This window comes from Puma concolor, chromosome B1 (genome assembly GCF_028749965.1).
Source record: "Puma concolor isolate L17-30 chromosome B1, mPumCon1.1.hap2, whole genome shotgun sequence".
NCBI lineage: Eukaryota > Metazoa > Chordata > Mammalia > Carnivora > Felidae > Puma > Puma concolor.
In genome coordinates this window covers 175,677,042-176,830,474 of record NC_141670.1, presented here as the reverse complement: position 1 = coordinate 176,830,474, position 1,153,433 = coordinate 175,677,042, and the positions used below count along the sequence as shown (strand labels likewise).

At 41.4% G+C, this 1,153,433-nt stretch overlaps 5 protein-coding genes, 2 long non-coding RNA genes, 1 other non-coding gene and 3 pseudogenes across 18 annotated transcripts; 6 read left to right on the top strand and 5 right to left on the bottom strand.

Moving 5' to 3' along the window:
* Window positions 1-171,547: 171,547 nt before the first annotated feature.
* On the top strand, window positions 171,548-175,834 carry LOC147582051 (small ribosomal subunit protein uS11 pseudogene; annotated as a pseudogene).
* Window positions 175,835-262,839: 87,005 nt separating this feature from the next.
* Window positions 262,840-295,911, bottom strand: LOC147582050 (uncharacterized). The gene is made up of 4 exons (XR_015249830.1): window positions 295,681-295,911; window positions 289,808-289,872; window positions 268,618-268,767; window positions 262,840-262,928 (listed from the first exon to the last, which is right to left on the bottom strand). It is a non-coding gene; the product is annotated as an uncharacterized LOC147582050 (long non-coding RNA).
* A 4,045-nt stretch (window positions 295,912-299,956) lies between these two features.
* LOC147582049 (uncharacterized) lies at window positions 299,957-387,583 on the bottom strand. The gene is made up of 3 exons (XR_015250523.1): window positions 386,823-387,583; window positions 309,759-309,786; window positions 299,957-300,071 (listed from the first exon to the last, which is right to left on the bottom strand). It is a non-coding gene; the product is annotated as an uncharacterized LOC147582049 (long non-coding RNA).
* Window positions 386,202-571,091, top strand: NWD2 (NACHT and WD repeat domain containing 2). Of its 2 annotated transcripts, XM_025922342.2 has the most exons (7): window positions 386,202-386,874; window positions 461,076-461,164; window positions 477,730-477,846; window positions 546,714-546,917; window positions 555,871-556,015; window positions 559,604-560,193; window positions 564,874-571,091. In XM_025922342.2, the coding sequence occupies exons 1-7, from the start codon at window positions 386,724-386,726 to the stop codon at window positions 568,804-568,806; spliced, it is 5,229 nt and encodes a 1,742-aa protein (XP_025778127.1). In that variant the 5' UTR covers window positions 386,202-386,723; the 3' UTR covers window positions 568,807-571,091. The 2 variants fall into 2 exon arrangements, with proteins under 2 accessions (XP_025778127.1, XP_086561381.1); XM_086705255.1 differs by lacking the exons at window positions 386,202-386,874; window positions 461,076-461,164 and having other exon boundaries at window positions 477,732-477,832.
* On the bottom strand, window positions 406,386-406,492 carry LOC112859109 (U6 spliceosomal RNA). The gene has a single exon (XR_003223429.1). It is a non-coding gene; the product is annotated as a U6 spliceosomal RNA (small nuclear RNA).
* LOC147582048 (heterogeneous nuclear ribonucleoprotein A1-like) lies at window positions 531,921-533,510 on the top strand (annotated as a pseudogene).
* Window positions 571,092-575,784: 4,693 nt separating the features above from the next.
* On the top strand, window positions 575,785-664,616 carry PGCKA1 (PDCD10 and GCKIII kinases associated 1). Of its 3 annotated transcripts, XM_086705254.1 has the most exons (6): window positions 575,789-575,911; window positions 618,650-618,703; window positions 621,449-621,500; window positions 647,620-647,669; window positions 661,015-661,068; window positions 662,096-664,616. In XM_086705254.1, exons 5-6 carry the CDS (start codon window positions 661,037-661,039, stop codon window positions 663,039-663,041), a joined length of 978 nt encoding a protein of 325 aa, XP_086561380.1. In that variant the 5' UTR covers window positions 575,789-575,911; window positions 618,650-618,703; window positions 621,449-621,500; window positions 647,620-647,669; window positions 661,015-661,036; the 3' UTR covers window positions 663,042-664,616. The 3 variants fall into 3 exon arrangements, with proteins under 3 accessions (XP_086561379.1, XP_086561380.1, XP_086561377.1); XM_086705251.1 differs by lacking the exon at window positions 621,449-621,500; XM_086705253.1 differs by lacking the exons at window positions 618,650-618,703; window positions 621,449-621,500 and having other exon boundaries at window positions 575,785-575,911.
* On the bottom strand, window positions 607,195-607,556 carry LOC112858012 (small ribosomal subunit protein eS27 pseudogene; annotated as a pseudogene).
* Window positions 664,617-676,865: 12,249 nt separating the features above from the next.
* Window positions 676,866-746,414, bottom strand: RELL1 (RELT like 1). Of its 2 annotated transcripts, none has more exons than XM_025921698.2 (7): window positions 746,218-746,413; window positions 713,831-714,055; window positions 711,399-711,470; window positions 703,919-703,976; window positions 701,092-701,328; window positions 696,020-696,158; window positions 676,866-678,928 (listed from the first exon to the last, which is right to left on the bottom strand). In XM_025921698.2, the coding sequence occupies exons 1-6, from the start codon at window positions 746,303-746,305 to the stop codon at window positions 696,023-696,025; spliced, it is 816 nt and encodes a 271-aa protein (XP_025777483.1). In that variant the 5' UTR covers window positions 746,306-746,413; the 3' UTR covers window positions 676,866-678,928; window positions 696,020-696,022. The 2 variants fall into 2 exon arrangements, with proteins under 2 accessions (XP_025777483.1, XP_086561376.1); XM_086705250.1 differs by lacking the exon at window positions 676,866-678,928 and adding an exon at window positions 695,142-695,550 and having other exon boundaries at window positions 746,218-746,414.
* Window positions 746,415-854,006: 107,592 nt separating this feature from the next.
* Window positions 854,007-892,746, top strand: PGM2 (phosphoglucomutase 2). The gene is made up of 14 exons (XM_086705249.1): window positions 854,007-854,163; window positions 859,175-859,342; window positions 863,778-863,884; window positions 867,607-867,691; window positions 869,684-869,767; window positions 869,907-870,100; window positions 874,020-874,209; window positions 875,412-875,509; window positions 876,608-876,788; window positions 876,877-876,970; window positions 878,416-878,545; window positions 879,631-879,820; window positions 885,435-885,568; window positions 891,363-892,746. The coding sequence occupies exons 1-14, from the start codon at window positions 854,113-854,115 to the stop codon at window positions 891,463-891,465; spliced, it is 1,809 nt and encodes a 602-aa protein (XP_086561375.1). The 5' UTR covers window positions 854,007-854,112; the 3' UTR covers window positions 891,466-892,746.
* Window positions 892,747-928,095: 35,349 nt separating this feature from the next.
* Window positions 928,096-1,153,167, top strand: TBC1D1 (TBC1 domain family member 1). Of its 7 annotated transcripts, none has more exons than XM_086705242.1 (22): window positions 928,100-928,551; window positions 938,076-938,583; window positions 1,032,900-1,033,418; window positions 1,036,272-1,036,361; window positions 1,039,696-1,039,800; window positions 1,041,020-1,041,152; window positions 1,046,724-1,046,815; window positions 1,053,098-1,053,208; window positions 1,059,065-1,059,193; window positions 1,060,642-1,060,728; window positions 1,064,372-1,064,613; window positions 1,066,599-1,066,760; window positions 1,067,578-1,067,697; window positions 1,068,643-1,068,782; window positions 1,106,174-1,106,359; window positions 1,112,530-1,112,691; window positions 1,118,339-1,118,497; window positions 1,132,819-1,133,063; window positions 1,135,060-1,135,219; window positions 1,141,903-1,142,072; window positions 1,148,608-1,148,781; window positions 1,152,666-1,153,167. In XM_086705242.1, exons 2-22 carry the CDS (start codon window positions 938,167-938,169, stop codon window positions 1,152,867-1,152,869), a joined length of 3,807 nt encoding a protein of 1,268 aa, XP_086561368.1. In that variant the 5' UTR covers window positions 928,100-928,551; window positions 938,076-938,166; the 3' UTR covers window positions 1,152,870-1,153,167. The 7 variants fall into 7 exon arrangements, with proteins under 7 accessions (XP_086561374.1, XP_086561368.1, XP_086561367.1 ...); XM_086705241.1 differs by having other exon boundaries at window positions 928,103-928,551; window positions 1,064,372-1,064,652; XM_086705243.1 differs by lacking the exon at window positions 1,067,578-1,067,697 and having other exon boundaries at window positions 928,103-928,551; window positions 1,064,372-1,064,652.
* Window positions 1,153,168-1,153,433: the final 266 nt, after the last annotated feature.

Below are 1,153,433 nucleotides of genomic sequence, written 5' to 3'. Positions count from 1 at the left end.
AATTTTCTGATTTGAATTAATTGTTCTCTCTCCATTTTCCAAGAGCCAACACATAACACTGAAGGAAAAATTCACCCTACTATGTAAAAGTGCTTCCATTGTGAGGTTTCATGTATCATGACAAGTAGTAAATTTGCATACCCAGGCCTAATTTTAGCTTAACAAGTTCTGCCTTGGTCAAGGAAACTGAGCAAAGGTGTGCTCCTGATCTATATAGGAACAAAGAGGGTTTAGGATAAAAGAATATGACATTAAACCTGTCTTTAGGGAGCTTCTGGGCTTATCTGTGGTGCCTGACAGAATGTTCACATAAAAGAGATGTGGTCTCAAGGTGAGCATGTAATAAGGAAGACTCAGGACACTTGTTCTAATATAAAATCAGCCATGGGAAGTATTCATTTGACAGCTCACCCCAAGAGACTAATTCACAAGATGCAGAGTGCATGATACATGAAAACTAACTTTACTACATAATTAAGGCTGACAAAAGAACCAAGAGAGAACATTGTATGGATATATATTAAGTGAGGCCAAGAGCAAAGTGAAAACAATCACACTGAGAGAGTTTGTGTGTTTATATACGCATGCACACCCATGTGTACATACACTTTTGTATATGTATACACATGCATGTACTATTTGGCGGGTGTACACATATATATTATTAAGTATATATAACCATATAATGATATAATGTTATACATTCAATGACTTTACTAAAATCCATAAGGCTGAAGAGCTAAATTCCAATAAAGCAATCTCTCAATAAAGGATGGCTAAAGGAGTAGATAATTCACAATAAATAAATAAATAACGACTGAATCGTTAATAAATAGATGCTGAAGTTCATCAGTAATCAAAAATGGGAATTTCAATTTCATCAAAAATTCAATTAAGAATGAGATTCAGGGGCGCCTGGGTGGCGCAGTCGGTTGAGCGTCCGACTTCAGCCAGGTCACGATTTCACGGTCCGTGAGTTCGAGCCCCGCGTTAGGCTCTGGGCTGATGGCTCGGAGCCTGGAGCCTGTTTCCGATTCTGTGTCTCCCTCTCTCTCTGCCCCTCCCCCGTTCATGCTCTGTCTCTGTCTGTCCCATAAATAAATAAAAACGTTGAAAAAAAAAAAAAAGAATGAGATTCATTTTACTGATAACATTGGTAAGAAGAAAAAGATTGCCGAGCGATTGGAATTCCCGCATAAGCTGCTGGGAGTAATAATGGACCGAACACTATGGGAAGCAGTTTGGAAGAACTAGTAGTAATTATACCCTCAGCCTAGAATTTGTATTTCTAAACCCCCCCAGAGAAACCTTATTGGAAGTTATATAGAAGGATGTTTACTGCAGAATTACGCTTAATAGTTAAAGTTGTAAATATTCTAAATTCCATCCACAGGGGGACGAACAAATATAAATATTTTTATGCTAGACTTCTGACTCAGGTCCATTTAAATGTCTATATTAGATGTCAAAAACATAATGTAAAATGAACAAAACTCGTTGCAGGATACGTACACTATACACAATTATATGTAGATTTAAAAAACTATACAAAGCAGTATTTTCTGTGTGTGTATGTGTGTGTATGATGAAGACATAGATTTAGTACATATCTAAACATCTACTAAATTCATAGTAGTGGAGGGCTCTAGGTTGATGGAAAAAGGGGACAGGAATGTAACTGGGATAAGAGACGTCATCTTTATTTGCCAGGCTTTGATTCTTTTATTTTGAGAATGACGAATATTAACGAGAATATTCATAAGAGTTAACTCTGAAGAGTGATTACATGGGCTTTGATTATTTTATATGTTATACGCTGTCTTTTTAAATGTCTTTTCAGAAGAAGTAAGTTATATTTGGGGAAATATAAGCACCAATGATGGTAGATGAATGAAGTCATGGGCTCATCCAGGGATCTATGTATCTTATAATTATCTTGATTATTTGAATAATTATCTCAAAAAATTGAATGTTTGATCAGAACTATAAATACAGAGAACAAACTGATGGTTGCCAGAGGGGAGGGGTGTTGGGGGGAGGTAGGGCAAAATAGGAGAAGGAGAGAGGGAGATACAGGCTTTTAGTTATGGGATGAGTAAGTCATGGGAATAAAAAGCAGAGCATAAGGAATATATAATCAATGACATTGTAATAGTGATGTAGTGGGACAGATGGCAATTTACTTTCAGTGAACATAGTGTAATGTATAAACTTGTCAAGTCAGTAAGTTGTACACCTGAAACTAATTTAACATTGTTTGTCAACTATGCTCAAATAAAAACAAATTGATTTTTGTCTCAAAATATGAATTTCCATATCAGTGCTATGGATAATTCTCATTAATTTTCTTGGAAGAAGGCATCATGCATATTAGTAAATTTACATTACTGAAACTGCTAATATGAGACTATAGGTATAGTCTTTGTATTAATTGGGAAAAATTGTGTCCGGCCCTGTGAAGCATATAATTACAAAAAAAAAAAAAAGGACGCGGTGGGGGGGGGGGGGGTGCTAATCTAATAGGGCATAAAATCAAAGAACTACTACCCAGATTCAATTTAGGGAATTACAGAATAAGATTTTAATCCCATCGCCACTCTCCTATGTTATTAATTAAGGCAATCATTTTTTTTTTTAACCTGTGCATCTAATCAGTTAAAAAGTAAACTAAAAAGAATGCACTACCAGGGGCTTAATCTGTTTGGGCTGATATAACAAAATACCATAGTTTTTGAGTAGCTTGTAAAGAATAGAAATGTATTTCTCACCATCCTGGAGACTGGGAAGTCCGAACCAAAATGCCACCAGTTTCAGTCTCTGGGGAGAGCCTACTTTCTGGTTCATAGATGGGATCTTTTTACTGTGTCTTCACATGGCAGAAAGGATTTAGGATCTCTCTAGCGTCTTCTTTAATAAGGGCACTAATTCCATTCATAAGGGGTTCACCCTCATGATCTAATGGCTTCCCAAAGGCCCCCACCTCCTAATACCATCACCGTAGGGATTAGAATTTCAACAAATGAATTTGGGGGTAGGAAGACATAAACCTGCACTTCATTGTACCCATTTATTTATTTATTACTTGTTTATTTATACATGTATTTATTTATAATTTATATACCTGAACTGTCATATTAGATGCATTAATTTTTATTAATACAAATTGTATTAAATGTCAGGAAAAGATTAATTTCTCTATTACCTTTATACATAGGAAGTTAATCTTATCTTGAACCCGCCAATGAAACATCTCTCACTCTACTTCGAAGACAACAGGACTACAGAAGCATGGAATGAAATATAAATCTATTTTGGTCTGTTACGCTCTCCAATCTGTGTCTATGAAAATTCTTAAACTGTATTTCTTTACTTGTCTTATTTCTATTGCTACTTAGTTGCCACTTCCTGCTCTGCACCAAAGATGGTGCTTTTAGCCACTAGTCAGTCCAGCCTCATGTAATCCCCAACATGAACCTATGCCATAACCAAACCTTCTCTGGTGCCAAACAGTTCATCCCACCTAACGTATTGAGACCCTGCTAAATCTTCATCCATCTGTGAGCTGACTTCCTTGATCCCCCTTTTTATAAGAATTCTTGTCATGGTGTTTAATTAAATAATGAATGTAATCCATGTTACTTTGTGTTGACTCCTACTTCTCCGTGGTATCTGGAAGTTGTGGTTTGTACAGTTTTGAAAAGCTGCTTTCAGTGGTCCTACCTCAGTGTAATCCCCCAGCATATGGGCATGTCAGTTCTATGCAGTATTGAACCGAGAGCGTGCAATACAGGGGTTAGGTGATCCTTAAAAGATTCTTGGAAGAATGAATGAACCAAAAATTCTATGTTTACAGGGAACATTTTAAAAGTATGGAAGGATGAGGTTTTTATTTTTTTACTTAAAAAAATTTTTTTTAACGTTTTATTTTTGAGAGAGAGGGAGCACGAGCAGGGGAGGGACAGAGAGAGAGAGGAAGAATCCAAAGCGGGCTCCAGGCTCTGAGCTGTCAGCACAAAGTCTGACGCGGGGCTCAGACCCACAAACTGTGAGATCATGACCTGAGCTGAAGTCAGACGCTCAACTGACAAGCCACTCAGGTGCCCCTGGAAGGATTAGTTTTCTAAAAATGGACTTTCGGATTTACTACACATGAGTTTTATCCTTTGAACATCTCATGCCCTTCTAGGTTACCTTTGGACTCATTTAAGCTGAAGATAGCAATAATAGGAAAAGTAGTAGGATATTTAGTCTAGTGAATAATGGCTGGCCCCCCAGGCAAATTCAATCCCAAAGACTGAAATCTTTTTTTTTTTTTTTTTTTTTTTTTAATTTTTCAACATTTATTTATTTTTGGGACAGAGAGAGACAGAGCATGAATGGGGGAGGGGCAGAGAGAGAGGGAGACACAGAATCGGAAACAGGCTCCAGGCTCTGAGCCATCAGCCCAGAGCCTGACGCGGGGCTCGAACTCACAGACCGCGAGATCGTGACCTGGCTGAAGTCGGACGCTTAACCGACTGCGCCACCCAGGCGCCCCCAAAGACTGAAATCTTGAGGTCCAGGTGAAACAAACTGATTCTTCACAACTTCTCAAACCCTGAATTCCTGAGTCCAGACCACAGATGACTCAAAGCTATTCCAGGACCCTTCTGACCCTCTTTGTTGACATTTGTATGCTTATAACTGTGCCAAGGTCAAAGTTAGATGAACAGAAGTATGTTCTGTGATGTAGGGTTTCAGGATAGTCACTCCTACAAGAAATATGGCAGGAAAGGTGCACTCAAGACTGACATTTGAGTTTGTTTTACAGTGTAGATGGAGTAAATAAATAGTGAACTCAATTGCCTCTATAAAAAACAAAAAAAAGAGTAAATGGAATGAAAAACCACTATAAAGGCTGCTATGACCAAATCTTCAATTTAATTTCAGAAGAAGAACCCAAGGATGAGGTTTATAGGCTTTTTAATGGATTAGAGTATAGATTTTTAGAAAATTTGTGTTTTTTTATCCTCTAGAATCAGTTTCTTTGGTTTTAGTCAATAATTACTTTCTTCAAGACATGGTAAATTCATTTGATGTGACCTTTAGTCCCTAAGTACCTATAAGAAGGAAATAACATTTCTGAATAAACTGATCGTAATTATATGTAGTCTGTTGAACAAGAAGAAAAGTATATCATCTTGACGATGTATATCATCTTGACAAAAAACAATGATTTTTCAATTATGATTAACATATTTTTAAAGTTTATTTGTTTATTTGTGGGGGGAGGGGCAGAGAGAGGGAGAGAGAAAGAATCCCAAGCAGGCTTTGCACTGTCAGCCCAGAGCCCAAAGCAGGGCTCAAACTCACGAACCATGAGATCATAACCTGAGCCGAAATCAAGAGTCAGGACGCTTAACTGACTGAGCCACCCAGGTGCCCCTGACCAACACAATTTTATTCTTCTTTTTATGACGACTACAGGTAATAAAGAAAACAGTGTATTCTTATTTTTATTTCTACCAGTTATTTACATTTTTGCCATCATTTAGTTGGTACTTTCAATATAGATGATCTAATTCCTGTTTACTCCTGAAGTAACTGTAAAGTGAAATATTCAGGCAGGATGGGATGGTGGTTAGATGGAAAGATACATGATATGGGTGTATAGTCCAATGAAATACTATTTTGACTCTAACTTAGAGATTGTATGATGGAAAACAGGAGCCAAGCAATGTACAGACAAAGCTAAGAACCTTGTCACACAGTATCCACTTTCTATATTTCATCCTCCTGAATCTCTTTATTCATGTATTTATTTTACACACACACACACACACACACACACACACACACACGCACACACACATCACTGGGAAGTCAAACCCAAAACTTTCACTATCACAGCTCTGTGTCTCCTGCCTCAGAAAATACTTCCCCTCCTTAGGCAGGATTACTGTACTCAATAGCAATACTGGAATCTATCTCACCCCTTACTGTCTCCAGATAGTCGGTGGTAACACATAAAAACAGCAAGTGAGTAAACATGTCATTTTCTCAATCAGCCTTCTTCCCCTGAGGCAGTTCTGAGCTTGGCAACACACGGGAAATTTACTAGATTTACAGATTTTTTTTTGCCTAAATGTCATCAAGGTGAGAGGTACTTTTTCTTTTTTGTGCTCTGAACTTTGTCCAACAGAACGCAGGCATGAATCCATATGTGCGAGGAATTCTGAAAATTCTTGTGTCAAAAATATAATTGTACATATTTTGAATGCCCTTATATTTTTATGATCATTCAAAACTCTAGTTGGAACATTTGATCCTACAGTTTATGCTTTTCTGCTTCTAGCCTCAAATTCTTATATGAGCATCAAACAGATTTGGGGCTTGTGTATTGGATAGAACCACCAGCACCTACATATTTGGCTACTCATGCCTTCCATGCTATTTATTGATCCATAAGAATAAGCTTTATTACACCAAATTTGGCTTATCAGCTGATATCAGCTATCAGATAGCTAGTGATGAATTGAAGATCTTACATGGTAAAGCTTTCTGCCAACCCTTGTCCCTGGGGCTTCTCTTAGGAGAGAGTATTTATGTGTGAGCATTTTCTTAGAGGATAGGCATCTTGGGGCGCCTGGGTGGCTCAGTTGGTTAAGCATCAGACTTCAGCTCAGGTCAGGATCTCACAGTCCATGGGTTTGAGCCCCGCGTTGGGCTCTGTGCTGACACCTCAGAGCCTGGAGCCTGCTTCAGATTCTGTGTCTCCCTCTCTCTCTGCTCCTCCCCTGCTCACACTGTCTCTCTCTCAAAAATAAATAAACATTAAAAACAATTTTTGTAATGCTCTTAGAGGATAGGTATCTTGAAGAAGAGAAGCAGGGCATTACTGGTATTCCCGGATAGCTGTTGTAGTTGCCTGCTCTCAACCCAAACTAATCATCTAGAATGTTTTCTTGCTCGCCACAGTAAACAGCTCAAGGATAGAGTACTGACTTCAGCCAGGCAAGGAAGATGCAATCACAGCCTGGCACTCTGGCCAGATCTTCTGGGAAATAGACGCTGCCCACTAAGAGATAGACCTGGAGTTCTGGTGGCTTCTCTTCACCACCTGAGGAAGAATGTAACTTAGAGCAAAGGACACAGGAAGGAAAATCAGAGCCAAAAGTTAAAAAGGGTCAGGTTTCTGACTTCACTTAAGCATCTGGTCCACTTGCCAGAAGTGAAATAGACCACTGGAGCTTTCAGTTACATTATCTAATAAATCCCTTTTTGGGGATTTAAAATCCCTTTTTGTAAAAATCCCTTTTTTGCTTAAGCTATTTTGAGTTGGGCTTCTGTCACTTGTCACCAAGACCAGAAATATACACCAGCTACTGTCTCTAGATATTAAAGGGGGCCACTTAAAGATTCCCAACTGCCAGGAAGCCTAGAGTTTGGCCACTAACTCAAGACCATCTCAAAGTTTTCCCAGGAATAGCCTCCTTCTATCCGTCTCTCTCAAGGTTCCTCCCACTGGGGTAGTTAGAGGGAGGGGGGAAGTTTCCAGAAATGATCACATGTGAGGAATTAGTGAAATATTTGAACTTCTCCTGAATCATCATGGGTAGAAAAGACAGAAGAATAAAGTATGCATATGCATATTAATAGTGAAAAAAATGGCTTGAGGACACTCAACTCCAAATGAGTCTTGTCTTCTTGTCAGATAGTTTGGGAAAAGGTGAATGCCTTTCTTATTTATGACTATAACTAACACTTATGGAGAGCGAATCATTTGTCAAACATTGTTTGAATTTGGTTAATCCTGTTAAATTAATCAAACAAGGAGACCATCTGATTGATGTAGCTCTAATGTTTCAGCAGCCTATGCTGGCAAACTGAAATCTAAGCCTGTGAACGCCTCAGAATTATGCAATCAAAACACTGAAGACAACCAGTCGTAAACAACCAACTGAGCTTTAAGCTATGGCCAATCAAATATTTTTCTTTCTTTGCTTCCAAACTTTCTGTATTGTAGTCTTTCCCCTGGTTCCTTTGTGCTGCCTGATTCAAATTGATTTTCACTCAAATAAACTCTTGAAAATTTTAATATGGCTCACTTTATCTTTTAACAATCCTCATACAAATCCTTTGAGGTGGGTACTATTATTATCCTCATTTTGCTTATGAGCAAGTTAAGGGCTTAAGTCTCATGCTGTTAGTGAATTTGCAAAGCCTTGAATTGAATCCACTATTGCTCCTGAGTATGAATGTGCTCTTGCCTTGTCTCCTAGGAATTAATTGTTAAAGACATAGGAGAGGCACAACCCTTATTATCAATTGAAAGAAAGGAATGGACCTAAGTATCTGCACACACACAAAAGAAATTCTAAAATAATCATTAACAAACCTATGTCAATGAGCTAATATATGCAGAAAAAGTACCCATTGAATGACATTATTTTGCATTATAATGGAAGGATTCACCTTTTCCAAAGGATTCACCTTTTCCAAAGGCCCCTGCAAAATGATACCTGCAAATTCAGTAACTTTTAAGTTTAAATTGGACATACTTACTGGCCTTAGTTCACCTCTCTTTTTCTCCTCCTGCCAGCCAGAACTTGGAAATTACAGATAAGACAGCCCTGATCGCATGCATGGTGAAAATGAAACAGCCGAGAAGGAATCTGGTCCTTAAAGGACCTCAGGAGGCAAAATAACCTTCTCTGGACCACCAGGCATCCTTGCATTTGGGGACCCCTTTTCACCAAATCTTAGCTAGTATCCTAATATAGAGCCTAAACTGAGACGACTTCATTTGGCATAGAGAAGAGTGATTTTATGGTTTTTAAGGAAATCGAAATAACAAGAATGAGTGACTGATGGCTTCTGTCAGTAAAGGGAGATAAGGGAATGGAAAATGACCCTGAGGATTTTAACTTAGAGGATAGGGATGGGGATAATGTCATTAATCAAGTGAGAGATGTTTTTGTCAGGAAGGAAGGAAGGGTGGAATAATGAATCATGTTATGAATATGTTAAGATGGGGCTGCCTCTGACATCAGGGTGAAGATTTCCAATAAATGTGCCATCCCCTGCTTCAACCAGAATAGGTACAAGTAGATCTGTGATTTATACATTGGCCTTCAATGTAAGATTTCATGGTTCTGTACCTCAATATAAATGTTTAGTTCACGGTGGAAAGCTTTCTCATGCAATCAGAAAGAGAAGATCATAGACAGATAGATCAATCGATAGATAGATGATAAATATAGACAGATAAACAGATATATCTTACATTTATACACAAATAAGCAATTAATATAGCTACACTATTTTCAATATGTGTCATGCCTTTTCCTTAGAGTAGGTATTCATACTAATTACCATGTAATTTGAATAAAGAATGCACATTTTAGGAGCTACAACCATTTTGAAATGTGACTTAATATCCATCACTGTAATTATAGGGAACACATATGTTTCCCAAGGAGTTTCTAAAAATCAGTATCTCTTCTCTTTAAACCTTGCCATGGAAACATCTTAACACATCTTTAGTTGTTAGACTATGTCTACATAAATTTTTAAAAAGTAGAGAAGTTTGTCCTTAAGATACCCTTTTATAATACAAAACTAGTGAAATATTTTTTGCTCCACAAATTTTACCTCTAAATGTATGCACTTCCAGACATTTGCATATGCACACACCCCAAGGCACCCATGATATCCCTTGAATTAAGATCTCTAGTATCAGAAACTTCAGCCTGAAAGTATCATTAGCAAGAGAATAAATGTCTTTGGGAAAACTTGCTTTATAGTTCTCAAAAGTGTTGTAATTCAGCCTAAGTTAGCTGAGTTGATTGTGGCCCACCCGGCAAGGAACTTACTGAGCCAACTTTGTGGGTTAATGGCCGTCTTTTCTCTGCTATTCTTCTTTTAGGGGCAAGAGGAATGAAATAGCAAGAGAAGAGAGGCAAGTAATATCGAGAAAGGAAAGTCAGAGCAGAGTAGATTTCTCCAGACTCCCAAGATAATCACAGTCGGAAAATAGAATCTCTATATCCCATCCGGGAAATAGGTCCTCAACAACTGAAGTCCCACTGTATTCTCTGTGAAGAGGGGGTTACTTTTCATCTTTACAATGGAGCACAAGGGGGCGCCTGGGTGGCTCAGTTGGTTAGGTTTCCTACTTCAGCTGAGGTCACCATCTCGAGTTCGTGAGTTTGAGCGCCGTGTCAGGCTCTGCGCTGATGCCTAGGAGCCTGGAGCCTGCTTCGGATTCTGTGTCTCCCTCTCTCTTTGCCCCTCCCCTGCTCATGCTCTGTCTCTCTCTGTCTCTAAAAAATAAATAAATGCTAAAAAAATTTTTTTTTTAAATGCAGCACAGGAATGCTATAAAGCATTTAGGATTCCTAGAACTGGAATTCGCTTTCAGTGTTGCAAAGGGTGGAGAGATTTTGAAAGAGATTGTGGCAATCTTTTATTGTTCTTGTTATACTTTACGATAAAAATGAAAATGAGATAAGGGTGAGGAAGCTTCACTGTTTTAAGGTGATTTTTCAAAAACATTTGAAAGTGGCACTCAAACATGGGTCGTTATTCTTAAGACCTAGAGCTTGATTTTGGAAATTGTTTCAATAAAGCATAAATGAATTTTTGATGCCTGACCTATCACAAGCAATGCTCACAAGAGAAATTTTCTTTCCTGTCATTTTATTCCATCAATAAATTGCTTTGTTCACTCTTTATTTTGTTTTTTATAAATTGTTTTTAAGTTTTGATATATTTTTGAGAGAGGGAGAAAGACAGAGAATAAGCGGGGGAGGGGCAGAGACAGAGAGGAAGACACAGAATCCGAAGCAGGCTGCAGGCTCCAGGCTCTGAGCTGTCAGCACAGAGCCCAATGTGGGGCTCAAACCCACGAACCATGAGATCATGACTTGAGTAGAAGTCGGACACTTAACCAACTGAGCCACCCAGGTGTTCTGTTTTATTCACTCTTTTAAATGTAGAAATCTTTTATTGAAAAGATTTATTAAAAAAAAGAAATCTGTTTATTCATTATTTCTTTATCATAGACTACATGACTGCCTCTCCTATATTATATTCTCCTGAAAATTAGTTTATTGAAGCATGCTGGGTTTGAGATTTCAAATATAAAAATAATCCATTTTAAACAGGACAAGTAGTTTCCCCCTTTAAAGTATAATTATGAAGTATTTAAATGTATGTGAAATTATGAATACACAAGAAGTACCCTTATGATGATACCATTAGTTATGTAAGAGAACACATACGTATACATATGAGCATCCTTTATGTTGTAGGGAATCCAATTGCTCAAGTTGCAAATGAATCTTCGTTGTAAAACAAAATAGATAGGAAATAAGGATGAGTAAAAGATCTCTTATTCCTTATCAGGCTTATTTCAATACTTAGCAATAATCAGTCAGTACTTATTCATTGAGAATTTCACAACCATGATGTGGACAAATGTCAATGGTATGTTGAGACTGACAATGAGACCAGACAGAGATTCCAGCCAAGTGACTGGATCAAATGTTGGTTACTTGACAGTTATGTACAGAGGTCAACACAATCAGTATACGTGGTAGATATTTTCCATCCTCAGGTGGAATATAAGCACTCAGGTTCCTCCCAAAAGGATTATACAACAGTGGACACACATATTTGTGAGTGAAGAGTGATCTCAGAACTGCTGGTTGCTCAGTGGTCGTTCTGAGTCCACAGCTGCATATGTAAGGTGGGTCCTTTTCATCTACTTTAGGAGTATGCAATATACAATTTGAATTCCGAGGTGGGTACATACATTCTGATATACAGTCTGTTCTCTTTTATCATCCTCAGTCTTCCCAGGCTAATAAATTTCCTACAAGCACCTACCTGAGCTAAAAGCTACAGCATAAAGCATAGGTCACTTATGGGATTCTTTAGAAGCTGCAAAGCCCTTTGATCAGTTTGAGGAACAATCGTGTAAGTATTCCGGGTACTGCACATAAGATACTACTTGGGCAGTTTTGTACAATGAGAAAAGCATAAATTTAGGAGCCAGGGCCAAATCTTGGGCCCACCACTTATTTACTTGTATGACTTAGGGAAACCTTCTTAAGTTTATGAGGTTCAGTTTTAAAGTTCGCTAAGGGTTTTAATGGTATTTACTACCCAGTGACGTGGGAATGAAATAACCTATGTAGAAAGCCTGGCCAGGAATAAAGTAAGTATACCAAAAACATTTGTTCCTTTCTTTTCTCCATTTCCTAACGTAAATTAAGGTGCACTCACCACCTTTGTCCTCCAAATGCTTAGTGTCTTAATTGTGGGAAAAAAAGAGCTTTCTTCTAATAATGTTAACTTTAGTGATATCACAGGTAGGAGGTTGCTATTTGCCAAGCACTGACCCAAATGTGACATATGGAATCTCTCATTTAATCTTCACAAAATGTAAGGAGTAGGTACTTTTGTTGTCTTGGTGTTTATTTAAAAAAAATAAAATTTAGGAGCACCTGGGTGGCTCAGTCAGTTGAACATCCAACTTTGCCTCAGGTCATGATCTCACAGCTCATGAGTTCAAGCCCCACATCAGGCTGTATGCTGACAGCTCAGGGCCTGGAACCTGCTTCAGTTTCTGTGTCCCCTCTCTCTGTCTTTCCCCACTTGTACTCTGTCTCTGTCTCTCTCTTTCAAAAATGTCTCTGTGTCTCTCTTTAAAATTTTTTTTAATAAAATTTGTGTCTTATTTAGCTCTGCTACAATAACAACACCTGGATTTTAGTGACTTCCAATAATAAACAACAAAGGGATTTTTTTGTTTAAAATAGCTGGTGAAGTTTCATACAGTGTGCTTTCGCCTAATAAAAACGTTGAAGCTCAGAACCTGTTAGGGACACGCCATTCTCATGGCAAAAGGGAAGAGCCTGAGAAAGAAGGAATGGAAGGAAAAGGGACTGAGAAAGAGAGAGAGACTTGAACTCTTAGACTTCTGTTTGAACTCTCATGTTATTGGCAAAACAAATCTTATGATCAATACTGACAATAAGGCAGAGAAATATACTCCAAATACAGGGGAAACATGACAGTCACACTGTTATGGGCAGAGAAATTTATAGTCTACACAAGGTTAAAAATAACAAGTCCAGAGCTGCATTCTAATAAGTGGGAGTGTCAATGTAGAGTCTTAACTAATAATTCTAAGCATCGCATGACCGGTGAGAAGTTGCTCCTGGAGACAAGAATTGAGAAAGAGAGAGAAAAGCAATTGGACAAAAGCTTTGCTAATTACTTGACTTCCTTCTTGTAAATAGAGGGATAGGAATAGGCAATTTTATTTGGACAAGAATATAGTGAAAGGGACTAATGGGGCATATATACAGAAAGAAAGGCTGTATCCTGACTTGCAAAGATTAGAAATATAACCTGAGTGGTTATTCTATGTCGTATAGTCCAGGATAAGTGTTTGAAGATGGTTTCATATTAGAGGGGTTTTATTAGCATCAGTCTGTATATGTTTGTCAGCGGATATGCTCAAATGACAGTAGCTGGAGGGAAGGCATTGTGGTAATTCTAAGTGACACACGGAAGAAAGAAAATTTTTGTAGTGGAGAAATGCCTTAATTAGGGTTACTGAGAGATGCTGAATTTCAGCCATTCAGTTGACTTATACAAGAATAACCTCTCTTAAAGTTCCTTTGTTGATCTATGTATTCATTCCCCTAATTTTTTGAGAGAAACATCAGTTATTTTAATCAACAAAGTTAGTGTTCCTTCTAATTTCAAAAGCCTTAAGGACAAATTCCAATTCTTCAACTCTGGTATGCAGCCGCAAAATTCACGTGTGCTATTTTATTTAAATAAATCATTTTAATTAACTGGGGCTAAGGAGAAAGGCCAACCTAAACAGAAACTTACATTTAAGAGACAACTGAGGGGGAGAACACCTGAGGTTTTACATATAGAACCATCCCTTCAACCTTAACATAGGTAAGGTGTAGACACTATAGTTACATCTCCAGTCCCTCTCAGAAAATAATTTAAAATTACAGTACTCCTGCCTTCTCCATGAGGATAAAGACCCCCAGAGGATGCCTGTAATGCAGATAGCATCAAACCCTATATGCTCTTGGTGTTTTCCTATGCATACACACCTATGATAGAGTTTAATTTATAAATTAGGCACCATAAGAGTTTAACAACAATAACATCAAATAGAACAATTATAACAAAAGACTGTAATAAAAGTACGTGAGTGTGGTTTCTATTTTTCAAACTATCTTACTGTACTGTACTTACCCTTTTTCTTGTGATGATGGGAGACAATAAAATGACTATATGATGAAGCGAGGTGAGTGATGTAGGCACTGTGTCGTATAGCTAGGCTACTATGGACCTGCCAGTTAGTCAGAAGGAGGATTTTCTGTTTCCAGACCATGGTTGACTGTGAATAACTGACTATGGAAAGCAAAACTGCAAATAAAGGGAGCTGGGGGTTACTATAAATATGACTATAAATATATGTTCATGTTGATTCAGGAAACAATTCATATGTAAAGGGCTGAAACTCAAAATCTGTGATGACTGTGCTATTCCCCTAATAAATACCACAATTCCAAACTGCAGTTAGTAGTCAGTCACCTTTATTTGGATAAAGTCTGCACTATTGCTCTGTGCGCCACACAAATTTTGTATCCAGAATATTCTGTATCCTTACAACAAATAGGAAATAGATTGTTATAGTGAGAGCTTGAGACTTTTGGTTATAGAATCGGGCCAATTGGGGTTTCAGCAGGAGCTCCTTAATTTTGTAGTTCAGTGGGTATCTAAGCCCCAGTGTCTCATTTATAATATGGAATATTAAGAGTATCTATTTCATAGAATTTTACAGCTTTAAATAAAGTAATGCATTTTTCCATGGCAACAATTTCTAATAAAAGCCTCTCTAACCATATATTTTTAAATAACTACATATCTTATTCCTACTGAGTAAATTTATAATTTGGATTCTTTTCCCAAAGATAAGAATCATTTTCCACCTTCACTCAAAAACCATGGAGTGAGGCCAAGCATGTTTGAGACAGCTGCCATGGAGAAGGGGCTGAAGCACATTTGATCCCTGACCTTATGGATTTTCAACAACGTGGAACTTCCAGGCAGAACTCTGCCCCAGTATATTGGAAGGTGCATTCATGAGCCATTACTAAGTTTCTTTATTTAGTTTCTTCATTTGGGAAAGTGCCTTTTCTATAGGGAGTCTATACTTCACAGCTCAGCTCTTGGTTATACACTTTCATAACTAAATCCCAAAGTTTTCATGGACTCTGCTATTTTTTTTTGAAGTTTTCACACAACTCAAATGGTGCCAAAGTAATTAGTACATACTCCAAAACCTTCCATACTTATCTATACACATAAGACTGATCTGGAGAATCTGGCCCCATTGCTCTTGCTATATCATTATCAGTACTTCTAAGATTTTACCTCTTCTTTTTTTTTTTTTTTATTTTCTTCAAGTTTTATTTATTTATTTTGAGAGACAGAGAGAGAGAGCGGAAGGGCAGAGAGAGAGAATCCCAAGCAGGCTCCACACTATCAACACAGAGCCCAACACAGAGCCTCACCAACTGTGAGGTCGTGACCTGAGCCAAAGTCAAGAGTAGGATACTTAATGACTGAGCCACACAGGCACTTCAGGTTTTACCTCTTCTAAGCTTGACACACACAACATTTAATCCATTAGATACGCTTATTAATTTTCTCATGTATATGTTGAACGAATAGGTATTGAGTGCCTCTTTTACGTCAGGCCCTGTTCCAGACACTGGAAATAAAATAGTGTGGAATACAGATACTTTCTAACCTTAGGAAGTTGATATTCTACTGAGAAAGATACAATAAAAACTAAAGCAAAAAGAAAAGATTACCTTAAGGACTTAGAAGAAAACAAAGAATTATACGATAGATGACAGAACATGGCAGGGTGGCGCAACGATTACATAGGATGGGGGGAAGAAGGCATTTTTCAGTTGAGACCCAGAAATGAGAAGGAATCATTCATGTAAAGAACCTTCCAAGTGAGCAGATTGACAGATATAGGACTCTGAGATGGGAGATAACTTAGCATGTCTGGAAATATGAAGACAGCTGGAGTTATTGATCAGAAGTTAAGGAAAGTAGCATGAGATGAGTTGAGGGTAATCAGGGGCTAGGTGATGTAGGGCCATATGAGGCATGTAAGGAATTGGGATGGTATATTCTAAGGGTATTAGGAAATCACTGAAATGTTCGAAGCACTGAAGCACATGATTACTTTTACAATTGCATAAATAATAGCTAACATGGCACTTACCAAGTATTATTCCAAATCCTTTTGCATCCATTATTAACTCATTTAATTTTCATAACAACCCTTGAAATAGGTACTATTATCATTCCATTTTATAGACGGAATAGTTATTGTGAGATGAAATATCTTGCCCAAGATTGCAAAGCTAATAAGTAGCAGAACTGAGATTCAAACCTAGTCGGTTTAGCTCCAGAATCTGTATTCTGTATCTTACCATGTTGCATTAGTTTGTGGGTTTTGTCCAAACACCAAATCAGAGATATTCAGCAAACATCCTGTGCCTTGGGATCAACAGAAATGGCATACTTATTTGTACTCTGTGGCAACATAGTATAGCTACTAAAAATCATAGAATTGTAGAATTTCAGGAGACATGAAAGATTGTTATGTAATATTTATAATGAGACTCTAAGAAGATAACTAACTCGTCTTAGATTGCAGAGCTACTTACATAGCCATCATAAAAACTATTAGGAGTTCTGTTGGGGTAGACACAAATAGTTAAGCAACGAATACTTGACTTTATTTCAACATTTTTATGAAAATCAGTTTGGGGTTATGTAAAGTAATCAGAATCTCATGAGATCTTTTTAATAAGAGATCATTTAAATGGTTTCATAATAAAGCATGGCTTTAAACTGTGGAAAACGGACAGAATTCTCTTGAATACTATACTGTGTAAACTTGCAAACTGATGAAAATTCTGAAATTGATTAAATAGATTAAATAGATGTTAGAGAAAATGCAAACAAAGATAAATTTTCCCTCATTTCTTCTAAGATCTACACATTTATATTAGGAAAAAGGGTTGCAATAGTAGCAAAGGTACTGTGACATCTAAGAAGACAAGTCTAATAAAGTTCAACTGTCAAGATATTGTGAGGCATTTAATACATAGTGGAAGATAATTTTTAATCATAAAAATACAATAATAGGTAAAGCATTGGTTACATAGAGCATGCATTTATGAATCCCAAACATTAACTGAGCACTCACTCTGAACCAAGTGGCCTTGCAAAATGTATATAAAGTTCCTATCCTATGGAGCTTATGTCTTAGCCAGGGGAACCGTCCAAGCAAAATATCAAATAAACAACAAAACATCAACTACCAAGATAAATAAAAGTTGTGAATCCATAAGTACAAAAACTCACAAGCTTTGCTGGTAAAGAAACTAAATCAGTCCTACTCAGGCATCTTAGCAATAAATAATGTCATGGCTGCTAATCTACAGCAGCTAAACAGGAGTCAATGGAAACAGTTTGTCTGCAATGGACTTCAGGAAGCATGCGGTACACCAAAGTTGCATTCATCTGTCATATTTCAAAACCCATCTTCATTATCATTCACTGTCTAGTGGGGACCTCTCTCAATATGAGGACAGGTGGGGTCTTCTTCAGAGTCCTCAAGAGACTTACATAAGTGACAGGAAAAACAAAGAAAATTAAGTTATGTGAAAGATGCGACAGAAAATTAACCAAGTAGAAAAAAAAAAAAAAAAGAACATGCTTGACACAGGCACTCACAAAATAGGCTAAAGAAAGTGGTGTCATTTTGGAAGGGAGTGTTGAGGGGAAATGATGTGCGTGCTTGGCAGTTTGTTCTCACATCCATTTTTCATGCCTTTGCCTCTTCTTTGTATCATAGTGCCACTGAGCCATCTAGGCTGTGTTTTCCTTCGTTTGTTTGTTTGTTTGTTTGTTTTGTTTTAGGCAGCTTCCACTGGTTTTAACCAATAGGAGGAAACAGCAGAAGAAAGCCCATGGGAGGAAAGGGAGAGCCAGAGTATGTCTCCCCTGTCCTTCCTTTGTTTATGTTGGTGTCTTTTCAGTTGCTGGGATGCTTCCCTTGTTCCAGCTCCTTCTAGACAGTCCTATTGCAATTCCAGCTCTTACCAGATGACTCCAAGCTCCTAGGTGCCAGTAACACTATCCCTTCACTTAGATCTTCTAGTCTAAAAATAGTAGCCCCTTCCTGATGTGACTCTGTGTTGCCTCAATGGCCCTGGTTAGCTCTCCAGCTTTTCCATGACTGTACTCAATGCCCTATAATAAATCCATCTGTTTTAAAGACATATAGGTTTCCTTTTTTATTTGTTGGGTACTGATACAGAAATGATGCAGAGTAATGTAGAAGCATCCACATATATTTCAAGCCCTTAGTTAGAATCCTATTCTGTGATTTAGGCTATCTAAACTTGAGAGAGACAGAGAGAGAGAGAGAGAGAGAAACATTATATGCCTCCAGTTCCCATTAATTCCTCCCTCCCTTCATTCACCAATCTACAAAGTGAAAATTCTAACATCTACATTCTAGGATTATTGTGAAGATAAGATAAAGTCATGCAGAGGAATTTCTTAGCATTGTCCCTGTCTCATGGTCAGTCTTCATTAATAATACTCTACTTCCCTCCATGACTTCCTCTTGCCTCCAGCCATTGACATCACACTTATACTCTCCACACAGTGGTCTTACTATGTGTAGTGCCTTGGCTAAAACCTTTGTGTGTGTGTGTACATGTATATGTATATGTATATGTATATCAATGTGCGATATATATGTATATGTATATATATATGTATTTTTAAATGTATACATATGTATATATATGTATTTTTAAAATGTAATCATTATAAAGGTCCTAAGAGTTAGTTGCCATTATTATATCATTTTTTCAGATAAGGCAACTGACACTTAAAATGCTAATTGACATGTTTGAAGTCATATAGTTAGCAAGTGGTAGAGCCAGTATTCAAATTTATGTCTGCCTGACTCCAAAGTCTGGGGCCTTTACTCTTCTAAATGACCTTCCATCACTATAATGATGGGTCATATCTGGTCCTCAGATACTCTGAAAACAGGGAAAACACATATCCCCCAATAGTCCCAATATTCCTTCCCATTTTGAACCTAAGCTTTTGCTTAGGGTCACCTATGGATTTGGAAATGAGGCTTTTACCATTACTGAATAATTTTAGAGTGGTGGATAATGTAGCATATGAAATTGAAGTGGTAATATTCAGATCAATCAGAATGTCATAAAACATCCATATAGTACATAATACTTAAGAAAAATAAAGCACCTAAATATGGAAGTGTATTAAAGTGTTTTGTAATAGTATATGAAGATGTAGCACAAAGGTATATACAATTTTTTAAAAGGACAGGCAAAAAAATACATTTGTTTTTGAAATTATAAGATTATAGACATTTCTTGAGTAGTGATCAAGTAATAATGTCTGAACTATGTATTTGTGGAAAAAAATGTGATTAGAACCATGAGAGAGGAATATTCTGTGTATATAGCTTTGTATCATTGTACATATATATTTGATAATTAAAGGAAAGATCACCAGAATCAGTTACTAAGGACGGTAATAGTGTATAATTCAAGAAGACCCCATAACACATTTAACATTATTCTATGAAATTTTTATTTTAAAAAGAGTGTTGACCATAAACATTGCTAAGAATTATATCAGCTTTTATTTATGTCTAACAACAAAAAAGGAATTTTAGAATTGAAAAGATATTCAAAAGCATGTCATGACAAATTAATGGCATCTATTTAAAATGTATCCTACCTCAGTGTTTAAGTCTTGAGTAACCACCATACCAAAACTCAGCGTGGAAAAAATCATTTTTTAATCACACTTTTAGTATTTTTTCTTATAACTGACACAAAAAGATAAGCACAGTGAATCATTCCTCATCTGCTGTATCTAAAGGAAGTCGTGACTTATTACGATAGAAAATTACTACTAAAAAAAAAACCCTCCTTAAGAAGTTGTTCATGAAAGACTTAAGAAAGTTTAATCAGCAGTATTGATCAGAGGAGGAATCTATTGTAATGCAGGAGGGGGAAATACCAAAAAAGCAAATTGAAACAGATGGAAGACTATCTGTGAAGAAACAGTTAAAAGGAGAAACGTGCAGAATACCTTCAAGCACAGAAATGAAGTGAATTAAGAATATACTGGGTTTCTCTCTTCTGCTTTGGATGTAGATAGTGTGAAAGAATGTCACTACAAATTTACAACAAGAAAAATTGGAAAGCCTATAAATTCACAACTTTTCTTGAACCTATAAAATGGTGAAAGTTGCAGAGGAACCAACTAACGAAAATCTAAGTAAAGACAGATGTTCCCAAGAAGAGAAAGATGTGATTACCTGCTGACCTAGGGCAAACACTGAGTGACACACAAGCAGGTAAGAAAAACTCACTAAAATTTCTTTTTAATGAATTGCCAACAGCCAAGCATTGGCTAGCGTGAGAGTGTAGAAAGACTAGGATTCGCAGATACAGGGAAATAAGCAACTCATAGGAGCTTCTTCAGTGAGCCTCACTGAGTGCTTACAGAAAAGATCAGGGCTGGCAAGAGACCTAAAAGAGCTTCTAGCCTGGTACATGCAGGGGAGGACAGCAGAGGATGTGAACAAGGCATGAAGTCCAACTGAGGATCCTTCTCCCCGATCCCTGCTCTAGACCAAAAGCAGAGCAGCAAACTGTTGCCTTCCGGGTGTAGTAAAGAGCCAGTATAGCTAGAGGAAGGTAGGAGACAATACTATCCTCCCCTGGGAGAGAGCCAGGAAACTGCACTGGGTCTAGACCCTCAGAAATCCCCTACCACTGAGGAGGGGGAGAATCATTAAGAAGTTCCCAAGCCCAGTATCTGCCAAGATTCAGGATCCAGGAAAACAATCAATACCCCCCACCTCACCCCTCCCACACCCACCAGGACTCTACTACTGGGGAAAAAAAGAGAATGTGGAAAGAAAACTTTGAAGCACAGACTCAGTGTGGTTTTGCTACAGTATTTCCCTCTCTGATTTAAGCATCAATCAGATATACCAAAATAATGCCTTATGATATTTTTTAAGTTTTTATTTATTTATTTTGAGACAGGGAGAGGGCCAATAGAGAGGGTGAGAGAGAATCCCATACAGGTCCCACACTGCCAGCGCAAAGCCTGACTGGGGCTCCATCCCAGGAACCCTGAGATCATGACCTGAGCTAAAACTAAGTCAGACATTCAACCGACTGAGCCACCCAGGTGCCCCATGCCTTGTGGGGCACTGTATTTAATTAAAAGTCATATTTATCAATTGTGTGATTGAATCATAACCTCAGTGAGATTCTAGGATAACTTTTACTCAACTAAATCTTGTTTTAAAAATAGGGCCAAAATTCCATCTTGACTCTCAGTTGATTTCATGCTGAGTCGCATCCCAATCTTCAACTGCGTTGAGGAGGTGATTTAGTGGTGTCTTAGTCCCATGCCCACTCTTCTATACTCTACTCTGCACCAGGGGATGGGTATCTGCCAAGTACATTCACTATGAACTGCTGCTAGCTGATTTCCTATTGGCTGGTGAGAGATCAAAAGATTGAGAGAAAGTAAAGCTTTCTGCTTCCAGCTACAATACGATGGCACTTGGTGACAGTTGATGGGAATTATGGTGTCTACAGCAAAGGTAAGATCATTTTTGGTTCAGCGACATGGACAGAGGTAGTATCTCTTCAGAAGTTCTAGCCTGGTCAAAGTAATCCCTGTTTACCAGATCCAGAACAGCAGGGATGGTGTATTCACCCACTCAGCAGCAGGAGTTGCAGGACACTAGTCCACAGTTGTTATCTGCTTCGGCCTTTACATTATCAAGTTTTTTCTCTGCAGCCGCCTTCCTTTTCTCTTTTATAATTTCAGCCCTTCAAATATCTTTGTAACCAATTCCTTTCTTTTAATTCCCTCTGATTGACATTCCTGGAGTGGTTTTACTATTCCTAATCCATGTGTGTCTGAACTTCTAGACATTCAAGAGAAGTAGTGGAGTAGCTGGGACATCGTGCTGGGATTCACCTGCCAGTGGAGGCAAAGAGCCTTGAGGCTGATATATATTATCTGACAAAGAGAAGTTCTCATTGCACTTATGCAAGGTGAAATTTGAAGTGAAAATCTGAGTGTTGATTTCGTGATGCCATTTACTAGACTGTTGACCTTCCCTTATCGATCTGCCATCAATAAAGTGGAATTAATTTGGCTACTTCTTTTTTTTTCAAGTTTAATTTTTTTAATGTTTTTTATTATCTATTTTTGAGAAGGAGAGGCAGAGCATGAGTGGGGGAGGGACGGAGAGAGAGGGAGACACAGAATCTGAAGCAGCTCCAGGCTCCGAGCTGTCAGCACAGAGCCTGATGTGGGGCCCGAACTCATGAACCCTGAGATCATGACGTGAGCCGAAATGGGACACTTAACTGACTGAGCCACCCAGGTGCCCCTAATTTGACTACTTCTTAACAAAATGAACATTTTCCCCACATATTTGTGGGAATATCTACTCTCACTTGTATCCAGGCCTTTGGACATGGGACTTCAATCTCTTCCTTCTTCCCCTATGCTTTGAAGATCAAAAGACACTTCATCTGTGAAGCCATCTTTGACATACGTCTCCCCGTCGTGAGCTTTCCTAGTACACTCTACTTTCCTTCCAGAACAATTATGATCTTTGCTTAAGTGTTTTTCAGGTAAGTTCCATGAAAGAAAAAAACAAAACAAACAAACAAAAAAAACCTTCCTTCAACTTCCTACCATGCTACAGTAATATTCCCCATTGCTTCTCTGGAACAATGCCCATCTAAGTGGCGCAAGAATAATTGTTGAACAATAGGATTACTCCGAATATTCATCAAGCTACAATGCCTCCTATCTTGGACAGTATAGAAAACACAAAAAGCATAAAAGATACATTTCTAAGCCCTAAAGAGCTGAGAACTGCTGGTGAGGTTGAGGCATAGAGAAGGGAAACTGAGGAACAGCTGTCATGAGCTGCAGGAGGACTGTGCCCCAAACCACAGTCCTTCCTGACCCCAGACACTTCTGTCATGAGTAAGCCTTCTGGACTTTTTCTCTTCACAGAGAGAGATGTGAACATAGGATGCCAGGTCCCATATGGAGCGACTTATCTGCAGCTTTTTCTTTATTCTTTTAAATGCATAATGTCCCCAAGAGGAGTTTATGCAAATATGCCAGAGGTATTTTGTCACCATTGACAGTTGCATGACAATCTCCCAAGTGGTAAATTTCTACTTTCACTTACAGAAGGACTAATTACATGTTTTCCTTTACCGTTAATTTGTTCTTTCCCAACGTAATACATGCTGTCACAACAGCACTTTGGTCTGGCTACGACTTACAGAAGCTTGTAACGTTTGACTTGTTTTTTTAAAAATATGGAACAATGGTTGGGAAGCTTTCTAACCACAAAGCAAGAGTGCAGATTGTCTTTCTCTTACAATCTTTATGTCTAGTGACAAGAACATTTGCCAGAAGCTGTTCCAAAAAAGCCAACTCCCACTAGATGTAGTAAAAGTATAAATATAGGCTGATTTTATTTGGAAATTGACTCATGCTTTTTACATAATTGCAAGTAGATGAAATTGAAGCTTCAGAGATTTGAAATTCCAATCAAACAATCTGATGTGAAATAAATGTAAATCCTGTAATAAGTGAATAAATTGCACATTTGCAAAATGATAAATGTCAGTTATCGAGTCCAACTAAGCAATGTTAACCAATAAACTTTAAACACATTTAGAAAGGTGAAAATTACATTTGATTACCTATCAGCAAATCCTAAGTGGGGAAACTTTTTTTTTAAGGTTATGGAAGTTACACAGCAGGCATATTAAGTTATCATGGATGGGAATGTATTTCTTACTTGAGTACTTGGTTACTTGGTTACTCTGCCTTCTTGTTCATGTCAAACGAAAATTCCAGCTTCGAGTTGTAAAGTACTAAATTCCATCTCCACAAAATTTATATGACAGGCTTGTCACTTCTGATGACAGTTGTCTTCAGAAATGAGCCTTTCTACCAGTATTTGACATGTGACTGTAAAAATTTCCATGAAATTTGGGTCTTTGTGCTGTGGGTTTTTTTTAACAGGCTTCTATTCACTGGAGAAGTCTACTTTGACACAACAAAAAATAAACACTTGGAAATTCTTTAAGTGAGAATGTTCCTTCTTGATGCAAATACTGCTTGCTTGCAAATATTGGTCAATAACACAGTGGATTCATCTGCAACAGTTTTACCACACGTTATCCTGGCCAAAGTCATGCTTTTGGACTGTATGTTTTATGAACAAAAAGATTTGGAATTATAGCTCTCGTAGGACTACCCTAATAAATACAAATGATAATTCAACATATTTGGTTACAAGCATTTTTTCAATGAGTATTTGCAGACACTCCTTCCTGTAAGTCTGTTTCAGACTTTAACTGGATAAAGATGAATCAAACACAATCCTTAAAGAATTTATCATTTATTAGGAAAATCAGACAGATTTGCAAATAATTTCAACTCAGGACAGAACTTGACAATCACTTAAGTAAAATAAAGATGAGGCCATAGGAAAATTACAGTTATAAAAATAAAACTTTTGGCTGAAGAATGAAAGAAAACACCTCCAACAGGTTGAATTCTGCCCCTGAGAAAGATATGTCCAAGTCCTCACTTTCAGTACCTGCAAATGAGGCCTGATTTGGGAATTTTGACTTTTTAGATGTGATTAAGTAAAAGATCTCTAGATTAGATAATTTTGAAGCTAAAGTGGTCCCTAATCCAATGACTGCTATTTTTATACAAGAAAAGAGAGATTTGAGACACAGAGACACAAGGGAGAAGGCCATGGGAAGACAAAGGCAGAGATTAAAATTATGCAGCCATAAACCAGGAAAGCCTGGAGCCCCAGAAAGTGGAAGAGGCAAATGAAGATTCTCCCATAGAAACTTTAGAGAGAGTGGGGCCCTACTAACATTCTGATTGTGTATTTTGTCCTCCAAATTTGTGACAGACGATTTCTGTTATTTTAAGCTACAAAGCTTGAAGTAATTTGTTATAAAAGCCTTAGGAAATGAATATAACACTATGACAGAGGTGACATTTGAGTGGGATCATGAAGGATGGATTGTATTTCGACATTTAGAGCCTATCTTGCAACAGGATGCATGGCGTCCTTGCAGAGGGAATATTTGAATAAAGACTTAGAATTGGGAACGCTTAAAGGAAAGAGGAAGTAAGGGGTTTTTTTTAACATACTAGAATAATAAGTGAATGATGTGGAGAAGTAGAAGAAAGCAAAAGAGATCGGAGGCTGGGGCATGGGAAGGGAAAGAGAAGGTATTGTGAGAAGGAACAAAAAGATTGAAAGCAGCATGGAAGCCATTGGAGAAGAAAATGGACCAGAATGATGAAAAATACTACTCCAGTGGCCAAGGAGCATGAGACCTAGAGAATGAGATTCCTGATCACTATTGTCCCTCCCAATTACAGACATGTGAGAGAGAATATTTCTGAGAATAGCCAGTTACTATATTTGCATGCATAGGTACTCTAATAACATAAGAAATAAATTAATCTTATTTCAAATTTTTATGTGCTTTATTATTTTTTTAATTTTTTAATGTTTATTTTTGAGAGAGAGACAGAGACAGAGCACAAGCAGGGGAGGGGCAGAGAGAGAGGGAGACACAGAATCCAAAGCAGGGTCTAGGCTCTTAGCTGTCAGTACAGAGCCAGATGTGGGGCTTGAGCCCACAAACCATGAGATCATGACCTGAGCCGAAGTCATATGCTTAACCAACTGAGACACCCAGGTGCCCCAAGTTTTTATGCACTATAAAATCAGAAAGTGTGATGCCTCCAGCTTTATTCTTCTAGCTCAAGATTGCTTTGGTTATTTGAGGCTTTGTGGTTCCATATGAATTTCCAGGTTATTTATTCTATTTCTTTAAAGAATGCCATTGGGATTTTGATAGAGATTGCATTGACTCTGTAGATCACTTTAAGTAATATGGAGATTTTATAACATTAAATCTTCTAATCCATGAACACAGATGTCTTTCTATTTATCTGTGTCTTCTTTAATTTCCTCTATCAATGTTTTATCATTTTCAGTGTACAGGCTTTTGTCACTTTACTCCTAAGTATTTTATTATTTTGTTGCCATTGTAAATGGGATTGTTTTCCCTCTCTTTTTTTTAATGTTTATTTGTCTATTTTGACAGAGAGAGAAAAAGCACAAGCAGGGGAGAAGCAGAAAGAGGAGAGAAAAAGGGGGAGAACCCCAAGCAGGCTTTGTGCTGTCAGGAGAGCCTGACATGGGGCTAGATCTCATAACCCTTAGATCATGACCTGAGCTGAGATCAAGAGTGGGAAGCTTAACTGACTGAGCCACTCAGGCATTCCAGAGTGGGATTGTTTTCTTAATTTCATTTTCAAATAGTTTGTTGTTTGTGTAATGAAATGTACACAAATGTAAATGTTTGTCAACAGATGAATGGTAAGGAAAATGTGAATATATATTCTATATATAATTCAATCTTAAAAAATAAGGAAATTTTACATGAATGACCCTGGAGGACACTATGTTAAGTGAAATAAGCCAGACATAGAAAGACAAATACTGCATGATCTCATTTATAAGCAGAATCTAAAATAGTCAAACGGATAGAAGCAGAGAGTAGAATTATGGTTGCCAGGAGCTGGGGGAGGGGAACTGGAAAGCTATTAATTAAAGGGTACAAAGTTTCAGTGATGTAAGATCAATAGTTTTGGAGATCTAATGGACAGCAATGTGACTATAGTTAAGAATGCCATATTGTATATATTTGAAATTTGCTAAGAGGATAGATCTTGACTATTCTCATCCTACACACATACACACGTGAAAATATAACTGTGAGATGAAGGACATGTTAATTAGCTTAATTATAGTGATTATTTTATAATATACATCAAAACCTCAAGTTGTACACTTTAAACATATGTAATTTGTATCTGTCAGTTATACCTCAATAAAAGCTAGGAAAAAATGTCTTTATATGATTTAAAATTTCTGTAAATGGAACTGTGTTTGCAGTGATTAGTTTCCCGATCAACTTCCATTCTGTTTAGGAGTTACTACTTTATGCTTTCTTCTCTATTAACCTGAATTCATTTACCTTTTTTATCCCATGTGGATTTGTTTGAATTGTTTCATATCTTCCAAGAGATAAAAATCTATTACTTTATTTTCTTATCTTTCCAAAGATATTATTTCAGAGATAAACGTTTTAAATTTCAAATTGTCTTTCATAAGACTTTTTAAAAATAAAAGCAGACATTTTGAATTTATGGATTAAGTAATAATTAAGAAACATTTGACACAATTCAATGATAAGTCTCTTCGCCTCACTACTTTAATTTTTAAGCATAGATTTTTGAAGATTACAAAACACTTTCACATACATTATCTTATTTGCTCATTTGCTCTATATAATAGCAAGCAGTGGTATACCAATAAACTGGACCTTAAAAAAAAAAAAAAAAGCCCTGATTTATAGTGTATAACAATTCATGTGGCATAAATACTCCCACTATGGCCAATTTCAACCTACCAATGATTTAAAAGTGGGCTTATAAAATTCACGAATATTTAGCAATCTGCTCTTTCCAGTCAACCAGCTCCAGCATACTACTGAATGTTGGGATTTGTGTCCCCATTCTATCAAAGAAAAACAGGAGCCAAGACAGACCGAGTAACTTTCTTAAAATCACACAGCTAGCATGGCGCTCAGGCCATCCCATTCTATGCAATATGTTTTTTATTCCATGACTCTAACTCATTCATGACAAGGCAAGTTTTCATCAACTGCATTATCGTAGGGCTCTTGCCTATTCATAAAATAAGCTGAGGTATATACAGATTAAAACATATCTTAATAAAAAAGACATTTATAGATAAAACTAAATGATAATTTCTAAATGAAGCAAGAGAACCAACAGCAAATAGTATAGGTATTCATGTATGCCATTTTTCCCCCAAAATTTGTCATGAGGACTATTGTTTGGAGAACTTTTAATGAGAGCAAAGTATAGTCCTTTAGCAGCTTACATTATAAAATATGCAAGCCAAATAGTTTTCTCATAGATATTCAAAGGCATATCATCTTACATTTGTACAAAACTCGCGGAGGCAGTTGTGTTGAGACTGAGATATAGGAGATTAATAGGAGAAAACCCAACAACCTAGAGAAGAAATCCTTCTCTTAGACTGGCCTCAAATAGGACATGTCTCACAAGCAATTTTTATCCAAAACAAATTGACAATCTAACCCTTTTACAGGACCATGAGGTCACTAGTATAAATTTCTCAATAAAATGATAAGGAAAAGCTTTAATACAAGACATAAAAAGCAGGGGTTATTTCATATTTGGAAAGTTGAACAGCAGGAATATATGTTCAGAAGATGGTCAGAGTACTTTAGCTAAGAAATACGTAACAGATTTTCTCATAAGGAAAAACTATTATTTTCTACAATTCTGAAATAAGCCTGGAGGCTTCTTCTTTCCTACCCACCTCCCCAAACAAATCATCATTCCATTTGTCATTCACTCATTTATTCATTTGTCAACAAACACTAAGGGACCACCTACTATATTATGAGGTATCCTGTTGGCAGCTGATGAGAAAGTTCACAGTCTAATCATAACAACCCTGTAAGAAAGAAATATTTTCCAATCAAAAGAGGAATATGTTGTTTTAAAAACTGTGGTGAGATACTTATCTGATTGGATTACAATTTAAATAAATGTTTCAAATCAATGTTTACCAAATAAATTTAGCACCAGTGTTGCCCATATGCTGCTCTCCTCATGCAGTCATTCCTGTCAACCTAGCTGTCCCAGAGGAGGACAATGTCCTACCATCTACCAGATCTACAGTTACTGTCAGGGTGGATATTTTGGACCCTACCACTTACACAAATCAGAATGGAAATGAGAACACCTCCTTGGCCATGGTGCTCAGTCTGTCTGGCTTTTCTCTCTGGAGCTACACTAACAAGGTCAGTTTCCTCCATCAGCCACCCCATCTTAAGAATGTGAAGCTTAATACTCATTGCCTGGGAATCGGAATACTTTGCACTCAAGCCAGCCTGAACTATGCCTGCCTCTACTTGAGTGTCTCCTTCTCTTTTGTAATTAAGTTTGGTCTTTGGGGGTGCTATCGAATCCCTGTTGCTTTGGGTTCCAGCTACTTTTGATTAATAACACATCCGGATTGTATTATGATAACCTGCTGTGATCAGGATTACTTTGTAAGTGCACCAAAACTGATAGAAAATTCATCAACTAATTGCATAGCACCTAGAAAAAGTTAAATGTGGTTTTACTTTTAAAAAATAGATCAAATGTATACAGAATCATTACAAATAATATCAAAGAAAGCCAAATTAACTCTGTCCATAGAAGGTCCATTGAAACAATCACAATATGATTCAGTGCTTTATAAAATTAATGGTATACATAAAACACTTTTTAAATGCTGGTTCTAATGACCTACAAACAAATTATGATATGGCAAAACAACTTCTCTGAGCACAAACTGCCAGTATGGGGAGTTATCAGTCGAGACTTGGAAATACTTCTATGTGCTAAATCTTTTGCGAGAAGTAATATATTTATTTGACAGTATTTTCTTTAAAAAAGGTTTTTATCTTAAAGGAAACAAAATAGCTAGTAGTTAAAAATATGGATTTGAAATAAAATGCCAGGATTTTACTGCTGTAGCACAAAAGTTGTGCAACTTTGGGCAAGTTACTGTAATGTTTCTATGCCTCAGTTTTTTAATATTTATTTTTTTTAAGTTTACTTATTTATTTTTGAGAGAGAGAGAGTGAGCAGGGGAGGGGCAGAGAGAGAGAGAGAGAGAGAGAGAGAGAATCCCAAGCAGGCTCCTCAGTGTCAGTATGGAGTCTGATGTGGGCTTGAACTCAAAAACCATGAGATCATGACCTGAGCTGAAACCAAGAGTCAGATGCTTAACCAACTAAGCCACCCAGGTGCCCCAAATACTTAAATGTATATACATATAGACCATGCTTCATAGATTATGTGAGGACTAATGAGTTTTATATATATATATATATATATATATATATATATATATATATATTTATATTTGCAGTGTTCATTGTGTTCTAAGAAAAGAAGAAATGTTAGCTATCATTATTATTGTCTGAGGATTATTCCCAGGGCCAGTTTCACAGGTGTGTGAACTGTACCCATGCTCTGAAGGGCCCATGCTTAGTTTAATGCTCTGCTATTTGTCTTAAAATTCTTTTTTTTTAATTTTTTCAACGTTTATTTATTTTTGAGAGACAGAGACAGAGCATGAGTAGGGGAGGGGCAGAGAGAGAGGGAAACACAGAATCTGAAGCAGGCTCCAGGCTCTGAGCTGTTGGCACAGAGCCTGACGCAGGGCTCAAACCCACGAACTGTGAGATCAGGACCTGAGCTGAAGTTGGACGCCTAACTGACTGAGCCACCCAGGCACCCCTGTCTTAAAATTCTTAATATTTAAACAGAGTACTTCACATTGTCATTTGGCCTGGACTGCCCAAATCCTGATCCCTACCCTCAGGATCTTGATAATTATCAAAGTGATCTTATCTTGGGCCCCAATTGTTTTCTTTCCTATCACTAATCTCTCAGTATCTAGAATCCAAGGTAGGAATATTAAATGAACTTTTGCAGATTATAGAATGATACATACATAAGGCCAACCTCATTGCTTCCTGCCCCCTCCTCTTATATTCTTATCTTTCCCTGCAGTTAGGCATAATTCAAGCCATTCTGGTAGACACATTTGATTGCACAACTTTACTTTATCACCCCACCCCAAAAAAAGAACATCCAGGCAAAAAGCATTTTTAACATAAGTTGTTTAAAGAGCAGATGTATTTTTTCACATTTTACTTAAACGAAGAAATAGATTTCAATGTTAACCAGTCGTTCTGTTTGGAAAATCTAAATATGGTTCTAATATACTTCTAATTATGCAGTATTATGCATTGGTGAATTCTGAGCCATGACAGCAATAGGTAACCAATGTTCTTTTTCAATGCCATTCAGGTTGTGTGTGTGTGTGTATGTGTGTGTGTCTGGTGTGGGAAGGTGTTAAAGTCTATGTATGTGAGAAGTGGTAGGGGAGAAAGGCACAACTAAATACCAGAGGGGGGAAAAAAAGACCATTAGCTGTTCATCCTCTAAACTTGGAATGTTCTTTTTAGTGCACGAGCATTCAACATGAGATGTTTGTTGTCAAGCCATCTGGAGTGATATTGTCACCATACATGGTCAGTTGTTAAGGCTTTCTGTCCACATATATCTATCAGGAATACAAAATATCAGGAGTCTATTTCCATTAAAATAAGCTTTTGTGTAAAATATCAACAAATGTTAATCAACTATCTACAAGAAAACTGTAAGAAATTAAATTATAAAATACAAATAAGAGGAAAAACTTTCTTTCATGAAGCTACCAGTAATCGAATAAAAGCACCGGTTTAAGAGTGACTATAACCTGTCAATCACTGTATTCTGTAGAAGAGACCCTCTTGTTATGTTCCTATTTGGTTGGTATTATTGTAGCTCTTGAACATTAACCATACTCCAGGCACTATGTTATACAGGACTGTAGATTAAATAGATGATAGATAGATAGATAGATAGATAGATAGATAGATAGATAGATGATAGATAGATTAGTTTGCCTTAACAAAGTACCACAAATTGAGTGGCTTTAACAACAGAAATTTATTGTCTCACAGTGCTGGAAGCTACAAGTGTATAATCAAGGTTCAGTAGGAATGGTTCCTCCTAAGGGCTGTGACAGAAGACTCTATTCCAGACCTCTTTCTTTGGCTTGTAGATGGAAGTCTTGCCCTTGTGTCTTTTCTCACTGCCCTTTCTCTATGCAGGTCTAAGTTGGTTTTTCTTTCTGTAATGCAAGTTCCTCAATTCCTGTTTGATTTTTGATGCATCCACTTCAAAGATGGCTCTCTCCAATAAACACATTACCAGCCATACACTAGAGAGTCAGACTGCCCCTGCCCCCAGACTCCTTCCTTTTAGAGATCTGGTTGATTTTGATAACTGGCCACTTGGGTTGCTTGGTTTTTATTTCCTGTGCTTTAAATTCCTGCTTTAATGTTTTAAATTCACCAACAAAAAGTGGCCTCAAACCTAAGTCTCCACACTTGGACCTAATAAAAGCAGAACCCCAGTAAGTAAGTAAACTTTTCTTTCTAAGAAGTTTTCTGGTGGTTATTGCAGAAGATGCCTTGCAGTCATAATAAGAACCACAGGGCCAGTTCAGCCACAACATTGGTCACCAATAGGCTGAGACTGGCACAAAATAATGCCTGTGTCCAAATTTCCCCTATTTTATAAAAATATTAGTTATATTGGATTAGGGACCCACTTTATTCCAGTATGACCTCATCTTAACTAATTACATCTGCAATATATTTCCAAACAAGACCACATTCTGAGGTCCTAGGGATTAGGATTTCAATGTATTAATTATGGGGACATAATTAAACTGAAAGGAGGAAGGAAGGAAGGAAGGAAGGAAGGAAGGAAGGAAGGAAGGAAGGGGAAAGAACTTTATTTAATTCTCAACAAGCCTATGAGTTTTAAGGAGGTTAAGTGGCATGCCTTAATAGTGTGCAGCTATTAAAGGTAGATCAGAGGAAGCCTCATGTTTAAGCCTTGTGCTATAATCCATTAATTCATTTAACAATTATTTAATGGGCACCCATAGGTGTCAAGCACATTATTATTCATATGTTTTCCAAGCTACGTTTCATAATAATGGAGCTTTGGACACTATTAACCCAACTAGCCCAAATGACAGATATAGAGATTGAGTCTAGGTCCCCACTGGGGAAGTATCTCACTCCAGGCCATTAAACAAGTGACAGAATCATAGATTGCTTTTTCCTGAACTTCCTTTTATTTTTCAATTTAAGAAGGGAGAGGCAAAATAATTATGTTTTCTAAATCTAAATTATTTGTCTGTTACTTTTCCAGGCATTCAAATGCCTTCTGGCCTTCTTTGAATGAATAAGCTACCATTTCAACAAAGTAGGTTTAGAGGGAACATACCTCAACATAATAATAAACATTATGAAAAACCCACAGCTAATGTCATACTCAATGGTGAAACACTGAGAGCTTTACCTCTAAGATCAGGAATAAGACAAGGATGTCCATTCTCATCACTATTATTCAACATAATACTAGAAGTCCTAAGCACAGCAATCAGACAAGAAAAAGAAATAAAAAGCATCCAAATAAATAAGAAACAAAATTTTCACTTGCAAATGGCATGATAGTATTACAGAAAATCCTAAAGATTCCACCAAAAAACTACTAGAAATGATAAATGAATTCAGTAAATTAATAGGATAAAATTTAATATACAGTAATCTGTTGCCTTTATATTTACTAATAATGAAGTAACAGCAAGAGAAATTAAGAAAACAGTCCCATTTACAGGGGCACCTTACTTGCTCAGTCAGTAGAGTATGCAACTTTTGATCTTAGGGTCATGGTTCAAGCCTCATTTTGGGGGTAGATACTACTTAATGAGAGAAAGAAAGAAAGAAAGAAAGAAAGAAAGAAAGAAAGAAAGAAAGAAAGAAAGAAAGAAAGAAAGAAAGAAAGAAAGAAAACAATTCCATTTATAACTGCACCAAAAAAGAAAAAAATACCCAGGTATCAACTTAACCAAAAAAGTGAAAGATCTGTACTCCAAAAACTATAAAACATTGATGAAAAAAATTGAAGATGACACAAACAAATGAAACAGATGTTGGTGTGGATGTGGAGAAAGAGAAACCCTGTTAAACTGTTGGTAGGAACACAAACTGGTACAACTACTCTGGAAAACGGTATGGAGTTTCCTCAAAAAGTTAAAAATAGACCTACCCTACAACCCAGCAATTTTATTACTAGGTCTTTACCCAAAGGATGCAAAAATGCTGATTAAAAGAGGCACAGGCAACCCAATGTTTATAGCAGCACTATCAACAAAGATCAAACTATGGAAAGAGCCCAAATGTCCATCAGCTGATGATCGGATAAAGAAGATGTAGTATATATATGAAATGAAATATTACTCATCCATCAAAAAGAATGAAATCTTGCCATTTGCAACATGAATGGAACAGAGTATATTATGCTAAGTGAAATAAGTCTGCCAGAGAAAGGCAAATACCATATGATTTCACTCATATATGGAATTTAAGAAACAAAACAGATGAGCACAGGGAAAGGGAAGGAAAAATAAAATAAGAAAAAACTGAGGGAGGCAAACCATAAGAGGCTCTCAACTACAGAGAACAAACAGGGTTGCTGGGGTGGAGGGGGAGGTGGGTGAGGCAACGGGTTAAATGGGTGATGAGCATTAAGTAGGGCTTTTGTGATGAGCATGGATGTTATATGTAAGTGATGAATCACTAAATTGTACTCCTGAAACCAATACTATACTATATGTTAATCATCTTTAATTTAAATAATAACTTGGAAGAATTTTTTTAAAAAAGATATTCCATGCTCATGGGTTGGAAGAACCAATATTGTTAAAATGCCCATACTCCCCAAAACAATTTGCAGATGTAATGTAATCCCTATCAAAATACCAACAACGTTTTTCAGAGAACTAGAATAAATAATCTTAAAATTTGTATGAAACCACAAAGGACCTGGAAGAGCCAAAACAATCTTGAAAAAGAACAAAGCTGGAGGTATCGTAATTCCAGATTTCAAGATATACTACAAAGATATTACTACAAAGTAGTAATCAAAGAAGTATGCTACTTGCACAAAAATAGACACAGATCAATGGAACAGAATAGAGAGTTCAGAAATAATGCCATGCTTACATGGTCAATTAATCTGTAACAAAGGAGGCAAAAATAGACAATGGGAAAAAGACCCTCTCTTCAACAAATGGTGTTGAGAAAACTGGACAGCTACATGCAAAAGAATGAAAATGGACCACTTTCTTACACCATACACAAAGGTAAACTCAAAATGTATTAAAGACCTAAATGCCAGATCCATAAAACTCCTAGGCAAACATAGGCAGTAATTTCTTTGACATTGGCCATAAAAACATTTTTCTTGGGGCTCCGGGGTGGCTCAGTTCGTTAAGTGTCTGACTCTTGATTTTGGCTCAAGTCATGATCTCACAGTTCTTGAGTTTGAGCCCCGCATCGGGCTCTGTGCTAACAACGAGGAATCTGCTTTAGTTTCTCTTTCTCTCTGCCCCTCCCCTTCTCACTCTCTTTCTCTCTCTCAAAAATAAACATTAAAAAAAAATTGTCTTGATACATTCTTAAGGCAAGGGAAATGAAAGCAGAATTAAACTACGGGAACTACACAAAAATAAAAAGCTTTTGCTCCATAAAGGAAACCATCAACAAAATAAAAACGCAACTGATTGCATGGAAGAAGATATTCACAAATGATTTATCTAATGGAGGGTTAATATCCAAAATATATATAGAACTTACATAATTAACACTAAGAAAACAAATAATCCAATTAAAAATGGGCAGATGAGCTGAACAGACATTTTCCAAAAGATACAAATGGCCAACAGACACATGAAAAGATGCTCAACATTACTATTCATCATCATGGAAATACAAATTAAAAAAACATAATGAGGTATCACATTACACTTGTCAGAATGGCTGAAATCAAAAACATTAGAAGCAATAGTTTTGGTAAGGATGCAGAGAAAAAGAAACCCTCATACCTTATTGATGGGAATGCAAATCGGTACAGCTATTATGAAAAACAGTATGGAAGTTTCTCAAAAAAATTAAAAATAGAATTACCACAGTAATTCCACAGCTTGCTATTTATTTACCCAAAGAATAAAAAACATTAATTCAAAAGGATACATGCACCCCGATGTTTATTGCAGCATTATTTACAATAGTCAAGAGAGAAAAGCAACCCAAGAATCCACGAATAGATGGATTCCGTTTATATAATGTGTATAATCCATTTATACACACACACACACACACACACACACACACACACACACACACACACACTAGAATATTATTCAGTCATAAAAAAGCATGAGATCCTGGGGCACCTGGGTGGCTTTGTCGGTCAAGCGTCTGACTTGGCTCAGGTCATGATCTAGTGGTTGTGACTTTGATCCCTGTGTCAGGCTCTGTGCTGACAGCTCAGAGCCTGGAGCCTGCTTCAGCTTCTGTGTCTCCCTCTCTCTCTCTACCCCTCCCCCGCTTGCTCTCTGTCTCTCACAAAAAATAACTAAATATTAAAAAAAAATTTTAGGGGCGCCTGGGTGGCGCAGTCGGTTAAGCGTCCGACTTCAGCCAGGTCACGATCTCGCGGTCCGTGAGTTCGAGCCCCGCGTCAGGCTCTGGGCTGATGGCTCAGAGCCTGGAGCCTGTTTCCGATTCTGTGTCTCCCTCTCTCTCTGCCCCTCCCCCGTTCATGCTCTGTCTCTCTCTGTCCCAAAAATAAATAAAAACGTTGAAAAAAAAATTTAAAAAAAAAAAAAAAAAATTTTAAAAAAAGCATGAAATCCTGCCATTTGCAACAAAACGATGGACCTAGAGGGAATAATACTAAGTGAAAAAAGTCAGTCAGAGAAAGGCAAATACCAACTGATTTCATTCATATGTGAAATTTAAGAAACAAAACCAAAGATCAAAGACAGAAAAAAAAAGAGAGGAAAAAAAAAAAAAAAAAAAGCCAGACTCTTAAATACAAAGAACAAGCTGGTGGTTGCCAGAGGGGAGGTGGGTGGGGAATCGGTGAAACAGATAAAGGGGATAAAAATACACTTATTTTGATGAGCATTGAGAAATGTATAGAATTGTTAAATAACTGTATTGTACACCTGAAACTAATATAACACTGTATGTTAATTATACTTCAATAAAAAAGAAATAAAAAATAAAAAAGATACAGTTTCTGCCTAGAAAGAATGCTTATCTGAGATATGATCAAAGTAGTGCAGGGTTATGGAAGACTGAGCAATCAACTGTCCTTGGAAGATGTAGAAAAGGGTTGTTCACAGGAAAAGTGACATGTGAGGTGGGTCTTGGAGAATGAGTAGGAGTTTGCCCACAGCAGAATGCAGGGAACAGCATTCCAGGCAAGCCTAGAGCATGAGCAAATGCAGCCAACCATGAGGGTACATCTCTCCTGGATAACACTTAATTACATTGGCTTTTGTTAACTCAGTGGGTGATGTGAAGAGGTGTGAGGGAATGTCACTGTCTCTTCTGAGACTACCTCCCCAGACTCCAAAGCACAAAGCCATTATTGTTTTTAAATGTTTTGTTTTATTGGGGCACCTGGGTGGCTCAGTTGGGTAAGCGTCTGACTTCGGCTCAGGTCATGATCTCACAGCTTGTGAGTTTGAGCCCCACGTCCAGCTCTGTGCTGACAGCTCAGAGCCTGGAGACTGCTTCAGATTCTGTGTCTCCTTCTCTCTCTGTTCCTCTCCCATGCACTCTCTCTTTCTTAAAAATAAACATTATAAAAAAAATTTTTAATGTTTTATTTTTGAGAGAGAGAGCACATACAAGCCGGGGAGGGGCAGAGAGAGGGAGAAAGGGAGACAGAGGATCCAAAGCTGGCTCCAAGCTAACACCAGAGAGTCGAATGAGGGCCTTGAACTCAAGGACAGTGAGATCATGACCTGAGCGGAAGTCAGACATTCAACCTACTGAGCCACCCGAGTGCTCCAGCACAAAGCCATTATTAAACAGATTTTTCCCTATATCCCCTTTGGGAAATATTCCCTTTTGGGAAAAAAATTGTGAAAACTCTGTAAATTAGATTATTGACTATTAGTTTTGAATTAGTTCTCTCTGCTCTCTGTGTGACGCATTCACTTCAAATAGAGAAGTCTAACTGTGATCTCTGTTAAGTCTCCAATTCTGTGGAGATTGTCTTTAATTTATTGTCAGATCATCTTGAAGCAGTAACTTCACCATACGAACATGTGACACTGCTTTCAAAATTGTATGAACCAAGAGGGCAGAATCTCTTAATACTCAGTGGATGTTGCTGGTGCCACACCAAAATATCTGCTACAAACCCAAGCCCAGCCCAAGTAAATGCTGGCTCACAGCTGCCCCCCTACAGATGACCTTATGCAAAGGAAATCCTCTACGCCCACATAGAGCTGACCTCAGTCCATTACTGACTGGCACAGGGGTTCAAACACTGGGGGTGTGGTGGACAAAGTCTATGCTACAAGTGGTACTTGAGAGCTTCCCTAGGATCAGACCAAAGCTAATGCCTTTTGAAACTACTTCCTGCCTTAACTTTGCTCTATCCTCATACCTCATTTCCTTCCCCTGAGAACACTTGAACCCTGAACCCTGTCTCAGGCTCTGCTCCTAAATAATAACTTGGCACATGGAATGTTTTGCGGGTTTGTTGAGAAATATTTTTGGGACTGAAATCCAAAACATAGTCATTATCAAAATTACTAGTCTTACCAAAATCCATCTATACAACCAGGCATATATATCCTTATGGTTCTCGTATGGTTATTTTATAAATAATCTACTTTGCACTATAATCAACTGTGGTTAATGATCTTGCCACACTTAATTGAAACAATTTGTCTAAACACAATGAGAAAAGTAATATACTGGTTTTTTTTTTCAACAGTGTACTATGCATTGCCAGGAAGTATAGTTTGACTCATGTTTAAGCATACTCTTTCTACCTTCTAAAACATTTACTAAAATTATTTAGTATTTATCACTAAATAATTTATAATGAAATGAAATGAATTTTTTGTATTAAAAATAATCATTTTAATCAACTGAAACAAGTAAAAAAGGAATAAAAAACAGTTGGATTCTTTGCAAATCTTCTTGTCAGCAAATGAAATAGAGTTCAATTTTATTATTGGACTTTATTATGGAAAAGATTTCAGAAGAATAACATATTCTGAAATTTAATCATACCAAAATCCTCAGTAACTTTTGCAAAAGACAATGGTAAAAACAGCCGTGAAAAATCAAGATTGATTTCTCTAATATGACTACCTATTGTTTAATTATATTCCTGGATGAAAGTTATTAGTACAATATCAGCATCATCTTCAGCAATTTTCATTGTACAGAACTATGTCAAGGACAAAAGTAGGAAAGGTGAGAAAGAATTGTTCTTTTTTTTTTTTCTTTGAACATCCTTTCAGGACTTAACCTGAATATAACATTTAGCCCTGGAATATGTATATCAATCTTTGTGTAAGTGAATAAAATAAGAAGCTCTTCATACACACACACAAGGTGCCTCACACCAAAGATTTTTCCTATGCCTCTGGGTCATTCATTGTCTAGATGTTCTTTTATAAAAAAAAAAAAAAAAAGAGGTAAGTAAATGAGCCATCTTGTTCTAGATGCTTACATTCCATAAGTTTCCTCATTCTCATCATGATACAAGCCATGTCTAGATCCAGAGTTATTGTGTGGGTGATATACATAAAAACTCACTGTGAATTGTAAAGTACAAGACAAATATGAGTTACTACTTCTCATCACTTGCTCTTCTCCATTATCAGATAGCCTCTCTTTTTAATCTGGAAGGAGCTTTATATTTTATTGCATTTTCTATCTTTTTGTTGCTGACACATTCCAGGCCAGAGTCTTTCCAAAGAGCTTCCTAAAGAATCACATGCTTTTTAAAAAAGAAAAAAAAAAAAAAGAAAGTAAAAAGAAAGAATCGCATGCTTTTTGGAGCCAATACTTAATTCGCATTATGATGTCTAAATCACTATGACTTTTTCATTTTAACTCCAAGAAAAAAAAATAGAGGTGTTCAACTTCAAAACCTGAATAACCACTGAAGATTCTCCCCAAATGCTGACATCATTAGAACACATCTGTGTGGGTGACTTTACCAATTGGTTTACCAAAAGTCTAGATTTATTATATACTCTCTAAGGCATTAATTAACACCATGAAAGTGACCTACATTTGGATAATTTCCGTCTTGATCATCTTGTATAGAACCACAATAGAAACATTGGAGTGAATATCACAACTGATTTCTCATATCCTTAGAATATCCCTTTATATCAAGTCAATATGAATGAGGTGTGACTATAAAATGAAGCTTCATTTTTTTATTGAACATAATAGAATTTATATGTGTAGATGAATATCATCCTACTTAGTAAAGTTTGTGACCATCTTTTCTTATCATATGACAATAGCTTTAATATTATTATTATTTTACTTTTTTCTAGATATAACTTCAGTGATTTGCTCAAACATTTAAAAAATATACCTGTTAGAACTGCCTTTTTAAAACATGTGCTACTCCTTTATTATTAGACATTTTTGCATTTTTAAAAATATAACATTAAAAAAACATTTTTGGAAATGTTTAGCTTAATAATATAAAGCTAACACTCATATACCACAATTACATGAAAATTATATTTTCATCAGCAAAATGATGATAACATAATCCAGATTAAGAAATAAAATATTACCAACCCTTCCCAAGGTCCTACATGTGCCTGTACAAGATCTCAAGATCCTACAATCCCCTTAAAAGCAACTACTCCCTAGAATATTGTGATAATTGATTCCTCACCTTTAAATTAATAGTTTTGGATATGAGCAGTGGAAGAAAAGCCCTGAGGCAGAGTCCCAAGTCCTTGAGGAGGAATGATAAAGTAGGCAGTTAGTTAGACTTGAGCTGGAGGCAAGGACAATGATAAGTAAGTTACACATTAGAAGCCTGAGGGGAGCTCAACCTCCGGACCTTGTGGCTTGCAAGACCTTGGGGCTAACAGACCAGGAGCCACAGGTACAGAGCCAAGAGTTCTCCACTTCCACCTCTGCCCCAAGGTAACCCCCATACTCATTATAATACATTTGCTTTGGGGTTATAGCCCACCTGCCTAGGGAAAAAGTCTGTGAGAAGGGTTCTGTTACACATCTCATAGGGTCAAAAACTCCCCCTCCCAGCCTGTGGGAGGAGTCCCCCAAATGATTGGAAGCAGCCCCCATTAGAGACCACCCCACTGTATGTGTCTGAGTCTAAAGAAGCCCGACAAATATCTAACTCCCAGACAAGCTAGCGGCAAGTTCCAGCTCACAGAACCTGCCTGCTCTCCCAACTTGAGAGTATACCCTGCTTTGGTCTTGCTACTTTCCCTCTAGCTGTCTTTACCCCAGCATGGATCCTGGTAAATCTTCTTGTGGAGAATCCGAGAATCTATACCTCTATTCACACAAGGGCAGACTCTCCCTCTGGTAACAGTCTCACCATCTCTTTACCCATCCCAAAGTAATAGGATTTATTTTAAAACCTGTAAGCGATTATGCATTGCATATATTCTCTAGGGTTTTGATTCCTTGGCTCATCCTAATATTTGTGAGATTTATCTGTGTGCTCTGGTTTTGTTTTGGTTTTCTCGTTTTCACTGAAGCGTAACCACACCACAATTTGTTTATTCATTTTCGTGTTAATGGAAATTTGGATTATTCCCAGTATTTAGATACTATATGCAAGAATTCTATAAACATTCTGTTTTTATCCTGGTACACATATGCAAGAGTTTCTTTAGGGTATATATGTAGGAGTTGTAATTGCTGGTGTCATAGAAAATGTATTTCTTTAATTCACTAGAAAATGACAAACTGGTTTCTAAATTGGTTGTTCCAATGTATAAAACCATTAGCACATTTCTTCACACCAGCACTTGGAATAGTTATTGCAATTAACACTTGCAATTGTCACTGCAACTTTTTCATTGTTGCCAATCTGGTGTATATGGAATATCATCTCATTTTGTTCTTAATTTACACAAACTCAAAGAACTCATAAGATGTGAAATCTAATAGGGATATCTCCCCCGATTGAAAAATCCACACCGAGATACATCTTTTTTGCCTGTTGCATTGTATAGTAGTTACTCAATGTTGAATAGAAGGGGCTAGAGTGGATATCCTTGCCTTGTTCCCCGTCTTAGGGGGAAAGAACTCATTTTTTCACCATTAGGTATGATGCTAGCTGTGTCTGATTGTTTTCTTGTTTTGATTTGGTTCTGATTTCATTTTTGGTAGATAATTTTTTATCAGGTCCTAGTTTGGTCAGAGTTTCATGGGAAATGGGTGTTGAATTTTATCAAATACTTGCATTTTATCTATTGACCTAATTATGTGGTTTGGGTCTTTATTTAGTTCTTTAATCTATTAAGGTGATCTATTCCATCCACTGATTTTTATATATTAAAGCAATCTTGCAATCCTGGGATAAATTCTGCTGTTTAATTCTTTTCTAGATTTGACTTCCTAACATTTTGTTAAGGATATTTGCATCTATGCTCATGACGGATATTCATATTGGTTTATAGTTTTCTTTTCTTATACTGTCTTTGGCTTTGTTACCAGTGCATTACTGGCATTATAAAATGAGTTGAAAAATATCCCCCCGCCCCCACCCACTATATTTCCTGAAACAGTTTGTAAAGGAATAATGTTATTTCTTCAAATATTTTCTAGAATTCACCATAAATGTCAACGAGACTGGGCTTTCTTCGGGAGAAGAATTTGAATTTTAGTTATTTTACTTATTTCAAGTCTATTCAAATTTCTATTTATTCTTGAGTCAATTTTTGTAATTTGCATCTTTCTAGAAATTTTTCCATTTTACCTGAGATGCCTAATTTGTTGATTTAAAATTGTTTATAATAAACCCTTATAATCCTTTTCATTTCAGTAGGATGGTAGTAACGTTTCCTCTTTCACTTAATCAATTTGGTATTTTGTGACTTCTTTCTTTTTTTCTTTGTCAATATGATTGAAGATTTGTCAATTTTGTTGATCTTTCTGAAGAATTAACTCTAAGTTTTGTTGATTTTTTTGGTTTTATGTTTTCTCTTTCACCGATGTCTTCTGTAATCATTACTATATCATTCCTCTTTATTACTTTGGATTTTGTTTTCTCTTTATTTCTGGTTTCTTAAGATGGACGTTTAGGTTATTGACTTGAGACTTCTTTTCTGATATAGGTGTTGAAATCTATAAATTTCCCTCTAATTGATATTCTAGCCACATCCCATAAAGAGAGAAAGAGAGATAGAGTGTGAGTGGGGGAGAGGCAGAGAGAGAGGGAGACACAGAATCCGAAGCAGGCTCCAGGCTCTGAGCTGTCAGCACAGAGCCCAATGCAGGGCTTGAACCCACGAACTTCAGCTCATGACCTGAGCTGAAGTCAGATGCTTAACCAACTGAGCCAGCCAGGTGCCCCCATGGTGCTTTCACTTTCATTGAGTTCAAATTATTTTCTAATTCACTTATGCTTTCTTCTTTAACTCATCTACTGATATATTTTGTCTGAAAGTCTATTTTGTCAGGTATTAATATCGCCACTCCAGCTCTTTTTTGGTTATCATTTATGTGTGTGTGTGTGTGTATATATATATATATATATATATATGTATATATATATATATATATATATATATTTTGCATTCTTTTCCTTTAATCTATTTATGTCTTTGACCTAGGGTATGTATCTTGTAGACATCATAGAGTTGGATTTTGCTTTTTATATCTCTTTTGACAATCTCTGTTTTGTTGGGATATTGAAAAAATGTATATTTTTAATTATCAGTATAGTCAGCTTTATATTTGCCATTTTACTATTTTCTATATGACTTCAGTCTTTTCTCATCCTCTTTCTCTCTTTCCTCCATTCTCTGATGTTAGACATTCTTTAGTGTACCATTTAAATTCACTTTTCTAAAACTGTATTTTATGAGTCGTCTTCTAAGTGTTTACCCTAGGGATTGCCCTATGAAACTTGACCATCACAATCCACTTCAAATTAATTAGTGTCAGCAAAATGTAAAACTTTGCTCCGATGTAGCTTTCTCCTACTCCCTTGCGCTATTACTATTGTCTATATATTACATTTATATGTACATTATAAATCCAACAAGATAATCTTATTGCTTTAAACAACTTTATGCCTTTTGAGGAACTTAAGAGATAATGCAAAGTATTTCATAGTCTTTTAGGTCAGCACACATAGTCCCCACTTCTGGCATTCTTTATTTCTTCCTCTGGAATTGAGTCACAATCTAGAATCGTTTCTCATCAGCCTGAAGGATTTCCTGTAGTATTTCCTATAAGGCGGTCTGCTAGCCATAAATTTTTTCACGCTTTATTTGAGGTTCTAAGTGCTTTTTTAAAATCTGTGGCTTAGTGTCCATCATCAGTGTAATGATATTTGCATGCACTTTATAATTCCTAAAACGATATTTTAAAAAGTGCAACGCAGTACATATGCCGGGTCAATGTATTCTTTCTTCTCCAGAATTTTGGCAACATAGTTTTATTTACTGTGTTGGAAATTTCTTGTCCAATTAAGGAAACATATATGGTGTATAATATAGTTCTTTATCCTCTGTGGTCAATTGAGCTACTACACACAGAGTTTAGAAAAGTATAGCAAACTGAAACCTCAAAATAGAGAAAACTATATATCCTCGGAGAGCTGAAAAAGCCCTCAAATTGGAAAGTTTATCTAAAGAAAGAAACATATTAAATAAGGATGTACTATAACAAGGACGAGGTATGATATATGAAATAATAAACACAAACTCTTTAAACATTTCTTAAACAGGAGTAAAGGGGCTTTATTTTTGACCTTGTTTAAATAACTTTAAAATGCTAATCTTTCCTTTTATGTTTCATAGAGCATAGCAAAATCCATCATCAAACAGCTTTTATCTATCCTTTCCTTGGTCTCACTAATAAAGAATGGTTTGTTAAAGGCCAAGTTCTATAGCTTTTCGGTAAGCAGAATTCCCACTGACCTCTACTGTGGGCTGTGTAGGCATTTATCTCTATAAAGTGTGCAGGGCCAAGTGCATCAATATTCATTAGGGAAATTACTTCCAGCGTAGAGAGGTCAGCACAATTTTAATGGTCATTTACGTGCATCATGACTCTAAGTCACAAAGGAAAGTAATCATGATTTTAAGGAAGAGTCCAGAAAATGATTTCTTGGACGCTCTTGAACCTGGCCTGGTTGACCTAGCCACTGTATTTTTTTGCAAATACAGTATACATTGCAGCACATGCACCTTCCTGTGTGTTTAATCATGTCATTCCGCCTGCCTGGAATGCCCTCTCTACTTGCTACCAGTTATCAAAATGCTTTCTGCTCTTCCAGTCCCATTCAAGTCCCATCCCTTTCATGGAGCCTCCTACAATCCATCCCACACCAATTAACAGGATTTCTCCCCAGCCCTGACTCCAACTGCACTTGCTATCATATCAGTATCATTTGGTTTGAGATACTTTGTTTCCTAGTTGTTTTATGATTTGTTTTGTCTCCCTTAAATTGCAATAGTCTATTATGTTTGCATAAATACTTTATAGGTTATAAAGTATTTTATGTCCCTTTCTTCATTTAATTCTCAGAATGGAGTGGGGGACAACAGAAAGCTTTCGTTTAATATTTTGATTCTTGAAATAAGAGCTTTGGAACTTAAGGAAATGTATTTAGTCCATTTTAGTCCTAGCGTTCTTATCTGTGAAGTGGGGAGATAAGATGCATTTTTAACTGTGTTGTAAAGAGTACATGCGAATATGTAGCTAAATGACCTAGACAATGCCTGGCTCACAGAAAACACTCATTCAATATACATTCATTTCTGTGCTCTCAAAAAGTCTATGCTAATGGTATTATCAAAATGTATTATCATACGCTATGTCTATAGCATTCCAAGGCAATTTCTATATCCATGTTAGCTATTTGTAGTCAGATTTTACAGATGAAGAAATTGAGACTCAGAGGATTGAAGCGGCCACACAAGCTCTGAAAGTCTGATTAACTCCAAACCTGGTGTCGTCCCATCTCCACGTACTGACCAATCTCTACTGAACATAACTTGATGACCAAATGCAGCACAGTAATGGGCACATAATACACAAAAGCAATAATTGATGTAGACACATGTCAATGTTAGACTGAGCCCCACTGGCTGCCAGGGCTTCCAGAGAATCTGAGGGAATCCCAGGGTGGTTCCTTACCTGGAGTTGCAGCCCCATCCAGGAAAAAAAAGGTCACCAGGGCAAGTGAATGGACCATGATCATGTTATATAACACCAGTTATCAACGTCATGCTCTTATTATCTTATCCTGTTATTTTCTATGTAATCCACCTCCTTGCCTTTTCTCATTCCATCTTCATATCTCCTCCCTCTACACTCTCCTGGCTCAATAACGTCAACATTTACTCATTTGTTCAGTCCTTCAATACAACTAAAATACTTTCAGAATGGCTTTACCACACCACTACAACAAAACAAATCCACTCAAAAGAGTTCAGGTTTGTTTGCTCTTTTTATCCCCGAGTAGGGGACTGAGAGTAGGTAGTCAAATTCCATGTAAAAAGCTATTTGGATCAGTCCATTTATAACTTTTCCTTCTTTTAGTATGACTTATGTAATTCACTTTTAAAAAGTGGGGTTTATTTTTTTAATTTAGTTTCTCAATGTTTTTGCCTATCCTTACACTTTCAAGTGCTTTTCTGAGTATGTGGAACATAAACAACCTTCCTAAGTCAAGAGTATGCAAAAGCTACATTCAGAAAATATGTCCTTTCCTTGCCTCTCTCTCTACCTTGCCCCTCCTTCATTGTTTTCTTATCTATCTTCTTGGGTTAATTTTTGTAGAGACATCATTTCATATTTGTGCATCTTTCTTAAACAAAAAATAGCATATTATATTTACTTCTTTGAAACTTGCATTTTTCCCTTTAACAATTGATCTTGGGTATCTCCTAAAAGTCACTCTGAATCGGTACACAGAGAAAGCCCTTTTTTATTTCTATGGCTGTATAGTGCTCCATTGTGCATAAGTACCCTAGTTTATCCAAACATCTCCTACGCTTGGAAATTTGGGAAGCAACGAATATTTTGTAGTTATAAGTAAATAAAAAAATACTCGTATATATGCATTTTCATATTTTTGATACAGATCTCTAGGATAAATTCCCAGAAGGAGAACTTCTGAGACAAAGAGTAGTGCATATAAGGGCTGTTAGCTATTGTCAAATATCCCTGGGTAGACTTCTTGGACCTTTTATTCTCACCTCCATGTGTACCCATGCTTATTTTCCTATAGCTTCCAAAACAAAAGCTGGTTTTGAGTTTAGAATCTCTACCAATCTGTTGAGTAGTAAATAGTGCTCAGTGTAATGTTAACTTGTGTTTCTCTTATTATGATCACTAGATATGTTTCAATATGTTTAAGGACCATTTTAGATCCTTTTTTGCTCGGTATTCTATAAAATTTGGTGTCTTCCCCTATATTTTTATAAGTTCTTTGTCAAATGGTTTGTAATGTATGTTGCAAATATTTTCTCCCAACTTGTCATTCCTTTTAGACATTTTTCAATATTTTTTTTTCATACAGAAGTTCTTTGTAAGTTAAACAGTCAAACTTACATGACTTTTCTTTTATTGTCTCTGGATTTTGAATCATATAGAGCCATTCTTAATCCCCATTCTTAATCCCCATGTTTTCTCATAGCATTTTTATAGTTCCATTTTCTTAACATTTAGCTTTATCTATTTATCTATTTATTTATCTATTTATTTATTTATCTATTTATCTATTTATTTATCTATTTATTTATTTATCTTTATCTATTTATCTATCTATCTATTTATTTATTTGAGAGAGTGCATGGTGCCCATGCAAGAAGGTGAGGGGCAGAGTGAGAGAGAGAATCTCAAGCAGGCTCTATACACAGCACAGAGCCCAACGTGGGGCTCGATCTCACAACCATGAGATCAGGACCTGAGCTGAAATCAAGAGTTTGGATGCTTTACTGACTGAGCCACCAGCTGCCCTGACATTTAGTTCTTTCAGATAAATTTTATATTTACATTGTATGTTTTCACATTTAGGTCTCTTTGGACTCTATTCTTTCTGATGGTGTAGGAAATGGATTTAATTTTGTCTTTTTCAAAATAATGCTACAGTTTTCCCAACATCATTTATTAAAAAGCCCATTTTTTCCCGAGTGGTCTGATGTTCTCATTTTCCAAATATAGTTGGGTTAATTTGTGCCCTTTCTGTTCTGTTTCATTGGTCAATCTGTCTATTCTTATATAAGTACATATTGTTTCAACCGGAGAGGTTTTGTAGATTGTTTTTGTATCTGCAGAGTTCATTTCTAACCATTTCTAATCATTACACGCTGTGTGAGATGGCATGCACAGGTAGAAAGCTCAATTCTTGGGAAGGAAGAATATTATAATTTTTCATCTTTTATCAATAAGATATTTGGGGTGCTTTGTACTCATCAAACTTTATCTTTTGACCTGGATTATTATCAACACTCTAAAATAGAATTTGAGAGAGTACCACTTGCCACTTATGATTTTAAAAAGTGGCAAGTAGTTTAAAAGGTTAAAAAGCATTTTGAAAAAAAAGGAGGTTAAATATTATAGACATAACAAGTAGCCTTTTCACAATTTGCTATCATCTGTCCACATTGCAAATAAGAGTCCAAAGGTAGGTATGAGGCTCTTAGTATGAAACGTGCTCCTAGTTAATGCAGCTAGTGTAGGTCCACAAATAGTCAGAGCTTTGGGATGGCAATCCAGTTGGAAAGAACAGTTAGGGGGCTGGCATTGCAGGTATAGTTATCATACTGTTTTGGTTAACTATGAATTTTCACCTAGGCCATATGTTAGTGTGCGGTAAGGGAGACTAATAGAGATCACGGGGTGGTTGAGGTTGCTGGGAAGAAGGCTTCAACTTCACTCTCCTCGTCCCACACACATAACTTGAGCACCACCACTAAAACTGGAAGGTTCCCTTGAAACTTTGGAACACAGGAATCAAGGTGAAACAAGGCGATGCGACAGGTAATAATACACCATTGGAATACTGCTATTGTTTTCAGTCACGAGTGAAAACACTTGTACTGTTCAACCTGGTCTCCTCAGGACAATTTGCCATTCTAACTGTATTTTTTTATTAGACCACAAACTGTTGGAAGGCCTTATTCATTCAGACACTTTGGATTGCCAGTGACAGAAAGCCAATTCAAATGAGCTTAAACTAAAAGGAAATTTATTTCCAAATATTCCTGGGAATTCTGGGAGTGGACACTTTAACAAAGAAATTCTCAACTTTCTTTTTGAATTCATTTTGCACAAAGTCAAGTTAGCAGGCAGGATGGCTGTCGGCAGCTGCAGGCTCACATAATCTTGGTTTAACAGCTATAGCAGAAAATGCTTCCTTGTTTTTCTTTCCATGTGAATCACTGGGACTCTGACCTTACTTGGCTCCAATGCCTATCCTCGGCTGTAGTCATGGTCATATGTTCACCCTGTAGCCTGAAAGAGGATTTCCCCAAGGAGAAGAGGCTGACAGACACAAACAATAGGTCTACTTCAAAAACTGAATCAAAATCTAAGTCATCTTTGTATCCTCCACAGGTCTTTGACCTACCGGATTTTCAATCATTAGATGCCAGAGGAGCAAGGTACTTTGCTAAGAAGAAAGAGGCAAAGTGGAGGCAGAGCGGATTGGCAGGTAAGAAAGTGGACAGAAATAGAAGAGAAAAATATACAAAAAGTTGAAGGTAAGATGAAATTTGTCTCTGCTTTATGTATTTGCAGAGAGTTAAGAAAAGCTATGGTAGCCTTCTTTATGAGAGAAAGATTTTTTTTAAAAACATGAATAATTATTGGGATCATTTTTAGAGAGCCTTTATAAAATGCCAGGGAGTCTATCCAATTCTTCTCTGGATTTGGTTGTTGTTACCAGTGTCATGTCTGTTACATTGTTAAACAACCAGAGATGCTTTGATGGGAAAGCCCATTGGGTTTTGGGAGCATCTGCTAACCGTAATCACTGGTGTTTTACATATGAAGGTCCTGAAGATAATTAAATTGAAATCCCAAGTTATTTAACAAATTTGGGCAAGAATGGTAGTCTACTCTGTCACCACCAGTTTTATCACCGAGTGCCAAAATTCTATCATTCCTGTCAAAGAAAACATGAATCAACACTAAGGATATAACTTAGAGATGGCATCCATACACTTCTCTACCTAAATCCACCATTTGGAGTCTCGTATCTTTCAGGAGATGGAATACAGGCTACATGCAAACACATGCACTCACACACATTCATCCACCAAAACAAAGCACCAGCAAGCAATAGAGAGTTTACTGCTGATTTGGAAATTAAAAGGGATGTCACATTGCACAGTATATAACTATATATGTATATATGTATTCATATTCTCCCCATATGTTTGCTCCCTCCTCTATCTGTGTCTTTTTCTCCCTTTTCCTTCTCTTACCTCACAAATTGTTGTATCTATGTTGCTAAAGAGTTCTCCTTCCCGAAAGTCTGGGCACTATCCCTTACATGCCCTGCAGCTCGGGTCAGCCACCCAAGAGGCTTGTCAAAAATATTTCAGCAAAGGTGAGACTTTTGCTACAAGAGATTCTAGTACTCAAGTCAATGGAATACAACTTTTACAAATAATAATGATAAGCAATAATAATCTCCTATATTTCCTGAACCAACCACATTTATGGCCACCCATTGCGCTAAGTACTTTACAGGCCTATTACATTTGATTCTTAGACTGCTGTTTTGATGTTGGTATTGTTATCTTTGTTTCTCAGTTGCCTAAGTTCACACATTAAATAACAGAACTGCAATTTCACCTATTGTGTGATATAAATCCAATGCCCTGTGTTTGTTTTGTTTTGTTTTGTTTTGTTTTGTTTTGTTTTTCCAAAGCAGAGTGCTTTGGGGTATACTGACATTTAGTATTTGCCATTTAGAAATCTTAATTTTAGGGGTGCCTGGGTGGCTCAGTTGGTTAAGTGTCTGACTTTTGATTTCAGCTCAAGTCATGATCTCATGGCTCCTAAGATCAAGACTTGTGTCAGGCTCTGCACTGACAGCACAGAGCCTGCTCAGGATTCTCTCTTTCCCTCTCTCTGCCCCTCCCCGGCTCATGTGCACATGCTCTTTCTCTCTCTCAAAATAAATAAATAAACATTAAAAAAAGTAAATCTTCATTTTATATGAAAAATCAGTTTCCCTGTGCAGTTCATTTGAATCCCTGGAATATTTTGGTTAAAGTAAATAAATGGTGAGAGACCTAATTTCTTAATGTCTAAATAACAAAGATAAATTTGGTCATGATACTTCTTACATATTATTAGTTTATTTAATTATCACCAAGGGGTGCCCAGATGGCTTAGTGAGTTAAGCGTCTGAGTCTTGATCTCAGGGTTTGTGAGTTCGAGCCCTGGGTCAGGCTCTGTGCTGACAGCATGGAGTCTGCTTAAGATTCTCTCTCCCTCTGTCTCTGCCCCTCCCCTACTCATGCTTTCTCTCTCTCAAAATAAATAAACTTTAAAAAAATATCACCACAGACTGTAAAGAAGAAAATTTGTAGTGCATTTTACTGGACAGGAAGCTAGAGAGCAAGATCCTCTGACTTCCAAACCCAAGCTTATCTTATTCTTCCATAGAAGCTAAAGCACCTGAAGATATCCACTGAAACTGAGAGATGGGTACAAAAAGTCACCTGGAGTTTGCACTCACAGTTACCTGTTAAGTCATCTAGAAGACTTCTACATCTGGCTCAACTGGATCAAAAGAACCTAGAAGAGAAAGGAGTGGAGGATGAATCAACACAAAGAAGCAATTCTCAAGAACCATGCAGGACAGAAAAAACAATCTCTATTTTTTTTTAGCATATTTAAACCTTCCATTTCAAATCCCTGTCTCTTCGGTACAGTTTATGTGGGTGAGGAGATACACATTTACCAAAGCAACCCACTACTTTTCCAATCTCTTTTCCTACTGTGGGTTACTCTTCCTTCTCAGAGTCAGAAATTCATTCTTTTTGACTAAAGAAACAAAACCCAAAAGGATTAAATTGTTCAATTTCCTTTCAACTATTTGTTAATATTATTATGTTAACTTGTGCCCTTTCCTTTGCTTTTTTGCCCCAGCAAAAGCCAGCATGGTCCCCATTGCTATTATAATTGCTCCAGAGTTCAGATCTTTGAGACCTTAGGATTTTTGATACTGTTATTAACAGTTCTGGGCAACTCTATTTGTGTTTTGTTTTGTTTTGTTCTGTTTTGTTTTGTTTTGCTGGTTATGAAATTTATTGTTTTTTTTTAATATGAAATTTATTGTCAAATTGCTTTCCATACAACACCCAGTGCTCATCCCAACAGGTGCCCTCCTCAAAGGGCAACTCTATTTGTTGTAAAACCAGTAAGAGACATGCCCATGTCCCCTTTTGCCCATGTCCTTTTTAAATTTTGGGCACGTCTTAGAGTTTCCTGTGCAACACTAATTGTTTAATGTAATTCAAATCCTTCTTCTTTGCCTAGATCATTGTCAAATAGAAATTAAAGTCTCTGAGGACTAAAAATATTTGGTGAAGCTTCAGCCAGTTATTTGTAGTGCTATAGGCTATAGAGATTGAGATCAAATATGGGTAGATTTCAAACTTTATTTAAGGAAAAACAGTATAAAGATAAAACAAGTAATATTGAGCAGTAAAGTAAATATTATTGCTGTCCATTAGGAATCAAAAGCCTGAGTTCAAATTCAGATTTCACACTTAATATCTATCTGATTTTTCTTAAGTGGCTAAATTTCTCTCATCCTCAGTTTTTTGATCTCTACAATGGAACTAACAGTAGCACCTATCTTCAGAAGTCTTATGAGGATAAAATAAACTAATATATATGAGACATTCAGAACAATACCTAACACATACTAGGAGCACAATAAAAAAATCAGGTATGTGACTAAATATTTGTAGCTGATTGGACCAGAATCATAAGGATAAGGGATCTCTACCAAGAAGGTATCCACGTGTCACTCAACCCAAGGGGATAGTTACTGGGAAGGTCTCCTGGCAACTGGGTTAGACATTAAGTGCTAAAGTCTGGATCCTATATGTATTTGGTTTACTCTCATGATCTCTCATTGCATTATAAAGCTTTCCATTTTCTCATGAGGAAGACAAAATTCTTGTGTAGAACTGGAGCATAAGAGAGATAGGGAATAAATCCCCCCCCTGCAAATAGAGAATGTAAAGGGACCTGTTATGAAGAAGCAGAGACAAGAACAGAAGTGGTTATTTGGAAACCTTCCTCAAGATAACCAAATTCAGACCTACAAGCGCACTGCTTCTCGGGATCCCAGGAGAGCGTTGCATCAAACTGCACATAAAGATTCTGTTTTAAAACCTCTCTAGATGGAGGTAAATTATTAATTCTGACTTTTCCTTAAAGGTAGCTAGCTAGCATAAAAGGTGTACTTATAACATTCCTTCTCTAAAATAAGGTCTGAGGAACTGAGTTGAAGCTCCTCCCTTCAGGGCTTGAGTGCCCTGACACAGTACTTCTCACAGTGGTAACATCACGCTTTGTTCACGAACATTTCACCACTGCCTGTATCCCCACTCAACCAAAGTACCACGAGAGCACAGAACCCCATCTGGTTTTGTTTACCATTTTATCTCCAGTACCTAGCATGGCTGCCTGACACATACTAGATATTCAGTAAATATTTGCTGAATGAATTAATGAACTAATGAAAGAAGAGAATATCATATTCTTTCTCATCTATGATCCCCAGAGGAAATTAGTCTGACAATTGTGTATATCCAAAAATGTGGATTTTAGGTGACCATTGCTGAAATGTGCCAGAAATAAAATAATCATATGATGATATCATATCAAAATCTTAACTTCGTAAGAAATTGGAATATCGTGTTACCCTTCCTGGCATGGCAACCATCTACTCAAGCAGAGTCACTGCCATCGTTTTTTCAACAGGTCACATGTTCTCTAGTGTCCCCGAAGTCCCCTCCACTTATTAGCTCATCTACACCAACACTAACTTTCAGTTGCAATATGAAAAACTAAAACAAAAACAATAATACAATTGAAATATCAGAACCATTATACTTGATGAATTCATTCATTTACCCCCACATTCTCTATTGGCATTTGAATTTATGACCTTGAGTTATGTAAAAAAAAAAAAAAAAAATTAGTGAGTCAGACATATTCTCATCAAACTACATAAGATTCAACATAGAAAATGTGGGGAAACTTTCAGGTTAAGACTTTAGGCATACCTTCAAGGAGTTGAAAACACATAAATTTCACCACTATGGGACAATACCCATCCAAAGAAACAGGTGGTTATACCTCCCACAGCAAACACCTAGCCTCCTGCCTGTCCTCTGCCAGGCTTTGAGCAGTTCACCTGGCCTTTCCAGATGTAAAACATGAGCATATAGTGGCTGTACATTTTTTTATAGGAAGAGGATTGGAAAGAATGGAGTAAAATCATCCTGGCTATTTAAAGAGTCATGATTTTATTATCAGAAGAAATTTTAGAAAGGTTTTAGTAAAGCTGTCTTTCCTTTTTCATTTTTTGTCCATCTTCTTTGTTTTTACTCTTCACTTCTTTCTTTCTCATCCCAGAGAGCATGAAGTGTCTTATCCAATGTGATTCAAAGGTATGACTAAAAGAATGGCTTTAAGATGTCCCAAGAAAGAGTAATGGAGCTCTGTCAGTGGCTGTTGAGTATCAGTCAGGAGAGAATAACCATGCATTTCAGCATATATTAGGAAATAAAAATGTTTTAAAATCAGTGATCAAAGTTTCCATCTAGAAAGCCAAGAAAATAAAAGCAATTTAAGTTCCCTGACAGTAAAATGAAAAAAATAATAACTATTTGGCCAGAAGTCAGTGAAATACCTTCTAAATGTATGAACAACAACAAAATGGCAGAAGTTTGGTTTTTGAAAGTGATAAACTTATGGAAAAACTAATGAAAATAAATGAGGAAAAACACATTGCTAAATCCAGAAGGGAAAATGGGACATCAATCCAGATATCATAGATATTAAAAAGTTAATAATAGAATATTATTTTAAAAGTTATGCCAACAAATTATATAACTAAAGTGAAACGTTTTAGATGTTTTGAAAATTATTAAAACTAACAAAAAAAATTAGGTTATCTGAATACTCATATACATGGTTTTTAAAATTTTTTTTAACGTTTATTCATTTTTTGATAGAGACAGAGCGTGAGTGGGGGAGGGGCAGAGAGAGAGACACACACACAGAATCTGAAGCAGGCTCTAGGCTCTGAGCTGTCAGCACAGAGCCCGAGTGGGGCTCGAACTCACAGACCGTGAGATCATGACCTGAGCTGAAGTCAGATGCCCAACAGACTGAGCCACCCAGGAGCCCCAAATACTCATATACCTGTTAAAGGAACTGAATCTATAATAAAAATAAACCTCTTAAAAACAGAATACACCAATTAAGAAATTATTACTAATGAATTCTGCTGAATATGTAAGGAAAATATAAAACAAAATATTTTGTAGAACCCTGAATATGACACCAAAACCGAGGAAAGATATTAGAAATGATTACAGAGTAATATGCCTCGTAAGCATGGGTGCAAAACTTATAAGCAAGTATTTATATATTGAATCTCATGTTTACCTCAGGAAGATAAGTCTAAATTAACATGTGAAAATCAAATCACGTAATTTACTATGCTGACAAAAGAAAGGAGAAAAAATGATATGATTATCTCAATAGATACAAAACAAGAATTTCATTAAAAAAAAGTTCATGAAAAACTGGGAATTGGAAGAAACACAAAACCTATACTAACACCATACTTAATGTAAAATTCTAAAGACTCCTTTTTGAAATCAGGCACAGAATATAATGTCACTATTGATACTTCTCTCAACATTGTTCTGGAAGTCCGGTCAGTGCAATAATGCAAGAAAAAGAAATACGAGGCACAAATACTGGAAAGGGAAAAATAAAGCAGTCTTTATTCTCAGACGGCATGATTACATACACAGAAAATACAAAGTTCTCTAATATTTGATTTGGCAAGATGGTATGACGGTCAGTAGATGCAAAATTAAATGGTATTTCTGTATTCTAGGAAGAAAGAATCAGAAAATGAAAGTGAGACAAATACTATCTAGAAGGGCATCCAAAAAAAATGAAGACACAGATTTTTAAAAAACGTGTGAAAGATTTCCATACAGAAAACTGTAAGACACTGCTGAGTGAGATAAAAGGGGACTTCGTTAAATGGAGAGCTGCATCGTGTTTATGGATTGGAAAACTCGATATTAAGGTGCCTATTGTTCTGATATTGATCACTACATTATCCGTGTCAAGATGCAAAGCAATCAAAACAAAATCACAGCAAGCCATTTGGTAACAATTCATATCCTAACTCCAAAGATGCATATAAAAGTGCAGAGAACCTAGAGTGGATGGTATGATCATGAAGAACAATCAGAGGACATCTATTACTTCAAGACTTTAAGACACACTCTAAAATGTCAGTACTTAAGACAGGAGAATAGTGATATAAAAATTAACAGAGAATGCAGACTAGACTTCATGGAGAGCACAGGAAAATCTGAAGGTTCTATTGTACTAAAGTTTATAGATATTATACTGTATGGAGGCCACTGAATTGCCATAAATTCAATGAGGAAAGAAGTCAAGTGTACATTTATTGAACATCTGCTATGTATAATGTGGAATAAATGTATAAGGAAGTTGAATAAGTCATAGTCCCTGATCTCAAGGAATTTATATTTTAGATAGATTTGAAATTATCTATGACATAATAGAGTAACATAGCAAGGCATATGGAAGATACACCAGTTTTACCTAATGGGCACCCTGGAAGGCTTAAGAGAGGTAATTTTGAAAAAATGAATAATATTTTATCAACAGAGAAGCTAATAGAAATCAAATCTGCTGTTACCTGGTATTGGTCCTGAATAATATTCACTTTAGGGGCATGTGTTTTAGAAAATGTGATTTAGAAATCAAACACTAGAGTATGTAAACAGTGAAAACATAGACTGCCAAGGCTAGGCAACTTAATTTGTTAAAATTAAAATACGAAGTTCACAGTAATACTTACTATAGTAAATAATTTCCATTTAATAAGCTGCTTTACCTTTTTCATTCAGGCCCAAGATTGATATGCTCTGCTTGGGTTCATATTACATTGGGGGGAAATACAACGTTGGATGACTTTACCAGAAAAGACTGACAGATGGTATCAGTGGTATTGAAAGCTATTTGCCAAATTCATAGTTGTATATTAGCAAGATCTGGAAGGTAGATTAATGAGTCATTACTCTGCTCTTTGAAAAGTTCCCAGATGCTGGTTTGAAATTGGTTTGCCTAAGTAGTCCCAGGGAAAATTAAATTTCCCAGGGAAATTTTACCAAAACATTCTTCCTATTTCTAAGTAAAAATAAACTGAACACATTTTATTCAGCACGGCTTGAGGCCAAATTTTGTTTGATGAATGCCAAAAAAACCAAAAGGAGCATCATGCGTCCTTAAGGATTCAGGATTCAAAAGAACCTCTCTTAACAATGTATCCTTATCTGTAAAATAGAGCAACCTAGCTACATGACCCCTAAAAATGTAACGTAGTTTGTAGTTTCTAAGTTTCTTCCATCCCTAGCCTCACTTTCAAATGTTTATATTTCAGTGAAAGAAAAAGAGAATAACACAAATCAATTTTTAATCAGATACGTAAGATAATGCAAGGTATCAGAAGAGGAGGTCATTTTATTTATGATAAACATGGTTCGACGTCTAGACTCCAGCAAGTCATAGAAACTTGGATAGAAAAGGAGGGGAATGAACTTGGATGTGGACAAAGAGGGGGGAAAAATAACTGTCTCAATTCTGTGGAGGATCTGTGCTGGAGATATTTTGAGAATTTTGGTTAAGTAAAATAGAGGCATTAAGAAAAGATTTTAGATACAGTGCTGTGAAATTAAGCATAAAACTAATAGACAATGAATTCTTCAGAAAGAGTGTGACATCCAGAAAATTGTGTTTGAGAAAATTAGCGCTCCAGAACGTATTGATCTACTAGTTGTAGGTTTATGCCCTTAAACAACATTTCTTCAATTTCCCAGCCCACGCCCAGTAACTAGTAACCATAATTTGACTCTGGTATTATGAGTTCAGCTTTTTAAAATTCTGCACATAAGCTCAAATATCATACAGTATTTGCCTTTTTCTGTCTGACTTATCTTAGACTTGAAGACCATAATGCCTTCAAGGGCCATCCATGTTGTCACAAAAGGCAGGATATCTTTCTTTCTCATTGCTGAATTATATTCCACTGTATACGCATACTGCAGTATAGTGATTATAGTCCACAATACTGTATTTACAAATTTCCAAGTTGCTGAGAGGCTAGATCTTAATTATTTTCACCACAAAGAAGAAATTATAATTACGTGACATGATAGAGGTATTTTGCAATACATAAATATACCAAATTAACACATTGTACGTTTTAAACTTATACAATGTTATGTGTCAAATATATTTCAATAAAAAGTAACAAAGTTAAATTTTAAAAAGCACAGCCCTTTAATATTGTGGGTTGCAAGGAAAGTAAATAAACTAAATGTGAGCTTCTTGCCTTAGGCTTGGGCTAGCAAGTTCTTAGGCCATGTGGAGACAGTAAAGAATTAAAAGAATTATCACAGCAAAAACTGTGGGGACTATAGTGGCATATTTTACATACTAAGAGAGAATGCATAAAAGAGAAGGGCATTCTGTAAATGGACATCAAAATCAAGCAAGGACAAATTTGTTACATTTAAAGTGACTGTAGATTATCCCAGTGGAGGGGTCCTGTAAGTCAGACTGGAAATGGATGAAATAAAGTTTAAGACCATAGATTGAGAAGGCAGAGAGCAAGGAGTTCAGTTCTCATCTGTGCCATTCTAGCTGTGTGTCCTTGGGCAACTTTTATTATAAACATAACTGAGCTACAATGATGGCTGAAGATATTTACTGGTGAGGAAACAGTGAGAGAGACAGAGGAGACCAGGAGAGCGAGCTGGCAGGGGAGCAGGGGTATAGGTCCAATGAACGAACTTTTAAGGACGTTTAGGAAATGAAAGCACAAGAAACAAATACATAAATAGATGAGAGGAGCGCTGAATGAGCAAAAAGATTTGAGAGTATATGGATGTAGGGAAGGGAAGGAATCTAAAAGGAAGAACGAAAATGGTACCATGTCATTGAGGAAGACAGAACCCGCTCAATGGGACTAAAATATTATCAGTCAATGTATTTGTAGGAGACGAGGCTATATAATTTTTGGTTCAAATGTAGTGAATGATAGAGAAATGGAAACTAAAGTCAATAGTGTAGATTTGAGGAAGTCAGGCCAACAGTGTAGACTTAGAATCTTGGAAATTTTAAGCATTTGAAACTGCACTGTGGTCACGTTGCTTGTATCATAATCTAGGTTTAAGAAAGTGGATGGTACTTCAAGCTTGCTCAATTTATAACAAATGGTATATTTGATAATTATAAAACTTTATCCTAAAGGAGACAAAAGAATAAAGAAAACACAGTTTTTGCATGTTACTTTATCTGTTGTATGATACTCATGTCACTTTAGTGTAAGAAACACCATTGCTCATGACTGGTAAGATGAGCAATGAGCCAGATGGCCAAATTTCAGGATTTGAAGCCTGGCTCTGACACCTTCCAGATGCATGAACTAGAAAACATCAGGGCAGTGCCTCAGTTTTCTCATCTATAGAATGGGAGTAATAACACTGCCTACTTTACAGGATGCCCTGAGCATCCTAAATTTTTTTCAATGTTTATTTATTTTTGAGAGACAGAGAAAGACAAAGAATGAGCAGGGGAGGGCAGAAAGGGAGAGAGACACAGAATCTGAAGCAGGCTGCAGGTTCTGAACTGTCAGCACAGAGCCCGATGCAGGGCTGGAACCCACAAGCCATGAGATCATGACCTGAGCCAAAGTCGGATGCTGAACGAGCTGAGCCACCCAGGTGCCCCTATCCTGAACATCCTAGAAGCTAGTTAATACATGTTGAGCACTTAGAAATGTATATTGTATACACTAAGCTCTTAATCAATGTTAGCTATTATTATCAGATACTTTATTTCTTACAGTAATTTTTAGGCTATAAATGTCTTCTGACTTTTCTCAATATGGCTTATTTAAAATTTTGAGTCCATATATCATGTAAAAAAAAACACTTGTTTGTAGATTTGCAAATCACTCTCTGAAATTGAAGTCCCTGAATTGGTTTGTCTGAATTTTGGCTAAAATACACCTAAATAACACCATAATAACCATTATATATACTATAACTTTGAATGACATTATTTATATAACGATGATGCCAGGCCTGTGGCCAGGTGTTTCTACCACCACTAACAAAGTAGATAAATTCTCCACTGTCTCCACTTCTTTGGGGAGCTCCAGGGGAAGACACAACTAACTGGGCAAACTGTCCTTTATGCTGCCCACACTTTAGCTCCCCCAAATGCTAGAAAAACTAGTAGAGTGGAATCAAGCTCTTTATCAACAAAGGAAAGAGGTCATATCCTGGACAACATATAAAAATGTCCATTAGACCTCTCTGACATGGAATTAATTTTGTTGAAGACATGTGGAAAGGGAATGTTGAGGTAAGTGAAAAGGAGTTTTCCAGAGACAAATGTGGCCATGAGAATATACATCCTCCTGGGAATCTGTGGAGATCTGGGATAGGACTTTGTAGACACCCGGGTAACAGAATTGAGGCTTCAAAGTAATTCCCTCAATAACAAGTTGCAGAGAGGTCCTTACTTACATTTGGTAGGCATGTAGGGGGAAGCCACAGATTTCAGAAACAAGCTGGAATCTGTAAGGTATAAGCAAAGGGTAACTTTATTCATTTGACTATCCTGCTATGTGAATCTGTCCCCCTCTGTCTTTTGTATGAATTTCAAGGTTTCCATGGCTTTCCCACTAATTTCCAAGTAATAAAGCATCCAGTCCTATCTGATAGCAAATTTTCCCACTCTCATCCAATATGAAATGTCTCTAGTTATTCAGCTTAGACCTGCCTTGTAGGAAGAGTAAAGGAGACGTGCAGTAAGGGAAAAGGGTTGTAGAGAATTTCTTCCCTACTTCTTTCTCTACCTCTTCCCCTTGGTAGCTACTGACATAAGTCCATCTAGCATTGGAGCAGACATGATGGAGAAAGAACAACTATAAAATAAATCTTGCCATTGAGTAACGGTGTCACAGTAGTGGGAGTAGTGCCACATGGGTTTTCGAGCCTGGTTCTTTCTCACAAGAGATGTCACTGGGGGTCTCTTAGGGATATTTATCCCCACTGACTATGTGAGACCACATGTATCTGATCCCATTGATACCTTCTCTTCTTGGACACTGGAGAGTCCCTACAGAGGTGGTCTCACTCCTTTAAAAAGACCTGCTCAGGCAAGGTGTTTTCCAACACAATGTGTAGTTGGTCTGCTTACGACTCATTTCCCTGCTGTCCAAGCCACAGCCTCACCACTTGGACTTATCTCGGTGTGAATCAGGTACCAGACCTGATGTCCCATATGCTTATTAGGCTAGTTCCTTAAACCAAAGCTTCAAGTGGATTTGAGAAACATTTAATTTATTCAGGGAGACTCTCAGAAGAAAGGGAGTAAGTAAAGCAGGATAGTGTAAGAAAGGACATATTTATAACTGAAGTATCATTTCAGCTGATCCCATGAGGGCCTCTGGAGCAAGAACAGAACTGGTATCAATGTAAAGCAAAGGAGTACACACACCCTTTGTATCAGTTATCCTCAGCTGCAGGCAGCCTCAGCTGGGGGCTGAGTCTTGTACACCCAGTTACTGGACCCTGGGCAGGATGCGAACACACCTACTACATTGGTCAAGCTTTTGCTAAGTGTCTGTTTCTAGACTCAAAGTGGTAGGAAAGCACTCTCATCCTCTTTCCTCACATGGAGGGGCTAAGAATTAACAGTATTCTATTCTCCAAAGAAATTAATATTCTTGTCTTTTTTGAACTTTCTAATGAATCTCTAGTCTTCTCTTAGAGTAGTCTTGAGTGGCTGATGAGTCAATACTGGTAGAACTCATTTCACACCGTCTAGCATGGTCCACTTTGATATGCAAGCAGCTTACCATGAGATCTAGAATATTTGAAACCTTTTGTATTGTTCTTGGCTTTCATTGAAACTCTGAAAAATAGATAAACTTACATTTATTCTCCTAACACAAATCTCTCAGAAATAAGGAACAGTAAAATCCACTGCTCTGGGCATTCGGATGGCAAAGGGAAGTGCAGATAATGATCTATGGTTCAAGAAATTCCAGATGTTTCCAGTAGACCTCCTCTGCTACATAAACCAGAGAGCCTTGTGTTCCAATACTGATGTCTGCATCTTTTGGGTATTTCTAGAGCTATGTAGAGCAGTGAGATTTGGTTAGAATTAACTGAGACCATTCTGTAACAATTAAGGAATTTCTTCTGAAAGACTTATCATTTCTTCGTGCTTTCTGTGGAATTGAACTGAATAGCCTTCTCTTCTCAGGGGCAAATGACCACAACATTATGACCTTAGAACAGACACGGGCATAATCAGCACTCAATATCAACATTTGGCACCAAAGAATTTCTTCTCGTCCTACCTCTGTCTTCTCTGAACAACTTCTCTGACCATAATAGTAAATCTTACTTAAGGAGTGCCTGAGTGGCTCAGTTGGTTAAGTATCTGACTCTTGATTTCTGCTCAGGTCATGATCACAGTTCATGGGTTTGAGCCCCATGTTGAGCTCTGTACTGACAGCATGGAGCCTGCTTGAGATTCTCTCTCTTTCTCTCTCTCTGCCCCTCCCCTGCTCATGCTCTTTCTCTCTCTCTCAAAAAAAAAAAAATAATAATAATCTTTAAAAAAAAAGAAATTGTTCTTAAATTTTTCTTTACAGTTGTTGGTTAGGAATGACAAAGGACACTTTTGCGCCATGCAATTTAGTCACCCTTAGGAACCTTTGTGCCAGGGTTAGAACTAAAACTGACCATGGCTTGTTACAGAAGAAAGACACAGCAGTCTTTTTGTAAGAGAGAAAGTCATTTGAGGCAATTTTCACTTTAAAGGCACCTATTGAAGAATAATTTGCTGATGCATTTTTAATAGCGTTAATCTATTTTTACTCTTAGATGTTTGCTGTTAGCGGCCAATAGCTAATGCATTTCAGAACATTCTCAGTTTGTGAAACACGTATATTGGTTTTCGATGAAACCATGACAGGCAGAAAGATTGCTTGAACATTGAAATCATTTATAACTGACTAGATCTCTACAGAAAGTGGAGTATGATTTGTTGAACATGTGGATAAGTACAATCAAATTTGCAACTAGGAGATGGATAAATTCTGAAGATCTAATGCACAGCATTGTGATTAGAGTCACCAACACAGTAATACACACTTCAAAGTTGCTAAGAGACGAGATCTTAAATGTTCTCACCACAAAAAAGAAATAATAATTATATGACATGATAGAGGTGCTAGCTAATGCCAGGGCGGTAATCATGTGGCAATATATCAATTTATTCAATCACCACTTTGTACACCTTAAACTCACACAATTATAGGTCAATTGTATCTTGATTATATATAGTATAATATTTACACATAATATATTATAATATATATATTCAAAGAAGAATCATTGCCAAACTCTGAGATTTTCAAACCTATATGTTATTGTATTTACCAATAAAAATAAGATATTCTTGAAAATAATTAACTTTGGGACGCCTGGGTAGCTCAGTCGATTAAGTGTCTGACTTCTGCTCAGGTCATGATCTCACAGCTTGTGAGTTTGAGCCCCACATCGGGCTGTGTGCTGACAGCTCGGAGCCTGGAGACTGCTTCGGATTCTGTGTCTCCCTCTCTCTCTCTGCCCCTCCCCCCCCTTCTCAAAAAACAAATAAGCATTAAAAATTTTTTTTGAAAAAGAAAGAAAATAATTAACTTTTATATTTTCATTTTTTTAAAGAACTGATTTTTTACCAGTTTTTAAATGACTGAATGATAGAGACAATCTGGAATTGAAATTCCCATGTGACTGTACAAATATAAATTCTAGTTAGGAGAAAAGTTACTATCCTAAAAGGATTTCTAATTAAGAGCTAGCTGAATGAAAAAGTTCTCCTCAAGTTTTCTTTCTATTCTATAAGCAAGCAAAGAGGCATTTAGACAACTGTTCTTTTCTTCCAGGACATACAGGAAACTTATAGAAGCAGGATATTGGCAATGAAATATCATGTAATGAAGGAGAACTGGGAAGGACTGCATAGACAGCAATGGAGTTATCTTATATTGTGAAGAAATTTAACCAAGGCAACATATTGTCTTCCAGATAACAGTAATAAAATAAATCCTTCATTTCTCTCTCATGGCTGAGAATATTGTTGAGGGGAGTGCTGACAAATAGAGGAAATAAAGAGGGTTTCCAAGTAAAATTTCATTATAATAAATCAATTGTATCACACAAGTTAAAAACTACCTTTGCCAAAAGTTAGACCTAATACACAGAGCCTCGGAAAGACCTTGAGTTTATATTTAAAATCTTTGAGTTAGCACTGAGATTGAGCACTAAGACTGACACCATAGCAGGTGTCATTGAAGTTAAGCAATAGACATTCATGCAATCTTTCTAACTTTCATTGGCTCTTCCGTAGACAAGATAAAATACAGTATTTTTCAATACCAGATGTCAGTTAACAGGCCCAGCAAGGAACAAGAAGTGATAAGCAAGAAATTTAGAATTGGGTCACCGATTTGTATTTCTGTTTTCTGGAGGAGGATGACCCCCTAGCTGACTAAAAAAATGGTTGATAATTCCTAGCACACAGCAGGTATGCAAGGGGCTATGAGGGCATTTGAGTGGGGGCAGCATGGCGAAAGAGAATGATATGTCAACAGGCTGCAAATAAGAATTGCTACGAGTGTCTTCTTGATCAGGAGCTCCAGGACTAAGGTACAACAAAAAGACCACTTACCTAGCAGCTTACAGGGAAAATGTTCATGGTGAGAGGCAAAGGGAGGTAGACCAACCTGGGATCTAAGACCTTTAAAGACACTAATATAATCAATAAGTTGCATTTGCTTTCCTACTTGAGCCTCGGACAAATTATGTTTGCTCTAAAAATGGTTACTCTCTTTGCTTGAGAGGAAGAGAAAGACCTTGAGCAAATTATGAAGCAAGAATAAGTCCTCAAGGAAGGATAAAAATAAAGGACGTCATACCAACAACAACAAAAATAATTGCTTTGGAGCAAAATAAAATTAGAATTGGTAACAGAACATGACATGTGACAAAGGGAAGGAACTAGATGCCACTGGAGATTTAAATAACAGAAGAGACCTCTATCCTGACCTTACTATGTCAGACTTGATCTCCTGCAGAAGTTCCCACAGAATTTAAAAGAAGGATTCACAGGAAGAATTCTGGGGCCAGTCTTTGGAGTAATAAATCTGTGGTGATGGTTTCTGACAGCTTGCTGAGCACATGTTTTGCACCCAAGGAAAGTCTTAGGTTCTAACTGGGATACAGGGTCTTCCTAGAGCAATAAATAAAGTTAAATTTACTTAAAGTAAATAAATTAAATAAATTTACCATGAGATACACATGCAATTTAAAATTTTTGAACAGCCACATTAAAAAGAAACAGGCCAAACTAATTTTAATGAAACAATTTTTTTAACCCAGTCTATCTAAAACGATTCCGTTTCAATATGTATTCAGTAAAAATGATGAAAGATTTTTTTTTAATTGTGCATTTTATAATTTCAGCACATTTCGATTGGGATCAGCCATTTCTCAAGTGCTCAAGAGCCACATGTGGCCAATAGCTACCATATGGGACAGTTCATTCTTAGAGTGTGAATTTAAAATATGGCAGTAGGCCAAATGTGTCTTGTCAGGCTGGATAATGACTTTCTAAGTCATAGCCTCTCGTTCTCAACTCATTCTTCCTCCTCAGCAACCTCACTCAATCAAATGTTTCCTCTCTCATCTTTATATACAACCATCTCCCCTCTGCTAGCTCTTCTTTCTTGGGCCAGAAAAGCACTCAAGCCTCTCTTGTACTTAAATGCAAAGCAAACACTTAAACTATTCATTCTCTTCTCTTTGCTTTCCTCCAAGGGACAATCCTTATTACCCTTTCCATTTCCTCAAACCTCACTCATGTCCTAAACCTGAGCTGGGACATTGCACAAGGTAGGGTCTTTGTCCCCAGAGAATGCGTTAGAGGAGATTTTCCCACTGGTTGTTGCTCACACCATTGAAATTTTCCTTCTGTTTCCAACAACTTCATAGAACCTGCTTTTACCACAATAGCAACTTACCTCTTCATTGCACAAGATAGTGACACAATTTAGTCCTCTCTTGCCCTAACCAGTAATCAGTAGCAATATCTGTCCTCCTGTCTAGGTTTTCCTACCGTCAACATGGCTTGTTCTAAGTCCTCCCTCTCATTGCTTCTTCTTGATCTCTTTTCAGACTTCAGTTTTGGACCCATACTTTACATGCTGGTGTTTCTTGGGGCCCATGTTTATCTCTTTCCTATCCTCACACTGAAAACTACATGAGTGCTTTAATTCACTTTTGTGTTATCAGCCAGGACCTATTCTTCCAAATCTGCATCTTTACTCTGGATTTCCATTCCTGGGCAACAAATCATATAGCCAACTTCTTAATTTACATCTGCCTAGATATCCCTCAAGGATTTAAGACTTGGCATATCTAAAACATAGTCTATCATCTCCATCACTAATTTCTGAATTCTCTGGCTAATCAAGAGCATGCCTCTTTAGTCACTGGAATCAGTCACTTAGCACCACTGCTTATTCTTCTAGCTCCTTGAAATCCACAGTTATTCAGCCATAGTACCCTATTATTTTACTGACTTTATATTTCCATTCCTCTTGTTGCCACTTTATTTTGACCGCTGTCAAAGAGACACAATGGAAGAAGCTTCTGGTTTTGAAACAAGTTTCCTAACCTTGCTGAATATCAGTTCCTTCATATCATGCATGTAAAAAACTATGTAAAATAACATATTATGGATATTCAGTATTCCACTACTAACCTTCCCAATAAATACTAGTCTTCACCATAAATACAGTTCTATAGTATGGCCCACAAAAGCACTTATGATCTGGTTCCCAGTTTCATAACTTTCATAACAAATTTTTATTTGTCGATACAAGCCAACTTATTTTTTTTTTCTAGGTGCACCTGTGTGTCTTTCTCATCTTTCCCCCTCTATATTGGACATGTTTCATTGCACTCATTCCTACCTGATAGTTGGCCTTAATCGTTATCTATTTCCAGACTTTGCTGAGATATGAACTCCTATAAGATTCTTTCCTTGACACCACTCATACTCTGTCTTTACATATTTAATCATAGCACTCAGTTAATAGAAGTATAATTATATGTTCAATTATTTGACTCAGAGGCCTTATCTTAGTGGATACTAAGCCTCTCCCATGAGCAGACTTGAGAATATAAGAAAAAGTGAATGAATGAATGAAGGTAAATATCCTATCCGTGACACAAAACAGTTTGGGAATACAATGGAAAGTCATGGCATTAAAAGTGAAGAAAGAATGAAAAGAAAACAGATGGTTCTATTGATGACGTGAAAAGACAGGATTTTGGTTTCTTAGCCAAGATACATTACTGTACAATGATAAGCAGTCTCTTGGCAAGAATCTAAGAGGTCCTCTGGAGAGTTGGAAGTACATATTTGACATGTACTTATACACAGAAGTTCAAACCAAAATTTAAAGGAAAGGCTGACTTGGGGAAAATTGAGAAAACAGCAAAAATCAACAGACTAATCGCCATTGTTGGCAAAGCTATGTAATAATTATCTGGAGAAAATAATAGGCATAATGTTACTTACATGTGGTTATGGGCTCAAAAAAAATCAATGTAATAAAATGATTAAGTCTGAAATTAATTCTTGGCATTTCATTTGGAGGTTCTAGTCATTCATCAAATTAGATTAGACTTAGAAATTTCTATTAAAGCAAGAGAGGACTAGTATGGCAGATAATCTGAAAATGTAGTTCTTCAAATATAAAAGAATATAGATTTGTAAGCATTCATAAATATCAAGATATCACACACTACATAAAAAAATGTATAACTAAAGACAGAATAAAGACATAAAGAACAGAAATGTTTTGGGTCTGCTGAAGAAATTTGGGGAATGCAGACATAGGGACCGTTATCCCTCTTTATTTGAGTTCAAGTCCAGAAAGGAGGCAAGATTCCAAAATGTTCCAGATGTCTGCATAGTTCAAGAATAAAAGATATATACTAGAGATTCTAAGAAAATGGATGTAGGTCAGCATCATAAAGGGCCTGTCGTATGAACAGGACTCATGGAAAACTGAAACATTTTCTTCTACAGAGTGCCGATGCTCCAGAGATCTAGCACACTTGAAGGCCACTAGGAGTTGAGATCAAGAGGACGTAACATTGACATTCATGAACCAAACACCCTATAGGAATACAAGGGTATCTTTGGGCATCGGTGGGGGCTCCCCGACTCCCAAAGCCTTCACAATACTTATGTCCCTCAGAACACAGAAAAACCAGTGACGGTGCCGAATTGATTGAGATAAAGTTTCTGCCATTCGACATCATAAGAGTTTGTGGTAGAAATTTACTGCAGTTAAAAATAAAGAGAAAAATAAAGGAAGCTACCTTTTTTACCTACCACGGTTCTCCAGTGACAGATTCTTGGCAAATTAAAAAAAAAAAAAAAAAGTTATATCAATGAGAGTCTTTTAACAATGGAATAAATTCTTTTTTTTTTTTTTTTTTTTTTTTTTTAATTTTTTTTTCAACGTTTATTTATTTTTGGGACAGAGAGAGACAGAGCATGAACGGGGGAGGGGCAGAGAGAGAGGGAGACACAGAATCGGAAACAGGCTCCAGGCTCCGAGCCATCAGCCCAGAGCCTGACGCGGGGCTCGAACTCACGGACCGCGAGATCGTGACCTGGCTGAAGTCGGACGCTTAACCGACTGCGCCACCCAGGCGCCCCAACAATGGAATAAATTCTTTATTGATGTACTAAGCTCTGGCATTGGGAGCTGGAAAAGCACCAATATGGAGTGCTACTGAGGCAAATCGTCAGTTTAACAAGACAACACTCCACATGCTTTCTAATATGCTGTGATGATGACATCAATTTCGACAGTACATCACCGCTTCAGCACATCAGGTAGGGACAGTGACTCTGAATGGGAAAGGAAAAGGGTGTCAAAGCAGCAAGGGTTTAAACCTGCACCTTAACAAAAATTCAACCATAAAAGGACTTGCAAAAGTATGTAGAAACACTTACAAGCTTACCAAGTGTTGTCTGAATGGTTGTGTCTCTTACACATTGTCGCAGCTTTTATCCAACTCTGAGACTAATCAATGATGATAAGACGCTGCCGAGGATAATGAGATTTGAAATTATGTGAATGCTCCTTGTGGGGAAAATAACGGCAAGAGGAATTCAGTGTTTGCATTGGAAGAAAGTTTCGTGAAAGGAAAAATTGTCATTCTCACCATGCTTTTCTAACCGTGCTGAAGACATGCAGGTGACAGAGTTGTGACTGAAAACCTTACTTGTTTGCATCTTATCAGCTTTTGACGGATGATTAAGTGCTTGGCTAATCGCGAGTTATGTAATGAGAGAGTTTCCATATGTTTTTTTTTTCACTTAAAAGATGTTAATTAGGCGGCGCCTAGGTGGCTCAGTCGGTTAAGTGCCCAACTTCGGCTCAGGTCATGATCTCACGGTTCGCGGGTTCGAGCCCCGCGTCGGGCTCTGTGCTGACAGCTCAGAGCCTGAAGCCTCCTTGGAATTCTGTGTCTCCCTCTCTCTCTGCCCCTTCCCTGCTCAGTCTCTATCTCTGTTTCTCTCAAAAATCAATTTAAATTAAAAAAAAAAAAAACTGTTAATTCGGTAGTTGTGGGATCATTTTATGGGGTAGTTGATTTAAAAATGCTTTAAAACCGCTGAGACATTCACAAGTAACAATTATCCATAACTTTGTGTCTGCAGGCATTATCCTACCCTCTATCCTATGGACACTGGGCTGGGTAATTCTGGAAATAATTAGTTCTATAGTATTGGATGGTAGGCTCCATTAACTGAAATTGTTAATGTGGAACAGCATCACTATTAGATCTACCAGTAGGAAATCTAATATACTCAAGCAAATAATTAATAACCACAAACACAAACTAACAAGTATAAATAGGGAGAGAGATACTAACAATCTTTGTTTATCACATTTTAGTTTATTAAAATTCCTGACCACAAAGTTGATTTTTTTTATATATAATTTACTTTGGTAGGGGAAAACAAGATATAACAGAAAATTTAAAGATTAATGGTAGAGGTTTTCAGTCAGTCATTTGCAGAATTTAGAACCATGACTCAGAGCCTCAAGCTTGGTGTAACTGATGGAATTATATTTCAAGTGACATCAATAGTTTGTTATGAATTTCACTATGTTCGTTATTTGATATTTTATATTAAGTGATTCTTAAGCCATACACTATCATAGATATCCAATGTTGCTAATTACTGCAAATGGAAATATCATAGTAGCTATGTAGAATTACATAGAATTCTACAGCTACATGGAACTATACAGTAATTCCAGAAAGCTGAGTCTTTCAATATCTTTTTAGTGCTCCCTTGTCATATTCTCCACTGTGCTATATTATACGATACCATATTTGCCATATACTATGTTTACTGTGCTACTCTATACTATAGTATACACTTTACTAATGATACGTAGTATTCATTGAGTGCATTTGCTAATCCAAACACTGTTTTAAGTGTTTTAGATACTATATCTCATTTGATCCACACAACACATGAAATAGGTACAATTTTATTCCCATTTTACCATAGGGAAACTGAGGATCAGAGAAGTTAAATAACTTGCCTGGCTATCTAATAAGTGGGGTATCCTGTTTCTAACTTACTGGGACTAGGACTTTGAAGTTATATATGTTACCACTAATTCTATGCCACCTCTTATAGGAGTGTACCTGTCATGATGAGCACCAGGTGATTAAAATAAAAACTTAAAATAAATAAACTGATTATTGATAAAAAAAAAAAACAAAAAACAAAACTAACAATCATTGATTTAGCCCACAATTTTCCAGTTAAACTATTGGGACTGCACTCAGGTGGGCAGTCTTCTGGTCTTGGCTGGGCTCATGCTTCCGCATTCAACTGTCCCATCCGAGGCAGACGGCTGATCTAGATCAGAAGTGGGACTTCAGCCAAGATGGCTCATCTAGATTCCATGTGGCCTCTCATCCTCTGGCAGCTTAGCCCATGTTTGCTCACATGACAGCGAGGAGAGGGCTCCCATGTAGTCGAGTACAAATGTGCAAGGTCTTTTGAGTTAGAGCCTTGCAACAGCCCCAATTTTGCCTTTCCCAACCCAGGTTAAGTTTGCAAGTAAGAGTGGAAAGGTAGACCCCACCCACTGATGGGAGGAGCTACAAAATCACGTTGCAAGTAGGTAGGTACAGGAATAAATGGAGAATCTGGGGCATTTTGCATTTGACCCCATCAAGTGAAGCATACTCTGAGAGAACCACCTGAAGAGTGTAGCCTATATCTTTTGAAATGTTGTCAATTCAGAGCCTGGCACATGATTTACGGATGACAAGAATAAAATCAAGTCTACAGAAAGAGGAAGAGAGAGGGCTATAGAGGAAGAAAACTGTACTATAATACATGTGGGAAAAATATTCATGTTCCCTGAGGGATATGTGTAAACCTTGCAGAGATGCTGAGTTATGCTGAAATGTCTCTATCCAGAAGACTTCCTTCAGGTAAGTCTGTTGTGGAGTGGATTGCTGGAAAACAGGAGCAGAGGGGAAAATATAAGTAGCCAGATAGCAGAAGTTTTGGGATCCCACTAGAAAACTATAGTTGGAGGAATCTGATAGTTTGGTCTTGGAAGAATAACAACCAAAAGAATAAAAATTGCCCATATAGAATCTGAGCATTGATATCTATGGAGCACGGTATGCCAGATTACGTTTCCAGGAGTCAAGCACCATTTTTCTGACTTTTATGTATCTTTTCTCCTTTAACTTAAACACTTGAGGATCTGAAGCAGGGAAATGATTGAGGATGAGGAACAGAATAGACGAGCATAGGTAAGTATTGAAGAATCCAGAGACATCACTGAGTGGATATATGACATTTTGCATCCAGAATATGACCGTTTCTTGCCACCTCTACCACACTGCCCTGGTCCAGGTGTCCATTAACAGATATGGATTATTTCATTAATCTCCTCCTTGCTTCTGTCTTTGCCCACCACAGTCTATTCTCAATACCACCGGAGTGACTCCTTTTTAAATTAAGTCAAATCATATATTCCTCTGCTTAGACCTCCTTTCTCTTACACTTAAAGTCAAAAGGAAACAATGACCTATAAGCCTAGAGGAGACATGAGGGTGTGCTGCTCAGATCTTCAGTAAGTAAGTAGACATCCAGGTGCTCAGATTACAGTTAGCTGGTAGATTCTAGTCACACTATCCTAGTGTCGCTGCAGGATTTGTGGACGCACCCTTTCCAGACAGCCCCCAGCCAATGACTTAAGTAGTGTGAGGGTCCTAGACCCAGCTATTCCTGCCAGTGCAAGACTCGTCTTATAGGAAATCTTTGCTCTGAACCATTGGTTTGGCAAGACGATGTCAAATAAGAATCAGTGTTAAGATAGTCCCTGCCCAATTCTGTCTCTTTTCTTCTTGCCTTCCACAGATAATAGATCTGCTTTGCAGTGTAAAGGTTTTCCCTAACCAATTTTCCCTCTCCTCACCTCCTTTTGCTTTTATAGGATGCTGCCCCCCACCCTGACAAGCTTTTTGCACTCATAACTTTATCTCAGTATCTGCTTACTGGAAGACTCAGACTGGATGTGATCTGGCTGTTTGTACTTCTCTGACCTTATCGCTCCTACTCTCTACCTCACTCACCCTGCCTTACCCTCCCTGACCTCCTCACCATGCCTTGAATATGCCAGCTCATTCTCTTCCCTCTGTCTAGAATGCTCTTACCCCAGATATGAGCACAACAAACTCCTTAACATTACTCAAAACTTTTATCAAATATCAGTGTCTTTACAAGGCCTGCCAAGACCACCCTATTTAACGCTGCAATTTGATATTCACTCACCACCATGCTGAGTACTTATGCTCTTTCTTACTCTACTCAGCTATTTCTGTTTTCCATGACATGTGAACTGCACATAAACTCTCCATAGGCAAGATCTCTGTTTAGATCACTGCAATATCTCTAACACTTAGTATGTGCCTGCTGTGTAACTAGTTTTGTTTATGTTAAATTGCCTCTTCTGTGCTATAACTTTAGCCTTCTTATTTGAGACAGGCACAGGGTAGGGAAGAGAAAAGCTTTGAACTGATTAAAAGATAGGAACTTTGATGATAGGTTGTAATGGATTTTTAATTTTTTTTTCAAGTTTATTTATTTATTTTGAGAGAGAGAGAGAGAGAGAGAGAAAGAGAAAGAGTACAAGCAGGGGAGGGGCAGAAAGACAGAGAGGGAGAAACAGAATCCCAAGCAGGGTCCACACTGTCAGAACAGAGCCCAACTTAGGTTTCAGTCTCACAAACCGTGAGGTATGACCTGAGCCAAAATCAAGAGTTGGACGCTTAACTGACTGAGCCACCCAGGCACCCCTATAATGGGTTTTTAAACCTGGAGTTGAAGCCTAATTTACATGAATGTGACAGAAAAGACTGTACAATTACCAAGGTATTGCCAGGGCTGGATGAGGAAGAATCAATAGGACAATGGCTGTGGGCGTGGTGGTGTCCAGAAGGGATGGGTAATTTTCTGCTTGCACCCTGCTGAGTCCAGTTAATCTAATAAAACATTTCATACCCAAAGCAATTACATTCTAATGAAGATCTGTGGCACACCAAGGAAATAAAACAGAACACAAAAACCAAAAAGACTAGACAAAAAACTTAGATTCAAGTTCTGTCAGAGATGACTGGTTGGGTGATCTAAACTGAGTCTCTTTTTCTCTGACAGTCAGATTTCTCATCTGTAAAATGGGGATAGTTATACTTAACTCATAGAGATTTTGTGTGACCCTGATTTGCTCAAAGTAGGTAAGTGTAAAAGTGATCTGGAAACTATGAAAATTGCTATGTGGTTATAACTGGAACCTAGAATGAAATGCTGATCTTTCCATGATCATTGCCTGGCAAACATTTTGGTTAATTCAGGTCAAGAGCATGACAATTCATTAAAAATTCTGGTCAGTAGATAGAAAAGAAAAAGGGATAGAAATAGAAATAGTCTCCTTTTTTGGAAATCTGTTTTCTTCCTCTATCACCCTCTGTATTCCTTGCAAGTGGTCCCAATCTGCCTTAAAGATAACAGTGGAAAATGAAGGGGAAAAAAAATCTCACAGTCCTAGAAGGGATCAACTCAAAACCTTGTATATTCATTCAAGCAGAGCTTTTGAAGGGCATGAGATTTTTTTTTTTTATTAATAGAGAAAGAATCTAAAGACTAATTGATTAGTGTTATGTTATTTAGAAGACAGTAATAAGAAAGGTGAGTGTCCCAAAACACACAACTTATCACCACTGTTTACAAAATATTTTAACTAAAAGGTAAACTCCAAATTTAGGTCCTATGTAGGTTAAGCCAATGATAATCATTTGAAGAGGAATGAACACTTTGATAAGTTTCAAGGGTGGCTATAACTCTTCTTTTCTTACTTACTTACCCTTTGAAGATTGGATGGGTCTGAGTTGATGATAAAATAGTATGAAAAAGCACAAAGTGAAAAGAAATGACTACATTAGTTTGCAGCAATCTATTTTGGGCTCTTCTGTTACCTTAGTAATAATCTTGAAAGGTGTTTAAATCCTATTCTTTGCCAAACACAATTTTCTACTCATTATAAAACAGATACATTATTTCACACATGAATTCTTTTCATTGTTTGACATTTTACTAATATTCACATTCCTAAACCCAAGTGCAAATGATGAAATGGCAAAGAGATGAAAGAAAAAAAAATTATCCATTGATGTCAGTTGATTCACCTAGTGACAGTCGTCAGTATGATTGACTGATTCTTTTCCTGAATTAACCAGTTGTTAATAGACAAAATACAAGTCTTGATAAATAACCTACTGTGATGAATTACCTGACTCATCTTGCACCACGCCATTTTTAAACCAATATATGATTCATCATTAACATTAACACCACAGTGGACAGGCCTAACAGCATTTTTATCCGTCCTGGAAAACAACCAAATGGTTAGGAGTGTCAAAATAGTCTGAGTTCAACCAAATTCTTTGAGCACACTATTTACAGTAACTTTTTTAACAAAACAAATGAGGTCAAGGCCCCATAAGTATCATCCCCAATAAGGACAAGTAACAGAAAGTCATGAGTACTCAATATATCTTCAGAGGAGTTCTTATGAATATATATTCAATGATAGTCATCAATGTTTCTCCACAGAACAGAATGTATATGCTTCAGTAGTTCTGCTTGAATGATCTTATGCAGTGTTTTGATTTGATTCATTTTTATAGTCCTAAGAGCAAGTGAGCGAGATCCATGAGAGCACACAGTAAATTTCCCACTACTTCCCTCTCTGAGGTTTGTCTCAAGTCCCACATCCAAAAAGTCATTCCTATTCATTCCAGCCAATTGAAGACCTCCTACTACATAGTAGATATGACTATCTACTTTCAGGATAAATGAATTGTGAGATAAATTGCCTGCCTCCAGAGAACATCTGTAACTTGGGCCTCAACCGTCTTGCAGGGTATACAAACGTGAAACTTTGAAAGGGCATCTAACTCGGCAGTGAAGAGAACGTGTCGAGGAAGACAGTCAAGAGGAAATGACTGTAGTGATGTGTAATCATGAGTAAGGTGGGCACAGAGGTTGGTATCAAGGTGGAAGGAAAGGATGGAAGGAGGGAGGTGATTTACATTGTGCTCTACCTTATTACTGATGTACAACTCTCCCTTCACTGGATTTCTGCTTTTTCCCTTAAATTGACACAAACAGTTATAGCTTCACAGTGTTATAAAACTGTCCCATGCTCTTTCACAAACCATATTGTCAATTCTTGATTTCTCCATCACTCTTACCCCACGCCCAGCACAGTGTTGTGCAAAGAGCATGATAACCAATGTGTTAAATGAAAATGGAAATTTCAGGATAGGACTTTCTTTTTGTTAATGTATTTATTTAAATTCAAGTTAGTTAACATACAGTGTAGCGTTGGTTTCAGGAATAAAACCCAGTGATCCGTCACTTATATATAACACCCAGTGGTCATCCCAACAAGTGCCTTCTTTAATACCCATCACCCATTTAACCAAACCCCCCCACCCACCTCCCATCCAGCAACCCTCAATTTGTTCTCTCTCTTTTTTTTTTTTTTTTTAATTTTTTTTTTCAACGTTTATTTATTTTTGGGACAGAGAGAGACAGAGCATGAATGGGGGAGGGGCAGAGAGAGAGGGAGACACAGAATCCGAAACAGGCTCCAGGCTCTGAGCCATCAGCCCAGAGCCTGACGCGGGGCTCGAACTCACGGACCGCGAGATCGTGACCTGGCTGAAGTCGGACGCTCAACCGACTGCGCCACCCAGGCGCCCCTGTTCTCTCTCTTTAAGAGTCTCTTATGGTTTGCCTCCCTCTCTGTTTTTATCGTATTTTTCCTTCTCTTCCCCTATATTCATCTGTTATATTTCTTGAACTCCACACATGAGCGAAATCATATATTTCTTTCTCTGATTAATTTAAAAAAAATTTTTTAACATTTATTTATTTTTGAGAGAGAAAGAGAAACAGAGCATGAGCAAGGGAGGGGCAGAGAGAGAGGGAGACACAGAATCCAAAGCAGGCGCGAGGCTCTGAGCTGTCAACACAGAACCTGATGCGGGGCTCAAACACACGAACTGCAAGATCATGACCTGAGTCGAAGTTGGATGCTTAACTGACTGAGTCACCCAGGCACCGCTCTGATTGATTTTTTTGCTTAGCATAATACACTCTAGTTCCAAGTTGTTTCAAATGGCAAGATTTCATTCATTCATTATATATATATATACACACACACACACACAATGGAATACTACTTATGTATATATACACATATATATCACATCTTCTTTATCCATCCATCAGTCGATGGACATTTGGACTCTTTCCATAATTTGGCTATTGTTAATAGTACTGCTATAAACATTGGGGTGCATGTGCCTCTTTGAATCAGCATTTTTGTATCCTTTGGATAAATACCTAGTAGTGCAATTGCTGGGTCATAGTATAGTTCAATTTTTAACTTTTTGAGGATCCTCCATACTGTTTTCCAGACTGGCTGCACCAGTTCGCATTCCCACCAACAGTACCAGAGGGCTCCCCTTTCTCCACATCCTTAGCAACATCTGTTGTTTCCTGAGTTGTTAATTTTAACCACAGAATAGGAATTTCTTGATGATCTTACAGTATCACCTTTAAATGACCATTATGAAGATACACTTAATCTCTGTCTTTATACAGATTTATCCCAGTAGGTATTTGACTGAGTTCTCCATTTCCCTTCCTTTCTTGTGGTCACTATAGCGTGTGGACGTTGTGGATACTGACAGAATTGAGTCCATGAGGCTGATTTCTTAAATAAAGTTTAACAGAAGGCAGTGCTAAAAACTGCCTTTGCTGCCTCCTCACAAAGGGAAAGGGCAATATGGCTTAGAGATGAAACTGACCATTTTTCACCCCAAAATTGTTCTGTCATTCCATGCTGAATTCAGTAATTCCGTTTTATGAAAAGTTATTTATAGAAGCTTTTAAGAGAAAAGGTGCTGCCAAAGTATGTTAACATCGATCATATATATATATATATATATATATATATATATATATATATATAGGCATAAATCCTGAAACTGGAAAGGTAGATATTAAAAAAATAGACATTCTTCAGATTTGATTTCTGACTTTTTTTTTTGAGGCTCTCTGACATTCAGCTTTTTTCAAAGCAATTATAGAAATAAAATAATGTGCTTACTAAGAATACGTTCCTTTTAAAAAGATGGATGTTTTTGTAATTTGAAGAAGGAAAATATTTAAAACAGCAAATCCAGTGCATAATATTTTAAATTAGAATAAACACTTAAAAAGAGAGGTGGCCACATTAGCAGTTTTTGAAATTATGCCAAAACATGAGAGTATGTTGTAGTTCTAAAAAGTCAGGAATCACAGGCTTAAGGATATGTAAATAGGTTTACCATTAAGGTATTGCCTTAAATAACACTTACTTCTCTGAAACTCATCATTAGGTCAAGTATACCATTATAATTCACCTTGAGGTTGGTTAAGAAAGTACAACTTTAGAGAAAAAATTAACATAGGAAGTTACTCTTGGAGCAAAAAATGGGAGAAAAATCCCTTACATTTATATTGAAAATAAATGTATCCACCTGTTATGAGAAATTCTCCTTTTCCAGGCAATCTCCTCAGGGCCAGATTCATCATTGGTAAAATCAGGTCACTTTTAGCTTTTCAGAATTTTAAAATTCTAAGAGTAATGAGTCTATGCCCTTTCTCATCCTATGACTTTGTATTAAGACCCAGGCTTGGTTAATAATGAAGGGAAAGAAGCACATAGCACTTTCTTAACTTCTCTCACTCTTTGCTTCCCTAAAGCGGGGCTCTGCCCACAGGCTGGTTGATGGCTGTCTTTGGTAGCAGTCTTAGAACCAATTCTCTGCTTATTCAAATGTGGACGGTTGTATTGGCAGAATAGACTCTATTCTGTATATGACATGACTGCATATGATGGGACTGCCTTACTCACCAAACACAGAGAAGCTGAAATAGAGCACTTAGGGATGATAGAGCTCCCTTGAAAAGGCCATCCATACCCAGGTTGTGCTTAAAATGAAATTGACCTCTATGTGTAAGACATGCTTACCCAGCCTGATGATATAATGAGATCCAGGGACTAGACCAGCAACTTTTGCTTCCTTGGAGGAAGAGTTAGAAAGGTAGATGAGCAGAGGGGTAAAGACTTCTCAAAAAATAGAAAAGCAGGACAAAGAGGTATGTTTCCTACCTAATATTCAAATGTTAGTTTAATTCAGCATTTCCCAGTATGTGTTCCACGTATAGTAAATATATTTCTGATAATATTGATTCATGGATTTTTAAATTTCACTTCAATTGGTGGTATTAAGATTTTAAATCGATGTTTTTCTAGATTTCAGGAGAACAGTAAATATTAGGTAGAACAACAAAGCTGTTGGTCATTTTTGACTCTCAATTTAGATAGTTTGTTGTTATTGCTGTGGTTTTTCCAAAGCAAGACAACAGCCTGGAGAGCTGGGCCAACCTGTCATAGCAGTTTGCTGTAAGAAGTGATTAGAAACAATTTCAAATATGAAGTTGCATCTTTGTACAAATAGAAACAGTAGGCTCTGGCCAGAAAAAGGGAGACTCATAACATCAATAGATAGCTTTGATTGAGCAGCTCCATGCACAGGTGCTTTTCAAGTACTTAATACACATTATCTATTCAATCTTTACAGCAACTTTCTGGCATTATCTTCTTTCTGCAGATATGGACATATGGAAACTAAGAGGGTTTGAGTAACTTGTCCAAGTTGACATAGTCTTCAGTGGTGGAGGGTGGTTTCAACTTAAGAATGCTAGGTGCAGAGCTGATGCTTTTGAAACTATACTCTACTGCCTCTGTTATTCTACAGAGAGTTCAGTTTTCCTCATTTCCAACAACCTCACCTCCACAGGGTCAAAGTTTAGGTGAAGAGTTAGGAAATGGGGGTGGGGAGGGGTTGGTGGTGAAAGGAGAGAAGGTGATACAATAGAGGTCTCGGAGAGAGTAAAGAAGCTGCCAAAAGCTGCTGAAGCCATACACCTGGTTTCATGTTTGGAAATCTGGAAGATCAGCTGAAACAAGAGCCCCTGTGCCTTCACGGGCAGCCACAGTGTTGTGTGAATGGTATCATCAGTGTTTAGGCATAGAGACGGCTTGTGTTACAATTCTCGGTGGTGTTAAATCAGTCCAGGAAACCCTGCATGTGCTGGAGAGGAAGATAAGGTCAGCCAAGTTGAAAGTTCAGAAGAAAGCCACAGGATTGCTCTGGCATGAGGGTTGGGAAACCAATTGCTGGCTGAGAGCCAGAGACCCAGAGAAGAGTTCAGAAAAAGACCATAGGACTGCTCTGATACACGGATTGGCAAACCAAATGCTGCCTGAGACCCAGACCTCTGCAATGTCACTGAAAACCAAAGTAAGGCCAAGTCATCAAGGATTTTCACCACACCAGTAGGACAGACCATGGGTACGCCAGTGCAGATGACAACAGTAAATTCTAGCAGACAATTCCCTGGAGAAGCTTCAAAGGAAACAGCCAAGACAACTGCTCAAGTCCACTGATGGGTCTGAGGTCACAATCCCCATCCCTAGGCACCATGGGTAACAGTAAATTTCCAGTTGATTCCAGATTCATCTAGGATTGCAACTGGAGGCAAGAAGAGTTCTGAGCTTCTAAGCATTTACCAAAAACAGTCTATGTCTGCCAGAAGTTTCTTTAAACTGGAAAGGGCTAAGGTACAGTGAATTGGCACTTTTAAATTGGTTTCTCACCCTTACCCCATCATACCCCACCATCCAGCAAAACACAAAGATTATGGTGATTAAAACAGTTGTTTAAGGGGCACCTGGGTGGCTCAGTCCTTGCTTGGGATTCTCTGCCTGCCTCTCTCTCTGTCCCTTCCCCACTTGTGCTATCTTTGTCTTAAATAAATAAATTTTTAAAAAATGTTAAAATGGTTGTTTATAAAAAAAGAAAATGGAAAATGTTTTCCCACTCCAATTTATAGAGTGTTCCGTTGCAAGCAGCAGTTACACAGAACACAAGTTCTATGTGAAGTTAATAAATATTATTCAAAAATATTTCCTTGGGGGGCGCCTGGGTGGCGCAGTCGGTTAAGCGTCCGACTTCAGCCAGGTCACGATCTCGCGGTCCGTGAGTTCGAGCCCCGCGTCGGGCTCTGGGCTGATGGCTCAGAGCCTGGAGCCTGTTTCCGATTCTGTGTCTCCCTCTCTCTCTGCCCCTCCCCCGTTCATGCTCTGTCTCTCTCTGTCCCAAAAATAAATAAACGTTTGAAAAAAAAAATTAAAAAAAAAAATATTTCCTTGCAATATATGATTGGAAATATGAGTTTGAAAATTAAACCTGTGTCTGTGGTGTACAAAATCTCAGAAACTTCAATTAGGGTCATTAGCTTTGGGAGCATAGGAGAGCAGGTTATACAATGCCAAGTATTAAAATGTACTATTCCCCCCAATTTTTACATGTTAAATTCCCCATATTAAATCCTCCATTTAATATAATTAGTATTTCACAAAGCACTCTTTGAGAAACAATGATTAGGCTCAATATAAGGGATCACTGTGATTATTAAACAAAAACACGAGATCCAGATCTGGGATATGTGTTGTTAGTTATTCACACATAGTCTCTTTCACACACACACACACACACACACACACACACACACACACGTGTGCAGAGACAGACCGTAAGAGAGATCTATATCTCCTTGGATGTATTATAAAATTACTTACTAATATTTTAGTGAAAATTATCAGCTGGAAATCTTATTCCACTAATCTGCATCATATATTCATTTTGTGCTAGATAGTGAGATAGTGAGATTGTATTTTCCCCTTGGAAAGTTGTCTCACACATGGCATCTGAGGGCTATTGATTATAGTAAGATGTTCTGAATTTTGTGTTAACATTAGGTGAGAAAAGGAAGTAAGCTTTCCTCCCTGCTCAAGCTCAATGTTCACTTTAGTACAGAGAAACAAAGGCTGTGGTATCCTTTTCCCAGTGTAGACTATCATTTATTAATTTGTACTACAGTTTTATCTGAGTAAATATTTGCTAGAAATATCTAGATAACCAAAGTAGGAGCTATTGCCAAACCCATATATTTTAATTCTTTGTTTTTTAATCTGAGTTAATTGCACCTGAAAAACTATAATTTATTTTTTAAAAATTTTTTTTTCAACGTTTATTTATTTTTGGGACAGAGAGAGACAGAGCATGAACGGGGGAGGGGCAGAGAGAGAGGGAGACACAGAATCCAAAACAGGCTCCAGGCTCTGAGCCATCAGCCCAGAGCCTGACGCGGGGCTCGAACTCACGGACCGCGAGATCGTGACCTGAGCTGAAGTCGGACGCTTAACCGACTGCGCCAGCCAGGCGCCCCTGAAAAACTATAATTTATATAAAATAATGAACATTGTTCTTTCTTGACTGTGTTTGAAGACTTTTGAGGTTGTTCCATTGTACCTAATCAATCAGGGATATCACATTTTTTTAAGATTTATTTATTTTTGAGAGAGAGAGAGAGTGGGGGAGAGGCAGAGAGAGAGAGGGACAGAAGATCTGAAGCAAGCCCTTGCTGAGAGCAGCAAGCACGATGTGGGGCTCGAACTCACCAACCATGAGATCATGACCTAAGCCTAAGTTAAAGCTCAACCTACTGAGCCACCCAGGTGCCCCTCACTTCTAACTCTCACGACAGCTGTTGTAATACAACAGGTAGAAAATCTAAAGCACGTCATAATCAGTTATTCTGAAATGATCCTAATGTTGTACCAACAGAAATAAGCTGTTTAAATTCATGTTTTAGCAGCATCTGTTGCTGGCAGATTTAATACCTGATTGTCAGATAAGGATTTCTAAATCCTTTCATCCAGAAAATATTAGAAGCATAGTTTAGCTAAAACTGTGTCTGATAAATCTTTACCCTAAGAGTCCAGGTTTAGTTTGGGGAAGTCATTTTTCTCCCCTTTGTTAGCTTGTCTCTTTCCAGGTAAATGAGGCAGAAGCACATTCTGGTTACTTTCAGTCAGGGAGAGATATTAAAAGTAAACATAGAGGAACAAGGAAAATCACACCCTAGAAGCAAGTTTACTGCTTGGGAATTAGCAGTTTCCCCAGGTGTCCAAGAGCAGCTGTGGTGTCCTTGTGGAAGAAAGTGGCTATTAAAGATGCATGACTGTGCCTCCCCATCCTAATGCTTATCCAGTGCATCTGTTAGCCTATGCACCACGCCAACGTTGGTGTTCTTTCTCTGTCTCACAGTCATGTCTCCAAAAGAGAGGATTATACTAGGTCAGATGGACGCTGACAGCTGGGCAGCCTTCCCATATTAGGCCATGTCATAACTTGTGGCAGTCCATGGGTGTTTACATATGGCTGTTCATGGGCATAAATCCATTCCTGCTTCAAGCAACCAGTGTCAGGAAGGGAGGGTCACATCATTAGCTTTCCTTAGAGATAGGGGAGTTATAGGCATTATGAACCCAGTAAGTCCCCCTTTAATGCCTCTCAAGAACTATAAAGGATCTACTTCTAACTAATATGTTAGCCTGCCACGGTTTCATGGTTGCCAGCAGAACATAAGAGATTCCTGAGTCAAAGACAATGGACAGTTTATTACGTACAGTAGTAGTAGTAGCCAGAGCATTATTTTGTACCACTGTGCCAAGCCACAGTTCCCACAGGGCAACAGGAAGAGCACAAGAGGAGTCCAAAGCTTAGGGAGCCTGAATCTCTTTAAATGGACTGTAAACTTGCCTGAACTTTTCTCCAGAGGGAGAAATATGATCTTTATTATACCTGCTATGGTCTGAATGTATGTGCCCCCCCCCTCATTCATATGTTGAAATCCTAATGCCTAATATGATGGTAACAAGAAGTGGGCCTTTGGGAGATGCTTAGGTCATGAGGGTAGAGAGACCATTATAAAAGAGATCCCACAGAAGTCCCTCACCCCTTCCACCATGTGAGGAGACAAGATGGCCAGAGGGCCATCACCAGACCACAACAGCACCCTGATCTTGGACTAGCCTCCAACACTGTGTTCTGCTATTTATAAGCCACCCAGTCTGTAGTCATCTTATTATAGAAGCTTGAACAGACTAAGACCACACTGGAGAGCAGATGAAGGTGAACTTTGCTCCACAGAGAAAGAGTACCTCTGTCTTCCGAAGTTGCTCACCAAACAAACATCTTCAAAGGACAGTCCAGCAAAAAAGTCAAGCGGTGCCTTTCATTGCAAGACATACAGAAATATAGGAGAGTTGTCTCCTAGAAGACTCCAGCTGAAAAAATGCTAAGCATGATTTATATGAATAGATATAATTTTAAAAAATAATATTGCAAACATGAAATATTTGAGTTGCACATGAAAATTGTAAACATCAAGTGTGAACCGTTCTCATCACTTACAGTCACCTCTCCCCATTCCAAGACCTCTACCAGACTCTGTCTTAAACTCACTTCTTCTTTTCTTAGTGACTTCATGATAAAACACTGAGAAAATTGACAGCTTGTCTTTCAATCTTCCAAAATCTCCATAGACAGAAAGCATTTCTGGTCCATCCTAGTACTGTAATTTCCTTCCTCATCTTGTTTTCCTAAAACATGAAGAGATATGAACAAAAACTTTACCGCTCTCAAAAACAGAGAAGTCACTACCAGATCGCACTGTCCCAAGTATTAGCTACTATTTTCCTTCTTGAAAAACATGTTTTCATGGCTCATAATGGATGCCTGAAAAAAAAATAATTTCCAGAAAGTAGTGAATATCATGAGGGTGTTTTGCCTTGCTTTGCTTTTTCTTTTTTTTCTTTTCTTTTTCTTTTTTAAGTGTTTATTTATTTTTGAGAGAGAGAGAGACAGAGAGAGAGAGAGAGAGGATGAGCAGGGGAGGGGCAGGAAGAGAATCAAGAGCAGGGTCCAGGCTCTGGGCTGACACCACAGAGCCCACATGGGGCTCAAACCCATGAACCATGAGATCATGACCTGAGCAGAAGTCGGACACTTAACTGACTGAGCCACCCAGGTGCCACTTTTTTATTTTATTTTTTTAATGTTTATTTATTTTTGAGAGACAGATGATTTTTCTTACATAAACATGCATATCATATATTTCTGATTGAAAAACAATAATTGATTATGACAGAGACTCTATGCTTCTCAAACACCTACTTTTCCTTTCTTTCACTGTAATCATATCAGACTTATTCAGACCACTAATATGACAATTCACAAGAGTACGTTACTAACCGTTTTTTGTCTAGATATAGTTATGAGACTAATGTCTGCCAGAAAATGACAATGATATAAACAGATGTTTTGGAGGTAAATTGGGGAACACTCCATGCAGGTTCAAGCTGATTCTTCACGGAGATGTGCCCTTTTTGTCTTTTCCCCCTACTTCACTACCACTGCCTGAAATGTGGATGTGATGGGCTGGAGCTTTAGCAGCCCCTACTAAGGACTGTGGACTAGGTTAGAAGCATCCTGAGTCCCTAAAGACTTCCTGAAACCATTATACCAGCCTCCGTACCCTCTATGTCCAAATTTCTATTACATGAGACCAAAACAAACAACAAACAAACAAACATCCCTAATGTGTTTCAGCCATTATGCTTTTTTTGCTTATTTTGGGGGATGAAGTATGCTTTATTCTTTGCATCCCTAAGTAATTGCAAACTGTGTAATGATTTTTACAGAAAATTTGAAGAGTACCTTTAAAAATCCAAGAAAAGCAAAACCATCTCATAGTTTTGCTTTAGTGGCAAAATTTATCCAGATTATCAACACGTTATTAATAGTGAATCTAAACTGTCTCTAGTATGAAGAAACAAGTATTTATATTTAGGATTCTATCTCCAATATTTATTTTTAGTCTACTCTTTAAATCTATCACATTCTTGGCTTTAAAAATTTAGGATCTAATTTCTGCCCTTGAAGTCTTCAACAACGTCGATGGGTTAGATACAGCACACCTGAGATTTTCACTAGGTCTCAGGGTTTTGGTGGTGTGTCTAATGTATTTCATTCATGTCTATTTTATCATTAATATAATGCAGGCACAAGATAAATTCCAATGGTACAAAGGATAAAAAATGAAAAGCTCCCTTCTTTTTCATTAAGCCTCTTTTCTTTTTCATCAAACTCTAAATGGTAAACAACTTTTACATATTGTTTCTAAAAATCATCATGTCTCAAAATGAATATATACACACAATGAACATCTGTTTTATGCAAAGCACTACAGTAAAACCTTGGATTGCTAGTAACTTGTTCTGTGAGTGTTCTGCAAGACAAGAAAACATTTCTAATAAATTTTAACGTGATAAATGAGCAATGTCTTGCAATACGAGTAGTACATGAAACCGAATGTCACATGATCACAACCAAGCCAATGGTTCTTGAAATTCACTTTGATATACAAGTGCTTTGGATTACAAGCGTGTTTCCAGAAAGAATTATGCTCACAATTCAAGGTTTTACTCTGTTCTTAAATCCTAGGAATTCAGCAGTGAACAAAGCAAATATTCTAGCCTCTTGGAATTTATTTTTTTCATAAGAAACTTATTTTTCATGGAAAGGAAGAAATAAAGAAAAAGGCAAATAAATGTTTAATATGCCATCAAGTGGTATGGTATTCACTGTGAAGGAAAAGACCAGGATTGGTGGTAGAAAGTGACTTGCACAAAGGGTTTGGAATATTTGTATTTAATATAGTGTGAAAGGGCGGGCCTACGCCAGCCGACTCCATCTTGTTCTGTGTCCTTCACCTTGACCACACCTCCTCCCCTTGAGTAACCCCCCCCTCACCTGCCTAACAGGACTCGGACCCTTCCCCAGGACCCTTCCCCAGCCAATCGGTTGAGGCCATAGCCATTACCTCACCAACTGCCCCAGGCCCCAATAAAACCTTTGTCCTTTTGAAACTCGCTCTCTTTCCCTGGTATCTCACCGCTGCGTCGGTGCAGGTAGGGGATTGAGCTCGAGCTAGCTCGAATAAAGGCTCTTTGCTTTTGCATCGGACTCGGCTCCCTAGTGGTCTTTGGGGATCACGAATTCTGGGCATAACATTTGGGGGCTCGGCCCGGGATCCCCAAGAACCCCGAGGGACCCCCGACCCGGAGAGCCTGACTGGCCACGGTTAGTGTCTGTTTGTTCTGTCTTTTCTGTGTGAGCTCATTTCTGGAATTCTGGTAGTGCCCGACGCGGTCTAAGTGGACGCACTGGAGGACCACGGGCCGGGAGTTTCGGAAGACGTTCCGATTCTCCCTTCTGGAGGGACGTGGAATCCCCTCAAAGGTCTGAGACGAGGCGGGTCGCTCCCGCTGGTCGGCGTGAGGCCGTCGTCTTTGGAGGGACGTGGAATCCCCTCATCGGTTTTGGAGGGACGTGGAATCCCCTCAAAGGTCTAAGCTAGCTTGCAGTTTTGCTTCCATGGAGTTGGAAGACTTTCTAGGGGCCCTCTGTTTGTCTGTTTTTGTGTTTCTCTGTTTTGTTCTGTGGACTTACTGGACGGACGTTATGGGACAGACTCAGACTACTCCTCTAAGTATTATGATTGATCACTTTAAGGATGTGAGGGGAAGAGCTAACAACCTCAGTGTGGAAGTCCGAAAGGGTCGGATGCAGTTTTTTTGTTCTAGCGAGTGGCCAACTTTCAATGTCGGATGGCCACCAGAGGGGACCTTCGACCTCCCTACCATCCACCGAGCCAGGAGTATCATCTCTCAGCCTAAGGCGGGCCATCTTGATCAGCTCCCTTACATTATCACTTGGCAGGACCTTGTAGAAGACCCACCCTCTTGGCTTAAGCCCTTCCTAACCCTGCTCCCTCCGGAGCCAAAACCCATTCTTGCTTTGCAGGAGACAGAGAAGAGGAAAAGTCTTACCTAGCCTTCAGCACCCCTCTTCCCTGTCCTACAGGGGGGTACTGAAGAAGAATTAATTTTTCCTCCCCCGTATAACCCCTCTAGGATGCCGGAAGAACACCATCCTCCCCCTCCGGGGGAGGCAGACGCTGTTACGAGAGCGGGAGGCGGAAACGCTCCAGGGGGAAGCCCGCCCTTTACCAGACAAAGGGCTCAGAGGGGGCAATCCGCCTCCGCCGCCGACTCCACTATTCTGCCCCTGCGAGCCACCGGACCCCCAGACGCGGAGGGGAATCAGCCCCATCACTACTGGCCTTTCGCCACTAGTGACCTCTACAACTGGAAAGCTCAGAATCCTAAGTTTTCCGAGAAACCGGCAGGGCTTATTGATCTATTAGACTCTGTTCTTTTTACCCATCAGCCCACGTGGGATGATTGCCAGCAGCTTTTGCAGGTCCTGTTCACGACTGAAGAAAGAGAAAGAATCCTCAGTGGGGCCCGGAAACTAGTTCCAGGCGCAGACGGGAATCCCACCACCAACCAGGCTCAGATAGATGCCTCCTTCTCCTTAACTCGGCCCCAGTGGGATTTCAACATGGCAGAAGGTAAGGAGAGGCTCCGGGTCTACCGCCAGACTCTAATGGGGGGTCTCCGAATGGCTGCTAGAAAGCCAACCAATTTGGCCAAGGTAGGAAATGTACAACAGGGAAAAGATGAATCTCCAGCTGCCTTTTTAGAACGGATCATGGAGGCATTCCGTACCTATACCCCCATGGATCCAGAGGCTCCGGAAAGCAAGGCAGCTGTTATCATGGCCTTTGTAAACCAATCGGCCAAAGACATTAGGAGAAAATTACAGAAAATAGATAGACTAGGAGAAAAAAGTCTGCAGGACTTACTGGTGGTAGCCGAAAAGGTATATAATAACCGGGAGCCTCCTGAGGACAAGCAGGCTCGCGCCATGGCGGCTGCCAGCAGTAAGCAGACTCGAGACCTGGCCAGAATACTACTAGCTACCACTGCTGACTTCCCCGAGGAACGAGACCGCCGTCTCCGGCAGCTGGCAGACGACGCAAGAAAAGGTAAAGGAACCACCAAGGGGGGGAAGCAGAGGCTGCAGAAGGATCAGTGTGCATACTGCAAGGAGATAGGGCATTGGGCCCGAGAGTGTCCGAAAAAGGCCGGCGGGAAGGGAAGCAAGACTGATCGAGTAAAAGTCCTAGAGCTAGATGAACTAAGTGATTAGGGGAGTCGGGGTTCGGACCCTCTCCCCGAACCCAGGGTAACTCTTAAAGTGGAGGGGACCCCTATTGACTTCCTTGTCGACACCGGAGCACAACATTCGGTCCTCCGCACCCCACAAGGAAAACTAGCCAGCAAGAAGTCCTGGGTACAAGGGGCAACTGGTATGAGCCAGTATTCATGGACTACCCGAAGAACAGTAGATTTGGGAACGGGCCGGGTATCCCACTCCTTTATGGTAATACCAGAATGGCCCTACCCGCTGTTAGGACGGGACTTACTGACCAAGATTGGAGCTCAGATAACTTTCAGACAAGGGGGGCCTCAGGTCACCGATGGCAAGGGCCACCCCATCCAGGTCCTGACCATGAAACTGGAGGATAATATAGACAGATGGCTACGAGAATTCCCCTCGGTTTGGGCAGAGACAGGGGGGATGGGACTAGCCGCTCACAGGACCCCAGTCCTGGTAGAGCTCAAGCCAGGAGAGAGTCCGGTAAGGATCAAACAATACCCCATGTCTCAGGAGGCCCGGAAGGGGATCCAGCCACACATCCGGAGACTACGAAGCCTAGGGGTACTAGTTCCTTGCCAGTCTGCCTGGAACACCCCCTTACTGCCGGTCAAAAAGCCTCACACAAATGACTACCGACCGGTACAAGACCTCCGGGAAGTAAATAAGAGGGTCGCGGACATACACCCAACTGTTCCCAACCCATATACTCTCTTGAGCTCCTTAGCGCCCTCCAGGGTCTGGTATACTGTACTAGATTTAAAGGACGCCTTCTTCAGTCTGCCGTTGGCACCCCAGAGCCAACCCTTGTTCGCCTTCGAGTGGCATGATCCGGAGGAGGGCTCCAGTGGGCAACTCACCTGGACACGGCTACCTCAGGGATTCAAAAATTCACCCACCATCTTCGACGAGGCACTACACGAGGACCTGGTATTTACAGACACCTTCTCTGGCTGGGTGGAGGCATACCCAACCAAGCATGAAACGGCTCAGACGGTGGCTAAGAAGCTACTAGAAGACATCTTACTCAGGTATGGTTTTCCTGCCATGGTAGGATCAGACAATGGACCAGCTTTTATCTCGCAGGTAACACAGGCGGTAGCCAAGGCGGTGGGGGCAAACTGGAAATTACATTGTGCTTATAGGCCCCAGAGCTCAGGACAGGTAGAAAGAATGAATAGAACCCTAAAAGAGACCCTTACCAAATTAACCATGGAGACTGGCGGGGACTGGGTGACTCTCCTACCGTACGCCCTTTACCGGGTTAGAAACACTCCTTACACTCTGGGTTTTACTCCCTACGAGATTATGTTTGGCAGGCCACCCCCTGTTATTCCCAGCCTTCGAGCTGAACTTATTGCTGAGTTTAAAGATCAAGAACTTTTTCTTTCCTTGAGCGGGCTCCAGAGGGCGCACGAGGACATTTGGCCGCGCCTCCGTGCCATCTACGAGGCTGGCCCGATCGCGACACCTCATCAGTACAGGCCGGGAGACTGGGTCTACGTCAAGAGGCACCACCGAGAGACTCTCGAGCCGCGCTGGAAGGGACCCTACATCGTGGTGTTGACAACCCCCACTGCTCTCAAGGTAGACGGCATCGCGACCTGGGTCCATCACACCCATGCTCAGCCAGCGGACCCCTCCTCGATCCGGAAGGACGTTGTCACGCGATGGGCCATCAGTCGGGACCAACACAACCCGCTCAACCTCAAGCTACAGCGCATTTGACCTACCTAATATTGGTAACTCTGTTAACTGCTTGTCATTGCTCATGCTGCCGGGAGTCCCCACGCCCCCCAAAACATCACCTGGCAGATCATAGACACCAGCTTGGGGACAATACTTAATCAGACGTCCCAGAGCCACCCCAGGGACACTTGGTTCCCAGAACTTTGCATAAACCTCCAAACTCTGTTCCCCTTGTCACCATAAATGCAGCCGGTCCCATGATTGGGTCCCTAAGCTACATGACAAGGGGGGAATGAAAGGGCGGGCCTACGCCAGCCGACTCCATCTTGTTCTGTGTCCTTCACCTTGACCACACCTCCTCCCCTTGAGTAACCCCCCCCTCACCTGCCTAACAGGACTCGGACCCTTCCCCAGGACCCTTCCCCAGCCAATCGGTTGAGGCCATAGCCATTACCTCACCAACTGCCCCAGGCCCCAATAAAACCTTTGTCCTTTTGAAACTCGCTCTCTTTCCCTGGTATCTCACCGCTGCGTCGGTGCAGGTAGGGGATTGAGCTCGAGCTAGCTCGAATAAAGGCTCTTTGCTTTTGCATCGGACTCGGCTCCCTAGTGGTCTTTGGGGATCACGAATTCTGGGCATAACAAGTGGAGTCAGAGACAATTGCTCTGATGGGGTGACATTTGAGGAAGTACATAAAAATGTGGAATCTAACAAGTAGGTAATGATTTTTTCATTTAATGAATATCTTGAAGATACTCTCATTTGCCTTGCTTGTTCATTTCAAACATAACACAGTTTATCATTTCATAGTATAAAGCCCAATATTTCAGATATTCCTAAATTTATTTATTTATTTATTTATTTATTTATTTATTTATTTGGAAAGAGGAGAGCATGTGAGCAGGACAGGGGCAGAAAGAGAGGGAGAGAGAAAATCCCAAGCCGGCTCCTCACTGTCAAAGCAGAGCCCAACACTGGGCTTGATCTCATGAGCCATGAGATCATGACCTGAGCCCAAATCAAGAGTCAGACACTTAACTGACAGAGCTACCCAGGTGCCCCGGACATTCCTAAATTTAGCAAGTGCCATGTAAGATTAGAAAGGTGTAAGATTAGAAAAAAACTTATATAATTTCCTTATTTTAAGATTAAAAATACTGAAACACAAATATGTTCAGCGACTTTGCTGAGGACAAACAGGTAGAAGATATAGGATGGGTCTCAAATGTGGGGCCTGGCATAATTTCACACATTATTAGCATTTTCAAAACTAAAAACTAAAACTCAGATGTCTCAACTCCAAAATACCACACTTCCTGTTTAAGTAAATAAGTAATACAGTTCATCATCATTTGGAGTACCTGTTCAGAGCTGTGTTTGGCATCATCTTTACTCAAACATAAATGATCTGATAACTAAGTTATGAAATTAATTGCTAGCTCCATCAAAAATAAATCCCAGTAATGGTCAGAATCCAAAAATTCTATTGTCAATGCTACATCGTTTGAATATTTATATTTATGGATTGTGTATATGTGTGTGTATGCCTGTGTATGTGTATGTAAATATATATTACTTACTTATATGTGTACAATGTAACTCAGTTTAAAAAATCTGTGTTCACATCTCAGTTCCAGTGGGCTAGTTGGCTGAGTTGATGTTTTGGGCATCTTCATTAATCTTCCAGATAGACGGGCTGAACCTTTAATCTCATACTGGCTAAAATGAATTTTGTAGTCAGGGACTTAATTCTTGATTATTAGGCCTAGGTTCTTTACAAACATTTAAGGATATTTTCAGTTGCCTTGTGACGGGACCACAATACTTTGAAACCCATAACTTTATTAAGTGAATAACTGGATATTTCTTTTGGAAAACATAAAAAAAAAAAAAAAGAAAAGTGATATGATGTGACCAGACTAAGCAATATCAAGGCAGAAAGAATTCTCTAGTCTTCTAAAGGAATGCATAAAATTTGGTGTCTTGCTTAGAAGAAACGTGAAAGACCTGGAGATTGTCTAGAGAGCAGCAACCAAGATTTCCAAAGCACAGTGATTTGGAAGCCTGGGAAAATGCACGTAAAAGTTTTAAATTAATCTGAGAGTGACTACATTTTGTTTCTCTAGCTCCCCAAGTTGAATGGGAGAGAAATAATGTTAGTTTCTAGTGCACAAAACGAGAGTAAGAGCAAGTTGATTTTTGCTCCAACATGGATGTCCTCACCAGCAGCATGCTTAAGATCTCACCTTGGCTGGAAGACTGTGAGGACACAAAGGTTGAAGTTCAACATTGATCTGGGTGATTTAGGGGTTTGCTTAAATCGAGGCTAAATAGTCTAGCCATTTGAGTCCATCCAGCTTCATCCTTCTCTCATATTTTACCCTCTTAAATACATTTCCTCTTCTGGTATTTTGTCCCCTGTGGTGGTAATCCCAGAAATGAAATGGCATGCTATAAATAGTTTCAAAATACAAACGGCTATTCAGAACAAAATTTAACCACGGTAGGTGTTTGAGATTTAAATTACCTGCAACAAAGGCAGCTTGTGTTGTAGCTTCTTGTCAGCACCAAAAGTGAAGAGAAACTGCTCACATTTCTTTCTGAGCTTTTGAAATCTCGACATTCCACTCCCACCCCTCCAGTGATTAATATAGTTTGCAATTGAATAGAGTGACAGAAAAGCACAAGTCAAAATGTTCAGGTCATTTTCCAAGATATAAATTTCTTCATGATGATGTAGAAGTTTTTTTATTATCATTGAAAAGCTGAAAATGTTTAGGTAAATTGGATAAAGAGGAAAATAAAGTGTAGGGGAAGAAAAACAGAAGTGCCATGTCAAAAAGCAGACATGAGGGCATAAAATGGATCAGAAATACATAATGAAGGAAGATAGCACTTTTCATACGACAGAACTTGTAAAATGAGTCTTTATAAATAAGAACAAAAAGGGTCAAGTTAATGTTCTATGCTCAGTAATAATTCAGTGTTCTAGATATTTTCCGTTCAAAATCAAAACTTAAATAAATGATACAGATTTATTTTTTAAAAAGAATATTGGGTGTCTACTAGTTTTAGTCCTATCTTGAGTACCATGGAGGATTCAAAGATTAAACTAGTATTTATTCAGAAATCTAGTGTGGTTAAGATCATAGTGACAAGTCATTATAGTAACAAATGTGAGAAGAAGAAAGTTAAGGACAGTAATTAAAGGGAGCTACTCTTTCAGAAATTTGCTTCATCATGTACCATGTACACGTACCCCAATCCTCCAGGTTTGAATATAAATGTAAATGGTGTATTTCTGTTCTCAAGAAGTTTTGAGGAATTGAGCATATGTGGAAAAAGAAGTAAGTTCCTTATACAACAGAACAAAAGTAGAATTTTAAATCCTATTATAAAATGTGATTGGTGAGATTTACTAACATAGTAGATGTGACTGATGAAGTTTGGGGGTGATGGTAGGGTAGTCTGGAGCCAACGGCCAAGAAAGAATTCTTGAAGACATCTTTGGTGCAGAAAGATGATTTTATTAAAGCAGGGGGACAGGACCCATGGGCAGGAAGAGCTGCACTGAGGTCATGATGGTATTTCATTATGTACCCTCAGGTTGGGAGGGAGTCAGGAATAAAGTAAGTCTTCTCCAAGGAATTTTGGAAGCAAGGTTTCCAGGACCTTAAGGGGTTAGCTGTTGCTAGGGAAACGCCATTTATTACCCTTTAGTAAAACCTCAGTCATGAGATCCATCAGATGTATATTAGGGGCCATAAACTTGGACTATGATTGCCAGCACGTATCTTGGGGGAGTTGAGATAAAGGAAGTTTCCAAAGGAATCTTTCTATGATAAAGCAGATTTACAGGTTCCTGAGGGGTCAGGATAATGATAAGCTAAGATTCTCTTTTGCCCCCAGCAAAGTGTCATCATCCAGACAGCTGAGCTCCTAGAGGGAGGTCACTCTGCCTATTTTAAGGACTTGTCAATGGGCTGTAGGCAGTAAGGGAATTTATCTTTTCATCTGCCTTTGTTTCCCATATCACCATGGCAAGCACTTAAAACCCTTTCCTTTGTTCTTGGGTAGCCATGGGTGTCCAAGGAATGTCACACATATCCCACCTGGGGCGGGAGTAGGGGTGGGGTGGGAGTGCTGTAGCATGTACTTTGCTCTCAACTTGCCCCATGCTCCCTCATCACATTTCACTCTTAAAAAAAAAAAAATATATATATATATATATATATATATATATATATTTAGCAGCTAGCATTATTGAAATATGAGTGTGAGTGTGATAAGTGAGTGTGCTAGGGGGTGTGTGTAAGGTATGGGATATATATATATATATATATATATATATATATATAATATATATATATATGACATAAGGCAATAGAACATATGCAATGTACATATAAATTAGGAAGGGTAATTATAACATGAACAACCATAGTCCCATAATCAACTTCTGAATAGGAACATCCACAATATTTTTTAACTCTCTGTGTGAACCTGTTGAGGAAAAAAAGACACTCAATAATTTTTTCAGAAATTTTTATCCTTACTAGGATTTTGCACATCCTATTTCCTCTACCTGGTTTTGTCTTTCCCTATATATCTATACAAGTGACTGCCTCACCCGTTTGAAGTCCTACTTATATTTTACCTTTTAGTGTGGCCTTCCCCTGGCTATGATTTTTAAATTTCACATATAACTCCTCCAACAAACCTCTGTTATTATTATTTCCTTTTTATTTTTTCTTTTTCTTCTATTTTTTATTTTTATTTATGGCACTTATTACCTTCTTAGTCATAATTTTTTTATTTTATTTTATTTATTGTCTTTCACTACTAGAATAATAGATCCATGAATGCAGAGGACTACATCTGTTTTGTATGCTTTTGTACACATAATACATAAAGCAATACCTGAAGTTACTCATATGCATTAATTGAATGAATGAATGAATGAATGAATGAGTGAATGAATAGTTAGAAGACTGTGCCATCAACTCAGCCCAGTAAACTGTGCTATTTGCTAGGACTCAATTCAGAGAGCCAGCTTTTGAAAAGGTGATCATTCTTTTATGAGCATACTCTACATTTTGTATTTTGTGAACTGGCTCTAGTTTGTATATATCTAAATTTAACTCTAACCAAAGAAACTTCTGCTCATATTCAGATATTTCTTTCTAGTCAAAGATAATGTTCTCTTCCTTATGCCTTCTTTAACTGAATCTTAGGAAAAGCATGCACACTCAGAACATGGGTATTCCCTGTACATCACAGTCTTTAGTTGGAAACTCATTCTCAAAGGGCAAGATTCCCTTGAGAGGATAAATAACCACTCTTGGAGTATGGATTATCCCTTAGAGCCTGAAGATTTTCCTTTCTACCTTGGTTCATAGGCTTTATACCTCAACCCACTCGGTAACAAAAGACTTTCTATACTCCCACTGAATCAATCAGACAAAATCTTTTGACTCAACAATGCTTGACTTATAGAAAGGAAAATAGACACACTGGGAGGATGGACCAATTTTTTTTTCCATTAAGTTAAAAAAATACAGTATTTGTAAGCCATTTCAAGAGGCAGTATTTCTCTGTCATTTCCAAGGCAGAAGCATATTCTTTTCTTGACTGATTTAAGGAGTAAAAAGGATTCCCAAAGAGAAAGTGGTCTCACACTGATATGATGCCCAACAGGAGATGCATAAGAGATTAGAACCTTTCTCACTAAAGGCTATATGTGGCTTTGGATGTCTCCTTACCTTGTGAATGTATATTTCAACTGAAGAAGTTCTGATCCTGACTCCCATCTGCTGAGACTTTAGAAATCCATGATCAAAGGAACCACTTTCAGAAACACTTCTCATGCTTCTACTGCTTTATGTTAAAGGACATGCCATATTATTATAATAACCCTGGAAGCATTCTTAGATAGAGTTTCTATTTTCCACCCAATAAAAGAATTGAAATTGCTCATGTATATGAAATTGGAGCTCATTGGTCAAGTGCAGATTTTATTTCAATACAACCATTTAGTGCATATTGATATTCACAGAAAATAACATTCAACTTATAAATTCCAGATGTTTCAATTGGACTTCTTAAAAATTATCTAGCACACTTTTTTGATTACAAGATACAGAACAGGTATATGTTTGATATGAAGAGATCTTTAATACCAGGAAAAGCATGTGCAGTCTTAACATCTAAATCAAAGAGCTTTAAGAATTCATCCTTTATTTTTATCAACTATCTGTTAATGCTTCTTTATCTCAAAATCCTGTCTCCTCCCAGTAGCTGAATCAACAACTCTTTATTTCCCCCCATGTCTTTGTGAAGAACTACTTATTTAAGGTTGCAGTCTCTGGGATCAGCAGAACTTTTACTAGGTAGGGCTAAACCAAAGAAAATAGGGCTTATAGTTTTCTGTTTCAATGCAAAAAATATGCGATGTGAGTTTTAATGACTTTTGCAAGAGGAAAATACATATTTTTAGTGTCATAGGGAAACAATATAGATTTCAGATTTAAGCTGATAGCTGAAAAATAAGCAGGAATTCATCAATGAAGAGTAAATAAATGGTCATTCCCTAGCAGTAAGATTCATGTGTGCAGAGACCCTGTAGCAAGAAAGAGTTTCAAGTGATCAAGAAACTAAATGTTAAAAGATATTGTAATGGAAGATTATTGAATTTAGAATAAAAAATCCAAATGCTCCAATAAATAGCATAAAGTCTCAGCAACTTAACCTAATGAAAGTTTATTCTTTGCTTAAGGAATCTCACCTCCAGGTGGTGATTCAAACATACAGACTCTTCACCTTGGGTGTGTTTATCATTTCAGAATTGTCTTCCAAGGGACAAAGCAGATCAAATGGAAAAAGTTAGTATTGCAAGTGGGGTACATCCCTCCCAGTCACATTCTGTTGATGAAAACTGTTCATTTTTTCCCAACTTAGCTGAAAAGTGAATGAGAAACATAATCTTCCTTTTATGCTTAGAAAAGGTACACGTCTACACAGTCTTTGCTACAAAAGGAGAAGAGAGATAAAAGCTAAGGCCAGAGACAGCTAAGCAGGTATCACATGATATAAAGTCTCATAGTCTGCTAATATATTGTATTATACCCCCAAAATAGGAAATCAATGGATGACTTTAAATGATGTAATTTAATTTGTACTTTTGCAAGATCACTCTAATTATAATATGGCTATCAGGAAAAGACTTGGACGTATTGGTCTGCAACTCAAAAAGAGAGGACAATTTTGCAACAAAATTTGGAATCCATTGCCCTATAAGAAGTCACTGAAATGAATGGGAATGGATGAGTTTGTTACAGAGGGAAAAAAACAAAAGCCAGCTCAAAGTAATATTTTTTTAATTAAAAAAAAACTTTTAATGTTTATTTATTTTTCAGAGAAAGAGACAGAGCATGAGGGACAGAGGGACTGAGAGAGAGGGAGACACAGAATCAGAAGCAGGCTCCAGGCTCTGAGCTGTCAGCACAGAGCCTGATGCAAGGCTTGAACTCACAAACCATGAGATCATGACCTGAGCTGAAGTGGGACGCTTCACCAACTGAGCCACCCAGGCGCCCCTCAAAGTAATATTATTTTTTATTCAATTCTTGTTTTCAGAATGGCTAAAGGTGAATGAAATATTGTTGACTTTCAGATCAATAACCATCATTATACTGTATATTCAGAAAAGGGAGAAGAAGGGGGGAATGTGGATCTGGCACTTTATTTTCCTTTTACCATCTGGAGAATGCTGATACATGCAGCTTTATTGTACCTACTTCTCGGACTAATTTTGGAAAGAACACAAATAGCCTACATTTTTATTTCCAGAACATTTTTTTTTAATGTGTGAAAAGATTTAAGTGTATGGATGAGTCAAAGGATAAGTTTCTGTGAGTCACTGGGGAGTAAAGAATAGAAATGCCAATTTCAATCTCTAGTATCTGACAGTTTTGATAAACATTTATAAAACAAGACTATCTGTACCATAACATGCAGCAAGATGAAAATGCAATGTAGAGTTTGCCCTTCATTAAAAGTTCCTGAATATGAGAATTTAAATGACTGATGAAGGGTCATCCCTAAGGCATTATGAGTAGGAAGGAGAAGGGCCCAGAGCCAAGTTATTCTAGGTCAGTTACATTTTCCAGAGGAAGCATTTGCTTACAGGCAAGATCTGGTTTCAATGACCACCAGGGCTCATTTTACACATTCCCATCTATGGGTCATTTGGTAACACAATAAAGAGAAGGTGTGGGGCGCCTGGGTGGCGCAGTCGGTTAAGCGTCCGACTTCAGCCAGGTCACGATCTCGCGGTCCGTGAGTTCGAGCCCTGCGTCGGGCTCTGGGCTGATGGCTCAGAGCCTGGAGCCTGTTTCTGATTCTGTGTCTCCCTCTCTCTCTGCCCCTCCCCCGTTCATGCTCTGTCTCTCTCTGTCCCAAAAATAAATAAACGTTGAAAAAAAAAATTTTTAAAAAAAGAGAAGGTGTAAACAAATATGAAGTGCTCTTTGCCTTCTGTAATTACCAGTGAACACCAGAGCAAGGGAATGGCTTAGGAGGTACATAGACAGTAGAAGACTCTTAGAAGTTTTGGATGAGAGTACCTGCAAAATCAGTTGCATATAGATAATAATTTCATTTCTTACCCAAAGTCAAATTGTGTCGAATCTAATCGCTCCACCGCCGGTATGCCTTAGTTGACATGCCCCTTCGAGACTGGAGTAATAGAAGTTCTATCCCTGAAGTAATTTGTCTTTAAGCAATAGGAGAGTTGTACTGAAACCAGTATTTCCTAAATCTCAAGATATTTTCTAAATTCCACAGAATTTTAAAAGTATATGTATCTATAGTCTCAAATAGACTTCAAACCTTTTTTACATCACAACAATTCTTTGAGAATCTGATAACGGCTATAGACCTCTGCTCCAAAAAATAAAATATCACACATATACTGACACAATATCTGGCTGCTTTTTTGACCTCTAAACTCAACCATGTACGAGCAATTTGTGGTTTAGAGGGAGGATTTACATTTTCAAACCTGGAACTTGTACTTGTTCTTTCCACTCTTGGTTCACTCATTTAGCCACATTTAAATACTCCTATCTCAATTCCATTTTTATGAGCATGCATTCATTCTGTAGATTTTTACTGACAGGAGGGCTTGCTGATTTTGCAATGCACTCAGTAATCAAATTCACATAGAACTTGTCATCTGGTTTTAAATTCCCTCTTTAATAGTGTAACCACAGCATTCCTGAGACCCTCTCAAATGGAGATGTGTCTTTCCAAAAGTTTTATCTTCTCTACTTTTTATAATTATGCACAGTTCCATTTCCTTAATGTGACACTCCATTCCAAGACATTATTTCGGCTGGGTTTTCACCATACTTATTAACAAATTCTAGAGTCAGCTCTTTTGATTTATGAACTTTCTTTCTAATAATACATCCTTATTTGGCATGGTCACAATGACTGCATCTGGACCAAAGACAGAGAGAAAGAAACCAGTGCACAGCTGATACCACTTTAGTATATTTTCTCAATCCAAAAAGGGACAGGTTTTTTTGTTTTTGTTGTTGTTGTTTTTTAATGATGAGGTTTAGGATGGGCTTAAGTGACAAAGGCTGTTGTTAGAGATTTTCTTCTAACCTACTTTATAATCTCTCTCATCATTCCTAATGGTTTGCCTACACATGAATTATTTTTAAGCTTATTCTATTCTGGAAAGTTAGTTACAATGAACAAATGCAAGAGTTTTGTCTAATCACTTGGCATGTGTTTTAGAGAACTGTTAGAAAAATAACTAATAATCTTTTATTCTATGCACATAATACACAAGCCCCAATCCAAACTTTGTAGTTAAAGCCTTATCCCAAATCTAAACCCTCATCATTGGAGCCTAAACATTTTTAACTATAGAGATTTCATTGGGCTTTCTTTCTTTCCTGAACTTTCAGAATGTTTTCTCCTTGAGTGGGAGGAAACAGAATGAGTGTAGAATAAATTGACAATGAAAGAAACCAAGAGTCAGCTGTTTCAAAAGGAAAAATACACCACCACCACCTCCCTCCAGCCAAAAAAAAAAAAAATTGCCTATCACGAGAGGGTCCAGGGCGAATTCTAAGAATACAAAGGAAAGGAATTAAATTAAGTTGCTTCCAGACAATGGCTTTAGCCTTAGTCTTTGGATTAGGCAGCACCGCATGAGGAAATGGCAGACAATAGCCAACAATGAGAATCACAGGATGGAATGAAACAGTGAAAAGGCCACACAATTATCTCTATGTCCTGTTGCGGAAGGTTAGACCTTTACTATGGGCATGGATGCTCTTCTCTCCAAGGGTTCCTTATCGTTATGGGACAAGAAGTAACAGGAATACTTCTTGCAATAAGTAAAGGATCCAGCTTCACAAAGAATATAGTTTGATATCAATGTGCTTAAAGACATCTCTGCTTTAAGTATAAATTTGACATTTTTAATGTCTCCTCTAACTTTTGTGTAGCCCAGAGCTGATGCTATAAGGACATTCAATAGGCAGCAAACTCTCCAGTAGAAATAATGAAGCCTGAGTAGGCCTGGTTGCTCAAAATTATCTTCTATCCTTTTCAATTCCTGAATGTTTCACAATGAATCATACCCTGCGTTAAGTGCATTGCCTATGAATGTCCTCTTTACAATACAAATTTTGTTATTGTTTTTAAAAAAGAAATACATTAACCAATTAGTAACCACAGATTAGGATAGATTTGGGTATAAACTCTTTGATTTATAAAATTTAGAAAAGAGACATAGGTAATGGGTCAAAGTGGTCAAAAGGTAGAAAATTCCAGTTAAAAATGAATAAGTCATGAAGATGGAATGTACAGCATGGTTCCTATAGTTAGTAATAATGTATTATATGTTTGAAAGTTCTAAGAGTAGACCTTAAAAATTCTTATCACAAGAAAAGAAATTCTGTACTATGTATGGTGACAGATGTTAACTAAACTTATTGTGGTGATCATTTTACAATATGTACAAATATTGAATCATTATGTTGTACACCTGAAACTAATATATGTCAATTACATCTCAACACACACACACACACACACACACACACACACACACACACACACACACAGAGGAGATGTTCAAGGCACAATTATTCTTCTAAAACAGCTTTCCATAGTCCAGAAGAAGAAAACTAAACTCTCAGAGTTTAGTGTAGCACCCTAAGAAGAACCAAAATGTGGAAAAGTAAGTGAGGAGAGCACTACAGACAACAAATACCCAATGTGAATACGGCCAAAGATATGTATGGGCACGTGTTCAGGTTTGTCCAGGACAGTCCAGGTTTGCACCTGTGTTAATTATCATTAATTCCCATTTCACTCTCAGAAGGGTCCTAATTTGGTCCATAAATTTTATGGTCAGCCTATCAAAGCCTTTCCCTTCTAGATTTCTCTTCTCAAGAGAAAAGGAAGACTTGGAAAGGAAAAGTTTTACATGTGGACATGAAAAGAAATGTCTTAGACTGTTTGCCAAGCTAAAGCTTTAGAAAGTTATTCTTTGAGGCCCAAATCTGTGGTTCAGAGTGAATTTGTCTTTCCCTGTGTCTTCTCTGTAAATACAGTAACTTTCCAGCTGCCCACGAGTTTACTCTCTTAAAGGAATGTGTTTGAACACACCAGACTACCTTCCTTTTCCTACACCATCCATGTCATCTCCATTGCTAGTTTATCACTCTAAAACCAAACTTTTAATGTTCTGGTTCCTCAGGGCTCCATCACAGGTGTTGTCTTACCTGTTTACTCTCTTGACTATCTCTACCAGCCCATAGCTTTACATACAGATTAATGGGACATCTACCACATTTAAATCTTCAGTCTGATCTTCTCCTTGGAATTCCTAATAGAAACACGCAACTATTTGACTTCAATACTTAGAAGCTTCACAGACATCTTAAAATGGAAATTTTGAATGCTGCTCATTATAATTTCCATTTAAGTAATTGACAAATCTGAAACCCATGAGGCATACTCTCTTTCTCTCTCTTTCACCCTTGATAAACAAATCCATCAATGGCTTCCATCAGATCTCCCTCTGAAACATACCTGGAATCCATGTCTCTTCTATTCCATTTTACTCCTTAATCTGGTCACCATCCCCTACCATCCACCCTTCTAACTGGCCTCGCCATTTTCATTCTTGACCCACCAATACAATATCCACACAGTGGCCAAAATATCTTAAAACACATAGCAATTATGTTACTATCCAACCTTTAAAAAAATTTTTTTAATGTTTTTATTTATTTTTGAGAGAGAGAGAGCACGCATGCACATGAGTGGGTGAGGGGCAGAGAAAGAGGGAGACACAGATTCCTAAACAGGCTCCAGGCTCTGAGCTGTCAGCACAGAGCCCAAAGCAGGGCTGGAATTCACAAGCCGTGAGATCATGACCTGAGCCGAAGTTGGACACTTAGACTGAGCCACGCCTGGCGCCCCATCCAACCTTTTAAAGGCTGTCTATTACACATTGAATAAAACTCCTTACCATGGCCTATGGGATTTTGTTTGTCCTAGCCCCCAGTTATTACTCCCACCTTAATCCCACCACTTTCCTCCTTGGGCCCCAGTCATCATTCTCCTTGCTTTTCCTTGGAGACATCATGCTTTCCCCCACTTTCTGCTGAAATGCTCTGCCCTCCAATATGCACATAGAGTTCCTTTCTCTAATGTCAGAATTTCACCTTTTCAGGGACGACTTTTTTGGCTCATTGTAATCCCTTATTTCTATAAAACATTGCAATTTATAATCATTTCACATATTTACTCTTTTACTAATGCATTGGTTTTTTAAATATAAGCTTCAGGATAGCAAAGACCACTTCTGTGTTTTTTACCTGGTGATTCCAGGGCCTGTAACATTATAAATACTAAATAAAAATGTGTTCAGTCTGTTAATTCATTATTCACAAGTAAGTTAATATTAATTAATATTTCATGAGTGTCAAAAAAAAAAAGAAGCTCATAGGGGAAAAATTAATTAAAGGGCTTTATTTCTGGTCCGCTGAAAACTTGATGTCCAAAGTTTGTTTTCCAAAGCAGTCCTTTCCAGGGATGATTTAAGGGAAAAAAATGATGTGGGGAGAAGTGTTTTCTCTGTAGGCCACAAAAACACCCCTCTTTAGGACTGCTTCTGGGATCTATAAGCTAGTTACTAACATACAAAAAACTAGTCCCACTGTTAACTATGCAGTAGCCACTTTACTGACTTAAAGTAGATATCTGGACTTTATTTGATGGGCACCCTTACCATTTAAACACTCAATCCCACATTTCAAACATCCAATTAAAATGCATGGGGGAAGTTCACACCTTGGTATCTGCCTACATAGCTATCTATTTATGTAGCAAAAGCTGTCAACATGACAAGAAGAGATAAAATTTTTTCCTCCTGTTCAGGAAGTACACTAACAACATTAACAAAAGAAGTCAGAGCAGACTGAATCTGTGTACTTCTCCTCATTCCAAGGTACACAAAGATGAGGACCGTTTTCAGTTGCTCGAAGTGTAACTACAAGTGTATTCCCCGGTTTACAATTTTAAAACTTTTTACTTCATAATTCCTTGTACCTTTTTGTTCTTCTTCCCCATCCACCCCTAGAGTTGCACAAATGGAGAGATGCAGTGGTAACAATATTTAGGTGGCCAAAATTCTATCTCTTCCTCTCCTTCTCCCTCTCCTTCCCTCTCCCTTTCCATCTCATATACATGCATATATGTATCATATATATATATATATATATAGAGAGAGAGAGAGAGACACATACATATTTATATATATATATACATACACATTTATACACACACACACACATACACACACACACACACACACACACACACACACATTTTTTTTAACCCTTTCAGAGTTGGTCACATACATCAAGACCCTTTACTCCTATATACTTAATACATATAGGGGAGTAATGATAAATAATGTTCAGGATAAATGAACAATGGTTTATCATTTTGAATCTATGTGTAAAATATTAAGCATTAATTAAGTATTCAGGTGACTGGTTGTTCCAATTAGGACATGGGCCAGAATACGAATAAACAAGAATGTAATCAAGGAATTTAAGCAAGCATGGTGTTGGGTAGCTTTTTCTGATAACAAACCACCCCCAAATTCAGTGGCAAACAACAACATTCATTCTTAACACTTACAAGTCTGCTCTGCTTCATGTATATTTGTTCTGGCCCTAGGCTGAAGGAACAACAGCCTCTCAGGGCCATCTTCCTCTTATTGGAAAGTTCTGGAGCTCCACAAGGGACTAGCAGAAACATCTGGTGCCTCCTAAAGTCTAGGTCTATAACTCATACACTGCCACCTCTGCTTACATTCTTTTGGCCAGGTTGAGTTACAACGCCAACTCCAACAGTGGTAGAGCAGGGAAATACACTTTTCTGAAGAAAGTGGGGTGAAAAGAAGTGAATATTTACTAAATAATCTAATTCGCTGTACTCCACTTTCTTGTTCAAAAATATTTATGTGCTTTCCCCATGCAAAATACCACTGTAGAGCAAAAAAGAAAAGAAAATAAAAGAAAGAAAAGAAAAGAAAAGAAAAGAAAAGAAAAGAAAAGAAAAGAAAAGAAAAAGACACCTTGAATGTCACAATCCAATTATGGCATCAGACCTCAAGTCCAGAATGCTGTAAGACACACGCACACAAATACACACAAGCATTTTTTTGAATATATATATATATATATATATATATATATATATATATATTTAAAATCCAAATTCAGTTTTTCTTGATCCAGAAGCACAGAAACTAAAGGGGCAAGTGATATGTCTCCATAATCCCAACATCCAGTATGGAAGACGGACAGCATAATTATGATCATATTTGCCATTCAAAAAGCGGAAGACTCCCTTGTTAGCAATCTCCACTCCCCAAGACTTCTAAAGTACTGCCGGAAAATGTGAGGAAAATTTCCTCTACTCTTAGCTGGGTAATTTTCCTCCATTAGGTGCCAGTTATTCTACCCGGGATAGCTCCCGGGTCCATTGTTCCCATAGTTCATGGCTCTGCTCTCCTTTTTCCCCACTTTGGACATCTGCTTCTGAAGAGCTCATGGGAGAACATTTGTTTTTTGGTGGGAACAAGAAATCCTTTTGTATCTCAAATACACCTCTGCTTCTCTTGGTGTAAGCTCACAAAGGTTTTACCACAACAGCTCTCTCCAACATTTGTGTCTCAAACACAGCCCTCTACATATTTGAATCTAGTCAATGATATGCAACAAAATATTCCCCACAGTGGTTTTTCAGGCATGCCTCTTTCTGTAGATTTAATTAAGGGTACTTTGGACACTTTTCTCTTTTGTGTGACTATATCCTTAGTTTTTCTGGAAGTTTTAATTTTCTCCAATTAAAAGATTCTACTAATTCTTTAAAAGAATCTACAAATCTAGCCTCAAACTCTTCCCAGATCCTATAAAAAGCTATTTCAGCTACACCTTTGATTTGGTCTTTAAACTGAGACTGTCATAAGGGCCACATTTTGGATTTGTTGAGAGGTAGTGTCATTTACAATACTGCGATTTCTGAAATATTTATGTTTCCTCTAAATTTTTTCTCTGATCTTATTTTTTTGCTTGAATACCTTGTCTAATGCAGTTAGTTGCAACCAGCTATCACTTTCATTATTTTGCCTCAATAGCACCTAGATCAAAGTTACAAGATTATTCACTATATATACTGTCTTTCAAATAAGAGCAGGCCCAGTTTTACCAAATATTTTGCCACTTACTAAAATAGCTCACCGTTTGTCCATAACCAGTGAAAATCCCTTCCTGCACACTTGCCCCACTTGCCCACTAGCATGGCTATAGGCAATATTCATTTCCTTATATCTGTAGGATTCATAGCAGCGGGCCTCTGCAAAGACAATGATGGAGAAAGAGAATCCAGCAAGACAGGTACACAACCTCATGAATCATGTAAGTGTAATCACATATATTCAGCACATTTTACATTCTACTCCACATCTGTCTTCTGCTTTAGCTTTAAGCTACACCTAGGGCAGAATTCTGTATTTGCTTACCTACCAGCCGAGAGTACAATTTTGTTGACTTGTTTGTTCAAAGTCGAGAATTCCTGCGTGTGTTGTAGCTTTCTCTAAAATCAACAATTTAGTGTTTATATGCACCAGAGGAGATACTTCAAATAAATTGGTTTCTTGATAGTATAGAAATTTAGGTGTTAAAGATAATATAATAACTTATAGGAGACACCAACGGAAGTGTGTTCATACGACATTCTATTTTCTAGGCCCACCAAAATGATAACTTTGTGTAAGAGACTAAATAAGAGACTTTAATCACTTATTTATCCTTAAACCATTTCCCTGGGGCTACCACTAGCTATTTTAGAAGAATTTTCATAAGATCTCTTGTCCTTGTAAAAATATGGGTAATCAAAATTTGACTTTCAGGATTTAATGCTTCTTTTCAAATTCAGGATCTTGGTCTAGTGTATTCCTTACATACCCCATGTCGATCTTTAAGGCAATTTATGAATTTATTTTTTTTTCCATTTATCAAACCTACATTATCTACTACATACCAAATATTTCTTTTCTGTACATTTTAATAAAAATTATTTCCGCATGATGAAAATGCACGTATTAACTTTAGAATTTCCATATGTAGGTCATCTAAAAATGAATTCCTCATTTCATGAAGGAGAAATTAAACCACTATAACTTCCAAGAATGAACATCAATCAGCTGTCCGTTTTATTGCATTTTATTACCTGAAATTTTTGTGGTACCTCATTAATTGTATATATAACAAATGATAGAAGAAATGAGGATAAAATTTAAAAACCTCTTCTTATTCTAAAACAAAGGAAATGAATGCTTTATGCTGTCAATCAATTAAGATCTATTGAATTCTAAAGAATTCTAAAATTCTCTGTCTTTTACCAATTTCCTGGCTTTTGTTTTCTTATGACCTCCTCTGTCTTTAATATAATCGAGATGGTTAGTCTATTCAATGGAAATTTTCTTTCAGGGGAAGGTCTGTTCTGTGACTCCACTCCACTTTTCTGAGTTTACAAAATATCCTTTATATCTTCATTGCCACAGATGTTGGCTTTGTTGTACTGCAATTAAACATGAAACAATTAAATGATGCATAAAGAACATCAATGTCAGATTAGGCTCTCAGACTCATTAGCAGACAGCCCAATGATTACCCCAAGAGAGTATATTTTTGAGGAAGCAAAATAGTCAATGTACTTTCCACTTATTTCCTATCTCTTTTTAGAAGCAAATAGGATAGTACTTTATTTGCTTCAGTAGTCATGTTTCTAAAAACTAATGGAAAAGGATCTCATCAACACCAAGTTATGGTCAAACTCATTTTCTAAATTGAGAAGAAACTTGAAATTGACGGCACATCAAGCTGTGAAAACTAGTCAGGTGATAAAGGAAAGCATACAATGAAGCTTGTTTCTGGACACTGGGGAATAAAGAGACAATCACTGATCTTGAACAGATAAGGATGTACCATACAGGTAAACAACATCTTTGCATTCTGTTTAAGGTTATATCAAGCAAAGAAGTAAAAAACAAACAGACAAACAAAAACAATAATTAAGATTAAGTAAAAACAAGACAGGATTTCGGAATATGAAACTTCTAGTTAGCTGAAATTTCTCCTTTGGGATACATATTTAGTATCAGTTAAAATGGGCATTGAAAGAATCCAGCTTGATTTGCATCTTAACTTCTGTACAATGAGGCACCACAATGAAATTCTGGTTTTCTAAGCACCTGCTGAGCCCCATTACTTCATCTGTTGATTAGAGAATCCTCCCAAAGGCCAATGTACTATATGATTCCTCACTTTGTAATGCCCGAAGTTCCAAAACCTCCCACAAAAGTCCACCAGAGTCGTAAGTCAAAGCCAAGCGGCAAGGGTCGTTTATTGCAGGTTCGAACCTGGTCCCCTGCGCACTCGTCGCCGGTGACGCAAGAGGCCTCGATCAGGGTTGGTACAGCGTTTTTATAGACAGAGACAAACAGCACAGGGGAGGTTTCAAATTATGAGGGGCCTGATTGATTGATTTTAAAGTAAGGACATTTGTTGTTCTCTGATTGGGCGTCCTTTGTCTGTCCTTTGGCGGGAAGGCTTTGTCCCTTACTTGTGGCGGGAGGAAAAAGGGGGAAGGGGGAAGAGGGTAGGGTAGGTGAGGAATGTGCTAAGCAAGCAAGTTTACAGAAGCGAGAAATGCCAGTTAGTTTATGTACAATTACTCATTCCATTACTTATCAGACTACATTCCATTACTTATCAGACTACATTTAGGAAGGTTTACAACCCATTCTACTACACAGCGGGTTACATTCAGGAAGGGCTTCACAATGCTCGTAGCAAACAGCAAGCAAAACAGACTTCTCAGCAATTGTATTTCTTATCAAAGATCCATAATAAGCAGAAAAGAGAACCTAGCTTTAAACTAAGGCAGGGCTGTCATTTGGATTGTTCCTTTCAACTTATTGTTGTTAAAGTACACGTTATTGAACCTTTAAACAGTGTATCTTACTTCTGGATCAGTGGTTTGATGAATCATTCTCACACTGAGATTTAAGTTTATAAGACTTTTTGTCAAATTTCCAAATTCTATAACAAAAATTAGATACATTTTAATATTCTATTTATTTTTGAGAGAGAGCACAAGCTGGAGAGGGGCAGAGAGAGAAGGGGACAGAGGATCCGAAGTGGGCTCTGAGCTGAGAGCAGTGAGCCCAATGTGGGGCTCAAACTCACGAACTGAGAAATCATGACCTGAGCTAAGTTGGACTCTCAACCAATTAAGCCACCCAGGTGCCCCCCAAATTAGATACACTTTATTTTTTTTTTTAATTTTTTTTTCAACGTTTTTATTTATTTTTGGGACAGAGAGAGACAGAGCATGAACGGGGGAGGGGCAGAGAGAGAGGGAGACACAGAATCAGAAACAGGCTCCAGGCTCTGAGCCATCAGCCCAGAGCCCGATGCAGGGCTCGAACTCACGGACCGCGAGATCGTGACCTGGCTGAAGTCGGACGCTTAACCGACTGCGCCACCCAGGCGCCCCTAGATACACTTTAAAATAACACTTGTAATATATATAGCATCTGAGATTACAAATTCAGGTGTTCTCTTGGTCAAAAAAAAAAATCTAGGGCATGTTTTGAAAGTCTGAAACATCGACATTTGCTTTAATATCAGTGCTTAGAATGTAGTCATTTGGTTACTTTTAAGCACAAGGGAGGCTAGGAAATGCAGTATTTTAGTTGCGCATTGACACTATTAAGTTAAAATGATGAAAATTTTACCATATGTACAAGCTATCAAATTATCTTGCCCAAGCTTTATATATAAGTACTGATAGGAGCTTCAAGATTTCTGTATTATAATTTCAGACTGTTAATTACTCACACACTGTCTCAATTCCCCAGGACCCAATCCCTTACAAGACAATATGATTAAGAATTAAGATAACATCTGAATATGCAGAGCATTTACATCACAGGAGAAGAACACCAAAATCATGAGGCTCAGAGTTTATGTAAAGAATTCTGGAAAATTTCCAATCTTCTCCTTCAAAGAGAAATAGACTTTTACTCTAGAATATAAACAAATATTCTCTGGGGAGGGGAGAGATAGGGTAAATCTCTCTAGGTTTCTTACCCTGGAATGTAAGGGTAATCTTATCTCTGAAAAGATATATCTGTAAATCTCTCCTAGGAGATAAACTATTGCTAGCTTTCAAGACTTACAAGCTCTTTGATCATCCTTTAACAAACCTTGTCAGTTATTACTCAGAAGTCTCTAATCATGCAGACATATAAAAATATTCATGGACAATTGTCTTCCAACAGTTGAGCACAGACAAAAATCAGAGTCCTTTTAGGATGAAGATTGGAATGGATATTTTGGTAAACAAATAATGGTTTCTGTGACAACTAGGACTTGAATTAAAATTTTAAATATCCTTTTTATATTGCATTATTTTCAATAGTTACAAAAATTACTTTTTTAAAAATATTGCTTTTTACGATGAAATACTTTTAGATAAGTCACACAAGTTTTTCTCGACTCCAGTGTCATCACTGATACAGTGAGAAGGTTTAATTGCATAACAACTAAGACTACTTCCAAATTGGATAATTTCTATTTCAAAAAAACCACAAATGAAACATATCTAGTTTAGGAACAGAAGGCCTTTCATAACGCATTTTTGGAAAAATAGATACTGAATGTGCCAAACTACAAATATGCATTGTATTATCTAAAAATGTTTATTATGGTATGTCTAGAAATGTTTTCTTAAATATTTACCCTGCTTCCAATTTATAGTATGTCTCAATTCTGTGAATTGGGATTTTACTTAATTAAAACAAATTTTGGGTCATCATATAAAATATGCCTCTATCACTTTTCTCTCTTGTTCTTCTTGGACTCCAGTTATACATAGCTAAGACATTTTTACCATGTCTCATTTGTCTCCTATTCGCTAGTCTGAATTTTCTTCCTTTATTTTTAGTTCATGCTTCAGACTAATATTTTTTTCTATATATCTTGTAGGTAGGTTACTAGTCCTGTCTTTAGTTCCTCTGATCTGTTGTAAAACTTCTCCTAAGGTATTATTACATTTTTGAATTCTAGAACTTACATTTGATATTTTCATAGATTTTGTTCTCTCTTGAAATTCTTCATCTAGACATTTATTTTATTGCATAGGTTAATCCCTATATGTAGTTTTGTGTGTGTGTGTGTGTGTGTGTGTGTGTGTGTGTGTGTGTGTATATATATATATCTGTGAGTCTCTTCCTAGTGTCTGTTCGTTCTCTTGGTCCTGTCTCCTGTCATGTAATTTTGTACTATCTGATAGACATATGAAAAACTTTTAAGGATTTGGGTGGCATTATTTTCCTTTAATGAGGATTTAGTGTTGCTTCCGGAGAACATTAAAGGTAGGAGCAGACCCTTTCAACCTCAAAATGAAATGTGGTTTTAGTCTTTATGAGGACTTATTTTTGGTTTGTTTGTAGTCATATAATTTAGTTATTCAGTATCTCAGTTGAAAGTTTAGGATGTTTACAAGTGTCTGTTTTCCTTAGTGCATATTAAACTATAAATTTAGTCTCTCCAACCCTTGTAAGACTTCTAACATTTTAGTTCAGCTTCTCACCTGATTAGATTCTGCTTTCTTTTTTTAAGTTTATTTATTTATTTTGAGAGACAGAGAGGGAGGCAGGGAAGGGGGAAGAGAGAGAGAAGGAGGGAAAGAGGAGGAAGGGAGAGAGAGAGAGAGAGAGAGAGAGAATATCCCAAGCAGGCTCTACACCATCAGCGCAGAGACCAATGTGGGGCTCTGATTCATAAACCATGAGACCATGACCTGAGCCAAAACCATGTTAGATGCTTAACCCACTGAGCCACCCAGGTGCCCCTAGATTCTGCTTTCTGGTTAAGTTCTTGACTTTTGATCTGCTCTACTTAAGAATTAAAAAATACCTCCACGGAAAAAGCAGTCCAAATGTGGGGCTCACTTCTCATTATATTCTTTCTCTTTGCAGTTTTCTCCTGCTATAAGTACTGGTTGCCTTTTCAGTCCTGAATTGAATTTTGTTTTTTAAGCCTTGTAGAAATGCTGAAAACTCTGCTCAGATTCTTAGACCTCTACCTGCCCCTTTCTGCTTATTCTCTCATTCTCTCAGACTTGACACTTCAAAATAGGCAAAATCCTTACAGAGCAAATTAATGTAAAATGTCAGACTCATTTCATTGCTTTTCTCTTCTCTCTGAAATCTTATGTTCTTTAGCACTGGACTCTACTGTCTTGATAGCACTCTAATTTCTTCAAATATGTATTTTTTTAATTTATTCAGCTTTTCTAGTTGTTCTTTTCAGAAAAACTGTTCTGATTTAAGTTAATGAGTTATAGATGGAAATCCATTATTTTACATAAATACTTTTAAAAATAACCTTTAAAAAGTAGTTTTACTATACTATATGTGTTTGTTTATTTTATTTATTATTCTTATTTGTACAAAGTGCTATTTCATTCTCATTTTATAGGAAAATTACTTGTCTTGATAGTATGTTATACTACATATAAATGGAAAGGCAAATGTAGAATGAGTAATTATTTTCTCCCTGAGCATTTTGAGGTCAATGATAGTGATCACTTGTAAATAAAAGTACTAATTATTTATTGCTTACTGTAGATCGGGCACTGTCCTAAAATTTTATACGCTTTCATTGAATTTTCACAACAACACTATAAAGTGCTTTAATTATACCAATTAAATAGATGAGAAAACAGGCATAATTTACCAAATGTTCTGTACCAGTACTAGGATAGAATAAGAAGCAGGTATGAGGTATGCTTTGTGGGTAGGAATGGTAAATTAAAATAACAACATACTAAGGTTGTTTACTTTTGCCGGGAAGGCTATTAAAAACTAATAAACCCTAAATCACACAGGAATGAGTTTGTAACAGTGACATTTCAAGGCTTGATAGACAAACACAGGAAGATATTTGGGCAATTTGACAAACAATTACCGAATTTCTACTTTGTTTCAGGACATAAAAAAGAAGTGAATCACAGTCTGGCCTGGAGGAGATCCTGAAAATGGATTTGCATTGTATGAAATCAACAAAGACTTAGCATTCAGAATATATAAAGCTATAATATCAGTGATGAAAATATTTCTATAAAAATGGGCAAAGAGAAATGAACAGTTCACAGATGAACAAAATTAATATTCAATAAATATTTGAAAAAATGCTAAAATTCATTACTGAAAATACAAATTTAGACTATGTGATACTCATTGGATTGGCAACACTCTCAAAGTTTGTTATAAGACATAGGATATAGGACTAGAGAGATAGATGACAAATACAGAGAGAGATAGACACATACATATACACTTAATCCTATGTTTATATGCATATACACGTGCATATACAGACATATACAAAGACACACACCCATATATTTAATCCTATGTCCTGTAACACACTTTTTATTTTTTTTAATTTTTTTATGTTTATTTTTATTTTTGAGAGAGACAGACAGACCATAATTAGGGGAGGGACACACACACACACAGAATCTGAGGCTGGTTCCAGGCTCTGAGCTATCAGCACAAAGAGATCAATGTGGGGCTTGAACTCACGAACCGTGAGGTATGACCTGAGCCAAAGTCAGAAGCTCAACTGACTCAGCCACCCAGGTCCTATAACAGACTTTTAAATGCATATATAAAGCTAGTGTGGGGGCCCCTGGGTGGCTCAGTCGGTTAAGCGTCCGACTTCAGCTCAAGTCACCATCTCACGGTCTGTGAGTTCGAGCCCCGCGTCGGGCTCTGTGCTGAGAGCTCAGAGCCTGGAGCCCGTTTCAGATTCTGTGTCTCCCTCTCTCTCTGCCCCTCCCCTGCTCATGCTCTGTCTCTCTCTGTCTCAAAAATAAATAAAAACATTAAAAAAATAATAATAATAAAAAAATAAAGCTAGTGTGTAATATGAGTACCTGTTAGAGTCAAATATGTGAAAACCTAACAGTTGTACATATCAATTAGAAAGAATGTGTAAAAAGTTTGTAAAAATAATGTGCACCAACTTCAGATACTGAAATCTCTAGAAAAAGAGAGAAAAGAAGTAGAGAAAGAATGAAGACTACTTTTAACTGTATCGTTAAATATTATTATTTTAATGTTTATTTATCTTTGAGAGAGATAGAGCACAAGGTGGGGAGGGGCAGAGAGAGAGGGAGACAGAGAATCTAAAGCAGGTTCCAGGCTCTGAGCTGTCAGCAAAGAGGCCCACACAGGCTCAAACCAATGAACTGTGAGATCATGACCTGAGCAGAAGTCAGAGCTTAACCAACTGAGCCCCCCAGACCCCCTATTTTTATTATTTTTAAATGAAGGTTAGAAGTAGAAAGATAAAAATGTTTATATCTGTTAAATCTAAATGAGACACACATATTATCTGTTATCCTATTCTCTGGATTTTATCATCTGTTTAAAATACTCTGTACATGAAAATATATTACAACCATAAATTACAAACCACTTTTAAGGAACTAAAGAAATATTGCATACCTTCTTTTGGCAAAAATACAGACATGGCTGAAAAAATTATTATATAAGAGTGCCTATGTTAGTGAATACAATTTAAAAATAAATTCACATTTTTTATTTTATACAATGTAACTCAAATAGTTTAATATTAACTTTTCTGTATCAGAGCACAAAAATTTCCCAAGGCATAAAAATCTTCCCATGCTTAATATTACACACCTTGCAATTAAACTAGAAATGTGAGTATCTTTGATTTAATCCAGGGCAGCCAAGAAAATATTCTGAATTGTGGAGACCTGGAAAGGATTTGGACAGTGTTTAGGAATAATATATCTTTGGGAATGAGAAAATATAGCCTCCTGGACAGTGTGGCTGGTTCTGATTTTACCTCCTGTCTGTTTCCTTTTAAAGCCCAGCCTTACTTTTTCCAACAGGGAGGCGAATAGACCTGTGTTAATTTGCATGGCTGATGTAGACTCTAATCAATGTCTGCCAAACAATATGTGAAACTTATTAACATAGAAACCAGGAAATTAATTACCATAGTCTAATTCTGGAAATGGCCTTTAATTCGGTCAATACTTTCCATTTGTGATAGAATTAATTGCCTGAAAACGTATTAATGAGAAGATTCAGCAGGTAGTAATTACCATCAAAGTAAAAATTTTTAACTGCTATGAAAATTATTTAGGTACATGGGAAAAAGTCCAGGTAAACAGCCGACAGAAACTATAGCTCTCCTTAAAAGTTATCATTTACTGATTTAGCCTAGCATGTAGGTTTTATATCATAATGAAAGAAATATTCAGTGATGGTGATTTTGCTATAAATGATGTCACAGGGACATAATTAATATCTTTTATTTGATTCTGTATAACTCAAGTTTAGATGCCAATTAATTTGTAATCAGTAGCAAAACTTTTAAAGAGCTTCAGATCATTAAAGTTCCTTGGAAATAAGCCATTCTTGTACATTAATTATTTTAAATCATAGTTTACTGCAAAATTTGGGGGATGATTCTTGCATTAGTCAGTTTAATTGATCACAGAAAATTAAACTTACCATTGACCCAGCAACTAAGTTGGTCAAAATATTAATGACTCTCAGAGGCTGAGCATCCTATTAACTTATTTATAAGTATTCTAACACTCGTGTTGATTTTAGGAATGCCTTTAAATAAGTATGATCATGGTTAACAATAGCATGGAATTTCTACAACTAAGGGGTTAGGAGTGGCAATTCCTTTTGGAATAGGGGCTAGAAAACTTGTTCTGAGGCTTCATTTGTATAAGAAGTACATACAGGATGTGTATGTGTCACACACGTGTGTATGCGTGCATGTACAAGAATGGTATGTGTTATTGAAGTGGCTTGGGGGAGGCCAACGGAGGCAATGGAGGAGATTAATCACTTTCACCCTTTCTTCCAATCCCCCACACACCTGTCTTTGAATCTACTACATTGGATTCATAATATTTCTTTCGCTTTAGGTCACAAAAATATATTTACCCACCATATATCCTTTCCGTTTCATTTTGAGTTGTTCAAAGACATCAAAACTTATTTGCAGTATTATTTGATAATATGTCCATTAGGAATTGGGACAAAGAAGGCTGGAAGGAATGATATAGACTTGAGTCAGAAGAGAGAAGAGAAGAGAGTGGAAAGTCACGGGAATTAGCAGGGTAGCCTTAGGGGAGAACAGACTAGCCAGTCAACTTTATGATGCGCTTCGAGGACTCACTGATTCTCCAGTCTGAGAATTTTCTTTTCATTACCCGTTTTTACAGAGCGTGCCACAGCTAAAAAGCAAATTATTCCTAGGATTCAAGATAGAGTCACTTTCTATTAGAACCCTTGTATATAATTTTTTATCTGATATTTTATTAAAACCATTGAAATCTGTATTACTCATCTATTGCCACGTAAGAAATTACTTCAGATTTTGTGGCTTAAATAATGGGCATATTGTGAGCTGGAGATTTGAGAGAGTTTTTGCAAGGTGGTTCAGGCTCAGGGTCACTCATGAGGTTGTAGTCAAGATGTCAGCTAGGGCTGCAGTTAATGAAGGCTTGACTGGGGCTGAAAAATCCACTTCCGAGTTGGCTGACCCACATGGCTGTTGGCAGGAAGTCTCTGTTCCTTGCCATATGAACCTTTCCACAGGACATTTAGAGTTTCTTCGTGACATGGCAGTTGGACTCCCTTAGAGCGAATGACCTCAGAAAGAAAGAAAAAGACTATAATACTAGCGAATTTTGATGAAGAAGCAGAAGAGGGGATAGGCTTAAAAAAACATTTTCCAAATTTTGATCACCGGCACCACACTGTCACTCAAGATGTAAATAGACATTTACTGAGGAAAAAAAGAAAACTGTGCTAAAATAAGTTTTGAAAGAAAAATTTAACCAAGAAACAAATTTAAACAATTTTTTTTAACTGAGACAGTCTCGTATACATTATGAATTCCCAAAGGAGGGATGTATTTTGCAACTATTGTTAACCAATATATGTGACTCTGGCTGTTTAAAATTTTTTAGGGTTCTTTTGATAAAATTCAGTTATGAGAGGTAAGTAGGAGATGCACATTCCTTCTTCACTACCTTAATACCAAGAGGAACATTATAAGAAATGCAAGTCTGACACAAAATTCTGCCAAACACACAGACATTTATTTGCAAGCTGACCAAATGAGCTATCATCATGGCTTCAGCAACCATCACATCAGATCTGTCGGCAGAGATCTTTACGAAGCGGGAGTGCACAGAGCTAAGTCTCTTCATTTTGAGCACTGTTGTAAAGGGTTAGTTGAGCTTGGAAGATTTGTAAATGCATGAATGAAAACGTATTTCTAGTACAGTTTTGTTTTTTAATGTTTATTTCTGAGAGAGAGACAGAGCATGAGCAGGGGAGGGGCAGAGAGAGAGAGGGAGACACAGAATCCAAAGCAGGCTCAAGGCTCTGGGCTGTCAGCACAGAGCCCGATGTGGGGCTCAAACCCATGAACCATAAGATCATGACCTGAGTCGAAGTCAGACGCTTAGCCTACTGAGCCACCCAGGCACCCCTAGTACATCTTATGCTAATGTGTCAAACCTCCACTGGAGTGTGGGTTCCTGACCAGAGTAGGCTGTGCTCACTAACCCCCTCTAGACGTTGGATTAAAATCAGTTTACACACATCTACGCCATACTGTTTCTGTTACAACAAAGTTTCAGAAGGATAACATAGAAATAACATTTTCCAAACATTTTACGACATCAGCTGTTTTCCTCAGGGCCTTTGTAGGACTAATGTTTTTAGAAAAGATAGGGGCGAAAAATCAGTCTTTTGTTTTTTAATGTTTATTTATTTTTGAGAGAGAGAGAGATACAGAGCAGGAGCAGGGGAGGGGCAGGGAGAGGGGGAGACACAGAATCCGGAGCAGGTTCTACGTTCTGAGCTATCAGCACAGAGCCCAACATGGGGCTCAAACTCACGGATCACGAGATCATGACCTAAGCCCAGAGCGGATGCGTAACTGACTGAGCCACCCAGACACCTTGAAAAATCAGTCTTTAGTAAGGAAGACAATCAGGAAGTAAGAGGACAGATGACCTAGAAGGAATTGGTTTCCAAAAAGAGGGCAATAAAATTAATAAACAATTGATGATGGCAGATGCTGGCAAGAGACTGTATCTTCATCTCACTCTCCCATTGAAGGAGCTCTAAGGGTCAGTTTCCAGTAGACAAGAAGATGTTATTCATCAGAGCACATTACTGAAGTAAGGCTAATTAAAAGTCTTACCACCTAAACGTTAAAAAAAAAAAAATTTAAAGGGGCGCCTGGGTGGCGCAGTCGGTTAAGCGTCCGACTTCAGCCAGGTCACGATCTCGCGGTCCGTGAGTTCGAGCCCCGCGTCGGGCTCTGGGCTGATGGCTCAGAGCCTGGAGCCTGTTTCTGATTCTGTGTCTCCCTCTCTCTCTGCCCCTCCCCCGTTCATGCTCTGTCTCTCTCTGTCCCAAAAAAATAAATAAACGTTAAAAAAAAAAAAAAAAAAAAAAAAAAAGTCTTACCACCCAATGCCTGGGGAAGGGGCACAACAATGTCTTGCCATACATGGAAAATGTGTGAATTAAGTCAAACCGACATTTTTAATTATAAAAAGACAGGTAACAGACACTCTAGTAATTTTGCTACCACGCTGATCCTAGATTCAAACTGGCCAAATACCCAGGACCAAGTTTATATTTAAGCAAAATTAATGCAATAAAATACGTTGATGGCAAGACAGGACAGAAAGCAAATTGACTGCAAACAGTGCCATCTATAATAGGAAAGTAATGGAACTGCAGGGTGTCTGGAGTGTTTCCTATAAGCTGGGTGTTTTACATGAGTAATCTGCTGCTACTTTACACGTGTAACCTACTAACCCTCACACCAACCCCATGAGGATGAAACTGTTACCCTTCCCATTTTATAGATGACCATGGGAGGTGGGTGATTCGTTCAAGCACCAAATGCTGGAACTCTAACCCAAGTGAGCCTTATTGCATAGCCCCTGCTATCTATATTGCCCTCAGCAGTTGGAAATTGTTCCAGAGAATGCAACTTCCAGCAGGAAACCGAAAAGCAAAAATGCAGAATATTGCTTGGGAGAGCTTACTCAATATCTGTTTTTTACAAGAAGACAATAAAGAGCACAGGATTTCATCTCCCAGAATCAAGAAGAATTAGAGCCACATTAGACAAAGAAATGTGAAATTATGTAATGGAATAAATGTCTCTATTCTGCGCTCCTTGTAACCCCTCACCAGTATGAAACATTTTGTATTATGGATTTTTGGAATATGAAAAATGCTCTTAATTAATTCTCAAGCTCTTTGTGTTTTATTTAAATCCTGAATGTCAATCCTTTATTATAAAAAAGAAAAGTCTGTTTCCTAGAATTAATTTCAACCAGCAATTCTAAGACCACATTGCTTTCTTTCACAGAGAAAAAACATTTATAAGAACAGAAAGAATTCTGAATTAGCAACTCACACCAATAACTATTTTTTCACTATTACTGTGAATTTCAATTCTATAAACTTTTATTGAGTACCTTCTATGGGTTTAATATACTAAGTGTTGGAACACAGAAAGCACGTAAGTGATCATCAGTGCCTTCAAAGAAACTATACTTTCATGAGAGACACAAAACATCTAAATGTTAAGCTGTTAAATCAGAATTCTGGGCAGCACACGAATAAGTGCCCAGATGAAGACTATAGACCAGAATCTCCCAGACTGTGATGCAAGAAATATTTAAAAAGAGTTGATTTTTTTAATGTTCTGGTTTTAAAGAAATTGGAAAGCCATGCAATATCTCCTGCTCAAATACTATCTTGACAAACTATTTCACTATCAGCAATATTATCAAACATTTATGGTACCCAGGCAGAACACCAAGTGTCTGATGCATTATCTCATTTAATTCTCCAAATAATTCCATGAAACAATTATTACTATTATCTTCATTTTAGAGTGGAGAAAGGTGATATTGGTAGAGCTAGAATCATGACTGCAGATGATGCTGTATGTGATATATTAACAAACTGCTACACCCAAAAATATGGGCTCTAACCTGAAAAAAGGCCATGCCTCTGAGTTCCCAGAATATGTTTTGCAAAGTAGGCCCGCCTCTCATTTTCACACCACAAACTTGGTTTCCTTTTATAAAGGAAATTTACATTCTAAAATTTGCATTTATTTGTTGTTTACTCATTGTCTTATTTTCTCATTTTACTTATTTTCTGTCTACCCTCAGGAACATGACTACAACTATCTTTCCCACCAACATACCTTGTGCTAACCTCATTCCTGGCACACAGCTGGCACCCAAAACTATTTAGTGGAAGGAAAGAAGGGATGGAAGAAAGGAAGGAAGGAACTGCCATAGCAGAAGCTGAGCCAAAGTTAAACACACAAGGAAAACTCTATTCAAGGCTACTGCAGACAGGACCAAGAGAAACCACAGCTCAGTGTGACCTCAGTGAAGGTGACAAGGGCTGGAGCAGTTTTAAGAGCTGGCATGAGGGAAGAATGGTTTTCTAATTGGCTTTACCCAAAAGAAAAATACACAGTCTCCTATCTTTATAATAGGAGGTACTCGTACAGTTTGGAGCAAGATGCCCACTGAAGGTTGGCCCCTACCTTCTCACAGAGACAGAGAGATAGGGGCAGGATTGCATTTCAAAGGAATGGTCCCAAGGTCTTTGCAAAAGGCATTCCTGGCTTGTAAAACTAGAAAGTAGCTTAAAAAAATATATATCTCATAGGAGCAGAGAACTAATTTACCATTATAAGTTTTCTAAAGCAAGTGCTCTAAGAAAAGAGAGGTCAGGGGCCTAGAGTCAGGAAGAAACCTGCCTACAGTTTAATCAAGGGGACAAGGTCAGGAGAGAGGAAGAGGGAGGGAAGCAGGGAGGGAGGGAGGATGGCATCGTAGTCAGGACACTGTGCTGTTCAGGTGTCCTTTCCTCCTCCGCTGCAAAGGGGCCCCTGGGTGGCTTAGTCTGTTAAGCATCCAACTCTTTATTTCAGCTCAGGTCATGATCTCACGGGTTCGTGAGTTCAAGCCCCATGCCAGGCCCTGTGCTAACAGGACAGAGCCTGTTTGAGATTCTCTGTCTCACTCTCTCTGCCCCTCCCCCACTCACTCCTCAAAAATAACCTTTTTTTTTTTTTTTTTTTTTTTTTTTTTTTTTTAAAGAGAGAGAACTGCTGCAAAGAGGGCAGTTGGCTAATTGCCTCCAACCGCTTCATTTCTGGATGTGCTGCATCGTCCACACCGGCTGGCCAAGCTCTCTTAGCCACTCCCAGCCAGTGATTAAGTAAGCTGGGGATATGACAGCCGGGCCATTACCACCCCACCTAAGCCTCCTCTACTGGGGAGATCTTGTTCTGGGCTCTCCGTTAGCCTGGCCAAGATTTTCCCAGACACCTGCTGTAGTCTGTGGTTTCTACCTCTCATCCGCTCCTCCTCCTTTCCCTCTATCCTGGCGCAGCTTTCTCAAGGTTTTTCTACTAATTCTGCTTCTTTTTGGCTTTATTCGTCCCAAGTGTTTCTCCTAATACATTTCTTGCACATCTAATTTTGTCTTCTGAGAAGACCCAGACACAGGAGGAAGGGGGATGGGAGGGAGGGGAAGGAAGTAAAGGAAAAGAAAACAATAGAAAGAGGAAAGTGAACCGTGCAAAAGGAAAGGAGGCAAAAAGAGAGACATGCAAGAGAGCAAAACAGGAAAAAAGCAAATGAGGCCACGTATTCTGCACACGCTCACTGATCTTGGTGGAATTGGAATTTGAAGGTTGGATTTTTGCTTTGACCCTGTCATCACTAGCAGAGGTACTTCAAAGAAAACCAACTCCATACACAGGAAGACTTTTTTGCTGTCTGGGTAATGGTCCCCCAGATGCCCCTTTATGGCAACCATGTGGCTAATAAAAGTTTGACACAGAGGGTGGCTCATTTGCACTAAAAGAAATGGCTATTCTTAACAGCCCCTCCATGATGGTCTAACTCAATGTCAAAGATAGATAGATAGATAGATAGAGAAAGCAATAGATAGAAATCGATAAAATAGATGGATAGACAGACTTATAAGGTATTTCTATACTTCAGAATCCTGATCCCACAACTGTGTTTTGGTCTCTGAGAGAAGATAAAAGTTTCAATCTCCCAGTGTAAGGTTCCCCTCAGTCTTCAACCCAGTAACTGTTGGTAGAAGTAAAAGTTTATTCACCTGCACATCGGTGTGGACTGACCTACCTACCTTAAACCAGATCATCACAAGACTGCATTGGCCAAAGAATGGTTTATGTACGCTGATATAAGGCCATGGACGGGACAGTAGCATTGCAGACCAAGGTGCCTGTGTAAGCCCTATCTGTTTCTTTCACAGTTTTTTTCTACAGGAGAGGACACAAAGCACATCAGGCATATGTATCTTTCCTGGGGAAATGTGGCCATATAATCACTTCTGAGAAAATCGTTGCATAAAAAGATAAATGCCTCTCCAAAATACAAAGAATTGTTTCCCGGGAGAATTCAGTCAAAATCAATATTTAGAAGAAATAAGTAATATTTTATCTTGCTGCAAACACACAAATCTGCTAAAGGTCACCCAATTTACACTACGTTACTGCTATGCTTACGGCAGGACACTTTGCTCATTCGTTTTGATCAGTTTCTCCAAAAACAATAGATTTTTGTTCTTGAAACTTAAGGGAAACTTCGATTTTTTTTTTCAACGTAAAAGTTGCGTATTTCAAAGGGCAAAGGATGCCTTCAACTCTAGAGTCAGAACACGGTTAGCAACTTTCAAATACCATCTCCCAGATTCAGAAATATTACTTTAATTGGGATTCCTGATACAAAAAGAAGATCAGACTGGGGTCCCACGCTGAGAACTGAGGATCTGGTACCACGAACAAACACAGACTCCGATGGTACTTTAAGAAACCAGGACATAGTTTGACAAGCAGCAGCAGCAGCCTCCTGTGAAGGCTGGCAAAGCCCTAGAAGCTCTGTGCGGGCTAAGAACATAAAACTACAAAGCAGCACAGGCAGAAACCAAGACAACTGAAACATAACACTGTGCAAAGAAAGAGAAAACTCTCAGGAAAGAACCATGAAATATTTGGCAGAAAATAATGGAAAAGGATAAGAAGAAACAAGGAAGGGAATTTGTAATGTAACACAAGCATTTGAGATATAAAAGTAAACATCGAGAGTGGCTGCCCCAGTCTGCATCCCCACCAACAGTGCAAGAGGGTTCCCCTTTCTCTGCATCCTCGCCATCACCTGCTGTTTCTGGGGTCGTTGATTTTAGCCATTCTGACAGGTGTGAGGTGATATCTCATTGTAGTTTTGATTTGTATTTCCCTGTTGGTAAGTGAAGTTGAGCATCTTTTCATGTGTCTGTTGACCATCTGGATGTCTTCTTTGGAAAAATGTCTATTCACGTCTTCTGCCCGTTTTTAATTAGATTATTTGTTTCTTGGGTGTTGAGTTTTATAAGTTCTTTGTATATTTTGGATCCTAACCCTGTCAGTTGCAAATATCGTCAACTGATGAATGAATAAAAAAGATGTGATACACACAATGCAAGATTACTCAGCCATAAAAAAGAGTGAAATCTTGCCATTTGCAACAACATGAATAGAGCTAGAGAGTATAAGGCTAAGTGAAATAAATCAGAGAAAGACAAATACCAGATGATTTCATTCATGCGTGGAATTTAAGAAACAACAAATGAACAAAGAGGAAAGAAGGAGAGAGAGAGGCAAACCAAGAAATGGACTCTTAACTATAGAGAACACACTTGTTACCAGAAGGGAGGTGGGTGAGGGAATGGGTTAAATAGGTGATGGGGATTAAGGAGTGTGTTTGTTATGATGAGCACCGGGTGTGGTATGGAAGTGTTGAAGCACTTTATTCTATACCTGAAACTAATATTACCCTGTATGTTAACTAACTGGAATTTAAATAAAAACTTAAAAAAAATAAAAGTAAAACTTTGAGATTTATTTATGCATTCTACAAATATTTTTTAAGATCCACTGTATTCCAGGCACTATTCTAGGTAGTTGGAATAGATCTGCAAACAAAAAGACAAAGAATGAACCCTGCCATCAAGTAGATTAAATGGGGGAGCCATGGAGCACCTGGGTGGCTCAGTCGTTTGAGCGTCCGACTTCGGCTCAGGTCATGATCTCACAGCTCGTGAGTTCAAGCCCCGCATCGGGCTCTGTGCTGACAGCTCAGAGCCTGGAGCCTGCTTCTGTGTCTCCCTCTCTCTCTGCCCCTAACCCACTCACATTCTGTCTCTGTCTCTCTCGAAAATAAATAAACATTAAAAAAAATTTTTTTTAAATGGGGGAGCCAGGCCAAGGAGGCAAACAGTTGAAAAAAAAAAAAAAAGAGAAGAAAAGGCTCCAGCCCACATAAAGGGCCTGAAATCTACATTTCTGATAATAAGGTCTATACATACAAAAGAAGGAATCAGGAACTTTTTCCAAAACACTGAAGACTGAAGTTTCCATGCTTCACAACACCTTGTGATTTTACCAAGTTTACAATATGGCACAGGTCCTACCTACATAGTGAAATATTTGAATTAATCATTAAGAGTGTGATTATTTTTCAAATATGTATCCAACTCACAGCCCTTTGAAGTAGGATAAATTAACTGACATTGAGCAAACAGATGTTTTATTAACAATCTTTGTAATTTGGGAAAAGTATCATGTTGTCCCTGTTTCCAGATGGTCGTAACTGTCATTTCCTTCAAATTCTCTTGTCATCCCCAAATCCTGAGATCAATCTTCCAGGTAGCTAAGCATCATTAGCAGTAGGTACCCAGACTGGAAATCTTGACTATTTGATTTAGGAATTATTGCCTAATATGAAGTGCACAGGCACACATGCAAACACACACACATGTACACACACACACACAATGGACACACACACTGAACAGGCCACTTTTCAGAATTCTGTCTTAGGCAGTGTTATTCCTGCTCTACTATATCTCACGCTCCAAGATGTTGCCCCATCCTTCCACTTAGAGAGTCATGTCCAAGGGTCTCCTTACAGATCATGGACAGTCTATCACTTAGAGCACAGAGATAAAGCAGTGATACTTCTGATGTTGGGTCACCTTAGAAGGTAATTAAATTGCTTGCTCTGCTTTGTAATAATTTTTGAAGTGAAATGCTGCCACAAATCATTTTTGCAGCTGCCATTAACTCGGGTTGTGAATTGGACATTACATAGACTTATCTGTCAGTCATCATAATGCCAGTCAAGGAAAATTTATAAGACAGGAGATCCATTTGGGAAGAAAAAAATAGTCCACATGTGCTCAATGACTACCTCACTATTATTGCTGCTGGTTTCCAGTTCTTATATAATTTTTTTTTTACTTTTATCCCTTCTCTCCATCTCACCATCCTTTCCTCATCTAAATGAGACAAATATGGGTCCTAATTCTAATGCCATAATATTTTAGCTGTGTTGTCCAGGGCCACTGGCCTTAACCTCTCTCAGCCTCAATTTTCTCATCTCTAAAATGGGCATCATGATACTACTGTCTACCTAGAATAGTTTTGGTTTTTTATTTGTTTTGTTTGTTTTTATGAGGATTTACTGATGGAATGCAAATAAAGACTTGTATTCATTCCATCATTTATTCAATAATGGCTTCTTTGCTATGTATGTTCAAGACATTGCATAGAGTCAATGTGTATTAAATTACAGTTACTTTTATTATCACTAATTAGTATTCATGTTTTAATAATACCAGAAACTCTGCTAGTAGTGAAAAGGAACCAAAATTTAGCAGAACAATGTTTTAACTTTCCTTCAAAAGCAGCAGGCATGTATGTAGGTATACATACATACAAATATGTACATATATACACATACATATGTATGTATGTGTTTATATGTGTATGTATATATGTGTGTGCATATATATATATATATACATGTTTGCATGTGTGTGTATGTATATGTTATATATATTAAGAATCTAAGGCAAGAAGATGAGAAATATGCCCAAGTTTCTATAGCAAATAGCAAAGATTTTATTAAAAGCCAGCTCAGTGCTATTTCTTTTGGACTTAAGCAAATAGTGTTCTGTAATATTACAAGGAAAAAAAACGTGAACAATTCTAAATTAAAGTTTCCCGAATGACTTTTCAAAACCCACACCACATTAGGGCTATATGAGAGAAACCACCATATAGGAAAATGTCAGTCTAAAATACAATATGTCTTCCAGAGTCTGATAAATTGTTCTCATTACAAACCCAAGCTACTCCCAATGGATTTGTGAGTCATTAAAAATGATAAGAGAGATACTCAATCAGTTACCAGATTCTGCTCCCCATCCATATCCGATTTTGCCGCCAGACATTTGCCCATACAGGAAACAGTACTATTCTCCATAGCAAAAGAAAGGAACGTTGCCAAAACTTGGCATCTATGTCTCTTTATTATAATCTGTATCTGTGTAAGTTAAGAAATCACTTGGTGTACATTTTGAAATAATACTCTCATCCCTGTTACCTCTCATTTCTGCTCCTCCTCAAATGTTATTCTTTTCAAAAAACAAAAAACAAAACACCTTTCATCTCTGTATCTCTTTCATAAAAGGGCACGGTGAATCACTAATGCAATACATCTGCAATACATGCACAGAAGAGAAATTTAATGTGCAAAATTCAACCAAATCCCTTAGGATAAAAATTTGTCAAAAGCTATGGAATTGTTTCTGAGACAAACAACAGACAGTACATAGTTCACCACCCCATCGGATGGGGATTGCATATATGGTGACTTTTGTTTGCTTAGGGATGAGGAAAGGTGCCATTACATTTCAGCAGAAGAGCAGAGAGAAGTGTTGGAGAAAGGTGAAGCTAACTTTTCTCCTGAAATCAAAATTTGTCTCCTTTTTCCACCCTACTTGGGCATTCAGTAGCCCAAGACTACACAGCAGAGATATTCTAAGGAGGTAAAAGTGTGTCAGAGACCCACTGTGCAGAGTTCATTCCATCCACACAGACCACGGCTTTGGAGAAATCCATATCCTCAACAATGTGCATATAGCCTAAGTTCCCGTTGGACAACCAAATTTATCCTCAGTAGAAGAGGGGAAATTCAATTAGAGAGAAATGTGGTCCAAATACATTTTATTCTCTCTCCAACAGCCTTCAGAATGACTTTGCCAGGTATCTGTAATTGGCCACATTTTTATGACAATTTCTTTCATTAAATTGCAATTCCTATGCTTACAAGTCTTTGTGGTATTTCCTTTTTTTTTTTTTTGCTTCAACTCAGACAACTTTCTAGGCTACCTGTACCTCGGACAAAACTGTTTATAAATAGCTCTTTGACTTCAGCACCTTCTGCTTCAGAGTGTACTGCTGGAAAAAAAGAGTAAATTAACTATGACCCCAGACAACCCCAACTCAAATCATCTTTCACCCAACTGGAAGGAAACCAGGGCATAGTGTGTAAACTACACATGTTTTATTTTATTTACCATGAAAATATACCCTTTCTAAATAAAATACTATTTACCTGTGTATTAGCATTACATAGAATTTATTTTGCCCTGGTTCAAAGTTCTTTTATCCTTTGGGAGATTGTAAAGGCAATATGGCTCCTCTGTTCTAAACAATTCAGAGAAGTTTGAAGCTGACTGGATATTGACTGGTTGGGAATATCCAAGACCTACCTTCTTCAGCTAGAGAAAAAGAAAGGAATCTCTGAAAGGAATAATGTGGGTACTATGGCCCATAGATGTATAAACATCACTGAGATTTAGGTGCATGGCTCATACTGTCTTCTTTTCTGTCTGAGAGTTAACAAATTAAAACTTTGTCCTCTTGGGGCACCTGGGTGGCTCAGTCGGTTGAGCATCCGACTTCGGCTCAGGTCATGATCTCACTGTCCGTGAGTTGGAGCCCCGCGTCGGGCTCTGTGCTGACTGCTCAGAGCCTGGAGCTTGTTTCAGATTCTGTGTCTCCCTCTCTCTCTGCCCCTCCCCTGTTCATGCTCTGTCTCTCTCTGTCTCAAAAATAAATAAACGTTTAAAAAAAAAAACCAACTTTGTCCTCTTTTCCAAAGATTGAAGTTCAAAGATTGAAATTAACCCAACCAATAAAAATGACACAAACCCACAATGATAACAATAATATGAAACATGTCTCCAAAAAGACCCATGCTTAGCAATATTCTTTTTCAAAACTAGGCAAATTCATCTGCCCACGGTGGATATGTCCAAAGTCTAGAGAAGCCATTAGAGACATTCAAAGCCATTAGAAGTTTAATTTAAACTAACATCTATTCAATAGCAAATTATTCTGCCAACTTTCTCAGCTTTTTTTTAATGTTTATTTATTTTGAGGGAGAGAGAGTGAGCAGGGGAGGGGCAGAGAGAAAGGAGGGAGAGAATCCCAGGCAGGGTCCATGCTGTCAACTCAGAGCCAGATGTGGGCTCAATCTCACAACCCTGAGATCAGGACTTGAGCTGAAATCAAGAGTCAGATGCTTAAGTGACTGAGCCCCCCAGACACCTCCTCTCTCAGCTTTTAAAATAATCTCAAGAATGCAATAGTCCACAGTTATAAAAATAATGTACAGAACTTCCCTATTCCACACTCTTGTTTTCTAGCCAGTTGGGTCAGCTGTAGGTTAGTCTTTGTTATGTAGACAAGTGATCAGGAGAAGTAGAGCTGAAGACCAACCCACATTCCCTTGGGATTAAGCACAGGGAGGTGGGTTCTGTTTTGATACACAGTGTATGGTGGTTAGGTTGGAGGTGACAGGACCAGGGACCAGCAATGGGACTTCATGGATAAGACAAAGGGAATGTTTTTGTTTTTGCCATAGTGTAAGTGCGAAAGTTTAGGAAAAACACACAGTACCTTATCTATACTTTGGAGAGAACTCTTGGTTAGAAATAGAATGTTTGATGTGGAAGAAATTTTAAGACATTTGCTAAACATTAAGAGTGTATTATAGCTACCCAAACCCCACTCTGTCTCCTCTGGTATTTTCTTGAGATACCTAGTAGAGATTCAAATATCTCTTAATCATATTTTTTCTGTCTGATTACTGTTTCTATGAATAAGAACTCTTACTACATGAACCATCCATTATATCTGGTTATACTGGTAACTTCTAAAGCAATGGTTTCCAACAGTCTCTTCAGCCATTTCTTCCCCTCCAAAAGCAAAAAATGATTAATAACAGGTTCTACCTTTTAAAAGTATTTACAGGGGCACCTGGATGGCTCAGTCAGTTAAGCATCCAATTCTTGGTTTCAGCTCAGGTCATGATTTCACAGTTCATGGGATCAAGCCCCATGTCAGGCTCTGTGCCGAGTGCAGAGCCTGCTTGGGATTCTCTCTCCCCGGCCCCCCCGCCCCTTCCCTACTTGCTCTCACATGTGCACTCTTTCTATAAATACATAAATACATAAATACATATATGAGTATTTACATACAACTAGTTCTTTTTTTCACACTCAAAAGTTTAATGACTTATTATATAAAGAACTAATGGCAAGTGATAGTAAAACCACTGAAGTTTAGGAGGTAAATAGGGAAAATGTAAACATTTCACAAAAGATGAACTAACATTCTAAATAAATAGGAAAAATTAATTTGAGTATTGAATTTCTAAAATATTTATTTATAAGATATAAGATTACTTGATATACATTATATATTTACATTTATACATATATGTTTATATGTTTAAACACACACATGCACACGCGCACACACACACACACACATATGATTCAGAGAGTTATGTTTATATCAATATTTGGCTTCTCAACATCAATAGTCCCTTCCCTTGGAAGCAGCCCGATTTCCCACATTCTCCTCTTGGCAGGACACCAGATGCTTCCCTTGCCTTCTACAGTACACCAGGAAGTAAGCACATGACCTAAGCTGGCCAACCAAATGTTCATTCTTGTGAGTCTGGCTCTTGACTTTAATGACAGAAGAAGAAATGGCTGCAGTTTATTCATTGTAACAATGACTACTGAGTATCTTATGCTTTTAAAACCTCCTGCAGCTGCCAGTCTGTCTTCAGCCTAACTTAGAATCCCCATATATATGTAACAAATTTTCTTTTCAGTTAAATTAGCCAGCCTATTTTTACTGTCCTCATGCAAACAACTATAATCACACCTATATGTTTTCATGGCATTTTAAAACTCACTTTTCTTCTAAATCCTCTGAATCATTGTGCAAATAGCTCTCACGCTTAAATGTCATGAACTGCTGCTTCACATATATGCTATCATAGCAAACAGCTAATTAAGATACAGGAGTCATAATAGAGTCATTCTGAAAATGAATATATACAGAAGGTGGGTGTGTTTGCAACTTCCTCACTGTCAGCCCAAGCTAGAATCATAAATTTTGTTTATTGCTTCATTGAACATTTTGCCAGGGTAGAATTCCTAAAAGATCGAGTAGGCTGAGAGCTTCTTCAATGGGCATGCAAGGGCATGACCCTCGTCTTCTAGCCCTTTGCCAAGCAAAGATTAGTCCATAGACCAACATCATCTTTACCTTGGCACGTACGAGAAATGTACACCCTCTGGCCCTACTCTTGAACTGTTGACACAGAATTTGCATTTAGAGATTCCACAGGACATTTGTTTGCGCATTAAAGTTTAAGAAATTCTATTCTACCTCACTTTGCATTTATCATTTTAGTATTTGCTATTTTAGTCTCCACTCCAAATATAATAGTAGACTGCCTCTATTTGGGTCCTTTCAGAAATACTTTAGTATCACTTTTCTCATTTAATTTTATAATAACCTTGTGAGGCAAGGAGCAGTAACATTGCTTCCCATTCTAGATGTAAGAACTGAAGCCTAGAGAAGCTGAAGGGTAAGGTCGCCAGGCTTCAGTGGTGTAGTCGGGGTCAGTACACAGGAATCTTCACTTGAAGAAACAGTTGGGTCTTGAGCGATCATCCTGCTCAGTATTATTTTAAGCAGAATCACTTCAGCAATATCTCCTTTAAAAGGTTTGTTCAGGCGGCACCTCAGTGGCTCAGTCAGGTAAGCATCCGACTCTGAATTTTGGTTCAGGTCGTGATCTCACAGTTCGTGAGTTCAAGCCCCATGTTGGCTTCCATGCTGATAGTATGGAGCTTGCTTGGGATTCTCTCCTCCCTTTCTCTCTGCCCCTTCCCCACTCACTCTCTCTCTCTTTCTCTCGAAATAAATAAATAAATAGGGGCTTCTGGGTGGCTCTATCAGTTAAGCATCTGATTTCGGCTCAGGGCATGATCTCACGGTCTGCGAGTTTGAGCTCCGTGTCAGGCTCTGTGCTAACAGATTGGATTCTGTGTCTCCCTCTCTTTCTGCCCCTCCCATGCTCAGGCTCTGTCTCTCTCCCTCTCAATAAATAAATAAATTAATTAATTAATTAATTAAATTAAACATAAATAGATAAATAAAAGGTTTGCTCAGCCTTTGCTTATACCCACCCATGGGTCAGGATCTTATTACTTCAAAAATCAGCTGTTCCATTTTTAGACTGTTCTAACTTTTATAAAATGTTCTAATTTGAAATATGCTACTTAAATCTTTGAGTCTAGGGAAAAAAAGAGAATGTTTTAATCTTTTCCCACAATAGCCCTTCGAATGTTAAAGAAGAGTTAGCTAGTCCTTCTATAAGTCTTTTCTTGTACAGGGTAAATAACTTCAACTATTCACCAATGGCAGATTATCAAATCCTTTATCTTGATCATTCCTATTAAGAACATTCAAGGCATGTGGAGCTCTTATAAAAAATATTGCAAATAACTTAATATAATCTAACCAGCATAAAATACTTTGGGATAATTATGTCCTTTAATTCACACATTCTACTATTATCAAGGCTGGCTGAGGTTTAGTCAGCCTTGGTAACATTAATATGATATTCTTGTCCTATATTGAGTTTGCATCTTTATTTTCATATTAACTTTTCTCATGCCTGCTAGTATTTTTTGTTGTTATTGTTTATGGTGGCTTAATTTTCATGCCTAAAACACAACATTAATTCTTGTTCAGTGATGTCTTATTGGTGGTAGATCATCAATCCAGACTCAGAAGTTCATTTGAAATCTTGGTTATATTGTGAAGACCAGCCATTAGGGGAAGATTCTTCTGTGAGACAATCAGAGCCAACCCTTTCCTTGCCTCAGCCTTGTAAACAAGCAGTTCAGGACCAAATAAATCTCTACAAATCTACATAAAACCAGCCATCATCATTCAACTACAACCTTACAGCCTTACGAAAAGGTGTTGAGGATTTGAGAGGCCAATTCATGAAGCTTCTCTTTGAATTCAAAAGCATTTGAGTGATAGTTGATTCAGATAAGTATCATAATATAAGCTTTATTGCTCGCAAAACTAGTTGCGGACTATAATTTAAGGCAGAGGCAAAAACTGACTTTTGACTCTCATACCCTTCTCTCCTTGTACCTCATGGAATGCTTCTCTGTGCTTAATTCACGGCGGGGGCGGGGGGCAGGCAGGACAGAGAGAACCTATTCATCCTACAGATAGGTGGTTTGGAAACAGAAACAATGGGAGGCAAGAATGGACAGTTCAGTTGGACACAGCAGCCCCTTTCCCAAATCTCAGTCATCAGAACAATCCCTTCACCTCCTGGGGGAGAATTTCTGAGGAAGGGAGGGACAGTAATGTTCCCTCAATATGTTCTCTGCTGAGGAGGGGAATGGAAATCATTTTCCCTCCAGAAATGGAAAAAACAAAATAGCATGCCCCTCAACCTAGAAGCCCTGGAGCAGGGGGTTGATCCTGTCCAGCTGGCTGTTTGCTGTCTCTTGCATGAGATTTGTTCATTTCTCCCTCTAATCCTTTGCAAATAACACTGCTTGATTAGAATCCTTCCCCTTCTCCATGAAAACAAATCTCCCTGTCTCTCTATTTACTTACACGGATTGCATTATTTGAGTCATCAAATGTTGAATCACCTAAAAATCACTACTTTAAATTAGATTGGTTTCAAAGGCAGATAATACCAAATTCAAATAGCTGCTGCCCATCCAATGAAATAGGCCTTTTAGTTATCCAGTGATCAAGGCTTTCATTTCACACACATGACATGCATATTTAGAGGCTGTTGTAACTCCCTCTTCAGTCTCCTTGGAAGAAACTAACACTCCCCTGAGACATCAATGTAGGTATTAATCAAGGTATATACTTAGAAAAAATATGTAGGTAGTAACATGTTACTTTAAAATTTTCAGGAATAAAATTCTAGTAGATGTATATTATTGACTATACTGAACTTTAAAAAGGTGTTCCTTCCCTCTGCACTGACAGTGTGGAGCCTTCTTTAGATTCTCTCTCTTCCCCTCTCTCTCTGGGCCTCTTCCACTCAATCTATTCCCCTCTCTCTCTCTCTCTCTCTCTCTCAAAATTAAAAAAATAACCATTGAAAAATAAATTAATTTTTTCAAAAGATACAGTTTTAAAGTAACTTAACCCTGAGTTTTTGTTCTACTTACATTGCTCTCAAAAACTGAAAATCCACTCAATTTTAGAATACAAGTCAGCAAACTTCTTGTATAAAAACCCAGATCGTAACCACTTAGGCTTTGAGATTCACTTAGCTCTTGTCGGGACCGCTCAACTCTGTCCGGCTGGAGTGTAACAGCAGCCATGAACAATACAATTTTGAGATTGTATGCCCCTTAAGTGGCCATCTTTGTTAGCTTTTATCCAGAATGGTTTACCAAACCTTGCCTCTTAAATGTGTTCCAATATTTCTACTAAAGATCGTTTCAGCTTCTGGCAGCTTTCCATCATTTATGCTTAGCAAAAAAAATATGTGTATTTTTTTTCATAAGACAAACTTTCTTTTCCCCTGGACTGTTAATAAGATTTGATTATTTGGGACATATGAAACAGAATGAAATGTATAAAGCAAGTTTTGTTTATTCCACAGTCTGACAGCTTGCACATTTAAACAATGAAGAGACTATTAGATTTTGATAAAGGACTTATCAGATGGAAATTCTTTGGTGAATTAGTTCCATAGGAAGAGCATGAAATTGTGAAGATGCTTTCTATCAAATAAAAGAACCCTGTGGTTTCCACTTTAGATCCTTACAAAATATCTGTTTTATATGCTGTTTTTATTTTGAGGAAACTCTTCTATAAATCTCTTTAACAAGATAACAGATGAAACAAGTAAAATGGGAAGAAAATTAATAATATATTCATTAATATGTTAAAATATTACCAATGCTGGGGCGCCTGGGTGGCGCAGTCGGTTAAGCGTCCGACTTCAGCCAGGTCACGATCTCGCGGTCCGTGAGTTCGAGCCCCGCGTCGGGCTCTGGGCTGATGGCTCAGAGCCTGGAGCCTGTTTCCGATTCTGTGTCTCCCTCTCTCTCTGCCCCTCCCCCGTTCATGCTCTGTCTCTGTCTGTCCCAAAAATAAATAAACGTTGAAAAAAAAAAATTAAAAAAAAAAAAATATATTACCAATGCATTCATAATGCATTAATGTTTATAATACTATAATACTACATAATGTAATACTGCATTTTTATTTTTATATTTTTATATATGTTAGAGTAATAGTTAATGTAATAATCATGAATATATTATTATTGCTATTATTATTATTATTATTTAAAAGACTGGCCTAAGGACATATGCATACTCTCTTGGGGCCAGAAAACTAATTGAGATCTAATTATTGGAAAGAAACTTTTGTTGGAAGATAGAAATTCTAATTTGTATTTGAAGGTAAAATGAAAATTAGCTATAGACTTCTCACCATATTTAAAAAAAAAATTTTAATGTTTATTTTTGAGACAGAGAGAGACAGAATCCAAGTGGAGGAGGGGAAGAGAGAGAGGGAGACACAGAATCTGAAGCAGACTCCAGGCTCTGAACTGTCAGCACAGAGCCTGTTGCGGGGCTCGAACTCACGACCCACGAGATCATGACCTGAGCTGAAGTCAGATGCTCAACCAGCTGAGCTACCCAGGCTCCCCTCTCACCATATTTAAATATTAATATATTTTTCCATTTTCACAATTCATACCCCCAAAGATACATGTGGAAAAGGGAAGAAACAGTAATGTAGGGGAAGGACTGGATTCATCTTTACATGTCTCCCCTAGAGGTTTTGTCATCCTGCTCATTACTTGGTGCCATCTAGTGTTTTCAAACATTGATGAAAGCTCTTCCAGTGATTGATAGCTAATTAAGAAACTTATCAGGATGATCAGGAATGATTTCCTCTGCAATTGACAATGGCAGGCTGAGTTAGTTCAGCCAGACAGTTAGCTATTTCAAGAGGCTATTCCAAATGAGACATTATATTTTGTTCACTGTGGAAGAGTGAAAAACAAAATTATATTTTGCTCAGCGTGGAAGTGCTCAGCCCAAGTGAGCTCTCACTGGAAAGCGGGACACACAGGAGCTCCAAGGGTGGTGGGCTGAGAGATAGATGCCTTGGTGGCCAGTGGTTTGAAGAAATTCCAAGTGAAGCTTAGACAGTGTTTCTCAAGATGTGGCCCACATGCAATCTACATGAGAAACACTAAATTTCAAATGCAGATTCCTAGTTTCATTCAGAATGACTGTCAAAATCTCTACTGATTCCTCCTCCACCGGGGATTTCAAATAAAGACCCACTGGTTCTCAGGAAGGTCTTGTTTTTATTTCAAAGACAGTTCTCCGGGCACCTGGGTGGCTCAGCCAGTTAAGTGAACTCGGTTTCGACTCAGGTCATGATCTCTCTTGGTTTGTGGGTTCGAGCCCCATGTCGGGCTCTGTGCTGGCAGATTGTGGCTGCTTGGGATTCTCTCTTTCTTTCTCTCTCTCTCTCTCTACCCCTCCCCCACTTGCACTGTCTCTGTCACTCTCAAAATAAATAAATAAATTTTAAAGGACAGTTCTCCAAATCTATCTGTAAAAAAGCAGTAATTCTTAGAGCTGTTGGGCTTGGAAGACCAAGAATCCCCTAAATTATACATGAAATGTGGAGTGTTTTGCTATTTTTCTGGGATGGAGAGCTGTAGCTTATCAGATTCTCACATAGCTCCCTAACACCCTCCCAAATTTAAGGACCAATGGACTAAAGGAATCAAACGATCCATCTAATTGTAATTGATTAATTCTACTGGAGCCTTCATTTACCATGATCAGGATAGCCGGTCATTTGCTTGATGAGAAGAATTAGTCCTTAAAATATCTGTGCAGCTCTTTAATCATAAGTTTTTCATTTCTTAAATTATTCGCTGTTTCTGAAGTAAAATGCCATGCACATTCATCATCAACCTGATATCAGAAGTCTGGTTCTAAATGTTCCATCAACTGAATGTAAAAATCATACCAACGATAGGAAATAGCTAAACTTCTGATTATTAAATGCACCCTCTGTTCCGTACCTATTATTTGCTTACCCCAGCTTCTGCCTTGATAAAAAGAAGAGGCTTTTATGAGTGAATAACCCATGATATTTCTGCTGGCACCATCTCACTGAAAATACTATAGGTCTCCAGTGTTATGTGGTAGTCTTTGCACAAAGAGGTTATACCAAGAGAAGAAATGAAGCTAAATGAAAATGAATAAGGAGAGACATGACAGCGATTTATAACTCTCTGATTCTGGGTTACTTATAAAAAGTTTTACTTATGTCTGGTTAAAATATTGTGCAAGGAAAGACAACCTCTAGGACAACAAAAGACTTCTCTACATTGTGAATTTTACAAAAGGCAACACCTTCAGTTAATATGTACCTAAGCTGAAAACAAATAACTGCTATAGGTCAATATTCTTTGACTACAAGAGAGCCAGAACTTGCCAATCTGGGCATATATCAATAGTAAAAATAGTAAATCTAGGTAGGAAAAAAAAGTATTCAACTCTCTTCAAATCCAGAGGAAACAAAGCATTTGGCCTATCAAAACTGTCTCAGAACAAAAGCCTGCATCCTGGAGACATTGCAGAAATGCCTAAGCTCTAATGTTAGTTTCCTACCTCCACTTGCCATCTTCTGGTTGATAATTCTAGTTGCTAGCAATGTCTGTGACACGTAGAATATACTCAATAAAAACCTCTTCAATGCATGTGTGAATGAGAGATAAGCAAAGGAGATACTAGAGATTCTAGTTACAGGGTAAATGTATCATCTATATGAAAAAAAGTTTCGATGGCCTAATATAGTCTACTTTTTTTTTTTTTTTTAGCTCGTAGAAAGCTCAATGCATGTTCTATTAAGAGAGCAAATCTAATGTAAATTCCATCATCTTCTTTCCTCAGAGTCCACATCTAGCCAGGAGGCAGAAGACAGAGAATGGTGGAAAAACGTGAGAGGTTTGAATGGGTCACACCTGGATATACCGTGATAATTGCACCTACATTTCATTGGTCTGTCCTTCATCACATGGTTCCGCTTATCACAAAGGAGGCCAGGAAAAGTGGGTGGGCTATATACCAAAGAGGAAATAATAGTGGGTTTCAATTAGCAATTAGCTTGTCTCTGCCATGCCAGAGTTAGGGCCAACTCTTTTCTTAGGTAGTGAGAACCTATATAAATAATACCCACCAACTTATAGCCAGCTCTAAGATTACTTACATACATGGTGGTCTCTGCAATGGGATTTTTCTCACTGCCATGTTATCCTGAGTAGTAAACTCAATTCAGTTGCAATCTTGAGAAGTGAGATGCCTGTTAGTCTAACAGCACAAGAGGGACTATTCCAAGATTTCATTTTTACTGCTTACTAAATGACTCAGCACTTTTAATCGCTTAACCAACAAACTGTTATTGAATTGTTCTTGAGTAAGACTGCCGTTGTAGTTCTAAAGCTCTTCCTAATCCTAAATTTTCTAATACAAGCCATCATAATTCCCTTCCCCTCCCTGTAAGTATTAATTAGGCAATAGACCCACTTATTCACACTGTTTTGACAGCATATTAAAAAAGCATAGTGAACTAATGGAGTAATCTGCTTCAATCTCATATATTCACCTCTTGGACCCTATGAGACCATTTCTTAATGAGATTATCAGCTGTACATACGAATAAAATTGGGATTTATACAGTTACTTCTCAAATCTTAGCTACTCATTAGCAAACTGCCTCTTCAGCAGTTAAATGAATTAATCATTTAGCTCAGGAGGGCTTCAGTGCTTATCCTTTCTTATCTCTAACTGAAGTGTATTGTAATAATACGCCTCATGTTCGCTATATTGCTGATTTGTTATGAGCAAAGTTTGCTATATTTAAAAAGATATACTAAAATTCACTTTTTGATTAGTTATAAAGTCTTTCCGATGTGCCTCCTTCCCCCCTCCTTCCATTCTATTTTTTCTGTATTTCTCCAGTACATGTGCTCTGTGATAGTCAAAAAGCAGTTAATCCCAATGCTTGCTAACAAACCTAAAGACATACTATATTTCTTTATACAAGGAAGTCATCTCTGGCAAGTCACATGCATTAGCTCATAAATTTATTCTCGGGGAAAAAAGTATCTTGAGCTAAAATATTCATGTGTTTTAGAATATGTATATCAACATTACTCAGAAAAAAAAATGAGCAGGAGAGGCTAGCATATTCTATCATAGAAAAGTGCTGTGCTTATATAGTCAGCAATATTGCAATAATTTTTTATAGTGACAGATGGTAGCTACACTTATCATGAACATTTCATAATGTATATAATTTTGAATCATTGTTGGACACCTGAAACTAATATAATATTATATGCCAACTACATTTCAATTAAAAAATAAAGCATCAGGGGCGCCTGGGTGGCTCAGTCGGTTGGGCGGCCGACTTCGGCTCAGGTCATGATCTCGCGGTCCGTGAGTTCAAGCCCCGCGTGGGGCTCTGTGCTGACAGCTCAGCCCCACATCGGGCTCTGTGCTGACAGCTCAGAGCCTGGAGCCTGCTTCGGTTTCTGTGTCTCCCTCTCTCTGACCCTCCCCCATTCATGCTCTGTCTCTCTCTGTCTCAAAAATAAATAAACGTTAAAAAAAAAATTTTTTTTAAATAAATAAATAAATAAAAAATAAAGCATCATAAAATGAGCTTGTCATTGAAAGGTTTTATGTATAAGAATCTCATTATAAGGTATTGTACTTCTGAAATATGCTATCCATGTAAAACAGTTTTTAAAATGCTTAGACTCTTTCATTCCTGCCTGCTTACACCAATCTCTTTTTTTATTCTTTTTACTCCTCTATGATATCTAGCTCCTGGGAACATTCTGGGTTTCTTACATTATTGGGTCAAAAAGGCTGATAATAGGATATTTCCGTTATTCCACAAAACCCATACCTTGACAAATGCCTTGTATATTAATATTTAAAAAGGTGTGGATTGTAATGGCAACCTTCTAAGGGCTTTTTTTTTAATTGCAACAGGACAGAGATTTTGTATCTCTCACCTCATTTCCTTTCTCCTAACCCCTGATGAAAGTGGAGAGTTTGTACAAAATTTTATTGATGGTATCCTATGATACCATCATAGGATGGTATCATGAGACATGGTATCATGAGAGATGGTATCATGAGACAAATGACAATTTGTCTCACAGATGTTCCATTCTAAAGAATCTACTGTTACATAAGATTATGATCATTATTATCCAAAGAGATCCACTGTTACCATACCAAGATAAAGCCCACAGGAAAGACAATCTTCAGGATGCAGCTGAGACTCCAGGGAACAGAGACATACAGAGGGGAATTAGAAAAGGAAATATTATGGGAGGCCAGACAATAAAGAAATTCCAAAGAACCGAGCATCCAACCAAAGTGACTCTGTGTTGACTGAAATATTACCACCAAAAGAGCAAAAACTTATTTTATACTGATAACTAAAACTTTTCATATTTTTATACTTGACTTCTAATACAATTTTATTTTTATTTTTTGGCAATAAACTGTACTTGCCTACCCTTCCAGAAACTGTGCACTAGGTAAATCAATAATGTCATTTCCAAGACCATTGACAAAATCTATCAGTGGTAAATGTAAATTGGACAGAATATAGTCATGTATTTGACAAAATCAATTAGTCTAGAGAGTATTCAGACATTTTCTGCACAAGGTTGTACTTCCTAATAGGATAATCAGTTTTGATCTTCTAGTGGCCCTGTGAACAAACAGATTTAAGATGTTTTTTATACATCTGCTACATGTGTTTCTTATTAGAAGCAACTTTCCCAAAGAAGGATACTTTAATCACACATGCTCACAAAATCTTGCAGGAAACAACAGTGTAAATTCAAGAGGGCAGCTGCTACTTATTCCATTAATATTCCCCATGAGCCTTCTCAAGTTTGTGCCCCTCAGATTCAGAGGATGACGTACTTAGTGGCTTCTTGTATCAGCCTTTCCAACATGTCTTATTTTCCAGCTTACTCTTACCATGCTAACTTCGTAATCAACGCGCTGGGCCCAGGAAAATCAGGGAGGATTTTGGTTCATTCTGTACCTGCGACTTGCCATTAAATCAACACTGGAAAAGTGATCAACTGAGCCTGATCTTAGAACCAAATTATAAGGAAATTATCTCATGAGACCCTTTCCTTAAGTAAATGTATCTCTCACTCTTAATAGAATGAAGAATTAATTCCCAAGAAATTTCACCTAAGAAGAAAAATAATGTAACTAATAAACTTTCTTTACATTTTTTTCAAGAAGTATATTTCAATGAATTGTTATATTGAAAGAATCTTAGTTGAAAGATACATACCACTGGCAATAAAGGAAGAAAATGTCCCTGTGCTAAATGGTTTACCAACATTAACATTATGTAGTAGGTCAAAATCACACATACATACACTACTCACATGTGTGCACACATGCAGCACTAGGTAAAAATAACATATTATTTTGAATTATATAATTTCAATAATAGCATTTGATAAGTGTCAGGTTATTTAGAGTCATACCCTAAACCAAAGATTAGCAATGTGAATTGCAATCTCAAAGAAAATTTATGATTTTTACATTTACTTCAATTGTACAAAGGTAAGAATAGTCAGTAGCTATAAATCAAAATTTGTTATAGAATCCTATCATACTGGAAGGCTACAGGTCATAAATCAAAAATATAAAAGGAAGAGGAAAAGAAAGGCAGTGAGTTCCACATCATCCACACCATCACAGAAGTACCAACAAGGCAGTTAAACCAAAGCAATAAAGCAAATCAGATATCAGAATATGGTAAGAATCTGACCTAAACCCTTCAAAATCCTAGGGCTATCTATGCAGTAGATGCAATATCTTAAGGTGAAAACAGATCTCTGCAATTAATGTTAGGGTCAGATGCTATACAACTGTATACAAAACAGTTCATCCAAGTTAGTCAAATGGCATAAACGTGTCATTCTTTGGTTTACTGTTCATTGAATACACATATTTCAAAAGAAGAAAATATAAAATCAATAATCTAAGCATCCTCATTAGGAAACTAGAAAAAGAGGAGCAATACAAGCTTAAAGCAAGCAAAATAAAAGAAATAATAAAAATTAATAGCAGAAATCAATGAAATTGAAAACAGAAAAACAATAAAATCAATGAAGCCAAATCTTCTTCTTTGAAAAGAACAGTAAAATTTATAAACTTCAAACAAAGCTAAAAAGAAAAAATAGAAAAGACACAATTTATTAATACCAGAAATGGAATAGAGGTCATAACTATTGATCCCATGGACATTAAAAAGATAATATTAACTGTCTGATCTTGATTTCAGCCCAGGTCATGATGTCAAGGTTTGTGAGATCGAACCTCACATCAGGCTCTGTGCTGCCAACACACAGAGCCCTCTTGAGATTCTCTCTCTGCCCTTCTCCTGCTCTTTCTCTCTGTCTCATAAACAAACAAACAAACAAGCAAACAAACAAGATAATAAAATAATATTATGAACAACTCTATACCACAAATTTGATAACTTGGATGAAATTGACCAACTCCTTAAGAAACGTATTATCAATACTCATAAAGGATAAAAAGTATAATCTGAACAGGCCTATATCTTTCAAAGAAATTGAATCAATGAATAATCTTCTAAAGAAGAAATCACCATGTGCAGATGATTTCATTAATTCTACCAAATATTTAAACAATAAATGATACAACTTCTCTACAAACTCTTTCAGAAAATGGAAGCAGAGGGAAGACGTGGAAAAAAAGGGAAACTCAAGACCAAAATTTCTCATGAATATAGGTGCAAAAATTCTCAATGAAATTCTAGCAAATCTAATCCAATTATATATTAAAATATTGTACACTATGGCCAACTAAAATTTATTCCAAGTATGTAACCCTGGTTAAACAGTTGAAAATTAATTAATGTAATCTATCACCTCAACACATTAATGAAGAAAAACTACATGATCATATCATTGATGCAGAAAAACAATTGACAAAATCCAATACCTGTTCATGATAAAAACTCTCAGCAAACCAGGATTAGAAAGGAATGTTGTAAACTTGATAAGAAACATCTACAAAAAACCTACAGATAAAAATCACATCTTCTACTGAAAAACTTCCTCCTTTCTCCCTATGATTGGGAACAAGGCAAGAATCCTGCTGCCCCCACCCCAATTGCTATTCAATATGGTACTGGAAGTCCCACCTAATGCAAGAATACCAGAAAAGAAAATAAATGTGTACAAATTTGAAAGGAAGGAATAAAACTATCTTTGTTCAGAGATGATATGATTGTCTGTGTAGAAGATCCCAAAGAATCAACAATAGCAACAATGACAACAAAACCTACTGGAACTAATAAGCAATTTTGGCAAGGATGCAAGATACAAGGTAAATATAAGAGAGTCAATTACTTTCCTACATACCAGCAATGAGCAATTGAAATTGATATTAAATACAAAATACTATTTACATTAACACAAAAAAAGTGAAATGGATATAAATTATATTAGCTTCAGGTATACAATATAATGATTTGATATATACTACAAAATGATCACCACAATAAGTCTAGTTATCATTTGTCACCATATATAGTTACAACAAAATTTTTAAAAGATCTTAATAATGGGTAGATATCCATGTTCATGGATAAGAAGACTCAATACTGTTAAGATGCCAATTTTTCCCCACTTTAAGCTACACATTCAGTTCAATAAAAATACCAGCAAGTTATTGTGTGGATACTGACAAACTGAATTTAAACACTATAGGGGAAAGTAAAAGACTATAAATTGTAAAGATAAAGTAAATGGTATTGGCTAAAGAATAAACACATAGATCACTGGAACAGAACAGAGATTCCAGAAATTGACCTACATAAGTATAGTCAAATGATCCCTAGCAAAGGAATAAAATCATTTCAATGAAGGTAGAATTGTCTTTTTAACAAATGGTGTTGGAACAATTATATAACCATATGAAAAAAAAAAAACACATAGAATTTACATGTTTTTCAAAAATTAACTCAAATGGGTCATAGACCTAAATGTAAACTGCAAAACTACAAACTTTCTAGAAGATAGAATAGAAAAAAATGCAGATAACCTTGGTTTTAGTGATGACTTTTTAGATACATCAAAAGTATGATTCATAAAAGAAAAAATGATAAATTGGACTGTATAAAATTAAAAATGTTTGCTATGGAAAGATACTCATACATGAATGAAAAGACAAGACACGGGCCTGGAGAAAATATTTGCCAAACACATACTTTATAAAGGACTTGTATCCAAATATATAAAAAACACAACTCAACAATAAGAAACAACCCAACACAAAAATGGTCAAGATTCTGAATAGATTTTCTACAAAAAAAGATATATAGATGACAAATAAGTATATGAAAGGACAATTATATGTAATTGGGAAATTACAAATGAAAAGAACAATGAAATGATATTGTCTGCCTATTAGAATGGTTACACCTAAAAAACTGACAATCTCAAATATTGGTGAGCATGTAGAACAACACGAAATCTTATTCATTGCTGATAGGAATACAAAATGGTATGTCTTACCATGGAAGATGGTTTGGAATATCTCACAAAATTAAACATAGTCTTACCATATCATCCAGCAATCATGCTCTTAGGTATTTCACAATTGAGCTAAAAACTCATGTACACACAGAAACTTGCACACAAACATGTATAGCAGCTGTATTTATAACCTCGCAAAACTGGACCCAACCAAGATGTTCTTCAACAGGTAAACGGATAAACAAATTGTTTCTATATCCAGAAATGGGCTACCAAGCCATCAAAAGACAGTAACATTGAATGCATATTGCTAAGTGAAAAAATCTACATACTATATCATTCCAACTATACGACATTCTAGAAAAGACAAAACTGTGGAAATAGTAAAACAATCAGTGGTTGCCAGGGGTTCAATGGGTGAGGTGGAGGGAAGAAAAGATGAAGTACAAGGGATTTTTAGAACAGTGAAATTATTCTGTTTGGTATTATAAGGGTATCAAATGACATATGCATTTGTCAAAAACTGTAGAACTCTACAACACACAGTGAAATTTAAAGGTACACTATGGACTTTATAACAATGTTTCAATATTGATTCATTAATTGTAACAAAGAACTACTATAATGCAAGATGTTAGCAACAGGGGAAACTGTATACAGAGAGGGGGAGGGGGTAAATGGGAATTACCTGTATCATCTGCTCAACTTTTCTGTAAGTCAAATATAAGATAAATGTGACCTCTAAAATTGAGGGGGAAAAAGTTGCATTGATTATATAAGGAATTCCCAAAAATAAAGATGAAAAAATCAGAAAAATATAATAGAAAAAAACAGGCAAATGTTACCAACTGGCAATTCATTGATCAAGGTGTGCAATGGTAGAGACAATGCCAGAGGGCTAGAATTACCACAGAAAATGAGATAAAAGGAAAAGAATAAAAGTTGGAGTTTAAATGAGGCATAAAAGTATAATGGAAAACATATAAATATCTTGATCCTATTTTACAATGGAAATGTCAAGTGCTAGAGAATAAGGCTAAGGATAAACTATACGAGGATCTGAAGGAAATATACAGACTAGCAAAAGTACGTTAAAAAAGATCAAGATAGAAAATAGAGGAATCATCCACATTATTGAAATATAAGATATTCTACTAAACACAGAAGAGAGCTCTTCCTATGAATTGCAATATCACAATACCAAATAGTTCAGCAGTTTTGAAGTGATTCCAAACATTTTGTATGTCCCAATTAAATATGAAAATTAACCTTTTAGTGCCAATGTGTGTCAAGCACAATCTTATAATGTGAACAGCATTATCTTGAGTTTATATATAAGAAAATTGAGGCCTAAAAAAGAATTTAAGTTTATTTACTTTGGAGGAAGGCAGAGAGAGAAAGAGCATGGGAGGGGCAGAGTGAGAGTGAGACAGAGAATCCCAAGCAAGCTCCGCGCTGTCAGCACAGAGCCCAATGTGGGGCTCAAACCCATGAAACCATGAGATCACGACCTGAGCCAAAACCAAGAGTAAGACATTTAACTGAGCCACCCAGATACCCCAAGAATTTAAAATTTACCTAAAGGTCACAGAGCTTTCTAACAGATCAAGAGTTATCCAATTTCAAGTTGACAGCTCCCCCAACTACATAATATACCTTTCACCATGAAATGCTAGTGTTTGACTATGTTCTTTGTGAACATTTTGCAGGATGCAGTCTTTGCCAGTGCTAGAAGAGTAATGCTATGTGAAGTAGAAGTTTGCCAGGAGCACCAAGATTATTCGCATTTGGATGCGTGGGTGGGAGAATTCAAGCAACATCTGCTGCCCCTCCATGGTCCAGCACACAGAACTATAAAAATGCAAAATGTTCTTTTTTTTTAAAAAAATGAACAACCAGTCCCAAAGGAATCACTGAAGGGGGAAGGCAGACTTTAAACGGAATCACAGAATCATTTCAAAGCTAATTAGAAGCTACAAATGTGGAAAAGAAAATTTCAATGCAGTGCATTTAGAGCAAGAAAAGAATGAATTGGCAGGCTGTGTTCTAGCCACAGCCAAACTAGATTATCTAGCCCAGCACTACTCACCCTTTTGTTCAACTGTTCGTTTGACTAGCATGACCTTTACCGCACTCATGAAGTAGTGCAGTAGTGACCTTTCCTTCACTCATGTGAAGAAAAGAGAGTAACACTCCCGTGTAATCATTGCAAAATGCCCTATTGGTATAGGCAGTCATTACATGAAGAACTGTGTTAAAAAAGCTGACAGGTGAAGAAGCCAGAGCTGAGTCCTTGTCTATGGACCATAGGAACTCATGAAGTTAGGGGAGTCTCAGACAAAATCACATGCAGGTCTCTTTTCAGTCCATCCGCTACTGCCCCAGAAGGTGGACCCACACAAAGTTATGAGAGAAAAAGGCTGAAGAGAAGGAGGATGGATAAGTGAAAAGGGGATGTAGAAATACAACAGTGGGAGATGTCTGTGGGGTTACAGCCTTGCACACAACCCAGTTTTCTATCCCATCTGTGAGAGCCGATTGCTGACCACCACACTGCTTGAGTTAAAGATCAGAGCCACCTTTAGCATCTACAGAAACATCAATGGAGTTCTGAGGACTCGAGAAACCACAGGGCCGACAACAGTGAGACATCTTCCTACCCTTCAGTAATATTGCTTCCACTATGGATTAAAGAAAACAATCATTAGCTAGTCCTTTCTCTCACTTCTGCATGCCTAACACAGAAACATTACCTTTGCTAAATTCACCCCACATCACCAACTTAGAGGAGAAAAGAAGAGAGCTTCTCTTGGAAGCAAATGAGTAATTATGTTAAATTTTGTGCCATTAAATTATAGACTACTGGCTGAAATATACAATTTTAAATAAGTAAAGTCACTAGCAAAAATAATGTACCCTATAAAAAGGCAAACTGAAGCTCTGGGGCAACTGAAACTTCTTTTTTCAGGGCTGCCACAATACACTTATCCAGAGATCAACCTTTTGGCAATTTGGTTTCCTGTAGCATAAGCCAGAAGTCACTAACTTGAGCACTGGAAACAAGATTCATCACAAATTTATTGAGTACTTATTAGGTACTTGATGCCAACGAGAAAATATTTAATGAGATCATAGCAGAGACTATCATTGCTTCCTACACCATCTTTCCAATCCTTCCTCCTAACCAACATTTAATGAACGCAATGCTGTCCACAAGAAAAGACTACATTTCCCAGATTCCCTTGCTGCTTGGGATGACTATGTATCTGAATTCTGGCCAATGAGATAGGAGGGAACCGTTGCAGGGAACTGCTGAGAAATGTTTTAAAAAGGGAGAGGCCAGGCATTTCTCCATTTCCTTCTTCCTGCTTTCAATTATATAAAAGAGTGGCTGGAGTAAGAGCAGCCACTTTGGATATGAAGAGACATTAAGACCAATGAAACCATTCTTTAAGATACTACAAGGAAGCCAATCAATAGCATTAGGCTTTATGGGCCACAAGGTCTCTATTATAACTACCCAATTCTGCCATCATATCAAGAAAGCGGCCACAGACAATGCCTAATAGAATGGACACGTTCCAATAAAACTTTATTTATAAAACAGGCAGCCACCCAGTGGGCACTAGTTTGCCAACCCATGAAAAAGAGAGCAAAGTGAGAATATGGAAGTTTACATCCTGACAATGGAAAGGATAGTGTATAACCCTAAGACTTCCTAACCTCCACATTTCTTTTAGATGAAAAGAAATCTATGTCTTTCTTTTTTAAAGCCACTTTTATTTGGGGGTGTTTCTCTATTACATACAGTGAGAACAAAATTTAAGTATTCTAAAATTAGGATTTCCACATCAAAGTGTTAAATTCTGTGGGTCAGTCAGTAAAATTCCTATATAATACAGAAATTCTTATAACAATGAAATACAAAAATACAGAGAAGAGATGTCTAATCTAGCCAATGTTAGGGAAGACTTTTTAGAACAATAGACATTGAAGACGAGTTTAAAGATGATTGGAAGCTATCTAAATGAAGAACTTGGAACAGAGTTTCCGGAAAGCAGAAGCAGCATGCGCAAATGTCCCCAAGTGGTAGGGCATGAGAGCTTGATCATATGCTAAATAAAGGGATCCTACCTTTACTTTAAAGGTATTGATTCATTGAGGAGTGGTTAAGAGGAAGTGATTCTATCACTTGCATTTTAGAAAGATCAGTTTGGTCATAGATATGAGGCAAATAGGAAGTAGGGAAGGTAGAAGGTGGCAAGAACAGGTGTAAAGCTTTTGTAATAATCCACAGAAAGGAGGGTTTAGTTAAGGTAGGTAATGTATCTGAAAAGACGGGTTTGACTTGAGAGAGATTTAGAGGGTAGAATTTCTGATATACAAGGATGGATTGGATTGAGGAAGGTGGTAAGCGACAGAAAGTTCAAAATGAGACTGAGGTTAGTGGCATGAACAACTGGAAGCACTGGTACTATTCATGGAGGTCACAATGAATGGTAAAGCAAGAGACAGATAAGGAGTTGAAACATTGGGATTAAAGTTCCAACCTTGACACATATAAGCTCTTAGGACATAAGCAAGCCTCTCAACTTTCTGAGCCTTATCTGAATATACATATAATAACAACCGAATCTCGGGGCTAGTATAAGGCTTAGGTGAAATAACAAGGTATTTGTGTTCCCCCCCAAATTCATGTTGAAGCCCCTACCTGTAATGTGACCATATTTGGAGACAAGACCTTTATAGAGGTAATTAACGTACATGATAAATAAGTAAGCAAATAAATAAATAAATACCCATCTAAATTTGTTTCTAATTAAATGAAATCATAAGGATGGGGCCTTGATCCAATAGGATCAGTGTCCTCATAGAAAAAGACACCAGAGGCCCCATTCTCTCTCTACAATGTTAGGACACAACAATAAGGAGGCCATCTGCAAGCCAGAAAGAGAACTCTCACCATAAACTGACCCTGTGGGAACTTGACCTGGGATTTGTACCCTCCAGAACTGTAAGAAATACATTTCTGTTGTTTGAGCCACCCGTTCTGTGGCATTTTTTTATGGCAGCCTGAACAGATTAAGACACAAGTACAATAAAACCTTGGTTTGTGAGCATAATTCATTCCAAAGCACTTGTATAATCAAAGTGAATTTCCTTATAAGAAATAATGGAAACTCAGATGATTTGTTCCACAATCTAAATGTATTCATATAAAAATGATTACAATACTGCAATATAATACAAAATAATAAAGAAAATACAAAATATAAAGAAAAATAAACAAATTCACCTGCACTTGCCTTTGAAAACTTTTTTGGCTGGGGTGAGGGAGACAAGAGAGGAGGGTTACTGTGTAGGACAACTTTCACTATCACTATGGAGTTATAGTTATATCACTATGGAGTCTACTGGCTCAATGGAATATTTTTCTTTTCATTCTAATTTAACAAGGTACCTATCCAATGACACTTGATTTGGCCTCCTTTTGAGGATTTTGTGGAAATGTGGTATTGCATTGATGATCATCCACAATCCTGCAGTGAGAGCAAGAGAGAGAGAGAGAGAGAGAAGAACCACTGACTCAGTTGTGATCATGTGACTTTCGGTATCACGTACTACTCATATTGCAAGACATCGCTTGTTTATCAAGTTAAAGTTTATCAGAAATGTTTCCTCGTCTTGCGGAACACTCACAGAACAGGTTACTTGCAATCCAAGGTTTTACTGTACAAAGCATGAGGCCTGGCGTATATTAGACACCCAATAAACACTTGTGTCAGTGCTCCTTTCCTCCTCATTCTTCGAAATGTTAGGTCTTCTTACCAAAAATTATAAACTTAAAATTAATGCTTTGGCCAGTGTTGCAACTCTATACCAGATCAGAAGCAGCAAACTGGGAAGGGTGTTGGGAGAGTGTTTAAAGCCTGCTAACCCAATAGAAATAGAGATGGTGTTCTGCTGCTGAGAGAAGGGACAAAGCTGTGTCCACACTAGGAAACTGGCAGGAGTCCATAACTATGATCCTGGGACATCCACAAAGCCAAAAATGCCTTCAATTACCTTCCACGTAAGTGGGTAAGAAATCAAGCTATACGTTTTCAAAATATATCCTAATAAATGTATTTAAATGTTAAAAGTGCTGATATTTCAAGAGAAGTGTTCATTTAATTGGAAATTTTCATTTGTCAGTCTATGTTATTCTCCAAAGAAGTTAGCTAAATGAGGCATACATCTATTAATACTCTTGCTAATTTAGTTTTTCAGTTCTCTAGCTGTTAATTGATTGTTTTAAAAATTCTTCCTACTTTTCTTATTAAACAGTAGGACTTTGGGGAATAGTGAAATGAATTAATTATGTTGATGTGCTTAGAAGTGCAGGGCCAGAAAGGACCTTTGGAGGTCAAAGAGTCTGGAAGGTCCTCCCTCCTGCTGCCATTATTCTCCTTAGGTTGGATATTTACCTGCTACTTATTCTTTTAGTCACAGTTCTGGTATTACCTCCCTCAACCCACCTAAACCTTTTGTGATAAGGTCTCACATTGCATTTCCCACTTCACTTGTCTCTGAGACCATTTCTCCCACTAAACTAGGAATCCTTTGAGGGAAGAAGAGTGCTTAATCGTCCTTATAAGCCCGAGGTAGCACATGCGTGGCACGAACATTCTCTATAAATGTGTATTAAATAAAGACATGAATAAACCTGGCTTTTCCTTCAGCTGCAATTTTCTTTCAAACTATCAATGAAAAATTAGAACGCGGACTATTTTGAATAAATGGGGTATCTTCATGTTTATGCTTTGTTGTATCCACCACCAAAAGTCAACTACATGAACGATTAAAACATAAACCACAGTTGCCTCCTCAAAACCTTTCAGGCACCTCCAAGTGTCTGGTCTCACAGTAATATCCTGTTGGAAAATTTGTGGAAACCTTTGTGACTTGTGAACTACGAAGAGATGAAGCATATTGTAGTTTTTTCCCCCCGTTTTTGTTCTGTGTCTTTGTTTTTTGTTTAACTTCAAAAAGAAGAATGGGGTATTCAAATCTTATTACCTCACATTGTGTCCTTGGTGAGGAAATAATCTCAGCAATGTTTATAAAGATACTAACTCATTGGTCCTTCCATTATTAAGATATTTCTGGGGCGCCTGGGTGGCTCAGTTGGTTAAGCCTCTGACTTCTGCTCAGGTCATGCCCTCACAGTGTGAGATCGAGCATGGCTCTGTACTGACAGCAAAGAGCTTGCTTGGGATTCTCTCTCTCTCTCTCTCTCTTTCTGCCTGTCCCCACTTGAAAAGAAATAAACATTGAAAACTTCCAAACACTTTCTATGAAGCCAGCATTACCTTGATTCCAAAACCAGACACAGACCCCACTAAAAAAGAGAACTATAGACCAATTTCTCTGATGAACATGGATGCAAAAATCTTCAACAAGATATTAGCCAACCGGATCCAACAATACATTAAAAAAAAAATTATTCACCACGACCAAGTGAGATTTATACCTGGGATTCAGGGCTGGTTCAATATCTGCAAAACAATTAACGTGATTCATCACATCAATAAAAGAAAGGACAAGAACCATAGGATCCTCTCAATAGATGCAGAAAAAGCATTTGACAAAATACAGCATCCTTTCTTGGTAAAAACCCTCAAGAAAGTAGGGATAGAAGGAGCATACCTCGAGATCATAAAAGCCATATATGAACGACCCAATGCTAATATCATCCTCAATGGGGAAAAACTGAGAGCCTTCCCCCTAAGGTCAGGAATAAGACAGGGACATCCACTCTCACCATTGTTGTTCAACATAGTATTGGAAGTCTTAGCCTCTGCCATCAGACAACACAAAGAAATAAAAAGCATCCAAATCAGCCAGGAGGAGGTCAAACTTTCACTCTTTGCAGATGACATGATACTCTATATGGAAAACCCAAAATATTCCACCAAAAAACTGCTAGAACTGATTCATGAATTCCACAAAGTTGCAGAATATAAAATCAATGCACAGAAATCAGTTGCATTCCTATACACCAACAATGAAGTGACAGAGAAATCAAGAAATCAATCCCATTTACAGTTGCACAAAAAAAAAAAAAAAAAAAACATAAAATACCTAGGAATAAATTTAACCAAAAAGGTGGAAAATCTATACTCTGAAAACTATAGAAAGCTTATGAAAGGAATTGAAGAAGACACCAAAATATGGAAAAACATTCCATGCTCCTGGATAGGAAGAACAAATATTGTTAAAATGTCAATACTACCAAAAGCAATCTACATATTCAATGCAATCCCTATCAAAGTAACACCAGCATTCTTCACAGAGTTACAACAAATAATTCTAAAATTTGTATGGAAGCAGAAAAGACCCCGAATAGCCAAAGCAATGTTGAAAAAGAAAACCAAAGCAGGAGTCATCACAATCCCGGACTTCAAGCTATACCACAAAGCTGTAATCATCAAGACAGTATGGTACTGGCACAAGAACAGACACTCAGATCAATGAAACAGAATAGAGAATCCAGAAATGGACCCACAAACGTATGGCCAACTAATCTTTGACAAAGCAGGAAAGAATATCCAATGGAATAAAGACAGTCTCTTCAGCAAGTGGTGCTGGGAAAACTGGATAACGACATGCAGAAGAATGAACCTGGACCACTTTCTTACACCAGACACAAAAATAAACTCAAAATGGATGAAAGACCTCAATGTAAGACAGGAAGCCATCAAAATCCTCGAGGAGAGAGCAGGCAAAAACCTCTTTGATCTTGCCCACAGCAACTTCGTACTCAACATGTCTCCGGAGGCAAGGAAAACAAAAGCAAAAATGAACTACTGGGACCTCATCAAAATAAAACCTTCTGCACAGTGAAGGAAACAATCAGGAAACTAAAAGGCAACCTACAGAATGGGAGAAGAGATTTGCAAATGACATATCACATAAACGGTTAGTATCCAAAATCTATAAAGATCTTATTAAACTCAACATCCAAAAAACAACTAATCCGGTGAAGAAATGGGCAAAAGACATGAATAGACACTTCTCCAAGGAAGACATCCAGATGGCCCAACAACACATGAAAAAATGCTCCACATCACTCATCATCAGGGAAATACAAATCGAAACCACAATGAGATACCACCTTACACCTGTCAGATGGCTAATATTAACAACTCAGACAACAACGGATGTTGGTGAGGATGCGGAGAAGGAGGATCTCTTTTGCATTGTTGGTGGCAATGAAAGCTGGTGCAGCCACTCGCAAAAACAGTATGGAGGCTCCTCAAAAGACTAAAAATAGAACTACCCTACGACCCAGCAATTGCACTACTAGGCATTTATCCACGGGATACAGCTGTGCTGTTTCGAAGGGACACATGCACCCCCATGTTTATAGCAGCACTATCGACAATAGCCAAAGTATGGAAAGAGCCCAAATGTCCATCAATGGATGAATGGATAAAGAAGATGTAGTATATATATACAATGGAGTATTACTCGGCAATCAAAAGAATGAAATCTTGCCATTGCAACTACGTGGATGGAACTGGAGGGTATTATACTAAGTGAAATTAGTCAGAGAAAGACAGAAATCATATGACTTCACTCATATGAGGACTTTAAGAGACAAAACAGACGAACATAAGAGAAGGGAATCAAAAATAATATAAAAACAGGGAGGGGAACAAAACAGAAGACACTCATAAATATGGAGAACAAACTGAGGCTTGCTGGAGGGTTGTGGGAGGGAGGATTAGCTAAATGTCTAATTGGCTAATGCTTAAGGGGCATTAAGGAATCTACTCCTGAAATCATTGTTTCACTATATGCTAACTAATTTGGATGTACATTTTAAAAAATAAAATTTAAAAAAAAAAAAAAAGAAAGAAATGTTAAAAAAAAGATATTTCTTGGGGCACCTGGGTGGCTCAGTCGGTTAAGTATCCGACTTCAGCTCAGGTCATGATCTAGTGGTTTGTGAGTTTGAGCCCCACATCAGGCTATGTGCATACAGCTCAGAGCCTCCTGGAGCCTGCTTCGGATTCTGTGTCTCCTTTTCTCTCTGCTCCTCCCCCACTCACACTCTCAAAAATAAACATAAAAAAAAAGAAAAAAAGATACTTCTTCTCAGAAATATTCAAGTAATATAATTAACTAGCTTTTCCTTGAAAACATTTCCAGTATTCCACAAACTACTCCTTTTGTTTCTTTGTTTTGATGAGAACACCAAACAAAAAATTCATCTGCTCACCTTAATTCTTTCTTCACCTTCCAAAGAGTCCCTTCAGAAGTATACATTAATTGCATAGCTGAGCTGACCCTGCAGGTCTAGTTAGCAATTCCATTTGTTCTTTCTGAAATCGACACTGACAGAATTACACCTTGGAAGGATGAAAGGCAACACTTCATAGAGGTGATTGTTAAAATGCAAGTGTCTTAGTAGGAAGATGCAGGTGATTCCTCCCTGAACACTGGATACTAAGGATGGCTGGTAAATGACGCATAACAACAATGTTCCTAATTTCCCCTAATATAATATCTTCTATCTCAGTTTTACTCAGGGCTTGCTCTAGCCATGCTTCAGCCTTTCTTCAATAGGTTCTAATCTTAATTCCTCAATTGTTTCTTCTTTTCTCTGGACCTGACAAGAGACCAGGTTAAGTAGTATCTGTGCAGCCCCCATTTAATAGTATTACATGCTGAAAATATAAGGGGGGGGGGGGAGATCTTTCTGACCCCTCCTCCAGGTAAATTGCTCACTGTCAAGAAGCATTAAATTGACATTTTGGAGCAATTTCTCATTTTCATTAGCTATTAAAAAAATTGTTGACGATTCAATGGAGTCAACTCAGAGAGACCTAAACTTAGCCAATGTCTGTTAACATTATTTTTTTTTTAAGAGAAAACACAATTTAATTGACAGGTTAGATGGCATGAATGTAACAGTCTCTTGCACAAAGAAAGGTCATTTTCACAAGTGCTAAGCATTCATTTTTTGCATGTTGTTAGGTCACCTGGTTCTAGTAACATTTAGGAATCAGTGTTGTATTCACAAAAAATACACATGGCAGCTATAGTTGGGTCTAGCACTAATACAAAGGATGCTTAATACTGCTTATAGCCATTAATGGATGAATCTGATTAATGCTTTAAAAGGTGATAGAACTGGGGTGCCTGGGTGGGCCAGTCAGCTAAATGTCCAACTCTTGGTTTCTGCTCAGATCATGATATTGCTTTTCACGAGTTCAAGCCCCCCATCGGGCTCTGCAGTGACAGTGTGAAACCTGCTTGGGATTCTCTCTCCTGTCTCCCACTCTCTCTGCCCCTCCCCTGCTTACACTCTCTGTCTTCCTCAAAAATAAATAGACACTTAATAAATAAATAAATAAATAAATAAATAAATAAGTGATAACATTTTCATGTAAACCATTAACTCCTCAAATATTTCTTTTAGAACAGTCTCTTCTATGCTTCCAGAAATCAGAGTAACTGTATATTTCACACACTCATTCTCTTATCCTTATGTCAACTTCTTATAATCAATCTCCTCAGTCTCCCTGACCTGAATTCTGGAAAACTTCTTGAGTTATGTTCTTTCTTCAGCTTTGACTCATATGCTATGAAACGCACTCATAAAATATAAAGTTCTTAACCTCAGTAATCACTTTTTTTTTCTAAAAGTACTTATCTTTACTTCTAAAAGAAGTCTGCCTTCTTCTTTTTGGTGCCTCTTTATTTCCTCTTTATTTTGTTCTTTTCTTTTTTTTTTTAAATATTATCTATGTGTATTTCAATCTGTACCTGGTGTAATTGGTTTTATTTGAGATACCAAAACAGTTGTTAATTTTTGCACTGAATTTCATTCACATATACTTTTTCATTTGCTTCACTCCCTCATTTGTTTCTAATTTTTTGTAGATGTTTGTATTTAGAACAATTTAAGATTTACAAAAATATCATGAAAATAATAAAGAGTTCCCTTACGTCCCACACCAGTTTCCCCCAGTATTAACACCTGATCTTAGTATGATACATTTATCATAACTAATAAACCAATACATTATTATTAAGTCAAGTCCATACCTTATTTAGATTTTCTTGGTATTTCCCTAATGCCCCTTTTCTGTCCTGGCCATTTAGTGGTCATGATTCCTCGGGTTCCCCTTAGTTAGGTTAGTTTCTTAGAATCTCCTGAGATTTGATGACCTTAATAGATTTTAGGAGTACTGGTCAGGTGTTTGACGTTTGTCAGATGTTTTTGTCATGATAAGACCAAGGTTATGGGTTTGGGGGAAGAACCACAAAAGTAAGGTGACATTCTCATCACATTATATCAAAATTACATGCTATCAACATGATTTAACATTGTCCATGTCAATCTTGATCACCTGGCTGAGGTAGGGTTTGTTGGATTTCTCCACTATAAAGTAGTTCTTTTTTCCCCTCTCATATTGAAGTCTTTGATCTCAATTTTATGTCCAAGAAAAGTCATTGGTTTTCAGTATGTACAGATTTTTCTTCTTGTAAAAGAGAGAGTGATGACTCCCAAGCTCTTTATATGTTGGAGCTGAAAGTATAGTTTGTTTTTCATTTCCATCTGTAATGCTATCCTATTCTGTAGTGAGAACAGAATTAAGTTCAATGACTCTCGTGCCAGCATCTGATCCAGGTGGGCATAACTGCTATCTGATCTATGCCTGCTGTCACCAAGTTCTGCCACTGAAGTCCTTGCTCATCATTTCAGAACAGTGTAGTCTCCAACATAAATTCTGTGCACTGCTTATGCATGAAGAACACACCCGTGATGTGGTTAAGAATAACTCAGGAAAAGAAGGTCAGATGCCATTAGGTATAAGAATCACATGCAGTGCTTGAGATTGAATCAAAGTGGTAACTATTATGAAAATTAGGAACTCCTTTGTACAAACTGAGCACGCAGTTATAAACACTGATAATACAGGGCCTTGACCTGGAAATCCATACTCTAGCAAAATTTAAATCAAAAGCCATGCTGTAAATTTGCTTTTGCTCATCTATGCCTATTTATTTTATCAAAGCCACTAAACCAATTTTTATTAAAACTAACCATCTAGCTAGAAAATAAACTGATCATTAATTTGTGGGCAGGTAACCATATCTGACAAAGCAAATAGGATAGAAATTTCTGTTCTCCAACTCTTACTTTCTCAACCAGCAAGTGAAAATCTGCACTGATGAACTTGAACTACTGACCTGATATGATCTGTTTCTACTGAGAACAGAAAGAAACATTTAACATAATCCGTCTCTCTTTTGGTGGAGTAGGATTGCCTTGTCCTAAAGTTTTTATGAGATCCAACTATAGTCTCTCCCCCCACCCAATCCACACCCTCAAAAACATTTGAAAATTAGAAACACAGAAGTTATGGTCTGTGGGATGGCTTCTGTGATGGCCATGAGCCAGACATTCAATAATACTGTGTAGTGTCCACTAAAGTCATATTATGCTAAAAGTTTTACACAAATTGGCAAATGAACTCCCAATACTCATTTTTTTATCTTCATTTTACAGATCACAGTGAAGCATAGGAAAAGAATGTGCTCGGTGTCACAGAACTAACTAAAGGAAAAGCACGGTACGTTAAGTGTACAACACTAATTATATTATAATATCATTGTTTATAGCATTATTGTACATTATTATATACATTGTTTATTACATGATTGTTTACAGAGTCGTCAGATTTAGCAAATTAAAATATAAAACATCCAGTGAAATTTGCATTTCACATAAACAACATATACTTTTTGTCGTGTAAGTCCCATGTAATATTTGTGGTAGTTATACTAAAAAAAAAGTATTTGTTGTCTATATGAAATTCACATTTCACTGGACATCCTGTAATTTACCTGGCAGCCCTATTTGTTGATGTTGTTGGAGATGATGTTATCATCTCCATGTTGCAGATGAGAAAATCGGAAAAAATAAAAAAGTGTCACAGAACCATTAGCACTGTGCATTACAGGTCCAACATTGATTGTTTCCCAGACAGTTGAGACCAGAGCTGTGGAGTGCATACTTTAGGAGAATGGCTGAAACTTCATAGCCCCTCCCCCCGCCTGAGTTCTCTCAGGGTAGCAGATATTTCCTGGGTCAATGATGATTTCCCACAATGAGGGCCTGTTCTCTCTGCCTGAGAGTTCTCTCCAGCACCTCATGAGTGTCCAGCCTGCACTCAGATGCAACCTGGAAGGGCCAGAAAGGTAATGCCTCTATAGGCAACGTTCAAAAAACAAGAGAAAGGAGAAAAAAAAAAAAAGGAGATGCCTAGGTTCCCATTGTTCTAGAAGGTCACCTGTTCTAGAAGGTCACCTGAGCCATGGGATCCATCGTGATTACCTGCACACTAATACCCTCCACCTTCTCCTCCCTGCTTCAGCACCCGCCCCCCCCCATTCTCAGTTCTGCCTTCTCCGCACACTAGCTTCAACCTGTGTTAAATCCTGTCCCAAGCACTGCTTTTACAGGAACCCAAACCAAGACATGTGTCTGGTAAAAAAAAAAATTGCTAAGAGAGAATCAGGACAGCCATATCCCCACCGACAATCCTACTTCATCGAGACCTTGAAGAATTGAAAGAAAGTCATTGCTCGCTTCATAAGGAAGTATGGTTTATAGCAAACCAGCTTCAGATGGAGCAGAGAAAGCAATAAAGCTGGCCTTCCCTATATAGAATATTGGAGGCTTAGGTTCAAAGCAGAGGCAATTGATAGAAAATATGGGTCATGCCTAGCAGTCTTCTTAACCCTCATCTTTTGTTTTCATTACCACGCTCTCCCCCCAGGCCACAGATACGTGCTTCCCTGTCTCCTGCTCCGGTGTTCCTTTATAACAACAGATTCAATCTTTAGTTTCAATGAAATATTGATGTGGTCTCCTACAAGGGCAGCCCAAACTTTCATACTTTCTTTGAATTATGTGCAGGCCACGGTAGGGCTGCTGTTCCCCCAGGATGACCTCTTATATGCCTCCTCCAGGAAATCAGTTAATGTGCCTTCCAATTTCATGGGGCTGTTACTTTTATTGACATTTATCCTGGAAGCCAAAGAAAGTTACATGATCTCACTAATGACATAGTCACCCCATGAGATTGTGTAGGACATAAATATTCATTAGAACTAAGCCTTGTGTCTTCCTAAAAGTTGACTGGATAAGGTCAGTAAGAATTCATGTTGGAAATGTGTTCATCTGAACCAAATAATGAATCCATTTGTCATAATGATTAACATGGAGAGAGAGCAATTGTAAAGGAAAATATTTTCTTTTTATCGAAGTTTTATTTGCTTACAGTTTTTCTTACCAATCAGCCACTGAATTCATCTGTATGATAATTGCCAGAAATTCAGAAGGAATTTGATACCTTCTCATAATTTATAGACTTTTAAGTTTTTTGATGAACCCTATTTATCACTTGTTAGTCCCATCCTTGAAACATGGTGAAGGGGGATGTTGTGTTTTTATTGAAAATTGTCTACTTTTCCAAAGATTCTAAAAAATCATTTTTATAGTCTTTAGCAGTGTTTTATGAGGGAGAAAGGTGATACCAAAATGCCATGTTGAGAACACTTCAGCAGCGTTACAAAATCTAATTAATAAACCAATGTTGAAACTGTATGCTTTTTAACAAAAGAAATGTCTTTCTACTTGAGTCATTTATACATTTCTGCTGTGACATTTTTAAAGTTTTTAAAGTCTAAAGGTTTTAAAGTTTCTTAAATATCTCTAGCCACATGCTTAAATAGCTTGCTCACTGTCATGCACATTCTCTCTCTTGCTTTCTATCTCCCTGAAAAAGCAAAATATGCATCTGACAATAATCAACACTATATCATGCCATTTCGAAATGATCCTATATTTTTGCTATGAAGTGCATATCTATTATTCATAACCAGTTTTGAGACTCTGAAATATGTGCTAAAGCTTTTTGAGCCAAGCTTAACCCTGTTTCAAGAAAAAATATGCACTCGGGAGAAGTAAATATGTTCAGCTGATTTTTAAGAGGGCTATGATTTCCAAGCTTAGAATATATAGAATCAAGACTTAATGTTATCATATGCAGAATCAAATGGAGATTGTGGAGAGAAACAGGAAGGCTTCCTAAATGATGGATATTCATTATCTATATTATGATCCCAAGATTCTCCTTTTTCTCTACATTACAGCATTTGAATTCCGCCATCCCTCAAGGGAATTCTTCCCTCTGAAATATGTGACTAATTGTCTGGAAGTGAACAGACAAGTCTGATTTCAACCTCTATTTACCTTAAACTGTATCCATTACCTATTGTTCAAACGCTGCCACAACTATTGGAAGGTAGAAACCTGAATTTGTAATGTCATAAAAATCCGTTACTTTTTCCGCACTGGATAGTATACATGATGGATATTAACATGTTAATATGGATATTAATTATCCCATTCCACGTGGTGTCCATGACACTATAAAAGTTGTTTTTCTCCCATCTGATTCAACGAATTAGTGAAATATTCTTAGATGACAGTGTAGACACCACCAGTGCACCAGGGAATGTTGCCCTTTTTCCAAGTCATTACTGATCTGCCTTCTGCTCAGTGTTACATGTACAGCACAGCCACGATTAGACTGGCTCCATTTAGCCACCTTACAGCTAAATTACACACTGGAACTAGCAGAGGACATAAAATTATGCAGGTCACTGCATTCGGGGGAGAGAGGGGCACCAAGGGAGAGTAGTATGTGGAATTCCTAGGAAGACTCACTTCAAGGAGTAATAACAAAAAATTTGATTTTTTTAAACCAATGAAGAATTTGCAGTCTATGAAGGAGAAAGGAGATGGTCTCCACAAAACAGAATAAGGATTACCCCCTTCCTATTTGTGGAGCTGAGAAAGAGGATCCTCTTGACCAGTGCTATGCTGGAACCAGGTTGGACTTGCTCAGCGAAGTCAACTGTGTGCCTCTCTTCCCAACTCTATGTTCAGTATCATCACACTGGTAGCTGCAAATTAGCATGGTGGGAGTAGAGTTGTCCCCCGAACCTGGGGATATGTTCTGAGACCCCTTAGTGGATGCCTGAAGCCACAGATAGCACAGAACCCTACACACGCTAAATCCTTCCCTATGCAGATGCACCTATGATAAAGTTCAGTTCATAAATCAGGTGTAATAAGAGATTAACAACAATAAATCATAATGAAATGCAGCCATTACAATGATATACTGAGATAAAAGTTATGTGAATGTGGTCTCTCTTTCAAAATATCTTATACCGTACTCACCCTTCTTGTGATGATATGAGATGAAAAAAGGCCTACGTGATGCGATGAAGCAAGGTGAGTGACGTAGGTACTGTGACTATTGACTTTCTGCCAATTTGTCAGAAGGAGGATCATCTGCTTTCAGATAGCGATTGACCTCTGGTATTTGAAACTGTAGAAAGCAAAACTGTGGGTAAGGGGAGACTATTGTATTTCTACCACGGAAATTGCGAAATGCTACACATCAAGGCATTATCTCCAGGGAGCTGGTTGTTACACACTTACCAGCACACCTTTGCTTTCATTCAAGGGTTTAGTTGATGAGTTAACTACCTGGCAAGTGTTGGCAGGATGCCCTGGCACAGGTGTTCGAGATACGGTTGTCTGGCACCTGATAGCTTTCAAGTAGCTTTCACATGGGCTACTTATCCATGATGAGGCAGTCATCAAGTAAAAGCACTAAGTCCACCATTATTTTACCCATTCAGAAATTTTATTATGTTTATCAGAACACAACCTCTTTGAGTTCGGTTACTTATGTTTAAAAATGGCAAAGCAGCCATTTGAAATGTATGGTGTCAACAAAATTTGATCCTTTCCCCTGAATTTACAGATAACCATTTGTTTTGGCAAAATATAGACCAGGGTAGAACGTATCTGCTCACACTCGTGGATGAAGTTTTTTATCGTTAAAGGATGTGCATTGCTTTTCTCTTACGAATCCGATATGCTTGTGAGTGGTAATTGTAGGTGGCAGATTTAATGAACTCAAATGCATTTGAGAAGGTTTGAGAAATGCCCATACATAGTCATACATAGACTGTCTAAAGAACATCATTAGATAACTTCAGCATTAACCGGTGCAAACATCCACCCAGTTCACTCCAGGTGCGACCTACAGAAACAGGAAACATTTGTCCAGAGCAACACTCATGGAACATGATCTAACTTTTATAATTATGAGGAAAAATAAACAGATTTAAAAAGAAATACACTGTTATAACTGTTATAACAGTTTTGGTTCACTGCCAAAGTGAGGGAAGGTACACATACCCCCTGCCCACCCTACCACACGGCCTCCCCCACCCCCATCAACATCCCCCACCAGAGTGGTACATTTGTGACCTTACATGGACACACTATTATCACCTGGGGTCCATAGCTTACATTAGGATTCACTCTGGGGGTTGTACATTCTTTGGGTTTGGACAAATGATATAATGACATGCATCCACCATTACAGTATCATATAGAAGAGTTTCACTGAACTCCAAATCCTCTGTGCTTCACCTACTCATACCCCCTGACCCCTGGCAAACACTAATCTCTTTACTGACCCTGTAGTTTTGCCTTCTCCAGAGTGTCATACAGTACGTAGCTTTCTTAGGCTTCTTCTTTCATTTGGTAATAACCACTTAAGGTTCTTTCATGTCTGTTCATGGTTTGCTAGCTCATTTCTTTTCCGTGCTGAGTAACGTTCCATTATCTGGATGTACCACAGCTTATTTATCCCTTCACGTATTGAAGGATATATTGGTTGCTATCAAGTTCTGACAATTATGAATAAAGCTGGTATAAATACCCACGTGTTGGTTTTGGGGTGACATAAATTTTCAACTTATTAATATATTTTAAATCAGAGATGGAGCACCTGGGTAGCTCAGTGGGTTTAGTGTCTGACTCTTGATTTTGTCTCAGGTCATGATCTCACAGTTCCGTGAGTTCAAGCCCTGCATCAGGCTCTGCACTGACATTGCAGAGCCTGCTTGGGATTCTCACTCTTTCTTTCTCTACCCCTCCCCGCTCAAAATAAATCTCTGATTTTTTAAAACTGGAGATATTTGGCAACTATACCCTGCTGAGCACGTTATGCGCCTTATAAAAGATTCTCCTTGAATATATTTGATCCAGATTGTGCAAATACACTCTGAAGAGTTCTATATGTGACACTATTGCTGCACAGAACTCTGATCTTGAAAATTTCATTCCCCATATTCAGTCTTTGTATCAATTCTTAGAAAATACCAAACTCTTTGCTGTCAGAGAGACCTGGAATTTGCCATTTCCTCTGCCTGGAACACTATTCCCTTGACTCTTCCCAGAACTTCAGCCCTTGACTTCTATGTCTCAGCCTTAATGTCTCATTTCTAGCAGAACCTGCCCAGGCAGCTCTAGGAGGTGGTCTGCCCTCACATACTCTGTTATTATTGATCACTCTGCCCTATTTTCCTCATAGCATTCAATTGGACTTAACAAAAAAAAGGAATAAACTACACACTTTTTAAAAATAGAGATTTAAAATTTGCCCAAAGACTTATTTCTAATGAGGCTTGAGCTAACAAACCACAAAAGCAACTAGTCCAAGATCAATACACTGGTGTCCTATGGGTGATGTTCATCCTGTATACATGAGGACAACTGTAAAGTTCATTAAAGTATTGAGATCTGTTTCTACTGGTTAGTAAACAACTTCTGTCCTTAGCCCCACCCTCTCACACACCTACCACCCTGGGTGCTCCACCTTGCCAGGGACCCCTTTGGCTCTCCCTATGATCCTGCAACTACAGAGTTAATGCCCACAGTCTCAGCAACCTTGAACCATACTTAAAGGACACTGTTCATTTTATTGATGGGTTCCGGTACCTTTCAACTCCCCAGAGTCTCTCCTCCTGGGCTCCATCGTTGATTTCCTCTCTTCAGGGCTACCAAAGGCCATCCTTTGACCCAGCCACACCTCTAACTCACTCGTAAGACACTTCTGCAAAATACCTCAGGCTGGAAACACACAAGTTTGCTTATCAGCCCTTTCCAGTGACAAATACCAATCCCCCCATCAACAGGACAGCCCTCCTCCCGTGTAATCTTCTAAACTTTGCAGCACATTAAAATCAGCTGGGCAGCTTTTATTAATTCCAATACCCAAGCCACACCCCAGATGGATTGATTCAGAATGTTTGAGGACTAGAGTCAGCCATGGGTATTTTTGTTTCTTCATTTCAAGTTTTTATTTAAATTCTAGTTGGTTAACATACAGTGTCATATTCGTTTCATGAGTAGAATTTAGTGATTGAATTTACATGTAACACCCAGTGCTCATCACAACAGGTGTTTTCCTCAATACCCATCACCCATTTACCCATCCCCCACCCACCTCCCTTCCACCAAACCTTAGCTTGTTTTAATAGTTAAGAGTCTCTTATGGTTCCCCTCCCTCTCTTTTTTTCCCTTCCCCTATGTTCATCTGTTTTGTTCCTTAAATTCCACCTTTGAGTGAAATCACATGGTATTTCTTTCTCTGAGTCATGGGTATTTTTTAAAGATCTACAGGTGGGGCACCTGGGCGGCTCAGTCGTTTAAGCGTCCGACTTCAGCTCAGGTCACGATCTTGCTGTCTATGAGTTCAAGCCCCACATCAGCACTGTGCTGACAGCTCAGAGCCCAGAGCCTGTTTCAGAGTCTGTGTCTCCCTCTCTCTGACCCTCCCCCATTCATGCTCTGCCTCTCCCTGTCCCAAAAATAAATAAACATTAAAAAGAATTAAAAAAAAAGATCTACAGGTAATTTCACTCTTCAGGCACATCAAATATGCCTTCTTAACCCAATTAACCTTTAAATCAGTTCATCTGTTTCTACATACTTGCTGGTTCACTCATGCTTTTTCACTTCATTATGCTTTGCAGATATTGTCTTCACAAATCTAAGGTTTATGGCAGCCCTGCATCAAGCAAGTCTCTCAGTGCCATTTTTCCAATAGCATTGACTCAGATTCTTTTTTGGTAATTCTCACAATATTTCAGACATTTTCATTATTATTGTATTTGTTATGGTGATCTGTGATCTGGGGCCTGTGATGTTACTATTGTAATTGTTTTGGGGTGTCATGAGTAGTGCCCATGTAAGACAGTGAATTTAATTGATGAATGTTGCATGTGTTCTGACTGCCCCACCACTTGGCCTGTCCCCTTCCCCTGTCTCTCCTCTCCTCGGGCCTCCCTATTCCCTGAGACACAAAAATATTGAAATTAGGCTGATGGATAGCACTATGACCTCTAGATGTTCAAGTGAAACAAAGAGCTGCATGTCTCTCACTTAATGTTTTTTCTTTTTTTTAATATGAAATTTGTCAAATTGGTTTCCATACAACACCCAGTGCTCATCTCAATCACTTTAAATCAAAAGCTAAGAATGATTAAGCTTAGCAAGAAAGTCATGTCAAAGGCTGAGATAGGCTGAAAGCTAGACAGTGCCAGTCAGCCAAGCTGTGAATGCAAAGGAAAAATTCTTAAAGGAAATTAAAAGTACTACTCCAGTGAACACATGAATGATAAGATAGTGAAACAGACTTAATGCCAACATGGAGAAAGTTTGAGTAGTCTGTATAGATCAAATCAGCCACAACTTTCCATTAAACTAAAGTCTGTTCCAGAGCATGGCCCAAATTCTCTTCAATTCTTTGAAGTCTGAGAGAGGTGAGGAAGAAAACGTTTTGAAGCTAGCAGAGGTGGGTTCAAGAGGCTCAAGGAGAGAAGCTGTCTCTACAGTATAAAATGCATTGTGAAGCATTAGGTGCTGACATAGAAACTGCAGCAAGTAATCCAGGAGATCTAGCTAAGACAATGAATGAAGGTGGCTGCACTAGACAACAGGTTTCCACTGTAGACAAAACAGCCTTCTATTAGAAGATGTCATTTAGGACTTTCATAGCTAGAGAGGAGAAGTCAATGCCTGGCTTCAAAACTGTAAAGGACAGGCTGACTCTCTTGTTAGGGGCTAAGGCAGCTGGTGACTTGAAGTTGAAGCCAATGTGCATTTATCGCTCTGAAAATCCTAGGGCCCTTAAGAAGTATGCAGCATCTACTCTGCTGTGCTCTGTAAATGGAACAACAAAGCCTGTTTACTAAATTTTAAGGCTACTTATGAGAAATAGTGCTCAGGAAAAAAAAAATTTTTTTTCCTTTCAAACTATGAGTCTTCACTGATAGTCACCCAAAGGTTCTAATGTATGTGATTTATGTTGTTTTCATGCCGACTAATACAGCATCCAATTTACAGCCCATGGATCAAGAAGTCATTTCTGCTTGTAAGTTCTATGATTTAGGAAATACATTTTGTAATGCTATAGCTGCCATAGATAGTTATTCCTCTGATGGATCTGGGCAAAGTAAATTAAAAACCTTCTGGAAAGAATTCACCATTCTAGAGACCATTAAGAGCATCCATAATTTATGGGAAGGGGGCAAAATATCAACATGAACAGGAGTTTGGAAGAAGTTGATTCCAACCCTCATGGATGATTTTGAAAAATTTAAGACTTCCGTGAGGATGTGGCAGAAATAGCAAGAGAACTGGAATTAGAAGTGAAGCCCAAAGATGGGACTGAACTCTAAAAGTGATAAATATAGAAGCACTGTTACCGGTTTATTATTTAGAAATACATAAAGGGATAGATATAAGACATTAAGGAAAGGACTTCGTTGATAGAAAGGAATATGGCAGGCAGTGTCTCTCTTTCCTTATAAGTCTTGTAATACTCTATTAGATCATATGAATTATCAATTGCTTGATACTTTTCTCATTAAAAGAATTACATTGTTTTTTAATATATGCTTGTCATGTAAATTTTGGCTACTAACCAAAGTTTCCCAGTTTTGGTTATCCTCAGAAATGCCTAATACTAAAGTTTTGGATGTCCTAGAAAGTTAAAGATCAAATCATTGAGCGTGGTAATGGGCTACTAAGAGGTAGCAAAGAAATAACTTTGCCGACAAGTATCTCACACTCATGTTCATCTACTTAAATATAATTGTACTTTCTTAAATGAAGACTGAAATGAGGTACCTAATAAGTATAAATGTATTGATGAGGGAAAGAGAACAAAATGTTTGAAATGGCAATTCTGGCAAAGATTCAAAATGATACCTCCAAGAGTGCCTGACAAAAGAAACTATCGATTGGCTCCTCCTGGGGGTGGTCAATGAATATGAAATGGATAACTGAATAACAGGATGTGAGTCAAAATTTGAATTTGAGGCTCAGCCTTCACAGATGTAAATTATTAAGATCTTGTTTTAGAACAGTGGCCGTGATGAGGTCCAAAAACAAATAATATCTAACACTTGTCTAGCACCTACTATGGATGTTGTAAATTATTAACGCATTTAGTCTTCACAACAAATACATATGGTAGACATGGTTATTATTGGCATTTTACAGCCAAGAAAACTAAGGACCTGAAAGTGTAAGTAGCTTTGCCCAAATCACATAACCAGTAAGGGGAAGAGCTGGGGAAGGAAAGGGGTAGTCTAGCACTAATGTCTGTGCTCATAATACTTCAACTACACTGGCTCTTGAATAACCAGACCTTTACCATTCAAGGTTTGTGGTTAACAGGGAAATAAAAAGAGAAATGCCTCCACCACCCAACAATCACCACACAAAAGAGAAATCCATGGTACTTAGGTGGGAGACAGAGGACAGAAAAAGAAAATGTTCAATAGAAGCAGAATATCAGAAAGAGTTATGACTCTCAGGTAGTCCACGGAAGGAAATTCAAATAAATGCTCTAAGAATACAAATCTCTGGATTTGGGGCAAATATAGAGCTTAGACAAGGAACAGACTAATAGAGGACGGCTAAATACAGAAATCCAAGTAAAAATATGATAATTCACACATGTTCTAAATTGAAGAAAGCTACAGTCTCTGTGTACTTTGTAACTGCCAACCACGCTTGTTTACAAAATAGGCCATACAGTGATAATTTCTCATAACCAGTAAAAAAATGAATGCCTTTACGAAACCTGATCTAGGAATATTTTATTGACTTGATAATGTGTTAGAACTGTGGGTTAGGGGTATCAGAAGAAAGTTATTCTACTGAAAAACTTGCAAATATAAGCACAAGTGATGTTTTAACATAGTGGAAATTTGGGCTACACAATAGTTGTAATTCACTTCTGCCAGTGTGAACTGACTTGATTACCAGTGTTAAAGTGGTAATCCATCATTTTTTAAATAAATAAAAAGACAGTTATTAACAGTAATTTTGAACATTTTTCCCTACTTTATCTTTTACCAAAGCATCCCCATAAGTAAACCAAATAATACATGTTTTAAATTTTTTTCTTCCCCTACACTTACTCTTGATGCTAACAGAGAAATAGTTGAGGAATTGATGGTTTGGGGGAAAGGATGGCAGTTACCACTGTGCCTATTAAATGGCAGACACATTACAATCCTCACACATATCCCTGGGGGGTCAACATTAGGATCTCTGTTTTATCATGATCAAGAGGTATAGCCAACTTGAGTTAAATCAGCATAGGGTCACCACCCAGTGTGGCATAAGAAATGACAAAAGGTCTTCCAGGAAGTGGTTCCATTCAGTTGTTCTGGAGATTATACTGTGCTAGAAGTCTCTGTGATTTATGATACGTGAGTGCCTTCTGTGCGAACCCTGCAAATTCAGAAGGGAAACAAATTTCTTCCCTCTCCCGTTGAAGCCTGCATCCTTCAGATTCTCAGCCTGTGATTAGATTTGGGGAGCAGAGTCCAGTACTTGGGGAGAGAGTACTATTAGGAGCAGGGAGGCTGAACTTCAGAGACCAGCTTTAGACCCAGCAGATGAATCACTATACACATTCAGTAAAAAAAGAAAAATGATTTCTGAGCCTGACTGTGCTTTCATCCCCTTCTTCCTCAGGTAGAGGAAAGGTAAATCCTGGATCCCACATACCAAGGGTTTTTCCTAGCACATCAAGCTTATGCCACAAAGAGTCTATTTATAAAAGTCAGGTCTAAGTTCCCAGCCCTTATTTTCCTTCTATGGCACCTCATTTGTACCATATTGTGTTTTAATTTTATGTTGACAAGTAAATTTGCATTTCCCTTACCAGACAATAAATAAAGGTATGAACCAAGTCCCATTTTCTGTATTCCCAGCATTTGGTACAATGTCTGATAAAGAGTGAGAGCTCATTATGTGTTTGGGGAATGAGTGAATGAATATTGCCAGCTTTGGTAAAAATGAGCTGCAAATTTTGGAAGATTCAGACTTCAAATCATAAGACCTCAGAACTATACCTGTGCACGTTAGAGGAGACAAGGTGACTGATAAATATTTTCAACACTTATTACACTAGACCCATACCAAGAGGAAAACAGTCTCAGTTACTTCAGTCTACATGTAGAATGGTCTAGGATAATGGTGAAGGCCATGAAATGAATGTTTGTGTCTCCTCAAAATTCATATGTTGAAATTCCTAGCCCCCTGTGTGATGGTTTTAAGAGGTAGGGCCTTTGGTAGGTAATTATTTCATGAAGATCCAGCCCTCATGAATGTGATTAGTGCCCTCATAAAGGGGCTCCAAACCACTCTCTCCCTCTTCTGAACAATGAGATGTTGGCAGTCTGCAAGTCAAAAATGGGATCTCACCAGAACCTAATCGTGTAATATCCTAATCTTGGACTTACAGCCTCCAGAACTGAGAGAAATAAATTTCTGTTGTGTATAAGCCACCCAGTCTATGGTACTTTGTTATAGCATCCTTAATTGACTATGACAATGATCGATAACAATACCCGTACCTTTGACCTAATACTTATATCTGTACCTATCTACATCTGTATTATCATCTATATCAATACAGATATAGATATCAGCATATATCAATGTAGACAGAGATACAAATATATACTAATATAGAAATATAGAGGTAGAGATAGAGATAGAGATTGGCATGAGGACCATTAAAAAACATAAGTATTTTATGTACCACATTTTTTACCTGTAATTATTTGCATTCTACAAAATACTATGACCCCAAAGTAAATCAGTAATGTATCATACATTTTTTGCTGGTAACCTGAATACTGTGATTGCTCAAATATTGATTGTGGAATATTTATTAAATAATAAAAATTAAAAATATATAAAACTAAAAATGATAAATATGGACTATTTGTTAAACCATGATAGTTTTTCTTCTTTTGCAGGATGATTGATTATTCACAAATGGTTTTAAACCACCTGTCAATAGAAATAGCTATCATTACAAATTAGCCAAAATTACAGAAACCCATTATGTTAAAAACAATAATTCACACGTACAACAACAAACCACCCCCAAATAACCTTTTGACCTACTTTCTAACTTTTCTCAAGGTGTGGCACCGAACTCTCATAAGGTAAGATGTTCGTTCCATTTTTTAGCTGTTTTAGGCACAAAATAAGAGTGAGTCACCTGAATTTCTAAATATGTTAAGACGAAAGGTGAGTGGCAAATTTTGCAATTATATTTTTAAAGGTGAGTAAATACATTTTGCTTCTTGGAAAGTTTTCCATTCTGTGTATGTACATTGTGAACCACATATTAAGTGTTTATAATGGAGAAGTTTCAAGGTCAAAACTACATATTAAAACAAAAGGGAGATGGATTAGGCAGTACACTCGGACACTGGAAAATGATGAAATAGCTGGGAAGTGCCTTTGAAACCCTCCCATGGCCCATCTCCAGCTCCTGGAGCCTCCTTCTCCCCACTCTGCAAATGTCCACGGTGCTCTCCAGCTCCCCAGTTCAATTCCATGCACAGTGTCCAGTGACCCCACGTGCCTAGCCCACTCTGAATCTCATTTCAGATTGAACAATAAGACCACTCCTCGAGTTTACAACTTCTCAAATGTGCCCAAAGATGCTGATATATTGATGGCTAGAAAACGGTATCAAGTTTCTCATTGGCATTCTTCTATTCAATAAGATAAACCATTATATTCTACAAAATGATGTCTAATTTTTAAAATATCCATTTTTCCCTACAGGACTCAGTACAGCTATTTTTATCTCGAATGGAAAAAAATGTGGCCCATAAAAACATTCACATTTTTTTTTTTAATTTTTAACGCTTATTTATTTTTGAGAGACAGAGACAGAGTGCGAGCAGGGGAGGGGCAGAGAGAGAGAGAGACACAGAATCTGAAACAGACTCCAGGCTCTGAGATGTCAGCACAGAGCCTGACACAGGGTTCAAACCCACAACCCGAGAGACCGTGACCTGAACCGAAATCAAGAGTCAGTCGCTCGACAGACTGAGCCATTCAGGTGTCCCAAAATGTTCACATTTTTTAATTGGCTTTCATTCAAATATAGATACAGATGAAGGTACAGAAGCAGACAGGTACAGGAATGGGTATATACGCATAGGCCTGGGTATAGGTATGGGCATGGACATAAGTACGGGTATAGATATAGCCATGGCCAAAGGCATGGGCTCTGGCATGGGCATAGGCATGCACATAGGTCTAGGCATGAATATAGGCATAGGCATGGGCATGGGCATAGGAATGTGTATAGGCACAGGCATAGACAATGGTATAGGCATAAGCAAAAGCATAGGCATGGGCACAGGCATATGCACAAACATGGACATAGGCGTACACATGAGTACGGGCATAGACATGGGTATAGGCATAAGCATAGGCTTGGGAATGGGTGGTAGGCATAGGCATAGGCATGAGTATAGGCATGGGAATAGCCATGGGCATATATGTAGGTCACTAGTACTCTACACTATTTTATTTTATTTATTTTTTTCAATATATGAAGTTTATTGTCAAACTGGTTTCCATACAACACCCAGTGCTCATCCCAAAAGGTGCCCTCCTCAATACCCATCACCCACCCTCCCCTCCCTCCCACCCCTCATCACCCCTCAGTTTGTTCTCAGTTTTTAAGAGTCTCTTATGCTTTGGCTCTCTCCCGCTCTAACCTCATTTTTTTTTCCCTTCCCCTCCCCCATGGGTTTCTGTTAAGTTTCTCAGGATCCACATAAGGGTTAAACCATATGGTATCTGTCTTTCTCTGCCTGACTTATTTCACTTAGCATAATATCCTCCAGTTCCATCCACGTTGCTACAAAGGGCCATATTTCATTCTTTCTCATTGCCACGTAGTACTCCATTGTGTATATAAACCACAATTTCTGTATCCATTCATCAGTTGATGGACATTTAGGCTCTTTCCATAATTTGGCTATTGTTGAGAGTGCTGCTATAAACATTGGGGTCCAAGTGCCCCTATTCATCAGCACTCCTGTATCCCTTGGGTAAATTCCTAGCAGTGCTATTGCTGGGTCATAGGGTAGATCTGTTTTTAATTTTTTGAGGAACCTCCACACTGTTTTCCAGAGTGGCTGCACCAGTTTGCATTCCCACCAACAGTGCAAGAGGGTTCCCGTTTCTCCACATCCTCTCCAGCAACTATAGTCTCCTGATTTGTTCATTTTGGCCACTCTGACTGGCGTGAGGTGATACCTGAGTGTGGTTTTGATTTGTATTTCCCTGATGAGGAGCGACGTTGAGCATCTTTTCATGACACTATTTTATATAAGGACTTCTCTTCTCCTCTCTATTCTCTTCTCAATTAAACCTCTCCTTTTCCTGGGTATCTGCTGTCAGCTAGTAGTATCAGAAAATGCTGTCAGAGATGTTCATTCTAAAAGCAACTCTAGTGAGAAATGGATATTTGATTTTGAAACAGCAAGACAAAATAAAGTCAGTCCCTTAGATTGATAGGTAGTGGGAAGCAGATACAGTAATGGGGCAGGTATCTTGCTGTTTAAATCAAACCTCACGATGTAAGTGGGAGCATTGGTGTATTACATAAATCCTCAACCAAGGGCCAGAATTACATCATTCTTAGCTGTCTATTCATTAAGAGCAAGGCCAGCCCCCTAGATTTTAAAAGATTGAAAATGAGGGGCACCTGGGTGGCGCAGTCGGTTAAGCGTCCGACTTTAGCCAGGTCACGATCTCACGGTCCGTGAGTTTGAGCCCCGCGTCAGGCTCTGGGCTGATGGCTCGGAGCCTGGAGCCTGTTTCCGATTCTGTGTCTCCCTCTCTCTCTGCCCCTCCCCCGTTCATGCTCTGTCTCTGTCTGTCCCATAAATAAATAAAAACGTTGAAAAAAAAAATTAAAAAAAAAAAAAAAGATTGAAAATGATAGGACATTAATAACCACACCTTAAGGAGAAAACATTATTCCTGCATATCAAATACATCAAGTCACCCACTAGCTTAGACAGGAGATTGCATTTGCAAAAAAAAAAAAAAAAAAATGTAGTTGGAATTGAGATTTTCATTTTGTACCTCTTTGTGAAAATGCAGATGGATTAACATTCATGGTCACTGAGTCCCGTTTCCATAGATATAGTTTGAGTTGTACCAACCAGGGACAGATTGTGTATTTTATTACTTTGTTTAAAATATCACTCAAACATTTTAAAAATATCCCAGCACTACAGAACATCCCATAAGAACATAATGACAATATTTCATCTATTTTAAACCATTTTAAGGTCCCTGTGGCATTAAAAAAAAAAAATGTGTACCTAGATTGTGATGCTGAAAGTCTATTAGTTGAGCTCAGCATGCTGGCCTGGCCTCCAGGGAACTCCTTAAAAAGCCAAATTTTTTTTTTTTTAATTTTTTTTTTTCAACGTTTATTTATTTTTGGGACAGAGAGAGACAGAGCATGAACGGGCGAGGGGCAGAGAGAGAGGGAGACACAGAATCGGAAACAGGCTCCAGGCTCTGAGCCATCAGCCCAGAGCCCGACGCGGGGCTCGAACTCACGGACCGTGAGATCGTGACCTGGTTGAAGTCGGACGCTTAACCGACTGCGCCACCCAGGCGCCCCTAAAAAGCCAAATTTAAATTAATGTGTAATCCCATTAGCATCCAGGGAAGAGTTAACCAGGTAACCAGACGTTTCATTTACTACAATTCTAAAGAGCCTTGGAAAAGATAGGGAGAATAAATGTTTTTGTCTGAGCTCCTGAAAAAAAGATACTGTTTTATTTGGTTTTACAATAGAGGATTATAGCTGAGAAGAAATTCAGTGGTCAGATAAATATGAAATTTCTGTTTTTCTTCCCTTCTGACTAGTAAATTTCTAGGGATGATGTTTTTATATTATTGTACTTCTCAGAACACAGAGTTTTGAATACTAAATACTTAATATATTATTGCAAATGTAATGGCATATATAAGTTGTTGATCTTTTATTTGGAATCTAGCACTGAGTGAATCTTAAATAATGACAGTGGTGCGCCTTTAACCCATATTGAGTATGCATGTTATTTGGAGGATGTTTTGAGGCATCCCCAATGGTCTTAAAAAATACATGTACATAGATTATAACCCTGAAAGTTCAGTGTATGAAGATAAGCTCATTTGGTTCAGCTAGTAATTCAATCCAGTGCGCTTTGGATATGTTAGGGAATAATACAGTCAAAACCCTCTGCTCTCACTCTTACTGGTGATGGGGTCTGAGAAGATGCACAGAAATAGCACCTTGCAAGGAGAAGGAAAAGGAGAAAGAACAGTCTCAGACCTCAGGTGGCCGAAGAAGAAAAAGTGTTTAGTGTCCACCATATCTTTATACTTTCAACAACATTTTCATCTATGGCACCACCCACCTTTCTGGCAAAGAAGCCACCTCCCCATGTGATTGGTAGGATGAAGGTGAAGGCTGGCAAAGATGAGTCTTCTCCATATGCAGTCATGTGGGCCACCCAGGATATGGAACAGAGGTTCAAGAGGCTGGGCATCACTGCCCTCCACATAGAACCCCAGTACACAGGAGGAAAGAAAATCAAAACCCCTGGGCCTGGATCATAGTCAGCCCTCAGAGACCTTGCCTGTTCAGGGATGAAGATCAAGGAGGACTGAGGATGTCACTCCCAAGCCCTCCAATAGCACCAGCAGGAAGGGAGATGGTCACCCTCTGTGAACAAGACTCCTCAAATTACTGTTTTCTGTAAATAAAGTGACTTCCTGTAGGCTTAAAAAAAATCCAAACCTTTTCTCTCTTATATCGCAGCAGAAGGATACAACCAATAAATAATAGATTTAATAAATGATTGTGTGGCATGTTCGAAAGTTGTAAATACTATGGAACAAAATCAAAAGCAGAACAAAGTAAGGCGATTTGAAATTTTGAATGGTAGGAGTATGGGCTGTTGTCAACTTGAAATATTAAAAGGAGTGGTCAAGGTAAGCCTCACTCATCAAGGTGAAATTTGAGCAAAGATTTGAGGAGTTAAAAAAGTTGGCCAAGCAAGTGGCTAAGGGCAGAATATTCCAGGCTGAGACAACATCCAGAGCAAAGCCTCCAAGGTAAGAGCATATCTCATGTGTTTGGTGAAAAGCAAGGGGATAACTGTGGCTCTGAGTTAATGGCAGCGGAGTAGGGTCATAGAAATGAAGGTTGGAAGGGTCACGGGGGAGCAGGCTAGATCATATAGAGCCTGACAAATGCTTGCATGAGCTTTTGCTTCGCTGAGTTTAGTGAAGAGCCATTGCAGAATTCCAAGCAGAGAAACAATCTACTAGGATGTAGGTTTCTGATGATTCCACTGGCGTATATAGGACAGACTACAGGAAGATGAAGATAAACACGGAGTGACCAATTAGGAGGCCGTTTCCATAATGTCATGACAGCTGATGGTGGCTCAGATTGGGGTGGAAATGGTTGGGAGGTGCTTAAAATTGGCCAAATTCTGAATATAGTTTGAAGTTAGAACAAAAGGACTTCTCAGTGGATTTAAAAAGGGTATGTGCTAGAAAGGAGGATTGACAATGACTCCAAAAGATTTGGCCTAGGCACTTCCAAGAATGAAATGTTCCACAATTCCATGGGTAATTGAGGAAAAGTACATGAAGGAAGTTAGAGGAGGAAGATCAGGAGTTTGGCTTTGGACATTAAGTCTATCTAGGATGAACGCAAATGAATTATTGGATCTGTGAGTCTGGAGCTCATGTGAAAGGTCTAGGCTGGAGGTTATCAGCATGCAGATAGTCTGAAAGCCACCAGCCTGGAGAAAATCAAGAGCTAGTGTGTGGACCAAGGACCAAGCTTGGTCCTCTTAACCATTAAGAGGTCAGAATGAAAAAGAACATCAACAAAGTTGCCTGGGAAGAAGCAACCAGAGAGCTAGGAGAGAAGCCATGTGTGGTGGGTATTCTTAGAATCCAAGTGAGGAAAGTGCATCAAGGAAGAATGATCAACTTTGTTAAAACCTATGATGGGTCAAGTGAAATGAGCTTGGAAAACTGGCCACTAAATCAAGTGACATGGTGCTCATTGGTTAATTAAAATGTTCATTCTGACAATGTTCACTATTTTCTTTATATTGCCATTTTGCCTTATAAGTGAAATTTACCTCCACCCAAGAGCTCTGTCCCTGACCTCAGCAGTTTCTTTCTTTCCTTTTTTTTTCTAATTGTGCTTCTCTTGTGGACAAGAGAATATTGGCTCTTAAATCTCTTATTTAATTCCCTATATTTGTGTTATATGCTCTCTCTGAATGTGCTTTTTAATGCTCACAATTTTTTAGATTTAATTTTCTCCACATTTTAATATAGATCTATGTTTGAAATTCACCTATGCTTTTATTTCTTAGTCTATCTTGATTTTTGTTACTTTTCCAGATTACCTCATATTTGTGCTTTATTTCAGCTGCTAAATTTAAAAATTATCTAGCAGTAATCAACTTTGATATTTATTTATTCATTTTATTTATTTTAAATTTTATTTACTACTCTTGAGAGAGAGAGCACCCCCATGAGCAGGGGAGGGGCAGAGGAAGGCAAAGACAGAATCCCAACCAGGCTCCAAGCTGTTAGCACAAAGCCCAAAGCTCGGCTCAATCTCCCAAACCCTGAGATCATGACCAGAGCCTAAACCAAAAGTCGGATACTCAACTGACTAAGCCCCCCAGGTGCCCCTCAACTTTGATATTTATTAAGCATCATAGACAGTGAATTATAACTGTTTCTGACAACAAAAATCTGTCTCTCCCCAGTCACCATCCTGTTAGTTTGACAACATAGCTCGATTCTTCCTCAGGCATTCATTTAGTCTTCCTGAGAAAATAGATAAATTTATGGCTGAATTTTATTTCTAACTCCTTCTCATCAAAGCCTCTACTTTATATGCATTTCCTGCTCCATTCATTTGTGTGGAATGTAATTGCATTCTGATTTTTATTTTTATTTCTGGGACTTATTGTATTTTTATTTACCAGCTCTGACTTTTATTCTAACTGACCTTTGTAATTTCTTATTTATTCAGATTCATATCATCCTGCTGTTGTAGGTACCTTTATGTATAGTGGAATTGCATTCCAATTTAGTCGGTGTTCCCAAACCAATAAATGTCATATCCCACTGTGAAAATAGAACTGATACAAAATGAGTCTGCATTAGAGAATGCAAAAGGTGGCAGGATAGAGGTTATATGTGAATTGAAAGTCAGGAATATTAAAAATAGAGTTAAAAGGGCAATTGTAACTGGAACAGCCAGTGCAAAGCCCTTCTACACATGCAAGTTCAAGGCACTATGTATCTAAGTCGTATTCCTACAGAGTTCTCCAACCCTTCCCATTTGAATGTGTGTGCAACACACGCAGGTACACTTAAGCATCATGAAACAATGATGAGGCACAGCAGCCTCATCATTAATGGTAAATTAATAGATGGTCCTCTTGCTCTGACCATTTCATACTGATTATGTTTATGTGCACAAACATTTTGACTTTCAATAGACCATTTACTTTAACAAGTTGAATTATCAAGCTGCTCAGGGTAGTCACACTGATTTCAAAAAGTTTTTAAATGTCCTCGAGCGCTTTGCTGAACAAATTGTCTTGGATTGTTTTTATTCCCCACCCCACCCCCAAATAACAACCTATGCGGTATAGTCCATGGTAGTACATATTGTGTTCTAAAATATCAATAAAAGGGAAAATATTTCTCAGAAATTATTAATGCTCCAGAGATCCTTCTAAGGATTTAAAACATCTTAAGAAGTCCCTCTCCTTTTAAGCAAACAAAGCAACAATATTACATTTTGTCTGAATAATGACAAGAAATTCAAAAGTATTCTAACAATAGTAGAAACTCAGAAGAGAGAGCATCTGGCCACTTTGTATGTGGTGACTTTCTGCTAACATCACATTCTTTTTTTTTATTATTATTATTTTTAAAAATTTTTTTAATGTTTATTCATTTTTTTGATAGAGAGAGACAGTGTGAGTGGGTGAGGGGCAGAGATGGAGGGAGACACAGAATCTGAAGCAGGCTCCAGGCTCTGAGCTGTCAGCACAGAGCCCGACGCGGGGCTCGAACTCACGGACCATGAGATCATGACCTGAGCTGAAGTCGGACACTCAACCGACTGAGCCACCCAGAAGCCCCTAACATCACATTCTTGAAGAATTTTCTGGAGGCCCAAAATGATGCCAGATCCCACCAAATAACAATTTAGTTGTGAAATGTTTTCAAGTATTTTCATAAGATGCTCTAATTTCTTCAGGGTTTATAGAATTTTCTCTGTAGTAGCAGGGTAACAAAGTGCTGTGAGCATTAAATCAAGTTCTGAGACATACATTCTGTCCCTCATTCAACTGCTGATTTTCCCTACTGTCGCTTTGCTCCTGTATTATCCATTTACCCATTTTCTGGTAGCCACTCCCTGATCTCTCTGTGGAGAAAACCCACTCCAGACTGAATCTTATAATAAATAGGATTCTTTATGTTGCAAATGAATGCCTATCCAAACTTCCTTCCCCTCTGTTGCTGTCAGGTACCATCAGGGACTTGCTAGCTTAGAAGGAATGTTCTGTATCTTTGGCCAGGTTACTATTGGGAAAGGTCATCAAAAAGATGTGACTGCCAGTTGACCTGTGAGCTGAATGAAGCAAGGTGATCAGAGGCTCCTCACATCCTCCCCTGTTTTTGGGGTGTGGGTTCCACTTGGCTTTCCTGATCTCAGAGGCTGCTATAAGAAGTCTTGAGATAGTGATGTGGTGTTGAAAACACTTGCATGGTAGACATGACTGAACCCAGTTAACTTTTAAGATTTGGCGGGCAGACGCAGGGATAAGTCTTGCTGCTGCGCAAGACAAGCCTCTTATGGAAGTTCCTTTTCTTTATTAAAACTGCCACTTACAACCTGGAGTGGCTTGCCCCTTTCTTTGGTCTCTCCAGCCCCCCTCTTATGGGATCTGGTTTCAGATTACACCTGAGAAGCTCTCTGGAGAGAGTCAAACCAACACTTACTAAGATTCACTGCACTAAATTCACGTCTCTAGAAATTAATACATTTGTTTTCTTTGCACACTGTTACTTGTGCCTAATTTCCCTCTAGAGACTTGTCAGAAAGTGTGGCTTGGTCAGATACAGGATTTGGGTGTTTCTCGATCCCTGGGTATAATAGCATCCTAATGCCAAAACAAAAATTTCATCTTGTTTTCTAAAAGTTGGAGGTAAGGCTGATTTCCAACTTTTGGATACTGAAATATACAGTTTTCACCAAAAACAAAACAAAACATTTATCCAGGGATTGATTTCTCACCCAAATAGGTGAGAAATATTTTTGAGAATTCAGTTCTGAAACTAGAATATCACTTATTTGTGTCACACTCCCTCTGAAGAGACTGCATAAATGCATAAAGCACTAACACGATGCGGGAACAACGTTGGAATATGTTTGTAGAAAATAGCTTTGACATTGAAACTTGTTCTTGAAAGCCAGAAAAGTCACATTTAGAACATCACGGATGGATACAAGGACAGGCAGATGGAACACACTAGCAAGTGTTTTATGGAAAGCAGAAAGCATGTTTGAGAAATGCGAGTCACTTCCAAAAAAATTAAAAACCAAATGTCCACCATTTTTTCAACTTCAGTCTGTGGGTAATTCATAAGCCTGTACATTATCCCAAGGCTTCTTTACTTTGTGGTGTCTCACCCTCCATTTACTATCCCAAACAGAATGGTGAATTGTTTAAATCAACGATATGAGTTGTATTTTTGTGAAAATAAAAGTCTTTGTTATAGATGACTAACTCAGATAAGAAAAACTTTTTTCTTTGATGATAGAATTCATTAATTACATAATGAGAATGAAATTCAGTCATTCTGTAGAGAGGAGAAATATTTCTGGATGTTAGAGAAACTCACTTTTAAAAAAATTTATACTATTGGAGCACCTGGGTGGCTCAGTCGGTTGAGCATTCGACTTCAGCTCAGGTCAAGATCTCATGGTTTGTGAGGTCGAGCCCTGCATCGGGCTCTGTGCAGACAGCTCAGAGCCTGGAGCCTGCTTTGAGTACTGTGTCTCCCTCTCTCTCTGCCCGTCCCCACTCACACTCTGTGTCTCTCTCTCTCTCAAAAATGAATAAACGTTAAAAAAAATTTAAATAAAAAAACCTTATACTTATATTTTACTCCCCACAATATAGCAAATATTATGGTTTCCCATTTAAAAAATAAAAATAAGTTTTAGTTGAAAACCAAGCTTATACACAGCCTTCAAAAATCAATTAACTCTATGAATTTTTTCAGAGGTGATGTATTAGGATTTTTGTTTCCCAATGGTATGAATCAAATGGCTTCTATTTCAAAATCACCGTTTTGATCTAGGAATACTAGGAATGTTTATCTGACTCTAAAAATACTTTATCTCAGCAAAGGCCTTGGAATAAATCCTCCAGTCTCAGTATATACTGAAAATTTGAGTGTGATTTAAGCCTGCTAAAATAATGATAGTTACCAGGTTATAACATTCTGAAAAGTTGATTACTCTGCTATAAGGAGAAAGCTTTAAAGGCTGATATGTTCTAAGCTGTAAAAAGTCTCCTAAAAAATATTGTGAATAAATCTAAGATCCATCAAGTTTCTTTGAGTTTTCTTAAGGAACATTTTAGGCATATATATCAAACATTTCTCTGGATTAGGTCAGGTCACCTGAAAATGGCTTTCCTCTACCAAAGGTATCGCCCTTTCATATAATGATGCTCGCCTAAATTAAGAAGTCGTATGAGGAAATGGCATGTGAAAATTATTTTATTTGCTCTGGATATATTGTTGAGGGTACTTCTGACTTCATTAAACAGTCTTGTGGGGCGCCTGGGTGGCGCAGTCGGTTAAGCGTCTGGCTTCAGCCAGGTCACGATCTCGCGGTCCGTGAGTTCGAGCCCCGCGTCAGGCTCTGGGCTGATGGCTCGGAGCCTGGAGCCTGTTTCCGATTTTGTGTCTCCCTCTCTCTCTGCCCCTCCCCCGTTAATGCTCTGTCTCTCTCTGTCCCAAAAATAAATAAAAACGTTGAAAAGAAAAAAAAAAAAAAAAAAAAGTCTTGTATTTTTGACACCTGCTAAAACTCACTCATCAAATGATACCAAGAGAACACCTGTACTCACAAAAATGTACAAAGCACTTTTGTAAAAGTACAAATTACACAGTTGTTTCATTTAACCTGTTATAGCAAGGGAGAAGGCACCCAGGGGACCATTAGGAGAATCTCAGTTAAGGGAAAATGGGAGGGGCTCCTTAAAGAGTTTGAGCAAAGCTGGGCAATTCTGAGGACAGATTAGGAAAGTGGGTTGGATGCTATTCAGTGATTGGGTATTGCAATGATTTTTCTTTCTTGTTTTTCTTTTCTCTTCTTTTCTCTTCTTTTCTTTTCTTTTCTTTTCTTTTCTCTTCTCTTCTCTTCTTTTCTTTTCTTTTCTTTTCTTTTCCTTTCTTTTCTTTTCTCTTCTTTTTTTTTTTTTTTTTTTTCCTGAGGCAGGACAACGAGAACTGGAGGAACAAGAACTATCCTGTCGTTGTAAGGAAGCAGACATAACACAAGAATGGGATATAATTCATTTCATGGTTGTAGTACAGTCTTGTGTATGTTTGCTTAGAAATTTTCCTCTGGCCTTGTCTGCAAGAGTGCTTGGTTCTGGTTAGGACCATCACTGATTGCAAATATGGCATATTCTTATTTCCACTGGGAAATTATTTGTTTTGTTTTATTTTTCCTACTAGAGATATTTTGTGTTTCTCCTTGACCACTGGTTTATTTTTCATCTTATGAGTACTGAAAATTGCATAGCGGACTATGGCTTGATCCTCTCAGTGATTGCTAGAAAGCTTAGAGATTGATTTTCAACCCCTACTCTGTCAATTTCATGAGCTAGCACAGCGTTAACACATGCATTTTACACCAATGTAAAACCTTATTTTTTTTACTCCTCCTTTCTTTTTATCCAATTTTCCAGAGTAAATTTTTATCCAATTTTACTTCATACACATTGACCATCGTGTCATTTTTTTTTTAAGGTAGAGGCAAGGAGTAAATAAAAAATAACCTTTAAGTTTATATTGTCTTTAGTTTACTAACCCAGTTGTGGCAGGGAGAAGTCAGGAAGGTGCTAGGGGTATAAACGGGGTCAGTGAAGAATGCTCTAAGACAAAAGCCAGTATCCTGAACTGCACCCAACTCTAGCGTAGACTCCGTTGTTAACTGGCCTTGTGATCCAGCATCATGGAACTTCGTGGAACATTATTTTCCTCAACTGTTTTTTAAATTTTTTTAAACATTTATTCATTTTTGGGAGACAGAGACAAAGAGTGAGTGGGGGAGGGGGAGAGAGAGAGAGAGAGAGAGAGAGAGAGAGAGAGATTGAGAGACAGGATCTGAAGCAGGCTCCAGGCTCTGAGCTGTCGGCACAGAGCCCGATGCAGGTCTCGAACCCAAACTGCCAGATCAGGACTTTAGCCGAAGTTGGACGTTTAACCGACTGAGCCACCCAAGCGCCCCTCTTCAACTTTTAATGTAGAGATTATAGTGCCAATATAAAGATAAAATGAGAAAAGTCATCTGAAAGACTTCAGGTAATTTTACGCAACTTTATATGAATATTTTGTTAATGATTGAGAGCCAAATGCTTTGTGCACAGAGGCATATTTTTAACAAACTTATATTTACTTATTTTAAATATTTCTGTTATTAACAACTTAAAAAATATTAAGCTTATTTGTTTTGAGAGAGAGAGAGTGCAAGTGAGTGCGAGCAGGGGAGTGGCAGAGAGAGGGGGAGAGAAAATCCTAAGCAGGCTCCATGCTGTCAGCACCAAGCCCAATGTGGGGCTTGAACCCACAAACTGTGAGGTGACCTGAGCTGAAATCAAGAGCCCGACGCTCAACTGACTGAGCCGCCCAGGTGCCCCTATTATTAATAACCTTAAAACCATTTAACATAATATGTGAAAGTAGAAACAGAAAGAGTTTCTGAATTTTCTAAAAGTAGTAATAGCCAGGAGTTCTTAAGACAAATGAAAAGCAATTAAGTTTTATGATGGACTTAAAACAGTCACAAAAGAAGGAATAAGAAAATGTACTTTTCCTTGAAGTTGACTATAATAATATCTTTTACATTTCCTTCAACTTAGAAAGCAAAAATCATAATTTTGCAGTTATGTAAAATCTCCCATGCTCATACATGCTAATTTAATGAGCCCTAATTCCTATTCTAAATCAATTATATGTTACTTTACTTAGTCTCTTAAAAAAGACTTTATACTATTCTATTCATTTCTTGATCTTTGGACATATGGAATATAGGTTGATAAAAAGGACTACTGCTAAATTGTGTGCATGATTCTAATGAGAAAGCAAGCAAGCAGGTAAGCTAACACAGAACACTACACCCAACACATAGCATAAAAGTATCTGTAAAGTAATGGAATATACTTTTAGCATATACATCTAAATTATACTTTAAGTGTTGTCTCCTCGAAAGAGTAGGGACATATTGTGCTCATTTCTACGCTGCTATCAGTGATCAAAATTTACATGCACTTCATCTTTGGTATTTGCCTTCAGTGACAGTTCAGAAGCAAAATACGATAATCAGTTTTATATCAAACTTATTTCCATATCAGTCACACATAGTGTTCTTTTCCATGGTCACCTATCTTATTTAATTAAAATGGCTCTGAATGAATGACCTTTGGTTGTTTACAGATACCAAATCCCCCTTTATGATATTAAGCTTTTGTAACATTGGAGACATGCGGAACTAGGCTCTGAAATATATTTCATCCAATGGCAGTATCGCTAGGGATGGCTATCCCACATGAGGCAACGGTCATCAGGAGGTACATGTGCTCCTCTGGTTGGTAAATCGCCACCTTGTTTTAGAGTTACTGAGCAGCCACACGCCAGCAGACTCTAAGCCAAGAGTAGATGATGGTCCAGTGAGACTAAAGAAAAGACCCAGGGACAGTAATCAAGATACAGGTTTCTTGGCGGGGGGACTTACACTCAAGGAGTCCAGGAGCAGCCAAATGGACAGAGCATCTGCTGCTGAGATCTATATGCAGCAAACTCTTATCATGTAGCAACTTAGCCTCGCAACTATCTGTAACCCTTCCAGCGTTGCAAGGAGATCAAGCCCTGCCAAGTGGACATTCTTCCTTATGAGGGAGATGCTCCTGGTTGGCCACGCCCACACCCCTAAACTTGACTGCCAAAAACATGTTTTTCCACACATTCTGCTTGGTGGGAATAGCGGGAGGACAGGATCTCTGCATCCTCAAGACAGTGATTAATAGGGACATTCAGGTGTGCTTGAACAAACCATCCTTCAGCACATACCACACAGGCACCCTTTAAATATACTGTGTACGTTGTATACATAAAACTAAGGTGAAACATTTACAAAGACAACAGGCATTTTCTATCTTTTGACTCAAAAATGTGACCCATTTTATGTTATTAAAAAATATTAAAATGTTGAGTTTGCAAAAGCCTGGCATTTCAATAGACTAATCTTCAACAGAAGCAAAGCGAAACAAGATGAGAAAAAGTAGTTTCCATTCCCATTCTCTGTTAAGCCAAGAGACTGCCGGCCTACCTAGAGGATTTCATTTTTTCCTAGTTAACCACTTTAGAAGGTGATTTAGACTAGTGTTTAGGTCTGTGTTTAACTTTTTGTTCAACCAGCTTCAGCTTCTGTGAACATGATAAAGATGAGGAAAAGGGAAGATTGCTTCACCAATCTGGCATATAAGGGCAAGGTCATTTAGATTGCATGATATCGACATGGAGTAGTTTGGAGTCTGGATATGGCCTGTCTAGTTGTAGCACAGGATGAAATAGGGATCCCAAGGCAAGATAAATTATAAAAGTCTTTCTTTGGGCCCATTTTTTTTTAAAGGTATTATGTTGGTGATGGAAAGAGGAAGAATTGGGAGCAGACTAGAACATAATAAGATGATGGGCTTATGACATTCTTGTGAGATTCTCCCAGTCTGAGTCAGACCTTGTCAGGGACCTTGACAGACTCTCATGGCACTGTGGATGCTAGGTGGTTAGTAAAACTAAAAACCTAGGAATAAAACTAAAAAAGTACCTGTAAGCCACAGCAGATTGCATCCTCCTGTAAGAAACATGGATTCTTTTTTTTTTTTTTTAATATTTATTTATTTTTGAGACAGGAAGAGACAGCATGAATGGGGGAGGGTCAGAGAGAGAGGGAGACACAGAATCTGAAACAGGCTCCAGGCTCTGAGCTGTCAGCACAGAGCCTGACGCGGGGCTCGAACTCACGGACCGCGAGATCATGACCTGAACCGAAGTCGGATGCTTAACCAACTGAGCCACCCAGGCTCCCCAAGAAACATGGATTCTTGATGGGCTCTGGAGTCCTGCTACCACTGATACATCTTATGGCCAAGGCCATTTGGGGTATGTGCCTATAGGTGTGTGCATATGTGGGTTCATTTTATCCCCTACAAAATGCTCAGTGAACATGAAAGTGATTTTTAGAATGTGAACCCAGAGTGTTAGCTAGGTTTATCAAAAATGTAATTAGAAAATAAAACATATATATTTATATATATACATATGTATGTGTATATATATATATATACACACACACATATCCCTGTTACCCTGTTATGTGTTATGTGTTATATATGTATATATATACATGTATATAAAACATATGTATATACATATGTATAAAACATATGTACATAACATATATATATATATATATATATATATATATATATATATCCATCCCTGTTTAATCTGTCTAGCAAAAAGAGACTAAGGTTTTTTGGTAGATTTGGTCTTTGTTGTCACTGTTGTTTTCTTTGTTTTACTTTTATTGTTAATTTCTATTCAATGTTAAACAATGTGCATGGACTGAAATGCTACACAGCTCTGTAGGCAATCTATGCGGAAACAAAGAACTGTCAGACCCCAGCCACCCAGTCCTGTGTTTCTCCCCCCTGCTACAAGAATATGTCTTAAAGACAGATCTGAGCTCATGACACAGTGCTGACACTTGATCCTACCTACCATCCAAAGTCCGTCCTTAGCATGACAAGCACATCATGTCAACTGACTTCTCTAACTGCGTCTCTTGCCTCTTTCCTATACAAGGTCTATGTTCCAACAATACTGAACTGTTGGATACCCTGAATTTGAATACTACATAACACTTTCTTGCCTCACAGTACCCTCTGCCCAGAATCTTTTTTCTGGTTTCCTTCTTTGCCTAGGTAATATTATTTGTCTTCCCCACTCCTTCCTCATATATCATTTTCTTTGGGAAGACTTCTCTGACTGACTTAGCCCTATCCTGAGTTAGATGTCCCTTCTGGTGGACACCTATTATTTGCTGACCAGCGTCCCTTATGCCTCCATTCTAAAAACAGTGTAATAATGGGGCGCCAGAGTGGCTTGGTCAGTTGAACATCCAGCTTTGGCTCAGGTCATGACCTCATGGTACATGGATTCAAGCCTTGCGTTGGGCTCCATGCTGATAGCTCAGAGCCTGGATCCTGCTTTGGATTCTGTGTCTCCTGCTTTCTCTCTGCCTCTCCCCTGCTTGTGGGCTCTCTCAAAAATAAAGATTTCAAAAATAAATAAATAAATAAATTTTTTAAAAAAATAAAAACAGAACATTGTTCATCTTAAATACATGGCTCCTGCCTCAAGCCTCAAGTTTACTGGGACCAAAGGGTTGCTGGATGTTCAATGTTAAAACCAGGACAGGGTAAATCAAGGTGGTTGGTCAGCCTACCAGAATGGGCTCTGACTCCCTACCTAGGCAGTTTTTAAAATTTGTCTGTTTCCCTCATTAAACTCTTAAATTCTTTGAAGGCAGCATTTTGCTTCTGGTCCCTGGCATATAATACTTTTCCTGATGCTTAATACATATTCAATCAATGAATTCCTATTTTCACAGAGTTCATAAAAAGGAAAGTGATACAATTTTGAGGTCCGAACACACATTCATTTAATGCATTGTTTCCTTGCTGTTAATAACAGCATTGTTAATAAGGTAAAAAAAAAAAAAATCTGGAAACAATCCAAATGCCCACTGAGCAGAGAATACATAAGCATATTGTGAATGGATAAATATACAATAGTATACTCACATGATGAAATATTCTACAAATGCAACAATTAAGGCATTATAGATGCACACAACAAATAAATCTTAGAATTATAATTTATATCATATTTGTTACATACAAACGAATAAATATAAAATATGTATCAAATAGATTTTAACACATTCCAAAGGGGAAAGAAAAAAAAGACTTCTATTATCAATTCATCAATAGGTGAAGGGCTTTTAAGTCTTTTCACCACCAATACAAGTATTACTATCATTACTATCATGAGAAGCTATTGTTGTTGAACATTCATTTCATACTATATACTACATTAAACACTTTACATAAGTGATCTCATTTTATTTTAATTTTTCAATACTTCTCCCCACTTCATTGGTGAAGAAACCAAGATACAGAGAGAGTAAATGCCTTACTCAAAAGCACACAGCCAGTTAGTACTAAAGCCAAGTTTAAATCCTGGTCCTACCTAGTTGCAAAGCCATATATTTTTTTTTAATGGACAATATTGGTAGTCCATCTAGTGGTCTAAGTTGTTTATTAATAGCAGTGGACAGAATCTAGTTTGGTCCCTCATGATCCTCGCTTCCTATAGTTTGCACTTTTGTGTAATCCTCTTACCCTTGAATGTGGACAGGATCCGTGACTAACCAATAGAATGTGGCAAAGGTGATAGGTGCCATTTCTGTGATTGCATTGCATCGTATAAATTCTAACTCATGAACAGGATTGCTCTAGAGACTTTCTGTCTGGATTTCAGGTCCCTGTAACACCCTCTAGGAGTGGAGAATAGCCTCCAGCTGACTGCCAGTAAGAAGCCGGGGGCCTCAATCCTATGGATACAAGGAAATTAATTCTGTCAACAACCAAAGTGAGCTTGGAAGAGGTTCTTCCCAGTTGAGCTTCCAGATGAAAAACGAGCCCAGCCAACAGCTTACTTACAGCCTGGTAAGACCCTAACCAGAGGTGCCAGCTAAGCTGTGCCTGGACTCTTGACCAGCAAGTAATAAACACGTGTTGTTCTCAACTGCTATACTTGTGGTAATTTCCTAGGCAGCAATAGAACATTAACACACTATTCTTTTTTAGTTGTTTCTTTCCTTGAAGATAAGTTATGTAGCTCATTGCTGAAGATTTACTCTGTAAGTTTACAGAAAACTTGACAGTTTGGAACTGAACTGTCTGACTGATTATGCGATTATACCGATAACATCTAAAAAATAATTAAGAATCTTTTGAAATGTCTGAGAGCAAAGGAAACATGATTAAGAAAGCAAAATACCATCTTTCTACCTGGTGACCGTCTTGAAGCTCAGTTTGTGGTACTTTGACTAGGCATGGTGTTATTGAAACATGGTGTTGTTGAAATGTCATAGCCATACTGGAAAAGATGCATTTATGGGTCCTCATTAGAAACATAGCTGCATTAAACCTTGCTCTCTTCAAAAGCCAAGACATATGCATTCCTACATGAATAGCTTTTAAAGGTTAATTAAAAGCAGTGAGTCATAAAAATTTATAAGCTTCTGCTTATAATTTTTTAATGGTATCATTTCCAACCTTTTGATTGTGACGCCGCGTTGTGCCATCCAGACCCCAGCTGTTTACCACACCCATCCACTTAGAAACTCAAGAGACTGAACTATCTTTGCCTTTTCCAGGAAAGATTTTTACAAGATTTGTTCTGGTAAGCACAACTTTCTTGAGCTGTTAGTAAATTTTCTGTTGTCAATAAAATGTCCTCCTCTCAAAGATTTACAATCTACATGAGCATTTCATAAACACCTAAAAGTTCCACAGCTAAGAAAAATAATTAGCTTTTTTTTTAAAGCTACATTACTTATATTCATTTGCCCTCAGAACCTTTCCCATTCTCCACACATTTTTCAATCTAAATAATTCCTTCTGGAGAAAGAGGGTATGAGAATGACCATCAATTTGCAATCTTTCTTCAAAGCAATACTTCCAGTAGCCTTGGTAATTGAACTTGAAGCAGCAAATCTATTAAATAATACATAATGTCAGACAAGTAAAACTAAATGTTCACATGGGAAATTTTCATAATAAAACATTACTAGAGGTAAAATAGTGACGGATGACCAAGACTGGTCCAGATATAAACTTGGATACATTAATGTTGTTACATTTTGCTTCTTAAATCTCAACTTTAGACTAAGGAAGTAGGAGATCAAAGTAAGGAAGAAGCAGTAAATACATGCCAATATATTAGTATCAACAACTTGAATATTTCTGTGCAATTTCAGTAAATGGTATCACTTTGAATTTTGAATCTAGTTGAATTGCCTTCTATCTTCAACTTTTACTTGAATGTATTAACACTGATAAGGGATGGGTTATGTCTCCACAGACTTAGCAGCAACAGTGATCTCTTTGTAGTTTTACAGACACGACAAACGCCTCCCACCTTAGCACTTACTGTTACTTCTGACTGAACTTCCCTTCCTCCAGATGTCCGAATGACTTGCTGTCTCACTTTCTGCTGATATTTGCTCAAATGTCACATTATAGGAGGGGTCTTTCCTCATTCCTACTATAAAAAGAGCACACCAGCAGCCTCACTGCCGATATACTCATTCATGTATTCTTCTGTATTTTTCTTTTCTTCTTTTTTTTTCAATTTGCATACAGCTGACACACACTGTTACATTTGTTTCAGGTGCACGGCTTAGTGATCTGAGAAGTTTATACGTTATGCTATGTTCACCACAAGTATAGCCACTATCTGTCCCATTACCTTGTTATTACAGTTTCATTGACTGTGTTCCTCATGCTGTGCTTTTTATTCTCATGACTTACTCATTGCATAACTGAAGGCCTATATCTCCCTCTTCCCTTCACCCATTTTTTCCCTATTCACTACCCCCATCCTCTCTGGCAACCATCAGTTGTCAGGCATGACTGTATTCATAGTTCTGATTCTGCTTTTTGTTTATTCATTTTTTTATATTCCATTTATGAGTGGAGTGTTTGTATTTGTTTTTCTCAGTCTGACTTATTTCACTTAGCATAATACCCTCTAGGTCCATGCATGTCATATCAAATAGCATGATGATCTTATCCTTTTTATGGCTATGTAATATTCCAGTGTGTGTGTGTGTGTGTGTGTGTGTGTGTGTGTGTGATCACATTTTCCTTATTCATTCATCTATTGATGGACACTTAGTTTGCTTCCATGCCTTGGCTATTGTAAATAATGTTGCAACAAACACAGGGGTGCATATGTCTTTTCAAGTTAGTGTTTTTGTTTTTCCTAGTGAATGAGAGAAGATATTTACAAATGACATATCTGATAAGAGGTTAATATCCAAAATATATAGAAAATGTACACAAAAAATTAACATTCTGATTTAAAAAATGGACAGAGGGCCTAAGTAGACATTTTCCAAAGAAGACATACAGATGGCCAACAGGCACATGAAAAGATGATCAACATCACTCATCATCAGGGAAATGCAAATCAAAACCACAATGAGATATCAACTCACACCTGTCAAAATGGCTAGACTCAAGAAGAAACAAGAGTTGGGGAGGATGCAGAGAAAAAGGAACGCTCATGCACTGTTGGTGGGAATGTAAATTGGTACAGTCACTATGGAAAACAGTATGGTAGTTCTATTTTTTCTTAATAAAACTTACTAATACTTTACATAGTGTATATCTGTTTATTTGCTTGTCGACTATTTACCCAACTAGCATATGGGCTCCCTTACAGCAGAGACTTTGTTCTATTCTATTTATTGTCCACCCGAGCAACTAAAATGGTACATGATTCTCAAGGATGAACTAAATAGTATGTGAATTTTTTAAAAATATTTGTCATGTTTATTTATTTTTGAGAGAGGGGGAGTGGGGGAAGGGTCAGAGAGAGAGGGAGACACAGAATCTGAAGCAGTCTCCAGGCTCTGAGCTGTCAGCACAGAGCCCAATGCAGGGCTCGAACTCACAAACTGTGAGATCATGACCTGAGCTGAAGTCGGATGCTTAACCGACTGAGCCACCCAGGTGCCCCAATAGTATGTGAATTAATGAAATAACAGATGTTCGCTCTTCAGCACAGAACTGCAAGCAATTTTTTAAGGCAAGTTTAACCTATGAGGATCCATGTAATTCAGCATGCTAAAAGACTACCAAAGAAACCAAATATGATTATCTCAGTGGATGCAGAAAAACATTTGAAAAAAATCCAATATCCATTCCTAATGAAAACCCTCAGCAAACAAAAAATAGAAAGGAACTTTTTCAACCTGATATTTGTATCTATAAAAAACCTACAGCTAATCTTCCCTTAATGGTTAAAAAAAACAAAAACAAAAAACCTGGATGCTTTTCCCTAAGATTGAAAGCAAGACAAAGATCTCCACTGCCAACACTTATATTCCACACACTAAAGGTTCTAGCCAGCACTGCAAGGTCAGAAAAAAATAAATAAAAAGTATCCAGACTGGAAAAAGAACAGATAAAGCAGGTCTTTATTCAGAGATGACATGATTGTTTCTATAAGCATTCTATAGAATCTATTAAAATTCCATAGAACTAATATGTACGATTAGCAAGTTTGCAGGGTAAAAAATTAAATATACAAAATCAGCTGCATTTCTATAAACTAACAATGAACAGTTGGAAACTTTTGAGGCTGATGAATATATTCATTTTTTATCATGACGGTGGCTTAACAAGTATGTGACATATGCTAAAACTTATCAAATTTTGCCCTTTAAATATGTACAGTTAATTGTGTATCTGTTATACTTCCACGAGGCTTCTAAAAGAGAAAAGCAGCAAATTTGAGGAGACGAGAGAAAGAATAAAATTGCTTTCGGCCTGCCGCTACCAAGTTGACCTCATTCAATATGCTGGTTATATTTCCTCATGGGTTTGTGTGGGATAGAATGAAAATATATATAAAGCGGTTAGCACATGTCTCCTTTTTCTTACTGCCTTGGCTGATTCACAATTATGCCTCTTGCTTTAAATGGTTCCTAGCCTGAAATCATTTATGGTTTTAGGATTTCTCAACCTTAACTATCTCCTCCTCAAAGAAACTCATTTGCAAATTTAGTTGGATTATTAAAAGTAATCTCAAAGGAGAGTTGCCTAGTAATGTCAATCACGATTCCTGTTTCTAGGCGACTAGTCACTAGATTCAAGGAACAGAGCTAGATGTTTCCAAGTTTCGGTTCATCTTAATCACTTAACAGGCATAAAGTCTATTTATAGTGCTGTTGCTTCCAACATATATTTCACAATGGATTAAACTCCAATTATGCCTTCTATAATGATCTTTAAGTGCTAACAAGCAATGAAACCAGTATATTGGGATTCTCATTTTCAACAGCCTTCTAAACATATGCACTTAGATGTCTTCTGAAATTGAAGATGCTTAAAAAATAATTATTGTATTTCCTCTCTAAAATTGTGTTCTCCTCTGACTTCCTTGTTTTTAAGTGTTTAATTACAAACCCAGAAGCATATACCAGGTACACTGTAGCAGAACAGAGAAATGATCAAATTGTTTTCAGGGCATCAAAGAAAGCCTCAATGAAGATGTTTGAACTTCATCTTGCATCAAGAGGAGGAGTTCTCCAGGTAGACAGGAAGATTCATGCAAAAACAGAGAAAACTACATGAACCAACGCCTAAAATAGATGCAATGGCATGATGGCTTGGGGAACTGCAAGGATTTCAGTATGGCTATTACAAAGCATAGCATAGGATCTGTGTGTAGATGGAAGGCACAAAATCATGGGGAGGGATGGTGATATATTAGCCTACTTTAAAATAATTTATTATAGGGGCTCCGGGGTGGCTCAGGGGGTTAAGTGTCTGACTTCAGCTCAGGTTCGCCGTTCATGGGTTTGAGCCCCACAGCAGTCTCTCTGCTCTCAGCAAGGAGCCTGCTTCAGATCCTCTGTCCCCTCTCTCTCTGCCCCTCCCTCGCTCATTCTTTCCCTCCTCTCTCTCTCTCTCAAAATAAATAAATAAATAAATAAACAAATAAATAAATAAATAAATAAAATAATTCATTATAGATATTGGGATATATGTTTATCTACAATTTACTGCATATCTACCCTCTTGAGTAGTTTGTTAACATTGGAAAGCATTACTAATATTGTGGTTCCCCAAGAAAGAGATTCTGAGACTCTGAGATTTCCTGCAAGAGGTTACTGTGGAATGTTCTTAACAACCACAGCTGAGAGAGGTGAGGAAATCACCCCTGTGATGTAGTTGCAACAGAGGCCTTATTCTATCCTACAGGGAACTCTGGATGTGGGATGATGCTTCAAAGTGACATTAATTGAGGCAAGCAGTCTGGACCAGGCTTTTGTGCTGCCCACATGGAGCAGTCATTGGATGCCAGCTACCTCTAGGGGACAGGTTTGGTCTTCTGTCATATGGTATTATTATACTCTGTTGCAGCTTGGATTCTCCAGGAAGAAAACACTGAAACTGAGTGAAGAGGGCAGATTGATTTCTCCAAAAGGCAGGCCCTGAGGCCTTGTTAGAAGTACACAAAGTTCATTAGGGAGTAACCCCAGTAGAAGGAAAGAGAGAGAAGCCAGCTTGGGCAAGAGGAGCCAGCAGATGGCCATGCAGGCTTATTTGGTCTCTGCCAGCCCAGTGGGGAGTTCCAGGGTGAAGATTATTCATTCCAGGAGTCCCATGATGGGTGGAAATGCCTTTGTACCACCACCTTGCTCAGTCATTGTCCCAAAGCCACCATAAGAAAGTGGAACTTTGGTCCAAAAACTAAAGCAAGAACAAACTAAGACTCAACAGCTGGAGACAGTCTGCAAACCACACTCCTTGCAAATGGACACCAGGGGCTTTCTTGAAGAAAGATCTGAGCTTCACACCTCCTAGTCTGCTACATCTTTCTATAGACATTTACCACATGTACCTCATTATCTCCTAAGATCCATGGTTTGCTTACAGAGCCTCACCTTTCTGTGTTTATCTCTGTGACTGGTTCATGGTGATATATACAAACACCTGTCATTTGACTAATCATTCCCTGAAGTTTCTTTCATGGATGGGATTCCTTTCTTTTGTTTAGGTTTTGCTGATATATTACTAATGCAAATGCCAAATGATCATATAATAAAGTCACTATTTTACATTTTTTACATTTATTTTTTTTATTTGAGAGAGAGAGAGAGAGAGTAGGGGAGAGGGGCAGAGGAAGAGAGAGAATCTTAAGCAGGCTCCACACTCATGAGGTCATGACCTGAGCCAAAATCAAGAGTCAGATGCTTAACCAACTGAGCCACCCAGACGCCCCTTAGACATTTAAATACACACATCAGCATCTCTGATGCTTTTGAACTGCTAACTAAAACCAACTTTTATGTTTCCAATTCTTGCTAATAAGGAAAAATAATTATCTCTATATTACTGTTGGATTCTAAACTATATACTTGTTTTTAGACACTATTAAGTACATTTTAAGTTTTAAATTATATTTTATTTATCTTTTCCATTATGACCAAAAAAGGTATATTATAAGGAAATAAGTCTCAAATTTTTCCTTTACAGTTCAGTTTCATTAAAAAGAAATAACTACATCAGTGAGAAGAAAAAGAAGCCCCATATGGACTCAGCACCATTTATGAAGTACCTTTTAAGTATCAAGCACAGCAGACTGCATCCCACTCTTAGGAACCCCATCCAATGAGGAATAGAGGCCATGTAAACCAATCCCCATAATTTAAGGTGAGATGCTGGGGTAGCAATATGAACAAGGTGCTATGGGAATGGAGAAAGGAAGAATTTAACTGGAGCTGGGGAGTGCTGGAGTGTTCTAGGTTAGAGGAACAAATCAAAAAGACTGCGAACAGGCCATTTTGAAACACAGGCAGCCAGATAGGATGTAATCATCTTAAGACCTGCTCTGAAAGGGCACAGGTTCATTAAACGTGCAACTCACATGTTCTATTGCAGAACGCCAAAGATGGCATGGTTTACCTTTCTTTAACTCCTCTTTGTCAGGTGCTTGATATCTCAGGAATCATTTAGGAGGTGAGATTCACATGTATATGACTCAGTAAGAGTTGGAGGCCTGTTCACAGATGTCAAATCTCTGTTATCTAATGTTAGCATTAATGAATCATGCTTAATCTAAGATGGTTGCTGAAAATAATGCTGCAGATAAATACATGTATTAAACTCCTGAAACAAGTTGAGGACCCAAGAACCAGCTCCAGGAACATGAGGTCAGGGGAGCTTGGACAATGTGCTCTAGTCGGGAGACATCCAGCCAAGCTTCTTGTGGACAAGGACAATTATGAAAGCTCATAAGCTCCTTAAAATTAGCTCAATTCTAATACCTTCAGGAGAGACATAAAATAATGTATTCCTACTGATGGTTATTTGAGAATTTTCCCCAGGTTGAAAAAAGTGCTGGCTAAATTACTGGTTCTAACTACCTTAAAGCAGCCAGAGATTCAATCTTAAGATTCCATCTCTAGGATGCAAAAGGAAGTAACTTATTTCTAGGTGCCACCAGGAAGCAAAATGGTGCACATCAAAAACGAGCCATTTGATGTATCTCAGAGTTTCCAGGCACTTCATACTTGGGAAAAAAAGATGTGGTATATCTTATACAATGGAATGGTATACAATGGAATACTACCCAGTGATGAAAAAGAATGAAATCTTGCCATTTGCACCAGTGTGGATGGAACTTTAGGGTATTATGCTAAGTGAAGTAAGTCAGTCAGAGAAAGACAGATATCATATGATTTCACTCATATGTGGAATTTCAGAAACAAAACATGAACATAGGGGAAGGGAAGGAAAAGTAAGATTAAAAACACAGAAAGAAGCAAACCATAAGAGACTCTTAAATACAGAGAACAAACTGAGGGTTGCTAGAGAGGAGGTGGGTGGGGAGATGGGCTAAATCGGTGATGGACACTAAGGAGGGCACTTGTTGGGATGAGCACTGGGCGTTATATGTAAGTGATGAATCACTGGGCTCTACTCCTGAAGCCAAGACTACGCTGTATGTTAACTAACTTATATTTAAATTAAAAAAAAAAAAGCCATTTGATTTCTCTCCAAGTTTCCAAGCACTTCATACAATACACAGTCATAAAACTGTGTTCTTATTGCACTTGAGAAACTATTAAAATGCTAGGAAATTTTGTTTGTATAATTCCAACTCCAATATGAAATATACCTGCTGTTAAAAATCAAACCAGTAGAGACAGAAAGAATAGCCAATTATTAAGTTTTCCTTCTATTAGCCTTAGAGAATGGGAACATATTTGTTCAACTGTTTTTCTAAAATTTGTAACAGTTAGAAAATTCTGAATTTATATAGAAGAGGTTCACAGGAGTGATGTTAACTGTCCTGACATAAGAAGGAGATTTAAGCCTTTGGATTACAGAAGGTTTAAGATGTTGCTCTTGTGGTAATGCAGTGTTTTAACTTAAGGGCCATTGTGAACATCAGTTTTCCCTTACGAAACAAATCACCTGCCAACCAAAACGTCTATTTCTTCTATATTTCCCGAAGGGCTCTTCCATTCCCAAATTGAATCGATGAATTGCAGCCTCATAAAGGACTACAGAAGTGTGACAGTCTCATTTGGAGACACACTTTACAAAAGAAACAGGTCTCTGGACAGTGACTCAGAGCAATAGATTATTGAGATGAAGAAATGAAAGAGATATTGGAAATCATTCATTCCAAAGTCAATTAGGAAAAGCAGTTAATTGTCAATAGCCTGTACAGGAAAGCAGTAAAATTTCAAAAACTAAGAATGACTATCAGATTTTAGTAACAGTGTGAAATTCTGGGGACCCTGGGTTGGTTAAGCATCTGACTTCAGCTCAGGTCATGATCACACAGTTCATGAGTTCAAGCCCCACATCGGGCTCTCTGCTGTCAGCACGGAGCCCACTTCAGATCCTCTGTCCCCCCTCTCTCTGCCCCTCCCCTGCTCATTCTCTTTATCTCTCTCTCTCTCTCTCAAAAATAAATAAACATAAAAAAATAGTGAGAATTTTATGATGCCCAAAAAACTAGTGGAAAATTTACTATTTACTCCTTTAGTTTCTCTTTTTTGCATATTTGTTTGTTTGCTCTACTGAGTTGAATGTGTTAACTAGCATTTAAAAGTATGCTCTTTAATGCGTCAAAAGTTATGTTCCCATTGGAAGGGAAATCACCAACCAGACATAGGTAATATAGAATACAGTTGAGCAAATAATACAATTGTATCAAATTTATAACAAATTTAACTAACATATTAGCTAAAATGCATGCCCATCCTGCAGTATCATATTAATCTTTGCCCCTCCAGTGTCTATCTAGTACCATACTTAGTGTGCAGCAATATTTGAGCGAAACATAAGTGAACACCCTGGGAGCTGACAGAGAGCTAGTTAACATTATCATCAGATCCCAGGATATGACTATGACCTGTATTGGAGCAAAGGTTGAGTACTATTTTGCCATACACTATTGCAACCTATCCACTATCTATTTCCTCATCCTACTTATTAATAAAACCTAGATTTTGATTGGATAAGGCATTCCAAATTGGGACAGCAGGACGTCCAGATGGAAAACTCGCTTTTCTAACCAACTTGCATTGAGATACAACACAAGTCAGTAAAGAGGGCATCCTTTCCAAATAAAAAGGCAAAGACCCTTTTGCCTTTTGTTTCTCCCCTTCTTCCTGCCCAAAATGCAGATACAATACCTGGTGATGGGCAGCCATATTGCAACCATGAGCGTGAAAGCTTCGTGCTTAGGATAGTGGAGCAAGAAGTTAGAAAGAGGCTAAATATTTGATAACATAGCAGAGCTACAACTCCAGTCACTGACAGCTTACTTCTAGACTTCTCATTGGGTAGGATAAACAGACTCATTGTAAGCTGTGGTTTTCATTTGTCAAATGTATTCTTTCTCTGTGTATCCTTTTGACAATGCCTTTAAACTAACAAATTACATAAAATATGACTCTTCACCTTTATTCTTTTGTAAATATCAAATTGGTACCAGAATGTTGAATTGAAGTAAATGAATGATTAATGTTTGAAACTTCCCTGAAGTTTCTTGCTTCTAACAAACACCAGAAGGAAGAATTATTTGCATATTATTTATATCTTTCTAAAAATTCTTCATATTTATTTTAAGAAATGACTTAAGGTAACTATGAGCACTATTAGCCTTGTTTAAATTATTTACCCATTTGTGTGAAATGTATTTATGATTTTGCAACACTGCCTAGAAGTCTGTTCTCTTGAGATCATTACCTATTATAATCACAGAAAAGAGCTGTTCAGAAGGGCATCCTGAACATTTTGGTAAACAACACACAAAATTAAATACAAACAAAGCATCACTTTTATTATTGGAATAACACATAAAATTATCATGCTGACTCACAGCTCCCTAAATGGAAGATACCCTATTTGTTTTTTTTAATTTAAGGTGTGAGAGAATACATCATGCTCCTTAACTTATGCAAATTATGTGAATCAAAGATGTCTAGAATAATTTCAAATTGGGTGTATTTGGCAGAAAATTTTTTTAATAATAATGTTTGAAAAATTGAAATTATTTGCCATATCCTTCTGTTAATTGAAGTGTAATTGACATACATTAGTTTCAGGTGTACATCATAGTGATTGGATATTTGCACACATTGCAAAATGATTACCACAATAAGTCTAGTTACCACCTGTCACCAAAGTTAATACAATATTGTTGACTATGTTCCCCATTCCACATTACCTCACCATGACTTATTTATTTTATAAATGGAAGTTTGTAATTCTTGATGGCTTTCATCCATTTTGTCCTCCTGAACCCCATTCCCACTGGCAGTAGGCAATCTGTTCTCTGTATCTATGAGTGTAGTTTTTGTTTTGTTTTGGTTTGGTTTTTTAGATTTCATGTATAAGTGAAATCACACATTATTTGTCGTTATCTGTTTGACATTTCACTTAGCATAATACCCTCAAGATCCATCCATATGGTCACAAATGGCAAGATTTCATTCCTTTTTATGGCTGAGTAATATTCCATTACATACACACTCAATTGTGATATATAAATACATATATATATCATATACATATACACATATACATATCATACATATATATATGTGTGTGTGTGTATATATATATCACAATCTTTTTATTCATTCATCCATCAATGTATTCTTAGGTTGTTTCCATATCTTGGTGTTTATAAATAATGCTGCAATGAAAATGGAGGGCATATATCTTTTCCAAGTTATTGCTTTTATTTTCTTCAGATAAATATCCAGAAGTGGAATTACTGTATCACATGGTAGTTATATTTTTAATTTTTTGAAGAATCTTCGTAGTGTTCTCCATGGTAGCTGTGCTAATTTACACTCCTACCAACAGTGAACAAGGGTTTCCTTTTATATCCACATCCTTGTCAACACTCATTATTTCTATTTGATAATAGCCATTTTATAGGTGTAAGACAATTTGTAATTTCCTCATAATTAATTATGTAGAGCATCTTTTCACGTACCTGTTGGCCATTTTTGAGAAAAATGTCTATTCAAATCTTCTACCCATTTTTAATCAGATTACTTGTATTTTTGCTATTTAGTTGTATGAGTTCTTTATATATATTTTTAATATTAGCTCTTTATCAGGTATGTGATTTGAAGGTATTTTTACCATTCTGTAGTTGTCTTTTCATTTTGTTGATGATTTCCTTTGCTGTTCAGAAGGTTTTTGGTTTGATGTAGTCCCACTTATTTATTTTTACCTTTGTTGCTTTTGCTTTTGGTGTCAAATAAATAAATAAATAAATAAATAAAACAAAAACACATTGCCAAGACCTATGTCAAAGAGCTTACCACCTATGTGATTTTCTTCTAGGAGTTTTATGGCCTCAGATCCAACATTCAAGTCTTTAATTTTGAGTTAATTTTTGAGTCCATTTTGAGTTCATATTTGTTTAGGGTGAAAGATTCTGATCCAGTTTCATTGTTTTGCATGTGGCTGTTCAGTTTTCCCAACATCATTTATTGAGGAGACTCTCCTTTCCAATTGTATATTCTTGGCTTCTTTGTAATAAGTTAATTGACCACAGATGTGTGGGTTTATTACTGAACTCTCCATTCTGTTCCACTGATCTTGGTGTCTATTTTTATGCCAATACCATACTATTTTAATTACTATAGCTTTATAATATATTTTGAAGTCAGGGAGCATATGCCTTCAGCTTTGTTCTTTTTTCTTAAAAATTCTTTCTCTATTCAGGGTCTTTTGTGATTCCATAAAAATTTTAGGATAATTTACTCTATTTCTGTGAAAACTAACATTGGAATTTTTAAAGGAATTGCACTGAATCTGTAGATTGTTTTGAATCTGTAGTTGTTGGGTAGTAGGGATATTTTAACAATATCAATTCTTCCAATCTGTGAGCACAAAAAAAATCTTTCCATTTATTTCTGTCTTCTTTATTTCATTAATATTATTAGTTTTGATATACAGATCTTTCACCTCATTGATTAAACTTATTCCTAGGTATTTTATTCTTTTTGATGCAATTATAAACTGGATTTTTTAAAATTTATGTTTTGATAGCTTGTTATTAGTGTACAGAAATGCAACAGACTTTTGTGTGTTGATTTTATATTCTGTAACTTTAAGGAATTCATTTATTAGTTCTAACAGTTTTCCTATGTAGTCTTTAGGGTTTTCTGTATATAATTCATGCCATCCACAAATAGTGCCAGTTTTACTCTTCCTTCCCAATTTGGGTGCCTTTTATTTCTTTTTCTTGTCTAATTGCTCTGGCTAGGAGTTCCAATTCTATGTTGTATAAATGTAGCAAAAGTAGGCATGCTTCTCTTGTTTCTGATCTTAGAGGAAAAGCTTTTAGTTCTTCAGAGAAAAAGATTTGCACAGCAAAGAAAACCATCAACAAAACAAAAAAACAACCTACAAATGGGAGAAGATATTTGCAAATAATATATCCCATGAGGGGTTAATCAAAATATATAAAGAACTTATATAACTCAACACCAAAAAAAAAAAATCTGATTAAAAAATAACAGAGAACCTGAATAGACATTTTCCAAGAAGACATACAGATGGCCAACAGGCACATGAAAAGATGCTCAACACCACTCATCATCAGGAAAATGCAAATCAAAACCACATGAGATAGCACCTCACACCTGTTAGAATGGCTAAAGTGAAAATAACAAGAAATAACAAGTATTGGTGGGAATGTAGAGAAAGGAGAGCCGTCTTGCACTGTTAGTGGAAATGTAAATTGATACAGCCACTGTAGAAAACAGCGTGGAGGTTCCTCGAAGCATTAAAAATAGAAATGCCATATGATCCAATAATTCTAGTATTGGGTATTTACCCCCCAAAATAAAAACACGATTTGAAATGGTAAATGAACCCCCATGTTTATGGCAGCATTATTTACAACAACCAAGATATGCGAACAACCTCAGAATCCATTGATGGATGAATGAATAAAAAAAATTGTAAGATATATATATGTTATATGTACATATAATATTACTCAGCCATAAAAATATAATGAAATTTTGCTATTCGTGACAACACGGATGGATCCTGAGGGTATTAAGCTAAGTGAAATAAGTCAGACTGAGAAAGACAAATAGCGTATGATTCCACTCTTAAGTGAAATCTAATAAAAAATGAATAAACGAAGGGCAGAATCATACCTATTAATACAGAGAACAAACTGGTAGTTTCCAGCAGGGTTAGGGGTGGGTGGTTGGACAAAATAGGAGATGGGGAGAGAGAGATACAGGCCTCCAATTATGGGATGAGCAGGTCATGGGAATAAAAGGCACAACATGAGGAATACATTCAGTGATATTATAATAGGAACATAACAGGACAGATAGTAGCTACTCTTGTGGTAAACATAGCATACTGTATAAACTTGTCAAATCACCAAATCGTACACCTGAAACAAATGTAATTTTGTGTGTCAGCTAGACTGGAATAAAAATAAATAAAATTTAAATATTTAATTTAATGTAATTTAATATAATTTAATTTTAAACGATATGAGAATTTAACCAGAAAAGAAGATGTAAGATCATTTTTAGAATGTTTATGATGAGGAAGGAAAAAATCCAATATTGAGTTAGAAGATTGTGATTTTAGGATGGGCTGTGTTGAATTAGTGGATACCTAACATTCCTGAGCCTCAAATTTCTTATTTGGAAAACGGGGATGAGAATGATTACCTCACTGCATTATAGTCAGGATTAAAGGAGACTGTATGAAAGTAGTTTGTGAAGCACAAGGATTACAAAAATGACTCAGAGTTCTTGAGTTCTTATTATGTCAGGCACTGGAATAATCATTTCATACAGATGATCCCTTTTAATCCTCAGAACAACCCAGAGGAAAAGGCATTAACCAGGTTTTAACATCAAAGGCAGAGAGCCCAGAGGGGGCTTGGGCTGGGGGCGGGTGGGAGGAGGGGAAGGAACAAATCTCACTAAAGCATTGCCTTTCTTTCACAACCTGCTCTAACAATCGCCCTGACATTCACCTCTACCTGGGTTTATTTCACATTTGAACCAGGAGGATGACATCAAAACGTGTGGTCACCTGGTAAGACTCACACTAAGCACCTACTGCCGCGCTCTGGCAAAAAATACACATTCAAGACCTGGGGAGATTCCCTGATCTCCTTGGGAAGGAAAACGCATCCCTTAGAATTCATTTTTGAGGGTTAGGTGCTAAACTGTTAGTAATCCAAGTATATATTTTTTTTTAATTTTTTTTCAACGTTTATTTATTTTTGGGACAGAGAGAGACAGAGCATGAACGGGGGAGGGGCAGAGAGAGAGGGAGACACAGAATCGGAAACAGGCTCCAGGCTCCGAGCCATCAGCCCAGAGCCCGACGCGGGGCTCGAACTCACGGACCGGGAGATCGTGACCTGGCTGAAGTCGGACGCTTAACCGACTGCGCCACCCAGGCGCCCCAATCCAAGTATATTTTAAAGGATAGATTTCTTCACCTGCCATCACATGCAAATTTCTAAGCAAGTTAGAATGCTGTCAAACATCTTCCAGAGACTTGGGGAACTCTTGCACAGAAAGAACATATACCATAAATTAGAAAACGCTAATAGAATTCTAAATATGCCAATCAGGATGTACCCAAGCGGTGTACTTTGCCTCATATAAGTTATAGGAACTTAGGGATGTTGATTCACTACATAGAGCCTCATTTTTTTCACGTGTAAAATGGAAGTATAAACATGTCACTCGAGTGTTACTGTGCCAGTTAAATGAGATGATATGTATGAATCAAAGCATAGTGTGCTGCTCTGGGAAAGTACTGAGAATGGTAATTTTTTTCTTTTTACTAATTTGTTAAGTTCTTTAATATTAAATGTTCATACTTGCTACTGAGAGTAAGTTCATGATATAACTTTAATACCAGAATATTAGCCCTTCAATAACGGTCTTTGCAGCATGAGTTGTCATTCAGTCCAAACCAAAATTAACAAAAATGCCGAATACTAGAATAAGTTTCCTTAAAAATTAGTTTTCTGGGGACTATGTGATGTGTCTTATGGTTTGGTATCAACTCCCAAAATAGAGATATTACATGTGATCTCCTTTCCCAGAAAATCCCAGCAAAACCAACCATTTAATCCTAAATAGTAAATGTATGCATTCAGTACATTTACATAAGTTCTAATCACATGGAATCATTAAGCCTCCATGCTCTCTTATTCTATGTGTAGATTTTGTTTCAGTTCTCAAGAAGGATTACTTCAAAATCATCTGAGGATTCATTTCCTCATTTTCTTGAATCAATATATGCCAAAGGAGTTTCTCTCTTTACCAGAAAATTTGCATAATATATTATTCTTCTAATTTAGTGCCTGTGGGGAAATATCTTAAAAATTTAATATAATTGTTCTAAGGAAAAGACATTTCATGTTCATTACTCTTGCTTTCCTGTGGGTAATTTTAAGAGTGGAATTAGTCCCTTACTTAAGCTCTGAGATTTATTTACTCTCTCTTAAAGAGGGAGATGACTACTAATTGAAAATTAAAATTGCAACCTAGTGACTCACTCAACTACTTAGTAGTATCTGCAGTGTTCATTTTGAAACTTCCCTCCTCCATTGACAGAGTGAATTATAATCATATCTGTGTTATTATATTTTTAGTAGTTGTACTCATGGCTGTTTCCCCAACTTAGATTGCAAACACTTAGAGCATGGGCCATTTAGTTGATCTTGGGAACATCCACCTCTGCTCCAGGTCATCTGTAATAGCAGATCCCCTCACACACTTAAAGCAGGTGAATGAACTTCATGATATGTAAATTATGCCCCAATGAAGCCATTTGAAAGCAAGTGTTCAGTTTAATTCAGCTGTTCTCCAAAGTATGTTCCCTGGTGTTGTCTGGATGGAATGAGTGTAGTGATGTGTCACCTAGTGAGTCCCTGGTCTGTGACGGGGAGGTATTGTCTAGACTACTAGGAATCTCCTCCACAGAAATCTCTTCACAGACAGCACAGCATACAACAAGTGTTAGGGTTTTTCCTATTTACAAAAGTATTTATTATTAATGCATTCTATATCTGCCTTTAACCTTGGTGGGGGGGATGAGAAAGAAAGTGAGCTTTGATCAGATAAAATTCTATTATGCTAAAATATTACCATTACGGAGAGTGTTATTTTGACTTTAATTACAAGAATACATCATTTTATCATCCTTTTGTAACCATAGTAAGAAATCCATACAGCAAAAAAATAAATAAATAAATAAAAATAAAAAATTCAAGTGGAAGAGTTTACAATCTATGGAGTAAATCTAATATGTTTAAATATCCAGCTCTTCTGAGGAAACCAAATTTACTGCCAAACAGAAAATTTGCTTTTTCTTGTTTTATCCAATTTAGGTGATATCTACCAACGCTCCATTATGAAAGATGAGGGATTAGTTTATTTATAGCAGCCCCACCCCACTAGCCTCGTTGCGTTCCTCTGAAGCTCAGGGTGGTGATGGTGGTGGAGAGTGGATGATCTTAGCTCCCACTTCAGATGACTTACCGTATTCTTGTGGCTCCACTGACTGCAACTTTCCTGGTCATATTCTGTGTCTTTACTCCATACCACGGGAGTTGAGGAATACTGAATGAACATCTAATTGGTAAAATTAGGAAGAATAAACTTAGCATGGTTCTCTCCTGATGCTTTGCTTCTGTTTCTGGACTGCTCCAGAAGTTCTCTGCTGTTCTCTACTGTGAGGAAGGACCTGCCCCAGCCCTACACTGCAGGATGGTTAGTCTGTCCATCACTCAGGTTCGCTTAGCAAGCCTATTTAGACTATCCATTTTGTACCAGGAACCAAAGTGGCATTTTTCCTTCTCCCTGCCACTCCTTATTTTTTTCTTCAGTCACTTAGGAACCCGGGTAAGGATGAAGAGTGTTATTGATCAAGCCCCCTTGAAAACAACAAGTAATGCTATAATTTTTATTTTTCATTTTGGTAAATTTTCTGAATTAAAAAATACATTAACCCTTTATTTAATTCTGAGATTTTAATTAATTACTTGCCCCTTTCTATTGAGCCCTCACCTATACATCCCCTTTACCTTCTTACCTTCCATCAGGAAACATCATTATATAAGAATTATTAACACTAAGGTTTGGTTCTATAACCGTAATTAAATCTTCATGCCTTGTCTATAGAGGTGTTCTGAGAGTTGAACACTAACAGCCATTACAACATAATGACTACATAAATATTCAGTGGAGAGCCAACTAATATGCAAAGATTCTATTTCCTTCACTGTAGGTCCAATATCATCACCCCTGTACTACTAATCAATGTGTAATGATCCTAAGCATTCAGGTCAAATGGACTCTCCATAATTATACTTTACTATTTGCTCAAAACCATGCCTTATGTAGTTTATCCCACATTTGGACAATGACTTTCTCAGACACATTTAGCTGTTATTTTTCCTGGACTTTCTATTTGTCTCATTTCTTATTTTTGAGAGAAGCAGCATATGCTTTCTTCACTGTGTCACCACTATCATCCAGCTCATTTGTCATTGTGTTTATTGCTTGGATTCCCCATTCATCTTTTTGAGGGCACCCTTGAAGCTTACTTCATTCCAGTTCCAATTTGGCATTGATTTCTTTCTGGACCTGTTCCCCACCTGTTAAGCTGGGATTGCTTTCTACTGAATTCCTGGGTTAGTTCAGCTGGTTTGAGTATCCTGTAATTCTCTGCCACCTGAGGACAAATTCTCAGGCATTTGTTCAGCACCTATGTGTTTGTCAAATTCAAAGCAAATCAAAAATTTATCCTGCATCAAAAGAATTTACAAGCTAGGACTTGGACACACATATAAATAATCACAATGTAAAATGAAAACTGCACTGGGAGAGTAAAGTAGTAAAAGAAATGGAGATATACCGTGAGAGAAAAGAATAAAAATGAATCAGATGGGAAGACATGGAGGAGAGAGGGGGCACAGTTGGAGATGGCCAAGGGAGGTCAGAGAAAGGAAGAGGATGTACCATGTGAAGTAATAACAACGCAAAAACATGGACACGCTTGTAGAAAAAATGGTAATCCAAATTGTGGAACTTTTTTTTTTTCTTGAAGTATAGTTGACACACAATGTTACATTAGTTTCAGGTGTACATCATAGGGATTCAACAGGTCCGTATGATATGGTACGTTCACCAAAAATGCAGCTGGATCTGTCGCTATACAATGCTATTACAATAACATTGACTATATTTTCCATGCTATAACTTTCATCCTCATGACTTATTCATTTCATAACTGGAAACCTGTATCTCCCACTCCCCTTCACCCATTTTCCCCATTTCTCACCCCTCCTCTCTGGCAACCATCAATCTTTTCTCTGTATTTATGGGTCTGCTTCAGAGATTATTTTCTCAACTGGAAATTACCAAACATTTCCACTTGCATTCCACAGCCTTTTCCATTGGTTGAGCAGTGTCTTTACTTTGGTAGTCATGAACCCAGTGAAAAATCAGGGGTTTTACTACTGTGGAAGAATAGTTATATAGGGATGAATAGTATTCTCTGCACACAGTAGTATAGAGAATTATCAAAAACATTCTAACTTTTCATTATCTCTGGAAAAATTATTAGCTACTTGATTCCCTTAGGCATTGAAAAACCTGTTAATATAGTTTCTCAAGGCTTATTCTGACTGAGGTTTATATAATGTATACTCTTATTCAAATTACTGAATTCCTTTTCATTTCAGACATATCTCTGGCTACCCAATAACTCATGCTATCATGAATGAGAAGGTATGTATGCCTGTAATTTCAATGTTGTATCCAGTTCACAATCTTTGTTCTCACACGTCTCATCCAGTAACAGTTTCTTCTTATTTTTGGCAACTGGTCTGTTCCAGGCTACAGAAACAACCTGTGGGGACCAAAGAAGTTCCCAGGTGCATACTGGTGCTAAATATATCACTGACATCCATGAGTGTCTGTACCATTTTCTCCCTCAATAGTCCAAGGTACAAAACTATGGATAATTTAGTTACCTGTGATTTGCCCAGTCCCACACATAGTTAATAGCAAACAAAGACCTAGAACCCAAGTTGAATAATTTTCATTGTTTGTTACTAATATTCCAAGACAATAAGGAATGCAATTTTCGCAATCGTACATAAGGGAAATGCAATATATTTGTAAATGTTTTACGCTCTTCCCAAAAACTCTCATGAAAGAAAAACACATACCAAAGCAGAGTGAGAGCATATTCCTACCTCTTAAGTTTGTAAGTATAGCTATCACCAATTCCATTTGTCCTCTTTTGTCAGGCCACCTCAAAACTATTTGTTCTTCATTGCATCTCAGAGGGAGCAAATAGCATGCTGAAAGTTACACATCTAATAGGCAGCAAGGTTGTAATTGCAAATTTGTGTTTTCTTAATTAAAAAACACATTTTTCACTACAAGGAGACCTGGATTTTTCCCCCCTGTTTTCTTTAGTATATAGAAATTAAGAGTATTGTCATTGATTTCAGGCATACTTAATTAATTAATTAAATTCCATCTTATTTACATTTAACTAAATTAGATGCCAAGGTATTGGGTTCAGGTTTGTATTTTTAAAAAAATACTGCTCGGGGCGCCTGGGTGGCGCAGTCGGTTAAGCGTCCGACTTCAGCCAGGTCACGATCTCGCGGTCCGGGAGTTCGAGCCCCGCGTCAGGCTCTGGGCTGATGGCTCAGAGCCTGGAGCCTGTTTCTGATTCTGTGTCTCCCTCTCTCTCTGCCCCTCCCCCGTTCATGCTCTGTCTCTCTCTGTCCCAAAAATAAATAAACGTTGAAAAAAAAAAAAATACTGCTCTTGTCACTTACTTATTCTTAATGTAGTTTACATCACAGAATATTTAAAAATGGGCAATATCTTATCAAAAATTGGAATGCACATGACATGATACGCACATGTCCTAATCTATAACTGCTCTCAATTACAAAAAAGAAAGGGAATTAAGGGGACTGAATTATTCTGTCTATCTGACTGTGTGTCCCTGAGTGACTCCTAATTTTCTATATCATTGCACTTGGCAATGTTAGCAAGGAAGGATTAATACATTTTAATCCTCTAAGATTTAGTCCTATTTTTCTTCTTGTTCTTGTGGTTTGACTGTATTTTTTCAGTCTTCAATACTTTCTTTTGCCTTTGGTTAATTTAAACAAACCATGTATTCACAGAGCCTATACGTCTTTTCAGAGACTTTTTAAATCTCTTAATGCTATTCTTTTAAGATGTATTTTGACATGATGATAGTTTCTATGCTTATCTTTCCCTTCAATTGTATTTGCTTCTACACTAATCTGGTGAAGTGCAATTTGATCATGTTTTCTGATATAAAGTTGAAGGGGAAAGAGATATAAGAGAAGTCATATAAGACCTTTTAGTAATCTTTATGATTCCAGAATCATTTAAACAGATCAGTCAGGAAAAATATATTCAGTTCAATATTTATGTTACATTATGGCTCTATGAGAACTTCTAAAACAAGAAAATGTCATTTTTTAATCCAAAACTCTCAATTTTTTTTCTCATAGATAATTTTCGATTTATTTTAATTGCAGTTCTACAGTTTTATTATTTTCATAGACATTTTAGGAACACTGTAAAACACACTTACATTCCTGACTTCATTTTACAAGTGTAATTACTGAGACTTAGGTTCTGTGAATGGCCAAAGTCCCATAAATAATAAATAGTAAACAAGGCCCTAAAATCAATGACAAACAAGGACCCAGAGAGCCCAATTCCCATTTATAGACTTTCTTTATAGTTTCTGACCTCCTTGTGTACATTAAGGCAAAAGGAAATGCTAAGATTGCTGAATACAGAGTACCTTCCCGGTCTAAATAATTCTTAGATAGACCTGGAGAGAATTTAAGCAGTTCAGATCCTATCCACTCTCCCTACTTCCAACCACCACCATTTCAAAGGCATCTACTTCCTTTGAATCTCTGGGAGTAAGACTTAAAAATTAGTAACTTCACAAACCTATCTAGATGATTACAAAACAGCTGTAACTATCCTAGAAAACCATCTCCACCCACAGAATCATTGTCAAGATGAACAGTCCTATAGCATTACCTGCAATATACTAGCCATCCTTCCCAATCCCACATCCCAAGGCCAGGGGTCACATTTCTTTTTTTTTTTCTTTTTTTTTTTTTTTTAATTTTTTTCAACGTTTTTTATTTATTTTTGGGACAGAGAGAGACAGAGCATGAACGGGGGAGGGGCAGAGAGAGAGGGAGACACAGAATCGGAAACAGGCTCCAGGCTCCGAGCCATCAGCCCAGAGCCCGACGCGGGGCTCGAACTCACGGACTGCGAGATCGTGACCTGGCTGAAGTCGGACGCCCAACCGACTGCGCCACCCAGGCGCCCCATAGGGGTCACATTTCTAAGTGCTCACACAAGATCAGGTGAAGGAACATGTGAATACATTTATGAGTTGTTTAAAATGGGGCCAACAGGAAAGTTTCAATAACAAACAGCCCTGCTAAGCTGTATGTTACTGATTTCCAAGATAGCCTTGAATCAAGATTTTTGTGTTTAAAAATCCTGATTTTTAACATTGGTCAAAATTTCAACGGCATGAATGACTAATTATATGTCTTTATGGATATAGAATCCCATCAACTGCAGCTTATGATATATGCTTTTAATCTGAGAGACACCATCTTCTTTCTGATTTTGTTTGGACCTGAACCATGTCTTCAGTTGCTCTAAACCTGAGTTAGTCTAAGTGATCCCAAAGCACACCCTATGTAGCCAGGGTACTGGGTTCTAACTGATGAATTTAGAGTTCTGTGGAGGAGGGATCTGCTTGATTTATACATAATCATGGTAATATTTTGTTTATGCCAGATCTGAAATTGACAGTTTGGTATACATTCATTAAGACCAAGTGAACCCCATGTGAAAGACTTATTAATAGCAAAGCCTCAAAAAGAGGCATAATTAATCCACACTAGTGTTTCTGAATTGTTTTATTCTGAAATAAGGTATATTAGTTTGGTTGAACACGTTGTCTTGGAGATTTTTTTTCCCCCTTTCAAATGCATAAGAAAATTTGATGTTGGCTCAGTAATAGCACAGATACTTAGAAAGTTCAGTTTTTATTATTCCTTTTGTGAGATGGAAATGAGAGATCCCCAATCCAAAAAATGGACATCATTCTTTTTCCGTCAAGTATGAGCTAGTTGATAAAGTGAAGAATGACAGATCAACACACAAAAAATCAGTCTCTTTTCTAAATTTGTCAGAGGTCGAGCTAAAATATCTCCCTCTGCTAGTTGACGGATGTCAGCACAAATGGAGTTTTAAACAAAATCAGAGCCCCAAAACTCATTGCCACTATGTACCATGGGTTCAGCAATATGTATGTCTCCAAAGATATTACAAAACAGGTTTTGGGGGTAAACTAGTCTCTAACTTAGATACACACTGCTCTCTACACTAATAAAGACAAAGACACAGTAGCAGATGGCAAACCCCAATACAAATAGCTCAGTCTGTCCTGGTCTTCATAATACTCCCAAACACTGATGAAAGTAAGATCATATCTTTCTGCGTTATTCAGACAAAAAAAAGCAAAAGACATTTTTAAATGAGGTTAAATATTTTAATTTTTCAAATTTCCACTTGATTTTCTTTCTCAACAGCTAGTATACAAATTTCCTAAGTTTTTGTTTTTATTTGTTATGGAATCCTCTAAAGTCCCTAGCCTACAGCAGAAGTTACAACAAATATTTGCGGGCTAATCAGTTATTAGAAATGAAAGAAATGCCTCTAACTTAAAACTAATATAGGCCCTAAAGCAATATGCTTTTTGATTCACTTCTAAAGCTTTTCAACATATGCATGCAAGATCTTTTTAGAAATTTGTCCAATGCAGCAAAACTAGAAGGACACTGTCCTTGCTAAGTTAATGATATTTGTAACTAAAATAAAGAACAGAATATTATAAAATCATGGCCGCATGCAGACCCTCTATTGAAAATAATTAATATGTATTTTAGGCTAGCAAGAATCCAGCACTTATAATTTAACCATGGATTTTATTCCATGTGTCTTTCCTGAAGTGGGCAATGAATTTTACTTCAAATATTTATAAGTTTTCAAGTGGTTATATCCTCAAGCACAAGGTCTGAAAAAAGAATACAACAAGCAAAAATGGTCAAAATTTAGAAGATAAAATGAAAGCTGCAGGGGATAAAAACATCAAAAGTAGGAAAGGTAAGTGGCTTATGGTTGAACCATGAAAGAAAAAGAACTTTTAAGAAGTGCATTACACAGAGGCCACCATAACGATTAGCTGGATGTCAGAGTCAAGGGGGAATAACAAACACGTCCACTAGTACAGTCCTCATGTGAGGCATAAAATCCTTCTCCAACAGCTTCTATGTAATTACCTACATTAATACATAAACACAATTTTACAAACATCACAATTTCTTGAGGTCCCATTCCATGTTGACAGCTTAGAATATGAGAAAAATCTTAATTATAATGAATTAATATTTGCTTCTTTGAAATTACTACCTATCGGTCTTTGTTATGTCTTTGACAATCACACAGGCATAGTTTTCCTCCCACACATGGCAACTCCTCAAATATTGAAAGCTTGATACCACATCCATTACTAATTCTGGTCATTAGTCTATTCTACCTTCAGAACACACTATCTCACAGAAATAAAATGACCCAAGGAAAGTTTGGCGGGACTTCTGGGAAAGAACCTCCTTGTCTTGGAAGACTACCAAGAAATGACTCCCACCAACTAGATGTGAAAGAGAAATGTTATAACCTAGGACTTATTGGAAACCATCTTGCAACTCGGCATGAAGAACCTATCTGAGGAAGAAAAGTCAAGAAATAAGAAGCTATCCTGGCACCCCTGTAGTTCTGCGTACTCATCATGCACTCTTCCCAAAACACACACACGTATTCACACAATAATTTGTCATGTCATTGCACCCATCTGCAATACTCTTCTCTCCTCTTCCCAGAATTTACTTCTATCCTGCAATGTCTCAGTTCTAGTATGGCTTCTCCAGAAAAACTTTTCCTAACCTCCCTGACCAGGTCAAATCAGCACATTATCCTCCTTGTTGCCATGTGTGTGAGGAAAACTGTTCCTGTGTGATTGTCAAAGACATAACAAAGGCCAATAGGTAGTAATTTCAAAGAAACAAATTTTGACTCATTACAATAAAGATTCCTCCCTTACCAGGCCTATTTCCTATCTTCCCTGACCAGGTCAAATGGGCACACCTACTTTGTGTGTTTATCACAATAGCAATATTACATTTCTTTGTATGATGATTTGATGATTATCTTCTCCACTAGAATGTAAGCTCTTTGAGGTTGAATATTTTATCCATCTTCTATATTACAGTACCCTCAGGGCTTATCAGTACATACTTTTTGAATAAATAATGAATGACTGACACGTTAAAGACCACATGTCAAGGGAGATTTCCATATGGATGATGAGCTCATCCAGGATGGTGGCAACATGCAACTTGGTGGTACAGTTTGTTCTGAGCCATGTTCTCCCATCAATCAAAAGAAGTTGACAGATGGTATCTAATGAAGGCACAGAAGCAAGTCAGAGGTTTTGAGTGCCAAATGCCATAAGACTCAAGGGAAGAGGGGTTTTAAATGAATGAAAGACTAATGGTTTAGAAATAGAATTAGGAAGTAAGGAGGCCTCTCCTCTCCAGACTCCATCTTCTTGGGGAAATGGTATTCCCTGACTGCTAGTTTAAGGCTGGAATATCTGGTGAGCATTCAAGGAATAGATTGATAATACAGGGGAATTTACTTCAGAGGGTGCACAAATTAGAAGGTGGAGGGAGAGACGGATGCAGGGGTTATATGGAATCTTAAAAAGGAAGCATAAGGGGCTATGAGGAATGAGATGGAAATCACCTGAAAACTCAGAAAATGAAGTGACATTGTACACCATGAAGCTAATTCAGAGTAGAATCCATACTAAAATGCATGTCGTCTGCCTTCTTAGTCACCACCCCCCCTTTTTGGCTAACTATATAGCAAAGCTGGTGATAGAAAAACAGTGGTCTCAAAAATTAAGCTAATAATCACCTTGTCGTGGTGGTTGGTTTTTAATGTGAGATTAGAACAAAATCCAAAATACATGTAAGTGTTGCAGTTATATATCATAGCTGCAAATATTGCTTTCTCTCTGGTAATCTAAACTTTTAAACTCTTCCAACTTTCTACCATAGCCTCAATAAATACCAACTGAACATGAATAAATTAACAGAAAGTAATTGAAAATGTCAACATTTCCAGAAGCTGATAGTCAGGCTAATGATGCCAATTAAGAAAAATGATCTTGAAAATAAGACAGTTGCCCTAATACATAGTCAGAGTATAACTCATGAAGCCTCGGGGCCCCAGAATAGAGAGAGAGGGGTTGGTACGATTAAGCAAATGTTTGATGAGTACAGCCAGGGACACATGTATTACCATAGATAGAGTATAATGTGCTAGGACTAGAAAAGAAACGTATATAAAGTATTAACAGAACATAGAAAAAAGAGCTGCAAACTTTCACTAATGAGATAGGTGAAGAATTTATTCATTCATTCTACAGATATTTACTAAGTGCCCATGAGGTACCAGGTACTGTTCATGGGCACTGGGGATACAATGGTGAGCAGCACAGTAGAACATTTCTGCCCTTTTAGCTGACATTCTAGTAGGGAGAAATAGAAAATATATATAATATGTCAAGTGGCAACAAGTGCTGTGTAAAATAAAAAATTTGAGTAAGGAAATAAAAAACAGTATGGTTAAAGACCCCCTTGATAAGGTAATATTTAAGTAGGCTCTGATATTTGACTTGGTTTTAAAAGGATATATATATAGAGAGAGGAAGTCATCAGAAAAAGAAGCAGAGAAGTAATTTCTAAATGTAGAAAATAAGGAATGAAAAGTCCCAGAGACACAAAAGAAATAAGTTTTGTTTCTTTGATTGTTTGCTTGCTTGTTTGTCTTACCACCTAATGCCCATTCTTTCTTCTGATGATACCTGAAATTCCTTTAGAAAAACCTTTCTTCCCATTCTTCACCCATGTATGTCAGACTAGAAATGGAACATGTACCCTAAGCCTGACCAATTAAAGGTTCCTATTTCCGTATAGTAATAAGTAAATAACTCAAAATTATCCAATCATGGTATTTCCCTGGACTTGTGTAAAAATTATCAAAAAGAGATAGTCTCCTTTCTTCAGTGGGATTGCCAGTACTATGATAATGTGAGCCTAGAACTCCCGGAAGCCATTATGCAGAGCCTGGGTATGAAAACAATATAACACAAACAGAGCCAAAGACAAAGAAAAGTAGAAAGCTGGTCTTTATTTTGAACTCTTAGATAAAACCCTGTCTGAAGCTGACCTTAGTCAGGTACTTATAAGCTACATGAGTCAATAAATTTCTCTTTGGCATTGAACTTGATATTCTATCACTTGCCAGCCAAAAAGTCTTTTTTATAAAGAATATATCATGTTCAAGGAAAGAACTATCAGATATTATATTATAAATTATAGTGGTACTTGGCAAGTGTCCCAAAAAGACTTCTACAAACTATATTCCAAAGCCACAGTAATCAAAACAGCCTAATACAGCCATAAACCCAGAACAATAAATTAATGGAACAGAATACATAGCCCAGAAATACTCACACATATATTGTGAATTAATTTATGACAAAGGAAGTAAAAATATACAATGACAAAAGGATAGTTAATTTTCAACTAATTGATGTTAGGAAAACTGGACATCCAAATGCAAAAGAATGAAAACAAACCACTATTTTATCCCATATGCAAAAATCAACTCAAAATTAATTAAAGAAATGAACATAAGACCTGAAACCATAAAACTTCAAGAAGAAAGCATAGGGGGTAACCTTCTTGATATAAACCTTGGCAATGATTATTTTAATTTGACACCAAGAGAAAAGACTAGAAAAGCTAAAAATAGATAAACAATCAAGTAGGCAAATAAGTGGGACTATATCAAACTAAAAAGGTTTTTGCACAGCAAAGGAAACCGTCAACAAAATGAAGACATCATGTAGAATGGGAAAAAAATATTTGCAAACCCGACATCTGATAAGGAGTTAATCTCCAAAATATATAAAGAACTCATACAACTCATTTTCCAAAACAAGCAAACAAGCAACCCTGACTAAAAATAGGCAGAGTAACTATATATACACTTCTACAAAGACATACGATAGCAAAGGTACACGGAAAAGGTGCTCAACATCACTAATCATCAGGGAAATGAAAATCAAAATCACACTTGTTAGAATGGCTATCATCAAAAAGACAAGAGACGTCAAGTGTTGGCAAAAATACAGACAAAAGGGAACCCTTGTGCACTGTTGGTAGGAATGTAAATTGGTACATCCACTATGGAAAACAGTATGGAAGTTCCTCAAAATGGTAAAACTGTAACTATCGTATGATCCGGCAATCTTACTTCTGGGTATGTATCTAAAGGAAATGAAAACAGGATATCAAAGAGATACCTACATCATCATGTTTATTGCAACATTATTCAAAATAGCCAAGATATGGAAGTAAGGTAAGTGTCAGTCAAACAGATGAATGGATAAAGAAGTTGTGGAATACACACACACACACACACACACACACACACACACACACACACACACTGGAATATTATTCAGCCCTGAAAAAGAAGGAAATCCTGTCATTTGCAACAACATAGATAGACCTAGAGAGCATTATGCTAAGTGAAATAAGTCAAACATAGAAACACAAATAATGCATGGTATCAATTGTATGTGGAAACTAAAAAGTCAAATTCAGGAGCAGGCAGTAGAAAAGTGGTTGCCAAGGGATGTGGAGTGAGGGACGCAGGGGAATGCGTTAAGAAAAAAAAAAAAAAGACTTCTAGGAAAACTTTATTCTTGCCATTCAGAAGTGCTGAGATCACGGGGGAGGCAGTTTCAAAAAATAGAATTAAATGTTTTGAGGTGTTTTAAAATGCCCACACAGAATTCTGGAGAAGTCACCTTCTCTGGATTACTTACTCATAAAAATGTACACATGTGTTAAGCACAGTAGGTACTGTGGTGAGCAGCATTCTGTGGGTACAAAAATAGATTTAACATTTATATATTGTTAAAGAGAACCAGAGCTGAACAGTAGTTAAAGCAGTAAAAAAAAAAAAAAAAAAGAAAAGAAAGAAAAGAAAAGAAAGGAAAGGAAAGAAAGAAAAAAAACAGATTAGGAGAAAAGACACCTCAGTATAGAACCGAGCCCAGTTCTAAATACAAGGAAAAATAAGGATTTACAGCCAAGGAAAAGAGTGAGAGGTCAGCGGATAAAAAATTACCAAGAGGAGACATCAAGAACAGGGGAAATACTTGCTAAACAGGATTCTTGCTAAAGGCAGGCCAGGGTAACTAGGTTAGCTAGTATGGCTGTGTTTATATAACATGAGAGCTGGGGGAACACTTGTCACAGTAAAAATGACTGCACTTTAGAATCTTGAAAAACTGTCTATTGTTTTGAACTCAGCTAAACCCATACTTCTCCCTTTTTGCTACAGACTTATAACACTGTCACTGAACTGTAATCTACATAAAGTTAGTAATGCATTGCACCCTACACTACACATCCACCAGTCTGCCTAAATGGCTCTTGGGTAATGCCTTGTTTAAAGTGTGGTCCAAGTGCACCCGCATCAGAGTCACCCAGCAGACTCGTGAAACCAGAAAGCTGGGCCGTATAAACCATGCATCAAGAATATGCATTTTAGAAGAATTCAAGCCTACTCTTATGCACACTGAAGGTGAGAACTATTCAGTTATGGAGTAAATATTGGTTACATTTTAGATAAAACACGGAGACTAAAATTTATTGACACCTACTGTGTTCTTTATATGCTGTATATACCTGTCTCATTTAATAATCAAAACAGAACGCTGAAACAAATATTTTCCCTATTTCACAGATGCTAAGATTAATCATGCACTCAAATCCACATGTCTGGGAAATGTCCACACTGAGAGAGAATCTGACACTAAAACCCATGACCTGTCCTAACTTCGCCAGGCTAGCTCCTTCTCCTGGCTCTTATTTCTTGAATTATTCCATGAGAATCTTCTATCCATAAAAACACTTGCTAAAATGTTGACAGTACTACTTTTGATTGGAAATACCAAACTACATACAACTGTATTGATTCCTAACCTCAAGAAAATGTCAGAAATGTTTCCCAGATTACCATTCCTTTATAAAAGCTAGCTAATATTATATATCTTCGGCCCATACCAGTCTCTCTCCCTGTGATTTCTGGAAGTCCTAAATCTCAATATCTGAGTCAGCTGACCATGTCCACCCTTGCCTTATTCTGACAGGTGGACTAAAAGACATTACAGTAAAGAATATCTAATTTCTTCAACATCTAATTTTACCCACATCCTTTTACCACTTGAAGAAAGTATCCTGTCTTGGCTCTTTAATGTGTTGAATTAAGTAACCATTCTAATGATAATAAGCCTTTTATTATGAATCTAGCTTTTCTAGTACTGAACCAGACACAAAGGACTCCTGAGAAACCTCACTCTCCAGATGGCCTGAGAAACATTAAATAATTACAGTACAATGGATTACATATGCATATATATGAAAAGGTGTGTGCAAGAGGATGAATTGGTCCAGGGAAGTGAATGAATGAATACTTCACAGAGTTTTGTGCCAAGAGATCACAGAGCTGGGAAACAAAGTCCATCACAAGAATAGCATTATTCAGAGACCTGTAGCTCTACCGTGCTTGCCCCTTAAATACCTGCCCGGGTCTTTTCCATCTTTTTCACTCAGCTCATCAGGGACCCAGATAAATGACTTCATTTGCTGACTTTTTGGGGACCAAGAGGCAAACTCAACATTTTTTGCTTAGTTTATTGAATCAGTACCATGAGTTACGCAGATTTTAAAGACTAGTCCCATAGTAAGCACTAAATCCGTCTAACTCCTTCCATATCCTGAAATGACACCAGAAAACTTTGAAACAGAATGGGAGAAGAACTTCTTATGAGGAAACAGGAAAATATTTGATAAATACTTGGGAATTTCCTAATAAAACTTTGAGAAAAAAATCTAAAGTGCTAAGCCCAGAAACAGGAACATAAAAGTATATGATCTCTTGAGGGTTTATTAATCCATAAAGGAAGCTATGGACTTTATGTGAAACTGCCTTTGTTAAAAAGAACATTAGGGTAAGGACTCAAACATTTTTGGGTCAGTATGCTTAGTTTACTCTGGACATTTACCCATTATCTCCGAATTACCATATTTCCATTTTGTATGGATACTCACTCCTATTCTTTCAACTACAATTGTAATTGCCTCCTCAAGACAGTATTTCCTGAATAAATACTGATGTTACTATTTAAATTAGAAAATGTTCTCAGTTTTAGCACTTCAACATGTTAATTTGTGGCTACATCACAAAACGAAATTGCTATCTCCATAACTTATAAATACTTGCACTACTATTCCATAAAACAATGGAAAATGATTTCAAGTAAGTTAGAGCAGAAAATGGAAAAATATGTATTCAAAAGTTAATAATTCATCAGACAATCCATTCACCCTTGTTTCTGAAAGACTGTTGTTATAGCATATTACAAATTCAGAAACATTAAACTTCAATCTTGAAAAAGCATGTTTATTGGGGTGCCTGGGTAGCTCAGTCAGTTAAGCATCCCACTCTTGGTTTCGGCTCGGGTCATGAACTCACAGTTCGTGAGTTCCAGCCCCGCATTGGGCTCTACGCTGGCATTGCAGAGCCTGCTTGAGATTCTCTCTTTTTCTCTCTCTCTCTGCCCCTCTCCTGCACTCTCTCAAAATAAATACTTAAAAAAAAAGAAAAAGCATATTTATTTATAAAATATCTGACCATCAAGATTCACATTATATTTCTCCCATTTTTCCCATTAATATAACCTTAATGATATAAATAAGTGAGGAACTAGACATTGAGACCCATCTTCAGGAAAGCTATGAGTCCAGGACATAGTCTTAAACAACTGAAATCTAATCTGTAAAAACATAGTGAGATAGGATGCAACAGTAATGATGCATATTTCTTAGTTCACATGTCTGTTTCATTTCAGTTTTCTCCTCATGACATCCTAAAAGATGTTGGGAATCCACATGTCAGTCATCCAAAGTCCCACCCTCTCTGTTTTTCGCTATGCTAGACACTGTGAACTTCTCCTTCATGCCATTCCATTAAGTCATTCTTTACATCCTAGAACTTATCATCAACCAGGGTTACTATGCACCTTAAATACTAGCACTCCAGCCCCTCGGGCTCAGGCCATGCATGGTCATTTTCCCATCCGTGTACCCCCTATTTTTACTATGGCCACATAGAAATCTCAAGTCCCTTGATTCCACATTTGTTTTCAAATCAAAGAGCCCCTGTCTGACTCTACTTCTCTCCGAAAACGTCATTTCAACAACTCCCTGGACAACACCCTCAACCTGCTCACTCATTTTCCCTTCTCATGCAGAAGCCCTGGAAATCTCAAGCATTTTCCAATTTACAAAGCCTCAACTTAGGGCAGTATTTCTGGAAAATAATCGGGTCATCAGTGAAGAGTTGCCTATTGTGGTACTTTACAGATTCCTTTCAAATCAGATTGCTTTTCAGTTAACCAAAACATCTGAATCAGTTAATATCTGTTGGTGGCAACAGGAGTCAGTGTCAACATATTCAACAACTAGCCAATTGAAACAGATCAGATAAAAAAAAATATATTGGCTGTTAAAACCAGCCGATAGCAATTCTAATAGCAAGCAATAGGAAACAACTCCAGAAAAAGAGGAGAGGGAAGAGAAAAAAAAAAATAAAATTAAGAGAAAATAAGGTAGCTCACAGCCAAGAAAACAAAACAAGTATTGAATGAGAAAGCCTTTGGAGAACCAGAACAAGGGCAGGTGTAGGAGTCATACCAGCAAAAGATCAAACTTCTCTCTGGGAACTGCCATAAGATGACTTCATTCTAACTGCTTTCTGCCTCTGTATATCATCTCTCAAGATTAAATTTTCCCAGGGCATATACCATATACCATGAACTACTCACTACAGCCAGCAAGATGGATTTCTGTGATTGACTCAGTCTAGGACATAACTCCACCGATGCAGCCAGGCAGGCTGGCTTCCCAGAAAGAAAAGGGATGGGCAGACAAAAGCAAGAACCAGTATAGCATCCTTTGCCATCACTGAAAATTTCTTCTTCTGTTGACTTAAGGAACCTTCATATTATAAAGAGAGAGAATACTTTTTTGCTTTAGTCATAGAGTTCAAGTAAAACGCCAACCAAATTCCTTTAAATTCTCCTTCGATTACTTTTAGAGATATCACTTTCTCCCGGTTTTTCTTCCCGGTTCTCTGGCCTTCCCATTCAGCTTGGGATGGAAATATTGGTACTTTCCAGTGCTCTGTCCTTATTCCTCTTTTATTATTACTCTACAACCTCTCCTGACCATCCCATCCACACGTGTGGCTGCAGCTTCCACACGTGTGCTGGCTGACCCTTCCCGCCATGGCACAGACTGACCCCGAGAGTTTCAGACTCATCAACCCAGCGACCTACATGGCCATTCCCCTTGTTGTAACAGGGGAAATCTTCCACACACAAAAAGCTTTAAATTAAATGTCTCCAAATAAAATCCATCATCTCTGTCCCCCCCCCCCCCCCCCATGTCATTCTGTCTTCCCCTATGTCATTCTGGCCTCCTGCGTGGCATCACCATGTGCTAGGAAATCCAGTTCTGAAATCTTGGAATCTCCCTGGACTCAAGCTTTCTCCCAACCTTCCATCCGTAATCCACCAGTGGGTCACGGCAGTTCTCATTTCTCTTGCCCCAGTAAAAGCCTTCATCACTTCTCTTAACACAATTTCCTGCTCATGCCTTAACCACCTCAACATAGCTTTCAGAAGGCTGCTAGAATAAACTGAAATGTTCATCTGTTCATGTCCCTTTAAAAGTTGCCTGTGGAATAACATCCAAACATAATGGCCTGCGAGGCAAGATCCTCCAAAGTCTATCAACTCACTTTGTGTTTAGCCTTCATCTTGCCACCAACACCCTGGAACAACAGCTGTAGCAAACGGTGGTGTTCACAGAACGTGGCATGCTATGCGATCCCCTACAGAGAGACAAACCGTCCTCATGGTGCCCTGTCTGAATATCTGCCCAATTGAATCTATGAGTATAATAAAGCATATGCAGTTTTACACTACTCAGTTTGGAGTTACATATTACACAGCAATATATAACTGGAAGAGGCCCTTTTCTGATTTGTGATTTTTCAATGATGACCATCTCCAGCATTAGCTGGAGAACAAATTTTATCTTTTAACTGAATCTTTAATTTTTCTTTTAGCGGCTATTCTGTAAAATAGTAGAAAATATATGAAATTTGAGAACAAACCTGGGTTCAAAAAATATTTGCTCCCTTATTTACTTTTGTGACCTTAGGCAATTTTTTCTTCATGAAATACAGATAATACCCACCTTGCAAGTAGTTGTGGGGCCTAATTCAGCAAACGAGGGTGAAGCTCCTAACATCTCAGATGGAGTCAGAGGTTGGAAACCAGGAACTCCCTTTCCCCATGATACTTAGCAGTAAATTTATAAAACAAAATAGGTACGATAATAAAATATGGGACATTAATCTTTGAAGACCATGCCGTTGTGTATCTGGAAAACCCAAGAGAACCAAGTGAAAAAAATCACTGAAAACAGTAAGCAAGTGTATATGAGATAGCTAGCCACAAAATTAATATATAAAAGTCAATAGCTGTCTTATGTTCCAGGAATAATCAAGTGTAAAATACAATGGAAAAAAGACTTGAATGACAACTAATCATAAAATACCCAAGAATATGAATCACAAGAAATGCGTATGAGTGTTTCAGAAAATAATTCAGCTCATGTATATCAAATAAAAATTTAATATATGGTGTCCAGCAATGAATAATTGTTTCAATGAATATTAGATCCCTCCCTGTAGACTTCAGGGGTTATAGGTGCAAAGAAGACAGCTCTCCAGCTCCCCTTACACAGCCACCTTAGATCTTTTTTCCCAAAGCAGGTGGGGCAGATATCATCAATTGAGAGGTTAGAAAATGCCTGCAACTTCAGTGAATGAAAATTTCACATGGAAACCAATTAAAAGTCCTCTGGAGGCCATTTCTTACTGAAGACGATCAAAGGAAATCTAGAGATCAACCTCCTCAAATTGACTAGAGCCAACAATTAGAAGAGACATATATGAAGCCCTCGCTTATAACAGATTATTCTGCCCATGTTTAAAGACAGATAAGTAATTTACTTTTCTGAAAATGTAGTACGGGGAAAAAACAACCCAAACAAACAGAAAGGTGTAGTGTTCTTTAGACTTACAGAAGAAAAACATGCACCTGTTGAGGGAGTGTTGGGTTCATTTTTAATTGTTTCCAAAGATTTATATTTGGTTTAATGATATGATCTTGATATTATTATGGTAATAAGATGCATTTGCTAAGTGTGCTGCACAAGATAATTATTGGTTGTTTTGAATCTAAAGTCTTAGAGAAAAATGTTTAATCATATGCTAACTTGATCATAATTGTGCATATTTTAGGAGGAGTTGTAATAACATAGATTTGGATTTACATTGAGTTTTAGATCGTAGAGATAATGATAAGGTGGCAGGACATTTGTCCAATTTTCAGGCCAATCACATTTTTACACTTTAATGGAAATTTTGTTTTTGTTCAGAGACTTTTGTGACATAGCCTGATATTCCTCTTCCAATATATGTTATCTCTTTCTTTCCCTAAAATCTGATTTTTAGCTAGTCATAACCAATTGAAAAAAGACAACATCTGCCAGCATCCCTTGAGTTAAGTATGTTTATATGACTAAGTTCTAGCTGATGCCGTTTATATAAACTTCTTGTGTTTGACTTTCTAGAAGAGGGTTTGCCTTCCTTTTCTTCTTCCCTCTTTCCTGCTAACCAGACTTATTTCACACACATGACAAAGAAATAAACTTTTACTTTATTTAGGCCACTGTCATTTTGAGTAGTTACCATCAGTCAGGCTAACTTAGTTCCAACTAAAACAAAATTGAAGAAATAGATGGAAAAAAATTATAAGGCCACCTTCCCATTAGGTAAGAGAAATTACATAGAAGCAAAATTGTTTTAAATCTTGTTAAAAGGGTATTTTTTTGGATCTTATAATTCTCCCTTTTCTGGCTTATTATCTAAGTTGCTTAAACTTGTTAGTCACTGCTGCTATGACTCAGTTAATAATTACAATAACATGATCAGAAACCTCATTTTTAATAACTACTGCAATGTGTGTTTGTTGCATTATTTAATTATTGCAGTTTTGACATAGAGGGTAAGGAAAACAAATGGGACAGATAAAACCCATAAGATATGCTAAGCACAATTAATGTAGGTTAATAGTACCTTGTAATGACGGGAAACATTCATAAAATGTGTTATGGATAATACACAGGTTTGAACTGTGCAGGTCCACTCATATGCAGATTTTTTTCAATAAATGTTTTCTCTTCCTTATAATTTTCTTAATAACACTTTCTTTTCCTAGCTTTCTTTACTGTCAGAATACAGTATGCAACACATACATCACACATAATATGCTTTAATTGACTATTTATGTTATTGGTAAGGCTTCCAGTCAACAGTAGGCTGTTAGTAGTTAAGTTGTGGGGGAGTCAAAAGTTACATTCAGGGGCGTCAGGGTGGCTCAGTCAGTTGGTTGGCCGACTACTGCTCAGGTCATGATCTCGCAGTCTGTGAGTTCGAGCCCCACATCAGGCTCTGTGCTGACAGTTCAGAGCCTGGAGCCTGCTTCCGATTCTGTGTCTCCCTCTCTTTCTGTCCCTTCCCTGCTTGCTCTTTGTCTCTCTCTCTCTCTCTCAAAAATAATAAACATTAAAAAAATTTAAAAAATAGTTACATGCAGATTTTTGACTGTGTGGAGTCGATGCCCTTAACCACTGTATTGTTCAAGAGTCGACTGTATAAACAAGTTAATAAACTAAGATGCACGTAGGACATAAATTTAGTGTTAAACTTCGAAAGGAGCAACAGGCACTTAGTATTCAAAATAACTGAAGAAAAGTCTTGAAAGTAATTATTTGGATATTTTTTAACCCTCTGGTTACTCCTCATTTGTTAGTATTGAGACTTGATAGTTTAGTTGAACATTTTTTTTCCTACTTTTCAGAGAGAAAATGGTAAAAGCTTCACTACAGACAACAGTAGGCATCCTGAGATCATTATCATGCATTGACTAGTCAGATGTTCATCACTACCTTTGGAATTTGCTTACCGTCCATTTTGGAAAGTCTCTGTCCTCCCCTCACATCATGCCTAGGTTCCTTAGTCGGTTTATACACTGTCACTGCCTAATAATATACTGGGCGGTGTGTCCCAGTTCTATTTGCTTGCTCTGAATTCTGTTACAAAAATAGTCAAATTTTCAACTGATGCATCTGTGTTCCCATTTAACATGGCTGCTTGCTACAAACGTCAGGCTTCCAGAATGGTGTCTGATGAACTTACTGATCCTTGAGCTGAAGGAAGCATTGTAGGATTACTGGCTGCTTATAATGAATGTGGCTGTCACCATCAACAGAACAATGAAATATTATAGCTATAGATCCACTACTTCACAGCAAATAACAAAATGGATTAACTCTTCAGAAGAAAATAACAGCCACAGCCTGATATTTCATCATTTTATCATGCCATCAATTGAAATGGAAAAGGATCTAAAACCAAATTTATCAGTAGCTTGGTAGAAGAGATTAGTATCATAGACATTAGTAAATTAAAAATAAACTTGGCTATTTTAATGATCCATGGATAGAAACAAAAAAATTTCTAAATGAACCCAACAGACAGAGATATTAACATTACTGATTTTTTTAAAACGTGTATGTGTTTTTCCACTTAGAGAAAAATCTGTATTTGGTTATCTTTTCTATAATTTCTTTTTTAATTCAGAAAACTCAGTCATGTGTATACAAAAGGGCTGCCATGGTTAAAATACCTTAGATTTTTATCAATAGCCTGGTTTCCCTGCCTCTGGTCTTCCTTTTCTCCAAACTGTTCTCCGTCCTGCCACCAGATAGCTTCCCCCCACCCCACTTCCGATCCAGCTTTATTGAGATATACTTGAAAAATAAAAATTGCCTATTTTTAAGGCATACAATTTGCTATTTTGATCTTCACACACATTGTGAAGTAATTACCACAGTCAAGCTAATGAACATATCCGTCTCCCCTGATAACTGTTTGATGGGTCATCAGCTGGTGAGGACCCCCAACCAACGCAGCTCTCCCTTCTTTAGGCGCTTCTGCCCAGCACTTCCCAGACAACAGCCTCACTCTCTGTCCACACTTGGAGCTTTGAGGCCTCTTGTGTTCCTGTTCCCCTTCCTCCTTATCTTGTTCTTTCTCACATCCCTCTATGGTCCTGTTTCACCAGCCACAAAACAAACAAAACAAAACAAAACAAAACATCAACAACAAAATGCACTTTAAACAAATCATTAGAATCAGAGGGATGAGACCTGGGTGGGGAGCTTTTCTAGAAAATAAATAGATAAGTACAATAATAACACACGTACAGACACAGTTCTTCAATCTCCACGCCCTCGAGGGTAAGGATGAGGAGATAGGCAATACCTGCATTGTAAATCAGCAAAGACTGAAATACACATAGACAAATATGTGTGTATACGCATATGTGTGCATAAGTCCATTAAATATTTATATCTTGTTACAGAGGTAAAAATTGTGATACAATGGGAAATTTTACTTTGGTTCTTAAATAAAAAGACAAGAATGAATTTATGGCAACATACAACTTTTTTTCTGTCTCTGTTTCTGTCTCTCTCTGTCTCCCTCTATATATGTCTCTCCCCCTCCCATTCACATATTTGCAAAACATTTAGCAGTAAGCAGAAGACAGGCAAAATTCTTGCTGAATTTATGAACATAGAATTTATGTTTCAGAGGAAGACAGACAATACACAAAAATAAATGTAAAAAGTTGGTGACAAATTTCAAGCCATTAAATAAAGCAGGATAAAATGAGACAGGATGACCATAGTAGGGGGGAGTAGGGAAGGACACAGCTATTTGAGGTATATCCCTCAGATTTCAGCATTTGAGTCAAATCTGAAAGTTGCCTTTAACCTCCAGAGGACAGGCCTAATTAGTGCTTTTTTTTTTTTAATTTCAGCATAGTGTTTCCATTTGTGTATTTATAATGTGGTTATTTCAACATTTTGATGCAGTTTACCATTTAACTACCAAAACGTCACTCAAAAAGTTGAATCCCAGGGGCGTCTGGGTGGCTCAGTCAGTTGAACATCTGACTCTTGATTTCAGCTCAGGTCATGATCCCAGGGTCATGGGATTGAGCCCTGCATCGGGCTCTGCACTGGGCAGGGAGCTTGCTTGAGATTCATTCTCTCTCTCTTTCTCTCTCTCTCTGCCCCTCTTCCTACTCCTGCTCTCTGTCTCTCTAAAAAAAAAAAATTTTTTTTTTTAAAGTTGAAGCCCATTAGTATAAACCCTAACATAAAAAAGAGATAAGAAGAAAGGAGGTGGGGCTTGGAAAAAAGGTACTACCTCTTCTACCAGCCAAGCTGGGCTGAAGGGAAGTTTTGCAGTCTAACAAAGCTGACTGTAAATTGTCAAGGCAAAGAACACCAAAGGGCCACGAGGCTCTTCATGATGAAGTAAAGGAAGTCTAACAAATTTATTAGGTTTTTCGTTAGTAAAGCTAACCAAGCTCTTCCCTTGTTCTACAGTCTTGGGGAAATGCGTACATTTTTTAAATTAAACAGAATAAATGATATTCAGAAATCATCTCCTTAATCCATCCTCTGTTAGGGCTAAGAGTATAATATTTAGTTGCAGCCAGGTAAAGATCATGTGATAACTTGCTTTATGGAATTATTGGTTTTCTTGTTACATAAACATGCATTTAATAAAAAAATGACATATTTTAAACTTTTCATTTGAAAATAATTGTGAACGTGCAGAAAAGTTACAAGAACACTTGTTCTATTTTTCACAGCTTCATCCATTGTTAGTATTTTACCCCATTTGCTTTACCTTTATTATTTGCTATCTACATTTTTTGAGAACCACTTGAGTATGTTACATACAGTATGACCATTTACCCCTCAATGTTCAATGTGTATTTTCTAAATATTAGAACATTCTCTGACATAATCATAATTTATATTAATTTATTAATTATCTTAATAAATTATCTAATGGGGTTTATCTTATCTGTGATTAGATTAACATTCTTAGTATAAAGATTATGCAAGTAATTTTCTGTCTTTCTAAGGGTGTTACATGTAAAGGCACATTATGTCCATCTGTCCTTCATTCCTGATGTTAACTTCGGTCACCTGGCAAAGATATGGTCCAGTTTCTCTATTGTGTACTTTTTTTTCCTCTTGTAATTAACAAGCAATCTATAAGGAGACACTTTAAGACTATGCATCTATCCTGCTCTGCATCAAAATTTCCCCCTTGATTTATCATTCATTGATGACTCTTCTAATTTTTACTGTGATGGTTGCAAAATGATGATTTTTAAATTCCACAATTCTTTGCACAGTGGCCAATCATCACTCAGCCTTCTTCAGTAATCAAGAGCCTTCCTAATCCTCCCTAATTATTTACTCACTTATTTACAATCGGTGTGTACTCATAGATTTCCATTTTGTTCAGTATTTCTGAACTTATTATTATACTTGGTTATTTTGTGGTCAAATGTCTAAGATTTGGCCTTTGCAAATGCTTGAAGCTGGCATCTGGCTCCCGAGATGGTACATTCCTTAATGTTTTGTATGGTAGGACTATGGGCACAATGTTTTTCAGTATCTGGTCTCTCTATATCCTGCTCATATCATCTAGGTGCTTACAACTACAAATTCTTTGTTCAGTAAACCTACTAGATTAGCAAAGGTAGATGATGCTTATGAACAATAAAGATAGAAATCAGTGACAGATAATGTAAAAGAAGAAAACAGGCAAGGAAGACTTTATTCAAGACTATTGTAGTAGGGGTCAGGAGTAATATTTTAGGGGATAGAAAAGGAACTCAGCTCCACTGAAGCAAAAGGCAGAGGTGAGCTCATGAAAAAGTACTCTGGAAGATTAAGAAGGAGATTGGTTAACGTGATCAAGGCATCTGTGTTTGCTAATTGGCACTTATCCAAGTTAGGCGCTACCCTCCCACAGAAACTGGGAGAGAGAATTCTTTCTTGATGATTACGTTTCAATGGGATGGCCCCCAGCAACTTGAGAAAGATATTTCAAGACTAGGTTTCATCTCAAAGGGGCAGAAAAAAATTTACTACTGCAAATTTTCTGAAATAAATGCTCTAATAAGGAAGGTCAGGAGCCTGTAGTTATAAAGCAATGTATCTAAAGTTTAGTCTGGCTGAGGACATGTTGGGGCCACCTTGGTAGATAATAATCTCCATGAAGGCAGGGACCAGACCTATTTTGTTCATGTCTGAATTGCCTCTGGCTAGCTCAATTTTTGCCCTGCGGTAGGCTTTCAATAAATATATGTAAAATGTGTGAATAAATTAATCACTCAATTGATGACCAGAGTCATCAGAAAATTTTATTTTATTTATAGAAATTAGTTTGAGGGGCGCCTGGGTGGCGCAGTCGGTTAAGCGTCCGACTTCAGCCAGGTCACGATCTCGCGGTCCGTGAGTTCAAGCCCCGCATCAGGCTCTGGGCTGATGGCTCGGAGCCTGGAGCCTGTTTCTGATTCTGTGTCTCCCTCTCTCTCTGCCCCTCCCCCGTTCGTGCTCTGTCTCTCTCTGTCCCAAAAATAAAATAAAAAACGTTGAAAAAAAAATTTAAAAGAAATTAGTTTGAGTTCTACAGGCATTCCTCTGTTTCTTTAGGCAGTGTCTTCTGAATCTGTTTGAAAAAAATCTGACAATCACCTAGAGAGCTTCATAAAAATCTAATTCCAGAGCTGTACCTTAGATATTACTGAATCAAATGTCAGAGAGTGGAGGCTAAGTATCTATATTTCAATGCAATTTATAATGTGATCAAAAGAGATAATTTAAGTATCTGTGTCCTTAACATAGGATCCTACTTTTTTTTTTAGTCCCAACCCGTGTTTATCTTCATAAGATATCAGGTGACTCTTCTGAGCTCCAATTTAAAGAAAGGGTTCCGTTGCCACAGTACGCAGTGTTATTGAGCACTGATCTTAATCATACCTTCTTCTATAATAGCCTTCAGGTTTTATGGGAAGCCTGAAAGCAAGCCCTGCTGAGATTTTAAATGCAGCCTCATCTACTGCTGTGTTTTGAAATCTAGAGGAGTTGAGCTATTAGCATTTGTATCAATTACTGTTAAAGTAAAAGTTTGGCCCACAAGACCTTCTTGAGGATGCCTGTGATTAAAAAGAAAAAATTAAATGCTTTCCTGTAATGCAATCTGTATACTATCCTCAGGGTGGCGGGCAATATATCATCCTAGGGAGGCTTATGGCATGTGTCCCTTTCTGAAAATTAGTTAGAGAAAGTAATTGCCTATGTAATTATTTTAACTGGTATTAAAAAGAAAAAATATCCACTAATTAGTACCAATTATGTAACTTTCAGAGTTGGTGAGAAAACCTTTGCGTCTTGTATTACTGTAAAAATTAAAGTTTTATTCAAAGGCTCTAGGGATTGGAATAAAAATAATCTCCGACGATGGTTAAGGGCTTGCTATGTTCCAGGCACTCTTCTAAGTGGTTCTTGTGCATCATCTCATTTAATCCTGATAATGGTCTCATGAGGTAGGTCATTATTATCCTTATTTTCACATGAAGACAGCGAGGCTCAGAGAAGTCAATTAACCTGGTCGGTAAGTGTAGGAGCACGGTTTCAAATTTGGGAAGGGGGAGGTGTAGATTCACAGCCCTCTCTGGAACTTTCCTGTTGTAATCTGAAACCACCCTCCCTCTCCAGCCCACCCTTACATAGAGGGTAGGAAGGGAATAAAAGAGCCCACTCCAGATTGTTTAAGTGGCAGTTCTAATAATAGAAAAGAGAATTTACGTTTGAGGCACATCTTGGGCAGCAGCAAAACAAATGGACCCCCACAGCAGCTCTCCAAATCTTAAAAGCTTGTAGAAGCCCTAACTGGGCCCAGTCACATATATATACCATGCGGATGTTTTCAAGATCACATCACTATTTCAAGGTTATGTCCTTGGAGCAGACTCTGAGTGTGGGAAAGGCAAGTGGAACCCACATTCCAAGGATGGGGAGGGGACAAGGAGCCAACAAGTGCCTGGGTCCAGGTCACTGGTCAGTCGGTTGTCACATCATTTTTATCACACTTCCCAACAGAGGAGACTTCAAATTCTTATATGTGTGAATACTCTGTCTTCAGAATTAGCACTACTGTAAATACTTTAAAAATGGTAGTTCTCAACGAGGGATAATTTTGCCTCCACCCTTCAGGGGACATTAACAATGTCTGGAGACATTTTTGTTTGTCACAGTGAGGGGCAAAGGGATGTGTGCTATTGGCCTCTCGAGGGCAGAGGGCCAGGATGCTGCTAAACTATTTACAAAGATACAGAGAATAGACCCTATAGCAAAGAAGATATCAAATATATATATATATATATATATATATATATATATATATATATATATCAGTGGTATCAAGGTTGAGAGAACCTTTAACATAAACCTGAAATTCATTCAATAGCAAATCAGAGTGGAATGTTTGACATTACCAAGAATCCCTCAGGCCAGATGAGAGAAGATTTCTTCCCTGCAAGCTAAAATATAGAGAGCTGTAAAATCTTTTGGAAGACTAGTGGCAAGGTGGGCAGGGAACTGAGCATACCAGTAGCAACCATTCTCTTTGAGAAGGACTTTTTCATGTAAGCTAAAGAAACAAACTTAGCTCATTAGAAAACAAAACCTTGTGAGGCTGGTATTTTATGGAAAAAATAGATATAGATATAGATACAGATACAGATACAGATACAGATACAGATACAGATACAGATACAGATATAGATATAGATAGATGCCTTAAGTCATTAAAGAGGAAAATCCATACTATCAATTTCTTGTAATTCATTTTGCAGTAATAGTAGCTTGGAGAGAACACTGAAAAAAAAACAAGAAAAAAAACCCTCTATGGCCTATTGAAAATCTTTATTTTAGTCAGTGTTTCATCAAAACTGCTCGCCAGAACTGTTGATTATAAAGGTGTCTGTTTCCACAGAGAATCTCTGAGTCAGCTCCACCAGATGTTTTATTTCATCAATAATTGTTTTCTCCAAAGATATTTTCATTTCAGAGCACGACACACTGAAATGTTAATTTCCGTGAAAATGAAGTAATTTAGGTAACATATCTTCAATGTTATATTCATTAAGAGCTAAGATTCTATTTAATTGCAATTAAAGTTACTTCTCTGATTTAGAATTAAATTTGTATAAAAGTAAGCAATTCAAATATGGCGAAGTCTTAAAATGTTATTAAAAAATCAACATAATTTTACATTTCCTCACTTGATTTTTTGAACACATGAACTAAAATATATTCCAATTGGAAAAGATTAAAAAAAAGTTAGTGAGAGTCTATCAGAAATTAAATTTAATCCTTCTTTTTAAGGACACAGCTGACAAACTTTGGGAAAATATCAAAGGAATATTTTATACTTCTTTAAGTTAATGGGCTAGATGAGTACTTCTTTCTTCAGTCATATTTCAAAGTCACTAAACCTAACCAATAGGCATTTAATATAGATTTTAAGTGTTTGGATGATTCTTTCCTAAACCAGCATCTTTGAGGTCTTTGGAACAGATGACAATAAAATGAAATTTTCCTGATACTTCTGATAATTCAATCATTTTATAAGGAATCCAAATATTTTTAATTTTTTAATGTTTATTATATTTTTATTTTTGAGAGAGAGAGAGAGAAAGAGAGAGTACTAGGGAGAGGCAGAGAGAGAGGGAGGCAGAGAATCAAAGCAGGCTCCAGGCTCCAAGCTGTCAGCACAGCCCAATGCGGGGCTCGAACCCATGAATCATGAGATCATAACCTGAGCTGAAGTCACGATGCTTAACCAACTGAGTCACCCAGGTGCCCCAGGAATCCAAATATTTTTAAATATATCTTCCTAGTATAGTTGTTTTCAGTTGCTAGCAATAATTTCTTGTCAAATGAAAAATGATACATGCAAAATATTTTTCAAATTTAAAACTGTTATGGATGAACAATCAAAGTGCATTTTCATTTGTAAAGAGTAATCAGAAGTTATTACCAAGCAAAGCAATTTTAGAGGAAGAAGAGTCTTGAGAGTTTACCAAGTACATCCCATTCCTTTCACAGCTGAGAACAGGGACATCAGAGAAGGTGACGTTTCCAAAGAGTAGAGCCAGAACTGGAAGTGGACCCTCGATTCCATGCAACCTCTTTCACTGCTTATGTCTCTATTCTTAGGAAATAAAATCTAGGTTTATTCCCATTCAACACCTAGAATGCCATGCCTGGTGTAAAATACCCAACTAGCTTTTGTTGCCCACAGATGCAAAACAGGTAAATATCTAATTGGAGGGGAGCCTAGTTGGCTCAGTCGGTTAAGCATCCAACTTTGGCTCAGGTCATGATCTCACAGCTCGTGAGTTCGAGCCCCCCATTGAGCTCTGTGCTGACAACTCAGAGCCTGGAGCCTGCTTTGGATTCTTCCTCCCTCTCTCTCTGCCCCTCCCCCACTCACACGGGGGCAATCGCTCTCTCAAAAATAAATAAACGTTAAAAAATAATAAAATCTAATTGGAAAGGGAACAAATGGAATAGACAGTGAATGGTAAGTAATACATAGCACATATAATAATAGAGGAGGATCATTTCCAGTTGGGAAGAACAGGGACATCTTTAAGGAAAATGGTTATTTTCAGCTCTTCAAGTGGGCATAGATTTCAGGAGAGGCCATCTGGCTGAAAGACCTATGTGAACAAACACAGAGGTAGGAAATCACAGGCATCGTTGGGAAAAAATGAAAAGACTAGTTTTCTAGTTTTGTCAGGGCATATGATTTGCTTAGAGGATGTGGTGATAAAAGTTAAGAAAAATGCTGGAACCAAATGGATGTGGTTCATTACAACTTCTTAAAGGTAGTAGAAAGATTGTATAGCACCAACTAGAAGCAAATGATGAACCGAATTCACAAGAATGGCTCTTTAAGTGACCCTGTCTAAGGCTGCTTTGTCACTAGAACACAAGCAAATAACAAAATATGAAGGAAATTTTTATAATATAAAGGAAATTTTAGTTTTTCTATATCTAGGATTTTCAAATTTTTTTAATGTTTGTTTATTTAGAGAGAGAGAGAGTGCACACATGCCAGGAAGGGGCAGAGAGAAGGAGAGACAGAATCCCAAGCAGGTTCCACACCATTAGTGCAGAGCCCAACGCAGGGCTCAAACTCACTAAATGCATGATCATAATCTAAGCCAAGATCAAGAGTCAGACGCTTAACCGCCTAAGCCACCCAGATGCCCCTAGGATTTTTTTTTTTTTGGTCAGATATTGTGGCTCCTAGGTGTGGCTCCAAGATGTAACTTTATGAACCTACTAAAATGGGTCCCCATAAACGTTTGAAGTCGAAATTTAAAAAATTTCCAGTGATTTTTTATATTAATTTTACTGTAGCAGTATTTTGATACTTTTAAATAACTTTTGGAAAACTATAGAATTAATGAATTATGGTTATAGTTCCACTGAAAGTTGTTAAGTATTTTGAGTTCAACAGTGAAGCTTTTTGTGGTAAAAGAAAATAGATAATTAAATGGCCAAGAAAATAAGTAATTAAAATAGAATTTTAATAAAGACCTGAGAGAGTATATTTGTTATTGCTATTTTTTATTAACATTTTTGTAAGAATCCAGGGGTACTATTACTGTGCAGCTTGGATGCCCTCTTATAAAAAGTTTAGGATTCTTTTCTCTTGTTAGACAACTATTCTTTGAATGTGATGCTGACAAAGGAAATCATCTAGGTCAGTACATTTTTTAGTCAATTTCAGGATGCCAAGGGTATGAGCATAAAAAATGAAATGAATATTTTCAAGTTTGGAGGCAATATTTCAGTTTGAAGCCATGATTTCCTATCATAATATAAAACATGTAGTTCCAAAATTAATGACAACTACTGTTTATTTAGCACTTAGAACTAAATATGACTCTGAGAGGTTTATATGCACTAAGCAACAATCCTATGAGGTACTTAATAGGGAAATGAAGTACACATTGATAACTTGCCCAACAACGAAGCTGAAAAACAAATAGACTACTGTCCCATGTTGTTTTTTTTTGGGGGGAGGGGCGGTGAGGAGTGTGAAGGAAATTCTGGATCAAAGAGAAAAATGGGAAGAGAGCAGGAAGGACTATTAGATTAATAAAGCCTCATATTAAAGCAAGACCAGAAGAAATTAAACCTAGTAAAGATAGGAGTAGATTAGAAATCATTATGTGAATGTACATTTTTATCATTCCCCCCCTAAGAGGAATCAGGACTCCTTGCAGAATAGCTGACTCAATTCAGGGCAGAAAATCTTGAGGTTAGTCTATCACATTTTGTTATTGCAAAGAAACATGGATTCTTCCAAAGCTTTCTATGGCTAAACTAAGAATCTAGATCCAACGGGCTTCCATTGCTATACGATCACAACTAGAACACAGGGCAGTACCATGAGAAAACCTAACAAAGAGTTCAATTATTGGAACAAACTGAAGTGGAGAACAACTATAAATTCATGATGAAGCTCAAAATGAATAAACAGTATAAACTATGCCAGAAAGTATGGGTTATTTTATGTTAAAAATTTTCAACAACATAAATATATGACCAATGATGGCTGCAGAGATGACCACATGACCTCTCCGTCCAGGTTTGAGTGTGATCTACAGTGAAATGGCTTGATGAGTGGGGTCCCAGGATTCAGTATCAGAAACCTCCCTAATAAAAGGGCATTAAATCAGAGTGAGGTGATTTGCTACAGAGAAAAAGTTTTTCTGCAAGGACACAACCTTATTGATCTGTATAGAAAGCAAGGACCAAAAAGTTCTTGGATGATATGTGTAAATATAGATGGTCAGAGGTATAGGTTGTTCTAAGTTCTCTCTGAATGGTAATGTATGTCCTGATGATACAAGGTCTGGGCACAGCAAGAAAAAGATTTCTCATATCCCAATGTCTCCCTCCTTACTGATATAGTATTCACAGATACTGTGTCCCCAGTACAGATTTTGCCAGCCAAAAAAGGCTTTGCTGTGACACAGTGTATCATTTCCTTCTCTGAGTGGTCAACCCATTTCCAGTACTTTTTTTTTTTTTTTTTTTTTTTTTTTTTTGCATCTCTGGCTAATCAAATAAAAAATGTGATCAAATACTACAATGAGTGTGTTTATGGTAACTTCTCTCCAACTTGCATGGTTATCTAAAATAACATGATATTTAATACACCTTAGTTCCTTAAGACCTGGTAGTCTTTTTACATTGGTCATGTTACTTAACCTTCTGTATCTCCATTTCTTCATTTGGTAGATAGATACTTACATTCTGATTATATGTTTATAATAATACCAAATTCATAGGATTGTTGGAGACAATGCCTGGCACATGGTAAGTTCTCAGAAAAATGTTATGTATTACTACTACTACCATTGTCGTTATTGATTGTATCCTAAATAAGTGTTATATCAGATTTCACATGCCTGAAATGATAGTGTTTTCTTCTATGGTTATTCCTAGCCTTTCAGTACTTCTTTACTACCTAAGATTAGCTTGTGTGACACAAAGCTGTCTTCTAGCTAACAATTAAGGTTTTTAGGTATTTTTTGGCCATAGATGTGGCTAAATTTGAATAATATGAAGGCATGTTTAGGGAGTAACATTTTTCTATTAGATTCCATTACTTCTGAAATGTAGGCAGTTTTTAGCATGTATGCTATCTGTGTTTTCTGAAAGTAGTAGAGTTAGTTGTTTTGAATTTTTAATACATCTTCCTCTAGCATTGAGGCAATAAATGAGAGATTCTCACCTTAGTATATTAGGGGGACAACAAAGAGGGTCAACTGCATACTTCTCCAGCCCCTTAAGAATGTAATTGATGTGAGTGTTGTAGGAAGAGTATCCCTAGCCCATGGTACTAGAAAATCCTTGTGCCCTAAGGTGCTGGAGTTTCTCCCAGCCTTAAAAAGCTGTTGCCCCCATTCAATCTCTCTCAGCAATTTCAAAGCTCATGAAGGAAAAGTCAAATGGCAGGAGAGAAGGAATAAATAAAAAAGAGAGGACATTTGAGCAGAGACTATAGGCAAGATGTAACCACTGAAAGATGGTCAAAGAAAACAAATTTAATTATTTGGAAATCATATTTAAATAATTGCAATGACCCAGAACTTTTCCTTCGGGTTTGAGGCCTGGAAAAGGAAGGATAATATATTCTGCATTTTCATATGTCACTCCCCTTGATGTTCATTTGTACTACCTGTCATTCAAGAGAGCCTCCCCCTGGTATCCAGGCCAGCCTGATTAAGTGTAATTTACTTAATTCATAACATATATATACTAAAAGTCCTGAGCTGCTCTGAAGACTGAACTCTTTCTCTCTCCAAGTTCTGAGAGGACAATGAGTAAAGAAGAACCACTTTGCAAGTTACCATCACCTAACACGTCAAGGTAAGAGAGACGAGACAAGAAGCAGAAGCTCTCTGTATACCCATGGTGAAGGAAATCAGGGAGAGCACATGGCAGCCGTTATTCATATTTGCAGGGTGTTTGGAAATCAAGAAATAGCACAGTTAGCTACACTAATAAACTCCAAAATTTACAGTGATTCAATAGGATAAAAGTTTATTCTTACACGTTAAAATTTTAAATGGATATTATCTCTAATCAGTGAGTCAGGAATTTGGGCTCTTTACCTCATGTATCTCTATTGTCTTTAAGTTCTAATTTCTAAGGGCACTGTGCTGTCTGCCTCAATCCTGAAAGAGAAAGAAATCCTAAAAGATCAATCACCCATATAGGTTTTCGATATTCAGCACTGAATGTGGAGAATTAGGTCACATGACCACACCGAACTGCAAAGGAAACTGGGAAATGTAGTCTTGCTGTGTGCCTAGGAAGAAGGGAATGTACACTTGGTCAACTGTAAGCCACATACCTCTTAAGAAAATCATACTTTAAAATTCTAACTGTATGTTTGAGAAGCATTCTGCTTTTTTTTAATTATATAAAGCGTAAATGTATTTTTATATCTATATATACATATACATGCATATTTATGCATTTTTAACTTTCATAAATCGGGCTTTCTGCTGTCAGCATAAAAGCAGCTTCGAATCCTCTGTCGCCCTCTCTCTGCCCCTCCCCTGTTCATGCTCTCGCTTTCTCTCTCAGAAATAAAGAAAACATTAAAAAATAAGAACAGACATCAGCAGGGCCCCCATTAGAGACTGTTTTCATATGTATTTATATTGACCCTAAAGCTATGGGAGTGGCTAACTTGGGCAGAATTCTAGGTGTTCAGAAATGTAAAGTGAATTGCTACTTCAATTAATGCTTAAGAATAAATTGCCTTAAGAGAATATACAAGACAAGATCATCTGTCATAATAAAAAAAGGTTTCCCATATTTGCACAGTACGTGCAATCTAAACAAATTCCTTCAGCAGATTTTAATTTTGTATTCATTTGTACCACTCAATAAACTTTCATGTAGGTGTTACGAGACCACGCATGCATGTACTACTTACTGGAAAAATGTGAATGATTTGTTGATCCGCTGTTATTACAACCTGCCTCATGAAGTGACTTTGGAAATACTATGTCATCCTGCCATCTCCGATTTTATAGCCCTGGTGCCCTTCCTTAATAAATTTATGGCTGAAGGGGACTGCAGAATAGGAAAACTACCTCAGAGTCTGGCTTTGGTGAAAAGCTAAGTAGAGGAGGGAAGCTATTACCGAAAGTGGCCCCTTGCCAGCTGGGAAACATTTCAAATTTAAAGATAAAAGGCAGTCTCAACAACCCAAATCACATATCAGATGAGTGTGTTAAGGACCTGTCAACAATTACTCTAAAATTCCACTTCATCTGTTCTACAGGGAAAGAAATAAGTTGGGACACTGTTTCTTAATCGGCACGTTCATTAGGTATCTCTTCATGAAAGCCATTCAAATGGCTCCTGTGAAGCAAAGATCAGTAAGAGCTGGCCCCTCCCTTAACAAACCAACCACCTGTTGAGAGCCACAGGAAAGCAGCATCAGGGAGAAAGACAACATCTCAAGTGCGAACGCCAGGAGAGATGGGCTGACTTGTTTTCTTATGTTGTAGAATAAGATGGGCAAGAGTGTGGACACATAGTAAGTAGAGATGTATTTGCATATACTGTGCTGGAAATTAGCTTCACTGATACGTGCTTAAAAGCAGAAGGGCAGAGGCGTCTGGGTGGCTCAGTCGGTTGAGCCTCTGACTCTTGATTTCAGCTCAGGCCATGATCTCAACAGTTCATGGAACCAGCCTGCTTGGGATTCTCTCTTTCTCTCTCTCTCTGCTCTTCCCCTGCTTGTGCACGCTCTCTCTCTCTCTCTCTCAAAAATAAATAAGCTTTAACAAAAAAAAAAAAGCAGGAGTGCAATTCAAAATATTTACCAACTAGTACATTTTGGGTACAAACTCATTAAGTTCTGAGTCTAAGCAACTGATCTGGCTTTAACAACGAGAGCCAGCAGCAGGCACCCTGCCCTCTTGTTAACACTGTGTAGCAAGAGAAAGTTGTTCTGGAACAGAAGCTACTGGAGGCTACCCAGGCCGACTGTTGGAGGAGAACTCACCAAACCCTTGAAGACAATTTTTGTCTTTGCTGTGCAAGACCACCCCTGTTGTTACATCAGAAGATGGGGGCCGGATAAAATAAAACCACTCACAGCAGTGGAGACTGCCACATTGCGATTTCTCCAGGCCCATCCAGAGGCTCCGTGTCATCTCATGGTGGTTGATAGGTTTCTAAGACACTGGTGCTGGAATTGTAACCAAACTATTGCATGTATCCAACATGGTTGTAATGGCTTCTTTGAAAAGAAAACGAAACTGGGGCAATGAGAAAAATGCTGGGTTATGCCTGTTGAAATATGTGCACGTGGAACATGAGGTGTTCTTTAGCACTGTCATCACCCAGTTGTTCTGTTCAAGTCAAACAACATGACTGGGGACCCCCCACACTCCCACACACACCCCCTTCTGCTTCACGCACACATGAAAATTTGCCTCAAATAAATAACGCCCTAACCTCTCCAATCTAATTGTCTCTTTTTTTTTTCCTACAGCGTGAATCATTATCTGAAATCACATTATTTTTCTCCTCCCCCACTAGATTATCAGCTTCATGAGATCGGGGTTTTACCAATATTGTTGTTCATCACTGTACCCTCCATGCCTAGAACAGTGTTTGGCACCTAATAGACTCTCAAAAAATACTATGGTATTTGTGAATGATTAATAACCATAACGATCATCCAGGAAGCAGTGAATCTGTTTCAGTAGCAGGCACTTTATACGCATTATCTCATTTAATTTTTTGCAGCCTGAAATGTCCTTATGAGGTTTTGGACAGAAATGGGGTGAGGTCAGCAATAGTAACTTAAATCCCGACACTCCTCCACCCCCCAAAGCTGGTATTTTCCACAAGGTGCCTCCCATTTGCTCACAAACTGGTCCTAATCTCAAACCATCTTCCAGCAAGCTTCTCTGGCATTTTTGTTCCTCATGCCCCATCTCCATCCGATGGCCATCCACTGAGCCATGGGACAGTGCCTCCGACAACCACAGCAGCCGTTCACCATGAAAACACTCACCATTGCTTCTCTCAGAGCCGACAGTCCTCAAGGGGTGATAGTAGTTCTGTGGTCCATGCAGGAGGAGGAGAACGCCCTTTCTCTCTAATAGTGTCTCGCTGTAACAAGCACTCCGAGAGCGAATTTTTGTAGATGTCTGGCTCCCATCTCCGTCCACTGTGACCAAGATCAAACCAAGGGACTGAGAGGGTGACAAATGGCCTGACTCCCTCTCCATCTGCCTCTTCCAACTCATCTTCCTCTGCTTATGAAGCACCCCTGAAAATTTCTTTTTTCTGCTTTAAAAGAAAATCAAGCCCCGTGTGCATGAGTCACTAATTTACCAGCTCCGCAATCAACAATATTCTGGATCCCACTTGGAGTTCTATTCAGATATTTTAATACCCTACAATAACACTGTCACGTAGGCATTATTCTCATTTTACAGATGAAGAAATTGGCGTTTGTCCAGTTACAGTAACTTGCTTAGAAATCACAAAACTAGGGGGCACCTGGGTGGCTCAGTCGGTTAAGTGTCCGACTTTGGCTCAGGTCATGACCTCATGGTTTGTGAGTTTGAGCCCTGTGTGAGGCTCGTTGCTGTCAGTGGGGAGCCCACTTCAGATCCTCTGTCTCCCACTTTCTCCCTGCCCTTCCCCCATGCTCTCTCTCTCTCTCTAAAATAAAAAAAAAAAAATACATAAAAAAAATCACAAAACTAGGAAGTGATAAAAGCTAAAAATGGAAATCCATCTCAGAATTTGTCTTTATTCTCAGGTCTACGCTCTGAAGAACTAAACCATGGTTGGTTAAAATAAACATTCTGAGAAACTTAACAGAAGAAGACCATGGGGGCAGGGAAGGGGAAAAAATAGTTTCAAACAGAAAGTGAGGCAAACCCATAAGAGACTCTTGAATACAGAGAACAAACCAAGGGTTGATGGGCAGGGGAGCAGGGGAGAGGGGGAAATGAGTGATGAGCGTTGAGGAGGGCCCTTGGGATGAGCATTGGGTGTTGTCCTTAAGCGATGAATCACCGGGATCTTCCCCCAAAACCAAGAGCACACTGTATACACTGTATGTTAGCTAACTTGACAATGAATTATATTTAAAAACTAAGCAAATAAACATTCTGAGCAGCATCACTGTTTTCATGAAACATACCAATAGGGAAAGAAGGAAGCAAACTTACTGGCTGCCAGAGTGAGGGGCTAAGGAAGCAGGAGATCGAGGCTCATAATGGCTATGGGCGGAGCTGTAATCATCTCAATTGGGAGGAGGTAGATTCTGATTTCAGCTTCCACCCCATCCCTTCCTCAGTCTGCGGGGCAGTTAGCAAGGCCAGGGAACAGACAAGGCAGTGGTTCAGAAGGGGCCCACCAACTGGACCCTCCTCCTCCAGCCCCCTCCCTAGTTAAAACATTTGGTCTCATTGTCAAACCAACTAAAAGCGATTTCGCTTCATTATGTTGAGGATCTGAGAATAAAGCCTGAATGATTTCCTAAATTGTTGTTAACTCAATTCTATAAATTGTGTGATGGCTCCTCTGAAAGTGTAAAACTGATTAGTAATTAGGGAATGCAAGGGGCTAACGTAAAATTTGTGAAGCTATTAACCTAATCAGGATAAACAGTTAGACTTCACATCCCAGAGAGCCAATTCCTCTCCATCCCTATGAAGTGGAGAGGACTTCGAGGTGTTACATCTATTTACACAATGGACATCTTTACTTTGGAGTCTGAGCACAGTACTATCAGCAGTTACAAATGTTTTTAATTAATTTCAAAGCAAACTTTAATCATCTCCTCCATCTTTCGGCCAGTAAAAGGTGGTCTCTGGGGCTATAATTCTTTTTGTCTTATAACTTTAAATTTCTCAAATTATGGGTAGCTTCACAATTTCCTTAGAAATTAAATTAGATGAAGGAAAAAAAAAGAGAAAGTCTATAAAATAATAATGAAGCTTAACTCCAGCCCAGTTCTTCATAAGTCTCCCAAAATACCTTGCAAATGCTATATTTCAGGCAAATTTAGAAAGCTACTTGTACCAGTGTCAAGGGAAAATGCAAATTTGCATGCCTGAGGCAGAGACTGTGCCAGAATGCACGGGGGCTACGGAGAAATGTTAAGCGTTAACAGATGCTAGATTGAGCACATTAGCATAGAGATTCTTCCCCCTGCGTGGAGAGGAGAGGGAGGAATGGGGCCTGGGAGTTTTCCTAGTTACCATTCAGTGAGTACATCTTCCTCTGCCATCCTCTTCCCCTGTCAACCCCTTCTCTGCCCTCTGACTCACCTCCATTCACTTCTCTCCCTCCCGTGGCTGGCTGCTTGCCCCTCTCAATCCACAAAGTATTACAAGGGCAGCAAGCACGGGGAGATGGTAAAGGTCTTCAAGTGCCCTGCCTCAAACACCTGAGCAGGGCTCAGGACTGCCGACCCAGTTCGGGTAAGGCTGAGCCTTAAAACTGGAAGATGTAGATGGAAATGAGAAACGCTATCTGGGCAATATTTATGTGATTTGTTCTTCTAAATATGTTTTAGCCCTCTCGTTTAAAGTATAGCCTTTCATTTTTGTTTCCAAAGATGGTCAATGAGAAGTCAGTCTCAGGCTTTCTGATTCGCTTACAATGACGTTCATTAAAAAATCGAACATTTTTGGAGACAGGATCTGTGATAAAATGTAAGTGTCATGTCAAATGTTGTTGCTCAAAGTTTAGGATTATCAAAGAAGATCCATGTCTCCATTAGCAACCCACCAATAGGCTCAAAACGTGGCACTGAGAACAATGAGAGGGCCAGGCACTGGGTGTTGTTTATGTTATCTTATTTAGTCCGCACCGCAAAGATAGCCTCTTTTATTGGGGCAGAAGTTGGAGCCTAAAAAAGACTAAGCATTTGCTTAAGCCAGATAATCAGGTCCAGGACTAAACTCATTAGAGCTAAGCCATATATATTATCAACAATCATCTGAAATTTCCTCTTCTCAACATCTTCAAATGGTTTTCCTATCGTCTTGTATACGTCTAACACCCCAGAGTGACCAGGCACTCGATTCCGCGTGGACCTCTCTCTCCTTTCTCCTCTTTTATCTAAGGTTGCTATTGTCTAGTCCGTTTAGATGACCTGCTGTGAGAGAGACCGAGATAGCCATCAAGCACCCTGCCCCAGACAAGTGCCTCATGAGACTAATCTCTAAGGTAGAGATCCAGAGCAGGATCCAGGGTTCCAAATGGAAGGCAAGTCCTTTATTGTAAACCAATCGCCAAGCAAAAAAAAAAAAAAAAAAAAAAAAAAAAATTGTAACTAGATTAACCACATGTAATCAAAGGACCAATGGGAAGAATGATCATCCAAACAGTTGGAGACATATCTTGATTAGTCCAGTGGCCATTCAACAGGAACAAGAAATAGATGAGCTATGAGACTAGAGGACAAAATAACATTTGACTAATGACCTCTGCACCAGAGGCATGGAACTGACTTCGAGGAATTACAGTGGTGAAGGTAGATGACCCCGGCTCCATGTGCACAAGGAACCCTGGACCAGCTTCCTATGTAGGAGCAACTGTAGAGGATGCTGTAGCCCCAATTTACAGAGATCCCATTGTATTTATACCCACTCCACCAGGTGTAAACAAGGAAAACAGGGGTCATGCATGCTATGGACTGAATGTGTGTGTCCCCCTCAAATTCATACATTGAAGCCCTACACCCCAATGGGGTGGTATTTGGATGTAGGGCCTTTGGAGGGCAATTAAGTTTAGATGAGGTCATGGGGCTGGATCCCCCACAATGGGATTAGTATTCTTATAAGAAAAGGAAGAGACCAGTACTCCACCATGTGAGAACACAGCAAAATGCTATCTCCAAACCAGTAAGAGAGCTCTCACCAGACACCGAATCTACCAGCACCTTGATCTTGGATTTCCCAGCCTCAAGAACTAGGAGAAAGAAATTTCTGTTGTTTAAGCCACCAAGTCTGAGGTATTTTGTTATAGCAGCTGAGTGGCCTGAGACAATGCCCGAAGTCTTTGGTAAAGACCAGCTCCAAGCACTGAACATTGTGGATATTTACAGACCTACTGACCCAGAAATCCTGGTATGATAGGTTAACATCAGCAAATGCCTTAAGTATAGGGAAGAAGATGAACAGAGTTGGAGGGAGGCCCCGTTCGGGAGAAACTCTGAGAGAATTTCGTTCCTGGTATCCCTGGATGGTAATAAGACAAATTAATTATAATACCGGAGGAGCAGAAATTCTTGCAACTGATAACGCTTCCTAGCCTGGTGCCCTTGGCCCCCAGCAGACAGGGTGGCACCAGACTGCAGTGTCACCAATGAATCTGCAAACACAACAGCGGACAGACTCTCCAGTGTTGTTTCTCCCTGATGATAGGAACCAAAAATGTCACCTTAGATTGAGAATCACTAAGGTTCACGGAGTTACCAAAGGAGCAAAGACTTCGCTGAGGGAAGGAAAACTATTTTTGCAGTTGCCTTTTGCAACTGGAGAGACAGCATCGTTTAAATTGGCTATGAATAATGATTCGTGTTGTGCTCCAGACTACAGAAGCTCACACACACCTACCCAAGACTATCTTAGAGTTTCCAGGCTAGCATTCTAGGGTCCCATCTGCAAATTTATCTTCATTTATGGCAGACAAAACATTACAGAGACAGCAGGGTGCAATTCAGAGGTGCCTTGCTGGTAAGTGTACTCTATTTCTTTTCCTCCAACTTCTGACAAGGCATTCACAGGCAGAAAGTCTGTCCTTTACTGACCATGATGTCAATTTTTTTTTTTTTTTACCTTCCTGGAAGTCAAGAGATTGAGCCAGTCCTTTTCCCACTGGATGAATTCCCTGAGACCCTCAACTGGGCTTTCCCAAAGCCCCCGTTGCCCCCAAGGCACTTACAACAGAAGGGCAACCTTGGAGCTGACAATGCCACCCGCATCTGGGGGTGCTCTAGTTGGCCACACTGTATACACAGAATGTCTCACAAAATATAAGGTTGAACAAGTGCCATATTTACATACTTTATTTAAACCCCCTCAAGATAAAGCATTGTTGCACTGGTTAATAGTAAGTCACTTGATTTGTTAGCTTAGACCTTGTAGAACGAAAGGTCTGAAGTACCAAGAGAGCCCTGGGAACACAGGCCTCTTTCCTGGAAATGGTCAAGGCCCACTTTTCAGATGAAGCTCTGAAACTTAATCACTGCATTTCTTTGAGCAAGTTACCTCACTGCCCTCTTCTGTAAAAATGGGAATAATAAGCTAAATAGTTTAAAAGCTAATCGTTTTTTAGGATTGTTCTGAAGAACGTATGAAAGGCTACCCCTGGCCACGGTGTCCAGCACATGGTGGAAATTCCACCAAAGCCATTGAGGAAGACAGGGGAGGGGCCGCCCAAGATCCCACGACAATTACCCAGGTGGACAAAGAGAGGAGGCCCCCCCCCCCACCGGGAGCAAGATGTCTAGCCTCCCGGTGAGACGCGGGCCTTCAGTGATGCTGGGTCACAGGCGGGGAGGGTGCAAATAAATGAGGATAAGGAGGCAGAGCCAGATCAAAGAAACCCAGCCCTTGGATCGTCTCCTCTTCTCCCTCCCCTGAGAAGAAGAAGGATGGCCCCTGAAACTACTGCAAGTGACACAGGCAGCGGTCTCTTTCTTTAAAAGTTAACAAAAGGGGAAAGATCCCTTTCTGCATTTTGCTTATTAGCCAAAATAAAAATAACCCAACTATGCCACAGCTAAATTTGGATTTCATTCTCTATCCTGCCTCTCTCTCTTGTTTACCCAGTCCCCATCCATCCTTCAGCTCCACCTTCAAAACTCCATGATTAACTGAACTTTGCCATTGCTTGGAAGGACAAAAAGAGCCTGTGCGAGCCCCTGCAGACACAGAAGGGCAGGACCACCCTGGATGGAGACAGGGCTGCGCAGGGCTCTGGGACCAGCTCTGACTTGGTCCTTCTTGGCCAGGCCACTGGCATGCTGCCTTATTTGAGTTCCTTCACTTAGGATTCGTTTCTTCTTTTTTAATTTTTTTTAATGTTTATTTATTTTTGAGAGATAGAGAGCACGAGCAGGGCAGGGGCAGAGAGAGAGACACACACAGAATCCCAAGCAGGCTCCAGGCTGTCAGCACAGAGCCCGACACGCCCGGAGCTCACTAACCGTGAGATCATGACCTGAGCTGAAGTCAGGAGGACGCTTAACCAACTGGGCCACCCAGGCGCCCCTCTTAGGATTCTTTATATGTGATCCTTCTATTATCGCTCATAATGCGCAGATCAATGACCGCGTGCATACGTAACAGGCAGGCAGGAGGAGGAGGGCCTACCACTGATAAGGTGCTTTTGTGCAAATCCCGGGAAAGCACTCACCGAGGCTGATGCAGCCTCACGCCAGGGCCCATGGATTAGTTTGCAGAGCGAAAGTTGGAGTTTCAGCTCCCACCTGCTCTCACCGTCCCAGGCACCTTTGTGCAAACCAAAAAGTGCATCACCCTACCTGTCAGTCCTCCTACTCAGTAAATATTTCTAGATGCGATGTGCCTCCTCGCTGATGTCTTTTAACTGTTTATGTGACAAGTAGTCTATGACTTATAGTAAGCATTTCAATGACCTCAAGAGTGGGGGTGACAACTTTATAATTACATTTCTAAGCTCAGGAAGGTCCGGCGGCAATAGAGTGCAGAAAACATAACGGTAACAGTTAATTTTTCCCGAAGATTTACTCATGCTGGTTAAAAGCTTTCTGTTTGCTATCACGCGAATATTCACCATTCAAATGAGGTACATTTCAGTTTACAAGTGAAAAAACTTTAATAGAAAAAGTTTATTAACTTGAGACTGTCGGAGCAAGGACATGAACTCATGTTGATTTATTTCCCAAATTTGTAGGCCAGAAGAATATGACGTATTTCAGGCTTTACTCGCTCACAGGTACAGCATTAAACACCACGGAATCGTCTGGTGAGATTAGCATTCTCTTTCAACCTTCTCTCGATCCTTGCGATTGTGCCTCATTCTAGTGCTGGCATGCCTTTAACACGCACCCTTGCTGTCTTCCTCTTCCAACCAATAGAAAACAGGTCTCAGGCTCAGAGCCTTCCACACACAATAGTATCCAGAAGAACAGTATACAGTTTTAATTATATTATCTTATGTCTATGGCAAGGGTTATGTGTTCTCCGTTTCCCAGCTATCGTACAAAATTTCCGTTCTAAATAAAATCAAGAACGTTGTAAAAGCAAAATCCTAAGCAAGTAACAATGTGGTATATTCACCATGAGAAAAATCATTACAGGGGTAGTTATAGGTGCGCAAATATAGCAAAACTCAGGGAGGTGTTGAACCAACAGCTAAGGAATCAGAAATGTGCTGATCTATAACCTCCATATACAACTGGAGGGAGAATGCCAGGTAATTAAATATATCACTCTAGGCCTGAGGGTAGTGAATTAGACTAATAAGCATTTCATTCCACTATTTCTTCTTTGTCTGCCTAACCTTCTTAAGGGCTTCATTTTCTTTTCAATAGTCTGCTCTCTGTTTTTAAGTCCCATGAGTGTACTTTGTTAAAATTCAGAAATTGGGGGTGCCTAGGTGGCACAGTCAGTTAAGTGTCTGACTCTTGATTTCATCCCAAGGTTATGAGATGGGGCCCTGCATTGGTCTCTGCACTGAGCATGGAGCCTGCTTGGGATTCTCTCTCTTCCTCTCCCTTTGCCTCTCTCCAACTTGCATGTGCTCTCCTTCTCAAAAATAAAAATTAAAATTAAAAAAAAATTTTTTTAAAGAATTCAGGTATTGTTTTGGAATTTTTACTTAATTCACATTGGACTAGAATATTGTCAAGTACCCTGGTGCTTATGATGCATTTGGTTTTTTGTTTGTTTGTTTGTTTCGGGTTTTTTTCCTAATATACCCTTTGCAGTACAACTTAATAGTAAGTCCACTAGGAAAAAAAAAATTATTTGCAGATAACATTTTAGTAATTCCTTATGTGAAACTATCAGGGCTTTTTATTTGTTTCTGCTTCCATTGTTAGTAAAATGAGTTGGAGATAACTTTCTAGGCAAAATGTTTGTCCATGACTAATGATGAAATTATTTTATAAATCGAATGAATGTCATTACTGATACTAATGAGGGAGAGCATCTACATGAATTGATTGAAATGTTAAAGTGTTATCAAAATATTATGATCATAGCTATTCGTACTTAGCGCGTGAGTTACCTAGAAGAGTAAGGAAGGTTAGACAAAATCGATCCCAATTATCACTAACCTATCCACATGAACTGATCACATTATTCTACTGCTGGATTATAACAGTGAATGAAACACTATTGAGCAAGATCACTGGTTAGCCTCTCTGGTCGATTGGATCCTCCAGCTGTACCCCACAGTTGTATGGGGCTAGAGACTATGTTCTGAGTTGGGGTGGGATGGTCACTGTCTGGGATACCAGGTCTGGTAGGGCTTCAAGCTACATTCTGTGACTGGGCTTGGTCATTGACTCAGCTCCTGCCTGGGCATATCCACAGTCTCTGTTCACCAACTGGGCATGACTATATGCTGGGCTCTGCTGGTGGGTAGGGTAGTTGACTGGTCTCTGAGACTGCTCAGGGTCACTGGTCAAGCATCCTGGTTATCTGGGGCCAGAAGCTATGCTGAATAGTTGGGTGGGACTGTTGACTTGGCTCTCTTCCCAGGTGGGACATAGGATATGATCCTCAGCTGCTGGGCATCTGTGGCCATGCCTTCCAGTGGGGCAGAACTAAAGGCCATGATGAACAGTTGTGTTGGACTATAAGTTTGCTTCCCTACTTGGGTAGGCCATAGGATGTGCTCCACAGCCAGCATGGCTCATTGGGTGGGGATCCAAATCAGGCAAAACTACTGAGTCTCTGGCCAGACAAGGCCACCAGCTCAGCTCTATAGAATGGCTGCTGTCTGAGATCTCTGCTTGGGCACTGCTATAAATAGGAACATAGTCCACCAAGATCTCAGCACTGGTTGCTCTAAGCCCTGCTCCCCTTTTCCATCTCTATCTGGTCTGCAACATTGGAGCTCTGAAGTTTCCCCCAATGATCCCATAAAGTGAGAGCTTAATAAGCTTAACAAGCCTCCCAGGAAGCATCACCCAGTGCTGGGGATGCTGGATGACCACCCTGGGTTCTCTTTTACCAACTGGAGAAACTGTGGGCCCATGAAGGGCTTCTTACTTTGGCCTCTTACTGCTCTGTGGCAAGGGTAATGCAGTCAAAGTGGTTGTTACCCTTCTAATACAGTCCTTTTTAGTCTCTGTGGTCCAGGGGATGCCTCACTTCCACTCTCACATTCTGGGATTAACACAATAGTGTCTTGGCTCTGGATCATTGCTAGTTGATTTTCTTGTGATGGGGACTGAGCCATGAACAGCCTATGTCACCCTCTTGATAATGTCAACCCACTCAAATTTGATTTTTTTTTAAATATTAATACATACATTAAAGAAACTTAATGAACTCCATGAAGGATAAACTTAAAGAGATCCACACCTAGACAAATCATAATCGAACTTTCAAAAGACAAGAATCTTACAAGCAGCAAGAGAGAAGTGACTCATCCTATACAAGGAATTCTCGCTAAGATTAACAGCTAATTTGTCATCAGAAACTATGGAGACAAAAGTTGGTAGGATGACTTATTCAAAATGCTGAAAGAAACAAATTCTCCATCGATAATTCTGTATCCAGCAAAATTAATTTTTTTCATGAAGAAGAAATTAAGGCCTTCCTAGATAAACAAAAACTGAGATAATTTTTCTCTAGCAGGTCAGCCCTGTAAAAATATTAAAGTCTCTCAAGTGGAGTTGAAAAGATACTAGAATAAAGAAAAAATAAAATAAAGAAAAAATAAAGAGCATTGGTAAAGGGAAATTACAGGTAAATGTGAGACAGGTTAAATGTATGTTTTTGTCAGCTCTTCTTTATTTCCTCTCCATAAGATTTATTATTTGTTGGTTGGTTAGTTGGTTGGTTTACTGAGAGTGAGAGTACTTGAGCAGGGAAGAGAGGCAGAAGGAGAGAGAGAGAGAATCTCAAGCAGGCTCCAAAATGCTCTACACTCAGCATGGAGCTCAACACAGGGCTTGATCTCACAACCACAAGATCATGACTTGAGCTGAAGTTCAGAGTTGGCCATTTAACCGACTGAGCCACCCAGGTGCTCCTCCCTCCATATAATTTAAAAGACAACGGCATAGAGCAATAATTATATATTTGTGTTGCTAGGCATTTGATGTATAAAGATGTAACATGTACACCAGTAATAGCACAAAGGAGGGGGAAAGGTTGGAGCTATATAGGAGCAAAGTTTTTATACACTGTTAAATTAAGTTGCTGAAAATCTGAACGATGGTTCAGAATTGAAACTGACAGTTTCAATTATAATCATCAGGGAAGGGCTAAGAAAATGATTTTTAAAATATAGTAAAAGAAATGACAAAAGAATTAAAATGACACAATAGAAAATATCTATTTAATACAAAAGAACTCAGTAATAGAGCAACAGAGGTTGGGGAAAGGCATGACATAGAAAACGAATGGATTAGAATTAGACAGATATGAGTTACATGTCACCTCTGCATCAGCTAGAAATTTCCTTGGAAAAATTTCCTTATTCTATGTTCCTCAGTTCCCCATGTCCTATATATAGCATGGAAACAATAATGTCTACATTACTGCCTTGCTGTGAGAAATAAGGCAAGTGAAATACATAAAATACTGAATTTGACATTTGGTAGATTCTCAGTAATTATTAACAATAATCATTGTAATAGATACCATATAAATTCTGAGAGGTCTTAACTTTCGAAAAGTAAAACGTGTGCTCAAATATATTTAAAAAGCAATGGATGCAATATATAGAATATACACAGAAGTACTCTTTACATTTTAAGTACCGAAATACTAACTTAATCTTGGAAGATTTTATTTTAATAAAGCAGCATAAAAGACCATGCAAAGAAGCATTACCTATATTTCTAAGGTGTCAGTTTATTAGAAGTGGACTTTTGTTAGATAAGAATATATTGAGACTAAATGTGTAAAGGTGTGTACCACGTGCATTCAATATTTTTAGAAAACAAGCACGATATGCTTCAAACGATTTTGAGTTGAGTGAAAAACAATACTGAAAAAATCACTCTGCTATTTAAAGCATATGAAACCAAACAACCATTTTTGGGGACTTGATCTTGCTGGTTTACATGCTAAAAAGAAGTACTTCTCATGGTTCTTTCACGTGAGATAAAGTTAGCGAAAAATCTGGCGAAGCAAGGATACGCATAAGTTGAGATATTTGAACAGTTTTGCTGGCATATGTCAGAATCTTAAAAAAAAATGTTGGGGAGGCTAGAGTTGTCTTGGAATTAAAGGCAACCATGAAATAGGAAAAGAGTACTGGGTTGGGCATCAAGGAACAAACAGGGACCACATCCTGGACCCTGTACACTCTCGAGCCAGAAGATCTTGACAAGTTAACTCTTCTGTTTCTTAATTTCTTTCTTTCTAAAGAGTGAGGGTTTTTTTGGTGGGCTGTGTGATCCTTCTCCATTCTAATATTGTATGGTTCTGTGTAATATTTCCTCTTCTGGAAGAAAAATGCCAAGGCTCTACACAGGCTTTTTCTCTTTGAGTATTATTAACAAGGTAGACATGAATTCCAGAGTTTGGGTCAATTTTTCCTTAATGAGTGACTAGCAATTCTATGGTGCTTCTCTCTCCAGCTTGTTTTTTTCTTCTTTGCTGTTACGATTCTTTCTGTTATTTAAAAAAATGCAACTAGAATTCATGCTATGATCCTCTTATTATACCTAAAGTCAGAGGGCTATTCCAAACATATGGCAACTAGCATAGCACAGGCATGAAACAATCAACAGCTACGGATGCTGGCCATACAGACATGTATTTTTAGCCCTGCATAAAACTAGGAGAGGAACTTGATCAATTTATTTTTTTGCTCTTCTCAAATTTTTATTTAAATTCTAGTTAGTAAACATACAGTGCAATATTGGCTTCAGGAGTAGAATTCAGTGATTTATCACTTAAAAACTCTACCCAGTGCTCATCATAAAAAGTGCCCTCCTTAGTACCCATCACCCATCTAACCTATCTCCCACCCACCTCTCTCCATCAACCCTTAAAACTTGATCAATTTAGATAAGGTTTACAAATATTTGTGTTCTTCAATCTGTGTGTATATATACACATGTATTAATGTGGGATCATATTCACTTCAAAATGCATTTAGTTTATAAATTGAATTATCCTTAGTTATGTCTAAGATGCTTAAAGAGATAAATAAAGGAATAATATTCACTAACACTGAACAAAAAGGTATTCACTAGAAAAGGAGATAGATGAAATAAAAAGAAGTAAATATGGGAAAATTAGAAAATTTGGGAATTGAAAAATCATCATTGAAAAAAATTTAAATATGTATTAGATAAGATAAACTCTAAACGGGAAACAAAAAGTGAATTGGCGTTCATAAGAATTTCACCTATAATGCATCAAAAAGAGATGACAGGTGCAAAAGGTGCAAAAAGGTGCACCTATAATGCATGAAAAAATATGACAGGAGTTAGGAGTGAAGGAGGATAGGCAAGAAACTCTAACCTAAACCTAATGGCAGATCCAGAAGAGAATGTAGAGAGTAGAAAAAAACCACAATGTTTAGCAAGACAAAAGACATTTTCACAGCTAAAGGGAGACATGAGTCCCCAAATCAAAAGTACAGTAGGATTACAGAGCAAGAATAATAATTAAAAAAAAGACAAATAAAAATATACCTAATCTTAGATTTTTCTTACCAAAGCTACAGAACATCAAGGGAACAGGGGTGGAGGAAGGGAAGACAGAAATTTTAAAAAGTGCCAGAGGGGAAAGCAAGATTAATTACAAAAATTTGACAGGCAGATTGACAACAGACTTTTCATGAACAACTATAGATCCTGGAAGGCAAAGAAGAAATATCTTCAACATGATGAAGAGAAAATTACTTTCAATATTGAATTTTATATCTAACCTCATAGTATTCAACAGCAAGAGCAAAATAAGGACATATTCAGACACACAAAGAGAATTTACTGGCCAAGTACCTTTATAAAAGGAAATAATGAAGGAGACGATCTATTAAAAAAAATAAATCTGACCCAGAACAGGGATCAAAATTGAACCAGGGAAGACTGAGTTCATAAAATAGGCCAGTGAATTTAATTTTTGAATTCCCACTTTTTGTATTAAAAAGAAAAACAATAGAAAACAATATCACATGTTAGCAAGTGTTAAACGAACAGTTAAAGTGTCCTCATAGATATACAAAAATGCAAAATTATTTTTAGTATGTGTTTTTGAAATGGAAGACATTCACCAAAAGAATAGAAATGCAATCTATGATTTACAAACCATAAAAGGGAAAGACAAATATATAAAAGTATTTATTATGCAACAGAAAACAATAAAGGAAATGAAAAAGAAGAGAAGGGATGATAACAGAAAATTTGAAGATGGTAGAAAATATCCCAATAGAAACATTTTTCTCCTAAAGTCAGTATCAGTCCTTAAAAGCAGATATTCTATGTAAAACCCTAACCAGAAGCCTATCCTCCTTTGTTTTAAGGGCTAAAAAAATATGAATAGTACAGTTCAATTAAAAATTCTCAGGGGCGCCTGGGTGGCTCAGTCGGTTAAGCGTCCGACTTCAGCTCAGGTCATCATCTCGCTGTTTGTGGGTTTGAGCCCCGCGTCGGGCTCTGTGCTGACAGCTCAGAGCCTGGAGCCTGTTTCGGATTCTGTGTCTCCCTCTCCCTCTGCTCCTCCCCCACTCGTGCTCTGTCACTCTCTCTCTCAAAAATAAATAAACATTAAAAAAAGTTAAAAAAAAATTCTCACCCAGTTTCAATTTTCTAAAATGAAACTATGACAAAGTAAAAAAAGCTTATTTGTATAAGTAACAAATTATAATGATAGGTGATGAAATGCTTAAAACATTGCTTCCTGATGATCAGTTAATATGATTGTTAGCACACAGTTGCTTTATATCCAATGGCATGATCTCCCTCATTGCCAGGAACTCTGAGTCACATTTCCTCTTTGTGGACATTGGTGCACTTATCAAAATGTCCCCAAATAATTCTGAAATTCTATTCATTGCATTTGGAATATAACACAAGAGTTTTCTCATACGTCAATTTGTTGAAAATGTTAGTATTGGACTGGATGTAAACATAATTTCTTCATACGTAAACAGCAGCCAGAAGGCATAGTATTGCAAAATAGGAATGGTTTAAGAAGGCATTGTTAAGGAAATTGTTCTAGAAAAACATTGATAGGAAAGATGTTCTGTGGAGTATAATTAAAACAAATTATAATCATTAAACATACCAATTAAAAGACAGAGACTATCAGAATGGATAAATAAAACAAAATCTAGTTATATAATGCAGAAAAGACACACCTAAAACAACCACACAGATGGTTGGAAGTAACAGGATAGAGAAGACTTACGTATTAGATAGGATTCTGCTGTGAGTGACAGAAAAGCCAAAACGATAGTGACCAACCAAGTTCGAAGTTTGTCTCTCCCATAAATGGAGTCTGGAAGCCAGTTTTTAGGGCTGGCAAGACAGCTTCACTCCATGGAATTTCAGGAACCCAAACTCCTTGGTCTTCACAACTCTACCATCGTTAGGCCAGAGCCCTTGATTTTTGGTTCAATATGGTAGGAACTACATTCTAGGTGGCAGGACTGAATTAGGGATGAAAAAATAAAAGGAATGTGCCAGCCATCTTGAAGAATGCTCTTCGTTCATTTCACCTTCAAACTGAAAATTACCGCCATCAACACAGTGCAGAAGAGGCAACTGAGGCGCAGAAAGATGAAGTGAGTTGCCCAAGTTATCACATGACCAGTAAGTGGTGCAGGCAGAACTGGACCCTAGAGCGTCTGTTCTTATACACCACACCATATTGATAAATAGCTTAACTTCTCTAGACCTGTATTTCTCCATCTGTAATATCAAAAAGATGGTCTGGATCTTTGTGGGCCAAATAAGGTCTACAAGTGGGTTTTGTTTGATGTAATTGCTTTTTTATTGTTGGTGGTGGTTTTTTGTTTTTGTCTTTTGTTTTTTGGGTCTTTTTGCAATTAGAATGTCTTTAGGTAGATTACACATCACCCAGTCATCCAAGACCCTACCACCTCCCCCTTGTTTTTCTCTTATATTAGCTTTTCACTTTATTTCCCTTCTGGCACCAGAAGACGTTTAGGCTGGGAACCCCTAGATAAGATGCTTCTCCTTTCAGCTCTGCAGGGCTACTGTCAAAGGAAGGAAAACAATCTTCTGAGGGATGTTCACCAAAATTATCCAGGGTTCATTTGATTCAGAGGTACGTCATTGAAATAACTCAAATAACCAGAAACTTCATTAAAATGGAACAAGATAAGCAAGGTGTAAGCAGTTTGAATATCCTTTGCTAAATTTATGTATACTAAATATGTATGGCAAACTCCAAACTCCAGAGATTAATGCAACACACTAATCCTAGTTTTCGAGTCCTACTCATCACAATATAGGAGATCCAGGACAGAACTATTTAGTAAATAGTCCATCTAGTTGGGGGTTCTTTTTTCAAATTTTTATTGAAAGTCAATAAATTTTTAAAAGCAGTTTTAGGTTCACAGCAACATTGAGGGGAAGGTAGAGATTTCCAAGACACCCTCTGCCCCCACACAAGTAAAGCTTCCCCATTACCCACATTCCCCACCAGAGTGGTACATTTGTGACAACTGATGAACTCACATTGACATCATTATCACCCGAAGTCCATACTTTACATTACGGTTCACTCTTGACTCCACTTAGTTCTATATCCATCTCCTGTTTCATCGCCTCAATTTCCTGTCCCTGACCTAACCCATCTGAATCTGCTCCCCAGTCAAGGTTACGCTGGCCCAGTTGGTTACATGTTTCAGTATCAATAGGCTAACTGAGGGGAATTCTCAGTATCTCTCGCTGAGATAGTTGCAGTTGAGTGGGGCTTTAAAATCTAAACCCACTGCTTCATGTACCAGATCATGGTTCATGTTTCATTGTTTTCATACTGGCTGCTTTTCTCTTTTCCAGTGGCTATGGCACTCTGCTTCAGGAGCTGTTTGAGTGTCGCTTTGGTATGTCTGTGTGGTGGCTTAGCTATCAAGCGTGACAAAAGGAAAAAGGAGCAAAGGAGTGAGAGCATCTTTATAGTGACAAATGTTAAGTCTACACTGGCGAAGGGGGAAGTGAAAATGAAAGAAGGCCGCTGGAAAAGAACATATTGGGAACACATGCTCTGGGAAGTACATGTTACTTCCCAAAAAACCATTCAAATATTTGTGTTCTGTGTCTTGGAAATTCGGTTATGGGTGAGAGCATTGGAAACTAAGCTCCCACAAGAAAAAATTATTTTAATTGATGCTTCATTTGCTTTCAATAGGAATGTTGCAGTTGATTAATCCATGAATCAATAAAATGCTAAGAAGGATGAAACTCACATTGGAAAGAAATTAATTAGCAGACTTCAGATAGTTTAAAAATTAAACCATGATAAGGAAGGAGGTTGTCACTTCTCATTAAGCCTTTTCACAATTAAAAAAAAAAGCCTCTGTTTTTGGAGACAAGAATGTGCTGCTAGAATTCATTGCTTCATCAAGAGATGGGGACATGAAAGAAAGCAGGCAAAAAGATAAAAGAAATGAATGTTTTGTCTTGTTTAATCTTCCCCAAGTAGAGTCATATAATGATAGATGGTTCAATTTATTTAGCATGCTGCAAAACAGCAGAAGGCAGGTGACCTCGATGGATATTTGCATATTTAGAAACCTTTGGTCCATTACTTAAATAACTCATCATCAAACATTTATTTCTTGTAAGAAAATGTGAATTGTGTATATGATATGAAAGAGAGAATACAAACATAGAAGGAAGTATAACATGTTCTAAGACTTTCCATGATAAAAACTTCTATATATAAGGTACATGTGTAATCAAAGCACATGTATCTGGATAATAGTCTACGATATGAATAAGTGTATCCCATACATCCCCAATCTGTTCTTAAGGCACCGTCTTGGGGTACCTGATCCTTCCCCATTCAAACTAGATTGATATTTCCCTCGCCACAGGGTAGATTCTACCAGCTGAACAAAGATCACAAGGGAGTCATTTCTGTGATTTTTGAATAATCTACAGTCTCTTGAAATTTACGGCAGAGGCACTAGTTTGAAAGAAAAGATGTTTTGAGAATCAAAGTGAAGCCCTGAAGGATTCAAGACATAAAGTTTATGTCATAAAAAAATGCATTTGGGAGAATAGATAAAGGCCAGGGTAACCTTGTCCTCTGAATTCTATAAACTAGTGGGGGAGGAGTTGCCAGGGGAAAGAGGAAAGCTACTTCAATGTGTCCCTGTTAAGGATCTTGTGTCTTACCTCTCACCTGAGGTCCAGAAGCAAGTGAGCCTCTCAAAAATTTATGCAAATCGCAGGTCTGTAATTCCAATTACACACAATATGCACTGGGAGTCTCAGATTCATTAAATCCTCATTTTTATGAGGATGCAGCTTTGGAGAATTGAAAGCAAAGGTTTGGAATCTGTACCTGGCCTTGCAGGTAAAGAAAAGACACCTTTGCTCCCCATCACTGGGGAACAGGCCAATGAAAATGGCCACAAAACACAGTCGGGCAGAGACACCTAAAGCAGTCTGATAGAGTCCTCCTGCTTTCCACTGTGGCACAGGAAGACACAGAAGTTTTCCTCGTGTAGTCAAGAGCGATAAGGGCATGGCCTTGACTGATAAAGGCCCTGAACCCCTGGAGACGTGACGGGTGAGACAGCAAGGGTACTGAAGTAATCCACAGAGACCGCCAACCATAAGCTGCTCAGGGCATCACCTATGAACTTGGATTCTCTTTCCCAAGGTGTAATAGGTGTCTGCAAAGAAAGGTTCCATAATCATCTCATTCCTTTGGGTCACAAATGGGGTTAGAGGAGGAGTATGGAACAGAATGGAATGTGGCATGTAAGAGGATTTCTTTTTCCCATAATTCTAGGCATGCAAGCTTACAACATTCATTCAGGACACCTACGACCTCCAGAAAGTACAGGACAACAAAACAAGCAATTCAAGGTACCTGCTAGTTTTGTGGGGGGAAAAATGCATTTATACGTGTAGTTGATTCTTTTTTTTTTAATTTTTTTTAACATTTATTTATTTTTGAGACAGAGAGAGACAGAGCATGAATGGGGGAGGGTTGGAGAGAGGGAGACACAGAATCTGAAACAGGCTCCAGGCTCTGAGCTGTCAGCACAGAGCCCGACGCGGTGCTCGAACTCACGGACCATGAGATCATGACCTGAGCTGAATTCGGCCGCTTAACCAACTGAGCCACCCAGGCGCCCCTGATTATTATTATTCATGGTGATTATGTTCTATAAAGTCACCATGAACACTGAATTAGCAAATACTGAACCATTACTTCTTGGGGAAATACGGGCTAAGTTCCTATATGCCTCTGGTCATAACACTTTCATCAGTCGATTAACACATAAACTTGCTTTATGTATGTTTCTGTTTAAAGACATTATTCATTATATGTTGTTACTTCAATAATCACAGCCAATAGCACTATAACTCTGCCTGAGGGAAGCTCATCTAACACAAGTATTTTCTCCAAGAGGCACATCACAGGCTTCTCCGTAGCATAGGAACACTAGACAGTATTTCAGCACTGTGCTTGGGGGCCACTTTAAACAGCAAATCACCAACAAAAAGAAAAGACAAAATGTGCAAAAAAAAACAAAAACAAAAACAAAAAACAACTAAACTAAATACACCATGAAAAGGACAGTTGTTTTCAGTGCGAGAGCTGGAACACGAAGGCAGAATGTCACCTTGTTCAACCTCAGCTGGGAATGTCTGTGTCAGGCAACTCAAAGTTTTCATCACTCTGCACATATCTGGAAAGCCTGAAAGTGCTGGGAGCCCTGGCTTGGAGGTTACAAACAAATTTCAGGGAGATGACAAGTGTGCAAGCAGTGTTTCTGCAAATAATGAGGATTGACCGCATTTAAGATGCATGGGTATTAAGATGTTAGTGGGTGCAAACCCGGGAGGCAATCTTCAATTCATTGATGAGAGTGCACTGTTGAAAGCTCTTTTCATTCCTATTTGTATTCAGATTTAGGAAAGCTCCAAATGCTTGCAGGAATCCACACATCTTCTATCAGGGTATATTGCAGATGGTTCCCAGGAAACCAGCTCTGAACGGGTGATTTGCAGCCGGTTTACTGGGAAGTGTTCCTGGGATCAACCCCTGTAGGGAAATGAAGGCAGTGGATTTGGGTACAAGGGGACACTGAACTGAAATGAAGTCACAGTGAATCACGGCAGGGGTGGGGCTGAAGCTCGAATGACCTCAGAGTTGCCCCCACATTAAGGCCGAGGAGCTGGGCTTTCGTAACACCCCCAATGGCAAGTCACTAGATGCAGGCTGTCCCTGAGAAGGCACAGTGACTTTTCGTGTGATGATGATCTTCAACAGATGACAATTCCCAAAAAAGACCAAGCTGCATGAAGTCACCATGATCATTCCCAGGAGCTGGAGGGATGGGTTCCCCGTCATGGAAAGAGAATATAGGCAGCACGTACCTCCCTATCACCCCCTAAACTGTGCCAAGCACAAGAGGGTGTTTCCAATGATGTATCTGGGGACAGCCTCAATGAGGTTTTAAAAAGGCATGGAACTAACTGTAGTGGTAGAATGACGGACCCCCCCATCCTCAGAACTTGGGACTGTGTTGCTTTACATGGCAAAAGAAACTGTGCACACAGGATTACAGTTAAGGACCTTGAGATGAAGTGGTTTTCTTGAATTATGCAGGTATATCCAATGCATCCATATGAATTCTTAAGAGCAGAGAAACTTCACAGGCTGCACATATGCAGAGATATAACAATATGAGAAGCACTCCATCTGTTCTTGCTGACATTGAGGATGGAAGAAGGGGGCCACGAGCCAAGGAACGTGGGCAGGCTTCTAGAAGGTGGAAAAGCCAAAGAAATGGATTTCCATCTAGAGCCTCTAGACAGGGCTCAGCCCCGAATTTTAGCCTAGAAGACGCACGTTGGACTTTTGACCTATAGAACTATGAGAGAGTGTATGTGCATTGTTTAAGCCACCAAGTATGCGGTGATTTGTTACAGCAGCAATAGAAAGCTAATTCACTACCTATCAATATAGTGACAGTGGCTCCACATGCTGAGAGAAAAGGGAGGCATCTGAGTGTTCCAAGCAACTGACTGAATCTGCAAGGATTTCCCAGCCAGCGGCGAAAGCCATTACAACAGCTTCAACTACTGTTGATCACTTTCCAGGTGATGTCTTCTTTTTTTCTTCACTGTTTTATCTCAGTGTATGCCTCTGGAGCCATTTGTTTCCTTTATGTTTTCACTCCTTGAACTGCTCACTACTGAACCTCACAACTGCACAATTGTACACAATTATAAAATTAATCCTGTAGCCCCAAAATTCTGTGTGATTCACAACCAGGCAGCTTGTCCCAGCCTAACAGCTGTGCCTTCAGGAAGGTGAGAAAACCAAAACATCTTTTCTGTCACTCTTCATGCCCGTTCATCTCCCCTGAGAGGGAACATTTACCCAAGTCCACTGGTAAAATACAAGCAAGCATGCAATTCCATTACTTACCCAAGAATATGCCTACCTACTCTGGGTCTGACCTTGAACTTGGTGAAGGAGGGAAAATGGTGAACAAGAAAGATTCAGTCCTCACCTCAGAGAACTTGGAGTTTGGTGAGGAGTATAGCAAGAGTTCATTTTAATGCAGTGTATTTATGTTCATTGATAGAGAAATACAGGCTCCTGTAGGACTATATGGAAGAAACAGTGTTAGACGGTCAGGGAACGCTTCTCTGGAGAATTGGCTCTGAAACTGAGACCTGAAGAATGTATAGAAATTAGCTAGACAAATGGATTTAAGAACGAAGCATGCTCCAGATCAACAGAACGTGGATACTGCAGAGGCAACAGTGAAAATCACTGCCATTTACTGTACGTTTGCAATATGTGAGGTCTTACACTGAAGTGCTTTACATACATGATTTCATTTCATCATCAGAACAACCCAGTGAGGTATTATCAATCGCATTTTCCAGATAGAAAAACTAAGGAACATTGAGTTTATAGATCTTGCCCGAAACAATGTTGGTAGTAAGTAGTTGAAAATAGACTTGCATCCAAAAAGTCTGGCCCTAGAATTCCTACAATTCCCTTAGAATCCTGTACTGTCTCTTGCTCAGTCCCAAGCAAGAGATCCAGTGACTCATTCCAGGAACTGAAAGAAGTTCCATATGCTTGGAGCTAAGGTGACAGGGGCAGGCATTTAGATTTAGGAGCAGCAGAAAATGAAGTAGAACTTAGTATTTACCACCAGATCATAATGTATATGCCCAATATGCAAGATTTCATCAGTTTTGGATAAGGGTTCAGAAGCTGTGGGATTCAGTGAAAAGGGCATAGTCTTTGGTGTCGAACAGACCAAGTCCCAATTCTCCCACTTCTACTTCTACGCTGAGCAATTTAGGTTCCTTAAACTCCCTGTACATTTCCCCCTATGCTCCCATCTGTGACTTGGAGCTTATAATAGATACATGAAGGAGTTGTGAGGACTGCATGTTGTAAAGTACATAAGTGTCTGGCATATAGTGAGGAGGTACTTAAATGTTCAGTATTTCCCCTTCCTCATCCCTACGGGAGGGAGCAGAGCAGACTGTCTAAATACCTCTGTACAGTTCAGCCAACAAAGAGCAAGAAGTTGAACAAAAATGGATCCTGACCCACAAATTTTAAATTGCACTTGATTTGGGTCCAAACCTCATATTTTGTTGAACCAAACTGTAAACACCAAGGACAGTGTGGTATAGAGGCAGGCCAGTGGAGCAGAAATCAGAAATGTCAGTGTTTGTGTTCTCTCCACCACAAGTGACTATGGTGCCCCCTTCTCTGAGCCTCAGCCTCCTCAGCTGAAACAAGAGCAGGTGGCTCTTGGTGGCCTCTGTGTACCATTCAGCCTGAGCTTCGAGCTCCCTCAGTGCTTTGAGCATCTGAGCAGGAACAGGACTAGAAAGTCAAATTGATCTCTGAAGTAGGCCAGGATTCCCAGGTTAAACAAACAAAAGATGTGTATGGATGGATGGATGGATGGATGGATAGATGATAGATAGAAAGATAGATAGATTATGATAGATAGATAGATAGATAGATAGATAGATAGATAGATAGATAGATGATAGATAGATGATAGATAGATGATAGAGATAGAGATCTTAAATACCGTAACAAAAAAGGGGTATATAACAAATATCTTCTTGGGAGATGCAGAGAAGCAATGTAGGAAGGATATAAAATGCTGGGGTTCTGATATAAGACAGACATACATTCTAATTTTCTCTCTGTTGTTTGCTGAATCTGTCACCCAAAGTAAATAATTACCTCTTTAACTTTGTCTCTTCATCTGCAAAATGGAAATGATAACCTTCTTTCATAGACTTGTATTCAAATTAAAGGGTGTTTACAACTTCAGTTCACTTTTCATCCTCCATGAGAAAAATAAAAATCGACTCAGCCCATCGCTCCACGGAAAGTTAAATACCCCTTCGTTTTTGCTCCCACTACATGGGGTGTACACAATGCCTCATCAAAGCATTTATTTTTCGAGCCACCTCCTATGTGAGCGCTGTCCTCCGTATTGGGCTTCTTGAGGACAGAGACTGTCATATTCACATGTATGTCTAAAGAGGGGCACTCAGATTGGCACTCAGCACGTGGTAATTTTTCAATGAATGTTGGTTATTCAAATAAATAAAATGAAAATTAAAACAATGAAATTGCACGTTTTGTCCACACTAGATGCTGAAGATTTTTAAGAGATATATACACTTAATGCAGGCAAGTGCACATGAGCTGAATCAACCTTTCTTGAAATCAACTAAGTAATACATCTCAAGAGTCTTAAACCTCTGTACCCTTTGATCCAGTAATTCTACTCTGAGGGCTCCAACCAGTGGAGATACTAGGCTATTGGCCAGGTAGAAGGCAATGGATGGGGAAAAGAGACTAAGTAAATACATCAAAGTATGAATAGCACCATTTCTGAGTGGTAGAGGGATTAAAAGTGATTTTAATTCTCCATTTGATACATTGCTGTATTTTCTAAGGCTTAATGGTCATGTAAAACTTTTATAGGAGGATTATAATGTACTTTTATAGTTCTAAGAGACATTTTTACAAATTTAAATATATAACCCTAAATATATTAAAAAGATGTTCATCTTCCTCAAATACATAAGCTGCTTTTATTTACCCTGATACTCAACATAGCGCCTTGCATCTTGTAGATACCCTACAAGTTCATTACACATATTTATGATTTTACATGAGTGTATCTACTTGGGGCCTTAATTAATCTATCTTCACTCTCTAAATTTAGAAGTGTCACTTGTATTTTTCTTCTGGTCATTTAATTGCCAGAGACATGCAAGTGTCAGCAGATCTATTGTTCTCCAAAACAGGTTAATGCTCCAGTTAAATGCTGTCCAGATAGTTTTTATTAAAAAGTAGCACAGTTCTCCCCATGAGGTTTCAGCATCACATGCCAGGAGGAACAGAAAAGCTAACTAGGTTGCAAGGATTTGTTGGAGGGTCTGATCATTGCTGTGTTATTGCTGAGGTAGACACAAATGAAGTGCTTAAGTAAAACGTCATTATTGTGGCCCTTCTCTCTTAATGGAGTTCTTTGAGACCAAAACATCTGGCTACAGTTCTTTTCTTTGTTAAAAAAAAAAAAAAAAAAAAAAGGCCAGCGTTGGGGTGCCTGGGTGGCTCATTCGGTTGAGGGGCCAACTCTTGTTTTCTGCTCAGGTCATGATCTCACAGTTTGTGAGTTCAAGCCCCACGTTGAGCTCCACGCTGACAGTGCAAAGCCTGTTTAGGATTCTCTCCCTCTCTCTCTGTCCCTCCCCCACTCGTACTCTCTTTCTCCCTCTCTCTCAAAATAAATAAACTTAAAAAAAAAAAGACCAGTGTTTACTTGGCCAAAATTTTTACTGGGTAAAGATGCCAGTCTCTCAATAGAATTGGCCATCATTGCATATTTTTTTTTTAATTTTTTTTTTTCAACGTTTATTTATTTTTGGGACAGAGAGAGACAGAGCATGAACGGGGGAGGGGCAGAGAGAGAGGGAGACACAGAATCGGAAACAGGCTCCAGGCTCTGAGCCATCAGCCCAGAGCCCGACGCGGGGCTCAAACTCACGGACCGCAAGATCGTGACCTGGCTGAAGTCGGACGCTTAACCGACTGCGCCACCCAGGCGCCCCTTGCATATTTTTATATAGTCATGTTGTAAAACTTTTCCTGTGTCATCTCAAGACCTCCTCCTGGAGTTTATTACATCAAATACCCAAATTCTTATATTTCCATAAGACTTTGACTATATTCTTATCCCCCTCAGACCCCAATACGATAAAAATCATTCCTGCTCCATTATTCTTTTGGGCTGATTCTGCTTCTCTCATTTCCTAAAGTATCAATGTCTTAAAACAGGTAGCTCACACTTGGCTGGAAAAATTTCGCACACTTCCTCCAGTCCCCCAGCTTACTCCAACTTCTGATTTCTACTCTTGCTTTCTACTCTGCTGAAATTATGCTCTTGAAAATCTCCCATGAATTCTTGCTACCAAAGCCACGGCTCCTTTCCATTCTTCAACTTCCTCACCTTCTCTGTTTTCTGTTGTTTGTTCTATCTTATTAAAAATCACTTCTTTTCACTTCGATGCTTGGCAGGGTAGGATGTCAATGACCAAGGAACTGGGATTTTGCCCATGCCCCCAGTTCTTTATCAGTATCAAGCAATAGTTTGAAAGTGCATTTAACTTTGTAAAATGTTCACACAAGTTAAACGTAAGTATGTTTTTACTGAAATATGGAAAATGAAACACGTGCGGGAAAGTCTGTCTTTATACCCTGTCCTCCACACCAACTCATCCCATTCCTCCTCATGTAAATAACCTGGTGAGTCTCTTCCAGTGCTTTTTCTGTGTATCCAAATCGATATATGGGTATGTAAACAGAAATAGACATCGTATAAACATAAACGATACACACATAGTTTTTGCCAACAAATGAGCTCATGTGTGTATTTTTTCTGAAACCCGTCTGTTGCTTTAAAACTAAAAGGAAGAGATACTAAGGGTGGGAAGGAGAGTAGCATGAAGAGTAGGGAGACACAAAGGTGGACAGATGGCTTGCCTTTAGGCTTAAAATATCTCATGAATACATAGGCATATTTCATGTCCATGACACATAAAGCTTCTTAAATTTAGCAATGCAAGATTAAGAGCAGAATCTTGGATTTTGATTTCGTTTTTAATAGTCGTCTTGTTGCTAATGTTGAGAATGAAACCACAGAGAGCTTAATTTGAGGGCCATCAATAAAATTCAATTTCAGTTTTTATTAGGAACTTGGGAAAGAAGGAATTATTTCTATATGACTTAATTTTAATAATTGGTTTTGGTTTTCAAAAGGTATGAGGTTAAAGTAGTTACACAGTCAAGGAATAGAAAGAGAGCAGCTTAATTTGAGTGTTTTTTTTTTTTTTTTTTTCCACATTCTGGCTACACTGAGCAAGGTGATTGGATTACACGGTCTGCTCAGATGCTGTAAATATCTTTACATGAGGTAAGCCTTTCCCTAGCACAGTGGTAACATGCCTTAAACAAAGTATTAAAAGCTTTGAACAAGATGGCATCTGAGTATAATGAGGTTTACTAGTTTTCTAGAAAAATGAAACACCTTTTGAAGTGACTTTTAGAAGGTGAAGAAAGATTTGTACTACACAGAAGAGGCTTTCAGTGTTTGGGTTAAAAAGAACTCCAGTTCAAAAGACTTCAGGGGATTTTTCTATGAACTAAATGGTTAGAGACTGGTATCTCGTCACGCACCCTGTTGAAAAAGGAAAAGGTTATAGAAGGGCAGATATTAGAAAGGGCAAGGGAATTTCAAACAAGAATAAGCAGCATTCTATTATTGCAGATATAGTCATTGCCAAAGAACTGGAGGTATCATTAATCATGTTACATTGAAAGAAATGAGCAATTGATTTGGAGATGATTGGTAGCTATCACCTGTAAAGACTCGAAAAGAGAGATTTAAATAAAACACTTTACAATGAAGATCCAAAAGTGAAAAATACCTTAGAATTGAGGGACACTCAAGGAAGAGATAAAGAATGCATTAATACATGTTTATTGAGAGGTTGAGGACTTTGGTAAGGGCTTGAAGACTTTCGACAGCCTAACCTTCAGATGCATGCAGTGAAAAGATTACTTAAGAAAGATAGCATTGATTGATATTTTTCTCAAACTTATTCCTATTAATGGGGCTAAAAGACATTAGTAATTAATAACCTCAAGATTGATAATTCTCATTTTAATCATTGATGTTGATCATCACACATACTGGGAGCATTAAAGAAACGTGGCAAACATTTACTTTAAGTTTTAATGATGGGTTGTTGGCAAGGTTTTACAAGGCAAATGCTTGGGGGCTATTTATCTCTTCCCAGGTAAGGCCCCAGCTGCTGCATGAATACTAACACGAATTCTCAAAATGAACCGGTGGACTTTCCACAGGTGCGGTTACCTAAAGAAGAAATATGACACATACTCATTTTCTTTGAAATAAAAAGACAACATTTTTAAAACCAAGAAGCCTTACGCTACCTAATCACTTACCACTGTGCAATTAAAATGCAATTCGGAAAACATTTTGAATAAATTAAAATACCTAAGTGCAAATAGACACCTCTTGAAACCTGGGATCCTACACGTATATTGTCCCACCCACTCTCATCCAAGATTCTTACTATATCAGTCTAGGGCTTTATGCTGGTGAGCGTGCGCTTACATATTCTTCCAGGAGATTTCAATATGGATGCATCTCATCACCACAACCAAATGGAAACTACTCTTTCAATGCTTCAGTAAAGGGTAATTGAAAAGAAATCAAAAGGCCTCAGTGTATGATCATGGTGCAGTTCACACACTTACCATCTATACTGATTTTTGTTTAGCCTTCTACAACCAGAAGCTCTCTTTCCAGGGGCAACCTCTTCCTCCCACTTTGTACGCCCTGGATCCTATTATTTCTTTATTCCTCTCCTCTTGGCCACAGGAGTGGTCACATGACCCAGCCCTGTCCAAGCGTTTATCCTATTCCTCTGGCCAAAGTGACTCAAAATGGGGCAGAGAAAGTACTCTCCAGGATTTTCTGCCCCAGCCGCTAAGACGGGCAAGTGTTCCTTTTTCCACTGCGGATGTTAAGCTGGTAGAATGTGTCCAACCTGCTATGTGATTGCTTAAATTCTTTGGCTTATTTTCTTCACCTATAGAATTGAAATAATGGCATCCACCATGCCTGTACACGAAAGCATTGAGACATAACATTTAAGCTCACGTACATCCCTCCAAAATAAATATTTAATTCAGACAGTAAGTCATCCGAACTAATTATTTAGTATTATATAAAAATGTCTTAATTTCTTAATCCTTAAGGAGTTATTCCATTGTCATGTAAATAGTGCTCATCAGCAAACAAAGCAAAAACCTCAATCTATTTATAAACCAATAATTAATAACAATGAATAATTCATTCTTCAGCCACTGAATAGTTTAATCACGTTATTAGTTATATCTTAATAGCCCTTTCCTCCAATATTAAAATTATATTTTAAAACTTCTAATTTTTTTTTTTAATTTTTTTTTTCAACGTTTATTTATTTTGGGGACAGAGAGAGACAGAGCATGAACGGGGGAGGGGCAGAGAGAGAGGGAGACACAGAATCGGAAACAGGCTCCAGGCTCTGAGCCATCAGCCCAGAGCCTGACGCGGGGCTCGAACTCACGGACCGCGAGATCGTGACCTGGCTGAAGTCGGACGCTTAACCGACTGCGCCACCCAGGCGCCCCTAAAACTTCTAATTTCCTGGTACAATGTGTATCAGTCACTCTCAAATTTATCAATCACCTGGTAATCATATAAAATGCAGATTAGGATTCAACAGGTCAGGGTGGGGCCTGAGATATGGTATCTCTTTTTTTTTTCTGGCTTTATTGAGCTATAATTCATATATAACATTGTGTAACTTTAAGGTGAACAATGTAATATGATACACGTATATACTGTGGAATGATTACCACAACAGGGTTAGTTAACATCTTCATCACTTCACATAATTACCTTTGTGTGTAATTGTGTGTATGTGTGTGCATGTGTGTGGTGGTTAGAACACCCAGGGCACCTGGGTGGCTCAGTCAGTTAAGCTTCCAGCTTCAGCTCAGGTCATGATCTCGCAGTTCACGAGTTCGAACTCCTGCATCGGGCTCCCTGCTGTCAGTGTGGAGCCTGCTTCAAATCCTCGGTCCCCCTCTCTCTCTGCCCCTTCTCCACATGTGCTCTCTTTTTCTCTCTCTCAAAAAATAAATAGACATTAAAAAAATAAGATTTACTCTTTTCAAGGGAGGCAACCCATAAAAGACTCTTAAATACAGAGAACAAACTGAGGGTTGCTGGAGGGGAGGCGGCAGGGGGGATGGGCTAGATGGGTGATGACCATCAAGAAGGGTATTTGTTGGGATGAACACTGGGTGTTACATGTAAGTGATGAATCACTAAGTTGTAGTCCTGAAACTGATACTACATATATGTTAACTAACTTGAATTTAAATAAATTAAATAAATAAATAAATAATTGATTTACTCTCTTAACACTTCTTTTTTTTTGGTTAATATACAGTGTAATATTAGTTTCAGGTGTATAATATAGTGATTCAGCACGTCCATGCAACACCCGGTGCTCATCACAAGTGCCCTCCTTAACCCACATCACTGATTTCACCCATCCCCCCACCCACTTCCCCTCTGATAACCATCAGTTTGTTCCCTCTAGTTAAAAGTCTGTTTCTTAGTTTGTACCCCCCTCTCTTTTCTTCCCCTTTGCTCATTTGTTTCGTTTCTTAAATTCCACACCTGAGTGAAATCAGATGGTATTTGTCTTGTCATTAGTTTTGAGCAATTTGATTATGATGTGCTTTGATGTGGTTTTCTTTGTTTCTTCTGCTTGGGGTTTTTGAGATTCTTAGATCTGTGCTTCTATAATTTTCATCAAATATGGAAAGTTTTCATCCACAGTTTATTCAAATGATTTTTTTCTTATTTTTTTTCTGTTTTCTTTTTTTTAAATTTAAATCCAAGTTAGTTAACAATACTTTTTGAGTATATAATAGCATTTTTAACTGTTGTCACCATGCAGTACATTAGATTCCTAGAACTTATTCATCTTCTAATTGGAAGTCTGTGCCCTTTGATCAACATCTCCCCATTACCCCCACCCCCCAGCCCCAGCAATCAGTGTTCCGCTCTCTCTCCCCTTCTATGAATTTGACATTTTTAGGTTCTACATGAAAGCGAGATCACACAGTACTTGTCCTTCTCTGTCTGACTTATTTCATATATGCATATAACACAACTTCTTTATCCATTCACCCATTGATAGACACGTAGGTCGTTTCCGTGTCTTGGCTATTGTGAGTGACGCTGCAGTGACTATGGGGTTGCAGACATCTCTTCAAGATAGTGATTTCCTTTCCTTCAGGTATATTGTCAGATGTGCGATTGCTAGATCATGTGGTGGGCCTCTTTTTACATTTTTGAGGAACCTCCATACTAATTTCCATAGTAGCTATAGCAATTTACACTCTCATCAATAGTGCACAAGGGCTCCCTATTCTCCACATTCGCCCCCAGTTCTTGTTATCTCTTGTCTTTTTGATGATAGATATCCAAACAGGTAGGAGGGGATGTCTCATTTTGATTTGCACTTCCCTCATGATTAGTGATGTCACCTTTTCATGTACCCGTTGGTGATTTTCATGTCTCCTTTGGAAAAATGTCTATTCAGGCCCTCTTCCCATTTTTCAGTCAGATTGTTTTGGGTTTTTGCTATTGAGTTATATAAGCTCATTATATATTTTGTACATTAACTTCTCATCAGATAGGTGGTTTACAAGTATTTCCAACAAACTCTAGATGACAGGTGTATATCTGGGCTGCAGACCAGCTTCGAGCGTCAAGGAGCTAGAACAAAACCCTCAGATCAATATAAATACAAATTAAATTAGTTTAGTTGGGAGTTGAAGATTGAAGACATAGCCTTATTTTTCTTATTAAAAAAATGTGATTATGACAAATGGTTCTCTGGGCTTTTGTCTCCTCATCTTAGATGAAAATATTGAAATTTGTTATACAAAAAAACATAAGCATACAGTGGGTACTTAAGAAATTATTGATTGATTGACATTGGAAAATACCATAGAATCACATCTTGGGATTTTTAAGGACTTACTATTCTAAGTGAAAAGGCTGGGCATTTTTTATTAGGTAATTATTGTAGAGCTTCCAGATTTATATTCAATCTTCATTTTCACATAATAGTCAACTTGACAAATATATATATATAAGATCCTGTCATTTTCAATGAAGAATTGAGCCTATAATTAAATGTTGTTCACAGTTCAGTGACCTAGGGTTCATACTGAAAAGACAAGTTAAAATGGTAGGTAAACGATGAAACACATTTCTGACCAAGCGACTTCATGAAAATATACACTGGAATATGATTGTCAGTTAAGGTGGCTTCTTAAAGGCAGCCTGCATTAGAATAGTGTGTGCATTTCCTTCCCATGCCTTGCAGTGCTGGTGCAGAATAGTAAACATATCATTTTAATATAAAACAGACATCCTGGTTCAAAAGTTGCAGCATAGAGTTGACTCTTTAAGCCAGAAGACATTGAAATATACTGAGAGGCAACATTTCACCAAGAAATGCACAAAGTTCATCAAATTTCAGTCATGAAATTTCAGCTAAGAATATTCCTTCTTAGCATAAAAGATTTTGACATTCTCTGTTTAACAGATTTTAAAATGAGAGTAATTTAGTGTATCTCAGATAATATTAGAGTAATCGATGGATCGGGTTTCCTTGTTCCAAGGTAGAATACCAAGTATTCAGTTGAGTTGATGATGGATTGATTTGACCCAGACTTAAGGATATCCCTAAAAAAGCAAAATAATAAGATCAACGTTTCCCAGGGTGGTTTCTTTTTTTGTTGTTTTTTGTTGTTGTTGGTTATTTTTTGGTCGTTCCTTGATCAACTAAGTCGATTTTGGCTTTTAGTTACTAATCAATATTCCACTAATGCCTGTTATAACAATTCAAAAAGACTTAACAGAACCTCATAAGAGTCAATTTGGTTAATCCCCCCCCACCCCCACATAGGTAAATGTGACAAATGTATTTTTATTTAGTGACACCTGAGGTGGGTTAGGAGTTTTTAAGTTTATGGGAAGGCTTTTTTAAGAGACCTGAGTGAGAATTTCAAGCTAATGGCAACATTTCCATGAAGTATATCTCTAAACAAAAGAAAAATCTGACAGTTGTTTTGAAATCAGCATACTATGTTAAGTTTAACACACATTTCAGCACAAAACTGGTCATTACATGACCAGTCTAGAAAGAATTACCCACATGGTATAGATGAACATTTGTCCATTCAGCTTCAAGATAGCTCTTAACGTCTGTAGAAATCATTTTTTTTTTCACTGAAAAAAAAAAAAAAAGACCATCAGGAGTTACACGGCACTATTATTTGTGACATTGTCGGGGATCCTTTTATTTTTGCTATATATTGCCTCATAATTGCAATTTTGAAAGTGGATTACTGAGTTGAAAGGGCAGAAAAGTTGAAGGAGTGAGTTTATGAGTTGAGCTCTGTATGGAAACTTCCCTTGGGTAGCTCAGCATCCAGCAGTATATAGCATACATAGATTAATGATTTGAGTTAGAATAATATGACTTGTTATTTAAGTACAAGGATAAATAATGAACACTACCATGTTTCCCAATCCATAAAAAAACCTAACCCTTTAAATTTTTTAAAGTAGCTATATAGCAGATAAAAACTTTTTTTTTTCTGTTCTTTTCTCAATCCTTTTACTGTTACGTTGTTGTCTAAAGGTTGGAAGTAGATTTCTGAATCTTTTGGAAATTTCTTGGTTGAGGTTATCCCATGTAGAGTTTCATTATCTTGGCAGGAAAACAAACATAAGGCAGATAACATTTGAGGCATTTAGCACTACACCTGGCACATAGCATCCACTTAGCATTTGTAAAATTATGTATGGTATGCTACATAATTTCTTCATTTGATATTATACTAATCAGAGACATTTTTCATGTAAAATAAAATGTTTTTAATCACCAACACAGAAAAATGGGTCTTTAGGCCAAACTTCATGGTGATTGCAAAATATTTAGATTATTTAAAGTACTGATGAAGAAGCTCAATCTTTTCCCCTTTTAGCAGATGTGAGATTTTCAAGATAGCTCTAGTGGTAAGAACTGGGGGCCTACTTCAACGCACATGTGCTGAAATGTTCTGTTTCCCAGCTTTATAATTAGAGATTATTTCACAGTGATTTTCAGCATAGATAAAATTTAGCTCACTTAAGATATGACAGCCATCATCTCTTATTTTCATTAAACATGCTCTAGAGCGGGTGGTTATAGAAATAAGATAGGAATTAGCATCTGAAAGTTTAAAGATGATTGCAAAATCTCTTCCTTAGAAAATTATGGGTTTCCCTTGGCTTAGCTTTCCTAAAATAAATCAGGATTGCTCCAAGTGGCAGCCTCTGCTGCCTGATGTATCACATTTGAGTGTTCATCTACATCCACAAAATAGAAGTCTGACTTCAGTTGTTCCAAAATATAAGCTGTGTCTCGCTCTTGAGATGTAGGGACAAATGGCTGAGTGTGTCACCAAAGCCCATATGCCCCTGCATAATTTGCCCACTTTTCCTCTTCGAATGTGTCTTGGCATAAATGCATCTGCTCCACCATACATGCTCTTCAATGACATACAATTTTCCTATGCCTGGGAGCAAACCTTTAAAGTGAAATTTAAAAAAAAATAATAATTAAGAAACTATTTCTAGTTCTGTTTAAAAAACGAATAAAACTTTGTCTATGGAGGGCCATCAAACAAATCAACTTAGCTCTTCCACTGATGATCATTTCCTGTGGTGTCCATTTATCAAGGGAAAGAGTTCATGTTGGCTGGCTTCCACATTCAATGGTGGTTCTGTCAGCATTCAGGGACTATGAGAGTTGTTGCTCTATTTTTTTGGAACCAAACTCTGATGCTCTGGGAAAGACAGTCTGTGAAGTGCTTAGGATAGGAAAATTTTCTAAGTCCTCTGTCTCCCACTTTCTACGTGAATTATTTTCATCTCTTCATTGCTGTGATATTCAAGGACATTCTTATTAGGAAGATGTTGCTGATGGGAGTGATCCTCAAAGGGACCTTAAGACAAAAACGACCTTGGATATTTCATCTGAGTGTCCCAGGTCCTTCAAATGCTTCTGAAAAAAACCTAAGGAGGAGTCATAGAAATAAGGGCATACATCTCACTGTTCTTCTTCTTCACTAATTTCAGAATACAGGGCCAACAATTTATCCACTAATGTTTCTTTCTCACTACAGAAAACATAGGATTTAGTAAGCACTTATTACTTGGTACTGGACCAATCAGTATGGAGGTCTTGTGGACTTAGGGCTTATTTGACACAGGTAAGACGAGAGAGTAAAGGGCAGAGAAAAAACACATAAAGCAAGTGTGCAAAAGCAGACAGAAGACAATTTGGCCACCGCAAATGAAAGATGTGACCTGGGTTCTTGACTTTATAGTTTCTACTTCTGGTAGTGAGCGAGACTTTCTGTATTTCCTATGTAGATAGTCTGTGAGATACCACGGCTTTCTTCCAATAGATTCTCCAAAGCATTCAATCAACAAATATATATTGAGTTTGTACTATGTGCCCAGCATTGTAGAAAGTTCTAATTAAACAACAGAGTATGAGATAGACATGGAAACTATCTTCAGAGATTGTATGGTTTGATAGGAAAATGAAACACTGAATAGATAATTCCACCAAAAAACATATTGTGAGAGGGGAAATACAATCTGATATGAAAGCATGTAGTTTGGGTAGCATGAGTCATTATGCAGCATTAGTCTACCAGTCATTAGTCGGGTAGAGAGGGATACTGACACTGGTTAAACAGGGCCTCTTTGAGGAAGTAGCATGTCAAAAGAGACCTAAAGGATTATGGACAATTGACTAGGTGAATGGAGAGGGAAAAGTGAAAACATTCCAAGCAAAAGAAAAGCTCTGTGAAGCCTCAGGATAGATAATTGGTATTCTGGGAAATGCCAGTATGAAGAAATCCAATACAGCCCCCAAAAATTGAAGAGGTAAGTAAAGGTTAAAACTTAGGAATGCTTTTATAATTAGGGTAGATTTATTATATATTTTAAAGTCAGAAAATTTAATGCCTCTAGCTTTGTTTTTCTTTCTCAAGATTGTTTGGGCTATTTGAGGTCTTTTGTAATTCCAATGAATTTTAGGATTATAAAATTTTTATGTTAAAAAATGCCTTTGTATTTTGATGGGCATAGCATTAAATCTTTGTATCTCTTTAGCTAATTAAAACAAAGTGGTATTAACATAAAGACAGACATATAAACAATGGAACAGAATAGAGAGCCCAGAAATAGATTCACATGTATACACTCAATTGATCTTCAACAAAAGTGCCAAGAATATAAAATGGGGAGAGGATGGTCTCTTCAATAATGGGTGTTGAGAAAACTGGATACCCACATAAAAAAGAATTTAAATTGGACTCATACTATACAAAAAAACAATTCAATATACATTAAAAACTTAAAGGTAAGACCTGAAAATATAAAACTTCTAGAAGGAAACATATGAGAAAATCTTTTTTTTTTATGTTTATTTATTTTTGAGAAAGAGAGAGACAGAACATGAGCAGGGGAGTGGCAGAGAGAGAGGGAGACACAGAATCCAAATCAGGCTTTGGGCTCTAAGCTGTCAGCACAGAGCCCGACACAGCACTCAAACTCACGGACCATGAGATCATGACCTGAGCTGAAGTTGGATGCCTAACTGACTGAGCCACCCAGGTGCCCCAATAAAATCTTCTTGACAGGAATGTTTGCAATGATTTCTTAGATATGACACCAAAAGAACAAGCAACAAAAGCAAAAATAAACAGGTGAGACTCTATCAAACTAAAACTCTTCTGCACAGCAAAGAAAACAATCACCAGAATGAGAATGCAGCCTATGGAATGGGAGAAAATATTTGCAAGGAGTTAATATTCAAAGTATATAAGGAACTCCTACAACTCAATAGCAAAAACTAAAAAAACCAACAACCATAAGAAACATGTGACTCAACTTAAAAATGGGCAAAGGGCTTGAACAGACATTTCTCCAAGGACACAAATGGCCAACAGATACTTGGAAAGCTGCTAAACATCTCTAATCATGAGGAAAATGAAAATCGGAACTACAATGAGATATCACCTCATACCAGGTTATTCTCAAAAAAAAACAAGACCAAAAAAAAAAAAAAAGTAAACAGGTTGTGGAAAAATGGGAATCCTTGTACACTATCAATGAGAATGAAAATGGTGCAGCCAAGATGTAAAACAGTATGGAGTTTCCTGGAGAAATTAAAAGTAGATCTACCATATGATCCACTAACCTACTTCTGGGTATTTATCCAAAGGAAATAAAAATCACTATCTCTAGGTGATATCTGTATTCCCATGTTCATTGCAGCATTATTCACAATAGCCAAAATACGGAAACAACCTAAATGTCCATCAACAGATGAATAGATAAAGAAAATGTGATATTATTCAACCTTAAAAAAAAGGAATAAATCCCATCATATGTGACTACATGGATAAACGTGAAGGACATTATGCTAAGTAAAATACCAGTTGCTGAAGGATAACCACTGCATAACTCCACATATATAAGGTACCTAAGATAGTCAAACTAACAAAAGCAGAGACTAGAATGGTGGTTGTCAGAGGCTAGCAGGGGAGCTGTTGTTCAACGGATGTAAAGTTCCAGTCATGCAAGGTGAAGAAGTTCTAGAGATCTACTGTACAACATAGTGCCTATATTGCATACTCTTAAAAAAATTTAGTAAATCTCATGTTAAGTGTTCTTATCACAAAAGAAGAAAAAGGGGGGAGGCATAAGGAACTTTTGGAGCTGATAGGTTTATTATCTTGATTATGGTAATGGTTTCACAGGTATGCCTGTCATACTCATCAAATTGTATATATTACATATGTGCAGTCTTTTGTATATAAATTATGCCTCAATAAAGCTGTTAAAAAAGCACTTGAGAATGCTTTTAAGAACCCTGAATTTTATTCTAAAGTCATGGAAAAGCAAAATAAAGTTTTTTAAGAAGTTATGATAACATAATCAGATTTGCATCTCTCACCATTTCGGGCTGTTGCATTAAATAAGGAGGGAAATGATATTAACTGGGACTAAAGTCATGGTTCTCAACTGGAAGCATTATTGCTTCCCAGTGAACATTTTATAATGCATGGAGACATTTCTTATCATCAGGACCTAGGGGGAAGGAGGAAGAGTTGCTATTGGCATCTAGCTGGTAGAGGACAGGGATGCTGTTAAACACCCTACAATGCACAAGATGATCTAACACAACAAAGAATGATCTGGTCCAAGATGACATTGGTGTTGAGGTTGAGAAACCCTGGAGTAGGCTGAAGGCAATGGAAATGAAGAGAAGTTGTGTATTAGATACTTAAGAGGTAAAATTAATACAATTTAGTGATTAGACAGAGGGGTCAGGCATAAAGAGCAAAAAGTTTAACCCTCTGGTCAACCACACCAAATGCTGCTTTGACTTCAAGTAGATCGACAATCAACTTTTTTTCCAGATAAGTTGGGAGATGAGAAAGTCACCAGTGACTTGGGAAGCGCTGGTTTGGTAAAGCAGTGGGGAGAGTTCAGAGTGGTTTGGGGAGTGAAGAGAAGAAATACAACCTTTTAACAATTCTTTTGAAAAGCTTGACTGCAAAGAGCAAGAGAACAGAGCCATAGCTAAAACAATACACGGTTGATTTATTATTATTACCCATTACTGCTTAAGAAGGGAGAGATCTGGTATGTTTAAATATTAATATCAGGGTTAAATGTCAACAGAAGAACACTAAAGATACAGGATACAAAGAGAGTAATTGTTGGGGCAAGACCTCCAAGAAGGAAGAAAGGGAGCATGACAAATAAATAAGACGACTGATGGAGCCCACATAACAAACAACAGCTTACTGATGTAGTCATTTTCTTTCCATAGGTGGAGAGAGTTGATGCAAACTACGGAGTGAAATCCCTAGGAAACTGAAGCAAGGGCATTGCCAAAGGAGTTCTTGTTTGTTTGCTTTTCTCACTTTGGTGGTATTTTGAATATTAAGGGAAAATAAAAGTCTCCTTTTAGGACTCTCTTCACAGGCAATGTTTATTTAAATTCACTTTATGAGCTGAAGGGATAATAATGTGTTCTAAATCAGTATCTTGTCTGTGGCCGTCAGAAAGAGAAATGACTCCTGCTCATAATTGCTAATATATTCCCAAATGTATTTGGACATGAAGAGAAGCATCACTTTGAAACTTTTCTTAGTGTGCCAAAGGGCTTTACAAGGTATATGAGAAGGTGTTAGTGGAGAGGATCGAGAAATCATGGATAAATACCTTCACAGTCCCTTGTAACCTGTAGATTAGCTGTCAGGGAGGGAGAAGGTGGGGTAAAGGACAGGAAGTATGCCACCGACCAGCTACGTGAACCTGAGCAAGTTGTATAATACCTCTTTGTCTCAATTTCCTCATCTGAATAAGGGGAATTATAATACCACTTTCATATGGGTTACTTGGAGGATTAAATGAGATAATGCCTGTAATAATCGTCAAGAAATATTATCATCATTAGAGTGGACAATTTGCCCTTGCCAGTTCAGTGATGTAACCATTGTGTCAGTTTTATATTCACAACCGCATGGAGCTTTAATTCATTCTCTTAAACATCTAACGTTAATTCAAAATCCTGACAATGGGCTTTGATACCTAGAATAACTGAGCAATAGAGCATTCTCACTTTTGTTCCATAGGGCATTGTCTATCTAAAAGCATCTGCTTAAATCCTAAAGATGAGAGAGAAATCATGCAGAAAGAGATAGAAACTGCCTTTGCCTGTTTGGAGGCCTTCCATTGACTGCCCTGATGCTCTGACCTCTCATTTATTATCTCTCTTTCAAGAAGACAGCATGGAGAGGGAAAAACAAAATGCTCTCGATGAAAATATCTGACAAAATGAAAACCTTAGCTTGGAAGTCATCGTCATACACTGAATAGCCACTGTCTTTTGATTACTCAGCTTGGCATTTTATGCCTTTGGGGGGAAAAATGGAGAAAAAGGCTCAGAAGCAGTAATGACAGAATTGGGGTGATCTCTGTTCAGAAGGACACGGACAGGGCAAATGCCATGATCCTTCATTGCTCCAGAACCAAAAACTAATGAGTCTGATTCACCTCTTTGCCTCAAACATGCCTTGGCTGAAGGTTAATCACATTAATTCCTGTGAGTCAACATTCTGCCATGTCATGGGGAAAAAAAAAAAAAAAAACAACAAAAACCTGTCAACCATTCCAATAGTTAAAGCCCCATGTGATGATTTTCAAACTTTTCCTGAACCATAAGAATCCTGCCATCTTTATATGTCCTTTAGGTTAACTCTTTTCTATCAACAAATATTTGGCTACTGAGAGTCTAGAAACTAGTGTTTTTGCAAACCATGGGTTTTTAAACTGAGGGGCATGAGCAATTGTAAAAGGAAAGAGGAGAGCCAGAGGGGAGAAAGACTGGAGAAAATGGATATCAGAATTGTGAATGGATGCTTTTGCAGACCAGTCATATGAAGTCTAGAATAAAATAAAGCCCACATCTTCCTCCCTGTTTTCCTCTCAAACTAGCCTTTTACCTAAAAAACATCAGGGCTTACAGGTGATGAGCTCATCTTTAGACCAAAACCATAAAAACCAATGGGTGTTTTATGTGAGTTAGCATCGCAAGCCATCACAATACTTAATTACTACAATGCTGACCTAGACCAGTGCTTTCTCAAATTGCGGTGTGCATACAAATTCCCTGAAGTTCTTATCAAAATGCAGATTCTGATTCAGTCACTTTGGAATGGGGCACAAGATTCTGTATCTCTAACAACGAATTCTATTGCATTCTATTGACTTTGAATGCCTACAAATTGCATTGATAGGTTCAAAATAAAATCACTTCTAATGATCCATCTCATTATTGCTTAATCTATGCCAGATTTTTGTGATTCAGAATCCATTCCACTATTTCAGGGCATCAGAATCATCCTAAAAGTAAGTTTTTCACAGTGTATTGATGACCAGCTTATGTCCAACCAACCATGAAGATTATTCAGCGCTCTCCAATAACCCAAGTCTTAATTATGAAAGGTTTGTTGAAATGGGTCATTATGATGTATACAGAATTTTTTTTTTAATTGGACTCTTGATTTTTTTTCTCAGATGTGAATCTTAACTTCTTAAATTATACAATAAAATTTAAGGTGTAAATTTAGGGTCTATTCACGTGAGTATAACATTATTTTTTAGTATGGAGTGACATAAGTGACGTAAAAGAAATCTGAAAGTAATCAATGATGTGCCCTTGTGACCAAAATGGAATAAATGGGTAGGCTAGAGCAAAGGCATTTAAGTATCTTATGCACTGCTTTTAGACAAAATCTCTGGCACCGACGGCATTAATAGTATATAAACAGCAAAGTCCTAGTTTAAAATACCTAGCACACATCAGAGAGGCTAACAGATACTGAAGTTGCTGTTAACAGTGTGTTGAATTAACTGAATTGCAAGGCTATGATCTATTCACCAAAGTCTTTGCCAGAAAAGACCAGTGAGAGGAAAAATACTACCATAGTAGAAAGACTTTTGAATGAGAGGGATGTATTCCCAAAAGCCTCTTTCCTTATAGAATATTGCAGCCACCCTCACTCTCCATTGTCTTTTTGTCACTCTGCCACACCCAGTTAAGTCCTAACCTTAGGTAAACCCGACTGTCTGTCTTCCCAGTACCTGCATTCAAATAGCTGAAATGTTCTGGAACAAATCACATCACCAGGTTGATTGACGGCACTTTCAATTTGTAATTCCCAGTCTCAACGTAGCTCTCAACATCCCTTATGATCTTATCACATTATTCCAATCAGTTTCTGCAGATTCTTTTTGCCCTTCACACTCCTCAGATGACCAACCCCTCCCGTATCCCCTTCACCATCTCTGGATGGCCTTAACAAAACATGGCTTGTTGTTCGGCCAGCTGTCTAAAAGCGAACTGTCCAGGCTTTTATTCAGCTTCCGGCAATTTATCTAAATGCAACTTTAGATATTAACTTCTTATCTGATGCATCATTTGCAAATACCTTCTCCCATTCAGTAGGCTGTCTTCTTGTTTTGCTGATGGTTTCCTTTGCTGTGCAAAAAGCTTTTCATCTTAGGGTAGTCTCAATAGCTTAATTTTATATGTTAATTATACTTGAGCAAATAAATAAATAAATAAATGTTAAAAATTAATGTAACTTTAGGCATATATGTCCTAACAGTTCTGGGCCTCAGGTTTGTAGTAGTAAAATAGAGATAGTAATAGTTCCTCCCTCATAAGGTTATTGTAAGTAGTAAGTGAGTCAGTACATGTAAATGTTTTACACAGTATCGGCTGTCAATAAACCATCAGTAAAAGTTTTCCTATGATTCTAATTATATTTTCACAGGAAAGATGAAGCCACTGGATAGAAATTCCCTTAACTTCCCAACCTCATATCAACAAATCCATCTGCACTTTCATGGCCTCATCTAAACCTTATGTCTTCCAAAAGGCCCCACCTTCTGATGCCATTGCATTGGGGTTAGGATTTCAACATAGGTATTTGGGGGAGAACATAAGAATTTAGTCTATAACAGTAACCTACAACTAAATGACTCCTATTCCCTCCACCAAAAGCCCTCTAGGTAAAAGTTACAATAATTCCTATATTCCTAATTTCTTTTTTTTAATGTTTATTTATGTTTGAGAGAGAGAGAGAGAGAGAAAACGGAGGAGGGTCAGAGAGAGAGGGGGACAGAGGACCTGAAGCAGGCTCTGTGCTGACAGCAGCACAGAATAGTGAGATCATGACGCTCAGCCGACTGAACCACCCAGGTGCCCCTGTGTTCCTAATTTCAATGATCATTTCACTTGCGATCTTCTCGGCATTCAAACATTGACTACCTTTCTCTTTGACTTCCAAGACATTATACCCTCCTGATTTTGTTCCTCTTATGCAGTAGCTCATGCCAGAAATGTCACAATATCCAATCACCAAGTCTGATGATTCTCCACCCTAAATATTTTTAAATGCATCCACTTTTGCTCGTGGTTATTGAATAGACAAAATAATATTCCTCTACCTAACCATCTGAACTATCCTTTTTATTCTCCACATAGCATCTTAAAAATCGCATAGCTCTCCTTAAAGTCTTTCAATCACTATTCATTGTTTTCAGGTTGAAAAGAATACTTATTACATTTATTTTAACTGTATCATAAAAAAAACTCAAATATACTTCAAGGTAGGGAAAATACTATGATACATTCCCATATATCCATCACCTAGCCTTACTAATTGCAATTTTATCATATTTCCTTCCTCTATTTTCTCATTCGTTCAGTTGTTTTTTGATTGTGGTAAAAGACACTTAACATGAAATTTACCATTTTAACTATTTTTAAGTGTACAATTCTATGGCATTGAGTACCATCAGCACTACCCATCTCCTAAAGATTATATTTTTACTACACAACAAGGTTGACAAGCATGAACTGCTCTCCATCCTAGGTCACTAGAGTCAAGTCACTTTGGCCTTTATATAGTTTCTTGTAAGTGCCAAACTTGTTCCTTACTCAACACCTTCACACATGCTTTTCACCTTGCTTAAAATGCTTTTTCCCACCCATGTTGCTGGCCAAATCCTACTCACTATTGAATATTCAGTTTATTTTTTTTAATGTTTGTTTATTTTTGAGAGAGAGAGAGAGAGAGTGCAAGTAGGGGAGGGACAGGCAGAGAGGGAGACACAGAATCTGAAGCAGACTCCAGGCTCTGAGCTGTCAGCACAGAGCCTGATGTGAAGCCCGAACTCGCAAACCAGGAGATCATAACCTGAACCAAACTCGGACATTCACCCAACTGAGCCACCCAGGAGCCCCTGGAATATGCAGTTTAAACATTAGCTCTTTCCATGAAAATGCACACTAGGCAAGGTCTCCAGCTTGCTATACTCCCTTACTTCTATAGATGGAGGTAATACAACATAGGTCAAGCTCTACAGCCAGACTGCCTCAGTTTTAATCTTGGCTCCGTATGACCTTGGGCAAGTCACTGTGTCTCTGTGTCTCAATTTCTATCTGCAGAATGGAGATAATAGGACCTTGTCTCTAGGTCATTTTGAGAATTATTTAAGTGTTTAGAAAATGGCTTGGACTTAGGGTTGCATAAGTATTAGCAATTACTACTCTTCTTCAAAATACCTAAGGATTTTGTGAAAGTTTCATTAAATGTCTGTCTGCCGCTATGAAGTCTCTCTTGGTTACCTCTGTATTTGAGAAGCTAGTTCAGGGCCTGTTACATATTCCTCAATCAATACTGGTTGAATATTGGTCTTCTCAAATATTTGTGGCTCAGAATATTGTTGTTAATATCAAATTAAAGGATTAAGAAAGAAAAGAAAAGAAAAGAAAAGAAAAGAAAAGAAAAGAAAAGAAAAAGAAAGAAAGAAAGAAAGAAAGAAAGAAAGAAAGAAAGAAAGAAACTAACTCATGAAAACTTTCTAAGCTTTAAGTCCCAATGTGCATCACGATGCTGCTATTGGGAAGTTTAGGCATAAACAAATGATAGTAAAGTGTATTTGAGATGTTAAGGATGCACATATTAAATTGCCATGGTTCATAATATATATTAGTGTATCCTAAAATGAGTTCTTTGAAATGCTAGTTTATGAAGTAGTTAAAAGAAAAAATAGGAACTTTTTACCCTGATTGATAAATTTGGGAAATGCTGCAAATAATTGTCCCCCTCCCCCTTTGTAGTTTCACAATATACATTTCCCTGTGAAGCACTGGAAAATAAAATAATTCAACTTCTTTAACTCTGAATTTCATCAGCTTACTTTTTTTCTGTCATAGACCTTTTTTTTTTTTTTTCAAGAAAACCTATTAATTAGCCATAGGAACCAAATTTCATTCATAGAATCCAGCTTGATAGAAACTGGGGAAGATGTGATATGATTGTAGCAAGAGCAAGGTGATTGCAGACTCAAGCAATCTAACAATGTTTCAGACACAAGTTGGAATATGAGCCTGGCAATATGGAAAATAGAATTTAGATAGATAAAGAGAGGATAAAAGGATTTCACAGATAACAAAATGTTAGCCATAGAAAACGAATTAATCTGGTAAATATGGGGCTGAACTATGTCTTGATATCAAATCTCAACGATCTTGCCAATTTTTCTTTAGGATGTTTAGTAAGAACTGCAGAAGTATTTTTCTTTAAAGTTTCATAGAGAAGTTGAGAATTTAACTAGCATTTGAGGAGGAGTTGGTTGGGTAGGTGGTGTGGAAAAGAGAAGGAAAAATGTAAAGGTTTCCGAGCCTTAGTGGGGGTGAGGGCGGGAGGGGTGGGGGATTGGACAGGCAGATTTGCATTCATTGAGAGTTCTCCACTCAGGCTTTTCTGTATATTTATTGTTAAATTCTCAATTCAGCAATCCTCTAAAGTGGTTATTACTATATCTCTTTTGCAAACAAGTTAATCTGGGGTTCACAGAGCTTATGTAATGTATCCAATAACACACAGCAGAGTTTCAACTGTAATCTAAATTACACACACTCTTCCCATTATACCACACTGCCTCTTAAATTCAATTGGAAATTAAGCACACACACACTTCTCTCTCTTTTGTTGTTTCCAGTCCTATCACCTCATTACATTCTCAATAAAGTCTCTCTCTCTCTCTCTCTCTCTCTATCTCTCTCTCTCTCTCTCTCTCTCTCTCTCTCTCTCTCTCTCACACACACACACACACACACACACCACTCCCCTCCCATGCCTCATCTCCACACAGACACACAGAAAATGTGCTCTTAATTTATCTGAATGTAATCATGCTGTCCTGTATGGTAGCCACAAGCCACATGTGGCTGTTGAGCACTTGAAAGGTGGCTAGTCCAAACTGAGATGTGAGTGTAAAATACAAATCAGATCTCAAAACCTTAGAACAAAAATAAAGTAATAATAATAATTAATAAATTTCATACAGATTATATTTTTAAGGATAATATTTTGAATATATTGGGTTAAATATATGATTCTTAAAGTTAACTTCACTTGTTCCTCTTTCCTTTCTCGAGAAACTGCTAGAAAATTTTGAATTACATGTGCAGGTTATATTTATGGCTTAAGTTATATTTCTGTTGTACAGTCTGGTATATAATATCAACATTTTTTTTGTCCTTTTGAAATTCTCAAGATTCCTCCCACGATTAGGATTAATCCCCTGAAATGCAAGTCCTCGTAAATGTCTGACACATTAAGCCATTAACTTTTCTGAATGAATTTATCGGAAATTAGCCCAATCATCTGGAAAGGCCCTGAATGAATGGGCTGAGGCAGGAGGGGAAAAAAAAAAAAAAAAAAGATTCAGATAAAATCAAGTCCAGGTAGAGAAGGTGGGGGAAATGAACGGCCTGCTGCATTTGGTGATACAGGAAGTTGGGCAGGTTACCAGAGAAGAAGGGGCTCAGGAAGTTGGAAAGACACTGCAAAATAAAAGAACTGCCAATGTGACAGTGTACCCAGGATGGGCTCTAAACATCCATCTTCATGAGTTCTCTTTTAAAAACTAAAGTTTGGAGGGGCACGTGGGTGGCTCAGTCAATTGAGCATCCAACTCTTGGCTTCGGCTCAGGTCACGATCCCAGGGTCTTGGGATCGAGCCCTGCGTCCAATTCTCTCTCTCCCTTTGTCCCTCTGCCCAACTCTTGCTCTCTCTCTGAAACCTAAATTTTGCTCTGTAAAAATTATGATCTTTTTTTTAAAGAAACTTTCTTTTTTAATGTTTATTTATTGATTTTGAGAGAACGACAATCCCAAGAGGGCTCCACGCTGTCAGCACAGAGCCCCGTGCAGGGCTCAAACTCACGAACCATGAGATCATGACCTGAGCTGAAATCGAATGGGATTCTTAACCATCTCAGCCACCCAGGCACCCCTCTAAAACTTATTAACTTAATGCCAAAGATAGGCTCTGATCCCATAATTCCAAGGAAGATCTCAGTGCTGCAATCCAGCCAGGGCTTTCTGGTGCCCCTCAGACTCATCAAGTGCCATTGATGTTGTTGGGGTTGGACTGGAAGGAGAGTTGTCATGCTTGTGCCCTTAACAAATTACCGGCCCAGTGAGGCTGGCTCAGAGTCTCAGGGCTTGGAAGAGAAAGGATGAATAACGAACAGCAAATAGTGGGGTTTTATTTACCTCAGTTATTTTGAAGAAAATGATCACTATTTCTGATAATAGAGCCTCCCTTGCCATCAGTTTTCAATTAGTTGTTTCATTACACCTATATGTTTATCCCTGATGTGGAAATAGTCTTTGAGGACATATTACAAGCACATACTTATTTAGGCAATTTGAATACTCTTCTGACTGAAGGTGAGAAATCGTGTGTGTGCTTCAATCACAGTTTTAAAATGTTAAAATGTGTAGCAAGTAGTGAAGAAAATGGCACTATTTTAGATTCTTTTGTTTTATGTAACTTAGCATTTAGATGTCACTGTACGTGACCTCTCAAGTCAGGACGATTTAGAAGACAAAATGCGATTTTTAAAAGCAGGTGAGGGTGGAATCTTATCTTTTGAAATACTGTGTTTATATAAGTGACCGTATGTTTTGTATGTTGTAAAAATACAAAACTCCATTAAGTGGTGGGAAAATACTGGGAAAAGGGCCTCAGCCCAGTAATTATTAACTGTGTCACCTTGGGTCAATTACTTCATGAAATTTGTTTCTGTCCTCTAAATCGAGGATAATTAAATCTCCCTCTGGAGGTTGGGGTGAAAAAAGCAAATTCAATGGACTATAAGTTACAACTACCACTCTGGAACAGAACAGATGCTAACACCCTCAGTGTACTGCTGCCATTTTTTTTTTAATGTTTATTTATTTATTTTGAGAAAGAGGGGGAGAAAGAGAGAGAGAGCGAGAGAGCAGGGGAGGGACAGAGAGAAAGAGAGAGAGAGAATACCAACCAGCCTCCATGCTGTCAGTGCAGAGCCCGACATGGGGCTCCATCTCACAAATCGTGAGATCATGACCGGAACTGAAATCAAGTCAGATGCTTAACCAACGGAGTCACTCAGGCACTCTGCACTCCTTCCATTTTTAAAGGAAAGGCACTATCTCCTTCACTCAAGGGGCTTCGATCATGAATCAGGACATCTGAGAATGATTCAAGCTTTCTTTGTAAATTCCTAAGTCTATGGTCACAGCCACAGAGCACCTGTCTCTGGGAGGCCAGTCCATCCCTGTTGCCCAGAGGTACTCCTTCCCCCTCTCCTGCTTGTGTGGTAAGAAAACAACAATGTTCTCTGTCTCAGACGAGTGATCCGCTTGACTCCTACAACATTTCTATCTCTATCCAGTAGCCCTTCCTTAAAAACGCCATCTTCATTTTGCGCTTGAATCTTAACTGGAGAGCCTTTCCAAGACCGTAAGATGATGACAGGACTCGAGATTTTATCTCAGCCTCCAAGACTGTGGAAACTTTCCAGCTCTCCTGGAAAGTTATAGGACCACTGATTTCTATTCATTCATCGGGAGAAGCTTTCAAACGGGCAGATCCTTCCAAAAATGGATCCAGGAGCCTCAGGGGGTAATAAGTTTCCCATCATTGGAAGTGCTCTGGCAGGTGTTAAAAGACAACATGTTTATTCACTGAGTAATTATTTAATGAGTCTCTACCTTGTGCCTGTGATGGGGTCCTGTGGGTAGAAAGTGAGTAAGAAAGGTAAGCTCCCTGAGTCAGGGTGCTTTTGATCTAGTAGAGGAGACAAATACAAAGGCAAATAATGTTATATTTTGCTAAACGTGTAATAGCAATAATTGTTAGGTTTTAGAAACATGGAGGAGGGCAACTAATACCTAATGAAGACTTCCCATAGGAAAGAACATCCAAGTAAGATCTACAGGAAATATGAAGGTAGAAAGAACAGAAGAAAACATGCTTAGACAAAGAAATAGCATTAGAAAATCCCAGAGTGGAGAAAAAATAAGGCTCCAATAAACAAACTGTAAGTATGAAGAGGACCGAGGAGGTGGGGGGGTGGCTGCAGAGGCACCTATAAAGATAAACAGGAACCAGAACAAGGACATTTAAAGGGTCATATACACACATGGAAGAGCTTGGACTTTATTTCCAGGGAAGCCAGGATGCACAGGTGTTTTTCCACAGATCCTGTGCCTGGGGGGTCTGGCTGCAGCCCTGACATCAGAGGGCTGGAATGGAGACCTACCTGGCTCATGTCCTTATACCTCCAGTCCAGGGGAGGGCTCTCTCTGAGGTGTGGGCATCTCTGACCTGGGAGTGTGGAGGGAAAAAGGAAGTTGTTTCAAACTTTCTGAGTTTTGCTTCTTCCATTATCATCTCTCTTAAAAAGCCAGAGGAAAGGAAATTTTCCAAGGAGCCCTGACAGGACCCATAGGAAAATGAATGACTCACCAACCAGAGATCTATTTAGTGATTATCAATGTGCAAGGAATTCCTTTACAAAGAATCCATTGGCACTCCAATAAATAAATTGTATTTATTTAAATACTGGCAAAAGAAAAATAAGAAAAGAAATAAGAAAAGAAAAATAAAAAAGAACATTTGAAATAAGTACTACAGAAGAAAAAACTCCTATATTATGCACCTTTCCAGGAACAGGTACATTCCTCCCCAGCCCCCCATCTTCATAGGCACAAAGACATAAAAAATTTCTAGTGGAAAGAATGACTCAATCTTTTTTCTGTAAATGACTAACTTCTCATTAGTATAAAAATAGCTAACATTAGTTGAACATTTACTTTGTACCAGAAAGACATTAACTGTTTTACATACATTGCTTTATTTAATCCTCCCATGACTGACAGGTAGGTAGGTATCATCATTATTCCCACTTCATAGATAGTAAAACTGAGGCTAAGAGGTTAAATGACTCACTCACATCACAGAGCTCACAGTGATGGTACCAGGGATCCAGACTCAGAATCTCAACCACTACACAAGGGTTTCAACAGGCAAAAATTCACACCTGCATCAATAACATCTAGGGTACTTGTTAAAAATACAAATTTCTTCAGGTCCACTCCAGGCCTATGGAATCAGAAATTCTCCATAGGGGTCAGGTCTAGGAACCATATTTTAATCAGGTACCCAGGGCGATTCTTAGGGACACTGAAGTTGGAGAAACACTCCACTCTCTACGCCATTCAGAAGGACTTTAATTGATAAAAGTAACTGTCCCAACCTCCCAGGGGGGAAAAGTGATCTAAGGGAGGAACATTAGCTTTTGATATCTTTGAGTATGAATGCTCCCAGTAGTAAAACTGTCAGATTGGTAAAGTGAAATCTAGCTACCATCTGCCTCAGGGCTCTTGCTCTAATAAAAGTTGGGGCTGCTCCCCACAGTCGGCACCCTCTGGTACCCCTGCTCTTGAGCCTGGAGCAGCCTTTCCTGACTGCCATAACTGATGGCACTCAGATGAAGTAGAAGGAGAGGCATCCATTGGCCTCCACTCCCAGCTCTGTCCCTTACTAACTGTAAAAACAGAAGAGTTCCTTAAATTCTCTGGACCTGTTTTGTTATCTGTGAAATGGGAATAATAACTCTTGGGAAACAGCTTTGCAACAAAGAGTAGGTTAAATTTTATCTGATACTTTATGTAAGATTTATCTAGTCTAAAGACCTGATGTCTAAGAGGTCCTCAATAAATGGTGGTGGTGATTTCTATAAATAGCCACTCTGGGATGGTCCTTCGATTTTGTGTCCAATTTCAGGACAATGGGCAAAGAGCCTTGGTCTTTTAATTGGACAGATGTGGGCTACGTCCGGGCTTGGTCAGTCCCTGGGAGACCCTGGGCAAGTTAATTAAACTCTCCAATGTTCATCTTCTCACTCCTTACACAGGAAGAGAGGTCTGCTTCCTAGTTCTTTAAAGAATTAAAAGAAAGTATGCAAAGTTCTCATACAAAGCAAGCCCTCAACATCTATTGTTTTCCCTCCCACTTCATAGCCAATGCACCTTGGTTTCTCAACAACCTCAAAACACGGTTTATTATCATTTTAGCTTTGCGTATTTTATTGAATTCTAATTCCTTTTAAGTCAGCAAGATAGAACTTCTGTAATTTCTCATTAGTTTATTGACTGGGACCCAAACATTATCCGAATATTAGATATGGACCATTTCCTAGCCCTTCCTTATCAGCCCAAAGGATTTGGCCAGACTTTGCTCCCTTAGAGACCATGTAGCTCAAGCTGTGTCTCTTCCAGGCAAGATATTGGCAGCCAACAGAGGGGAAGGGACAGAAAATCCAGGTCAGCTGCAAAGATGATCAAATAGTTGGAAAAAGGATTCATGAAAAAATTGATTTTAACAAATAGAAATTGTTTCTTCTGGAGATATTGAGGACAATTCAGTGTGGGTCATCAGCACACCAATGTTTATGCTCCAAGGAAAGGTGCTACTGGGTTACCTCCCATTGCCACAAAAGATGAGGGGCTCTGGGCCCAATCACAGCAGGAGAGATTTAAAGTAAACGTGAGAAAGATGATGGCAACAACAAAGCTGACAGTTCCTCTGATTTGTCTTCTATTATCCTTTGTAAATCTCCCAGAATCATGATTCAAACGTCAGGCTTTGGCCACAGATGATTACTTCTCTAAGCCTCATTCATTCACTCAACACACAACTGGGGAGATACACAACACTGTGTCTGCAGCAAGCACTGTACTAGCCTCATGTTCCCCGACTGTGTGGCATTACAGTCCGGCTGGAGTACATGTTACATACAGGGTCTGTAGAAAGGCATCTCTAGAGTGTAATGATCATTTATTTCCTTGTTCAGGAACTTTGGAAATTCCTACGCCACCCTATTGGTAAAGATACTAAGTTGCAAATTCCTTGGTATGCCATTCAAGTCCTTTCAAGGATCTCACCCTCCTTTCTAGTCTCATCTCTCAAGATTCCTATAAGATGTCTCAACTACACACAGTTCCCTAAATCTACTTTGGTGAAGACATGCTCTTCTACCTTAGGGGTTTTGCCCATGCTATTTCTTCTGTTTGGCATCCTCTGCTCCCCACCATCACTGAGCCCCTGGAAGTAGAGGCCCTTGTAGTAAGTAATTGACACATTGTGAGTTCTGTGTATCAGCACCCCTGATAGATTGGGAGCCTCCAGAAACCAGGAATCATGGAACATCATTATGATCTAGTGGTTAGCTAAGTAACTCACATTATGTCATCAATATGTGGATGATAGGTATAGTAAGGAAGGAAGGGATAGAGAGAGGGAGGTGGAAGGAAGGAAGGAAGGAAGGAAGGAAGGAAGGAAGGAAGGAAAGAAGGAAGGAAGGAAGGAAGGAAGGAAGGAAGGAAGGAAGGAAGGAAGGAAGGGAAGAAGGAAGGAAGGGAAGAAGGAAGGAAGGAAGGAAGGAAGGGAAGAAGGAAGGAAGGGAAGAAGGAAGGAAGGAAGGAAGGAAGGAAGGAAGGAAGGAAGGAAGGAAGGAAGGAAGGAAGGAAGGAACTTGATCCATATAATGGGATAATACTTCTGAATCTTAATTATAGTTCTCTCCAAAGGCCTCTTTTCACTTCCTCCACCATCCCTCCACCCCCACCTCTGCCTTGAACTTGTAACCCACTATAGAAACTGAAGCAAAAACAAAATCAGCTTGAGTCAGAACTCAGGCACACATCTACAGAGTGAGTTTTTATGCTAGCAGGTATTAGCTAGATGACCCTGACTGAGAAAGAAGGGGAAAAGAAGGAGTAGCTCTCAGATCAGAGAGGAAGACACAGAATAATCTCAAGGTCAGTAGGACTAAGGTTTAGACCGGGAGGGTGAGGAAAGACCTTCCTTTGAGAGCACCTGGGAGTTACGTCAAGACAGACTTAGTTCTAAGTTGTCATGCTTCCTCCCATCCAAGGAAGACTAATTGCCCGGAGTCTACCTCCTGCCCAGGGAGCATCCCTCTGGAGATAACTGGTCAGGGCACTGGAGATGCTGCCCTAGCTTCTGCCCACCATGAGAACCCTGGACTTCTACAACCCAGAGATCTTGTATGAGAGACATGGATGCTTGTGGCCTGAGAGTGGTATGAAACAATCCAACATGGTCCCTCCTGGGTTGAACTCAAGACACGATGAACAGGAACACGATTACTGAGACTGTCTGAAGGGCCACCACAGTCCCCTTTAGTGATTTCCTGCAACAGATTTTATGAAAAGTGGGAGTTCTGACCTATGGCCACCAGGACGGGCATCCGGAAAGTTCATTTGGAACCTGTGTTAGTTTCCTAGGGCTGCTCTAACAAATTACCACAAACTGGGTGGCTTAAAACAACAGTAAGAACTGCTATGAAATCTACTATCTCACCATTCCAGAGGGTAGAAATCTGAAACCAAGGTGCCAGCAGGGCCACGCTCTAGAGGCTCCAGGAAGAATGCTTCCTTGCCTCTTTGAGCTTTTTATCGTTGCTGGCAATTTCTAGGGTTTCATGGTAGCGGCAACATAACTCCCATCTCAGCCTCCCTGTTACATGTGCTTCCCTCTCTGTGTTGACCTGTGTCTCCCTACACTAGTGATTGGATTTAGGGTCAATCCTAATCGATTATGACCTCAGCTTAATTTGCATCTTAATTACACGTGCAAAGCCCTATATCCAAGGTCACATTCACAGGTACCAGGAGTTCAGACTAGACTATAACTTTGGGGGAACATAATTCAACCTACAACAGAATCTTGTTATTTCTTACCACAGCCTTCAGTGAAGTGGCAAATTAGATGCTATGTGATAACTTGCTCTATACATGTTTTTACTCAACTATTGGGAAAATCACATCCAAAAAATTACCCAACTACATTAGAATTTCCTAATTAGTGGGGGCGCCTGGGTGGCTCAGTCGGTTAAGCGGCCGACTTCGGCTCAGGTCACGATCTCGTGGTCCGTGAGTTTGAGCCCCGCATCGGGCTCTGTGCTGACAGCTCAGAGCCTGGAGCCTGTTTCAAATTCTGTGTCTCCCTCTCTCTGACCCTCCCCTGTTCATGCTCTGTCTCTCTCTGTCTCAAAAATAAATAAACGTTAAAAAAAAAAAAATTCCTAATTAGTGTTTTGCAGAATACCGTATATGAAGATGTAATTAACTGTGCCAGGACTCAAGGGTTATGTGTCTATTAGGGCCCCAATCAGAAGCAAAACCAAAAAATGATATATATTATATGTTATGTATCATAGACAAAGTATCTATGATATATAGCATATATAATATCACATATATATTGTCAAAAATTAAGAGATGGCTAAAGTAAAGTGCAATTAGTAACAGTTTATTGTGCACACACCAAAAAGGCACTTTGCAAACTGGGAGCATTCAAACCAAAACATGGAGTGAGGCTCAAGGGTACCTTGTTACAGAGCAGCTACTATAGTGAGAAAGTAGTGACTGTTTTTTTCTTCCCAGTGATCGGTTATAATAGTAAATTTTCTTCAATGATAGGGAATCAGTCAGTGGTTATTTCATATCAACCTTGGGAAATAGTTCAAGTTTTCCTCATGATTTCCAGAGGCATAAACAAGAAATGACCCTGGTTGAGTTAGACTTGCAAAATAAGCTAAATTAAGCTTTGTATGAATAAACTGGTTTTGTCTGCTCAGGGAATTTTCAAGATTAGTCTCCATTTGTTTCTGCTTTTAAAAATATCACATATCCATATGGGGCGCCTGGGTGGCTCTGTCCGTTGAGCGACCGACTTCGGCTCAGGTCATGCTCTCACAGCTTGTGAGTTCCAGCCCCGCGTCAGCTCAGAGCCTGGAGCCTGCTTCAGATTCTGTGTCTCCCTCTCTCTCTGCCCCTAACCCACTCGCATTCTGTCTCTGTCTCTCTCAAAAATAAATAAACATTTAAAAAAATTTTTTAATTTAAAAATATCATATAAATACACAAATTTTATATTATATAATTTGGGAACTTTTAAAGAAATCTCAGTAAAGCCGTTGTCTTTCTGTCTGTTGTTGGAGCTTGAAGTCCAATGAAGAAGGAAAGATGAATGTAAAGTGGGGGGGAATAAAGGTACGCTAAAATCCAACGGCACAGCTAGCACCCAGGTCTCACTGCCTCTTACCACACTGGCATGGGCATCCTCCTGTAGGAGAAGCTGGTGCTCTGCACGTGGGAGTTAAACATAACGCCTGGCTTCAGGGTTGGAGAAGCTGAGAGAGGATTCTTGGAAAGGTAGAGAAGTTGCCGGGGCAGCTGTAAGGTGGCTCCACATCATTAAGGTGGGTCAGCAGATAAGCAACCACGTGAGAGCTACAAACCGCTGTGCTCCATTTCCTCCATTTCCGCCTTGTAACTTGCGCCTACCCTAACTGGAAACACAGAGAGAAGGGAATTCTGGGAAATGTAGTTCAGCCTAGCCAAGCTGACACATTACAAAGCTACCATATATCCCATAGCCAACCGTTGAAAACCACAACATGCCCTATCTCTCGGAAAGACTCACAAGCACATTACTGTGTTAAAGGCTCAGCCAGGTCCTCAAGTTTAAAAATAAATATTTAACTCTGATCTAGGATTTCCCACACTTAGAATCACTGCTTTTGGAGATTATTAACTCATCATAGAAACTCAATGGTTACTTATTACTGTGATGTCTGTCGGGGGGCGGGGGATAGTTCTACGAGTGAATTTCAGAAAAAAACTTTGTACTGAGGTGCTGTGTCTTTCAGAATGTCAGTAAAAGTGCAGGGTACTAAGTGGAGAAGAGCTTCCTCAATTTACTCCTCAACGTATTCAGCCATTCTCAATTTCAAAGACAAATATATTGAATTTAGGCAGCAGTCTGAAGAAATGTAGAACTTTTCAAATAATACTAAGTAACCTATTTTTAATGTGGTAGCTCTATTTTATTTTCATTAAAGGCCTAATAAGGAAAGCTCAGTTGATTTCCTATTTGCAAGTAATATAACTTCCTACAGAAGCAACATGTCCACACACATCTGGTAACTTATAGTCATTGTATTAAACATTTCAAAAGTAGATTGAAAAATTGAGGCATATGCTACCATTTGAGGCAGCATACTAACAGTAAAGAACACAGACTCCAAAACCAGACTGCTTAAACTTGTAACTCAGGTCTACCACTTATTAGCTGTGTGACATAGGCTAAGTTACTCAACTACCCTGAGCCTGTTTTCCTATATATAAAATGGGGATAGTAGTAATATTTCCCCCTCCATAAGTTATAACGAGTATTAAAGTATGTAATATTTGCAAAGTGCAAACATTACAATGTGCTTGGCACGTTGTGAATGGTGTGTGTGTGTGTGTGTGTGTGTGTGTGTGTGTGTGTACAGTTCCTCACAGCAATCCCTGAAGGGTTTATACTATTATACCAATTTGATAGATGAGGAAATCAAGTCCTCTTGAGGTGAAGCCATTCTCTCTCAGGTCACATGGCATGAGTCAGAGCCAGGACAAAACCCGAAATGACTCTGACTCTAAAACATGGTCTCATTCCACAAGGCCATGGCACCTCCCAAGCAAAGCTTAATGGCTCTCTGAGACTTCTTCCTGAAAGTCTCAAAAGACAAAATCAAATTGACTAGGTCCAGAAATGGAATTAGTCCCTCTCCCCAGGGGTACTAAAGTTGTTGCTGTCACTCATTCTTGACCTAGACTAGATATGAATGCAGAGCTTAGAATGCAAGGCTCCATGGGTTTATTTTGCCCTGAGCTTACATGGTCCCTAGAAAGTTCTCTAAATACTTTCAATCAAGGGCTCAGAAAAATTTTTAAAAATAACCTTGCACATACAATTAGAAACTGGCATGTGGGGAATTAAATATAAGATGAAATTGTCTGTGATTTTCAGGGACTACTTGAAGGGAGGTGCTTTGGAGAAAATACCTCAGACTCTCAAAACCCACACAAGGGGTCCGACATGACTGTCCACAGCAGGGCTCACGTGAGCTCGAGGGCAGAGACTCTGAGCCAAGCAAGACCCTCCTCTCGCCGCCAGTCAGAGACAGAGAGAGACCAGGCTGGAAGGGTCTGAGGCAGGTGTAGCTGTGTTGTTATGATTTTAATGACTATTACAGGAATGTGAGTCAGGAGAATATTTTAAAAGCAAGTCTGAAAGAATCCCTTTCACATAAAAATCATGTACCTGTATGAGCATGGTTGAGAAACAGATCAAAAATAAATTTCCACACATGTCTATAGTTGTTCAAGTAATTTGAAGGATGGATGCCTTCCGGACACCAGATCACGGTTTCTCTACAGGCTGTGAAATAGTGAAAAGGAGAAAAGAGGTTTGTTCGCAGTTCTCCAGGAAGCTTCTCTGATGCCTGCCGCCTGCACTGATTTCGCACATCCCTGGACCCCTCCTGCCAATATAGTCAGCGCAACATGTTTTGAGTCTGTGATTTTTCTACTTATTCGCTGACTGACCTAAAGTAAACTTCCTAACTTCTCTCATCCTGTTTCCTCAATGTCAAAATGAGAAAACTAATCCCAGTCTCACAGGTTGCAATGAGAATGAACTTAGCCAACTACAAGGGCAGTTTCAGCAGTGTTTGGCACAGAGTAAGTAGTCGATAAATGGTAGTGTTTCTTGGGCTCTCCACGTCGCTGCCTCCTGCCTCGCAGGCCCTGGTCCTGGATATTAGCCATGGGAACTATCGTGAGACTCACGAGAACTTGAAAATATCTGTTTCTGAGATTTCAGCTCTAAAATCATCACAACGTTGGATCCAATCACGGAGTTAGCCTAAAGTTATAAAATGACCCTCAAGGCAGAATAAGGCCTGATTTAGATATTAATTTTGTAAAAGAATGAATGTGTGAGTATCTGTGAAAGGCACATTGGTGGCTTCCTCAGAACTCCTTTGGATACAAGTGACAGAAGCCCAATTCAAATAACAATGATAATAATAATGGTAATTTATCACATCATTTAGCCGGAAATTCAGGAGAGCTCTTATTCCCAGTGCTAAAAAAAAAAAAAAAAAGACAAGTGCTCAAACAGCGTCATCAAAAGTGTTTCTCCATTTCTCAGGGTGCCTGGGTAGCTCAGTTGGTTAAGCGTCTGACTTCAGCTCAGGTCGTGATCTCACAGTTTGTGAGTTTGAGCCCCCTATGGGGCTCCAGGCTGATGGTTCAGAGCCTGCTTGGGATATACTCTCTCTTCCCTCTCTCTTTCTGCTCCTCCCCCACTCACACTTTCTCTCTTTCTCAAAACAAAAAACAAAAAACAAAACTTTTTAAAGGAGTGTTTCTCCCTTTCTCTGTTTTGTTCTCCTCTGTGTTGGCTTCATTCTTAGGCAACCCCTCAAGTGAGGTGGACGTAGCTAACACTATTACTAGCCAAGGACTCTCAAAGTATTCGATTTGCTGACATGGAATCCCATACAATATGTCCAAGGAACCCATTTTACAGTTAAGCAGGCAATGCTGTGGGCACGTAATAATGGGACACACTGGTCCTAGCACATACCACTGATAATTAGCAGCAGGGGTCCGATAAGCAGTGATATGGCCATTTGAAGGCACTGCTGGGGCACTGGCTTGAGATGATACCTTGCTAAGACAAGAGGCCACCTTATGTACACTCCAAGACATCTCATATACATGATATTGGTGACCATTATGGGTGCTGGTGCTATATTCCTTGTTGGTAGAATATACATACGTGGGAACCAGAGGGTGAAACTAGAAATGACCTCACTGACCATCGCTCTCAAGGATCCATGAGAACACCTGAAGGATCTGGTTCCCGGGGACTTACATGCTTCCCATTTCCATACCTTTGTGCTGCATGAGCCTAAATGTCCTGGTTTCTAGACGGCACAGAGCAAAGGTCCCATTAAACTTTAAGCTATAGCTTCTGCCAAGTTATTTCAAGGTGTTCATGCCAAGAGAACAGTGGAAAGGAGTCACCATTTTGGCAGAGCTGGTATTGTGATCACCCGGAGAAAGCTGTCACACACAGGAGGCAGAGAAAAACAGATTCAGCACCCCGATGGCCACAGGGGTGTTTCCTGGCACTCCCCTGCACCATTTTGATGGCTAACGGAAAAAGACAACAGCCTTGGCCTGACATGGGCATGGAGACTAGAAATGAAGATCCGGGTTGCCCACCAGCTATGCCACCTAGACCAAGTATGAGAGGGCTCTGGACATGTGGTAGAGGAGGGAGATGAGGAGTATGGCTCTGGCCTTGAGACAGCCACAGCAATGAGCACTGGAGTTTATTCCACCAATGTTCCTCTCATATGTTTACTATCGGAAGACTCCTGGATGAATCCTGGAGGCACTCATCCCAGACGGGACACATCCTCTGTGTGAAGTGGATATCCTCACCTCAATCCAGGACAATCTGAATGGTCATCCCGGCACCAGATAACCCATGGGCCTCTGTGGCAACCCCACTTTCGACGTCCTCCTCTGCCCAGCTGTGCCTTCCTCATTTGTTTGTAGTGATGTTCCTGAGATCAAGCCTCAGAGCAGCTCCTGCACAAAAACCTTCACCTAGAGTCTGTTTCTCCAGGCCCCTTACCTGGGACAATAGCTGACATCTATGGAATGTTTACTGCGTGCCAAATACTTTGCAGATGTTGACTCATTCAATGCTCACTGAAAATAATATTATCCCCATATGACAGGTGAAAACTTTAGGTTTGAAAGAGGCTAAATGACATACGTGAAGCCTGATATGATGATTTGAATATTAAACTTGGGACAACTATGTACTTTGATCGGGTCGGTCTCATTGAAATTTGGAAGGCCACCAATGTCTTCATTATCGGCAAATGTCTCCGATGATCCGTGACATGTAGTACACTGTACCCACAAAGGTTCCATTTACATCACACACATTCTGAGACAACTAGTGACAGTGCTTTGGAGTCTACCCAGTGGCCACGTCTCAATGGGGTTTTATTGTACCCTCACCAATTCCAAAGATCAATTTTATTTATTATGACCAAATCCCAGTAAACAAGGCTGGCAAAAAAGTAAAATAAAAAAGGAAAAGAAAGGAGCACCTGGGTGGTTCAGTCAGTTGAGCAGCCAACTTCAGCTCAGGTCATGATCTTATGGTCAGTGAGTTCAAGCCCCATGTCAGGCTCTGTGCTGACAGCTCAGAGCCTGGAGCCTGCTTCAGATTCTGTGTCTCCCTCTTTCTCTGCCCCTCCTCTGCTCATGCTCTGTCTGTCTCTTTCTCAAAAATAAATAAACATTAAGAAAATTTAATAAAAAAAGGAAAAGAAAGATGTTAATATGTATTGACTGCTTTGCCCTATACTAGTGCTTTTCAAACTTGTTTTACCTCAACTTGTAGTAAGAAATGCAGTTTTCATGGTAACTTGGTGTGTGTGTGTGTGTGTGTGTGTGTGTGTGTGTGTGTGTATGCATGAAACTGAAGCAAGAAAATGTCACTATCCAATACATACCTTCATTAATGTGACACACTCTGATATTTTCTATTCTACTTGAATGTTTTTAAGCCAGTCACTGTACACTATATTGATTTCATACTTAATGATCTTGAAGTACACTTTAAAAAACACCACCCAGTGCTAAGACTCTTCACATGTATTTACGAATTTAGCACCTCCCAAAGAAATTATTGTCATCCCCTTTTTTAATCAAGTACATGATTTAACAACTCTCCATTCTACAATTCATAAATGACAGAGCTGGACTTTAAACAGATTAAACTACTAAATTATTGTTTTTCAACTTCTTAGTTGAAATAAATGCCAAATGTAAAAGGAGAGAGAGAGACACACAGAGACAGAGAGAAAGAACAGAAGAAAAAATAAAGAAATATAGGTGTTCTCTGCATTCATTTTCTTTTGTCTCTTACAGCAGTTCCCTCTGTTCTCAGAAAGAGGTCAGAGCTAGCAAGATTCCCGGACTCCATGCAGATGGAGTAACTGAAGGCAAATGGTGACCACCTTGCCATTCCTCATGAGATTTCATGGAATTGAGCGTGTAGCTCAAGAAAACATGTCTTCCTATCGAGGCGATGTGCTCTCCCACTCCCTGTACAGCAAGACATCCAAGTAAGGATGATGTTGTTTCTCATCATCCTAGTTTTAAGCACCATTTTTTTTTTTTTTTTTTTTTTTTTTTTTAGTTCTTGAGGAGTAAGGGAACTGTCAAGTCAATCAATGCTCCTATGGACTTTTTTCTGGAAGCAAAAAGTGAGAAAATTTGCCCTGTTGCAGCTTAAGCACGTTATTCACTCTGGACTCTTATGGGTAAATGAAAGTGAATTGTGATATATTTCCTGAGCTGCCCAAGTTTTAGTGTTTGTTAGCATTTGAGGAAAAGATGAATTTGAGGGATGAAATTCTCTTAATCTCTCCCCAGCTTCTTTAGCAGCACTGTCCTCACAACCAATACATTGATGTGAGGTACACAGAGCATCTTCCTCTCCATGCAATTTATTTTTGGTTTTCTACTGTTCCTCAAATACGTGTATACTACAATGAGAAATGTAGACCCTGGTGGTCAACAAGAGCTATAAATTTATGTCTTTTCTAGTGAAGTGGCGGGTCAGAAACCTATTTACGTGGATCATGTGAGGAAGAAGAAAGAGCAATTTCAGACAAGTATTTACAAAACGATCTTCAGATTTAATGTTTTCCTCGTCTAAATCCCAACAGCAATCATATAAAACTAGCAAACAGACTTTAAAAATTAATTAAAAGTGAGAAGGGCAAAAATAGCTAAATCATTTCCCAAAAAAGAAAACATGTCTGCATGTTTTTAGTGAGTGGACAATTGTTCTTGAACATTTGGTGTGTATTTGATTATAAAGAACATAGAGGCCTTGGTGTGTTGAAGCAAGACCCAGGCCTCAGTATTTTTACCAAGATTCCCAGGTGATTTTGATATCCCCCAAGGTGTGATAACCACTTTCCCAGTAGGCAACAAGACAAATTACAAGACTATAGCAATTAAACAGAGTGGTACTCATGTAGGAAAAGATAAAGAGACCAATGGAACAGAAGAGAGAGCCTAGAAACTCATAGGGCTAGATGCATGAGTGATATATAACGGTGGCGGCTTACAGATACTGGAAAAGAAGAATACTCAAAAATAATGGTAACAAAGTGGTTTCCATAGTAAAATAAGGTTAGATTCCGAAAGTCAACAAAATCAAAGGTAATTAAAGATAAATATTAAAAAGCCAAAACTTTAGAACTTTTAAAGAAAAGCAAAGGAGAATAACTTTACCACCTATAGGACATAATGAAAAGGATTTTATTTAGAATAAAAAGGATTTCTCAAGGAAAGCTTTATAAAGCACACATGATAAGGAAAACATTGGTAAAATGTTTTCTTAAACGTCTTCCATTTAACTGTTTATCTATAAGAAATCACAAGTTTCTAGATTATTGCTTAACAAAAAACAAAAATATTGGAGGCTAAGGAATATAGTTGTCATTCCTAACAAGGGTTTAAAATGTTTATTTTTTAATTGTATAAATAAATGTCCCAAAGTTCAATATATATGATACATTTATACTAATATGACACTGGTTGAATTTCTTTTCCATGTTTATGTTTCATATTAGATTTTATTTAAACAAAATGTCTTCCCTTAATTTAAGCCTCCTGCTTAACAGACAGCAAACCCAAGTCCAAAGAGGTTACTCAGCTTGCCCAACATGATGGATTTAATTAGTCAAAATCAACTTTTCAGATGGAATGAAAACACTAAATAACTTTCTAGGATATTAGTTTTCCTTAAAGCCTTCTCTTTTATCATCTTAAAGTTGTTATTAATAACCTCAGCACTAAAAGCTTGAAAGTAAAATGACAAAGTCTTAAGTGGCAAATTTGGATTGTGAACATAGGTTTCATGGATAGGTACAGCCATTTAATTGCCAACGAAATAGATTAGTAGAAGTCATTAAGGTTTTGTGGCAAGAAATAAACCACCAATGTCTCCTTCCTTATTTACTTTCCTATATAAAATTTGATTATTATTAGGATTTAAAATGAGTGAAATCAATTACCTTTTCTTTCCCTCTAGATTCTGAACAAATTGATAACTATACACAGGCAACACTGAGCTCAAAATATCAACCTGATTGGTAGTAAAGCTGGACCAAAAAAGGCAACTTGGATATAAGCTCCAAAACTGTGCCCCCCAAAATTGACCTTTCCCCAGTCACAGACATCCGTAGGTCATAAAAACACTATTCCAGGGAGCTTCTCCACGGAAGGAAGAAGAGAGAACACACAGATTGCTGGAAGGCAGGCTGATCCCAGAGCAAAGGCAAGATGCAAAACTACGATCCTGCACTGATATTTTCCCCACTCTTCCTTTTGTGGGGAGATAGAATACCCATGGGCCCCCAAATATTTATCCACCACTTCTTTGAGGAATAAAATTGAAGACCCTTCATGGAAGCACAAGGCTGATAAAATAAGGTGCCTTTTATCAGTTGGGGCCATAGCAAAAATCCAATGACATAATTCAAATGGAGGATTGATGGTTTGAATCGATGGGCTGCTCACAACACTATGAGTAGTGCTTCAGGAAAATGACAAAGGAGAGTGACGCTCTCCAAAGCTAGAAGCTCCTTGTTGCAGACTCTTCTTTAAAACCTGAAGGACAAAGGGAAGAGGGAAAAGAAGTGTCTACCAGAATATGGCAAAAGGTATGGCTATAGGAGAGAGGAACAAAGCAACTGCCAGACCATGGCCAAGCAGAGAGGGAACCAGAAAAACAAATACCCCAACCTCTCCTTCTCTACTCACCCTCAGGTCTCCTCCAGATGCCACTCCTTCTCCCTAGGAAAGCATGGTTGATGCAGTCCAGAGAAGTCAGTCTTCCAGGATACAGGGAAGAGTGGACAGTGGTGGAAGGTACATCTGGAGTGTCAGAGAATATCAACTCAGCCCCTAACATGTGCAACTACTACCCACTACAGGGGACTGAAGCTGTAACACCTACATAACATTATAGCAACCTGTCTTCAGTACCTCAGTACTTGACCTGTCTTAAGTACTTCGGTGCTTCAGTGCTTTAGTACTCGACCTGTCTTCAGTGTGTCAGTGCTCAACCTGTCTGTAGTAGTTATTAAGGGAAAATGTTTATTGATTCTTTAATCTCCAATGAGGAGAGTGATCAGATTAATCACAAAAAAAGCACTTTATTAAAAGGTTTTTTTAATTCTCAAAATACAAATATGATCAAGATTTCTGATAAATTTTTAACTTCATCATACATAAGATATCTTCTTGTATATATACCTGAGCATTTCTAAAATTCATGATACAGTCATGGAGGTATTTCAATGCAAATGAAACTAAATAAAAGTAGTACAGGAAACACTTTGTATCACACATATAAGTGTGTAAAAACAGAGCTTCTTCCTGCAGAAGAAGATGATGGGGGTAGTGTTCAGGGATAACCCTCAAACCATGGCATTGCCTTCCAAAGTTGAGGTCACTTTGACCCAGCTCAGTTTTCTTCTCCAAGAATGTCAAGATCACTTGGAAATACCACTACTTAGGCTTGGATTCCACCTTTTCATTCCACCACTTCAGAACTATTTAGCTAAAAGCTACACCTCTGCCAATATTTTACCAGCATTTGTCAATAGTTAAAATTTCCCTTTTAGGTGATTCACCCTTTAGAAAATATCAGCTGAAGAAAACAAAATTTCCCCTAACATATCAGGAATAATAAAGGATCCAATTTTTCTCTCTTTTACGTGAAGTCTACACAAACCTAAATTCCCAAGGAAGCACAGATCATTCCCATCATTTACCCTAGCAGCCATAGTCTATCTCATGAATCGCCAAAATGTCAACTGAAGCAGCAGCTGAATGGTCCACTATCCTTCTTTCTGTGATTCCCCAGCTGTTTCACCCTGTGGGCCATTTGTTCTCTTTGTGGCCCTGTCTAAAAGAACAATGCAGAATGTATTCGTTTTGGAACAATGTCTGAGTTGTGCTTCTGAAAGTTCCTAATTCAGTGATCATATAATTTTTTCAGGCACTGTGCATTTTTTCAGTCTCCAAAAGGACATCAAGTATTGTATAAAGTGATTTCCAGGTAAATTTGAGCTGAGAATTTCAAAACCCAGCTTGAGATAAAAACAACAATAAATGCCTACGGTCTTAAAGCCAAAGGCAAGAATCACTGTGGTTCATTCATTAAATGTTTGCTGTTTCTGCAATATGCCAGGCAGAGTTCTGGTCGCAGTGTGTCAGGAGGAAGGATGGACAGGTAGGAAAAGACCCAATCTACCAGGAAAGACAAACTTGTATAAATAATTAGAATACACTGGGTTGAACTCCATGTGTAGACCTCCCTATTTAAAATACCTCTTTTCTTTTTTAATAAGAGACTCTTGATTTTCATTGCAATAGTAATGTGACCAACTAAAAAGGTTTGATTTCCTGGACTCCCCTGCACACAATATAGTTCTGCCAATGAGATTAAGGCAGAAGTCCATGAAGAGGTTATTGCTTCCTGAATAAGAAGTCAAAAATCTCTCTAAAAATACAACTTAGCTCCTTTCCCCTTTGTTCATCCCTTTTCTTCTCAAGAACAGAAGATACCAGAAAGTGCAGCAGTCACCGTGCAACTGTGAGGCAACAAGCATGAGGACAAAATCCTACATCCAAGGATGTAGAGTAGAAATATAGCAAATCCTTGAGTAACCCTGTGAGGCCTTCCCCTAGAATGTCTGTCACATAAGACAAACTAAACCTGTTTAAATCATGTGGGTTTTTTAAATGTTTATTTGTGTTGGAAAGAGAAAGGGGGCATGAGCAGGGAAGGGCAGAGAGAGAGGGAGACAGAGAATCCCAAGCAGGCTCTATGCTGTCGTGCAGAGCCGACTTCTGGCTCGATCTCATGAACTGTGAGATCATGACCTGAGCCAAAATCAAGAGTCAGACTCTTAACCAACTGAGCCCTCCAGGTGCCCCTAAACCATGTTTAACTGTGGTAGATGACGATAGAAGAATGCCTCATCCTATAAAATACAAAAGAAGGAGCAAAGAAAAGTTTTCACAAGACACACTGGCATTTGAAACGTGAGGTGTAAGGAAGGCAGAGGCAGTAAAGTCTAGGGGTTAAGGGGAACTGGACTCAGAATGCTTCAGTTTATAACAAGTTTCTGCAACATACCTACACTTGTGTATATTTCATCTCTCTGTACCTCAGTTTCCTCATTTGTGGGAGAAGGGGTAATTTACTTCTTAGCACAGTTTTAAGTATAAAACAGTTATCACTGGTGACGCTGCTAAACAATACTGGGCACACTGGCAGCAAACACATGAAAAGATGCTCAACATCACTCATCAGCAGGGAAATGCAAATCAAAATTTCAATGAGATATCACCTCGCACCTGTCAGAATGGCTGAAACCAAAAACGCAATTAATAAGTGTTGGTGCAGATGTGGAGAGAAAGGAACCCTCTTGCACTATTGGTGGGAATGCAAACTGGTGTGGCCACTGTGGAAAACAGTATGGAGGTTTCCTGAAAAAGTTAAAAATAGAACTACCCTGTGATCCAGTAATGACAGTACTGGGTATTTATCCCAAAAATACAAAAACACTAATTCAAAGGGATACATGCACCCCTATGTTTATTCCAGCATTATTTACAACAGCCAAATTATGGAAGCAGCCCAGGTGCCTACTGGTTGATGAATGGATAAAGAAGATATATATATAGTGGAATATTATTCAGCCATAGAAAGAATGAAATCTTGCCATTTGCAACACCACAGGTGGAGCTAGAGAAAAACAAATACCATACACTTTTGCTACTGTGTGGAATTTGAGAAATGAAACAAACAAGCAAAGAAAAAAAGAGACAGAGAGGCAACCAAGAAACACTCTTAACTATAGAGAACAAACTGATAGTTGCCAAGGGGGAGGTGGGTGGGGAGATGGGTGAAATAGGTGATGGGGATTAAAGAGTACACTTATCATGATGAGCATTGGGTAATGTACAGAATTGCTGAAACACTATATTGTACACCTGACACTAACATACCTCTGTATGTTAACTATACTGGAATTAAAATTAAAAACTTAATTAAAAAAATACTGAACACATCATATGGCAGGTGCATGTAGATGTACAGGGGACTGACCTGCTATCCTAATAGCTGAACACCCAAAAGCAGTTGTGCATTCTGCATACTGGCTGTCTGTTATCAAATATTTCCTAGATAGATCTGTATTATCAGTTAATTCACTTGGATTAAGAAAGGCTGATCAAAATACGTCCCTTTCTTGGGATGGGACTGAGCAATATGCAGGTTGAAAATTTTTACAGCTATCAGATATGGGCCCTAGATGGATGCCTGAATAGACCTGCTTTTCAGTTTGACAATTATTTATCATCTACATGGAGCGTTCCTCTCTGTCACCTCTATTTTGCCATCAGACTGTTCCTATTAGATTGTTCACTCCATATTCAATTATGTCCTCCACCTAACCAAAGGCGTTTCTAACTCACCCTAACTTCTGATTTCTTCCTGAAAATACTCCCAAGTTCCTGTGACTTTGTTTTACACAGGATTTTGTTTTTATCCAGATATAGTGAAGCCAACAGATCAGGAGACAACTGCCATTGAAAAGTGTTTTTCACAATTTCTAACAGAAAGGGACACACCACGCCATGCAGGGCTGCTTGGGGAAGCACCAGGGTCACTCAGGAAGTGGAAGGAGTGAGGCAAAAACATGGGCAAAAGCCTTTATTGTGGTTTTGTGGGAAGGAGTGGGTGAGGCAGAGTAAATAGTTTAGGATTGCGTCGTTTGAATATTTTCTATGGGTTCTGAGCTCTAGGGGTTGTCCCTAATGGTCAGGTACTGGGCCTTGGGATGAAAAGGGCATGGGAATATTGCCTCCTGGAGTATAGGAGGTAGAGAAGCTTGTTCAGAGTGTGGGTTCTGGAATTGGTTGGTTTGCATATCAAGGGTGTGCTCATAGACAAGTCATTTCCTATCTCTAGGAGTTAGCTAGGCCTGAGAGGGGCATCCTTTTCCTGGTCTAGCTAATGTATTCATTATCTACATTAATTTGGTCAGTGAGGTCCCCAAGACATCAAGGTCTCATAAGATACAGAAAATAAAAACATGACTGATACAGTCTTGGGCTCTAGTTTTGTGTTTTTGATTTACAGTATTTCAATCGTATGTTAAATTTTCTTCTGTGCCATGTAAATGTTAAATTCTAGTAATCTTACAAATAAGTAAGCTACTCACGGTTAATAACATATTTTTTTTTCAAAATGAAATTATACAAGTATTCAGATTGTTTTGGCTGGACTGTTCTGGTGTCTTTATTTTCCAGGTCATTGCTATGACTTTGGACTGTGAAGAGGCAGGCATAGTCAGTTAAGTCTCTGAATAAAGAGATACTTTCCAGTTTGCACTCAAACAAGATTAAATGTAGTGCCTCCACAATTACTACAATTAGTCTAATATATGTAATTATTCTGTATCATACACATACCCAAATAGCTATCATCTCAACATCTTGCTCCAAATAATTGCATCTTCTTTTAGAAACCATATTTGATTTTTGGAGGTTGGGGGAAGAGTACAGCAAATGCTAATAGGCAATACAAGGTTTTTTTGCAATAAAAGTCATAATTTTTTTTTTCAAATGTCCTTTTGTCTTCATGTTCTCTAGATCTGTAAACACCCTGTGTATAGGAACATGTCTGACTTATGCTCGTCCATAGTATATAACCCTAGGCTGGCACATAACAGAAGCTCAATAAATATTTGTCATAACAATGAATAGTGAAGAAATTAATGTAGACAGTGAATACATTAGTGTACTGTAAAGTAATGTAAATGACAAACATGAGCGTATTTTCAGTCTGTGTGAAGAAATCTCTCTGGAATTCTACCGAACTAAATTGTTAAAGTTCACTTCTCCATTTCCTGAAGGCACAGGAAGATATGTCAAGAACAGTCACATTAACCAATATAGTACTATACAAATCACTGCCCTTAAAGTTTTCATACCCAAACTCAAAAAACTCCCAAATCACAAACTCTTATTGATTTGACCTTGCATTTGAAGAACTCAGTAGAGTTTGCAAAGCTCTGTTAATACATGATCTCATTTACCCTTCATAACCACCTTGAGAGGAAATTAGGACGGGCCCATACTCCCATCAGCCCAGGTACTTACACAATCATGAGCTCCAGAGATTTTGAACCTAAAAAAAAAAAAAAAAAAAAAAAAAAAAAAAAAAAAATCATCTTAGAGTGCGTGGGAATTGGGTACTTCATTAGGCTACTGCACTCAGAAATCTCAAAAACAGAAGAGGCAGATCAAATTATTGTGTCCACCACATCTTATATAAAAAAGAAGATGTCAGCTTTAAAGTTTAAATTATATACCCAAACAGCCAGTGAGCACCAGACCAGTGACTGAAGTTCAAATTATCTTTTTGTTCAACCTGCCTGGTTGAAAGTGATCTGCTAGAATTATTTAATCCAGTAATGAAATTGCTGACCTTCAGTTCTTTGAAGTCATTGATATAAGTTTTCATCTACTTTGTGTCCTCTCTCTATTTATCTCTCTCACATTAGGGGATTCCTTACAGGCCCATGCCTTCAGTTTTTCTCTACTTCCCATAACTTTTGAAAAGCAATCTAATAAACTCACTCACTGGCTCTCCAGGGATAAAAGCCTTCTTTTGTAGTATTTGCCAGTTTCTGTGATGTAAACACTCCCTCCATTGTCAATTTCAAGGATGGCGGTTTTTAACAAGAAGATTACGAAATTCCTGAAAATGTAACAGTTAGTGACGAAATCAAGGATGAAGATTATTTACTGCCCTTCTGAAAGGCATTCGCAAAGCAATGCTACTTCCCAAAGTATACCCCAGCTCCCCAAAGTATGGAGCATCACCTCACCTGGAAGATGGTTGGAAATGTAAATTCTTGGGCCCCCCTCAAACTCGGATTGTAAACTCTGATTGTGGGGCTTCAGAATCTCTATTTTAATAAACACTGTGCACACTAAAGTTTGAGAAGCACTTTATTAGTTTGCTAGGCTGCCATAACAAGGTATACCATAGATTAGGCAGCTTAAAATATGGAAATTTATGTTCTCAGATCTGGAAGCTAGAAGGTCATGATGAGGGTATCAGCCGGTTTGGTTCCATTCTGATGTCTCTTTCCTTGGCTTGTACATGGCTGCCTTCTCCCTTTGTCTTCACAGTGTCTTTTCTCAGATTATGTCTGTGTCCTCACCTCTTCTTATGAGGACAATAGTTGTTTTGTATTAAGGCTTACACCAATGAACTCATTTAACTTTAATTACTTCCCACGTTCAGAGGCACGGGGGCTTAGAAATTCACCATACAAAACTGGAGGACAAAATTCAAACGTTAAGAGTGTCCAATAAATATTCGTTAAAATATTTGATTCCATTAATGAATGAATGAAGAACAATAATTCAGGAGGGAGATACAGAACCAATTTATTGAAAGGCTAGGATCTACAATGCTAATCTAATTACTCCCGAATATTGACTCCGTCTATTTAGTTAGCAGGCAGAGAATGGTAGTTATTAGCAAAAGCACTCAGTAGTTACATGAAAAAAGTTGCATCATCAAGTGGCCTTGGTTTTTATTAACTAGTCTGTTGGCTACTCTTACAAAGTCTAGAGTGGGATATATTGCTTAGGACGCTTGGGCTGGGCAGGTCTAACTGATACTTGTCATTATTTTAGCACTCCAATTCAGTAAGACAAGGTAATCTGGCTCCATTACAAAATGGAGGCTAAAAAGGGTCTCTTTCTGTTGCTGTCCTTCCTTTTATACAATCAGGCATTAACTACAGTTTCCCAAGACCCATATGTACCCACTCACACAAATACATAAAATAAAAGTGGGACAATAATAATTCTTTCTTTTCTGATATAATGGAGTCTGCTATTTAGGGTTACTCAATTATTAAACTCCAATTTTGGAATATTTACTAATTCTACTTTGTCAGATTCATTAAATTGTGTCCATAGGGGCATTTGGGGTACTTTATATTAAAAGAAACGGTGTTGTAACAATGCTTAGAGATAGTGTCACATTAGCAATCTCACATTCTAAAATGGTTCGTGATAAAATTATAGTCTTAAACTTTTCTAACATATTCTTTAAAATTTTTGTTGTGAACATATATTGAATTCTTGCACATAGAGAATCATTCTGAGTCTTGCTGCCATTAATATCATGAATATTTTCTGTTTTATACGTGAGAAGGGCAAATATAAAAGGAACCATTTATTTTTAAAAATTAAGGTGAAAGTAGCAAATATCACTCTATGCTCCCAAAATTTGTCAGATGGCTTCAAAGAGAAAAAAAATAACACATCATCATTAGCAAACTCCCCAGGCAGAAGCTCTGACATATCGCCTTTGATTAAATCTAAAGTATCACATGTTTTTTGTAACTAGGTCTGACAGATAGTTCCCATGGCATATCAACCCAAAACTATTCAAATACTGCTTGCAGTGCAACTTGCTTTTCTGTATTTAGGGCACCAGTTTTCTCAAACAAGAAAGAAAAAAGGTTTTCTGATTCTTCCTAGGAATTCCTGAAAAAAAGGACCATAGAATCCCAGAGGTAGGAGGGACATTGGTGTTCACATAGTTCAATTTTCCATATAATTGGGAAATCCCTCTACACTAGTCCTAACAAACTGCCACCAGCCTTTGCTTGTACACTTCCCATGACAATGAGCCTGCTTCTTTTGCAGGATCCCACTGGCCCGATTCTGCACTATAGGGTATCACTAAGTTGTTGACTTTCACAAATTATCAGTCAGATATTTGAACTTTACTCTCAGAACCTTTTAATTCTTCTCTACTGAGTTAGAAAAGAAATCACCAAATACTCTCCAAATAACTTTTTAATGCCTCTTTACCCTCAATATGGATACATATTTATGATGCAGCAATTAAAACATTAAACTAAAAAATAACCAAAAAAATCCTTGCCTTGAACCTATGCTTTGTCAGGCTGTTGCCTTAGCTCTCTTCTTCCATAATATTAAGTTTCTAGAAAAGAATATTGTACACACTGTTTTACTTTCCTACTTTCCATGAACTTCAGAGGCAACTGGGCTTTCGCCCTTACTACATCACTGGAATCATTATTCTCAGTCTTTATCAGTGAACATTTCTAAAATACTTCAACACTCCTGATTGCACATTTCTTTGAAAAATTCCCTCTCTCTTGTTTTCTCTGACACAATTCTTTATTTATCCTCACCTATGTCTCCGGTCAATCCATTGTGGTATTCTTCTTGGACTTATCTTACTTGCTCACTCCTTTATATTTACTTGAGTTTATCTTTTCTGTTTCTTTATTTTTACTCAAAAAAGAAAAAAGACAAATGTCCTTCTGGATATCTATGAATCCCAAAAAATTATATCCAAAATTTTGTATCTACATGTGTGTGCATACTTCTAGGACTTAAGAGTACTTATTGAGAGCCCAAAGGATTCTTTTACTTTTGTTTGTTTTTAATTTTATTTATTTTGAAAGAGAGAGCACACACACAAGTGGGGGAGGGGCACAGAGAGAGGGAGAGAGAGACTCCTAAGCAGGCTCCGTGATGTCAGAGCAGAGCCCCATGTGGGGCTGGGTCCTACAAACCGTAAGATTGTGACCTGAGCCAAAATCGAGTTGGACACTTAACTGACAGAGCCATGCATGTGCCCCAAGGGCTCAAAAGATTCTTTTTTTTTATTTGTTTTTTAACGTTTATTTATTTTTGAGACAGAGAGAGACAGAGCATGAACGAGGGAGGGGCAGAGAGAGGGAGACACAGAATCTGAAACAGGCTCCAGGCTCTGAGCTGTCAGCACAGAGCCCGACGCGGGGCTTGAACTCACGGACCGTGAGATCATGACCTGAGCCGAAGTCAGATGCTTAACCGACCAAGCCACCTAGGCACCCCCAAAAGATTCTTGAAATGAAGTTCTACAATGTTCCCTGTGTAAGCACATCCACTCCTAAGACATCATCTGCCTCCTGTATACACCACTAGGCAGCTCCCCTGATACTTCACAAATGCCTCAAACACAACAATACAAAAGCAAATCACTAATTTACCACCACCACTAAATTTGTCTTTCATACATTATCTTCTGTCTTTATAAATTCCAACACTTTGGGGCACCTGGGTAGCTCCGTCGGTTAAGTTCGAGCCCCGCGTCAGGCTCTGTGCTGCCAGCTCAGAGCCTGGAGCCTGCTTCGGATTCTGTGTCTCCCTCTCTCTACCCCTCCCCCACTTGGGCTGTCTCTCTCTGTCTCTCAAAAATAAATAAATAAATGTAAAAAAAATTATAAATTCCAACACTATTCAGCCAGTTGTCCAAACCATAAATCAATAACGAATTCATAGCACCCCCTCCCACACTCCAAATCCAGTCAATGATGAAGTCCTCTCAGTGACAGCTCTCTGACATCTTCAGAATTCATCCTCTCTCCTCTACACTGCTGCCTTAGTTCAGGGTGCCATCATTTCTCAACTCAATTAGTCTAACAGATTCCTACCTGGTCTTCCTTTTCCAAAAAGTTCTTCTCTCTAGGACATTTCCATACTTCTGCTAAGTATATATGCCAAAGTCCAAATCTGATCCAGGCACTTAACTATTTAAATACCTTTTGTACTTTACATGTGTCTTCAAAGTCCATAGGTCTTAGAATAGTGAGCAATGTTTTTCATTGCTTCTGCCTGAATGTCCAGCTCATCTCTTGACTATCTCATCTTCCTACCTCTTGCATTCCTCCTTCTGGTGCCCCCTTCCCTCCAGCATTCCCTGCTACCCTCTCCATCCCCACTCGTATAGCTAACTGATACCCGTTCTTCAAAACTCAGCTCAGACATCATATCATCAAATGTTTTATTCATTCATTCAGCCAATGTTTCTTAGGAGCAATCTCTTTGCTCAACACCAGGTAGATGCGGAAGACGTAATATTGGTAAGACAAACATAATCCCTGCCTCCTAGAATTTACCTTCTCTTTACAAAAATTCATACCAATGAAGTTAAACCAATAAGTATATAACTAACTGTTTTATTAGAACTACAATAAGTGGTTTTAGAAGTAAATATAAATTACGCTGAGAACATGAATATGGTTTGGACCTAGATTGTGAGATCAGGGGAAACCTCCCATAGAAATCACATTTAAGCCAAAGCCTGGAAGATTTATGGGTGTTCCTGGGTGATGGAGGGGAAAGATTCCAGATGAAGGGAACAGCAGGTGCACTGTGCAGAGGGCTTAAAGCAAAAATGCTTGTGTTGTATTAGAGGAATTGAAGGAGGACCAGTATGGCTGTAAGCCAGGGTGCAAGATAGAGCAATGCAGATTGAACCTAGAGACATAGGAGTGACCAGACCATACTGAGATCTTTGGCATCTTAGTAATGATTTAAGTCTAATTGTAAGAATAACAGGTAGCCCCCAAAGATTTTTTAATAGGCAAGTGATTTGATTAGATATGACTTTTTATCACTCTGACTACTGTATGCAGAACAAAGGGGCTAAGTGGAAAGAGTAGATACAAAGGGAGCGTTTACGAAATTAGTACAATAGTTTAGGCAAGGTGTGATGGGGCCTTATACTAGCGTAGTGATGCTGTGATTAGAAAATAGAAAAATATGAGCATTTTTAGGAAAGTAAAACCAATAGGACTTGACAAAGGATTTGTATGGCAGTTAAAGAAGAAAGATATTAAGGGTGACACCTATGTTTCTACCTTGTACAACTAGGAGGATGATTATGCTATTCATGAATACAAGCCACACTGAAAAAGGAGAAAATTTCAGGGTACAGTCCTTAGTACAGTTTCTACTATGTTAAGCTTGGAGGTCACATTAAGTCTGGAGGTGACATTAAGTAAGCAAACCTGGAGGGCAAAAGTAGTAATCTCAAAGTTGAAGACATTAACATGAGTCAGTATATGAGTGGTAATTGAATTTGGAGATGTCATCATCCCAGAATATTAAAATGATAATAATAAAACTAATAATAATAGCTAGCATTTATCAAGATTTTACTCCATGCCTATCACTTTCTTAATGGCTTATCAGATACCAATTCATTAAACCTTCACAAAAGCCTATTGGTAAGTGTGACTATCATCCACATTTTACAGATAAGAAATGCGAGGCTCAGACAGATGAGGTGAATTATTCAAGTCACACAATGAGTCAAGTGACAAACTATGGACTCAAACACAGGCAATGTCAGCTCTTTAGGTCCGCAAGGTGGTGGAATAGAAAATCCAACACCTCCTTCCCTGACAAAAACGTTGACTTGACAATCATATATGGGCCCTCATACCTTTACAAGAAGCCCAGAATCCAGTGAAGTTTCAGTAGCTTAGACAAGATCAAAGCCAAGAACAGCAGCACTGAAATGAGTAAGAAGGGCCATTTCACTTTAGTCGCATTTGCCCCTTCCACAAGCCAGCACATCTCAGAGCTAAAAGGAATTGCTGCGACTGGCAAGGTTCTGATCAACTGGGAGAAGGTACCGAAGCTCGGGCTTCTCCCCCAGGAGGAAGAGAGGGGAGTGGAGCAGGCTTGCAAAGTCCCAACCTTTTGGTGCACCACCTGGGGGGCCAACTTCTGTCCCACCTCACTCAGAGTGCTGACACGATTGGCAGCAAAGTTGCAGGATACAAAACTCAATGTCCAAAAATCACTTGTTTTTCTGTATATAAAAAACAAACTACCTGAGAAGGAAATTAAGAAAATAATACCACTCACAGTAGCACCGAAAAGAATCGAGTACTTGGGAATAGATTTAACTGAAAATGCGAAAGCCTTGCACACTGAAAACTATAAAATATTGATGAAAGAAGTTAGAGAAAACATAATAAAAGGGGAGACACACCCTGTTCATGAATTGGAAGACTTAATATTGTTAAAAAGTCCATACTACCCAAAGTAATATAATCCTTATCAAATCCCAAATGCATTTTTCACAGGAATAGAAAAAACAATCCTAAAATTCATATGGAGGCACAAATGACCCAAAATAGCCAAAGCAGCCTTAAGCACGAAGAGCAAAGATGGAGGCATCACGCTTCCTGATTTCAAAATATATTACAAACTTACCGTGGTTAAAACAGTATGATATACTGGCATAAAAGTAGAAACATAGACCAATGGAATCGAAGAGAGTTTAGAAATAAGCCCACACATATACAGCATATACAGTATACTGATCTTCAACAAGAGTACCAAGCACACACAATAGGGAAAAGATAGTCTCTTCATCATATCATGTTGAGAAAGCTAGATATCCATAAACCAAAAGAAGGAAATCGGACTCTTAACCTGACACCATACACCGTAGACTAAAACTGGATTCAGGGGGCACCTGGGTGCCTCAGTCAGTTGAGCATCTGACTCTTGGTTTCAGCTCAGGTCATGATCTCATGGTTCACGGGATTGAGCCCCGCACTGGGCTCTGTGCTGACGGCACAGAGGCTGCTTGGGATTCTCCCCTCTTTCTGTGCGTCCCCCCACCCTCTCAAAATAAATAAATAAACTTTTAAAAAATGGACTCAAGACTCAAACATAAGAACAGAAAACGGTAAAACTCCTGAAAGAAAATGTAGGGGAAAATCTTCATGCCACTGGTCTTAGCAATGATTTCTTGGATACCTAAAGCCTATGGGAAAAAAAGCAAACGTAGAAAAGCGGGCCTATAGAAAACGAAAAAGCCTCTACAAAGCAAAGGAAATAATCGATAGAGTAAAAAGGCAATCTGTGGAATGAAAAAATATTTTAAAACCATATATTTCACAAAGATTTAATATTTTAATGTTGTTTCTTCTTAGAGAGAGAGAGAGAGAGAGAGACAGAGCATGAGCACAAGCATGAACATGAGCAGGGGAGGGGCAGAGAGAGAGGGAGACACAGATTCTGAAGTAGGCTCCAGGCTCCGAGCTGTCAGCACAGAGCTGGTACCAGAACAGAGCTACCAGCCCAAATTCACAAGCCACGAGATCATGACCTGGGCCCAAGTCGGACATTTAACCGACTGAGCCACCCAGGCACCCCAAGTGTTAATATTTTAAATACTTAAAGGACTCCTATAACGTAATAGCAAAAATAAGAATGATAACCCGATTAAAAAGTGGACAAAGGACTTTAATAGATATTTCTGCAAAGAAGACATAAAATGGCCAACAAGCGCATGAAAAGATGCTGAAGACATGACCAGTCATCAGGGAAATGCAAATCATAACCACGAAGAGGTATGACCTCACGCCTGTAGGGGTGGCTATTATCAGACAAAAAAAAAATAGTAATCACTAGTTAAGTGTTGGCAAGGATATAAAGAAAGGACCACCCTTGTACAATGTTGGTAGGGATATAAAATATGGTGTGGCTACTATTAAAAGCAGTATGGAAGCTCCTCAAAAAATTGCACCTACCATATGATCCAGCAATCCCACCCCTGAGTAGACAGGCAAAAGGATTGAAATCAAGATCTCAAAGAAGTATCTGCACTCCCCCGTTCATTGCATTATTACTCACAATAGGCAAGATACGGCAACAGACAGCCTAAATACCCATATGTCTAGATATGGGTAGATACATACAGCAGAATACTGTTAAGTCATAAAAAAGAAGTAACCCCTGTCATGGGTAGAACACAGATAAACCTGGAGGACATTATGCTAAGTGAAATAAGCCCGTCACCAGGGGAAAAGTACTGCATGATTTACTTATATAAGGTATCTAAAATAGTCAGACTCATAGAAAAAGAATAGCATGGTCGTTGTTAGCAACTGGAGGAGAGAGAAATGGGGTGTTGCTGTTCAATGTGTATAGAGTTCCAGTCATGCAAGAGAAGTTTGAGAGAGCTGCTGTATAGCTACTATTTTGTGTAGTAGTTTCCAATCACTGAATTTGTGATAAAATTAAACTTCTAAGTCTTTTTCACACGAACACTTAGTTTTTGAACACGCCAGCGTTTCACCCTCCTGTATTTATCTAATTACAGATTTAACCCTTGAAGGCAATGTTAGGATTACAACCATCAAGTTTCTTGGCCCTGCTTCTGTCCCGATGCCACATTACCAAGTCACTTTGAATCTTTGTGACTGGTGGCATTAAAGAAGACCCAACCCATGCACCCCTATTTACTCTTCCTCCATTCTGATCCAATGGAGGAGTTAAATTTGGAAAACTAACACAGAGGGTAAATTAAGATAGTACTTTGATTTATGAGAAATTATAGTCAATGTGACTTAAGTATAGAGAAACAATGGCATCCTGATATTGTACCCCAGAATGACACAGTCAGCCACCCCATCCTAGGCAGCTCTCTGTAAAGGCGTCTGCCCTTGTAAAACTTCCAACACAGAGAAGCAGAGTTGAATACATCCTTCCAGAGGCATCTGAGTTGCTAACAGCAGAGGGAAGATCAGCAGTCTTCACAGAGAGGAATAAGGGGTGAACAAAAAAGAAAGCACAGAGTGCTACAAAATCTGCAAAAAATCCCTTTACAAAGAAGAGAAGACCTGTAAATGTAAAAATAGACAATAATTGCCCATAAGTGGATAAATGATCATATTGGCTTAGTTTATCTTACAGGTTTGCTGTGACAATTAAATGAGAGAATGAAAGTAAAAATTCTTTGGAAAAGATAGGACATCGTTAGCTCGTAAGATAGATTTATCCTATTTATGCCCAGGCAATCCTGAGTTTGGGTCCCACCTCCACAAGCCAATAACCATGACCTTGGGCAAGTTGCTTCACTTCTCAAGTCACTCATCTATAAAATAATAGTCTTCTCAGAGAGTTTTTGAGACTTAAAAAAGTGGTACGTGTGAAATTTGACACGATGCTCATCATACAGAAAGCCAAAAAATTTTGTAGTAGTAGCAACCCCCGGTCGTAGTAGTTTCTATTACTATAAAGAAAAGGTATTCATCATATCAGAGTGAAGTCTTCAAAGATTACAGAAACATTAGCAAAGGTTTCGCGCTCTTTAATGTCCAGCTATTTTCATTCAATACATCGAGGTGAGGATCTGTGCTATCTTTTCTGACCACTGCCTAATATTCTAATTGAGTGATAACATCATAATTTAATTATTATAGCCTCATTTAAATGAATATAAATAAAGATATCACAAACCCACATGTACACACATCAATTATGTTTTTAATCAATTCCTAGGGGAAAAAAACATCCATTTTTAAAGAAGTATTAAGGTAAGTGTTACAAGTCTTGTATTTTTGATACTTCCCATTGTTATACATAGATATGGAAAATATCCTGTATTTTTTCAAAGCCCAAACTGGGATCTCTCCCTTTTCATGAAGCTTTCTCTGATTGTAAGTCTTACAACCCTCCTTCCCTACAGTGTGGCATTCTCTCCTTTATTATTCTGTGTTTTGTATCCTAACAGGTATAACATTCCAACTCTTTTACAAACTCCTGGAAGTTATATACATATTTTTCCTTTACATGATTCAAACACACTAAGGATATTAAACCAACATTAGTTTCAATTAGTCTAAAACCATTTCCCCAAACTGGTGCTATTTACCTCCCTGCCCTTTTACCTTGCTTATTCGTGCCTTGTCTAAAAAAGAAAAGGTAAAGAAATTTTAAAACCTCTAAGACAAAAGGTTATTTTAAAGGTTAGCCAATCAATAACAGGCTGAAGTGCATTTACTGCAAGTTTATTCTCAGCTCTTTGGGGGAGAGATCTGTCCACACACCCACAGCAGATGTAAAGAGAACCAGATCACCCATGTAACCCTCAGGGGCGGCTGCTGGCCATTGTTGGCCAGATTAGCGGCCAGATAAATGTGCTCATGGCAGACTTGTGGGACCATGATGAGAGTGTCCTTCACTGTCAGCAGTATACACTTCCATAAGGACAATTTTCAACATTGTACAGGAGCACAGGTTCTCAAATTTGACCAAAGTGCAAGATCATGATCCAAATTTACCCTGTTCTCCCGAATATGACATCGAGCTACAATTAATTTACAGGTGGGGTCAATGCTACAGATTAAAATATCATGTCATAAGCTTTCAAAGATAACATTTTAAAACAGTTTTGCTGAAAGCAATGCTATGATGTAGGCAAAATAAATGAAATTTAAATATTATGCCTAAACTAGATTATTCGCTATTTTAAGAGTTTCATGTGCAAGACCTTCGTTTGTATCGAAAACGCAGGAATCTAAATTATAGAATATCTTACTGGACCTATTTTTCAGTGTAAGAAGACCATGAGATGTCTTTATTTTGGCCTACAGTATAGTTTAAATAAGGTTTGTGGGCTTTTCAGTGGTACAAGTACCCTAGCTGATTGCTTCTATATTCAGGAAATCGTGTATTTAAAGCTGGTCCTTCTGTGGAGACAACTGCTGATAAGCAAAGCTGTTTCCTTGGAAACATCTAAGCAGCATCTGACAGCTTGCTGAACATTCGAAATTCACAACAATTGATCTTGGTAGCCTCTCCTTAGACAAACTGACTTATGAGGAGGGAGTGGAGGGCTGGGGCGAGGAGCCAAATTTGAATATTAATTGGACAGCGAATTTCTCACTGTCAATCTTCTTCAAAGACTCTATTCGGGCTCATTTTATTATCTTAGAATTCATTCAGTGACCGCAGCATTGTATTTAAAATTCAACATGCAATAAAATTTTAATTTGGGATATGATATTTTCTGGTTTATACTTTGAAAACATAAATTGCTAAAATGCCTATTGAGGGCCTCGTATCCCTTAAATGCAAAAGCCAACTAGAGGTCAGTCAGGGCAGACCTTGGGCATCATTAAAAGAGACAGTGTTTACCACTGTCACTTGTCTACCTTGTCTGAGAATAAAACCTGAGGAATTGTTGGAGCATAGAAAGAATCATAACAGCAAAGCAAGTTTTATGCATCAACATACTGCAAAAAGTGTATATTTAAACACGTTTAGGTGTGCCTGGGTGGCTCAGTAGGTTAAGCATCTGACTCCTGATTTCAGCTCCGGTCGTGATCCCAGAGTCATGGGATCAGGCCCCACCTTGGGCCTCGTGCTGAGTATGGAGCCTCCTTAAGATTTTCTCTCTCTCTCTCTCTCTCTCTCTCTCTCTTTCTCTCTCTCTCTCTCTCTCACACACACACACACACACACACACACACACACACGCACACACACACAAATAAAAAAAAACACGTTCATCATATGTTTATATATATATAAAACTCTGGGATAGTGTCCAGCCGTTTGTGTTCTAACAAGCCCTTCAGGGAATTCTGATGTAAACTAAATTTTGAAAACCACTGTTCTAGCATATGAATTGTGGGATGGTTACATCCACCTGAAGATGGTCTTCGTATGCTTCTGATGATGACCTACAGTAAACATTATGAAGGTGCCAGAATTGCCTTGACAGAGGATTGAAAAAGGGGTCAGTAGGTTCACAGCGGTGGACAAACAGTGTGTTATTATGTAAGACCAGAGAACTACAGTCTGCATGATCCCAAGAGAGTGAGGAAAAAAACAACAAGTTACTTCACTAAATCAATAGGGAATTAATGAGGGAGCACTGGCACTGCTGAGAATCTGTCGAATGTCTATTCTCTGTAGCCAAGGTCGATGGGAGGATATGTTGCTATGGAGCCAGGCTCCCTCCTGTTGATGGGGTGATACAGATGATGGTATTCTGAAACATCAGAGGCCAAGTATTGCACACAATCATCAGAGGCAAAATGGATATAATTACTACAACAGGCAGAAGTTAGGATGGCAACAAGGGGTTAATAGACCATTGGGTCACTAAAAGAAAGATAAGCTAAGGAGGCAAGGAGGACATAGCTTGACGTAAACAAATGAAAATGGTCAAGAGCTGATGAGCAGCTGCTACATGGAAAAGCCATGATCCCCCTTTCACCTCCCAGACCTGAGGCTGATTTTTCAGTTCCAGAGCCCATCCACTGAATTTGGAACATTAAAGAAGAATCTTGCGGGGCACCTGGGTGGCTCAGTCGGTTGAGTGTCCGACTTCGGCTCAGGTCATGATCTCACGGTCCGTGAGTTTGAGCCCCGCGTCGGGCTCTGTGCTGACAGCTCAGAGCCTGGAGCCTGCTTCAGATTCTGTGTCTCCCTCTCTCTCTGCCCCTCCCCTGCTCATGCTCTGTCTCTCTCTGTCTCAAAAAAAAAAAAAAAAAAAAAAACAAACATTAAAAAAAAAAGAATCTTGCAATACCACAGAAGGTATATATGATTAGGATTCCCAAAAATCTTTCTCCAAACAACATACAGTTACGTACTAGATGAACCAAGACAGGGAAAGGAAAATAGCCAGTTCCTTCAAGGCCTGCTGGATAGAGGGCCTGAGTGGTGACAACAAGAGAACAAAAAGTACATTGTGACCCATCTGTTGAAATGGAAACATACAGAGGGAGGCTATACATGGAATCTCAGCCCATGCCCACATCACAGTAGGTGCAATAGTTCCAAGGATGCATACTGTTGTCATATCCCTAGTCCCTGAGTGCATACCTGAAATGGATAATTGTAGTTGCTATACAACTTCCTGTAGATCTCTGACCAGCAGAGTAAGATTCATCACGGTAGCAATGGCCAAAGCCTACAATAGTCCCCTTTTATAGGCCAAGATAGTAAATCTGAAGCAATACCAAATACCAGGTGTATTATCAAGGATTAGTACCACTCAAATATTTAAAAGACACACAGTGAAGCCCCTGCATAAACCAAGGAGATCAAGCAAATGATCAGAGACTGCCATAAACTTAACCATGTGGTAGTCCTGATTGCAGCTGGTGTGCCGATGTGATATCTTCACTAGAACAGACCATTGGCCTTAATTAATCTGGTAAATGCATTTTTTTTAAATATAATGCACTATTTTCAAATACTATCAGGAAGAAGAATCAAGAGAAGTTCTCATTAGCATCAGTCCATAGCAGTTCACATTCATTCTCTTGCCTCAATTACATTCGCTCTTCACTGTCAAAATATAATCTGAAGAGAACTCCATCATCTCAACCCTATGCAAAACATCACACTGGTCCACTGTAATGCACCATTATACCTTTTCAGAGCATCGTACTCAGGCCCTAAGTTCTTGGGACAATGACGAACTGATTCAAGAGAAGTAAATGAGTGAGGATATTGCAAAGAGACATTTGTGATTGACTCAACAATATTGGCTGCCCTTCCCTATGTGAGGATTCTCACTCTAGTAACCTTAGATGAGAACATTTGAGCTACGACTCTTCCACTGGAAACTTCAAGAGCCAGTAGGTGCTTCCCTATGTATTCTTTTCCCCCTGCCACAACAACTGGCACTGTTCCAGATAGAAGCTGATCCGTCTTCTCGGATCCCAGAGTGAAGGTGATATGGAACAGAGTCGTAATGAACATTATCCATAATGAACATTGTTGATGCAAGCCAGAGAGATTTTCTATATTGTCTTTTATACTGCATAACCTAGCCTATCTTAGCCAAGCCAACATCCTTCTGTGATGAAGTTGACCAAGACCAACGCTGCTCCCCAACAGGAATGAAATGAGATGCCTACAAGAAAACTTCCCAACTCTAACTACTATATTATGCGATTAGTTCTGAAAAAAATGAAGGACTTACCTGTATGCTAACTGAAGAGGTGATCAGTATAAAATGAATTATAATGTGCCAAGAAAGTCTGTTGAAATGATAGATGAGGTTGCAAAGTCATCACAAACAAAAAGGAGCAACACCCCCAGAATCTACAAAAAGTAGAGTTGAGAGGAGATATTGTTAGGTCTCCCTAACACATGACTGGGAGGAAAAAGTTGCTTTATGTGGCTGACAAAGAACTTATGTCAATACTTTAAAGATTTTCCATTTAATAGGAAACTGATTCACTGGGCTCCTATACTCTGGTAAAAACAACACTTAAGACCATCTTATTTTTGTCTCTCATTTTATATTTCCAACATTGTTTTCAAAATTAATACCTATGGTTTCTGTTGATTATTAGAGACAGAATACACTGATGAACCAACAAGAACATTCTGATCACTTGGCAGTCACATCTCATTACTAATTAATGATCAGCATTCTGACCAAAGTGGAGGCAAAGCTTCTTAAAAAATAATAAAACACATTACATATTTGTCTTTTACTCTTTCATTATCTCCAGCTTTGGCAATCTCATTGCAAACAATTTATCATACAATGAAAACACTCAAATTTGTGTCTCCAACATTGACAACTTGTCAATACCCTAGTTCTGGTTGATGTCTTGTCAAAACCTCAAATACATATAAGCAAATTTCATGAGCTAAATAGAATCATTTATCTCCCTACCCAAAACCAATCCTATTCATCTTTCTTTATCTGTCATTGGCACTAACCAAATAGTAATCTTCTCTCTTCTTCCTCCCTATTTTGTCGTATCCAAAATGGTAATTACCTCTTTTCCCACGTTGATTGCCCATTTGGTTTGGCCTAGATTTTCACTCCCAAATCCCCAGATGTCCTCACCAATTCTATCATCAGTCTCAAAAGAGTTCAGAAATATGGTAATAGTCTCTAGCTACCTCTCCTTTTATAATATATTGGGTATTAAAATTAATACCGAGGGCCACTACCCAGGCATAACTGCTGAGTGTTTAGATTTCTTTACTGCCAGTCAGACCTAGGACTCAAATATACAATACCAAGCAAGCCCTGAACATATATGTGACCTGCAGGTCAAGTCAAAGCATTTCTACTCTTCTCAGTGGTCTCACCATATAGGACTGGAGCCCATCCTAACCTCAGTTCCAGTGAAATGGGTCCTAATACATCACTTGGGTCTTCTCTTCTCACTTCCCTTTCATGGGCCTCAGTTCCTTCCCCATTCCTCTACTATGTATTTGTAGATCTGCCAGAATCTCATCATTGCCCCTGCTATTTCTGGATTTCATAATGTTAGACCCAGTCCACATGCTCAGATGTTCTGACAATAGACACTACTCCTAACATCATTTTTAAGACTATTGTTTCACCAAAATGATATGTCTCAAACGTCTCCAGTTTTTTACTACGTTGATTTCTATGGCTGCTATAAGAAGTTACCATAAACTTAGCAGTTTAAAACAACTGCTCAGTTTGGACAACCAACCTCACAGTTCTGTTGGTTTCAAGTCCAGGTTGGCTCAACTGGTTGCTCTGCTCTGAATTTCACAGGCCAAAATCAAAGTTTTGACTGGCTAGACTCATCAGAAAATTCTGGGCAAAATCCACTACCTGGCTCATTCAGGATATTGGTACAACTCAGTTTCTTGAGGTTGTAGGGGCGAAGTCCCCATCTCCTTGCTGGCTGTTACCTGGGAGCCACCCTTAAATCAGAAGCTCCATGCATTCTTCCTCATGTTTCCCTCTCTGTTTTACCAGCAGTGGAACAGTGAGTACTTCTCACATCTCAGATCCCTCTGACCTCCCTTCTACCATATCTCTTGCGTCTCATTTTCTGCCTTCCTCTTGTGTATTCCTCTTCTGTTGATGCACCTGGAAAATCCAGAATAATTTCCTTACCTTAAAGTCAGCTATTAAGTATTCTTTTTTTGTTTATTTATTTTAGAGAGAGAGAGAGAGAGAGTGAGAGAGTGAGGGCAGGGGAGGGACAGAGAGAGTGGGGAAAAGAGGATCTGAAGTGGGCTCTGTGCTGACAGCAACAAGTCCGATGCAGGGCTCGAACTCGTGAACCATGATGAGATCATCATGACCCGAGCAGAAGTCAAACGCTCAACTGACTGAGCCACCCAGGTGTCCCAGCTAATAAGTATACTTAATTTAATCTATAAAGTCCCCTCACAGAAGTACCTAAACTAGGTACCAAACAGTGCATAGATTACCATATAATGGGATAGCCAAGCTGGGAATCCTGGGAGGACACCTCTAGAATTCTGCCTACCACCAATACTCTCCAGACACATGAACCAGAGAGACTCAGGAGCCTGTAAGTAAGCACAGCAATGGCAGGGAGAAAGCAGGAGACTGAAAAGAAGGGGATTGTAAAGGTCTTCTCCTGAATGACCCAAGGCACCTCCGTCCACTCAGCTCCTAGAACACCGGAAGTTAAGCTTTGATACCCCAGGCAAAGGACTGGAGAATTTCTCCCTGGAGAAACTAATGGGCACAACAGAAAAGACCTGCTGAGGTTTGATGGGTGGGTCCCCAGTGAATTAGTTATTCCCCACCAATCACTCTACAGGGAGGCTCAACAGGGAACAGCCCTGGCCATGCATCCACAGTACCCAAACAACTTGGTAAGTCTCTCTGTCAAATATGATCCCAAGGAAAATTAAATTAAAAAATAAATTTTAAAAATAATATAACCGTTACAACCTAACTCAAATCTCTCTTTTCTTATAACAACCTTCCTGCCCTCTTTAGGTGCAAAGAATATCTCCCTGAATGCCACTAGCACTTTGTCTGTAATTCTCTTATGATTTCTATCACGTCCTTTCTACCATTGCCATACCGCTCATTTTCATTTACTAAGCTATAAGCTTCTAAATATCCATTTAACTTATATAATTCAGAAATTTCTCATCCTGTTCTCTGAACAGTAACATCAAGAAATATTTCTAGAATCATATACTGTAAAAAAAAAAAAAATTCAACAATGTTTCTTTTATCCTGCATTAGATTGTGAGTTCTTTGGGTGCAAGCACTATCTTGCATGCATTTTCTCCCCAGCTTATGCTCAGTGGTTAGCACTCATGGAGTATCTGTAAATGAGTGAATTCATAAAAAAAACATGTGTCTAGTGCTCTGTTGTTTCCCGGAGATTCACATTCAATCTCATTTGATCCTGACACCTCCATATGTGGGCAGTTCAGTTGTCATAATATCTGCTAACACTTATTGAACCCTGTTTTAAGCCCTCACAAAACACTATGATAGACACAAATTCATTACCATCCCATTTATAGTTAGGAACTCAGGCACAGAAAGGTTACGGCTAGGAAGAAGTAAATCGAGGCTTGAATATTGGCAGCCTGAACCCTGAGCTTTTGCTATTTACCAATATCCTCCACTGATTCACTATTCAAAAAACAAAACAGGGGCGCCTGGGTGGCGCAGTCGGTTAAGCATCCGACTTCAGCCAGGTCACGATCTCGCAGTCCCCGAGTTCGAGCCCTGCGTCAGGCTCTGGGCTGACGGCTCAGAGCCTGGAGCCTGTTTCCGATTCTGTGTCTCCCTCTCTCTCTGCCCCTCCCCTGTTCATGCTCTGTCTCTCTCTGTCCCAAAAATAAATAAACGTTGAAAAAAAAAATTAAAACAAAACAAACCATTCCATTTTATGGGAAACTGAGATCAGTTGACAACTATTCTAACTCGAGATCTTGAGTCACCTCTATTGTCTTATTGTTTTCCATAGATACTTAGTGTATTAATGAGAAAATAAAGATGAGATCCACGAAGACAGGGATTTCATCTGTTGTGTTCATTGCTACAATCCACCACCTAAACCAGCACACTTTTTGGATATTTGTCAATGATTTGAATAAATGGTCATTTGATAGTGAATAAAATTGGTAAATATCTCTTGGATCAAATCAACTCTGGACAAATTGGCCATCAAGTTTCTAGATCTTGTAAGGTGTGAAATATACTCAAAGCCCATAAAATTACAGCAATCCAGGATTCTTGGAATAAATAATTTCTTACCAATTCAGTGCAGTTTTCTGGGAAGAGGGTGAGCATAAAACCACTGAATCATCATCTTGCTGTAGTTATGATAAACGTTATACAAAGGAGGAAAAATTACATGCACGTATGTATATTACAAAGTGGGAAATAAGGTAATTATCTGGAAATTTAGAGGAAATGAAAAATCATTTGCCTTGAATATAGTGATTTTCTAGGGAAAAGCCCTTTCATTACTTTTTAAAATTGTTTGATTGGGAGCACCTGGGGAGCTCAGTCAGTTGAACATCTTACTCTCTGTTTCCACTCAGATGGTGATTCCAGGGCAGTGGGATCAACCCCACTCGGGCTCCATGCTGAGCATGGAACTGCTTAAGATTCTTCCTCTCTCTCTCTCTCTCTCTCTCTCTCTCTGTCTCCCTATGCCCTCTCCCTCCCCAGACACTCTAAAATTGAAAAAAAAAAAAATCTGTTTGGTTTATCATTCCTTTTCTGTGTGTGTAGAAGAGTTCAGCTGTAGGTTTACTCTCCCTCGGGGTTCTTTCCTTCTCTGTGTCACCCCCTCCCATGCAAATGATAACTGACTTCAACACATTCTATTCTCCTTACAGCTTCTACAACGGGTCTTCTCTCATTGTTCCTATGGAAAGGATCTGACCTGTACCTGATGCCCACATACTATTGGCATCGTCTCCCTCTACATCCTATTTCTGATTTTTGAGTCCTACAGTAGTAGAATCTGATTCTTTTGCAGCACTAAATCATACCTAATCAGATAGGGGATCTGTTTTACAACACAAATAGTAAGTGTATGAAATAGCTTCACCCTTCAAGGTGAGCTGACTTTTATACAATGCTTCCCAGCTTCTCCATCAAGACAGAAATCTCTATTCAGCAACTTATTGAGAGAGAATGGCCACCATGCTTCATACTGTTAAAGTTACTGAAGCTTCTTATGTTCTCTCTTACCTAGAGCACATTCTTTAAAGGTCTGTGCTAACCAATTGCCAGGCTGTCAGCAGGCTGCCGGGCTAAGATGAATTTTGTAGGCTTAGCCACTAACCTGAATCTCTTTCTCTTATCAGCCAGCCCTACTACAAAATTCTTTTTAACTGATAAACAATATATATCTAAATTTTTCAAAAAGGCTTCTATTTCATTATCTTTATGTTGAAGAAATATATGGAAATATACAAATACAAACATTTTTAAAATCATGGCCAATTAAATAATTTCCCAACGACACATGGCCTTTACCTGCCAGAATATTTTTGTTTTTATTTATTCTATTGTTGGAGGGAATACATAACTGCATTGATGCCCTTTACTCCCCCTAAGAGAAATGCGATGCCCAAGTAAGAAAAAAAAAATTCTGTGAGAAGAGAAATTCTGTATCAGAAGCTCAGATGTAATTTAAGGTTCACCAAAATGCTCACATATTTTTGAAACCTTATTGATAAAAGTGGGGACTAAATCTAACAAAGAAACTCCCACATACTTTTAAATCTTTATCCTTATTTTGTTCAGCTTAATCATTTCTGGGTTTTGCAAGGGGCATTTGTTATTTCTAGTTTATATTTAAATATTTAGAGGGAATAGAATGCAAACTGCAAAGCTCTTGGATATTTTTTTCTTCCATTTCTCAAGTTCTCCCACAAGTGAGAAAACAGGGAGGATCTAAATTTTTTGAAAGGCATTACATCACCAGAAAAACAGAAGTTCACCATTCATGAAAGACCAGCTTTGTGCCAGACTCTGGGTTGAGCTCTGGGTTGGGATATAAAACTGAGGGCAACATGGTCCCTCTGAATGATCTAGTAGAAAATATGCAACTAGGCTCTGACACTGTGCAAGGAATACCCTAGCATCATTTCCAAAGTCTTGTAGGAACACGGAAAGAACAGCTTTTATTCTTTCCAGATGGTCGAGAGGCAAAGAAGCAGTGTGGCTCTTGCCCTGGAGAAGGAGTATAATTTTACCAAGCAGTGGACAGTCCTCCCCAAACCCAAATCCAAAAAGAAAAGAAGTTAAGAAGGAATGAATGAAAGGAAGGAAGAATGGAGAGAGGGGGAAGGGAATAGTTTGATTTCATCTAAATTGCCTACTCATCGAAGGCTGATTTTCTCATAAGAAAATGACATGATTAGAATTTGGAAAATATTTTGTCACACTGAGCATTTAGTATCACCTAATCAACAGAAAATGATACTGAAGAAAAAAATCTTAAAGTCTTATTTTTATCTCCAGCGAATGCAATCAACCTACCATTTGATATATTTTTGATAAAGCTGCCCTCACAGAACGATCTGGCCAGATATTCTAATGATGTCACAAGATGAGTGGTCCCAGTGAAACAAGATGATGGCCGGGGTTCATCTCCCCACTCCAGAGGTTCTCATGATTCTCTGACAACTCTTCTGACTCATATGACCAAAATAATTCAAGCTTCAATATTTATTTATAACCTCAAAAATACCTTGAAGACTCATAACCCAGACTACCTCATTATTCTAATGATTATGGCAATCAAAATCAACCTTAAATGCCCAGGATAGCACAGCATCTCAAAACTTTGCTATCTACAAGACAAGAGGAAAGTCATAAAGGGGGAAAAAATGGACAAGTTTGGCTTTTTACCAACTCTGATTATGCTACTGCCTCCGTCAGATCTTCTGACATCAGGGATTGCAAAAGTAGAAAAGTCAGTCATACAGTGACCTAGTTAACAACCTCACTAGACCAGGTTAAATGAGAAGGTTGTGTTATGACGGTGACTTCCACGTTCCCACAAACTTTCCAGGGTTATCACTTGGATAAATACAAACAATAGCCCTCACAGAAGCTACTGGACATTAATTATTTACATAAACATTTTGGTCATTGTGAAAATAATATACGATCATTGAAGAAAATTTGAAATGTATATATAGTAAACAAAAAAAAAAAATCCCAAGATACTAAAGGAAACTGCAGAAAGGTTGGTATCCTGTTGTTTTATGACAAGGAAATATTATTTGAAAATGTAATTTTAATGATTATTACGTGTCATTCCATAATCTACATTAATATTCTCTTAATTTTAAAAATTAAGATGATTTCCAACTTTCTCTATAATTTGTGCTAAAATGAATGTCCTAACTGTAACCTATATATTGATCTTTGTCCGCATCTCTACTTAGTTCTTTGTGATAGATTCCTAGAAGTAAAATTACTAAGTAAAACAACAGAAAACGTTTTCTTAATACATATGGCCAAATTGCTTTTCAAATACCATGTACCAGTTAATGCTTCAACTAACATAACATAATACAGTGTCCACAAACCCTCACCAGCATTAAGTAATACCATTTTGTTGTTGTTGTTGATTTGATAAATGAAAATTTGTAACTTTTTACATATTCATTGCCACGATGAAGAGGGAATTGAAAATTTTCTTGGGGCACCTGGGTGGCTCAGTCGGTGAAGTGGCTGACTTCCACTCAGGTCACGATCTGGCGGTTTGTGGGTTTGAGCTCTGAGTAGGGCTCTGTCTGATAGCTCGGAGCCTGGAGCCTGCTTCGGATTCTCCCTCTCTCTACGCCCCTTCCCTGCACATGCTCTGTTTCTCTCTGTCTCTCAAAAAATGAATAAGAACACTTAACAATTTTTTGTTAATGAAAAATTTATTGTAGTTATTCAACATTAGCATTTCTATCATATTTTTTTGCCCATATTTTAGGACCTTTGTATTTTAATCATTGATTTGTAAAAATTCCAAAAATTAGGAATTGTAACATTCATATTTGTTATAGGTATCTCACTTCATAATTTGTCTTTCATTTTGGCTACTATGAAATGTGAAGTGTAGGATAATTTTATGTAAAAAATCAAAATGTTGATTTTTTAAAATCAATTTTTCCAATGCTTTTATGAATGGAAAGTCTTTCCCTATCTTGAAATCAGGCTAACAAATTAGGGGGGAAAAACCATAAATAAAAATCTTCTTTACAATTAATTCTTTTATCTAGTGAGACTGAGAATCTTAGCCATTTAATAGGATTTTAATACATAACCCTTATCATAATTTAAATATTTGGTCTTCAGATATCTCATTTTATGCTCTCATTTTCTATGCTTTATTGCTACTCTTTTGTTTCTATAGAATGTTTTTCTACTTCAATCATTTGAAAGTTACAAATTGTGCTTATTTTTTGCTTACAGACTTTTCCCACTAAGGTATTCCCAAACTTTCTTTGGCCGTTATTCCAAAGTTAACACCATCAAGAATGAAATAGCACTTTTTACTATCCACTCTAAAAACTAGGGATTTTAACCTACTAAAACTTCCCTTCCCACCCCATCTAAATTTCCAGTATACTTTAAAACAACTTGACGGGGGCACCTGGGTGGCTCAGTAGGTTAAGCATCCAACTTTGGCTCAGGTCCTGATCTCATGTTTCCTGAGTTCAAACCCCGCATCGGGCTCTATGTTGACAGCTTGGAGCCTAGAGCCTGCTTTCAAGTCTGTCTCCCTCTTTCTCTGCCATTCCCCCACTTGCACTCTTTCTCTCTCTCCCTCAAAATAAATAAACATTAAACAATTTTAAAAGAAAACACTTGACATTGAAATTGTTTTTTTTTTAATATTATATAACTTTTGTTTCAGTTTGCATTCAATTTTGCAACCTTAATCTAAAGTATGAGAATTCACGGAATGATTATGACAAGAAGTTTTGCTGATTAGAGAGACTTTGCCGTATTGATTAGATTTTCCATGTATTTTTAAGTATCATTTATTCAGATTGACTACATATTCTTTCTTAAATCTTTTTTTTTTTTATGTTTTCTCTCATTGATTCACAAGCACTTCTCAATAGGCAATGAAGCGTAGACAGGCCAGCTGTGCTGCTGATGGTTTAGGATATGTTCCTTGTGTCATCTGAATGTGAGACATGAAGGGGGGAAGCCTGGAACCAAGATGGGCACAGTTAGAATGTTATGTCTCTCCATTCAGGTGTGAAACTCTCAATGTCCACAACAACATAATCCCTTCCTAAGATTTAACACTTGCTATTTTTAGAAATTATTTAAAATTATGTTTTCATTGTACTATTTCTGAATTCTCTTAGCTCTGTATATCTTTGCTTCTCAATAAAAGGTGCTAGCAATCTGCAAGTCATAAAATTTATTGCATTGGTTCCTCAAGGGGAAAATCAGTTTTGTGTCATTAAATAAAAAGCAAGCTATGGAAAGAGTGACTCTGTGTTCAAATATAATTTCAGATGTATCATGCTTTACTTAATAGATTCACTTCTAGCCAGTAGTTTCTTAATAAATCAAGTTACGTATTAAACGTACTGAAGACGTTTGCTATTTTATCACACAATGAATCCTTTTGTATAAGTATGGTCAATCCCTTTGTAACCTGTTTTTATGTATGTGAACTCTCTAATGTCAAGATAATTTGGTTAAAAATTTGTTTAATGTTTATGTATTATTGAGAGAGAGTTCAAGTGGGGGAGCAAGCAGGGGAGGGGCATGGAGAGAAGGGGATTGCACTGACAGCAGAGAGCCCAATGTGGGGCTCAAACTCATGAACCCTGGGGTCACGACCTGAGCTGAAGTCTTATGTTTAACCAACTGAGCCACCTAGGTGCCCCAAGAAAACTTAGCTTTAAACCAGTATGTTCTTCTTCATATATATATATATATATATATATATATATATATATTACATATTATAAATGAAAAGCATAGTAATTCCCCTAAACCAGAGGAAGAAACAATTGCATCATATCCTCAAGTCTTCTCTTGGCAAAATAAGTCTTTAACTGTCAAGGTGGGAATAAAGTGAGTATTACCTTAAATACATGAGATAAAAAGAATCCGGAAGGTAGGCTCTTGGAGTAACGGGCAAGATGAGAGATGGGGTAGAACATCTTACCCAAGCAATGCATGAGACAAATACAACAAGTCTTGAAGAGGTACCAAAGGCACAGCTATGAACCGTATTTCAAATCAGAGGTCATACATATCAAACAAGGAGGTAGAGAAGTATAGAAGATAAAATATAGAGCCAAAATGACATTAGGACCAAGAAACAAGCAAAAACGAACATGAAGAGAGATAAACAATGGGAGAAGAGAGAGGTGTATTTTGGGTTAGTCAAACAGTGCAGCAAATGAACTACAGCTATGCAAATGGAAATGAGGGAATCACAAAATAATGTTCAATGAGAAAAGCCTATAAGTAGTATAGCTCCATTGATATATGCAAAATATACAAAATTAAGAATATACATGGCAAGAGTATTTACACCATGGAAATAAACAAATGCTACCCCCCAAGAAAGAAATTTTTTTCTTCATTGTTTGAAAGTCAGATGTTAAACATTTGCTAACATATCAGTGCATTCATCCACACGGAGATGGAATGTTCATCAGTTGGAATGGCATCTCAATCTCCACATGTCTAAAACCAAACTTATTATCTCCTCTCCTCAAGTTTGTGTATGCAGTATCCATTTTCCAGTTAATGGCATCACCAACCATCTGCTTGCACAACTCCAGAATGGTTACACTTCCTTTTCTTCATTTACACACTTAATCAGTCACCAAATCCTGTACATTTACCTTCAAAATGTGTCTCACATTTGTTCTCTCATATCCTTTCCTCATGCTGTTTCTATAGGCAAAATAATCTGTGATCTGTACATATGTTTCCAGGGTTGCTATTCAAAATATTTAAAAATGAATTATGAGATTTGACCAATCAGAACAGAAGTCAGCTGTAATGCAGGACAGGCCCTGGAAATGTGCTAGCTGCTAAATCAGAGAAGGTCCTGAGTCCCTAGAGGTGCAGCAGGTGGCCAGAGCTCTAGGCAGGTGGGGGGGGGGGACACTCAGGAGCTCAGGGCAGTCACTGTTTAACAACTGGTAAGGTGGCATTTCAATATTTTAACAACTTAAAAGCCACATCAGTGTATGCCAGCTGAATTTTTGTCATGAGTATGGCATGTGTATTGTGAAGATACACAGGATAAAGAGGTGCATATACAAACTTTTTAAAAATAAAAGATGTATTTTTATTACACTTTAAAAAATATAATACACTAAGGCCAAATTTTGAAATATACTTAGTATAAACTAGATAGATAAGACTGATAGATGATAGAGATAGACGATAGATAAATAGATAGATGATAGATAGATAGATAGATAGATAGATAGATAGAACACTTAATAAAATTTAGATGGGTAACAGGATCAGTTTCTTTATTTGTCTTTCTGTTGCTTCATTGTTAGTGAATAAGAATGCAACTGATTTCTGTACATTGATTTTGTATCCTGCAACTTTGCTGAATTCATGTATCAGTTCCATTCACAATTGCACCAAGAAGCATAAAATACCTAGGAATAAATCTAACCAAAGATGTAAAAGATCTGTATGCTGAAAACTATAGAAAATTTATGAAGGTAATTGAAGAAGATTTAAAGAAATGGAAAGACATTCCCTGCTCATGGATTGGAAGAATAAATATTGTTAAAATGTCAATACTACCCAAAGCTATCTACACATTCAATGCAATCCCAATCAAAATTGCACCCACATTCTTCTCGAAACTAGAACAAGCAATCCTAAAATTCATATGGAACCACAAAAGGCCCCGAATAGCCAAAGTAATTTTGAAGAAGAAGACCAAAGCAGGAGGCATCACAATCCCAGACTTTAGCCTCTACTACAAAGCTGTCATCATCAAGACAGCATGGTATTGGCACAAAAACAGACACATAGACCAATGGAATAGAATAGAAACCCCAGAACTAGACCCACAAACGTATGGCCAACTCATCTTTGACAAAGCAGGAAAGAACATCCAATGGAAAAAAGACAGTCTCTTTAACAAATGGTGCTGGGAGAACTGGACAGCAACATGCAGAAGGTTGAAACTAGACCACTTTCTCACACCATTCACAAAAATAAACTCAAAATGGATAAAGGACCTGAATGTGAGACAGGAAACCATCAAAACCTTAGAGGAGAAAGCAGGAAAAGACCTCTCTGACCTCAGCCGTAGCAATCTCTTACTCGACACATCCCCAAAGGCAAGGGAATTAAAAGCAAAAGTGAATTACTGGGACCTTATGAAGATCAAAAGCTTCTGCACAGCAAAGGAAACAACCAACAAAACTAAAAGGCAACCAACGGAATGGGAAAAGATATTTGCAAATGACATATCGGACAAAGGGCTAGTATCCAAAATCTATAAAGAGCTCACCAAACTCCACACCCGAAAAACAAATAACCCAGTGAAGAAATGGGCAGAAAACATGAATAGACACTTCTCTAAAGAAGACATCCAGATGGCCAACAGGCACATGAAAAGATGCTCAACGTCGCTCCTTATCAGGGAAATACAAATCAAAACCACACTCAGATATCACCTCATGCCAGTCAGTGGCCCAAATGAACAAATCAGGAGACTATAGATGCTGGAGAGGATGTGGAGAAACGGGAACCCTCTTGCACTATTGGTGGGAATGCAAATTGGTGCAGCCATCTGGAAAGCAGTGTGGAGGTTCCTCAGAAAATTAAAAATAGACCTACCCTATGACCCAGCAATAGCACTGCTAGGAATTTATCCAAGGGATACAGGAGTACTGATGCATAGGGGCACTTGTACCCCAATGTTTATAGCAGCACTCTCAACAATAGCCAAATTATGGAAAGAGCCTAAATGTCCATCAACTGATGAATGGATAAAGAAATTGTGGTTTATATACACAATGGAATACTACGTGGCAATGAGAAAAAATGAAATATGGCCTTTTGTAGCAACGTGGATGGAACTGGAGAGTGTGATGCTAAGTGAAATAAGCCATACAGAGAAAGACAGATACCATATGGTTTCACTCTTATGTGGATCCTGAGAAACTTAACAGAAACCCATGGGGGAGGGGAAGGAAAAAAAAAAAAAAAAAGAGGTTAGAGTGGGAGAGAGCCAAAGCATAAGAGACTGTTAAAAACTGAGAACAAACTGAGGGTTGATGGGTGGTGGGAGGGAGGGGAGGGTGGGTGATGGGTATTGAGGAGGGCACCTTTTGGGATGAGCACTGGGTGTTGTATGGAAACCAATTTGACAATAAATTTCATATATTAAAAAAAAAATAGATGGGTAACAGGAATTTGGAAATTTTAAAAAAAATTTGTTAATGTTTATTCATTTTTGGGAGACAGAGAGAGACAGAGTGTGAGCAGAAGAGGGGCAGAAAGAGGGGGAGACACAGAATCTGAAGGAGGCTCCAAGCTCTGAGCTGTCAGCACAGAGCCTGTTGAGTATGCAGGGCTTGACCCCACAAGCTGTGAGATCATGACCTGAGCCAAAGTTGGGATGTTCAACATACTGAGCCACCCAGGTGCCCCAGGAATTTGGAAACTATGATGCCTTGCCTCCACTTTCTCCGCACTTCAGCTTTTCTCTTTCAGAGCTTCCAGAGTATTTTTTCTCAACAAAGATTTGATCCTTTCAACTCCATAATTTAAGTTGACACTTTTTGTTTAATCTAACAAAGACCAAATTCCTTAAAGCATATGATAGTCTTGCAAATATGGCTTCATAAAGTTACTTTAGGCATCTCACCAGAACCTTTACATACTTAGCCACATTTGTCCAAGTTTTGCTTCAGATTTTCCCAGCTGGTAAACCCCAAATGATCATTCAAACTTCAGTGTAATGCCATTTTTTTTCCGTGAGGCTTTCCCCAATGGTTTAAATAGAAGTAATCGCATCGTTTCCTTCCTTCCAACATGTTCATTCACATCACCATTTAGAAGGGACTGTACACTACCTCTTCCAGTTGCCAGTTGAGAACATTTGATTGCTCATTGACAACTCTCTCGCAAAGAATGGGCGCAAAATAATAGAATTCTATGTTAATTGTGGCACACCCTAAGCTCTTAAAGCAAAGAGAGTTCAGCAAAATAGAAGTTTATTTCTTTCTCTTGCAATAGCCCAGGAATGGTAGACAAAGTGTGGGAGGGTGGATCCATGGTTCTCAACCTCCAGTCTCCATCCCTGTTTCCAAAGTGTCTGCTCCACTCCCAACATCATGCATGTAAGTAGCAAGCAGGAGAGGCCATGTTCAAGCCTGCTTCTTCACTCATAGGGCATTTAGTAGAAGTTGCACATATCACATCTGTTCACACTTCCTTGACCAAAACTTAGCCAAATGGTCCCATCAAATCACACCAGAGGCTCTCTGGTATCTCCCAGTATAACTCCCAGTATCCTACTGGGGGGTAGTCATTACCTGGTCAGCAATGTGCCCAGTCAAAATCTGAGAGGTTCTATTACTAAAGGGAAACGGGGAGAAATTGAGACAGAACATAAATTAACAGTTGGTACCTCGAACATGAAACACAAATTTCTCCATTTTACTTACATATGAAGCATGAAGATAAAAGGTTTTATGGGAAAACTGTCAGATTATTGGTCACAGCCAGGTTCCTGGTTACTCTGGCATTTTAGTCATTTATGGTCTCCTTTATTACTGTTATTATTGCTTCAGCTTCCTCCATAAAACCAAGCATATATATGATCACAATCCCTCAGCCCATGTATAAATTTTGTTATTTTATGGGACCACTAAATTCTGGGCCAGCTTGTGTACATCCCTTATTTACAGAGATGGTAAAGTAAATTAAGTCAACCTTATTTTCCTTATTTTCTACTTCAATAGTATAAATCTTGCTTCCTAAAAATAAACCTTCTTCCAAAAATACAGTTATCGTATTTTTTTTCAAATTGCATACCTAACTCTAGAATTATCTAGCAGTTCTTATCTTGAATTTTTTAGCTGACTCAAAGTTTTTGCAACTTGACCACAGTTCAGAAAATAATGCACTAAACCTGAGTAGGAAAGTACCGCACTCAAAGTCTGCATACAATTTGCTAGGCACCAATTATATTTTTCAAACAGTGCTCTTTTGGGCATAATAGTAAAATCTATGAAGCTTTTCATCTGCCCTCGAATTAATAAACATTTGCCTTCTTCACTGAGCAAGACTGTAGTGAAGTGAGGGTTAAGGAACCATAATGAGATATAATTATCAACTGTAGGTGTTTGGCTTGAAGCAGTAATACATTTTGTTTTTGCATGGTAGAAAGATACTCTCATTTATCCTACTGGGGGTTCTTCTTTCTGGACTACTGAGTATGAATTACTTCTAGAGGCCAAACATGTCCCTCATTGAATATTTCAGCATAATTGAGAGCTGCCTCGGTGAGAGTGCCCACATTAACAGTGTTCTCCAGTGCCAAATTAAATTTAAACTAATAGCTTTTCATGACCCTCTGGATAATCCGAAACCAAGGGCCTGCATGTCAAAGACGGCAAACTGGTCTACCTAGTACCACCACAATACTTTCTATGCCATATGTGAAAACAGCTGCCCTACCCACCCTCTCCCCCTACCTCAAGAGTTGGTGGTCAGCAAATGCTTGCACTATGGGACAAAAGTTAACTAATGTAAGAGTGTCTGTCTCCAGGCTTCCTCCTCAGACAGCCTACTGCTGAGGATTTGATCTTGACCCTCTTACTATTTGGGTCTTCCACCATGAGAAGAGGAGCTTTATGATGCAGGAAAACAGTTAAGAGAGAAGGAACAAGAGCTTGTAGACATAGACTAGAAGGGAACTCTCAGAGGGAATTTTGAAGCAAGACATATGGGGACAGCTGCAGTGTTTGAATGCAGTGGATAGAACAGAAAATTGGAAATACTTAGAATTGAGTGGATAATCTAAGAATCATGGTGCTTAGGAAATATAAGAATACATATGAAACACTTGGGTTGCTTTGAAATTACGTTTGGTTGCTGGAATTTTGTCCATCAACTATGAGATTGCCCTGGGATTGAATAGAGTGGGTACTAGTTTTAAGACATTACCCTTATATTCCTTCAACACCCTCTATTGCAAGAAGAAAGGAAGAAACCAGTTCTGATATTATATTTCTCAAATACTGTCCACTCCTGATCTCGGCTTTCATCACTTTTAAAATCACATTTATGAGCAACTAAAGGAGGAGTCTCTGTTGGTTATATTGAGTGTAGGGGAGGCATCTGTGCTCAACCAAAGTAGACAAACAGGGAGCAAAAAAGACAGGACCAAAGAAGAGCTCGAGATGTCTCCATGTTGATGACTTAAACTGTCAGCTACAAGGCAATTTCATCTTCCTCACATAATCTACTAAAACTCTCCAATAACTACTCCCTCTCATAACTATTTTACTTCATTTCTTTGCCGTCTCATGTCTGAACTCTGCAGCATTTTTAAGCAGCAGATGAGTCCTTGCAACCTCATTGATATGGAGACAGTATAGCAAAGCAGGGGAGAAGAAACAGAATTCACAATCAAGCAGCACCGAGTTCAAATTGTGATTTGACCATTTACTTCCTTGGCAAAGATACTTGAAATTGGTAAGCTGTAGTTTTCTTGTCTATAAAGTAGGGGTAATGATATAAATCATTATATGGGGTTATTTTGAGGATTAGATGAGATAGAAATTATAAAGTACTAAGCCTGACACCCAGCCAATAAGTTCTAAGTAAACACCAGCCATTATTTGTTATCATTAACACATAACCATGCTGTAGGTCACTATTTATTAGCTATAATTGTCACTATTGCCATCTATATCACCTTCTTTCTCTCTGCACACTTGTGTTCCTCAAGGCCATATACTGAACCTAATCTGCCTGGTTATATGTATGTTATTGCAGTTAGGAGTGGTCAGAACCCATTACAACCACCATCTGAGGATTTCAAGATGTTATCCTATCTAGTATCCATCCTGAGCAGCCAACAGTGCCTCACCTGCATCTCCCTGGTGTCTGCATCTGGCCTGAACTCATCCCTCTTCCCTGACACCAGTGAATCTAGCCTCCAATAGACAAAGCAAGGCCAGAGTTTAATCAAAACATTTCCCCCTGTATTCTAACCTTGCATTGGGACACCTCCACTCAAAAACAAAAAAAAAAAAACAAAAAACAAAAAAAAAGCAAAAAACAAAAAACAAAAAAAAAACAACAAAACTAATTTGAGGCGTGCCTGGGTGATTCAGTTGGTTAAGCATATGACTCTTGATTTCAGCTCAGGTCATGATCTCATGAGATCAGGTCCTCTGTCGGGCTCCACACTAGGCATGGCACCTGCTTGAGATTCTCTCTTTCCCTCTCTTCCTTTCTGCCCCTCCCCTGCTCACGCTCATGGTCACTCTCTGAGAGAAAGAAAGAAAGAAAGAAAGAAAGAAAGAAAGAAAGAAGAAGAAGAAGAAGAAGAAGAAGAAGAAGAAGAAGAAGAAGAAGGAAGAAAAAAAGAAAGGTAATTTGAATGCTAATTTTTATCACATAATATTCTAAGGACTTCTGAGAAGAAAGGAACTGGATTTTTCCTATTACGTTTGAAGTATTTTAATGAAATATAATACTTCAAAAAGAGAACTTTTAGGTGAGAACTTTAAAAGATCTATTCTGATCTTAAAAAAATATAAATCATGGGTGCCTGGATTGCTCAGTCAGTTGAGCTTCCAACTCTAGATTTGGGCTCAGGTCATGATCTCACAGTTAATGCGATCCAGCCCCACATCGGGCTCTGCACTGCTTGTAATTCTCTCTCTCCTTTTCTCTCTACCCTTCCCCTACAAGCACTCTCACTCTCTCTCAAAATAAATAAATCAACTCAAAACAATTTAAACCAACTAACCCATAATTATTTTCTCTCTACTGAGAAAAAAGAAACCCACAGGGGACAGGAGAAAGCAATAAAACAGTAAATCAAATAAATCTCAATTTCCTTACAATTGTCTATCTTCCCAGATATTCTGTGAGATAGGTGGTATCATCTCCATTATACAGATGAGCAAACTAAGGTTTAAAGAGAGGATGTGACTAAGGCACTCAAACCAGAAAGAGTCAAGGCTGGCATAGAAGCCCCAAGTATCTGACTTCAAAGATCATCACAGTGTGAAACATTGTACCCAGGAGCAGACCCAACCCTGTGAGAGAGACCTTCCCCCCACACACTTCCTCATTCCCTTTCCACTCCCCAAATGTCCATGATAACACAACAGGGCACTATTTTAAAAAGGCACATTTTATTGGCTGATGCTTGCACAGTTTGAGCCATTTATCCTGTCTACAGCGTGCGGACGACTTCCGCATTGAGTCCACGTGAGAGCCTGGTGCTCTGAATCATGATTCAACTCAATTCTGTTACCAAACTCCCAGACACTTTTAAAAATCACTTTACTGGAGTTACCATGATGAGAAAACAAGCTACCCAGAAGCACCTGCTGAGAGGGCAGCTGGAAAGTGTCCTGAGCAATTACAGGTCAGCAGCATTTCTTCCTATTTCATCTTTACAATCACAACAGATTCAACATTTGGAGGAGAAAAATAAGAAAGCTCTCAGAAAATCGCCAGTGAGTGAATGAGAATATTTCTGAGTTCTACTGCATTGTGTTTGTACTGTGAGCATCACACCTCCTTCCATGCCAGTTACTAGCAAAGGCCCACTAGGAAACAACACCATGGAGGAAAGATAAGAGGGTTGTATTATTTTCTATACTAGACCTGAGGGATCTTGCTCTCAACACTTATTTTATCAAGCCATCTTTACATCTTTGCCCTGTTATTGTTTTCAACATCACTGCCTCAGTTTGCAACTGATAATGAAATGTAGACATTTGATGTGTGTGGAAGACATCAGGGCTGCTCACCCATAGTTATAGGTTCTTCTTTCCAGGTATGCAAGGATATCTTGTTCTCTACACTCTTGAGGTTAGTCCTGGCCGGGTGATTTGGTTTGGCCAGGGAAATATGGGCAGATATGAAGTGTGTCACTTTTGGCCAGAGTAATTAACTGTACTTGACTGAATCAATCTTTCCCCTGCTGCGGTGTTCATGGTAGCATGTGTTGACATGGAATTGCCATAATACCTGCAATGCTGAGCTAACTCATGGATACCACCTAAACCACAGCAAGCATACCAGAAGCAGGAAATAAACTCTTTTTGTAGGAAGCCACTGAAATTTCCAGGTTGTTCATATATTGTAGCATAAACCAGCCTAACCGATTGCAACATGTATCAGTTGTGTTTGTCTTTGGTTGACAGAAGCAGAAAACTCCATTGCAATGGCTAGACCAAACAAGGGTAATTAGCTCACAGCATTAGAATGCCCAAGAAAGTAATGCAGGGCTTGTTGGGTGGTTCAATAGTATATTCCATGCCAAATCTGTTTCCATCTTCCTACCCTATTATCTCTGGTTGTGGCATTAGTCCTCATGGTATCATATGGCTCCTGCTCCTATAGGCATCATGTCCGGGTTGCAAGCAGGAAGAAGAGGTGAGCCCTTGTCTTTTACTTTGGGGAAGGAAGGCATCCTTGGAGATTTCTGCCTTTGTCTCATTGGCTAGATATGCATGCTATGATCAGTGCTAGCTGCAGGGAGATCTCGGAAGATGTTTCAGCTTCGTACTCTCCAAAGTAGAGGAAGATAAGGGAAAGGAGGTTTGGGGGTAGCTAATTCACAGTTTCTGTTACTATGTGATTTTTAAGAATATCAGGTTTTTGCAAATAGTTTGTTTTGTCTTTTATGCATCATAGAATGACTATCACATCCATTCTCTTTTTCCCCCCTTTTTTAAAATTGAGGAAGAATTGACATGTAACATTAAAGTGTACAATGTGTTGATTGGATACATTTGTATACTGCAATGATTACTATCATAGTGTTAGCCAATACCTCTACCATATCACATAATTCCCATCTTTTTTTTTTTGTGTGTGGTAAGAACAATTAAGATCTCATCTCTTAGCAACTCTGAAGTTTATTATTTTTTTTTAATGTTTATTTATTTTTGACAGAGAGAGAGAGGCAGAGCATGAGTGGGGGTGGGGCAGAGACAGAGGGAGACACAGAATCTGAAACAGGCTCCAGGCTCTGGGCTGTCAGCACAGAGCCTGACACGGGGCTCAAACTCACAGACAGCGAGATCGTGACCTGAGCTGAAGTTGGACGCTCAACCAACTGAGCCACCCAGGTGCCCCTTTGAAGTTTATAATACAGTATTATTGACTATAATCACTATGTTGTTCATTAGATCTCCAGAACCTATTTATCTATCAGTTGCAAGTTTATACCCTTAACATTTCCCCAGTTCCTTCACCCTCCAACCCCTGGTAACCACCATTCTACTCTGTTTCTATGAGTTCAGCTTCTTTAGATTCCACATAAAAGTAAATAACATACAGTGTTTGCTTTTCACTGTCTGACTTGTGTCACTTAGCACAATGACTTCAACGTTCATCCATGTTGTCTCCAATGACAGGTTTATTTCTTTCTCATGGCTGAATACTATTCTATTAATATAATGATGGACACTTAGGTTGTTTCCTTATCTTAGCTATTGTGAGTAATGCTGCAATGAACGTGGGCATGCAGACAGGCAAATTGTTTTCAAAAATCTAATAGTTCACCAAAGGTAGTATTAAGGAGGATACTATATAATAATAAATGTTATTTTATAGCAAAGTATATGTATTTCCTCCACTTTTGTATGGCTTACTATCCATTGACCTAGACTCATGGACAGTATCACAGAATTACAGATTTCCCCAAAAGGATTAGCAGGATTGGGCGTTCCACCAAACCAATAATTGCAGTCTCTATAATCTGAGTCTTTAACATCCCGAGCCTCCAGAGATACACCATCTAATTTCCATGTAAACCCAAAGCCTGATCAGTCACAGAATGGGAGATGCTTGTTCATTCATTCCACAGATGTTTACTGAGCCACTACTCTGGAATAGGCAACTTGCTATGTCCAAGATCTATAATTATGATAAGTGAGGCACCAACTCCACCTTCCAGAAACTCACACCATAGAAAGAAATCTGTACTGATCAACAAGTATCTAAGTGCAATGGGACAAGAGCAATGACAGTGATACTTACAAACTATAGTTATTGCTCTGAGGAGGAAACACTCAGAGTGTGGAATGCAGAGAGGATGGGAGATTGGAGAACATGATATTTGAACTGGGTATTGCAGGATTGAGTAGGAGCTTGCCAGGATAAACGGGTTGGGAGAGAAATCCTTATAATCAAATGAAAGAAATATCCATAGTATTTAAGATCTGAAGATTTTCCAAGCTTTATATGTTTTATCAACCCTTATTTAATGCATTTAAAGATATATATTGCATCAATATCATGGGGGCATTATATAAGCCTACTATCACTAGATTTTTCCCCAATAAATTTCCCCCAGAGAAATGGGGCATAAGGGGGGATAATTAGGGCATAAGAATAGATTCAACCTTCACTTGTAAGACATATTGAGTTCAAACGCCTGCCGTCTAAAACATGCTGCTATTGTTAGGAAAGACAAATGTACTATTTTTATATGTGATTCCATAAAACAGAATAAAAAATGACAGATTTTCCCACAGGGGCCAAGGAGGGCTTTTGCGAGAGCATCCAATGTTACTGAAAATATATTTGGTGGTCTTTATGTGCCTCAGTTTAAAAGTATCCCAAGCAACTGAATCCATATATCAGACCTCCCTTCTATTTCCTCTTACCTTTTTTGTACATGAGACACTGGAATATAGGGGGAAAACCTTACATAATGTAAGACTTATCAAATTGCCTACTTACATCCAATTAAATCATGAATGGGTAAAAATGGGCCTTTTTCCCACTGCAACTATACACATTTTATTCATTTGTACCAAGTATGATAGAAAGTCTTGGCTTCAGACTCCTTGGGTGACTGAAAATTCTGAATAAGACAAGTGTCTTGTGAGCTCCATGAAAACATAAACCATGTTGGCTTTGTTTTTATATGCCACTGTAATAATATAATGTAATAATATAGTACATGTACCAGCCGCATCATAAAAACTGTTTGGCTACTTGGTTGAATGAGTTCATAAAAAAGAAGAGAGGCTGTGAAGTTTAATATAAAATAGCAGAATGTCATTTATCCCAATGATTTGTATTACTGCAAGATCTTGTAGCAATTACTTACAAACAAAGAAAATATTGGCCCGTGTCACAACAAAATTTATTAAGGACCAGGAAGGCGTTGTTCTAAGTGCTTTGCATATGCTAACTCACTTAGCTTTCCCAACACCCTATGCAAGTATCCCTGATGCTGGCAGAGATTAATCAACCCAAATCACGTGTCTGAGAGCAAGAGAACTTCGAATTTCACAAAGAGAAATTAGGGCTCTGAGTAATAGATGCTTGGGTGGAATCCAGAAGTGCCCACCACGGTCCCAGGATGAGTAACATCACCAAGACTGAGCCCACATCTTCTGCCTCAGACTAATGAGCCCTCACTACACCCTGCAATCCACTTCCCAGAACAAAAACATATATGATGACTCACTAATATATGAATATTCTTTCTTATTCATACAATAAATATTTCATTCATTCAACCAACATTTATTGAGCAGGATTTGTATTGCTTTCTTTATGTACGTAAGGAAACTGTGTCTCAGAGACGTTTCTGACTAAGGTTACCCCATTCAGCAGAGAGTCTTTTGGAAGAAATTCTTCAACTTGCCAGAAGCTTCATCTTCTCTCCATGCAATACTTTGAAGCTAATCTAGTTTCACCTCAAAAGGCATGTGGCACATGTTTACAAATGTGGGATCGATGTTTGTGAAAGAAATTATTAGAAAAGGCCCACCACAGCTGAGGATTCGTAATCATCTCCTACATTAAGCTGCATTCAGCTTAGAGGATAGGAACCTCCTGAAGGCTACCTCAAAATAAAGGAGCTGTGCAGACTTCCTCTTACTATTCCATGGAAAGCAGCCCTTCCTGGGAACCCCTATGAGCTATTTTAACTCACCACATCATCTGCAGGGGGGACTCCAAGTTTCAAGCCATGAGCTCAAAGGAGTGGTCCTATGCTCTCTCCTCTTCTTTATACACATTTTACAATTCTATTTCCAGGTAAAGAAAAGTGCAGTGAGACAATAATAAATGAGAGTGGAATAAACAGCCCGTTAAAGAAGGCTCACATCTTTCTCTCTTATTTTTAGATCCTGTCCCTTCAACAATTATTCATCACATGCTTAACATGGGGTAAGCCCTGTTTGGCACAGGTAAAAAAAAAACAAAAAAAAACAAAAAAAAAAAAAACGCATAGGCAAATTTTTGCCCCTGGGAAACCTGTGTTCTAGTGGACTTTATATTCTAACACTATTTGAGGAAAACTGGCTAGGGCACAGAAAATAATTGAAAAGTTTAAGTCTTTTGTGAAGTCAAACCTAAATTGTCAACTATGAGTCTTCAGTCTCAAAGTACTGTGAACAAGACCCTTCCCCCACCCACACCAGCATCCGAATGATAATCTCAGAGAATGGCAACGGTCATCAATGCTGACATAAAGATGTGCCTTAAGTGTTAGGAACTTTAAACTTAGGTGAAAGTAAACTTGGGAAGGAGTCAGCTTTTTAGTCAACACTATGTCACCTCGAGAATTAGGCAAAAAAAGAAAAAAATCTGAAGTCAGCAAGTCAAACTTGAAGTGGTTTAGAGGAGAAAAAGATGGGGTCAGAGACCCCCATAGAAAGATATCATCCAATACAGGAAAACTGGGTAGTGCCTTATATTATGTAAAAATAACATTTGATGAATTAGATTTCAGGGAAGTTTTTGGCTCGCTGTCTGTTAATGCTCCCTAACAGCCTCTGTCTAGACATGGAGAGCTGGTCAATTGTCCAGACCCTGTCAGAATCTTATTGTTATTCTGAACAGATACTTCAGCATGCAGGGTAATTTGGCATCATCAATGAAGGAATTAACCAGATGACTCACAGAATTTATAATGAGCTCAGGAGCTCTCACCTGTTACACCTACAAACAAGACCTCAAGTTGGGGTTCAGGTTTACTAATGACCACATATTAATTAATCACAGGAGACATATTTTCCTGGCTTTAGACCTGAAAGATTAAAAAGTAATAATAATAATTATAATAATTTTTTAAAAAAAGCTTTGTAATTTCTGTGAAACCAAAGGGTAATATCTACTGTGATTCATTAAATACGGTCTCAAAGTAACAGCAGCAATTGAGTAGTGCACCATCTGCTGAAAAGTTATTGTCATTTGAATATAGTGAATCTCTGGTGCTGTATATCCAGGAACATGTAAATCCAAATAAATAGAAGTTGTTAGGTGTTTCAGTTTTCCCAACAAGTTTCCAAAAAGTAAGAAGGAGAAGACTTCTAACATTTACGAAGTGACTCTCATCTGATACGTCTCTTATCACACTTAATCTTGCAGAAATCCTGAGTTCTATATTATTACAAATCTACTTTGTAGATAAGGAAACTGAGACTCAGAGAGGTATGGTAACTCGAGTAACTTTCCCTTGGTCACACAGTGAAAAAAAAAGCAGAAAAACCAAGTCTGAGCTTTCCAGGTGCTTATAGCTGTGCATAAAACTGCTCAGCACTATGAGGGTTCCCCTATGGGTAGCAGCCATAATCCCTACCTTTGTGGATTTATGGTTCAGTTAAGAAGATGAAGCACATAGATATAGAAGTTAAAGAACAAGATCATACAACACATCAGCACAAAAGTGTAATGATGCCTTACACCCACACAGGGCTTTACACTTTCCAAGATGCATCCATTTACGTTCAAAAAGCTCCTGACACATATGTTTCAAGCAAAAAAGTATTCCCATGTCTTTGTTTAGGATTTGTATTTGAAGGAAATTGGGACTAATCTTCACACTTGTAAAATTTAATCTTTCTAAATATACTGTACGTGAATATATTCATGAATATCATGCTGAATACACCGGCCTAGACCGTTAGTTTTCACGTAAGTTCAGGAGGCAGAGCATCCAGGAGCCATAGAGACCACTTTGAAGAGGGCTATCAAATATGGTTCCATAAAGCCAAAATATTAAAAATAAAATACATTGTGTGTGACACTGGATATCATATTACATTGGTATAGTCAAGTGACAGCCAGTGCTGAAGGTCTAAGGAAAATGCAGAGAGGTAGGCAAACTTAACACTAGGAATGACTCTTCCATATACACTAACTAATTTGGATGTAAATTTAAAAAAATAAAATTAATTTAAAAAAAAAGAAAAAGAATGGCTCTTCCAATGCTTTTGGTTGACATTTCAGTAAACTGTAAAAGTTTCTTCTGCAATAATGGATTACCATGATCCCCTTCCTGGAACTCCAAAGGGGAACCCTGAGAACATCCAAGATGGTGGGCCAGGACTTCTGGTCCATAAACTTCCCAATGAATGCTGTATATGCATTCATGAGACTATAATAACACATTTTATATCCAACGTGTTTGGTCAATGGCCTCTTTAGGGTCATACTTCCATTTAAAGAATAGGAATCAATATATGTTGAGTGCCACCTATCAGTAGGATTAATACCAGGTACTTTACCTTAAATATTCAAAATGCTGGCAGACTATTGTCTTCATCTTTGGATGCGGACAGTGATATCCCCAGAGCCTATAGCCACACAGTCAATAAATAATAACACCTCACTTTGTAATAGCAGTCCTGCCAACCTCATAGAATTCTATTAAGGATCAAATGAGGGGGCATCTGGGTGGTTCAGTCAGTTAAGTGTCCAACCCTTGCCTTAGGCTTGGATCATGTTCTCATGGTTCATGGGCTCGAGCCCTGTGTCAGGCTCTGTGCTGACAGCGTGGAGCCTGCTGGGGATTCTGTCTCCTTCTCTCTCTGCCCTCCCCCTTTTGCTCTTTATCTCTCTCTCAAAATAGATAAAAATAAACTTAAAAAAATGAAACAAAAGACAATAGCCTTTCAATTAAAAAAAAAGGATCAAATGAGGTAACACACAAAAGAATAACTTTGAAAATTTTAAACTTTCACCTAACTTCACTGTATGATCATCGCTATCATCATAATGATCATCAACATCACCATCAGTCATTATCATCAGTGGGTCACTTTTTTAACGAGTGGCAGTAAATCTGTTATGTGATAACAAGTATTAGCATCGGAATTATTTTTCTTGACTTATGGATAATTTTCATCAAGATGGTTTTAAAACTAAAACAGCATATCCATTGAAGACTGAACAGTATGGTTTCGTTTTGCCTGAAAAGAGAAAAATAAATGAAGACCTAATAACTATTCAGTGATTCAGTTCCAAAAGCAACCTAATGAGAAAGCAAGAATGGTAGCCAATAGAAGAAATATCACACTTAGCCCAAGCATGCTAACACATCATTGCTCTCTCCAGATTTTAATATTCATTTTCTACATAGCTACATTCAGAGGACATATAGGTATAGACCCTGTTTTTAATTCACAAACATATCTCATAGTCATTTTAAAGGGTTATTACATGATCTTTATAAACCCTTATTTACAACAGCTTCATAATAGGCCACATTGTATATTATTTAACAACAGCTTTACTGGTGATTTCTAATCTTTTCATGACTACTTATGATCCTGTGATTTAACAAAAATACTTTGTACACATATTTTATCATTTGGATTTTTTTAGGAGACACTAGCAAAACTTTCTATAAGAACAATCTGTAGTTCCAGATTCATTCTAATAAATATGTTTCCCTGAAGTCTTAACCAATATGCACATGTCAACAACAATTAGGACTGGCCTCACCAGATACTTGTTAGAACTGTTTTATTATTATTTAAATTTATTTTTTTTTGCTGATTAATGAGAGGAAATTTTCACCTTTTTATTCTAAAATATGCTTCTTTGCTAGTAGTGAAAATAAATGCTTTCCAACATGCTTGCTAGTTGTATTTAATCCTTTTTTAATTGAGATATAATTGACATATAATATTGTTTAAGATGTACAGTGCATTGATTTGATACATTTGTATATCGCAATATGATTACCACCTTACCATTAGCTAACACCTCCACCAGGTCCAATAATTATTATATTTTATGCTGAGGACATTTTATGAATTCTCCCATGAAGGCCTTTACACACTGAGCTATTACATTCTTAATGGTATTTCCTTAATTTATATAAAGACTTTTTCTAAAGACGCTATTTCCCTGACCATCAGTATTTGCAAACATTTTTCTCAATTTGATGTTTGCCTTTTTGTTTTGTCTTTTGTATTTTTTTTAATGTTTATCTACTTTTGAGAGAGAGGGACTAAGCGTGAGTAGGGCAGGGGCAGAGAGAGAGAGACAGAATCTGAAGCAGGCTCCAGGCCAGATGCGGGGCTCAAACTCACAAACCATGAGATCATGACCTGAGCTGAAGTCGGTCACTTAACTGACTGAGCCACCCAGGGGCCCCTGCCTTTTTGTTTTGATTGCTAACATTCAAAAGTGGTAGCTCTGTGTTCACGTAAACCTCTTTATTTCAATGTGAATGTTTTTATTTTCTTTTTTTTCTTTTTTCTTTCTTTTTTTTTTCTTTTTGCCACTTCTACGCTTAGAAATTTAGTGCATCTGCAGAGGTTTAACAAATATTTATTTCTTGTTTCTTCAAGTTTTGATAAATTTTAAAATACCACTCATTGGTCCAGTACAGCTTAGAGTTCAGTGGCACAGGCCTCCCTCGGGTCTTATCACTGACTTGGCTCACATTCTCTGTATTAGGCCTTGATCTCAAGTTTCTTTACACTCCTCTTGCTCTACCCAACCCTTAAATGCTGGTACTTCTCAGACATCTGCGCTGGCCCTCTCCTCTTTTTCCTCTGTACGGTACAGCTCCCTGGCCACCCTACCCATGCTTTCAGCTACTCCCAGTATGGCTTTGACCTCCAGATCTGTATCTCCAGACCCAATTGTCTGAGTCAGAAACCGAGCCATTATCCTTGACTCTTTCCTCCCTCACATCCTGGGCAATCAGATTCTGTAGGTTCTGCCTCCTGATGTAGCTCCTCTCCCCCTGCCTCCACTCCATCTGCACAGCCATTCTCTTAGTACTGGCCTTCCTCTGGAAGGCTGTAACTGCCTCCTTACCAGCATTCTCGCCTCCATTCTTGTCCCTTCCGACGCTGCCTCTTCACAGATCCAGGGGATCTCGTTACCAAGCACATACCACACTCTCACCTCCCTGTCCAACATGATCTGTTCATCCACAGACCAGTAAACAATTACCGACCAGGAATTATAGTGAAGTTACACGAAGGAAATCCGGAAAGAGGGGTGTTAACCAAGACTGAGATCAGGGGTCAAACACAGGTGAAAGAGTTGATGGTGACTATGGATTTAAAACAAAACAAAACAACAACAAAAAACAAGCAGAAGGAGAGAAGGCAATTCTTCACAGAGGAAGCTATGGGGGTGGATTCTGCCATCTAACATGTATGGAAAGCCTGACTCTGTGCAGGCATTTCACCTGTAATTCCCTATTCAGTCTTCCAACACCCATCTGAAGTAAGTACTATCATTAACCCCATCTTATAGATGAGGATCTGTAGCAACAGGATGGCAAAGATACTGTCCTTAGTCACAGTGCCAGAGAGTAGAAGAGCCAGGCATTTGAATCTCTAGGCCAATGCTCTTAGCTATTATGCAAAACTGCCTTTTATGGGGGGAGCAGGGAGGAAGGGACGGAGGGAGGGAGACAGAAATGGTTGAAAATTGACAGAAGTATGGCATTAGGGATCCTGGTTAGGTAGGCCATGAGTCTATTGTGTTCACTTCAGAATAGTAATTAAAATGTATGCACCTTAATTTCAGTATTTATAAAATTCAGTTATTGGTACTTCCCCTTCTAGTTTCTCACCATCAAAAATCATTTTACATATACCCTTGGAGTATTACTAAAATTAAGTGTTACCAGATCTATTACATGAGAAAAACTCCTCATCTTGACAAACATTCCCAACATTGTTCTATCTCAAAATGGGTGAAGGAAGCTTAATTTTCAATGCCCGTGACCTCTGCATTTCTTGGAATCTTATGCGACGTCACTCAGGTCTGAAGTGTGCTTGCCTTCTTCCCCCAGCTTTTAGACCTAGTGAAGAACTTCTTAGAGCTTGTGAACCTCATTGTCAAGTACTCTATACAACTTAAAAAAGAAGTATCTTTGGGGAGTACAGGTTCCTAAAAGCAAGACAGGCATCTCAAAGAGAAGGTGTTCCTAATTGGCCTCCTTGCCTGTCACCTTAGTTCTTCCAGTGTAAGGCTTGGATCTGGACTTTACTGGAGACAAACACTGCTCATAAATTATTCTGGGGATGAACTTCTATATGACCTTTGCCTCCAAGAGCATCAATTTAATCCACGTTGTCTCCCAAGCATTAAACTTGTTCTCTTAATGGAAAGAGAAGTTTGTTGAGGAACTTTGCCTCAGTGGCAAAGTTAATCTAAAGGTGTGAGGATTTTCTTTCCTTCTTCAGGAAGGTATCTTTTAACTAAATTGACACTCAGCCACCTACACTGTTTCTATAGTAATCGCTTACAAACCAGGGTCTCAATTCCAGAAAATAAAAAGCCTAGACCATTAGCCACAGGAAACATTGAAAATTATTATATTATATGTAAAGCCTTATTTTTTTTTCTTGTTCCCTTGCCCTCATAATTTAAAATTATTGCACAGTGACTCAGTGTTTCTCCTTCTAAACCTATTTTCCAGAAAGAACTACAATATCTACTGTGGCTAAGGATAATATGTCAACATTTGGGAAGAAAGAAAGTACAGATTTGGCAATTTCTGTGCATATTTTGGGAACCCATGTGTAGCTCTAAGGAATGTTAATATAACCTATCCCTGTATCCTTTTAGATTTTTGTTTTCCATTGATTGCTACACACAAAAGAGGCCTAAGCAATTTGCAGAAAGTCAGTGTCAATAATCCAAAGACAAAATGTCCTACTAAACACTTGAATGACAGCTGAAAATTAGCTGCATTATGTAATGGATCAATATGGATTATAAAAGCAAAATAAGTCTGACATTTAGACAACAAGTCAAAAACATTTGCGGCACCTGGGTGACTCAGTTGGTTAAGCCTCCAACTCTTGGTTTCAGCTCAGGTCATGATCTCATGGTTCATGGGATCAAGTCCTGCATCAGGCTCTGCTTGGAATTCTCTCTCTCCCTATCTCCTCTGCCCTTCCCCAGCTTGTTCTCTCCCTCTCCATCTCTCTCTCTCTTTCTCTTAAAATAAATAAATAAATAAACATCTTTAAAAAAAAAAAAGAGTCTGTAAAAACAAAGCATTTAAGAGATGAGAACGTAATTTTTCACCGTAAAACTGTTATGTAATTCAGTTCTTAAAAATGTAAGGGACTCCTGAAATCATTGTTGCACTATATGCTAACTACTTTGGATGTAAATTTAAAAGTAAAATAAAATAAAATAATAAAATAATAAAAAGAAAGAAAGAAAGAAAGAAAGAAAGAAAGAAAGAAAGAAAGAAAGAAAGAAAAAGAAAGAAAGAAAAAGAAAGAAAGAAAGAAAGAAAGAAAGAAAGAAAGAAAGAAAGAAAGAAAGAAAGAAAGAAAGAAAAATACAACAAGCAAGTGTTAATGAAATGAGCCTCATCTCAGGATGAGATTTTATACAAAGAAAGAGGAAATAAGCAGTTAGAAATCTGTTTTTTCATTACCTCCTTTCCAAACCAAACCATTTGGAATAAGCTGCAAGTGCTGTAGACTCAGTCCTAATGCCTCTAATTTTCCTAAAGCCAGGAAGGCAGAAGAGTCATCTTAAGATTCCAACTGAGTGGCAGTGTCACCTGTGGAGCTGGATTGCAAAGAACGGTGACGGGGCACCTGGGTGGTTCCATCGGTTGAGCCTAGAACTTAGGCTCAGCTCATGATCTCATAGTTAGTGAGTTCCAGCCTCAGATCAGGCTTGCTGCTGTCAGTGCAGAGCCTGCCTCGGGTCCCCTGTCCACCCCGCCTCTCTGCTCCTCCCCTGCTAATGCACATGCACAAGCTTTCTCTCAAAAATAAATAAACATTTAAAAAAAAAAAAAAAAAGAACTGTGAGGTTAAGACTTGACTCAGCAGGAAAGATATCTGACATGGATTAGTGATGTCTGCCATAGACACTGAAGGATGGGGGAGGAGGTGATAAAAAAGGTGCTAACTATGAACCCACCTTAACTCTCACGGCATTTTTGTGGGACACGAGTGACATATATGAACATTCTTTGTCATGCCCCTTAGTATACATCAGTAAGCTATCACTGGGTTGTGGAGAAAGCAAATATTCAGCTTTACAAGCTAACACCAAATTGCTTTTCCAGAGTGGTTGTACTAGTTCACATTTCCACTAAAAATGAGGAATCTACACTACGGAGAAATTTTCCCATGGTTTCACATCTATAAGTGATGGACACAGATTTGGATACAGACATATTACCTCCAGAATCTTCTCTGTTTGCAACTGCATTAACCACAGAGGTATATATGAAGGCCTAAGGAAAAGAAACCTGCTGAGGAAGTGTTGAGTAGAATTCAGGATATACTGGATTTCCAAGTAAAGTTCTGGCGGCAATAGACAGAGCAATTTTGATCAATATGGAGATTTTGGTCATAGAAAGAATGACACAACAAAATGGAGATTCCTGTCTGACACATGTCACAGAAAGAATCACCATTCTGGATTTGAGGGAAAAAAAAAAAAAAAACTGAGCTCGAAATCCAGTTAGAGTGGAATGAATCCAGTTTTGCAGAGCAAATTATACTCCTTGACCATTAATTACCAGTTTCCACCTTAAAGATTATTTGCCTTGAATAAAAGGGGCTTTGCATGCTTCGGTATTTTGTGGGCAGGCTGAAATTAAGTAGTCCTCAGAAGAGAAAGGTAAAACATGTTTCCAAAATCCTGCTCCAGAAGGACATTTCTGATTTGTGGCTCGGTAGAGAGTTTCCTCTATTTGGGAATATACTGGTTGATGTGGTCATAGTTATAAGTCACATCATTTTAGATGTATTAGATATGGTGTTTAGCTAGGTCTGCAACAAAGAAGTGAGGTAAGAACATCTAAAAATGTTTGAACTTGAAGCATATTAATAAACAAAAATGGGAAGGTTATAAGTTAAATTAATTGCCTCTCATTTATACCTTATATTTATAAATGTCTGTTTTTAAGCTGAATCAGGACTTCACCATCACTTGACACGGGAATAAAAATAAAAGCAAACTCTTTCCAAGCCATGCTGTATGTGCAGCATTTTCTAAGTTGCTCCTTTTGTGTTGGCTTGACTTTTTTTTTTTTTTTTTTTTTTTTTTGAGACAGGGAGAGACAGAGCATGAACGGGGGAGGGTCAGAGACAGAGCGGGAGACACAGAATCTGAAACAGGCTCCAGGCTCTGAGCTGTCAGCCCAGAGCCCGACGAGGGGCTTGTACTCACGGACTGCGAGACCATGACCCGAGCCGAAGTCAGACGCCCAACCGACTGAGCCACCCAGGTGCCCCTGGCTTGACTTTTTAAATATTGTAACATAAAGAATTAGAAGTAAACCTAAGGTTTATTCACTTCTCAAACACATAAATTGAGTTCTGGGTTTTGAAAGGAAATCTCCAGACTCTTTCTAATTCTCAGCTTCAGAACAACTTTTTAAAATCTGTTCTTTCACTGAATTTATTTCTTTTTTTAATATTCAGTGCAATTCAAGTTTATATTAGAATTTGATATTTATGAAATACCTTACTTTTTATGAAGAATTCTTGACCCTCTTGTATAGTTTCTATTTTTTCAAGTTTTATATAGTTTCTATTTTTAATTAATATATACAGGATAATTTCCCATAGGTTATTAAGCACTGAATGTAAATTTTTAGGTTACAAAAATAACAAAATTCCCTTGATCATTGCTCCTTAAAAGGTAATGTCAGGCTGAGGGTCACAATTTGAAGATCTGTTTCAAAAGAATCTATGGTTTTGCTGACCTTTATGGTATCACATTCCCTTTACGTTCAGCCAGTAACTTACTATTTGGTCCAGGGTTGCTTTTGTTTTGCTTTAAATGTCATCATGGGTTTCATCTTGTTTTAACCCAGCATCAACAACTTCTATATCCCCTTGACAGCTCCTTCTATTCTTAGGGTTCATGTGTGGGTATATGTGTATGAATGGCTATAAGGCATCTCTTTCAGATTTCAAGTTACTGTTGAGGACAGGGTCATTAGCCACGCACCCAAGTAGCTAACAAGACCCAAAACGTGGAGACAGGCATGCATGTGGACCCTTGTCAAGCAAGTCCTGCATTGCAGGCTGCCTGATGTCCACCGCTCACCATGTGGGTCATTACAGAGATGCCTCTTCCTCTCGCACTGCCATTGCTTGGATTAATCTGCCCCCAGTGGTTTGAGGCTGCGGTTGAATTCAGTTTTGGCTTCATACAATTGCATAAATAGGTTCTGTTCAGGCGCGTTAGTCAGTGAAGTGCTTTTTTCTCACATATCCCTTCACACGGCCCCAATTCCCTTAGCCATACAATACAGTCTTTTCTGTTGTAAAGAAAACACAAAACAAAAGGAGATGAGAAGAAATCCCAAGTAAATGCAAAGTAGAGACCTTTTCAATAGTTTTGATTCTGATTCTAGTGGCACTCCACTCCAGAGCTGGTGATAAATGAGATAAGGTGCCCATCTGGAATGTGGTCATTTATCACCCATTAGGTAAAACGTCTGTTGGAAGTGTTATCACGAAAGGTTGCAGTAATCAGGAGGATGTGTAATGCTGCCCAGCCTCCCTTTCTAACTTTACGAGGAGCCTTGTGCTGCGATTCTGAGCGGTAAGGGTTGCTTACCAATTAGCAAAGCAAACCACACTCTGAAATGTGTAAACGATCCTTTAAGCTGGGCAGAAAGCCCAGGAATAAAGCTTCTCTGACCTGTTATAACTAATGTTACCACCGTTACCTCTTGCCTTCAATTATTCAGGCTTCCCCCATGCCCGGACTGGATTCCTGCTGACAGTAACGTGGAGTGCATTCATTAATCATTTTCTTGTCATTGTACTCTGGCAGGGGGGAAGGGAGGGATGCTCACAACCAAAAATAGAATGCCTTCTCTCTCTGATAAATAGGGGGAAACTGTAATGAACATGTTATCTTGTCAGGAGCAATTCCTTCTTCAATTGTTTTGAGAAGCATATAATGATGGTGCTGTATATCTATAATCATAGGCACCCAACACTGAAGATGTAAATAGATACTAAATTCAAGTAACTGCCTTAAAAAATAACTATGTAAACATAAACTCTCAGTTATGCTAATCATTTCCAAGTCATGGAACACTGAAGTTTCTCAGCAATAAATGTCAGTGCGTGAAGACTGACGTTTGAGTTTTTTATCATTCATATACATGAAAAAGCCCCATTCGTGTGTGTGTTTATGCGTAAAAAAATATTTTCATCACCCGACATGTGTTTGCAAAACCTCTCATGCTGGGTCACTGCTTTCAAGGGTTTCTAGAAGATTGCCATTGCACACAAATCCAATGTCATGATGATGTCATAAAGTCTAACATTTGTTAGAACTAGAATTGCTGTTAAGAGCCATTGTGTTCCGTCTCTTCACTTTATTTTTTTTTAATTTTTTTAAAAGTTTAGTTATTTTTTTTTTAATTTTTTTTTCAACGTTTTTTATTTATTTTTGGGACAGAGAGAGACAGAGCATGAATGGGGGAGGGGCAGAGAGAGAGGGAGACACAGAATCGGAAACAGGCTCCAGGCTCCGAGCCATCAGCCCAGAGCCCGACGCGGGGCTCGAACTCACGGACCGCGAGATCGTGACCTGGTTGAAGTCGGACGCTTAACCGACTGCGCCACCCAGGCGCCCCAAGTTTAGTTATTTTTTAGAGAGACAGAGTGTGAGTGGGGCAGGAGCAGAGAGAGAGGGAGACACAGAATCCGAAGCAGACTCCAGGCTGCAAGTTGTAAGCACAGAGCCCCATGTGGGGCTCGAACTCACAAACCATGAGATCATGACCCGAGCTGAAGTCAGACGCTTACCAACTGAGCCACCCAGGCACCCTCCGTCTCTTCACTTTATAAATCAGGAGATGGAAGCTCAGAAAATTCTTTTTTATATATAATTTTTTTTAACATGTATTCATTTTTGAGAGAGAGCATGAGCAGGGGAGGGGCAGAGAGAGAAGGAAACACAGAATTAGAAGCAGGCTCCAGGCTCTGAGCTGTCAGCACAGAGCCCGATGTGGGGCTTGAACCCACAGACCATGAGATCATAACCTGAGACAAAGTCAGACGCTTAACCGACTGAGCCACCCAGGTGCCCCATGACAATTCTTATTCAAGAGGCTGGAGGTCCTCTCTGACCCTTGCTCCCAGTGTGAATTTTCCTTAACCCTTTGTATCAGTTCATCCATGTTCCCATTCTGGCTTAATGTGAGGTCTCATGAGGCAAGCAGAGGAGAGACTCAGTGCTCCCTGATCACCCTTTCAAAGGCCGCTCTATAATACTTTGACTTTAATTTAAAAAGGGTTGCCCCATTTTTCAGTTGAGAAAGCAGAGTTAAAAAAGTCAAGTTGAGCAAATTAGTGACAGAAGGACTAGTTAGTTGGAGCTAGGCAGAGTAGGGATTAGTATCCAGGTTGCCTAATACCTAACATCCAAATGCGAGCAGTATTCTTGTCATCAAGTCCCTGGTATCTAACTACATTTTTCTTCTTTTACTCAGAAAAAAAAGTACTTTCTTCTTTCTTTCTTTCTTTCTTTCTTTCTTTTCTTTCTTTCTTTCTTTCTTTCTGGTGTATCTGTAAAAATGACTATGTTTGCCTTCATACAGGTATAAAATTAGGGCTGTGAGGGCATTGGAGAGGCATGACTCCAAACACGCCACTTGGAACACTCTCCCAGACGTCACGCCAACAGTGTCCCAGGAAGTCCTTGAGAGACATTCTTGGGCTGGAAGCTTCGAAGGATGGTTCTAGAACCACTGCAATTAACTTTGAGTTTCATCCATCACCATCTCTCATCTCTACAAAATAACCTAATGAAAGTAAATAACACTTATGGTTTTCAACATATTGGCCTGTGGAGGAAAAATGTCAGCTAATCAGTTTAGCTGATATATTGTAGAGGAAATTGGCCCCACCCACTGTCATATAGCAAAGTCAAGCGGGAGAGATGAGTTGATTACCCGCTGTTTAAAAGGCACCATCTGTTTCACAAGTTGTTTTTTTCCTTTTGTCTTTCCTTCATCCACGACTTTTCTTCATCCGTGACTTTTCTTTTCTCCTACTCAATATTATCTTTCACAAAGCAGAGAAACCAAAACCTATTTGTTCTATCATGATGCCTAAAAGCATCATTTCCCATTGATGAGATGAGCTACAGGTTGACAAACATGGAAATATCATCAGCTAGAGTAATGGCAGGGTATTAAGGAGACTATATGTGACTGTTCTTAGTAAATTAATTTCCATGTAAATATTATTTTTAGCCCCCTCACATTTTAATTAGGTTCCCATCTTGTTTCACCTGACAAGGTAAAATCAGTGACTATTGCTATAGATTGCACCATCAGGTTTGTACTTCCAAATTTCTACAACATAATTTGAGACAGGAAATTCTAGCCAATGTAACTTGAGAGAGCATTTGATACCTAAGCCAAATGTTAATAAAATAAATCACTGTAGCATGTAACTCAATTCCCATCTCAGCTGAATAGTTTGATCCAGAGCTGCTGTTTGTATGGAAGCAAGACCTGCCAGCAGAATCAAAGTGAAGATTAGAGGGCAAAATGGGCCCAAGTGTAAATTGTATTTATAAAGTTTATCTGCCATCCAAACCATCAAAACTTCAACTAAAATTTATAGCACTCAGGGTTATACCATCTCATCAGCGCTCCCAGCCACATGGGGTATTCTTATCTTTGTGTGTCTTATCTGATTGACCGGAGAGGAAACAGAAATTCTGTCCTACTTCCTGCTGTCCTATCTTTCTGAGCTAAGAATGTCTGGCCCAGGATTGCCACCAAAAGTGAGCCCAGACATTTGTCAAAGACATTAGAGTGCCTTTACTGTGCAGAGGTATCCTCAAGAGTTTCCCCTGAATCCATCTTCAATGAGTTTACAATTTTTGATAGAGAATATTCTGGAATAGCAGGATGTCAACAAAAGTCAATGATAGCACACCCTTGTACAGGAATAACAGTGCAATGTCAAACATCACTGAAAAGCAGATTACAAATTCGGCAGTAAGAGCAGTATTTGAAAAGGTAGGTTAAGGGAGGTAGTGAAAATGAAGTTTGTGAAGAGGAAAAGGAAACACTTTGAATATTGTTCATGTAAAATAGAGCTTCCAAAATGTTTTTCATAACTTTCAGTGACTCCCTCCTTACCCTCACAGTAAATTTCAAACCCCTACACAAAGCATGATTCATTCAAGTAGTTATGGAATATTTATTCTCAGCCAAGTAGGAGGGAGAACACAGCAAACACTAAGCTTCGGGGATCAGTTCTCTACACCTTTCCCACAGACTGACCTACAAACTCCATACATCTATACAAGTCCACAACTGTCCACTAATCTTTCTGCTTCTTTACCTTTGCTCATCAAAGAAGAGTCTTCCCCTTCCTTTGCAACTTTTTTCATCATTCAAGGTTCAGCTCAAAGTCACTGCCTTTAGAAAGCCTTGGATAATCCATGAGGCCAACTTTCAAAGCACTCAATTATACCTCTGTCTCAGTCCATTCAAGCAGCTACAACACAAATACCATAGACTGGGTCTTCTCAGCAACAAAAATTGATTTATCACAGTTTCAGAGGCTGAGAAATTGAAGATCAGGACACGAGCAGATTCAGTGTCTGGCGAGATCCCACTTCCTGGTTCACAGATGGCCATGTTCTTCCTGTGTCATCACAAGGCAGAAGGGGCAAGGGAACTCTCTAGAGCCTCTTTCACAAGGACGCAAATTTATTCATGAAGGCACCACCCTCATGACTTAATCACATCCCAAAGGCCCCATTCTTAAAACTGTCACATTAAAGGTTAGGTTTCAAGATCTGAATTGTAGAGTATACAAACATTCGGTCTATAGCAACCGCTATGGTCGATTAATAATGAACTAATTAATGAACTAATCCAGGGAGTGTGTCATACGTGAAGGGAAAGTACACTTTGGACACAGGTACACAGAAGATCCCACACGAAGCTGTTCACAAGCGTATAAAGCACCTCCTCACTCCTGGCCCTGAATCCTCCCAAGGAGATTGTATCACAGGTTTGCTCCATGGCAGTTATCAGTAAGGCTGGCATCCACTGCACTGTTGAGAAGTGAGGTGGAGGAGTAAGGAAAATGAAGACAAAATCATAAGACTTCAGTTCTGTTCACAATCTAGTTATAAAGCCAAGTGTGTAAAATAAGTGTTTGTCATTGATAAATGGATGTGAGTTCCTGAAACACTTTACACGGAAGGCAACCTGACTCCGTTGGATACTACTTCTTAAAAATGGCTCCAAGAGGAAGACTTTGTTCAGCGGTAATCTGATCGGGGAGGTGGAGGCAGTTCCTTTCTTCTTTTGTGGCCTAAGGGAAATCCAGTCCCAAGGCCTTGGCTAATCATCAGAGTGAAGTTAGACCCCTGGAGGAGGGAGCAACCGACTGAAACGATACAACCAGCATCTGAAATTCAGATTTATCGTACCTTTTCGATTTTCTGAGAAAAATCTATTTAGAAGTCATGAATAATTAAGGTTAATATTAAAAAGCACACTCATAAATCTTGTTAAAGTCTTTCTCAACTTTTTCTCTATTATTTCCTTGTAATTTGTAAGGAACAACCATCCCAGACCCTGGAAGTTGGGAGCTCGGGGTATATTTTAAGCTTATTATTCACTAGAATTCTTCACAAGGCGTCATTGGTAGGATTTTCCTCACTTGTGTGTGTGTGTGTGTGTGTGTGTGTGTGTGTGTGTGTGTGTGATTTCCAATTGTAGTGGGAAAATTGCCTACAAATATTTCTGATGATTCAGAAACTACACATTCTCTGGTAATATCGACGAGGAGCCAAGTATTAAGTGAATACTACCATTTGCAAAATGATTTCTGTGAAAAAGTCCAAAACTAAGGCTACTGGTTTTCATTTGCCCTGTCCATTTCATGGGAAATTGCTTTTACTAACAGGTAGGGCTTATCTGCCCAGTTTGTAGCCCACTGACAAATTTCACTTTGCCTTGTCTTATATATAGTCAGTACATTAGGCATGTTAAACAGCTCTCAGGTTTTATTTTGTAACGGGAAGGGGGAAATGTGGCGGAACCTGTAGGCAAGCTGGGTCAGGAGAGTCTTTTGAAACTATAGCCTTTAACCTTGATGAGGAGTCTCTCTCCTTTGACTTGCAGCACGAAATTGCATTCTATCAGAAAATGGAGGTACCGGTCATGGTTCCTAAGTAGTCAAAAGAAAGAACCAATTGATTTAAGCAGAAAAGAAATGAATTGAGGATAATGGGTAGATTTGGCATCTCTGGGAGGATGGAGAACTAGGCTTGAGGCTCTGTGGCCAAATATAATGTTAACTCTCCACAGCATGGCTCCAACAGAGATGCAGCACTATATCCGGCATCAGCAACACGAGGGCCCGCATACATTTTCAGAGGCTTCTGTTCCACTGGCCCTAGAAACTGCACATCTCTCTAGGGCTGTCTTCACCACAGATTCTTCCCAGGGCCTGCTTCCCTCCATCATTCCCTTCCGAATCTATGACCTACACACAGATCTCTGGATGGGAGCACCTAGATCACATGCTTATGCATAACTGCAGAAAGTCTGGAAAAATTAGTTTCTAATACCTTCCACAGGGACGTGCTGACACAGTAGGGAACTCCCTAACGTAGATATGTTCAAAGGTGCCAGACTCCCATGGAGAATGACAAACGTCCATTGTCTTGATTTCTTGGCCAAGCTGGAATATCAGCCAACATTCCAGGTCAGGGTGAACGTAAGCATAAGCAGGAAATGGTGTGTTTCCATTCAACTCCTCTATTCTGGCTAACCCCATCTCACTTGGCCCTGATTTACCAGCTGAGTGTCTTTGAGTAAATTACTCAACATTTCTAATCCAAGCCATCCATCCATTTGGAGTCCCTCTGGTTCCACTCTTACTGTCCAATAGCTCATTTTTATATCCAGTTGAGCTTTTTACAACATATATGTGATGATGTTATTTCCAGCCTTTAGATCCTCAAATGGTTTCCACAGCCTGCAAGACCCTAAAAGAACTGATTGCTGCTTATATTCGCTTCAAGGCATCTAGAACCATCCTTCCTCTCATTAATTGTTCCTCTATCCCACTTTCTTCTAACACAGGCAAGCTTGTTTTGACTCAGGGCACCTGCACTCGTGGTTTTCCCCACCTGTAATATTCTTCCCCCAAATCAGTGCATAGATGGATCCTTTTGATCATTCAGGTCATAGTTCAAATACCATTTTCTCAGAGACCTTCCCTGACCACCCTATCTAAACTGGACACCCCTCCCAAACCCTTTCTACCATACCCTCTTTTAAAAACATATTTCTGGGGCACCTGGGTGGCGCAGTCGGTTAAGCGTCCGACTTCAGCCAGGTCACGATCTCGCGGTCCGTGAGTTCGAGCCCCGCGTCAGGCTCTGGGCTGATGGCTCAGAGCCTGGAGCCTGTTTCCGATTTTGTGTCTCCCTCTCTCTCTCTGCCCCTCCCCCATCCATGCTCTGTCTCTCTCTGTCCCAAAAAAAAATAAACGTTGAAAAAAAAATTTTTTTTTAAATAAAAACATATTTCTTGGGGCACCTGGGTAGCTCAGTGGCTGAGCCTGTGGCTCAGGTCCTGATCTCACAGTTCCTGGGTTTGAGTCCCACGTTGGGCTCTGTGCTGTCAGTTTGGAGCCTGGAGCCTACTTTGGATTCTGTGTCTCCCTCTCTCTCTGCCCCTCCCCTGCTCACACTCTCTCTCCATCTCTCCAAAATAAACATTAAAAAAATTAAAAATCATATTTCTTTAAAAAATGAATTTAAACTTAAAAATAAAATAAAAATAAAAATCAATTCTTATCCATGCCTAGATTATCTTTGATCTGTTTATTAAACTATTTTCTATTTGCTCTACTAACAGATGAGGTTCATGTTTATCTAGATCTCTAGTGCCTAAAACCATTCCTAGACAATTAACAAGTGTCGAATTCCTGAGCCTCTGGCTTAATTCTTTCCACACTCTGCTTCACTCCAGGCTTCCCTTTGCCCCACTTCCTCGCACCCTAACTGAGTTCCCTGTCATGTGTTTGAGCAGATGGGACCTCCCACTTCCCTCGAAACAGATGGCACCCTCTGTGGCTAGTGTAGGCAGGGTATCAGTAGCCTGGGAGTTGAGCACGTGATCAGAGTGTGCAAGGCTGTGGAATTTGGAAGAAATTGAGTGGGAGGGTGAGGAAGAAGGATTGGAGATGTCAGGCGGGCCGGAAGTTAAGTGGGCAAATATGTGACAAAGGTGGCTATGGATACAGGGTTGATATCCAACGTCAGTTGACTTGCTGTCTGGCCAGGGCCTAGCCTCAGTCATCATTTCTTCCTGGATGAGCACAGCAGAGAGAAGCGGACGACACATACAAACCATGTGTCTCATCAAAGATCTGTTTCTTAGAGACACAAAGACGACAGGATTAGCTCAAACATCCATATGCTTGTTAATGCCTCTTGTTAATACAAAGTCCCAAGACCCAGAGTATTCCAAATGGAAGAGGAGTACATTTGGGTTTGAATTGTCCCAGTGATGTGTGAGTTATCTGTGCTTTCTCAGCTACAGGTTCGAAGGAAGGATGGCACTTTTTCCCTTCAAATAAAGTCCTATGTTAATTATGTTTCCTCTTAACATTGAGCTAAACTGATTTCAGGTATAGCTGCAAACAAACATGTCCTCAAATGGAAAACAGGCATCCACTGAGAATCTCTCCATCATAGACCTTGACCTGAATGTTGTGATGAGTTGATTAATACTTTTCAGTCATAACTACTTTCCTTTTAAGTATCTGAAATATTGAGATAATCGTTCACGCTAATGGAGAAACAGCCATGACGTGGTGAACTGCAATTTGTATGAGGTACAACCTTTCACAGTTGTGAAATTTTTCACAGTCGTGATAACATAATGCAATCCAAAATGCAATCCAAACTCCGACAAAGGTCCAAATCTCCTCCTCTTTCATCAGAGGACTTACCAGGGCCCAGGACTATTGGATGGTAGGTGATGAGTGAGCAGGCAGGAATGTGTTCATTCTCTTGGTTCTTCCATTCTGCTCTTGATTCTCCTGACTGAAGGTTTTCACTTTGTTCCTCTAAACCATCCTTCCTCTTCCACTGATTGTTAGACGGGTTTCTGTCCCCTCTCTCCCTTCCCCATGGGCAGTGACATCTAATCTCTTCAAGTGGGAGTGGAGAAATAGACCATCAGGCAGCTTCTTAACAGTCACTTCAATAGAAGATTGTTTGAATCCTTGTTTCTACTTTGCTGTGAGGTGGTAGAGGGAGAAAGTTTCTTCTGGATCAAGTGAGAGGCTAGAGGGCAAATAAATGCCCAGAAACAACTACATTATTGCTTGGAGATACAGTAAAATCTTGGTTTGCTTGAACATATTTCATTTAGGAAACATGCTTGTAATCCAAAGCACTTGTATATCAAAGTGAATTTCCCCATAAGAAATAATGGAAACTCAGATAATTTGTTCTACACCCCCAAAATATGCATATAAAAATGATTACAATACTGTAATATAATACAAAATAATAAAGAAAATACAAAATATAAAGAAAAATAAACAAACTAACCTGCACTTACCTTTGAAAACCTTCCTGGCTGGTTTGAGAGAGACAAGAGAGAGGAGGGTTATCGTGTAGCACAACCTTCACTATCACTGCTGTCTACAGGCTCAATGGAATCTTTTTCTCTTCATGCAGCTTTAACAAGAAACCTATCCAATGACACTTGCTTTTGCCTCCTTTTGAAGAGTTCATGGAAATGACATTGCCTTGTCGTTAAACAGATCCATCACTCACACTGCTACAGCTTTCTTTGGGTGGTGCTTTTCTACAAAATTTTGCACTGCTTCCCACATTTTAGACACCTCCCTCATCTCCTTTGAAGTCAGGAATTCCTCTGCCTTTTTCTCCCCCTCTGCAGACGAGATGCAGACGTAGATGTCTTATAAAATCTTGAAGTTTTGGCCACTCACATACCCTGTTCATACTTCTCAACGATTTCCTTCTTAACTTCCACCCTAATCATCTCCTTCTTCTTAGCGCCTTTGTTTTCAGCCTTTTTCTGCATGGGGGCCATTGTATATGCTCACACAGATATTGGCCACAGTATTAATAAACTCTTGTCATATACTGTATTTAATGTAACTGGCAATAAGGCAGCAGAGGAAGGGGTTTATATCTGCAGGCAGCCTGACCTAGAATGAAGCAAAGCATTCCTAAGCTTACTCACATATGGAAAAGCAAAGAACTGTCCATAGATGCTCTGAAGTGCCAGTTGTAGGCACCTTCCAACGTTATGAAAAATCATTGATTTCTGCCAAACACCACAGCCTGAGACTGAGCATCTGAGCATAGAAGACAATCACCCACAGTCCAGCAGCGAGAGAGAGAGAGAGAGAGAGAGAGAGAGAGAGAGAGAGAGAGAGAAAAGAACCATTGGCTCAGCTGTGATCATGTGACATTTGGGGTCATGCACTACTCTTATTGCAAGACATTGCTCATTTGTCAAGTTAAAATTCATTAGAAATATTTGTGTCTTGCAGAACAAATTTCTTGCAATCCAAGGTTTTTCTAAATAACAGGGACAAGGTTGCAAATGGAAACCATTTGAGGAACTCAGAAAGGGGGACTTTATTGTAGAGGAGGTGTTTCCCACGAAGCCGTATCTGGACCCATTTTCTGCCTGTTGTCTCCGTGTCTGTTGCCTCTCACTCCCTCTCACTCTTCTCTCTTTCCAGGTCTTTCTCTCCTTCTGGTGCTTATTACAGCTCCCCTTACCCTACTCTAAATTTCTGACTAGACCAGCTTCCTCTGCTTCTCTAGTGCACGTGGAAAAGAAACATGCCTCTTGGATTTACCTGTTACAGATCCAGCCACTGAAATTCTCAGGGAAAGTCACCCAAGTTTTGACAGGTCTACCCTTGGAGTATCAATAGGAGAGGTGCTAAGTCAATGTCACATGAACATGGCAGAGTCCTGTAACCATGTGACAGGAAGTCGTGGAGTGGGAGAGCAAGGAACAAAAAATAAACACACATAATGGATATCTACTATACAGTTTACTTATAATGCATGGCAAATTGTCTTCCTGATTTATGAGTATCATACCAGTTGCCTAGTGTATTTCATCTCACTTGAGAACAAAGAAAAGCACTCAGCCCTTAGAAACATTTGCAAACATGTCTATCCATATAGTAGAGATCTTTGAGAAATCTGCATGAGCTATCCTTAACCGGAAATGGGATTCGGCTCTTATCATTTCAGTTGTGAGAAATTTCTTGGTGTTCTGTGTGGTTGCCCACAAGATCAAGTGCTTTATGCTACATTTTTAACAGATGGAGAGCTTTCTTTCCTTACTATAATTTTCATGTCATTGAGGCAGATGGGAGTAAGGGAATTGGAAAATAACAATAGATACAACAAATATCAGTTGCTGCTCCTTCTTTTTTTAAGACAAAAATTTTAATGTCATTTTCTTCCTTCCTCTGTCTTTCCTCAAGATCCTACTTCAATACTCTATATCCTGTGGTGACATATATCCCCTTCACGGTACAAAAAAGGTAATAGGTGCTCCATAAGTTCTTTCTGAAATAAACTGGGTTTATCCAAAATGTGCGCGGTCACATGACTGACTTCGCCATCTCCCCTCTGATGGACCCAGCAAATAGGGAGGAGATCAATGTTTAAGCATTCATCAGTACACATCAGAAGTCCTTTATGGATATTTCAGAAGTATTATTCTTTATTGTCTTTGCAGTGTTAGGCTGTGAAGGTTTTTTTTTTTTTTCTCTTTTTTCAGAATTAGCAGTAGGTGTGGTTCCCTTAGGGAGGGACTAAAAATATTCTGCTCCACATATGGCTTTCTTGGTGTTACTGCAGGTATTTGTGCTTTGCTAGATGCAACCGACTGTCTGCTACTTTGAATATATTCCAAGATCATTTGCCAGGGTGTGGGCAATTCATTGCAGAAGCCTTTATTAAGCACCTCCTCTGTGCTAAGTGCTGTGTAATTCCAATAAATAAAAAGCTAACATAATTGGTGATGGTAAGGAAATGGTTTATTCACTTTTTCTGTTGTTAAATGATTCACAATCCCTTATTCTTCCTATAATCATAAGAGTAGTTTTCAAAAACTGAGATCTGCTCCCATATTCGTATTTATTTTCTCTCATTTTAAAATAGTTTACACAAAGATATACATGTGCTAGTGCTCAGTGCCTTTTTTTTTCTTTCCTGGCGTTTTAACTGAAATTTTTATTGTTCCCTTCTCTTGGCAGAAGGAAAGAAATATTTTTAACTGAAATTAAAAAAAAAAAAAACAATAAGGACTATTCGTAAGAATAGAGTAAGTGTTCCCTCTGTTCAGAGTTGTCTGCCAGCCATAAAGTAGAGTGTGGCCGCTATCAGGTTATTTGGTCCCTATAACAACCAATACTGATAATGGACACATTAAAAAGGCTTCTTAAGGGAAAAGTCTCTTTCCCAAAGAACCGAAATTAATGAAGATACATGTTTAATAGGAATGTGAAGGAAGTAGAGATTTTGACTTCTGCCAGCTAATACAGTGCTCAACTTTTCGTTAAGAGTCCATATATAATGACAGAATTAGCAATGCCTTGAAACCACACTCAGGATTCCTTTTCATTTAACAGCCTCTTCATAATGTAAAAATGACTCAAGTTATGTATAACTGCAGCGCCTAATGAATTTCTGGAAAGAAGGGGGTCTTCGTTAAAGCACTGCTGTGAAAACTCTGAATTCAGCAGCATACAGAGTTGACCTCCACACTGACCAGTCAGGCTCTGACATAGTCAACATTCCAGATCTATGAAGTACCATTTGCTCTCTGATAGATTTTGCACACAATACTCACAGCATCTTTTATCACAGGGCTTTCAAGTGTTCTATGGCCGCAGTTTACAGCCTTGATTTGCAAATGGAGATTCAGAAAGGTGAAGTGATTCCAGATCCTATTCTTTGCTGCCCTCATTAAGCTCATAGGGCTCTGTCCAAGCCGTATCTGAGAAGAAAACAGTGACACAGATAACACCGTCCATCTGGGTCACTGCGGCAGCCCCCAGTGATCCATCTGTACTGATACAGGAGACACGGGGTTGGGAACACGGATGGCCATGCTGCTGCCACCTCAACTCACCTTGAGCTCCTCTCTTCTGAACTCCTGCTACACTCATTCTTAATTCACACATCGGGCTCTTAATCATTCACGACTCTGCACTGTGCTTAATCATTTCATGTTCATTGATTCATCTGGCACACAATGATGAAACATTTGCAGTAAAGAAAGCACTATTCTCGATGTGCATGTACGTGTGTTTTCTTTTTAATCTTACTCAGGCAAATACCTCCATGTTATTCAAAAATTAAAAAAAGAATTGCAGGAGACTTAGTTTTCCATTGCAGTGAGGAAATACAGAGTCACTGTTCTCTGGAATTCAAACCTAGAAAAAGAAGTTAGGCCTTACATGTTGTTCATTAGGACGCTCCATAAATATCCTAGCTCTTCTTTTCTCCTAGATATATGGTTGAGTTGAAATGACTCACCTCTCAAGTGGAATGTGACCATAAGACTTCTTTGGGCCAGTGACACATGAGTTGAACTGATGTGTATAACTTCCAGGTGAAAATTTAAGGGCCAATGGGCGATTCACCATATTCCTTTGGTCCTACCTAGTGATCATAGAAGTATATGATAATGCAAAGCCTCCATCAGCCAGGTTCTTAAGAGTGTCCACTCTGATCAGAGCCCCTCTCCCAGCCCTCATTGAGTGTGTAGCATGAGTGAGAAAAATACATTTTCATTGTATTCAATTACTATGATTTCGTAACAGCTTCATTAAGATATAATTTATACACTGCAAAATTCTCCCATTTAAAGTGTGTGGTTTGATGTTTTTTAGTACATTTATAAAACTACACAACCATCACCATAACCTAATTTTAGAATGCTTTCATCAAAACAACACCATTTCGATTTCATCAACAAGAAATCCTAAACCCATTAGCAATCACTTGCCATTTCACTCTCATCTTCACAGCCCTAGGCAATCACTAATCTCCCCCTGTCCCTATAAATGTACCTATTCTGGACATTTTCAGTAAATTCACTTGTACAAAATGCAGTTGTTTATGACTGTTTACTTTCACTACACATAAAGTTTTGGAGGTTCATCTAGGTTGTGGTATCCCAGTGACATGTTCCCTTTTAGTGCTGAATACATTCTATGTGGTTACCACATTTTGTGTGTCCATTCGTTGTGCGGTAGACATTTGGGTTTTTCCCACTTTTCGGTGTTTATGAATAATGCTGCTACAAACATTTCTCTAGGAGTGAAATTGCTGGATCATACGATAACGTGTTCACCAGTTTAAGGTATCACCAAAGTATTTGCCAAAGTGAATACACCATTTTGCATTCACGTCAGCAATGTGTAAAACTTTTTATCTCTTCACCTCCTTACCAACAATTCTTATCGTCTGATATTTTTATTAGAGTCAATTCAAGTGGGTGTGCAATGGTACCTTGCGTGGTTTTGATTTGCATTTCCCTATTAAGTGATGATGTTGTACATCCTTCCATGTACCTACTCATCATTTGTAAATCTTTTTTGGAGAAAATGCCTACTAAATACTTTGATCACTTTATAATAGGTGTATATTGTCTTATTATTGAGTTTAAAGAGTTCACTGTATAATCTATATACAAATCCCTTGTTAGATATATAGTTTATGGATATTTTACCCATTCTGTGGGTTGTCTTTTTGCTTTCCTGATAATAGGTTTGCAAGACAAAGCTTTTTTTAATTTTTGTAAGGTTTAATTTTTTCTTTTATCACTTATGATTTTTGTGTTATGTCTATGAAAGCATTGCCTAAGCCAAGGTTCCAGAGATTTACTCCTATGACTTCTTGCTAAGAATTTGATAGTATTAGCTCTTACCTTTAGAGCTATGATCCATTTCAAGCACATTTTTTAAGTCTGTTTTTTTTTTTTTTTTGAAAGAAAGAGTGAGTAGGGGCGGACCAGAGGGAGAGGGAGGGACAGAATCTTAAGCAGGCTCCACACCCAACAGGGAGACGGAGCCTGACATGGGGCTCAGTCTCATGACCGTGAAATTATGACCTGAGCCGAAATCAAGAGTAGGACATTTAACTGACTGAGCCACCCAGATGCCCCTCAAGTACATTTTTATGCATGGTGTGAGGTAATGGTCCAAATTCATTCTTCTGTGTGTTTATATCCAATTGTCTCAGAACCACTTGTTGAAAGGATTCCTATTTCTCCTGCTGAGTTATCTTGGCACCTCTGTTAAGAAGCAACCGACCATAAACATAAGAGCTGATTTCTGGTCTCTTAATTCTATTCTTCCAATTCTGTTCTACATGTGTCTATCCTATGCCAATACCACACTGTACGAGTTACTGTAGCTTTGTAATAGGTTTTAAAATCTGGTAGTGTAAGTCCTTCAACCTTATCATTCTTATTTCAAAATTTCTTTGGGTAATCTAGATTATTGCATTTCCATGAGTTTTAGGATCAACTTGTCAATTTCTTAAAAACAGGAGAGAAAAAAAAAATCCCAGTTGGAATTTCAGTGGGGATTGCATTACATTTGTAGATCAATTTGGGAAGTTTTGCCATTGTGATGATATTGAGTCTTCTGATCCATGAACATAGGGTGTCTTTTCATTTATTTAGATCTTTAAATTTTTTAACAAGTTTTATAGTTTTTGGTATACAAGTCTTACACTTTTTGGCCAAGTGTATTTTTAATAAGTTTTAATATTTGAATGCTATTGTAAATGAAATTGTTTCCTTAATTTCTTTTTTTGCATTGTTCATTTCTAGTATATAGAAATGCAGTTGATTTTTTAATATCGGTCTTGTGTCCTGCAAATTCGATTAATTCATTCATTAGTTCTAGTATTTTTATAGTGGATTCCTAGGGCTTATCTACATAGAAGTTCATATTGTTTGCAAATAAAGATAGTTTTGTTTCTCCCTTTCCAATTTCATGCCTTTTGTTTCTTTCTGCCTTGTCTAATTGCCCTATCTAGAACCTCCAGTATGATGCTGAAGAAAAGAATCCCTGGGATTTTGACATTGGTTGTTAGGAAAGACTTCTAAGAATGACTTGGAGAGGCTAAGCCTTGAAGGACTGAAGTGAAACCATTCGATATGAAAAAATACAATATTGAGTTCTCTGCCTTTACTTAGAGTAAATCTGTACTGGAAGAGAGAAGACAGGAAATATAAGTTGGGAACAGAATCTTTGCGAAAAGCTGTACTGGAGAACTGAGAATGAAGATAGAAAGATCAATTGGGAGATTCCTGCAAAAACCTAGAGAGGAAATAGCAAGTGTCATAGCTAGTTAGCGCTGCCTGTTCCAAGATCTCTCCAGTGCTCACACTTAGAGCTCCAACAGTAGCTAGACTCCACCTCCTCAGGCTTCCAGAACCCCCCAGCTCCAAACTAGAGGATATTTACTAGCTACTGAGTATGAATCTAATGGTGAACCTTGTCCCTGACTCTATCTTCTATTCTGGACCCCTATATCAGGAACAGCATGGGTTTTCCACTTTCAAATTGCAAGAATGCCTTTCCCATTTTGCGATCTTTCTGCTTTACCAGAGGCCTAGGAATCAATGTGCTTTCACCTGTGTTTTTCACATTGCTCTAGCTCATTCCTCACCTAGGTTTTCTCATCTAGCTAGACTGCCTGTGGAGTAAAACCCAATGTCCTCAGCTGCTACTGATAGCCCTGCAACCCTTGTCCCCATCCACACAAAAACAAGACACAAAAGGGCCAAAATTCCTCAAATGAAGTTTTGTTAATTGGTTGGTTTGATTTTGTTTTTACTCCAACCTATGGATATAAACAAGAAATAACAAACTATAAAGTTTTAGAAATCTGGCAGAGTTTTGCTGTCATGATCTTCTTTTGAATTAAAAAAAAATTTTTTTTAAGTTAACTTATTTAGAGAGAGAGAGCACAAGGGGAGGGGCAACAGAGAGAGAATCCAAGCGGGTCCACACTGTCAGCCCAGAGCTCATCATAGGGCTAGATCTCAGGAACGGCAAGATCATGACCTGAGCAGAAGTCAGACTCCCAATCGAGCCACCCACATGCCCCACGATCTTCTTTTAAAGCAATAACTGTGAGTCAAAGCAGGCCTCTCTTCTAACAATAATTACCACCAGTGAGTACCAGGCAATGTGCTGGTCCTTTAACATGCTTACCATTCACCATTGCAAAGTAGGCATCTTACTGCCTTTTCACAGAGGATGCTAAGGCTTAGAGAAGAAGATTTACTACTACAGCCACAATTAGTAAGTGTCGGAGCCAGTACTGGAACCCACATTAACTAATTTGTCTCCAAAACTCACATCCTAATATTATAGCCTACTGCCTTTTTGAGCAGAGTTCATCAAACCCCTTTTAGATTCCTGTTCTTGCATTGTCGTGACACTCTTTCATTGTGACCCTCCTTTTCCCTTCAATCCTGTTTTCTAGAGTGTTAACCAATGTCTTTTCAGGGATGTACTTGTCTTCATGGTTTTATTTGTATTTGAGAAACCTCTAAACTGATTGATGGTCATTTCATTAGAGTCTTGCCCCACACAGGCACAATCATTTTTAGAGTCCCATATTAGATTCAATTTCCTGAGGACAAGGCTGAGCTCAGAGCAAAGAAGTGCTTAACAAATGATGAATAAATAAAAAAATAAATGAAATAGATGAATTTATGAATGCACAAATTTAATAGATCATTCTTGCAACTGGCATTTGCACTGTTTAGAGGCAATGTCACCCTTTAGCAAAAAAAGGCAGAGTCCATCATGGAAACTGAATCCCAGCTTCATCACTTACAAGCTCTGTAAAGATGGATGTATTACTTAACCTTTCTAAGCCTCAGATTGTTCATTTGTAAAATGAATAATAATCATACAGCATATGGAAGGCCATATGAACACAACACAGAGTAAACATTCATTGAGCATTATTTCCCTTCCCTTCCCTTCTCTTTCCTTTAAGACAGATGTTGCAACCTGAGTTTCCTTGTCTTAAGCTAGTTTTCTTTTGCCTGGTATGCTACCTAGCATCTACAGATGGGAGTATATCAATGTTTGAAACTCAGATTCTGGAGCCTGACTACCTGCATTAAAGTCTACGCCCCACCACACCCCACCTGTGTGATTTAGGCACGTACCTTCACATTACTTTGCCTCCGTCTCTTCATCTGGAAAATGGGAATAATAGCTCCTCCTTCTCAGAGATTCCAACTTAGAATTAAGTAACATCTATAATTCCCATAAAAGTCATATTATTATCGTTACTGATAATAAGAATAATAATACCACTACTTTAGGCACTTAAGTAAAAGACACCTACAATGTTCTTCTTGGAGGTACAGTTCTAACTGAATCTCTGCCTACTTCATTTGCTGTTTACCTTCACCTCCTTGATGTTTACTACTGGATATCATGAATGCTAATTATCGTAGGTTATCTGCTGCTGAAAATTGCCCCTAAGTACTTGCAGCACTTTAAAGTTAGTCTGTCTCAACTTCAGGATTCATTGATTTTTTTTTTCTGTCCCATTTGGGATATATAGAATTCTACTGTTCCGAAATTAAGTGGCCTCTGGATCATGATGTACTGTGTGTGTTTGAATACCTGTCTCCTCTGCTGTCATATGTTTTCTGACTCTTCACTGTGAGCAGTCATTTCTTCCAGATAGCAGCTGTTCATTGTCTCTAATCTGCTGTGGTTTTGCCAACCAGGAAAAGCCACCTTGTTTGAATTTTGTACATAGTAAGTGTGAAAAGACCCTGACAGAGAGCCTCTGGGGATTTCCCACTGAGTCCAGTAAGTGAGGGTCAGTGTGTATTAACATTGTAACATGCTGTCTAGCTGCTTAGGGAATTCTTTTTAGCTCACTTTCTTATTTTTGGTTGTGGTCCAAGAGAGGTGAGCTTTGCCAGGCATCTGAGTCTTAGAGAGGTGGAGCATGATTATTCTAATTTTCTTACAAGAAATGCAAAAAGCATTCAATTCACCTCTTATCCATAGCATCCAAAGTTCTGGGCCACTTACGAGCACAGGAAGTGTATTCTGCTGGTTTGAGCTGTGTAATGGTCTGACAATCTAACCTCTAAACCTCTTTCTAGTGTTTAGAGAATTCTACACAGCCTAAGTCTAGATACAGGGCAGACAGTATCTCTTCCTAGGTTCCCAGTCCCAGAAGCCAGAGTAAAGAACTGTACAGGACAATAGTGATGGCAATGGAGCCATGGTGGGATCCAGTAAATGGTACTCGTGGTGACAATGGCGTAAATGCTCTCCTGGATGTCTGTTCCTGTAGCACTTTGAGTGTGGATCCAATGGGCTGACCTCTTCAATCTGCTCCCATTTTACAAGCCTGGTTCTCCAGCCCTCCCACAATAATGCAATAATTTTCCAGTAAATTGCTTGTATGCTTAAACCAATCAGCACTAGTTCTGGTATTTTTTTTTCAGCCAAGAACCCTGTGTAGGACATGTGGGTAATTTCTTGTATTTCTATCTAAATCATAATATAAGGCAATCACTTAATTTCAAACCATAGTTTAGCTATATATTTGATGACAGTCAGTAAATTTAACTGTTCACATTCTTATTAACACACTCAGAGAAAGTGTCAAAATTCTGTTTTGACTTACCACTTCCTTTAGTTTTACTCTTCTCAGTACCTGAGAAACTAGCAAGTAGCATTTAGATCATTTTTAGAAAAAAATCACTTTTTCCAGGGTTCCTGGGTGGTTCAGGCTGTTAACATCAGACTCTTGATTTTGGCTGAAGTCATGATCCCAGGGTCATGGGATCAAGCTCTGTGTCCAGCTCCACACTGAGCATGGAGCCTGCTTAAGACTCTCTCTCCCAGGGCTCAGTTGGTTAAGTGTCCAACTCCGGCTCAGGTCATGATCTCACTGCTTGTGAGTTCGAGTCCCTCATCAGGCTCTGTGCTGATAGCTTGAAGCCTGGAGCCTGCTTTGGATTCTGTGTCTCTGGCTCTCTCTGCCCCTGCCCTGCTTGCACTCTGTCTCTCTCAAAAATAAATAAACATTAAAAAAAAAAAAACTTTCTCTCCCTCTCCCTCTGCCCGCCCCCCCCCCCCCCCCCCGGCCCACACTCACATGCTCTCTCTCTCCCTCTCAAAATAAAATTAAAAATTAAAAATCATTTTCCTCCCATATTTTCTTCTACAATTTTTATGGTTTCACATCTTACATTTAAGTCTTTAATCCATTTTGAGTTGGTTTTTGTGTATAACGCAAGGTAAGTTACAACTTTCCTTTTTTTTTTTTGCATGATATCTAGTTTTTCTAACAACATTTATTGAAGAGACTATCTTTCCCCCTTTTTGTCTCCTTGGTACCCTTGTTAAAGATTAGTTGACTGTATATGCATGGGTCTATTTCTGGGCTCTCTATTCTGTTCTATTGCTCTGTTTTTATGCCAGGACCATACTATTTGATTACTGTAGCTTTGCAACATAATTTGAAATCAAGAAGTGTGATACTTCCATCTTTGTTCTTGCTCAAGACTACTTTGGCCATTTGGAGTTTTTGTGAATTTCACGATTCTTTTTTCTATTAGTTTTGGCAATCATGTTTTGGATATGACTCCAAAAGCACAGGCAATAACTGAGTGAGATTACATCAAACTAAAGAGCTTCTGTAAAGCAAAGGAAACCAACAAACCTACAGAATGGAAGAAAATGCTTGTAAAACATGTATCTGATAAGGGGTTAACATCAAAATAGGGGCACCTGGGTAGCTCAGTCGGTTAAGCATCTGACTTTGGCTCAGGTCATGATCTAGTGGTTCGTAAGTTTCAGCCCTGTGTCCGGCTCTGTGCTGACAGCTCAGAGCCTGGAGCCTGCTTTGGATTCTGTGTCTCCCTCTCTCTCTGCCCCTCCCCTGGTAGTGTTCTGTCTGTTTCTCTCTCAAAAATAAATAAATATTAAAAAAAATTTTAACAATCAAAATACATAAGGAACTCATACAACTTAAAAGCAAAAACAAAACAAAAAGAAAAAATCCACAAATAATCTGACTAAAACATGGGTAAAAGAACTGAATAGATAGTTCTCCAAAGAAGACACACAAATGGCCAACAGATATACGAAAAAATGCTCAACAGCACTAATCATCAGGGAAACACAAATCAAAACTACAATGAGATATCACCTCACACCTATTAGGAAGGTTGTTCTCTAAAAAACAAAAGATAACAAGTGTTGGCAAAGATGTAAAGAGAATCTTTGTACACTGTTGGTGGGAAGGTATATTGGTATAGCTTTTATGGAAAACAATTTGGAAGTTTCTCAAAAAATTAAAAATAGAACTACCATATGATCCAACAATCTTACTTCTGGGTAGATATCCAAAGAATTGACATCAGGATCTCAAAGAAATAGCTGTACTCCCATGTTTATTACAGCACTGTTCACAATAGCCAAGATAGGTAAACAACTTAAATGTGCATTAATGGATGACTGAAGAAAGTGTGGTCCTTACACATACTGGAATATGATATTCTGTCTTAAAAAAAAACAAAAAAACAAAAAAACAAAAAAACAAATCCTACCGTTTGCAACAACATGGATGGACCTGGAAAACATTATACTGAGTTAGATAAGCCAGACACAGAAAGACAAATGAAAGCATGATTTCACTTAAATATGGAACCTAAAATAGTCAAACTTATAGAGTAGGATGGTAGGTTTCCAGGGGCTAGAAGAAGGGGGAAACGGGGAGAGAATGATGAAAGGGCACAAAATTTCAGTTACGCAAGAGAAATAAGTTTGGAGATCTCCCATACAGCATAGTGCCTACGGTTAACAATACTGTATTGTATGCTTAAAATTTGCTTGGTAGACAATCTACCACAATTTGACATTAGTATTTGTGTTGAGGTATGGTAACTTCTTAAAAGAATGGGAAGATCTACACTTAAATATCAACTCAAAATGAGTACAATCACTTTGTGTCCATTAACTTCTAAAAAGATTTCAAAAAAGATTTGGTTACTCTTTCCATGACCTAAGGCCTGAGATGTGGCTTGACCATACCCAGAATGAGTATTAGATGCCAAAAAAATGTGGGAGGGGGGAGGGGACAGAGGGGGAGAGAGAGAATATTCATGATGCTAAGCAAGAACCAGAGATGAAATGTGGAAAAATAATATCTTTTTTCCTAAGCACATTTCCAATTCTAGGTTCCAGTTTTTCTTGAGATTCATTTACATTTCTGCCCGTGCAGTCTGTATAAGATCCTATATTCTTAAACACAAACAAACAAAAAACAAAACAAATCCTCCTATATATATATATATTTTTAATTTTAAATATTTATTTTTGAGAGATAGGGAGAGACAGAGCCTGAGTGGAGGAGGGGCAGAGAAAGGAGACACAGAATCCCAAGCAGGCTCCAGGCTCCCAGCTGTCAGCACAGAGCCAAACACAGGGCTGGAACCTACAAGCCGTGAGATCATGACCTGAGCACAAGTTGAACCCTCAACTGACTGAGCCACCCAGGCCCCCTAAACCTCCTATTTTTAAAAGAAATTCCTCCTTAGTTTCAGTTATTTACCACTAAAAAAAAAATTTGTCTAATGCAGAATTAGATTTGTATTCACTGTCTTTTAAAAATGTCACATATACATGGGGCGCCTGGGTGGCGCAGTCGGTTAAGCGTCCGACTTCAGCCAGGTCACGATCTCGCGGTCCGTGAGTTCGAGCCCTGCGTCAGGCTCTGGGCTGATGGCTCAGAGCCTGGAGCCTGTTTCCGATTCTGTGTCTCCCTCTCTCTCTGCTCCTCCCCCGTTCATGCTCTGTCTCTCTCTGTCCCAAAAATAAATAAACGTTGAAAAAAAAAATTTTTAAAAATGTCACATATACTTATATTTTTACAATAAAATATATATTATAGTTATAAATATATAAATATAATAGATATTATATTTCTACACCATATTTATTTTGAGAGGAAGAAAATAAGTCCCCTAAATTTTAAATCTGTTCCAAAGACTCCAAATGATGGCCAAATGATCTTCCCATACTTTCCAAGAAGTGATAGGAGTACAGAATTTAAACCTGTTTGTGAATCATTTGATTTGTAAATGTTTCTCAAAACCTCAAAGCAATGGTAAATAACTGCCTACTCTTTACCCTGACTAAATGTAAATAACCTGTCAATTTCTGCCTATTGTTTTCTAAATTTAGTCAGTAGGATCATTTACATTATGTGACCCAAGCAGACACATGGTGTAACTGTCACTAATTCAGGCTAAAGGACTGTGATGGGGACCATTATTTTGTGAAGAAGTAATTTCAATCAAATAACAAATATAAAGCAGAACTGCAAGAGTATTTTTTTAGAAAATAGAATCCATAGAATTATGTTTAGAGAGACTGTGATAGAATTATCATCTATGCTTAATTTTTACAGGAAAAATACCCAGGAAAAGAACACTTGGTCCCATTAAAACTTTGGGGGACCAAAAGTAAAATTAGCATACATTCAAGTTTAATACTCTTCTAGTTAAGTACAAGCATTTAAACAATGAGATGATTGACCCGGGCAGTACATTTAAGATACTGGGGCCATGTCAGTATGGAATACTATAAAGAGAATATTTTTTGTATCTTATTCATGTGGATTCAGTCTTCTGTGGTAGAAAGATCTCATTTAATAACATAGGGAGAGAAATCTGGCTCACATTCTAGCTTTGCTATTTACTAGCTACCTGAATTTGGACAAATTATTTAAACTCTCGGAACCTCTTGTTACTTGTTACTATAAAACTGAGCTGTTAATAGAATTAAAGGATATGGAACCTAGCTTTTGCTCAATAAAAAATACGGAAACCAATGTAAATAAGCCATGTAGGTAACATTGCAATCCAGGTGGAGTGTTTTATACCCTGTATGATTTGGCTTGCCTAACAACCCATATAAATTTCATAGAGAGGTACAAATGATGTCCATCAATTTGGCCAGATGGATCTTGTTATATATTGGTAGTCATGTGATACATTGTAATTAAATCCATGGTTTGGTGGTCAGAGATTTAGTTTTAATACTGGCTCTGCCAACCACTGACTGAATGAACTTGGACATGCCACTTAAATCTCTTGATCTACTTTTTCATATTAAAAAAAAGGGGGGAGGGGGGAAGGGTAGTATAGTTAATGCAGAAACTACCTCTCAGGGTTAGAATCAAAATGAGTTAACATGTGTGAAAGAGCTTTGTAAAAAGCAATTCTCCAAACCAGTATCAGATAAAGGGACAAGAGAGGAGAGGGTACTGTGTTTAAGATTAATGGCATGAGGGGGAAAATATTTGGCAATCATATAATGAAAATGAAATATCTGACTGAGAAATATGAAATAAACTACAAATTTTTAAACAACTCACCTTGCTTTCTTCTACTTTGTGTGGTATGCCCAGTGCTTACAAAACAATGTGAGTATTTAGAAGGTTGTAAGAGGCAGACTGATCAAAAAATACATTAAACAGATTTGGAAGGGGGTGGATATAAAGTTAGAATTTCTGAGTCATGAAAACATCAGATAGCAATTTCAGAAAGGTGTAACTTTATTTAAAACCAAGCTGCTGTGAATTCTATTATGTCACAGACACCTCTGAATCAACCCTCTCTGTTGGCAAATTGTTATGCTGACAAATTCTCACATACACCGAAAATTTCCACTTTGTAAACAAGTAAGTGGGTTCCTGATGGCCCAGCTTTTTTCCTGAGCTAGAACCTTGGAAAGCAGACTCCTCATCTGAGTGGACCTGCATAATCTACTGCTCACATCCCCAAAGCAGATTCAAACCTTTATCACTCACATCCAAGGGCCACCATGAACATTAATGTAATATTAAATTTGACATTCTTGTTCAAGTCTAGGAAACACAAAAACACATCATTGGCTTCATTGGCTAGATTTCCTGAGATAGTTAGAATAGGGTGTGATAATTTGGTCATTTTTATAACACCAGGGGCTCTATTTCCACTTCTGTCCATGTGGACAAATACAGAACACTGGTCCAGAAGAACCCAGGATATTTGACATGCAGAAAAGTGAGTGTACATATAGGTAAATACAGCTTGAGGGGTGGCCCTTCCTTCTGCAGGGTCAGAGTCAGCGGCAGGGGCTCTGGTTGTCTGCTTTATGATCACCAGCCCTGTCATCTCAGCAGGATGACCTGGTCAAGGGATAGAGCCATGCAGATGGGTGAAAAACCACTACCAGGGCAGGGAAGGGGAGTAGGTGAGGTATATTTCCATAACATGGACCTTAGACAGGGGAACCTGCACATACATCGCCAAAGATGATGTGTGCACATCATAAAAGGTATTCAAGGGACAGCTGTGTCCAAAATAGGATATCAAGTGGGGATATTAGAGGTGTTGGGCCCTGGCCCCAGATACAGTGCGATTTAAAGAATCTATCACAGTGTCTAGCTTACAAGTGCTCAGTATATCAATATATTAGTTTAGGTTTAGGTTTCCTTCCTCCTGTTTTATAAAACTACCTTGTGAGAGGGGCATTATCATATATCAAGGGGAGTTGGAGTCCATGAGCACAACGTTCCTCCTAGCTCTATGAGTAGGAAGAACCTAGCAGTAATTGAACCTTTGAACAGTCCTGTTTTTATCAAGGGCTGCGACCATTGTTGCCTAAAGACCATGCCTCTCTGTGGCGCTCTGTCCTGTTAACCGGGGTGTGTGGGAGGATGAAGAGGGGCATACCTGTCCTTGGTCACAAGCGAGGTTCCCAACCCATTTTTCCTGTACTTTTATCTTCCAATTTCTAGACGCTTTACACTTTCCAGCCAGCTGCAAGGATGATATAGGTTTACCTGTGGTCTTATCAGGAAACAACAGGAATACAAGGCATTCTGCAATTACGTTGGGAGAGTCTAGTCCAGTGTGATCTTGTAGACATAGACCTTCTCTGCCACACGGAAGCAGAGGTGATAACCAGCCTTCCACACCTGTGAACGCAGACCTGAACATCTATCTTCCAGGTTACTAAAGATGTCAGCCAGGGCCAGACCCAGGCAAAATTAGAAAATAGAAGAGGTTTGTTGCAAAGAGTGCTAAGACTGGGGCCACAATACCTGGATCCCATAGTTATATGACCTTGGACAAGCCCTTCTCTTTTTTGAACGTTGGTTTTCTCATGTGTAAAATGAAAGGAATAATAACATGTTCAATATTTGATGAAGAGGAGAAAATGTTTGTAAAGTGTTTTAAACGGATATAAAAACAAAACAGTCTCCCAGCTAGAAGTCAGGGCCTGCCTTCCACATTCAAACCAGCTCCTTCCCTTCCGTTTTCAGTTCTTTTCTCTTTTCTTTCTCTCTCCACTGGTATAGTCACAAGTGCCTTGGGGTGGGAAATAAATCTAGTTAATTCCTAACAGTGTTAGTGCCAAGGGTGACATTTCCCTTATGCCATTTCCACACTAATGAATGGATCTCTGGTTTTAGGAGATCAGATATTAGCAAGAGACAGAAAACTTCGAAGAAGATAGGAGAGAGATGTATGTGTATATGTGTATGGAGGAGGGAGGTGGTTGATTGGGTAGTGTCCTTAGGAGGTGTCCTAAGGTAGACAGCTCCCTGATAACCCAAAGACAGCGCTGGCTCTACCTATGTGAAGCTGGCTGTGCAGGGAGCCCTTTAAAACACCGCCGCACAAAAAATGTGAAAGTCTCTCTCCTCTGCATCCTTGGTCTGCAGTGACACTGGCAGATGCTAAACTTCGGCCTGTCTAGAACAGTTAATTAGGTTATAGAGGCTGCCAAAAATCCCAAAGTCATCTTAAGAAAGTGCAACACTTTGAGATGTGAAGCAAAGGTCAGAAGACACAAACACTAATCTGATTTTTAAGAGAGAAACCACCAAATAAGTAGGGGGAAACGAAAGAAAGGAAGGCAGGTCCCTGACAATCCGGCAACTTCTTATCAGTTTCTTATAAACAGCATTGAGATTAGGCATAAAGTGATCCTGGCTCTTTTCTCCAGTAATAAATACTGTATATTCATAAAGGCTGGTACTGTAACGGACACTGTATATTCATGACCTGTTCCAGAACTCTCAGTCCATACCTCCTGGGATATCAGGAAATCTTTCAGAGACCTCCTTCCTGCCGGACAATGTTCCCACCTGGGAGTAATAAAGCTGGAGAGGGAAGGAGATAATTTGCTAAATGGAATCAGTTGAACAAATGCCTGGGTATGTTCATCGTTTCTTTACTGGTTGCATCAAATTATTACAGAGTACGAACGGTTGACTGCCCCCTGGTTCCCAGTAGTGGAGAGGCAGCCTTAAAAACCCAGAGACCCAATTCTTCCGAAAGGTTACCCCAGAAAGCATGTTTTGGGAACGGGGTGGGGTCAGAAAATAAACAGCAGTGCATAGGACTTCACTGCCACCAGCAGGACCTAGGAGAAGTGCAGGCCAGGAGGAGGCCAGGAGAAGCCCCAGGTGAGAAGATAAAATTTGCAGCTGAGCTGCCCGCACCCTGTGCCCAAGCACCCCCTTTCCAATCCCAAAGGTTTGGAAAAGCCGTTCTTCCTCTCTAAGAGCCAGGAGTTCCTGCCCCAAAGCTCACAATGAGAGGTTTGGACGCCAAACTCCAATTAAGGCTCCAAACACACCTCCTCCCTTCCCCCACCCCAAGTACAATCACACTTTTAATTCTACGAGGTCTTCTTCCTGTCCTGGAATTTGCAGTACTTGGCAAGGGCAGTGAGCGGGCACCGGAGACGGTGATTTTACGTTGGGGTCCCTCGGCATCTTACGTCACCCCGCCGTAGACCAGACCCCTAGAGCTACGACTCCCAACCCCGGGGTAGCAGAGTTCCGCGACCGCTCTGGCCCCGTCGGATCAGCATCAGGCGAAGCCTGCAGGGACTTGGAAAAGCTGCCAAAAGCCAACTCTGATCTCTCGCACCCCGCCCCAATCCGTGGCCACCTGCACTTTGCGGGCTCTTGCGCCAAACAGCGCTCCCCGGAGCCCCCAAAGGCCTGCCGGGCCCAGGCGCGCACTGGCCGGCACGGGGCTCCTGGAGCCGCCCAGCTCGCGGAGTGGCCCGGGAATGCGCCAGGGCGGGGGCAGGAAGGACCCCTCTGGAGCCTTCCAGACCTCGGGAAGGCTTCCCGCGGAGACCCACTCTTGGAAAGGTTCCGCGACCACGCGGCGAGGAGCACGTGAGCGGCGCGGCTTCTCTATAAAAACCCCCGGCTCTGCCGAGCGTGAGGCCAGCGGAGCGGCAAGACAGTCACCTGCGCCACCTGAGGCCAGGCGACGGTGACAGCCCCTCCAGGACGCTCAAAAGGGTCCCGAGTTTTGATGCTTTGCACCCTCGGGGGCCGGGCTCAGTGCGTGAGTCTAACTTTGAGGCCGGAATTGGCGGCACGTAGGCAAAGAGGCGCCGGCGCCGGTAGGCGTGCGTTCCCCAAAATGCTGAGGGCTTGTTTGACCTTTAGGAGAGTTGGAGGAGTCAGAGGGATCTCGGGCTAGTTTCTTTCATGTTCTCCACCAAGGAGACAGCCACGAGTGCTCGGGATCGTCCTCAGAGAAGCCCGGGAGGCCCACGGGCAGCCCGCGGCCCCCGCCCCTGCCGCCCATTAAGCCGCGGGTGAGTTCACCGCCCCGCGGAAGGACGTTCCCATAAAGTCGGACGCCTTTAGCAGATAAAGTTCGAGCAGCTCTCCTCCGCTCGGTACCCGTCACCTCGGCGACCCCTCTTCCCGCGGCAGGCGCGGACGGGGAGATGGCCGCGGGCTGGGCGGCCGGCGCGGGCGCTTCCCGGCGCAAAGAGGCGCCGCGCGCGTAGCCGCCGCCGCCGCCGCCACCGCCACGCTGACCTCCCGCCGGCTGCTGTGCTGAGCCCCCGGCGGCGGGCGAAGGCTGACGCCCAGAGGGCTGGGAGGCGGCGGCGTCAGCGGCCCGAGGGTCCGTATGGCCGCCCCGCGCCTGCCGGTGGTGTGCGCCGCGGAGCTCGCCGGCGACGCCTCGGGCTCGGGGCGGCTCTGAGCCGCGCCGCCTGCGGGGATCGACCTAGCTGCTCCGCGGAACCGCGGGCAGGAACTGAGGACCAGGAGGCGGCGGCGGCTATTCCTCCCAGAGGGCGATGTGGCCGGCCGGCGCGGGCACCAGGCTGCCCTGTCCCCGGGACTCTGCGCTCCGGCGGGCGGCTTTCTCCGGGAACCTCAACGCCCTGCCTTCTCACCTCGTGCCCGCCGGGCGAAGCGTGCGGGTCTTCATCAGCGCCAACCCTGAAGGTAAGTCCTTCGCCCGGATTTGCCCGTCAGTCCTTCCGTCCGTGCGCCGGGAGCCAGAGAGTTTCCGCAGCACAGCCGGGCGCGCCGTGCGTGCCCCAATCTCCCTTCCTCCAGCTGAAAACGTGGATGGCCTGAGCGCGTGGGAATTTCATTTGAATCACTTTTATTCTCCCTTCGCTCATCCCCTCTGCCCGCTGGCTTCCCCTGGGACCCCCATTCTAGCGCCCCTCGCCCGGGTTACTAATTCAGATGGAGCTAAGAAACGTCCGAGGCATTAGACGCTTCTGGAAGCGCCAACCTGCTTCCACTACCACCTTTTCTTTTAGCGGTGTCTTCTCCGGGGTTGTCGCGAACGCAAATAGTTCGTCTCGCTCCCGGCTCAGCTGCGGGGTCCTGAAGGTGGGCTTCCTCCCTTGATACTTGTTCGCGCCGAGCGGGGTGAGCATATGGGGTTCCCTGAGACTAGCCTCTTGTGAGTGCGACGGTGCCCTTCGCTTTGGAGGGCAGAAGAATCCTCTGTGAATCGAAGGCCCACGGCGATTGCAGAGGAAACGCGCTGTGGGGCCCCGGGATAGATGGGCGTTCATCCCGGCGCTGGTTTCGTGGCGAGCGCTCAGGAGTTCATCTCCACAGCTGGACCCCGGGCTTGATTTCCCGGTTTGGAACCTGACCTACTCAGGCCTGTTTCTGCTCAAGGCTGGGCACCTGGTAGGCGCCAGACGCAAACTTGTTGATTTCTCGCATTCGCAAATCACAGTGGCCGAGCGCTGGATGGTTCATTTCTTTTTTTGCTCAACACTGCCTTTGAGTTTTAGGACCTGAATATTAACTTTCCTTACTAGTAAGTGAAGAAGTAGGAAGCATTTGACTTAAGCTGGATAAAACTGCAGGAATTGCTCTTTTCTAGAAAAAGTAAATGTGTGGCCATAAGATAAGTTTTGCAGGAGCCTTTTTTTTTTTATGCACTCTAACAAGCTTTGAGTCTGACAAAAAGTAAGTGTTAACAATCATTAGATATAATCTTTTTAACCCAAGAGTCTGGTTGCTTTTGAAAAGCATTTTGAGAGACTAACAAAAATCACTTTCCAAAGAAGTTGTAAAAAACAAAACAAAAATCTCAGGGAAACTTTACATTATGTCAGGGCATTGGGGAAAGACTCAAATAGGTAACTCACAGTTACCTATATAATAATAGAAAGACTGTATACTTTTTGAGACAGGCACAACTGTGCTAATAAAGTTTGCAGCTCATTTTCACAAAATTTAATAATTGAGGCATTTAGGAAATTACTGTCCACCCTTTTAAAACCTTTTAAAATCTCAGATATGTCTTCCAGGATTTTTACTTAAGTCTGAATAAAGGAAAACATGGAGATATGCAGCCAGTTTAAAGACTACTGGTAATCTGCAATTTAAGTATTCAAGGTGTTTTTTTTTTTTTTTTTTTTTTTTTTTTTTTTTTTTTTAATGCTAAAACATTCTTTTAAGTGGTTGGGAGAATTGTGTTAGAAAATGTTGTCTTAAAATTTTCACTTCTCCTAAGCTTGAAAGAAATTTCATGAGAAGTGTTTAAGTCTGCTGATGTAGAACCAGCAAAATTACTGTTTTTCTTTAAACATGTTCCTTCAAAAATACTGTGAAAATGTTAATATCAGTAGTTTGTTTTTCCTTTAAATTTGTAATTTCTAAAATAAAAATCAATGATCATGAATGTGTGTTAAGTCAGGTTAATAATGAATTAATATTTAAGATTAATGTCATTTTTTTCATAAGCTTGTCCATATGATTCTTCAAATTTTCTAGTTTCTTAAAAGCTTTGCCATATGTTACTCTTAGGAAAGCAAACAGAAGGGAGGCTTTCGTGTCTCCTGCTTACTGTTTGAGCTAAGCTTGTACATTGATCTTGAAGGACCAGAAATGTGACTTCTACGTGAGAAGTTGTAACAGGGTTAGCACCCAGATTTGATCAAATTGGAGAGTCGAGGGTATATTAAATAGAAGAGACAGAGACGGGTATTTTTGGGGGGACTGTGCGTGAAACCTTGCAATCTTGGTAAATGCTCTATCAGAGGCAGCACTCCACCACGAAATTTTTGTGGATGCAATTCAGGAAGCAAATGGTTGTGTTTTGGTTCCATCCAATATTAGATTCTTGGCCAATACTCAAGAGCTTCTCCACTGTCCAATTAAGACAAAGAACATTATCTCATGCTTTTCTCTACAAGTGGAAATCAATTCATGCTCTAGATAAAAGCTGCTTTGTGTTGAACTCCTAGCAGTATGTTTAAGAATTCAGCTAGGGTCTCCCTTAGGTTATTGTGTTAATATGTATTGCTTTAAAAGGCTTGTATGGACTTTACTTATCAATAATAAAGGTAATACATAAAAATTACTTTCCCATGTGTTAGCTCATTCAGTATTTTAATTTTGATTTCCATCCCCAAATCCTGTCAGGATGGTGGACCAGGGGCTGTTCTTCCTGTTTCACAGATAAGGAAACTAAGGCTGTGCCAGGTTAAGCTACTTGCCTGAACCTGGATAGCAAAATAACGTGGAGCTTTCAGGGGACTCAAAACATCTCTCTTGGTACTCTGTGGCCCAGCCTAGGTTTATGCCAGATTTCTGTGAAATCTCTTCCACCCACATGGACAAGACAATCAGCTGGATATATAGTGGATAAGTGTTATCCTTACTCTTGAATCCTGACAGCCAGCCAGAAGCTGACTAACAGAGAGGGAACATGGCTGCTCTGACCTACTTCATTTACACCAGAGGGGTAGCCTCAAGGGCATTCAAGGAAATTTCAGAATGTTCTGGACTCTAATGGACCTGTTTTGGTCCAAAAGTATATCTGCATACGACCAGTCCACGCCACATTAAGGACACTGGAGAAGAACCAGTGTGGGGGAGACAATAGCGTTGTCCCAGATTCTCTTACATGAATAAGCCTTGGACTTCATCTAGTCCCACCTTCCACCCAAGGTAGAAATTCCATCTGTGGCTTCTGTATTAATCCTTGGGAGTCTTCTAGTTATTTAGCCATGCTTCTCTGCCAGAATGGCACATATACCTTTTTGGAACAGTGATTCTAAAACGTGTATAAAAGCTTCCACTGTGATGAGCCTGAATTGTCCACGAATATGTGGAGAAGAGCCAGCATAATTCTCTCCCTGTATTGAAATTCATGGGAGCCTAATAAATAATCCTCTTTGCCTCAATTCCTGTTGGTTTGTGGTTTTTTTTTGTTTGTTTGTTTGTTTTTGTTTTTGTTTTGAGAGAGAGGGAGAGGAAGGGAGGGGAGAGGCAGAGAGAGAGAGGAGAGAATCCCAGGCAGGTTCCATGCTGTCAGTGCAGAGCCTGATGTCAGGCTTGATTCCATGAGTTGAGAGATTGTGACCTGAGCTGAAACCAAGAGTCGAATACTTAATGAACTGAGCCACCCAGGCACCCCTGCCTTAACTCTTAATCAGTTTAGAGCACAGTAATGTCTTACTTAGCTCAGGCTGCTGCTGCAACAAAATACCATAGACTGAGTGGCTTTGACAACAGACCTTTTATTTCTCACAGTTCTGGGGGCTGGCAAGTCCAAGATCAGGGTGCTGGCAAGTGTGATTCCTGGTGCAGGACCTCCTTGTGATTTTCCAATGACCATCTTCTCACTGTGTCCTTACATGACAGAGAGCACAAGCTCTGGTCTTTCTTCTTTTTCTTTAATAAGGATGCTGATCCCATCCTTCATCTAAATCTTCTAATAACTTCATCTAAATCTGATTACCTCCCAAAGGGTCTACCTCTAAATACCCTGACATTAGGGGTGCCCGAGTGACTTAGCAGTAAGCATGCTTAACTCTTGATATCCATTCAGGTCATGACCTCACCATTCTAGAGATTGAGTCCCTATGTCAGGTTCTGCGCTGACAGCTCAGAACCTGCTTGGGATTCTCTCTCTCTCTCTGTCTGCCCATCCCCTGTGCAGTGTTTGTGTCTCAAAATAAAATACCATCACATTAGCTGTTAGGGCTTCAACATATGAATGGGGGAGGGGCAGAAATATTAAGGCCATAACATTCTGTCCCTGCACCTCCCCAAATTCATGTCCTTGTTGCATACAAATGATATTCATTCCATACCAACAACTCCAGAAGTCTCGACCTGCTCTAGCATCAGTTCTAAAGTCTACAGCCCAAAGTGTCGTCTAAATACAATCTAAATCAGATATGGGTGAAACTCCAGATATGACTTATCCAGAGGCAGAAATCCTTTCCTGCTGTGAGCGTGTGAAACCAGAAAAGTTGTGTGCTTACAAAATGGAATGGTGGGAGAGGCATAGGATTGACTGTCATTCTAAAAGGAAGAAATTGGAATGAAAAAAGGGATGAAGGGTCCCAAGGAAGTTCAAAAACTAGCAAGGCAAATAGCATTAGGTCTTGAAGCGCTAGAATAATGGTCTTTGGTTTGATGCTCTGCTTTCCATACCCCCTGGGGGTGGCAGTGCCAAATCTGTAACTCTGTGGAAGGGAGTTACCCACCAAGACTCCAGGAGGCGCTGCCCTCAAGGTTTTGGATGACGCCATCTGACCTGTTGAAGTCCAGGTGATGCCTTCCCCTACCTTTGAACCAAGATGCAACCCTGATGATCTCCAAATCTCCTTTGAGGTCATTCTCCCTTTGTGTTGAAGAACCACAGCTGAATGGCCTTATGGCTCAATCCTGCAGGATCTCAGTCCACCTATCTTCCTTGCAACCCCTGTCTTCCTCAGTTCCAGCTGAACCTTGCCCCTGCTGGGGTGGTCCGTGATTTACACCCATATCAAAGGGTTGCTCGACCACACTCTTGGTTTTCAGAGCAAAAAACTCTCAGTTTGTCCTTTTGTGTGATACGGATAAGCTGAGACTTTTCCAGATCCTAAAGTTCTGGTTCCTTTTTGTTTTAACAATTCCTTTCTCGGTTCCTCCTTTTTTTTTCCCCCCTCCGCACGCAAGAGGAACCAAGCCACCCCTTTGTCCAGTTTCCTGGCTTACCAGTGCTACCTTCCACAAAACACTAGAACACAGTTCAGTGACATCGTTGACCACTTTATGGCACTTGCCTCTGCTCTGTTGGGCGATAACATGTTCCTGGTTTCAGTCTTAGGTGTCGCCCGGATGGCCAGTTCAGCAGAATGGCCATATTCTGTTCACAATTTCTGGATTCTCTAAGAATCTTTTTCCACAGCTCTCTTCTTTCCTTTCTGAGCTCTCCCCAGAATTGCCAGTAACCGTCTCTTTGTGGCAGTTGTGGCTTTTTCTAGCATGTACCTCCCAACTCTTCTAGTCTCTACCCATTACCTAGTTCCAAAGCTGTTTTCCCATGTTTTAGGTGTTTGTTACAGCAGCACCTGCCTCTTGGTAGCAAACTCTGTCTTCATTTCCTAGAGTTGCCATGACATTGGCCCCAAACTGGGTTTTAAAGTACAGGAACTTACAGTCTCATGATTCTGGAGGCCGGAAGTCCCAAATCAAGGTGTCAGCAGGACTGTGCTCCCACTGAAGGCTCTAGGCAAGGGTCCTTCCTTGACTCTTCCTGGCTTCAGGTGGCTCCTGGTGGTCCATGCTGTGTGGACCTTGGCTTGCAGCTTTGTCCCTCCAGCCTCTGCCTCCATGGTCACCGGCAAGAAGGTCATGTCCTCGTGGTGGAGAGAGAACTATTGTGTCTCTTCCTCCTCTTATAAATAGGACAGTAATCCCATCATAGGGCACCTTCGTGACCTCGTCTATACCTAATTACCTCCCAAAGGTCTCACCCCACAATACCATCACTTTTGGGCTTGGGGCTTCAACATATGAATTTGGGGGAACACAACCATTTAGTCCGTAACTGGTAATGTCTAAAGCAAATAGAAGGTCAAGATATTGCTTTTATTACTGGTAAAAACTGATGTGGGCCCATGCTCCTTTATCATTTTTTGGGCCAGATACGATTTTGGAATTTCATATTTTTTAGGTTTAGGAAGAAAATGGTACATATGCTATTTATTACGTAGGGTCTGGGTCATATCCCGTAAGCAAATATGAATGTGTGTATAAGGAAACATGCCTTCACTCTAAGCTGTACTTTCTGCTGTGCTGGAAGGTTTTCATCTGCCTTGTCCTGTGTGGTAGTACTAGTTAAATATAGCTGCTATTGAGCTTTTGAAATGTGGCTGGTAGGACTGAGAATCTATTGTAACTTAGTTTAAATTTAAATAGGCACATGGGGCTGTTGGCTACGACATGCAACACAATGCTCTAAGGGGAAAAATGAGGATTTAAGTAGTTTCATGTCTGTTAGGGTCACGTTTTGCCACTGGTGACTCAGGTCACTTAAGGTTTTGCTGCCAGATGAATCGGGGAAAAATTTTTTGTTTTCATTACTTTGTGGATTCTGGAAGTGCAGGTAAGGACTGTGGACCTTTTGGGGGAAATATGGCTTTGGACTCGAGCCAAGTAGGGTTTTCCAGTGCTGAACCTCAGAACTGCATAAACTTATCCTCCCAGGCAGTGTCAGCAATGGACCAGCGCATAAACCTGCCCCTTCCCCCAGCTGGTGGACAGAGTTGGCCCTTTGAAAATTTAAGACCTGGAAGAACAGAGAAGAATGACAGGTTCACTTATAAGAGAGAACAAAGGGGCCGGACTGTTTGTGCTCAGATTTTCCTTCCAAATGCATCCATCTGATTAAGACACTTCTGACCTGAATAGTAAGTAATGGCCCTGTCCAGGGCTACTCTGCTAGTGGATCTCCCTATGTGTGTTGGGAGACATCAGGATTGGAGAAAAAGCTTGTCCAACACCTATTTTTGTCCCTTTTCACGCCCGCTCCGATTTATCCATTGGTCGACTTTGAGAGTCGTGCACGTTTGTCCATAGTATTCGTGATCAGCTGCTTTGTCCTTTTCCACGTGGACTTTGTATGTCTTTACATGTTCCCGTGCTCTCTCTTCCATGTCTTTGAGTAGAAACGTTTGTTCTCCGTTTTGGCAGAAGCCACAGTAAAGAGAGAAATATTTTCCCTACAGTTGTTGCAACCAGTGTTTATTTGACTTTTACTTTATCTTGTGCTGCCAGGCAAGAGGTAGAAAGATGTGCATCAAGAAATTCAAATGAAAGCTACGAATATTCTTCACTGTGGTTCTTCTTACCTTCCCTGAAATGTCAATTATTTCTGAGGCTCCCTGGTTTTTCTTTTTTTCTTTTTAATGTTTTTAATTTTTGAGAGAGAGAGAGAGAGAGAGAGAGAGAGAGCGTAAGTGGGGGAGGGGCAGAGAGAAAGGGAGACACAGAATCTGAAGCAGGCTCCAGGCTCTGAGCTGTCAGCACAGATCCCAACATGGGACTTGAACTCCTGAACCATGAGACCATGACCTGAGCCAGTCAGACGCTTAACCAACTGGGCCACCCAGGCGCCCCATCTAAGGCTTCCTGTTTTTTATTGTTTTTGCGAGTAATCAGAAAAAATAAAGTTAAGGGGCGCCTGGGTGGCTCAGTTGGTTAAGCGGCCAACTTCGGCTCAGGTCATGATCTTGTGGTCTGTGAGTTCGAGCCCCGCATCAGGCTCTGTGCTGACGACAGCTCAGAGCCTGGAGCCTGCTTCAGATTCTGCGTCTCCCTCTCTCTCTGCCCCTCCCCCATTTGTGCTCTGTCTCTCTCTGCCTTTCAAAAATGAATACATGCTTAAAAAGAAGAAAAAGAAAAAATAAAGTTAACACGGCAAAAAAAACTGTGTGTGCACGCGTGTATACACACAGCTATTTGAACCACAAAGTTAATAGTCTTAAAGGAGAATATACTGAACTGCTACTTTATGGTAAATACACATAGAGCATTTATACTGCATTCTCAACTTCTAGTGGTTGTATCTTCACGTCCTGGAGCAAATATCATTCAGGCAGGGGAAGATGTTAGATGCAGGTACAAGACCAGAGAGCCGGACTGCCCGGGCTTGCCTCCACAGTCCGCCTTTTGATGCTGTGATTCTTTTTTTTTTTTTTTTTTTTTTAATTTTTTTTTCAACGTTTTTATTTATTTTTGGGACAGAGAGAGACAGAGCATGAACGGGGGAGGGGCAGAGAGAGAGGGAGACACAGAATCGGAAACAGGCTCCAGGCTCTGAGCCAACAGCCCAGAGCCCGATGCGGGGCTTGAACTCACGGACCGCGAGATCGTGACCTGGTTGAAGTCGGACGCTTAACCGACTGCGCCACCCAAGCGCCCCTGATGCTGTGATTCTTAAGCACGTTGCTTAACTACTTTGTTCTCAGTTTCCTAATCTGTAGAAAGAGGACAGTAATAGTGCCTGCCTTGCAGGGTTACTGAATAAATAAAGAACTTACAACAGGGCTGGGCCCATAGTAAACATGAAATACATGTTTGCCATGGTCACCCTTATTCTCTTTATCACTATTAGTTTCCGCTGTGATCCAGATCCTGTGCAGGCCTGGGTATGGAAGGATAACCCTCCCCTCCTTATAGAAATGGAGTCTATGGAAGCATATCAGTTAGAATTCCACAGGAAAACAAGAAGCACTCCAGATACTTCTGGGAACTCAGCAGTCCCAAAAGTCATTGTTAAGAGTCTGAGGAGTGAAAGGGATACCACTAGGCAGTTTCCAAAAGCCGTCACCTAGAGGGCAGGAAACCGTAGAAGCCACTGCCAGTTGTCCTAGCTGCGAGCCGTGTAGCTGGCCAGTTTGTACAAACACGCCTGTCTGCTGAAGCTGCGTATCAGCCACCACAACTCAAGGCAGAACTTATCCTGTTCCCTTGTCCTCCATATCTCATGCAGGCGCACCCCCCCCCCCCGCCCCCCGGCAGAGTCAGAATTGCACTTGGACCCTCGAAGTGAGTAAGTCTAGGCCCTTCCACGCTTCCAGCACAAGAGAGAGAATGAAAGGAAGCGGTGATGGACACTCACCACCAACACACAGGGTCTAGTCCAGGGGGGAAGCAGGCGCATTGACTTATTCAACCAGGAGACATTCATGGAACACTTACTCCACATGGAGGGCTGTTCTGGTGCCTAGAATACAGAAGTAACAAAACAGGCAGGTCTCTGTTCTCATGCAGTTTACGTAAATAATATATGCGATGAGCACCGTGCTAAAGATATGAGCAGAGCAGTAGAGAGACGCTGAGGAGGAGTAAGCCAGCCTAGAGCTCAGAATGAGGGTTAGGAGGGCTCCCCAGAGGAGCCAACGGAGCCGGGGTGTAAACACTATCCTACATGGTAATCAAATACGAGGCAATGCGATGATGAGCTCTCTGGAGGGAATAGAAAGAGATTATTATTCAATGAAGAGCTTTTATCCTTTGAACAAGAGAATGGAGCTGATGTCTTGAGGTGATAACTATGGTTTGTCCCTTAAAGGTGGCCCATTTAGAAAGCCACTTAAAAGAGTGCGACTTGAGTATATAGGGCCGGCTACAAAGACATTGTGACTTTATGGTTTAGTCAATCATCTACAGCTCTTTTAAGATTCTTGTCACACCGTAGCAATGACACCACTTACTGTTTTAAAGGGTGTGTGTATATATGCGTTTTGTTTTTTTCAGTTGTCTGCTGCCGTGTGTCATGATGCCCACGCTGAAATTTAGTGGCTTAAAACAATGATTTATGGTTTCCCACAGTTCTGTGCCTGCTGGGGAATCCAGGTAGGGCTTGGCCTGAAGAAGACAGGTAGGTACCTTCTGCCGAGCGTTGGGTGGAGTCACTCACTTGACTGCACTCAGCTAAGCCTGGGCGGAACTGGGCTGTGGAAGGTCCAGGAAGGCCTCACTCCTGTGCCTGGCTCCTCAGTGCTCCTCCACGAGGGCCTGCTCTCCAGCTTTTCTCCTCACTCGGAGGTCTAGCCCAGGATTCATTGTAGGGGATTGGCTACCCGAGAGAAGGGAAATGGCAGCCACCAGGCCTCTTAAGGCCCTGGAAGTCCCAGGATGTCATTTTCACTGTGTTCTGTCCATTGCAAGTCCTAGGCTAGCCTAAATTCAGAGGGAGAGGAAATAGACCCTCTCTCTCAGATGAGCAGAGGTAGATGCACGTGGGGGGGGGAGGGGTAGGAGTTAATGGTGGCCAACTTCAAAAGCTACCCAAACCCCAGTTGTATTGTGAAGTTTCTTTGGCCTGTTGTTGTCCTAGTTAGGTTAAGTGAGTAAATGCTTGCAAAGTGAGTAAACTGGTGGCCTGGCACGTAGCACGTGCCCGACAGGTGTTCACAGTTGTGCTGATCAGTGGGTTGTTGAGCACTGATGGGGACTCCGTGCACAGTGTCCTTGTAGAACCTTCCAAATTCTAAACTGAGAAAAACCGGAGCCTGCAAATAGATGAAAATACCACCATTGTTACTGAAAAGGTAATAACGGAGAATGCTTTTGTGATTCTTGATATTAAACTCCAGAATTAGACATTCTTCTACCCACACACTGGCAGTGATTGGCCACTGGAGGGTCTGCCCCACAAAACACTGAGCCTGGAGAAGAGGGCATGACCTCTGTGTGGACAGGTCAATTCCTGGGGGAAGGAGTGAGCGAGTGGACTGAGCTTGCCTGGTTTATTTTTTCCCACATTTTCAGTCAAATGAGTCACCCCTTAAACCTTCCGACCCCTGTTCCAGGAAGTAAGGAAGGAGGTAAAAGGAACCCAGGAGTCCCATGCTCCAGAAGAAGCCTCCAGTTAGGGGAAGAAGGGCTTCTCCCCTAACCCAGATACTTACCTCTTTCAGTTTTAACATTTGTACACAGGATCACTTATGTCGGATGTCTAGTTTGAAACAGCCCAAATTCTATCCGGGCCGGTATCTAACACAAGATGCTAAGCTATAAGGTATGACATGCTTTGTATGTAATAGCAATAACTATATCAGCTGTCTGTATCAGATACTTTCATAAGGTAAGTGCTTCAAGTGGCTCAGGTGGCCTTGGGGTCACTTCATCTCTCTAGAAACCACTACATTTTGGGGTAGATTGATAGGCAGCAATAGACAACCAAAAAAAACCAAAAAACAAAAAACAAAAACAAACTCACAAACACCTTTTAAAATGGCAAATGATACAGTTCCTGTAGTGTGACAGGAATTCATCTACAGGGTAATTGGGTTTGATAAAGGCTTAGAGTTCTTTGCAACTCAAAAAAATTCTTACAAGTTTTGCCCTTACTGGTCATGTGATTTAAATCAATGTAAAACCCCTAGGAGGTGGTTCAAAAGTATACATATATGCTGAGTTATGGACAATCTAAAAGAAAGTCTGGTGCTACTAACTTAAAGACCGATTCCTTCCTGTTGCTGTTTCAAAGCTTTATCTTTCATATTTTTTACTGAAATCAAACAGGATTCCTTCTGCAAATTAAAGTAAGTAGGCTAATGTATAATTAGGAAAAGGATACGTGATAGAAAGTTAATAAAGAGATTGAATGGCATCCAAAGCTGTAGTTTCTAAGAGAATAATACCCACTTCTAATGAAATGCTTCCTTGAAATCTCATTTTCAATCCAAAATATTTGCTAGGCTTTGACATGAGTACAATCAAAACAAAGAGCAAAGCCCAGATGTCAGGTGTCTTATTCCAAGAGTGATTACAGAATCTAACTCAGAAATGAAACCACAAAATTAAAAAGCTATCTTTCATAAAGTTTAATCTGATCCATTATGGATAGTGTCAGATTCTTGCCACTGAATAGATTTCCTTCAGAGTTTAAGTGTCACCTGCAGTATTTATTAGATACCCATTGTGTACAGTCAAACTCCTAACTGGTTGGTGTGGAGAGTTACAGAGTAAGTAAGAGATACATACTGTCTTCATTCTTGAGACTCCTGCAGCTAGGAGGAAATACAGGCATAACTACCAAAAGTATACTGTGCTTAGGGCGCCCTGATGGCTCAGTAGGTTAAGTGTCCGACTCGACTCTTGGTTTCAGCTCAGGTCATGATCTCATGGTTCATGGGTTCGAGCTACACGTCGGGCTCTGTGCTGATGGCATGGAGCCTGCTTGGCATTCTCTCTCTCTCTCTCTCTCTCTCTCTCTCTCTCTCTCTCTCCCCCTCTCTCCCCCTCTCTCCCCCTCCCCCTCTCTCTCTCTCCCTCCCCCTTTCACACACACACACACACATTCTCTCTCTCTCTCTCTCCCCCCCCCCCAAAATAAACAAACAAAACACCATGCTTGTGAGGTATTTCACACAAAGGGCACTTGGAAAAATTGGGATCAACCCGTGGTGTCTGATATCCCAGTCAGGCATGAGCTCATCAAATTTAGTCAAAAGGAAAAGACCAGGATGTGTCAAATCTAAGAAATGGACTTCTCTGCTGTAGAGGAGTGGCCATTGGGGAACTGGGTCAGTTGTAGGTGATGAGAGTAAGTCTAGATCCAAGAGAAAGGCACTGTTTTTGAAGAGAAAGCATTTGTTACCAAAGAGGCATAGTGAGCACATATATGTTGAAATTTGTTTCATTTCCTTGAGTGTCAGAATAACTTCAGAGTTTACTCAGATAATAATTGGAGGGGTTCGGGCACAAGATAGGGACTCTGGGGAAGACAGAGGGGATAGTAAGAAACATCTGGCAAAATCAAGGCAGGATCCCAGCCCCTCATCTTTAGGTGGGACCCAGGTCCTGAGAAAGGTGCCGGCTGCTGTCAGGACTGAAATCCAAGGCCAGGGCCACAGCTGCTGTCTGAGTGATCTGACCCTGAGTCTCAGGAGAGTTGGGAAAACAGGAACTAGGAAAGTAATAGGAAACATTTCCTGGCTGAGAATAGCCAGCACTGCAGGTGGCAGGAAGTGTGGTTCTGGATATTTCACAGAGTACATGCTGGGGCTGGGCAGCAGGAAGCCTTATTCAATACAAACAAGGAATTCAGAGCACTGAGAGATTAGAAAGACTTGATTGGCCTAGTTGAAGATGACGAAGCATTACAGAGACACGGAATAGTATATACCCTGGAAGGCAAGCTATTCTCATTGCTTAATCATTAGTGGTTGACTGAAATGTTTTGCAGCCACAAATGCGTTGGGGCCACATCCCCTGCTCAGGGATTGATTAGTAATGTCTCCTGTGGGTAAGAAATGGGGTGTATCCTTCTTTGTGCAGTGAATTTGCAACTGTGAACCCTGAGTGGGGAAGGGGTAAGCAACAAACAGAAGGGTTTCTGTTTTGGTTCATTTGGCCAAAGCAAGGAGAACAAGCCAGAGTGAAATAGGAAAAAAAAATGCCCAAGAAGTAACAGGTGAGAAATGTTCTTGCCCAAGTGACAGAACTGGTAGAATCACCACTTTTTAAAGGAGGAAAAATGTGTTAGCTGTAAAAGAGACTGAAAACCTACTTGCATGTGGTAGGACCTGCATGCTCGTTAGTTGCTAAGCAAAGGGTGTAGCTTCAAGCAGAAGACCGTGCTCGGTTGACAGTGTTCTAGAAAATTCTCTAATTAAAATAGAATTCAGAAACTACTGAGGTCAGTGATTAAAAAGCAACAGAGTTAATCAAAGATATTACATATTAAAGGAAAAAAGAAAATCTGAGAACACTAAAAAGAAGATGTGAAAATTAAAGTTCCCTTTTAAGCCTAGGGTCACTATTCAGAAGCCTTGAATAATCTACATAGAGAGAATATGTAAAAAAAAAAAAAAAAAGTGGGAAAAGACCCAGACCTTCCCACCTTGGAGGAGTTGCCTTTGGGGGCATTCATCTGCAAAGTCATGCGGGATGAAAGCATTCATAAAAGAGGAATCTCACAATTTAACAAAATCACCATTGAACCTGAAGTCTTAGAAGGTGTGGGGGTTTTGTTACACGGCCCCCAATTTTTTTTTTGGCATGCATCCCACTGAGAGATGGAATCTATGACTTTTCTCCTTGAATCTGGGCTCTCCCAACTGGTTTTGGCCAATAGAATATGGAACAAATGGCAACGCACCAGTTTCTGGGCCCAGGCTTCTGGAAATCGGCCACCTTGCGGTCAAGGAAAATGCGCCCCCTTGAAAGTGCATCTCCGCTTTCGCAGTTAAGCTGAAGCCATGTGGGCACTGAGCTTTCCCAGTTCAGCTGAAGCCATGTGAGGCAAACGGCAGCCTTCCTTGCTGAACCCTGCTGAAATTGCAGATGTAAGGGGAAGATAAATGTTGTCTTAAGCCAGTGATTTGGATATGTTTTGCAGCAATAGAGAAATTAGTAAAATAAAATAAATGCATTATAGTACGTACTGGGTAAGATGAAAGAACTTGGAGGTTACAGTTGGTTTTGAATCCCAAGATTTGTTGTAAATTTGTGTATTTAGTTTCCTCAGACTTCATTGTCCCTTCTGAAGGTTGGTCACAATAATAACTACCTGGCAAGATCATTGTGGGAAAGAAGTGAAATACGCAAGCACCTAACACAATGCCTGAAAGATATAAAGGACTCAAAAGTTCTAGATCCAAATTTGCTAAAAGCCCTAGGAGATTGGAGAAAAGAACGAGGGATAAAGGTTTCAAAGGAATGACAGTTGCTTGAGTAACTTACTTTTTTGTAAATTGCAACATGAAATGGTCCCTTTTCCCAGATTATGCCACCCATGTAATCACGTATGCTTTTAGCTAGAGACAACTACATAAAAACACCGTTTTTAAATGATGGTTTTAACACATAAATATGAATTCAGCCCAAATTATAAGGTATTAAGTTACTAAGTTCCATCTCTAAATAATAGAGCAGATCTACTTAAAACCTGCTTTTAAAAATTAGCCCCAACTCTCTTTTTAAAGCCACGGATAACAAGCAGATTTCAATAAAATGACATTCAGAAAGAATAAAAAGATAGCACTTCCACCTTTTAATGTAGGGTGTGCTATAATCTTAAACTAAAAACCATAATTTCTTTCACACATAAAGAATCCCTTTAATGTTGCTTTAATCTACATAAAGTCTTGTTCTTTTTTCTAACCCCTGTTAATCTTTTAGACCTTGATGCACAGTTTGCTACGATGTTTCAAAGCGTATTTGGTGCCCACATTCATGTGAGAAGGACCACTCTTCACAAAAAGGAACATCCCTCTTTAGGGAGGATTTCAATACAGACCTCACATATGTTTGAAAACTATTTCATTCTGTGTGGCCATTATGGTAGAATGACCCCATGGTTACGTCAGTTGATAATTCTTAAAAAAAAAATTTTTTAACGTTTATTTTATTTTTGAGAGAGAGAGAGAGAGTGAGAGTGAGAGTGGTGGAGGGGCAGAGAGAGAGGGAGACACAGAATCCAAAGCAGGCTCCAGGCTCTGAGCTGTCAGCACAGAGCCATACATGGGGCTCAGACCCATGAACCATGAGATCGTGACCTGAGCCAAAGTCAGAAACTTAAATCACTGAGCCACCCAGGGGCCCCACATCAGTTGATAATTCTTATTGTATGCGTGTAATGGTCATTGTAAGCCCGAGTTATACTAAGCAAATGATCTAGATATTCCTGTGTGTTGGTGTTTGGGGTGGAGGAGGGGAGAGAGGAGATGGGAAGGGGAGGGAGGAGATGGGTCTCTTGACTGAGTCAGTGCAAGGTCCAGGAACAGGCGGATGCTAACTTCAATCTGGAGAGTGCTTATCATTCATTTCTTTGTTGATTCTGCTCTGCAGATTTCAGACTAGAATGAAATGAAGGAGAAGGCTCCAGAATCTAGAAGTCTTGAAACCAAAACAGTTTTGTTTCTCAAGTTTGGAGTTGGGTTATACTAGAAAAGGGCTAGCTATTTAATCTGGTCCCTCTCGGGATAGGGGAGCCAGAGTGCTTGATGGAGGAAGGCTAGGAGCCTGCCACCCTTTATGTGCCCCATAGGATTATCTGAAGAAAATGAAATTTAGGGCTTAGCCAAGTGCTTTCATTCTGTTACTGAGATTTTTAAAAACTGTTTGAAACTCCTTTTTTTTTGGATTCAGTACTTGCTGTATAATGTTTTGTTTCTCCTTCTTTTTATCCTTTCAGAAATTAGTCTGTGTCAACCTTGTCAGGGAGGAAAAAACAGGTTTCACTTTTGCAAATCCCATGAGCAGTATCAAAGCAGACCTCTGCTCTGGGGGGCAGCCCCAGCGGGTATGTAAGCAGGTGGGTGTATAAGCTGACCTCACATGGGTATGCAGATTTCTCTCTGCCAGCACCTGCGTCTGCCAGGGGGACAGCCGTGCAAACTGGTAGGCTGTGAGTTTCATGTGAGTCCGGGGCATCCAGGAATCATAACCCCAGAGTTCTTGATTCAGTACTGCCCACTATCTACCAGCGCTGTGACCTGAGGCGGTTTCTAGAACCATGAGTCCCCATCTTCCTTCCTTTTTTTTTTTTTAACTTGTTTTATTTTTTATTTTTTTAAATTCACATCCAAATTAGTTAGCATATAGTGCAACAATGATTTCAGGAGTAGATTCCTTTGTGCCCCTTACCCATTTGGCCCATCCCCCCTCCCACAACCCCTCCAGCAACCCTCAGTTTGTTCTCCATATTTATGAGTCTCTTCTGTTTTGTCTCCCTCCATGTTTTTATATTATTTTTATATTATATATATATTTATATAAATTATATATATTATATATTATATATAATTATATATATTCTATATATTTATATTATATAGCTTTATATTATTTTCATTTCCCTTCCCTTATGTTCATCTGTTTTGTCTCTTAAAGTCCTCATATGAGTGAAGTCATATGGTTGTCTTTCTCTGACTAATTTCACTTAGCATAATACCCTCCAGTTTCATCCACATAGTTGCAAATGGCAAGATTTCATTCTTTTTGATTGCTGAGTAATACTCCATTGTATATATATATACCACATCTTCTTTATCCATTCATCCATCGAGGGACATTTGGGCTCTTTCCATACTTTGGCTGTCGTTAGTAGTGCTGCTATAAACATGGGGGTGTGTGTATGTGTCCCTTTGAAACAGCACACCTGTATCCCATGGATAAATGCCTAGTAGTGCAATTGCTGGTTCGTAGGGTAGTTCTGTTTTTAGTTTTATGAGGAACCTCCATACTGTTTTCCAGAGTGGCTGCACCAGCTTGCATTGCCGCCCCATCTTCTTTTCTACAGAAACAAAACCCCTCCATTGTCTCTTTTATGGAGTTCTGAGCACTAAATTCTGTTGTAGTATATAAACAGTGAGCCCGATGCAGAAACAAAGAATCATCCTTTTTTAAAAAAAAAAAAAAAAAAAAAAACAAACAACTCTTTCAAATACATGAGTTGGAAACTGACTCTTAAGTGACTGTGTTAACAGTAGTGCTCACACAGTATTTACTCAAGAAATGCTTGTTGAATTTAAAAACCCCTGAAGAGAAATGGAAGTGGAGAGGGCAGTGAGGTGGGGGCAGTCTTCCTCATGCCCCGGCCATGCTGGGTGTTTCTGCAGGTCCGGCTGTTGCCAGGACCACCTCTGGTTCCCAAATCCCATACCTCCTGTGGTGGTTCTGTCCCTGTTGCCTCCAGTCCCTCCTCAGTGAAGTAACCCTCCGTCACTATACCCAAACTCCTCATGCCTGTATGGCTCCCCTACTCCTTCATCCCAGGGCTGATAGGGCCTCACCCACAGGCCAGCTAGGTGCCCACTGGGCTGGCCATGGAGGCCCAGCCCTAGGGTCCCCAAGCCCTGAGGCCCAAGTTCCCAGTAAGCCACATTCCACACATATAGCTCCCCGTCTCCTGCTGTAGCCACTGAGGAGGAAGTGGGGGGAGACGGGTGCCTTCCCACCGGGAAATCAGGGACTGGGGGTGAGGTGAAGAGAGGTCCGTCGTGAACCCGCACTGTGGCCGTGCAGCTTTACGTGCCCATGCATTTCTCACAAGAACAGTGAGAAGGCGATTGTGCCAGTGGTATGGGCTAGCGACATTGTGTCTTTGAGGACCAGTTAGGCACCTTGCCGCTTCCTGAAACATCCTTTTTATGGCAAATTTCATTTTATGTTCCATTTAAATCATGTGCCATCAGGCTTGCGTAACAGCCCTTTAGAAGTTGGAGAGCTGTGTTTTCACCAGAGACCTTCTCCTCGCCTTCTGATGGCCTTGTGTGCGCATATGGGAGAATGTTCTTGTCCTGGAGACATTGTGAGATGGTAAGGGGTGGGGGGCAGAACATGGACTGAAATGTCTGGTTTGGACGGTATAGCTCTGTGACCTTGGGCATCTTCTCTGGGACACTTGCCTCATCTGCAGAATGAAGTGGCTGAGAAACAGGACCTTCTGGGACATCTTCCAGCTCCAGTATTACATTATCCCACTTCTATGAAACTCCTCGGCAGTTCCGTCTTGTTTTATTTCTGTGCAGGAAGAGGGAGTGTGGGGTCTAATAGCCCTTTTTCCTGACTCGGTGACCATGTCCATTCCATCTCCTGAAGAAGAGGGATAATAGTGCCTGTCCTCCTTCTGAACCTACTGCATGAATGTGCACTGTTGATTTGAATGTGGAAAGTAAAACAAAGGGCACAAGTCAGTGGACGACATGGGCGGGATTTAGGAACTCTGACCAAAGTTTCAGTAGGAAGATGGGGAGCATGAGCAAGATGAAATACGCAGAAAGGGCCCCTTCCTTAGGCCAACAGATGAGACTTTAGGATGATAAAATCATTGGGCTTTGGGGTCAGATGGTTGTGTGTGAACTCCTGGGTGGAAGGGATTGGCTCTCTACCCTGAATTTTGTGGTGGAATACATTGTGTGTGTGCACGTACAGCACACAACGCTTACGGGGGCTAGTAATAGAGGGTAAAGGGTCGGACTCAGGAGTCGGAAACACTTGGGTTGGAGCACTTGCGGTGTGCCATTTTCTGACTGCCGTTTTCCGACTCCGTGACCTTAAAGCAGTCCGTTCCTCTAATCCTAGATTTGCCTATCTCTAAAATTGAAAATATGCTGGGATTTTTATGAGGCTCAAATGAGGTAAAGCTTGTGATAATGCTTATCACATGCCTGGAACCTCATAAGCTTTCATTGAATGTTAACTAGGATTGTTACCGTTATTAGCTCCATTATCTGTTTACCTGGGGGTTGCTGACACCTCAGCAGGTAAAGAAGTGACATCAAGCCTGGCTCAACTAGCTGGCAGTCATTCAAAAAAAAAAAAAAAAAACCAACTCATCCACCACAGTATCTTTGTTGCCCACTAAGTAGGAGAAGGAAGATGTGTGCCATGATGACACAATTAGGAAGCATTTATATTCTGTTTGTATTAAGCCAGAATGTTTATTTCCAGCTGCCTATCAAGGTTGACATCTTAACGAGGCCATAGCTATTATAAACGTTTTATTTTTTTTAATATGAGATTTATTGTCAAATTGGTTTCCATACAACACCCAGTGCTCATCCTAACAGGTGCCCTCCTCAATGCCCATCGCCCGCTTTCCCCTCCACCCCACCCCACCCCACCCCCATCAACCCTCAGTTTATTCTCAGTTTTTAAGAGCCTCTTATGTTTTGGCTCCCTGCTTCTCTAACCTTTTTTTTTTTCCTTCCCCTCCCCCATGGTCTTCTGTTAAGTTTCTCAAAAATATGGAACGCTTCATGAATTTGCATGTCATCCTTGTGCAGGGGCCATGCTAATCTTCTCTGTATCATTCCAATTTTAGTATATGTGGTGCCAAAGCCAGCACTATTATAAACGTTTTAAAAAGTGCTTTCCTAGAATTATCACCAGAAGGAAGTTTAGAGCCACCAGAATCAGCATGCCTTCTTCCTTTTACTCTCAGACCCCATTTTTAATCGGTGACAATAGTCATTTAACAAGTGTTTGTTGGTGGCTTTCTGCATACAAACCACCGTTCTAAGCCTTGAGGATAGAATTTAGCAATGCTAAATAACTACACTTTACCCCTACCCCTTGTGGTTGTCACGTTCAGATGGAGGGACCATGACATAAAAAGGCAAATACATTTGTTTGTAAAGTTTGTGGAGGTGATGGTATGTATTATGAGGAAAAGTAGAGTGAGATAAAGAGGAAGCATTTGGGCAGGTACTGTCTCCCAGTAATGAGTGGTCAGAGAAAGTCTGTCTGAGGAGATAATATTTGAACAGAGACATGAATGGCGGAAGGGAGCCAAGCACTTCTGCCAAGAAGTAAGTGGAAGGAGGAAGCAGTAAGTGGAAGGAGGAAGCAGTAAGTGCAAAGGTCCTGTGGCAAGGCATGCCTTTGGAGACCCAAGGAGCAGCAAGATCAGTGTGGTGGGGAATAGATGGAGGCAGTGCAGTTTTCACAAAAGTGTGTACCCCCATATTGCCAGGTACCAACCAACCAGGACAGATGCCATTTATAAGCAACCAGTAAGCTGTGCTTAGTGCGTCTCTGTTGAACATCAGTCTTTGGAGGGAACTTAGGGAGGCCAGATCACATGGGGCCACCATGTTCTTTTAGCATAATTTCTAGGCTTAGCTCCAGAAACCAACTTTATCCATAAAAGATAAGGATTACTGTTTATTTGTGGGGGAGTACATTTATTATTGACTCGGGTTATTTTTAAGAGTGAGTGTAAGAAAATTTCAAGGCAGATTTGTTACAAATCTGATCTGTACTTGTTTGTTTTTCATTCGGCAGTTCCTTCAGCATCCTATTAGAGTAAAAAGATGTGGAACCTAACTTTCATCCCCTGCCTACTCTGGCTTCTAGGAATTAAAAGAGAACGGGATAAGAGACACAGTTACTGGATCTTTTGACTTAGCAGGTGACAGCGTGCCCTAAACCATGGGAATAAGACTTAAAAGAAGAAGCCACCTTCTCATATGTGACCTGGGCAGATCGGAAGTCCTCTGTGAGGTGGCAGAGGGTGGGGTCCGTCTTAGTCTCTGGGTGCTGGAAAGCGTCCCAGGCTGCTTTGCTTCTCGGTATATCTCCAGGTGGACCCCTGTCATGTGCTTGAACTAAAGCCCTGAGGAACCCTGTTGAAAATTCTTTGAGAGTAGAAACCAGGGCAGTCATTCAGGAGCCCATGGTAAAGTTGATGGGGCAAGGACCATCAACACTACCACGTCGGCCTCGGTGAGGGCAGTAGCAGCCATGAGAGTGATGGCTGTCAACATTAGAGGCCTGAGTGAGTGTCGCCTAGGGCCTCTGGCAGCCCAGCAGCAGCAGCTGTGATGTGACCCCCCATCAGGGACAACCAGGGGCTACATGGTGCAGCTTTCACAGCTACTAGGATCCCAGGGCATTTTTGTATCTACTAGACCTATACCTGAGGCCGGAAAACGGAACAGTCCGCAAAGGAGAACACATAAGCCACATGTTTTCATAGCAGATCCCCAAGGTGGCCAAGAGTCTCATTCGTGGATTCATTCATTAGAGAAATCCTGCGTGGCTGGAGCTGTCTGCCCCTTTCCCTTCCCCAGTCTGGTATGGAGGCTGAGGGAGCGCGGGTTGTGAAAGCTTTCAAGATGTTAACCATGACAGAGAATTGTGTGGCTTCAGGTTCTGGAATCCGAAAGCGCTAGGTCTGGTATCTGGGCTCCGCCACTTTGTGGCAGTGCGTCTTCCTCCTCAACCTTCCCGAGCATTGGTTTCCTCATCACTGAACCGGGCTGAAAATAGCATTTGACTTAAAGTTCCTGTGAGGTTTAATGAGATAATGTATGGAAAGCACTTAGCACTGTGCCTGGTGTAGTGGACACACTAATGGTAGTTGTTGGTTTGATAATTCAGAACGGAAGTAGAATGAGTGTGTGTGTGTGTGTGTGTGTGTGTACATGTACGTGGTGGGGGGGGCATCAGGGGTGGGAAAGAAGGGGAAAAGAGGAAAAAGCAGAGAAGGAAGGAGGAGGGGAGAATATTCAGGAAGAATACAGCAGGGGGAAAAAATCAGAGGTGTGCCAAGGTGTGTGAAGATAAAATATTTGAGACCCTTGAATGATAGGCTGGAATGGGCCCTAAATTATTTAAAATAAAAAAAGAAGAAATGATTTTACCAGTAGGGCTTTGGATGATCATCGGAATTAATTAAAGATTGCTTTTATTCCTGAGTGTTTACGGAGTTCCTGTACACAGTGAGATGACGAACAACCACTTTCTGAGCATTCCCGAAACAAGATAGCAATTAAAGAGAGTGCTAGGGGTGTATCTGATCGTTATTATGATGGAGATTCCAGACTATGGCAGCAGGGCAGTTAACAGCCATTCTATTCGTTTCTGATGGAAATAACACCAACAGACCCGGGGAGGTTTTAGACAGTGGACTCCTTCAATCTGTCTATCCAGTCCCAAAGCTAACAGATAACTGTCAATTTTAATTTAGTGCCTGGCTGAATTCAGATGGGATAGGTGATGATTTTTTATCAGCCCCTTCCTATGATATAGGAAGACCTGGAGAATTTGAGTGGCTCACTGAAGGTGAAATCGCTGGCTTAAACCTTGTATCTTCCCAGAACTTCAGAAGAGTTTGCTTTGCTTTTGGTGGATGTGTGGTCTGTATCGTTTCTTTCCCTTAGGTAAAATGAGGTTTCTCTATCCTCCCCCATCCTGGAGTTGCGTTGTTCATCATTTCGATTTTTTATAATCAGCTGACCTTTTTCCTAAATAGGTCATTTTGCTGTACAGTCAGTAAACTCAGCGTTCTGGAGATTTTTGCCCAAGGAGGCTGCATATATTTATATCTGGATGTGTCCATACGTCAAGCAGATATTTCAGTCTATATTTGAAAGCTGGTGAGGTGGTAGCATTTAAAATTCCCTGCCCTAACAGAACAAAATGAAAACAAATACCCTTAACATATAATCAGACATTTTCAAATGTTCAAAAGATGAAAAATGAGACTTCATTAAATAAGAAATAAAATCAGAAGCAAAATATGCAGGATCTAGCCCTGTATCATTGATGCAACTATATTCTATGCACACATAAAAATGTTTAATTCCCGTTTAAGTTCTAAAGACGAATCACATTTAGATGTGTATAGTATATGTTTTTTTAATGTTTGCTTATCTTCAGAGAGAAAGTGTGAGTGGGGGATGGTGCAGAGATAGGGGAAGTGGGGGAGGGTGAGAGGATCCCAAGCAGACTCCATGCTGTCAGCACAGAGCCTGATGCAGGGCTTGATCCCATGAACCGTGAGATCGTGACCTGAACCAAAACCAGGAGTTGGACACTTAACCAACTGAGCTACTCAGGCACCTCTGGATGTGTATAGTATATTTTAAAATACTATAGTCCTCTAATACCATATTTCAATCATCAAGAGTTAAAAAAAAATACATTTGTTTTGGGCACAATATTTCTGCCATAAGGATTATACTATCCAAATATGCAGGAGTGTTTACTGCAGAATCTGTAGGGTAGAGTGAATCTCAAAATAGGTCTCCCTGCCATTAAATACTCAAAATAATACAAATTTCAAGAATATTAAAATCCAATCCAAGCAAGTTATTACCTCTCAAGCCCAGTCCAGCCTCTTCCGTGACTTGATTGTAAGCTTTTCTACCTTCCAAAAAAAGTGAAGCTGTGGAAGGGAAAAAAAAAAAAAAAAAGGAATACTTTGTGATAATCAAGTATTGAATAATTCTTTTCCAAAAGGAGAGTAATGGGGTGCCTGGGTGGCTCAGTCAGCTAGGTGTCTGACTCTTGATTTCAGCTCAGGTCATGTGCTCCTGATTTGTGAGATTGAACCATACATCAAGTTCTGTGCTAACAACACAGAGAGCCTGCTTGAGATTCATTCTCTCTCTCCCTCTCTCCCTCTCTCCCTCCCCGGCACACACACGCATCCTCTCTCTCTCAAAATAAATATTTTAAAAAAGAGAGTAAGTCCTCAAGATCCAGATTATCAAATGCTATAGTTCAAACAGGGTCAGCTGCCGTGAATTATACAAACTCCTAAGATTTAATTGACCCAGCTCTGAACAGTCTCTGTGTAAAGACACACAGAAGTATGTGACATGGGATTTATATCCAGGAGCTTACAGTGTAGTTACTGACAATGACCTCTGAAGTTAGAAAGTATCTAACAAACATAAAAGATTGGAATTCATTTTCTGTTGCTTTCTTAACAAGTTACTACAAATTTAGTGGCTTATAACGGTACAAATATATTATCTTAAAGTTCTGGAGATCAGAAATCTGAACTCAGATTTTCTGGGCTAAAGTCAAGGTGTTGAAAAGGTCTGCATTCTTTCTAGAAGTTGTAGGGGAGAGTCTCTTTCCTTGTCTTTTCCAGCTTCTGGAGTCTGCCTGTATTTGTTGCCTCGTGGCCCCTTCCAGCTTCAAAGCTAGTGGTGTAGCACCTTCAGGTCTCTGTTTCTGACCTCTGCTCCCATTGTCACATCTCTACCTCTGACTCTGTTTTTATGGTCACACTTCCTCCTCTCACCAGATCTTTCTGTCTGCCTCTTATAAGGACACTTGTGATTATTGGGTCCTCTCAGATAACCCAAAATAATCTCCCCATTTCAAGTTCTTGCGTTTATTCACATCTGCAAAGTCCCCTTTGTCATGTCAGGTAATGGTTACAGGTTCTAGGGATTAAAATCTGAATGTTCTGGGGGAGGGGCCTTACTTAGCCTACCACAACTTTAAGCCACCAAAAAACCACCCTTGCGGCCAAGATTTGAAGATGCTATAACAACAGTCTTTGCCTTCAGCTTCATTTCCCACCAAACTCCCTAAGTGCATTGTTTCTGGCTACAGCCCTGCCCTTTCTCTCCTCTCTGCCTTTGTTTGTGAATCCTCCTGTCTCTTGTTCACCTTTTGGAGTCCTACCCATCCTTCAAGAGTGGTCTTGAATGCAGTGTTCTCCCTTCAGTACTTGTGACTTTCCCAGGTTAGCCAGCACACTTTGTCTGCAGGGGACAGAAGCCTATCTCAAACTAATTTAAGCAAGAACTGGAGTTGTATTAATGCCAGCAATTTAATGGTGTAGGGGCAAGTCAGGGCTGAATCTGACCTCGGAAATAGGTAGGATCGGTGTCTTAGTTTGGGCAGCTGCAACAGAATACCATAGGCGTGGGTGGTTTAAACCAACAAACATTCATTTCTCAAAGTTCTGGAGGCTGGGAAATCCAAGATCAATGTGCCAGTACATTCAGTTTTTAGTGAGAGCCCTCATCTTGGCTTGCAGAAGGATGCCTTGTTCTATCCTCACATGGCTGGGAAAGAGGGCTGTGGTCTCCCTTTCCCTTCTTAGAAGAGCACTAATCCCAATATGGGTTCCACCTTCTTGACCTTATGATTACCTCACAGAGACCCTACCTCCAGCACATTTAGGGATTAGGATTTTAACATGGATTTCGGGGGACACAGGTATTCAGTTTGTAACAGTCAGGAGCTTGAACGTGATTAGGACTGTGTGCTGCTGCTTTTTGCTTCTCTCCACACGCCTACCAAATTATCTCAGACCAACACTTCTGACTTTGGTGGAAATAGATGTGGCCACAGGCTACTTCGGTCTCACAGTTTTACAACTTTTAACTAGGAAAAAAAAAAAAGAAGAAGCAGTCTCCTTCAGCTAGAGTTTGAAAACACTTGGGTGGGAAGGACTTCAATTGGCTTGGCTTTGGTCACATGTTCAGCCTTTAGACCAATCACTGTGTCCAGATGGTCACGTATTGAAGCTGGAGAATGGAAATGGGGAAAAGATTCTCACAAGAGGTGAAAGAAGGAAAAAGGTGTTGGAAAAAAAATACTTGCTGTAGCCTCCAACCTGGTGTTACTTCTCAAACCCCACTTTATATATCTTAATTTATATTGCTGTTACTTACACCACCTCTATCTTCTTTTTCATGACATTGATCATATATTACTCTGGATCGTTATACCAACACACTGAATCCTTAGAGGAAGTGCATATGTCTTTCTCATTGTCACCCCACCCCTCCCACCTGGCACCTACTACTGTGCAATACTGATAGTAAATGTATAGTCAGTGTGTTAAATGCAGTTGAAGATAACATGGTAAAAGAAGAGATATCTTGAGGCAGCTCCAGGTTAATTAAAATAAGTGCTAAAAATTCAGAGAAATTAAGTATACAAAAGAGCTTGATGACTTGAAAAATGTCATCGCTTGAGCTGGAACTTGGAAGATGAGTAGAATTCAGGGTAGAAAAAGACCTATAGCAAAGAGTATGAATTGTTACAGAATGCATGTGACCATAAAGGAAACACAGAGAAACAGAAAACTAAATTTTAGGTGGAGACTGTCTCCTGATTCCAAGACCACTTCTTATGACTGTGTTGGTATAAATCATAAATATTTCATGTTCACATTAATTAGAAATTGTCATTGCAGAATAGGAGTTTTTCCATAACTTGCTATGATTCATACAAGCAGTCATCCAATTAATTACTTACTGAGGGTTTACTATGATTATGTATGCATAGTAGGAGCTGTCACTCATGTTAAGGAACCTATTGCCGTTTCACCGCGGGAGGTAAGGAGCTGCAGGAAAAATGCTGAGGAAAAGGAGAAAAGCATTGCAGCCCTTGACAGTATCAACTCCATCAGAGCCTGTGGCTTTTAAGAATTCTTATGCATCTATTAATCAGAACAAAAGGAGGGTCTTACCCTCTAGTGTAGACATCAAGGGGTCCTGTCCATTTTTTTTTTTTTTTTGATATGCCTTATTCTCTAGAAAATGTAGATGACAAGACCCTTCCTTTGAATTGAGCACCTCACCTAGGGATGCATCTAGCCACAATCTATAGACCTACAAAAGTTAAAGACTTTAAGTTTGGAGTGATAAAGATCTTGCAACCAGAGTCCTGCAATCATACCTCTCGCTCTTAATGTGTTCTTTATAAATTTGTTTAAAGTTTATTCTGACAGAAAGCAAGCAAAGGGGGGAGGGACAGAGAGTGAGGGAGGGAGAGAAAGAGAGAGAATCCCAAGCAGGTTCCACCCTGTCAGTGCAGAGCCCCACATAGGGCTCAAACTCACAAACCATGAGGTCATAACCTTAGCCGAAGTCAAGAACAGACCCTTAACCAACTGAGCCACCCAGGCACCCCAATGTGTTCTTTAAAACAAGAGTTGAGGGGCGCCTGGGTGGCGCAGTCGGTTAAGCGTCCGACTTCAGCCAGGTCACGATCTCGCGGTCCGTGAGTTCGAGCCCCGCGTCGGGCTCTGGGCTGATGGCTCAGAGCCTGGAGCCTGTTTCCGATTCTGTGTCTCCCTCTCTCTCTGCCCCTCCCCCGTTCATGCTCTGTCTCTCTCTGTCCCAAAAATAAATAAAAAACGTTGAAAAAAAATTAAAAAAAAAAAAAAAAACAAGAGTTGAGTCCCTACTATATGCCAGGAATTAATATTGTAACAATAATGGAAAGCATTATAACAAGTAATATAAAATTGATTCTGCCTCCAAGGATTTTGTGTCTAATGAGGGAGAGAAACAAAGAAATAGAAAGTAATAATTGCATGTAATAAGAACTGTGAAAGCCATTTGACCCCAGTGTCATAGGTTGTCTACTCTTCTTTATCAGCTTTTACCCTTACCTGTTCCTATGACCTGTCTTACTTCCTGTAGGAGTCCTCTGTAGAAAGACTATAGCTTTGTATTCAAGAAACTATTTCCATATGTTTGCCCCTTCTCAACTTGGAAACCTCTAAATTACCCCTCACCACCTCTGGAATAAAGTCTGAACTTAAGAGTCTGAGTTGCTAGGCTTTCATATTTTGGCATCATCCTACCAGCTAGTTGATTTCTTCCTGTATTCTACCCTCACATATTCCCCCAAATGAAGCATTTGTGTTTCAGTTTTAAGGTCTACTTGCAGGAAACCATTCTGAATGAACTCCTGGGAAAATTATTGCTTAAATGCTGATTTTTAAATCATAGACCTTTCACATTATTGCTTCACTTTATCTAGTGTCTATGCCTTGTTTCCCAAATTCATTGTTAACTTCTAAAGAACTGGGATTGTTCTATGCATGTGTTGATTCTTAGCACCTTGGACAGTACCTTGCCAGAAAGTCATCCAATGAATATGCAGTATTACAAAACGTAGCTTGAATGTTGATAAGACAATTACAAAACTAGGTTGACATGATATTTTTATGCAGTAAGGTCACTCATCAGCATTAGTGATGTGTCCTATAATTGGTAAGAGCTTGTAAAAGGCTATTTGGTAATATTTAAAGGAGAAGGCAGACTGTTGGTATGAGGAAATCCATTTTTAAGAAAATTATTCTGGTAGCAATATGAATGGTGAGTTGAGGTGAGAGAGACTGGAGGCAAATAGAGGAGCCACAAAACAGGTGTACTATGCAATATATTAAGCATAAGAGGCAAGTTAGGGGGCTCCTGGATGGCTCAGTGGGTTGAGCTTTTGACTTCTGCTCAGGTCATGATCTCACGATTTGTGAGTTGAAGCCCGCATCAGGCTTTGTGCTGGCAGTGCACAGCCTGTTTGGGATGCTCTCTCCCTCTCTACCTGCCCCTCCCCCACTTATGCATGCACATGTTCTCTTTTTCTCTCTTTTTCTTTCTCTGTCAGTAAATAAACTTAAAAAAAATTTTTTTTAAAGTAGCAAATTAGTATCTGCGCCAGGATTCTCCCAAAAACCCAGTATAACCAATTGCATCCATAATTATTTAAATATTGTTAAAGCATAAATCCTCAGGATTTATTTCCATTAATTGTTCAGAGAGAGAGAGAGAAAGAGAGAAAGTCTGTTTTTAGCCAAGTAAGATCAGTTAGAGTACATTCCAGATTTATTAGTATTACATAGATGTGAGCATGGATGATTTCATAGGAATTAAATATAATAGCCTGTATCTGGGGCTAGAATAAATAACATGTGTTTTACAATCACAAGTAAGTTTTAAAAAAAGGAGTATACTGAAATTGATGATGCCAGTCCCAATTTGGTTTGATCCTGGACATCCAGATGCTGTCTCCTCTTGTGCTGCTCTTAATGGTTGATTGTACTTTTTAATTAAGGAGAATCTGAGCTACACAAGACTGAGGTCTAGAATATTAAACTAAAAAGTGGAAGTTTAATCTACAGTCTTATCTATGAATGATCCAGTAATCCTTTGTGAAACTTATATGCATTAAGATATGTAGATCTTAAGGGTACAATTTAATGAGTTTTAACAATGTATTGCCTTGTGTATCCACACCCTAATGGAGCTGTACATATCCCTTGCCCCCAGAAGCTCTTCATGGACTCCTCATCCGTCAGTTTCCACCCTTCATGAGCACTACTCTTCTTAATCCCTTTGCCAGTGATTAGTTTTGTTTATTTTTGAGCTTCATTCAAGTGGAATCATACAATAGGTACTCTTTCATCTGCGTTCTGTCACTCAGCATAAGGTTTTGGAGATTCATCATTGTGTGGTATAGTTCACTCAGCTAAGTACTATTCTGTCTTATAAACATATTATTGTTATTCTTTTGATGACATTGAGGTTTCCAGTGTTTTTTTTCTCCTATGAATTGAGATGTTAGCATTTTTTGAGAATCTTTCATTGTATATATTTTCATTTGTTGATTAAATACCCAAGAGTGGAATTGCTGACTCAAAGGCTGTCAATTTGTAAAAACTGGTTGTGATTTAGGTACTTTACATCAGTCAATATTGTCAGTCTTCAAGTGAGTGTGATGTGGTATCACATTGAGGCTTTAATTTGTATCCCTCTGAGGAATACTAATATTCACATTTTCCTACGCATATTGGCCATTCGTACATATTTTTTTGTGAGGTGTATTCCAAGTCTTTAACAGCTTGGGTTTTTGTCTTTTTATTAATTGGTAAAATTGTTTATATATTCTGGATACAAGTCCTTTGTCAGATATATATATGTATTATATATATATCTCAAATATATATATCTCAAACATGTATATATATAGCAAATATTTATTCACAGTCTATAACATGTACCTTTCATTTTCCAAATATCTTTTGATGAGCAGATGTTTTTAATTTTGGTGAAAAATTACCAATTATATATTTAGTGCTTTTTTTGTCCAAATAAACCTTTTCCTATTCCAGGATAGCAATTATTCTCTTATATTTTTTTTTTCTGAAAACTGTAATTTTTGCTTTTAGGTTTCAGTCTCTGATGCAGGTTGAATCAATTTTTATATAAGGTATGGGACCAGGGTTAGGATTCATTTTCTATACATTATCCAGTGATCCTGTGCCATTTGTCTAAAACATGTTCTTTACCCCCACTGAAATGCTTTAACAGCTTTGTTGAAAATCAGTTGACCCCGTGTGTGTGGATATGTTTCTAGACCATGTTCTGGTTTGTTGGTCACTTTGTCCTTATTTCAGTATCACTATGTGTTCATATTGTCTTGAAATAAGGTAATGTAAGTTTTCTAACATGGTTTTCTATTTTGGGATTCTTTTGGCCATTTCAGATCTTTCTAATTTCCATGTATATATTAAAATGAGTCCATTTTTATAAGACAGCCCACTGAGATTTTGATTGGGTTTCCATTGAATCTACAGATGAATTTAAAGATAATTGATATCCTAACAATATTAAGTCTACCAATCTATGAACATGGATATTTCAACAGTGCGTTATAGATTTCAGTGAACAGGTCTTACACATTTTTATTTCTTTTTTTTTTTTTTTAATGTTTATTTTAAGAAAGAGTGTGAGCAGGGAGCCACAAAGAGAAGGGGAGAGAGAGAATCCCAGGAAGGCTCCATGCTGTCAGCACAGAGCCTGACTTGGGGCTCAATTTCACAAAATGAGATCATGACCTGAGCTAAAATCAAGAGCCAGAGGCTTAACTAACTGAGCCACCCAGGTGCCCCTAGGTCTTACACATTTTTAAAAATTCTTTCCTAAGTACTTAAAAACTTTAATATGTCATTTTAAGTGGAACTATTTTATATAATTTTCTAATTGCTGCTAGTATACAAAAATACAGTTGATTTTTATGTTAACCTTATATGCCCTATGATTATGCCGAGTTCATTTATGAGTTCAAATAATTCTTTTGTAAATTCCTTAGCATTCTCTAGATACGTAATCATGTCATTTGGAAATAAAAAGTTACAATTCTGCCTTTCAGGTCTTTACACATTTTATTTCTATTTCTTGCTTTATTGCACTAGCCTATTATACTTCAGAGTAACTTCTTGAACAGAAATGGTAAGAGAAGATATTTTTTCCTTGTTCCCAATTTTACGAGAAAATGCTCAATATTTCACTATAAAGTGTGATGTTAGATATAGGTTTTTGGCGGTTGCTCTTTTTCATATTTAAAATTTTCTAATCAATTCCTAATTTTCTGAGGGTTTTTATTATGAATGGGTTTGCATTTTATTAAAGACTTTTCTGCATCATTCAAAATCTTATGGGTTCTCGGTCCTTAATTCTGTTGTTGTGGTTAATTGCATGTTTATTTTCAAATGTTAAATTAGTCTTTTCCTTTCTGGGATAAACCTAACTTGGTCATCATATATTACCTTTTAATATTTATGGCTGAGTTTGATTTGCTGATATTTTCAGGACCTTTAGTCTGTGCTCATGAAGGATAGTGATCTGTAGCTTTCTTTTCCTGCATTGTATTTGTTTGATTTGAATATCAGTACTGTTGGCCTCAAAAAGAATTGAGAATTATTCTCGTCACCTCTATTTATTTATAATAGTTATATAAGATTGATACTATTTCTTCATTAAGTGGGTGTGACGGAATATGTTACTGAAGTCATGTGAGCCAGTGTTTTCTTTGTGAGAATATTTTATAATTCAACTCTTGAAAAGATACAGGACAATTTAGGTTTTCTGTCTTTTGTCAGTCCTGGTAGACTGAGGTTTGCAAGGAATTTGTTTTACTGAAGTTGTTGAATTTATTAGCATAGGGTGCCTAGTGGTATGACCTTTATTTTTATACTAATAATTTGAGTTTCCTTTCTTTTTATCCTTAATCAGTTTTGCTAATATAATCATTATAGTATTATTTATTTATCTTACTAATCTTTTTAGACATCCATCTTTTGGCTATGTTAATTTCTCTGTTTGCTTTCTATTTTATTCCTTTCTGTTCTTATATTCTATACTCTATTTACTTGGGATTTAATTTACCCTTTATATATCTGCTTACAGTGAAACTGAAGTTATTGATTTTAAACCACTTTTCTAATCCGAGCATTTATGGCATAATGTATGGTCTGTTTCAGAGAATGTTCCATGTAAGCTCAAAAAGAATGTATATTTTGTATACATCGGGTAAAGCGTTCTATCGGTTGACTTGCTGTTCTTCCCACTTGTCTTATCAATTACTGAAATCTACTGGTTTTCCCTTTAATTCTGTTAATTTTTGCCCTGCTTTAGGTACACATTTATCATTGTTAAGTCCTCTAGATGTATTGACCCTTTTATTCAAAGTATCTCTTTGTATCTAGTAAAAGTTCTAGAGCTGATTTTGCCTGATGTTACTACAACCATTCCAGGCCAGTCATGGCATTCATATCTGTTTTCATGCTTCCACGTTCAACGTAGTTGTATCCTTGAATCTAGAGTATGTCTCTTGTAGACGGCATGCAGTTGGTTGAGTCTTGTTTTTTTAATCAAGTCTGACAACTGCCTTTTAATTAGAGTTTTTGGACCGTTGATATATAATAATAATAATAGTAAATGTAGTTGAATTAACATAATTCAGATTTCCATTTTGCTACTTGTTTTCTATGTGCCTTCTGTCTTTTTATTCCTCTGTTCCTCCTTGACTGCCTTTTTCTGTCTTAAGTAAATATTGTAGTATGCCATTTTAATTCCTCCATTGATTTTTAAACTATATTTTAAAAATTGTTTACTTTGCATTTGTTCTAGGGATCATAAGATAAATCTATTTTTTCACAATCTCTTTAGATTACGATTGACTTTGTTCCACTAAAATGTAGAAAATGTACTTGAAAATAATTCTGTTCCCTCCCCTTTTGCATTAATATTGCCATATGTAGTTATAGTTCTATAAGTAATAAGCTCAATAAAAGTTTTTTGATTCTTGCTTTATATAACATATCTTTTAACGTAGGTAGATACAAAATGAAAAAATACACCTATAGAGTATTTTCTATTAACACACGTTTACCATTTCTAGTGTTTTCCATTTTATTCAGTGGATTCTAGTCACCTTCTAGACTCATTTCATTTTTTTTACTTTAAAATTTTTTAATCTATTTTTAAAATTTCAGCATAATTAGCATGCAGTGTTATATTAATTCCAAGTGTACAATAAGTGATTCAACAATTTTATACAGTACTCAGTGCTCATCCCTTATTTCACCCATTCTTCACCTCTCCTCTGGCAATCACCAGTTCTCTATATTTGAGTGTGGTTTTTTCTTTTTTTAATTTTATTTAAAAAAATTTTTTTTAACGTTTATTCATTTTTGAGACAGAGGGAGACAGAGCATGAATGGGGGAAGGTCAGAGAGAGAGGGAGACACAGAATCTGAAACAGGCTCCAGGCTCTGAGCTGTCAGCAGAAAGCCCGACACGGGACTTGAACTCACAGACCACAAGATCATGACCTGAGCCAAAGTCGGACGCCCAACCAACTGAGCCACCCAGGCGCCCCTTGAGTGTGGTTTTTTTGCTGGTCTCTTCTTTATTTATTTTTGTTTCTGAAATTCCACACATGAGTGAAATTGTACAGTATTTGTCAATCTCTGGTTATTTCACTTACAACATTACACCTTCTAGATCCATCCATGTTGTTTCAAAGAGCAATATTTTTTTTATGGTTGTGTTATTCCATTGGATATATATGTTACAGTTTCTTTATCCATTTATCTATGAATGTATGGATGAACACTTGATGACTTCCATATCTTGGCTATTATAAATAATGCTGCAGTAAACATAAGAGTACATAATATCTTTTTGAATTAGTATTTTCATTTGCTTTTGGTAAATACCCAGTAGTGGAATTACTGGAACATATGGTAATTCTATTTTAATTTTCGAGGAAACTTCATACTGTTTTCCACATTGGCTGCACCAGTTTTCAGTCCCATCAGCAATACATGAGGGTTCCTTTTTTTCCACATCCTCACCAACACTTGTTGTTTCTTATGGTTTTGATTTTAGCTATTCTGACAGTTGTGAGGTAATACCTCATTGTGGTTTTGATTTGAATTTCTCTGATGAGTAATGTTGAGCCTCTCTTCATGTGTCTGTTGGCCATCTGCATGTATTCTTTGGAAAAATGTCTATTCATGTCTTCTACCCATTTTTAATTGCATTTTTTTTTTTTTTGGTTTTGTTTTTTGGAGTTGAGTTGTATAAGGACTTTATATATATTGGGTATTAACTCCTTATTGGATATATCATTTATAAATATCTTTTCCATCAGGTAGATTGTCTTTTTGATGGTGGTTTCCTTTGTTTTGCAAAAGCTTTGTATTTTCATGTAATCCAAATAGTTTAATTTTGCTTTTGTTTCCCTTACCAAAGTAGATATATTTAGGAAAATTTTTCTACGGCTGATGTCAAAGAGATTACTGCCTTTGTTTTCTTCTGGGAGTTTTATGGATTCAGGTCTCACATTTAGGTATCTAATCCATTTTGAGTTTATTTTTGTGTATTGTGTTAGAAAGTGGTCCAGTTTGATTCTTTTCCAGGTAGCTGTCCAGTTTTCCCAACACCATTGGTTGAAGAGACTGTCTTCAACTGATACCTGTCTTCAGTTTATACCTCCTTTGTTGTAGATTAATTGACTGCATACACATGGGTTTATTTCTAGTCTCTCTGTTCTGTTGATGCGTGTCTTTTTTAGCACCACTACCATTCTGTTTCTATCACTACAGCTTTGTAGTGTATCTTGAAATCTGGAATTGGGATACCCTCAGTTTTGTTCTTTTTCAAGATCACTTTGGTTATTCTGGGTCTTCTTTGGTTCCACATAAATGTTAGGATTGTTCTAGTTCTCTGAAAAATATTGTTGGTATTTTGGTAGGGATGGCATTGAATATATAGGTTGCTTTGGGTAGGATGGATATTTCAGCAATATTCATCTAATCCATGAGTATAGTGTATCTTCTTATTTGTGTGCTCTTCAGTTTCTTTTATCACCATCTTATAGTTTTCACAGTACAGGTCTCTTTTACCTCCTTGGTTGAATTTATTCCTAGGTATTCTTTTTGATGTAATTAATTGTAAGTGGGATTGTTTCCACCATTGTCTGAAAACTCTTTATCTCTCCTTAAATTTTTATAAATTTTTTTTTAATGTTTATTTATTTTTGAGACAGAGAGAGACAAGAGCATGAACGGGGGAGGGGCAGAGAGAGAGGGAGACACAGAATCGGAAACAGGCTCCAGGCTCTGAGCCATCAGCCCAGAGCCTGATGCGGGGCTCGAACTCACGGACCGCGAGATCGTGACCTGGCTGAAGTCGGACGCTTAACCGACTGCGCCACCCAGGCGCCCCTCTCCTTAAATTTTTAAATGGTAACCTTCCCAGGTGGAGTGTTCTTGGTTGTAGAGTTTTGTTTTTTTTTTTCTTTCAGAAGTTTGATTATATTCCCACTACCTTATGGCCTGCAAAAGTTTCTGTTGAAAAATTACCTGATAGCCTTATGGAGTTTCCCTTGTACATAACTAGTTGCTTCTCCTCTGCCTTTAAGATTCTCTCTTTATCTTTAATCTTGGGACATTTTAGTTATTATGTGTCTTGGTGTGGACATCCTTGAATTCATCTTGTTTTGGACTCCCTTTGCTTCCTGGACCTGGATGGTAGTTTTCTTCCTCAGGTTAGGGAAGTTTTAATTATTCTTCAAATAATTTTTCTGCTCCTTGTTTTTTCTCTTTCTGGGATTTCTATAGTGTGAATGTTCACATGCTTGATATTGTCTCACAGGTCCCTTAACCTATCCTAATTTTTTTTTTAATTATTTTTTCTTTCTTCTGCTCAGCTTGAGTGCTTTCCATTACCCTGTCTTCTAAATCACTGATCCATTCTGCATCCTCCAATCTGCTCTTGATTCACTGTTGTGTATTTTTTAGTTCAGTTATTGTATTTTTCCAACTCTGATTGGTTCTCTTTTGTATTCTATATCTTTTTGTGGAAGTTCTCAGTGAGTTCATCACTTTTAAGTCTTATGAGCACCTTTCTAGCCATTACTTTGAGCTCTTTATCAGGAAGACTTTTTCTGTGTTTCATTTAGTTATTTTGCCTGGTTCTTTCATTTGGGACACAATCCTCTGTTCCTCATTTTGTTGGTCTTCCTGTTTCTATGAATTGGGCAAAACAGTTATCTCTCCTGGTCTTAAAGGGAGTGGCCTTGTGTGGTAATGTCCCTTGTATAGACTGTGTATACCTGACAGCTTTAGTTGGCTGGCTTGAGTTATAGTGGGCACAGGCTGGGCTTTCAGGGCAGTCTGCCCCAGAACCACCCTGGCAAGATGGCTGAGACTAAAGCAGGCACAGACTTAGAGGGCTCCAGGGTGTTCTATGCAGGGCATGCCTGGCAGGATGGCAAAAACTGAGGCAGTGCAGACTGGGGGGTTCTGGGCACTCCACACAGGAGCCACTGTGGCAAGATGGATGAAGCTGAGGCAGGCACAGGCCAAGGGATCTCAGGAAGCTCTACATAGGGGTGAGGGGGTACCTACTGGGACAACTGGAGCTGAAGCAGGTGCAGGCTAGAAGGTCCTGGAATTGCTTTGTACCTGTGCTGCCTTGATGAGATTACTTAAGCTATAGTGGGCTCTGTCCTGGAATGTCCCAGTCAGTGCCATACTAGGGCCACCTTGGTGAGAGAGGTGGAACTTGGGTGGCACAGGTTGGGGGCGGCCTTGAGGAGCAGCTAGGGCTGGTGTGGGCTATGGACCCAGCGTTCACTGGGACAGTAGGCAGATTGGGGCACCCAGACTCTGCTTCCATCTATTATCAAGGCACAGAGGGAATGTAAACAATGGTGTTCACCAGCACCACTGACCCCTGGAAAGTGTTCTAGCAGCTCCTCTGCTGTTTGGCAGACTCTCTAAGGTTAGTTCACTTTTCTGTGGCCCAGGACGGTGAATCTACTGATGGTCCCTTAGTCTTATCCCTCCCTACTGCAGGTCACAGTGCTAGGTGTGAGTTTACCCATCATTCCCTTGTGTCATCTCTTCTGTTATTTTCTGTGTGGTCACTCCTTTGTTGTGCAGAAGCTGTTCAGTCATCTCTCTGTTCTTCAGCAGCTATTGCTTTATTTGTGCATGTAGATTTAGTCACCCAGTGGAGGATGTAAGTCCATGGTGTTCCTGTGTCACCATTTTGGACCCCGCCCCCCCATCATGCATTTCTGTAATTCATTAACTATGGTTTCCTTTACTACTTGGGACTTCTTTCTAAGAGCTTCTTTGAAGCTTTTATCTGCTCTAGTATTAGGGGATGTTCAAACTTTTCTAATGACTACTTTTTTTTCCTGAGTACAAGTCACACTTTCCAGTTTCTTTGCATGTCTCACAATATTTTTGTTGAAGACTGGACATTTAGATAATATTAGCAACTCTGTATTTAGATATTTCCACTGATAATAATAACAATAATAATCTGAAGATTGTTATTGTCACTGGGTTTTATTTCATTGTGTAGTAACTTACTGGATCTAATTTTGTGAAATTTGTCTCCTCTGTCAAACGCTTCAATGTATACCACTGCTCAGTTTGTATGTATACATAGACCATAGATATTCTCTTGTTTTAATTTTTAGGTCTGCTTTTCTGGGGGTTTACCATGTATCTCTGTAGCTTGGTGGTGCGAAGTTATGCTCAACCACCTTGCCAGTAAGTCCTCTGTCCATGATCTGTGCATCTATGTGTGGTGTAAGTAATGCATTCAAAGCTCAGGCTATTTTAAATTCTGCTCTGACCTTTACTTTTTCTAGGCCCTTTGAGGTTTTTTATGTACATTTGCTTAACCTTAGGTTTGGTTAGGAGTATGTGAATAGCTTGGGTCCTGTCTGGTATTCCCTGGATGCACACGTAGCTGTAGCCATAATTTTGCTTTCTTCAGCCATGACTTTCCCTACCCGTTGACCCTTCCCACTTGTCTGTTGTTGAGATGATCATTTCCATCAAACATGCCACTGGGAATGAGCCATACCCATCCATCACTCAGTATTCCAAAACAAGCGATCCCCTTTACCTGCAGCAGATAAAATGTCACCCCCACGGCCTGCCCTGCCCTGGCACAACCTCCATGGCCACCTTGCTGGTCAACAGCAATTGTGAGACACCAGTAATTTTAAGTGACGTTTTTCATCAAATGTGCGACTTAAAATTGATGAAACGTGGCCATACGAGTTGGGAAAAGTGCACTTAAGTGAATCGTCATATGCATTGCTGCCTTTGTGAGGGTTTCGATCATTCTGACATCCTCTGAATCTTTGTGGAAACTAGCACTCACTTCCTTGACCATTTATAAGTATAGTGAAATTGACCCAGCCATGGCACAAGAGAAATGGGCTATTTTCCAAAACACATACACCTACAAGATGAATAGCCCATTTTCTGATTTAACTGGCATCCTCACCCATCCCATTATGTACAATTGGCTTTATAGCCCTCTCACCCAAAATAGAAGGGCACGTTCTTGGTAAATTAAGTGCAGCTTATTATTAAGATTTCAGCTTCCTGAATCTTCTGTTGTTGTCAATTCTGTCCAAACATTAGGACAAACCAGACTAATTTAGTATAGGCACTTGTTTCCATTGCATTTGGCTCTTTTATATGATATCAAGAATAACAGTCAAAAAAAGGAAGACAGAATGCGAAGCAAGATGAAAATAATGAGAAATACACATGGTTAATATCAGACTATATGTTTAAATAGAGAAGATGTAGAATTCACTGCTAGACTTTTCTGGGTTTTAGATCTATTTGTGCAAGGAACTTCATTATGATTTGTTTTACAGATTTCCAGCTCCATGTTTCTCTGCTTTCCTTTTGAATATCCATCCCTTTGGAAGCCAAAATAAATAGAAATAGGACAAAACCTTTGCTGGAAAATGATCCTCACCAAATGGGAGGGTTGATTTACCAACAACAAAAAAAGAATTCTGTAATACTAAGACTGTACCTGCAGAAGGAAAAAGTTAACATAGTAATTAGCTGTTCATTTCACAATTCAGCAGTAGAACTTCCCAAAATGATATGTAGAGACAGAATTTTATTGTAAATAAATATGTTGATTATTCTCAAATACGTTTTAAACTTGCTGTAATATCTGGACTAGATTGAAAAAAAAATGAAGTGAAAAGTAGAAGCATCTCTGTTGTATCTGAATTATCTCAAAAATAGTTTATTTTATATTACATTTCTTGTTAATGGAATGTTTGTAAGTTTATTTAAAACTCTTCCTATTCACTGAAAAAATTCAGCTATTAAGAGCAGAATTTATCTTGAAAAATTTACCGCTTTCCATTCAGATTATATTATCACCCGTAGCTAAATTTAAACACAGACAGCAGAGTATAATCATCAAGTGAAATGATGCCTCTAAAAAGTACACAACAAAACTAAAACTAAAACTAAGATACGGAAAATTATTCCGAAGTTATAGCAAAGATTGTTTCTCTCAAAAGAATTTCCTAAAGGAAGAAAAAGAATGGAGAAGTCTTGATCATTTTAGAATTCACGGAAGTATTTGTAGGAATAGGTGGTAAGCAGCAAGGGGGAAGTACCTGGGTCCTAAATAGGAATTAAGAGAGGAAACATTGCTGTCTAGCTGCCTAGTGGGAGGAAAGAAGATGGTTGTTTTGTGGCTCTCTGTGTGTATACCTAGAGTACTGTATCAGTCAGGGCTCCAGCAGAAAACAGATGGCACACACTAGATCCTTTCTTGGGGGGCTTACAAAAGGCACTTTTAACAAAGCTTTTGGAGGAGTGGAGAGAAATTACAAGGGGTGGTGCAGCCCCCTGGGGCCAATGATAATAGAGCTGTACCCACCCCTTGTCCAAAGGATCCTGGAGAAGCATGTTTACAGGATCATGCAAAGAGAAGGCCCCCTCCTGAGGGGACTTTACAGGGCAGGACCCTGCGAAATAAAGACATGACTTCTCTCTCTCCTTTCTCCCCCTGGCCTCTTGCTGTGGCTCCCAGGGTCCACAAATCACAGGAAGCTGACACTCTCTACAGATCGACCTCCTGGCTTGGGAAAAAATGAGGGGGGACATTGGAGGACGGTGGAGGAAAGCTGACCCACATGCTATTTCAGAACGCTGCTCCTGTGGAGCTTCCAGGCCAGTGAAAGGATGTGGGTAAAAACAACCTCAGCGTAGTTAAATATGAACGCAAAAGAGAAAAGCAGAAATGCCTATTGCAGGACTCTGATTAAACGTTTTTACGAAGGATTTCCTTCCTGTTTACCTGGGACGGTGGATGTCCCATGGGGCAGTCTTGGCCTCCTCTCTTCTGCACCACACCAAGTATTTCTGGGACCAGTTGAGGGGGTTGGTAGATTTTATCTTTTTTTTCTTTTAAAGCTGCTCTGTTCCAGACATTTTGTTAAAAGTTGATAATATAAAGTTGGCAAAATAAAGACTCCCTCAAAGTCCTGATGGGAGGAGAAGAAAGAAAGGCATCTGTAAGCCATGTCTGGATGACCCTCAAGGGAGACTAGAGCAGCCATGCAGGGGTTTGGGGGCGGGGGGGGGGGAGGACAGAGACCCATTTCTCCTCTTAAGCTCTTTATTTATTAAAGTACTATTGTATTAAATCATGATTTCTTTGCCTGCACCTATGGGATTCATTCTGTTATCCCCAGAGTTAAGTAACACAGAAGGTCACACAGTAAACAAGGAAGGTGCGATTTGAGCTGGGTGGTGCTGCCCCAGCCCCTCCCCACATTCTGACCTTGACAGGGCACTCCCGCCCACTCAAGGCTGAAAGGTCACAGAGGAAAAGAGAAAGAGTGGTAGGAGTGTCCTTAATGATGATGATAGCTCCCAGGATGTAAGGAGGAACCCAAGGTGACTTCTTGAATAACATGGGCTTGAACAGTGCAGGTCTACTTGTATGTGGATTTTTTTTTTTTCAATAAATACAGGGCCAGTACTGTAAATATACTTTGTTTTCCTTCTGATTTTCCTAACATTTTCTTTTCACTACCTTACTTTAAGAATACAGTATATGATACGTGTATAAAATTCTGTGTTAATCATCTTGTTTCTTTTCAGTAAGGTTCCCCCCAGTCAACACTAGGATAAGAGCAAAGTTTGGGGGAAGTCAAAAGTTAAATGCAGATTTTTTACAGTGCAGGGAAGGTGGGGGCACAGCATCCCTAACCTCCAAGTTGATCAAAGGTCAGCTGTGGTATGCCCCCAGCATTGTGGTAACCACTTTTACACTTTGTAACTCAACAAGAACTTTCAGTGCCAAATAATCAATGTTTGTTTAATCTTGTCAAACCACCTATGTAATAAAAAGGTTAAAAGCATGAAGTAATGATTCACTCATCTTCCCCTAAATCTCTGTGAATACTTTGCATTGGGTACCTTTTATCCATCATATTTGATGATACAAGGAGATTCATCACTGCTTAACAATAGAAACACTAGTAATAAAATACTAAGGTTAATATAAAAACTGTCAACTTTTTAAAAACTTTTTTAATATTTATTTGTGAGAGAGACACAGTGTGAGTTAGAGAGGGGCAGAGAGAGGGAGACACAGAATCCAAAGCAGGCTCCAGGCTCTGACCTGTCAGCACAGAGCCCAAAGCGGGGCTCAAACCCATGAGACATGGGATCATGACCTGAGCCAAAGTCAGACACTTAACCGACTGAGCCACCCGGGTGCCCCAAAACCGCCAACTTCTTACACAGTTTTGGTCTGTTCTGTTATCTCCTATGTAATCATCACAGTTCATGTGAGAAAGAAACCCACTGACCCAGTCAAAGGGACGCGGAGGCTCAGAGCACAGTGAAGCGAGGCTTTAATCAACTTTCTTGGAAGACTGGGTGTCTGAAGGACCGACATACTCAGGACAGTTACAGCAGGCAGTTTATCTCCTTGCATGCAGGGCCTTCCCCTGGTTCCTCATTGGCTGGGTCCTACAGAGGTTCCAGCCTTTTCCGGACATCACCTATGCCCACGTAAGGCAAAAAGTAGTCTAATTGGAACAAATGTACATTCCCTGAGGTGACACAGAGACTTTCAGTCCCTCCTCCCTTTATTCCATGGCACATGCTCATTGCAAAGCCCATGAAAACAAGCCCATGAAACAGAGAGGGGAAGAAGAACCAGAAAGTGAAGTGTCTAAAGGTTTGGGACTCCATCATGTGGGTGGGGTGCGGGGGGTTGTACGTATTTCTAGTGGGCTGGGGACTACTGTGAACTGGACAGCACAATTTTTTTTTATTTACTATTTCTGAAAATCCTCTCCCTTCTCAGAGTTTATATGAAGATATTTTTATTAATTTTTAAAGTTTATTTATTTCGAGAGAGAGAAAGCATGGGAGGGGCAGAGAGGGAGAGGCAGAGAATCCCAAGCAAGCTCTGTGCTGTCAGCACAGAGCCCAATGCAGGGCTCAAACTCAAGGAACCCGCAAGATCATGATCTGAGTGGAAATCAAGTCAGACGCCTAAATGACTGAGCTACCCAGGCACCCCTGAAGATATTTTTATTTTAAGGGGATTTATGGATGTAAAAATAATAACAGAAATTACTTCCTTTACACACACACACACAGTAGTATTCCAGTAGCTAAATCAAAGTAGTTGACTAAATGTAGCTTCCTAAAGTCTCCACAATGCTTCTAATTCCCTAGGGAGAAATAGAAAGATCTGTCTTCATATGTACGCTGTCTTCAGGGTTTCTCTGCATTACAGTGAGTATAATATTTCTCGGGCAAGATTTTAGAGCAGCTGTGTATAGACCTTTAGTGGTCAATAACATAAGTTAATCGTCTCTCAATTTAAAATCATTAGCACGTCTCTTGTAGAAATCACAGTTCTTTCAGTGGAAGACTGTTAAAAATGAAAAGCAAAACAAAAACCCCAAACATTCCCAAGACCCCAAGTATAGGGTATGCAATCTATTGCCTAGACTGAAAAAAAAAAAAAATCACTGCTTACAAACTGCATACAGTGTAGCCATATTTTATTTCTAAGGTAGGAAGAAAATTATAGAATAACAATGTTTTTTCTCCACTGAGCTTGCTTTATTTCCTGGACTTGAAGTAATTTAGGTGCTTAGGAAGGCACATTAAGACTTTAGTCTACTTGGATACTGTTTGCTGCACAGCGAATGCAGTTTGGGGCTGTAAAAACAGTAAGCCCTCTCCCTGTTAAGCATTGGTAATTCAGTAAGTCAGACCCACTGACCTTCCAGTCAGTCTAAATCCTTGTACAATCTGAGTTGTAAAAATATTCAAGTGCCATTCCATCATTCATACTCACCACTTACTGGACTTGTATTTGGCTCCAGCTATCGTGCTAGGCATGTTCCCATAACTTATCTCTCTTTTCGGTTTTGAGGCACAAGCTTTTCTTTCCCTGAGTCTCCTTATTTAGCATTTACTAAACATTGTGGGTAAAGTTACACCATGAGCATCCTTGGAGAAATCACTTAATCTCTCAACATTCCCATTGTCATAACTTTCAATGTTGTATTACAGTTTCTCTCTTAGGGTTGTGAGAAATTAATTGACAAATGTCAGTAATGTCATTACAGTGGGTACTGTTCAATTAAATCCCAGGACATTACATGATTACTAAGTTATTCACGGAGTATTAGAAAGACACTACTGTTAACCCTGTTAACTCTGAAAGCTCAGAGAGGTTCAGTAACTTGCCCAAAGTCACACAGTTAAGGTGTGGTGAAAGTAGGACTCACATACTCCGTATGTATTCATAGCAGGACTCTGAAGCTCCAGGCTCCTTGTTGGACTGGGACATTGTAGAATCATCTGCTGATCTTGCCTCAGATCCAGCCTTCTGCAATCAGTGAGGAGGCTTCCCTTACCTAAAATGTGTTTTCGGAATTCTTATTGGTAACATTGTACTAGGCAGAAATCTGTTTTACACCATTCTGGAGGAATATTTGGCTCAGTACATAATGGATTTAGGAAAAAATTCTCTGTGAGGACCAATCCACTTTTTTGACAAAATAATTTCTGAAATATGGCACTTACGTTCTCTTGAATGTGTTCGCTTAATTTTTTACTAATTCAGTGTGCTTGTATACGTCATCTAAGAGCTCTTAATGATACTGGAAGATTTGAGTTCTGTCTTCTGGTAATTGTGGCAGTCAGTGTTTTAATCAATTACAAATGTAGAGTTGTATCATTAGTGCGGTTTATTGAAATCCTAAGCTTCCTGAGCCGAGGATATCCCATGTTTCTAAGAAACCTTGCATGTTTAGCAGAGTGACTTTACACTTAACAGAATGAGACTCGGTAACGCACAGGTCTTACAATTTGGATAATACTTATAAAGAATTGGAACTTAAATCTCATTAATGTGAATCATATGGAAATTTACATGTAGTGGGGCAAGTCAGATAATTTGACCAAGATTTCTCTTGATATATCTCAAGAGCGTCTGAGAGGTATAAAGTGATGAAGAGAACTGTCATCTCTGGAAAGTATATTTAGCACCCTTCTGTGTGCTTTATTGGTATGTGCTCAGGAGATCAAGATTCTGGAGAATGCCCCCAAAGCTCTTGGGTTTCAGTGTTTTCACTTAAACTAAGTGGTTGGCTCTTGGTTAGTTTACTGTATATACAGTATAAAAGTGAAGGAACAATTGAAGTGTTTTATTTAAATTCCTTCAAGAAACATTTTGGCATTCTCCCCTGGAAGGTCATTAGCATTGAGTTACCGTGAATCAGTAGAGCGCCTGTATTGCAGGAGCCAAGAGCCCACAGCCCATCTTGAGGAGCTCTCCACTTCTTCACTCCTCCAGTTCCCATTGGACTCCCTTAGAGGGCCCCAGACCTCCAGATTCTCCTTTGGCCTGAGTAACCCTGTGCATCCGATGGCCCTATCTCTACAGCCCATTTTCAGGAAACTTTCTCTTAGCATGAATCCTGTAAAATTAGGGAATAAAGGAAGACATTCAGTTGGAAACACAGGATGTAGATGTGGTACACGTACCTCTGTGCCCAGCCCCGATGAGTATCGGGTCCCCAGGATGCTGTGATAGCCCTTGTGTTGACTTGGCTCCAGAAACGAGGCTGCAAGTATGTGTCTTTGCAGCTGTGGACTCGCCTCATGTCCCTTCAGTGACTGGAGACCGGCTGGCTGGGATATCAGAGAGGGATGTGGAGGAAATGCTGGTAGCCTGTTTGCCTTCAGGAATGATATTCTTAGTAGTTGTGTCACTAATGAAGTACCTCTCTTTCAGCCAGTTCTACAGTTAGACGTTTACTTCAGTATCTACAGATGGATAGGACTGATTTAAAAAAATCTTGGAATGGTATACGACCTTGGATACCATATTAATTTAACATTCCTTCTTGCATGTACTACCCTCAACCCCCCCCCCCCCCCCACCCTGTGCCAATGCTCTCCCTTTACCAGTGGGGAACAGAAGCCTGATCAAGCTACAGTAATTATTGGCAGAACTTGAACTGTGTCTCCCTTTCTGGCCAACTTTATAGCACACTATGTAACTTTTAAGAAGGTAGACTTTTTGTGTGTCTTTTTAATGATCTCAGATATGTGTTCCCTGTAATTAAAAAACCTTTGATTATTTTTCTAAATCTCTGGAATGTTAGGAAAAAAAAAAAAAACCACTGGGCTTGCTAAAACAATTTGTAAATAATTATCCTAAAAGTGTCTCCTGTATTTTGAAATACGGTTTCATTGGCTGATCTCCAGGACTTTCTGGTAATGAGCAATGCACAATATAATAATATCTTTATAGTAACATACAAGAGTATAGGACCATCCTGATTTATAATTTTTATAAGTGCCCAAAAATTAAATGAAAAATAGGCATTGTTTTCACACATTCATCTTCATTAACACATGAAGGATGCTATTTCCTAACGGTTTTCTTTGAGAAAATGTATAGGTCTTGGTTTCATTTGGACTGGACAGTGTTTTCTAAAATATCTTTTGTTAACAATACATTATCACTTTACTTGGCATTCTGATTTCTAATATATGTGTATGTGTCTATCTTTATTCTGTTGGAAGTTATATGCAGAAGTTTACAGTAAGCTGATTTTTCTCATCCAAAATTTTATGTGCAGAAAATTCTCTTTAATGCTCAGAATACAGGGTATAATTCTGTTCAGTGGTGTCACTGTCTATGTTATTCAAGTGATAGCAATTTTTTTAAATTAGTTTTTAGTATCAAACTGATCTGGAAAAGAATTTCACTCCAATTTTTTGAAAGCTCATCAGATGCATGTGAGGATTTTGGAGCTGCTTGGTGTTAGGATCATGTCACCCACTGGCCTTAGGCCATATGTGTGGAAGCAAGTCATTTAAAGGTATTGCCAACAGAAATCTACAGAGAACAATTTTCTGCATATAGTGACTGAACAAATAGGATATAGCATCACAGAGTATCATTTAATGCATAATGGTTATTTTCAAATAAAACTTTTATTGCCATCTGTGAAAAAAATTAACTTTCTAATATGATTGGACAAGTTAATCATTTTTATGTAGTGTTGTCTTATCTAGCATCCGCTTTAGAGGGTTTTCTTCACGTAGCACTTTTGTTAACAATAACAGCTGTGATGATGAAATCCCCAAGATAGTCTAGTGTTGAAATATCATCCAAATTAGACTGTGCTTATTGGGTCAGGCTTCCCCACTGTCTGAAATGGAGAAGGGCCTTAACTCTTCCTTATTGTGAATGGGTCCTCGCGCCCTAGAATGTGAAATTACCTACGTAAGATTCTAACGTAGGGATTAATCAGATAGAAGCCCAGTTCACACTGTAGTACGCATGTGCCAAGACAATTACGTGGGGTAGAAAGGATAAAGAATTCGAATCCATTTGTGGGCAGTAGAAAGAACATGGACTCTGGAGTTGAGACCCTGGATAAAAACCACAAATTGACCAACACTGAATTGACCAACACAACTAGTGTGTGTTTGGTCAAGTTGATGAGCAACTTTGAGTCTCTTCGTTGTGAAATACAGATCATGATACATCTTTCATATGATTACTGTGAGGTTTATGTCCTAGAACCTGGAACAGTCACCGAGGAGGTCTTAATAAATACTGGTTGAATCGTGACTGCTCGTATTCTCACACAGCTTAACTTAAATGACACTGAAAGAAAAAAAAAATCAGTACAAAGAAGGTAGGATATTTTCTAGTATGTACTGTGTTATGTGGATCCTTTATGTCAATAAAGGAATAAAGCCACTGCGAGGAAAATTAATTTCACACACTAGCCTTCTGCAAATGCCTCGTGTTCCAGGATCATTTAAGCCAGTATCACTTAACCCCAAGGTGAAAGTGAATATACCAAGAGGGAGAAACAGTTGTCCAATTTATTACAATAGCTGAGCTATCAAATTAAACATGTTATTTATAGCATTTCTAATTGTCACCCTGATTTATGTAACAGTTTTTCAAGATCACATGTGCAGAAATTTAATCAGCAACCTGTTATTTCCATGGAGGTTTAGTGGTTATATTCTGGAATAGAGTTCAGGCATTGTAGTCTCTTCTGCTGCCTCTGGCAGAGTCTGGAGGCATAGCCATGGAATGTGTAGAAAAGTAGAAATCTCTGTGAGCTGGCCATTTGTTACACAAGGCTTAACAATAGAAGTAAATTAGTGGTTGGTTTTTATGGGATTAATGGAACCCAATTGCTATAGGAACATACAGGAATGGGCCTGATGATACTGGATGAATCGTTTGTTATTTAAATAAAACAGCTTTAGGGGAAAAAAAAGGTTATAAATTTGTGCTGAATTATTAATAATGATCTTTTATATTGTGTTTATGTTAATTCCATATGTGGTTTACATCAGGATTTTAGCCTCACCTGATTTTCTTTTTTCATCGCTAAAGTTTCCCGTGATTTTTCATGATAAATCTCTTAACCTAGAATTCAAATGTTGATGGATATTTGGACAAATACCTCCAACATGGTTGCAGTGTTCCAGTTTTACTACTCCAGAGAATAATCTAGTTTGGGATGATATAAATTGGAAATTTCCACATGACTTCTGTATTTTTTCATGAGTCCCCTGCAGTCTCCGTTGTAATGTGCTTATACCCCATATCTGCGCAGAAGCCCTATTTTTCAAAAATAAGCATTTTACTGACAAATTAATATTTTGATTTAATTCACTTAGTAATTTCAGAAAGTACAATACTAGTGATTATAGTTTCCTAACTAAATAGGGTCACTTCACCCATTTCCCCCCCAATATATTGTTCTGTATGAAGGAATACTTTTTTGTAAATGAATCCTTAAAGAAAAAAAAAACCTTTATTTACAATGTTATTTTGACAGTTGCATATTCCTTTTTTTCACCTCTCTTACCCCTAAAGTGCCTTCCAGAAAACCCCATATAGTGTTGTTAGTTGATATCATTGGTGCTCCCATTTTAATTTATCAACTTTTTTTCTTTAATTATGACATTTTAAATTCTGAGACATTTTAAACATAAAGAAAATGTACCACCCAGATTTAATAAATGTCTTGCCACATAAGCTTCAGATGTTTTTTAAAGAAATAAATCATCAATGTGGCTAAAATACTGACCACTACTCTCTGCCTCCTTCTCTTGAGGGAGCAGAACGTGAGTCTGTATAATATGCAGTTATGTCTAGATTTAGAAGGTTGCAACACATAGCTTTCTCTATATTGTACATGATACGTTCTTCCAGGGCCAACTATAACAGGAGTTAAGAAAATGAAAGACCCTGATTCTTTCTACTTTGGAAGGCATGGTAATTTACCACTGAACGAAAAGGTGGTCTCACCTGGAAGTGTTATTACCCTCAGTGGATTGCCAGTACATTCCAGATCACAATGCCTCTATCCATTTAATGTCCTTGTGTGGTAGTATTCCCTGCAGAGGGTAGTCAGGACTGAAACAGGAACAGAACTGCCCCCTTGTCTGCAGCTAAGCCCCTGCCCCTCCCCCAGTTTTCTCCCCATCTTTGGAGGGGATCCCCTTGAAATCATGATGAAAATCGCAACTCCCAAGAAGATCCAAATTTTTGTCTCTTCAGTGTGTCTAAAACAGTTTCTGGTGCATCCTAGGAGTCCCATAAATATTTATTGAATGAATCAATGAGTCCATCGGTCACAGATAATGAGAACTTTTCCTATTTTCCTGAGACTTTTAGAATTTCTTCATTATCCATCTTAACCTTTCATGCATGACCTTAATTTCTGAGTACATAGCTGAAGGGCTCCGTGAAGACAACTCAGTACTTTTGGGTGCTAATGTACCTGCATCTAAATGAGGCCAAAGAACCATTTTCCCAAGCATTTTTTAATGAAAATTTTCAAACGTACAGGGATGTTGAATTATATACTAAAAATACAATATACCTACCATCCGGTTCCTACAATTACAGTTTTACATACTCGCTTTCTCATATGTTTCCCTGTCCATCTTTCCTGTTACACACATTTCAAAGTAAATTGCCATCATGCGGGTACTCCACCCTTAGTGTATCACATCTGGTGTGCCATTAAATGGAGTTCAATATGAGGCACCTGGGTGGCTCAGAAAGTTGGGCACCGACTTCAGCTCAGGTCATGATCTCATGGTTTGTGAGTTTGAGCCCCGGGTCGGGCTCTAGATGCTGACAGCTCAGAGCATGGAGCCTCCTTCAGATCCTATGTCTCCCTCTTTCTCTCTCTGCTCTTTCTCTGCCTTATGCTCTCTGTCTCTCAAAATAAAAATCTTAAAAAAATAGAGTTCAATATTTATTGACCTTATGTTTGTTTTTTTGAGGTAAAATTAACACACAGTGGAATGTACACATCCTAAGTGCACCACTTAATGAGTTTTGACAAATGGCTGCCATCAGTATGGGAGAAATCCATTGCCAACCCCTGGAAGTGCTCTCGTACGCCTTCCCAGTTAGTCCCCATACTCACCCCCAGAGGCCACCACTGTTCTGATTTATTCCGCTGCAGATTAACTTCAAGCAACCAGTTAGTAACAAATGCTTTTTCCCTCATTAAAAAAAAAACAAAAACAAAAACTTTGGTTAGATTTGGCCAGCATACACAGGTACCCTGGCTGAAGTTTGAATGAACAATCCATTTTCCATTTTCACATTGGTCTAATTTTTGAGTCTCTTATTTCCACTCTCCTGATGTCTCACTTGCCCTTCTCCCTAATAATCCAACTGTCTTCCAGTTCCTTCCTCCTAGTTCACGGGTAAGCGAAGGGAAGAGGAAAGTTCTTAGGAAGTCCAAGACGCCATTTCACCTTTTATTTATTTATTTATTTATTTATTAAATGTTTATTTTTGAGAGAGAGTGATAGTGGGGGAGGGGCAGAGAGAGACACACACACGGAATCCGAAGCAGGCTCCAGGCTCTGAGCTGTCAGCACAGAGCCCAGAGCCTGACACAGGGCTCGAACCCACAAACTATGAGATCATGACCTGAGCCGAAGTCAGATGCTCAACCGACTGAGCCACCCAGGTGCCCCTCTCAAGACACCATTTCAGAAATAAATTCAACCGGTATATACTAAGGGCTTGCTTTGTGCCAGGTACAGGCTAGACAGAGCAGATACCAAGATAAATAAAACATGAAGAACTCACAGTACAGGGAAACTATTATTCATTTACTGTGTTCACAAGATACTTACTGAATCTCTCCTGTGTGTCAGGCAATGGGGATACCACCCTAGACAAGATAGACTTAGTTCTGCTCTCCAGAGCTTTAGGCTGGAGTCAAAGGCAATCCTTAGTGATTCCAAGTGTGCCGAGTGTCAAAATCAGAAGTGCAGCGTGTTGCAGGAGCTTACTGTAGGCAGAGATAGCCTCTTAGGCCCTCTGGGAGGATGCAGACAGTCAGAAAAGGCTTTCTGGAAGAAATTGACTCTAAGCTGATCTTTAAAGGACAAGCACGAATAAACTAGGGGAAAGGGCTGTGCAGAAGTTTGATCACAGACATGTGGAAACAGCATTGGCATGTTGGAAAAGTGGAAGTCGAGGGTAAGAGCAAGGAGAAAAGGGACAGAAAGTAGAGGCTGGAGAAGGAGATGGGGCAAATCCAGTAGATTCTTATGATGTTCATCACGAGAAGGTGTGAGTTGAGTTGAGCCATCATCATTTTCACTGTTCATACCCCAGATCAATTACCGAGATATTGGATTAGCTTCTGAACATCATCTACAACTGGTTGTACGGTTTGAGAAAGAAGCAACGCTTAGGATTGCTAAAGAGTTCTGGAACTAAGGAATGATAGGACAAGATTTTGGTTTAATCAGACTTCTTAAAATAAGCTGCTGTGTGTTGAGTCCGGAACCCTGAGAGCAAAGTAAGGGACAGCAGGAATCCTTCAACCAAAGCCCTTGAGTTTAGCCTTCTCCTTCCAAGGCCCAGAATCCGCCCAGGGCATAGGGCAGTGATCCCCACTTTGTTAGCAGGTCTTCCCTGGGGAGTTAGTTCAGCAGTTTGAAAATAACATGGCCAAGTTCTTACCTTCGGATCACTTTGATTTTCTTGTGTTATTTAATACCTTATAATAAAATTAAGTTCCCATAACAAAAATAATAGTCCAGTATAAGGATTGTCGTGAGGCTTTAAAAAAATACCGTAAATGCGATGTTTTGTTCATACGGTGAGATTCTGTAGGAAAAACTCCACAGTGATTGAGCTGCTGCATTGAATTGTGTGCCATTCCTGATAAAATCTCCATTACCTTTTTGTGAATTTAATGTTAATTACATCAGCCTAGTGGGCTCCATGAAGATATTTACTTTTAGTATAATGGATTTTTAAGGGAAAATGCTCCATGAAAGCATTGAGTGTTGAATATTTTATTTGAAAGCAAATGGCAAAAATATTTTTGTAACATTCAATATTGATACTCTGGAGAAAAGTAAAGTGAAAACATCCTTTAATGGATTACAAGGAAACCTTTGCAACCTCTAGCTGTGAGGAGTAGTTTGAAGTTCACACTAATAATAATATATTATTTATAAATGCATTGGAGTGAGGGGGTAACTTTACAAAGATGTTGTTTTGCTGTTTCCTTCCATGTAAACGTTTATTAATGTGCTTCGTGTGGTGTGATAGGACCAAGAAAGCGCACCCTTTTAGTGATGAGACCAGATAAACACATCCGTAAATAAGTAACGATCAAGGTAATTTAAACTTACCAAGGAGAACCTGGGTGGCTCAGTTGGCTGAGCATCTGACTCTTGATGTCAGCTCAGGTTGTGATCTCAGGGTCATGGGATCGAGCCCTGCACTGGGCTCTGCACTGAGCAGAACCTTCTTGGGATTCTCTCTCCCCGTCTCTGTCTGCTTCTCCCCCCACATCTGCACATGCTCTTTCTCTCAAAATAAGTAAACTTAAGAAAAAATAAACTTACAATCCTTTAACTGCTTTTGATAGTTTAGAATGGAGAAGAATTTCACTGACAGGCTTCCTCCAGGTTTTCTGAAGTCCAGATCTTTTTTAATGACCTTGTAGGACTCATTTCATGGTTGGAAGGATGTGGCCCAGGCCCCAGATGTCCACCTCACCACTTGCCCATTCATAAGATAGCAAACTGAGGGACAAGGTGGACAGCTTGGTTAAGATGTGGCTTGTGCCTTTTTCTCTGTGTTCCAGATATTCCAGTGAGATGGATTATGGTTTTGTCTGTGATAAAAAATTGTTTTGCTTAACTTGATAGGCTTGGCTATTTTTAAGGATGTCAGACCTGCTTCATGATTGATCAAGTATGGGAATCCTTTGTATAAAAACCAGAGGGTCAGCAAAAAAAATTAGTCATTGAAAGCTAGAATTACACAGGTCTTAATGATGATCCCAAGTACTACATAGATGCTTCGACTGCAGTCAGTGATCCTGAACCCTGTGAATACTGCCAGTAGGAACAAGTCCACCTTCTAAAGCAGCCTGGGTGGCTCATTCAGTTAAGCATCTGACTCCTGATTTCGGCTCAGGTCATGCCCTCACAGTTTGTGGGATTGAGCCCCATGTTGTGCTCTGTGCTGACAGGGAAGAGCCTGTTTGGGATATTCATTCTCTCTCTCTCTCTCTCTCTCTCTCTTCCCCCTACCCCTTCCCCTTCCTTTCTTGGGCACACACACTTTCACTTTCTTAAACTTAAAATGAATAAAGCAGCCCATTTGGCCTGGAAAGCTCTAGTCAAATTTTTCTCTCTCTTTGGATTGGAACACTCTCACTGAAACCTGTCTGCCATTCCTTATTCAGTGTGCATATTTTAATAACTTACGTACAACAAAGGCAGGCATCACTGTGTGCCCCATTCCTGATACGTTAGCCTTGATTCTGCCTGCCTTATTATATAATCCTCATCTGTGTTACTGGTTAGGCACATAATCTGGCTTTTCCTTTGCTCATGGCATCAATTATCTCTACTCTGACCAATAATTCCCATAAACTTCATCTCCTACCCTTTCTCGGCCTTCCTCAATTGCTGGATTTCCAAATGTCCCTAAGGCATTGTGGGTCAACCTTCCAGACCTATCCTATCCTGAATTAAATAGTATCTTCCCTCCCAGAACAACTCCCCAGCCCAGTGGTCATAAATTCATTTTATTATACCACCGTGTTTCTAGTTTTCCAGGTTGAAAGTATATATTCTGAACTTTTTATTTTGATATGTAGGTAGTCTCCATTATTGAAAGATTCCACATTGGCAAATTCATTCACTTATTAAAATTTATTTGTAACCCCAGAACCAATACTTGCAGGGCTTTGGTGACCATTATAGACCCGTGTGGAGCAGTGAAGGATCTGCGTCCCCCAGTGTGCCCCATTCCCCGCTGAGGTTGACCAAGGCGATGACGTACTTTCCTGTTTCAGCGCTCCTGTAAGCAAGGATTCCTTCCACAGTTCATTTAGTGCCACAGTTCCACATTTTTGTGTTTTTTTCTCGCTGGCATCGCTATGTAAAAGGGCCCCAAATTACAGTGCTGATGGCTATATAGTGTTACTAAGCACAGGAGCGCTGTGAAGTGCCTTAGGGAGAACACTTATGAGCCAGATAAGCTTCTTTCAGACATGAGTTCTAGTGCTGTTGGCCAGCATGAATGAATCAACAATAGATATTAAATAAAGTGTCTTTAAAGAGAACACCCATAAAACAAGGTTTTGTATTGATTGGTTGCTGAAAATACTGTGACCAGCAGCTCCCAGGAACCTGACCCCGTGTTTCTCTTAGGGGCGGTGCTTTGGTATTCGCTAATTTTGGGTTCATAGCAACACCACAGAACATATAAAACTACTGCAAATAATGAGAATCAGCTAAAATTTCAGACTTTAAGAAGAGTAAAAAGAATTTCTGTATACCCTTCACCTATATGCCCCAGATGCTAATATTTTACAACATTCACTTTATACATCTCTTTGTGTGTGTGTATATGTGTGTATATATACACATAAAATTACAACATAGATGTATATCCTTCACACCAAAATGCTTCAGTGTGTATTTTCTAAAAATAAGCACATTGTCTTATATAGCCACTATATCAAAATCAGAAAATGAACATGAATTCACTATTATCTAATCTACAGATCTTAGTAGGATTTACCAGTTGTCCCAGTAATACCAGATCATGTGTTGCATTCAACTGTTATGTCTCTCCAGCCATCATTGATTTAGTCCAGTTCCTTAGCCCTTTATGTGAGTATATCATCAGTCGTTTTGTAGACTGTCTTCAGTGTGATTTGATGTTTCTTCGTGATTAAATTTATATTGTGCTTTTTTGGCAGAAATGTTACAAAAGTGAGTGTTCTCCTCAGTACGCCATATCAGGAGGAATATGACGTTGATTGGTTCCATTTCTGGTAATGCCAATTGATTGCTTGGTTAAGGTGGTGTCTTCCAGGTGTCTCTACTACAGAATTATTGCTGATGCCCTCCAGCCAAACACCCCCAGGAATACAGCTGTGTTTGAACACACCTGGGTCTATTGGCTTCAAACCAACCTCCCAGTAAGAGGGAGAGCCCATACCATGAGGAACTTTGGGACATCTCAGTAAAAGGGTCTCAAGGAGTGCTTATTATCAGGTTTAGACTTACAATTGATTATTGGGAGGGGTTTCAGGGAAGTGAGGTCTTACTCTAGAATGGATGCTTTCAGAAAAAGATGGTTTCTAGCCAAAGTATGGAGAGAACCCAGATGTCCATGGACTGATGAATGGATAAATAAGATGTGGGGTGTGTGTGTGTGTGTACACACATATAAATAGTGGAATACTACTAACCCATCAAAAAGAATGAAATCTTGCCATTTGCAACAATGTCAATGGAGCTAGAATGTATTGTGTTAAAGCAAACAACAAATACACATGATTGCACTCATATATGGAATTTAAGAAACAAAACCGATGAACATATGGGAAGGGAGAAGGGAAGAGAAGAGAAGGAAACAAACAGCAAGTGACTCTTTACTATAGAGAACAAACTGAAGGTTGATGGAGGGAAGTGAGTAGGAGGATGGGCTAGATGGATGCCGGGTATTAAGGAGAGCACTTGGGCACTTGTGATGAGCACTGGGTGTTGTATGTAAGTGACGAATCATGAATTCTCCTGAAACCAATATTGCACTATATGTTAACTGAAATTTAAATAAAAATTTTTAAAAATTAAAAAAAAACTAAGAAAAGAAACAGGTAGTTTCATTCTTGGTTAATCATCTGTATCTAGAAGGCAAGAGAAATAGAGCAAAGCTAAACCTGTATTTGATAAGCAACAGTCACTCATGTCAGTGGCAGAGGATGGATATTGGTCATTTTTTGCAATTTGCACAGTATTGTTTTTCTTCTCCTGTGTCCATCTATGTTTATAGACTGGTTTTATTTCTCTTTTATTCCATCATGGTCACAGAGTAACCGTGTCTAATACTGCTGTTAGGTGAAATTATTTACATTCACCAATTGAACACCATCATCTAGCTGTGAGAACTAGGTCAGCTCCTATTTGATAACAGTTTCAGGGATAGTTTTTTTTTTCTTGTTACTATTGTTCTCTCTTTGTGATTAATGTAAGTATCCCTTCTGAAGTGGGTAGATAGATGGGTAGATGGAGTGGGTGTCACAGACTTTGAGTCTGGAGTTCTCTCTTGTCCAGCAAGAGAGCAAATGCAGAATTGAATACGAGAGAGGCTAATGTCCGGGAGGAGACAAGAGCCCCAAGTAAGGGTTCTTGCTCCATATTTATTAGGATCAGAGGTTTACAAACGTGATGGACATGCAGAAAAAGACAATGAAACAGTGATCATTAACTCGTGTGTGAGAGAAAGGGAGTTTCTAGCATATGTGGGTCAACACAAAACAAAATCCCAGCCCCCAGCAGATGTCTCTTTATGGCAGGCACCAGGCACCTGTCTGTTTATCTTAACTTGCCTAGGGAATAAGAGCATGCTACCTCAGGGTCAACAAGGCACCTTTCTTTTGCTAATTAGCTCCACTCCAGACAATTTCCAGGTGGTGGTCTATCATCCTGTTTACCTGTTTACCTATTCTGGATGCTTCCATCTTGTGAAAGCAGCTTCCCACTCTTATGCTTTTATTCTATGCTGGGGGCGCTTATGCCCTGTTAACCTATTCTGGATGCTTTCTTCCTAAGCCTTGTTCACCCACTGATGCAAGCTCAGGGAATTCTTAAACTTATTCCTCACAGATGGGTGAATGAAAGGATGGATGGATGGGAAGGGGGAGAGTTCTTCCTTACAATATAAGGGTAAATGTGAAAGATGATGGAAATAGAAAATCATTATTTACCAACTATAACAATTTATTCAGGCAGGGATCTTCATTGGATGCTCTGGTGGGTGAAAGGTTGAGGAGCGAATAGGACAGTTATATAGTCTCAAAGTATTGCCCCCACAAGATACTTGTCAATTACAAGAAAAATGTTTAATCACTCTAGTATGATGAAGATGGTGGTGGTGCAGCCAACTTTTACTGAGAAGTTAAACACTGATTGAATCCTAATGCAGTAGACAGTGTGGACATTCTCTGAGGTTTTGTAAGGGCTTATGAACTAGCCCTTAGACATGCACCTTATGTTTAACCAAGCCAGTACTCAAACCCAGGATTTTTCTTAAAGAACAGCCATATTATGCCATCTCCTTTTTATTTATCTAATCTATCTTGCACTCCTTCTTTTCCTCCTGAAATCAAGGTATAAACTCTCTTCACCTCATGCATGGATTACTGTACCTGTTTCCAGTAGTCCCCCCAACTCCAATTTCTTCCTTGTCACATCTGCTACACGATTGTTTCCTTTTGTACCTTTCCATGAGATCACATTTACCGCATCCTCGCCCTGCCCCTTCATCGAATCCAGGCCCATCAGTAACTTGGTCCCAATGCCATAACTTCTTCCTATTCCGTTCGGAAGTTTTGTTCACTCACTCCCCCCTTCCTATAATAAGCTCTAGGTCTTTTTCTCCATTAGTAAAGCTGTCTTTTCTACCCTACTTATTCTGAATTCTACTCATTTTCAAGTCATAGCTACCCTAAAGGCTTCACTAACTTGGGCTTCAGTGTCAGTCTTGGGTCTAGAATACATTCTATTTGGTTTAATGTGGAGTCATTTTTTTGGTTTTCTACGGGTACCTTAGTTGTAACTCTGTCTAAAATACAAGTTCCTTTGCACTGGGGACTACATGGTGTTCCTGTTGATTCCTTGACACCCGGTAGAGTGCTGGGTACAGGATGGAGTCTGGGCAGATGGAGGACTGCTGATTGATAAATTACTCTCAGCAGACAGATCTGCCAGGTGTAGGTGGGCCCCTTTCAGAAATGGAACAGCTGCGTTTTGGACATGGTATGAAAGACGTTTTTCTCATAGTTGACTGGAATATGTAATAAATTGCTTTTTTTTCCTTTATGTTCCTCTGCATGTATTACTTTCTTTCCCATTTGATTATGAGAAAGAATAGCTGTCACATTCCCAAATCTCCAGCACACAGAAGAACCTCAAAAGATTCGTAACTAATAGACTAATATAATGCCTGTACCTTGTACTACAGGAAACTGTGCTGCCTGACGTTCCTCAGACACACGTGCTTTTTAAGCCTTCCTCATTTGCTCCTGCTGCCGCCTCTTCTAGAAGATATTTCTCCTTTCTGCCTGGGAAAATCTTGTCCATATTTCAAGGCCTAATATAATGGTTGTCTGCTCTGGTAAACGGACTCTGATAATCTGAAAAAAATTCTTCTGCCCTTCAGCATTTTGCTTATATGTCGAATCTAGAACTTCCTGTACATTATTAGGAATCCCATTCTAGCGGGCTGTCTGCCTTCAATATGTGAGTGCTGAGAGCAAGGCTGTGCCTTCCCTCTTTTATTTTGAAAGAAACAACATAGCAGTAAATTTCAATGTGGCAAGCCCTTGTCGAGAACTACATTTGAGTGAAGTCTAGTGGAGTATGAAATTCAAATTATGTATTATTTGAGTAGATCTGAGATGCCACATATAGTTCTTACTGAATATTCTTTAAATAGACTTTGGCACGAAAGGAAGAGAATAATTAGAGATGAATTATGCCAATTTGAGGAATTTTTTTTTTTAATTACAAAGAAACTGACAATTCCGAGTCACCAATTTTGCAGTAACTCTGTTTACTACGGAGATACTAGGGAATCATTTTGTAATAAATATGAACTATTTTTGAAAAGAAAAAAAAAATCTTACTTTGTTATAATAAACCACAAAGAGGTATTTAAGCTTCTTCAACAACATGCATGGTTTTAACTTTAATATTCAGTTTAATGACTCTCCTGGAAATTTTAACAAACAGACTAAACAAAGTATAGAGACACTCAGAAAACATGGGGAGGGAATGAAGAAGGTTTTAATTTTCACCATGTCTGATTTACATGCTAGCTTAAGATCGTAATTCTTTTTAACTCCATAAATTAAACATTATTATTTTATGCAACAAATTTTTTAGGCTTAGTTATACATTTACCACTTTCTTTGTACACCAACATTTTTTGCATCTCAGACTGAACATTTGGGACAGTTTTGGTTTGTTTGGTTTTTTTCTACCTGAAATATATTCTTTTTAATTTCCTTCTAAAGGAAGATGGCAGAAACTCCCTTTCTGTTATTCTAAAAGCATTCCCCTTTTGCCCTTTTTCTTGAAAGATAGTATTGTTGGTTACTTCATTCCAGGCGGACAGTTGGTTTTTCTCTCTACAGAGTGAAGAAAATATTCCACAGTCTTTTGGCTTCAGTACTGTTGCTGGTGTCATGTCAGCTACAAATATAATTGTCATTATGTTGTATGTAATCGATCTGTTTTCCTCTGGCTGTTTTTCAGATCTTCTCTTGTTGTTGGTGTTCTGAATTTTCACTATGATATGGAATTCTTTATACTTATGATGCCTGGGATTTGTTCGCCTTCCTGAGGACTGGTACCTTTCAACAAATCTGGCAAATACCTAACCATGATCTCTGCAAGGACTGCTTGATCTCTCTTGTCTGTCCTTCTGGGACTTGAGAGATGCCTGTTAGATTTCAGTATTTCACCCCTATCTGCTAATCTCCCATATTTTTCTTTTCTTTATATCTCTGTACTGCATTCTGGATGATTTATTCATACTTTTCTGCTCACTTACCTTTCTTCAGTTGTTTAACTATTCTATTAAATTTTAAATTTAAATATTTTTTATTTTTATTTATTTTTAATTTTTTTTAGTTAATTTTTTGAAAGAGAGAGAAGCAGGGGAGGGGCGGAGAGAGGGAATTCCAAGCAGACCCTGCACTGTCAGCATAGAGCCCGATGCAAGGCTCAGACTCTCAAACTATGAGATCATGACCTGAGCCGAAATCAACAATCGGATGCTTAACCAACTGAGCCACCCAGGCGCCCCAAATATTTTTCATTTTTAGAGATTCTTTCTTCAATATTAGTGTTTTTCTTGGTTTCGTACTCTTATTTTATTCATCACCTACTTTTCTTTCTTTAAATACATTAAGTACTTATTTTGTGTTCCAGATAGTTTTGTAGTGCTGTGTGGATCTGATTCACCTGGGTTGTTTGTTTCAATTCATGGTGCGTTATTTCTTTGTGTTTTTATTGATTTTTGTTTGCATATGTGTTGATAGGAAATGGATAAGGCTTAATATTCCTTAGAACATTTAATTTTCTGGATTTCATTAAGACATTGTTAAAAAGTATGCTTTTCAGGCACCAGGGGTCAATATCAGAATGGGACTATTTAAAAATAAATTACAGACTTAAGATTTATTAGACCGTAAATAAGATGAATTTGCACTACTAACCTGTAGGAAGCTCAGCTTGTGATTACATGCATCAGGGAGATTGCTTTTTCTTTCACCTTATGCAGATATGATGGTCACAGTTTTTCTTGCTGATTTATTTTTGAGTCATCCTCACATTCAAGATACAGGTCTGTGGGGTCATAGCCTTTTCCATAGTTATCCTGTTATACCCATCACTTTGGGGCTCTGTGCTTTGACCAAATACCCAACAGTAGAGATGACTGATTTAACAGCAAATAACTAAAAGCTGGCCTCAGGGATCTCCTAATTTCTGAGATTCACTATGCCTTGGACCTCTGTGCATTGCTTAGTTTTTTCCATCTGTGTGACACATATAAAAATATTTTTTAAATATTTTATGCTGCATTTAGTTGTGTTTAGTGTGATACTTGTACAGGTTTCTTTTATTCAACATTATCAGAAACAAGTCCATTATTAACTTTTATGATTTCTTTTTTCCTAAAATGTATTTAGGTATAGAAATAATACTGAATTCCTACTGGAAGTTTTTAAGAGTATTTTCATAAACTGATAATTAGAAGAATAAGTTTATATATTTTTAAAACTAAATTTGTATTTTTAAAAAAATCTTAGATTTAAAAAAATTTTAATGGTTTTCTCTAAGGCTTTAAAAAAATATCTAGATAATTTAATCTTTTTTTTTTTTTTTTTTTTTGAGAGAGAGGGAGGGAGCACACATGAGCAAGGTAGAGGCAGAGGAAGGGGGAGAGAGAGAATCTCAAGCAGGCTCCATGCTCCGTGCAGAGCCCAACCCAGGGCTGGATCTCGCGACTGCAAGATCATGACTTGAGCCGAAATCAAGAGACGGATGCTCAACCAGATGAACCCTGCAGGAATCATGATCTGAGCCAAAATTAATAGATGCTTGGGCGACTGGGTGGCTCAGTCGGTTGGACATCCGATTTCAGCTCAGGTCATGATCTCGCAGTCTGTGGGTTCGACTCCCACATCGGGCCTGCTTCAGATTGTGTGTGTGTGTGTGTGTGTGTGTGTGTGTGTGTGTGTGTGTGTGTGTGTGTGTCTGCGCCTCCCCAGCTCATGCTCTGTCTCTCTCAAAAATAAATAAACATTAAAAAAATTAAAAAAAAAGAGTTAGATGCTTAACTGACTAAGCCACCCAGGCACCCTGAAAATTCAATCATTTTGAGTAATATGATGTGGGACAAGATACGATTGTTGTGGCTACTTTACCATTACTCTTTCAGTACTGAAAATTGTCGTAAGTTTAAAAAAAATGCTTTAATAAATATTTGACCCTCAAATTGTGTGATAAAGTAATTGCAAACATTTATTGAGCATTTATCATACACCAGGTGTGTTTAAGTACTCCCAACACCTCATAAGGCTGATATTAGTAATGTTGATTGCATGTGACAAGTGAAAAATAAACGGAAACCCAGAAAGATTTAGTAATTTGGCAGAGATCATACAGCTGGTGCATGAAGGAGCTGGAATTCAGACCTAGGAAGTTTGGTTCCAGAACCACACTCAGTCAGTCCACTGTCCTCTCTGATACCAGTCGGTGTACCTTACAGAGCAGGTAATGGGCAAGATCGACTAAGGTGTACCTTTTATTTCATGTTAATGATGGTACTCAAAAAATAGTTGCAAAATGTGCTGGGATTTTGATAGGGATTGTGTAGGATCTGTAGATGATTTTAGAGAATCTCAGGCCAGTATTTGGTAAGGATTGTCATTCTGACAATTTTGAGTCTTCCAACTCTTGAAGATGAAATGTCTATTTAGATCTTTCTCTCAGCAAGGTTTTATAGTTTGTAAACGCGATATGTCTTGCATTTCTTTTGTTATATTTATTTTTCAGTGTTTTATTATTTTAATGCTACTGTAAGTGCAGTTTTTATATTTCATTTCTGGATTGGGGTGAGTATAAAAAAATATGATTGATTTTGTATGGAATATCCAGCAACTTTGCTGAACTCGTTTATCAGTTACTGAAATTTTTCCTCTGGATTCCTGACTTTCCATATAGAAGATCTTGTCATTTGAGAATAAAAATGGTTATATTTGCTTATTTCCAATGTTATTGCCTTTCTTTTTTATTATTATTATTTTATTTTTTATTTTTTATTTTTTATTGTTTTTCACTGCACTGACTGGAACCAGTAAAATGCTGAATAGATGTGACAAGGAAGTGTTCCTGATCACAGGTAGAAGCCATTCAGTTTTTACACCATGAAGCATGGTGCTAGCTGTAGAGTTTTGTGCAGATGCCCTTTACCAGAATGCGGAAGATTCCTCTCTGTTCCTGTAGCCAAGTTTTTGTCCTGAATGGGTATTCGATTTTGTCAAATGATTTTTTTTTTTTTCTGCATCTGTGGAGTGATCATATGGTCATGTCCTCGTGTAATGTAATGGCATGTTCCATTAATGATTTTCAAATATTAAAACTAACCTCTCCTTCTTGTAACAAACCCCTGTTGGACATGATATATAGGTTGCTGAACTAAGGTTGCTAGTATTTTGAAAAGGATTTTTGCATTTATGTTCATGAGGGTTATATTAGTCTGTAATTTTTGTTTTGTGTTTTTTTTCTTTCGATATCTTTGGCTTTGGGTTTAGGATTATACAGCAGACTTAAAGAAGGAATTGAAAACTATTTTCCTTACTCTGTTTTCTGAAAGTGTTTGTAAATGATTATTTCTTCTTTATTGATATAATTTACCAATTAAACACTCCAGAATGGTGATTTTCTTCATGAGACGATTTTTAAGAGTTCAGTAGTGTCAGTATGCCATATGGTTTCTCCTTCATTCCTATTTTGATCATTTGTCTTTTTTTTGTCTTAGTCAACCTAGCCAAAAGTTCATAAATGTTACTGATCTTTTAAAGAACCAGCTTTTGACTTTACTGATTCTCTGGTGGGGAGAGGGGGGTGTTTTGTTTTCCTGATTTCTATTTCATTGATTTTCATGCTTAATTTTTTCCCCTGTTCTTTGCTTTGGGTTGAGTTTGCTCTTCTTTTACTGGGAAGGTGGACTCTTGAGTTATTGATTTGAGACCTTTCATTTTTGTTATAGGTATTTAAAGATAGAGATTTCTTTCTCACCACTACATTTCATGGCTTTTAACATGGGTTTTTATTCACTTCAAAACATTTGTTTCTCTTGTTGCATTGATCTTTGGTACATGAGTATTTTAGAAGTGTGCTGTTCAATTTCCAAATATCTGGAGGTTTCCAGGGGTGCCTGTGTGGCTCACTCCATTAAGGATCTGACTCAGTTTTGGCTCAGGTCATGATCTCTAAGATCAAGCCCCACATCAAACCCCACATCAGGCTCAGTGCTGACAGCACAGAGCCTGCTTGAGATTCTCTCTTTCCTCTCTCTCTACCCCTAAACCCCACCTCTCTCTCAGAATAAATAAACTTAAAAAAAAAACCTGAGAGTTTCCCAAAAATCTTTATGTTATTGATTTTTTATTCTATTATAGATCATATTTGTTACAATTTTAGTACTGTTAAATTTACAAGACTTGTTTGTGGTTTAGCATATGACCTATCATCAGAGCACTAGAAAAAAGGTGTTTTGCTGTCTTTTGGGGGGGATAGTTCTACAAATGTCAGTTAGGTCAAGTTGTTTGATAGTGTTGTTGAAATCTTCTGTATCCTTGTTGATTTTCTGTTTTGTAGTTTTATCCATTATTAAGAATAGACCATAGAAATCATTAGCTGTTGTTGAAATGTCTATTTCTCTTTTTACTTCTGTCAATTTTTGCTTTATATATTTTTCATCTCTGTTTATAATTGTTATATCATGGCTCTTTTTTTTTCTCTAGTATTGTTTCTTAAAATCTGTCTTGTCTGATTTTATATATTCAGTCTGCTTTTGGTTCCTGTTTTCATGTTATTTTTTTCTATCCTTCTACTTTCAACTTCTTGGTTTTTTTTTTTCTTTTAAAAAAATTCTTACTTATTTTGAAAGAGAGAGAGGAAGTGATCAGGGGAGAGGGGCAGAGGGAGAAAGAGAGAGAGAATCTTAAGCAGGCTCCAGGCTAAGCTGGAGCCTGACACAGGGCTTGATCCCATGAATTGTGAGGTCATGATCTGAGCTGAAATCAAGAGTTGGGCATTTAACCAACTGAGCCGCCCAGGTGTCCCTCAACCTATTGGTGTTTTTAAACCTAGTGTGTCACTTGTAGATAGCATACAATTGAATATGGTTTCATTATCCTTAGATAATATCCATATCCAGGAGACAGTCTTTTTCCATTTGAGCGTTTATTCTTACTTAAAGTAATCATTGATGTGTTTGGGTTTATTTCTCCTTTTGCTCTTTGTTTTCTACATAACTCATGTCATTCTTCTTCATCTGTTCTCACTCTACACTCTTCTTTGTAAAATATTTGAATGTATCTTTTTAATTTTTTTAAATTTACTTATTTTGAGTGAGAGCACATAGGGGAGGGACAGAAAGAGAGGAAGAGAGAGAATCCCAAGCAGGCTTCATGCTGTCAGTGTAGAGCCCAACGCAGGGCTCGGTCTCACAAGCCAGGAGTCATATCCTGAGCCGAAATCAAGAGTTTGATGCTTAACCAACTGAGCTACAGGCACCCCTTTTAGTGTATCATTTTAATTCCTTTGTTATATTGTTTTTATTTACTTTTTTAATGCTCTAGGGATTATAAAATCTATCTTATTACACTTTAGGTGAATACTAACTTAATTCTGGTAAAACATACTTTGTGCCACTATGGCTCCATTTTCTCCTCCCTGTTTTTGTTACTATTGGCATGTGTTATATATATATGTATGTTTGTTAAAACCAAACAGTGCAGTGTTATAGTCTTTTTTTTCAAGAAGCATGTAAAAGAGGTAACCAACTAAATAGATATTTGCAAATGACATATCAGATAAAGAGTTTGATTCCAAAATATATAAAGAGCTGTTACAACTCAATACCCAAAAAACAAATAATTCAATTAAAAATGGTCAGAAGACATGAACAGATATTTCTCCAAAGAAGACATCCACATGGCCAACAGACACATGAAAAGATGTTCAACATCACTCATCATCAGGGAAATACAAATCAAAACCACAATAAGATACTACCTCACATCCTTCAGAATGGCTAAAATCAAAACCACAGGAAACAACAAGTGTTGGCAATGACGTGGAGAAAAAGGAATCCTCTTGCACCATTGGTGGGAATGCAAACTGATGCAGCCATTCTGGAAAACGGTATGGAAGTTCCTTTAAAAATTAACAGAACTACTTTACAATCCGGTAATTACATCACCGAGTATTTACCCAAAATATACAAAAACACTAATTCAGAGGGATACATGCACTCCTATGTGTATTGCTGCATTTTTTACAATGGCCGAACTATGGAAGCAGCCCAGATGTTCATTGATTGATGAATGGATAAAGGAACTGTGATATATATTCACAATGGAATATTATTCATCCACAAAAAAGAATGAAATCTTGCCATTTGCAACAATATGGATGGAGCTAAAGAATATAATGCTAAGCAAAATAAGTCAGAGAAAGACATGCACCATATGATCTCACTCATATGTAGAATTTACAAACAAATTCTACAAATTCTACAAAACAAAGGAAAGAGAGACAAACCAAGAAACAGACTCTTAACTATGAAGAACAAACCAATGTTTACCAGGGGGAGATGGATGGGAGGATGGGGGAAATGGGGGATAGGGATTAAAGAGTACACTTATCGTGATTAAAGAAGATAAAATGACAGGCGCCTGGGTGGCTCAGTCGGTTAAGCGTCCAACTTCGGCTCAGGTCATGATCTTGAGGGCCGTGAGTTTGAGCCCCGTGTCGGGCTCTGTGCTGACAGCTCAGAGCCTGGAGCTTGCTTCGGATTCTGTGTCTCCCTCTCTCTCTGACCCTCCCACGTTCATGCTCTGTTTCTCCCTGCCTCAAAAATAAATAAACATTAAAAAAAATTTTTTTTAAAAGAAGATAAAATGATTTAAAATTTGTAAAAAGTATATAAAGGAATACAGAAAAAAATACATAATTATGTAATCTTTTTTTTACATACTTTTCACAGTGCTTTTCATTCTTTGTATGGATTTGTTAACGTCTGATGCCATTTCTTTTCAGTTTGGAGGACTTTCTTTATTTTTAATATTTTTAATATTAAATTAATATTTTAAAATTTTTAATGTTGGGGCGCCTGGGTGGCGCAGTCGGTTAAGCGTCCGACTTCAGCCAGGTCACGATCTCGCGGTCCGTGAGTTCGAGCCCCGCATCAGGCTCTGGGCTGATGGCTCAGAGCCTGGAGCCTGTTTCCGATTCTGTGTCTCCCTCTCTCTCTGCCCCTCCCCTGTTCATGCTCTGTCTCTCTCTGTCCCAAAAATAAATAAACGTTGAAAAAAAAAAAATTTAAAATTTTTAATGTTTACTTATTTGAGAGAGAGAGAGAGTGCAAGCAGGGGAGGGACAGAGAGAGAAACATAGAATCTGAAGCAGGCTCCAGGCTCTGAGCTGTCAGCACAGAGCCTGATACGGGGCTTGAGCTGACAAACTGCATGATCGTGACCTGAGCCGAAGTTGGACACTTAACCGACTGAGCCACTTGGCTGCCCCTCTTTTGTAAATTCTTAATGCAGATCTGCTAGCCGCAGCGTTTCTCAATCTTTTTAAATTTGTTAATGTTCTTATTTCACTTTCTTTTCTCAAGTTTATGGAGGTACAATTGACAAGTTGTAAATATTTAAGATGTACAACTTGATGTTTTGTTACACACTGTGAATTAATCACAATCAAGCCAATTAATATATTCATCACTTCACATAGTCTTTTTTCCTTTTTTTTTTTTTTTTTTTTTTTTTGGTGATCATGCTTAGGATCTTGGCAAATTTAAAGCCTAAAATACAGTATTGTTAACTATATTCACATTTCTCTCTCTATTTTAGATCTACTTTTTCATCTTGCCTAAATGCAACTTTACACCCTTTGACCAACCCCTTCCCATGTCTCCCTTCAGCCCCTGGCACCGATCATTCTATTCTCTGCTGCTGTGAGTTTGACTATTTTAGATTCTACCTGTAAGTGGAATCGTGCAGTAATTTTCTGTGTCTTATTCCATTAACATCATGTCCTCCAGGTCTTTTTTTCTTTATACATAGTTTTATTAGATATGGAACTCTTGGTTGACCTTTTTTCCCCATTATTTGAGTATGTCATTCCATTGCCTTCTGGTTTCCATGCCTTCTCATGAGAAGTCAACCCTTATTGTATTGTTTCCCTTAGTGTGATGAGTCATTTTTTGCTTGCTGTTTTCAAGATTTGCTCTTTATCTTTGGTTTCAACTGTTTGACTAGGTGTCTAACTGTGGATCTCTTAGTCATTACATATTTGGGTTCTTTCATCTTCACGGATGTGTAGATTAATGTTGTCCATTAAGTTTGGGACATTTGCACAATTATTTCTTCAAAATTATTTTCCTCCTTTCTCTTGAACTCCTGTCCTTCTGGGACTCCCTTTACCTATGTACCACTCCAGCAGATGCTGCCCACAGGTTTCTGGGAACTTGTTTATTTTTCTTTCTTCCTTAAACACGGTGACCTGAAGTTCTCTGAATACATCTTTAATAGCTGTTTTGCAGTCTTTGTTCTCTAAATCTCATATAGGAACCACCCACAGCTCATTTCTGTTGACTGCTTTTTTATCCTGAATAGGTGTTACATTTTTCTGTTTCTTTATATATCTCAAGATTTTTTGTTAAAAAGTAGACGTTTTAGGTAATACACTGTAACAAATCTGGATTCTGATTTTTACTTCTGAGTGGTGTTTTTTTAATTTGTTGGCATATTTTGTTTGTTTGTTTAGTTACTTGCCTGGACTAAATCCATGGCATCGGTTCCCCACAGTTCAGGCTGCTGCTGTCTCTGCCCAGTTATTTGATGGTGATGGTGGTGATGATGAAGATATGCCTGACTTCCCAGGGATCACCCACTTTTCTCTGTAGCTTAATGTCTGTCAATGACTTCAAGAGTTTCTTCTCAAATGCCTCAAGCCAGTAGGGCTTCTGTTCTCTGCCAGTTTCTATGGGCTGGGGAACACCTGCAAAGCTTAGCCAGTGTTTAAGTCTATCCTAACTTTTACTTTCCACCCAGTCTTATGTTTACACTGCCTATGTACACAGGCTCAAAGTCAGCCACAAATACGAGGGTAGCTTTCAGTCTCTCTTGTGTTTGTGGGTAGCCTTCCCATCAGCTAGGAATTTGCAGAGAACTTAACAAGGCCTTCCATGACTGTTTATTTCCTTTGTCTCCTTTTTACATTTGGGTGAAACTATAGGTTGGCTGAGCCACAGAGGTCTCTCTACCTCTGAGACCACTGCTGCTGCCAACAACACGGATGGCCATGGAGTGTTCCCATGCTCCGCTCCAGATCAAGCAAGTGCTCTCTAGCAATGAAGTTGTTGATACTCACAGCTTGACCTTGTCTGACATGGGAAGGGGTGTGGCAGTTAAAGAGGAATGGGACAGTCCCATAGATTCTCACTGTTCTCACCCAGAGTTGAGTAGTTTTTCATTAAAGTCATTTCCCAGTTTGCTTTATGCCTTTGGTCTTCGGTGAATTTACAGAGAATTAAAATGCTTATTTTGACAGTTTTAGTGAATTTTATTGAGGATCTAATAAATTCCCCACTATACCAAACTCTGTCATATGTTTTGTAACATCACCCCACATTCACACACGACTATTAATGCTGCAGACACAGTCAGTTATTACTTGAAAACGGTATTGCATTTTGATTTGTGTTAGCTTTGTGGAGACACATTCTTTAGTTGGGATTAATCAATGTTTTCATTGTAGATAGCATCTATTTGCCCATTCACTTATTGACTGTGTACTGGGGTCTGCTTTAATTTCCACATTGCAGAGGTGAATGAGAAAGTCCCAGCATGTCATGAACTCACAAGTCTATTAGGGGAGACAAATTAAAAATTATAATATAGTATATGATGATACATAGGAGTGAGCACAGTGCTCACTGGGATGAGCTAGACAGAGCATGCCTGCCTCTGAGTAGTAAGAAATCACTAAGTATACTACCTTTGATTGGGCCTAAGAAAGGTCAAAGTCTGCCAGGCAAAGGGGATGCAAGGATAAAGAATTCTGAGCATGGAAAGCAGTATGTATTAAGGACAAGGGTTGGGTTCAAGTAATAGCTGAAAATGTACCCAGGAGGGTACATGGTAGAGAGCAGTAGAACATGGAACTTAGCTAGAAAACACATTTACGTCTACTGAACTTCACAGCCTTTATCTTCTGGGCCACCAGATTCCAGCCAAGACCTGCATTGATCAAACTAGTTATTGCTTTTCTTTTGTCTTGGATTTCTCTCCATCTGTTCTCTGGAGTATAAGACTGCAATGAGGAGGGACAGATAACAGGTCAATCAAATAGGAGACTTGGGGACCCTTCGGGTTGAGAGATGGTGAGTACAAAACTAGAGAGTGGCCAGATTCAAAAGATGTTTGTGATCAAATTGACAGGATTTGGTGATACATATAAGGGTAAGCGTGGCTGGTTGGGCACAGAGAGCTTAGAGGGTGTAGAGAGGAGCCAACCTCTGGAAGCCATCAGACAAGAAATCAACCCAAACAAAAACAACAGAAGCCAGGTAGGGTGTCCAGAGGAATCACTGGCTGACAGGCCAGGGGAAGAAAGAGAACCCAGGCAAGAGCAAATGTACAGAAATCTGGGAGGCTGGGCTGGAACAACAGTTGTAGCAGAGGGTGTGGGCTGGATCCTAAATGAATTTTCTGAGCTGCCCGGATGGAAGCGACTTAATCAAATGCCCCTGGCCTTAAGTTTGGGTGAGGCAGGGACAGTAAGAAGTCCCCGTGCAACATGGTCGTGTTGGCATTTTTACTTATTTCTTTTTAATGTTTATTTTTGAGAGACAGAGAATGAGTTGGGGAGGGGCAGAGAGAGAGGGAGACAGAGAATCCGAGGCAGGCTCCTTGCTGTCACGGCAAAGCCCGGTGCAGGGTCAAACTCACGAGCTGGGAGATCGTGACCTGAGCTGAAGTCGGACGCTCGACCGACTGAGCCACCCAGGGCATGGCCCTTGGCACTTTTATTTTTGATAGAAATTTGGAATTAATCTAAATCCCTCATGAAGTGGGATAAATGGTATTGATTAATAATACTCCCTCAACTAAGGCTTTTCCTGTGGGTAACTCAGACACGGCATTAGAAACGATCATTAACTCTGAGATCATTGAGGAATTATAGAAAACAACTTCTTAAAAACCTAGTAATGCTGCCCAAGTGTTAATGTATCTTTTCAAAGCGCTAAGGAGCTGGGCAGATACAAATGGATGCAGTGACTATGTAGAAAGAGTAAATGATGACATACCTTGTGTCTGACCTACACTTTTTAAAGAGGTCTCTTTTTATGTGTGACATTTTGTAACTTAATTTTTCCTGTTTATGACATTCTAATGTTTTTTTAATTGCCAACCATCCGGATTTGCTGTTAGTATGAATTAGGTTTTTTAATATAATTAAGCCAGCTTATCTGCCACCCATTATAACTAATCCATTCTATCTTAATTACTTTTCCATTTCCAGAGCCACTCATCACCTATTAATACAAATATAGGAAAATCTGAGACTTTTTTGTAACATAAGTAATAACACAAAACGTCTGTCAGATATGTGCATATGTTTTCTTCATATTTTTAGGAAAGGTCAACATGACTTGGTAAAATGTATTCTGCCAGAAACACAGAAACCAAAAAAGAAACCAGTATTTCAGCCCATTCACTTACCTCATGAAACCAACTTTATAAGCCACATCGTTTATTTCCCAGAATTTCCCCTAGTCTTGATTCTGGGTCCATCCAGTGACAAATTGTGATGTAGGAAGCCCTTCTGTTTCCGGAGGTAATTACAAGGAAGCATTGCCTGTCAGCTCATTTTGGTCACTGGTGCATGTGTGGGTTTTTTTTTTTTTTCATTCACTCATTTCTTAATCGAGCATAACTCTGATCACTGGCGATGTCGCAATAAACGAGACAACAGAAGGGTTCTGACTCTTTGAGCTCACATTGCAGTAGGGGAGACAAATAGTAACTGAATAGCAACAGTAAAGTGATGAGTAATGTGCAAAAGACTTGAGAGGTGATGTGACAGAGAGTGGTTCATAGATGGAGGGCTCAAAGAGGCCTCTCTGAGGAGGTGGCTCTAAAACTGACACTTGAATGACAGGAGATGCTTTGAGATGACCACAGGACTAACCATTACAGGAGGAAGTCACAGCTAGCGTGAAGGCCGTGAGTAGGTGTGTAATCCAGTAGTGGTAAGAGATCCCTTTGGGGGAGGGAGAACATTCAAGGTAAGAGGCATGGATGTCATTGCAAGTGCCTTGCAAAGCCCCTGGAGGGCTTTCTGTGATCTGATTGGCATTTGTAAAAGAGGAGTCTGGCTCCTCTGTGGAGAATGGTTTGAAGGGGGCAAGAATGAGAACAGAGAGGCAGAGTCCAGATGAGAGGTGAGTTCAGCATTCCTTAACCATTCTATGAAGTTAGTCTATGTGTCATTTTCAAAGATTGTTTCTTTGCACCGTTGCATATTTCCTCTAGTGAGAGTGAACTATAGCATACGGCTCTCTAGATTCAAATCCAGCTTCTCTAACTTAGTGGTCATATGACTCAGGCAAGTCTCATAACTTCTGTGTATTTCAGTTTCCTCTTATTAAAAAAATGGAATAATAATTTTACCCATTTCAGAGAGTTGTTGTCAGAGGGACTAAGAAATACTTAGAATAAATAGAAATACTTAATACATGACTACAGTAAGCATTTGGTAAATATTAGAGATTAGAGACTATATTTCTGTCTTATCCTCATAATATGGCACATTCAGATGGCTGTACCTAGTAATGAGTTACAATAACATATTAAATAATTTCTGCTCCTTCCATCATTTCATAGTTTCTCATGTTATTTTGATACTACGTTAGTATACCTTAATAGCCCTTGTTTACTTAATTATGTAATAATATAATCATTATATCATGCATGTTATTTCCAGCTTCCACATCTGGTAGTAGTTGTTTAATTTTAATGTTAATTTTTAAATGTTTGTTTATTTTGGGAGAGAGAGACCACGTGCACATGTGCGCACTAGTAGGGGAAGGGCAGAAAGAGAGGAGGAGAGAATCCCAAGCAGGCTCCACACTGTCAGTGCAGAGCACAGGACTTGATCTCATAAACCATGAGATCATAATCTGAGCTGAAACCAAGAGTTGGACACTCAACTGACTGAGCCACCCAGGCACCCCAATATTTGTTTATTTTTAAAGTGACTTTTGTTACTTGTGTTTTAAACATGTACAGCCTTTTAGAGAGATTGGTTGAATATTAATCAGCTTTATTGCAAAGTTAGTGTTTTCAGCCCTTAAAATGGGGTGAAGGGGGATGGGGCTCTGATCCTGAGATGATAAAACCCTGTAAAAGCTTAGCATACTGCCTCCACTAGTGCCTTAACAGCACGTGGGCACTGCTCAAATGTACCACTCGGTCCTCCAGCTTTCCTTTTAAACTGAGGGTCCATGCTGGATCTATGGTTAGAAAAGACTCGGACCATATGGTGATTTAGAAGCCTTGTATTGAGTTTCTGGTTTCCCTGTAAATACGGGTTTCTGTCACTTTGTCAGCCTCCAGCTGCATTTCAGACTCTTGAGATTGGTTATTTACATCTCAAAATAGTCTTGAGAATAGTAGGAAAGTAGAGTAGGTCAGCACAGCATATGGTTGAATTTGCATGGACAGACAAACGAGAATAATAAGGCAAGTCTTTTAAACTGGCTCTTAGTTATAAATGCGGTATGCAAATGTTTTATAGTTATGGCTGGGATTGAGGTACATTTGGCAAATGGTAATTTTTATGAGATAAGACATTAACCTAATTTTTAAAATCTCTGTTCTCCTCTTTCACTGAAGTTAGTTGGGCAGGGAACAGCCTGTCTTTGCTGTAAGCATTTTACGGCGACATCATCGATGCAGATAATCTCCCAGCACAGGTGGCTTTGGAAAGCCCTTTCTGTGCAAAACACTTGCCATTAAATACATACATACTCTGTGGTTCTTCCGGTTTCAAGTTCTCTCTTTCTTCTTGTATGTTTTTTTTTTTTTTAATGACGTAAATTGTAACATGATTTTGAAGTTTTTACGTGGTGTGGAACATGTGACACAATTCCCCTCTCTGATAAACAGGCAGTCCCTGTGCCCAGGGTGGCAGGCGTTACTCTGCTAACCCATTGGCCAGTGGAATCTACCAAGTTTGGATGTTGGCTCCCACAATTTGTCCCTCCTCACTGTTGCATTGATTGCATGGATGCCGTACTGAATTTTGTAAAAGTCTAATTAGTCCTAAGTACTCTAGGCATGATGATAGAGATTGAATTTTTTTGGAAATTGGTAACTGAATTAATGTGTGTGTGCATGTGTGTGTGATTTTGTAACTTTTACACTTAATGGGGCTAAAACACCTCATAGCCAATAGCCCTATGATTTTTTTCTTCTGTCTCTTCCAAAGACAGCACGTCTGGCTATTTAAGAGATTCATGTGTGGGCATAAAGGCTCAAATATGAATTTCCAGCCCTGTCACATACACGGAACTGACCAGTGAGACTCCCATCCATTCCTCAGGCTTCCTGTGCGTGTCTGGAAGAGGGGTCACTACTCCCCGTCCCCTATTAGGAACAGGGCTCCCCAGCTTGTCAGATATCCCATCATTTCACAGTTGGCACCCAATCTGGTTATATTAATGTTAATATTAATTGTAAGTTTACCTTGTTTTTCCAGAAATACATACGTGTGGACATAACTCCCTCTCTATGTGTTTGTTTTTCTACCACAGACACAGGAGCAGAAAGACAGGCACTAAGAGAAAATGTGTATCCTAAATTGAGAGAATTCTGCAGAGAAAACTATGGATTAGAATTTCAGGTAACTCTGACATTAATTTCATTTTTAATAATGTTAGCTAAATAATGTTTGTGTTTATTGTCACAGCTTCGGTGTTACAAACCAAGTTTTAAGCTCCCCCCAAAAATTTTACTTCTTTAAGCATGGGTAAAAAGGAACAGTGGAAAATGGAAATAAAATATTTAGTTATTTTTGATGCTTTGCACTTTTATGCTGTTTCTTGGACCCTGCCTGGTATTGGCTCACCTTTTCCCTGTAACCATGTTTATTTGCCTCTTGGCAATCTCCACTATTTTCAAAAAGGTGAAGGTTGCTGAGCACCTGTCTTAGGCTGTGGTCTCTGGAAAGGTTTTACATCTAAAAATTGGGACCAGCTTTCTCACAGGTGTTTTTTTTGTTTGTTTGGTTTTGTTTTGTTTTGAGCAACTGGCCAGTCCTTGCTTTCTATCTTGCCTTTTAGTTGCTGTTCGCATTGTAGAATGTCCTTTTTCCTATTTCAGGGATTTGCCATTTACAAAAAAAAAAAAAAAAAAATTTACATCAACCTTTCAAGAGACAGTAACTCTTCATGTCATTGCTAAAGTTCATGAACACCCTGGCATTTATAGATACCACGGATTTTGCCACCTAATAGCAAAGTATTAGAAAACATTGGGCATATCTTGAATATCCAGAAATTTAAAAAGTAAATGCCTCCTGCAACAGATAATTTTTCAACCTCATTTACAATGGACATCTTACTTCTCCAGTGCTATCTTAACTACATGTTTCCACTGTTAAGTGAGGAATAAGATGTACCAGAGGTTTGTGGTATAAGAGTGCAAAATGCATCTTTGTTAGTGGAAGAAAACTTCATCCTTCATTTATTTCCTCCTGAATATTTTATCTTGGTACACTTAATGATGCTTTCTCATCTGATGGATAAAGTAGTTGGTCTCAAAATGACTCCATTCTCTGTGCATACTGTAAGTCAGCAACAGGCCATTATGACACACATATTGAACAGTTACTCATAAGTCACGAATTGCTAGATAAATTGTGAGCCTAAATTAAATCCCTTGTTGTGAATTCAGCACTGCCTTCCCTGGGGAATCTGGTTCTACTGATAACAGGATCTCAACTGCTACAAAAATTCTGATCTGTCAAGATTCCCAAAGACTTAGACACTCCTTGGGGACTCAGTTACTATAGAGAAAAAGATGTGGCCAAGCACGTTAATCCCATATTTGAGTTTGTTTGGATTTGCATTATTTTTTTTTTTTTTTTTTTAGTAGAGGGAGGGAGTTGTTGAGCTACAGACCAGCCTGCATACAACATGGTATTAAGATTAGCTGAGAGGAAAAAGAAGAAAAATATATTTTCTAAATTATAAGTAGTCCCAGGAAAAGAGAAATAAAGCCAAAGGAAAACTGTAGAAGGCAGGGTCCATAGAATAAATTGACAGCAAGGATCATTGAACGAGGCAGGTGCATTGAACGAGTCTTTGAGATGCCAGGAAGCAGTGGAAACCACACTGGGCAAAAAAGAGCTGGAACTGAAGCCCGGCTTTCCACTGTGACTCCTTTAGTCCGGTGTCTGAAACACGGGGGTGGTGACCACTTCTGCGTCTGAGGCTGTGTTTGGAATGAAAGTTTGCTAGTTCGCATTTGCTTCCCACCTTCTGAGCCTAGCAGGAATTCAAATATGTAATACCTGAATCTTCTAAAAATATACGTCTTAGTATAGTCTCTTCTAGTAAGTTGTTTATAGATCTCCCTAAGGATATGTTTTCTAGTGAGATGGTTTTCTTCCCTCAAGTGCAACAAAATATGATGCTGGAAGATTCGTGAAAAAAAAGAAACAAAAAACAAAAACAACTTCTCTATATATTACTCTGGATTTCATCATTGGCTGTGCATTGAACCCAGAAGAAGTGAATTTCCTAGATTTACTTAAATATGCACCGATCTGTTTTATGCCCCCTTGCCTTTGTTTATGCTGTCCTTTCCACCTGCAGTGCTCTGCAGCCTGCTTCCTTCCCTGAATAAGTCCTACTTATTCAGTTATATACATTAAAAAATGTTTAATGTATATTTATTTTTGAGAGAGGGAGACACAGAGTGCAAGTGGGGGAGGGGCAGAGAGAGAGAGGGAGACACAAAATCTGAAGTGAGTGCCAAGCTCTGAGCTGTCATCACAGAGCCCGATGCGGGTCTCAAACGGTGAGATCAGACCAGAGACAGAGTCGGACACTTAACCGACGGAGCCACCAGGTGCCCCTAAGTCCTACTCATTCTTAAGACTCCTCACCACCGCCCAGTAGCTGTGTGTCCTCCCTGTGGTTCCTTGAATACTTCAAGCCTGTTCCCGTTTCAGGGTTTTGCCCTGGCTGTGCTTTCTCTGTAAGAATGTTCACCCCCCTCATCTTCACATGGGAGTTTCCTTATTATTCTCCAGGTCTCCACAAAAATGCCACTTCCTAGAGATACTTCCCTAGCGACCCAGTCTAAAGTAAGCACCTAGGAGACTTCTTTTACGTCACCCTATTTTAGTTATTTGCATAGCATGTCTCAACACTGGATATTTGCCTTTTTTCACAAAATGGCTTGCTTATTATCTCTCTCCCACTAGATTGTAAGTTTCACAAGAATAAGGACTTCTCTGCCTTCTTGACAGCTCCCCTCCGAGTTCTAGAATAGTGCCTGACACATAGTAAAACTCTGTAGGAATGTGTTGAACAAGTGAAAGCCTTACTGACCATATGAATGAATGAAGTCTAAGTCCAACATTACTTGCTTAAGGAAGTTTTCTCTGATCCTCTGGCCCCTCCTGGGATACGCCATGTACCCTCCTCTTTGCTCCCCTATAATCCTAGGCATAACTCAACAGTGCATCCAGTTTGTTCAAGAAGTGTTTGTTAACCAATGAACACATGCCAGCCAAGTGCTGGGAACACAAAAACAAACCAATCAGACCCTCTTCTTGTGGAGCTTCCAGTATTGTTGGGGGTGGCAGACAATAAACAATATATCCCAGTGGTTATGGATGCATTTTCTTGAGTAAATGCTTTTAAGAAAAGACAGGATAAGGGGGTCAGGGAATGCCAGGTAGTCAGAGAAGGACTCCTTAATAAGACCTTTGGACAGAGGTCTGTAGAAAATGAAGGAGCAAGTCTTACAGATGCCTTGGTAGGAGAATTCCAGGCATAGGCAACAAGGAAAAGGGTCTGAGGACCCTTGTGGGAGAGGACATCAGGGTCAGATCATATGGGACTTTGTGGGCCAAGATTAAGGACTTTGTACGGTTAAGAAGGGAAAGGAGGATGTTATAGGATTTACATTTAAGAGAGTCATTCAAGGGGCTCCTGGGTGGCTCAGGTGGTTAAGCGTCCATCTTCGGCTCAGTTCATGATCTCACAGTTCATGCGTTCGAGCCCCACGTTGGGCTCTGTGCTGACAGCTCAGAGCCTGGAGCCTGCTTCAAATTCTGTCCCTCCCTCTCTCTCTCTCTGCCCCTCCCCTTCTCATTCTCTGTCTCTCTCTGTTTCTTAAAAATGAATTAATGTTGGGGCGCCTGGGTGGCGCAGTCGGTTAAGCATCCGACTTCAGCCAGGTCACGATCTCGCGGTCCGTGAGTTCGAGCCCCGCGTCAGGCTCTGGGCTGATGGCTCAGAGCCTGGAGCCTGTTTCCGATTCTGTGTCTCCCTCTCTCTCTGCCCCTCCCCCGTTCATGCTCTGTCTCTCTCTGTCCCAAAAATAAATAAATGTTAAAAAAAAAAATGAATTAATGTTAAAAAAAAAAAAGACATGTAAGAGAGTCACTCAGGCTCTGTGAGGAGACTGGAATAGGGGTGCAGGAAAAGGTAGAAGCAGGAGAACAGTGCAAGTTAAGAAATGATCACGGCATGGACTAGAATGAGCGATGGAGAGAATGAGACATCTGGTGAGGTCAAGTTTTCATCACCTGTCTCTAAGGTCTGCAAGTTCTCAGGATTGGAATTGTCTTACTCATCTTATCCCAGTGATAAGTCAGGTGTCTGGCACATAGTAGGCTGTTGAGTTAAATATTTATTAAATTGGTAGAATATACAGTTACATTTTACACAAGGCCTTAAAACTCTCTCTCTCTCTCTCTCATATATATATGCCTGTTGGTCAGGCTTTTTTCTCTGTTTACTTAATTTTTTCATTTAAACTAAGATATTCATTCATTCATTCTTAGTATGCACTAAGAATATATAAATCTGCCCCGCCCAGCGCCCACTGTTACTCTGAACTGGGAGTAAGCCAGGTTAGGGCAGGAACCTCTAGAGGGGGTGCTCGACTCATGGGCACTTAGGACACCTCCATTTTGAAAGTGATTTTCGTGTGAGTCCAGCCACTCAACTCGGTATCATTCCTTAAGAATATCTTCTCTCCTGGGTGGCTCGGTCAGTTAAGCATCCGACTTAGGCTCAGGCCAGGATCTCACTGTTTACGAGTTCAAGCCCTGCCTCGGGGTCTCTGTTGTCAGCACAGAGCCTGCTTCAGATTCTCTGTTCCCCTCTCTCTCTGCCCCTCCCCCACTTGTGTGCATGCTTGTCAAAAATAAAATTTAAAAAAGAAAAAAAACTCTGATAACCAGCTTCTTCAGTGGCATCTAGTATTGATCTCACTTCATCTTATTCCCCAATGTTCATAAACCTGTTCCTTTTCTTCGCCTTTAACATCCAGTACACCCTGGGTGTTTTTAATCCTTAGACCCCCAGTAAGAGTGCTGTCTTCCCCCTAAGCTGGTGCCTCTGAGTGATCCCCATGTCCTCATATCTGGCTCTCTTCCCTCCAGAGTTACATGAAGATAAGTCTCTATTTTTGGAATGTTAATATATGTGAAATGGAAGCCATCCCTCTCCTTTTGTCCAGTTTCTCAATTGCTATTGTTTTCTAGTCTTCAAAACTTCAAGATCTTAGCTTCCAGCACATTCTTCACCTTTTATAACTGCCCCTATTCTTGTTGATTCACCTGCGACAGCATTTCTTAGAAATTCACCTTTTTCTTCCCATTTCACAAGGCTCTGTCTTTATTCAGCCTTCTGTTTCTTAGATGCTGAATGACTATGGCATTTTCCAATTCTCTCCCAGCACTGGACATTTTGTCTTCTGGTCCAGACTGTCCACAGCTGCTCAGATCATCTTCCTTAAACAGTATTTATCAGATTTAATTCATTGTAAGATGTTTCTTTTCACATTTTTACTTCTCAGAAATCAGAATTCATCTTACAAATAGCACATCCTGATGTAATTGGCAGTGCGTTTGTGTTTTTAGTGGAACATACAGTATTGGAGCAGCCTACAAGTCCTGATGTTTTGGATTCAGTAGAATACAGTGAATGATGTCATTTATGGAGTGTAGTAGAAACAGCATGAATTTTTCTGTTAGAAAGACTAGGATTCAAATGCTGGGTCTGCAATTACCAGTTCTGTGAGTCTGAACAAATTGCTTGATTTCTTTGACATTAGTTGACCGTTCTGTAAAATGAATGGGGGGTAGTGTTTATCTTCCCAGATTGTTTTGCGAAGGCATGAGATGACACGAAGACCCTGGCACGTGGAAGGCACTCTGCCAATGTTCATTTGTTACTGCCTCTCGCCTTTTTAAGTCTCTTCTCCTGATTAAGAACCCGGTGTAATGAAATGATTTATGTGCATTTTCTTTTGCCTTTCTAAGTACAGCAGGAGACTTCTGACCAGAGGCATCTATCTGTCTGAGGGGTGCTCAATGTCTGGTACAGAAGGAATACAAACGGGAAGAATGGTTAGGAAATACTGTGCCGCATACAAGAAAGACCAGAACCTTAAAGGTCAGGCTGTTGGCTTGAGAGAAGATTTTGCTAAATTCGTTTAATCCTTTAGCACATCGACCAGTACTGTAGGACTCTGAGCCTGGAGGTCTAAAGTGTAGAGAAAAGGGCTGAGTTTGTCCATAAGGCAGAACCAGAACCCTCCCCCTGTAGCCTGCTGGAAAGTGATAGGAGGAGAGAGAAAGGCAGAGTCAGCATGTATACCTTTCCTTTCCTTGAGTTCTGCTTCAGAGAAGGGGCCATGGGTTAGATAAGTGAAAATGAGCGGGAAGATAGGTAGCACTAAGGGCACCTTGCCTGTGCTCTCTACTTGGGACTCTGGAAAGAGATGGCCAGACAGTAACCACCCTTCCCCGACCCCACCCCAACCCTGCAAACAGACCTGGGCTTGGCCACATCATGGCCGTGGCAGCAAGTGACGATCAGGCTGAACTTTCCCAGGCTGCTCTCAGTTATTGTGTGTCATATATTCTGAGTTAAGAGTCAGTGCTAGTCTCCACGACCGGAAGAGGTGGCTGCACAAAAGGCCGTGGTGAAGAAACTGGATGGAGCATGGGCCCATGGCTTGGGGCAGCTCATCCACAGCAGGGGAAGCTGGCCTGGCTTGGCTGGAGAGCAACACGAGGCTCTGACCCAGCTGAGAGGGAAAGACCAGTCCCTGGGTGATGTGATGCCAGCAGCCAGTGGGCATCACCTGGGGGCCATGCCCAAGCACTCTCATGTTTTCCCTTCAGGATATGAGGTTACCTGGATATCATCTTAGGGAAAAGAAGCAGGGGAACAGGGAAGCCATGTCTTTTAAGAAACTCGGCATTTTGATCCAAGAGAGAATAAGCACCTAACAGAGTCCTGGAAAACATCAGTTTACACTAAGGTTTAAATTGGATAAAACTGAAAGTTCACGGTCTCGCACTAGCCAGAGGGTGGAGACTTGGACAGGAGGCACAAACTGGTCTTAGAATTAAGAAGCTGCGCTCTCTGTATGTATCCGAGTTGTAGGCTGAGTGAAATTCCATGTGTCTTACACTACCTTCACCTTGCTAACGATTACCAAGTTGAGCAATCGCTTGGTCTCACACTGAAGGTCCATCCGCGGTTGCCCCCACCCACTCTTCCTCCGCCACAGCCCTCCTGCTCTGTCGAGCCCAGCCTCCTGCTCTATGCTGATTTTTTTTCCTTGCAGCCGTCTGCCTGCTCACAAATCTCAAAATGTCTTTGCCTCCTGAGTTGCCAGAATACATCATTGGCTTTATAATTGACAGGCTGTGTTGTGATGCCCTTGGTTTTTTCTCCACATTGTCAACTGATGGACTTTTCCATTTGCTGTTAATCAAATGCGTGCTTCTTAAGTGAAATGTATATCCTCTTATGGAATCACAGGTTGTTTCACTCAGGCAAGCACTTCAATTTGTCTAGCTCACTTCACATTTCAGTTCTGCCCATCAGTGCCTGCACAGGTCTTAACCAACTTGATATTCCGTAGAAGTATTATAAGTGTGTGACATCATCTTTCTCCCATCCATGAGCCCATTGGTTACAAGAGGGAAGGAAGATTAATAGAGATGAGAAAGAGAAGGAAAGCAGTATGTCATAACTGACCTACTGTTCTAGTGTGTTTTGTAAGTGTTGGCTCACCATTTCTGCAGCACGGAGCGGCTCTTCTGGAATTCTCCTGCCTGACTTCCCAAGACAGTATTCTTGTTCCTCCTTTACCTGGTGTGCACAGACAATCTTCTGCCTAATATTTCTCCTAAATATAGAGCAGTGGCACTGTGGGGAGCTCCAGAATTTACTGGAGGAGCTATATACTTTGCTGAACATTTAATTCTGCTAAATTGTGGCTGGCTGATTACCCCAACGCTGAAAATCACCCAAGAAGATTAGTCCTCCAGTAAGCAGAATGAGAGATCCTCATTTGCAGGTGACATTTACGTGTCCCAGTTGGGTACAATCACCGTGAAGCCTTTCTCAGATTCTTAACACAAGGCACCTATTTCTTCCTATCCTCATTTTTTATTTCTTACAGTAGAGAGAGGATACCTTTTAACAAGACTGCGCCGTAGAAAGAGCACTCTTATTTAAGAGATCTGATTTGTCAATAATTAGTTGTAAACCATCGAAAAAGTAACTTCAGCTCAGTTTTCTTGTTTCTTCTACTTGATCTGTATTTTCTTTTGGCTCCCACAGTTAATTATGCTGTGACCTCATCATCTCTTTATGGACAGGCTGTCACATTTCTGTCTTTGGGGAGCTTCTATCTAGAAGTCCCTCTTCTCCGAAGAACAGCCTCCTGTACATTTAACCTTCAAGTCCAGACTTCCTCACTAGTGTCTGACCCTCAAGTCCTCAGGGCAGATTTAGGTCATTGGTCCCATGGGCCTCATGTATTTATTCACAGACATTGACTGAGCTCTTGCTCTGCACGAGGCAGAGTTGTGGGAGCAGCAGATACCACAGTATTGAAAACGAACCTAGTCCCTGCCTTCGTGGAGTCGTGAATGGTGGTGACCAGAGTGATTCTGGCTGCAAAGGGAACACAGGGTGCTCTGGGCATGCACAGTGGGAGGCTTCCTCAAACTTTGAGGCCTCAGGACAGCTGCTGAGGAACTGATGTCTAAGCTGAATCCTGAAGGATGGGTAGATGCAGATGCCCACATTGAAAAGAAGAAAAGTTCAGGCAGAAAAAACATATTTGCATAGGCAAGTTTGGAAAAGAACTTGAACATTATGCTGTACTCACTGCCTACCAGGCACTTACCCTGAGTGCTGTGTGTACTTTAACGTGTTTAATCATTGCTGTGAGCCTGGCTGGTAAATTCCATCTTCTCCATTTTATTGCCTGGGGATGCTTAGAAATACAGAAGTAAATAACTGCTAGAGATCTCATAGCTAGTAAACCGCAGAGTCAGATTTGACCCAAGGCAGTTTGGCCCCAGTGTCCATGCTCTTCAATCATCGCACCAAAAAGCCTCTTATGTTCACATGTTCACAAAAATGTGTATGGCTAGGTACAGGTATGTAAATATAAACATCTATGTAAATGTATGTGTACATTTCAATATATATTTATACACTTGTACAAACACATGTGTGAAGGGCATATACATAACTAGAACATGAACAGTGAGGGGGGAACGTGATAGGAAATGAGGGTAGGGAGTTGGGTAGGGACTAGATCATGGAGGATCTCATAGAGCAAGTCAGGGATTCTAGATCCGATCTTCAGGCTGATAGGAAGCATGGGAAGTACCGTAAAGTAAACAGCCCAGGTTCAAATCCCACCTCCATACTTGCGACCTCCGGGGCTTTGCACAGGTTACTTCTTTCTGCCTCAGCTTTTTCATTTACAGAAGAGAGACAATATTCTTGTCTGTCTCGTAAGTTTAAGGAGTAAATAAGTTACTCTGTGTAGTATCTGGTAGAGTAGGAGGAAATCTTAGTTCTGGTGATCACATCTGCATTCTAAAAAGCTCCCTCTGCCCGCCATGTTGTGAATAGATTAGAAGGAGCAAGGATGAAGGTAACGCAGGGAGTCGGAGTAGCAAGACAGGCACAGGTGCACTCCGATGCGGTGCTTGCTGAAATCCCAGCGACGAGAACAGAGCCAACTTTGGGTCTTTCACTCGGACACCTGCTCTGTGGACCTGCCACCAAAGGAAGCCGGTCCCTGGTTGCTGCCTAGCTGCTGTTCCTTCATGGAGTGGGCTTCTCCAGCTTCTACTCCATGGCCATTGGCTTCTAGCTTGTGGTTCTTTTTTCTGCCTCCAACAACAACTGCTCCCTTCCCTCTGCCTCCACATTCATTAGGCCTGAAAAGTCCAAGGTGCTGCCTTACTCCGTGGTTTAGTTTTCTTCACTGTCACATCATAATTGTTAGGGCTGTCCAGAGGCTAAATCTCCAAGACATAGAGGCCTCAGGTGTGAGCAGTTCGTCATCCTCATGAGGCTTTGGCTGAGGCATCACCCACCCTATGTCATACTCTTGGAGCCTTCTGGTGATTGTGTATGACCACTTGTCTCAGCCAGTCCTCCCTGGACTTGATTTAGCACCTGACTTTCCCAGAAAAGTCCCATCTTAGTCATGTCCCCATATATCTTTGTCCTATATGTCATGACCAAGAGAATAATTGCGAGGTGACCTAAAGTCAAGACTTGCTATAGTTCTAGTAAAAGGGTGGCCATGGATGAGGCGGAGCTGAAGAGGGTTGTTTTTCTTATATCCTATGCATCTTAGGGAAGTCATTCTAACCAGAGCGAGAATTACCATACCTGTAAACCGTACCTCCCCAGTTTCTGGCGAACCTAGTCTGAGGTTTAAGACTCCTCCCTGTTTACATTCTCCTGCAAGGTGAACATTCTAGTAACAAGACACAACTAAATCAAAATCAAATGAGTGCTGTATTGACCTTGGAGGTTATGTCCATATCACCATAATGTTGCCCTTGTTCAAAACTTTCTGACCTGCTGTGTGTTCTTTTGAATATTTTTAGTGGTGGCAGATTTTAATCCCTTTAAGGATAGGTCTGATTTTTTTGAAAGAGCTTAAGGCCTTTTCAAAGCCATGTCTTACAATGTAAAGGCCAATAAGGCTTGGAAAATACCATTTTTAATAAAAACAAATCTAACAGTAGAGTGACAAGAGGTTTTTTCAATACAAAATAAGATAATTCCTGCAGAGGAAATGCCCTGGGCAGTGGCAGAATCGTTGGCATGAACAGGTAGCCTCCCATTATAATAACTTTGAGAAACAGCCTTCGTTTCAGTACTGTGTCTATTCGAAACCAAAATTGGCCGTACTGTCTCTGTAGTTACACTTTTGTCTTGCATTCAGGTAGCGTCATATGATAGCATGGGAAAATCGAGAAGGAACCTATTTTGGAAAATATTTCAATTCAAAGGCTGTTTCTGAAGAAATGATAGTGTGAAGCCATGGTAAATGCCAATTTGACCTTTTTTCTGGTAAATCATAAGGTTATGTTTGGTTTCTTACAGGCTGCTTTGTGTTTGCTGGGCAGTCTTGGTATTTAAATGGTTATGTCTGATTCGAGTGGCCAAATTTGTTAGGGCCTTTATTTGCTGGCTTTTTGTTTTCAGACCAATTCAGCACATTAGAATCATGATAAATTAGCTTTCCTAAGAATATTTTAAAGCAAGTTAGATGGCTTTAAGTACAAAAAGATAAAATCAAGTTACTTTCCTGAGTGTTTATATTTCATGATGAAATAAGTAAAGGCACATAAAATGTGCTGTCAACAAGTTAGTATTCCAATAAATAGTAAATTAGATTCAGTGTCTGCAGTGCTTGGGCATTAGGCTAAAAGCTAAACTAATTTTTGTAAGTATATAATAAATCTTGTCTTGTTGGGCACTTTGGATTCCAACCACTTTTTGCCAGTTATTGATCATGCGAATAGACGGCAGATTTGCCTGCCTAAAATGGTGTTTTGTGTTGCATAAGTTGGATGTTTCCTTTATTTATTTCCTCTCTGCCTTCATGGTTGCTTGATTTTATCTTTTTTCATCATTTTCTGCCCATAAAGACGTTTGAGAAAGAATAACTTAAGGGAGAAAAGCTGGAAGCAGGAGAACATTTAAACAAAGTGACCAAAGTAAGGAGACGTGGCATTAGACAGCCCTGGATGAGGGCCATGGTGGCCAAACTTGAAGAAAGTCAAAAGCAAAACTTACTACAAAAGACTTCCATTGGTGGCAGATAAATCATGTGTCCCTTAGGCTTCTATTTGAAAATATAAATGAAATCCTTGTTTTGACTCATACCCTGGTCATTTGTTCCACATATATTTATTTAGATTTTATTGTTAACTCTTAAAATCGTAGGCGCTTGATTTAAACATCTACTGTTATTGCTCTCGGTTCTACTGTGAGTAGGAGACGGAAGACCTGTAGAAAATCACAGTACTAAATGGATGCACAAAGTGTCATTGAGATGACAACCACAAAATCGTCCCCCTTAAAGTGTGTGATTCAGTACTTTTTAGTATAGTCAAAGTTGTGTAAGCGTTACAATTTTACAACCTTGTCATCACCTCAAACAAAAGTCCTGTGCCCTTTAGCTGTCACTCTCAAATTTGCCTGTTCCCCTTCCTCCCTGCTCTAGCCAACCATTAAACTGTTTTTTGTCTCTGTAGATTTGCATGTGCTAGACATTTCATATACATGGAATCATATAGCGGATTCCTTTGTGACTGACTTTTTACTTAGAATAATGTTTTCAAGTCTCATCCATATTGTAGCATCAGTATCTCACTACTTTTTATTGCCAAATAATATTCCATTTACAGATATACCACATTATATTTCCACATTGATCGCTTGATGGACATTTGGACTGTTTCCACATTTTAGCTATTATGAATAATGTTGCTACGAATATCAGTTTTTGTGTGAACGTATGTTTTCATTTCTCTGGGAGAACTGCTCGATCGTGTGGTAACTCTGTGTAACTCGATCGTGTGGTAACTCTGTGGCAGTTTGAGGAAGTGCCAGGCTCTTTTCCAAAGTGGCGGCACCATTTTACATTCCCACTAGCAACGTGTGACACTGCTTCACATTTTCATTAACACTTGTTGTTATCAGTCTTTTTAACGGCAGCCACCCTAGTGGGTGTGAGGCGTTATCTCATTGTGGTTTTGATTTGTGTTTCCCTGATGACTGATGATGTTGAGTATCTTTTCATGTGCTTATTGACAATCTATAAATTCCGTGAAGAAACGTGTACTCAGATCTTTCGTCCATTTTCGATCAGCTTGTCATCTGATGGAGCTGTTGGAGTTCCTTATGTATTCTAACTGCAATTCCATTATCATATAGGGTCCTCTTTCTCTTTTTTTAATGTTTAATTTTGAGAGAGAGAGAGAGAGAGAGAGAGAGCGCACACGAGCAGGGGAGGGCAGAGAGAGAGAGGGAGAGAGAATCGCAAGAAGGCTGCATGCTGAGTGGAGCCCCACACAGGGCTCGATCCCACAACTGCAAGATCACGACCTGAGCCCATATCAAGAGTTGGACACTTCACTGAGAGACCCATGTACCCCTCTTTTTACTTTCTTGACAGCATCTTTTGAAGCACAAAACTTTGATTTTGAGGAAGTCCAACTTCTCACCTTTTTTCTTTGGTTACTTGTACTTTGCTATCATATCTAAGAAACCATTGTCAAATCCCAGTTCACAAAAATATACTCCTGTGTTTTCTATAAAATTAGTTTTCATTCTTAATGTCTGTGATCTATTTCAAGTTAATTGTTGTATATGATGTGAGGTAGGGTGTCAAACTTCATTCTTTTGTATGTGGATCTCCAGTTGTCCCAGTACCTTTTGTTGAAAATATGATACATCCCTCATTGGATTATTTTGGCACCCATGTTGAAATCTGTTGACCAGAAGTGTGAGGATTTATTTTATTCCATTGAATATCCTTATGCCAGTATCACACTGTCTTAATTATTGCACCTTTGTAGTAAGTTTGAATCTGGAAGTGAGAATCCTCTAACTTTGTTCTTCCTTTACAAGTTGTTTTAGCTATTCTCGAATAGCTAAATAGCTCTTGAATAGCTAAATTGCTAATAGCTCTTGAATTCCCATATTCTGGGTTTTAGGATCAACATGTCAACTTCTGTAGGTAAGCCAGCTTGGGTTTTATAGTGATTGCTGTGAATCTAAATATTAATTTGGGGAGTATTGCCATCTTAAGTCTCCCAGTTCATTTACTTGGGATGTCTTCCAGTTTGTTCAGATCATCTTTCATTTCTTTCAGTCGTGTTTTATAATTTTGAGAGTGTAAATTTCACATTTCTTTTGTTAAATCTATCCCCTAAGTTTTTTATTCTTTCTGTTGCTGTTTTGTTTTCTCATTGCTGGTGTACAGAAGTACATTTGGTTTTTGTATGTTGATCTTGTATCCTACAACCTTGCTCAACTCGACGGTTCCAACACTTTTAGTGGTTTTCTTAGGATTTTAATATATAAGATCGTGTTATCAATGAATAAAGATAGATCTACTTCTTCCTTTCCTATCTGGATGCATTTTATTTCCTTTTCTTGCCTAATTGCCCTGACTGGAACATCCAGGAAAGTGTTGAATAGAAGTGGTGAGAATGGATATCCTTCCCTTGTTCCTAATCTTAAGGGCAGGGTTTTCATTATTAAGTATGCTATTATTATATGCCATTTATTCGGGTTAAGGTAATTTCTATTCCTAGTTTTTTGTGTGTTTTATCATAATGGGGTGTTAGGTTTTGTCAAATGTTTTTTCTGTATCTGTTAAGATTAATCATTTGATTTTTTTCCCTTTATTCTATTGGTATAAAGTGCATCACCTTAGTTAATTTACTGGTGCTCAGCCAACTTTGCATTCCTGGGATAAATACCACCTAGTTGTATCGTGTAATACTTTTTACATGCTGCCAGATTAGGTTTTCAGGTGTTCTTGAATATATTTGAGTATTCTAGAATCTTCTCCTTTTGTTTTATATTCATGAGATACTGCCCTGTCATTTTCTTGTATGTTTGTCTGCCTTTAGTACAAGCATCACACTGGTCTCATAGAATAAGTTGGGAAGTGTTCTCTCTTCTAATTTTTGGAAGACTGTGAAGAATTGATAGAGTTCACAACAGTGCATCCATCTGAACCTATGCTTTTCTTTCAAATTCCTACTTAATCTCTTTTCACATTTCTATTCATATTTTCTGTTTTGTCTTGAGTCTGTGTGACTTGTCTCTCTCTAGGTATTTGTCCATTTAAGTAATCCAATTCATTGGCATATAGTTGTTCGTCGTATTCTCTAATAATCCTTTTTTTATTTCTATAAGGTCAGTAGTAATGCCTCTCTTTCACTTGTGATTTTGGTAATTTTGAGTATTTTTTTTAATGCAGCTAAAGTTTTGTTCCACTGTGTTCAGAGAACAAACTTTTGGTTTCACTGATTTTCTCTATTGGTTTAATATTTTCTTTAATAATTTTTTTCACTATATTTGTTACTCATAGTTATTTTAAGACCCATCTTCTCAGAATCTATGTATGATTTATACCAACTTAATTTCATTGAGCTAGCATACTTCTTTATAACTCTATTCCCTTTTTGGACTTTTTATATAGGTTACATATCCAATTATATTTTATATAATTTTATGTCATTTAAAGATGAGAGGAGAGCAGGTATATATTGATAGCATTTGTTATATCAACCTTTATATTTACCATTTCTTTTTCTATTCATTTGTTCTAAATCAGACCTTTCCTCACATATGTCCAAACAGTGTCAGCCAAAAGGATGGAAAGCAGGCTCTCTGAATGACTGTTAATCTGTGCGTGATACAACTAAGTGTCAGCATTCACATTGCAGATCTGTGTGTTTGACAAATTATTGGTAGATGGCCAAAAATGTCTTGTTCTAATAATCTCAGTAACTTACAGTTATGCCAAATTAAAGTTTCTGTTATGGTGAAGTAGTCTGTATCTGTGCTTTCCAACATGAGAGTCGGTAGCCACATGTGGCTATTGAGTATTCAGACTGAACTAATTTTAATTTATATTTAATTTTAAATAGCCAAAGTTATAGGTTCTCATACAGGACACCAAAGTTATCATCTCAGATGACTCCTTCCTTAATACTGTGATTAAACTTTGTAAGGTAGATTAAAGGGAAGAACCCCCAAAATATATGATAGTTTCATTTATCATAAAACAGAATATTTTTTAAGAAGTTGTTATATCTTTGTCAGCCATCTAAAAACTCATATGCACATAGACAAAGAACTGGTGCAGACACACCCATGCAGGGCCATGGCCAGGAGACGGGAGGTACGCGAGCCCTTGAGGTCCGCTTGGGGCACCATGGAGGACACACGCTCTGTGCCTGCGTCTCCGTGAATGCCGTACAAACAGCCAGTAAGGAGGGGAGGTTCTTTTTCTGCTTGTGGGAAACAAGAAAAAGGAAATCTTCAAAGCTACAATTGGAAACATTTACCTTATGTATGCAGAACATCAGTTGAGTAAAGGGAAGGAAACCCATAATGCTCTTCATAGATTTTTCAAAGAGTGTGCTTGCGGAAGTTTTCACAGACTCTCAGCATCTTCCCTCATACTCTTTGAAGTAAGGAAATAGAGGATCCTATTATCCTCACTTCTCATTAAGGCATACCGCCTTTCATTGTTTCCAATACATGTTTCTCAGACATATATTGATGAAAGGCAAACTGCTCTCAGATGAAACAGACATAAACAAAATGTCTATTCCCGTGGGATAAAGCATGATAAAAATAAATACATAAAACCTAAAAACACGTGTTAAGAAATGTAGATGTTTCCCTCTAGGTCAGTATATATTAATGTCCATTATGGTTTTCCCTTCTCATATTAAGATGCACAGCACCATTATACACTATTGTTTAATTGTCTCAATGTGGTTGCCATATCCCAGTTGCTTCCACACATGTTTTTGAACTCCTGTTACCATTTCACTATAAGGAAAAGCTGGTTCCACAAAACCTCTGCTGACAGTTAACATTTCATACTTCTCTGGGCCTATGTCAACAGTATAATAAAGAACAAAAGACATTACAGTGTGCACACCTATCATGGGGTAAAACAGTATATCTGTTTGGATCTTAAATATAATTTTCCCTCTTAAGGGAAAACGTGCTGCAAAGAGGAAAGTTAAAAGTCACGTTAGCTTAACACTGTAAGTAAGAATAAAGGGAAATTAAGTTTTCCTGCAGGTAAACTAATGTTGCCTCGTCCATTGGTTCCCAGGTCATAGATCTCTACTGGGGCATCGATGAGGACGAGTGGGACAGCCCCGAGCTCCAGAAGACGCGCATGAAGCAGCTGGAGGAGTGTTTGAAAACTTCCGCAGGTCCATGTTTTGTTGTGGGTATAAAAACACTAATGCTTTATATTAAATTGTAGATGACTGTGAGAATTGTTGTTGGTTTGTGATTCTTAAGGGACTTTTAGTTATTTTGAATGAGGAACAAATCCTGGCTTTTCTCTACCTATTGAAAAACTATAAACTGTCTCCTTGCCCTAAATGTGTGAGAACAAAACCTTCAGCTTCTCCATAAGCAGCACTGCAAATTCACGGTGAATAATTTGCAGTGGTAATCGAAGGGGTGACTTGGGTCTGACAGCAGTTTCCCCCACACCTTGTGATTAGCAGTAAGGATTACTGTGTCCGTGTACAGTAAGTAGCCCGATTTTCCTTACAGGGTATAATGTATTACATCAGTGTCTCCCTTTCTTGACACCGGAATTGTTGGCAGGTTGTTTCTTTTTTTTTGTTTGTTTTTTTAACACACTGACTGAAACATTTGTTAAAGTAAACCAATGTAGGACATCAAATCCACCAATAGAAAGTGATGCCCTATGGGAGGAAAAAATTCTTCAGAGTGATTTTCAGCTAGATGCTCATTAAAGGCTACAAATGCACAGGTTTTTCAAGTGAGACATATTTTCCAAAGAATACATACTCTTCTATGTACACACAGTGGTAGTATGATATGCGGGTCACTCTCTGGCAGGTGATTGTGTCAAATCACTGCCTTAATTTAGCTTAAGAAAGAATTAGCTTATCCTGAATCCAGACAGATTTTAGCAATTGATATGGAAGTTACCCCTCTCAACACAGAGATGTTGAGGCTGATAGATGAATCTGAAACTAGTGAATGCTTCAAAGAAAATATCACACAGTTAAAAGCCTAGAGTTAGTGTGTCAGCAAGAGTTTTTAATATTTATTTGCATTTCTATTTATATTCAGTTCCACAAAGGATTAGGAAGACAGAGATGATATCAGATATCCAGCCACGCGATAGTGAAGTTCTTCCTGAGGATAATAAAGTGCATAAAGGTTCTACAGTATTTTTAGTATCAGTATATAAATTACTTATTTGCCAACTACTTAATGCTTCTGTGCCAGGCCTTGCTCTTAAGTGCTGGGGATATGGTGGGTTGATCCATATGAAATGGTTATTTTGTCTGCCACTTATGATTTAACCTTAGTTTTGAACTAAGAAGGTAAAACTCCCTGCCCTTAAGCAAAAACAATATAAAAACAGAGAGGGGGACAAAATAGAGGAGACTCTTAACTATGGAGCACAAACTAAGGGTTGCTGGAGGGGTTGTGGGTGTAGGGATGGGCTAAATAGGAAGGGACATTAAGGAAGACACTTGTTGGGATGAACACCAGGTGTTCGCAGAAGACTGATAAAACTAACCACTTTCAAAAGTTTTAATAATTATTGGGCACATACAAATAAAATAAAGAATAAATTGCCAAAATAAATAAATAAATCAGACAAAAAAACCCCAAAAAACTCCTTGCCCTTTCGAGAGCTTAATATTCTTAAGTGGGCCCAAAGGGAGAGGGTAGGCAAAAATGAAGAAAATAAGGAAAATAATAAGTGCTATGGAGAAGAATACAAAAAGGAAGGAGAAGAGGGAAGACCCATGAGGGGAGAGATTTGTTATTTTCGGTAGAGTGGTTGGAGACAGGCCTTACTGCTAAGGTGTGGGTAGTGCCTGTGAGGGGAGATAGGAGGAAGGATGGGAAAGAACCAGGTATATTTCCAGAGCAGAGTGTTCCAGGGAAAGGACTTGGGACCATGCTTGGCATGTTCAGGGAACAGTATGAGCAAGAGGGGGGAGGACAGGATGATCTTGGGCTTGCTCATCTTGAACTTGGCTGCAGAGATTTTGCTTCCAATGACCTGAGAAGCCACAGAGTATTTTGAGAAGACTGAAGTGACCTAACCTCTCTTAAGGCCCACCACGGCTGCCAGGTGTAACAGAGAGGGCAGAGCGGGGAGCCCCCTTAGAGCGCTAATGCAGGAAGCCAAACGAAAATACATGACTTAAGGGGTTGAAGAGTGGACATCTAACAACAGTGTCCTGTGGTCTGAACAGAACAAGACAGTCCTGAAAGCCATGTAAGATATCTGAAGATTTAGTAGGGGAAGAGGAATTAAGACCTTTTCCATGGGTCTTCAGAGGACAAAATTAGGACCGGCAGCTGGAAGGAACAAGAAGACAGGCTTCAGCTCCAGGTGAAGAAGTTGGAAGATACAGCACTCACTGGTTTGGGGCGGTCGCATATCCCTGGGCTCTGACATTTCATAGCTGCCTGACAGTGGAGGAGTTTCTTTACTACCCTCAGCCTCAGTTTCTTTATCTGTGAAATGGGGATGATGCTGATAACAGTTCTCTGTCTCCTGGGGTCCCTCTGAGGATGAAATGACATTCCAGAGCACTTTGTAGTGTCTCATATCCGCAATCCGCAGTAAGTGTTGTATCACTGTTACCTCTCAAACTGTCTAAAGATGAAATCATCCGGCCCAGAGTGCAACGAGTGCATCATTAAGAAAGTTGTCATCAAAGGAGAGGTAGGGGTGCTGTACAGGAGACTCCGTGGAAGACAAGTTAGACCAGGTTCCGTGATGCTTGGAAAGCCCAACTGGGGAGGTCCGCCCTGGGGAATCACGGTTGTTATGCTGTCCTGATTCAGCCTCAGAAAAGTCAGGAATGAGAGGGACATTCTCCACAACCCCCCCCTTTTTTGTCTCCCTGTAGAGCATCATACCCAAACTACTAAAATTAGCCACGGCCATTAATTCTCACAATTTGCTGGTAGGGAAGTGAATAAAGACTGCCAGCTTCAGCAGGTTCTGAGAATAAAGGTTAAATGAGAGAACATAGGAACAGCTTCATTGAATGTAAACAATTGATTTATCCCTTCTCCTGTTCCATGTTGAAACTCAGGGGAACCAGGATGAAACCCTGTGGATACAGCCAGGATTACTCACCCCAGTGATCCTAAACCAGGCAAGACTTCTCTCCCTGCTTATAAGAAATATAGTACGTCTCTTATGGCCTTTCTTGTTGTAACTATGGTAACAGCAGGCGTGCATGTGTCGCCTTTGAGCTCCAGTTTCCTTGCCCAATGCTTCCTTGCGTTACTTCTAGAAGTCATCATGACCCCTGTGGCTTGCAGCCCATGGCATATTATTCCCCCTAGTGCTAAAGTCTTTGGCAGGAAAATTCGCTATTGCTGAATGACAAAGTTTGTGTATTTTCAGAGGCTTCACAAATACTAGCCTTATGTTAGATGCAGATAAATTCTGCAACCAAACAAAGCTCGTTTTAAGTACCCGGGGAACTGAGACCCAAAGGGAACTTGGACCTAAACGTTCTATGTGCTTGGCTCTTTCCAGCATCCTTTCCCAAAAGCAGTCCTTTGGGATATGGCCTGAGGTCGTACAGTCAAGAAGGCTAATCCTCCACACCTGTCTGTGCACATGTTTGATCACAGGATGGGATGGCATCAGGTGCCTACACACGTGTCCAGTTTCTCAGAGGATCCACTCAGGAGACCTGTCATACTGAGAATACATCATTTTCTTGTAGGAAAGCACACACAGTGGGAAAAAGCCACACTTTGTATTTCGCAACCTGAGTTAGAGCCCTGGTTCTGACAGAGCGGTTAACTAACCTCACCCTGCCTTAATTACCACATCCATAAAATGGGGAAATAACCGTGAACTACAGCAAACGTAGAACAAATATCAAAGGTTTGCTGTAGGAACCAAATGTGATAGTTCTTGATAAAGGGATGCACAACCATTAGTTATTATTAAAGTGGGATTTATTTTCCAGTGAGAATAAAACGCTTTTACCCGTAATGGACATTTATGCAATATTGGACATTTTTCCCTTTGAAAATGGTGATGATAGTCTAAATGTAGAAAAGCACTAAGACTCGATTCACACCGTCAGATAATAGAGAGCAGATAATAGAGTCAAATGTTATAGGGGTTTTGAGTTCATTCTTAACAAACGTTGTAAAATGTAGAGTATATATTCATTTGCTGGATAGGAATTTGCTGGAATTTACTTAGACCTTGACCTGCTCCCAAGGAGGGGTGTTGACCAGGACCTCACTGTTTACAGGAAGACAGCTTACACCGGAGTCCAGAGTCCTCATCTTCAGAGAGTTGCCTCAGCACCCACCAAGTGTGGGAAGCTTAGCAGAATCTTCCCCACAACTTGTCCCACCCACTTAGTCCAGAAAAACCTCTTATGAAGGTGAGGGGGGGAATGCCCTTGAGCAGAGTTCCCATATCCGTGGCCCTCTTCATGATGCGTGTTTATGGAGAGGAAGCATTTTCTTGTCATCCTTCCAAATTTGGAGTACCCCAAAAGAATTGCTTGTGACATTTCAGCATTGACCCTGGACCTTAGGTGAAGGCCTATGTCTTGGCCAAAGTTCATTAAAGCAACTGTTGGCTTGAGGAACTGGGAGTTTGAGAAGCTTCCTTACAGGATTAGAAGAGCTTCCGCCAAAGGTGTCAGAGCTGTGGGAGATGCAGACAGCGTCTCGCTACATTCCCTCGGTCCAGAGTGGGTGATGTGGAGATTTACTGAGGGAGAGGCATTGGCAGTCTACCCTAGGGGATTCGAGCCAGGCCTGTGCAGCCAATACGGGCAGCTCCAGTTACCACGGACTGAGACAGGTAAGAGGTGATTCCATGACTTCACATTCAGAGGGCCATTCCCCGTATCTTAAAGAGTCGGGACAAAGAGAATGCGGCGTGCTTTGTCAATTTCCAGAAGTCTCAGGGAGCCATAGTCCATATAGCATCCTCACTGGGGTACCAGACGTAAACAGACTTAATCTGTCAGCATTGGACAGAGAAGCATTCCAAAAGAACGGAACTACTGCCATCATTCTGACCTGAGCATAAGTGGATGCACACCCATCTTCCACCCCACCCCACCCACCCCTACACACACACACACACACACACACACACACACTACCGTCACTGGCACCAGTGGTACTTGCAGAGAGCACTCTTGCCGACCACAGACGGCTCCTGGCAGCTGCACTTGAGACTATGCACAAAGTGGGAAGAAGGAAGCTCGGAAATAGACATTTTCAACTGGGCTAAATTTCAAAACAGAAATATGAAAACAGAAAGAAAGGGTTGGACCAAGAAATCGATCACTATTGAGCAATTTAAAGTTTTTCCACTAGGCAGAAGAATAAAGATGAGACAGAGCAAGGTCCATAGTTGTTACTGGTAAAAATGAAACCTTTCCATATTTGCACATCACAGAGGGACACTACTGAATTGAGCCTACAGCACACAGATCCGTTCCTTGTCACCTGCCCCCACTCTCCTCCAGCTGCCATGATGCTTCAGATTTGGGATCGTTTTGGTTTTTTAATAATTTTCAGTGAAGGAAAACTATACAGTGAGAGTTCTGAAATCACTGAATTTGAAAGATGTGTTCTCACAACAGTTTAGCTTTACAAACTATTTTATCCACATTCCGTTATATGATTGATTTACCGTTTTAGGTATACTAAATTAAATAGAAACATGAAAAAAGAATACAAGTGCTTAGTCTCAGTTTGTACTTTAAAAAAATATGCAGGGGTTGTGTATGATTTAGTTCTCACATTTATAGGTACAGGTTTACTAGTCAAAACATATGAAAAATAGAAAAATAGTCATTGATCAGAGCTGGAAAACATTTAATCAATCTAGATTTTTTTTTAAGTCCTTCCCTAAAAAAATTAAATAAAACTTAATCTGAAGCCTTAGATTTTCAACATGAAGTCTTATAGGGGCACCTGGGTGGCTCAGTTGGTTGAATGTCTGATTTTGGTTTCGGCTCAGGTCATGATCCCAGGGTCATGGGATTGAGCCCCGTGTGGGGCTCTGCACTGAGCGTGGAGCCTGCTTGAGCTCTGTTCTCTCTCTCTCCCTCACCCCTCTGCTCCTCACCCTGAATTGCATACTCCCTCTAGAAAAAAATTTTTAAGACATTTTTATAAAATTAAGTTTGTCCAGTTGAAACCAACTAGTTACTGTAGCTCTAGAATAGGTTCCAGTTGGGTTCCAATAAGTTACCTGGTTATCACCCAAGTAATGATAGAATGAGAAAACACTGAAAATTATTGAAAAGGAAGCTAGTTATCTTGTTTATAGAATCCAAGAGATTCCTTTAGTTCATTTTTCTAATATATATAGTTTAAGCACGGTTTCACAGTAAGAAGAATTACGGACTGAAGAGAGAACAGGAGAGCAGTCAACCTCTGTATAACTTAATTGGTAAGAAAAAGTGTTCATTGGAAACTGTAGTCCAAAGGACTTATGTTTCCGAGTGGAATTTCAACCACTTAAAAAATTATAAATATCCTGTTTTTACAGAGATAATAGAGCTTTGAAGATATCAATGATTAGACAAGTTCCATGTCCAGAGAGAAAAGTCCTTTCTTGGTGAGCTGGCATTACATTTGGAGGAGGGCGAAAAGTAAACACAGTTTTCTCCATGAGACATGTGCTGCTCAGTGGGCAACATGGAATAATGGAAAGCTGGGATGGAAAAGCAGAGTGGTCTTCTTCCACAATCTCTTACTGTTTAGAAAAACAAAGTCCACTGAAACCTAACATGAATATTCAAGTCTTGCCATTGACACATTTGAATTCAAAGTCAACTGAATCCAACTAAACCTACAACCTAGTTGCACCCAGTTCAAATACTGCAACTGACATGATCAGCCTCTTCTGCCTAACAGAGAGGAAAAGGAACCCATAAATAACAGCTCTTCTAAATACAATACCCAGACAAAAATAGACACATAAATAAATGGAACAGAGTAGGGAGCCCAAAAATAAACCCACACTTATATGGTCAATTAATCTATGACATAGGAGCCAAGAATATACGATGAGGAAAAGATAGTCTTTTCAAAAAACGGTGCCCAGAAAACTGGACCACTTTCTTTACACCATATGCAAAAAATCAAAATGGATTAAAGAACTAAATGTGAGACCTGGAACCCTAAAACTCCTATTAAAAAACAACAACAACAAACATAGGCAGTAATTTCTTGGATATCAGCTTAGCAACATTTTTCTAGATATGTGCCCCAGGCAAGGGAAACAAAAGCAAAAATAAACTATTGGGACTACACCGAAATAAGGTTTTGCACAGCAAAGGAAACCATCAACAAAGTAGACAACCCACTGGGAGAAGATTTATGCATATGATATATCTGATAAAGCATTAATATCCAAAATATATGAAGATTTTACACAACACCAAAAAGCAATAGGATTTAAAAATGGGCAGAGGAGGGGCACCTGGGTGGCCTAGTTGGTTGAGCGGCCGACTTCAGCTCAGGTCATGACCTTGTGGTTCATGAGTTTGAGCCCCACATCAGGCTTACTGTTGTAAGCACAGAACCCACTACATATCTCGTGTCCCCCTCTCTCTGCCCCTCTCCTGCTTGTACTCTGTCAAAAATAAATAAACATTAAAAATGGGCAGAAGATGTGTAGCAGCAGAAGAACCGTATAATCCAGTAATCCCACTGGGTAGTTAGCCAAAGAAAACAAAAACAAATTCAAAAAGTTACATGTATCCCTGTATTTTATTGCAGCATTATTTACAGCAGCCAAGATATACAGTCATCACAAGTGTCCATTAATGAATGGATAAAGACTCTGTGAAATATATATATAGATATATAGATATCACAATGGAATATGAACCATAAAAAATGATATCTTGCCATTTGCAACAACATAGATGTACCTAGAGGGCATCATGCCAAGTGAAATAGGGAAAACAAATACTATATGATTTTCCTTTTTTTGTAGTTCCAGATTTTTACTTAAATTCCAGTTAACATACAGTGTAATATTAGTTTCAGGTGTAGAATTTAATGATTCATCACTTACATACAATACCCAGTGCTCATCACAACGTGTGCCCTCCTTAATACCCACCACCCACTTAACCCATCCCCTCACCAACATCTCCCCCAACCCAGCAACCCTCAGTGTGTTCTTTTTAGTTGAGTCTGTTTTATGGTTTGCCTCTTTTATCCCCCCTTGTTCATCTGTTACATTTCCTAAATTCCACTTATGAGTGAAATCATGTTGTCATTCTTGGACATTTCATTTAGCATAATAACTCTCTAGCTCCATCCACATCATTGCAAATGGCAAGATTTCATTGTTTTTGATGGCTGATATTTCATTGCGTGTGTGTGTGTGTGTATCCATCCCACATCTTCTTTATCCATTCATCAGTCAGTGGACATTTGGGACCTTTCCATAATTTGACTATTATTGATAATGCTGTCATAAACATCAGGGTGCATGTTTCCTTTGAATAGGTATTTTTGTATCCCTTGGGTAAATACCTAGCAGTGCAATTTCTGAATCCTAGGGTAGTTCTATTTTTAACTTTTTGAGGAACCTCCATACTGTTTTCCAAAGTGGCTACACCAGTTTGCATTTCCACCAACAGTGTGAGAGGGTTCCCCTTTCTTTAGCCATTCTGACAGGCGTGAGGTGATATCTCATCATGGTTTTGATTTGTATTTCCCTGGTGATGAGAGATGCTGAGCCTCTTTTCACATGTCAGTTAGCCATCTGGATATCTTCTTTGGAAAAATGTCTGTTCATGTCTTCGGCCCATTTTTTAACTGGATACTTGTTTTTGTGTGTTCCATTTTATAAGTTCTTTATAAATTTTGGATACTAACTCTTTGTCATAGGTGTCATTTGAAAATATCTTCTCTATATGATTTCAATTATATGTGGAATCTAAAATAAATTTGGACAGGCATCTGGGTAGCTCAATTGGTTCAGCATCTGACTTCAGCTCAGGTCATGATCTTACAGCTCGTGAGTTCAAGCCCCGTGTTGGGCTCTGTGCTGACAGCTCGGAGCCTGGAGCCTGCTTCAGATTCTGTGTCTCCCTCTCTCTGCCTGTAACCCACTCACATTCTGTCTCTGTCTCTCTCAAAAATAAATAAAGGTTAAAAAAATTTTAAATAGATTTGAACAAGCAAATCAGCAAAACAAAACAAAAAACCCAAAAAACAAAAACAAACAAAACAGACTCTTAAATACCGAGAACTGGTAGTTTCCAGAGGGGAGGTAGGTGAGGGAGTGGGTGAAATAGATAAAGGGGATTAAGAGGTATAAAATTCCAGTTATAAAATAAATAAGTCACAGAGATGAAAAGTACAGCACAGGGAATACAGTTGACAAAATTTTAAGAGCATTTGGTGACAAATAGTGAATACACTTACTGTGGGAGCACCAAGTATAGAATTGTTGAATCTGTATGTTGTACACCCAAAAATCCTATAATATTGTATATTAATTATGCTTCAGTAAGAAAATAATAAATGTAATGCGCAGAATACAATGAAAATTACAAGCCATGCAAAGAATCAAGAAAATATGATTAATAAGCAAGAAAAAGTAGATAATAGTCGTCAGACCCCAGATGACTAGATAGAGTTGACAGGCAAAAGCTGTTGGATAACTATTTTTAAATGTTAATGAAAATAGATGAAAAGTAAGGTAAAATGAATGAGAAGATGGATAATTTCAACAAAGACATGGAATCTATAAAAAATATGAAAGAATCAAATGAATATTTTAGAATTAAAATATATACAGTGTCTAAAAGTTGAAACTTACTTGATGGGCTTAATAGTAGACTCAACACAGTAGAAGGCAAGATTAGTGAACTCAGAGAAGTCAGTTAAAATATATGTAAATTGAAGCATAGATTTTCTTTAATAGAGTAAAAGAAACAGAATAAAATAGACAAGACATGTGAGGTACAAATCGTCTCACAGAAGTATAACTGGTGTCTCAGAAAAAGACACCGAGAAAAAAGATGTGAAGTAACAAGTGAGAATTTTCCAAAACTATTTGAAGACATCAACCCACACAGATTCAAGAAGCTCAGTAAACTCCAAGGAAATTGCACCTGATCACATTTTAGTAAACTGCTGAAAAGCAAAAATAAAGAGGAAGAAAAAAAACACCTTAAAATCCATCAGAGAGGAAAAAATTATTACCTTCAGAAAAACAACAGAGAGCCTATCAGTTGACTTTTTAATTGAGAAATTCTTGAAGTCAAAAGACAATGAAATAATATCTTTAAAGAGCTAAAGGAAAAAAACAAACAAACAGCCAAGCTAGAGGGCTATACCTAGTGAAAGTATCCTGCAAACACGATAAATAAAGAGGTTTTCAGACAAAAACAGAAAGACCTTGTCATCCACATTCAAAGGAAAACTAAAAGATGGTTTTCTGCCTTAGAGAAAATGACCACAAGGAGAAGTTCAAATCCATAAAAAGGAATTAAGAGCACTGAAAAGGATAATGTCAAAGAGTATTGACTGTATTAAGCAACTAATAATGCTGTATAGGAATGGTAACATGAAAGGCAGATACAAGCCCATTATAGCTCAAAGGGCAAAAGGGACAAATGTGGTTAACCTCTTTTAAAGGTAGTCTTGCATTACTTGGGAAGTGATAAAGTAAAACTTAGAGCTTATCTGTATTTAGTGAAGGATGAATATTATAATATACCTATATAGGTTCTCCTATACATAGGTATAATATTCATTCATTATAATGAATGATATAAAAATTTCATGTAAGAGATTAAATAGAATAACTCCTCTGAAAGAGGGCTAGAAAAGAATAAAGCATGGATGCAATAAATAGAAAGGTGGAAGCCTTAACCCCAACTATTTCATTAAATTTAAAATAGACTAAACACTCCAACTAAGATACAGATACAACTATGTGCTGTCCACTAACAAAAACAAAGTTTTGTCAGGCTTTAAGCTAAGGCTTTAAGCTAAGAAGACATAGGGACATTTCATAAGATAAAAAGTTCAATTCAGTGGGAAGATGTAATATTCCTTTAAGCACCTAATAATACGGCTTCAAAATACAGGCACACCTCGAGATATTGCAGGTTCGGTTCCAGGCCACCACAATAAAGTGAATATCAAAATAAGGTGAATCAAATGAATTTTCTGGTTTCCACTGCATGTAAAAGTTATGTTTACACTGTATTGTAGTCTATTCATAATAGCATTAGGTCTTAAAAATAAAACAGCGCATAATTGTATAAATGTAAATTGTCAATTTAAAAATACTTTATTTGGTTAAAAAATGCTAACCATCATCTGAACTTTCACGGTCATAATCTTTCTGCTGATAGAGGGTCCTGCCTCAATGTGGATGGCTGCTGACCCATCAGGAAGGTGGTTGCTGAAGGTTAGGGTGGCTGTGGCAATTTCTTAAAAGAAGACAATGAAGTTTGCCGTATCAAGTGACCCTTCTGTGTAGCATCAGGTGCTGTTTGGTAGCATTCTAACCCCAGTAGAACTTTTTTCAAAATTGGAGTCCCTCCTCTCAAACCCTGCCAGTGTTTCATCAACTTAGTTTATGTCATATGCTAAACCCTTTGTTGTCATTTCAGTAACCTTCACAGCATCTTCAGGAGTAGATTCCATTTCACTCCATTTGCTCATCCGTAAGAAGGAACTCATCATCTGTTCAAGTTTGATCATGAGATTGCAGCAATCCAGTCACGTCTTCAGGCTGCACTTCTAATTCTGGTTCTCTAGTTATTTCCACCACACCTGCAGTGACTTCCTCCACCGAAGTCTTGAACCCCTCAAAGTTTTCCATGAGGGGTGGAATCAATTTCTGCCAAACTCCTGTTAGTGTTATTTATATACTTATGCTTAATTTCCCCATGAGTCATAAATGTTCTTAATGGCACCTCAGACCATGAATCCTTTCCAAAAAGCTTTCAGTTTACTTTGCCCAGATTCATCAGAAGAATCACTATCTATGGCACTATGGCTTTACAAAATGTATTTCTTTAATAAGACTGCAAGTTGAAAAGACCCCTTGATCCAGGGGCTGCAGAATGGTTGTGTTATCAGGCATAAAGAGGACATTAATCTCGTTGTCCATCTCCATCAGAGCTGTTGGGTGACCAGGTACATGGTCAACATGCAGTCATATCTTCAAAGGAATCTTTTTGAGCAGTAGGTCCCAACAGTTAGCCTAAAACACTCAGTAGAACATTCAGTAAAACATTCAGTAAACATTCATGTAAACAGATGTGCTGTCATCCAGGCTTTGTTGTTCCCTTTACAGAGCAAAAGCAGAGTAGATTTAGCATCATTCTTAAGGGCCCAAGGATTTTTGAAATGGTAAATGAGCAATGGCTTCAACGTGAAGTCACCAGCTGCCTTAGCTCCTAACAAGAGAGCCAGCCTGCCCTTTGAAGCCAGCCATTGGCTTGTCCTCTTTAGCTATGAAAGTCCCAGATGGCCTCTTTTTCCAATAGAAGACTGTTTTGTCTGCATCGAAGATACGTTTTGTGTAGCCACCTTTGTTAGTTATCTTACCTAAATCTTCCGGATAACGTGATGCAGCTTCTACATTAGCACTTGCTCCTTCCTCTTGCGCTCTCATGTTCTAGAGACAGCTTCCTTCCCTAAACCTCTTGAGCCAGACTCTGTTAGCTTCAGACTTTTCTTCTGCAGCTTCCTCTCCTCTCTCAGCCCTCACAGAATTGAAGAGAATTAGGGGCTTTCTCTGGGCTAGGCTTTGGGTTAAGGGAATGTTGTAGCTGGTTTGATCTTCTATCCAGACCCCTCAAACGTTCTCCGTCAGCAGTAAGGCTGTCTTATCATTCATGTGTTCATTCAAGTAGCGCCTTTAATTTCCTTCAAGAACTTTTCCTTCGCATTCACAATTTGGCTAACTGGTGCAAGGGCCCTAGCTTTTAGCCTGTCTCGACTTTTGACACGCCTTCCTCACTAAGCTGAGAGAACCTTCCTCACCAAGCTGAATCATTTCTAGCTTTTGATTTAAAGTGAGAGACATGTGACTCTTTAACTTGAACACCTAGAAGCCATTGTAAAGTTATTAATCAGCCTAATTTCAATATTTTTTCTGTCACAGGGAATAGGGAGAGACAGGGAAAGGCCTGTTAGTGGAACAGTCTGGAACACACAGCATGTATCAATTAGGTTCAGTCTTCTTTGGATAGGGTTTGTGGCACCCCAAAACAATTACAATAGTAACATCAAACATCACAGATCACCGTAACAAATATAATAATGAAAAAGTTTGAAATATTTCAAGAATCACAAAAATGTGACTGAGAGACACAAAAAATGAGCAAATGCCATTGGTGAAAGGGCACCAGTAGGTTTGCTGCCATGAATCTTCAATTTGTAAAAAAACAGTTATCTGCAATAAAGTGAGGTACGCAGGACTTGACAGAACTAAAAGAGAAATAGTTGGAAATTTTTATAAACTTCTTTTAAAAAAAAAAAAAATTTTTAATGTTTACTTATTTTTGAGACAGAGACACAACATGAACAGGGGAGGGTCAGAGAGAGAGGGAGACACAGAATCCAAAGCAGGCTCCAGGCTCTGAGCTGTCAGCACAGAGCCCGATGCAGGGCTTGAACTCAACGGGCCATGAGATCACGATCTGAGCCCATAAACTTCTTCTAGTATCGGAATTAATAAGTAGAAAACAAAAATCAGTAAGTATATACATTTGAATAACGTGACCAGCAGTGACCTAATTAACATTTATATCCTAGCTGTTATAACCAATAATGACAGAATGTACCTTTTTTCAGTGACACTTCAGTTTGCTGAAGTGGAAAGTGTGATTCATCCATATGATGGGTAATAACACAAGTCAACAAATTTCAAAGGACTGAAATTCCACTAAATGTGTGCACTCACCTCAGTGGAATTAAAAACTAAGAAAAAAAATCACTGAAAGAGAACTGCAAAATCTCTAAATACACAGAAGTTAAGCAGCATAGTTCTAAGTGAACCAGGGATAAAAGATGAAATATCACAAGGGAAATTTTGTAATATTCTTAACCAATTAAAATGAAAACACAACATAACTAAACGTGTGGGGTTCAGCTAAAGCAGTGCTTGCAGGAACAAAGGAGGAAATGCACAGAAATGGGTTTATTAGAAGAGAGTTTGGCAATTAATGATTTAATTGTCCATCTCAAAGAAGCTCAAAGAAGAGAAAATTAAACCTAAGGAAATCCAAAGACAGCAGCACATTCATCAGAATGTGTCAGCTTTCGGGTGCCTGGGGGGCTCAGTTGGTTAAGTGTCCAACTCTTGATTTAGGCTCAGGTCATGATTTCATGGTTTGTGAGTTCAAGCCCCACATCAGGCTCTGCACTGACCTTGCAGAGCCTGCTTGGGATTTGCTCTCTCCCCCCTCTCTCTCTGCCCTTACCCCATTTGCTCTCTCCCTCAAAATAAATAAGCTTTAAAAAATTTGTTTAAAGAATTCATCAGCTTTGAAACCACTTTCAAAGGTTCTCAGTACTGCTCACACCTCTAAAGATAAAAGGGTGATGTGACTTTAGAACTGGAAAGAGCCTGGAGATCATCAAGTAACTAAGTGGTTAAAAAAAAAAAAATCCCACGTTTTACACACAGGTAAAAATTGAGACCCAAAGAAATGAAGGAATCCAATATTTCCTGCATGCCTAAAATACGCCAGGTTCTATTCTGAGCACGTTTCATCTACTAGTTCTTACACTAACCCATTGCAACCGTTATTTTTCCAGTTCTGTCCATGAGGATGCTGAGACACAGGCAGTTTCTTTAATTTGCCTGAAGTCTTCCAGCTAGTTAAGAGATGGGTCCAGGATTCCAGCCAGGTCTGCAACTCCAAAGGCCATACTCTCCCTACAAGCCCCTAGGTGGCTTACTTGGAGAATATAGTGAGCTCTAGAAATGACATCCCTTCCTCTCGGTCTCTTCTCACGCTATAAAAGCACAGAAATTGTACCATAGTACTCTGTTTCCATTGTGTGGAATTGTTTCACACACCGTTGAGCGGGTCAGGTACAGTAATCACTGATCTAGTGTGCAATATACTTTCCAGTGTGCAATAGAATGTCCAGTGGGGAATGTAGCTGTTTTGCCCAAGGCTTTATTAAAATTGCTTAAGCTAACCATGATTCTGTAATAAACTTTGACTTGTTAACCGAATTTCCCTGGACAGAGGACCTGGAAGCTGCCAAAGTCTGTGCTTGGAAATGCCATACATGCACATTGTCAGAACAACACAATGATTTCTTAGATTTCTTTTCCCCTTACACTTACCCAGTGTCTATCTACTCACAGTACAAGGTCCAGGTCGGCTATACCAAACCAGCCTAAAGTCCCCATGTGGTTCTAGAAATGCACAGTGTTGCTCAATAAAAGCAATTCCTGGAGTGTCTATCATATATAAGACTCTGTGCTTTGTTCTCTGAATAACATATTAATAGCTAAATATTCTGTGCTCAGAGATAGAAAAATAAGGAATATACTATCTCTGTCCTAAGCATTCGCCTAAACAGAAAGAGATGTGTATGCAGTTACATATGATCCAGTTTGACAAACACGTCAATATGGTGTTAGACAAGTGTTATGAGAGCCAAAGGGAAAATGGGGCTTGTTCTGACTCTCTGGGTCGGAAGAGGTCTACAGAGGAAGGGATGTTTGCAAAGAAGCTAGAAGGACTTTCCATCTCTAGATCTAGCACAGCGAATGGGAGGGTGCCTTGATTGTCCAGAGAGCAACAGTTCCTGAATGCAGTTAGAATACAGGCAGCGTGACAGAGCCGTGGGGAACACGAGGCAAGAAATGTCATTTGAGGCCAGATCTTATAAATAAGTTGCAGCTTACACTTGTTAGCAGTGAGGGGGGACATTCTCTGCAGATATGTAGCTCTGAAGGTAGTGTTGGGAAAAAGCTAGAGACACTGGAGCCCAGCTAATGTCATGCAGCTGACGTGATCGAGGTGGAGGATTATCTGGTGTGGTGAGAGGTGAAATAGAGGGGTGGGTATAGACTAGAGACATTAAAGAAATAGAATGGGGGGAGGAGTTGCTGAAGAAGGATGAAGAGTCAAAGGTGCTTATGCTAATACCCAGGGTATTGCCTCTTCCATCCATTCCACTGTCACAGACACTGAAATGACACAAGTTATAGAATAACCTATAATCCAGCTTTACAAAAGCTAATTATCTGCTGAATATAAAACCTAAGACCATCAAGAGTGTATAATATTTATTCCAATCTGTTTTCTTCCTGATTCTTCCCTATCTTGGGCCATGTTGGGGGCAGGGGGCGGTAAAACCAGTAACCAAGAGTGAATAAGGAGCAAATGGAATCACAAAATCAGTGTGGACCATCAGAGTTCTATGAACACTTCTCATACTGGTTTTTACTTCTTTAAAGCATCAAGAAAGGAGCAGTTTTTTAAACATCTGTTATGGGTCAAATGCGAAGAAAACTCTGCGGTTGGAGGTCAAAGTAGGTGCTCTCCTAGCTTGGAAATCTGTACAAACATGGGACAGCCTTGTGGGCCTTCTCTGTTTTATGGCCCCTTTATTCTCAGCTGTCTATAGCAGCCCCTGAAATATCAGGACGTCCTTCCCTTTTTCCTGTTTTGTCTTCATTCTTTAGCACCTGAGATGCTAGAAAAAATACAGATCTAGTCATAGGATCATCATTGCTCTCCTCCCCTCCCTGCTTCGCTATGACAAGTTGACAAACCATCTTCCCAGCCATCCTGCAGAACTGAACTGAATGGTTTGAGGCAATTTAAATATTTTAACATTTTCATTTATTTACATATAACGTCTCTGATTATGGAAGAGGTGATGGCTTTAACTTTTTAACTTGGAGAGAATCTCCGCTTATTTTTACTTAGTTCAGCATTTACACTGAATTGTCTACTATTAAAAAAAAAAAAGGCATAAACGAATGCTCCAAGTTTTCCAACTCTGTCATTAAGATTAGTGTTTCTGAACTAGAATCAAATACTCATATACCACTCTCATTATTACACATAATTTTAAAGGTATCTTTTCAGGCTGTGGATGAACCATGGTACTTTTTTTTAACTTATAATTTATTTTCTTGTCCAAACATGGGTGTGGACTTGGGGATTTTTACCTGGCTTTGTAAGAGGCAGCTGAGTAAGCATTTGGATGAGTCTTTGAATTGAATTGAAAATGGATATTAATTGATCTCCAACTTGAACCAGTTATAAATATAGAGGTGACCCCGATTAACCAACTGGGAAGCAGTTGTATTTTAATTGCCTACACCAGTCTCATGAAATGCTGGACTCAACTTTTTCCAAAATGGAGCAGAGAAGTATAAAAAAGAATCTATCGCAGTCATTACATCCATCTCTCTACCTCATTTCTTCAAGACCAGAATCATAATGAGACTAGAGCTTAATTATAAAATGTTCAGCCCAGCCTTAGTTTTTACTAGATTTGTAACTGTTACCTACAGTCACCTACAGATGTGAACACACCTACCAATTAGAGGGCTTGGTTTTTAGTTTGTCTGTAGGACCTCTACAGTGTGAGCTGGGGGTCTTGCTACCCACATGGAACCACCTATGTTCCTTTACTTTCTTATTAATCACAATCACTGTGTTTTTGAATTTCATCTTAATACACGGCCAAAATGGTTTTTTAATAAAGTTTAGGACGGAAGGCTTTCCTTGTTAATTTTTATCAATGATGTGATCATGATTTCTGCTTTTATTCTAGTTAAATATGTTGACGTTTCTCAGGAAGTGAGGCAAGAGGCTTCCCTTTCCTCACTTTATCGTGTACAAGCAATAATTGTAGCTGACACACACTGGCTCTTGTTTACTTGAGGGCACCAGGTATGTCGCCTAATTCTCTTTCTTTGACATTACAAACCAATCAACTGAATAGACGTTCCACTTTGTTGTTCCCCTGGAGAAAACGTTGAAATATGTATTCCTGTTCTATCTCCTTTCACCCTGTAGTGCAGGATAATTGTTCCTTTCTTAGAAGTCTTTCTAATGCACAGAAATGAATTCTTACAATGGAAAACTTTCTGTATTTTAACAGTGTCCTTCTAGAATGAAGCAGAACTGTGTTCACGGTAATAACATTCATAAAGTGTGAAGAAAAAAATGCACTAAATTTTAGGGAATCAAAAAATCCCCGAATACTGTGTTTTTAATAAGAAAACTGGTATTATACTCCTGTAGCATACTGAAAAGCTGGAGCAAGGAAGTCCTTTCAAATCATTGTTCGGTGAAATTATAAGTTTTATATGAATCATAATTGTACGTTTAATAACTATTTGTATCTTCTTTTACTTACTACTTAATTATCTCTACCTCAACACTATTATTTAAAACTAAGCACACACTTGTTTGACTCATATTCTTCATTTTTTAAAAATGTCCAGATTATATTTACAGATTTATGAATCACATAAACATGTAAAACATTAGTGGGACACTTTTTCCGGGCTGTACTATGAGTAAATTTGTGGGTTAGTTCATTTACTCTTCCCAATAATTTATGAGGAAATTGCTCTTGTTACAACCATTGTACAGATGAGGTAACCCCAGGGGGAGTAGAGGGTTCCTGATCCACTAGCACACCTGCTGGTGAAGGAACAACGCAGGGCACAAACTCAGTTGGTCTGATCTAACCATCCCACAGTCTTGCTCCTCAGTCTTTGCTCAGCTTGTGTTTCCCCTGAATTAAGGTGTGTTTTTAGTCTAAGGAACCAAGTCCGTCTTTATCAATGGGTCTTAATCTCCCCTTGGAGCACAGTTATCTACTAGTAACACCTTTTCAGTATGCTCCAGTTCACATAGACCCAGGTTAAAGAAAAGCATTCCTGACTTCACCCTTCTCAAAGTTCCAGTCCATAGTTTTCATTCTGTTTTAAGACACATCCATCCATGTGCCATTGTGCTGTGCAGCACAGAAAACTGCTCATTTCTAAATGTGATTAGTTCACATTTCCTTATCTCCCACAGAAGCCATCATCCCTCTAATCCTTGGCAAGAAAGGGAGTGAAAGAATGCAGACTTACATCATAAATACCTCCTGACTGTCCCAGCTTTACAGCGAACTTTGAGGATCCAAGGCAAAGATAAAAATCTACAATGCTAAAACCAAGACCAAATCAAGGAGGAAATTCAACTAGTTATAAGACCTGGAGAGCTAAATTAAGAGGCACAAAATGTGGGTAATAAATAATGATAGCAGCAAACATTTACTTGGCATTATTTATGTAGTTACATATAGTAATTTGTGTAACCTCACAACAGCAGTAATGATGTAGGTACTGTTATCCCCATTTTACAGATAAGGAAATGGGCACACAGAGTTGGGATTTGAAGCCAGACAGATGGACTCTGAGGTTCATAGTCTAAACATTTCTCCTGCCACTTGGTCTGAGATACTTCATTCATTCTGACCTCACTATCTACCCTTTGCCTCAAAATCCGGGTCAGTTACATGAAATGCACTGAGCAGCCATTCATGGCTATGTATATATACTTTCCAGAAAGGTTGTCAAAGTTTGATCAGCAAAAATTCAGGAACTGCAAATCATTATCAACAAGGAACATGATAGAGATTTGGTAGCTTACTGTAATTTGGCATAGATATTCCCAATAGACCAGTTGCTGCTTGGAAACACCTTAGCAGCACTGCATTCTGAGAATTCTAAATACCTATATACCCCATCACTTAAGACACTGAGAGAATAAGCAACAGTGGTAGATAGAAGATCCAGCTCATTCTACTAAATGCCTATTAGACACTGGTTTCTGAATTAGGAGAAAGGGCATCAATTTGTCCTCCCACAACAGATGAAGAGGAAGAGTTGACCAACACCCAGATGGACAGAGATCAGGACAAGAGAACAAGCCAGACATTCTGTATATTCATCAAGTTTCCGAAAAAGCTTTCGAAAATGATTTTATGGATAAAGGGAAATAGACTAAGAAGAAGGGTAATATATCTGTAAATAATTTTCCCCAGGAAACCAAACACTTTAAAAAACATGTTGGCATCTCATGCAAAGGACTCTCTTGAGGCTGAAAGTTGTATGATATGAACAGAGTAATGTAAAAACAACAACCAACCAGCTAAATGGTAGGAATGGGTGATTTGCGAGGAAAACAAAGAATGGAATTAACACAGTAAAAATCAAGTCGGTGATGCAAAACATCAATATAATTTCTTGATAAAAGAAAAAAAACAAGAAGTAAAAAGAAAAAAAGCAGAGAATGGACTCCTCCCCCCCCCGAAATAAGTAGTACAGGCATTTTCAGGGAAAAACACAAGGGTCAGAAAGCCATAATCAGAGACAAAATTGAAGAAAAAAATAGGCACAAATGATTGTGAGTAGCAGTAAAAACAGACCTTTGGCAAATCTAATAAAATAGAGCAAATACATACAAGCAAAATTAGAAATAAAAAAGGTAATTTAGCCACATGTATAGAAATAACAGAATAAATACTAATAGAGTGCTAAGTGCCATAAGTCTAAGAATTATATATACAAGGTTTTAAACATATCACAAGAAAACTTTTAAAATTGAAATACTGTGTAAAACTCAATGCTGAGAAAGTTTCAAAGCTGAATGATATGAACACTTTTCTGGAAAGTGTAAATTACCAAAATAGATTCAAGACTTGGACAAACTGGTAGTTGTAAAAGAAATTGAAAGCTGATCAAAGCAGAAGTTCCAAAAATAAGCTTCCTTTTGCTTCCAAAAACTCAGAAAAGAAAGTGGTTTTACCTGTATGTTCTTACAGGCTTTCGAGGAACATGTTCCCCTGCTAATTGTTCCACTGTGAAGGCAGGATGCAAAGCCATCCTGTTCACTTTCTAACTTGCCCAGCCCTGACCCCAAACCTGAAAGACCACAAAAATTAATGTCCCTCATTAATTTTAATGTAGATCCAAGAATTCTTTATAAATTACTAAATTCAAAAGTAAGTTTAGGAAAGTATATCTACCTAGTTATCCAAGAAATTTAAGATTATGAGAAAGCCCATCAATAAGTAAATCAATGCAAAAATGTTAATTTATGCCAAATAAAGCATTTAATAAAATTCAAGACCCATTTCTAACAAGTAATGAATTCTATAAATCTATCGATAGGAAGATTCTTTTTTTATATTTTAACAGTATCATCTATTAATAACCAGCTTTGTGATGACTATAGGAATACCTATTACATAAAAAAATTTAATATTTATTTTATATTAAAATATAATTTATTGTCAAATTGGTTTCTATACAACACCCAGTGCTCATCTTAACAGGTGCCCTCCTCAATGCCCATCACCAACTTTCCCCTCTCCCCCACCCCCAATGTTTATTTATTTTTGAGAGAAAGAGCATGAGCTGGGGAGGGGCAGAGAGACAGGGAGACACAGAATCCGAAGCAGGCTCCAGGCTCTGAGCTGTCAGCACAGAGCCCAGCATGGGCCTTCAACCCACGAACCATGAGATCATGACCTGAGCTGAAGTCGGACACTTAACCAATGGAGCCACCCAGGCGCCCCCAGGAATGCCTATTATAAACTCAATGCTTATTGACAGGAATTTGCAGATGATTAGAAAGAAAGACAATATAAGTCACCCGTAATCTCACCATCCAGAGATACTCACCATTAATATTTTAACTAATATTTTTAATATGTACCAGGCCCTATTCTAAGTGCTGGCATGTTTCCATTTAATTCTACCAGTCTTCTGCCAGAGGTATTATTTTTGTAGTCCCCATTCTCCTGATCATGAGACTGATGATTACAACAGTTGTATAGTTTGTCAAGGTTGCCGATCAAGCAGTAACACAGTGAAGGTATGACCTCTGGGAATGTTACTGTAGAATTCACTCCCTCAATCCATTGCCTTATACCGTCTCTTTGGAGAAATTTTTTCCAATATTTTAGCATAAGCCTTTTTCAATGCTAGGTTTTAAAATTAGGATTTTAATAATTGTATAATATTCTAGCATATGAATGAACTGTTACGTATTTTTAAATTGCCTATTTTTAAATATATAGGTCATTTCTATTATTATAAATATTAATGCATTTAACATTTTCATATCAATTCAGGCTACCAAATTTCTTCTTTGAGGATAAACCCCAAGATGCAGAATTACTAGGTGAAAAGTATTAATATTTATGAACTGTCCTGAGTTTTTGCTTGTTTTCCAAAAAGAATGTGCCATTTGTGTTTCTACCCAGAGAAGCTGAGAATGTCCATCTCTGAATAGTACCACCGTGTTTAAAACTTTTGCAAATTCAATAAGTGAAAAGGGGGAATCTTACTTTATTCCACATCTTTGGCAACTAGTAAGCATGCTTTCATACGTTAATTGGCCACTGGAATATTGTTTTCTAATTTACCTGTTTATTCCTGCCCCTGAAAAAAGCAGCATAGCTCATGGTTAAGAATGGTCGTTTTTGTCAACCTGTAGATCAAGATGCTTTCAACTTTTAAGAAACAGAACATCACTAGACTAGATAAATTGTTCTCACACAAAGGCTGGCATGAAAAATTCATACAGGTATTCCTGGAAATCTAACTTAATCCTGATCCCACAAACCTTAATCTCACTGAACCTCATTTCCTCCTCTTTAAAGTGGGGATAATACTTCATTTCGTTTATTATCAATATTAAATAATACAAAGTTCTAAGTGTACAAAGTGTTTAGTGTTTAGTGTAGAGCAGCCTACAAATGGTAACTATTTTAAAACATTGTTCTGTGCTTTCATATCACTTACTTGAAGCTCTATTTAGACTTGAATTACAGTTTTATATATACTTATCAACAGATTATGGAATTTCAGGAATTACCTTTGTCCTGTGTCTCCAGTACTGACATGAAGTGGGGTATATTTGAAATACGTATCTACTATATTGAGCTGAATATGAAATTACTGTGTCTCCAAAGGACAACTTGTGAACAAATGTCATGATTCCGTCTAGCTAGCCTCTAAAACATTTTATCGTTTTCCTATTGCAGAATTTTTAAAAATAGAAGCAATCAAGTTTAAGTTCTTAAAGGCAGCTTTTATAGTTTCAACTACTTGCTAACTACTTTCCTTAGGGCAAACTCAATGACAGGCCAGTGCCATACGGGCCATACTCTAGGGCATAGTGACCACCATAGTGTAATTTGATGAACAGAGGTGTGGTGGTCACAGTGTGGACCGCAGCAAATGGAGAAGTGCTCACCTCACCCCCTTCTTCCTCTTTCCATTCAAAGTGAAATGTTTTCAAAAATAGCTCACAATGTTTGGCATAGTAAAGCAGACACACACACGACGAATCTCACTGCTAAGTTTTCATAAAGACCTGCAAAAGTCAACATGGTTTTTAAAATTATTTTCACTGACATACCAAAGTCATTAGAAAAGTTCAGAGGGAAACTTTTCAGAATAAAATAACTTAAAGCCTATCTTAGCTTAGGCGGCCATCTTTTTCATAATAAATATAAATTCATAAGGCTAATTTTGGTTATGATAATTAAGAAAACAAATGTTGGCTCTCTGTGCCCCTTATCCATCCCCAACCCACCCTCCTCAACTTAAGGGCCCATTTGCTTAACATCCCTGTTAATAATCATCTTTTTTTAAAAATTTTTTTGGGGCGCCTGGGTGGCTCAGTCGGTTAAGCGGCCAACTTCAGCTCAGGTCATGATCTCGCGGTCTGTGAGTTCGAGCCCCGCGTCGGGCTCTGTGCTGACAGCTCAGAGCCTGGAGCCTGTTTCAGATTCTGTGTCTCCCTCTCTCTCTGACCCTCCCCCGTTCATGCTCTGTCTCTGTCTGAAAAATAAATAAATGTTTAAAAAAAAATTTTTTTTAATGTTTATTTGAGACAGAGACACAGCATGAACCGGGGGAGGGTCAGAGAGAGAGGGAGACACAGAATCCCAAGCAGGCTCCAGGCTCTGAGCTGTCAGCACAGAGCCCGACGTGGAGCTCGAACTCATGAACCATGAGATCATGACCTGAGCCAAAGTTGGACACTCAACTAACTGACTGAGCCATCCAGGCGCCCCCCTGTTAATAACCATCTTACAAAATACTAACAACAGCTTTGGTTTGGAGAACTTCAAATGTTCTATCATTATGTGCTTCTATACTGATGTCTGAATTGAAACAAAGGACATACACAACAATCATCGTTATAGACAGGTTTAAGTTCAATTTTATTATCCAAGCTTTCTCAAACAGAAAAGTGAAACACAAGCCAAAAAATAATGATGATGATGATGATGAGGCTCTTGGTTAAGAAGTGAGCAGTGTGACAGGGTGTCATTTAGTTCATCATCTAGCTGTCATTCGTCTTGGATGACAGCCCACAATTTCAGGAAAGTTAGGAGGGGACTCCATTTTCCCTTGGAACCATGGCTGATGCTAGCCAGACTCTAGCCTGGTTTTGCCAGGATCTTGGGACAATTCCTTGGCCTGGTATGCAATTGCCTTCCTCCTGCTGACTCTTACGTTTTGCCTTATTTTCCTGATTTTTTTTTTTTTTTTTTTTTTTTTTTTTAGTGACCTTTGAGTCAGAGGGACTTATAATTTGGTGGCTGTTATAAAAGTGTTTCTTTCAATATACCCCCCATGTGTCCTCTCTAAATGTAATTCTGTAAATCATTTTTTTTTAAACTGCTTTCTCTGTAATGCTGGGCTCAACAGCAGATTTCTTTAAAAAATAAGAAGTTTAAAGAATTGGGCATTTTGCTGAAATTCACAAGGACTTGTGTGTTGTGTTGTTTTAAAGCTGCTGAGGGAATGAACATTTGTTTTTATAGGTTTTCAATTAGAAACTCTAATGCTAGTGGAATAGTTTTATTTCCTTTGTACCGAGGCTATAAAACTGGCTACAATTTCAATTCCCATTTTATAACTCAACTTTCAGATTAATTGTATAAAGGAAAGCCAAAGCTTAGCAAACGCTTACTAATATGCGTTCCTCTGTGTGCCCGGGCCCAAAGCTTCTTTTACTGCAGTTATCTGATCCTTCGGTGGAAAACCATGACCGTTCATGAATCCGCCCAATGTTTTGTTATATTTGAGGTTCAGAAAAGGGTGGCATTTTAGGATGTGTTTTGCAGGGTGTTCACAGGAATTGTGATGGATGGAGCTACTACAGTTAGTCAACCTCGAAGGATAAGAAGGATAGCGATCACTACATTGTACACCTGAAACTAATAGAACACCCTGTGTCAGCTGCACTCAAAAAAATACCCCCCCCCAAAAAAGAATAAATAATAACAAAATACTTATGGAGTAGGTTTCTGTACTTTCAATCATTTAGTCCTTCCAACAGCATGAGGAGGAAGGTACTCTTGTTACCTTCACTTCACAGAACAAACCAAGGCACAGAGAAGTTGAATGGATGCCCAAGGTCACACAGTAAGAAAGGGAGCCGGAATTCAAAACCTGACAGTCCAGCTCCAGGGTCCGTTTATTCCTGTGCCATGCACTTGTGTTTTACAAAGCAAGTATGATGTTTTTTTCACTGACTCTTCTTAATAGCTCCAGGAGATATTAAGGGTTTTTTTATTCTGCTTCTTCACTTGAATAAACTGAGACCTAGAATCGTGAAGCAGGACTGACCAAGGCCACACCCGAGCAAATGTGAAGCCGTCTCAATCCCAGGCATCCTGACCACAAGCCTCCTACTCTTCTCTCATTTTGTTTTTGTTTTCCTAAGGAACAATTTCATTCAATGAAAAGTTAAGCTATCTCTTTATAGAAGACCAATAAAGGCAGAACTGTCCTGTTGAAGCAGAATGACCAGGTGCTTAGACTTCTCTCCTACCTCTACCTGTTTCCATGCCAACCCCAGAAACCCCTAGAAGGGCTCTATAGAAGAGAGCTGGGAACCCATGGTCTTGTTCTGTGTTATCTTTCAAACCGGTAAGGACCGGTTTTGTTCTGACGGACTGAAAGGTATAAGGAGAAATTCGTTCTGGAGAGGCCAGAAATTACTGGCAACAGGAATAACATCTAGGAAAAAGCAAGCTGATTCCGTTGGAGAAGTCAGGACTTGAACTTAGCACTTGTAAGCTTCGGTCTGTTCATCGGTAAAGTGAGAAGAAGAATTTCTGCCTTCCATTCAGTGATCCTAGCAGGCCAAGTGCTAAACACTCTTTCATTTAATCCTTCCAGCAAATCTGTGAGGCGTAGGTATTGTTATCCTCCATTTACAGATGAAAACTTGAGGTTCAAAGAGATTAGCTATCTTCCCCCAGGTTACTAAGGCAGAAAATGGCAGAATAGGAGTTCAAAACTACATTTTTTTACTATAAAGTCTGTGTTCTTAACCTACATAGGATTGTGGACATTATGAGATAAAGATCCTGGTATATGCCACGCACATTTCAGGCAACCAGTAAATGGCAGGTATTATTTTAGAGAGACAGTGTGTTAGTGAACAGTATAGACTCTGAACTCAGAATGTCAGGGTTCAAATATCTCCTCTACTATTCACATAATGTGCGACCTCGGACAAATTTCTCAATCTTTCTAGGCTCCAAGTTACCTCGTGTATAAAATTGGGATAATATTAGCGCCTACTACAGTTTTTGTGACAATCAGACGAAACCCTGTGTTTACTTAGCACAGGGTGTTACCCATATCATGTGTTAAATAAATGCTAGCTGTGATTATTAGTTGGAACTGCATGCTAAGGAATCAGGGATAGGAGACCAAAAAAAGCAGATTTTATAAGTAACCTAAATATCTCACTTTGTTTTCACCAAAACGTATATGAAGTGGGTGCTACATTATTTCCATTTTGCAAATGTTAATTTTTTTTTCCTCAAGTGTTCATAGCCAGTAAGCACTGGAGCCAGAATGTGAGCCCAGGCAGAGGGGAGTCCGAGGCCTCATAGCCAATCTTTGATTCTGACAAACCAGTGAGATCGACTTCTCTTAGTCTAGATGGAGCCCAAGCGTTAGAGCTGTAGCAGGTTAGGAAAAATGCCCTATTTTCCTGCTTAACCAGTACTAGTTACGAGGTGGTTGCAGGAATCAGGCAGATCACCTTTTACCGGATAAAGCTGTTAAGGAACATGACTTCAATTTGATGCCAGTGGTTAAATCTTTCATGAGACAGAATGACCTCCCTCCTGGCCATCCTAACACCTCAAGCCCCACATCCACCCCATGGAGCCCACCCTGGGGAGGACTGGAGCTGGGTGAGGATTTGCTGCAGGCAGATCCCAGAGAGAGAAGGCCAGGTCAGTCGAATTCCATCCTTTCTCCCACGTGACCAATCAGATAAGTGTAAGTGACATCTCTCCTGGATGGAGTGGGTGAGGGTGGAGACAGGCCAGGGGCGTCAACACTCATGGAGCTCCTCCAAATAGAAACACGTGGAATGGGGGCATGGGAATCACACTTAACATTCCCGGATTTGTGTTCTCTCAGCTTCTCTGGGTTCAACCTTTAAGGCTGTGGGTCATCCAGGCCTGTGACTACACCTCTCAGGTGAGAAGATTAACGTCTGTCTGGGCAGGACTGCTCCCGGGCATCGTGAGGCCACTCACCTAGATCAGCTGCTGCTGCTTTGGGTTTTCTCCCTGGACCATAGCCAGACAGTGTTCTTTTCCCTCGAAAGTCCCAAAACAGGTCCAAAACATGTAATTATTAAATTAATGCCAAGGCTACTCTGTACCTAAATCCAGAATTCGGTCTATATTCTATTTCCCTTCCCAAATTCTGTGCAGCCACATCATCCAACATAGCCCTTGGGCTGTGATGGCATTAAAAGGTGGCAAATAGCCACTCCAGTGATGAAATGCTAACAGACACTTGTATTTATTAACATAAATCTCATGCCATTATGAATTATAAAGGGAGAAATTAAAGGTAAAAGATGAGCGCCCAAAAAATTAAAGTGCAAAATAGTTAAGTCAAATATCAAAATAATTGGAAATGCTCTTGCTTTTGTAGGATAAAATTTTTTAAAGTTTAGAACTGATCTCCTTTAACGTCCTATTCTGCTCAGTCTCGTTCATAGACAGTCTTGATGCCTGGGACAAGCTTGGGCTGTCCTCCTCTGGATGGGTGTTATTACTTCAGCATCTCAGAAATGAACTATTATTCTGTGTTTCCAAGGAGATGATAAAACATAACCAGCCGTTTTAGTACTGTCCCCACGCCCATGACATTTAGAAAACAAGCCAACCCCAGGCTCTGAAGAAGTTAGCGTGGGAACCCTGATGTTGCCAGAAACCATAGCAGGGATTTAGTGGTTGCCAGCGAAAGAGACACAATAGGAAAGTCCTGTTTTCCACCTCGCCAGGATGCCAGCTGGTCCGTGCATGCACTCCAGTGACTATGACCTGCATTCATTTGGGAGAAAATTCCCATCCAGAGACTAATTTTGGCACTCTGTCTACTATAGTCAGAAAAACATTTCTCCTTGCACATACCGTCTCCCCTCACGGGACGTAACATTGACGGGCTCCTCCCTTGCCAATCGACATTGCCAATGGTGGCAAGCCCCGGACGTCAAGCTCTGTGTGAGGGGTGTCATTCTTCCCCAGTGGCACTATAAATGGGGAAAATGGTGCTCTTCCCCACCTCTCCCTCCCCTGCTCCCCTTTGAGCTCCATGTTTCTGACATGCCAGTGATGCACTAAGGGTATGGAGTCAGTGACATAACCAAAGCCTCTGTGAAACTCTATTGACAAATGTCTATTACGATCTCTTACCATGGCATCACCTCCACCTATGAAGCATGCTGCCTGAAGAGGATTTTCACTGCATCCACACATCTGTTTCAACTGGAGAACTACCCTAAGAAGATTCCTGAGCTAGAGAGGTTATGGAGGTCTTAGGAACCTATTGAGAACCATTTCTTCCATCATATTCTCCTTAAAGTACTCCCCTCAGATTTTGACTATTTGAAGCATCAGGAGCATTTCTCTCTGTAATCTTTCTCTGCAGTAACATCATCTAGTATTGTAGAAAGGCTCAGGGTGGCGTCTGGGTGGCTCAGTCAGTTAAGCTTCCAACTTCAGCTCAGGTCATGATCTCACAGCTCGTGGGTTTGAGCCCTGCATCAGGCTCTGTGCTGACAGCTCAGAGCCTAGAGCCGCTTCAGATTCCGTATCTCCCTCTCACTCTCTCTCTCTTCCCCTCCCCCACTTGTGCATGCAGGTATGCATGCTCTCTCTCTCACTTGCTCTAAAATAAAAACTTCAAAAAAAAAAAAAAAAGCTCAGGGAAGTTTCTAACAGTTCAACCTAATCCTTGGCTTCCCTCCCTGTCCTAACATGCTTAGGACTAGCCTTGTTTACTGAATTTGACAGCCTCCCCCCCACCTTTAATTTATAGCCAAAACAACTGATTTTCTAAGATCTTTCTTTAGATTCATGTGAGAAATATGAAATTATGAGTTCTCGATAACCAGAGGCTTCTGCTTCTCAAATCATGCCTATCTGGCCCTCGCTGAGTTGGACAGTTCCACATGGGTGATTTTCTCCCATCAGATCAGCATGGAGTCTGACGTGGACTTGTTCTGTTGCTGCACTGGCTGTTCACACATAGTGGGTCTCGTCTCTGTCTCTGAGTTCTGATCTCACAAGCTTCTCAAGCAAGTCCCTAGAGCACATGAAACACCCACATGCCTCCCACAGTGGCTCTATCACCTGAAAATTCACCCAGGCATTCTTTTCTGCATTCCCCAGACTTCATATCCAATCTGTCCACATATGTAACCACTTTCCACACCAACCCCGTAACCAGAATGTGGGTCCTCAATGACTTTTAACTTTGGACTTTGCAGGGCTCTTAAGGTGTTTGCAAAAGTGTTCTGGATTCCAGCGCCCTCAAGGGGAGTAATTTCAAGTTGTTTGTTTTAGTTTATTTTGAGGGAGAGAGAGAATCCCAAGCAGACTCCACACTGTCAGCCCAGAGCCCAACGCGGGGCTTGAACTCACTAACCATGAGATCATAACCTCCGCTGAAATCAAGAGTTGGACGCTTAACCGACTGAGCCAGCCAGGTGCCCTGATTTCAGGTTGTTTTCTGGGATCTCCCCTTCTGTTCTCTTCATTGGGCTTGAGTCACTCTTTCTGATCAGCTTAAAGGTATCTCCTGTTTTAGAAGCAGACAGACTTAGGCCCATCTCATGTTTGAGAGCTGTCTTTTCAGGCCTTCAAAGATTTTCATACCTATTTAGTTTTAGATGTCAGACTTTCCTTCAAGAAAATCTTTTTGTCCTTCAACTTTTAATCAGCTTGTCTTATTTTTTCAATCTTCCATTGATCCTGAAGGGATTGTCAACCTGGAGCACGTTTTCCAAAGCACTTGAGTTCTTCCTGCATTCCCTGATTCCTGGTGATGGGACTCTGGGTTTGCAGTAATATTGAGTTCTCTACCTCAACCCAAGAAGATGGCATATTCTGTTTATTATGAATATACTGCCTTTCACAGGTGACCTTTGAGAGCCTTTGGCAAGCGCATAATCACCAGACATTAGCCATATTAATTCCCTCTTTGGGTCCTGAATGTAGTTCATGGATTCTGAGACCGCCAGAATAATGCCGCCTCCCTGGGCCTGACACTAATAATTTAAAGCTAGAACTTAGCAGTCTTCTTAGTGCACACGGAGCTCAGCTAGCTCTACTCTTACAAGTCCTGGCCAGTAGGCACAGCTGAGAAATAGCAGCAAAAAGCCATTTAGCTCATGAATATCTAAAAGGCCTGTACCTGTTCGCACACTTTCCCCATCTCGACTCCATCGTGACTGCTTTTCAAGGTGAGCAACTACACTCCTGCCAACATAAAATTATTTTCTTACCCCTACAAAAATAGCCACTCACCTGCAGATAAAGCCATCCTAAGCCACTGCAGGAATCCCACAAGACCCACATTTGCCAAAGCCTGAAGCCTTCTGGCTCAGCTGCACCAGTTAAAAACCAACAGTGAGGGGTGCCTGGGTGGCTCATGATCCCGACTCAGGTCATGATCTCACAGTTTGTGAGTTTGAGCCCTGCATCAGGCTCTGTGCTGATGATGCAGAGCCTGCTTGGGATTCTGTCTCTCCTCTCTGACCACCCCCCCACACTTGTGCTCCCTCTCTCTAAATAAAATAAGTAAATAAATAAATAAGATTTAAAGAAAATGGTGAAAAACAGCTGCATGTCACAATATAGATACCAAGTCCCAACATTAACATGCGTGATCCCTCCCTGCCCACCCTAGAGGCCTGAAGCCATGTGCCTTGGCTCCACAAAAACCCTCTCTACTCTTGGTCGATTTCTCCAAGTTCCCAGCTGAAGGTACCAGACACTGGGGATTTAGGGAGATAAGTGACAGTCCCATTACCCATGCTTAAATTCTGAACCGACTGAGACAGACACAGGAATCACGTATCATTTTAAAACCTCACCTTTTCTGTGAATCCATCCGTTTGGGATTTCCAGGTAGGCGGGCTTGTCAGATTTCACAATCATTACCTTCCACGCACCACCGGACAGCCTCAGGCCTCCCTCAGGGGCCCCTGTCCTCATGCTACTAGCTGCTCAGAGGAGCAGAGCCGAACGTGGTCTCTTCCAACAGGTGGGTTCCAAAAAGAGATGCCCGGCTGTATCCCCCAAAGCCTCCAGAGAGTCCTTCCCCCACCCTGGGAGGCATGATTGGAGGAGGGCGAGAAAGGAGGGTCCCTCCGCATGGAAACAACAGCAGCACAAAGTCCTACCTTAACACCAAGTGGAGGCACACACCCACCAAGAAAGCACACGCTATATCTCAGAACAAGGGTGGGAAACCCATAAACTGCTTTGATATATGTGATATATTTATTTTATAGGACCTATGTACACATACAATCTTCTTAACAGGATAGGAATTAACAGGGGGCAATGCAGAAGCATTTCCGGTCTTAGGAACAAGAACGATAATGATAACATTTACCTAAGTGTTCACTGCAGGCCAGGAATTCAGCTGAGGGTGTTCACGAACTCAGATGGGCCCGAGCACAAAGCTGGGTCTCTTAACTGCACAATCATTAGTTATCTAAAACGAAGTTCTCTAAAGAACTGCTTTGGAGATTAACTGGTTTTTAAAATCTCCAAAAACGTGTTCCTCTCTCAACAAGCACACCAACCACCCTACCAAGGTGCTCACCAGAAAGCAGTTGTCATTCAAGAGTTCAGGGAGTTTCTTCCTTTGATGTTGGATATTTAGGGATTTTGTGAGATTTCTCTATGGCACTTGTTCATCATACTGAGTTTTGTTATTTCTGTATAAAGAAAGCTTTCCAAGGATTTTTCTGCTACACTGTACTAATGTAGTCTAAAAAATAAAAAGCACTCCTAGTGTGTGCATTGAAATAAACTGCTGTTCACACACACAAAAAAACATGAATTCTAGACAAAAGTACATGACATTAACATTGAAACCTATGGTTTCATGTAGGTATTTTTTTATTTTATTTTATTAGTGTTTATTGAGAGAGTGCAAGGGAGGCAGGGCGGTAGAGAGAGAGGGGGAGACAGAATCTGAGGCAGGCTCTGAGTTGTCAGCACAAACCTCGACACGGGGCTCAAACCCACAAACCGTGAGATCATGACCTGAGTCGAAGTCAGACGCTCAACCTACGGAGCCACCCAGGTGCCCCAAATTTGTAGGTATTTTCTTAGGCTAGAAAATTGAACATAGAAATGTGGTATCATTTCTGCAATACCTAGTGAGGTATTTCTGCCCAACCCCTAAATGTTGAAGTGTCTCAGGGTTTGGTCCTGGGTCCTTACTGGGCGCTCTCCTACATACAGGCTTTCCAGAAGGGGTCCCCTACTCTCACTCGGCTCTCCATGTTGGCTCTGTCCTACTCTTACTTGGCTCTCAGTGTTATCTACAGGCTGGTGACATCCAAATGTGCAGTGCCAGCTTTGACCTCTGCTTCAAGCCCCAGGCACCCCATCTCCACCTGGATATCTCGCAAACTTTGCAAACTTTCTATGTCCCGAACATAATGTATTTCCACTCTTAAGCCCCTTCTCCATCTTTTCCAATTGAGTAAATGGATCACCATTAATTACATTATTCAAGCAAGAAACTAGGGCATTATCCTAAACCGGCACCTTCAAGAGAAATACAATGTGAGCCACATAAGTCATTTTATGTTTTCTAGTAATTCCATTTTAAGACAATTAAATTAGTAATATAATGTATCTGTCAATATATCAAAAATATTGCCACTGCTACCTCAATATAAAAATCGTTAAGATCTCACAGGAACGTAAACCCTCTGGAATCCCAAATGTATTCTGTGCCCATCAGTACACTTCATTTGATTTTTTTAATATAAATATTTTTAATAGATGGCTTCATTGAACATAAGAAGGATTAATTATCATTAACACTCACCAGAGACCCTGAAATTAGATCAGTTATCTGCATCTCTCTTTTTTAAGTTTATTTACTTTGAGAGAGAAAGAGAGCAGGAGCTGGGGAGAGGCAGAGAGAGAGAATCCCAAGCAGGCTCTGCACTTCCAGCACAGGGTCCGATGCAGGGTCAAACCCACGAACTAGAAGATCATGACCTGAGCCGAAGTCAAGAGTTGGAAGCTTAACTGACTGAGCCACCCAGACACCCCTCTGCATTTTTTTTTTTAATTAAGTTGTTTAATTCCAGTAAACATAATGACACCTCATGTCTTACCAGCCACATTTCAAGTGCTCAGTAGGTACATGGGGCTGATGGCTGCCATATTGGACAGTGCAATCTTGATCTCAGCTTCATGTTTACATTAGCATATCCTGTTTTCTCTGTCTTAAAATATATGTAAACTGTCCACCTGTCTGTACCTCTGGGGCCTTCACATCTTTCACCTACAGACTTCCTACCGTCACCACCCCCACCCCCACCGCCAAGTTCTTCACCCCTCCACTCCTCTTCTCCACCGAGCAACCAAAGAAAGCGTTTGGAAGTATTTGCTCTTGAAGTGAATATTTATTAAATGATTACAGGCCAGACTCTATTCTAGGTATTAGATACAGCAGCAGTGTAATTGTTAAGAGCAACCTATCAAGCGTAAATCCTGCCTCTAGACCCGCTGAGTGACCCTGGGCAAATTGCTAAACCAGTCTGTGCCTTAGTTTCCTCATCTGTAAATGGGAACAATAATAGTATCTACCTTATGGGGTTGCTGCAAGGATCCACTTAGCTAACACATGTAAAGTGCCTGATACACAGAATGCAAGCACTCCATAAGTGATAGCGAGATTTTTTTAAGTCACCCTGCAGGTTTCAATTTGGGGTTACTAGTGATTTTGGTTTTTTTATTGTGGTAAGATATAAACAACATTAAATTTGCCATTTTAACCGTTGCACGATTCTGCGGCAGTAACTGATTTACTGTGCTGTGCAACCGTCACCCCAGTTAGAAACTCTAGACGCAGGAAGCAACAGCTCCCCATTTCCCCAACGTCTGAGTTCTCCACTTTCCATCTTCCATCACGGAGCCCACCTCTACCTGAGGAGAGGCAGCAAGAAGATATTTAACCTGATGTCTGCTAAAGCTAAAGGCTAGTGAGAACAAGAAAGCCTCATGAGGGGGTGGAGGACAGGAATGCTTTGGTGATCAGGAAAAGCCCGAGGAAAAGGCGTGTGCCCAGAGAGAGGAATGATCCCACCAAGTTCTTCTCCTGCCAGAACCCTGCAGTGGGATTTCCGTGCACTTTGAATAAAACCATTAAGTGCTGCCTGAACCTGAGCCTGTGCCTCAGGCCACTCTGCTGCCCCCTGTGGTGCTTGCTGTTTTTTCCCCTTTTCTGGAAATGTGTGTGCTTTGAAGCCTAGATGCCCAGGAAAGAATCCAGTGTGCTCCCATTTTGTGCGAATTTAATCTATGTATTGTTATCAGCCTTAACTCTCTTACCTTTTATCACAGAAGCCCAACACGTTTGGACTTAAATTCTGCTTCTCTCTGTAACTTTGTGACTAGATTTCAAACCCTTCTCTCCCCTCTGCTCATTCCTCATCCACAAGGGCTGCCATTTGTCGAGTGCTGATCATGTTAGTTAAGCCTTCTGGTTCTCAGTGCCCTCGACTGAGAAAGGGACAGAATCTTGACCTCGTCAGGTGGTTGTGGGTAAAAACAGCCAGAAAGCACTCCACACAGGGTCTCATTATTCATCAGTGTTACCTGTTAACATAACTCATTTTCCAACAGCAATGCTCCTTTTAGTACAAAATATATTTTTGTCTGGATGTGAAATATTCAATCATAGGGATGTTTGTTTTCACTTTGCAGAGTTCAGAGTGTGGATTTGTGCTTTCCTTTCTTTAAATGTGAGGGTTCCATCTAGTGGCTAAATTGTAGGACCTAGCCTGTGGGTAGGGCAGCGTTTTTCAATTTGCAGGTCATGAAAATTTTTTAATTGCTTAATTTATACAATAAGAAACGTCAGAGGGCATGGAAATGGCTTTATAGAATTTGACACATTCCACAAAATTTTGTTAATCTTAAAACATATTCATGTGGGTACTTAGGCACAACATGAAATGCTTTTTCTGACAATGGGCCATTTTTAAAACGTTCAGACAGGGTGCCTGGGTGGCTCAGTTGGTTAGGTGATCGACTTCGGCTCAGGTCATGGTCTTGCAGTTTGTGGGTTTGAGCCCCACATCAGACCTGTGCTGACAGCTCAGAGCCTGGAGCCTGCTTCAGATTCTGTGTATCCCCCTCCCTCTACCCCTCCCCTCCTCACGCTCTGTGTTTCTATTTCAATAATAAATAAACGTTAAAAAAAATTTAAAAAAAAACAACGTCCAGAACGTCACCAATCTAAGAGATTTGGTTTGTCATAAGTCAGGGATGAACATTGGCCCTACTTGGACAGAACATTCGGAATTACCTGGGGAGTTTTAAAAATACCGTTGCTTTGGGGCACCTGGGTGGCTCAAGTCGGTTGATCGTCCAACACTTGGTTTCGGCTCAGGTCATGATCTCATGGTTCGTGGGTTCAAGCCCCACGTCCAACACTTGGTTTTGGCTCAGGTCATGATCTCATGGTTCGTGGGTTCAAGCCCCACGTTCAAGCCTCTGTCAGCACAGAGCCCGCTTGGGATTCTCCGCCTCCCTCTCTCTTTGCCCCTCCCCCTCTTACACATGCACAGTCTCTCAACGATAAACTTTAAAAATACATAAAATAGAAATACTGTTGCTTTGTTCTACCCTCCAGAGATGGATTTATTTGGTCTGGGGGGGGGGGGGGTCTCACCTGGGCGTCGGGATTTTTTTTTTTTAAGCGATTCAGGTGATTCCCTGTGCAGCCAGGGTTGACACCTGTAGTCTTTAGAACCATCAAAAATTTGTTCTGCCTGTGAGAGAACTGCAGTGTGCAGAGTTTCAATGACTTGCCAAAAGTCACACTTGTAACTGGTAGAGAAACTTTAGGAAGGACCTTGATATCTTGGAATCTGGCAGAAGTTCAGGAAAGGTTTCATTTTGGGGAGGGCTTTTAGAAAAAGAGATGGAAATAAAATGGAGAATGGTTGTAATTTGTTTTCCAAGTTTTAAACTGATTTGTATATTTCAATACATTTGTGGGATTCATCTGTAAATTTTCATTTACAGAGTTAATTCAAATTAGAGTTGTGTGTTAATACCATCTACATTACTGATGCTTTGGTTTCAGTACATTGGTTTCACAACATCCAACTTGAGGTCATTTGCCACCTACAGCCCTGAATTCAGTAAGATAGCTTCACATTTCTGTTGCTTTTCTCTCAGAAACTGTTGGTGTTGGTGATGCCTTGTCTCTTACTAATAAGTAGGAAAGCACTTGGGAAAATCATCAAGAAAACTTCACACCCTATAAATTACAATGATTAAATGTGGTAGCGCTCGTATTCCAGAGTTCTGTGATGTGTAGAAAGAGAAGACAGATTTTTTAGAATTAAAAGGATGTGGAAAACAGCGTTAGACCATAACCCGAGCATGCTTGTTATATGTTAAAGGTGCTCACAGCCAGCAGATAGGACATAATATGCACATATCGGAGCAATGGGGGTGGTGTGGGGGGCAGAGGAGGCTTCAAGAAGAAGAATTTTGAGTGGGGAGGAAGTGAGGGGTTTAGACTTAAGTCTTCAAATAGCAAATAATTGTCTTAAGTTGGAGTAAGAAAAATATTTTCTAATAGAAAAGGAGAGTATTTGGGAAGGTGTTTTGGTAGGTGGGGGAGATGGAAAGAGAAATATGTATGAAGACATACAAAGAAGGGAAATGGGTGTACAGGTTTCAGTCACCAGGAGGTGTTTGTTTTTTTGTTTTTTTTTGAAAGCACACACACACACACACACATGAGCAGAGGGGGAGAGAGAGAGAATCTTAGCGAGACTCGGATCATGACCCGAGCAGAAATCAAGAGTCGGAGGCTCAACCGACTGAGCCACCCAGATGCCACATCATCACCAGGAGTTTTTAGTGGTAGAATGCTAGAGCCCTAACAGAACGTGGAGCTAAAGCTCATCCTTATCATCCACAGGAGGAAGCGGAAATATGAAGACCTCAACAATGTGGCCCCACCTCCCCCAACCCCAAGTTCTTCCTCCTGCTCCAGTGTCTTCCCTCAGCTACAGTACATGACCTCACCTCACCAAATTTGAACAATAATTAAGAATCTGTATGTTCTGAGGCAGCTGAGTGGCTCAGTCAGTTAAGGGTCTGACTCTTGATTTCGGCTCAGGTCAGGATCTCACAGTTGAGGAGATTAAGCCCTGCATCAGGCTCTGCACTGACAGCTGCGGAGCCTGCCTGGGATTCTCTCTCTCCCTCTGCCCCTCCCCGGCTCTCTCTCTCTCTCTCTCTCTCTCTCTCTCTCTCTCTCAAAATAAATAAACTTAAAAGAATCTGTATGTCCTGTGCCTATCTTCATCAAAAATACTCATTTGATAAAGTATGAATACATAAAGATTTGATAAAGTATGAATACATAAAGGCAAGAACAAGCTCTTAAATCCATATGCCCATTAAAAGTTTTTAAAACGTCAAGAGTTTATTTGAGCCAAAATAAAATTCAATTGGGCAACATCCAGTCTAGCAGACTGGAGCTCCAAGTAGCTATACACAACAAAGGCTTTTAAAGCAAAAGGAAACAGGAGCAAGAAAGTCTAGTGAGCAAAAAATCAGGTTGGCTGCTTTCCTTCAGGGGATGGCAGGAGTCTGTCAGGCAGATTCCCTAAGTAAAGCTGATCAGACAAGTCCTGACCAGTTTAAGATTCCATTTCTGGGACAGCTGAAACTGTGTCAGTTTGGTGAGGCGGGGCTTAGCATAAGCAACTCCATTTTGGGTCTGTCATTTTTAACATGCCTGAGAATGCATTACACAGGCTTGAACCTAATCATCTCCCATAAAAAAAATAAAGACTAAAGGATTGATAATAAAACAATCATGAACAGTTAGACCAGACCATTGAGATCAGGGTTTCTGAACCTCAGTTCTATTGACATTTTAGGTCAAGGGTCGATCGGGTATATTGTAGGATGTTTAGCAGTGTTCTTGACCATTCCTGATTAGATACCAGTAACAACCCTCCACCACCACCACCCCCAGGTTGTAACAACCAAAAGTGTCTCCTGGGGGCAGAATCCCTACCCACCCCCATTAAGAACTATTGATATAGATGTGAGAGATATCTAGATATCTGAGGGCACAGTTCTATCAGCATTCCTGATTAGAAGTGGGCAGAGAGTAGCCAGCAGGGTGCCTCGCTGAACGATGATGTCTCAGTTTTGGACAGCTTGAGCTCTCGCCACTGCTCCTACAGAGCTCTGCACTCTGCAGGGTCCTCCATAACCCTCTCTGTGAATGAAGAGAGACTCAGCGGTTGGCAATTTATTCACCTTAACATGGTATCCACCAGTGGGAGTCGTCTGACCCTTCTAGAGTCTCCCCCTTACAGAATTTCCAAGCACCACGGAATTCTCTCGTTCACTGAGATGTCTATGAATGTTGTGGATGCTTCAGAATTCTGCTGGCCCCAATCTCGGTCGGTCATAAAATCATTTCTGGTCACGGTCAAGTGAGTGGCAGACCTGGAGCAGGCAGTCTTTCGGTTCCCCTCTCTGGGAACCACTGGCTCCACACCACTGAGCCACAGAAAGTGGGAAGCAGTGGGAAGTAAGGCCAAACTGTGAATGTTAGGCCTTTTACTTAGAAGGCAGAGACTGGCTTTAGGCTAGCAAGAAACCTTCTGGAGGGTGGGGATGTGGGGGTGGGGATTGACCTTGATTATAATCAAAGATGGGATTCAGGAAAAACTTTCATGCCAGGAGTAATTGTCATTTTGTTGGGCCTTTTAATCCTATCATTTCTGTTAGAACCATCAACGTTACTGAATTTACAAGAGAAGCAATTGACCCTTTTCAAAGCAAATTTTTGGAAGAGGTTCTCCAGGAACTTTAGTAGTTTTTATATTTTTAATCAAGACTCTTTATTATTTCCTGGGCTCTGTGTTATAAGAAATGCCTAAGCATCATAAAGAGTAGAGAAAATTGGGGCACCTGGGTGGCCCAGTTAAGTGTCCAGCTCAGGTCATGATCACATGGTTCATGGGATCAAGTCCCCCATCAGGTTCCATGCTGACAACGTGGAGCCTGCTTGGGATTCTCTCTCCCCTTGGGATTCTCTCTCCCCTTCTCTCTCTGCCTCTTCCGCTGCTTGTAGGTACACCCCCCCCCCCCCCCCACATGCTCTCGTTCTCTCTCAAAATACACTTTAAGAGTACAGAAAATTCATAAAAACCCAGTACAACTTGGAAATGTCCAGAGAAGATAGCCCCGGCATATTTTAAAAATGCAAAGGGATGCTATTACTACCCTAGACACGTTAATGGACCACAGTGTCTTAGTAGAAACCACTATTTTAGTCTCTTTTTTTTAATACATTGGAAAGCTGAACCCTGCACAGCAGCTAGCACTCTGTTGGTTTGAACTTGGAGTTACTGGATTCCTAACTTCCCTTCTGTCTACACACCTCCCAGCTCCTGATGTAACATGAGGTTTATCAAGTCCTACCTCTGTGGTTTTCCTCTTAACCAACATCCCTCTGTCCTATCACAACTTTCTCCTCCTTAAGGCTTAAAGCCATGCCTTGGGCTACTTGAGTTGGTCTGATTACTTTGGTCCCTAGGCTGGGAATATGAGGTTAACCTTTGAAAAATAATTCCTTACTTCATTAAAGAATTGCAAAATGAATTATCCTCCAATTACAAAGAAAATCCTCCAAATAAGAGTATTCGTTATTTTAGACATCTTCTAAGAAAAATAGAGGAAGAGAAACATTTCAGGTGAATATGGAAGTCTTTACTTCTCTAATCTGCCTAGTACTTTTCATCCCCTAACATAACCCACCCTAAACCCTGCAGTATATGTATCATCTCACCTCACTGTTCCCTGGTTAGCCTTTGTTTTTATTCTGAGATCTTTGCCAGTGTTTTCCTTCTGCATTTGTCTATTACTGTCACATAATTAAACAAGAAGCCTCAAGAGGGGTAGGAGCAGGAGACCAAGGTTTTGCAGGGGAGATAGTAAAATCTGTTAACACCAGATGGCTCAGAACAGAAGTTGGACATAAATAAGTTATTGATTCACATAAGCTAAAAAAAAAAAAAAAAAAAAAAAAAAAATCAACCTATTGTTTTGAATAGGGTCTAGCACAGCCCGTGACAGAGTGATCCCCATAAATAGGCATTTAAGTACTTGATGACAGTACTCCTCAATGAGGGGCAGACCCCTCCCGTTTAATTAAAAGAGGGGTGGGGCACCTCGTTGGCTCAGTCAGTTAACCAAACAACTCTGGACTTCAGCTCAGGTCATGATCTCATAGTTCGTGGCTTTGAGCCCATGTTAGGCTCTGTGCAGACAGTATGCAGCCTGCTTGAGATTCTCTCTCTCCACCCCACCCCTGGTCATACTCTGTCTCTCTCAAAATAAATATTGGGGGGGGGGGGAGAAGAGGGACTACAGATAAGCCATGGCACTAGTAATCTATGTGTCCTGCAGTCACATCTAATTCCTTCTTCTCTCTCGCCGACCTGAAAGCTAGCCCAGCCCTACAGGAACAGGAAGCTTATAAGTTAGTGTTTGCAGTGGAGACACATGGGAACTTTGTCCCTGATCGGCTCATGTAGCTGAAACAGCGTACAAATTGGCCCGTGTTCCTCTCGTGGGAGCCTTTCATTCTTGACCCGGACCTCACCCTCCTCCTAGTCCTCAGTTGGCAGAGATGTAGTGCCCAGACACGTGGAGGGTTAAAAAGCATTCCAAAGCGTGTGCTAAACCAGGACAGTGGCGGCACCTACTAAGCCCAGGTGGGGCCGAGTCTTTTTAAGTTTGTACAACCGGTGTCTTCAGAGGGCTGAACGCAATTAAGGACACATGAGAGAATTTTCTTGCATCACTGCCTCCAAACGTACTTTGCAGGATTCCTTCCCTGCCCTGGAAGCTTTCTCAGCCAGACACTATCAAGACTCACATTCAAGTACTAAAAAGTCCAGGTCAATCTAACTAAAAGTGTCTACTTCTCTACTAGATTAGTGTTTTCTTCTCTTCGGGTCAGCTTCTCAGGTCGGGAAAAGAGAAGGGGCTGGGTCGGTTCTTACACCAATCCTCCTCAGCCTTCATTCCACACCAGCCTTGTGGCGCTCAGAATATGGCTTCTGGGTCCTTCAGGTCGAAGGAAGGGGGAAGGGAGAAAAAGGAGCAAAAACTAAAACTTCTTCAACCCTGCCTGCCATCTTGCACCCCCTCATGTCTAGTGTCTACCAGCTGGCTCTTCCCTGGAGCTCATTGTGAGGAAGCCTTCAGTGGGACCTCCACACTGACATGAGTGGTATTATCTGATTGCCCTCTTAGGACTTCAGCCCAGTTCCCACCATTGCCGTCCACCTCATTGTCTCTTACTCGTGGTTTCCTCACCTTGGCATATAGCCCTCTTGGATGAAGTTTTATCAAAATGGCTAGAGCCCAGCTATTTGCTATGATTCCACTTCGTTTATGGGAAACTCACACATCCCTACCCCTCACCTGCCAGTCTCTGGGGGCCCAGGCTGCCCTGTGTGTGCTCTGCTGTCATGGACAGCTCCCATCAGGCTGTGTTCACTTGTCTTAGATGGAAGGAGCCCATCTTGATACTCGTGAATCTTCAAAAGCTTCTGGGGCCACATCTTGGGTTCTCTCAAGAAATATTTGTGTTGCATTCCCCAATGTTCACTGGAGAGGATTTTATGGCTGCTTTAGCTCAGCAGGTCTGAGAGAGGAGAATGTGGTCTCCCCAGTCTATAGATAGAACTTTCCTCACTTTGTGGGGATGTGGATAGGGGAAACAGCATTCAGTCTGAAAATAGAAAAAAAGCAGAGAAGACTCTACTCCAGTTTTCTCCAAAGAATCTTTCTAGTCTCCTGTTCTCAGTTATGTAGACTGGAGGTGGGTGATTGAAACAAGGGTCATAGGAACAAGATGACCACTTTCCAGTCAGCCCAGAGGTATGTCCAGTAACTCCTTTTTACATTGTTGGCAATGGCCTACTGCTCTTGCTTTGGGTTTCAGTGAAAATTCTGAGTTTCAGGCAGAGACCTTGTGATGGTTCATTTTGTGTGTCAAATTGACTCTAGAATCCAGATATTTGGCCAAACACCAGTCTAGAGGTCACTGTGAGGGTATTTTTAGTTACATTGAAATCAGCACATTGAGTAAAGCAGATTACCCTTCATATCGTTGGGTGGGTTGAAGGCCTTAATAGAGAAAGACTGAGGCCCGCCAAGGAAGGAGGAATTCTGCCTACAGACTGTAACGTTGACTTTTCTCTGAGTCTCCAGCTTGCCCTACAGATCTCAGACTGTGTGCTAGCCCACACATCATATAAGCCAATTCCTAAAAATGGAGATACACACACTCATATACCCTGTTTGTCTGTTTCTCTAGAGAACCCTAATCAATACAGCCCTAGTCAACATTTTATCACAGCTCTGCAAAGACTTACAACTTGTTTTGCTCACTCTGGACACCATAACCTTACTCTCCTCTCCAGTAGTCTGTGGATTCTATTCTGTCAGCATCTGTTTACCAGTACCTGGAAGCGTTTTTCAACTCGGAACTTTATGAAGATATCACAAGGAGATATCTAGATATCTTAGAAGGGGGACAACCCATATGATAAAGTGAGAATAGTACTTAATTGTCTGGCATATAACTTGGTACAGCCACATATACTAACCATCTAATTGGGACATTTGGTTCCAAATTGTTCTCTCAGAAACAGGGAATTAAACCTATCATGCTCAGTTCCAGATTTTCTCTGGTGCCACCCAGACCCTCACTGTCTTCTCGTGTGCCCACATTGTTCTTGCCATAAAGTAGCCCGTGCCGAAGTGAGGGTGATTTCAGACCCTTATTTCTAATTCCCCAACATTCTCTGGTTCGCTTGCTTAAGGTTCACTGTAAGTACAGAGCATTTTCATTAGACGTGGTTCAAAGAAACTGCATTTCTCTGGTGCCCTTTGCCAAATGCTTACCCCTAGCAACCTGTTTCCCTGGGAACGGTCTCCCCCTCTCTGCTGAGCTGCATCTTTCTGTGGCTCTCTGTCCACTGCCTGTGGGTTTGGCACTCGCCACACCACGGCCATAGACATTTCTCATAATAAGCGCTCACTGAGTGGAAGCGGATCTTTCAAATTAAGTCCAAATTAAAACCACAGCTCCTGTTGCCCAGAAACATGAACCCGTGATTGAAATGATACCATTTAACTCCACAATTGAGGGAGTTACACAATCTCATCACCACTGTTTCTAATTGAAATAGCTAACGTTTACTAAATATTTAACTATCCTCCGGGCACTGTTCAAAGCACTTTATTCAAAGCACTAAATCATCCTTGCAAGAATCTATGGTGGTTGGTACTGTAACTGAGGCTATTTTACAGATGAGAGACCTGAGGCCCCCAAAGGTTAAACAGCATATCTAGGGTCACACAGCTAATGGGGCAGGGACAGATTTCAAATCCCAGAGATAGGGCTTCAAAGCCTATGTTTTTTATTACAACGCTGTGGCCCCCAAAAGAATATCCTACTGCAGGGTCAGCCTGGTCTTTTTAAACAAAGACTTTTATATATTTTATAAGTATTTATGACTAAATTGGATCATATATTTTTAAGTTCATTATGTGTAACCATATCAACACCAAGAAGGTTTTGATAAGAATTTACATTCAGAGAACAGTAAGTTTTTCTTTCCTAATGTGAAAGAAAGAAAGAAGAGAGAAAAAGGAAAGAAAAGAAAGAAAAAGAAATTACTTGCTAAGAAAGAAGAAGCTAGGGAAAGGCAACAATATCAGAAAAGCATTTCGGGGGAGCTACCAGACTTGAACAGAAAACTTAGCTCTGAGGTTCCTGGCTGCTGTGACCAAAAGAGGAACAGTAAATTTCGCATCTTTCCTCATGTGATAAAGCAAGCATGGAAGTTCATGGGAAAAGGTATACATCTGAGAACACTGAATTGTGAAAGAAACTTATCCTAGGTCTTTTTTTGTTTTTGTGGGGCTTTTTTCCCCAGCAATAGCTGTGTTGTCACTTGAAATTTTAAGACAAAGCAGAAGATGTCCACATATGAAGGTCAATGAAAAGTTTAAGTGTCTGTAATTTCCCTACCCGACCCCTCAAGAAAACTTCAGGCAGACTTTCTCTCACAGGTCAGGCCAATCACATTTTCAGCTAATAAGGGGCTCAGGCCAATGGATTCACCGTTTAAGCCTCTCTGGCGGGCTGTCATCTGGCTCTAGGAAGACACTAGGAAAAGACTTGGATTCAGCCAACACAAACTTCTTGTGCCAAATTCTATTTTTTTTTTAATTCCAAATGTCTTGGCTAAAATAATTTTTATTTTTTTGCCTTTTTGAATGCATTTGTTTCATGAGCTACAAGTCTTAAAGTTGGTAGTTTTGGATTAAAATGATGGTTTCCCTTTTAGATCACTCATTTGAAGAATCCATCATGTAACTTTGGTGGCCCAATATTTCCCATATACCCAACCTTATAATAGATCTCCTTGCCCCTTAGACCACTTCCTCCTATTCTGGCTGTTGTTGACATGAACTGAATTTCTGACCTGGTCCTTCCAGTTGGTAACCTGGTTTTCCTCTTCATCCTCTTTTTCCAAAATAAAGTTAAATTTCTTTAGCCTTTCAGTCAAGTCCAGTCTTCATGCTTACAGTCAGGACTAACTTTACTGCTGCTTCTTCGGGTATGATCTCATACCAGCTGCAACCAACTCTCACCTGAGAGTTGTTTCGAAATAGATTCTCTGGACCCACCCCAGACCTACAGAATCAGAAACTTGTGGGGGGTGGGGCAGTGATCGGTGTTTGAACAACCTCTCCAGGTGATTCTGAAGCAGGCTCAAGTTGAACACCACAGCACCCCGTTTTCCTTACTCAAGGTTTTAAGCCTTTCCTTTTTGTCCCCTATTTTCTAAATCAGTAAGTAGCAGGTAACAAGAGCTAATGCAGACTGTAGACTCTTCACCCCCCAACGATCTTGAGACTTGAGAGCTTCAACAACCTTGGAAATTGACTGAATCTAAACAGATACCCATGGGTAAATTGCTACTTTTAAAATCCCTTATTTGTTTGCCTTTCCAACTGATCTAATATTCCTCGTATAGTCTCCAAATGAGTTCCGTCTGTCCTATTTAACTTAAGAAATGAAGATGTGCAGAGGGAACAGCTCAATTCCCCCCCATCAAATCTTCCATTGGGAAAATAAACAGAAATTGCCTTCCTGAATTGTGTTTTAGGGTATCAGGCTTGCTATTCGGCATGGATTTTTTTCCATCTGTCTGTGGCTGTTAGCCAAACTGAAGTAGGGAGCAATTTCCCATCCTTAATCAGAAAGTTGGGAGTGATGGCATGCATTCCCTCCTCACATGAGGCAGAATTCCTAGCCATCATCAATCAATTCACCTAGAATGGAGTGCCATTTTTCACATAGAAATTGTCTTGATTCTTGCCAAGGTTTGGAAAGCTGATGAACAATTCTCAGACACTTCATTTCAACTTTGTGACTAATTGCCTTATACACTTTCTCTTGAGGAGTGGCTGGCAGATGGCCATTCTATGGAAGCCACGATGGAGTGCTTTGTTTTGTTTTGTTTTAGTGTTTATTGTCAGAACGTGCACGAGTGGGGGAGGGGCAGAGAGAGAGAGAGGAAAGAGAGAAGCCCAAGCAGGCTCTGCACTGTCAGCACAGAATCTGACAGGGGGCTCAATCGCATGAACCATAGGATCATGACCTGAGCAGAAATCAAGAGTAAGAGGCTCAACTGACTGAGCCACCCGAGTGTCCCTAGAATGCTTTGCTTTTATTGTTACTGATGCATTATAAACAAAATGCAAAGTGTATACATTTTAATCTCAATTTTCATTTCTTGAAATGAAGTTTGGAGAAGCCAGATAGCCTTTCCTTAAAGGAATGATAGCTGTATAAATTTTTTGTTGTTACAGTTGCAACAGTTATGCTTAAAAGGGAACTTCAACAGGATTTATTTAGCAAAGTGGAACATTAAGGATTCAGTGACCTGTGCTGTCATTAATGGATATCGTGTAGTCCTTTTGTACGAGGCACTGACAATTGCCAAGCAGAACAAGTGAGAAGAACGCTCATGTAAAATGCACATATATAAGTAAATAGCAGTAAACCACTTCCTAAACTAGGGATCATGTCTCCTGGAAGAGCCCATAATGTTTATTTTGTGTAGTAGCTCTTTCACTTACCAGTTACAAAACCTACCTCTTCAACTTAGCTCATTTCCCTCTTCGCTGAGAAACACAGGAGATCACCGTGAACCCCCTGAAGGCCCAACTCCCTCCACCTCAGAATCTCTCTCCTCCATTGGGCCCGGTTGGCAGACTGAGTCTGCAAGAAAAGCTGGTCTCCAAAGATTCACCTGAATCTGCCTCAGCTGCCCCCAGATCCCCTCTGCCAGTTTGCTCTTGCTGTCCGCTGGAACCTCAGCATGGCTCACGTACTCCCTTTCTCCCCATTCCAGTACTTTGGACACCGCCCTGCTTTAGACCTTCATCTTCTCTCACCTGGACCCTTAACTAGTCCCTCCAGTGGTGGCTTCTTTTTCTCAGCATTTTACACCATAATTACTTGATTGTTACAAGGTGGATGTGATTATGTTAGTCCCCTCTTCAAAAACTCCATGGTATCCAAAAAAAAAAAAAAAAAAATTCTTAAGGAATCTCCAGGTTCTCCACAATCCACCTCCGAGTGCTTGGTTTTCCATTCCAGAACAACTGTCTTCCACACCTCCTTTTCCAGCCTCATAAGGCAACCTGCAGTTCTCCGAGCTGCCCACCTTCAGACCCCTTGCCTTTTCCCCATCTGCAGTGTCTTCTCTGTGCTTGTTGAAATTCTTCTCCTTGGTGTGCTTCTAGTGCAAACCTAGGACACCCACCTCCGTACACATTTTATACTTCTGTTACAACACAGCCTTCCATTGGGGTTGTCTATGCCCGAGATCAGGAACAAGGTCCTTTGCATTTTTTTTTTAACTTCCCCATTGAGAAACGTGGGGTTTTACCATAATTTAGATGTTTAAGCGCTGAATTCAATTGTGTGCTGTTAATCACAGGGACGTAATACGGAAGTATTATAGAGAAGAATGTCAGCTTATTTTGAATCAGACATTTTCTTCCTTTGCAATATTACTTCAAAGTAATGCAATGTATTCCACCCCTATCTAGAATATGCATCTATTGTAATCAGTTAAATTCTCATTTCAAGAAAGCGTTAGGGAAGTTCTGTGTAAAGTGGAAGGAAGGTAAGGCCGGGATTGGAGATTCTAAGCTCTGCTCTCAGCTCTGTCTGCTAATCCGGCTGCCTAGGTTCTGGCATGTCATTTCAACTTTTGGAAAGATTCAGTTTCCTTATCTGTAAAGTGAAGAGTTGGAACTACACTCTCCCTAAGGTTTCTACCAAGTCTAAGATTATTAGCCATTACCATTACCTTTTGTCAGCTGCTGTTATACAAAACCTACTGGTTATTAACTTTGATGAACCATTTTCACAGCATAAGCAAATCCACTTTAAACGCCATGAGGATTTTTTTTTTTTTAATGTTTATTTTTGAGAGAGCCAGAGTGTGAGCAGGGGAGGGGCAGAGAGAGATGGAGACACAGAATCCGAAGCAGGATCCAGGCTCCGAGCTGTCAGCACAGAGCCCGACACGGAGCTCGAACCCACGAACCATGAGATCGTGACCTGAGCTGAAATCGGACACTCAACCAGCTGAGCCACCCAGGTGCCCCAAGGAGGATTTCTTGATGGTAAAAGGTCTCAACCCAAGTCAGTTAGCCCCCTGGGAGAAAGGATTAGGCTGTTGACTTCTTCCTGATCTTTCCGTGGAATCACCAACAACAAAGTCTACTGGAAAAAAAGCACTAGGAAGACTGCAAAACCACAGCGCACTACTCTCAGGAGCTGCCTTCTAATCACCCACCGAGATTTCCTGAACTTCTGTTATATGCCAGACCCTATTCTAGGCATGAGAATATGGTAATGAGCAAGACAGATAAGGATGCTGCGTTCTCGGAGCTTATAACAGAGAAACTATAATGAACAAGAAACTAAAGGCGTTTTCAAAAGGTAAGGCACCATGAGAAATGATATGGCAAGGTGTAGTGGGTACTTGAAAGGCTAATGTAACACAAATGGATAGAGCAGCTTTAGCTGAGGGAGTGACATCTGAGCAGAGACTAGAATGACTCCCATCAGTCTACTCCTGCAGAATCTGGGGCACCAGGCAATCTACCCAACTGTAAGAGTTTCAGTGGGTCTGGTCCACGAGGAAACTCCTGGGAGTCAGATCCATTTTGCCCAGTGGAGAAGACCTCCCTTAGGTTGAGGCACCTTCAGACCCAATGCAAAGCTCACATCCTCTCTAAGGCAAAGCTAAAATGCATAGATCTTTGACACCCTACAACAGCAACTCTCCACTTGTTTTTCTAATATATACACTTCAAGATGGGGTTTACGTCTATGCAGCCCTCCCGGGAGCAGACCCAGGTATGGTTATGACCTGTGGTGTAAAAGACATTGGCTTCAGGTCATGGGCAATTTGTGGTACTCTGCCCCTCTAGTCCCATTCAGGAATGTACACCAGATTGGAAATCAGTAAGAACGTTTCTGTTAGTAGACCAAATGATATTTCATTCACCAACTTTAGTAATTCCTTTTCAGTGATATTTGACCTCTCATAGCTGATCAAGTCATAGTAATCAGAGACCTGTAGAATTAGGCCCACATTCCGCAGCCAATCCACACTTGAACTACCCATCCCTTAAATGTCATCACATCCCACCATGTGCTGGCTCTTAATGGGAGTTCTGTCCCAGTCATACTACAGAACACAAGGACAGGACTGTGAACTTGAGAGTTCTGTAGACCTGAGCTCAGATCCTTATTCTGTCCCACACTTGCTCTGTGACCACGTTCATCAGACTTTCTCAACCTTGAGAATAATAATACCGAACTCATAACTTCATAGTAATTGCTGTTCTTATTGATAGAAATAAAAGCTTTGCTGTTATTGTTGCCAGGCTTCTAGTTGTCTCATTTATAGCTGCAAGCATCTAGAAGGTATTTCCCCACCCTCACCCCAATTTGGCCTTTTTTGTCTAGCAGGGACTCGTTCAAGTTCTGCTTCCTTCCTCATCCACAGTCAACCTCTCATTAGTTCAATCTTCTCTGAGGTCTGTGAGTCCTGACCGACCCAACCATGCTGTCCCTTCCTGTCTCCTGTCTTGTTTTCTTTCCCATCTGGCCTATAACCAGGGAAAGAATCTTGTCCTTCACTCATTGTGCCTTCCTGTTCATTTATGAATAAATGAATAAAGTTTTATCCTCGGCATAAAACCTTCCCTTGTGACTCTAGTTCAAATAAATGGCACCCACCTGTGAATTCATTTTTTGCTTTTCTCTTTTATTAGCAGCACCACCTTACTGTGTGTGCCTGAGATCAGGGACACTTCTATTCAATAGACAACCAAAGAAGAATGAAGCAATCTTGGGGAAGAGGAGTTTAGAACTATGGAGGAGAAGAGGTTTTTCTTTAAAGGATTACACATTTTCTTTTTAAATGTGGGTTATTATCTAAGAGTGGGCCAGGAAATCATTCTAATCTAGTTTCTAATATAGCAGGTTACCACCAGCAATCTTTCATAGAGTGGGATAAAATAGAACTGGAATGAAATAGAAAGCGTCGGGATGCATTGCATGTAATGTAATTATTTGATGAAACAGATTACCGGAGATGTTCTCCGTTTCTGATTCCATAGGTCTGGGGTGGACACAGATGGTTCCACTTCCAAAGTATGTGTGTAAGAGAGAGGGAGAGAACAGGGTCGTAATATAAAACTGTTTCTTTCTGTAGGTCTCTGTCAAAAACGGTTTGAGAAATGTTGCTCTGTCTCATAGGTTAAATGAGTCAGATCTAAGAGTCACATATTTATGATTTCACCCAAAGTACTCTGGCATTACCTCAGGAGATCTTAAAATTCTTATCAGGCAGGTAGGAACAGGTGATATTGGCATCACGGCGTACAGGGTACTGAGGCATCCAAACACTGGTCTCAGTACCACATTTTGCTTGAGCAGCACATGTGGCTGTGCACAGATACGCAGACTGTAACTGACTCAAAACCAGAGCCCATGTTCAAAACTGTTACGTTGTCATCATTTCTTCACTAATTGAGTGGTTTCTGAGCAAATGCAAATCAGGGGTCTGCGATGGATTGTCCTAAGAGTCATCCAAAAAGTCATGATTTTTTTTAAATCTGCAAACAACAAGTTACGTTAATTCCTGATGCTTTTAAACTGTAACTGAGCCATGGAGGTGGTCATAGTCCCAAGTAAGCAACAACAACAAAGGGCTGAAAGTGATTCATAAACACAGGACAGACACTAGACATCATCTCACCATCCCAAAGGAAATAGTAAGTCTAGACGACACTTCTCAATGGTTGATACGATTATTCAGGAAAGCAGGCATCAGGCAGGCGCCACACAGGCTCTGGTAGTCTCAGTGCTACTCTACTCACGCTGGGTCAGAGGTCTTGCGAGCCTCATGATTGATGCAGCAGGAAAGCACAGCATGATCAGTGGAAAAAAAAAAAAAAGATTGAACCTGACTATAATCAAGGTTCTAAATCTAATTGCCAGCTGATTGGAAATATGAAGGCTAATTAGAGATAAATGGCAACAAGAGGTGGCAATCAGCCAAATCTCCTACCAACCACTGTTGTTGACTAGCCCACATCAAGATCCCGGAGGGCTTGTTAAAGCAAACGGCTAAGCTGCATTCCCGGAGTTTCTGCCTCGGGATGGATGGGGCCTGGGAACAGAATTAGCATTGCTACCGCGTTCCCAGGGGTTGCTGAAGCCACTTGTCCAGGGCCCGCACTTCGAAAACCGGTCTATGGGACAAATAACCTGCTACTCAACCAACCAATGACCTGCCTGAGAGAGGGCAGCTATTACAGAATTAGATAAATTTAAAAGGCATGCAAACCCAATGCAATATATGGGCTGTATTCAGATCTCGATTTTCAAAACCTGCGACTACAAAAAGGTTTTGAAACAACTGGGGAAATCTAAATATGGGCTGGAGGAGGCATTAATAAATTATACTTCATTCTTTGGAGGATAATAACAGCACCATGATGACATTTAAAACTTTCTGCAAGTTAAAAATACATGCTGAGGGTTTTTTGTTTTGTTTCCGTTTGATAAAATGATGGGATTGCCAAGATGGATAAAACAAGATTATCAAAGTGTTGGTAATGATTGAACCTTGAAATAGGTTTGTGGGCTCATCTTATTGGCCTCTCTACTTTGGGGGATGTGTCAAAGTCTTTATAAGGTTTATTTGTAAATGACCGGTGCCCGCACTGTACTTCTTCACATTATAGAGAATTACATTTTTCTCATCTGGAGATCAGTCTTTCAGTGGCCTCAACACTTCAAAAAATAAAAATCTGACACTCCAAAATAAAGATAAATTAGCTTTATGCTCCAGAAGTAGCTGTAATGAAACTATACCAAAGCCACCAATAATCTGTCTTCTTCAAATGTCATTCAGACGCACTTTAATATACAGTTCTATAAAAGGTTGGCTGGTACAGTTTCTCATTCCCCATTAGATCGAGTAAAGGAAGTCTGCTGGAAATGGGTATTGTGACAGCTGGAAAAATGACAGCTCACAGCCTGACATTTACAGAATAAAAATGTATAAAAGAATTTGATCAACGTAGTACACAGTGATAGGTTATTGACTGGTTCATCAATTAAAATGTAGCCTTGACTGAGCATTTATGCTTATGATCAGTTACCCTTCTAATTCCCTTAAATTAATACTCTTGGGGCGCCTGGGTGGCGCAGTCGGTTAAGCGTCCGACTTCAGCCAGGTCACGATCTCGCGGTCCGTGAGTTCGAGCCCCGCGTCAGGCTCTGGGCTGATGGCTCAGAGCCTGGAGCCTGTTTCCGATTCTGTGTCTCCCTCTCTCTCTGCCCCTCCCCCGTTCATGCTCTGTCTCTCACTGTCGCAAAAATAAATAAATGTTGAAAAAAAAATTAAAAAAAAAATTAATACTCTTTTTTAAATTTTTTTTTTTTTTCAACGTTTATTTATTTTTTTTTTGGGACAGAGAGAGACAGAGCATGAACGGGGGAGGGGCAGAGAGAGAGGGAGACACAGAATTGGAAACAGGCTCCAGGCTCCGAGCCATCAGCCCAGAGCCTGATGCGGGGCTCGAACCCACGGACCGCGAGATCGTGACCTGGCTGAAGTCGGATGCTTAACCGACTGCGCCACCCAGGCGCCCCAAAAAAAATTAATACTCTTAATCCACATGGCAACCCATGGAGATTGGCACTGTTGTCATCTACAGTTTACAGATAAAGAAACTGGAGCACAGAGAGGCTAAGTAACTTCCCTGAGGTCACACAGCAGGAGACTGTGTTCTTAACCACTCTCAGTACCACCTCATCAATAAAAGTTAAATTGCACCCATTGTCTTCTGTTTAAGATCTACATCAAGGTGAAATAAAAGTATAAAATACAGCTGAGACTTTTTTTTTCCTATTGAAATTTATTTTAAAGAGTTTTTAAGATGCCTAAGGGATAAACTAGCCATTTGGAAGTCTCCCTGAAGAAAGCATGATACGGTAGAAAGATTACGGACTTGCATTAGGAAGACGTGGGCTCAGAGTTGAACTCCATCTTTAACCAGCTGTGGGATCTTAGGCAAGTTACTTGACCTTTCTGGTTTTCCAGTTTCTCAGCTTCAACATGGAAGAATTCACAGTGGTGTTACAAGGATCAGATGAGTTAATGGCATGTGATTGGTTCGTATTTCTCCCTCTCATGTGGAAGAGCTAGTGGTGCTGGATGAATCAGTTACTGTACAATTGGCACAATCACTGACATTACTGGAAGACGAACCCTAGAATGAGTCTAAGAAACTGCCTTGACTCGAGAATTCAAACAAGTTAGCAGCGATGAGAGGAATGGTGGAGGGTCCCTTCAAAAATGGTTACATCGAAAAGCTTCCAGATATTTCTCATCCAGGAAGGTAAAACCAGACGTAGGAGTTTGGTCCCAGGGAAAAAGGCCATCATGGAAAGGAGGGGTGGGTCTAAGTACAGCCCACGTCCTAAGATTGGGAAAGGAGAAAAGAGGATGGTCAGAGCAAATGGAGCTGTGGACAGCGAAGAACTCAGGATGGCAGGAGCTCAGGCATCTGCAGTGACCACAGACAGCAACACTGGCATCTGTGGGGGATGGGAGGAGAGAGGGACACCTGCTCTTTAACACCTGCTTTGACATCAGTCACCAGTACCCTTGGCATGAAGGTCTTCAGGCATCGGCTCTAGCATTATGGTCCATGGTGGGTACTGGCTGCCATAGCAGTGTTGATTCGGCCCCCACAACCCAGCTGTTGCTCTTTCCCACTGCTTCTGGAGACACTGGAAGGCTTTGCAAAGGCAAAATGGCAGAGTAGCATGACCACTAAACCCCAGGGCAAATCTGAAATCCCCCCTGCCCGAGTCTCCCAGATCTCTTGTGGAGGAACTAAGGATTCTGAGCTCCACGGAGGGTAGATAGAAAGCCAGGTCAGAGATTACTCCTTTCTGCCCGTGGACGCCGCCGAGTAAGCATCGTGAAAGTCTCCCCTCCCACCGCCGTCATGTCTAAGTCAGAGTCTCCCAAAGAGCCTGAACAGCTGCGGAAGCTTTTCATTGGAGGTTTGAGCTTTGAAACAACCGATGAGAGTCTGAGGAGCCATTTTGAGCAATGGGGAACGCTTACGGACTGTGTGGTAATGAGAGATCCAAACACCAAGCGCTCCAGAGGCTTTGGGTTTGTCACCTATGCCACTGTGGAAGAGGTGGATGCAGCCATGAATGCAAGGCCACACAAGGTGGATGGAAGAGTTGTGGAACCAAAGAGGGCTGTCTCGAGAGAAGATTCTCAAAGACCTGGTGCCCACTTAACTGTGAAAAAGATTTTTGTCGGTGACATTAAAGAAGACACTGAAGAACATCATCTAAGAGATTATTTTGAACAGTATGGGAAAATTGAAGTGATTGAAATCATGACTGACCGAGGCAGTGGCAAAAAGAGAGGCTTTGCTTTTGTGACCTTTGATGACCATGACTCTGTAGACAAGATTGTCATTCAAAAATACCATACTGTGATGGGGCGCCTGGGTGGCGCAGTCGGTTAAGCGTCCAACTTCAGCCAGGTCACGATCTTGCGGTCCGTGAGTTCGAGCCCCGCGTCGGGCTCTGGGCTGATGGCTCAGAGCCTGGAGCCTGTTTCCAATTCTGTGTCTCCCTCTCTCTCTGCCCCTCCCCCGTTCATGCTCTGTCTCTCTCTGTCCCAAAAAATAAATAAACGTTGAAAAAAAAAAAATTAAAAAAAAAAAAAATACCATACTGTGAACGGCCACAACTGTGAAGTAAGGAAAGCTTTATCTAAGCAAGAGATGGCTAGTGCTTCTTCCAGCCAAAGAGGTCGAAGTGGTTCTGGGAACTTCGGTGGTGGTCGTGGAGGTGGTTTTGGTGGGAATGACAACTTTGGCCGTGGAGGAAACTTCAGTGGGCGAGGTGGCTTTGGCGGCAGTCGAGGTGGTGGTGGATATGGTGGCAGTGGGGATGGCTATAACGGATTTGGTAACCATGGAAGCAACTTTGGAGGTGGTGGAAGCTATAATGATTTTGGCAATTACAACAATCAATCTTCAAATTTTGGACCCATGAAAGGAGGAAATTTTGGAGGCAGAAGCTCTGGCCCCTATGGTGGTGGAGGCCAATATTTTGCCAAACCACGAAACCAAGGTGGCTATGGCGGTTCCAGCAGCAGCAGTAGCTATGGCAGTGGCAGAAGGTTTTAATTACTGCCAGGAAACAAAGCTTAGCAGGAGAGGAGAGCCAGAGAAGTGACAGGGAAGCTACAGGTTACAACAGAGTTGTGAACTCAGCCAAGCACAGTGGTGGCAGGGCCTAGCTGCTACAAAGAAGACATGTTTTAGACAATACTCATGTGTATGGGCAAAAAACTCGAGGACTGTATTTGTGACTAATTGTATAACAGGTTATTTTAGTTTCTGTTCTGTGGAAAGTGTAAAGCATTCCAACAAAGGGTTTTAATGTAGATTTTTTTTTTTTTGCACCCATGCTGTTGATTGCTAAATGTAATAGTCTGATCATGACGCTGAATAAATGTGTCTTTTTAAAAAAAAAAAAAAAAAAAAAAAGAAAGCCAGGTCAATCCTATTTTGTGGCAATAATTTTGACTCTAGTTTATCACCAGTTGCTAGAGCCTAGGAAATATGGATGGCCATAAATAATTCCATGTTTAACTCCATATTTTCCATCAGGAAAGAAAGAGGATAATATTCAAATGTGCATTCCTTGTACTGAAAACCACTTAAATGCATTTGAAAATACCGGGTCAACAAAAAGAGAATACTGGCTCAATTTACTACCATCTAAGAGGAGAGATTATTATGCAAGATATTACAAGAACCTCGAAATGTAAAACACCAGTTACGAATTAGGCAAATACTGAGGGGGACACTTGTAAGTCGCCATAGACCTTCATGAGCCCAGGCCTTCTTTATTAATGGGTACCCGTTAATAATGCTGCCATTTAGACAGTTAACACTCAAGCCAGCTTTCCTTCTGTCCAGCCCTCAGGCCCATGGTGCAGATGCCAGGCTTCCTTCTAGGCCTCTCTTCTCTAACCCCAGTTCAAAAGAAGAAACTTTGCTTGGAACTGTGGACCAGAGGCATGCATCGGCAATTCAGCTCTTTTGGGAAGGCTTTCAAAGCGGTGCTGAAAAGCCTCACAGGATCTGCACACGGATGGGCAGTTCTGAAAGAACCTTAGACACATTGACCGGGGCTGACCCTTGCAGGGCAGCAGGAAGAGAAGGGAGAGCCCCCTGTGGACGAGGCGCTGTGCGATGTATCCAAGCCGGGATACAGACCCAGCCAGCTGGACAATGGCTGCAAGAACCAGGCTCCACAGGCACTAAAACATGACTGGACTCCATTCATTCATCTATCTATGTAACTATATTTAGAGAGGGCAGAGGCAAGTGCAAGCAGGGGAGGGGCAGAGAGAGAGGGAGACCAAGGATCCCAAGCAGGTTCTGCTCTGTCAGCACAAAGCCCAACACGGAGCTTCATCCCACAAACCGTGAGATCACGACCTGAGCCAAGATCAAGAATCAGACACTTGACCGACTGAGCCACCCAGGCACCCCTGGAATCCACATTTTTAAGGATGAAGGTAGCAATCTGGTCTGAGTGTGGGACTTTCGATATGTTAAATATAAACGGATGTCATTTCCATGAACATAATGCCCTCAGTATCTACTAACTTAATGGTAGGATATTTAGTATGGTATTATTTGTATTTAAAAAAAATGGAAGAGTCTATTCATCAGTAGGAAAAGCCTATTTTTATTTTTTTTAATTTTTTTTTTCAACGTTTTTTATTTATTTTTGGGACAGAGAGAGACAGAGCATGAACGGGGGAGGGGCAGAGAGAGAGGGAGACACAGAATCGGAAACAGGCTCCAGGCTCCGAGCCATCAGCCCAGAGCCTGACGCGGGGCTCGAACTCACGGACCGCGAGATCGTGACCTGGCTGAAGTCGGACGCTTAACCGACTGCGCCACCCAGGCGCCCCGGAAAAGCCTATTTTTAAAAGTCGCTTGAAAATATGACCAAATGTTGAGTGGCCAAGCTAGGCTGTGGAGGCATAGTTGTTTATTTTATGTTTTGTGTTTCTCTAGTTTTTAAATTCTCAGAGTTAGAAAAATAGAAACTCAAGCAGAATTCTGTCCCACACCTTAGGTGAATTGATTTTGATGGGCAATTGGTTTCTGTTTTCTTGTTTACACAATCACTGGTATATTTAATATTTCTAGAATAAAACCAAAATAGAAGCTAAAAATTGCTGAACATCTTAGTAAACAAATCTTTATGCAGAGTAGAATGGATTTCTAAAAGTAGAATCTTCTACCTACTGCCAGATTACATTCTCAGCAGGGTTATACCCGTTTGTACTGGTTCTCTGTGTCAGAGTGCCTGTTTCCTTCTGCCTCTGCACTATTAGGTATTAGTTTGATTAGCAAAAAGCCTTAATCATGTGTGTTCGCGTTTACAGTTCTGTGATCATTAATGAAGCTAGAGTTGAGCACTGTTCTCTCTCATGCTCACTGGCCCTTGCTTTTCTGCCTCTATGAATTACCAGTTCATGTCCTTTATGCATTTTCCCATGGCTTTATGAGAACTCTGTATGAATGTTTTCAGCAGCATCATTCCCTTCCCTCTGGACTTCTGTGACGCTGTTCCACTCTTCCTCCTCCTGCCCTGTGCCCACACTCAAACGTGGTGGTCCTCAGCCCTGTTCTCTTTCCACTCTGTAATTCGCCCTTAAAGTACCTAATTCATAGAGATAGCAGAGTGCTCTCTTTAAAAGCTCAAAGGAGCAAGGACCATGAGCGCCTACGTGTCACCAATGGTCTCAGCTTGCCTGGGACTTTCACTTCTCAAACTGGGACAGTCATGAGCAAACCGAAATGGTTGGTCACCCTGCAAGTTAGATGCTTGATATTTGCTGAATGAATACATGATGACTTCCAGGACTACTTTTCCAGCCAGGTTAGTCCTGGGACTTACAGATCCTTGTTTGTGACTGCTTCATGGATAGCACCACTGAAATAACAGCATCTCACTTCTGTGTCCAGAACGCTCTCCCCACTCCTTTTTACCGCCACCCCCCCCCCCCCCACCAAACACCCTGGCTCTTTTGTATCCACGTTTTCAATGAATTACTCCTTTAGCATTTTAGAATTTCAGTAATCCTTACACAGTTCTTAGTTCTGTTTTGTGAGGCAACGGGCCACAGTTAGGGTTACGATCTGTACTTTGAAACTGATGCGAATTAACCACCAGCTCCAGGATGGTTGTGTTTCCTGTGGTTCTATTACCCAATCCCCTCACACTTAACACTTGCTTCCCTTGCTTGGGTGTTTCTAAAGAGCAAGAGTTGTGTCCAGTATTTTCTAGGTAATGGAACTTCCTACGCACAGAAGCACATCATAATAAGTAAAAGGTAGCAGATTTATTATTGATATGTTATTATTAATATGAGTTCAGCAGTGGGTTTCAGTATGTAAATAGCCATAGTTAAACCATAAAAAAGGTAAAATTATAATATGATTATGAGCTGAGACTCTCAAACTAGATGGAAGCATTGACTTAGTTATTCTGTTGCATACTTTATGCAAATGGTAAGTCATTTAATCTATGAATTTACCCCCTCAGGACATTTAGTGATGAATTGCCAGAAATACCAGATCTTACACTGACAAAATCTGCTTCGTTTTGTTAATTAGGTTTGTATTAATCAGCTCGGGCTAGCATAACAAAATACCATAGAATGGGAGGCTTCAGAAAAAATAAGATAAAAACAGAGAGGGAGGCAAACCACAAGACTCTTCAATACAGAGAACTGACGGTTGCTGGCTGGAGGGGTGTTGGGTGGGGGGATGGGCTAGATGGCTAATGGGTGTTAAGGACGGCACTTTTGTGATGAGCGCTGGGTGTTATATGTAAGTGATGACTCACTCAACTCTACTCCTAAAACCATTATTACACTATATGCTAACTAAGTTGGATTTAAATAAAATTTTTTAAAAAAGGAAAAAAAAGGTCTTTTCTCACAGTTCTGGAGTTTACAAGTCCAAGTTCAGGGTGCCAAGATGGTCAGATTCTGTTGAAACCGCTTCCTGGCTCAAAGACAGCTTCCTTCTGGCTGTGTCCCTGTAAGGCAAAGAGAATGCTTGTGTCTTTTCCTCTCTTAGAAGGGCACCGGTTCCGTTGGAACAAAACTCCACCCTGATGACCTTATTCAACCTTAATCACCTCCTTAAGGCCCTACCTGAATCACATGGGGGAGTTAGGGCTTCAACATATGAATTTCAGGGGACACAGTTCAGTCCAAAGCAATGCTGGACTTCTTTGGTAGAATGATTGAATCTAAGTAACTCTCAATTCCTCCAAACATAGTGAGAAACACACTGATGACACAAACTGCTCCATTGTTTTTACAACTTATGTGACGCGAGGGTTGTCAGCTGTCCCTAAAGCACTGCTTGAATTCTCCACAAAGGTTAACTCCGTGCATCTGTGTACTCTGACTAGCTAATATGGTGAACCCCGCATAGTTTACTGAAACGTCTTTTCCTCCCCTGCTCAAGAACAGAGGAGTTTGTCCTTACCGGACTACGTATTTTCTTCTTTTCAATTCTTTTAATGTTTATTTTTGAGATCGGGGAGGGCAGAGAGAGAGGGAAACACAGGATCTGAAGCGGGCTCTGCACTGACAGCAGTGAGCCGATGCGGAGTTTGAACTTGCAAACAGTGAGATCATGACCTGAGCTGAAGTCAGATGCTTAACCGACTGAACCACCCAGGTGCCCCAGGGCTATATATTTTCTTACCATCTTACACCTGTAAGCAACTAGCTACCCCGTCTTTTCCTCCTTGCTATCTTCTGTTTTCCTTTTTGCAATCAAGAGGTATTTTATTCCTTTATCTACCTATCCAGTAGTACTTCTCAGGATTTATTCCCGTTACATGTATGTTTGAGTGTATTGCGTACGTATGTTTCTCTATAAACTACGAGTAAAGTAGTGGTGCCTTACATATATTGCTAAGTGTGCCAAGCATTCTGTGAAATGTAAAGCATTTCATCTGTAGTAGCCGTTTGATTCTCACGATAAACCAGAGTGGATGTGCTGCTTGACAAATACACAAAGCCTCAAGTATTATCTCCGTTTACAGATGTGAAAGCTGAGACTCAGAGAAAGAAGGTCATTCTTAACATCTGCCTTTCCTAATTTCAAAATATTCTTTATTGACATGCAGGTTATTTGTGTGCAAGAGTGTATCTTTTTGTCGGTCGTATTTCAGAAATTCATTTTTGTGGTATGTGAAACACGGGCTCACTGTGTACAAATGGTGGGAGGTGGGTAGATCCTTTTGCCCATAGACAGATGCCAGTAAATGTCTAATGAGAATATACTGTTAATTCCCACATGGGTATCTGGATAATTGAGTGCTTTATGTGCTAAACATATCTGCTAACATCCACTTTTGGCAACCCCGTATGCAAGAGTGCATCTTTAATGACCAAGAGAAGCCCAGTTTTCTGAAGATATTACCTTTCTGTCTTTTGGCGCCAAAAGATAAACCTTTCTTGCAGATCTTATCCAGATCGTCTTTAGTGTGGACATAATTTAATTGTAGCAGATAAGTTAGAAGTCTCACAATCTGCCGTCGGCAAGCTGGAGACCCAGCACTACCGCTGATGGAAGTCCCAGGCAGAGGGCGGAAGACCAATGTCCCCGCTCAGATAGGCAGGGAGAGTAAATTCTCTCCTCCTCCACCTTTTTGTTTTATTCAGTCTGCTGATTCGAATGCTAATCTCATCCAGAAATACCCTTAAGGACACACCCAGAAATAACATTTGGTCAAACACCTGGGCACCTCACGGTCCAGTCAAGTTGACACATAAAATTAACCGTCACATTCTCTTCTCTGCATTTACTCTTGCCTCTTATGACATATGAAATGTCATGCTTGAGTAATTAGAGTTGCAATTCACTTCTAAATAAAGTACTTTATATTACGTTTATGTTAAAAAATGTAAAAGTCAGTTGTAAAGTTGCCTGTTGACGTCAAAAAAGCATTGAGAAAATAAAATACTATTAAGTATGGAAAGCAGGTACTGACCCTTTGGTTTTGGGGCCCCACTCAACAGCAGAGCTCTCTGAAGGTTGGCTATGAGCTCCTGGGAATACATCGTGACCGTGCTTGTCCCCCCACCCAACAATACATCCGATAAAAAGAATACCAACAGCCAGGGCCATAACACTGAACATGCTGCAGTCCTTGTGAACAGTGCCCCCTGGGGGTGTGCTGCACACAGACTGCGTGGCCGTGGATGGTGGCCCTGCCAAGGGCACTGGCCGGAAGAGCCATCACGGGCAAATCGGCCACTGGGAGGCGCTGTTAGGGAGCATAGCACGGTAACCTGATGAAGTAGAAAGACTGAAAAGCCCCATGTTCGACTGCCGGTACTTGAACGTCTTCTTAGAGAGGTAGTCGTGGGCAAGCCAGTGGAGGTCTGTGAGATGGGGTTTTCTTCTGCGATTCTACCTACCTCACAGAATCCTGAGGGGAAGTTGTGTATATGAATGTGGGTTTTATTTTAAGAAATAAAAGGGAATCTTACAGAAGGAAGGAAGAGTTGCACCTGCCTTACATTAGTGACTGGGTTAGTCACAGGGCATTTATGGAGTATTGCTTCCGCCTGTGATAGCGCCAGTGTGGGGAAGATCTCTCCTTTCCCTTCCAGTTGCCCCCGTGAGTTTTGGCTCATAAATAGCAGCCCAGAGCAGTCGTCCACCTGCCTACAAGGCATCTCACCCATAACCCCAAAAAGACTGCCTTCACATGCCTTTCCTGGCACCCCACAACAGAGTAAAAGACACACTGAGCTTACTGACACCTTTAACAATATTTCAGTCCCTCTGTTCTTTCCATTACAATATAAGCTGCATACCATCAGACTCAGAGCCCAAGGATTCTCAGTTGCAAGCCCAGGGAGAACCAAGTGCACCTGAAGAGCAGAGGGAGGTGGGGGTGGGGATCAGTGTTTGCCCAGTAGAAAAGAAACATCAACGAAAAGGAAAGAAAATGTTCTAAGCCTTTAAACGCAATGGGATTAGATGTATCTATATCAGCGCATAAAGAAAGGGAGCTACAAAAAGTAGAGTCCTTTTACATTCAAGTTCCTGGTTGCAAAGAACTGAAAAATTCAGAAAACATTCCTTTTTTCACTTGAGGTGAAATTCACAGAACATAAAATTAACCACTTTAATGTGAACGATTCAGTGGAACGATTTAGTACATTTACAGTGTTGTGCAGCCATCACCTCTATCTAGTTCTAAAGCATCTGTTTTGAAGTATTTCTTATGCTAGGATTTTACATGCAGAAACTACCTTGAAAATAGTAGAAGATTATCTTAGGCTGTTCAGACAAATGAACTCAACTCCCAGATTCTATTTGACAATTCAACTGGATTGTTTCCACCTACCTATCTTCAGTGTTGAACAATGGGCAATTTAAATGTATTCACATTTGATTAGGGGGTGGGAGAGGTGATTATGGTGATTCTGCAGACAGGAGAAATTCCATAGATTTATGTTCATATGTATATTGACAGTGTGTTAAGCAATTCAATAAAAGGTTAAAAATTATTTCAGACATGATGCGTTTCTTCCATACAGGGTCACACAGGTAGATTGATCTATATAGTGTAGTTTAAAAAAATGGACCTCGGGGCGCCTGGGTGGCTCAGTTGGCTAAGCGTCTGACTTCGGCTCAGGTCACGATCTCACAGCCCGTGAATTCGAGCCCCGCGTCAGGCTCTGGGCTGATGGCTCAGAGCCTGGAGCCTGCTTCCGATTCTGTGTCTCCCTCTCTCTCTGCCCCTCCCCCGTTCATGCTCTGTCTCTGTCTCAAAAATAAATAAACGTTAAAAAAAATAATAAAAAATAAAAAAAAATGGACCTCAACGCAAAACCCAATGTAGTCCCTCAACTTGCCACCAAATTTCTCCCACACATGGGCAAATTTGATTTAACTAAGCAAAAAATGAGCTTTTGAGCACTGGGGCCAGAAGGATATGGACGGGTTAGTGAATATTCTATTGCCGGTGGACTCTTGCTCATAGTTTCTGAAGTCATTCATGGATACTGCCTGTGACTACAGAGCTAAGGAATCATCGGATTAGAAAACCAAGATGGACTCCATCTTGCCACCTCAAATCTGACTGCTAGCCTCCTAAGTATGGTCCTGTATCTCTACCCCCACTCTGAGCCATCAACCATATGTACTGGACTTTGCAACCAGATTAACCGACTCCAAATTGATTGTGTCCATCCCTGGTAGATATAGGCATGCTTTGTGAGTTACCTTGAAACTATAGCCACATAGAACCCCATAAAGTCTTCCTGAAAAATGTGGTGGCAAAATTCTCTTTTGCTATTTCTCTTTTTGCTATTTCTGAAATAGCAAGATAAGACTAAGACAGAATCCTGTCCTGGACTCCTGAAAAGTAACTGCTTCATGATTTATGAGCATTCCACCTAAAGGAAGAATCAATAGAAGGAAAAGACTTGGGGAGAACAATCCAATAAGAAACTCTAAGCCTGTAGCACATCATTACTTTTCTGAAGTTCTGTATTACCATTTTATATATAGTAGGTGCTCGATATACATTTGCTATTTGAATTGGATGAGGATATTTTTTCTTCTTCAGTATCTCTCCTCTAAAAAACATTTTGCCTTACTATATCGATCCAGTAATTGTAGTATTTGGTGCCAGCTATTCCACTCAAATAATTATTTTTGAATAGCCTTCGATTTTTCTGTTGACCTGCCGTGTTCCCCATCCTGCCCCTTCAGTGCTTGCTAACCATTACTCATATGCATTGCCCATAGAAGTGGTTCTCAAATTCTAGATTCATTTGCGATCTCATTTGAAAATGCATATTCCTGGGCTGCCAACCACAGTGTTCTTCAGGTCTGAGAAGTGATCTTGAAATGTACATTTTAACAAGCACCCTGAGTGATCCAGGTGTGGGTAATCCATGGCACACATTTTAGAAACCGATCCATAGATGTGACCCGGCCCTAGGCTCTGGAACCAGCCTTAGTTAGGGCAGAAAGATAAAGAGCCAGGAGTTAGTTCATGGCTAGTGCAGTGATGATGGTCATGTGCTAGGACACCATCTTGCTTTGCTAAGCCATTATTTGTCCTCTTTCTGACTCCATATCCCAGATCCAGCCAGTCCTGCCCTGGACCTTGATAGCTGGGTCCATGTTATTCTTGGACTTCATCGACCGCTAGCTGGAGAAGTGTCAATTAACCCCATATTTAATTTTCTGGCTGTCCTCCATACCCTCCACCCATGGCCAGACTCCACTGAATGTCTTTTTGGATTCCTCCAGTGGCTACTGCTTAGAAGTCTGTGTATTCTCTATTTTGCCCATATGGGTTTTCTAGGTAGCTCATCCCAGCACTAAAACCTCACTCCTCATGACAGAGAGCCCTGACTAAAGATGTTGACTACCCTTATCCAGACTAGCCAACAGGAATAGGATAATCCTCAGGCTGGTTAGCCTTAAAAATGTCATCTCCTTCTGTATCTGTGGCAGAATGAGAAGTCATACCTGCTCATTTATCCAAGTTTAACATCAGGGATTTTAGAAGAGGAACGCTGAAAGTGAGAATAAAATGATGGTTGCCAGAGGGGAGGGAGGTGAGGGGGTAGATGAAATGGGTGAAGGGGATTGAGACTTACAAGCTACCAGGTATAAAATAAATAAGATACGGGGATATAACGTACAACATAGGGAACACAGTCAATAATATTCTAACAACTTTGTATGGTGGCAGATGGTAACCAGACTTATTGTGGTGACCATTTTGTAATGTGTACAAATATTGAATCACTATGCTGTACAGCCGAAACTACTGCAACATTGTATGTCAATTATTCCTTCACAAAATAGAAAGTGAGAAGCAACTCAAAATAACATTATTTTTGTTGCCTACAGCCTGTTGTCAAGAATAGCCCAAAACAAATGCAGATTATAATGAAAGTGTTCCCATGTGGCCTTCAAGCTGATACAGTGAGTCGAAGTTAGAACACCCTTATGTCAACAGAACCCTCCCAAGACCCTTGTTTACCATGCTAAAATAATAAAGTGGTGGTGTCCCTCCATTCAAGGCCCTTCCAAAGGACCTTTATGCAGCCAAAGAGGACGAGCGGGTTGTGTCTTCCTCCTCTCTGGCCTTTGAGGCTAGTACTGAGAAAACCTGAGCTTGAAAAGGTGAGTTCAGTTAGCCACAATCAGCTTGAGTAAGCCAATTAGATGAGACAGATTATGTCCCAAGGAGACAGGGCATGGCCCAACCAGGAATGCGGGTAGACAGGAATTATTAAAAGATCACAGGCTGAAACGAAGGTTGCAGACAAGACTGGTACCTTCCCAAATTGTTAGTCCCCCTGTTGAGAGCTGAAATATTACCTCTGAACACAAGAAGAAGCTTCAGCTGAGAAGAGAGCGAAGTCTAAAGATTTCTTTCTCTACCTTGGTTCATTCATTTATTCAATAAATAGGGTTTTAAAAATACATATGTTTTCTATGTGCTAGGAAGCAACACCTCGGGCCTCAGTCCTTATGGGGCTTACCATCTTGTAACAGAGTTTAGGTTAGGAATTTAGTTGGGACTTTGATGTACCAGGACTTTAATTCTCTCACCTGCCTGTATGAGATGACACTCTGGATACTGCAGTGATAAGCAGTAGAGGTAGTTCAGAAGTGGACCAAGGTCAGAAGCCAAACCACAATTCACATTCCAATGGGTAAACGAGGCTTGAAGTTTAGGGTTAAGGTACTAGTCAACAGGAGGAAAGGATGAAGGTGCCCACGGATTAAGGAGAAATCTTTCCATGGATTCTATAAAGCAGACAAACTTGTCTTGGATAGCATAGATTTGTCGTGGAGTTTCATTATGTTCCTTCCTTGTTGCTACTAGATAAGACTGAAAAGTAATTGGAACACCAGATGCTAGAGAAGCTAACATTTTTACTAGCTTAAGCCAGTGGTTCATGCACCTGGAGGGCCTGCGAAAACACAGACTGCTCGGCCCTACCCCCAGAGTTTCTGACGAGTAGGTCTGGGATGGGACGTGAGAATTTGCAGGCCTAGTCAGTCCCCAGGTGTTGCCAAGGCTACTTGTCTGAGGACCACACTGCAAGAACCGCAAGCTTAAGCAGACATTTAGAGGAGCTTGGAAGTATGGTTCCACAAAGCAGGATAGACCGCATCACTAGGTTTAAGAACTTTTTAAAATTTTTTTAATGTTTATTATTCATTTTTGAGAGACAGAGAGAGCATGAGAAGGGGAGAGGCAGAGAGAGAGAGAGAGAGGGAGTGACAGAATTTGAAGCAGGCTCCAGGCTCTGAGCTGTCAGCATAGAGCACGACACAGGACTCGAACTCACGAACTGTGAGATCATGACCTGAGCCGGAGTCGGACGTTGAACCGACTGAGGCCCTTCCAAAGGACCCAGGCGCCTCAAGAATTTTTAATCCTTGTTGTTTTTCTCATTACAAAGTAATAATGTGCACACAAATTCTTAATAAAAAAGCGGTAAGTTCAGGGGTGCCTGGATGGCTCAGTTGGTAGAGCATGCAACTCTTGATCTCAAGGTTGTGAGTTCGAGCCCCATGTTGGGTGTAGAGATCACTACAAAATATAAATAAACTTTAAAAAAAACCCAAGAAGTTCATAAAACAATCTAAGTAAATTTAAAGTCACCCAAAGGTAATAATTGATAATACTTCTGTGCATTCTTATAAAACCTTTCTTACATGTATATGTATGTTTGTATATACATATACACAATCTTCTCTTGTATATATATGTAATATATATATAAAACATTAGAATCATCTTATACATACTGTTTTGTAACTTCCCTTTTCACTTAATATTATAAACATCTTCTACAATTCAGCGATTGCACTACTAGGTATTTACCCAAAGGATACAAAAGTACTGATTCGAAGGGATACATGCACCCCAACGTTTATAGCAGCACCATCAACAATAGCCGAATTATGGAAGAGCCCAAGTGTCCATCGACCGATGAATGGATAAAGAATACGTGGTACATATACACCATGGAATATTGCTCAGTCATAAAAAAGAATGAAATCTTCCCATTTGCAATGATGTGGATGGAGCTAGAAAGTATTATGCTAAGTGAAATAAGTCAGTCAGAGAAAGACAAATACCATATGATTTCACTCAAAAGTGGAACTGAAGAAACAAAACAGATGAACATAGGGGAAAAAAGAAAAAAGAGAGGCAAATCAGAAAACAGACTCTTAACTGTAGAGAACAAACCGGGGGTTATGGGAGGGGAGGGGGGACGGGGGGATGCATTAAATGGGTGATGGGCATTAAGGAGGGCTCTTGTGATAAGCACTGGGTGTTATGTAAGTGATGAATCACTAAATTCTACACATGAAACTAACATTACCCTATATGTTAACTAACTGGAATTTAAACAAAAACTTGAAAAAGAAAAAAATAACCTTTTTACATCAATACAGTTCTAGAATATGACTTGCTGCATCCTTTGAACAGAGGTCCCAGAGTTTATTTAAATGTTCCCATGGGCAGGACACTTAGGTTGTTATGCCAATTCTTTCCTTTTAAAACAGTATCGGCATAAATATTCTGGGAAGTCTTTATATGTACAACCTTAATTATCTTCTAAAGACAATTTTGCAGAAGAAAAATTGCCAAGATGAAAGTTATATAGATTTTTAAGGCTTTTAATACATTCTGCCTGAATCAAATATTTCAGTGAAATGTTGTATCAATTTATACCCCTGTCAAGGCTATGTGGGTATCTTCTCACACCTTTTTTTTTTTAATGTTTATTATTTATTTTTGAGAGAGAGAGACAGAGTGAAAGCAGGGAAGGGCAGAGAGAGAGACATAGAATCTGAAGCAGGCTCCAAGCTCTGAGCTATCAGCACAGAACTCAAAGCCAGCCTCAAACTCATGAACCGAACTGTGAGATCATGACCTGAGCCAAAGTTGGACACTTAACCAACTGAGCCACCCAGGCTCCCCTCACACCTTCACATAACACTGAGCATGTTTTTCTTTGGGAATTTCGTAAGAAGAAAATTGTGTCCTGTTTACATTTTGAATTGTTTTTAGTTATAGTGGGGTCCACAGTAGCATTGCATTCAATGATTTCCTACTTGCATTTGTAGCTGTGTTAATCTGGGGCTTAGAATCATATACTGTTTACTCTTCACAAGGCAATTTTTTGTTTGGGAGTTTACATGTTTGATATTTCATAGAGTGCAGCATGTCATTTTTCTTTGTCATGAACAAACAAAAAACGTCAGAATAGAACAACTTTTGCTGTATCATGTAAACTTTGGGAAAATAAATTTGCGACAAAATTCTGTATGTTAAATTTGCCTAATATGATATGCAATCTCAATTCTCAGTATATGAATTTATTATGATTACAATATAAACGATCTGATTTTACTTATTAAATAATCCATGGGGAAAAAAGTATCTGCCGTGATTAAAAGAAAACAACTGATGGAACAATGTACCTGGTGTCTATTTATTATTTATCAAGTAGCTACAGGATGTGAATACGACAGAATAAATTTTCTTGGTGATACACTAACCTGAACTTTTTTGTGGATACACAGGGACTATTAGGAGAAAAATATGGGAACATCCGAATCCCCGGAGAAGTCGAAGCCTCGGAGTTTGAAATGATCTTGGATGCTGCCATAGAGGCGAAGCTGGAGACGAAACTCCTGGAAGAGTGGTACTGTCGTGATGAGAACTCGGTGCCAGCGGCTTATTACCTCAGACCTAAGTCAGAAATGCTGCAAAGCAATAAAAATGCAGTGAGTTATCTTTCTCTCCAAGGTATACATGTGTCCATTACTCTCCACTGTTCATCATCCAGAGATGCTTCCCTCCACAGAAAAGGCACAGTAGACAGAAAATTATTCTGCCCTGGACCCTACATTTCTTTTGAACAACACAATCCAAAGCTAAGAAACTTTCCCATTTTTTTAAGTTTATTTTATTTGAGAGAGAGAGAGAGAGAGAGAAAGAGAGAATCCCAAGCAGGCTCCATACTGTCAGTGCAGAGCCTGACACAGGGATCGAACCCACAAACTGTGAGATCATAACCGAGCTGAAAGCAACAGTTGGATGCTTAATGGACTGAGCCACTCAGGCACCCTGAAACTTTCCAATTTTTACTTACCTTTCTTTTTTGGCCTCTCAGACTTTCCTCCTGGGGTTCTTTCTCAAGTATACCTTCAGAAGTTCCATTAATGGAGGTCTCTTAGTGATAAACTCTGTTCATCTGAAAATATTTTTATTTTTCCCATTTTGCCATAACGTGCCTATGTTATTCTGAATGATATATGTCATACATCCTCTATGTGTGAATTTATGTATTCTATCTGTTCTGGAAAATTCTCAGCTATCATCTTATCAAATAATGTTTTTCCTCTATGTCCTCTGTTCTTTCTGTTTTACTCTATAATTGGATTTACACTGGACCACTTCAGTCTAGCTTCCATGTCTCCTGATTCTCTTTTATATTATCAATTCCCTTAGCTCTCCATGCTGCTTTCCAGATTATTTTAGGTCTTTTCCAACTCAGTAGTTTTTTTCTTCAGCTGTGTCCACTCTGTTCATGCATAAAATTTTCAAGTTCACAGTTGTATTTTCGATTTGTGGAAGTTTCTTTGGGGGGGTGTCTTTTTAAAGTTCGCACAGCTATTATAGTCTCTCATTAATTCAGTAACTGTCCTGAAACATTTCATACGTAACTTATATTCTTGTATATCGTGTAGAATCTTCAAGTGAGGTTGATTCATGATGCAAACAGTTATCATTGTCTCCTCTCCAGTTTGGCTCCTAAATGTATCTACTATGTGTCCCCTGAAACAGAATAAAGGAGGAAGAGAAAATGGATGGGCCTATTCCTTATTAAGGATTCCTAGACAGATTGAAAAGAAGGCATGGTGGTGCCCAGCTGGCTCAGTCAGTAAAGCATGCAACTCTTGATCTCAGGGTCACGAGTTCAAGCCCCGCATTAGGTGTGGGGCCTACGTAATTAAAAAAAACACATTGTTTTCAACTTAAAGAAGGCATAGATATCCATCCCTCTTCCGAAGAGAACATCCTTGATATATTTGGTGCTCAGGCATCTCTGAGAGGACGACAGCCCTGGCTTAGCGACAATTCTTCATTCAAGAACTGTATGTATTTGTCATCCTGGTATTTAACATAAAGCATTTTCTCCACGCGATATGGAATCATGTCAGGATCCTTCATTTTCTTCGTCCCCCTCCATGCACTATTCAAAGTAATTAGCTGCAAGATTCTTGCTTCTGTGGATGGGAGTATTAGGGCATATCCAAGCCATTCCTCAGTTAAATATATATGCCAGGAGGAAATGTAGTTGCTGGTAAATGTAGATATCAAAAGACATAATACCTCAGGACACCAGGTTTACATAGTGGTTTGGGAGCACTTGCTCATATGTTACTATTTAATTGGCTTTAGATGCTCCTTTGTCATTTGATTTTAAGATCCTCCAGGGGAACTTAAGTTATTCTCTAAACCCCACCCATGCAGGTATTTCTGCATAAATTTTTGTTAAATTAAAATTTAACAAAATTTTAATGTGTGAATAAGATTATCACCAAGACTCTATAAATGTTACTTGTTTGGTAGGCAGTCCTCCCATTCGATTGCCTAGAGAATCATAAAAACAAACGAAGAAGAAACAACTAAAGACGAATGGAAACATATGAGCACCTCTCTTTTAACTTTCGGTTCTCTTTAGAGGATATTGAAGAGATCAGTTTTTTATGAAATTTGTATCAAAACCCAAGAGACACTTGCTGCCTAATCTGCTAGCAGTGCACCATACCCATGAGTTCTCCTGAGGACTGGCCCACTAGCCTCACCTTGAGCTCAGGGAAAATTTTGTTAAAACCAAGTTCTGCACACCCTGCCGCTGCCTGGCCCACAGCTGCCACCATGCCATGCCCAGCCATGTGCCCTCAGCCACCCTCTAGCACCAGACCCAGATGTGCCTCGCCGTCACCACACCCCCCACCTAGCCTCCCATCCCTGGCCACCCTGCGGCACAGCCCCCGACTGCCTTAGCACGTCAAGGATCTGACGTAAGCCCAGGGGCCCAGCACAAATTTTGCTAACACTGACGCCCCATCCCAAGTTCCCTGGCGGGCACACCCCCTCAGAGATGGCCTATTTGGTTTCCACTAACACCACAGAGAGAAAGAACAACCCACAACAGGCAGAGAGTCAGTACAGATGACTGCACTGAAAGAAAAAGTGACTCAGACACCACAACAGGGCATAAGCAACACACACAGGATACTCTTCTGAAGGTCCAGGTTCTGGTAAACAGGAGACACTGCACTGCAGGGCACTCCAGGACCTCTTCTTGTGGTCACTACTTTCAAGAATAGAAGACACAGGTGACTTGCTTAATACAGAGAAACAGACACAAAGAGACAGACAAAATGAGGAGGCAGAGAAATTTATCCCAAGTGAAAGAAGAGAACAAGGCCACAGCCAGAGATCTAAGTGAAATAGACATAAGTAATCTGACTAATAGAGAATTTAAAGCGATGATCATAAGGATACTCACTGGACTTGAGAGAAGAGTGGAGGACATGAGTGAAACCCATAACACAGAGATAAAGAATAACATAGCAGAGATAAAGGGCTCAATGAACAAAATAAGAAACACACTTGATGGAATGAACAGCAGGCTGGAAGAAACAGAGGAATGAATTAGTGACCTGGATGACAGAGCAATGGAAAGTAATCAAGCTGAACAAAAGAAAAGAAAAAAAAGAATTATGCAAAACAAGAAGAGACTTAGGGAACTAGTCCCAGAAGAAGAAGAGAGAAAGGGGATAGAAACTTTATTTGCAGGAATAATAGCTGAAAACTCCCCTATTCTGGAGAAGAAAATAGATCCAGATCCAGTAGGCACAGAGAACTCCCATCAAAATCAACAACAGCAGACCCACGCCAAGATATATTGTAATTAAATTGATAAAATCTAGTGATAAAAAAAAAATTTTTTTAGCAGCAAGACCAAAGAAGTCAGTTACTTACAAGGGAAAACCCGTAAGTCTAGCAGGAGGTTTTTCAATAGGAACTTTGCAAGCCAGAAGGGAGTGGCATGATATATTCAAAGTGCTGAATGGGAAAAACCTGCAGCCAAGAATACTCTATCCAGAAAGGTTATCATTCAGAATGAGAGAAGAGACAATTTCCCAGACAAATAAAAATTAAGGACTTCATAACCACTAACCCAGGTCTGTAAGAAATAGTAAAGGGGTCTCTTTAAGTGGGAAGGAAAGACTAAAAGTGACAGAGCAGTAAAAGTGAATATTTCTGTAAAAAAATCAATCAAGAATTCACAAAAAAATGGGTATAAAATATAATAACATATACCTAAAACATGGGGAAGAGAAGAGAAAAGAATGTGTTCAAACTTAAATGATGATCAACTTAATATAGACTGCTATATGCAGAAGAGGTTATATACAAACCTAATGGTAACCACAAATCAAAAATTACTAATAAATATGCAAGGAATAAAGAGAAAGGAATCCAAATTGGCAAACATAATAGAAGAAAGGATCATAGAAAATCTTCAGAAACAACCATAAAACAAGTAATAAAATTGCAATAAATATATACTGTCAGTAATTGCTTTGAATGTAAATGGACTAAATTCTCCAATCAAAAGACATAGAGTGACAGAATGGATAAAAAGACAAGACACATCTGTATGTTGCCTACAAGAGATTCACTTTAGACCTAAATCACCTGCAGACTCAAAGTGAGAGAATGGAGAAATGCTTATCATGCAAACAAATGTCAAAAGAAAGCCAGACTAGCAATACTTCCATTGGACAAAACAGACTTTAAAAAAAAGACTGTAGGGGCGCCTGGGTGGCGCAGTCGGTTAAGCGTCCGACTTCAGCCAGGTCACAATCTCGCGGTCCGTGAGTTCGAGCCCCGCGTCAGGCTCTGGGCTGATGGCTCAGGGCCTGGAGCCTGTTTCTGATTCTGTGTCTCCCTCTCTCTCTGCCCCTCCCCCATTCATGCTCTGTCTCTCTCTGTCCCAAAAATAAATAAATGTTGAAAAAAAATTAAAAAAAAAAAAAAAAAGACTGTAACAAGAGTCAAAGGTCACCATGTAATAATAAAGAGGACAATCCAACGAGAAGATATAACAATTGTAAATACTTATGCACCCAACATAGAGGCACCCAAATACACAAAACAGTTAATAACAAACATAAAGGAACTAACAAATAATACAATAATAGTAGGGGACTTTAATAACCCATTTACATCAATAGATCATCTAAACAGAAAATCAAAAAGGAAACAATGGCTTTGAATGGATTTAACAGATATATTAAGAACATCCCATTCTAAAACAGCAGAATACACATGTTTTCAAGTGCACATGGAACATTCTCCAGAATAGATCATATATTAGCCCACAAAACAAACCTCAAAAAATACAAGAAGATCAAAGTCATACCATGCAACTTTTCTGACCACAATGCTATAAAACTAGAAGTCAACCACAAGAAAAAATTTGGAAAGACCACAAATACATGGAGGTTAAATAACATGCTAGTAAATAATGAATGGTTCAGTCAAGAAATCAAAGAGGAAATAAAAAAATATATGGAGACAAATGAAAATGAAAACATAATGATCCAAAACCTTTGGTATGCAGTAAAGGCAGTTCTAAGAGGGAAGTTTATAGCAATACAGGCATACCTCAAGAAGCAAAAAAAAAAATCTCAAATAAACAACCTAATCTTACACCTGAAGGAACTAGAAAAAGAACAACAAATGAAACCTAAAACCAGCATAAGGAAGGAAATAATAAAGATTAGAGCAGAAATAAATGATATAAAAACCAAAACAAATAAATACACACACACACACACACACACACACACACAAGAAGCTGGTTCTTTGAAAAAAAATCAATAAAATTGATAAACCTGCATCCAAACTTATCAAGGAAAAAGAAAAAGGACTCAAATAAATAAAATCACAAATGAGAGAGAAATAACTGACACTACAGAAATACAATTATAAGAGAATATTATGAAAAAATAGATGCCAACAAATCGAACAACCTAAAAGAAATGGATAAATTCCTAGAAGCATATAAACTATGAAAACTGAAACAAGAACTAGAAAATTTGAAGAGACTGATAACCAGAAAATAAATTAAATCAATAATCAAAAATCTCCCAACAAACAAAAGTCCAGGGCCAGAAGTCTTCACAAAGGATTTCTACCAAACATATAAAAGAAGAGGTTAATACCTATTCTTCTCAAACTATCCCAAAAAATAGAAATCGAAGGAAAACTTCCAAATTCATCCTATCAGGCCAGCATTATCCTGATACCAAAAGCAGATAAAGACACCATTTAAAACTGTAAGCCAATATCCCTGATGAATAAAGATGCAAAAATCCTCAATAAAATATTAGCAAAGTGAATTCAATAATACATTTAAAAAATCATTCACCACATTCAAGTGGGATTTATTCCTGGGTTGCAACGGTGGTTCAATACTCATAAATCAATCAGTATAATATATCACATTAACAAGAGAAAGGATAAGAACTACATGATCATTTCAATAAACACAGAAAAAGCATTTGACAAAGTGCAACATCCATTCATGATAACAAAGTAGGCTTAGAGGGAAAATACCTCAACATAATAAAGTCTATGTATGAAAAACCCACAGCTAATATCCTCAGTGAGGGACAAACTGAGATCCTTTCCCCTAAGATCAGGAACAAGACAAGGATATCCACTCCCACTACTTTTATTCAACATAGTACTGGAAGTCCTAGCCATACGAATCAGAGAACAAAAAGAAATAAAAGGCATCCAAATCTGTAAGGAAGAAGTAAGACTTTCACTATTTGCAGATGACATGATACTATATTTGGAAAACTTGAAAGACTCCACCAAAACCCTGCTAGAACTGATACACAAATTCAGTAAAGTTACAGGATACAAAATCAATGTAGGAAAATCTGTTGCATTTCTATATACCAATTATGGGACAGCAGAAAGAGAAATTAAGAAAACAATCGCATTTACAACTGCATCAAAAATAATAAGATACCTAAAAATAAACCTAACCAAAGAGGTGAAAGACCTGTACTCTGAAAACTATAAATAACCAATGAAAGAAACTGAATATGACACAAAGAAAAGGAAAGACATTCCATACTCATGGATTAGAAGAACAAATATTGTTAAAATGTCTACACTACCCAAAGCAATCTACACATTTAATGCAATCCCTATCAAAATGCCAACAGCATTTTTCACAAAACTAGAACAAACAATTCTAAAATTTGTATGGAACCACAAAAGACCCCCAATAACCAAATCAACCTTGAAAAAGAAAAGCAAAGCTAGAGGCATCACAATTCTGGACTTCAAGTTATATTACAAAGCTGTAGTGATCAAAACAGTATGGTACTGGCACAAAAACAGACCCATGGATCAATTGAACAGAACAGAAACCCCAGATATAAACCTACAACTATATGGTTAATTTTCAACTATATGGTTAATTTTCAACAAAGCAGGAAAGAATATCCAGTGGGAAAAGGACAGTCTCTTCAACAAATAATGTTGGGAAAACTGGACAGCAACATGCAAAAGAAAGAAACTGGACCACTTTTTTTTGCACCATACACAAAAATAAATTCAAAATGGATTAAAGACCTAACTTGAGGGGCGCCTGGGTGGCGCAGTCGGTTAAGCGTCCGACTTCAGCCAGGTCACGATCTCACGGTCTGTGAGTTCGAGCCCCGCGTCAGGCTCTGGGCTGATGGCTCGGAGCCTGGAGCCTGTTTCCGATTCTGTGTCTCCCTCTCTCTCTGCCCCTCCCCTGTTCATGCTCTGTCTCTCTCTGTCCCAAAAATAAATAAACGTTGAAAAAAAAATTTTTTTAAAGACCTAACTTGAGAACTGAAACCATAAAAATCCTAGAACATAGCACAGAGAGTAATTTCTCTGACACTGGCTATACCAAATTTTCTAGATAGGTCCCCTGAGGTGAGATAAACAAAAGGAAAAACAAACTATTGGGACTCTATCAAAACAAAAAGCTTCTACACAGGGAAGGAAACAATCAACAAAACTAATAGGTGACCTACTGAATGGGAGAAGATATTTGCAAATGACTTATCCAATAAAGGGCTGGTATCCAAAGTATATAAAGAACTTATAAAACTCAACCCCCAGAAAACAAGTAATCTAGTTAAGTAATGGGCAGAAGACCTGCACAGACATTTTTCTGAAGAAGACATCCAGATGGCTAATAGACACATGAAAAGATGCTCGACATCATGGATCATCAGGGAAATACAAATCAAAACCAATATGAGATATTCACACCTGTTAGTGTTAATGGTTAAAATCACCAACACAAGAAACAGCAGGTGTTGTCGGTTAAAACAGAAGGGAAACTTCGTATGCTGTTGGTGGGAATGCAAACTGGTGCAGCCACTGTGGAATACAGTATGGAGGTTCCTCATAAAGTTAAAAATAGAACCACTCTACTATCCAGCAATCGCATTACTGGGTATTTACCCAAGAATACAGAAACATGAATTTGGAGGGATACATGCATCCCTATGTTTACTGAAGCATTATTTATAATAGCCAAACTATGGAAGTAGCCCAAGTGTCTATTGACTGATGAATGGATAAAGAAGTTGGACAGTGGAATACTACTCAGCCATAAAAATGGAATATACACAATGGAATATTACTCAGCCATAAAAATGAAATCTTGCCTCTAGCAACAACATGGCTAGAGGTAGAGAGTATAATGTTAAGTGAAGTCAGAGAAATACAAAATACCATAATATTTTACTCATGTGGAATTTAGGAAGAAAAACAAATGAGCAAAGGGAAAAAGAGAGGGTGGGAAGGAGGGGGAAAGACAGGGAGGGAGGGAAGGTGGGAGAGAGAGGAAGAGTGAGAGAGAGAGAGATAGAGAGAAACCAAGAAACAGACTCTTAACTATAGAGAACAAACTGATGATTACCAGAAGGGAGGTGGGTGGGGGGATGGGTTAAATAGATGATGGGGATTAAGGAATGCACTTGTGATGAGCACCAGGTGATGTATGGAAGTGTTGAATCACTCTACCATACGTGTAAAACTAATATAACACTGTGTTAACTCAATATAATTAAAATAAATATGTAAAAAAGAAAAAAGGAAATACCTGTTATTTTTTTTTAACTTTTTTTTTTAACGTTTTTATTTTTATTTTTGGGACAGAGAGAGACAGAGCATGAACGGGGGAGGGGCAGAGAGAGAGGGAGACACAGAATCAGAAACAGGCTCCAGGCTCCAAGCCATCAGCCCGGAGCCTGACGCGGGGCTCGAACTCACGGACCACGAGATCGTGACCTGGCTGAAGTCGGACGCTTACCCGACTGAGCCACCCAGGCACCCCAGGAAATACCTGTTATAATAAGAAAGCACAACAAACAAATTCTGTGTAATTCGGGTAAATTCACACATAACATGGACATCATTTCTAACTTTCAGGGTTATAGGGGGATTCAATGAGATATGGCCCATTAGGCACCTATCATAATATCGGCACATAAAGGGCCTTCAAATAATAGTGCTTTTCTTGCACTTAAATAGTGACTTATCTTTTGATGATTTTAAGACTAATATCTCCCTTTTACAATTCCATAGATGCAGCCTTCTGCCAAAGCCAACAATGAGAAGACCTGGCAAGAGATATCAGATGAGATCAAGAAGATATTCAAGGCTGCTGTAAAACTGTTACATGAAAAGGGGAAAATGAAATATAGCCAAGCTAAGAGGTACCTGTTCTCAGGTAACTGTCACACATCTTTGGTAAAGAAGAGATCAGTAAGAGATGTGTTCATGGCTTCCCTTTTATGGGTCTACGAATTTCATTTCATTTACTGCCTGATGAAATCTAACTTTTCTAAATGTTTCCTTCTCCTGGAGAGGCAAGTGTTCTTTTCTTTTAACCCACAGATGGGCCTTTACTTAATTTGATGACTTCTCCAGAAAATGTGATTTTAAAAGAAGTCAGAGGAGGCTGCAGAGAATAGAGCAAACTCTGCCAGTGTTCTCAGTTCATTCATTCATTCTGTTCATTGATTCATGCACTCACTCACTCACTCACTCAGCAAACATTGAGAGCCTACTATGTGCCAGGCACTGAGGATACAACAATGAATAAGAAGGCAGATCCGTTTCTCCTGGAACTTATTTTTTTTAGTGTGGGAAAATAAACGACAGGCAAGTTATCAAATAAATGAACAGGATCATTTTGGAAAGGATACATAGGATGAATAAACAAGACACAGTAACGGGGTCTGGTTAAGGAAGTCGCCTTTTAGTTTTGTTGAACGATGTGGGGGTTCAGATGTCGATAGAGTGGGCAGTAAGGAAGGGACTTTGAGCTGAATGATGGGATTCAGAGCCAGCTGTACTCTAAGAGAATTCCGGGCAGGGGGATTACCAGATTCAAGATCCCTGAGAGAGGAATGTGCTTAGTAAGTTCCGGGAGCAGGAAGAAGGTAAAGGTAGCCAGGCCTGGGGAGGCAGAGGTGAAGCATAATAAGAACCTTATGCTTTCTTCTGGGTAAGCGGGTAAGCCATTAGAGGTTGAGAAATAAAGAAGGCGGTGGCAGGATCTCATTTAACTTTAAAATAAAATAAAAATCTAAAACAAAAACCTTAAAATAAAAATGAGCAGAGACCCACTTGTCAGCCTTTCTCAGCCACAGAAAGGAGGCTTTATTTTTTTAAAAAATTTTTTAACATTTATTTATTATTAACGGACAGAGACAGAGCATGAGCAGGGGAGGGGCAGAGAAAGAGGGAGACACAGAATCCGAAGCAGGCCCCAGGCTCCGAGCTGTCAGCACAGAGCCCGACGTGGGGCTTGAACATGCGAACCGTGAGATCATGACCTGAGCCGAAGTTGGACGCTTAACTGACTGAGCCACCCAGGCGCCCCAGGAGACTTTATTTTTAAAGGATGTGCAGGAAGCCACAGATCTGAAGGAATATGTCAGCTGTAGTTTCCAGGGGACAAACACAACTGGGTAAAAATAATCAGATATAGAACATTTATTTTTAAAACTGATAATGAAGAATTATTGAGGAAAAAGCAACGGCAGATGCATTTGCAGGTTGGTTTTGTGAATGACGTGACAAAGAATCTATGAAAACCTAAAAGGCACTTGAAACCATTCTCTCTGTATACGTGTATTTCAAGCTTAGGGAAATTATAAGTATTTTTGAGAAATGCATTCTCTGGAAGCTATCAAAAATTAGGTCTGATTTTAGGTCTCTCTGAAAATATTTAAATTGGCCAGAATAAGTACTATCTTTAGAATACACAGATTGACAAATATCCTTGTTCCTCTGGGATCTTTTTGATCCAATTTTGAGGCTCCAGTTCTTCATGTTTATCAAGAACAAAACCTGGTCCTAAAAATGTGCTGTAACGGGAGAAAATGCCCAGAGCAAAAGCCTTCCTATTCGTGATGTAAGAGATGCCAATTTGGGGAAGGCTTCCTCTTATTTAGGATCATACAGTTCAAGTATTTCACCAGCAAAAACTGTCCCCTAATTTTCTCTAGAGAACTCTGTCCATGTGGCCAACCATAGGAAGATGAATAACTTCATATTCATACTATGTAGTACTCCTTGTGGACTGTTCTCTGCTTGGAGTACATCTCTTAAAGATATGCATGCTTCTAACAATTTTATTTATTTTACATTTCAAGCTCATTTTAAGACCATGTCTACACAAGTAAGAATGGCCGGGGAAGTGTCGGTGTGTTGAAGGGGATATAGTAGATTAATATTTTCAGAAATGTTGGAATATGAATACTTGGTAGCATCTGGGAAGGTGAACTCTTTATATCTGATATACATTTATATCTGAATGTAATTTTTCACACTCCCACTTTCTCCTTCATAAAATAACAGCAGAGGAAGAGAGGTAAACTAGACCCCAACACAGTGTCCAACTATGAACATTAAAACTGAGTGGTCTCAGGGACAGTAGTTTTGGGGATTTATATCTCGTGAATGACAGTTGCCAGGGCTGGAACTCTCCTAACGTTATCTTCATCAGGTGCTGTGGCCAGTTAAACTTTAGGATATTTAGAAAAATGCAAAGACAGAAAACAAATATGGTGCTCCGGGAAGAATTTTCTGGGGAAATTTATAATATTTATAGGCAAATAAATATCAATAATTATTAATAAAAGTCCCCCCAAATCACAAGAATACACTTGGTTTCTAGAAATATATCTATGGAGTTTTCTTTGTCTCATGTGACTCACTTATTCAGGTATATTTAGTAAGTCTATACCATCAACCAGGCATTCTTATGTACAGCCTCTTTTTTCCCCCCTGAGCCAAGCTTAGATGGGTTCTACCAACTTGGTTTGTCTCTATCTCTTCTTACAATCCCTTTATAATCAACACTCCTGATTGAAACATTCTTTCCATAGGAATGATACCAATGTCAGGTTACAGTTGATTTGTTTTCTGGGCCTCAGAGGTAACAGTGCATATCTCTGGTTATCATCTGTTAGGTATACGTGCTATAGGTTGACATCTCCTTCCTCCTCATGACGCACAGAAGGTAGCACCTGGTTGATCCAGGGTGCCCCCCGGCATGTTACACAGATGGCCGGAAAAGAGGAGCCAAAGGCTCCTTCTCTAGGTTTCTTACAGCCTCCCTCATCTACATTACAGTAAGTTCTTACTCCCATAAAAAGAAGAGTAGATGTAGATTGTATAAGGTCCAGGCCTCATTAACCAACTTGCTTGATCAAAACCCTTTGTATTATGTACTGAGGACCATAGCACAGCTCACTCCACACTGCTGGCTAGAAACGTATCTTTTTTACTTGAGTCATCGCTTCTGACTGATTGCTATCATTACTGAAAAAAGTATCAAGAGAGTTCCACAAAAAGGCACCACTTAAAAATACAGTTCCCGACTTCCTTCATAGTTACTGTATAGACTACATGTATGTTCTGGGTTTTGTTTGATGTTGGAGTTGTGGCCAGCAAGCACATTGAAATGTTTTGTTTCTTTTTTTTTTTTTTTAAGTTTCTCTATTTATTTTGAAAGAGAGAGAAAGCATGAGTGGGAGAGGGACAGAGGGAGAATCCCAAGCAGTCTCCACACTGCCAGCGCAGAACCCGATGCAGGGCTTGAACTCCCTCGGCGCCCCTAGGTTCCCAGCTGTTTAGGAAAAGGCAGATAGGAAATTAAGGAGTCAAGAGAGTAATCTACAGACAACTCTGCTCCACACTGCAAGCTAAATAGTCTCCCCCAGCGACTAGAGAGATAGGTACTGGGAGTGCAGGCCCACCGCTCCTTTGCTCTAGACAATAAACCCCGTGCCATGTTTTCTTTCAGCGATAGAGGACGAGTTTGACTTTGCTCTAGGAAAGCAAACTCCAGCATTCCTAAAGAAGTGTGTCTGCTACATTCGGAAAATTGCTAACATTGAACGTTTTGTGAAAATCCCAGAGATGGGAAAGTACATGGATATAACTGGAGCAGAACCAAGGATTATGCGGGACGCAGAAGCCCAAGAGAAGCTGATAAAACTCAGGGATGAATTTATTCCTACTATTGTTGCGTCATCTAATCTGAGAGTGTACACGTCGGTTACTCATTGCGACATGAAACTGGGATATTCCCAAGAAATAGAAAATCATTACATAGAAGGACTCGGTAAGCAATTTTATGAGGACATGATCGATATAATTCAGGCAACCGTTCAACAGAATTTTGACACCGAAACTGACACGCTCTACGATGAAATCCTCCAGCATTCGTCATTATGTAAGACATACGCCTCCTTCTATGAGTACAAATGTGAGTCTCTCAACATAGTGCATAAATATGTTCTTCCGAGCAAAACTGGGCACATCAACCCCCTCGTCATTTACGGCGGACCATGTACCGGGAAGACCCTCCTGCTGGCTGAGGTGGCAAAGAAGGTAAAAGCCTATTCTTTCACCTGCTTGTTTGTAACAATCTTTTACTTTGCAGAGAAGATAAGTTGATCACGGTCATTTCCATTTTCTGTGAATTTTTATTCGTCTTTGTGGAATGGATACTTCAGTGTCTCTCTTATGCTGGTGTAACAGTCAGAGTGAAAGAATAAGGCACATCGGGTGCAGTTAGACAACAGCTTCATTTTTTTCTCTCTTTGGTCAAACTCATGTTGTGGGGCTCATTCCCATTTGGATGGAAACCAGGGCAGATCTCACAGCTCCCGTCACCCCTATCACCACAGACAAGCCCTCCAGTCACTCTGGACACTGAGTCATTCTCAGTTCAGAAATTAAATATGTCCAGTCTAAGGTGATAATTAAAACTTGAGTTTATATTTCTCTCCCGCAGCTGGGGCTCACTGTAAGCATGGCACCTGCTGTGGGAAGTGGGGATGTGATTGTCTTCTCCTTCTTTCACCACATAGTACTTCTTCCCCTCCATCCCTAACCTCAAGCACTAGACCCTTGTAGGGCTGTGACTCCTATAGGGTTGTGGCTTCGGGGATACAGGAAAGGTAAGGTGGCCAGAAAGTTCTTACGTGACCAGTACTGTTCTGAATATTGGGTTCCACCCTCTCCAGTCTTGGCAGGTGCTTACAAAGCTCCCTCCTATTTCTTCTGAGGCCTTCTTCTAGTTTCCTGGATGTCCTTTCCCTCCCACATCCCTTGACCTGTACTCGCTGAGCATCTTACCTACAGTTCCCTAAACACAGGATGATGCCTTTTTTTTTCCAGCTGGTCACTTCCATGGCTCCTGGACATGCAGCCACACTTCTAATACCTTTCTGCCAAGGTCCATGGCCCAGCAAGCTCCCTTGGACAGGACCTGGGGCAAACAGAACCAACCAAAACTCTGTCAGCTCAGTCTTGCCAGTGGCCCATATCTGACCCATGGGGGACATGCAGGTACTTTTCGCCCTGTGAAACTCCAGTTGCAATACAGCAGCTCTCCATCACTCCTCCATCCCAGCAGCTAGCCAGTCTTGTCGGTCAACCTCCATATTTCTCAGGCGTCTGATGACATCTGTCTCCCCAGCTCTGGGGGACACCCCATAAGTGGTTCATCACTGCCCCTTTCCCTGGGCGAGAAGTGGGGACATCTCTCAGCCCTCCCCTTTGGGAGTGAGTGGTCATAGGTATGCCCCCCGGCACCCTAACCTCCAGTGTTTTTCTTGGCCTCTTGAAACGCGTCTTTAGGCTGAAGGTGAGTAGTCCACTAAAGGCAGCAAAACTGGTTTTCACAAGTCCCTTACAAATTTTGCATGATGGTCTGGAACCTCACTCTGGAATGTGGTGTCTACTGTCTTGGCATGTCAGTCTGAACTGGATGAAACTAGTTCCATTTTGAGCTCCTGTGCACTTGCTCTCCAAGCCTGATGGTCTACGTTATCCTGGCATTACTTCAGCGTCTCTATACTGTCGTTCCTGTGGTTACTCTCCCGAGAACACAGCTTCCTTCACCTTCACAAAACACCCTTGTCATCTGTCACATGCTACACAATCTCAGGCAGGTCATCTTGAGGACAAGAGCGGGGACGGTTGTGTTCCAACTTATATTGAGATTAGGTTCCTGAGAAAGCACGCCGGCAAAAATCAGGTGCATAAGCTTACTGTTAAAAAGTCCTCAGGAGGAGCACCTGGGTGGCTCAGTGGTTTAAGTGTCCAACTCTTGACTTGGGCTCAGGACATGATCTCAGATGAGATCGAGCCCTGAGTCAGGCTCCCACTGACAGCGTGGCACCTGCTAAGGGTTCTCTTTCTCCCTCTCCCAGCTCATCCACACGCACCCTCCCTCTCAATCTCTCTCTCTCAAAATAAATGAACATTTTTTTTAAAAGCCCTTAGGAAAGTTAATTTGCCATTTCTTAATATGCCAAGCCCAGCTGCTGGTTTTTTCTCTAGTGTTAAATGACATAGCTCTTTTCTAATTGAACACCGAAAGCAGTGGCAGGCTTGCATTTAAGACACATGCTGTGTCAAAGTAAGTTTTGTGTGCGTGTATGTTTGAATACTAATTTGTATGTGAACCTTCAAACTTTAGAGTTGTTCCAAGTAAGCAAGACAGCAACGCTACAAGGAGCACATAGCAGCTGAAATCCAAGGAGAAAACAACCATGTACACTATTTCACGTTCACTTGAGGGCTCTTTTACTCTGGAAGAGGGAAGGGTGAGGTGGTTGAAGGGACAAATGTTGTTGGACTCGACTATATTAAATGTGCATGGGATGCAACTGTGCGTGCTGTAGCCCAGGAGGTAAAGAACTGTGAAGCATGTGCTGATGCGCCTGTAGAGATAAACAGTCTCCCCAGGAGCAGAGTGTGGTGACAGTTGAGTTGGTCAACTTGAGAAATGTTTTGTTTTGTTTTTAATGTTTATTTATTTTTGAGAGAGAGAGAGAGAGAGAGCAAGTAGGGGAGGGGCAGAAAGAGAGGAGACACAGAATCCAAAGCAGGCTCCAGGCTCTGAGCTGTCAGCACAGAGCACGATGCAAGACTTGAACCCACGAACCACAAGACCATGACCTGAGCCAAAGTTGGACACTAAACCAACTGCACCACCCAGGTGCCCCGAGAAATGGTTTTCTGAGCTCTCATTCTTCTGGACGTTTTGTTCAGCCACCAGTGTGTCTACTCACAGTCCAGGACCCTGGTGCCACAAGAAGCCTTACCTGTTTCTACGTCCACTGCCTCTGCTCCACTCGCCTCTCTCCTGGGGAATGTCTGTCCCGCCGATGACAACCTGTGCTCTATTTGTGACTTCATGTCCCTTGTCAGGATGCAGACAGACATCTTGTGTTTATCTCGAGATTATCTCCTACATGCCTAACATTTCCATGGACACAAGCTCATGATCAGAGAGGCACTCTCTACAGATATCATACTCTCAACAACGCATGACTAGCAGGAGAGAGGACAATGCACATAATCATCATAAGCAATCCACGGAGGGACAAAATACTGCATTCTCTGATTTGCCACTGAAGGACAGTTGTAGTAGGACGGCAGGATTATCTTCCTCCATGTCAACCTCAAAGGTTGGGGCTAGACAATAAACTGCTTCTTTTCCTGAATAGCTCATGCTGAAACTGACATCCATACTTTTTTCCAAACTTACTCATACCTTAACCTGAACTAGATCTTTTTCCCCCCCTAAATTTATTTATTTTGAGACAGAGAAAGAGAGCGCAAGTAGGGGAGGGGCAGAGAGAGAGGGAGAGGGAGAGAATCCCAAGCAGGCTCCGCACTATCACTGCACAGCCCACAGAGCTGGGTGTGGGGCTCAAACTCATGAGATCATGACCTGGAGCTGAAGTTGGACGCTTAACTGACTGAACCACCCAGGTGCCTTGAACTATATATCTTGAGGAACCAAGTTTCATAAACTTACTTACTCATTTATAAAATATGTTTCCTAAGGAGTATCCTTGGTAAATTCCAAGGGTTACTAAAAGACATTATTTCCCTAAAAATAGACTTTGGAATCTGTTTTACACTTTGATCATATCCCTTCTTGTCCTTGCCTTTCCAGACAGAGAAATGCTAAACTTAGCAGCCCCTTTATATATGTTATCTCCTTAACTCTACAATTTCAAGAGAAAAAAATAAATAACTCCAGCTTTGTCTCTTGGTAACCATTTAACTCTGAGCAAGTCATTTCTACAGTCTGGGCCTCAGTTTACTCTGCTGTAAAATGATACTATAATCCATCTATCCTACAGAGACATAATGCTAGGGCTGATAACTGACTGTTTATATATGGTAAGCTGTCTGTTATAAAAATGCAAAATTTAACAAAATTTTAGCCAGCATTATATAGGTTTGTTTTAACGTTTATTATTTGAGAAAGAGACAGAGAGCAAGCAAGGGAGGGGCAGAGAGGGAGGGAGACACAGAATCGGAAGCAGGCTCCAGGCTCTGAGCTGCCAGCACAGAGCCTGACACGGGGCTCAAACCCACAGACCGCGAGATCATGACCTGAGCTGAAGCCGGCAGCCCAACTGACTGAGCCACCCCGGCGCCCCTATATAGATTTTTATGACAGTGATAAATAATCATAAAGATGACCCTGTATCTCTGAATCATATAAGGTTTTATTCAGTATCTTAGTATTATTTTTACTGCATTCTAATTAACTAGGAATTTGATCAGCCATACGTGATCTCAATTAATGAAAATATCTGATGCAATATAATGTGTAAATCACTACTTAATCTATTCATTGAACAAATACTAAGCACCTACTGTGTGCCAACAACCATTCCAGGAAATAGGATTCAGTGATGAAAAACGGACTATACTGGATATGCAGATTTTGTTTGTGAAATACTTTGTAACTTTTAGAATACAAGCTAAGTGCTGCCTTGTGATTGAATAATACTTTTATCACTATTTTATTACCTTCAGTACAGTGATCCTGAGGGTCTCACTGATAGATTTTAGTGCATGAGCTTTGTGACAGCTCTTTGATCTTCTCAGAAGGTTTCCTGGTTCTAAGCCACTCTCTGCATGGTCAGGGTTACCAGTAGTCTGACCTCTAGAGAGAGGAAATGCTGTTGTACGTGTTATATGTGTACATATATGTGAATATATATTACCATTCTAAACACTACCTTTACGTTTTAGGCTTATGGCTGGCTACATGAAGACACAGGACCAGAATCTGACCCAGTAGTCGTCGTGAGATTTCTAGGAACCACAGACATGAGTACTGACCTTAAGACTCTCCTTCTAAGCGTTTGTGAACAATTGGCAGTTAACTACCGGTGTCTGGTTCAAAGCTATCCTAAGAAAATCCATGACCTTCGTGACTTATTTATAAACCTTTTGAATGAGTCTTCATTGCAGAGACCTCTAGTAATAATATTCGATGCCCTAGAGCAGCTCTCAGAGGGTGATGAGGCCAGGAAGCTTTGGTGGCTCCCAGCTCACCTTCCCCGCTTTGTTCGAATAGTCCTGTCCACACTGCCCAATAGACATGGAATCTTACAGAAACTGAGGTGCCTTATCCATGAAGAAGCCAACTACATCGAGCTAATTCCCCAGGACAGGAAGATGTGCAGCCAGGTCCTCAAACACCAGCTGCTGCGGGTCAAAAGGAAGGTCACATCAGGCCAGCAGATTTATGTGAACAACGCATTCTCCAAGTGCACGCTGCCCATGTTTGTGAACCTGACCTTCAGGGAGGTGAGGCATTGGAGATCTCATAAAGACGTCGATGAATCCTCCCTCTGTGTCACCGTTCATGAAAGTATTGAGCAGCTATTCTGGTCCTTGGAAAAGAAGTGTGGTCAGAAACTGGTCTCTAGGGCTCTTGGTTACATCACCATGGCCAAAATGGGTTTGAGTGAAATGGAACTGGAGGATGTGTTGGCCCTAGACAACAGTGTCATGAATGAGCTCAATGAGAACGCTAGGCCCAGCAATCCCCTGAGAGTACCTTATCTGTACATCGCAAGGCTCAAGGAGGGTCTCAGCGGATACTTGATAGAAAGACACGTGAAGAACGTCACACTCCTGGTCTGGGCCAACAGACACCTGCAGCTCATAGCCCAGAAGTTGTATCTGCAGGAAGACAGTGACCTGCGTGAAATGCACACCATCCTGGCAGACTACTTCCTGGGAGTCTGGTCAGGGGGCAGGAGGAAAGCTTTCTGCCTCGAAGACCCCTACTTGAATGGCTGCCTTGACTTGGACAGCAGAAGCCTGCTGGAGGAAGAAAAGCACTTCATGGAACAGGCCTCCTTTGACAGACAGGCTCCAGACCAGCCCTGGGTTTTCCAGTGTAATCCCCTGGAACCGGACATCTTTTTCGTCAATCATCGGAAAATGTCTGAGCTCTTGCACCACCTGACAAGGTGTGGAAAAACCGAAGACCTGCTTTACGGAATCATCATGAACTTCAGCTGGCTTTACACCATGATCAAAATCGGCCAGTTCGACAAAGTGCTTTCAGACATCGAGCTGGCTTACACCTACTCTCAAGAGAAGGAGCTGAAGTTCCTGGCGAGCACTCTCCGTGGCATCAAAAACAAGGTCACTGCATTTCCGGGCTCCCTTTCAGCAGAGCTTCAGCAAAGACTGCTGCCTGTCGTGAGTTCCCTGCCCAAACTTCGACACCTCCTTTTAGAATGTGACAAAGACGGGCCCAAATATTGCTCCATTGTGCCGTTACATTCATCCATGGACGTGACATATAGCCCGGAGCGTCTTCCTTTGTCATCTAGTCACCTGCATGTCACCGAGATTCTGCCCACCTGTAACCCGAGTACTGTCCTTGCAGCTTTAGAAAATGGTTCCATCAGCACGTGGGATGTGGAAACTCGTCAGCTGCTCAGGCAAATCACCACAGCCCAGTCTGTCATCCTGGGCATGAAACTCACCAGTGACGAGAAGTATCTTGTGGTGGCTACGACAAATAACACCTTGTTGGTTTATGACAATGTGAATTCTTGTCTTCTGTCTGAAGTGGAAATCAAAGGGACCAAGCACGGAAGCGGCTCCACCTACATCAATGGATTTACCCTGTCGGTCAACCACGCCCTTGCGTGGCTTGAAGCCAGCAAAGATGTCACTGTCATCGATCTGCTCTACGGATGGCCCCTTTATCAGTTCCACTGCTGGTACGAAGTGACCTGTGTCCAGTGCTCTCTGGATGGCATGTATGCTTTCTGTGGACAGTACCTGAACACCACTACCATATTTCATTTAGGGAGTGGAGAAAAGTTATGTACAGTGACATCTGAATTTTCGGGTGGGTTTGTGAAGTTTCTTCTTATCTTGGACACAGCTCAAGAAATGGTAATGGTAGATAGTGAGGGAAGCCTTTCTGTTTGGAATACTGAGGACATTTCCAGTCCCCAGCTGACTGACGACTTTGACTGCAGAAGAGAAGACAGCGAGGTGGTCAGCATAGAACTTTCAGAGGACCAAAACGCAATTCTGATCTGTAAAGCCCTCAGCATCGAGCTCTTAGATACTGGCATGTGGAAGGTGGCTGAAAAGTTCAGAGCTAAGCACAATGAACGCTTTATATCTGCTGTGCTGTCCAAGAATGGAGACTGCATCATCGCGACCATGGAAAATACCTCAGCTGTGTTTTTTTGGAGGCGGGACACAGGACAATGTATGGCAAGCTTACAGGAAATCTCAGGGACCATCGTCAAGTTGGTGAAATCTAGTCACCACAACATGCTGCTATCTTTATCAACCAGTGGTGTTCTTTCCATCTGGGATATAGATATAATCACGGCTATGTCCAACATAGATAAGACTGGGAAGCCCATCCAAAGCCTGGTGTTACCTGCTAGAGGGGAAATCATTTATTCCCTCGATGGCTCTGATTGTGTCCATAAGTGGAATTTCAGCAGTGGGTTCCTTGAAGCAGTGTTTAAGCATGAAGGAATAGTCGAACACTGCGTGTTGACATCCTCTGGAGATGTAATGGTGACCTCAGATGACAAAAGCAGCCAGTATGTCTGGCACACCAGCAGTGGCGAAAATCTCTTCCGAATTAACGGGCAGAGAATATCTCAGCTGCTAATTACACACAATGACCAGTTTGTGGTCTCTCTGTGTGAGGAAAATGCCTCCAGGGTTTGGAGACTGGCCACAGGCCACAGGGTCTGCAACATTTTGACCACTTTGCAGAATGCCTTTATCACCTCAGCGAATACCTTCGTGGTGGGAATGACGAAAAGCAAAGTGCTGGCGGTCAGTCTCTGGACCGGAAGCATCACCAAGAAATTTTGTTGTGAAGACGGCACGACCATTGTAAGTTTTAAATTGATCCCTGACTGTCCTGACATCATTGTGTTTATCACATCGGCCGAGACCGTGAATATCTGGAGTCTGACCGATGAGGTGATCTGTCGCCGTGTGCAGCTTCCCAACAACTTCTTGAAAAATCTGGAGGATTTCGAAATTTCTCCCAACGGAAAGCTAGGCATTATATCCAGGGGAGACGACAATATCAACGTACTGGATTTACACAGCGGTAAGTTACGGGTGGTTCACGCCTCTGGGGTCATCTGGCGGCAAAGGCTGTCTCGAGATGGTCGCTACCTGGTATACATTTGTTTCCGAAACGGGGAGGAAGAGGACGAGAACGGCGTGATATCCAGTTTGATTGTAATGAGGCTGGCTGACGGCAAAATTATCGGTGCTTGTTCCCTTTACAAAACACCAACTTTTCTCGCCCTCTCACAGAGGCACCTGAACATCATAGTGGGTTTTGATGATGGCAGTATAGGGATATACACAGTGGTCGACCGTGTGGATGCTGCACTGAAAATCAAGATCGCCACGTCAAATAGCAGGCAGATTTTCAACAACGCGACACAGGCCTCCCGGCCGAAGTGTAGCAGTTACTGTTTCAAAGTGTCTGTGGATTGCTTATGGAGAGAGTCTACTGAGGTCTTTGCCAGAGACAGTCCCATCACGGTGAGCGACTCCACTGAGCCCAATGAGGCGACACCCTCCAAGAAACACAATCCCTGCTGTGACCGCGGGTGCTCCGCCCTGGAATCCAGGGGCCACAGCTATGCCCCCGACAACTGACACAACGCTTTTCCTGCTCAGCAGACATGAACGATACACATACAAAAGGGGGGAAAAAGTATCTTCTGTATCCCAAATGATAAACTACTCATTTCTTGAAAGACAGGACAGATACTGAAGTGCTGGTGTTGACGTGCTTGACAAAGGCACAGAAATGTGGAACTGGTTTGGAATTTGCTCTTCTTTTTTTTTGGGGGGGGGGGTGTCAAAATTAATCCGGGAATGAAGTCTTGACCGAGAATGTCTCAAAATGGTGTTTAATCGGCTACATCAACTGAAAGTCAGGGGAATATTTTTTAAATCAGCTGTGTGGGAAGCAGCCGCAGAACCCACACCACGGGTTCAAATGGCAGAGGCTAGAACTATAAACAGACTGCTCAGACTGGGGTTCGTTCTACAGAAATCGTTGGGAGCTGTGAACGTCAACGATTGTGTGGCCGTAAGTAAACAGAGCCTTAATCTCTCCTTACATTTTACCAGCCTGACAACTGTGTAAACCCAGTCTGCGGATGGGAGGTCAGAGGTGCAAAATAACGTAACAAAACGCCCCCAGTGTACTCCCAGTGTCCCAAGGGAAAGGCCGTGAAACGTGGGGGCCACAGATTGTACTGAGCACGAGCACTAAGTTAACCACTATCCTAGGGCTACCCAACACGCAGAGTCGGTCTTCGTTGAGACACAGCTGGGACAGTTGCACGCAAGGGCTTCCCTGTCACGGAACATAACGATTTTTAAACGACTTCCTGGGCTGCAAGAGAACACATTGAATAAGGACGTGCCATCTTCTCGTGTCTTTTTGGAATGCCTATTTGTGCCAGATGTAAAGAGGAATTACAGAGAGGGCATCACAGATTGGGTCAAGACATCTGTTCATTTCCATCCTCGTACTAACACAAGCCTGTGCTGCTTGGTTAGTCCTATGGAAGCATACACTAGTTCCTAAATCCCTGCAGTAAATCCTACCAGAAAGAAAGCTTTCTCGACACGCCGTCTTATGAAACACTGATGACATTTGCCTTATTCTTACTCCTCCTCTTTCCTGTGTAAAACGCAGATAGATGACCAAATACTCGGGGACAACTGAATATGCCTGTCTTTGTGCTAAAATAGTCCATAAATCTTAAGGGTGTCCAAAAGTTCCTGATTGTCCCTGTTTGTAATCACTTTCTTACTTCCCCACACTCTATGTATGCTTCTCCCTCTGTCAGCCTTTTTCTGCTCAAGGGCTCTTTGGGGCTCTTTTATAATCGCACCCATTCAAAGCAGAAGCTGTGAAATGGTATCAAATACTTTTTAAACACGACTTCACTTATTTAAAAGAAAATAATCACGTCTCCAAAGAGGGAAAGTGATTTTCTTCCTTCCATATCCTCCACGTGGCATGTCCTCGGACGACTGTGCGAAGGGTGTCTGTCAGTAGCGGGGGTCTGGTTTGGCTCGTAAGTGACAGCAGTGACGCGTGTCAGCAGGATAATGGCCAAGGAAACGATGCGCTGTCAGCCCAGCTCTACCAGGAACTCGCCGAGTATGCCTAGACAGATCTTTAGCCTCTCTGCTATACTGTTTTTGTAAACGGCAAAACAAAGGTAGTGATAGCTTCTGCTCTAGTCGTTATATAAGGAATGGTGAGGACCAGTGTGAGAAAAAAAGGTAGGGACGTCTTGACTGTTTTTGCTAGTGGGAGAAGCAGTGATCTAATCCACAGGGAATCCAAGCTCATTGCATTTCACTTTGGAAAGCAGTTTGACACATAAGCATACAGAGATGGGATTCAAATATAAACACCCTACTCCATGGTGAAAGACTTTTTTTCAGTATATTCCTCCCGGTCTAGCTAGCAGCCAGAAAGGGGGTAGCCCAGAGAAGGCCCAGTCCACGTAGAAATCACCTGAAGTTGATTATATGAGTCAATTGCCTTCTGAGGCAACACATTCCTATTCCTGTCATGATCAGTTGGACCGCCATGCCACACATTTCTAAGAATTAAATGCCTAGATGGATTAAATGTAGTGTGTGAATATTCTATGTAACAGCCAATAGAGTTTAACAAGTGACTTGAATGATTTTTCCTACCTTGTTTGCAACTGATAGCTCATATTGAATGTTTTTATGTAAACTTTGTATTGTTGGGAAGAATTACCCAATCAGAGATTTATATTTTCATAAATGTTACATTTAGTTAAATTTTATTACAGAGTTGTTACACTAGAAAATTACTGCGGTCTTCAAACAATGTACAGTCTTGTGTATGTATTGTTTGTATGAATAAAAAGAGAAACTACTTAGATTTGTGTGGAGTTTTTCTTCCCCAACTTTGGCAAGGGTAGAGACTGTCAATAATTTTTTTAAACTTTTTTTTATGTTTATTTTTGAGAGTGAGAGAGAGAGCAAGAGAGAGAGTGCAGGTGGGGGGGGGGGCAGAGAGAGAGGGAGACACAGAATCTGAAGCAGGCTCCAGGCTCTAAGCTGTCAGCACAGACTTGGGGCTCGACTCTGAGCCCGACTTGGGGCTCGAACTCACGACCCGCGAGATCATGACCTGAGCCAAAGTCAGACGCTTAACCGACTGAGGCACCCAGGCGCCCCCAGTAGTAATTTTTCATGGTTACTGTATACCAGATGCTATTTTTGGAGCTTGGTATGTACTAAGCCATCTCCACAATGGTCTTATGATGCAGGTAGAGTTACTGTTCTAAATTCACAGATGTAAAAACCTAGAAACAGAGATCCAGGGGGAATAGCTGAATAGGATGTCAATATAACATCAATGTTTACTTTTCCAAAGCACACAAAGTATAGCATTGAGTATCCAGTAGGCACTTACGGATTATGACCTATAACATATTTTCTGACCTGCAGATTAGAGACCAGGCTAGGCTCTGAAGGTCACTGGAAGTTTCTGAAAACTCCCAGGACTTTCAGGTATACCACAATTGTTGATGTACTCATTCAGCAAATAGTTATTTGGTCATGGCATTTTGCAAAGGTTAGTAAAGTAGCCTGTGCCTTCTAAGATTTCACAGTCTTAACAGAAAAACAAAAAGATTCTATGGGCAAGTGCAAGGACAGTGTGCTTCCTCCTGGGGCCTGGGGCAGAGGTGGGAAGAAGGATAACTAAGGAGTTGTCCCACTCATAAACTGCCTCCAGGTGAGAGGGCGGGACCAAGGGGGAGCCTTCCCAAATGCACCTTTTTCCGTTTCTTGCCTCTTGGAACTGAGAATCCCCTCTCGCACACACACAGACATACACAAAAATTTTTCAAACAAGTTAGCAATGATGAGCTTAAGTGGTGATAAGTAGGGAATAATCAGATGAAACTCTGTGTCTAGTTTCACGAAACAATCATTCTTAGAGAAACTTAAAATCAAGGCATTAGGGAAAAAACTGAAGAAATTACCTATTGGGTTTCATCTTCATGTAGCTTAGACATTTCTGTTTAGATTTTAGCCGCCTCGAGGGGCACCTGGGTGGCTCAGTCAGTTAAGCATCCCACTCTTGATTTCTGCTCAGGTGGTGGTCTTGTGGTTTGTGAGATCGAGCCCCACGTCAGGCTCCGTGCGGAGCATGGAGCCCACTTGGGATTCTCTCTCTCACTCTCTCTCTCTGCCTCTCCCCTGCTTGTGGTCTCTCTCTCTCAAAATAAATAAGTAAACATTAAAAAAAATTGCCCCCTTCAAAAACTCTCCCTAATTCCACTACCCATGGTGGGAATTCCTTCTTGGATTCTGATCTAAATCCTTTAGGTTGAAGATTACACCTGTTCTTTCAGTTTTGAGAAAATGTACAGGAGTTGGCTATCGTTTTCATAAAAGCATTTCATGCAGTTTGCTGTTCAACAAACTTAAGCGTCTTCTTTCCCAGGGTCAAGGACACAACAAATATTGTGTGTTTGCTTTGTCCAAGACATTATGCTTATGCCCCAGGATGATTTGAAAATGAGTCCTGCACAACCCCTGCCCTCCAGAATCCTACAATCTAAAGGAGACACAACTAAATTAGATGTAAGACAGACTGTGATAAAGTGAATGGCAGGTGTTGAGAACACACTGCAGAGGAGCAATGAACTTGAACTGGGATTCAAAAAGGATGGCTGAAAGGAGGTGACAGCGGAGGCTTGAAGGATAAACAGGACTTAGCTGTCAGAATGTTGAAAAGACATTTCAGGGGAGGGAATCTGTGTGAGCCACAAAAGGAAGACAGGAAGAGTCAACATATACTGTGGGTGACTTCAGATGCTACGTTGGCTTTTTAAACTTTACTCTGGAGGTGCCTGGCTGGCTCATTGGGTAGGGCATGCAACTTTTAATCTTGGGGTTGGGAGTTCAAGCCCCATGTTGGGCACAGAGCTTATTTAAATAAAAACATACATCCATGAAATTGAACTTTATTCTGTAGCTCATAGGGAATTGTGGAAAAGGTTCTGAGACAGGGATAGGCCTGGATGAAATGGTATTTTAGAATGACTCAGGCAGTACGATGTCAGGTGTATCAGAGATGGAAGAGACCAGAAACTGGGGACCAATAAAGAAACTACTGCAATAATCTGGCAGAAAGTAGAAGATCTCGATCTTAGGATAGCAGCAGTGAGGACGCTAAGAGGAGGCATGATTTCAGGGCTTAACTGACAGAGCTATGTGACAGACAACGGAGAACACACATAATTCCAGCTCCAACTGAAACTGGGTGGACAGTAGAATTACAGATGTAAAATGAATAGGTTAGGAGATGAAAATGAAGGAAATACTAAAATAAAGGTGGACCTAGAGAGTTCAAAAGTAAGGACATCCATGCAAGCAACTGGAAAAGTGCTCTCCACCCAGTGGAGACACCAGAGCTAAAGGGAAAGAATCCAACCGTGACCACTTTCCCAAAAGTCTAAAATGCATAATATGGTGCTGTTCTGGGTTATAATGTAAGCCAATACCATAAACTTTTTTAAATTCTGGCTTTTTTTTAGAACAATGCTGACAAATTTAGAACTATATTGACAAATCCACTCAAATCAGTTTTTCCTTCTTTTTCTTTAAATTTTTTTTCCAACTCTTTAAAATTTTTTGAATGTTTTTTATTTTTGAGAGAGAGAGGGAGAGAGTCAGAGCGTGAACAGGGGAGGGGCAGAGAGAGACAGAGACAGAATCCGAAGCAGGCTCCAGGCTCTGTGCTGAGCTCTGAGCTGTCAGTACAGAGCCTGACGCAGCCTATGAACCATGAGATCATGACCTGATCCACAGTCGGACACTTAGCTGACCGAGCCAGCCAGGCACCCCTGGTTTTTCTATTTTTCGCGACTCATTGGTTGGGAAGGATTTTTATGCCAGCGGAAACATGAACACACCTAAAATACTAACTGAATCATGGTATTCCACTTCCACAGACACCAAGAAACCAGAGGTTTTTTGCCTGTGTTTTTCACACGGATCCCCTCAGGCCTCGTCCACGAGGCATTCTACATGATCTGCATGGAGTACAGACGACTCGTGTATAGGCACATGGGAGGGCTTTGTCTCAGTGTATCAATAGGACAAATTATGTAACACTGAATTAAGACAACCAATAACACCACCACTTCTGACTGTATAGAATCCCAGCCTGATAGATGAAGGTACCTGAGTCCCTTGCTTGACCACACTCAGTGCAGTGGTTCTCAAACTAGAACGGCCATCATTTGTTAAAAGAAGATTTGTTTAAAAAAAAAAAAAGTTACTTCTTCACCCTTCCTATCCCCACCTATTTCAGAATCAGTATGTCTGGGGTGGAGCCCCAAAATTTGCATTTTTACTAGATTCCTCCAGATGAAGCTGATTCTGCTAGTCTGGGAGCCAATCACATTCTAAAACCGAAGATACATACCAATGGCTTTTTGGTCAGAACAAATTAACTGAGAAATGTACTAATATTCTGTGGACAGTAAAGCGTCCACTAGACGTTGGGCATGAGGGGCCTCTATTATGACAACGCGTCTTATCAGAAAATAATGCAAAAGCGCATAGAACTTCTTCCTACATCTATCATTTTAAAGCATGTAGGTACTAGACCACTGGCAAGATTTTAAAAAATGAGTTTTCTCCCACAAATCCTGACATACGTGTAAATGGGGCAGGAATCACTGCAGTGGACACATTAACAACTAAGGACAGCATGTCCATCTTTAAATAGTATTCCGTCCCGCTGCTTCTCCAGCATCCTATTGTATCCTGGCTCTCCCTGGACGGTTGGAAGAGGAGACAAGAGGGTGAGCTAGGTGGCGCAGTTGCTTAACGCATTTTCCTGTCAAACCCAACTCCACTTGGGAGCACACGTGAAAAGAATCTCCAAAACCTAAGTAGTTAGTATTTTAAGGAAGAGCCCCCAGCTCTCCACCCACCTTAGGTGCACGCACTGCAACAAAGTACCGCGTGGAGCTCAGCAGGTGTGCACGCAGGGCTGCAGCCGCGGTGCCAAGAGCCCAGGAAAAGAGAGGGAAAGCGTGGCCTCGCCGAACTCCCACTTTGGTGTCCAGGGTGCAGGCGAGTGTGTGCAGCTTCCCTGGGAGTTACGTCGTGGCAGCGTCCGCGCTGTGTGTCAGCCCATCATCTCTGATGGTGCAGGCAGGCGATAGTGCACACAGCGGGTCTCAGCGGATGAACCAGAACTGAGAAGCAAACAAACACACAAAAACACGGGGGTGAGGGGTACAGGTCTGTTTGCCAGGGGGTGCGCTTACGTGCACGTACGGATTCACGGGGGGCTCCCTTCTCTGTCCAGCGCGACAGAAAAGTAGGCACCGAGACGTTTCCCGGCACCGTGCCCGGGTCGCGCGAGCGCCCGGGTTTGCTGCTTCCGCGCGCGCGGAGGGAGGGCCAGCCCGGCCCCGGGGGTCGGGGGGTCGAGCCGCCGGGGCTCCGCGCGGTCCGGGGCGCGCAGGTAAAGGGTTACGCGTGCCGGGGAGGCTCGCCCGCCGGCCGCGCCACGTGACGCGCCGGCCCAATGACGGCGCCGGGGCGGCCGCTGCGAGCGCGGCGGGCTCCGGGCGGCGCTGAGCCGCTGGCGTTTCCCGGCGCCGCCGCCCGAGGCCGGCGAAGCCATGGGCGCCCCGACCCCGACCCCGCCGCCGCCCGGCCCCAGGTAGGGACGGTCCCCCGCCCCGCGTGTCGGGCCCCGCCGCGGGCTTGCCTCCTGCCGACCTCGGCTTGGGGGCATTATTTCCCCGACTTCTCTCGCAGGTCGTTTTTATTTCTTTACTTCCTTCTGCCAGGGTGGAAAAAAAAAATGGGGTGAGGCAATGCTCAGTTCGATTACTTCGGAAAAGTCACGGAATTCAACAAAGGCACGGGGAGGGAGGCGAAATCCAGCCCCGGGGGTCGGGGAGGGGAGGGGGAGGGGGCGGGAGCCGGAGCCGGCGGGACTTGAAAAAGTCCCCAAACTAAAGACCAGGACAGTTTGGAAAGCTTGGCATCTCGGCGGTGTATGAAACACTTTTGTTTTTAAATCCCTAATTAATGAACTTTCTACGGCGCCTGAGAACTTGAGTTGGAAAAACTGCAAGCGATTTTCCCCTTATTTCTAAGTGTCCCCTTCCCCCATTTTTAAGCATCGGAGCGTTTTCGAATAAAACGGAAATGGAGTGTTGGCCGCCGCTGTTTCTTTGAAACGTCCTTGGGTCCCAGGATTTGCTCCGGTTGGGGTGCTGGCGCCCTGGGCGGCGGTGAGAAGGGGTGGAGCGGGGAGGGTGCAGCTCTAGGAAGCCGCACGCTGTAAGAGCGTGCCAGGTGCAAACTGTTAAATGGTCACAAACTGTTTGCTGAATATTTAATAATTAGGCAGGCATCTCCCAGGGCGATGGCTTGGGTCTCACTTGACCTTGGCAGCCCTGATGAGGTGAGATTTTCACAAACCACCACTGAATAAGTTTTTTCAGTGATAGAAGACAAATTTCAAAATCAGTGGGACTTTATTTTTTACAGTCCCTCCAGGACTGTAATTAACCTTAAAAATAAAACAAAAACTCTCCTTAGTCCATTTTATTTTCTCCTCAGTAACTTAGTACATTTTATTTTCCACTGTGGTGTAGACTTCTGCCCAGTAGATTTGGAAGAAGTCAGTGTTCCATGAGGTGGTTCAGATCATTAAAGAAGGTGTTTTAATTATCTGCCTGTCACTGTGAGAGAATTACGTCGCTTCTCACCCTGGCTTAGGAAAGTCCTGAGTGGTTGTACCCAAGCTGTTATGGTAATTGCTGTAGAAAAGATGAGAAACCTTTGAGAGTTGAACTAGAAAGAAATGGAAAGTGATCGCTGCTTTTAAACACAATAAATTCTATTTATTCTCTCTCTCTCTCTCTCTCACACACACACACACACACACACACACACACACACACACACAAAATTCCACTTATTCCCACATCTAATCCTCCAGTTAATACTATTTTTAGGAGACATGTTAAAGGTTCTGAGGCTAAACAGCAGTGTCTCTAGAATACCCCAGCATTCGTAAGGCAGGTCATTGAAACTGTTTTTGAAGCTCTAAAGGGTCAGTATAATTCTGGGGTTATTTGTATTTTCCTAACGTGTAAAGAATCAGTTACAAGAAGCTGCCTTGATCACAGAACAGGAATGGAGCAGACATGAATACAGGAAGGCGGGGTTGGGTTTATGTCTCTTCTCTGCTCACTCTGTCCATCCTGGTACTGTTCTTTCTGTTCAGCAAGTATGTGATGAGTGCATGTCTAGTGGCATCTGGCCCCACGGCTGGTCCTTAATGGTTCTGAAGATTTCGATATCCAATAACATCTAAAGATAAATATGACCAATCTTAGCTGTGTTCTAAGAGCTTTTGCATATCTGGATTTAGAACAGGGGCGCCTGGGTGGCTCAGTGGGTTAAGCATCTGATTCTTGATTTCAGCTTAGGTCATGCTCTCACAGTTGTGAAATTGAGCTCTGCATCCAGCTCTGTGCTGAGTGTGGAGCCTGCTTGGGATTCTCTCTCTCTCCCTCTCTCTCTCCTCCCCCGTCCTTTCAAAATAAATAAACATTTAAAAATAACAAAAACAAAAACTTGCATGTCAACTAAATATGTTCCATAGCCTGAAGCTGGAATGATCCCCCTGACTTCCCACCTACCATCTCTCTAAGCCTGGAAACACAACCTAGCTGAGTTCTGGCCAGAATTGAGTCCGGCCCAAGGGCGGAGCAGGTACTGCTGTCCGTGCTCCTGGAACTGCCCTGCCTTTGGTGCAAAAGCCCACTCGCTGTGCTTCTTGGAACGGACTCCTGTTTCCAAAGACAGGAATTGAATACCAACCTCCCAGTACCTGGGTTTCTTCACCAGGACTTGCAAATTCCCCTAGTTTAACAATGTTTCCAAAAATCCTGAATCTTGGGCTCTTTTGGGATCTTCGTTAAATGTACCTAGCTGCTGCCTGCCCCGCCCCCCTTTTTTGTCATTATCTGGTTTGCAGGTAGACTTTCTATCTAGACAAGTCAGAAGACGCGGTAGCCTCTGCTAGGGGAGGGTAGATCTCAGTCTTCACCTGTCTGCGGGTGAGATGGGTCACCAAGGTGTAGCCTTTCTTAGTGTGTTTACCACCTGAGTGGTGTTTTAAGAGAATAACGTGACAGTGAAATCTGTTATCTGCTCACCTTTTTCACCTGAGAATATTCTGATCCCACAGAAATTGGAATCTTCAGAAGGATTATATATCATCAAAATAACCCTATCCTCAAACACAACATAGCCATCAGATGAATGTGTGTCCTGAAGTAGATACTTAATAGAACTGAAGGGACACCTGGTGGCTTATTCAGTTGAGTGTCTGACTCTTGATTTGAGTTGCAGTCAGGTCATGATCCCAGAATCCTGGGATGTGGCTCCCCACTGGGTGTGGAACCAGCTTGGGGTTGGTTCCTTCTCTCTCTCTCTCTCTCTCTCTCTCTCTCTCTCTCTCTCTCTCTCTCTCTCTCTCCCCCTCCTTCCCCTTCCCAGGCTTGTACTCCCTCTTTCTCTCTCTCTCAAAAACAAAACAAAACAAAAAAACCTCAAAATACGGAATCAGTGTCATCAAGCATCTTAGGATGATCCTGAGCTACAGTGAATATTAAAAGACAAAAGGAAGGAGCACCTGGGCGGCTCAGTCAGTTGAGGGTCCAACTTCAGCTCAGGTCATGATCTTGCAGCTTGTGAGTTCAAGCCCCAAGTCAGTCTGTGCTGACAGCTCAGAGCCTAGAGCCTACTTTGGATTCTGTGTCTCCCTCACTCTTGGCCCCTCCCCCACTCGTGCTCTGTCTCTCTCTCTCTCTCTCTCTCTCTCTCTCTCAACAATTAATAAACATTAAAACTTCTTAAATAAAAAAGAAAAGGGGTATGTCTCAAATTTTACCGTGAGCAGCAAATTCTGTTCTATTCTGTGTACAAGTGGCTCTCTAAAATTAAATGAAACCTTTCTTCGACCTTGGAGACAGCACGCTTGTAAACCTAGAGATATCAGGCACTACACTGAGCAAAGTGCCCGGGACACAGTCCTAGCCTTAGGGGATCTTACAGCCTTCAGAGAAGCCACTGAAGGATTTTAAGCAGATCTGTGTTTTAGAAAGTTCTCTCTGGCTATAAGAAGAAGAATGAAATGGGAAAGATACCAGCAAGGTAGCTGCTATAAAAATCCACATGAGAAGAGTGAGAGGTGAATTGATTCTAAAGATACGTAGCAGGACAAAGGTATTTAGGCTATTAAGTCAGAGAAAATACTGGATGACTCGTCTCTAAAGTTCATTTCCATGTCATTTCAAACTGCATTTGTTCCAGGCAGGTAGCTGTGAGCCGTGTTTCATTGCGGTGTTTTCCCTACTGACTACTGCTACTCTCCAGCTGCACATCATGTGTTTCCATCACGGAGAAAGGTTTTGATAAAGAATGAGCCAAATAGATTTCACACTTTCCACAACCCAGTGCTTCTTCGTGTACACTTGTATATGTAGATCTGAAGGCTAAGTTAGAATAGACTATTGCCCTTGTAGTGTATGCACTCTGATTTAGCTTAACTCCTTCTGGGAATAAAAATACCCTGACTTGAGAGGCAGCTGGGTTGGCTCAATGGGTTAAGTGTCTGACTTCCGTTCAGGTCATGATTTCACAGTTTGTGAGTTCGAGTCCCGGATCAGACCCTCGGTGCTCAGTACAAAGCCCACACACGATCACTCTCTCTCAAAAATAAGTAAACAAACACCCTAACTTGATCGCATGGCAGTTGTAGAAGTGGACAGTAGAACAGCCTTTTTTTGTTTTGTTTTGTTTTAATTTGGCCGCTGTGTCTGCAGAGGAGGCTCTGTTGCATTTGCAGAAGTACGGTGTCCGAGCATACGCGAGCAATATGCGGGTGGAGCCCCGTACTTGGGAGGAGGTCTCCTTGGCCTCTGCTACATGCATAGCTTTGTCATACAACATGTATTTGGGTGCATTTATGATTCACGTGTTTCTTAGGCCCATAGTCGGCCTCTACACCCAAGAGTTTTGACATTTCTTCTGATTTGGGTGTTAAATCTTCCTTCCATTTGATAATTGAGTACATACCTTGGGTCATTTATGTGTGATGAAGATTGGATCTGTACTTCATGGCTTTGAAGCATTATCCCCCTTCTTCGGTGGTCAGATAGCCAACAGCATCAGTCCTCCAGACTAGTGCAACCGAGAAATGAATTAAAGAAGTCTTCCTGCACCCATGAAGAATTGTCAAGAGCCACATACTTAGATTGCCACCAGAACGTACATGGCATTATTTCTCTTTAGACTCCTAACGAGCTTGGCCGTGTGGCCTCCTGGTCCACGGCAAGGAGGCCCACCTCACAGATTCAGCACAACGCTATTACGATAAGTGTGAAATGTCACAACCAACTGCTGTAAACAGCAAAGCCGATACCATCAAGGTTGTCTGTGATTACGTTCCGAGTCTACAAGACAAGAAAAACTGAGTTCAGAACTATCTCGTAGCAAGGAAATGAGTATGGCATTCTGGAAAAATGCACCCTCAGACCTTTTTAGAACCAGAAAAGAACCTTAAAAATTATTGGTTCTAAGTACCTTAATTTACAGTTGAGGAAACTGAGGCTTAAAGAGGTTAAATGATGTGCCTCAGGTCATATGGCTGTCCAGTGGAAAAGCTGCTGGGACTACAATCTGAGCATCCCAATTCCCAGCCTGGTCACCTTCCTACTACTACTATTGGCCAAAAAGTACAAATTTTGGTGCTATGGGAAATTCATCTTCTGTTAAGTACCTTCTTCCCCAACCATTACATATGGAGAAATTACTTCTGTAGACTATTAATTATCCATTGCTGCGTAACAAGCCACCCCAAAATGTAATGGCTTAAAATGACTACTGTTTAGTTTATGACTTTGTGGACCAGCAGTTTGGACCTGGTGAATCCACTGGTCTTGTCCAGGCTCCCTTATGGCTACTGTGTGGTCACCAAGGCAACCCTGCCCTTGAATATTGGCTGACCATTAGCTAAAGCAACCGGGGAGTAGCTGGGCTGCACAGCTCTAATGAGTCGTTGGGCTTGATCACATGTTGGCTCAGCATGATTGTAAGAGGAGGCCTAGTTACTTCTCCAGTCCCCTTTATTTTTTTTTAACTTTATTTATTTATTTTAAGAGAGAGTCAGGGAGGGAGGGAGAGTCAGTGAGAGAGATTCCGGAGCAGGCTCTGCACATGTCAGCACAGAGCCTGACGTGGGACTTGAACCCCCAAACCGAACCCTGAGAATCTTGACCTGAGCCAAAGTCAGAAGCTCCTGACTGAGCCACCCAGGCGCCGCCTCCTCCAGTCCCCGTTAAAAGCCAGTGAAGAGGCCAGCCCAGATTCAAAGGGTGGAGAAGTAGACTCTGCCTTTCAATGGGAGGAGCTTCAGGGTCGCCTTAGAAAACGGGAAGGATTCTGGGAGGCGTGGGGAAATGGGGTCATTTTTGTAATCAGTCACATTAGCTAAGCATTTTGCATAACTTAACCAAGTTAATTCTCCCAACAACATTTGAGTTTAAGGCAGAAATCTATTTTACAGGTGAAGACACCGGACCCCAGGCATGTCAGTCTGAGTTAGGCAGGAAGTGCAACTGGCACTCAGATCTGACCCAAAGCACATTTTTGTAACCACAAAAAAAATACAGCTTTGCCTCCCTGCCCCTACATGATGCAGCAGGAAACAATAGTATTACTGTACAACTCGGAATTTTGTATGAACAAAATTTAACTTTAAGAATGCTTTTTCTTGATTTCTGTACTAAAAGAAATAAAATCAGATATGATCATGCCCTCAAAGAATGTATGGTGTGTGTGCATGTGCACACAAGCTACTTAAACAATAAGATTCAGAGTAAAGAGAAATAAGCCAACTGGTTCATCAGAGTGATGGGGGACAAGATAATGAGCTTAGGAGAGCCAAGGGAAAGACTAATTTGAAAAGAACTGTGTCTGTTTATTAATATCTCAAAGGATCCTCCAATCACTTATAGAATAGATACTAATCCCACTATACAGATAAAGTTATTCACCCAAGATCACACAGCTAAGACCTGATAAAGATGACATTCGAACCCGTGTCTTCATGTCTCCAAAAACAACCATCCACCATTTTTTTTTCCCACTAAGCCAATAGCTTTGCTACTCAAGGTGGTGTCCATGGACCAGCAGCATAGCGGTCACCTGGGAGATGGTTAGAAATGCAGGCTAGATTCTACTTAAAGATCTGTTGAATCAGAATCTGCATTTTAACAAGATCCCCAGATGATTCGTAAGTACAGTAGTCTGAGAAGCAAAGCACATCCCTCAAGACTTGATGCCAACCTGCTGCTGGATTCTGAGGAAAGAAAAAAAAAGGAAGTGAAGATGGTTCTGGACGGCCAAGTTCTGAACTGTTTCCCAACCTTTAGGCTGGGATGTTCCCTTTGCATTCTTTACTGCTGAAAAAGAATATACTTTTTGGCGGTAATGAATGATAGTTTGGATTTTCTGTTTGCTTGCTTTCAGGCTGCGTCTACCATTCCTTAGAGAATTTTATTGTGTTTTTAATTTTCTTTTTCTTTTAGAGCGAGAGCAGGGGAGAGGGGCAGAGGGAGAGAGCAAGCGAATCTTAAGCAGACTCCAGGCTCAATCCCACGACCCTGGGATCATGACCGTAGCCGAAATCAAGAGTCAGACGCTCATTGGACTGAGCTACTGAGGCGCCCCTCCCATTCCTTTGAATTGTAGCAGTGTTTCAACTTTTGCTAAGAAGCAGTTCAAACAGAGTTCCAAATCTGAATGCCCTTGTCAATTTCCTGTATCTCGTGAAAGAATTTTTTTGAAAGGGAGTTAGTTCTAATGAAACAGTTCTTCATATAAAGTAGTTCTTCAGTTTATTAGATCTTCCCTGGGACATCTGTAGAGACAGGATTATTATGTCCCTTTCATAGTTCAGGACAGTGAGAGGTTGTAATGTCAGCCAAAACTTAAACTCAGGTCTCCTAACTCCAAACTCAGTCTTCTGACCTACCAGTGAAGCACTCTGCAGGTTTTGTAATTAATTGGGCTTTGAAGGAAATTATTAATCAATAGATTTTTGCTTGGGGTTTTTTGATGGGCTTTTTTTTTTTTTTTTTCATATATACCGTGCCACACTCAGAAAGATGCTTGAAAGTTTAAATTGGTGATTTTGAAGTAATTATTTCATGGAAACTTAAAAATGCCTCATAAAAATATTCCCTCCCTTACCTGGTTTTCTTATCGCATTGAACCCCTATGTTGGTTCCAGTGGCAACAAACCACACTTTATACTTCAAATTATGTAATTTTACAACCTTTTCCTTGGGATTCTTTGAATGATAAAAGATTTTTATTTTTTCCAAATAAATTTTTAAGCCCATTTCTTAAGCAACTAAACTAAGGCTCTGAAAATACCTGTAGTTTACAGAATCATGACCTGGAAAGGGGCCTCACTGATCCACACACCTGGCTTTATGGTTAAGAAAACCGAGGCTGGGGAGAGAAAGCAACTTGTTCAAAAATACTCCGGCAAGTCCCAGGCAAAATGAGGGTGGGAACCCTTGTCTCCACCCCCAAGCCCTGTACTCTTTGACTAAAAGACTTCAAAGCAATTCCTTTGCCTGTTGTGTTTCCCAGCCTCTGCTAGGCATTGTGGGGAAATTGAGAGAGCTCCCGTTTTAAAGTCAAGTTGACCTGGGTTTGAATTGTGGTTTGCTGTCCATCTACCATGTGACAAGATGCATTTACTGCTGCAGTCGTTTCTAAAAAGAATCATAAAACAGAGTTTATTGGCTAGACAGTCAAGATTTAGTTTACAAAGTCCAATTTATCTGCATTCTCTTTTGAACTTGACAGGACAGGTTTTATATCCTCACTGGGACTTGGTTTTGGTGAAGGAAGCCAAATGTTCTAGAAGTGGACATAGTGAAAGCTTCAGTGACACACTGTAACCGAGGCAGAGGTCCAGCTTCAGATGATCACTGCCTGAGGCCTGATCCCTCCTGCCCTTCAGTTAGTTCAGTCTCCATTGACGCTTTCTCTTTTCAAAGCTAAGTGTTTCCTGGTGCTCTAGTACTGGGCTAAGCAGTGGTTCTGGGGAGGTGAGCCCGAAAACAAAGGCAGATGTAGAAAAGTCACAGCCCGCTGGTGTGGAGAAGCCTAGAGGGTTGTTTTTTTTAATACCCTGCCTAAATTCAGAGATTTAATGGAGCAAAAGGAGTGTGCCTTCTTTGTAATCAAAAAAAAAAAAAAAAAGCTAAAGTATCTTTAGAGAAAGTCAAATTACTGAAATTGCACCCTTGACAGACAGTTGCCCTGTAAGAGTTAATTAGACGAACAGAAAGTAGAACAAGCAAACAAACAAAAACTCAGGAATTTGCCACCCTAGCACTTTGCAGGGCCCCTAATGGCAGGTGTGACCCATTTAGGCACACGTACACGCATGCCTGTAAGTCAGAAATCCTCAGAATCATCCTCTCAGACACAGATGACAGCATCATGTGCGTGATTTGGTCCCATTAAACGTCTTTACTTACTTCTGTTTACAAGTGCTTACCATCTACTTAGTGTATGCGAGCCCTTTAAGAAACTGGGAGCGGGGTTGTATTTTCTTCCATCACTGAGTCATTTGACCCACTCTCCCAGGAGAGACTAGAATGAGGGCTGGACTGTCATCAGCCTCAAATCCCCACTCGGCCATCTGATGTGGAACCTCAGGAATTTCACTTCATCTCCCTGGATTTCAGCTTCCTTCTCCGTAACACGGGGAAACTGAGCATTTCCCCCAGCATGTGTCTGCACGTAGTGAATGTTTGATAAATCTGAGTCTCAGCTTGTGGCCTTCAGTTTTCTCAAATGCAGAATGAGAAGTTTGGACCAGAGCAGCAGCAGCATGGGGTGTGGAATGGAAGGAAAGGATGGGGCTAGGGGCGGCGACCAGGCGACCCACTTCTCCCCAAAGCTCACTCCACCTTTACCTTCCATGAGAGCCACATGAAGTAACAGCAGGCATCAGACTTAAACACATGGCGTTTCCGCTGAATTTCTGACCAGATATATAATTTTCCTTATTATACAATCATCTACTAAAATGTCTGTCCAGGGTCTGTTTTAAATCCTCTCTGTACCTCAAGCATAGAAAGAACCTTGGGGGGCAGGGAATGTAGTTACAATCCCATATTTGTATTAGTGGGAAGTAGGGAGGATAACATGGACTTCATTTGAGGAGACAAAAGTGGAGTTCTTTAAGAAAGCAGAACTTAGTACACGGGGGAAAGGAAAGAAAAATAAGATAAAAATAGGGAGGCAAACCATAAGAGACTCTTAACTGTAGAGAACAAACTGAGGGTTGCTGTGGGGGGGGGGGGCAGGTGTGGGGGGATGGGCTGAATGGGTGATGGGTGTCAAGGAGCTCAGTTGTTGGGATGAGCCCTGGGTGTTGTATATAAGTGATGAATCACTAAATTCTCCTCCTGAAACCATCATTACACTATATGTTAACTAACTTGGATTAAAAAAAAAAAAAGTGGAGGGGCACCTGTGTGGCTCATTCAATTAAGCGTCCGACTCTTGGTTTCAGCTCAGGTCAGGATCTCATGGTTTGTGAGTTCGAGGCCTATGTCGGGCTCTGCACTGACAGTGCAGACCCTGCTTGGGATTCTCTCTCTCTCCGTCTCTGCCCTTCCCCCGCTCGCATCCACTTCCTCCCTCTCTAAATAAACTTAAATTTTTTTTTAACTAAAAAAATTAGACTTCTTTGAGAAAGCAGAATTTAGTTACATGCTGAAATGATCATTCTGTAAGTGCTGAGACTAAAGAAATCTATAAAATAGGGAGAAATGAGACATGAAGAAGATGACTTTTTCACAGTCCTCATTTCCATGAAGGATTTTCATAATAACCAAGTTGGCATTTATATAAGTATTTAAAAGAGAAAGCCATTTTGCCTCACCATTGGTGTTTTATATATTTTTCATCCTTTACTTTGTGAGTTTGATCGGATTGTTTTAAGAACTTCATCGTCAGCTTTTTCACCGTGGAGGGCCCACTCTAGTTGGTAAACCTAATGGCATAAAAAGCTTCCCCGCCCCTCCCCCCCACCACTAATGCTGTGTGGACTAAAACCTAAGTGCCCTTCTGTTGAGCAATTGTCTGTGGAGGCCATGCCAGCCGGTGGGGATACAATGGTGAACAGAACAGACCTGGACACAGTCTCATAGGTGCCAATGTGATAAGCATACAGACATATCAGTATACGTTCCTGTGTGCACTGCAGGGAGAAAGGTCCCCTGCACCACCGGGGGTGGCATGGGGGCTGTGACCTGGACTGAAAGGCAGAAAGGGCTTCCTTGAGGAAGGGATGTCCAGATGGGAGCAGGAGGTGAGATTTCTGGAGGCACAGGAGCCGCAGGGATGGGAGAGGGAACAGCGTGGTCACACGTCCGGACAGAGCAGTGTTCCCAGAAATGTCCTGAGCCGGGGGAGTACCAGGAGAGGCAGGCAGGAGGTAGATTGTGCCTAGGCCACGTGCTATGCATAATCTGGCCTCCACCAACGTGATCCTTCCTGTTTATTTAGGGGTTTTTTTGGTGGATGTTGAAACCTCCAGTATCTAGAGTTGAGTGAGGGTAAAGGTCTTCTTCCTCACGGCCTCACACGTGGTCCCAAAGCAAATCTCAGGCTCAATTCAGCGCCACCTTCCAACACTGATCAGTGAGCAGGAATCAAGACAGTCATGCAGCCCGTGGTGCAGGCTTGGTGAAGTCTCTCCTTCCCTTCCTTTAGTTTCTCCAACTATCTCTCGTGGGGAGTTCAGTAGAAGCAAACGTGACACTCTTCTAGAGGCAGGGTTGAGCTAACCAAAGAGTTTAACTTTAGCAGCAAGCCTCCTTTGTGCTGGTCACTGGTCAGGCGTTTTTCAGAAAAAGTACTGGGATCCACTGGGAGGGTGCAGAGAACTCGATGGCTACCGTCTACCGTGCTGGTGCGAGAGTGAATGGCTCTACGCTATTTCTAACCAGTCTGTACATCTCATATGAAAGTGATTCCCTAATGGGAAATAGCTTCCAACATCCATATGCTAATTAATAAAGTCCTTTCTGTTGACTGAAGATAAAGAATCGAACTTACCTGCAGGTACCACCTCTGGATTGCGGCCTTGCGCTAACATTCTTACTAAAGATCTCTGAGGTGCATATTCCTGACTGGGGCAGCTAATTTAGCGTACATCCTAGAGTGCAGATTAAAAACATACTCCTGTATCCCAGAGCCTATGCCAATGTATCTTAAGGCAAATTATAGACAGCACGAGCACCGCTAAGTCAGTGCCTTAAGAATCGTGAGAAGCTATTGGAGGTTTTGAACTTGGGAGGGGGGGTGGGGATGCCTGGGTGGCTCAGTCACTTAAGTGTCCAACATCAGCTCAGGTCATGATCTCACTGTTTGTGGGCTTGAGCCCTGCATCCAGCTCTGCATTGGCAGTGTGGAGTCTGCTTGGGATTCTCTCTGCCCCTTCCCCTCTCACTCTCACTCTCTCTCTCTCTCTCTCTCTCTGTCTCTGTCTCTCAAAATAAATAAGTAAAAAAATTTTTTTAAATAATAAAGATTTTGAACTTGGAAGTAATCAGATTTGCTTCCCTGGCTGCAGAGTTGGGGAGAGAGAAGACCAGTGAAGGAGCTATTGTCGCATGAGATGTTGCCAAACCTACCCTTGAATGAAATGGGGGTAATTAGACGGCGAGAAGGGCACAGCTTCCTGAGATACTAGGTGACAGCACCAGGACCCGGTGATGGGTGGAAATGGAAAGTGAGGCAGGAAATGTCAAAGATTGGATTTGAGGGCACTTTGTCGCGGTGTTGTTCATAATCAAAAAGAAAAAAATTTCGTATGTTGTCAATAGACATTGGGCAAATGAAGTACAGCTTATGGACCTGATGTGACACTCAACACTGATAAAAATAATGAGATGTGCAAGATGACATGGTGGAAAGATGTCCAGGATACAGTTTTAAATTCATAAAAATGTGGTGAGGAAACATACACTCGGTGCTCCATTTGAATACAGATGGTAACGATGATAATTAGCACTTAACCTAGCAATAGTAATGATTATAAGCAGCACTTGTAATTAAAACATCTGGAAGAAAAAAATTCCAAACAGTTAACAGTATTTATCTGTGAGGCAAAGATTACTAGGGACATCTGCAATCTGTATTTTGACAATTTCTGTACTCTGGGGTTTCTGCAGCAGGGAAATCAGACTTTGTAGAAAAAGAGCAAACTACTCTACTTCTATTGTGAAAACTCCTGATCCTTCTATCCCAGAATGATTACCCCCTCTTCTGAACACACAGGCCATATTCATTCCAGAGCAGTAGATCCAAAAAGGGCCTTATCGGTCATTTGATTCAATATCTCCATTTCACCTCCGAGGCCACTGAGGCCCGGACAGGTTAATGGCTTGGCCAAAATCACATGACCCTAAATCAATAGGGCCAAGACTGGAATCCAGGGATATGCTAACTCTTAGTCTAGAATTCTTTCTACTACAGCAAGCGACGTCTTCTCTAGCACTCGCTGTTATCTGTGAATAACTTGGCTTTTATTGGACTGTCAAGTAAATAAATCTTTGCCTGCCAGTGAGTGATGTGCTTAGACTCAGTCAGTGTCCAGGGCTGTGCTCAACACTGTAAAACACTCACTGAAGCAATGGATAGACTTTAGAGTTCAGAACTAAGAAGCAAGACTAAAATTTGGGGCGGAGGACATCCTCAAACCCCCTATCTCTGCTCCCCCACTCTCTCTCTCTCATACACACACACAGTGAGAATAAGTTAGGGACATTCGGCTACGTTGCCTAATTGGTTATGCTGGGAAAATGGACTTTGGATTGGCGGGGGGGGAGGGGGGTGTCACTGAGTACACTTCTCCCCTGTGACAATATGCCAGTATCCTGAACTTTCCAAAGGAGAAATCCCTATTCAAGGATTCCTTCAATTAGTTGATAATGTCAGTGATTTCCCACAGCTGGATTCTGAACTCTCCCTTCCTAAGGCTGTCATAGACCCTTTTCACAGAGTGGGTTTCAGGGACTGTCTCTTCCCTTACAGAAATGCAGCTGACCCTGGCCTGACTTGAGTGCAGATTGTCCACAGTGCGTGGTGGTGACCCATAGAACCGGGTGCTTGGATTCACTGACCAGAAGCGGGATAGAGAACTACTTTGTCCTTAGACCAGGAGTTACCCAGAGGCAACTGGGGAGCCACACGCCCGGTCTGTTGAGGGCTGTGTTTGGCTTTCCCCCATTTGGTGCCTGATTCTTTTCTCCTTCTCCCCTGAAGCTAATCAGAATACTTTTGTCTATAATGAACTACACTTGGCATCTGGCGTTCATCACCTAAATGAGCCACTGTCTTTCGGAAGCTGTTCTGCTCCCATTAGAAAAATTTGGTGACCTTGTTTCCAGTGTTTTATTAATTTATTTTAACTCAGCTTTTTCCGTATCTTAAACATTTCCATTTTTTAATTACCATGTTTGATTTTTTTAGACTCTATACACTCACCCATGTTTATATACAGTTTTAATCTCTTCCAAATCAGTTTTTGCCCCCTGTTGCTAATCTAGAAAAGGATGCTGTGTCTTTAAATTTGGAGATATTTTATAATTGTCTTTTAAGTTTCTCTTTCCATTTGTTTGCTTTGGGTGGGACATGGAAAAATATTTGCCTACCATATGGTACTAACCTTCATGCGTGCGTTCGCAAATTTCCTTCCCTGAGAAAGGTGGCAGACAATTCATTGGTGATACTTTCTGTTTTTAAATGTTTGCAAATGCATGAATTTCTGCACTAAAATTTGGTAAATTCATTTAGTATCAGAGTGGGATCTAAGAAGATGTCTCTGAGACACTTCAAAAGTGTGAAACTTCAGAAATTAAACCTGGGTTTTCTAGTTCTATATTATCCCAGAAGCTGCCTTATCATATGATCAGTATTTTTATTAGAAGTTAGGTTGTAACAAAGTACTGATGAACTCTCATGTTTATTCTGAGTGACATTGTTTGGAAATTTTGAATTTGTTTATTCTTAAACAAGTTTTTTGATGTTCAGGTAATATCTTTAAATTATTTTTGAGTGGCTTGGAGGCAGCTATGTTTTGCTTGTTTCCTTAAGGGAATTAAAATTCCAATAGTGCAAAAATTCTTAATCACTCAACAGATATGTATTGAGCATTACCCAGACCCCAGACCTACAGAGAAAGTGTAAGTCAGCCTTCCTGGGAACCCCACAGTGTGCATTTTTCACAAATGTATGGCTTTAATGGGCAAATGGAGTTCTCGAATCCCATGCTCCCACACCATACACTTGGAACATAAATTCATTCATCATATTTATTGAGCGCTAACTACATGCTAGCCATTAAGTTGTGTGCTGACCAGGATACAGAGGTGAACAATAGAGTTCCTGTCCTCATGACGCTTGTGATATCAGCTGGGAAAGAGGAACATGAAATAATCACATAAATAACTCTAGAATTTCAGCCTGTGGTGCAGCAAAGGAAGGGTGAAAAGGATGGATAGCAGGCTTTGTGGGGATCTGATTTAGGCAGGAGGGGAGAGGGGTCAGGGAAGGTTTCTCAGAGAAAGTGACGTGCTGAGACAGGGAGAGCGTGATTCTGGGAGCCAAGAAACCCAGTTTCTAGTTTAAGAGACGCTGGTGACTACTCTTGAGCACGTCTTAACCTCTGGTCTCATTTTCTTTAACACAGAAACCTCTGGGGTTTCGTCTCTGATCTGTGATTAATATGAACTGTTCCCTTACCCGGAAGCTCTGATGGCTCCCGTTGGGCCACTTCTGGAGCTGTCACCATCCCAGCCCGGATTCAGTCTGTTCCCAGAAACTGTGTGCTGCCTGCGTCCCTGCCAGGCTGGGGCCACGGGGGCCAGATTCGGGCAGTTCAGCCCAGCTGCCCAGCTTCCTGCCCCGCCCAGGCCGCACAGCTATCTGTCTCCCTATCAATTCTTTCCTCATTCCCTCCATTCTCAGAGGATAAGGTGTTCCTTTTCCTGTTCAAGGTCAGCCTTTCACATGGACTCCTTCACTTTGAGCCAGGATCCTCTGAGACACTGCTCACCAGGTAGTAATGCTGCCTCTTTCCCAAATCTTGAAGCTGTCGGTACCCCTCCTTCCTCAAAAAAGGAATCAACTCTCTCTTCAGTGAACAAACTTTGTTTTTAATGTTTATTTATTTTTGAGAGACTCGGGACCCAGGGGAGGTGGGAGGGCGGGGCGGGGGGCAAAGAGAGAGAGATGTGAAGCAGGCTCTGTGCTGACAGCAGAGAGCCCAATGCAGGGCTTGAACTCATGAACTGTGAGATCATGACCTGAGCCTAAGTCAGACACTTTACCAACTAAGCCACCCAGGTGCTCCATCAAACCTTTTTTTTTTTTTAAATTAAAATAAAACACGGAACAGACCTCTCTTCCTTTGAGCCTCATTCCTCTCCTTTTTGGTCACCCACCCCCTGGCCTCAGTTTCCTTTATTAAAATATTAAGTGAAATTTAAGTCTTAAAGAATTCTTGACTCGTTGCTGCCTTTAAATGCAGTTCCCAGTTTCTCACTTCCTAGTTCACTCTTAATTTATAGTTACTTGTTTTCTACCCACTTTGTGAAATGAAAATTTCACTGATAAAATTTAAATCTTAGATTTATGACCATTAAGACTAACGGTCATATTTCATCCCCTTAGCTTATAAACTTCCCTGTGGCATTTTAAACTGACATTGATGATGCCATCCCTTTTGAAATTCTCTCCTTCCTTTGCCTTCCCTTATACTATTATACTTCTTACTCCTGGTTTCTCATCTACTCTATGACTCGTCCCTGCCTGCCATCTACTATCAAGCGTGACCCTGGGATTTGACGATGCAGGATCCAATCACAGGGCCTATGCATACCTAGGAACTCTGACCCTGTCAGCAGGGAAGGGTGTACAAAGAATTCAGAGTACTGTCAAGTGGTGCCTGGATTCATAGTTTGGGTCAATGGCAGATTGTGTGGGAGGCAGAAGAATCAGAGGGCTTAAGAGTTAGGTAACTTGTAATTTGAATCTTGGGGACAGAGCAGAGAAAACTGAGAGCCCTTTGTAAGGTACAGATTCCATGTTAAAGCAAATTATTTTCTTATGAGATATTGTTTTAACCCTGGGAAGGTTTAGAATCAAGCATAGATATGATGAACTAAATACAACTCGCAAGCATTTATATTTTTAGATAAGTTTGTGGAAGAGTTTGTATTCAATGTTCTGACTACATACAGCATTCACAACGTGTAAGATGACTTCGTTAATTAGCATGTTAAATCTCGTGATTCCACTTTAAACTGTGTCATGTCATTAGCTGATTGATTTAGACTTGGGATCTTTAATTTGAAACTTTTCAGATAGTTTTGCTTTGTTTTCTACTGGATTGAAATGTTTAAGGCAACTGAAGATTTACGTTATTTACGAGTTTACTCGTTTTATAAAATGACCTAAGTACCGCAAAAGGGTTTGTTTATTGGTCACTGGGACACTTTTTAAAAATCAAATATGTTACATTTGTAAGTAAGACATTTAAACTGTCCTTTCCTTTGATTACCAAGTTGAAAAAACCGCTCTTAAAAGGATTGACCGGATTTAGAGAACAGTAAATAGAAGATTTGTAGATAACTCAAGAGAAAGCTACCTTTTTAGCTATGTTATATTAATTTAAAAAACCTAGATAGCCCCACGTCGTGTTAGCTGGGGCCCTGGGAAATTCCCCAGCGCCCCTGTTGCCACCTCCTCCCCAAGCATTGGTGTGCCCCTGGGCTCCTTCCTCATCGCCGTCTTCTGGCTCCCTCACCGACCTCTGGCAGCATCAAAGTGTGTGCACCGCTCATGGCTCAGAAGGCACATGGCACCGAATGCCCCATCTGCAGCCCCGCCCTCCCCACACAGCTACAGACCCCCTGGTAACAGCTGCCTGCAGGGAATGTCCACTTGCGGATCCCCAGAGCCCTTTAAACTTAACCCATCGGAAACCGCATTCACCGCTGCCTCACAGCCAACCCCCCTGCCGATTGGCTCTGTTTCTCTCCCTCCCTCCTGTTACTCTCAGCTGATGACATCACCTTGTTTTCCTTCCCATCAAGTGCAAGGACTGTGGGTCAGGCATCTTTTGCTCCTCAAAGCCCACTACCTGACAACAGTAGGCACTCAAAAACCCAATCCGTGAATGCAGAGGCCAAATAAAATATAGATGGCATGATATGTGTCTCAGGATGAGTGGAGGGGTAAGGTCCCATATCATGTTGATAATAGTTAAAAATCTCTTTGTCAGAAGGGCTAGTATCCAAAATCTATAAAGAGCTCACCAAACTCCACACCCGAAAAACAAATAACCCAGTGAAGAAATGGACAGAAAACATGAATAGACACTTCTCTAGAGAAGACATCCAATGGCCAACAGGCACATGAAAAGATGCTCAACGTCGCTCCTCATCAGGGAAATACAAATCAAAACCACACTCAGATATCACCTCACGCCAGTCAGAGTGGCCAAAATGAACAAATCAGGAGACTATAGATGCTGGAGAGGATGTGGAGAAACGGGAACCCTCTTGCACTGTTGGTGGGAATGCAAATTGGTGCAGCCACTCTGGAAAACAGTGTGGAGGTTCCTCAGAAAATTAAAAATAGACCTACCCTATGACCCAGCAATAGCACTGCTAGGAATTTACCCAAGGGATACAGGAGTGCTGATGAATAGGGGCACTTGTACCCCAATGTTTATAGCAGCACTTTCAACAATAGCCAAATTATGGAAAGAGCCTAAATGTCCATCAACTGATGAATGGATAAAGAAATTGTGGTTTATATACACAATGGAGTACTACGTGGCAATGAGAAAGAATGAAATATGGCCCTTTGTAGCAACGTGGATGGAACTGGAGAGTGTGATGCTAAGTGAAATAAGCCATACAGAGAAAGACAGATACCATATGTTTTCACTTTTATGTGGATCCTGAGAAACTTAACAGAAACCCATGGGGGAGGGGAAGAAAAAAAAAAAAGGTTAGAGTGGGAGAGAGCCAAAGCATAAGAGACTCTTAAAAACTGAGAACAGGGGCGCCTGGGTGGCTCAGTCGGCTGAGCGTCAGACTTCGGTTCAGGTCATGATCTCACAGCTCGTGAGTTCAAGCCCCGCGTCGGGCTCTGTGCTGACAGCTCAGAGCCTGGAGCCTGCTTCTGCTTCTGCTTCTGTGTCTCCCTCTCTCTCTGCCCCTAAACCACTTGCATTCTGTCTCTGTCTCTCTCAAAAATAAATAAACATTAAAAAAAAAAATTAAAAAAAAAAAAACAGAACAAACTGAGGGTTGATGGGGGGTGGGAGAGAGGGGAGGGTGGGTGATGGGTATTGAGGAGGGCACCTTTTGGGATGAGCACTGGGTGTTGTATGGAAACCAATTTGACAATAAATTTCATAAGTTGAAAAAAAAAAATCTCTTTGTCAGGTGAGCACCAATAGCTAACATTTATCGAGCGCCTCCTATGTGCCCGGCACTCAAAGTGATTTACAGCATCTAACTTAAAGGGGTGGCTCATGGGGCGCCTGGGTGGCGCAGTCGGTTAAGCGTCCGACTTCAGCCAGGTCACGATCTCGCGGTCCGTGAGTTCGAGCCCCGCGTCGGGCTCTGGGCTGATGGCTCAGAGCCTGGAGCCTGTTTCCGATTCTGTGTCTCCCTCTCTCTCTGCCCCTCCCCCGTTCATGCTCTGTCTCTCTCTGTCCCAAAAATAAATAAACGTTGAAAAAAAAAAAATTAAAAAAAAAAAAAAAAGGGGTGGCTCAGAGAGGTTAAGCAAGTCGTTCAAGGTGACTCCGTCAAGTTCACCAGCTCTTTCCTCAGTGTTAGCCACCACCCTTCAGAGCGGCTGCTTCCACATTAGGTGAGATGTCCCTGATTTTTATGCAGTAGCCTTACTGATGTAACTGTAAAGGTCAAATGACCCCTGGAAACCGAGAAATTAGTTGACAACCATCTAGTAGTTTTTCATTTCCTTGTAAGAGAATTCACTTCGCTTTTGTCGACGGATCAAAATACCAAAGTTTAATGATTTCAAAAATCAATACTGTCACTTATTGAAGATCCATCAGTGGAATCCGTTCTCCCAGCTCTCCTGCTTGACCTTCTGCTGATTCAGGAAAAATCCTTCTTTCCAAGAAGGATGCATTTCACTCAAAGTGGACACCAAATGCTGGGTTTAGAGGAAATGCAGCCTCAAGGGCACATTTTAAGAAATAAAAATTGAGAAATCATCCTTCTAACATTTCCTCCTTCTCTCTCCTTTATACAGTCCATAGAAACAATGCTCCTTTTTTTCCCTCCTGCTGAGCACTTCAACCCTAGCACAAAATTCATAAGAGTGATAAAACTGGAATTGCTATCTTATCTGCATCCACCCCACCCATAGCCCCACCCCCTTACCCCCTGGGAGGATAAACCCTCTAAACACAGACTGCCAAGTACAAGCCAAAGATTGGGACAACGAGTATCCTTTGCTCAAAATATACATCTTTAAAATAAAAAAAGTTCTAGTCTATAGTTCTTATTCCTGAATTAACTCTGCCCCACCCCAAACAGCGTGCTTCTTGTGCTAAGATTCTTGAAGTTGGAGGAACTTTTGTCTAGTTCTCTTCAGGAAATTATGTATAAAAATATGCCACCTTTAGCAGTGTTTACGCGTTAGTTTTTTTAGAAGATCAGTTCCCTTAAAATCTTCTGTTTGAGGGGCGCCTGGGTGGCTCGGTTAAGCTGCTGACTTCGGCTCAGGTCATGATCTCGAGATACGTGAATTCGAGCCCCGCGTCGGGCTCTGCGCTGACAGCTCAGAGCCTGGAGCCTGTTTCAGATTCTGTGTCTCCCCCTCTCTGACCCTCCCCTGTTCATGCTCTGTCTCTCCCTGTCTCAAAAATAAATAAAACGTTAAAAAAAAATTTAAAAAAAAATCTTCTGTTTGAGTCACATATGCAAATTTGGAAACTGGAAAGAGTCTAGATAAAGACATAATAATTATATGTGTAGTGCTGCAGAATAGATTTCCAGAAAAGGGGTTGTAGTGAGCGGGAACTTTAGTAATGTTTAACTAGAGCATGAGGAATTTTAATTTCTAGAATTGCTTGCGATTGTGGCCAAAACTCAAAACAACTTTAATTGTAGCAAAATAATTTTTCCTCAACTCCAAACAGTAAAAGAAAGGAGCTGTTTTGTGTAAGGTGGAAAATAATCACAAAACCAAAATAAGGTTATCCTGCTGCGTTCAGATAATATAGTGATTCAAGAGAAACCGGCCTCACTCTCTCAAGTGCACAGACCAAAGGTGAACACATTCAGCACATGTTTTGGTGCTATTTATCACCGTAACTGTAGGATGATTAATGTCCTCATTTTCCAGATGGGATGATGAGAGACCATAGTTTATCCTAACTAATGCAGTACTCCTTAATCTCAGGTCTTCTTTAAATTTCTCTGTGGTCACAGAAATCCCTGCTCTGTTCCTTAATCTCTCAACAGATAACAAACATGTTGCATGTTTCTGTAATCCAAAAGCCATGTCCCGTCAACATCTCACTCTCCGTTACTAGATGCCGTAAATTCGTAAAGTTCACTTCATTATCCCATTTGATCTCCATGTGTTTATGTATGCACATAGCAGCCATGAAAACAGGCTAACGCTGTGGTGAAAAGCACCTGGGTGCAATCCCAGCTTTAGAACTTCTTAACATCCCTGAGCCTCCCATCTCTTTGTAAAATGAGGATCATAATTGTGCCAACACGTAAGTGGTATTATTTTTGGCCTAGAAGCTGGGAATCAAATCATCACATGCACATGAAGAAATTATGACTGTTAGCTTGTATGACTTCAGTAATCAGAAAACAATTCTTAAAAGCACATGTCAAAAATAATGAAGTGTACCACTTTATAATCGCCACTGGTGAGAATGGCTACACAATCAAGAAGATGGGCAATAACAGGTGTTTGCCAGGATACAGACAAATGAGAACCTTCATATACTGCTGGTGGGAATGTGAAATGACGCATCCAGTTTGGAAAACAGTCTGGCACTTCCTCTTTTAAGGAACATAGAATTAACTGTATTACCCAGAAATTCCATTCCTAGGCATACACCCAAGAAAAATGAAAACCTAAGTCCACGCAAAAACTTGAACATGAATGCTCATAGCAGCATTATTCATAATAGCCGAAAAGTAGAAACAACCCAAATGTCCATTGACTGATGAGTGGGCAAATAAAATGGGGCACATCCATTTAGCAGACTAAAGGAATGAAGAACTGATACATGCTACAGATGGATGAACCTTGAAAATATCAAGGGAAGTGACGGAAGCCAGACAGAAAAGGCCACATACTATACAATTCCATTTATGTGAAAAGTCCAGAATAAATAAAAGTGGATTAGTGATTGCCTCGGGTTGAGGAAAATAGTGGATTGGGAGTTCATGACCAAACGGTACAGAATGTCCTGAAATCAATTGCGGCGATGGCTGTACAGCTCTGTGAATATACTAAAAATGATTGAATTGTACACAACAAGTAGGAGAATGGGAAGGTATGTGAATTATATCTCAACACAACGGTTAAAGGGTAATAAAGTAACAGACTTCTAAGTCATTTCAGTAAGCTTGGACGTTTAAAAGTTTTTAGAGTACAGGTAGTAGACGTGTTAAGTACCCCCATCAGAGATGTGTCCAGCAATCCGTGGGCTTTGACTTGCCAGTAGCTTTTGATAATCTTTCTAGCCCACAGCAGCAGTTTAAAAGTGAGAAGCTTCAACTTTGGTCTTTGTTTAAGAAATAGTTTTGTTTATCTCCGGATTGTAAAACGGATATATACACACTGAGGAAAAACTCAGAAAAGAAGGAGGTGAAAGCATAAATTAAAGAAAACAGGTAACCTTGTGACTCTTGAGAACAATATTCCTTCCTGAGCCCTTTCCAGGTTGGAAAATGTAATCTAGAACTTAGGTTTTAGAGGTCCCAGTTCTCACACCATGTACTTACATGAACGACGTTTTGACAGAACCTTCTCGAAAATGATCACTTGAACCTGAAAACCCCATCCTTCTGAAGGCGAATTTCCAGTCTACGTTACACGGTGCCCAAATGCAGTGACCGTCTGTATTAATTTAAAAACACACCCCGCTAATTTTGCACAGCCATTAGAGAGCTCCCCCACCCCACCCCACCCCACGATTCATACAGAATTTTTCTTTGTATATTATTAACATTTGTACCAGGTTGTGATCTTACTCCGTATTTACTTGCTTCTGATTTCTCTAAGCCCTAGATGCAGACCTCTGGAAATAATGGGCTCCAAGGGAAATACTGCTGAGATCTCCAGGCCTAGGAGACACTGGGAATTACGCCGTCCCCACAGCAGGCTCTTGGCATGGGGCTGACCTAATACATCAGGGGAATATAGTAGCCCATTCTTTGTCAGGAGGGAAGAATGGGTTAATTATTTGCCTTAAGTCCACCAAACTAAGGTTAGCCCTTCGTGGAACAAATAACTTCCCCTAGCTTTGAATCGTCCTTCCAGTAAAGACCTAAAATAATTGTAAATATTGTTCAGATAAGGCATCAGCCCTCTTACACTTCTGTTTGTTCACAGTAGAACAGAACAAATAAGTATTTGTAATACTTATTTGTAATTTGCCTTATGAAATTACTATCCTGAGTTGGTCTTTTAGTACGAGGAAATTAACTGATCGTAAGATGTACTGCTTTCCATAGGGAATCCATTTCCACGAAGAAACATAACTAGAAACAATCTTATCCTAACTCTGTCAGCACTTTCTGTGTCCCCCTCACTCAAGGCTTATCTAATATTTTTATTGCTGGTTATTCTTAATTTTTTTTTTTCAACGTTTATTTATTTTTGGGACAGAGAGAGACAGAGCATGAACGGGCGAGGGGCAGAGAGAGAGGGAGACACGGAATCGGAAACAGGCTCCAGGCTCTGAGCCATCAGCCCAGAGCCCGACGCGGGGCTCGAACTCACGGACCGTGAGATCGTGACCTGGTTGAAGTCGGACGCTTAACCGACTGCGCCACCCAGGTGCCCCAGTTTGCTGGTTATTCTTTTACAGGAAAGTGCTTTATTTTCTCAAATGGTTATAAATTTTTTTCTTAAAGTTATATCCCATAAATGTCTTTTTATCTCTCATAGCACTTTATTTAAGGTCAAGCCCTAAATATTTCTTGATGAACTATCTGCCAGTGGGCCTGGGGGGGCGTTTCTGCAGTGTGGGCATTTGTGATCCAATCACGCAGTCCTTCCTATCTTTCTGGAGGCACGGTCAGAATCGCCCTGTCCACAGGAAAGCAAGAAAAAGCAGCTTGTTTAGAGTGAAACCAAAACACGAGGCAGGCTGCTGAAAGGTGGTGAGGTGGCTGTTCATTTGTAGCAGTCTTCCAGGCCTTCTACAGATTTGAAACATTTCAAAATCAAAAGTTTAAGAACAAAAAGCTCCGCACCTAGTGGATATCCGTGAATTTTCCGATATCGTGAAACTTCCCTGTGGGGTACACCTGCACACAGTTGTGAGAAATCCAGTCGTTAAGGGGTAGTAAGCCGGCGGATCTTCTGGCCTGTTTTCTCCACAAGGAGTAGTTATGACACGCTCCTCCTGTTGGGCTGTTTGTGTCGCTTCAAAGGCCATTTAGGCCGAGGCATGAGTTCGGTCCTTCGTTGGCATCACGTGCTCCTGGGATGGTTTCTGTTCATGTCTGTTCTACATGTATTGGGATGAGTCAGTTCATATTTGCCCATTTTTTACTGAGTTCGTCATCTTATGGAATGCAAGAGCTCTAGGTACAAATGTTTGGTTCGTTAGATGATCTGCGTATGTTGTTTTTTAAAAAAAAAAAAACTTTTTTTTAACGTTTATTTATTTTTGAGAGGCAGAGAGAGACAGAGCACAAGTGGGGGAGGGGCAGAGAGAGAGACAGAGCACAAGTGGGGGAGGGGCAGAGAGAGAGGGAGACATAGAATCCAAAGCAGGCTCCAGGCTCTGAGCTGTCAGTACAGAACCCGACACGGGGCTCGAACTCATGAACCGTGAGATCGTGACCTGAGCTGAAGTGGGACACTTAACCGACTGAGCCACCCAGGTGCCCTGATATGTGTGTGTTCTAAATACAAATCTTTTGTTACAAAATTTTAAAAAGTTACACACTTATGTGTATCTCCAGAACTTAGCCCCAATGTCATATCCTCTCTATATTCAGCTTCTCCAATGGTTTATTTCAAAGGATGCTAAATTTCAGCAAATAACTACATGTTTCTAAGGACCCAAGACTTCTGTCTGTAACCCTGCTCACTTTCTGCATAAAAGTTCCTGCCACAGAATTTCAGATATGTACTTCCCAAACCTTGATCAATAAACTAACTGGATATTTCACAAAGGATGGTCCACAAATTCAGAGTTTGTAGTTTAGAAGAGGGAGATTCAGGTATTAACCAAGTAATCACACAAATGCAAACTTTCAATAGTGACAAGTGCAATGTAACTCAGTAGTAGAGGGATTTGATCCAATAAAGGAGGGAAGTGAAAGAAGCTTCTGGAGGAAGATAAGGGGAGTTGGCCAGGAAGAAGGTACAGCAGGCGCAAAATAATGTGGGTCTAAAAGAAGAGCTGTGAATATGGAACCCAGAAAGGAGGATGGTTCAAGAGAATCTTGAAGATATGAGTAGGAATTTAGTCCTCTCTCATCTTAGGAACAATGGGAAGCTACCCAAACATCTTTAAAATCAGGGAGCTGGCATGATCCTGCCTATGCTTGGCATGGACTACTCTGGTGGGATTTGTGGAGAACATGTGGGAGAGTACCCTCCAGTGTGGGCAGACCAGTGAGGAAGCTTTACAGTGGACTTGAGCAAGAGACCTGGGAAGTTTGGTCCAGGCTTCAGTGGCAGTTCAGTAGAGAGAAGTGAACTAGTTCAAGAAATATTTCTGTTCAAGATACAGTCATCGGGAATTGGCGATGGATTGGAAATCAAATGTGGGGGAAAGACAGGTGTCAAGGATGACACACAGATCCAATGAATCCTACCAATGTGTGAATCAGCACATGAAAGGCTCTGAGAAGTTCTGCAACAGTTCTGCAGAGTTCTGCAACTAAGCCAGCATGTCCCACATTCATCTGACTCAGAATCCCCCTGTTCAGTTACTAAACTTCCTAGGAATGTAGTTCAGACAATTGAGTTAGCCTACGTGGGCTTTTACTTTGAACAATTCCAAGTATTCTTCACATTTTTTTGTGTGTGTGAAACCCCTGTATTAGACTTCCAGGGCTGCCAGAATAAAACATCACAGACTGAGTGACTTAAGTGACAGATTTCTTTTCTCGGGGTTCTGGAGGCTGGAAGTCAGAGATCAGGTTGTGGGCAGCTTTGCTTCTCCTGATGCCTCTGCGGCAGCCTGTTGCTGCCTCTGCACAGGCTCATCCCTCAGTCGGCTTGTCTGTGTCCCAGTCTCTTCTAATAAGGACACCAGTCTGATTGGATTAAGGCCCACCCTAAGCATCTCATTTTACCTTAATCACCTCTCTAAAGGTCTCTTTTCCCAATACAGTTGCATTCTGCGGCACTGAGGGTTATAGATGTAACATACAAATTGCCCACATATGAACTGGCCCACAACAACCCCAGAGCCTTAAAGTTCTCTTCTAGAGCTCGAACCATCATTGAGCATCCACCCCTACACCACATCCAAGGTCTGGTGTTCCTGTGTCGTGAAGAGTCATCCTGAAATGTTTCCGTCATCAGCTCTCTCCCAGTACACGCAGTGGCAAGATTTTTGTTACTCAGACTTATTAGTAACTCTATTAAAAAAAAAAAAAAAACCCAGAAGTAAGCAAAAATGCAACATTCAGCATTCCTCTGATCAACCCCATACCCAGATACCAAAAACGGAGATGTTAGCGGAGAAGAGAGTTTCTGGATTTTTCTTCTAACCCGGTGAGACCAGCATTTCACCTTGAAGGCACAGAGCACACAAGGGCGGGTGAGCAGTGTCCTGCTCAGCTGGACTGTGCCTGCAGCCCGTGGTCAGGCATCTGTGAGGGCAGGTCTTTTGTGTGTGGTGGTGGTGGGGTGGGGGGGAGTACGCAAGCAGTTTGGGAGATGCTCCCTCTCTGCTCAGATGGTGAGTCATTCAACGTTTTTGTTTCTTCTCCTGGGAGAATGGCCGAGAAGTTGGTGCCAAGAGATGGTTCTATTTTTAAGAAACAAAAAAACAGGGGCACCTGGGCAGCTCAGTTGATTAAATGTCCAGCTTCAACTCAGGTCATGGTCTCACAGTTCTTGGGTTGGAGCCCCGTGTCGGGCTCTGTGCTGACAGCTAAGAGCCTGGAGCCTGCTTGGGATTTGGTGCCTCCCTCTCTCTGCCCCTCCCCCACCCATGCGCTCACGCTCACTCTCTTTCTCTCTCAGAAATAAATATTGAAAAAAATATTGTTTTTAAACAGAACACTGTGCATGTAAAAGTAAGACAAAAAAGTCACTAGTATAGATGGTCAAAACTGTACAGATGTATTGAGTCAGCAACTCATAAAAGCCACCTGAGAAGTGAATATTTTATTATTTTGTATACTATCTTATATTTTATATTCTCCACCAAAGTCACCTTCAGTTTTCCTGTGTATCTAGTTTCATCCACGCTTTTAAATGTCATCACATCATCTTTATTGGAATTAAGTCCCAAATGAATTCTAAACCAATGAAAACTCCCTGCTTATTTGCTGATTATATACAATTTGTGTTAGGGAATGAGCCAAAATTTCTTTTCCTCCTCAGTCCTCTTAACTCTCAAAGTCTATCTGCTGCTTTTTGGAACCTGGATATCACTAATTGAGCTGTTTTCTGAAATGCTTCTGTATTAGTCCAACAAGACGGGCAGAAAATGCTTGGTTTACACTTCAGTCAAGATAGATTGTTTGGTTGGGGCGCCTGGGTGGCTCAGTCCATTGAGTGTCCAACTCCGGCTCAGGTCATGATCTCGCGGTCCGTGAGTTCGAGCCCCGCGTCAGGCTCTGTGCTGACAGCTCGGAGCCTGGAGCCTGCTTCGGATTCTGTGTCTCCCTCTCTCTCTGCCCCTCTCCTGCTCATGCTCTGTCTCTCTCTCTGTCAAAAATAAATAAACATTAAAAAAATTAAAAAAAAAAAAAAGAATAGATTGTTTGGCCTGGCTTTACAAAGAACCATGCCTCTCTCCGTAATGACAGCACTGGAGGGTCCACAAAAATGAAGTGAATGGAACAGATCTATCTGAAGTGGTTCGGCATGGGGTTGCTCTCTCTAGTCCAATTCTGGGATGCGTTCCCCCTACACGTGGCCAGTGTTCATGGGCACCGTTTCATGGATCAGGTTTGAATATGGCCTCTAGCCGTGGCTCAGCATAAAGGAGATCAGAGATTGGCCTGTCTTGGTTCCAGGCTGGTTTATTGTTTTGTTCCTAGTACATACCAGTTTCATAGATTCTTTTTGGTGCTATCACAACTGCTCCAGGGCTCCTAAGGTCTCGTTAGTTCAAATCCAGCTTCTGCCACGTTAGTGCCTTGGCCTTTTGTCAGTCTTAGTTGAAGGTAACAGCCCTGCCCTCTCCTCACATGGGTGGCTCTGCAGGTATCGGGAGTCACGAGGACTAGGCAGCCTGGTAATTACATTGTTTATTTACCAGTTTCACACAAAACCAAACCAGTCCCAGGCCCACCACCAAGCAGCCTTTAGGGAAGTAGATTCCAAAAAGCTTCACTGAAACCACTTATTTAGTGACACTCAGAGACGCTGAATCACTCTACCGAGCGAGAAACACTTAGACCAAACAACCAAAAACGCGACCTTTGTCAAAGGTTTATTGAGAAAGGAAAGCCACAGAAGAGCTGGGGGTGTCCAATCCAGGCAGCTTTTGTCACACCGCTTTGCCAGGTGACGATATCCTATGACATCGGGAATGAGCTTAAGAAAAAAAAAAAAAGAGGGAAAAGGAAGGTTTGTTTCTCTGTCGAAATTGGATTAAAGCTACTGTTCCTTTTTATGACTTACACTGTGCATCTTCTTCTCTCCCTTGAGCTCACTATACCCAAACATACACACACACACCGTGCCATGGCTTCGTAACGTATTTAAATAATACATTCTCCTAAAAATACCTGCCGTCACAGATGTTATCCTCCTCTCGGACATCTGCTTGTTCTAGTCCAAGGCTGTCTGCAGCTTCTGAGGATGTGACTCAGCCCAGAGCTTTTTGTTAAGCAGTCAAGGGCGCCATTAGCATCTCTACGTGAAGAGAACAAGTGTAAAGTGATTAGTGCAGCACCTGGGACAGCCTCGTGAGCCGTGGTGGCCACGTAGTAGTGATCGAAGCTGCTTGTCACTGGATGGAGCCGATGCCTGTGACATTCTAGGATCCATTTGTTGAAGTAGGGCAAGAACCAAATGAAATGCTTTGCTTGTTTCAGAGTACTTTCCTTGCCCAAAGATGAATGAAATACTTCAGAAGGCAAAAAGACGTTTACCTACACACCTTCACGTCCTTCAGAAAGAATTTTTCAAGCTGCAGAAAAGCTGGAAGAATAGCGCACGAACCACACTCACCGCCTAGAATCTGCAGTTAGCTTTTCTGTTTGAACCACCTCATTATCCATCAATCCATTTTTTTTTAACTGCACACTTTAAACTCTATTTCAGAGTATTGTAGACATCAGTTCATTTCAAACATTGTAGCATGTATTTCATTAACCATGAGTTCAATTTTTACTTACAGTTCTCTTTTTTTCTTTTCCCTCTTCCCATCTGTCCCTCTAGTATCATTTACATACGGTGAAATACACAAGTCTGAGTGCGCAATTTGGTGAGTTTGGGCAGCTGCATGCAACCGTGTGCCCCAACTCCCCATCAGGAGAGAGAACATTATTATCACCCCAGGAAAATCTCCCTGTCCCCTTAATCAATCCTCTTCCTTACCCCCATCGAGTCAGACACTATTCTGATTTTTTTTAATCACTCTATTTTGTTCAAAACTCCAAATAAACAAATCATACAATCCGTAGGTCCACCTTTGTGTAAGGCTTTTATTCAGCATGTTTTTGAGTTTCATTCATGCCACTGCATATTTTTTATTGCTCAGTAATATTTCATTTATAATATTCCAGTGTATTCTACTGTTGGTGGACTTTGGAATCCTTTCCAGTTTGGGGCTATTATGAATAAAGCTGCTATCAATACTCTTGGACAAGTCTTTATGTGGATATATATATATGTATATATATTTTTTTCATTTCTCTTGGGTAAATATCTAGGAGTCAAATTGCCGAATCAAGGGTGCTTCCTATCCTTTGTATCCGTGCCTACTGGGCTCAGATTTTCTCAGAATAGCAGCCCCTTCATGCATTCAAATCCAGAATATTCTCTTCTACATACAGTAGCAGAACAAAGGGCAGTAACAGTTATTTTTAGGCTCTAAACGTTCTCATTATCCTTTTGTCTGGACATGGTGTATATCCCAACCATTGTGTTGACATGTTGGTGTAGGGGGCACTGGTGGGAGAAACAGTTCTTTGGACATTGTGTAGGTAGCTCTCGTTTTTAAGTAGCCTCTACTGCACGAATACTGTTGATGCTACACTCTCTGTCTTTGAATCCTATTCATCAGGCATGTCAAGCAGAAAAGAGCAAATAGAGAACCTCCTTCTCTCATCTGTGGGCTAGCTGCCGAATTCACCTGGTCTGTCAGCATCGCTCCACTACACATTTCTTTGGTCAGATGCCTCTGCCATCCTCTGCTGCCTCCGCTTTAAACCCTCTGTCTGATCAGACCTCCGAGCCAGTCACCTTCCACCTCTCGCTCCTAGCCCTACTTCACGTTAGCGGTTCTTGGCCAGGGTCACGTTTGCCCCCCAAGTGACAATGCTTTTGACTATCACGCAGTCAGAAGCTACTAGCATACAGCGGGACAAGGTTGCTGACCATCCTACGATGTGAAGACTGTTCCCCATATGGAGGAATTATCCATCCTAAAATGCCAACAGTGCTGAAGTTTGGAGACCCTGCTTCTAAAATAGAAGACATTAGAATGGGCTTCTTAGCATGTTTTTTGCTATGGGCTGTTTTTTTAGTCTGTTGAACCCTATGAACCCCTTCTCAGAATAATTTTTTTTAGAGTTTATTTATTTATTTAGACAGAGAGAGAGAGAGAGAGAGAGAGAGAGAGAATCCTAAGCAGGCTCAGTGCTGTCAGCACAGAGCCACCGACACAGGGCTTAACTCTGCAACCCTGAAATCACAACTTGAGCCAAGATCAAGAGTCAGACGCTCAACCTACTGAGCCACCCAGGTACGCCCACAATAATATTTTTAAATACACAAAATAAAATACACAGGATTACAAAAGAAATGTAATTTTCAATTTAAAAAAATTATGATATAGGAACACCTGCTCCTTTATAAATGCGTTAAAAAGGAATGTCTAACAGCAAGCCTAATAACTACCATAGTTACAAGGATAAACAATATTTTGAAATCTACAACTCTTTTTTTAAATTTTTTAATGTCTTTATTTTTGAGAGAGAGAGGGGCAGAGCATGAGCTGGGGAGAGGCAGAGAGAAGAGAGGGAGACACATAATCTGAAACAGGCTCCAGGCTCTGAGCTGTCAGCACAGAGCCCCATGCGGGGCTCGAACTCATGACCTGCGAGATCGTGACGTGAGCCGAAGTCGGACGCTCAACCAACTGAGCCACCCAGGCGCCCCTTTAAAAAATGTTTTTAATGTTTTTATTTATTACAACTCTTTTTTTTTTTAATCCAAAATCTGTTTATTGGGATAGTTCCCCACTCATGTTGACTCAGGGTGCGTTTAGTGCTGCTTCCGTCTGAAGGAGCATCCTTCCGTGAGCCTTGCTTTTCCTCCTGTTGGCTGGCACAGGACAGTAGAGCAGCCCACACGCAGCACCACCGTCTGCGCGCGGCTGAACACGGTGGTGATTTTGTAGCACCCCGGGCACTTCACGTCCATGAAGTAGGAGTTGGGGCTCTGCACCAGGCGCTTCTTCTTGTGCTTCCTCTTCTCCTCCTCCGGGGACGGGTGCAGGAGGTCCTTCACAAGGGGCATGTTCTCGTGGGCAGGTCGTCACTGCCGAAAGGTATTTATTACAACTCTTAATGTAATGTGAAAACATCTGTGATTTCTATTAGAGACAAAGTCACAGGAACTGCTGATGATGCTGTCGTTTGATGGCCTGCATTAGAATAGAAGAAAATGCCTAATTTTAGTGGTTCGTGAAGAGGAGATGGGATTTTTTTTCTCATTTAAGTTCACAGATGCTCTGAATCCTATCCAAGAACCCCTTGCGGCTCTGCTCACCCCAGCTTACAAACTCCTACCTTCAAGGAGATTACCAAAAAAAAACGAATTTATCTATATCTACACCCAGCTTCTCTGCCTTCCCTCTTCAAGCAAGAATACATGTGCCTCGCTGTCAGAGTGCACTTGCAGAAAACAGAAATTACATTAGCTGTTTCAAGCAAAATGAAATCTAATACCAGGAACCGGATGCTCAAAATATCCCTGGAAGGACTGGACTAGCAAGCTTCGTAACACTAAAAAGACCACCACAGAACTAACCCTCCCAGGAAACTGCTTCCTTTTACGCAATCAAAACAGAGGGGGATTGGAAATGGACAATGGGACTCTTGGTCCCAGGAGCACTGCCTTAGCTGGTATTAGCCAGTAAGTTGTCACAGGTGGTGGCCACAGGGTCATGCCATGCCTAATGGGTCCACCTAGGAACAACAACAACAACAAAACAGTGCCCGGTTCTGCGCAACAGTTCTGCCTTTTGCTATCAGCCAAGCACCTGGACACTGGAACAGTGTCAGAGAAAAACATCCGCGTGTCCACTAAGGACTTGCCAACAGGAAAAGCAGAAGTAGCGTTGGCACGATCTCGGCCTCACTTCCTTCCACTTTCTCATCTTGCGGAGGATTGTCTGGGTCTAAGTCTGTATGGGAACCCTACTGCAAGAGAGTCTGGGAAATCTTCCCTTTTTTCTGTCTAGACTCTGCAGAACTGGAAGACACAGATGAAGACACTGAGCCCCTGAAGGTCCACCTTATTCCTCACCCTTCTCCTATCTAAGGCTCGTTAATTCTTTGCTCTTCCCTCCTGCCTGCTAATAGACCTTAATTAATTATGCTCTTTCCTCCATCTTCAGCTCCTTTCTTTCCACTGTCTCTTACAACATATCCAAATAACTTGAAAGCTTTCCTGACTTAAGCAATCCTCCCCTTAATCCTACTTCCTTCTTCCTAGTTCTTTCATTCACAGCCAGTTTGCTTCTAAGGATCGTTATGCTTGGGTTCCACTTCCTCACCTCCTCCTACTGGTTAACCTGTAACAATCTAGCTTCCAGAGTCACTATTCCAGGAAAACTCCTATTCCAAGTTACCAATTACTTCCTTGGTACTAAATCTAAGAGACATCTACAGGCATACCTTGCTTTACTGCACTTCTCTTTATTACACTTTGCAGATACTGTGGGGTTTTTGTTTTGTATTGTTTTGTTTGTTTGTTTTGTTTCTACAAATTAAGGGGCTGTGGCAACCCTGTGTCGAGCAAGCCTATTGGCATCATTTTTCCAACAGCATTTTCTCACTTTGTGTCTCTGTGTCATATTTTGGTAATTCTCACATTATTTCAGACTTTTTTATTATTACTGTATTTGTTATGGTGATCTGTGATCAGTGATTGTGACTTGCTGAAAGGTCAGGTAATGGTTAGCACTTTTTAGCAATAAAGTATTCTTAAGATATGCATATAGGTTTTTTAGACATAATGCTATTGCATGCACACTTAGTAGGCTATAATAGGGGGTAAATATAACTTTTATATGCACTGAGAAACTAAAAACTTCATTTGACTCACTTTATTGCAATAATCACTTTATTGAGTTGTTCTGGAACCAAATCTGCAATATCTTGGAGATATTCCTGTACAGTCCTTTTCTTACTTGGCCCTTGAATGTCATTTAAAACTGCTGGCAAATTCTTAATCCCTAAAGCACTTTACCTGCTTCCATTACTGTACTTACTTCTCCTTAATTGTTTGCAAACAAAAGAACTCACATATTTGTTACTGAACCAATCTACTAGTACAGAGGCATAAAAACAAAGAGAAAAAATCATTTTCCCAATAAGACTTATCCAACTGCCCATATAGTGGTGATGTTTTCAGCTTGATATGGAAAGACAGATGCTAGCAACCTTGATAACAGCATAAATACACATGCAATTCTTAGAAACCTACATGGGTTCTTCTCCAATGTCTCCTCTTGGAGATATACCAGATTTTCTTACCAGGTTTCATCCAAATCCATTACAGAATGGGACAATCCTTTTTTTGTTTGTTTCTTGGCCAAAATCACTGGATCCTGAAAGTTTTGTGAGAAGACACAGCAAGAAATGGAGTCAAACCCCTCCCCCTTTTTTTTCCTACTCTTCTGACTGCAATTTGTGGCTTTCCTTTGTAATTCTTTTGTGTTTTTTGTTTGTTTCTTTTAGTTTGGGGGGGCTCTTTTTTTTTTTAAACATTAAGTGGTATTCTTCAGGAATCAGTTTTTTCTTTAACTCTGTATACCTACTGCCTCTATTTTCTTATTCAGTTTCATGGCTCTATTTATTAGCTGTGTTTTTGATAACTGTGAAATCTTTACATCACGCCCACAATTCTTTCCTAAGCTTTTGGCCAGTGTATACAACTGTCAACAAACACCTACCTTTGAATGCTTGTCAGTCCCTTTAGATGCAGAATATACCAGACACAGAGTGAATCGCAGTCCTTGTTTACCTAAGATGCTTCCGATGGACCCTTGTCCCTGCATAATTCACATAAGTTCTGCCTTTATCCTCAAAAGTGACCCAGTTAGTGCTGCACTTGAAAGCTTGCATTAAAATTACATTTGGGGACCACTTTATGTGCATAACTCTTTTTAAAGAGGAGGATAAAAAGAATGTTTTATCTCATGAGGAGAATTTTTAAAGCACAACTTATACTTTGCAGTGTGCTGGAGAAAATTAAATACAAAGCAAAAATTAAAAGTAGCCTGAAGTCCAGGGGTGCCTGGGTGACTCAGTCGGTTAAGCATCCAACTCTTGATTTCAGCTCAGGTCATGCTCTCATAAGTGAGTTCGAGCCTTGTGTCAGGCTCAATGCTGACAGTGCAGAGCTTGCTTGGGATCCTCTCTCTCCCTGTCTCTCTGCCCCTACCCTGCTCTCTCACTCAATCTCTCTCAAAATAAATAAATAAACCTAAAAAAAAAAAAGTAGTCTGAAGTCTGAAAATAAACAACTAGAAGTCATTTAAAAAATGGTAAAATAAAATCACAAAAGAGAGATTCAGTGTATAGTATAAATGTAAATGGCTTAAACTTCTGTATTAAAAGGCAGAGACTTGGAGTGCCTGCGTGGCTGAGTCAGTTAAGCATTCAACTCTTGGTTATGGCTCAGGTCATGATCTTGCAGTTCCTGATCTCGAGCCTTGTATCGGGCTCTGTGCCGACAGTGCGGATCCTGCTTGGGATTCTCTCTCTTTCTCTCTCCCTCTCCCTCCCTTGCTTATGCTCTGTCTCAAAATAAATAAACGTTTTAAAAAAAAATAAACAAAAAGCCAAGACTTTTAGCTTGGGTCAGAAAGGAGTAATGCCAATTGCCGTTCACCTAGAATAATATGACGAAGAAAATAAACACTAAAAGGGAGGCAAAGATAAGGCAAATAAGTGCAGCAAAAAGAAATTAGGGACTGCACGTTAATATCAGAAGAAATGCATTTAAGGAGAAAGAAAGCATACATACTCTTTTAATTTTTGATCAAAATAAAATTATGGTTTTGTATGTGTCAAATAACTCTGTTTCAAATACAAGCCAAAAAGAGTAATAAAGAAGAAATTGAAAAAAAGACATGTGGAGGGAGAATTTAGCACAACTCTCCCAGTATTCCAAGATATTCCCTGAATCTGTGGGATAGACAGGTATTTTAAAAATCATGTTTATTAATTCTTTCCAAAATGTGCTTTAGAAGAGTATTCTCAACCAGCATCATATGATACATGCTATCTTTATATAGAGACTGACAATAAAGATATTTCATGGTTAAAAAAAAAATGAGTCAATTTGCACAAAAATTACGAGTTCATCCTATCTATCCTAAAGTGGCTTTTTGTTTTCATTTGGGTATATTCTCCTTGATTATTTACATATGTCTTTATATTCACATTTATTAATTGTTAAAAAAATAATTGAAGTTACATTTTATATAAATACCTGCTTTATTTTCACCTAGTGGTATTTTTTCTTTCTCTAATTTCTGAATATGTCATTATTTAATTAAAGATACTTTTATTTTTGAGCATTAAAGTTGTTTAAAATATCTGATAGTATTAAAAATTAAAACTAAGTGGACCACCCCTTTTCAGAGATTTTGGTCACCTCTCTGATTCTCTGATTATGTTTTTTTTTGTTAGACTGTAATAATTGGAATTTTGGAGCAAAAGTTGTTGACATGTTAAAGGTTCTTTAACACTAGCTGTTATAAAAAAATTAAAATGCCAATTTATTAGACAAAAATGTTATCCATTGATTTACATTTATTTATATCTATAGTTGAATGATTTTTCATATTCATTGGCTGTTATTTTAGTCTTTTGTTAATTGATCATGTCCTTTGTTTTTTGTTTGTTTTATATTGGTGTCTTTAATAAATATACTATTGCACTAAGTATCCTTTTAAAGTTAAGGATAGTAACCCTTTATTGTCTGTGTCAAATATTGTTTCATTTGGTCTTTGTATTTTTGTAAACAGTGTCTTTTAAGGTGAATAATGTTTACTTCTTATGTAATCTATTAATCTTTTAATATTCCTCTTGATGTTTCTTCCAGACCTTTAGTAACTGAAAGGCCCTCTATTCCTAAATTAGATAAATAGTCGCTTATATTTTTCTCCAATAGTTTTTTTTTGTTTTCATATAATGTAATTCAGGATCTAGCTTCTTCTGAATAACCTATTGTCCCAGCACCACTTATGAAGCAATTATAAAAAGTCACAGGATCTTATATGTAGAGAAGCCTAAAGATTCCACCAAAAAGCAAGCAGGCAAACAAAAACCTGTTAGAACTAATAAATTCAGTAAAGTTGCAGGATACAAAATCAATATATAAAAATCAGCTGTGCTAACAACAAACTATCTAAAAATGAAATTAAGAAAATAATTCCATTTACAGTAGCATCAAAATAATAAAATACTGAATAAACTTAACCAAAGAAGTGAAAGACTTCTACACTGAAAACTACAAAGTATTGATGAAGGAAATTAAGACATGAATAAATGGAAAGATATCCCATGTTCATGGATCGGAATAATTAATATTGTTGAAATGTTCATACTACCTAAAGTGATCTATGAATTCATTGCAGTCCCTATCAAAATCCCAGTGGGATTTTTTATAGGAAAAAGAAAAACAATTCTAACATTTGTATGGAACCACAAAAGACCCAGAATAGAGCAATCTTGAAAAAGGAAAACAAAGCTGGAGGCATTACACTTCCTGGTATCAAAATATATCACCAAGCTACAGTAATTAAGCTAGTGTGGTACTGGCATGAGAACAGAAAAGTAGACTAATGGAACAGAATAGAAAGCTCATAAATAAATTCATGCATGTGGGGTGTCACAAACACAAACACAACATTCAGTCCATAGCATATGGTCAATTTATCTTTGATAAGAGAGCTGAGAATACACAGTGATGAAAGAGTAGTCTCTTCAGCAAATAGTGTTGGGAAAACTGGATATCCATATGGAAAAGAATGAAATTGGACCCTTATCTTACACCATACACAAAAATCAACTCAAAATGAGATACAGATATAAACATAAGACCTGAAACTGTAATAGTCCAAGAAGAAAGCATTTGTCTCAGCAATGATTTCTTGGATATGACACCAAAAGCACAAGCATCAAAAGCAAAAATAGACAAATGGGACTGCATCAAACAAAAAAGATTCTCCACACTAAACAATGAACTGAGTGGACAGTCAACTGACAGAATGGAAAAAATATTTGCAAACCATATATCTGATTAGGAGTTAATATCCAAAATATATAAGGAATTCCTACAACTCAATAGCAAAAAACAAAAACGGGCAAAGGACTTGAATGGACATTTCTTCAGAAAAACATACAAATGGCCACCTAGGTATATGGATGCTTAAAGATGCTTAACACCACTAATCATCAGGGAAGTGCAAATGAAAACCACAGTAGGATGTCCATTCACGCTTATTAGGCTGACTGTTCTAAAAAAAAAAGTAAAATGTAACGAGAGTTAGGATGATAGAAATTGGAATCTTGTGTACTTGGTGGAAATGTAAAGTGGTGTAGCCACTATGGAAAACAGTATGGATGTTCCCCAAAAACTTACAAATAGAACTACCATATGATCCAGCAATCCCACTTCTGGGCATTTATCCAAAAGAATTGAAATCTGGATTTCGAAGAGATATCTGCACCCCCATGTTCTTTGTAACATTATTCATAATCACCAAGATGTAGAAACAACCTGAATGTTCATTGATGAATGAATAGACAAAGTATACATAGCTGTACGTACAATTGAATCCTCTTCTGCCTTAAAAAAAGACTGCCATAATTTGACCACATGAATGAGCCTGGAGGACATTATGCTCAGTGAAATAAGCCAGTCACAGAAGGACAAATGTAGCATGGTTGCACTAACATGAGATATCTAAAACAGCCAAATTCATAGAATCGTGAAGTAGAGTGGTGACTGCCAAGGGCCGGGGTGAGGGGGACCTCAAGAGTTGTTGAATTGGTATAAAATTTTAGTTTTCCAAGATGAATAACTTTTAGAGATCTATATAGTTAACAATACTGTGCTATTCTCTTAAAAATTTGCTAAGAGGGTAGATCTCATACTGTGTTCTTATCATAGTAAGTAAGTAAATAAAATCCATGATTTAAAATTCTTCACGTTTTATACACTAAATTCTTATATATCTTATGATCTCACTTTAGGGGAGGAGGGAAATGTTTATTTTATATTATTTTTATGTCTGATTTTTACCATAGCTCTTTGGGAGTTTTTAGGCAAAAATAGCTCACCATTTAAGAATACCACTTCTCTAGGGTGACAATCTTCTTTATTTTTTAGTGCACGTTATACACACTGTGCTGTGATATGGTTAAGGTTCAATTAAAATTGTGGTTAGCCTATATAAGTTTTAGTGTAAACAAAAAAAGTGAATGAGAAGAATAAGGCTACACTTTTCGATGAAAGAATTGTGGGTGACTGTGAGGTATGGTTACGTAATTGTTGACTATGAGAGGCACACCGAAGTGTTTTTCCATTTTTAACTCAACAAACATTTATTGGGCATCTTCTCTGTGTGTGAAATATTATTGAAGACCCAGGATAACCAAAAAGAATGAAAGGACGTCCCTAAAGCAACCATTGGATCCTCCTGGACTCAGAACTAGCACAGAGTTTGTTCAGTGAATCCAGGGTGCCAGGTACATCTGGCAACCAAAGGAAAGCTTTAGTGTCATATCCAAAACGTCAGTGCACATGAGTAATCTGAGATTTTACCAAACAGGATTATTATAGTCAGTGAACAATATGTTCCTTGACTTCTTGAGATTGACTTTACCAAATTTGTCATGAGACATTCTCTCCTCCTAGGTCTTCTTTTATTCTAAAGACCAGGTTACGTATCTTTTAAAAAAAGAGAGAGAGAGAGAGGATGCCATGAATCTAAGGCCCTTGTGAATCTTTTATGTTCTTTGCATCTATTTTGAGGGAAGGTAAATATCAAGGCACTGTTTTCAGTACTCTCCAGGTGTTAACACATAAAATTGCCCTAACAACCATATGGAATGGTATTACCATTTGCAGTTTATGGATGAAGAACCCAAGGCAGAGACAGATTGGGTGATTAACCAACCAAAGCTAGGAAGTAATGGGAGGTTTGAAAGGGGCAGTCTTCATTTTTCCCTTGAATTCAGAGCCCTCTATCCCCCGCTCCCCATGTTAATGTCGGTATCGTCTGTAGTCCTAGCCACGCTCTTCTTTGGCATGTACTAGAGAGGATGTGACTGACTTGGCTCTGCTACCAAGATTAACGTTGGTCAAGGGGCGCCTGGGTGGCGCAGTCGGTTAAGCGTCCGACTTCAGCCAGGTCACGATCTCGCGGTCCGTGAGTTCGAGCCCCGCGTCGGGCTCTGGGCTGGTGGCTTGGAGCCTGGAGCCTGTTTCCAATTCTGTGTCTCCCTCTCTCTCTGCCCCTCCCCCATTCATGCTCTGTCTCTCTCTGTCCCAAAAATAAATAAAAACGTTGAAAAAAAAATTTAAGATTAATGTTGGTCTTAGTACAAATCTCTAAGCGGCTTTGTAGGGCTTCTCTCCCCCCCTGCCCCCACCAAGTCCTCAAGCTGACTTTAACCAACTACGATGGATAAATATTAACTTTTAGGTCAGCACCACCATGCGTCACAGGCCAGAGTCTAAATACCAGGGAACTTTAGTCTCTTCCTGTGTTCTCTTACATGGGTAGAGGAAGACAGAAATGCAGCCTCAGATGTTTCCCTGCAAATCAGCTAGATGGTTGTGCCACTTTGTTCACTCAGTATGATCACATTGTGTCTTTGTAGATACGTGGATGATACATTTTTAATGACCACGATAATCAGAGGAATTCCACTGTTGGTCATCAGATCTCTATGTGTTTGGGTTCACAAGTACAGATACATGTTCAAAGAAATACAAAACACACGCGCGCGCGCGCACACACACACACACTAAAGGTCAAGGGATCTTATAAATTATTTAATGCAAGCCTTTCAATTTATAAAAAAAAAAAAAAGGAAAATGAAGGGGCGCCTGGGTGGCTCAGTCGGTTAAGTGTTAGACTTCAGCTTGGGTCATGATCTCATGGTTCATGAGTTCGAGCCCCACATCAGGCTCTGTGCTGACAGCTCAGAGCCTGGAAAGTGCTTCAGATTCTGTGTCTCCTTCTCTCCCTGCCCCTCCTCCGCTTGCGCTCTGTCTCTCTCTCAAAAATAAATAAACATTTTAAAAAAATGTTTTTAAAAAGGAAAATGAATACCCAAAATATTATTTACCAAAATCACATAGATGTTATTTTTGAAAAAGCACTCCCATGTTAGCTCTCTATGTACTACTGCACTTTAAATTGTTTTAATTTTTCATCACAGCTATGTAGTAGGGTACAGTTAGAAGATCTCCTAGTTCTGCAAGGGTTCTCAGGAAAAAGAACAGGTCCCAGGTCTCCTGCTCCTTAGTTCCTCTTCCCCAAAGAAACCATTTTCAACTCTTAGCCTGGTATCATCTCCACATACCTTCATGGCAAGCAAGTATTGCCACCTCCTGATTGTGTTAGTTTGGGACATTGTACGTGGACTCTCTCTAATGGATGATGAGAACTTAAGCTCTTTATTCTTCTTATCCACACCATGCACAATCAGTTTCTATCCTCACGGTATAATTCTGTCTTGGTTTTAATTAGAAAAATATGCAAGGTTTACATTGGCTGTATAGTTGACGCTTGAACAACATGAGTTTGAACTGTGCATGTCTACTTGTATGCAGATTTTTTTCATGAATAGAGTACTGTAAATGTATTTTCTGTTCCCAGTGATTTTCTTAAATTTTTTTTTTAATGTTCATTTACTTTTGAAAGAGAGAGAGAGAGAGAGAGAGAGAGCATGAGCGAGGGAGGGGCAGAGAGAGACAGGGAGATACGGAACATGAAGCAGGCTCCAGGTTCCAAACTGTCAGCACAGACCCCGACACAGGGCTTCGAACTCACAAACTATGAGATCATGACCTGAGCCGAAGTCGGACACTTAACTGACTGAGCCACCCAGGCACCCCTTCCAGTGATTTTGTTAATAGCATTTTCTTTTCTCTAGCTTACTTTATTATAAACATACAGAATACAATACATATATATAACACGTGTTAATCAACAGTTTAAAGTTGTCAGTAAGGCTTCAGGTAAACAGTAAGCTATTAGTAGTTAAGTTTTGGGGGAGTCAAAAGTTATACATGGATTTTCAACTGTACAGGGGAGCCAATGCCCCTAATCACTGCATTGCTCAAGGGTCAATTGTATGTGCTATTCAGAAATGGGGCATATACTAAACTTTTTTTTTCTTGCACAACTTATCCCTAGAGTTAATAATTTCCTTTTTACTTGTTTATTTTTGTATGTTTGTGTTTCTTGAGTGTGTGGGGTTTTTTTTATGTTTATTTATTTATTTATTTATTTTTAATTTTTTTTTAACGTTTATTTATTTTTGAGACAGAGGGAGACAGAGCATGAATGGGGGAGGGTCAGAGAGAGGGAGACACAGAATCTGAAACAGGCTCCAGGCTCTGAGCGGTCAGCACAGAGCCCGACACGGGGCTCGAACTCACGGAGTGTGAGATCGTGACCTGAGCTGAAGTCGGCCGCTTAACCGACTGAGCCACCCAGGCGCCCCTGTTTATTTATTTTTGAGAGAGAGCGCATGCCTGAGCTGGGGAGGGGCAGAGAGAGAGAGAGAGAGGGAGACACGTTATCTGAAGCAGGCTCCGGGCTCTGAGCTGTCAGCACAGAGCCCAATGTGGGACTTGAACTCATGAACCGAGAGATCATGACCTCAGCAGAAGTGGGACGCCTAACTGAGCCACACACGTGCCCTTTGAGTATGTGTTTTTTACGTATTTAACTATCCATCCAGTACTTAAATATTTACCAGTTGTCTAAATACTCTCTCAAGATGTTCCATGATTCTGTCAGTTTCATATGAGGTGTTGGGTAGAAGTCTCTCTCGGGGACTTCAGACCTGCTCATCTGGACTGGTTGTCCTCTCTGCCTGGTTATGCCGAGATCTCTTGTCATCACCATCTGAAAGAGTCCCTTCCCTTCTCTCCTGTGGTGGAGCTCCTATTTCCTAGATGTCATGTCTTCCTTTTGTTTGTTTTATTCCCTCAACATTCATGGACCACATCCTACAATAGCTTTCTAAGAAAAAGTATATGGAGGAAAAGATTATTTAAGGACTTGCCTGTCTAAAAATGTCTGTATTCTACTTCCCCACTTGAATGATAGATTGCATAGAGACTTCTATGTTGGAAATCATTTTCACTCAAAACTTTTTTTTTCCTTTAGAATTTTGAAGACACTGCTCTGTTGTCTCCTTGTTCACAATATGGCTGTTGAAAGGTATACCACCATTTCAATTCTCAGTCCTTTATATATAACTGTATTTTCTTCTTTGGATGTTGGTTGAATATTCTTTATCCTAGTATTATGAAAGTTCACAGTAATATACCTCAGGTGTGGATTTATTTTCATTGGGCTGGGTACTTGGTGGGCCCTTTGAATCTAGAAAATCTACCCTCTAATTTTGAGGAATTTCCTTGAATCATTTTATTAATGTTTTCTTCTCCTGTGGGTGTTTTACTTCACTTTCTAGATCTCCTGGAATTCCTTGATTATTTATCTGCTTTTCTTATCCTTTTTCAACATAGATCCCTTCAACTGAGGTTCTTATATATGTGGTTATGTTTTTCATTTCTAAGAGTTTTTTTTTGGGGGGGCGGGGGTGTTTTTTGAATGCCTTTTTTTTTACAGCATCATTTTCTTGCTTCATGATACCCTGTACTCTCTTATATCCATGAGTTTTTGAATAATAATTTTTGAAATTTTCTTTTGCCTCATAATTCCCAGCTCCCTCTAGATTGTTTCTGGTTTTCCCCCGGCTATTTGATAATCACTGATGTTCTGCTCACATGTAAGAGCAGGAAAGTAAAAACTGAAGTTCAGAATATGAAAGGGAGTGGGAGGGAACACTCACTGAGGGTCACTTGTAATACTGATCTGGCTGAGCCAGTTGCTGGGGAACTTCTAGTGTCAGTATCTTTAGGGCTTTCCCCATGGATTGGTCACATCCTCTAAGAAAACTCCTCTAAGCTCTTGCCTGGAGGGTAAGAGCCTGTCTGCCAGTGTGCGTTTGGGAGATGAGCGTGGGGAGTAGACTGTAGGAATCCTCCTATCTTGATGTGATGTCCCACCCTGAACATTGCCCAGTACACAGTTCAGAGACCTTCTGGTTTTGCCCCCTCTGCAGGATAAACTTCCAGGCTCCTGCTGAGGTGCTGTCACGCAGATGACAGTAAGGGAAGGAAGGGAGTGTGAACTGCTTCTTAAACAGAGTTCAACCACTACCACCGTTCTGGCCCCAGCTTTCCCCCTGCCTGAGGCACCTGCTGCCACCAGTCACCACCAATCGCTGAGCCTTTTGATGACCCTGCAGTGTAAACGGTGGTGCTCATCTGTCCACTTGCAGCTTCTGGCCTAGCTTTCTCAGGTCCACCAGATGAGTGGCCACTGTCCGCCTGCTTCCTAGCTTTCAAAATGCTGTCATTGTCACCACTCCTGATTCTGTTGTTAAAAAGACACATGTACATACACACATATAATTATTTTAGTTTTAATAAGATTTAGGAGTAGCCCAAAATTGAATAGTATTTTTTTTAACGTTTATTTTTGAGAGAGAGAGACAGACAGACAGCACACGAGCAGGGAAGGTGCAGAGAGAGGGGGACAGAGGATCTGAAGGGGGCTCTGCACTGACAACTGTGAGCCCAATGAGGGGCTTGAACTCACAAGCTGCAAGATCATGACCCAAGCCGAAGTCGGCCACTCAACCAATTGAGCCGCCCAGGTGCCCAAGTGAATATGTTGGATCCACTGTCTTTACCTGATGTCCTACCAACACATATTTAAATACAGATAGTATTTACCAACATATTACACCACAGAGGTCCAAGAACATGTAATTATCCACTCTAATTTGTGATAAATGACAGGATTCCAAATAAAAGATTTTTAAAATTGTTTATCAGAAAACACAAAAACCTAATTCACCTGTGAACATAAATTCTTCTCTCTCACTGTTTAACATATAACTTAAAAATCATTCTAGGCTTTTTCAACAAACAACTACTTTATTGCATATCTGCTTGGTCCATGGCACTGTGACCTGTTCTGTAGAGCTTATAACCCTCTCTTTGCCCCTACCCCTCGACTGAGATTTATCATGCCACAAATGATTAAAGTTTAAGACTGTATTTCATTTATAAAATGGCTTGGGAACTTTTTGCAGGTGAGAGAAACTATTCCTTAAAGTACAGACAGAGCCAAGAAAGTGAATGTTGGCATCTATTATCTGCCGTGCAGTCACTTTATCATTTTTTCTCTTTCCCCAGTGGGGTGCCACTGACATTTTGAATGAGAAAAAATTCTGTTACGCTGGACAAGCCCAAGCGTCACAGTCTGGTTAGCACGTAAACATTAAATGCTATTAGTGCCCTGTCACTGAGACACTAAAACACTAATCGCCCCATGTATTTCCAGATGTCCTTCCCATATAGCCAAGTGTCCCCAAGGGGCAGTAACCTCTCTCCCCAGAAAGTCATGGATTTTTCACACAGTTCTTTGAAATGGATCCCGTTACGTTTTATAACAAAGATCACAAAGCCTCTGATAAGTTAAATAAGTTCTTTATGTTCACCATGAGCCAGCACCTGATTTGAAAATGAAGTCTAATTTCCAAAGGTTGCTCTGTCTGTTAGCAGTTGCTGAAAGAGTTCACGGAGGTTGTATTAGCTTGGGCTGCCATGACAAAATATCAGAGACTGAGTGGCTTAAAAAAATAGAAATTTGTGGGGCGCCTGGGTGGCTCAACTGGTTAAGCATCCAACTTCGGCTCGGGTCATGATCTCACGGTTGTGAGTTCAAGCCCCGTGTCGGGCTCTGTGCTGACAGCTCAGAGCCTGGAGCCTGCTTTGGATTCTGTGTCTCCCTCTTTTTTTGGCCCTCCCCTGTTCATGCTCTGTCTGTGTCTCAAAAATAAATACACATTAAAAAAAATTTTTTTTTAAATACAAATTTGTGTTTTCACAGTTTGGGAGGCTAGAAAGTCCAAGATCAAGGGCCCAGGGAGGTTCAGTTTCTGGTAAGAACTTTATTCCTGATGTGCTGTGGCTGTCTTGTTGCTCTAACCTCATGTGGCCCTAAGCTTGTGCATGGAGAGAGAGAGGAGAGCTCTCTGGGTGTCTCTTCTTATAAAGGCATGAATCCTATCAGACCAGGATCCTACTCTCATTTAACCTTAATTACTTCCTTAGCTGCTCTTTCTCCAAAGGTAGCCAAAATGGGGGGTTAGGGCTTTAACATATGAATTTAGAGGGAACACGTTCAGTCCATAACAGAAGTTGAGGACTGAAAATACATCATTTGATTGGTGCTTGAACACCGGATGACCTCTGTACCGACAATTTTGGTATAGAGCTAAGGCCAGAGACCATATAGCAAGAAGCAGATACTCCAGGAAAATGTGGTGATGATCTGTATCTTAGGGCAGAGAGAGATGGGAGAGTGAGTGAGCAACACTCAAAGTTGAGAACCTGGCGTATAGTAGAGACCAAAAGGAGAGGTATATGCCATCTGTGTTTTCCTCCACAAATGGAAATTACGCACTCGTGTGTTATGTGCACACATACGTAGCATTCCTGTCTTAATTGGGGCTGCTATAACAAATCACCACGGACAGGGTGGCTTAAACAACAAACATTTCTTTCTCGTGGTTCTAGAGGCTGGAAATGCAAGATCAAGATCCCAGCTTGGTCAGGTTCTTGGTGAGGGTCCCCTTCTGGGTTATGTGCTCACATGGCCGTTCTTTGGTTCCTGCACAAGACAGAGTGAGAGAGTGATCAATCTCCCATCTCTTCCTTTTACAAGGACACTCATTCTTTTTCTTTTTTTTTTTAATTATTGATTTATTTGAATTTTTTTTCTTTGAAGAGAAAGAGAGACAATGCAGGCGAGGGGCAGAGAGAGAGAGAGAGACAGAGGATCAGAAGTGGGCTCTACGCTGACAGCAGAGAGCCCGAAGTAGGACTCAAACTGATGAACCCACGAGACCATGAGCTAAGCTAAAGTCAGACGGTGCCCCACAAGGGCACTCATTCTGCCATGCAGCTTCGCACTCCTGACTTTATCTAACCCTAATCACCTCCCAGAAACCCCACCTCCAGATACCGTCATAGTGAGGATTAGGACTTGAACGTATGAACGTGGGACACAAATATTCAGCCCATAGCACTTCCCTCACAGCCGAATTAGCACTGACATTTCAAAAAAGAGGAAGTGGCAGAAAGAGTAAAGATGAGGGACAAAGTGGGCTCTTGCTTGAAAATACTTCACCTGCATTGGATTATGTCCATCATGAGGCCATTTGAGAACAGGAAATGCATTCTTAATGTATCAGTTATCTATTGCTGCACAGTAAGGTATCCCCAGAGTAGTGGTTTAAAACAACAGTAAACATCATCTTCAATGGTTTCAGTGGGTCAGGAATTAGAGTGGCCCCAGTGGGCATTTTTGGCTCAGGGTATATCATAAGGTTGCAGTCAGTTGTCAGCCATGGTTTTAGTCACTAAGGATTGACTGTTACACTTCCAAGATGGCACAAGTCCTCCTCAAGGGGCCTCTTTACTGCTTGTGTCGTCACAGCATAGCATCTGGCTTCCCTCGGAGTGAACAACAGGAGAGAACATCACAGAAGCCGTAAGGCCTTTCCTAACCTAGCCTTGACTTAATCATGTACCATCATTCCTGCCATATTCCTTTCATCCCACAGGACAGCCCCAGATCAGTGTGGGAAGGGAACTACGCAGGGACACAGACCAGGAGGCAGAGGCCACTGTGGGCCAGTGGGCAGGCTGACTACCCCACCTAATAACCGTTCTGCTGTAGTTTCTCACCTTTTACTGCTTAGTGAAGAAAGGACTTGTTTAAGAAGTGAAGGTTAACTAGATACCCTCTTCCTACGTGTATCTAAGGCAGATGACTGAGGTGATGTTGACAGAGGCCAAAGCAGTAGTCACTCTTGGAGAGTCCAAGAAGTGTGAAGGAGCAGAATTTGGTGCCAGGAGGGTAAAGAAGGACGCTCGGTCCCAGAAAAGAGAAGAGAAGGTAGAGGCCCAAGGACTCCAGCCTCTCTGCTGATTCAAGACATCCAGATTTAAGATGGAATAATTACAGGTGCCAAACTAACAGTTCCAACATTTGTTCAGTCCAAAGGCACTAAAATTGGACAATAGAAAGAGGTTATTCATTTCAATTCTGCAAACATTTGTATGTTTCCTCTAGGACAGGAAAAGAATAGCGATGGGACAGTAACACAGAGGAGGGAAGCTACCAACGAGTAGCTAACTCTGCTGGGTACACAATTGCTTTGAGTTTTTATGGTAACCCAGTGAGGTCACTGCTGTTGTTTTCATTTAGTGGGAGTAAAATTGAACCTAGAAGATTTATGGTCAGCCACATAACCTGTTAGTAGGGGCCAAAATTGCACTTAACTTTAAAATAGGCCTTCCCAGCCTCTAAAAATCAAACTGAATTAGTTCGAGTATAGGTAAGGGCAGCCACAGGAAAGCTTAAGGTGGGTGAGAACTAGCCTCTCTCCAACATCTCCCCTGCCAAGGTACAACGAGAGCAAGTCTCAGACCAAATTCCCCACACATGTATTTTTTTAATGTTTGTTTATTTTTTTTTTATTTATAAATAAATTAATAAATAATATTTTAGATTATTTGTTTTTTATTAGGGAGAGAGAGAGAGCACAAGCAAGGAAGGGGCAAAGAGAGAGGGAGAGAGAACAGGGGAGGGGCAGAGAAAGCAGGGAGATAGAGAATCCCAAGCAGGCTCTGCACACTTGACAGCACAGAGCCTGATGCAGGGCTTGAACTCATGAACCATGAGGTTATAACCTGAGCCAAAATCAAAGAGTCCAAAGCTTAACCAACTGAGCCACGCAGGTGCCTCCCCAACACGCATGTATTTTTAAGCCACATTTACTAGCAAGCAGCCACAAAGCAATACGTGTATCGGTTTTGTAAACTTGAAATGCTGGTTGTCTAACTTTTTAGGTTATTGTCCCACCACCCTGCAGAAAAGAAAGATCCTTGATGACCTGACAGTATTCCAGACATAGTATTCGGTTACTATCCTAGTCAGCATCAGGCAGCAGAAATTAGGGAATCCGATGGTGTGGGTCACAGGACCGGGAATCTGGCTTCAGACAACACGCCCAAGGGTGCAGAGTGCAGGCTTCTCTAGAGTCAGGCTCCCTGTTCATAAGGGGCCAGGGAAGCCCACCTGCAAACCTCAAGTCACCCAGCTAGTGTCTGTTTCTAACATTTCATTTCCTGATCGATAAGCCACAAATTTCACAAATGAAAACCCATTTATGCCATTCACTCACTCATATCTTAATCGGGGGACAGCTGGAGTTGCATTTGGGGTGGTCTTCCCAATTAGATACTAGTTGATCACCCCTGAAGTGTAAAATTTTTACTACCGCTAGGGTTTAATAAACGAAACATTTACATCATACTGTTTAGGGTGAAGTAAGCTATAGACATCAAAGCAAAAAGACCTGTAAATTCTCAGCCCAGAGAGTGGACACAGGCAGAGCTACGTTGAGGACCGACACATACTATCCCATTGGAATCCAGTACCGAATTCGATGTACAATTACCTTCACATTGCTTCATGTGAAGCTTCTTAATCAGATTATAAAATTCTTGGAAAGAGTGGGTCCTACATATACTTTTTTTATTTTTCCACAATGGCTATCACAGTGCTAGACACATACAGGTACATAGAGGTGTAGAATGTACACTTTTCCATTGTTAAAATCTATGGCAATATCTTACAAATGTTTGGGCCTGAGGATTCTGTATTTGCTTTGAAATTCTAAAGTGCCTCAATGGACCAAAAACCCGGAGACATCAAAACACTACCTGGCTCACTGGAAATGATCCAGTGCAATTTAGGACTGCAACGAATAATGGAAATGTTATACATTTTGTGTGGTTTTCTTTTTTTTTCAATTTTTTTTAATGTTTATTTATTTTTGAGAGACAGAGAGAGACAGAGACAGAGCCACAGAGAGAGGGAGACACAGAATCCGAATCTGGCTCCAGGCTCTGAGCTGTCAGCACAGAGACCATGACCTAAGTTGAAATCGGATGCTTAACTGACTGTGCCACCCAGGCGCCCCACTTTTTGTGTGGTTTTCTTTTCATGTCAGTTCGCAGCCTTGGTTCCAAGATATATTAAGCTTCATCAGGCGATAAGCATAATGTATGAATCCTGATATCTAAATGTAAGTGGCAATACCTGGCTTCGCTTCAGAATTTTTTTAGTTGAGTTTGTCCATTTCCACCAAATGGAATCCTGTCGATCATCAGCTCCGGGGAGACGGAGACGGAAGTTAGTACTTGGTTTGTTTTTATTCCAGGTGTTGCTCGAATGCTAATAGTTGAAAAGCGCTGTACTATTTGACCCCGAAGAGCTTTGACTAAAGGGATTTCCACGTTGTTCACTCCTGTCCCCAGGGAGGAAAGGTATCTAGGTCCTTCTGTTTAACAGGTAATCAGTGCACCTGGCAGCAGTTAGTGCTGAGTGTTTGGTTTTGTTAGGCAATAGCCCTCAGCCCCACGGCCAGCCCGCAGCCACACCCCAGCCAGCAGGGCCCAGGGCTGGGTTTTCTGTTTGGTTTTTAACCATTGCACAACTGTGTAAAGTCTTAAGAACCTGCTAGGATTTTAGCTGTGGGATGTGAGCTTCTGGGGCGCCTCTGGCACAAAGAAAGGAGAACGGGCAGAACAGCCCCACTGTAGGTCTGATGAGGTCAAAAGCCTGGTGAGAAAATCCTTCAGGAAGAAAACAGTTTTTTGCAATGGCTCAGAGAGAGGAGGAAGCCCTTATAGATTCACTGAAGCGGTCTCCTAGGCAGGAAAGCTGCCGATGAGTTTAGGAAAGGAAGAGTTTGAGATTGAATTAGAAAGACTGATCCCGTAAATGTACTTTGCATTCCTTCCAAATTCACATAAAAGGACACAGGAGTATGTATGCAGTATTTAAAAATACTGTCGGTGAAGGAACTATTCTCGTGAACAGTTTTAGCCCTGGTGTATATTATATAAACTCCACCAGAAGGGAAAAGCTTCCTCCTTGGTTCCAGCTTCAGTTTGCACATATAAATACACACACACACACTCATTTTAATATTATTAATTTCAAAAATTCAGTGTAGGTAATCTGGTTCAGTGCTCATGGTTTGAGATTTTAATTCTGACATATTTGGTTTATCACATTTTGAAATTTTTTCGTATTTGGTTTATCACATTTTGAGATTTTTTTCCATTTAGGATCTTTTCTACCCAGGAACCTAGCTTGAGTTTTTATGAAACAAGATGACATAGCAGCTCAGATTGAAATCACTGAGTTTGAGTAATGCTGAATTTAACAGGATGTTATCTAAAAACCTTATACCTTCAAGTGTTTCTAGACTAAATTCTGTGATTTCCCCAGAAACACATTATCAAATAGTCTTCAATAATGTGCCACATAAGTATATTTATTACAGATGTAGGTACTTTACATTACAGCCACTCTTTTTTAATATGTCTTGCTTTGAGACTCACGTATTCCTTCCTTTGTATTTTCTCCCCAACCATATGATTGTGTATTACTGATGCTATAAATATCTTCTATCTTTTTTTTAATTTTTTTTAATCTTTATTTATTTTTAGAGAGACACAGTGTGAGCAGGGGAGGAACAGAGAAAGAGAGGGAGACACAGAATCTGAAGCAGGCTTCAGGCTCTGAGCTGTCAGCACAGAGCCTGACGTGGGGGTCGAACCCACAAACTGTGAGATCATGACCTGAGCCGAAGTCTGACGCTTGAACGACTGAGCCACCCAGGTGCCCCTAAATATCTTCTATCTTAAGGCGAGACTGACTCCTGGTTGTTCCCTTATGATCTCTGTGTGCAAAACGCTTAGTGTTTGCTGAAATTGCCTGTGGCTTGTCAATTAATCCTAGGTGTCCCTGAAATCTGAATAAAGAATAGGGTTTATAAATCTACATAAAATAACAGGACAAGTGAGATTTTAGAATCTCTGACTTCCTTGAGATTTGACCTAGTTAATAACCATCACGACAGGGCTGTCCTTTTATTCTTGGAAGAAAATACTGTCTTCTAGAGAGGGAAAAATGGAACCAATTCAACCTGCTTATCCAACCACGTAGAAGACAGGAGGAAGGTGACCTCTTCATAGCTGTTTTGTCTGGACCCTATCCTTCAACCCCTCCTCCTAACCCCCGCCCCACCTGTTAACCTTGAGTTGATTTTGAAAGGAGGAAAGAATGCCTTGGGCTACATACAACAGCTCCCGTTGGCTGTATGCCCCCACACCCCCCATATACCACATCATACGTGCCATGCACTAAGTCCCTTAGTTCACTGAGCATAACAAACCTGTAAGATAGGTATTATTACCCCAATTCCTTATATTCAAAAGGTAAGCTAAGCCTTTTTATATTTATATTGTTTCACTTTGTTTTTTTAAAATGCTTTAAGGGGGAAAAAAAAGAAAGGATCTAAAGAGGCCCGGAGTCTCAAAAGTAAGGATAAATGGTCTACAGCACCACATTTTTCAGAGTATCAAAAACTCTTTAAAAGATTTTATCCTTTATCTAAACAGCATGCTCCCAAAACTACTGCTGTCTGTGCTGATTTCACAGGAGGCAAATGAGTCTCCCTAACTTCTAGCCCATGATTCTGACGTAAAATATTGACCGCCAGAAGTTACCCCTTGGGTCCTTGCTAAAAGTCTCTGGTTGCAAATTTGCCCTCACTTTTTTCCCCCCCATGTTTCTGGAGAAGAGATGGAAATGGTGATCCTGGGAAGCCAGGTAACAATCTTCCACAGACTCAAGAAATCTGACCGTGACTGGACTTGTTCTCAAACTCGCTTTTCACTCAATCATATTTGGAAATTGCTTCTCTGTGGGAAAGGAAGCAGCTTGCCTGACGGACTCATGTGTGTCCAGAAAAGAAAGGTTTGTTACGGAGATTCTGCCCTCATCTTAATGATCAACACGTAGTTATTCCACATCTGCTGTAGTTGAGGCATTACTCAGGAGCTTTGCACGCAGTTAGCTCTGTTCCTTAGGACAACCCTAGTAACGGTGCTGTTCCCATTCCACAGGTGAGGAAAATGCGTACTGCCTCAAAGTCATGTCACTTTCCTGAAGTCGTTTTCTCCCTCCCAAAATGTTAATATTCTACTGAGAACTTAAGGCCAGACATCCACCTCTTGAGACTGATTAACTCACAGCAGGGGAAGTTGGGTCTTAGGGTGACTGTTAATTGGAGGTTATTGGTGTGTGGCTGAGAGAAAATGGCCTATGAAAAGCATTTGCCCTTCTGGCTCAGGACCCTGATACCTTGTGCTGGAGCCAGCCGGGACTGGCTGTAGAATTTTGGAATTTCAAAACTCTTGTGAGATGATATTCAAAATTAAATTGTATTAAAGTATAATTATATTGAAAACAAAACAAAAAAACTTCTATTGAAAACAAAAGTAACAAATACTCAAAGCTCATCAGTTGCGAATTATTTTTGTTTTCTGTGCTGTTGAGGATATTTACGTCTATTGTGTCTGTGTGGTAGAAATACCGTAAAATGGTTTACAGCTGTACATCTCTTCCCAACTTTGAGTTGGGTGACTTAACCTCTGTCTCGAAATCAGACACAGGAGCATTTACACCATAGAATTAGCAAATACTGTAAGTCAGAGCTCAACTTAAGGTTTTGTTGCTCGACTACACTTAAGAATATGATAAAGGGGGCCCCTGGGTGGCTCAGTCTGTTGAGCGGCCAACTTCGGCTCAGGTCATGATCTCGCGGTCTGTGAGTTCGAGCCCCGCGTCGGGCTCTGTGCTGACAGCTCGGAGCCTGGAGCCTGTTTCGGATTCTGTGTCTCCCTCTCTCTAACCCTCTCCCACTCATGCTCTGTCTCTCTCTGTCTCAAAAATAAATAAACGTTAAAAAAAATTTTTTTTTTTAAAAATATGATAAAGAGGGGCACCTGGGTGGCTTAGTCAGTTAAGCATCCAACTCTTGGTTTCAGCTCATGTTATGATCTCCCTGTTCTTGAATTCCAGCCCCACACTGGACTTCACATGGACAGTGCAGAGCCCACTTGGGATTCTCTGTCTCTCCTTGCTCTCTGCCCCTTCCCCACTCATGTGCGCACGTGCACACACAATCTCTCTCAAAATAAATAAAATTTATTTTAAAAAATATGATAAAATGTTAACTCAATATGCAACATGGAACTTTGCTGAGTCTGTAATTGTTACATGGGAATAGCACAAAAAAACCCTGAAGAAATTTTTTCTTCCGGTGTTCAAAAGACTATTATTCTCTGATTCAGAAAAGAATTTGCTTGTGTCATTAACAGACATGAAATTCCAACACGTGTTCATTGTTTCACTTTTCGTCTACCTTGCTAAACAATGCTATCAACTAACATTCATGTCAGGACTATACCCGTTGTAGCCGCGAGTAAATTACTGATGGAAGAGTCTGGCAAAACCTTGTGAAAGCATTCTGTGAAAACCAATTGCCTACGTGGAATTTATAATAAAAAGAATGTATTTTATTATTATATACAAACAGTGTTCCACACAGCCTTTATTTATGATAGACATGTTTTTCTATAGAACCAGTTGTTAAATACTTGCCAGAATGACACTGCCTGCAGGGCATAACTGGTCTGCACCCTGCACCTGCCAGAACCACAGGGCAAGATTCAGGCCTTTCCCCTCCCGCCCCGAACACGGACACCATTTTGAACGTAATTGAAATAGTTACACAGCTTTTTATCCTGTTGTTAAAAAAGAGAAGCTAACAAGCACGCCGACTGCTCCTGGTATGGAATTTTCTGCAATAGTCTCCCAGCGAAAGGGAACACGGTCGAGAAATCTCTAAATACCCAAAACTAGGTTACAGATAAGTGTCTCCTGAAATGTCATGCATTGTTGCTGAGTGTACGTGTACCTTTTTTCGCTAATGAAGATTATAGGACTCATTTCCAGCGGCCTCTGGCTTATGCAATAGGATATTTACCCCCTGAAGACAATAAGCTAATATACATTATGTGTTAGTATATCAAACTAAGGAAACATTAAGGATGGAAAAAAAATAATTTAAGCCAGTCTCACATTTACAGAGTTGAGTGAATTAAAAGCAGGTTAAGAGCTTATCAGTTTCTGATTTTGTTTTACTTCTACCCTCTACCACCCTCTAGAAATACGCCAGAAATCTGTGGATTGTCACGAATATATTTTTATTTCTCGGTTACTTAAACCAACTTTAATTGGTTTTGGACTGTTTCTACAAAGCGTGTTTCTGCATAACATCTCACACGATACAAGGTGGGGCTGCCCTGTTGATTTTAGCTTCCAAAGAAGCAAGTTTTCTTTGACCGAACTTTATTTTCTTTGAGCAAACCTTAATATGCAAAATTTAGAGAACTACCATGCTTTTCACCTTACTATTATGAACATCTAATATTTACTAATGAAAAAAAGATGAAGTAAAGTAGGTAGGAAGGAAGGAAAAACAACAACTAGGTCCCTTCCAATATCTTGTGGAAATTGCTTAGATAGGATGAGGAATGCTTAAGTAGAGGGATGAAAATGACTGCAATATAAATTTGACTTAGGTTTGAATGGTCATCTTAAACTTTTTTTTTTTAATTTTTTTTTTAATGTTTATTTATTTTTGAGACAGAGAAAGACAGAGCACGAACGGGGGAGGGTCAGAGAGAGAGGGAGACACAGACTCTGAAACAGGCTCCAGGCTCTGAGCCATCAGCACAGAGCCTGACGTGGGGCTTGAACTCACGAACCGCGAGATCATGACCTGAGCTGAAGTCGGACGCTGAACCGACTGAGCCACCCAGGTGCCCCTGAATGGTCGTCTTAATGGAGACAGAACAAGTCTGCAGAGTTCTTTGGTTCTCTTAGAAAAGTATGTGGATTGCCAAGTAAGGGTGGGAAATACTTACAGTGCACATTTTCCTGGTGATTATTAGACAGAATTGTTTTTCTGGTTTTATGATTAAGGCTATGTCAGGTTCTGTGTTTTCTTGGGATGTACATTTTACCTAATTCATCACAAATAATGCTGAAAGGAAACCCTGACAAAGTGTTTGTCTCTTTGGATTTTGTCGGTTGGTGGGAAGCAATGTTGATTGATGTTTGCTTGTTTGTTGGTTGGTTGGTTTTGGGTGACATTTAAGGAAGCAAGATGAAATAAGTCCATAGAGAAGTAACAGTCTTTTTTCTTTATTGAAAAATCACTGCTCCAAGAAACATACAATTTAAATCCTAAATCATTGGCTGCAGTCCACACGGAATAGATAGAGAATCCTTCTCCTGCCACACTGGCAATTTGACATCATCAAGAATTTAAGTCACAGGAACTCATGTTCAGGAATATTCTGGGCATCCATTCTAGTATGGCCACAGTTGGGGCCTTGACCAGAGTCAGGTGTCTTCTTAACCTTGAAACCCTTCTTTGAACTCTACTTTTTTTAATCTGATAACACTGCCCTGAATGTAATAGTATGAGGCCAGATTTTTAGGGTCATTTGACAAATATTTATTGAATACCTACTACTTTATGGCATTTACATTCTAGCATAGAACAGCATAGAAGCAGGTAAAAATCCGTTCCTTTATTCATCAAAAAAAGTTTGAATGCCTTTTGTATTTCAGGCACTCTTCCACATACCAAGGGCTCAACTGTGAAAAATTCAGACTCTTGTATGAGATGTGCAGAGCCTGCAGTGAGAGCTAAACCAGCCTAGAGGGATCCAGCACTCTTTCCTTTCTAGAAGAGGCCGAGATGGAGTGAGAAGTCACAGTCAGCCATGTAATATAAATACAAATATCTATAAATATAAATATCTCTTTCCAGGGAAGACTGTTCATATGCAGTCTCAGTTAAAATTCCCACAGTGTATGGGCGCCTGGGTGGCTCAGTCGGTTAAGTGTCCGGCTTCGGCTCAGGCCGTGATCTCATGGTTCATGGGTTCGAGCCCCGCATCCAGCTCTGTGCTGACAGCTCAGAGCCTGGAGCTTGCTTTGGATTCTGTGTCTCCCCTTCTCTCTGCCCCTCCCATGCTCATGCTCTGTCTCTCTGTCTCTCAATAAGAAATAAACATTAAAAAAAAAATTTTTTTTTTAATTCGCACAGTGTAGGGGCACCTCTGTGGCTCAGTCTGTTAAGTGTCCAACTCTTAATTTCAGCTGAGGTCATGATCTCATGTTTCCTGGGTTCCAGCCCTGCTTCAGGCTCTGCTTGGAATTCTGTCTTGTCCTCTCTCTCTCTGCCCCTCACCCACTCACACTGTATGTCTCTGTCTTTCAAAAAAAAAGTTAATAAACTTAAAAAAAAAAACAGCTCCCACAGCATAAACGCATGAGCTGTGTTTGAAATAATTGAGGATTTCTTCTCATTAACCTGACAACCTCCACCCACCGTTGTTTCGGGGATTTTTGCAGATGGGCTGGGAGCCATAGTGATGCCAAGAGCAGGACAGGGAAGAACAGGAAGTGGAGAAAGGGTAGGAAATGGATTTCAGTGGCCCTTTGCCCTTCCCTCAGGCTCTTCCCTTAAATACCCTCTGCTTGTTTTCCTCTTCTTTCAGGTCTGCCCCAGCTAAGGGGTGTTTGGTCAAAAGATCAGTAAGTCACTTTATTTTGGGTCCACATTACCGTGAACTTAAAAAAGTCACTATTTTAGGACATATGCCCTGAGAGATAGGAAAGGGGCATCATCATCATCATCACCACCACATTATGGGTGAGGAAATTGGTTTCCTCTCCATGAGCGATTTTGCCGAGTCCACGGTTAACTGTGGCAGTACCATGACTAGAACCACGTATCTGGGGACCCAGAATCCCAGTAGAGTGTGGCCCCTTCAGGGTCTGTCAGAGCTCAAGTCCTGGCTCTACTGCTTGCTTGTCAGCCAGTATAAGGCAAGTTCCTTAACGTATGTAATTTTTGCCTTTCCCCCTGTTAAATGGGCTTAAAAATAGTACTACCTCCCAGGGTTGTTAAAAGGGTAAAATGAGACAATGGACATAAAGTGCTTGACACACAGTAAGCACTCAATAAGTATGTATTATTATTCTATCATGATTACTAGGCGCTAAATCAGATTCTGTGATTACAAAACTGAGTAAGACACAGCGCCAGACAGACATCTTAACGGACCACGTGGCCATGGGATAGACTTGCAGTGACCAGTTGGCACAGTGCACTGATGTGCCAACTCCATTTGGAGCTGGGGACCAAGGGTCCAAAAGTCCTCACAGAGCAAATCACAATGAGACTTTGATCTCAGAGATAGAATTTAGCTCACCTTGAAAGGGTGAGCCCAACTAAACAGATGCACTTACATTAGTTATCCATTGGCTGTGTAACAAATCATCCCCAAATTAGCACCTTAAAACAAGAAACATTTGTTTCTTGTTTCTGTGGGTCAGGAACCCAGGCACCGCTTAACGGGGCATCTCTGGCTGAAGATCTGTCATGAGGTTGCAGGCAAGCCGTCGGCCAGGCCCATGGTCATCTCCAGGCTGGACAAGACCTGGAGAATCTGTTTCCACGCTCACTCAGGTACCTGTTGGCAGGCCTCCAAAGATCCACTTCCAAGTTTGCTCGCATGGTTGCCGGCACCCTTTGGTTCCTCCTCACAGACTTTGTTTATCCTGGAGAGCTGGAGTCAGCATTTTTTCTATAGAGGGCCAGATAGTAAATATGTTAGACTTCGCAGGTCGTTTGACGTCTGTCGCGAGTATCGGCCCTACTGTGTGGCACAAAAGCAGCCATGGACAAGTCATGAATGAATGGGTAGAGCTGTATTCCAATAAAATTTTATTTACCAACAAAAGGTGACCTAAACCCTGCTCTGGATCTCTACAAGGACAGCAGCATGATTTAGCAAAAATTATACGGACGGCCACTTATCTTCTCAGGACCTCAGTTCCTAATCTGTAATACAACTGGGTTAGATTAATATTTTTTCTTGGGGACTTCCCAACTCACAAATGCTGTGATTTTAACTTTAATTTTTATTCACAGCCATTTAATAGTCATTCATTTGTTCTCTCTGTCTCTCTGTCTCTCTGCTAAAACCAGTAGCTTAACCAGAGTGTCAAAATCCTTTACAAATCTCGCTTTAGAATGGAAGAAATTTAGAGGACAACTTCACTGACATGTTCAAGTTCCTCCTATTACCGCAGGTAGTCGCTGTGACTCATGGTATGGCAGGCCAGCTTTGGAGCAGAGAGTGATAGGCTCTGGGCTGCACGGCTCTTGCCTCCCTACATGAGAAAGAAAAGCCCAGAAGCTGGAGATCCAGTAGCATCATTGCTACTGGTGATTGATTGTTTACCTGTGCCCATTTGAAGTCTGTAATCCAGGGGCACCCAGGTGGCTCAGTCGGTTAAGTGTCCGACTTTGGCTCAGGTCACGATCTCACAGTTTGTGGGTTCGACCCTCGCGTCAGGCTCTGTGCTGACAGCTCAGAGCCTGGAGCCGGCTTTGGATTCTGTGTCTCCCTCTCTCTTTGCCCCTTCCTGCTCACGTTGTCTCTCTCTCTCTCAAAAATAAACATTAAAAAAAATATAAAAATAAAGTATATAATCCATAAGATATCAGTTATTAAGGTTCTTAAGATACAGATACTTAAGGAATCACAAATAGTGAAATCTCTACAAGAGGTGAGAGTTGACCCCCAACCCAAGAATTTCTCTTAAGGTAATTCCCTAATGTTTACTTTTGCATTTTAATGGCGAACTTACAACCTGGTTTTTCTGGAACTATAGCATAGGATCAGCGTCTCTCGGGCAATGAAAGGGACCCAGTTACTTAATTTTGTAACTGGGTCCCTTTCATTGCCTGAGAGACACTGAGAGAGGCTTTCAGTATATTAAAGTAGTAAAATAATAACAAAGCAAGATTATAAATATTAATATTTTAAATGCTTACATGTACAAATGTGTGATCTTGCACACAATCATAAAGGTGATAGAATTTTCCTATTCTCAAGATTAAGTATTAATTCATAGGGAACTACAAGTGAATTGTTACAGCAAACTAAGACTGAAGTTCAAAGCTGTGTGATGAACATTCTTTCAAGCCTGTCAGTATAGTTCTGGGTGTGTCCTTGGAGATACTGGTCAAGAGTCTACACTTGAGGCCCTTTGTGAATGGCAAGGCCAAGTGCGTTGACCTCCTGTATCCCATATTCCCTGCCTACCCCCACAATAATAGGCTTGGTTGCATACATCCTGTCATGTTAAAGACTCCATGGTGTTGGGGCGCCTGGGTGGCGCAGTCGGTTAAGCGTCCGACCAGCCAGGTCACGATCTCGCAGTCCGTGAGTTCGAGCCCCGCGTCAGGCTCTGGGCTGATGGCTCAGAGCCTGGAGCCTGTTTCCGATTCTGTGTCTCCCTCTCTCTCTGCCCCTCCCCCGTTCATGCTCTGTCTCTCTCTGTCCCAAAAATAAATAAACGTTGAAAAAAAAAAAAAATTTAAAAAAATAAAATAAAATAAAATAAAATAAATAAAGACTCCATGGTGTTAATGACAAAAGCTTAAACTCTGAACCCTTGCCTACCACTTACAGTTATGAAACTTACGTGAGTTAGTTAAGCTTGCTACTCATGAAATGGAGCTAGTAGTACGTACTTCACGGTGTTGCTGGGAAGAAAATGGGGGTAGTGAGTATATAGTATCAAACACATAATGGATGCTCCAGTGTCAGTGCCCCCCGCCTTTCTTTCTCTTTCTTTCTCTCTTTCTTTCTCTCTTTCTTTCTCTCTTTCTCGTGCATCAGATCCAGAGTCCCAAGTTGAGGTTTGAAAATGTGTTGAGGGTAATGCCTGCCAGAGCCCAGTGAAGAGTCTTGTGGCTCCCACGGCCCTGAGTTCCTGTTCGCCCACGTACCGACAGTGCTACAGCTGCAGGGACTTGGCCCCGGGGCTCTGCCCCCCTCATCCTCTCCTGTTCCCCTCACCTGCCCTTGGTAGAGGAACACATGCAAGGCAGTTTGCACATCTGACACAAATCTCTTATGCCACGTAGGTGAGCAAACTGAGACAGAATGAGACTTTAGAAAACATAATCTTCACGGGGCGCCTGGGTGGCGCAGTCGGTTAAGCGTCCGACTTCAGCCAGGTCACGATCTCGCGGTTCGGGAGTTCGAGCCCCGCCTCAGGCTCTGGGCTGATGGCTCGGAGCCTGGAGCCTGTTTCCGATTCTGTGTCTCCCTCTCTCTCTGCCCCTCCCCCGTTCATGCTCTGTCTCTCTCTGTCCCAAAAATAAATAAACGTTGAAAAAAAAAAAAAGAAAACATAATCTTCAAAGGGCACTGAAGCACCTACCCACGGATGGATACGTGGGATGACTGTGCCCCATTCTGGGGCCCCTGCTGCCAAGAGAGCCATACCTTGCTGCCTCCACCGGAAAGAGCTTGTGCTGCAGAGAAAGAGAGAATAGATGAACTCAGTAGGAGTTATAATCCGGGTCTGATTCTCGGGAATCTGTTGTGTGCAGTGTCTCTAATTATTGGGGAAAGGAGAATTTCTGCCTGGGACAGGTCATTGCTAGGCTGATTTTTCTTGCTCTTTTCCTGCACTTCAGAATCGGAACAGTCGTGATGCTGATGCCTCTCAGAGCCAGCATTTCCTGGTTTGTGATGAAGAAACAGCCTCTGGGCTGGCCTCTAACTGCTGGGTCCTGTAGGTCCTCTTTACTTCGTGTCAGAAGAAAATTTTAAAAAGGAGAGGCAAGGAAAATCAAAATCCTTTCACCCAGTATAATTATGTCATGTTTATAGTCAGCACTGTAGACTTTGAACTTGGAAACTGCAAGGAGGGTGACTTTTACCAAAAATGGAAAGTTCTAGAAATATGAAGCATTGGCGAGGAACGGTTAATTATCTGGCTGAGGTTCACTTTTGGAATAATTTGCACCATTTGTAACAATCACTGTGGACCTTATGTATTGTCACGGGAAAGGCTAGAAACAAAATGTTCAGTGAGAGAAAGCATGGCGTGAACTTATTTATAGTACATACTGTGTAAAATCACTGTATAGACGGACATAAACCACAACAAATCCTGGGGAAAAAATGAACACATAGCACATGGGTAGGTTGCTATGACCATGGCTGACATTTTTTTTTGCACTCTTTTCCCAAACTTTGTGTGCTGATACATATGTGTGCACGTGTGTGTAGCATTATATCTAGTTTTATATATGTGCGTTATATGAATATGTATACATACAAATATTTGTACATATCATTTTTTAATGAAAAAGTTCTTTAAGCATTTGGAAAAGATTGGGGATATTTGTGAACAAAACAGATGCAAAAGCAACCAAAAAAAGTTTGAATACTTAAATACAGGACTTAGAATTTGTACTAAGGACTAAACTTTAAAATCCATCAATACACGAACTAGCTAATTGTACATTCTATACTGCAGATGATTGTGCTTTACTGACGTAACTCAGATCTTTCTTTTTTTTCTGTAGAGATTCTAGATATAAATCATGGTTTTGGTGTGGGGTTTTATTTTTGCGGGTTTGTTTTGGTGGGGTTTTTGTTGTTGTTTTTTGGGTTTGGGTTTGAATGATACTCCTCTTTGATCACGGCTTCACACAAGGAAAAGATACTTCCTTGTGCGAAGTCCTGGTTAACTTCTCATAACCTCAGACCACAAAGGGCCCCTGTGTGAGGACGCAGGAATTCCTCTGGAATACGGGGAAGGCCCCCAGCTGAATCGTATCCAAGGAAGATGTTGCAAAGCTTGCAAAGCTTGTTCGAAGAAAGGAGCCCAGCTGGGGATCTTTTCTTTCTATTCAGATATTGGCCCTGCCTGGGGGTGGGGGTGGGGGAAACCCTTAAAAGAGAACCCGGGGAAAAAAAAAAAAAACAAGCCTGAATGCACTTACAAATTACAAGGAAAAGTTACTTCTTGCACCGGGTGTTGATGCCAACTCAGGCTTATCATATTTCGAATTTAACTCCACTTGGAAACTTTGTTTTTCTTCTCATGGAAGTTGAAGAAGGTAACAGAGATGGAGACTGTCCACCAGTCTAACTTAGGGTTAGTGTAACCAACTTAGGGTTAGTGTAAACCCTAAGCAACACCTGTGGAGAAGTGAAGGGCTGGCTCAGGTCACCCAGGCCACCTCTGCTCACTACCACTGGCCTGGGCCCACCCATGAGACACTGCCCCCAGCTGTCCTCATGAACTGCGTGTTTAATCCCATGGGGCCCTGGCGTGGCATTCCCCATGGATCTCTGGCCCGTCCCCATGGGTCTGTGTCCCACCATGCTGTCTCTCCACCACCTGCAAACCTTCCTGCCAGCCGCCTTCCTCCCATCCTTCCACTTCTCTTAGACCCTGGGAGGATTTATAGGACATACAGTACTTGCCGGTGGGTCTGGCATGTCCTGGGCTTTCGGCAAATCTCATTGCCCTTCCGGATCCTTCCCTTTGCCCCGCTTTGAACAGAAATCCCTCAGGGTGCCTGGGTGGCCCAGTGGGTTAAGCCGTTAAGCGTCTGACTGGATTTTGGCTCAGGTCATGATCTCACAGTTCGTGACTTCAAGCCCTGCATCTCTGCGCTGACAGCATGAAGTCTGCTTAGGATTCTCTCTCATCCTCTCTCTCTTCCCCTCCCCTGCTCTCTCTTTCTCTCTCAAAAAAAATAAACTAAAAAAAAAAAAAAAAAATCCCCTTACTGTTGTAGGTACTTCATTTCCTGGTCAATGATAGATCCTTTAACGAAAGCCAGGAAACGGAGTCATGATGAGAAGTGAGGAGGGCCAGCCCTCTCCCTTCACATGGGGCCCTTCCTGACCAGCGTGCTTATTGCCTGTTGGGGATGAAGGACAGCGAGAAGAATGACAGCCGCCATTTTTGTGTTTCTGCCACTGCTTAGCCTGATCCGTGCTTTACCCGTGCCCCTCACATCTAAAAACCGCATAAAGGCCCAGAGAGGTTGAGAGATTTGCTTGAGGCCACAGAGTTAACGAGTAGTGGCACCAAAATTCAAACTCAGGAGTTTCGGAGTTCTGCAGAGCTCTTTCTTCCCTCCTCCCACTGTGCAAAAGTGCTTTCCCAACGACTCACAGAGTCTGGTCATCAGCAGCATTTGCTCCCCAACATCTGTGCATGGTCAAACAGTATCAGGAGATGCAAGAAATACCCCTTCCTCGCTCCCCAAGTGGCTCCAGATGAAAACAAAACCTGTAACAGAGTAAAAATTCCTTTCCATGGACAGATAACTTAGCTGGTTAAATATCAAGCTCTTCAAAGCTCTATTTACTAATAGACCCATGGAACGTGATCCCTTCAGGGGTTTAATGTACTAGAAAAGCACTGTAAAAATCACCATTTAAGAACCTCCAAGCACCATCCAATAGAACTTTCTGCCATGAGGAACATGTTTTAGGTCTTACGTTGCCCAGTATGGTAGCCACTAGCCACAGGTGGCCAGTGGTTACCATGTGGACAGCACAACTCTAGAAAATTCTGACAGGCTCATTGCTGGTGCCCACATTTTCATAATACTTTGCTTATAAGCTCTATTATATCACTGGATCATAATTATTTGTTTACATTTTTGCCTACCTCACTAGGTTATAAGCTTCACGTCTTATTCATTCTGCTGTGATCATCTACTAGTACATGGCCTGGCCCACAGTACGAGATGTTGAATAATTAATGTAGGTTAAGAAAATGGATGTGACTCAGCTCTTTCAAAAGCATCTTTGTTACTGCTTGCTCTCATCTGGTGTACCCTTTCTCGAGATTTTGCTCTTTACGACTAGATCGGTTCCCACATCTTCATACGTGGGAGCCCTGACTGCTCACTTGTGAGCACATTTTTTCTTTCCTCCAAGGAAAACACTTTTTTTTTTTTGAAAAGCACTTTTTTTTTAGCTGATTATTTTGGTTATTTGTTTCTCTCAATGAATGTTTCTAGCACCATGTCTTGATATTCTCTCAGTTTTAGACGTTATTCCACTATGGAAGATGATTCGGCTTCTACCCTCTGCCCTACAGCACACCAGAAATGTTCCCAGTCCCTGCTGCGCACCCCCTCCAGTCTTAGTTTGGTGAATACCAAGTATCTGTTACAACTCTGTAAATGTTCTTCCCAGCCAGTCCAGGTGGAAAAGTATAATTCCATTTTCTCTGGGGTAACAAATGGCTCATTTTTTCATGTGTTAAATATTCTGCATACTTATCCTGATTCAACCCCAAATTCCTTTCTTTTTTTTAATGTTTATTTATTTTTGAGAGAAAGAAAGAAAGAAAGAAAGAAAGAAAGAAAGAAAGAAAGAAAGAAAGAAAGAAAGGTGGGGGGAGAGAGAGAGAGAGGGAGAGGATCCAAAGCAGGCTGCGTAACTGGCAGCAGAGAGCCCAATGCTGGGCTTGAACTCATGAATTGCAAGATTATGACTCAAAGTCAGGTACTTAACAACTGAGCCACCCAGGTGTCCCACCCCAAGTTCTTTTCTTATGGTATATATCTTTCTCTTTGGGATCCTTCAGGGATTCTATCAATTTCCTCTCTTAAAACTGCCCAGAGCCTTCTTGCCTTGTCCAGTCCAAATGAGCCGTCCCTGTGACTGTGTCCACTGCTGGCATTCTGGGATCTTGGCCACTTTCCTCCTGGGGGACACTTTGTCCCTCTCCTGTGTTTAATGTCCTGTTTTCTGTATCCCTTGCTTCCCCCTCTTGGTTTACTCCTTCATTTGTTTGTGACATTTTCCAATAGCTTCCTTTCTGGGAGGGGAAGGTTGTGTGAATGGTACGTTTTTTGAGACCTTTCATATCTGAAAAGATCTTTATCTACCTTCTCACTTAACTGGTCATTTGGCCTGGCTTAGAATGAGGGTTGTGTGTGTGCACACGCACGTGTGTGTATGTGTGTGTGTGTTTAAGGAGTCTACAACCGTTCTGATCCCCAACTCTTTGGATACCCCCTGATTTTCTCTTTCTAGAAGCTTATAGCATCTCAGTTCTGAAATACCACAATGCTGTGTCTTGGCATTGAGTCTGTTTTTATTTATTGTGGTGGGCACATGGTGACTGCTTTCATTTAGAAACTCATGTCCTTCAGTTACGTGAAATTTTCTCAAATAATTTTGTCGATGAATTCCTCCCTTCCTTTTATTTGTTCTCTCTTTTTCAAGTTTCTGTTGCTTGGACGTTGGATCTTCTGGACTGATCCTCTAGATTTATTTTATCTCTTCCATTTGATTTCCTGTATCTTTTTTTTTTTCCTACTTCTATGAGATTTGCTCTTTTTCTTCTAGACTCTTTATTGAAATTCTGTTGAAATATTAATTTTTGTTGTCTTGATTTCGTTTTCAAGAGCTTTTCGTTGTTTTTGTTGTTCTCTGATTTTTTTTTTTTTTTTAAGATCCCCTGTTCTTTTTGGATACAGGTGACATGGTGAGGATATTATTGTCAATCGTTTTGTTTTGGCTTTAGTTTTCTTCTCCCTACTTTTTGTTTTAAGTGCTTTTTGGTTGGTCGGTTGGTTGGTTTCGATCTCTGTCTTTCGTATTAGAGACTTCCTTAGATGTCTGGAGGACAACTCGAGGGTGACTGCCAGCATTCCCAGAGCCAAGGAGGGGAGCAGGCTGAGGCTCTCAGCACTCCACGTGCACACGTTCACTTAATCCCCAGTTTTGGATTCAGAACCCCTGCCCTCTGCTGTGTGTTCTCTACTATATTCCTAGTCCAGAGACCCTGCTTTACCCTTTCCAGATACTAAACTTACATTCTTTAGGTGAGATAAAGAGCAGAAACCACTCCAAAAGCTGGGAGTGCAAAAAGGGATTTAGGAACCTAACTGCTTTTTTTTTTTTTTTTTGTAATTGTTTTTTAATGTTTGCTTATTTTTGAGAGAGACAGAGACAGAGCACGAGCGTGAGAGGGGCAGAGAGAGAGGGAGACACAGAATCTGAAGCAGGCTCCAGGCTCCTAACTTGTCAGCACAGAGCCTGACGTAGGGCTCGAACCCATGAACTGCGAGATCATGACCTGAGCCGAAGTCAGACGCTTAACTGAATGAGTCACCCGGTGCCCCCCTAACTGCTTTTTTTAATTTTTTTTTTATGTTTATTTATTTTTGAGACAGAGAAAGACAGAGCATGAACGAGGGAGGGTCAGAGAGAGGGAGACACAGAATCTGAAGCAGGCTCCAGGCTCTGAGCTGTCAGCACAGAGCCCGACGCAGGGCTCAAACTCACGGAGTGTGAGATCATGACCTGAGCCAAAGTCGGAGGCTCAACCGACTGAGCCACCCAGGCACCCCCCTAACTGCTTCTTAAACACCTTCCAAATCATCCTGATTCTAGCCCTCCCTTCTTTTTCCCTTCTGTCCTAAAGCCTTTAAGGATTCTGCTAAATTGGGCCGATTCTTGGCTTCCCACCCTACTAACTTGCTAGTTAACTTCACATCCATGGGCTTTCTGTTTTTATGGACCTTTGCTCTTTCTGTGAGCTATGCATGCCTCTTCCTTTGTAATGGGAAGTGGCTGGCTGCATTTGTTCTTTCTGCCACCTTTCCCTTAACCATCTCCCCAGCCATCACTTCAACTCAGAAGGCTAAATGCTGAACTCAGGCACTCTCAAATACTGCACTTAAATACAGGTTCTCCTGGGGCGCCTGGGTGGCGCAGTCGGTTAAGCATCCAACTTCAGCCAGGTCACGATCTCGCGGTCCGTGAGTTCGAGCCCCGCGTCAGGCTCTGGGCTGATGGCTCAGAGCCTGGAGCCTGTTTCCCATTCTGTGTCTCCCTCTCTCTCTGCCCCTCCCCCGTTCATGCTCTGTCTCTCTCTGTCCCAAAAATAAATAAACGTTGAAAAAAAAAAATTTTTTTAAAAATAAAATAAAAAAAAAATAAAAATAAATACAGGTTCTCCTTCCACCTGTTCTGTGTATGGAACCACCATTCTTTCCATCTGCCAGCCTCCAAGAATGAGAATAATTTCAGTAACTCCTTTTGTCACGCAAATCCTTTCTTTCATGGAGATCTGGCTTGTTATTTTTCATAAAACTCAGTACATATTTGTGGAAGTCCTACTCTGTATTCCTTGTTGAAGAAACAAAGATAATGAGATGTGACCACTGGACTCAAGAAATTTCCAGTGAGTGGCAGGTAGAAAAACAGAAACTGATTGATGATGATGATGATGATGATGGTGATGGTCATGGTGACGCTGACAATGACAGTGGATGAAAAATCATAGCTAATGTTAAGATTATGGTTTGTACCAACCCCTGTGCTCAATACTCTACTGTTTTCTTTCACTTAACCCTAACTGTTCTCTGAAAAAGGTACTATATAATTATAATTGTTATTTTACTCACAGGGAAACGGGTAGTGAGGCAACACAACTTTCCCAAGACACTATACGTAGTAAGTGTATACACCAAACCACTAAGAGAAACCAGGGACAGTAGAAATCAATGCCTAACTCAAAAACCAAAGAAAGCTTGAAAAGCTGGTTTTCCACATCTGCTCTTTCCTTTGGATTTCTCTTTGATACCACCACATACCAGGCTCGTCCCATCTCCTCACTTAATTCAAAGGATCAACTCTTAGCAAGTCTCTGCACAAAACTCTTGAGGTGTTGCTTGTCTGTTGCCAGCAAGGGAGGCTTTTTGATGTATTGCTGCCATTCTGCCACTTGCTGCTCGGGAACCTACCCGCATCACCAATCAGGTCACATTAGGTCTTCTGTGCCTACTTTCAGAGGCCCCAGTAACCTCAGAGATGCCATTTTCATTTCCAAATCCATAGCATGGGCCTCCCCACTGTCTTTTGCACAAGTCCCATATTCTCTCCTACCCCTGCCCTCTCTAATTTCTGCCACCTCCCATGTCTGCATTTCTCCGTCAAGCCTTTCCTGGCAGCTCGACCACACTGGGATTTCGTCTTCTCCCAAACTCTCATAATACTTAGGCCTGATTGGTTTTACCAGCCATTGGGCCCTCACCATGGACAACCCAAGGTAATGTCAATGCTATCTTGCCCAACAAATAAATTAGCCAATAAGCACCAACAAAGCAGGTGTACCAAAATATTTTCTTTGGAAAGAATTTGTTTCAAAAAGTCATTCTGGGAAAAAAAATAGAATTCATTTGAAGGGTCTTATTTCTGGTTATCGTTTTTGTTTTGATACATGATCTTTATGTAGTGCTTAGAAGTAAAATTCTCAAGTCCATCTCTGTATATTGTTAGTTCTCATCCTAGAAGGTTCTTGGGTTAGGGGTGCCTGGCTACCTCAGTCAGTAGAACATGTGACTCTTGGCCTCTGGGTTGTAAGTTTGAGCCCCACATTGGGTGTAAAAATTACTTAAAAACAAAATCTCTAGTTACAAACAGAGAGGGAGGGAGGGAGGGAGGCAAACCATAAGAGACTCTTAAATACCGAGAACAAACCGAGGGTTGATGGTGGCGGGGGCGTGGTGGTGAAAATTGGTGATGGGCATTGAAGAGGGCACTTGTTGGGATGAGCATTAGGTGTTGTATGTAAGCGATGAATCATGGGAATCTACCCCCAAAACCAAGAGCACACTGTATACACTGTATGTTAGCCAACTTGAAAATAAATTATATTAAATAAATAAATAAATATAGCAAATAAATTTAATTAATTAATTAAATGAAGATTCTGGGTAAATGGACCGTGTCTTATATAATACTCATCTAATTGTGTTCCAGGTAGACACTTATTTAACATAGAATATATTTAGTAAATATACACATAATATATTCCTGAGATAACAAATTATGGTATTAAAATGCCACATTTCATTGAATATTTGATGTCATAGATTATAACATGTACTGTTATATACCACAAAAATAGAAAATAATGCCTCAAACTTAACCATGATGTGCCAGTGAATGTAAGTTGCATTTCAGTTTCAGAAGTGTTAAAAAGTGAATGAATACATGTGCATCTTAGATCTGATTAAATACGTACACTGTTGTTTTATAATATAATACATTGGTATTAAGCATCTTAAAGTTCCCAGTGATACTTATAACTCACATTTTCAAAAGTCATGCCGTGTACCTCTATATGCAAGTCACTGTGTCAGAAGACACAACATGTGCTTGAACAATGGTGAAGCTGTGACCCCTCCCTACTAAACGTTTACAGGCCAGTGGAGGGAACGTTATATAAACGAATCACTGTAATAATGAAGGCAAAAAGTGATCGGAGCCGTCCAAGAAGATAAGATTCCACAGAAATGAAAACAGTGGAGTAATTACCTTTACTTGGGGTTTAAAAAAAAAAAAATCTCATGGCGGAGGTGGTGTGCAATGAGGTTTGAAGGATCAGTAGAATTTTGCAAGCCAGCTGGGAGAAATAATATGTGCAAAGGCATAGAAACAGGAAAAATGTAAGCCTGTTTAGAAAAGAGTGGAAAATCCAGATTGGCTGGGAGTAGGGGTGGCTAGAGAAGCTTCAGAGCTAATCTAGCAGAGCCACTCGTGCCATATTGTGGAAGGTCCCGAATGCTGAGCTGAGGACGTTAAAGGACATTGGCTGGCAATGCAGAACCACTTAAGGCTTCTTAACAAGGGCATGGCTTGTTGAGAGCTCCTTCTCATTCTGTGGATCTCAGTTTAAATGCTCCCTCTTCAAGGTCCATTCTTTACTCTTAAGTAGGGTCTTAACTGTAACTCCAAACTACCATATCCATCTGGTTTCCTTCAATGCACTTGGCACACGGCAAGTCTACCAACCGCATGGCAGATTCCAAGTTCCTTAAACACCGAGAAATCCAGAATACTCACTCTTTTGCAGTTAGGGCTGTCATTTTATAGGGTACACCCCATGTGGGTGTACCATTCCTTGCAGTTTCCTGGAGCCTGGCACACAGTAGGAATTCAGTGATTTCACTAAATAATACTCCCATCATTTCCTGTCCTCTGTTTGCCACGTTCCCTCTACCCGAAAGGCCCTCCCACCACATCTCACCATCGTTATTTTTCCATCTGCCACAGTTTCTCTCAAATGTCAGCGAATGCCTGCCAGCCCAGTGACACAACCTCGCAGTCCTGAGATTTTGTTTGTTCCTCTGATGGCATTATTTGTACCCTGCATAGTATTTTAGTGACTTGTAAACTCTCGTTGTCTCCGTGCCCTCCCCAGCCAGATGGCTAGCTCCCTGAGGCCGTGGACTTTGGCTTTCTCGTGTCTTTCTTACCAAATAATATTTGAGTTGAATTATGAACACTGTGTCAAAATTAAGAATAGAATCACCTGACCTTTCAGCAATGTATTCGATATTAAGGAATAATTAAATGATAAGAAATAATACTGAGTGAAAAGACATTACAGGACAATGAAAGTGGATTACCAAAAGGGTGAAACCATTCCACTATTGTGGAATTCAGTATCTCACAAAGTAATTTACCTGGGAGCAGACTTAGAGCATTTCCTGAAAATGTTGTGTCTGGATATAGGTGAATTATTCTAATAGTCACAGAGAAGTTGGTAAAAATCTGAACACTAGCTTTACTTTCTCAAAATTACACACCATTATTTTCACTAAGCAATGCTATTTTCTCAATTATATATTTTATTAAGATACTGCATATGTATTCATTGAAACTTTGATTATTTGATAGGCCTACAGGAAGAAAATTCCTTGATTTTTTTTTTCTGTTTAGTCGAAACTTTACCCATCAGAGAAGAAGTGCATTGCCATGTGGTATTTACCAACAGTAATAAATAACAACAGTAGCTTTTGGTTATTGAATAATCCCAGCATGCCCAGCATGTGATAAACTACTTACATGTTGTGCCATTTAAATGTCACTACAACCTTTTTATAGAGGAAAACACTGAAATTGGGTGGTTGTTAATTGATTGCTGGTTCAGCAGCTAGGCTGCAAACCAAGGCGTGGCAAGTCCCAAGACACTAGTCTTCCCAGGCGAGGGAACTCAATTCCCCCACCTCACTGCCTCGCACCCCCTCAGGACATGCTGTCTGCTGTCACTTTCAAGATACAACTTGGCTGTGAACAGGAGGCAACTTGCAGACTCAATCTGCAACTTTTTTGTTGTTGCAGGAAGAGAAGTTAAACTTCCAGAGAAACCCAATGGACAGTCTCCACAACAGGTAAACCATTTTCTTTTCCTTTTTATGCTTTGGAGGGAAAAGTCTGTACTTCCCATTTTCCATTAAATTTTCTATTACTTGGTCTTTCACTGCAGTTTTTATTACCTGACACACGAAAGCCAGTAGACAGAGCAATCCCTGAAGTCTGTTTCTTTCTGGCTTCGTTCAGGTTTTTTGGTAGAATTTTGTTATTTCCTTTCTAGTTGTGTGGGTCTGGGATGCAGTTCTAAAACATGTGAGATGAGCATGACCCAACTGAGTCTTGACACTGAAAGCTTTACGATATGAGGAACTGAAACAAGATGGCAGAACGTTGCCTTGTTTGAGCTTAGAGAGAAATGTGCACATCAGACCACTCCAATAACACTCAGCTCTTGTCCACAAATGACTGCAAAAGCACACTGAGTATTCATTTTGGGGTTGCAGATAAACTTTTGCAAGTTAGAGGATTTCACAAATACGAAATCCACAAATAATGAGGATCAATTATACCCATAAAGCACGAAGGTGAACACCAGGTACATAGGAAGCTCTGTGTAAGTTTGATATTTTTATCATCATCATTGTTGTTAAATGTTATTAAATATCCTGAGGGCATCGGGCACCTTTGAGAAGTCTTAGGTGTGAGGAATGATGTGATTCAAATGTGTGTCCTAAAAAGATCACATGGCTTCCATGTGGCGAATGTATCAGGTGGATGCAGGTGGCCGGAGGAACTGCAGTAATTCAAATAAGAAAGAGGTGATTTTGGGGAGCCTGGGTGGCTCAGTCAGTTAAGTATCTGACTCTTGATTTTGGCTCGGGTCATGATCTTGGGGTTCGTGGGTTCGAGTCCTGTGTCTGGCTCCGTACGGACAGTGTGGAGCCTGCTTGGGATTCCCTCTTCCTTTCTCTCTCTCTGCCCCTCCCCTGCTCACTTTCTCTGTGTCTCAAAGTAAATAAACTTAAAAAAAAAAGAGGTGATAATGTTGTAGGATGGGGGCAATGGCAGTGCACGAGGAGAGAAAAGGGTGGGTCTAAGACAGTATAAGGGATAGCATTCCTGCCTTCATGTTGCATTCACCCTGGAATGCGGTTCCAAACTCCACCAGCACCATTATCTGCTCACCTCTGCCCACAAGCTCTTTCTAATCTTCCTAAGATTACTCAGGTGCTCCTTATGTAACATCGTATGACGTCTTTCAATCTCATAACACTAGACTAGTCATCTGCTTGGATATTATTTACATATTTTTCCCTTGCTAGACTGTAAACTCTCTCCAGATCCCTGGAATTGAGTTCAGTAGTTGGCACATAATAGGTGCTCAGAAAATGTATGTTGCATGAATGGGTGGTGAGCCCTTTAGCAAAATGGCAGAGGTCTTCTGTCTCTTTGTGTCCTAATAACTAGCAGAGTGGCCCCCAGTTACATGCCTCGGGATTATTGAGGCCTTAGCACCATGTACAATCTTTTCAGTGCACACGCTGTTTTCACTATACTTCCAAGAAACATTGGGGATTCAATTCTGCATGTGCAGGGTCATCTATAAGTATGGGACCATCTGTTTTTTCTTATCCTCTGACCAGTTCATGCTTCTAGCCTTGAGTCCTGAGCACCTTTATAAAATGAGGTGATTGAGCGGGATGTTCTCTAAGATTCTTTGTGGTTTGGGCACTCTAGGATACTGGGATTTACTCAGAACTAGGTGATGCCAAGCACCTAGCCCTGAGCTATGCTTCATTATTGGGGCGCCTGGCTGGCTCCGTCAGTTAAGCATCCGACTCTTGATCTCAGCTCAAGATCTCAGGGTTGTGAGTTCAAGCCCCATGTTGGGTTTCACATTGAGCGTGAAGCCTATTTAAAAAATAAGTAAAAGAAAAAAGAAAGCTATCATTATTTGTAGCCTTACAAGACTGCGTTGTATAAACTTCTGTCCACATTGCCTCCTCTAAGGCTTCCTCATCCTTTCCAAAACTTGGCTTTTTCTAAATGCTTCAAGTTTCATGCAGACTTCTTCCACCTGCCAGATAAAGCTACTTACCAATTAAGAGGCATACCGTGTGTTGGAGATGCACCCTGATTCCTATGGCTTTCCAGGGAGGATTTGGTCAGAACAATGCTTGTTTGTATTCACAGTATCTAAAATTCAGTAGCATCCAGTGGTTAAAGAATATTTTCATGGATGATGACGGTGAACATGACAGCAGTCAACATTTAAGAACCTACTACTTGCCAGGCACACTTTGCCAGGCCTAGCACACGATCTAATCATGTGATCTTAATAGGAACCCTGCGAGATTAGGTGTTACTATTTCCCCCCACTTAGTGGTTGGCAAAACTGAGAAGTGAAATGACTTAGTCAGGGTCACCTGGCTTCTAAACAGGCCAATCCAGATTTTGATGCCAGGGCCCATCCCCTCATACATACATCCATTATGTACTGGATATTCAGTTTTTCCTCCTCTTCTCCTAGACCCCCTCTGTGATTTCATACATGTTCTGTGACTGGTTTCTGATAAAATGGCCAGAAAAATGAAAGTGATCATGTGCTAATGCCAAGGGCGTCTCTTAGGTTTCTAAGCAGATGCCCTACTAAAGATTGCATAGCTTCCTATGCAGCTTGGACCGAAGTCAATAGGGCAACCCGACAAACTGAGTCGAGATGAGTTTTGTCAGATGATACTGTTACCATGGTGGTGAAGGGTATGACAGAAGGGGGTCCACTGATCCCCGTGGAAAAGACAGAGAACTGCACGTGTTAAGTAAAAATACATCATCTTCATTTCAGATTTTAAAGATCTTCCCAAAGAAACTATATTTCTGTTGTCTAAAGATTCTCCAAAACGTGCTGTTCATGTTCCCAGATGGGTCCCCACGGCCAGCTCACACATGGGCGGCCATGGGGTCTAGGTAGAGCACAAAGATAGCCAGGAGGAGCAGCCAAATGGACAGGCCCAGCAGCATCATATCTAACCCCGGGGAGGAAGGGTAACTGCACACCTCACATGCGTCTTCCTCCGCAGCCACGTCCACAGAATCACTATCTGAGCATACTAGAAGGGAGCGAGGCCAACTCTCCGACCTGGGGTTCCGACGGGCAGTCATTGTGTCAACAGTGCTCTCTGTAGAACTGTGGGAGCCTTTTGACTCCACCATGATCTACCCAGATGACAGCACAAACCTCATGTCCCGCCAGAGCTAGAAGAGGCCCTGGCATGTATGGTGGTGCCATGGCCACCAAGACTATCACTATCTGAAATATTTACCACATCACCTACTCCCTAACTTTGCCTCATGGCAAAGCATCTACACTATTTGTGCCCTAATTTTCGTTTCAGAGGGCTTTCCCACACCAAGTCCCTTCCTCCAATTTAAATTAAATGACCGACGTATACTGCCATCTGGTGGTCATAGAAGCAAGCACACCTACCAAATTCTGTCAGAGCCCAGATCAAGAGGATCCAGTTCCCTCTTGCAAAAAGTTACGGGATCCCAAACTGCTGCTTGTTGTGTAATCCAGTGGACTCAGAAATCAACAGGACCCACCAAGACAGATTCCAGAAAATATTAATATTAGTGAAAACTAGAACAACAGCATTAACAGCTACATCGTACCATTTTCTAACTTAGATCCATTTACTTATCTGTAAAACAGCAGTTCGCACCTTAAAGGGTTGCTGTAAAGTTAAACACAAAAGTTCCCAAAAACAGTATTTGATGAGTAGAGAACACCCAAATGCGATCTACTTATTCTGAGTGTCAGTGACTACCGGTAGTCCCCCAGACACCATAGTAAATGCCTTACAAACTCCTAGCTCATTCCATTTTCAGAACAATCTTTTTTTTTTTTTTTTTTTTTTTTTTTTAATTTTTTTTTTAAACGTTTATTTATTTTTGGGACAGAGAGAGACAGAGCATGAACGGGGGAGGGGCAGAGAGAGAGGGAGACACAGAATCGGAAACAGGCTCCAGGCTCCGAGCCATCAGCCCAGAGCCTGACGCGGGGCTCGAACTCACGGACCGCGAGATCGTGACCTGGCTGAAGTCGGACGCTTAACCGACTGCGCCACCCAGGCGCCCCCAGAACAATCTTAACAAGCAGAAACAGCTATCGTTCCCATTTCACAGATTAGACAACTGAAGCTCGTAGATGCTAAGGAATCTGCCCGGAGGTGACAAAACTAGTAAGTGGCAGAGGTAGATGGAAACCCACAGCTCTGACCCTAGATTACTCCTTTTACCACGATGCTGAAATGCTGGTGCGGTGTGGTGAACCTTCCCGAATGTTTGCATACATCCCACCCCACCCCACACGTATAGTCCCCCCTCCCCCCCACCACACACACATTCAAGACTATAAGTTCTTCCGGGGAGCACCTGGAATGCCATTATTTCCCCAGAACCTGGTACAGTGCCTGATACAACACCATGGATTCAATGGAGAGTCGTATCAGTGGAGACACTATGTGATGACTGTGAGCATTCATAAAACATCTGTCTTAAGGACAGCAGATTAATGATGACATCTGAAAAGAAAAACATGATATTAGATTTTGAATAGAAGAAAAGGTCATAGAAATGTTTTTAAATCGATTGGGGTGCCTGGGTGGCTCAGTCGGTTAAGCGTCTGACTTCGGCTCAGGTCATGATCTCATAGTTTCTGGGTTTGAGCCCCACGTCAGCCTCTGTGCTGACAGCTCAGAGCCTGGAGCCTGTTTCAGATTCTGTGTCTCCCTCTCTCGTGTGCCCTCCCCCACTTGTGCTCTCTCTCTCTCTCTCTCTCTCTCTCAAATAAATAACTGTTAAAAAATTTTTAATAAAAGAAGTGTTATTAAGATCAAAAAGATTGTGATATGCAAGTATATGGACCACAAGAACAGAAAAATGGAGTGACATTCTCACTGTTGTAAAAGTCTTTTGTTTCTCCACATATAATACAGACACCGAGGACCCTGTGACTCCAGCAGCAGTAAAGTAATGGGACAGGGAATGGAAGCACCACAGAAACCGTGTAGACACCCTCATCGGGTGCATATACGGTCAAGATCAGCCTTGGGAGAGGCCAGGCAGGCAGTGCTTTCAATAGCACGATTTGAGTGGGCCCAGGGCAGTCTTTCATCAAGAAATACCAATTTCATGGCATCTGGGTGGCTCAGTCAGTTGGGCCTCTGACTTCAGCTCAGGTCATGATCTCGGGCCGTGAGTTTGACCCCCGTGTCAGGCTCTGTGCTGACAGCTCGGAGCCTGGAGCCTGTTTCGGATTCTGTGTCTCCCTCTCTCTCTGCCCCTCCCCTGCTGGCACTCTGTCTCTTTCTCTCTCTGAAAAATAAACAAACATTAAAAAAATATATTCAAAAAAAAGAAATACCAATTTCAACCCTGACATTTCACCCGCAGAGACCAATTTGTTCCTTTGGCTCCCGAGACCCTAATCTCCAGACCGGTAGCCTGCATCTCCCCCAGCCCACTCCAGTGGAAAAGGGGGTCCGACAGTGCACCTCCTGCAGCCTCACAGGGTCCCCGTGATCTGTGGCCTCGGCCCTCCCAGGGGCTTTGCTGTTACGCTGTCTCCCGCGGTACTCCCTGGAAAGAGGCTGAGGAGACCCCTACCACAGAGCTGCAGACCTGAAATGAGCCAGGGGACACGGAGGAGAAGCTTTTTTACATTAAGTCAGGATCATGTGCTGGGTGAATGTGGCCCCGGGACCCAGACACACGTCAGCGGAATGACCATGGGGTGGTTGACAAACCCTGGAGAGAAACCTCACCTGCACGAGGGTCCTGTCGGTGCCTGCCTTACCTCGGTACTCACTGACTATCAGTGTGTCAACCAAGATGAATAGAGGGTCGATGGGGGACATTCCTGTTCTTCACTGATTCCCCTTTCAGGTTGTCAGATTTGGAAGAGACCTTTGACCTCACGGACTCAAGCGATCACACGACCCTCCCACGCGTGAGCAGTTGGTGATGGAGCCACTGCCAACACGTGACTCCTGGCGCACACTTTGCCTGGCTGGGGTTGCCCAAACAGCATACTACACTTGACGCTTGAGGCACAACACTCCCCGCAGATGATTAGGACTGTCATTTCAACTGTGGTTTTTCCCAAAACATTTCACAAAACTGAAGTTTCGTGGTTAGGAAGTTTTATGGGGAAAAAAAAATTCTGTGTTCACATAATTTGGGTAACTGCAGAGCTAAACAAGGTGAAGTGGCTCTTTTTCATGACCATGAACATGTTCATCTTTAATCTCTGCTGTTCCCAAACCTGTCTGACCAGGGACCCGTTTCAGGGGGGAAACCTACAAAACACATCTCTGCACATAAATATCCCACCAAGCCCAGCTCTAGGTGATGCTAACACGTATCGTAGCCTAAAATAGGTGATTGACGGTGATAATAAAGGTCCTCATATAGGCTTTCAGGCTCTCCACCATCACTGAAGCTCAGCCTCTTGAGGAGGAAAGGAAACTCACGGAGAGTTTTCAAAGGCTGTCCAGGAAGGAGGCAGTGGTTCTGCTGAGGAAGTGGATTGAGCAGTCTAAGAATGTCTCTTCTTGTCCCTTTCCAGTTACGAATCCAGCGCCGGTGCTGAAAGCTGGGCAGACCATCTCTTATTTATTGTATAAAGCACCTGGTAATTTTCTTCAGCACCTGGCAACTATTTTCACTCATTCCTCGGTACCAGAAATGACTCACTAAATGTCTGTCAGCTTCACCTGCTGACCACATGACATGAAATCGCAGCTCTTCTCCGAACACGCAGCTGGTTTTCCAAAACGGAGCTGAAATTCGAGTGTTTGATTTTATGGTGTCTGTCTTCCAAGTATTCCAACTTCTGTAAACTCAGACCACTTCCCAGCTGCCTTTAAAGCTCCTTGACTAGAACCCTTGCAGCAGAACGCCCTTGACCCTGGGAACTGCACAAAGGGTGGTGGTGGGTGCTGTTTCCCGAGCCCGGAGGGAGGAACGCAGTCCTTCCCATCTCTCAGCTCCCGCGCTTGGCTTTTTGTTCTGGACCACTGGGTAGTGCGATCACAGGAAGAGGCAGGCCCCCGAATGGAATGACTGGTAAAATCCCATAGTCCCCTCTTATTCACTCACAGCTGTCACTCACCAGTCATCCCTTTGTTTGAATGTCAAGTGTGTAGAGCTCCGTGTGAGCTGGACGCCGCCCTGAGTTAGGTGTTGCCTGAGAGGCGCCTGGGATTAGAAGGGGAGGCAGACAGCTGATGGACCCCCAAGCACCAGGCTGTAAGTCCCTCTCGAAGGCGGGGCAGCTGAGGACAGGAACCAGACCTTCTTTGCCTTCAGAGGCTGGGACTGGCTATTGAGTAAAGGTCTTCAGGATGCACTCAGGATCACAGCTACGTCCAGAGAAATCGGGGGGCTTTTGGTGAGCTCCTTTCTACAACCTTTCCCCCTGTGCTGCTTTGTAGGGAATATCATTATCAGTGATTTCCCACACCTGCTAGGTCCTAGCCCGGGGACAGACAGAACAACAATTAACAGTAGATTGGTACTTTTTTTTTTTAATTTCCCACTTTTTTTTTCTTTTTTCATTTTGACATTACATCAGGCTTACTGAGAAGTCGTAAGAAATGTGCAAAGAATTTTCAAATACCCTCCTCTCACTATGCCCAAAAGTTAACATTTACCAGATTTGCTTTATTCTTCCCTTCCCCCCCCACACACACGCACGCACGCGTGTGCGCGTGTTTTTGCTGAATCATTTTAGTAAATTACAGATATCATACTCTTCCTCCTTAATACTTCCCCGTGTATTTCCTAAGGACAAGGGCATTCCTCCTATATACCCCAGTGCACTGATCAAAATCAGGAAATTAACATTGATTTAATACTGTTACCTAATCGACAGGCCTCATTCAGATTTCAACAATTTTGTCAGTAAGGGCCTTTTAGCCAAAAGCTTATACATTTCATTCGGCTGTCCTATCCCCTTAGTCTTCTTTAGTCTGGACTAGCTCCGCAGTCTTTGGTTTTCACAACAGTCGTGCATTTCGTTAAGAGTACAGGCCATGTTTCCGATTCTGTGTCTCCCTCTCTCTCTGCCCCTCCCCCGTTCATGCTCTGTCTCTCTCTGTCCCAAAAATAAATAAACGTTGAAAAAAAAAAATTAAAAAAAAAAAAAAAAGAGTACAGGCCAGATTGTTTTGCAGAATATCCCCCCATTTGGGTTTGACTGATGTGGCTTCAGGCTTCCACCCAGGTTACATTCTCGTGACAGGAAAACCAGAGAAGTGATGCTGAGTTCTCAGTGCCTCCCATCAGGGGCCCCTGGAGCTGGTCAGTCTCATTGAGGGCAATGTCACCTTTGGGTATCGGGTGCAGGTGCTGCGTGCATCGTTCCTCCACCGTACCGATACTGTTGTACCCTTAAGCAGGTGGCGTGCTTAGAGATGAACCGTTCTGTTCTCCCTGAACCCTTGCCTGCTAATGTCAGTATCCACTGCTGACCCTTGCTTGAATCAGTTACTGTTGTGATGGAGATTTTTCTAGTCCCATGATTCCTTGTGTGCAGGTTAGCTGGCTTTCTACTTATAAGGCAAAGCTTTCCCTGAATTTATATCCACGTGGACGCACAGATCCTCGTTTTATTCAGGGGGCTCTAACCTTTGTATCTGTAGTATTTATTTTGATGCTCCAATAGTTCCAGATCTGACCAGTAGAACCTTTACAAGCTGGTTCCTGTGCCCTTTGACCTGCCTCCGTCACTTTTCGGGACGATCACTGTTCAAAGGCAGCCCTTGGCAGCCGGCTTGAGCCTTTTTCTGTATGTCTTGTCTTCCTGATGAATACTCCATTTCTCTGACTGGTTAGAAAACGCCTGACTCTGTGGTCTTCCTGTTCCACGCCCCTCCCCCACCCCGCCTCCACCACGATCCCCCCTGTGGAACAGGATTTTCCAGCAACGAGACTTGATTAGTAACTGACAGAGCATTCGCATGTCCATCTTCAAACACAGGACTCTTTAACTTCAACATAAAACACAGGGCAGAGTCAACCCCCAACACAGGACTCCAGAAGCAGGCAGGTGCCCACGCTGGGTGGACATACCCTCCTAATGGTATTTGCTTTTACCCCTGTATAAACCAGCTGATGGTTGCAAAGGATTTGCCCTTTGCCTCTCGACTGATTTTTTATACTCCAAAGAGAAAGCAGATTTTGATTCTACTAAGTAATACGAGGCACCTGATAGCCGAGTTCTAACCTCCAAGCTAGCCATTGTCCAAGTGGGGCGGGGGAGCAGGGAGAAGGCAGGTAGACTGCCCCTCATGAAGGTGTTAATTAAGAGCGTGTACCCCACCCTCCCCTGTCCCGTGTCCAGGTGTCACACTGGACAAGGAGTATTTCCTTTACGCTCTTGGAAATGGGAGAGCTCCTTCCAAAAGCAAGATGGGGACACTAAAGTGACATATGAAAAGAGGAATAGGGGCACCTGGGTGGCTCAGTCGGTTGGGCGTCTGACTTCAGCTCAGGTCACGATCTCGCGGTCCGTGAGTTCGAGCCCCGCGTCGGGCTCTGGGCTGATGGCTCAGAGCCTGGAGCCTGCTTCCAATTCTGTGTCTCCCTCTCTCTCTGCCCCTCCCCTGTTCATGCTCTGTCTCTCTCTGTCTCAAAAATAAATAAACGTTAAAAAATTAAAAAAAAAAAAAAGAAAAGAGGAATAAATTGAATTTGTCATTAGGAATCCTCATAGAAGGAAGGAAGTCATGGATATGGGCAGGCAGAGGTTGGATGTGAATACATTAGTCCCCACCCTTTCCGCCAGCAGTCACACAGTCACACAGCGGTGGACACTGGAGCCACCTCAGAGAAGGAATGTCCCTGGGGAGGGAAAACTCCGGGCAGGTGGGAGAAGGCAGAGCCTGTGGCCAGGAAGAGGCCGTCTCCACTGGCAGAGAGAGGCGGGAGAGGCCCGGAGCAGGGCCCTCAGGTGAGGGACCAGGCCAGGCAGAAACCCGGGTGCTGTGCCCCAAAGGCCAGTGGGGGCTGGGCTGAGAAGCCAAACCAGAAACTTGATCCTGAAAGGGGAAAACCTTTACAACATCCTTTCTATTACATAGCTCTGAAGGAAAATATAGATCCTGTGGTTTTTCTGGGGGAGGAGGAGGGGAGCCTAAAGCCACAGATGACTTATAAATTCTGTAAGAAACAGGGAAGTGGTGGCTCTCCAGTTGGCCTGTTAAAGCTCCGCAGTCATTTCAGTGCAGAACGTGTTGCTCACGTGGCCCTGGCCACAGCGGCACAGGGTGGGGACTGTGGCTGGGCCAGGGTTCCCCAGGGCCCCGTCAGCCTCTGAGACTCAGCCTCTGAGACGCTGGGAACACAAGGTGTGGCTCAAGGCTGACGCTTCCTAGCTTCCTCCCTCCCTCCCCTCACTTCCTTCCTTCCTTCCTTCCTCCTTCCTTCCTTCCTTCCTTCCTTCCTTCCTTCGTTCCTTCCTTCCTCCTTCCTTCCTTCTTTCCTTCCTTCCTTCCTTCTTTCTTCCCTTCCTTCCTTCCTTCCTTCCTTCCTTCCTTCCTTCCCTTCCTTCCTTCCTTTCTTCCCTTCTTCCTTCCCTTCTTCCTCCCTTCTTTCCTTCCTTCCTTCCTTCCTTCCTTCCTTCCTTCCTTCCTTCTTCCTTCCTTCCTTCCTTCCTTCCTTCCTTCCTACCTTCCTTCCCTCCCTCCCTCCTTCATTCTTCCCTTCCTTCCTTCCTTCCTTCCTGAAACCTTCCCCTGCTATGCCTCTTAACTTGCCATCCTAAAGTTGACCGACCAGATATTTTACAGTGATCACCATGGCTTCAGTTACATTATGATGACCCACAGTCTGCCCTCTCAAAAACCTCAAAGCCAGGTTTTTCTTTCCTTTGACTTTTTTTTTCCTCCTATCCTCCTGACTGTGTTTTTAAACAGAGTCCAAGATAAATAAAGGTACTGCAAGCATGTAGAGGGGCAGAGTTTTAGAGCAGGATGGGGGGAGAGGCGGGTGGAGGAGAGGGGTTGATGGAGGGGGGGAGGTGCACATCGTCCTTGTTTCTTGGTCCTGTTTTTCCAGCTGATTTATGAATTGCTAGCAGAAAATAGCCGTAAGTGGGAGCAGAGGCTGGGAACAAAATTCTGGGCTCTGGACATGGGATCATTTAACGGAGAGTGCTTTGAAACAGTAAGTGGTTGTGCACACTGACCGCTGGCCAAGCTCCCAATGGTTTCTCCCTCTGAGGAACCTTTGTGGCACTCGGGTTTTGTGGCACTTGACTTTCAGTTGGTGCCACAGTTAATAGAAATATACCATTTGGCCCTTAACCCAGAAAACAAGTATTACTTGGTGTTCACAATGCTTTTGTTCCTGTGTGTATGTTGTGGCAACTGCATTACATCTTTCTTAGGTGCAAGGCCTCCATACTTTTTTTTTTTTTTAACATGTCAGGGCTCCTGGGTGCTTCAGTTGGTTAAGTGTCCAACTCTTGATTTTGGCTCAGGTCATGATCTCATGGTTCATGGGTTTGAGCTGACTGTGGAGCCTGCTTGGGATTCTCTCTCTCCTTCTCTCTCTGTCTCTTCCCTGCTCATATGTGAAAGAAAGAAGGAAGGAAGGAAAGAAGGAAGGAAGGAAGGAAGGAAGGAAGGAAGGAAGGAAGGAAGGAAGGAAGGAAGAAAGGAAGAAAAAGAAAGAAAAGAAGGAAGGAAAGAAGAAAGGAGAGAGAGGGAGGGAGGGAGGGAGGAAGAAGGGGAAGGGAAGAAAGGAAGGAAAGGAAAGAGAAATTTTTTTTAACGTGCTATGTCCAAACAGGTCTGAGTAATAAGTATATGCTTATTGTGAATATTGACTTATGTAATCCCCAACGACACCATATGGTAGACATACCATTATCCCCATTTACAGATGAAATAGCCGAGGCCCAAAGTCATACTGCCAAGTAAGAAGCAAGGCTGGGCTCTGAACCATATAGTCCAAGTAAATCTCCCCATCTCGAATCTGTAATCACATCTGCAAAGACCTTTTTTGTTTCTTTGTTACATGCAAATTCCAGAGATTAGGTTGGGGATATCTTTTGGAGACCATTTTTCAGCCTTCCCATAGGAGGTCGTTTGTAGACTTTATTTATCGGTATAAACCCATAACCTGTCAGTCCATAACCTCTTAAAGAGCACCGGTCATTTTCCGTGTGGGTAAAGGTTTCTGTGGTGGCATCCTGGGAGTTCAATTACAATTGAAGGAAGACAGAAGACAGGCCAGGGAGGCAGCGACACCACCAACAGTGAATGATCTCTCCCTCTTCTTCGTGTGCACGTCTTACGGAGACGGAGGGACTGGGGCTGTAGATTCTCTTACTGGTTTGTCACTTTAAAGGTTGTTCCTATTAGAAAAGGGAAATGATTTAGAGATTCTTCCACACGAGTTTTTAGGATCTTCAGAAGAGAGATCAGAACAACCCGGTGAGTTCCATGTGAAAGGAAGATTTCAGTGGGAGAGCACGCATCAGGAAACACGAAACTTGGGAAGGGGCAGGTAGGAGAAAAGAAGCAGCTGAACCCGTCTGCTGCCAGGACGCCCCAAGGGCCATGTCCTTGAGCTGCAAGAGTAGGGCCCCTGGGCCATTGCCAGGGTTGGCCAGTCACGGGAGGGGCGCAACAGATGCCAATTAGTCCCGTAAAGCTTGGAATGATGACCACAGCCGTCACCTTCTTGGGTCTGTGTTGTGGAGCATGCAGGTCGGCCACCTTACCCAGATGCCCCTTTCTTTTTAATGATTGAAAAAAATGTTTTAATGTTTATTTATTTTTGAGAGAGAGCAAGCATGTGTGGGGGAGGGGCAGAGAGCGAGGGAGACCCAGAATCGGGAGCAGGCTCCAGGCTCTGAGCTGTGAGCACAGAGCCCCACACGGGGCTTGAACTCACAAACTGCAAGATCATGACCTGAGCAGAAGTCAGACATTTAGTCTGACATTTAGAAGTCAGCACAATGGCTGCGCCCTGGTTAGGCTCCAGAGTCCCCAGCATAAGGCCATTGATCGATGTGGAAATGGCAAGGATCCTTTTCAGTCCCGAAGGTCTCTCCCTAGCATTCTTCAGCCTGTGTTTCCTCCTTCACCAAATGGAGACAACCTACCTATCGCCCCAGGATGGGGAAAGGGCCTGGCACAGAGACGAGCGTCGGTAAATGTTTGAGAACTCTGAATTGGTGATTTTAGAAACGTGAAGGTGTTCCCGGTAACCATGGTCTCCCTGCCTCACGTGTTCTGCTTTTGCCAAAAATTGTGACCCTCCCAACTTGGAGAATCTGGGAAGGAAGGAGCAAACTTAGTTCCTGTTCAGATGTCATTCACTATGTTCTGTCCTTTCTCTCTTTTCCAGATGGTAACAAAAACTCATCCAGATGGGGTGCAAGTGCTGTAAAATGATACAAAGGTAAAGTTGGAAAAGTACCCTGAGTGGAGGACTTTGGGACTACTGTGGAGGCCCCCCTAAAGACCCCGCATGGGGTCGCTGCATTTATCCAACCTCAAGCATGACCAGCATTGCCAAGAAATTATGCATTTGGAACTGCTCGTATATCATTTCAGAGGACATGTGGCCCAGATTTAAACTGTTTTGTTGTTGTTGCTCACTGCTCCGAGCACATTGGGAATGCCGTCGTGCTCTGAGATGGAATTTGGTTTAGGTGGACCTTGCAGTTCTCCAGAGACCTTCGGTGCAAAGACAAGCTGGGGTTGCAGAGATGATGCCTGACCTGGCATCACTGAAAATAAATCACCCCAGTCACGTACAGGGTTTTAATTCTGTCCAGATTCTATTTCAGAAAAATTTGGATAACCTGACTAGAACTCCACACAAAATAAAGGGGAAGAAGTTAACTAATTTGCTCCCTTAACAAACAGCACTTTTTTGATGATTCTAGTTCTCCATCTACAGCTATACACCTACATCCATTTATTCATACGTGTGTGTATAAGTTTTATTCCGTTGTACTCACAGTGTGATGGTAGGGCGTGATTCAAAAACCATTTATTATCATAAATATTTGTTGTGTCTTCCGTGCTAGTCCAGACTTCATGTTTATCTTGTTAATGACTGCATACTATTCTGTGGAGGGGATGTGCCATCAGTGTTTAACCACCTATTCCCCTGTTATTGGACATTTATTTACTTTTTGGTTGTTTTTAATTCCATCAACCACTTTGCACCCTGTTCTGTGGTCTCTTAGATCTCTTCCTGAGACCTATTTCCAGTGGTAAAACAGGTTTATACCAACTAGATCTATTTGGTTTAGACATATACAGAGGCTTCACGGAATAATCGCAGAAATTAACAGGAATGGTAGAAGGAAGCAGAAAGTAGAAGCATAGAGTGTTGATAATGGAAGCTATTCATAGAGGGTTCGTGAATAACCGTAGTTAATGTCTAACTGACTGATCTTCATTCTTGTCGCCGCCAGCTATCTCTTCGATCCAGTTCAAGTGCCCTCCTCTGGCTACGTCAACGAGGTGAACAGCTGCAAGGTGGATGAAGGGGGCGCTGGTAAATGGAAAGGCAAACAGGGCAGCCAAGCCCCGGGGCATCAAAACGAGCTGCAGAGCGAGGGCCTGAAGAGGACGGCCAGCAGGGGCAGAGCTGGCAGCGGGCAGGAGCCCCGCTGGCCTCCCCCGGGATCGCCCCCTCTGGGGGACACGGTGGGGGGACCCTGCGCGGACAAGGCTGGCAGTGCCGTCAACGGCATCGGCCCCACCGCCCCCCCGCAGCCCACTGGGGACCGTGGGCCCCACCAGGGCGAGAGGGGCTCCTGCGTCAGTACCGCCAACAGCGCCCCCCCGACTGCACCCTTCCGGGAAGGCTGGGGCCCCGGCAGACGGGACAGTGTGCTGCTGCCGGCCCTGCGAGAGACCCACGTCGTCCAAAGTGGGGACCCCAGAGCTGCTCTCAGGGCAGAAGGTCCTGCCTTGGAAGTACAAGACCACGACTTCCAGATGCCAGCCCCAGATTACCCTCCCCTTCGGGGCTCGGCTGGAGACACAGTTGACTGGGAAGAAAAGGACGGTCTTCCCGAGAGCCACCCTGAGGAGGGACCCCCGGCAGGCCTTCACCCCAGGGCGGGGGGACACGGCTTGAATATGCCCTTCCCCTTGAAGAGAAGCTGGGATTCCTTAAATGAGGCCGTGGCAACAGAAGCCCTAAGTGTCGGCTTCAAAGAAGAGGATGCTGCTCAGGCCGTGCCCAGGGTCGATTCGAGAACTGGGTGGGAGGGTGCGCCCGGCTCCACCGCAGACGGGAGTGGGGATGCGGTGGACGAGGACGCGGCGGTGGACGAGGACGCGGCGGTGGCCGAAGCCCTTGCGGCTTTGGAAGCGGCCACTGCAGGAGAAGACGCGGATGAGGCAGATTAGGGCCCCCGAGCTGGCGTCGCGCCGCGCATGCGCGGTGCGCGTGCTCCTTGCGCGCAGCTGACGTCGCGCAGCCTTAACGGGCAGCCTCGCCGACTGTTTGCAACAGCGTCTGTTCTGGCGATTGGCAGTGCCTGCGGCCAGGCCGCTTGTTGCGAAGTATCGGAAGCCCCGCTGTGTAGACGGGGTGTCACTCAGGAGGCCAGAATAAAAATCAGAGGGGACAATGCGCTGGTGCCCACAGCACAGGCAGAAATTAAACAGCCTGCTCATCAACCCACAAACCCCCCTCTGAGAACGCTCGGAAATCCCAGTGCTGAATCCCAAGAGTGCATAATCACAGAATGTTCTGTTGGTAAATTCACTGTCTCGCTTCTGAGAGCCAGACGTTGTACCCAACCCGGAAAAGGTAACTACCCCCACTGAAAGTGCCTCGTGTGTCCCCAGAGCGTGGCTTACCTTCAGGGACGGTCTCCCAGGGAACTAATAACTAACCACTTGTTTGATATCCAGTTAAGCTCAGCAGCATTCAGGATGGGGCAGAAGCCACTAGTGAACAAATGGTTAGTTGTTAGCTGTGATATGAAGACACCTTGACCTTAACTTTTTTTACATTATTACTTTTTATTCTCCTTTGGGATTGGAGAAGCCAGTGAAAATAATTCTTAAACCTGCTTGTGACCATTTGACTTGTAAATTCATGAGATTGGGAACAGCGAAGAGATCAGATGGAGTGTTCTATGCCACTTTAATGTCTGATTCTGATTAAAACATAACGTGAGTGTGTCTGTCGTAACTCAAAGGCGGTTCTAATGTGCCAGCCTTGAGTGTCAGTAAGCCTTGACGTTTGCTTCCATGTAAAGAGCTGCACTACTAAGTTAACAGGTGAGGAGGAGAGCAAGTCAGTTTGCTGAGAACGGCTTTGGCTGGCTGTCCCTGCCGTGGAAACGCGTGACAGCGTGACCGCACGCGCCGATCTCCCCTTAAGGACGAACAACAGCCCCCTCTGCATTTCTGCCTTGTAATTTATAGGAACGAGAACTGCCGTTCTGACATGGCCCAGTGGAGAATTTAAAGCACGGTCAAATCCATCTAGAGAAACGGGAACCCAGAAGAGCTTTAGGATGGCATTTCATAACACAGGCTCTGAAATCCGACTGACCTTGGTCTGGTTTCCAGCTTTGCCATGCGACCTTAGCCAAGTAATTGATCCCTTCTCCTTTCCCATCTGTTAAGTCAGAGTAATAATGGTGTATGTTTGTAGAGATTAAATGAGATGATGCAGGTGTTTATCACAGTGCCTGGCACAGAAGACGCACTCAATAAAATGATAAGTCTTTTTAGCTAAAAACAAATCCTTTAAAAATGGCTTTATGTCCTCACAACTGAAATGTCTGTAATGTCATCACCGCGTATTGGTAACTATTTAATAGAAAACATGATTTCCCAGCATCTTTAAGGACGGCACCCTGACAAATGCTTAACAGGCATACATTACCCTGGGTTTGTTTGGGGACATACCATCTCTACCTACAAGGTCACACAGAGCCCCTAAAATAGAAACTGCTGTCCTTGTTATGTGCGTTGTATGTGTTTGTTATTGTACTTCGTACACCCAATGCTTCATATTTGAGAATGAGTCCTTCAGTTCCCCAAGTGTGTCTATTGGGATTAGATTCGGCTGCATGTGATAAATGGCTTATACAATAGAGACGTATTTACCTCTTGTGTAAAAGGAGGCCGGAAGTAGCAGTCCAGGGTGCTAGAGTGTCCCATTCTGTCAGCAACCAGTGCTCCTATCATCTTGCCTTCCTTCTCAAGATCACTGTGTAGTCCAATCATTACATTTGCTTTCCACGCAGAAAAAAGAATAAAGGAAGGGGCGCTGGGGTGGCTCAGTTAAGTGTCCGTCTCTTGATCTCAGCTCAGGTCTTGGTCTCAGGGTCGTGAGTTCAAGCCCCGCGTTGGGCTCCACGCTGAGACATTGAGGTTGAGGTGGTCAGCTTACAGCCTCAGAATAGAGCTCAGAATAGAGCCAGTTTGCTAAAGGTCGAAAGGCCATATTTTACATTTAGTATAACCCCAAAGGGGATTCAACCTTTGGTCCGGTGGAAGGAGGACTGGACAGCTACGGGCATCTCGACTTCCCCTGCTGTCTCTAAAACAGAAGAAGGAAAGAAGGAAATTCAGACAGAAAGAGGGTAAGGTGAGGAGTTAGTGCAGACAGGTCTCTGTGCCTTGCACAGAAACCCACTCCTGCACTTGGAACGTGTGCACGATTTTACATCCTGAGATGGCTGCATATTCACCATGATCAGCAGTTCTCCTAAGTTTTAAAGATTCTTTTTTTGTGCGAATAACTGCTTCAAAAAGGTTAGCAGATGGCCAAGATTTTCAAGGTTTTTTTTGTTTTGTTTTGTTTTTTGTTTTTACGTTTGTTTGTTTTTAAAGCCATCATGGCTCCTTTTGTCTAACCCCACATCCAGGCTCTACCAAAGGATGTCAGAGGAAGTCAGAATCTAAAGAATGAAAAGAAATTCCAGACTGTAGCTTCATCCACCGGGTTGTCTAGCAACTGACTAACCGTCCCACCCCGTGTAGCGTGTCTTCTTTCTGCAGTCGGGTGTACCCCCCATCAGAAACGTGATGCTTGCCAATAGTGAACTTTTCAAATATTCTGAACGCCCCCAAAGCGCCAATGCACCCTGAACGTGAGGCACTGGCTGTGGTCAGGAGTGGACATCCTGGTCTTCCGTGAACTTAGCAAACTGCATCCTGTAGGTATTCACCACGTTAAACCTCGACTGTGATTGTGATATAAGATTATTACTATATTACATGTATGTGTATATATGTGTATACGCACATACACGTTCTTTACTGGCAGAAGTTGAACTGTCATATAAATATGAAAGTAGATATTTTTCCTCTGGTTTCCAAGGCCATTAGTAGCAAGTTGTTATAACTGTCAAACCCGACCTTCAAAGGAACAAAGAGAATTTGAGGTTGCTTAACACACGCCCATTTGTCCACGCTCAGCAACTGCTGGCCAGACGCCATTTCTCCCTTTCTGCTTCACTCTGCCTCTGACCCAAAGGATAAGACTCACTCTTCCTAAGTTTTCCATCAGCATCTGCAAGCAGGAGGCCCTCGGAAGAATAAAGGAGGCACAAAATCCCAGTATGTGAGCAAAGATCTGACTCCCTTAGTTTTGCCTGTGTGGTCACGGGAACCAAGCCTCCAGTCTTGGACTTACTTAGACTTTCAGATGAAAATGTGGACATTCTTGCTTTCTGTTTGTTTATTTTTAACTCCAGAGTAAACCTCAGTTATTTTCAAATCCTCTATTTGGGAACTAGTGATAATTAAACAGAGACAAGCTGACATTTGTTTTTCATGGTAAATGCTTTTCCTGTGAATATGTGGGAAAAATATGTCGCACATTTGTATACTAAATTTGTCAGTTTCTCCAACACATGAGATTATAGTAGACATCTGTAAACAGTCTGACCTTCCAAGCACGCTTGGCCACTTGAAGAAACAACACTTGAGGCGCACCGATTACATATGCTGATTCCAGATGATTCTCACCTGCCACATTAAATCAGTTGCCTGGAGTCGACTGCTAGCAATTTTTTTATTTTTTTTTCAACTAAAGCAACTATAACAAGTGCCTTTAAAAAAAATTTTTTTTTCATGTTTATTCATTATTGAGAGACACAGACAGAGCACGAGCATGGGAGGGGCAGAGAGAGGGGGAGACAGAGAATCTGAAGCGGACTCCAGGCTCTGAGCTGTCAGCACACAGCCCAACGTAGGGCTCAGACTCAACAAACCGCGAGATCATGACCTGAGCTGAAGTTGGATGCTTAACTGATTCAGCTGCCCGGGTGCCCCACGAACAAGTGCCTTTTGCCTCGATCTAGGATAGCCTGTGGCGTGAGGTGAGGACTCAACACATTATTGGGGGGGCGGGTGAACCCATGAAAACTCCTCGCACTATAGTTGAGGAGACCTCACACAGCTGAGACTCTGGATGCTAATTAGGAGATGGTGACAGGTGTCATAAAGGTATAAATGCAGGGCCGTGAAAGAACAAGTCTTTATCAGTTTGAGAGAAGAGAACTGGCATTTATTCATGCTTTTCATTCTCAGACTGTCCTGCTCTGTTTGAACAACGGGCCTTTACAGTGGTCTCGGGAAAGGCAGGCAGAGAGTAGAATTTGAACAGCCAGAGAAGGTTCGGTCTCTCGAGTGAGGCCATGTTACTCTGAGGACCTTAATTCCAAATTGAGAACAAAGCCTCAAGAAAACCAATGTTTGGGACGAAGCAACGGGAAACTTGGCTGACCACATTTTTCACTCATTTTGAACCTAATCTTTAAAATCCTGAGGGAGAAAGAAAGGATGTGTATTTGTATAACAAGACTCAGATGTCACTTTTCTCTTGGCTTCTAGCGATGGAGAAAGCCCATGGGGGTCGGCTCTTCAGTTAACCACCTGCAGCCATGCATATGACCTCCAGGTCTCAGAGGTTATGATCATGTGGCATGTACCAAGCACTCATGCACCCCTGTAATCCTAAAAAAATGGGGGTGGAATCAGCCCACGCCTCTTGCTCGCTGTATGACATTGGGTTTAAATTTCTTGACTTTCCGGAGCCTCAGTTTCCCCATCTGTAAAATGGGAGTGACTCCTACCTCCCAAGTTGAAAGCAGACACTCTCCAATTTTCAGTGTGCTTGTTTCCAAACAGCCGATCTCTGAGTCTTACCTCCCAGAGATTTGAACTCAGTAGGTCTTGGGTGGGGACCTGGCATATGTATAGGTTGATGCGGGTGACTTTCCAGCCACACATGGAGAAGCACTAAGACTATATACTAGGAACTGCCACATCTTCTTGATCTTGCAGCAGTTGCCAGTAAAAAAAAGTTTGTGCTCATACCCCTAATAGGAGCACATTTACAATTAAATCTACGGTCAGGACAAAGCAATATTAGGATGGGATAACAATTAAATATAAAAGTATTTTTTTTTTGGTTTGGGTTTGGGTTTTGGGTTTTTTTTGTTTGTTTGTTTTTTGTTTTTTTTAGAGAGAGTGTGTGTGCAAACAGAGGAGGGGGCAGAGAGAGAGAAAGAGAGAGAGAGAGAGAGAGAGAATCCCAAGCAGGTTCCACACTCAGCATGGAACCCAACACGGGGCTCAACCCTAGGGTCATGACCATGATCCCACGACCCTGGGATCATGACCTGAGCCGAAATCAAGAGTCAGACACTCAACCGTCTGAGTCCCCCAGGTGCCCTAACTATCCAAGTTTTAATATTTTCTTCCCATACCCCTGGGTTATGTAAAATCCACTTTGAAAACCACTGATTTAGAAGCCCAAATGAACTATCTGTAAAAACACTTTGTAAATAGACAAAATTGGAGTAAGATTTTTGACAATATATACAGCATACACATGCATATGATCACACACCTAGAATGCACACTCAGCCATACGAAGCAGATGTGAAAACATACACCATCATTACCACTCATCTGCTACCATTCGTCCTCACCTTTTGAGCCTGATTTTGAGGAAATTCTGTATTTTCTGCTTTTAAGCATTTTGGAGTAGTTAATATAAAACTAGGGTAAAATATGACCTAGAGGCCAGAAAGCGGACAAAGTATTTTACTCATCTACCTTATCAAAATTATACGCTCCCAACCAATATGAGCAAGCCAGCTGGGGGACAGGCCAATTAGAGTATTTGTTTTGTCAGGATCTCACTATTTGGAAAGCAGAACCATAACATTTTCTCTTGACATCAGTTACCAACTTTAAGAAACATCACAAAAATAATTTCATTTTCAGCTCCTACTCACCCTTTCCCATTCCCCCAAAATAGTCCTAAAGCTGTGGATAATGGCGCATGTAAACCTTGGCACTTATATAAAAAAGGACAATCTCACAGGCCAAAGAGGGTTGTTGGTCTCTTCCCATTAATGAACGTGCTCTCCCTGTCTTAAATTTCAATGCTTAGAAAGGAATCCAAAGTTTTAAAATATCCATTTACAAAGCCACACGATCATAGGCTCTCAGATCTTCCTGACCTCAGCCATTAGCCAGGAGACAAACCAAGGAGTGTTACAGTATTTAAAATGTTATAGAGAAAAAAATTCATATCAAGGAAAGTTTATCAGCAAAGACACCATTTCAAAATAATTTGCCAAATCATACAATTATTGATACAGAAATCCTATTCAGTGCTGATTTATGGGAGCCATCAAGTTACCGGTATTGGTTTTTTGTAGGTGCAAATATGGCTTAACTTTTTTTCAAAATGACCATTTATTAAGCATTCAGTACAATCTAAGATCTGCGTATGCATCATCGTGTTTAGGTCCACCGTGACCTCATGAGTTGGAGGTATGATTATCCCCCATTTCACAGATGAGGAAATGGAGGCTCAAAAAGCTGTATAATTCATCCATGGTCACACAGAATCTCAACTGAATCCAGATTGAACAAGCTGGTCCTTTTAAGGAATACAAAGTACAGCCTCCTTGTGGAGACAGCCATGTTGCCGTCAAACGAACAAAAGACTAAATCAAAATATGAAATTTCTAGGAAAACAAAGCCTTTGGTCTCCATGATCTCAAGGAACACAACAATCACAGCAATGAAATGAATCTGAGATCTGAAAAGTGAGGGAACTCTCAAACAAAATGGTGGAGAGAAAGACAATGCCATTTCGAAAAAGTAAAATTATATGGATTGCCGGTTGCTCAAGAAAGGTTATTTTCTGGTTCTGAGGAAGATTTTAATAAAGAATTGAAAAATTAGCCAAGGCCTTAATAAATTACAGTCTCTAAGACTGTCTACTGTCAATGATACTTGTTTTTAAATGATCATAGGACCACAAGCTTCTTATCCTACAAAGTATGAGGTGGACCCATGGCCCTGCATGTCTGCCTCAAGAACGGCCAGTACAATGTGTGTTGAGATTCCTGTCCTCAGTTTGTCTCCCTCTGGGCCCTAATGAGACTTACGTTGAGATAAAGTGCTTCCACTTTATCAGCATGAAGTTAAGTAATAAATGTTAGATGTGATTTTATTACCCAGTGCATGTCATCTCACACCGACCACCCTTTCTTTGTAACACCCAACACTTTGATTGCTGTGAACCACTTGTTTTTGCTTTTTTTTTTATTTTTAAGATTTTCTTTTATTTTTGTGAGTAATCTCTACGCGCAATGTGGGGGCTCGAACTTACAACCCCCGAGATCAAGATTTGTATGCTCTACCGCCTGAGCCAGCCAGATGCTCCAACCACTTCTAATAATTTTAGACACTTTCTAAACTGAGTAAATCCTTTTCTGCCTACATCATGAACGATCATCTCAAGGCAAAAATGCACCTGAGGGCACTTCACATTTAGTGTATTTTTTATTCTCATGATTATTCTTTATTTTCATCATTTAACTATTGTAGGACACAGTAATTTATGCTGGGTTAATGAATTTAAGTCATACTGTGTTTGAAGTGAATATTTATGACATTAAAACTGACCTATTTCTTTTATCTTTCCTTCCCCTAAGTAAGTTTTTATAAAATAAAATGCACTTAATGCAAGACAGAAACCTGGGGAGGCTTGGTAAGGGTCGGTTTGTTATTTCAGAGGATTTGTTTGGTTTGTTTTTTGTTGGATTTCATCAACATTAAGATATTCATTCATAGTCAGCAAACCCATAAATTTTGTGATTTGGGTATAATGTTATGGATCCCAAACACATGTTAACCTATCATTTCTCAGCTAGATCCACTTGCAAATAAGAAGAAATCACGTTCTTTTTAAACTCGCCGGGATGACCACGGTACATTCAGGTCTTATCGGAAGAGCGATAAGATTAAATGACAGCCTGAATAAACACAGAAAGAACAAACCCTTGTGTATCTGCGGCCATTCAATATCAGGGCAAAGAGATTGGTATTTAACTCAAGGTATTTAACCTGGTGTCAAGAGAATGTCAGGACCAAGAGATATCATGGCTCCCTCTTCGACCGGGGCCCTCCTACCCCCCTAACCCAACCCCCACCCCAAGTTCATCTTAAAATGTTGAGCAAAGTGAATATGGAAGAGACGTCAAGAACCGACTCAAATGGCCTAACTCTTCATCATTCCGTCACTTATTTCACTGAAGAGAATCTGAACTTGGCAATTCTGAGGCAGCTCACTGAGTCAGCACTGGCTGTACCTGGCCCTGGGCTAAGTGCATCACACCCCCGCATTCACAGAATCCTTGCAACCACCCTAAAAGGCACATGTTATCTTCACTCTACAGTGAGAAGATTGAGGTCCAAAGAATTTAAGGTCACAGATGGCCAGAGGGATCCGAAGGCCAAACCTGTGCTCTTAAAGGAGGTTATCCTAAAGCAATCAAGGGCAGAGGGTTTGCAAGGGCATTTCGGAACAGAAACCCCCACACGATGGCCAGGCCGCCTGGCCACGGATCCAAGGCAGCTCTGGGAAATCTCAGTTTTAGGGCTGGATGCCAGGGCCTCACTAGCCATGTGGCTCTATAACTCCTCCTGTATCTATTTTTCTGTGAATAAGTGCATTAGTCATGGGGTTTTGTTGTTGTTGCGATAGAAACTCAACCCAAATGAGGTAAGACGAAAAGAGGAATGTCCATAAAACCCAGAAGGGCAGCTGATCTTCAGGGACAACGGAGCCTGGGCCTTGAGAGCAAACAGGACGGCCTCTCTTCCCTCTGCATGTGTGAATGTGGCACAACTGGAATGTCTCTTCCTTTCCCCAGACATGTGTCCATATGGCAGGACACATGGCCTCCACCAGCCCCTGAGCCCACAGCTTCAGCCCCCAGAAAAATAAGCCACCTTCTCCAGCTCCCTTTGGCAAACATCCCAGAGGACCTGCATTTGTCCAGGTCACCGATGAGGGTCCTGTGCCCACCTCAGCCGCGTCCGGCTGCGGTCAGAGGCGTCAGGCACGTGGCTAGCTTCTAACAGGGAGACGAAGGGTTCTGCAAAGGGGGAGGCATCATTCCCAGAGAGGAGTGGTGCTGGGCTGACAGAGTCTCAGCTGTCCCCGCACACGCTGCCTCGTCATCCTCAGATCCTTTTCCTCCCCCTGTACCCCTGCCTCCTCAGAACCTGGACCCTTCTCCATTCTGTGGCTCTTCTGTGAGGCTTTGAACTCTAACCATGGTTCAGCTTCCGAGCAAGACACTTCCTGCTCCGGCTCCACTCTTGGACAAAGCTGTGTGCTGGGCCACTTCCTAGGCCACGTTAATCAGCTGTGGTGGGACAGAGGCACCCAGACGCTTTACCCAGTGACCGCGTGTGGTGGCTCACAACGGCAGCGCCCGCAGTCAGGGTGGACACGAGGCCGTGGCAGGCGCTTTGTATACTTCATCTACCTCTTTAGTAAGTGACCTGCGAGATAGGTTATTTACCAGATGAGGAAATTGCGGCTCAGAAAGATAAGGCAGTTTTCCCAATGTCACACAGCAGTGAGTAGCAGAGCCAGCCTTGAAACTCAACAGCAGGGGCGCCTGGGTGGCTCAGTCGGTTAAGCGTCCGACTTCAACTCAGGTCATAATCTCGCGGTCCCCGAGTTCGAGCCCCGCGTCGGGCCCTGGGCTGATGGCTCAGAGCCTGGAGCCTGCTTCGGATTCTGTGTCTCCCTCTCTCTCTGCCCCTCCCCCGTTCATGCTCTGTCTCTGTCTCAAAAAAATAAACGTTAAAAAAAAATTAAAAAAAAAAAAAAAAAGAAACTCAACAGCAAAGCCTGGGCTACCCCTCCCCGACCACACTGCTTCAAGTCACACCACTTCCCCAACGGGACTCAGGGCATGGGGTTTCTTCCAAATTGGAACTCAGTTATTCCTGGCAGCACTCGAGCTCACACATGCAGGGACGTGAGATCCCGGGTTTCTGATGAGAAAGAAAATAAGGACAAGCTGGCAGAGTCAGAAAATAGGTTAGGCCAAACCCAAACTTGAATTTTTATTCCCATAAAATAGCTAATGGCCTTCTTGCATTTTTAAAGGTGGACTTTTGTTTATTCAGTAAGCAAATGATCATGAACGCCTTCTCTGCACCAGGCCCTGGAAGGACAGACCAACACATGGCCTTAGGAACCAGGCTCCCTGCAGTTCTCCCATGTGGCCAGCAGGGGGGGCGGGTGCCAGCTCTGCGCCAGGCAAAAACCCGGCAGGTCTGGACTTCCCGCCGATTGGAGTAGGCAGGGGGACATCAGCTGGGCTGCCACAGAATGCCAGAGACAGGTAAGTCCCGGCTGTCCTTTCAGGTCTTTGGAGCTACAATGGGGGTGCCCCGGGAAGACCTAAGAGCAGTCCTAAAGAACGGTTCTGGGAAGGTGAGGAATGAGCAAGGGAAGCCCTAGGTAGAAACAACCTGTTCCATAAACTTTCCAGGGGTCAGAGGATCCGGGAAGCGGCAGGACCTCAGGTGCAAAACAGCCCCCCTCTGACCACAGCCGAGCCCCCCCAGTGACCAGGACTGAATCGTGGGACCCCACCTCCAAGCCTTCAACATCGTGCTGTCCTCAGTGGAAAGAAGGAAGGTCCCTAACCTTTCTCTTACACCAGACTAGGGTGGAAGGCGCCTGAGACTTCCGGATAGATTTGCAGGAGCGAACAAGGCCGCGGACAGTTGGCAAATCCACCCAGGACCCGGGACTGGGACCGAGCTGAACGAACCGTTCAAGGTGGAACTGCCAGCTTGGTGCTCTGTCTCCACGTCCCACAGACGGGCCACAGGGGCCGCACGTCCGCATGCTCGTCACTCCCCTGACGCGGAGAAAGACACGAAAGCTGGTGACTCGGCCGGGCCATTCTGCGCTGCACTGTGCTGGAGAATCAAAGGCTGACCAGCCAAGAACAAAAACCATCATCCCCAGTGACCCCTTTCGACTATAAGATGAGGAATTTGGAGGCGCCAACTGGGGTGGGGGGGGGGGGGGACTCAGTCGGTTAAGCATCTCTCGGTTTGGGCTTCGGTCGCGGTCTCACAGTTTGTGACATCGAGCCCCGCGTTGGGCTCTGCACTGACAGTGTGGGGTCAGCTTAGGATTCTCTCTCTCTCTCTCTCTCTCTCTCTCCTCCCCCTCCCCAATTCATGCCTGTTCTCTCTCTCACCCACAAAATAAATAAAAATACACTTAAAAAAAAAAAAGAAAGAATTTGGAGGAAATTTCTCACATTCTCCCTAGTGCATACATTCTGGAGTTCTTGGTTTGGGGGAAGTGAAAACGATGAAACCAGCTTTTCCACTTTCTTAACCTAAGCCACTATTGGTCATCTTGTTTTCAAGGCAACAACAAAATCCCATGAAAATTCAAAATCCAAATCCAATGAGGCACCACAGTGAACTCTGCCGCATTAATTTAAAAAATTCTAACCAGGACGTAAAGGAAAGACGGAACACAGACGATGACAAGTGACTCTGTGCTAAAACTGAATCACGTGACCACGCTGAGGGGTGGGGGACAAAGGAGCCGACCTAAGACCTGTGCACAGGGCTGGAGGCTGTAAGGCTAAACACTAAGTGAGCTGTCCACACACACTGTGCTCTAGATGGCAATTTGCTCCTCCCAGGGCTATATATTCAGACTACCTTATATGTATGCTAGGATTTAACAACTATAGACATTTTATAGTTTATTTATTTTTGAGCGGGGGACAGGGAGAGAGAATCCCAAGCAGACTCCATGCTGTCAGCACAGAGCCCAGTGCGGGCTCGAACTCATGAACCGTGAGATCACTGCCTGAGCCAAAATCAAGAATCAGATGCTTAACCGACTGAGCCACCCAGGCACCCCCTGGGTGCAAATATTTCAGACAGTAAGAGCCAGGTTTCCTCCCTGGAGGAGGAGAGCAGGACGTTTGGAATGAGCTCTTAGAACTAGGCTGCAGTCAGAATGCCGGTCCCAGCTTATGCTTGTTCTAAAGATATATACAGAAAGGAACAGAAGTGTGTGTGGGTGTGGGTGTGGGTGTGTTATACACATAGAAGCCTAGAAGCAGGGATGCCTCTGCTTCAGTGAGCACACCCACTGTCCTGAGCTTTATTTCTACACCCAATTGTACAGTAAGAGGAACCAGGGCTCCTTGATTGCTGGTCAATTCTGGGGCTGAGACAAGGGAAATACAAGGTGACAAGATGAGTCTGGAGCCTCTTGTGGTTCCACCAGTGAGAATGGGCCAAAGGGTAAAAGAAAAAGGAAGGGATCAAGAGAGGGAGGGAGGCAGAAGGGGAGGGGGGTAGGAAGGGAGGAAGGAAGGAAGGAAGAAAGGAAGGAAGAGAAGAAGGAAGGAAGGAAAAGAGGAAAAGAGGGAAGGAGGAAGGGAGGAAGGAAGGGAGAGAAAGAAAGAGGGAGGGATGCAGGGAGGAAGGAAGGAGGGAAGGAGGAAGGGTAGAAGGAGGGAAGGAGTGAGAAATAAAGAGCATGGAACCCTATCGAAAGGACACGAGCACCAACCTGAAAGAGCCCCCGATCACAGTGATTACTGTCGCAGGCAAGATCCACCACTGGATGGTGTAGTGGCTTGAATTGTGTTTCCTAAAAAACGTGTTGAAGTCCTGACACCTGATGCCTGTGAATGTGATCTTATTTGAAATTAGGGCCTTTGCAAATGTAATCAAGTTAAAATGAAGCACACGGACTATGGTGGGTCCTAAATCCAATGACTGGCGTCCTCATGAGAAGAGCGGACAGAGGCACACACACAGGAAAGACGGCCATGGAAAGACAGAGGCAGAGCTTGGAGGGGAGCAGCCACAGAGCAAGGGACGCTGAGGATTGCTAGCAACCAGCAGCAGCTAAGAGCGAGGCATGGAACACACTCTCTCTCAGGGGCTTCGGAAAGAAGGAGCGCTGCAGACCCCACAGTCTCAGCCTTCTGGACTTCTAAACGGGGAAAGAATAAATTTCTGTGGTTTCAGGCCACCCTGAAATTTGTTACACGAGCCCTAAGAAACTAATACAGATGGTAGAACTAATGGGTGAAACCTTAAGTGGAAATAGGATACCTGCCTCAGCTCAAAGGCTCTCCTCTCAAATGTTAACTGCGACAGGGAAAAAATGGTGACTTTACCAAAGTGAAAGCTGATGGCCGTCGCCTTGACCAAAGGATGGAAGTTAACATCACTAGTAATCTGTACGGACATCACGCCCCCCTGCTGTGATGCAGTGGGAAAGGCACATCGGATCCTTCCCGGAACACGGACCCTCCATCCAGTCAGGAGAAACAACTGGCCAACTTACACTGAAGGGCATCCTGCAAAATAACAGAATGGTACAGAGTAAAGCATCAAGATCATAAATCCCAAGAAAAGAGATGAGGGACGATCACAGCTCAGAGGAGACCAGACGACCAAAGGCAGTGAGTGATCCCAGGACACTATTGGAACGACTGGTGTGGCTTCACCAGTAGCATTGTACCCGCATTAATGTCTTAGTCTGGATCACTGGTCTCCAGTGACGTAAGATGCTGACATAGAGGGAAACGGGGTGAAGAGCACACAGAAACTCTTTGCACCGACACTGCAACTCTTGTATATATTCAGAGTGATCTCTACATCTTAAAAATAATCAAGGGTTGGGGAGGGCTGTTGCTGGGGAGAAGCAGGGGTTGAAATCCAGCGGGGAGAGTCAGGCAAATCATCACGGGTCGATTCGGACCCAAGAAATCGGGCACGGCGCTAGCCAAGCGCCACACGAGCCTTACCGCTCCTGTCACATTTTCAGGGCCCCCGGGGCACCGACAGCTCAATCGTTCAAACACCACACAATGTGTTCAACGTTTTTATTTTTAACTCTGTTTTGGTAGTACAAAAATCGTAAAAGTACAAACCAGACAGTTAAAAATACATCTGACACTCAAAATGGTGCAAAATTTCCTTTACAAATTTTTACATCAAGGTCGTAGCCAACTCACGCGTTACACCAGAAGTTAGCCCATCGTTAGTGTTTTATACAGTAAGTTTGTTGTGGACCCCGATCCTTCTAAAGAAGGAAGAAAAACACAAGCCCTGTAAACATCAGTTGCATTGGGAACACTTAAGAATTATTAGTAAAAAGCTTATGTGTTAACACATTGAATGCATAACTTTTGGCATATTTGGAAGCCAGCCAGACAAAAACTGCTCAAGTATTAGAAAATATTTAAAACGTACTCTTGGTATAAACACAATTTTAAATATGTTTGAGTATTCTCTTGCCTGTTGTATTGCTATAAAAAAAGTGCTCTGACCTGAAAATTTAAAAATAATTAAAGCTGAAGAATATCTTACATTTTATTCCTCACCACTTGAGGGCGTGATATTTTTAAAGCCAAAAACGGTGCTTTATTTTTAAAAACTAAAACTATCGGTCTAGACCGCACCTAGAGTATTTACACTAATACACACCCCCAGAATTCCTATATCGCTCCTTGCTGGACCTCAGTGGAATCTTTTTTCCATACTGACCTCCTCTAGTCCACTGTGTGTTACATATGCACACACAGCTCGTATTAGTTGTCAGTTAAAAAAAAAAAAAAAAAAATCACATGAAATCGAACCTACCATTCATTTCAAAGGTTGGGAATTTTTAATTTCGATGCCAGAAACAGAATGGAATGAGCATATTTATGGGGAATAGTTTACACTACATTTTTATGGAAATCCTCCTCTTGGGAGTGAAGTGAGAAAGATGCTTTCTCGCTGAGATGAAAGAAGTGCCCCGGGGCATCCATCACACCAACACTGACGACAGGTCTCCGGGCTCCTGGCCCCAGGCCCACGCCTATCATAAAAGTGCTACTAACTCCAACCCGGTTCTTTCAGGTGTTTCATAAACTACAAAGCTAAAAATAATAATAATAATAAATAAAAGTGAGGTTTTCCAGGCTTACAGGGGAAATGCAACCATTAAGAGTCTTTTAAATAACGCGCATTGGTTAGAAGATGGAAAATAGGAAAAGCCCAAGGAAAACATGCCAGAGGAAGGTACGGGCCCATCCTGCCTCAGAAGTCGGGGGTTTTGGTGTTATTTTGTCCCCAGGTTGTCAAAACAAGCATTTTTGTGTTTTGTTTTTAGACACTTTAAGCTATTTCCCCCCTTTATTCGACGGACTAAATAAGAATTGCTTAGTGCAAGTTAAAAAAAAAAAACAAAAAAGCCCTCAATATTTTGTAAGTGACCTGGGAGTGGCACGGTGGTGGCAGGAGTCAATGCGGAGTCCTTGGTCCAGGAATCCAAAGTCTGGCATCTGGTGCCATCTGACTCCATGATGTGTCGGGGGGCCAGTTTCTCAGGACGAGGCCAGATGATCTGCAAGGACCTTTCACACCAAAGCCTCATCTTTATCTCTTGTAACAGTGAAGCTCTCAGAGGATCTTCTTGTAACCAGTTGCAAAATGAGATCCACGGGTGGCGACAAGAGTGTGCACAGATGTGCATGTGTGCATGCGCACATGCACACACACACACACACACGGAAACACCCCCAAGCATCGGCTCGATTGCACACGAATAGTTCCCCTACACACAGTGATCATACAGGAAAAACTGCAAAATGTACACCAAGGCCAGTAATGGGAGATGGGGAGGTATGGTGGCTGGGAAAGTTCTTAAATGAGCTCTTTTCTTCACTGGAAACGCAATACATTTTCAATCAGACTTTTAAACCCAAAACTTGATTCAAAGCAAACTGAATTCTGTATCCAGCACAGCACAATATTCCCTTGGAGCTTCTATCCACGTGCCTGCAGACTCCACAATAGAAACTTTATAGAAATTTTAAAAACCTCCCCAAGCAATTTCTTATCTTGTAAGTCCTCAGTGTCTTAAAACTCTTCAAATGAAGTCACCCCTGCAAGAGAAAACAAAAAGGTAAGGCTTTCCGGAAGGTAAACATCCTATCACATATTAACCTGTGTGGATATTTAAAAACACAGAGGAATTGTAATCAATCCTGACCCCATCCCACCCCACCCCACCCCACCCCACTGTGTTCCTTCCCGGGACCATTATTACATTTCTTCTAGAATTCAGTCTAAAGAAATGTAAGTACCACAATTTCAAAAGGACCTCATTATCGAGGTTTTATAAACCAAGAAAGAAGAGAATTTGAGAACCACAGTAGACTAAGGGTACCAGTCTGTTTCAACAGGAGTTTCTACAGTGAAGGACTGGTCGGGCATTCTCCCCCAAGTCGTGTATCACTTCTTCTCAGGACCGTGCTCTTTAACTCCTCGGCCACATTCTGCCAAGTACGAGCAGTAGGACGAATGTGTTCAGTCACAACGAAACTTCTATGTATCAGATAAGGTGTCTTTCCCAAGTGGCACCAGACAGAGTTAACTCTGGGTCTCTACTGGGCACACAAGGCATCTTGGCTGGGATTTCACTGGGCAAATAAGAACACAATGAAAGGGCCCAATCCTAGGTGTTCATTGTAACTCGAGGGCTGCATTGTGTCTTTAAGTTCTAACAACTGGTCCGTCCGGGTCAATGTCTACATTTATATTACAGATGAAGCCCCTGATAAACTTGTAAAAGAGTTTTCTATTTTTCAAGGCTGTTTTCTGTTGTTGTTTTTACAAACACCTCCAAGTGACAGACAGTTACATGCCCTTGTACGTTCCGGTTTTGCAGGCTGGGAAAACTTAGGACATGACTGAGATTCTAATTCTGCCTGTGTGTGTTGAAACACACATATCACATAGGCCGACGTATACCAGGTTAGGGAATGAAGCATTCTCCCTTCTGCCTGCAAACACCAAAAAAACAAAAAACAAAAAACAAACAAACAAAAAAAAACCACCCAGATGAAACCAACTTGCAGAAATAGGAAGAATAAAACTCAAGAGGCATCTTAATTTAAATGTTACTTTGTACTTATAGCTCCTTCTTCAAGATCTAACAGTATCCATATTATCCTCTTCTGTAATACTGTCATATACAGTATTCATAATAATTATGAGAGAGAGAGAGAGAGAGAGAGAGAAGAAGAAGAAGAGAAAGAAAAAGAGAGAGAGATTACCCAAATGAAAAGATTTGGGTAAAGGATCCTTCTCTCCTTAGCTAAAAAGGAAGTAAAACACTGTGCCCTAGAGGGTTTGGTTTTTTTTTAGTGTTTTATTTATTTTTGAGAGAGAGAGCATGAGCGGGGTAGGACAGAGAGAGAAGGGGACAGATGATCTGAAGCAGGCTACACACTGACAGCAGTGAGCCCATGTGGGGCTCAAACTCACAGACCACGAGATCATGACCTGAGACGAAGTCAGGCGCTCAACTGACCGAGCCACCCAGGCGCCCCTGCCTTTTTTTCTTATGTTTTATTTTATTTATTGTTTGAGAAGGGAGGGAGGGGCAGAGAGAGAGAGAGAATCTTAAGCAGGCTCCACACTCAGGGCAGAGCAGGACGCAGGGCTCAATCATACAACCAACCATGAGATCCTGACCTGAGCTGAAATCAAGAGGCAGACGCTTAACTGACTGAGCCACCCAGGCACATCTGGAGTTTTTGATTATACATGAAAACAAGAATTCCCTGCCCTGCATAGCTATAGCCTAGCACGGCCAAACCATGGATCTGTACCGTAGCACTGAACAAAGGCAAGCGTGGGAATACTTGCATTTGAGAGTTGATGAATATGAAAGATGTTAGCAAGGGAAAAGGTAGAAAAGGCAAAGATAGAGAAATAGAAAAATGGTCCTAAAAGACAAAACAGTAAAAAGTAGGAGCGAAATTTCGAAACTAAACTACAAACTAGGCCATTGTCTACAATATAGGGAGTCAACTATTTTTATGTCTCCTCCTTTTATCTTCTGCTCCCTTAGACCTAAATTTTTTTGCATCAAGGGAAACAAGGAGGTCAAGGGCAAGGAATGCAAGGGCCTGGAATGCAACGTTTCATCACAGTAAGCGTTTTCGATCCAATATAGGAAAACTTCCAACTTAGAATTCTTTGTACGATGTCACCGACTGTGAACAAACAGTGGGCACGACTGAGGGCTGGGCTAAGGCAGGATCTGGAGCCGGAGGCCTGGATTTGAATCCAGACCCCTAGACTCTAATCCAGCCCCCTGTGACTACCTGGGGAACCCTGGGCCGCTCTGGAGCATTTCCTCAAAGGGTTGTTGGTGGTTTTGCAAAAGCACACGATGCTTAACACAGGGCCAGCAGTCAGTACGCTCCCCAAGACTAGCTAGTATGATCGTTACCGTCATCCAACTGCCCTAAACTATCATGCTGGCTTCAACGGCTGCATTTTGTGGCTGGTTAAAATTGTACTAGATGCAGTCTGAGAGAGGAAGCGAAAGATACAATTTGCTGCTTAACGTCCTCACTACTAGTAGCCGACACTAAACCGGAAAAGGAAAGTTAACCTTTCTAAAAACTCTATTAAAGCTACCCGGCACTGATACGCGCTTCTGGGCTCTCCCTCTTCAAAAACACGTGTTTATCAAAAGACGGCACTCCACCAGTACAGAGGCTCTCCATTTCCAGGTAAAGACCTCTTCTATCAGAATGAGGCTCTCCATTTCCAGGTAAAGACCTCTTCTATCAGAATGACCATCTCGGGCAAAGAAGACGCCACCCCCTCTAGGGCTTGTACATTTCCAGCTGTGAACTCACGTGTGGGGCTGTGTCACGGGCGCATTTCCACATTGCTAAATTTCTTCTCACCGGCATCCTCCAGTCGTGAATACATTCGTGTGGAGAAACAAACACATACTTTTAAGTGCTATTTCTCCAACACAGCACATTAACATTAAAAGGTGCCTTCCTTGAGGTCTCACAGCGGTCAGACACCATGGGTGGACTGTGAGAAAACCCTCCGCCCACCCATTATTCTCCGTTCCCATCACCAGGGGACCCGACCACAGTAACAAGCCAGACTTTCCTCTCTCTGGGGATAATTTGGTGATTACTGTCTCACATACGAGTGCTCAAGCTGAAAGAAGTTCAGCAAAACTTCCTTACAATGAAAAGACGATTGGGAAATCCCAAGCGTGACCATCTCCCCTCATAAAACAAGCCTGATGGAGAGAGATCAGAAAAGGTTTATCTGGAAAGAAGGAAGAGGTCATTCTAATTATAAAGATAAAGCCCTAATTCCATTATTATATTATGGTTCCACGGAAGCCACAATACAGCACATCTTCAATTAGGACGTACATGTACCTTGTTAAAAAAGGACTCTCCAGAAAAACAATAGCTGGTCCCTTTAAAAAATAGAAACATGTTTTAAAAAACATGGACACTGAACACTAAGACCTCCAAGGACAGGGAGTTAAGGAAGGAAAACACAATCTGATTAATAATAACAGTAGCTGACATTTACAGAGTGTTTTCCATGTGCCAGGCACTGCCACGCTTGGTATTCTAGAATCGTTAACTCAATCTTTCCAATGACTCCATGAGTCAAGGACGATCCCCATTTTCACAGGAAGAAACGGAGGCTTCCAAGTTCAATAACTTGCCCACAGCCACACAATTAAGAATGGTGAGGTAGCAGTTGTATGCCATGCAGCCGGACCTGGAAGCCCACCCACTCACCCCCACGCTGCACTGGCACACCAGTCCCCACGGGAACAGCCACAGCGTCACTGAGATCTTCCGGTTCCTTCACTTCCTGTTCCCCACCTGTGTGGGGGGCAACAGACAGGAAACGCAGAAACTGGAAACCTGGCCCGGCCACTCTCTAGGGAGAGTGCGGCTCTTCTAGTTCATCGTAGCTACACAGGAACCCGCAGAGGCTCAGACCCTGAGAACATCAAAAGTGCACGTGGAACATGGCACGACATGAATAGATACAAGGCTCCGGCATCGCAGAGCTGGATTAAGACTTTCCTAGAACACATTTCAATGAAATGGAGAGGGCAAGTTGTTTATAGAAACAGAGCTAAGATTAGAACAGTAATATTCATACTCAAAGTCCTACAGCAACACATACGTGATCTTTCACCAGTAATCTGTGACCCTTAGAGACTCTAACTTCCTAATTAAATTTTTTTTTTTAATGTTTATTTATCTTTGAGCGAAACAGAGAGAGAGAGAGAGACAGAGCATGAATGGGGGAGGGGCAGAGAGAGAGGGAGACACAGAATCCGAAGCAGGCTCCAGGCTCTGAGCCATCAGCCCAGAGCCCGACGCGGGGCTCGAACTCACGGACCGCGAGATGGTGACCTGAGCTGAAGTCGGACGCCTAACCGACTGAGCCACCCAGGCGCCCCTCTAACTTCCTAATTAAAGGATTACCTTCTACTAGGCTCTCCTGAACACTCTGTGGTTATACGCCCACAGGTCATTTTGCTGAAAATGTGAAGGCAGTACTGCCTGCATCAAGGGGCACCTTAGCCGGTGCGGGTAAATGGATGATACCAGAAGGTACTTGGTGTTTGCAGTCCTTTAAATCTTGCTCTGGTCTAAATTGTGTGTTACATTTTATAAATTAATATTAATGCCTTCCTATTTTTTAAACGTTCATTTACTTTTGAGAGAGACAGAGAGAAGAGAGTGAGTGCAAGCAGGGGGAGGGCAGAGAGACAAGGGGAGAGAGACAATCCCAAGCAGGCTCCACACGGTCAGTGCAGAGCCCAATGCGGGGCTCGAACTCACAAACCTTGAGATCATGACGAAACCAAGGGTCGAACGCTTAACACACTGAGCCACCAAGGTGCCCCAGTGCCTTCCTATTTTAATAAAGTCTCCACATTTAATAAAAAGCTAATGCAGACTAATGGATAGATCCATGGTACACTAGCTAATCAGTGAAGTCTCTTTAAGTCAGCCGTTCCTCAGGATGATACGCAGCACCTTCTTTAGAAGCAACTCAAATGCTACTTAAAAAAACTGCCAATTCTTGGGGCGCCTGGGTGGCGCAGTCGGTTAAGCGTCCGACTTCAGCCAGGTCACGATCTCGCGGTCCGTGAGTTCGAGCCCCGCATCAGGCTCTGGGCTGATGGCTCAGAGCCTGGAGCCTGTTTCCGATTCTGTGTCTCCCTCTCTCTCTGCTCCTCCCCCGTTCATGCTCTGTCTCTCTCTGTCCCAAAAATAAATAAACGTTGAAAAAAAAAATTTGAAAAAAAAAAAAAAAACAAAAAAAAAAACTGCCAATTCTTTGGACTGCACCCATGACCTACGAAGTCAGGTTTGAGGGGACTGGAGCCCAGGACTCCCCTTTCTTACCAGGTGCCTTAATGCACATAGAAAGGTTTAAGCCATGAGATAAAACCCAGTACTGTTTGTCAACTGATAAAAACCACAAGAATTAAGTTCACTTCCAAAGGGCAAAGCCTACAAACACAACCCTACGAAGTCAGCTGAGGACAAAAACTGTATCAAAGAAATGGAGGAGGAAACAGATATGAAGCATTTCAAGACTCAACTATTAATAACAATCTCAGCAACTCAATCTGAATTACAACATTTTATAGCTCAGAAATCTTACACTGAACTATTAACTAAAAAAATTTGACACAGTCTCAACTACAAAATTGTGGGATTACAGAATCATTTTTCTAAAGTTTATTTTGAGAGAGTGAGCAAGCAGGGGAGGAGCAGAGAGAAAGGGAGACAGAGAGAATCCCAAGCAGGCTCTGCGCTGTCAGTGTGGAACCCGACGCAGGGCTTGAACCCACGGACAGTGAGATCGTGACCTGAGCCAAACCCAAGAGTCGGACACTTAACCAACTGAGCTACCCAGATGCCCCAGGATCATTTTTTAACTTCTTTCATAATAGTTTGGAACTAGAGTTCAGCTCATTTGCGGACGTCTATTTTAATGATCAGATGAATGTGCTAGCATCACACCTGTTAAGAAACCACTGAGCGCCAGCTGTGTACATATGGCCACCTGCAGGCGTGACAGAAGGTAAGACATGGTCTAAAATCTCAAAGAGCTTGGTGCTTATACAAGGAAGTGTTAAGTGATCAGCTTCAACCCACGACAAAACGAGAGACGTTGTGTATCATTTCTTAAACAAAACTGGGGTATTTTATAACTTGGTTTTTCAGCTAATGATAGAGAGTAAATGCTCTACTGTACCAAGGAAGCAGCTCCGCTCAGGGATGTGACAGTGCCCATCCCCCTCCACCCTCTTCAACATCAAGTGCTAACCAGGGAAACCACATGAACCAGGTGGCCTGGAGGTCTCGGTTTACTTATGTTTATTCTTTGAATGCATGTGAGTAATTATTTACAGTGTCCCTTTCACTCTCGGAAGAGTTCCATTTTGAATATAAGTTATATCATCACTGCTAGTGTTAACATTCATCTTCGCCAACAGAAAAGCAAAAAGAAATCTCATTATTTTAGTTTGTATTTATTTGAGTATTAGGAAGTTTGGGCATTTCCCATTGACCATTGTGTCTTTCATGCATTGCAAGGGTTCTGCAACCAACTCCAGTGTGTGTGTGTGTGTGTGTGTGTGTGTGTGTGTGTGTGTGTGTAGGCAGGGTTTCTCCCACACCACAAAGTAATGTTCAAGACAACTGATGGGTATCCTACAATTCAACTCAATCCTACCTCTACCTACCTGATGATAGCATCAGATCCCACAGGTTAAGGCTTCAATCCCACAAGCGGACTGCCCTCTGCTTCAGATACTAATTTCAAATCCAGATTGGTACCTGTACTTCTGACCAACTGGCTATAGTCAGAGATTCCCACAAACCCCTCCGTGGATTCAACTAATTTTCTAGATTGGCTCACAGGGCTTAGAAAGTGAGTTTATTCACTAGATTACCAGTTTATTACAAAGGATATTAAAGGACATAAACCAACAGCCAGATGAAGAGATACATAGGCCAAGGCCCCGAACAAAGGAGTTTCTGTAGAGTTAGGATCCTGGACATGCACGGGGCCCGGCACAATGGCATGTGGAAGTGTTCTGGTTCACAAACCTGGAAGCTCTCCGAACCCTCCCTTGAGTTTTTAGGGAGGCTTCATTACAGAAGGATGGCGCATTAAATCACTAACCATTGGTTGCCCTCCAGCCCCTCTCCCTTCTCTGGAGGTGGGGGGTGCAGTGGGAGTACAAGAGTTCCACCCCTCTAATCAGATGGTTGGCTCCCTAGCAAAGCCCTCCCCATCCTTTGGTTACCTGGGGGCTTTTCAAAGTCACTTCATTAACATAAAACAAAAGACATTTTATAGTTCTCATCCCGTAAGAAATTTCAAGAGTTTTATTAGCTCTGTACAAGAAATGCGGATCAACTATGTATTTCTTATTATAAAATTTTTTTAATGTTTACTTATTTTTGAGAGAGAGAGAGACAGAACACGACCAAGGAAGGGGCAGAGAGAGAGGGATACGCAGAATCTGAAGCAGCTCCAGGCTCTGAGCTGTCCGCACAGAGACCAACACAGGGTTCGAACTCGGGAACAGCGAGATCATGACCTGAGCTGAAGTGGGATGCTTAACGGACTGAGCCACCCAGGTGCCCCTAGCTTTTTGTTATCAACTGTGAGCAACTTTTTAATGTATGGGGGTCAATTCAGGAGAAATAAAAATGCTTATAGGTATTTTCCATTCAAAATTTAAATAGCTTTTTTAAGTAGCATAGAGAAGAAATACATATTCCTACAAATTATATTATCTTCTTTATTGAATGAATAGAACCAGTAACAAATTTTTCACTCCTTATAGCTTTGAAACTTCTGACATTAGATTTGGATCTTACTGAAAAGTCTGAAGGCTGCTCTTTACTAAGTTCTTATATTCACAGCAATTTAAATGTGTTCATATATTTGGCAACAATGGGTTTCCCAAGTGACAATAACCGAACACTTGTGACTTACCAGCCCTTTGGGATGGTGAGATTCAGAGCGCTTTATTCCAAATAAAATGTACCTGACATCAAAAGTTATTCTGTATCTAACGGGGGCACCTGAGTGGCTCAGTTGGTTAGGCATCCAACTCTTGATAAATCAACTCAGGTCATGATCGCATGGTTCGTGCGATCGAGTCCCACATTGGGTTCGGTGCAGACAGTGTGGAGCCTGCTTGGGATTCTTTCTCTCCCTCTTTCTCTGTTCCTCCCTCGTTCATATTCTTCTCTCTCTCTCTCTTTCTCTCTCTCTTTCAAGATAAATAAATAAACTTAAAAAAAAAAGTTATTCTGTATCTGGAAAAACAAGGGTTCACTAGGGAATTATTTAAATGCAATTCAGCAGTTCCCTCTTAGTCTCAATACATCTGTGATTCAACAGGCATACTGGCTACAGGTAGCTTTCTAAAAAGGAAAGCCAAACTAGTTAGACATTGCCTCTCCTGGCTTGTGAGCCAGAGGTTCAGCCCACTGGCTCTCGGTAAGCCGCTTCATGAGAATCAAGTGAAACACTACAACACCTATGTCTGACCTGGCCTCTCGGCACCTCAGGAAAAATTTTAAACCTCAAAAACAGTAATTTTTTACACGTTAGTTTGCTAAGTGTTTAAATAAGGCTTGCCTGATACAGTAATAATATCTAGCATTTGCCGGTTTAGCACTTACTAAGTGCGAGGGAATGACATCCCTATGAGGTAGGTGATATTATTACTATTATCCCCACTTTACAGGTGGAGAAGCTGAGGCATCAGAGGCGGAAGTTGTCCAGGGTTACACAGCTAACAAGTGACAGACCAGAACTTGAGCACGAGGAGCCTGATTCCAGAACCTACGCTGTGGGGTTCCTTCAGCATCCTATGTCTTGCTACCTCTAGCAAACAGGCACTATTACTTACTTGAGCTATTTAATGTTAGTAGATTCAAAGCCTCAAGTTACAAATTAAGAAAACTAAAACTCCCAGTTACAACCATTAATTCCCTTTTCTTTCTAGTTCTAGGCAAAAATGTCTCCAAAAGCCTTTCATTTTCTGCCTCTGTCAGGCCCCCACAGGTCTGTGTCCGGATGGGCCAGTCTCCAGGAGCCGCCAATGCTGAGTTTCTGTGTTGAAAAGGACAGAGGTCACAGCCCCCTCTTTCTTAAGTCCTGTCAAAGGATTGTCAGGCTACAGAGGAAGAGGAGCTGAGTTCTCTTGAGAGGTCAGCGGGTCAACTTCCGGTCAAAAAATAGGAGGGGCCCTGGAACAGACACTGCGGAGGGAGAAGCACGCAGGGGACACACAGACAGACAGCTTGCTTCAGTGGCAACTGGAAGTCAGCCACCACGAAAAACCTCTGGGACGCCACATTGTCTGAATCCTGAGAATACTCAAGAATACGTTTCAGTCTCTTCTGTCCACACAGCTGGGGAAGGAGAGCTCTGAAAGAACGTCATCGTTGACCAGCGAAGTATGTTTGCAGGTCCACCAAAACCCTCACATTATCTCCATACATGTCTTGGAGCAACTCCCAGGAACAAACAGGGCACATCACTTGTAAACAGTGTGCCCAGCACTTGCACTCGGCAGGGCTCAACCAATGGGGGAGAGTAAAAAGCCAACAGTCCCCGGGACCGATTAGCCATCAACCTCAACAGCAAGCAAGGTGCAGACAAATATCTACGTTAATCTTCCTCCTTGGAGGAAGGGGCAGAAGAGGGAGCTGTACATACACGTGTGTTGCATACACACGTATACGCATAGAATACACCTGAAAGGACAGAGGACACCAGTAATCATGGCTCCCTGCCGGGAAGACTTCATTGCAGGGAGGAGGAAGGGCTGCAAATTGGGTGAAGAATTCACGGTTTTCAAAGACTTATTTTTCACCCTGCAGCCTTTTATGCTGCTTGAATATTTTATTGTGTGCATGTCTTATTTCTCAATTCTTAAAAAATAATTCAAGTTCGGGGCTACTGGGTGGCTCAGTCGGTTAAGCATCTGACTTAGGCTCAGGTCATGATCTCGCGGTTTGGGAGTTTAAGCCCCGTGTCGGGCTCCGTGCTGACAGCTCAGAGCCTGGAGCCTGCTTCAGATTCTGTGTGTGTGTGTGTGTGTGTGTGTGTGTGTGTGTGTGTGTGTGTCTCCTCTGCCCCTCCCCCGCTCATGCTCAGTCTCTCTCTCTCTCTCTCTCTTAAAAATAAATAAAACATTAATAAACAAAATCTTTAAAAATAATAATAATAATTCAAGTTCAAACTCTTGTAAAAACCAATTCACCAGAGACAATGAGGGAAATGAATTGCCAGGAAGTCCAGGCTCTGGAATCTATCACTGGCATGACTTTGAACAATATACATAACCTCTTAGGAGCTCCCTCCTCTGACAGGAGGGGACGAGGAGGCATGGGGAGAAAAGTCCTACATAAAAACTAGACCCGAAGCTCCGAGAAAGCATGGCTTTTGTCTGTCCATCTTCCACATTTCTATGTCCCTAAGGCCTGGCACAGAGCCTCACACATAGTAGGGGCTCAATAAATACTGTTAAAAAATCTAACTGTACCTGAATTGGCAATCACAGCTCCTCTGAGAACTCAAAGTCTATGATCTTAGCGTACCTGTAAGAAAACAGAATTGCTCACGGACCTGAACCTGATGCAGGCACAGCTCTAACAGCCAAATGCCATCAGAGGGTCCCCATAGAAGACAAAAGGAGGCCATGCCTGGTGAAGGCAGATAATGTGACATGATCGCTACTTTGATGCACAGCGCTGAGAGACCGAAGGAGGACTTTTTTTTTTTCCTCAGAGAAAGCAAAGCTCCCTCAAACTCCAAAGCCACTGAACATGTTAGCATCAAATGCGGATTTCTACCCCTCCAAGCCCTGTCACTGCCTGAACCTGGGAGCTGGGCAAAAGTAATCGCTCTGAGCCTGGTTCTTCATCTGTAGTGTGGAGAGATTATCACCCATAAGGTTGCATCTAAATCTCTGTCCCTCACTTAGCTTTTCTCCTCATCTGGCCAGTTCCACCTGCCTGTTCTTCCCACTGAAAGGTCCCAGGCAGGTGTTAGCTTCCCTCCACTTCCACGTTTCAGGTGGGCTCAGCAGGGACTTTCAGGCTTTTCCACACAGGGACACAGGCACCCACCCAAGTACTGCTTTTGCCCTTTAGAAACGTGCTCAGCAGCTAACAATCGAGGCAGGTGTTCCTATCTATGCCTACTTAAGTACAGTTTCTTCTCATATATTTCTAGGCATGGCCTCTTTAAGGCCAGAGAGTCAAATGAAGGGAATTTCATCAAACCTAAGATAACTCTGGGGCATCCGACTTTGGCTCAGGTCATGATCTCACGGGCTGTGGGTTCAAGCCCCGTGTCTGGTCCTGGCTGACAGCTCAGAGACTGGAGCCTGCTTTGGATTCTGTGTCTCCCTTTCTCCCTGCTCCTTCTTTCTCTCTCTCTCTCTCTCTCTCTCTCTCTCAAGAATAAACATAAAAAAACCTGAGATAACTTTTTTTGCTTTCTAAAAAAATGTATATTTTGCCCTGAAAAAATTACACGCTCTGGAGAAAAATATTAGCTAACAGGCAGTGCCTTAAGTCTCTCATCATCCTCTCCTTGCCTGGAGAGTTAACAAAAGAACAGCAATGCAAAGGACTACAAATAATGCAGCCTGACCTCATCAGGGAGGCCCCCAGTGGACCCTTCGCTACACCCCAGTCATAGAGTTCAAAAGGAAGGAGGAGGAAAGGAAGGCACCAAAGGTCAGGCAAGCTGACCTTGTGATTGGCCCTGATGCTCAGGAGGCAGGGAGCACGGTCCATGAAAGAGCCTTGTCAGAAAGAAGACTTTTATCCCAGAACAGAGCCCAGCACAGCAGTTTTGCACAGAAAACTCGGTCCACACTACCTCTTAATTTAACCCGCCCTCTGATCTGTAGGATACGAAGAACTAAAGCCGGGAAAGCCTTCCAACTGCCTTGTTCCTAATTCTGATTCCACCTCCAATAGGAGGGGATAGTTATTTCTAAATCCTCTTAACACAGACAAGAAAATGGCCCAAATTCCGGAGAGACTTGCCAAACATTAACTGTTAAAATGTCGTGAGAGTCCAATGCTCTAATATTCTTTAGATTAAAATGTCATGAAAGTCCAACGCTCTAATATTCTTTAGAGGTAAAAAGGGATTCACAGAGCCTCAAGCTGATGCTTGAGAAATGGGCCAATAAATAAGACCAACCGAGAATGGGATGAAAATTATTGATGATAGTGAATATTTAGTAAATACTAACTCTGTGCCAAGGACAGACTGAGGAACAATATGTTACCTCACTGAAGTCCAACAACAACCCCGTTATAAAGATGAGGAACCTGAAGCTCGTAGGGGTTAAGCAGTCAGAAGCAGCACCGTTCAAATTAAGTCTAAAAACAGTTTAATTTTTTTTTTTTTTTTAACGTTTATTTATTTTTTTGGGACAGAGAGAGACAGAGCATGAACGGGGGAGGGGCAGAGAGAGAGGGAGACACAGAATCAGAAACAGGCTCCAGGCTCTGAGCCATCAGCCCAGAGCCCGACGCGGGGCTCGAACTCACGGACCGCGAGATCGTGACCTGGCTGAAGTCGGACGCTTAACCGACTGCGCCACCCAGGCGCCCCTAAAAACAGTTTAAAACTCAGCTTTTGGGGCGCCTGGGTGGTTCAGTCGGTTGAGCGTCCAACTTTGGCTCAGGTCATGATCTCACAGTCTGTGAGTTCGAGCCCCGTGTCGAGCTCTGTGCTGACAGGTGGGAGCCCGGAGCCTGCTTCTGATTCTGTGTCCCCTCTCTCTCTGTCCCTCCCCTGCTAATGCTGGGACTGTCTCTCTCAAAAATAAGTAATAATAAAACATTTTTTTAAATAATAAAACTCAGTATTTAATCACGAAAATAAATTCCTGAAATAATCAACAGAACCACTCCAATAATAAAATAGCTTAAAAAATAAAAACCCATGTGTAATATTATGAATTTTTGTTTTGATAAAAAAGTGTTACGTACACTTTCCAAATCAATGTTTCAATAAGATCCTACCGTAAGATGCAAAAACGAACACAAACGTCAGAAATGTGTGATATCAAATGCTTACGACAGCTTCATTTTTAAAAAGCAAAAGAACAGTGATAATGAAGACAAGGCGGTGGCATTTGGAGGCTGAAAGCAATTTGATTTATTTAACTTCAAAGAACAAAAGCTTATTCTTCTAAGAAATCAAAACACATTTTCTGTGGAAAAAAAAGAGACCATTTTAACCGCATTGCCAAAATAAATCAGGCAGAGAGCAAGTTAGATCTCACTACAAAAAAGACCTCAGGCCAGTGAAACAGGGGGAAAAAAATAAGGGGAAGAAGAAATGCCAACAACAGATTTTGTTTTTTAAAAAGAGAAGGAGAGAGAGAGAGAGAGAGAAATATAAGTCTAGTTTCTAGTATCAATCCCTAATTTTAAAAAAAGGAACCAAGCCAAGGAGTAGATATGATTTCACATGTGAATATTTAAATCAATTTCTTCACTAAAAATCCAAATTTAAACAAAAGCATTTTTCAGGAAAAAACAAAACATTCAAAACTGTATACTAGGCTGTATGAAAGGTGCGTAACACTCCTGTCTTACTTTATTAGCTATATTCTCGCAAACCTTCCGATTCAGTCCTGAACCAGAGATTTGGGGCCCAAATGGAAAAATGTCGGGATTTCTCTAGCTGGAAAATCAAGTGATGTTAAATACCCAAAACATACCCTTTGGGGGTGGGGGGCGGAGCAGGGGGTGTGAGAAATATTAAAATACCTAGCAAGAAAAATTTTAATGAATAAATTTTTTACATGTCAATGACTATTCCTTTCCCTTCTTTTTCAGAATCCATTCTCATCAGACTTGGCCACTCAGCAGGCCCCAACTCCAGGAGGCTCTGACCACAGCGTCCACTTTCCCCAGACCCAGATGGGAGGTCAGGCCTGTGACTCCAGAACCCTGGCAGGGGGCGGGGCTCTAAACTCCACCTTCTTGCTGGTGACTGAACACGTCACTTAAACTCTGTGCTTTCATTTGCAGAATCGGGCACTAACTAGCACCTACCTATTGCTGTTGTGAGGATTAAATCAGTGAATATGTGCGATGTGCCTTTCAAAGCATGTCAGGTACATAGTAAATACTGGATATACAACAGGTATTTAAATTACTCCATGGCTCATGAGCATTCATGATATAATTCTCTCCACTTCTGCGTTTGTTTGAAAATTTCCATAATAAAACTTTTTATTTTTAATTTCAAAACTAATTACAATAGAAGGCTCGGAAAACACATCCCCTTTCTAAGGTCACTCATGAGCTCGTTGTTGACTTTGGATGGCTTAGTCCAATATGATTACCCTCTAGTAAGATAGAGCCAACTACACGCCAGACTCTGTTGCACTTGCCTTAAATCAATGAATTTAATGTCCTTATGTCATATTCAAGGAAAGTGGGTTTACGTGGGAGTTAAGTACAATTTCCACGAGGTGAAGCTAGGATGGGAGACCACATCTGCTGGTCAAATCCAATGTTCTCTTACGAAATCCTGGCGGATGATTGTGCACTTTGAAGAGAATATCGAACTGTAAATCAGATGTGGTCAGGACTGTAGATGATTGGATCAAATTCTTATGGTCAGATACAGGCAGAATTTGGGCCAAGAAAACCATCTGAGCAATCCTAATTCTTGTAACCTTCTCAAATCTCAAGTGCCCCTCTCTCCAGGAAGTCGGGCCAAGACTGAGCCTGACACGGGATCATGCTGCACTTCCTGCCTCAGGGAGACCAGTGTCTTCTTACACAGGGTCTGCTCCAACACATGGCCAGGCTGAGGACTCAAGGGCAAACTGTTGTCACGACCCATAGCTTTCTCTGCTGCTGAGAGGGCTGGGCCTTCCTCACCTTACACACGTGGACAGCCAGATGCTTCTCTTCTCAGGATTAAAGTCCTCACGACTTTAATCAGATTTACCTCTTATTTACCAAAGTCACTCACATTCCAACTCGAATACCGAGAATACCATCCACTCCGTTCAATAAAACTTTCCGTGACGACAGAAGTGTTCCGGATCTGCACTGTCCGGTATGGCAGCCCTAGCTGGCCAACTGTGGCTACTGAACATGAGATGTGGATGAGTGCAACCGCAAAACTACATTTTTAATTTTGATTAGTTTAGATTTAAGTAGCCACAGGTGATTAGTGCCTACCATATTAGGACACAAGGTTCTGGATCACTGTGGAAATGCCCTCCATTCATGGGTCTAGGGGTGCCTCCTAGTAAAAGCATCTTAGGACAGTAGAAGAATATAGTTGGTCTTGTAGTCAGGTTCAAATCAGCTCCTCCTTCCAGTTAAGTGACCCTTAACATGTAACTTACCCTTTCCATTCACTGGCCCTCTCGTCTATAAAACTGGGAAAATGATGTCCATCCCATTAGAGAATTTTATAATGGTGACATGTGAGATCTGTATCAATCAATACAACGTCCAGACGACTAGAATACTGAATCGACATCAGCTGCTTTTACTGTCTTCATCATTCTCTTCCTTTTCTTAAATCCCTCTTGGTTCCCTCCCCAAGGCACCAGTAACTGGCTGAGAAGTCAGAGATAGACTTTTCTGCTCTTCTTTCTTTATTTTTAAAGTTTGTTTGTTTATTTATTTATTTGTTTATTTACTGAGAGAGAGAGAGAGAGAGAGAGAGAGCGCGCATGCACACATGCACCCACCAGCAGGGGAGGGGCAGAGAGAGAGGCAGAAAGAGAATCCCAAGCAGGCTCTGCACCGTTAGTGCAGAGGCCAACTCGGGGCTCGAATCCACAAACTGTGAGATCATGACCTGAGCCAAAATCAAGAGTCAGATGTAACATACTGAACAACCCCCATCACCCTTGTTCCTCTTCTTTAAAGAAAGCCCTATTGGCTTCTAAACTCAGGGAAATGGGCCAGATCGTTCCCAAATGCAAGACTGCGAGAACTAACCTTGGCAGCTCTCAGAGCCCCTGTGTCTTAGAGATTTCAAGAGCACTACTCCTCCAGATCATCCTCAACCCCTCCGAGCCTGGGCAGATTAGCAGAGAAACTTCACTTGCAAGGCACTTCTCTCCCCAACTCGGCTGCGCCAGCCACATCCCCGCTTGACTCCTGGGCTCAGGTTCAACCTTGCCTCTCTCCTGCACCTTTCAAGACCCCAGCCAGCCTACCTCCTCACGCCCCACCCTCCCCTCCCTTTGCCAGTGTGACCTCTTCTGCCTTCACATCCAGGCTCTGGAAGTTTGACTGGAGTTTCCAGAGCATAATCACTCCAGAGTCTGTGCACTCGCCTTCTTACACATAATAAGAAACGTGAAAGGGGTGAATGCTACCCAAGCCAGAACAGAAAGAAAAGAGTCCGATGAAAGCTAAGCCAATAGCAAATTATCACAAGCCTTTTTTCTTTTCCGAGCACAATCATTCAAAATGAAGATTGCCCAGCCAAGAAGCATCCACTTTTGCTTTTTAAATCACTTCAAAATATTTACTTGGAAGAGTAATACTCCTACTGGGGCACATCAAAGAAAACTGGTTTCCAACTCAATTGAAGGAAAAAACATAGGTTTGTTTGCTCCAGGCTTTTTCAAATCACAGTTTACCTAGAAATGACGACAAGATTATATTTCATTTCGCCTGCATGGGTTGTTAAAGGATATTTAATAAGCTGCCAACATTAAAAACCTGTGGTGATTTCACATTTTAAAAGTCTAGATTTCTGCCTTTTTTTTTTTTTTTTTTTGCAGAAGAACTAGCAACACTTAAGTGCCTTCTGCCTTGTGGTGATAGAAGCCCTGTGGCTGGGTTTGCCGCAATCCCGGCCATTCCACATTGCTTCTGAAGGAACCCTCTGTCCCCATTACCATGCAGGCCAGGCCCCTGGAGGCAGCCAAGCTCGTGGTCTCTTTACAAGAAGCTCTGAAAAGGCAAATAATCCCATTCCATCCCCGACAGTCCTACAGGTTGTCACTTCCCTGCCAAGTCATTCCCACACTCCCACACACCCCAGGAGGCTCCAGCACCTTCTCCCCACCGTGCCCCGCCCCCCATGTCACCCCAGCTGCAACTCACCTGCTACTCTGTGTCACTCCGTTCTCCCCTCACAGGGGTCACAGGCACCTCCCCATTGACGCCGTCAGTCCCACTAACTGACATCAAACTTCTCCGCTCCTTCTGGTTTGACTTGTGTTCCACTTTTGTCACTCTAAACCTGAGGAGGCAAAGAGCAGACGTGATGGGTGTTGCTTTTTTAGTAAAAAAGAATCAAGAGTGAATCAAAATTCTAGAGGATCCTGGGGCACCTTGGGGGGGGCTCAGTCTGCTAAGCATCCAACTCTTGATACGGGCTCAGGTCATGATTTCCCGGTCAGTGGGTTTGAGTCCCATGTGGAACTCTGTGCTGACAGGGCAGAAGCTGCTTGGGATGGTCTCTGCCCCTCCGTGGCTCATGCACACTCTGTCTCTCAAAATAAATAAATAAACTTTTACTTTTTTTTTTTTTTTTTTTAAATCTAGAGGATCCCAAAGGATCTCAGTCAAAAGTTGGGACATCAAGGAAAAAAGCCCTAGTCGATAGGAGGGGCGTTCCCACCCAGCAAATGCCCCTGTCCCCTGCCAAAGTTTCCAACTGATTTTCACTCAACACATCACACACAATGCTGGATACTTTACAGAGCATGAAAAATGCATTAAAAAGTTTGGGTACCCCAATTTTAAACAGCCTCAGGGTTGTGGTTTCTAACAAGGACACGAGATTACCATCAGTTGTTTTAACCACAGAAGGCTGGAGAAAAGCACAACTAGTTTTCAGTTAGACTGATGTAACCAAAATGTTCACTCCAGAACCGCCTCAGAGTGCACCCCTCAGAGAGACTTATCTCCGCACACACTTGGCCAGAGGAGCCCCAACCATGAATTTTATCAGAATCAGTTGGTGGTAGTTTCTGTGTGTGTTCCGTTTTTTTTTTTTTTTTTTTTTTTTAATTTTTTTTTTTCAACGTTTATTTATTTTTGGGACAGAGAGAGACAGAGCATGAACGGGGGAGGGGCAGAGAGAGAGGGAGATACAGAACCGGAAACAGGCTCCAGGCTCTGAGCCATCAGCCCAGAGCCTGACGCGGGGCTCGAACTCACGGACCGCGAGATCGTGACCTGGCTGAAGTCGGACGCTCAACCGACTGCGCCACCCAGGCGCCCCTGTTTTTTTTTTTTTTAAGGCAAATTTAGCCTTTCATTAAGGGTTAGGGGAAAAGTGAAGGGAATAAGGAGGAGATTTTCACTGAGAATTAGAGTCTGCTCGGCTTCCCCTCTCCTCTGAAGAGAACAGTCACCAGGCTCACGGCAGGGATTTTGTGCTCTGTAGTTCAGAGGCCCCCACACAGCCTCCAAGTTTGGCCTTCACCTGCAGATCATGAAAAACACGGTGGCGATCCACAGCACCCTCATAAACTGCATATTGTTACCAGGAAAACAAGTACAAGAATATGTCCATATGGGAAAAAGATAGAATAAAGATGCTCAGATTAGAAAAAACACGTACTCCTTCAGTTCACAAGAGTATCCCTCCAGCGAATGCAAAACTGAAAGTGGTTAAACATTTGATAAGAATCAAGCCCCTGAAGCTGCCACAAGGACTTCCGGCAGAGGAGGACCCATCTGGCACGCGGCTCGGCTCGAGAGTGCTGGGGAGTCAGTAGCGTGGTGGCATCTCAATCCCATACATCAGGAAGCACATATGTCCTGATGCCAGAACAGCTTCGTATTAAAAAATGAACATCAGGGGCGCCTGGGTGGCTCAGTCATGACCTCACCGTTCGTGGGTTCAAGCCCCGCGTCGGGCTCTGTGCTGACAGCTCAGAGCCTGGAGTCTGCTTGGGATTCTGTGTCTCCCTCTCTCTCTGCCCCTCCCCTGCTTGTACTCTCTCTCTCTCTCTCTCTCTCTCTCTCAAAAATAAATAAACATTAAAAAAATCTTTTTAATTAAATCATGTTTGTTTAAAGATAATGAGAAAGTGTTTTCATTAAAATATATCTTAGGGGTGCCTGGATGGCTCAGTCAGTTAAGCGTCAGACTCTTGATTTCTGCTCAGGTTATGACCTCACAGTTCATGAGATCAAGCCCTGTGTTGGGCTCTGCACTGACATGGAGCCTGGTTGGGATTCTCTCTCTCTTTCCTCTCTCTGCCTTTCTCTGCTTGTTCTCTTTCTCTCTTTCTCTCTCTGTCTCTCTCAAAAATAAACATGAAAAAAAATTTTTAATTAAAAAAATAAAATATATTTTAAATGTTTATCTACTTTTGAGAGAGGGAGAGAGAGAGAGAGACAGAGCATGAGTGGGGGAGGGGCAGAGCGAGAGGGAGACACAGACTCAGAAGCAGGCTCCAGGCTCTGAGCTGTCAGCACAGAGCCCAACATGGGGTTTGAACCCATAAACCTCGAGATCACAACCTGAGCCAAAGTGAGGCGCTTAACCAACTGAGCCACCCAGGTGCCCCAAAATATGAAATATTTAAAAAAAAAATTTTTTTTAACATTTATTCATTTTTGAGAGACAGAGTGTGAGTGAGGGTGGGACAGAGCGAGAGGGAGACACAGAATCCAAAGCGGGCTCCAGACTCTGAGCTGTCAGTCCAGAGCCCAATGTGGAGCTCAAACTCATGGGCTCAAGATCGTGACCTGAGCCTAAGTCAGACACTTAACCGACTGAGCCATCCAGGTGCCCCCCTAAAATATATTTTAAATAATAGTCATTTCCACTGGCAAAAAAAAAAAAAAAAATTAAAAGAGAAGTTAAGGAAATTTACTCAGTCTGACTGTTTTTCTAGTTCATGGTGTATCAAAATCCCAAAGTTTTTCCTAAAAGTTTCTCTCTAGTTCTGGTTTTAAATTTCCTTAAAACCACCTAAAACAAAATACATCCTCCTTCTTTGTCCAAATGAGATTACCAGCCACAGGGAGGAGGGAGACGCTGAGGAAGTAAAAGAAGAATCAGAGAAAAGTTGTAACTACAGATCTGCTCGGTGGAAATGTAAGAGCCCCTCTGAGCAACACGAGAGGCCAGTAATGATTAAACGCTCCCGGCATTCTCCATCCAAGAAAGAGAGCTGCATTTGGGGCATTTATAAGAGCCATGCTGAATCTCAGTTGAAAATTTCAGCAGATTTTTTTTTAAAGCAAACAAAATACGCTTTGTCTAAACAAGCCACAGGTTCTCATGACATTCCACATTCACAGACTCCCATGACTCTGCTTCTTAATAAAACAGTGTGGTCATGAGTTGTACTCTTTTGCTGTAAGCGGGCAAACAGCCCTGCAGTTTTCTCGTTTCTTGCGCATAATAAAAACCAAACCGAATCAAAATAATAGTAAGAGCCAACATCCAAATGAGTAAAAAGTGCGAAAACCGGTCGAAGTTACGTAAGTCATCGTATTTAATCATCACAGAACCCAGTGAGCTGAGCACCACTGCTGTCCTCGTTTTATAGAGGGGGAATCTGAGGCACAGAGAAAAGTGAGTTTGTAAGCAGTCGTGCCTGCACTCCAACCAGGTAGAGGCAACGAGTTCAGGCTACTCTGTCCAGGGTTTGTTCGCAGAGAAACAAGGAGCGTGGGCTCAGTACTGTCAGCTTTGGCATCCCCGGTCTGCCTCCAGCACACATACTCTTTTTATTTTATTTTATTTTTATAGGTTTTTTTTTTTTAAGTATATTTATTTATTTTGAGGTGGGGGAGGGGAAGAGAGAGAGGGAGACAGAGACTCCCAAGCAGGCTCTGTGCTGTCAGCACAGAGCCCGCGACTCGGGGCTCGAATTCACGAAACGTGAGATGGTGACCTGAGCCGAAATCAAGAGTCAGATGTCTAACCGACTGAGCCACCAGGGCTCTCCCAACCGGTGCACATAACTCAACCATCACTTTCTACTGCCTTTCCACGTGCAGCCTTGACAAGGCGGTTCCCGCGTGAGACTCAACATGGAAACAGCAGACGCCGCAAAAGCATCCTCCGTGCCGTCAGACCGATTCCCCGCTGAGCTGCAAGAGCTCCCCATCACATGCGGGTCACAAGGAAATGGTTCCGGAGGACTGGAAAGGCCAGGACACAAGGAAAGTGGCCTCAAAGAAGGCAGCCCTGGAATCCACACGGAATTTACGTGGCAGACACTGCAGAGCAGGGGACCAGCCCCACCCCTTCTCTCCTCCCCACGAGCTGGCACGGAGGGATGGCTGAGTGTCGGGGTCTGGACAGCAGCACGTGAGCGAAAATGAAACGTGTGGCTTCCGGGCCTGGCTCAGCAAACCTACGAACAATCTTCCTCGTACGTTTGCCTTCTACTTGCAAAGCTGGCAGGGCCGCAGGGTGGAAAGCACCTGGCAGGCTGATCCTGCACTCTGTACCAGTGAAATAGAAACTTCTGTTCTGTGGTGAGTTGAAGTTTGGGCATTATCTATTAGAGCAAGGCTGCTAGTGAATTTTGTGTGTTAGCCTGACTCGACTCACAGATCCCAAAGGGCTGGTATGATGCTATTTCTGGGGGTGCCTATGAGGGTGTTTCCAGAAGAGATTAATTAGCACTCAAATCCATAGATCGAGTAAAGAAGAGTAAAGCTCTCTCACCGATGAGGGTGTGCATCATCAAACCCCGTAAGAGACCAAACAGAACAAAAAGGCCCAGGCAGGAAGAATTTGTTTTTTTTTCTCTTCCTGCCCCGGAACATCAGCCTTGTGGTTCTCAGGCCTTTGGAATGGGGCTGAATTACACCATCAGCTTTCCTGGGTCTCCAGCTTGCAGAGGGCAGACTGTGGGACCTCTCGGCCTCCATAATCATGCAAGCCAATTCCTATATTAAATTTCCTCCTATATATATCCTATGAGCTCTGTTTGTCCAGAGAACCCTAATACAGCAAGGAATTAATTTTTTTTACCTTAATTAATACACCTGACCTCTAACCTAGCAATAGCCACCTCTTAGGATTCCTCTGCTGCTGGAAAAATGTAGGACTCACAGCAGAAAACATTTAAAAGTCCAGAGATATGACCCGAGCCAGGCTTAGGAGGTCATTCTCTATATTTAACAGGTACGCACCAATCCACACACCACAGAAAGCATGTCACACAAAGCCAAAGCATCCACAGGGATCTTACCTGCCAACAGAGAGGACGGTGACCTCTCCCTGACGCCTCGCGTGGCCCTGTTTGGATTTGTTGGTAGGTCTTATGAAGTGCCACCGTTTGTGCCTACACCGATGACACACGTCCCTCTCGACAGCACCGCCCACTGTGTGCAGATGGTGGCCACAGATGTGCTTCCCGGGGGTGCCTCCTGGCGACAAGGGCCCGGGACTCACAGGTGGGCTCCCAGGAGTGCTGGGCGTCACAGGGCTAAGGTGGGGAAGAGGAAACAGTAGAACCGGTTACTTACAAAAAGTACTAGCTAAGGCGATCTCTCCCTTGCAATTCAAATAGCAGGTTTAAATCACAGCCAAGTGTCTGCCTAGATCTCTCAACAAAGAGATCCCCCGGACACATGTGCGTTGAAGGAGAGACACACGTGAATTCCCAACAAATTATCAAATGACTTAAAATAGAATGTTTGATCCAGACTGACTACTGCATCAAAGGAAGAAAGCTTTTAGGTCAAGATATCAAAAGTAATCCTCCAGCGATGTTGATGGTGTTGACAGCAATAACAAAAAGAGCTAACAGTATTCTAAGCATTTGATATGTGTTAATTCAGTTAATCTTTACAAAACCTTCCAAGGTTGGTATTATGAACTTCCTCATTTTAAACATGAGAAGTTAAGGAACTTGCCAAGGACACACAGCTAATAAATGATGGATCTGAGATCCAGATCTGGAAAGTCTAATTCTAGAAACCATGCACTTAAGCACCATGCTACAGTGCTTCAAAAAAACAAGGGAGCCCACATTCTTTGATAGCCCGGGGAAAAAAGTCCAGGCAAAACATAAAAAGGAGAAGTATATAGGTCAGATGTTGGCAACTTTCAAAAGACACGTCAAGACCAGATCTGGTCCACTAGAAAAGGAGGACTTAAAACAGGACAGGGCCAGCCCGACCAGGCATCAGCCCTGCGTCATGGTAGAGGCGGGCAAGGTGGGGTGGCATGTCACCGCACAGGCTGACACCTGAGCCTGTCCTAGAGCCCCAGAGGCACGTGGATGTCTTATGACAGCATGAACCAGCCTTTCTGCTGCTGAGAACCATCCCACTTGCACTTTTTTTTTTTTTTTTTTTTTTTTTTTTTTTATTTATTTTTGGGACAGAGATAGACAGAGCATGAACGGGGGAGGGGCACAGAGAGAGGGAGACAGAATCGGAAGCAGGCTCCAGGATCCGAGCCATCAGCCCAGAGCCTGACGCGGGGCTCGAACCCACGGACCGCGAGATCGTGACCTGGCTGAAGTCGGACGCTTAACCGACTGCGCCACCCAGGCGCCCCTCACTTGCACTTTTAAAAAGAAGTGTGCATGGTTGAGGAGAGTCTCAAACACCACGGACAGCCAAAAGCTTTCTGGTGTTCGTTAGGGATGCTCTTTAGGTTGTTAAAATAAAAACACGCAGCAGCAGCTTTCTGAGATAAAACAATGCCAAATTAACACCACATAGTGGAAAGCAGAATTCAAAATTTTTGTTTAACAACATCCGTTTGACAAACGTTCGAGTACCTGCGGTGCATAAAAGCCAATGGCAGGCACTATACCACGCCCAAAAATAACCGAGGCAAACACGCCGTGAGCCAACATGGTCCAAACACCATGGTCAGGGCTGGAACGTGGGAGAAATCCCAGCTCATATGTCTCTATGTAGCTCTATGAACTACACCACCAGGACTTCCTAAACAGAGCTTCCTGCATGAGCTTCCTGGTGAAAATGCAAGCCTAACACACCAGTCTGACAAACACAAGATATCCAAGATATGCCAGATGCACCGCCCCACAGAGTAAGCAGGAAAAAGGTGCCAAACTCCTTGCCCTGTCCCTCGGTCCCAACTTGCCCTCCTGGCCCTTCTTCCTACTGTCCACGGTGCGTTCTCTGGCCTCCCTGGACTGAACCTTTGGGGCTTTCTCCACCTACAAGCAAGCAGCCCCTGCCTCTTGTCTCTGCCTGTCGAACCTGGGTCAGATGGCATTTCCGTGGACCTTCTATGAACCTTCCGTCACCTCCCACTGGCCCCATGGAGTTTGCAGAGCATCCAGTCTTTGCTTCTCCCACAGCACAGTCATGCGCATCCCCATCGTAAGGCCTCACACCCACACCTCCATTCCCCACTAGACCGAGTCTCCGTGCCAACAATCTGTGAATGCCCAGCTCCAGCACTGTGCCCAGCACTGAGCAGGCATTCAATAAATGCTCCTAGCTGACGAAATAAAAAATTATATAGAAATATAGTTATCTGTAATTCATTAGGAAGGACTATAATGCTCCATAACCAAACCAGCCTAATTTTTGCTGAATCATCGTTACTCCTGGAGGTCTCTCAATGCCCCAGGCCACTTGTCTTCCTTATAATAACCCAAGAAAGTGGGTACAATGGCCATCTCCATTTATAAATGATAGAACTTGAGCTCAGAGTGGTTAGTTAACTTGCCCACAAAGAGGTGGCCAATAAGTGGTGCCCAATTCCAAGGCTGTTAACTTCTTCAGCATATCTCCAACACTGCAGTTCTCAACCAGGGCTGAGTTCTCCCCAGTGGACGCTGATGCTGTGTGGGGACATTCTGGGTTGTCACATGGGGGACTGGGGGGGGGGGGGGCAGAGAAGACACCAGAATCTAGTGAGCAGAGACCAGGAACACCGATAAACATCCCAGGATGCACAGGACGGTTCCCCAAAGCAAAGAATTATCTGGCCCAAATGTCAACAGTACCAAAGCTGGGAAACCTGTTCTAATAGATAAGCAAAAAAAAAAAAAAAGTCCCACTGAAGGGAGTGGAGAGAGAAGCGCTCACCTTTCAGGGTCACCCAGGCTGTTATCTGCTACCATTGCCTTTAAAACATCAACGTTTGCTAAGGAAAAAAAAAGAAAGTAAAGGATTACAATGGGATGAATCACATGAGCAATCCTAGAATTATTACATCAGAAAAGCTGTTGGTAGAAAAATAAGAAAGAAAAGAAAAGCTGTTGGGAAAACATCCGAGTTCCTTCAGTTCACAGGACCCTGGGGTCCCAGAGAAGGGAGAGTTTTTCCCAAGGCAACCCCTCGAAATGGCACCATCGACAGATAACTCACCATGCTGGAATTTAGTATGAGTGCCAGACAGTCTACACAAAGGAAAGCAGATTATTGCAGAGCTGTGCTTCTGACACGTCATTCCAACATAACATAGAAACATACACTTCTTCCCCCCATCCCAAACCACAGGGAAATTTACATGTTGCTATTCCACTGCATTCAACTCCCTTTGCTAAATATGCATGACATGCATGTCTTAAGAGACCTGTATTCTAAGTAACTAACTTGAATCTAAAAAAATAAATTAAAAAAAAAAAATAAACCGGTTAAAAAAAAAAAAAAAAAGATCTGTATTCTAACAAGTTACACATGCCCAAATCACAAGCCTTCACCTCTGGATCCACATGTATTATCAGGTCTGTCTCACATATAATCAGGGATGGGAGATAATTTTCCAGGTGGGCCATTTGGCTTAGCTCAGCTTCAGGACCATATAAGACCTTAACTCTGGCCAGATACTTTAAATTTCCAAGAGGTGGTCACAAATATAAGTTACCTAATATGGACTGAATTAAATTGGACTTCTAACATTAATTTTTCAAAAAATCCAAATTTTTAGGTGGAGGGTGTAGGCTATCAACAAAAACAAACTGTATCTAAGCTTCTTGGGTCCCCACTCCCCCTCCCCCTCCCGCCTCCACAAACACACATCTTTAAGCCTCTTACAGAGCAGTTAGACTCTCAAGGATGAAAGACTGAATGTTCAAGTTCCTTTTGGATATTTAATTGGCAAGGCCAAATGTTATTACTGACTCCTACCCTTTTCATTGATTTTTAAAGTGCTGTTCTCATGAAGGACCACAAATTCTCCAGAGATGAAATAAAAAATCACTATTTATCATGTGGGCCAACACCAACATTTAACATTTAACATTTCAAATGACATCCCTAGGGGAAGAAAATTCAACACTACTGATTTTAAGTATTAACAGTGAAGGGTTTATCCAGTGATTCTCAACTTTTTAAAAACTAAATTTATCTGGGCACCTGGGTGGCCCAGTTAAGCACCTGCTTCTTGATTTCGGCTCAGGTCATGATATCACTGTGAGTCTGAGCCCCACATCAGACTCCACACTGAGTATGGAGCCTGCTTGGGATTCTCTCTCTCTCCCTCTCTCTCTGCCCCTCCCCAACTTCTCTCAAATAAATTAAATTTAAGTTTTTTAATTGAAATAATTATTGGCCCACCCAGGAGCCTTTTGCAACATCTTTTTCCTAATCACCCTCTCATGAAATTCTAATCTTGAAGATGCATACCTGTTTACATAGTAGATGCAAATCTGTGTTTTATATGTAAAATAATTAGGGGTTTTTGCTCCCATGATCCATTTCCCCCCTTTACAACCCTTACAAATAAACAGATTCTTTTAAAAGAAATACTAACACAACATGCCATCTTTCCTTTTTTTTTTTGTAAGTTTATTTATTTTGAGAGAGAGAGACAGCGTGCGAACAGGGGAAGGGCAGAGAAAGGAGGAGAGACAGAATTCGAAGCAGGCTCCGCACCATCAGCACAGAGCCCAGTTGGGAGCTTGAACTCATGAACCGTGAGATCATGACCTGAGCCGAAATCAAGAGTTGGACGCTTAACTGACTGAGCCCCCCAGGTGTAACCATTAACACAGCAGGCCATCTTTTCTAAAAGAAATATCCTCTTTGCCCTTCATGACTGTCTGTGAGGATGGCCAAATGCATTCCCTAACACACGTTTTGACCTAAGTAAGCCTCTTGTCGTTACTGAAAACGTACTGAAATGGATCGGCAGCTTGTATGTTCTCCCACACAACAAAGAAGACACGTTACCTTCTGTGACACAAACTCCAATACAGTCTAGTGATGTCACTCATTTTCCTTTTGACTAATAATAAGGATGCACAAAATTAATTTCTGTGTAGTCAAGGGGTTTAGGGAATACCCACAGTAATTTGCCAGTTGACGCTTATTCTCTGCCATCTAAACTTCAAGACTACAAACAATAAAGAGGGAAAACAACAACAACAAAAAAGGTATGAAAATAAAGACAGCACTAACGGCACTCACTTACAAGAATGGGCTTTTTAAAAACAAAAGTTTAAATTAGTTGCCGGAGAAAATTTACCACCTCTAAAGATGACCTTCCTTAGAAACATGGAGTCAGAAAATGATCGAGGAAGATTATTAAAATACATTAAAATCATTCCTAAAACTGTTCTTTTATAAACTTGTGTTATTTTTTCTATATTTATGTGCTCCTGTACCTCGCCCTTATCTCTCATAAAAATTAATAAATAGCCCCATTGTTTGCTATGAGTGAATTCTTTAAGAGTGGACTCAAGTTTCTGTGTAAACATGACCCACACCCTCCCTGTCCGAGGAGGTTCAGTGTGTGAGGTCATGTGGTTTCCCGGGATGAGAAAACTTTCTAACATAACCTCACCATTAGGACTCAAACACATGCTTGAATTTGGCTGTAGAATTACTATGAAGGAGCAATCATCTGATTAAGTTCTTTTGAATATGTATCCCCTCCTTGATTGTGACTCATAACTCCAATAAGCCATAAAAGATGGCTCCCCTGCTCTTGTAAACATTCTGTCGACTCTACTTCCCTTCATGGGTATCCAGAGAATGGGAGGGGTCAGTTACAGGGCAAGGAAAGCCTGTCAGGAACAGGAGACATTTTCTAGAGAGTAGGAATTTCATGAAATGCTTCCTCTCTTCTGTCCTGAATTTCTGCCTGATCTTAGGTATAAAGCAGTGAAAATGAGGCAGGAGAAATGCCCTATTTCTTCCACTACCAGTCTTTTCTGCAAACATTCCCTTGCAATCAAGGCAAATCCCCAGGCCAGAACTATTGCCACCGGCCAAATCTGAGTGCCTGCCATGTGCCAGCCACTGACCGAAAGCTTTAGAGACCCTACCATGTTTGACTCTCCTGACAAGTCCAGAATAGACAGAATCATCATGCCCATTTTACAGATACAGAGGCTGAGGCACTAAAGATCATAACTGACTGGCCAGAGTCACACAGCTAGCGTGACAGAGCTGGACACAAACCCTGGTCCATCTGACTTTGGGTGGGTGCTTTTGACCCCATGTTATCCTTTTCATTCTTCAATGTCCAAGTCCCTACCCAAATGATCAATAGTTTAATGCTTCATAGGGCATTTGCATAATCATTATAGCAATTTTCAGAGACCTACTCAGTAATGATAATTTGTAACCGAATCCCTCCTGCCATAGTATCAATTGAACCCCAAGGTAAGCATTTCACAAAAGGATCTCCCTGCCTAGAATAATCACAGTATCTTCATTGTTACCAGATCAGATAGTTTAAGGGCCTGCAAGAGAGCTATAAACGTGCAGGTATTTTCCAAATTCCCATAGAACCCAAGAAAACCCCAATGACCACCCACACACTCTTCAATTCAATCTATTTACAAAGATAAATTAAGGGTAGCACTGTGGTTAATCCAAGCCTTGAGATTAGCAGGACAGTGATCAGTATGCAGGTCAGCTGATAAATGTATCCCTCAAAAGATTTACCTAAACGAACCTGATTTGCAACATTCGAGACACGATATGTTTAAACCATAAGCAAGAATGTCACCATGAGTACAGGTGAAATATTACCCCATTAGTCAAATTAAAAATGCAAAGCAGAAGACTATTCATAAATCATGATAGCAAATGTTTTAAAATATGTAAGTACAGGCAAAGAAAACCTAAATAAACATGGCAAATGGTAATGGATGGGTTGTATTTAATTGTATTCCTTTTTTTTTTTTTTCAATTTTAAAGGAAAAGTTATGTTACCGTGTGCTTACAATTAAAGAAATGGAAAACTGAATTAATGTCAATAGGCAGGTCTAAATTGATATTAAGTCCAGAGACTGCTAAAGACATAGACAAAAGATTAAAAATGCATTTGTTCTCTAGAGAATTGAAGTCTCAAAGCAAACCAAAGAAGCTAGGATATAAACTGGTAAGAGACCCAACAATGGATCTAATTCCCTAGCTGTGGTTTGGGCACAGGCTGGAAGGAAGCTAGAGATGGCCATGTCTGGAAAAGGGATGTCCAGTGAGGACAGATGTCTCCTGGTGGCCAAGGAGAACCAAGGGCCACCCAAAGGATCCGAACCACCACTCATGCTCACAGGTCACTGGAGAAATCACAGGAGACAAATGAAGGCATGGACGGGGGGAGAGGGGAAAAACCAGGGAGCAGAGGAGAAAGAAGGAAAACAGGACCTTAGCTGCTACTTTCATGTACCTACCGGTAATTAACACAGAGGAAACAAAAAGGTTTCTTCCCAAAAGGAAAAGGACATCATTAAAAAAGAAAAGGACAGACCTGTTTGCCCATGAGTGTGGGAGGTAGGAAACTACACAGCAAGCTTGTTCCAGAAAGTCAAACGCTTTTCCTCTGCTGTAATGAAGCAGAGTGCCACTGTTGGCCCATCCTGCCATATGCTGCTTGTCGTATGAGCTCTGGGCCAGTTTCCTCATCTGCAAGATGTGATGGTAAAAGGGCCTACCTCCATAAGGTAGTTTTGAGAATTTAATGACTTAATGCTTAAGAGTTTTATAAACTATCCCAGCTGTACACTTTATCTCTTTGAAAGGAAGACCCCTCCATCCCTCCTTCCTGCTACCAGGAAAGAGGCAGTAACAGCAAGTGGTTAAGTACAGACTCTGGAGGCAGATGCTACAGTTCAAATCTCAGCTCTGCCACTTGCCAGCCGTGTGATGTTGGCAAGCTAGTTAAGCACTGTGGGCCTTTTGGTTTCTCAACTGTAAATTGGGAATGAAGTATCTGAATCGAAAGGTTGTTAGTCCCTAGAAAGCCCTCAGGGCCACCATATGGCAAACACTCAGCTCATACAAGGAAGTTGTACATAAGAACTTCAGCCCTTGCAAAGTTTTCACAATTTATTTATTTCTGATCCAACAGTCAGTCCCACCACATCCCATACTAACTAATTTAGCAGCTGCCCCAGCTCTCAGAAGCCCCAGTCCCAAAGGCCCCCAAGATCCCAAAGCCATGTGAGGTAGTTTCCAATGCACAAGGCATGCCATGCCTCACCATGTGTACCTCCGTTGGCCTGAAGTTTCCATGCCAAGAACATATTTGTTTATTTCTTGTGCAAATTAAAAATGATTTCTTATGTAGAAATGTGCACCATTGGGTATTAATGAATAACATCACCAAATATATTCCCTGAAGGAAGGTCTCCGGAAGGCAGAGATCAAAATCCAAGTATTCTGGTCATTTTTGTTCTTACTTTAAATGCCATTCTAATAAGATTGATTATGCGGTTTTACATCCTGTAGAAACTGAAACCACAAATTAAAGAGAGGAGAGGTAATGCTGTGTAGTTGAAAGAGACCCAGCTAGGGCTAAGCTGTTCACTGACCATGTGAACTCAACTACTTGAAGCCTTCATTTCTGCACCTGTAAAATGGGTATAACAATACTAATTTTAGAGGTGCCTGGGTGGCTCAGCCAGTTAAGTATCTGACTCTTAATTCTGGCTCAGGTCACGATCTCATGGTCGTGGGATCCAGCCCCCGAGTCGGGCTCTACACTATAACAGTGTGGGGTCTGCTTGGGATTCTTTCTTTCTCTCTCTGCCCCTCCCCCACTCATGCTCTTTTCTCTCTCTCTCAAATAAATAAACGTTTTAAGAAAAACAATACCAACTTTAGAGGGACAGTGTGAGGATTAAATGAGATTACATATGAAAAGCACACTGTAAAGAATAATGAAAATGATGCAGAACCAGCTGAAACTGCTGTTTCTCTAAGTCAAAAGGCTGACCCACACCCAGGGCTGGGCCAGTGCTCTGCTTGACAGTGAGGCTGTGGGGGTGGGGCTCCCCAGGGAAGGGCTGGAGGCAGAGCAGCAGTTTCTACTTAGCAGTACGGCTAGTTTCCCCTTCGGACGAATGGCTCGGCTGCATCGGTGTGCCCTACAGCACCGCTGTGACTGGAGCCAGGACAGAGCCCAAGGAAGAGGTTTTCTTTTCGATTCTCGTGAGAACTCAAAGTACGGCGATCTGCAGCTATTGGAGATGTGCCCAACGAGTTCCACATGCCCCAAAAGTCACTGAGAGCCTCACCCTGTGCACCCCTGTAATGGTATCCTACAGAAATAATAACCAGTGTTCTGAACAAGAACCCTGATTTATCAAATCAAGGTTCAGTTCATCCTCCACTTCAGAAAAGAGGAGTTAAGAGCACATTTCCGAGGGGGGAAATTGCCTATGTCCACAAAGGTTAAACTGTTTAAAAATTGGAACACTTGAGAATAGATCCCGAGGCAAATCCATGGAGACAGAAGCAGAGAGGTCGCCGGAGGGTGGCCGGGGGAGGGCGGTGGGGTGTGGACGGTGACTGTTTAATGGGTACAGAGTTTCAGTTTGGGATGATGGAAACATTCTGGAACAAGGCAGTAGTGACGGCTTACATCATTATGAATGTACTTAATGCTACCGAACTGTACCTTTAATGGTAACTTTTTATGTTTTGTCTATTTTACCACAGCTTTTTTTTAATACAAAAAAAAAAAAGAAAGGAACAGACGATGTTTGAGCGCCTACTATACTAATAAGCATTTTACATGCAGGATGTCACAACAATGTTACCATATAAATATTATTTATTATCCTCCTTTTAAAAACAGGTGGAAATGGAGACTCCATGAGGTAATGTGACTTCCCTCAAATCAAAGTGAGGCCAAGGGCGCCTGGGTGGCGCAGTCGGTTAAGCGTCCGACTTCAGCCAGGTCACGATCTCGCGGTCCGGGAGTTCGAGCCCCGCGTCAGGCTCTGGGCTGATGGCTCGGAGCCTGGAGCCTGTTTCCGATTCTGTGTCTCCCTCTCTCTCTGCCCCTCCCCCGTTCATGCTCTGTCTCTCTCTGTCCCAAAAATAAATAAAAAAAAAAAAAAACAAAGTGAGGCCAGGACTGGAAGGTGAGCCTCCAGGGCGGGCTTTATGCACTGCTCACACCCACTGGCTCTCTGAAAACACACTTACGTGAAACTTCATGGTTGGATAACCTGAAAGCTTAATGGCTTAATGAGCTTAGGTAAAAGGTGCTGCCAATGACCAGAAATATTGACAGGACAGTTCATACAAATTCTGACTCTCTGAAGCAAGTTTTCAATAACACATATGAATATCGAATTGTTCTGGAACACTAAAACATCCATACCTTCATTTTTCATGATGTAGCGAACAATCTGCCCAACGGTGTCACTGTTTTCATTTACACTGTCATTCAACTCTGAAAGAGAAGGCAGAGGAGGGCATGGGTTAAACTGGTCACTTCTGTGGATTCCATGACACCTCACTGAACAGTCTCAAGAAAGTTCTTGCCGTGGCACTAAGGGTCTAGGCTTTCTTCCTTCAGCCCCAAACTGCCTGGGGCACAGTCCATGGTGATTTCCTTGGCATATATAACAGACATAATCAGTACCAGAATTATCCATCAACCGTCTTCCCAAGTCCAAACACCCACTTTCATGCATCTGTATCAGTCATTACTACTATATTTCTCTCTCATCATTTCCTTAAACCCTTAGGGGAAATGGGAAGAAGATAGTTAATTAAAAGAAAAAATTCTCCTTGGATTGATTGATTGATTGATTGATTGATTTTGCATGCAAGCAAGTAGGGGAGGGACAGAGAGTGAGGGAGACACAGAATCCGAAGCAGACCCCATGCTCAGTGCAGAGTCTGACGCGGAGCTCAATCTCACAACTGCAGATCACAACGTGAGCCGATATCAAGAGTCTGACACTTAACCAACTGAGCCACCCAGGCACCCCCCGCCTTGGATTTTCTTTTAATTGCAGGTATACTACATTAATTTAGAGTATGAATTTCTTTGGGGGCAATTATTCATCCATGTTTATAAGCCTCTCCTTTCTTTTAAATACACTTGCAACTGACCTAAATTTCAGCCGTGGTTATTTGCCCACAAACCGTTAACTTTATGAGACTCTGTATATGTGACAGTGTTTGAAGAAAAATCAAACCTCCACTCTGAAACTGTGTAATTTCAGGGAGGAAGGAAAAAGGAGGGTTGAAATACACCATCTTAGTTCACAGAGAACGAATCAAGGTGTGCAGTGTCCTACTCGTGTACCTGGGAAGGTGTCTTCTCCATCCATAGTCGGCTTTCCCCTCTGTGAAAACACACATCTGGCCAGACGGTGCAAATGTTGACCTGCTAAGCCAGCTTACAGAGCATCTTTGAAGGAGGGGAGGAGGAGGCTTGCTTTCTATTGACAAACACTCAGCTTTGGTTTGCTCACAGCTACACATGACTCATCCTGCAACCGGGTTCTCTCTCTGCCTCAAAGGTCAGTGGGAGTGGGAAAAACCAACAGGCCAGCAGGCTGGCAAGGAATGAGGAAGCTCCCCCAGTCCGCCCTTTGGACTTTCTCGAAAGGTGACCTACTCCAAATGTCCCCCTCTGCAAAAACTGACCTTTGAGGAGCTGAAAGGGATAAGGAGGGTTAGGTACTACTCCCCAACTCCAAGTCTGGAAATGTCCCTGAAGGATGGTTGAAAAAAAACATCTATGAAGAAAGAAAATCTCATTCTCTTGGGTGTTTCTGAACACTGCCTAACACTCCACGTTAAGAGGAAAAGGTAAACTATCCTCAAGTTAATCTAAGGCACCATTTCTTGCCACACTTTTATCGCACTGTTGACACAATTATTTTACTTAATAAATATAAATTTCAGTCACACAGATTTAAGATCGAATTCCCCCAGCAAGAGTAATACCATACAAGTGGTGAGAGCTATTTATATTTCACATTATCCTTATTAGAATCTCTTTTAATAATAAATAGTAAGGATTCATATTTACTGAGTGGGCTTATGTGCCAAATACCAAATGCATCATCTCTCTAAATTCCACAATAATCCTACAAAGTGGAGATCACTGCCCTCATTTAAATTAAATTAAATTGGCATGAAATTAACTAAGATTAAATTCTAGTTAAATTAGGGGCGCCTGGGTGGCGCAGTCGGTTAAGCGTCCGACTTCAGCCAGGTCACGATCTCGCGGTCCCTGAGTTCGAGCCCCGCGTCGGGCTCTGGGCTGATGGCTCAGAGCCTGGAGCCTGTTTCCGATTCTGTGTCTCACTCTCTCTCTGCCCCTCCCCCGTTCATGCTCTGTCTCTCTCTGTCCCAAAAATAAATAAAAGTTGAAAAAAAAAAATTAAAAAAAAAAATTCTAGTTAAATTATACATAGTAGGGATTTAGAGCATATGTGACTTGCCCAAGGTCACAAGGAATGAGCTGGTAGGTGTTTCATAAAGGACAGGCAGGTTTCAAGCTCTAGGTGGGGTTACTACGAAATCTACACGGACACTCCGCCATACCACCTACTGCGAAGATGGACCATTTTGCCTCATAGAGATGGAAAATACATATGACTGGTTACTTATTTCAAAATTGCCCCCACTTGGGGCACCTGGCTGGCTCAGTCAGTACAGCATGCGACTCTTGATCTCAGAGTGGTGGGTTCGAGCCCCACACTAGGTGTAGAGATTAAAAATAAAATAAAATCGTAAAAAAAAAAAAATCGTCCCTATCCACATCTCCATAAAGAGAATGCAGGTATTTACCTATCTTTTCAACCTTTTCCTCTTCCACATCTTGCTCAGCTTCTGTTGTACAACGATAGCCTTTCTTCTTGAGCAGGTGGCAGATGAGGACGCCGAAGAGACCCATGATGAAGAACACAGGGACGAGTGCATATGCGATATACTCTGGGTGTCCATTGCCAGTATTGTTAGTGGGCGACGGTGTCGTCTCCGTTTTGGAGTGCAACGTGCGGCTGCCACCATTGTCTATAGGAAGAAATACACAAGGCCACGTCAGACGTCTGTCGGAGGCAAGAAAAACCTGACAACACTGGGGAACGTGCACGTTAAATCCGAGTCTCCTCCCCAAACCGTGGGCCACGCGGAGACTGGTGGGTCTGGCAGCACAGAACACAGGCTGAGGGCCAGGCTTGGCTCAAAGTCTGAGTCCCCTTCCTGTCCCTGCTCCTCATAAACTAGGTCCCACCCTGGGAATTTCTTTCAAAACCTCCCAAGCTAGTGTGTGCTTCTTCAGCTGTGGCAGCACCCACACAGGGCAGAAAGCAGGTACAGAGTTCCGGTGAAACATAAGCACAAAGCAAACACGCTATCGTTCGGTGGCATTATAGCGGGGTGCTTAGTGGTTAAGAGCATGGACCCAGGAGACCCGGGTTCAAGTCCTGGCTGTACCACCTAGCAGCTGGGTGACACTGGGCAATAACTTAGAATCTCCATGCCTCAGTTTCTCGTGAAACAGGCATACTAATAGAAGCGTCCCACCCTTCTAGGGTGTTATGAAGGTGAAATAAATTATCCACGTAAAACATTTCAAACCTTTTTGACAACATAGTAAATGCTCAACTACGGCAGTCACCATGCTAGGTGCGTGTGATATATCACTGAGTAAAACAAAGATCCTTGTCCTCACGGAGCTTATGTTCTAGAAGGGTTTAGTAAGCTGACAGACCTAAAATATGCGAAAGAGAAAAATCCAGAATGGCATCAGTCCCTAAACAAAACATACAGGCAGGTCACAGGTTGAGAGAAATGCCGTGGAAGGCATACACATGGGTAAACAGAAGAAAGAATAACAGCAGGGACCTGTTTTATGACAACAAAAATAGGGCAGCTGGGAAGGAGGCATCTTTCAGAGAAAAGGAGAAATTTGCCTGTGGGCATGTCAAAGCATCACGTGGACTTATTACCAGAGGTGGCAGACATCCAAGCCTGCAGGGATACCACACGTAGGCTCCCAAGAGGCCCATGCGCATAGGGATCTGAATCTCCTCTATGAAGGACAGTGAGAGGCAGAGAGCCTGGTGCAGTCATGAGACATGGCCAATGAAGATACCAGAGAAAGAGCAAATTACATAGAAAACCAGCAAAGTACCAACTCACAGACACAAAATGAGAAGAGAATTATGAAACGAAGGAGGGGGTCAGGCAGGATGAGAAGTAAAGGGAAATGTGAGATTTGATTGAAATGAAGCCTCGTTATTTGGAATACTCAGATTCTGAAGTGCTAAAATGAAGTTCTCTACATCAGGGAGATTCACAGTGCTGCTTAAGAAACCCAGAAATAGGAGGATGCCAGGGTGGCTCAGTTGGTTAAGCATCCAAATCTTGATTTTGGCTCCAGTCATGATCTCGTGATTTGTGAACTTGAGCCTTGCATCAGGCTCTGCACTGACAGCGTGGGGCCTGCTTGGGATTCATTCTCTCTCCCTCTCTCTCTCTCTCTCCCCCTCTGCCTTAAAAAAATTAAAAAAGAAAAAAACAGAAAAGACACTCAGAAATTGGAAAACTAAATACACTTAATTATAAGCTCTCTCAAAGAGTGTTTTGATAAAAAAGAATCCATGTGGCAATGATTGAATGGGACAAATATCAGGTGTGAAATAACCACATTGCATTATTGCAGCAAACAGAAGCCCAATTTGCAAACCAGAGGCCATACAAAGGGCCATCAGTCTTTCACATGGAAATATCGATTACCTTTGAACATGAAAGGAAATTGCTGGTTTCTTAGGTTTGTAAAAGGCTGCTTTCATTATTTTATCAGACAATCTCTAGAATTGGGGATAACCTATTTTTTTTTCTGATTTATCTTCCAGGAATCAATATAATAAATGAATGAACAAATAAATGGAAGCACACGCGCACACACACACACACACACACACACACACACACACTTCCCTAAACATGCACAAATATATCATCTAAATCAGGATTTAACTACCAGCCTTTCAGTAAAAACCAGAAACATTTCTTTAACTCCTTTTATAATTCTAAGTAAGTCTTATTTAAAAATTCCTTTTTTTAAGTTTATTTATTTATCTTGAGAAAGAGAGAAAGCAGGGGAGGGGTAGAGAGAGGGAGACAGAATCCCAAGCAGGCTCTGTGCTATCAGCACAGAGTCCGAAATGGGACTCAGACCCATGAAACCACAAGATAGTGACCTGAGCCAAAATAAAGAGTTGGACGCTTAACGGACTGAGGCATCCAGGTGTCCCTATTAATTCCTTTTTAGTAACATATATTCCATGTAACAGGAATAGGTGAAGCAGGCAACATGCTAAGACCGAGAGAGTTTTACTCAGAATCATGGTCTGTTTCAATCTGGAAGTGACAACCAATTCTCTTTGGAGGGCAGTAGGAATAGGGACAAAAGTGGAGGGGCTCAGAATTGGAGCCAACAGCTCCTCCTGAATCAGGGGGTTGAGAATGTGTCTTTATCATCCATTTGGTATTTGGCAAACCCTTGCAAATACTACATTATTTAGAGTCTGTGATTTACAAACAAGTATCAGTCACTTAATCTCGTAATTATTCTACCATGGGAAAACTGAAGAAGATATGAATCTAAATTAGTGAAACATGAATTACAGAGAGACGCGATATAGCACTGGGGTTCCAAGGTCAGAACGCCCGACATGAATAACAGCTTTGCCATCTATTAGGCATGTCACCTTGGGCAAGTTACTTCATTGTTCTATGTTCAGTTGCCTCATTATTCAATAAAATCAAAATGATTATATCTTTCTAGGATGATTTTAAAACATGGCCCCAAATCCTTTGGTACTGCTCCAACCGAGAAGTCTGTACCTCCTACCCTTGAATATATACTCTGAGGTTTGCCTGATCAATAGAATATGGAGTGACACTTTGTCAGTTTCCACCTCCTGTCTCTTGGGGCACTTGCTTTTGGAAACTAATCACCATGCCGTGCAGAAACCGAAGGTTCCTCAAGAAAAGAACCCAATAACAGTCATCAACTTGCCAACTCTGTAACTGAGTATCTTAGAAGTAGACCCAAGAGCCCCAGCTAGTGATGCATGGAACAAACATGAGCTGTTTCTGAATCCTGACAACTTGTAGATTTCTAAGCAAAATGAGTGACTGTTGTTGTTTTGAGCCACGAAGCTTTGAGGTAAATTGTTATCCACCAAATAGAAACTAGAAGACTACTTCATGGAGTCATCGTAAGGATTAAATATATTAATATGTAAAGCACGTAGAAGAGTGTTTAGGAAGAGGCACGCATTGTAAAAGTGTTTACTCACCACCTTGATAGAACTGTACTATCCAATATGGTGGCCACTAGCCACAAGTAGCTATTTAAATTTAAGTCAATTAAGGGGCGCCTGGGTGGCTCAGTTGGTTAAGCGTCTGACTCTTGACTTCCGCTGAGGTCATGATCCATGGTTTGTGAGATGGAACCCTGCGTTGAGCTCTGCACTTGACAGCATGGAGCCTGCTTGGATTCTCTCTCTCCCTCTCTCTTTGCCCCTCCCTCGCTCACACGCATGCTCTTTTTCTCTCTCACTTTCAAAAATAAACATTTTAAATGTAAGCCAATAAAAATGACGTAAAATTAAAAATCCAGTTCTTCAGTTGCATTAATCACATTCTAAGCGTTCAGTAGTCACATGGGTAGTAATTGCTACCATACTGGACAGGTCAGATAAAAAACATTTTCGGGGCCCCCGGGTGGCTCTGTCGGTTAAGCATCAGACTTCAGCTCAGGTCATGATCTCATGGTTTGTGAGTTTGAGCCCCACGTCAGGCTCTGTGCTGACAGCTCAGAGCCTGGAGCCTGCTTCGGATTCTGTGTCTCTTGCTCTTTGTCCCTCTGTTGCTTGTGCTCTCTCTCTCTCTCAAAAGTAAATAAATAAACATTAAAAAAATTTTAAGAACATTTTCATCATCTCCAAAAGTTCTGTTGGACAGCCCTGTTATAGACTACAAAGAACTAATAAAAAGCAGTTGACTTGAGAATCTACTGTGACCTACCATAGCAATTCAATAAAAATAACTTTAAAATTACAAAGTAACTATTCACAAATAATGCCTTAAAACATTGTTAACTTAGGCAAATTTAGTTTTCCTTCAGTTTACACTAAAGACTTGTTTAGAGACATTGACCATCTTTCTCTTTCTCCCCAGCTGAGTCATATCTGAATTACAAACAAATTATTTGAATCCAATTGAATAGCAAAAGTGGTTGCCACACTCTCTATAAAACAAAAAATGGCAACAATATGAATTTTGATCATGGGATAGTAAGAAAATATCTAAGTCAGTCATTATCCACCCATTTGATGGAATAATATGCATCATTTAAAACTATAAAGATTTCATGAAGACATGAGAAAACACTTAAGATACAATGTTGAATATAAAAGGCTTGATTCAACATCTTACATACAGTATGGTCCAACTAGTTTTTTTAAAAATGCAAGAAGGCATAAAATGTACAAAGCAATGACCAAAATATTAAGTGATTTCAGGTAACTGAATAATAGAATAACTTTAAATTTTATTTTTATACTTATCTATAATTTTCTAAAATTCATATGTATGTATTCCTTTTGTACTAAAGTGATAGACACCTTAGAAAAAAAAAAAAAGATACAAAACAGAGGTGGTCAGCCATTTGGGAATCACAGACCCCTCTGGGAAACTGTTGGATGCTATGAAGGTTCCTCTTCCAAAATTTTGCCTTCAAGTTCTACAAGCTCTGAATCCCAAGTTCATGTAAGGGCAAGTGAATCGATAAGGATGATGCCTAAGTTTCTGCTTGATAACATGGTGGACATTGATGTCATTCATCAAGATGGGGAATAACTTTAAAGAAAAGGAAGCTTGCTTGGTGTGATGTGTTGAATTTTACCTCCCTCCCAATTCAAATGTTGAAGTATCCCAAGTACCTCAGAATGTGGCCTTATTAAAATACAGGGTCTTTACAAAGGTAATCAAATTACAATGAGGTCATTGGAGTGGACTCAAATCCCACATGTCCTTATCAAAGGAGAAATGTGGAGCCAGACAGGTACAAAGGGAAAACACAATGTGGAGATACAGGCAGAGATGGGGTGATGCTTCTAAAGGCCAAAGACTTCCATGAAACCACCAGAAGCTAGGAGAGAGGCATGAAATAGATTCTTCTTCACAGCCCTCAGAAGGAAGCAACTCTGCCGGGCTTGATCTTGGAATTCCAGCCTCCAGAAGTGTGAGGCTCTTTTTTAAGCCACCCAGTTTGTGGTACTTTGCGACAGCAGCCCAAGAAAACTAATATACTCGGCATGGAGAGGACGCTATCACGAGTTCAGTTTTGAACATGGGGACAACCAGACGGAAATATCCAGTGAGAAACCGGATCCACTCCATGAGGAAGCTGAGGGAGAGAAGCCAGGGTTCTACCCTAGAACAGAGGATAGAGTTTCCAAAAGGAATGAGCAGTCAGCAAGGTCAGAAGCTGCAAGAGAGAGCAACTAAAATAGGAAGGAAATGGAAAATTGGTGCAGCCACTATGTAAAACAATAAGTTCCTCAAAAAGTTAAAAATAGAACTACCATATGATCCAGCAGTCCAACTTATCCTATTTACCCAAAAGGACTGAAATCAGGATCTTAAAGAGATAACTGCTTCCCATATTCACTGCAAGTATTATTTACAATAGCCAAGATATGGAATCAACCTAAGTGTTTGTTCACTGATGACTAAATAGATAAAGAAAAGACGGTGTACATATACAACCAAATCCCTTTCGGCCTTAAAAAAAGAAGGAAATCCAGGGGCGCCTGGGTGGCTCAGTTGGTTAAGCGTCTGACTTCAGCTCGGGTCACGATCTCACGGTCCGTGAGTTCAAGCCCCATGTCGGGCTCTGTGCTGACAGCTCGGAGCCTAGAGCCTGCTTCGGATTCCGTGTCTTGCTCTCTCTCTGCTCCTCCCCTGCTCACACTCTGTGTGTGTGTGTCTCTCTCTCTCCCACAAATAAATAAACATTAAAAAAAAAATTAAAAAAAAAAAAAAAAAGGAAATCCTGCCATAGACAACAGTATAAACGGTCCAGGAGGGCATTAGTGAAAAAATGTACATAAGTGAAAAAAGCCAGTCACAGAAGGACACACGCTGCATAATTCCACTTTATGAGCAATCTAAAATAGGCAAATTTATAGAAACAGAGAGTAGAATGGTGATTGCCTGGAGTGGGGGGAGGAGACAACGGGTAGCTCCTATTGAATGGGTATAATGTTTCTATCCTGCCGCACAGCATTGTGCCTGCTGTTAACAAGACTGTATCACGCACTTAAAACTTTGTTAAGAGGGCTGATCTCGTGTTAAATGTTCTTAACACAATTTAAAAAAAGAAACAAGAAACAAACAACCTGAGAAGACTCTTGAGAAAAAGAATTGAGAACTCAGACAAGTCAGGCAACATAGAAGTTTCTAAGGACTCATGGGAAACCATTAGTTTCTAATTTAAGAAGCTGCTTGGAATTTTTTAAACTTTCTCCTTGTACTTTACTTCCTGTTTTTCTGTAGTTTCTTGAAGTAAACTTCAAAATCCCAAAGTAAATAAATACATACATACAAAGAAAAAATAAATTAAATTGGAAGGAAAATAGATCTTCGTGGCCTTGCACAGCAGTTTTTCAGTAGACCAGAATGTAAGATTCGATTTCCTGGGTTGAAGAAGAGAGACTGAGCTCAGTGTACCCCTTCTAAAAGCCCAGTAGAAGCACAAAAAGGGTAGTAGGGTAGTTCACCTTCAGGGTGAGAGGAAGAAATTTCTGTTTGGAGTTTTGTTTTGTTTTTAAGCGGCTGAAACCAATGTATTTACATACGAAAAGGGCAAAAGGAAGAGACTGAGAGGGAATCAGGAGTGATAGCCTTGAGGAGATTTCCATAGGCAGACAGATTAAATACTGGAATAGGGGGGAAAAAATTCACTTCTTCCTGAATCAGGGGGTCTGTGAGTTAGAGAGCTCAATAGCGGGCTGAAGGAAGTTGAGGGCACAAGGTGCATGACACCTCCATTTTCTCTCAGAATAAATAGGAAGAGATGACATCTGTTGAGATCTGGGGGCAGCAGGTGGGCCTGGCGGAGAGACTGAGCGAACAGGAGAGGAACAGGAGAGGGCTGTGCACAGGCACTCAGGGCACAGCCGAGAGGAGCACCCCAAATCTCCAGCAAGGCTAACCCATGTGGAGAGGTCCACACAAGCCGGAAAGCCCAGCACAGTAAGGGACCAGCGATCAGAGTCAGAACCAAAAGCATACAGAGCCATAGTAAACTAGGAAGAGAACTGTTTTGGGGGAGATGGTGTTCCAGAAGAGATGGAAGTGTGGCTCAGAGTGGTTTATTTCTCTGTTACCACTGACAACAATAACTACCACATTTACAGAGCATTTAGGAGCCAACGCTAAGCTAAGCATCAAATCTTCACGACAAACTTAGGGCAGAGTTAGAGGTCTATCCCCACATTACAGATGGGGAAAGGAGGCACAGAAACGTACAGCAACCATCCCAAGGTCACCCCGCTACTTGGTGGCCGTGCCTCAATTCAAACCAGTCCGTCTGGATGCTGCTTGCCTTTATATTGTTTCCTCTTACCTTCTGGAAGCCTGGGTCTCCACATACGTAAAACCGTGCCTATATGTAACTGGGCACCATCCAAGTACAAATGCGTGTGTAAGGTATATTTTAATTAGTTCTCTTTCAACAATATTTTCTCACTTAGCTACGTCTCTGTCAAAATGCTAAATGCTGGTTTGCTCTCCTATTTCACAACTTAGAGTAAAGACTCCCCAAACTTCAAAACCGTGGTTTCCAATTATCGCAGCAGGAAGTAGGATAGGTTTTAAAAATGCCCAGCACTAATGGACAAATACGAAACTGTTTTTTGTCCCCGTCTCTGACCTCCCTCCCCACTCCAAAATCTGACCCAGGCCACAACCCACGTCCACTCAACCTCTTCAAAAAGAAGCCCATCGCCTCATCTGGAGTTTGTCCTGCACACAGCAAGCCCACCGAAGCAGGGAGTTCTTGGCTCTCAATGAGGAATGTGATTCCCTTCAGCAACATCGCAAGTAAAAAAATGTTTAACAAAAGCCAGTGTTTATCAAAATCCTTTGGATTTTTCCTAGACCCAGCCAGGTCTGGTTTCTTCATTGCATTTTGAGGACCCACTATGTATTGTGACTTGCCAACATCTCATTAAGAAGGTCACAAAAGAAGACGTGAAAAAAAAAGCCTGCAGATGGCAAGGAACTGAGGAAGAGCTCTGAAGAAATGGCTCCAAGTCAATCCCCAAAATCAAAAGCAGCTTTTTAGCTTGGTTCTAAATAATGCTTGTATTTCCAACTGACCTCAGTGGTCAGAGGAGCTGAGAAGCCTGGAAATGGCATTCCTCAAACCCAGTGGGCATTGCTCAAGGTTGCTAAACAATGGGGAAAACGAAGCTAATAACCAGAGACTACAGATAAGGAGGCCCTTGTGACCTCTCCCAAGCAGCTTTGCTCCAACCAAGAGACATTTTGATGGTTCTGATAGGTATCCTTCCCCTTTTATCAGGAAAGGGTACACATTCTCAGAATCTAGGGTTTCCCAGCAGGGTGACCTGACAGCTCAGTGATGGAAAAGGCACTGGCCGGTATATAGATAACCCACACGAAGCCTGGCTGGAAAATCACTTTTAAACACACACACACGCCCTATTTTGTTTTTAGTGAAGATTCAAATCACGGTGCCCAAGAGCAGTCTATTTTTGGTCTAGATTACTAAGATCAATAGACGTACATTTCCCTAAAAGGGTTTTTCTTCATTCAGCTTTGCCACTGGCTACCTCTGTGATCTGAACAAGTCGCTTTACCTCTGTGGACCTCAGTCTGCTCAGCTGAAAAATTATGAGCTGCAGCCAATGGTTTCTCCATGGCTCTCCACGTTCCCAACCTTCTCCAGCCCCATCCGCAAAGCGTGACTGGAGATAAAAAACACAGGCTGACCCTGTTGTGTCCATCAGGCAAAATCCAAAAAGCCTTGAGAACAAAAACTTTTATGCTTCACTTCATAGCAAAACCAAATCTGAGAAGCACATTGGTGGCCACACCTGTTCTGCTCTGATGTGAAGCTATCTATATATGACCTCTATTCCGGTGAGTGTGCTGCATAAGCATTGACGTATTTGATCAGATTTCTTTTTTTTTTAAGTTTATTTATTTTGAGAGAGACAAAGATAGCATTGGCTGGGGGAGGGGCAGAGGGAGAAGGAGAGAGAATCCCAGGCAGTTTCCATGCCGCCAGCACTGAGCCCGACGTGGGGCTCGAACTCATGAAACCATGAGATCGTGACCTGAGCCAAAATCATGAGTCGGACGCCTAACCGACTGAGCCACCTGGGTAGGAGCCCCTTGATTTGGCTTCTGAAGCAGTGGATTACATTTGTAAAGTTTCAGCCTTGGGCCCCAAGGGTTTCAAACCTCTACGAGGTGGGTACTATCCTTTTATAGAAGGGGAATCGCAGATTCGGGGAGTCCGAAGTCACACGGTTAAAAACTGGTAAGAGCCTGCATGAAAACCAGGCAGGTGCTCGCGACCAGCCCACATGCAGCTTCTCAAAAACCACTTTAGCATGATTGATCTACGAGCTTCTGCAAAACGACCTGCTTTATTAAGTTAATTGTCAAAACACAGTTTAAATCAATTACATACACTAATGATAGGGGCAAATACATAACAAATTCTACAAAACTAAATCATCCCCAAATTATTTCTATTTTTGGCTACAGAGATAAAACCAAAGTCACAGAGCTTTTAAGACCATCCCCAACAGTGCCAGTTATTGAGACAGAGCATCTATGCAGACACATTTTTAAAAAGCTTAAAATGAATGGGGAGAACAAATGAGCTCAAAGGGAAACCGGAAAGACAATGGAAGTCAGTATATAAATAAGTGCTAACCTTTGTAGTGAAACTTCAGGCCACCGCCAATTTCTATACAACTTCCAGATAAACAGTTGCTACAGCCCTCCCCACCCCCACTCTGAATCTGTGACCAGGCAGGGAGGGGACATCCAGATAGGATCCAGCCGCCCAGAGTCCACCCACCCACGACAGTGCACCCAGTCACTCAGTTACCATTATTTTGTCAAAGTCCTTGAAATGTTCCATGACACTGGAGCACAGAACTCTGATTCGGGACAGTGAAGACCACTCTGGGAACAGACAGGGGCCAAGACACCTTCCCCAGCAGATCGTGCATAAATCAGCAATGCCCAGCTATGAATCCCTGGTTTTCAGAAGCCTTCCGCTAAGACGTCCCTTGGAAAACGCAGCTGTCCCTGAGGCTTCTGCTAATACCTGTGTGAGATCAGCAGTACCCTGGAGGATGCCAAAACGGAGAGTTCAGCAGCACCCCAGACCTGTGGGAGAGGGAAACAGGGAGAGACGAGTAGCCAAAGATTTCAAAATATTGCCTGTGGCCAAGAAAGTTTCTTCCCTTCCCCAGTCCTTGGCCAAATGTTCGCTTTTGTTAGAAACGAATATAACCAAATACACAATAAGTAAACCTTGACTGGCTCAGAAATTTAATCAATAAAAAAATTTCAAAACAGCTATAAAGTATATTTTGAGGACAACTGAGGAAACTGGGGTAAGGCAGGATTAGAGATGCATTGTTTATTTTCTCAGGTATAATGATGGTACTGTGGTTATGTAGAAGGAAGTCCTAAATCCCACAAGATGAATGATACAGGTATTTAGGGCGAAATGTAACAATGTCTGCATCTTGATCTCAAATGGTCCAGCAAGGAAGGATGGATAGCTAGCTAGATAGGATCAGCTAGCGGATATGGCAAAATGTTGGATCCAAGTGGTTAATATACAGGTGCCCACTTTACGATTCTTTCAATTTGGATATTAAAAGTTCACAAAGGGGGGCGGCTGGGTGGCTCAGTTGGTTGAGCGTCCGACTTCATTCAGCTCAAGTCATGATCTCGCAGTTCGTGAGTTTGAGCCCCACATCAGGCTCACTGCTGTCAGCACAGAGCCTGTTTTGGATCATCTGTCCCTCTCTCTCTGCCCTTCTCCCACTCGTGTGCACGCTCTCTCTCTCTCTCTCTCTCTCCCTCAAAAATAAAAGGGAGTGTAACAAAAAAAGAGTAAAATGTTCCATATTAAGAAAAAAAAATGGGGAACCTGAGCGGCTCATTTGGTTGAGTGTCCAACTCTTGGTTTCAGCTCAGGTCATGATCTCACGGTTGGTAGGTTCGAACCCCATCAGGCTCCAGGCTGACAGTGTGGAGCCTGCTTGGGATTCTCTCTCTTCCTCTCTCTCTACCTCTTCCCTGCTCTCTCTCTCTCAAAAATAAATAAACATTTAAAAAAAAGAAAAGCTCACAAAATCCCACTTAATCATTTTTTAAATACCTTTTGTGGGAGCCTATTATTATTTTTTAATGGGAAAATACATTTGAATTTCCAACCCAATTACTCAGAAAGGAATGTTTGGAGCACAACCCATTCTTAAGCTTCGCTTTCTTTGTATATGTACTACAGGTGTGGGAAGGGAAGTAATTCGTGTGATCCAGAAAGAAAAGGGACTTTACATTAGGCTTCAAAAGAAAACCTGAATTTGGCTGGATAAAAAGGGAACAAACATTCCTGACAGGCAGGAGAATGGGGGACAAAACTGAATCACTCCTGAACCCAAGCTAGTTACCAGAACAAAGGGCTGAAACTAGGGTGAGGTCAATATAAAGAAACAAAGATGCTTAAAATAATGATGGAAATTATAAATATTTATCATCATAGCTTTCAAATGAAACTAGAAGGGGAAAACTGCAGAGTCAGAGAAAGTCCCCAACATCCTCCAAAACTGTCAGATTTACCACTTGAAGTTACTTCTGAAGGCTACAGAACTCCCTGACCAAACACAATTCCCCAAGGGCATCAAAAGATTGAACAGAGACAACAGCCACAACCCCACAGCTGCTCCTTGGGAGAGGATTAACTTTAGGATCCCAGTGTTTAGAGAAGCCAAGGAACTCAACTTCTGGACTCTTCCTGAACCTTCCAGAGTCCTTCAAACAATGGTCTGCATTCAGAATACAACAGAAGGTTCATCTGACCCGGCCTCACCCCAGACCGGAGCGAGGTCAACTCACCAGCATCTGCACTGGGACACAGGCGAGGAAGCCACCACACATGGCCCCAAGGCAGAGAAGGCTGAAGCGACGCCAGTGGGCCCTGAGCTGCAGGGCACTTCTTGGGGTCCTCAGAGAGGGGTGTAAGCAAGGGCAATGCTCGTGGTTGCTACAGGGACAGGAGGGCTCCACAGTGCAGGCCCCAGCGGAATCCTCCTCTTTTTCCGTCTCCCCATTCCCCTGCTCCTCCTCGTCTTTTGCTATTTTCAAGTGTCACCAGTCTGGGGATTTTTAAAATTTAGAAGTCTTTACCTACTGAGAGCACTGTCTGTTTTCTGGGGAGGAGCTAGATGGCTGGAGAACAGGTTTAGAGAGACACTTTTTTTTTTCCCCCTTTCTGCACCTTTTGAATTGTAAATTCTGTCCAAACAAGAAAGCAATGGAATTTTTTAAAAAGTCATCTGTTTCAAGTGACTTTAAAGCAGCAAAACTTCAGAAATCTAATCTTCACTTTGGATCCTTTTTGACAAGTGGTGCGTTATGAGAAATGAGCTGCTACATTAAAATAACTGTGATGGCAGCATTTACTGAGTGTTCACAGTATGGCAGGCACTGTTCCGGAGGCCTCATGTACAAAGTCATTTCATTTCCACAACATCTGTAAGGTAGGTCCTCTCACTACCCTCCAGGCCCCTCACTCTCAGCCACTGTCTAATAGTGCCTGTAAGAGTGGAGGTGGCCTTCAGTTTTAGCTAGTGACACACACCTCACAGTAAACAGGCAGGTTAAACCATCAACTGAAGGCAGAGCCGGGCTGGGGCCCAGGTCCACATCCATCCACTGTAACGCCCTGAAACCCTAAAAGGCTGCCTCTCTCAAAATGATCCTAGTATGTATAGTAAATACTGAAATCTTCATGCATCTTTTTCTAATGTAAAAATCTTCTTCGTGGAAGAATAATTAAAGCCAGCTATAGCAAGATGAAATTTGTAATCAATTAATTTTTTTAAAAAACATCCCAGCAGCATAAAATTACCCAATATTAACTTTTAACTACAAAGGCCAAAGACCACTCTAAAGTATAACTGTTTTACCCCTCCACAACTATGAAAAGGAAAGGAAAATTTTTTCCTGTCTGTTGAAAATCATCTTGTTCACATACGTATGTTTTCACATTATTATCCCAAAGTATTGTACTTAGAAGCAATTCAATAATTGGCACAAACATAATTTGTTCTGACAGTGTTAGTTCCATGGCATCTAAAAATCTTTCAGATAAAGAAGGCAGGAAGGGAAAGAAAGCAAAGGACAAGAGGAGGAAAATCTTCAATCATACACATCAGCTAGAGACACCATACAAGATATAAAATTTCCTATCCAAATGACACTCGATACTTTTACATTCATTATTTTATCAAAACCTCTGTGGGTTTTTAACTGGGTGATTCAGTCGGTTAAGTGTCCGACATCCACTCAGGTCATTTATGGTTCATGGGTTCAAGCCCTGCATCGGGGCCCTGTGCAGACAGCTCAGAGCCTGGAATCTGCTTCAGACTCGGTGTCTCCCTTTCTCTCTCTGTCCCTCCCCAGCTCGCGCTCATTCTTCCTCTCTCTCTCCCTCTCTCTCTCTCAAAAATAAATATTTTTTAAAAAGAAAAGAAACCCCTAACCCAAGGAGATAGCCAAGAGGGTGGGTGAGATCCTCATTTTGCAAGTAAACCCACAGTGGCCTAACATGACATCACTGGGTAGAGGCAGAGAAAAGAGCCAGAAAGAAGAACCACGGCTCACACCTGCTGACATCTTCCCCACGCCCTTCACACAGCACACGTCACCCGGCCACAGGACTGTGGTCCAAGCTAGGAAACCCCAATGTGAAACAGAACTCACAGGAAAACCCCGGTTTAAGTCACACACACCTGTCTCCCCAGCTGGAAGGGCCGGTGTCCTGCCTCCTGCCTATCACACCTCCTGGGATAGGGTGTGAGCACCTTAACCATTTGTCAGGTGGTCCCTGCAAAACTGGGAAAGCAGATTCTACCCCCTCCCAGAAGGGCTCCTGGGTAACTGAGTGTCCACTCTCCCTGTAACCTGACCAGCAGTTTTGTCAAGATGCTATTTGTAGGACACAATGTCCAGTGTACTTACCCATTTGCCAAATACTGACAGTTTGTTAAAAAAACATAAATATTTTCAGAGCTGGACAACTGATATACCCTGTAGCTTTACACACTTGTTGGGTCAGCCCTTTCTGAACGATGTTAATCTACCAGCAAGCCCCCGGGCTCATCGGAATCAACAGAAGGTTCCAGTTAGCAGAGATTCCAAAGGAGGCCACAAACAGCACATTCCTAACCCCAGCCTGGGGAACTGGCCCTGAAGGAGATTTTCACAGGACTCCATTCCATTCCAAATTGCTAGATCGGTAAAGGGACAGTACACAGGAGAGGAGTTTACATACCCTTTCCAAAGCCACTGCCCACTTCTCACAGGGTTGCAATTCCTAACAGATCTGTTCGTGTATATTCCTTGCAAAAGGCCAAGCAGGGACTAGGTTAGAAATTATTTAGGGGCGCCTGGGCGGCTCAGTCGGTTGAGTGTCCGACTTCGGTTCGGGTCATGATCTCACGGTTCGTGAGTTTGAGACCCGCGTCGGGCTCTGTGCTGACAGCATAGAGCCTGGAGCCTGCTTCTAATTCTGTGTCTCCCTCTCTCTCTCTGCTCCTCCCCAGCTCATGCTCTGTCTCTCTCTCTCTCTCTCTCCTTCAAAAATAAGTAAAAAAACATTAAAAAAAAAAAAAAAAACAAGAAAGAAATTATTTAAACTGTGGGAGAAAGCGAACGGCAAGTGTCAGGACAAAACCACCAAACAGGCAGAAGAGGACAAGCCCAGGTAGCCTGTTTCCACCAGAAAAATAGCAAGAGTGGGGGTGAGGAAGGGGGTCCCTTAGGAACCCGTGGCTCTTCCAGAGCTCTACAGACAGGGAGCTGGCACAGAGAACCAGGCCTCTGGGATCTTCTAGGTCCCTGGTTTCTGGCACAATCCGTCCCTGCCAGGGTCGGAGTTCAGCCAAGTAGCTTCCACCCAGCAGAAGACGACAAAAACTAACCACGTGGGAAAACAACAGGTGTCACTGAACCGGCAGGAGCCACGCAAGGGCTTCACAGAGGAAGACTGGCAGAGGCAGAGAGGCAGAGAGATTGATTCTCCTGTGGAGTGTTTGGGTTCACCAATCCCACATTCAAGGCCTCAGGGAAGTTCATCCACTCTACCACCAGCTGCTAACAGCACGGAACCTTTACCGAGTACTTATTTATGTGCCTGGCATTTCTACTCACATTTTTTTTTTTTTTTACTTGTCATGATTCTGAGGCAGGTGTTATTATCAAACCCATCTTAGAAATGAGGACATGTTAAAGAACAAAATATTGAAGAACAAAATATTGAAGTCAAGGTCACTCATCCGGGGAATGGCCAGGATTCAAACCGAGGTCCGCGGCAGGGCCCAAGCTCTGCACCGAAACTGCTCCTGCTAAGAAAGAGGCAAAAGCGGAAGCCAGCTTGTTCTTAGCTGCACTGAGTTCCTGCACCTTGCTTCTTAGCTCCGGGACCCCAGCTAAGTTCACTTCCTTGTGCCTCAGTTTCCTCATCCCTAAAACGCAGAGAATAACAGAATTGGTTCTGAGCATGAAATGAGATGAACTCGGGTTTACCCAAGTGACCAGCACAGAGTAAGCGCTTAATGTTTGTTTTTATTGCTGCGATGATTGTTATCCGTAGTAGTCAGTGTAAAGGCCGCGAGCCTCTCCAAGCTTATGTCTCAGCCGGGGATAAAAACCAACACACAGAAAAAGACAGTGAACCACAGGAGCCACACCGGAGGAAACGGTGTTAAATGTGTGGGACAAAAATCACTGCATAAGGCCTTCAGGTGAGGGAGCAGCTGCCCTAACGGGGCTCCCAAGGCAGCACCGTGGGGCCGTGGCCGTTGCAACCCCCACCCTGGCCCAGCAAGCGCTTCTCTTCCTTCCAGGAACAGGAAAAGGAGCATAATTAAACAGAAAGCTACAAAAGTCCTAAACACAGGATTTTCCCATTAGTCACACTTGGGCAGGCAAGGTTCTTGCAACAGAGGCACGTGGCCTGCCTTCTGGGAATACAGGAACCCGGACGCGAGATGAGTAAAGGTGGAGGATGAGGCCCCGGCCCAGTTGAAATGCTCTGATGTGAAGCCACCTCTCATGCGGTGAGAGAAGAAGCAAAGCAAAAGAGGGCCTAAGGGAGAGAAAATAAGATCACTCTGGAAAAGGCAGATGAGGTGAAGTTTAAACAGAAGTAATCAGGAAAACCCTAGACGGAGAGAAGCTGAATTTCAAGGGAAGAAACAAACATGAAGGTCACTAGTAAGACACTCAAATAAGAACTCTCAAAACAAGTAGCAAGGGTAAGACCCAGAGAAAAATACTATTAATGATAGTCACGTGTTGATGCGTACTTTCTATAAATACCGTTCCAAGAACTTTACAGGTATGAACTCATGTAACCCTTACAATAACCCTAGGAAGTAGGTACGATTTGTTTCAACCCCATTTCACAGATATGAAAACTAGAGCACAGAGAGGTCAGGTAACCTGCATCAGGTCACACAGCTAGCAAGTAGCAGACATAATATTTAATCAAGGCAGCCTGGTTCCTGAACACCATTCTCTGTGCTCTAGGGCCTCTGAAGTGTGAGAGTTAACAGTTCTGATGTTCAGTAAAGTTCCACGAAATGGGATTATCCATAGCTCATCTCTGGTTGAGTTAGAGTCTTAAGTAGCAAATCTATGGGTAATTATTATTCACCTAATTCAAAAATAAATCTAGAATGACAGAATGGTTTTTCCTAGTGAGCCAATCATTGGGAAGGAACGGTGCATTTAAGTTTATTCTCTAAGTCAATCTACCTATTTTTTTTTTTTTTTTGGTATCAAGTACTAACTAAAAAAAAAATCCTGCTGCCATTTATAAGAAGCAAAATCAGAAAGCCATCCTGATCTACATTTAACACTTATAATTGTTGGTTACTCAGAAATCCTAAACCTTCTTTTGACTCTTTTAATTCTTTTATTTTATTTTTTATGTTTATTTATTTTTGAGAGATAGGGAGACAGAATGTGAGCAGGCCAGGGGCAGAGAGAGAGGGAGACACAGAATCCAAAGCAGGCTCCAGGCTCTGAGTTGTCAGCACAGAGCCTGACGTGGGGCTCGAACTCACGAACCGCGAGATCAGGACCTGAGCCGAAGTCGGACCACTTAACCCACTGAGCCACCCAGGCACCACCCCCTTTGACTATTAAAACAATAGAAACGGGGGCGCCTGGGTGGCGCAGTCGGTTAAGCGTCCGACTTCAGCCAGGTCACGATCTCGCGGTCCGTGAGTTCGAGCCCCGCATCAGGCTCTGGGCTGATGGCTCAGAGCCTGGAGCCTGTTTCACATTCTGTGTCTCCCTCTCTCTCTGCCCCTCCCCCGTTCATGCTCTGTCTCTCTCTGTCCCAAAAATAAATAAACGTTGAAAAAAAAAAAAAAAAAAAAAAAAAAAACCAATAGAAACGATTTGTGTGAAGGGATCAAATTTGCCATACAAGCTTTTGTCTAGAATAATCTCAGTTGTAAATGAAAAATGTTAAGTGAAAAAAATAAACACAAAGCAGGATTTTGAGCAAATATGATCCCAGTTTTATTGAAGAAAAAGATAGCAAAATGGTAACACTAGTTATCTCTGTGTGGTAAGACTGTAAGTTATTTTAATTTTTAGTGTTTTGTATCTTTTCCTGGTGGAACCTGGGAGTACTTTTTTTCTTTTCCTACTTACATTTTCTAAAATGTCTTGATGGTAACCAGTACAGTTGTTTTTTTTTTTTTTTTTTTTTTAAACTGAAGATAAAAGGCCAATTAAGAAACCTGCATTACCATTAGGTTCAATAGTCCCTTAGTAAGGAGACTACTTATAACTGCAAACCATAACACTTACATACTAGATATTTCCACAACTAGAGGCAGACACAATGCACCACAGGAGAGGAGGTCAAAGAAGGCCACAGAGTCATGTAACTTCTACTTTATTACACCACAAAACACAATGTAAGTACATAAACAATAAGGCACTGACCTGGCGATTTCTTTTCTTTCCCACTGTTATTTTTTTAATAATTTTGTTTAACTTTATTTATTTATTTTGAGACAGGAAGAGTAAGCACAAGTGGGGTGGGAGTAGAGAGAGAAGGAGAAAGAATTCTAAGCAGGCTCTGCACTACCAGCACAGAGCCCGATTCGGGGGCTCAAACTCAGGAACCGTCAGATCAAGACCTGAGCTGAAATCAAGAGTCAGATGCTTAACCAACTGAGCCACCCAGGCGCCCCTCCCACTATTATTTTTTTTAATGCCTTTCGAATCCTTATCTAAGAGATTCCTCCAGGCATAATGTTTTAACACCATGAGTTGGTTTTTCCAAAGAGGAAAGATTTGACTTTCACTTTTCCAACAACCAATCCTCCATCACTAACTGTGTGTCCTGCAATTCAATTCAATGTCTGACTCCAACCACATGGAGTTAGTGCAAACCCCACAGGCTCCGTCCCACAAGACTGCCCCCACTTCAGCCGCCGCTGCAAATGGTGTCCCCAGGTTAACCAGTTACAAATTCAAGATTTTTCATGATCTTCTCAGGTTCAACAATTTGCTAGAATAATTCACAGAATTCAGGAAAATGCTAATACTTAGGATTACAGTTCTACTATAAAGGATATAGGATTTAGGAACACATGAAAGAGATGCATAAGGAAAAGTATGGGGGGGTGGTAAGCTGGTGTGCACAGAGCTCCCACACTTTCTCTAGACACACCACCCTCCCAGCACATCCACGAGTTCTGAGTTTTTATGGAAGTTTCTCACATAGGCAAGACCGATTAAGTCACTGCCATTGTTGATTAATTCAATCACCAACCCCTCTCCCTTTCCTGAGATGAGAGGAAGGGACTGAAAGTTCCAACCCTCCAATCCTGTTATTGGTTCTTCTGGCAACCAGCCCCCACCCGGAAGCTATCTAGACACCCACCAAGAGCCATTCATTAGCATAAACTCAGGTCAGGGCTAAAGGGCTCATTATGAATAACAAAAGACACTCCTATCTCTGAAAAAATTCTAAGGGTTTTAGGAGCTCTGTGCCAGGAACGGGGGACAAGGACAAATACACATACGTCTTATTATTCCACACTGACTCAAAGTCTAGAGTCCTTACTCATTTACATATCAAGATGCAGCACTGAACAGTGTGGAAAAGATAAACTATTTTGTCAATTCCAGCAAAAGAATTCTTTCTCTTTGTCGTCCCCCTTCCCACTCCCACCCAGGAACTAAGGCACACCACATCCAGCACCTAGGTAACTACTACTTCCATAATGTGTATTCGCCTAATGTATATTAGCACTTCCAAGCAGATTATTTTCCTCTCCCAAAATCAATTTGGTCACATTATTATAAAAAAATCAAGGGACATAAGAAAACGGACTTGCCAGAAATGACGGGGAGATGAAGCCCTTCGCCAAGCAGGGTTTCATAAATCACCCCAGTGCTGATCTGCATGTTTTATTTAAAGAGACTGCTCTATACATCGATGGGCCAACACTGCCCTCCTGACCTGGAGAGAAAACAATGAGAACTTGACCAACAATAGGGGGAAAGAAATAGAAATCACAACAGTCTTCTGAAAATAAATGCTTAACGATGAAAAATTCAGAAGTTAAGCAGATTTGCATAATTTCAGAGGATTTACCCGAGCATAAGACAAATACACAATTAGCTAGCTTTTACCGTTAATGAACACTTCCTGGCCTTCACACCATCAAGACGGTACACTGATCTTACTTTAGGATTCCAATCTCCCAGCACACCTTAAACTTAGAAAAATTGTTTCTGTGTGTCATATGTATTATATTAAACCTATACACTATGTGTCATATTTCTATTACTTACAAAGGACTACAATATTCGATACTCCTAACCACTCTGAGATGTATAAAGAACAGATATTCTCCTTACCCCTGCTCCCCACCCCCACCCCCATCCTCCTCCTCTCTCTCTCTCTCTCTCTCTCTCTCTCTCTCTCTCTCCATCTCTGTCTCTCTAAAGAAGCAACAACAAGAAACAACAACAAGAGGGCCTCCTGGGTGGCTCAGTCGGTTAAGCGTCCGACTTCAGCTCAGGTGGTGATCTCGTAGTCTGTGAGTTCGAGCCCATGTCGGGCTCTGTGCTGACAGCTCAGAGCCTGGAGCCTGCTTCTGAGTCTGTGTCTCCCATTCTCTCTGCCCTTCCCCCACTCATGCTCTGTCTGTCTCACTCTCAAAAATGAATAAATGTTAAAAAAAAAAAAAAAAAACTGCCAAAGAAACCAGAAGAAAGAACAGCAATATCAATTGCTGAAGTACTGGGGCCATGTCTGAAGTACTGGGGCCATGTCTGAAACTGCGGGCTTACTGAGCTCAGCATCTAGGGCTCTGCCATTACATCACAGTGCCTGGGGACTGCCTACACAATAAAGTGCAGAGTTTCAGGAGCTCCAGAGCCTAGCCTCAGCCTCCCCTCCCCCCAGTCTCATCATGTGATTTTCACTGAGGAACCCTGCACTGACTTTTCCTGTCCTACCTCTATACCTTCTCACAGGCTGTTCCTCTTGCTGGACATGCCTCCCCTACACTCCCTTTAAGGTCTACTTATGCCAAGCTTTAGGCATGTTGAAGTCCTTTCCACCTCTCCCAACAGAAGGAAAGTCCCTCTTCTGTGATCCCACGCAGCACTTTGTAGTTCTTGGATTATACCAAACTCATTCTCCATTATTCTACAATGGTTTGCATTCATCGCTTATCACTCCCTTCTCAGTCACAAGTTTGTGGAGGGCAGGAACCAAGTTTGTTTTTCATTTTTCATATCTCCACAACAACTAATAGTATCTCAAATAAGGCCCTTTGTCTTTTAATGAACTGCATGGTGGGAATATCTACACGTTTTACCTGCAAAGACTATTAAGACGCTAACCTGGCAATCAGGCATGTGAAAGAGATTTTACCCTCAAAACTCAGCTTCCTGGGGGCCTGGGTGGCTTAATTGGTTAAGTGTCCGACTTCGGCTCAGGTCATGATGTCATGGTTCGTGGGTTCAAGCCCCATGTCAGGCTCTGTGAGGACAGCTCAGAGCCTGGAGCCTGCTTCGGATTCTGTGTTTCCCCTCCCCCATTTACGTGTGTGTGCGCGAGCGCGTGCGCGCGCACTCTCTCTCTCAAAAGTAAATAAACATTAAAAAGAAATTAAACAACAACAAAAAAACCAACCCAGCTTCCTGGCTCTATCACCTAGCTTCCAGCAATCTTCAATGCCTCTTTTTTCTACCCATGCTTGTTTTGTGCTTTGCCTTTAGTAGGGGAGGAGGAACTTGGAAAGAAGTGAGGAAGCAGCAAAGGAATTAAGGCTCTACAAGCATATAGCACAAACGTGTAAAGAAAAATGAAGGAATGCCTGTTCATTAGCCATCTGCCACTTTACCAATGCCAGGAAATTCCGGGCTGCTGTTTTTATACTGTAGATAATTCACATGATTGTGTTGGAGACTTCCAGCTATGAAGCGCTGTTAGAACACTGAAAATTGGTGCTATATTGTGAGACAGAAAGCCCAGTGAATTCTTCAAGCTTCCACCCCTTAAAGGAATCTCAGAGAGCCACGTTATGTTCGTATGTATGCACGGGGGAGGAAGGCATGTTACCGATATTGAAAAGGATTTTTGTTCGTTGTTTTTTTTAAACGCTACCTATCATGTGACATTTTATGCATAGGTTCTTTATAAGTCTTCAACCACTTGGCTAAACTTATCTGGCCAATTAAGAAGGGTAATGGCATAACTGTCTACTGTGTGTCTTTTTAGGAAACCAAAATCCATTTTTCCTTAATATCTCCCTCATGCCAAAACTTTTAAAAAATCATTTTTAAACTTAATGACATGTAAATTGAATTACTCTATTCAAAGAGTCACTCTAAAAGCAAAAGGATGATTCCTAAAGAATTTCTTGGAAAACAGCCCATTTGAGGGGCGCCTGGGTGGCTCAGTCGGTTGGGCATCTGACTTCAGCTCAGGTCATGATTTCACAGTTTGTGAGTTCAAGCCCCGCATCAGGCTCTGTGCTGACAGCTCAGAGCCTGGAACCTGCTTCAGATTCTGTGTCTCCCCTCTCTCTCCACTCTCTCCCACTTGCGCTCTCCCTCTATCAAAAATAAACAAACATTTTTAAAAAAAGAAAACAGCCCATTTCCCACTAAAAGTAAAATCTATATTCAATTTATGATGCCTTTGTTTCCTCTGTAAGTAGACGGACCTCCAGTGAAAAAGCTAAAAAAAAGAAAAGAAAAGATTAAATACAAAACCTTCCTTTTACCTGTGGTCCTGAACATGCAGCACATGCAATTTCACATAATCACAAAGGACATTTGCGAGCAAGGAACACCCATCTAGCAGTGGCTTCTCCTCATCTGTGCCGTGAGCGGGAGACACATCTCACTTCTCTCTCCATCTCGGTGACTCCTCAGTAAATCTCAAATCTCCATTTACTCATCTCTGCGAAACAGAGAAGACGGCAGCCTGCTCCCCAGACTGGTGGCAAGAATCTGGTCCAGCAGTGAAATATCTGAGCATGTCTTCTATGCTCAAGGAGCTCCGGTCAGAGAAACACAGCAAAAACAACTGCTTATAATTTAATGTCCAATAACATTGGATGGATGTAACATTGGAATGGATGCAACGTGTGTTCATGGACTCTCGTGTCTACTGACAGGACAGAACATCGGTGCGAAAACCTGGGAAAGGTTCCTGAGGAGTATTACCCTTGATCTCAGCTTGAAGGACAGGTGGAGAACAAGATATGGACAGCGCACCAAGAGGGGGGGATCTCCTGGTTAAGAGAAACACAGCCCCCTAGCTCTTCCACCTCCTACCTCCCCATCACGAGTGATACTCCAGCAGCATCACCTGGGAAATGTGTTGGGAAACAAATTCTCCAGCTCCTTCCCACATCTGCTGACGCGCACACTCTGGGGTGGGGCCCGGTGACCCACCTGTGTTTGAACCGGACCTCTCACCCCCTCTCTTCTGTGACCACTAGTTCTCTTCACCTCACCGATACCAACATTTTTACAAGTATAAGCTTAAGCTTCATTTCCTTGCTCGAGGAAAGTCTGGCTCAACCTGTACTGGCCTCTCATCCCACCCCCAGCCCCAGGTTAGGTACTCGGGCTGGAGCCATACTTACTAAGGACACTTTATCGTGACTGCCTGTTTCATCATCTTTCCTGATAAGCTGCTAGCTCTGGAAAGGCACCCACTGAGCCTCGTTTGTTCACATCACTTTATCCCCAGTTCCTCCCAAGCCAGAAGGCCCTCCTTGACCAACATTTGCTGAATTAAGAAACCTAGCAGGGAATTAACTCGTGAAATAAAGCTATTAAGGAAAGATATAAAGTACCATGGAACATGATAGATAGACATTAATAGATGCATTGAAGTACTGGTTGTAGAGACACAACTGAATTCAGTTTACCTCTGAAAAGAGTTTCACGAATGGATTTGGGTTTTGAAAACTTTCGCTCTGAAAATTTTCACTAACCCTTCCAAACATATCAATGTCCTACCATACTCGTCTAATAAAGCAGGACTTAACTACTTTTATTGCCATTCTTTTTTTTCTCAATGACCAGATTTTTCCACCTCAGGTTTTTGGAACAATGTGGCCCATTGAGGCTGACAGACAAAACAGCCTCTTATTAATTCAAGAAGGGACGGTGCGGGGAGACGACAGCTAATATTTGTGGGTGAATACTGGAAAGCCTAACCCTTCACTTTATTGTAAACAAAAAGCCTTGGGCTGAGTCAGAACACCTGGATTCCAACTCTGGCTTCCTTCCTTCCAGTATTTAAGTATCTGCTCTGTTAGAGGTCCTGTGCTTGGATCTTAGCCGGGGACAGCAACCAAGACACGAACACAGGCCCTCCCCTCACCAAACCTAATGGTCTGCTCCTCCACTACAGGCTAAGGCTCTTCCTGACTCCCACAGGCCACTGAACTTCCGAGGGCTCAGTTTCCCCATCTGCAAAGAGAGGCGTTAGTTACAAGATGACCACCAAAGTCCCCTCTGACTCTAAAATTGCACGACTAAGAACACCACAATCACTTCATGAGTCAGTTAGCCAAGTCATGCTTCTTAAGTCCTGCTTACCCAGATCCAGAGAGTTGGGAAACCAGAATCTGGAGCCTGAGGACCAAGGGCAAATGTGGACCAAGGAGCCTTGCCAGAAGCAGCAGAGCCAGGGTCACAGCATGGAAAGCCAGCTTTAATGCAATGGGAAGAGTCCTAGACCCAGGAAAGGAACCCACTTTGGCCCTGCCTAGGCCAACTCAGTGTCCCCATCTGCTAAATAAGCTCTGAGGAGATGGTCAAGGTCCCTTCCAGCCCTAATACTACAGGATTCTACCTTCTCATTCCAGTATGTGTTTTTCCCGGCACTACCAAGCAACAAGTCTATTCTGAGACTATTTACCCGATAGAGCATCAGATCCCACAAGTTAAGGGCTAGGTCCTACAAGAATGTCCCTCCCCCTACCTTGGATGCCAATTCCAAGTCCAGGTTGTCACCTTGTGCTTCTGACCCACAGGCTATAAATCGGAGGTTCTCACACCCTCCTGCTTGGGTGTGATTAATCTGCTAAAGCAGCTAACAACACTAAGAAATATTTCACTTCCTAGATCACCGGTTTATTATAAAAGATATAACTCAGGAACAACCAGATAGGAAAGACGCCTACAGTAAGGTATAGTGAAAGCACCCAGAGCTCCCATGCTCTCTGGGTGCGCCATTCTCCGCATATCTCCAGGCAATTCACAAACCCAGAAGCTCATCAAGTCTTGTTCAACAGTTTGGGGTTTGTTGTTGTTGTTGTTTTTAAAGTTTATCTATTTGTTTTGAGAGAGAGGGAGAGGGAGAGAGACAGAGAGAGGGAGCGGGGAGGGGCAGAGAGAGGGAATCCCAAGCAGGCTATGTGCTGTCAGTGCAGAGCCCAACACTGGGCTTGAACTCACGAACCGTGAGACCATGACCTGAGCCAAAATCAAGAGTCAGACTCTTAACCAACTGAGCCACCCAGGTGCCCCCAAAAGTTTTTTAAAGCATTTAATCAGAAGCTTTCCCCCAACTCTTCCCCTTCCCAGAAATTGGTGGGTGAGGTTGAAAGTCCCAATCCTCAATCACAAGGTCTTTCAGATGACCAGCCCCATCCTGAGGCTATCTAGGGTACCACCCTAAGTCACCTACCTAGCATTCACAAGAGCATTCACATTCGCTCCAAGGGGCTTATAATGAATGACAAAAGACATTCCTACTATTTAGGAACTCCTAAGGGTTTGAGGAGCTTTGTGCCAGGAACTGGGGGCAAGGACTAAATATTTTCTTATTTACCCATATCCATGGGGCACTTGGGTGACTCAGTCGGTTAAGTGTCCAACTCTTCATTTTGGCACAGGCCGTGATCTCAGGTTTCATGGTTTCGTTCCTTTTTTCTTTCTCTCCTTCCTTGCCTAATATTGGTAGCTAAAGGCTCAGCCCCACACCTCCCCTGCGTCCCAAAAGAACTCCCCACCAAGCCCACTGGCCCCTACTCCTCCTCCTCCCCTGGGGCCTCAAGCACAGCCCACCCCTGCCTCCTCAACCCCTACCCCTGCCATTACACAACCAGCCTCATCAGGAGCTAGGAGATGCCTCGGGCAATGGCAGAGGACCTGAAAGGTAAATTCTATAGCACTTGGAAACTTTGTCCCACCCGACAGCTGTGATGGGTTAATATTTGGTTCAGGACAAAATAACAATAATATACTCTTTCAGTATTTACTATGTGCCAAACACTGTCCAATGAACTCTCCTGTTTTAGCTCATATAATAGTCACAGCAACCCCAGGAGGCAACTCTGCCATACTTTCTCCATGATACAGATGAGGAAAGTAGTTCAAAGCCTTCTTTCCCTCAGTACAATGGCACTTTACTTAATGGCTGGAATGCATATACACCGGCATGGGGCGGGGAGAGTTGGTACAGTGGGCAACTGCCTAGAATCCTGGGCTGAGCAAAGACAAGAGGGTGGAGGCCTTGGGATATTGATTGCTAAGGAGCAATAGAAAACCAGTTCCCGAGTTCAACAGAGTTTGGCAAAAGGATTCTCAAGGTGAGATGACTGGCACAGGATGGCACAGAAACAGTCTGCCTGGGGTATCTGCCATGCTCTATCCATCCCTCCCTCCCCACAAAGTCCCCTGGGTAGATTCTGGTTGTTTTCTTTTTCCTCCATTACAAAGAGATCCATTTGCTCTCCATGGCAGAGGAGAGCAGAAGAGAAATTGAGCCCAACTTCTCCATAAAGCTCCCATTATAATGGGCATCCATCCCCAAAGCCACCTGGAAGAAACAAAACCTCAGCTTTTCCCAGGTATCTTCATTTTATTAGATTCCACACTAGAATGCCAAAGAAGTGCTTCTTTTTGTGAAGTGCCACTTGTTTGAGGAGTTATTTTTCTCCATAGGATATTTGACTATTTTAAGCAGTTTTACGTTTGGCTGCCCACAGACAAGAACAAATGAGTCATGGCGGAAGAAGTGCAGGACCATAATCCTTTATCTGAAAACCTGGAGGTCAGCTGTGCCTCGAAATTCAGACTTTGTGATTCTAGAAAGGTAATGCAATGCATTTAGCACACAATATGTAACATTCAGAAATCAAATTCATTGAGATTACTGCAGCAAAATTTAGCAATCTTCAAACGAAGTGAGATAAATATACACTATAGAATCTCACAGTGCTTCAGGTGAGGTTTTACTGCCAATGGAGTATGCAAAAAAGCCTCAAAAAACTTCTGGTTTTCAGAGCTTTTCAGACCTCAGAATTGTCCAGAAAGGATGACAGCCATATGCAAATGACTCAAATAGCAGAAGAAACAGTCAACCTGCCAGTAATCAAAGACATCCGAATTAAAACAATCAAGATACCAATATCTGCCTTACAAATTAGCAAATGTGTTTTGCAGAGAAAATGCCAACAGTGTGAAAAGTGAGTCTTTCCACCACTGCTGTGAAAAGTAAACTGGGACAATCTTCAGATCACTAATACTTGGGTCATCAATGGCCTCAAAAACATGAACACTTTTGACACCAACACTGCCTTTCCAAGAATCCATTTTCTGTGGAAGTCATCGATATCCAGACATAGCGTTACACATACATGTTCACTGAAACCATTCATATGAAAATTCAAATCCATTTAACAATAATCAGTAATAACTGTAATCTTCTAAAACGGAGGCACACTGAGGTGAAAATCAGTGAATCCATATAATAAACTACTATGCAGCTATTCTTTGAGTAGGTAGGGAAATGAGAAACCTTCATGTATAACATTAAATGAAAAATGCAGGATACAAAATTATATTTGCATTATGATCCTACCCAAGTGAAAAACAGAGAGAGGTCTAGGAGGAAATACACTAACAGTGGCAAGTACCTTGGAGTGATGAGATCAAAAGGTGATTCTTTCCCCTTCCCTCCAAACTTTAAATACTTGGGAGAATTGGGACGCCTGAATGGCTCAGTCGATTGAGCATCTGACTTCAGCTCAGGTCATGATCTCACCGCATGTGAGTTTGAGCCCCGCGTCCGGCTCTGTACTGACAGCTCAGAGCCTAGAGCCTGTTTCAGATTCTGTCTCTCTCTCTCTCTCTGCCCCTCCCCCATTCATGCTCTGTCTCTCTTTCTCTCTCTCAAGAATAAATAAACATTAAAAAAAAAAAAAATTTAAATACTTGGGAGAATTTTCTGAAACGGAAATGGGAAAAGAAGGCCTGTCTACATAACTCCCAGTCAATGGCAGCAAATTCATGAATCTAAGGTATTGTCACTCTGGGCTTTCATAAATGTACAATGAATCTATCTTCGCAAAACCATCACTACCTCCAGAATGAAAACCTAATAGTACATGTGGTCTACATTTATTAAATAACTTGGCTAAATTATAAGTTCAGCCTAATGGACACTTTGGGGAAGAAACACAGAAAAAAATCACACATAGGATAAAAGAGATATGCCACTTTACCCTTGCAAAGACTTTTCAGAGACAACAATTCATTTGATCTTCACTGGTAGCCGGTAAGGCAGACAAAGGTACGAGCTGGCCACACACCCATTTTACAGGTAAGAACATGGAGTTCTAGATAGAGCAGAGGCTCTTCCTGACTTCAATTGCAGGGCTATGTCAGAGCCTGGGGCTCTTTCCGCTGTATCTTGCCATTACCCTAATCACTTAGTGATTCTTTACAAATATCTTAGAATAAAAAAGAAATTTCTCACTTGAAAGAAAGAAAAGAAAGAAATGATTTACTAATAATAAGAATAGGCTTCAGAATTGAAGAGATCTGACTCAAGGTCAAAACCCAGCTCACACATTTGAGTGACTTTTTCAAGTTAACTTCTCAGATACTCAATTTTCTCACCTATAAATACAGAAATAAAATTACACAGCTGACAATGTGTTGCAAAAATTAAGTGATCTGAGTACTCAGACCAGAACCTGCCACAAAACAGGTATAACACCGCATTCCTTCCTCCGAAAAAGAGTGAGGCGTCTCCAATGAACCAACTCCAAATTCCAATTTTAGTCATTGTTGGCACACCAGACTCATTATTCTGCCTGCTATCAGGAGCCCACCAAATCTTTACCAATTACTGAAGTGCTCTCGAAAATCATTAGAAACCACCCAACATAATAGTTTTAACCAATGACAATTTAAATCATTTTTTGTCAGTTTTAAATAGTTTCTCCTTTGTCCTAATACGTAAGTAAACTTCAGCATCAGAGCCAAATTCTTTAAAAAGTAACAATGAAATTGTTGTTTCTGTTGCCTGGGGCTTTAGCCTGACTCTTTTGAACGGAACTACTGAAACTCCCAAATCATCTGTTTGATTAATTTCTTTTAGCAGGGTAAAGGCAGGAGAGGGAGAATGGCAGGCACTTCTCAAATTTTTCATTTCCTCTTGAAATTAGATTTGGGCATGGAAGCCCACGCTCCAAGACTGCTTTTTCAAAACAGTCTGTCCACTGATTAAGTATTATGTGCATACACAGCTCGGTAGCTACCTGGCCAAATGAGAACCCAGAATTTAATAAAGCTTATCTTTAGCATCAAATGAGAAGTCAGGAAGCTGGATGGAAGCACACAAAACCCAAGGAGAGTGCCCTTCTCATTTCACTAGCCCTGGAACCTTTTCCACCCACTCCTTCCTAGAAGGCCATGCCCATTATCTGGTAGAGAAACTAATAAGCCCAAAGGTTGAGTAACCAGAGACCTTAAGGACATAAATAAGCCAAGATGTGGAAAATCATCCCTTCTGGTGCTTGTGGTATATGGTTTCAAACGCTGCTTCTAAGAGACAGAAGTTTAATGAGATTCTTCTACTAGCAAGAAGAGAAAGAGACAATGTCACTACCCACTGTGAAGTTACCTGTCCTTCTTTTCTCTGCTTCCCAACTTCTGCTAACCACATGCTTACAATTGTAGGATGTCCTACACTCCCTATCTTAGAATCTCAACAAGCCTGCTGAGGTTGATTTCTGTTCTATTTTCTCTCCAGGGACAAGTGGGGTACAGTAGAGAGGACGGACTCTGGAATCAGGCAGGCTAGTGTTGTCAAAGATCCATATAAAGATACATAGACACACACACACACCTCCTAGTGGTTCTGCTCCTCTGACTGAATGCTGATACATCAGTTACGTGACTGAAACAATGATTTAACTGCTCTGGGCCTCAGTTACCTCACCGTAAATAAGAACTTCATAGAGTTATGAGAAATAAGTGTGCAAAATGCATATGATGTACCCGAGTCAAAGCCTGGCATATAGCAAGCACTCGACATTACTTCGTAGCTCTTTCTCCTTACCTTCCTAAAACATTCCCTACAAACAATGCTGTCTTAGATCCCAAGAGGACCAGATGTTAGCTGGTCAGGACATCGTTTCTTCATATAGGCCTCAAGTCACACTGGCACATTGGTACTCTGTACTCTTTCCTTTTTAGATATTTCATTCTTTTTTTAAATTTTTTAATGTTTATTTATTTTTCAAGAGAGAGTGCAAGCAGGGGAAAGGCAGAGAGAGAGAGAGAGACAGAGACACAGAATCTGAAGCAGCCTCCAGGCTCTGAGCTGTCAGCAGAGAGCCCGATGCGGGGCTCAAACTCAAAAACCCTGAGATCATGGCCTGAACCGAAGACAGATGCTTAACGGACTGAGCCACCCAGGCACCTCTAGATATTTCATTCTTCTTAAATATTAAACTTCCATTAAAATGTTGCTACACAATTACATGAGAACTTTTTTCATCACCTTCCAGACCTGAGAGCTGAGCGTTGCTCAGAGATCCATCGAAACCCAAACTTACTCCAGGAATAGACTTCCCCAGCTGATGGCTGATTACATGCATCCATGCTGAAGTTTTAACAATTTTACTCCCAGGTTAAGCTATTCAAATTCTGGGCCAACTGACTCTAGCTCTCTAAGTTTCTGTCTATGACCCCGAGTCCAATTTGAACCTGATTATGCACGTATTCATTCTCAGCAATGAAACCCAGGGTGAAAACGAAAATCTCTCATCCAATAATACATGTCACTAGCTGTCATTTCCCCGGGGGGGGGGGATGACTGAAGGAAATACAGGTCTGCTAATAAAGGCTCAGGAGACATATTTGCCATCCTGTTCCCTTCTTAACATGATCTGTGTTCTACAAAAAAATGAAGACCAAAGTGATAAGCCAGTTTACAAGCTGTAAGCGTTTGGAATCTTCTCAGGAGTAAAGAGCAGTGTACGTGTTTTCATGGAGGAGAGTTACGGTTGGAAGGCTTCCAGATGCTTATTATTTGGATGTGAAAAGAAGCTGCTCAAGCTTGGAAGAGCTTGCTGACGTAAGATTCCAGGCTGTGGTAACCCCAGACGGCCACGAAGAGATATATTTATTAGTGTTTTTTTAACTACTGCTCTAAAGTGACAACTAAGAGGGAAACCGGTGGCAAGGGATCCCTGGGGTCTATAGCCATAAAAACAAAAGAGCGTGAGACCTGACTTCCATAAAAGTTACACCTCCTTTTAGATTTCAATTAAAAACTCCTGCTCCAAATTCGTCATTGGGGACACACTTTACGGTCTCTGCTGGTGGCTTCCTGCTCTGACCACGGAAGGTTCCTTTTGTGGTGACAGGAATTGACTCAAAAAAGAAAAAAAAAATGTAAGTTTACAAATGAGCCTTCCCTTTTTCCAAGACTGATTTGTCCAGGATATGTGGGTAAGACATCTGAAATCCCCAACCTGTTACAAGAATCCATCAACCACTACAATTAATGAAAACTTGGAAAGGAAAGAAGTGGAACTCCCCAAGGTCTTAAAATATAAAACAAAGGTGGGCGGGGGGAGGCAACGACCGCGCACCCGGCCCCTTGTGTCACGATCTTCCGCTCGCGGGGCCTTTGAGGACAAGCGCGTAAGGAAAGGGGTCCGCGGGGCTCGAAGGTGCTCAGCCCGGCCAGAAGCGCACCCGAAGAAGCTAGGCCAGCTCCCTACACCCAGGACAGCTCAGAGGGGCGCGCCAGGGGTAACAGGTCCTCAGAGGAGCCGGCGAGCGGAGGGAAGGCGAGTCCCGGGCAGGCGGGAAGGGAGGGACGGGAGCCGTCGCCCCGCGCCGCACCCGGCCCGGGCCACCCTCCAACAGCCAGATGTTCAGTGTCGGGATCCCGCGGCGGTGCCAGGGCGAGGGCAGCTCGGGGTGCTGCCGGGCTGCCGTCCGGACCCCTCGCCTCCTCCCGAGCGCCCAGGCCCCGGCGGGGCACTCACCCGGGGCCACTAGCGGCGAACTCATGGCGCCTCCCACGAAGACAGCGGTGGCCAGGACCGCGGACCCCAAGAGTTCCCGTGGGGCCATCGCCGCGTTCCTCCGCCTTCCTTCCCCGGGGCGCCGCGTCCGGGGCTCCTGCAGGCAGTGCTGCTAGACAGCCGGCGGCTGACGGGGGAGCAGGACTCTGCCCCCGCGCGCTGTAAGCCCCGCCCCGTCAAGCACCCTCCTCTCCGGCCCCACCCACCCGGCTCGGCCAGGCCTCACCCCGCCAAACGCGGGGCTCCTCCCTGGTCCCCACCCACGGCAGCCTGGCCCCGCCTCCGCCCGCGGCGCCTGCTTCCTCTCTAATTTCAACCGCGGCCTGGGCCGCCGGGATAAGGCTGTGACCCCGCCCCTCCTGCCCCGCCCACCACTGCTCGACCACGCCTCCATCCGCCGGTTCCCCCCCCCGGCCACGCCCACCTCTGCCCGGTCCCACCTCTTCTCGCGGCGCCCGCTTGGTTTCCCAGTCTGGCTTCAGCGCAGACGTGGGGATTGAGCGGGAGCCGGGCGCGGGGGCAGGGTCTCCGCGGTTCATCCTCCCCCGCGCAGAGAGCAGGCGGGCATAAGAAGAGGAAGAGGGAGAGCTGGACAGGAAGCTCTAGACGGGCTGACTTGGCCATCATCGAAGTGGGCACGATCTTAATTCTTTGTTGGCATCTCTATCCAACTGGCTTTCCCCTCCGTGACTGGTCCGGAGAGGGGCGCTGCACGTGAAGTTCCACTGTTTGAAAATTGAAGAGAAAAGGCCATCCATTTAAATTTCTTCCTATCTCTGCTTCCATTTAAACTGTTTCTACATACCTCTACATACCTGCAGGAATTGCAGAAGTTGAATCATCACATGCATTGCATTGATTAGCCTAGAGCCCTTCTGAGTACTTCCCTGCTTACTGCACTGTAGAGACTCCTGAAGCAACACGGTCAGCCCTTTTTTAATCGTGTGCCCACATTGCACTTTGCAAATAGTTTAACGAAATAGCTCTTTAAGTGCCTAATCACTTATGATCTTGTATGCTCACTTAAGCTCTGTGAGGTGAGTAGTATTCCCATTTCACAGGCCCTTGAGTAAACCCACCGGCCACTGTGATAAACTGGAATTAACTTGTCTTCAATGTGTTTGCTCACTGCTATGCCCTCAGTGCCCAGCTCAATGACAGTACACATTAAGTAAAAGGTCAAAAGTGGTTTTGAAATTGAATCATCACATGCATTTCATTGATTAGCCTAGAGCCTTTCTGAGTAGTTCCCTCTTTACTGCGCTTTAAACACTCCTGAAGCAACACAGTCAGCCCTTCAGCAATGCTCAAGATCACAGGCATCATGAGGCAGGTGAGGGCTGGGGCTTTTCACAGAATGAGGCTCTTCCTTGGCTTGACTAGCATCCTCCAATTTTCAAAAAAGGACTTTTTATCTTCTTGTTAAGTCCTCGGAACAGTCTACTATAGACTCTTATCTGTAAGTCTATTTTGGCAGGAATCCCCAGCAACAGAAGCTCAGACCACTACAGATAGCTGGGACTGGAGGATGGGAGTCGCTGTCCTCTGAAGCCACGGGCAGGCGCTATGTGTCCCGTGCACAGTTGCAGACACATCCTGCAGTCGGGCGGGTGAAGCAGTTTTATACTACCCTAAAAACTGAGAATGGCTGCAGAGGAAAAAGTTCCGTGTAGGTTTCTAACAACAACAAAAAAAAGAGTCCTAAGCCTGGAAATTAAACTGCGAACTATCAGTTGTAGCTATATAATTTGCAGAGCCTAGTGTAAAATGAAAATCCAGGTCCTTTTGTTCAAAAATTATTAAGAATTTCAAGGTGGCCGGGTACCTGAGTGGCTCAGTAGGTTCAGCCTCCAGCTCTTGATTTTGGCTCAGGTCATGATCTCATGGTTTGTGAGATCCAGCCCCGCACCGGGCTCTGCATGGACAGTGAGGAGCCTGCCTGGGATTCTCTATCTCCCTCTATCACTGCCCCTTCTCCACTCACGCTCTCTCTCAAAATAAATAAATAAACATTAAAAAAAAAAAAAAAAGACTTTTACAATGGCAATAGCAGAGCATTAAATCAATTATGGAGCCCTTCTAAGCATGCAGACCTGTGTAAAGGTTGTATGTCCATAAAGCCAGCTCTGGTTTTGGCACTTAGAATGCAGCAAAATGCTTGAACCAAGATATCTATGCAAAATGCAAAATATCATTTGAGGGGTACCTGGGTGGCTCAGTCGGTTAGGCGTCTGACTTCGGCTCAGGTCATGATCTCACAGTTCATGGGTTCAAGCCCTGCATCGGGCTTGCTGCTGTCATCCCAGAGCCCACTTCAGATCCTCTGTCCCCCTCTCTCTCTGCCCCTCCCCTGCTTCCTCTCTCTCTCTCTGTGTCTCAAAAGTAAATTAAAGAAAAATTTTAAATAAAAAAATATCACTTGAAAAATGAATAATGTTTCACTCTTTTTCCATATATTGAATTTACTATTAAAAAGACAGGACCATTTTTTAAAGTAATCTCCATACCCTACCTGGGGCTCAAACCCACAACCCCAAAATCAAGAGTTATACGCACCACCAACTGAACCAACCAGGGTCCCCAAGACAGGACCATTTTAAACAACATATTTGAGTTGGATGTCTGCTCATGGCTCTCCAGAAGTAAAAATACAACGCTGTAATTAAAGCTGGAAAAACCTTAGTAACCATCTACTAAGCCCCTTACTTTAGAGATGAGAGATAGTTAAGTGGCTTGCCAGATACCTCATACCTCGTATGAGCCAGGGTTGGAAACCAAGGCTCTGAAATTTCCCTTCTCAGACTTTTTTGGTAACACTTAGCTGCTTGACAGTCTCAATAGAGACCTTACTGTCACATAACCCCATATATGTGCATTTGCACATCTCATTGAAGGGAAGAAGGGAAGGAGAAAGGGATGAAGGGAGGGAGGGAGGAAGGAGGGAGAGAAAATCAAGTTTAAATTATTCTCCGGGTACACTACAGATTTGCTTGCACGATTTAAAAAGCGCCACAAACACACATCTAAAAGCCATCACCTGTTTTATTTTAAACATGAAGACTCCAATATGATGGAAGTTCTCTTTCATATTAGGAAGGGGACGTTACGTTTCTCCTGGAGAAATAAAAAGAAAAATAGTCTCATGACTAGTGATCTTCCCTTTTTTTTTCAGAAATAAAATTAAAAGATAGTAGGTAAAAATGGTTATAACAATAGCATTCATTACTTCATCCCTTAGATTTAACCCCATCCCATGGTGAGGGTTTCCTTCACCAAATCCTCACAAATTTTTATTTTAAGAAGTATTGTTACTGACTTTCCCTTCAAAGTGAGAAGACTAGCCTTTGAGGATTAAGGAATCTACCCAAGTCACACAGCCTCTCCATGGTGTCACTGGGACTCAAATCAGGATCAGCTCATTGCAGGCCTGCACTTGAACTTCTGCCTACACTGCTCTGCCTCTGAAATGCAGAATACTAGCCACGCAGCTCCCCTTTTCCAATGTGAAGTCTTATTCTGTCTTTGCATGCTTACCCTAGCCTTCTTGAGCTCCACGTCAACAATTACGTGCTCTTTTCTTCAAGGAGAATATTTGTTTATAGGGATAGGTTATAAACAAGAGTTTGGAGGAATCAAATTCACAAACTTATGCAATGTGCTGTCCTGTTTTTTGTTGGGTTTTGTTTTGTTTTGTTTTGTTTTGTTTCCAGTGTCTCTGCAAGAATTCAGTTAATCATTCCCCTTAGTAGAAACCTTTCCTGTTTTCCTAAAGTGGTCATTTTCATCACCATCATTTAAATGCGTAAGACTCAGTTGGCTGGTATTTACTTTAATTAATGTTGAAAACACTTCCGCAGAAGATCTCTGTAGAATTTATTCTCCCTGTGATTTAGATGTAGTCATCTTTCCTTTTGAGACGTTATATCTAGGAGAAAAGCTTACAATTTTACATATATATACATATATATATGTGTGTGTGTGTGTGTGTGTGTGTGTGTGTATACACACACACACACACACACACACATATACATAGCAGGGGAATAAAATGATATTTTATAAAACCTACAGTTATTTTGGTCTGATAGCAAGTATATACCATGTTCCTAGTACTGGGCTGAGGGTAGGCAGTTGGAAGGGAGAGTCACTGCACATTTAATAAAACATCCTAACCTTACTTAAAGAAACTCTTCGGGGCGCCTGGGTGGTTCAGTCGGTTGAGCATCCGACTTTGGCTCAGGTCAAGGTCTAGCAGCTCTGTGAGTTCGAGCCCTGCGTCGGGCTCTGTGTTGGCAGCTCAGAGCCCAGAGACTGCTTCGGATTCTGTGTCTCCCTCTCTCTGCCCCTTCCCCACTCATGCTCTGTCTCTCTCTGTCTCTTGAAAATGAATAAACGTTAAAAAAAATTTTTTTTTTTTAAAGAAAAAAGAAACTTCACTATACCTGGAAAAAAGGAAACAACAGCATGGCAGAGTAGAAATGGTCAAAGGTTTGGGGGGGAGTGTAGAGTCCTGCCAGTAACTCACTCTGACTTTCAGCAGCTTCTCTTTGGTTAGTCTTCTTACCCATAAAATTCAGGGGGGTGATAGGCTGGTTCCTGAAGGTTGCCATCCAGCCCGAAGACTCTATGCCATAATAAGTAATCAACTGATAGATTGCAGGGTGCCAAAGTCAGGCTAGACTGAAGCATTTCTCAAAATTATGAAAACATTATGGGCCAGATAATTCTTCGTTGGGTGGCTGTTTTGAATATTGTAGGATATTTAGCGGCATCCTCTGCCTCTACAAACTGAATGCCAGAAGAACTCTTCCCTCCAAAACCCTGAGTTGTGAAGACCCAGAATATCTCCAGATAGTGCCAAATGTTTCCTGGGGGACAAAATCACCCCTGGTTGAGAACCACTAGGCTAGAGAAAAATTCCAAGAAGACCAAAAGGATTGCAGCCAGAAGCTCTGAGCAAGGCTTCGCAGAGAAGGAACAATTCGGGCTGAGTCCTGGGGATTATCGCAGAGGTGAGGGAAGTGTATGAGCAAGTGCTCTGTGAGAGAATTTGCATGGTGTTGGCTGCACAGTGATGAGGTTGCAGGAGGGAAAGAAGGAGAAAACGGGTTGACAAAACTGTGGGTCATAGCTGAGCATAATAGTCCATAAAAGGAGAATCAAGAACTTCAAATACCCTGAAATTGTCATAAATTATAATAAATTATTCTATCACTAAAATAGTTGTGTTTTTTTTTTTCTTTTTAGGGATGGTGAGAAGAATTTCCATTGTTCAGTTTGATCTTTTTCATCCTAAGTCAGGAGCTGCACATACCAAAGTCCTAATTTTGCCAACGTGCTCGGTAGATGTCAGTGAAATCTGATGGATAAGTTAGCAATGGTGTCCATAGTCCCTGCCTCCTTTCCTGGACATGATGTTGTGTTTTGTTTCATGGGCACACATTCTTCTGAAAATTGTGTGTAAGTGACTCAGGCCATGTGGTGGTAAAGCCTCAAAGCCAGGTGGATATACGTTGGCATGGCTGTTCTCAGTAAAGAACAAGAGAAAATTATAGGGGGGAACCGCACGGCCTGGGCCCAGTAAAACCCACAATGCACATTTCAAAGGACATGCTCTATAGGGTACAAGGTATCTGTTTTAGTCAAGCTTCCTTTTGACTGCAATCAACAGAAATTTAAACACTAGCTCAATAAATACTAAATGTATTATAAGGGTAAACTCTCTCATGGATATAAAAAGGGCCAGGCCTCAAGTCCTCAGACAAATTAGAACCAGGAGCAAAAAAGAGTAAATGTAAGAGGTGAGGGGACTTCTCCAGCTCTCTGGGCTGCCACATCATTCTCACTTCTACCTCTTAGCAAGTATATGCTTTCTCTCTTTCTGTCCATGTCTCCCTTCTATATCTCTCTTTCTTCCTCTGTCTCTCTCTCTCTCTCTCTGTTTCTCGGCCCATCTCTCTCTCTCTGTCTCCTCCCTTCTGTCTCTGTTTTCTCTTTGTCTCTATCCCTGTCTTTGTCTATCTCTCTTTCTCTCCGACTCTCTCTGCCATATGCTGCTTATTTACTACTTATTTATCTTGGCTGGGGCCTCCCAGAGCTTCCTCACACCCAGGCCCCGTGCAGCATGACCTCCACGGTTTGGCTGTGGATCGATTTCCCGTGTCTCAGGAGAACACAGGATTGCCCAGCTGAGCGCAGCTGGTCCTCTAGATAGAGATGTTGGGCATGGTCCTCACCCTAACCCGCAGAAGCCAACCGAGGCAAGGTTTTCCTGAAGATAGAAGTGATCATCAGTGTCAAATGGACGAAACAGTCCAGCAAAATAAGGGCTGAAAAGTTATCCGGCAAATCAGGCGCCATGGAGGTTCCAGAGGCCCTGTGAAAGAACAATGAGGGGGAAGCCAGAACGCAGTGGACAAAGAAGTAAAAATAGTCCCAGAGAGTTCTCTTTCCAGAGCTTGGCTGGGAGAGAAAAGAAAAGGAGTGGTAGAGGGGCCTTGGGCGCCAGGAGGATGCTTTTATGAAATGGAGTTGATTTTATGGGACAACTGGAAAACAGAAAGGAAGATGTGACGAGGAGGACAGCTAATGCAGCAAGGTTTAGGGAAGGCTCCTGATGAGATCAATAGCGTAGGATATGTTGGCCGTGAACAAAAGGCAGATACCTTTTGCTCTGTAATTGAAGGGAAATGGCAAAAGAAAAGTGCAGATGTGAATATACTTTCAGGTAGGAAATAGAAAATTGAGGAGGTTCACATTAACAGACGCAAAGCCATCCTCTGACAACGGAAGGGAAGGAAACAATACAAGGGTGTGGAGGAGACCATGGTCAGAGCCATCAGTACAGGCATCTGTGTTGTGTACTGCACAAGGGCATCATTTACTAACTTATCCCAGGACACGAAGGCAAGAGATTCTGGCTTTCTGGTCAAGTCTTGGAAAAGCAGAGGAGAGCCTCCCCTGCTTATGAGCTCGCACTGCCCACGAGGCTGTGTACTCGCATGGAAGAGCACACATGTACACTCTCACCAGTGCTCACACACACATGCACACTCAAGCGTGACTGTGTCCTATGTCAATCATGATCTGGGCATTGCTTGAGATTTTTCTCTCCTGCCCACAGAAGCCTGAGTCATGCCAACCAAGATCCAACCTTGCTTTTCTTTCCCTGGAGAGGGGTAGAGTTAGCCCCGAATGTGCTGACTGCTGACACTGTGGAGACCCAAAGTCAGGGGTTGGTGGCAGGGGAGGGGGACAGGTTTTAAGCACTGGGGTGTGTTGCCTTATTGTGTGCTGCCAGGTACGCTTCCCCCTGGGACTCTGCAAGTCCCGTTTCCTCCTATCCTGAGGACAGAGCTCTCCAGATTGCACAGTATCAGAATAAACTCACTGGAGGGAAGGGCACTTTTTGCCAATGCTTAGAGATTCTGAGAGTGATGAAGGTTTGCACGGTCGCTGAAGGGAACAGGAGAGGGGACTGGTGTAGGCAGTGCTGTGTGTCACTGAGGGAACAGCTGGAGCTGAAGCCCATGAATTTTTCATGGGCCAATCTGCTCAGTTGAATGATGCTCTGTTACGGTGCCTGGCAGCGGGGGGTGGGAATAAAGAAGGCAGCCTAGGAGATGTAGCCAGGTTTAGGGTTTTTCCAGGAAAAAGCCTGGCATCCTAGAGGTTTTTCAAGTCATTTAGCAGTTTGGAAGGCTAAGGGGTCCAGGAGACAAGCTCACGTGTGGGCTGGCACGGGGAGAACTTGAGGGGTCTGGTGGAGCATGAAGTGCACGAATCAGGGCGGCGGGACAGAAGATATGAGACGACAAGGGCCCTCTTGCCACATAATCCAGATGCTGCCAATGTCTTTGGAGCTCTGAGAATCCCATATGGGCCATTCGGTTGCCAAGACCATACATAGCCACGCGTACCGTAGAGACCTGGCTTGAGCCCCTAATTCCTTTCTCAGGTGGTAACTGAAAAGCCTCTTGGACTCCTACCCTCTGCTTTTACTCCCAAGAGTCGTGCTTTCCAAGATTTCTCCATCTTTCTGAGCTTGTAGGAGGCCCTGGGGACCTGTGCCTCCCCTAGTGCCTCTGTGCCCCCTGTGTCTGCAAACCCCGTGAAGTCACAACAGTACAAATGAATGACAGCTCATGCATGGTATGCACTAAATAGAGCTTTAAGGTGCTGCCCCGGGGCTCAGCACTCATGCAGAACTGTATCACCAGAAACATGCTTGGCCGAAGGTGAGATTCAGTGCAGTGAACATCCCTCCCCCACCCAGCAGCGCACTCCCATCTCACTCCCCACCGTGAGACTCAATGAAGAACTTTTTATTTATTTATTTGTTAAGGTTTATTTATTTATTTTGAGAGAGACAGAGAAAGCATGAGTGGGGGAGGGGCAGAGAGAGAGAGAGAGAGAGAGAGAAAGAGAGAGAATCCCATAAGCTTCCCGAGGTGCACAGCCCAATGTAGGGCTCGAACTCACCAAACCATGACATCATGACCTGAGCCGAAATCAAGAGTCAGAAGCTTAACCGACTGGGCCACCCAGGCACCCCTTGATGAAGAACTTTGATGCTTTGATTTGTAAACTTAATGCAGCTTTTGGGGTTTTCGTTTGTTGTTTTTAATTTTTTTTTTGTTTTTGGGGTTTGTTTCTTTGTTTTTTGCTTTGTTTTGTTTTAATTACCTCTCTTGGAATCAAGGAGTGTCTATGCATTCAGGTCATGGGCATGAAGCAGCAAACAGTATATTGAAATGCCACTTGGAGAAATCAATTCCTCGACCTCTCTTAAGCACTTGGCAGCAAAATTACGTGAGAACTGCTGAAATGTTTTAGATGCAAAATACGGTGAAGTGCAGCACATATCTCCTCACGGGGATTAAAATTAAAACTTGAAATTATTTGATCGTCATATGAACCAAGGTGACTTGGCAAGCTCTCAACTGATAGTAAGGGTTCTTTGGTCCACAGCACACCTCAAGCAGCCACTCCACGACAAGGTGACTTTTAGGATTGTGGTAGGGAATTGCATCCATCATGATTCGGGGCAACATTGCAAAATGTTGGATAGGATTTGCCTTTAGCTCCTCCACACCTTGTTTTTGTTGTTGTTTTAAAATGTTTATCTATTTTTTGAGAGAGAGATTGACAGAGTGTGAGCAGGGGAGGGGCAGAGAGAGAGAGGGAGACACAGAATCTGAAACAGGCTCCAGGCTGTTAGCCTCCAGCACAGAGCCCGACGCAGGGCTCAAACCCACGAACCGAACCGTGAGATCACGACCTGAGCTGAAGTCGGACGCTTAACGGACTGAGCCACCCAGGCGCCCCAACAACTTTTTTTTCAGTAACATCTTTTTTTTTTTTTTTAATTTTTTTAATGTTTATTTTTGAGAGACAAAGACAGCATGAGTGGGAGAGGGCAGAGAGAGAGAGAGGGAGACAGAATCGGAAGCAGGCTCCAGGCCCTGAGCCAGGCCCTGAGCCGTCAGCACAGAGCCCGACGCAGGGCTCGAACCGTGAGATCACGACCTGAGCTGAAGTCAAACGCTTAACCGACTGAGCCACACAGGAGCCCCTCCACACCTTCTTTAATTCACTCTCTTCTCATCATACCCTCAAGAAATGTCCCCCAGCCTAACATCATGCCTTTTCCCACTCGCCAGCTCAAAAATCCACAGTACTGGTCTCAGCCAGAGGAAATGTGGTTCATGGATTCACACTCGGTCATGCTGATCAGTATTCTTATTTTGACTAGGAACTCAGCTTTTAAATCAGTCCCTTAATAATGTTCTCAGTTGGCTACTTTTTCACATTCACCAGATAACTTCAAATTATCCATGTATGTGAGACAGCCATTGAAAAGGAAAGACTGGGCAAAATTGGTTCATTGTAATAGCTAGTGTTAATATACTTATGCGTGTACATATTCCATTTGTCTTCATATCAATCATTATATATGGAAACGTATAGTACAAATACATCTCAAATGTCAAGTATGCGAGATTGGCATTCATTTATGAAATTGCTAAATTCCTTCCACTAAATGATAGGGAAGGATCTGCCTGAGTGTTGAGAACGTCTTGAGAAAGCTGCTTATATAAAATTACTTGTAAAAAGTTAAGAGAGTCTATTTTAAAATCATCGAGATTGGGTGAAGAAAATGATTTTGTAAATGACTTCATGGTTTTTACCTGAAGAAAGGTAAGATTTTGAGTTAGCTTCCTTTTCATGCAGTGACGTTTCGATCTCTCTGGGTTTGAAACGGCTTCCTTCTTGCCATCAGCAGATGGTCTGGTGCATTGCCCTTCACTTCCGCCTCACCTCCTTCAATGCTGCCAGCCTGCAAACTTCAGGCATTAGATCCCCGAAGCATAACAAGAATGAAGGCAGACTGAAGACAGTTCCTAGACCTGGAGATTGCTATCAACATGCTCTTAATGCCACCAACTTTTCAATTCCCTCTTGGAGGGAGTCCACAGGGGATGTGCTTTGTGCTTTGCATTTTATTCATCTATTTGTCCAAATTTCAAGTATTTGTATTTTTCAAAAATTTTTTTCTTGAGGCACCTGGGTGGCTCCGTCAGTTAAGCATCTGAGTCTTAATTTCCACTCAGGTCATGAGTTCATGGTTGCTGAGATCAAGCCCCACCTTGAACTCTGTGCTGACAGTATAGAGCCTGCTTGGGACTCTCTCTCTCTCTCTCCTCTCTCTCTCTCTCTCTCTCTCTCTCTCTCTCTGAGCCCCTCCTCCACTCAAGTCTCTTTTTTCTCTAAATAAATAAATAAATAAACATTTAAAAAATATTTGTTTTCTCTAGCAATTAGTTTATGCTCATTGAAAAAACTACACAAAAATAAATTTTATCATAAGTTAATCACTGAGAAATTACCACGTGGAGTGTTTTGATGTCATATTGCATTGTTGGTTGTTTTTTTTTTTTCAACAAATATCATTAGCATTTTCTCATGTCATTAAATGGTCTCCAAAAACATGATTTTAGTGACCATAAATCATTAACTATTCTCTTAATAAGGGCATCTACACTGATTTCTGTAACAATGTGATGAGAAACAGTCTTATTCACTAACCATTCTCTGCATATCTACATTTTTTAAAAAGTTTATTTATTTATTTAGAGAGAGAGAGAGAGGGAGAGAGACAGTGGGGGAGGGCAGAGAGAGGTGGAGAGAGAGAGAGAGAGAGAGAATCCCAAGCTGGCTTTGCACTGTCAGTGCAGAGCCCAATGTGGGGCTCGAACCCACGAACCGTGAGATCACCACCTGAGCTGAAGTCAAGAGTCCTACTGTTAACCGACTAAGCAACCCAGGCGCCCCTGCATATCTAAATTTTAAAGGATGTATTTCTAGAAGTAACTTTCAAGATTCTTAATGAATAAGAATTTCTAGAAGTAACTTTCCAGATTCTTAATGAATAAAGGAAAACCCATTTTATCCAAGCTTCCGCGAGGATGCTTTCTAGTTCTTTTTACTGAGTAGACCTTTTAAGGCAGTACCATTCAGAAGAACTTTGGGTGATGATGAAAACAATCCAGATCTGTATGAATATGTAGCCACTCACCCCATCTGGCTATCGAACACTTGAACTGAGTAATGAGAATGAGGAACAGAATGTTACATTTTATTTTGTTTTAATTCATTAAAATCAGATTTAAACTGCCACTTGTGGCTAAAGGATACTGCATACAGAACAACTGGAAAAAACAGAATGTTATTGATTGTACGTGGAGTTTACCAAGCAATATATTTTTTTAAATTTTGCTTTAAGTGCAAAATCCACATTCTCTTTAGTTACTGGCATTTGAAACCTTAATTTTTTAGCCAAATCACCTCTCCTCCACCCCTTATTTAATAGTTTAGTGATTTTGATGACTGGCAGGATATAAATGATATCCAGCAACTGTACAACTTGTACCTTTACAGACATCGTGGTGATTTTCACAACCACAAGGGTCAAAAGATAGTTAAGAAATCATGTTTGACAAAAATCAGTTACGTTATTCAGATTTTCAGAAGTAGCTTGAGAGAGAATAAAACTGTGGCGTGATTCAGAACACCAGAGAAATTTGAAAGGCATATTACTCTAGAGTTTTGCTAAGTATTTCATGTTCTGAAAAAGGAAGCACAAAAATCAGCCCACTTTGTGGTTCTTAGTTCACATCTGAAAAAAAGTTAAATGAAATTGTGGATCATGTTTGGGAGGACACTAATCAAGGTTCACACTTGCAGGAAAAACTGTGTCTCAGCTATGATCTTACCTAATTCATACCTGATTCAACTCTTTCACTGCTGGTACAGCCAACATCAACAAAACCTCAGAATCGTCTTCTTTCTCTCATTTCAAATACTCTTTCTGCCTCTTGCCACTTTTTTCTTCCTCACCAAGAGGCTTCTACTCATCTTCCACCTCCCTATAGAGTTGGAAGTTCATATCATTCATTGCATTCCTTACTTGTTTTTTTTTTAATTTTTAAATTTTATTTTAGAGAGAGAAGAGAGAGAGAGAGTCTGCACGAGCAGGGGAGAGGAGCAAGGGAGAGAGAGAGAGAAACCCAAGCAGGTTCCATACTCAGCACAGAGCCTGACATGGGGCTTATTCCCACAATGCTGGGATCATGACCTGAGCCAAAATCAAGAGTCAGATGCTTAATCGACTGAGCCTCCCAGGTGTCCTGCATTCGTTACATGTTAATCAACACCTGTCTTCTCCTTTCTAGTAGAAACTTCTTGAGACTGGACCATGGATCATGTTGTCTTCTCCATTGTTATATCTGCAGTGACTGACAAACAGCTGTATCTATATCTAACATTATCTATATATCTATAGATATATATGGTGGGGTGTTCCATAAATATTTGATAAATGCATAAGTGAATTAAATTGCCATAACTACCGTGGGTGGGAGCAATGGGTTTTTATCCCTACTGTGAACGAGGAGAGTGAGGCTCAGAGACAGTACAAAGTGCTTCCTCCAGGTTGCACAGCAAAGAACTGGGTGAAATGGGATTTGAACCCAGATCTCTGACTTCTAGTCGGGTGTCCTTTCATTACATAGAAGCTGTCTTCTCATTTTCCTTCTCTAGAATGGCACTGACATCCATCTCTACGTCCCCAGCCTAAGACATACAGGAACAACGGAAGCAATTGCGGTAAGAACACGGCTACAATGAGAACAGCTGCGGCCACAGAGGACAGAAATGCAAGCACGGGGCTGTCTCAGAGCCAGTGCTTTTCTCATTCAGAATGAGTTACCGTGCTCTCTCCAGTCTGAAAACCCAAGATCACAGGGGACAGCTCCCTTTCTTTGTAATAAACACCACAACTCCACTTCACCACCTTAAAAAGAAAAAAAAAAAAATCCACACGGAGTACTGTGAACCTTTGGCAATTATCACGTTTCTGCTACTGTCCCGTGGCTTCTGCTTTAGTTAACCAAATTGTGCCGCTCTTTATATAACAACGTCTTTCGCCAGATTAGAATGAGAATGGATTTTAGATATATCCCTTTCCTGCCATTTCTCTTTTCACATCTAGGAAGCGAGGTCCAGAGAAGTGAGAAGCCTTGCCCAAGCCACACAGCGCTAGGGTGAGAACAGAGCGATCGCTTCTCTGTCCGGTGCTGTCCAGTTTACCAATGATCTGCAGACCCCGGGGCTGCACGGGGCCACCACCTATGACCCAGCTCCTGGGGGTCCAGCCCGTGAGAACGCTGTCAGTACAGTGAGCTTTACATTATAATGACCACAGTTTATAATCCATTGTTTGCTCATTTGTATGTTTTGCACCAGTCTCCCTCACTAAAATATTAGCTCCACATGTCAGGGGGCACGGCAGTCTTGTGACGGTTCTTCCTTTCACACCTGGACAACTACTAATCCTTCAAAATTCAGTCCAAACATCTCCCTGTCAGGGAAGCCTTTGCTGATCTCACCACACAGAGCAAGAACTGCCTCTTTGCTACTTTTGTAGTAACTTTTCTTCTTCTTCTTCTTCTTCTTCTTCTTCTTCTTCTTCTTCTTCTTCTTCTTCTTCTTCTTCTCCAAGATTTTAGTTTTAAGTAATCTCTACACCCAATGTGGGGCTCGAACTCACAACCCCAAAACCAAGAGTTGCACACTCCACTACACGTTCTACTACAGCCAGGCGCCCTGTAGTAACTTCTATTTGATGAATGAATGAGCCTTAAGTGATTTTTTTTTTTTTTAATCCTAAAGACGTCATCCGTACTGTATGTTTTAGGTTGCTAGGGCTGCTGGAGCAGAGAACCACAGACGTGGTGGCTTAAAACAACAGAAATGTATTCTCTCACAGTTCTGGAGGCTAAAAGTCTGAAATTAAGGTACCAGCAGGGCCTGGCTCCTCTGGAGGCTGGAGGGCAGGATCCTTCCTTGTCTCTTCCAGCTTCTGGTGATCCCACTTTCTTTGGTTCGTAGCAGCATTACCCCACTTTTCTGCTTCCATCTTCACACGGCTCTATTCCTTCTGTGTTTCTCTTCTCTTCTCCTAGGGCATTTGTCATAGGCATGAAGGTCTCACTCTACTCTGGGGTGACCTCATCTTAACTAATTACACCTGCTACAAGCCAAATTCCAAATAAGGTCACATCCTGAGGTAGCAGGAGTTGAACGTATCTTTTTGAGGAACACGGTTCAACCCATAACAATAGATACCCAAAAATGTACACTTAAGCACTCAGTTCTAACTCACAGTGGACTGAGCCATGTAATCAAAACTCAGGACAAGAGACGGAACATGATCTGCACCCCGAAGTCCTCTCGTGCTTCCTTCCAGGCACCTGCCCACATCATCACCAGTAACCACTGTCTGCCCAACAGAATGGATTAGATTTTTCTTTTAGTCATAATTCACATACCAGAAAATTTATCTTTTAGAGTAAAAGATTCAGTAGTTTATGGTATACCCACAAAGTTGTGCAACCATCACCATTATCTAATTCCAGAGCATTTCCCTCACCTATGAAAGAAACCCCATACCCATTAGCAGTCATTTCCATCACACTCTGATTACTCTAGCGCCTGAGGAACCACTAACCTACTTTCTGTCTCTATTGACTTGCCACTTTGGACATTAATTTCGTATAAATGGAATCACACAGTATACGTCTGGCTTCTTTCATTCATGTCGTAGCATGTGTCAGTACCTCGCTTCTTCTTACGATCGAAAAATATTCTATTGTATGCATATACCACATTTTGTTTATGCATTCTTCAGTTGATGGACATCTGGGTTGCCTCCATTTTTTAGCTGTTAGAATAATGCTTCTATGAACATTTTTGCATATGTTTTTGTATTGATCCATGTTTTCAATTCTCTTGGGTATGTGAGTGTATGTTTTTGTACTCTAATCGTCCAGCGCAGTTCAAGGCCAACAGTAGATACCAGTTGATTGACTGCAAGTTAAAAGCAACCCTAACCTCTGAAAAGGCTAGCCTCTCCTACATAAGAGAATAATTTGGACACTTGAGAGGATTGTAGCTCTCCTACGTTTATTGATGTTTATTGATGCATATTGTCTCTTTTCATTCATTCTTCCAAGGAGTTAACAATCATCTGCTTTTCCACATCATTGTTAGTGCAGGAAGCAGCACACTGCTCATGTGCTCAGAAAATGTCATCTGACGTCACCATGAAAGGGCATGTGCTTAAAATAACAAAATAAAATATTTTGGAAACTGTGAATTTTGGAGGAAAGAACCAGCAGGAAATAAAGCATATGCCTATTATCTTTCCCTGATGAGGGGATCAAAGAAGTACAGTGCTAACGAAATCCCATGGGCTCTGCCCTGGACATCTGACAACAATGATGTAGACATAGTTATAGAAGCATGTTTCCAATTCTACCTCTTTACTTTTTATCATGTTTCAAAAGAGTGGATCCCTGGATAGATGATAGGTAGGTAGATAGATAGATTCCTTTGAATGAATGTATAGCAGATAAGATACAAAAAATAATAAAACAAATACATGTGTATCTACTAACCCTGCTTAAGAAATAGAATATTATCAAACTTGTTGAAGTCTATCTTCCCCAAGGAACCCACGATCCTGAATTTTGCGATAATGATTTGTGTTTTTATAATTTTATTACATTCGTATGTATCTCTAAGCAATTTACTTAGTTTTGTGTCCCTTTGAATTTTATAGAAATAGTATTCTACTGCTGCATTCTTCTTCCACGTGTCTTTTTCACTCAATATTCTGTTTGTAAGATTAATCCATATTGATACAGCTTTATTTTTTTTTGTATAAATTTTTTTTTAATGTTTATTCATTTTTGAGAGACAGAGAGAGACAGAGCATGAGCGGGGAAGGGGCAGAGAGAGAGGGAGACGCAGAATCCGAAGCAGGCTCCAGGCTCTGAGCTGTCGGCACAGAGCCTGACGCGGGGCTCGAACTCACAAACTGTGAGATCATGACCTGAGCCGAGGTCGGGCGCTCAACCGACTGAGCCTCCCAGGCGCCCCCCCATATTGATACACTTTTAGTTTCTTCACCCTCGCTGCTCCGTTTTATCTAAATACTATACATTTTTTCCTTTATGATGTCAGACGCTTGTTTGCATTTTTTTTGCTATTATAAGCGGTATTGCTGTGAACATTCTCATGCATATCTCTGGAATATGCATTTTTTTAAAGTGCGTATACCCACACCCAAGAATGGTACTGCTGAACCATGAGGTATTTTCCTATTTATAAGATAATGGTCAATTAGTTTCCAAAGTGGTTTTTATCAGTTTGTACCACTGGTATGTTAGGGATTCCCATCGCTTTATAGTCTCACTAACTCTTGGCATTGTCAGACTTCTTAATTTTGCCAGTATCGTGGGTCTAAAATAGTACCATCAGCAGCTAGTCACTGGTGCATACCAGCTACCACAAAACTTAGTGTCTTAAACCAACACCCATTTATTATTTCTCACTAGTCAAGGGTAGGCTGGATGCTTCTGTTGATCTGGGCTAGGCTCTGCTGATCTCACCTGGGCTTGCTTGAGGCCTGCAGACAGCTGTCAGGTGACCCAGTGGGTTGGCTGCTCTAGGATGGCCTCATGATTTAGCTCCATTCCACTAATGGAATCGTCTGGTAGGACAGTCCAGGCTTGTTCTCATGGCTTAGAGAGAAGAGTAAGAGAAAGAACAGAAATGCACAATTGCTTGTACAAGCTCTGCTTGCAATAAATTTGCTATTGTCAGGTTGGACATGGTGAAGTTCCGAATGAGTGAGGGAGAGCACTACCAAAGAGCACGGACACAGGGAGGCGTGAAAACTTGGGACGCTTTTCACACTCAGTTCTCCTAAGGAATTTACATTTCGTTGATTAGTATTGAGGTTAAATATCTTTCAAGACTTTTTTGGTCATTTGTACTTCCTCTTCTAAAATGCTACCCCGGGCCTTGGGCACCTGGGTGGCTCAGTTGGCTAAACGTCTGACTTTGGCTGAGGTCATGTTCTTGTGGTTCATGAGTTTGAGCCCCCGCTTTGGGCTCTGTGCTGACAGCACGGAACCTGCTTTGGATTCTCTCTCCCTCTCTCTCGGCCCTTCCCCCCACTTGCCTCTCTTTCTCAAAAATAAACATTAAAAAAAAATAAAATGCTTCTACGTGTCTTTTGCCTATTTTTATGCCAAGATTTTTTCTTTTTTTTATTCATTCAGAAGGGATTATTGTTGTTATTATGATTATGAAACTGAACTTTAATCCTTTGTTAAGCAAATGTATGTTTCAAATATCTCCCCCTTTCTTTTTATTTTCTTTCTTTACTAAAATCAATTCATGATTTTTTTCTTATTTTTGGTATATGTGTATGCTTTTTTACATCTTATTTATGGCATCTCTCCACATTCCAAATCATGAGGATACTTTCTTATGTTCTCTTCTAATATTTTAAAAGTTTTTGTTTTTCATACTTAATACACCAGGAGTTGATTTTTGCATCTGGTATGAAATAGGGATCCAACTTCCACTTTTTCCCATAGAAAAAAATCACATCCTGGCACCATTTATGGACTAAACTCCCCTTTGCCCACTGCTCTGACTTGCTATAATGGTAAAATGTCATGTTTCTATCTTTGTTTTATCTTTATTTCTATTCTGTTCCTCTGATCTCTTTGTCAACCCCTGTCCCACTGCCATACTTTTTACAATTATAGTTTTATAATAAATTTTAATATCTGTTTGCAGCATATTTCCACACTTTGCTCTTCTCTAGAAGTATCTTGACTATTCTTGGCAATTTGGTTTTTCAGTTAAATTTTGGGATCAGACTGTCAAGGCCCATGAAAAGCCTATTGGAATTTGGATTGAAATTGGCGTTTCCTATAGATCAAATTGGGAGAAAACTGATGTCTTCACCGTATTCTGTTTCTCTTGCCATTAACATGATATATCTTGGTATTATTTTATGTTTTTCTTTTTTGTTTTTAAGTTTATTTATTTATTTTGAGGGAGAGAGAGCACAAGCCAAGGAGGAGCAGACAGACGAAGGAGAGAGAGGATCCCAAGCAGACTCTGCTCTGACAGCAGGCTCAAGCCCAGGAACCATGAGCCGAAAGCAAGAGTCAGATGTTTAACCAACTGAGCCACCGGGTGCCCCTACTTTATGTTTTTCAATAAATGTTAATAATTTTCTTTCTAAAGGTTTTGCCCAACCTTGTTAAATCTATTTATAGTTGCCTTAATTTTCTTTCTGTGGTTATTGCAAATCCTTTTTTAAAGTATATTTTTAACTGTTGCTAGTATACAGAAAATATAACTGATTTTTATATCGTTCCTTGTGAGTTTTTTGTGGTTTCTGTGCCTATATGTGCAGATAGTCATATTATCTGCAAATGACCACAGTTTTATTTTTTCCTTTCCAATCCGTAGAGCTATTTAATTTTTGTCTTACGGCTCTGGCTATAACCTTCAGCACAATACTGACTAGACTAAAATTGGTGACAGTGGTATCTGTATTTTGCCCCTGATTTTAAAGGAAATGGTTCTCACATTTCATTCCTACATCTTTCTTCTTCTCTCATTGTGTCGCCGCTCGACTGGTTCGGCTCAGGACGCTGAGAAGTTTGCAGCAGTTCAGCCACAAAGTATTGCTTCCTAATAGTTAACAGTTCGCTGATTTTCAAGTGTCTCCACGATTGCAAAGCACAGTTATTTTCTAGCTAATTAATTATTTTCTAGGGTTATCACATATGGTTCTCACCTCGCTGCGGAGTTAGACACTCTTTTTCTCCTGTGCTGTGACGGATCAATGATATAATATACCAAAATCCAGTTGTTTGCACAGCTCTTGTTTTCTCCAGACAATAAACCTGCTCAGTATTCTTACACTTCCATTCATCTATCTAATGGAACACAATAGTATGAAATCAGTGTTTTTTCAACCATCTAAATTTTTAACTAAGGAGTTCATCAGAGAGAAGAGGTAGTGAATGAGTATTTATTAATGGCCTTCTGTATATGCTTTACATTTTTACATGTAACCTATTTCCTATGTGTTATTATATATATATATATATATATATATATATATATATATATATATTACTGCCATTTAGCAACCAGAGAGCGACTACAATAATTCTATGATGTTGTCACTGTAAGTAAAGCAAGAAGTTAAAGGAAAACTTTCTCGCTTTGTCTCCTAACATAACTAATTCAAGACTGAAATTGTTCTGAGTCAGGAAGGGAAACTTTATCCCATAAAGCACCATTGTACTTCCCACCTCTTCCCTATTATTAGTAGGAAACCTGCAGAAGGAACAGGCCCGAGATGCCTCCCCTCTTTTCTGAGTCACTTAACTTTAAATTACCTAGTGGTTCATGTGAGGAAAGGAACAACTGTGAATGTTGTCAGACTTCCAAAAGCCTGGTAACAGTTGGGATAAAAATATAGGTGTTTATGTATGATGACATTATTGGGATCACAAAGCTTTCCTAAGATACGTTCCGGCCACCGAATGGCTCTGTTCTCCACTCTGCCTGCTGGCTCGCCTCTTGGCAGGGATTTGCTGCTTTTTGTACGAGTAAAGAAGCATTATAGTCATTGCCCTCAGAGCTAACTTCTATCCATCAGCTCATTTTATCCTCTGGTAAAGCACATGGAACCTGTATTGTATACTCATCTTCTATCTTACAGACCTGTTCATCATTAGGCTTAAGATTGTATAGCTGTTTATATTCAGTCCTAAAAATAGAACACGCTTTTAGGGTCCTTTGGACTCAAATCATGCATTTCCCTTTCCTTACCCTATTTTTCTGCCCGGACACCAAACCAAGTAACAACAGCAGCGGGAAAAATACAAAACAAAATGCTTCGTGTGTGTATCTAATTTCAGATGTACCCGAGAAGCTGCTTTCTCCTTTATGACTTCTTACAAGATCACCTGGGAGCTTGAGAGAAATGGCTTTCCGTGGACTATTTGTTCTGGAGGAGCGGAAGGGAACTACAGATTGGCAAATGGGATTCCAGAGGAAGCATCAGCTCTGAGAAGGTCCCAGGGATATTGGGCCTGATCACGATAGGTGCGGCAGGAATAGGGACTCGCTCTAAGGTGCCAAGAGGGCGAGGGTGACAGGAGAGACAAAAACATGAACTTTGCAGTCAGGTCTTGAGCAAGTGGTTAACTTCTCCATGCTTCAGTTTCCTCTTCTATACAATTCAGTCTCATAATATCATGAGCACCTACCTTAGAGGATAGTGATGAGGATTAAGGACAGTAATGTAACTTTAAAGTAGACAAAGCTTTCTTAAATAGCACACACAAGGAATTGGCCACAAGAGAAAAGGTTAGTAAATTGGACTTCATCAAAATCAAGAACTTGTTTTTAAAGTTTTTAATTTTTTTTTTTTACATTTATTTATTTTTGAGAAACAGAGTGAGACGGAGCGTGAGTGGGGGAGGGGCAGAGAGAGAAGGAGACACCGACTCGAAAGCAGGCTCCAGGCTCTGAGCCAGCGGTCAGCACACAGCCTGATGCGGGGCTCGAACCCACAAACTGTGAGATCATGACCTGAGCCGAAGTCGGACGCTCAACCGACTGAGCCGCCCAGGCGCCCCAAAAGTTTTTAATTTTCATTCCAGTATAGCTAACATACAATGTTATATTAGTTTCAAGTGTGCAATATAGTGAGTCAACAATTCTTTACTTTGCTCAGTGCTCATGATGATAGGTGTTTTCTTAACCGCCTTCATCTATTTCACCCATCGCCCCACCCACCTCCCCTTGATGGTAACCATCAGTTTGTTCTCTAGAGTTGAATCTGTTTCTTGGTTTGTCTTTTCTTTTTGTCCTTTGCTTCTTTGTTTTGTTTCTTAAATTCCACGTATGAGTGAAATCATGTTGTATTTGTCTTTCTCTGACTTACTTCATTTAGCACAATATGCTCTAATTCCATCCATGCTGTTGCAAATAGCAGTATTTCATTGTTTTTTATGACTGAATAATATTCCATGGTGTGTGTGTATGTATATATATATATGTGTATATATATACATATATACACACGTGTATACATATATGTATACACACACACACACACACACACACACACACACACACCACAGCTTTTTTATCCATTCATCAGTTCATAGACACTTGGGCTGCTTCCATCTTGGCTGTTATAAATAATGCTGCAGTAAACATAAGGGTGCATGTACCCCTCTGCACTCGTGTTTTTGTTTTTTAGGGGTAAATACCCATTAATACAATGTTGGATCATGCGGTAGTTCTATTTTTAACTTTCTGAGAAAACTCTGTACTGTTATTCACAGCGGCTGCACCAGTTTGCACTCCCACCAACAGTGTAAGAAAGTTCCTTTTTCTCCACATTCTTGCCAAGACTTGTTTCTTGTGTTTTTTATTTTAGCCATTCTGAGTGGTGTGAGGTGATATCTCATTGTAGTTTTCATTTATATTTCCCTGATGATGAGTGACGTTGAGCATCTTTTCATACGTTTGTTGGCCATCTGGATGTCTGCTTTGGAGAAATGTCTGTTTGTTGTCATCTGTCCACTTTTTAATTGGATTATTTGGTTTTCGGGTGTTGAATTGTATCAGTTCTTAATATATTTTGGATACTAACCCTTTATTGGATATGTCATTTACAAATATCTTCTCCCATTCAGTAGGTTGCCTTTTAGCTTTGTTGATCATTTCCTTTGTTGTGCAGGTTTTATTTTGATGTAGCCCCAGTACTTTACACTTCTTTTATTTCTCTTGCCTTAGGAGACATATCTAGAAAAATGTTGCTATAGCCCATCTCGGAGAAACTACTGTTTGTGCTCTCTTCTAACATTTTTATGGTTTCTTGTCTCACGTTTAGGTCTTTAATTCATTCTGAGTTTATTTTTGTGTATGGTGTAAGGAAATTAAGAACTTTTATTAACTATAAGATATCATCAGCAGAGTGAAAAGTAAAGTGTGGTAGATTGTATTTTCCATAATATTTCCTAGATGATATGCTCATTCAGAACCTTTGGCATGGTCCCATCAAGGTCTATGTCTCAGGTCTCTTCCTTGAACCTGGATGGACCTCTGTGGCTGTTTGACTAATTCAATATGGCAGAAGCAATGCCATGGCACATTTAAGGCTAGAGCATAAAAAAACAAAAACAAAAAAACCATACAGTTTCCACCTCTCTTGGGATATTCACCCTTGGAACTCAACTACCATACTATGAAGAAATAGAAGCCATATGAAAAAGCCCATTTGGATAGGAACCAAGGCCTCCATTGCTCAGCTCAGCTGACAGTCCACATCAGCTTACATGAGTGAGCCATCTTGGGAGAAAATGTTCCATTTATATAAAGTTCAAGAACAGGCAAAACTAAACTATGGTGAGAGAGGTCAGAATAACACCTGCCATGGAAAAGTTAAAGGTATTGTCTGGGAAATGGGAATGAGGGAGTCTGAGTGTTGGAAATATGTTGTATCATGATCTGGGTGGTGGTTATGCAGGTGCATACATCTATAAAAATTCATTGAGACTCACACTGTATAATAAAGATTTATGTACCTTACTGCATGTTATATATCAATCAATACTGTTCAGTGCAAGTAAATCACAAAGCACAGTGTCTGACATATAGTAAATGTTCAGTAAATGTTTGATAACATGAACCCAGATGCTTTGCACAGTAGTCAGTTGCTATTAAAGAGTAGCAAAGAACCCATAGCCCTGTGCTTTCCAGTGGGGTGCAGTGTATTTCCTGACAGTTTGAGTTCTCTGAGTTGAATGTGACTGGAACAAGGGGGAATATGGAAGAAGCAATCTGATCATTTTGTCTTCTCAGATCCAGGTTTGATAAAGCTCCGAGGCAAATCTTTCTTATTCCCAAGTGAACTATCAGCAGTACAGGTCCAAGGAAGAGTAAACACAAAATAGACTTATGTTTTAACAACCCTAGGACTGGGTCTGAGGTAATAAAATGGCCACGATAAATGTAATGTCTGTTAACAAAATGCCTTCTCCAGGGTTACCTTTCCTCAGAAAACAAACAAAATTACATGAGCTGGTGCATTTCACAGGGAATGTGACCAGGTAAACTGCCCAGCAGATAATCTGAAAATGAAATCGACTGGAGAAAGTGTCAAACACAGATGAACTGGTTTGAGAAGAGTCCTTTGTCATAGTTCAGAAGGAAGCTATGATTACCAAAGCAGCCATCAACAACAGAGAGGAACTCATGTCCACACGGATTAGAGGAAATTTACCAGTTTCTCAAGTGAGGGTTGGATAATGGTAGTCGACATATTACCAAACTCTAATTTCTATAGGAAATGTCATCATTTAATCTATGTTTGATCTTCCCAGCAAACCAATGGGAAGCTCTGATCATCATCCAACATGATGGTCAACAGTTACACTTAACTATGGACTAACTTCTCCCTAGCAAATCTTAGTTTCTTAATTTTTCAACACAAGAGCAGTCTATTTAAAAATTACAATGTTGGGACATCTGGATGGCTCAGTCTGTTGAGCAACTGACTCTTGATTTCAGCTCAGGTCATGATCTCACAGTTCATAAGTTCAAGCCCCACATTGGGCTCTGCACTAACAGCACGGAGTCTGCTTGGGATTCTCCTTCTCCCTCTCTCTCTACCCCTTCCCACCCCCAAATAAATACACTTTAAAAAATTATAGTATTGAAGTAAACTCAAAAGATGAACACAAAATGTTGGAATATTTTCCAATATTGAAAATAACTTTGATCCTTCCAAGTAGTCTTTGTTCATCCTTGAAACCTCTATTTGTTCATTTCTTATATTCAAACCATCACTGAGTCCTAAAAATACCTGGCATCTACCACCTTCTCTCCATTTCCATCCCAGTAGATTGACTTCTTTCATATCTCACCTGGATAACTCCAATGGTCTGATTGAACTGGTTATAGCTTTTCATCTTAGTCCTCACCTACCTTTACCCTACACTAACACCAAAGTGGGATCTTTTCAAAACACAAATCTGATCACTTTACCACTTTTCCCCTCCACTAAACCACTTCAATAGCTTTCCATTGCTTTGAAGATAAATACCAAATCCGTAGTATGTCTATAAGGCCCTGCATAAGTTTGACCCCTGCTCATCTCTTCAGCCATGACCTTGTGGCCACCAAATTAATTCAGGTCACATCTTGATTGCTCTTATGCAGGGACTTTGAACATTCAATTGCCACTGGCTGGGAAGTTCTTTACCTCTCTTGTTACCTAGTCGAACTCCGTTATTTCTTCAGGTTTCATTTCAACCATCACTTATCAGTAAAGCCTTCCCTGAGCTCTTAGCATTTAGCACAGTTGAAAATTTTCCACTTATTTGTATGATTATTTAATTAATCACCAACCCAATAAAGCAGAGTGCAAGCTTCTTGAGGCCAGAAATGATGTAGTTTTTGCTCATCATTGTATCACCAATGCCTGGCTTAGTGACTAGCACATGGAGGTGCTCAATAAATATTTGTTGAATGAATAAATGCATGAATTAATGAATGACATTTCAAGGTAGTACAGTCAAGAGTTATTCTGAGCCAAAATTTGGCCTTCTCTGATGTTACGCTGTAGGTAATTCTGCCTCCAGGAATTGAAGAAGATACATGACTCATGACCCAAAAGCAGTGACTATGCCCATACTCTGAAAAGCCTTAGCTGAAACTCACGATGAAGCAGTTCATCCCGTAAAGGAATGCCCTATGGGAAAGGGGACTACAATAGGAATCAAATGTGTCACAGTAAAAATATCCTTGTGGTGCTCTTCATCCTGGTGTGAGAGAGGCTTCTCCTGAATGGAGATATGAGCAGCTGCCATTTTCTTAACCTGGCATCTGACTCTGCTTATTGTAATGGTTACAGAATTAGAATGTTCTATATTCATACTCAATGAGCCATTCCTAGTGTTTAAAATAGAAGAAAATGGACTAAGGGAAAATGGAAGCCAAGAGTGCACTTCAGAAGGGATGGCATCTGGGAAGAGAACAGAGAAACATCAAGATGTGAAGCTGGAGAAGACCACGCTAACTACATAAAGGAAGAATACTGTTCCATAACTCTAGTGTATGTAGTAAGGTCCAAGGGAAGTAGGGGGTGTTGGTTATAATGGTTGATGACTTGAATAGATTAAGATTAAAATTAGAGCACATTAGGCACCTGCTACCAAAAAGTTAGCATTTGCTACAAGTTTCTGCTTAATCCAGAGATAGGAGGTACCTTGTGTTGAAAGTACATCTGAGACCATGATGATGTATTGGTAATAAGATTACTTGAATGACCTCCTACATTCATTGTCTCTCTAGCTTCTAGGATAAATTGTCCTCACCATATTTCCCTGTCAATGCCAAAAATTCAGAAGCCATTTTATTTCACCAGGAAATAAGCTTTATATCTTGGAGAATGCCTCATATTAAAGACTCTAATCTTGGTCAGAGATATTTTGTACAGAGATTTTTGTACAGGTCACATCCATATGTGAGACTCAAAAGTTTTTAGTTACAATCTAAGAAACTAGTCATAAGAGACCCTCAGTGTGCAGAATGTGGGCTCAAATCAACAGATGGTTCCAGTGTGATATGGAATGCATTAAATCACCCATCCAATACTGGAACCCAAAACATGACGTCTAGGTCAGTGAGTAAAAAGGGAATATGAAAAATGTTTTGTTTGTCCTACCTTGTGACTGAGCATAATTAGGATCGTTATTCAGTACTGAGATGCTCACAGCTGGCCTGATTAGTGGTTGTGTCACATGGGTCAGTAGTTTTGTCTATGGATTTTGTGAAAGTTACAACAGGGTAGGAAGGCTCAGTATGTCACAATGCCTGCCTGGTGCTAATATTCTTTTCTCCAATTTTTCATTTTAAGAATGCACACTCTTAAAGTGTGGTATTCAGAATATGACCTAGGGAACTTTGATATCTCTGTGTAGTAGTTCCTGGTTCCAGTGACTATAACTATATCATAAAATTGGTAGAATAGGATTATCCACTTACCTTACATCAATCCCACCCATTTCTAGTGTCAATTATTGATGAGAGGCCCTTGGGAACAAGGTCATATTGATAGAGAGAATTCAATCAATAATGAAGGGGAATTGCTGAACTACTAAATGTACCCTGCTTGAATCAGAAAAATACACATACCTCAAAATTGTACTTGGCAAGTCTCCACAATGCCTGGTTGTGGGCACTTTTCAGTGTTATTAATACAAATACTTTTATGTGCTCCAAAACATGCAAAATTAATCTCCTACCAAAATCCATATACAGTATGATCATATTACAGATTTCATTTTCTAGAAATTCAGTGACTCACGTGAAGGTTTACAAAATAAGAAAAACAACTTTATATTTTTTAATTTTTTTAATGTTTATTTAATTTTGAAAGAGAGAGACACAGCGTGAGCAGGGTAGGGGCAGAGAGAGAGAGGTTCACAGCATCTGAAGCATGCTCCAGGCTCTGAGCTGTCAGCACAGAGCCCAATGCAGGGCTTGAACGTATGAGCTGTGAGATCATGACCTGAGCTGAAGTCAGACGCCCAACTGTCTGAGCCACCCAGGTGTCCCGAAAAAAACTTTAAGTAGTGTTAGTATTATTGGAGATCTGTTCAGAATCAGATGGATCTATGTTCGAATATTATCTTCTCAAATTAAACAATATGCAGAAATTATTCTTAGTTTTTATACTCTAGTTTTACATGATAAATTTTAATATAAGCTATTTAAACTCAGTAAAACAAAGGTTTCCTAGGGACTTGGAGAGAAACAGTAAATATAATTACCATCAAGTAAAAACTACTATAGTCAAAAATTCAAGTGAATTGTTCTTAGTTTCCTAGCTATGTCATTAATGGAAATCAAGCTTATATCTATTTTTTAAATGCTAAGATCATAGGAAACTTCTAAAAATTTGATGCAGTATATTTCTGTTAGAGATACTGGTTTATTAATATACTTCAACCTAGATATAGTGGAGAACTTTGATTGCACTGTTCTAACCACAAATAAATTGGTGAGTTTTCCAACAAATAAGATGTAGTAGTTTATTAGAAGCCAGAAAAATATTTTGGAGCAATTCTTTCCACTTACATTTGAGTTTCAAATGTAAAATGAAAGGTCACACGTTACACTGCAAATGTGCCAGTATTTGCGGACTGGCTGTCTCTGAGTCATCACTTTACAGTGATGTGGACATTCTGGACACCATGTCTAGACATCTGCTTATTCAACGAGAACATGGGGCTTCTTGGGCCTCCTGCCAACTCTTGTACTCTCTGCTTAGCCCTGGATGAATCACTGCTGATCCCTAGAGCAACGCTTTTCAGTCATTCAAATAGGATGAAAATCTGCCAGCCATCCCATCTTCTGTTCTACGTAGCAATCAGCGCTAAGCAAAAATATCATCTCCGAGGATTCTTCTGAGGTCTAAATAGATGATGTTGACACTCCCTGGAAGATGCTGTGTCAATAGACGGAAGGGACTTATTATGATGGAATTGAAAATCCTTATGAAAGTACTGCAGATAAGACAGAATGTTTCAGTGCCTAAATAAAGTTTGCATGTCCAGCATGGCATCACTTTTCTGATTGCAAAAATAATACATGTTGGCTTTGGAAAAGAAAAATATATATATATAATATAATATATATTATATTATAATATTTTATATATTTTATATATTATATACATAATATAATATATATTATATACATAATATAATATATATTATATACATAATATAATATATATTATATTATATATTATATTATAATATTTTATATATTATATATAATATAATATATTATATATAATATAATATAGATTATAATATATATTATATGTGTGTATATATTATATATATTTACATATTATATAATACACATGTATATTTATATATAATATATATAGATGATAATTAAAAAGCCTTGCCTATGATATAATTGAAAATATAAAAAAAAAAATTTAAGTTGATTGGCCCTTTTCCCCCTAAAAGTAATACTCAAAATAATATACTGATTTTCAAACAAACGTCTTTGTTGAATTAAATGCATTAATATAAATTTTCAAAGTGTTTTTCTTCTCTGTCTCTCTGAGAAATGTACCAAGTTCCTGGGGAGAATTTGCTATATAGTTAGAAGGATTTATATACATAATTACTAATATATATACATATATTATATATAAGCATGTAGTACACACATTTATACAAGTTTATTTATTTTGAGAGAGAGAGAGAGTGTGTGAGTGCACGATCAGGAGAGGGGCAGAGAGAGAGGAGAGAGAGAATCCCAATCAGGCTCTGCACTGTCAGCATGGAGCCCCATGTGGGGCTCGAATTACAAACCATGAGATCATGACCTGAGCTAAAATCAAGAGTTGTACGTTTAACCAACTGAGCCACCCAGGTGTCCCCACATATACGATATTTATAAGACACACATATAATACATGTTATACATAATATGCATACATCACACATAAAGTACATGTGTATATATATACACACAAACACATGAGTGCACAAACACACATATACTGATACCTATATGTACATATGCATGCCAATATATGTATGTACCTACACATGCACATATACATAAACTGAAGTCTGCAGGCTTTAATTTACCTTTTCTTTAGCTCCACCTAGATTCCTTGGTTTAACAGTAGGAGCCCCATCCTTCTATTTTTCTCCCATTACCCCTTTAGTCAAGCTAAAAGTTTTTTTTTTTTTAACCTCATCATGCATTTTCTGGCCTCCAAGACCAGAAATGATGTTCACATCATTCTCTCCACCTGCAAAGCACTCTGTATCTCTCATGCTTGAGTCTTACAGACCATTTAGTTATGGTAGTTAAGAGCATAAGTTTTGGTATCAGTTTGGGATCAAATTCCGAACCTGCTTCTGGCTTTGGGGTTTAAACAAGTTATTTAACTTCTATTTGCCTTTGTTTCCTCACCTAAAAAAGAAAGATAATAGTTCTCTATTTCATAGTTTTGTTATGATGATTAAATACATTAAAATATGGGGGTGCCTGGGTGGCTCAGTCTGTTAAGCGGCCGACTTCAGCTCAGGTCATGATTTCGCGGTCCATGAGTTTGAGCCCCACGTCGGGCTCTGTGCTGACAGCTCAGAGCCTGGAGCCTGTTTCAGATTCTGTGTCTCCCTCTCTCTGACCCTCCCCCATTCATGCTCTGTCTCTCTCTGTCTCAAAAATGAATAAACGTTAAAAAAAATTAAAAGAAATACATTAAAATATAGAAAGAATTGGGGCGCCTGGCTGGCTCAGTCGGTTGAGCGTCCAACTTCGGCTCAGGTCATGATCTTGTGGTTTGTGAGTTCGAGTCCCGTGTCGGACTCTGTGCTGACAGCTCAGAGCCTGGAGCCTACTTCGGATTCTGTGTCTCCCTCTCTCTCTGCCCTTCCTCCACTCATGCTCTGTCTCTCTCTGTCTCAGAAATAAATAAATATTAAAAAAATTAAAAAAATATATGGAAAGAATGTCCATGCTTGACTCATAGAATGCACTCAGAAGAAGTTATATAATATTACCCTCTTTTACTACTTATCAATTATAAATATACACTTATTTTTCATAATCTAGACTGCTTCTCCAATCTAGACTGCTTCATGAAATCAGTGATGTCTTAAAATTGCTCGTAGGTGAGACGACAGCAGTGTGAGAACATTGTATTGACACTTTTGGCTAGAAATGTTAGCATCGAAGAGTTTTAGTTTCCAGGAAACATGGATGTCTGGAACACGTATAGAATCGCTGAAAGCATGAACTCTAGACTTACCCACTGGGTCTAACGCTCCTTGAGTCCTTGGTAAAGCTCCATAACCTCCCTGAGTCTCTCCTTGACATCTGTAATTTAAAAGTTTGTGTCATCATTGAATTACATAATGGATGGAAAGCATTAATCTGGTACAGAAAAAATAACATGAGTATAATCATAACTGCAAACATCTTTGAGGGCTTACTATGTACCAGACATGTAAAAATGTGTGTTCTAAAGGCTTCACATGGTTAAATTTATTTAATCCTCCCCCCAAATCTCCTGACAGGGTACTACTATTAACCCTACCTTCCAGTCAAGGAAACCAAGGCCCAGAGAGGTGAAGTAACTTTTCCAGGGTCCCTCTGTTGCTAAATGGCAGAGTGGGAGCTCCTAATCTATGTTCCTCATCTCCGTGCTATGCCGCTGCTCTGCCTGAGGTAAAACCAGCCATTCTGTGAACACTTCGGAGAGACTGTGTTCGGGGGGGGGGGGGGGGGGGGGGGTTGCGTCTGTCTGATTCACGGTGGTATCACCTGCCAGCCTTACTGCTTACACTAAGTAAATGTTCCACAGAGGAGTGAACAGATGATGTACTCAATATCCAGTCCCACCGAGGATGATCTTTGGGGAGTTCAGACAAATCCCGGCAAGGACCAGTGATTGCAGACTTTATTAAACCTGGAGGGAAAGAAATGGGCAGCACACTGACGTCTCTATCCATTAAAAAACAAAACAAAACAAAAACCTTTACAAAGAGAGAGCCCTCTTGCTCCAGGCAATGGAAACGTCCATCCTTAAGAAAAGTTAAAACAGTTTCCTTTTGTGGCAAAACCCCAGCCAGAGCCACAGCATGGGCTGGGAGCCACCAGCCGTCTGGGAGTTCAAGAGGCAGGACTGGGTGTCGGGGTCTACGTAACTGAACTGGAACACCAGCCTCAGTTAATAGCCCCCAGTTGATTCCTGGCACAGGTCTTTGTTTCCCTTGAAGCAGAATGGGTTTCTTTCCATTATTCTGCTTCCCGGGTATCCCTTCAGGCCGCATTGGAGGACGCAGCACGGGAGGGACCCCAATATCTAAGGAGCATGGTGAGGTTGAGAGGAGTATTTTCCCTTTCCAAGTGGGGGTCTACAGCTGACACAGTAAGTTCTGGCACTGCCCAGGGTTCTGCCCAGTGATGGACTGACTTCAGGACCAGTGAGTTTGGATTAAATGAGGACGGGGTTGGGGGCATAGGGCAGCCTGGGCTGGGAGGCCAGGCTGACTGTAGAAACCACAGGCCTTGCTAGCAGGCCTGGACCTCACAGTGGCACATGCTTCAGGTTGGTGCTTCTTCACTACTGAGTCCCCAATCTTGAGTTCTTCTATAATTGTCTCTCTGAAACATTTCTTAACTTCTGTCATGATCCTAAGCAAAAAAATAGGTCAGAAAGCTTCAGTGGGAGATGTTGAATACATTTTTAATTAGGTGAAAAAACAAATACTTTTCTTTACCCTCCCTCCAACGTACTAATTAACTTAAAGTATATGTTCTACAAGGAGAGGAACACCATCTTATTCTTCATTGTCTTCTTAGCACCTAGCACATAGTAGGTATTCACTAAATTTTTTTTTAAATCAATACGGAATAAAGTGACCATAAGAATAAGTGGATTCAACTCTGGTTTGGGGCATAAAACCCAGATTGTTGATTCCTATAACAAGGATCCACACATCTCTGGGCTCCCAATGGTGCCCTGTGTTCCTCTCCTGTTCCATCTTGAGGCCACATTCGGCACGGTGATACATTTCCCCCTTTGTACCTTCCGGCCAAAAATCTAACTTCAAAAGGCAAAGAGAGTGGTGGTTTTCATGAGCTGGGGAGGGGATTAAACAGGTGAAGCATGGGATTTTTTTTTTTTTTTTACGATAGTGAAACCATTCTGTATGATACTGTAATGGTGGATAAATGACACTATGCACTTGTCAAAACCTGTAGAACTCTACAGTACGAAAAGCGAACCTTAATGCATGCAAATTTTTAAAACATCTTGTGGTACAGGGAATCCTAGGATGGAATGCTGAATGTGACAAAACAATCTAATGTATTACAGATGATGGAAACAATTTCATCGCAGAGTATAGGGGAAAGAGATGCTGACCCAAGTAACTTTAGATGTGAGCAGAGTCTGTGAGACCAAAAGTAGAAGAAACCATACACAAGCACTGCACTCTAGTTGAAAAAGAGGTTTCCCACAGAGGTACAGGTTAGCAATTCTGATGCCACTATACATGTGTACTGAAATGGAACAATTTGGTAGATGGATGGTGTCTCAGCGTTAGAGTGGGAGTTTACAGGTAAGCAAGGGGAGAAGACTAGAATCACCCATAAGACAATGGGTTAGGGTTTGAGACCTCAGTATAAATGGATGTGTAGCTTAACATAGATATAGGTGGTTATATATAGAAATATTTATAGATATGTGTATATATAGGATGAAGTGCACACATCTATCTCCTTGCTCTGTCGGCTGAGACAGCCTGGAAGCTGTGACACCCCAAGAGCAACACGCACACCTAGCAACCAGAACTTGGTTTCTAATACCATTGTTCAATAAATAAACCATGGCTTCTTGGAAAAACTGCTGATTCTAGGGCTGGGTAGAAAATAGACAAGATGAGCCTGGAGAATCTTAATAGTTCCAGAGAGTAAGGAAGTGCTAACAACACACATACACAATTAAGGGATATGTCAAATGGACACAAGAGCCAACTGAAAGAACTCCCAAAGGTCAAAGCTGGAACAATTTGAGAAACGAAATCAATAAAGTAATATTGCATTATAACCCAAAGTATAAAATGAATATCCATGAGTTCATACTGATGTAAATAAATGATTAAGTAAATAAATAAATGAGAAGAAACAAGTCTCCTGTTTAGAATTCAAAATAATTTATATAGATAGTCTGCTCTCAAGGAGGTGGAGCCTACCTCACCATTCCTTAAGTGTGGGTTGTGCATAGTGACTTCCTCTCACAAAATAACTGTATGGTGGAGAATCTTGACAAACAGGTAATCAAGGTCAACTTCAACAGCAGCAAGCCATGTTGGTAGTATGTACCTTTGATATACTACGATGAGAGTATCACGTTGTCTTTGTAGCCTTCCTTTCAAAAACTTGTAATCCCAATCTAATCACGGAAAACATTAGACAAGTCCCAACTGAGGGACATTTTACAATGTACTTGACCAGTATTCCTCAACATTCGCAAGGGAAGCAAAAACAAGCAAGTCTGAGAAACTGTCACAGCCAAGAGGAGCCTAAGGAGACATGACTACTATGTAATGTGGCATTTTGGATGGATGGGATACTGGAACAGAAAAAAAAATTTTTTTAAAGGACATCAGGTAAAAAAACTAAGGAAATCTAAATAAAGCATGGACTTTAGTTAATAATAATGTACCAATGTTAGTTCATTTCACATCTTGTCTGTAAATCTAAAACTGACCGAAAATAAAAAGGTTATTGGCAAAAAGAAAAATCTAGCTATAAAACCAATTTTATAGATTTTATGGGAAGTCTAAGGAGAAGGTTATATCACACTTTGCAGCTAAGCTTAATCATGCTTCTCCATTCACTCCCTTTTCCCTCTCCAGATTCTTCCTTCTGTGTCCTCCCAGCCATGTCTCTGTTCCCTATTTTCACTGCTGCAATCCTTTATTTCACTCCAACTTAACAGCAACGAAAAATCCCCAAGTGTTTCAGGTTTTGTCCTCAGTCAAGATGGTCCACTCAGCAGAACAAATCCCCATATTTAACTGACCAGCATTTGAATCTTTTTCCTCAAGCATGCCCCTTGGATGGATCTGCTCTGCTACCATATTCAATTTAGGAAGATGTTCTAAAAAGGTTTCATTCTGACTCAGTGTGGTTTCCAGAGAAATTCCAAAACAACTCCTAAAGTAAAAACTGCATGTGGAAGAAGCTCCTAAACCTAACCTCAAACAGAGAGACGATGTCCAAAAGCCTATGGGATTGGAGGAGATTTTATAAAGCTCAATTATAATTGTCATAAAAGTTACAAAGAAAAAAAGAAGGCTCAAAGTGCAGGCACTTAACAAGCTAAGAGGCAAAGTTGATGAGTGCCAAGAGAACACACACACACACACACACAAACCAAGCTAAAGGAAAAGGTTCTCGTTGAATTTTAGGGTCCCTACCACCAAATTATCTCCTGGTGATAGATGCTCGTTACACAGGGATGAATTCATCCTCAGATGTGGTGATGGTTCATGCAGACTCACCCACTCAGTCTTCTGATTCTTCTGGGTAAACAACAAGTACCTGAAAAAGAGCCAGGCAGAGCCAGAAGTGCCTAAGGTGACCAGAAGGTAGCCGTGTCAACTGCCTGTGAGCTTGTCCACACTCCCATCATCCCCTACCCACACTGAGTTCAGTAGGCAGCTCTCTGCCTCTGGAGAGACCTAAATCTTTGAAGGTATTTTGACTCTCTTATAAACCACAAACAGCAATTCCCTTTAATAGTTGACTAGCCAGCGGTATAAACCAACGATGCCTGCCAGAAAGAAGAAAAATAATAGGGTAAGTGACATTCTTCTTAAAAGAATCATTATGTACAAATGTATGTGTTTATGCATATGCAAAATCATAGCACTCTGCTTTTAAAGTCTTCAGTGTCTTCAAGATAGTTTTGTTTCAAGAAACAAACGCATGATTTTACTTGGTGCTAACCTTACAGTAAGGGCTGAGCAATCTCTACTCACCTCATCAGGTTCTGCATTGGCACACAACCCTCTATGATTTACCTGTGTTTCCTGACCTCCCATTATTGTGGCCTCAGAAGAAAACATAGAATGTAAACTGAAGGCAGAGAAGGGGTCAGGGCAGTAGCCAAGAGGGCTTGCCGATCAGGAAGTCGGAGAGCAAGAGTAGAGCTTACCAATGGCCGAGGTAGCCACAGCAAGGGCAGACATTACCCCAGGAGGCAGAAGCTCTATGACAGGAGGAAGCAGGAGAGGGTTGGAACAGCCCTACTCAAGAATCACCAAAAGCCAGGGATAATTAGGGACCAAGTCCTAACATCTTTAAATCCCAAATTCACACATTGTCCATCCCCAGAAATTCTGATAATTTATTCTATTACTCCTGCATTACTCATGTAGTAAATGGGACTTTGAGAGTTTTCTAGCATTGATGCATTTTTTTTTGTCTTCAAAGACTTCATCAGAGATGTCTTTGTTTTTTAGTTTTTTTTTTTAACATTTATTTATTTTTGAGACAGAGAGAGAGCATGAACAGGGGAGGGTCAGAGAAAGAGGGAGACACAGAATCTGAAACAGGCTCCAGGCTCTGAGCTGTCAGCACAGAGCCTGACGCGGGGCTCAAACCCACAGACCGCGAGATCATGATCTGAGCCGAAGTTGGCCGCTTAACCGACTGAGCCACCCAGGCACCCCTCATCAGAGATGTCTTAACGGAAGGACTATCAATAATTTGGGGCCATGATTTAAAACTGCCACAGTACTTTTTGATACTAAGAGCTCTGCACTGCCATTAAGAAGTTTGACTACTCTGAGGTTGCCAAGGCTCTAAGGAAGCCCAAGCAACATGGGGAGGCCACAGGTGAGGACTCCAGTCAACCATCCTAGCCGGGCCCATTCTCTAGTCATCCCAACTCAGATACATAAGTGAAGACACCATCTTGGCAGTAAATCCTCCAACCCCAGCTCCATCCATTCCATTTACCTCTGGCTGTTCCCGTCACTCCAGCTAAGACCCCAGACATCGTTGTGGAAAAGAGAACAGCGGTTTCTATTGGCCCTTTTTGAATTCCTGCTTCAGAAAACACCATGAGCATGAGAAAAAGGTTGTTGTTTTACATGACAACACTTGGTGTGGTTTGTTCCTTAGCAGTGGATAACTGGAAGAGCTGCTCTTTATTAAGCGCTTATTCTGTACCAACAGTCCACGCGTATTCTCTAGTCCTTACGATACTATCAGATGGGTACCATGTATAGATGATAATAACGAGGTGTAGAGGAACAAAGAACTTATCACAGATCACATCTCTGGAAGCAGAGATGGCACAGTTAAACCCCATGCTCATTCAAATATCCAAAGCCGAAGCTCTGACCCACCCCGGGGGTCATGGGAAATCCTGCTGACTGGAAGCGAGAAGGAGGGGGAGGAAGGTGGTGGTCCTGCCTTCCTCCCAATCTGGATAGACCCCCTCCACCTTAAAATGTACTTAAATAGTAAGTGCTTCATTCCCTTGAACATTTCTCTTCTCAATTCTAAGTCCTGCCAGGCTGAAAGGTGCTTACCCACTAAGAAATGTCTGCAGTCTTCGTAATTTGGAGGGGGAGAGTACCTACCTTTTCATATGATCTTTGACGTTGCTTTCTTTGTTCGCTCGAGATTATAAAATGACCCAACTGGGCTGCTGACTGTGGGTTTGTTGGTGACTCAGATGGGACATTCTCTCTCTCTCTCCTCCGTCTCTTTGTCATTTGCTTTCTGTTGTCGTTTGTTTAGGTTTTTGTTGTTGTTGTTGTTTTACATTCTGAACGTGTTCGAAGTTTCTAGGCCATGATTCCTCAACGTAAAAGGAGGAAGGGTATTACATGGCTCAGGTGGCTGGATCCAGTTTACACATCATCCAATCTTTCTATCTATTCCCAAAAGTTGCCGCCTCCACCCACGATGATCACTATAATCATAGTCAAAAACCAGCTGTGATGGAAATAATGATTTCTCCTGTTAAATACCTCTATGCAAACAAGTAAACACTTTGAACAAACACCCACATGCTTGTCAATGCTTAAAGGTTTTAGTGGAAAAAACGAGCTGTTTCTTTCTTGTCAATTTAGCTAATATATGTTAGATTTGTGGCAACGCAACTTACTGAGAATAAATGTAAACTGCTTCTCTATTTTGTCTTATTAACAGAGCAGAGAAACCAGCATCACAGAAGTATGTGGATAGAAATGGAATAGAGGGGCGCCTGGGTGGCTCAGTCGGTTGAGCGACTGCGGCTCAGGTCATGATCTCGCGATTTGTGAGTTCGAGCCCCGCGTCGGGCTCTATGCTGACAGCTCAGAGCCTGGAGCCTGTTTCAGATTCTGTGTCTCCCTCTCTCTCTGACCCTCCCCCATTCATGCTCTGTCTCTCTCTGTCTCAAAAATAAATAAAACAGGGGCGCCTGGGTGGCGCAGTCGGTTAAGCGTCCGACTTCAGCCAGGTCACGATCTCGCGGTCCGTGAGTTCGAGCCCCGCATCGGGCTCTGGGCTGATGGCTCAGAGCCTGGAGCCTGTTTCTGATTCTGTGTCTCCCTCTCTCTCTGCTCCTCCCCCGTTCATGCTCTGTCTCTCTCTGTCCCCAAAACAAATAAACGTTGAAAAAAAAAAAATTTTTTTTTAAATAAATAAATAAATAAATAAAACATTAAAAAAAAAAAAAGAAATGGAATAGAGATTCTAAAGCAATTTTAGCAAGCTCAGGATATTTATTGACTCATCCAAAATAATTCATCTTCAATCTTTCATTAGCAGCCAGTTTCAACAGTTTATTCTATAAAATTTTAGCTAAAATTGTATTATCCTTGGATGAAAAAAATAGATTCTAGCTCCAAGAACTTTTTTTTGTGGAAAATAAAAGTCCAAATGTTCTATCAAATTCATAAATTGTCTGGTGATAAGAAAAGGTGTGAAATATCTAAATTATCACCTACTTCACTGATAATTAATGTTAAGTTCAGAGAAATGTCATAATACTTTTTAAAAACTCAATTATTCCAAGTTTCTAACTTCCATTTTTGCCCTTTCATTTGTTTCTGTCATTAAAAAACAGTATCACTTTTTTCTTTGCATGGAATACTAAGATTATTAAACATATGAAGATGTCAGACAATAAGAAAGTTGGAAGACGGGTTTCTCATCTTGCAGAAATGCTCAAAGTTTGCAGTTTTAATATTTCCAACAGAATTTCCCCCTCGAAACCCAGCATATCTCAGAATTAACAATTGTTTCGGTCAGCTTCTGTATCATAAAATAATAAAGAGGATAATCTTGAGTTTAACACATTAACCTCTGCATAAATTCGCAACTGTTCTTACACCACAAAGCGCGTTGTTTAGTTCAGCCCACCTGTTTTTCTTTAAAGCAAGACTTGGTCAATGAAGAAAGCAGTTCAAGTTTTTAATCAGGATAATCACCCCAAAATACTGTTCTGTCATCGCTGCTGCGTCATGGGAACAGACCTCTACAAAAACCTAAAACTTCAAACCGCGTTTGCTAACCCTGTATCACGAGCTTGGATTTCATGGAGATATAAAATAGCTCTGAAAGTTTCAAACTGCTTACTCTCGGTTTCTGTACTGATCTCACCACCGACAGGTAACAAACGGTTCACAGACCAGCCCCGTGGCCGAGAACACTGTGAAAGTACACGGTGAAGGAGTTAATCACTGTTCTATAGCCCTCCCACGCTGAGGACAGGGCCTGGCCCGTGGTCGGCACTTGATAGTTGTTTATTGAATGAATAAAAGGAGTCCAAGGTTCATTCCTGAAGCACAAATTAGGCTCTTGTGCTCAGTGATGTGGAGACATAGAAGTGTGGCATGGTCCCTGCTCAATGCTTTCCAGCCTAGTGGGGACATGATATGTATACAAACCGCTGTAAATCAAACCACTGTAAGGTGGGTGCTCACAGGAGAGCCGTGCATTAGTTTCATGGTTCAGAGGAGAAAAACAATCACATTTGGCTGAATGTAGAGGGTGGGGTTTGCGCTGGGCCTTGATAGATGAGCACAACTTGGATGGGAGAGAGGTTTATGGGCAAGGCAAGAATGCCAGTATATCCCTAACTTCAGTCTGCGAATTTGAGTTCTTATTCGAGAATTTATTTAGTTCTTATTTAGATTAGCCCAGAGCCTTGCTAACACTGGGGTAGACATGTCTGTAAGAATAAAGCAGCAACAGCCTGAAACTCAATTTTAATTTGTCTGAGACTCTTTAGAACCATGTATATGTTCATCAGAACTATGTGAAGACAAATAACGAGAGGAAACTTTACAAGACCGCTCAGAAACTAGCTGAGCAGTCTTGTAAAGTTTCAGTTATGCAAGATGCATAAATTCTAGAAATGTGCTGTACTACATAGTACCTATAGTTAATAATATAGTCCCGTGCACTTTAAAATATGTTAAGAAAGATAGATCTTATGTCAAGACCTTTTACTACACACACACACACACACACACACACACACACACATACAATCCCACAAATGATTAGTATCAATCAAGGGATTATGGTGATGGCATCATGGGTCTATGCATATGTCCACATTCATCAAAATGTGCTCAATTATGCGTACATTTTTTGTGTATAAAGTATACCTCAATAAAGCTTGAAAAATAAAGATAAGTAAATAAAAAGAGTGTAAATAGTAGGTGCAATATGGAGTTTGGGGTCAACCAGACAGCCTGTGCCCAAATGCCAGCCCTGGCACTTACCAGCTGGTGTCCTTGGACAATTTGCATACTTTTTCTATAATCTCTGTTTCCTCCTCTATAAAATCGGGGTGGTACCTTCTTTAAAGATTTTTGTAGAGGATAAAATGAGATAACCTGAGTAAAATATTCGTCATAAACTAAGCTCTTAACTGAAACAGGTACCTAGATGTACTCTCAATATGGGGCCTTGGAGCACCAGCAATCATTCTTTAAAGTCAAGTGGCATCCAAATATACATGAACTGATTAATACTTGAAAATGTGTCAGCTCTCCAAAAGTTTATTCCCAAAGTGTCATAAAAAAATAAAGGGCTTATTAGGTCTTACTTAAGAAATACTTGTTGAACATCTATTATGTGCTAAGCACTATTCTGAGGCTGGAGAGAGAGTTATGAATAAAAAAGGCAAAAATCCCTGCCTTTATGGAATTTACAGTAGGTGAAATAGATACCAAAAATACAAATCAGTAAAATACATGGTAGATTTGATTATAATACGCGTTAAGGAGAAAGACAAAGCAGTGAAGTTGGGGGGGGGAGGTGAAGGAAAGGAGGAAAAAACTAGATTAATATCCAGAGAAAAGAATTCCCAAAAGAGGGAACATGGGTCCAAAGGCTCTGAGATAAGGTCATTCCTGGCTTGCTCCAGGAGCCACAAGAAAGCCTGGCTGACTTGGAATAAGCCAGGGGATGGGATGGGTGAAAGACAGAAATGGGGGGGAAACGAGTGTGGTGCCCTAGAAGCCAGGTGGAGGAAGGATTTAAGGAGAGGAGAGAGACAGCTGTTGAGTGCTGCTGATGGATTACCTCAGGATGGGAATTGGCCATTAGATCTCACCCAGTGGATATTGCTGGTGACCTTGACAAGACCAGGCTTGTTGGAATGGCGGGATGAAGACTTGATTCCAGTGAGTTCAAGAGACAGCAGTTGAAGACTTTGAATTCCAAAACCTCCTTCAAGCAATGTTGCTTCAGAGGGAAGGAGAAATACAGGGTAATACCTGCCAAGGAAGTGGGTTCAAGAAAGAGGATTTTTCTAATTTTAAAGGAGAAATGACAGCATGTTTGGGTATAGATAGGGTCCATGAAAGAGAGAAATTTTGATAAGACAAGAGAGAGAAAGAATTCCTAGAACCAAGTTCTTGCATATGTAAAAGGGTACGGGGGACAGTGGATGAGTGGCAGTGTTGGCCTTGATCAGGAGCACAGGGTCGGCCTTAAACAGGAGAGAAGCGGGGCGCCTGGGTGGCGCAGTCGGTTAAGTGTCCGACTTCAGCCAGGTCACGATCTCGCGGTCCGGGAGTTCGAGCCCCGCGTCAGCTGTGGGCTGATGGCTCAGAGCCTGGAGCCTGTTTCCGATTCTGTGTCTCCCTCTCTCTCTGCCTCTCCCCCGTTCATGCTCTGTCTCTCTCTGTCCCAAAAATAAATAAACGTTGAAAAAAAAAATTAAAAAAAAAAAAAAAACAAGAGAGAAGCTAGAGTACATGAGCATCATGTATGTGCAGAGCAAGCTCTTGTCTAGTGGCTTCTATTTTCTTAGTGGGTTAGTGAGCGAGGTCCAGCTAATGAGCCCAGAATGAAGGGCTATTGCAGGTCTTGAGGAGAGCAGAGAAGGTGTGAGCAGTCATCTAGAGGAATGAAGGGCAGAGGCAGTGTTCAAGGGTTCACTTTGGTCAATCATGCTCCATGTAAAGTGAAACCAATCAATGTGGTTATGTGTGTTTTGCCCGTTTCTATCCAGCTACACCGAAAACGTACACACAAAAAGAACGGGTCTCATGGAAGAAAAGATACCTGAATTTGGTACAAAGAAGAAATGATAAGACTCTTAAGAAAATACGATCAGTTCTGAGAGAGGGGATTTCTCATGCTAATGAGCTACATTAATCAAGAAGAACTGGAGGCAATAGCTGAGATATTCATAGTTTGGATGTTTTATTAAAAATCCAGTGAGTGGAATTTCCTTTGGATTAAATGAGGAATTTTAATTATTCATATCACTTGCTAGTATGAAATTTTAAATTAAAGTTTTAGATGTATGAACCCAATTTAAATAATTCAAACTACTTTCATTAATCCTTAGCCTACATTTGATGGATTTTTTTTTTCAAAATAATGTCTTTGTGAATCTAATGCTAAAGTTTAAAAGCGCTTCACATATATCATTTGATGAGCATAATAACCCTATGAGGGGGGTCGCTAGATCAGAAATTATCTCAGTTTTAGAAAAATAAAAACAAAAGTTTTACCAGCCAAGTTACCAAGAGTCATAAGGCTATTTAGTCTCAACTCTGGGATGTAAATCCTGTTTAAGACAGGAGCCTATCTCTTATTGATACAGGAACTGTCAGGGAAATAAACTTCAGAAGACAGAGGGCAGGGCAAAGGGCACTTACATGCCACCAACTCAGAAAATCTGGGTCTGGAAGCCCCTGAACTCTAGTCTACTACTGGTTCCTACCAACACCACCGGATTTTCTCTGCTGTGCTCTTTCTTGACATGCTTCAACATCAGGCAATAGCTGGAGTCACTGTGGCCAGAGGTCCATGCCCAGTGAAACAAGCTTCAAACCCCAGGGTTCCATCCGGGCCTGAGATTTACCTACCTCAGTACATATTCATTCTCCCCTATTCTTTACTAATAGCAACACTGATTTGTATCATGGTGCACCGCTGCCTGTGAAATGACCAATGTATTTCTGCAGCTTTAGCCAATGAGACGTACATGGGAAGGGAAGACAGATTTTAGGAAGTCTCCTTAAATTACAGCTGGTTCTCCTTTTGCCCTTTCTGATCTCTATCTCACTACCTGGAAAGATGCTGTAACTGCTACTGCCATCTTGGACCATGAGGTTGGGGGTCCCACACCCTGTGGATGAGAGAATGAGGAAATAAAAAGTGACCCAGCAGGTCCCCAGTAACTTTGTGGAGCCGCCATCCTAGCCCTGGACCACTCATCTCTAGACCTTGTTTTCAAGTAAGAAAAATAAACTCCTACCTGGTGTAAGGCATTGCTTTTTTTTTTTCCTTTAACACATAGAACCCAAATGAATCCTAACAAATACATCAACTCTTAAAAGAAATCTAGGATTACAGTCACCAGTGGAAAAGACAGAAAATGTGAGAAGTAAGGGGAGAAGACACCCATTGTACCATTGTTGTACCCTTGATCTCATCATGTCATTTGTTTCTCATTCCTCACAGCCTGTGAACACCACTTTAACAAAAATTGCAGGTCTATTTTGGGGATCTAAAATTAATAAGAAATTAATTATTGATTTTTTTTTTCTATCTTCACTGCTCAATCCTAAATTTCTATTCTCACAGCCTGGTCCATGGACCATTTGCATCAGCATCTTTTGGGGAGTTTGTTAAATCCATAGAATTCTGTACATAAACCCAGATTTTTCCCACCAGAATCTCTGAGGTGGGGCACAGGAATCTGCATGTTTAACATGCTTTCCACCTGATTCTTAAGTCTGTTCAAGTTGAGGACTGCTCCTGCAATCTCCCTGTGTGCCACTCATTTGTTTGCCTTTAACAATTATGTGTGTTCACATCTGTATTCCCCAGCACTTTGCCTTTGGTGAGCCATACGTGTGCATGTGAATGAATAAATCCTATATTTGCACCTGTGAATTTTCATTTGTAAATTTTAGTGATTTACACCATCTTGCTCAATTCTTACATCACTTCTTTGAGGCAGCAGGTCAGGGATTATTGTTCTTGTTTCAGAGACCAAAATAATAGATCCAAGATGGTAAATGGGTTTTTTTGTTTTGTTTTGTTTTGTTTCACTTTGCTTTGCTTTGTTTTGTTTTTAGAGCTTGTAAAGAGCTGGTGTTTAAACCAAGATCTTCTCACTCAGAGGTCAAGACGCTTTCATCTAACAATGTCTCCTGATCCTGGGTAATCTAGTCTATGCATTCATCTGAAGATCTGAAATTGCTCTACTCTGAGTATCTCATTCATCTTCATAAAATGAATATTTTATGTACATTCATAATCAGCCACCAAGACAACGTAACAAACAGTTCTCTTTCTTTCTCTCTTTTTTAATGTTTCTTTATTTATTTAGAGAGAGGGAAAATGAGCTCCTGAGCAGGGGAGGGGCAGAGAGAGAGAGAGAGAGAATCCCAAACAGGCTCTGCACTGTCAGCATGGAGCCTCACATGGGGCTCAAACTCACGAACCATGAGATCATGACCTGAGTCAAATCAAGAGTTGGTGGTTTAACTGACTGAGCCACCCAGGTGCCCCTCTTTCTTTCTTTCTTTTTTAAGGAGATGGAGGTTTATTGAATACACTGCAAGGGAATGGTGGGCAGAACAGCAAAGAAGAAACTTTCTGCCATGAGGGGTGGTGAGGGGCTTTAGTCATGGGGAGAAGTGAGGAGGTATGGGAACATATGGAATTTTCTTTTTTTGGTGTCTGTGCCCGGTTGTAAGTAGCCCATTGGGCAGCTAGGGTATATGGCTATTTCAAGGTGTGTTGCTTAATGGGCCCGTTTGCAATCAGTCTAGTGACTGTGGGACCTTTTACCCTACTCAGGTTCCCACTGCTCAAGCCTGTTGCCTAAAAGCAGCATCTACATTTCCCCCCTGCCAGAACAATGACAAATCTTTGGCATTTGGGGGGGAAGTCTCATCTTCGGTAGCTGCTTCCTTGTGGAGGGGGTGGGGGTGTGCTGTCCTCCACCTAAACTTGGTCCAGTTATAGAACACAGAGCTTGGTATTAGTGTGCTGACAGGCAATTTGAGTGAAATTCCTTGGGGACCAGGTGCATGGGATTTAGGGGGAGGGAACCCTCCCATGGTACGGACTGGGATCCTTATTGAACCATCATTCTTACACATAATTTTTGGATTTACTCAGACGCGTAGAAATACATTATATCTGCAGATCAAGTTGGTGGCCAGATCCGTGGGAACAAAGGGAAAAAGGAGGCCCAAAAAGAAGTGAGGCAGCTGGCATCAGGAAAGGGTCCCAGTGGAGCCTGTAAGGTGTGCGGATTCTCCCTGGACGAGCAACCACTGCCAACTGCAGCACACGTTGGGAACAAGAGGCCTTGGGGAGATGGAGTGGGAGTGGGAGAAGTGAGGACTCCTTCACCCTCACAGGCATGGACAGTCTGACCTGTTCACCCTCGGACCTTCAGACCACATGGGGGAGCCGCCCTGGCCACAGATCTCGAGGTGTCTGGGACATACTCGGGGCAGACCACAGAAGGGCCGAAAAGAGAAGGGAGGGGGAGGAATGATCTCTCCAAAGGGCAAGAGGGGAAATCCCTTGCCCGAAAGTCCGGCGGCTTCCCTTGGATCCTCACTGAGAAGTAGGCTCAGCTGGAGGTCATCAGTTCTCCAAAGAATACTAGGGTCGGCCCACGAGGAAAAATCCTGAGAAATTCCTGGAGAATCCAGGGAGAGTCCCAACTGGCACAACAGAGGTCCCCCATAAGGGTGTCATCAAACGTGGGGTGGCCTGATCCGGAGGTGGCCAGCAGGGCCGGTGAAAGAATTTGCCCAAGCAGAACAAAGGAGATAGAAGACAAATAATTCATTTTTTTTGCAGCCTCACGAGCGTCACATTGAGCTAAAGTCTTGTCATTGATATTGCATGGAGGTATGATCTAGAAACTCACGGGGTATAACTCAGCATTTTAGTTCAGGTTATCAAAAATTCAGCCAACTCCTACTAAGTCATAAGTATTGTTAGTAGATACTGGGGGCACAAAAACAAAATAAACAATACACTTGCAATTCAAGACAAAATACACAAATATGATTCCTACCATTAGTATGGAAAATTCTGGGCGTGTTGGAGAACAGAGGCCTGGTTCAGGCAGAAGGCCAGGGTTCTGACTAATGTGTCAGAGTCCTCAAAATGGGAGATTTTAGAGATTTACTTGTGGAGGATTTTGCAGGGTTGGCAATGTTGGTGTCCGGGTGTTACCCTGGTGACAGAAGACAATACGTTCTTATAATTTCCAACTGTGGTTTCACAAAAGAAATCATTATAAATGTGTTTCTGATGTTTAAGCTTTGAAAAATATACATCTAACTTCAGAGGCAGATGTTTAGAATTGTGCGTCTTAAACTTACGTTACAGAAGCATTTCTGATAGATGGGCCCCCCTTTGCTGAAAAAACCACACAGGAAGTCACAGACAGATGGCAGTGACAGGAGCTCTAGGGAGCACATAATGATATTCCATATGGCATATGGCGTGGAGCTCATAAAAGTGGTTCTAATGTCCAGAAATGAATGAACCGGCAGTCGCAGAGGAATTAAATCTTCTTCTGTGACCTTCTCTGCAGCACAGGACTCCATTTCAAATCAGCACACAATTCAGCAAGAATAAGTGTGCAGAGGTGAGGAGAGCAAACTTAGATTTCCTGATCCACCAGCACCAAACTTAGATTCCTGATCCACCAGCACCAGCTCCTGTACCGTTGTTGGCAGGGGTGTTGGTCTTTTACGTGCGCAGAGCTGGAATTTTACCACGGGAACAATATTCCAGCTTGGGGTCGAGCATACCACAGCCTGCAGGCAAAATAGGGCCCGCTGCCTGTTTTTGTATAGTCTACAAGCTAAGAAGAGGTTTTACATTTCTAAGAGATTGGGAAAAAAATCAGAAGAGGAGTAATATTTCGTGACACATAAAAATGATGTGACATACAAAGTTCTGTTGGAATCTCCAATAGACTCGCAAGGCTTCCAATAGTTTTACTGGGCCACAGCCATGCTCATTTGTGTAGATATTGGCAAGGCTGCTTGGTGTTACATCAACAGAGTTGAGTAGTTGGGACAGACACAGCCCATCCTGCAAAGCCTAAAATATTTGCTATCTCCCTTTACAGGAGAACTTCGTGTATCTTTGTTCTAGCTCAACATCAACAATTTAAAAATAGGAAACTAGGGGCATCTGGGTGGCTCAGTTGGTTGAGGGTCCGACTTTGGCTCAGGTCATGATCTCACGGTTCTTCAGTTTGGGCCCGAGTCGGGCTCCAGGCTGACATGTCGGAGCCTGGAGTCTGCTTCGGATTCTGTGTCTCCCTCTTTCTCTGCCCCTCCCATGCTCACAGTCTATCTCTCTCTCTCAAAAAGAAATAAAAACATTTAAAAAAAATAATAACAAATAACAAATAAGTAAAAACAGGAAACTAATGTATACATTACTTATTATATATAAAATAAGGAACTATGATTATATAACATACGCACACACAACGGCCCTAAAAGAGAATGAGATCTTGCCATTTCCAACAATACACATGGACCTAGAGAGTGTTATGCTAAGTGAAATAAGTCCACCAGAGAAAGACACATACCACATGATTTCACTCATGTAGAATCTAAAAAAAAAGGGAACAAATAAATAACAATAACAAAAACAGAAACAGACTCACAAATACAGAGAACAAAATGGTGGTCGCCAGAGAGGAGGAGTTGGGGGGATGGGCAAAATAAGTGAAGGGGAATAAGAGCTACAAACTTCCAGCTATAAAATAAAGAAATCAGGGGACAAACAGGGCAGTGTAGGGAATATAGGGGAATGGCGAATGAGAGACCGAGGCCTGCTATGCAGGGGTTTTACCATAAAAATAACTTCTTCAGCACGAGAATTGTATACTCAGAGCAAGAATCATTAAAAACAGGTTTCTCCATATAATACAAGTTTTTACATTAATAATTATAGTTTAACATGGTACGAACTTAGAAAAGCACAAAAAGAGATATGGTGAAAAGTGAATTTCCTCTTACTCAACCCCCTCCCACCTAATTCCTCCTCCCAAAGACATATACTGCTGGTGGTTTCTTGGGTCTCCTACCCCTGTATTCTATGCAGGGGTACCTGGGTGGCTCAGTCAATTGAGCATCCAGCTCTTGGTTTCGGCTCAGGTCATGATTTCATGGTTTATAAGATCCAGACCCGCATTGGGTTCTGCACCGGTAGCGTGGAGCCTGCTTGGGATTCTCTCTCTCCCTCTCTCTTCCCCTCCCCTGCTTATACTCATGCTCTCTCTCTCTCTCTAAAAATAAATATGCATTAAAAAAAAAGAATTCTATGCAGAAATAAGCATATATATATACTCTTATTTTTAATTGAAGCATATTTGGCATTCAATACTCTATTAGTTTCAGGTGTATAACACAGTGACTCAACATTGGTATACATTGCGAAATGCTCACCAAGATAAGCCTAGTTACCATCTGGCACCATACAACATTATTGCAACGTTACTGACTACATCCCCCATGCTTACACTATATCCCCATGACTTCTTTATTTTATAACTAAAAGTTTCTACCTTTTGATCTCCTTGACTTATTTTGCCCACTCCCCCCGTGCACACATGCATATATTCTTTATCTTACCCAGGGTTAGCATACTGTGTATACTGTGCTGTACCTTGTTTTTTCATTTAAAGGGCATTTTGAAGCTTGTTTTACACCAAAACATAAGATGGCCATCAAGTCTAGAAGCTAAAAAGAGAGCTTATTGACATATAATGTCTGATAAAATAATGTCTGTGTTTCTAGACTTTATAGTCAGGCAGTGTACGTACTGAGATAAAAATCTTCACCTGCCTTTAAAAAATATTTTTAGTATTTATTTATTTTCAAGAGACAGAGTGTGAGTGGGGGAGGGGCAGAGATAGAGGGAGACACAGAATCCGAAGCAGGCTCCAGGCTCTGAGCTGTCAGTGCAGTGCCTGATACGGGGCTCGATCCCACCAACCATGAGATCATGACCTGAGCTGAAGTCAGATGCTCAACGGACTGAGCCACCCAGGCGCCCCCTCACCTGCCTTTTAAAATTCTCCCAACAGGCTCCTTCTTTCTCTCTTGGTCAGTGCTCCTCCTGCACCACCTGGTAGCCCCTCCAGTCTGGGACCTGGATGAAACACCACAGGGTAAGGCAGAGGTCCCAGTGTCCCAGGTGCCACCCGGGGTCAAGACATAACTAGGAAGTGAGAAGTTCCACCAATTGGAAACAAGAGACAGGAGAAGCCAAGCAGTTGCCTTCTCCCTCCTACCTGTCCTGCATAGACCACTCTGAGATGGCTCCTGCTTGTGACCCACCTGCAGAGAGAATGCTTCATCTCTGCCATCCGTTGGTCTGGTCAGCATGCTAACACATGGCATTCGTTCCACTGAACCTTCTCTTGACACTCTGCCCGTTAGCCTCCCTCTGAACCATCCCAAGCTTGAAGCTCCCTAAACTGTTAGCTTTTCTTTCTAGAGAACATGATCTAGGACACTGTAGATTTGTCTAACTCTTTTTTAATAGCTGCATAGTTTTTCATGTATGTATATACAAATTGTATTTAACAAATCCCCTATCAGTGGACATTTAGGTCATCTCCAATCTTGTGCAGGCATGAATAGTTAAAATATTAGCTAGCTTTCACATCATCTCTTGTTTGGTGACATCACATTGCTGCATAATTATTATTTTAATTCCAAAAACAATGAAACTTCAACACTTTTAGAAAGATCTGGCACTTGCTTTCCCCTAGAGACTCATTTTCTGCTACTCTTATCTTTAAATTTCATGAGCCATCAATACTGAACTACTTGTAATTCCCAAAGCTCTCTTAAACCTCCCTACCTTTTCACAGACTGTCCTCTCTGTCTGGCAAGCTCCTTAAGCCAGCATCTTGTGTCAACATTTTATTTTCTGTGAATCTTTCTCTAATACTCTTCCAGGTAGAGATTTCTTTGTCCATAATCCACCTCCGTCCTGAAGATGTGACCACTGTATCAGTTACAATGTTGAGTCTGTTTGCATTTCTGTTTCTCCACTGGTCAGTAAGTTCTCTGAGAACAGGGATCACATTTTTCATTTTTTTAATTCCAAGGCTATGAAAGTTTAGCAAGAGTTATGCAAAGCTACATTATACTTGCCTCTCGGGACATCAACAGCAACCCAGCTTACATGGATTTGGTACCCTTTTTTATGAACAGCTAAAGCTCTTATCCATATATCAAATATTTTGTCCTATGACTCTGTCAGAAAAAAAAAAAAAAAAGCAGCATGTATTCTCGCAAAAAGCATGGGTCAGTTGAGACAGACCTGAGTTAATTTTGCTGCTTACTAACTTATCTTGCAAACTTCACTCCAATTTTCTGAGCTTCAATTTCCTCTCTGGTCGAGTGGCTATAATAATACTTACCTTGTGAGGTTGCTTGTACTGATGAACGTGACATAACACAGGAATGTGTATTGTCTTTTCTGTGCTGGAATAAGGATGATCAGAGAGGGTTCCTTCTCTTACCCTTCCCCTCTCTCCACTGCTGTCTCATTAAAGTACCATCTTTGTATCAATCATGTGGTCTCTTTTCATTCCAAAACAGTTTTGAGATCTCTAATAACACCACCAACAAACACTTTATAGAGGGCTCACTATATGTCAAGCAGTATTTTGTGTGCTTTACATATGTTGACTTAGTTATTGAAGTTGCTTAGAGCTCTGCCTTGGGGATGTTACCCTTGGATGGTCTCAATTAACTCTCAAAGCTCTGAGGTGGTGAACAATTTTTTATATGTTAGCTTGCTATGCAGGACTAGAGAGAGAATTCCCATGAGCATTGGTGTTTTACCCATACAGAGAATAAACACACATATTTATGGGCATCTTAAAAGTGGCAATTACCAAAAAAATGATTTTTGAAAAAGTTGATATTGTTATCAAAACAAAAACAAAAACAAAAAAACCAATGCTGAAGTGGTTACTAGTCATGGTGGTTACACGCTAAGACTTATGGGTTAGACTTTGTGTTTAATTTTAATCACTTGGGACGAGGTGGGAAAGGAGAAGGAGGAGTCTCCAAATCTTCCCAGAGCTTAGAACTTGTGGTGTTATCCCATTACCACTGACAGCAGTTTCTCAAATAGCATCTGAACATCGATAGCTGAGAGCGAATTCCAGGCAAGGCATCTTACCCAGAACGTGGAAGTTTCCTTCAGAATACAAGAAAAATACATTTCTCATGTGGTTCAGCAGCCTGAGCCAGAGCTGCGATAATAGGCGTAGCTATAGCTCCTTTCTTGCAAAACCGAGAGGTTTGTGGTTTCCTAATTCCTATTTCTCTTCTTTTTCCTCCTTTCAGCCATTTCATTGCTTGCTTGTTGCCAACAGTTTATTGGCTACCCGATAGCCAGTCACCCCACTTCTTCTCTGCTAACAGAACTCAGCCACTGGAAATGCATTCATCTCAGGGAGGGAGTCATCTATTCCAGTCACCGGCGGTTCATCGTGTTAGGTCTAAACCATCACGCTGCCCCATTCCCCTTTGATAGTGCTGGGTTAGAGGTGGGTAAGTGAGTCTGTTCTGGCCAAAGAGATGTAGGGGGATGTGGGCTTGGGGGGGGGGGGGGGCTGTCCCCGTCTCAAACGACAGAGCCTCAGGAGAAAATAGCCTGTATGCACTACCCGCACCTCCATTCTACCTTGGACAGCTGATGTGAAGCCAAAATGCCTGAAGCTGCGGCAGCCATCTTGTGATCATGAAGTCACCAAAACAATAAGGAGGAGCCAATAGCTGACAATATCCTTCTTTGGAGACAGCAGGGGTCATTGAACATGGAGCTTCAGAACAAAACCTGGAATCACCTCCAGACTTCTTGTTAAATAAAATCAAATGTCTTTTGAGTTTAGCTTCTGTTATCTGGTTTTGCTGCTCATTTTAGCCTACAACATTTCTAAATGAGACGTTGCCTTCCCCATGGCACTTTCTGTGTTGTCACTTATAAAAGATGGAAGATCAGGAACATTTAGGATGGTGAGGTTTTGCGATTATTTTTCACTCTCTCTTCTCCATTTTCCGTGTTACATGAGTAAGAGAAAGCTGACATGACTTTCTAAAAATCTTGAGAAATAGTAATCAGGCTCTTTAATTCCCCCAGGTGTCACAAGTTCTAGTTCTTAATACTTGCTCAAAACACTATTTTCCAAAATAGAGCCAAAGTTGTGGGGAAAGTCATGCATCCCAGCTTCCCTTCTCGGTAAATGCGCTCAGCTGTCCTCTCTGCAGACTGCCTTCCTCTCTGCAGGTGCTCGCCTGGCTCTTGCTCCTTTCAAACTCTGACTAGCCTTGCATCACCATATTGGCAATGTCAGTTCCACTTTCACAGTCCTTTTTGATTCCAGAGTGCAGCAACAACTCATGACAATTATCTGTGTCACTCATCGCAAGTTCTTAAGGAAAATTCCAATGAGGTTCTAGGAAACTCATTCATTGGCTCCCCGTGGGTCAGTGGCCACCCACTCTGCCATAGGATCACATGATACAAACATCAGTGCCTAAGCCTGGCCCCGTGACAGAGCAACAGGGGAGGAATCTGTTAGCAGGATAAATAATGAAACAAGGGCTGCAGTAGGTCTCGCTGAGCTGGTATCATGTTCCTTGAATATTAGCAAGATTCTAGTGTATTTCTCAAACATCAACTGACATGAACCTACAATTATATTGTGTATCCTAATCAAAGGGAAAAGGTATTGAGAATGTGGTGGACAAAATAATGGCCTCCCCCAAATGTCCACACATCAATGCCTAGTACCCATGAATATGTTACATTACATGGCAAAGGGGAATTGCGGTTATTAATCAGCTATTTTACAAAAAGAGATAATGTTGGATTATCTGGATGGTCTTTAAGTGTGGAAGAGAGAGGTAGAAGGGTCTTGGTGATACAGTGTGAGAAAGATGACTGGCCATTGCTGGCTCTGAAGATGGGAGGGGGACATGAATGCAGAATGCAGGTGGCTTCTAGAAGCTGGATACAGCAAGAAAACAGACCCTACCCTAGGGTCTCCAGAAGAGAATGTGGCCCTGCCAGTATCTCAAATTTTAGCCCACTGAGACCCATTTTTGACTTCTGGCCAACAGAACTATAAGATAATAAGCTTGTGTTGCTTTAAGCGACTAAGTTTGTGGTAATTTGGTACAGCAGAGATAAGAAACTAATACCCGGGACAAAATGGGTACAACTTTTATGTGCTAGCACATCTATTCTCTTCCGATCCAGAAAACAAGACTGTGAGTTAGCATTATTATCCTTCTTCTCCTAAAAAACAATTTAGGCTAAGAAATTACACAGGTAGTGAGCAGCAAAGTTGTTTGATTCCCAAGTTCATGTTCTTTCAAGCAAACCACAGCTGCCTGTTCGGTGCAGTGGTTCCCAAACCTGGCTGGGCTTTGGACTCACCTGGCATCTTTAAAATCTTCTGATGCCTGGTTCCCGTGCCCAGACATTCCCATTTAATTGATATAGGGTGTAACCTGGCCATCAGGAGTTTTAACGTATCCCCAGGTAATTGTAATGTGCAGCCCAAGTTTAGCAACCATTATGCTGGAGAAAGGTCTATAGCATTTTGATATTAAAGGGTGACCATTCAATTACTTTTCCTTTTAGAAATAAACTTCTTTTTCAGTGGTTCCCACCTGGGTTGCCCAACAGAATCGCCCGGAGAGCTTTTAGGATATATTTCTGCTTGACCTCACCCTCAGAGATGCAGATCTAAATGGTCTGGAGTAAAAGTATGCTATTGGGTATGATTATTCCATTCAAATGGATTACAAGCTTCCTGAGTACAGGACAAGCTTACTCATGACATTTTTTCAGAATACTTTTATTGTCAAGAAAGTAACAATGCCAGCTGTTACTGAACACAGACTAAACTTTTTTAGTATCTGGTCTTATCATTGGCATCAGTTGTTTTTGATTGACCAGCATTCATTCCATCTCATTGTAACAACTCTGATGTTTCTTGGAACCACTTCCCTGTTTCTAGTCCACATGGTTCAAACAGTCTGGCCTAACTTTAAGCTTATTGGGTGGACATGTAATTCAGACCTGATCAATCAGCATGGTCCATCTCCTTCACCATGGTAATTGGTTCTGGAATGGCCGTGTGATTCAAGCTGGTCCAGTGATACTCAGCCCTAGGAGTTTTACTGAACTGTGGAGGAGAGGCTCAGGAGCTCTCTTTACTGAGATTGCTTGACTTTGTAGTATGAAAAGTTCTAACCAACAGGACCCACCATATTAAATGAGCCAGAGAATGAAGCCAGTGCAAAGGAAAGCAGAGCCAAATGATGGAGAGACTTGAGTCCTAATGACAATGTTTATGCCCCTGGATCCAACCGTGCCTGAAGCTAGTTTATCCCTATGGACTTTTCAGTTATGTGAGCCAATAAATACCCTTTTTTGCTTTAAAAATAAATAAATAAATAAATAAATAAATAAATAAATAAATAGTCTGGAGTAGCCCCGGGAGAGTTTACAGCTCCCCCAGTGATTCAGATGTATGATCAGGGTTGAAGCCCCCTGTATGGGGAGAGCACAATGGAGTGTGGAGTACTTGCTAGCAGCCTGTCTATTTTGTGAATCATTCTGAAAGTCCTGGGTGCTGGTGGAAAGTAAAGAAGATTTTCACAGCAAAGCCGAGTCCTCCACTACCCCATGGGGATGTTCAAGGGTAAATGTTTCCAGCTGTCTCTGACAGGAAATGTTTACATGTGTTTGCGGAACCTCTCTATCAGCATTGAGCAAGATTCTGTTTTTGAAGCACAGCCGGATGAACACTTGTAACCTAGGATTCATAAGAAATACAAGAGTTCGTTGAAGGTACTCAGAAATAGTGCTGTGAGCATCACGAGTTGTTGCCAGGCAGGCAGGGTAGCCAAGGCTGTCGTTTTTAAGGACTAAACCATTCGGCAAAGATTGCTACAGACAAGGAGATGTGCCAGGTGCCAACTTATCTCCCCACGGCTTTCCAGTTGCAAGGGAGGGGTGGGGGTAGGGGGAGAATAGCATGTCCATGGAAGGTTCTAGCAGTTAGCACCTTCACCTGGTGGTCACATTTAGTGTCAAGGTAAGACCCTGTGGCATTATGTGACACTTGCTAAAATACAACGTAAAGTTCTCAGGGTCATCTATGCAGGACGCATGCCAGAGATGCGTAAGCTGAATCTCGTCAAACTTCTGGACCCTCCTTCCAGCTGTCAGCAAATACCTGGATGAAAGGAACAAGGTGTGCGACACCATGAGATAAATCCAGACCATGGAACGCTCTATAAGACAGCTGGCCTTGTCTCTTCAAAAGGGCAGTGTTTAAAAAAAAACAAAGCAATACAAAACAAAACAATAAAAGAAAGCACACAATTCTTTCAGCACAAAAAAGAATAAAGGATTGTAATGACCAAATGCAATGCCTTAATTAGATCCTTGAGGGGGCAGAGGAAAAAACTACCTTTACATATAGGAAAACTGACTTACAGGAAAGTTTCTTGGCTCGTTATTTCAGAGCCAGGATTCAAACTCACAAATTCAAAGGAGCAACGGACCATCCAAAAAGCCTAGCTTGTAATGTTTTTCAAACAATGCTAGTATTGCCTAAAACATTTTATTTTATTTATTAGGGGGGAGGGAGGAGCAGAGAGAGGAGGAGAGAAAGAATCCCAAGCAGGCTCCACACTCAGCACGGAGCCCGACTCAGGGCTCTATCCAATGGCCCTGGGATCGTGACCTGAGCCTAAATCAAGAGCTGGATGCTTAACGGACTGAGTCACCGAGGTGCCCCTTACCTAAAACATTTCTGAACCACATTTAAAAGAATTATTTATCAGAGCCAGTCTGTTTCAGAAAATAAATATCACTGTGCATAATCACAGTTTGTGTTTGGACTGAAGGGAATGCCTGCACTTGCTTAACTTCTTTATTTACCGCTTGTGACCCCTAATGATATTTAGCAGACCCCACCAATCAAATCCACCCGTAAGGGACAAAGGTGTGTGACCATTGAAGAGAATGTAACATGAGTTCTGAAGGTATTACTAAAAAGCAAACTGCAAAGCCTATGTGTGCAAGATATGCTTTTGAAGAGGATATTTAAATACATAAATTACAGCATGCTGTTTTCAAAAATGTCAACACATCATGCTCACACATTACTATTTGTTCTTTTAAGTATGTATGGACAGAGGCAAGGCATCATGGCAGCATGTGCATTAAGGAATGTGATGACTCTAGTCAGTGTCCAGGTGAGCCAGCTCCTCAGACAAGCCTGAGGAAAGCCATTTAACTCCATAACCATAAGGGCAAGATTGAGAAAGAAGTGGCCCATTGATGTGGGCAGCACTTAGAAGACCGTGTCCAGGAGTCTAGCAGAAAAGCTGCAGGAATGAATTCCATCTCTAACACTCTCAGAGATCAGATCTTAAGGAGGCATTTTCTAGTGTGGAAAGACTAGGAATAGAGATATTTACCCAAATGTTGTGGGAATCAGTCTTGGCCTGACAGAAGCATCATCCTTTTTCCAAGACAACTGTAAAATGTGGAAAAGATATATTCAAGAATGTGAGAAAGGCTAGGTACTCGTCAATCTGGTTATAGAAAGATCGACTTGGCTGAAGCCATCTGGGCCGACTGCTAGTTGCCTGCCCAATAATCATTCCTTTTATTCCTAGGGCAATATTGTGATTCATAAGAAATATGTATATTTGGCCTTCCTCCACAGTTCCTGGCCCACACCTCACAAAACCCTTTGAATCTCCTGAGAATAAGAACAATGCGAGCATCTTTTGTCCTTTTTGGTCTCTTGTCCTCAGTCTCTGAAAAGCTTCAGACCCATGAAGGTGAAATGGGTGTATTGTTTTTCATAACAAGCCCTTTTCCACCACAGCTGAGTTTATGTTAAGGGGGTAACTTTGGGAAAACATCTAAGGATGGGGGCTTATTGCCGGTGAAACCAACCAAGAATAAGGGGTTGGAAATTTCAGTCCCACCTCCTGATTTCCAGGGAGGAGAGAGGGGCTGGAAGTTGAGTTAATTGCTAATAGCCAATGGTTTAATCAATCGTGCCAGCTATGTCATGGAAACTTCATAAAAACCCAAAGGGCATGGGGCGCCTGTGTGGCTCAGTCAGTTGGGCGTCTGACTTTGGCTCAGGTCATGATCTCACAGTCCGTGGGTTCGGGCCCCGCGTCGGGTTCTGTGCTGACAGCTCAGAGCCTGGATCCTGCTTCGGATTCTGTGTCTCCCTCTCTCTCTGCCCCTCCCCTGCTCATGCTCTGTCTCTCTCTGTCTCAGAAATAAATACAAACATTAAAAAACATTTAAAAAAATAAAATAAAATAAACCCAAAGGGCAGTGTTTGAAGAGCTTCCAGGTTGGTGAATGCAACCGCTTGCCGGAGAGGAGAGTGGCACACCTGGACTGGCATGGATGCTCCCCGCCCCTTCCCACACAACTTGCCCTCTGCATCACTTTCATCTGGCTGTTCCCGGGTTGCATCCTTTTATAATAAACCAATAATCTAGTAAGCTAATATTTCTCTAAGCTGCGTGAGCCACTCTCGCAAATTAAGAGAACGTAAGGAAGGGTTGTCGGAACCTCTAATCTATAGCCAGTTGGTTAGAAGCACAGGTGATACCCTGGGCTTGGGCTTATGACTGGGGTCTGAAGGGGGGGTGGGGGTGACAGTCTTGTAGGACTGAGCCTTTAACCTATGGAATCTGATGCTATCTTCCAGTAGATAGTGTCGGACCTGAGTTGAATTGTAGGACAGACACCAGCTGGTGTCTGAGAATTGCTTGATGGGGGGGGGGTGGGGGTGGGCAGGGGAGAAAGCCCTCTCCACCTACTGAAACTGGGTCCCAGAACACTCTAACCTCATTATCAGAACCCCAATTTTCTGTAATGTTGGGCATTCCCATGTTATATGGGTCATTCCCCAGCTCCAGGGGGATAAATAATGCTCAATCTAAGATGATTATTATAGTCTGGGTTCCTTCCAGAGTAAGGAACAAGGATCTGGGGAGATGATCCCAGAAACTGCCTAGAAACACAGTTTAAGAGATTAAGGGAGATGTGTGTATAGCACCAAGCCCAAAGCTCTGATCGTAGTAGGCACTGACCTGTCATAGCTTCATGATTACCTGGGTGTAACTCTGTCTTGCCTTAACACAACAGTATCCAAAGCCCTGTGGGATCTGAGTGATATGCGTGCCAGAATCAACGATTTCCTGACGGTGGGCACATTGTCAGCATGTGCTAGAATATGTGCTTGGGGCCAACTAGCACACTTGAAACCCATGGCAACGGTGTTGATTCATGGCAACAAGGAGCACCACGCCAAGGAAGGGAGAATAACAGCAGGACCGGACTTGCTCTGTAGGGATGGGGCAATCGCCTCCTTGGAGGGCAGGGGAAGCATGGAGATTCTCCCTGTGCTTAATGGAAATTTTAAAACCTAATGACAACTCTGGTAAAGGGTGGGAGAAATGAGAAAGGATTTTGGTCTGGCGCTAAAAATCCCCACTACCGTGAGGAATGACCCCACCAAATCTTTTCTCACTTTCTCTCACGTAATGAAGTTTTAGCTCTGGCGCAGGGCTAGAGACTGCATTTCCCAGCATCCCTTGCAGCTTGGTATGGCCATGTGATCACATTGTCACCAATGCAGGGTGTCACCAATGCCACATCTATCTCTTTTGCTTAGAGGAAATTGCTGTCTTGGACTATTTCTTTTTCCCTTCCTGGAAGCTGAATCTTCTCTTGACTCAGCTTTGACCATACAGAAGAGGGCTGCTTTTATTCTGAATATTAACTGGGAAAAGCATGATACAACCCAGAAGTTCAGCATGTCAAAGAGTAGTCGCTATCAAAAAAAGCTACTGATCACGCAGACACATGCACAATTAATGCAACATTTACGTTTATTTCCTTCAATAGGCAAGCTGGGGGGTGCCTGGTCGGCTCAGTCTGTGAAGCATCCAACTTTATCATAGGTCATGATCTTACCATTCATGAGCTCAAGCCCCACGTGGGGCTCTGTGCTGACAGCCCAGAGCCTGCTTCAGATTCTGTCCTCCCTCTCTTTCTGCCCCTCCCTGCTCATGCTCTCTCTCTTTCTCTCTCTCTCTCATAAAAAAACAAAAACAACGACAAAAAATAGGCAAGCTGGTAGAGAGTTGGTGGGGAGGAGGAGGGGTGATGAACGCACACAACCTTGACAGTCTGTTTAGTCTTTCTCTTCCTGCTTCCCTGTTCACTCCCAGGCAGTATGTCACCGACCTCTGGTACAAAGAGTTCTTTCTATTGTCCACAGGAGGCGATTGGGACCTCCTCCAAACTGCGCACCACAACCTACAAAATCCAGTTGAGTATTTTCCCAAGAGATGCATGAGATGGATGCCCAATGTTCGGGGACAGTAGGGAAGGTGGGGGTCTTAGGCAAAATGGGATCCCTAGGGGACTGGGAATTACAGGAGCATCGCCTTGGATACCTTCTCTCCGATGCAGGCAACTTATTTATGCTGCTCGCTTTCGGGGATAAACACGCTTGCCTTTGTATTCTAAACTCTCCTCAAAAACAACATATGTAATAACAAATTCGTATCAACATGTTTATGACATCTCTGAAGTTCAACGCGTTTACAGCTTATCGCAGTGAGGCGTAAACACTCTGTCAAAACAGTTTCCCTTTTGTGGAAAGGGAGAGTGAGACATCCTTTAAGTACCGAGACAAAGCACATGCGTCCCCGGGGACAGAGTGCGGCACGGAAGAGCCACAAGACCCCGAATGATACACTAAGACACGCTAAGTAGACGATAACATTTACTGACGACATGAATGAAGGCATGAGTGAAGGGCAAGCGAAAACAAGTTCCTCATACTTTTAGAATAACGAAGCAACATGTATTGTTTTGCTTTGTCTGTTTCTGGAACTGCGTGTCTCCAAAGAGGGCTCCAGCCTGACAAGGGCCAGCCTGAGTCACCCTGCGCCTGGATGGCAGTGTGGGGAGCCGGGTCCACCTCTGCGTCCTACGGCCGCTGGGGACTCCTGAGAAACCAGGTCGGGGATTCTGGCCGCCAGGGCCTCTGGGGGAGGAAAACCAGAGCAGCACCGGCCCTCCCAGCACAAACGCTCATGGGTCAGGGAGTTTTGAGTGAAATATTGAAGAACAGACGGCCAGATAAAGGCTCTTTATACATGTGAAGTCTGTGCTTTGTGTGTATGCGTATGACACTTGTGTGTGCGGTGAATATTCATGCCACTTCTGCCGGATGACGAGTTGACGTTGCCAGCCCCATTTACAGCTAATAACAATCGACAATCCTAACTATCGACGTCGTCTTCACTGCCACCTTCTACCACATGAACATTTACGGTCAACTCTGACACGCAGAAAAGAAAATTGTTTCAGAGAGCTACCAACCCGGGTCTCGGGGTAAAAAGCAGTCTTTTCTTGACTCTAGCCCCTTTGATGAACCACTGCAAGATAAACGCTGACATGGCAGAAGTTTTGGCAGAAAACACTGATCGTTAAGATGAAGGGAGAGAGCCCGTGGGTGGCTCAGCTGGTGAAGCCTCCGACTCTTGATTTCAGCTCAAGTGATGATCTCCTAGATTGTGAGATCGAGCTCCATATTGGGCTCTGTGCTGGCAGTGTGGAGCCTGCTTGGCATTCTCTCTCTCTCTCCCTCTCTCTCTCTGCCCCTTCCCTGATTATGTGTGCATGCTCCTCTCTCTTGCTCTCTCAAAATAAATAAATAAACTTAAAAAAAAAAAAGATGAAGGGGAAAAGAAAGTGAGCCAGCACCCAGTAGGATATGCTGGATGTATGATAAGCCAATGAGAACAGTCTACAGGTTCTACAAGCAAAGAGCCCGGACTAGTCTAAGTACTATCTTATGCTCAGGGATCATGTTAATGAGCCCCATTTCCTATACACGACAAAGTGGCTGGATAAAGACCACCTTGACTAAAAGGGGCACAGGGAACATTATTGGAAAGATAGTCTGAGGGCAGGGGAACCTGGGTGGCTCAGTAGGTTAAGCATCCAACTTCGGCTCAGGTCATGATCTCGCAGTTTGTGATTTCGAGCCCCGAGTTGGGCTCTGTGCTGAACAGCTCAGAGCCTGGAGCCTGCTTCAGAGTCTGTGTCTCCCTCTTTCTGCTCGTCCTCCGCCCCCCCCCCACACTCTGTTTCTCTCTCTCTCTCTCTCTCTCTCTCAAAGACAAATAAGCATTAAAAATTTTTTTTAAAAAAGTCTGAAGGCAGATATTCTGCTTACCTGTTCCAAAAGTGACTGGTGGCAATTCTAAATTATAAACTCCTATCATCTTTAAACCACTAACCACTACAATTTTAGGTTTCTGTTTTTTGACGGCTTAGCTCTTAACAAATACACTAAGCAAGACAAAGTAAGTTCTTAATCAAACAGGTGTTGAAGCATGCATGCATGCAAGCTTAGTTCTGAGATGAATCCATTGGTATCATCGGGGTGGGGGGGGAGGTCAAGGAGGGTGTGCTATCAGAGAGGATAGTTCTAGAATGGCAGAGGAAAAGGAGGGTGAAAAGAAGCCCCTGGCCTGGGGTTGGAAAGAGAGAGATCATAGGGGACTCTGTTTCTTCCAATAACTTGTTTGCAGCTTCAGTAATGATGTTAACTCACAGTCATGTGGTGCTTACTTCCTCTAGGAACTATTTTAACTTTTATGTGTGTTAAATCATTGTCCCCTCGTGAGAACCTTTGAAATAGGTATAGTTATTCTCCCCGCTTTATAGATAATGAACCCAAGTCACAGAGAGGTTAAGTCCATTGCCTAAGGTCACACAGCAGTCAGTGGGGGAGTGATGCTCCAATCCTGGAACTAGGCTTTGACCCATTCTGCTCTGCTGCCAGGGCCCAGGGGACCGTGGGGAGTAAAATGCTCCCAGTGTTCTACCTTGGCAGGGGCTATGCTATGCAAAGAAAGGGGTACCTTTTACGAATTGGCTCAAAGAGATTTCTGCTGGCCCAGGTTGCTTCCGTCCAGAGAGGACCCTCTTTTCTATTTTTCCATTTGTGAGAGAGAACCCCTGGCAACCACCCGTGCACCCTCTGTCACTAGTACAGGCGAACACTTAGGGCAGTCCGTCGGTGTGTGTGGCATCTGCTGGTGTGCGTGTTGGTTCAGCCACAACCCACTCCCACTCCTACCAATCCTGGCTCCCAGTCATCCACTTCCCTTCACACGGCCATCGCGGCAGAAGCGATCTACACTGAACAGGAGCTCGAAGCTGCGGGCTGGCCCGGCCACCTGCCAGCACCTCTGAGCGGAAAGAGCTGTGCTGAGTGGGGCAGGAGCAGGGCGGCTCTTCCGGGATGGTTGTGGACGCTCAGAACAAAGTCAGGGGCTACCCACAAAGTTACAATGCTCCACCACAGAAGGCTTTTACTGCTGCTTTCTGAGAAACAAAATTAAACAAATGTTCTGATGATTCTCCTTTTCAAAATAAGTAGCAAGAAATTAACACCTCAGTCTTGCAACCGTGAAATGTACATTGTGGTTCTATGTCAAAGACAGATGTGGAGTCTTTGTGGAGAGGATTCCGGCCAGGGTCGCGGCTCGGCCACCTCCTCCTACTCCGTAGAGTTGGCAAATTACCTCAACTGTCTGGATCTCACTGTGCCAATCTCTGACAAAGTAGGAAATATATATACTTGGTCTCTGTCCCTGGTCCCTGACACAAAGCTCTCAAATCCCTTGGAATGTCCTGGGTGATAAGAGCATATTTTGTTATAGTGAGGTGACCCTTAGTGGGCTCCTGAATAGCTTTGGGACAATCGCCAGAAAGACTAAACTATGATTAGCAACTTGGAATTTACAACCCCACTTCTATCCTCCAGACTGGAAAGGAAGGTCGGAGATTGAATTAATAATCAATTATGACTATAAGATGAAACTTCCATAAAAATTCCTAAACTATGGGATGTGGAGAGCTTCTGGGTTGGTGAACACATCCACGTGCCAGGAGGGTGGCTCACTCCAACTCCAAGGGACAGAAGCTCCTGCACTTGAGGCCCTGTGTACCTCTTCACCTGGCTGTTCATTTGTATCCTTTTTTATTTTTTTATTAAAAAAATTTTTTTAACATTTATTCATTTTTGAGAGACAGAGTGTGAGTGGGGGAGAGGCAGACAGAGGGAGACACAGAATCTGAAGCAGGCTCCAGGCTCTGAGCTGTCAGCACAGAGCCCGACGTGGAGCTCAAACCCACAGACCTGAAGATCATGATCTGAGCTAAAGTCGGATGCTTAACCAGCTAAGCCACCCAGGTGCCCCTGTATCCTTTTTTATATCTTTTATAATAAGCCACGCAACATAAGTGTTTCCCTGAGTTCTATGTGCTATTACAGCAAATTATCAAACTTGAGGCGGGGATCATGGGAACCCCCGCTTTGTAGCCAACCTGGAGACTCACCACTTATGATTGTCATCTGAAGAGGGAGCAGTCTCGTGAAAGTAACTTCTTAACTTGTGAGGTCTACCCCAGCTCTGAGTAGTTAGTGTCAGAATTTATAAGGCACCTTGTTGATATGCAGAGCATTGGAGAATTGGGTGGTATAAGGGAAATCGCTTCATCCTTAGGGTCAGAAGTGTTGTGAGTGGAGTAAGAAACAGACTTCCCTTCACCATGCAAAGGAAATAGATAAATCTGACTTACAAAGTTGTGATGAGAAACAAGCGAGACAACATACGTGAAAGAGACTGGGAGATGCCAAGAAAGGTTTGCTGAACCCAAAAAGACAGGAGGAAGAGGAAGAGAGGTAAACTAGCACTGATTTGAGTTGGGCATCCCAAAATTGTCTCATAATGGAGCATCTGGGTGGCTCAGTCAACTGAGCGATTTTGGCTTGATTTTGGCTCAGGTCATGATCCCAGGGTTGTGGGATCGAGTTCCATGTCTGGCTCCACAATAAGCGTCTGATTTTGGCTCGGGTCATGATCTCACTTGGGATTCTCTCTCCACACAGAGAGGAAGGAGATGGAGAGGGGAGACGGGGGAAAGGATAGACACATACGGCAGTGAGAATGGGCATTGAGAGATGCCGATGAAGGTGCACAAGGCAGCAAGCAGAGGAGGTGGGTGGTCAGCCTGCTTCAGCTGTTGGGGGTCATGGGACTGGGGCCCTGCATTCATCCTGTCATCTTGTCACTTGCCTTCATTGTGTTTCAAACTAACTCTTCAGTAGTGAACTCACTATCTGAAGTTGGCTTTCTCAATTTTCTTCTTCTTTTTGATTTTTTTTAAATGTTTATTTGTTTTTTGAGACAGAGAGAGATAGAGCGCGAGCAGGGGAGGGGCAGAGGGAGAGGGAGACACTCAATCTGAAGCAGGCTCCAGTCTCTGAGCTGTCAGCATAGAGCCCAACGCGGGGCTCAAATCCACGAACCACGAGATCATGATCTGAGCCAAAGTCGGACACTTAACCAACTGAGCAATCCAGGTGCCCCATCTTTCTCAATTTTCAAGTTTTTCCTTCTTGGAAATTCCTTTCTCCTTCCCTGGGTACCTGTGCAAGCCTGAAAAGCAGCTGCCTAAACATGTTCACGTCCTAATCCCCAGAACCTGTGAACACCATACCTTATTTGGCAAGCACAATTTGTATAGGTAATTATGTTAAGGATCTTGAGATTCGGGGAATATCCTGGATTATCCAGGGGGCCCAACGTCATCACAAGTGTCCTTATAAGAGGGAGGCAGTCGCGTCAGGGTCCGGGGAGTTGCAAGGACAGAAGCTGAGGCCAGAGCGGAGAGAAGACACTCTGTTGCTGGCCTGGCAGATGGATGAAGGGGGCTGTGACCCCAGCAATGGAGTCAGACTCTAGCAGCAGAAAAGGACAAGGAAACATTTTCCCCTAGAGTTCCGGAAGGAGCCAGCCCCGCCGACCCCTTGACGTTAGCCCAGTAAAATGGATTTCAGACGTGACCTCCAGAACTGTAAGAGCATAAATTGGTGTTGTTCCCGGTGATTTGTTACAGCAGCAACAGGAAACTGACATACCTCACCCCCTCCCCTTGCACACTTTCACCTCTACAGTTTGGTGCTGTTAGGCCTTGGTCAGAATTCCAAAATCAATAGTAGCTATGTGCACAGTGCTTCAAGATTTGCAAAGTGAGTGTAGTAAAGCCTGAGCATTTATCCTGTGCCAGACATTCTGTAAGGGCTCTCCATGCACTGACAGCCGGGTCCCACGGATATCCTACCATCGTCCACAGCGTGCTGAACTGAAATCCAAACCACGTGTGTCTGCCCTCACAACCCGTGCTCTCAATCAGAACCTTCAATTGCCGCTTCACTTTATTTTAAACATTCAATAATATCTCCTTTGCTCCTGTGCAAAGCCTTTAAAGAGGGCACTTTTAAAAAAAGTTTTAAATGTTTATTTTTCAGAGAGAGAGAGAGAAGACAGAGCGTGAGTGGGACAGAGAGAGAGAGAGACAGAGAGAGACAGAGAGAGACAGAGCATGAGTGGGCCAGGGAGACACAGAATCCAAAGTAGGCTCCAGGCTCTGAACTGTTGGCACAGAGCCCAACGCGGCACTCAAACCCACGAACCGTGAGATCATGATCTGAGCCAGAGTGTGACCGACTCAACCGACTAAGCCACCCAGGCGTCCCAAAGAGGGTATTTTTTAAGTCATCCTTCACTTATAGAGGGGGAAGTCAAGGCTCAGAGAGTTTAAGTGATTTTACCGAGACCATTCATGCAAGAGGAGTCAAAGCCAGCCCTCAAACAGGTCGAATGCTTCCTTCTCTCTGACCCATTCATGACAAAGAATTGCTCCTCCCTTGAATCCCATAAGACTTTGTAAATAAATACCTCTGTCACCACAATGCATTCTAATTATGTATGTGTGTAATGTGAGCCTTGAGAATGTCAAACCTTTGTGGTTCAGTCTTTCTATGAGGTCATCGTTAAAGGGACACAGGCAGCCAAAAACAGGCAAAAAGGAAATCTTTATTCTTTGACTCTCAAAAATAAAGGGGGAAGGATCAAATTCAAAATCTCCACTTGCATGTGTTGTGTGTGTGTGTGTGTGTGTGTGTGTGTGTGTGTGTGTGTTTTGAGAGAGAGAGAGTACACATACATGAAAGCAGGGGAGGGGCAGAGAGTGGGGAGGAAAGAGAGAGAATCTTAAGCAAGCTCAACTCGGGGCTCCATTCCACAACCCTGGGATCATAACCTGAGCTGAAATCAAGAGTTGGATGAGTCACCAACTGAGTCACCCAGGCACCTCTCCAGCTATATGTTTATATCCCCTCTTCCATTTCCAATTCCCTGAGCCCACAGCACCTACCCTCCTGACCCTGTCCTCTCCAGTCCTTAAGAGACATTTTTCTTTTACCTTTTCATCTCCTCTCTCACTCAATTCTCTGTTAGGTCAACTTGGCTTCTCCTCCACACGTGTCGCCTCCTATCAGCTAGTTTTTGTTTTTTTAAGTATAGTTGACATGCAATGTTACATCAGTTTAAGGCGCATCACGTAGTGATGTGACAATTCTATATGTTACTCAGCACTCAGCACAATAAGTGTGGCCATCATGTGTCAGCATACAGACTTACTACAATAATATCTTCCCTATGCTGTACTTTTCATCCCCGTGACTTATTTTATAACCGGAAGTTTGTGCCCCTTACTCCCTTCGCCTGTTTTCAATTTTGCATCCGAATCTTTCGCCTCACCTCCAAGTGTTTCACACCTGCAGAAGCCCGCCAGGGAGCAGCCCAAGAAAGCACTCTCTTCATTTAGAGCAGCCTTGGCGGGGGGGGGGGGGGGGGGGGGGGGCGAGGGACAGTCTGGAAACACTATCACTCAGTAACCTTCTAGCATGTCACACTGGGAATGACAGCAAGCCATTTTGTGAAGACTACTGTTGTCCCAGATGCTGCTCTGGTCAGCTCACGTACGCTTTTCCTCATCTTCCCCACACCCCTGAGAAGTAGGTTCTTCATTTGAAGAAACCAACTCTGAGACTATGTGGTGTATCCTGCTTTCCACAGGACTTGCCACGAAGCCCTCTTCCTCTCCCCATCTGACGCTACCTCCCGCCAACGTCTTCTCACTAGACTGGGAGTTCCTCAAGGTCAGGTAGCCTGTCTTACTCATCATTTTATTCCCAGAGACTACTATGGGGCCAGGAACAGAAAAAGTCTAACAAATGCAGTGTCCTTACTCCCCCTTCAGCACAGTCTGGAAGGAGTCACCCTCGTGCCATCCCATCTCCCACCTCAAAAGCGAGAATTTCCCTTGCCCTCCCTTACTGAGGCCACATGTTCACACCTCTCTGGGTTCCTAGAATCCTCCCTCAGGCACTGGTTTTGCATACACACCTGGTCCAAATCTGTTACTTTATCCATGAGTAAATGCGCCCAGGGAGATCGCTCCTGTGGTCAATGACCTTGTCCAGTACCTTTTCCATTGTGTGACCCGGTGTCTCCTTGCTGAAGGGTAGTTGCGGGTACAAAGCAGGAATTTGGCATTGACATTCTTCAAGGGGTTTTCTAGATGCAAACCTGGACCTATCCCCGGCAAGCTATATGGCATGCAGGTTATCTTTGTGCATAATTTTCCAGGAAGCTTGATGCTGTTTCACTGAACTCTGAAATAGGTTGAACCAAAATTCTCCTTCAATTCTGGGAAAGCCATTTGACCTCTTAAGTGTTTGTTCAATAAAAAAAAAAAAAAAAAAAAAAGGAAAAGTCACAGAGCTGAGAACCAAGAAGGTCTGAGGTCTAGTCCTGACTTCGATATTTGGTCTTGGGCAATTTCCCAAACATCTGACAGCCAACTTTCACTCAAGGGCTCCTTGATGGCCTTTCGGAAACTGCACAGCAATCTAGGATGCTTCTATCCCAACCTTCCTTTTCCCTCTGCCTTACTCATGGTCCAGTGGTGCACCCAGCCTTGCCTGCATCCCTCTTTATTTTGTCTTGGGTGCTTCCCTTAACAGAATCCCTGCACATTTTACGCCATCTTGGCATCTGCTTCGTGGAGGACCCAAATTAACACAGGGGTCCAACCTACCTTTCCAAACACATTGCCTCCCTGTTCAGATCAACCTCATTTGCGTCCTTCTTCCAGACCCAGAACTTATTCTCATTCAACTGGTATTTACAGAGTGTGCATCTTGTACCAGGCACGTGCTGGGTGCTGGTGGCAACGGTGACGAATAAGCCTGACATGGTCTCTTCCAGAGCATTGTTCTTCCACCTTTATCTCTCCTTATCAAAATCCTGCCCCTTCTTCAAGGGGTCTGAGCCCTTGCCAACAATACTCAAACCATCTTACCGCAGAGTCACCTGGTGCCTGCAGAAACTCCCTAGCCTCATTACTTATATTACTCTTTTGGTACTTACACTGCCTTTTGTATTTACGTATTATCTGTGCAGCTTGATTACTAAATGTTTGAGGATAGGAGCAATCGCTCATATTTTTGTGCGCCAAAGCACAGTTAGCATGCAATAAAAATGATATTTAGCATTTACTGAATGCCTACTCTTTTCCGGTCAAAGAGGTTTTCAAAGCTGTGGGAAGGGGTGAGTGTATTAAGCATGTCTTTTATTTTCTGTATTCTGATGCTTTGACGTCTGGGGCTCTGCGGACCTAGAGTGACTGCTTCTCCCAGAGTTAGTCAATTCCTAGGGAAAATAAACCACCCACCCACTAGTGTGCTCCTTAAATACAAACCAGCCAATCCAGAATCCACATCCCAAACATCTCCTTCTCTCACCCTCCGAACAACCTGTCTGCCCTAATCATCACAACGTCAGGTACCAGACAATATGAACAGCTCCTATGCCCTATGCGTAGTTCTCTGAAATTATTCAAACTAGCCAGTTCCTGAGACTCTCTCTCCTCTTCACCCATTCATGTCTCCAGTAACAACAGTTAAGACTCTTGCCCACATTTCCCTCTCTTTCTGCCTCCTGGCCGGGACCCCAGTGCTTTCCTGTGTGGTCCCAGGCCCATGGGATGGCACGTTCTCTCCTTCTGGGAACTATAACAAATTATCTGTTCAATGGCCATCAACTCCTGATCTGTTGGTCTTACTAAACCTCAAGTTTCTATTAACAGACTATATTTTAAAGCAGTAAGGGAGGTATCAGTTTGTGTTTTTTTCCAGAGGGGTGAGGTTGTATGGGAAAAATTAAGTAAGATCATTTCATATTTGGTAAAAATATCCAGTTTTTCTGGAATTTCAAATAAAGCCAAGTCTGAGTCCAATTTTTTTTTTTTTTTTTTTTTTTTTTTTTTTTTTTTTTTTTTTGGTGGGTAGAAATACCCAGAATCTGCATTTTCCACCAGAGTCAACAGTGGGAAAATACAGGGCAGGGGGTGGGGGGTAGGTACAGAGAGGGAGAGACTTTTATGTTTGTCTAAATGGATCTATGTTTGTTAGGATAGGGCTAGGATGTCATCACAAAAGGGAGCAACAGGAGCTTAAAGACAGTAGAAGTTTACTGGTTTCCCACGTAACATGCGAGGTGGGTATTTGAGGTCGTTAGATGCTCTGCTCCAGGCATTCAAGGCCTTGGGGCCCTGGCCTCCTCCACAGGGTCAAGGCTGGGGCTTTGCCGGCTCTAACTGGGGCAGATGTAAGGAGGAGACACATCCAGCGTCTTAGCCAGTAGCCCAGAGTGGCCTGTCCAGTCGTCACATTCCATTCCACTGAGTCATGTGACTATGTCTAACTGCAGGCAGGCTGGGGAACAGAGAGTGGCTGAGCAGTCACATGCCCAGCTACCGCTTAATTACCATGGCAGAGAGAGGACTGACCTGGCCGGAGACAGGCTGACACGGCTACAGTACCAGAGACTGGAAAAGCTGAGAAATACAGCTTCGCAGGCATCTTAGGAGGTATCATTATTTTCATTTGACAGATGGGGACGCTTGAACTCAGAGTGGTAAATAATTAATTAGTCCAAGGTCACAGCCTCGTTGAAAGTAGAACTGGAATTTGAAGCCAGGACTATGGGATTTTAAATCTTCTTTTTCTTTTTCTTTTCTTTTTCTTTTCCCAGCGTTATTGAGGTATAATTGGCAAAACTGTAAGATCTTTAAAGTACAACGTGACAATTTGCTATACATATGCAACGCGGAAGGACTCCCTTTCCCAAGGTAACTAACACACCTGTCACCTCACGTACCTACTTTTGGGTTTTGTGGTGAGAACATTTAACTTCTCAGCACATTTTAGTTTTACTCTACAGTCTTATCAGCTATAATCACCATGTTTTACATTAGATCCTCACACGTTATTCATCTTAAAACTGGAAGTTTATTGTACCCCTTGACCAACCTTTCCCTATTTTCCCCCAGCCTCCGTAAACCACTTTTCTACTGTTTCTGAGTTAAATTTTCCCTTTCTTTTTCTTTCTTTCTTTCTTTCTTTCTTTCTTTCTTTCTTCTTTTTTTCTTTCTTTTTTCTTTCTTTTTTTCTTTCTTTCTTCTTTCTTTCTTTCTTTCTTTCTTTCTTTCTTTCTTTCCCTCTCTCTCTCTTTTTCTTTTTCTTTTTCTTTTTTTTCTTATTCCACATGTAAGTGATAACATGATGTATTTGTCTTTCTGTGTCTGGCTTTTTTCACCTAGCATAATGCCCTCCAGGTTCATCCGTGTTGTCACAAGTTATAAGATTTCCTTTTTTCTTTTTTTGTAAATTTATTTATTTAAATTCTAGTTAGTTAATATACAGTGTAATATTGGTTTCAGGAGTAGAACCCCGTGATTCATCACTTAACATACAACACCCAGTGCTCATCCCAGCAAGTGCCCTCCTCAGTGCCCATCACCCATTTAGCCCAGTCCCCCCTCCCCTCCAGCAACCCTCAGTTTGTTCTCTGTATTCAAGGGTCTCTTATGGTTTGCCTCCCTCTCTGTTTTTATCTTATTTTCCTTCCCTTCTCCTACGTTCATTTGTTTTTTTCTTACATTCCATGAGTGAAATCCTATGATATTTGTCTTTCTCTGACAAATTAATTTTGCTTAGCATAATACATTCTAGTTCTATCTTTTTCCTAAACGTTTAATCCTCTTTGTATCCCTTTCTTTTCTTGCTAATATTCTTCAGTTAATATTCCTGACTCCATCAGTCTGCAGTGAAGTTTGTATTTTAGTCTCCCTTTTTTTCTTAAGCCTATAATTTACAAAATGTGTCTATCAATATTGATTTTTTTTCCAGCTCATGTTTCCCTAATTTGTTTATCTCACGTTCATTATTCTTGCATTTGGTCATCCTTCTTTCTTACCCAAATTATAACTGAAACATTGTTGGTCTGTTCTATTCACTATATCATGTTTTGCTGCTTTTTCCTACCTTACCTTTTTTCTAATAATTTATTCCTGAGGATATAGGCTAACTCAGACCAAAGATAGTCCTATCTTGATTGAAATCAGTCGATAGGGGCGCCTGGGTGGCGCAGTCGGTTAAGCGTCCGACTTCAGCCAGGTCACGATCTCGCGGTCCCTGAGTTCGAGCCCCGCGTCGGGCTCTGGGCTGATGGCTCAGAGCCTGGAGCCTGTTTCCGATTCTGTGTCTCCCTCTCTCTCTGCCCCTCGCCCGTTCATGCTCTGTCTCTCTCTGTCCCAAAAATAAATAAACGTTGGAAAAAAAAAATTAAAAAAAAAAAAAAAGAAATCAGTCGATAAAGCCCATGAAACGTTACCTTAGGTTTCCAAAACGTTTGTGTATTAAACGTCAGGCTATTTTATTAAATAAACTGGCATTCGTATTGATTCTTTTAGTCCAATGTACAAAACAAAGTGTCCTATACTAGGGTCATTAAAATCACATAGTGGGTTTCTGCAGGCAGCTAAATTCTAAGCAATGACATCATTGTTCCCAAGAAAAAAAAAGGTAAGAAAGGTAAATGCAAAAGCATAGGGACCAACTGGACAAACAGCAACAACTTTATCTCCTGGGTTTTCTATGTAGCCTCTCAATATACTTGGGCTTTTGTTTGGGACAATGTTTATATAAACTAATCAGATTGATAAAAGGAAACACAATTGGATTTCTAATTTACTAATTTCAAGAGAATATTCAGCTGGTAAGAGAAAATTTATTTTCCCGCTACAAGTAGATCTAAGGAGACATTGTCCTAAAACTTCAATAGCTTATAGAGTCAAAGAAACAATTGAATACTAGTTTATCTCCCCCATATAATATTCTCTTATATTTTTTGTGTTCTAGTCATCATAGGGTATGGATTATGCTTTTTGTCTAAAAAAAATACAGAAAAGTAACAAAAGCAACAACAACAGATCAACGATGCTCCTCGAAGTATCAATCAGGAAGCACATGTGGATGAGCCCTGTGGCCAGAGGCAAGGTGAGATCCGGCTGCATCGGTCAGGAGAGGTTAACTGCTGTGACGGTCAGTGCCCAGGACTAAAAGTCCACTTTCACACATGAAAATGTGCTGTTCCTGGCCAGCCGGCCCTCCCATTTGACTCTTTTCCAAGCAATTACTCAGGACCCAGGCTCCTTCAACCTTGTGTCTTGACCATCCCCAAGGGCAGTAGAGCCCTCAGATTCCTAAGTTCCCAGATGGCAAGAAACCAAGGGAGTGGAGGATGGTGTGGGAGGGTAGTGCCTGGGCAGTGTCGTCTGGCTTTATACCCCAAAGGAAAAGGAAATGGTCAGTGAACACATGGCAATCACTACCACCATAGCCAAAATAAACAACAATTAATTTTCAAAGTGTTCCCATCTACACCTACTTTCCTGGGACAGCAACCCTGGAAATAAAATTGGTGACAAGGTACACTAGGGTGTTCATTGGCGACCCATGATATTTGCACCTCTGGAGTTTTAAAAAGTGCCAGCTTGAAGCCAGCTGTATCAGACTAGGGTCACTAGTTCCAAACATGAATCCGTGAATGCTGGTGTCGGTGGGGAGGAAAACATTTAGCAGAGGTAAGCAGAGGTATCCAAGGGTAGCCTCTGAAAGGTTAGCTTCCATTTGGAGAATACCTATGAATGGCAAAATTTTAAGATGACCTCTAAGATTAGCACTCCATAAGATAGCACTCCTGTGATTAGGTTATTTTATATAGCACAGGAGAAGGGATTTTACAGCTGTAATTAAGGTACCTAATCAATTGATGCTGAGTTATTCAAAAGGGAGATTATCCTGAGTGGGCCTGACCTAATCAGGTGAAGCTATGGGGACAACCAAGGTCAGAAACCGAAGTCAGAGAGATTCAAAGCAGCAAACTCTCTTACTGGCCTTGAAGAAATAAACTGCCACGTGGTTTTGAAGAAGTCAGAGCCCATCACAAATGTAGATAATTTCTATCCTATTTACAAACAAAATGTAGTTTTCCAATGTAACTATTTTATGGAGGTGGATGAATCAGCAAGTAACTTTATGCTGTACAGGTCACCACATATATATTATCTACATTTGGGCATGTGTACATGTGGGGTTTCCATTGTTTCCTGCAGCTCCTGTAAGGGTTTTGAGCCCAACATTGCTACCTAGCAAAAACAATTCCACCATTAGGCTTTTGCAGTTGCCAGCGCAGATACCGTTCCTGCCCCAAAGCTTCCCAAGTATGCAGAAGCCATTTAACGTCGCACCTTTGGAAACACTGAAACCACAGGAGTCTTTTAAATTCACAAACCTGATTGTGTCACGCGCCCTGCTTAAAATTACGAGTGACGTACCACTGTCTACAGCATGAAGTCCAATCAGTATCTGACAATTAGCCACTGGCTCCCTGTCTTACTTCATCTCTGGCCCGTGTGCCTTTCCAATCTTCTTGTTCTGAATGCAAGTTGTTATTGCTTCCCTGTGTGCCTCAACCGTTTTGGTCTTCTCCTCCGTCTTTGGGCTAACATCTCCTTATCCTTGAGGGTTTTATTTCAACGGCCAACTCCTGTTGCATTTGTTATATGCTTCAGTTATTTGGCTCTTATGCAAGTCTCCCTACCTCTCTGAATATTCGGCTTCTAATATTGAATGGCGAGGGCTTACATAGCTATGGTGGATGCCATATCACCTAAACGCATTTCATTCCTGAGTTTCAAATAGCACACAATAACAATGTGGTTAGTGTAGGCTCTGAGCTGTATGTAAAGATCTATAAATACACACACACACACACACACACACACACACACACACTGCTCTAATCGGTTTCTGATTTTGAATAGCAAGAATTCAGAAAGTGAAGGCTACTTGATTACAGGTTTGTTTCATAACTGACTTTTTACATGGGTATGTGATATATGCTATATAGTATGGAGCTAAAGGCATGGGGTCTATAGCAAAACTGCATGGGTCGAAATCCCAGCCCTACTGCTTATCAACCTAACTCTCTTCCTCACCACCATAGCTGCATAGTGGGGATAATAATAGTGCCAGTCTCATTAAGTTATGGGGATCAAATGACATGTTTGCTCCAAAATGATATAAGGGGTGTGTGTGTGTGTGTGTGTGTGTGTGTGCATGCACTTTACTCTTCAAGTTGCTTGCATGCTCCCTGGGGGCAACAGTCATGCTCCATATTTCAATAACGGCGAGCAGAGTGTCAAGTATATGGTGAGCATTTATTAAATATTAATTCCTCCCCCTTTCTCCCAAGAATACACACCTTGCCAGTACCTCTGTCTACTCCCATGATGCTGAGCACTGTGCTTGACTCAATGGTAAATGTGCGTTGGTCAGTTGGCTGAACTAGAGTTAATTGCTGCCGGCAGTCATGTCCTACATAAGTGCCTCAACCTAGGAAGGATGTTCACTGACCCATACAACAGGGTTTCAATGATCTTGGCCACCAACCTGTTCCCAGTTCAGGTGAGTCGTGATAATGGGCTGTGACGAGACAGGAAAGACCAGCCTCATAATAACAACTTAAAATAACCCACTATTCTCGAAGGCAAATAGCCGTAATTACAATGAAATACAATGCTTATAAAGAAGATTATGACTGCCCTCCATTTGAGAGTGTGTCTTACATTTAAAACTACGTGAAGATCAATGAGCCTGAATGAATACAGTGATTCAGAATGATCTAAACTGTTAGTGCTGCCAGAGAAGACAAAGCTGTCCTGAGGAGTACCTCCATGCTACCCTCTCTCGAAGTATATTGCCTGGGCGCTTGATGGTGAATTAAAGCCTCGCAGAAAGCTGATTGGGGGATTCAGGTATGGGAGGAGGGTTGTTTCAAGCCATGACAGAATGTGTGGGTGTTCTTCATGACCTTCTTGTAACCTCAGAAAGCATGCTATCTACATCATCTCCTGGGGCCACAAGAACTTCTTTGTCCTTCGTGGACTCCCCCACAGCCCAGCCAATGGAGAAGCCGGCTCCAGCTCAGAAAAGGATTCTGCACTATGCAAGTGGCACGATACTGCTTAGGAAGGCAAGACAATTTGTCAGGCTGAACAAAAACAAAACGAAGAAAACCAAAAATCTGCACAGAGGCTCATGCATTTAGACGCTAATATAAACTCCACAGCTTATGGGTTCTTTCATGTGTCCACCATCTCTTACGTACCCTAATTACCCGTTTGCTTTTATTTTCCTTTGAAAGAGAAAAAGAGTAACTTCAATCCCTCCGCCTCCTCACATCTAGATGGATCTTAAGATGAGATTTTGCTCCTCCCCACAATTTTGTGGTGGCTCAGGAGGAGAAGAAGCATGAAAGGGGAGACAAAAGCAAATAAAGATATAAAAATAAATGACCTGCTTTGACTATGTCCCCTTTCTTGGTGGAATCTGAAAACTTCCTTTATAGGTTCTTTTATGGCTGCTTCAAAGCTGTCTAAGCGGAGACACAGGTAAAGAGCAGAAAGGGACTGGGCTGGAAACCACAGTGATTTCCTGGGGAGAGAGTACCCCTGGTTGGTCCATGGATCGTCACTGTCTCCTACCAGACACACAGACTTCTCGACCTCGGATAAAACTTGAGCGTCACAAAGGTCTGTTTGGAAGGATGCTTTGTATGTATTTCTTTTATTTATTGTTTTCAATATTACCTGCAGTTTCTGAGCATATGTGCCAAGATTTTGCAAGCACAGAGAAAGAGCATTCTGGTTCTACACCTTCAAGGTCCTGGAAAACAATTTTAGCAACACAAAACGTGTTTGCATACTAGCTGAACAGCGCACGCAGAGTAGCTAAACTGGTTGAGTTTCTACATACTTTTTAAAGGGCAGCGTTACTAATTTGACTTAAATGCTCAGCATGTTAAATCTAAACCAAATTCTTTCACACGAAGTACTCTCTCAACACTCAGTTGAGCATGGGAAAATTCAGAATTCTTACTCTGTGACCTCAGTAATACTGGGGGTTAGCAGAAAGTAGGACCGTACACAAAGAAATCACAAAGCTGATCATCTAAGAGTCATGGAACAAAAATGCTCTGGGAGTTTATAGTCTACCATTGCAGCCCATTTTGTTAGCAAATTGATCGTTTTGTCCCTAAATACAGCTGGATTGATTTATCTCGAAATCCGTCGCCCTGTTGGAAATAACCCCATGGGAAGACACTTGCTGGTACCTGTCTTGAGATGAGAGATAGCAGATCTGTGGGGTTTGGAGCTGAGTCGGGGTGGTGTTAGCTTCTAGAATCACCCTGGCAGCTTTTGTGACAGGCTCTATTATCATGTGATAGTTTTAAAATAACATTTTCTGATTAGAAAAGTACTGCAGTTTCATTGTAGAAAAACTAGAAAATACAGATGAAAAAAGAGTAAGAGCCTTTTTATAACCCCATTATCAAAAATAATGCGCTCAACTTTCTCATATACATGATATCCATTTAAATCTTCTTTTTTAGGGGTGCCTGGGTGGCTCAGTCAGTTGGGCGTCCGACTTCAGCTCAGGTCATGATCTCTTGGTTCGTGATTTCGAGCCCCACGTCGGGCTCAGCGTTGACAGCTCAGAGTCTGGAGCCTGCCTCTGTCCTGTGTCTCCCTCTCTCTTTGCCCCACCGCTGCTCATGCTCTGTGTCTCTTTGTCTTTCAAAATTGAATAAATGTTAAAAAAAATTTTTTTTTAAATCTTTTTAGGAGCTCCTGGGTGGTTCAGGTGGTTAAGCCTCCAATTCTTGATTTCAGCTTGGGTCATGACTCACAGCATCATGAGATGGAACCCCATGTTGAGCCCTCCCCCCAACAAACCGGGCTCTGTGCTGGCACCGGGCTTGGAGCCTGCTTAAGATTTTCTCTCTCCCTCTCCCTGTGCACCTTCCCAGCTTGCTCCCTCCAGCAAGCTCTCTCTCTCTCTCTCTCTCTCTTTCTCTCTCTCAAAAGAAAGAAAAATAATTTTTTTAATGTGAATATGGTGAAGTAGCAATTGATTCAAAGTTTAATTCTAAAGTCAGCTTGAAAGGAAGAAAACCTTGCAAACTATTCCTGAGCTGACCTCAAATCACTCAAAAGGTACAGCATATACTTTTTATGGTTACAACCCTGGAAAGTGCTTCTTAAGCATACTAAGAGAATGGCTCAGCTAGACTGAAGGAAGAAAGGAAAGCAATATCTTAAAATAACCTGGGGAGAGGGATGGAGAATTCTAAAGTCCTGCTTACTGGAAGTTTCTACTCTGTTATGGTTTAATATTAAGCAACTGTAACCTTGATACATATTAATAGATTGGTTATTATGTAGATTAAACATGATAATGGGGCCACACCTTCTCGGAGACTAAATTCTAAACTTAGTGCCAAAGATACACATATAGTGCAATATGCTGCTCCCTCCCTCTCTCTCTCTTTCTCTGTCCCTCCCTTGTATATGAAAAAACTCAGGTCATACATACTGTTTTGGAGCCCACTTCTTCCATTTAGCAAGATATTTTAAGCATTTTCCAAGATAAATATTCTAAAACACGTTTTCTGTTTATAGTTACTGCTCGAAGTTTGTTTTAATATAATTGTATTTCTGTTGCTTGCTATGGGAAGATGTAACTTATCTATTTGAACTCTGCAAATGATTTCCACCAGGAATCATTTGTACCTGGGAATCTAAACACACTCTATGCTGCTCTGGCAGGGGGCTAAAGATCTGAGGTTGAAGGACATCTGTGTTTGAAGATGGAGTTCGCAGCAGGAAACGAGGGGACATCTCCACCCCAGCATTAGGATGAATGTTTCTGTTGTTTCTTACCACCATCTAAGACGCTCTATTTTCTAGCCACTTATTATAGCATTCTTATGCTATTTCTCCTTGAGAACAATTTTGCAGACAGATAGATAATCTATCTGCAACAGCTAGATAATCAACAAGCTACATGAAGCCAGACTAGGAGAAAAACGGAAGGCAGAGAAACAAGGCAATGATGGAAATTCCCAGAATGGCATGAAAGACACGAGCTTCAAAGTTGAAGAAGAGACTGTGTGAAAGTGGCAAATTTGAAGACCGCAGACAAGAATAATTAGTAGGAATTGGTGATTAAGTAGAGGTTAGTTAGGATAACTCAGTCGTGAGGGCTGATCGTTATGATTGCCCCACCCCTCAAATCCGCAGCATGAGAGGCCCTAAGCTCTCACCACGATTTTCTGCTCTTTCTGGAAGGCTGTGTCCTCCCAGCCATTCCTGCTCTGTGACCTCTGACTCTCCTATGAGCTGCCTCTGTTCGCACCGGATCAATTTCCAATATGAAACTCATCGCCCTCGTGCATTTCCCAAACTAGCTCTCCCGCAGCCAACCTTTATGAGCTCAGCAGATGACCCAGCAGCAGGCCTTCCCCCTTGCCTGCCTCTGTGAAAGAGGATATTAAGACTAATTCTATCCTGTCACCCCTTGAATTCAGGGAGGCCATGTGGAAGTAGAAACCTGTTAGGGGTGTTTCCAGGAAAGATTTTACTTTCTTTAAAGAAGAACAGGGCCATCATTGCTAGACTTTCCCTCTTTTTCCTTCTTCCTGCCTCGATGTGTGAGCCCACAGCAGCTACCTGAGACCACGTGTGGAAAACGCGAGCGAAAAGCCACCAGAATTAAGGATGACAAAGTGGAACTAGAGAAAGTTCCTGAGTCCCTGATGGTATCACTGAGCAGCTGAATCCATGCCAGCAACTACATATCTCTGATTTTAAATAAACTCCCATTTATTTAAGCCACGAGGAGTCTGATTCTACTTGCTACTTCACAGCCTAATACGCCCCTAACAGTAGAGAAGATTTTTACTTGGGGGAACTAGGGAGGGAGAAAGTTGTACACTTTTACCATCTTGCTTAGCCCACCTCCTCTCTATTTCTCCCTTCCCCTGTCCCTTTAACTTCACCCTCTGGGCCAAAAAGCAAAGCAGGACGATCCCTTTGTCTCACATGCAGCATTTGTAAACACGAAGCCCCTTTTCACTTAAAATGTAACTTAGGCGTCTCTTCCTTCATTCCACATATTCACCAAATGTTTTTTTTTTTTTTCAATAATACCAACTCTCTCCCTAAAAGGAATTTTGATGCCAAATATCCAGATTAAAATGTCCTCCACTTTCATCCATAAAATATAATGCATTTCTTAAAAGGATACCAGTGCTTACCACCCTAGAGACTGAGAAGAGAACATTGCCAGTATTGATGAGGTCATTCTGCACAGCAACGAGAATCGATCACGGGGTTTTGACGCCATCTGAACGGAGAGCACTGCCCGTCAAAGGCTGAACGACCCGGTGTGCTCTCTCCCCACAGGGAAGGTCATTTCGGTGGGGTTTAGTCAGCTGAGCGTGCTCCCCATGTCGTGCACATTCACTTTGTTTTATTTGTTGTTTTTAAGTAATCTCCATGCCCAACATGGGGCCCGAACTCACACCCCGGAGCTCAAGAGTCTCAGGCTTCTCTGACTGAGGCAGCCAGGTGTCCCCCCTTCATGCACTCAGAGATGACTTTGTAAACACTGAGAAGAGGCCCTCCACCCCGGCCAGCTTCCCCTAGGAGCCTGCCCTGAGGCTGATACGCCAGAAAATGCTCACCAGATAAAAATGTGAGAGCCTGCCCCAGACTAGGCCCAGAACGTTCCTGCGCTCAGCCAGCAGGGGTCAGCTGCCAAGAACTTCCCAACTTTGGTTTGGGGAGCTCAAGAGAGCTGGTAGCTTTTTCAGAAATAATGTTTTGTGTGTTTTCTACCAGAAAGAATTGAGACTACCAGGCATAAATGAGAGTGTATTTCGTTGTATAGGTGTTATTAAATGTCTTTTTTTTTCTCTCTGTGCTAACCCCACACTCTACCCCCATATATTTGATCCTTTATTAAACCTAGTGACGACTTAAAAAAAAATACATGCGTCTAAATTAGCGTTTCTCAAGAGGGGTGATTTTTGTCCTCCAGAGGACATCTGGCAAGGTCCGCAGACATTTTTGGTTGTCACGCTAGGGTGAAAGAATGCTACTGGCATCTAATAGGTAAAGGACAGAGATGCCATAAGCATGCTACAATACACAGGACGGCCCCAAACATCAGGGAATCATCCTGCCCAAAGTGTCAGTAGCACTGGGTTGAGAAACACGGTCAAATCCAAAGACTAGCAAAAATGAAAAGAGAGAGAGAGTTTAATTTTTGAATGTATTGACGCATTTTTAATATACCTGTTTTGTTATTTGTTGTCAATGCCTCTGGTTATATCTATTGTATCCTAATATAATAAATATATTTTTATAATCTTATGACATTAACTGGATATTTAGAATCACTTGCCAATATTGATTTTCTTGCCTGCCTTTTTTGTATTACATTTTTGTTCTTTAATCTTAAAGCAAAACCATCCCTTATCCTTTCTAAAGTGGAATCATTTATCCAGCCTTTTCCCCCCTCCATCACAACCTGAACATTTCACCTAAGAAAGACTACAGACTTGCCAATAGTGAACACAATTGTTTGGCCCGCAACAGAGGGCCCACCACTGTGCTGCCTCCTTTAAAGCTGTTTCCACAGGCTTATGTCTTTACCAATTCCATGCTTGACAGAGAAATCATGTTTGGGGGGTGGAGGAGGGTGGGGGTAGGGGGGTAAGTAACAAAACTTTCCCACATACCGTGTCCTCCTCTGACCCTTGTTATTTCAAATTCTTCAAATCTCATCTCCTTTTCCTTTCTAGAAACTTCTCTGAATTGTCTGTAATCAGCTCTCTCCCTTCAGAATTCTAAATGTATATTCTCTCTTCCATTTAAACAGTGCTTAGGGGCGCCTGGGTGGCGCAGTCGGTTAAGCGTCGGACTTCAGCCAGGTCACGATCTCGCAGTCCGTGAGTTCGAGTCCCGCGTCAGGCTCTGGGCTGATGGCTCGGAGTCTGGAGCCTCTTTCCGATTCTGTGTCTCCCTCTCTCTCTGCCCCTCCCGCGTTCATGCTCTGTCTCTCTCTGTCCCAAAAATAAATAAAAAAAACGTTGAAAAAATAAAATAAAATAAACAGTGCTTAACAAATATACCTTATGATGGCTGCCATATTTTGGTCTGTAAAGTTATTAAACATTTGTTGTCTTTCCAACTACAGAAGCTCTTTTGGGGGACGGACCATGTCTCACCCTTTATTAAACTCCTGAGGTACCAAGCTATTATAGGGCCCGAACAAAAAGCCATCCAAAAAAACAGTGTATTCGTAAATAAAATATAGATCATGGGTGAATATGCTTAAGACAGTATGGATATACTACTTTATGTCCTCAGACTCCTGATTTGGCAATAATGAGATGAAAAAAAAAGCATCTTGTCTCCCTGAGAAAACTTTTCCTACGATAAAAGTCATGGGTAAGCTTGGCTCAAGTTCATATGACTAAGTCATGACCAAAAAGAAACTTGATCTGTGACCTTCAGTGAAATGCTCGATGTAGAAAATGTAAATGTGCTTAATGATTAGTGATGCTTGTTAAAAATTAAGTCTTTAAAAAATCTATTTATCTGAATTTTAAGGCTACACATACCTGGAGGTCATAGGTGATACCCTTCTGACCAGATTTCTGTTTCTAATACTTTTATTCTAATGGCCTTCAAAGCAAATAGAACAACTAAGTCAATGAGAAAAGCAACAGGAAACATATTTTCCATACATTTATTGTCTAATTTCCTTTTAGACAAATCCTTGATCCTCAGACAAAAGACTTATTCCAAAATAACTTGATTTAAAATACCTCATTTCTGTAAGTTTCATAGTAAAACTATGTTTAGCATTCATATGGTATGAATGTTTATAACTTCCTTAAAAACTTTCTCTTTTGAGGGGTGCTGGGTACTCAATCGGTTAAGCATCAGACTTCGGCTCAGGTCATGATCTTTCAGTTCGTGAGTTCAAGCCCTGCATCAGGCTCTGTTCTGTCAGCTCAGAGCCTGGAGCCTGCTTTGGATTCTGTGTCTCCTTCTCTCTGCCCCTCCCCCGCTTGTGCTCGGTCTCTCTCTCTCTCTCTCTCTCTCAAAAATAAATAAAAACATTTTATTTTTTTTTTTCAACGTTTATTTATTTTTGGGACAGAGAGAGACAGAGCATGAAGGGGGGAGGGGCAGAGAGAGAGGGAGACACTGAATCGGAAACAGGCTCCAGGCTCCGAGCCATCAGCCCAGAGCCTGACGCGGGGCTCGAACTCACGGACCGCGAGATCGTGACCCGGCTGAAGTCGGACGCTTAACCGACTGCGCCACCCAGGCGCCCCAACATTTTAAAAAATTAAAAGAGAAATAAATAAAAGTTTCTCTTTTGACATAAATGTATATCCTATTTGCTGCAGCCTTGGAGTTTGCCAGTTTATCAGGCACTATTTCTCTCTAAAATATCTTTGGGGACTCCAAATGGAAAAAACACAACAAAAGAAAATGTCTTATGGAACAGTCCACCATTAAGGAAAGAAGTACAAGATGGGGCACCTGGGTGACTCAGTCAGTTAAGCGTCCGGCTTCGGCTCAGGTCATGATCTTTCAGTTCGTGAGTTCAAGCCCTGCTTCGGGCTCTGTGCTGACAGCTCAGAGCCTGGAGCCTGCTTCGGATTCTGTCTCTGTCTCTCTCGGCCCTTCCCCTGCTCACACATTGACTCTCTCTCTTTCTCTCAAATATAAATAAACATTAAGAAGAAGAAGAAGAAGAAGAAGAAGAAGAAGAGGAAGAAGAGGAGGAAGAAGAGGAGAAGAGGAAGAAGAGATCTGGAGCACATCCCTACTGCAGCCAGTGAGAGTCACGGTCCTTCCCCGAGTGCAGATGTTCTGAAGGAAGCATTGCTCCTCTCTTGTGCCCTCTCTTTCTTGCTGTACTAGCTCCCAGTTTCATCCATTGGCTGACAAAACTTGAGCAGCTGATAGTGCTGGACCTGTAGTAAAAGGAAGACCTTCAGGCTGAATGTTAAAAAAGCAGATTTTAGGACAGCAAAAGAGCTATCAGGGAAAAGGTCAAGGAAATCCAGGATGAGGAGTAACAGGCAATTAGGCATCGGTGGAAGAAGCCCTTTGATTTTGTAAAGGGCTTTAGAAACAGCACGACAGCCCAGCAAGGCTGACCTATGCCAGAGGACACAGTGGCCACAGGCAAGGAGTGACAGACATCAAGGGAGAAGGGCCCTTGCCAACGCGTGAAGGATGGATCTCGAGGACTGGGATGCCATGGGCCCGTGAAGAACTCAATGTCCCTTTCATTTAGAGTCCTCATTTCCAGGAGGGAGTTTCATTGTCCCCAGGGACAATTAAGAATATGAAATCATTTATTTTTCTTCAAATTTAAAAGCAAGCACCTTGGGGCGCCTGAGTGGCTCAGTCGGTTGGGCGTCCGACTTCCCTCAGGTCATGATCACGGTCTGTGAGTTCGAGCCCCACGTCAGGCTCTGTGCTGACAGTTCAGAGCCTGGAGTCTGCTTTGGATTCTGTCTGTTCCTCCCCCACGCATGCTCTGTCTCTCTGTCTTTCAAAAATGAATAAACATTAAAAAATTAAAAAAATAATAAAAAAATAAAAGCAAGCATCTTTATTCTCCACATTCAACTAACATGTTAAGTTAACTAACATGTTAACTAACATCTAGTTAACTAACATGTTAACTAACAAACATCTGTTAACTAACAGATGTTCAACTAACATCTGTTAAGTGTCCCTTGCTGAAGACTGAAGTTGCAAAGGCAACAAGACAAAGATTTCTCATGAGAAGCTCACAGTCTCGGTGAGCTCGGTGAGTCTGGCTGGCTCAGTCAGGGGGAACATGTGACGCTTGATCTCAGGGTTGTGAGTTCGAGCCCCACGTTGGGTGTAGAGATTACTTAAAAATACAATCTTAAAAAAAAAAAAAAGGAGTTCACGATTTTATAAGGGCAGATGCTGAATATTCCCCGTGGCCCCACTAGATCCATACACCACCCTGCCCAATGCCCCTGTGGGTTGACTTTCTGGACAGCATCAACCAGGTTTCTTTGGCCCCCCGCTTTAGATAGGCTCAGTCAATGGGCGGCACAGTGGGAGAAGGGTAGGGGAGAAAATAGTAAAGCTTTTTATTGCCTTGGCTCCTTCTGCCCTCCCATGACTTGCCAGTTGTTGTATCCCCGTCCAGCCACAGCTACGACCTTCTCCTAGAGCCACAGATGGAGCCAGATCCTAGTAACCATTCTGTCTCCTTCAGCCCCAGGGCTGACAGTGGCTTTCCCCCTGATGTAGAGTGGGAGTGCCTCATTACCCCTTTCGGTTCTCCTTGATGTGTAAACATCCTGTCATTAAACTCTTTCATCTGTTTCCTCTAGGCTGATATAGGAGGCAAGCTGGACCACAAGAAAATGTCATAGAGTATCAAACCCAGGGTGAGGGTTCAAAGGAAGGAGTCATCAGTCCTGACTAGGAGATCAGGTGAGGCTGTGGTTTATAAAATCCTTTTCCTATTTACTCTTTCAATTGCCCATTGACATTTCCCTAGGGGGATGGAATCGGCCACATTATTTTCCAGCAACTGCAGTGGAAAAATCTAATGACACCATCAGGGAAAAGTTCAGCGGCCATGTGATTGACTATATAATGAAGTTCTAAAATGTATCTAAAAATGTATCTAAACGTATCTTAAAAAGTATCTAAAAATGGTACTAACTTATACTGGTGTGTCTGAAGGTTATATGAGATACACACAGAGGGTGAGGAAAACTACTTTTAAAATCCAACCCACTTTCTAGTTGACTAATAACTAAGATGACTAACAGTTATGTATTTTCGCTAATGACTGTACTAATTAATATAATGTAGTATAATATAGTAATTATATATGGAATTACATGTATAGATATTATCCATAGTAATTACTTACCACATCACCATGGGATACTATTATTCTTATGTCCATTTTAAAGCAAAGGAAACTGAGAATTAATGCCTCACGCAAAGTCAGAACAGCCTGTGAGTGACTGACTGGGGATTCCAAGCCCATTTACTTCCAATCTTAACCACTGTGCTCCCTAATAAAAAATTCCCTTAGGTTATATATTAGTTAATGTAGCATTAAATGCTATAAAAGACAAACTCCCAAATCTTAGTGATTATCCTGAAGAGTTATCTCTCATGCATCTCAAATCCAATTGGCAGAGGTCCGTGTGAGAAGGGTCTGCTCCATGTGGACAGTCAAGGACCCAGGCAGGTGAAGGCTCTGACATTTTCAGCATCTTCTTTCAGAGCTGCCCCAAATGTTGAAGTCCAGTCAGCAGAAAGGGGAAGAGAAAGAGAGAAGGAAGCATTTTATGGATCAGGCCTGGAAACGCCAGGTATAAATTCTATCCTTATTCCATTTGCCGGCAATCCATTGTATGGCTGGGAAGTGGAATCCGGCTGAGTGTCTGGGAGGAAAGAAAAAGGACCTGATGAAGGGCTAGGCACACTCTGCTTCAGATTAGAACCCCCCATTTGAACAGAAGTGTTCTCAGGTGACAGCAAGCTCTGAGTCTGATGACTTTGGAATTCATCTGAAGGTCAAGTGAATTCCACAATATTTAGTTTTCGCTACGAATATTAGATCAGCCAGGATCCTGTTAGAACAGCAAATACTTTAGGGCTTTCAAATAATGAGAACTTCAAACAATGAATTTATAAAAGGACTAGAGAAACTAAATATGAACAGTGAGACTACCCAGATTTTAGAGATATGGAGAACCACCCCCAGGATGAGAAGGTCAATAGGATGAGATGTGTCGTCAGAGCCCCAAAGCTGGGACTTTCCAGTGGGAGATGCCCAGAAGGAGAGAGGAGCTAATGGGCAGGAAGTCGAGGTACAACTGTCATCAGAGACTTTACCAGAGAGAGAGAGAGAGACATGGTGGGGGGGGGGGGGGGGAGAGAGAGAGATGGAAGGGAAGGATGGAAGGGAAGGACACACAGACAGAAATACCCTGGCTTCTCTTCTCCTCCTTGGCCCAAATCTTCCTTTAGTGTGGTCCCTTTAACTGAACTTATCAAGAAGCCAGTTGACAAGGTAGTCTGAGAACTGTACGTCCCTGCATTAGAGAGCAGATCAGGGAGAAGGCAGAGAATGAATCTAAGAGCAAACAGGTAAGTAGTCAGCAATAATATTTAATCCCCTCCAAATACACCCTTTAAACCAGAAAGCAGACAAATGTACTGAAATTGTTTAGCTTATACCTATATAAATAAAGCAATATGAATACCTAGTTAATGAAGCAAAAATCTAATAAGACTGGGTTTTTTGGTCCCTGTGTCTCTGTTGTATCATACCTCAAAACCATGGAGAAAATCAGATTCAGTCATTATCAGGGCAGATACTAAGCACAACTCTTTTTTAATAAATCAGAAACATAGAAAGCTCAACGAAAGGAAAAAACCTATTCAACATTCATTCACTTACATATTAAGTGCTGGGCTCTCTGCTATGAGCTCGGTCAGGTCTAACACATTGAGCACCACCTCTGTGCCATTCCTGGTGGCCCACGTTTTCTTTTGGTTGGTTGTCGTTGAGGTATAACTACATGGTATCTGCGCTTAAAAAACTTGTATGCTCCGCCTTTTTTTTTTAAATTTTTTTTTAACGTTTATTTATTTTTGAGACAGAGAGAGACAGAGCATGAATGGCTCAGTCAGAAGAGCATGCAACTCTTGACCCCAGGGTTGTACATTTGAGCCCCGCGTTGGCTGTAGAGATTACTTAAATAAACTTAAAAAAGAAATCTCCAGTTCCTTTATCTCTTTTTTTCTCCAAATTTTTCAACTACCCCCTTTTCCCACATCTTTTCCTGTCATCCCAGAACCAATAGCCCAATACTCAACCACTCTTTTATTACAGTGAATGCGTTGTTTCTTGGTTTTCCTATTCAATGTGTCTATCTTTCTAACTGGGGGGAGTCCCCATCGTGAGAATCTGCCATGAAGTAGAGACTCTTTCCACAGTGGAAGCTGAAGGGGCCAGATACTTCTCCCTTCCTCCTAGAAATAGAAGTTGGACATACAAGGGTTAGTCACTTGGTTGTTCCTGCATGAGGTCAACTCTTGACCACTGACGACAAATGGATAGCTTCGTACATATTTATGGCTGCAGAATCCAGACAAGGTGGGTCCAGAGGCAGGGGAAGGGTGTCCTGGTAGTAGTGGGCCACCTTGGCAACAGCGGTAGCCATTCCAGCAGGGAGCCCCGGTCATTCGTTCCCGTGTGAGCTGTCTGATCTCCCTTGAGTCCCACCTGTTTTTTCAGCCTGACTCTCTAACCTTCCCTTTCATCTATGAGCTATTCATTATATACTTAAGTTAATGTTTCCTTTCTGTTACTTTCAAGGGAATGACTGATGTATTCACCAACACTTCAACTCACATGTTCATTGTCATTCTTTTCATCTCTCAATAAACTCACGACTTGTGGTTATTGACTCTGCCCCCCATGTTTTGCTCCCACATTCTGGCTTTGGATCATGCCAGGAAAAAAGAAATCACTCTTCAGACTGGAACAAATTCATGATCTGAAACTTCAGTCCTAGTCCTTCCCAGAATACTTGTTCTTTATCCCATCCCCCAAAGCAGCTACTTAAATTCTTAGCCTCCTCTGGTTCCCCTCCATCATCTGCCTTCCTCATTCCCAAGTGCTTCCAATGAACAACTCAGTCATCTGATTCTCAGAGGAAGCAGAAACCATGAGACATAAACCCAACTGAATAATCATTACATGAATGGTTTCAGCTAGCAATCAGTATATGACTGTCTTATGCTTCTCCTTTTCACCCTAAGATTATTTTCATAAAAACAATTCCAAATATTTACACAGACCACATTATTTTTTCTGCCTAGAGAATATGTCAATGTATGTGTATTATATATGTATATTATATATACATATACACATATATATGCATATGTATGTATATATGTATGTATGTGTGTCCCATATTTTTTCTCTTTGGTAAAATAAACTTTCCTTCCCTCTCTATTTATTTTGTGCTATAAATGGAGAAGTTATATTTGTTCTTTTACTACTGATGGCCTTTCCTGTAAGTTTATTTCCTTAGGGTATATTTCCAAAATAGAATTAATGGGTGGAAGGGTATGAATAACTTAAAAAAATTTTTTTAATGTTTTTATTCATTTTTGAGAGACAGAGCACAAGTGGGGGGGGGTGGGCAGAGAGAGAGGGAGACACAGAATCTGAAGCAGGCTCCAGGCTCTGAGCTGTCAGCACAGAGCCCGACACGGGGCTCAAACTCACAAACCGTGAGATCATGACCTGAGCTGAAGTCGGATGCCTAACCAACTGAGCTACCCAGGCACCCTGGGTATGAATAACTTTTAAAGAGCCTGCTATATATTGGAAACTTATTCTCCAGAAAGAGGTAACTCTTCTGCAGTGAGAAAGCACATTTTGTTTCCTCACAGTGACCAAATAGCCCTAGCTCCATTGAACATGCTAAGTTTTATTAATTTTTGCTACCTTATTTTATATTCCTTCTTTCTATTGGCTTGTAGACACTGTCCATGAGACAATGCACTGTCTCTTGTTCTGGATGACCTTCAATGCCTACTAAATGAACCCTACCTGTTGATTTTTGCATTGATGTGCTGGCTGTATCTGAATAGTAAAGCTTTTATCAGATGTTGTTGTCACATTTGTTTCTTCTATCCGGTTTGTTTTTTTCACTGTTCATTTCAGTATTTAGTATGCACACAAATTTTAGTCTGACTTCACGTATTTGATCATATGCATTGTATCCCTGGTCTTAGCCAATACTTCTTAAGCATCAAAGACTTAGCCCTCCTCCACAGCTGGATTAAATTTGGCATCCATTTTTCCAAGGGTTGTTTTGTTTTTTTTTTTTTTTTTGTCGTTAATAGATTGGTATTAAATATTTAACTCTTTGATCCATCTGAGGCTTACTTCAGTAAATAATCTGAAGCACAGCTCCAAATGAATATCTCTCCCTACTATCCTGCTTGCCTGACAGCATTTATTAAACAGATTTATATCCCCCATCATCATTTTTTAAAACTCTTGACAATGATTTTCAGTCCAATTATTTTTTTAGTAGGCTCTATGCCCAATGTGGGGCTTGAACTCACCCCAGATCAAGAGTCGTATGCTCAACTGACAGAGCCAGCCAGGTGCCCCTCAACCCAGTATTTCCCATTGCTTCATTTACAGGAGTGAATTATTGTAGGAAATTCAGACCTGAAAACCCTCTGAGAATCAGGAATGTGGGGATTCAAAAAACCAACTGATGGGCACATGGGGAGTTAGGGCTAAAAGGGATTTTCAAATTATTTGTTTCAATCCCTCCTTCCTAAGACAAATGAGGAAACTGAGGCATCAAAGAATTAAATATGATATAAATCACTCTGCTTCAGACTGTGGCAAAATATAGAGAATTAAAGCACATAAGCAGTAATTAAGGAGATGGATTTCAGATGAAAAATGCATACAAGCATTAAAAATACCACTGACAAAAAACATACAGCTAATGGTACACATAAAATATATAGCTAATAATAATAACAAATATACAGCTAATAGAAATATACAACTAGCAATAACGGCAGCTTCTATTAATTGAAGATGTATTGTGTTCCAAGCACTATGCATCTCTCTCTCTTTTTTTAAAATTTTATTTTATCTTATTTTATTTTATTTTTGAGAGACAGAGAGAGAGAGAGCGGGGGAGGGGCAGAGAGAGAGGGAGAGAGAGAGAATCCCAAGCAGGCTCTGCTCTATCAGCACAGAGCCTGACACGGGGCTCAATCTCATGACCGTGAGATCATGACCTGGGTTGAAATCAACAGATGCTTAACCAACTGAGCCACCCAGGAGCCCCACTATGCATCTCTTTTAAGCCCTATGACAACACTTTACAGTATATATTATTATTCCCATTTAGACCCCTAGTAAATTGCCCATAGTCTGCCACCAAGTGGCCAGAGCCAGCTCCCTGTTCTATCTCTCTCACTTGAAAGCTTTTTCCCACTATACAACACTGCCTCCCAGCTACCCAATGTTATAACACTGGGCATGCCAAGTGCCCGCGAAATCAAAAAACAGCCTGCTGCTTAAGTCCATTTGAAACTGGTTAAAAGAGTTATCTCAATTAGTAAAATTGTGTGATTTGGGACAAATCAAGTGAACACGTTAGAACTCAATTTACTCAGATGAGGGCAGCCGTCCTCAGTAGGGGACAACAGACAAGATAAACTTTCACATGACTTCTACTTTTAAAATTAATAGGATTTGAGGGGCGCCTGGGTGGCTCAGTCAGTTAAGCATCCAGCTTTGGCTCAGGTCATGATCTCTCAGTCCGTGAGTTCGAGCCCGGTGTCGGCTCTGAGCTGAAGGCCTAGAACCTGCTTCAGATTCTGTGTCTCCCTCTCTCTCTCTGCCCCTCCCTGCTTGTGCCCTGACTCTCGATCTCTCTCTCAAAAATAAACATTAAAAAAATCAATAGGATTCTAATTTCTGTCATCTACTTTTCGTTCTTCCACACATAATGAAAATAGCATATGTTTTTAAAAGCAGCACAACCCGTTTTTTACTCAACATGTGTTTCTAAAACCATTTTACGGCCAGTAAAACCCCTCATAGAAATTCAGTTGATGGTAGCCATGAAAGAAACGAAAGATAATAACTCAGGAAATGTTTTGCAATTTTTCAAACTAGTGTATAATGTTTAAAAAGGAATTTTTTAAAGATTATTTTCAATACAATAGTGGCATAAGATGATCTGGGAGAATAAATACTATATTTAAGGTTAAAATGATAATAATCACAAATAAGGGCTTATTCGGTGAGTTAACAAAGGAACAAATTTAAATATATTGTAGTGGCTGGGTCAAAAGAATTGATTTATTAATCCTAAGCTACTGATGTTACAACTTCAACTATATTTTTAGTAATTAATGACTAAATGGTAATTTTTGTTCAGATCCTTTTTATAAACTGTAGTGTAGTGCATATATTAAATGGAGGCATAAGGTAAATATTTGAGCAAACCATAGTAGTCCCCACAAGATTTTAGATCTAAATATATTTTCCTTCTTTGAATAGAAATAGAATTCTGAAATATTTGCAAGAATATATAAGCTATTGCCAAGGACAAGAAACCCAGTCTTTCCCACCTACTGGTGTTATCACAGGCCACGGGAGGCATCTCAGGGTAAGCATTTCTGTGGCTGTATCTTAGATCTTCCAATAAAGGACTCTAAGGAATTTCATATACTGATAAGAAATAGAAATTAGAATACAAAGGAAATGATTTAAAAAACTAAGCCAAACCATATTATTAAACAAAAAATAGAAAAAATGCTTCCCTAGAGATTTCTAAAAATAAAATACTTCAGGCTGGCTAAGAATAGGTGTGAAAGACCTCACAAAGTACCTCTTAGTCATGGAATTCTATGAGCGTCTGGTATTTTTAAGTCTACGTTTGCAGTGAAAAAACTTTCACAACGTTGGACGTATTGCCAGAAGAGGGCACCCTTTCCCACAAAACCAAGGTCCGTTTGCTCAACGAACAGGTAAACCAACCTGTGGAGTAAAGCTTATTATTAATAAGCTATTAATAATTATTTTGACTATATCTTGTCTAACCTTGGATAAACTTTCTTAGTTTAAGTTTGTCAATAGACAAGATCCTGGAAGGTTGATATTTTCCAGACCACATCTTAAACTACCATGCCTTGACCAAGGCCATGTATATATGTATATGTACATGTGTATGTATACGTATATGTATATGTATATGTAATTTAAAGTGTGAGAAGGAAAGGAACTTCTGCATACCTGGCATGAGAACTCAGGAAATAGAAAAATTCCATTAACTTGGAAGTTCCTTCTGCTTTTCTCTGCTTCTCTCTTCTTCATCCTTCCCCATCCCTATGGGAGCTGCTATTTTAAATTATATGTTAATAATTTCCTTGACTTCCTTTATAGTTTTATCACCTACGTATTGCTTAATTTTGCCCCCTCCCCCCCTTTTTTTTTTTGCCCTTAATGTAACTATCTTACTGCATGAATTATTTTGTGATGTGCTTTTTTTGATCAATATTCAATGTTTGGGATCTATCTGTACTGATACCTGTAACTGTATTTCATGCATGTTTGGTGCTTTGTAGAGTTCCAGCCTATGACTATATCACAAACTATTGTTCATTGTCTATGCTTCTTTGGTCCACTTTTTATTTAGTTACTATTACAGGTGACACTGCTGGAAACTTAGCAAGAGCCTCTCACTACAGATGTACAACACTTCATCTAGGAAATTCCGCTGCCTGTTTTTGTATGGGCCCATTAAGGTGGGAATCATTTTTACATTTTAAATAGTTGAAAAAAGAAAGAAAGAGGAAAATATTTTGTGATAGGTGAAAAAAATATGAAATTCAAATCTCACTGTCTACAAATAAAGTTTTACTGGAACATGAACACACCCATTCAGTTCCATGTTGTCTATGGCTGCTTTCCAACTACAGCAGCAGAGGTGAGTAGCTGTGATATCTTGAATATTAGCTACTGAGCACCTGGCATGAGTATAGTCCAAACTGAGATATCTTGGCCCACAAAGCCCAAAATATTTACTATCTGGGTCTTCACAGAAGAAGTTGGCAGACCTTTGCTGTAGATTATATTCCTAAACTGGAAGTGCTACAGCATAGAGTATGTACATTTTCAATGACACTTGTTTTCCAAGGTAGCTCTACAATATACCAATTTATATTCCCATTGCCAGTGCATGAACATTCTCAAGGTTCTCATAATGGGGACAGGAAAACTAGATAGGCTATGGAGATACAGAAGCTACGGTTCTGTGCATATATGAGTTGTGGTACTCATTTGCAACACTTTTTAAAATTCTAAGCTGTTGCAATAAGCTATGAATAATTATTTTGCCTATATCTTGTCTAACCTTGGATAAACTTTCTTAGTTTGTCAGTAGACAAGACCCTGGAAGGTTGATATTTTCTAGACCACATCTTAAACTACCCTGCCTTGACCAAGGCCATGCATGCCCTGGGACTCCCAGCTCCTTCATCTAGAGAGATTGCATCTAGCTAAGACCATTCATGGGCCTCCTATAAAACCAGAATGGTACAACACGAATGGAATGTAACTGGCCCAAATGCCATGTGCATGTGCATTTATCCTTCAATCTTCTGCTTGTGAGATCTAGAATAAGCTACAGAGTGCTCAGGTCCAAGCTGTCCTCATCATAACTAATGTGTCTTATGTAGCAAATATGTTAACACACAGCTACTGAGCACTGGAAATGAGTCTAATCCAAACTGACATGTAATCCAGTGTAATATACTCATCAGATTTCAAAGAGTTAATATGATAAAAAGAATGTAAAATCTTTGTTGTTTTTAGGTGCTAAACTTGGGTAATTCGCTATCCAGCAATAGAAAAGTAATACAGTAGGGGGAAAAAAAAGAAGAAAATGAGGTATTTCAAGATACTCTTAAGTTATTTTATTAATTTTCTCTTAATATTTGTATTATTTTAATTTGCTTGGCCAACACTGAATTTTTTAATAGATATTAAGCATGCAATACAACTATCTTCAGACATTTTTAAATGGATTATTTTAATTTTGGCAATGGATGGTGCTGGTAGCAGATGATAATAGGGAAGTATTTAATACCATAGAATCATACACTTAAAAATGGTTAAAATGGAAAATAAAATTATATTATATATATTTTAAATAAAATATATTTTATTTATATATACTATATTATATTATGTGATATATATTTTACCACAACAAAAAAGAGTTGTTTTTAAAAAAAAAAAAAAAAAAAGCTTTTTTTAAATAGTTACTTTCACTTTCAGAGAAGAGTTTTATAAGGTTGCCAAAAAGAAATAGATAACCATTAATGCAAGAAAAAGAATTTAGTTTTACTGTGACCGGAAGTCTTTGTGGCTTCAAAGATGGCTGCAAGGGGGCACGGGCTGGCTCAGTGGGTAGAGCACACGACTTTTGATCTGGGGGTTATAAATTTGGGCTCCACCGTGGGCAGAGATTACTTGAAAATAAAATCTTTAAAAGTATTTTAAAAAAAAAAGACACAAACTATCTCCAAGGTCTGAATAACAAGTGTGCTTGTGCATGAGAATAGATATCACCTGTAATAATGTGACATTCCAGAAGAAAAATCCCTCACAAAGTGCCATCCATTGACGTTCTTTAAGGAAAAATGAACATTTTAAAACAGGATACTGAAAAAGATACTAGATATGAAGCCCACATTAACACAAGCTTCAGATATAGGAATTATTGTTGAGAACACAGTATCTCAAGTTTGAGAAAGGGCAGGATTTGTGGGTGTGGCCAATGCCCAACTCTCAGCTATTGTTCTGGATACAGTCTAGCTAGGCCTGTGTTCCCCAGGCCTTGCTGGCCACCAGAATCAGAACTTTGACTTCTTGAAATGCTAATTTCTTTTTTTTTTTTTAACGTTCATTTATTTTTGAGACAGAGAGAGACAGAGCGTGAATGGGGGAGGGGCAGAGAGAGAGGGAGACACGGAATCGGAAGCAGGCTCCAGGCTCTGAGCCATCAGCCCAGAGCCCGACTTGGGGCTCGAACTCACAGACCATGAGATCGTGACCTGAGCTGAAGTCGGATGCTTAACCGACTGAGCCACCCAGGCGCCCCTTGAAATGTTAATTTCTAAGTCCCATGCCATACAACCCAATGGTCTAACTATAGTTCAGGTTTGGAGTGTTTGTGACTGTTCAGGTGTGTGAGTGTAAATCCATGAGAAAGAAAGAATTTTTTTTTTTAACTTTTTTTTTTTTTTTTTGAGACAGAGCGAGACAGAGCATGAATGGGGGAGGGGCAGAGAGAGAGCGAGACACAGAATCGGAAGCAGGCTCCAGGCTCTGAGCCATCAGCCCAGAGCCCGACGTGGGGCTCGAACTCACAGACCGCGAGATCGTGACCTGAGCTGAAGTCAGCCACTTAACCGACTGAGCCACCCAGGTGCCCCAAGAAAGAATTTTTTTTTAAGTTTATTTATTTTGAGAGAAAGAGAGAGAAAGGGTGAGAGAATCACAAGCAGGCTCCACACTGTCAGCACAGAGCCCTATGTGAGGCTCGAACTCACAAACCGGGAGATCATGACCTGAGCCAAGTCAGAGGCTTAACCACTTAACCAACTGAGTCACCCAGGTTCCCCAAAGGAGCTTTTTTTAAGGTCCCCAGGTAATTTTGGTTTGGGAATCACTGAACTAAGAGGCCAATCACTTCTTTTTGTCAGTTGGACATCTCAAACAAATATCTGCAACTTGCGTGTCCTTTATTCTAGTGGTAACTTCTGGACTTCCCTTCTTTCCTCTCACTGGCATTTAGGAAAACTGACCATTCCCCTCCAGAAGCACTTATCTCACTCACCTCCTGGGACACCACACTCCCTGGTGTTCTGGCTGTGACTTCTCAGGCATCTCTGAAGATGGGGGGGGGGGGGGGGCAGAGCTTAGTCCTTGAAAGAAAACCAAGTGGGTCAAATTCACATACAGCCTATTTGGCTTTACCTCAAAGCTTCTTCAATAGAGATTTGTTGGTTTATTTAATACTTTTAATTTATTTTTTTAAGTAGGCTCCACACCCACTGTGGGGCTTGAACCCACGACCCTGAGATCAAGACTTGCATGCTCTACTAACTGAGCCAGCCAGGTGCCCCCAATATTTTTTATTAAATAAAGTTACTATGTCTATAAAGAGTTATACATAATTCTAAAAGGGCTGTTATGAAAAGCAGCAGCCTTTACCACCACACCATTTCCAAAACACAAGTTCATTTAACTCTTTTTAACTGGTTATTTGTATTTTCTTCAATAATTCTAAATAGCATGCTAATAGAAATAAGCGTTGATTTTTTTTTTTTTTTACTTTAAACATTATTTACTTATTTCCCACCATAGGAGATGATGATTTTACATTTTCTAACACATACACTCTCTCTCTCTCTCTCTCTCTCTCTCTCTCTCTCTCTCTCTCCTCAGTATCTCACCCTTCCAATGTGTTATAAGTTTGGTTAGATCAATATTCAGAGTTTACATTTTATGGCCATGTAACATGTAAACACTATTGACAGCTATTTCATGGATTATTAATTTTTCTTTCCTGTGCCACTTATCTCTTGAGAGTTTTAGATGCTTTAAAAAATTTTGTTTAAATTTCTAATACTTACCACTAATTTATCCCCAATCTTGTCTCCATTTGAGTAAATTTCCCGGCACGTCCAAATACGTCAGGCACTTTATCACTTTCCATTTTTTTAAAGACTTAATTTTTCAGAGCAGTTTTAGATTTACAACAAAATTGAGGTGGGGGGTGCTACAGAGATTCCCGATGTAGCCCCAGCCCCATATATCTTCAGTCTTTTGAAACCATATCTCTTGCTGCCTTCTGACCTGCACTAGACTTCATGCACTGACATCCGGGCCAGCTGCACAGAGGTCGCTCAGATGGCTTCCTTCAATATCACCTTAGGGATACCTTTCATCTTATTCTTGCAGATACCTGGTCCTCAGATCTCATGTCTTCCTCTCATTTGGTTCACTCCCTCATTTGGGCAGAGTGTTCTGAACTTCACTATCCCGTGTTTTAATGCAGGTCTTTCCAGGTGTACTTTGTCAGGTACTCAGTGGGCCATTCATTCTAGAACCTCATGTTTGGGAAATTTTCTTGAGTTATTTTTTTGATGATTTCCTTCCCTCCATGTTTTCTGCTCTCCTTTTCTGGAATTCCTAAAATACTCTAATTTCTTTACATGTTCCCCCTTTGTGTATTTTGGTCTACTTTTTGGGAGAGTTCCTTAACTTTTTCTTTCAACCATTCTTTAGGACTTTTTATTTCTATTATTATGCTTTTAATTTCCATGATTTTAATTTCCACAATTTTCTATTCTCTAAATCCCCTTTTGTTTTTTAATCATCATGTTATTACTTAATAAATTTTCGTTACTTTTTCAAGATACTAATTTTCCCCCACATTTTCTTTCCCACAAATAATCTCTTTCATATAGGTTATTTCCTTTCTCTTGTTTTATTTTGTCTCTGTCTCTCAAATTGGAGGATGCTTAAAATCTGGTGATTCTCAGCTATCTTCTCATACTTAGGAGTAGAGCATATGGGCACCTGGCTGGCTTAGTTGGTGGAGGCGTGCAACTCTTGATCTTGGGGTTGTGAGTTTGAGCCCTATGTTGGGTGTTGATATTGCTTCATGATAAAACCTTATAAAATAATAATAATTTTGAAAAAAAAAAGAGTAAAGCACAAAAGAGCTGGTTGGAAGTCTGATGTACTACATGGCTTCAGGGTAAGATGACTTAGCTGCCCATTCCATTGGGCTTCCTTCTCCTTGGACTGGTTATATTCTCCAGATAAATCTCCAACCTCTACCCCATTCTGGTAAGATGGATTGTCAAGAAACCTGGGGCGGTATCAATATTCAGCATATAAATTTTTACTTATTCTTCCTATTTTCACTTCGGTAACCTGATCCTAACCCATATCAGGGATTCCTCAGTCAAGAGACCCTCAATTTAAACATCAGAGTATGAACCTGCTGTCCTCTGCTGGTGTGTGTGTCAAAGGAACAGTTGCCACTGGCCTGAAGGGCAAGAAGTCTAGAGATCTAACTGCTTCTTTTTTATAATTTCTAAAATGAGAATTTTTTTTAGTGAAAGAGAGAGCGTGAGTGGGGGAGAGGGACAGAAGGCAAGACAGAATCTTAAGCAGGCTCCATGTGCATCATGGAGCCCAAGGTGAGGCTCGATCTCACGAACCTAGGATCATGACCTGAGCCAAAATCCAGTCGGATGCTCAACCAACTGAGCCACCCAGGTGCCCAAGATCTAAGTGCTTCTTAAATACACTTTCAACTGATCTTTCTGTTCTTAGCCCCATCTTTACTTCCAGAAGCATCTTTGTCTACCAATTCCTGAGTCTTTTGGGGTTCTGCCTTTGAACTGGATTGTTTCTGGCTTTCTGCACCAGTTGAGGATTCAGTGCTCTTAAGGCTGCTAAGTCAGTTACTTTCTTCCAATGGCTTCCCAGCCTCCAAAATTTGTTGCTGTCTCCCACCTCTTCCCATTCTCTTTGTCCGTGTGGGTTTATATCTTCTTAAAATGTCCCTTTCTTTGCATCCTAGTATGGCTTTAGAAGAAGGAGAAGGAGCTACATAGCCAACCTGCTATTTTGGGTGCAAAGTCTCAATCCAGGTCTTACTATTAATAAAACTTATATCTTAATGCTTATCTATGGGATTGATCCTGTGGTTTCAGGTTGTTTACCTTTCTGTTTTTCTTGTTCATCATAACAGTTCCTGCATCTAGCCTTGTGTGTATTAGATTTATACCACCAATGTCGGAGAAAACTAAACCAGTCAATGTTTTAGCACATTCTTGTGAGACACAATAATGTTTTAAAACGTAGTTTTAAAGCCGAGTGTGGAGCTTTTCCTGCATTACTAAAACAATTATAAAAAATTATACACACATACATGCGTACGTAACACGTAAGTGAATGCTAAGACATAAAGCTGAGCAATGGAACATTTGACATTTGGAAATGATAGAATTCACTGAAAACCTTTAATTATTTAGATGTCCAACTGTATAATTATCTAAGCCTTTAATTTGAGAAGGAGCCTGTCTAGAGCAAATTACAGTTGTCAAGCCACATTTTAATAAGATTTCATCAAGTCAAAGTAGGACATAGCATTTTTCAGAATGTGATCATTACCAGTATTCAAGAACTGTGGAAAAAAATTCATTCGTGCTTTTTTGCATAAGCTATTTATCTGTGTGCTAGTCAGAGGACATTTTGAAAAGCCAAACATGAAAAATTTAATAGCAAAACTTTTCAGTTATTTAAGGCACGTGGTGCCTGGAGTTGGCTGAGAAACAATTGGGGTTTTGCCATTGAGGGGAGGCTGAAAGCCCTGATTGTCCCTCATCAAGCAGGTGATCCAGGGGGAAAGGTCATATGATCTGGGGACCTTTACTGAATTGTTTTATCTTCATAGGCTACAGGAAAACTTAGGCTGACTTAAAACCCAAACATTCCCTTATTTCAGTCCTCTTCAGAGCAGGTAAAGGTCACTCTGGGATGGCTCAGTCAGCTTTGCTGTGATAAGGAATGGTCCCCTAAACCCCTCGTGGTTCACAGTAGCAAATGTGTCTCTCTTGGCCACATTACACGGTAGTGGCCCTGGGTCAAAGCCAGACTGCTTCAGCCAGACTGAACAGCAGCACCATCTGGGACACGTGGCTCAGTGGCAGAGGGAAAGAGAACCGCCTGAAAGATGTGGCACCTGTTAAAACGTTTTTCAAATGGGACCCATGTCTCATGTGCCCACATTCCACAGAGCAAAGCAAGTCACACAGCCAAGCCCAACACAGTGATGAGGAGGGGAAGTTTCTCCTCCAGCAGGAAGTCCCTGCATGTTGTATGGTAAGGGGTGGATATAGATCTACAGTAGAACCTTGGTTCGCGAGCATAATTCATTCCGGAAACATGCTTGTGATCCAAAGCACTTACGTATCAAGGCGACCAACGTCATGATCAGCGTCAGCGATCATGTGATGTTCAGCGTCATGTCCTACTCCCGTATTGCAAGGCATCTCTCGTTTGTCAAGTTAAAATGTATTAGAAACGTTTGCTCGTCTTGGAACGCTCACAGAACAAGTTACTCTCAATCCAAGGTTATGAAAATAGTATAATCTCTACAGGTAGAAAAGACAAAGTGAGAGAGAGAGAGAAAATGAGAGAGCAAGAGCAGGAGAGAGTGAGGAAGCTTAACTGATTTAAGAAAGAAAAGAGGATTTGAGAAAAGTTGAACAGTGATTAGTATAGGAAACTTTACAGGTTGAAAAATGGTTTGTTTTTTACTTCAAAACAGTGGTACCTTAAGGAATTTAAGGTTGGATTATCCACCTTAAATAATGATTTGTCGGTTGTCCTTGCAACATAATTTATCGGAGACCAGTATTTCTTTTAACAGTATGCTCTTGGGACTCCTTTCTAACGCTATCAGTTCAAGAAGTACAAACTAAATTCCACTTTAATGCAGGTAAAATTAACAGACTGAGTTGAGAAGATTGTAGATCAAAATGATTTGGGTAAAAAAGCAAAACACAATGTATCAGCCGGCTTCATTCGGAGCACAGCCATTTACCCAGTGGCTACCCAAACAGAAACTGTGGGTCCTCCGGGTCCTGGCTTAAAAAGCGAGGCTCAATATTCAGTTGACAAAACAGTAATGTCTCAGAAACACCAGGAATTATGTGGTGCTCAGGAAAAAAAGAAAAAAGAAAACAAAATTTCCCTTCCTAGTAAGTCTCTTAGATTCAACACTTTGTAGGGGGATGGATACATTTTTTAGTCTCAGGCTTAGTCCCAAACTGAGTGTACTAGCACTTTAGCGTTAGTGTTTAGAGGGTGTTGAGCTTTTTTTTTTTTTTTTTTAAATTTTTTAAGGTTTATTTATTTTTGAGAGACAGACCATGAGCAGGGGAGGGGCAGAGAGAGAGGGAGACACAGAATCCAAACCAGGCTCCCCTGACAGGGGGCTCAAATTCATGAACCGCAAGATCATGACCTGAGCTGAAGTTGGACGCTTAACTGATTGAGCCACCCAGGCGCCCTGAGTTTTTAAACACAAACCTCTTAAGAGAGTTTTACCCTCACAGACTCTGACAATGTGGTCAGGGCATCTCTGCATCTGACCAAGGCAGGGAACCAAGACATGCAGCAGTTCGGTGACAGCACTTTCCTGAGTCTGCTGGCTCATCAATGCCTGGCCAAATAGCCCAATACCTCAGGCCAAAGGACATGGCGATGCTTAACTGGTCACCCAAGTTCTAATGAGAATGAACCACTCTTTCCCTGAGGTCTATCTCGTTGTGACAGGTTGGAGGTGAAGGGTAGAGGGCGGTGTGCTAGACTGGGCACCACTGAGAAGGAAAAAGAGATGTGAAAATTTTGAAAGCAGAAGCTGGGGTGAGGGAACACAAACCAGGCCTGCTGTTCAATTTCTAATGATCAGAAGGCCCAGTGGGAATTCACGTGCAAACAATTATTAAAATAAGTAATCAGAGAGGGGCATCTGAGTGGCTCAGTAGGTTAGGCCTCCGACTCTTGATCTCTGCTCAGGTCAGGATCTCGCAGTTCGTGAGATCAAGCCCCTCAAGAGCCAGCCTGCTTGGGATTCTCTCTCTCTCTCTCTCTCTCTCTCTCTCTCTGCGCCTCCCCTGCTTGCACTCTCTTTTTCACTCTCTCTCTCAAAAATAAATAAACTTATTTAAAAAAAGTAATGAGAGGAAACTAAGCAGTTTCATGAATTTATTTAATGAAAATAGGCATAAATAACAGATATTTAAATCTTTTCACTGAGAAAGACCTTTGACCTCCAGCTGGCCTGCAGAAATAATTGCTCTGTTTAGGTTTATGGCCAGTAATGAGTACACTGATAAAGTCTATTGACGGATTATTATTCATTCTCTCGTCAACCTTGAAGTTGGGGCACTAGGGAATAGTGACAAGCATTTCATTTTCTTGCTTAAATTCAGAAATGCTGGCTCGTTTTAGAGAAAAGGCTTGTATGGGAGTTAACTTGTATTATTACTATAATCCATCTTTTTTCTTTCTTCACGAATATAAGGGAACCCAATGATTCATTCTTCAACACATACTTATTGAACATCTATTATGAACCAAACACTGTCCTAAGTGCTGGGGACTCAGACAAATAAGAATTTAATTATAGCAGAGTAGAGAGACAACATTAAAATCAAATGTATAATATCATGGCAGCTACCGATAAACACTTTGAAGAAAAATAAAGTAGGATAAGAGTGGGGGAGATACATTTTGGGAGAGGCAACGGTGTGCTGGTAACAGCTCTCACCACTTTCATCAGAGCTGACTATTAAAGTTTTAGGAATTTTGCTGGTCAGATGTTAAAAACAGCTATTATATAAATTAAATTGTGCAACCTTATAAGTAAAAATACGTTATAATAAAAGCAAAGGTAGTAAATACTCAACACTCACCATTTATATTTATTTTTCTACTTGTTACTATCATCTATGCTCTTTATTTACATCTATTATACCTGTGTGTTGGAAATTTTCTTCCCAACTCTGTGTTTAGTGATGTCACGGTAGCTTGAAATCAGCCATGGCGGGTATAATTACACCATGGAAATGGGCAAATAATACTAACCACGGTTTTTTCCTTTCTTTCTTTCTTTCTTTCTTTCTTTCTTTCTTTTTCTTTCTTTTTCTTTCTTTCTTTTTCTTTCTTTCTTTCTTTCTTTCTTTCTTTCTTTCTTTCTTTCTTTCTTTCTTTCTTTCTTCTTTTTTTATTTCAGAGAGCCAGTTAAGCATTTACCAGCACTTTACAGAGAAGAGTCCTTCCGATAAGGTGATATTTGAGTAGAAGCCCGAATTAGATGTGGGCATTGTCATCAGGATATCTGGGGGAGAATAATACATGGTCAAGTATCAACACAGAGAACAGCCAGCATGGCTGTTGATTGCAGTCAGTGAGAAATGTGGCAGGAAATGAGGACAGGGACAGATTAAGTAGACCTTTGAAGCCCGTGGTAAAAGATACTTTTTATGATAAGTACATTATGAGGCCATGGAAGGATTGAAAATAGGAGAGGCACACGTGCTGATGTCTATCACAAAGGAGCATTCTATTGTATGGAGGAGACTAGACTGTTTTATTAAGTGATTTGTTCTAAATTTCAAGTGAATGCTGTCTGAGAATTACTCCTTGCTTGTTGCAAATCTCCCAGAACCGTTGATATTTGCGATCATGCTAACATTCAATCACAGGCAACATAGAGCATGTGGAAGTGACTATGAAGGCTCATTCCTATCCACACTCCTTCCTGGGCACACGGGTAGTCAACACATCCCAACACTCTTGCAATTAAGTGGGTTCATATGATGCGTTTTAGCTCATGAAACGTTGAGTCGAAGTGATGTGTCACTACCAGGCAGAAGCATTTAAAAGCCATTGTGTGGCCGCTACACTTTTCTCTTGTCTTCCATGGTAACTGCAGAGGCCACATATTGAGATGAAGGAAACCACAAGATGAAATCATCCTGATCCCTGAGGGACTGGGTGGCATATACCAGCCACCAACTTACTCTGGACATGTAACACGAGCAAGAAAAAAAAAAAAAAAAATCATTGTATCTTTGTTTCACAAAGCCCTGAGATTTAGGGATTAATTTATTCCTTCAGCTTGACCTAGCCTATTGTGACTAATACAGAATTTCAAGTTTGCAGTATTTTGAATAATAGCTGACACTTGTTGAATGCTTACCCTATGCAAGGCACTACAGTAATCATTTTATATGTATTTCCTCATTTAAGACCCACATCCCCCCAGTGAGGTGGACACTATTACTGCTTCGTTTTACAAATAAGGAAATTGAGGCCAAGAGAGGTTAAGTGGTTTGCCCAGTGTTCCCCAGAGAACCAAGATTCAGCCCTGACTCTGGTGCCTTCCCTTTTCCTACATGAGGAAAGAACACACGGCCTTCCGACTTCATCCATTTCTTCACCCACTTACCAGGCACCTACAGTGGTAGCCTCCTAGTAGGCAAAGATAAATAAAACACCTCTAGGAGCTCACAGTCTAGTGAGGGAGACATTTTGAAGAGCAGATTATAAAGAAGTGAATTTACAGGAAATACAGGTGACAGAGGAAGGTGCTGAGAGACTCCAGTCAGCAAAACCCAGATTGTGCAAAACCCTACGGGACAAATAACCCAGTTTATTCAACAAATAAATTGCAAGGAAATAGAGGCAGAACGTATAGATTAAAAGAGATAACAAAAGACTTACCAACCAATGGCAAGATTATCTGGCTCCGGATTCAAAACTGTTAGCAAACAAACAAAAAGTGAAGGTACTTACTAGATACTTGAAAATTTGAATACTAAGTGCACATTTAATGATATCAAGAAATTTTTAACTTTAAAAAGTTTGGGTGAGATAATGGTTTCGAGGTTATTTTTAATGTGTCCTTACCTTTTAGAGATACATGCTAAAATAGTTATAGATGAAATGATATGATGTCTAGAATATCCTTCAACACATATAGGAGGGGGGAGTGGATAGACTGGCCATGGATGATCATTGTTGGCCTGGTGACAGTTACATGGGGGTCAATTTTAGTAAATATTTTAAACTTTCCAAAATAGAAAGTTTTAGAATAACTGTTCCTGGGTTGGATACAAAGGAACTGTCAGTTTTAGAATCACTGACAAGGTGTTTGGGGAAGTTGGGAAAGCTTCCAAGGAAAACAGGACATCCACGTGTGAAATAGCTCTTAGGCAGCAGCAGAACACGCACAAACAAATCAAATTATTTTAAGCATCACCCAACGTTATCAATGCCAGAGATGGTTAATATTTATTTTCCAACCACAGCTGGCTGCTAGCACAAGGAAACAGGTTACCAGAGTTCATGAAACTTCCTTCCATGGACATGTGCAGAAATGAGCTGAGGGAACAGGAGATTAAACAGTGGATTAGAAAGTCAGGAGACTGGGCAGTGAATCGTGGCTCTGTCACTGACCAGCTGCGTGTCTTGAAGGATGCTTACATTTTGGGTCTCTGTTCCCTCGTCTGCAAAACAAGGAGGCTCGAACTGTTCCTGCTCCAATTATTCTAACAAATGTTATTTGGGGTCCTGTGTGGGAATCACCTGCCCCAGGTCACAGCAGCATCATTATCAGAACTGGAGAGACTTCCAGTTCGGGCATCTCAGTTACAGGAGACTCTGGGGAAGTCCCTTGCACATAGAGATCCCCTGAAGCAACCATCTGGAAGAGTTCTGGCATAGGAGAAGGAAACAAAGGGCAAGTGAGACTGCCTGGTCTCTGACTCTCTGGGTCCTGCAATTTCTGTCCTAGCATGATTGGAAAGAAGGTTGGTCTGGGGAAGAGAATGAAACAACCCCAAGCAGGGCAATGTACAGACAACCTGACAGATGGGACACTCTGTCTGCCCATCCTTCTTCACTGTCATTTGCCTATGCTCCAGTCTCTCAGGCCTTTTGGTTCAGGAGAAGGACCACACTCCCAGGGTCTATCTGAAAAGCATTTTCCAGACCGCCTCCTGCAACATTAACCGTGTCCTTCCCTCATGTCTCCACATGTGTGTAGGGAAGACTCCCAGAGCAGGACAGCCCCCTAATGAGCATCCTTCTGGAATTTCTTTGTTTCCATCCCAACAATTGCATCAGTCTGTAATTATGTAGAAACTGGTACAATTATATGATTAATCTGTCTCTATAAACAGATATCATAAATCCTGGATATTTGTTTTCTTTTTAAAATTGAAATAGAACCTATAGAAAATGTACAATTCATAAGGTCAGCCCAGTGAATTATTACAAAAGGAACACATGTGGGCACCCACTATATGGGTCAATAAAACAGTCTGGACATCCCAGAAGGTACTCTCCTCCTTCCTAAAGTCACCACTTCCCCTGACATCCATTGATTAACCTTGCCTCCTTTTTAAAGTTTTTAATTATTAAGATTTTTTTATTTTTTTTTTTAATTTTTTTTTTCAACGTTTATTTATTTTTGGGACAGAGAGAGACAGAGCATGAACGGGGGAGGGGCAGAGAGAGAGGGAGACACAGAATCGGAAACAGGCTCCAGGCTCCGAGCCATCAGCCCAGAGCCTGACGCGGGGCTCGAACTCACGGACCGCGAGATCGTGACCTGGCTGAAGTCGGACGCTTAACCGACTGCGCCACCCAGGCGCCCCTTATTAAGATTTTTTTAAATTGAGATATGCGGGGCATTTGGGTGGCTCAGTCGGTTGGTCATCCGACTTCGGCTCAGGTCATAATCTTACTGTCGGTGAGTTCGAGCCCCGCGGTGGGCTCAGTGCTGACAGCTCGGAACCAGGAGCTTGCTTCAGATTCTGTGTCTCCCTCTCTCTCTGCCTCTCTCCTGCTCACATTCTGTCTCTCTCAAAAGTAAATAAACATTAAAAAAAAACTTTCTAAAAAACTTTATAAAAATTGAAATATGTACCATGAGTTTGTGTGCAGTGAAATTTACCTTTTAGAGTATGCAATCCTATGAGTTTTCATAAACAGAGCTGTGTTTATCACAACCTCAATCAGGATACAGAACAGTTCCCTCACCCCCAAATTCCCTCGTATCCTTTGTAGTCAACCCCTCTCCCTATCCCCAGTTCTTGTAACCAACTGATCTTTTTTCTTTCCCTGTAGTTTTACCTATCCTACCATGGCATATACATGGAATGGTCCAGTATTTGGAGGGATGGGGGTGGGTGACGGGTGGGGGGAGGTGGGAGGGAAGGCCTGGCTTCTTTCAACCTAATATTTGTAAGATTTGTTCATAATGTGTATAACAGTTGTTCATTTTCATTGCTGTATGAATCATAATTTAGTTACATTATTGAGTGAACATACCACAGTATTATCCAATGTATTGTTGATGGACATAAAATTGTTTCTAATTTGGGGCTATCAGAGATGATGCTGCTAGAAACGTTCTTGCACATGCCTTTTCATGCTCACTCTATGCATCTTCTTCATGGTTTAGTGATCCCAAAGTAATGAAGATGTTCTCCTACCTTAGTTTCTAGAATTTTCATTTTACTTTTCACACTTAGACCTCCAACTGACCTGGAATGCGTAGTATTTGTATGTGATATGAAGCAGGGGCTCAAGTTTCTTTTTCCTTTTTGCTACCTAGATATCCAGTTGACCACCACCATTAAATAAATAAATAAATAAATAAATAAATAAATAAATAAATAAATAAAAAGTCCTTTCACCTTGCTCTACAGTGTCACCTCTGAAATAAGCTGTGTATACATGTGTAATTTTGTTTCTGGACTCTCCATTCTGTTCCACCGTCTAGTCATGTTAATCCTCCCGCTGTGTTCTTCTTTTTCCAAAATTTTCTCATTTATTTGTGACCCTCAGCATTTCTACATAACTTTTATGCTCCTATCTGAGTTTACTCATCCTTGGTCCCAGCACTGACAAGGTGCCTGCGCACACTAGGAACTCATTGAATAGCTGTTGCGTGAATGGAGGTGACCTCGGGACAGGATGATGATAAAGACTTTCTCGCATGCCTGGTCTCAGCAACGCCCTCCCCACCCCCACTACCCCGGGCACCCCTCTCCCCCCCCCCCCCACCCTCCACTACGCTGGCCCCCTCCCAGACCACCCACTCATCCGGCCCAGCTCCTCCTCCCCCACCCCCTCCCCACTCCCCGTCCACGCGGAGGCACTCGGCTAAACTGCTAGGAGACTGAGTTCATCACTTTCCTCCAAAACACACCCTTCCCAGCAGCGCGTTCTCCCAGTCCCGCCTCCGCCTCTCCCGGCCCCTCCTCCTTTTCTCTCGGCCCCGCCTTCGCCTCTCCCGGCCCGCCTCCGCCTGGCCTGGCCCCGCCTCCACCTCTCCCGGCCCCGCCTCCGCCTGGCCTGGCCCCTCCTCCGCCTCTCCCGGCCCCGCCTCCGCCTGGCCTGGCCCCTCCTCCGCCTCTCCCGGCCCCGCCTCCGCCTGGCCTGGCCCCTCCTCCGCCTCTCCCGGCCCCGCCTCCGCCTGGCCTGGCCCCTCCTCCGCCTCTCCCGGCCCCGCCTCCGCCTGGCCTGGCCCCTCCTCCGCCTCTCCCCGCCCCGCCTCCGCGTCTCCCGGCCCCTCCTGGGCCTCTCCCTGACAGGCCGGAAGGGCAGTCCTTCCCCACTGGGCTGCTGGCAGCGCCTGGAAGGCAGCGGCGGCGGCTCCGGGAGGCTGCGGTCTCGGCATGGACACCCGGCTGGACCAGGAGACTGCGCGGTGGCTGCGATGGGACAAGGTGAGGGACGACAGGGTGTGGGAGCGTCGGATGGAGAAGTGGGGTTCCTCTGCACGCCCCAGGAGCCCCCACCTTTCCTGCGGGGAGTGCGGGTGCCTGAGCTTCCTTCCCTCCGGCCGTTCGCACCTGCAGGGCCCACGGCCGGTGGAGAAACGGAGGTGGAGTACCGAATTATGAATATGCAGATTACGACCTGCTACAACCTGTCATAGGGAGACACCCCCTTGAGGCCACAGCTCGCTCCCTCAGCTGCCGGGCTTCCTCTTTGGGGAAGTGGAACCCACCGGGGCATATTGATGCAAGGCGCGGTTGCAATACATCCACACAAAGGAAGTAGAGCCACTCACTGGTTGTATTACTTACAGATTCAAGGGGAGGGGGGCGGTATGCAGAGAGCCGGGGCAAGGTCAGTCCTCCGTCCCAGGTATGACGTCCCGGGGAGCCGGAGAGAGGGTAGGGTAGCAAGCACCCAGTATAAGGTGGTTAGGGCGGCGGTCACTAACTTTTCCCCGGGCTGAACTCTAAGTGCTTATTTAAAAGATGCCCCGGGAAAAGCAAAGGAAAACTTGGGGCGGAAATCCCTCTGGGTGTGAGCTGGGTTATAAAGTAAAATGACTTGGCAGCAACCCAGAAAGACTAAGTTGTTTTTCTCATCAAATGCGGGAAGACGGAAGAGGAGGAAGCTGGGGTGGCCAGGCCTCCTTGTGTTTGGCCTGCACGTGGCAAAGCCGGGGCAAGCCCGGAAAAGTTGTCCCGGGACAAAGCCAGCCCTTTGGCCGTCTGGGGCTCCAAGTTCGGGAGAGGGAGAGCGAGCCCGAGCTGATCTGAACTCGGCCGGCCGGGCTCTGGGGCCGCGTCCAATTGGGGCGTGCTCGCGTGCCCGCGTCACTCGGGCCGCTGGCTCGTCCTTTAGTAGTACGCTGTGCATCCCCAGAAACCCAGAATCGTTCCGTCCAGCCTATTCCTTTTGCTCCTGGGAACTTTGCAGGGAGCAGTATTCCCATCCACCTCTCCCAGGTGCTTGGTTGAGAACGTGCGTGCTCCTGATTGGGCCCGCCTGGCTTCAGGCGTTTTCTTGTGGTCTCCGACTTTGTTGGAATGACAGAAGGGAACTCCTTGAGCACAGCACCGCTAGCTTTTATCCTGTTCACTCTCTTAGGTGCAGGAGCAGAGAGACCCCGCAGCAGACAGCACCTCCTCCCTTCTTTAACTCTCCTACTTGCCCCTTGGGGCAGGCTGTTTGTTTTCCCGGGAATGTTCCTTCCTCTTCTGCTGAATTTGTTTCTCAAGCTGTTAACTCCTGTTTCTGGCCTGAACTTACATGTGATTTATGTAGAGGGGCCTTCCCTGGCAACCAGTGATAAATTATGTCTCCCTAATTGGTCTGCATTGCTCAAAGCAAAACAAAAAACAAACCAAAAAAAACCCCACAAAAACTTGTTTGTAAGTGTATTTGTTTAATGTCTGGCCCACCAGGGCTGACTTCGAAGGCAGGACATGTGTTGGGTGGCACGACCCTGTTCTAGGAGGTTCCAGCACTTGGTACGATCCTCTGCTGTCCTGTTTTGAAATTCACTTGTTGAACAAGGAGTCCCACATTTTCATTTTGCACTGGGCCCAGACAAATTATACAGCCGTGCCTGTCCACTCCTCCACTAACGTACATGGTTTTTAGAGCCTGACACAGGGCACTGGTCTTAGCAGACACCTAAAATACTGGTAGGGTGAAAGAGGGCAGATTGTAAGCTCTGTCAGCAGGGGCCAGGCCTTCCTCCTTCCCCGGGGCCCCTGTACTTGAAATGTGAGCACATCCCGCCCAGGATGCTATTGGCCACTCCTTGGGTGGCTTTTCTTTTCCTGGAAAGACAGCCTGGTAATTCTTTAGGGAAGGGAAAATGTTTCCATTCGTGATAACTTCGTAACTTGAGGTGGGTAGAATCCTTTTAAAGTCATAATTGATCGTGTGTTTTAAACCCATGAAACATTCTCTTCGAAGAAGTCAAAACCTAACTTCTGCAAGATCTTGTATCTGTATATGGAGAGAGAGTACTTCCCTGGGTAGAGGCAAAGGGGATGTTATCCTTTTTAGTTTTTAATTTCTACGGCTCCTCTTGCTTGTTTTTTCCTGTCTCAGTGTCTTCCTTGGTTTGAGACAGACACCGGGTGGGGAACGTCCTGCCCACCAAAGGCACTGCAAGCCCTCTGGTCTGATTCCCCCACGTTGTATAGCTGACCCTGTCCACTCCCTCACTGGTGCGGAGGGCCTGACACAGCACACTGCACAAGGCAGGCACCCTCTGCATTTCCACTGTGCCTTCATCCCCTGTGTCTCAGCTGTCAGCTTTAGTCACACTCAGGGCCGGTTCTGATCTCTGCCGCCCTCTTGACTTTGTATTCTTCTCTCTCTGCCTCCTTTGGTTTCTCTCAGGCTATTAGGTCTTTTATGGCTATCAAAGGCCAGGTGGCATTTTCCAAATCTACCCTGTACACAGGGGAATCACTGGACATTGGGTGTGACCTTAAAGTCGGTGTTTTCTCATTCACTCAGCAAATATTTATTGAACCTCTTTAATGTGCCAGATCTGAGCCCTTCCTTGAGGGCACCTGACAATCTGGTTACTCAGATGGTGCTCTAGGATCACCGGCTATGGCTCTTAACCCAAAAGGTGGGGTTTTACTTGATTCTAATCAAGGTAGAACAATATGGAAATGTGGGCTCCATTCCAGAAAGCAAAGGTTTTATTGCAATAGCATTTCAAATTTTAATGGCGTGGCATATCTTGGCTGCAGGTTCATTTAGTTGGATCGTGACTGTAAAATAAAGTGCTTACTTTCTTGTTCCTCTGAAGTCTTACTTTAAAAACCTGATGTGGAATTAATGTGATTGTCGTTTTCCTCCATTCTTCACATTTTCTGCAACTCTGTACAAAGAAATAGGACAATGTAAAATGAACTTAAATGGTTCACATGAGCATCTATTTGAAACAGTTCATGTAATAGAAAAAGCACTAGATCAATGTTCAAGCAAGTCACTTAACCTCTGAGGATCCCCATCGACGAATTGGGGTTTTTGTTATTTGTCTCTTGCACCCACTGCATGCGTCACATTTGAGAGAATTGTACAAATTATGGCATGACAATAGTAAGTTTTTTTTTAAGTTTATTTATTTATTTGAAAGAGAGAAAAAGCTTGAGCGGGGGAGGGGCAGAGAGAGAGGGAGAGAGGCAGAGTCCCAAGCAGGCCCTTCATCACGGGGCTCCAACCCAGGAGTCATGAGATCATGACCTGAGCTGAAGTCGGACGCTTAACTGACTGAGCCACCCAGGTGCTCCAGTAAGGTTTTGATTTAAATTGTATAATCTCACAACTCTGTGGGAAAATTTGAAGATATTAGGGAAGAAAATGAACTAAATGCCAAGCAGAGAAAAATGTTTTACATTAATTTGATGTGAAGTACCTCCAAGCCACCTTGTGAAGGAGGTTCTAGACTGTTCCCATTTTACAGATGAGGAAACTGAGAATTCAAGAAGCTAAGTAGGCTACCCAAGTACACAGAGTTGGTACATGATGATGTGACTGGCATTCCATTCTGGGTGTTAGATCCCAAAACCATGTGTTCGTTCCATTTCTCCGAAAGCACTTGCCTTGATGGGCAAAAAAATAACATATTATAAAGGAGAAAACAGGGCTCCTGGGTAGCTCAGTCGGTTAAGCGTCTGACTTCCGCTCAGGTCATGATCTAACAGTTTGTGAGTTTGAACCCTGCATCAGGCTCTGTGCTGACAGAGCGGAGCCTGGAGCCTGCTTCGGATTCTGTGTCTCTGCCCCCGCCCGCACCCCTGCTCATACTCTTTCTCTCTCTCTCAAAAATAAATAAACATTAAAAGAATTTAAAAAAAAAAATAAAGGAGAAAACTATTTTCTTATACTCACAACACTTCCGACCCCAAATGTGTGGTTTTTCCACAGCAAGTTAATTTCCAACTCTCCATGGATACCAACTGGGCATCCTACAATGTAACTCAATTCCGACACTACCCAGAGTCAGCACAGACTTCCCTCTCGGATCTTGGGGGCTCCGTCCCACAAAACTACCCCCACTTCAGATGTCAGTCCAAAGCCCCAGGTGGTCACCTGGCCAACCAGTGATAAATTAGGGGTTCCCGAGACCCCCTCCTCGGGTTTGATAATTTACCAGAACCGCTCACAGCCCGCAGGAAAGCACTTTACTTACTATTACCAGTTCTATTATAAAGTATACAACTCCGGAACAGCCAAATGAGAAAGCTGCATAGGGTAGGGTGTGTGGGAAGGGCTGCAGAGCTTCTACACCCTCTCCAGGGATGCTGCCCTCCCAGCACCCCAAGTGTGCACCAGCCTGGAAGGCCTCAGAATCCAGTTGCTGAGAGTTTTTGTGGAGGTTCTGTTAACCTAGGCGCGATCGAATCATTGGCCACTGGTGAGTGGACTCAATCTCCGAGCCCACCAATCCCAAGCTGGTTCCCCTGGCAACCAGCCCCACCCTCAGGAGTCACTCTATTAGCATAAACTCCCGGTGTGGTTTGTAGGGGCTTACTGTGAATAACAAAAGATACTCTCACCCCTGCCTCTCAGGAAATGCCAAGGGTTCTAGACGCTCTGTTCTAGGAGCCGGGGACAAAACCAAAATAGTATTTCTTATCATATCACAGTATCACACATTATAATTTTTAAAAAATTGAGTCATGGTGTTGTACACGTGAAACTAATGAAACATTGTGTTTAACAATAAAAAAACTTACTCATATTTCAAGTTGCAAAACTGAGAAGCCATATATATATGGCTCTTCAAATATATATATATGTATGTATATATATATGTATACATATTTACATATATATGTATCTTTTCAGATATATACATTATTCCTCTATAGGTTCAATCATTATGGGTTTTTTTAATATATATTTCAGATTTTTTATTCTGCTATTCAGCTGGCTGTGTCTGTTGTATACATTTCTGTTTTGCAGAATCCTTTAACTTTGGAGTCAGTGAAACAACTAATTGCAGATGGAAATAAAGAAGAACTAGAAAAATGCTTTGGGGCCCGAATGGAGTTCGGGACAGCTGGCCTTCGAGCCCCAATGGGAGCAGGAATTTCTCGTATGAATGGCTTGACCATCATCCAGACTACACAGGTACCACATTTTCATATTTCTTGGTCATTCTTAACACATCCCCAGCGTTAAAAGATAAAACTGAGGCATGGTAAACGTTTTAAGAGTTAGTTTCTGTTTGAATTGGTCAGTGCCAAACCGGAAGTAGTTAGAATCCCACTGGCAGGGGCTGGAAGAAAGACTTACATAGGAGAGGAAGAGGCAAGGCAAGGAAATTCGCGGATTTGGGAGTGGTTGCCTTATTTGGGAATGTCTTGCAGGCAGTTTGTGATTAGCTGTCCTTAGGTTTTAATTTCTTAACCTTTAGGCATTTACAGGCTTGGCCTTTGGTTTGCTTCTATAGATAGACTACTAAGGCATTAAGCCTCCTCAGTTTATATAACCCCAGGCTCCTTTTGCATTTGAGGGACCTAATTTGTTTTAATTATGGCCGGGTCTTGTGGGTTTGCCAAGGCACAGGGACATTTACTCAGTCAAGTAAGGCTTGTGCAGTTGGTTAAAGGGGTAACTTGTTTCAAAATTCATACAAAACTCATACAAATTCAAAATTCAAACAAAATTCATACAGCCTAGGTGGCTCAGTCGGTTGAGTGTCTGGCTTTGGCTCAGGTCATGATCTCACGGTTCATAAGTTCGAGCCCAGCATCGAGCTCGTGGCTGTCAGAGCAGACCCCGCTTCCCTATCCTCTATCCCCTCTGTCTTTGCCTTCTCCCTGCTTGCGCTTTCTCTCTGTCAAAAATAAATAAAAACATTTAAAAAAATCATACAGCCTTCCTTTCTTCCTTTCATTCAGCAGAGATTTATTGAATGCCTACTCTGTGCCACGCTTTGGAGATATAACAGTGTGACTCAAACAGACAGATTCCCTCGTGGAACTTTCATTCCAGTGCACATCCACCTGCTAAACTGATGACTTTTATGGTTTTGTAATTTTTGCAATGGTGGAGCAGGTGCAAGCATTGAAAAGTGTTTCTAACTACCAGAATACCCGGGAGCTGATTCTATTTCATTTTAATTTGTAGTATAGGTGGAAATTACTGCTGAGTTCCTTTGCTTTCATTTGTGAATTTTACTGTCAGAGTCTACACCCAACTGCCGGGAATAGACATGAATCCTTTGATGAAACAGAAGAGCTCCCATGGAGTACCCGGAGTTTTGTTTTTGAGGGAAATGAAGAACAGATTATTCTCTTTCTTCAACTACATATGCTTGTTTAAAAATGAAGGTGGCTTTGGGCACCTGGGTGCCTCAGTCGGTTAAGCACCTGACTCTTGATTTCAGCTCAGGTCATGATCTCACGGTTTGGTTTGTGAGATCGAGCCCTGTGTCGGCCTGTGCACTGACAACGTGTAGCCTGCTTGGGATTCTCTCTCTCCCTTTTCCTCTGCCCTTCCCCCACTTGTATTTGTGCACTCATGCACGTTCTCTCTCTCTCAAAAAAAAAAAAAAGAGAGAGAGAGAGAGAGAAAATGTAGGTGACTTTAATTCTGAAAGGTAAAAAGGCTAGAAAAAATGACTAATGATTACGTGTACCTTACACGTATCTCCCAGCATAAAAGGCAGACTTGAGCATGTTCTAGTGAAACCCAAATAAGGAAGTCTTGTGTAAGGGTATGGACTTATGCCACGGGAACCCTGGCTACAAATTTCTGTAAGCCATAGGGCTCCCTGAGATCTTCTTGGAGGGAAGGCTTAGAATGGAGCGAGCCTGGGAATCCTGTTCTAGTTTATGGTTTGCATGGGATCGTGCCGCTTGGGAAAGTCACCCTCTGCTCTAGGTACCAGGGCTGTATAACTAATCGCCCAAAACATAGCGGTTTTGAACAACAACCACATTTATTTTGCTCACACATCTATAATGCAGGTGGAGTTCAGTCGGGACAGCTCATCTCTGCTGGACCTGGCATCTCTTGAGCCAGCTTAGAGGCTGGAATCACCTGAGAGCTCATTCAAGCACACGTGTGCAGTTACTGCTGACTTTTGGCTGAGAGCTAAGCTGGGGCTGGAACGTTCTGTGTGCCCCGGGCTTCCTTACAGTATGGCTTGGAGAGCAGCCAGTGACAGCATCCAGAGAGAGTGTGCACAGGTGGAAACCCTATTGATTTTTATGACCTAGCCTTGAAAGTCACACAAATTCACTCCCATCATGCTCTGTTTGTTAGAATGACTCAAGGCTGTTCCTGTTCAGGGAGAGGGCACATAGATACCCACCTCTCAATGGAGGAATGTCACTGTCCCATTAGAGGAGCACAGGGAATGGGATGTATCCATATGGCTATCTTTGGAAAGTCCAGTTGGTTACGTCTCCATTAGGCTTAATTGCTAGGGGGTTCTAAGGGATTCAAGATGAACTCAGAGCCTTTTCTCCTATATTCATCTACATCTAGTTTCTGAGTATGATGAAATCTATCCTCAGAAAGGTCTTAGGCCCTGTCTCACACATCATCTCCCCTAGGGGAATTGGCCCCTTCTGAGAGGAGACCTTGTGATTGTTAAGAATCCCACAAAACTGAAATGAGGAGATCCTTTAAAGGTCCGCTGATTCAACCAGCCACCCCTTGTGATAATTTCTTCTACAGTCCCCACCACTTTGACCTGATTATCCAGCCTACTCTGGAACATTTATAATGGGAGACAAGGATGTTTAAATGTACGACAGTTTTATGACATCAGCAGGTACATTTTTAAAGTCTTAGGAGTGGTTTCAAAATCAGAGAAAGAGGATTCCCAGGACAAACCACTCATAGTTTGAGATTTTGAAAGTGTACAGAATTCCTTTATTATGTCCTTTGATAACATTTCAATTCTGAAAACCTCCCTGATCCCATACTGAGTCCTCTCTAGAATAAACTTTCCCTCTTCCCTTAGCCATTTTCTCGAATCCTTAGTCTCAGCTGGCCCCAGTGTTTTTTGTTTTTTGTTTTTTAAATATTTGTTTATTTTGGGGAGAGTGCAAGCGGGGGAGGGGCAAGGAGAGGAAGACAGAGGATCCGAAGTGGGTTCTGCACTGATAGACTGACAGCATCGAGCCCAATGTGGGGCTTCAACTCATGAACCCAGGAGATCGTGACCAGAGCTGAAGTCAGACATTCACCTGACTGAGTCACCCAGGTGCCCCAGCCTCAGAGTTTTTTTTAAAGAAGTTTGGTGCTGTGAGGGTTCTGGGCTTACACTGAGTGCTTTTTGTGCCCTTAAACACTGGGGCCATAGGGCAGGGGTTGAGTGGGGCTGGGGAGAGGGTGCTGTCGCTGATGGAAGCCTTAGAAGCATCTGAGTACCTTCTGGAAAAGCCACAAAACCAACGTACATTTGTCCTTTTTTCCTATATCACTCAAACTCAGAAGATCAGCCCAACACAATATTTTGGGGAAAAACTGAAGGTATTCTCAATTGGCACTGCTCTGGCCACAAAACTGTGAAGTATCTCCCCTACCAAAAATAAGTTATATTTATTTTTAAAAGACTTCCTTCAAGGGAGGGGACCAAAAAAAAAGACTTCCTGCAGTCGAAGTGAAATAAGTAATATTCTTACCCAATCAGCCAGAGTTCTATTTGTTCTGTAATAAAACCTATTTTGTCCAGTGATATAAACCTATTGAGTTCAAAGTTCACTGTTTTCTAATCTTTCATATTTCAGATCGATGTGAGGTTATTGCACACACTGAGATACAGGAATTGCATGTTCCATTAATTGTAGGCAGATGATAATAGCCCAAACTCTGCACAATTTTTATGTGTATAATTGGCTATGCCATGCAATTAGACTGATAAGGCCTCCATAAAAGTTTGGCTTGCTAGAAAACAAGATCACAAGTAGAACAGGTTTAGACCAGATGATTGCCAAAAGCTTATAAAGCATATTAAGTTTCTTTGACCTTCTGATGTTACCGAGCAGGCTGAAACATCTGAAACACCTCCCTGTCCCCAGACATTTTAGAACTAGTGTAAAGGAAGGAATATAGACTTTAAAGGAAAATAATAAAAATAATGTTCATAACAGCAAACACATAGTGCTTACTTGGTGTTGGATTGTCAGCACTTAGCATATTAATTCAATCCTTAAAACAGCCCTTTGGGGTAGGTACTGTTGTTTTCCTAGAAAACAGAACAGGAAACTGAGGCACCAAGCGATTAAGGGGTTTGTCATTTGCTCATAGGTGGCAGAGTGGAGTATGAAGCCCACAGATGCTGTGTGTTTTGAACCCCTGCACTATACTGCCTGCAACCAGACCCAGGCAGAAATCCAGGCTCTGCTATTCATGTGTCCGGCAAGCCTCCCTGAGCCTTAACTTTCCCATCCATAAAATGGGATTCCTTGGCAAAACTGATCTGGGGGTTACCGATAATAGATACTAAGTATCTAGCACAGTACCGGATACATATAGTTAGACAATAACTGAAGCTGTTAGTTTCTTATTGTTCAGTGTGTTTCATTATCCGTGGGATATTTTTTAGGGATTTTGCAGATACCTGGAAAAACAATTCAGTGACCTGAAGCAAAGAGGTGTTGTGATTAGCTTCGATGCTCGAGCTCATCCACCAAGTGGAGGCAACAGCAGAAGGTATTTAAGGATATTGAAGAAGCCTTTTTTTGTAGTGTATTTGGTGGGTTTCTTTTTAATCACTTTACATTCATTTGTCAGCTACATGGCTTAACTATAAAAAGGAGTCCGTTCTGCCTTGCAACTTTAAGAATTCTGGTTTTTCATTTAAGGGAATGAAATTATTTAGACAATTTAGAAGTTAATATGTATCTAAATGAAAGACATTTTTTTAAACGGGCAACATTATTTCTTCCTCTCATGTCATTTTTTTCCTCCACTATTCATAAGCCGCAGGAGCTTCTTCCCATTCTTGAACACCTGCTTTAAGCTGCATTCTTATATTGTTTCCAAACCACTGGGACCCTCTTGTAGCCAAAGGCAGATGATGACGGTGATGAGGGGAATAGCAGTTATTTGAGTGCTGAACATGAACTAGGCCCTCAGGTGTTTACTCATTTCATTGTCACAACAGCCTATAAAGTGTACTTTTATCTCTGTGCTCTGAGATCATGACGTGAGAGAAGGAGCCACAATTTCAGCGTAACAAAGCTGACACCAGCGGTCAGCAAACTTTACTTCTAAAAGGTCAGTAGTAAACGTTTTACGCACTGTGGACTGCACAGTCTGTCACAACTACTCGACTCTGGTGTGGAGCACAAGCACAGACATCGGTTATACATGCTGAGTGGGCATGGTGGTGTTCCAATAAAACTTCATTTCCAAAATGGGCTGCAGATTGCCAACCGCTGCTTTCGACTCCCTTTTTTACTTGAACACTTCCCCTATTGTGATGAATTTTTTTGTCACTCCAGAGTAAGAGTATTAGTAGTTTCTGAGGTTGGAAGAACATACAAATATTTAATATTGATGAAAAGTCTCCATAACTTTAGATAGTGCAGGATGAGTTCATAGAGTCCTAATCTTTGCCCATCAGGAGTTTCTAATCTAAGAGAGAAGCATTGACGGGAACCAATGTGCAGCTTCGAGGAGGGGAGCATAGCCAGGACATAAGATTAGATGACACCAGCCACCAGACTGAACTCAGAATGACGTAAGATTTTTGCTTTTAAGCTGCAGGCTCAAAAATGTGTTTTTTGTCAACAAAGCAAGAGAGAAACTGTAGCCCTGTGTTTGTAAGAGAGTGATGTAGTATCAGCCAGAATATCAGTTTGTCAGTTTCCACTTCGTGAATTTACAGTTAGAATTAGGGCATAAGCATGCGCTTTCCTGGCCCCAGGGGCAGGTCACATCCTCCAGCCAGAGCGCACCCAGTGCACGTATGTGGCCAACGGTGCCTGTTTAGCTTCTGAAATTGCTTCATTTTAGGCTGACTATCCTGCTTCTGGTTGATATATCCTTCAAACATGTTCACGTTATCAGTGAAGTTACAGATATCTCTTGCTCTGGTCTTGGAGCCATATCATTTCCTTGAAGTGACTGCCATATGAGTTTATGGTTCACGTCTCAGTGTTTGATGGGATGGAGTGGAGCTCAGGGTCGCTCTCGATCACCTACAACATGCAAGATGTTTAGAACTTGTAGCATAAATATTAAACCAATACCTGGTAAAACCTTCATGATGAGTAAATGGAAACTTCTTAAAGAGCTAGAAATGATTGGTCTCAGAATTTTATGTAAGGAACTGTTTATTTATTCTTTAATCTTCCAATTTTAAATATCTGGTGGGAAACATAAACAGTAGCTGTCAAGCATATGCAGAGAACACATTGGATCTCTCTTGTGCGGATCTGTAACTTAGTTTGTATATGTAACGTATATGCTGAGTGTCTCCCTTGCTCCTTTTAAGTCAGCGCCTTTAAAAGCAGCCAGAACACGTGATAAACATGTCAAGTCACTTCAATTCTAATAAATGAAGTTTAGACTTAATTCAGATTTTTATTAATATTGTTTTTGCTGAGTTTTATTTTTTATGAGTCTCCTTGTATGGAGCCTTTTTTTTTTTTTTTTTAACTGTCAAAATCATTTTTGTGTTTCTGTGGATCCTAAGAATTTTAACACTTGAGTTGTTAAAGCACAGAGATCTCTTTGTGCCCACCCAGCTCCAAGAAGAGTGTTGGATAAGGCTGGTCCTCAAGAAATACTTGGGGAGAGAATGAATATATATCTGGTTGCTTAATCCTGTAATGGTATAATGTAGTTCATTGGAAGAAAACTGCTCAGTTATTGTGATAAAATATTTCACCGCAAGCTGGAAGAAAGATTCAATGCTCAGTTCTGTGTCCTGCCCTAAGCTAGCCACCATGGACGATGAGAAAAATGTCAGTGTCAAAGATTTAAATCTTCTTTTACCCTCTTGCACTGTTGCTGGGAATGCAAACTGGTTCAGGCACTCAGGAAAACAGTGTGGAGGTTCCTCAAAAAGTTAAAAATAGTACTACCCTGTGATCCAGCAATAGCACTACTAGGAATTTATCCAAATAGCCAGGAGTGCTAATGCATGGGGGCACATGTACCCCAATGTTTACAGCAGCACTTTCAACAATAGCCAAATTATGCAAAGAGCCTAAATGTCCATCAACTGATGAATGGATAAAGAAGATGTGGTTCATATATACAATGGAATACTACTTGGCAATGAGAAAGAATGAAATCCTGCCATTTGCAGCAATGTGGTTGGAACTGGAGGGTATTATGCTAAGTGAAATAAGGCAGTCAGAGAAAGACAGATATCATATGTTTTCACTCATATGTGGAATCTGAGAAACTTAACAGAAGACCATGGGGGAAGGGAAGGGGAAAAGTAGTTACAGAGAGGGAGGGAGGCAAACTGTAAGAGTCTCTTAAATACAGAGAACAAACTGAGGGTTGATTGGGGGGGGTGGGGAGAGGGGAAAATGGGAGATGGGCATTGAGGAGGACACTTGTTAGGATGAGCACTGGGTGTTGTATGTAAGCGATCAATCATGGGAATCTACCCCCAAAACCAAGAGCACACTATATATACTGTATGAGGGCCAACTTGACAATAAATTATATTAAAAATAATAATAATAAAATAAATTAAAAATAAATTAAAAATGAATCTTTTCTTAAATGACTGAATGGAGCCAAGATGTATATATGCCATATATATGTGTGTGTGTGTGTGTGTGTGTGTGTATATATATATATATATATATATATATACACACACACACACACACATCACATGCACACTCACATACATATGTCAATATGCCTTATGTTTTATGAGAACATCTAATCAAATGCTAGTCTGTGTGGCTCATGCTGGATTGTGATAACTTCAGACTGGGATTTCTCAGCCTCTGCACTGTTGACATGTGACTTCATACTGGGCTGGATAATTCTTTGTTGGGGACTGCTGTGTGCATTATAGGATGTGCAGCAACATCCTTGGCCTCTAGCCTGCTGGTAGCACGTACCCCAGTCCCCAGTGACAATCAAAAATGCCTCAGACACTGCAGACGTCCCACGGGGGCAGAATTGCCCTCTGCTGGGCTCAGCCCTGGCTTAGCTGCTGTGTGGCCATTGGACGTGGGATGACTTCTCTGGCTTTCCTTGGCCTTAGTCCCATGTCTGTCAAACAAAAGGGTGGAACGAGATGACTCCTAGGATTCCTCCAGCTTGAATGTTCTATGCCAATGGAAATATAACAAATGAACCTAAAGAAGTGGGTGGGCATTCACTTCCTGCTTCACTGTCATGCACAATCCTGACAGCCCTGTTCTCCTTTCTGCCCCATCACACTGCATTTCCAGATTTGCCCGACTTGCTGCAACCACATTTATTACCCAAGGGATTCCTGTGTACCTCTTTTCGGATATAACCCCAACCCCCTTTGTGGTAAGTATCCCTTTTGCTTATAATTTTCTATCACGGGGTCAGGGATGGGACATGGCTGCATTTTAGTCTTTGGGCTTTGGGTATTTATGTGACAGAAGAGCCCCTTGGCATTTATCAGACATTCTCTCATCTCTCTGGATATGTTTTCCCACATTCTAGTAATATTTGTATGGTGTTCAACTTTCAATATGTCAGAATTGATTTTTTTCTTTTTTTTTAATTTTTATTATTATTTTTTTATTTTTTAACATTTTATTTATTTTTGAGAGAGAGAGACAGAGTATGAGGAGGTGGGGAGCAGAGAGAGGGAGATATAGAATCCAAAGAAGGCTCCAGGCTCTGTGCTGTCAACACAGAGCCCAATGCTGGGCTCAAACTTGTGGGCCGTGAGATCATGACTTGAGCTGAAGTCGGACGCTTAGCCAGCTGAGACACCCAGGCGCCCCAGAACTGATTTTTTTCTAAGTGCGGTTTTTCTTTAGTTACCATTAAAAGGATATTTTAGCTAGTTAGCAAAATATTTTGTTGGTCATCTGTGTTTTCATTTGATTTGTAGTTCTTTTTCTCACTGGCACAATGTCTCGGGTCCCAAAGGAAATGTCTTGGGTCTAAATCTGAATTTACCTCAAACTATGCCTTACCCCGAATATTTTTGACAAGTTGATGCACCAACTTTTTATACAAACGTTTCGTTCTAAACGCTATTCATGACCAGGACAAGAAGCATGCTTGGCATATTTTAGTAAGATTTTATATATTTATATATATATATATATATATATATATATATATATATATATATACACACACACACACACACACACACACACACACACACACACATATATATATAATTCTTAATATAGCAGAACCTAAAGAAAAAGACAATAGGGACTATGACAACTGTTGTTTTTAAGTAGCTAGAACTTTTAGGAACAGGGCCAGATGCTGAGAATATGCATTTTCAGAAATTAAGCCAACAACATGCTTAGAATGCAGTTATTTACATGGAGTGGAGAAGAGAACGTATAAATACAGAAGGCAGCCCCACAGTGTAGTGCTTCCTGTCTCTAGTGAGCTGACAGGTAGGTGCATCACCTCCCAGATTGTAAATAAGCCAATTCACACGCAATGTCCCATGCAAACGTAGCTCAGATTTCATGGTTTGATGGAAAGATTGCAGTGTGTTCAAGCATCCTTGGGCTTCTGTACTATGTAAGTGTTACCTGCCACGATTTTTATATCAGACACGAATCATAGGAGTGTGTCGTGATCATTTCCCCATGCTGTAGAGTGGTTCTCCTTTTTTCTTTGCTTCGGGGATGGAAAATAACTCCTAAAGGGACAAATGACCACAGAGATGCTTGCTGGGAGGCTGGAGGGGGGCAGATGGTTAGAATCTCCGGTTGCCTATGTGTAGGAAGTCTCAAAAGCAACATCACAGGGAGGCTAAGCCAGCCCCTCTCCCCATTTGGGGAAGTAGTCTTGTAAAGGTGGGGGGCTGAGTAGAAATACAAGAGAAGGATTTCTAACCCTGGAGTAGGACATAAGTGAGCAAGTACAGGAGCAGTCTCCATTTCTTCATTTCCCTCCACCGTTTCCTAAAAGCAAATGGGAAAGAAGAGAAAGCCATTGGAGGGGAGAAACTGAATCCAGACGCTTCTGTACCAAGCAGAAGGCTTAAAAGAATGTGAAATGAAAGATTAGACCTTTTTGTTTGAACAGTTGTCTCGCTCTACCAAGTGGAAGACAGAATGAGAAGAAGGCACCTAGGAAAATCCCCACGTGCCTTGTTAGGGTGCCCATCCTAGAGTTTTGAGCCGTGAGTTGGCGCTAAGGGAAATGCAAGTATACTTGGGTGTGGCACAAAAATATTGAATGATGCGTTATTTATGTTTATTAAAGGAAACATTGATACAAATAATATACAATAAACACACTAAGTATATCCTGTTCTTTGTTTGAAACGGTTCTTTTTTTCTGCCTGCACAGCCCTACACAGTGCTGCATTTGAAACTCTGTGCTGGAATCATGATAACTGCCTCCCATAACCCAAAGCAAGATAATGGTTACAAGGTATTCATTCTGGTTTTTTTTTTTTTTTCTTTCCACACCTGTATCCTTCTATGTGCATCCTATATCTTTACGGCATAGGTAACAGAGGCTTTACTTCCATTGACCCTAAGCCATCTGGATATGTTCCTACATCCTCCAGGTCTACTGGGACAACGGAGCTCAGATCACCTCTCCTCATGACAAAGGGATTTCTCAAGCTATTGAAGAAAATCTAGAGCCATGGCCTCAAGCTTGGGATGATTCTTTACTTAATGGCAGTCCACTGCTTCATGACCCAAGTGCTTCCATCAAGAAGAGCTACTTTGAAGACCTGAAAAAATACTGTTTTCACAGGTAAATGGATTGTAAACTCACCTCAAGTGAGTTGAAATTTGTGATTCAGCCAAGTTCTATCAGTTTTCATGAATTTTTTCTCTTCACTCGGTATATCTTCTGTAGCTGTATCTGGTTTTAGAGGCCGTAGGTCAGGGGTTGGGCATTTTTCTTGACAGGACAGATAATAAATTTTGTTGGCTCTGTGAGCCATTGTATTATTACAACTACCCAACTGTTGTGGTGGTAGGAAAGCAGCTATAGATGAAACACGAGTGAATGACAACAAACATAGCTCGGTTAAAAAAAAATTATTTACAAAAGCAGGTGGCTGACATATTGGCCGTACTTCAGTGACCTCTGTGGTAGAATCATAGATACGTGTATATATGCATGTGAGTGTGTATATGTGTATATGTATGTAAAAAAAAAAAAAAAAAACTTGCTAAAACATGGCGAAAGGAAACACTGATGTTTTGTATCTTTCCAGAAATTTTCTGTGCCTATGCTAGCATATTGTATGTGTAGTGTGTTTCAAAACCATAAACAGGAATATAGCGTGCGTGGAGTTTGTTCCGTGCCTTTCTCCCCCCAGTTAGTCACGGATACCTTCTATGTCAGCCCCTACTAGTCCTGACTCCTCTGCTGTAAGGGATGCTGTACACATTGATTTAACCCGGTGGCTCAGAGACTTGATACGTACAGTTAGGTAAGAAGCAGACCAGCTGAGTAACCATGTGGTCCTTCTGTAGCATGCTGTGGGTCCCACCACTGCTGACTGTCCTCCAGCAAGAAAGCACTGGTTTTAAAGAAGCATAATTTCTAGACCGTCTCTAATATTGTATTTGTTGGACCACTGGGACCAGTTGCAGCTGAAGGGAGTGGCCCTACAGGCTGGGTGTTAGCATGTGCAAATGGAAGTCCAGAGCAGCCAGATCACCTGACTTGTTCTGCGTAAGAGAAATGAGAAACCTAAATTTTCCACGTGAAATCTCCTCATTTTTAAATACTGGCGACCATTTTGCAAATGGCGTGTTCGAGGGTAAGGGTCTCGAGTTGTTTGCTCCTCAGAGCACTGGCGGCAGCACGCCTCGGCACAGTTCCTGGAGAACCTGTGTGTGCGCACCTGTGCGTGTGCGTCATAGACATTTCTGGCATCAGCGTTGTACGTGCATTTACAAAGTTGGCAATGACTAATAAATTGCTCTCCAGAAATGTTATTCTAGCGGACACTCCCACCAACGTCATCATAACAATATCAAATACAATGATGGAATATATCGAGTATATCTTAGCAGTGTATGATCCACACATCTTACCCATACTGAGTATTATCAACTTTCTTATTCTGCTAGATGAAAGGAGTGTCTGGGGGCGCCTGGGTGACTCAGTTAAGTGTCCAACTCTTGATTTTGGCTCAGGTCATGATCTCCTGGTCCTGAGAGCCTGCTGGGAGTCGGGCTCTATGCCCTCTGCACCGGGCATGGAGCCTACTTGACAGTCTTTCTCTCTCTCCCTCTGCCCCTCCCCCACTTGCACTTGCGCTCCTGCTCTCTCTTAAAAAAAAAAAAAGTAATATTGTATTTGGATTCTTTAAGTATGAATAAACTATTTTTTCATATTCATTTAGCCTATATTTTTCTATGTATTTATTCATTTTTTGCATCTGTGAAACCTCTTTGCTTACATAGAAAACTAGTCTTCATTTATTTCAAATATTGTTTTCCATTCTGCTCTTGTTACCTTTGGACTTTTTTATTGAAACTTTTGGATGAAATCTTATAAAAATTTGATTAAAAAGTTGACTTTTTAATTTATGAGTTCTGAATTTTATGTCAGATTTAAGACTCTCTCTACACCAAGATTATTTTTAAAAATCCCCCTTTTTTCCCTGGGACTTGCATATTTACATTTTATAATGTTTAAATCTTTTCTTTCACTGGTGATTTATAATTGTGCCTGAGACACAAAATAAGAAAGCAGATTGGGGCTTTTTTTTTTTTTTTTAAGTTTTGTGGTTAAGTTTTGTGGTTATATATATATTTTTTAAGTTTTGTGCATTAAATTGAAGAATCTGTCTTTTTTAATTGGAAATTAAAAAGCTGTCTCTTTTTTTTTTTAATTTTTATTTATTTTTGAGACAGAGAGAGACAGAGCATGAACGGGGGAGGGGCAGAGAGAGAGGGAGACACAGAATCGGAAACAGGCTCCAGGCTCTGAGCCATCAGCCCAGAGCCTGACGCGGGGCTCGAACTCACGGACCGCGAGATCGTGACCTGGCTGAAGTCAGACGCTTAACCGACTGCGCCACCCAGGCGCCCCAAAAGCTGTCTCTTTTAATTGGAAATATCACCTTTATCAAATAATTTCTTTTTTTTCTTTTGAAGTTTATTTATTTATTTGAGAGAGAAAGAGGGCATACCAGTGGGGGAGGGCCAGAGAGAGGGAGAGGGAGAACCCCAAGCAGGCCCTGCACTCTCAGCACGGAGCCCGACATGAGGCTTGAACTCACGAACCTTGAGATCATGACATGAGCTGAAATCAAGAGTTCGATGCTTAACCGACTGAGACACCCAGGCGCCCCTATGAAATAATTTCTAACAAAAATTGAGTGCTTATATAGATAACTTCTATAGGACTTTCACTTGTGCTAATTAATTTAATCTCATTTTAATCCTTACAGTAATGCTGAGGGTGGGTTCAGGTGTATAATCATTTTATAGATGAAAAACTTGTGACACAGAGAGGTTAAGTTAATAACCAACAATCACACAGCTTATAAGTGGCAGAGCTCCTAAATTCAGAGTCTGTCTTCAAAGCATGTTAAGGATGAAGCTTCTCATATATATTTTCTATGTCAAATTTGATCTACTTCTGCTCTCTATTCTGTTCTTCTAATCTGCCTTTTTATATCTAGTTCTAAACCCTTCTATAATTATGATAGCTTTATAATTCACTTTAATATCTGAGTGATTTTTTTCAGGTTTGTTCTCACTAGTCTTTAGCATATTTATTTTTCTGGATGCATTTTATTTCTTACGTGAAGACCTCGTGCATTTATTCACTTTCAAAAGAAATGGACAATAACCTAAGATTCCAGCAGTCACAACACTGGAATTTTTCTAAGTCTTATTTTTACCTTTCTATTAACTTTACTTTTGATATTTACTGTTATTCTATTTTAAGTCTCCGGAGCCAGGCAGTTTGACCAATAGGATTGTTACTTGACAAAGAAAAAACATTTTTATACATCCCTATATAAGATGTTCCATCACATTTTGTTAAAAGGGACATTTTGAAAACCATTTTGAAGCTAGTTAAGAGTACTTGGAACTGAGGCCCTAGCACTGCCACAGGTGGGCACCCACGAGCAGCTGAGTCTCTCCTGGAACCTGAGCCCAGAGTTCTTTCTTCAATCCTACTCTAGGTGCAAAAGCTATCACATAAAACAGACTCTGAAAGTAATCAGATTTACTGGAAATAACTACAGAGTAAAATTTAAGGCATGAATATGTTGGGAGTAGGGTATATATTTGGGAAAGAGTGAATAAGTTTTGCTCTTTTGAAAAACTTTTTAATGTCTCTTTATTTTGAGAGAGAGAGAGAGCACGCACAGGGCAGGGGCAGAGGGAGAGGGAGAGAGAGAATCCCAGGTAGGCTCCGTGCCGTCAGCACAGAGCCTGATGCAGGCTATCCCTTAACCCCGTGAGGCCATGACCTGAGTCAAAATCAAGAGTTGGACACTCAACCGTCTGAACCACCCAGGCACCCTGCTTCTTTTTTTAAATGGAATTAGATAGTTGTCTTGTACAACTTTATTACATTGATTTCTTCCTTTCTTAGCAATCTGGTTCCTTAATAGCAAAGTTTCTAGTTTTGCAAGCCATATTTAAATATTTTATCTATATTTTATCCTTTCCCATCATGTGTTTAATCCCAGGAGTGTGAACAGGGAGACCAAGGTGAAGTTTGTGCACACCTCTGTCCACGGCGTGGGTCATGACTTTGTGCAGTCGGCTTTCAAGGCTTTTGACTTTGCTCCTCCTGAGGCTGTTCCTGAACAGAAAGATCCCGATCCTGAGTTCCCAACAGTGAAATACCCGAATCCTGAAGAGGGTAAAGGAGTCTTGGTAACCTAATCTTTTTTGTCCTAAAACTTACCTCTTATATTGAAACTTCTTACTATCAAGTAAAATAATTTTTATGTATTTTTTTTTAGTTTTGTAAAGTTTTATTTATTTAAGAGACAGAGAGAGTGAGTGGGGGCGGGGGGCAGAGAGAGAGAGAGAGAAAGAGAGAGAGAAAGGGAGAATCCCCAAACAGGCTCCACGCTGCCAGCACAGAGCCTGGCACAGGACTTGAACTCACAAACCATGAGACCATGACCTGAGCCGAAACCATGAGTGAACACTTAACCAACTGAGCCACCCAGGGCACCCCTTTTTATGTGTTTTCATTGTGCTAAACAAAAAAACCAACTTTATCATGAGAAATATTTATATCTATTAGTCATCCATTTCTTATAGGAACCTTCAAAACACATATCTTAGCATCAGGATGTGAGAGCTGAAATTGAAATGATATTTTAAATTGAATTGAATTAATGAAGTTAAAATTTAGTTTACCCTGATTTTTTAATGTTAAAAAGAAACAGTAATGGAATGAATATTTATCACATGTTTTTTATTCCTTAATATTTTTATTCTGGAATTTTCCTAATATGAAGCAGAATTATTTAAATCATGGTTCCTTTATGCTTTTTTTTAATTTAGTTTTTTAACATTTATTCATTTTTGAGGAACAGAGAGAGACAGAGCAAGAGCAGGGGAGGGGCAGGGAGAGAGAAAAAGACACAGAATCTGAAGCAGGCTCCAGGCTCTGAGCTGTCAGCACAGAGCCCAATGTGGGGCTCGAACCTATGAACCATGAGATCATGACCTGAGCTGAAGTCAGATGCTCAACCGACTGAGCCACACTGGCACCCCGCTTTTAGCCTTTTTAAAGGTTAACAGTGATATTCAGCAAATTGGCTTACTTTGGTTTGTTTTGAGGTCGATCACTTGGCAAAGCCTAGAAACATCAGTCCAGCCACACATACGCTATTAAATGTGAGGTGAACCCCACAGGCAGGTGTGGGTCGTGTGTTGATGTTCCCATTATCTGACCTTTGGCTTAGGAAGTAATTCGTGATCAGCCAAGACCAGCTCCAGAAATAAAACTCAGCCTTCGTTTGAGGAAAGTTTTTTTAGTTCCTCAAGAACTGAATGTTTTTAAAGACGGCAATATGCTCAGTTCTTGACTGAAATAATCTTTTCTTTTCCTACTTTTTCAGACCTTATCTTTTGCCTTGGCTGACAAAACCAAGGCCAGAATCATTTTAGCAAACGACCCGGATGCTGATAGACTCGCTGTGGCAGAAAAGCAGGACAGGTACAATTGGTTGGGATTACCTATGTAGTAGCAAACATAACGGGTGACATCTTGAGCAGTTAACTGCTCCTGGAAATATTTACTGTTCATTGTACACATCATCACCTCACGGAACTTCCTGTCACTGAACCTCTAACATACAGCAAAATGCAGTTCTGGGGCCCACATGATGATTGGCGAGCAGAAGGCAGAGTAAACAGCCCAGGGTGTATTTGGAATTGAAATTACTATTTCTCTTCTCTCGTTTCATCGTCAATTTTATAATTAATGACTCAGTTTCTAATGCAGGCAAGTACTTTGTTTGATGCTGGATTTACAGGTCAGTATTTACTGAAGGGTTTGCTGAAGTAGCTGTACCTTCAAGGAAACGTTGAATTCAGGTCGAGCGGACCAGAGAGGAATAGCACTGGGGTACCCAGTGTTTAAGACAAGTTTGGCCATAGAGTTTGTGCAGAGGAATAGGACGTAAGTGGACGGGAAAGATGAAAAGCAGGCAGGGTCCAAGCAGTTTTGGAGGTCAAACGGCACACGTGATGTTTTGGGAGCAGCGAGCAAGCAGGTTTAATTCTAATCACTTTCTAGAAAGTTAAGCATGGTACATGCTAAAACGCAAGATGTACTGCTAGCCACCCGACTACGGAGAGGAAAATGAATCACACGTCTGTTCTGTGGTGTCCTGACCATTTTAGTGCAAACTCACTCTTAAGACACACTAGGATATTGACCTCCCAGAACCTCAATACTGACCAGTCCGAAAATTGAGATTCACACACTATAATCCTGTGGGGGGCAGGGGAGGAAGGGGGGGGGCAGCATATTTCTGTCATCTTTAAAGCCAAACCCTTTGACAAAGACAAATAAACGTGTTATGTGTCGTCGCTCTTCAAAGATGGATGTTGGAGCAAACTGATTGAGACAGAGTAGCTGCTCAGATGTTTGTGGTGAAGTGACACTTTTTCGAGCAGTTATTTAAGCAAGAGTGACAAGAACACTCTTACAGAAACCACTTTGGGCCTCATTTGGCTTAATTGTCCCGTCCCAGTCACTTCAGTGTCTCTCTTAAGATCACAGCAATGCGTTGGTTGTTCTTTCTTTCAGCGGTGAATGGAGAGTGTTTTCAGGCAATGAGTTGGGGGCCCTCTTGGGCTGGTGGCTTTTTACTTCTTGGAAAGAAAAGAACCAAGATCACAGTGCCCTCAAAGACATATACATGTTGTCCAGCACGGTCTCCTCCAAAATCTTGCGAGCCATTGCCTTAAAGGAGGGCTTTCACTTTGAGGTAAGGTGTTTCTGGGACTCGCTCTTAAATTTCTTTTGCTCTGTAGGAGGTCTAAGGCATTTCTTTCTCTTTTGGGTTATCCCTTTAGGAAACACTAACTGGCTTTAAGTGGATGGGAAACCGAGCCAGACAGCTAATAGACCAGGGGAAGAATGTCTTATTTGCATTTGAAGAAGCTATCGGTAAGAAGCGATAATAGTGATTGTAGCATTAGTTAATATATAGAATGCAAATAAATGGGATTTGGATTTGGGTTCAGAAAATTAACAGTAGAACAGGAACACACCAGCGCTCAAAGAGCACTGAACTGTCCTACCCCAAAATTGGCATCTCAGACATGCTTTCAGCTGAAAAGAATATCTCTTTAAAAGCCAAGCCATTAATATAAGAAAGTGAATCCTTTCCCTGGATGACTGAAAACAGTGATGTTCTGCCCATGAATGCTCGTAGCTCAGGAATCATGTATTTGGGGGAGTTGTGGTATTTCCTCAACTGTGGTGTTGATCTCCAGGTCTGATATGGTTCACTCCTGTTCTAAAAATGCTGGGCAGACGTCTGTCCAGAGGAAGAGACAAGGCCTGGTTGTAGGGCTTTCATCAAAGTGACTGTCACCCAAAAGGACAGCCCGAGTCAAGTCAGAATGACTGGGAAACGCTCGTCAGTTTACGTAAGGAAAAAGGGGAGCTAGGTGTAGAAACTTGAAATTCAGATGTTTATGTGAGGGATATTTTAGCTACATATTTAGTAAAAGCTATTATACCTTATACTTATTATATAAGAAGATTCACCTGTTCCCTGCAGCACAGACGCTCACATATTATTTAACAAATTAATAATAGCTCAGCTTTTGCCCTTTCGTCACAAATGTCAGTCTTCTCTTTCTATAGCTTTTTATTAAAAAAATGTTTTCTTCAAATATTTATTGCATATCAGTTAAGCAATGGATGAACACTGACCTCAGTCTATAGCACTTTGCATCGATCTAGTTAGTAACCACACAAGAGAGCATAGGCTAGGTGTCAAGGTGAAGGATGTAACTCACAAGAACTATTGGAACTCAGAGAAGACAGAAGAAGCATTGACTAGAGCACCTGGAAACTATTTTGTGTGAGCTGAAGGAGTTGGGGCTGGACCTAGGGAATGAACAGTTAATCTAGGAGGGAGAATCTCCTTATAGGTTATTCAACCAGTACATCTTGAAGGCCTGCTATGCACTAGACATTGGCCTGGATTCTCGAATATAAAAATGATAAATGAGGGGCGCCTGGGTGGCTTAGTTGTTTAAGCGTCCGACTTCTGCTCAGGTCATGATCTCGTGGTTCGTGTTTGAGCCCCGCATCGGACTCTGTGCTGACAGCTCAGAGCCTGGAGCCTGCTTTGGATTCTGTGTCTCCTTCTCTCTCTGCCCCTCCCCCACTCATGCTGTGGTTGTCTCTCTCTCTGTCTCAAATATAAACATTAAATTTTTTTTTAATTTTTTTTAAAAAATGGTAAATGGGAAGCATTCACGTATTCATATTGTACAACCTCTTATGAGATGGGCAAGTTGCATATAGGTGTGTGCATGTACAGTGTTGTAAAGGAACTCACTCCTAAGCGTGTGTGTATGACGTGTGTTTCTCTGCAGGATATATGTGCTGCCCTTTTGTTCTGGACAAAGATGGGGTCAGTGCCGCTGTCATAAGCGCAGAGTTGGCTAGCTTTCTAGCAACCAAGAATTTGACTTTGTCTCAGCAGCTAAAGGCCATCTATGTTGAGTAAGTGTCTATTAATTCTGTTTAATTGAAGTAATAGTGTTAAATATTTTCTTATGGTTCTACGTGTGAGATACTAATATTCTTTCTAATGCTCTTTGGTTATGAATTCTATTTCTTTTTCTTTTTTTAATGTTTATTTATTTTTGAGAGAGAGAGAGAGATGGAGTATGAGCAGGGGAGGGGCAGAGAGAGAGGGAGATACAGAATCCAAAGCAGGCTCCAGGCTCTGAGCTGTCAGCACAGAGCTCCATGCGGGGCTTAAACTCACAAACCGTGAGATCATGACCTGAGCTGAAGTCGGACACTCAACCGATTGAGCCACCCACGCACCCCATGAATTCTATTTCTTATGAAACTAAATAAAGAATCATCTTTTCTTTTGATACTTAACCATGTAATGGTAATTATCATTCATAATCGCACGAATCCTTAACAAATGAAGGCATCAGTTGCAGAAATAGCTAATTGAAGAATGTGATTTTAAGTGTGTGATGTCAAAAAAGATTAAAGGTGTTCATGAAATCTCTATTAAGTTTTTAGAGCAATGACCCAGGTCTGCCTTTATAAAGTGCAAAAGCAGCCCGTGGCAACACGTTGCAGTAAGACTCTTACTTACAAATACAGGCTAAAGGCCAGGCAGCAGTTTGGCAATCCCCAGGGTCAATTGTTGTACCTCTTTTTTATGCTAAATTATTCCTTTGAAGGTACTCATGGCATTTGTTTCATTTGGTTTAAAATATACTGGTTGACAAATGTACACTGTGTGGAATTATGTGTTCCTCATTTTGCATATTTGTATTTCCTTAACTGAGATATAACTGACATTAGTTTCAGTATGCAATATAGTGTTTCAGTATTTGTATATATTACAAACTGATCATCACAGTACATCTAGTTAACAGTCGCACCACACATAATTACAAATATTTCTTCTTACGATGAGAACTTGTAAGATCTATGCTCTTAGCAACTTTCAAACATATAGTGTAATATTATTAAATATAATCACCATGCTGTATTTTACTTATTTTATTCTAATAAATTTTTTATTTAATTTCTAAAATGATTTGTGTTTGTTTCCATAGGTATGGCTACCATATTACCAAAGCTTCATATTTTATTTGCCATGATCAAGGCACCATTAAACAATTATTTGAAAACCTTAGAAACTACGATGGGAAGAATAATTATCCAAAAACTTGTGGCAGATTCGCAATTTCTGGTATTAGAGACCTGACAACCGGCTACGATGATAGCCAACCTGATAAAAAAGCTGTAAGTAATATCTTTTATCAGTTAAACACTTCTCTATTTACCTTCTATTATACTTGGCATAGTTTGACTTATTTAATCATGGAGTTAATTGAAGCTGATTTTAGGCATCCAGGCATTATTATAAATAAGCTATCAAAATACATAGAAAGAGTAGGGCAGCCCACCCTGGTGTCTCTGAATGAGTAGATCTGGGGCGGAGGCCAAGAATTTGCATTTCTAACGAATTCCCTGCTAATGCTGATTTTACTGGTACACACTTTGAGAACCGTGGTTTGCTTCCTGGTTAGTTTTACCCCATTCTCTGAATGTCTGGGAGCTGTTAGCTATAAAGCATGAGTTTGCATTCCTCACATCATGTGGATCCTCCACTGGAGTCAAAAGAAGGCTCAGATATGGCCGAAGAGTATTGCTAACTAATGGCAGGAGATAGGAGGAAGAGAGTAAGAATAGCCTTATGAGATATTAGACATCTTGTTAGTTACCTTTTTTAAAAATTTTCGTCTGCACACAATGTATTTTTTAAAAAGAAGTATTTTTGGAAGAGTCCTGATGACACATGACAGCTCCAGCCCCTGCCATCTCTTTGCTATGCTGAGACAACCATGTTCCCTCTCAGTTGTTTCTCCTGATATTTACCACCAGATTTTTTTTTCAATGTTTATTTATTTTTGAGAGACATAGGGAGACAGAGTGCGAGCAGGGAAGGGGCAGAGAGAGAGGGAGACAGAGAACCCCAAGCAGACTCCACATTGTCAGTGCCGAGCCCGACATGGGGCTCGAACCCACGAACCGTGAGATCATGACCTGAGCCAAAATCAGACACTTAACCCACTGAGCCACCCCGACGCCCTTACCACCAGAGTTCTAAATAATGTGCTCATATGGCAATGTTTTGACTTCTCAGCATTGTACTTTATTAATTTTCTATTATGGAGGTAAGGATTTAAATCTTACGTTTCTTACATTCACTATTCCACCTTCTCTCCTGTCTTCACAAACACATATGCCACAACATTTGATGAAATCAGATTCCGTGCTTCTATTATTATGACTAGTAACTATTGTTGCCTGCTTAGCTAAGTAGTGTACTTTGATTAGTTTCCCCTAAATTGTATAATTATTTTTCCTATAAGTAATAGTTGCTTTGTTCTTTTGTGCGCTTGGATTTTTATGTAACTATCACCAGTCTTTCTCACATCCTTCAGATACCTCTCAGTAGGGTTTTCCACATGGTCCAGTGCTGTTTTATCAGTTCCGTGTTGTTTCCAGCAGCTTCTGTGCTGATCCCTCCATCCGGGCAGGGCCAACTCCTCTATGTGTTGGGTACACACACGTCATCCTGGGAATGTCCTTCACCACTTACCGAGTCAGGTCCTTTGCTCCTGCACCCCATGACTTCTTCCTGTATTTGTTTTCCTAAATCATATCCTCTAGTAGATTCCTTAAACGAAGTGAATAGGAGGTAAATTTTGAGAGGCATTTAAATCTGGAAATATCTTATTCTACCCTCACATTTGATTGACTCGCAGTTTTGAAAGCAGCAGCAGTGCTCTGTCATTTTGTAGTTCCCAGTATTGCTGTGGAGGGTCTGATCTTTCAGGAAATAGTTGAGGCGTGCTGTGAGCCACATAAAGGGATGTCGATGACATACGGATTCAGTCCTTTCCATGCAGCTTGTTTTTTCTCTATGGGAAGATTTCAGGAATTTTCTGCTAAAACTCTGAGTTCTAAAATTTCAGTGATTTGCTTTAATGTGGGTCTTTTTTCAGTCATTTTTCTGGGTAGGTGGTGGGTCTCTGTTGGTCTTTGGAGTCATTTCTTTCAGTTCTGAGTAATTTTCTTAATTTTGTGTCAAAGAAGAGGGCTGCATGGTCATTTCCCAAGTATTCTTTTGCCCTGAGTTTGCGGCCTCCCTTTCTTGTTGAGTTCTTAGTTAGAGGCTGGCTCTCCAGGACTAATGTTCTCCTTTCCTTGTTTCTCTCTTTCTTACTGTCCATCTATATCCTCTTGCCCTACTTTTTGGGAGATTACATCAACATTAATTTTCAGTGCTTCTGTTCACAATTTTAGCTCTTATTGTCCAACTTATTAAAAATAACACCCTGAGGCTTCCAGCTGACTCAGTTAGTGGAGCATGCGACTCTTGATCTCAGGGTCGTGAGTTCTTGAACGTTGGGTATGGAACCAACTTAAATAAAAATATTTTAAAAATAAAAATAACATCCTATTCTTGTTTTATGTATATAATATTTTTCCTTTTTTTAAATAATGTCATGATTCAACAGTTCTATACATTACTTGGCTGTCATCACAGTAAATGTACTCGTGACCCCCTTTGTCTGTTTCATCCATCCCCCACCCACCTCCCTTCTGGCAACCACCAGTTTGTTCTCTACGTGAAGAGCATATATTTTCTGATGTTGTTGTCTCTCTTTTTCTTAGTTCATTGTTTTGTTCCTTAAATTCCCCATATGAGTGAAATTATATAATATTTGTCTTTGTCTGTCTTAATTCACTTAACATTATACCCTCTATGTTGTCCATCCATGTTGTTGCAAATGACAAGGTCTCATTCTTTTTTTTTTTTTTTTTTTCTCAAGTAATCTCTACACCCAACATCGGGTTCAAACTCACAACCCCGAGATCGAGAGTCACATGCTGTACTGACTGAGCCAGGCAGGTGCTCCAACATCTCATTCTTTTTAAAGGCTGAATAATATTCCTGTGTGTGTGTGTGTGTGTGTGTGTCCACACACATACACCCTTGGACTGCTTCCATATCTTGGCTATCGTACATAATGCTGCAGTAAACATTGGGGTGAATATATCTTTTCTTTTTTTTAAATTTTTATGCTGCAGTAAACATTGGGGTGCATATATCTTTTCTTTTTTTAAAATTTTTATGCTGCAATAAACATTGGGGTGCATATATCTTTTCTTTTTTTTAATTTTTATTTATTTTTGAGACAGACAGACAGACAGACAGAGCGTGAGTGGGGGGAGGAGTAGAGAAAGAGGGAGACACAGAATCTGAAGCAGACTCCAGGCTGTGAGCTATCAGCACAGAGCCCAATGCGGGCTCGAACTCACGGATGGCGAGATCATGACCTGAGCCGAAGTCGGACACTTAACCGACTGAACCACCCAGGCGCCCCTGCGTATATCTTTTCAAATTAGTGCTTTCATTTTCTTTGGGTAAATACCCGGTAGTGGAATCATTGGATCATATGGTAATTCTATTTTTAATTTTTTGAAGAATGTCCATATTATTTTTTATATTGGCTGCACCAATGAACTTTCCTACCACTAATGAACAAGTATTCCTTTTTCTCCACATCCTTGCTGACACTTGTTATTTCTTTTTTATTTTAGCCATTCTTAAAGGTGTAAGGTAATATCTCATTGTAGTTTTGATTTGCATTTTCCGGATGATCAGTGATATTGAGTATCTTTTCGTGTGTTTGTTGGCCATTTTTATGTCTTTGAAAAAATGTCTATTCAGGTACTCTGCCCATTTTTAATGCTTGTTTTTTGGTGTTCTGTAAGTTCTTAATTCATGTTCGATATAAACTGCTTATCAGATATATCATTTGCAAATATCTTCTCTCATTCAGTAGGTTGCCTCTTTGTTTTGTTGATGGTTTCCTTTGCTGTGCAAAAGCTTTTTATTTAGGTGTAGTCCCAATGGTTTTATTTTGCTTATGTATATAATATTTTATCTCTCTTAAGTATAGGCATTATAACTTTTTAAAATGTAGACTTTTTTTCCTGTATTGTCTTTATATCTCCCAAGTTATTTTTTTATTATTATTTGGGTTTTTTGGATTTTGTCTTTAAGCTGTCTTTTCCCAAAGTCTGGTAATCCCTCATTATTTGGGGGCACTCAAAAACCGATCAGAAGTTCTACGTACATGAGCAAACCTTGTCAACTGACAAACTTTGCTCTCAGGAGATTGGGTGCCAAGTTAACTTTTACACGGCGGGCTCCCTATCTGGGGAAGCCTAATTCTCACCCTGATCTCTTGCCTAAAGGCTGTAAGGTGGGTGACAGCGGTGGAGAGTTGCCTGGGAGTCTGGAGGGAGGACGGCCGGTATTCAGGTTGTTGACTCTGAGTTGCTCTCTGTTTTCACCATATCCTGCCCTTCTACACCAGTGCCTGGTGTACCCAACTCCTGAGCCTTTCTTGTTCAATTATACCAGAGAATTAAGCCATCTCCTATTAAGGTGGTTGCCTGACTGTGTGGGCAGAGGGTGAGAATCTGGGAGGGTCTGATAGGTCTTTTCACATCCTTTCTTTGTTTCCCACCTGCCTTTCACAGTGCCTGGTGCCTCCAGGTAGTGAGCTTTGCCAGGGTTCTGCAAAGCTCATTGACCAGGGTCTTGTTTGTTCCTTGCAGGTGCTCAGCTGTCATTGTCCTGTGTTCCATCAGGTCAATTCTGCCCCTTCATCTGTTTTGTAACTCCCAGGATTCGTTGGCAACCTAATTAACTACTGTTTTCCTTTTCCTCTTTGCCCTTGTGTTTTATATATTCACACACACACTTCCATCATTTTAGCTGAGTATGGGGAGCGATCAGCTATGAATACATCTGCCAGAAATGTTATATTTAAAAAGATCTCTTTATATAACTTTTTTTTTTTTTTTTTACAAAGTAAAATAAGGTCTAGTTTATTGTGGGTTTTTTTGGTCACATATTATCAATCTATTTAAATCAATTTCTCATGAAATGATATGTTTCCATGTTAGTAAAACTTTAGTAGCTTTGGGGTGCCTGGCTGGCTCAGTTGGAAAAGCATGAACTCTTGATCTTAGGTTGTAGATACGAGCCCCACATTGGGTGTAGAGATTACTTAAAATCTTTAGGGGCACCTGGGTGGCTCAGTCAGTTAAGCATCCAACTCTTGATTTCGGCTCAGGTTATGATCCCACAGTTCGTAAAATCAAGCCCCACATCTGGCTCCATACTGTCAGTGCAGAGCCTGCTTGAGATTCTCCGTCTCCTTCTCTCTCTGCTCCTCCCCTGCTCACTCTCTGTCTCTCTCTCTCAAAATAAGTAAATAAACATTTAAAAATAAAATAAAATTCATGGGGCGCCTGGGTGGCGCAGTCGGTTGGGCGTCCGACTTCAGCCAGGTCACGATCTCGCGGTCCGTGAGTTCGAGCCCCGCGTCAGGCTCTGGGCTGATGGCTCAGAGCCTGGAGCCTGTTTCCGATTCTGTGTCTCCCTCTCTCTCTGCCCCTCCCCCGTTCATGCTCTGACTCTCTCTGTCCCAAAAATAAATAAACGTTGAAAAAAAAAAAAATTTTAAAAATAAAATAAAATTCTTTAAAAAAAACCCAAAAACTTCAGTAGCTTTAATTAACAAGACTAGGGAGGTAAAATGCAAGTATACAAGTTACTTAATTCCACAAATCATTTTATGATTATTATTATTTAGTATTTAATTCAGAAGAAGAATTTTTTTTTTTATTTCCTCGAAAGTATCCTTTTCTCTTAAACCAGTATATTTGCTTGGCATTTATTTTCTTGCCTATACAGGGGGAAACTATTATTTGAGCCAGAACAGTTCATGTTATAATTTAAATGTATAAATTGTAAATTTATTCCTAGGTTCTCCCTACTAGCAAAAGCAGCCAAATGATCACCTTTACCTTTGCTAATGGGGGCGTGGCCACCATGCGGACCAGTGGGACTGAACCCAAGATCAAGTACTATTCGGAACTGTGTGCCCCTCCTGGAAACAGGTATGATATCCACGGCAGCACGTGTGATTGCTGTTCCCTAAAGTTCCTAATTGGTTCTGCACAAGTGCTAAGTAAAACCTTTTGCTTTGCCAGTGTTATGTACTTTAATTAGGAATGTTGTTTCAAAGCCTGCAGCAATACTGTGATATTAACAGCTGTTTGGAGCATCCACGGACACAGGAGCTCATTTTTACTTACTTATTGCTGTCCTACCTTTCTTTGTATGGGAAAATTTCATTCCAGATTTCAGTAATAGTAATACAGTTTCCTTTTTCTAATACTTTAGTTTGAGACTAGCACCAATGAGTTTTTCTCTTTTTCTCCTTGTCTCTGATAGAATAATTAAAAAAGCATTTTTTTAATATATATGTCTTTTTGAGAGACAGAGTGTGAGCGGGGGAGTGGCAGAGAGAGGGGGAGACACGGAACCCGAAGCAGGCTCCAGGCTCTGAGCTGTCAGCACAGAGCCCGACACGGAATTCGAATTCATGAACCGAGAGATCATGACCTGAGCCGAAGTCGGCCGCTTAACCGACTGAGCCACCCAGGCGCCCCAATAATTTACATTCCATTGTACATGCCTTGAACAAATATCTTTGAGTATCTATTGTGCATAAGTCTGTGCTGGGTTCTGGGGAGGATAAAGAGCCATAGCAGAAAGAGTCTTGCCTCCAAAAAGCTGACGGTCTGGTAGCTTCAGGGTCATGTTTTTGTGACCTTGGTAAAGGGTTTGAGTTTACTTTGCAATACCATAACATCTTAAACTTTAACAACCATGGTGCATGTAGTTAGCTTGTGTAAATGTGATCCTGCACACTCATTTAACCCCCAGGTAACTAGCACTTCTCCATTCGGAGTAAAGAATCAGAAAAAATTGTTTAAAGACTAATTAAGTCAGTACTGTGCAATGGAAATAAAATGTGAGTCACATAATGCAATTTGAAATTTTCTACTAGACACATTTTTAAGTAGTGAAAAGAGGGGCGCCTGAGTGGCTCAGTGAATTGAGCGTCTGACTTCAGCTCAGAGCATGATCTCACAAACCATGAGTTCAAGCCCTGCATCGGGCTCTGTGCTGACAGCTCAGAGCCTAGAGCCTGCTTCAGATTCTGTGTCTTCCTCTCTCCCTGCCCCTCCCCCATTTGCACTCTGTCTCTCTCGCTGTCAAAAATAAACATTTTTTTAAAAAGTTAAATAGTAAAAATAAACAGGTAAAATTAATTTAGTAATTTATTCTACTTTACTTAACATGAAAATATTGTTATTATACCATATATAATTTATATAAAATTAATGAGATATTTTACTTTTTATCACATTTTCAAGATCCATTTACTATTTTACATTCACCACGTATCTCAATTAAAATGCTTGAGTTTTTAGAGGCGCCTGGGTGGCGCAGTCGGTTAAGTGTCCGACTTCAACCAGGTCACGATCTCACGGTCTGTGAGTTCGAGCCCCGCGTCGGGCTCTGGGCTGATGGCTCGGAGCCTGGAGCCTGTTTCCGATTCTGTGTCTCCCTCTCTCTCTGCCCCTCCCCCGTTCATGCTCTGTCTCTCTCTGTCCCAAAAATAAATAAAAAACGTTGAAAAAAAAATTTTTTAAATGTTTGATTTTTTTAAGGAACACTTGTTCCATACAATTGACACTTGAACAACACAGGCTTGAACTATGAAGGTCCACTTATATGTGGAATTTAAAAAAATTTTTTTTTCAATGTTTATTTTTTGAGAGACACAGAGAGACAGAGTGTGAGTAGGGAAGGGCAGAGAGAGGGAGACACAGAATTCAAAGCAGGCTCCAGGCTCTGAGCTGTCAGCACAGAGCCTGACGCAGGGCTTGAACCCACGCACCGTGAGATCGTGACCTGAGCCGAAGTCAGACGCCCAACCAACTGAGCCACCCAGGTGCCCCAATATATGGATTTTTTAAATAAATACAGTATAATATTATAAATGTATTTTCTCTTATTATTAATAACTTTTTTAGTGTATTGTAAGAATACATGTAACAAACAAAATATGTGTTAATTGACTGTCTATGTTATGGTATGGTTTCCAGTCAAAAGGAGGCTATTAATAGTGAACTTTTTGGGGTGTAAAAAGTTATCCATGGATTTTTGACTGCATGGGGGGGGTCACTAATGCCCTAAATCCCAGACTGTTGAAGGGTCAAATGTATTAAGAGTTCATAAAATTTACCGTTGAAAAAATAGATTTGGATACCTAAGTTGTTCCAAACATACTTCAGTTTTCCAATAATTGAATTAAATGGCAGCTTATTATTTTTTTTAATGTTTTATTTTATTTTTTGAGAGACAGAGAGAGACAGAGCATGAGCGGGGGAAGGGCAGAGAGAGAGGGAGACACAGAATCCAAAGCAGGCTCCAGGCCCTGAGCTGTCAGCACAGAGCCCGATGCGGGGCTCAAACCCATGAACACAAGATCATGACCTAAGCCAAAGTCAGATGCTCAACTGATTGAGCCACCCAGATGCCCCTAAATTTCAGCTTTTAAATTTGAAAGTCAGTTAATTAAACTTAAATTCAGTTTTCAGTCCCACTAGTCACATTTCCAGGGCTCAGTACTGTAGTCAGGAGCATGGATCTGATGTTTCCCAACCAAAGCCTTGCTCATTGCAGGGTTTTTCTGATCTTGTGAATCCAATTTGCACTATGTGGAAATAAAAGCAGAGGAAATTTTCTGAGCATCTTCAGTTGGCCAGCCAGTAGCAGATTAAATGTAGCAAATTAGAGAGGTGGGGGCAGAATTATTAGTGTTAGACTTTCCTCGGACAGGAAGAAATGACTGCTGATAGCAAGGAAAGAAACATTAAAACAAAACAAAAACATAAAACATGGACACGGTAACTCAGAATGTTTACTGCTTTATCGTAAGGGAAATAGCATTCCACTTCCAAATGGGCCCTGAATCTTCTTCTGAATAAGAGACCCAGGTCAACAGTTAAAGTCATGATAATGGCTCTTAAATATCATGATAGTCCAATATATTTAAAAAGTCATGGGCTGTGTCCTATATTTTGCTACAAATTCCCATTCAAAACCTTTTTGTGCTGAAAGGGCAAAAACTCAGCTAGTAAGCAGCTTGAACAAACACATAAAGCTTCCCATTTTCTAAGCATTCTGTATTACCAACTTTTGATTGTAATATTGTGCAAGTATCACTGCTTCTATGTGTGTTAAATAGTAAGCTGTTTGCTACTCTATTGGGTATGAGTTTTTCCAGACATTTCTTTGTAATTCTCATTCTCACGTAATGTTTTCATATTTCTATGCCTTTCTTCTGAAAAAAAAAAAAGGGACATTAGTCCAACTTAAAGATCCATTTTCTCTATATATTAGTTCCTTCCTTGTCATTTCACTGTGAAGATATAATAATTTGGAAAACTTTATAATAACAATACTATTTAATGTTTAAGGATCTGGTATTTTACATTTTTCACGTGGCTTATTGGGTGGACTTAAATTCAAATATTAGTTTACAAATTCCTGAAGACACTTAGAAAAATTGTCCTTTTATTATATTCATCAAGATGCTGTTCTAATTTACTGATTGGGACATTGGGCACTAGGTCAGTCCACGGATATGCTATCAGGGCTCAAGCAAGTTACCAGCATACCTAACGTACAAGAGCAATAAAGCCATGGCTAAGGTTTCCTTACTGTCTGATCAGCTTAATATTATCGCTGTATTTTATATCATCAACTTCATTTATTCATAGAATTCCATAACCTACTCATCCTTTAGAATGGAATATCCTTTTCAAGTTTAAGTCCTGCTTAAAATATTTTTTGATCAAAATATTTTTTGATCGGTAGATGTCTTTTGTCCAACTTTTTATTTTGGAAATTTTCAACAAATGCCCACATACGTTTTGCCTAGACCAAGGGTTGGCAAACTTTCGGTAAAGAGCCAGATAGTAAATATTGTAGATTTTACAAGCCATATAGTCGCAACTACTCAGTTCTGCTGTTGCTCAAAAGCAGAAAGAAGGAATACACACAAAGGAATAGGTGTGACTGTGTTCTAATAAATCTTTATTTATAAAAACAGGCTGTCAACAGACTGCCAGCCATAGTTAGCCTACTCTAACCTAAACAGTCGCTAACATTTTGCAATATTTGCTCTCTCTCACATATATTATTGTATATGCAGGTTTTGTACCTGTATTGTATATGCAGGGGTTTTTCCTGAGCCATTTGAAAATAAGCTGCAGACCTTAGTACAACTGAACAAGGATGCTCTAAGGATGTTCTAAGGAATTCTTGGAATTCCTTGGATACTGGAATCCTTGGATACTGGAATCCTTGGATACTTGGAATCCTTGGATACTGGATTGCAATATCACAATTTAGGTAACAATTATATCAGGCAAGCTTCTAACAGAGAAACAAAACCAGTAGGAGATATACACTGTACTTATATATTTGTGTTTGTGTATTCACTGGGGAGTTTAATTTTAGGTATATTGTTTAAAAAAAAAAACAAACAGTAGTTGTTTAGTTGTGTGCCTTCCTGAGAAATGTTGTTTTCTTCAAAACACATTTGTGGAGAAGGAAATAACAACCAATGTGATTCATGTGTATTTATGAAGCATAATTACCTTGTATGTTACCAGTAGGGGTAAAAATAATTTTAATGACAGCTACATTTATTGAGGTTTTTGGGCCAGGTTCTGTGCTAATTGCTTTATATAATTTATCTCAATCTACACAACAACTCTCTTGAGAAGATAAAGTCTTTATCCCAATTTTACAAATGAGAAATCTGGGCCTCTGAGAGGCTAAGAAGGCCATACAGCTAGTAGTAGAGCCAGAATTCATGTCTGCAATAAAATGGATTGTTTTAGTTGTACCGAGTAGCTCTCACAGTGTAAAAATGAACTTAGCTAATTACAAGGATTGCCATTTCCGTTTAGATAAAGTTGCATATATTAAAGACAGTCGATTATGAAGTCATGTAAGTTAGAATTGAAGGATTTGGTTTTTTAATTCGGCTTTTTGGTTTAAAGTCCTTCCAGTAAACACACCGTGCTAGGAGCCTGACCCTAACATGGGCTGCTGGAAACCTGTCTAATCACAAATTCATTTTATCATGATCTGCCTTCCAATTGTTTGCATGTAAATGAGTGTTGTCCACATGCTTGAAAGTTTGGTTTCCTTAGAGGGAACCAGTTCCCTGGATTTTTGCTTATGCTTCGTTGTGACCCTGGAGGTAGAATAAGGAGAAAAGCTGGGGGAACTGAGTGCCTGGTGTCTGATTAGCAGGCCCACTGCGAGCCTCCCATTCTCTGCTGCTTAGCTTCCAATATTCTGAAGACAAACTGCATCGGGAACGTTCCTATCCTGGGAGACGGAGGACTTAACAGAGGGGTCATTGGTAAAAGTTTAACAGGATTGAATGACAATTGAAGTTATAAAGTTTTCTTTGCACTGTTAGGTACAAAGTTTGCAGATCCTACAGGGATGCTAAGGCAAAAACTGTGCTTCTTAAAAATTCTTGTAAGAAATGCAAAGGGGCGATTTTATTTCTAGTAGAGACCTTGGGAAAGCCTTTGGGGGAAATAATGGATATTGTCTCATGGGTTTTTTTTTTTTTTTTTTTTTTCCAAGTCAACAGATACATTCCCATGCTTAAGTCACTGGAGTTCTGTTTTGTCTGATTTAGCCTTCCTCTTAAGGTTAAATTTCAGTGTTCCTTGGCCAATGCAGGGAGAACTTAAAATATGCTTTGGAATAATCCACTGACCTGGAATTTCCCCTCTTATCTTCCAGTGACCCTGAGCAGCTGAAGAAGGAACTCAATGAACTAGTCAGTGCTATTGAGGAACATTTTTTCCAGCCACAAAAGTACAACCTGCAACCAAAGGCAGAGTGAAATATATCAGCCATGGGCGTAATTACAATCAAGCTACCGGTGATTAATTAAGCAATATTTTTGAGGACCAAATGATTTAAATGGTCGCTCTAAGTATTTATATTTTTTTAATAGGCCTACATTCCTCATTGTTCTATTTTTTTACCTTTAAGACGAATAAAGAAAAGATGGCCAAACCCAAGAAACCAATTAAATTTAATTCCTATTAAAAGGTTAAGCCTGGGCATTTCCTGAATTAAAGAAATGAAGATTTTAAAAATAGCAAACTTTCAAAACTGTACTGTAATTCATATGCTTTAATTAGAATAAATAACAAATGTGTCTTCTCTATCATTCTTTTTATGAATAATTAAAATCACCAGAAAGCCTATACAATTACTAAATTCTGGGCTGTCATATCATAGGATAACCACTTTTTAGGTATATGTATATTTACATTTGTATCAATTGCTTATAAAGCAAAATATATAAACAAATTGAATGTCCTGTTCATGTTTAGGGAAAAACAGGAACCTATAAAGTGGAGCAAAAGATACTTGAAAAAGAGAAAATTTTTCATCTAAAACTTTTTAGTTGTAATAATCCATCATTGTACAGTGTTTACATGCTAGGAAAAAACAGCCTTATCATCTTTGTTCAGTATACTAACATTCATTTTATCTCTTTAAATCTTGAATTTAAAAATTGGTTATTTGAAACTGCAAAGTTCTTTATTGTACAGTTGTTTGCTTTGGTACAAGTTAATGTAATTTTTGGGACTGAGGCACAAAGACTATAAGCTTTAACTATTTGCCTGACTTTGTTTTTTTTGCTTTGATCATATGTAATTAAAATCTAAAACTATTAGATTTCCTTTTCAGGTTTATATTTAACCTGTGCCTTCTATTCTTCTCATAACCAATGGCCTTAAAACCATCCAAAATTACTCCCATTGAGCCCCCATGAGTCAGGACCAAGCCGTTCTTTATATACTTTGTATATTTCATGTGGTTTTCTGTTTTTAAAACAAATGATTCCCCATTATTATTATGACTAACCCAAATGCTTACTAAGTTTCAGAACGATGAAAAATTACAATCCTATTGGCATTTTTTCTAAAGTAAAGGGGAAAATGTTTTTACGTCTTAGTGATACATAGTTTGTGCCCTATCAGAACTTTTAAATCTGTAATATTCGATATATTCTGTCAGCTGCTTCATTGTAGCTGTTATGTATTTTTGTTTTATAGTGTTTTGTAGTCTCACACTGCACCCTAGAAATAAAGTCTGTATCCTCTCTACAGTTTTTGGAGCTTATAAACTATACCCCATCATGGAGTTGGTTTCTGGAAATACAAAGATGATGGAGACCCACCCTACTGTGATGATGCTCACAGTTTGACTGGGGGGCTAGTGAGTAACCGTCAGGCTTACACATTCTCTAATGGAGTCATTTGCAAAGCACTCGGGGTTGAGAAGTGCCAGAGGGGGATCCCTTCTGCCCAGAGAAAGCCTGGAAGAGAGCTGAATGACTGCTTTGCTTCTGGGGGTTGGGGAGCTAGGAGCTGGGGATGAAGGAGAAGGGCCGCCAGGCACAGAGCACAGCACCAGCAAAAGTATGGAAGTGCTGGCATGTGTGTGTGTGGGGGGGGTTGTTTCAGGTGGTGAAAACACACCCGGGATGTACACTTTAGGATAGACCCTCACTTCTCTGCCACTCACATGAGCTGCTGATTAAACTGGACTTGGGGGGGGGTCCCCCAACTCTATTTCTCACGTGTATTTCTAAGAAATAACACACCATGGGGGTGCCTGGGTGACTCAGTTGGTTAAGCGTCTGACTTCGGCTCAGGTCACGATCTCACAATTCTTGGGTTCCAACCCCGCCTCGGGCTCTGTGCCGACAGCTCAAAGTCTGGAGCCTGCTTTGGGTTCTGTATCTCCCTCTCTCTCTGCCCCTCCCCCACTCACGCTCACTCTCTGTCTCTTTCAAAAATAAATGAACATTAAAAAATTTTTTTAAAGAAAAGAAATAGCACACCATGTATGCACACTATTTTATGAGTTTTTTATGTTATTACCAGATGCCAGGTAGCCTAATGTGTGATGCATAAAGCTTGCAACATAAGATCCCTCTGGGTTCTAATGATGGTCTGCTGTGAACCATCTTTGTGACCTTGGTCCATTTAACCTCTCAAAGTCTCAACTTTGTTCTTTTTTTTTAAATTTTTTTTAACATTTATTTATATTTGAGACAGAGAGAGACAGAGCATGAACGGGGGAGGGTCAGAGAGAGGGAGACACAGAATCTGAAACAGGCTCCAGGCTCTGAGCTGTCAGCACAGAGCCTGATGCGGGGCTTGAACTCATGGACTGCGAGATCACGACCTGAGCCGAAGTCGGCCGCTTAACCGACCGAGCCACCCGGGCGCCCCTCAACTTTGTTATTCTTTTAAAAGACTTTTTTTTTTTAGGGAAATCCTATGTTCACAGAAAAACTGAGAAGAAGGTGTAGAAATAGCCCATCTCCCCCCTGCTCCCCCGCATAAGTAGCCTCCCCCATTATCAACATCCCCACCAGAGTGGTGCATTTGTTGTAATTGATGGAATACACTGGTATGTTATCACCAAACTGTGGAGACAAAAGATCATTGGTTGCCAGGGGTTGGGAGGGGAGCAGTGAAGAAGTGGAGCCCAGGGGATTTTAAGGAAAGTGAAAATACATCTTAATGGTGGATGTGTGTTCTAATTTGTCCAAATCGATACAGTGTACAACACCAAGAGTGAACTCTAATGTAGACCATGGGCTTTGATAATTTTCAGTTTTTATTTTCTTATTATTTTTTAATGTTTATTTATTTACCTTGAGAGAGAGAGCAGGGGAAAGGCAGAGAGAGAGAGAGAGAGAGAAAGAGAGAGAGAGAGAATCCCAAGCAGGCTCTGGGCTGAGAGCACAGAGCCCAACGCAGGGCTCGATCTCACGAACCATGAGTCGGACATTAGAGTCGGAAATCAAGAGTCGGACATTAAGTGAGCCATCAAGGCCCCCCAGGTCAGTTTTTAAATTAAAAGATTTTAGGGGCGCCTGGGTGGCTCAGTCGGTTAAGCGTCCGACTTCAGCTCAAGTCATGATCTCAGGGTTTGTGGGTTCAAGCCCCGTGTCGGGCTCTGTGCTGACAGCTCAGAGCCTGGAGCCTGCTTCAGATTCTGTCTCCCTCGCTCTCTGCCCTTCCCCCACTCACGCTCTCTCTCAAAAATAAATAAACATTAAAAAATTTTTTTAATTAGAAGATTTTATTAAACGATGTCTGAGGTCATTTGATTCGGCAAGTCTTCAGATGATGTGGAAAATACATAAAGGACACTATCAGCAACAATAAATCATGGACAATTCTCTTTGGCAGGATGCTTAACTCGTCCTCTTACAAGACCCAGCATGGGAGACGGGGGGACACACTTGGTAGCAAAGAGGGGCAGGCAGCCTCGTGTTCACATCCTGCCTTGCCTCGCAGCCCGAAGGGTGTGTGCTGAAACTGGGGACAACAAGGCACCACGTGGCCTGCAGAGCGAGGAAAGTTCTGCAGGGGACTAAGGGGAAGGTCGGGACTGACCACTGTCACACCTACACCTGCTTGGGGAAGGCGGTCTGATTGGAGTGGAGTGGTGGCATCGTTTTCTCTTGGTGCCTAGAAAGGACAGATCCCAAGTTTAGTCCGAGAGACTGAGTTGCAGGAGGAAATGCAGGCCAACTTCTTATTTTCTTTGTGGGCTCGGAAATAACAGCTGTTACTCTTTAAGGAAAAATGAGAGTGCCTTTCATTTATCTGATCAGTTTACCTCAATCATCATACTATCATGGGAAAGTACCGTTCTTTTCTGACATTGGAAACTCGACTAAAAATTAAAATGCTTTGGGGCGCCTGGATGGCTCAGTCAGAAGAGCATGAGACTCTTGATCTTGGGGTCATGGGTTCAAGCCCTATGTTGGGTATAGAGACTACTAAGAAAATAAACTTAAAAAAATAAAAATAAATAAATGCTTTAAGTGATGGAACAAATGTGTATGTCCTACTCTGGAGGAATTTTGAAAGGATGGCATCTAAATCACATTTACAGTAAAACCTTGGTTTGCGAGCATAATTCGTTCTGTAAACAGGCTTCTAAACCAAAGCACTCATATATCAAGAACCATTGGCTCATTTGTGATCATGTGACACTTGGTATCACGTACTACTTGTATTGCAAGACATCATTTGTTTCTCAAAATTTAGTAGAATTATTTTCTCGTCTTGCAGAACACTTACGGAACAAGTTACCCGCAATCCAAGGTTTTACTGCATAATTTCTACGTTCTAAAAGACCGGATCCTCAGAGCTATTTGTGCATTCGTTCACATGTTCACTGAATCACGTTGGAATCCTGCTGTGAGCCAGCCACTTCTCTGGACACTGGTGACACACTTGCTGTCCTGAATTCAGACTTAGTCTAGCAGGGGAAAAACACACATGCACAGATCACCGCGGTTGGGTGTGTGGAACCACAATAGCGAACTATCCCAACTGTGGGCAAGCAGTTCTGTAATGCCCCCTTTTGGACTTGTATTTTTCGACACCACCAAATTCAAATCCCTAACATTTTTGTTCAAAACGGTTTCATTCTGGGAGGCTATTTGCAGCTCATTTCCCTGCATCATCCTTTGTTCCATCCTTGCTCCAAGCACATTTGTGTAGAATGACAACCATTGAAAGCAAGGTGTCTCCAGGGCAGGTGAGCATGGAAGTTTAAAATACTGTCACTTCCGGGGCGCCTGGGTGGCTCAGTTGGTTATGCGCCGACTTGGGCTTAGGTCCTAATCTCGAGGTTCGAGCCTCGTGTCAGGCTCTGTGTTGACAGCTTGGAGCCTGGAGCCTGCTTCAGATTCTGTGTCTCCCTCTCTCTGCCCCTTTCTCACTCACACTGTCTCTGTCTCTCAAAAATAAATAAACATTAAAAAAAATAAACATTTAAAATACCATCACTTCCATAGACTTCTTGTAAGCAGAGTGCAGTAACTACCGGGATGAACTGGAGGAGAAAGACAACTGTCTGGAGAGGTGAGACCCTCGGGCTGACCCTCCAGGACCAGAACATGGGCACCAGGATGGAGAACAGTGTTCCAGGGGCCAGGTTTATTTTGACCTGGCTCCCCTTTGTCAGTCCTTGAAAATACACAGTGGAAGACAGAACTGTTTCTCTGTCTCTTCCCATTCGGGTCCAGTTAAACGGCTTAGGTATGTGGCCCGAACGTGGTACAGAATGGAGTTGGGCACACAGACTAAAGAGCCGGTTCCAAGTCTAAGTAGCTCTTGAAACCATTTCAAAATGGCACAGTGAAACTCCCAGAGGGAAGTTCGGGTTGCAGTTCAGAGACGATGAGCCTGATTGTGTCCTTAAAATACATATTCTGAGTTATTTCTCTTACCCAGGGGGAAAAAAAATGAAAAGAAAATCTCTGGGCGGCAAGAGTGAAATGCAGCTCATCTGTCTGACAAGTGCTCCTATCATTTAGTACAACTAACAGAAACTTTAGGAGGAGGCTTGGGCTAATTATCTGCCTTGTTGGCTCAGCAGACTTCCTTTTATTTTTTTTTCCTTCTGAACCCTAAGGTGGTTCATTCCCTAGGGTGTGATCACTGATTCTCTGCACTCTTGAAAGCTTCTCTGTGCTTGTGGCTGTAATTGTCCTAAGTATAGGACTGCAGACCTCTTCCAGGCTCCAACTCTAGGTTCCCATCTGTCTACTTAAACCTTCCTACTCAGGGGTCTCAGACTGCGTTCGGTGCAGCTCTGCCCCAAGTCAGTTTTCCCCACTCAGGTCACCAGCTGCACTCCTTCTGACCCACTCAACTCACCTCGGCTTCAAACACCTGCCCAGAACCTTCAGTGACTTTAATGTCTGACTTTAATCCAATCTTTTTTCTAAACACTTATTATGGAGAACTTCAACATAGAGAATTAGTACAGTGGACCTTGGAGCATCCATCACTGAGCTCCACTCACGGCCAATTTTCCATTCGTGGCCAATCTGCTTACATCCACAGCCCCCTCATGTCCCATTCTGAAGCAAATCCCGGACCTGTCCTTACATCTGTAACTATTACCATAAAAGATAGAACTCCTTACTTACACCCATAGTTATATTGTTGTCACAACTAAAGACGTTTACAGTTCCTTTCTCCATCTACTCTATTCTTTCTTCGATATCTTTAAATCTATAAATCCTAATCTCTTTTTTTTTCCCTTTTTGTAATTTGTTTCCACCGACCAAATCATTTGTCCTGTAGGATTTCCCATATTTTGGATTTTGCTAGTTGCCTCATCATGGTGTATTTCACATATTTCTCTGTGCCTTACATTTCCTGTGAAGTGATATAGAGGATGTAGAGGCATGAGCCGATTCAGATTTGATTTTCTGGCAAGAATACTTGACAGAGGTGGAAGAGGGGCGCTACTCATACTATCTTTTTTCCAAGTTCCCTGGATTAGCTCTCAGCAGCCAGTTTGCCTGACCCTTGCTCTGCCCTGCATAACGAAAGAGTCACCAGGGAAATGACAATGGGGCTTAGTTAAGAAGAAGGATGAATTGGGGCTCCTGGGTGGCTCAGGCAGTTAAGTGTCTGACTTTGGCTCAGGTCACGATGTCATGGTTTGTGGGTTCAAACCCTGCACCGGGCTCTTGCTGTCAGCTTGGAGCCTGGAGCCTGCTTCGGATCCTCTCTCTCCCTCTCTCTCTGCCCCTCCCCTTTCTCATTCTCTCTCAAAATAAATAAATAAATAGAAGAAGAAGAAAAAGAAGAAGAAGAAGAAGAAGAAGAAGGAGGAGGAGGAGAAGAGGGATGAGTTGATGTATCCAGTATTACACAGAATGCCAAAAGACTGGTGGAGGCCAGCCTCCCGCAGAAGGAGCGGGAGTTGCTGATAAGCGATCATGGATGGGATTTGCAGCTTATGTCAACCTTGAATGAAGGGGCAGGTCTGCCCCCAGTTCTCTTGGGCTCCAATGGCACACACACACACAAAAGTGACTTGGCACCCCTTAAGGATTTTAGTGATTTCCTTTTTTTTAAGTAAACTCAGTGCCCAACATGGGATTTAAACTCACGATTCCAAGACCAAGAGTCACATGCTCTACCGACTGAGCCAGCCAGGCACCCCTTTAGTGATTTCTTTCAATAGATGACTTGCCTGTTAAAGAACAAAATTGAGTTATGAAGACCAACAAAGAAAGGGAGGAGTGTGAATGAGGTGTAAGAATCCACAAAGAGATCCAATGAAGGCTTTGCCTGAGTGGACCAGCCACATGGTGGATGGACCCACAAGTCAGGAAATATGATCATCTTCCCTCAGACGGTGTGTACTCTGGTGTGCAACCAGAATTGCAACCATGATCTTTGTGTATAAGATATCAAGAGATTTAAATGAGCATTTAAATGAGATCATTTGAGATCTACATTCTATGTCTATTCAGAGAGTATGCATTTAGCACCTGCTGCGGAAAGGATGCTGGACAGAAAGCTGTTAAATTGTGCAATGCCATGAAATCTGCCTTAGAGTATGCATTTGTGTAGCAAGCAACAAAAATAAATTTCACGAAGTAAGACAAAGAAAGAAATTCTGAAAGAAAGAAGTCTGTGAAGCCATCGCATGTCTTCAATGTTCTCTATCATCAGTATCGTCTTTATCACCAATACCAAAATTAAGATAAAAGGGTTGTTCTGCTTTGAGAATCACCAGTCACCACACAAGCCAGAGGCGGGCTGATGAACGGACACCTGAAAGAATAGAGAAGTATAGTTGTGGTTGAATCGACTGACCTTGTGAATGAAACACATCTTGAGTGTGGCCAAGGTGTATGTCTTAAATGGGACAGTCTTTCCTATAACAATGATGAAAGAAATATTGAACAGACCATCTTCTGAATTTAGAAACTCAGATGGATGAAGACGTTGAAATATGCATTTGCTCACAAATGGTAGCACGATACGCACATTGTTCTGCTCTGCTTTTCAGTCCCTTAGTTAGAAGAAGGACATCTAAGCTGTTTCCAGTTCTTTGCTGATATAACAACAGTGAATAACATTGTACATACGGCATTTTCCCTCTCATTCTACTATAGGATAAATGTTATTTTAACAGCTAAAATACCTGCGGTTGAAAGAGTAACATTATGTGATCTTTGTGAGAACACTATAAATTGCAAAGTGTTAAGTATTACTGTCAGTGGATAAATGAACAAATCAGATTTATAAACTATGTTTCATAATTCACCCATTTAGAATTTGTAAGTCTGTTTTAGAAAATCACTTATCTTTTTGCTGCCCTCATTTTCCAGATATTGACAGCAATTTTTAAAGAGTAAAGTAAATCAGGGGCGCCTGGGTGGCTCAGTCGGTTAAGCGGCTGACTTAGGCTCAAGTCATGATCTCGCGGTCCGTGAGTTCGAGCCGAGCCCCGCGTCGGGCTCTGTGCTGACAGCTCAGAGCCTGGAGCCTATTTCAGATTCTGTGTCTCCCTCTCTCTGACCCTCCCCCATTCATGCTCTGTCTCTCTCTGTCTCAAAAATAAATAAACGTTAAAAAAAAAATTAAAAAAAAAAAAGAGTAAAGTAAATCAGTATTTCTAGGTTGTCCCCACTCTGACCTTTGGGGTTAAGGTTGTGACTCTGTAGCAACTACCTGAGTTTCGATTCCAACCCCATTACTTTCTAACTGTGAGATGCTTCTTAACATCTCTTAACCTCAATCCCCTTATCTCTGATGGGGATGAAACCAGATTATTTTTCAAACTCACTGTTGACACTTTTCCACTGTCTACGTCATATAGGACACTAATGGGTGATTAGAGAGAAACTGAAGATTTCAGGAGAAATTTATTACCTACAGGAGAAATCACACGAAGGACATTAGGCCCCATGGACGGACATGCAGATGTATCCACTACTGCTCTTGCCTGTAAGAAAAGTTTTCCCGGGGAAATGGGAAACTCATGCAGGACCTAGGGACGCATTGGAAGAAAATATGGGATCGTTTCATTTGCAGCCTTAGAGTGAGAAAAGCCTTTCTAAGACTCAAAAGAAAGTATTGAAAGCTGTCCACATTGAATAAAATCGGTGACAAACTGGGCAAAAATATTTACAACTTCTGTCATAAAGGGCTTCTCTCCCTAATGCACAAAGAGCCCTTGGATATCAGTAACAAAAAGGATCAACAATCTAATAGAAAAGAGGGCAAATGTGTGGAAAGACAGTTCACAGAAAAGGAAACATATGTGACTTTCAAATCATTTTTTTAAAAAGGCTCAGGATAATTTGTTTTTATCCCTCTTTGTATCCTGTGCCATCTTAGTTGTATGTTCAATTCCCTGTGTGTGTGTGTGTGTGTGTGTGTTTACTCTTAAAATCTTAACATGTATATCTCCTTAAACATGTCTGAAGTTACTACCTATAGTCTCCACCCAAACAACACAGGACATTGAATTCTTGCTGAGATAATATATCCAAATGATAGGAAATTCAAAAGGTATAAAAGGGCATATGGAGAGTGAAATGTCTCTAGTCTACCAGTATTCGTGGCCAGTCATTTCCTCTGCATGAAGGCAATCACCTTTGCCAGTTTCAAGTTGATTCTTCTAGAGATATTGTATCTAAGACAATTATGTGATGGGTTCTTTTGTTTTGATTTGACCCAAATGGTAGGACATTGTGCACTGTGCCCTGAATTTTTTTTAAACTGAGCAATTGTGAAAGTGTTTTTTTTTAAGTAGGCTCTATTCCCAATGTGGGGCTTGAACTCATGACCCCAAGATCAAGAGTAGCCTGCTCTACCAAAGGAGTCACCCAGGTGTCCCTGTATTTTAATGTTTGCAATTACTCATTCCTTCCCTGTAGATGGAGTGCATGAAACTATGAAAAATCCGTGTTCATCATTATAACCAACTGACACGTTGTAGCTGTTAATGAGTCGGAAAAATCTGACTCATATGGAAATACATTTATTCTATGCCATACTCAAAAAATTAATGGCCAAATAGTATTTCAATGTATGGATGAATATTGAGGTTCTTTCTAATTTGCTGTTTCAAACAACACAGCAGTGAATAACCTTGTCACGCGTCGTTTTGTGTGCGTGCACGTGTGTGTGTCTACGGTATAACCCACCTAATTTTGAAAACCCTTCAAAATAATTATTATTGAAACTAGTGCTTATATATATTCACTAACCTTGTTTGCTAATGTGATTCGCTTCTTGCTAAAGCACACATTTTAGAGGTTGTTTTAGTTCTGACCTGGAGATGTCTTTAGTCCCCTTCATCTGTTAATGATAGCTCTGCTGGGTAAAGGACTCTAAGCTGATGTTTATTTTCCCTGGCACTTTGAAGTCACCATTGAATTATATCTTGGCCATTTGTGTTTCTGTTCATTTAGCTGTCATCCCTTTGTAGGTAATTTTCCCCCTCTTTTCTGATTGCCTTTTTAAAAATATTTTTTTATTTTTATTTACTTATTTGTTTAATAAATTCTATTTTAAAATGTTTATTTATTTTTGAGAGAGAGAGTGAATGGGGAGGGGCAGAGAGAGAGGGAAACACAGGATCCAAAGCAAGCTCTACGCTGACAGCATAGAGCCCTACAGGAGACTTGAACCCATGAACCGCGTGATCATGACCTGAGCTGAAGTTGGATGCTTAACCAACTGAGCCACCCAGGTGCCCAAAAGTACTTTAATTAAGGAATAATATACACAAAGTTCATAAAATTGTAACTGTAAAGCTCAGTGACTTCTTACCTATTTGTACAGCCATGTAACCATGAAGGTGTAAAACATTTCCAGTGTCTGAAGGGTACCCTTGTGCCCTTTTCAATGGGAACCCTTCCCTCTCGCCCTTCCCGCCCCACCACCCCGAGATAACCACTATTCTAATAGTTAACATCATAGGATTAGTTTTGCCTGTTCTTGAACTTCATGTAGGTGAGATTGTATCTTTTGCTCACTATCTGCTTGCCTGTAAGACTTTTTTTGTGCTTGGTGATTTGTAGTTTCCTAATAATTCTAGGAATACATGTATTGTTTTCCATTTCTTTATCTCTGAGCTGCTATCTCAGCAATTTCCTCGGAGCTGTCCTCCAGTTCACTAATCTCGTTAGCTCTTCCTAATCTGCTCTTTTACCCTTCTTTGAGTTTCAGTTTTCAATTATTTTTTTCCCTAGAAGTTCTGTTCGATCTATTTACAAAAGCTTCCTTTTCTTCATTATTCCATTCCATTCTCTGGGCTCCCATTTTTGCTTTATGAGTTTTTAAAAATAAATTTTCATTATGCTTGTTTTATTCTCTCAGATAATTCTATCATCTAAAATTCTTCTGATATTTCTTCAGATTGTTGGGTTGTTGACTGTCTCTTGAAGCGGATGGTTTTCTTGTGTTTGTGAATTTGCTGGTTTTTATTTTCAACAGAAGTTCATTTTTTGTGTTTTGTTTTGTTTTTAAACTTCAGGGAGTCCCTTGTGCCCTATTTGGAGAAAGGTGAATAAAAGGCTATTCTGTATTTACTTCTGCAAGATCCCACAGGGCTCTCTGTTTTGTTGCTTTAGTTACTGTTGTTTTTTTTGTCGCCTTTTTAAACTATTTTTGTTGTTAATTTGTGGTTTCTCTTCATTTATTTTTATTATTTTTTTAAGATTTTATTTTTAAGTAATCTCTACACCCAAAGTGGGGCTCAAACCAGAACCCTGAGGTCAAGAGTTGCATGCTTTACTGACTGAGCCAGCCAGGAGCCCCTGGGGTTTCACTTTAAGCTGTTAATTGCTTTGCATGCATATAATTATGGTTATTAATTAATTATAAGATATTATTTATATCTGGTTGTAAAAAGTATATTTTTAAGTGATTTGTATAGATTTATATCTTGCAACAGTTTATCCAAAACAACTATGCAAATTGATTTTATTTATTTATTTAATTTTTTTAGTGTTTATTTATTTTAGAGAGAGAAAGAGAGTACAAGCAGGAGAGGGGCAGAGAGAGAGGGAGACACAGAATCCGAAGCAGGCTCCAGGCTCTAGGCTGTCAGCGCAGAGCCTGACGCGGGGCTCAAACTCACTAACCAAACCACAAGATCATGACCTAAGCCCAAGTCACACACTCAGCTGACTGAGCCACCCAGGTGCCCCTGCAAATTGACTTTAAAATTCACATGGAAGGGAGTGCCTGGGTGGCTCAGTCAGTTAAGTGTCTTACTTGGGCTCAGGTCATGACCTCACAATTTGTGAGTTCAAGTCCCGAGTCGGGTTCTGTGCTGACAGCTTGGAGCCTGCTTGGTATTCTCTCGCTCTCCCTCTCTCTGCCCCTCCCCAACTTGTGCACACACACACTCTCTCTCTCAAGAATAAACATTTAAATAAAATCAAATAGAATTCATATGGAAGAATAAAGGGCCACAAGAAGCAAAATAATACCAAAGCAGAACGGATGCTAGAGGCCAATGCTCCATTGGGGTCCTACATCTGAACACAGGCACTGACAGCCTTTTTTCGAATTTCAAGGACATCTGTATGGCAAATTGCCTTGGAAGACAGAGATAATGTCTCCCTCCAGGGCATAGGGCAGATTTGTTGGACGTACGGGATATTTACGAAATGTCTCTCCCTGGGTAAAGGGAAGGATAGGTTTGCTAGCATTACCCCCCACTTCAAAGTTTCAGGTTTCCTAACCTTGGTTTTCTCCCGGTGATGTGTGCAGCACTGATTTCAGCTCTTCTGGGTCACACACGGGACTTGGAGACCAGGGTAGCTGAGGTGAATCTGAAATTTGCACTATCTGCTACACTGTAAGTGCTGAAGTCCTTTGCCCCTGATCTATCAGCCTCTCAGGTCTTGGGGTTGTATCCACGGACCAGCAACAGGCTAACTTCCTCGCTCGCAAATGAGGTAAATTCTCAGACTCTTCAGTTCTTAACAAGAAGAGAGGAATCGTACTACCAAATATTAAAATTTACTGTAAAGAAATATTGAGTAAATGTGGCAGAGAGATAAATAAACCAACGGAAAAAAAATAACAAACGAGCACATGTATGTAGAAGTAGAAGAAATTGGTATATGACCAACATGACATCATAAGTCTGTAGGGAAAGAACTTTTGAGTGAAAAATTCTGGACAATTAGTATCCAAATGGAAAAGCTAAAGTTAGATCGCACCTCAAGCCATATCCAAAACCATATCCAAAAGTGAATTGCAGTTGGACTTAAAATCTAAATGTGAATAAGCATTTTAGAAGAAATTGTATGAGACCTTCTCTATGATATCATGGTAGAGAAGGATTTCTTAACCAAGACAAAAAGCCTAAGCCATTAAAGATCCAACCACATTAGAACTTAAAACTTTTGTATAATAGAAGCCATAATAAACAGAGTTAAAAGACAACACACAATCTGGGAGAAGATATTTGCAACTCTTCTAACAATGCTAGTGATGAGTTTTTATGTGACTTTTATTAGCTTTGGATTCCTTTTTTTTTTTCTTTCTTTTTCTTTCTGTTTTTTGTTTTGTTTTGTTTTAACTTTGGATTCCTATAACAACTTGTGAGCATAAATTCACACTTCATCCACTCAGGCTTGGAGTTTTGATTTCCGGTCATGAGCTCATTCTCCTCACCTCTGCCCCTGCCCATCCTCCCCCAACCCTATCTCCCCCCACCCCCCACCCTCACCCAGCATCTCAAGCAAACTACCAGCTTCCCTGATCCTGGATCAGGGGTACTTTTGTTTTGAGTTCCCTCTCACAGAGGAGCATCCTTTCAGGTTTCTTGGACACTAAGGGATAAGATAGGACACCATTTAGAGGAACAGGAGATTTGAAGAAAGAATCCAGTGGAAGTTTTTTGGGGCTCCTGGCTGGCTCAGTCGGAAGAGCATGCAACTCCTGATCTCAGGGTCATGAGTTCGAGCCCCACATTGGGTGTAGAGATTACATAAATAAAAACTTAAAAACAAAGAACTTTTTTGTGGGGGCCGGGAGGGACAAAAGCCACTGAGTTCCAACTCCCTGCCTGCTACCAGCCTGGGGCCCCCAGTGTGTGTGTGTGTGTGTGTGTGTGTGTGAAAGAGAGAGAGAGAGAGAGAGAGAGAGAGAGAGGAGGGGGGAGAGGGAGAGGGGTGACAGACTCCTAGCCCTCGAGGCCATGGATGTTTCAGCTGCTGTTTCTCTGCACTTCCCAGTTCACCCAGGAAACGTTTTTTCAACACCTAGGAAGCTTTTTTTTTCTTTCTTTGGAGTTCAACTATATATTTTAGAGCATTTTACAAATATCTTCTCTAGCACTAATATGCACTTTGTGAGGCTTCTCCACACCTGCACCAGCCTGCATGTTACCCGAACTGACTCTCACCCCTGACGGTCCTTTCCCACACACTCTGCCAGCTCCGGGCAATATCTCATTTGGGGAGAACAGGGCTTGAAAGAATTCTGAAATCTTTGCAAATTGTTGTTACATTTTAACTTGATAAAATGTTATAGGCTTTGGATAAGCTTGCCTGGCAAAATCCTGACCATTTAGAAGAGAAAATAATTTCAAACTTTTTTTTTTTTTTTCAACGTTTATTTATTTTTGGGACAGAGAGAGACAGAGCATGAACGGGGGAGGGGCAGAGAGAGAGGGAGACACAGAATCAGAAACAGGCTCCAGGCTCTGAGCCATCAGCCCAGAGCCCGACGCGGGGCTCAAACTCACGGACCGCGAGATCGTGACCTGGCTGAAGTCGGACGCTTAACCGACTGTGCCACCCAGGCGCCCCTTTTTTTTTTTTTAACAGTAATCATGATACTGTTTGAGAGGAGCACAGCTGCGGAATTCCTGAAGAACTCCCAAAAGATCAGAGTTTGCTTAATTTTCACCTGAGAGAAACAGTGTGTTAGGTTAGCATCTTGTGGCCCCTACAGAGAGAAAAGAAGGCTGATAAGATCCAAAGAGAGTAAAGACATATTGCAGCCCTGAATAATAATGATAATCACATGCTTTACTACATGCTGGATTCTGTTCTAAGTAGTTTACCTTTATTAACTCGTTAATCCCGTTGACAACATTGTTGGTAAGTACTATTATTTTTATCCCCATCTTATGGGTGAGGTCATTGAGAACCAATAGAAGTCACTTAAGTAGGGGCACCTGGGTGGCTCAGTCAGTTAAGCGCCCTACTTGAGCTCAGGTCATGATCTCAAGGTTTGTGAGTTTGAGCCCCGCATTGGGCTCTGGGCTGCTAGCTAGGGGCCTGGAGCCTGCTTCAGAATCTGTGTCTCCCTCTCTCTCTCTGCTCCTCCCCCACTCACGCTCTGCTGATCTCTCTGTCTAAAAAATAAATAAACATTCAAAAAAAATCACTTAAGTAATTTGCCTAAATTTACAAAGCTAAGAAGTGATCTTTGGTTATCTAACGCTGGTCAGTGTGACAGGTATGGGGTCGTTCTTCAAAGGAGCATTCAAACCTATAGGAGCTTCTGTGGTTCTGCAACGTCAAAGAGGAATTCAACACGGATTTGTGGAGGGAGTCTTGTCACTGGTTACAGAACGATGTGAGTTGTGATGATTGGTAGGCGGTGTCGAGTCCAGGTGTGATTTTGTAGCCTGCCAAGAGTAACTGGAATTTGAAGCCCCAGGTGGGTAATGAGACACACACAAAAATACTGGTTACTCAGAAGAACCTCTCTGGGTATTGAGAACATCTCTAGATACTATCCTAACACAGAGTGTGTTAATGTCGGAGAACTTGTGGAATATGGGGAAATTGCCAGGAACTGTAGATTTGGAAAACATGTGACTCACTTGTATAAATTAGTTTTTACTGCTTAAGAACCACCCTCCTCCCACCGCACCCCCCCCCCCAAAGTGACGTAAGGCAAAAGCCATGTAATTAGCACAACCTGAGGATTGCCAGTGTGAGCTGGCCTCAGATAGGCAGTTCTGCCCTGGGCTGGGTTTGGGGGCACTTGGTTGAGGCTCACTCCAGTGTTTGCAGGGCAAGCGGATACGAGATGAATAAAATGATTACCAACAGGTAGTGGGGCCTAGTTAAGGTTGAGAATTGTATAGAAACCTAGTAGTTTCTTTACTTTTCCTTCCTCCCATTTTTCCTTTTCTTCCTTTCCTCTTTCCTTCCACCTTTTCCTCCTTTCTTCCTTCATAAAATTCTAATTTAATGTTGAGGAACAAGGCTGACTCTCTCCTGCAGTGAGATATCCCAAAATGAAGAGCAGAGATAAACCTTAAAGACTTTTCCCATAACAAAATAATACACACTTATTGTAGATAATTAGAAAAATATGAAAATATAAAAGCTCAATGAAAATAATCATCATTGTTCCCAATAATGGAGTTGGTAATAAGGAAGTAGCAAGTGCTTCTGGCCAGCTGAGTGTCTTCTTCTTTTTTTTTTTTTTTTCCTATTTCTTATTAGGCATCTAATATTTTCATTTTTTCATTTTATTTTTTATTTTTTTAAATTTACATCCCAATTAGTTAGCATATAGTGCAACAATGATTTCAGGAGTAGATTCCTTAATGCCCCTTACCCATTTAGCCCATTCCCCCCTCCCACAACCCCTGCAGCAACCTTCTGTTTGTTCTCCATATTTAGGAATCTCTTCTGTTTTGTCCCCCTCCCTGTTTTTATATTATTTTTGCTTCCTTTCCCTAATGTTCCTGTTTTGTCTCTTAAAGTCCTCATATGAGTGAAGTCATATGATTTTTGTCTTTCTCTGACTGACCAGTTTCACTTAGCCTAATACCCTCCAGTTCCATCCACATAGTTGCAAATGGCAAGATTTCATTCTTTTGATTGCCAAGTAATACTCCAGTGTGTGTGTGTGTGTGTGTGTATGTGTGTGTGTGTGTATACACCACATCTTCTTTATCCATTCATCCATTGATGGACATTTGGGCTCTTTCCATACTTTGGCTATTGTTGATAGTGCTGCTATAAACATGGGGGTGTATGTGTCCCTTCGAAACAGCACACCTGTATCCTGAAAACAAATGCCTAGTAGTGCAATTGCTGGGTCGTAGGGTAGTTCTATTTTTAGTTTTTTTTTTTTTTTAATTTTTTTTTCAATGTTTTTATTTTTATTTTTGGGACAGAGAGAGACAGAGCATGAACGGGGGAGGGGCAGAGAGAGAGGGAGACACAGAATCGGAAACAGGCTCCAGGCACTGAGCCATCAGCCCAGAGCCCGACGCGGGGCTCGAACTCACGGACCGCGAGATCGTGACCTGGCTGAAGTCGGACGCTTAACCGACTGCGCCACCCAGGCGCCCCACTATTTTTAGTTTTTTGAGGAACGTCCATACTGTTTTCCAGAGTGGCTGCACCAGCTTGCATTGCCACCAACAAAGCAAAAGAAATCCTCTTTCTCCGTATCCACGCCAACATCTGTTGTTAATATTAGCCATTCTGACAGGTGTAAGGTGGTATCTCATTGTGGTTTTGATTTGTATTTCCCTGATGATGAGTGATGTGGAGCAGTTTTTCATGTGTCGGTTGGCCATCTGGATGTCTTCTTTGGAGAAGTGTCTATTCATGTCTTTTGCCCATTTCTTCACTGGATTGTTTTTTGGGTGTTGAGTTTGAGAAGTTCTTTATAGATTTTGGATGCTAACCCTTTATCTGATATGTCATTTGCAAATATCTTCTCCCATTCTGTAGGTTGCCTTTTAGTTTTGCTGATTGTTTTCTGCACTGTGCAGAAGCTTTTTTTTTTTATGAGGTCCCAGTAGTTCACTTTTGCTTTTCTTTCCCTTGCCTCCAGAGATGTGTTGAGTGAGGAATTGATACGGCCAAAATCAAAGAGGTTTTTGCCTGCTTTCTCCTTGAGGATTTTGATGGCTTCCTGTCTTACATTCAGGTCTTTCATCCATTTCGAGTTTATTTTTGTGTCTGGTGTAAGAAAGTGGTCCAGGTTCACTCTTCTGCATGTCACTGTCCAGTTTTCCCAGCACCACTTGCTGAAGACACTGGCTTTATTCCATTGGATATTCTTTCCTGCTTTGTCAAAGATTAGTTGGCCATACATTTGTGGGTCCATTTCTGGGTTCTCTATTCTGTTCCATGGATCTGAGTGTCTGTTCTTGTGCCAGTACCATACTGTCCTGATGGTTACAGCTTTGTGGTATAGCTTGAAGTATGGGATTGTGATATCTTCTGCTTTGGTTTTCTTTTTCAAGATTGCTTTAGCTATTCAGGGTCTTTTCTGGTTCCATACAAATTTTAGGATTATTTGTTCTAGCTCTATGAAGAATGCTGGTGTTATTTTGATAGGGATTGCATTGAATATGTAGATTGCTTTGGTAGTATCGACATTTTAACAATATTTGTTCTTCCTATCCAGGAGTATGGAATCTTTTTCCATTTTTTTTGTGTCTTCTTCAATTTCTTTCATAAGCTTTCTATAGTTTTCAGTGTATAGATTTTTCACCTCTTTGGTTAGATTTATTCCTAGGTATTTTATGGTTTTTTTCTTTTGTGCAACTGTAAACTGGATCGATTCCTTGATTTCTCCTTCTGTCGCTTCATTGTTGGTGTATAGGAATGCAACTGATTTCTGTGCATTGATTTTATATCCTGCAAATTTTCTGATTTCATGAATTCATTCTAGCAGTTTTTTTGGTGGAATCTTTTGGGTTTTCCATATAGAGTATCATGTCATCTGCGATGAGTGAAAGTTTGACCTCCTCCTGGCCAATTTGGATGCCTTTTATTTCTTTGTGTTGTCTGATTGCAGAGGCTAAGACTTCCAATACTATGTTGAATAACAGTGGTGAGAGTGGACATCCCTGTCTTGTTCCTGACCTTAGAGGATATTAGTGTTGGGTCATTCATATATGGCTTTCGATCTTGAGGTATGCTCCTTCTATCCCTACTTTATTGAGGGTTTTTATCAAGAAAGGATGCTGCATTTTGTCAAATGCTTTCTCTGCATCTATTGAGAGGATCATACGGTTCTTATCCTTTCTTTTATTGATGTGATGAATCACGTTAATTGTTTTGCAGATATTGAACCAGCCCTGCATCCCAGGTATAAATCCCACTTGGTCGTGGTGAATAATTTCTTTAATGCATTGTTGGAGCTGGTTGGCTAGTATTTTGTTGAGGATTTTTGCATCCATGTTCATCATGGAAATTGGTCTATAGTTCTTTTTAGTGGGGTCTCTGTCTGGTTTTGGAATCAAGGTAATGCTGGCTTCATAGAAAGAGTTTGGAAGTTTTCCTTCCATTTCTATTTTTTGGAACAGCTTCAAGAGAATAGGTGTTAACTCTTCCTTAAATGTTTGGTAGAACTCCCCTGGAAAGCCATCTGGCCCTAGACTCTTGTTTTTTGGCAGATTTTTGATTACTAATGTGATTTTCTTACTGGTTATGGGTCGGTTCAAATTTTCTATTTCTTCCTGTTTCAGTTTTGGTAGTTTACATGTTTCTAGGAATTTGTCCATTTCTTCCAGATTGCCCATTTTATTGGCATATAATTGCTCATAATACTCTCTTATTATTGTTTTTATTTCTGCTGTGTTGGTTGTGATCTCTCCTCTTTCATTCATGATTTTATTTATTTGGGTCCTTTCCTCTTTTTGATGAAACTGGCTAGTGGTTAATTTTGTTAATTCTTTCAAAGAACCAGCTTCTGGTTTCATTGATCTGTTCTGCTGGGTTTTGTTGTTGTTGTTTTGTTTTGGTTTTGGTTTCGATAGCATTAATTTCTGCTTTAATCTTTGTTATTTCCTGTCTTCTGCTGGTTTTGGACTTTATTTGCTGTTCTTTTTCCAGCTCCTCAAGGCGTAAGGTTAGGTTGTGTATCTGAGATCTTTCTTCCTTCTTTAGGAAGGCCTGGATTGCTATGTATTTTCCTCTTATGACCCTCTTATGTCTCAGAAGTTTTGGGTTGTGGTGTTATCATTTTCATTGACTTCCATCTACTTTTTAATTCCCTCTTTAACCTCTGGTTAGCCCATTCATTCTTTTGTAGGATATTCTTCAGTCTCCAAGTATTTGTTACCTTTCCAAATTTTTTCTTGTGGTTGATTTCGAGTTTCATAGTGTTGTGATTTGAAAATATGCACGGTATGACCTCGATCTTTTTGTACTTACTTAGGGCTGATTTGTGTCCCAGTATGTGGTCTATTCTGGAGAATATTCCATGTGCACTGGAGAAGAATGTATATTCTGCTGTTTTAGGATGAAATGTTCTGAATATATCTGTTGAGTCCATCTGGTCCAGTGTGTCATTCAAAGCCATTGTTTCCTTGTTGATTTTTTGATTAGATGATCTGTCCCTTGCTGTGAGTAGGGTGTTGAAGTCTCCTACTATTATGGTATTACTATCAATGAGTTTATGTTTGTGATTAATTAAATGTTGTGTATATATTTGGGTGCTTTCACATTTGGCACATAAATGTTTACAATTGTTAGGTCTTCTAAGTGGATAGACCCCTTGATTATGATATAATGCCCTTCTGCATCCCTTGATATAGTCTTTATTTTAAGGTCTAGATTGATATAAGTATGGGTACTCCGCCTTTCTTTTGTTGACCATTAGCATGATAGATGGTTCTCCATCCCGTTATTTTCAATCTGAAGGTGTCTTTAGGTCTAAAGTGGGTCTCTTGTAAACAGCATATAGATGGATCTTGTTTTCTTATCCGTTCTGTTACCCTATGTCTTTTTATTGAAGCATTGAGTCCATTGACATTTAGAACGAGTACTGAAAGATATGAATTTATTGCCATTATGATGCTTGTAGAGTTGGAGTTTCTGATGGTGTTCTCTGGTCCTTTCTAATCTTTGTTGCTTTTGGTATATATATATATATATATATATATATATATATATATATATTCATCTTTTCTCCCCTCAGAGAGTCCCCCTTAAAATTTCTTGCAGGGCTGGTTTAGTGGTCACAAACTCCTTTAATTTTTGTTTGCCTGGGAAACTTTTTATCTCTCCTTCTATTTTGAATGTTTGAATGACAGCCTTGCTGGGTAAAGAATTCTTGGCTGCATATTTTTCTGATTCAGCACATTGAATATATCCTGCCACTCCTTTCTGGCTGCCAAGTTTCTGTGGGTAGGTCTGCTGCAAACCTGATCTGTCTTCCCTTGTAGGTTAGGAACTTTTTTCCCCTTGCTGCTTTCATGATTCTCTCCTTGCCTGAGTATTTTGTGAATTTGACTATGATATGCCTTATTGATGGTTGATTTTTGTTGAATCTAATGGGGGTCCTCTGTGCTTCCTGGATTTTGATGTCTGTGTCTTTCCCCGGGTTAGAAAAGTTTTCTGTTATGATTTGCTCACATAACCCTTCTACCGCATGAGAGAGACAGAGCATGAACGGGGGAGGGGCAGAGAGAGAGGGAGACACAGAATCAGAAACAGGCTCCAGGCTCTGAGCCATCAGCCCAGAGCCCGACGCGGGGCTCGAACTCACGGACCGCGAGATCGTGACCTGGCTGAAGTTGGCCGCTTAACCGACTGCGCCACCCAGGCGCCCCTGATGTTGTTCTTTTTTAATGAGTCACTGATTTCTCTAATTCTTAAATTGTGCTCTTTTGCCTTAATTGCCTCTTTTATTCCCTATAAGTTTGTCCTCTATATTGCTGATTCTCTCTTTTGCCTCCCCCATCCTTGCCGCCGCTGCATCCATACGTGATTGCAGCTCAGTTATAGCATTTTTAATTTCATTCTGGCTATTTTTTACTTCTTTTTTCTCTGCAGAAAGGGATTCTAATCTATTTTCGACTCCAGCTAGTTTTCTTATTATCGTGATTCTAAATTCTGGTTTAGACATCTTGATTGTATCTGTGTTGGTTAAATCCCTGGCTGCCATTTCTTTGTGCTCTTTCTTTTGGGGTGCTTTCCTTCATTTTGTCATTTTGAAGGGAGAAAAGGAATTAATGAGGTAGAAAAATTAAAATTTTAAAAATATTAAAATTAAAAAATTAAAAACACATATACACACAAATAGAATAAACGATGCTAGATCCTAGGTGTGTTTTGGTCTGGGTGTTGAAAGTGGTTTGGCAGATTAGAGAAAAAAAAAGGCGGGGGAGAAAAAAAAAGGAAATCATTTCAGAATTTGAAAAAATGAATACACTGAAGTAGACTAAAATGAGATGATGGAAGTAAAATAGAATTTGAAAAAAAATACACAGAAGTAAAGAATTTAGTAGAAAAAAGTAAAGAAAAATATTTTAATAAAAATTAAAAATAAAAATGAATTTTTTTCTTTTTCTATATTTGAGAAAAAGAAACAAAAAAGAGAAAAAAGAAAAAAGAAATTGTTTGAAAATTTGAAAAAGTGAATACACTGTAGTAGACTAAAATAAAATGATGGAAGTAAAATAGGATTTGGAAAAATTTACATAAAAGCAAAAAATATAGTAAAAAAATTAAAGAAAAATATTTTTAATAGAAATTGAAAGTAAAAATGAAGTTTTTCTCTTTCTTCACTCAAGAAAAAGAAAAGAAACAAAAAAGAGAAAAAAGAGAAAAGAAAGAAAAAAAGGAGATCGTTTGAAAATTTGAAAAGGTGAATACGCTGAAGTAGACTGAAATAAAATGATGGAAGTAAAATAGAATTTGGAAAAATTACATAAAAGTAAAAAATTAAAGAAAAATATGTTTAATAAAAATTGAAAATAAAAATGATTTTTTTCTCTTTCTGTATTCAAGAAAAAGAAGTGTAAAAGAGAAAAAAAAAAAGAAAGAAAATTGAATAGATGGACCTGCTAAGAGATTGAAGTAGGACTGAAATTACTTCGTTTACCCCTAGAAGTCAGTCTATTTAGCTCTTTGTAGTCCATAAATTAAGCTGGCGGTGAGGCTTGTGTTCCCTAAGAGCCAAGTTGGCCCCATTTGGCGGGGCTCAGTGTAACAGCTCCGCTCTCCAATAGACGGCGCTGCTAGCCTACTGGGGTGGATTGTTGTGGGGCTCGTAGGTGCGTATGCGCATGCGCGGGAGCAGTGTAAAATGGCGTCACCCGGCCATCCAGTCTGTTCTCCCGGGTCAGCAATCGCACACTCGTCCTTCTGTCTTCAGCGCTCGTCCACTCCCCGCTTTTTTACTCTCTGTGACCAGGCCTGAGGCAGTACCTCTCTCCCGAGTTTTGTCTCAGATGCAGCTGTTTTCCCCGGCCCCTTACTTCCGAGGGACTGCGGCTTTGACCGTTCCGCCCCTCTGCCAGAGGGTCTCACCGAGCAATGGCTGAATGAGCAATGGCCGAATATCAGCTGCACCCAGGAATGCTTGCTGGACCCTGCTGTTGCTGGTGCCCCGAGACTACAGCCAGGTGCCAGCCCACCCCAGAAAAAGTTTGCGAGATAGTGTAGTGGCAACGTTTCAGGGATTATGGAAAATCACAACACACATCTGACACCAAGCTTCACCCTTAACAACCTTGTTCCAGCACTAGCGAATGTGGCCGTTTTCTGGGGTCTGCTGGGACCATGTGGCTTCAACAGTCTCTACCAAATGTCCTTCCAGGAGTGGAACCGCTTTTCCCCGTGTAGCCCGAGAACCTTCCAGACCCCACTCTGCTCCTGGGGATTCGCCCTTCCCACCAGAGCACCGCCAGGTATCGAGCTGCGAAGTTGCAGACTTTGCGCTCCCCTTGTTTATAGTCTTAATGGAATTTAAACCCTCTCCTTTCTCCCTTTTTAGTCTAGTCCCTGCAGCTGTTTCAATTTTCCACTTTCTCTCCAGCTGCTTTTGGGGAGGGGTGCTTTTCCCGTATTCTCCCCCCCCCCTCCTCTCTCCACTCACAAAAGCACCTCCCTTCCTGCGCCTTCTCACTCCCCAAGTTCACTTGTCCGCGCCGTGTACCTGCTAAATTCCATGGTTCAGGTTGTGCAGATTGTTGTGTTAATCCTCCAGTCAGTTTTCTAGGTGTGTAGAATGGTTTAGTGTTGGTCTGGCTGTATTTCATGGACACGAGACACACAGAAAACTTCCATGCTCCAGCTGAGTGTCTTCGTAGAGGAGAGTAAGTCTATCCCAAACCACTTGTCCCATATAATGCTCCAATAAGATTCCTTAACGAGTCCAAATGACAGACAACATTCTATCTGAACACTTTTAATTTGCCTGTTTTGCATGATGGTGCTACCATATCATAAGAACTCCACTACAGAGCTCTGTCACACCAGCATAGTCTTCTCTTAAAGGAGTAGTGGAACAGGCCACATGGATGGGGACAGACTTGCATATGGCAATTAGAATTCCTCTCTCCTTGCTGAGTCAATTCATGTCACTGTAGCCTCTGTCTTCTCCTCTCTATTACAACTGTGCTCTCAGGATGCCAGTCTGGCTCAGTTGGAAGACCATGCAACTCTTGATCTCAGGGTTGTGAGTTGCAGCCCCACATTGGGTGTAGAGATTGCTTAAAGATTTAAAAATCTTTAAAAATTTCTTTAATGTTTGTTTACTTATTTTGAGAGAGAGCATGTGAGTGTAGGACAGGCAGAGAGAGAGGGGGAGAGAGAATCTCAAGCAGGCTCCATGCTAATAGATCAACATGGAGCTCAAACTCACAAACCATGAGATCATGACCTGAGCTGAAATCAAGAGTCAGACACTTAACTGACTAAACCATCCAAGTGCTCCGGGTTTTAAAAATTGTTTAAAAAAATTGTGCTCTCAAAATCCTCAATAAGATACAAGCCAACTGGATCCAACAATACATTAAAAAAATTATTCACCACAACCAAGTGGGATTTATACCTGGGATGCAGGGCTGGTTCAATATCCACAAAACAATCAATGTGATACATCACATCAATAAAAGAAAGGACAAGAACCACAAGATCCACTCAATAGATGTAGAGAAAGAATTTGACAGAATACAGCACCCTTCTTGATAAAAAGAAAGTAGGGATAGAAGGATTATACCTCACGATCATAAAAGCCATATATGAAAGACCCACTGCTAATATCATCCTCAGTGGGAAAAAACTGACAGCTTTCCCCCTAAGGTCAGGAACAAGACAGGGATGTCCACTCTTGCCACTGTTATTCAACATAGTATTGGAAGTTTTAGCCTCAACAATCAGACAACACAAAGGAATAAAAGGCATACAAATCAGCCAGGAGGAAGTCAACCTTTCACTCTTCACAGATGACATGATACTCTATTTGGAAAACCGAAAAGATTCCACCAAAAAACTGCTAGAACTGATCCATGAATTCAGCAAAGTCACAGGACATGAAAGCAATGTACAGAAATCAGTTGCATTCCTATACAGCAATAATGAAGCAACAGAAAGCAAAATCAAGGAATTGATCCCATTTACAATTGCACCAAAAAAACCCCATGAAACACATAGGAATAACTCTAGCCAAAGAGGTGAAAAATCTATACACTGGAAACTATAGAAAGGTCATGAAAGAAATTGAACAAGGCACAAAAAAATGGAAAAATATTCCAAGCACCTGGATAGGAAGAACAAACATTGTTAAAATGTGGATACTACCAAAACAATCTACATATTCAATGCAATCCCTATCAAAATAACACCAGCATTCTTCACAGAGCTAGAACAAGTAATCCTAAAATTTGTATGGAACCAGAAAATGTCCTGAATAGCTAAAGCAATCTTGAAAAAGAAAACTGAAGCTGGAGGCATCACATTCCTGAACTTCAAGCTGTATTACAAAGCTGTAACCATCAGGACAGTATGGTACTGGCACAAGAACAGACACTCAGATCAATGGAACAGAATAGAGAACCCAGAAATGGACCCACAAATGTATGGCCAACTAATCTTTGATAAAGCAGGAAAGAAAATCCAAAGGAATAAAGACAGTCTCTTTAGCAAATTGTGCTGGGAAACCTGGACAGCGACATGCAGAAAAATGAACCTGTAAGAAAGTGGACCACTTTCTTACACCATACACAAAAATAAACTCGAAATGGATGAGAGACCTCAATGTAAGACAGGAAGCCATCAAAATCCTCAAGGAGAAAGCAGGCAAAAACCTCTTTGACTTTGGCCGTATCAACTCCTTACTCAACACGTCTCTGGAGGCAAGGGAAAGAAAAGCAAAAGTGAACTATTGGGACCTCATAAAAAAAAAAGCTTCTGCAAAGTTCAGAAAACAATCAGCAAAACTAAAAGGCAACCTACAGAATGGGAGAAGATATTTGCAAATGACATATCACATAAACAGTTAGTATCCAAAATCTATAAAGAACTTCTCAAACTCAACACCCAAAAAACAAATAATCCAGTGAAGAAATGGGCAAAAGACATGAATAGACACTTCTCCAAAGAAGACACCCAGATGACCAACCGACATGAAAAACTGCTCAACATCACTCATCATCAGGGAAATACAAATCAAAACCACAATGAAATATCACCTCACACCTGTCAGAATGGCTAACATTAACAACTCAGGCAACAACAGATGTTGGCGAGGATGCGGAAAAAGAGGATCTATTTTGCATTGTTGGTGGCAATACAAGCTGGTGCAGCCACTCTGGAAAACAGTATGGAGGTTCCTCACAAAATTAAAAACAGAACTACCCTACAACCCAGCAATTGCACTACTAGGTATTTATCCAAAGGCTACAGGTGTGCTGTTTCAAAGGGGCTCATGAACCCCAATGTTTTAGTAACACTATCGACAAGAGCCAAAGTAAGGAAAGAGTCCAAATGTCCGCTGATGGATGAGTGGATAAAGAAGATGTGGTATATATATACAATGGAGTATTACTCAGCAATCAAAAAGAATGAAGTCTTGCCATTTGCAACTATGTGGATGGAACTGGAGAGTATTATGCTAAGCAAAATTAGTCAGAGAAAGATAAATATCATATGAATTCACTCACATGAGGAATTTAAGATACAAAACAGATGAATATAAGGGAAAGGAAGCAAAAATAATATAAAAACAGGGAGCAGGACAAAACATAAGAGACTCTTAAACAGAGGGTTGCTGGAGGGGTTGTGGTAGGGGGGATGGGCTAAGTGGGTAAGGGGCATTTAGGAATCTACTCCTAAAATCATTGTTGTACTATATGCTAACTTACTTGGATATAAATTTTAAAATAATAAATTAATTTTAAAAAATTGTGCTCTCAATTAAAAAAATTTCCCCAGCCCACATTCTCCTTGACTTCTCAGGAGCTCTTAAGCTGAGATCAAAGATTCTCTGATGGGGGCATCTGGTGGCTCGGTTGCTAAAGCATCTGACTCTTGATTTCGGCTCAGGTCATTATCCCAGGGTTGTGGGATGGAGCCCCGTATCGGGCTCCACGCTGAGCACTGAGCATGGAGCCTGCTTAAGATTCTCTCTTCAACAACCCTATGCATATAACAACACACCATAAAAGTTTATCCATTCTCATGACTTTGTCATCAGTAGAAGTCACATTTCAGTTGTCACCGTATCTCAGAAAATCATATATATACATCACTACCTCAAAGTCGTGGTAGTTATTAGACCTGTGGCCAGATCTCGTTACTTAATATGTGAATAAAGAAGCATCTATTAACCCTTATTGGATCTGTGTAAATGTTTTCTCCCATGCCATAGGTTGCCTTTTCATTTTGTTGATGGTTTCCTTTGCTGTGCAGAAGATTTTCAGTTTGGTGAAGTTGTTTTACATTTTAAATTATTGAAAAAAGAAATGAAAAACAAAACAATATTTCATGATATGCAAAAATGTGTGCAATTCGAGCTTCAGTGTCCATAGTCACTAGAACACAGCACACATGTGCGTGTATGTTGTTTATGGTGACTTCTGCCCTCAGTGACAGAATGGCTGGTTGAGACAGAGACCAAATAGCCTACAAAGGCTAAAATATTTACTGAATGGGCCTTTAGCAAAAATTTGTTGACCCTGAATTAGAAGAGTGTAAGAGTGCTGAGGACAGGGACAAGGTCTCCTCTGTGTTTCCATTACTTCAGTGCCTAGCTCAAGTCCATGGAAAGAATCACTGATCAACAACAAAACTCTACAGGTCAAAAGATTCTACTAAGCCCTTTGTAGTATGTACCTGCCTGTTTAAGAGGCTTGGCATTTTCAATCTTCTCTTTTTCTTAGTCTTTTCGTCTTCAATTTTTCTCTTAGCTTCACATTCAAGGACTCACGCTCCTTTCCCTTGAATAATAGGATACCATCAGCTTATGTTTTATATTTAGCAATAGGAAAATGAGAAGAGGGCCAAATGTCTCTAGCTCAGCTTTACTGTTAAAGGAAATTACTAAGTAATGAAGCAAGCTCCCACTATAATGCTGTTGCACAATGTGAATGGTGATTCAATAGAAAAAGTGATCAGAAGGAGACTACCCTACAGCCCATTTTTTCAATATGTGCTGATCAAGGGGACCTTGATTCAGTTTAGGAGATGCTCCCTCAAGCTAAAGGATGAGAGTGGCCAAGGGGACACACAGCCCTCCCACGGAACAGCTCACAACAAAGAAGGTTATGCTGAAAGGCAAGGAAATAACTAGACTCTCCTGATAATCTCCTTAAAAACAAAAACAAAAACAAAAACAAAACCTCTGTACATTACCATCCTCAAAAACAGTAGTTTCAAAAGGTGGTAATATAGAGGTGCCTGAATGGCTAGTTGGTTAAGCATCTGACTCTTGATTTCAGCTCAGGTCTTGATCTCAGGGTCATGAATTCAGGCCCTGCATTGGGCTCCATGGTGGGTGTGAAGTCTACTTAAAAATTTTTAAAAATAAAATAAAAGACAGTAATATGGCATAGAAGAAAAGAATTAGGCTTGGAGGCAGAGTATCTAGGATGAAATTCCAATTTCCCCCTTGACAAGTTTTCTGCCAATGAGAGAAAGGTGGAAAATAACCCCTCTGAGGGCTCCTGGGAGGATTAATTAAGATGAGACATGTCAATTACAAAGCAATGTATACTTGCAGATAATACTCAGGGTGGTGATGAATGAGAGTGTTTGGTGTAGTGTGGAGCCAGAGGCCATGCTAAGCAGGTTGATATGTTCTTTGCTTTGATTAAGCCTGTTCATTCATTCATTCATTCATTCATACATTCATCCATGTCTGCCACATCCAAGAAATGATTGAAAGTGTCTTTTGTTTTTACATTCAAAAACCCTTGGGATTTTTATTTATTTTTAAAGTAATCTCTATGCCCAATGTGGGGCTTGAAACTCATGACCCCGAGATCAAGAGTTGGGTGCTCTACTGACTGAGCCAGACAAGTGCCCCTTGAAGGTGTCTTACATGCATACAAGGCAAGAAAAAATTTAAAAACAAGTAAATAAGAAAATAAGACTAAAAGATGGGAAAATAGGTGAGGCTGAATGAAGGTAGGAGCAAGGTAGAAAGCCAGTGCTTCCTAGACTTTGGATTTTCTGAACCAGTAAAATTTTCCCAAATACTAGGAAATGACGAAAGCATGCTATGATATTCTTTTTGCCAGGTAAAGGCATTAAATAACAAAAGTAATAATAAAAAATAAATAAATTAATTAATTTTAAAATGTAAAACAGGCCAACAAAGACTCCTACCATTGACTCTTACCATCATGTCATAAAAGACTCTTATTAATACTGACAAAGTGGGAATAACGTGATTTCAGAATACAAGATAGTCTAATTTAGTTTTATGAGATTATACATTGTTAATTATTTTGTCTCAAATGGATGAAACACACAAGCTGGCAAAGGGTAGAAAACGTATTTGTGAATCAATGACTTCATATGCAAAATGGCCTCAATACTTGCCAAGCAACAGATCCCTAATCTGACTAATGAGAGCATTAGTTAGTGCAAGGAGGAAGATACAAGCAGTTGCTCAAGAAAAGTTATTCTTTGTAGAACCCTAAGAGAATTGTTTTTCATGGATTCACCTTAAAAAGACATTGTGTTAGATATTAATATCCTCAGACTGAATAGGGCATTTTTATAAAATGTATTCCCTTGATATGGGCAAATGGATGTGAAAATGCAATTCAACGAAAGGAATTTTTTTTTGATACAGTCCAGGCAAACTGCTCTTCGCTTGGATTGACCTGATATAGAAACTGATTTGAACAGATTCAGATTCTAGAGGGCCAATCAGATGGTGTATCTTTCAGACAATTCACGAAGTGGTGTTTTTCTTAACCAAACTTTTGACAAACATTGAATTCCCAGTTGTTCCATGGTTTTACAACCCTTTTACAGTATATCTGGAAATCAGATCCTATGTTGATAGTGAAACGTGGTTAAACAATGTGCTTTACCATTCAGCTCACCTGGAGGGGAGGACTGAACTCTTAGGACAGTTGAGAAACTGGATGAGGGCACAAAGAAGTAAATAGAGGGAAACCTTGAAAGTTTCTTTCTTTCTTTTTTTTTTTTTTAAATATAATTTATTGTCAAATTGGTTTCCATACAACACCCAGTGCTCATCCCAACAAGTGCCCTCCTCCATGCCCATCACCCACCCCCCATCAACCCTTAGTTTGTTCTCAGTCCTTAAGAGTCTCTTATGGTTTGCCTCCCTCCCTCTCTGTAACTTTTTTTTTCCCCTTTCCCCTCCCTGAAAGTTTCTAATCTAAGGGAAGTATTATGTGGAACTCAATGAATCACAAATGTCATGTGTTACAAATTATATTCATTCATTCATTCAGCACCTATTTATTGAATGTCCACTACATGCTAGATTCTATTCTGTGCATTGGAGATATAGCAGTGAGCAAAGCAGAAAAAATTCTCTGCCCTCATGGGTTTGGGGGGTGGGGAAACATGACAGATAAGATACATAAGTAACAGCCAAAAAAGATACACAGGTAACATATTCCAGGGCAGTAAATGCTATGGAGAAATACAGATGAGGAAGAGGGATAAGAAGGGGGGGGGGGGGGAGGGGTAGCAGTGGTTTCTATTTTCAAAAACTTGGCCAGAGAAGGCCACATGGAGAAGATACTATTTAAAAAAAAAGACTTAAGAAGGTAAACTAAGTAGGTCTAATGTAGATATCTGTGAAAGAACACACCTGGCAGAGAAGATGGTGAATCAAAGGCCCTGGGGCAAGCATATTCTTGGCATGTATGAGGAGCCACAAGATCAATGTGTCCAGAGTGACCCAAAGCTGGTAGCAGGCAATGAAGTACAGAGGTGGTGGGGTGGGGGTGGGAGGAGGGGGGTGAGAGGGTCCCATAGGGCTTTATACACCATTACAATGACTGACTTTTACTCTGGGAAATGTGGGAAGCCATGGGAGGGTTCTAAAGTAGAGCAGTGACATGGCCCAACTAATATTTTAGTAGATTCATTTGGCTGCTGTTTTAAAAATAGACTGCAGGGTGGCAAGGACAAAAGCAGGGAGACCAGTTAGCCAGCTACTGCATTTCCTGGGTGAGATTACACATTGTGTCCCAGCCATGTCATAATGGCATTTGGGATTAGCTCAAGTGGGGATCTTGCTGTGTTGGAAGCTTGGTCATTTTACCCACTCGGTTCTGGGTAAAATCCCCGAAATCCATAACTCTTACAATTTATACAAAGAAATGCTCACTGACTTTAGACAAGTTCAGATGTCATCACAAAAGGTGACATATGCTATCTGACACTTGCTTAACTTGGTGCTTGACACCCAGACCCACAAAACCAGCTCAGGTGAGCAGTGGGGACCCCAAGTAAAGTAAAGGCTGGATATTGTCAGAGAGCTGCATGGAACCACTGCTTGCGTAAAGAAAGTAATGATTTAACAACCAGAAGAGGAAGCTGAAAAAGGAAATGGAACCAGTGCCCAGAGTTTTATCTGCTTTGTCCATAAAAGGAAATTGGACATTTCGCAGAAACCTACTCTATACAGTTCACTTTGCTCTGACTCCACATAGATTTATGTTGTCTCATCCACTGTAAGCACAAGTCTGCCATGCAGTGCAATTTTTGTTTGTTTACATTTCTGAAATTCCGAGATCCACACTGGTTGTCTGCTCATTTTATTTTTAACTATAGTGTGTTTTTATCATCCCTGTGCCTTTCAGAAAGCAATCATAAGGCTCTAGTATTGTAGGCTAGACAATGTAATGTGCTCTCTGACTTAACTTCAATCCATTTTCTCCTCAATGAGGAATATTTCTTAAAGCTAATGACTTAATGTATTGTTTACATGCTAATAGTTACGCCCGGGTTGGCAGGATTTGGGAGACGCCCCAGGGTTGCTGCTGCCTCTTTCCATGTTTTAGATGCTGCTTCTCCATCTTGCACCCTTTTCCACCAACCTTGGACTTGCCTCAGAGACCTTCTCCACCTCAGGCTCCAGAAAGTCACCCCCAATTTCTGGGAGCAAGCATACTCAGTGAACCACCTTACTGTCCTAGGGTTCTTTCTATCCAGTATAATCTTAATTTCTTGCCTTTATGGGTGCCAGTTTTGGAAATAGGCCCACTGATAAAGAACGCTTAACCTCATTATGATTTTTGGAAATTAGGTGAAAACTTATCATAGCAATAATCCTTTGGGTTCCTAACAACTATGAAGATTTAGACAACTGATAGATTTAATAATAATGAGTAATTTTATTAAAGTTCTCTTTTCTACATTAACCAAAGACTTTTTCATTCTAGATTTGTATATGGTTCCTTTACCTTTTTAAAAGTAACGTGACCTCTGTTTTTTCTCTCAGCCCCTGGGCTTCCCACTTGATTTTTTTTTTCAATATATGAAGTTTATTGTCAAATTGGTTTCCATACAACACCCAGTGCTCATCCCAAAAGGTGCCCTCCTCAATACCCCTCACCCACCCTCCCCTCCCTCCCACCCCCCATCAACCCTCAGTTTGTTCTCAGTTTTTTAACAGTCTCTTATGCTTTGGCTCTCTCCCACTTGATTTAATGGCATTAACAGCTCATTGTCTAGAGCTCTGCAGCCCTCTTAAAGTTGTTGTTAATGTTCCTGGCCTTTGACCATGAATAATTAAATATGCTGCAAACGACTAAATTAGGAAGTATCTATAGGGGATGCCCCACAAGAATGATTCCTGGCAGGATTTCAGGAGCTAGTGGAGGTTGTCACACAAGGAATGGTGGCAGCCGTGATGTTGATACCTTCCCATCAGGGTTTTCACTCACTGAGCCAAAAGGCCAGTAAATGCCCCACGTGTGGAAGAGCTCTACACTCCTGTTCCTGGGTCACATCAGTCAAGAGAATTAAGGGCCTGGAACAAAGTCACAGCCATGTTTAGCCCCACTCCCTGCTTAGTGTTGTTACTGGTGACTTCACTATCAACAGAACACCTTCCTGGGCAGCCAGAGAGCTCTCTGTCGCTGTCACCAAGGCCCTGTGGCCCCAGCTTCAGGCATGGTGTTGTACCTGCCCTGCTGGGAGTTGTGCAACTGCACAACAAGGGCAAGGAGCTCCTTGCACTTGGCAAGTACAAGCTGGGTGTTAGCTCTTGCATTTCCGCTCTAACTGGGACAACATGGATGTCCCTTCCCTGTTTGACAGTCTTCATTCTGCTATCCCAGGTGTCACCATCAGTTCCAAAGTCCCTTCAACTATTTCTCCAGATCTGCTAGAAATGAGTGCAAATGAGGTTGATGGCAGGCTATCCCCATTCTCTGAGACAAGGCTTTACAGAAAAAAAAAAAAAAAAATGGAAAATCCTTAATCACATAATATAAGGAGGTTCTGTATCCAGGAAGCTAAAAGTATAAAATTCCTCATTATCATTTCAAGGGCACCAAATGGCCCTGGAAATTGGAAAAGTGATACAGAAATCACTGCTTCTCACAAGGCCATGGCCCTTCCCTAACCCAGGTTGGGGTCAGGGCAAATGGTAATTTTCCACTAAGTTGTAACTCTGAGCTGCAATGTGCTAGATTTCAGCAGTGGGGTGGGGGGAAGGAAGGTTTCCCCTCCACGCCTCAATAATATGAGAGACTTGGGTCTAGGTACCCCCCTGCTCCCCGCACCCCTTCACTTTCTACCTTGGTGGCCTGATGAGCACCCCATCTGGACTAAGTTTTCCTGCACTCTGGACCTGGAGTGTGGATGGAGTGGGGGTGAAAAGGCTAGTGAGGAAGGGAAAAGGGAGTGGAGTGGTAGGACGGGAGTGGGTTCTAGCATCCAGGATGTTCTGTGTGCAGTGCCCAGTCTTGGCCTGACCCCGCCTCCCAGGGGCAGTGGCTGGCAGGCATGGCTGTTAGGTCATTGTTTCAACCATCGTCTGGCAGGATATGTATGAAAGGCAGTTTGGGGGTGTCAGTGAAATGGATGAGAGTGTACCTGTCTTGACATCGCAGCACTCTGGAGGTAGGTGTCTTCAGAACGCTGCTGCAGAGAGGGAATGAGACTGTACAGGGAATTGGAGATAAAGATGTGAAATAATCATGGTGTGATCCACGAGACAACAATATGGCTTCACTGGTTTACCTCGTCTTGTAACCTAATGAAGAATAATTTCCATAACCCAACAAATGTTCTAATCATTAAAGTATTAAAGCCTGTATGTACTCTTCACCACTCTTAAAAAAAATTTGAGGCTAGGGGCGCCTGGGTGGCGCAGTCGGTTAAGCGTCAGACTTCAGCCAGGTCACGATCTTGCGGTCCGTGAGTTCGAGCCCCGTGTCGGGCTCTGGGCTGATGGCTCAGAGCCTGGAGCCTGTTTCCGATTCTGTGTCTCCCTCTCTCTCTGCCCCTCACCCGTTCATGCTCTGTCTCTCTCTGTCCCAAAAAATAAATAAATGTTGAAAAAAAAATTAAAAAAAATTTGAGGCTAAATACACAAATAACTGTGCTATAACAAAGAATGAGCTGAGTGCTACAAGAGAGGTACACAGTGGCAGGAGAGAAAGTGTGTTACAAGTGGCTTTGGATCTTGGGAGGTCCCAGTACCTACTAGCTCTGTGGCTACCATGACGCATTAACCTCTTAGTTTCCTCCTTAGTCAAGTAGGATTTAATAATCTCTATACAGCAGAATATTTGTTAGGATCAGAGACAATATATGCAAAGTGCCTACCACAGTGTCCCAAGTAGCCTGGCCCCTCTACAAATAACTGCTACCACTCTTACGAGAATTTTAAATCAAGCCGTGGATAAAACTTTTGTGTCCCACTTAAAAATACCTTCCCTGAATGGGAGCATTCAGAGGAATGGGATCAAGGAATCCCAGGGTTCTAATCGAAAAGGCTTCAAGAGTTTCAGTCAACTTCGAGGAACACACGGCTCGGGTTGGGGACCAGGAGAGAACCTTGGATTTCTATTTGTCTCCAGAGCCACGGTATAGATGGCCAGTAGTTGAGGTCTACATTCGCACCAACCTGCTAAGCATTTTACATGCACTTTCCCTCTTTATCTTCACAGTGGTCCCACAAAGCGTGTATCTGTCCCATTACACAGGTAAGAGAATGGAGAATAGAGGTCCAGCAGCTCGCCTAAGCCACCCCAGTGGTGGAATCGGGATTGGGGTTAAGTCCAACCCTGCAGCCCAAACTCTCAGTCACTACCCTAAAGTCGGCCTCCAGCTACACTGAGCCCAAACAATCCTGCAAGAGGCCGCCTGGCTTCTCCACCGCCGCCCCCTTCAGCGGCTGCCTTACCCGCCGCGTCCCACTCTTCCTGCTCTCCCTTTCCTGATTACTTGTCGCTGGGGTTGATGTCACGTCCCCTACTTCCCTCAGATCCTCCCCCCCTCCCCCCCCCCCGGGGGAAACCGCCCGATTTACCTGCTGGGACAGGAATTTGGCAGGCTTGCCCGTTCTCTGCGCCCTGCCATCCCCTCATCCTGGGAGACCACTCCCCGCCCCCGGGTCTTCCGTCTCCCGGGTCTCTCTTTCCACCCCAAGGCCGCTGGGAACTTCCCCGAATCCCACTCTAGGGCAAGTGCAGAGAAGGGAGGAGAGGAGAGGCGAGGGGTGTTGTGAGTGTGTGTGTGTGTGTGTGTGTGTGTGTGTGTGCGCGCGCGCGTGCTTGCGCGCGCTGGACCGGCGGGAGGGAAGAGGCGCCGTATCGCGCGGCTGCGTCACCCGCGCAGTTCAGAAATGGGGCTGACTGGTGTTTCACTGGGGGACGACGACACTTCAGCCTTCGCTGTTTCCCCGAGCCGCTGATTTTCCTGTCTCGCCTGCCAGCGCCCCACAGAATGGCCCTGCCTCGGTTCACTCCTTGCCTTTGTGTGCAACCTTGGGACAGGAAGAAGGGGTGATGGGGAGAAGGGCCAGGTGGCTTGGCCACCCTCCTGTACTCCGCGCGGTTTTCACTGTGTCCATTTCGCGAGGTGAAAGCGAGGGTGCAGATGAGGCGACGCTAGCGCCGGGCAGCGAAGGGCGGGCTGGCGGTGCCACCTGCTGAGAGCGCCGCGGGACGCGAGCGGCGGGCAGCACCACCTGCTATAAATAGGCTGCCGAGGACAGGGTGTGCGACCGCACATCCCGCCGCGGCGAGGGCCTTCATCACGCGCGGGGCCCCGAGTCCCCGGAGCCCAGGAGGACAGCGGGCCAGGACCCTGCGTCGGGGCTGGCTGGGGCGGCGCCCCGACACCCCCACCCCCCACCCTCCGGCCTGGCGGGCTGAGGATGGGCCGTCCCGCAGGGGAGAGGCACGGAGAGGAGGGAGGCCGCGGCGGACCCGCACTGCAGCAGCTGTTGCCCGCGTGGGACTCGCCTGTCCCGGCCGCGCCGCTCGCGCAGAGTCACAAGGCGCAGAGAGGAGGGAGGGAGCACCGCGTCCCCCTCTCAGGTCCCTGGGGACCGAGTTGGGAGATCCCGGCTTCTGCCCTCCCCTCGCCTCCCCCGCGCTCGCCCAGCCGGGGGAGGAGGAAACGCGAGCCGCGCGCAGACACCTCCCCCTCCTCCTCCTCTGCCGCCGCCGCCGCAGCCGCCGGCGCAGCCCCCGCGCCACGGTGCCTGTTGCTGCGGCCGCCGCGGGACCCGCCGGGTCCTCAGCCCGGTGAAGAAGAGGCGGGAGCCGAGCGGAGGGGGTCCCGGCCGGCCCCCCGCGGCGGAAAAGCGCAGCCGGCCCGGCACGATGGGCGCCCCGCCCGCGCAGGCCGGCCCCACGCCGCCCCCGAGCACCTGCGCGCCCCGGAGGGGCCCCGGGCTCTGAGCGCTCCGCGGCACAGGTAGGCGCTCTCTGGGTCTCCCGCACCGCCCGCGGCATCTCGCCCCCCTCCCCCCGCACCCAGCGCCTGAGCTCCCGGGCCGGCGAAGCTGGAATTCAGCGGCCCAAGGGCGTTCTTGCTGTGCTCGCCGCACGGTGGGCTTCCGGGGTGGGTGGGGTTCATTGCCACCTCCTCGACCCCTACTTGGACGAAAGTGAAACCTTGAAGTTCATAACCACCCAGGAGCTCCCACGGGCACCTTCCTCCTGCCCCCTTTCACTCCTGCTGGCTCGGTATCCACCCCTCCCGCCAAATATCTCTGGGGCTGTTGTGTTTGTAGGGTGACCGGATTAGGAGGAGAGTGGTCAAAGTGACCCCATATCATCCTTTAAAAGTTCAAAGTACTTTGCAGTAGTAACTTTGGCAGCTCCACCGGAGCGCACAACATTTCTTTCTTTGGGCACATCCTGTACTAGTCATTTTGAAACCCTGCTTAATTGTTTCTAGCAGCTTCCTGATCGGTCTGTGATTATGAGGCTCCTCAAACTTTAGCACACACTGGTGTTGTTTTAAGAGATTGTTTTCTTTGAAATCCACCTAGAGGTGGCTTTACCTGTTGTTATTTTATTTAAAATATGTTATTCTCTGAAAGTGGCTTAAAAAGGAAAATAAATTGAAAGTGGTGATTGTTCCTCCCACGAACAGTTTAATTTTCAGAATGCTTTACATCAATGCATATGTGTAGATGTCTCATTCTTCCTTTTAGATGGTTGGATGATTGCACTTATTAATATACTCAGACTTTAAAAGAGCATTTTGGGATGAACTGGTTTAAATGGCTCACGCCAAGAAACTCCGTTATCTCTACAAATCCAGACTTCAAAACTCCTGGCACTGTACTTAAGCTGAACTGCAGGGATCTTGACAGAAACCCCTTCCTCTGGAAAGCAGACTCTCATTCCCTTCCCAGTTTTGATGCAGTTGGTAAGAGTTGAAGCATAGCCACCCCTGGGTTTTGTTATGTTTTCAGAGCCTGCTCTGGGTGGGAGGGGCAGAGGGTGGAAGACTGACTGGAGACCTGTGGTTAAGAGCCTGGGTATCCACCTTGCTAAATGACTCTCCTGTGTTTCCGGGCTCTTCGTGTTCTATTACTCTGTTGGGTTAGGGATCCCCGAAGCAGCTAGACTTGTGATGCCTTCTCTTGCTTGGGGCGGAGGTGTTCCTCATGATCAGCTCTTTCCTGAGAATCCTGAAGATTGTCTAAAGGAATAAGAACATTGCATGAAACAGTTTGTATAAAAAAGGATTGACTGCTTTGCAAACAGGTGTTGTAACAACTGTTTGAAATGGAATGCTTATCACAGTCTTGAATCTCCCTGTTTCCCTTCCTTCCTTCCTTCCTTCCTTCCTTCCTTCCTTCCTTCCTTCCTTCCTTCCTTTCTTTCTTTCTTTTCTTTCTTTCTTTCTTTCACCAAGTTACAGGGAAATTAGACCATAAAAAGGGCTTTCTCCTGAGATTTATCTGTAAGTAACCATTGGCATAGTATGAGCTCCTGGATTGTGGACACAGCTGTGAATTAAAGGGTGCATGTGAAATGTTTAGGGGATATTTTCCAAAGTGAACACAAGAGGAGTATCCTGAGACTATTAATTGAGTGCAAGGAGATGTAAAAGGGACTAAGTGTGGCTCACATCAGTAAATAAAATCATCAGGTGATAATTAAAATAAATGTCTTTACATTGATCTGTCCAGGCATTTGCAAACCAGTAAAATGGGGGGAAATTCGTTGGTGTAGTTATAGATTTTATTAACGTCAAATTAAAGTTTTGCAGATGGGACTCCTGCCATAGTCTACCACTGTCTTTCCCACTGAGAGCTCTGGGGATTTCCCTTTCACCATGATAGCATTTCTGGTTGGGTGCAATTGTATCAGTATTGGGATGACTTTTCTCCCCATGACATTGTTTGTCACAGTACAGGAGGCTATGAGGAAGGACTGAGTGACTCTGAGGAAACTCAGCTTGCCTCTTCTCCCTGATTATCCACCTGTCGACAGTCTTTGTCCTCCATTTCCCGAAAAGGCAGCCTCGACCCGAAAGGCTGCCTCACACTCCAATACATCCTGTTGGAGCCAGGTGTGGGTGGGCGCCTCCTTTCTGCCAGATCTTCTAGGACCTTCTAGGACGTACCGCGGGTAAGCAGTGCTGCGCCAAGCGCCCCATTCACGCCAGCTTGTCCAATCATTATGGCGCCAGGAGTAGGGATGCCTGCTTGAGAGGATTCTGTCTTTGAATACGCCTTTAATTTTATCTTGTCAAAATGACAACTCCCTCAGGCCCCTTTTCCTCTTTTCATGACGGCGGGTCTCGAAGTTCTCCAGCCCCTGTTCTTTACACTCCCCAGATGACCTAAGTCTGCTTATGTGTTGGCATGGTTTGCTTTACCCTTTTCCCTGTTTGCTGGGCTGCACTTCTCAAGTATAATGGCCACGTTAGTCCCAACATGTGACATGTTTTCCAGCCTTTTTCTTTTGTTGAACATTAGAATTTGGAGGATCAGAGTCTGTTCGTTAAAGTGACAGGGAGTCCCCTCGGGGGATAAGCAGTGTTGGGTTTGTAGCCCCCTGGTGATGGCAGAGGATTTAGGTTTTCAGAGCAGAACTGGTGCCTTACCGTTGCCTTTCCTAACTTTTATCTTCATTTTTTCTTTCCCAACCCCACATTCTCCACGTCTGGTTAAAAAGATTTTTTTAGAGACATGAAGGTTTCTATTTTCACAATTTTTGACATTTTCAAGCTGAGATTTCCATTTGATGGGTTCTTAGATTTTAAGGGCAAGTGTCGGTTTTCAGGTTTTGAATGTTTAGAAAAGAATTTGTCATATTTGGGCCATATGAAAAATCACGACACTTGGGTTTCAGTAAAGCTGTGCAGAATGTAGGAAATACGTTTTAGCACCAATAAAGGGGCATTTAATTTTGAGTATGCCTGTTTCCTTTGTGAGAGGCAGAAGTATTTTTCTCTTAAAAAGAGCGTGTACTGGGACACCTAGCTGACTCAGTCAGAAGAGCATGTGACTCTTGATCTTGGGGTTGTGAGTTTGAGCCCCATGTTGGGCATAGAGATTACTTAAAAATAATATCTTACAAAAATAATATCTTGAAAAAAGAGAGTCTACTTATTAAACAATACATTATTTATGATCAGTAAATCTAAGCTTCCAAAGAAGGTAAGTACTTATGAGATTGTTGTCAAACTTAATGAATTTATACATGTAAAGTTCTTAGAACAGTGCCAGATACATGGTGAGCACACAATGCATATTACTTATTGCTATTATTATATCATACCTTATATAATATATTATTATAGTATACTTATTATATGATACCTTATGTATATAATACCTATATTATAACATAAGGTATAATTTTGACATTAGATTTGGATTAATGAGACCAAGCAAAATTTAGATAGAGAGATATTTTAGAGTTATTCCCTTCTAGAGATGTTTATATCACAAAGAACAGAAATTTGGGCATAAGACAAATCCTACCTTCACCATTAGCCAGGGAATCTTTATAGAAAATGGGGATGATAGGGGCGCCTGGGTGGCTCAGTCGGTTGAGCGACCGACTTCGGCTCAGGTCATGATCTCGCAGTCCGTGAGTTTGAGCCCCGCGTCAGGCTCTGTGCTGACCACTCAGAGCCTGGAGCCTGTTTCAGATTCTGTGTCTCCCTCTCTCTGACCCTCCCCCATTCATGCTCTGTCTCTCTCTGTCTCAAAAATAAATAAACGTTAAAAAAAAATGGGGATGATAAAACATACTTCTCAGAGTTGTAAGAATACAGAAGATCATATATGTAATGTCCCAGAAGAGGTGGTTGGTCAGTAAGTATTCCTCTAGCAAAGTGGTTAAGAGCAAGCACAAAGTCTGGAGTGGAAGGATCTGGGTTCAAAACTTGGTTCTGCCACTTGTTGCTAGTATGACCTTGGGCAACTGACCTTATTTCTCTGTGCCAGCAACTTCTGTCTCATCTATTTTTTTAAAAAAAATTTTTTTTTCAACGTTTTTATTTATTTTTGGGACAGAGAGAGACAGAGCATGAACGGGGGAGGGGCAGAGAGAGAGGGAGACACAGAATCGGAAACAGGCTCCAGGCTCCGAGCCATCAGCCCAGAGCCTGACGCGGGGCTCGAACTCACGGACCGCGAGATCGTGACCTGGCTGAAGTCGGACGCTTAACCGACTGCGCCACCCAGGCGCCCCTGTCTCATCTCTTTAAGTTGGAGGTGATAATGGTAAAAGTCCATTAGAGTCCTTATTTACATATGATACTAATCGTCTTTATTGTCCGGGGTTGTTGTAAGAGCTAAATCAGTTAACAGTCACACAGTAAGTGCTATTATGTGTTAACAATTATTATTATTATTATTGGGAGAATAAGTTAAAGCAGCCATGCCAGAGGGAAGTGTATGCATAATCCTTGAAGGCTGCTAGGACCCCCACTCTCACCCCTTCATCCTCTTCCGTAAAGTAGCAGAGAATACAAGAAGTGGCCATGGCATTCTAAAGGACTAGTCTAGTCTTAAATTGGCTCTGATTTATGTAGGAAGGAAGTCATTCAAAACATCAGTACTTTACGTGTCAATTTAGAAAGGTGCATACCGGGGCTGGAGCAGCCTTGGTGATGAAAAGGTTGGATCCGCCAGCTCCAGGAGCTCTGTGTGATGGCTCTGTGAAATCACCTACCACTTAAAAGATCTTTGGAACTCAAGGGCAATTCCTAGGTAGCAGCACACTGCTCTGATTGGGTGGGATTCGGGGACAAATAGTGGAGCCACGCCACAGTGATCTTACTGCATGAGATTAGAGTATTTGGGTAGCAGAATAATTCTGTTCAGCCGTGTTCCCACTCTATCTGGGGTGAAGAACAGAAAAACTAAACAACTGATTTGTAAGGGGAAATGAATAGCTATCTGGGACTCTGCCCATCCTAGGGGTCTCCGACAGCTACCCAGTCTTGGTTGGTTCCTAACCTGGCTTGGAGCTAGAAGCTCCAACATCTCTCCCTCTATCCCTCTCCTTCACCCTCCTCCCCTCCCACCAGCACACTGAGAAGGTAGGGGCTGAGTCTGCAGTGGCGGTGGCACTGCTAGCTTCTGGAAAGTTCCCCGTCATACCCCCTGTGGTTTGCTGGGAGGGCATGGAAAGGGGCTGGGAAAAGAGAGCGTTCCCAATGGCGGCTTGCTCACTCCCACCATCTTTGCTTGCTTCCTGATCAATAAACCCTATTCTTTCTTCATGTACCTCCCCCACATTTGTATTCTTGACAGGAAGATGAAGCAGCTTTCTATTCCCACACAATGTCGGGACATTTGGTATTATACATTGTGAAAATTAGATTTACCAGATTTTAGAGATAGAAGACAACTTGAGGATGATCTTGTTCCATTCTCTTACAAGAATAAATTTGAGATTTGGAGGTTAAGTGACTTGCTTTCACAACTTCACGCTTGAAAGCATTTTCATGAGGAAACTGAGGTTCTTTGCAGTACTTGGATGGCAGTCAGTGATCGGATTGTCCTAATTCTGTCACCCAACTTGGACAAACCACTTAACTTCTCCAGAACCAACTTTCCTCAGTTCAAATATAAGAGCTTAAAAGAGCTTAAAAGGACATTCCTAGCTCTCAGGTTTTATAATTCTAAGTGCATGGGATGTTTGATATAGGATATTTGATCTAGGACTCACTAAGAAGATTATCACAACTGTTCTAATAAAAGAGTATCTTTGTGTTTGGGGTGCCCACCATGTTTATGGACTGTGGTAGGTAGGAGTGGTGTAGCATACAGATGGTCTCTGTAAGGAATAGAGCTTTTACATATGAATCTACGAACCAAAACGTAACTAGAAGTCCCCTGGAGTAACAGATCATAGTGTTTCTTACTGAGGGTACGATGCACAATGAGGCACAAGAGAGCCCTCTTAGAATAGATGGTTCTATCTGGGAATTACAGTCACATGGCATGCAAATGATGTGGACTGATATGGTTTAAAACATGATCTAATATTATTTGAATAGTTCATCTGTTTCATGGAACTTTTTATTAAAAAGAAGTGCAATTACTCACCTAGTCTAAGTTATCATGAATCTTCTGTCAGCAGAATTTGAATTGATTATAAATAATTATCATCATCTCTGGGGTAGAACTTATTTTTTTAAAGTTTTATTTATGTAAGTAATCTCTACACCCAATGTGGGGTTCGAACTCATGAGCCTGAGATCAAGAGTTCCATGCTCTTCCAGCTGAGCCAGCCAGTGCTCCCTGGGGTAGAACTTATTATGTGATAGTTAACAAATGGTATTAAGGACCAATCTATGTTTTACAGGGAAACTAAGAATGTGCCATAGCTGGTTCAAAAATGAAGACTTTAAACATTCAAATAGTTTTGTCAATGACTTGGCAGAACTAATTTGGTGACTGATTATTTACTAAATGTTTGGAATGACTACATTGTGTACATTTTTTACACTGGATGTATATTGCCTTACAAGAAAACTAAAAATAATTTTGTATATTGTTGCCACCATATTAAGAATTGCCTCATCTACACTAATTGATAGATCTCAGGTCTCTCCTTTGTAATAATTCTAGTACTTCTTTAAACATGTCTTGGGATTAGCGGCTGTCAACAGTTAGAACTTGAACCAGATTCAGTTACAAGAGTGAAGTCGAGCCAGACATTTAATCTCTCACCAGGTGAGAGAGAGAAAAAAGAAGAGAGAGAGAAAACATTTATGGGGTTATATGGACTTCAAGTCTGTTTTCATCAACAGAAGGTTTACTTTAAAAGAGAAGAGATAAGGGAATACATTTCCATGAACTATGTTAGAGCTCTAAAGTATGAGTTTATTTCTGAACTTTTGAACATTTAACATAAAAAACTAGCTCCAAACTGTGTTCAAACCCTATTACAAAAGTGCAATCATTGTATATGCATATATATCACATAGAAAGAGGTAGAGTTAAAAGAATAGACTTTAGTTCTATGTCAGAAAAGGCTTAGAATTTGAATATTGAATATTCTTAGCTCATACATAGCTGTCTTTTCTCTTATCTCCTCACATGGTGGAAGGGGGCAAGAGAGCACTCTGAGTCTCTATGAGGGCACCAATCCCATTTATAAGGGCTTCAGCCTTATGACCAAATCACCTCTCAAAGGCCTGACTTCCAAATACTATCACATTGGGGATTACAATTTCAACATTCAGTCTGTAGCAGTGATCCCTTGGCCTTTGGCTTGGCCAATGAAATAGCGATGCTGTTTACAGAGACAGAGTTTATGGGAAGGAAGAGAAGTTCTGGGAAGGGGGGAGGTGAGCCTGAGTCAGTTTAAAAATAGTAAATTGTGATTGAGGGGCTTCTCGGCTATTCGGATAGGAATATTGAATGGCCTGCCCTCATCTGGATCTCAGGAAGGAGGTTCAATGGGAGACAAACGCACGGGGCTCATCAATGCATATGTGATAGATGATGTTCTTGTGTAGCATTCAAGGGGATGGGTGGAGAATCAGGAAAAAACTCTCCCATGCCCACCTGTGATGAGCACCTCAAGCTCTCCAGGTCTCAGTGACCCAGGTCATAACGGTGGCAATACTAGTAGTCTGTAACTGAGACTAAGGTTGGAGATGAAAGTTGTTGTAAAGATGGAATGAGATCACCCCTGCAATGTGCCTGGGTTGCAAAAGTAAGCTGTTAGCAGCAGCAGGAATGTTAGAATGTGGTTGTGGACACCAAGCCATTAGGTAAGACTGTCCAAAGAAAGCAGGTGGAATGAGGAGAGGGGATGGAGTCAGATGGGGAAAAAGCCATCAAGGAACCTGAAAAGAAGCAACCAGAGAAGTAAGATGAGAAACAGAAGGGTTTCAAGCAGGAAAGAGTGGTCCCCAATGAGAAATTCATCAGAAAGGACAAGACACTTAAGGACTATTTTGGCCCCTTTGGATTTCACAGCCAAAGGACACGGGTGACCTTAATGGGAGTAATTTCAATGCACAGGCAGTACATCTGGTCAAAATCCAGATTATAGATGGGCAGTAGGGAGTGGAGACAGTAAGTGTAGACTTTACTGTGAAGAAAGTTGTGTAGGGAAGGAGGAGTTGGGGCTGGAGGTTTGAGGTCAAGGGAAAATGTTTTTTGTGGGTTTTTTGTTGTTGTTGTTGGTTTTTTTTTAGATGGAGGAGACTTCATTCACTTGTTTATAATGTTACTGAGACTCTCTTCTGAGCCAGACACTGCCAGGCACTGGGGACAACAATGGTGAATCAGATAGATGCAGTGTGTAGGTGCTCAGGGAGAACATGAGAGAAGAAGATCCAGCAAGCGGATGAGGAAGGATGACAATTGAGATCCTGTAGACAAGTCAGCTCTATACAGAAGGATTTTGTTACCAGTGGAACAAGAAGGCGTTAGCATACATCGAATGCGTTTGTTGAAAATCACCTGTAGGGGGGTGGGGGGGGAAGCAGGTGAGAGAACAGCATCTTCTTTTTTTTTTTTAATGTTTTTTTATGTTTTACTTTATTTTTGAGAGGTGGGGGAGGGGCAGAGGGAGAGGGACACACAGAATCCGAAGCAGGTTCCAGGCTCTGAGCTATCAGCACAGAGCCTGACGCGGGGCTTGAACCCACAAACACTGAGATCATGACCTGAGTCGAAGTCCGAGGGTTAATCGACTGAGCCATCCAGGCGCCCCTGGAAACAGCATCTTCTATTGATGAGGAGAGTGTGCACATGATGGCTTATAATACATGAATTAAATGAAACAAGATTTATGGCGATATTTGGAGCATAACTGGCACCAATTACATGTTAATGGAATTTGAATTCTTGTTCAGAACCTCTGGACTATGTCAGGGAGAGCCCTTTAAAACTTAAGCGGTATCATAATTGAAAAGGTCAGTTGTTGAAAACTGGTCTGGTTCAGTAGACTATGATAATGGTTAGCTGATATTTTTTCTCTCAAGATTACTTTTTTGGGGGGTAGAATCACCACTACTGAATTTGATTATCTTTAAAAAATTCCTTTTCAGGACACCTGGCTGGCTCAGTCCATAGAGCATGTGACTCTTGATCTCGGGGGCTTGAGTTCAAGCCCCACATTGGGCATAGAGATTACTTTAAAAAAATTCCTTGAAATATATGTTCATAGAACAGGGTTTAAAAGTATCTGAGCAGGACTGTATTGCTTTCTGTCCTGCTTGCTTCTGCTGGCTCTATGAGGCTTTCGTTTCACAGGAGTTTCCCGGTGGGCTCTTTGTAACCCGTATTGAGTGTGACAGTTATGGCCTTCTCAGATTGTATATGAAGCACAATTTCAGGGCACCTCTTTCTAAGCAAAGCAGATTGTTCGTACTAATATCCGTTTCTGCCTGGGTTTGGGTTTCGGGCTTTTAAGTTCTTCTGAAATAATAACTCTCTGAAAGTAGCTATTGCTGTGATTTCATTAAATTCTAATGCCTCTATTTTTCTCCCGCAGGATTCTGCCTCAGAAGCACATAAAGTAGATTGCTCGTTCTAAAGTAGAAAACGGTGGCAACGTTTTGCTGAGCTTCCAGACCTTTCCCAAAATGGAACCAATAACATTCACGGCGAGGAGACATCTGTTTCCTAACGAGGCCTCAGTGGACTTCGGCCTGCAGCTGGTCGGCTCCTTGCCTGTGCACACTCTGACCACCATGCCGATGCTGCCGTGGGTTGTGGCCGAGGTGCGAAGGCTCAGTGGGCAGTCCTCCAAAAAGGAGCCTGGTACCAAGCAGGTCCGGCTTTGTGTTTCACCCTCCGGATTGAGATGTGAACCCGAGCCGGGCAGAAGTCAACAGTGGGATCCACTGATCTGTTCCAGCATCTTCGAGTGTAAGCCCCAGCATGTTCACAAACTGATCCACAACAGCCACGATCCAAGTTACTTTGCTTGTCTGATTAAGGACAATGCAGGCAGCCAGCAGAGTATCTGCTACGTGTTCAAGGCCGACGACCAAACAAAAGTAAGTGGAAGTGGGGGTGAAAACGATGAAGGGTCGCAAGATGGGTTTTCATCGTTTGGGGATCAGGACACTTACTTTACATAGACTGGGATAAACACGATAGCGCGGTGGTTATACATAGATTATTTCACCGGGTTTTTCGTTTGTGGGGATCATTTCTTTGCGGTTTTGAAGAACATTTGATAACAGATATTAGGAATTATAAATTTATGAGTTCAAAAATTCAACAGAGAACTCGGTCTCAACTTATAAATAAGAGCTGAAATGTTAGGCTTCAGATCATTTAAGGTATGTGCTCTAAAGCAGTGCTTCTCAAACAGAAATGTGCACATGAATCGCCTGGGACCTTGTTAAAATGCAAAGTTAGGTCCAGGAGGTCTGGGATGGACCGACCGTAAGACTGCATTTCTAAGAAGCTGCCAGGTGATGCTGATGCTGCTTCTTTGCAGATTGCAGTTTGAGTAGCAAATTCTAGATCAGTGAGCTCCACATCGTTGACCCTATTAATAAAAATATATTTATTTAGAAGTTGTAGGGGCACCTGGGTAACTCATCGGTTAGGTGTCTGACTCTTGATTTCGGCTCAGGTCATGATCTCATGGTTCGTGAGTTTGAGCCCTGCATCAGGCTCTGCACTGACAGCACAGAGCCTGCTGAGGATTCTCTCTCTCCCCCCTCTCTCTGCCCCTCCCCCGAGCGCTCTCTCTCGCTCTCTCTCTCTCTCTTGCTCTCTCAGAAATAAATAAGTTAATTAAAAAAAAAAAAGAAGAAGCTGTGTAAGGATATATTAGCCAATTTCCCAAGGTATCACATTCACTGAGGCAAAGACCGTTGACAAGAATAGTGGATATGAATCCAAGTTTTGCTACTTTCAGGTTTTGTGTGTGTGTCTTTGCCAACTTTATGGCAACTGGTCAACTGGTTATTGTTATATCTCACAACGTGGCTGAGAAAAATGTCCTATGAGAAATGGTAACAATATCGTCAGGTCTGTAACCTTCCTGTGTATTGGAGCTTGTGCTGTCGTTACGTCTTGCGGCCCTGTGCGGGACTCACTTAAAGTCACTTGTCCTTTTCGTGAGGGTCAGTTTAGGTAAAATTGAAAATCTAATCCCTATGGCCGCTTTCTCAGTTGGGCCCATATGAGCTGCACTTGGGTATAGCCTCTGGAAAGCAAACAGGTGAGGGCCCCAGTGCTGACTAACCCCGTGAGCTGGGGAGTGTCCATGGCAGGCCTTGCATCCCTGTGTGGCTGTCTGCCACGCACACCGAATGAGGAGGCCGGTGTCAGTCATGTGCTAAATGTCAGGAAATAGAAATAGAAATGCTAATGTTTTTCTCCCTGCACCCTACTGGGTTTGGTTTTGTTTTGTTCTGTTTTGTGTGTGGTTTCTTTTGTTTGTCTTGTGTTTTGTGGGGGGGGGGGGGGTTTCTGCATACCCTCCAGAGTGTAGAAACTTCCTTTAGAAATTAGTATTCTTGGTGACTAAGTAGATTTGTAGAGATTCACTTTTGTTTGTTCACACCTTGGTTCTTTTCACTCATTCGTTCGGTGAGTGCTGCTCCAGGGACCATGCAAGAGGGTATTAGTCCAGTTTGGAAGGAAGGCAGAAGGAGCGATTGGTAAATACCACGTGGCCGGTGCACGGGTCATGGTGGGCGACAGAACGGAACCTAACACGCCGGCATGTAATGAAGGTCTTTGTCAATAAAGGCTAATTTGCAGCTTAAATCCGCTATTTTACCCACAGAATTGGATATCTCCTTGTTAATAAATCATTTAATGTTATTGTCCATGCATTTCAGGTAGACAGGACGGCATTCCAGTACAGAGGTTCAGAGGGGACCAAATTCCAGTCCCATCTGCCACTTATAAATTGGGTGACCATAGGCAACACCAAGCCTGTTTTCTCATCTGTAAAATGGGGATATTTATTGTGTCTATCTCATCGAGTTGCTGGGGAGACCAAATGAGCTAGAAGAGGACCTTAGCCCTTACGGCCATAAAAAATTTTCATTGAAGAAAGTTTTACCAGAAGCAGATTATATGCTCATTTCACTTCAAGTCTTAGGTAACGGGAAAAAGAGACCGAGATGAGTGTCTTCAGTTCCCAAGATCCTGGTCATCCATGAGCAACATTTTTATAAACTAGATACTTAAAAAATGGGATAAATAAACTTAATGGTTCCTATTATTTGGGCAGACTCCAAAATGCAAATTGAAAGACTGAACAGCCTGTACCCCAGGCCAGTTCTATATAAGGACTGAATTTCCTTGGGGAGAGTTTTCTCGTGGAGGAGTTGTTCAGCACTTCACACTTTTGACTCTTTCCCAAATTTTTTTACAGCCATCTGAGAACAGGCTTCTGGCCAGTCATTCAGGTACCTGACGGGAAGAAGAGATTTAGAACTAAATTCCGTAATTGGAGCTTCCAGTCTTGCTGAAAGTAGACAACTGGCCTGACTCCGTGTTCTGAAAAGCCATGGTAGAAATATGAATTAGTTCTTGAGTTATTTTTGGCTTGCATTCCCATTTTTCCAAACACAGATTGCCAGTACTCAGAGTAATAGACTGCTGTCACCCTGTTCCTTTTGTCAAAGGGTAATTTGTACCAGAGGTACCTCAATCAGCGATCCGCTTTTGTGGGAAACTGAATGGCAAGCGAGATTAGCCCTGATTCTCCATCTGGCCTGATAGCTTTTATGTTCTTGGGACACCTCTGGCACTGGATCTCATAGTAGAGGATTATCTGCTGTAGGATCACGTTAACCTATGTCATCGTTTCTCGTGATTTTTGGTAACATTTGCTCGGTGAAATAATTCTTGAGATCAAGGCCTCTTCTAAACAGACGAGATCACTTTCGGTTGTGCCTGCCAGGGGAGAGATATGTGCGTTTATTGCCAGGGTCATAAGCACAAAACTACTATTTGAGAGAAAACCCTTTGAGAGCATATAAATTAGCTTGCTGAAGTGTGTCTAGGGAGAAGAGGCATATAAAGGAAACATTTTTATTTTTATTTTTATTTATTTTTTTTCAACGTTTTTTATTTATTTTTGGGACAGAGAGAGACAGAGCATGAACGGGGGAGGGGCAGAGAGAGAGGGAGACACAGAATTGGAAACAGGCTCCAGGCTCTGAGCCATCAGCCCAGAGCCCGACGCGGGGCTCGAACTCACGGACCGCGAGATCGTGACCTGGCTGAAGTCGGACGCTCAACCGACTGCGCCACCCAGGCGCCCCAAAGGAAACATTTTTAGAACACAAAATGAATATATATGAATACGTATTAGAATGAATATATATTAGAATATAATCAACGTGTTCCACAGAGAAATGCTTCTGCGATCAAAATGCGTTAGGGTAGCATGTCCAACTTTTTGATACGAGGACCCCGTTTCAGTCTTAAAAAATTATTGAAGATCCCAAAGAGGATGAATGTGGTTTCTATTAATAACTACTGTGTTAGAAATTAAAACTGAGAAATTATAAAGGAACTAACTACGTAAAAAGTAATAAGCCCCTTGTGTGTTAGCATAAATAACAATTTTGTGGGGTACCTGGGTGGCTCAGTCGGTTGAGCATCCGGCTCTTGGTTTTGGTTTAGGTCATGATCTTGTGGCTTTGTGGGTTCAGGCCCCACATCGGGCTCAGTGCTAATAGTACAGAGCCTGCTTGGGATTCTCTCTCTCTTTCTGCCCCTCCTCTGCTCTCTCTTGCTCTGCCCCTCCTCTGCTCTCTCTATCCCTCTGTCTCTCAAAATAAATAAACTTAAAAAAAAATACTATTTTTGTGAAAACTATATGGTTTCCAAAAATATTTAATGATAAGAGTGACATAGTTTTACTTCTTTTTTTTTTTTCCCCCAAATCTTTTTTGTGTGGATTAATAGACAAACTACTGGATTCTCAGTTGCTTCTCCATTCATTCTGTTGTGATATGTTGTTTTGGTTGAGTATATAAAGAAAATTTGTCCTCATGCAGATATGTGGTAGGAAAATGGAAAAACATTTTATACCCTTCTTAGAAAATTGTGGGTATATATGTTTTTAATGTTCTATTATTTTTGGGGGAGAGAGAAAGAGAGAGTGTGAGCGGAGGAGGGACAGAGAGAGAGGGAGACACAATCCGAAGCAGGCTGCAGGCTCTGAGCTGTCAGCACAGAGCCTGACGCGGGGCTCGAACCCACAAACCATGAGATCATGACCTGAACGGAAGACGGACACTAAACCGACTGAGCCACCCAGGCGCCCCCATGTGTTTTACTACTATACCAAAATTTGACAAGTGGTAATTTCTTAAAGGTTAGATGCAATATGATATCTGAAACTGTATCAGAGCAGTTTTGTACTTTGTTATTTTAGAATCCGTTGGTCTGTCCTGTACTTTAATGAATGTTTTAAGAATGTATGATTGTGGGGGCGCCTGGGTGGCGCAGTCGGTTAAGCGTCCGACTTCAGCCGGGTCACGATCTCGTGGTCCGTGAGTTCAAGCCCCACGTCGGGCTCTGGGCTGATGGCTCAGAGCCTGGAGCCTGTTTCCGATTCTGTGTCTCCCTCTCTCTCTGCCCCTCCCCCGTTCATGCTCTGTCTCTCTCTGTCCCAAAAATAAATAAATGTTGAAAAAAAAAAAATTAAAAAAAAAAAAAAAAAGAATGTATGATTGTGTAACATCACACATTGATTATTTGGAAGACATTGGTTCACTGAGTTATATAGACCATACTCTGAGAACCAGGCTTTTAGGAAAGCTGTCTTTTCTATTTCACTCTCGAGTTGTACATGAGTCCATTAAATCACCAAATTTATTGGGCCATAGATTACATTTTCTTCATAACATCCCTCAGAACACATGTGAACACCGTGGCATAGGTTCTGGGTCGAAGTATAGTTTTGAGATTGGGCCCATGGTAGGAAATGAAAACATCCATTCTGGAAAACAGGTGGTTGCAATGGATGACCCTCGCTAGGTCTTTCCCCCTCCACATCACAAAGACATCAAGAGTTCTGCCCAGACTCAGCCCTCGAAAAAACATAGTCTAGGAAAATTGTCTCGAGATTCTTTCTTCCAGTTCTTCAGCTTTCTCTTCTATGAAAATCTGTACTCAGAAGAACATCAGATTCACCACTCAGATTCATCATTCATTAGAATATTTTTATTTCTATCCTTTTCATTATTGATGGGGTGAAAAAAACTCTGCTTCCTTGAAAGAGACTTTCCATCACTGAGTTACAGGTAGTGTAAGTACTGGGGCTTCTGAATGGTCTGTTGCTGTTTTATGTCAATAGGAAGAAAGAATGGGTTTTGAGAGGGGAATGCTGGGGACTATGGAGATGGTAATAAATGGAGAAGTGTAGGTTGGTGTGCAGGTGAAGGGAGAGGACAGCTGGTGTGGGACCCACAGTACGTGAGTGATTGGGTACGTGAGAGCAGTTTTGCTGAGTGCCCACTGGTTTTTTGTTTGTTTGTTTGTTTGTTTTTCTGACTGATTTTCCTCCTCTATTAGAATATTTCCTGACTTTTCAAACACTGTTCTTGACTCTCCTCAGATTCTGATCTTCTGGATGCTGTGTCCTGTCTGGGCCCAGCGTGGGTGTTTCATAATTGTGACGGGACACATATCATCAATGCGGGAGTGCTCATGGACTTCCCCTTCTCTACCCTGCCTCAGAGAATCTGCCAGAATCTTGCTAGCCTTATTCCTCACTCTTCCAAAGAGGAAGTGTTATTTCTTACTGCGAGACAGGCCAAGTTGATCTCCCATAATAAAGTGCTAAAACTCTATGGGTGAGGAGGAGGGGGAAAGTGTGGGAAGGGAGCATGGGGTTGGGGGTAGAGTGATTGCATGAACTTGAAGTAGAAGTGTAGAAAAAGTAGACTTCTAGAAAGAAGTTTGCTTGTAGAAGAGGACTTTATTGGGGTTAAGCATCCTACTCTTGATTTCGACTCAGGTCATGATCTCACAGTTGTGAGATCGAGCCCTGCTTCAGGCTCTGCACTTGGCATGGTGCCTGCTTGGGATCCTCGGTCTCCCTCTCTCTCTGCCCCTTGCTCCCTCAAAAATAAATAAACTTAAAGAAAAAAAGAAGAAGACTTTATTAAATATTGCTGAGGAAGATGTATTTGAGAGGAGGTCAGTGTCCTTTGAGAGAATGGGTTTCCTTTCCTATGATTTTTGGCATCTAAACTGCATGTCTGTTTGTTTTGAGAGAGAGACAGAGCACAAGCAGGGGAGGGGCAGAGAGAGAGAGGGAGACCCAGAATCTGAAGCAGGCTCCAGGCTCCAGGCTGTCAGCCCAGAGCCCGACACGGGGCTTGAACCCACAAACTGTGAGTTCATGACCCTGAGCCGGAGTCAGACGCTTAACCAACTGAGCCACCCGGGTACCTCTAAACTGCATTTCTTGACTGTGACACATACCAGAGACTGAACCCCATGGGACTCCCTTACCACTAATATTAAGAATACTTAACTATTTGCAGACTTAAGAGCAATACATATTTCCTTTTAAAATTTCCAGCGAAGAACCAGTGTATTCTTCCATGATGCCCTGTGAGGATGTTGGCTCTGTCACTAACCCGTGGGTTCCAGAGCCACCTCACCCAGCCTGTCTGGATTAGCTTATGTTACATGTTCAGTGAAGAGGCGGTCTGCATTTTCTTTCCTGTGATTAGCAGGACTGAGACTTCAGTCCCCTATATAAAGGGCCAGAGTTGTTTTGGCTGAGTTTTATGATTTAGTCTAATACTTTGTCGGAATTTGACTTTTGACTGTAGCTTTGTTTTGGTTGCATTTTGTCCATTACTGATTTGTCTTCGTAATTCCCCATCTGCTTGGAGTTTCACGTTAATCGTTTAAAATCGCAGTTGGTTAAGTGTCCGACTTCGGCTCAGGTCACGATCTCACGGTCCATGAGTTCGAGCCCCGCGTCGGGCTCTGGGCTGATGATGGCCCAGAGCCTGGAGCCTGCTTCCGATTCTGTGTCTCCCTCTCTCTCTGACCCTCCCCCGTTCATGCTCTGTCTCTGTCTCAAAAATAAATAAACGTTTAAAAAAAAAAAAAAAAAAAAAATTTAAAATCGGCCTCAGTGACTTCAGGATTTTCAGTCGAGTCCGGCTTCCATCGCGTCTCCAGCATGGCTATTGGATTTGCCAGCTCATGACTTTCTTTCTTTGCTAGAGTGACGATGGAAATTATGACACTGAGCTGGAGCGTTTTGTTCCTGAGGGTGATGATTCAACATAGGATTCCTTTCAAGATATTCCTATCTGTTGCCCTTCCTGTATTTGATTTTCAGAATTTCTAAATTTCAGACATTAGTCTTTTTTGCTCCTCAGGGGATGGTTCTGAGCAGGTTTTGTTGTGCAGATTTTGGAGGACTGTTTAATCTATGTTAAATTCCTGCCGGGCATCTTTAATCCTCTTCTGGTTTATTATGTAAGGTTTCATTTGGGGTCCCACTCAGCAGCTATGACTCAGTGCGTGGTTGCCTGGAACAGTGTATCCGTCAGCTAATCAACACTTGACCGTCCGTCACGCTAGACAGAAGTCAGTTGCTGGGTGCAAAGGTTGGCAAGGATTCTTTTTCGTCTATAAAAAGAGTGTCCCGGACTGCATGAACTCCAAAGTATTTGTTGGAGGGGTTGGGTTCATGACACGGGATTGATTACATAATTTATTTTTGACTTTGAAAAATGAGTCTGAGGGCTTCAGAAGCATCCACCTTGTGATGGATGCTTAATTTTTTAAAAACTGTTTGTTTTTCAATGCATATCACTTTAGATAGCTTTGCATTTTTGCCACATGCTTTGAGTTTGATAATTACTTTTTAATATAAACCTGTTCCTAAGAATAGAGTTTACAAGTATCTTGAACCTAAAGTTGACTGGTGTCTTAAAAGGATTTATTTATAGCCTAGACCTTTCCTGTCCAGTGCCGTAATCAGTAGCCATATGTGGCTTTTGAGCACTTGCAGTGTGGCTAGTCTGAATTGAGATGTGCTGTAAGTGTCAGAACATAGTGGATTTCAAAGACTTTCTTTGAAAAAAAGGACTTGAAATATCTCAATAATTTTCCATATTGATTACATGTTGAAATGATATTTTGAATACATCGGTTAAACAAAACATTATACTAGAATTAATTTCACCTGTTCATTTTACTTTCTTTCATATGCCTACTAGAAAATTTATAATTACATATGAGGCACTGGGAAGGCCCAGTCAGTTCAGCATCTGACTCTTGGTTTGGGCTCAGGTCATGATCTCACGTTCATGAGATTGAGCCCCGGGTCGGGCTCTGTGTGGACAGTGTGGAGCCTGCTTGGGATTCTCTCTCTCTCTCTCTCTCTCTCTCTCTCTCTCTCACGCACACTCTCTCAACATAAATAAATAACATTAAAATTACATGTGTAGCTTGTACCCTTTCTGCTAGTCAGCACTGGACTAGGCCAGCTACCTAGGAGTATTTCCAGAAATAATCTGAACATTCATCACAGAGTGACTCCAGAGTTTCCCCCTTTTCTTTGCTGCCTTCTTTTTTTAATGATAGAATTTTGGTCAAAGTTCTTCTGAAAAAAATCATATTCAAAACTGTATCTATTTTTTTTTTGAGGTGGTATCTCATCATAGCTTTTTTTAACTTTTTTTATTTTTTAAAATTTACATCCAAATTAGTTAGCATCTAGTGCAACAATGATTTCAAGAGTAGATTCCTTAATGCCCCTTACCCATTTAGCCCATCCCCCTTCCCACAACCCCTCCAGCCACCCTCAGTTTGTTCTCCATATTTATAAGTCTCTTCTGTTTTGTCCCCCTCTCTGTTTTTATATTATTTTTGCTTCCCTTCCCTTATGTTCATCTGTTTTGTCTCATAAAGTCCTCACATGAGTGAAGTCATATGATTTTTGCCTTTCTCTGACTGACCAACTTCACTTCGCATAATACCCTCCAGTTCCATCCAAGTAGTTGCAAATGGCAAGATATTTATTGCCGAGTAATACTCCATTGTATATATATCCCACATCTTCTTTATCCATTCATCTATCAATGGACAGTTGGACTCTTTCCCTACTTTGGCTATTGTTGATAGTACGGCTATAAACATGGGGGTGCGTGTGTCCCTTGGAAAAACTGTATCTATTTTTAACTCTAGATGTGTATTGCAATGAACAAGAGCCCTGTGAGCCATGAGTATGGGACATACTGGAAGAGATAAATCTCTTCTTTCTACTTTGTCTTTCTTTCTTTCTTCTTCTTCTTCTTTTTTTTTTTAATACTTTTCCTGCCTCTGAATATTCAGGTATCTGCTCCACTAATTGTTGCCTGTGAGCCTGAACCAACAACCAGAGCAGGCCACGTGTAGAGCTAGCCTGGCTCTGAGAGCCTCAGAAGAGGCCAGATGGCAGGTGGGGCTTTGGGGAGGAGCTGACACAGGACACGTGAGAGAAGAGGCGGCCTCGAGTGGTGCCATCACTGAGGTGGGACCCTGTGTCTGACCGAGCACTTTAAATGTGACTTCTTGACAACCAGTCCTGCAGAAACACTCTTAGTTGCTTTAGTTCTGGGCAGTGTGTCAGAAGCCATGATTTCTTGTGGTCGAGTGATGTAGGTATTTGAAATGTTGCAGATGGAACATTAATCCATGCGCTGGAAGGCTCCCAATATGTCATGTACTTGGCTGGGTGCTCTGGTACAAAATCAAGTAAGATAAGATTGCCCCCTCAAGAGGTATAAGGATATTTTTCTGTTCTGATTGCTGCACTGCCAGGAGTTTGCAACATCTGTAAGTTATAGAAGACAACATGGGGGGAGATCAGGAGGAGGTCTAGTGGAAGTGCCTGAAGTTATTTGAAAAGCTGACATATATATCCAAACAGCAACAGACAAATTATGAATTGCTCTGGAGGGCAGAAGTAGGAACAGTAGACATTTGTAAAGAGACGGATCTTTGGCCCTTCCTAGTAATGACAGGCAACTAATTATGTTTAATTATTTTTAATGTTTATTTTTGAGAGAGAGAGACAGACAGGCAGATAGAGTATGAGCGCGGAGGGTCAGAGAAGGAGACACAGAATTGGAAACAAGCTCCAGGCTCCGAGCTGTTAGCACAGAGCCCGACATGGGGCTCGAACCCATGGATGGTGAGATCATTACCTGAGCAACATCGGATGCTTAACTGACTGAGCCACCCAGGCGTCCCGATAGGCAACTAATTATTAAAGGGTCTGTATTGAGCAATGGATGTGGATGGATTTTGTCCCAAGGAGATTTCACCTGGCAAGTCTGGTTCTTGCTCCTCCTCTGGTTTCTACACCTCCTGTTTATGAGGAATGTAGTCCTGACAGTGTTCACCTTTCCTTTCAGACAACTGACTGGCTCCTAAATCTATTTTACATTGCAGTGAAGTTGTTCCCTGTAGCGTCTGTTTGTCATACCTCTGTCTGCTGGAAGGACTCCGAGTGAATGTATTTTCCATGGGACATTTGAATGGGTTTTAAAGACCCATTAGGAGTTTTCCAGGCGAATGAGTTGGGTACAGATCGAACGGACGTTCTAGGTAGAGGATACGGGGTGTGCCAAGCCACAGCAGGACAAGGGAATGTGGAGGCACCTGCTGTGGCTGGGGATGCTGTGATTAGAGTTTTGCAAGTTGCAGGTCTGAGTTGAGACTGGGAGGAAAGGCTGGGGACAGATTTTATGGGGCTTTGTATACTGTGCTGAGGGGGTTGGATATTCTTCTTGAGAAGGTTGCTATTTAGAGGCATTGACCAGGGAAAGTGAGGTGACTGGGCTTGTGTTTAGATTTTGGAGAGGAGGAAGGGCGGAGGAATGAGAGATGAAGCCGATCAGTGAGGAGGCTATCGCTGTAGTGAGTGGGAAGGCTCAAAGGATGTCTTGACCCAGGGAGCCTGGCTGGCTCGGTCGGCGAAGCTTGCAGCTCTTAATCTCAGGTCCTGAGTTTGAGCCCCACACTGGGCAGAGGGGTTACTCACACAAATAAATGAGAAGTGTCTTGATCCATAAGTATGATGTGAAGGGACTTGTTCTGGTGGAACAAAGTTGATGTCTTCGATCATTTTCCCCCTCTGGAAAAATGAATAGTTTAAAATTTTTTTTTATGTTTATTTATTTTTGAGAGAGAGACAGAGTGCGAGTGGGGGAGGGGCAGAGAGAGGGAGACACAGACTCCGAAGCAGGCTCCAGGCTCCGAGCTGTCAGCCCAGAACCTGACGCAGGGCTCAAACTCATAGACTGCGAGATCATGACCCACGCTGAAGTTGGACGCTTAACTGACTGAGTGACCCAGGTGGCCCTGGAAAAATTAATAGTTTAATTTAATAGTTGATTGGTCTCTCCTGGACGAGAAAGTCAGTCACATTCTGATTTGCTGTCCTATTGATGCTGACCTGCCTGGTTCCTAAGGAATGATAAGAAGAGTAACATAGAAGTAAAATTTTGAGGGGTGCCTGGGTGGCGCAGTCGGTTAAGCGTCCGACTTCAGCCAGGTCACGATCTCGCGGTCCGTGAGTTCGAGCCCCGCATCGGGCTCTGGGCTGATGGCTCAGAGCCTGGAGCCTGCTTCCGATTCTGTGTCTCCCTCTCTCTCTGCCCCTCCCCCGTTCATGCTCTGTCTCTCTCTGTCCCAAAAATAAATAAAAAAAAATAAAAAAAAAAAAAGAAGTAAAATTTTGATCTGGTTGTGCTTAGACTTCTAAAAATATACATCCTCCTCTCTCCCATCTTAAAAACAAACCCTCCACTGACCCCATATCCCAATCCAACTTCCTGCAGTTACTGGCCCAATTTTCTGCTCCAGTTTTTTTTTTTTTAAGTTTATTTATTTATTTTGAGTGAGAGAGGGAGAGAGAATCCCAAGCAGGCTCTGTGCTGTCAGCACACAACCTGACACAGGGCTCGAACTCATGAACCGTGAGATCATGACCTGAGCCAAAGTCAAGAGTCAGATGCCCAACCAACTGAGCCACCCAGGCGCGCCTTCTGCTCTGTTTGTTAAGAGCTGTCATGGTGGTGCCTTCACTTTCACTCACCCATTTTCTCCTCTTACCAATTGGCCTTCGGTCCTGATCATTCTGCTAAAAAGGCTCATATCAAGTCACCAGCCACCTCCAGCTTCTGAGATCTGGTGATCCCGTCACTGCTTCTGTCATCCAATTTCTCGGTAGCTTTTGGCATAGTTGGCAAGATAGCATTTCTTCTATCTTGAAACACTCTCTTCTCTTGGCTTTTGGAGAACTATACCCTTCTGTTTCCCTTTCACTTCAATAGTGGTTTCCACCCAGACCCCTGTGTTAGTTCTTCCTCTGCTTCTCAATTCTGAGTTTTGTTTTGTTTTAATACTTTATCTTTAAGAAATCTCTACATCCAATATGGGGCTTGAACTCACAACCCCAAGATCAAGAACCACATGCTCTACTGGTTGAGCCAGCCAGGCACCCCTCAATTCTGAGTTTTATGTTCCCCGAGTCTCAGTCTTCTACATTTCTCTTTTCGGTCCTCTTTCTGGATGAGCTCATCCAGTCTCATAGTGTTAAATATCACCTGTTTGGTGCCGACTCCCAAAAGTGAACCTATTGCTTCCAACTCGCTGATGACTTACAGACTTGTCTAACCAGCTGCCAACTTGACTTGTCTACGTGGCTGTTTCATAGGCATCTCAAACTCAACCTGGTTAAAAAAGAACCCTTGACCTTCCTCCCCACCAACCTGTTGCTTCCTCAGCCTTCTGCTGCTTGAATGTGGCAATGACAGTCGCTCCAGCCAAAATCTAGTTGTCTTTTTCAATTTTCTTCACATTCTCTTTTGAATTATTCAGGACCTGTCCCAAATCTGCCAATTCTCTGATTCCATTGCTAACCCTGAGCTCCAGGCCCCATCATCTCTCATCTGGACTGGTGTAGTACTTCCTAACTGTTCTCCCTGTTTCTGTCCTTGCTACTTTCTCCACCAGCCAATCATCCAGAGAGAACCTGGAAGCACTTTTAGAAAACCTATGAATTCATGGCACTTCCCTGCCTAAAACCTCTCTTGTAACTTTCCCCTATATATAAACTAGAATCCCGTGTCCTTGCTGGGGCATACCATGTGGGCCTTGTTCCTCACATTCTTTCCAGTGCTGTCTGGACCCCAGCCACCCTGGTGTTTGTATTCCTAAAACATGACAGCCCAATTCTTCACTCAGGGTCACTGCATTTATTGTTGCCTCTGCCTGGAAGATTCTGCTAGTTCCCTAGACCATGATGGAGTTGGTTTAAACCTTATCCTCTGGCCGCCCCGTTAAAAGTACCCCCACACTAATTACTGTGACTTCATCTGCTTTTTATGTCTTCATAATACTTATTAGCATCTGAAATTATCTTGTTTGTTGATAGGCTTCCTTGTTTACCATCTCCTCACCTGCCTAAACTCCTAAGAGAACAGGACAGGGCCTCTGCCTATCTTGTTCATTGCCAGACCTGGGCACCCAGAACAACAGTGCCTGGCACATAATGGGAACTTCATGAATGAATGAAGTGAGTGAGTGAATGAATGGGTGAGTGAATGAATGTTAACTTTTTGTGGTCATTCTTGGGGATGTGATTCTCCTTTCTGTGTTTGATTTTTTAACCCAATCTCCTCTGGAAACCCCATGTGCAGCCATATTTGTTTATTTTCCTGTTTCGCCTTTCCTCTCTCATGAGGACAGATTTCTCTTTGTTCAGTCAGGATTTTGTTCTCAGATACTGTCCCTCTCTCCCCAGCCCTCCTGAGCTTCTTTCCTCCCAGTCTTTGTTCATAAAATGGTATTCATTGGCTCTCAGCTCTTTGAAATCTGTGTATTTCTCATCCTTGCCTTTTATGAACTCAAAATTTTCTTGGCATTTATTGGTCACTATTGTGGGAAAGATTTCATGAATATTGAGCAGTCTATTACTGAGGAACTTTTTCTTGTGTGTAAGGTAAATCCTTTTAGCAGTGACTTGAGCCCATTTTTTTGTATAAGTCTTTGTTTTCCAGAATAAATAGTTTTTCCGATTATAGAGGCAATAATGTGAAATGTAAAAAAAAAAAAAAAAATTAGTACAAAAGTGTTAAAATTTAAAGATCCCCCTTAATCCTACCTCCTAGAGAGAAACCAATATGAACAGATTGGCATATATTCTTATTGATATTATTTTTTATTACATAAAAAATTTTTCTGTGTGGAATTAATTTATGCGTTCATTTTGACCATTTCTTTTTTAAGTCTGTGCTCTTTGTCTCTCTACATATATATATATATATATATATATATATATATATATAATAGAAATAAATACACACACAGATACAACTATAAATATAGATATATCTTAGACACTTTTCATGGCAGTTAAAATACATCTTTTGAGTGATTGCACAGTTGTATCAGCAAGGAAAAAGGAAGGGTTGGTTTCATAACTGTGGCACAGCCGCTCTTGGGTGACAGCATCATCTTTGGTTAGCTTTGATGAGCCATTGTCATTATAAAAAGAGAACATAGACAGGATGGGCTGCAAGTGACTCAGAGATGTCTAATCTGCTTAGCATAAGAAACAAACAAGATTTTGGAGCAGCAAAAGCAAAAATAAGCAGTTGGGACCGCATCAAACTAAAAAGCTTCTGCACAGCAAAGGAAACCACTAACAACAAAATGGAAACCTGTGGACAGGGAGAAAGTATTTGCAAATCACAAATCTGATGAGGGGTTAATATCTAGAAAATATAATGAACTCCTATAACTCAAGAGCAAAAAACCAATTCGATTAAAAAAATGGGGGGGGCGCCTGGGTGGCTCAGTCGGTTAAGCGTCCGACTTCAGCCAGGTCACGATCTCGCGGTCCGTGAGTTCGAGCCCCGCGTCGGGCTCTGGGCTGATGGCTCAGAGCCTGGAGCCTGTTTCTGATTCTGTGTCTCCCTCTCTCTCTGCCCCTCCCCCGTTCATGCTCTGTCTCTCTCTGTCCCAAAAAAATAAATAAACGTTAAAAAAAAAAAAAATATGGGGCGCCTGGGTGGCGCAGTCGGTTGAGCGTCCGACTTCAGCCAGGTCACGATCTCGCGGTCCGTGAGTTCGAGCCCCGCGTCAGGCTCTGGGCTGATGGCTCAGAGCCTGGAGCCTGTTTCCGATTCTGTGTCTCCCTCTCTCTCTGCCCCTCCCCCGTTCATGCTCTGTCTCTCTCTGTCCCAAAAATAAATAAACGTTGAAAAAAAAATTAAAAAAAAAAAATAAAATAAAAAAATGGGTAGAGGAACTGAATAGACGATTTTCTAAAGAAGTCATACAAAAGGCCAACAACATGAAAAAGTACTCAATGTACAGGGAAGTACAAATCAAAACACAATCCTAAAGATGTCACCTCACACCTGTTAGCATGGCAATCATCAAAAAGACAAGAGATAACTAGTGTTGGCGAGGATGTGGCGAAAAGGGGTTCCTTGAACATTATTAGTGGGAATGTAAATTGGCACGGCTACTATAGAAAACATATGGAGGTTCACCAAAAAATTAAAAATAGAATTACCTGGGATCCAGCTATTCTACCTCTGGAGATATATATGTATGTATATATATATATATATATATATATACACACACACACACACATATATATATACATATACATATATACACACATTTATATGTGTATATATACATTTATATATATATATATATATATGTATATATATATACACAAAGAAAATAAAAACAGGATCTCAAAGAGCTGTCTGCACTTCTGTGTTCATTGCAGGATTCTCCACAATAGCCAAGACATGGAAGCAGCATGGAAACAACTAGGTCTCCATTGGGTAAATGGATAAAGAAGTTGTGAGATGTGTTGATAAAGAGTTGTGTGTGTGTGTGTGTGTGTGTGTGTGTGTGTGTGTGTGTGTGTATACATATATAATATGTAATGGAATATTACATATATAATATGTATCACATAATATAAATGGAATATTATGCAGACATGAGAAAGGAAGTCCTGTCATTTGTGACAACATAGATGGACCTTGAGGCCATGATGCTAAGTGAGATTAAGTCAGAGGAAGACAAATACCATATGGTATATGATATCACTTATTACATAGAATCTTAAAAAGCTAAAAGCATAGAAACAGAATAGAATGGTGGTTATAAGGGGCTGGGTGTAGAGGAAATGGGGAAATGAGGTCAAAGAGTATAAACTTCCAGTTATAGGGTAAGTACCAGTGATCTAATGTATGGCATGGTGATTACAGTTAATAACACTGTGTTGTATACTTAAAAGATTCTAACGGAGTAGAACTTAAATGTTCTCACCCCTAAAGAAATGGTAATTATCTGGTGAGATGGAGGTATTAACTAATGGGATGCTATGCTTTGCTATGGTGGTGATCATTTTGCAATAGATAAGTGCATCAAATCAATACCTTGTACACCTTAAACTTACACAGTGTTAAATGTCAATGATATCTCTGTAATTCTGGGAAAAAAAGATACACGAGAACAATGAAAAAATAAAGTGAAATAAAATAATAAAAGACAAGACAGGAACCACAAAGGGTTTGGAGAAAGCCAGGCCTCAACACCGAAGTATGGGAAGCTGAGGCCAATTTTCAGTGGAAGAATTGGGGGAATGGCCAAAGTCTTCTAAGAACAGGAGGTCAGATATTAGTTTTTAGTTAGCCGCAGTGGTGTATTATGTTGCAGTAATATATCTCACTCCTCTCTCACCATGGCCTCTGCTAGCTGATATCCCCAAATAGCTATTAGCGTCTACTACACAGAAGAGGTCGTGTGAATATCATTTGGGGAAATCAAAGGACAGCGGCTATGTGGTCTGTCTGCACAAAGTGAGCAGGGAAAGGATGAGTGATAAGAGTGATAGGAGGTAGGACAGGAAAGAGAGCCAGTGGTTGCTGGGGTCTGGAAGGTAGAACAGAGGGAGCAGAATGAGCCATGGACTCTCGAGAACCCCTTGGAGAGTTTGCGATGGATGCTGGCCTTCTCTTTCCCCACGAGAAGAGATTTTGATCCAATTGTTTAATCTCTCAAGTGACAGAATGGACCCTGCTGCTTATCTGGTCTATATATGGATGTACCATAATTTAGCCAGCCCTTATGAATAGTCATTTAGACTTTCCCTATTTTTATTATATAGTTTTTTCTGCAACAAAAACCTTGTGCAGCTTTGTATCTGCTTCTAAACAGAAATAGTTAATTCATAGAGATTAATAGAAATTATGCTGCCTCCTCAAAAAAAAAAAAAATGTTTTTGGTGATCCCCTTAGCAGCAGTCATGGCTTGGAGCCCATAGCTGCCCTGTGCTACTTCTGTGATGCTAAATTTCAAACCAGAGATTACATTTTAATTATGATGGCATGTCTTGATGAGATTCAGAGCTTTGAAAAACAACTGGAGACAAGTCGCACATGCAAGTGAATAAATGTCACATCCATGTGATTTCCATTCTCAGAGCTTGATTTATGACACTTGGGCTTCTGAAACCTGTTCTTGCCTTTCTCCTTCCACGGTATTATGGATTTTCTGAGGATTGCTTATAATAAATGAGGTCACTACCACTGACTTTTACAAGAGGAGATAAAGCTGTATATTCCATTTGTGCTTTATGAAGCAAGTAAAATTATATTAAACAAGATTTTATATTTTTCTTTCTTGGCTTTTATATCTTCAATAGTGAATAAACCAATGTCATCGTGGAGTGGTTCTGGCGTCTTCTTTGTAAGGCTAGCCTACAGTTTTTGATCAGTATTCAAAACCCAGATGTACAAAAAGCATACTTCATCTATCAACTAATTGTAAATGACGCTTTTATTTTTATAAGTACACAATATATGCTATTTTAAAATTTCTTATTACATCCTCATATATGTAACTTTTAAAAAATGTTAATTAGTATAATTCAACGTAATTGTCAAATAACTTTTCCTTTAAGGTTTTAGTTGATATTTTACTTGTAACAAAATGTCAAACAGGGAGAAGAGATGTGAAAGAAAATGATTCCTATCTAGACGCTTGAAGACTTATTCCTCACCCCCCACACATACACCTTTTTTTTTAATGAGAAATGTGCATTTTAGAAATAAAAGGTTCAAAAGAAGAAACAGACCAAAGAATTTTGAGGCCATAGATTTTAATTTGATCAGACAGTTTCTATACAGTTAACTATACTGGGAAAAGAACATCTACTCCTATTTGAAACTCAAAATGTGATCACTAGTTAAAAATGCATTGCATATTTCTCAAAATAAATACAATAATGTAAATTCAGAATCTGCTATATCATCTGTTTCATAGTTGAGATATGTGAATTTCCCCCTCTTTTGACTCTTATCAGTGCTGAGTGATTACATTAAATTATACGGACTTTTTTTTTTTTTTAAGTTTACTTATTTATTTTGAGAGAAAGGTGGGGGAAGCGGGGAAGGGGAAGGGAGAGAGTATCCCAGGCAGGCTCTGCACTGTCAGTGCAGAGCCCAACACCGGGCTCAGACTCACAAACCATGAGATCATGACCTGAGCTGAAACCAAGAGTCAGATGCTTAACTGACTGAACCACCCAGGTGCCCCATCTATACTGACTTTTGAAAGTTAACAAATCATTTTCATCACAAGCAGAATGGTCTTATTGAGCTTTGCTACGACTGGTGCGGATTGATTTCATTCAGGAAACATTACCTGAACATGTACTATATGTCAGACACTGTGCTAGGCCTAAGGGGTACAAAACCCAACCAACTGCCCATGCCCTTGAGGAACTTAGCGTCCAGGGGCCGTGAAGGGTGGGGGGGTGAGAGTTTGGAGGACAATCACAGACAGATGCTTCAGTATAACCTGGTAAGGGGTAGTGGGGATCAGTTGTATCCACGGCACTAGATGAACTCTCCTCCACCTGGGATTCCAGGAAGCTATCTTGGAGAAGATGATGTGTAATCTGAATCTTTAAAGAGGTAAGAGAACAGGTGAAGATACAAGGCACAGAGCCATGGGAAGCATGAGGTGGGGAATGGCCAAAAAGAGGAGGGAGGATGAATGAATAGGTGTTTGGCCTTAGTGGCTGGCTGAGATGGGGAATTGGAAGAATAAGGATGGTGACTTTCATTTGGGGCTTGTGGGGTGTTGGAGTTGTTTGAGGGACACCCCATGGGCTGAAGCTCAGATTAGTAGTCAGGACTGGAGATACATGAATGGAGCCTGTGCATGGTAGTTAAAACTATGAGAGTGGGTGACAACAGTAAGGAGAAAGGAACATCAGGGAACATGGTGGGTATTTTAGGAGGTGGGTAGGGGAAAGGGAGTCCGAAAGGGAGTATCAAGACAGGAGGCCCATGAGAAAGCAGTATCCCAACAGCCAAGACAATAGGGATTTTCAAGAATGAGGACAAGGACAGCAGTGTCAAGAACAGTAATGAAGTTTGGATGGCTAATAGCTTGACAAATGTTCCCTAGTTGTAGCCCTGTGGGTGCTCCCTACAGGGGGACCTTTGTTTCAGTGGAATAGCAGCAGGTCAGTGCTAGATGCCATCGAAGATGGCACATCAAAGACATTGAGATGCTGTTGTGACTTCTAACCCAACCCAGGAAAAAAATATGTGTGTATACACACACACACACACACACACACACACACACACACACACACGCAGACTGATAGATAAAATTTTCATTCTGCTTGACCTAATTTTTCTTCCTTTTTCTATTTTTATCTCAATGCCATTTTTTTTTTACCATCCCCACCTTTTGACTGTAAAAATAATGGCCACAACTAATTTGCATGGCTCTGTAACTTACAAAATGCTTTTACATACATCGTTGTATTTGATATGCTCACCCACTTTTTGAGTTGATACTGTAAGTGATTTACAGTTACTTAGGGTGAAGGCTCACACACATGGGGTCCTGGATGCCTTGTAATTCAACCCCCCTTTTGATATTTAGGAAACTGAGGTTCAGAGAGACTTAGTGCCTTATGTCAAATGTCACCCCTCTCTGGAGGGTCCTAGCACCAGAGACCAGCCTCTTTATTTTCATTGCATGATTCTAATTACAGGGTGGGGACATTGGTGAGGTTCAGGCAACCGTGTTAGCATTCAGTACAAAAGAAGCTTTGACCCATCGCCAGCTAAGATCCTGTACATTTAAACCATCTTCCCTCACTCTAATGCCATTTGCCTGTAGGCAACTAAACCAAAGACCCTCCAGCCTCATCTGTGTTAATTGCCTAAGCTTCCCTCACTGTGTTCCCGCTCATGTCCCCTACTATTGGAATTTGTTCTTTTTGCCTGGGCAGTATTCTATTACTTAATCTATCAATAGCCTCTTCCTTTGGTCCACTGGGAGTGACCCATGGCTAATTAGCATATTCTGTTACCTTGGCTTCAATGATTGGTTCAGGGGTGAGTTTATGATCCAAGCCAAGCAAGTCAGAGTCAATCTTGGAAAGACAAGCTCTCTGCTGGGGCTGCTGGGGACCACGTGGCCACTGCCTGGCAAGAGCCTGTGTGAATGAAGCCACCATGGAGGCAGCACAGTGATGGATGGGGTAGCTGGGCCCTGATGATGTCATCTCCACACTGGGGTCCAGCCTGCCTGGGAGCTGGAGCTCTCCCTGCACTTTCAGATGCAGGTGTCCAAGCCAGGAAAGTCCCCATTTATGCCTAATCCCTGTGGGTGGCAGTTGCAATCACAAGAACTTTAATAATTCTCTTCTTGTTTTCTTTTCTTTTCTTTTTTTTTTTTTTTTTTTTTTTTTAGCTCATTTGCCCCATGTCTTGACTTGACCCACTGGGTTTGATGGTTGCATTCTCTAGGATTTGCTTCAGACCTATCCTCTTACTCTGGGCTTTTTCAAAGAGGCTGCAGTTGCTGGCTCCTGCCCCGTCCTTCCCCCCTCCCCAAACCCTTTCCTGGGCTGTTTTTCTCATCACTGTGCTATGAGTCAGAGTTTATAAGTTTATGAGCAGCCAGTGCTTGGTATGAACTGATTATTGCTGTTATTAATAATGGCAAAAGAAATTCCTACCATTAATGCTGTATTGTTTTATTGTGGTAAAACACATATCACGTAAAATTTATCATTTTAACCATTATTAGGCTACAGTCTGGTGGCATTAAGTACATCCGCTATGTTGTACAACTCTCAGCACCGTCCATTTCCAGAACTTTTTCATCATCCCAAACAGGATGTACTCTGTACCCATTAAAAGTAACTCCCCATTTCCCTTCTCCCCAGACCCTGGTAACCTCTATTCTACTTAGTGTCTCTGTGAATGTGCCTATTCTAGGTATCTTTTTATTTTTTTATTTTATTTTATTTTAATGTTTATCTATCTCTGAGAGAAAGAGAGAGACAGAGCACAAGTGGGGGAGGGGCAGGGAGGGAGGGAGACACAGAACCCGAAGCAGGCTCCAGGCTCTGAGCTGTCAGCACAGAGCCCAAAGCGGGGCTCCAACCCACAGGCCGCAAGATCATGACCTGATCCAAAATCAACTGACGCTCAAGTGACTGAGCCATCCAAACACCCCTCTAGGTATCCTAAAGAAGGGAGATCCTGTAATATTGGTCCTTTTGTGTCTGGTTTATTTCACTTAACAGAATATTTTTAAAGTTCATGTTGTAGCATGTATCAGAATTTCTTTAAGGCTGAATGCATTCCATTGAGTGTTATAGTCTGCATTTTGTTTATTTGTCCGTCACTTCATGGGCATTTAGGTTGATTCCACCTTTTGACTATCGTGGACAATGCTGCTACGCACACTGACATACAAGTGTGTGTTGAAATCCCTGCTTTCACTTCTTTGGGTTTATCCTGAGAAGTGAAACTGCTGGGTCAACCCTGCACTTTCTATGTGCCAGGCACTGCTGTGCTGTGTATTTTATGCTCATTATTTTCTTTAAGTTTCTCAACGACTTTATGAGGCAGTGTTATTATTGTTACTACTTTACAGCTGAGGAAACTGAGGCTCAGGAAAATTAACATGCCCAAGGACACATCCTTTTCCATGAACAAGCCATGCGTGTTGGACTCCAGAGGCTACTCCTTTGTTATGTCAGAATGCTTGGCTGCTCTAAAGTTGGCCCTTTAGGCCTCCAAGAAACACGTGTCATACCCTGAGTGCCAGGTGCTGGGCTGCAAGCTGGAGGACCTAGCCGCGTGTTCATCGTGCCCACGGTGCTCTTTAGTGACTCGAGATGAAGGGCAGTCACTCCACAGCTTTATAGCACAGACTGGAAGGTGCCTGGCCCGTCTCTCGTGATGCTGTCTTCTCTTCTCCATTTGCATTGCTGGGCTTTATTCTCGCCTAGCTGGTGACCAATTTGGCCAGCCCCTTTCAGAGCATGTACAGCTGCTTTCTTTTGTGAACCCAATCCTGTGTGTAGGTGGAGGGAACAAAGAAACAAGCTAAAAACAAATTTACATGTTTCTTGAGGTTAAAAAAAAAATGAGACATGACCATTGCAGATGGTTTGGGGGAAAAAATAGAAACATATAGCAAAGAAAATAGAAACTGCCCTAAAATTATGCTATTTGGAGATCATTGTTTTTGATGAAAGTTTAAAATAAATGAACAAGATGCTATATTATCCTCTATTAGGAAAGATCAAAGTATTTTGGCATCCATTTACTCTGTAAAACTAAAGGGAGAAATTGGCCCTAAAAGTCCCCCCATCTACCTCTAATATGTTTAAATTACTCAATTCAGTTACTGAAGATTTATGTCTTTCTGTTTGGAGGACATTCATCCTACAGAATTTGCCAGATGGTGCCCTGCGATAGCTGTATGATTATCCATCATCATTAGAAGGAAATGCTCTATAATCTGCCTACATTAACTTTAAACTGTTTCAAAGGCATGTGTGTGCTTGGGAAGAAAGGTACTACATGAGGAAAATGCACAGGGAGACCTTTCTAGAGAAGATGGGGAATTCTAGCAGTAAACAATATCTAAACTCTAATGCCAGAAGCAGAGAGAATGTAAATGACAGGTGACAGGATATACCCCAGGACATAGATTCCTTCCCTTTGTGCCCCCTATAGGATACCCTGTGCCCCCCATCCCTTAGGTCAGGTTGCTGTGCCTCCTTAATGCTTTAGCATTGCTCTTCAGGGCTGCTAAAGTCCTATGGCACCTGTGTCCGCATTAGAAAAAGTCACCCCTTCTTTCCTCTGAGAGGAGGCGGCCCTGCTCTACAACTTGGCCAGTGGAGCAGTGGTGAGTTCACGCTTCACTTGTTTTCCTTGGCCAGGCACCCTTGTTCGGTGAGCAACACATAAAACTACATAATGGTCCTGGCTCTGTCTTTTCTTTTTTTTTCTTTTTTAATTGAAGTCTAATTAACATACAGTATTCTATTAGTTTCAGGTGTACAATATAATGATTCAGCAATTCTGTACATTCCTCAGTGCTCGTTGCATTCCCCATCCACTTCCCCTCTGGCAACCACCAATTTCTTCTCTGTCTTAAGAGTCTGGTTTCTAGGGCGCCTGGGTGGCTCAGTGGGTTAAGCAACTGACTTCAGCTCAGGTCATGATCTCACGGTTTGTGGCTTCAAGCCCCGTGTTGGGCTCTGTGCTGACAGCTCAGAGCCCGGAGCCTGCTTCGGATTCTGTCTCTCCCTCTCTCTGTTCCTCCCCTGCTCGTTCTCTGTCTCAAAAATAAATAAATGTTAAAAAAAATTAAAAAGAAAAGAATCTGGTTTCTTTTGTTTCTCTTTTTCTTTTTCTTTCTTCCTTTCTTTCTGAGAGAGAGAGGGCGCAAGTGAGCAAGGGCAGAGAGAGAGAGAGGGAGGGAGTAAGAGAGAGAGAGAAGGCAAGAGAGAGAGAGAGAAGCAGGGGCTCACCTGGAGCAAGGCTTGGACTCACTTGATGTGGGACTCGAACTCACGAACAGTGAAATCATGACCTGAAATCACAACCTGAGCCGAAGTCAGATGCTTAACGACTGAGCCACGCAGGCGCCCCATTTGTTTTATTTCTTAAATTCCACATATGAATGAAATCATATGGTATTTTTCTTTTTCTGCCTTATTTCACTAAGCATTATACTCTCCAGCTCCATCCATGTTGTTGCGAATGGCAGGATCTCGTTCTTTTTGTGTTAGAGTAATAAGGCCATTGTGCGTATGTATATCACACATCTTCTTTATCCATTCATCTCTTGATGGACACTTGCGTTGCTTCCGTATCTTGACTATTGTAAATAATGCAACACGTGAAGCTTTATGTAATGTTCCTGGCTCTGCCTTTTTAAAAAAATTTTAATATTTATTCATTTTTGAGAGAGAGAGACAAAATGTGAGTGGGGGAGGGGCACAGAGAGAGGGAGACAAAGAGTCGGAAGCAGGCTCCAGGATTCGACTTCTCAGCACAGAGCCCGACGTGGGGCTCGGGCCCAGGAACTGTGAGATCATGACCTGAGCCAAAGTCAGATGCTAAACCAACTGAGCCACCCAGGCGCCCCTTGGCTCTGCCTTTTTGAGGCTTGCCTCTTTCTGGGGACATGGAGGCTGTATATAGTCTAGATGTAGGTGACACGGCTCCAGTTCTAGCCCTGGCAATGTGGTCCCCGATTCAATACGCATTTATTGAGCTCTGTCCAAGCCTAGTCCCCACGGAAAGCTACTTGGATCTGGACATCAATCCTGCCTTCTCTTTGGCCACTGCCACCACCAGCTCTGTTTTTTTAGAGGCTAGTATTTTCAACAAACTCCTCTAAGCCCTGGCTGAATTTACTTGAAGTAGTTTTGCCTCCAGGTGCTTGAATTATCATTTTGTAATTATTAGTAGCTATTCAGATTCACACAGACTCCTAATATAGTCAGGAACACATCAGCGAGATCTTCCAAAGCTATGGTTCCATCTAAAACTCTCCTCATTTCTAATTTTTTTTTTTCATTTGAAGCTAGTTCACTCTCCTTCTGCTAAAACAAATTTTGTTTCTTCTTTGGGTCTCTGTTCTTAAATTTACCAGGGATATTTGGTCTCAAGTCTTTCTCTCTTTTAAGCTACTCCTGAGGAGTCTCTCTTACAAATATTACTACTTAACTCGTATTTTCTTTGGTCTGGAGGGGCCACATCCGTGGTTCCAGCTTTAAGAGGCATCATTAGTTTTTGCTTTACCACAGTGATGTGTGTGTTAAAGCAAAACCAGCAATCATATTGTCTTAGATGTGGTGGATGAATTTTTTGTGTTAGAAACAATCATTGTGCCACGATGCAAATGAAATGTAATTTTATGGAAATATGTGATACAGTGTGAAGCAGAGCTGCTTAGACACAAATCCGTAGGTTTTTATCTGGTTAATGCAACTTCAAAAATATTGGTGGCTTGAATTCAGGTCATTTTTGTCCCTTCTCCCAAACAGTAATGATTGATATATGACAAATGTGGCTAAAAGCTGCACTCTAGAGCCACTTATTAGCTTAAAGACCTTAGAAAGTTACTGAATTTCTCTGTGCCTTAGTTTCCTTGTCTATTAGACGAGGATAAAAATAGTACCACTGTCTTGGGTTGTTGCAAGGATTAAATGAGTTGATATGTACACTGCTAGAATAGGGCTAGCACATCGGTGGGTAATAATCGGTGGGTAAGTAGTAATACTTACTACTGTGTAAGTATTAGCTAGTATATGAAAAATACTGGATGAGGATCTTTTGGAAGTCAGACAAAATGTAGGTATGCATTTTTGTAGTGTAGTGTTACTTTTTAAATGTGTTGGCTAAGCTAATTGTGATTTCAACCGTGATAAATACCAAATGTTTAAATGTTCTAAAACAGAGAACTGTTTTATTTTTGCAATTCTGTTTTATTCTGCAAACTTTTGATAATTGAGTGACCCCAGGAGTTTTCTGCCTTAGATGGGAAACAGAGTTATCAGAGTCAAGGTAAGGGTAAGAAGAAGAATCTGAATGTTTCTTTTACATCTTATTAGGTTTTGTGTGTGTTTGTTGTTTTGACATCTGATTGTTGAATCTCTTCCTCTGTTACTTTTTGTAATCCCCCGTGGCCAGATACTCTGCTCTGTTTTGCTTCTTGCACAGTTTGTTTGGATTTTACTTTCTCTCTTACTCACTGCAGTAAGGCAGCCAGCTCTCGCAGTGGGTACCGTTTAGAAAATATAGATCTCAATTTTGCAGCTTGTCTGTGCACAATAAACAGTCAACCTGTGCCAATTTTTTTCCAGGCTCTTTTTCCAGGCAGAGGAAGGACAACTGGCCACGCTGGGCAGGAATGCCCTGTACTCTGCAGTGGGTGGCTAGGAGCTGAGCTAAAATACAAGAGAGGGGGCGCCTGGGTGGCGCAGTCGGTTAAGCGTCCGACTTCAGCCAGGTCACGATCTCGCGGTCCGTGAGTTCGAGCCCCGCATCAGGCTCTGGGCTGATGACTCAGAGCCTGGAGCCTGTTTCCGATTCTGTGTCTCCCTCTCTCTTTGCCCCTCCCCCGTTCATGCTCTGTCTCTCTCTGTCCCAAAAATAAATAAACGTTGAAAAAAAAAATTTTTAAATACAAGAGAGCCAACCTCAATCTAATTTTTTCTTTCACAGATTTGGATATCATTACAACTGAAAAATTTGTGGTGGCCACTTAATTTCCCTTTTTACACTGTTGTAAGTTGTTTTTTTTTAACAAGTTACTTCTTGAAATTCAAGGTCATACACACCATGAGCAGGGTTCCCTGAAACGTTGCAAGATCTTCCTGAAAGGTGTCTGGTCTGGGTTTGGGAACTGTGGGTAGGAAACAAGGAATTTACTTCTGCACTGCTAGTCTGAGCCCATTGATGTCTCCCTTTATCTGTTGGTGCTTTGAATTTGTCGTCATGAAAGTATAAATGGCTCAGTGTAGTAATTTGTGTCTTCTTGATTTTTTTTTTTTATAATTTCATAAGTGACTAGTGGTATCTGTAGTTAAGGGATACCAGAACAATATATCTAGTCCAGCATTTATCTATCGATTTGGTTATTTTTAAATTAATTAATTAGTTAATTAATTTAGAGACAGAGAGAGAGCAGGGGAGGGGCAGAGAGAGAGAAAAAGAGACAATCCCAAGCAGGCTGTGCCCTGTCAGCGCAGAGCCTGGCACGGGACCCCATCTCATGAACCAAGAGATCATGACCTGAGCTGAAATCAAGAGTCAGACCTCCATCCAACCCACTGAGCCACCGGGCGCCCCTATCAATTCAGTTCTTGAATCAGAGATGATCATAGGTGATTTACAAGCATATATGGAATATAACAATATCCTGTGTGTTAAAAGTTGGGTGACAGAGGAAAGAAACACAGTAAGGACAAACTATGGAGTCAGAAAGACAAGTTAAAATACAATACCATAACATTATATTATACCAGTGGTTTCTAAATTTAGCAGGCATTGACCTGGGTATTTGAGTATTTGTTAAGAATGCAGGTTCTTTGGCCTTGCCCCATGAACTCTGGCCCCTGCATTGCTAACACGCGCCTCCAGGCGATTATGACGGGCTGTGTAGGACCACCTCAAGCAGCACTGACCTATCTACTTGCTGCAGATGGTAAGTACGGCTCCAAGCTTTCTGGCATTCAACATGAAAAGGGAAGGTTGGGGGCGCCTGGATGGTGCAGTCGGTTAAGCGTCCGACTTCAGCCAGGTCACAATCTCGCGGTCCGTGAGTTCGAGCCCCGCGTCAGGCTCTGGGCTGATGGCTCAGAGCCTGGAGCCTGTTTCCGATTCTGTGTCTCCCTCTCTCTCTGCCCCTCCCCCGTTCACGCTCTGTCTCTCTCTGTCCCCAAAAAAATAAATAAACGTTGAAAAAAAAAAAAACTTTAAAAAAAAGAAAAGGGAAGGTTGCCTTTTCAGTGTGCAGAAGATACCATCTTTGGCTTAGGTATAAATAAAGGTTTAACTGTACTTATATTAACTTGGATATCTAAATGGAATCTTGACGTGCACAGGAATTTGGAAAGAAATGTCTTCTCTTACCCTCCCTAACATAAAGTATGTCAATGAGTCTGTTGTATTCAACTAAATGGTATTAATTGACCTTTTAGGGGTATGTACCAAAGTCGCTTAGGGAGAATAGAAAAGATGGAAAAAAAAAGTGGGAATGGGGGGATGGAAAAATACAAAACAGGAAGAGGAGTGAGAGAATGAAAAATGCAGATGGCCACCAGTTTGGACAAGAGTTTGGTCTTAATTACAAAAGGTGAACCTACTGCCTACCCCATAACCCAGCGTTTTCCTTACTAAGAGAACACCTATGAATTTGTGCACACTAATGCCAGGAAAGAGGAACAGAAAGTTTATAGCTGCAGAGTTTGCAATAACTAAAAATTGGAAACACTCATCCACAGTAGAAGGGAGAAACCATGGAATACAATGGATTTCTAAACAGTGACAAAAATGAATCAACTACAGTTACATGCAAAAACATGAATTAATTAAAAAAACAATGCTCAGGTGCCTGGGTGGCTCCTGATTCTTGATTTTGGCTCGGGTCATGATCTCACAGTTCATGGGTTTGAGCCCTGTGTTGAGCTCTGTACTGACAGTGCAGAGCCTGCTTAGGATTCTCTGTCTCCTTCTCTCTTTTCCTCTCCCCTGCTTGCTCTCGATCTCTCTCTCTCAAAATAAATAAATAAACATTAAAAAAATAATGCTGATCAGAGGAAGCCAGATTGAGGAAAACGCACATTGTATGATTCCATTTGTATACATTTCAAATGGGGAAAAAAAGAGCTGACCCATTGTTTAGAGGTGTGTAATCGGAAGTCAGGAGTCATCACCTCTCCAGGGAAGGAAGGAGCCGGGATCATGAAGGGGGCATATGGAGATCTTGGGCAGATGATGGTCATTCATTTCTTTTTCTTTTCCAGTTTTATTGAGATATAATTGACATAGAGCACTGTATAAGTTCAAGGGGAATGGGTGTAATGATTTGACTTACATGTGTTGTGAAAGGATAACCACAATAAGCTTAGTTAATATCCATCATCTCATATAGATATAGAAAAAGAAAAAGAAAACCAGTGTTTCTCCTGGGGTGAGATTTACACTTTTAACTTACATATATACTGTACAGCAGGGTTAGCCATAGTCATCATGCCATATATTACATCCCGTTTATTTATTTATCCTATAACTGGAACTTTGTACCTTTTGACCACTTTCTTCCAAGTCCCCCTCCCCTCACCTCTGGCAACCAACCACAAATCTGATCTCTTTTTCTGTAAATTTGTTTTGCTTTTGTTTTAGATTCCTCATATAAATGAAATCATGTAATATTTGTCTTTGGCTTATTTCATTTGGCATGATGCCTTCAGTGTCCATCCATATTGTCCCAAATGGCAGAATCTCCGCAGTTTTTGCAGCTAAATAATACTCCACTGTATGGATATACCACAACTTCTTTATCCATTCGTCCACTGATGGACGCTAAGTTGTTTCCATGTCTTGGCTATTGTGAGTAATGCTGTTAACATGGATGTGCAGCTCTCTTCAACATAGTGTTTGTATTTCCTTCAGATATATTTCTAGAGGTAGAACTGGATCATATGGTGGTTCTTGTTCATGTCCTGACTTGGCTGGTAGTTATATAGGTGTGTGTTTTAATATAATTCGATAAACTGCTTTTTGTACTTTTCTGTATGTGTGTTACTTTTCACAATAAAAAAGTTTTTTAAATGTGGAGGGAATGTTATCAACAGGTTCATGGATAAACACATGGTGGTATATCCATACAATGAAATATTACTTTGCAACAAAAAAGAATGAACTATTGATACAAGCAACAAATCGATGGTCTCAAAATCATTACACTGAAGAAACCAGTTAAAAAGAGGGTATAATCTATTATTCTATTTACATACAATTCTAGGAAGTAGAAACTATTCTGTAGTGGCAGAAAGGTGCTCAATGCTTGCCTGGGAACTGGGCCAAGTAGGAATGAGAGAGAGAGTTTACTAAGGGCACAAGGAAATTTCAGGAGTGATAGAGATGTTCATTATCATAATGGTGGTGATGATTTTGCAGGTAGTTAACAAGGCCCGAATTTATCAAAGTGTGTTTGTTAAATATATGCAGATTGTTGCCTGTCGATTATACCTCAATTAGAGTGTTAAAAAAATGTTGAGGGGAGACAAATAAGGTGTCAGAAATGCCAATGTAATGGAACAGTCCTGACCAAACCCTCTCACAGTGCAGTGTGGAAATCCTTCATGCCAAGGGGGAATGAGAAGTGGGCAGAGGGAGAGGGAGACACAGAGAGTCCCAAGCAGGCTCCACACTGTCAGCACAGAACCCTATGTGGAGTTCGAACTCACGAACCGTGAGATCATGACCTGAGCCAAAACCCAGGGTCAGACGCTCGACCGACTGAGCCACCCAGGTGCCCCACTCAGTTAAATTTAAATAAAATTACTTCTTAGAATCAGATCTAATTCAAACTAATGTGAAATTATAAGTGCCAAGTATTTAGCTAATTAAATTGAGACTTTGAGTAATTAAACTTTTTAAAGGTAGGATAAACTAATTATTAATTCTTTCTTTAAAGATTTCTTTAAATCTTTCTTTAAAATGCTGAGCCTTGGAATGCCTGGGTGGCTCAGTCGGTTAGGTGTCTGACTTCGACTCAGGTCATGATCTCGCTGTTCGTGAGTTGGAGTCCCGTGTCGGCCTCTGCGCTGACAGCTCAGAGCCTGGCTTCTGCTTCGGATTCTGTGTCTCCCTCTGTCTCTCTGCCCCTCCCCCAGTTGCACGGTCTCCCTCTCTTTCAGAAATAAATATTAAAAAAATTAAAATAAAATGCTGAGCCCTACAGTCAACACGTTTCTAGGGGGTCAGGTAGCACTTCTAAGCATCTTCTGAGATGCTCTAGGCATCCAAAGATTTGATACCGAATGAAATGAATACGTATTTTTTATTTTTCTGGAGGAGTATTGTCAGATATTAAAATAATAAATAATTATGTAAAACTGTAATGAAAGGTTGAAAAGTGAAGGTACATGCACAAGGTAAAAACTTGCCTCAACAAAGGTAGAGAAAATCACACTGGATTATACTTTGAGTACTCTACCTGTCACATGCATACGGACAGAGAATGCATTCGGAGACTTGCTGGGATTGAGTCCATACAAGACGAGTGATGGCCACTGCCATGGTACTCTTTCATGCCATTCTCCATAATAGGTACTTATGTATTTTGTTTGCAGTTGTCCCCCAAATTTATGAGAATGAAGCCTTGTTCTCCCCAGGCCCCCAAACCTTTTCTGTTGTCCTCATTCTCCTTTCTGTTCACCCTCATCCACACCAGATGTTCCTCAATCTCATCCTTCAGTAGAAAAGAACTTACTCTTCCTTGTGCCTCTTACCTCACTTCCTTTGTCCTAATGGTAGTATCTGAGCAGAATCAAGAAATAAACTGTGAAAAAATGAGTTGGATCTAAAAGCCTTATGGGGTGCCTGAGCAGCTCAGTTGGTTGAGCATCCAACTTCAGCTCAGGTCACGATCTCATGGTTCATGAGTGCGAGCCCCGCGTCGGGCTCTGTGCTGTCATTGCAAAGCCTGCTTGGGATCCTCTGTCCCCCTCTCCCTGTATCCCTCCCCTGCTCATGCTCTCTGTCTCTCTCTCAAAAATGAATAAACATTAAAAAAATAAAAGCCTTGTATCTATTCCATTTTTCCCATCAGCTTCAGTTTGTAGGATTTTGACTAACAAATTTGGAATCATCTGAGAAACTTTTAAAACTCATCTGTCATTGTTTTTTCCCCAGTGGCAGCTAAAGATTGCATTCATGGGGTTTTGCCAGAATAAACAGTCTGAATCTTTAGTGAGATCTCTGAAACCCAACTCCCAGCCATTTCTACAGGATGGGTCAAGACGGGGCCTCTTGAATTTGCCCTTTACAGAAATAGCTTCTCTATAACTGATTCCTGGCATGGTACATTGTGGAGCCCACTAAACTTAGAATATGCAATATGTTTTTCATTTTTGAGCTTTTAATCGACATGGGAAAATAAGAATTAGCACCGGTGCTCCATAATTGTTACGTTTTAATGTATTCATTAGATTGGAAGTCATATGAAATCAGCTTTTACTGTTTTCATTGATACTTGGGGAAAATAATTTTACAGAACTTTCTGGATGGAAAACGGTACTAGAACATCAAAAGTGCAAATACTAGTAACCGTTATGAGCAAGCATTAATCTACTTTATAAAGCTGTTATTATAAGGGGGATTTGATTTGAGATTTCATGTCTCATGAATTGTGGCAGTGTAGAGCAGGAATGGCTCTGATGAGACATCAAGTCAAATTCCTTCATTTTACAGATAAAACCCTGAAGGTATGTGCTGCTAGGCAATGTCAGAGGTGGGACAGGGACCCAGGACTCCGGGCCTCCTACCCTTACAGAGCAATTCCTAAATCACTTTCACATGAAATATAACTTCAGAAGAGTTTATTCGAGCACCCGGGTGGCTCAGTCAGTTAAGCGTCCGACTTCAGTTCGAGTCATGACCTCACGGCTCATGGGTTCGAGCCCCCAGTTGGCCTCTCTGTAGTCAGCACAGAGCCTGCTCTGGATCTTTTGTCCCCTCCTCTCTCTGCCCATCCCCCACTAGCACACGTGCACACACGCACACACTTTCAAAAATAAACAAACATTAAAAAAGAAAAAAAAAAGAGTTTATTCAATACACTTAAAGCTCAATAAATTTCAGAGTCGTAAAACTTCTGTTGGAACATTGTATTGTACTAGGTGTGATACCAGGTGGTTAACACACGGTGTATTAGAGGCCCCTGCGTGGCTCAATCGGTAGAGCATGTGACTCTTCATCTCAGGGTCATGAGTTCAAGCCCCACATTAGGCGTAGAGCTTACATTAAAAAAACACACACACGATAGGGGTGCCCGGGTGGCTCAATTGGTTAAGCCTCCGACTCTTGATTTCGGCTCAGGTTATGGTCTTAACAGTTTGTGAGTTTGAGCCCCGCCCTGCTGGTGCGGAGCCTGCTTGGGATTCTCTCTCTCCCTTTCTCCTTGCCCCTCCCCCCCTCCCTCTTGCTCTCTTTCAAAATAAATAACCTTAAAAAAATACAGTATATCACCTACCATCTAACCAAAGATTGGAAAACTTTGACACTTACAGCTATACACATGTGCACGTGCACACACAGACAGAATAATAGAAAATAAAGGCTCTGGAGAACTTGGCAAACCTACAACCCTCCTGGTACTGGCTGTGTTTCCTCAGGCCATTCTGTAAAGTCCGAAAACCCGAGTTTCACATTTGTGAAGTGAGGAAAAACAAATCACTCTTAGACTGCGAGGGACAGAGTGGATAGTGTGTTAAGCGTTTGGCACACTGCCACCTGACGAGCTTTCTACACATGTTCTTGGTAACAAAATGTACAAACTGTTGTCATTTGGAGGGAGGGGATGAAGGTATGTTGCTTCCCCGGTCATCTGTGCCCGCATGCTTCCTGTGAGGGTTGGTGCCCATAGGCCCGAAAACTTATGCAAACAGCTTCTGACAAAGGGAAAAGGAGCAGAGTGAGCAGAGATAAAAGAGGGGGTTTGCCTCTGTCAGGATGGAAATGCCACAGAGGAGTCTGAGAAAGGCTAGTCTGCAGAAGTTTCTACAGAGACTGGGGCAGGAGTAGACTTTCTTTGTAGGCTCTACTTTACCTGCTGACCCTTCAATGTTGCTTTTCCTCAGGGTTACCTGCTTCTCTCCCCACCTGTATCAGCCAGAGTAGGCTTGATTTTGCTGCAATAACCCATGATCCCCAAATCTCAGAGGCTTCTAACAATAAACACTTAATTACCACCATTGCTTGGTTGCTTGTAGTCTTTATTCTGAAACCCAGACCGACTGAGCGGCCTCTGTCTGGGATGTTGTTGCTTGTCATAGCAGGTGGAAAAGACCATGGAGGACCTTGAGCTGGACCTCAGAGCTGCACAGAAGGGAGGAGACACACATAATTTCCATTCGCGTGTCGTTGGTCCAAACAAGTAACGTGACCAAACGTGACATCAACAAGATGGTAAAATCTAAACTTCCCCAGGGAGGGGCAGTGAAGCTTTGTAACAGTAACAGTTCACTCCATGACTGTCCTGACCTCAGTGTCATCTCAACTATTCCTGTGGTCAGAGTGACTGTCTGTGTGATCCTAGATTCTGTTGTCTACCTCACATCTCTGCGCTGAAAGCCAGACCCACACACACAGCTGCAATCAGGCAGCTGTCCTTGGTCACTTTAATATGACCAAACTGAAGTCATTTCCTCTTTAGCATTTCATTTTTTTTTGATTAATGACCCACTGTCCACCTGCCCACCCAAATCAGACACCTGGGTGTCATCTCTGACTTCTTCCCCTCCTTATTCACCCCATCTCCAGCCCAACCAGAAGGTCCTCTTGATTGTAACCAATAAATGTCCCTTGAATATTTCTGCTGCTTTTCATTTCTCCTACCCCTACTAGTTCAGGATATAGTCCTTCTATTCTGGACTACTTTGGTGAGCTCTTAAAAATCTCAATGGCTCCATGTTTCTCCTCTCCAATTCATTCCACCCAAGATCCAAGTGATCTTTCTGGTTTGCAGATCTGACGACACGCCCTTCTGTTGACCCCTCTGCATAAGCCCTTGCGTGGCTTGTGATTGAGAATAAAGCTGTGGAACACTAATACGATTCTTCGTCTGCCTCTCCAGTCTCTCCTAAACCGTTATCCCACCCTTCACACCTGCTTACATTTCATGCCCCTACCACAATGAGCCCCTTCCATTTTCTCTAATGCGCCCTGCTCTCTCTTACTTCTAGAATACTGTGTGTGTTGTTCCTGCTGACTATTGGGCTCTATTTCTTCTTCAGCTGGCTATGTAGTTCATCCCTCAGATCTCCGCTTAAACATCACTTCCCCCAGGAAGCCTCCTCTGGCTCCATCCTAAACTAGGTAAGATGTTCCTATTATGCATTTCTGTGTCACCATATTTCCTTTTCTGTGTCACAGATCACCTGCTTACAGCTTACTTAAGCTGTCTTTGCTCCTACACGGTGATCTCTAAGGGCAGTGACTGGTTCAACATTTATTCACCAGTAAAAAGGATGCACGTGGTGATGTGGAAAGTCTCAAAATTTTTATGCTGAGTGAAACAAGTCCGCTACCCCCAATGAAAAGAGAATATGCTATATAATTCCATTTATGTAAAACTCTAGAAAATGCCAACTCATCTTTAGCAAAGAAAATAGATCAGTGGCTGCTTGTGGATGGGGTAGAGGGTGGCATGGATTACAAGGGGGCACATGGAAGAGCATCTGGGTGGCTCAGTCGATTAAGCGTCATGATCTCCTGGTTCATGAGTTTGAGCCCCGCATTGGGCTCTGTGCTGACAGCTCAGAGCCTGGAGCCTGCTTTGGATTCTGTCTCCCTCTCTCTGCCCCTTCCCTGCTCACTCTCTCTCTCTTAAAAATAAACATTAAAAAAAAATCCAAAACAATAGTAAAAGAATATCTGTTTTATAGATGAGGGAGCTAAAGCCTAGAGAGGGTAAGTAACTTGCCCAAGGTCACGCAGCCAACTGGTAGTATGACCAGAATGCCGTCGACTCCAAGACCTGAACCCCATAGTAGGCAAAGAAGTGTGAAGACAGAGCTAGAAGAATGAGTAGACCCAGAAAGAAGATTGCAAGAGGCAACATGCCAGTGAGGCAGCGAGGGGCAATAGAGAGCAAAGAGCACGGGAAGAACATCCACTGAGAGCATCTCGTGGGCACTCTTTCTTGTGTACAGGAGCCTGCCTTTTCTCTTTTCTCGTTCAGTTTTCGACTCACCATAAAATTCACCATTTCAAGTGTATAACTCAGTGGTTTTTATTATAGTCACAGGGCTGTGCAATCAGCATCAGCTAGTTTTATTTTTTATTTTTAAAAAATGTTTAAATGTCTTATTTATTTTGAGAGAGAGATTTAGAGTGTAAGCGGGGGAGGAGCAGAGAGAAGGTGAGAATCCCAAGCAGGCTGCACACTCTCAGCGCAGAGCCCGATGCGGGGCTCAAACCCATGAGGTGTGAGATCATGACTTGAACCGAAATCAAGAGTCAGACCCTTAACCGACTGAGCCACCCAGGTGCTCCAGCATAAGCTAGTTTTTTGTTTTTTGGTTTTTTTTTTAACAATTTTGGCAGCCCCACAAGAAACTCTGTACCTGTCAGCTGCCACTCTGTCTTCCCCTTCACTGCACTCAGTCCCCCCATCCCTAGAAACCACTAGTCTACTTTCTGTCCCTATAGTTTTGCCTCTTAGGATATTTCTTATAAATGGAATCCTACAATGTGTGGCCTTTTGTGCCCGGCACCCCTCACGTAGTATAATGTTTTTACAGTTCATCTATCTTGTAGCGTGTGTCAACACCTCATTCTTTTTCATGGATGAATAATATTCCGCTGTACAAATGAGCCACATTCCGTTTATCTGATCATCAGTTGTTGGGCATTTGGACTGCTTCTACTCTTGGTGATTATAGATAATGCTGTCGTTCTCAATCAGTTTAAACAACTGATGGTGATTTTTAAGTGATGTAGGGAGAGGCAGGTATCAATCATGGGCACACATACCATCCAAGCAGAAGCCTGTTTATTTGCAGGCTTCTGGTTTACCCTACTGTTAACAAAATATGTAGGGACTCTTCTGAAATATTTTCCCACGTGGTAAAGAATTTAGACTTAGGCTGTATAGGTTACGGTGATAGTGTTTCCTAATACTAATGTTTAGGGACATTATTTGCAAAATAAGTGACAACATTTACTGGGCCCTTTTTAAAATTTTGCGAGTGTGTTTTCCAGTATAATTTTACACTCATCTCTGTGCTAACTAGGATTATTATTTTTGTTATGGAAGAGGCCTTGAGGCCCAGAGAAGTTGTACCTAGCACGTGCTGTTGATGTGTGGCAGGGGTCTCTGACCCACCTCTGAGCTCACCTGCAGCTGTATGCAGATAGCTTCTCATTTTAGCCACCTCGTCTCTCTGCTTCTCAGCATGAGGCTCTCTCAGGAGCCACAGGGGTGAGCTCAGGTTGCCTGAGAGCAGCTTTGCAGGGCTGGGGATCTAGTGACCCCAGGGCAACCCTAAACTGATGAGGTAAATACCTACTCTGCTTCCCGTTTTTCTTCCGGATGTTCTATAGCAGGAATTAGCAAAGTTTTTCTCTTAAGGGCAGATAGTAAATATTTCCCACTTTACACGCCAAACGGTCTCTGTTGCAACTATTCAAATCTGCCCTTTCAGCAGAAAGCCCAGCCAGAAACCGTGCTAAGGGAATGAGCCTGGCTAGGGGCCAGTTAAACTTTATTTACAGAAAGAGGTGGTGGGTCTGATTTGACCTGCTGGCTGAAGTGTGCTGACCCCTATTCTCTGGGATTCCTCTGATTCCCCAGTGGGGTTGAACCCCAGTTGCCCCCAGAGGTAACCCATTCATTACCACACGCTTTGGGCTTGTCTTTCTTTCCCGTGTTGTCACTTGCATATCCTCACTTGTGCTTCCTGGGATTTCTAACCAGACAAACGTCCTGCCCCCAGTTCCTTTTCTTAGGGCCTGTTTTGGGAGGAACCAAACTGAGAAGCCAGGACAACGCTACTCAATATGATCTTTCGACGGGCAAACCATGTAAAGAGGTCACTGGCTCTGGAGTGAGTCTGAGCTGCTGTTCTGTGCCTGAATGGCCCTGGGTGAATGAATGCTTTGACCTCCTTGTACTTTGGTTTCTTCATCTGTAAAATGGGTATTATCACAGAACCTACCACAAAGTGTTGTTAAGATTTTAGGTTAATCTTTGTAAGAGAGGGTGGAGGGCCTAATATAGTGCATTTAGATATTATAAAGCATAGCAACTTTTGCACAGTTTATCAAGTTGTTGTTGTTGGGTTTTTTTTATTCATGGAAAAGTGCCTTGATGGTCTCTTTGCAGGAAGACATATAAATGGCTGACCAAGAGTATGCATTTATACCCAGTTTGGACCTTGCTTATTTGAAAATCTGTCGTCCATCATTTTAAACAACACAAAGCACAAAGACTATCTTTTAGAGCTATATGCTGAAATATTTATGGACGAAATAGTACGTCATGGATCATTTTTTAAATAATCTGTTGGAGGAAAGTAGGCGTGGATATAAGTTAAACAAGATTGGTCCTGAGTTGACAGTTGTTGAAGGTGGGTGGTGGGACCTAGGAGTTTATTACCATATTCTCTCTACTTTCCTGTTTGAAAATTTCCATAATTTTAAGTTTAAAAAAAAAAAGTTTCAAAAAAATAAAAATAAAGTAAAAAATTAAAACCCCACGGTTTCAGGGGCACCCGGGTGGCTTAGTTGGTTGAACATCCAAATTTGGCTCGGGTCATGATCTCACAGTCGTGAGTTCCAGCCCCGCGTCGGGCTCTGTGCTGACAGCTCGGAGCCTGGAGTCTGCTTCGGATTCTGTCTCCCTCTCTCTGCTTCTCCCCCCTTGCGTGCACGTGCTCCCTGTCTCTGTCTCTCTCTCTCAAGAATAAATAAACATTTAAAAAAATTAACAAACCCCCCCCCCACAGTTTCAGAATTTAAAAATAAAACCTTGCTGTTATAAGGACTGCACTGTAGGAGGGAAGGAGGGGGATTATCTCCAGCTAGAGTCTAGGTACCACTATACCCCAATTGTCAATATATCAGAAGTACAAGATCTTTCTTACTCTAAATTTTTAATGTTTATTTATTTTTGAGAGAGAGAGACAGAGCATGAGTGAGGGAGGGGCAGAGAGAGGGAGAGACAGAATCTGAAGCAGGCTCCAGGCTCTAAGTTGTCCACAGAGAGCCCAATGAGGGGCTCAAATTCATGGACCACGAGGTCATGACCTGAGCCTAAGTCTGCCACTTAACTGAGTGAGCCACCCAGGCTCCCCAGGGTCTTTCTAAGTATACCCGTGAACCCCAGCAAGGGGGTGTCTTACATGGTCAGCAGCAAGGGAAGGGGCCTCACAACACTCAGGTGGAGAAGACAAATCCCGGTAACACTCAGCAAGGATGGGAATGTGGACCTTATGGTCACAAATTAGCAAACTGCAAAAAGAATATCTGAAAAAGATGTCCAAGTAAATATTTTAAAGAGATCAGGGTATCCTCTCAGTAAAACGCTTAGGATCTACAAAATGGTGATAGTATTTGTCCGGGAGCATAAAACACTGAAGATCTAGAAAAGGGTCACAGTCTTTGCTGAGAGGAGTAAGTCATTAAGAGTTTCAGGTTTTAGGGGCTCCTGGGTGGCTCAGTCGGTTGGGCATCCGACTTCGGCTCAGGTCACGATCTCGCGGTCTGTGAGTTCGAGCCCCGCGTCGGGCTCTGTGCTGACTGCTCAGAGCCTGGAGCCTGTTTCAGATTCTGTGTCTCCCTCTCTCTCTGACTCTCCCCCGTTCATGCTCTGTCTCTCTTTGTCTCAAAAATAAATAAACGTTAAAAAAAAAAAATTAAAAAAAAAAAAGAGTTTTAGGTTTTAGAAAATTACCCTGAAGTTCAGTTGACAATGGACATGGGTTATACCATGGCCCCCACTCTGTGAGTGTAACCAATCTACAGATTAATGCCCAAGAGTCCTCAGGCTATAATGAGCCTTTCCCTTGACTGTAGTAACTCTCATTACTGTAGGAGACCTTGATGGAGATGAGGCAAAGGTGGGGAAGCCCAACTAGAAAGCAGTGCTGAGCTACAGGTGTCGGCAAAGCCCAGGGGCTTCCAGTTCCAGTGGCCTTAGATGATTTCTCCTGAATCTTCATGCTGCTTTTTGAGATTGTGTTGTGGTCTTCAGATGGCTCAGAGTGTTTTCAGATTTTTAACCTTCACGGTATGTGATTTAAAGTTCTTGTGGCTTGAAGGCACCAGGGTGGCTCAGACGGTTAAGCATCTGACTCTTGATTTCAGCTCAGGTCATGATCCCATGGTTCGTGAGATCGAACCCTGCATCGGGCTCTCTGATGACAGGGTAGAGGCTGCTTGGGATTCTCTCTCTCCCTCTCTCTCTCCCCTCCCTCCTGCACTCTCTCTCTCTCTCAATAAATCAATAAACTTAAAATAAAATAAGATGAAATAATATAAAATAAAACTTCTATCTCTGGAGTCTTAGTTTTTCTGTTACCACTCATGTCCCTGTCATGTGCACAGATAATGTGATGGTTTTGAGCTGATCCGGGCTGCAGAAAAAGTGTGCTGATTTACGGTGGAAGTCAAAGCAAATCCACTCACTTGACTGAGTTTGTGAAGTCTTCACCATGTGTTGACTGATGTGCAAGGTCTCTGACAGCTGTTGAGACTCATTTTCCACACACATCTCCATTTCTCTCTCACCCCGGCACACAGACACATTTTGCATTCAGGTCAGGTGATCTGATTCCTTTTCTGGCAAGTTTGGGATGAAAAGCATGAGTGCTGAATTTTGGAATAATATTTTAAAAGATACATGGGAACCCAGTGTGGTATGAAAAGCATGTTGTTAATTAATGAACTAGAATCAGGTAGGAATTCCTTAGATAAGAGAGGGGTAGTGTCTTTAATCTGGGAGTGATCATGAATAATTCCTCTGAGCACCGTTTTAAGCTGATACATATTAATATCAGACTTAAAAAAAAAAGTATCGGAGTGCTATGTGCAATTAGGGCTTAATCAAGGAGGGGCACATGCATGTCACGACTGGCAACAGAACACTGTTCACGTAGTTTGAAATTCCCACATTACTGTAGCAGAACATATCCATTACATAATCTGATATATAAAATCTACTAGACTCCACGGGTTTGTATAATACCCGTGGCCGCAGGCTCAGATGGCAGGCATGTCCCTTCCTTTCCACAGGAGGGAAAGATGTGAGTATACGTGGTACGTGATACCATGCAAGGCTTTTATCCCTCACGACCATTAAAGCAATAAATAATATTATCCTTTTAGAGGTGAGAAAACTTAGCTCATCACAAGCATATACAGTAAAGGGAGAGGAGAGTTGAGATTCCAACATTGCCTGTCTGACTCCAAATTCCAATTTTTCTTTTACCCTATACTGCTCTTTTGTAAAAGTTCAGAACGGATTGTCTGATGTTTTTCTTTTCCTTCGTCATTACTTTTAAAAAGGTCACTTCTGACATTTGATTTACATTTCCGACAAGCTACATATCCGTTCTCTTCCTCCCTTTCTCTCTTCCTTCCTTTTTTCTTGCATTTATAAAAATGCAACAGATGATGGTTTTCCACGATGTCCTGTGGATGGTATGTTTTATTGAAAATGCCAGACCAAAAAATTTAAGTAGTCGCTGGTGGAATCCTGCCACTGGAGATAAGATTTCAGCTATAGTTCTGTGGTTTTAAAAATGCTATTTTTGCTGATCTGTACTCAGAACCACAGAAACAGATGGCCACATTTGCTGGATTTGCTGCTGGTTTTGGGCCCCTTTTCTCATGTGGTGACCAAGTTTACTTTTAAAAACATATGCTAAGAATAATGACATTTTTCAGATTGAAGTTGTCTAGTAAAGAAGTATGCTTAAGAAACAGCCTATTAGATCATGGGTGCCTGGCTGGCTCAGTCAGCAGAGCATGTGACGCTTGATCTTGGGGTCATGAGTTCAAGCCCCACGTTGAGCACAGAGTTAGTAAAAAAAAGTCTGTAAGATCAACATAGTAGATTTGTCTCCTAGAAAACTCATTCTCTGACCTGTCCACCTTCCATCCCCAGCCAATAAATGCCAAACTCCTCAGCTTGACTGTCAAGGGCCTTGACCATGAGGATTTTCATACTTTTCTAATTCCAAGATTTTGTACCCTATTCTCCAACAAAATGGAACTGTCTATTCTTCTTTTTAAAAAAAGATTTAAATTTTTAAAAATATTTACTTATTTTTGAGAGAGAGAGAAAGACAGAGCATGAGTGGGGGAGGGGCAGAGGGAAAGAGAGGGAGACACATAATCTGAAGCAGGCTCCAGGCTCTGAGCTGTCTGTGCAGAGCCCGACGTGGGGCTTGAACCCATGAACCATGAGATCATGGCCTGGGCCAGAGTTGGTTGCTTAACTGACTGAGCCACCCAGGCATCCCTTAAAAAAGAATTTAGTTTTAGGTCATCTCTACACTCAGTGTGGGGCTCGAACCTACAACCCCAAGATCAAGGGTCGCGTCCTCCACTGGCTGAGCCAGCCAGGTGCCCTGTTTATTCTCTTGAAATAGCCAAGCTTTCCTCTTTTTTGCTCATTGCTGTTTCTTTTATCTGGAGAAGTTCTTCTCTTCCTTAATCTACGAGAAGCATTCCATCTCTCTCAGCTCAAATGCCATCTCCTCCAGAAAGCTTTCCTGGATTCTATTTGCTTTCGCATCTCTACACCCCACTAGTCTTTGTTTATCCCTTCTTTAGGACACTTAAACTACATTTTTTACTTTATTTCTGCACAGATTCAGAGTACCATTTAGCCCATTTAAGGGATGAATGTGCCAAAACACTTGGGAAGATAGCAATTAGCAATAGTTTCTGCTAATGGCATAATGGGGCAAGGTTGCAGACAGGTGCGTACAGATTTTTTTTTTTTTTTTAAGAAGAAGAAAAGCAATTCATTGAATGCCTGCAGATTGGTGTGCGTGGCCTGTTTTGCCAGTCTTCCCACTCTCTGTGCCTTCCACCTGGCATTTTACATATTTACATGGACTGCCTGACCCCTAATGGTAACTGAATTCACAAGCTCCGTGTAGCAGTTAAATTAATCATGTGATACACCAGATCCAAATCATGGCTCTGTCACTCATTTGAACGGCCTTTTGTATTTGAGGTGGTCCTTTTGCAAATAAACAGATTTTTCTTTTCTTCTCTTTTCTCTTTTTCCTTTTCTTTCTTTCATACAAACTTAAATGCAGACATACCCATGGCTATCGGTAAAAGTTCCTGGAATGATTTGGAAAACAAGCATATTTATCTTTGAACTGAAAGGACTCTCGGTAAAACTGCCTTCAACTTAGAAACGGAAGCGACCCTTTACTGCTGTGCATCAAGATATTGGACTCGGTTGGAGTGGGGTTGGCAAATGTGTGCAGTTGTTACAACACCCCAGGACCCTGTGCCCATGGCCAACATCATTAGTACTCATACTGCCCAGGACACGACTACTGAGTCTAGCAGATCCTTACGACTCTACTCACCACTGTGTGGTGTATTTCTACTACCAACAGAACAATGCTGGTAAAAGAGGTATATTTGGCATCTTGCAGCTGCTTTAGTCACAAGGGGAGGACTTGAATTTCCTGGAGGTTAGTAGGAAGTGAGATCATGTATGCAAAAGTACATTATAAATTAGGAAAGGCTATGGAGGCAGCTGCTGTTTTCTTTATTGGTTGCTCTGCACTTGAGCTATGTGGTTTTTGATCATTTCAAAATGCCTGAAAAATCAACAGTCAAGGCATGTAAGTTCATGATCACAACAATGATCTCTACCATGATGAACATTCTATTTGAATATAAGGTGGATCGTGTTCCTTCTTATTTCCCTTCCGCTATCCCCTGGTTCTACACTCCTTCCGTGCGAAGGCTCCCACTTTTTGAAATATGTGAACAAGATTTGCTCCTTTTTAGGATATATGAACGAGATTTGCTCCTGCAGAGAAACAGGAGACAGGAAATAGCAAAGGATAAAAGAGAAGAGGCCAGGGTCAGGTCAAGAGTTTCCCACGCCTTCTCCCCAGTCTAGCACAAACCAGATGAAAGCCTTCAGGAGATCCTAGACGTGAAAGGCGGTAATCAAGAGAAGATTGAGAGTTAAGTGGAATGCTGAAAAAAGAGGAAACACATTTGCAGCTTGGACTAACATTGATCTTAAAATGTCTGAATGGTTAAATAGTATTTATGAACTCTCATTTTGCTTCTAACGTCTTATTGCTTAAGGCAACGTATGCCCATGCCTTCGATTCTGTACAAAGCTTTTTTGGACTCACAGACATCTGATGTCCATCTAGATGACCTGTGAGGCTTTAGGAGTTCCTCTGTGGTTGATGAATTCCAGGATATAGTGATTTTTCTAGATCAAGAGTTGGTATTTATCATGCATGTTAGTAGTTTGCTGTGGCTACTGACAGTGGGTGGTAGTTATGTCTCTGAATGTCTTATTCCATAAAAAGCCAACTGGATGTGGCTATTTAAGAACCATCTGAGGCAGCCAGAGGCCAGGGGTTCCAGATTCCTTCCCCGTCAAAGGATGCTCAGAAGTAACCTCCAGAAAAGATGAAGTCTCAGTGTCAGGCTGCCATTCAGTTCCTTATAGAAGAGTCATGATCATGTGACCTTCTCTCCCCCTCACACTTCCCACTGGAGAGTGTTTATTAAGTTTAAAAACTCAAGACAAATCATGAAATGTTTGAGAAGTAATTGTAGGCAGTTCCTTACTCATGTTTTTTAAAACCTAGAGGTCATTCTTGATTCTTTTGTCTCACTTATACCATACTTTCTATCCTTTTGCAAGCCCCGTTGGTTCTTTTTCCAAAACATATCTTTAATCCGTCAGCTCCTACGTAATTTTCACTGCAAGCCCCAGCCTAATTCAAGCCACCACAATAGCCTCCTAACTGGAGAACTGGTCTCTTGTTCCTCCCATCCTCCCCAAGCATTCCATTCTCCATATGGTGGTCAGAGTGACCAGAATAAAGGATTGAGCCATGTGATTCCTTTCCTTAAACCCACCAATATTCCCGATTACATTTAGGATAAAGTTCAGCTCCTTACCACAGCCTTCAGGGCTTTGGCTGGTCTGTCCCTTGCTTATGTCTCTAGCTTTATCTTGAGCCACTTTCTACTCACTCTCTCTGTTGTATTCACAGAGATATTTTTTCCCTTCCATTCTCAGAGCCTTTGCACATGCTTTTCTCCTGACTTGTGACATGGCTACCTCATTCAGGTCTCAGTTTTAGCATTAATTGAGGTCTTTATTGACTACACATTCTGAAGTAAGTCTCTTGCCCACAAGACTCTCTCTCTCACATTACCTTGTTCCTTCCTTCATAGCACTTAGCACTTTGTAATTATGTTTTTCACTGGTTTCCTTACTTGCTTAATGTCTGTCTGCTCCACCAGACTGTGAGCCCCATGAGGGACAGGGACCATGACTGTTGTTCACCATGATGTCCTAGTACTTACTCTTCCCCTGGAGCTGACTGTATGGTGGGTTCTCTTTGTCTTGGCTCATTGGACACACAGGCCAACGAAGAGTTTCTATAACATGTGGGCATAAGCCCCAACCCATCCATTGCCTTCTTCAATGAAGGAACTGGATCTCTTCTCATATTGTGTGAATGCTAGGGCCCTGTTCTCCTGTAAGGTTCATATCTCTGTGTTTTGAACTTAGGCCAAGCATCACTAGTGTATCTTATGACAAGACAAAGTATTGCTGGGGTCAGAATCTTTGCATCTTAACCCTTCATTCCTCTACTCATAAACGTTAGGCAGGCTGTTTAACTTCTCAGATTTTACCTCTTGAAGCTGTCGTTAGAGACCTCAAACGTGTCTAAATTTTGTTTTAATGTCTAATGTTTATATTTATGTGAAATTCTTAGCTTAATGCCTGGTACCTAGTATAGAAGCTCAGTAGATACTTGTTGAGTGAATAAACATGAATAATTTAGTCTCTCAGACTTCAGCTTCATTACTTGTAAATAAAGAGGTTTGGATAGATGATAGCTTTCTAGTCTGTTAGCCTATGGATTTAGATATGAGGGTGTTGGTCGTTATGACAATTTGTTGTTATGTGATTACAGATTTTTTTTCAGGATTGTTATAAACAATGATAAAAAGTCAAATTCTATACTGAAATAAATCAAACGAATTAAACCACAAATTGGACAAAAAAATATTTTAAAAAGCACCCTAATCCAACAGTAAGCTGGTCTTTGATTTAGTGTGCCTGTGGTCAGAACGGGGCTCGCAGCTTCTCTGAAGGTCTTTCAACGTTTCCAGGGCAGTGATTAATCATTTAATGTAGGTATCTCCTACACGAAATGAACATGAACTCTTCATTTCAGATATCTCTTTGCATATCCCCAAGGGCAGAAGATATGAAACCATTAAGAAAACACAAACCAGGGGCGCCTGGGTGGCTCAGTTGGTGAAGTGTCTGCCTTCAGCTCAAGTCATGATCTCATGGGTCCAAGCCCCTCATAAGGCCCTGTGCTAACAGCGCAGAGCCTGCTTGGGATTCTCTCTCCTCTCCCTCTCTCTGCCCCTACCCTGCTTGTGCCCTCTCTCTCTCAAAATAAATAAATAAACTTAAAAAAAATTAAAAAGAAAATACAAACCAGGGGCATCAGCCTGGCTCAGTAGGTAGCATGTGCCAGCTACTCCGGGTTGTGAGTTCAAGCCCCCCATTGAAAAGATAGGCAACAGTCTAGCAACCAGTCAAGGGCAGATTAAAGTAAGAAAATAACATCACACTCATTAGAATGTTGAAATTTAAGAGCTTGATAACATCAGGATTGGCAAGGATGTGAAGCAACAGGAACCCATGCACGTGGGTGTAAGTCTAAATTGGCACAGTGTGCAGAGGAGTATGGCCATGTGCAGCAGAGTTGAAGATGTGGACACCTGTAGCCCGGCAGTTCCACTTTTAGGCATGTGTGGTGGACATGTGCACAAGGAGACAAGGAAGAGGTGTTGTTCTTATGGTTAAAAAAAAAAAAAACGGAAAGGGGTGCCTGGGTGGCTCAGTCAGTTAAGCCTCTGACTTCAGCTCAGGTCATGATCTCACGGCTCAAACAGCTCGTGAGTTCGAGCCCCGCATCTGGCTCTGTGCTGATGGCTGAGAGCCTGGAGCCTGCTTCAGATTCTGTGTCTCCCTCTCTCTCTGCTCCTCCCCCGCTCACACACTGTCTCTCTCAATCTCTCTTTCTCTCTCTCTCAAATATAAATACACATTAAAAAAATTAAAAAAATTTTTTTTCAATGTTTATTTAGTGTTTGAGAGAGACAGAGCACGAGTGGCGGAGGGGTAGAGAGTGAGCGAGAAACAGAATCGGAGGCAGGCCCCAGGCTCCGAGCTGTCAGCACAGAGCCCGACGCAGGGCTGGAACTCATAGACGGCGAGATCCTGACCTGAGCCAAAGTCAGACGCTCAACTGACTAAGCCACCCAGGTGCCCCCCCAAAATGTTTTTTTTTAAAAAGGAAAAATTCTATATCCATGAAAATTGGAGTAGGGGCGCTTCGTGGCTCAGTCTTTTAAGCATCTGACTCTTGATCTCAACTCAAGTCTTGATCTCAGGGTCGTGAGTTCAAGCCCCATGTTGGGCTCCATTCTGGGCGTGAAGCCTACTTTAAAGAAAAAATGGAACAGATATGGGATAGTCATACAATTTATTACAACTGAATTTCAGTCAGCAGTTAAAATACACCATGTTGAATATAAAAAAGAAACTGCCAAAAATATAGTATACACTGTGATACCATATAGGAACAAATTGAAAAGCACAAAATGCGAGTTAATATAGTTTGTGGATTACTATTCATGGGGATAATATATAAAAACAGAGAGGGAAGATAGACCTAGCACTAGATGGTGGGTACTCCTGGGCCTGTAGGGAGATCTCTATAAGTAACATTTTATTTCTCTTAAAAAAATACATTTATGTACCTATGTGCAAATATTTAAAACTGTTAAAACTGGGTAGAAGGTACATGAGTATCTGTCATATTATTCTATTTGATTTTTTGGAATTTTTTTTTTCTTTTTAAAAAAACATTTTTTTAAATGTTTATTTCTTTTTGAGAGGGAGACAGAGTGCAAGTGGGGGAGGGGCAGAGAGTGAGGGAGACAAAGAATCTGAAGCAGGCTCCAGGCTCTGAGTTGGCAGCACAGAACCTGACATGGGGCTCGAACACATGAACCATGGGATCATGACCCGAGCCGAAGTCAGATGAGCCACCCAGGCGCCTCTAGAAATATTTTATAATTAAAAAAACAAACAAACAAACAAACAAACAAAACTTAGAAAACAAGAATGTTGGATGTAATAAAAAGTCCAGCATCAGATTCTGCTCTTTTGTAGATTAGGGATAATCTCACTCGTTTTTCCTTTTGTGGCTAACTTCTGCTTGACTTTGTGTGCATCTTTAAGCCTCAGGCCCTCTGGGTGGGTTTACAGGCCGCAGTGTTGGGTTCCAGGCCCTCTCTGCGTGCTTTCATAGCACCCTCTTTTCCTTCTTGCGACACTCCTCACCCGGCTGTGCAGTTTCCTGTTTACTTGCTGCGCGGGGCCACTGGAGCCTAGCACGCGCCTCTGGGGGCAGGTGGCTTATTTGCTGTAGCATCTCCAGGGACTGCTGTGCACTGTTGTACAACAGATACTTACTAAGAGACAAAGAATTCATGGATGCTTCCATGGTTTAAGTTCCCTGCTGTGCACACAGGGGGCCACAGATGGATGCCTGAAATCACCAACTACATATACTGTATATCAGCTATGAATTGAAACTATATAGCAACATTTCTAGCAACATCTGCGTGCACCGTGCTTGGCTTGGCCCGCCCTTAGCCCTTGTACCACAACATCGCAGTTGGAGAGGAGGAACAGAGTGATGGGCTGCTTCCCGTGAGGAAACCTTGTCTTAGACCCACTGACTCCTCTAACTGAAAGAGTCAGGCTGTCATTAAACTTTGGCAGGAGACATACCCCATTCAGCCAATTTTCTGGCACTGTGAGGTCAGGGTCTTTCATTCCGTTAGCCAGGCCACCTCTTCCTAGGGAGGATCACTGCTGCCACCTGCCCCACACCCAGGAGCCCCAGCCCCTGCTTTGTCCCTGGTCAGGTTCCAGTTGGGTTGGGCTTGCCAGTCCCCAGGGTGGCCTCAGCGGGGAGTCTGCTGGAGGCCTCATTTCCTTCTTACTAGCCCCCAGCCAGCTGTAGCCTCGGGGAAGCGCCCTGCTTCCTCAGTCCCAGAGAGGACTTGCTTCCTTTTCTTTTTCTTCCTCTCTTTCTTTTGATTATTCATTAGAATCTGCTCCTGTTTCAAGCCCACCCCCATGTAGCCTAGCTGCCATTGGCTCATCCCCCAGCCCCACGAAAGCAGAAGTTCCCCGCCCCGACAAAGCCAGCTGTTGGTTGGAAGGTGGTGGGTGTCTTCAGAACGTTTCTTGACTAGAGTAGATCCCTGAAGTCTTAGAGCACGAAGCCCAGTTTTAATAGCACTGAGGACCATTTGCTTTCCTGCACCATGGAGAGAGCCTCAGCTCTACCCAGGCTCGACCTTGGGTGAGGTATTTTACCTTTCTGACCCTCAGCTTCTCTGTCTGCCAAATAGAATAAATAGTATCTTTGCCGCAGACTTTTGAGATGATAATTAGGGGCTACGTGATAAAGTGGTTAAGTTGACAGAGTGTTTGGGCCTGAAGCCTGGTTCTGCCCCTGCAGTTTCCCCATCCAAAATCTGGCCATCCTGGTCCGTCTGCACATTGGAAATGCTCAGAACAACGGCTGGCCTGTAATGAGTGCTTTCCAAAGGTTTGCTGTTTTAAGCACTGTCTGGTAGATAGTAAGCACTCAATACACATCATGTTCTATTACTATTATTTTTACCTGTCTTAGTTCCTTAGGGTTACCGTAAAAAAAAACACCACAGTCTGAGTGGCTTGTGAACAACAGAAATTTATGTCTCACAGTTCTGGAGGCTGAGAAATTCAAGATCAAGGTGCTGGCAGATCCAGTGTCTGGTGAGGACCACTTCCCGGTTCATAGATGGCCATCTTCTCCTGTCTCCTCACATGGTGGGAGAGGCAAGGGGCTCTGTGGGATCTCTTTTACATGGACACCAATCCTATTCCCCATGGCTCCACCCTCACGACCTAATTACTTCCAAAGACCCCACCTCCAACTACCATTACATGGAGGACTCAGTGTTAACATCTGAATTTGGGGAGGCTATGAACCTGAAGTCTACAGCATTTTGTCCCCGCCCCCAATTCATGTGTTTCTCACATGCAAAACACATTTATTCCATTCTCAAAGCCCCCAAAGTCTTCACTTGCTCCAGCATCAACTCAAAAATCTAAAGTCCAGCATTTCATCTAAAGGTCACCTAAATCAGATGTGGGTGAGACTGGAGATATGATTCATGCTGACATACATGGAGACAAATTCCTCTCTAAGCTGTGAATGTGTGAAACCAAACAAATTTTGTGCTTCCAAAACACAGTGATGAAACAGGCATAGAATAAATGTTCCTATTCAAAAAAAAAAAAAAAAATCCAAACTACAAGGCAAAACTCCATCAGATCTTAAGGCTTAAGAAAAATCGTCTTGGCCTTGATTCTCTGCCTTCCAGACCCACTGGGACAGGAGTCCCACCTTCTGGACACACTGGGATGGAGGTCCTGACCCTGCAGTTTTGCAGGGCAGTGGTTGGGCCCACAAGACTTTGGGGTTGTTGTAAGGATTGATGAGATAATATATGAAAATACTTGGCATGCAACAGATGTTCAGTAGATGTCGTTTCCCTCCTTCCTGACCCTTGATCTTGGAGAAGGGGTACTGCAGACAGGAGGCAGGGGACCCACCCTACCACTGGAGCTGTAGGCACTCATTCTTGCAAGCTTCTCCCCTGAGGTAAGGAACCAACTCTCGGTTTCCTGAAAAGTTCCAAGGGCTGCTTTGGCATCCTTGCAACATCAGGACCTTGGGATTGGTAAGCAGGTTTAACTCTGCCTTGACCCTGAGCTAAGGCTTCCAGGCACGAACCCATCACGGGCATTTAATTTAGCACTTATTTCATAGCGTCCCCAAGGGAAGCTTGGAAGGGACCTTGGAGATCTTGAGTGTAACCTCTGAAATGTACAAGGTGGAAATGGGCCCAGAGATGCGACATGAGCTGCCTGAGATCACACAGCCAGTCTCGAGTAGGTAGAAGCTGGCAGTGCACATTGGACGCCCATCCCTGCGTCCCTCCTCGGTGGTCTCTGGAGATGTGTTGCCTCCACAGAGAGAAAGACTCCAAAGGACTGTGTTCAGATCAATCAGATCACTTTAGATGAATTCTGAGCCTCCTCTGACTTATCAGGCTGATTTATCTTCACTTTACCCTGAGCATGGCCTCTGTCAAGTCTGGAAAATCCCAGGTGAAGAGGGCAGTGTCTCAGACCTCCCTACGTTAGAAGCATTGGAGAAATCAAAGGAGACTCGAACATCAAGGGAAAAGGGAAGCCATTCCCTTCTTGTACCTTCTTGTCCCTAACACCTCCTGTCAAAGCCAGCAGAAATTGTTTCCAATTATGTACCTGCTTTAGCTGTGTATAGAGACTGGGAGGCAGATGGGTTGTTTTATAACCTACGTATTACTTTGCTAAGCTGTGAACCCAGAGGGACCCTTTATCTTCAAGTTCCGAGAGGGGCATTTACCCAGCAATGTGGCTCTTGGGTCTCAACTTCTGGGAAATGTGCTTGCTCTGTGCACCTAAAAATTGCACTGAGCATAACCAGCACTCTCCTCTGGGTGAAATGCAAGCGTACATGGCTCGGTGGACGTTTTGGAGGTATCTATCTCAAGCTATAGCGAGGAAACAGATGTGAATTGCTTTGCGTGACTATAGAGGTATGTGGCTCTGTACCAGGCACAAGTTACCAACATGGGAGAGACATTGTTCTGCTTTTTAGGTGCTTGCTGTGCAGTTCCAAAACTATTGTGATCCAAAAATACCAACATATACAAATTTAGGCTTTGAAAAGAGTGAGAGCGTTTACAAGAAGAGTATCCATTGTGTTTCAAACCTGATGCTTTTGTTTAAGACCTCATTTTTCTAGAATAGTTTTAGATTCACAGCAAAAAGTGAGCACAGAGTATAGAGATTTCCCCTACACCCAGCCTCCACACATAAATAGCCTCTGCCATTATCAGCATCCGCCAGCAGGGTAATACATTTATTACAACTGGTGAATCTGTATGGACACAACATGATCACCCAAAGTCCATAGTTTACATCAGTTTACCCCATTATTCTGTGGGTTTGGAAAAATGTAGAATGACATGTATCCATCATTATAACAGCATAACAAGTAATTTTCACTGCCCTAAAAATCCTCTGTGCTCTACCTATTCATCTCCCTCTTCCCATTCCCAACCGCTTGACAACCACTGATCTTTCACTGGTTCCATAGTTCTACGTTTTCCAGAATGTCATATAGTTGGAATTATATAGTATGTAGCCTTTTCAGATTGGCCTCTTTCCTTTAGTAATGTGCATTTACAGTTCCTCCATGTATTTCCATGGTCTGGCAGTTCATTTCTTTCTAGCACTAAATAATATTCTATTATCTGGATGGACCACAGTTTATTTATCCATTCACTTACAGAAGGACATCTTGGTTGCTTCTGGGCTTTGGTAACTAAATAAAGCTGCTACAAACATCTGTGTGCAGGTTTTTGTATGGACATAAGTTTTCAACTACTTTGGCTAAATACCAAGAAGCACGATTGCTGGATTCAAAGTTGATGACTTTAAAGAACTAGATGACAGTGGGTAAATAGAAATTGTTTTAGAAGTGGGAAATCACGCTAATTAGAGGTAAACCAAGCCACTTTTTTTTTTTTTTAGGAAATTGTAATCTATGAAATAAGGGAGAAAGGGGAGTTTTGGTCCAATTTTTATTCACTAATGGATTTGGGAATTAATATTTTTCAGTCTCATTTTTTAGGAGAAACATAACTTTCAGTTTAGAAAAAGTTATTTTTTGGTGAAATTAATGCTGTGCAAGGTGGTGTTTTTAATGTTTTTATTATAAATTATAATAAAAATATCTGAGCTTAAAGCTGAGCATCCGTGTTTAGTTATAACACAGGGTGAGGATGTCAAAAATCTTATGACTAAATTTTCAGTGTTTTCTTTTATGAGCTAATTGCTGCTGGGTTTTTCCATGATTTTGAAACGTGTGTGTACGGTACTTTTGAAAAAAGATTATTTGCTTAAACTTTATAGACTGAGCTAAAGTTAGAAAAACATTGTTTCTATTTTTGGAATGTCTTACCGACTAGAAAATGAACAAAATGACCATACATATTAAGCAAAAATACTGAGGTGGGAACAGATATTAAAATAGCAAATATAGGAGCGCCTGGATGGCTCAGTCTGTTGATGTTAGACTTTGGCTCAGGTCCTGATCTCATGGTTCATGGGTTCGAGCCCCACGTCGGGCTCTGTGCTGACAGCTCAGAGCCTGGAGCCTGCTTCAGATTCTTTGTCTCCCTCGCTCTCTGTCCCTCCCCCGCTCACACACTGTCTCTCTCTCTCTCTCTCTCTCTCAAATATAAACATTTAAAAAAATAGCAAATATATTAATTTAGCTGGTTAGAAATGTCATAAGCCTTTTCATGAATTGTTACTTTTAATGAAGAGATAAATCTGCCATAAACTGAATTTGTTTTAAAAAGACTGCTGAGGGTAGAGAGAAACTGGTGTGAACTTTACTCTTGAGGGCGTCTGGCACAGACTGGTCCTCTCTAGAGTTAACAATTCAATGGCTCACTTTTTTACACTGCAAAGCCTTACGATTTCTAATTGGGCTGCAGCCAGATTTTAATTTTGCAAGGCTTTTTGATAAATGTACTGAAGGTGACTGGAGCCATTCAAAATGTTATTAAATCTGTTTGCTGTTATTCCGGCTAACAAGAAACTATAACCTGATAACGGAAACCAAAACAAAATTAGAGACCTAAATTTAAACGTTGACATGGATGCATTAAAGTAGAATGTTCTTTAGCTAATAACCTGAATTTATTATCTACCTTCAAATAAGTCTTCACCAAATTTATCTTTCCTCTTCCCTCCCTCACCAATTTATTGAGCATCGTTTGTTCTGAAGCTGGTCTTCGGGTGCTTGGGCTTGCCACCCAAAGACTCCATTTTGAATTTAGCATGATTTAAAATGTGACTGCATGTATGCGCTTGAGAGAAAGCGAGAGATGTAGACAGAAGGCGTGGGATGGGTGGGAAGAGGAATGGAATAGTAGTAGTGGGAATGAGCAGGGTTTATTGCTGAAGTAGGAATTTCTGAGGTGCCTGAAAGTGTGTGCGTGCCTTCCAAGTCTCTGGCCAGCGAGAATTGTACGAATTTACCAGAGAAACTTGGAATCATTCACAGTGTGCCTTAGAGTTAAGGTAACAAATGGAGCGCAGTCATGCTGCTAGACTTAGCAACTCATAAAAAGGGAGAAGCAAATATTGAGAATTGGGGAGGCCCACTCATTCTGGAATTAGTTTTGGCTAACACACAATCTCCACTTTGATCTCAACTGTTTGTCCTGTCTATAAACTCAGTCATGAACTTGAGACCTCCAGCCCATCATTTGTTTTATTTTTGCATTTGTACCATATACTATGTTAGGGTTCTCCAGAGAGACAGAACCAATAGGATATAGGTATATGTAAGAGGAGATTTATTATAGGAATTGGGTCATATGGTTATGGAGGCTGACACGTTCCACCATCTGCTGTCGGCAAAGCTGGAGAACCAGGAAGGCTGGTGGAGTGGGTGTGAGTTTGGGGGCCGATAGTGTAAGTCCTGGTCTGAAGGAGAAGACACAAGAACCAGAGCACTGATGCCCATAGGCAAGGGAAGATGAATGTCTCAGCTCAAGTAGAGAGCACCAATTCGCCCTTCCTCAGCTTTTTGTCCTATTCCTGCCCTCCACAATTGGATGATACCGACCCGATGTGCTGTGCGTGAGAGCTCTGTTCTTTAGTCAGTCTACCTATTCAAATGCTAATCTCTTCCAGAGACGCCTTCACAGATATATCCAGAAATAACCTGAGCATCCCTTAGCCCTTTTAAGTGGACACATAAAATTAATCACATCATTAACCAACAGCAATCCCTGCTGGCACTACTCTTCCTACTACTGCTACTACTACTATAGCTAATGTTTCTTGAGCACCTACTATATGCAAGGATTCAGGCTGAAATGCTTCATTTGCATCTCATTTAATCCTAAAACTAGCCCTCTTTGCCTGGCTGGCTCAGTCAGTACAGCATGAGACTTTTGATCCAGGGGTAGTAAGTTCAAGCCCCACGTTGGGTGTAGAGATTACTTTAAAAAAAAAAAAAAAAGATCCTAAAACTAGCCCTCTACAGCGTGAGCTCCATTAATATCAAGCTTCATGGAATTAACTTACCTGAAGTCATTTAACCATTGTCACATAGGATTTAAAAAACTGCGACAGAATTCACATACCATGAAATTTAAGTCTTTTAGTATATTTAGTATAGTGAATATACTAAAAATTCCAAAATATTTTCATCATCCCAAAGAGAAACCCTATACTCATTAGCAATCACTCCCCATTTTTCCCTCCTTCCAATTCCTGGAAACCATGAATCTACTTTCTGCCTCTATGGATTTGCCTATTCTGGATATATATTATAAATGGAATCATACAATATGTTCTCTTTTGTGTCTGGCTTCTTTCACTTAGCGTAATGTTTTCAAGGTCCATTTACACCTAGCATGTATCAGCACACTACTTTTTACGACAATTGTGTGGGATACATTTTGTTTCTCCATTCATCAGTTGATGGACTCTTGGGTTGTTTCTATTTTATAGAGCTGTTATGAATACTAGTACTGTGAACATTCATGAGCAAGTTTTTTCATGGCATATGTTTTCAGTTCATACAGAGGGATTTTGTTGCCTGATTTTTTTGGACTTGATAGTACCCTCAGCAAATATTTTTTTTGGAAACAAAGTTTTATGCCAGACAGGGATAACTGCACACCTCCAAACTAAAATTTACTAAAAATTCTTTTTACAATGTGAGCTCTGTTTTCTGCCTTATCTTAGTAAGGCTTGATTTCCAGAGATAAGCATCAATTTTTTTATGCTTTTGTCCAGCTGATCCTTCTTCCTAGAAAGCCCACTCCCTCATCACCATCTGTGAAAGTTGTAAAGTCTTGGGGCACCTGGCTGGCTCAGTCAGTAGAACATGTGGCTCTTGATTCTGGGTCATTCGAACCCCTCATTGAGTGTAGAGATTACTTAAAAAAAGAAAAAAAATGTCCTGTCACCTTCCAGCCAGGAAGCTCGTGCTTCCTTTGCAGCCTGAAGTTACCTTTCGTTTTTTTTTTCTGGGAACTCCGTGGAGCTTTACCTGGGCCTCTCCCATGGTGTTCCCTTTCCAATCTTACCAGCCACCCTGTATCTCCCTTGAGGTCAAGATTCAGGCCTTGTCACATTTCTATTCCTTGCCTTGTGTTCCTTTACACAATAGGTGATGAATATCCTAGAACTGAATCACTCCCTGATTAGTTGCCGTGATATTGTGATTTATAATAAGAAACATACATTTGATCTCTGTCCCCTTTCCTGGCACAGAGCTCCTAAAACCTTTGGAATTTCCTGTGAAGAGAGCAATGAAGGTGTCCTTTTGTTATGTTAATCAAGAGACTTTTGGAAGCCCCGTGGTCACCTAAGAAAGGCGACTGGTTGCCAGGGAATCAACCACAGGATTAGAGAGTAGGGACATTCAGTCCTACCCCCTGACCTCTGGGGGGGTGGGGGGGGGGGAGAGGGGCTGAAGTTTGAGTTTCGTCACTAGTGGCCAATGATTTAATTGATCATGCTTCGGTAATGAGGCCTGCATTAAAAATCCAAATGACAGGGTTCGGAGAGCTTCTGAGTTTGGTGAACACTTAGAGATGGCAGGACACTGGCACTCTCAGAGAGTGTGCGAGTGCACTTTCTCCACACTTTGCCCTAGGCCTCTCTGACGTCTGGCTGTTCCTGAGTTACAGCCTTCTATAATAAACCAGTTATCTAGTAAGTAAAATGTTCTGAGTTCTGTGAGCCGCTCTAACATAGGACTTGAACTCGAGGAGGGGCATGGGAGAACCTGTGGCCGGCTGGTCAGAAGCCCAGGTGACAACTTGGCCTTGTGATTGCCTTATGGGAAGTGTGTGTGGGGGCCGCAGTCTTGTGGGACTGAGCCCTTAACTTCAGGTTGATGGTGTCAGAATTGAGTTGAATTGTAGGGTACCCAGCTGGTGTCAGAGAATTGCTTGATGGTGTGTGTGGGTGGGGGGAGAACCCATATTGTCATTGGTATCAGGATCATAGTTGCCGAGTGGTTCTGATTCACTTGAAACCAAGTTGAGTTTCCTCCTATTACGGCTGCCCTATTTTTAGCCAGGTCTTATGGGGGAGGAATGGGTCGTCAGAGTGAGGTCAGGCTTTTGTAGGCTTCCTCCTTTCTGCCTCCACCTCTGAGCTGGTGGAGCACAGCCGAGGAGGTTCATCTCCTCTGGGATTCTCAGAGGAGACTCTGCGGTCCTTGCTTCTTGCTTCTCCTCAAAGGAAGTACATGGCAGAAGAGTGGGAGCAGTGTGGGGGTTATTTCGGAGGGTTCCGGTCAGACTAGAAGGGAAGCAACTCTACCAGTTTCTGGGTCTCCCCCCCCACCATCTCTTTTCAAGTCCTCCTGTAATGTCTCAGGAAAACTGAGATTAAATCATCCTTTTAAAGTTACTTAGAGGGGCACCTGGGTGACTCAGGTGGTTGAACGTCTGACCTCTGCTCAGGTCACGATCTCGCAGTTTTTGAGTTTGAGCCCCCATGTTGGACTCCTAGCTCATTGCTGTCAGCGTGGAGCCTGCTTCAGATCCTCTGTCTACACCCCCCCCACCCCGCCCCAGCGCTTCCCCCGCTTGTGTTCACTCTGTCTCTCTCCTTCAAAAATAAATATTAAAAAAAAAAGTTAGACAGCAGTCTTGAAAAAAAAAATAGGGGTGCTGGATGGCTCAGGCAGTTAAGTGTTCAACTTGTCATCTTGGCTCAGGTCATGATCTGGGGGTTTGTGGGATCAAGCCCTAAGTGGGGCTCTGTGCTAAAAGCACAGAACCTGCTTGGGATTCTCTCTCTGCCCTTCCCCTGCCTGCACTGTCTCTCAAAATATATAAAATAAACATTAAAGAAAAAAAACAGTCTTGGATTTTCTATAAATCATTTGTTTAGATCTCAGAAGTCCTATTTGGATATATATTTTTTAAAATTGTTATTTATTCAATTCATTCATGCAAGTAATCTCTACATCCGACGTGGGACACACATGTTCTTCCAAGCTTTCAGCAAAGCTAAAGGTCAACACCAGTATTGACCTCTGGCTGAATTCATTTGGGTGACCCATTTTTGCTTGGCTGGGTGGAGTTAATAATTGGGTGTCCCTTCTCCAAGATGCCACAGCTCATTCAGTCCTAATTGTCTCACACCTGGCTTTCTTCACACATTTATGTGAGCTGCCTGCCCTTTGACATCTCTGAGGATCTGACCCTACCCCCAATTTATCTGCCCTTCTCTACCCCCCCCCCCCCCCAGCCGGGCACCACAGGTAACTGTGATAGAAAGGGCTGGGAATCATCAGCACCTTTGAGTAATGATTCGTCTGTCATAGGGGTTCTCAATTCTGACGGAGAGACAATCACCAGGGGACTGTTAAAAATAACCAATGTCTGGGAGCATCTTGGGGGTTTAGTCGGTTAAGCTTCTGAGCTCAGGTCATGATCTCATGGTTTGTGAGTTCAAGCCCAGCATTGCCCTCTCTGCTGTCAGCACAGATCCGGCTTTGGGTCCTCTGTCCTTCTCTCTCTGCCCCTCCCCTGCTCTTTCTCTCAAAAATAAACATTTAAAAAAACAACAACAACAAACCAGTGCCTGGGATATCTATAGTCCTTCCCTGTGGGAATATACAGTTTCTTGGGGGGAAGGATACTTTTTTTTCAGATGGTGGTGTTTTAATGAAAATTGTTTTATTTGAATGTGGAACCAGTAGCTTGTCTGATGTTAATGGTTTCCCTTTTGTGAAATTCCAAATTATAGTAGAATTTTTTCTTGCAGTGTGACTGGCAAGCTCCATGCTGGCAGTGAATTAAAATAAGACCTTTCTCCTCTATTCCTTAAACTATATGCAGAGCTCTGCATTTTACGGTCTATCAAGTCTATTCAATGGAAAGGCCCTTATGTTCCCATATTCCCATGAAATGAGTGATTTTGCCCAGTCCAGGATCAGGCAGAGATCTGGGGCAGAGGGAGACCTCTGTGTCCCTAAAGGATATCCTCTAAAGGATATATAAGCTTTAGGCAAGTCCAAACCAGGTTCTGAGAAGCCTCCACCCAGAAGTGCATATTTGGAGAATTGGATCCAGGTTGAAACAATGAAGACTTGATGTCCCTTTTTTCACCTGCCAGCACACTTTCCCGTTGTAAGTGTTACATCCAGGATTTGGTCTGACTTTTTCTTTTTTTTGCAAGAAGTGTATGATTTTATCTCCTAAATTTAATCTAATTTCTTTTAGATCTCCTGCCCAATTTGCAGAAAATTTATCTTGGTCAGAAAAAACTTAGGTTTCTTTCATCAATTTCAGGTTCCTTTTGTCCTTTCAACCCTAGAGTTGCTTCTAAATTCTGGGGTATTTTTATAGAGCTCAGTCTGGAGATTGGAGTGACAGAGTATGGTGATGACTGTCATGGGCCCAGCTTGTCCCACCTGGTCCTCAGCTGCCCACCCAGTCCCATCAAACTGTGTTGCTGCCTAGGAATCTTCCAGGTCTCTCTCTACCTGAGCTAGTGCATACCATTCCCAGGACACCAGACAATTTTAGCTGTTCTCTCTAGGGGCTGTTGGCCAGAAACCCATTTTAAGCCTCACGTCAATGACTCTCACATACTAGTGCATCCCAAACTTGAACGTGCACACTAGACATATGGAATCAAGGTAAAATCAAAGTTCTGACTCTGTAGGTCTGGATTAGGGCAGAGCCTGAGATTCTGCATTTCTAACAACTTGCCAGATGGTGTCTAGGCTGCTGGTTCTTTGAGTAGCAAGGTTGTGGAGGACAGAAGGGCTCTTGGTGTAATGGACTTGTCAGACTCAATCTCTTCTATTTGGAGGAAGTGATTTGATAACAGGGAAGGATTTGGTTAAATGGCTGCCAATGCACTCCCTTTTTCTAGCTTTTCATTTTTTTCATTTTTTTCTTTTTTTAGTAATCTCTACACCCAATGTGGGGCTTGAACTCATGACCCTGAGATTAAGAGCAGCATGCTCTTCCAACTGAGCCAGCCAGGTACCCTGATTTATTTTTTTCTTTTTTTTAAGTAAACTCTACCCACAATGTGGGGCTCAAACTCACAACCCCAAGATCAAGAGTTGCATGCTCTTCCAGCTGAGCCAGCCAGGTGCCCTAGCTCCTAATTTCTTAGGGAATAATAATCACTGTTTAAAAGAATGAAGGAACAGCACTTCCTTAAGATGCTCTTAGGACCTTTTTTACTCAGGTAGGCTCTGTTAGAATGCTGTCACTCTTGGCTTTCCCCATGCACTCTATCTGGAAGGAGAAACAAGAGGATGACATGTCCCTCACCCCCATGATCCTCTCTTCTTGGTAGTCATACCCGTGTGTAATACCCCTTGTCTTGTGTGTGGACTAATTTCCTTACATTTAATGAAGAAAATACAGCGGAAGTTTTGGGCTGTCACTTCTGAGATCAGTTTCTAAAACAACTGATTTCCTTCTTGGATACATGCTGTTTCTCAGATCATTTGTACTTGGGGGGATGCGAACTGACATTTTATGAGCAGCCCTATGGGGAGGACCACATGATGCAGCAAGAAACCCAAGCCCTTGGGGCACCTGGGTGGCTCAGTCAGTTGAGTGTCTTGACTTTTGCTCAGGTCATAAGCCGGTTCACCAGTTCAAGCCCCATGTCAGGCTCTGTGCTGACAGCTCAGAGCCTGGAGCCTGCTTCAGATGCTGTGTCTCCCTCTCTCCCTGCCCCACCTCTGCTAACACTGTCTCTCTCTCTCTCAAAATAAATAAACATTAAAAAAAAAGAAAGAAAGAAAGAAAGAAAAGAAACCGAAGGCCTGAGTGCAACAGCCTGTATGGAACAAACTATGGGAGTGAGCTTGGAAGGGGATCCTTCAGTCCCACTCCAGTTTTGGGATGGCCTCGGCCCCAGCTAAGGCTTGAACTCAACAAGAGAGACCTGAGCCAGAGCACCCAGCTAAGATGCTCTGGATTTCGGACCCCCAGAAACCGGTGTTTTAAGCTTCTCAGTTTTGGGATAATTTGTTACACAGCAATGGATAATATACCCACCTGACTCAGATGCCAGACGTTTGGAGACCGTCCAAACCGTTTGAATAAAATGTTCTATTGGCCTATCATGAAAATAATGCACAATATGACAAAAGGAAAGAGAACACAGTTCTCGGTCTGGGGTTGCTATTTGGCCTGATTCACACAGTGAGTGGCTCAACATGACTTACATTTACACGCTGGCTACTAGACCTTTGCACTTTTTCTTTTTTTCTTCCAATGTGGAACTCTGGGGTGTCTTGAGTTAGAAACTCAGCTTTAACCTTTGTAGCTATAAACTGACTACACTGTCTTATCGTCTTGCCTTGGGAGAGAAGAAAACCGGTGAAGTCACCATTTCTCACGTGGCTGAAACCTGCCGGCTGGCAGGAGCTTCGTTTCCTACCCCCACCCCGAGTCTCAATAGCTTGGTTTCCTGACTCCAAGAAAACCACCTTTGATTATATAAAGGTATTAGGGGCTAGGGAAACACTAGTCCTTTTGTTACCCGCCATCTCGAGCGCTTAGAAAGAAACGCTGTGGGGGTGGGGGCAACCCCGGTTAAGTTGGGCGGGCTTTCTCAACTCTGGGGCTTGTATCCAACCTGAGCGAGAGGACTTCCCGGTTCTCCGAAAGTTGTGCGAAAAGGACGTCCGAGGCGTGTGGGTTTCCTCCTCCCGGAGCTGCGCAGCCGGGGACAGCCGGGAGGTGCGCGACACCCGCGCGTCCCAACTTCCCGCCGCGAGCCCAGCGTGGGGGGTGGGGTGGGGGTGGGCGGGGTCGGCCGCGCTCCGTCCCCTCCCCCTCCGTCCCCTCCCCTTCCCCGCGCTCTCCCCACCCACTTCCCTTTCTCGGCCGCCCGGGCAGCCCTGCGGGCGCGACCTCTCGGAGCAGTGACGAGCGGGGAGGAGCCCGCCGCCGCCGCCGCCGCCGCCGCCGCCGCCGCCGGAGCTATGCCCGCGCCCCGCCGCGCCCTGAGCCCGCCCCCGGCTGTCCGCCGTCCCACGGGCCGGCGGCGGGAGTGAGCGGGAGCGACGGGCGAGGAGCCGCCTCCCGGCCCGCGATGTCACCATTGTTCAGCTGGGTGGCCAAGGTAGGCGGCGTCGGGGCAGCGTCGGGCCGGCGCCCGTTACCGTAGCGGACGGCTCTGGGGAGCCGGCGTCCCGGCGGGCGCGGTTCTGGGGACGTTTGTAACCGTCGAGCTGCGGGGGGTCCGGAGCGCGGGAGGAGCGCCTGAGGCGGGGGGTGGGGGGGTCTGACCGTGCCGAGACCGCCGGCTGCGGGGGACGCCCCGCTGACTGGGGACAGCGACCGGAGAGTGGCGGGCGCGGCTGGGGTCGTTTCCCCGGCGGTTCTCATTCATTAGTTGGCCTAACGGGCTAGGTGGCGTCACGCCCATTTGACGGGTGGGGAGAGCGAGGCTCGGCGCCGGACCCAGGTGTCCGCACCTGGCGGCCGGCTGCCTCTCTTCCCCCGCAGCCCACCACGCGCCGCGGATTCTCCGCCGGGTGTTTCCCCCGCGGCGGGAGCTTGGGTGGCATCCTCCTTGCCACCGGCTTGTGCTTGTTTGCCTGGGTTAGGGCGCCGAGGATGCCGAAAAGCTGGACTTGGTGCACACGGAGGGCGTCCGTCCTTTGTTTTAAACTCCCTGATTTCCGAGGGTTCGGTGGTCTGAGTTTTGAATGCAAAATGTTTACCTTCTATTTCCATAAAGTTTTATTTTCAGGACATTAGCGCCTTCAGAATAACTGAGCGTTGCAAACCCCTGCCAATTTCACTATCGCTAAAACGAAGGGATGGGAGTAGATTTCTAGAGTTCCCACCAGTTTGCGAACATAGAATTATTTTAATACCCTGGCGGAGTACCAGCCGTTTAGGTGTTTTTGAGTGATGGATCCCTCTCATCTTCTAAAAGGCCGGCAGGACAACTGGGCACCTTTCTCACACTCCAGGGATTCCTCTTAGCCCTTAGCAGGGCTCACTCTTGGACTTTGACAGGTTGAGTAATAAACTCTTATTGAGAGAATCTGTTAGCCATTATGTGACCCTTTACAAATAATAATTAGGTGGTTGTTATATCTTCTAGTTATGTAGTGCTTTAAGAGTGCTGGTTTTATAAATAAATACCTGTTTGTGAGCCACATAAGTCTTTGCCTGTCATTTAAGTGGTAATAAAATGGAGACACAGAAACCAGATTAGTTATTAGGCACTGTATCCTATCTTCTCATTCTCACCAGAATTTTCACTTCCTGAAACACAGCTGTGATAAAATGAAATGACTTTCAACAAAGTTTTGAGCCCTTGTAGTTTTGTGCTGAATAAAAGAATGATAAAGTCCAGATTTTTTGGTTTGAAGTGATACCTTATTGGCTTTTATAAATAATGCTAAATTTAAAAAAATGTTACATAGTTTAAAAAGTAATTCAGGGTGTGTTGTCTGATTATATTTTATTTATTTTAGGTTGAGGATTCGAGTCCACCTTTTATACTGTTTGACTTTGTACCACAAGGCCAAAGGGAGACAAACCAAAAAAACAAAAAACAAAACAAAAACTATATATTTTTTTACTCCAAAATTGCTAAGAAGTAAATCTAAAACAACAACGAAAACAACAACAAAAACCAAAAAGAAAAACCTATCAACAAACTTATTCCTGGTACTGTTTTATAGTTTACTTTTCCAAAACATTTAATAAAGATGCTTTTCACTATAGGAGTGAGGTGGACTTTTGTTCACGTTGACCTATGAGATGATAGTGAAAACACCAGACTAAAGCTTTACTTAAAACATTAAGGACTTTTACAAGGATTGTCAGCTTTCTCCAACTGGCAGTACTTTTGAAAAGGTGATGTAAATGAACTGTATATTGTAACTTCCTGTAAATTCTGAATTGTGTTATTCCAGAGTTATTTAAACTACAGAACAACAGCAAAACTGTGAAATGTTTCTGGAGCAAATTTATCAGTTGTCAGCAGAAAGTGTAGCTATTTTATGTGTCATGTCTTCTACATGGTGTACTCTCATAAATTGCATCCTGAAATTGATTCTTATAGACGATATGTTGTGAGTTTTTAGAATGTGAAACTATCTGAAATCATGTCTTGGGGTTATAGATTGTAAGAGTGAGTTTCTTTGGAACCTCTTTGGTTTACTGTTAAGAGATAAGGCATTAACACAGTTGGCATTATAAACCAGGGAATGTTTTAAAAGCAGAAACAAGAGCTGCAAATAAGACAATGTGTATAATCCCAGAGTACATTTATATTTGATTTTAGAATGACTCTTCAAGAACACACAGCTGACTACGAACACACACTTCACACAAACACTTGCACATCTAATTACTTTTCTGTCTTGACCTTTGCAGACTGTGGCTCGATACCTGGTAGGGAAAGAGAAGAGTAGACATCACTTGATGCAGGTGGATACCCGAACGGGAGTTTGTTTTTCTTGGGTGCTGCATTAATATTGTATGAATATTGAATATGTGGAGTGAGCAGTTTCATGGTATAGGAATACAGCCCAAACAGGGAAGAATTTTATGTTAAGGAAGGAAAAATTAAGACGTACTTTCTGTTAAATTGGACATGACATGGAGCAGGGGTGCAGGTGTGCATTGTATTACCAGTGGGGCAGGTTTTATAGAGGTGTGGTTTCTTGATTAGTCTTTCATTGGGGCACGAGTTTTTATGTAGATTACAAAGAAAACCTAATTTCTCAAGAATCGTGATGTTTATACTAAACCCACACATGTCCTCAACAGCGTGGCAGTTTTGAGTGTTTCTGCTCACTGCTTCTGTGTCTCCCATGCAGCCAGCTAACGAAAACTGCAGAACTGTCGGGTAATTTTCTGAATTTATCTGAATTTGCACCTGCCTGTAAAGGTAATGGCTAAGATTATTGCTAGTGTCTCAAAGTAGTGGGTTTTAAATGTATGTGTTACTCTGTCAGATAACATGGAAAATGGGACCTAAATATATCCGGATTTGCTGTGTTCTCGAATTCATATATGCAGTTTCATATAGTTCATGCCTTGTGTTATTTCCCAGTGCTCATTATGCAGGGGATGTTTATTGGGTACCTTCTGTGTACCAGGTACTGTTCATACTCTGGAGGAGTGAGTTCAGTTTGCACAATAGGTTTATCCTTTTTATTTTTAATCTTTTTTTTTTTTTTAAGTTTATTGATGCTGAGAGAGAGAGAGAGAGAGAGAGAGAGCATATACAGAGAGAGAGAGGAGGAGAGAGACAGAGAATCTCAAGCAGGCTCTGCACTGTCAGCGCAGAGCACAGCACGGGGCTGGAACTCATGAACGATGAGATCGTGACCTGAGCCGAAACGAAGTGTCAGACATTTAACTGACTGAGCCACCCAGGTGACCATAAGTTTATCCTTTAAAAAGTGTGCACACTGGGGTTGCCTGGCTGGCTCAGCGGGTAGAGCATGTGACTACTGATCTTAGGGTTGTGAGTTCGAGCTCCACGTTGGGTATAGAGATTACTTTAAAATAAAATCTCAAAAAAAAAGCGTGCACGCTGAAACTCTATAAGCCAGATATTTAAAAATACATTAGGTAAGGAATCCTTCTGTAAAATAGTCACTAATTAATATTTTATGTGAAACCAGGTTTTTCATATTTTGGCCTTGCTGAAAACCTAGGGGTGTACCTATTATTCATTCAGCAAGTCATTTAACAAATGTGTCCAACACAGATATTTATTGAACACGTAGTATGTGCCAGGTACTGTTTGAGGAGTTGAGGGTTTAGCAATGACTGAGGCAGACCAGGCTCCCGTTTTCATGGAGCTCGAATAAGAGGTGGGGCAAGCACATAGGTAAACGAGGCCATTCCAGATGGTGCTAAGTGCTGGGGAGAAAAGTAAGCAACGTGGTCTGGTAGAGAGTGACTAGGGGCTGGGGTGGCAAGGAGGTAGCATTTCATCTGGGGAGTGAGGGTGCTGAGCACATTCCAGGCAGAGGGGACAGCAGGTACCAAGCCTGGGGGTGGCCCAGGTGGGCTCGTTAAAGCAGTGGGAAGAAGGCAGGAGTGACTGGAATACAGTGAGCTGGGGCCCAGTGGGAGAGCGGTAACCAGGCCCGGGCCCTTTAGGGCTCTGTAAGCACAGAATGGGGTTTGCATCTGCGTTTAAGCGCAGTGGGAGGCATTTAGGGGGCGTTAACCAGAGGGGTGACATAGGCCAAGGTACGCTTCAGGTGGAAGCAGAGGGCGGCCATAGTGGTAGCTTCTGTAGTAGGGAAAGGACGCCTGTCGATACCTAATTGTTCTTTATCTTCTGAAATGAGCTTGTTCGTCTGATCTTGGAGCAAATGATGAGAAACTCCTTGCTTCTGTGTGGAATGCAGCTTGTCCTTGGTTAGCTGCGGCTTACCAGGGCTTTGAGGCCCACTTGTGTCCCGATGCGGGCCTTGCTTGTTTACCTTTGTGGTTTCCTGCAGCCCGGCCCAGCCCAGCCCACCTTGGGTGCCTCTGACCAGTCGGGCTTGCCTGTTCACTGGCACAGGGTGGCCTTCCTGTAAGGAAGCCACTGGCTGTGAGGGGGCAGGTCTGCTTTCTTGGGTACAGTCGGCTCGGTGTTGGCTTGTCCTAGGTTAATGTGATGGATTCTTTAAAACTATAAAATGTTTTTCCTTCGGTAGACTTCTATTACGTTTAATTAGTGGATGTTTGAGTTTAATAAAGAGGGAAGACCTCCTTGTCAGAGTCAGACCATTCCTTGAATTTGAAACATTTGCTGCCTCTGCTAAGTGAAGCTGGTGTCGTCGCCCCGACCAAGGCTTTGGCCGGGCTCCTGTGGGGCTCGTTTGTCTGCTGGGGGCAGGAGCCCCTCTTTGGGAGCTCTGGTTGTTCACAGTGACAGTACCTTGGGCACAGGTTGGTTTTATTAAAAGGGAATGGAGAAAAGCAGGAATAGAATCCCGCCTCATCCACAGCAGAATAGTGAGCCCAGAGTGGATCTCATAATGACAAAAAACAGGTTTTTCCCCCCTGCTAAACAAATTCGCTAAACTGATCTTAACCAGTGTATGTCTCTGCCTTGGTCTTCCATTTCTGACTCTCTAAACCCTTCGCATCTTTCACTACCTCCCTGAAACATCTGTGATTGTTCATTCATTCCTTGGATGAATATATCAAAGGGGAGGTGAATATATAGAAAAAAATAGCCCCTAAGGCATTTCCTCTGCCTTGTGGTAGCTCTTCTTGGTAGAGGAGGGTAGACCACTAGCTATGGGGGTGCGGGACTGGGTGGGGGGGGGGCGGCTGTAGGGAGTGGCTGCTGCTCCGGCCTGAAGCAGGCGGAGGAGTTCCGGGGGGGGGGGGGGGGGGGGGGGTGGCGCGCACGCCCTGCCAAATGGCCGGAGCAGCAGGCACGGAGCCCTGGAGCCACAGTGGAGGAACCTCAGCCCCAGGATGGTCAGGCTGGCTGCAGAATGTGTTGTAGGGATCTGTAGAGGATGAAACTGGACAGGTGGGCAGTGGCCAGAGGGCACATGGCATACAGACCCAGGGCTGGCATTTTATCCTGATGGCAGTGGGGACCCCCTAGGGACCAAAGCTGATCTTTCCCCAAACTCTTGTAGCCACATAGTCCAGTCTGTATGATGCCTTGTGTTGTGGTTATTTTGTCTCCTTTACTAGCCTGTAGACTCTATGAAAACAGGCGTGGTGTTGCCTTACATACCAGTGCATACCAATCACTTGGGCATCTTGTTAAAATATAGTTCTCCTCTAGTTGGTCTAGATGGAACCCAGGATTCTGCATTTCTCACGGGCTCCCCGGTAATGCTGATGCTGCTGGCCTGGGGACCACACTTTGTAGCCAAGTTGTCTGTTATACCTACCGTTAGACACAGGAGTTGCTTACAGTTGTTGGAATAAATGGCAGGATTTCAGATTAGTCACTTGTATCTGGGAGGATAGTAGTGGAAATAGAATCCCATGAAATAAAACAACAAAAAGAATTAACCTTGAAATAAAGTGTCTGGCAAATAGGAGTGGAAGGAAAAATTTGCACTGCGTACTCTTGTACCTTTTAAAAATTTCAACATTTTATGTGTTAACTATTCATTTTATCAGATTTAAAAAATACTTTGGCCTTTCATCTTTTTCAGTGTATTGAACTTTGCCTCAAAGACCATTAGGATATTATAATAGACTAGGAATCAGATTATCGTTGAAAAATTGACTCCATTGCCCTCCTATCTTTTCTCTTAAAAAAAAATTTTTTTTTTAATGTTTATTTTTTGAGAGAGAGAGACAGAGCATGAGCAGGGGAGGGGCAGAGAGAGGGAGACACAGAATCCGAAGCAGGCTCTAGGCTCTGTGCTGATAGCAGCGAGCTGGTTGTGGGGCTCGAACTCACAAACTGTGAGATCATGACCTGAGTCGAAGTCAGACGCTCAACTGACTGAGCTACCCAGGCGCCCCTTCTTTTTTTAAATAGACTTATTATTATTTTTTTTTTTAGAGAATATATAGGGGGCAGAGTGGTGGCGGGGAGAGAATCCTAAGCAGGCTCCACACTCAGCACAGAGCCCCACACAAGCCTCCATCCCACAACCCTGGGATCATGACCTGAGCCAAAATCAAAGAGTCAGACACTCAACTGACTGAACCACCTTGGTGCTCCTGGACTTCCATATTTAAAAGCAATTTTTAGGTTCACAGCAAAATTGAGCAGAAGGTACAGAGAGTTCCCATATACTCTGATCCCACACATGCATAGCCTTTCCTATTATCGGTATCCCCAACCACTTGTTAGAGCTGATGCACCTGCATTGACACATTATCTCCTAAAGTCCAAGATTATGCTATAGTTTATTCTTGGTGTTGGACATTCTGTGTGTCTGGACAAATGTATAATGGTATGTGTTTTTACTATCATACAGAATAACTTCACTGCCCTAAAAAACCACTGTGATCTGACTTTTAACACATCTTGTCCTCTCTCCCCAATCCCTGTCAATCACAGATCTTTATAGTTTTGCCCATTCCAGAATGTCCTATAATTGGAATCATGAAATGCATCCATTTCACATTGGCTTCTTTCACACATGTAGTAACGTACATTTAAGTTTCTTCTGTATCTTTTCACGGCTAGATTGCTTATTTCTTTTTAGCTCTGAACAGTATTCCATTGTCCAGAGTACGTCTTAGCTGCTTCCAAGTTTTGGCAGTTGCGAATAAAGCTGTAAACATTTTTGTGCAGGTTTATGTACAGACAGCCGTAAGTTTTCAGCTCCCTTCGGTAAACATCACAAGGAGAGTGATTGCTGGATTATATGGTAAGCGTATGTTTAGTTTTGTAAAACGCTGCCAACCTGTCTTCCAGACGGGGTACCATTTTTGCCTTCCCACCGACAGTGAATGGCAGTTCTTGTTGCTCCGTATCTTCGTTTAACATTTGGTGTTATTATTGTTCCAGATTGTGGCCATTCTAACAGGTGTGTAATGGTATCTTGGTTGCTTTAATTTGCATTCCCCTGATGGCATAATGTAGAGGCCCCCCTTCCTTTTGATTGTTAACTTTTAGGCAGTAGAAATAAAAAATTTTCCTTTTTAATTTTACTTCATAATATATGGTGGTATTCAGGTACATGTACAAAGGTTATAGAAAGACAAAAATTTAAATGGTTATATTCGTGTATGTATACTTAAGTAGCTTTAATTTTCCCATTATTTCTATTGCTTCTGACTTTGCTGTTGGTAGAATGAATTAGCCACTGACATTTTTTTAGATTTAAAAGAAAGACATGATGGAAAAGAATTTCCTTAGGTTTTTTTTTTCTTTTTAACGTTTATTTATTTTGAGAGAGGCAGAGTGTGTGGATGGGGGAGGGACAGAGAGAGAGGGAGAGAGACACCTAGTCCTTGCTGACAGTATGGATGGTGTCCCGACCCAGGGGGCTTAATCTCCCAAACTGTGAGATCATGACCTGAGCTGAAATCAAGAGTCGGATGCTCCACCGACTGAGTCACCCCGGCACTCCGGATTTCCTTAGTTTTTATGTACTTTGGTACTTCGTTTGCAAATTATTTTTATGTTGGTCGTGTGTTATAATGATTAGACTTCTAGGCCTTGTTCATTTACTTTGGTTGAGCTTAGCTGAGTTAATTTGGAGCCTTTCTCGTCTATAAAATAATGTAGTCTGGATTAATCTTTTTAAAGATCCTGTTCTAAAACTGAACAATGTCAGAATTGCATAGGAAATTGTGAAGATCATCTGCAAGTATAAACTCTTTGAAACATGGTCGAGTTTGCAGTTTGTCAGTGGTTTTTGTGCAAGAGTGGCTTAGGCACGTGGACCCAGAGACAGGCCCAGCCTTAGAGCGGCTTGCAGCCTAGCAGAGAGAGGTCCATCTGTGAAGGTAATTTAATGTAACAGTACAGATGTGTGCACAGGGAGTCACTCGGCTGGGGATTCGGGGAGATGTTTTAGAGGATATGAGGTCTGAAGTAAGTCTTTAAGGAAAGATGATTGAGGCGTAGGTCATTGATGTGTGGGGGATTATGAAAAAGAATTGCTAGGATGTGCTTGTGGTAGTTTTCCAGCATGTCTTGGAATCATTCAGGGTTGCTTTCCAACTCTGTTGCCTGTTTTTGAAACCAATGATTTTTAACCTTGGGGAAGGCAGTCACACTTTAAACAAATGCCCAGATACAGGAGGTTCTGAAATAAGAGCAGCCCTCTTCCTTCACCCTGGCATGCCCTAGGGCTTACACACCCCTGTCAGTAATGGAGGCTGGTGAGGTGGTCATTCTGTTGCAACCAGAATATTATTCCGTCTTCCCTTTTCTCCATGAGGAAGCCGAGACCCAGAGCCAGGAAGTAACTTAGTTTGAACAAGAGCACATAGCTCATTGTGGCAGAACTTAAACCCAAGATCTTGGACCCCTGGATTTTGCACACCTTGTTGATGTTGCCCTGCCGATTTGTTCGCACTTTTGTCCTTAAGGTATTTTGCTAAAATCAAAAGTATGTATGTCTGTCAATATATTGTATTTTAGAATACCTTATTTAATCACCGAGTCTTTAGATGTGTATTTCACAGTAGGTCCCAGTACCCGCAGAGGAATGGACAAAGGAAATGTGAAGGTGAGCAGTCTGCTGGAGTGGGTGGAGATCCTCTGACTTGTGAAGGGTGTTCTAAATCCTCCACGGCCTGGGAGGCTGGCCCAGTTGTGTGAACTGTGGGTAGGAAGAACCCAGGGCTTGAGGATTTGAAGAGAGTGGAAGTTGCCCAAGTCCAGTGTGGCGACACAGCTCCCTGGTGCTGGGCTCCAGTGACCTGCTGATTCACTTAGTGCTCTGTTTCCTGGAGGGCGTCCTGTGGGAGAGAGTGTAGGTGCGTATAATAGGTCTCTTCTCTAATACGGGAGATTGACTTTGTTCAGAGAAACATCATTTGCAAAACGGAATTAACAGGGGAGAAGACTACATTAGTGTTAATGCAGCCGTAGAAAGGAAGAGATGATTGCGTTTTTGAGCACTTAATATGTGCCAGCTGTTGTGTTGGGAGTATCCCCTTCTAAATCATCGTGGAGTAGGGGTGTTATTTCCTCCTCCTTTTACTTTGGGGAAATAGTATGAAGAAACTGAAGTTCAGAGAGGTTAGGTAATTTGTCAGAGCTGTTAAGATTAATGCTTGAATTGTTTGGCTGTAAATTCACATTTTATCTGTTATACCTGTGAGATCTCTGTAATAAAGGGATTACAGCACATGTTCAAGATATGGAACAGAGTTGGTCAGAACTTAAAATATTTTGTCACACCAAGGATTTGAATTTTTCTTCCTCCTTAGATGAGAGGCATAAAATGTACAACTAACTTGCTTTTAAAAATAAGTGTATAAGGGGCACCTGGGTGGCTCCGTCGGTTAAGGATCTGACTCTCGGTTTAGGCTCAGGTCATGATCTCACGGTTTCATGAGTTTGAGCCCCGCTTCTAGCTCTGTGCTGATGGGTGTCAAGCCTGCTTGGGATTCTCTCTCTTCTCCCTTGTCTCTGCCTCTCCCCCACTCATGTTGTCTCTGTCTCTCTCTAAAAAAAATAAACTTAATAAAAAAAGTAAATAAAAATAGGTGTATAAGATTGAAGTTACATGAGATGCAGAACAAATTTTTTAAAGGCCTGAATTTCATGATGTTCTTGGTTAGAGAGGGAAGACAACAGGAAATAAGAGGAAAATCACTGGCAGAAAGATTGAACATGGGTCAAGATTGGCAGGGAGGCTAGGGGCAATTAAATGACAGACTGAAAGAGGTCAGCTTTGAGGTGACCATAGCTTGATTTTTAATTTTCTTGTCAAGTGGTGGACTTTAGAGTATTATCACTTATTATCTGATATTCTCCTCAAAACACCACGGAAGCATGTTTTCAGCCTCTCTGGGAAGTTCTCTTTGTGTATAGAGACTATTTTGAATAGGCTGTCCAGAGAATCTTATCACAGTGGACATTTTTTTCAAGCTTAGAATATACACAAGACTGGAAGTTAAAGGCTGGAGTTGGAGGTCTCGGTTTGCCCCGAGTTTGCTGTTTAACTGTGGCTAGATGCCATGGGAGTGGTGATCACTGCCCTGTGCCATCAGGTGGTCATGTTTGGGCGTCAAATGAGATGATGTAAGTGATGTAAACTGTTGAAGCAGTTTTTAGGATAAGCTTACCTAGGAAGAGGGTTGGGTGTACATTTCCGTTAAATTTCCTGACTTCTATAACTTCAAGTTATACTTCAGTCCTTCATCTGTAAAATGAGAACATTGTGTTGAATGATTGCTATAATTGTTCTCAATTTCGACTCTATGTATTACTGCAGGTTGGGCCAATCATCTTAGATTGTCCGCCTCTGATAAGGAAGAGAGGTCCCATGGAGCTACTGGCCTGGGACAGATAGAGCCCTTCTCCACCTTTACCAGTGGAGGTGTGACCGCAGACAAGTCCCTTCTCTGTAAGGAAGAATGTGTTCATCCACAAATGGGGATGGTAGCTGTCCTCCAGGCTGCGGAGGATTTACCCACATCGTGTACTTAGAACAATGCCTGGCTCAGATTAAGCACTTACTAGGGGTGAAACATCGCCATCCTCATCATTTGAAGTCAGAGGTGGAGACGACGTTTGTGGTTGCTTAGTTCTGTTCCCCCCTGTTTGAAGATGAGAAATTGAGCCCTCCAGAGGTGATGTGGCTCTCCCAAAGTCCCATCTAAGATTAAGGTGTTCTGACTTTTTAGCCCAGAGTTCTTTGTGTCACCTTGTACTCGCTATGATATTTAGGTTCTTTCTGTTGTTGTATCACATTCTTCATGAATTAAACATAAGCCTTGGTTTAGTAGTACGGAACAGGAGCAAAATGCTTTTGTCAGGTCACAGATCAGATAAGGGGAAAATGGGGCAGAGAGAATTACACAGGCCTCTGCCACCAACCCCCCCGCCCCCCCCCCCCCCCCGTCCCCTCCGTGTGACCTTGATGAAGGTCACAACTTCGCCTTGATTTCTCCTTCCCTAAAATAGAGGTGGGGGGCAGCTGACTGGCTACTTCTGAGGTCCTTTTTCTCTCTCAAAATACTGTGAAGAGTTTCTTCACTGCCTGGGCTGTAAGTCCAGGAAATAGTGTGCCAACTAAAGATGTAGATTCTCCAGTTTTGGAAAACTTTAAAAATAGGAAGGAAGTTTATTTGTTTAGCAGAGTTCATAATTGTAGGCCTGCCGAAGGCAGAGAATTGGCCGAATGGTATTTTGCGGAAGTTCTTTCTACAGGGTGGACCCGGAGGAAATCAGTCATTAGGTGAAAATAAACTGTAAGATCTGTGAGACAATATTTGCTTAGAGATATTTACATAGGTCTATTGTGAAGGTCACTATTGTGTCAGGTTTTTTTCTTTTATGTGTAAGTTTCCAAAGTTAAAATATTAGAGGTTTCATTGTAAAAATTGACTTTAGAAACACAAACCAAAAGCCTGATTATGAGTAATAACTTTGTGGCCCTTTGTGCATTGATTATTCATTAATTGTATGAGTATGAAATACTGCCAATACTTGTACAGGGGTTATAACTCTCTTGCAGTTCCAGAAATAGTCGTATTACTGAATTTCTAGGTGAATGTGAGGGATTCTCTGCCCTTATTTGAAGATATGTGAAGGAACTATCTAGGAATTTATATTACACTGCAGTTTTAGTAAAAGCAGCTCTTTGAGTCTGTACCACCCAGGATTCGTTAGCCGAAAGAGCATCATATTAAGGTTTGATGTCGTTATTTCAGTAGTGTTGAAACTAGCTGAGATTGGGATCTCCGGCTGTTTTCCCCCGAGGAGGGAGTTCAGCGTGCTAGACCACCAGAACATACAGGTCTGTTTTAATTGTTTTGAAGTCGCCACACTATTTTGGGTAGTCTTGTGCTACTTCCAGACATCTTGGCCAAGAAATTCAGCTTCTTCAAGTTCGTTGTTGGTCATGATACATTAATTGCACATCTTCTCTGTGCCAGGCACTTGGACACGGATGCAAGGGGAGAAAGATGTGATTCGTGCCCTTGTGGAGGTAAAGACTGTTCGAAGGTGCTTACACCATAGGTCTGCAATAAAGCAGGCTGAGGGAAATGTAAAACCTCTGAGTAGCCTTTGGTACACGGAAGTAATTTTCCACACACAGTAAATCCCACCTGACAATCTCATTGTTGTTTTTAATCAGGGATAGTCAGGACTGATTGTACACTTTTAACTTGAATGTTGTCTTTTTTTTTTTTTTTTTTTAAATTTTTTTTTTCAACGTTTATTTATTTTTGGGACAGAGAGAGACAGAGCATGAACGGGCGAGGGGCAGAGAGAGAGGGAGACACAGAATTGGAAACAGGCTCCAGGCTCTGAGCCATCAGCCCAGAGCCCGACGCGGGGCTCGAACTCACGGACCGCGAGATTGTGACCTGGCTGAAGTCGGATGCTTAACCGACTGCGCCACCCAGGCACCCCTTGAATGTTGTCTTTCTAAAAAAAAAAAAAAAAAAAAAAATAGTTTTCAGTTTGGAAGCCAGTAATGTAGTTTGGATGCGGGTGTTAAGGAGGTCTACAGTGCCCTGGAGTACCTCTCTGCAGATTTTGGGGGGCTTTTTAGATCTAATAATTTTTTGCTTTGATCCTGATTGAATAAACAGAGGCAGGGGAGCCTACTTGGCCCTTGTATGTGGGGGAGAGGATAAGTCTTCCCTCAAAGCCCTTCATGCAGACCCCAGAATGGGCACCAAAGCCTTCATTTTCACACACAGTGCCTGCTGTTAAACGTGAAAGTGCAAACCGAATAAAGCTTGTGAGTCTCAGAGACTAGAAATGTGGGCACTAGCTGGTGCTCTGTTGTTTTGTTTTTGGGTTGTGTGTGTGTGTGTGTGTGTGTGTTTATTTTTTAATTTAATGGGCTTAGAGGCTTTAGTCTAATAAAGAAATTTCAAACCAAAGACTTTATTTCCTCCTAGTTAAAAACAGATCATGGGGACCTGGTGTGGCCTAGAAAAAGAGTCCTGAATGGGGTGGTCCAGTTCTGCCCAGCCTGATGACCAGGTGCCAGTCGTTTCGGCTCTGTGAGGCTTTGTTTCCTGATAGAATTGAATACGTTGAGTACATGGTTTGAGGGTCCCATCCAGGGGATGAGAACATTGAGATGGAAGAAGCTGCATTAAGCCAAGGCATGAGGTAGAAATCAAATGAGCAGAAGCCCAGGATAGGTTTGAGTGGAGTTGCATGAACCCCCATGCCCCCCATCCTCGGTGAACTCACAGGAGGAGATGATCAGAGCCTCCCCATGGAGGGTTCTAAAGGCCTGGCCACAGTGTTGGTATTTGGTAGAGATTAGAGAGAAGCCCTGGCAGGTTTGTGAGTGGTAGGCTGACGCCATCAGGGCTGTCCGTGGGGAGGGGGATGGATGGGCATCTATCCTGGGAGAGGCTGGGCAGAGCTGAGCGTTGGGGCTCCTGCTGTGGCCTGGCAGGTCCTTGGGAGTGCGTACAGGCTTTGGCCAACGCTTGAGGTTTGGGGCTCATAGTGATAGAACACACACTCTGATGGCTGATGGCAGGTAGAGGGAGTAGAGAGAAGAGTGGAAGACACTTCCCCAAACTGGTTACCTGGAAGGCATTTGGGTAACAAGTAAAGAGAGGGGCCTATTTTAGGGCAAAGACATGAGCTTGGTTTGGATGCTTTAATGTCATGGTGCCTGAAGTCTGGGGATCCTTAGGGGTAATTGAAAATTTGAGTCAAGTTGAGGAAAGAATTCAGTGCTAAAATGTAGATAAGAAATTATCTTTGTTGGTTTTGGGGCAGTGGTTTGAGATCCCTGGAGAGAGATAGAGAGTAGAGAGAAAAGTAGAAGACCATATGGAGTTGTCCCCAGGATATCTGAGAAATGGAAGTGCATTTCACTAAATACTTCTAAAGGAGCTAATTACATCAAGAAGATTTCATTACCCCATTCCTTCCTTTAGGGCTTATTTTTATTCTTTTCCTCTTGTAAATCAAGATGAAGTCTCACTTTTGAAAATACCAGGATTCGGAGACGACGGTTCCCACTGGGTAGGTGGAATTCTTGTTCCTTGATTGTAGAATTAATCTGGAGTAGAGCAGAGTTAAGTTTTAGCAAGTCACTGACGCTTCTCGACACACATTAGCCATTCCCTTGGCATGGGAAAAACAACAGAGCTTTGAATACATTCCTAGCAGCAGCTCTTGGCTGGAGCAGCCTGTCTTTATCTCTTGTCAGCCTTGGTTTCAGTGTTGGCTCTCTAGGAATGTTCCTGATTATAAAATATCTCCTCTCATGAAGATGAAGTCAGCCCCCCACCCCCACACGTGAGGGAGGCTGAGCCCGAGAAGGAACTGTGCTTTCAAACTCCTGCTTGGTGGGAACCACTGACTACTCAGCACGACCTCAAAGGTGGAAGCAGGTGCCTGTCTTTAAATAAGGCCCTAGACTCGAGGAATTGAAAGTCTGACTCTGAGCACTGGGGACTTGACCCCTCTGTCTGTGTTCAAGTCTTCTCCAGGGATGCTCAGTATCCATATCATCGCACATAGCTCTAACTGAAAGATTTTTATATTCTGAGCAGAAATCTTCCTCGCCTTGTGTCTCACCCCTTTCCCTTCCCCTTTATGGTGGGAGGGCACTCATGCCTCTAACCTGCGACAGATTTGTAAAGGCAGTGACCTGCTTCCCGTCTTCACCTTCCCACACCGAAAGCCCTGGTCTCCATTCATGGAATTTCAGGTACCTAGTGACTCTTACTGCTGCTGCTTTTAGAGTCTGCTAAAACCGAAAATGAAACCTCAGTGTGGCCCAGTCTGCGGGAGGATGGTGAGGCTATGACACCCCTCTTAATGGAAAGATGACATTTCTCCTAATGCTGTAGGCTTTTTGTTCCTTTTCATTCTTTTGGTATCCAGGCCATTCTGCTGGATTATCCTGGGCTTATGATCAACCAAAATCCTTAAATCTTTTTCACATGAACTTTTGGCAAGCTGGGTCTGCCCCACAGATACTTACTTACCTGCCTGAGGTATTTGGGGATTTTTGTTAGTTTTGCAATTTACAAATACTACAGACTTTACATATGTTCTTGATGTTGGGATTTTTTGGTTTTCATTCTATATTCTAATTTATTTTTATAGAATAGTAGAATTTTGGAACTGGAAGTGATTTTCAGGGTACCACAGTTCATTCCCTTCACTATGACACCTGAGTAAACCGCCTTAGGGACACTGGCGTGGACATTTGGTGAGGTGCTAGGACAAGATCAGATTTTCTTTCTCACACTCTAGGAGGGTAGGGTGAGTCAGGGAGGGTGAGAAATGTTAGCTGTGGGCTAACGTTCACTGTTTATGAATTCAGGCCTGGGCTGCTTTATTCTGTGTGCAATTTTACTCTCTCTTTTTTGTCTTGTGTGTTTGTTTTATTGATTTCCTTCATCTCTTTAAAGCAGGAAGAAAGTGTTAAACATGTACTCTCCTTTTGCGGTATTTTGCTGGGATACAATCTGAGTTTTGTAAACATTTATTGACGTTATCCACGTTTATAACTTCTGAGAAAGCCAAGGAGCAACAAATAGTATTGTTGGTATTTTACAAGGTGAAAATATGTTAAATGGAAAGTAGATTAGACTATTTCTAACTAATATCCTTTACTGGCCAAAGTTCTGATTTGCCTGTTGATCAAGATACAAGAAAAGGAACCACTCCTTGGTGAAGAGAGTTTATTTCATGGTAAAATGACTTGAGAGAAAAGTCCTGTTTCCACCACTGATCTGAATGAAGTTCAGGGTTTTAGAACATATGTGATAGGTTTTATTCAAGAATGTAATCAGTGTTCTAAAAGCTAGTGTGGTATGTTTAAAAACTGTAAATAACTGATTTATTTATGATACACCAGATTGTGATTGGGTCTGGCAGTCATGCATTAGTGACTTTAAATTTCTAACATTTGCTTGGCAATTACCATGGACCTCCCCGATGCTGGTGACAGGGCTATGACTAGACTGCTGTGTATGGTTGTGCAAGTTACATACTGCAGAAGGGCAGAGCCTGAGATCCAGCCCATACCTGGCTTACCGAAGTCTACCACACATGGGCTTTCGGATGAGAGGTGGAGGAGGACAGAGATTTGGCTTTGAATAATTTGAATGGTGCCTTAAAAAAGGCACCGTGGGGGCACCTGGGTGGCTCAGTCAGTTAAGCGTCTGACTTTAGCTCAGATCATGATCTCACGGTTTGTGAGTTCAAACCCCGTGTTGGGCTCTGTGCTGACAGCTCAGAGCCTGGATCCTGCTTCAGATTCTGTGTCTCCCTCTCTCTGCCTCTCCCCCACTCATGCTCACTCTCTCTCTCTCTCTCTCAAGAATAAACATTAAGAAAAAAGGCACTGTAAATGTGAGGGGTAGCCCTATGCTATCAAAAACTTTGTGTTTAAAAAAAATTAATACTGTTGTCAAGGTGATTTGTACTGTATCCACAAATGTCATAATTTGAATTACATTCATTTTACTGTGGTTCCTAGGAAGTAGCAAGAATTTTTATCTGGTTCACAAGGTTAATGGTTATCTAAACTCAAGTTTGAACTGTCAGCTTCATAAAATAGACCAGTTCTTACTATTAACGCAATTTTGATTTAAACTAAAATTTTTGTCTTAAGTAATCACCTAGGCATATAAAAGGACAGTCTTCTGAATATTGCTTTTTAGACTGCCATCTAAAGTTTTTAGTTTCTATAGACGTTGATGTTTGTTTTTCAGATTGTATTTCATGACTTAAAGACTTTTTGTATGTTAATATAGTTGAAGCATTTGGGGCCACTTAGAATTGTATGCCATTTCACTTGTACTGTTGAAATAATTTTTCATCATATATTTAAAGATTTTTTTCCACTCTAAATCATTTCGTCTCTGGAAGGCCTCACCTAATAACAGTAGACCATAATCTCTAAAATTCCTGAAAGTTTAGGAAAAATGTACTTTTTAAAAAATGAAAAATAGGGGCACTGGGCGGCTCAGTTGGTTAATTGTGGACTCTCAGTTTCAGCTGAGGTCATGACTTCAGGGTTTCCTGGGTTAGAGCCAGGTCAGGTTCTGTGCTGACAGTGGGGAGCCTGCTTGGGATTCCGTCTCCCTCTCTCTGCCCCTTCCCCACCTGTGCTGTCTCTGTCTCTCAAAATAAACAAACTTAAAAAAAATTAAAAAGTGAAAAATAACCTTTAAGATTACAAAAGCAATACAGTACATGAAAATTGTAGAACAATAACCTACTGTTAAGCAAAGGTAACAAACCACCGCATTCCTGCTACCCAGAGACTACAGACCACAGCAGCCCCTTCCAGATCTTTTTAAATTGTGTTATCTCTTTGGCTGGAAATAAGTAGACATAGCAGCTCTTGAACACACGCTGCATTTTGTTCAGCCTGTGGGAACTTGTGGCCAGAGTGCCCCGGGGACTGAGGGTCAGTGGGCGGGGACCCCGGCTGAGCCGCGGGCACACCCGGCTTTGTGGCCCGCACCCTTCCCACTGCTGGTTGGGCTAGAAAACGTCCTTGAAAAGAGCGAGAACTCGTGAATAAATACTGGGTTGTAATCGCTGCTCAGGTTTCTGGGGGTTTCTGAGTCTGTGGGTGGATGGATCTGCTTGGTCTCAGCTCTCCCAGTATTACCTTCTGGATGTGGTCCATTTCCCCTCTTCTTGCACGTGTGCAGCCAGAGCGCAGCCACTGCCACCAGGAGGCGGGTGCTTCTCCCTCCTGGGTTCTTCATCACATATCATGGGGGGGGGGGCGGTATTTATCATGGGGGGGGGCCCCTGGGTAACTCCCTCAGCATCCTTCTGCCCGTTGTCCTCCCCTCCAGCTCTGTCCCCCCAAGCCACCTCCGTCACAGGGCCCTGTGGTCCCCTGGAGGGCACACGGGCCCAGCCCCACCTGCCGGGCCCTGGAGCTTGCGGGCTGGCCTGGGCTAGCCGGGTTCAGGGTGGCTCCTTTGGGCCGCATCTCTGACCCGCCTCCTGCCCCGCTGCCCCTCCGGCAGTGGGTGCCTCTGCTCTGTTCACCTGCTGAGTGAGGCTCCTGTTGCTCCCACGGCCTCCCTCACCTTGCTTCCTACAGAGTGTCATGTCTCCATCCCCAGACGGTGCCACATTGGTGTGCAGCCCCAGCACCGGCATAGATCCCATCCAGAAGAGTCTGCCTTTCTGTAAAATGGAAATGTTTTTCTCAGAGGTGTGGGGTGAGCATTCAGTGAGAGTATCTGTGTAAAGCACGATGTCTGGCAGTTAGCCCCCATAGATGGTGGTGGTGCCTGAGATGCTGTATTAACTCCATGTAAGTGGAGGTGTTAGAAGTTTGGTTTTTCCTTCTGACAGTGTGCAGTTGGTTATATAAAATACTGGGGTCATACTTTCTCTACCTGATTTTAGGTAAGGCTAGAAAATAAAGCCCTTATTGTTTCATTTCAGTTTAGAGTTCACCTACAGCACTTTGGTGTATTTTCAAGTAAATATATTTAAATTGAGTTTAATTAGTATTGCAGTATCCACTTTGCACATTAAGGTGGAGAAACAGAAAACTGCCATTTATTTGCCTCTTGCATTCAAGTTGTGTGTTAAGTAAATGCTCGGACAAGGTCTGCAGGGTCCACATGATGAGTTAGACACCCTTCCACCCCCTAACCAAAGTGTGGTGTGGGAGACAGACTCAGTGTTGTGACCTAGGTGACAGTAGAGGGCCAGGTGCCATGGGAACCTGGGGAATGGAGCAGAGGAGAGGTTTGAACTGGATCTAGAAGAATGGGCAGATGGTAGTGGAGAGTGGATGGAAGGACATTCTAGAATAAAGGGTTCTCTGCCTGTCTGAGGTTGTCACATGTGACCTGCAGCCCAAATAAGTTTCCTGAAATGAGGATTCAGAGGCATTTGTCACATTTTCCCTCTTCTCCCAATGGTAGGGATAATATAAAATTTAGAGTAGAAAATAATTTTCCATCTGATATTAAACTGAATTGTCATATTCAGGGACTAGCTGGGCAGTAAATCACATTAGACTTAAATTGGATCTGGGTAATCTTTGAAAAGAGTTGTAATCTTTTTATACTGATGAAGAATGTACATTATGTAGAAATTAATTCTGTAACTCTAACTATGGACACTTGAGTTTTACCCAGTTAGAATTTGCTTTCCATATTGATGGCCCCTTGCCATTTGAGTTTCTCTTTGTAGATTCTGATGGCTGTGGCTTCTGGTGGAGCTTCCCCATCGCCAGTTGGATTTATGTTTGCGCTGGAATGGCGTGCTGGTGTTGTTGCATTATTCATATATACAGTGCAAACACACTACAGCCCCGAGACAGATGCCTGGTGGTGGTGGTGATCTTGTCTTTGAGTTAGTTGTAGGTAGCTGGTTTCCCTTACCTGCTGGGCTTCCAGTAGTCCAAGAGCCCTTAACCTGGGATCTGAGGGGAGGCTGTCCATGAACTGGGGAAAAAATTACATCTTTATTTTTACTAACTTCTTTCTAACTAAAATTTAACATTTTATTCAATTATTAACACAGTCATCAGATCCAGTAGCATTAGCAGCTCCTGTGATGGTAACATCGACAAAACCAGTTATTTTCATATGGCATTATAATAGTTACACATTTCTAAAAAATACTCTGGATGCTTATCATTACTTTGAATTACAGCATTTATTTGACTTGCCTCTAGATCTTGTCAAATATGGGAATAAGCACATACTATATCATACTTACTTGGATTATTCCCTTTTAGTGTAATTAAGTTCTTTTGTATTCCCTTGTGTTCTATTTTGTACATGTAAAAACTTTTTTTCTGAGAAGGGCCCATAGGCTTCACCATGCGGTCAAGACAGAAATTTAGGAACCTCTCCTTCAGGGTGAATGCATTTGAGAGAAGAGCCTGCCAGCATTGGCTTTGGGAGGTGAGTTGGGAATGTGAGATGTTGATGGAAAGCTGGGGTGCCGGCTCTCACCCAAGATGCCTACTAATCCCATTACAGTCTTGCCTGTTGCTTTAGCCCACGGCAGTACACAGCTCAGCACGACTACAGCCCTCGTGCCATACACGTAGCTCATCGCAGCAACGAAAAGGTTAAACTTCATTCTCTGTGGTCTTTGAAAAGAAATGCACTCAGTGATTCCCATCTGAAAATTCCCATCTGAAAATAAAAATAGCTTAGGCGTTTAAAGGGATTGGCCTTCAGCTGTCTAGAAAAATCTTATGATCCAAAAGGACTTAGTCCCGCTGTTTCCGGTTTACTATTTTTGCAGCCTTTGTCCTCTGCAAATACTTGTTGCATGCATACGCTCGTACATCGTGTTAGAGATATTACAGAGTTATCATGGTTCTCTTCTAAGATCTGCTTGAGATAGTTCTCATCACTTTAAAACCTTGAAGTCCCGGGGCGCCTGGGTGGCGCAGTCGGTTAAGCGTCCGACTTCAGCCAGGTCACGATCTCGCTGTCCATGAGTTCGAGCCCCGCGTCAGGCTCTGGGCTGATGGCTCGGAGCCTGGAGCCTGCTTCCGATTCTGTGTCTCCCTCTCTCTGACCCTCCCCCGTTCATGCTCTGTCTCTCTCTGTCCCAAAAATAAATTAAAAAACGTTGAAAAAAAAAATTTAAAACCTTGAAGTCCCTAAGTTTTTATTTTCAATTGCCACCATACATTAAGCATTTTTTTGAGTACTTGCTCTGTGCCAGGCACCATCCCAGGCACTTTGGGCTGCATCAGTGAGCAAAACAGACAATAATTCACTCTTGGAGCAGACATTCAGGCATTTGGTGTCCTATGCTCCGAAGTTTGCAGGCCTGTCCTGAACGCCAGAAAAACTGCTTGCCACCCACAGACCTGTGTGTTTTGTAGGTAGCAGTTTCCACGCTGTTCCTGTGGGTTGTTGTGCTCCCTCAGGTCTGGCTAAACGAGGGGAAGGGAGTGTTCTGCTTTTTCAGCTCCATTTGAATCAGAGCATTCCTGCTTTTACACATGTGGGATTGCTGGAAGGTTGGAGGGTGGGGTGAGGTCGGGGAGAGTTGTGTTGCCTACTGGATGTTTGGAAAGATGATCAAATTTTTAATGTGTTTGGCATTATCTGTTGCTGGCTGGTATAGAATAAATCTTCATCAGCTCTGTACTGAAAGGCCCTTGGCATAATAGCAAGCCCATTTCCTTTAGGTACTGTTGCTTTAGTTAAAAGTTTTTTCAATTGGCTTAATACAACCATTTATTATGCATGCGATTTTGTGGGTAAGGGATTTGGGAGGGCTCCACTGGGCTGTTTGTCTGCCTGGCTTCCTGTGGGGCAGCAAGGCATCCTCACTTCCAAGGTGGCGTCTTTGCTCAGGTGTCTGGTGTCTCAGTGGTCCTGTACGTCTCTTACCGTCCAGCTGTGGCTTCAAACCCCAGGGCTGCTTCAAGTGGCTCGAGCTCCTCAGGTACTGTCACTTTCATGGGGAGCTGACCTTTTCTTTGTAAACATGGCAACGGCTAGCAATTATTGGGAGTGAATATGTGCCAGGCTTTATACTAACAACTGTTCCATTCATTGTTTAATTTTATCCTCAAAACAACCTCCAATTAGCTGGCAATACCTCATTGTGATAGAAGAAGAGTCCGAGGTTCTAAGAAGTGGGTGACCTGCTGAGACATGCACCTGAAGCTGCCGAGGTTGGGGGGCCCTATTTCAGCATTCCACTTACAGAATTGCCCTTAGGATCTGGCAGTGTAGCAGGTGCATGGCTGCAGCTGGGGCAGGAGTTAGGGCTGACTCTCTCCTCAGCCTTGTGACCTGCAGCTGTGAGAGTTTATCTCTGTCTTTTTAGGGGTTATTCTGTTTCGCTTTCTGCTCCTAAAGAGCCCTTTCCCTCCAGTGGAATGCTTCTCTCTGGTCTAGTAAGCAGTACTGGGTTCCTTCTCATCGTTTCCACCTCTCCTGCGCCCCCACTCACCTCCCGCTCACAACATGCGCACAAACACCCAGCTACTCAAACAACAGCTAGGGCTCCAGGCGGTTTATGCAGAGGTTGGGATGTTCATCACACGTTTGCCAAAATGACATATTATTGAGCAGAGTTTGTGACAGCTGACAAGAGGGGCATTGGAATTGGATCCTAAGTAGGTTTAAATTTGCATGTGTTTCTGTGTGTACAGCGTTTGCAGTGAATGGAATTGATGCTGAGGTTATCAGAAAGGAATGAGATGCTTCTCTGGGGGATGGCATGTCAGTGCAATATGTCCATGACGGTAGAAGTTAGTTGCAGAACACTGATCCTGTGCTCACGTTTGTTTGTTTGTTTGTTTGTTTGTTTGTTTGTTTTTGGTAAAGGAAATTAGCATTCAGCATGCTCAAAGAACCACCTCCTGTCAGAAGAAAAACAAGCTGTTAACTGTGGATATTTCTGCCTTTGGGATTATACGGGCAACTTTAAGTGTTGCTGTATTTTCTTTTACATGGATGTGTATTAAACTTACTGGAAATAAAAGATGACTGCAGAATACATCCTGCTGCTGTGTTTAAAAAGGAGGCTGTAGGGGCGCCTGGGTGGCGCAGTCAGTTAAGCGTCCGACTTCAGCCAGGTCACGATCTCGCGGTCTGTGAGTTCGAGCCCCGCATCAGGCTCTTGGCTGATGGCTCAGAGCCTGGAGCCTGTTTCCAATTCTGTGTCTCCCTCTCTCTCTGCCCCTCCCCCGTTCATGCTCTGTCTCTCTCTGTCCCAAAAATAAAATAAACTTTGAAAAAAAAATTATAAAAAAAAAAAAAAGGAGGCGGTATTACTGAGAAGTGGTTTTTCATGGTTTTTGAGGTTGGCCCTTTCACACCTCAGCCTGGCCAGGTCGGCGATGGGTCCTAGCCCTGCCCTCAGCCCTTGGAAGGTGCAAGGTGTTCCTCTTCTCTGTTCCTTCTTCTCAGTAGGAGCCTGCTGATCTCCCAGTGGCTCACTTAGACCTCTGTGTAATACGTATGTGCATACTTCGTAAATTTCTCCTCTTTTTCGGTCCTGTTTCTGGTCCTTTTGTGTGTTATATATGAAGACCTCCGTGTAATACGTGTGTGCATACCTTGTAAATTTCTCTTTTTTGGTCCTGTTTCTGGTCCTTTTGTGTATCACATATGATTGCAGTCCTTTCTCATTCAGCATGGCAGGGCGTGGAGAGGCATGGGAGTCATGTGTAATCAAGTCATTCACACGTGAAACCTACTTCGGCTCTTTCTGAACATTTTTTGATGTGATCTAAAATTTTATATATTCCCTTTTTTTATAGAGAAAAAAATGAGTCAGTTGGACTCCCTGAGCGTCTTTGCTGGCTGCTTTTATTCTAAGGGCAGAATTTTGGTAAATATTTGGTAAAGAATTTGGTAAAGCTTCAGCTTTAAATCTTCCTATTTGCTCTTAATAATTTGAAGTGCACTCCGTACTGAGAATTTGCATTTCTCTATCTTCCTACCCTCCTTAGCACCTCTCCTGTAGTGTTGGTGTTCTACTCGGTTTGGTCATTTGTGTATTTTTTATCCCCTCTGTCTAGATTGTAGGTTCCCTGAAGAATAGGATCTATGTGATTCATCCTTGTATTCACCATAGAATTTGGCATAGATTTTTATCTGGTAGGAGTGTGAACAGGACTCTTAGTTGCAGATGACAGACACCCAGTGTAAAATGGCATAATCTAAAATTTATTGTCATAAGAATCCCAGTGGATTGCTTCAGGTATGGCTGGATCCAGGTCCTCAAACATCAAAACCATCATTCTCTCTTGCATTTTCTGCCTCCTTGTCTCTGTTTCACCTCCTCTGGAACTGTCTAGCATGGCTCTATTTGTGATGGCACCAGCAATTCCAGGCTTAGTCCTCAGAATTCTAAGTCCAAAAACAGGATTCCTCAACCTGGGCAATACTTCATTTGGGGGAGGATAGTTCTTTGTTGTGGGGCTGTCCTGTGCCTGGTAGGATGCACAACAGCATCCCTGGCCTCTACCTATCAGGTGCCGGTTATGTTACCCTCTGGTTGTGATAAACCAGTATCTCCAGACATTGCCAAATGTCTCCTGGGGGGCTTGTGGTGGGTAGAATTGCCCCTGATTGGAGAACCACTGGTCTAGAGCCACAGCATGTTTTTGTTTTTGTTTTTGTTTTTTTCATACCAGTTCCTTAAAATGCGTGGGCCTAGTCCTGGTCTGGATTGGGTGACCAACCCTGAACTAATTATATGGTAGGGTGGGGTGATAGAATATGCTGGTTGGTTTAGTCTGGGGTTGCCAGTCCACTCATGAGGTGGGACTGGGACCTAACCGTGGGAATGAGAGGGAGTCAAGGTACTACTTATTATTAGGGGAGAGGGCACTGGATTCTACATAGGCAAAACAAACTCCCAAAGCAAAAAACAAAAACAAAAACAAAAACAAAAAAACATGTGGACCACTGCAGGAACTGGGAAGTCTTTTTGAATTGAGAATGAAGTCTTGGGTAATAAGAGGATGTGTCTTGGCATCAGGCAGGTGCTGTCCTGACTCTTCAGCTCATTAGCAGGGTAACTTTGGGCTAGTTTTTTTACCCTTTCTCAATCAAATTCTATTGTGCTTGTGAAAATACTATTTTTTCATAAAATTCCATTGATGTTATATGAACAGAATTATACATAAGTCGTGTACTCGGGGCCTTCAAAGTTTGAAAAATCTTGTACAGTCAGCACCTGGATGAAGAAACCGAACAGTCCAGAAGCCCACAGTCCCACTCCCTGTCACTCCTCTAGAGATAATCACTATCCTGTCCTCTGTCTTCATAGTTTAGTTTTGCCTGTTTTTGAAATTTTGCAAAAGTGAAATTCTGCCATGTGCTTCTGTTATACCTGTTGTTTTCACTCAACATGACCATTGTGAATATTTACCTATGTTGTTACACATAGAATAGCTTGTTCATTCTCCCTCTACATGTTTTTGATTATATGAATATAGCATATTTGTCATTGCTGTAGCTGGGCAATGTTTTGTCTCTAGTTTTTGACTGTTAGTAATGCTGTGACCATCCTTGCACTCATCTGTTGGTGAGTCAGGATGCATCTCTGCTTGGGGTGCTCTGGGCTGGGGTATCGGCTCCTGCACTAAGGCTTTAACTGCTTTTAACTGTCCTGAGATTCTCAAGGACTTTTGTTTTGAGGTATAAATGGGAACAGGTGGAAAGGCTCGTGGGTCTGTTGCCTGGTAGAGGGTCCATATCTCCTGTGTTTCATCTAAGATTGATTTGGACATGACAAGACAATACATGGGCACTTGCTAGCTTGAAAATCGGTTTTAATAAGTTCAATGTATTTGGTCGTAGATGATTTTAGGTAGAAGCAAACTATAGTGGTGCCCAGTCCTCTAGCTGATTTTGCTGTTTTGTTTATAAATATACACTATATGACCAAATGTTCCTTTATTCATGATCTTGTCAGTGGCAGAATTTCTAAAGGGCATCATTTATAAAAACTGATTGTGGCATTCATCCTGGAGAAGGAACCGGAGCTTTGTTTAATGTTTTCTCTCAGTATGTTTACATGTTTATAGTTCCTGCCTTGTAGAAAAGGGATCTCAGTGTCCCTTTTCAAAGATTATGTGACATACATATTAACATTGGGTGATTGCTGTGATTAACTGCTAGTTTATTATATTTGTGAGTGTTTCTTAGTCTTTGAGAGATTAAGTTAGTAAACTTTGATCAGAATTACAGAGTAGCATTTCTTATAGGACATTAACACATATGCATTTAAAGAGCTGAGACCTTGGAGATGTGGTGAATTTATTTGCAAATCAAATTTGTCCTTAAATGGTATAAACGGCTGGTCAAATATCTGTGTGGCGATTTTTTTGTTTGTTTGTCTTCACTAGTTTGTTCATGTCTGCTACAAACATGGTATGGGGCTGTGCTGGTGGTCTGCTTCAATGCTGCTAAAGCACACAGCTCCCCTAGGACCTTAATAGTCCATAGGTTTTGGGTATGATGGTGCGGGAGGGACAGGGTGAGGAGCGAGCATTCCTTACCTTGGGACATGAGGAAGGACGGTGACAGATACATCAGGGATTCTGCCCATCAGAGCTGCCCGGTGCTTCTGAACACTGCAGGTGCCGGGGCCCCACCTCCAAACAGGCTGCTTCATCCAGGCTGGGGTGGGTCTAGACATTGTTTTTTTTTTTTTTTTTTTTTTAAATCCTGAGTTGAGAACCAATGCCTCAGCTGAAGAGGACTGGATTTTGAGGCCTTCTGTTCCCCAAGTTGAGCATTCAGTGATTTACTGCAATGATCTACCAGTATTTATGCTAGCCAATCAAGACTTTTAAATATCGTTTTAGAAAATTTACAAAATAATTGCACAATCTAACAGCGATCCATTCTTTTACTCTTCCTTGCTTACCTTTTCCACCCTCTTTCCTCAGCCCCTGCGGCCATTAAATCATTTATGTTGGTTTTAGTCTCATTGTTTTAAACATTTGTAGAAACTTGTTGGTTTGGTCAAAAGGTTGTAGTGAACCTTTCAAATGATTATTTTGGAGTAGGATGCTGGGTTTTGTGTTTGCAGAGACTACTTTTCATGGGGTTTGAAAGCTAAGAGTTTGTCCAGTTTGCCATTTCAGAACTAGAGAAGCCGAATACTACTTCTGTTTTACACAGGAGGAAAGATCAAGACCCAACGGACAGAAGGATGGGATGAATGAGGTGGGTGGCCCCGTGTTAGGGGCCATCGGTCATTAGCATTTCTTACGTGCCAGCTGCTTCCTCAGTCAGCTAATGAGCAAGTCTGATCTCTCAGGAAGACCGAACCCATGAGTCTGACCTTTGGGCTAATTGTAAGCATAAAGCAGGAGCTGGGGCCTTCACCGTGAGGCTCCATGACCGACAGGCAGATAAGAGAGGCCTCTACTCAGGACCGGCCTTGTCTAGCACACATTCAGCCGCTTTGCTCATGTTTGTATTCTAGCATCTGTCACATTGTACTGGAGATCATATATTTAGAGTGTCTCTTATTTCCTAGACTGTGAGCCTCTCAGATCAGGAGGAGTCCTGTCTTATTCATTGTTGGAGTGTATTCACATCTCTTGTTGACTCTAGTCTCAACAGGCCAAGCTGTTGGACAATATGAGTGTTCACGTATGTCTTATCCGGATGGTGTGAGACAGGTATTTTATTCTCTTTAAATAATTTAAGTAATGAGCACTCGTAAGAAGATATTTTCTTAAGTATTTTGTATAAAATTCAAGGCATATATGCTAGAGGAAATACTTGGTTTAATTTAGTTTTCTTCCCCTATTTACCTTCTTTCTGACCAACAAATACAAAAAAACACTCACTACCGACAAAATTGAAACACAAGTCTGTTCCTTCTGGAAAATAATTATGCAGAATAATTTTCCCTTAGCATGTTGTTTTAACTTTTTGCAGTGAGAGGACATTTCATCCAAGGGACAAAGCACAGTGTGGCCTGCTGTATTTTTGCAGTTTGGGAAGGATTTAATGTTAAATAATAGGAAAAATTGCTAGAATTTTAAACACAAATATGGGCTTCTTCAGATTCAGTTAATTCTTATTTGTTACTAGTTGGCAGCAAAACACCAGGTATAAATGTAACATAAAATGATTTTTCATTCCAAATATTGTTTTAGAAGCTCTTAAGTCCTTGTGAATAAAATTACACTTGCTATGTGTTTATCATCCTTTAAAATCCCTAAATCCTTACCAAAACAGTTGACCCAAATGTTTAAATGAGGACTTTATTTATGGAAGTGAATGTTTCTAACTGTCTTATACTATGGTTTTATGGTGACTTCTAAAACAATACTCCCTTAAGCCTGCTGCAGAAACCATATATATATGTAGTGTTACCGTGTGAATTCTGCATTTGTTACTGTGAATTCAGGAGAAAGTTGTTGTGGTTGTGAAATAAGATGCAGATTTACTTTAAGAAGGAGCTTTAGTATAAACTCAAATAGGCTGACAGAAGAGCAGTTTAAGAAATTTTATATCTAAACAGGGCCTTTTTTTTTTCATTGTTGGGGAATCATTTTAATTAACTTTTTTTGTTGTTGTGATTCCCAGTGTAAAAGGAAATAAAATCTCAAACCATTATTGAATTTATTGCAGTATGATGCTTTTCAGATTCTTGTTTTTACTGTAGTTAGTTTTGATTTACTCTGCTGCTGATCTGTGGTCAGAAATGACGTAGATATTACAGCTGTGGCTACGCTAAAAAAAGTATTTTTTAGATTGTATCAATGGAAGTAAACCCCACTGGCCTGATGTATTTGCCCTAAAAGGGTCACTGTGTTTGCGGTCAATATTGTAATTTGAAGTATATGTTCTGATAGCCTGAAGTTTTACCTTGAGACCCTTTTCGGTTAAGTTTGTTTATTTTGGGGGTTAGAATTGGCATCCCCCCTTTATTTACTTTTACGTATCCCCAGCCACTGCTGACTCTCCACGGCCTCCTCTCCCTCGGTTGACATCTCCGATGTCATCCTTGATGGCTTCCCTTTCTCCTCCTCTGCCTTCACTCCCTCAGTTTCTTTGCATCTGAGACATCCGTGTAGCCTACGGTCCCATCCTTGCCTTCTGCCTTTGCTTCCCCTTTTTCTGTTCCCCGGGGTGTCAGCCGCCGCTTGTACGTGAGCCGTTGACGTCCCAGTCTTCGTGTCCTGTCTTGGACTCCAGGCCCACTTGCCCAACTGCCCACTAGATGCCTTTACTCTCAAGCCCTCCTACTGTCACTGAGCCTGTACGGAAGCCAAGCTCCTCCTGTCTCCTTCAACCTCCTCCTGTGTTCGCAGCCTGAGGCAGTCTCTCCAAGCCACCTGCTGTCTTTCATGCCCTCAACTCCCCCACCCAGTTAGCTGCCGATTCTTGTGTGTGCGGTCTTCCAGAATCCTTTACCCGGCCTTGCTCTCGACTCCCATCTGCGTTCAGGCCCCCAGCAGACCCCATCTCAGGACTGTACACGTTCTGGCTAAAGATCCTTGGGCCCCACTCCCTGCCTGGGCAGGACTGGCTTGCTTCTGGACCCCTACCTCCTGGCGTCGAGTGATACCTAGAAAAAGGTTTGGAAATAAAATGAGGTACATGACTCAGTTCCCTCCTGTAACAATTAACAGTGTAGGTGGGTCCAGGACAGAGTCACAAAGGATGGAGAATTCATGATTCATTGCAAGTGGATGTTGTGCCTTCATTTCTCGAAAAGCAGTGCTCCAGGCCTGTTCTGCTAAAGTGAACCACGGATTTACAAACTTACACACAAGTGGAGCCCATTTTTTATTTAAAAAGTCTCCTATCTTACTTACGGTGATTTTGAAACATTCGATTTGTAAGTGTTCACAATGTATTGCTGTATTATGCTGTATTATGTTTGACAGTATTCTGTCAAATATTCTGAGATGGTTAGGCTCTTGTTAGGATCACAGTGATTCTTTTTAACCCAGTCCTCTCCTTCATACTCGTATTGCAACTCACCGGAGCAAGGAGGAGGGCTCTGGTCCTGGACTTAAAGCCTGCCTCGAGAGGATGGTGATTACTGTGTAGGAGCGAATGGCGGTCGGAAAAACTTCCACAACCTCAACCCTGACCGAGGTTGTGATGAGCTCCTCAGCCTCTTCTGAGCTTGTGAAGTGAGGGACCCCTGTCAGGCTCTCCACTTGGTGTCTTACTTGTGTCTGTGTTGTTTGCTACCGAGTCACCGTAAGTTCATGAGACTTCACACATTTTCTCTCTCCTTTGATTATATAATGAAAAACGCCACCACCTCAGAGGCAGTGGAAGGTCCAGCGTACAGAAATGAAGTTATTCTAACAAGCCTCAGAAGGCTGTGTAAGCTTTGACTTTTCTGTTCAGAGAGTAAGTTTAACAATGGGAAAGATTCATGTGACTCCTGACAAAATAATTTCATACACTTGCTCAGAAATGCAGCGAGGTTTTTTTACTGCAGGAATTGGCTGTTTTCCTTTGAAAATTCTTTGCCAAAATAACTTTGCCTGAAAAATCTTATAAGCTTTGTTTGTTTGTTTGTTTGTTTTGAGAGAAACTGAGGCAGTTTTTGCCAAGGGCCTGTAGTGACACGTTGGCAAAGGTGTGAATGGAACCTGGGCTTCCTCCCTCTCAGTCCTGTCATCTTTCACATTAACCGTCTCCAGGCTTCCGTGTGCTATGCGATTTGGCAGTAGTGGCCTGTGCTACAGCACAAGCACATACTCGGTGCAAATAGAGGCTTGACATATGCTGCAATGTTGGCTTATTTAGTATTGTTTGGCTCTTATGCTTCAGGAATCAATTTTTAAAATATAGACTATACCTAGATATATTTGAACTCCTTGCATGATAAAATACCTTGGAAGGGTATATCATAATCTTTATGGCAGAGATTCCGTCTTTAAGATGTGCTTGATATGAAATCACAAAGAAAAGTCTTTGGAGCCATTGGGCCTTACGGGATATAAGCATACATTCTAAACCTGCAGGTATCTCCCTTTATTGTATGTGCTGATCTTTGACCTGAATTGTCACAGGCTTTTTGTTGTTGCTGTTCTTTCCTCTATAATGTTGTCGGAAGACATTGAGCCTATGGGTATTGGGCCTTAAATTGAATTTTCTTACATAGAAAAAAGGGAAAAAAAATTGCATTGTGGTTTAGGTCATAACAAAAACTAGGTCCTTCCTTAGCAAGATTGAATTCATGCCCGTCTTGTGTTAGTGTCGTGGCCGTACTTCATCTAAGTGACCACACAGGTGCTTACTGTGGTCGCAGATTTATATCTGCTGCTGCTTTGAAGGCTCTTGCTGGCAGCTCACGATGAGAGGATGTTGCCGTAGGAATGATGATAGCACATGAGACCCTTTTGTTCGTTCTCTTGATCGTGACTCTGCACTGAATCCAGAGGCTTGGAGTCTCTGTGGGAAGAGGCCCCAGTGTGTTGCCGTGATAATGATACAGCCTTGGTTACTCACTCCTTGGTTAAAACCTTCTAGCTCTGCAGTCAGCACTGCTCAACTGTGAGGAAGTATGGGACCGAGTAGTACATTGTCAGCTGTCTTTGAAGAAAATAACGGCGTTGTGATTTGAAGAAGTATTTGATAAGATAATTGCCGTCCTCACTTGTCATGGTCATCCCACCCATTTATTGCGGAAGACACTCCAAGGTCTACCGCCCTGAAATGCAGAACGTTTTGGTGGAGCCACATCGGAGACAGATCTCTTTGGGAGGTGACAGCTGCCGCAGAGGGCGCGCAGTGTGGCTTGGAAGAGGGACTAAGCCACGTTTGACTCCACAGCCACACTGGGTTGTGTGTCCGCGGGCTCGTCACTCAACCTTGTAGACTGTTGTGGGCATGTCAGTCCCCTAACGTAGGCCCTCACACATAAGAGGTGCTTCCTCAGTATTGTTCCTCTTTTCCTTTCTGAAAGTTGTGCATCTCGTGGGAAGACATTTCCGGAAAGTCCCGGATTCCCCACGGATCCTGCGTCAGTACCATGGAGTATGCAGTGGAGGGGTTGTGGAGAGCATAGCGTTGGTTCCTCGCATATTCCTGCCGTGTGTGTGTGTGTGTGTGTGTGTGTGTGTACACACGTGTGTGCGCACCAGTGTGGGCATACCTACTACAGCATGTTCCAAGTAACACTCTTCCTTTCTTGGCAGGTGCCTGAGATCATCAGCTCCATCCGACAGGCCGGGAAGATTGCCCGCCAGGAGGAGCTGCATTGCCCGTCTGAGTTCGATGAGACGTTTGCCAAGAAGTTTGAGGTGCTCTTCTGTGGCCGGGTGACAGTGGCTCACAAGAAGGCCCCTCCGGCCCTGATCGACGAGTGCATCGAGAAGTTCAATCATGTCAGCTGCAGCAGGAAAGCCGAATTTGACTTGGTCTCCCAGGATTCTGAAACCCCAAATCCTGTGGGAGGGCTTTCCTTCACGGATAAGTTCCGGTCTGTGCTCCAGCCGGTGGGGAATGGGGAGCAGGGCGGGAGGCCCATGCGCAAATCCTTCTCCCAGCCCGGCCTGCGCTCTTTGGCCTTTAAGAAGGAATTTCAAGATGGAAGCCTTCGGAGTAGTAGTCTCTTCAGGTCCTTTGAGGAAAACGACATTGAGAACCACCTAATTAGCGGGCACAATATTGTGCAGCCGACAGATATTGAGGAAAATCGAACTATGCTCTTCACGGTAAAATATCATCAAGCCCCGGGCTCATCCCCAGTGTGAGATACACATTCAAAAGAAATCTTTATGGAGAATGGATTCTTAGTAAATTGCTTTTGGATTTATGTGTGAATCTATCTAATTTTAGAGCAAATAATCCTTTTCTCAGGATAAAATCCTTTAGTTTTAGACCTTTAAAATCATCGTTGGAGGGGCGCCTGGGTGGCTCAGTTGGTTGAGCATCTCACTTTGGCTCAGGTCATGATCTCACATTTTGTGAGTTCGAGCCCCATGTCCAGCATTGTGCTGACGGCTCAGAGCCTGCTTCGGATTCTATGTCTCCCTCTCTCTCTGCCCCTCCTCTGTGCGCGCGCGTTCTCTCTCTCTCTCTCTCTCTCTCTCTCTCAAAACAAACATTAAAAAAGATACATATAAAATTATAGTTGGAAACCTAAAGAGAATCAATCATTTTTTTGTTTTAAGTTTATTTGAGAGAGAGAGCACAAGTGGGGAAAGAGCAGAGAGAGAGAGAGAGAGAGAGAGAGAGAGAGAGACGGGGAGAGAGAGAGAATGCCAAGCAGGCTCTGCACCACCAGCACAGAGCCCAGTGTAGGGCTTGAACTCATGAACCATGAGATCATGACCTGAGCCAAAATCGAACGCTTAACCGACTGGTATGTTCTTATCTCTACCCACTCCCCACCCTCTTGGTTGAAAGGTACCTTTTCAATGGAAGGAACAGGTGACACATTTAAGAGACTCCAAAAGGATTTTTTAAAAATCTACATTAATTTCAAGAAATATATTTCAACAAAATCTTTTAATTGGAAATTACTCCCTCTTTACTGTTTCTGTTAAATTATAAAATATTTATCCTTTGTTAATCAGAGTAATTGGTTTGGGGAGAACATGATACTTAAAATTTATACCCAAACTGAAATAATAGTTCAGCCAACTGCTTACTCCCTTGTTTTCTAGAAGAGGTTTGGTAAACTAATAGACAAGTACCAGAAAAGGAAATGGATAGGGAAGCTGTCCTCGGCTTGGGATTCCTGGGTTCCGTGCTGCTCTGGGCTCTTCTGTATGGGCTTGCCCTCCTTGGGAGTCTCTGGGTCTGAGCTGACAGGACTCGGGGCTGTCCCAGCAGGGAGCTGGCCTCTGATGGTATAGGGAACTGATTGTTCTCAGCCCCCTTCTAGAATGTCACGGCTGATATTCTAGTGAGAGCAAAATTACCATAAGTGTAATGTTTTTGTGCCTAACTCAGCGCAGTGAGATGGCCAACAGGTAAGGAGGCTGCCACTTAGGCTAATGGGTTGTTGGATGTAAGCAGGTTTAAGATGAAGACGATGTGTCAGTGGGTAAATAGGGCTGTTTTCATTGTTAACCAGTGTACTGAAAAGAGCTATGTTGGCATTCAGGCTTTTGCATTTTAGTCTGTGATCTGTATTTAAAAAGATAGTGGTGTCATTGTGAAAGCTACTCAGCGCATGTATTTTCAAGTACTTAGTGTGTGACTGCTGTGTGTAGGGTCCCTTTCAGAATGCTAGAAGTCACAGCAGTGAATAGGGCAGGCATGGTCTCTGCCCACACGGAAGTTAGATTCCAGTAAGGGGGACTGACAACCGATTGTACAAGTAATGGCCTCATTACAGTTGAGATAAATGCCACAAAGGAGAAGGAAGTAGAGGGTGCTGTGAGAATATCTAAGGATTCCAGGAAGGCTCCTTGGAGGAAGTGATTTTCCACTGAGCAGAGGTTCAGTGTGGCCAACTAGATACTCTGCTAGTAGGAGTATCGTGAATTCAGGGAGCAGCAAATGAGAAGGCCCTTGAGGCAGGGATGGGTTGTGGCAACACAGTCCTCTGCTATAATGGCGTTTATTGTGCTGACCCAAAGCTGTAAGGCAGTGTTAACATATGCTAATACTCTAACTTTATTTTTTTTAATTTGTTTAAGTTTATTTATTTATTTTGAGAGAGAGAGCGAGCGTGTGTGTGAGTGAACTGTGGAGGGGCAGAGGGAGACAGGGAGAGAGAGAATCCTAACCTGAGGATCCTAATCCTGACCTGAGACTAAGTCAGATGCTTAACCAACTGAGCCACCCAGGAGGCCCTAATGCTCTAACTTTAAAAAGTCAAGTAAGTGGTATTTGAACGCCTAACAAATAGTATGTACTCAACCATGGTAGCTTATTTTAACAGTAATTCTAAAAGACTTTGCAGTTAAAAAAAAAAAAATGTCATTAGAAAGTGTTTTGGAAGTTTCAAAAGAGAACCCTTTCTGGAAGATTCGCTTTTATAGACACCTCACTTCTTACAAAGGGGAGATGTGGCATCTGAGGTTTGGTTGCTAACTTTTGGATATTTGGTTCTTTCATCTCAAAGAAGACTGCTTTAGGGGCGCCTGGGTGGCTCAGTCAGCTAAGCGTCCGACTTTGGCTCAGGTCACGATCTCACGGTTTGTGAGTTCATTCCCCACGTCAGGCTCTGTGCCGACAGTTCAGAGCCTGGAGCCTGCTTCTGATTCTGTGTCTCCCTCTCTCTCTGCCCCTCCCCCACTCATGCTCTGCCTCTCTCTCTCTCTGTTTCGCTCAAAGATAAATAAACATTAAAAAAAAGAAGACCGCTGCCTTACACAGGTGGATGTACTCACACACGTGAGGTGCTGCCTGAAATCCCCAGGGTAAACCAGAGCCCCAGGAGCTGGTCATCCTCTGCAGTGAACTTGCAACTTGAACTTGCAGTGAACTTGAACCTTAGAAGAGCTTGCCCCTCTTCTTCTGCATTTCCATAGGTCACAACACGAGAATGTTTGTATGATAAATTTGAGTTCAATTTTCATGAAAAACTGGTTTCTTTTTTTTTGTCTTTTAAGATTGGCCAGTCTGAAGTTTACCTCATCAGTCCTGACACCAAAAAAATAGCATTGGAGAAAAACTTTAAGGAAATATCCTTTTGCTCTCAGGTAAATGGAGATGGGTTATTGGTTCATTGGCGTTTGAATTTTTAATGAACTCTTTTATTATCTGTCATTCAACAGAAGTGCTAAAAGGTTGCAAGATGTACACTTTCTGGGTGTACTTGATTTGTGATCTTGCATTTCTTCTTCGATTTGGTGTATTAAGGCAAAATTTACATATAATTTTGAAGTTAAGTTTGCTGTCAGCAACGGTAATCTGGAGAGAATACATCATCTACTTTTCTTTTTTTAATTATTGGTGGTAACGTTCTGTAGTCACAATTTCCAGATGTGTGTGTGCGTGTTTTACTATATGTATTCATATATATACATGTAAATGTTTTTAAATAGGTGCTCATTTCTACTGTATAAAAATTCTTCACTTCTTTTGGGTGCCAGTCATTATTTCTTCTTCTTTGAATTAGTGATTATCTTTAAGGATGTTTTCCTCAGAATACAATGCCTACTTGATTCTTTCTTGATAGTCTCCCTAGGCGTGTTTCATAGAGAGATTCTGGAGAATCAGTTATAATAAGCTATGTCAGTTGTACTCAGGATCTTCCTAACAAATATGAGGTCATTTAAAGTCATTGTTCGGCTATTTTTTAAAAAGTCCGGCTTCTCATTTCCTCACTTCCATTTTCTCATAACTAGATGTAACAAAAATCTCATTGCTGATTTATAACATGATCTACATAAAAAAAATTTCTCTTTTGAACCCTTTTCCCAAAATGTGAAAATAAAGAATGTTCCTTTTGTAGTTGGATAGGGAACCATTTGCAAAATAAATTTTTCCAAATCCTCTTCCCCAGAGAATTAATGCCTGGCATGTGTTTACCTTGCTGTTGGGGAGCATTGATTGAGATATGTCAGTGATTGCCCATTTATTGGAAAATGTTCAGCCTGAGATTATCCACAGAATTTAATCTCAATTTGCTGCTATTTCTATTGAAATGTTAATGTTTAAGGTTTGGTTTTTCGTATGACAGTTTTATCATTTCCTAAAGGGTGCAGCTTACAAGTTGACATGATGACCCGAACTTCAAGTTCATAGCACTTGTATCTCTGCATGCTGGTGCTTTCTGGAGATACTCACGTATTAATAATTATGCTCTAGGTCTTATCTGTATCAAGGTGCCTCTTAGCTGATACTTTCAAAACAAGTTTACATATTTATTCAGAAGAGCTCTTGAGAAACAATAGCGTACAACCCTGGCCTTAATATCTTACATTTAAAAGCCTCTCTACTCTCTGTGTGTATGCTTTGTGACTCATTCTTAATACCAGTTAAGTACTTGTGTTTTAGGAGTACAAATGTGTGTTAAAACTTTTTTTTTAAGCTCTGTGACTGTATTTGCATGTGTGTGTGTGCGCATGTAGTTGTGTTTCTTCATTAATCTCTTATCTACTTTGGATTTTTGAAGTAGTTTTTCTTTAATACCTAAGAAAAGTTCTCCTCTTTCTGTGTCCACTTTTCTGCACTTCCTTTTAGTACTAAAATGAACAGTAAAAACTCTGGTTTTCAGTTGTTCTTGTATTATAGGGGTAACCAGAATAACATTTTAGGAGAACACTGTTAATCTTCGTATTTGAGAGATGTTTTTAGATATTTAAAATATCTGAGAAAATCGTCTGGAACCACAAAAGGCCCCAAATAGCCAAGGCAATCTTGAGAACAACAAAGCTGGAGGTATCACAATTCCAGATATTAAGACAGACAACAGACTTGTAGTAATCAAAACAGTATGGTCCTGGCACAAAAATGGACCCATGGATCAGTGAAACAGAATAGAAAGCCCAGAAATAAACCCATAATCGTATGGTCAATTAGTCTGTGACAAAGGAGGCAAGAGTATACAGTGGGGAAAAGGCCATCTGCTGAACAGTGGCCCTGGGAGAACTGAACAGCTACATGCAAGAGAAGGACACTGGACCACTTGCTTATACGATACACAAAAATAAACTCAAAATGGAACAAAGGCCCCAAATGTGAGGCATGAAACCATGAAACTCCTAGAAGAAAACATAGGCAGTAATTTCTTTGACATTGGCTATTGCAGAATTTTCCAGGTATCTCCTCCAGCAAGAGAAACAAAAGCAAAAATAAACTTTTGGCATTAAACCAAAATAAAAAGCTTTTACATAGAGAGGGAGACCAACAACAAAATGAAAAAAGCAGCTTACTGAATGAGAGACGATATTTGCAAATGATATATCCTGTGAGGAGTTAATATGCAAAATAGGTAAAATACTTAACACAACACCAGAAAAACAAATAATCTAATTGAGAAACAGGCAGAGGAGCTGAATAGACATTTTCCCAAAGAAGATATACAGAGATCCAACAGGCACATGAAAAGATGCTCAGTATCACAGTCATCAGGAAAATGCAAATCAGAATCTCAGTGAGCTATCCCCTTATACCTGTTAGAATGGCTAAAATAAAAAAGACAAGAAACAAGTGTTGGCAAGGATGTGGACAAAAAGAAACCCTTGGTACCCTGCTGGTGGGAATGTAAATTGGTGCAGCCATGGTGGAAAACAGTATGGAGGTTCCTCAAAACATTAAAAATAGAACTACCATGTGATCCAGTAATTCCACTACTGGGTATTTATCCAAAGAAACAAAAACACTAATTCAAAAAGATAGGTGTATTCCTATTTTTATTGCAGCTTTATTTATATAGTAGCTAAGATACGGAAGCAATCCAAGTGCGCATAAATGAATGGATAAAGAAGATGTACACACACACACACACACGCACACACACACACACTGGAATATTACACAGCAATGAAAAGGATGGAGCTCTTGCCATTTGTGACAACATGGATGGACCTAGAGGGTATTATGCTGAGGGAAATAAATCCAAGAAAAACAAATACCACATGACTTGACTTATATGTGGAATCTAAAAAACAAATGAGTAAACAAAAAGCAGAACTAGACCCAAATATGCAGAGAACAAACTGATGATTGCCAGAGGGGAGAGGAGTCGGGGATACAGGCTTTCGGTTGTGGAATGCATAAGTCCCAGGCATGGAAGGTACAGCTTAAGGAGTATAGTCAGGGGTATCCTAATCGCACTGGATGGTGACAGATGGTAGCTACACTGGTGGTGAGCATAGCATAACATGCAGACTGATCCAATTCCTGCATCATGCACCTGACACTAATGTAACGTTTGGTATCAACTGTGCTTCAGAAAATCTGAGAAACTAATTTTATAGTGCTCCGGTCAGTCAGACTGTGCTGTGTCAGTCTTAAGTTGCCCTCTGACAGTTGTGCGTCTTGTGGATACAGCTCAATGTTCCTTCCTCTTTTCCCTGCCTTCAACAGGGTATTAGACACGTGGACCATTTCGGGTTTATCTGCCGAGAGGCTTCAGGGGGCAGAGGCTTTCATTTCGTCTGTTACGTGTTTCAGTGCACAAATGAGGCTCTGGTAAGTGCGACTGAGAGTTCTCCCCTGGAAACCTTATTCATGTGGAATTTCAACCTCACTGATTTTTTTCTTCCCTTAGCAAACCATATAGCTTCATCAGTGTGTCATTATTTGGCTTCAGTTATTCATCATGACTATTCAACAATTAGCTAGTATACATACAAGACTTATTTGGGCATGTGTCTTCAATTTTCATTGTTTTTTGTGGAATCTGCTCACTTTGCCCTCTGGCCCAGCGTTAAAAAATGTCATTTTGGATTTTTGGTCCAGAGGAGTTGGCTTTTTTGTCAGTATTTAATTTATGGTTTTAGTTTTTACCTTAGCTCATTTAAGCGTTTTGAACATCTAGGTAGTGTTTTTAAGACTATAATCCTAGCAGATATTACGATAATGACTATGTTTGTCAGTGATTAGTGGTCCCCCCCAAATCTTCAAATACTCAGTCTTTGCAGAGTCCTGAAATCTCAGCCCACTCATCTTTTTTTTAAGTTATTTATTTATTTTGAGTTTATTTATTTATTTTTTAAGTTATGTCTTTATTTATTCATCCATTCATCCTTCCATCCATCCATCTATCCCTTCCTCCCTGCAGAGGAGGAGCAGAGAAAGAGAGAATCCCAAGCAGGCTCTGCAGTGTCATCACAGAACCTGACGTGAGGCTCCAAATCACAAACTATGGATCATGCCCTGAGCCAAGTGGGAGGCTTAACCAACTGAGCCACCCAGGCACCCCTCAGCCCCACTCATCTTTTTGTTGTTGTTGTTTATTTTATTTATTTTTTTTTTTCAACGTTTATTTATTTTTGGGACAGAGAGAGAGACAGAGCATGAACAGGGGAGGGGCAGAGAGAGAGGGAGACACAGAATCGGAAACAGGCTCCAGGCTCTGAGCCATCAGCCCAGAGCCCGATGCGGGGCTCGAACCCACGGACCGCGAGATCGTGACCTGGCTGAAGTCGGACGCTTAACCGACTGCGCCACCCAGGCGCCCCGTTGTTGTTTATTTTTGAGAGAGAGCATGAACAGGGGAGGGGCAGAGGGAGAGACAAAATCTGAAGCAGGCTCCAGGCTGTCAGCACAGAGCCTGACGTGGGGCTTGAACCCACAAACTATGAGATCATGACCTGAGCCAAAGTCCGACGCTTAACCAACTGTGCCATCCAGGGGCCCCAGCTCCACTCATCTTAAATGGGCTTTTTGCTATCTTCTCTCTGATCAGGTTGATGAGATTATGATGACCCTGAAGCAGGCTTTCACTGTGGCTGCGGTGCAGCAGACTGCTAAAACGCCTGTCCAGCTGTGTGAGGGCTGCCCCTTGCAGGGCCTGCACAAGCTGTGTGAGCGGATAGAGGGTGAGTAGGGGCCCCCTTCAAGCCTTAACATTTCGGGACTTAAAGGTCCCAGGAAAACCTTAGGCAATCTGCATTCCTTGAAAGGTTCTGCCTGAGGCTCATGTTAGTTACAGGGATTACAGGTGAACTGTCAGTATGCTGAGGGTGTCTTCTGTACTGTGCTCGGTGCTCAGGATTTGAAGATAAACATCCACATCCCTGTCTACCATCGCCCCTCTAAGGGGCTCTGAGTAGAGAGCCAGAAGCTGCCTACCGGCTGCATGGCATTTATCAAGGTTGTGCGTGATCAGCCCTATTGGCTGCTATAAAGAGATCTAGTTAAGATATGAGCTGAAGAATTTCCACCGAGTGTTTCCATTACAAGGTCATCAGTAACCTCTGCCAGAACAGTTTTCATGGAGTGAAGGGGGCAGAAGGAGGGTTGCAGTTGAGCCGAAGGGAAAGAGTAAAAAGGACTGAGTGTGGATGATAGTTTCTAGAAATTTGGTGTCAGGAGAAACTGTGGTAAATGTTACCATTTGCAGCTGATATTTGTTGAGCATTTAAGGTGTGCCAGGCACTGTGCGAGGTGCTGTAACTTGCACTGTTACCAATTTGATCTTTAGCGCATTGTGAGAGGAAAGGGGATTGGTCATACGCACATTTCAGGGGGAAGTAAATCAAGAGTGAGTGAAGTGTAGGGGTAAACTAGTGTGTGAGTCCAGGAGTCCTCCTGCGAGGGAAAGCCCTCCCTGTTACCTGCCCCTCAGCTGCACCCCAGGAGAAGGCTGTGCCGGGGTGGGGGGTGTGGGGTGGGGGGAGAGCCAGCTGACCCAGCTTTGTGCAGCTGGGGAGCTTTCAGCACATCCAGAGCCACAAGGGCCGGGTGGGTCAGAGTGGAACAGACGAGACCTTTCCTGAACGAGAGAGGGAATCTTCCTCAGGTGGGAAGAGAGAGATGCTCCATTTCTGGGCCTGCGGCGAGGGGGAGGCGAGGGGCAGAGAACAAGGTAAGCCTGTGATGATGATCCTCTGAGGGAACCTGCCATTGAAGTGGTTCATTTCCTCTCTCTCCTTGCTTTTGCATTTTTTTCCATTTATAGGAGGATTTCTAAAACTTTGTGTGCGATTCTGAGGAAAGTCACAGGATTTAAACGGCCTATGTTTTTGTAAGCATCAAAACAGATGTGATAATTTCCTATGTCTGTAGAATACTTCTTTGTTTTATTTTTATTTTTGAGAGAGAGCATGATCCGGGGAAAAGGGGTGGAGGGGGAGAGAGAGAGAGAGAATCCCAAGCAGGCTCCACACTCAGCGCAGAGCCTGACGCGGGGCTTGATCCCACAACGCTGGGATCATGACCTGAGCCGAAATCAAGCATCAGACACTCAACCGACTGAGCCACCCAGGCGCCCCTAGAATACTCCTAATAAGCGTTACTTGTGTAGAGAAGAACACAATTGTTATTTGGATTTCATTTTCCTTTTTGCATAATTGTGGTGAAAGTACATGTGATATAAAACTGACCATTTTAGCCTTTTTAAAGCGTACAGTTCAGTGGCATTGAGTAGATCCACGTTGTTATGTGGTCATTGCCGACTTCTGTGTCTGGAGCTTTGTAATCTTTCCAAGTGGAGAATCAACTGAAGTGTAACTCCCTCTGCCCCTCCCCTGGTCCCTGGCCACCACCACTCTACTTCTGTCTCTGTGAATGTGATGGCCCTAGTGTGTCATCTAAGTGGACTCATGCTTCCTTTGGCGACTGGCTTATTTAGCATAACATCTCCTAGGTGTATTCACGTTGTAGCGTGTGTCAGGATTTTATATCATTTTAAGGCTGACTAGTAACACATTTTGTGTTTATACCACATTTATCTATTCATCTGTCCATAGACGTTTGAGTTGTTTTCACCTTTTGGCTGTTGTGAGTGATGTTGCTCTCAAGTTGGTGTGCAAGTATCTGTTCATGTTCCTGCTTTCAATTCTTTTGGGAATATACCCACATGTGGAATTGCTGGATCATATGGTAATTACACATTTAATTTTTTGAGGAACCGCCGTTATATTTTCCACAGTGGCTGCAGCGTCGTGCACTCCCGTTAGTAGTGCATAGGGTTCCAGTTTCTGCACATCCTTGCCCACGTGTGTTACTTTCTTTAGGATAACCATCCAGTGGGTGTGAAGTGGTATTTGACTTCCCTTTTTAAGTGAGATGGATTGACAGTTATCATCTTAAGTTTCAGAGATTCGTTTACAGACATTATAGTGCTCTTTAAAATAAATCAAAATGATTAATATTTTCAACTGTGCTTTCCTAGTTGCTACTGTTTGCTGACATTATGCAAAATAGAGCTGGAAATGAGAAAAGTTCTGCTTTACCTAGAGATCTCATCTGAAAGGATCCCTAACCCTTCCCTTAGTGGTTGTCAAGATAAGGTAAATGATGACAGAAATGTCCCTTGAGAGCTTATTAAGAAGCCAACAAGGACTCTGGCCCTGAAGATAAAGCAGACCGAGATCTGCAGGAGCTGGAAGGATTCCAGAGTTCCACCTGATAAATCTTTCTGTGGTCTGGCCTAGCTTTCAGAAAGTGAGAGCTGAAAAGTTCCGTCAAGGTGGGGATTTTGCTGCTGTAGTGTTGGAATTATTATTTAATTCGTCTTTTTTACCTGATAAAATCCAAGCAAAGCAGAGAGCTCTGCTCATGTAAAAACATCCTCAGTAGCACAGGTAGAAGGCTGGGAGGCTGTGTAGTGCCCACCCTGATGGGAAGCATTTCTTAAGTATAGATGACACAGCGTTACAGGCATCCTTAGGCGGGAGATGCTTTTAGGAACACTTGGAAGCCCGTGCTTTTTGCTATATTGTGTTCCTAATAAGTAGAATGAAGTGGTTTATTAAAGCTCCTTGTAGGTTCCCGTGAGAGTAGTTCTCATAGGAAGTCAGGCTCTGGCCGAGCACTCTGTTCACGGACCAGTGACGTGGCCACAAGAAGAAGGACTTAAAAGGCTGCTTTCTTGATCGGTTGAAATCGTCAGTCTGTGCCCCGGGATTTCGACAAGAATATGTACGCTGTACACACCAACCACGGCGGACGCGCCGCTCACGTCGTGTAAGCGGGTCTGGGTTGGAAGTCCGCACAAGTCCTAGTGGTGCGGATCTAGCATTTTGTGCATTTTAAAGTTGAGCGGAGCGTTTTGGGAATTGCTAGACTGAATTGTATGTTCACCGAAAAGGAAAAAAGGTTGAACTGAGGTTTTCCTTTGCTGTCCAGGTTTGCCTCTGGCAAAGCAAAGTCATTCATCAGACCTCCCTTAATAAGAGCCTTTTCTGCGTCAGCAGTGTGAAGGTGGCCTCACTAACAACCCGGCCGGAGGGATCGTAGCTTTCGAATGCCCTGGACTCTGGTTCCCTGTTTCTGTGTTGTTCCTCGTGTCCCTTTTCCCTGGTAAAGCCTTGTAGCATCGTGTTGAGGGTGCCACGTCCGTGCTGCTGGAACCACCCAGGGCAGCGCAAGGTGTTGAGAAGCCCTGTGGAAAGTGTGCTGTGAACATGGGGTAGACAGCCAGGCACTGGGGCCTGCGTGCGTGAGAAACCTCACCTCTGGTTTGATGTGGGGCATGCACTGAGGCATCCTGGAGGCAAGGATAAAACTTGTTAAGGCATCTCTTCATACCTGCCGAATGTGAATAGTCTGTGTTGCTGCCCAGTTGGTCTCTCATATAATTAGTTGAATTCTTCGTGGAGCCCAGGGGTTCCCTCTGCGTGTGAGTGTCTCATCGGACAAGCCACGTTTTTCCAAAATAGGATGCTTACATTGTGTCCAAGGCCTGCAGGGAGGGCTTTTGGTTAGTGATGACTGCTTATTTTACTCCTAAGTTTAAATACCGTTTTGATTCAACATTTAAGTAGTTACAGCACAGTAAAAGCATCTCTGTGTTCTCAGCTTGCCGGAAGAACACCTGAGTTGTGCCCTGACGAAACCCATCTGTCTTTTCTATACTCTCACCTTCCTCTGAATTCACTTTGGTATTGAAGCTACTTGTGTGTCAAGCGACTTGACTCTTTGGGCAAAGGGAGGCAGTGGAGAGTTTGAAGAGTTGCTCGTGGAGGCAAAAAACATGGTTCAGAGTCTGACTCTGTCCCCGACCTAGCTGATGGCCCAGGGCAAAATACTGGACTTTCCTGTGCCTCAGTTTCTTCATTTATGCATTGAGATTACTAAACATGGTACCCACTTCAGGGAGTATTTTGAGGAAGGTGATACACGTCATGTTGAGCATAGTGGCGTGGCAATCACTTAAGAAACCTTGGCTTTTATTTTTAGACTATTTTCTTGCAGAAAAAGGGGGGGTGGTGTTGCTGGGAGGAAGGACATCCTGGAAGCTGAGAGAGCCTCTGCAGTTTGAGGAACAGCTTCCACCAGAGCTGTTAGCAGGGAGGCGGTGGGGGAGGGGGAGTGGTGGGGGGGGAGGGGCTCTGTGTCCAGCTGCAGTGGGGGGTCGGGGGGGGGGAGGGAGGGCAGCTACTAATTGGCCTCCTGACTTTTGACAAGTCGCCTAGCTCCTCTAGACCTCAGCAGATGCCTCTTAAAACAGAGGCATTGATTTCTGACATTTCAGAGGTATCCTCTCCCAGCCATCCTTAGCTATGTAGATGCATTCACAGTGTTCTCCGGAGTGTGTGGCCTTGGCCGGGCACCTGCCGGGTGCCCAGCCTCAGGAGGAGGGGAGAGAGTTGCAGCAGGTGGGTGAGGCGAGGGCTGCCCTTGGAATCAAAGTAACGGGCGGCAGTTCTCCCACGGTGGTTAGGTCAGCCTGTTTCCAGATCTTCTCAGCATGTGTGACATTGATCTCTGGCACCAAGAAAAGGCAAAATAGAATCTAAGCCATGTATGTGTGGAGAAAGCACTTTGTGAAGTATCAGAGTCTCACTGGCACTGAAATTGTGACTTTGTCACTTTTCCTCCTAATCCTCTGTGATGGTCATCTGATGGTCTTACGACTGTTACTAAGGCAGTGGTGATAAAATGAAAGTTGTTAGCCACATGAATAATCCATTTTGTTGGGAAGGAGTCTACCAAGGAAGAGGAAAATGTTTCACACGGACCATACTTGTTTTCCCTTGAGAAGAATCATCAGGGTTTATGTATAATTACTCACAAGAATTTATTTTCTGAGGACAAGGTTCTGATTGTGTGAGGTGTGTTAACATGGTCTGGTGGAGAAAAAAGTAATTTGGAACCACACAGATGCAAGGTAGAATCCAACGTGGTGGTCTTGGGAAATCACATAAGCCTCTGGGTCTCAGTTTTCTTAACTGTACAATGGGGATAACTAAGTCCTCTTCATGGATTGTTCCAGTGTTACATAATATGGGCCTAATGTTTACGACAGTGCCTGGCACATGAGGGCTCAGCTAAAAAATGTCTGTTGTCCCATCGGCGTCATTAACATTGTTACCAAGTAGAATGTCTGTAAAATGTCAAAAGCTTGAAGTAGGTGGGTCAGAACATAAAGAGCTTGAGTATGGAAGTTTTACTCTGCCTCAGAACTTGTACTTAGAGTGTTTTCTTGTATCTCTTCTTAATAGGAATGAATTCTTCCAAAACCAAACTAGAACTCCAGAAACACCTGACGATGTTGACTAATCAGGAGCAAGCAACTATTTTTGAGGAGGTTCAGGTAAAGTACCAGTTTTTCATTTCTAGACTGAAGGAAAAGGTAAGCAGCTTACCTGAGAGATGTTACTTATGAAAAATCGCAAACCAGAGCTGTCACAGCTCTGAGGAAGTGGCCCTGAGTTCCTCTTGCTTTAAAGTTAAGCCCCACTCAGAGGTGGGGGATGGGGTGGGAGGTAGGGAGGGGGGTGGGGGCAGGTCAGATGGCAGACTGACATCAGGTCTTGGTTTCCACAGTGAATGCAACTAACCCAGAAAGAGGACTCCCTTAAAAATATTTTAGAATAAAGAAAGGAAATTCTAGAGTGGAAAGAGCCTCAGCCCAGGGGACAGAAGACCTGGACTTTGGTCCCCAAGCTCTACAAGAGTTTCTCTGCTCTACAAGAAACTCCTGCCAGCCCCTTCCTGCTCGGGGTTTTAGCCCTGAAGTGTGGGAGTCGGCAGAGACAGTATTTTGTACGTGAACTTGGTCATTAACTGTTCCTCCCCTCTTACTCAGTGTTGGACACAAATTTACATGATGTTGTCTACTTAGAGCTATATATCAAACCTAACTGTAAAAAAAAAAATGCAAAAAAAGCCAGCTCGTCAGTTTTCTGTTAAACCTGGAAACTCGCTCTTATCCTTGCGCGTAGATGCGGCGTCTCTCCGGGAAACTGTGCTGTGTGTGCTGGCATGCCCGTAGTGTGTTCGTTCTGAATCTTTAATGAGCTCATCAAAAATTTCCCGTCTGCTTTAGCTGAGGGGCATTTTCAATGGTTTCCTGGCACTTTTGTAGGGAGGAAGGCACATCAGAACAAAGGATAAATATTTTTGTGTGGGGAGCAGAGTGAAAGGGCCTTGCAGAGCAGTCAGTAAACCAATCCAGAAGGCCCGTAGCTCTGGGTTCCAGGTTCTGTCTGTCTCCACACTGGCTGCAGGACTCCACCCACCAGGCCCATGATCTGTTTTCTGTTAGAGTGAAGAGTTAGAAGACTGTCTTTTTCTCTTTAATCCCATTAGAATTCTCTTCATCACCCTTGTTCTCCCGTGGTAGGATTGGCATGTGTTTGTAGAAGGAAAGCACGGGAAGGTTTTTTACTTTCATAAATAGCTTAGAATGTAATTTTCACAATTTCCACTTGCCTTTAAATTTTGTTTTCTTTTGAATCGACTTGAGACATGCCATTTTTTTTTTTTAAATGTTTGTTTTTGAGAGAGAAACTGAATGGGGGGTGGGGGAGGGAGAGAGGGACAGAGGATCTGCTATGTCAGTGCAGAGCCTGACGTGGGGCTTGAACTTCTGCACCGTGAAATCATGACCTGAGCTGAAGTCTGACGCTTAACTGACTAAGCCACCCAGGTGCTCCCTTGTTTTTACGTAAAGGGTCTTTAGAGTTCTGAGTACACAGTACTCAGAAAAACTTAGTGTGATTTGTACTTGGAATTCATAATGGACAGTTTGCTTCCGATTGTTAATGCATTTACAGTGGAAGCCGGGCCTTTTCCTCTGGTGTTGGTCCATCCGCTTGCTGGTCTGGTGCTATCAAAGCCACTTCAGGGAATGTCTTTGCAGCAAGCTTAGAAGATGCACATTCCTCCCCCAATGTGAGTTTTATTTGTTATTTAGACAGCACCATGTAGCACTTTATTACCTGTGCTGATTCATCTGACCAAAAACAGTGCGATTAACCAGCATAGGTAATAAAATATTGTCCAGCAATGAGAAATTCCTAATGGATGTGATTCTGAGATTCTCTTTGGCCCGTGTCAGTTTTTAGATACCCAGTACATACGGAAAAGAGATTTAAGAGACGAGTGGAGACAAGGTTTATTTATTTTTAAAAATGCCTGTAGTTAATATCTTGGGGACCCCATGTGTTGTTCTAGAAGGTTCTGTAAGTTGAATAGCTTAAAGACCAAAGGAAGGTCACTGTTGTGAAAAGCCAGCTCTTACTATGTCCTCCATCGTCATAAGTGTGGCTTTTCCTTGAATAATACAAATTTGACATGGATCTCTTCCTCTAACGGCCTGAAGGTTTCATTGAATTATTTCCAATGACCATTCTTGATTCTGAAATGACGTTTTATAAACCAAGTCATTGATTTCTTTTTAGGTAGCAGTGCCGGCTAATGTGTTTGAAAATAGTACATTTCAGAACGATCATAACAAAAAAGGTGGCTTTTCAATGTCAGGATCCCTTTTGTAAACAGAGTGGTTAATACGTTCCTTTGTACCGTCTTTCCTGGAGGGTAATTTTGTTTCTGAAGAACTCTCCAAGGGCAAATTTTCGTAAGACAAATGGAATTACGATTGAAATTAGTGGCACATGATTATGTAGTTGTTAAAGCATACATAATCAGTGTTTTTGTAAATAAATGCTTAATGCAAAGAAAGAAGTGCAGAGCACACAGGACATGAAGAGCAAGCCGTCAGTAATGGCCATGATGCAGGAGATGGTCGCTGCTGCAGGGAGCTGTCCGTGAGCGTGCTGAGAGAGCTTTGTGCCCCCTGAATGTGCTGGCCCATTAACCTTTTGTAAGAAGACTCATGACATGGAGAGCCACTTTTTAATTTATGAGCTCATGAAACAGGTCGTATAATTTTCCCGCATATCTTCCTGAGTGGGGGGCCCACGGGGTCTTGCCGTCTTCCCATGCTGCCCTGCTGCTGGCTGAGTGAGCCGGATCAGGCGGTCCCCCAGAGGGCTTTCAAGACGAAGTAGGGCAAGGAAGGGAAGTGCCTCAAAAGCCCACGTCTTCTCAAATGAGTGAGTGTATTTCAGGGAGTGGCTGAGTTAATGCTGAGTAGGTAAGTCGAGTAGGTTCCTACTCAGAGATGTCAGTAATGGATTAAAGAACATGATTTTTCACAAGTTTTAAAGAGGAATGGAAGAACTTTTTCTCTACTTTGTAAAGAATATCAACTTCTTTGGATTTTCCACGGCTTTAAAATGATTTCATTTAAGATTTGATTATAACTTTATGAAAAGATGTCCGAATGTAGCGTCCCAAGTGAGCACTACCATTTTAAGGAGTACCCTCAGAAGACCACAGACTTTCTCAGCATCGTGGTGTTCATTAGTGAGTGTTGGAAATTCAGTGACTTTTACCACCAGTTCATAGGCCCTCTCGTAGAAATAAGGTCAAGAAGCATGTAGCAGAATTGGCTTGGTTATTTTTGACAGTCAGTTGTTTTGTATTTAATGAAATATAACTGTAGAAAAACACAAATCGGTGGTGTGTGTACTTCAGTGAATTGTGCTACGATGAATACACCTGTGCAGCCGGCACCAGGATGAAGACATAGAGCGTTTCCAGCCCCTCAGAATCCACCCTGAGTATTGTCCCCAGGTACCTACTGTCCTCACTTCTGACACTGCAGATTGGTTTTGTCGAAACTAAGTTAATTTTTGACTACAAAGTGATGTCATCCGGCTCAAGTCCCCGTCATTTTCCTCAGGCTTGTCTCTCTAATGAAGTTTGGTAAAATTAAATCACCTGTGGAAAGTAATGATTTGCCACGGTGGAGGGTGGTGAAGTCACATGAGGGGTATTAAGGAGCAGGCACCTTGCTAATCATTTTCACTCAGTAGAAGAGTGTAGCCCATAATCATGTTTCAATTATTTTAAGGAAGGCCTTATTTCTTGACCTTGTAGGGCATCGTGAACAGTGGCTTCCCTCTGTGGTGGTTAACAAGCCCCGGGACGCAGTCTCCGGCCCTTGGTTTCAGTTTTTAATGGGCAGTGACTGTGTTTGTACATTGTGCTCAGCTGTCTCATGTTCTGTCCCTTTGAACAAATTCTTGTGTATTTTGAGGGAAAAAAGTTTCCTTCTTACTCATTTTTAAGCCTTTATTGATACTTTTGATATAAGCTATTGCACAGAATTTCTCTAAGAAAAATACACTTTTTCTTGTTGAGAACAGCTTCAAATATTTAACCAAAGATATGGAAGAAGAAATGGTTCCACTTCTTGGCTGTCTGTTCAGAGGCTTCTCATAATTCCTGTCTGCTCCTCTTTCGTGGACTTTTTCTAAAAAAAAAATAAGACTTTATTATTATTATTATTATTATTATTATTATTATTTTGTTGCAGCAGTTTTAGTTTTATAGAAGAAGTGGGTAGAAAATACCGAGTTCCCATATGACCCCTCATACCCCAGCCCTACCCCCAGGCCAGTTTTCCCTGTTGTTAATATCTTGTCCTAGTGTGGTACATTTGTTACTACTGATTAGTCCATATTGGATACATTATTATTAACTGAAGTCCTTAGTTGACATGATGGTTAACTTTTAGTGTTGTTAGTTCTGAGCGTTCTAACAAATGTATAATAGTATGTATCCATCATTATAGGGTTATACAGAATTGTTTTTCACCACCCTAAAAATCCTCTGCTCCATCAGTTCATTCCTCCCCCTCCTCCAGTCCCCAGGCATCCACTGGTCTTTGGCTGCCTCCATGGTTTTGCCTTACCCAGAATGTCATCCAGTTGTAGTTATACGGTGTGCTGGAGATTGGCTTTCACGTAACAACATGCATTTAAAGTTCCTCCGTGTTTCTTCATGGCTCTGTAGCTCTTTTTATTTTAGTGCTGAATAGTGTTCCATTTTATGGATGTATCACACTTTGTTTATTCGCTGTTGAAGGACATCTGGGTTGCTTATAAGTTTCAGCAGTAATAAATAAAGCTGCTATAAACATTGGTGTGCAGGTTTTAGTGTGGGCATAAATTTTCATCTCGTTTGGGTAAATACTAAGCAGTGTAATTTGCTGGGTTGCATGGTAAGAACATGCTTAGTTTTTTATGAGAAGCTGTTGAACTGGTTTGCAGAGTGGCTGTATCATTTTGCCTTCCCGCTGGCAATCAATGAGTTCCTCTTGCGTCCTGGGCTTATGGACCACGGTTCATCTTCTTGGGGTATAAAGTTGGGATTGTGGTGCTTGACCGTGCCTTTCCTTTGGTGAAGATCTGATAGAACTTTTTTTGGAAAAATCCAGTTGATTCGTAAAACATGTACAACTTCATAACATGAAGGTTCATGACTTGGAATTGAGATTGAGAGCATCTGTTCTAGCTTCCAAGATATTTAATCCTTAAATCTGAAATTTGAAAGAACGGGGAGTCCTCAGTGAAAACAACCCCTTCTAATCATTTGCTATATTTTCCTTGAGTTACAGGAACAACTTATCATTTTAAATGATCTTTTTCTTAAGAGAGGGAGTACCAGAAGGTCTGGGTTAGTGTTACCTTTGCTTCTAAAAGTTATGGCACAAAGGGTAAAATCATTGTTTCTCGGTTAACTTGGGGAGGAGTTTGCCAAGAGTGTAGCTGACCCAGACTGGATGCTTGTATGTTTGATTCATGTATTACACCCCAACTTTGTTTTGAAGGGCAGGCTAGAAGTTTGGGATGGGGGGAGAGAGGAGGAGCAGGAAAATGGATAATTGTCGTTATGAAGGTTTTCAAGGTTTATAGACTAGACGCTTTGTCCTCAGAATAAGTCAGGTTTTTCTTCATATTCAGAGAAACAAATACACTAAATTAGATGGTGTTTAAAAACTGAACACAGATATTTCAGATCCAGAGAATTTGGGACCTTGGAGTTTATTTTGTGCATAATCTTCATTTGAACAGATGAGGAAGCTAATCACTTGCCTGTGGTCACACTTCTAGGCAGTACCTAGAACCTGCATATCCTGATTTCTAGTCCGGTATGCTTTGCTACTACCTATACGAAGAATTAAAGGTGTAGGGAGAACGTTCTTAAAAAAGAAAGGGGAAAAAGAAATCCATGCCATAAAATACTGTGTTCAAGTTCACGCCTTGTTGGGCTTGCAAGAAGTGCTTCACGGTGAACATCACATTTGATGCATATGGAACCATGACCCTGGATACAGTTGCTGTTTTCCTTTCCAGTTCCCTAACCATGAAAGTTTATGAACATGTAGCCCTTACAGCTCCGACCTCTGGATGTTTACACAGTTTTTACTCTTTTCTTGTTTTCAAGACTATTTATTTCTTAAATATTTCCACTGTGCCTCTGTCCGATGTGAAATATTTATTTTCGGTATGAGGACATCAGAGGTCAAAAGTGAATCGGGCTCACTGGCTCCATTGTTCTTTTTAGGAAGTGTCTCCCTGTCTAGCTAGGATCATTGGTGCCCCCTGGTGAGATGATTGGGTAAAAGCACCCATTGATGGATGGGAGGAAGCTGTTTGTATTTTCAAAGGCATGGTTTAGCCGTTTTGTTAACAGTTAAAAATAAATGTGATATATTGGTTTTTTTTTTTTTTTTTTTAAGAAATTGCGACCAAGGAATGAGCAGCGAGAGAATGAATTGATTATTTCTTTCCTGAGGTGTTTATATGAAGAGAAACAAAAAGTTCACACCCATGTTGGGGAGATAAAGCAGGTATGGCTTTTTTTTTTTTCCCTCTTCTTTTAATTTTACCAGGATGCTGTGTAAAACAAAATCTTGAGGTTTTATCTTGAGGTTTTTTTCTCACGTTCTGAAACTTTTTTTCTCCCTGTATCTTATTTTTATTTCTTGCACATATGAGGGAAATTTGGGAATACTGAGACCGTGCTTAGAGGAGGTGTCGGCCTCGTGGTGGGAGTGGGGCAGGTGCCTCCACAGGAGGGCTGGTGTAGAGCTTCCGGGATGAAATTTAAGAGTAGGTACTGCTACAACAGGCTACTTGACCTGCAGGGAGGGAGCCAGTCTCTGTCACCTCCCCTTTCTCCCTGGTAAAATGGGAATGATGTTGCAGGGTCGCCTTCAGAATCCTGTAAAGTCCCTGGAGGGTCTTTGTGACATAAATGCTACGTGAATGCAGGGAGAACACTTCTGACAAATTAGGTTATGACGTTAGAGACCCTGGCGTGTGTGCTCTTCAGATCTAGAACTTGCACTGATTCCATTTCACCTGAGGGAGGTCCAGAATCTGCCTGCCTTCCTCTCCTGGCCACAAGCATCGTTTAGCTTTTCTGTCTCGGGGTGCTGGGTCAGAAGCTGGGGCTTCCTGCAGGTCTCTGTCTTTGAAGCGCTCCAAGTCTGGGATTCTGTACACATGGTGCCCCAGACCATTTTCCTATGCCTTTTGGACTCTATGTAAGTCAATTCCTGATAACTGTTATAGCTTCAGATGTGCATTTTGTATTAAAGTTCCTTGTGAGCCAGAAAATCTAGAGAAAAATCACTGAAGGATGTTCAAAACATCCTTCATTTCCCAAAAGTATATTGCTTTTTAAAAAAAACAAACAACTGACACGTCCGAAAGGCGCTTTAATGCTCAGTGGCCTGCCCCCTCCCTTGCCCTCTTCCCTATGACACCCCTGCCTTTGTGGCACCCTAACTGTGATGCAGTTTCACGTGGACCCACACATGGCAGCTGTCCCCAGATTTCTACCTTCCAGTTGGCTCTGGCAATCAGGTACCTTTCCTGAGCTCACAGGGCTTATGTACAGTGTCTGACATTGTTTTTAATCTCCTCGGCCGACTGTAGCATCTCTTGGCAGGGACCCCGACACCAGTGCACTGTGCGTGTGTGTCTGGCCTTCATGTGTTGACACTCCTCCCTTCCCAAGACGGGAAGTCTTGGGAGTTCTGTGCCCCTCCGGTTCACTCGGGTGGGCACCCAGCCTAAGCTCACAGTTAATTCTCTACTTTTTTTCAACCTATTTCTCTTCTCGCTTTCATTCCTTTTTTTTTTTTTTTTTGGTGCCATTAATAGTTTTTCCCTAACTTGTTCCAACAGGAAATTGATAATTTTGAAATAATTTATAACTGCTAGTAGAGGGGAATGAAGCATTTATGGTGGATGGAAAGTTTTGACCTAAGTACAGACTCATATTTAGGGAACAGAGTAGTGTCTTTTTGATTTGGGCATAGTTGAGTGCAGAGGAGACGTGTAATTAATTTTATTTCCATTTGGAAACATCAGAGAATTTAATATAAAAAGCAGAACTGTCAGCACTTTGTGTAGAGGATTCTGAACATTCTGTTATCCCATGCCCTCACATCTGTGCCTGTAAAGATGTTGCCCCGATTCCCAGTTGTGGTTGGGTCTCCCCCAGACCGGACACCCTCTTGGGCTCTGAGGATCAGGCTTTTCAGAACAGCAGCTGCTTTTAGATGAATCAGATGAAGCTCTGAGATTTCCCAGGACATTCCTGGTCTCTTTATGCTACGGAGTACTTTAACTACATGGATTTCATTACATTCTTGTTGCACCTAAAAATCCCCATACCCTTTGAAAACATGTCATGACTTGACCTAGAGAGGAGTAGAACCATGGCTTTGACAATGAACTTCTCTGACCACCGGTCTTCAAAAGTGGACAGAGAGAGACACTGAGCACAGGCTCAAGGCTGCACTTCGTTAGAGCCAGTGATCTGTTTGTGCTTTTCAGTGACTAAAGTGATAGTGTTGGAGAGCTGCCAGAGGACTCAGTTTCGTAAAATAGAAAACAAACTGAATGAGATTTTGTTCTTATGGAAAAAGTAGAAGCAGTTTGGGCAAAGACCTGTAAAGTAATAAAGTTAGAAGGTGTTGCATTTTAGTCGATGAACATATTATTTCCACTTGTATATATAGAGCTGGTGCAAAAAACTTACAGTATTCACTCATCTGACACTTAATGAATGTTTGCCATGTACCAGACAAGGTTCTAATTTTTTGCATGAATGATTCCATTTCTTCTTCAGCTCTTTTGAGGCGGGTGGTCTAATACCATTGTTAGGGATGGGGACGTGGGAACAGAAGTCAAGCAGCATGTTAGGGAATGGCAGAGCCATTGTGTCTGAGGTCCAAGGACATTATCATAATCATGATGCTTTTTAGGAGCTTACCTAACAAAGTTAAATGTTCTATAAGTACTCACTGATTTGCCCGGGTCCGTTTTCCAGTAGAGTTTTTTTCTGACATTTTATTTTGAAAGATTTCAGACATGCAGGAAAGTTGAAAGAAACAGTGAACATTCACATACCCACCATCCAGATTATACCGTTTGTAGCATTTTGTAATATTTACTTTCCCGTATGTCTGTCTATTATATCACCTTGTTTTTGATGACTTTTAAAGTAAATTTCTGATATTAGTACTCTTTATTCCCAAATACCTTAGCCCGTAGCTACATTTTTAACTGTACTCAGTATTTGTTCACAAGTTTTTGGAGATTTAGATCTTGTAAGTTGCACAGATCTTGAGTGTACCATTTGTGGAGTTTTGAGGTCTTCATACATTGAGGTGGCCCAGACTCCCATCAAGGTGGATGGCAGAATGTACCCCCAGACCTCTTTTCTAGTCCTCACTACTCCTCCCTGCAGACAACCATGGTTCTGATTATTTTTACCATAGACTAATTTTGCCTGTTGTAGGACGTTAATGGATGGAATCATACAGTACGTGCTTTATTGTTTCTGGCTTCTTCCACTTCACCTGATGTCCCTGCTCGTCATCCACGTTGTTGTGTGCGTCAGCGCTTCCCTTTCCTTCCTCGTGCCAACACGACAGCTTTTGTCCATCCTCCTTTTGACGGACGCTCAAGCCCCTTCTAGGTGCTAGTTGTGATGAATAAGGCCGCTAGTAGGTACGTTGTGGCGCCACAGGTTGGTGGGTTCTGACCTGAGAACTTAGTGTAGCCGCAGAATTTAAAACTTGGCTCCAGACGCTCGTGCACAGAGCTCGCCCGTCTGTCGTGGGTTGGGCCGTGTGAGAGGACCGGCGGTGAGTCCAGGACAGGCCCCTGAGGGTCCTGTGTGGCTCCCTCCCTTTGCACTGGAGGCTGCCTCAAGTGTGGACAGGCTCCTTCTTGGTAAATGACCGCACAGGACCAGCTGCAGTGAGTCAGGCACCTGCCCGTGGTGCCTCATGTTTGGCGGGCACTTAGTCACTATCGGGTGAGGGGGTCTGTTCCCTCAGGCACGTGTCTCCCATGGGCCTGCCTGGTGCTCACTGCTCATTCACTCATTCTTTGGCGAGCAAGCATGAAGTGTCCAGAGCGTGCTCAGTATACCCTGTGAAAACACAGAGATAAGTGATGGTCTCCCCTGAGGGAAGTCCTAAGCTGGTCGTCATTCTTTTAATGCACATTCTAATTCTTACGGAAGTAAAACGCTGATGAGTAGACAAAGCCAAAAGGTAGCTCTTATCAGAACCTTTCTTTCTCATTTATGCCTCATGAAAAACGTGGCAGTCATAGGTGAATTAGGATTTCATTGTTTGAAACAAGACATGAAGTCTCTGACCAGCAAATAACTGAATAAAATAAAAAAAATGCTTGATGACGTAGGAATCAGGGGAAAACAAATTAAGAGACCATCTCTATCCGCCAAGTCAGTAGAAATTTAAAAATCCCACAACACCATGTAAAAGTGAACTCTCATGTACTGGGACTATGAATTAGTACCATTTAGGGGAGAAAAATTTGACAGTGTCTGGTACATGTGAAGACACACAGACGTAGAGACCCAGCAAGGACATTTCTAAGTACTTCCCTTGCAAAACCTTTCACCTGAGTGGTAAGGAGCTCTGTTCAAGAGAGAGAAGCGCAGTCTCCTTTGTAAAAACAGAAGGGAATCTGTGTTTAACCACAGGAATATGAACGCATTGTGTTGTCATACGGTGAACTGCTACACTCTAACTAAAGTGAGTGAATCAAAGAACATTTGTCAACGTGGATAAATCTCAAAAACAGCTTTGAAAGAGAAAAGGTCATTATGGAAGAGTATGTACAGGACGATACATTCATGTAAAGCTTCCACTATATGTAAACCATCATATATGTTTTATGGATACATATGTATATATAAAGTTATAAAAAATGAGTTGACGGACACCAGACTCAGGAGAGGGCTTATTTGTGCAGATGAAAAATGGAGAGTGGCTCCAGGAGGCTTCAGAGATGTCTGTCATGTTTTCTATTAGACGTAGAAAACACTAGCTAATAATCACGATTGCTGACATGTACAGAGTATCAGGCATGTTCTGAGTGCTCTCATGTGCATTAATTCATCTAATGCTCGTGAGCACTCTGTGAGGAGAGCTCCCTGTGTGTCCTCAGTCTGCAGGTGGATGACCCGAGGGGGCAGCGGGTAATTACCTGTCCAAGGCCACAGAGCTAGGAAGCAGCAGAGGACCACCTCACCTGGGCAGAGCTCCAGAGCCCGCGCTCCTCACTCTTCTCGACACCTGCATGTTCACTTGGCCAGAGCTGGGGGTGGGGGTGGGATTTGTTGTATTAGTCTGTACACTTTGCTGCATGCTTTGAATGTGTAACAACAAAGAATGGTCGGAGTTTAGAGTATTGGAGGATGGGCTCGTTCATGTGGTTTTCTTAAAAAAAAAAAAAAAAAATCATTGTCTAGCAGAAAGCAATCAGGCAAGACTCCATTGAGGTAGGAAGCAATTTAATGTAGAGGTTTTTTGTAGTTTTTTTTGTTTTTTTTTTAATATACCTCTTTGTTAATGAGTAACATTAAACCTCATTTAGTGGTTGGCATCCAAATGCCATTACGTTGTCAGCTTCATCTTGTGGTCAGTTAGGGGGACAAGCTTGGGCACAGAGGGAAAGGGTGACAGACACAGTTAGGAGGGAGAGAGGAAGAAGTGGAGGACACCGAGCTCCACAGAAAGCAACGAGGGGATTAATTTAGGGTGATGGAGTGGATTCTTCAGTTGATAAAATTTATTTTGTTTCAACCTCTGAGATGCCCCCAAAGATAAATTATAATGTACTTTGAAGAGCTAATAATGGCCACCTTTGTACCAGAAACTCTGCTCAATGCTTTATATGATTTACCTGTTTTAATCTCACAACACAGCATTATGATTAGATCTTCAGGTGGGTCTGAGTTGACAGAGGATTCTAGAAATGAAGGCTAGGAGAGAGAAAGTAACTTGTACAAGGTCAGTTAGTGAGTGACACGTCTCTGATCTGACCGCAGAGCTTGAGCTCTCGAACTTTGTTAATTGAGTGGTTTCCAAGCACCTTACGTCCTTTCATTTGGAGCGGTCAGAGCAACTCTTCGAGGCAAACTAGTTCCTGGACCTGCAGCCATGCTGTGGAGGAGCAGATGAGGGCACAGGATCAGAATCATGGCCTGGGGGCAAAAAGATGCATCCTGGAGACTTATCATTCCTGAAGGGAGGGAGGGAGGGAGGGAGGAAGGAAGGAAGGAAGGAAGGAAGGAAGGAAGGAAGGAAGGAAGGAAGGAAGGAAGGAAGCTGTAAGTGACTTACTTAACTTTTCATGGTTTCACTTTTTAGACATCACAGATTGCAGCGGAGAATATTGGAAGTGAGTTACCACCTAGTGCCACTCGACTGAGGCTGGATATGCTGAAAAACAAAGCAAAGAGATCTTTAACAGAGTCTTTAGAAAGTATTTTGTCCCGGGTAAGTAGCATAATCTCTCCTCATTTAAGTGAAAATCACTTTTAAAGAGAACATAAGATTCAGTTCTTTGCCTTTTTAAATAAAATTTTGTTTGTTTGTTTGTTTGTTTATTTAGTAAGTAAGTAAGTAATTTGTACACCCAGCGTGGGGCTCAAACTTGACCCCAAGATCAAGTCACATGTTCTACCCACTGAGCCAGATAGGTGCCCCTTAAATCTTTGCTTTTGTGCCATGAGTGTTTGCTATAAAATCTAGGAGGGTAAAAGCTTTTTAATGTCTTCTCCGTCTTACAGCAATGTTACCGACACTTTTTAACTTGGTTTAGGTTAAAACCAATTCTCTTATACTCCATGGTATTTTTTGTTTCCCAAAAGGATGTTCTTCATTGGCCGGCCTCTGTGAAGGGCACAGAGTACGGTAAAGTGTGGGTCCAGTTCTCCCTAGTGCCACCAGGCACAGCCTAGAAAACCATTTACCATCGGCTGCTGCTGGTATGTGTCTGGAACTCTCTGTGGCGGGTCAGTGAACTGTGGCTCTTGGGCCAAACGCCACCCACCTCCTGTTTTTGTAAATAAAGTTTTGGAACCCAGCCACATCCATTCATTTACCTGTTTCCTTAGTTTGCTTTTGTGCAGAGTTGAGTAGTTGCCACAAAGCCTAAGATAAGAGATTTATTGTGTGGCTCTCTAAAACAGAAAAGTTTGCAGACTGCAGCTCTACAGGAAGAACGAAGTATACGTATACACCAATGTGGGAGTTCCTTAAGAAATTACCTGCTGTGTTCCCCACCCCAACGGGTGCAGATAACCTTTCACGGCACTCCTGAGAAAGCAGAGTTTGATTTTCTTTCAACATTTCACACCATTCTGGAGCTTGCAGTATCTTATAGTTTTGTTTCTGTTTTCGTTTTTTTAATTTCATGACACAATCCATTTAAGTCATACTTGTTTTTGAAAGAAAACTGAATTTTATTTTGTTTGAAGATATTTCTGAGCACTTTGCAGCATCCTTAGAGATAATTCAAAAACATCCATTTACAAAACCAGGTGGCCACCTTTGGGAGCCCCCCAAGCAGAATGTTGTCTGATTGTCATACAGCAGGCAGGTTGTGACAGCTCGTGACTCGGGAGAGAGGTGTTGAGTGTGCTTGCTGTAGCGCTTGCTTTTCTTCACAGATTCTCTCTTCTTCCTGCCCATCGTCCCTGCCAAATGACTAATCCACGAGGTGCTCAAGAACATTTAGGTTGATGTGTTGTTAAGAAAAAAAAAAAAAGCAGTGTTGGTTATCTTAATGCACGTATGTGCTCAGCAGCATTTCTCACTAGATGCATTTTTCCTGAGATGCTTAGCTAGACCACGCTGCTTCTAGCTGATGCCTTTGCAAAAGCCTAAGGGAGCGTAACTTGACTGCTTTTCTTTATGTAACTTGACTGCTTTTCTTTTTGTAGGGTAATAAAGCCAGAGGCCTACAGGAACATTCTGCCAGTCTGGATCTGGACAGCTCCTTGTCTAGCACATTAAGTAACACCAGCAAAGTAAGTGCATTTCCCTCTGTGTGACATGGTTCATGCTCATCTGTCACCTGCAGAGCCTACAAAGGGAATGAAGGAAGCCTCCTGTCTTCAATCATGAAAAGTTTGGTGCCTGCAGACTTCTTGGTGCAGGGGGAGGGCTGGTCTTACAATTCTGTAACTTAGAAGTTTCACATAACAAAGCAGATGGCCATTCTGTAAGCAAAGAAGCAAGATGACAATTTAATTATTTTATTTTAATCCTTTTTAGTGTTTATTTTTGAAAGAGAGGAGACAGAGTGCAGGCGGGGGAGGAGCAGAGAGAGAGGGAGACACAGAATCTGAAGCAGGCTCCAGGCTCTGAGCCATCAGCACAGAGGCTGAGCGGGTCTCAAACTCACAAACCGCAAGATCAGGACATGAGCTGAAGTCGGACGCTTAATGGACTGAGCCACCCAGGTGCCCCAACAAGATGTCAATTTTAGACCATTAAGAGATAATTTATCACAACGCAGCCAATGGACTTCTTTCCCTGTGTTGAAAATAATTGAAATTGGGAACACCTCAAGAGTGGGTCTGGGAGTTCCATGAAATATGGAACCTGAATTCCTGAACGAACTTTACCCTTGGGCTAGCTCTGTGATTATAATGAAATACTACTGTTTTCATAAATAGCTGAGCTCCACCCCTCGCGTCTGTCACCAAGCACGGCTTTGTGATAGTGAGCAAGCCTGTGGTTCTGTTCAGCAACAAACCTGTGTCTCTGTCCTTGTGTTAATTTCTTACTTTCTAGACATTTAAGCATTTTCAGCTTTTTTAACCACCAGAAAGTGAACTTGGGGTTTGTGCTAGGGAGGCCAGCTTTCCTTCTGCTACCAGAGCTCTGACAGATGCAAATGAGAGGGAAGTTTTGTGGAGGCCAGCTCCTGACCACAGGAACTCTTAAGTTCTTCTGAGTTTCCTCCTGGGCATGTGGCTTTCAAAGTTTTTAGACCATAGCCAACAGCAAGAAACTCATTTAATGTAGCAAAATGATTCACAAATATACATACACACTTATACCCAAAATTAAAATTTCACAAAACAATATTTGCTGTAGACAACCTGATACATAATGTTATTTTCAGTTGTTTTTTTACTTTAAAAATGTCTATTGCTTGGGACAAAAAGTCTATTACTTGAGAAACACTGCCTTGAAAGGGTGCTTCTCAGATTCTCAGGTGCACCTTTAATGGGGTTCTGGTGAAAATGCAGATTCTGATTCAGTAGACCTGTGTGGGGCCTGAGATGCTGCATTTCTGACAAGCTCCGAGGTCTGTGCACCGCTCTCCCCCATGGGGAGCGAGGCCCTGGACACCAGTCTTCTGAATATGATTTTCTGAGTTAAAATCTAGTGGGACAGAGCATCATCTGACCTCCATCCACCACATACTGGTTCTACCCCACAGTTTATTTCAAGTTTGGAAATGGTATGGTTTATCTGCTGTATACAGATGAGTGGGACAAAGCCCCTGCCCTGAGGAACTTATCTGGGAGATGACAGATACTCAACACCAGCATCAAGCAGAATATAGTAGGAGCCCTGAGAGTTTCGAATAGGACAGGGTGGTTACTTAGCAGTCCCGGGAACAAGTGGAAGGGAAGTTATTTTGATCAACGGAAGCATAGAAAGCACGGGAGCAGGAGCAGTGGTGCTTTTGAATTTCATTTTCAAGTATAGGCATTCTACCTGTGGCAGTGGACAGGGAGAAGCATTCCAGAGCAGTGCAAGTAAAGATAACCGTGACGTTCATGTCACTCCAGTGACTTTTCCGGGAAGTCTTATTGTTTGTTTTGTATTCTTCTCCAAAGCCCAGATCTAGGAACACACATATAACTTGAATTTCTAGGTAATCTTAAGAGAAACACAACTTTCAGAAGCCGCCTGTTTGAGTTGTGTGTGGGAGGATCTTTATGTGTACTTCTTTACATCTTTTTTTATCCTGAGATTGAGAAACTCTTGTAAAGATACTTTTTTTATGTAATTGGATCTTAACCCAGAAATTGATCATCTAAGAGTTGAGAAACATCCGAGTAGCCCTTTTAGGTGTAAGATTAAGCTGAGGATTAGCTCTTTCCTGTAATTTGGAGGGATATTAATAAAAGTTGAGATGAACAGCCTTGCATAATGGAGATTGTTTGCTATGATGTATTGTCTTAGACAAAATTTTATTATTTTTTTTAATTTTTTTTAATGTTTATTTATTTTTGAGACAGAGAGAGACAGAGCATGAACGGGGGAGGGTCAGAGAGAGGGAGACACAGAATCCGAAACAGGCTCCAGGCTCTGAGCTGTCAGCACAGAGCCCGATGTGGGGCTCGAACTCACGGACCGCGAGATCATGACCTGAGCCGAAGTCGGCCTCTAACCGACTGAGCCACCCAGGTGCCCCTTAGACAAAATTTTAAATCCTTAAAAGGATCTTTGGAACTACAGGGTCTTAAAGAATGGAAAATTTCTGCCATGTTTAAAGGTAATTAATATTTCATAGTATGTTGGGAATTAAGTTTTTCCTATCTATTTCCTTGAGAATTAAATGTATATAATCTCTCCCCTCAATAAACATATATTTCTAAAAATGAAAATCTTTAGTGCCTACCGTTTGAAAGGTACGCCACTGTATATCAAGCGAACACATAGAATTTAGATTCTCCAGTCCATCATGACATGCATTCATTTCATTTTACTTTTTTCATGTTGATTTATTTATCTCTTCTAGCAATTTCCTCAGGGGCAAACTGGCATACCTCCCCTTATTTTACATTTTTTGACTGGAAAAGAATATATTGGCCACCAACCATGTCTTGGGTGCCGCACTAAGTGTAGGATTGCCTGAGTAGTAGTTCATCTCTTTGAAAAAGTATGAATCTTGAAAGACAATGGTATTAAAATATTGTCATGATTCCCAATAGATGTGTGAGTTACCCACTCAGTAGATCCACTGAATTCCTGGTACAGTAACTTATATTTGTATAACATTTTACAGCAAACTCTCACTTATATTATCTTGCTTACCTCTTGAAACCCAGTGAGATAAATCTTCGTTTTCTACCCTTTTATAGATGAGAAAAATTTAGGTACAGAAAGAGGTTAAATGATTTGCCCTGAATCGTGGCAAGAAGTGCCTAAGGAGAGATTTTTCATATTGTGAGAATAATATAGGATATAGTTTTTAACCTCAGGATTACCAAGTTGAATGTCAACATTAGACCAAAATCAGAGAGCCTTAAAATGCAGGTATAAAATACACATACTCGGCAGAGATAAAGAACTTCTTGATTTGTTTAAACTGGGCAGACAAGTTCTACAAGACTCCACATGCTTCTTGAAAGCACAGTAGAGTCTTTTACAGGGAGACGGGATTATTTACAGCTTTGCTCACAACAGTCCCTCCGTCAGTTTGCATTGGGGCAGTCTCCCTAGTGGTCCAGCAGCCTAATAACATTTTGTCTCTGATGAGCTGCCACTTAATGAGCCTTCATTTCCTTCTATTTTTGGTGGCCTCTAGGTGGCATTATAGTCAGATGTGCTTATGTATCAAAATGTTTTCCTGCCACTGGGATGAGAGGTTTGTAAGTCTCACAGATTCCCTGTGATGTGTCTGACCTGCTGTCCCCCCACCACCAGGAGCCATCTGGGTGTGACAGAGAGGCCGTGCCCGCCTCTGACAGCTCCTTCAGGCTCCTCGGCTCCTCGGATGACCTGTCCAGTGACTCGGAGAGCCGGCCCGCTGAAGAGCCTGCCCCACTGACACCCCAGCAGGGCTTCAGAAGGCGGGCGAACACCCTGAGTCACTTCCCTGTGCAATGCGAGGAGCCTCCAGAACCGGCACAGGGGTCTCCAGGGGTCGCCCAGAGGAAACTTATGAGGTATCACTCAGTGAGCACAGAGACGCCTCATGAACGAAAGTAAGATTTGTTTAAAAATGTAAATCTGTTTTTACAAAAATAGCTGGGGCATATCTGTTATTAACCAGGTATGTGCAGCCCAGGTATGTTTATTGGGTGAGAGAGAGACTTGAGTCAGGTTCTGCTCTTGGCTTAAAAAGCCAAAGCCTGAAGGCGTGTTCTGTTCCTCCCCCACCTTCCTCCCATGGGAAACATGTAGACGTTAAGAGACCCTTATTACTTGTTCAAGTAGCAAGTACAGGGGTCAGGAGGAAGCAGGTGAAAACGGAGCAGAAATGGCCCTCTAAGCGCATAGTAATCACGGCCCCAGCACCGTGAGAGGCAGGAGTACTGGAGCTTAGCTGCTGGCTGTGACGGAAAACGGCCAAGGGGCGAGCAGGTGAGTCCACTCATTTGTAAACCTGGAACATTTCTGTGGTGGGAGGGAGAGGCAGCGTTCAGTTCCCAGCAGAGCGCGAGAGGCGGTGTGGATGCCTCTGCAGACGCATGGTGTTGGGTTCTGGGTGTCGCTCTGTCCCGACCGGGCCGGCCTTGTGACCTGGGCAAATTCGCTTAGCTTCTGTGGGCGACACAATTGGAACAGAGGCTTTCTGAAATCTTCCGTGGGAGAGTTCTAGGTTTTGCTAACCAGATTTACTAATTTCAGTAATTTGGCTGTCATGAGTGTTTCGATTTCCTGGTGATAGAGATGGGTAAGCAATGTGGTAGTAGAAAGTCTCCTGGTTCCTTCTGGGGTCCCTTGGCAATTAATTTGGCCCTGTAACTGTCAGAGACCATAGACGGTCATAGAGTTTAAAAGTCTTTAAAAAACTAAAAATCGTTTAAAATCCTTCACTTCATAATATATGTAAGGGCCACACCTACATGTAGTTGCTGCCCTCCCTGGACTGATGTGTGTCCGTGGGGGTCATGCACGGGTAATGCAGAGTCAGAGTCTGTACAGAGGTGTTTGAAATGTTATGAGTACAGAAATGAAACAGTATTTGAAGGACGTAGCAGAGTCTCGGCTTTTTTCCAGTCGGCCATTGAGAATAGTTATGATGGTTTTTGAGAACTTGGCTGCATATATGACCCCAAAGCAGGAGGCACAGCAGAAGGTAGTATTTAACATAGGACATTTTAGAGACAAGCATAGTTGGAGGGTGTATGGGGTTCTTGTCATCTTCTTAAAACCCTGTATACCCATTACTTCTGCCCCCTGCTGCCTTCCCAGCCCTCTTTCTGGCATTTTCAGCGATCATGGAAACATCCTTGTCCAGAGATTCCTAGTTCTCTTGCTAAGTCTGCAGTTTTCACACGAGCCGAGGTGGTAGGAAATGTGTGTCCCTGACAGTACATTTCCCTGCTCCCCCAAGAATGCAGCTTCCTGATGCGTCTTGCTGGCCAGAGGTGAGGAGACGATGGAGAAGTGCCCGCCTCCCCCCGCCCCCCCACAGCAGACCCGTTTTGCTTTCTGCTCCCTTGTGAACTCTTCCCTCATTTACACACGAGAAATGAGACACTGAACTCAAGGCCAGTTATTGTTCATTTTAAAGAGAAATGTATTTTAAAAACTCTGGAGTTTGTTTTGCTTTCCTTTGCTTTTGGTTTAAATAAAAAACAAACAAAAAAAATTGCTGTCAGTTCCTCAAAAGGGAACAGAGGAAAAAGTACTGTTGGCTGCGCACATTTGTGAGGAATGGTCAAGAATGCTCCTTTTTTTTTTTTTTTTTTTTTTTTAAACTGAGAACTACCTTTGCCAACGAGACAGTGGACTCAGAAGAGAAGTGAAGAGCAGCCCTCTGGCTCCGTGACAGCTGGTGTTTACATATGGGGACACCGGCAGCCTAGCCCGTTCTTGCCTGATCCCTCTGTGTCTGCCTGTCTGCCCCCCCCCCCCCCCCGCCCCACTGGTGTCCCCTCCTCTTCCCGCTAATCGCCCTGCTTTCTCTCTAATTGCTATTTAGTGTGAATCATCCACCCGTTGGCGAGTCTAAAAGTTGCTCAGGTCAGTCTTCAGCTCCTGCTCCTCCACCTCGTCTTAACCCCTCTGCCTCCTCGCCAAATTTTTTTAAGTACCTAAAGCATAGCTCGAGCGGAGAACAAAGTGGGAATGCTGTGCCAAAGAGGTGAGCACACTCACACGGCAAGTTCAGTGTGGTTTGTCTTCCCGGGAGGTTCACACAGAGAGGATGAGCTGCATGGCATGCGGGAGAGAACCCGGGGCCACTGCATCTGCGTGCGTGCGTGTGTGTGTGTGTGTGTGTGTGTGTGTGTGTGCGCGCGCGCACGCATGCTGGTCTGTTTTTGATTTTATTTTCAGTCTGTCATCCGAACTGACTTAATTTACCATGGATTACTTAATTTACCATGGATTAGTTACTATTGCCAGGTCTTGATGTCAAGCCATTTCTTATATACTTATTTTCACCTACCCCTGCCCTGCTGTACACACATAGACACACACAATCAGCAACTGCATTTGATTGTATGTACTGGGGTTTGTGCCAAATCAGAAACTTCATCATTAATTTAGGAAAGTTATTTTTTTCCAGTTGAAAGGAAAAGTCATTTTGGGAGATGGACTGATTTTTTACGTTTTATTGTATTCTGGTAAGAATGCTTAACATGAGATGCTCTTAGTGCATTTTTAGAGTGCACAGCCCAGCATTGCTAACCACAGGCACTGTGTCGTACAGCAGGTCTCTAGAGCTTATCCACGCGCATGGCTGAATGGACTGATGTTCTCAAAGGCGCTCGTAGATTCCACTCATTTAAATAGAATTTTATTGACTGAATACAAAAGTTAAATCTCATTTGTAAACTTAAATTTCTTACCTGATTTAATTTTCTTAGCGTGAGAACTGTTTATTTTGAAGCTTATATTTTATACTTTTTGTGTTTGTATCTCTTTATCCTAAACTCTCTTCGCAACCAAACTCTCAGCATCTCCTACCGTAATGCCCTGCGGAAAAAACTTCGTTCTTCTTCCTCTGTGCCAAACTTTCTAAAATTTCTGGCTCCTGTAGATGAAAATAACACCTCTGATTTTATGAGCACAAAAAGGTAGGGTTTAATTTAGATATATCAAGCCTGGGTACAAGTGTTGAACTATTGATATACAGGGATTTTTCAGCTGTTTTTTTTGACACTTAAATCATTTTAGCTAAAGGATTGTTATCTTCTTTCTTATGCTTTCTTACCAAATGTCACTTGAAAAAAAGTCACCTTGTTCTCCAGTTTTGACTAGGACTAGTTTATTAATGCATTGTTTTCGGAAGGCTCAAGAAAGTCTCAACCGGTTCTCTCAGTGGTAGCAGTGTTTCTGGATGGTGAGCATATGGCTGCGGCAGATGAGTCAGGATGTCTGATCGGTGAGCTATGGTGACTGCTTAGCTGCAGGTGGAAGTCACCAGGCTCCCCACGGTATCCTGCAAAGGGGAAGAAAATCACTGACTAGACTACAAGTGTTGTGTTGATAAACATACTTTTTTTGTACTTTTAAAAATATAAACATTAAGATTGTTGTCATTGTCAAGTAACCGTGTAATTGCTGCCTGGATTGGCTTGTGTAATTGAACTTTACTCATGTTTGTGGCCATCTGTGGAGGTACACACCTGTGCCGAGAAAACACTCCCATCCGCAGCCCAGGGGGGAAGGTGGTCCTGGTGCCAGTGCCCCTGTCAGCACTTTCTCTTTTCTCAAGTGGCACCAAGAAAGGAAATGGGAAGCTAATGATCTGTGGAGCGTATTTCTTAATGCCTTTTACAGGGGAAATGAATTAAGGGCATGTAATCTTGCTCTTTTCATGAAATGCATCCTCTGAGAAAGCAGTGCCTTCGGAGCGTTGACCCCCTGTGGGCTTGATTCAACGTCCGTGATTATCTGATTATGTCCTCTTATACGAAGATAATTTATAATGTAGTGTTTTGTTTAAGAACAAAAAGTCAAGCTAAAATACCCAATTATATCTCCCCGTCAGTCATAAAGCCATCATCTTGTGCTTTCAGGGACTTTGACTCCGAAGCTAACCACCTAGGCGATGTCCGCGGGACCCCCGTGAAGACGCGGAGACACTCCTGGCGGCAGCAGATATTCCTCCGAGTGGCGACCCCACAGAAAGCGTGTGATTCTCCCAGCAGATACGAAGGTACCGTACACCCTGGAAACAAACCGGGTGGATGCTGGCGTGCGTCACAGCAGTGCATTCGGTGAAAGGAGAGCTGAAGTGAGATTTCAAGTCAGAATTCTCCGGAGTTTAAAGCTGCCTCGCTAAGAAGCTCAAATGACAAGGCCTGCCGCTGTTTGCAGGGGATCCTCAGGTTCCAGGGAAGTCTGTGAGCGGCCCCGGCAGCTTGCGGCACCTTGTGTGGAAAAGGGCGCCTCTGCTGAGCTGCGCCGACCGCTCACCCGGGGCACGTGGGGATGTGGAGGGTCTCGGCCCTGTTTTCAGAAGACTCAAGAAAGTCTCAACCGGTTCTCTCAGTGGTAGCAGTGTTTCTGGATGGTGAGCATATGGCTGTGGCAGATGGGTCAGGATGTCTGATCTGTGAGCTGTGGTGACTGCTTAGCTGCAGGTGGAAGTCCCTGATGCCCCACTTGCCTCCTTCCCTTGCCCCCGCGTTCCCTGGCTGCAGTCCGAGTGTCGGTTTAGCACAGCCTGGCTGCAGGGGTGCTCCCCGATCCGGCGCTCTGGTTCCCCTCGGAACCTCCGTGCCTCTTCCGTTGCTGCCCCTCGGTCTGGAGTCGGGGGAAGACCGTCTTGTGCCCTCCCATTCCGCCTGTGTCTCCCAGGCAGAGTGTGCTGGGACTGTCTCTGGGCCTTCCTATGTTGAGTTACAATGTAAAAAACAAGTTTAAATCCAGTTCTAAACTTAAAGCTTTTTCTCGACCCAGATTTTTCAACAGCAGGTATTTCTTTTCTGTAATGTTCTTTAATCAGAAAGCTTTTGTTTTCTTTAGAAAAGCAAAGCAAAACAGTAGACTTTCAAAGATTACTTGAGTTTCTCAGACCACGTGTAGCACAGATTCATTCTTGTCCCTTGATGCACTTCTGTGCATCTGTTAAGAAGCAGCACAGGCTGCCCTGAGAGTTTCCAGAGTACTTTCCACACTGCTGCCCTGGGGGAGGACCCCTGCCCACTCCTCATGCCCCTTGCCCTCTGCCCTCTTTCTTGCTGCTTCCCACTCTTCCTCCTTCCCCTACCCTCACCTCAGAGCTCTCCTTAATATGTAATTTAAAAAACACATTCTCTGCTAATTTTTTTTGAAGTTTATTTATTTTGAGAGAGAGAGAGAGAGAGAGAAAGAGTGCGCATGCAAGTTAGGGAGGAGCAGAGAGAGAAGGAGAGAGAATCCTAGGCCAGCTCTACACTCTCAGCACAGAGCCTGACACGGGGCTTGATCTCATGAACCATGAGATAATGACCTGAACTGAAATCAAGAGTCGGACATTTAACCAACTGAGCCACTTAGGCGCCCCTCCTTTGCCAAATTAAACAAGAGCCTGGTTTGGGCTCTGCCAGCTTTGTGATATAAATCCTATAACTTCACTTACCTTGAGTCATAAAATGGTTAGAGTGAATGTTGGCTTTTCCAGGCTCATGGGATGACAATAAATTATAAGTGCAAAAGTACTTTGGAAACCTAAAGACATACAAATGTGAAGTGATACAGTTATTTTTGTTAACTGTTATTGAGATTGGAGCACTGGTGTTAAGCTTCCTATACTATTGTTTCCCAGCAGGAGCAAGATTAAAGGAACGCTGGAAAGACTGGCCTTGTAAATGCAGTGAGATTTTTTTAAGTCATTAAATGGAGTTATTTCAGTGTGTATCGGTTTAGAAGGTTGAAAGGGTTCATTTTCATTTTTGTAGATTGTCTGGTAAAGTCCAATAGCCAGATGGTGTGACCTAGTTCCCTCTATACGTTTCTGAGCCAAAGGGGTCTGCTGGGCTGGTAGCTGTGGAAAACACCAGGCTTGTAAAGTGCGCAGCCTAGGGGGCTGTACTCCTCGTGGGCGCTTTGGCCGCTGAGGAAATGCACTGAGCTCTGCAGGCCCCGCCCCGGGACTGCTTGCTCTCTGCCTGTGTGAGGAAGTGTGGCGAGTTCCCAGATGGACACTGGTGTCTCCCAGTCGGGGTCTGAGGAACTGGAGTCAGAAGGTTAGTCAGTGCTGGCAAATGTTTGCTTCTCTGGGGGGACCCCAAGGTCAAATGGGAGAGTGGAATGAGCCATGGGCAGCACAGGAGAACATGGGCCTTGTGTGGCCCAGCAGGTAGAAGCACCAGCCTCGCCGTGGGTGTCCAGCTTCTCTTTTTGGAAGCTTCTGTTGTTTTTAATTGGTTAAGCCTGGAGATACTGTACAAAACGGATGTTTCACCCCAAACTGCATTCTTGTTTGTGGCATTTGCAGTTGACAGGGTTCCTTGATGAATTCTGGACTAGCCAACACTGTTGGGCAAAAGTTTGTAGTGATGGATGGGACGATGGATTGTTCCGCCAGAGGCTGGAGTGCTGAGTGGATCCCCCCAGTACCCCGAAGCCTGGGCAGCATGGTCTTCCAGGACCTGAGAACAGGGCTGATGCTCTCAGATGGTATTTTTCATCACCCCCACTGGACACAGTGCTCAGGAGTACCTGAAAGTCCACCTGGCAGGCCGCTGAGGGTTGCTCGCAAATTGCTGGAGAGCAGAGACCTCCCCTGTCAGCATGGGAGGGCCTGGGGTGGCCGTGAAGGTGCACTTAGGGAAGGAATTTAGAGCTCATTGAAGGACGTCTTCCGAGGGCTGGAGCAAAGTGGCCTCACTTAAATCCCAGCTTTTCCCCTTAAGAGCCGTGAACTGGAAGCTGTTGAAACTTCTCCCCTGTGATACAGGATTAATTATGCCTGTTACCACACTGACTGATGTGAGGGAGCATGATGTTTCTACTGACAGTTTTTTAAAATGTTTGTTTATTCTGAGAGAGAGCCAGAGTGCATGAGTATGAGTAGGGGAGGGGTAGAGAGGGAGAGAGAGAATCCCAAGCAGGCTTCATGCTGTCAGCGCAGAGCCCTACGCAGGGCTCAGTCTCACGAACCGTGAGATCATGACCTGAGCTGAGATCAAGAGTTGGATGCTTAACTGACTGAGCCACCCAGGTGCTTTCAAAATTCGTAGATTAGAAAGAAAATCAGTGAAACGAAGGTTTCCAGTGTAAAGTTCCCTCCTGTGGTGTGGAAGGTCCCTCTGGTACTCTGGGCCCCCTGCTTCTCCTGCCTCAGCCCCTCCACATGGGGGCGCCGTGGGGCCTTCCTGCTGCGTGGAGCCCCTGGGGGAGCTGCCTTGCCGAATGGCAGGGGTTTGGATTTCTCTTAACTGCCAGCGTGAGCGGGATGGCCTTGCCTCACTCTTCCCCTGCCTCAATGGAGAGGCCCACCCACCACTGAGCTCTCTTCCCCTCAGGTCCTCGCAGCGCCCTGTGAGGGGTTGGGGGGGTCAGGGACTGGAGGGAGACCCAGGAGGGGGCGCTGAGCTGTGATTTGTGGCTGAAACAACAGAACAGCAGTAACACCAGCAGTGGGATTTCGAGGTTTCAAAATAGCGCCCCAGTATCGTAGTGGCTGTGCCTCACGGGGATTGTGGAGACAGGCCTGTGGTGATGTATTTAATGTATTGAAATGTGCAACAGTAATGGGTTTAAAACTCTTGGTGCTGGGTGGCTGGGAGCGTAGTAAGGCCATGGGAGCCTGCCCTGTTTTAGAACAGTTCTGAATTTTCAGATGAACTTCTTGGATTGAGCCACATCCTGCTCCCTGTCCTTCCATCCCTGGTCGCTGCGGCCACACGGAACATACTTGTACTTCCTGTTCTTCAGATGGTGGGGGGTCATGGAGACCACCGCTTCCTCTACAGCTCTTCCCCAGCCTAACTGCCCTCATTCCTTGGTGCTCATACGGGTGACTGCTGAGTCCCGTCCAGCCCAAGTCCTGTCCTCTGAGCACACACTGCCCCTGCTGCGGGGCCCTGCACCCCCTGGGGGCTCCTGCTGGCTCGGCCAGGCCCTCCCCTGCGCCTCCTCCTTCCTTTGAGTGGCCATTCAGTGTTTTCTTAATGTGGCCTCCCCTACAGAATCTGTTCCTGCTTTAAGTAATTGACTCACATTCCTGGCTCTTACTAGATCTTGTCCTTTGGGGCATTAGCTGTTATTTAAAAATTGGGCTGATTTCTCTCGGTGCACTCGAAAGAGGTTTTTTTTAAAAAGCTGTTTCGCAAGCACCTTGTACCTGTGAAGTGCTAGAGCACTGGTTTTGGCCAGTCCTTTTGGAAATTTTTTCTTTAATTCTTTTTTTTTTTTTTTTAACGTTTTATTTATTTTTTGAGAGAGAGAGAGAGTGCGTGTGCTCAAGTGGAGGAGGGACAGAGGATCTTAAGCGGGCTCTGTGCTGCTAGGCTGGCGATGGAGCCACTCAGGTCCTCCTTTTGGGATGGTTCTGAAGCTTGATTCTCGTGATGAGTACGTTGTCCAGAGCAATGTGAAGTTGGCGGGCCATGCCCTCTGGGCTTTTAAGTACTGAACACAGCAGAGCCCTGCATACACGCTGCTCCTGCCCTGCCTGCCCAGTCCATACTCATCACTGAGTCTTCCCCAGCTATGGAGCGACTGTCCATTTTCCGCCCTCTCCTGCAGGAAGGGTCCTGAGAGGCCCCCATGCAATGCCAGGTGAGCGCCACGATACATTGGCCACCTGGTTGCTCTGATGGAGGCTTTGGCGGGGGCCCCTCATTCTTGCCACCCATGCCCCACCTGAGGACTTTGCATAGCTGTTCCCTCGGTCTGGAATGCTCTTCCCCGATATTCTCATGATTCGCTCCCTCCTCTGCTTCAGATCGTTGCTTAACATTAGCTTTTCAACAAGACCTCTCCTGGCCACTCTGTTTCACACTGCACCTTCCCCTCCTACCACCAGACATTCCTGACCTCCTTATCCTGACTTTCCCGGGGCACTTACCTCCTTGTAGAGTGCTTTGGCAGTCACTTATTCATGATTTCTATCATTGGTTTCTCTAGCCCTTGTGGGTTTGATGACTTTTAAAGGAAGGCAAGTAAATTGCTCAGATTTTTACAAACTTAGTACTTGTTCATTAGTGATTTCTTACCAGCCTCTCCCTTCCTCCTCTATAGGAACTTGTCCTTTATGTTCTTTTTTTAGAATTAAATACTGTATGAATTTTTGGGTTGTATTGTAGGTACTTTATATGAAAGAGGAAGAGAGGAGAGAGAGAATAAAAGCATTTAGGACTCTGAATTGGTATAATAATAATCACTTATGCCGTCATCAGTGGCAAGTGCTTTATATGAATTATTTCATTCCCAGTCAACCTTATGAAGGTTGGCATTTTTATTACACCTGTTTCACAGATGAGGGAGCAGATGCTTGGAGTGGCTTAAATCACTTTCCCCAAACCGCAGAGCTAGTGGGAGACAGAGGCAGGACTAGAGCATGTGGGTCTATGCCCCAAAGCTCATGCTGTGAACTGCACACAAGCCTGGCTGCGGTTGGGGATGCACAGCATCACTCCTGGGTATGCCCCCTCTTCGGGAGTGAGCTCCCCTGCAGGCACCTGCCCTGGACATCTATTCTGTCTCTCCACGGGTCTCCCTGTCTGTCCACGAGGCACCCACATGTTTCTGAGTCTTTTAATGTATGGACTCGCCTTTGGTCAGCCGTCTCTTCTTCCATGTCCATATTGGGTCTGGAGTATACAGGGGACGGGGAGAGATTTCTCAGTATATGTCTGTGAATTTTCTTCTCCCAGATAAGGCATCTTCATCCTCTGCCACTGTCTGCTCCCTATCTTTGGGGTACAGCAATGCCACCACTTTCTGCTTGGACCCCTTGTAGCTCTCTGTGTGTTCCCTTGCAGCTGGGACTCCTCCAGATCCTCAGACACCTTACAGCCTCAAGGTTGCTGCTTTGGATAGACTGTCCCTGCAGACTGTGTGTTGCTAGAGGTGGCTTGTGGCCTCTGTTCCTGCCTTTCCCTGGGGGCTGGACCCGTGGGCAGCCCGGCTGTCTGCAGCAGGTGGCCACTGTGAGCTCATTCCCTGACTTGGGCATGGCGAACATAAAAATGTGTTTGCAGGGAGCCCTGAATGGTGCCTTTTAAAATGTTTCAGATGCTCAGAGTGACCGCCTGTGACTATTTTGTGTTTATATTCTGGCAGTGCAAACTTAAATGGACAGGAAACCTTTTTAGCCTTTTTTTCGAGCTGAAAAAGTGAGGCAGATATTTGTACCGTCCTGCCCATTTCATCCCACTTACAAAATACTAATAAAGCACCAGTGACTTACAAACCGTTTGCATAGTGTTAAGGATACAAGGGAAGGAGAAATAGAATTTCCTGTAACTTTGGGGTTCTCATTTTTTAATACATGGGCTAAAACCTGGAGAAGATGGGTGTTAGTGAGGAATGTGGCTCTAACTAACTATAGTGCTAAAAGAGAGGAAACTACAAAGGCAGTGTGGACAGAGATGGAGACAGAACTGGACAAATGCTGCCTCCAACAATATCAGCCTGCCATTTACTCAGGGTGTTTCACTGTCTATATACAAAATATCTGTGAAATAATTAGGTTGCAAGAATCTGAATTTTGTTTTGGAGACCCATCTGGAGTAGGTAGGCAATTTCTATTTAGAAATTTACCCACCCATGTCTAGGAGGCCCAGCACAAATGTTCCCAAATCCCAGACTTTTATTTTTGTAATTCTTGTAGGAGTCCCTGCCTGACTTTAGCAAAGTCTAGGAGGGATGGTTTCCATTCTGAACTTCAGAGAGGCAGGTCAGGTGTATGAATGCATTGAAGGGAAACCATAAGTGGGGGAACCACCAATTCGTACTTGAAGACTTGGCAAGGCAAATGTTTTTGTAATGAAACAAACACAGGTACGTCATAAAATAGAATACAGAAAGCTGCCTGGTTGCTTAAATTTAATGCAAAATTCTTCAGTGATGCTTTAAGTTTGTGGTGACCACTTATGGCTACTGTCCCAGAAACCCCAGGAAAGCACGTGCTCTCTCCTCCATGTTCTGAGTTCTTTGGTTGAGGAGTTGGTGAGATGCTGAGCTTATAAAAGGTCCCCACTTGGTAGACTATAAAGTCCACAGATATGGTATCACAGGGATGCTGTCAAATCTGCCACAGGGCAAAGCTGCTGAGGGTTGCGAGTGTTTCGGGCTGAATTTGTCGGGCACGGCTGAGCGCAGACATAATTGTTCTGAGGGGGTGGTGGTGCTGAGGTCTGGATGGCAGCCTTCTTATTTTTAGAGCCTTCCCACGGGTGATCCCACCACAGGCCTGAACTGAAGATAAAGCGCGGGAGCCGCTCTCATCCCCGCAAAGTCATGAATGAACCTATATATTGAATGGCTTCCTCTGGACATGGTCTCGAATGTTCATGTGCTTAGGATCCTCTGAGGTGTTTGTACAGAGACAGGTTCTGGTCCTGGAGGTCCATATGGATCCGGAGGGTCTCCCTTCCTAACAGGCTCCCCAGTGATGCTGATGGTGCTGGTCCACTCTGGGTAGCAAGGGCTTAGAACGAGCAACCACGGGAAATCCAGCCCAAACCTTCTAGACCTAGAATGGGGGCTCCCGTGCCTCTTCCTGCTATTGTGTGTCACTGAAGCTGCCCTAAGGAGTCACCCACGAGTCTCAGACCTCCAGGAAATCTGGGTCACCAGTGACATTTTTTGAGGAGGTTTGTGTTGCCTGGAGAAGAAACGAGTTTGTGTGGGAAAAATGCAGTGGTAAACATGTGCTAAAAGGGGTAAGACAAATTTGATATGTGCCAAATGAAACCAAGCATATGGCTCTCTGCCTCTTTCCTGCCACCTCAGTTTCCAGGGATGCTTTGTGTCTTGGGTGGCCCCCAGGGCACAGAGACCATGCAGGTGTTTTCTTAGCAGTGGGCTCTGACCTAATTGTCAGGCCTGCAAAAAATACAGAAAGTCAACTTCCGACCAGGTACTTGGTAGTAGAAACACTGCGTGGTTTTGCCTCATTGTGTATCATACAAGAGATAATTTTTTCATGTTAAATATTTTTTTAGGTAACTCTCGACTCTGGAAAGAGGAAAAATCGTCTGAATTACCTCTGTGTGCAAAAGAACAATTTTGGTGTTAGTCTGATACCTTTCATTGAAGCTTTTCAGATTACATTGTGTGTTGACAGACTTGACCACCAGTAGAAGCCATCAGGCTTTGCATGCCTTGTTTAAAAGAGAAAATAGGAAAACCCATCTAATCTAGATAAGATTTATTGATTGGAAACCCATAAACAGTCCAGTGAAACTACTGTTCAAAGAGTTTTGTGTTTGACTGTAGCTGTGTCTAGTTGATAAGCTTAAGTCTGTTGGGTTAGATGTAAACAGTAATGGCAAGACTAAGGAATATAATCTAAATCTTTATAATGATTACTTTATGTCATGAAAATATAGAAACTATTGTATAACTATGATTTATTTGTGTTGTACATTGCCAAATTTTCAAGAATTTATATACCATTAGTAAATTTTAATGGATCGTGTAAGCGGAACGACTACAGGTAAAACTTTACTGAAGATATGAGCATCATAGTGACATCTGTATGACCTTTTGTTACGATCCCTGGTTCTTAGCTTTCACTGTGTGCACCAAAGTCACTTGGGGAGATTTTAAAATATGGGTTGCACCTGCCCCTCTGCATTCTGCCTCACCTCACGAGTCAGTTGCGTATGGAGCCTGGACATGAATTCTTAAAAACAAACAAAACAAAACAAAACAAAAACCCCAAAACTCCCCACAAAGGATTTTGATTGCTGTCCCAGTTATTACTGATCTAGACTTCAGAGGGTGACTTGAGGTGCTGTCACCACTTGGTGGCAGTGTTGTTCCCTGTGTCTTTATGGTCCTACATTCTTTCCAAGCTCAAAAATCCCTTTTCTTCCCTGTGATTTTGTTTTTGGTCTTGTTTTTGTTACAGTACGTATCTTCCTTGCTCATTTACAGCTTATTTGAATGGAGAGCCACCTTCTGAAATTGAGATGTTTTTCTTTTTCTACAGAGTTTTAGGGCGTGGGTAAAATAAGAAAGAAAAAAAATAGTATCTGATTTCCAGAGTCCCATGGTTCTTTAAAATAGTTACTAATTTACTCTCCATATAACTTGGCTTTTCTGTAGTGAATAAAGACCAGGTTCAAGATAAAATATTGTAAGCCAGAAATCTGATTGTTCATGGATTCCTGTAGTTTGAAGCTACTAGAATTTTTCCCCTTTATTGTGCTTCTTGGCACGTCATTACTGACGTTGGGAAGCCATAGTGAATGGCAAGATTTTGCCTTAGTTTGCTGTTTTTGTGCATGATAACAATTGCAAGTTAGCTCTGACAGAGCTTTTCCTAATTAACCATTGGTGTTTAAACAGTCGGTCCTTAACACTTGGTGCAAAACCTAGAGCTAAGGTTGATGACACAAACATACCATCTCAGCCTCAGCCTCTGCTGCTTGGTAGGAAGGCTGCGGTACGCAGAGGGCCAAGGGCCTGGGCACTGGAGGCCCTGGGGTCTGAAGGCCTGGCTCTGAGTCCCTGCTTCCAGCACCCTAGCTGGCAGAGATTTCCCCCTCAGGGCTAATCTTACTCCAGAGCCTGTGCCTGTGTGCCTGCAGGATTGAAGTCCAAAGTGGAAGATCTTGATTTGTCACCTTTCAGTCTTCATCTGTAGGTGTTAGGGAGCCATTGAAGTTTATAGAGCAAGGGAATGGTAAGAAGTTTGAAAATACTTCCAGGGGAGTAAAATGTGTAGACCTATCTGAACATGAAACAGCCTCGAAATCAGGGCAGGACTAGGGTGAGGCAAGCAGGTGAGCTGCGTGCAAAATTCAAGGAGGCACTCACTGTCACGGTCCCGCAGGTACAGGCCCTGCACCTACACAGTCCTAAGAATGAGCATCTCCTTGAATCTTGCACCTGAGGTGCCTGCCTCCCTCATAATCCTCTTGGCCCTTCTCACGGTTATGCTGTTTACCCTACGGCCTGTTCGTGTGACCTGGACAGCTCTCCCAGGCAGGTTAGCTTAGCCCTGAGGACGCATTTGGCAGGAAGGGTTTGCTTTGTCTAAAAAACAGCTTTATTGCACTATAATTCATATGCTGTACAATTCACCCATTTAAAGTGTACAATTCATCGTTTTTATCCCTATACTCATGGAGTTGTACAACCATTAGCACCATCTAATTTTAAAACGTTTTAGTCCACCCAGAAGGAAGCCCATGGCTGCCACTTCCATGCGTCCCACGCCTCCTTCAAACCTGAGACAACTGCTCATCTGTTTTCTGTGTCTCTAGACTGCCTGTTGGGAACGTGTCATAGATGTGGAATCACATGCTCCGTGGTCCTTTGTGGCTTTCTTCATTTAGCGTGTTCTCAAGGTTCATCGTGTTGTAGTACATATTAGTGCTTTGTTCCTTTTCATGGTCCGTTAATATTCCCTTGTATGGATGCGCCACATTTTGTTTGTCTGCTTACCAGCTGCGGGGGGGTTTGGGTTCTTCCCACCTGTTGGCTGTTAGCAACAGTGCTGCTGTGAACATTCAGGGATGTGTTTTTGTGTGGATGCATGGTAAGGGTTTTTATGGATGAGCTGGTGTGAACCCGTCCTTCTCTGGGAGGGGCTTTGAGTTATCACCTGTGATTCTGACCATTAGGATTGTTAGGCCAGTGGGGGCCAGTGGGATTTGATGCCCCAGGAGCAGGCTTCTCTCCTGGCTGGCCTTGTTAACCTTTCTTCTGCTTCAGCCTGAGTGAGAGGGTGCGGGGGACTCTGGTGTTGCCCCCAGCAGCACCTGGAAAGGTGAGAGATCAGGGGAGCCTCTATCATCCCCTCCCAGGAGCCATCAGAGGGCCACAGGTTAGTGGTATTGACCCAAGACTACATTTCCTTTAGCTGTTCTCAAAATGAACGTGCTCAAGACCCCCTTGGAGGACTCAACACACATTACTGTTGCTCAGGTCTAACGCTTCTGGTTCCGGAGATGTAGTTCTTGGGGGAGCCTGAGAATTTGCGTTTTTTACGGGTTCCCAGGTGATGCCGATGCTGTGGGTTTAGTGACCACACTTTGAAGCCCTCCGAATCTCACAGTGTAGTGGTTGATAGGCAAGGGTTCATCCTATTCTGATTTAAACTCCAACCAAAAAAGCCCTCAGTGGTTCTTAGTAAAATGAAGAGAAGATTGAGAATTAGAAATGTGTTCAATGGCAGATTATGAAACAACCAACAGATCTTTTTTTTTTTTTTTTTGCTATAAAGGTAATCAAATATTAATACTAGCCATTATAATTCTCCTTATCGTGTATTAAACACGTGGTGTTTGCGTTCTTACGCAGCTGGGTGGTAATTCTCACAGTGACTGTGCTGTAGGTGGCACTGCCCGCTACCTGGGAGGTGAGGCTGGAAATGCTGGGCAATATGGCCACAGCGCCCACGGCACTTGGTTCACACAGCTACGAAGCAAGCCGTGTCGGTTCTAAATCCAGGCTCTTAAACTCAGTGATGAACCGTTGCGTTTTAGGAATATTTGCTTAAATCTGTGTGTGTGATAGGTGAAAGCAATTCTTAGTCTGGAAGGACTCTAAAATTCACCGTTAGCCCCTAATAAAGCACCCAGTTTAGGCATTATTGTATCATATTTTTCAAAAACAGAATTAGAATCTTCCTGGTTGAATAGTTTCTGTTAATCTCACTTATTTAAATGAAGGGACGTGTATCTCCTAGAGGTGGCAAAGCCATACGTCCCCACTGGACATGAGCTGGCTGCTCCACAATTACAGCTGTTGATGCACTTGGTGAGTTCTTGATTTTGTAAAATCTGGAAATAAAGCCAAAGGACGCATTAAAATACTTTCTAAATGGATTTTTTTCCTCAAGTAAATTTGTTTTATGACTTTCGTATGAATGAAAATGTTTGCGGAATGGATACTGACAAGATTTTAAACCTCACTTATTGATCTAGAAATGCTACATTATGGTCTTCTATAATTCTGAAAATAATTTAAAGTACTAAACTGTGCATTTTGTACTTGAGAGAGCATAGGTTTTTCACAGGAAGTTGAAGTATTATGGTTCATTTCCTGACCAGGTGTGTTAGCTTGAGAACTTTTGACTAAGGACAGTTCTGGTGATGAGAGATTGTAGTCTTACCTCAGTGGGTTCGGGTTTTAGATTTTTTTTTTTTTTTTTTTTTTTTTTTTTTTTTGCAGCGTCACCTTTCCCCAAACAGTTACTGAGGGGAAGTTTTTCTTTTTCTTCCTGGCCCTGGCCTTGTGCTGGGGAGCTGGGGCTGGGGCGGGTCATGGAGGCAGTTGACTTGTTCAGCCTTGCAAGGCTTCAGACTGAGGAACTTAGGGGTTGGAGGTGGGAGTACCTGCCTTAACAAAGTGGTCTTTCTTCCTATTACTGTTTGCAAGATGTGCTCATCATTCTCCCCTAGAGAAATCTGTACGTATTGCATTCTGGAACTTTTCTTCCACTATTCCCAACACTGCGGTGTGTCATATCAGGTGTAGGTCCCAGTGCAGAACCGGGTGCGTACAGTTAGACCAGAGGTTTTACTGGCTCGTAGTAAAGTCACTGGGCTGCCATTCATTTGTTGGGGGTTCCTCCTCATCTCCTACTGCCCGATTTCTCTGCCCTGCCAGTTGCACATTTTTTTTTAGCTCCTCACTTCTCGGTGCCATTTATTGTCATTTAGGGACTGTCTGACCGAATGTATTAGAAATCTTGCTACTCTGGCATAACTGAGGAGGGACTGATTTTTTTCACACACACATACACACAAAAGCAGTATGGGTAATGTTAGAACAAGGCTAGTTCACTGGCTCCATCTTACCAGTGATCTGGGATCCTTCCTGTTTCATCCTCCTGCATGGCTCATGGTCACAGGATGGCTGCCCCACCTTCAGCTTCCCCTGTGTTTCCAAGCTGAGTGAAGAGGGAACCAACAAGGAGGAAAAAGGTGATCCCTCTATATCAAGAGAGCAAGGCTGTTGCAGAAATCCCAAGTAGAGCCCCACTTGGTCTCATTATCTGAACTGTGTCAGGGGCCACTCATCACCACAAGGGAGGCTGGGAGACGTTGAATTATGCCTGAGCATGTTGCTACCTTATGCAATATCCCCTGTTGTAAGGGCGAAGGGGAGAATGGGTATGGGGTGGGGAGCCAGGGCGACTGTGGCACTGCCCGTGCACAGTGCTTCACTGCTCACTCATGTGCTGTGCTTCTTGCAGCCATGATTTCTCATGGATGGTGTCCTTCGCCCAGAATGCTCCTCTCACTCTCTTGTCCCCTCTGCACCCAACATACTGCACATCAGCGCTGATAGACTCTCCTACTCCTTCCAGGCCACTTCAGTGTCCCTGTCTCTTCCTCTTTCTCTCGGACATGATCAGCCTCTCCTTCCCTGATGCTTGCTTGTCCCTGCTGGAGAGCTACTTTGTGTTCGGGTTATCTATCTGGACCTCTAGATCTGTGCTGGTAATTGCCACTAGCCACATAAAGCTGGTTAACCTTAAGTGTTGACTCATTGCCCTTAAATACGGTACAAAACTTAGTTCCTCACTCTAGCCCCACTTCAAGTGCTCTAGAGCCACATGTGGCCAGTGGCTGGCTTTAGGACATTTCCCTCCGTCAAATTCTCTTGCCTGCACTTGACTGCTCTAGATGATGAGCTCTTTGAGGGCTCATTTTGCCCTGACTCCATCGCTCAGAACCGCAAGTGCAGCATTGAGGTTCGTGCTTGTGTTGTGTCGTCTTCTAACTGAAATTGTAAACTTTGGGCAGGGGTTATAGACATACCACAACCAACATGGCTTCTAAAAATATTGTTACTGGATACGTAAGAGGTATTGAGACCACTGCTTTTAAGGAATCATAAAAGCACATGCGGACTTTGAAAGTCACGTTTCAAATTTCTCATTTAGAGATGAAGAAACGGAGACTCAGAGAAGGAAAGGGACCTCCGTAAGGTCATATAGGCAGTCGGTGGTAAGAGGACTCGACTCTTGGTTGTCATAGCTGCATTCGCTTCTGCGTCCGTGAAACCAGCCCTGATTATCACCAACCTGCTCTCCCTAATTATGTTCTATTCTTGCCGATCCACCAGCTTCTAGTTTCTTGAGAGAGGAAGTTGTTTGCAGCGCTCAGCTGTCCTCAGATGCCCACTGCGTATAGGCGGCGCTCAGGGAATGCTCAGGAAACAGATGAGCCTTAGTCAGTCAATGATGGTTTTGTTGCAAGAAACAGAAAATGAGTCAAGCAAGCTTAATCAGAAGGAGGCTTTTAGAAATCAAAATAAGGGCAAGAGCTGGAAACTAGAAGTTGTAAGGAACCAAGGAAGTCTCTCTGGCTCCCTCTCTTTGGGGCCATGTAATTTTTCTTCTTTCGTCTGGTTTCCTCTTTATTCTACACACCAGCTTTCCCAGCTGGCTCGTCACTCTGTAGGGTCACACCAGCCTCCACGTCTGTATGACCTCTTAGCTCCAGAGGCATCCAGTCACCTAACTGCCAATCTGCTTTACCCCCAGACCTTTGGGAGCTGATTGGCCCAACTCACGGAGGCTCCTCCAAGGAGGGATGGGAGAGGGGCGCCTGGGTGGCTCAGTCGGTTAAGCGTCTGACTTTGGCTCAGGTCATGATCTCGCGATTCATGAGTTCGAGCCCCGCATCAGGCTCTGTGCTGACAGCTCAGAGCCTGGAGCCTGTTTCAGATTCTGTGTCTCCCTCTCTCTCTGCCCCTCCCCTGCTCATGCTCTGTCTCTCTCTGTCTCAAAAATAAATAAAAACATTAAAAAAAATTAAAAAAAAAAAAAAAAAAAAAGGAGGATGGGAGAGAGGCATGGTGCCAGCATGGCAGAGGGGACCTACTCAAGTTTGTATCCAGCTGTGAGGGAAGAGGGTGGGGCCTGTGCTGGGAGGGGAGGCATAGCCTGCAGCTACCACAAATCCGTGTATTCTTGTTAACTATGTTGTTTACCAACCAAAGGGAGAATCATGAAACCGACTGGAGCTCACTAGCTTTTTTACAGTTGATGGCTGGCTGTCTGGAAGTAGGTGAAATTGCGTCTGGCAGGTATATTTCTTATTACTAGAAGCACTTGGAAAGAAGTTGGTGACCTTCTGTCAAAAATTCCTCTGCGGAGGGTGCCTGGGTGGCTCAGTAGGTTAAGTGTCCTTGGATTTCAGCTCAGGTCATGATCTTGTGGTCGTGAGATCAAGCCCCTCATTGGGCTCCTCACTGGCAGTGCAGAGCCTGCTTCAGATTCTCTTTCTCTCTCCCTCCCCCATCCCCCTAAAAAATAAATACACATTAAAAAAAAAAGTTTAAAATATATTTAGTCTCATAGAGGGTTATAATGGAAACACATTCCTGTCACAAATCATGATAGTAACAAGTGTTCAGATTCATTGGAAATGGGCCTGGTTATAAAATCATTTCTCTCTCGTGGACTTGAACTACAGATGCTCATTTGGTGATTTTTTTTTTTTTCCCCTCTCCTTTTTCTTCTATGGAATTATTAAACTTGGCATAACTAGTAATAAAATGACAGCCTTAATTTGGAGAAATCTAGCCTAAAAGTTAGAGATACAGCCCTTCATTTTTTTAATGTTTATTTATTTTTTTTAGAGAGAGAGAGAGAGTGAGAGAGAGAGCAAGAGTGAGCGAGTGAGCGGGGGAGGGGCAGAGAGAGAGGGAGACAGAATCCAAAACAGGCTCCAGGCTCTGAGCTGTCAACACAGAGCCCAGTGTGGGGCTCAAACCTATGAACTGTCAGATCGTGACCTGAGCTTAACTGACTGAGCCACCTAGGCACCTCATAACCCATCTTTGAAGGGTGTTCTTGTTGCCCTCCAGCCACTGTCATCTTTGGTGTCTCAGATGCCTTTGCCTCCTGAGGGCCACTTGCTACCTGCTCGCCGTCCCAAGAGAGTTGCACAGTTGTCTCAAAGCACTTTGATGCGTAATGATCTTTGAGATTCCAGATTTCTCTGGTTTCAGCAGAAATAAAATTGCAATACGTTATGCTTATTGTTTCAGAGAATGGTTTGAACATTAATTAAAAAATAAACGAAAGTTAAGAAAGTTAAAAGCCCATGGAACCTTTTTCTCTGTAGCTTCAAAGATCCTACATTTTGTCTTCGTGGATTGCTCTGGCTGTACAACTAAAAACCTTTTCTCTTTGAATTGTAATTGATAGATTAGTCCAAGTCAGTATGTTCTGTTTCTAAATGAACATAGTTTGTTAAAGTTTAAACTCTGGTTGAAGTCATTCTAAGGTTCCCCACAGTATGTTTTATTGTTTCTGAAGAAGTCACATCAGTGATAATAGAAAAAGCAAACGTATCATGGTGTCTTTTTTTAAATTTAATCTTATTTTTACTTTTATTTATTTATTTTTTAATATTTTAGTTAACATACAGTGCACTGTTGGTTTTAGGAGTAGAATTCAGTGATTCATCATGTAATGTGCAACACCCAGTGCTCATCACTAGTGCCCTCCTTAATCCTTAATCACCCATCTAGCCCATCCTCCTGCCCACTTCCCTCCAGCAACTCTCAGTTTGTTCTCTGTTGTTAAGAGTCTCTTGTGGTTTGTTTCCCTTTCTTCACTCCACCCCCCCTCCCAACCTGGAAATAAGGGGGGGGGGGGCGGGGGGAAGCCTGATCCCAAAAAGAAAAGGAAAGGGAAAGAACAAGATCCATTTGGTGAATATAATTCGGTGTCTGTATGCATTACAAAGTGATCACTGCCAAAAGTTTGGTTACCATCCGTCACCATACAGTTGCCCCCTTTGCCCATTTTGCCCACCCCAGCCTCCTTCCCTTCTGATAACCATCACTCTGGAAGTCCGGTTTGGTTGGTTGGTTGGTTGGTTGGTTGGTTGGTTTTAGATTCCATATGAGTGAAGTCATTCTGTTTCTCTTCTTCTGACTTATTTCACTTAACATAGTACCCTCAGGGTTCATCCATGTTGTCAGAAATGGCAAGATTTCATTCTTTTTTATGGCTGAGTAGTATTCCACTGTGTGCATGTACCACCTACTCCATATTCCTTCATTTATCAGTGGACACTTAGGTTGTTTCCTTTTCATGGCTATTGTAAATAATGCTACTATGAACATAGGAGCACATCTCTTTTCAAATGAGTGTTTTTGTATTCTTTAGATAAGTACCTAGAAGTGGAAGAGCTGGACCGTAGGGTAGTTCTATTTTTAACTTTTTGAAGAACCTCCATATGCTTTTTCCATAGTGGCTGCACCAGCTTATATTCCCACCAACAGTGTACTGAGGGATCCCTTTCCTCCACACCTTCATCAGTACTTTTTATTTTTTGTCTTCTTAAGAATCCTTCTAACTTCTGTGAGGTGATAGCTCATTGTGACGATTTACATTTCCATGGTGATTAGTGACGAGCATCTTTGCATGTCCCCCTTGGCCATGTGTATGTCATCTTTAGAAAATTGTCTTTTTAGATCCTCTGCCTATTTAAAAAATTTTTTTTTAATGTTTATTATTTTTGAGAGAGAGAGAGAGACAGAGAACAAGCAGGGGAAAGACAGAGAGAGAGGGAGACACAGAATTAGAAGCAGGCTCCAGGCTCTGAACTGTCAGCACAGAGCCCAATGTGGGGCCCAAACTCACAGACTGGGAGATGGTGACCTGAGCTGAATAAAGTCAGCCACTTAACTGACTGAGCCACCCAGGCGCCCTTCTGCCTATTTTTTAATTGGATAGTGTTCTGTTGTTAGGTTGTATGAGTTTTTTCTGTATTTTGAGTGTTAACACCTTGTTGGATATGTGATTTACGAATATCTTCTCTGGTTCAGTAGGTTGCCTCTTCGTTTTGATAACAGTTTCCTTCACGGTACAGAAGCTTTTTATTTTGATGCCATCCCATTTGTTTGTTTTTGCTTTTGTTTGCCTCTTCTTTGGAGTCAGAGCCGGAAAAATATCGCCAAGACCAATGTCAAGGAGCTTACTGCCTAAGTTTTCTTCTGAGAATCTTATGGTTTCAAGTCTTACATTCAAGTCTTTAATCCATTCAAGTTAATTTTTGTATAATGTGTAAGAAAGCGGTCTACTTTCATCCTTTAAAAAAAATTTTTTTTTAACGTTTATTTATTATTGAGAGATAGAGCGAGACAGAGCATGAGCATGGGAGGGGCAGAGAGAGGAGGAGACACAGAATTCGAAGGAGGCTTCAGGCTCTGAGCTGCCAGCACAGAGCCCAACGCAGGGCTCAAACCCACCAACTGCGAGATCATGACCTGAGCCGAAGTCAGACGCCCGACCCACTGAGCCACCCAGTCACCCCTACTTTCATCCTTTTTAAATGTTTATTTTTGAGACAGAGAGAGAGAGTGTGTGTGAGCGAGCACGAGTGGGGAAGAGGCAGAGAAGAGGGAGACAGAGGATCTAAAGCGGGCTCTGTGCTGACAGCAGAGAGCCTGACATGGGGCTCGAACTTCGGAAGTGTGAGATCATGACCTGAGCCGAAGTCAGACACTTAACCAAATGAGCCACCCAGGCGCCCCTGGTTTCATCCTTTGCATGTGGCTGTCCAGTTTTACCAACACATGGTGTCTATTTTTAGTGGTATAATGACCCAGGTCATTGCCCCTGGATGCTTCTCAAAAAAGCCCTGGAGGCTTTTTGCCTTTTCTGGTTGCCCATATTAACATAAACTGGTTCTCCGCCACAGTGCCTGGTTGTCCTGCCCTCAGTGTGTCACAATAACTCCTTTGGTTGTAACTGGTAACCGTTTTACCTGCTGTGGGTCAGAAATGGTTTCATAATCATCCTTTTGCTACTTCATAATTTTGGGGATAGTACAAGTCTGTCTCCGTAGTCTTTGGCACGTATATCTGTATTGGTTCTTGCCCAAGATGGTGGACTTGGATGTTGGGGTTCAAGGCCTTTTCACATGTTAAATACCTCTGTTTCATGCTCCTATTATGGTACCCTGAGTCTGTGGAGCTCAGTAAAGTCTCTTGGATATAGTGGACAACTTATATGATCTGGAGCTTTGCATGTTAGAAAGAAAAGAGATTCTTTACCCAGTGCCTCATTTTACGGATGAGAAGACTGGATCTCAAGGACCATATAACCCACAGGGCCTTCATCTGCATTGTATTTAGGAATACCCAGTGTTGGGACGCCTGGGTGGCACAGTCGGTTAAGCGTCCGACTTCGGCCAGGTCACGATCTCGCGGTCCGGGAGTTCGAGCCCCGCGTCGGGCTCTGGGCTGATGGCTCAGAGCCTGGAGCCTGTTTCTGATTCTGTGTCTCCCTCTCTCTCTGCCCCTCCCCCGTTCATGCTCTGTCTCTCTCTGTCCCAAAAATAAATAAACGTTGAAAAAAAAAAATTAAAAAAAAAAAAAAAAAAGGAATACCCAGTGTTGGCCAACCGCAAGGCAGCAGGTGCTTAGGGGCTGTGGAGGTGGGTGGGTCTGGGTGTGGAGTGCCAGCGCTGCCCCCCCCCCCCAACCCTGGGACTTTGGGCCTGCTGCCTTATCTCAGTCTCCTCCTTTGTAACATGGGGTGGGCAGTAACTGTCCCCTTCCATGAGAGGCAGCATTGCATAATGAACGAAACTCAGGCCCGAATAAGGCAAAAGTGCATGGCCTTGGAAAACCTCAGACCCAGGGAGAGACACGTGTTTGTATGGCAGAGAGACAGAGCTTGGGAATGTTCTGACTTCATGTTTTGAATTGGAGTGACCTTTGGGAGGATATCCTGGAATGTCAGATCTTCATCTACATCAAGACTCTTTCCTTGCACACCCACCTTTTCTGAGTTGCCAGAGTTTTAAAAATGGGCCCTTGGAGCTTTTTTCATAGCCTCATTCCAACCTGTGGTCCTCGGTTTTCTTTGTCATGAGGAGAAATAGACTGAAATTCGGTGCTAGTTGATAGCTCCCATTGTAATGAATATTTTTGCAAATGGCTTCGGCTTCATTCTGCTTGAGAGGAAAAGGGTCCTGCAGAGTTGCAGAAAGGCATGATCAACTGGAGAATCAGTGCGCAGCATTTTGGTTAACAGCATGGATTTAAAAAAATATTTTAAAAATTTTAGTTGTAAAAAAAACATAAAATTTACCATCTTCACCATTTTTAAGGGTATAGCTCAGTAGTGTTAAGTAAATTTACATTTTTGTGCAGTGGTTCTGCAGAACTAAAACTGAAATTCGATACCCGTTAAACACTAACTCTTTCATTGCCACCCCCCCCACCCCCGTCCTTCCCCGCCAACCACCATTCTACTTTCTGTTTTCTAGGAGTTTGACTACCTTAGCTACTTCGTGTAAGTGGAATCGGTATGGTATTTGTCTTTTTGTGATGGCTTATTTCACTTAATATTGTGCCCTCAAGGTTCATCCAGCATGTGACCGGATTTCCTTCCTTTTTAAGGCTGGATAATATTCCTGTGTGTGTGTGTGTGTGTGTGTGTGTGTACACTACATTTTGTTTATTCACATGTCAGTGGATATTTAGGTTGTTTCTACCTTTTGGCTGTTGTGAATAATGATGCAGTGAACATGGGTGAGCAAGTAACTGCCTGAGATCTTGCTTTCAGTTCCTTTCCATATGTACCTACAGCTGGAATCATGGGATCACGTGGTCATCCTATTTGTAATTGGGAGGAGCTGCCGGACTGCTCTACAGCAGCTGCCCCACTGACATTCCTACTAGCACTCACAAGTGCCCCATCTTCTCCACATCCTCACCAGTAGTTGTGTTCTGGGGTTTCTTAAAGTGGCCATCCTAATGGGTAAAAGGTGATATCTCTATTGCGGCTTTGATTTGCATTCCTTTAATGAATAGTGGTGGCGAGCATCCTTTCATATGCTTATTGGTCATTCGTAGATCATTTTTGGAGAAATGTCTTTTCAAGTCCTTTGCCTATTTTGTAATGGAGTTGTTTGTTCTTTTGTTGTTGTTGAGTTGAAGAGTATGGATCTTTAGGTCAGACTGGGTCTGGGCTTAAGTCCTGTCTCCTCCATTTATGAGCTGTTAGCCAAGGGCACTTGCCACAGAGTCCTCTGCTGTCTCGGGTGTGGTCATAGCACCCACCTCATGGAATCCGGGATGTTAGGACAACCAGAGAGAAAGTATCAAAGAGACGGAGGCTACATAAAAGAGCGTAGACAGTCTGTTCCTAATAGGTTTCGAAGGAAACAGAAACAGCTGCCTTCTCAGTCCCCACCACAGATGGCAGCCATCCTTTAATTCCATCCCCCACCACCTTCCCTTTTATCATCACTGGACTGTAGGACAAGCAAAGGGATGTTCTTGGGCAATCAGAGACTCGGGCATATAGAGGACAAGCACGTTGCCAAAAAGAACCTCTGTGAGCCTCCTGGGCAGGGTGCCGGTGGTTTGCACAATAGCTTCAGCTTGTCGGCAGAGTGTATGTCATCACTTGAAGTCACAGCCAGAGGAACCTGGGTCCTGCTCCCGCCCCACCCCAGGTGCACACCTGTGGTGACAGGACCCACCTTGCCGAGCCACACCGTGCTCTGGATTCACAGGTAGAAAAGCCACACGGAGGCCAAGAGTGCTGACAGACACAGGGAGTGGTTTCTCTTCAGTCCCTTAATGGGGAGAGACAAAAGACCAGAATTATTGCCAAGAAATGTCCTAGATGTTGCACTCTTTAAAATCATCCCAGCAGCTTTCCAGATGTCCAGGGGTTGACAAGTGCAGAGAGCTGAGACCTGGCCGGCTAAGCACACGGTTCCCAGGCTCTCCGAGGGTCAATTCCCGCCGTGCTGACATTCTTCGGAATTTAAGATGCCACTTTGGGGCCGTGTGCACAGCACCTGGTATCCTGTGTTGTGCCAAGATGTTTAGAAAAGTGTCCATCCTTGAGAGTGGAGATATGTGAGTCTTTAGCAAATTACTTTCGTTCGTTTCAGTCAGAGCAGCCAATATTTCACATTTGTTTTGTCCCGTGCACACATAATACCTCTTACTTCTTATGAATTCCAAATGGAAGCTCAGAATCCTGGGATGTGCCATGTTCAGTTATGGTCAGGAGAGACTTTCAAAAGGAAACGTTACTTCTTTAATGAGTTTTTGGGGTGAAGTCAGCTCTGGTAATGTTTAAAAAATTTGCTTACTACAGAAACAGTTTTCAGAGAACATTCGAACTTGACACATCCACTTTAACTCATAAACCAGATTGGTTGAAGTCTGTTAAGGTTTTGAATAAACATCAAGGTACTGACTTCTAAGAGATGGAAGCCGTCTCAGCGATCACACAGTTTGTTTCCATTTTCTCATGGAGGACAAAGCCCAAAGTTTTACACGGCAAAAGCCCAAGCTTCCCAGCTTCCCAGCAGTCATGGACACCCGAAAAGAGTGCTGCTTTCTGAGCTGGCTTCCTTCAGGATATGGGCCCTTATAAGGAAGGCTGCGAGGCCGGGGTTTTCCAGGTGGAAAGGTCACATTTCCACATATAGCCCACTGAGCACTGTGTCAAGTCGGGGGAAGAACCGGGGTCACTGCCGTAAACTTCTTGTTTCACAGTGTGGACTTCCCCATCCCCTCTCCCCAGCGAAGCACAAAAGTATTTCCTAACTTTTAAGTCATGGGCTTCCTTTCATGGAGTCTGACCTTAGATCATATCCAGATAAGCATTGTGTAATGGGATGGGTGGGGTTCGAGTTTTTAGCCACAGATGCACGAGAGGAGGAGGGGAGGGGAGGGCAGCAAAGTTTGTAGCTGGGGCTAAGTCACAGTCCTCCTGCAGGGCTGTCCTGCGTGCAAAGCCCCATCGAGGTTTCCTTGCTGCCTGTGCAGGTCACCTGTGTGTGCCTCTGGGACCTTTCCTTCCTCTCTTCTGCCTCTTTGGTCATAGATTTCATCCTTACAATCCCCACAGTCCCCTCTCCTGAACTCACCGCCCCCCTCCCCCCATGTTGTTTTGTTTTAAGTTTATTTTTGAGAGAGAGAGACAGAGAGAGAGAGACAGAGAGAGAGAGAGAGAGGTACAGGGCTCAAACCCATGAACCATGAGATCCTGGCCTGAGCTGAAGGCAGACGCTTAACCGACTGAGCCACCCAGGTGCCCCTCTCCTGAGCCGCTTTACGTGACAGGGCTTCCCATTCCCACCACTTCCCACCAAAGGTCTCCCAGCTCTTCTCTGGGCATTAGGGGACTGTGATGTGACCTCATTTTATATTATTTCTGGCTAAATAGCTCCAAATACTCCTCTCCAGAGGGGAGTCCTAAGTGTGCCTGCCCACCTTGATCCCTTTCTATGGGGCTGGGGTCACGATCGCACCGTCTCCTGCGTCTTGCTCCTGCTTGGTGTGTGCCAGGCACTTCAGATGCTCATGCCCCGTTGTGATGCTGCTTTCAGAGGGAGGCGGGTTGTGGACCGAAGAGAGATCGTGCCATGTGGACAAAAACCCAGAACTATAGTCAAATTCCTGCAGATAGAAGGCACTTTTATATGTGCAGCGCACATCCAAGAAAAGACCCGAGGGAAACGTGAATATATTAAAAGAACTTACCTTTGGGAGGTGGGATTATAGTCGTCTTCATCTTCTTCTGTCCTATTTTTTGGTATTTCCAGTTGCCCTGTAATAAGTTAGCATACTTTTTACAGGGCACCATTTGCTGCCCTTCAGGGTCCCGTCTGCACGGCCGCAGCAGCTTTTCCTCTGCCTCTCAGCATGGCCCTTTCTCTATATGCCTCGGACTTTTATCTCACATCATCAGGGTACAGTGATACGGGCTTTAACCAAAGTCCAAAATTTGCGTGCAAAATGCAGTCCCTACCCCTGGCACACTGAGGTAGATTTATTGTGTTATTTAACATGTAAATGTTCTGAGTGCACAGCTGTATGTGAAGCACTGTACCAAGAATCGGGCTCAAAGTGGATTGGGGCTGGATAAAGGGGTGTGCAAGCACAGTAAGGGAGACATGACCGATACCAAGGGAGAAGAGAGGAGGAGAAGGGCTGAGTGCAAATATAGCCAAGTTCAAGGTTCTGAGTTGGAAAGCTGCACTGCTGAGGGGAAGAGCCTTCCCGACCCCTCCCCGGAGGGTTTTGCTGTGGTCTTGTAGTGATGAAACGCTCTTTTGTGCCGTAAACACCAACAATTTGGGGTCTACCACTTTGTCGGGATAAAATGGTCTTTTTCCATGCCAAACTTAATAAATATTATTTAGGTACAAATTAAATACATTAAATCCACCTGTTTATATTGTAAATGTCTGTGTGGCAGAAACTGTATCTTGGTTTTTTGATTCCTTCACAAAACTTTAATGTTTTTCACCTTGAAGGTACAGTTGACCCTGACCAATATGGGGTTGAACCACACAGTCACTTCTCAGATTTCCTTTCAAGGAATACAGCACAGTACTATAAATGTATCCTCTCTTCCTTAAGAGTTTCTTAACCCTTTCTTTTCTCTCCCTTTGTCATAAGAATACAGTATATAATACAGATAACAAAATGTGTGTTAAATCAACCATTTTTGCTATCAGTAAGGCTTCCAGTCACCAGCAGCCTCTTAGTAGTTGAGTTTTGAGGGAGTCAAAAGTTGTGTGTGGATTTTCGACTGCATGGGCGTCATTCCCTTAGCTCCTGCGTTGTTCCAGGATCAGCTGTTTTCTATGATTTTATGTCAACAGATTGTTTGTCTCATGTCCTGAGGCTGTGGAATTGTTCTGTTTTTCTTCATCATCGTACAAGTGTTCAAGTGACTCTCACTGGAAACTGGGCTTATCACCCACACACCGGAATAGGACGCCAGGCAGTCTGGGGACGTGGAGGCACGTTTGTTCGGTGCCTGGTTGGCGCCCTGGAACAGGTTGGGTTGGAAGTACCGTACGCAGTCTTCTTCCTTCGGGGTAAGTCAGGTTGTCCTGCATTGACAAGGAAGCAGGCTGGGTGAGGGAGTGGGAGTCCACTTCTAAGCCCTGTCCCGTGACCTGGGTTATACGAGATGCCACGACATGAAATGTACAAGGTGGTCACCTGGCAGCACAAGCCGGTTGCCACGCTGATGTCAGTAGCACGTGCTGTGGGTTCAGGAGGAAGGGTGGCTCTGAGCTGGAGTGCCTCGGTGCCTCTGCCAAGCAGCTCCTCCTTGCTGGCCTACAGGTCTCCCCTCCCCCTGCAAAAAAAAAAAATGTTCTGACTTTTTTTTTTTTTTTTTAATTTTTTTTTCAACGTTTTTTATTTATTTTTGGAACAGAGAGAGACAAAGCATGAACGGGGGAGGGGCAGAGAGAGAGGGAGACACAGAATCGGAAACAGGCTCCAGGCTCCGAGCCATCAGCCCAGAGCCCGACGCGGGGCTCGAACTCACGGACCGCGAGATCGTGACCTGGCTGAAGTCGGACGCTTAACCGACTGCGCCACCCAGGCGCCCCAAAAATGTTCTGACTTTTGCCAGTCCATCAAGACTCAAAACACCATCCCATCCTGTTCTTCCAGTCATAATAAAACCTTGTTACCTGTACCCTGAAAATTTTTTCTTGGCTACTGACTGAACTTTTTAATTTTTTAAAAAAATGTTTATTTTGAGAGAGAGAGAGAGAGAGTCCTAAGCAGGCTCTACACTGTCAGTGTAGTTTGACAAGGGGCTCCATCTCACAAACCTCCAGATCATGACCTGAGCTGAAATCAAAGTCAGACGCTTAACCAACTGAGCCACCAAGGTGCTCCCTGACTGAACTCTATTTATTTGTTTGTTTTTGAGAGAGTTAGCACAGAGAGAGAGAATCCTAAACAGGCTGCCAGTGCAGAGCCCGATGCAGGGCTCATACTCAGTGGAACTTGAGGTCATAACCTGAACCGAAATCAAGAGTTGGAGGCTTAACCTTCTGAGTCACTCCAGTGGCCCTGACTGAACTCTTTTTAAAGGAAAGTTTTTAGAGGCCCTAAAAACACGAAATCCAACTGCTCTGCCGAACTGGAGGGAAGGGGTAGTTCAGAAAGACGCTGGCTCCTGCTATGGATTGAATGTGTCCCCTGAAAATTCACGTGTTGACTCCCCCAGTACTTAATGTGTTGGTATTTGGAGGTGGGGCCTTTGGGAGGCAGTTAGGTTTAGATGAGGCCGTGAGGGTCGCGCTTCTGTGATGGGACCAATGGCTTACTTATAAGTGAGAGGAGGAGGAGACCACGTGAGGGCCCGACAGGAAGGAGGCAAGCCAGGAAGAGGGCCTTCCCCAAGGGCCCGATCGCGCCGGCACCCTGAATTTGGACTTTCAGCCTCCAGAACAGCGGGTAGCAGATGTTTGTTGCCGTGGCCGCTCAGCCGGTGCTGTGTTGTTTAGCGGCTGAGCCGAGACTGCTGCACCCCCACCACTGCCCTGGCCCCTGCACGGGCTTTGCTGTCAGCTCCACGGGGTGTAGTTGGAGAGCTCTCCTTCCACAGTTAGCCGCTAACCCGTACCAGGTCTAACTCTGACCCCCCAGTACCCTGTGCTGTGGTTGGGAGGAGGCGGAGGGATTTCCTCTCCAGGCTTCCAGTAGGAACAGTTGCAGAGCACCCCCTCCCACCCTCCGACCCGAGACTGAGCACATCTTCCTTGCAGGGCATGGGGCAGGGACTGTCCTCTTTGGGGGAGGCTCACAGGGAGAAGGTGCTGGAAGCCGTACTGTAAACAGATGAGCTGCTTTTCTGCAGATGGTCAAATATCACGAATTGAGAAGTCGCGATCTTAGCTTTTAGTAGTATATTTTTCTGTTTCTGCTGGGTGACTCATCAGCCTATGTTTCTGACTATTTCTGTTCATATCTGGAAGTTTTCTGGAAGGAAATTTATTATCCTGGTAATAGTGTGGGTAGTTGATCTGGGTCAGCAGTGGGGGAGGGGGATGACTTTCTGAATGCATTTCTTGAGAAACTGGTATTTTATTTTGAACCATTACCTTTGACAAAAGTTAAAATGAGGTTTGACTGGCGTTTGAAAATCAAGATATGTTGTATCTAAAATTTTTGTTTAATGGTCAGGTTATCCATAATGGATAGAGTCCTTAATTAATTTGAAATAATCTATTTAAAAGGTAACTCCGTTTCCTTGTGTCATATAATGTGAAGCCACCAATTAAGGTAAAGGTACAACTTAAACTAAGTGGCTAAAAAAATGCTGAATGCCAGAGGCCAGACATCCTTGAACTTCAATGTGTGTAGAATTCTAGACGTTAAATCCCAGATCACTGGGTCCCACTCTGGAAATCGTGAACCAGTAGGTCTAAGGTGGGGCCGAGAATTTACAGTTCTGCCAAGCAGTCAAATGATACGGTTGCTGCTGTTGTGGAGACCACACTCAGATCTGGTCCCATAGACGGAACCCCTGGCCTAGATTCTGTGGATGGTGACTGTGTGTGCTGTTGTGAGAAAGGGTCGGGGAGACATTTGTCCTCTGTACCCACAGTGAAGTCCAAGCAGGTGGTCTTGGCCGGCAGTCGTCATGGATGTCAGTGATGAATGTCGGATGGCCTGACACTTTTTAAAGGCTCCGTCTGGCCGAGATCAGAGGGCTAAGTGTGGGTGGCAGAGTGCCTCCCCACGTTAAATGCCCACTGGCTCTCTGAAACAGAACCCAGCAGCTTGTAGTTTCTTCACTTCTCTGGAGTTGGTGTCAGGATGGCGGTATTGCTTACTAGCACAGGCGGCCGCTCACCCTTGGACCTGACTCATTTCTTGCCATCTGCGTGGACTCCCCCTCCCCAACATACACACTTTCCCAGGGGCATGGGGAATTACCTGAAATTCTCAAATTCGTCGTGACGTTTTCATTCCTGCCCTTCGCGTGGAGTGACCTTCCCGCTCTGTCAGTTGACCTTTCTGGTCATGCTTCGGCACCTAGCGCTTGACTGCTGCCTCCAACGCTGTCCCTTCCCCCACCCCCTTGAAGGGTCAGATTGGGATCATCTCTCCTGGAGGTCGGTCTTCCATGGTGGCCCTCTGCACTTTACCCTATGTGGGCTATTCTCCTATGGGCCCTTTCTCACACTGGCCTGTCACGGTGGCCTACTCTGCTCCTTCCTTGGGGACAGAGGTTGGTTTCATTTCATTGTTCTTGGGATAAAAAGATTGGTCACAGGAGTGATTAACACCTTCTTTGTAATGTTTGTTATAAAGCTTTATAAATAAAGTTATATGTATACATATCAGGTATCTGCACTCACGTCTAGATGTATAAAGTTTATGTAAAATTATATTATAGTTTTTGCAATTTAAGACTAAAACTGTTGAGAAGAGCTGAGGCTGACACTTGAACCAGAACTGTGGGTTCCACGCAAGTTGCTTGTTTCTCCTTCTGTGCACGTGTGTCCTTGTCCCCTCCATCCAGATTGTCCCTCTTTTATTTCTTTCCCTTCTGCTTCGTCTTTCCCTAAGATGCTCCATGCTGCTTGATCTCCTGCTTCCCTGAGCTCCTCTTGAATTTATTGTCTGTGCTCAGGACCGTCATCATCAACCCCAGGGATGCCATTCTCAGAATTATGGGAGCTCGGCTGAGGTTTGCCACATAAAGGTCTGGCAGGGCAGGGAGTGGCAGGAGGAGTCTCCCCAGAGGGTGCGACCTTGGAGCCAAGCTTTGAAGGAGGAGGGAGTCAGCCAGACAAAGAAAGGCCAACAGGGCATCCCAGCCATTGTAAGGGTGGCCATCCCTCTCCAGCGCTTCCCTGCCTCACATGCACGGGTCCTGGACACACTAAGGCAGTGACCAGGGGCCCCCTATTGTTGGGGGGAGCCCCTGGGACGACACTGTTCTTCCCTCGTAGAATAAGTGTCTGTCTTCCCCACCGTTCTTCAGGAAACCGGATTTCCCCAGCCCTAGTCTGATTGTGGAGAAGTCTAAGCAAAAGAAGGATTTTGCCAGGTTTAGAGATAAAATAGATACTGTTGATAATAAAAATTCAGTATTACCCCTGGCCAAGTACGATGTTATGTGTTCACAAGGATTTTTCATTTAGTCTGTGCAACAAAGCTGTGGGAGGTGGATGCTGTTATTTTCTGTGATTTATGGTTGAGGAAACTGAGGCACAGGGAGTCAAGGGGCTTCTTTCCTGGGTAGTAAGTGGCAGCACCGATGCCATAAGGTGCCTTCTCTTTCTGCTCTCTGCATTCATTCCCAGCGTGTTGAGCCCCTGGAGTCTGAGTTCAAGTCCTGGCTCCACCAGCTAATCAGTTCTGTATCTCGGGCCGTGCCATTGAGGGGGTTAAAAACAGACCTCGCTTACCAGGTGGTTGTGAGGATGAAATCACTGGGTACTTCCAGTGCCTGGCACACGGTAACTGCTCAAAACAATGTGAGTCTGTATGTCTTTGAGCCTCAGTTTCCCCATCTGGGAAGGGGGTTGTTGAGCTAAGTCATCTCATAGCACCCCTTTCAGCCCTGAGTTTGTGTTCCTGTGAACTTGACCGTTTCCCCCTCATCATCCAGAAGAAGGCGGGAAGCAAGCAAGGGTTTCTAGGGCAGTCGTCATGCAGTGGCTGCTGGCGGACAGTCCCAGGACACCCCTCCGGCTGGCACTGACCTTTCGTGCTGGTGCTGGTGTTTTTCCACTCAGAGGGGTCTCAGAAAATCGCAAGAACCACAATTTGAAATCCAGCGTTCTATAAGTGGTAATAGGAGAGAGCAAACTACGACCAAGCTCAGTGTTCTGTATTCCGACAGGCTGGATATATGTTCCTCTTTATAGTCTTATTGACTTCAATCCAGAAACAAGAGCCCTGACCTTCAGCCCCTTTGAAAAGTATCCGTGTCATTCCCCTTGCAGATGCAAAAACAAATGCTATTTATTTCAAAGGATAATTTTATCTCCTGCATTAAATATAAAAATTCATCTACAGCATTTTCTTGGTTCTTTTCAAGCTTATGTGGGCCTTAACTTTCGTCGCTGCCACCTCCCCGCCACCTGGGTGCTGTGTGCCTCTGCTCTCAGAGCTCAGCCCGGAAGGGGGCAGCCAGGGGTGCGGTGGCCTGTCCAGGAGGAGCCCCCTGTCCGCCTTGAGCCCTGGACCCTCCACCTGGCTCTCTTCCCTGGATTTTCTACCACCATGCCGCCTTCACTGCTGCTCCTTGGAGCTGTCCTCACAGTTCCTGAGCGGGTGGATTCATTCAGGGCTTTTGGCTTCCTCGACTCCCAAGTCCTCTTCATACAGTCTTGGAGACTTCCCCCCACAGAGTTAATACGGAAGGGTGTAGAGCCAGAGGCCTGCAGGATCCTTGCTTCTGTTTCTAGTTTCTGCATATCTTGTCTGCTGCTTTTTTATAATGTGTGTGTGCCCGACTTCTCAGCACACAGCCTCCCTCCCCTGCAGTGCATCTCAGGCTGAGAGTTAGGCTCACTGTTGGGTCTTCAGAGCTCCCTCGGCCCCAGCAGTTTGCACATGGTTTTTTACAGTAGCCCTTTCTTTTTCTGATCCACTAAGCTGTGCATCCCCTGACAGCCGTGGTACCTTCCCCTGCTGAAGAATGCATACATGAAATACACTGTCCTTAAAAACTGGAAAAACCTCAAATCTTCCGTGATTCCCGGTTCCTTACTGATTAATACATTAACCATCCAATGCTTTCTGTAATCTAGGCTCAACCATTCTTGTCTTGTTGTCACATACACACCATCTGCTCATTGGCCGAAATGGGTCATTGGTTGAGTAATCGCTGGTCACCTGTACACGTTGTTTCTGCCACCCCGTTTGCCTGAAATGGCTCCCATCCTTTCCACCTGTGTGACTTTTCCTGTCCTTCAAGAACCACCACCGCTTCCAGAAAGCTGATCCTGATGATGGTGGCAGGAAGAATGTTGGTTGCCATTTTATGGAATGCTTGCTCTGTGCCAGGCATAGGTACGTATTTAACGCTCACACTGCTCCAGAGACCTAGACAGCGTTATGCAGATTTGTAGTTGAAACAGGCGTATAGCATCAGACCACATGTTTGAGGTTGAGAAGCTAGGTTAGTGGTGGAGCTAGGATTTGCCTCCCCGACATGTGCCCCCAGAGCTCACGCTCTACCTGACAAACAGGAGAGATTCATTTCTTTTGCTAAATTTCTCAAACACTTTCTCTGTCTTTCCTAGCAGTCATGTACTTCTCCCAGTCACCCTGTTGAAACTTGAGGGACTGTGTCCCATTCATATCTGCCACGTAGCAGGTGGCAAAAAACTTAGAAACATTTCTTTACGCCAAATGTTGTCTTTTTTTTTTTAAATCCTGTTTTCTTACTGGTAAACCATTATATAATGTGACTGGAGAAAACGATGAAATCCTTTTTATTGTTACTACTTTCCATAAAATATCCAAAGATGTCATGGTAGGGTTTAGAGCAGCCTTGGGTAAATGACCTCTTTTGTTCGGTGACTGTCTCACGTGCACCTGCTGTGTCAGCCCGCACAGGCAGAGCAGGGAACATGGAAGCCTCTGCCCCCCGGGCAGCTGCCTCCTGTCCAAGGAGCGGTAAAGCAGCTCGTGCTTTGTAAACAGTTTGACAGCATTCATGGAGGACTGCCTGTTCCTTTCTTAAATCTACACGGTTCTTTTACTTTGTTTTTTTAAGACGTTTTCTTCAGCTGTTGGTAACAACAGATGCTGCAGACGCTAATCCCTGTTGTTGTTAACTTTTCTCCAGAGGCTTAACGTTCAGTTGTAATTCTCATTTCCAAGGCCTATTCACGTTGTTAAAACAGAGGATTCAGAAACACTGGAATTTTAAACATTTCTTTTTCTTTTGGTGTGGCAGATCAGGAGTTTTGAGATGGAGAGAGTTATAAAGTGCTCTGTTGATGGGGTAACAGAAAAATCCAGAATACTGGAGAATAAGGGCCCATCTCTTCATGTTCTTCCTGGAGCTCCCCTGTCTTACAAGGCACTTAATGTGTGATTTAATGTTCTGTCTGTAAAAGGAGGAGAGCTGCAGCGCAAGCCCGACAACAGCGTCTTCTGCAAGTAGCAGCGAGGAGCCCTGCCTTCCATGCTTTACTGAGTCGGGAGCTGGGCAGATGCGAGGCTGTATGCGTGCGTGGTCCTTTCTCCCCTCCCCTGCCCTGTCACGGCCTCGGCTGTGTGCATACCGATGGTGCGCACACATCTGTGTGCAGAGAGAGAGTAAAGAATGTTGCAGTGCGGTTGCAGGAGAACAGTTTGGCAGCTAGAATATTGACACACCAACATAAATCATATTTGTGACTCTGTTGAGAAGGTCACAGCAAGGATTTCAGGAGAGGTGAGTGTCTCTCAAGGCCTCTGAAATGTAGCTGGTTTTGAAATTCTCAGAACCCATTGAAACCCATCGTTTCTGCAAATCTCTATGATTTAAGCATGCTACATCCTGTCATTATAGGACATGTCAAAATAGTAAAGTGTAATCCTTTGCTAGCGTGTTATTGTGGCCCTTGGTTTTGTGGCCTTGCAGACTTCATAAGTATGTCTGTCAGTGCCTGTGGGCGCCACAGTTGGGGCAGTCAGGGGCGAATCTCATTTCTCACATTTGGTACCGAGGGACTGGCACCCAAAAGGTGTAAGTGTTTACAGAGGTTCTCAAAGAGGGACCGCCAGACTGGCCTGGGGGTGGAAGAGCCCCCCCCAGGCCAGCCTCGACCTCACTCCTCCCTGTCAGCCTCTGTGCAGCAGCGGGTCAGCAAGAGTGTGGGACAGGAAAGGAAGCCAGATCCCCAGTGTTGTTCTAAAGAATGTTAGAAACATCAAAGGAACCTCTCTTAGACCATCTAGCATATCCCATCCCAGGTGCATATAAGTGACTCAGTAAATACTGGTGAAAATGGCTTAGGAATTATCCAAGTTAAAATAATGCACATACTGGGGCACCTGGGTGGTTCAGTCAGTTAAGTGTCTCACTCTTGATTTTGGCTCAGGTCATGATCTCATGGTTTGTGAGATCAAGCCCTGTGTTGGGCTCTGCTTTGACAGTGAGGAGCCTGCTTGGGATTCTCTCTCTCCCTCGCTTTCTCTCTCTCTCTCTCTCTCTCAAACTAAATAAACTTCAAAAAAATAATGCACATATTTATTATTAGAACAAGGCTCTCAGCTGACTGTCCAACATCTTAATATTATTCTTGCCCTGACCCTGTCACTCCACTCAACCCCATGCATGTGAATACACATGGACTGTACCTCAAGCACATGTGTGCATGCACCCATGAGAAAAGACTGTTCGAAAGCTATGCCCTTGACCCAAATCTAGATCTTTTTACATTGATAAGAAAACAGCCCACTAGGATTAATTATAGAGGCCAGATTTAGAACAAAGGATAATATATTTAAAAATTGTTAATTATAAACTATAACATCAGTAATTGTTACCACATAAAAAGAATTTGGGTGAGGGGGAATATATTTTTACCCATTCCCAGGGTTTAGGAGAGGATTAAGTGATGGGGAGTTATACTCTGCATGGAGTTCTTGCTGAGGATGATTTTGTTTTCCTTCTCCTCCCCAGGTGTGACAGTTGGCAATGTCAGGGCGTTTTTGATGGTCACTCCTGGGGTGGGCAAATACTACTGTCCTCTGGTGTGTAGAGCCCAGGGAACCTGCTAAATCCTCTAAAATGCACAGAACAGTCCCCCGTGACAAAGAATTATCCAGCCCAAAATGTCAATCGTGCTGAGGCTGCGAAAAGCCTGCTGTCAGCTGTTAGGTTTATTTGGTGACCTTTACAGTGGATTAGCGTTTATTTCGTGAATTCAGAGGTGAAATTAACACTAGGACTGGTCATTTTTCTTTGTATGCTGCGCTTGGCCTTGGCACCCCAGCTGAGGCCGGGACAAGCCGTGGGCATGTGTGAACGCCTCGATTCACGCAGTCGATGACAACAGTGCCTGCACGAAGTTTTAGCTGCTAGTGGTAGCAGCGAAGGGAGATGAGCTGATGTGCCCAGTACAGGGGGCTGTGGGAGGGAGGGCCAGGGGTAAAGCTGCCTTGTGGAGAAGGAGCTCTGAGAGCCAGCGGTGGCGGCATCGCCTGGGAACTTGAACCGCATTGTTCGGCAGAGTTTCAGCAGCCAGGATGGTAAAAGAAAAAAGGGAAGACAAGAGCTCAAATGGAAGAGTTGAGGCTGCAGAATAAGATGAAATAAGAACACCGACTAGAATTCCTTCTGAAAAATGCACACTCTCGGCCTCCCCAAAGATCTGCTAAACCAGAATCTGGGTTTTAGCAAGCAAGATCCCATGTGATGCTTGTGCATCTGGAAGTCAGAAGAGCCCTGGGTGAACGTTTTGTACTTCACATCGTGGCCCTGACTCTTGCCAGCCATGCGGCCTGGCCCAGGTTACAAAACTTCACTGCACCTTAGTTATTCTGGCTGTAAAATGGGGATGACAGTGTCACCTGGTTCGTGAGATGGTTGTGAGACCCAGACGTGCGTATTTGTGTTGAGGACTCAACGGTAAATGCTTACCAGGCTGAGCCGTGACGGATAATAGGAAAACTAAGCTCAAGGAGAGCACATTAGGGAGGCAGTGCGTGTCCTCATCGCCAGGCAATGCCTGTACTCCTTGCAGATCTACTTCTTTGGAAGAAGAAAATAGCAAACACTGGAGCTTCAAAAGACTCTGGTTTTTGTCAGCAACCCAACTGGCAGAGAGTGATGGACCTGGGGACCAAACAGCCGAAACTCCCAGACGTGTTCCATCAAGTCCAGCCTGGGCTATGCTCTGTTCATTACCTTGCAGGGTCTGAAAGTCAGTAGGACTGTGCAAGATGCTCCAGAGGAGAAAGGCGTTGAAGAGGGGAGGGCAGGTTGGAGGCAGGAGGCTACGCGAATGAGCCCTTGACTGATTAGCGGGGTTTGAGAATGGGAAAGAATTTCTAGACTGCTCCTCGTGCTCCGTCACACAGGTGGGTCCCTGGCTTCCTGCTCTGTGCACGTGAAATCATGTGTGGCGAGCCTGTCCCCCTCCCTGCCCCGCCTGCCACCCCCCCCCCCCCCCCCCCGCCCCACAATGAGTCCGTCTCCCAGCAATCACCTTTTGGAAACAAGACCCTTGCCAGCCAGTGGGCGTATAAATCCTTCAATATGAGACGAAGCAGAACTTGAATCACCACCACATTGTTCAGCGGAGTTTCAGCAGCCAAGATGGTGAAAGAAAAAAGGGAAGACGAGCTCAAATGGAAGAGTTGAGGCTGCAGAATAAGATGAGATAAGAACACCGACTAGAATTCCTTCTGAAAAAGGAAGAGCTTGAGCTATGTTGTGTTCAGGAACGACTAACGCTAACAGCTGTTGGGGGGGATTGGTTTGTTTTCTGAGTGTTTTGCAGAACATTTTTCAATCTCTGATTTATATCATCACAGGTTTGCATTATTTTTCCTCAGTTTTTTAATTATGAAAATTATTCATTGTCACAAATGTAGGAAATACAGAGAAAAAGAGCAAGCACGCCCAGACGTCATACCCATCTAATTGTTCTTTTAGTCAATAGCTGTGTGCCAGGCACCTGCTGGGTGTCAGGGACTATGCCGGATGCCAGGGAAACCCTCAGGGACAAGGTGGCCTTGTCTTGCTTTCTTAGAGCTTACAGTTGAGTGGCTAAATCTTGATGTGTTTCCTTCCAATAGTTTTTTGTGTGCCCTTAATGACTATGTAATAGCAAACAAAGCTAATATTTGCTGTATTCTTACTGTGTGTTCACCCCTGTTTCGGTTAGTGTATGTGATATGTATTAACTCAATCCCTGTAACAGTTCTGTGAGGGAGGTGCTGTTATTCCTGCCCGGCAGATTGGGAAACCGAGGCGTAAAGAGGTTAAGCAGCTTGAAGATCACAAAATCAAAAAATGTGGAGTCTTGATTAAAACCCAAACAGCTTGGCTCCAGAGCCTGACCTTTTTTTTTTTTTAATCAGTGAACTATACTGCTTCTCATAATATTTATAAAATTGAGATCATTCTGTACAGACAAGTGTGATTCCTGCTTTTATACTGACCATTACACGTGAGCACCCTTCTATAAGAACAAATGTGCACAGACTACCTCCAAGAGAAGAATTTTAATGTATTCATTCGTTTAATAGGATCATAAATAAACAGATAGAAATGTGATGATAAGTATTTAAATGCTTACAGAGATCACAGAGCATTCTTAATGCTTATCATAAATTATTTTAATCCAGTAACTTTAAGAGGAGTTAAGATGGACAAGTGACTTTAGGAAATGAAATGTTTTGTAGCTTATGTTTGATTTCATAGATTTCATAGCAGCAAATCAAACCCAACCTTAGCCAAAGATAATGAGAAGTCAACGCTAACAGCTGTTCTGGAAATTAATCGTCATGTGGCATTGTGTTGGAGCACTGGAACACTGGAAGAGACTGAATGTTGTGATCTGGGTGGTTGTGAGATTTGAGTTGTCTGAACGGCTTTTCAAAGCATGTGTTAAGACCATGGTTTTATTTAGATTCAGTTTAGACTGACATTCCCACGAATCCTTCGCCTCAGGTGAGGTCTGCTCACACAGGAGCTTTTGCTCTTCTCCACTAGTTTCAAAGTGAGCAGGTGGGGCGTTCTTTCCGCTGGTCTGTAAGGTATCTGTGGGTTATAATAACCTTGTGTAGCAGTGGGGTCTGCAGTTGAGAAAGATACACATGCATGAAATGTGAAGAGATTTCAACTAATAACTAGAAATTTGGAAACTGGTGACATAGGAAACCTGAATTATAGAGATATCTAGCAGAAGGCGTGAACTTCCAAATCAGGCAGACATCGGTTGCGATCCCAACACACCTGTGTATTCACTGCCTGACCCTGGGCAAGTTACTTTGCGTGGCTGAGCCTTAGTTTTCTCTTCAGGCTAATTAATCCCTGCCTCTGGCGTTGTCATCAGGATTAAATGAGTCTGTCTGTATAAAACTCCTGGCGTGGTGCCCAGCACTTGGTAGAGGATCCGTTAATGGTCACTGTTATTATTGGCTATTAAATATGCTTTCATCTTCTTCCAAAATACCTAGCCTTGTAACATAGTGGTTAAGAATGCACATGGAGGCCAGACTCCTTGGGTCCCCAGTCCTGGCTCTGTACTTCCAGGCTGTGTGACAGTTGGCAAGTGTCAAATGTGCTTCAGTTTGCTTTTCTTTAAAACTGAATAATTACAGTAGCTACATTTGAGGGTGGTTGAGTGTTAAATAAACTAGCGTCCATAAAGCCCCCAGGACGATCTGGTACAGAGTGAGCACTCTAGAGCGTTTGCTGTTACCAATAATACAGTCACTAACTCAGAAGAAAATAGAAATATTACACCTTTGAAAGTAGGTATCTTTGAACATTTCTTCAGCTCCTACAACTTTTGCTTACTGTTTGATGTATACTTTGATGGTTGTAGCTCACACCCAATTTATTTCAATGCATATTAAAACTTGAATTTTAAATCTGGTGATACCATTTCATAATATGCGAGCGAGCAGAATTTTCTGATCTGACACTATGTTTAAATATAAGTCTTACTGTTCTGAAATGTCCTTTTCTGTCCCCAGATTACTCTGAGCTGGGAGAGCTACCGCCACGATCTCCTTTAGAACCGGTTTGTGAAGATGGGCCCGCTGGCCCTGTCCCAGAGGAGAGGAAAAGGACATCTCGAGAGCTTCGAGAGTTATGGCAAAAGGCTATTCTACAGCAGATCCTGCTGCTCAGAATGGAGAAGGAAAATCAGAAGCTGCAAGGTTGGTTTGCCATATTTTTTAGAACGAACAGGGCTGATAATCTTAATTTGTCTTGGCTCTAAAGTGAATCGCATCACACATAAGAATGCCATCTTTAAAAAAACAAACAAACCAAGATGCTCTAACATACGTACATACATACATATATACAAAATATCTGTTTACTTTTTCAAAGTGGAGTTAGTGCTTTTTACTTTCTGGAGGCTTCATGATAACCTCACCCAGTGCATTAAATTATTCCTGGATGGTCGTTTGCGGCATAACATCTGGAACTTCCGAGAGACAACCCTCAAATGTAAGCTTCAACTCTCTGAAGAGTGTTTTTTTTGTTTTGTTTTCTCTTTCCCTCCTTACTTTGTCCCCAGCCACAGTCTGAGCTGGGTGGTAGGTGTGAACTAATCCTGCACAAATCAGTGAAATTCATAACCTCACTCTATGTGCCTTTTGAGTGGGTTGCAGGTAACCTAAAGCAAAGAGGACGAAGCTTCAGCATTAGCTGAGTTCTAACTGAACAAGATCGAGATGCTTTATAGACAGACTCTTTTAATGCTGCCGACAGCTTTCCAGAAGGCAGGTGTTAGCCTGAAGAGGAAACTGAGGCTCACATCAGCCAAGTTCTTGCCTGGGGTTATGTCAGTATCAAAATACGACTTGAACTTTGAAAGTTTAGATTTTGTTCATTTCCTGTTTTCTTTACTGTTGCTTGAACCAAAAAATATTATCTTCATAGCAGCTAAGTGAAGTGGGTGGTATGGTGGAAATAACGTGGGTCCTGGAGTATAGAGAGCTGACTGGATATAAAATACTGGGCATTTTGATGGGGAAATCTGAACGTACTCTTTCCAAAGGAGGCTGTGCGGGCGGTTCACTTGTGCCGCCACGGCCCAGAGCAGTTTGGAGTAAATTTCATTGAATTCAATTTCATTGAATTTACTCCTTGGCCGCAGATGTTCGTCTTTTATCTTGATGTCTGCATATAGAGCTGAAGGTTATTAAGGCACCAAATCTCGTAAGGTTCATAGTCCACCAGCGCATGTCATCTTTGACCAAAAACACGAAGTCAGATACAAAGTAATAAGACCTTTGAATATGAAAGTAGTTGAGCATTTGGCGTGGGCTACTTACAGGTGCTGTGGGCTCTCCCTGTACCCAGTATTGAGGCTGAGAGACCCTCGAGGTGCTGTGGGAAAGGGTGCAACCGTGAGGGGAGTTTACTGCAGTGATTGCTAAGATTTCTTCCAACTTGGTTTTTCTACCATTTTCTTGGGTGTTCTTGAAGGCAATTCTAAAAGCAGATGCTTGAAAGAGACTTGACAGTGATCACATCACTGAAGGTACATCAGCTACATGACTGCTTTGGAGCACAGGACTCATATTCATGCATATATTGGGTTGGGGTCTTTGTTGAAAAGCAGAGAGGCAGTTCAGTTCATCATGTAGGCCATAAGCCCTGACACTTCTCCGGGCCAGTCTGCTTGCAAATGACAGCCACGGAAAATCAGGGCGTAGCTGTAAAATGGGCATGGCACCATTGGGACGTTGGGGGCATCATGGCTGCCATCGAAGAGACTGATCAGTGTGCCACGAGAGCAAAGCTTCTGTGAAGCTGTGTAAATGATGATTACAGACAAGAGTGAACAGGGAAGTGTTCCCTAAGGTGACCTGGAACACCTGGCCAGGTGTTGCATCAAGTTCACTGGGCCTTGCCAACATCTTGCCACCGCTTCCTCATTCCATCTGGTGGTGGTCCATCCTGTGAGGTCTTGCATTCTTGCTATTTGCATTAATTTCTCTTTTTGTCTCTATAAAGTTCAACATATGTGTTCACCATTGTGGTGAAAGCACAATAAATTGTTTAATTCAGAAAGCATTGACTGTTTCTGTGAGTACGGTACCTATATTGCTCAGACACTTCATCATCAATAAGAGCCTGACCGTGAATTGCCTAAAAAAACATTTTGTAAGCTTTGTTGGGGTGGGATGGGGGCAGAACTTTCTCTCATTAAATACAGAAGCAAGATTTGACATGAACCAACCAGGAGTATACCATGTACTAGAGAGACAGTCATTCTGCTACACTGTTTGTTTGTTTAACTTCTTTTTAAAGGAAAGTTAAATTGTAGCTGGGTGTGGGATGTGGTTCTTGTAATTGATCTAGTGTTTAAGCTAGATTGCATGCTGTTTGAGAAAGAAATGAGAAGAACATGTGTGAGGAGGTTCTTCCATGGTTAATTAAGCCTGTTTCCTAGATTTAAAAAAATTTTTTAATGTTCATTTATTTTTGAGGCAGAGACAGAGCATGAGTGGGGGAGGGGCAGAGAGAGAGAGAGAGAGAGAGAGAGAGAGAGAGAGAATCCAAAGCAGACTCCAGGCTCCCGAGCTGTCAGCACAGAGCCTGACATGGGGCTCGAACTCACGGACCTCGAGATCATGACCTGAGCTAAAGTCAGATGCTTAACCGACTGAGCCACTAGGCGCCCCATCCTAGATTTTGAATATGTGGATTAAGTATCTGTTACTATTCGGGAAGCACTGCATCTGAGCAGGAACCAAACCACATCATCTAAATTCTCTTCAGTCCCTTATAGGCGGGACTATATTGAAAGCTGAATTCTAATTTCCCCAGATAACTTTTAATGGTTCTGGGACCAAAATACATTGCTTGTCTCCCAAGCCAGCAGTCTCCACCATGTCCCTCTGCAAGGCCATTCCTCCCCTATTACAAATGAAGATGTGAGAAGTCCAATGCAGGACAGGATGTGTGGTTCAGTACAACCATGGTTTGGGGTCAGAACACTATTGCTTATCTCACTGACTGATGTAATTCAAAATTTCATGCTTCAGATTAAAGTGTTACACTATATCTGCATAATGGTATGATAACACATTGAATTTTGTATTTTAACTGAAATGTAATTGATATTTTTTAAAGGGTTTTTCCTGGTTAAGCAAATGCATTATGTTGGTTATGAAAAATAAATAAAGACTGCGGTTCTTCTAACATCCCTACAAGTTTGGAGGTCACTTAATCACTGATGCTTCCAGCCTCTTAGCCTTTCCTTACTAAAGTTTTAAGAGATGATGGTAATTGGGGCACCTGGGTGGCTCAGTCAGTTAAGCAGCCAACTTTGGCTTAGGTCATGATCTTGCAGATCATGAGTTTGAGCCCCGTGTCAGGCTCTGTGCTCAAAGCTCAGAGCCTGGAGCCTGCTTCAGATTCTGTGTCTCCCTCTCTTTCCCTCTGCCCCTCTCCCACTCATGCTCTGTCTCTCTGTGTCTCTCAAAAATAAATAAAAACATTTAAAAAATTGAAAAAAAAAAGAGGTGATGATAGTTGGAAGAACATTTTATTTGTGAAGGCAGTCACTAGCGATGCAGGATTGGGGACAGGCAGCTACAGCCCACCCTGTGTAAGAGACATAAATCAGACCTGAACGTCATTAGTCTGAAGTCTGAGTAGGCTCATACATTCATGGTAGATGGTAATAAATGTTTTAGATGAATCTTCTGTAAGGTTACGTTTGCTCTCATGTAGTCCTAGTGTCCCATAGCCCCAGAAATACTCAATCGTGGGTTTGTAGACCCTTATTTAATATTTTAAACGGTTTGGTCTTGTACATAAAGGCCTTGTCTGGGAGCTTTGACATTTGTTACAAGCGTGTACCATCCGCATTGCTTAATAAGACATTTTGGAGGCTCTGGACTTTAGGCAGCAATGTTAGGATACTCAAACTGCAGGATGGTGCTTAGGCCAACGGTAAAATACATGGATTAAGCCTTTTCAGTGGAATCTTCTGGCTAGATGTTATTGTCCTGTTGAGTTCAGAGAAGGCTCCTTGCATAGCTTGCTGGGCTCTTTAGTGCAGCCAGACAGGCTCACAGCAGAGCTCACTGTCAGAGAAATGTCCCTTGGCACTGAGAGCCCAGTGCTACCTGCAGTCACTGGCCAGCAGGGCTAGTCCTGAACCTGCTTTGCCACAAGGTGGTTTAATGGGACCTTCAAAAAAATGTGTTCTTCAAAGTGAGAAGGAAAAGAATAAAGATGGTAGGTAGAAAATCGCAAGAGAGGCAGCACCAGGCCTGGAGTCACTTGACTACCCACCAGCCAGTAAATAACTTAGGGCAAGCCCTATACTTGCTCTGAACTTCTGTTTCTGTGTCCATGAAGTGAGAGGCTGGATGAAGGACGTTTTCAGCAGCGTCTTTTCTTGCATTTGTACTTGAAGGCAGTAATCAAGTCCATTAAGTACATAATCCATGCATCACATGAATAAGGTCTTACCATTAGGGTAGTGTTAACTAGATTAACTGAGTTAGCCTTTGCTCAATTTCTGACACGGAAAAAGAAAATATTTTATTTCATGTTATCAGCACTTAGTTTGTAAAGCAACATTTTAGACCTTTCCTTATTTGTCTTTATATTTTTGATAATTTGTGAGCACTTGCTGATTAGCAGAAATTTTTGGATGCTTGGTATATTTCATCTCACTGAATCCTCACAAGAATAACTCAATGAGGTAGCTGTAATTCCCGTTTTAAAAATAATAGGCACTGGAGTTCAGTGTAGTGGTTGGACCTGGAGGAAGGTATGGGGGGGGAGGGGGACTTTGGGTCCTGCTCCAGCACCTCCGACTTCTGTGGCCCCTCCTCTACTCCTGAATCAAGTGGGGATGGGGGTGGGGAGAGCATGTGGACTTTCAGGGGGCTGAGGGAGGACACACTTGGAGGGGCGGGGGTGGGGGGAGCACCGGGACCTTCAGGGAGCTGGGGGAGGACACACTTGGGGGGCGGGTAGAGCATGCGGACTCTCAGGGGGCTTGGGGAAGACACACTTATGTGATGTCTGCGTTGACTTAGCAGTGTCTCTAGGACTACGAATGGCTGTATGCCAGTAAACTTAACTGTTAAGATGCAATAGACAAACTGCATGAGAGGTACAGTTTACCAAAACTGAAATGAGAAGAAAAAGATCTGAATGGCCCTGTATCTGTTAAAGAGATCACATTTGTGTTGAAAATCTTTCACTTGAAAAAACTCTAGGCCTGGAAAGTTCCCCTGGGTTCTGTCAAACATTTCAGGCCCCTGATAGATACATGCCTAGTCGCAGAAAAAAGATGTGTAACCATAAGCCCCATAGTGCGATGGAGAAGGGCAAGGGCCCCAGGCCCGCCCCACCTCCTGCTCAGGGACCTGGGAGTTGCTGGTCAGCCTCTCGGCCTTGGTTTTCTCAACCAGCACCCTGCCTCAGAGAGTCATTAAGATTAACTGCTGCTGAATATAAAGTACTTAGGACATAGCATTTGTTTATCATTATCATAAAGACCACAGTTGATCGTCTCTGCAGAGGCCTGTGTACTGGCTCATTTAGCTGGGCAATGCTATGTGTTGTCAAGATCTGAGACCTGAGGTGGGATGGATTTGGGGGCTCACGACATCACCACTGTGTTGAAATAGAATATCATGGTTTTAGGTGGGAGTGAAGTTGTCGGAGTTAATCCTGAGAATCATCAATTTAAACTTTTCCTTTATCAATTCCCTGCCTCTCCCCCCGCCCAACCCCAGTTTGGTAATCCAGGTATAATTCTTAAGGCAGTTTAAGCTGAATAAAGTTGGTGGGAAATAACAACTACCTTCGTACATTTGGGGCGATGTCATATGAAAGGGAAGATTTATTCTGTTGAGCTGCAGGAAGCAGAAACATGACGAGGTAGAGGCTACCTAAGAAGGTTTGTCTCTAAATAGGGAGAAACTGTCCTTGGAGAGGCTCTCCTGGTTCAGATGAAGAAATTGTGTTCATCTCTAACCATGCCAGGCACCAGGAATCTTAACGCATAGCTCCTGTCCTTAAGATGTTTGCAGTTTAGTAGGGTAGCTGTGAAGATTGATAGAACTGGACAGGTATGGGATATATTTTAGTAGTGGAGCCAACAGGTTTCTTGGGGCAGGGCGGGGCATTGTGCAGGGGTCAGAGAAATAAATCAAGGACACCTACTAGGCATACTCAGCTTTTTCTAAGGTAAGGAAAATGAGGTGGCGCAGGAACAGTGACTTTAGTCTGGACCTGTCAGCTTGGCTGTAACTGCTCACCATTCCAGTAGCGATGCTAGATGCTAGGAAATGAAGACTTGTAGCCATAGCATTCTCTAACACTCTTGCATGATCTCTTCTAGCCTCTGAAAGCGATTTGCTGAACAAGCGCCTAAAGCTTGATTATGAAGAAATCACTCCTTGTCTTAAAGAAGTGACCACAGTGTGGGAAAAGATGCTTAGCACTCCAGGAAGATCAAAAATTAAGTTTGACATGGAAAAAATGCATTCGGCTGTTGGGCAAGGTAAGCTTTATGGGGAATCCATCCCGCCATCCTTACCTCCCATTGATGTTGGGAAGAGGTATGGAATAAAAAAACATTAAAGCCCAATTTTGGTGGCTGTTTCTCTCGTAGTTACCACACCTTTCTGTAGTCTGTTTCCACATATCTTAATTTGTGTGAGTTTCATCACCTTTCATGATTCCTCTTAATTAATTAAAATGCCCAGAAGCCTAGGAAGCAGGAAGAAGATAGGAAAACAGGGCTTAGTTGCCTACAAACTGGGTAATGATGACATATCTAAGTTAGATGGTAAAGCAAAAACTGATTGCATGGCTTCTCTGGGGAAACAACACAGTTTTATGCACAGACTTCGGACAGGTCGTCCCAGGTTTAGATCCCAGCCCTACTGATTTGCCAGGTGATCTTAGGCGAGTGACTTAGCCTCTCTGAGTTCTACTTTCCCTGTTTGTGAGGTGTGGGCGATGACAGTGATTGCTGTGAGCAGTAAAAAAGCTGATACCTGGAAGCACACTGCACATCCCTGCTACCCTGGAGGGCCCGGGTGGGTAGGCGGTGTTTGTGGGTTTTTAGTGTGGTGTACTGACAGTGTGCCAGTCCACACTGCTACTGGCCTAAGAATAGGACTTGGGACTAAACATTTAGAAACTTTTCCAGTAATTTGACAAGGGTGATCCAAAAAAAAAAAAAAAGTGGACTTGTCTTTTATCAGTCTTTTTTTTCTGTTTCATTTTTATATAAATTCATTTTTACTGTATTTTATAAAAGTATCAGCAGTGGATTGGAACATTTTAAAAGAAAATAAAAACTGGTTCTTCACAAATAGTTTGAGTAGCTCCATTTTACAGCTTAACTTTGATGATTATTAGTGTTCAAGTAAACCATTTCTTTTAAATAAATGTATATTAGCATCTGCTGGCAAGATCAGAGACCTTTGGAGTCTAATTTTAGTGGTTATCAAGTTCTGGTCAGTTTAGTCAAGAATAACCAAGAATTCAGACAAAGCAGTTCAAATATGTATGAAGCTTAGTTTTCTTCTGTGGACTTTGTTAGCAGCTCAGCGGAAGAAGTTACACAGTGTTACTTATCTCAAGAGAGAGAGTGGGCCAAAGCATTTACTCCTACTGTAGCCTGTGGGCATTATTTAACCTTTATCTGAACTTGACTGTGTCACTTTCAGTAATAATATGTAGTGATTGCTAGTTACGACTTTCCCCTTTCTATGGATAAGGAAACATGACTCTGTTGTAATGGGCCCAGGGCCTGTTCACACACCCATCTCCTGGAGTTCTCACCACCACACAGCACTGCCTGTGGTTGGACCTGCCTCGGCAGTGCTCTCCTCAGAGAGCAGAAGTGTGGCGGGTGGTGAGGACTCAGACTCTTAATTGGCCAGCGGCTTCCCGTGTGACCTTTGGCAGGTGTCCTCGCCCTCTTGGGCTCCAGCCTTCTGGCAGCTAGAGTGAGAGGCATAGACCCTACAGAGGGTCTCACAACTCTCTTCGAGTTCTCACGTTCTTTTGCCCCTAGTGATTGCTGGAGGCTTAACATTGCACCAAGTGGCCCCAGATTGCCATTTGGAAAAGGGAGAAAGCAGAGAAAAGAAGGACTCTGTTCTTTCCATTTTCACTGTTGACTATATGATGGTCTTCAGGTGGCTTCGCTTGTACAAAAGGTAAATCGCATGGGTCTGTGACAGCTGTTCTGAATGTTTGAGTTTCTTAGAAACCGGCACCTGGAGATACTGGTTTTCGTTATGTATTTGACAAGAGGGAACTGATGGAAACACTCCAGGCATCTGGAACCTGTGTAGTGAACTTTGGGATAGGTGATTATACAGTTTGTAAACTGAGATGAGCTGAGGCTAACCCTCTTGTGTCCACTGACATGGTCATATCATACCTTCTGTGGCGGAAACTCTATTTCTTACTGCACAAGGGGCTTTTTCAGTTATTCGGCTGGTTTTAACACATAAGATGTAATGACTCCAAACAAATGCCCACAGTCCATCTTGTAGCTCAGAATAAAAAACGAGATTAAGGGGGGGGTCAGAACCACCCCTTTGGCCTCTTAGGTAGAGGCCAAGTTACTACAGAGACTTTGAAAGAGAAGATAGTCCCTGTGTGGGTGATGAGGCCCTTCCTCTTAATGGTCTGAGGACCCCTAAGTGATGGAAAAAGGGATTTATAAGCCTTCCAAGTTAAAATTGGATCAGAGCAGCAGGATTAGTGTGTCAGCTTAGGAGAAGGAAGAATAATTCTGTAGAGCTTTAAATAACTCAAAGCTTAGTTTGGGTTTAAATGATTTCACTGAAGATAGCAAGGTAGAGCTTTGTGAACCGGAGTATACTTTTCTAGGATTGAGATTGCGAAGAGGGCACCTCAGCAGTTGGCAGTTCAGGCCAGATGCAAACACTGCTTACCTGTGATCCAGCAATGCCACATGTAGAAACCTGTTCTAGAAATTAACCAGTCAAAAATGTACTGCAGTAGGAAGAATGCATATTATGGCGTTGTGTAGCCAGTAGCTAAAACAGAACCAGAAACTCCTGCCATGTGACCGCCCTGTGCCATAGTCCTCGAAAATGACACAGTAGATTTGTATTTACTGGTGTAAGAGATGTGTGAGATAAGTAAATGAAAAAAAAAATACTGTATGGTCTCATGTACAGTTGTATATTTCTGTATGCACATAGTGTGTGACACATGCATGACACAATTGCACATATCCGAGTAATAGGATGACCATACATCCGGTTTACCTGGCACAGCCCTGGTTTACAGCTTGTCCCAGTGAAATAATAAATAGCCTTCCTCTCTGCTTTCAAATGCTTCCTGCTTTGGCGTGGTGAATTATGTGTTCATTCTAGTTATGAGTGAGTGGTTTTTCACTTTCTTTATACCTTTTGCATTTTTAGAAGGGCTTTTTTTTTTTTAAGTGGTGAGCACAAATTACTCTTGAAGTCAGTAAAAATAAAAAGGTGTTTATATTCAGGGGGAGAGTGGCCTCCTGTCCACCCGGAACCCTGCCTGCAGGCCCAGGGTACGAGTGGAGGCAAAACTGAGCATGGGGAAGGCTGTTCCAGTCCTTCTCAGCAAAAACATTGGCTCCAATTCGCATGACTCTTTGTTTTTAAATCACAAAACCTAAGCTCTCTTAAATACGAGAATATGTGGTACTGTCCAGTGACACAAGCGATATTCTCTTCTTCCAAAAAATAAACGTCTGATAAGATAATGGGAATGATTTAGTAATAAGAGGAAACTGGTTATCTCATACCTTGGGAAAATATCCCAGTTTGAAAATAATAGTTTGTGAAAAAGCCCCGCTATAAATCACTTAACGTGGTGACTGTTTTTCAGGCCACATTTACTTCTTTATAGTTTGAAATGTTAAGGGCTTGTGTGCGTGTGTGTACACACACACACACACACACACACACACACACACAATGATATTCTTCGAAGCAGGGAGAGAGGAATGGAGTAATCTAAAAAGGCAGATGTCAGGGTGTGTTAGTTTCCTGTTGCTTCCGTAACAAATTATTACAAAATTGATGGCTAAAACAGAAATTTTCTTCTCACACTCCTGGAGGCTAGAAGTCTGGGGTCAGGGTGTGGGCAGGGACGCACTGGGCATCCCTTGGCTTGTGGCTGCGTCACTGTGCTCTCTGTCTCCATGATCACATTGCCTGCTCTTCTCGTCTTCTCTGTGTCTCTTGTGATGACACACGTCATTGGATAGAGGGCCCACTTGCATCATAAGGATGCTGATCTCATTTTCAGACCTTAATTATGTCTACAAAGACTCTTTTTCCAAATCATGTTCACAGGTTCCAGGGGTTAGGATGCAGACACACATCTTTGGGGGCCACCACCATTCAACCCACTACACAGGATCATGAGATTAATGCCAAGACCAGCATTTAGAGAGGGTGTGAGTTGTGGTCACAGTGAAGTGTGGCCCTGTATTTCTCCCACAGGCTCGCCTTTTTTGTTTTCTTTTACAACTGGGCTGTGTAAGGGAAAAGTCAAATTGCTTACCGTACCCAGGATATTTCTAGGAGATGGCTGAGTGATTGTTCTAAATAGTTCCTTGTGGATCTGGTAATAAATGAAATTGACCACTATCTGGTTCAGATCCACAAATGATGATTTCATTATTAACTGCCAGGCAAGAACACAAAATATATGTTCTCTGGTCCCCACCCGAGTAGCAGCTTGCTGACTGCTCTGACAGAGACGACAGTCCCTCCCTCTGCTCTGCTCCTACCCAGCTGGGTGATCTCGGCTGAGGGACCTGTTCCTGTGAGCTTCAGCTTGTCTTTACCAGGAAGGGTCATCATCCAGTGTTCCTCAGCGGGTCGTGGGGACGACGATGCAGTACTTAGGATGGCGACAGCACCTGGCAACCTCGTGCTGGTCTAACCTGCCGCTGCTGTCTTGCCAAGGGTACAGACTTCCGTCACATGTGGCCAGTGGAAGACCAGGAAAACTGTCTTCGTGGGCAGACGCTCTGATGAGCAGGAAAGTGTTCAAAGCGGTCCCATTTTTTCGTGGAAGGAAGGAGACCTCAGTCCCTCAATCAGAGGCTCCTTTTCTCTCCAGAGGACTCCTGTCAGAGATGAGACAGATCTGGTGTCTTACTCTGCAGGCTCCCTTGTCTCCCCATTTCTACATTCGGGCCTTGTAACAGCTTAATGGTGAACCAAAAAGTTCTGAATCAAAACCGTCAATATTCCTGCAAAGTTTGCCTTAAATGACGTCATTGGCTTTAAGAGAACTTCTAGTTTCAGAGGACATTTTTAATCACGTTGCGTAGTCAAATCAGTTGTACTGAAAACGTGGAATAGAGGCTCTCGGATGGCTTTTCTTGTTTTCCCGTCCCAGTTGAATGCTGCCCGAGGCACGTTTGTGTGGACGGCGGCCAGTCCGGCCTCTTGTCCCTTTCTTAGCCCACCTTGTAGATGGTGTCTAATCCGTATTCCCCAATTAGGCTGCCCCCTCCCCAGCTCAAAAACATTCTGGGGTTCCCCAGAGCTGCCACATAAAGTGCAGGTAGCTTGCCTTTTACTTCGCCTCTAATAAATCCCTTCCCCCTTCCCACTGCCACCTGCCCCCACCACACATGCGCCCTGCACCCGAGGCAGAGAAACACGGAGAGTTTTCTTCCTCCGACGTGTCTTCTCTCTCCCTTACCCTTCCCACAGTCTTACGTCTTGGCACAAGTGAAGGATTCTGTGAAATCTTGCCATCCTTCGTCTGAACCCTCGTATGAGACAACATTTTGCATTGTAGTTTTACACGCCTGGGAGTCTTTGCCTCGAACATTAATTGGCACCAGATGGGGGCTCGTATTCATCAGTTTATCCACCACCCCCCCCAAGTGTAGCACAGTCCGAACATCATATATATTTGAAAGCCGTAAGGAAAGTGCGAGGGGCCAGCGGAGGGGTGGGGAGGACGGGGATGTGGAGGAAGGAAGGAAGGGGAGCAGGTAGGACAAAATTTTAGTTGTTTCCTTTCCCTTTCGACGCTGCTAATCCATATGAAACAAGAGGTTGTCAGTGGAGTGAAACCTAACTCATTTTTTATTATTATGTCGTACTCTGAGCATAAAATCTCTCTGTTTCCTGCCCCTTCTCCTGAAGGTGTGCCACGTCATCACCGGGGGGAGATCTGGAAATTCCTAGCAGAGCAGCACCACCTCAAACATCAGTTTCCCACTAAGCAGCAGCCAAAGGACACGCCATACAAAGAACTCTTGAAACGGCTCACCTCCCAACAGCACGCGATTCTTATTGACCTCGGTAAGTCTGCATTTGGTTCGACACGAAAATGGAAGGTCCACTCACTTGAAAAGTCTGGAGAGACTGTCTGAGTTATTTAGTGATCCGCCTTTAGGTTTAGCAATCAAAATTTACTGCTGAGACGTTCAATTGGAAAAGCCCTGGAGTAATCACAGCTGCCTGGAGTCATGTACTTGAAAGTGTATAAAAAGTCTCTCTCTCTGTTGTTGACTCCGCTCTGCACGAAGGCTCTGCTCGTGATCATCGTTCAGTTCAGTAATTCAGATACTGATAGGCAGTTTTATCGTCAACCAAAGGAACGTCCTGGAAAACAGAAGTGTCCATACCAAGGCTTGGTCTAATCACAGGAGCCGCCCCCTGGTCTTTACTAATTACAAACAGCACTTACGAGAAAAATTGTGGAAAGCAGTTTGTGGGTGGGTTGTGGGCCATTTTGTTTTAGAAACAGGGTGGCAGCTGGTCTCTTGAACAGTGTTAAAAATGCTAAGATGGACACAGTGTATTGGCTGTATCCGCAGGTGCCCCGGTGAAGGACTCGTGGAATTGGGATGTAGCTGTGGTATATGAAAGGGCCCCTGACCTGTCCGTGGCCGTGGGTGCAGGTGGGGTGCATCCTCTTCTGGCCCCACGTGGCAGGAGCTCGGCCCTGTGGCTTTTAGAGGACATGGTCCTGCTTCCGGAACGTCCATCCCGGCTGCTGCTGCCACCAAGGGCACCCAAGGGTCCGTCTGTGCTTTGGGCCCCGCAGTGGCCGTGCAGTAGCCAGGAGGCGAGGATATTTCCCAGTAATCTGGGGTGTGATCTAGATCAGACAGCATCGAGTCTTATCTGTCTGGCCACAGAGCAGATTAAAAGGTCAACTGCATAAAAGTTCTTCATTAGGTCCGAGCTCAGATATCACCTCTGAGAAACTGTGCCTTCAGACGACGAGGTGCTGCTGCTAAGCCTCTCTGTCCCGTTCCATGATACTTACACATTCATTATTGTTCCAATTACTGTTGTTACTTAAAGCTACTGTGTAACTTTACCTTGAGCCAAATGCTGTGTAAAGTTACTTAACTCGCCTTCTTTAGTTTTCACACCAGGACCAGCTACCTATTGTTCTATCTCTGTTGAGAGTTGAGAAGATTGAAACACTGAGAGACCTTAAGTAACTTGCTTAAAGTAACACAGCTGGTGTGCTGCTGAGCAGTGTGGCTGCAGGGCCTGTGCCCTCTACCCCTCCCTCCCCAGCCAGTGTCCTCAGTGAATGGGCAGCGCCTTCCTACTGCCCTTCTCTGTCTAATGCCGTGCTCTGTGGGCTGGACTGGGGCTGATGTACCTTCCTACCCCCAGCTCCTGGGACAGAGCCCGTCGCGTAGTAGGTGCTGAGAAGTCTGAGCTGCTGAACAGGAGCCACCACACTGGCATGCCACTCTCACATGACCCCCGTAACGGCCCTGGGAAATGGGCCCCGTATCCTCTTAAGAAATGAGGAAACTGAGGCACAGAGAGGTCTGCTCTCGACCATAGACACACAGTTAACTGGCAGGACCTCACCCCGCTGTGGCTGTGTGCCACAGTAAGGCCCCTCTGTCCTGAGGCCCTCTGAGCCCAGGATCCCCATGTGTTCCCGTGGAAATGGCTGGCCGGGTGAAGGGTGATGCTGACTCCGTGGGGACAGTGTACAAGGCGTGGGGCTGGAGCCCGTTTGGGCCACTGACCCCAAGAAAAGCAGTTTTGTGACCTGGCAGCTGTGTTTGCTGATGTGATGAGTAACAGAAAAATGACACTGTGTTCCTATCACATGAAGTGAAGTGAAAAATAAATCGAGAGTAGGAGGTGGAAGGGGGTGGGAGGCACAGCCGTTTTCTGCATCTGCCCCCCACTCCACAGTGGGGTGGGAGGAGGAGGTGGGACCATGTTCTCCCTTCTTCAGTAAAGATGTTCCCTTCTCTGTCTCCTGGTGCTCTCCTGTACTCACTTTTCTGCAGATGGGGAAGAGAAGGCCAGGTCAGCTCAAGGGCCTGGGGTGGGGGTGCCGCTCCTGCTGTGAGCCCACTGCAGCCTGTCCTCCGGTCAGCACTGGGCTCGTGAGAGTTGAGATGCTGCCTTTTCTCGTTCACGGGCAGGGCCAGGCTGCACTCACATCCTCTGGTCCCTGCCTGTCTCCCAGCATCCCCTCGCACCCCCAGAGGCCGGCTGCAGCCACCCTCCCCGACCGCACTGGCTGCCTCTCCGCCTCACCTCCTTCCCAGTCCTGGCCTGGCCTCTACTGCAGGCCCTCCGAATGCACGCCCGAGGCCTGAAAAAGCTCTTTGCAGCAGTGCGTCTTCAAGAAACCTCTGTGCGTGTCTCCGGGTTTTATCCAGGGAGCCTTCCAGAGCCAGACTGCTCTCCTGACTTGAGCTGGGAAGACCACCCAGCGGTGGGCCCTGGCGTGCAGCCCACGGGCTCTGCTCAGTCAGGTTTCAGGGAGCGCTCACGCGGGAGTTCTAGCAGACTTTGCCACTGCTTCCCCCTCACTCCTCACCAAGGGGCAGCGTGTGCCCGCCTAGTTGTTTAGTCTATACTCTCTATTTAGTCTGCACTGTGGCTAACGCGAGGCCTAGTAAAGGTGTGCAGTGCTGCCCAAAAACAAATCCGTATTTCAGTTTTTCCTGGAAGGCGGCATCTTTATCCTGGCCACAACAGAATGCCTGTTGATTGGGGTATTTTGGAACTTCATGGGTTTTTGTTTTCCTGCCGCTTGCTTTATTTTCTGAAATGAGCTGCTAATGTAATCAGCTTTTTATAAGATTTTTTCCTGCAAAGAGTAAGAATAATAGGTAGTCAGGCAGTTTCATAGTTTATAAAACATATTGCTTAGCCTTGTCGGGTTTCAACTTTACACAACACTATGTGAATGTGGACACATATTATTTCCACTTTAGAGATGATAAATGAAGCCCAGAGAGGTCGTGTGCTTTGTCCCAGTTACAAGCTGTTCGGTGGCAGAAAGTTCTGGAACCTAGGTCATCTTAGTGTCTGTATCGTGTCCCTTCCAGGACACTCTGTAGCTTCTGTCTTTCTTGGATCTGCCTCCCACCTGCCAACACAGCTTCCCCACCTTAGGGATGACCACACCCAGCCCAGGGAAAATAGAGCAGAGGATGCTTAGCGAATCATTCTTAGTTCAGGAACCTGCCCCAGCCTCTTAAGCCTGGTTCCACCTACAGTAATTCGTGCTGCCCCCAGGTAATTGCAGCTTTTCTCTTCTCTGGCTCTCCCTACTGAGTAGACCACATGACAACCAACATCCTGCCTTCTGGCTGTGCCTCTCACTCTGGTCACGGCCACACTTAAAAGCTGCTGGTGACAGTGAGCAGCTAGCTGGAGACCCCCTTCACGCTCCCTTCCTCGGTCTTCTACCATTTCAGGGCTCCTGTCCCTGGCATCCCAGCCTGGATACCTTTCAGCACTCAGAACGTGCACCTACGAGGCTCTCCATCCTCTCCCCTGATAGGAGGGATTTAGCCAGAACAAAATGTGAACAGGTAATCCAAGAACACAGATAGAAACTGCTCCCGATCCTCCCCCACATCAATTACTTGTTTTATTAATCTGTGTTCTATAGGTTAGTAAAGCGGTGGCATAGCTTATATACTCCACAGAGGTCTAGTGAGTCTTTGGTGACCAGTAATAGTATTTTTGAGGGACTTCGAGTCTTTTTTTTTTTTTTTTTTTTTGAGAGAGAGAGAGAGAGAGAGAGAGAGAGAGAGAATATCCCAAGCAGTCTCCATGCTCTCAGCACAGAGCCCAACATGGGGCTCAGTCCCACCAACCATGAGATCATGACCTGAGCTGAAATCAAGAGTCAGACGCTTAACCAACTGAGCCACCCAGGTGCCCCTGATGGACTTCTAGAGACCCTTCATCAGTGACACCTACACGGGGTTAGCCATGCCCGTGCTGCAGCGAGAGGCAAAGGCAGGTATCCACGGACATGGTGGGGTCCACGATCCAGCATGGGAGCTGTCGTACTGATTTTTGCTTCCACTTAACATATTGTAACCAAAGGTGTAAAGCCTGCCTGGTATCTTGAAGAAAAGGAGCTGTAATCCAAGTGTTATAAAAAAGAATTTTCTCCTTGCTGTTTTAGAATCCATAAAAGATGAGGAGGAGAAGAGCCTCCAGAGTGAAGGATGAGCCGAGAGTGTTTAAGAAGACTAAATATAGAAGGGCAGACAGGGTTTTCCCTTCTCCTTCCCTCTTTGGTATTTGCCTCACTTGGCCGTGCCACAAAAGCTGTGCGCTTTGGCTAGGAAATGGGGTTGTTCGTTAGCAGAGGATGGGTGCTGGTAGCCGTTTCATTTTTGGGTTGAAGTCCTGTGTGAGAAGCTAAAAAGCGTTAATGGCAAAACCCAGAAAAGTAGCTAGAATTTGTTGCACAGCAGTCTTGCTATGTAACACTCCTCTGTGTCCAGTTAGGGACTTGGGCAGGATGGAGGTCAGATGAACAGTCACAGCTCAACAGTCACAGCACCAACGGCTACATGCATAATTTCAGCAGGTCTGTCCTTGGCTCTGGTATTATCAAGACCACATTATGGGAACGTATTGATCCCCGAAATAGCATATTGATCACTCTTGAACCTCAGAGTGACAGGACTAAATGTGGATGTGATACAGCGGGGTGGCTTCATGTCTCCCTCTATTCTTCAAGCCAGTCACCGGTGTGCTGGCAAACAGCTCCCCCAAACCCCTCAAAAGGAGGCCTGATGATAGAATTTGCAGATTTCCACAGTGTAAATGGGCTAATTTTAAGCCACCCACTTGAGGTCACTGATTGTGGAATTTAGCAGAGATGTGCACAGACACGGGAGGAGCCAGTTCTTACGGTCATTGGACCCAGCCAAATGTTTCCTAAAAATAATCTGCATACAGAAGATGCACTCTGTATGCATTCTCCCCACTCTGCCCCCGTGTCATTCAGTAGTCATTCCACAGATGCTTCTTGAGCACCTGGTACATTCCATGCCTTCTCAGAAAGACACATTCTAGCGGGGAAGACCAACATGAAACAACCGATGACCAAATTATTTCATTAAAATTGTGAGGAGTTGCACAGAGCATATCTTTTCTCCAGTATTTCTCAAATTCGGCTCAGAGCTAAAACGCGACCATTTCAGAAGACCTTGGGATCACAGCTGTCATCAGGGAAGGAGCCTTGGAGATCATTCAGTTGTTAGGGCTACTGTTCCTTGTGCAGTTGAGGAAGCTGAGAGGCAGAGGGTCACGTCAGTGTGCTGGTTTGCCAGTACCACCCCCTGGAGACACAGGAGTCGCCAGGTCCCTTGTGGAAGCAGCGAAGAAAGAAACTTGTCAATTGCAGACCGAATAACTTTGCAGGTGGCCTGGTGTGTGAGAGATCACTGGCCTCCCGTAGCAGCTGCAGTGAAGTAAACCAATGCTGAGGGGCTCATGGGTCTCCCCAGGATTAAGTCAAGTGAGCTGTGGAGAGAGTTGGGCAGGACACTCTTGACACTGGAATGGTATTTCTCCCGGAACCAGGCACGGGTCACCTGAGGATCCCTTGAAGGCCTTGTGAGAAACACACATTCCTGAGGTCACCGTCCCCGATGGGCCACTGAAGAAGACTTTTCTAGATGAGGGCCGGGAGTGTGCATGTTTACAAGTGCTTGGGTGATTCAGATGTCATTAGTGTTTGGAAACTGCTGGGAGAAAGCCCATCTTCACCCTCAAAGTGACAGAGAAGGAAAGATTCATCCTGGAAAACCATCCCTTAGCAGGGTCAACACTTAGACTGTTGAGCACTACATGAAATTAAGTTGTAGGTCATTTAGAAATACGTCTGAATTGTGGGTCTCCTTCTAGGTCTTTCCAGCACGCGTCACCACGTAGACGTATGAGACACAAAATCATTCCATGTCTTTTTAATACAAATAAGGAGTTTCTTTCTGTTCATATTTGACTCTGGTCACTCAGCAGTCTCCTCGCTCTATATGTGAGGGACACCCTGCCCTAGAGAGAAATCTGAAGGCCTACGTTTCTCTACTTCATAGCAGATGATAAAATGGTGTTTAAAGAGGCAGGTACTGTAGCCTGATGCATGTGCAGGAAGGAAGGGCTTCACAGTTTTTACCCCGTTTCCCTCAGGGTTGGCAGGAGCAAGGTACTTTTCCCAAGCCGGAGTCTTTCTTTCAGTGCTCAGTATGCTGTTCCTGGGCAGGCGGGTGGGCGGGCAGGCGGGTGCAGCTTCTACCCTTCTCACTGAGTCAGACCCTTCTTCTAGAATCTGCACAGACTTTGAACAAACATGCATGGTAAGCAGCATTTTACTTGTAGTTAATAATGTGCGTAGTGAGCAGTGAGGTCCAAGGGGCTAAACAAGTCCTGATGTGTGCACTGCCCAAGACTTCAGTCACCAGCGGCAGATTAACATGCAGATACGTGGTCTTTATAAAATGCAGGGCTCTTTCCTGGCGCTGACTTAGTACCTTCTAAATGGGGTTAGAGGGTTGCAGCACTCAGTACCGGATTACGTGAATGCAGATGCAGATTCTCCAGGAACGTTTTTAATCGGCCTGGTCCATTTTCTGCTCACCAGGCTCGCCTCCTCCCTTCCCTCCCTCTCCTGGGTGTGTACTCAAGAGCGTGGGTGAGCTGCGGTGTTCTTTTAAAAGAACCATGATAAACACATACCTATAAACATACCATTATGAACAATGCATTTTCCAAAATAAAAGAAATTTGGAGGCACTGTTTTACGTTTTAACGTCTGGATAAATAGAATTAACTGATTCTCATTTTTGTTTCTGCATTCAATCTGTTGCATTTATGTTGTTTGAAATACATGAAGACAAAGCCAACCTTGCATAGATAGATAGATAGCTGGAAAAGGGAGGAAGGACCACATGGACCCTCGAAAGACCGACCATACATTGAGAACTATTGACCTAGAAACATGTAATGTAGGGAAACAGCATCCCCCCAAATAGAATTCAGTATATAGACTGCACTACAAAGTCAGATGGGCAGTCCTTCTTCTTGTCCCTTTAGTCAAGAGCTTAAGACCAGAAGCTTGTGACTGTCCCTACTTAGGAGTCGGTGCGGGGGCCTCTCTTGCTGTGCCTAGTCCCAGACGCTGTGAGACAGGAAATGGCATTGGGAATGGCATTGGGAACACTGGGACGTTTGTTGCAGCCCAGTCAGGTTTGTGTGGACAGGTTTCTTGCATAAAGAAAATCAGTGACAGCTTCTGACACTGAAACATGGGAGACTAGACCAGTCTGGGTAATTCCTGAAGATCTGGAAGTTTGGGTCTCACTGGTGTTTTGGTGAATCTAGATGGTGATGCTGTTTATTCCTATTTTTATTTGGAATTGTTATCAGCGTTCAGTTCCACGTGTTGATGAAATTCTAAATTCCATGGAAATCAGTTGCTAGGCCTGTACTTTGCCTCAGAAGTTTGTTAGAACATGAGGTTTTTAAACTTAGATGGAACCTTATAGTCAGTAGAGAAAAAGTTGTGCCTCTACCTTGAAAGAGAAGCTGTGCATTTTTGCTACAGAGCTGTTGTGTGTATGCTTTTTTTTTTTTTTTTCCCCTCCTGTCTTGGTTGGAAGCTGGGTTTTTGTATGTTTTCCATGTGGCAGATCTGAGGACCATTGCCCATGCTTGAGCACCATTAATTGCACCCACTTGTGTGGGGCATTGAACGTGTATGTACTCCCAGCCCCACAAAGTATGCATTCTGCCCTTTAAAGAAGAGGAAAATGTGTGTCAGACGGGTTTGGTGGTCCATTCCGAGCTACCTATGCTGCGGTTGGAATTGTGGGCTACTCCTCTGCACTTGACCACGCTGCCTCGTGGACAGATCCACATAGGAACATTTTCTCTCCATTCATCAGAGCTCATCTGTCATGTTTTATGTAAGACACTCAGCTAAGTTCTACATTGTGGTTGTATTGTTTTGTTTTTTTCTCCACTATTAAAAATGGGAAGGATAACACCTCTTGTTGAGGTTGCATGGGTGAATTAAGACTGAGCCTGAGAACCAAGTTCTGTGCGTCCCGGTCCAAGATGTGCACCCTACCCCACACACGTGTTACCTTTCCTTTCCTTCCCTTTTTGTGAAGTTTCCGAGGGCCTAAAATAAAACCTAATTGTTCCTCACAAGTGGCCCCTAGCTTTCTACTTCCTACCTGGTCCCTTCTGTATGGGTAATTACCCTGTTTTCACTTTCATAAAAGTGAGTCCTCCAGGGGAACCTGTGTGGCTCAGTCAGTAAGTGTCTGACTCTTGATTTTGGCTCAGGTCATGATTTCACGGTTCATGAGATTGAGCCCCATGTTGTGCTCTTTGCAAATAGTGTGGAGACTGCTTGGGATATATTCTCTCTCTCTCTCTCTCTCTCTCTCTCTCTCTCTCTCTTTAAATAAATAAATAAATAAATAAATAAATAAATTAATTAATTAATTAATTAATTTAAAAACATTTTTAAAAGTGAGTCCTCCGGGAACAAGGTTGAATAGTGAATAGCGCTTGCTAAGCCAAATTCAAGCATTTGGAAGCAGAAGGGTACTTTCTCTTAAAAATATTCTGTGATGTATTTTCTTACCTAATTTGTTGTAAATTGTGATAGAAATTAACACAGGTCTATAGTCCTAGATCTGTAATTCCAAAACCCAAAAGGCTGATGAAAACCAAAAGTTTTTCTGTAACTCCTTTTTTGGCAGAACGTCATGAGTCCTGGACTCTTTGGAGGCAAAGTTTGACTCAAACTGCCATGAGGCCTTTCATAGACTTTGCTGTTCTCATTAGTGTGGCTTTGCATTAGTATCGCTGCAGTATCGTAAGTGTGATGACGCTGCGATCCTCAGCCCCACTTGCTAGGGTTACATAACGTACAACCGATATGTCACCTTTCTAAAATTCAGACTCTGAATTGTGAAATGCATTTCCTTCAAGGGTTTTGGTTGAGCGACTGCAGAACTATACTGAGTTGGTTCCATTTATGAGGTTCTCCAAGCTTTATAGGTCCCAATAGGAATTTGCCCCACCCTCTACCCTGTCTGCTCTTCCTGATTAGTTCTTCATTTTGATGACTCACCTGGTTTCCCAGGCTAGAAACGCCGCAGCCTGCTCTCCGCTCTCTCCTCAGTCTAAGCCTGTCCCGAGAGTAAGTCCAGAGTCCAGTGCTGGTCACACTGCCCCACCACTGCTCTCCCGGGTAAGGGCCTGTGACCGCTCCCTGGCTCGTGTCCAGGCTGACGTCCTCTGGCCCTTGCCTGCCCTGGGTTGTTTTGCAGGCCGGCTCCTGGAGTTTTCTTTAGCGAGGAATCATGTCTCTGACCCCTCAGTGACCTGCTGACTCCATGGCCCTCACACGGCCCATGGGCTAAGCCTGCTTTCCAAGCCCTTTGCTTACAGGCCTTGCTCTTAACTCTCCCATCCTCTCTCCTGATGGGCCGACCCCAGACCTGGGGGTCCTGCTTGTGTGATCGCTGCTGCCTGCGTGCTTTCCCCACCGGCCTGCTTGGTTCACACCTGTTTCCCCTGCTTGGTCACTTCCTCCAAACAGCCTTCCTGGACTCCTGGCCTGGGCCTGGGCCAGGCCTCTTGGCTTTCGGGCTCATCTCTATAAATTGTCCTTCTGTGCCTGTCCTTCCAGTGCTCGCTGTCCCCATGCGATGGCAGAGAACCGCTAGTATCTTCAGTCATGTGAAATCGTCTCTCTCAGGTGACAGCCTCATGAAGGCAAGGCCACGACCTCCTGTCCTCAGCACCCTGTGTAAGACCTGTGGTCACTGAATATTGAGTTTTCTGGATTTATCCCCCCTTTTTTTTCCCCTACCAGACTGTGAGTCTCTTAAGGGCAAAAAAAAAAAAAAAAAAAAGGTGCATCTTTCAGTTCTGTGGCACAGTTCCTGTCCCCAGGGGAGCACCGAGGCCGGGCTGGGGGAAGGATTCTGTTAGTGTGCTCACATGAGGACTTTGGAAAGCCCACATCTAGCTTGCGTGTTCTTTGGTGCACGAAGCAGGCCTAACGTGTGCTGCTGTTTGAACAGACCTTTCCCATGAATAACCATCGTCGTCCGAACCCAGGCTCGGTGGTCACGTGGGGTATCCCGCCCCCGTGGTGGGTATTTATTCGGTGCCAGCTATGTGTGGCGTCACAGCAGGCACGCACACCCTCTTGTGTCTAATCCTCACGGCAGCCCCAGCGAGTGCAGTCACACTCCCTCCTTCCGGGCGAGAAGGGGAGGCTCTCAGGGATCCACCGAGTGCCCAAAGTCACACAGCTGGAACAAATGGAGACAACAGTGCCTGGTACAAGGGACTGTGTGAAAGTGCTGAGTGAGAAGTAGAGCAGAAGACACTAACCGAGTTGGAGGAGCTGGGACTCCCCAGGGGAATGCTTTGCTGAGGCGGCAGAGGACTCGAAGTCTCCATGAAAAAAAGGAAGGCAGGACTTTGGCTGTCCTGGCAACTCGTGCTGTGAGCTGGGGATACTGTGCGTGGTAATAGCTATTTTTCCCCGATTCCCATACCTTTTCCTTTGACATCTATGGTGTGAGAACTCTGTCTCTGGAGTTAGGGACCGGAGTTCAGATCCTCGGTTGGCCATTTAATAGCTGGGTGATTTTACTGAAGGGCCTTCACCCACCGCATTTTTCTCAGTAAAATGCGGGTAATGTTACTGTCTGCGTGGTGGTAAAACGCTCCATGGAGTATTATCAGTGTGATGTATGTGATAAGTCCTGTCCCCACGTAGAGTGTGTGGATGGCTTTTTGAAGTTTCCTAAGTCAGAGACCCACAGTCCAGAGGTGTTTGCATATGTACTTCAGATGCTATCCAAGTGTGCATCTGAGGACTTGTTCTTAGCAGAGGAGATGCTACGTGGAAGTTTTTCTTGGTGAAATTGGATAACATTCCAGATCTGTAGTTGATCAGAAAGTGTTCGGGCCTTGCCACCAGCGACTGCGGAGCAGAGCTTGAGGCCAACGCCCTTTGGGTCCTGCGCTCCATGGACCCTCGGTGTGACACCATTGGTGGCCTGGCTCTGCCGTCAGACTGTCCCGGGACCCTCCTCCAGCTGAACCTTTTCCAAGAGGTGCTTGTTGGAAGCCTGAAGATAGAGCATGAGAAGTTCTCATGTGGTTCTTTTTTTCACGTCAGCGTGCTGATAAAGGTCATGTGTTGGGCGGAATTTGGCCTAAGGTTTGCTTTGTTGTAACATACCGTTTGGTGGCAAAGCTGCGGGGAAGGCGGCTGGAGCAATCCCTGAAGCTTCCTAGGGGGCCGCCTGCGTCAAACAGGGTGTACAGTTTGCAGGGCCCGTTGCGAAATGAAAATGCAGAATCGCTTGTCCAAAAATTATTAAGAATTTCAAGACAGTGGAACAGCAGAGCATTAAACCCAGCACGAGACCCTTCTAAGCACACAGCCATTGCGATCACACGGACACGATGCCTGTGAATGCCCCGCCCCAAATCTGATAATTGTTGAGTACTCTAATTGCCAGAAGTCACTCCCTGGCTTGCTGGGCTCATCTTAGTAGGAGTCTTTGCAAGGATTAAATGAGAAATGTCCACCATTGATAGATGAATGGATAAATACGTGGTATATATACATGGAATATTATTCAGCGATAAAAAAGACTAGGATCTTGCCATTTACAACATGGATGGACCCAGAGGGTATAATGTTAACTGAAATAAGACAGAGAAAGACAAAGACCACATGCTTTCACTTACATATGGAATCTAAAAAACAAAAATGAGCAAACAAAAAAAACCCCAGAAACCGACTCATAAATACAAAGACACCAGTGTTTGCTAGAGGGGAGGGGTGTCAGGGTGGGTGAAATAGGTGAAGGGGATTCAGAAGGGGTATAAATGTCCAGTTATGAAATAAGTCACAGAGATGAAAAGTACAGCACAGGAAAGGTAGTCAGTACTGTAATAACGTCGTCTGGTGACTACACTTCCTGTGTTGAATATTGAGTAAGGTACAGAATTGTCAAATCCGTACACCTGAAACTGATATAACACTGTATGTCAACTGTGATCATAAAAGTAAGTTTAAAAATGCCCCCTCTACACACAGGCCATTTAGTGCTGGCTCTTGTTTCTGTGAGGGGTAGCATCTAACACAAGAGGGCAGCCCGACTAGCAGAAGCGCCAGCACGGACAGATTGAAAGGTGACCGACCTTCCCTGGCGTTCCTGCACGCCACATGAGGTCTGTGTGTTCCGCCTCCTGTACCTGTTTGAGACCCAGAGGAGGTTGGAGGGAGGGGTGCATGCTGGGCTGGGGCAGGGGCAGGGGCATGCGCAAGATACGCAGAGGTGGGAAGAGCCCCGTCCGCTTCGAAGCAGGTGGGGGAAACGGAGTGAAGAGCTTCCTGTCTACTTTTGCCCTGATCCCTCTGAGAATGCAGGGAAAGCGATACACTCACAGTGTCAATACAACGGGCACGTGCGTTACTGAGCACTTGCAATACAGCAGCTCCAAACGGAGATGTGCTGTCAGTACAAGGAGTACAACTTGGTTTCCGAGGCTTCGTATGAAAAAAAGGAACGCAGAATGTCTCAGTAATTTGTGTATTGATTACCTGTTGAAATAACATTTGTTTATGTTGGGTTAAACAAACAGTCTTAAAATTAATTTTACCTGTTGCTTTTTAATATGGCTGAAGGAAAATTTTTAATTACATGTGTCCCTGTCACCACAGTTGTTACATGCTGTAGACTAGGAAAATGCACAGGAGGCATAGTACACCCTCTCATGCTCTCACACACACTTGCAGGGCTGCCCGCAGCCCAAGGAGGTTCAGAGCCTCCGAACACCCCCTCCCTGCTCCCCGGGCCATGCCCTGGAGTAGAGGATGAGGCGGGGAGAGTAGGTGAGGAGGTGTGCAGAGCTCCCAGGCTGGGGGGGTAGGATTTGTTCTTTGAGCACCGGGGGCTATTGATTGCTTTCCAGCAGTGGGAGGTGACGTGTTCAGGGTGTGTTTGGGGACGATTTGTTGGGGGAAGAGGTAGAGCAGGCACTGAATGAATGCAGGACAAGAGATCAGGAAAGTAGTTAGGCCGCGGCTGTCCTCTTAAGTCAAGTTCAGACAACCCGATCTGGATTAGTTAAGTGCTTTCTCATGAGCCAGAGGAAGAACACATAAATGCATCCTCCCTTTGCTGAGGCTAAATAAGGTGAACAATGAACTTGTGGCCTAGATGCACCTTCTGCCTTTACTGATCCAGACGAGGCTGTGATTCTCACCTGGGTCCAGGGTTGGCCCTCGGCTTGGCTCTAGACGTTTCCTCTCTCAATCAAGTACTTTTCTCCCTGGGGGCACATTTCCTTGTCATGCGCATTCCAGAAGGAGGGGGGTGAGGTGGTATTTGACAGGTATCAGCCACAAAAGCCTACAGGACAAAAGAAGTCCTTAAACCTTATCTGAAGACCAGCTTTTTATGAAAATAATCAGGATGTTGAGGGTTTGGGTTGTTTTTTTGTTTTTTTTTTCTTTTTCTTTCTGGAAGGTAACTGTTTTGTGTAAAAGAAAACACCTGCTGCTTCTCGGTCTGTTTCAAAGCACTGCTGCTTGTGGTTTAAGAGTACAGAAATATGCATGTGGCGTGAAGCATTTGCAGGCAGAACATGGAAAAGCTGGTCGGGGCGTGTCCAGAGAAAGGCGAGGCCTGTGGCTGCAGGTGGGTGAGGTGGGACAAGCTGGTACAGAGCCACAGCTGTCCCCTCCTCGTGAGAGTAGAGGTACGTTCAGAGGATCGACAGTTTTCTTTTTGTTGTACATTGAAATCCAGATAACTGCAGGACCAAAGGTGGTTCTCATTTCTTTCACCTGAAGCACCGTCAAAAAAGGCACGGATCATTGCCGATTTTTTAATTGCTAACGTTACTCTTTTTTTTTTTTTTTTAATTTTTTTTTTTTCAACGTTTATTTATTTTTGGGACAGAGAGAGACAGAGCATGAACAGGGGAGGGGCAGAGAGAGAGGGAGACACAGAATCGGAAACAGGCTCCAGGCTCTGAGCCATCAGCCCAGAGCCTGACGCGGGGCTCGAACTCACGGACCGCGAGATCGTGACCTGGCTGAAGTCGGACGCTTAACCGACTGCGCCACCCAGGCGCCCCGCTAACGTTACTCTTAAGAGCAACCACCTACTCTTGTTGACAGAGCTGGTTTGTAATCCACCTTCCAAAGATCTGTTCTTTAACCTGAAGCACATCGGATTTCTGGTTCAATAAGCTTGCTTTCTTTTCTTTCTTTCCTTTTTGTTAATTATTGTAACCAACGTGTATTATTTTTGCAGGGCGAACCTTTCCAACACATCCGTACTTCTCGGCGCAGCTGGGGGCGGGCCAGCTCTCACTTTACAACATTCTGAAGGCCTACTCGCTTCTCGACCAGGAAGTGGGGTACTGCCAGGGTCTCAGCTTTGTAGCGGGCATCTTGCTGCTTCACATGGGTGAGGAAGAGGCATTTCACATGCTCAAGTTCCTGATGTTTGAAATGGGACTGCGGAAACAGTACCGGCCGGACATGATTATTTTACAGGTAGAGAGCGCTCCTTATGCGTATGCCGGAGACAAATGCCAAAAATGTTTACGATCCCTTTCCAGGTCTCTGTGAGGAACTTTCCCCACCGTCCATTAACACCGGAGTAGCTGTCGTTGCCGGCCACTGCCCGTGTGCTAGGCGTTTCATATTGCCCTTCTCCCCTCAGCAGCCCTCAGGGAGACGCTATTCGTCAGCTCAATTTATAGATGGGAAGACTGAGGCTCAGGTTACCCAGCTAGCGAGTGGCGGAGTTGGGGTTTAAAGCCGGCCCTGTCTGACTCCGGGCCCTCCCTTTACCCTCCATCACACCCCCTTCGGGGGATCTGATTTCTGCCTCCCACTGTGTCAGCCACTTCTTCTGCCACGGATCCCCCTCAGCACACCCAGGCTTCAGCTCAAATACCGAATCCTGCTAGAAGCTCTTCCTGACCACCTGATGTTGTGTCCCGCACTTCACCCCTCCCCAGGCACGTGTACTGTGTTATGCCGCCTGGTGTCTTTTGCCATGAAACACTCTCTGCCTGAAAGTATCTATCTTGTTTCCTTACTTGTTGACCTGTGTATCTTCTGACTTCTCTTAAAACATACCATGAGAAGGGAGGGATCTTACCTGTCTTGGAGCTTCATCCCTAGTTCCTAGAAGAGTGCCTGGGATGAAGTAGGCACCCGGTCGGTATTTGTTGAATGGACAAGTGGCAGGGGGCAGGCCAGAGCAAAAGAAAACCAAACAGCGGTGTGTGTAAGTGCTGCCACTGCAACCTTTCAGAGGTAGGGAGAGCTCCGGGCCCTGCTGCGGGACTATTCCGAAACATTGGAGCACATGCATACACGTTCACTTACCAGCAAGTTCTCGGATATCAGAGCCTTAGAAAGTATTTTTTGGACAGGATACGTGAGAGCCAAGGACTCTTTGAGAGCACCAATTGGGTGCTTAAAAATGCTTTCACCTCCACCTGTAAATACGAACCACGTGAACATAGAATTCCCACACAACAAAGCTATTTCACTAAAAAATTTGGACCCACAGAAGACTGCCCACAGTTACAGTCAGGTTCTTTCTATGTGCTCCCCATTAGCTTCAATATAGGCGCATCTCCCATCTGAGAGAGCAGAATTTTCAAGTTAATTTAGCATTGTAGCACACGGCCATCTTTGGGCTGGGGGCCTTAGTGACTCGATTCCTTTCGATCCAAAAAAGCCACAGCTACTACTGAAGATGGCTGCGTGGTCTGGGCCTCTGGAAACACTTGTTTTTGCCAGTTTAGAAAGTATGTGTCCAACCTATGGCATCTCATTGGGGTTCTGACCCTTTCCAGATTGTTTCTTTGGGCTCAGCCATCACGGACTGCAGAAATCTGGGCTGACGCTAGGACCCCTGTGAGCCGTGGGACCCTTCATGGGCTTCCTGCCAGAACCATAGCAGTCTCTGAAGAGGGGACCCTTTGGAAAAGTTATTTTCTCCATCTTGAGATAAACACTTGTCTTCCTATTTTAACTTGCCTGGGATCTGTGTATATTTCAGGGGGCAGTCGGGGTCTAGAGCGAATTTACTAAGTGAGCGGGTGTAATAGAGCCTTTCCACAGTGCCATCATGTGCCCCCCTTTGCTCTTAGCAGAGAGGCTGGCTTTACCTTTCGGATTCCCCTGGGTTTGAGTTTTGCTAGGAATGTATATTTATAAGAGAGTTTGAAATGTTCCCAGCAGACAGATGTTTCGATTCTCTTAGCCAAGGAACACAGGGAACGGTAGAAAGAAAGGCAGTGGTAGGAGGAGCCCGGGTGTAAGTGTGCTGGGCCACACCTGGCCAGGACCTCGCAGGCACTGGGCACCCAGGACGTGCCTGTTGGATAAGAGTAGTGGAGATCGGTGGTTATCACAATCCAAATAGAGTGTTTGACACCGTGATAAATCTCTCACAGCCTGAGTGGGATGAGTAACTGAACACACATAGCAGGAATCTGATTGTGACACCTGTGCATGTGTGTCCCCGCAGATCCAGATGTACCAGCTCTCGAGGCTTCTTCACGATTACCACAGAGACCTCTACAATCACCTCGAGGAGCATGAGATCGGCCCGAGCCTCTATGCCGCCCCCTGGTTTCTCACCGTGTTTGCCTCACAGTTCCCTCTGGGATTTGTAGCCAGAGTCTTCGGTAAGTGTGTGTAATCTGTTTGCCTGAACCAGCCTTCTCCTGTCAGATGGGAAACATTTAGTCTTGTCCTGTGGGGAGTCTCGTCATTTGTATACCTGCATCTTCTACAAGAATGGGGTGATTTGATGCTCTGAATCTAGTCAGCGTTGGGTTTTGTGGATTGCAAGACCTGCTTCACCTCTGATACTTACCTGGTGGGGTTTAGACCCACTCTTCTCACTGCCAGCCGTCCCCAGAGCAGACGTCTTAAAGACGTGGCCAGGGAGCCCCATGCTTGTATTCCAGGCGTGTGTCTCTCGTGAATCATCTTCCGCAACCTCTCTGACCTGCGGTTCTGTTCGTTGATGGCTCCTTGAAACTTTTTTCCCATGACTTCTGGGCTCCTGTTCTTTTCTACATTCCCTTGGCGTCTCTTCCTCCCATGTCTCTTCTTCCCTGCCCTTGGCTCTGCATTTCCTTTGTCCACTCACTGTGGAAACCCCTCTCTGCTGCACCTCACGTGGCCCCCGCCTCATCTTCCCAGAGCCCCCAGCCCTTCACCACTGTGCCCACTGGGACCGCAGGCAGCTCACATTTCAGACATCTCCTACTTTCTTGATTTACTTTTTGAGAAGATTGTCTCTGTCAAAGTTAAACGGTTATTCACATGCAAAGTCTCCAAGTGGCCTTGAGATGGCAGGGGTAATAATCACATCTGCTCAGGCTCAGGAGCCCAGTGACCCCTGTGAGCCTGGGCAGCTCTCAGACACTGGGTTTTCCCTGCTTCAGAGTGAAAGAACTATTTTGAGAATTCAGGTTCTTTTTAATTTTCTTCTCTTACTGCGGAGGTTATTAAAAAATTGATAATCCTCATACATCGAGTGTTTTAAAAGTGTCACTGATGGGCGCGTGGGTGACTCAGTCGGTTAAGCATCCTACGTCATGATCTCATGGTTCGTGCGTTCGAGCCCCACATCAGGCTCTCAGCTATCAGCTCACGGAGCCCACTGCAGACCCTCTGTCTCCCTCTCTCTGCCCCTCCACTCCTCTCTCTCTCTCTCAAAAATAAATAAAACTTTTAAAAAATTGTAAAAAATAAAGTGTCACTGATGTTCAGTCACTTGATAGCTTAAAAATCTGTAGTCTTCTCATACTCTTTCAGATTTGCTTCTAGAATTAGAGACCATCTCAAAGGGAATGTCCAAAAACATTGCGAGAGCACTCCTTTGGCATGCTTGGGAAAGACAACTTGTAGATGCAAATTCTAGATGCCTGAAATTTGCTTTTTAACATCGGTAGGCATTGAGTTGGTCTTTGCTCCTCTTTTCCCCAGGGTACTAGATTTTTATTCTTACTCCTATCCACAAGGACTTCTAAAGACTTTACCATTTGGCTTTACTAGAAGAATCCATGTTCTGAAAATATTTTCTACCTGCATCCCCTTTTGCATAACTCCCTCCCCAAACTGATTCTTATTTTATGTCCCTTAAAAAAAAAATCATTGGAACGAAAGAGATACTAAAAACAAACAAAAAAAAAATCTCTCCTGGTTAAATAAATCATTAGTGAGATTTCATGAACTATTTATATTTATACCATAGTTTAAAAAGAAGATAATTAAAAGCCTCAATTAAAAAAAAAAAAAAACAAAAAAAAAAACACCTCAGAATTGTCTGCTTAGTTTACTAATGAAAGAGTCACCGAAACCATACGATCTCTAGCTGTAGGCTGTAGTCTTTCTTGCCAAAAGTGTCTATATTTTCTTTTTACTTTTCTTACTCTGGAACTTAAAATCATTAGTGCACTTTAGTTTTTCTCCTGATTTTTTCAAACAGGAGAGGAGTGAAGATTGAAATAGGTGGGAGTGGGGGTGGGGAGAGTTGATGTTAATGGTTTGAAAATAGCTCAAGAACCGAATTACACCATTTGTGAGAAACCATTGCATTCCGCCAAGGGGATTTGGATGGGAGGGTCAGCACTGAGTTCTTCCCCCACCGCCCCGCACCTCCACTTGCAAGTAGTTCTGGGGTACCCTGGCCAGAGAACTGTGTCTGGAAAAGTCTTCCTTTAGGCTGCTTAGATAAGAGGACAGCAAACAAACCGATTCGGAAACAGCCCTCCCACTGGAGAATATTCACATCTCTAAAGCTCATTCTGACGACTTCATAAATTAGAAGCTAAAGCCATCAAAAGCAGGGTATTTATATTACGTAATCAGTGGTGAGTCTCAGAGGCTCTTATACATTATGCATAATGATGCCAGTGTCTGTAACTCCTGGATCCCACAGACCCCTGCCATACTAAGTGGGTGCATGTCCGGCTGGCTGAGGCTCCCCAGATTGTAGTTAGGAAGTGGGAACTTGAGGCAGGACTGTGTTATGTCATTTTGCAACAACTGTTGGGGTTTTTGTTTTTGTTTTGCACAGTCTGTTCCATTTATCAGTACTTAAAACCAAACCGTTTTATTATTAGTAGGTTCCATAGAAAGGTTTTTTAGAAACCACTTCTGTACTTAGCGTCGGTCGGCGACTTAAACCGTGTTTGTTTAGCTCCGTGACGCTCGATAGCTTAGTTTTAATTGCCCAAACCTGCCATTCATACGCTCTAGTCTTTTTTGGCCTGAAGCCCATTTCATTGTAAGCCTTTAGGCCTGAATAAACCATAATAACAAATGGACCTTTGTCAACTATTCACCATTTCATATGTAAGTACAGGATTCTCAGCTTGCGGACAGCATAGCTCGTATGTTAATTAACAGGTTGCTTCACATTAAGTATATGCTCTTTGGAGGCACACCAGCCAGCGATGCATGTGCCTGAACTTTCACATGGTAATCACACTTCCTGAATGTCTGTCTTCTGATGGGGTGTCCCATAAGGTAAAATAGCCTCCTCCTATATGTTTCCAGTTTGGGTGTAGAGGGGGCTTGGGAGAGCTGTTTACTCTGTTCACCTTCAAATCACATCTACCTTTGTAAAAAAAAAAAAAAATCTGAGAAACAGGACCGGCTCGCGCCTGCTGGAGGCGGCGGCTGTGGTGCTCAGCTCCTGGTGTTTGCTGAGGGAGACACTGCCAAGTAGATGAGGGAGGAGGTAGGAGTGTAAAAATGAAGGGTTTGCAAAAAAAAAAAAAAAAAAAAAAAAAAAAAACAAAAAAAACACAGAAGCCACGTGTACTACAGGGAAGGACTCAGAGAGGCTTTAGGACTAAGATAGATTTAGGAAAACAAGATGGTTTAAATGGCCAGGGAAAAAAAATGCTCCCAAGGGAACATGACACAGAGTTAAGGAAGTGAGTTTTTGTCAAATCTGCTTGTACTGTGTCTGCCGTCATCCTTCATTTTCCCCCCACCTGGTCCTGGGAGGAAGGTAGGGCTCTCATACCTGGAGGACTCCAGGCTCCCAGGGGAAAGTCAAGGAGAGGGATTGCCCTTGACAAAAAGACAAAGGTGGCTGGAAAAGAAATGCAGGAGAAGTTGGCTTACTGGCCACACGCTTTGCATTGATGGTTTCCCCCTGTAGGAAACTGCATCTTTATATCACGGGGGGTTTCAAATAGAGTTCCAACACATGTTAACACAATAACAGGGAAGTGTCTTCAAAGGAAAGTAGTAGCTATTTGCCTTGTTCTCCACGAATAATTGGCAAAGTGGTGGAGTCAGCCGAAATTCAGGCCCCCTTTACTTCCTGCCTGATAAAACCCTTTGCCTGCTTCTGGGTGGCTCGAAACAGGAGAGAAGGGAAGTTGGCTGCAGTGTGGTGAGCGGGGCTTCTGTGGGGCTGCTGGGTGGCTCTCACAGCTCACTTTCTTGAGCACCGAATTTCAGATGCAGGAAATTAATTCACTTTTCAAGGAGATTATTGTTTTTGGATTTTTTTTTTTGTTTGAAATTTCCAGAATGGGGGTACCTGGGTGGCTCAGTTGGTTAAGCCAACTGATCTCATGGTCAGTGAGTTCAAGCCCTGTGTTGGGCTCTGTGCTGACATCTTGGAGCCTGGAGCCTGCTTTGGATTCTGTGTCTCTCTCTCTGTCCCTCTTTTGCTCATGCTGTCTGTCTCTCTAGATAAATAAATTAAATGAATAAATAAATATTTTAAAAATAATAATAATAAAAATAAAAATTTCCAGAATGTAAATATGTAAAGATTGGAAGATGAACAAAAATGAAAGTAATTCTTTACTGTTATTTAAAAATTATTTAATTTGGGGGGGTGCCTGGTTGGCTCAGTCAGCTGAGTATCTGACTTCGGCTCAGGTCATGATCTCAAGGATCATGAGTTCCAGCCCTGCATCGGGCTGTCTGCTGTCAGCACAGAGCCCACTTTTGGATCCTCTGACTCCCCTCTCTCTGCCCCTCCCCCACTCGTTCCACTCTCTCCCTCTCTCTCTCTCAAAAATAAATGAACATTAAAAAATGTTTTAAAAAAGTGCCTCCCCCAACTTTTTGTTTTGCTTTGTTTTCTTCATATAGTCCAGAAAAGTCTAAGTTTATAATGCTAGGGAGCACTCTCCTAAGTAGATTTGTTATAAAAACCAAGATCCTAGGAGAACAAAATTTGGAAGACCCGATGTCAACCTTAAGAGACCACAGATATGGGGCACCTGGGGGGCTCAGCCGGTTGAGGGTCTCTTCGGTTGAGGTCATGATCTCATGGTTTGTGGGATGGAGTCCTACATCGGGCTCTGCGCTCACAGTGCAAAGCCTGCTTGGGATTCTCCCTCTCTCTCTGCCCCTCCCCTGCCCGTGCTCACTTGCTCACTCTCTCAAAATAAATAAACATTAAAGGAAAAAAGATTGCTGATATTGATTGCATATTTGATAATGGTCCTAAAACTTCACCAATAATTATGTATCTTAATTGGCTTAGATGCAGGACTCTATCTAACTTTAAGGTACGCGTCTCTCAGAGACTAAAGGCACTAAGCTGTGGCATTCGGTCCGGTGCCATAGTCCTTTTCTAGGACCTTGCACAGAATGGCTTGGTATTCTGATAGATGCTGTCAATTTTTGTTCGGCTATAAATGTTGATATATTGAAAGGAGGTCTCGCTGGCTAGACCACAGAAGCTTCACCTTTACCTTGTTTTGTTTTGGGGGAAATGTCATTTCTGTTTAAAAATACATCTCAGTTATTGTGCTATTTTAGATCTTTTTTATTTTCTATAGTGGTGAATTACACGGTTAGACTGTGTATTTTGTAAAGCAGACATTTCACAAGAATATTCTTCCACAGGGCGGTCTCAATACCCGTAATACTTCCCCTAAGAAGCTCACATTTCAAAGATCCCATCAGTTCGCTAATTTATCTTCCCAGCCTCTACAGCCACACCTAAGAAGGAGGCAGCCCTCCGTCCTTTCCAGCTTCCTGGGGCCTCCCGAGCCATGAGCACTGCAATGTTTGTGGAAACAGTGTGCCTCTGAGCTCTGTGAGAGAGCGGGGCGGACCTCGGCGGGTGGCACGCACCCTGGCACCGAGTCTGCTTCTGCAGTTGAGGCCTCGGTGAAGGTCACGGAGCATCTCCAGGGCTCACCCAGCCGGCTGGCACCTAGGTGTGCCCTGTGCACAGACCTCTCTGATTCAGACATCTTCCCTGTGTGTGCGGCAGCTTCCAGCCTCTCCTGTTTCTTGATGGCTTTTTTGTGCTATCGCACTGAGCCACCTAGAGACACCCAGCGAGGCTGGGGACTCCTCCTCTCACCTGCTAATGCCTTCCCCAACTTGATGGGATGGACAACTTCTTTGTCTCTTCCATTGTCCTGCAGCACCACCCCCCGCGCCCCCCCAAATTGACAGGTGGCCTTTAATTAGATTTTTGGCTCTCATCATTTAAGTTGTATTTTTTTCTTGTATTGTTAACTCCAGTTGTTAGATAACTTGCCTGAATATAGTCACCGAACAGTTCGTTGGTAGGGCTGTATGTTTTATTCTCAGAACAATTTGACTCTTTCTCGAGTGGCTTCAGCTCTTGAGGAGGGGGCGCCAGGCCTGGACTGGCTGCTCGCCCAGTTCCCCGGGCCACTTGCCCTCCCTCGCACCATGTACAGCCCATGTAGGGGTTGCTAACATGTGCCAGCTGTTCTAAGAAAAAGCTTGACAAGAACTAGAAAATAACTCTGACAAAGTTCTTTGAATTTCTCTGAACAAAGATGGTTTTCACTCCATTATTATGCTAAGATGTAGTGTATTGCAAGTATTTAATAATGTACTTTTGCAACTCTGCAGACATTTTATAGATTTTAGAGATCTTTTAATTCTTTATTTCAAAACAGGAAAGAGGAGCATTTTTAAAAATTTCTCATGTTTTATATCTAAAAATCTTTCAGTTTTACCCATAAAAATGTGTTTTAGTAACTCCTTTAAAATCCAGAGCATTTCTAGAAAAAGAGTGATAAAAAGTTTTCTTTTTCTCAGTTTATCTTCTGAAGCATGTTTGAATTTAATATGTTTTTAGAACAACAACAAAAAAGATTTATCTTAACCTATGACAAAATCTTAGCAGTATGTTTATTTATATTTCTTCTATTATTTGCAATATTGTCTTGACAACCTTATCTGAAATATCAGGCACTTAAAAAGGAAATAAAGTTTGCAATTTGGACTTACGTTTCCCACCATCCTGCTCTGATGTGTGGAAAAGAAAATGCAATGTTAGTTCATCAGAAACTGGTCTGCTTTAACTTTCTGCATTTCTGTGTTTCCCCAGATATGATCTTTCTTCAGGGATCAGAGGTCATATTTAAAGTGGCATTAAGTCTGTTGGGAAGCCATAAGCCCTTGATTCTGCAACATGAAAACCTAGAAACCATAGTTGACTTTATAAAAAACACCCTTCCCAACCTGGGCTTGGTGCAAATGGAAAAGACCATCAGTCAGGTATGATTCGATCCGACCTTCAGGCTTAAGCCATCCTGGATATGGAGAGCTTAATTTTCTTTTGATCGGGACCTATTTCCTACCACTTTGTATCCTGGGCAGTATCTTGTGTGATGCCCGGCATGTGGGAAACACATGTGTACACATACGAAACACATAGCCGGATGTGTGTTCAGTGATGCGGTGCGTGAATGTGACGGGGGTACGCCACATGGAAACACGGTGACGGTGTTAAGGTGCAATAACCGCAAGCCACCAGTAGTTTCTTGTAATCGAGAGGCTTCACCCCTAGTTGTTTGTTCTTCTGAAACACATGTGCTATTCAATGTAGGCTCTTATGCATGCTTTGATTTTCTCTGCTGCGTGGTATTATTTGGAATTCTCTAAAAACAACCCTTTGATAGCAAAGTTGTGATAGAGAATATATATTCTAGAAGTTTGTTCCATGATGTGGTTTTTAAGATAGAAGTCAGCTCCCCATCTGTGACCTCAGCACTTGTTGTAGATAGCCAAACCATGAGGTGAGGGTGGATTGAGCCAGAATTACACCAAGGCCAGTTGTTAAACGGTCTGGGCTAGGGGCGGGAGCAGATTTTGACTGTGTATAAAGAAGAATCTACTAGTAATGATTGTTGACTCTGAAGGACTGAGCTGTTTGGCAGAGGGTACATCACCACTGGAAGTGTCCAGAGGCCGGATGGCTTAGAAAATGCTCTGGAAGGGATTTCTGCATCAGGGCCAATAGTCAGGCCCCTTCTAAGCCTAGAACTTATCTCACCTGCTCAAAATACGATGAAAACATAGAGCAGTCAGGTAAAAACAAGTAGTGAAACAAAGCTATTTTTTTTTAAACAAATCTTTATTCTGAGGATGTCTGATAGTCCCAGAGAAATGTTGCGACCCCAGTGGATTGCACCCACATGGCGTGTTTGTGGTCTCATTGGCTGCTCCTCCTTCAGTGTTGTGCACTGAGAAAGCAGCAGTCCTGACCTGGGGTGGGGGTGGGGGCAGGTGGCAGCCGTGTGGCTCTGGGTCTCCACACGTTTCCTGGGCCTGTGTGAGAGGGCACTCCCTGCCTTTCCACTCTGCATTTCCGTTTTTAGTTAATTGATAGGCTCTGCATCTCTCTGTATTTGCTTCCCTGGCACGTTTCTCTCCATGTGAATAGCTTTGGCTTGTTCGGGCCCTACTTTCTGCCAGATTCTGTGTGAATCTACATATACACATGATCTCATTTAATCATGACCAAATTCCTGAGAGGATAGATGGACTTAACCCATGAGGATCTCAGGGCCTGGAGAGGTAAACTCACTGGCCCACAGTCGCCCTGCCGCAAAGCAGGACGGGAGGGTTTCTCTTGCCTCCAGGTGGTTTAGTAGTAGCTACTCAACACCGCCAAGTGTCTCCAGGTGTCATTTAATTACAGAATTTTTCTCTATTTCACCAGTGTGTTAATACTGAATTCTCAGCTCTTTTGATTCTTTAACTTTTGGCATTCATGTGCACGGACGGACTCCCTGTTAGAGCTTTCATTGCATATATGTCTACTTTATGGCTGCTGGGGCATAAAGCCTTGGCTACCTAAAGTCTGTGCCAGTGAATGCCTTCACTTTGCACCTGGCTCCTGGCTCTAAGACAGGCAGTCTCAACTGACATTCAGTTTACCTCCTAGATATTGAGCCCCAGAAAAGAATCCCATTTTTCCTCCTTTTCTGTAAAGAATATTTATTCACAGTATCAAGTTCTCTCTAAATGTTGAAAGAATAGAAATGGACATAGCATGGAGAGAGAACAGTGTGTGTGTGTGTGTGTGTGTGTGTGTGTGTGTGTGTGTGAGAGAGAGAGAGAGAGTGTGAGAGATACGTTCTAGGCAACTGTCTTGAACTTGGCATCCTTTATTCTGTTGACTCCTTGACAACCCTGGGGCATGTTTTATAATCCCCATTTTTATAGGTGGGGAAACTGGGCATAGAAAGAGTAACATGCCCAATGCTCTGTATACAGTGGCAAAGCCAAGAATGTGAGGTGTCTCTGACACCAGAGCCCATCCTGTGCAGAAAATAAACATGTAATCCAGTAATTTCAAGTGTGGTAAGAGCCACAGTAGTGCCTGTGCAAGGGCTTATGGGAGCTGGGCCTCGAGCTGGTGGAGTGAACATTGCTGATTGAGAATTGGGGGAGTTGAATTCAACTGGGCCCAAAGAATCAGCTAAGAACAGAGGTCACACATTTTCTGTCGTGGGCCATGTAGGGAGTCTTTCGGGCTTTGTGAACCAGAAGGTCTCTGTTGCAGTCACTAGTCACTCTGTCTTTGAGGCACAAAGTCAACCAGATAATATGTACATGAATGAAGTGACTATGTTGCAATAAAACTTTATGAAAACATGCAGTGGGACAGATGCAGTCCACAGGCCGCACTTTGCTGATGCCTGATCACAGGCAGGGGAGTGAGAATAGAAATTCTAGATGCCTCTGCAGTGAGCTTTGAAGGGGAGGGCGCTTGGGGATTGGGAGCAGCAGGGCAGACAACACAAAATCTGTTTCTGGGCCCGGATTTTCAACCTGCCAGAAGTCTTGACGGGAAGCTGTTAGAATGCCAGGCAGCTCACTGCCCCTCACCTCCAGAGGGTGCTCTGGTTTCAAATCCTACGCAGAGATGAGGCCTGAGGTACAGTGTGACTCCTGCAGCCTCAGAGGACCCCCAAGCTCAAATCTTGGAGGTCCACAGAGTGGAAGTGAAAGACCTATTCACTGCACATGACAGAGCATTCGGTCCTGTGTACGAATGGGCAGAGTCTGGGTGGTCCTCTGTGATGGCTAATGGCTCCATCTCATTACATACCTTTTCTACAGGTGGCCTCAGCTTGAGCCCCTGGGATGCAGCCTGCATCCGGGACATGGTGGGGAAGGCCGCTAAGGATAGGGTTCTGTAGCTTTGGCTTAGTTTGGGTTGGCGGGGACCAGCCACGGCAGGGCAGGTCCAGAGTGGACAGTGTCCAGGGCAGAAGGACAAGGGTCTCTAAAGTCTCTGTGGCAGTTCCTCAGTGTGACTTAACTGTCTGTCATATGTGAGCTATAAAAATCCTCTGACCCAAGAAGGGGGAAACCCTGGGGATAAACAGAAGCGAAGAGGAGGAGGTCCGGTTTGTATGCTTGTCACGGTGAGTGCCGCCTGCCTTTGCAGCCTCATTGCCGTGCAGGGAAGAACAACAGAGTTGGAGAGGGACTTTGGGAGACAGAGCAAACAGCCTGTTTTCAACATCCTTTGGGCTACATTCACAGTGTGGCCCCAGACCAGCACTGTGTGTCATTGTATCATGTAGGAACTTGTTAGAAACGCGGAATCTGGGGCCTCACCCCAGACCTGCTGAGTCAGAATGTGCATTTTAACAAGATCCCCAGGGTATTCACACACACTGGAACATTTGAAAAGCTCTGCTATGGGCACCTTCATTAAAAACACACTAGACAATTCCCTGTTCTAGTTGAGCTTGTAGGATAGAAACCAGAATCTTAACAAGGTCCCTTTTGTTCAGAAGACACTCCTCAAAATCACCGTGTTGAGGCCGCCCCTTCTGCACCGGGAGGGGCCTTCACCGCTTGGGCAGTTTACTGTTGAAAACGAGTACTTTTTAAAAGGCCAATCAGTGCCATACCAAAAGGGTGGGGTACAGTGAGGAGGAATATTTTACCACTGGTATTGTTAAGAATTGCTTGCATGTGGTGATAATAAAAAGCAGACCGGTTTTTAGTTGGGTTTATTATTTTTAAATTCACTACAGGCACTGTACTCCCTGACTGCCGATACCGGGCACACTGCCCCACCCTCCAGCCCTTGGTATGCCACTGAGACGGACAGACAGACAGCTGTGGGGAGCGAAGGGTTCTGGAGGTGGGGAAGGTGGAAAGTATGTGGCTGGTTCTGCAGACATCAGGGTTAATGGCTTCATTCTACCGAGTGTCCACAGACTGCAAAGAGAGACTCGCTGGGTCTCCAATAGCAAATGAGCCAAGAACATAAACAGACAATTCACTAAAAAGGAGATACATCTAATAAGCAAATATCTGCGAAAATATTTCGCGTCATGCATAATTTAAAAAACATGTAACGCTCTACCTACTAGATTAACAAAATGAAAAATTTTAAGGCCAGTAGCCAGTGCGGAGGGCATACTGTATCTGGCACATTGGTATGTTGTTAATGGCATTGTGCGTTGATGATTCCCATTTGGGAAGCAATTTGGCAATGTGTATCACAAGCCGGTAAAATATTCATACCCTTTGACTCAGTAATCCCATTTCTTGGAATGTATCCTTAGGAAATAATCCAAAATATGGGAAAAGCCATATGTACAAGGATGTTCAGGGTTGTTATTTAAAACAACAGAAACTTTGCGAGTAACTAGATATCCAGTGCTTGATGAATGGGTCCACGTGGTTATGACATGTTGAGCACGTAGAATAACGAAGCCATTGGTAATTACAGAAATGCAAAATCTAGAGCAACTTGAAAAAGCACTGTTCGAGGACCTGGGCTCTCCTTTCTCCACCAGTCACACACTGCCACGGTTTGAGATCAATTCTAGGGCGTAACTGCAGAATCAAGGGCTCTAAGTGTTTCAGCCGCCAGGAGATAATGGTGCAGTTAAGCGGCAGTGATTACGACCCAGGATGGCTCCTGGGGATTGATGGAGTCCTGAAAGAGTTTACAGCTTTGGGCCCAGCTGAGAGCCATTAACCTTAGCAGGTCGTCAATCTGCATTAAAGGCCACAGGTTTTGTTCCCAGGTTTTCCAGATTAGTAGCTCATTTAAAAAATCTGTGGAAGAAAAAAAGTGTGGGTATGACATTTATTCTGCCTCATATTTATAATTATACACAGTGCCACAGCAATCTCGGTTTTAATGTTTGTGGTTTTTACTCGGAGCTATTCAGAGGTTCCGTGATGCGGCATCCTTTGCGATTTTGCTGAAGCACAGGGTTGAATGTGAAGCATGTGGAAGCAGCTTCCTTAGCTAAGCCAGCACCTGCTCACCTTGCCAGCATGTGCCGGGCACCTCCACGAGTTGTCTCACGTAACTCCCGCATCGATGCCGGGAGGTGGGTGCTGTCACCCCCATGTCAGAGGCCAGGAACTGAGGCCGGGAGAGGTCATTCAGGGCGTCGCCAGTGGAGCCCTGCTTCAAGGGGCTGGGTCCGTTTTCTTGACTGTAACATAGAGACGATAATCCCTGCTGTGACCTCACAGGTACTCTGAGGGACAACAGAGACTCCGACCAGCGCAGCAGACTTTCACACACATACGTGCCACGAACACGCCGTGTATTAGTTTCTCAGCATAGAATGACTTTTGTGCCTAATTGGTACTGTCCACTGAATTAAACTGAAAAGCAGGAAGCTAAAAAACTAAATCACAAGGAAGAGAAGATTGTTGGGAATGGTGTGAAAGTAAACCTAGATTTTGAAAATTGCTTTCAGGAAAGGTAGGATTCATCTGTGTTTGAATGCTGATAGGGTGCCATCAGGGGAAATGAGTTTTCATTGATTTTAACTATGTTGGCGCTTCTTAAGGCAAGACAGTGAAGAGTCCTTTTGTGCCCTTCTAAAGTCTAACTTTGTCCTCTAAATGTGTGTTCTGATGGTGCTGGCCATCTGTGGTCCCAACGTGACTAAAGGCTCAGAGCTGCACACACAGTCATGTTGGAACGTCACTTGGGTGCTGAGAGGCACGGCCCGTGGGGCGATCCCACAGCAAAGTCTGGGAAGAGAGGACGCGCCTTGGGCGGCCGCAGCGTCTGCCTCCTGACCCCCTCTTGAGCCCAGCTTCCATGCAGCTCACTCATCAAGAGAAAGTACAAACTTGAACAACTCACTTGTGCACTTTGGGGCTGCTGTTCACACGGGTGTGTTTTGATCACTGTCACTATTCTAGGCAGGAAGGCAGTGTTTCACATGCACTCATCTGTGTGGGCGGCATTTGGGGTTTGGCTCATTTCTGCATATCTTGTGTGCAAAGGAGGGTTTTTTAGTAAACAGTTCCATTACTTAGCTGTTCTTGTAACTCTAAAAAACCCAACTGAACTATAATTAAACTTTGACTCGGTGACTGGGCAAATAGGGCTATGATTCTTTTGTTTTGTTTTTTTCCTCTCTCTTTGACCCATAGCTGACGTATCTAACATGATAGAATTTTCAGAGAAAAAGGAAATACGTACTGAAATAAGAACTAAAAATATATTTTTATAAGCCTTGTGAAAAATAAAGTTTTGGCTTCTGGAAAATGAGTATCAGAGACCCACACTTGTTGTTACCTTGGGTTTATTTCTAAATGCTGCTTTTATTTTTTCTTCCCGAGTAAAATTGTTACCTTACTAATGCAGAGGGTTTTCCTTTTTTTTTTTTTTTTTTTTTAATGACTAATCGTAAGAACCAGGCATAGAGTGGGTACTTAGCGGATGCTTGTCGACACGGTTGCATGTGTGTGCACGTGTATTTTTCTCATTTTCAGTGCCTGATGACTTTTTTGTGTATAACAGGTGTTTGAGATGGATATCTCTAAGCAGTTACAAGCCTATGAAGTCGAGTACCATGTGCTTCAAGAAGAACTTATCGATTCCTCTCCTCTCAGTGACAACCAAAGAATGGACAAATTAGAGAAGACCAACAGCAGCTTGCGCAAACAGAACCTTGACCTACTGGAGCAACTGCAGGTGAGCATGTGTATAAAGCAGCTTCCTGAGCCTGGAAAGCACGGTAGATCATTAGCGCGCCAAAGCACCAGCCGGCTGGGTTTTCCCACGACCACAGGACCTCTCTCCCTCCCCTGGTCTGTTTATAGTTGGGATCAAAGGTACCCCAGGAGAATTGGGCCTTTTTATTAGGAAGCAGACAGATTATCCTGTGCTGGGGTCAGACAGTCCTGGAACTTTCTGAGAGGCTGTCTCTGCACTTGATCCTTTTAGGAGACAGGGACAGCGACGACCTTGGGTCCAGGATGCCGAGGGACTCTTCGCTGAATGCCAGCGATTGTGCTTTGAGTAATAACCAGAGAAAGGCTTGGGCTTCTGTGAGTGAAGCCAGCTAGGTCGTGGAGAGCAGTAACGCAGAAATCTACCTACAAAATAAACCAGAGCATGTGGTTATGATTTGGGAGTCCGTACTTCAAGTATTGGATTAATGAAGGACACTGTTCTTCCCTCTAGAAGCTTCCATTTTAGCATGGATAAATGTGCATGAGGACATACGGCGGAAAGGCAAACAGACGATGCATACAGAAGGGTGAAATGGGCCAGGCCAGGGGTTGCAGTCCAGAAAGCCAGCTCTTGCTAGGTCCAGTGTTGTCCCTGCCCAGACTGCCACAAGGCACGCACTGCTGACCTGCTGTGTCCCGATTCCCTTATCTGTACGACATAGACGGAATCCCTAACTGCTTAGCACAGCCCCTTTACCAATCAAATGGGACGAAGTAACCACATGGTGTACTTCTTTAGAGCCATAAATGGGTGGTAATGCTATTAATACTAAGGAATTGTTTGGGGGGGGGGGTATTTAAAATTTTTTTTGAGCTATTGGAAAGGCAAATACATATTTTTCCCCAAAGTGTGTACCTTATGGTGTTCCTGGGCTGTCCTTATAATAAGCTTTCCATCCTGACCTAAGCCTCTTATTTTTCTCCATAGAAAGTTGCCGCTTTGCAGACACAGGCTTGGCAGTGATATGAGAAAGGCCAGCGTTTGAGAGCTTAATAAATCAACCCTTGTCCAAAATGCATTCCTCCCAGCAGGGATTTACCCCAGGAGACCCCGGTGGCTATTTACTGTAGAGGAACAAAGAAAAATGCTTTAGGGAAACCAGTCCTAACTACCAGGCACATTCTGAAATTTGGCTGCTTTTTCTCCCCCGAAGACTGAGATGTCCTAACCAAAAATGTGCTTGCATACAGTGTCTCCAGGGTGTCTCAGCTGTAACCTGACGGGAGGCTCCAGGGGATAAAGAGCCTTATCTGGCCTGTAATGGTCTGCAGCTGAAGTGGTGATTTTAAGTGACTTCCAAACAAACAGTATGTCTCTGAAATAGAACCTGCTGGAATGTTTCTGACAAAGCTCAGATTTGCATTTGAAGCATTCAGCTCCTTAAGATAGGCAGTACGGAAATAAAAAGATTCAGTTTATTGGGCTAATGCCCATGTGATCTTTTTTGTGGTGAAGGGTGCACGTAATTTCACCTTGCCTCTGTGATACTATACCCCTTTCGTGACAAGAGGAAGCTGTGAAAAGTTGTTGAGATCTCTAAATTCCTCAAGAAAGGCATCAGGCTGTCATGCCTGACACCCTCCTTGGAATGGTCTTTCTTTGAGCAAGTGGCTCTGCACTTCTGGGGGTATCATTCAAGACTGCAGAGGTGCCCGCCCCCCAGCATTTGGGGCCTTGCCTTGCTGGCGTGCCAGGGGCCACTAAGGTTCAGAAGACGCTGCTGTCCAAGAGTTGGGGCAGGGATTGCGGTGTTTGGGGGTGCTTGAAGATCGTTTTCCCGTTGCCATGTGTGAGTCACGTGGGTTTACTGTCGTGCAGCCAGACTACACATCCTCTGTAAGACTCGCACCTCCTTTCCTTTTTTTTTTTTAAACAGTTTTCAGAGTCCAAGCGTAGGTGTGGATAGGTGTTCAGTATAATAGTTTTTTACCATAAATCTTCGGGGTTTTTTGCCAGAGTATCAAAATTGACCTGTTTTCTAGCTTTGCTCTGTTCATATAGTTTCCAGACATACCAAGGTCCCATTTATTTTCTTGGTAAACATTTGATGTTATCTAGCTGCTGGAGAGCAAAGAGTTCAACCCGCTTTGTCCAGCAGCACATACAAGACGATTGCGTTAATACACAAATGGTGCCTTGGGGCGCCTGGGTGGCGCAGTCGGTTAAGCGTCCGACTTCAGCCAGGTCACGATCTCGCGGTCCGTGAGTTCGAGCCCCGCGTCGGGCTCTGGCTGATGGCTCAGAGCCTGGAGCCTGTTTCCGATTCTGTGTCTCCCTCTCTCTCTGCCCCTCCCCTGTTCATGCTCTGTCTCTCTCTGTCCCAAAAATAAATAAACGTTGAAAAAAAAAAAAATATACAAATGGTGCCAGATGATAATGGATGCACGTTTGTTATACTAGGCTGCTATGAGTCATCGAGTGCCAGTGAACTAGGTGCTGTGGGAGGCCAGACCCATGTGCAGGAAGAGACGTGCTTCCTTCCATGAAAGTGTTTCAGTCTCACTGAGGAGACCGACATTCACGTAGAACATAAAGGGTCAGGCAGAACGGCTCACCGCTAACTGGGTGGCACACTTGGGAATGCCGTGGGCCTGAAGAACAAGGTGGACCTGTCCCAGGCCTTGACTTTGGGTGGGAATGTGAGGATCGCAGAGTACTCCTTGCAGGTGCGCACTGAGCGTGAGCACCTGCCCAGTAAGCAGACAGACTTAGGCTCTCAGTCCTTTCTCCTTTCTATTTTGACTGTTTCAGCGGCACAGCCAGAGCTAGACTTTGAGTCGTGAGTTGTCTGTCTGGCACAAGTGTTGTCTTGTTCAAAAACCTGTTTCCCTTGTTTTGAAAATGAGAGAAAAAAAAATACATGTGCCATTTTCCCCACCCAAAATAAACGGGAGCGTGTGCGGGGCTGGGCTGAGAGCAGCAGCTTAGGGACCTCGTGACCTGAGCACGGCAGGATGTAGCTGTGAGCTGAGGGGTGGGCCGGGAAGGCCTCGGGGACGGCAGCAGGTGAAGGCTGGACTTCCTGTGGTTTTCTCAGGAAGCCCCTCAGTGCCGGAGAAGCCGGCCCTGCTGGATTGGGAAGAGGAGGGACAGTAGTTAGAAGCACCTGGGAAGTTCTGCCTCGCTGACACTGGGTGCCAGGTGCCGAGGATGCAGACTGGGTGCGAGTGAGGACACCGCTGATCTTGGTGGTGCTGACCGGTCAGTGAGACCTTGTAACAGATGCTCGGACCTTCTGAGCGCTCCGCACGTGTTCTGGGGGAAATGCCCGTGTTCCTGAATGTGCTGGTGTCTGGTTCCTGTCAGGAAGACAGAGAGGGTTTTGGATTCAAGGACTGGTGCTGCTGGGGCCTTCACATGGAAACCGTTTGATCATCAGGGTGAAATCGGTCTATGTATGAGTGTGTGTATCCGTACAAATAGGCCAGGCCGTGCTGCAGTAATAAAGAAAGCTTGACATCTCAGTGGCTTGGCACAGCAGGAGTCTTTTTGTCCCCGAAACTCCACCTCTTGTTCACGAAGCGTTCTTTGCCCATATCAGACCGTCTTCCCTATCATCAGTGATGGGGATCAGGCTCCCTTTGCGCCGTGAAGCCACCGTCTCAGAGTCACCACAGCAGGGGAAGAAAATGCTGGAGGCTCGCAGAGTGGCCCAGGCTTCCTGCAAGGGGACCTGGGAAATGTAGTTTTCCTGTGTGCCCAGAAGAACTGATGACAAACACATAGACTTCTCTCTGTCCAAATAGGCCTCTGAGGTGTCCCCAAGGCCAGACAGCAGAGCATTCGGTGGATCCCCTCATGTTATCACTGGACAGTCCACATTCTGTTCTTCTGTTCCCCAGGTGGCAAACAGTAGGATCCAGAGCCTGGAGGCCACCGTTGAGAAGCTTCTGAGCAGCGAAAGCAAGCTGAAGCAGGCCACCCTCGCCCTGGAGCTGGAGCGGGCCGCCCTGCTGCAGGTGGTGGGGGAGCTTCGGAGGCAGACGGCGGCAGAGCCGAGCGGCCCGGAGCCTGACCTCACACAGCCCGGGCCCACCGGGGACTGACCGCACAGGAGACGCCTCCCAAGGAGACACTGTGGCCCTGCCCCAACACTGTCCAGGCCTTAACTGAGAGGGACAGAAGATGCTGGAGGGAGAGAACGAGGCACGACGTGTGCTTCTCAGGAAGGAGACTGGCTTGCCAGCCTGCAGACTGGCCTGAACTAAAACTTGCAAGTCATGGGGATGGATGTCCCGGTGTTTCTGTTGTCGTTTAGGTTGTATTTCGTCCTTCTCCAGTCCTGATTACTGTACCCGGTAGGTTTAGATGGCATGGACGTGAATAAATGCACCTTTCTGTTTCTGTGTTGTTTCCTCTTTCAGTATCACTGTGCTTGCAGAGAGCATTTAGTGCTGTGAAGTTCACGAGCCGGAAGGAAGGGCTGGAGAGGAGTCCTCTGACACAGATGTGGGCCCGTCGCTCTTCCATAGCAGGTTCGTGGGCCTGCAGCCTCCACGTCACCGGCGGGCTGTGTGGCTCACCCTTGTCTGTCCTGGCTATGGAAGCCCCAGATAACCATTAGGACATCTTGAATTTATCACTGTCCTTGGTATTTAATGAAGTTTGCC

What these genes read in the sequence shown, in the direction of transcription:
- RELL1 (XM_086705250.1), bottom strand. Translation starts at nt 746,305, where the DNA reads ATGGCCCCACGGGAACTCTTGGGGTCCGCGGTCCTGGCCACCGCTGTC. An exon ending in GGAAAAGGTTGAAAAGATAG is followed by an intron (nt 711,471 to 713,830) that starts GTAAATACCTGC and finishes CTTCTCTTTCAG; the next exon opens with AGTTGAATGACAGTGTAAAT. An exon ending in AGCCTGGGTGACCCTGAAAG is followed by an intron (nt 701,329 to 703,918) that starts GTGAGCGCTTCT and finishes TCCCCACCTTAG; the next exon opens with CCCTGTGACGCCCAGCACTC.
- PGM2 (XM_086705249.1), top strand. Translation starts at nt 854,113, where the DNA reads ATGGACACCCGGCTGGACCAGGAGACTGCGCGGTGGCTGCGATGGGAC. An exon ending in AGCAAGATAATGGTTACAAG is followed by an intron (nt 869,768 to 869,906) that starts GTATTCATTCTG and finishes TACATCCTCCAG; the next exon opens with GTCTACTGGGACAACGGAGC. An exon ending in AGGAGGGCTTTCACTTTGAG is followed by an intron (nt 876,789 to 876,876) that starts GTAAGGTGTTTC and finishes TTATCCCTTTAG; the next exon opens with GAAACACTAACTGGCTTTAA.
- NWD2 (XM_025922342.2), top strand. Translation starts at nt 386,724, where the DNA reads ATGTGGCCGGCCGGCGCGGGCACCAGGCTGCCCTGTCCCCGGGACTCT. An exon ending in CATCAGCGCCAACCCTGAAG is followed by an intron (nt 386,875 to 461,075) that starts GTAAGTCCTTCG and finishes TTTCTACCACAG; the next exon opens with ACACAGGAGCAGAAAGACAG. An exon ending in ACTATGGATTAGAATTTCAG is followed by an intron (nt 461,165 to 477,729) that starts GTAACTCTGACA and finishes ATTGGTTCCCAG; the next exon opens with GTCATAGATCTCTACTGGGG.
- TBC1D1 (XM_086705241.1), top strand. Translation starts at nt 938,167, where the DNA reads ATGGAACCAATAACATTCACGGCGAGGAGACATCTGTTTCCTAACGAG. An exon ending in ATTTGTAGCCAGAGTCTTCG is followed by an intron (nt 1,135,220 to 1,141,902) that starts GTAAGTGTGTGT and finishes GTGTTTCCCCAG; the next exon opens with ATATGATCTTTCTTCAGGGA. An exon ending in ACCTACTGGAGCAACTGCAG is followed by an intron (nt 1,148,782 to 1,152,665) that starts GTGAGCATGTGT and finishes TCTGTTCCCCAG; the next exon opens with GTGGCAAACAGTAGGATCCA.
- PGCKA1 (XM_086705253.1), top strand. Translation starts at nt 661,037, where the DNA reads ATGGGGTGCAAGTGCTGTAAAATGATACAAAG. An exon ending in TGCTGTAAAATGATACAAAG is followed by an intron (nt 661,069 to 662,095) that starts GTAAAGTTGGAA and finishes TGTCGCCGCCAG; the next exon opens with CTATCTCTTCGATCCAGTTC.